Source organism: Panthera leo, chromosome A1, assembly GCF_018350215.1.
Source record: "Panthera leo isolate Ple1 chromosome A1, P.leo_Ple1_pat1.1, whole genome shotgun sequence".
In the NCBI taxonomy this organism is placed as follows: Eukaryota; Metazoa; Chordata; class Mammalia; order Carnivora; family Felidae; genus Panthera; species Panthera leo.
Window position 1 is genome coordinate 124,004,746 of NC_056679.1, and position 943,260 is coordinate 124,948,005.

General features: G+C 39.0%; 4 protein-coding genes, 1 non-coding gene and 3 pseudogenes across 18 annotated transcripts; 5 read left to right on the plus strand and 3 right to left on the minus strand.

Annotated features, from left to right (window-relative positions):
• Positions 1–210: 210 nt before the first annotated feature.
• Positions 211–82,548, plus strand: DDX4 (DEAD-box helicase 4). 7 transcript variants are annotated; one of them, XM_042939035.1, is made up of 22 exons: positions 211–315; positions 1,080–1,175; positions 9,700–9,760; positions 31,857–31,934; positions 35,734–35,811; positions 37,456–37,506; positions 41,438–41,497; positions 50,523–50,633; positions 51,801–51,881; positions 52,855–52,917; positions 58,874–58,921; positions 59,032–59,079; positions 59,299–59,441; positions 60,125–60,277; positions 61,284–61,438; positions 66,872–67,001; positions 68,267–68,433; positions 72,234–72,379; positions 79,713–79,812; positions 80,999–81,269; positions 81,419–81,529; positions 82,215–82,548. In XM_042939035.1, exons 2-22 carry the CDS (start codon positions 1,104–1,106, stop codon positions 82,299–82,301), a joined length of 2,214 nt encoding a protein of 737 aa, XP_042794969.1. In that variant the 5' UTR covers positions 211–315; positions 1,080–1,103; the 3' UTR covers positions 82,302–82,548. The 7 variants fall into 7 exon arrangements, with proteins under 7 accessions (XP_042794969.1, XP_042794977.1, XP_042795009.1 ...); XM_042939043.1 differs by having other exon boundaries at positions 52,870–52,917; XM_042939075.1 differs by lacking the exon at positions 60,125–60,277.
• A 12,250-nt stretch (positions 82,549–94,798) lies between these two features.
• Positions 94,799–176,984, plus strand: IL31RA (interleukin 31 receptor A). 4 transcript variants are annotated; one of them, XM_042939125.1, is made up of 17 exons: positions 94,799–94,849; positions 117,961–118,051; positions 133,031–133,148; positions 136,261–136,442; positions 138,935–139,086; positions 144,288–144,453; positions 152,931–153,010; positions 155,289–155,505; positions 162,155–162,337; positions 163,147–163,248; positions 164,075–164,221; positions 166,462–166,602; positions 168,490–168,583; positions 169,717–169,798; positions 170,983–171,136; positions 171,317–171,423; positions 176,467–176,984. In XM_042939125.1, the coding sequence occupies exons 1-17, from the start codon at positions 94,838–94,840 to the stop codon at positions 176,569–176,571; spliced, it is 2,133 nt and encodes a 710-aa protein (XP_042795059.1). In that variant the 5' UTR covers positions 94,799–94,837; the 3' UTR covers positions 176,572–176,984. The 4 variants fall into 4 exon arrangements, with proteins under 4 accessions (XP_042795059.1, XP_042795030.1, XP_042795039.1 ...); XM_042939096.1 differs by having other exon boundaries at positions 170,983–171,423; XM_042939105.1 differs by having other exon boundaries at positions 169,720–169,798; positions 170,983–171,423.
• Positions 176,985–195,037: 18,053 nt separating this feature from the next.
• On the minus strand, positions 195,038–251,032 carry IL6ST (interleukin 6 cytokine family signal transducer). Of its 5 annotated transcripts, none has more exons than XM_042939137.1 (18): positions 250,817–251,032; positions 236,411–236,495; positions 232,021–232,115; positions 230,652–230,731; positions 225,619–225,924; positions 224,640–224,760; positions 217,773–217,939; positions 217,087–217,241; positions 215,196–215,355; positions 211,884–211,966; positions 211,026–211,236; positions 210,308–210,490; positions 207,889–207,990; positions 207,562–207,708; positions 207,099–207,239; positions 204,143–204,239; positions 200,599–200,680; positions 195,038–199,948 (listed from the first exon to the last, which is right to left on the minus strand). In XM_042939137.1, the coding sequence occupies exons 4-18, from the start codon at positions 230,713–230,715 to the stop codon at positions 199,211–199,213; spliced, it is 2,757 nt and encodes a 918-aa protein (XP_042795071.1). In that variant the 5' UTR covers positions 230,716–230,731; positions 232,021–232,115; positions 236,411–236,495; positions 250,817–251,032; the 3' UTR covers positions 195,038–199,210. The 5 variants fall into 5 exon arrangements, with proteins under 5 accessions (XP_042795071.1, XP_042795080.1, XP_042795066.1 ...); XM_042939146.1 differs by lacking the exon at positions 232,021–232,115 and adding an exon at positions 244,707–244,769; XM_042939132.1 differs by lacking the exon at positions 232,021–232,115.
• A 996-nt stretch (positions 251,033–252,028) lies between these two features.
• On the minus strand, positions 252,029–253,379 carry LOC122220088 (annotated as a pseudogene).
• Positions 253,380–313,989: 60,610 nt separating this feature from the next.
• On the plus strand, positions 313,990–316,206 carry LOC122230111 (annotated as a pseudogene).
• A 9,578-nt stretch (positions 316,207–325,784) lies between these two features.
• ANKRD55 (ankyrin repeat domain 55) lies at positions 325,785–916,653 on the minus strand. Its single transcript, XM_042939212.1, has 21 exons — positions 916,476–916,653; positions 884,007–884,107; positions 594,373–594,492; positions 593,026–593,104; positions 570,374–570,420; positions 545,053–545,173; positions 536,044–536,128; positions 534,701–534,755; positions 501,394–501,503; positions 474,568–474,676; positions 421,285–421,375; positions 394,078–394,200; positions 382,226–382,356; positions 377,975–378,084; positions 368,140–368,200; positions 356,779–356,907; positions 344,293–344,477; positions 340,046–340,213; positions 336,311–336,972; positions 328,212–328,304; positions 325,785–326,267 (listed from the first exon to the last, which is right to left on the minus strand). Exons 11-21 carry the CDS (start codon positions 421,340–421,342, stop codon positions 326,146–326,148), a joined length of 1,842 nt encoding a protein of 613 aa, XP_042795146.1. The 5' UTR covers positions 421,343–421,375; positions 474,568–474,676; positions 501,394–501,503; positions 534,701–534,755; positions 536,044–536,128; positions 545,053–545,173; positions 570,374–570,420; positions 593,026–593,104; positions 594,373–594,492; positions 884,007–884,107; positions 916,476–916,653; the 3' UTR covers positions 325,785–326,145.
• Positions 521,867–522,950, plus strand: LOC122230116 (annotated as a pseudogene).
• On the plus strand, positions 598,367–598,468 carry LOC122202815. Its single transcript, XR_006194896.1, has one exon. It is a non-coding gene; the product is annotated as a U6 spliceosomal RNA (small nuclear RNA).
• Positions 916,654–943,260: the final 26,607 nt, after the last annotated feature.

The following is a 943,260-nucleotide window of genomic DNA, read 5'->3' on the forward strand; positions in this document are numbered from 1 at the left end:
CACCCCCGCCCCAAGAATCTAGAGACAAGTGGCTCACGGCCAGCTTTATACCCCCAGGCCTAACGGGCCACTGTGTGAAAAAGAGAGCGGGTCTGGCTTTAGCGACCTCAAATGCGAGCAAATAGGGAACGCACGGCTGGAGATGGGGCGGGGCAACGCCGGTGGTCTGAGCGCTGATTGGCTGGAGGCACTCGTCGCCTGGTGCCATTTGTTGTTGAAGCTGCGCACCTGACGCAGTCAGCGGCGTCCTGCACGTGCAGCCGTTTAAGCGGCGTCGCCGCCTGAGAGGACCCCGGGAGAGCAAGCAGCAGAGAGGTGAGTGGCCTGGCGACTTTTTTCCTGGCGTGGGTCTCCACTGGCCCCTGTGGGTTTCCCGGTAGTCAGAGTTTAAGCTAGATGAAGAACTGTTGGGGCAGGTGGGCCTTGGAGCCGTCCTTTGGGGCTTTTTCTTTACTTACCAGTGTAAGTCTTAAAGCCCGGCTGACGCCTGTAGGGCGTAGAGGCCTGTAGAGGAGGTAAAGAAGCATCTTTGCCCAGTTTGTGTGTGTGGCGTTTTCTCCGAACAAGAGTGGCTGTAGTATCATTTGTGTACAAATGCCCCTTAGAGTAACTAGTTGTCCACTGTTGAAAGGATTTGGGCCACCTAACTCGTGACCCCTACCCCGCCAAGCTTGAAGGCCTTGACCCTGGCTCCCTCTCTCCCAGTAAACTATCAAAACCTACAAACCAAACATCTTTACTTTTGAAGGGAGGTGTGCAAAGAGAGAAACATTGAGTAGTAGTTGAGAAATTTCCCTTACCCTTAATATCCAGTAAGCTGTTTGGGAGACCCTTGAAAGGAGAGGATAAAGTCAGTAAACAGATTTTGGAGAAAGGCCCAGTAGGGACATTGTGGTTGCAAGAGTGGTTAAGTAGTTCAACTCATTTTTAAAGATAAAAAATAAGGGGATCTTTGGGGAAGATCAGCAGCTAGTTCAGTAGTTTTGGGAGGTGTATGTGAAATTGTGACAGTTCATGTTGTTAAGTATATGATTCTGATCTAATAGAGGCCAAATGTACGTTTTTTTAAAAAAATTTAGATAAAAATAGAACTGGAAGCCACCATGGGAGATGAAGATTGGGAAGCGGAAATAATCAAACCTCATATGTCTTCCTATGTTCCTGTATTTGAGAAGGTAGTAAAATTTAAAGTTTGTGGTTATTAAACACTACAGATTTTATTGAAGTTGAAAATCACTGTGGTGGGAAAGTTCTAGATTACAGTCCGGTGGAGTGTGCTGTGCTTACCTCCATCTGATTGTTATTAACTGCCTTAGGGGCAATGAAGAGGAGGCACTCTAAGCCTCAAATGGAATAAAATAGTATGAGGTAATTTGATAATTAACTAAAATATGTGTAGTGATATTATTGACAATTTAAATGTCAGTGATTGAGGACTTACTGTGGGTGGAAGCAGGCTGGTACAAATATGGTTGAACATGTTTGACAGACACTTGTATTGAAAACTGAAAAATACAGTTTGGTGTTGGGTGATATTTTGAATTCTATAAATTGGTTTCCTACAAGTAGGATGCGTATGTTAGGCTGATTGAGATGGTGTCATCACTTGGCTCTTCAAATGTGCAAATCATCAGATCTTTTTCCTTAGTGGCATTTGGAGAGTTATATTGTAATTCAAAAGAACAGGACTTGGAATAGCTTTTTGGGTTTCAGTTCTGATTTGAAAGTTGACTTAAAAAAACAACAACTCTACTTTAGAAGTTAATATATATTTTTTTAATGTTCATTTTTGAGAGAGAGAGAGAGAGAAACATAGTGTGAGCGGGGGAAGGACAGAAGGAGAGGGGGGGAAATAGAATCCGAAGCAGGCTCCAGGCTTTGAGCTGCCAACATGGGGCTCGAACTCACGAACCATGAGATCATGGCGTAAGCTAAGATCATGACCTGAGTCGAAGTCGGATGTTTAACTGACTGAGCTACCCATGTGCCCCTAGAAGTTAATATATTTTAAAGGATTGTTTTTGCACAAGTGTTATTTATTTGAAAATGTCTCAAAAGTTGGTATTCTTTTCTTTTCTTTCTTTTTTTTTTTTTTTTTTGAAGTTCATGTGTTCACTTTGAGAGAGACAGAAACATCATGAGCAGGGAAGGGGCAGAGAGAGAGGGAATCAGAATTCCAAGCAGACTCTGCACTGTCAGCATGGAGCCCGCTGAGGGGCTCAAACCCATGAAACCTTGAGATCATGACCTGAGCCAAAACCAACAGTCAGTTGCTTAAATGACTGAGCCACTTAGGCACCACTATATTGTTTTCTTCTGGAATTTCCAGTTTGCATTTATGTTGGTCACTTTTTACAAACACTTCATTATTTCAAGAGATATCTTAATGGAAGTTCTATCACATAAAAATATATGTAATCCTTTATTTCTCTTAATTGGATTTGATTTGTATATAAAGTTTATTTCAAAATACTGAAGATTTTTGGGTGAGGGTGTCAAAATACTCAAGATCTTAATCTGAATTTATCGTGTTTTTTTTTTTTTTTTTGGAGCTTACTTGAGAAAGACATCTTTTGTGTGTTAGTTTTTTTATAGTCCTGTGCCTCATAAAAAAAATTTTTTTTTTTTACAATATTGGGAAAAGAGAAAAAGTACTTAACAATCATGTTTATTAGCACATTCTTGTAAATTTTTATTAAATTTTCTTCCCCCCACAAATGATAGTACATAATAATATTTTTGATTCCAGCCTTTTCACTCTTGAGCACTATTCCATATTACTACTAACTTCCTAAAAATAATTTCTTAAGGTTGCATAGTACTTCAAGGAATGGATCTACTGTAATATAATTTTCTGTTGGCGGGAATTTAAGATGTTATCTTTTCACTGTAATGTCATGAATATCTACAGCTTATATATATATTTTTTAATTTGGGAGTATTTTTTAAAAAATGGAATTACTTAAAGGATATTTTATGGTTCTTTTTACCCCAGTTCTCAGTAAATTTATTACATTACAAAGTTTAGTTCACAGATACAGACTTTTTCATTTGAACTTAGTCATTTAATTTTGTTTCTTCTTAGTCTGAGATTTTTTTCTTCATTAAGCATTCTTCAAATAGTACATTAGACTCAATCATGTTGTACTTGTTTATTGAATAAGCTGTCTGAAATTGAGGGTGGTTGACTGTCAGATCTTTCAGACTTACCTTTTTGGAAATATTTGTGCTATTTAGTAACATACCTTGTTTAATATTACGAATACTAAATTAAATGTTAATACTAACTTTACCTTATGATTCTTAATATTTATGTGGGGCCAATTTGTAAATTTTTTGTATTTGTCTGCAAACTTAATTCCTGATGCTGTTGAGCAATTAGCTATCTGGCCTAGTTGACTTGGAGGAACATGGTGCAATCAATGCCTTTGTCTGCCTTGGTTGAATAAAAAGTACAGAAAGTGAAGATGATTATATGATATACACATGTGGGAGAGATCTGAGGTCTTTTATTTTGCCTAGTTTCATTTAAAGGCACCATTTTGATTGGTAGTTCTGAATTTCTATTTCAATTTTTTTTAAGTTTATTGATGTTGAGAGAGAGAGAGAGAGAGAGAGAGAGAGAGCGAGCATGAGTGGGGAGGTCTGGAGAGAGAATCCCAAGCAGGCTCCATACTGTCAGTGCAGAGCCTGACAAGGGGTTCAAACACATACTGCTGAGATTACGACCTGAGCCGAAATCAAGAGTCAAATGCTTAACTGAGCCACTCAGGTGGCCCCCTGAATTTCTGTTTTAAGAGACAGCTGGGCTTTTTGTTTTTTAGAATTTGTCTTCACCCTGCAGCTGTCTTGGCTTAATCCATCTTAAACAATATGTGATCAGCCTTTTATGAAAACTTTCGAGGATTTTTATTTGGAGATTTAATTTTTACCCATTCTTATATGATTTTGTACTGATAGGCCACTGGGAAGTGTACTACTTGGGTGTAGACCAGTAAAAGATGTGAGGTTAGGAAGAATTTGATAATGCAGCAATTATGTAGTCCAGACATCTTAATTGTTAGGCATTTGCATATTTCATGTAAGCTTGTTGGAATGAGTTTTGGAGTGGTGGGTATGGTGAATGTAACAGGGTATTGGATTTGCTTACTAGCTGTGTAATGAATGCTTCTTGTTAGAGGACCATGGGAGTAGGTCTACATAGTGATTGCCTCCATCTGTCTCCCTTTTTGGTGGCACATTTCAGAAGTCAGATACTCTTGTGATTAAAGTAGAAATAGTGTGAGATAATTGGTCCACCCACAATACAATTTTGTTAAGTAGTAGTAGCAAAGTTTGTAATAATTAGGTAAGAAAATAAAGTTCGGGGCTTCTCTGTTCATACTATGATTCTGAAGTAGTGAGAAGAAATGTGGCCCTTGAACATCATTGTATTTGCAGACCTAAGGAAGCTGAACTGCTAGAGCCTTAAGAAGATATTAAGCAATTTCTGCCTACAATTATCACTGAGATGTAGGAGGATATTGTGTCTTCTACTAGAAAGCCGGGATATTATTATATGCTAAATAAGAGCAACTTGTGGAAGCTGGTCAAAATGGTCATCCAAATAAAATGGCCATCCAGATAAAAGTGGCAGGCTTGGAGGAAGGAGCTCTGATGACTCATAATCAAAATCTAAACAATTAAGTCTAGAGTAGAGTGATGAAAAGATACGAGAAAGCTGAGGAGAAGGCTAAAGAGATTGCAAAGGTGGCAGAGATGTTGGTGGAACAGGTCTGGAGAATAGAGAAAACTGAATCCTCTTGAAGAAGAATCATCAATTTACAGCCAACAGATTCTAGTCAACTGATAGAGATTCGGTGACACCAGAGAGAAACTGAAACTAGAGAGCCTTTTGTTTTTTTTTCTCTGTCTATACACTATTATCATTTATAGTAGGTTTCTCTCATAGTGTGTGGGAGATGTTTTCACTATAAGTTTTGATTGTGAAATGTTTGGGGGAAAGAACTTTTATTTGGAAAATGCTCTCAGATACAAAAATTAGGGCCTACATTGTAAGCTCTTAGAACAGTCACATTTGTTCCTGGCTTTGGTTGTTTTTTCTAAATTTTGAGGTGTTTGCTTTTTCTTGTGTGACATGCTAGCTATCTAGAACCTTAGATCTGTGTGTGATACATGAGACTCAAGAGTTGGAGTTTTTCAGCCCTGGAGGTACTGAAGTAACTGCAGTAATTTTAGATGTCTCCATGTAGTAGTTGTCAAAGAAAGGACCAGGCTTCAACTGTGGATGTGAATGGGGCTGATCTGGCCAGGACTCATCAATCAGAAGAAGGGATGGAGGATAATATTGTCTGTATTTTGGGACTTTAATTTCTGTATCAGATCAAAGAAGGAGAAATAATTTGTTTGAAATTTAAATTTTATGTGACACTGTCTGATATAACCTGTCTGGTCATTTTATTTGGACAACCTATCTCAGCTCTATTTGACATGGAACCTAAAATAGGAAATGAGATCTTGGTACTTTGTATAAATTGATACATTCTTAGGCATTTCAGGGGATTCTGAATATAAAGTGAAAGATATATTTGCTAAGGAATTTAAGGGGCTGGGGGAAGAAAACATGGAATTGTCTGTATTGGACCCCAAATTGGACAGGGAGGAGGCATCTCCAAGGTTCATAAATTGTCCAGCTATAAATTCATTTGAATAGCAGCTCTGACAAGTCATTGAGATCAAAACCTTACTATGTTGGTGGAAATATTCATTTGCTTGAAAAAGACCTTTAAAAGAAAACAACCTTTAAAGGGTGTGATATTTCATAATTGAAAATATTAAGAGTACATAGAAGGTCAAAAGAAATGTGTTTACCAGAATGAGAATGAATTATTTGTAGCTGTGTGTGAGAACCCTTATGTGTAAAATATTTTGAAATTTCTGATTTCTCTGCTCTGTCTTCCCATGGCCTTGGTTAACTTCTTTTGCCTCTCATAAGGACATTTGTAGTGACATTTAAGGTCTACACAGATAATCGAGTAATCTCTTCTTTTTCAGAATCTGTAATTATATCTGCATTCTTTTTCCAAATAAGGTAATGTGGGTGGCCATATTTCATCCTACTACATGTAGTGTGGCTAAAGCACTGTAAGATGAAACAAGAGTGGTAGAAAATGAAGTCAGAGAGGGAAAGGGAAAAGCAAAGGGAGAGGGGCCTGAAGGTAGTTGTGAGCTTAGTTAGTAGGACTGGCTTGACTGGGTGTGGGGAGTGAAAGAGAGTAATCAAGGTTGATGTCTAGTTTTTTTAAATTTTATTATTTTATTTAATTTAAGTATAATTGATACACAATATTAGTTTTGGGTGTACAGTGATTTGACAAGTTTGTATGTTAAGGTATGCTGATGATAGTGTAGCTACCATCTGTAAACCATACAATGCTGTTTCAGTATCATTGACTGTATTGCTTGTGTTGTACCATAGACTTCTTTTAAGTTTAAGCAACTGGATAGAAGATGGTTCCATTTGCTGAAGTGGGGAATCTCCGAAAAAATGTATAAGCTTGGGAGGGGTAAAAACAAAGAATGCTAGCTTTGTTGTGTTCAATTTGGGATGGCTATGAAAACATAAAAGTAAAGTAGCTTTTATACATTAGTCGCTTAGAAGAGGGATCAGGGATATAGATATAAATGTGGTAATTATCAGGGCGCCTGGGTGGCTCAGTTGGTTGAGCGTCCGACTTCAGCTCAGGTCATGATCTCGCGGTCTGTGACTTAGAGCCCTGCGTCGGGCTCTGTGCTGACAGCTCAGAGCCTGGAGCCTCTTTCGGATTCTGTGTCTCCCTTTCTCTCTGGCCCTCCCCCGCTTATGCTCGCTTGCTCTCGCTCTCTCTCTCTCTCTCTCTCTCTCTCTCTGTCAAAAATAAACATTAAAATAAATGTGGTAATTATCTGTATATTAATGGGATTTTTAAAATTTATTAAAAAGATTTTTTTTAATGTCTATTTTTGAGAGAGAGCAAGACAGCTGTGAGCAGAGGAGGAGCAGAGAGAGACAGACACAGAGGATCCCAAGCGGGCTCTGTGCACTAACCATGAGATCGTGACCTGAGCTGAAACCAAGAGTTGGACAGTTAACTGATTGAGCCGCCCAGGTGTCCCTGTGTGTTAATGGGATTTAAAGCTACCAGACTAGGTAAAGATACATAGTATAAAACAGACTTAGAGGGCTTGACCCTGGATAGTCCAACTTGAGAGGTCCAGTATAAGAGGAGCTGGCAAAAGGAGACTGAGGAGGAAGTAGCCACTGGAGCAAGAAAGAAAACTAGAGAATTGTGGGTTCCTTAAGCCAAGAGGAGAATGTTATAAAGAGGAAGGAAATAGTCTGTCATTTCAAATGCTGCTGAGAGCTCTGGTAGAATGAAAGATAAAAGTAGTAATTTTATTACATAATTTCCTTATTAAAAGCATTTTCAGTGTAGAATGAGGATGGAAGCTAAACTGGAGTAGATTTAAGGAAAAAAGGGATATGAAAAAGTAGAGGCAGCAACTAACTGTAGACATTTTGTTTTAAGAGAGAGAAGTACTGCAGTAGCAGAAGGGAGTATGAAGGTAATTTATTTTTAAGGTAATGAAAAAGGTTAAGAATCTTTAATGATGTTTCAGAATTTGCCTTGGAATTTTTAAATTTCGTGTATGTGGAATATTAAATTCCACAGCCTGAAGGTCATCTAATAATAATTTTTAAGTTATTGACTGCCGAAGTGTCTCATTACCTTTATTAGCTTTATATCACTTAAATAAAACCAGACCTTTTTTGGATTCTAGTCACTTGATAATACTTTGGCCACTAGGAAAAAAAAGTCTTTAGAATTGCACTTTAAAGATAGAAAACTAGATCATTCTTGTTTTAATGTCTATGGTAATTGTAAATTGGAACTTTATACTGTAGTAATTACCAAAATCCCAAAAGTATTTGCCTTTCTGTTCTTAATAACTCAGAGAATAATTGGGTGGCTCTTGGGCTTTATAAAAGTAGTTTTAAAAGTCATTTAGTGTCTTTTGTGAAAGAAATTTTAGAAAATAAGTATTACTGAGGCACCTGGGTGGTCAACAGTTAAGTGGCTGACTTCAGCTCAGGTCCTGATCTCACAGTTCATGAGTTCAAGCCCAGCATCAGGCTCTGTGCTGACACCTCAGAGCCTGGAGCCTGCTTCAGATTATGTGTCTCCCTCTCTCTCTGCCCCTACCCTGCTCATGCTTTGTCTCTCCCTCTCAAAAAAAAAAAAAAAAAAAAAAAGAGTAAGTAAACATTGAAAAATTAAAAAAAAAAGAAAAGAAGTACTACTTTTGCACTCTTTTGACTTATTTAAAGGAACTTAGGTAAAGAAATATTATGTCTGTTCTAAAGTAGCCAGTTAATTAAGGTATCATCTTAAGTTTTAGGACACCTTTCATTTTTAAAGTATTGAATTCTGCTTTTCATGTGCAAGAATTTGAGACCTCTCTTCTGTAAGTTTTGTCCTAAGTAGAGGTAGCTTATATGAGGGGAAATTAAGTTGTCAGTTAATGATTATAAGAGCACCCTAGGAGTTAAGGTGAGAAAAAGGTTACTCAAGTTTTTGTTAACACAGAGATACACTAAGAAATATTGGAAGTTTCCCAAATTAACTTGACATTTAGCTATTGGTTTTATAACAAAAGTTGAATTTTCTGAGCCCAATAGAAATGCAAGTACATCACTGGAAATGTAATACATATATATTAATTGCAAATACATAGTTTTTGAGACTAAGGTAGGGAAAATGGGACAGGTAGTATTTGAGAACATCATCGACATTTCAGCTGTTGCTGTGAAAAGTTTGATTAAAGTTAATGATGCATATTCTGATCCAGTAGCTAACATGAACCGCTTTGTTGTATTTATACTGCATTTGCATTGTACATATATAGGTATATTGTTTTTAGTGCATCAGTGACCTTTTATTTTAGAGTGAATTCATTTTAAAAAATTGTGAACATGTTAATTTGTTTCCCTTTATAGAAACAAAGTTGAAGTTTTAAAAATAAATTCCTGTAGTACTTTACTGTAGAAACTATTGTCCACTGCTCTCCTCTGTGCTCTACTTTATTCTGTGCATTGTTAATGAGTATACTGTAAAATACAGAACTTTTAAAAATGTATATTGGCAGGCATTGATTTATTCATGTGTTATTTTGGTCAGATTTTATATAATAATAGTACTTAATTATACTTTTCAAGTATATGGGTGAGTAAACTTTTAAGTCAGATGTCAGCAAACTCTTTCCATAAAGGGCTAAATAGTAAATAGTTTAGACTTCACAGAATTTAGGATCTCTGTTGCAACTTCGGTATCCTGGTGGGAAAGCAGCCATAGACATTTCTAGATAAATGAGGATGGCTATGTTCCAATATAACTTTATTTACAGAAACAAGTGACTGACCGGTTTTGGCTCATAGCTATAGTTTGCTGATCAATGTTTTAAGTGGTATATTAATATGCTATACGTTTAGTATTAAAGTGAAGAGGTTTTGGAATAATTAAGGAATGAGTGGCGTAGAAAATCTTAGAGCCTGTTACTGTTTTGTTTGGAACAAAGTCCAGTTGTTAAAATTTTCTAGCATTGGTGATGACACATTCTTATTTTCAAAGTAGAAAATGAGTCTTTTCTTCCTGTTAACAGGAGAGGTATTCTTCTGGAGCAAATGGAGACACTTTTAACAGGACTCCAGCTTCATCATCAGGTATGTGTTGAGGCAAAAAGATGGATCCTTTTCTAGGTTAAAGGCTTCACCTAGTGAATAAGGAGCAGACTAGTAGACATCTTATAAATAGTGTTTGTTAGATTTCTGTGAGAATTCATTCTGTTTGGATGTTTTTAATGAGGGCCACTTCCAGCTAGAGGAAGCAAGAGAGGAGATAGTGATATAGACCATAGTGCTTTAATATTATTTGGTTTTGTAGGTTTCCTGTAAATCCTTTGCCCAACTTGGAAGTTGTATATTTGTCTTTCATACCACTAGAGAATTGTCAGGGTTCCTGACATATGGAAGTAGGATATGGGATTATTAGGTTGTTGTTTGTTTTTACAACGTAAATATTAAATATTTAATATGTAATATTAACACTACAAGCAATGGGTCAGTTAAGAAATCAAATGGCAAATCAAAATATGTTTCAAAACAAAAGAAAAAGAAAACATAATATTCCAAAACCTATGGGATGCACCAAAAGCAGATGTTAGAGTGAAACTTAAGTTATAAATGCTTGTATTAAAAAAAGTTGGGGCGCCTGGGTGGCTCAGTAGGTTGAGCATCCGACCTCGGCTCAGGTCATGATTCCACGGTCCATGAGTTCGAGCCCTGTGTTGGGCTCTGTGTTGACAGCTCGGAGGCTGGAGCCTGCTTCAGATTCTGTGTCTCCCTCTCTCTGACCCTTCCCTGTTCATGCTCTGTCTCTGTTTCAAAAATAAATACGCGTTAAAAAAAAAAAAGTTAAACAACTTAACATGACACTGCAGAGAGCTAGAAAAAGAATAAACTTAGCTGAAACTTAGTAGAGGAAGGAAATAACAAAAAACATAGAATAAACAGTTACATAACATTAAAAGTAATGACCAGTTTTTCAAAAAAAATCCCTGCAAAATTGGCAATGTTTTAATTCTATTAACTAGGGAAAAAAGACTCAAAATTGAAAAGAAATGGAAGAGAAGACGGTAGATAACCACAGAAATACATAGTGTGATAACAGATTATTATATACATTTAAATACAAATCAGATAATTTAGGAAAATAAAACAGATAATTCCTAAAAACACACCAGTTACCATGATTGAATCATGAATCTTGAATCCAAGAAATAGGAAATCTTCTTAGACCAATAAAAAGAATGAAGCTGAATTAAGAATCAAAACTCCCAGCATGGAAAAGCCCAAGACCTTATAGTTATATTGGTAAATTCTACCAAATATTAAAAAAAATTAATGATACTCTTTATCAAAGTTTTACAAATAATGGAATAGAGGGAACACTTTCAGAATCATTCCATGAAACCAGTACTACCCTGATACCAAAACAGGATAAAAACAATACAAGAACAAAATCTAGTTTGTCCCATGTAAGTATTGATACTCCAGCTTTCTTTCCTTTGACATCCATTTGCGTGATAAATGTTCCTCCATTCCCTCATTTTGACCTGCAGGTGTCTTTAGGTCTAAAATGAGTCTCAGAGCACCTGGTTGGCTCAGTTTATTAAGTGCTAGACTCTTGATTTTGGTTCCGGTCATGATCTCAAAATTGATGAGATCAATCCCCCCTACCATAATGTGCGCTGACAGCATGGAGCTTGTTTGGGATTCTCCCTCTCCCTCTCTCTCTGCCCCTCCCTCCTCATGCTCTCTCAGAGTAAATAAACGCTAAAAAAATAAAATGAGTATCTTGTAGGCTATAAGGTTGTTGAAGTAAGTTGCAGTAGTAGTGACCTATCAGGGTAATTGTTTAATCCTGGGAAGCCATCAAGATATCATGAGTTTTGGGGTGTCTGGGTGGCTCAGTCAGTTAAGTGTCTGACTTGATTTTGGCCTAGGTCAGGCTGTGTACTGAGTGTGGATCATGCTTAAGATTCTCTCTTTCCTGAGGCACCTGGGTGGCTTAGTTAAGCATCTGACGGTTGGTTTTGGCTCAGGTCATGGTATCACGGTTTGTGAGTTCGAGCCCCAAGTTGGGGTGCAGAGCCTGCTTGGGATTCTCTCTCACTCCCTTGCTCTCTGCCCCTCCCCCACTCATGCTGTCTCTGTCTCATAAGTAAATGAAAAGACTTAAAAAAAAGATATTCTCTCTCTCTCTCCCTCTTTCCCTCTGCCCCTGTCCCCTGCTTGCCTGCACTCTCTCTCTCTCAAATAAAAAAATAAAAATTAAAAGCAAATTTTAATTCCCATGTTCACCTTAAGTTCAAAGTAATTATCTTGACAGAAGTTAAGAGATGCTTTTGCTGTTGTCAAGATGTATTTATTTTACATAAACTTTTAAAAGTAGTGGTTTAATATAGAATATTCAGATTAAGAAAAGTTGATGAAATTGCTGCCTGCTGAAACCCCAGCAGAAGGCTAACTTTGCTTCCATCCTATGAACTACTTACATGCATGTGTACTTGAAATATCCAGAAAAGACAAATAGGTAAAAGAATCTGTGTTTTATTTGCATAGATTACTATATCATCAGGAGAAACCTTATTCTTTCAGGTGCTGAAAACCAATTTTTGTAAAGGAATTAAAATTTAGATGTATATCAAAGTAGAACATTGTTTTGTGGTGAAATCTTGAAGAAGCTAGATTGAAACAGCCACCAACTTTAGCATTAGATCTCTGAATGTTTAGGCAAATGAAATGAAATCAGGTAATGAAAAATGCTATCTACAAGAAGGTAAGCATGCAATTTACAAGTATTTTTTGTAGCTCTTTTTTTTTCTTTAAAAAAAAATTTTTTTTTAACATTTATTTATTTTTGAGACAGAGAGAGACAGAGCATGAACGGGGGAGGGGCAGAGAGAGAGGGAGACACAGAATCGGAAGCAGGCTCCAGGCTCTGAGCCATCAGCCCAGAGCCTGATGCGGGGCTTGAACTCACGGACCGTGAGATCGTGACCTGAGCTGAAGTCGGACGCTCAACCGACTGAGCCACCCAGGCGCCCCATAGCTCTCTTTTTTTCATAGAAATAGATTTTTTATTATAGAAATGCATATGAAGCTAATGAATGTGTCTACGCCAATACCTAAATATGCGCTTGGAAAAAAAAAAAAACCCTTAAATGCAGATACAAAGGAAGAAAGAAATGATCTGAAATTTTGGCCCCCAGATTAAGCCACCATTGGGAGTATGTTGACTGAGATGTTTTAGATTTTTGCATATATTCCTACATACATAACTGTATTCCAATGGCATATTATATACACGTTTTTAAAAATTTTTTATTGAAGTATAGTTGACATACAATGTTAAATTAGTTTCACATATACACCATAGTGATTCTACAAGTTTATACATTGTTATGTTCACATCTGTCACCATACAATTCTATTGCAATACAATTTACTATATTTCCTATGCTGTGCCTTTTATTACTGTGACTTATTCATTCCATAACTGGAAAGCTTGTACACGTTCCTTTTTATCACAGCTATGTGTCTTGCTTTTCCTTTGTTTACCTACCGTCCACATCCTTTTAACAATCTTAAATAGAATCTTGTTAAAATGCATATTGCTTTTGGCGTGCCTGGGTGAATCACTTGGTTAAGTGGCAGACTTGGTTTTGCCCCAGGTAAAATCTCATGATTCGTGAGATCAAGCCCAGCCTCTGGCTCTCTGCTGACAGTGTGGAGCCGGCTTGGGATCCTCTCTCTCTCTCTCTCTCTCTCTCTCTCTCTCTCTCTCTCTCTCTCTGCCCCTTCCCAGCTCATGGTTTCTCTGTCAAAAAAAAAAAAAAAATGCATGTTGCTTTTAATGATAGTCATAGAAACCCTCCTAAGTCAACTATTATAATCTTATTCTTTGCAAAATTCAGTGGAAAAAATTCATGTTAACTGATTTTAAAATGTCACCTGGTAACTTCACACCTTACAATTGAAAACATTTAGTTCCCTTTCTCATTCATCATTTAACTCAGTATCTATCATGAGTATTTAGCCTTTCCCCTTCCCTCGTGCAACCTCCCTCACACTTCTTTCCTTTCCATTCTCCTAATAGTTACACTTTTTGCTTAAAAATCTAAATTCGTTTTTTATATCTGCATGGCTATGTATGCATCATTCTCATTTGAGACATACAATATGTTATGGTTACATTTCTTTGTTATTTTATACAGTATGCTCTGTTATGTTCTCTTCTGTTTTGGTTTTAGACTTGCTGCTCTCTTGGCTCGCATCCCAAGAATTAATAACTTCACCTCTTCTTCATTCCTGTTCAGTTTTCCATGGATCCCATGTTTTCTCTGTCTTAATTTTTTTTCACCCCCCCCCCCCCCCTCACTTGGGTAGAGTCAGTTTTCTTTCATCTTGAGAAAGGAAGAATAGGACATAAATTTGAGATATTACAAGTGTCTTTACCTTCATGCTTAATAGTTTAAGAATAAAATTTCAGGTTGGAAATAATTTCCTCCACAGACTTCATATTGCCTTATTGTACATGAAATTCTAATGAGTTCTGGTCCTTTGTGTATGACTATTTTTCTGAATTCTTCTAAAGTTTTAGGATCTCATTTTGTCTTCTGAATACTGAAAATTTAATAATCATGTACCTTGATGTGGGACTTTTTATTTATTGTGTAAGACACCTAATGAGCCTGTTAAATCTGAAATACATATTCGGCACTTTTGAGAAATTTCCTTGTGTTATTTTTTTCTCTGAGGATTGTTAAAGTTTTATTTGAAGGTTATTTCTGTTGTTACTTAGAGTTTTTTCTTTCCTGTGTTTTCTGTGTTTTTTATTTTTATTTTTCATTGTTTATTACTTTAATTTTCAGAAGTTTAAGAGTCAAAAAATTAGGGAACATTATAACATGTATCCTAGTATTTACCACTGATTTAGCATTTTTCCTCAGATTTCCTTTTAATGAAGTAGAATATGACAGATGAAACTGAAATCCTCTTTAGTCTCTCTTGAATATTCTTTGTATCTGTTCTCTCTTTCAAGAAACAAATATAATGCATGTAGTAACTTTTCAGTTTTTAATTTTTAAATACACATAAGTACTTATTTATAAGTACTACTTTGTATTTAATGCACAAATGCTTTGTTTTACTATGCTTGCAGTTTTTATTTGACATTTTGAGATCTGTCCATGTTGATATATACAGAACTGATTTAATTTTGTATCATGTTCCATTATCTGAATGTCACAATTTTTACTCCATTTTATTCATTGACCATTTGTGTTGAGCACTGTGAACTGCCTGTTTATATCCTTTGCCTATTTTTTAACTGGATCACTTGTCCTTCATTTCTAGGATTTCATTACATAATTTGTGTATTGATTAATTGTTGGCTACATTAGGCTATATTTTGTGTTGTATGTCTTCTCTTTTATTTATGCTTATATTGTACATAAATTTTCAGTTTTGAGAAAATGTATCAATCTTTTCTTAGGTTATTTTGCTTTCTGTGTTGTAAGAAAACTTTCTATATCTAGTTTACAAAGATATTCAAAATTTTCTTCCAAAATCCTTAAGTTTTACTTGTTCTGTTTAGATTTTAAATTTATCTGGAACATAATGGTGTATATTGGTGGTCTACCTTAATGTTTTCTTCCAAAAAGAAAGGTCATTTGTCCCAACACTTCTTTTGAAGGTTTCTGTATTAGTTTCCTAATGCTGCTGTAACAAAGCACCACAGCTGGGTGGTTTAAAACAATAAAAATTGATTTTCTTATAGTTTTAGTGGCTACAAGTCTGAAATCAAGGTGTTAGCAGAGCCATGTGGTCTCTGAAGCCTCTAGCGGAGAATCTGTTCCATGCCTTTCCCTTAGCTTCTGGTGGTGGCAGTTGATCCCTGGTATTTCTTGACTGAAAGCTCTTTAATTCTAACCTCTGCCTCCACTGTAACAAGGTTTTCTCCCTTTGTGTGTCTGGGTCTCTGCATCTACTCTTATAAAGATACCAGTCATACTGGATTAAGAGCCCACCCTACTCCAGTATGATAACTCAACCAGTTACATCTGCAACAACCTTACTTCTAAATCAGGTCATAATCTGAAGTTCTAGGAAGGACATGAATTTTGGGTAGACACTGTTCAACCCAGTAGAGTCTGCATCTGTGTTCTCTTTTGGTTTCCCCTGCTCTGTATGTCTATCCATGCACAAATAGAGCTCTGTTAATTCTATGGGCTTATTGTAAGTTTTATTATCTGCTAGGATGATTCCCCCTTCATTGTTCTTCTTTCAGAATCATATACTTGACCTTATTTTTCCAGATAAAAATTTAGTATCTGTATTAATTAAAAAAATTTTTTTAATGTTTATTTATATTTGAGAGAGAGAGAGAGAGACAGTGTGAACAGGGGTGGCAGTGCAGTGTGGGCAGAGAGAGATGGAGACACAGAATCTGAAGCAGGCTCCAGGCTCTGAGCTGTCACAGCCTGAGGTGGGACTCAAACTCACAAACTGTGATATTCTGACCTGAGCCGAAGTTGGACACTTAACCGACAGAGACACCCAGGTGCCCCTTAAACTTTTTTTTTTTTTATTATTTAACAAATTAAAAAAAAATTGATTTATTTTTGAGAGAGAAACTGAGTGCAAGTCGGGGAGGGGCAGAGAGAGAGAGGGAGACACAGAACCTGAAGCAGGCTCCAGGCTCTGAGCTGTCAGCTCAGAGCCCGATGAGGGGATTGAACCCACGAACCGCGAGATCATGAACTGAGCCAAAGTCAGACATTTAACTGACTGAGCCCCCAGGGGCCCCTAGTATCTGTATTTACATTCAGAAAAATCTTACTGCCATTTTGATAAAACTGCAGTAAATTTATATATTAACTAGGAAGAAAAGTGTCTTTGGGGCACATAGGTAGCTCAGTCAGTTGAACATCTGGCTCTTGGTTTTGGGTCACGTCATGTTCTCAAAGTTTATGAGATTGAGCCTGGCATCAGGCTCTGCTCTGACAACAGGGAGGTTGTTTGGAATTCTCTTTTTCCCCTTCTCTCTCTGCCCCTCACCCACTCACAAGTGCACTCTCTGTCTAAACTTTTTAAAAAAGTATCTTTACTGTAGTTAGTCTTTCCATATATGGGCCTGGTTATCTCCTGTTTATTTATAATTTTTCCATAAAGGTGTCACATATCTTTTGAATATTTAACTCTAGTAATTATATTTTCTTGGTTGAGACTATTAACGCTGTTTGGAAAGTTTTTGTTTTAATGTTTATTTTTGAGAGACAGAGACAGAGTGTGAGGGGGGAGGGCCAGAGAGAGAGAGAGAAAGAGACCGAATCCAAAGCAGGTTCTAAGCTGTCAGCACAAGAGCCTGATACAGGGCTTGAATTTAGGGATCGCGAGACCATGACCTGAGCTGAAGTCAGATGCTTAATGGACTGAGCCACCCAGGTGCTCTGACGCTGTTTTGAAATTAATAATCTGATGAATTTGTTAAGTAATCAGGAAATACAGTCAATATGAAAGTCTATAAGATATTTAAAAAAAAAAAATGGCCAGTCCCTCTAAACCACAATTACAACAGAACAGTAAATAATTAAATAATGTTTACTCTGCTTATGTTTTCATATCCTATTCCTTCTAACTTGTCTTCCTTCCTTGTTATACTCAACACAAACAGTAACACCTTAGCAGGCTGAATTATATTTAAGCTGCTGCCAGACATCATTTCAACCACTCAGAATCTTAAATTTTTTTAAAACACTTAGTATGGATTCAGTAACTATGATGTAAAACTGGCTGAGCTCTAAGACCCATCGCAGGCAGCAGACCAATTTCTCTCCTTTCCCTTGTCTGCCCCTGCCATGCTTGGGTGCCCCTGGTCCAGGCTGGGCTCACTTTTGAGTTGACCTGGTCCATGCTTAGTTTGTTCAGGAGTACAGCCATGGACAAGCCTCAGAAGTGGCATCACTGCTTCATGTCAGGGTCCAGAACTTAAACTTGGAGTTTAGTGTGACCCCCAGACTCCTTTCCACGAAGGAAAGGAGTGCTGCCCCACGAAGATCCTGGATGTTGGCCACCAAGCCAGAGCCTGACGACCTGTGCCGAGCACCAAGTCTAGGTGTCTGCCTGGGGAGCCTTTCTTACTGGAGCCGGCTGGGCCAAAGGTTGTCCTTGCCTGCTTTTTTTGTATTTGAGTGGACCATTAAAAATGCTGGTAGGAAATCAACTTCATGTGCATGGACACAGCTTGTTGAGTGCTTGGCTCCTCTATCAAGTAATGGGGCCAGGGCCAGGCTGTTTTGTTGGGGAGAGCAGTTTCCCTAGAGAGGAATTAGCTAGTGTTTGTCAAGAGGATTTATGTTTTTATTTTTATTATTATTATTTTTTTAAGTTTATTTATTTTGAGAGGACAAGCAGTGGAGGGGCAAAGAGAGAGAGAGGGAGAGAGAGAATCCCAAGCAGGCTCCTCGCTGACAGCATGGAGTCTGATGTGGGGCTTGAACTTAATGAACCATGAGATCGTGACCTGAGCTGAAACCAAGAATCAGATGCTTAATTGACCCACCCAGGTGCCCCTAAGATTTAAGTTTTTTAAACTCTGTTTCCTATTTAATTTTCCTCTTTTGTCATTCCCTTCTCTTTATCTCATTGTATGACACAATGGGGCAGAGACAGGAAGAGACACAGAATCTGAAGCAGCCTCCAGGCACTGAGCTGTCAATACAGAGCCTGATGTGGGGCTTGAACTCACAAACTCTGAGATCATGACCTGAGTCAGTTAAGTCTGTCGCTTCACTGACTGAGCCACCCAGGCACCCCAGTATGTCACAGATCTTATGTTGCCTTTACTGATTTTTTTCATTACCCTTTTTTGAATGATTTGAATTAGTCCTAGATGAGCTATTTATGTAAGGGAGTATCAGGTGCTCTTTTCCCCCAAAGGAACTGTTCTTCTTTATGTGTGTTTTAAAACATGCTGTTTTGTGTGCCTGTTTTTTCTATACGTGTACTTAGAAAAATGTAATTGAGGTAAAGATCTCATTCTTTCCCACCCTACCACTATGCTTAAGACTTACTTGTAATGGATCATTGATTTCATTGTTTCTAACTACTGCAAGGTATTTAATACCCTTTGTCTCCAAGTTTTATTTACACCCCACCCCCACTCCCATAATGGACCCTGAGAATACATCTTATCATCCTCCACTACCACAAAGGTGAACATTTCTCTACATATCCCTTCATAGACTGGAGTGAGAATGTCTTTGGGTAATGGACGCAGGAGAGGAATTAGAGGGTCATGGGTGTATGTGTACTTAATTTGACTGAATACTTAATAATTGCTCTCTAGAATAACTATGCCAGTGTATACTCCCATCAGTTGGATATAAAGGTTTTTATATCTCCATTGATATTTGATACTATTCAGTCTTCTAAATTTAGCCAGCCTATTGGGTGTAAAGTAAAATCTCATTGTTGTAAATACATTTATCTGATTAACAGCTGAAGTATCTCTTCATATGATTGGTAATATTTTAGGTTTCTCCTGTAAGTTGCCTCTTCATGTTTTTAGCCCATTTTTTCTATTATGCATGCTCTGTTTCTCTTATTGATTGGCAGGCATTCCTCCTGTATTTTAGATTTTGTGCTCTTCTGATTTATACGTGGCCAATATTTCCTTCCATACTGTAATCTGTCATCTTTGTCCGTGATGCGTCTTACTGTTGAAAAATTTTGTTGTGAGGTCATTGAACTAATATTTTTACTTTCTGATATGCTTTTGCAGTTTTGATTAAACTCTGTCACCTCTGTGTTAGAAGTAACCACCTGTTACTGTTAAGAGTTTTACTTTTCACGTGTAGCTTTTAATTATCTGACTCTGTCCTTTAAAAAAAAATCATGGTAACTATTTCAGTGACAAATCAGAACATTGTGTATTCAGTATGAGTGAATACAGGATTCACAAAAAATCTTTGCATTTGGGCTTTTGTGGTCAACCCAGACCATGGGTCTATAGCAGTTAAAATGACGTGTTTTTTTTTTTTTAAATTGTGGTACAATAAACATACAACGTAAAATTTGTCATTTTAACCATGATATTTTTAAATTAAAAAAAATTTTTTAAGACTAGATTTTTTTAGAGCGGTTTTAGTTCATAGCAAAATTGAGGGGAAGGCGTAGATATTTCCCATGTGACCTATTCCACATCTGCGTAGCCTCCCCCATTATCAAAATTCCCAACCAGATTTGTACATTTATTACAGTTGAACCTACACTGACACTTTATAATCACCTAAAGTCCATAGTTCACATTATAGCTCACTCTTGGTGTTGTATGTTCTGTGGGTTTGGATGAATGTATAATGACATGTATCCATCATGTATCAAAAAGAGCATTTTCAGTGCCCTAAAAATCCTCTGTGTGCTGCCTATTCATCTCTCTTCCTCCCCTATCCCCTAGCAACCAATGCTCTTTTTACTGTCTACATAGTTTTACCTTTTCTAGAGTGTCACACAGTTGGAATCATACAGTATGTAGGCTTTTCACATTGGGTTCTTTCACTTAGTAATATGCATTTAAGCTTCCTCCATGTCTTTTCATGGCTTGATAGCTCAGTTTTTTTTTTTTTTTTAAAGCAATGAATAATATGCTGTTGTCTGGATGTAGCACAATTTTAAATTTATTCACCTGCTGATGGATGTATTGATTGCTTACAAGTTTTGGCTATAAAGCTGCTATAAACACAACCATGTGCAGGTTTTTGTGTGGATATGAGTTTTCAGCTCCTTTCGGTAAATACCAGGGAGCACTCTTGCTAGATGATATGGTAGGAGTATGTTTAGTTTTGTCAGAAACTACCAAACTGTCTTGCTAAATATCAATACCCTTTTACCTTCCCATCAAATAAATGAGTTCCTGTTGCTATATATCCTTGCTAGCATTTGATATTTTCAGTGTTAATGGATTTGGGCCTTCCATATAGGTATATGGTGGTATCTTAATGTTTTAATTTGCATTTCTCTGATGTCCTATCATGTGGAGTATCTTTCCATATGCCTGTTTGCCATCTGTGTATCTCTTTTGTTGAGGTCTCTGTTACGGTCTTGGACCCATTTTTTAATTGGATTTGTTTTCTTGTTGAATTTTAAGAGTTCTTTGTTTTGGTTAACAGTCCTTTATCAGATGTGTTCTTAGATATTTTCTCCCAGTGTGTGGCTTGTTTTCTCATTTTTTTTGACATTGCGTTTTGCAGAGCAGAAGTTTTTAACTTCAGTGTAGTTCAGCTTATCAATTATTTCTTTAATGGATCATGCATTTGGTGTTGTGTCTAATAAGTCATCTCCATACCCAAGGTCATCTATGTTTTCTCCTATGTTTTCTTCCAGATGTTGTATAGTTTTGCATGTACATTTAGATCTGTGATCCATTTTGAGTTAATTTTTGTGAAGGGTGTAAAGTTGGATCTGTGTTCTTTTTTTTTTTTCCCCTCCCTGTGGGTGTTTAGTTCTAGCACCATTCTTTGAAGACTGTCTTTGCTCCATTGTATTGCCTTTTGACCCTATTTATGTGGATGTTTCTTGGTTCTCTGTTCTGTTCCATTGATTGATTCTTTTGCCAATACTACACTTTTTTTTAAATCTTTTTTTGAATATTTTATTTACTTATTTTTAAGAGAGAAAGAGCACAAGGAGGGGAGGGACACACAGAGAGAGGGAGACACAGAATCTGAAGCAGGCTCCAGGCTCCACGCTGTCAGCTCAGAGCCTGACATGGGGCTTGAGCCCACGAACTGTGAGATCATGACCTGAGCTGAAGTTGGACCCTTAACCAACTGAGCCACCCAGGCTCCCCAATACTACACTGTCTTGATCACTATAGGTTTATAATATAGTATATAGTATACTATTGAAGTTGGGTAGTGTCATTCATCCAACTTTGTTCTTCTCCTTCAATATTATGTTGGCTATTCTAGGTATAGAATGTAAAGTCTCCATATAAAAATTTAGAATTGGTTTGTCAATATCCATAAAATAACTTGCTGGGATTTTGATTGGTTTAGCATTGAGTCTCTAGATCAAGTTGTGAAGAACTGACATCTTGACAATAGTTTTAGTATCTATGAATGTGAAATATCTTTCCATTTATTTGGTTCTTTGGTTTTTGTTCATGAGAGTTTTGTAGTTATCCTCACAGAGATCTGTATATTTTGTTAGATTTATACCTATTCACTTTTTTTAAGTGCTGATGTAAATGGTAATGTGTTTTATTTTAAATTCAACTTGTTCATTACTGTTATATACTAAAGCAGTTGGTTTTGTATATTAATCTGGTATCCTTATCCTTTGCTATAATTGCATATTAGTTCCTGGCATTTTTTGTCTGTATTTTAGATTTTCTACGTTAATGATAATGTCATTTGTGAAAAAAGACTTTTATTTCTTCTTTCCCAATATGTATACCTTTCATTTTCTTTTTTTGCCTTATTACATTAGTTAGAACTTCCAGTATGATATTGAAATGGAGTGATGAGAGGGCACATCCTTGACTTGTACATGATCTTCGTGGAAAAGCTTTGAGATTCTCAGTATTAAGTGTGATGTTACCTCTGGGTTTTTTGTAGATGGTCTTTATGAAGTTGAATAAGCTTAACCTGCTTAACCATTTTTAAGTGTACAGTTGAATCCTTTATTTTGAATATGATGTAAAATAGAGATCCATTTTTTTTCTGCATAAAGTTTTCTCTGCAACATCTGTTAAACATGCTCTCTTTTCCCTAGTGATGTGTGATGCATATTTCATCTCTTAACACAGATTTTGTCCTTTGTTGTCTTAAAGTAATGAATAAAGCATATCATTCACTAAATAGTAATAAAAATAATAATCATTTAGACTTTTCTCAATTTCAGTTAATGCTCCCAAAATTTTATAATTAAAGTATGATGTTTGCTTTAGGCTTACATTAGTTGTTTTTTTGTTTTTTTTTTTTAATATATGAAATTTATTGTCAAATTGGTTTCCATACAACACCCAGTGCTCATCCCAAAAGGTGCCCTCCTCAATACCCATCACCCACCCTCCCCTCCCTCCCACCCCCCATCAACCCTCAGTTTGTTCTGTTTTTAACAGTCTCTTATGCTTTGGCTCTCTCCCACTCTAACCTCTTTTTTGTTTTTTTCTTCCCCTCCCCCATGGGTTTCTGTTAAGTTTCTCAGGATCCACATAAGAGTGAAACCATATGGTATCTGTCTTTCTCTGTATGGCTTATTTCACTTAGCATCACACTCTCCAGTTCCATCCACGTTGCTACAAAAGGCCATATTTCATTCTTTCTCATACGTAGTATTCCATTGTGTATATAAACCACAATTTCTTTATCCATTCATCAGTTGATGGACATTTAGGCTCTTTCCATAATTTGGCTATTGTTGAGAGTGCTTCTATAAACATTGGGGTACAAGTGCCCCTATGCATCAGTACTCCTGTATCCCTTGGATAAATTCCTAGCAGTGCTATTGCTGGGTCATAGGGTAGGTCTATTTTTAATTTTCTGAGGAACCTCCACACTGCTTTCCAGAGCGGCTGCACCAATTTGCATTCCTACCAACAGTGCAAGAGGATTCCTGTTTCTCCACATCCTCACCAGCATCTATAGTCTCCTGATTTGTTCATTTTGGCCACTCTGACTGGCGTGAGGTAAATCTGAGTGTGGTTTTGATTTGTATTTCCCTGATAAGGAGCGACGTTGAACATCTTTTCATGTGCCTGTTGGCCATCCGGATGTCTTCTTTAGAGAAGTGTCTATTCATGTTTTCTGCCCATTTCTTCACTGGGTTATTTGTTTTTCGGGTGTGGAGTTTGGTGAGCTCTTTATAGATTTTGGATACTAGCCCTTTGTCCGATATGTCATTTGCAAATATCTTTTCCCATTCCGTTGGTTGCCTTTTAGTTTTGTTGGTTGTTTCCTTTGCTGTGCAGGAGCTTTTTATCTTCATAAGGTCCCAGTAATTCACTTTTGCTTTTAATTCCCTTGCCTTTGGGGATGTGCCGAGTAAGAGATTGCTACGGCTGAGGTCGGAGAGGTCTTTTCCTGCTTTCTCCTCTACGGTTTTGATGGTTTCCTGTCTCACATTCAGGTCCTTTATCCATTTTGAGTTTATTTTTGTGAATGGTGTGAGAAAGTGGTCTAGTTTCAACCTTCTGCATGTTGCTGTCCAGTTCTCCCAGCACCATTTGTTAAAGAGACTGTCTTTTTTCCATTGGATGTTCTTTCCTGCTTTGTCAAAGATGAGTTGGCCATACGTTTGTGGGTCTAGTTCTGGGGTTTCTATTCTATTCCATTGGTCTATGTGTCTGTTTTTCTGCCAATACCATGCTGTCTTGATGATGACAGCTTTGTAGTAGAGGCTAAAGTCTGGGATTGTGATGCCTCCTGCTTTGGTCTTCTTCTTCAAAATTACTTTGGCTATTTGGGGCCTTTTGTGGTTCCATATGAATTTTAGGATTGCTTGTTCTCGTTTCGAGAAGAATGCTGGTGCAATTTTGATTGGGATTGCATTGAATGTGTAGATAGCTTTGGGTAGTATTGACATTTTGACAATATTTATTCTTCCAATCCATGAGCAGGGAATGTCTCTCCATTTCTTTATATCTTCTTCAATTACCTTCATAAGCTTTCTATAGTTTTCAGCATACAGATATTTTACATCTTTGGTTAGATTTATTCCTAGGTATTTTATGCTTCTTGGTGCAATTGTGAATGGGATCAGTTTCTTTATTTGTCTTTCTGTTGCTTCATTGTTAGTGTATAAGAATGCAACCGATTTCTGTACATTGATTTTGTATCCTGCAACTTTGCTGAATTCATGTATCAGTTCTAGCAGACTTTTGGTGGAGTCTATCGGATTTTCCATGTATAATATCATGTCATCTGCAAAAAGTGAAAGCTTGACTTCATCTTTGCCAATTTTGATGCCTTTGATTTCCTTTTGTTGTCTGATTGCTGATGCTAGAACTTCCAACACTATGTTAAAACAACAGCGGTGAGAGTGGGCATCCCTTTTGTGTTCCTGATCTCAGGGAAAAAGCTCTCAGTTTTTCCCCACTGAGGATGATGATAGCTGTGGGCTTTTCATAAATGGCTTTTATGATCTTTAAGTATGTTCCTTCTATCCCGACTTTCTCAAGGGTTTTTATTAAGAAAGGGTGCTGGATTTTGTCAAAGGCCTTTTCTGCATCGATTGACAGGATCATATGGTTCTTCTCTTTTTTTTTGTTAATGTGATGTATCACGTTGACTGATTTGCGAATGTTGAACCAGCCCTGCATCCCAGGAATGAATCCCACTTGATCATGGTGAATAATTCTTTTTATATGCCGTTGAATTCGATTTGCTAGTATCTTATTGAGAATTTTTGCATCCATATTCATCAGAGATATTGGCCTGTAGTTCTCTTTTTTTACTGGGTCTCTGTCTGGTTTAGGAATCAAAGTAATACTGACTTCACAGAATGAGTCTGGAAGTTTTCCTTCCCTTTCTATTTTTTGGAATAGCTTGAGGAGGATAGGTATTATCTCTGCTTTAAACGTCTGGTAGAACTCCCCTGGGAAGCCATCTGGTCCTGGACTCTTATTTGTTGGGAGATTTTTGATAACCAATTCAATTTCTTCACTGGTTGTGGGTCTGTTCGAACTTTCTATTTCCTCCTGATTGAGTTTTGGAAGAGTGGGTGTTTAGGAATTTGTCCATTTCTTCCAGGTTGTCCAATTTGTTGGCATATAGTTTTTCATAGTATTCCCTGATAATTGTTTGTATCTCTGAGGGATTGGTTGTAATAATTCCATTTTCATTCATGATTTTATTTATTTGGGTCATCTCCCTTTTCTTTTTGAGAAGCCTGGCTAGAGGTTTGTCAATTTTGTTTATTTTTTCAAAAAACCAACTCTTGGTTTCATTGATCTGGTCTACAGTTTTTTTAGAGTCTATATTGTTTATTTCTGCTCTGATCTTTATTATTTCTCTTCTTCTGCTGGGTTTAGGCTGTCTTTGCTGTTCTGCTTCTATTTCCTTTAGCTGCGCTGTTAGATTTTGTATTTGGGATTTTTCTTGTTTCTTGAGATAGGCCTGGATTGCAATGTATTTTCCTCTCAGGACTGCCTTCGCTGCGTCCCAAAGCGTATGGATTGTTGTATTTTCATTTTCGTTTGTTTCCATATATTTTTTAATTTCTTCTCTAATTGCCTGGTTGACCCACTCATTCGTTAGTAGGGTGTTCTTTAACCTCCATGCTTTTGGAGGTTTTCCGGACTTTTTCCTGTGTTTGATTTCAAGCTTCATAGCATTGTGGTCTGAAAGTATGCATGGTATAATTTCAATTCTTGTAAACTTATGAAGGGCTGTTTTGTGACCCAGTATATGATCTACCTTGGAGAATGTTCCATGTGCGCTCGAGAAGAAAGTATATTCTGTTGCTTTGGGATGCAGAGTTCTAAATATATCTGTCAAGTCCATCTGATCCAATGTATCATTCAGAGCCCTTGTTTCTTTATTGACCGTGTGTCTACATGATCTATCCATTTCTGTAAGTGGGGTGTTAAAGTCCCCTGCAATTACCACATTCTTATCAATAAGGTTGCTTATGTTTATGAGTAATTGTTTTATATATTTGGGGGCTCCTGTATTCGGCGCATAGACATTTATAATTGTTAGCTCTTCCTGCTGGATAGACCCTGTAATTATTATATAATGCCCTTCTTCATCTCTTGTTACAGCCTTTAAAGTCTAGTTTGTCTGATATAAGTATGGCTACTCCAGCTTTCTTTTGGCTTCCAGTAGCATGATAAATAGTTCTCCATCCCCTCACTCCCAATCTAAAGGTGTCCTCAGATCTAAAATGAGTCTCTTGTAGACAGCAAATAGATGGGTCTTGTTTTTTTATCCATTCTGATACCCTATGTCTTTTGGTTGGCACATTTAATCCATTTACATTCAGTGTTATTATAGAAAGATACGGGTTTAGAGTCATTGTGATGTCTGTATGTTTTATGCTTGTAGTGATGTCTCTGGTACTTTGTCTCACAGGATCCCCCTTAGGATCTCTTGTAGGGCTGGTTTAGTGGTGACAAATTCCTTCAGTTTTTGTTTGTTTGGGAAGACCTTTATCTCTCCTTCTATTCTAAATGACAGACTTGCTGGATAAAGGATTCTCGGCTGCATATTTTTTCTGTTTAGCACACTGAAGATATCGTGCCAATCCTTTCTGGCCTGCCAAGTTTCAAAAGAGAGATCAGTCACGAGTCTTATAGGTCTCCCTTTATATGTGAGGGCACGTTTATCCCTAGCTGCTTTCAGAATTTTCTCTTTGTCCTTGTATTTTGCCAGTTTCACTATGATATGTCATGCAGAAGATCGATTCAAGTTACATCTGAAGGGAGTTCTCTGTGCCTCTTGGATTTCAATGCCTTTTTCCTTCCCCAGTTCAGGGAAGTTCTCAGCTATAATTTCTTCAAGTACCCCTTCAGCACCTTTCCCTCTCTCTTCCTCCTCTGGGATACCAATTATGCGTATATTACTTCTTTTTAGTGTATCACTTAGTTCTCTAATTTTCCCCTCATACTCCTGGATTTTTTTGTCTCTCTTTCTCTCAGCTTCCTCTTTTTCCATAACTTTATCTTCTAGTTCACCTATTCTCTCCTCTGCCTCTTCAATCCGAGCCGTCGTCATTTCCATTTTGTTTTGCATTTCGTTTAAAGCGCTTTTCAGCTCCTCGTGACTGTTCCTTAGTCCCTTGATCTCTGTAGCAAGAGATTCTCTGCTGTCCTCTATACTGTTTTCAAGCCCAGCGATTAATTTTATGACTATTATTCTAAATTCACTTTCTGTTATATTATTTAAATCCTTTTTGATCAGTTCATTAGCTGTTGTTATTTCCTGGAGATTCTTCTGAGGGGAATTCTTCTGTTTGGTCATTTTGGATAGTCCCTGGAGTGGTGAGGACCTGCAGGGCACTTCCCCTGTGCTGTGGTGTATAACTGGAGTTGGTGGGTGGGGCTGCAGTCCGACCCGATGTCTGCCCCCAGCCCACCGCTGGGGCCACAGTCAGACTGGTGTGTGCCTTCTCTTCCCCTCTCCTAGGGGCAGGATTCACTGTGGGGTGGCGTGGCCCGTCTGGGCTACTTGCACACTTCCAGGCTTGTGGTGCTGGGGATCTGGCATATTAGCTGGGGTGGGTAGGCAAGGTGCACGGGGGCAGGAGGGGCAGGCTTAGCTCGCTTCTCCTTAGGTGATCCACTTCAGGAGGGGCCCTGTGGCAGCGGGAGGGAGTCAGATCCACTGCCGGAGGTTCGGCTCCGCAGAAGCACAGAGTTGGGTGTTTGTGCGGAGTGGCAAGTTGCCCGGCAGGAACTGGTTTCCTTTGGGATTTTGGCTGGGGGATGGGCGGGGGAGATGGCGCTGGCGAGTGCATTTGTTCCCCACCAAACTGAGCTCTGTCGTCTGGGGGCTCAGCAACTCTCCCTCCCTTTGTCCTCCAGCCTTCCCGCTTTCTGAGCAGAGCTGTTAACTTATGACCTCCCAGACGCTAAGTCGCGCTTGCTGTCGGAACACAGTCCGTCCGGCCCCTCTGCTTTTGCCAGCCAGACTGGGGGCTCTGCTTGGCTGGCGGGCCGCCCCTCAGCCCCGGCTCCCTCCCGCCAGTCCGTGGAGCGCACACCGCCTCGCCGCCCTTCCTACCCTCTTCTGTGGGCCTCTCATCTGCGCTTGGCTCTGGAGACTCCTTTCTGCTAATCCTCTGGCGGTTTTCTGGGTTCTTTAGGCAGGTGTAGGTGGAATCTAAGTGATCAGCAGGATGCGCGGTGAGCCCAGTGTCCTCCTAGGCCGCCATCTTCCCTCTCCTACATTAGTTGTTTTTTAAATCATGCCAAGGAAGTTTTTTTCCACTTCTGGTCAAATATTAGTTTTGTTTAGAAAAGGCAGTTGAATGTTAATAAATGCTTTTTTAAAAAAATTACTTGTATCTGTTGTCTCCTTTAAATCTCTTAATGTAGTGTTGTAAATGGAGTTCTTTAAACTTGAACTAAATTTGTATTCCTAGTATAAACCCTGCATAGCTATTTTATTGTAGTTTTCAGTGAAATGAGATGTTAATTTTTTTATTTAGCACTTTAAAATTAATTTATTAAGATTGGCCTCTAGTTTTCTTTTCTCATGTCCTAATTTAATTTTGATTTTATGCTTTTCATCTTTTAAAAAAAAATAACCTCTGGAACATGGAAATTACCTGCTAATTACAAGGTTAGTTGCCTTTGTCCTCAGATCTATGTAGACCAAGTTCTTGTTTTAAAAAGAATTTTTTTTTATTGAAGCACAGTGTACACACAGATTCACTATTTTAAAGTAAGATTCACATCATAAATGTTCAGCTTCCTGGATTTGAATAAACTGAACATACTGCTGTGTTGAGTACCCAAATCAAAAAATAGAACATTAGTGGTGCTCTAAAATTCTTCTATGTCTTCCTTCGAAGCCCCATCATTCTGACCAGGAGTAACTGCTATTGTGATTTCTGGCAGCACGGATCAGTTTTTCCTGTAAATTGGAATCATTTACAATGGAACTATATATTCTCTTGTGTTCAAGATTCTCTCCATGTTTTCACAAGTAGTTGTGAGTTATTCTTGGATATATGTTTTCTACTTTGTAACTGTGCTGTAAACTGTATTAATGGGCATGTGGGTAGTTTACAGTATTTCCTGTTTTGAATATTTCTGCTGTGAATATTTTCTGGTTTGTCTTTTGGTGGATATAAAAATCGTGTTACTCTGAATGTGGTTACCAGACTAGTAGCATTGATGTTACCTGCAGACTTCTTAAAATACAGAATCTAATGCTCCAACCAAAAGTACTGCATCAGAATCTACACTTTAACAAGATCCCCAGTGCACATTACCTTTATAATTGCGTGATCTCTAGATGGAAGACTCAACATTGGTGATTTATTTATTTATTTATTTATTGTTCATTATATGAAGTTTATTGTCAAATTGGTTTCCATACAACACCCAGTGCTCATCCCAAAAGGTGCCCTCCTCAATACCCATCACCCACCCTTCCCTCCCTCCCACCCCCCATCAACCCTCAGTTCTCAGTTTTTAAGAGTCCCTTATGCTTTGGCTCTCTTCCACTCTAACCTCTTTTTTTTTTTTTCCTTCCAACATTGGTGATTTATAAATGTTTAGTCTTTGAGCTACTTAGGATAATGAAGGGGATTAGAAGTTAGGACAGCTGGTAGCCCTAAAAAATGAGAAGTTGTTTTAGAACTCTTTGCCACAAAGTCTTTCTCATCTTCCCTTAACCTTTTCACCTTGTGTTAAGCAGATCATTTCAGAGGAAGGTTGGAAGATCATAGAGGACTAGAACTCATACTGAAGTCCCATAGTTGTTGGTACTTTTGCTTGGTTCAGTATGTGAGTTGTTGTTGTTGTTGTTTTTTTTTTTAAGTTCAAAATTTGCTCCTCCTTCCTGGATCTGGTCCAAATGTGACTATATATGAGATACATTCTTTGGTCACTGGGTGGGAATTGCTTTCATTAATCTGATTTCATTTTAAATGGAGTTTATTTTTATTTCTTTTGATTTGTTTTGATAGGGTTCAGAGCACTTTAGAAAAATAGCTATACTTCATCATTTATATTATGGACTTCTGTACTGATGTTTTTCTTCCTATGTATTTTGTTGGGGATTGAACTGGATAAAATTCAGTGATGGCACTTAGTTAAATTTCTGAAAGTGAGAGCAGTAATCCCTAAAATTACTAAAGAAAAATTAAACATGAAGAGAGTATGAGTGGGGGAGAGGGACATTGGGAGAGAAAGAATCTCCAGCAGGCTCCACGTTCAGCATGGAACCCCACATGGGGCTCAATCCCACCATCCTGGGATCATGACCTGAGCCGAAATCAAGAGTCAGACCCTCAACTGATGGAACCACCAGGCACCTGTTTTCTTTTTTTTTAAAGAAACTTATTACATATGTACACTGTACACTATATTTAAGATTGCTTCTTGAGTTTTACAAAAATGGTAACTTACTATATATAGTCTTTTTCTGCAATTTGAATTTTTCATTCAGTTTTCTTTTTAAGTTTTATCCATGTTGACAGTTGTTTTGGTCCATTTATAATCATACTCTTACATGAATACACTATACATATACAATATATATAATTCTGTATAATAAAGTATAGAACATATTTACATATGTAATACTCTTGTGTGACTGTGCCACATATTTTTATTCTCTTACTGATGCACATATGAGTTGTTTCCTTTTTGCTGGTACGAACAAAGCTGCCATGAACATCCCTTAAATTGCTAAGTATATGTTTTTAAGTCATAAATTGTGTTGAGTTATATCATAGACCTATGGAGGTAGTTTTTTCTTTTTAATATGTTGATGTTGTTAATTACCTTTTGAAGACTTTGTGATGTTAAAATGCCCTTGCATACGGGGGAAAAACCGAAGTTGGTCATAATGTTTTGTCTGTTCAGTTTCCTTTGGGGTTGTTTTGCTAATAATTGTTTTGGAGATATTGCGTCTACTTGTGAGAGTTTTCCTTGTCATGTCAAAATTATGTTCACTTGGTAGAATGGGTTGGGGAATAATTCCTCTATTTCCGGGAATGGTTGTAGGAAATTGAAATAATTTGTTCTTTGAGATTTGGTAGAGCTCACCTGTAAAACTGTTAAGGTATGATGTAGAGATTTAAGTATTGATTCAATTTCTATATGACAGTTTGATTTGTTTATCCAGAGGAGAAGTTAATATACTTTCAAAAAGTATACTCTTTTAAAATTAGGATTAAGATTGATTTATAGCTTCACTATAGTATACGATTTGTTCTTGTTCCCCTGTCTTTGACTGGTTTTGTTATTAGCAAACTTAAAACTGTTTTCCAGTCAGTCATGTGATTGAAAAAGCTATTTCCTTCCTTTGATTTCCATTCTGTGTAGTTGAGTAAGCTTTAGTTACCATTTATTTTTCTTTTGGAAAACTCCCTTAGATAGGCTACTAGGCTGTTTGTTTTTCTTATTGATTTATATAATTCTCCTTTGTCCTATGGGTCGTGCATTGGAATGGCTTAAAATTTGTGTACCACCAGATACTAATTTGGATTTGCTTCAAAATGTTAATTGCTTTAGAAATGGATGATGGACCTTCTGGAAGAGATCATTTCATGAGAAGTGGATTTGCTTCTGGGAGGAGTTTGGGAAACAGAGGTATCTTTGTCTTTCATTAAAACTTCTCAACTGTTGAATGGTAGAATGAATAGAGACTATTATGGCTGTTGAGTGCAAAGCTAAATCTGTTATAACTCTCTGCAGAGTAGACTTTGAGGTAATGAGTTTATTATTTTTTCAGCTATGAGTGTTCTTTTTGCCTTTTTTTCCTTTTCTGGGATAGTAGGAGATAGTTAAATTGATAAAAATAGATTGGTTAGATTGATTAAAGAGAGTTGGTTTACAGAGCTGCTACTTAATGTGATTATTGATTTCCAACAATTGGCATGGGAGGAGTGTTGGTAAAAACTTCACAGATGAGGGTGAGAAGAACCTGTTTTTTTTAAAATTTCTCCAGAAAGACAGCACAGAAGCATTTCTCTTAGGTCATTAATATTAAGAGGTTATTTTCCCAGTGTTGAAACTTTTCATTGTTATTTTTAGATCAACCGTGTGATCTGATAATGACACAGCAGAACACCTTACTGTGGTCCATTTTTAGAATTGTTATTAAAATGCTGAAAATATTCTGCTTTATGTTTTAGTATAGTGTGATAAAATATGAGAACCTTCAATTTATTTAAATATCTTTATGACCATTTATTTCTTTTACAGGATGCCATAAATAAGGGCTAATTGGTAGTTTTAAATACACAAAACATTTAATCTTGAATTCATTAGATGTTAGTTGAAAAATCTTATTTCTAAGGATTTTTATTCATTGGAAACTAAAGGTGTGGCATTTCATTTGATATTTGGAAAACTTAATTTCTTGTTTGGATTCAGTTAACATAGTTAACATGTGGATCTATATTTTGATATAATTTGGAAATAATTATTTAAAAAAAATTTAAGTTTATTTATTTTGAGAGAGAGCATGAGTGGGGTAGGGGCGGAGAGAGAACCCCAAGCAGGCTTGGCACCATCAGCACAGAACCCAGTATGGGGCTCGAACCCATGAACTGTGAGATTATCATGCAAGCCAGAATCAAGAGTTGGATGCTTAACCAACTGAGCCACCTAGGTGCCCCAATTTATTCCTTAAATATGCACATATATTCTGTTTTTAAAACCTTCATAGTAAGAAGCATTGATGAATAAAAATCATGTAATCTTGCCAAGAGGTTCAGGTGTGGGTTTTGTTAGTTATTACTAACATTAGAGATAATATCTTAATATTACACTTAGAGAAATATTTAATACTGGATTTATTTTAAAACTTTATTTTTGAGTAGATGTTTTTAAGTCCCATTTTAGAATAGATGAGGTGACACTTTTTGATGTAGATTTCAAAATATTATTGAATAAAATCTTTTTAAAAGTTTAAATACTTTATTTTTACCAAAGCCAGAAATGTTTTGAATTAACTATTTTTAAATTTTCAAGTTCAGAAAGTATACTTATATATCTTGTTAAAGTTTTACATTAATTGAATGTACTTTTTTTCTCTCTTTTTTTTTTAATTGAAGTATAGTTGACCTAAAATATTGCATTAGTTTCAGGTGTACAATGAAGTAATTCATCACCTGTATGGGTTGTGGTATGCTCACCACAAATGTAGCTACCATCTGTTACCATACAACACTATTAACAGTATCATTGATTATATTCCCTATGCTGTACTTTTCATCTGTGTGACTTACTCATTCCATAACTGGAAGCTTGTATCTCTGAATAAAAGCTTTTTAAACTAGAAAAACACCACTTAGACAGTTTTTACTACACGTTGTTAATTTCATATGGGTTAGGTTGAAAAACAAACTTATCAAAACTCTTGGTTGAATGTTAATACTTATAAAAGTTATCATTGTACCACATACAATCTTGGGAATTCATAGACCCATTAATATAACTCCTTTTCGTTATTGTTAACCCGCTATTTTAGTTTCAACCTCTGTGATATTTTTTTCTCAGAACTTGCATAGCTAGTAATTTGTTTTTGAAATTGTCTCTTAATTGCTTATAATACAGCATTGATCCCCTTTTTATGTTCTATAAAGTATAACATAAATAGCTTTAACTTCTTGAATCACACACATCTTTAGAATCTGATGAAAATATGGATAATTGCTCTTAAGCAGTTTTGCACGTGGCTTTAGAAGTTTTGCAGGTCCTTTAACTTAGTTGTATTAAGATATTACACAGATAGGTAAGACACAATTTATGCAGTTTTTGTTGTTTCAGATGTCTTTTGTTCTAGTGTTTTGTTCTAAATAACCATGCTTCTTGCCTTAGCACCTCTGCCCTCAGAAAGATTAATGTAGTGATAGAGAAACACATGGAAAGAAATAAAGTGGTAGTGTGCTGTGGGAATGTGGAGAAAGGATTGATGATGACAGGAGGTCTGAAAGAATACTTCTTCAGATAAGGTTGCCTTTGAACTGGGGTTTTGAAGTGTGAAAGGAATTTTGATAGGAAAAAATAGGAAAACGGAATGCCATGCTGAAGAATTTTGGTAGGAAAATATGAAAGCAGGGAATGCCTTGCTGAAGTATACAGGAAGGTACACAGTATTAGAAGTTCACAGTGTGGAACATGGGACATTGTTTGGTGTGAATTAAAATGTTGAGAGCTCAGTGTTATGTGGTAGGAGATAAAGTTCAAAGATAATATGAGTAAAGACGCTGGAAGAGTGGAGAGGTGATAAGGGGAGTGGCAGTCACAGCTCTTATTTCTTTATTGCCTAGTTCCTTCCTAATTTGAATTTTAAAAGTGGAAAGATTGAGAAGTTTAAGTGTTAACAGAATAAATAAGTAATAATTAAAAAATCGCACAAGAATATAACATGTTCAGTAGCATGTAACCTTCATACAGGGGCATAAGTTTAAGTAGCTGGCTCTATACAGGGTGAGGTTTCAATATACAGAAAATCACAGTTGAATTTCCTCATTAAAAGTCAGGAAAAGTCATTCATGAAATAACAACTAATAGAAAGCTGTATTTCACCAGTAGTATATTTATGGTTTTACCTTAGTATTATAAGTTACGAATTTTTTATAAAAAGTTGAAGGGTATTATATCTTTATAAGTTCTTATACTTGTTTCTCCCTATCCTTGGAGGTACCTTTACCCTAAAGATTAATTTAAAATAGGGACATCTGGATAGCTCAGTTGGTTAAGCATCCAACTTTGGCTCAGGTCATGGTCTCACGGTTTGGGAGTTTGAGCCCCACGTTGGGCTCTGTGCTGACAGCTCAGAGCCTGGAGCCTGCTTCAGATTCTGTGGCCCCTCCCTCTCTGCCCCTCCCCTGCTGGCATTCTGTGTCTCTCTCAAAAATAAGGAAACATTAAAAAAATAAAAATAAAACTTAATTATTTAAAATAAAATTAAATAATTTATTTACTTAAAGGTTTTTTTGTTGTTTGTTTGTTTTTTTTGAGAGAGAGAGAGAGAAAGAGCATAAGCAGGGGAGGGGCAGAGAAAAGGGGATACAGAATCCCAATTAGGCTTGGCACCATCAGTGCAAAGCCCCACACAGGGCTTAAACCCACAAACCATGAGATCATGACCTGAGCCAAGATCAAGAGTGGGACATTCAACCAACTGCACCATCAAGGCACCCCCTGAAGATTTTATTTTTAAGTAATTTTTACATGCAACGTGGGACTTGAATTTGCAACTCTGAGACCAAGAGTTGCATGCTCTACCGAAGGACCCAGCAAGGTTCCCTCCTTTTTTTTTTTTTTTTTTTTTTTTAAAGATTTTATTTTTAAGCAATCTCAAGGAGTCCTTTAATTTCTAGTCTTTGATGGCACAGTTATATGTTTTAAAGAGTTTTAACTCTGTCTGAATTTTCAGATGCTGGCGAGTCTAGTAAAAGGGAGAATACATCCACAATGGGTGGCTTTGGAGTTGGAAAGAGTTTTGGAAACAGAGGTAAACTGCTGATGATAATCTTATAATCACAATTTAGTTTTTTTTTTCCTGTACTCAAGACTCTTCCCCTGTGGCCCCCAGCAAGAGATCCATCTTATATACTTCAAAAGGTGAATTTGAGTTGAGCAAAGAACCAGTAGTAGCTTTGAAGTTACATTTTTTTTTTTTCTTAAAAACTAAAAACTGTATATCAGAACTGGAGCATAACTTAAGAACAAGACTGATAATGTGAAGATGGACGACTTTACCAAGCATTTTGGAAACCAGACAGTTGAAGAGGGTTGAATGTTGGGAAAGGTCAGTTGTGGAGGGTAGTAGATAGATTATAATCCTTTCTGAACCAACTTAAAAGATTGCAAATACTGACATGAACTAAATAACTGAAAACTTAGGTTTTATGGAATATGCTATTTCTGTATAGATTATCTTTATTTGGAAATTATGTATCTTTTCAAGGAAAAACTCTTTTCCTCTAATTACACATTGAAGCTATAGGGTACTTACTTTTATATCATAATTGTGTATTAGATTTCTGTGTTAAAAGGGATGTTAGATTATTTTGTACCTGAGATATTAAGTGACTTTATATATACATTCTGCATATAAATTTAATACCTGTCAAAGTGATTAGTCTCTGTATTGCAGAAGCCATCATTTAATATAAATATATTTTATAATTTTGCTTAAATACTGATTGACAGGCATCTTACATTCACATTTAATTTTAAGGTATATTATTCCATGAATGTCTTTGCACTAAAGATAATTTAAGTAAGATTCAACATTTAAAAATTTTATGAAATATTACTGATAGATCCTTTTAAAATTAATTTTAGAGACATATCTGTATGTTCCAGAGACACGTAAATCTATGTACAGGTTTTTATTATATGAGAAATCTGAAAGTAGAGTTAAATGAAAGATGTAAAAAAAAACTTGGTGAAAATAAAAAATGTTAGAAGAATTTCCTTATTACTGAGATGGGAAAAATTACTGATTATTGGATTATAATTGAGTAATATTGTCCTCTGGCAAATGAAGAGATTGAAGGTTTTAAAACATTTGATATTTTGAATAGAAAGTATGTAGTGTGTTATGTTGATATATAGCCGTAGTTTGACCATATAATATAGAAGAATATATGACATCTGAGATGCTATAGCGTTGGCTGACATTTTACCTTAGTTAAATGACACAATGCAGAAATTGTTACCCAACCCATGTGAGTTTAAAAAAAAAATTTTTTTTTTTAACATTTATTTATTATTGAGCGACAGAGAGACACAGAGCGTGAGCAGGGGAGGTGTAGAGAGAGAGGGAGACAGAATCTGAAGTAGGCTCCAGGCTCTGGGCTGTCAGTGCAGAGACTGACATGGGGCTCGAACTCACAAACTGTGAGATCATGACCTGAGCCAAAGTTGGTTGCCTAACCAACTGAGCCATCCAGGTGCCCCCCAACCCGTGTGAGTTTTTATTCAGTATTTATATTTATAGTTCTGTGTCGTTTATCCTGTATTAAAGGGGCATCATAACAAGAAGCACTTGTTTTGCTGTTTTTTTCCCTTTGTTTTTTGGTTTGTTTACCACAGAGATACAGGTAATTGTTTTCAGAAATTTGCAAGTTTAATTTTCTATTTTGTATAGGTTTTTCAAATAACAAGTTTGAAGAAGGTGATAGCTCTGGTTTCTGGAGACGTAAGTTTAATGTTTTTTGTAGTGGCTTTTAAAATTGAATGTTCAGAGTACATGCTAAAGGGAAAACTAAGATTAAGTGTCACAGTGGTTTTCAGTTCTAATTTATTCAAACCCACTTTCATACAGCAATTATAACCAGAGCCCTGACCAAGAATTCAGGCATCCTAGTTTGGCCTATTGCCATTTGACTTAGTCTATGAGGTGCGACTTCTGAATGGTTTGCTACCTTAAGAAAAAGGGGATAATAGAAAGAACAAGTTAAGAATCAAAACTCCATGTCCATATACACATACAGTTTGGGACATGCAGATCCCTATTCAGACTTACATAATTCTTGACAGTGGAAAAAGATTCATGAGTATGTAGATGACTGCTGCTATCAAGGCATTTCTATCAAAAGTACTGACACACTGGTTTGGTGGAGTAAAGAGAATGATGAGAGTAGAGTAGTGTTATCAGAAGATAGATTATAAAAATTAATAGTGCTTTCTACTGATTAAGTAGATTTGGATGAGGCCTTGGAACCTGTATTTAAAAAGCCTGCCTGGTGATCCTGATGTCATTTTGTTTGGTAATCACTTATCTATGGAAACATAATGACATAATACATTTTGGATTTGCAACTTTGTTTCCTGGCCCTGCTTTGTGACCTAGTTGAATGACTTAGAGCAAGTTGCTTAATTTGTCAGAGCCACAATTTGCTATTCTGCAGAGTGGAGGCCATCATATTAAAAGGTTGTTAGGCAAACTTAATGAAAATGTGTGTGAAAATATGAAGTTTAATACCACACACATTCATGGTAAATAGTAAATGCCATCCATCTTCATGATTTATTTGAGACCTAATCTTTTTATACTCTTAACAGCGATTCTCAACATCAATACCAAGCCTAGAATGATAACCTTAAAACCTGTTTGGAGTTAGATGGGGTTTTAATATCTCTAATAAGACTGTTTCCCTAAACTGTCGTCAGTCTCATCCTGCCTAATTGTCTCTTCATTTTTTCATATCTTATTCAAATGAAAATGTACATAACATAGAAGTAATATTTAACAGAAGAAAAAAAAACCAATTTTTATTCTTTTCCATTTCTGTTCTACCTAATCTCCCATTTTTAAATCTGTTAATATTTCAAGATCATGTTCACCTAACCAATTTGTGCTTTTGAGCACAAAGTCCAGTTTCTCCTGGCACCTGAGAGAACTTGTTTCCTCCAAAATGGTCTGCTTTCTTCTCTTTTGTCTTCTTTCTTCTGTTCTCAAGCTTGTGTCCCCTTAAAAAAACAAACAAAAAAAAACCCCCAAAACCCCACATATATATGGATTGAATTCTGTCATTCTTACAGTTGTTGTTGGCAAGCCCAGGAACAGATTTTAATATCATGATAGAAGCTATTACTCTGCATGCAAATGAATAGCATCTTTTGTGGTCGTTATTGGCCCTGCAGTCTTGTTTCCTCTAGCTGGTATAGCTTTTATCTTTTGATAAAAGATGATAATACCCATTTCATAAGGTTTTTGTGAAGATTTAAAAAGTTAGTACATATTATTCATTTAGAACAGTGCTAAACTATACTGAATTCTGTTATTACTATTAATTTTTAATTTTATGTGATATTATTTATATAAAAATATAATAATATATGTGACATTTTTGCATACTAATATATATTTGATATGTTTTATATAATCAATGTATTATGTGTTATTTATGTTTATATGTTTAAAGTGTCTTTATATTTTATTTAAGTTACATATTTTATACAGTTTTAGTGATTTTTATGTAATTAATAATATAATGTGGTCATAGCTGATGTTGGGATAATCTCTCTTTTTTATCCTTGGCTTTATCTTCTAACTCTACAGTGATTTTATTTTTTAACTTTATTTTTTAAAATTTACATCCAAATTAGCGTATATTGCAGCAGTGATTTCAGGAGTAGATTCCTTAATGCCCCTTACCCATTTAGGCCATCCCCCCCTCCCACACCCCCTCCAGTAACCCTCTGTTCTCCATATTTATGAGTCTCTTATGTTTTGTCCCCCTCCCTGTTTTTATATTATTTTTGTTTCCCTTCCCCTATGTTCTTCTGTTTTGTCTCTTAAAGTCCTCATATGAGCGAAGTCATAAATTTATCTTTCTCTAATTTCACTTAGCATAATACCCTCCAGTTACATCCACGTAGTTGCAAATGGCAAGATTTCATTCTTTTTGATTGCTGAGTAGTACTCCCTTGTATGTATGTATGTATGTATGTACCATATATATATGTATGTCATATGGTACATACATATACATATATATATGGTACATACATATACATATATATATATACATATATATGGTACATACATATCATACATATCACATCTTCTTTATCCATTCATCCATCAATGGACATTTGGGCTCTTTCCATACTTTGGCTATTGTCGGTAGTGCTGCTATAAACCTTGGGGTGCATGTGTCCCTTCGAAACAGCACACCTGTATCCCTTGGATAAATACCTAGTAGTGCAATTGCTGGGTCATAGGGTAGTTCTATTTTTAGTTTTTTGAGGAACCTCCATACTGTTTTCCAGAGTGGCTGCACCAGCTTGCATTCCCATACAGTGATTTTTTAAAATAACTTGTTATTTTGAAATAGTCTAAGACTTACAACAAGTTAGAAAGTTAGAGTTAACAAGTTAGAGTGTTTCCTTCACCCCTCTGCTAATATAATTGTTCCCTTCACCCAACTTCTCCTAATGTCATTAGCCTATTTTAATTCCCAGTGTGGTCAAAATATAGGTTTGTTTTAGGGGAATAATTGGACAAAAATAATGTGAGACTTCTTTCTCCTTCTCACTTCTCAAATTAATTCATAGGTTTTTTTTTTTTCATATAAGGCAATAATTGTTAGCTGTCATCATTATTCCAGGGTGTGCTAACCTTTCCCCAATTTTTTCCTTCATGTTAAGTTCCCTTGTAGTATTAAATCCTGCCTTCTAGAAAGTTGTCTGGTTGTTAGATTGTTCTTAAGGAATGTTTGGTAGTCGTTGACTTCATTTGAAGTAGGAGCCTGCAACAAGAGCTCTGGGGCATTTCTTATAGAACAATATTAATTGTTAAATTAGCATTTTTGCAAGGAACTTAACTGATAGCTTCTAAGCTGTCTAGCCACTTGATGACATTACTGTGACTTAAACTTCTCAGATTTTAAACGTTTCATGGCATGTATAAAGATCTCTTGAAGCCATTTGTTTATTTCCCAAATGTGGCTTTGTTGGAGTTTTCTAGAAAGAGTTTTGTAAAGTTATTACTAAAGGTCATATTATTATTTTAATAATAAATTTAATTTATTAATAATTAATATTTATTATTATTAATTATTATTATATAATATGTATGGTAATGTTATTTGATAATGTCACTAAAAACAGAAAAGATGGGATATCTGCAAATTCTTTCATTAGGATGATGAGGGAAAAGTTAGCTTTAAAAAAAAAAGCCTCTAATGTCTGAGGTTTATTAAGAAAGGCAAATTACAGAAATATTGATAGCATTATAAAAAAAAAAAGCCATGTATTTCTAGTGGCCTATGGCCTACATTTCAGAACCACTTGACTACTTAATAGTTTAGATGTTTCTGAAACCATTTTTAGTCATACTAACATTTTGAAATTCCTATTTTTTGGCTTGTGTGTGGCACTTGGCAAAAAGTGAGTTCTCAATTGTATGCTTAACATTTAACATTTAGGTATATTAAATGATTTGTATAGGGAGTTGACTGAATAATGTCTTTATATTGCTAAAATTATTTCAAGAATTAAAATGTTATTTTACTTTAAAAAAATACTTTTTCACTAATTTATCCTGTGACAGTGCTATTTAGATATTTCACCTTTGAAATTAATTATTTAGATACTATTCACATGTTAAATTTTTATTCAAGAATCTAGTAATGACTGTGAAGATAATCAAACACGGAACAGAGGATTTTCCAAGAGAGGCGGTAAGGACCATATTTTGGAACAGTTTGTACTTACACTTTCTAATGTCATTGGGTTTCTTTCCCTGAAGATCTCCAGAATGTGCTATGAAGTACAGAATAGGGACTATGAATTCTGGTCATTCACAATATATATGAACTGGGATGTCATTGTCTCTGAATAGAATATTTGGAGATGAGGGAGAGGGAAGAAATTGTAGATTATTCTTTGTTCAAGTCTGGCAGTGCTCTGTCATACTCTGCTAATCCTGCCTCTGATGCAGTTAAGGTGAGATGGTATAAACATTACCATGCTTAATTCTTGATAATCATTTATGGGTAGACATGTGGGTTTTATTTTTGGTATTTCAACAACACATAGTGAACTTATAAAATGGATAAAAATTATTGAATTTCCTTATATTAAAAGATATTAAATCTCCTTATATTAAAAGAGTTTATCCTTAGGAACTATATAATCAGATACATTAGTATTTTCACCATAACTTGGGAACGGCTTTTTCCTTCCCTATTGAATAGCCCACTGAATACCAGATGCTCCCTAGTGAAGCTAGGACTTGTGGACTTCAGTATAACCTTCTTAGGGCTGTGAGGTAGGGAGGAATTTGGTGGTGAATGAGGGATGGCTATTTACCTCATAAATTGAATTTTTTAATGATAATTGCAGGGGGACATGTAATAATGGCAAGGAAATTTAAGTAAAAGCCAGACTCCCCTTTTAGAATTGCTTTTCCTTTAACAAGCAATTTTAACACTTAATATTCCTTAAGTATTGCTCTTAGTTTTAAATTTTTGGTTGTTTTCTGCAGAACAGTGAGTATCTTCCTCACTATTCTCTTTAAATCTGCTTAACTCATACTTATGGGATGCAGTCAGAAGCCAAAAGCTCTATGTGCTTGATCCTGGCCTATTGACTAATACAGGGTGACTCACAGGGAAACAGTCATTTTTGGGTATTCCTGATCGCTGTTCTTTGGAGTTGTATACATTTGAAGGTAGGGAAAGCGTGCACATGGTGGTCAGTAAATACAAGTATGTGTGCATAAATATAAGTGTATTTAAATTTATATTGAAATATGACATAAAGTACCAGACATGTGCATACATCATACATGTTCATAGGCATCCAGATCAAGAAGTAGAAATTACTAGCACCTCAAAAGCGCCTTTTATGATCATATTCACTCAGCAGCAACTTGCCCACCACATGGGTAATTTGTATTCTGACTTTTGGCGGGACAGATTAATTTTCTCTGTTTTTGTACCTAATATAAATGGAATCATACAACATGCTGTTTTGTCTCCAGCTTCTCTCTGCTTAATGTGTTTGTGAGATGCAATCATAGTGTTGGTTGCAGTTGTAATCATTATCATTACTATATAGATTCTTTTGTTTTACTGTTCTGCTGTACAGAACAGTACATGGATGTTGGGATGTCTTCCAATTTTGGACTATTTTGAAACTGTTGCTGTGGATATTCCAGTACATTGCTTTTGGTGATACTGTTATCTGTTCGGAGATAGAATTGTTGGCTCATAGATTTTGTATATTTTTTTTTACTGTCAGATGTTTTCAAGATAAATATACTGAGGTACACTCCCACATCCTCACCTCACTTGGTATTTTCTTCTTAATTTTAACCATTCTGTTAAGTCTGTGGTAATATATTTCATTGTGGTTTTAACTTGCCTTTTCTTGATGGGCTAATAAAATGTGCAATGCATCGTATGTTTACTGGCGATTTGCACATCATCTTTTGTGTAGTGCTGATTCAAGTTTTTTGCCACCTTTTTTTGGGGTGTCTATTTTTACCTTTTTATTTGCAAATTAACACAGAAAATTTGCAAGAACAATAAAAATAACTCGTGGATAACATTTATATTTGGAGACTCTTTGCTCCCTTTAAAGTAATGGAGATACTGTCTTCTCTTTTTCTTGTTAAATTTTATTTTTTTTAGCCTCCACATTCAGACTGTGATTCATTTGGACTTCATTTTTTATATGGTGTGAGATAGGGATCAAGGTCCATTTTTATTCCCCATAAGGGTGTGCAGTTGATCCGGTATCACTTTCTGAAAGACTTTCCCTTCCACTCTCCACTGCTAGGCTGCCTTTGTCCTAAATCAGGTGACAGTATTTATGTGGAACTATTCCTGGACTTGGTTCCTTTCCATTGGTCAGTTTCTGTATTTTCACATCTTTGCCATATAGCCTAAATTAGTGTAATTTCATAATACGTCCTAATATCTGGTAGTGTAAGTCTTCCAAGTTTATTGTTCTTCAGTATTACTTGGGTTATTGTTAGTCTTTTGCATTTCCATGTGACTTTTAGATTCAGTTTGTCAATTTCCAGGAAAAAACTTAATGGGATATTTTGGGGATTGCACTGAATCTGTAGATTAGTTTGAAGAGAATGGCCATCTTTGCAAATATTGGTGCTTCCAATTCCTGAATATCCCCATCGTAAATCTTGAGTTTTTCCTATGTTTTGCAGTTTTCACTAGTGAGTGATTTTGTGTCTGTCTTTACTTTAGTATTTGATATTTTGTGATACTTATGTTTATTTATCTAATATGTCATATAACATAAGCTTCACCATTTTGATGTATATAATTCAGTAGTTTTAAGTATATTCACTGTGTTGTATGTCAAATCATCACTCTTTAATTCCTGAACATTTCCTTCTCCCCACTCCCCAAATACCTTGTGCCTATTAGCAATTCATCCCATTTCCCTTTTATCTCCATCCTTTAGCAACCCAACCACTAACTGACTTTCTGTAGCTATGGATTTGCCAATTCTGGACTTTATGTAAATGAAATGATATAATATGTGGTTTTTTTGTGTCTTCTTTCACTTACCATGATGTTTTCAAGGTTTGTCCGTGTTGTAGCATGTGATGGTACTTAATTCCTTTTAATGGCTAATTAATAATTCACAGTGTACCATGTTCTGTTTGTTCATCACCTGATGGATTATTGGGTTGTTTCTACTTTTGAGCTATTATGACTAATGCTACTATAAACATTTGCATACAAGTTTTATGTGAACATGTGTTTCAATTTTTATGGTGTATATACTTTGGAGTGAAACTGAAAAATTGTTTCCTACAGCAGCTGCACCAATTTACATTCCTTCCAACAGTGTAGGAGTGTCCCAACTTCTCTGTATCCTCACCAGTCTTTGTTATTGTGTGTCATTTCGGTAGTAGTGATCCTTGTGGGTGTAAAATGGTATCTCATTATGGTTTTGATTGGCATGTCCTGATAACTGTCATAAGACATTTGCCCTTTTCTGTCTGGCTTAATTCACTTAGCATAACGTTTTCAATGTTCATGTTGTAGTATGTATCAGAACAAAGAACTTTTCTTTTTATAGTTGAATAATTATCCATTGTATATATAAAATGCTCTTATGCTCCTATGAACATTCATATATGTTTATCTGTTGGGAGTCGTTGTTTTTGCATCTTTGGAATATATGCCTAGAAGTGGAATTGCCAGAAGATGGGACTGAAGTAAGTTGAAATATGCCACAGAGTTCACCATTCTGAGAATCAGCTTAAAATATTCTCTGGGTTACTGCAAGTCTGATTAACTTTCATTTTGGAAAATTTTTATTCTGACAGTTTTTGTCCATTTTTTTTTCTTTTTTTGGAGTAGCAGAATTTGGAGTTTGTTACTTTGCCATTTTTGCTGAGTCATTGATCCATATCATTTAAAAATTTTCATTTTGTTTTCTGGTATATAGAAATATAATTGAATTTTATATATTGAAGGTTGAGTGACCTCACTAAATTTATGGTAAGTACTTTTTTAAATGAAGAAAAGATGTTTATATTTCTTTTACCCGAAGTTTAAATGATTTATAAAGTTATGCCTTTTTGAGGATTGTTACCAGACATCATTAAGAGCTGCAAGAGTTTGTCAGCTGTCCCTTATGAAATGCAGAACACACCTCACGGAAGGACTAATGTGTCACCTTTAAAAATACCTTAATGTTGGGGCTCCTGGGTGGCTCAGTTAATTAAGCGTCCGGCTTCAGGCTCAGGTCATGATCTTATGGTTTGTGAGTTTGAGCCCTGCGTTGGGCTCTGTGCTGACAGCTCAGAGTTTGGGGCCTGCTTTGGATTCTTTGTCTCTCGCTCTCTGCCCCTCCCCCACTTGATCTCTGTCTCTCTCTCTCTCAAAAATAAAAAAACATTAAAAAAATAAAAAAATTAATGTTATTTATGAAAAGTGACTTTTAAAGTGGTAAATTTTGAAATATCTCAATAACTCAGAAAAGCACAGAATATTCCATTACAAACACTTGAATACCACTACCTGGATTTAACAGGAACATTTTGTCATGTATATTTCATATATAAAAAGATACCTAATTGTTGGAAGATTTATCTTCTCTTTATATTTTATATCTTCTTCTTCCCAGAGTTAACTTAATTTAACATTGGTGTGTGTATATATTTCATATTCATACTTTGATAAAAATGTATTATACCTATCTTTTTGTGACTTATTTTTAAGATTTTATTTTTAGGTAATCTCTACACCCAACGTGGGAATCAAACTTAAAACCCTGAGATCAAGAGTTGCATGCTCTACTGACTGAGCCAGCCAAGCACTCTCCCTCTTTTTGTGACTTTTTTTATTCCTTGTTTTTAAAGATTTATGTGTTGAAAGTGTAGATCTAGTTCATTCATTGTAACTTCTGTAGTGCTTTACTTACCTTTTAACCTCTTTATTTAAAAACAAATTATTTTTATGACCATGTGGGATACATAGTGTCCCTACCTTCAAACAAGAAGGTCATGCAGATTTTTAATTGTATGTAACATCCATGTTATTTTCATCTCAAGTTATTAGACTTCTTATATAACTGGAAATTGGCATTAGTTACAGGAAAAGGAAAGCATCTTCATTTAAATGTTTGTGTTTCTCTTGTGTACAGAATTATTAAGCTTTGGTACTGGAAGTACTGAGTCATTTTATAATCATTGGCTCAGCAGAGAAGCTAGTTTTGAAAAGGAACCAAATTGAATTTACAGAAAGCAGTAGTGATTGAGAGCATAATGAATGGATTAAACAGATTAAAGATGAGTAGAATAAATGAGTCCATATAGAGATCTGAAGAAATTCTCTAAATTTGGGAATGGAAAACTTGAAGATATCTTCTAGGGAAGATAGAATAAGAAGCTCTGTTACTCTAACATATGTCTCTATATCTCCTGAGGAAAGAACACAGAAGATGAAAGAGGGAAGGGAAGAATACTATTCAAAGAATAGTTCAGAGACTTTTCTAGAGTTAAGGAGGCACAAGATTACAGAGAGAATTTAAAAAAAACTTACACCCCTATATGTGTATTGAAATAACAAAATTATGAAGATAGAAATATTTTGAACTATCAGAAAAAATATTGATCCACCTGTAAAAGAACATTAGATTGATAGAACTTTTGTGCGTTGTTTTTTTTTTTTTTCCAATAAAGGTAGAGATCAGAATAGAGGAGAATGTAGAATTCTGAGGAGAATAGTTCTGAATCTGAACTGTTATATCCGGAAAATTTAGTTATCAGAGAGAAATAATACCACTGAGGTAAAGATAGTGTTTAGTGCTGTCATACCACTGAGGAAACAACTACTAAATCATATTTACTAGTAAGAGGAAACTGCAACAAAGAAGTAGGAAGCAATGATGAACAAAACTAAATAAATACACGTTTTAAAAATGGTAAGCGTCTTGGTAAGCCTAGGTAAGTATTGCTTGTAGAAGATAGTAATAAATGATGGTAATTAATTTAGGTGTTATAGAAACAAAGAACCAACATACTAACAAATGAAATACTTTAGTTCTTTGTCACCTCAGTAGGAAAGAGAATGGATTGAAACTAATTTCAGGATTTCTTAAAAATGGTAAAACTGAAAGATAATAAGAAAAAGTACATGATGTATAACTCACTAGTGGAGGAAATCCAGTAGAAGGGCAGGACTTTGTAGTAAATAGACAAGGTTGAAGATAATTTATTTTTTAATTTTTTATTAAAAAATTTGTTTTTGATGTTTATTTTTGAGAGAGCGAGAGAGAGAGAGCACAAGTGGGGGGAGGGACAGAGAGAGAGGGAGACCCAGAATCTGAAGCAGGCTCCAGGCATTGAGCTGTCAGCCCAGAGCCTGATGCAGGGCTCAAACCCATGAACTGTGAGATCATGACCTGAGCTGAAGTTGGATGCTTAACTGACTAAGCCACCCAGATTCCCCTAATTTAAATATTTATAAAATATTCATGGTGAGATTGAAGGATGTCAGTAAAGGCATAAAATGTAGCATTTGGGAAATCTAACAGAAGGGCAGAAAGAACAAAAAAAGTTGAAAAAAACTCAGGAAAGAGAAAACACAAAAGAGGATGAAAGAAGTAAGAAATCAATGTCAGTAATCATAATATGTGTATAGTTACATGTATTTCAGTGCAGAGTTGCAAATAAAGAGAAAAATGTCAGTCCAATATGAACCCCCAAAAGCTGGTATAGAAATAGGAGACAAAATAGACTAAAGCAGACATATTAGGGATAAAGAAATAATTACCTAATGATAAAAGGCATGTTCACTGGGAAAATATTACAGTTTGGAACATGGTTTGAAATCTAACAATATATTCTTATGTATATAAAGCAAAAGTAGACATAATTACGTGGAAAAAAATTGCAAATTCTAGTTAAACCATTAATCTTAGGTTTAAACCATTTTTCCGTTACAAACTGATAGAATGAGCAGACCAGAAATGAGTAAGACTATAGAGACTACGGTAGATTTGAATACTAGTTATTAAGCCTGATTTAATATTTCTGTTTGGAATAATACACACCCTTCTTTTATACATTCTTTTACAGCATCTAGAAAATAGACATAATTTTGCCATAAATTAAGGCCAAAAGGAAGTCTCACAATATACTGTAGAATTTATCATATGCTATGTCCTCTTGTTAAAGTATTGTGAAAACAGAAATCCATAATGAAAAGCCTAACCCTTGTGGTTTGGAAACTGAATTTCTCAATTTCTGAAAATTCACATGGAAATAATAAAGTATTTAGAACTGAATGGGCAGTAAAAACATCAAAACTTAAGGGATACAGCTAAAGCAGCTGACTTTTTGAGGAATTTTTGTAGTCTTAAATGCATTGAGTAGAAAAGAAATTAATGTATTCAACTTAAGTAATTAAAAAACTCAGTAGAAGGAAGTTAAAAAGAAAATAGACATGAATGAAACAGATACAGTGGAGTGTTATTCAGCACTAAAAGTGAATGAAGTATGCATCAACAAAAAGTTGAATAAAAGGAAGCAAGATAAAAAATACATGTTCTATAAGATTCCATTATATAAAGCTCAAACAAACTGAACAATATGTTGCATAAAGATATGCACATAGTTGGTAAAATTAGGAGCAAGGAAATGAGAAACAAATCAGGATATTGGTTGAGGAAGGGGGAAACATAGGGTGAAAGACTACACATGGTCTCCCTAGGTCTTGGGAATATTTTTAGTTTGTTTTTTTTTTAATATATTTATTTTTGAGAGACAGCATAAGCTGGGGAAGGGCAGAGAGAGAGGGAGACAGATCTGAAGCAGGTTTCACGCTTGTCAGCACACACCCCGACTTGGGCCTTGAACCCATGAACTTAGCATGACCTGAACTGAAGTTGGACTGGGGTGGACCAGCTGAGCTACCCTGGTGCCCTGGGAACGTTTTTAGTTTTAAGCTGGCTAGTAGGTCTATAGGTTTTCATTTTATTATTCATGTGCTCACACCAAAGTAACATACCTTAAAAAGACGCGGGTCAAAAAAATAAACTGTTTCTTGAGAAGAGATAAACTCTAACAAGGTTTATTCAAAGATAAAGAGGCACAAATAATTTAGAAAAGGTGGATATAAGTATTGATAAAGCGATTGTTGCTAGATTGAGGAATCTAAGTTTGAGGTTGTAGATGTATCACCATGAATCTACCTTGAATTAAGTCTGCCCTATTTTATAAATAGGCTTTAAAAACATATATAATTCAGTATCAAGAAATACAGGTAGAATTTTTACCTTTATTGAGAAGTTTCTTTGTAAATAGTGGCAAGTTCATAAATTGAATCTCTCTTTATTTTCTGCCCAGTTGACGTTTTGGTTTTGAATTGACCTCGTTCTGCCTTAGGTGGGATATGTTACTTGAAATATTTATACTGATTTTTGGTTTTTAATTGAATTTAAAGTGTTTATAGTAGGAAATCAGGCTTTGTATATGTCTATATGTCTCTGCTTTGAGTAAGATGTTTTACTGTTTTCTGTAAAGAACAATGTAAGCCTAGATTTACTAATGCTTCTGTGCATTGTAGAAATGTTGTTAATGATACATTTGTGGTAATTTTCAGTGTTTTGCAAGTGACAGTTTTTTCGTCAAAAAAAATTTTTTTTTCAAGTAAACTTCCTCTCAACGTGGGGCTTGAACTCAAAACTCTGGAATAGAGTCACAAGCTCTACTGACTGAGCCAGCCAACTAACTACCTCTGGTTATTTTTCGTTTTGATTCTCAGAAAACAGTGGGTTTTTTCTTTTTTTTAATTGTAGGTATATCTGTTTATGGTAGTAAAGTTGAACATTTAATGTTTATTTTTAACAGAGAGAGACAGACAGATTCAGAGACAGAGCATGAGTGGGGAAAGGGGGAGAGAGAGAGGGAGACACAGAATCTGAAGCAGGCTCCAGGCTCCGAGCTGTCAGCACAGAGCCGGACACGGGGCTCGAACTCAAAGATTGCGAGATCATGACCTGAGCCAAAGTTGGACGCTTAACCATCTGAGCCACCCAGGTGCCCCAAAGTTGAACATTTATAGGTCAAATATGGCATTTCTTTTTAGTAACTATTAATGCCTTAAAATATTTAAAGTTACTGAATTATGCAAGGCTTAAAATAAATTTGGACACCATTTCTCCAAGATTTCTTTGTTGTTATTTTGTGTTGTTCTTGTGTGTGTTTTCATATTATAGGCTATCAAGATGGAAATGATTCAGAAGCTTCAGGGTCATCCAGAAGAGGTGGAAGAGGTGGAAGAGGTGGTTTCCGAGGTTGCCGTGGAGGATTTGGTCTAGGAAGTTCAAGTTAGTAGTGAATTGCAAATGGTGTGCTTTATCTGTTAAGAAGGAAATGATAAAAAATAAAACCTATCGGTTAAGCTTGTTGAGAGGATTATATGAGAAGAGCTTACACTGTAGCTGGTATATAATTGCTTACATTATATATGACATTTTTAGACACATATCTAATTGCATACCTGTTGGAATAGATGAGTCTTTATAGAAGTTTGTGTGACTCAGCTCTTTAATCTTACTTTTTTTTTTTTTTTTTTTAGAGTTTATTTATTTATTTTGAGAGAGGGAGAGAGCGGGAAAGGGGTGGGGGTAAAGAGAGAATTCCAAGTGGACTCTGCTCTGTCCACACAGAGCGCAATGCAGGGCTCATACTCACAAACTGTGAGATCATGACGTGAGCCAAAACCAAGAGTAGGGTGCTCAGCCAGCTGAGCCACCCAAGTGCCTAATATTACTGTTTTAAAGCCTTCATCATAAAAGCCAAGCTTAGAAATAGGTAGCCTTCTCTAAGACTGTACCCTCCTTTATACCCTCTTCTACCAGTTTGGCTTTCTAACAACTTACTCCAGCCATCGTTTCTTAGAGCTAGGGGTATTGACTTCAGAAGTCACTGCTGGATTGCGTGTGTCTCTTAATGGAAGAGGAAGGATGCGTGGTTTTGGAAGTCAAAACTAAATCTGTAATAATTTAATAGATGTATAGGAGATTAGTGAATTCTCACTTTTAAAAAAGTGTAAGGGTCTAGGGGTTGTTCAGGACTTGTAAGGTTTGATTTAGCAACAGTGGGAGCAAGCGGGTACTGTTCCGGAGAATAAGCAAAAAGGCTATGCAATGTGAAGTTTCTGGGGCAGTAGCAGTGCTATTTTTGGGAGGTTGTTTAACTTTTGCTTATATGATATTTTAACATAGTATTGGCCCTAACTTTTTTAAAAAATAATTTTAATAAAAGTTTTGAGGAAGTCATTTGTAATTCAAAGAAATAATTTATGGAGAAATCCTTTGTGTGATTCTTAGAAAAATGCTCATTGTGATTCCTTTACAATTTAAACTGTTTTGCCTCACATCTTTAACTTCTGGCACTATCACTTGATTTTCTTGTCTCTCTTTTAGATTTTCTTCTCTTTATCATTTTAAAACCTCTTAAAAGTAATATAATCTCATTATGTACAAATACAGATAGTGAATATGAACAAGATGAGGGAATGCAGCGCACTGGTGGCCTTTTTGGTTCTAGAAGACCATCTTTAAGTGGTGCAGGTGAGAAATAGAATTTCTTATTGAATGTTAAACATTCATATATGTTTTTAGCTCTACAATTAGTAAACTAATAGATGTATTTAAGTATACTTGGTTAGCTCATAACTTTCTATGATTTTTAGATCTGCTTTTTATACATGGGCAGTTTTGCCTTCCTTATAAAATTTGTGCACTGTGAATTATTTCTTCTCTCTTACCAGTTAATTTGATGTATAAATATAGCTTGAATTGGAGGAAGGAAAATGAAGTTTGCAGTGGTTTCAAAGAAAGAACTCTTTAGGTGATTTGAGGAGAAAATGAAAAAACACAGCAACACATTGTTGATAAAAATGTGCAAATGTGTATATACTGGTACATCCAAACCATAGACTGTTATTCAGTACTAAAAGGAAATGAGCCATCAAACTATGAAAAGACCTGTAGAAACCCTAAATGCATGTTACTAAGTGAAAGAAGCCAATCTGAAAAGGCTACTTACTAAATACTTTCCAACTTTAAGACATTCTGGAAAAGGAACAACTTTGGAGAAGGGTAAAAAGAATAGTGGTTGCCAGGGGTTGGGGGCAGGAAGGAATAGTATGAAGGATTTTTAGAACAGTGAAAATACTTTGTATGATACATCAACGGTGGATACAAGTCATTTTATGTTTTTTAAAACCCATAGAATGTATAACACCGAATGTGAGCCCTACTGTAAACTTTTAATATGATAAACTTTTAATGTTGATAATGGGGGAGGCTGTTAAAATGTGAGGGCAGGAGGGAGGTATCAGAGAAATCTCTGTTCCTTTCTCTCAATTTTTCTGTGAACTTAAAACTCTCTCTCAAAAAAAAAAATGAAGGTTTTAAAGTGTTCACATGAGGAAAAGATTTATATTAAATGTAGAATTAAGAGATGGATGGACAAAGGGACCAGGTATCCTCAGTACTCAGTATTTGAATAGAAATAGCTATATGTCTAAGTAATCTGCAGAACAATGCCTTACAGGTAATGGTGACACTTACCAAAGCAGAAGTGGCAGTGGAAGTGGACGAGGTGAGTTTTTACTTGGTTTACCTACAAGGGGTTAACATTATTGTAATCCAAATTTAATTTTTTTTAATCTAATTTTTTTCAATATATGAAATTTATTGCCAAATTGGTTTCCATAAAACACCCAGTGCTCATCCCAAAAGGTGCCCTCCTCAATACCCATCACCCACCCTCCCCTACCTCCCACCCCCCATCAACCCTCAGTTTGTTCTCAGTTTTTAAGAGTCTCTTATGCTTTGGCTCTCTCCCACTCTCACCTCTTTTTTTTTTTTTTCCTCCCCCTCCCCCATGGGTTTCTGTTAAGTTTCTCAGGATCCACATGAGAGTGAAAACATATGGTATCTGTCTTTCTCTGTATGGCTTATTTCACTTAGCATCACACTCTCCAGTTCCATCCACATTGCTACAAAGGGCCATATTTCGTTCTTTCTCGTTGCCACATACTACTCCATTGTGTATGTAAACCACAATTTCTTTATCCATTCATCAGTTGATGGACAGTTAGGCTCTTTCCATAATTTGGCTATTGTTGAGAGTGCTGCTATAAACATTAGGGTACAAGTGCCCCTATGCATCAGTACTCCTATATCCCTTGGGTAAATTCCTAGCAGTACTATTGCTGGGTCATAGGGTAGGTCTATTTTTAATTTTTTGAAGAACCTCCACCCTGTTTTCCAGAGCGGCTGCACCAGTTTGCATTCCCACCAACAGTGCAAGAGGGTTCCCGTTTCTCCATATCCTCTCCAGCGTCTGTAGTCTCCTGATTTGTTCATTTTGGCCACTCTGACTGGCGTGAGGTGATATCTGAGTGTAGTTTTGATTTGTATTTCCCTGATGAGCGACGTTGAGCATCTTTTCATGTGCATGTTGGCCATCTGGATGTCTTCTTGAGAGAAGTGTCTATTCATGTTTTCTGCCCATTTCTTCACTGGATTATTTGTTTTTCAGGTGTGGAGTTTGGTGAGCTCTTTATAGATTTTGGATATTAGCCCTTTGTCTGATATGTCATTTGCAAATATCTTTTCCCATTCTGTTGGTTGCCTTTTCGTTTTGTTGATTGTTTCCTTTGCTGTGCAGAAGCTTTTTATCTTCATAAGATCCCAGTAGTTCATTTTTGCTTTTAATTCCCTTGCCTTTGGGGATGTGTCAAGTAAGAAATTGCTACGGCTGAAGTCAGAGAGGTTTTTTCCTGCCTTCTCCTCTAGGGTTTTGATGGTTTCCTGTCTCACATTCAGGTCCTTTATCCATTTTGAATGTATTTTTCTGAATGGTGTGAGAAAGTGGTCTAGTTTCAATCTTCTGCATGTTGCTGTCCAGTTCTCCCAGCACCATTTGTTAAAGAGACTGTCTTTTTTCCTGCTTTGTCAAAGGTTAGTTGGCCATACGTTTGTGGGTCTAGTTCTGGGGTTTCTATTCTATTCCATTGGTCTATGTGTCTGTTTTTGTGCCAATACCATGCTGTCTTGATGATGACAGCTTTGTAGTAGAGGCTAAAGTCTGGGATTGTGATGCCTCTTGCTTTGGTCTTCTTCTTCAAAATTACTTTGGCTATTCGGGGCCTTTTGTGGTTCCATATGAATTTTAGGATGGCTTGTTCTAGTTTCGAGAAGAATGCTGGTGCAATTTTGATTGGGATTGCATTGAATGTGTAGATAGCTTTGGGTAGTATTGACATTTTGACAATATTTATTCTTCCAATCCATGAGCAGGGAATGTCTTTCCATTTCTTTATATCTTCTTCAATTACCTGCATAAGTTTTCTATAGTTTTCAGCATACAGATCTTTTACATCTTTGGTTAGGTTTATCCCTAGGTATTTTATGCTTCTTGGTGCAATTGTGAATGGGATCAGCTTCTTTATTTGTCTTTCTTTTGCTTCGTTATTAGTATATAAGAATGCAACTGATTTCTGTACATTGATTTTGTATCCTGCGACTTTGTTGAATTCATGTATCAGTTCTAGCAGACTTTTGGTGGAGTAAGTCGGATTATCCATGTATAATATCATGTCATCTGCAAAAAGTGAAAGCTTAACTTCATCTTTGCCAATTTTGATGCCTTTGTTGTCTGATTGCTGATGCTAGAACTTCCAACACTATGTTAAACAACAGCAGTGAGAGTGTACATCCCTTTTGTGTTTCTGATCTCAGGGAAAAAGCTCTCAGTTTTTCCCCATTGAGGATGATGTTAGCTTTGGGCTTTTCATAAATGGCTTTTATGATCTTTAAGTATGTTCCTTCTATCCCGACTTTCTCGAGGGTTTTTATTAAGAAAGGATGCTGAATTTTGTCAAATGCTTTTTGTGCATCGATTGACAGGATCCTATGGTTCTTTTCTTTTATTAATGTGATGTATCACGTTGATCGATTTGCGAATGTTGAACCAGCCCTGCATCCCAGGAATGAATCCCACTTGATCATGGTGAATAATTCTTTTTATATGCTTTTGAATTCGATTTGGTAGTGTCTTACTGAGAATTTTTGCATCCATATTCATCAGGGATATTGGCCTGTAGTTCTCTTTTTTTACTGGGTCTCTCTGGTTTAGGAATCAAAGTAATACTGGCTTCACAGAATGAGTCTGGAAGTTTTCCTTCCCTTTCTATTTTTTGGAATAGCTTGAGGAGGATAGGTATTATCTCTGCTTTAAACGTCTGGTAGAACTCCCCTGGGAAGCCATCTGGTCCTGGACTCTTATTTGTTGGGAGATTTTTGATGACTGATTCAATTTCTTCGCTGGTTATGGGTCTGTCAAGCTTTCTATTTCCTCCTGATTGAGTTTCGGGAAGAGTGTGGGTGTTTAGGAATTTGTCCATTTCTTCCAGGTTGTCCAGTTTGTTGGCATATAATTTTTCATAGTATTCCCTGATAATTGCTTGTATCTCTGAGGAATTGGTTGTAATAATTCCATTTTCATTCATGATTTTATCTATTTGGGTCCTCTCCCTTTTCTTTTTGAGAAGCCTGGCTAGAGGTTTATCAATTTTGTTTATTTTTTCAAAAAACCAACTCTTGGTTTCATTGATCTGCTCTACAGTTTTTTTAGAGTCTATATTGTTTATTTCTGCTCTGATCTTTATTATTTCTCTTCTTCTGCTGGGTTTAGGCTGTCTTTGCTGTTCTGCTTCTATCTCCTTTAGTTGTGCTGTTAGATTTTGTATTTGGGATTTTTCTTGTTTCTTGAGATAGGCCTGGATTGCAATGTATTTTCCTCTCAGGACTGCCTTCGCTGCGTCCCAAAGCGTTTGGATTGTTGTATTTTCATTTTCGTTTGTTTCCATATATTTTTAAATTTCTTCTCTAATTGCCTGGTTGACCCACTCATTCTTTAGTAGGGTGTTCTTTAACCTCCATGCTTTTGGAGGTTTTCCGGACTTTTTCCTGTGGTTGATTTCAAGCTTCATAGCACTGTGGTCTGAAAGTGTGCATGGAATGATTTCAATTCTTGTATACTTACGAAGGTCTGTTTTGTGACCCAGTATGTGATCTATCTTGGAGAAGGTTCCATGTGCACTTGAGAAGAAAGTATATCTGTTGCTTTGGGATGCAGAGTTCTCAATATATCTGTCAAGTCTATCTGATCCAATGTATCATTCAGGGCCCTTGTTTCTTTATTGATGGTGTGTCTAGATGATCTATCTATTTCTGTAAGTGGGGTGTTAAAGTTCCCTGCAATTACCACATTCTTATCAATAAAGTTGCTTATGTTTGTGAGTAATTGTTTTATATATCTGGGGGCTCCTGTATTTGGCCCATAGACATTTATAATTGTTAGCTGTTCCAGCTGGAGTAGCCATACTTATATCAAACAAACTAGACTTTAAATTAAAGGCTGTAACAAGAGATGAGAAGGGCATTATATAATAACCAAATTTAATTTTTGATGTTAAAAGTAACTGTTAGTACTTTTATACACTTTGAGGAATATACATTTTCTCTGCCTGTTTTGGGAGTTACTTAATACTCCTCAGTATAGCAGTTCCATTATAGGAATTATATATCATTGATGTATTTGCTCAGTGTATGCACAAGGGTGTTCACTGAAGCTTCATTTATAATAAGTAAAAACTGAAAGTCAACCAGAATTCATCAATAAATAATGGTTTACTAAATAATATAACCATAAAATGGGATACTGTGCAGATGTTGAAGATTGAAATATGTATGTATAAGTTCTTAAGACAGTATGTTTTGGGGGACGTCTGGGTGGCTTAGTGGGTTAAACATCTGACTCTTGATTTTGGCTCAGGTCATTATCTCATGGTTTGTGAGTTCCAGCCTTGTTTGGGCTCTGCCCTGACAACACTCCTGCCCTCCCTGCCCCCTCTCTCAAAATAAATTAAAAAAAACAAAACTGTGTTTTCTTATGAGATAGTTATTTGATTTGATTTGGTAAAAGGGATAAACATGTCGAGTATACATGATTTTGTACTATGAAAAATTTTTTTAGAGTTAGAAATATTTAAATGTCATAAAAGTTAAAATGCTTTCCTGACCAGGAAAACAATAAAGCTTGTTTTATTTCTCTGAAAAATCCTCAGTGATCATTAGTACTCTCAGAGCATTCAAAGAGACAGTTCCTTTGAGCTGCCTCTGTTCTACCCTCTTGATTCTTAGATTCTTCATTATAGAAAGAGGTTACTAATGGCTAGTTAAACCATATTTACAAATGCTCAAATCTTGTTTGGACAAGGATGTTCAGGACAAAATTAGCTTACATGTAAAAATGTATCTTGTTAGATTTTTAAATCTAGTGCAGTCCTTACTCTTTTTTTCTGACAATACCTGAAAGTGGCACAATAGATAACTATTGTCTAAAAACCATAGGGTATTGTATGGAAAAGAGTTAACGTAACAGTCCTGACTGTTCTTTGAATGTCCTGCTTACAAGGTTGTTCTTTGTCTAGTATTCGGGAAATTGGATTTAGGGAGGGTTCTCACCACCCTGAGTAGTGTAAGAATGGCTTACTGTGCCTGAATTGTTAGTACAACAATGTAGGTTTTTTTTTTTTTTTTTTTTTTTAATTTTTTTAATGTTTATTTTTGAGAGAGACAAAGCGCAAACAGGGTAGGGGCAGAGAGAGGGAGACACAGAATCTGAGGCAGGCTCCAGGCTCTGAGCTGTCAGCATGGAGCCCCACACCAGGCTTGAACTCATGAGCCATGAGATCATGAGTTCTCATGAACTGAGCCACCCAGCCAACAGAGCCACCCAGATGCCCCAACAATGTAGTTTTAATACCTTCTTTTCTTTTGAGAGTCTGAAATTTCTGCCTGGTATTTGCGAGGCAGAAAGTGGCTACATTATCAGCCCCTAATAAAAACAGTGAGTACTGAGTCTGATGAGCTGCTCTGGTAGGCAGTGTTTCCAAGGTGTTGTTACAACTTGGGGCTAGGGAAATTAGTCCTGTGTGACACCACTGGGAGCGGACTCTTGGAAGCTTATGTCTGGTTATCTTTGGATTTTGCCCCATACACCTTTTTCCTTTGCTGATGTTACTTTCTGTCCTTTGTAATAAATCATAATTGTGAGTATGACTATAATAGTTTCTGAGTCCTACTGAATCATACAACCTGGGAATAGTAGTGGGGATACCCCAATACAGATGGACTTTTAGTTCATTTTAGAAAATAGATTCCTTTGCTGAGGAGTATAGGAATTAGGAAAGGGACAGAACAGCTGAAACAAAAACTAATAATATATAACAGTATCAGCTGCATGAAATCAGCATTTTGAGTATTAAGGAAACCTAATTAAGGTTAACCTAATTGTTAGCCTAATTGTTAAACCTAAAATTGTTAAGGATTTTATTTATCAAAATTTTCTTGTTTGTGTGAAGGGACTTTAAAGATGTCTGTTCATTTTTAGAACTTACTTTCTTTGAAAACAAGCAATGAAAATAAAGATGTGCACAGCCTTTTATCTTGACTAATTGTCAGTATGGATTTTTTTTAATTAGGTGGTTACAAAGGTTTAAATGAAGAAGTAATAACAGGCTCTGGAAAAAGTAAGTTTTACTTTAGATAAAGTATTTGATTTTTATGGTCAAAATTCTTTTACCCTTCAATTAAAAAATAAAAACCATTTATATCTTGTTTTGGTTTGATTGCCTTTAAGATTCTTGGAAGTCAGAAGCTGAAGGAGGAGAAAGTGGTGATACTCAAGGTATACTAATTTTTGTGTGATGCCATGAATTTCTATTGTATTTTAATAAAAATGAAAAATACTTAAAAGCAGAGTTGACTTTTTTTTATTTGAAGTGAAAAGTTGAATGGTAAACATTGGGAAGTTCTACAGCATTTAAAATTTGATATTCAGTTCTTGTTTTCCCTCTTTTCTTCTGGTCCTTGTGATGTAAGCTCTTTATTTTATTTGAATTCTAAGGACCAAAGGTGACCTACATACCACCTCCGCCACCTGAGGATGAGGATTCCATCTTTGCACATTATCAGACAGGCATAAACTTTGACAAATATGATACTATTCTTGTAGAAGTATCTGGACATGATGCACCACCAGCAATTCTGGTCAGTGTAATAATTATATCTTTATTGACTGTGTAGGAAACTTTGTTTTTAAAATAGTTGGTACATTTCCATAGGTTGATGTGAAATAATATAAAAATCTCATTTTTAGCACTTAATGGCTTAGGTTAGAAATTAAGAACCATATCTACCATGTACAGTAGAATTAATAACTATGTTGAAAGAGTATTAAATTTCATCTCCACATTCCCAAACCAGGATGAGAACTTCATTTAAATCTACTAAAAAGGATATTTTTCTAGAGATTCAAGATGTCTGCTTCCTAAATATTTGAGAAAGTCTGTTTTAGGAGAATGATTTTCTAAGGAGTAGGGGAGCTTACAGTCCCCTGTTGATTAATGAGCCATTATTACTGGTCAGAGTATTTGTATTTCACAGGTTTTAAGAGATCAGAAAAAATGTTTTTAGAACTAGTATCTATAGGGAATATTCTTTAATTCTATGAAGTAATAGTATATAGGCTCTGTTTATTACTTTTGAGTAGGGGCATATTGGTAAAGTAAGTTTAGTATATAGAATGGAATTAACAAAAACGTGAGAATAACTCAAATGGGATATGTTTATGGGATGATCTGCGTGTGATATATGGAATTTAATCACTGCCCCCCCCCCCCACTCCCCTGCCTTGTTTTTTTTTTTTTTTTTTTTTTTTTTTTTTTTTTTAGACTTTTGAGGAAGCTAATCTCTGTCAGACACTGAATAACAACATTGCTAAAGCTGGTTATACTAAGCTTACTCCTGTGCAGAAATACAGTATTCCTATTATACTAGCAGGGCGAGATTTGATGGCATGTGCTCAGACAGGGTCTGGAAAGACTGTAAGTCCTTTTCCAACATGTATTCTCCATAATCAAACTATTAATAGTTTTTGAACTTAATTTTTTTTCAAGTAGTTTGAATCTTTTCGGTTGAATGGTAGATCGATAATTTCAATGAACTGTCATAAATACTCATGTTTTTTGCTTCTGAATGAAGCAAAATGAATGTTTAATTCATTTTTTTAAGAGTGCTCAACTCCTTCTGTAACATGTTAATATCCGAAATAAAATGATAGAGGGTCAAAGCACTAGAGGTTATAAAAATAACCTCAGGTTATGCTATCCAAAAGAACTCGGATGAGATCGGGCTGGTCTTAAGACTTACCTCTGGGATCTGTCTGTTAAATAGGGTTCCATGAGATGAGTCTTAAAGACTATCCTTTCTGAATCATGCAATTTTGGTTCATGCTGTTTTAACCTTAATCAGCCTCCATAGTAGAGTTGAGGGGATAATAAGTGAGTTATATAATATAGCAGCTGATGTGTGACTTAAACCTTACTTTGGAGGTAGATTTTAGTATCTTAATGAGAAAACTATTACAAAACATTTCTTTTGCCCCATTAACTTCAGTAAGGGTGAGTAATCCAAATGAATGATTTCCCAATTTTTGCTCTGTTTGTGTAACACTTTTGTCATGAATTCGGAGTGATAATTTTATCACTACTCCAAAAGGACAGATTTAGAATAATTGCTAAATGCAATGATTTACGTCAAGTTATATGTACATTCCCCTCTATAAATAAGTTAATGTTAATTTATTTAGAATCAATGCGTGTGCTTTTTAAAAAACTGAAAAATATCAAAAATTTTATATTGTGTAAATGAGCATAAAAGTTGAGGTGTTAAAAACTCACTGAACTGAAACTGTTTTCTTCTCTCATCTTAAATTTACCAGCAAGATGGAGGAAGAATCTAGAGACTGTAAGGAAATAAGGAATAGATTTATTTCTACAGGGAGAAGGATGATGTATTATAAATTCGTATACCATGTAATTTAACTTTTAGGCAGCTTTTCTCTTGCCAATTTTGGCACATATGATGCGTGATGGAATAACAGCCAGTCGTTTCAAAGATCTGCAGGAACCAGAGTGTATTATTGTAGCACCAACTCGAGAGTTGATCAGTCAGATCTATTTGGAAGCCCGAAAATTTTCTTTTGGGTATGTACATCTGGAATGCCATCCATTTTTTTTTTTTAAATGTGTATTTATTTATTTTGAGGGCGGGAGGGCAGTGAGAGAGGGAGAGAGAGAATCTGAAGCAGGCTCCATGCTCAGCACAGAGCCCAGTGTGGGGCTTGATCTCACAACCATGAGATCACAGCCTGAGCCAAAATCAAGAACAGACTGAGCCCCCAGGCACCCTGGAATGCCATTCAAAACAAGGTTTTCTTTAGAGATTTTTCTTAAAGTCTCAGTGGAGTTCTCAGAAGAACTCAGTGCAGCCATGTAATTAGCATTACTTGATTGAAATGTGCTTTCTTTATAATCTTTATGGAATCCCAGTTTATTTAAAAATTTTTTTCAATTTTGGGGCGCCTGGGTGGCACAGTCGGTTAAGCGTCCGACTTCAGCCAGGTCACGATCTTGCGGTCTGTGAGTTCGAGCCCCGCGTCAGGCTTTGGGCTGATGGCTCGGAGCCTGGAGCCTGTTTCCGATTCTGTGTCTCCCTCTCTCTCTGCCCCTCCCCCGTTCATGCTCTGTCTCTCTCTGTCCCAAAACTAAAAAATAAAAAACGTTGAAAAAAAAAATTAAAAAAAAAAATTTTTTTTTCAATTTTTTTTCAAATTTTTTTTTTTGAGACAGAGATACAGAGTGTGAGCCAGGGAGGGGCAGAGAGAGAGGGAGACAGAATCTGAAGCAGGCTTCAGGCTCTGAGCTGTCAGTGCAGAGCCCAATGTGGGACTTGAACCCATAGGATCATGACCTAACTTGAAGTTGGACACTTAATTGACTGGCTACCCAGGCGCCCCCAAGTTGTTTTGTTTTGTTTTACCTGTTTATTTTGGTTTTGTTCTATTTATTTTTTGGGGGTAGGGAGGGAAGGTAAAAAAGAAAAGTTTGGTTTTTGTTTCAAGGAGACTTCCTAAAGAGTAGTAACTCATTTGTTACACATTACCATGGATGAACACTGTTGTTTTGGCTTTCATGACCGTTCAAATTCAAGGTAATGTGCATAACCTGTATTTTTCTGAAATTCAGTGTGTTCATTTGGACAGACACAGGCTGACTCTGTATTTTTGTAGGAAAGGGACTGGCACTTTGGTATCAAGAACAAATAATTCAGCAATAGTGGTCTTGGATACTTCAATGCCCTGTGAACCTGCAATTAACAAAGAGACTGCTCATTCTAAGAACCATGCAAGCAAGAAGGGAATAAGGGAAGAGTTAGAAGTCTCATGGTCAGAGCAAAATATCAGTCGTAATATCCTTCTCAGTTCTCTGATATATATAAAGTAGAGAGTGAGGATAAGACTTATATGAATATGACAAATAAAAAGTATATACAGAACTGGGAAAGTATTTTTCATTAAGTTGGCCAATTATGCTAGTTCAACAAGCTTGTGAGGAAAAGAACTAAGGCAGAATAGTAGTTACACTGTTGTTAAGAACTTCTTGAAAGCAAAAGAAAAGAATACTAGTCAACTAATCAATGGTGTGATTTTAATCGTGTTAAAACGTGTTATTTTTAACTTGAATATCTATGTTATGCCTTGGAAATTCAAAGCAAAAAGTAAAATCAAAAAGCCAGAGATGTCATTGACACATCTACACAGATGTTTGCTTGTAGTTTTTGGTATCCAAAACCTTTTTTCCACACATTGCACAGATGGCCTTTTTGTAGGCACAGCCCTAGCAGTAATGAGAACCTGGCTGGTGCACAGAACTTTTACAAATTCTGCAAGTGGAGAACTTATTTTTTCCATATGGATTGAATCTTGCTTTTTTTTTTTCTTTTTTTTCTTTTTTTTTAAGTCAGAGCTTTATTTTTATTCTGCTTTCTTCCACCATTTTCTGTGGTATTCCTTGCTGCTGAGCCACCCAGGCACCCTGAATCCCAGCTTTTTTTTTAATTTTTAAAAGAAACATGAGGAGCCCTGGAATCCCAGTTCATTTTTATTTTTAAAAGAAACATGAGGCGCCTGAGTGGCTCAGTCAATTAAGCATCTGACTTCCACTCAGGTCAGGATATCTCGATTCGTGAGTTCGAGCCCTGCATCAGGCTCAGTGCTGAAAGCTGGGAGCCTGGAGCCTGCTTTGGATTCTGTGTCTCCCTCTCTCACTGCCTCTCCCACACTCAAGTGCATGTGCGTGCTCTCTCTCTCTCTCTCTCTCTCTCTAAAATAAAGATTAAAATAAATTTTTAGAGAAACATGCTTATAAATCAGATGATAATAGATACATAATAAACATTGGTGGTATATTTTCTAGTAGTTTTTAATGCATGTTTAATGCACTTAGGGTGTTCTTAATAAACTGTTTAATATAATTTAATAATATAAAAGATGCTTATTTCATAATTAGACCTAATTTTTAATCATTTTCAGATTATCTTATTTCTGTATTTTGGCACATTTCGGTTGTTTCTAGTTTGGGACTACTATAAATAAAATCATAATGAGCAGATTGCTAAATAAACTTTCTCTATTTTTATGTTTTAAGTTTTCCTTAAAGTAGGTTTTTATAAGTTTAATGTTAAAGGGTATGAACTTCAAGCCAGTACCGATAGTTCTGTTAGCAGTGTATGAGAACGCCAGTTCACTCTACACTTTGCCAACATTTGGTATTATCTGTTGCCTAACAAATTACCTAAAACATAGTTGGTTAAAATGATAAATACTGTGTAATAGTTTCTGGGGATTAAGAGTTGGGGAAGAGTTTAGCTGAGTGCTTCTTGCTTGAGGTCTCTCTCAGGAGTAGGAGATTGCAGACAAGATACCAGCCAGAATTGTAGTTTTCTGAAGACTTGTTTATACCTGTCCCATAAGGATGCTTGATTGTCCTTAGGAAATGACAACTGGCTTGCTTAGCACAATGAATGAGGAAGAGCAAGGAGGAGGCTACAGTGTCTCGTATAAAATAGTCTGAGTCACTTCTGCCATATTGTGTTCATCACTCAGCAAGTTACTAAGTCTACCCCGTACCCCAGGACTGCCATGTCATTTGCTTGAGCAGTGCAAAATGGAAATGCAGGGTCCTTTGTTCAATAATTATTATGGGGGTCACCTGGGTGGCTCATTCGGTTTGAGCTGCTTTCTGACTCTTGATTTTCACTTGGGTCATGATCCTAGGGTCATGGGATTGAGCTCTACATTGGGCTCCACGCTAAGTGTGGAGCCTGCTTGGGGTTCTCTCTCTCTGTCCCTTTGCCCCTCTCCCCTGCATGTACTCTCTGTCTCTAAAATCATAGAAATGGGAGTGCCTGAGTGGCTCAGTCTGTAAAGCATCTGACTTCGGCTCAGGTCATGATCTCACGGTTTGTGAGTTCAAGCCCTGCATCGGGCTCTGTGCTGATAGCTCAGAGCCTGGTACCTGCTTCGGATTCTGTGTCTCCTCCTGTCTCTGCCCCTCCCCTGCTCATGCTCTGTTTCTCTCTCTCTCTCAATAATAAATAAACATTAAAAAAAATAAAAGTAAAATAATAGAAATTATTAAGAATTTTAAGACCGCATATAGCAGAGCATTAAACCAAGCTAAGGACTCTTCCTATCTTGGGACCCTATGTGACTGCACAGGTTGCACACCTATGAAGCCAGCCTTAACACACGCTTAAGGGGAAAGGGAGTTAGGATCTATATTTGAGGAAAGGGACAAGTATCTTTACTTTTTTACTTAAAAGGCGAAACTACTTTTGGAATGCTTAATAAATTTTCGTTTGTTAATTACACATTGGTGTATACCACTTTATCTAATGGGATGTTAGTGTTGTTTTTATAGGGTTTTTTTTTTTTTTTTTTTACAGATTTTTATGTAGAAATGGTTATATTTTATTTTCTATGAGTCAGTTTATTTTAAAATGAGAAGAAAAAACTAAAGTTACTAAAAATCCTTTAAAGCCTGAAGAAAGTGGATATATATTGCTTATAACAGTGTTTTTTCTTGATAATCCCCATGTACTGTGTTGCTTTTAGGCTTTTAAATCAAGTAGTAAAAAATAACATTTTATTTATTAACTTTATTAATTTTTTAAAATTTACATCCAAGTTATTTAACACATAGTGTAGTAATGTTTTCAGGAGTAGAATCTAGTGATTCATCACCTACATATAACACCCAGTACTCATCCCAACAAGTCTCCTCCTTTGTGCCCCTTGAACAAATACTATTTTAAAAACAAAAACATATGCATGGTAAATTCAGATAATGGTCATGCACAAATTGAATCTTTGTACCTGGAAATTTGTTGCAACGTTATGGCAAAACTGAAAAGTAAATACCTATCAGTCAAGGACTGGTTAAGTTATAGTACACTTAGAATACTAATGGTAATAATGAAGTTATTGAATACTTAGCATTTGCTGAGTTATAAATATTAAATGTGTTATTTTATTTAGGCCTAGCAATAGCAGAAAATAGAATCTGTTTAAAGCAATGAGTTTGTTTAATAAACATAAAATTTTGGGGGTACCTGGGTGGCTCAGTTGGTAGAGAATGAAACTCTTGATCTCAGTGTTGGGAGTTTGAGCCCCATGTGGTGTGTAGAGATTACCTAAGTAAACTTAAAAAAACCCCTACAACATAAAACTGTCCTGCACTCTTGACAACCCTCCCCCCCCCCAACTTATTTAATTCTCCTCTTCAGAGTTAACCACTGTTAACAGTTTCATATGAATTAGTGTAAAAACAGCTGGTGCACACATAGGCACTTTAATCCTTCTTCCAATAAGTGGGTAGTACACTAAGCTGTTGTCACTCTCTTTTTTTAATGGTAAATGTTAATCTGGAACTGTTGCCCTTTCTATGGGAATGCACAAGTATCTCTTGGGATGAGTGCACAAGTATCTCTTCTACTGTTTTGATGCTAAATAGTTGGCAGTGAATATTTATGTAAATTCATCTTTGCCCATTTGTGGCGACATACTTAAAGGGTAAATTCATACATGTGAATTTATTGGGACAAGAGAGAAGTTTTTACAATTTTAATAGAGACTAATTGTGAAAGAGCCTGTCTCATTTTATCCTATTAAGTGTCAGTTTCCCGACACCGTGGCTAACATGGTATTATTACACTTCAGGGAAAATGTTATGTTTGTCTTAATTTGTCTTCCTTTTTAAAGTAATGTTGACCTTAAAAAAAATGTTTAAAAGCCAGTTGTATTTCTTATGAACCACATGTTCATGTTTTTGGTCAATGTTTTTGTGGGTGGTATTGGTGTTTACCATTGTTTTTGAAGAACTGTTGCTTGGATAGATTGCAGATTTTTTTTCATAATTTTTAATTTCTTTTTCAACTTCTTGGGAAGAATTTAATTTTTTTTAGATAATGAGAATGTATTAGTTTTTTTCTTTATGGATTTCTTTTTATAGTTCATTAGAAACAGATGTATAATTTTCACAAAACTGGAAAATAACATTTATTTTTCTTGTAAATAGGACCTGTGTAAGAGCTGTTGTTATATATGGGGGAACCCAGTTGGGTCATTCAATTCGACAAATAGTACAAGGCTGTAATATATTATGTGCTACTCCTGGGAGACTGATGGATATCATAGGTAAAGAAAAGGTAGGCCCTCGAGGGATGACAAAATTGTGGATTAATAATTTTTTTTGTATGGGAAAGGGGAAGAATGGTATATAGAGACATATATATTTATTAGAGTACCCTTTATATGTTAGGCCCCCATCAGAATCTTTGAATGAACTATTACATAATTCTTAAAATAATTCCAACATGAGATAAAAAGTATTTCCTATTTTGTGTTTGAGAAAGCAGTAAGTGATATTATGCAATTTATTTAAAATCCCTCACTTAGCTCTAGTGATAGAGCTAGGGTTAGAACCTGGATCTGACTAGAGTCTATATCCTGTACTCCACTACACAGGGAGAAATGCATTAAATGCTCCCATAGTTTCATATAAGTTATGATGACATATTTTCTTCCTGAATTGTGTACTAGCAATTTTGTTTCCTGTTGAAGCATAGGAGTAATGTTAACCAGGATTATTAAATTTCCAAGTCTTTAAAAAGACATTTTAGAGTTATATATTTAGTGTAGGTATTCCCATACCACAATATTAAATCACTAAATCATTGCTTTAAATTCACGTTCATGAACCTCTTTTGCTTTTTTTAGGCTCTTCTCTAAAGGGGTTACTCAAAATACGGTCTTTCTGCATAAAGATACAATACTTATTCAGACTACCCAGAGAAATCCACTTTGATTTCTCACTTAACATCTTACATGGTTGTGCAACATTCATTTGTTTTCCTTGCAAATGTCTGTTTCTCTTTGTAGTGATAAGTGTTCATGCGAAGAAGGTGAGAGAAGTTTCTCAGTTGTTCCCAAGTGATTACAGAATGGAGAATTTATTAAGAGTTTAAAGCATTAGAAGTAAATTTACCAGTTATAAGACATTTGAATATGTCATGATGTTAGGAAATGTTTCCTTACATTTAAGAATCTGACTTTATCAGATAATAAGATGTAGATCTGTGTGGTCCACTATGGTAGTTAGCCACATGTGGCTGTAAACATTTAAAAAGGATATAAAATGAAAAATTTTGGTTTTTAGGCATACTAGCCACAGTTCAAGTGCTTAATAGCCGTATGAGGCTAGTAGCTAACATGTTAGTGAAGATCAAGAATTGTTAATAAACATTTAAACAGTACTAGTGTTACGAACCAAAACAATTCTCATCGTTTTATGCATTGATTTCTACTTTTCATTCTTAAGAATAAATCAGTAGTTGGAATTGTGGACACATTTTAGTTTAATATATTGACTAATATGCATTTTCTGCTCTAACCCTTGAAAATATCCTTAAAGATTGGTCTCAGACAAGTCAAATATTTAGTTTTGGATGAAGCTGATCGCATGCTGGATATGGGTTTTGGACCAGAAATGAAGAAGTTAATTTCCTGCCCAGGAATGCCATCAAAGGAACAGCGTCAAACCCTTATGTTTAGTGCAACTTTTCCAGAGGCAATTCAAAAGTAAAATTTTTTTCTTCTTAAAAATAATTGTTATGCACATAAATGGCTTTATGAAAGGAAAAGCAATGTGACTCTATGATTTTTAAGAGTATTTTTAAAATTTAAGGTAACAAAGGTAGTTTAAGAAGTGGATGTATTCCTAAAAACTTAACTGCGTTTTTCATTGTTTGTAACCTTTATCCCTGGCTTTGCCACACTTTAAAAAATTTGTAACATTTTATTAAAGTGTGTGTGTGTGTGTGTGTGTGTGTGTGTGTGTGTGTGTGTGAGATTACACAGCACCTAGATAGGATTTAATAAGTGCTTACTCAGTGAAGTTATTTTTTGTGTCTTGAAACCAAAATTGTAGAGCTTGCAAAAATTGGGCCTTTTGTAGAAAATTCACATACCAACTGTTGACACATATTGAGTATCTTACTGTATATGGTTTGGTGAATTCTGAGATGAGGATGACACATCCCTTGTAGATGATGTGTTCCTTCTAGAGTTCTAACTCTTCTTCCTGCTTGCTGATCCCTTGGCCCTAGGGAGCCTGAAGTGTCTCAACAGCAACTTCTTAGCTTGTCATTTAGTTAGACTCCTGCATATTTACTCTGATAGAACTTTTCTTTCTTTGGGAACCAAGACCTCCACACCTGCAGAATCTGTGGCTGTGGGTGGGACAGGAAACACAGTTTCAAATATGAGTCACAGGGAGCAATGGTAAGTGGACCACTCTTGCTTTGCATGCCTTGCTCTCAGACCCAATGTACCATATAAGGATTTCTGGTTGAAAGTACCATGCCCTGTTGAATCATGTGCCATATTCAGAAAGAAACACTTCCAAGCACTTGTTTAAGTGGATGTTCCACTTTCTGTTAGCCTGGCAGCATCTCACTGTTGTCATGTGATATGACCTGTAGACGTTATGGTTATGGGCCTGCTCTGTCACTTATTATTCTGTGAAGTGGGTCTCCTGGCCTGATAGAGTCTTACATGGGATGAAATACTTCACAAGCCACAAGTTAGTGGTGCTGGCTATTGATTTGTTTTACTTAATAGATGATTTAAAAAGTCTTTGTGTAAAGTTAAAACGAGCTCTTTATTGGGGGAAAAAATCTAAATCATAAGAGAGCATTTGACCAGTTAGGATTTTTTCTTTCTTAGTGGTACATAAAATAATAGTTTCTTATAATAACTGGTGTCTTAAAACTTGAAAGGTGGTATCTGTATTTCCCTTATCGCCTTTGCAATTAATAATAAGTAGATAATTACCTACCTAAATAGCAGGTAATATTCTGCTGCCTATATGTTTTTTTATTCATCCTGAAATAGGAAGGTATTTGAATGTTGGCTAGCCAGAATGACTAATGTGTACTGTCATCAGTAATATTTGTGAGGGCTTTTTATGAGCCATATTTGAGTATAAGTCCTGGGTATGTAGGGTAAACAGTAGAGTCCCTCACCTTGAGGGACCTTGCCCATTATTCTGTCTAAAGTCCAATGTTATCATTCTACATATTCACTGAACTATTGCAGCATCCATTTCCTTGGCTGATGTTTCTTTCTGTAACTGTCCCCAATTTATTACCTGTATCCTTAATCTCTCTTCGGATTGCCAGACTTGCGGATTTAACTCTTCAGGAGTATTTTATTCTTAGATGAATTACCTGTAAGGTTCACTATGTCCAAAATGGAAGCTCTTCTTCAATGCCCTCTTTCCTGTTCAGTTTTCCTTACTGGCCTTGTTGTCTTTCCAAGCCCAAATCCTTTCAATCATCTTGATTGCTTTAATATATTCTTTTAACTTTATGCCCTTCAAAAACAGTCATTTTGGCAGTTATCTCTAAAATATTTCAAATCAGTTTCTTCTGTTTCCCACCTTAATTTAAGTCCTTTTCACTTTTCTCTCTGCTCGTTGTCAGTAGCTTTCTAACCTGTCCTCCCTGACTCTAATCTCAATTTTATGTCAGTAATAATTCCAAAATAAAGTTTTAGGTTTTTTTTAGACATTTATTCAAAATAAGCCCTCCTGTGTCTTCCCATTTCCACAGACTAACCAGATTTCAAAGTGTACATATGATCAAATCTTTGCTTTTTCTGCTACTTTATTACCTGGAATTGTATATTTCTTTTCTATTAAAACTATTTCTTGTTGGCTGAGCAAGCCAAATTCCATACTTCCTCATTATTTTTTCTTGTTTCTCCTTTCTTTTTAGAATGTCTTTCCCTAGTCATCACTATTATACATTCTTGCTTGCTGCTGCTTAGATCTAGCTCAGTACTTGAAGACTCTTGGAAATACACATCACTTCATCCATTTCTTGCCATTGTATTTGTCAAGAAACTATTTTAAACACTTGGCACATTTTTTTGAATATGGTAAATGTTTAAACTGGAATATGAAAATATATTAAATACTAAAACGTTTATTTTTTTAATTTTCAAAAATTTTTAAAAATATTTACTGTCAAATTTTGTCAAATTGGCTAACATACAGTGTGTACAGTGTGCTCTTGGTTTTGGGGTAGATTTTCATGGGTAATTACTTACATACAACACCCAGTGCTTATCCCAACAAGGGCCCTCCTCAGTGCCCATCACCCATTTTCCCCTCTCACCCCTCCCCCATCAATCCTCACTTTGTTCTCTGAAATACTGAAATGTTTTATATATGATTATGCAATATTAAAAAATGTTATATACTTAAAAATGTAGTAATTATTTTTTATATAACTATATTTACCTTACTTGATGTGAGCATCTCAGTGGCAGAAACTATCATATTCATCTTTGTATTCCCAGTACCTTGTATCATGTATGCCTGACACAGACACACAATTAATGTTTTAGTGAATGAAAAAAATATGATGGAAAGTAATGAACTATAGATGGTTTTAAGATTTGTGCTTGAGAGGGTGCTTGATTCTTTAAGGAAGGACTTCAAAAAGAAGCTTTTCTTTTTCTTTTATGGTAACAGCAGGTGAAGAGAAAGAAGCAGTAATGATTTATTAAGATTCTGGATATGCTTTGCTCATGAGATTTTCATGAGACTGCTAAGAAGTAGGGACTGCTAAATGGGACAGAGGAGGACTGATGATAGATTTGGCCCTCCTCCTTAATCACAGAAAAACTCAGTTCTTTGCCAGTTCCCTTTCTCCTCTTCCTCTGTCGCTGGATGATTTAAAGCAGGCCTTCTTAATTGTATGCTGTCTGTGAGTTATGTGTGTGTCCACATGCTGATATCCTCAGCGTTTGGGGTGACCATACACAGCCTGATGTGACCTAGCCTCTAGGCCCTTCACCTCCTGTCTCATTTTTTTGCTCAGACATGCTGTATAAATGCTACAATTTTTTGTATGTGTCATGACATGAAAAGCACTGACCTAAGGTCTGGTTTGCTGATAATTGTTCAAAGCATAGTAGTTTAACAAGTAATATTTTCAGAAAACAACTTTTAGCAATAACATACATGAAAGCATTAGTGAAGGACAGAATTTTTGCCCTAGGCTTGCATTTCAGTTTGTAACAAAAATTCCTATTTGTTGTAGTCTGATCCTTTAGCATACTTTTCTATTGTTATATACACATTTTAAATAGTTTTGCATGGCCACGTTTCACTAAGTTATTTAGTATTTTACAAAATCTTAATGTTTTATACTGATCTTTGGAATTAGTACTTGCATGATGTAAGTTATCTACCTTGTTATAGTTGTTATAATCTGTCTAATTAACATTAAATAACACTTGGAATAATTCAGTGAATATTGTGAGTGTTAATGGAAGAGGATAAGTTAAGGAGTAATTTTTTGTCTTTGAAGGTTGGCTGGGGAGTTTTTAAAGTCGGATTATTTGTTTGTTGCTGTTGGACAAGTGGGTGGAGCATGTAGAGATGTTCAGCAGACCATTCTCCAAGTTGGCCAGTACTCAAAAAGAGAAAAACTTGTCGAAATTCTGCGAAACATAGGTATCTTACATTGATACTATTTTTTTGTCATAATTTTGATTTTTAAAAAATGCTTAATTTTTAAATTACTCTAAAAATTGTTTGGTATGGGTTTTTAAATAAGTGCGTTTTCATTATTTCCTCTTTCTCTAAAGCTTTCTTTATAAAAGGCTTTATGATTTAGTTTCCTCTGTAAATTATATAGCAGTTTAATCTTTTCTTCATAAAGATTAAAAAAAAGGATTTGAGACTTGAAATATGTGACTAAGAACTATTCCAGGAGGGGCGCCTGGGTGGCTCAGTCGGTTAAGCGTCTGACTTCGGCTCAGGTCACAATCTCGTGGTATGTGAGTTCGAGCCCTGCGTCGGGCTCTGTGCTGACTGCTCAGAGCCTGGAGCCTGCTTCAGATTCTGTGTCTCCCTCTCTCTCTGACCCTCCCCCATTCATGCTCTGTCTCTCTCTGTCTCAAAAATAAATAAACGTTAAAAAAAAAATTTAAAAAAAGCTATTCCAGGAGAAATACATATATTTTTCATTGTAAGAAATAAAAAAGCCTCCTTTACATTAAACTCCATTTTCTTCACCCTGAGTTATTTTTACTTCATAGTTTTTGCTTCCAAAATATTTCTATAATTGTAGATTCAAAAAATTTTAGAGCTGAAGGGAACTTTAAACATCTGGTTCTGGTTTTTACAATAGTGATGAGAAATTTCTCACCCCCCCCAAATAATTTTTATAGAAAGTCGTATTTCTTTGAGTTGGGCTTAGTTTGTGCCGAAAAATAAAACTTTTTAATATTGCTATCTTATTTATCATTTTTTTCATTATAGGACCTACTTTATTACTGAGAAAAAATGTTTTATTTTTTCCACCATATGTAGCAAAATTTATTTTCCTTTTTTAAAAAATCTTAGTTTTAACATATAGTGCAATATTGGTTTCAGGAGTAGAATTCAGTGATTGATCACAGCAAGTGCCCTGTTTGGTACCCAGTAATATTATTTTAATTTCTTCTTATTACCTCACAGACTAAGTGTACTTACATGCTATATATTCCCCCTCCCCTTCTTCATTTTAGTTTCAATTTGAATGTCACTGTTGAGATGGAGGAATGAGGAGAGGACAGGAAACCATCTAATTTCCAACAATGAGGAGGAAAAAAAAGTTGACTTAGAAAACACTTTAAAAAAAATTTTTTTTAATGTTTATTTATTTTTGAGACAGAGAGAGACACAGCATGAGCAGGGAAGGGGCAGAGAGAGAGGGAGACACAGAATGTGAAGTAGGCTCCAGGATCTGAGCTGTCAGCACAGAGCCCGACGCGGGGCTCGAACTCACGGACCGTGAGATTGTGACCTGAGCCAAAGTCCGACTGAGCCACCCAGGCACCCCTAGAAAACACTTTTAAAGGCTTCTATTCTTCAGTTTCCACTAAGTCTTAAAAAAACACAAAACTTTTTAAAACCAAATGCTCATCATGAGTTGGAGAAATTTTACTGGTTTGCTTCATCCAGTGTTTCATAAATACAGTTGCTATTTCTGTTTTTATTACTCCTTCTATAGTCTCACTTATGTTAATTATAACTTTTAACCATAGTAACTTCTGTTTCATAGAGGAAACTGGAGGCAGGAATGGGCATTTGAGAGATGTCAGACATAAGTGTTGTAGCTGACTACCAGAGCTCATGAACTTTTTTTTCACTTTTTTTTTTTTAGTGTTTATTTTTGACAGAGAGAGCGAGCGAGCATGCACAAGCAGAGGAGGGGCAGAGAGAGAGGGAGACACAGAATCCGCAACAGGCTCCAGGCTCTGAGCTGTCAGCGCAGAGCTTGACGCAGGGCTCGGACTCACCAACAGTGAGATCATGACCTGGGCCAAAGTCGGATGCTTAACTGACAGAGCCACCCAGGTGCCCCTCATGAACTTTTTATACTACTTTTTTACGGCACACTTTGTTAAAGTATGAAAGTGCTGCAAATTTTTAAGTGGCAAAAATGAACATGTTTATTAACATGCCTCAAAGATATTGCATATGAAAAATAAGCAAAAGAACATGAAATTAGGTTTAGTAATTAATATGTGAGAATTCTAGTGATCACTAATTTACTCAATATAATCTACTCTTTTAAGTTACCTAAAGCTGAAGATGTTGGATATTATTTTCAGGATGACATTATGCAAAATATAAATACTGTTGAATAATGAATCAATTTACTGAACACAAGCTTGTTTTTATACTTTTAAGTCTTTAAAAAATTTTTTTTATTTTTGAGAGAGTGTAAGTGTGTGTGGACAGAGAGAAAGGGAGACAGAATTTGAAGTAGGCTTCATGGTTAGAGCTGTCAGCACAGAACCTGACGTGGGGCTAGAACCCACAAACCATGAGATCATAACCTGAGTCAAAGCTGGACCTTAATCGACTGAGGCCCTATGTTGTTATGCTCTTAAACATTATGGAGAATATTAGCTTATTTGGGTGGCTAACCTACATAGGCTAAGGAAAACCCAACTAAAATAAGGTGTTTGTATTATGCTTAAAACTGATAAATCAGAGAAAAGATGTGTGTTTTTTTAAACTGAAGTTATTAAATTAGTCTTGAGTTTATCAAAGATTTCACTTATGTGTACTTGTAATCTTAAATGTTTGAGATTTAATTCCTGTAGGAAGATTTTTTTTCAAAAACAGTTCAGTTTTAGAAATTCAGTTTTGTTATTCTCTCGGAATTTTAGGAATGTTTGCTTCTGTAAATTATTTTTCTGTTTTATTTAACTCAGTAAACCAAATCAGAATTAATTTGATAGACCTATAAGACACTTTTTAAAAGATGCTTTAATAGACTTTTATAAGTTATTTTTTTTTCTAGTTTTGCTTCTCCCCTCTTCCTATTTTCTCCTTCTGCAGCAGTAATTAGATAATATTAGATCTTGTTCTGTCCTCCATATTTTGTAACCTCATTTTCATATTTTCTACTTGTTCTGGGTTGTATTCTAGATAGTCTGGGTAGTTATTCAGATTTACCATCACTTTTGCAGAAACTGGTACTGGTACAGTGTATATGTATAGTTCTCTGCCATTTTGCTACCTGGGTGCATTTGTGTAATTACCACCAACATCAAGATCCAGAGCTACTACCTCACCACAAAGATATCCCTTGTGCTGTTTTTATAGCATACCCACCACTCCTACCCTCACTGCCTATCCCTATGTCCTCACAACCACTAATCTGTTTTCCATCTTTATAATATTATAATTTCAAAAATACTATGTAAATGGAATCATGCATATATGACCTTTAAAATAGGTTTTTCCTTTTGCTGTAATGCCCTTGAGGTCATCAAGTTGTTGTGTCAGTGGTTGATTTCTTTGTATTGCTGAGGAGTATTCCATGGTATGGATATATTTGTATTTTTGGTTCTTAGCCCTTCTGTCAATTTTATTCCTTTTAATTGTTAAATTTATACCATTTAGGATCATTGCAATTATTAGAGGTTAGAGCTTAATCATTTCATTTTTTTTAATGTTTGTGCCATAGAACATTTATTTTTATGTGTGCCAGTAAACATGAAGAAGTTAGGTTTGATTTTACAAGACTCTGAAAAGGACTAAGTTCAGATTCGTCCATGACATTTGCCTATTTTTTTTTCTTTTTTATTTCTTATTTTTAGTTATTTTTAAATTTTTGTCCAAGTTACTTAGCAGATAGAGCAATAATTTCAGAAGTAGAATCCACTGATTCATCCCCTACATATAACACCCAATGCTCATCCCAGCAAGTGTTTTCCTTAATGTCCCTTACCCATTTAGCCCATCCCCCAGCCCACAACCCCTCCAGTAGCTCTGTTTGTTCTCTATATTTAAGAGTCTATTATTAAACCATTTCTATCTTCTTTTTGTTCCTTCTGTTTCTCATTTCTCTGTTGTTGTCTTCCTAGAATGTTTTTTAGAATTCAGTTTTGATTTTCCTACTTTTTTGAGTTTTTAAGTATATCTTAGCATAGCTTTGTTAGTGGTTGCTCTCAAGGCATTACACTGCACATAAATAATCACAGTGTGTCAGTACTGTTGTCTGTGTTGTGTCAGTTTGAGTGAAGTATAGATACCTTATCTCCCTTTGTGTTCCTTTATCCTCCCTTATTTATTTATTTACTTTTTTTTTTTTTCCATAATAGTAAGTGTATTCTTTAATCCCAGTCACCTATTTCACCCATTCATTCCCCACCTACTTCCCCTCTGGTAACCATCATTCTTTTCTCTGTAGTTAAGAGTCCTTCTTGATTTTTTTTTTCTCTTTTTTTCCCCCCTTAGCTTGTTTGTTTTGTTTCTTAAATTCCACATATGAGTGAGATCACATAGTATTAGTCTTTCTCTGTCTTATTCGGCTTAGCGTTATACTCATTAGCTCCTTCCACGTCATTGCAAATGGCAAGATTTCTTTTTTATGGATGAATAGTATTCCATGGTATGTATATACCACATCTTCTTTATCCATTAATCAATGGACAACTTGAGTTGCTTCCATAGTTTGGATATTGTAAATAATGCTGCAGTAAGCATAGGGGTACATGTATCCTTTTGAATTAGCATTTCTGTAATTTGTGGGTAAATACCCAGTAGTACAATTAATGGATTGTAGGGTAGTCCTATTTTTAATTTTTTGAGCAACCTCCATACTCCATACTGTTTTTCACAGTGGCTGCACGAGTTTGCATTCCCACCAATGGTGAAAGAAGGTTCCTTTTTCTCCGCATCTTTACCAATACCTGTTGTTTCTTTTGGTTTTGATTTTAGCCATTCTGACAGGTGTGAGGCTTTTTAAAGAGGCTTTAAGAGATGTTGTAATTTAATTTTTTAATATTCTCCACAAGGTATTAACATAATTATTACATATAATAAAAAAATCCTTTCTGAATTACACATAAAGTGCTTTAGTTCTACCGCTTTAAGCCACAGTTCTACCACTTAACTTTCTGGGGTTAAGAATGACCCCAGAACTACAGAGAATTGCAATCTAGCTACTATTCTATTAGGAGAATAGTAGAATCTATTAGAATTATTTTTAGATTCTTAGTTGATTTTTACTTAGCTCACAATGGACTAACAAAATGGATACTCCATCACTTCTCACTCAACAGAATAGAGATTTATAATTCATCTGTTTATAGAGATCACTGAATGGTCTGATCATAAAGCTAAATTTGCAATTATTGCTATCACCAGTGGTAGTATGACCTATTGTCTGAACTAGAACAAATACAAAATCATTAGGAAGAATTCTAGAGAAAGTCAGAGTTAAATTCTTATTGCCACTGGGATTCATACTGAAAACCAAGAAAAGAGATCAGGGCTTAAGTTGCTCAAGAGTGTTAAGTACTTGATACTATCAGTTGTATCAGTTTTGGCTTTGGGCATCTTATTGGATGACTTCCAAAACTGTGGAAAAATAACTATTCTAATAATATGAAAATGACTATATCTTGAAGATTTAACTGATTTATTACTGTAGGAATCACTTGCCCTTTGATTTTTCTGCTTGATTTTTAACAGGTCTGAGAGTTAATGAAACACCACCTCTGAGCCTTTTTTTCTTATAGATCTCCTATTTTAGTTAATGTTAGTTCTGTTTTTCCAGTTACTCAGACACAGTCGTGGTAGTCCGCCTTCATTTCTTTCTTTAACTGCATATATCATTTCTGTTAGCAAAATCGTTTTGGTTCTAACATCAGAATTTATTCAGAATCCATTAAGTCCTTAGTTAAAACAAAGACCAGATCTTGTCACTTCTTTGTTCAAAACTTAGTGGCTTCCCGGGGCGCCTGGGTGGCTCAGTCGGTTAAGCGTCCGACTTCGGCTCAGGTCACGATCTTACGGTCTGTGAGTTCGAGCCCCGCATCAGGCTCTGGGCTGATGGCCCAGAGCCTGGAGCCTGCTTCCGATTCTGTGTTTCCCTCTCTCTCTGCCCCTCCCCCGTTCATGCTGTGTCTCTCTCTGTCTCAAAAATAAATAAAAACGTTAAAAAAAAAAAAAAAAAAAAAAACTTAGTGGCTTCCCTTCTCAAAATGAAGAAGTTTTTTTTCAATGGCCTTCACGACTCTGTGTGACACAGCTGCCATTACTTCTCTGTCTTCATGTTCTGCTGTCTCTTGCTCACCCCACTCCAGCCAGACTCCTCATTGCTGTTCCTCACACGTGCCAAGCACGTTTCTCCCTCATAGCCTTGTTCCTTGTTACTTGCTGTTCCCTCTACCCAAAATGTAGGGGTCACATGAGGGCCCCTGTGTGTGTGTGTGTTAGCACATAACTCCCATGTCTCTTAGCCTTTCCTTCATATTTGTCCTTCCCTGTGCCTTGATGTTCTTCCCCAAGTATCTCAGTAGTTTATTATTTTATTCTTAGTTCTACTTAGATGTCATCTAATTAAAAAGGGTACATCTAAAGTAGCCCTCTTGGGACTCTATTTATCCTTGTGGGTTTTTTTTTTTTTTTCCATTTTAGGGCTTATTACATAATATTTATTATTTGCATCTCCACAATGAGAGCAGGGGCTTTGTTTTCTTTGCAGTATTTCCAACACCTGGAATAGTGACTGGCATCTCTTAGGCACTAAATATTTGTTGAATAAATGAAGCCAACTAATAGGGAAATGAGGGAGAAGAATTATGAACAGTAATACAGTCTTCTTTCCGTTAAGGCTATAAGTTACCTTCTTTCCTCTCCAACATAGGGAGATTCCTTGTGTGAAAAAATCTCTGGCTCATGCTTGAAGTTCTACCAATTAAATTCTTTAAGCTAACTGGTAAATATTTTTGACTCATAAAATCCTAGGATAAAGTCACTTAGTTTTTTTGATAAATAATACCTGGGAAATAAAAGGGTTTGAATTAACAGAGAATGTTGAAACACAGAATGTTGCAGAATTTGTCAGCCTTGGGTTGGATGCCTTATAAATTGGGCAATCAAGGCAGAATGCAAGATTGGATTATCTCGGGAGGTAAGGAGCAAAGGCATTAATTTAATGAGTGGGAAATGAAGGTCCTGAGATGAATTTGGAACTGCCAAAAGTTGGCAGGTAGATACCATTTATCTTTCCCTTAGTCAGCTTTTTGGTGTTGGCCTGGGAGGGCAAAGGGCAAGCTCATTTTTTTAGTCCCTAAAGTAGAAAACAGTTCTGATACTTTATCTTTGACATTCATTCATTCAGGAAATATTTGGGCTGCTGTTACCTACCAGGCCTGGTCTTGGTCTTGGAAATACAGTGATGGATGAGACTATTTCCTACTAATACCTCCTGGCTTTTTTTTCCTTTTCCTAATTTCATAGTTTCTGTGTTTATCACTGTTTCATTGTCTTGTAGGTGATGAAAGAACTATGGTTTTTGTTGAGACTAAGAAAAAAGCAGATTTTATTGCTACTTTCCTTTGTCAAGAAAAAATATCAACAACAAGTATTCATGGGTGAGTAGATTAATACGATTTCATAGTAGGGAGGTGACACTTGTATTTGTCATTTGCTAAGAAATAGCAGTGCGTGTAACTGACATGACATAATCCTAAGATTGGGATTCAGAATTCTCAAGATCTAAACTGTTAGTCATTTTAAGTTTTTATAAGAACTAAGAGGTGGGGATGGGTGAGTTAAAGGTTTGTCTTGGACTCCTCATCATGAGGAGTGGTAACTTCTCAAGAGAACTCAGTAAGTTTTTCTCTTCTGCTGAATCCAATCTTTCTCTTGCTTGAAATTTTTTATTGAAGTGCATAAAAATGTCATATGAGCACAACTTCATTGACACTTTACTCATGGATCTGAAATACTAATGAATATACAGAATTCTGAGATTATAGTTAAACAATTTTTTTGAGAAAACATTCTAATCAAATAGTTGTGTATTGTCAAGACAAGTACGAGATTAATAGGTGAGATTTAATGTTTGTCACACTTGTTAAAAAATTTTTTTTAAAGTTTATTTTTTGAGAGAGAGAGCGCACAAGTGGGGGAGGGACAGAGAGGGAGGAGGACAGAGGATCCAAAGCAGGCTCCACATTGACAGCAGAGAGTCCAATGTGGAGTTCAAACTCAAGAAATGTGAGATCATGACCTGAGCTGAAGTCAGATGCTTAACTGACAGCTGCTCAGATACCCTGATGTTTGTTTGTCTGACCTAAATTTGTGTTGTAGCACTCTGTACTACCTTTGTTACCTTACTTCATGTGCAAATGAGGATAATTGTTCCACCCTCAAAGTATTACTGTGAGAATTAAATAAAATGATGGCTTGAAAAAAATTAGTATAATACCTGGTATGTAAGAAGTAGATAGCAATGTTGATTGCTGCTATTTTTACTGTTACTGAAAACATGTTGAACTTGAATGGTTCATTGTAGTAATTTTTTTAATGTTTGTTAATTTTAGAGAGAGCACATGTGAGCAGGAAAGGGCCAGAGAGAGAGGGGGGAGAGAGAATCCCAAGTAGGCTCTGTACTGTCAGTGCAGAGCCTGATGTGGGGCTCAAAATCATGAACCGTGAGATCATGACCTGAGCAGAAATCCAGAGTCAAACACTTAACTGACTCAGACACCTAGACACCCCCACTGTAATAATTTTTTAAGAGCTGTCCTGACACATGCTTTCTTTGATTTCTAGTGATCGAGAACAGAGAGAGAGAGAGCAAGCTCTGGGAGATTTTCGCTGTGGAAAGTGCCCAGTTCTTGTTGCTACTTCAGTAGCTGCCAGGGGGCTGGATATTGAAAATGTTCAACATGTTATCAATTTTGATCTTCCTTCTACCATTGATGAATATGTTCATCGAATTGGACGTACTGGTCGTTGTGGAAATACTGGCAGAGCTATTTCCTTTTTTGATCCTGAATCAGATAACCATTTGGCACAGCCTTTAGTGAAAGTACTGTCAGATGTAAGTTTTAAATGTTTAAAACTGAATGGATATTATTCTATCATTGAAAGTAGACCTTGTATATCTATGTATATTGAGGAAAAGTAAACTGCTGTAATCTTTGAGACTAGATGCATATTGAATATGAAGTTAATAATTTCTTTTTTTAGGCTCAACAGGATGTTCCTGCATGGTTGGAAGAAATTGCCTTTAGTACATATGTTCCTGCCTTCAGTGGTAGTGCAAGAGGAAATGTATTTGCATCAGTTGATACTAGAAAGGTTAGTTGAGGGGAAAAATTTAGAACTTGGCTTCCAGTTACTCTTTGTGAATGTTGTAGTTAATATTGTGAAGTAACAATAACGTTTAATAATTATCTTGTCATTTTTTATACTTAAAAGTTTAATATTTCTTAAAGTTTTATGTATGTATGTATTTTTGGTCTTAAAAGTGAGGAATAATATAACCTTTCAATTCACGCTCAAACATCCCTCCTTTCTCAAATTTGCTGGCATTTACAGCTCCTTTGGATTCTTCTGAATTTCCTGTAAGAATTCCTTGTTTTTAGAGTTCTGACAGTATTATTAAGTAAGACAGAATACTAGAGATAGTGAATTGCATGTCCTTTTTGATGTGTCTGTTTATAGGCAGCACCACTTTTATACAGCAACAGTGAATGCACTAACCATTAAATATTTATGCTTATTTATTAAGGTATAGAGCTTTCAGTTTTTCCATCTGCCAAAACTACTGATTAAAGAAAGATTTTCTTGAAATATTTTGTGTAATTTAGACTACCCAGGTTCATATGGGCCTTTATCAAATGGATTAAATTTAGTGAGAATCCAGTCTTTTATATTTTTTGGGAAAACATGGTGGGAAGTTTGAGTACCTTCTCTGAGTCTGGGAATGTAATTTGAGAGATATCATAAAATTAAATCTTTCTTTCTTTCTTTCTTTTTAAAGAATTACCAGGGCAAGAATACTTTGAACACAGCAGGGTTTTCTTCTTCACAAGCTCCCAATCCAGTAGACGATGAGTCATGGGATTAAAGCTAAAACATCCTTCAAGTTTGTGGTACAGTTTTGATGCAGAGAAGAAAATAGTTTTGATTTTTGAGTTTAACAGAAGTGCAAAACCTGACACACTATTATCTTCTGTCCTTCTGTTCTTATTCCTACCCTTAAAAAAAAATTCTTGCTGACTAGTTATGTGAAATACTAAAAATTAACAACATTGCAGTTACTTATATAAATGGTGTTAACTGGAAAGATTAAAGCATTCTGAATGTCTTGCTTATTTCTAGTGTATTCTTCAGGGGTTTTAAACATGTTTCATGTCTAAATACATAGTCTTAGTGTGGTGTTTATTGATCCTAAAACAAGCAGTAGGATTTATGACAAACTTTTGTTTAGAAACTGAGTCTCCTTTTTTTGCTTAAAAAGGAGCTTTTAAAGCAATAGTGTGTCACTGAAATATGGTAACATGATTTTCATGTAACAGACAGTGAAAGACATAAGCCTTTGAAGGTGATTTTGACTTTAGGTCATCACATATGTGATGAAAATGGTTAAATGCAATGTGAACTCTGTACACAATTACGTAACAAATGTTTGTTTTTACTCTGTACAGACTTTCCTTGAAAATAAAGGATGAAACACTTTGCCCCCTTAGTTTTCTAACAGCATTTAAAATTTTTCTTTGTTGCATATCATAGTTCTCCTGTATTTTGAAATTTTGAGCCTTGTAAAACCAATGAAGTGAACAAGGTATTACATAAATTAAATATTAATGTATGATATACATTCATACACAAATAGTGAAAATCATTATTTGAACTCAAACTATATCAACAAAAAACAATACTGTTCACTTTTGCCACAATTTTTTGATATTTTAAGAACAATGAGGGAAAGAATCTTTTTTTTCATTTACTAATATATATCTTAAATATGTCTAGAATGTAAGTAGTTCTTAATCATTAAGTAAATGAACCAAAACATTAAGACATGGAACAAGTAAGAATTAGGGAGACAAAAAATTAACCATTACAAATGTTTGTTATCATTAACTTAAAATATCCAAAGCAACATGTCCTCAACATATATCTTGTTACATGAATTTGGTTTATAATTAAGGCATCACACATGAAAAGAGAAGGTCTGTTTAACACATGTTTTTAGGATTAGTTAGATACCTACCCCATGCCATATTCAACATCAGTTCCATGTGCATTACTAAAAGTTAGAACTACAAAAAATACAGTTAAGTATGAAAGCTTTGAATTGGGGATGAGAGTTGAATTTAAACTCAGAAGTCAGAAATCCCAAAGGATTTGTGCACAAAAGGATCAGTTGCTTATTTAACGAGTAAACAACAAAGAAAAATATGACAATGATTACAGTGACTACAATGTATTATCAGTGAGTAGTTCATGATAATGTGGATATGTAGGAATACCTTAGAGGAATGCACAAAGAACAAACAGACAACTCAAGGGAAGTTCAAGTAATGAAAATATGGGGAATATTTAACATGTACTGTGTAATCTCATTTCTGGGAAAGGTTAAATTAAGGAAAGCATTGGTGTCATTACTCATAGTACCTGTGTGTCTTAATTTTCTCCTCCAGTTTGTTTTGTTTACAAAGGGTATTTACAGGCCATTTGTCTTTTTTGTTTGTTTCTTTTTTTAAATGTTTTATTTATTTCTGAGAGAGAGAGTGTGTGCAAGCAGGGGAGGGGAAGAGAGAGAGAGGGAGACACAGAATCTGAAGCAGGCTCCAGGATCACAGAGCCTGATGCAGGACTGGAACCCACAAACCGTGAGATCATGACGTGGGCTGAATCCGGACACCCAACCGATTGAGCCACCCAGGCGCCCCTTTTTTCTGTTTCTTGAAAGAGCTTTTGGTCATAGCTGGCCTGATTGCTTTAAAAATATTTTTGAATTTGCATGATTTGTCAAATTACCATAATAGCATTACTGAATCAGTATAAAAAAGGAAATAAAATTGTACCAGTTACAGTATCATTACAAACCCACTGTTAATGTCCCCATGTTCAATTACTTTCTGCATTTCTAGGTATAAATTTGAATGATTTCTTTAAAATACATCAAAGTAACAGGTACAGGTATGATTAGAAAATGCTATTGAAGAGTTTATAATAGGAAGAAGTATTCTGCCTCTCTCTTTCAAATTGCTATTTCACATCCCATGTTCAATGGTCTTTCACCATTTCTGGTAGTTGGTATCATATGTTTTATTTTTATCTCACCAAGCTGAGATTTCTCTTGGCTTTCTGTATAATAGGTAAAGATTTAACTGACCTCAGTCTTCTTGGGTAATTTTAATATAGTTATAAGTATACTTTGTGAGGTGATGGTGAAGTCACCCTTTCTCTTCTCTCTGTTAGGGCTTTTACAGTGTATCAACTTCAAACTGTACATTAACATTTCCAGAGTTAACACTTCCACTCTATTCTAATAACCATAAAGTTTCTCTTTTATATTTATATGTTGGTTCTAAAATTGGAAATCAACAGGCAGGGTTTACATAAATAAAAACTTAAAAAATAAGAAAAACAGAGGAAAATATTGTTTGCTGAATGGACCAATTAACACAGTTTGATTTCCTTTTTTAAAATTTATTTTTCCAATTTTATGATCTCTGTTGTGTTTCCAGGAAGAATTCTAAATGTCAGGGTCAAACGAAAATTGATCAAAACCATTCCACATACTAATTTGCTTTAAACTTGAATCGTAGTCTCTTTGAGCAGTTTTACCTTTGAGCAATTTTACCCTTCGGTTTGTCTTTGTTTTTTCTTTCTGGGAGAAGAAACATGCTCTTTTCGCCATATCATTACCTTTCTGGGTTACTGTATTGACTCCAAAAGATACTGATATTTCTAAAATTTTTGAGTGGGCTTTTTAATTCTGGCTAGTAGTTGGTGTGTTTAGCAGATCATTCTTTTCTGGACCTGAAAGTGTTTTGTACATTGTCTCATAATTTTTCCTAAGTTTTCTTTCTTCTGTCTATATCCTATCTCTCATGTTTTTTGTCTTTTGGCTTGTTATGTTCTGGTAGAATTTTTACTATTTTTTAACCCTCTGATTTTTAAAAGCAATTTCTTATTTCCAAGGGCAATCTTATTTTCCTCTGTTTTTCTTATTTTTTAAGTTTTTATTTATTTATTTTTAATTTTTTTTAACGTTTATTTATTTTTGAGACAGAGAGAGACAGAGCATGAACAGGGGAGGGTCAGAGAGAGAGAGGGAGGCACAGAATCTGAAACAGTCTCCAGGCTCTGAGCCGTCAGCACAGAGCCCAACACGGGGCTCGAACCCACGGACCGTGAGATCCTGACCTGAGCCGAAGTCGGACGCTTAACCGACTGAGCCACCCAGGCGCCCCAAGTTTTTATTTATTTAATCTGTACACCCAGAATGGGTTCAAACCCACAACCCTGAGATCAAGAGTTGCAGTGCTCTTCCAACTGAGCCAGCCAGGCACCCCTCTTCTGTTTTTTGAAATGTTGCTTAATAGTGAATTTTCTGCTTCACTTAGGAATTTAACCTGAATTTTTTTTTCTTTTTCTTTCTTTTTTTTTTTTTTTTTTAACATTCACCAGTTCTGCTGCTTGGCATCAGAAATCTTAAGCCTTCATCAGTTTGTAAGTTGTATGTTTATTGAATGCTAGCTTTACTCAGATACAGCGATGTCTACCTTTCCCAGCAGGGCCTACAGGTTAAGTGCTCTTCTGTCTCTCTAAATTTTTTTTTACATGTTTTATTCTTGAGAGAGAGAGAGAGAGAGAACGAACGAACGAATGGATGAATGGGGGAGGGGCAGAGTCACAAAGGGACTCAGAATCCGAAGCAGACTCCAGGCTCTGAGCTGTCAGAACAGGGCACAATGCAGGGCTCTAACTTAGAAGCTGTGAGATCATGACCTGAGCCGAATTTGGTGCCCAACTGACTGAAGCACCCAGGAGTCCTTGTGTCTCTTTAATTCTACAATCACAGCTTGTTCTCTAAAGAAGGCATAGGTTGGGATGTGAACAATAAAGCTTAGCTTTTCTTTCCTAGAGGCTTGTGCATTTTTAATGAGCCAAAGGCTCTGGTCTAAATCAAAGTAGGAAGCTCAAAATGTGGAATATGAAGCATAATGTGAAAGTTTGGGAATAATGGTGATGCAGTAGCAAATAAAGGTGAAGAGTGGTCCTGATTACAGTTAGGGTAAACTTGCCTACTTCATCTGTCCCTACATTCTTGAAGTGGAGTAGCTATGGCTTTTCTGATTTACGTTTTTCAGCATTGATAACTTTTGTATATAGAGCAGATGCCTTGGTGGGACGTTTACTCTTCCAACCCTGCCCGTAACTTTACACTTACCCAGTTTGCATACTTAACGGTTTTATTTATCCGATAATTTGGGAGAAGGCAGCTTTTCATTTTGTTTGGTTTGTGTGCTCTTCACAGATTTTTAAATGTGTTGAAGATAGGGTACCTATCTAGTCTTTAAGTTCTGAGAGCCCTTTTTCAGTCGCTCGCCAGCGTGCGGCTGCTATCTGTGGTTGGCAGAAGTTGCTTTTGCTTGCTATCAGCATCTATCGGCATGATCCCCTCCTCCCCCCCCCCCCCCCCCCCCCGCCCCACGCTGCTCCCTGCCCTTTCGCACCCCTTGCCTAACTGCGTGCCTAATACATCTTTTGTAAATATTAGCCCAGCATTGTGCCCCGAGATCCTGAGGAAAGGAACTCTTAGCATCCAACCAGGAGACAGCCGAGCCTGGGCACGCAGGCGGCGGTGTCCACTGTGAAGCTGCCAGTGCTGCGAAGCAGTTTCCGCCTGCGTCCGGGCTTCTGGAGGCGGCTCCCAGGTGCGGCCCCAACCTGTGGTTCTTCCGCTCTCCAGGACCTGGCAGAGCTCATTCCGAGGCCCGGAAATGACAGCTAGCGAGGGCGTGGGGCAAAGGGAGCCTTCGGGTCGGAGTAGGAGGCTGGCCTGAAGGGACCCAGGGGGCTGAACCGCCGCGGAAGGGTGCCTGCATGGGCGACGGTTGCACTGGAGGTGGGATGGCACTGTAGGCTGTCCTTGGGACTCTCCCTTTAGCATTCCTAAACTTTCTGGATCACATCTACAGAGCCCAATGGTACATTAAATCTCAGGGCTCTTATCAGCCTCTCTCAAATCCATTTATACCCCCACCCAAAGGGTTCAGAACAGCAGATTTAAGACTCCTACTCTAGAGAATATACGGTAGTGCCATGAGGAATTCATGTCAAGAGAGGACAGTACAGACGCTGAAATAGAAGTGAGCAAATGATGTGGCCTCAAGTTTGGGGGCTGGAGATTCAGGTAAATTCCTTAATCCTTTAAATGATTGATTGTTTTGCTGTAATTTAGGGAATAATTGTCAAATCATCAAAGTGGGGTATTGGAATTACTTTTCTGTGGGGGATTTTGAGTGTGAGAATTCGTAAAAGGATTTTTTGTCTCCATTAGTTAGTGTGTTCTGCAGCTGGAGTCTAATGTGTTTGTGGGATTCTTTTTCACTATTCCAGGGACAAAAACCACCTTTTCTTCTCCTGAATATATGAGCTTATTAATTATCCCAAAGTCTTGGATATGTCCATTTTAATTTGATTTTTGTCTTCGTTTTGGAAGGGGGGTTACAATGTAGGGGATTAAAACACTCTCAACAGAAATCCAAACACTTTATTTAAAAGCTTACATGTGTTGGAGGAGAAGCTCATATAGCAAGGTAGGCATGATGCTTCAAAATAAATAACTAGTTGGAATAACCTTAACATTGGCTTTATTTGTTGACATGTGTGGTGCCTAGTTCTATCAGTGATCTGCTTTAGGCCTTGGTTTGCTTATATATAAAAATAAGACAATAACTGGGTTTTTTTCCATGTTCATCTCTAATCAATGAAGAAGTCACACAATGCATGCATTGAAGTGTTTTTTAATAGAGGCAGTCTGAAGACTGTGTAAGAATGCAGAGTATCATAGCTAAATGTTGGTATAGTTGTATTTTGATGTTCAAGTCTTATTCTAGTATTGCACTAGCTGCTTTATCAGTGTTAAATGTACAGTTGAGAAACAAGTCAGATCACATCTGCAGCTATAGTGGATGAATCTCTTTATAAATATTACATGGGCATGAGTGATGCTTGTTAATTGACTGTTCTGGCATCTTTATACTTCTTCTTTTCATTTTTTCATCGTCCTTTAGATGTTCCACCACTGAAGATTTATTCATGATAATTCACACGTGGTAATGAGCCAGTGTGTTCTTGCCAGGTAAATGTAATGCAGGTTCTGACAGTTTCATCTTAAAATGTTTGTTGAATTATATTACTGGGTTACCAGTCATCTGTGTTTGTAGAAAGTTTGGTTCCAGTAATTTTTTTTCAATTCTGTAAACAGAAGTATTGTTGATATAGTGTCACAAAGTTAATAACACCATTTGATATAGAATGCAGGACCAAAACAAGTACATTTTATCATAGTGTGTGTATTAGATATAAAATACATAGAGTGATGCTGATTGCCTGTTTAAACAAAGTTCTAAAGAGACCTTGTAGTTTTCTCATCTGTGTATGTAATTTGGTAGGAAAATGAACCCTACTGTAGTGAAAAGACTCAAACTGACCTAAGTTCAAACCCAGCTCAACAACTTACTAATAATTGTGTGCTCTGAAACAAGTTAACTTTTTAATTTTTGAACTTGAAACAAAACTTACATATAATCAGAGACACAAATCTTAAGTATATGGCTTAAATTTTTACTGCATATATTTCTCAACATCACCCAAATCAAGATATCTGTCACTTATATGACCTTCTTGCCCCTTTCCAGTTGAATTCCTACCCAGAGGTTATAACTATTCTGATTTTTGTTACCATAGTTAGATTTGCCTGTTCTTGAACTTGATATAAATGGAATCATAGAGCTTGCCCTGTTTTGTGTCTGGCTTTTTGTCCAACGTAAAACCTGTGAAATTTATCCATGTTGGTTTGTGTATCACTAGTTTGTTCATTTTTTTTATTCTGTCATATGAATACATTACAAATTGTTTTTCCAGTTTCTTGTTGATGGGCATTTCATTTGTTCACAATTTTTTATGAATAAAGTGCCTATGAATATTGTGCAAGTCTTTTGGTACATAAGCACTCAATTCTCCTAGGGGTGGAATTGCTGGGTCATAAAGTAGGTATGTGTTTAACTTTATTAGAAACAGCCAAAGAGTTTTCTAAAGTGGTTGTACTATTTAATGTGGCCACCAGCATTTTAAGACTATTTCATTTGCTCAACATTCTCACTATCACTTAGTATTGCCAGTATTACTATTTCTAGCTATTAATGTGGTTTTAATTCATATTTACCTGGTGGTTAGTGATGTTGAGTGCCTTTTCATATGCCTGTTGGGCATATTTGTGTCTCTACACCTGTTTACATTTCTACCTAGTCAGGTTTTGCAAACCATATACCATGAGTGGTATAAGAGAGTGGAGAAAAAATGGAATTAAGAGAGATGGGGTGCTATCTTGCTCAATAGTGACAGCAAGATATGTGGAAATGTTTTGTCCTTAGGTTAAATAACAGTCCTTTGGGTCACTGACTGTATCTGTTAGGGTGACCCTACCTGTTGCTAACCCCTAAAACTTCAGTGACTTATGATAGATTTACTTTTTTTTGCCCACCTTGACTGTCCAAGGAGCATATTCCCAGTAGGTAGGTTGCCTCTCAACTATTTACTTAGAATTCCGGGATTCTTCCATCATGTAGATCTGTAATCTTTGATACATGGCTTACAAGGTCTTTATGCTTCTCTTCATCAAGCTAGAGAACGGAAGAGAGTGGAGGCAGAGGAAGGAGGACAAGGACATATGGAAGATTTTGATGGGTCAGGCAAGGAAATGGCATATACATCTCTTTTCACATTCTACTGTTGAGAACTTAATTGAATGTAACTGTAAGGGAGCTCGGAAAAGTAGTCTTCTTCTGTGTGCCCAGGAAGCTGGGAATCAGCCAGCAGTCTCTGCCAATACTGATGAAATGATATGTTCTCAGGAATAGTCAACTGATTTCTGTATTAAACTGAGTCAGGACAAAAACTAACTTCTTGATATCCTTCAAATAGCAATGAATCTATGTAAACTTATAAATAAGGCATTTCTCATTCTTTTTGTGTACCCTCACAGTGCTGTAGGAGTTGGAGAGTGACCATTAGAAGTACAGATAATGATAATTTAATGAGTCCATTATGTGATGGTTAAAATACTTTGTTGAAAGCTCTTTTCCATTTTATTTATTTAATATGTCATATTTATAAAATAAATGTAATTTAGAATAAGGTAATTACTTTGTCCTTTAGTAATATTTCAGGACTTTGTGATTTTAAAACTTTAAAAACTCCCTTAAACCATTTTTTTTGAGACTTAATAGAAAATGACTCCTGATACTGTCCTTGCGGAAATGCAAAGCTCTTTGACACTTTCCCTTAAGTTTCTAAGATGTTCCTAATATGTTGGAGTTGCTGAGTCATTGCCCTGTTCTTCTTTTATTAAGTTCTAAACCAGTAAGACATGGATTGCCTTGAATCATCTAAGCCCTGGGTCAGCAGTCTTTCTAGCTCTTAAGAGTCCAGTGCACATCATTGTTAGAAGGAGTAGGGAGAAGAAAACAAGGGAAGAAAGAAGGGAACAGAAAGAAAATGCGTGTATGCAGTAGAGCTTCTTAAGTTGTTCCGTGTTTAAGCTTTTATGGGCAAAGTATTGCTCTACAGCAGTCCTGTACTTTAGAAATATAACGTGAGCCATATATGTAATCAGTATATCCCAAATATCATTTCAACATTTAATCTTTATAAGAATTAGATATTATAAATTTTCTTTGTACTAAATCTTTGAAATCCACTACACCATATTATAATTACCTCATATCTCATTAAATTTTTTTAATGTTTATTTATTTTTGAGAGAGTGAGATAGAGTGCAAATGGGAGAAGGGCAGAGAGAGAGGGAGATCCAGAATCCGAAGCGGGGTCCTGGCTCTGAGGTGTCAACACAGAGCCTGATGTGGGGCTCAAACTCATGAACCGTTAGATCATGACCTGAGCCGAAGTTGGATGCTTAACCAACTGAGCCACCCAGATACCCCCACAACTCATTTTAGATGTGGTTTTCATTGGAAATTATTTAGTCTTTGTAAAATAGACTTAATATATTAGGATTCACATATGTACTATAGATACCCAAGTTGTTCCAAACATACTTATAAAAGTTTCCAGTAGGTGAGACAATTCTCAGATTTTAATTTTAATTAGATTAAGAATTCAGTTTTTCAGTTGTACTAGCCATGTTTTAAGTACTCAATAGCCACATGTGGCTACTGGCTTCTTGGTCAACAGTTTAGCTCTAGTATAGACTCAGTTTGAACTGAAAGCTCTAGGAAAGCATGAACTTCTCCCTGGCATTGAAAAGTACTTAAATATTTGTGGTTTGAAGATATTATCAACCTATTTTAATGTTAGTGGAGTTAGAAAGTGAGGCATAATAAATAAACTAATTGAACAGCTGGAGTGAAGCCAGGCTTCTTTTTCAAAACTTAATTGCTCCTTAAATTAGCTTTCAGAGTGCAACTATTTAGACCAGAATGGTTACACTTTTTGGAGGATGCCTCTATCCAGCCCAGTGGCTATTAACTGGCCAAATGACCTATTACTTGTTACAGGTAAACAGTTATAAGGGAAAATACTCAAGTGCCCTTTCTATAACCCACTAGTTAGGATTTGGGGAATATAAACCAAAGGAAAATGTAGTCAAAACAATTAAGGTTGAAAGTATGGAAAATAATCCTACATCCCATTCCATGTTACTCTGCAGAGGAAAATAGGTTCTTGTTTTAGAGGCATGCACCTCTAATTTACCAAAAAACAAAACAAAACAACAAAAAAACACAAAAACAAAAAAACCCCCAAAATCCCACAAAACCCTAACCTGGAAAATGTTCCTCAGTGTTAGAAAAGGACTCTTTATATTCTTTGATAGTGGGAATATTATACTCTAATAGGCATATGCTTTGTCCACTAATTACCAAAATTGTACTAGTTCAGTGTTCTGAAGATGGTTTCCTTTCACAAAGCCTTCCTTGATTACCATAGTTGAGTTGCTTCCTTCTTTCCTTCAAGTCCTTTCTCATGAAAATAAAATATTTTTATCATCCAAATACATATCTACAGTGCTGTGAATTGTTTCCATTGGATAAGTTTTGTCATGTCTAGCACAGCCAAGTCAGTGTTCTCATAAGCGGCAGTTGCTCAATATTTACTTGAATACACAGAAAAAGAGAACAATCCTGAAATTGTGGCTGATGAGCTTCTTAAGAACCTCTGACTATGGCCATGCTTTGTGTTGAGATTGCCTGACTGCATTCTGCTGTACTTGACTGATGGCAGAAACTCAGCTGAGCTGCCAGGTATTGGAGTAGTGAATTAAATGAGCCAAAATGAAAGTGACAGTCAAGCTTTTAGTCACTTATTGCAGTTAAATAAATAGAAGTCTAAACCAGAGAAAAGACTTCCCAGTTCCACTTCTCCCTATGGAATGGCCTACAGAGTGAGGATCAGATGCATCAGCATGGATATTGGGTGGTGTTGAGTGAGCCACAAACAAAAGCCTTCTGCAGATTTATGGACTGTTGGAGGAAAGAGGAAGAAGGGCTAGGAGTGAAAAAGTATTCAGTCAGAATAAAGGAGTTTGCCTTACCGTTTTCCCATATAGGGAGACCTCCAAATGGAGTCACCTGGGCCAGAGTCCTTTACTGCAACAGCTTTCAGAGATTACAGTGTACTGGTTGTACCCCAAACTGGATGTGGGGAGGACAGCTTTCTCCTGTGAGGCCTGCCAGGTAAATCCTGTGTAATTGCCTGTGACTGGTCCTGAAATGTCATACAGGTTTTTTTGGCTAGAAGCTGTACTCCTCAAAGGGAAAATCACTTCTAAAGATTTTAAACTATTTTCATCTATTGCAGGATGTACATGTTCTTACTTTTTAGTATCAGGATGCATTTTACAGTTGATGCCAGCCAGGTAATAGTTGTGATCTAATTGTGTGAAACCTTCCATTGACACCTTGGAATAAAATCAAAAGTATCTTTTCCCCATTGTGTATTCTTGCCTGCTGTGTTATAGATGAATTGATCATGTAAGTGTGGGTTTATTTCTGGGCTCTCTGTCCCATTCCATTGACCCATGTCTCTGTTTTTGTGCCAGTACAATCCTGTTTTGATTATTACAGCTTTGTAGTGTATCTTGAAATATGGGATTGTGATACCTTCAGTTTTGTCCTTCTTTCTCAAGATTGCTTGGGCTTTTCAGGGTCTTTCGTTATTCCACACAAATTTCAGTATTATTTGTTTTAGTTCCATGAAAAGGGCTATTGGTGTTTTGACAGGGATTGCATTGAATCAGTAGATTGCTCTGGGTAGTATAGACGGTTTAGTGGTTGTAAGCCTTCTAGTCTATGAGCATGGAGTATTTCTCCGTTAGTTTGTGTGTTCTTCAGTTTCTTTCATCAGTGTTTTTTAATTTTCAAAGTACAGGTCTTTCACCTCCTTGGTTAAGTTTGTTCCTAGGTATTTCATTCTTTTTGGTGCAATTGTAAATGGGATTGTTTGATGAGATGTAGTATCCGTTTACATCATTTTATCCTCATAAACTACCTATATAGGTCTTGAATTGGGCACCTTATGTCTCCATTTTAGACCTTTTTAATATGTTCTGATCAGTTAGATTGAGGTATAGGGTATAGAATAGGAAGGGAATATAATGGAACATTCTCAAGCGAAGAGGCTAATGTCTAATTAATCTTTAGTGGTTATTACCCCATATTTTATTATGAGAGCTTCCCATTACTAAGTAAGTTATTTCTCAGCCCCCTGACAGGACTAAGCATTCTGTTATATTTTTCTGACCAAAGGCCCTTATCCTGTCAAGGTCAACATAGTCTAAAAACACTTGTCAAATCTCTGTCCTTTGTTTGTTTGATTTTTTTAATTTTTATTTATTTATTTATTTATTTATTTATTTATTTTTTACTCTCTCATGTTTATCTTTTCTAGGGATTTTTTAAACCTCTAACTCTGCCAACCCTTTCTGGATATGACTTGAAATCTTGCTTTGTAGTTTTGGAAAATGAGACATGACTGAAAATGAAACTTGACCCATTTGGCTATTTCATGATCCTGAGGGAGATGTGAAGAGACTATACATGTGAAAAGGACATTTCCCTGTACTCTTTGTCAGGATTGCTGTTTCATAAGCTTTGCCAGGGCAGAATAAATGAATTAAAGCACGGAATGTTTTCATGGGCTTTTGTAGGATCATCTGGAGCCATTTCCTAAAATAGGACTGCTAAGCCTGTTCCAGGATAAGGTCTGGTGTTCTGACCTGATGATGATTCTGATGATACCACAGTGGTGTTCCTCTTGACTCTCGTTTGTCTTCAGTGCAATTTGGAAACCAAATCCAAATGGTACATAGAAGCAGGAAACCAAAGGATCCTGAGGGACCACATGAAGAACATGGTGAGCCAGGACCCTTCTGTAACAGGGAGATCAAATCCTGGGACAATGGCCTTAACAGCCTCACCTGCCATGTCCTGAACCAGAGTCATTGGATTCCCACTGGAACAAAATGGACTTTGTCTTCCTTCATTTTTGTTACCCCACTTTACTTTTCCCATATATTTCTCCTTTCTAGCACTCACCTTAGCCCTGGGTTATTCTGATAAACACCCTTGCTTAAGAACCACTGGTCAGACTTACTTTATAAAGAAATATCAGAGATAGATAGATGTATATTAATAACTTTCCTGTTTTCTCTCTTGATATCTGTTTGAATTATCACTGCATAATAAATTACCTCCAAACTAAGTGACATAAAACCATATAATTTCACCGTTTCTGTTGGTTAGGTTTCTGCATTTAGCTTAGGTAAGTCCTCTGTTTCTGGGTCTTTAACAAAGCTGCTGTCAAGGTGTTACCTGGGACGTAGTCATCTCAGGGCTGGATTGGGCAAAGATGTGCTACAAAGCTCACTCAAATTTTTCACAAGATTTAGTTCATATCAGGTTGTTGGACTGGAGACCTCAGTCTCTTACAGCCTACTGATCAAAGGCTGTCCTGTGAGTTCCTTGCCATGTATGGCTCTCTGTAGCACAGTTCACAACATGGCTGCTAGCTTTGTCAGGGCAAGTGAGAGGGCAAAAGAGTATGAGAAAGACAGAAGTTAAAGTTTATTTATTTATTTATTTATCAAATATATTTTACCTTATTTTTTAATATGAAATTTATTGTCACATTGGTTTCCATACTACACCCAGTGCTCATCCCAACAGGAGCCGTCCTCAATGCCCATTACCCACTTTCCCCTCCCTCCCTCCCCCCATCAACCCTCAGTTTATTCTCAGTTTTTAAGTCTCTTATGGTTTGGCTCCCTCCTTCTCTTTTTTTTTTTTTTTTTTTTTTCCTTCCCCTCCTCCATGTTCTTAAGTTTCTCAGGATCCACATAAGAGTGAAAACATATGGTATCTGTCTTTCTCTGTATGGCTTATTTCACTTAGCATAACACTCTCCAGTTCCATCCATGTTGCTACAAAAGGCCATATTTCATTATTTCTCATTGCCAAGTAGTATTCCATTGTGTATATAAACCACAATTTCTGTATCCATTCATCAGTTGATGAACATTTAGGCTCTTTCCACAATTTGGCTATTGTTGAAAGTGTTGCTATAAACATTGGGGTACAAGTGCCCCTAAGCATCAGCATTCCTGTATCCCTTGGGTAAATTCCTAGCAGTGCTATTGCTGGGTCATAGGGTAGTTCTATTTTTAATGTTTTAAGGAACCTCCACACTGTTGTCCAGAGTGGCTGCACCAGTTTGCATTCCCACCAACAGTGCAAGAGGGTTCCCGTTTCTCCACATCCTCGTCAGCATCTATAGTCTCCTGATTTTTCATTTTAGCCACTCTGACTGGCATGACTCAGTGTGGTTTTGATTTGTATTTCCCTGATGAGGAGCAGCGTTGAGCATCTTTTCATGTGCCTGTTAGCCATCTGGATGTCTTCTTTAGAGAAGTGTCTATTCATGTTTTCTGCCCATTTCTTCACTGGATTATTTGTTTTTCGGGTGTGGAGTTTGGTGAGCTCTTTATAGATTTTGGATACTAGCCCTTTGTCCGATATGTCATTTGCAAAAACCATTCCCTTGGCTGCCTTTTGGTTTTGTTGATTGTTTCCTTTGCAGTGCAGAAGCTTTTTATCTTCATGAGGTCCCCATAGTTCATTTTTGCTTTTAATTCCCTTGCTTTTGGAGATGTGTCAAGTAAGAAATTGCTACGGCTGAGGTCAGAGAGGTTTTTTCCTGCTTTCTCCTCTAGGGTTTTGACGGTTTCCTGTCTCACATTCAGGTCCTTTTCCATTTTGAATTTATTTTTGTGAATGGTGTAAGAAAGTGGTCCAGGTTCATTCTTCTGCATGTTGCTGTCCAGTTCTCCCAGCACCATTTGTTAAAGAGACTGTCTTTTTTCCATTGGATATTCTTTCCTGCTTTGTCAAAGATTAGTTGGCCATACATTTGTAGCCAGTTCTGGGGTATGTATTCTATTCCATTGGTTTATGTGTCTGTTTTTGTGCCAATACCATGCTGTCTTGATGATTACAGCTTTGTAGTAGAGGCTAAAGTCTGGGATTGTGATGCTTCTGGCTTTGTTTTTCTTGTTCAATGTTACTTTGGCTATTTGGGGTCTTTTGTGGTTCCATACAAATTTTAGGATTGCTTGTTCTAGCTTCAAGAAGAATACTGGTGCAATTTTGATTGGGATTGCATTGAATGTGTAGATAGCTTTGGGTAGTATTGACATTTTAACAATATTTGTTCTTCCAATCCATGAGCATGGAATGTTTTTCCATTCTTTGTATCTTCTTCAATTTCCTTCATAAGCTTTCTGTAGTTTTCAGCATACACATCTTTTAAATCTTTGGTTAGGTTTATTCTAGGTATTTCATGATTCTTGATGCAATTGTGAATGGGATCAGTTTCTTTATTTGTCTTTCTGTTGCTTCATTATTAGTGTATAAGAATGCAACTGATTTCTGTACATTGATTTTGTATCCTGCAACTGCTGAATTCATGTATCAGTTCTAGCAGACTTTTGGTGGAGTCTATCGGGTTTTCCATGTATAATATCATGTCATCTGCAAAAAGTGAAAGCTTGACTCCATCTTTGCCAATTTTGATGCCCTTGTTTTCCTTTTGTTGTCTGATTGCTGATACTAGCACTTCCAACACTATGTTAAACAACAGCGGTGAGAGTGGACATCCTTGTCGTGTTCCTGATCTCAGGGGGAAAGCTCTCAGTTTTTCCCCATTGAGGATGATGTTAGCTTTGGGCTTTTCATAAATGGCTTTTTATGATGTTTAAGTATATTCCTTTTATTCTGACTTTCTCAAGGGTTTTTATTAAGAAAGGATGCTGGGTTGTGTCAAATGCTTTTTCTGCATCAATTTGCAGGATCATATGGTTCTTATCTTTTCTTTTATTAATGTGATGTATCACGTTGATTGATTTGCAAATGCAAAAAGCCCTGCAGTCCAGGAATGAATCCCACTCGATCATGCTGAATAATTCTTTTTATATGCTCTTGAATGCGATTTGTTAGTATCTTGCTGAGAATTTTTGCATCCATATTCATCAGGGATATTGGCCTGTAGTTCTCTTTTTTTTACTGGGTCTCTGTCTGGTTTAGGAATCAAAGTAATACTGGCTTCATAGAATGAGTCTGGAAGTTTTCCTTCCCTTTCTATTTCTTGGAATAGCTTGAGAAGGATAGGTATTATCTCTGCTTTAAACGTCTGGTAGAACTCCCCTGGGAAGCCATCTGGTCCTGGACTCTTATTTGTTGGGAGATTTTTTGATAACTGATTCAATTTCTTTGCTGGTTATGGGTCTGGTCAAGTTTTCAATTTATTCCTGTATGAGTTTTGGAAGTGTGTGGGTGCTTAGGAATTTGTCCATTTCTTCCAGGTTGTCCAGTTTGTTCGCATATACTTTTTCATGGTATTCCCTGATAATTGCTTGTATCTCTGAGGGATTGGTTGTAATAATTCCATTTTCATTCATGATTTTATCTATGTGGGTCATCTCCCTTTTCTTTTTGAGAAGCCTGGCTAGAGGTTTGTCAATTTTGTTTATTTTTTCAGAAAACCAACTCTTGGTTTCGTTGATCTGCTCTACAGTTTTTTTAGATTCTATATGGTTTATTTTCTGCTCTGATCTTTATTATTTCTCTTCTTCTGCTGGGTTTGGAGTGTCTTTGCTGTTCTGCCTCTATTTCCTTTAGGTGTTCTGTTAGATTTTGTATTTGGGATTTTTCTTGTTTCTTGAGATAGGCCTGGATTGTATTTTCCTCTCAGGACTGCCTTCACTGCATCCCAAAGCATTTGGATTGTTGTATTTTCATTTTAATTTGTTTCCATATGTTTTTTAATTTCTTCTCTAATTGCCTGGTTGACCCATTCATTCTTTAGTAGGGTGTTCTTTAACCTCCATGCTTTTGGAGGTTTTCCAGACTTTTTCCTGTGGTTGATTTCAAGCTTCATAGCATTGTGGTCTGAAAGTATGCATGGTATGATCTCAATTCTTTTGTACCTATGAAGGGCTGTTTTGTGACCCAATATGGGATCTATCTTGGAGAATGTTCCATGTGCACTCGAGAAGAAAGTATATCTGTCGCTTTGGGATGCAGACTTCTAAATATATCTGTCAAGTCCATCTGATCCAATGTATCATTCAGGGCCCTTGTTTTTTTATTGATCCTGTGTCTAGATGATCTATCCATTGTTGTAAGTGGGGTATTAAAGTCCTCTGCAATTACCACATTCTTATCAATAAGGTTGCTTATGTTTGTGATTAAGTGTTTTATATACTTGGGGGCTCCCGTATTTGGCGCATAGACATTTATAATTGTTAGCTCTTCCTGATGTATAGATCCTGTAATTATTATATAATGCCCTTCTTCATCTCTTGATACAGCCTTAATTTAAAGTCTAGTTTGTGTAAGTATGGTTACTCCAGATTTTTTTTTGACTTCCAGTAGCATGGTAGATAGTTCTCCATCCCCTCACTTTCAATCTGAAGGTGTCCTCAGGTCTAAAATGAGTCTCTTGTAGACAGCAAATAGACGGGTCTTGTTTTTTTTTTTTTTTTTTTTTAATCAGTTCTAATACCCTATGTCTTTTGGTTGGAGCATTTAGTCCATTCACATTCAGTGTTGTTATTGAAAGATATGGGTTTAGAATCATGGTGGTGTCTATAGGTTTCATTCTTGTAGCGGTGTCTCTGGTACTTTGTGGTCCTTGCAACATTTCATTCACAGAATCCCCCTTAGGATCTCTTGTAGGGCTGGTTTAGTGGTGATGAATTCCTTTAGTTTTTGTTTGTTTGGGAAAACCTTTATCTCTCCTTCTATTCTGAATGACAGACTTGCTGGGTATAGGATTCTCAGCTGCATATTTTTTCTGTTCATCACATTGAAGATTACCTGCCATTCCTTCCTGACCTGCCAAGTTTCAGTAGATGGGTCTACTACTATTCATATGTGTCTACCTTTGTAAGTTAGAACCTGTTTATCTCTAGCTGCTTTCAGAATTTTCTCTTTATCCTTGTATTTTGCCAGTTTCACTATATGTCGTGCAGAAGATGGATTCAAGTTTCATCTGAAGGGAGTTCTCTGTGCCTGTTAGATTTCAATGCCTTTTTCCTTCCCCAGATCAGGGAAGTTTTAGCTATGATTTGTTCAAGTACACCTTCAGCACCTTTCTCTGTCTCTTCTTCTGGAATTCCTATGATACAGATATTGTTCTCTTTGATTGCATTACTTAGTTCTCTAATTCTCTCCTGATACTCCTGGATTTTATTTCTCTTTTTCTCAGCTTCCCCTTTTTCTATACTTTTATCTTCTAATTCACCTATTCTCTCCTCTACCTCTTAAATCCGTGCTATGGCTGCCTCTGTGTTTTTAAATATTTCAATATTTTTAATGTTATTTTAAATGTTTATTCACTTTTTAGAGAGAGAGGAGCAAGCAAGCAGGGGAGCAGCAGAGAGAGAGAGAGAGAGAGGGACACAGAATCCAAAGCAGGCTCCAGGCACCCAGCTGTCAGCACACAGCCTGATGCGGGACCTAAACTCAAGAATTGTGAGATCCTGACCTGAGCCAGAGTCGGATGCCCAACCGACTGAGCCACCCTGGTGCCCCTGAAGTTAAAATTTAAAAACCTTAAGTGACATCCCTTAACTTTTGCTGTATTCTTTTAATTAGAAGTGAGTTACTGGGGCCTCTGGGTGGCTCGCTTGAGGGTCTGACTCCTGATACTGGCTCAGATAATGATATTGTTGTTGTGGGACCAAGCCCCATGTCAGGCTCTGTGCTGAGTGGAGCCTGCTTGGGATTCTCTCTCTCCCTATCTGTCTGCCCCCCCCCCCAACCCATGTGTGCATGCACTCTCTCTCTGTCTCTCTCTCTAAATAAATAAATAAACTAAATGTATATTACTAGTTCCAATCTACATTCAAGACAGCATTATACAGAGTGTAAATAACAAAAGGCAAGATCACCGGGAGACCTTGTGTCTAGAAGCTTTGTAACCACAGAATATAAATTATTACATAAATGATATAAAATTAAAAACAAGAGTCTGGATGTGAATCCTGTTCTATATGCTTAAATATAATATCACAAAAGTTCATTTGGAATCTTCTATCTGATTGAAATAGTAGGGAATTTATCTCAGTCATTATGGGGATCACTCTAACCCCAACACATGGAGTTGGCTGGGATTTTAGGTCATGAACACCACCAAAGCTGTGGGCAGGCCCTTCAGATCAAGCTCATGGAACCTCCAAATCCTTAATCTGTCGCCAATTTGAAGTTGGGTCAGAGCTTTTTTACTGTTACTCTCTGTTTCCCTTCTAGGCACTTCGTCTCCCTTCCCTGAGTTACCTTTTCCATTAATCTGGGCTTTCCCTAACCACTGAACGAGTCATGTACTTCACGTAGACATTTCCAGTTTGTTCACCTTCCTGAGTCAAAAACATAATAATGATCCTGTTTCTTGCTCATAATGGGGAAGAAAGGAAAAATAGTGGAATATTAATATCTCAAAACTATCCTGTTGCACAACATATAAAGATAAAAACTTCTTAGACACCATTTAAAGATTTTTCACCAAGCTGTTCAATATGGTTATTATCTTAGGGTTTCTGTTTGTTGGTTCCACTATCTGAGTCATGTCTTAGTTTGGTTCTGCTAACTATATCTTGACAAATTTTACTCAAATTCCAATCATGGGTAAAGAATCAGGTAAATAATTTTTATACCTGGAAATAGGTGTACTTCTTCTGGCAGGCCATCAGTGTGGGGACTTGATGCAGCCTAGCCAGATTTTGAGCTTGGTTTGAGCTTCAGTGTATCCTAGGCTGCAATTTTTTTTTTTTAACAGTGAGTTGCTATTACCTTTTGCTTAGAGTGAGGTCTGGGGTCTACCAGACCCGGGTCTACCACAGCAGGGGTCTCTCTCCCCCATCAGAAGACCGTGGGTGCTGATTACCTGATGCTATACTTATGGCTGTCCTGGCATAACAGAAGTTGTCCTATGCAAGACTTGTACTCCTAAGTCTTGGGGGTGAGACTTTCTCAGCATTTCTGCCTTTCCTCCCCTTGGCAGCTAGCCTGTGCCTGAGATCTGTAGTTGGTCTAGGGCAAGAGAGGGTTTACTCTGTATTCCAGTGGTAGCAGATTTTGGGATAGAAGTGCCAGATTCTGAGCCTGAGCTTCTTTCCTGCCCCTGCCCAATGAGTAGAGAGGTTTTGTTTTTACCTGTTTCCCAGTGGCTAATGGATCTTCTCCTGTGTCCTGAAGTTAGAAGATTTTCCTGTCATCTTCCAGAGGCAGTGAGGTTTGCTTTTATCTCCTTATAGAAGAAGTGGAGTTTTGTCTGTGCCCTAGTGGTGAGGGGGTTCTTTGTGCTTTGATACTGTTGTAATCAGTTGATTTCATCTTGCCGTTTGCTTCACTGAGGAGGTCCGGTGGGGGTGGGTGAGTGCAGTCTCTTGGCCCATCCCAGTATTTCTTGTGAAAGTCAATGGAGGAGTGTGGTAAAGAGCTTGTTTGTGGCTGGGTTCTCCCGACTACTTGAAAAAGAAATGCTAGTCCACACTTGGCATTAATGATTCATTATAAGTCTTGGTGACCTGTTATCTATTTGTATGATGGTCACTTCTTTCTCCTTTTCTTGTTTAAGGTGAAACAGTTGGTATGATCTGTCTCTCTTTGCAGGAACTTGCCCATCTTTAGAATTCCTTTTATTGGTTGCCTAAGGATCTCAGCTCTTTGATGGGCTCAAGAAAAATCTTTGTGTATTAGCTGGCTGTGTTTGTTGTTGTTAAGGTGGAAGTTAAATTTTCTTGGAGTTTTCTATATTGTAAGCAGAAGTCTAAGTTCAATTTTCTATAACGATAAATCAGCAATGGTATTTCCCACAAACACAAATTTAAGTAATCTCAAAGGTAAAGGTTGTATTACAAAAACAGAACACAAAAGTCTCTACTCTTAGTTAATGTAGAATCTCCTAGAGTGCTTCTTACTGGAACAAAAGCAACAGCAGCAACATGCACACTGTAATTAGAGGAGGAGTGTACATTCATCTGCTGGGAAAGGAACCTTTATCCCAACTTGTTTAATGCTTATGTTCTTAGTGTCTTCAAGATACCTGTTATTTGCATAAATATCTTTCAGTTTTTTAGTTTATCCATAGTACAAAATGCTACTTGTGTCAACTGTTTTTCCCTTCTTTCAAAATTCTTTATTAAATTGGAGTTTGAATCCTGTGGTCTCTGATTTCAGCTCTGTCTTTCCCAGAACTCATTTGGATCCTATGCTTCTTTAGTACCTAGACCTTTATTTTTTATCTGCTCCTCTGGGCCCTTCAAATAAATGCATGTGTGCATATTGTAAATCAGCTCTCATTTCCACTTTATTTTTTTTAATGTTTATTTTTGTGAGAAAATGTGAGCGAGGGAGGGACAGAGAGAAGCAGACAGAGCATCCAAAGCAGGCTCTGCATTGAGAGCACAGAGCCCAATGTGGGGCTCTAACTCATGAACTGTGAGATCATAACCTGAGCCAAAGTTGGATGCTTAACCAACTGAGTCACCCAGGCACCCCCCTCATTTCCACTTTATGACGGGTTTTTTTTTGTAATAAATTTATTCTTTCTTCCCTTTCCCTTCACATATCCTCTGACTACCAGAACATAGATCCCTAGAATTGACAGAAAAATCCAGAAATTAATCTAGTTTGTGATAGGAATAATACTTTGATTCAGTAGAATAAGAAATCCTTGATGAATGAAAAGTAAATTCCATATAGATTAGGTATTTAAATGTAAAAGATTTAAATGTAGAATGAAAAAAATCTCAAAACTTATAAATCAAGATTGTAAAAAAGAAGCTATAAAAGAAAAATTGAACGGTGAAGGGGATTAAGAGTACATTTATGATGAGCACTTAATAATGTATAGAATTGCTGAATTGTTATTTCACCTGAAATAAATATAACGCTTTGTCATAATTATACTGGTATTTAAAAAAAAGAAAAATAATTCTAAACAAAAGCTCCTAGTTAATACTTCTGCAGCCAAGCCATAGACTGTACTTTGAAAAGTCAAGTTCTAGGGCACATTGACTAGTTCTCAGCTAGTATTAACACAATGAGAGAAGCTTGACTATTATCTGTGTATATCTTTTTTATTTATAATGGTTTAGATGTAATGATGTGGAAAAACCATTTGGTATTTGTGGTTATATGAAAATGCAAATAATGTTTTCCATTCATGGGTCTTAAACATTCTTGAAGAATAATTAGTGAGGTAAATTCTTGAAAGGCTTGTAGAGTTTCCCAGAAAGCACAATACTCCATTAGCTCTTGGCATGATAACATAATGAATCTATTTGTAAGAGTTTCCTTGGAAAGTTATATGATTCTATTATATTTCAGAAAAATAGACTTCAAAAACCCACTTTATTTTTCAATTTTAAGTTTTTTTTTGTTTTAATTCTACTGTAGTTAACATACAGTGTTATGTGTACAACATAGTGTACAGTTTCAGGTGTACAGAATAGTGATTCAACAATTCTATACATTACTCAGTGCTCATCAGGAGAGTATACTCTTCATCTCCTTCACCCCACCCACCTCCCCTCTGGATAACCATCTGTTTTTTCTCTATAGTTAGGAGTCTGTTTCTGGGTTTGTTTCTCCCTTCCCCTCCCCCTCCCTTTGCTTGTTTGTTTGTTAAGTTCCACATTTGAGTGAGATCATATGATATTTGTCTTTCTCTGACTGGCTTAATACTCTTAGCATTATACTCTCTAGCTCCATCTATGTTGTTGCAAATGGCAAGATTTCATCCTTTTCGTGTGTGTGTGTAAACACACCACATCTTCTTTATCCATTCATCTATCAATGGATACTTGGGCTGCTTCCATAGTTTAGCTATTATAAATAATGTGGCAATAAATATAGGGGTGCATGTATCCCTGTGAATTAGCTTTTTTGTATTTTTTGTGTAAATACCCAGTGCGATTACTGGATCATAGGATAGTTCCTTTTTTAACTTTTTGAGGAAACTTCCTACTGTTTTCCATAGTGGCTGTACCAGTTCACTCCCACCAAGAGTATGTGAGGGTTCCTATTTCTCTACATACTGTCCAACACTTGTTTCTTGTGTTTTTGATTTTAGCCATTTTGACAGGTGTGAGGTGATACCTTACGTAGTTTTGATTTGTATTTCCTGATGATGAGTGATAATGAGCATCTTCTCATGTGTCCATTGGCCTTCTATATGTCTTTGAAGAAATATCTGTTCATGTCTTCTGCCCACTCTTTAATTGGATTATTTGTTTTTTGGATGTTAACTTTGATAAGTTCTTTATATATTTTGAATACTAACCCTTTATTAGAGATGTCATTTATGAATACCTTCTCCCATTCAGTGGGTTGTCTTTGAGTTTTGTTGATTGTTGCCTTCAGTGTGCCCAGGCTTTTTATTTTGATGAAGTCCCATTAGTTTATTTTTTGCTTTTGTTTTCCTTGCCTTAGGAGACACACGTAGAAAAAACTTGCTACAACTCATGTCAAAGAAATTACTACTTGGGTTCTTTTCTAGGATTTGTATAGTTTCAGGTCTCATATTTAGGTCCTTAATCCATTTTTGAATTTATTTTTGTGTAAGGTGTAAGAATGTGGTCCAGTTTCATTCTTGTGCATATAGATGTCCAGTTTTCCCAGCACCATCTGTTGAAGAGGTTGTCTTTTTCCCATTGGATATTCTTGCCTCCTTTGTCAAAGATTAATTGGCCATATAAACATGGGTTTATTTCTGAGCTGTCTGTTCCATTCCATTGATCTATGTGCCTATTTTTGTGCCAGTACCAAAATATTTTGATTTCTACAGTTTTGTAGTATAACTTGATATCTGGAATTGTGATGCCTCCAGCTTTGTTTTTCTTTTCAAGATTCATAAATGGACCACTAAGCATCTGGATTGGTACTAATTATGTTCCATTCTTTGTGAAATGGATTTGTCATTTAAGTTCTTGTTTGTAGTTTAGATGAGAAGCCTAGATGAGAAAGGCTGCCAGAGATTCTTGCAGTTTTAATACAGTTAATTTACAGATAGCTGTGTAATTATCTCCTGCTATAATTATTAAAACAGGAAGATGGAATCAAGAGTTTAGTTAACAGTAATGGAAACAGAAACATCCCTCTGACCTGTGCCTAGAGGATATTCCTTATTTTACCCTATAGTTGTTTTGTCCTGAAATAATAAAGAATTAAGTCTTCATATGAGTGCCACAGAAGCATGAGGATATTTTTCACCAGTCAGCCTCTGAGGATAAGAATGTTTCATTTTTAGCTGTGTAGGATCCATGGTGTCACTCAGTTACCTTATCCTAAGCAGGATCTGGTCCCTAGTGTGCTTTTCTCATTAGGTAAATGTCACTGCTGTCCTTAGATCCTTTTCTTAGCAGATGGCCATTTCTCCTATTTTAGTGGGGGGAAACTGAGGCTATTAGGTGGAAAGGACTCTAATCTACATATACGTTCATTCAAGCCCATTCTTATTTATTTGAGAGAGAGAGCTAGAGAGGGAGCATGCACCAGTTCGGGAGGGGTAGAGAGGGAAACAGAAGATCTGAAGTGAACTCTGTACTGATAGCAGAGAGCCTGATGGGGGCGCTCAAACTCATGAACCATGAAATCACGACCTGAGCTGAAGTCAGATGCTTAACCAACTGAGCCACCCAAGCGCCCTAATTCAAGCCCATTCTTAATTCTGAGAGGACAAATACATATACTCTACCTTCCATTCCACCAATGTGTCCTTTTTTTCACAGTGTTCTTATCAGACTTAAGCTTCTTTCAGAGGACATGCTGCTTCCTCACTGTGCACCCCTCCTGTTGCATCCACTTCCTGCTGCCAAAACCTCATTGTAGCTGGCTTCAAGAATACTCTTCAAGAAGAAAATGGATTTATTTTAACAAAACATGTGATTATGAGTTGGGATGATTATGTATTAGGTGGAAGGTATAGGCTTCTCATATCAACAAAAGAATAGAATACAAAAACTTGAGGAAAAACAAAAAGGTCTACTAGAAAGTCATTGTCCAATTAGGAGGAATAAATGGGGCATGATTTTGAGGATTAGAGTAGAGTTTAGGAAAAGATAATCCAGTTGACTTCTCCTCCCCCTTTTTTTTTTTTTTGAAGTATACTCAATCTAGTGTGACAATTTGAGGGACATGGGATTGCATTTCTTTTTCTATATGTGCAAAACACTACTTGATTCTGCTGTGATTATAGATTAATCATTATATTATAAATGCTATTTATTAACATTTAAGTTTAAGAATCAAGGTATAAGAAAAGCATGGATGACCGAATTAAAATAATGTAAAATTTACGAAACTTTGAGAGTATAAAACTATAGCTGAAGATTTTCAGAAGAGGAGTAGGGGAGAAGAGAGGTCAGGGTAAGTTTGAGTAAAACTAGAGCAGCTGTTCTCCAACAAATGTCATGCAAGCTTCATTTTAAAAAGTAAAAAATGTAAAATTATATATTTAACCTAGTGTACTTAAAATGTTATTTCAACATAAAATCAGTAGAAAAATTAGTAATAAAGAATTCTACTTTATTTTTGTATTAAGTCTTCAAAATCTGGTGTGTATAGTACACTTCCAGCACATCTCAGTTTGGAATTACACCTCAATAGCCACCTGTAGCTAGTGGCTACCACATTGGACCTACCGCAGTCTTTGGCACGTAGTAGATACTAATAGATGTTCGGCGACTGAAGGAATTATGCAATTGGCATGTAAGATGAAGAGACCTAATCCAAGGTAGAGGGACCACAAGACCTACCCTGAGTAGGTTGTAAGTGGTGGTTAGTAGAATTGTGCTTGTTTCAGTCTCTGGACCATTTGATACTCTCAATTTTTCCGTCCTCTCCCCTGATGTGAATATTTTAGTCTGGAGCCTGAAACCATCAGCTTGGTAGTTACAAAAGAAAGCTTAACTGCTTTCTGTTCAGTGACCCTTTTTATTGGTAAAATTTCGCACCTGTTAACCTTTTCTTTTCTTAACCGCTTACTCTTTGAAATTACTCATGTGTTTAGCAATTACCATTTTATTTCAACCTCCTTATATATTTTTAAAACCAAGTTACTGCCAGGAATCATTGTTAAATTGAGGATCATTTGCTTGCAAGGAACAAAAACGGATTCAATGTACTTAACAGAATATTGGAGTGACATAGCAGATAATGTCATGGATATCTACAGGCAGAGAATGCACCAGAGTTTCTTGTGTTCCACGCAAACAACTAGGAAGTTGGGTATTGAACTTTCCTCACCTGGACTCTCCCCTTTGCTTATCTCTTTGCTTTTCTTCACTGTCTTCTTCATTTTCTTGCATGTCTAGAACCTGACAGCACTCACGACCTGAGCCTCATTGTCCACCACAGTCTAGCTGATTCACTCCCACATTACTAGATGAAAGAATTTGATGGGTTAGCCTTGCCTGTGAATCACATGCAATTTGGTTTTCTTGGACTATCTAACAAGGTACCACAAACTGGGTGGCTAAAAACAGGCATTTATTTTCTCACTTCTGAAAGTCCAAAGTCCAAAATCAAGTTATCCATGGGGTTGGTTCCTTCTGGAGGGTCTAGGGGAGAATCTGTACCACGCATCTCTCCTTGCTTCTGGTGACTGTAGCCGTTTTTGGCTTCCTTTACTTGCACACACATTGCTCTGATCTCTGGTTTCCTAGTCGCATAGCTTTCCCCTGTGTCTCTGTGTTTTCTTTCTCTTACAAGGACACTAGTCGCTGGCTTTAGGACCTGCGCTAATCTATGATGATCACATCTAGAGATCTGTACCTTAATTACATCTGCCAAGACCCTTACTCCAAATAAGATTATATTTTCAGGTTCTGGTTAGATCTGTCTTCTGGAGGTCCAGCATTCATCTACTTCAGGAAGTATACTGAAGGGATACTAGTATGGCTTCTACGAATCCGTCCCAGGTGCCAGCAAATGTCTGGCTATTACACTTCTCTACACAGAACATAATTTCGTACATCTTAGTGTTCCACTAAAAAGTCCCTTTCTCTTATTTTGGGGGTGGAATTAATGACTCCCTTTTGTCATTTTTTTGTAGCACTTTGTACACGCCTCTTTGGCAGCCCTTGCCATATTAGTTTATAGCATTGTGTTTACATGTCTCTTTTCCCCGCTTAAATTGTGAACTTAAAAAAAATTGTTTTAAATGTTTATTTTTGAGAGAGAAAGAGAGCATGCACGTGCAAGCAGGGGGAGGGGCAGAGAGAGGGAGACATAATCCGAAGCAGGTTCCAGGCTCTGAGCTGTCAGCACAGAGCCCAATGCAGGACTCAAACTCACGAATCATGAGATCATGATTCAAGTTGCTCTCCTCCACCAGTTTACATTAATCTTCTCTGTTGCACAGATGTTATTTGTGGTAATTCTGTTCTCTCTCTCTCTTTTAATGTTTAATATTTGTTATTTTGAGAGAAAAAGCTAATGGTGGAGGAGCAGAGAGAGAGAGAGAGAGAGAGAGAGAGAGAATCCCAAATAGGCTCCATGCTATCAGTGCAGAGCCCAATGTGGGGCTTGAACTCATGAACCGTGAGATCATGACCTTAGTCAAAATCAAGGAGTCAGATGCTTAACCAACTGAGCCACCCAGGCACCCCTGTGGTGTTTATGGCCTATAAAGTTGCTGAGAACACTAAATTATTGAATAAGACACCATTCTCTCTAGGCAAATAACAAGATTGAGTTCCTGCAAGCCTCTGGTTACAATTATTTCATTAGTTGATCAATATATAACCTTGTTTTATGTGTGTTTTGGCTTAAAGACACCTTATTTGATATATATAGTTGACGCATTAACCTTGAACTTAGAACCAGTAGCAGTGTAATCCATGCCTAAATGAAACTTACCTAATATACATATTTTCTCTGTAAGGCACATCACTTCTTCCACTTGGGACCACTAGCCAGCACCTTAGACCTGTTCTCGAGGGCCATTTTAAACAGCAAAACCACCAACAAAAATGCAGAAAACATGGCTCTAAATAGATGATGAAAAGGATATTTGTATATAGTATGAGATTAAAGTGTCATCTTGTTTCACCACAGCTGGGAACGTGAACATCAGGTGACTCTGTTTTTGCCAATACACATGTTTGCAAATGACTGTGAAAACATCTAGAGTATTGATTTCGGGGGTACAAATTAAATTTTAGAGGGTGGATTTGCAAACATGGAATCCATGAATAATGAAGATAGATTGTATCTACCTGGTGTCTCAAATTCCCGAGCCATTGTGTGATTCCACCACCCAATTCTTCGTCTTGGCACCTCTCTTAGGCATTTTTAGGTTCCAGCTTTTCTTATTTTTACCAATTCAGTTACCACTTGATTCACTTCTCATTTTCCCCAAACTTGCTGCCATCCTTTATTTCATGTGTTATTTTCTCTGCTCCCGTTTGTTTTGTGTTGTGTTTCTATACCTTTCCCATAATTTTTGTGGAGTTTGCTGAGAGAATACAGATGAATTAATCAAATTCTTACCCAGGATTTTATGTCATACCCAGCACCTTCAGTCAGGTGTTACACATATACTGGGTGTTTACTAAGTACTTGCTGAACAAATTAAAGAAGTGCTATTTTTTTAATGTTTATTTTTTAGAGAGAACACAAGCAGGGGTGAGGGGCAGAGAGAGAGGAAGACATGGAATCTGAAGCAGGCTCCAGGCTCTGAGCTGTCAGTGCAAAGCCTGACATGGGGCTCGAACCCACAAGCTGTGAGATCATGACCTGAGCTGAAGTCAGACCCTCAACCAACAGAGCCACCCAGGTGCCCCAAAGAAGTGCTATTTTTATGCATAAGTTTAGTGATGGTAAACAATAAATGGAGTTTTTAATATCTTATGTAGGTAAGGGACTACCTCTTTTTCTCCTTATTTCTGATAAATTCTTTGACTTAGGGAAACATTGCCTGAAGATGATGGGGAATGGGTTTAAAATAAAACATGAGGCTGGAAGGCATACTTTGTTTTAAAAATAAGTTTTCTTTCCCTTTGCATCATAATCTCTTCCTTAATCTGTTTACTTCCTTTACAGTTTTGTTAGTTGCAAAATAAGGTAAAATTATAGTGCTCACATGAATCCCAGAAATAATCTAATTTAAACTTTTGATTTGTAGGAAACTGAGGGTCAGGCTACCTTAGCTCAATTCTTTGCCCCACCACTAAGTTTGGACAAGTTTCTCAATTGTTTTGGCCTCAGTTTCCTCACCTGTAAAATGGAAATAAACATACTATCGATAATTTTAAGATTGTTGTGAAGATCAAAGGAGATAAATAAAGTTCTTAGTACTGTGCCTGACAAGTGGTAAGATCTCCACATATAACTAACTATCATAATAACCTGCTAAATAAGCAGCTTAGGTAAATAAGTGGTTTAGTTTGGGCTCCTGACTCTCAGTTTAACATGTTTTCTTTTAGATATAAATAAGAATTATAAACCTCTTTTCTGAGTTAGCTACTATTATTTTCTTCCCTTCATCTCTTTCATTTAAAGATGATCACATGATGCATTTTTTATTTCTCTTTTAATAGCTAAAGATATTCTCAGCATTTCACCCATTACCACATTTTTAATCACTTCCTGAAGAGAAAATTTAAAATTTAGTCATTCCTTTTAATTGTTTATGACACTTTCAGATGGCATTTTTCCTGTAAAGTTGAGTACTCTCACAGAAGCAGATTTTTTTCCAGTTACAATAATGTACTTCACTTCCCAGCATAAATGGGTTAAGTGCCACACTGGCTTGGGCTTTGCTTAAAAGCAAAGAGAAAGCTCCCAGACAACCAGAGAGGAAATAGTCAAACATCTCTATGTAGATAAATTCCAAATTCCACTCCCTGTCCTAACATGGTCTGTAGGGAACAGAACACCTTTGATGGGGATCCTTTGAACCGGCAGGACATCTTCTGGATACCACAGAGAGGTGAGTGCCACATTCAGAGTCTAATAACTCCAATCCTTGCAAATTGGGCCTCTTTTTCTATTATGTGAGGGTCTTTTTCTGCTTTCTTCAGTGAAATTATGGGTCAGAACCCAGCACATAAATTACTTCTTAGTTAGACTGCTCTTTGGTAATTACAGGGAATCTCATCTTTTGGCAGCTGATGTTTTAATGTTTGTTTATTTTTTGAGAGAGAGAGAAAGAAAGCTGGGGAAGGGCAGAGAGGGAGAGAGAGATCCCAAGCAGGCTCTATGCTTTCACTGCAGAGCCCTATGTGGGGCTCGAACTGACAAACTGTGAGATCATGACCTGAGCTGAAACCAAGAGTGGGACACTTAACTGACTGAGTCATCCAGGTGCCCCTTTTGGCAGTTAATGTTTTAAAATGCTGCAGCAGGGGTGGAAATCATGGGGGTCAGAGGTCAGGGGCTGGTGAAAGTATGTGAATATAATGGATTTATCTTTCTGAAACTCTAGGCTAGAGAAAATTAAACCTAGGAAGAAAGGTTCAAAGGAAGATTCTTTTTGTGTATTGGTGTTTTGTGGCAGCAGGGTTGAGGGACAGTAAATCACTAATAGCTACTGTTTTGGTAGAAAGAGTCTAAGCTTTGGATTAAGACAGTCATGGGTTTGAATCTCAGTGATGCCACTTATAAACTAAATGATTTTTGGACTGGTTACATAATATCACTGAGCTACAACTTCCATATCTATAAAGCGAAGATAATATCTTCTCCATAGGGATTTTTAGTAGACCAAGATATAATTTGTGTAATATAATTAGCACATTGGAGACTCTCACTATCACATCACAATTATGTTTTTGCCAATCTTGCTGCTAGCATCTCAAAATGTTCTTTGTATGAAGGCACCTTGAGTGGATTTATAGATTTTGAAACTGAATGTGGTATTTTGACAGCTTTTTCTTTTTACATTTAGATACAATGTCACATAACATTAGTTTTAGGTGTACAAAATAATGATGTATATTTGTATATATTGTGAAATGATCACCACAATAAGTCTAGTTAACAACCATTATTATACATAGTTAAGGAATTTGGTGGGACTGAATGAGGCTGGGCAGCTTGCTGCTTGCTTCCTCTCTCCCATCAGTAGAGTTCACGGGTTCTTAATTAAACCTGCAGCCAGAGTGCTGTCCCTAGAATTTATTCCTTCTTTTCCCATCCTTTAAAAACCCAAGTCCATGCTATGCATGGTTTCTGACACAGAATGGATATCAACATACATTAAGTGAATGTATGAATAAATGAATGAATGAAAGTAGGACCAGCGCTGGGAAAACACATACATTTTTGTACAAGTGTATTCAGATGAAAGTTTGCATCTAGGATGCACCCTTGAGTGGGAACTTTTGAGTTGCCAAAGGACACCTTTGTATGTGTGTGTGTGTCTATGTCTATGTGTGTGTGTGTATAATGGAATGCTAGACAGTAAACCCCCCCACACACTGTTTCTTTTGCTTTGGTCATATGAGATAAGATGCAGGAAGACAGAGATAATTTAACGTGTTAGCATTTTTAGCAGAAACTGGCAGAGGAAGTATCTCCTCCTTTGTTTCTTGCTTCTTGTCCCCAGTCAGTGTGCATAGCCAGCCAGCAATAATTCCTTGGATTTGTTTCCAGTCCTTCTAAAAGTAGTTATTACTGTGTTTATACCTTTAAGGATAAGACACCACAGGTTACTTAAGTGGCATCACTATATATTCTCAGAGTCCTTTAGTCCAACATGGAATATTCATAGTGTTGTTTGAGAATTCTGGGTCTCCATTAAATGCTGTATTCATCTGAGGTCCCGTAATGAGATGTATATTTCTAGGAAGTGACCTTTTATTGAAGACAGTTGTTCAAAGCTGCTGCATTTTAGAAGTTAGGGCTGATGACCAGGGAGTACAGGAAATGATTTGCTTTCCTCCAGAGCAAGGCATAATCTTTCTGAATTTTCTGTGGCCCAGAGTGTTGGTACACCTGGAATTGCTTAGATTTAGGAAGGCTAATTTACCTCATTTAAGACTTCAAGAGACTGATGTGGGTTTTTTTTTTTTAATACAGATTTTCATGAAATTATTCTTGTGCCTAAATTAAGACAATAGCTTAGAAAAGGTAGCCTAAAAAAAATAATTTATGCATGTCTTCATGTAAGCACATGCTTTCAAGTAAGTTTTAAAAGAAAAGTTTCCAGAGCCTTAGGAATCTATCTTTACTGTACCGCCTACCGGTTCTGATGAAGGTGATATGTGATACCAATCACACCCTCCTCCTGAACTGTCAAAGTTCTCTCCAATTTGCCAGGGAATGTGCTAAAACAGCAGAGCACAGAGTCCTCCCCTACATAGTAGATCCATTCACCATGGGGAGATAGCACAGCTAACAAAGTCACCACCTTCTCTGTTATTGGAACTAAAGCTTTTGTTACCTGCATGTTCATGAGGACCACTGTGTTTGATCTGTTGGACACCACAAAGTGCTCTGGGTTTTTAGGAAGCAGTATCACACTATTGACAGTGATATCTGTCCTTGTAGTACTGCCTAGAGATTTAAAGGTATTTGAACATTATGTGGTCTTCATATCTTTGCAGTGCCATCATTGGTGCAGGATACATCAATAATGTCATCTTGTGTAAAAGTTGTTTCACTAACAAAGGAAGAATAGCCATGAAATTCCTTCAGGGTTTTCCCAGATTTTAACATTAAAAAAAATTTTTTTTAAATGTTTAATTTTGAGAGAGAGCACAAGTGGGGGAAGGGCAGAGAGAGAGGGAGACAGAATCTGAAGCAGGCTCCAGGTTCTGAGCTGTCAGCACAGAGCCCAGTGCAGGGCTCGAACCCATGAACCATGAGATCATGACCTGAGCCGAAGCTGGACGCTTAACTGAGCCACCCAGGTGCTACATCCCAGATTTTAAACCAGGAATTCTAATTGGTCAAAAGAGGCACTAAGGATATGACTCCTATGATAAGAAGAGTTTAGACAGGCGACACCTGTACTGTGTGCCCAAAGAAGGAGAGGATAGTCTTTGTAATGACTCACATCCCTTGTTCAGGATCTCCTCCTCTAAATCATTCATCAGAGAAGTATTCACAGAATCACAGCAATGGTGGAGATTTTTAGTTTTGAGTTTTCTTTCATCAAGATTGTGGTTAGGTCTAACAGTTGCCTTTTTTGGAGTATACCACTACAGTACCAGGAAGTTTCATCATTTCCTCCAGGAGATAGTACTCTACCAACTTCTACCTTTTTTAACCATCAATGTTTTAAGGTCTGAGGTGAGCTCTCCTTTTTGTTCTCAAAGTCTCCTTCCATTTAAGATATAATTAGTCAAGTAGTTTCCTGCAACTAAATGACAATGATGGTTTTCCAGGTCCACCTGAGGTTACATCCAGATTTTTCTTGGCTGGAGTTTAGAGTGTACTCAAGCTCTTCAACTGCATATTTACCCCCTGGTTTACTCTCACAGATAACTAGGATGGCTTTGTACAAAGATTTTGCTACTTGAACTTCCAACTGAACTTATTTCTAAGTCCCTGGGAGGCACCTCACATTTGTTCATATCTACTACCCACAAGTAATCTCTTTGTGGTGGTCCTCTGGTATTGGAGAGAATGTGGAAAAGGCACTGGAGGATAGGCAAATGGTAGAATGAGGGGCACTCACCATATTGCACCAATTGTTGGCTTTCTGCAGTCATTAGAGTCAAATGAGTCATTGGCTCATTTCTCTCTTTAGATGCTCTGCTCTCGTTGCACTATTAGAATTACAGCACTTACCATGTGGTATTTGCTGTTACTGTCCATGATTCTGTCTCTGCAAGTAGATCTATGATTCTCAATTCTTTTTTTCTTCTCAGACCCATTTGGAGGGATATGATTTGGAGCCATCAGTAATAGTAGCTCACTCTGGACTGTGGCATCCTCTCCACCCTCTGACTCCCTTTCCTTGTTAAAAAAAAAAAAAAATCACTGAACTAGGGACACCTGGGTGGCTCAGTCAGTTGCGCATCCAACTTCGGCTCAGATCTTGATTTTGCATTTCACAAGTTTGAGCCCCACATCCGGCTCTGTGCTGACACCTCAAATCCTGGAACCTGCTTCGGCTTCTGTGTTTTGTCTCTCTCTCTGCCCCTCCACTCACATTCTGTGTCTCTGTCTCTCTCAGAAATAAATAAACATTAAAAAAAAGCCACGAGAACTAGAGTGAAATTGGGGGCAGGATGATCTTTTATTCCAAGCATCTGATGTGTGTCTGGGACATTGCTGAATGAACAACACAATGCCAGAGGCCACCAGCTGATTCAAGGGAGAGTCAGAGCTAGAACGCAGGCAGTGTCAACTTCTAGAATGCTCCTCTCTTCAACTACTGCAGTTTTTCTAGCTTTGTCTCTGAGCATGATTTAGTACTGTTGATTTTTTTTCAGAAAGGGTCTTTTTAAATTCACAAATAATAGATGGGTGTTCTCATTTTAAAGGAGGCAAGCAGTAATTCCCATTGTTTTTGAAATATTCAACAGTTAACATTGATGAGATTTTAAAAACATAAAACCCCATGTTAGAATAACAATTTTAGCTTTAATATCTATAATTATTCATTTACTCGATTACTGAGAATTTGAGCTTTAATACAGTTTTCATGGTTGGGCCTCCCTCCATTTCCAGAATGCTTTTAGAACTAATATAAAGGTGTGACTTCTAGCTAAGAAATGGAGAAAATTAAGACAATGTTCTGAATAATTAGGCACTAAAAGTGCCATTAGTATTACATTTAATTTTAAAGAACACATTTATTCTTTATTTAAAAATTGTAAAATTTCTCTTTGTTTTGTACTCATTAAATCAAAACATTTATTTCCTGAGAGAATAGCTACTGCTGTTGAGTAACATGTGTTTACTATTTGCTATTGTGGAACCAGCAAACATTGTTTCCTGATGGTATTTTTATTATTATAGACCCAAATTCTTTCTGCTTTATTGCCATAGGAATTTTCAATTAGTAAGATATTTCAATTGATTCACATAAGAGAAAATCTTATTCCTTGTGGTTTTCTCTAGAAATGATGCTTGTGAACTTTTCTCAAATGATTTGTTGGGAACTCCTTTTTTTTTTTCTTATAATCTGTCAGATGAAAATGTGGCATCCTTTATCTCTTCCTGAAATGAGTTCTTGCTTTTACAGTTGCTTGACCCTTAGATTATTCCACCATCTCATGTGGGATGAGATAAGAAGGCAGCAGCCTTTTTGTCCTAATCAATTCCATTACCAGTATTGTATGCCTACCATGTACCAGTAGGTACTTAAGTAGTTAGGCTTCAAAGAGAAATAAGAGAAGCTTCACTATTCAAAAGCACTATGTAGAGAAGCCAACAGGTAAACTGTTAAACACCAATCTGTGTGACACATGCTAAGGTATAAGTGGCATGGAGAAGAGTTGGTGTACAGGGAGGAAATGGCTAGTCAACTCCATCTGGGGCTTCAGGGAGGTGTTCAGAGAAGGTTAGCCTTGAGATGAGTCTGGAAGGTGGGATTAGTTTGCCAAAAATGAGGCAAAAAGGACATTGTAGGCAGAAGGAACCACATGAACAAAGCGTGGGATGTAAAACACCATGACAATTAGGGGAAATTGTGAGTTGTTCTATTTGGCTCCTGTGTTTAGGGCCTGAGGCAGACACCAGATGATGGTCTCAGATCTATACAACCGAGAGTACTTTCTTCTGGAGTATATTTTTCGTAACTGGTGTACTTTTCACATTACATAGTAGAATGAATTATGGACAAATTAAATGTTGACTGGGGTTGATGCAGTAACTATGAAAGGATCTATATGATGCCCAAAAATATAGTAAGATGAAAAAAAGATTCTGCCTGAAACCCCCCAGAGTCTGTCACTGGAAATGGAGTTAAGAGATAGGAAACTAACTTTTGACTGATGACGTTTTCAGTTCTCTCCTCAGCCTGCCTGCATTGATTTGGGGATGATGTGGGCCCATGCACTGTGGACACTCCTCCTACTCTGCAAATTCAGCCTGGCAGGTAGGTTGACCTGTGCCCTTTTATGGATTGTGTAGTTATTTTTAGCTTCTTTGGATAAGAACTATTAATTTGAGTGCAAAGTGCCTCCTGGACCATGAGCGCATGTGGGTGAACAAGGGATTCGTGACCTCCCTGAATTTGTGTGGGTGGGTGTGTAGATGTTGATGTACACATATGTGTGTGCAAATTTGGCAAGATGTCCTATCACATTTTCAAAGGGAGATAAGACCTGCCAAAAGGCCAACATCCACTGTTTTAGAGTGGTAGTAAATTCTTGTATCAATAGTTTTTGTGTGAGGAGCAGTGGTTGCATATAAACACACACAAAAATAAAAAAATATATTTTCACAGTATTTTCAGTAATTTCCAAGGATATAAAGGGAAATGATGGAATACCACATTTTTACAAGGGCCCATCTCAAGACTATGTGCCTGATATTCATAAACTACCTTGCAGATGTAATATCCGTTAGTTTGGTTGCATCTTATGTTAAAAAAATTAAGACCAGAGAGGAAAAGTGGGGATTGGGTACTGGGAACATAGAGAAGGCATCATGTCATGTACCGCTTTGCTAGGGCTGTCATAGCTACAAACTGGGTGGCTTAAATGACAGAAATTTTTTTTCTTATAGTTTTGTAGGCTAGAAGTCCAAGATCAAGGTGCCCATAGGGTTGATGTCCTGACACCTCTCTCCTTGGGGCATAAATGGCATTCTTCTTGGTGCCTCTTCATATGGTCATCCCTCTTGTTTGTCCTAATTTCCTTTTCTTATAAGTACACCAGTTGGATTGGATTAAGGCCTACCCTAATGGCCTCCTGTTAACTAATAGCTCCTTAAGACCCTGTCTACAAATACAGTCACTTTCTGAGGTACTGGGGGTAGGCTTCAACATATGAATTTAGGCATACACAATAAATACCGTCACACGTAGTAATTGGAGGTGACCAAGAGGCAGATAATGTCTTCCAGGCCTCTCTTTTGCCATGGCCTGCCTTGTCGCCCCCTAGGGTATTCCCGTGGTACTTAGGAGTTGTATAGACAATATAGACACGTAGGCCTTTATCTCTCTGTGTCATCTAACCTCTTTTGGCCCATTCAGAAACCAAAAATTGGTCCAGTTACCCAATTTACAGTTCAAATTATGTGCATCATGGCTCCTATCAACTCACCCTTCCCCTCAACATACCTTTTTCTGTCTCCTATCTGTGGCTTCTTCTCTTATTACCTTTTACTTGTACCATGTCTTATGTAACTGGCTCCAGTTTCCACCAGACTTCCCTTCTAGACTATCCTTCCTTTGATCTCTGATCAGCCCTGCCTTTCTTCTATTACAAGACACTTTTCAAAACACTAACTTCGGGGGCGTCTGGGTGGCTCAGTCAGTTAAGCGGCTGACTTTGGCTCAGGTCATGATCTCGCGGTCAGTGAGTTTGAGCCCCGCATCAGGCTCTGTGCTGACAGCTCAGAGCCTGGAGCCTGTTTCAGATTCTGTGTCTCCCTCTCTCTGACCCTCCCCTGTTCATGCTCTGTCTCTCCCTGTCTCAAAAATAAATAAAACATTAAAAAAAATTTTAAAAAAACCACTAACTTTGCAACAGCACCTAAATGATATAAGCATATAGGAAAGAAGGGAGATTGGGAACATTTTAATTTTGAAAAATGTTCTTTTTGCATGTGGACAGTTCTCTGATAAGAAGAATATTCCCCTTAGAGGAAGTTAATGAATATTTCCCTTTTTATACACATAGGGAAAATAGTTATTTTGAGAAATAGGAATATAGTTTTGGATTGTTTTTGAAGATGTGGGGCAAGGATAGATATGTACCAATGGTAAATCTAGCCTTCAGATGTCCATTTTTAAAAAATAAAAATTCTGTTTTTGAATAATTTAGATTTATAGGAAGCTTGTGAAGATAGTGCAGAGAGCTCTTACATAACCCTCATCCAGCTATCCCCATTATTAATATCTTATAATACCATAGTACATTTGCCAAAACTCAGAAACCGATACTGACACATTAGTACTGACTAAATTCCAGACTTTATTTAGATTTCACTAGTTTTTTTCATTAATGTTTTCTCTCTGTTCCAGGATTGAATTTAGGGTACCATATTGCATGCATTGTCACAACTCCCTAGTCTCTTCTGGTCTGTGACAGTTTGTTAGTCTTTCCTGGTTTCTCAAGGTCTTAACACTCTTGAGTACTTGCCAGTACTCCTGGGTTTTGTAATAAGTACAAGGGAGGTGAAGTGCCCTTGTTATTCTATCACAGGTTGTGGCAGCCTTCAGATGAAGAGTTGATATCCTAATTAGAGATCATGAATAAGACCTAAAATCAGCATCCTGTTGGCCAGCATGTGGAAACGGGAGGATGATAGATGTATAGGCTCTGTGAATCATGGTGGTTCCATTACATAAAGTAAAAGCAGTTGACATGTGCAGGGTCACACCAGATAACTGAGGCTGGAAATGTAAGTAAAGCAAGCAAGTAAAAGTGAAGCCTAATATTGTTTGTTGTTTTGGTTCCTTCTTCTTCCAGTTCTTTCCAGCCTCCTATTTGTGATAAAACAAATCTCAAATGACCTAAAATACATAGATAGAATGTTATGAGGATATATGAAAAGAGGAGAAAAAACTACTGATAAAATGAATTCTACCCCCAAGTCTTAGAATCCTGGATTTTCACAGCAGACCATTTTTTTTACATTAGTCAGGGAAACTGGTTTATGCTGCAAAAATAAACAAGCCTCAAATCTTAGTATTCAAAACAGCAAACTGTGTATGTTCATCAGAGGTAAGTAGGATCCCAGGGTGATGAAGGCTCTACCATCCTAAGACACTGTCATATCAATGTGGATTTTCAGTGTGTGCAGGAACAGAGGAAGGAGAGAAAGGACAATTGTATACCAAAACTTAAATGCTCCTCTCATGTCATTGGCCACAGCAAGTCATGTGGCCATGGCTAATTTCAAGGGAGCAAGAAAATAAAATCTTACCATAAGTCCAAGAAGGGGAGATATTGATGAACACTGCAGATACTACTGAACTTATATTTTATTCATCACAAATCTCTTCTCTAATACTAGAGTAGGGGATCAGAATACTCCATTCCAAAATATGCCATTGGGATTATTTTGATGTGGAGGTAGACGAGAATCAACAAATGCAGTAATGAAGGCTACTCCATTAGTTTCCCACATATATTTACCTTCCTGCAGTTTGCTACCCTTGAAAACCTAAATTCCTTTTCCTTTGTCTGGTCTCTTCACAAATTTATTGTATTTTTAAGATACTATGTGAGCCCAAGATTTAACCACCTTTTTGAGTTATTCTTCACTGAGGTTTACATCCTGCATCATGTGCACTGCATATGTTAATAAACTGTTTTCTCTTTTAATCTGTCTTTTGTTAGTCTCATAAGAACTCAGATGCAGAACATAGGAGGGTAGGAGGAACAGGATTTTTTCTTCTCATATACCAATATTTATATAAGAATATTGCCTTCTTGCCATATTTCAAGCAGTAGGGACAAGACAAAAGTAGCTCCTTTAAAATGCTCACATGGAATGGAAAATCATTTTTAAAAGCACTTTCTACTTTCCTGATACCTGGGGAACCAAATGGTTCTGTTTATGGGAACAAGCTGTTTGACTCCCTTTTTGACCCATGCCTTTTATATATATTAATTAAAGCTTCTCAAGGAATGAAGGAGAGGTATTCAAAGACGACCAGGAAAGTAAAGATATTGAGTTTTGACATGGTTGGTTTTGAATCATAAGGACTTATTCATACATGAGTTTTTGTGGCTGGCTTTGGATTCAGCCAGTGCAAGGCAAAGTAAGAATGAGAAGGAAATAAAATAAAATATGACTATAAGAAGCCAAAATGAGACTAGCACAAGACCAAAGAATATCCTGGGGATACAGAGAAAAACTTCTTGTTTCCTTGTTCTCCAGCAAAGGCTCAACTTTGAAATCCTGCTAAAAGTGAGTGTAATGGGTGTAAGTGAAATGGAGGGTGAAGGGCAAGCTAATATTTAATGAATATTTCAAGCAAACTTGTCCAAAGAATTGAAGACCGACCCACATGTATACACAAATGCACACACGTGTATCCTGCCATCATCTCTGAGTCACGGAGGCAGAGCGAATTGGTCAGTGTGAAAGTTGTTCCTCTCGGGATATTATGGGATGACCTTTGGTTCACTGCCTCGTAGGCTTTTGCTTGTTTCCACTGACAGTTGTGAATCTGTTTGTATTCTGATTGCTCACCCAAGAAATTGTCCATGGAGGTTTTCAAGCTGCGTGGGCTCTTTGAAGAATGTGTTAGTGGTCTAGCTTCTAATTTCCATTTACCATGAAGCAGTTGGTTCAGGTCTAGTTATGCTGGTCTTTTTAAGCACTTGGACTTGGAGATCACCATCTTTGTCATGGTTTTCAGCATGAAAATAGTAAAGATGGAAAATCTTTTCTAAATTAAGTTTTATGTTAATTCCAATGTAATTAGCATACAGTGTTAAATTAGTTTCAGGTGCACAATATAGTGATTCAACAATTCCATACATCACCTGGTATTCATCAAAACAAATGAACTCCTTAATTCTCTTCACCTATTTCACCCATCCCCCACCTCACCTCCCTTCTGGTAATCATCAGTTTGTTCTCTAAGGGTCTATTTCTTTGTATCTCTCTCTCTCTCTCTTTTCCCTTTGCTTGTTTGTTTTGTTCTTCAAATTCCACATATGAATGAGATAATATGGTATTTGTCTTTCTCTGATTGATTTATTTTGCTTAACATTATACTCTCTAGCTCCATCCATATTGTTGCAAATGGTAAGATTTCATTGTTTTTTATGGCTGAATATTATTCCATTATCTATCCCATTATATCTGTATCTGTATATATATATATATATATATATATATATATATATATATATACACACACACACACACACACACATATATCTATATATATAGTGGAATATTTATATATATATAAAATTTATCTTCTTTATTCATTCATCTATCGATGGACATTTGGGCTGCTTTCACATCTTGGCTATTGTAAATAATGCTACTATAAACATAGGGATGTATGTGTCCTTTTGAATTAGTGTTTTTATATTTTTTGGGTAAATACCAAGTAGTATGATTACTGGATTGTAGTATAGTTCTGTTTTTAACTTTTTGAAGAACCTCCATACTGTTTTCCACACTGGTTGCACCAGTTTGCATTCCCACCAATGGTGTAAGAAGGTTCCATTTTCTCTACATCCTCCCCAGCACCTGTTGTTTCTTGTGCTGTTGATTTGTAGCCATTCTGATGTGTGTGATGATGAGTGAAGTTGAGGAACATTTTGTGTATTGGTTGGCCATTTAGATGTCTTCTTTGGAGAAATATCTGTCCATGTCTTCTGCCCGTTTTTTAGTTTAATTATTTGGGTTTTGGTTGTTGAGTTTTATAAGTTCTTTATATATTTTGGGTACTAACCCTTTATCAGAAATGTCATTTGCAAATATCTTCTCCCATTCAGTGGGTTGTCTTGAGTTTTGTTGATTGTTTTCTTCACTGGGAAGTTCCCATAGTTATTTTTGATGCAGTTCCCATAGTTATTTTTGCTTTTATTTCCCTTCAGGAGATATATCTAGAAAAATGTTGCTACATCTAATGTCAAAGAAATTACTGCATATTGATGCAGTTCCCATAGTTATTTTTGCTTTTATTTCCCTTCAGGAGATATATCTAGAAAAATGTTGCTACATCTGATGTCAAAGAAATTACTGCATATTGATGCAGTTCCCATAGTTATTTTTGCTTTTATTTCCCTTCAGGAGATATATCTAGAAAAATGTTGCTACATCTGATGTCAAAGAAATTACTGCATATTGATGCAGTTCCCATAGTTATTTTTGCTTTTATTTCCCTTCAGGAGATATATCTAGAAAAATGTTGCTACAGCTGATGTCAAAGAAATTACTGCCTGTGTTCTCTTCTAGGATTTTTATGATTTCAAGTGTCACATTTAGGTCTTTAATCCATTTTTTAAAAGTTTATTTACTTATTTTTAGAGAGAGAGAGAGCGTGAGTGAGCGAGCACAAGTTGGGGAGATGCAGATAGAAGGAGAGACAGAATTCCAAGCAGGCTCCACACCTTCAGTACAGAGCCTGATGTGGGGCTCAAATTCACAAACTGTGTGATCATGACCTGAGCTGAGATCAAGAGTCAGATGCTTAAATGACTGTGCCACCCAGGCGCCCTGGTCTTTAATCCATTTTTTAAAGTTTATTTATTTATTTTGAAAGAGGGAAAGCACAAGCAGGAGAGGACCAGAAAGAAAAGGAGAGAGAATCCCAAGCAGGCTCCACATTATCAGTGCAGAGCCTGACTCAGGGTTAGAACTTATGAACTGTGAGATGAACCTGAGCCAAAATCAAGGTTGGATGCTTAACTGACTGAGCCACCCAGGTGCCCCTAACCACTTTGAATTTTTTGTGTGTGTGTATGGTGTAAGAAGGTGGTCCAGTTTCATTCTTTTGCATGTTGCTGTCCAGTGTTCCCAGCACCATTTATTGAAGAGGCTGTCTTTTTACTACTGGATATTCATTTCTGCTTCATCAAGGAATAATTGACCATATAATTGTGGGTTTATTTCTGGGTTTTCTTTTCTGTTTTGTTAATCTATATGTCTTTTTTTGTGTCAGTACCATACTCTTTTGATTACTGCAACTTTGTAATGTAACTTGTAGTCTGATATTGTGATGCCTCCTGCTTTGCTTTTCTTGTTCAAGATTGCTTTGGCTGTTTGTTTGTTTGTTTTTGTAGTTCCATATAAATTCTAGGATTATTTGTTCTAGTTCTGTGAAAAAATTTGTTGGTATTTTGATAGGGATTGCATTAAATGTGTAGATTGCTTTGGGTGCTATAGACATTTTAACAATATTTGTTCTTTGATCCACAAGTATTGAATATCTTTCTGCTTCTTTGTGTCATCTTCAATTTCTTTCATCATTGTTTTGTAGCTTTCAGAGTTCAGGTCTTTCACCCCTTTGGTTAAGTTTATTATTAGGTACTTTATTATTTTTTTGAGCACTGGTTAATAGGGTTGCTTTCTTACTCTGTTTATCTGTTAGTTCATTATTTAGTATATAGAAATGTAATAAATTTTATATGTTGATTTTGTATCCTAAGAGTTTACTACCAATTCTAGTAGTTTTTTGGTGGAGTCTTGAGGGTTTTCTGTATGATGTAATCTGCAAATAGTGAAAGTTTTACTTCTTCCTTACCAATATGGATGCCTTTTATTTCTTTTTGTTGTCTGATTGCTGTGGCTAGGACTTCTGGCACTGTGATGAATAGAAGTGGTTAGAGTGGTCATTCTTATCTTGTTCCTGATGTTAGGGGAAAGCTCTCATTTCTTCCCCTTGAGTATGATGTTAGCTGTGGGTTTTTCATATATGGCTTTTATTAAGTTGAACTATGTTCCCTCTAGATCTACTTTGTTGAAGATTTCTATCATTAATGGGTGTTGTATTTTGTCAAATGCTTTTTTGCATCTACTGAAATAATCATATGGTTTTTATCCTTTCTCTTAATGATCTGATGTATCACATTGATTGATTTACAAATATTGAACCACCTTTGCAATCCAGGAATCTCACTGTATCATGATGAATGACTTTTTAAAAATTTATCATTGGGTTCAGTTTACTGGTACTTTGTTGAGGATTTTTGCATCTATGTTCATCAGAGATATTGGCCTATACTTCTCTTTTTTTTTGGTGCAGTCTTGAACTGGTTTTGGTATCTGGGTAATGCTGGCTTCATAGAATGAATTTGGAAGTTTCCTTCCTCTTCTGTTTTTTGGAATAGTTTGAGAAGAATAGGTATTAACTATTTTATTTTACTTTATTTTATTTTATTTTATTTATTATTTTGGAGAAAGAGAGCATGAGTTGGGGGCAGGAAAGGGGGGGAAGAGAGAGAGAGAGAGAGAGAGAGAGAGAATATATGAATCTCAAGCAGGCTTCCTGACCTTGATGCAAGTCTCCATTGTATGAACCGTGAAATCATGACCTCATGACCTGAGCTGAAATTGAGTCGGATGCTTAACTCCACTGAGTCACCTCAGGCGCCTCTGTTGGGAGTGTTTTGATTACTGATTCAAGTTCCTTTCTAGTAATGGATCTCTTCAAAGTTTCTATTTCTCCCTGTTTCAGTTTTGGTAGGTTATATGTTTCTAGTAATTTATCCATTTCTTCTAGGTTGTCCAGTTTCTTGGCATATAATTTTTTGTAACATTCTCTTACAGTTGTTTGTATTTCTGTAGTGTTGGTTGTTATTTCTCCTCTTTCATTTTTGATTTTGTTTGAGTTCTCTCTCTCATGAGTTTTTTTTTTTTTGATGACCTAGAGGTTTATCAATTTTATTGATTTTTTTCAAAGAACCAACTCCTGCTCATTGATCTGTTCTATTATTTTTTGTAGTTTCTGTAAAATTTATTTCTGCTCTAATCTTTATTATTTCCTTCCTTCTGCTGGTTTTAAGTTTTGTTTGTTGTTTTTTTCTAACTTCTTTACATGTAAGGTTAGGTTGTTTACTTGAGACTTTTCTTGCTTCTTGATATAGGCCTATATTGCTATAAATTTTCCTCTTAGAACCCATTTTGCTGAATCCCAGAGATTTAGACTATTCTGTTTTCATTTTCATTTGTTTCCATCTAAATTTTATTTCTTCTTTGATTTCTTTTTGATGCATTCATTGTTTAGTAGCATGTTATCTAACCTCTATGCATTTGTGGTCTTTCCAGATTTTTTCCTGTGGTTGATTTTTAGTTTTATAGTGTTGCGGTCAGAAAAGATACATGCTATGACTTTGATCTTTTTGAATTTGTTGTGACTTGCCTTGTGACCTAATATGGGATCTAGTCTGGAGAATGTTCCATGTGCATTTGAAAAGAATGTGTGTACTGATGTTTTAGGATGGGCGTTCTGAATATATCTGTCAGATTCAGCTGGTCCAATGTGTCATTCAAAGCTGATGTTCCCTTGTTGATTTTCTGTGTAGATGATCTCTTTATTGATGTACATGGGACTTTAAAGTCCCTTACTATTACTGTACTACTATTGATTATTTTCTTTATGTTTGTTGTTAACTGTTTTATGTATTTGGTTGCTACCATATTGAGTGCATAAATACTTACGATTGTTATATATTCTTATTGGATTGTCCCCTTTGTAATTATATAGTGTCCGTCTTTGTCCTTTGTTACAGTCTTTGTTTTAAAGTCTATTTTGTCTGGGGGTGCCTGGGTGGCTCAGTCGACTGAGCTTCTGACTCCAGCTCAGGTCATGATCTCATGGTCTGTGAGTTCGAGCCCCACATCAGGCTCTGTGCTGACAGCTTGGAGCCTGGAGCCTGCTTCAGATTCTGTGTCTCCCTCTCTCTCTGACCCTCCCCCGTTCATGCTCTGTTTCTCTCTGTCTCAAAAAGAAGTAAACATTAAAAAAAAATAAAGTCTATTTTGTCTGGTATAAGTATTGCTACCCCACCTTTCTTTTGACACCCATCTGCATGATAAATGTTTCTCTATTCCCTCACTTGCAGTCTGTAGATATCTTCAGGTCTGAAATTAGTCTCTAGTAGGCAGCATATAGATGGATCTTGTTTTTATTAATCCATTCTGTCACTCTGTGTCTTTTGATTGGAGCATTTAGTCTATTTACATTCAAAGCAATTATTGATCTGTATGTTATTTATTGCTATTTTGTTACTTGTTTTGTGGTTGTTTCTATGGTTTTTCTCTGATCCTTTTGTCTCTTGCTCTTTTTCGTGGTTTGCTGGTTTTCTTGGTGATATACTTGTATACCTTCCTCTTTATTCTGGGCATATATATTACTGTTTTTTAAATTTATAGTTATCATAGATTTGTACATAACATCTAATGCATATAGCAGTCTGTATTAAGTTGATGGTTGCTTAAGTTTGAACCCATTTTTTATTCCTTTCCCCCATGTTTTAGGTATATGGTATCATATTTTACATCCTTTTATTTTGTGAATCCTTTGTGAAAAAAACCTTTCAGTGGTTTTTACAGATGTACCTCTTTTTCACACTCTCATTTATGGTCTTTCCTTTCTACTCACAGAGTCCCCCTTAATATTTCTTGCAGGGCTGGTTTAGTAGTCATGAATGCCTTAGTTTTTGTGTCTGAAACTGAAACTCTTTATCTCTCCTTATATTCTGAATGATAGTCTTGCTGGATAGAGTATTGTTGGCTGCAAATTTTTCCCTTTCAGCACTTTGAATATATAATGCCATGCTCTTCTGGTCTGCAAAGTTTCTGATGAAAAATCTGCTGATATCCTGATAGGGTTTCCCTTGTATGTAACTGTCTTCTTTTCTCTTGCTGCTTTTAAGATTTTTTTCTTCATCACTAATTTTTACCATTTTAATTAGAATGTGTCTTTGTGTAGACCTCCTTGGGTTGATTTTTTGGGGGTCTCTGACTCCTGTATCTGGATATATATTTCCTTCCCCAGGTTAGGAATATTTTCAGCTATTATTTCTTCAAGTAAGCTTTTGCCCCCTTTTTTCTCTCTTCTTTCTCTGGGATCGCCATAATGTCTGTGTTATCAGATATAATGGAGTCACTGAGTTCCCTAAGACTATTCTCAATATGTATGATTTTTTTTCCTCTCGTTTGCTCAGCTTGGTTACTTTCCATTACTTTGTCTTCCAGGTCATTAATTTGTTCCTCTGTTTCATTTAGCCTGCTCTTTATTCCATCAAGTGTATTTTTAATTTATTTATTGTGTCCTTCATCTCTGATTCTTTTTTATCTCTTCGTCAAATGTCTCACTGATGTCCTCTGCTCTTTTCCCCAGTCCAGTGAGTATCTTTATGATCCTTACTTTAAATTTAAATTCTCTGTCAGGCTTATTACTCATGTCTGTTTTGCTTAGGTCTCTTGCTGTGATTTGGTCCTATTCCTTTGCTTGGGATATATTTCTCTGTCTCCTGATTTTTTTTGCAATTCTCTGTATATGTTTCTCTGTGTTAGGTAAGTCAACTATGCCTTCTGCTCTTGAAGGTAGTGGACTTAAAAAGAAGAAGTCCTTAAGTATCCTGTAGTGCAGTATCCCCTGCTTCCCAGGGCCTGTCACTTCAGATAGTTTCTCTTGTGTGTGTTGTATGTGCTTTGCTGCGTTCTTGTATCTTTTCCTTTAGTTTAGTTGTCTGTAGTGGCTCTTTTTGCCTACTGTGGGAAGTACTTGGTCCCTGGCAGGTGTGGCCTGCATTTATACAAGGTAAATGCTGGTTTACTTGCTAATTGAGACCTGGAGCTTTTGCTGTTAGTACTGGCTAGCCTAAGTAAATGGACAAATGGTGCATGGGTGGGTCTTGCACTTTTAACAAAGTGCATCTCAGACTTCTGCAGAGTCTGCTGCTACCAAGACCAAGGCTCTAAAAAGGCACAGGTCAAGAGTTGCAATGTTGGTGAGATTTGCACTGATCATCTGGGAGAGAGGCTCTGCGGTGCTGAGACTGAGGCAAGCGTGACTGGAAATGCCAGATCCAGTGAAGGATGGGGCCGGGGGGTGTTGGCAGTAGCACGTTAGGTAGCAAGTATGGGCAAAGCTGGTTCCCACATATGCCTATGTGTTTATGCTGGGGGGTGGGGATGGGAAATGGTGTCTTCCAGCTCCTTTGTTCCTGGAGGAGTCTTTCTGAGATCCCTATCTCTTCAGAACATGCTCTGTAATGAGTAAATCATTCTCCCTCCTCTTTGCCACCCGGTGTTTTTCAAACTTTTGGTTCTACACTGTATCTGCTCAGGCTGCTAGTCAAATTGCATCTTCAAGGGTGGGGACTCAGCTTCCTAATGCCAGCAGAGCTCTCCCAGAGCTGAATACCTTATTTTAAGAATTCTAGGCTTTAATTCCCACTATTTGCAAAAACTCATGAAATTAGGCTCCTCTTGTTTTCAAAGCCAAATGATATGGGGGTTCATCTTCCAGTTTTGGGTCCCTGACTTGATTGTCTTTTTCTTGCCTTTCACCACGCTTCCAGCTTGCTCCTGTCTGATGGCCACAGTCCCTGTAGGTCTCAAATCGCATGTCCACCTTCTTCAATGTGGTCTCTTCTCCACCTTTGGTTGTGGGGTTTGTTCTATAAATCTTTGGGTCTTTTTCTAGGTGTTTTATCTAGTTTTATCCATGGAAAGAGGTGAGCTTAGGGTACTCCTACACTGCCATCTTCCCAGCAGCACGAGATAGAAAATCTTTGATGTCACTGCTGACTAATGGGTGCTTCAGGGATTGGGTTCACGTGCAGGATTCAGAGGAAGGCAGCTTCTCAAGAAAGAGCTGGAAGCATTGACACAATGTGTAGGCACTTAGCTCTCCCTCATTCTTGTTTATCATTCCTAGGGGCTACTTTACCATGTGGGCAATGCTCATTTCATAGAAAAAATATATGAATATATACACAAATTCAAAAATCCTAAACCTAAACAGAACAGTGAATGTCCTGCATTCTGGAACCCTTTACCACTGCCTTTTTGTTAGAAGGTAATACCTTTGACAGAGATACAGAATTAGTTAGGTAACACTAATACAGTAAATACAGTATTAGTTAGGTGTACAGAGAAAATATAATATCCTTATAGTCTGTGATCAGTCTGATCAGTTCTAAAAAGTTCCTTCTCCCCTGGAAAGCCAGGCAGGGTTGAGGAAGGGGTGGGGCTGGGTAGCACTCTTATTTGTTAACATTGGCTGTTCCTTCTGGTTTACAATCCTTTAGCTAATCCACTCTCTCTGGGGTAAATGCCCATGTTTCAGAGTTCCTACCTTTCTCCTGCTCCTCTATAAGATGGTATCTAGGTATATGAGCAGGGTTTATATGACTGCAGAGCCGTGGGCAAGGGCTTGTGCATCCATGTAAGCAAACCTTTGTGTTGCCTTCTGGTCTTCTCTGGACTTCCTGCTTTGGTCTCATGCATCGTCTGCTATTTGCTGCAAGATAGCTGGCTTTGCCTACACTTTGGGACATCATACTTGCACCTATTCCTGAAGTTCATGTTCTATTTGCTTTCCTGTGGTCCTGAAGTCCCCTGTGCACAGAACTTCCACTGAATCCCAGGCCTGGACCAGTGTCACACATCTATACCCACCCTCCACCTGAGGCACCAGGGATTTCTGGATTCCTGCCTGCTGTACTTGCCTGTATGGAGCTTATCTAAAGAGCTACCCTCAGCCCACACTCTGCCAGTGTAGTGTTCTGCATTTTGCTGGAGTTGATGCTGAGTCTGGAACATGAGGCTTCTTTTAGACTAAAGCCTTGTGACCTGCACCAGGCTGTGTCTGATGAAGTATGTCACCAGCCCCATTGACCTGTTTTACAGACCCATCTGTGTGTTTGTACTGTTCCACCAAGAACACTGACCTCTGAGCTCTTTGCTCTACCTTACTTCCATTATCTCCCCACATATTCCCCTTCAATATTTTACTTGCCAGAAGTGTTGGGCTTTTTCCCATTTCTTGTCTGGTAGAGACTTCCTTTCTAGATGCACTGTAGCTTTACTTTGATACATAAGGGTAACATAAGTTGTCTTCCTTTCTCAAAAATGCCTGCTTCTTAAGACTATGGTTTTGCCAAAGTCTCAGAAGGAACTTAGTTTGAATCTCAGAACTGAACATTGCCCTTAGTTGAAAATTGCCTTTAGTTCTTAATTATGGGTGTGTATATGTGCATGCATGAGTGTGTATGATTAACCCCTTGGTCTTCTGGTGAAACCTCTGGACCACTTCTCAAAATAATATTTCTAAGTGTATAAATAATATACATGTGATTACAAAGAAACTCAAATATACTGAAATGATGTTATCAAAGTATTAAGGAAACAAATTTGTGATAGTAATATATGTGTTTCTTAAATTTTTTTAATGTTTATTTTTTAGAGAGAGACAGAGCATGAGTGGGGGAGAGGCAGAGAGAAGGAAACACAGAATCTGAAGCAGGCTTAGGGCTCTGAGCTCTCAGCACAGAGTCTGAAGTGGGGCTTGAACTCAGAAACTATGAGATCATAACCTGACCTGAAGTTGGACATTTAACTGACTGAGCCACCCAGGTGCCCCTGTCCTTCTTTATCAATACATTAAATGGGAAGGCCTAATAATTACTTTAGTGTAGTAATAGTAACAATAGTATTTGATATTTCAAGATATTTGCAACAACTGAAATATAAATGAAAATACCCTGACTTTTAATGGTGACAAATTCACAAGTAGGTTGTTGACCACATTCATGGGGGAAGAAAATTTTTAATTTCAACAAAAGGTTAGTGAAAAAATCAAGATAAAAACTTTTTCCCATTTAAGTTCATGTACCCATGGATTCTGTCTCTGGACCTTTTCAGGGTCTAGATCTGTATTCTAGATGGTATCTTCTTTCTCTATGGAAGGATAGGTGTTATCGGGTGAGAAACTACAGGGAGCAAAATTTATAAACTATGGAAATACATGTAAAATATTTCAGAAATTTTCTCTATTAATGTAATCTTCTGATGAAAAACTATTCATACATAAAGTTGAAGTGTGGCATAGTGGAACATTGTGTGTTTTTCTCTTCTCCACATATCTTCCATTTCCCAGTTACCCAGACTGGTTCCATCATTTGATGCTTTACTTAGCATTTCACTAACACTTTATATTTGCCTGGTTTCTTAATACAATTTTTGCTTCTCAAATGTTGCTTTTGAGTAATAATGTAAAAAGTGCTTTTTAAAAAATATAAATCTAGTTCTTTAAGATAAAGGAGTAATTGAAGAGATGGAGTTAGATTCTTTCCTTTGCCTTGATTAGGAGAATCTGTATTATGTATCAACTAACCAAAACAGTCTAGTTTTTGATCCACCTAGTTTCATGAAATGATTGCGTGTATGTATGTATGCATATATGTGTTTGTTTGTTTAGTTTTGCCAGCTAAACCTGAGAACATTTCCTGTGTCTTCTACTATGAGGAGAATTTTACTTGCACCTGGAGTCCAGAGAAAGAAGCCAGTTATACATGGTACAAAGTAAAGAGAACTTAGTAAGTACCGGAGCTTGTGTGCTATCAGTGGGAGTAAGGGTAGGAGGCAGAGGCTACTGGTTCACTCATGATTCAAGTCACTTCTGAAGTGAAATGTTCTCCTCATTATAACTTCTGGGTGACTCCCGTAGCCTCCAATGGCTGGGATGACACCTTGGCTGCTTGCAGCCATACTGACAGGAGCTGCAACTATGGAGGGAGGGGAGCTATAGCCACATGATGACCTCTTCTCAGAGGCACTGGATTGGCTCAGAGCAGTCACCAGTTATAAGCAGAGTGGAAAAATCTGCTTATTTACTATATTCAGCTATGTTCTTCCTCTTTCCAGAATGTGTCCTAAAACTGTTCCTTTTTCATGGATGCAATGTTAGTAAGTAGGGTCATAAACCCAGAACTAAGAGGGAGATTTACACTAATTTGCTATGTGACCTCTGTTAAACAGTATTCCACCAGGACAGTGCTTCCCCAATTTCTTACTACCTCAAGCATCCCTTTTTATCCTAATCCTATTAGAATAAAAATTACAAAATTTTTATTATTATTCTAGCCAAAAGCTAGATGTTTTAGCAAGTTTATGCAGGGGTTCTTTTTTGAAATTTTGAAAATAGTTCATGAAACCCTTTATGGACTTCATGTTCCCCTAAGAATAAGGATGCCCACACTGGGAAATATTGAAAGATTATCTTTTCCATTCCAAAAAGAGTCTATACTTCCAAGTTTTTGTTTTATTTTGTTTTGTTTTGTTTTTAAATACAAGATCTCATTTATACTCTTTTTTCCCCACTCCTTGGAAATTGGTAACTAGTGTTGTAGGGGAAATCCACTTTATGCTTTACAGTAGAAGAAATTGAAAAAAGCAAGCACTATTCCTTGCAGTACTCATATATCAATGAGTATATCAGAGAGATGATTTAACACAGAGGTCAGCAAACTTTTTCTATAAAGGGACAGATAGTAGATATTTTAGGCTTAGAGGGAGGTGGATCTCTGTCAAACTATTTAACACTATTTCTGTAGCAGGTAAGTTGCCATAGACAATATGTAAACCAATGGACCTCACTGTTGTCCAATTAAACCTTATTTACGGATCCTGAAATTTGAATTTCATATACTTTTCACATGCCACAAAGTATTTTTGTTTTTATATATTTTCCCCAACCATTTAACAATGTCAAACCTGTTCTTAGCCTTTGGGCCAATCAAGAATAGGTGGCGGGCTGTATTGGGCCTGTAGGCCTAGTTTGCTGAGCCCTGCTTCTGAAAATAAGAATGATAAAGACCCAATAATCCATGGTACAAATGACTTATATTCTCCTAGACTGTAGTTCTAGGTCCAGTGTTGAATAGAAAGTATCAGTATAATGAAAATCTGGAAACCTCAATAAGTGTACTCCTATTTTTTTGTTATAAGGAGTCACTCCTCCCACCCCCTTCTATCACTCCCTATGGATTGTCATTATGTTCATGAGCTGGTCATGTAGAAAGAGGAAATGCCTGGGTGTCCTTAGGCCTGTGTACAGTCTCTGTCCATGGTCTCAGGTCTGCTGGGCTCTCCAGGACTCCCATACTAGCTTGTACCTTTGTAAGTTTATCACCAAAAATCTTTTTTCCGGGTAGAATGGGAAGGTTTCTTGTGGGTGATCAACTCTGAGAGCAGACGATGGTGGGTCAATGGTATGAAGAAAAAAACCTTACTGATGCTCAGGAATGATAGGAATAGATTTTTCCCTGGAGAAGAATAAGGAGTTGGATGCCTTTATGGAGGTAGTGACTTTTGAACTGAGATGTGAAGGAGCTCTAAAGATGCAGGAAAGGGAAGAAAAGGATATGTCTCCAAGGTTACAGCATGAATAAATGCAAAATATTCAACTACAGTGATAGTACTAGTAACAATGATAGTAACATCTCATCTTTAGAATAAGTGGCTGAACTTTTAAAAGCACTTAATGCATATTAGCTCATTTCATCCTCATAACAGTGCTATACTATAGGTATATTACTATTCTCATTTTAGATGGGAAAACTCAGGCAAGGAGAGGCTAGGAAACTTGCCCAAGGCACAGAATTCAAACCTGATCTTTTTCCAGAGTTTGTGATGTAACCATGACTCAACATTATTCTGGAGGCCATTTTTTTTGCACTGTACAACTATAGAAAAACTTTAAAGTCCTTTCTATTTTCAAAATTCCACGATTCTATACATCTAAGCTCCTTTGCTCCCAGCGCCAGCCAACACTGGGACCGTGTATGGTGGGGGTTTTTCTGTTTTCTGCCAACTTCAACTCCTACATAATCCCTAGAGCTGTGGGACTATATCTATACCTACCCATCTGATTCCTATCAGTCTTTGTACTTGTCTTCATTAAGTTATAGTTTGATAGGATTTAAGTTATCTATCTGGGATATATAGATATCTCTCTATCAGGAAAATAATTTTCATGGGTTTTCTGAAAATAGTGTATGCCAATGGTAGAAAATTCAATTTGAAAAATGTAAAGAACGTAAAAAAAAAAAATCGCTTGAAATTTCATCACCAAAGGTAACAGCTTTACATTTTGCTGAGCACCTTTCCACACATCTGTAAGAACAGTTATATAAATATGTAAGTTTATATAAATTTGATTATTCTGCATATAATATGCATATTTTTTTTACCACCAATAGAGTATGGCCATCTTTCCATATCAATAACTATAGATATATTAAAAACTATTTAAAATTCTACTTATGTATCCACCATACTTTATTTAATAAATCCTCTTTGATTTTAATTTTCTTTTTAGAATAACTTCCCAAGACTAGAATTTGGGGTTTTCAAGGGCCTATTCAGTATTTCTTACCAATAGGAAATACAAGTATAGTTTTTGATGGATGTAAAGAGTTTCAAGCAAGTCTCCATGTCTCATAACATCTCAGACAAGAAGCGGGTAACTTGGAACTCTCCTTGGAAGTGATGAGGAAGGCATTTGGAGAGGGGCACTCTATTCTAAACGATATAGTCTTCAAGAGAAACCCCAAGTAAAACTAACAAATACATGCTTAATATATTAAGTATGGCTTTGTTTCCAAACTGCTGTACTAAACTCATGTTGAATTGCTTTTTCCTTCAAAGCTCTTATGGATATAAAAGTGATATTTGTCCAAGTGATAATTCTACAAGAGGAAATCATACTTCTTGTTCCTTTCTTCCTCCAACAATAACAAACCCAGATAATTACACCATTCAAGTGGAAGCTCAAAATGCAGATGGTATAATTAAATCTGATATAACACATTGGAGCTTAGATGCTATAAGTAAGTATTATTTTTTATTCTTATATACTCTTTTATTAAAAGATACCCCCTTTTTTTTCTTGAAAGAGATACAGACACAAAAGTAGACTCAAAGCTTAAGGATATAGTTCATATGTGTCATGAATATACCAAGGGTTATGAGTATGCATAAGAGTTCCTTATTCTCCACATCTTTACCCGTGCTTTTTTTGTTGTCTTTTTGTTACTAGCCATTGTGATTGGTATGAGGTAATATCTCATTGTGGTTTTCTCTGATTATTAGTGATGTTGAGCATCTCTACATGTACCTCTTAGCTATCTATTTGTCTTTGGAAAATGTCTATTCAGGTCCTCCGTCCATTTTAAAATTCAGACTGTGATTTTCTTGGTGTTGAATTGTATGAGTTCTTTATATATTTTGGATTTTAACCCCTTATTGAATATATCACTTGCAAATACCTTCTCCCATTCAGTAAATTTCCTTTTCATTTTGCTGATGATTTCCTTCACTGTGCAAAAGCTTTTTATTTTGATGAGGTCCCAATAGTGTATTTTTGCTTTTGTTTTACTTGCCTGAGGAGACCTATCCAAAAAAATGTTTCTAAGGCTGATGTCAAAGAGATTGCTGACTATATTTTCTTTAGGATTTTTATGGTTTCAGGCCTCACATTTAAGTTTTTAATACATTTTGAGCTTATTTTTGTACATGGTTTGAGAAAGTGGTTCATTTTCATTCTTTTACATAAAACTGTCAAGTTTTCTCAACACCATTTATTGAAGAGACTCTTTTATCCCCATTGTATATTCTTGCCTCCTTTGCCTTATATTAATTGATGATATAAGTTTATGCTTATTTCTGGACTCTCAGTCCTGTTCCACTGATCTTTGTGTCTGTTTTTATGTCAGCACACCTTGAAATCTTGGATTGTGATACCTTCAGCTTTATTTTTGTTTCTCAAGATTACTTTCATTATTTGGGGTCTTTTGTGGTTCCATACACATTTTAGTATTATTATCTTTTTAATTCTGGAATCTGTAAATTGCTTTGGGTGGTGTAGACATTTAAAAATTTTTAGTTCTTGGGGCGCCTGGGTGGTTCGGTTTAGCATCCGACTTCAGCTCAGGTCATAATCTCATGGTCTGTGAGTTCAAGCCCCGTGTCAGGCTCTGTGCTGACAGCTCAGAGCCTAGAGCCTGGAGCCTGTTTCAGATTCTGTGTCTCCCTCTGCCTCTGCCCCTCTCCCACTCATGCTCTGTCTCTCTCTCTCCCTGTCAAAAATAAATAAACATAAAAATTTTTTTTTAATTGTTAATTCTTCCAATCCATGAGCATGGTATATATATTTTCATTTGTTTGTGTTGTCTCAATTTCTTTTACTAATGTCTTATAGTTTTCAGAGTACAGGTCTTTCATGTCCTTGTTTAAATTTATTCCTAGGCATTTTATTCTTATTGATGCAAGTGTATCTCCTCCTTCATTACTCGTGTATAGAAATGCAACAGATTTCTGTATATTAATTTTATATCCTGCAACCTTATTGAAGTCATTGTTTAGAAGAATTTTTAATGCAAGTGGGTATACGCTGATTGCACAGTGTGATTTAAAAAGATGAAAGTTTTATTTAGCATAATAGAAAATTTGCTTAAAAATACACAAATGCTTACATAGAAAAAAGCCTGGAAATACACCAGAAAGTTATAATGGCTATCTCTGAGGTTGATGGCATTATGGATGATTTAAACTTTTTCTTTGTATTTTTCTATATTAAAAAGATTTTTTTAGAATGAGCATATACTACTTTTAAAACCAGAAAAAAAATTGCATATCTTCAGAGAGAGAGACTTAGGATGAGAATGTTTGTAGTATTCAAGGAAAATGAAAGATGCTTTCTACTGGACACTTCTGGGTTGAGAGGAGTGTAGAGTAGATAAGGTAAACGGCCCATTTTCTGGTTGTTTTACCTCCTTTCTTCTTGGTGTAAGATCTGACCCATTTAGTAAAATGTATATTTGCAGAAAAATCATAGGAATCTATCCTCTCCTCAGAGGCCATCCCTTTTTTTGGTGGGGGTGAGGAGGTGGGAGAAGTGGGGATGGCAGCATTCCTTTTGCACTGCCTTCCTAATGCCATCTGCATATAGCAGATTACAAAATAAGCCCTACCATTTCGTTTCTACTTTTCTTTTTTTTTATTTTTTTATTTTTTATTATTTATTTTTGAGAGAGAGAAAGAGTGCGAGTTAGGGAAGAGCACAGAGAGAGAGGGCGGGGGGGGGGGGGGGGGGGGGACACAAAATCTGAAGCAGGCTCCAGGCTCTGAGCTGTCAGCACAGTCTGATGCAGGTTCTCAAACCTGCGAACCACAAGATAATGACCTGAGCCAAAGTCGGACGTTTAACCGACTGAACCACCCAGGTACCCCTCTACTTTGCTTTTTTCCAGTTTTAGGTGGATGCTATTAACATCTTCTGATCTTTTTGCAAATATGAGAAATTTAGGATTTTTATTTTCAGCGAAAATTGAACCACCTGAGATTTTCAGTGTGAAACCAGTTTTGGGCGTCAAACGAATGGTTCAAATAAAATGGATACGGCCTGTTTTGGCTCCTGTTTCATCTACTTTAAAATACACACTTCGATTCAAAACAGTAAATAGTGCCTACTGGGTAAGTATCCTATTACAATGTTTCTATTAGAGGGCCCAAAGAAAAGAATTATTGATAACTTTTTTTTTTTTTTTTTTTTTTTTTTTTTTTACTGGGAATCATTTTTTTTCAATTTTCTACCTTAAAAATAGAAGACAGATAATAATGAGTACTTTTCTTCCTAGTTTCCCATTAGGGCCTTTTGGATTGGACAAGTATTTCACTATAGGCATCTTGCATTCAAAGCACAGGGACATATTAAAGAGTGAGAAGTTTACTTTTGAATTCCACTCTGGTTTGTGTATAGCTATGTCAATGGCTGAGATTCTGTGGCTTGTCCATTTCCTTTTTTATTTTTCCAACTCTTTATGAAATTGTGATATATAACTTGTATTTGGAAAAATGAACAAATCATAGCTGTTGTATTTAATAAATTATTATTAAGTTAGCACTCATGTTAAAACCAGTGAGGTCAAAAAAAGCATGCCAAAGTCCCCTGCTTATCCTTTCCGATGACAACCCCGACACTGCCTTAGAGCTGTTATCTTGATTTTCATGGTAAATGCTTCTTTGGGTTTTATTATGGGTTTACCGTTTAAACCTGCATCTCTGAACAACACAGTTTGACACATTATGTAATAGAAATCCGTACATTTTGTATTTTTTAAAAAATATTTGACTTCCTTCAGTATTGTACTCTTAAGATTCATCTATGTTATGTAATGCTGGAGTTTATACATTTTAATTGTTTTATAGTATTCCATTATGTACTAATTGATTTGCATTTACCTGACTTTTAATTGCATTAATTTATTGCATTAATTGCATTAATTAATTTAATTTGCATTTACCTGACTTTTAATGAGGTTGTATACCTTTTTATGTGTTTTTTGGCTATTTGGAGTTCTTTGTGAAATGTTGATTTAAGCCTTTTGCTCATTTTTTCTAATGGGTGGTCTGAGTTTTAAATTGACTTGTAGGAGTTTCTTATACATTTTATTTATGAGTTTTTTTTAATCTATGTGTGTTACAGACATTTATCACTATGTGGTTTGCCATTTCACTGTCTTAATGGTGACTTTGGAGGAGCATAACTTCTTAATTTTTAACATTTTTAACAATTTTCAACAATCCTTTCTTACTTCAAAGTTCAGAGTATATTCTTCTATTTCCATCAATGCAACCTGAAATTATATCAACCTTTTTTTGGTAACTACTATATATATATTTTTAATGTTTATTTATTTTTGAGAGAGAGAGAGAGAGATATCAACCTTTTTTTGGTAACTACTATATATATATTTTTAATGTTTATTTATTTTTGAGAGAGAGAGAAAGAGAGAGAGGGTGAGGGAGGGACAGAGAGAGAGGGAGACACAGAATCCAAAGCAGGCTCTAAGCCCTGACCTGACAGCACAGAGCCTGATGTGGGACCTGAATGCATGAACCGTGAGATCATGACCTGAGCCAAAGTCGGAAGCTTAACCGACTGAGCCACCCAAGTGCCCCTGTAAACACTACATATTGTTGACTCTTAATCAGATCCTAGCCAATTAAATCAGTTAAACCTTTAACATTTTTTCCCCATACACAAGATTTTCTAGTAAAACACATGTCCACTGTCTTAAAGTTTATTGGTTTTTAAGATAAGTGGAGGCATTATCAGCATTTCAGCCAATTTAGAATCTTTATTTTACCACCAAAACTTACAGTTAACTTTTAACTTTCTGACTTTTCAATATCCTCAGATTTTATAACTCTTAACTTGTATACCTTTATCAAATCATTAATAAAAATAGTGACTATGTCAGAGCCCTGTGGTAAACCATTAGAGACTATTCAGAGATATCAACCTTTTTTTCTCTGAGTGTGGTCATTTACTTATGTTTCTGTGAATATGCATAATTACTGTCATAATCATTCAGCCTACTCTTACTGTCTTGACCATGACACTATTACTAGACTTTGCTGAAATTCATAGATACTTTATTGCATTCTCTCCTAGTCTAGAGCTCTTTCAGAAAAGAAAATTGGTAAAGTTTCACTTATTACATGTTTAAGATAAGAGAAATAATGATGTCCACTCTTCCTCTCAGCTTCTTTTCTAAGCCAGCTCTGGAACCATTCTCCTAGTACCTGCCTGCATGTACCACAAGACTAATTAATTTGTAGTTTCTGGAACCCAGAACAGAATACCTAAGCAAGGAAGTTCCTGGTACAACATAAGTCCATCTTCCTTCACATCACCAGTTATGGTCTAAGTAAACCTGAGGAATTGCTAGGAATTGGTACTGTCTAGCGATCCTTGATTTACCCTGTTTGTCTGAGCCCAGAGTCTTCCGGCCACTGAGATAGGATTCAATAAGAAAACAGGATTTCTGTTCCTCTGGAAAATGAGCAAGCCATGTAGAACACTAAGTGAGGGAAGCACGTGTAAATTACCCCAGATTTCAGCATCCTGTACCCACCTCTTTGAGAAACTCACTTGCATCTGCCCTCATCTTTGCTTTATTCCTTCCAGTCCTTGAGCTAAGAGGTCATTTCTCCTGCTCTGCTGAAGGAAGTGAGAAGGAAAGTGGAATGTGCTGTCAGTATCTCCCTCCTTTGAGCATTCAAACACAATAATTTTTAAACTCAATTATACCAACCCAATTTTTCTATGGAAAAAGGTCCAAATCCTTAATCCTCCAACACTTGAACCCTATCAACCCCTCCAACCTCATTTTTCATCCTGCCCTTGGTTCTCTACTAACTAGTTCTGGATTGCTACTTTCCCTTGTGTCATGTTGTTTCACTACTCTGTGTCTTTGCTTTTGTACCTCTACTCCCTCGCCAAACTTCGTTAAACCTGTTCATGTCTTAGAACTCAGTTCTGACATATTTCCTTCTGAGCACCTGAACTAGGTGCTCCTCCTCCATCACCACACTTAACACTCAACACAGTCATTTAAAGTCCTATCTCCCTGCATTAGACTGTAAAAAAATCCCAATATGTCCATATAGCAGGACTTAGGTTTGTATAATGCTGTGTGTGTTGCAAAGTGCTTTCTTACACTCCAGACTATTTAATCTTTGCATATATCTATAAATGAGGCATCACTATTATTATTTTTACATATTAGGAAATCGTGGTGTACAGAGCTTAAATCACCTGTCTAAGATCCCAGGGTTTGTAAGTTGCAAACCTGAGCCCAAGTTTTCTGACTCTAAGTTGCCATTCATTTGACCATATTTTAGCAACCTCCAGACCATCTTCCTGTTGCCTAGTCTAAGGAGTTTCTGCCTTTAAAAATAGAGCTATGTGAGAACTCTGCCAAAGAATATCAAGAAGGTTTTAAAAGTTTGATTTAGGCTTTGCACCAACAGTTCTGACTCATCTCTTAAAACATAAACACTTTGGGCGAGCTAGGATTTGGCACAAAGTATAGGTTGTTAGAAATAAACCCGATGAAGTTAATTAGTGTTTTGTTAGGAGTCCTTTGTGTTGAGCTGGGGAAATCTTAGTTGAGTCTATATATGGAGGATCAGTTGGTCCTGGACTGTATGAGGGCCACAGGTACTTGCCTGGACAAAAAGCCAAACTGAAAGAAGCCTTTCAGGCAGATACGTAGTTTGAAAGGCTGAGCAGCTTTTTTCCCACCTATGGGAAAGGGCTGTAAAGAACATGCTTGGCTAGCTACATTAGGCAAAGCTTACTGAACATGAATGTGAAGAGCCCCAGCTTGTAGACCAAGTATGTGCTTGAGGGTACTCGCAAAGCAGGAAGAAAATTTTGAAAGATTGTTATAAAAGAATATTACATATTTAAAAGAGCTTAAAAGGACAACAAAACTTTATTAGACTTCTTTGTGGATTAATATAGTTTTATTTTGATTTGTGTATGGAAGATACCATGCGGTTGTCTGTCTTATAAAGGTCTTAATATCACCCCAAATGAGCCCCATAACTAAGCTAAGTTGGGGAAGGCTACTTTCTCTGAGATGTGGGATTGTCCCAGTGACCCTATTCTGCCATTACAACATCTCCAAGGGCTGTTAGAGGTGGGCGCTCAGGGAACTTTGGATTCAACAGTGAAACTGCCCTTGCCTCTGGTTCCTACATCCTTTTCCCAACACCATCTTCCTAGATTCAGAGTTTAGAAGTTTCCATCTGCCGCTGAGATGCTCAGGTTTTTGCCACATACATATATTCTCATTTTGTTCAATTTCCTTTAGGCCCAAGACCTATAGTTATTTAGTTATTTTCACAGCTGTTATATATACTTTCTTCTCTCACAGGGTTTTATGGGACTAGTGTGCATATTCACAAAATAGACATGCCTATTAGTGCAGTTTATTAATCAACTCAATGTAAGTTCATATAAACCAACAGCTAAAAGTTCATCTTGCAACAACAGTGACCATGCTCAAAAATAAATAGCTGAATTTTTAGTGTCTCTTGGAGAGTTGGGTCCAAAAGGGACTTTAGAGATTATATAAAGCAGTGTGCTCATTTTACTAATGAGGAAACTGAAGTCTAGAAAGGAGAAGTGATTTATTTACCTCTCCCCCTCCACTTCCCCCACAGAATGTCAAAATGAATTTATGCATCCAGGCTGCTGAGATCCTTAGCAGCCCTACTGGTTACCTAAAGACCAATAGTTTGCAATGGAAGATTTGGGTAAAGGGGAAGTATGTAGGAGTTAGGAATGCTGTATTCTGATTCCAGTTATGCCTATAACAAACACTGAAGTAGTCCACAGTCACTTAACTTTTGGGCTCTTGTCCATTACATGAGATTGAACTTAATGCCACTGAGGTCTCTGTTAGTTACTGTTCTATGAGGCCTTATATCTAGGTATTGGAGTCACCTGCAGTATTTACACTGAGGCCCAGGTTGCCCTCAGTCCCATGACTCCACCTTGTATTTTCCAGAACAAGACTCTGCACACTCACATCAGCCAGGATGGGGTGGGGGGTGGGTGTGTGGGCATGAATCTCTGCCTTACAAGCTTAGAGACAGGAAATGGGGAGGGTGGTGGTTCATGGGGTGACTCACATCTGTTTAGGTGCAAGTGATCCCCAGGCATGTGTGAGGTTTATCTATGAAAATGATATTTTTTGAAACCTGAGATACAATGCTTCAAGTTCCAAAAATGTAAGAGAGAGTTGGGGCGTGAAGAAGAAAAATGGAAAGATAACAGGTGATCTCTCATCCAGCTCAGAGTCATCTTTGTCTTTTAGATGGAAGTCAACTTCACCAAAGAAGATATTGATAGAGATGAAACCTACAACCTCACAGGACTGCAGGCCTTTACAGAGTATGTTATAGCTCTGCGATGTGCCACTAAGGAGTCCATGTTCTGGAGTGGTTGGAGCCAAGAAAAAATGGGAACAACTGAGGAAGAAGGCAAGCTGGTCCCTTGCAATTCCTTCTCTGCCTGCTCTGGTATAAGGTGGCCTGGGCCTAGCCTTAGTGGGTTTTGTCCAGTGTTGTACTTGGAAATCATGGAATCTCACAGTCCTAGAGCATGGACAATCTGTATGTTCCCTCTCTATAAGGCACTTACCTGAGCCCACAGGATAAACCAGCCCTCCTCAGATGGTCTGAGTTAGCATCTTCTTGCCCCAAAGGCAAAAGATCACATCTTTACTACTCTTATTAAGTTCTTATACTATACATGAAACAGCATAATACTATTTAAAGGTATCTTATGATACATTAAAGATATATATTGTAAACCCTGCAGCCACCACTAAAAAATTAAAAAAGGTATAATTACTGAGGGAAAAAAAGGTCAGATTCTTAATGACAGTGAGAGAGAAAGAGAAAGGGACTATACAGTGAATGAGTGCTTACCATGAGTCAGGATGGTCATTCAGAATAGTACTTTAAATCTATAGGCTTGACTTAGATTCCAGCATGGCTGTGGAGTGATTTTGGGCTAGATAACTAATGTCTAAGCCTCAGTTTTCTCAATATTTTTTTTTGTATACACATGTTCATAGCAGCTTTATTTAAAATAATAAAAAAAAATAACGGAAAGGTCCATCAACTAGTCAAAGAATAAACAAACTATGGTATAACCATACAAGGCAATACAATTAAACAATAAAAAAGGAACAAACTAATGATACATGCAACAACATGAATATCTCAGAAGCATTATGTTAAGTAAAAGCAACTGGACACAAAAGACTAAATATGATTTTCAATTTATTGGAAATTCTAGAAAAGGCAAAAAATAGTGACAAATAGCAGATGAATGGTTGTCAATGGGTAGGAATAGAGGCAGGGGACTGACTGCAAAGGAGAACAGTTTCCTCAATATTTATTCCCCTTTTCCATAATGGAATATCATTTGTAAAATTGAGTTAAAAGCAGTACCTACATTTTAGTGTTATTTTAAAAATGAAATAATGTATTTAGCTCATAGTAAACATTCAATAAATGCCAAGTTATCTACTATTTTTATTAACTCTTCCAAGAGCCCTATAAGATATGTGGAATCACCCCCATTTGGAAGTGAAGGAGCCAAGTTTCAGAAATATTAGTAAATCACTTAAGGTTACTCAGCATGTGTTACCATTCTTTATAAATCAAGAATCTTTCCCAGTGCCTGTTCTGTAGCAGATAGTCAATAAATGTCTGATGAATGTATCAGTTTCCTTTGGCCACTGTGACAAATTATCACAAATTTAGTGACTTACAACACAGCTTTTTCTTTTTTTTTTTAATTTTCTTTTTTCTTTTTTCTTTTTTTTTATTATATGAAATTTATTGTCAAATTAGTTTCCATACAACACCCAGTGCTCATCCCAAAAGATGCCCTCTTCAATGAGTATCACCTCCCCTCCCCTCCCTCCACCTGCCGTCAACCCTCAGTTTGTTCTCAGTTTTTAAGAGTCTCTTATGCTTTGGCTCTCTCTCCCACTCTAACCTCTTTTTTCTTTTTTTTCTTCCCCTCCCCCATGTGTTTCTGTTAAGTTTCTCAGGATCCACATAAGATTGAAAACATATGGTATCTGTCTTTCTCTGTATGGCTTATTTCACTTAGCATCACACTCTCCATTTGCATCCACATTGCTACAAAGGGCCATATTTCATTCTTTCTCATTGCCACGTAGTACTCCATTGTGTATATAAACCACAATTTCTTTATCCATTCATCAGTTGATGGACATTTAGGCTTTTTCCACAATTTGGCTGTTGTTGAGAGTGCTGCTATAAACATTGGGGTACAAGTGCCCCTATGCATCAGTACTCCTGTATCCCTTGGATAAATTCCTAGCAGTGCTACTGCTTGGTCATAGGGTAGGTCTATTTTTAATTTTTTGAGGAACCTCCACCCTGTTTTCCAGAGCAGCTGCACCAATTTGCATTCCCACCAACAGTGCAAGAGGGTTCCCGTTTCTCCACATCCTCTCCAGCATCTAAAGTCTCCTGATTTGTTCATTTTGGCCACTCTGACTGGCGTGAGGTGATATCTGAGTGTGGTTTCGATTTGTATTTCCCTGATGAGGAGCGACGTTGAGCATCTTTTCATGTGCATGTTGGCCATCTGGATGTCTTCTTGAGAGAAGTGTCTATTCATGTTTTCTGCCCATTTCTTCACTGGATTATTTGTTTTTTGGGTGTGGAGTTTGATGAGCTCTTTATAGACTTTGGATATTAGCCCTTTGTCTGATATGTCATTTGCAAATATCTTTTCCCATTCCGTTGGTTGCCTTTTAGTTTTGTTGATTGTTTCCTTTGCTGTGCAGGAGCTCTTTATCTTCATGAGGTCCCAATAGTTCATTTTTGCTTTTAATTCCCTTGCCTTTGGGGATGTGTCAAGTAAGAAATTGCTACGGCTGAGGTCAGAGAGGTCTTTTCCTGCTTTCTCCTCTAGGGTTTTGGTGGTTTCCTGTCTCACATTCAGGTCCTTTATCCATTTTGAGTTTATTTTTGTGAATGGTATAAGAAAGTGGTCCAGGTTCATTCTTCTGCATGTTGCTGTCCAGTTCTCCCAGCACCATTTGTTAAAGAGACTGTCTTTTTTTCCATTGGATATTCTTTCCTGCTTTGTCAAAGATTAGTTGGCCATACTTTTGTGGGTCCAATTCTGGGGTCTCTACTGTATTCCATTGGTCTATATGTCTTTTTTTTGTGCCAATACCATGCTGTCTTGATGATGACAGCTTTGTAGTAGAGGCTAAAGTCTGGGATTGTGATGCCTCCTGCTTTGGTCTTCTTCTTCAAAATTACTTTGGCTATTTGGGGCCTTTTGTGGTTCCATATGAATTTTAGGATTGCTTGTTCTAGCTTCGGGAAGAATGCTGGTGCAATTTTGATTGGGATTGCATTGAATGTGTAGATAGCTTTGGGTAGTATTGACATTTTAACAATATTTATTCTTCCAACCCATGAGCACGGAATGTTTTTCCATTTCTTTATATCTTCTTCAGTTTCCTTCATAATCTTTCTATAGTTTTCAGCATACAGATCTTGTACATCTTTGGTAAGATTTATTCCTAGGTATTTTATGCTTCTGGGTGCAATTGTGAATGGGATCAGTTTCTTTATTTGTCTTTCTGTTGCTTCATTGTTAGTGTGTAAGAATGCAACTGATTTCTGTACATTGATTTTGTATCCTGCAACTTTGCTGAATTCATGTATCAGTTCTAGCAGACTTTTGGTGGAGTCTGTCAGATTTTCCATGTATAATGTCATCTGCAAAAAGTGAAGCTTGACTTCATCTTTGCCAATTTTGATGCCTTTGATTTCCTTTTGTTGTCTGATTGCTGATGCTAGCACTTCCAACACTATGTTAAACAACAGCAGTGAGAGTGGACATCCCTTTTGTGTTTCTGATATCAGAGCGAAAGCTCTCAGTTTTTCCCCATTGAGGATGATATTAGCTGTGGGCTTTTCATAAATGGATTTTATGATGTTTAAATATGTTCCTTCTACCCTGACTTTCTCGAGGGCTTTTTTAAGAAAGGATGCTGAATTTTGTCAAATGCTTTTTCTGCATCGATTGACAGGAGCATATGGTTCTTATCTTTTCTTTTATTAATGTGATGTATCACATTGATTGATTTGCAAATGTTGAACCAGGCCTGCAGTCCAGGAATGAATCCCACTTGATCATGGTGAATAATTCTTTTTATATGCTGTTGAATTCGATTTGCTAGTATCTTACTGAGAATTTTTGCATCCATATTAATCAGGGATATTGGCCTGTAGTTCTCTTTTTTTACTGGGTGTCTGTCTGGTTTAACACAGTTTTTTCTTTTATAGTTCTGGAAGTCAGAGGTCCAGGAGTCAAGGTGTGGGCAGGGTTGTTTCCTTTTGGAGACTCTGAGGGTATTATGTTTTCTTACCATTTCCAACTTCTCATGGTTACCTGTATTCCTTGGCTGATGACCCCTTCCCCCATATATTGAACATCAATCTAATGTCTGCTTCCATCATCACATTACTTTTTTCTCATTTTTTGTGCTAAGTCTCTGCCTCTTTCTTCTAATGACCTTCATGAAAACATTTAGGGCCAACTTGTATAATTCAGAATCATCTTCCCAACTCAAGATGCCAACTTAATCACATCTGAAAGGCCCTTTGGCCATATAAGGTAACATTTACAAACTGCAGGGTTTAGGACTTAGGTCTTTGGGGCCCATTTTTCAGTCTAACACAATGAATGATGAATGAATGGATGAATGAATGAATGAATGACTAGATGAATATTTGAAATAACACATCTTTTGAAATAAGGAGATTAAATGCAAAATTCTGATCCTTCTAAAACTTTCTGAGGCTTTACTCTCATTTGTTTGTAAGACACATGGGGTTCTAGCCCATACATTTCCCAAAACCACACATCCGGCCATGGTTTCAGGCCCTTCTTCTTCTCCTTTATAGCCAAGTACCACACTGGTATCAGGTAACATCAACAGTCAATTTCTATGTTCCCTGGTTCATATGACAACAGCTTATTCCTGTGGATCTTGGTTGAGTTTCCTACGAGACCAAGTTGGTATTAATAGATGTTTAGCACATTCACAGATATGGTCAGATGTCTGGAAATAATCCCATGTTCTGAATTTTGTAACCCCGCCTGGAGATGTTCATGCTTGCTCTGAACTACCCCTTGGTGGATGTGGTTACAATACAGGGGTTCATGCAGTACATAGTAAATTGTACTAGATGACTTCTGAAAGCTCTTGTCACCCTAAGATTCCATTCTTCTATGCTATTCAGGCATCTAGTCTTTTATGCCAGGCTCTAGCAGTAAAGAAAAAGTCATAGAAAATCCCAAGTCATATGTCTTTAAGTACTTAGAATAGCGCCTTACAAATGGTAAGGGCTCAATAAATCCTACATAAATAAGAATGCAGACATGACTGAAACAAGTCAGGTTGTGGATCTAGTGTAACTTTTGGTTAAAATTACATACAATATTTGGGAACACATTTACACTCTACAGACATCACCTCAGAGTGTCAAATGAATACAAATAGAACAGTTTACAAATATCAAACAGCATGTAAATTGCACAGCAAAAAATGGCCCATTGCTTATAATCACTTGGACTACTCAGTTGTTGTCTTAACTGGGCCCTCCCTTTTAAAAAATTCAAATGCAATGCATGCACTATCTTTGAGCAAAGCATCCTCTGCCTTTGCTACACCTTTTGGCAGGTGGTCTGGGGGATTAAGTTCCACTTCAGGTGTAATCATGTTTTGCACTGCCCTTCTCCTCTTTGTAGCTGGTAGTCTTCTCTCCAGTGATCTCCTGGTACCATTATGGCTCGTGTCTTAATTTAACTCATGAGAGCCCAGCCAACTCTCTAATGTCCATTTTATCCACTTGTTTTGCTGCCAGAAACAAGATTTACCATTTCAGCTGATGTATTATTTCGGCTAGTTTGGCTGTTATTAATTAGCAGAACACTAGATGTTGGTGTTCTCTGCCTTTGGCTAATTGAATCAAACCAACACTTATAAATCATAGTCATCACTATAGAACTTTTACTTTTGTTTTTCTTCATTTTTAAAGGATCCCAGAGAAAATTTAATTTCTACTACATGACACAGATGTAGTTATATTTTGATCCTGGCTTTATTTCCTAAAAGTTTGTAACACTGCCCAGTTAGAAGCTTCGCTTCTCTGTATTTCAGAAATGGAGATAATAATACTGCTGTACCTAATTATAGGGCTTTAGAGATTAAATGAGATAATTGAGGTAAAATGCTTAGTATAGTGACACTTGCTAAAAGTTGACTCTTCTGTTCCTTTAAAAGTTTACTTATTTTGATTGGAGAGGGGGAAGGGCAGGGAGAGAGAGAATCCCAAATAGGGGATTCTACACTGTCAACACAAAGCCCAACTTGGGCTCGATCTTTTGAGATCATCATCTGAGCCAAAATCAAGAGTCAGGAGTTTAACTGACTGAATCACCCAGGTGCCCCAAAAGTTAAACTTTCTTATTGTTGGTCTTCAGCAAGGCACCAGTAAGTATGTGAAGTGTCTAACTGGTGGTGGTTGTAGGTATTATCAGATTGTAATGGAAACAAGATAGCATCAAATTGTTGCTAATGGGTCCAAAGAATTGATGTTTTGAATATGTAGATATTTTTATGGATTTGGAAAAATTTAATTTTGCTCTTTTATGAATACAGAATTACTACTTTTTTAAAAATTTATTTATTTATTTTGAGAGAGAAGAACCACAAGCAGGGGAGGGGCAGAGAGAGAGGGAGACAGACAGAATCCCAAGCAGGCCCTGTGCTCTCAGCATGGGCCATATTGTGGAGCTCAAACTCACGAGCCTTGAGATCATGACCTGAGCTGAAACCAAGAGTTGGACACTTAATCAACTGAGCCACCCAGGTACCCCCAGAATTATCACTTTTCTAACTTTGATTATACTGCAAGTCCATTACTAGCTCATGGTGAACGGAAACTTGGCTGTTAATTGCAGAAGATATACATGCTACTTAGGTAGTGGTTTTACTAAAAGCTGCATCTATGGGAAATCTGTATTAGTAAAACTGTTCCTCTTCGAACTTTATCTGCAGGAAATAGTGGCCTCAGTGAAAGGAGAAAATGCCTAATTAAATCCATTTGCTATCACTTCGTACTACAACTAAATCTAAACTAAATGGGATAAATCTAAGGAGAATTTCACTCATATTTCTAACCAAGTGTCTGGAATGATTGGTTATTTAATAATCAGTTTATGGGGCTGTTAGTTGGCTCATTTGGTTAACTGACTCTGAACTTGAACTCTGCCTTTGCTCACATCTCATTGGCTTGTAGACAGGAGTAGTTGTAGAAATGTGATTCTCCATTGATGACAAGATTTAATTGCCCTTTGGATCTTTTTTCTACATTACGGAGTTGTCTTCAGTTGGAGTTCAGTAATTTCACTTTAAGACACCCAGTCACTTGAAGTGTGATTTCAGATACCTGAAAACAGTCTGTCAGCGCTAAAATAGTTTAGATCTTAGCCTGAGTGGTTGACCCCATTCTCTGCAGACCTGCTTACAGTATCTTCAGCTATGTTATTCCTCAAGAGAAAGTTCAGAGTTCATCAACTGCATGTTCAAGTAGAGACATTCCTTCTCCAGATTAGAGGCTTTGGTACAGTTCCTTACAATTCTCTGCTCTCTTCTCATGGCTAAAGTGTGTAGATCATTCTTAAATCAGACATTCTGCATTTTGAAATTATCCCTGTATGGTTAGATTATCCAAAGTTAATACACTTAAACTGTGTTGTCTTGGATTATGTTATTCACAGAAATGTATAAATCAGGTTTAACATTGTGCCCTTGCATTTTATAGAAGATAAATATAAGGTACACATGCCATATTTCTGTACTTTTGCTCAACTCTGATTGCAGACGTTGGCCTTTAGGTTACCCTATATCTTTTTAAGAGGATCCATATGATAAATTCCATTTATTAATTCAGTACCCATAATCAGAAATAGTTACCCCTTCATATGTTTGTTTTTTAATAGGCTATGAGAAATATACAATTCAATATGATCTTTTTTTCCTTCTTTTGCCATGAAGATCATTCAGTTTAAAGCTCAAGTGAACTAGTGAAGATGATTTCTCTGTCCCTTTATTCTTTAATTCTTTCTTAGATTTTATAACATTTTAAGTATACAGTTTCATCCTTTTTGGGAGAAGATCTTTTGTGCTCTGTCTCTCTCATCCCCACTCCCATATAGTATATATAATAGTGTATATAATATAATAATATATCTCTATGTATCTCCTTTAAAAAATTGTTTTTAAAGTGTATTGATTTTTGGAGAGACAGAGACAGTGGGGGAAGGGAAGAGAGAGAGGGCGAGAGGGAGAGAGTGAATCCCAAGCCGACTCCACATTGCCAGTGCAGAGCCTGATGCGGGACTCTCAAGAAACCATGAGATCGTGACCTGAGCCAAAACTGAGAGTCACAACCGACTGAGTCATCCAGGTACCCCTATGTATCTATCTCCTTGTCAGTTATCTGTGTCATTCCCAGCTGTAAGGTATGTAGATGTTATATATGATAGGACATGAGATGTTACATTTCAATCCGGATTTCAATGACAAATAATATTATAATAGGGTCTATTGTACTTTTCTTTTACCTTACATTAAGTCATCAGATCCAAGAGCTGTTTAAATTTTTACTTTTAGTTGATGCCAATCCTTTGGCCACAAAATGAAGACATCATTGGTTGTTGCAATGCTGCCATCCCTCCATCGACCACCTTCCCCCTACTGGCTCCCTCCAGCAAATGCTTCCTAACTGCATTTTTAACAGACAGCCCAGCTAATCTCACCATTTTCAGTTGTAGCTTCCTTCCCTCTTGTGTTGAGCACCTCATTCTTGTTTCCTTACAGCTCCACATGGCTTGGATCTGTGGAGAGTCCTGAGACCCGCCACAGTAGATGGAAGAAGGCTAGTGCAGTTGATGTGGAAGGTGATTTCCTTATGTTGTTTTTTCTGTCTCAAACCCTTGGTCTCTTATACCTCCAAGAAGAGTAATTCTTCAACTTTTACCTCCTGAATTTCCTTTCCTAGAGGCTTTATAATGCCCTGCATCTCACAGTGGTTTCCCAGCTCACAAAGCCTTCTAGGTTATCTTACAGATGGCCTAAACGTGAATTGCAGACCCTGCATCCTCTCTTCCTTGGACTGAAACATTAACATATAAGACAGGTACAAAGTGCAAGTGCAGGGGGCACCTTGACCTTCTGGGGACCCCACCTACTCCTGGCTAGCTGCATTAGAAGGCAGTGTAAAATTGCATAGCACCCACCCCCACATTGGAGAAGAACACTGATTTGGGATCAGCTCACTAATGTGTCCTGAGGTGATTGAAAACATATATTGCACATAGGGCAAGTAGGGTACACTGGGGTGCAAGGACAGAGCAGGGGCCAAATGGTCCTTCCTAGGATGGAGGCCTGGGATTGAGGACAAAAGGAGAAGGTGGGGGCAGCATGCAGAGAAGAGGAGAAATAAAGAAGAGAGCAGGTAGGAAAAAGGAAAGAAAAGGAGGGGAAAAGGGAATAAACAGGAAAGGGAAAGGGCAAATAGAAAAGAAAAATGCAGCCAGGAACCAGGAGAGAAAAGACTGGGGAGTTAGTGGGGAGAAAAAAGAGAATAGAGCAGTAAAATATCAGAACTCTTTATTAGTGTCCAGAGTTCTCAGGGCATAAGTCATCATATTATTTCATGCTTGCTCAAGTCCAGGCAAGTTTAAAATACTTCTGAAAATGGAGAAACCACCTGCTTTACCAAATGATATTCTGCTCCTAGTTATGTCAGGACTGGAGCATCCTTTACCTTTCCTTGCTCCCTTCACACCCCAGGGCCATGGGCACCCTCAGGTTGTAGAGGCAACAGGCCAGGGAGGGCACAACCAGTGTCACTGGGAAATCTTTAAGAATCAATCCTAAATGTCGTGGTATCTTTCTCAGTGATTAAGTGTGGAAACAAATCACTCTGTCAACATTATTTTGGGGGAGGGAAAGCAAACAGTGGCCCATTTCCACATGTGGGCAGCCACATGTGTTGGGCCAAGTAGGCCAACATGTGAAATAGATGAAATGGACTTGAATGCCTTTCTCCTTCTCCTCCTCACCTGGAGACTGGTCTTTCTTTTGCCTCAGCAGGAGAGTTTTCTAAGAATTAAAGTTGGTTAGCAAAGATTGGTTAAAACTGAATGGTGGTGAAGATTGTACAACTCTGCAAGTATACTAAAAAAAAAAAAACAAAAAAAACCCAAAATCCTTAATTGCATACCTTAAAATAGTGAATTTTATGTTATGTGAATTATATCTCAATAAAGCTGTTACTTAAAAAAGAGAATGAATTATCCCAAGAGGTAAAGGACTCCGAGTCATCAGGGAGTTTCTGACCTTTTATGTCATGGAAGCCTCTATGTCAGTTCCTGAACTGAAATGTCAGTGGGACAAAGTGACTTCTGAAGTCCTGTCTGACCTTACATTCAGTCATTCTACTCTATCCAGGTGTGTTATCAGTAACATAAACTGAACAAGTGAAAAGCCCTATAATTCCTGGGGAATACTCAGTGTGCTGATTCCTAGGCAAAACATATGGTTAGTAGGTTCAAGTTCAAGGCTGCAAATAAGAGTTTGGCTTAGAGCCCCTGGGGTCACCTTAGGCTTCTCACTACAGATTTAGGACCTGAATGTTTCAGGCCTCTTCGCTAGGATACCTGATGTGCCTGGTCTAGGGAAACTAGCTCCCTCCTCAAAGGAGGAGGCATGCTGCTTTTTATGCAGCAATATAAATACTTTCCAACCCTTGGAAGCTTCCAGACAAGAGATTACCCAGGGCCAGAACAGAATTGGGGTTCTTGGAGGGAATGCCTCAGATTTTTAATTTATACTGTCCTGTGCCTGTGAGATAGAAAGATAAGCATCCAAAGAATATGGGGGCGACTTCCTTACATTGGCTTGGCATTCTCCTAGTTCAGCCTCGTGGAATTAGACTTATGTTAAGGGTTGATACCAAGGGGCCACTTAGCAAATCTCTTTTGGCCCTTGAAGGGTTAATATCACAGCACAGGGTGTGTTATTAATCCCAGAAGGGTAATTGCCTAAATTGTAGTTTAGCACTTAATAATTAACATTACCCTTCACCCCTCATCCTCACCATTTATCACAGTCTCACTGCCTGTCCTGTCTTTTCTTGTTTTTGGCAATAAATTTTGTTTCCTTTGGGTTCAGAAGGCAAGTGGAGCCCCAGTCCTGGAGAAGGCACTTGGCTACAACATATGGTACTTTCCAGAAAACAGTACTAACCTCACAAAGACATTGAACACCACTAACGAGAAGCTTGAACTGTATCTGGGAGGCAAGACCTATTGGGTTTGTGTGGTTTCTTATAATTCTCTTGGGGAATCTCCGGTGGCCACCCTGAGGATTCCAGCTATCAATGAAAAGTGTAAGTACAGTGTAAACTTCTACTTAGATGTCTGGCCCCATCTAGTTGGCCAGGAAGTAATCCCTCTGCTCTCAAGGGTTGTGTTTCTCTCAAGTCAAAATGAAAATGAAGTGGGAACTTTTTAGGTTATGGTGAGGATAGCAAACTCTTGTGGTAATTAATGAGCCTGGAACAAAGCCTGTGCTGAAAATCAGAGACTTCATAAAGTCATATGAGACAAAGTCACACACCTAGAAGTTCTGTATTTGGGATTTTCTCCTCACAGTGTTGACTATGTCTCAGCCTTCATTTGCTCATTCTTCTGTGTTCTTCCTTTTCCTCTTTTTTTTATGTTTATTTATTTTTCACAGAGGGCAAGAGAGAGAGTGTGCGTGCACTGGGGGGGTGGGGAGGGGGGAAGGGGCAGAGAGAGAGAGGGAGAGAGAGAATCCCAAGCAAGTTCCATGCTGTCAGCACGGAGCCCAATGTTAAGAACTTGTGAGATCATGACCTGAACTGAAATCAAGGGTTGAACAGTTAACTGACTGAGCCATCCAGGAGCCACTCATTACACTTTTGATTAAGTAGTTTTGCTCCTAGGCAAACTCATATTTTATATTCCATTTTGGAATAAAATACCTTCTTTGATTCTTATGCAAGGAATTGCAGGCAAGGGGTTTCCTCTCCCCTACTTTATTTTTCTCTATAAATGTGTTTGTCAGTCTATAGATTTTCTCATTTATTTTGTTGCCTATCTTTCCCTCAATTGGATACAAGTTCCATGAGTGCAGAGAATTTTGTTTTTCTTTTCCTTCTTTTCCTCTTCCTCACACCGCTTCCCTCATCTGCAACAGTTAGAACAGGCATAGAGTATTTTGCATACAAAAGGTGCTCAGTAACTATTTGTTGAAACACATCATAGTCAGATAATGCACTTCTCCACTTTTCCACTTCTCTTTACTTAGACCTGGACTGGCTCCGGCATTGCACTACTGGCTCTAGAATTGTTTGCCTATATTCCTTTCTTTCTCTTCTCCTTAAACTTAACCCATTTCTTGCCTTGCTTCATGTTAGAACTCCTATATACAGTTGACCCTTGAACAACATGAGTTTGAGCTGGGTGGGTCCACTTACGTGCAAATTTTTTACAGTACACTGCTATAAATGTATTTTCCCTTATCACTCTCTAAATAACATTTTCTTTTCTCTAGCATGCTTTATTGTAAAAATACAATATGTAATACATGTAACATACAGAATATGTGTTAATCAACTATGTTATCAGTAAGGCTTCCAGTCAACAGTAAACTATTAGTAGTTAAGTTTTGAGAGAGTCAAAAGTTATACATAGATTTTCGACTTCTCAGGGGGTTGGTGCCCCTGATACCCCATGTTGTTTAAGGGTCAGTTGTGTACATGACATTTGAGCTACACTTGACATTATTTTAGTATTTAATATCATTCTCCACCATTCTTAGTTCCTGGAATCCTAGTTTCCAAGATACTATCTATCTACTACCTATCTAATACCCCTAGTGATGAGGTTTCTGACAAATGCATGTGTCATTGAATAAACATTCTTTGTTAATAGAGGCATTGCTGCATAGTAATCCCAATTTCTTGGTGTTGCCCTGGAGTGGAAGGCAGTAAAGAATAGGGGATACAAACCTAGGCTTGGGAGTCCAACAGCCCTGTAGTTATATCTTTACTTTTTCACTACAATATCTAGGCACTGCAAACCTTGGGCAAGTTATCTAAACTCTAAACCTTAGTTGCTTGTAAAATGGAGTTATTTTATTGTAACACCTATTTCATAGAGCTGTTGTGATGATGAAATGAGATTGTATATTTAAAATGCTTTGCCTAGGGGTGCCTGGGTGGCTCAGTCAGTTAAGTGTCTGACTTTGGCTCAGGTCATGATCTCACAGTTCGTGAGTTTGAGCCCCACGTTGGGCTCTGTGCTGACAGCTCAGAGCCTGGAGCCTGCTTCGGATTCTGTGTCTCCCTCTCTCTCTGCCCTTCCCCCCCTTCACTCTGTCTATGTGTCTCTCTGTGTCTCAAAGATAAATAAACATTATACCTTCCAGTTCCATCCACGCTGCTGCAAATTCGGTCAGAGAAGGACAGATATATGTTTTCACTCATATGTGGATCTTGAGAAACTGAACAGAAGACCATGGGGGAAAGGAAGGGGAAAAAAAATAGGTACAAACAGAGAAGGGGGAAGGGAAATCACAAGACACTATTAAATACAGAGAACAAACTAAGAGTGGATGGGGGTGTGGAGAAGAGGGAAAATGGGTGATGGGCATTGAGGAGGGCACTTGTTGGGATGAGCACTGGGTGTTGTATGTAAGCCAATTTGACATTAAATTATATTCATAAAAAAGATAAATATTTAAAATAAAATAAAATGCTTTGCCTGGGGGCACCTGGGTGACTCAGTCAGTTAAGCATGCAACTCTTGGTTTTGGCTCAGGTCATGATCTCACGGTTCAAGCTGACAGTGAGGAACCTTCTTGGGATTCTCTCTCTCTATCTCTCTCTCTCTCTCTCTCTTCTCTGCCTGTCCTCTGCTCTCTCTCCCTAAAAAATAAATAAACATTTTATTTATTTTTATTTTTTAAATATTTTTTAATGTTTATTCACTTTTTGAGAGACAGAGTGTGAGCAGGGCAAGAGCAGAGAGAGAGGGAGACCCAGAACCCAAAGCAGGCTCCAGGCTCCAAGCTGTCAGCACAGAGCCCGACATGACGCGGGGCTCGAACTCACGAGCCGTGAGATTGTGACCCGAGCTGAAGTCGGATGCATAACCGACTGAGCCACCCAGGCGCCCCAAAATAAACATTTTAAAATAAATAAATAAAATGCTTTATTTAATGCTAATTATTACTATTGTCATTGTTAATACAATTTCTCATTAAATTTTTATTAGACATGGATTATCAACTTCACAAATACTATGAAATATATTTTAGCTAAATTCCCATAGGGTTTGTTGTTTATTTTTCCCAATTCTGAAGGTACTTGATTTGTGTCAGAAACATTGGTGTGATCATTAGTTATAATGATCCCAGACCAGATGTAGGCAAGCTACAGCTTGTGGACCAAACTTGGCCTGGCACCTGTTTTTGTAAATAAAGTTTTATGGGAGCACAGCCACACCTATTTGTTTACATTTAGTTGTATCACCTTTTGTGAAACAGTGATAACGGGGCACCTGGGTAGCTCAGTCGGTTAAGCGTCTCATTTCAGCTCAGGTCATGATCTCGCGGTTGGTGAGTTCAAGACCCTCATCGGGCTCTGTGCTGACAGCTCAGAGCCTGGAGCCTGTTTCGGATTCTGTGTTTCCCTCTCTCTCTGACACTCCTCCATTCATGCTCTGTCTCTATCTCAAAAATAAATAAATGTTAAAAAAAATTAAAAAAAAAAAAGAAACAGTGATAGAGTGGAATAGTTGTGACAAAGACCATGTGTACTATAAAACCTAAAATATTTACTATTGGGCTTCTTACAGAGAAAGTATAAAGACCCCTGTTTTAGACATATAAGAAAGTAATGCTTTACAGAATTTTATTTAATAAAATGGAGTCAAGTAGAGAATAGTTATAATTGTAATAACTATAACAATATTTAAGTATAATTATCATATACTGTTAGTATATCTTAGGCACTGTGATAAGATGACATAGGTCAGTTTAATGTTAGCCTTGAAATGACCCATGAGGTAGATGCTGTGGAATCATTTCATAGACGATGAAGCTGAGATTAGGGAGAGCTTAGGAATCTGCCCATGGTTTCTCAGGTGGAATTCAAACACAGGTCTCCACGATCCAAATTTATATAATAGGCTTTATTCAGAACCTTGGATTTGATGCTGTTTGACACTGAACTGGTTATTTACCTCTGTGGGACTCCATTTTACCATGTTTAAAATAAGGGTTTGGAATAGATACACCTTCAGGTTCCATCTGGTCTGATCATCCTCTGGGTTTTAAAAGACCTTAGCCAGCAGGTGACTCTGGAGTGATCTGAGGCAGGGCCCAGAAGAGCACAGCCATTTTGTGGTGGGGAGTCAGAAGGAGGTTGAACTCTTGGGGAAGAGCTGAGGATAGGCTAGGACAGCTGGCGAAGGTGAGGCACCATAGCACCTGAGGACTATATGTGATGGCCCACAGTGACTGCTTTCATGCAAACGACAAGAACTTAAAGGTATTAGTGGTCAAAGCCCCTTCCCCCTCTCCCCAGAAGAATATGGATTTTCTCCTGCTCCTGGGGGTATGGTGTATTTGGAGAAAGTGCTCAAAAGTTCTTGGTGAATAATGGAAAGATTCAGCAATTAGTATACATACAGCAGAGTGATGATTAGGAAACTTCTCTTTCAGCACCCTTTGACACTACCCAGGCCCTTTGAAGGTTGACTTATGGCTTAATTGAACCTTTTCCACACTCTTGTGGCCCAGAGCCTGGGCTGTTTTCTTCTTCCCTGCAGCATATTTGGCTCTTTCGACCTGACTCCTGTTCCTCTGATAGCCAGTGTTGGTAAAGAAAGGTGTGGGCTTAGGAATCAACACTCACTCCTGTCTTCAGGTTAAGATTTGTGTGCAAGTAATAACTGAGAAACTGCCTCCAGGGAGACCAGAAAAGGCAGTGAAGGAAGCAACGTCAGGGAAGGGAAGGCCAGGCCAAAGGTGCAGTGTGTTCTTCCCAGGGCTGCTATAGAAATGTACCAGACTGAGTGGCTTCAAACAACAGAAATTTATTATCCCATTGTTCTGGGGGCTAGAAATCTGAAGCCAAGGTGTTGATGGGGCTATGCTTTTTCAGAACCATCTAGGGGAGTTCCTTCCTTCCTTCTTCCTCTTTTGGTAAGCTCTAGGCATTCCTTGGCTTGTGACAGCATAACTTCACTCTCTGCCTGGTCTCCACAGGGCCAGCTTCCTCTGTCTCTTTGTCTGTGTGTCCAAATTCCACTTTTCTTATGAGGACACCAGTCATACTGGGTTAAGGACCTACCATCTTAACTATTAACATCTGCAACAACCTGATTTCTTGATAAGGTTGCCTTCTGCGGTACTTGCATTCTGCGGTTGCATTCTGAGGATATCTTTTTGGGGGGACACAGTTCAAGCCATAACAGGTAAAATCTGTAATAAACATCCTGGGGAAGGCGGTTCCAGCATGACCTTGCAAGGGGACTCTGGAGTATGAGTTATATTACAAAGTTCTTCCAACCAAGAAAAATACACAAAAACAGTAAGAAGGAATTGAGAAGATCAGAGAGCATGAACATTATCTGCTACAAGAGGCTGGGGAGGGTTCCAGATGCTCTAGGAATGCCTTTTGGCCTGACTTCGATGGTAATTGAGGATGCGTACAGGCTATGAGCAGGGGTGAGGGGGTAGGAGGTGGGAGTGACAGGAGCTCTAGGGGTTACGAGGGCTTAATGCTCAGGCCCCTGTCCTCACTCCAGCTTCACATTTTCTTCATGCCTCATCTGCCCTTCCTGACCCTTTCAGGGTGACAAATTACCTGGCCTTGCTTATGGGACTAGCAGCTGGAGTGTCTCATAAAGGCCCAGTTTGGGAAAAGGATTCATGAACTTTGGCCTTCAAGAACAGAGGTTCCTAAATATGAACACAGCCTCATGGGGCTTGTTGCCTAGAAATAGCAGGATTCAATACCCCAGATTCCACATCAAATTCCTACATTTGGCCTTGGCTTCTAGCTTCAGAAGGCTCTTTTATTTATTTATTTTTTTGAGGGACACTGCCTCCTTTTCTGCCTTTATCCAAGATTGTCTTTGGTGTTCATTTAAGCATATTTTCTGTTCCAGTTTTGAAGCTTCAGGTGTGTTGTGGGTGATAAGAAGTGGAGGAGAGGGGAGAGCCACATCCTATGATCTTCTGAGCCCCACCCCTTCTCTGCCATACTGTACCTCTAGTAGTTCTCCTCTCTTTGCTTATTTAGAAAATTTTCAATAAGATAGCCCTCTGATTCTAATGAAATCCTAGCTATTGTACTTGAAGTCACATGTTCAACTTTTCTATTAAAGGAATCCTTGTTGCCCTTATCCAGACATGAGTTTTTTGTTGGGCTTGCAGAAAATGTTGTCATTGGCATATCGGTCCATACCTAGGTGCTTTGAATGAGTGTGTCTGCATCTTTCTGGTACAGATACAATTCTTACTGCCCTATGGAGAGGAATCCATAGGCAGGTTGTGTGGGGCTAGCCTAGACAGATGAAATTTGAAGCCACCTCCCTGGTATGATATTAGGGTCCCCAGCTCCCAGCCATAGAATTCCTGGTGCCTGAAATTCTGTCTTTAGAGATTCATTCTTTGTCTCAGGCTTGCTTTCCTTTTATTTGCAGAGGCACCTGTGGAAGGTGAGTCTTTTGAGTCAGCAACTCTCTAGTGAGATCCTTTCTTGGAAACAGGTAAATTTTGTCAGAGATAAGGAAAAATTAAGAAGGTACTTACATCAAAGTTGGGGTTAAAGAAAAGAGATACAATAAAAAGGGTGGAAACAGCACCATTAAGGGAGGCTGCAGTGGAGATCCTGAACTTTGATCTTCTTTACAATTTGGGCAGTGAATGCATGCCAGTGTGGTTGGTGCATTTGGAGAATGAGTTGGGTAGCTTTCTTTCTTCTTTTTCTCCTCTCTTAGCATTTCAGTGCATTGAGGCCATGCAGGCCTGCCTCACTCAGGACCAGCTGGTGGTGGAGTGGCGAAGCTCTGCTCCAGCGGTAGACACATGGATGGTTGAGTGGTTTCCAGATTTGGACTCAGAGCCCTCCACTTTTTCCTGGGAATCTGTGTCTCAGGCTACAAACTGGACAATTAAGCAAGGTAGCAATTATGAACCGTATAAGTTCCCTTTTTGTGGGATTCAGTTTCATTTCCATCAGTTTTAAAATATTTAACTTTGACGTCAAAGCTGTAGGTGTGGTTAATAGCATTTGACAAAGCTAGTGCAAGCTTAGTGAAGTGACATTCTTGCCATTTCCCAGTGAGGCTGTGTTGGGAAGTCATGGGTATCACACCAGGTATCTGGCCTGTTTCCAGGTGGAAAACACCATGTTAACACCACCATCAGAGAGCCCTTCCTGATGTCTTGATCATGGGGATAACATTAGAGTTTATATCCCATCCCAACAAACACTGATCACAGATAAGTGAGGCTTTACCCTCCTAATCCTGTCAGTCCAGCCATTTATTAATACTTAATAGCACTCATATAAGGATTTATACTCATGCAGGGATGCAGGAAGACAGAGGAGCTAGAATTCATGGTATCTGAGTTCACCAGGTGATGTGCTGTTAACAGAAGGATTCAGTTTTTTTCTGCATTGCTACCAAATCAGGTATCAAAATCCATGATGGAGGAGGGACGGATTTCTTTTCCCTTCCTGGATGTCTCTGTCATTTTATCACACTGGTGCAGACTTGGTTCTTAGAATTAATTTTAAAAGTTCTATTTTAGAACTAGCATAGACATTAGAGACCATCCAACCTAACCTCCTTATTTTCCAGATGTGGAAACTGTAGAGAAATAGAGCATCTTTAGTAAGTTGTAGTGGTAAGTTGGTTTAGTGGTTCTTCTCCTTTGCCATGCCCTGAAGTAAGTCTTGTTTTCCGTCTCTCTTTCTTATTTACAGATGAATTAAAACCTTTCTGGTGCTATAACATCTCTGTGTATCCAGTGTTGCAAGATCGAGTGGGCAAGCCATTTTCCATCCAGGCTTATGTCAGAGAAGGCAGTATGTATGAAAAGGCCCTGTGGGGCAAGGAAACACTGAGTGGGGGGGTGCTATCCAACATCCAGACAAGGCTGTGGATGTCTGTAGCTCATTCACAGTTGCCTTAGTGTTTAGCTGTGCTGCACCTTCTTTCAGCTTCTGGTAAGCTATATATGCTTGACACAATGTGGTCAAGTTGTAGATCCACTGAATTTCAAAGCTGGACTAGAAGTTAGAGATCATCAAGTCCAGGCCCCTCATTTAATAAATGGAAAATCAAGGCCCAGAGAGTTGAAATAGTTTGTGCAAATTCACAAAGAAACTTTGTGCAAATAGCCCTGTAGGCAGAATAACATTTAGCTAAGACCGGGTTAGGGACTTTGCAGAGTTAATCATAAGTTGGAGATGCTAAAAAATTACTTTTAATTGTGTAATTGTAATCAAGGTTTTACTGGTGAACTTCTCAGACTTTATCTTTTGAAAGTTAACCTCCTCCATGTTAGAAAACACATCCTGTCACTCAGAGGTAGCCCATGGGGGCATATCCTTTACCTATATTTGATGATAGCTATTACAGATATGAGTAGAAACTGAATGCAAAATGAGAGTGAGAGCCATAAGAAAGTACTTTTTTTTGCAGGCCTCTGACCCTGCTTTTCTTCTGTTCGAGATGGATAATTCCAGAAAACAGTGTTCCCAAACAAGATGATTCATCATTTACCTACTTTGCTCCTACCTCCCACCTCCAGCACTGATTTCGCTTTCAGTACTAGCCAGAGCCTTTGTGGGGAAAGGATCTACTCCACTGTGATTCAGTGTTCATTGTTTTTATCCCTGTCCTGTAAAGTTCCATCAGCAGGTCCTGTGACCCAGGCGGACAACATTGGTGTGAAGACAGTCACAATCACATGGAAAGAGATTCCCAAGAGTCAAAGAAATGGTTTCATCACCAACTACACCATATTTTACCAAGCTGAAGATGGAAAAGAATTCTGTAAGTGTGCTTATAGCCAAGTTGGAAACTCCCTAAAACCCAAACATGCTATGGATAGACCTGCCTTAGGGTTGGTGCCCTATAATCTTGCATGAGTCACTTAGCTTCTTTGAGAATCTCTGATAATGAGGCCAAGAGTACCTATCTCTTGAGTTTTTTGGAGTCAAATGAGAGTGAAGTGACAGTTTTGTAGGAACCACAGGAGTTGATATAATATGTCCTCGTTAGGCTGTGAACAAGTGGGCCTCCTGGGAGCTTCACCATCATTAGTCTGGAATGGACTTGTGTGCTTGGATTAAAGAGTAGAGTAGTGACACTTAGCTCGGTGCAGGACCCTTTATCCTGACTCCTACTGCCCACTGCCAAGTCATACTTTTTTCCTTGAATCCAGGCTATCTCCTGATATCCTAGGGATGGGCATGGATTCCTAAAATTAGGCAAATTTTTTTATTATGGCAAAATACATATAACATAAAACTCACCACTTAAAACATTTGAAAATGCACAGTTTAGTGGCATTGAGTTTGCTGATAATGATGTGTGACCATCATCTCTACCTGTTTCCATGCCAAAAAGAAACCTGGTAGCCATTAATCAGTGTCTTGACATTGTCTTCTTTCCACAGTCTCTGGAAACCACAAAATTGTTTTCTGTCTTTTTGATTTACCTATTCTGGCTATTTCATACAAATGGGATCATAGACTATGAGGCTTCTTTTACCTGGCTTCTTTTACTTAGCATATTGTTTTCAAAGTTTATCCATCCTGTAGCTTGTATTAGTATCTCATTCCTTTTTATAGCTAAAGAATATTCTATTATGTGGATATCCCACATTTTATTTATCCATTCATTAGTTGATGGGCATTTGGGTTGTTTCCACCTTTTGGCCACTGAAATTAATGCTACTATGAATATCTGTGTGAAAATACCTGTTTGAGTTCTCTGCTTTTAATTCTTTGGGGCATATACCTAGGAGTGGAATTTCTGGGTCATATGGTAATTTGGGCTTAACATTTTGAGAAACCACTGAACTGTTTTCCATAGAGGCTGCCCCATTTTATGTGCCCACCAGCAAAGTCTGATAATTCCAATTTTTCCACATTCTTACCAACACTTATTTTATGTTTAAAAAGATTATTATGGCTATCCTTGAGGGCATGAAATGGTTTCTCAGTGTGATTTTGATTTGCATTTCCCTAATACCTAATGATGCTGAACATCTTTGCATGTGCTAATTGGTCATTTAAGGATCTTCTTTGAGAAAGTCTTTTCAATTTTTTTTTACCATTTTTATTATTTATTTATTTATTTATTTATTTTTTAACCTTTATTTATTTTTGAGACAGGGAGAGACAAAGTATGAACAGGGGAGGGTCAGAGAGAGGGAGACACAGAATCTGAAACAGGCTTCAGGCTCTGAGCTGTCAGCACAGAGCCCGACGTGAGGCTCAAACCCACAGACCGCGAGATCACGACCTGAGCTGAAGTCGGACACTTAACCAACTGAGCCACCCAGGCGCCCCAGACCATTATAAAATTTTTTTTTTAATGTTTATTTATTTTTAAGACAGAGAGAGACAGAGCATGAGCGGGGGAGGGTCAGAGAGAGGGAGACACAGAATCCGAAACAGGCTCCAGGCTGTCAGCACAGAGCCCTACGCGGGGCTCGAACTCACGGACCGCGAGATCGTGACCTGAGCCGAAGTCGGACGCTTAGCCGACTGAGCCACCCAGGCACCCCCCAGACCATTTTTAAATTGGGTTATTTGCCTTTCAGTTGTTGAGTCCTAAGAGTTTTTAAATATATATTCTCAATAGAAGTTCCTTATAAAATCTGTGATTTGCATATATTCCCATTCTGTGGGTTGTCTTTTCACTCTCTTGATAATGTCTTTTGATGCACAAAAGCTTTTATTTTGGTGAAGTCCAGAGTAATCTATTTTCTTTTGTTGTTTATGTGTTTGGTATCATACCTAAGAAAACAAGGGCAAATTCAAGGCCACCATTTACCCTGTGTTTGTCTTCTAAGAGTTTTATAATATTAGCTCTTATGTTTAGGTCCTTGATCTATCTTTATAGGCTAATTTTAAGCACAACATGGATAGAGGGATTGGGGTATGAGATGGGCTGGCTTAGAGGTACAGGTTCCAGTGCTCTTATTTCACTCCTTGGCCTTGGATCTGGCATTTTTTTTTACTTGGCCTTGGCTCTGGCATTTGACTTCCATCTTTTTCCTTTAGCCAAGACAGTTAACTCCAACATCCTGCAGTACGATCTGGAGTCCCTAACACGAAAGACCTCTTATAGTCTTCAAGTCATGGCCAGCACCAGTGCTGGGGGGATCAACGGCACCACGATAAATTTCAAGACATTGTCAATTAGTGAGTATTTCCTTCAAGCCTTGGATAAGTCCTCTTGGCATTTCTCTTAGGCCAGTTAGTGATGATGTTTTCCAAAGGCAGGCGGAAGCCAAATGAAAGGGTGGTACATAGAAGAACCATCTACCCTGTGGCTCACTGGCCTTCCTGGAAGGTGTATGTATGAGGAGAGAATAGGGAGAGCAGGCACATTGAGAGCTGAATTGAAAAAGAGTGGTCATTTTGCTCCTTCCTAATGGATAGCCCCCTATTATCTTGAGGTGAAGAGATCAAGTTAATGCCAACTTTACTCTCAGTCCAAACAAGCTCCTGCTTCAAGGCTGTCCCCAAGTTCATAGTCACCAGTTTCTCTGTGTCACAGGTTACTGCACAATGGGGACTTAGAGGGAAAACCTTGGTTGAACAAGCACCACTGGCCCACAGGAAGTAACTTAACCTCTATCCTTTGTGAAGATTTTTGAGTGAAAACATACATGACATGTTCTGCTTATTAGTTTTTAGATTAGAAAAATAGCAAGAAAAATGTAATAAATAACAAAATATAAAATGCTGTATAGTGTTGTATGATGGTTATGGGAAATATTCAAGAGGAAAAGAAGATGAAATGAGAAGAGAGATCAAGAAGAAAGAAGGGGAATGGGCGAAACAGAAATATGTTAATTTTCTCAAGTCTTTGAGGGAAAGAGATTTGATTTGATATATTCGAATTGTTTTAAGAATTATTTACATTAAAAGTGAAAGGACATTGCCAATTTTTACAGTAAAAGTGAAAAATAGTCTGGTTTAAGTACTCTTGAAAACCTCTTGCTCATTACGTTGTTAAAAGAATAAAAATATATTTATGCCTCTGGAAAATACGAATATGGGATTGTGTTTTTTACACAACACGTTCTATTTTTATGGACTAACACTGCCTTTTTGGAGGTTTTTGATATTGTTCTTTAGCGTCTTTTAAAAATCCTGTTTTATTTTCACAACACTGGGCACAAATTGCTTTATCTGCTAGAATTTTCTCCATGGGTCAAATTTAAGGCAAGAGCCTGCCTTGGAGCGTCGATGTTTCTTACACTTGTCTACACATTACAAATCTCCTTCCTTCTGTCTCTGTTCCTCTACAGTCTACTCTCCACACACCAGCCAGAGTTTAAAACCCTAGACTCCTGCTTGAAACCCACCAGTGGCTTCTGTTGTATTTTAAGTAAAATTCAAACTCCTACCCATAGCTTTCAGGATTCTTCACAATCTGTTGTTTACTGACCTCATCTCCTACAACTTTCTGCTTCTGTCTGTGTTAACTTCTTTCTGCTTTGCGGCTTTTGCATCTACTGTTCCTTTTGCCAGAAATGCTTTTTCCATATTGTTGCATGGCCACTTTCTTCTCATTATTAATATTAGCTCAAATTTCACCTCTCAGAGAAGTCTTCCTTTGCCACCCTATGTAAAGTTACTAACTTTTCTTCAACCTTACCTTGGATACAGTCTAATATCCTATTATATCTGAAATAATCTTTTTTTATTGTCTGAATCCTCCTACCAGAACGTAGGCTCCATGAGAGTAGATATCTTGTATTTCTTGCTTATTGCTGTTTATTTTATTACCCAGAACAGTGTTTGGCAAATGGTAAGTGCTCATAAATATGTACTGAATTAAAAAGGTTGGAGACTGAACCTTGTGAACATAATATCTGTCACTATTATTCAGGCAGAAGAGAACTGGATGAGGAGCCATAAATACCAGGGTTATTTTTAATGAATAAATTCAAATTCAATTGAATTGAAAGAAAACTCATAAGTAATGTGTTGCTTAAGCTACTAGAATAAAAAGTTAATCTTTGGTATTTGTTAAGAAAGTGAGGACTTTAACTGACATTTGTTCTCCTATTCCCAAAGGTATCCTTGAGATTTTCCTTATAACTTCTCTGGTTGGAGGTGGCCTTCTTATTCTCATCATCTTGTCAGTGGCATATGGTCTCAAAAAGCCCAAGTGAGTTTATAGGCGACAGCATGGGCGTTATAGGCAACAGAAAGGGGTGGAAGACATCATGGGTGGAAGAGGGTTCTCTGTCATTAAGGGGGTGTTGTTTCATTTATTAATTTGGCATATATTTATGGAGTTTATTATATGTTACACCCTATAGCTCATCAGAATTCTGACCAAACAAGAGGACTCTCACCCCCACAGCCCCATACATCAGGCTTAGGCCAAGGGATTGCCAGCTGCCCCACAGGCTTTATCTTCTGTATTTGGCATCTGAGACTAAAATTAGGGAGAAGGTCCTTTCTCTCAGCATTTGGCAGCAGCAAGAGGGCTGAAGGACACTAGCTTCTCTCCCAGGCAGACCAGGGAGCATACCCATAGAATTAGATTACTAGCCAGTAGTGTGCCCAGCACAGACTTGTTCCTTGCTCTTGGTGCAGTGTTGGAGGGCTGGCTACAGGGGCATTTGTCCTGCCTGTCCTGGCCACTATGGGAAAGGAAACTCATCCTCAAGGTCATAGGCTTTCTCTCCACAGACAGCCTCATACTGTCATGCTGGTCAAGAGCTCCCTCCCTCATAGACCTCTCTCTCCAGAATTGTGCAATTTGGGGCCTTCTCTGCCAAGCAGCTATGCTTAGTTATGGTTAAGTGAATGTCAACCTCATTTTCCAACCATAGGTAGAAACCAGGTCAGCAGCCAAATTCTTGTACGTGTTGCATGTGTAACAAGCTCCCAGGTAATGCTGCTGCTGCTGCTGCTGCTGGATGGTACCCCACTTTGAGAATCACTGCACTAAAGTATGGGTATCTTATAAGGCTTTGAGTGTTACCTTTCCTGGAGAATATATCTCAAAGACATGGTTCTGTGATGGTGTGATTTTCAGCATCAAGACCCGGGGTGGAGATGAGGGGGAGGGGAGGGTAAGAAAGGTGTTTTTCCATCACATCCCATTGATGACTTGAAGTTTCACTCCCCAGGTTACTTTGTTTCCCAGTTTCTGTCAGGAGGTCAGAAGCTTGACCTTATTTATTAGGGAGCCACACAACTCCCTATAGCAAAGCTCCATCCTTTTGGCATAGCCATGCAGTGTGAGTAATATACTTCTTTAACTCACTTCCTGTTTTAAAATATTATTAGCAGATTGAAGCACCTCTGTTGGCCCGATGTCCCCAACCCTGCTGAAAGCAGCATAGCCACATGGCGTGGAGATGATTTCAAGGTAAACAGTCCTGTCTTTGTTAAGGAATCATTGAGAAGGCTGGTTGTAAAAGACAACGAAGAGTGATGGAGGTTAGGAGTCCTGGGCTGAGATTATACAGGGTTTACATGAACTATGAGATCATGACCTGAGCTGAGGTGGGATACTTAAGTGACTGAGCCACCCAGGTGCCCCAAATTTCATAAGTTTTTAAATCGAAAACTCTTTTGAAAGTTTTAAGGTATAATTTCTTAGTTAAGTAAAAACAAGTCCTGTCAAATATCACCTTTAAATTTGTATTAAAGACTGTTTCTAGTATTGCTTGATGCTGGAATTTTTAGTATTAGCATTTGTTTCAACTCAGAAATCTTTTTTAAACATGGACATTTTTATTTACTTATTTAAATTTTTGTTATTTGTGTTATTTCTGTTCTCTCCTGTATCAGCTGTGTATTACCTTATTTGCTACTTATTAAAAGTTATGAAGAGAGTAAACAGATTTATAGGCAGTATTGTCAGATGTCTAAAGTGTTCATTTATTTAAAAAAGTTATTTATTTTGAGAGAGAGAGATAGAGGAAGGGGCAGAGGGAGGGAGAGGAGGAATCCCAAGCAGACTCCAGTAAGGGGCTCGATCCCACAATGCTGGGATCATTGCCTGAGTTGAGATCAAGAGTTGGACGCTTAACCAACTAAGCCATCTGGGTGCCTCGAAAATGCTTTTTGAGTAACATAGGGCTGGCCTCCATGGCAGGCATATATTACTCACTGAATGCCAGGCATTGAGCTAGACTCTTTGTATACAAAGATGTTAAAGACACTGCCTCTGCCTAGGAGGCCACCTTTGATTTTTCTGATGATGTTGGGCAAGTCATTTGTCTTCATGATTGTAGTTTTTGCATCTGTAAGAGTTCTAATTTTGGTTCCCATCTGAACTGTAGTTTTGTGAACTTAAGATTGTGTGGCAAATAGTCTCGAGCTCTCTGTAAGAAAAAAATGGAATACCTTGTGCCATTCTCAGGAAATGGGCCAGTGTTGCCATGCTCTTATGGAAGGGCATATGGAGGTGATTGGCCATCACTTCTGGTCTCTGGAAGGAATGTGGGGGGCTGGTCAAGAGGTGAGACATTGGTTGTCCCAAGCCTATTGACTACCTCATGTGTAGCTCCAAAATGATCATTGGGGGTATCCTTTTCTCTTTTTCAGGATAAGATAAATTTGAAGGAATCTGATGACCTTGTGAATATGGAAGAAGACAGAGTTCTAAAACCATATTCTTTCCCCAGAGACCTTATTGACAAGTTGGTGGTGAACTTTGAGAATTTTCTGGAAGATGTTTCCACAGAGGAACTTGGAAAGGGTCAGGAAAACATTTTGAGAGAGGAAAAAAATGAATATGTGACTTCTCCATATCGGCCTTACTGTCCTCTCATTTCAACTGAGATTCCACAGAGAAAATCCCAACAACTGTGTTCTAGAATACCAGAGGGGATCTGCTTAGAAACCACAGAGCAGCTTCTTTCTTCTGTTCCGAATTTAGGGCCAGACCGTATCTGTGAAGAAGGAGAACCTAATCCATACTTGAAAAATTCAGTGACAACCAGAGAATTTCTCACGTCTGAAAAACTTCCAGAGCAAACCAAAAAGGAAGTCTAATTGTTACTGTGACTTGAATCTCTCTGGGTCGTAGTGTGGGTAACTCTTATAGATAGAATGTATTAGGCTTAGCCAGAAGAGCTTCCTTGGCTGTCTCCCCATCCTTGCTTTGTGTTAGAGAAATTGTCACACATCCCTGAGTGGCTTGTTGAACTTGGTTCGCACAGATGTGTAACTTGCCTGAGAAGAAGGGATAGTGGTATGTCTGAGCATTTTGCAGAGGAAAAGTGTTTATTTTCTTTTGTTCAGGTAACAAGCTCTCACTGAGGTCTCTGACATGATGATTTTAAGGGACAATGGAGCCCCTAAGGTGGATATATCTTGCCTTCCCTAGGAATTAGGTCATTGCCACAACGTTTGCTTGAGCTGCTCCTCAGAGATCCAGCAGACTTTCCCCATTGCCAGAGGACAGTGGTCTGGTAGGAGGTGGGAATCTCTCCCTTTACCTTGATTTCCTTTGGGTTCTGGGTTCTACCTCCAAGGAAGCCCTGAGATCTCACTTTTGAGATTTTGTTTCTCCCTCAATATAGGGGCAGGGGAGGTGGAGTGGCCTTCCTGATGGTGTGCTCCTCATTAACCTCATAAAATCTCAAGTGTCTGCAGCAACACCTCCACCCAGGACTCTTGCCCCTAGTTCACAGCACATTGGCCTCTAGTAAATCGATCTCAGCAGGGCACTAGGGAGTGGACTCCAGGCTGGGCCAGCAGGTCTGCCCCAATCTTCAGGTCATTGCCCAGCTCTGAAAAGCTCCCAGAGGCCTTTGCTGGCCCTTTATCTTGCACTCCAACCTGGGAGTAGAAAGGCACCAAATACTGCACTGCTTTTGTACAGGATCTCTGGCCCCTCATGCTAGCTCACAGCCTAGAAATGCTTACAAAGCTTCCTTCAAAGGCCTCTTTCCTGAAGGACCTGAGCAGGGTATGGAAACATGCTACTGTAACTTTGCTGCCCAGACCCAGGACTCCTCTTCCTTCACCTTGGCCATGCACAGAGCTTATGACACGTCAGGGGAGCCTTTAGCCCAAATGCTAATGGCAGGATTCAGTTGCTGAGAATTGGGGACTGATGGCTGGCCCTGGGCTGGCACCTTAACTGCAGTGATGGCAGATGATTTCCTAATATGTGGCTTTGACTCATCTGGCTATTAGGGGAGGTCTCTGAGAACCTGGTGAGATCTGGGAAGGCCAGGCAATGAGTGAGCAGCCAAAGTGCCTTGAACGTAGCATTTGCCAGCCAGAAAGGCTGGTGTCCGTTTTTATAGGAGAATTTGAGAAGTCAGTACTTGAGTAGCAGGCATGAACTTCACAAGCCAACAATTCAGATGTGCAAAAATATCACTTTACTTTCCTATAACTAAACTTAATTTCTGACACAAGCCTATGACATTTTAAGCCCAATTTGGTGATTTGTGAGTGGCTTTGGGTTTATAGCTCAGTCACAGTCAGGATTTTGACTGGCCTTCCCTCCCTTCCCCACCACCCCCATCCAGTCTGGGACTGATTCTGAATGCCACAGGATATTCAGTGGAGCAGCAGGTTCTGTCTCCCATTTGGTGTCTGCCTAATGCTGGTCCAGGGATGTGCCTATGACCCCACCTGTTGGGTCATCTACCACTTTTCTCGGCCAATTGCTGTGTCCTTACCTTGGGCACAAGCAGGTGGTGCAGCTCTTCCGGAACTTTCTCCTCATGAAATTTCCAGTGTTTGCAGCACCTTTACACCCCCCCCCCCCAAATTCTTCACGCCTCGTGTACAGAATAGTGTCTGCTGACAAGGCGAGGAATGCAGGAGGTCTGGGGCAGCAGGCTGGGGAATCTGCACCTTTGTACTGGGAGTAGATAGGGACCAAATGCAAGGGATACACTGGATCCATCTGTAGTAGTCTCTCTCTGCCCTATCTCCCCCACCCCATCTCGTTGTGACTCAGGCACTTCTATGAGCCCCTTGTCCCCCAGGGTTCCAGATGGGGTCCTTTCTACCTGTTTCTTTGCATTTGTGAACCTTAGGGACATGCTAGCCTCATACCCCACAACTGTTCTCTTTTCTGTGGCCATCTGCCCACCTCCCACTGAGGGATCTTCTCAAATTCTGTATGAGGGGAAGGGGGAAGGGAATGAGTCCCCTGCCTCCTGCCCCCATCTTGTTTGTTTCACACCTGGATGAGGCTTTTGAACATAAAACCCAAGAATTACATGTCTGGGGAGAGAGGAGGAGTCCCAGCTGGCTCCTGTGAGTGGGTTTCAGAGATGAAGACCTTCCCCTCTGCTTCTCCTCCCTTAATCATTCATTAAAGCCTGAAATGTCTTCTGGTGGACAGTTGGAAAATGCCACACTCCTGGCCCCTCCTCTGCTTCATCCCTTCCTCCCTCCCATCTTCTGCTTTCCTGCCTTTCCCAGAAGCTTCTCTTTTTAACGCTTCATTTTTCTTCCTTCTTTTCTTTTCTTTTCTTTTCTTTTCTTTTCTTTTCTTTTCTTTTCTTTTCTTTTCTCTTTTCTTTTCTTTTCTTTTCTTTTCTTTTCTTTTCTTTTCTTTTCTTTTCTTTTCTTTTCTTTTCTTCTTTTCCCACTAACCTCCTTTTATAATTTTCCACACTTATTTTTGTTGCCTTGAGGGCTAGGGAAGTAGGGGCCCTGTGTTGTGTTCTAGGTGACCGAGGTAGGTCCTAGGAGTCAGTGTTGCCTGCCAATAAGGGGTGTGGGAACCTCAGAATCTCCTTCAGCAGACTGCACACTGCTCTCCAGAGCAGATTCCCAGGACATAGGTCTAAAAGCTAAGAAGCCATGGTGGCCTTTCTTGCCTGGGGTCCAGTCAAAAACTGTCCCCACTCCCAGTACCCTGGGCTGCCTCTGTGGCCCAAAAAAAGCAATCTCCATTTTTTCTCTGTTAGATCAAAGAGAACACAAACAGGGAAACTTGTATTTTAGCAAGATCATGAAAAACTGATAACATTCTCAATCGGGTTTTCTGGGGTTCAGAACCATGTAAACAGCTATGTTAGTGCCTTATTAATGGCCTTCTACACTGATACCAGAAGAATTTAAAATAATGGCAGAAAAGCCAACTGTGGGCTTAAGAAAAGAAGGTCATACTTTCATTGTGGCTTCTCAGGAGGCAACAGTAAACCACATACAATGCAAACTCTGTAGGGGTGAGGTGAGTTTTGAAAGGAGACAGGAGATGGGGAAAGGGAGTTGGGAAAGGAAAGATGTCCTGCGTGGGTCCCAGGATGCCCACCGAGGCTGCTCCTTTGTGTGAAGGAAGCCTGTGCCTGGATGCCCAGCCACACTGAGGGGTTCTGGTGCCTTCTCCATCATGTCCCTAGTTACTGCCTACTGGTTGCAAACTGGCCTTCAGGCTAAATCTGGGACTTGTGTTTCCAGAGCCCATGACTCAGGAATGATGTTGACATTTTAAAAATCTGCTGGATAACAAAATCAAAGGAAAAAATCATGTTTAATGACATGAAGACTATATGGAATGCACATTGTGTCCATAAATAAAGCTTAAATTGGTAAAGACCCACACCCATCATTTACATATCATCTGTTTTCTTTCCTCCCACAAAGGCAGAACTGAGTAGTTGTGACAGAGAATTTCTCCCACAAAGCCTAAAGTGTTCACCACCTTGCCGTGTGCAGAAAAAGTTGGCTCACCTACGGGTAGCCCACGAACATGAGGCTCAGACCGCATAGTGTTGGCCCACAGAGTGTTTTAACTTTGAATTAGCTGCTAATTAAACAAAATTTCAGGTTATGGTCATTCTGGATTTCTAACTGAGTAGGTAGGGACTGCCTCTTTTAGAAGGGCACATACTCTCTGGCTCCCCACCCCAGCCCTCTCAGCTGCCCATAGCTAAGGTGGAGCATTAGTTGGTTGGTCATCACCTATTCCAGTGGTTCTTCATACAGCTTATTCTGTGCCCCTACTTCAGACATATGGCCTAGAGGTATCTTGGGAGGGTGATGCGGGCATCTAGTGGATAGAAGTGAGCTACCTCTTCCCACTCAACATTCATAGGTGTTCCCACCTTTTTTTTTTTTTTTTTTGTAAATTTAAATTTGTTTTGGACTCTACTATGCCAACATCAACAACAACAAAAATCTCTTAATACCAATTATTTGTGTCATTCTTAATTCCTTCCTGATATGATCTGCATATACTTATATACGTGTTCATCTAATTGAATGTCATACATTGATTCTATTGTATTTTCCTTTAGTTTCATGTACTATTTCATGTTTAAAATTTCATGCATGAACATGGTTCATTGTGGTAGTATTTTGAATGGACACTCAGAACTCCATGGTGTGCCTGAATATTATGGTTTGCCAAGGCCCCTTTCTTGTTAGGATTGTTTTAAATGTCTTCTTTGTATAGAGACCAACTTCACTAAATTCTGTTCTTTGTACGTTTTCTTTTCCCACCTTTGTCCTAACTCCTTGGGGACTCTTTCTAAAGGTGGAATTTCTGGGTCACAGTTTTATGTTTATTGTCATATATTGCACATCTGTGACCCCCTTAAAGGCTGCACTGATATTTTCAATATATCCAGGGGTATCTGGGGCATCCTTTGTCCTTGCTATTGATAATCAACTGTTTATTGCTGTAAGCTTGGTTTTGTCAATTTATTGGATATGGTTACTGACACTTCATAGTTGTTTGTGTTGCTTAAGTCATTGTGAAGGTAAGCTTGTTCCATGTATATTTATAGTCTGCATGTCTACCTGTTGACATTATATAGTGTTCTACATCCAAGCCACTGGGGCATTGAGAGACCAGCTGAGCTGCTAGACATGAGAGGCACTTAGCAGGACTTTACAAAATTGATTGACTTCGTCATTTGGCTGACTATTGAAAATATGTGGGTTTTGTAGGACATTTTAAAAGAAACACCACATTGATGTCTTTCCTGAATTAGTGACAGGGCCTATTTGTAATCACAGTATGTGGCATTATTGGTGTCTTGCACTCTTGGAGGGAGGGTGCCTGGACTGATTATGACAATGTTATTAGCAGTTCTTGTCCCTCTGCAGCTTTTACTGGACACTGGAGTCAGCAGAGAGAGCATTGGCTCAAAAGCAGAAACGTCCCCAGTCCATGTTGGCGAAAGCCTGGAGATGCCTGCATCTGGCTGCTGAGAAAGGTGTGGGAGAAACGCCAAGGGAGGAAGTCCTCAAAAGCACGAAGCCAGCAGTCAGCAAGCCTCAGATGGTTAGTCAAGGCAGTCTAGGTGCACCTACTGCTGATTTCGTTTCTAGGAGCGGGATTCTTTTTCTGTCCAACTTCACTACATATGTGGGGTAAAATAACCCGAGGCCTGGACTTTGAAATGGAAGTCAAAATGTGCAAAGCAGAACAGACGTGCAGAAAACTCTGAATGATTATAATAATGCAAAAGACTGGACTTGTGTACCAAGAGAACCATCTCTCTGTATACTGTGCATGCTGTCTCTTCCACATATTGTTCATAAAGCCATACAGTATATAATGCGTGTGCATGGCAGTTCTGGCCTCCTAAGCAGAGTATGAAAGCAGGGTTACTATAGTGAGAATAGCCTTTAAAACGCTTTACCATAAATGCATTGGTATTTCTGTCTTTCAGGTAATAAAGCTGTAATACCATTTTCGTGTAAAGGCTATACTTCGCTTCTAAAGTTGTACCCACTCAGGTATTTAAAATGAGACTTCAAAATGCAAATATCCAACTTTGTTAGAGATCGAGGGAGTCTCTTGCTTATGGGACACACAGAACAGCTACAGGTGACCAGGAATCAGACTTAGGGAGTTATTTTTGCCAACATAGCTCCCGCTAGGGATGCAGCTGGGCCTCACACCTGAGTTCTCTTCGATCTCTCATGGCAGAATTTTTTGTTTTGAAGTTTGTTTATTTTTGAAAGAGACAGAGACAGCATGAGTAAGGGAGGGACAGAGAGAGAGATAGAGACAGGGAGGAGTGTAGGGAGGGAGAATCCTAAGCAGGTTCCGTGCTGTCAGTGCAGAGCCAGATGTGGGGTTTGACCTCATGAACCGTGAGATATGACCTGAGCCGAAACCAAGAGTCATTCACTTAACTGACTGAGCCACCCAGGTGCCTCTCATGGCAGCAGTTTCAAACTCCCAGCTCCTCAAACTCCTTCAGAGTACTCTCAGCAGATGAGGTGGTCCCCCTTCATGGAGGATGCACCACCCGCCCATCTCTCTTCTCTTCAGGTCAGACTTGGGGAAGGTCTCTGAGGCACAGGTGGCCCTGCTCTTATATTATACATCCCTCCCCACTGGCTCTCTTGTTCTTTCAACTTCTCCCTCCTGAGAGATTCCTTCCCATCATCTTCTAAACATGCTCAGGTCACTTCCATGTTAAAAGAGAACAAAGTATTCTCCTTGATCATCCTCTCCCTCTGGCTGCCTGCTGGCTGTCCCCATGGATCTGCCTGTGGTTTCAGGGTAGAATGGGCCATATCCCTTGTAGCAGTAGGGAGGAATGACCGATGCTGAAACCTCTAGGACATTCGAAGACTGGAAGCCTCGTTTCCCCAGGTCACTTCTTGTGGGATTAGGACAAAGGCCCAGTAACAAAGCAGGCATTCTCTGGTTTATTCTCACCATCGAGACTCCAGAACCCAGGCAGCAAAGCTCTCTTTTCTAGGGTTATGTGGCTACCTGGTTCTCCCTCCTGCCATCTGCTGTGTTCCCAGCTCCTGAGGGGCTGTGTGGAGCCACAGTTGTGGTTAGAGTACCCAACTGTGTGGGACTGAGGCATTTTCCAGAACATGGGCCCTGCTGTCATAAAACCCCAGAGTCTCAGGTAAACCAGAATAGTGTGATCCTATACTGCAGCTCTGGGCCTGTTCCTTCTTTTAAAGTTATGTACTTGTGCTGGTGTTTATCTTCATTTTGATGGGTCCACTTGCCCCCAGACTCTCATCCAGTTTGTGCTCTTTGACAATACCCTCAGGGAGCCCATCCTCTAACTGGAACACAAGCTGGTGGTATATGAGTGGCCATTCCTCCCCATTCCTTGGCAGGCTTGCTCCTGACGTTCATCACCCTCCAGTAAGGCTCCAGTGTCTCCGACTCCCCGGCCCATTTCCATAATGCTCCTTGTGACCCCAGCTGCCCCCTTCAGTGTACCTGGTCATGTCATAGAAAATTGCCCCTTGACACATTGATTCCTTTTTAAAAATTATTAAAACAGCAGCGAAATGAGCTGTCTTCTGGCTTCACCCCTGTAGCCAGTGTCCATTTTAACCTATTTTTGCCATTAAACCACCTGGGTGTGGGACCACAGACCTCAGTGTTTGCTCTGTTCCATCTCCTAGGATGACCTGGGTCCCACATCCTCTCTGAAGGGCACTCGTATCACAGAAGCATTTGCTCCTCCCAAAGGACCAGAGCCCTGCCAAGCCTTTGGCAAAGCCTTCTGTGTACAACCTTGTTCTCACTTGGAGGCTCTGACCAGCCCCCTCAAATGAAATTGGTGAAATGTCCCCTCCTCTGTAATACAATGAAGAATAGGGTGATTTCTGGCTGGTCAACTGCCAGAACTGTGGTTCAGGAGTTGGAGAATGTTGATTGGGATGATATATGTGCTAAAAGCTGGACCCCCTGAGAGCTTTCATAGACCCTAGAGAGCCTACATACTGTCAAATATATTGAAATTTCCACATTTCACATTAATTATAGTATCTTTACATAAAAATTTTGTAAGGGTTTTTATGTTTTGTTTTTGAAATTATTTGACTATTGTAACTTTATGATTTAACTTCTCAGCAGTCAGCCTGTATCTTTAGGGATTCTTGTGACTTGTGAAAATTAATCTATTCTAATCTAATTTGCAGATGTTTTACCAACATATATTTTTTGGAATTGATTTTTTTAAAGTTTTTATCTTTTTTCCAGTTAGTTAACATACAGTATTATATTAGTTTCAGGTGTACAATGTAGTGATTCAACAATTCCATATATCACTGGTGCTTGTCACAACAAGTGCACTCCTTAATCCCCATCACCTATTTTACCCAACCCTCCACCCACTTCCTCTCTGCTAACCATCAGTTTGTTCTCTGTACTGAAGAGTCTGTTTGTTTCTTGGTTTGCTTTACTCCTTTTTTCCTTTTGCTCATTTGTTTTCTTTCTTAAATTCCACTTATGAATGAAATCATACAGTATTTGTCTTTCTCTGATTGACATATTTTGTTTAGCATTATACTTCAGCTCCAGACATGTTGTTACTAATGGCAAGATTTCATTCTTTTTATGACTGAATAATATTTCATTGTATGTATGTGTGTATATAAATATATGAATATATAAATATATTTGCATGTATATTTATGAATATGAATATGAATATATACACACATACCACATCTTCTTTTTAAAAAAATTTTTTTTAATATTTATTTATTTTTTTGAGAGACAGAGACAGAGCATGAGCTGGGAAGGGGACAGAGAGAGAGGGGGAGTCACAGATTCTGAAGCAGGCTCCAGGTTCCGAGCTGTCAGCGCAGAGCCTGATGTGGGGCTCGAACCCACGAACCATGAGATCATGACTTGAGCCGAAGTTGGCCGCCCAACTGACTGAGCCACCCAGGAGCCCCTATACCACATCTTCTTTATTCCTCAATGGATGGATATTTGGGTTGCTTCCATTTCTTGGCTATCGTAAGTAATATTGCTATAAACATGCAGGAACATGTACACCTTTGAATTCGTGTTTTTGTATTCTTTGGATAAATACCAAGTAGTATGATGGCTGGATCATTGGGTAGTTCTACTTTTAACTTGTTGAGAAACCACCCTGTTTTCCACAGTAGCTGCATCAATTTGTATTCCCATCAGCTTTGCAAGAGGGTTTCTTTTTCTACATATATTCACCAATATTTGCTGTTTCTTGTGGGTTTTTTTGTAGACACTGACAGGTGTGAGGTGATATATCATTGTAGTTTTGATTTTCATTTCTCTGATGATAAGTCATGACGGTATCTTTCCATGTGTCTATTGGCCATCTGGATGTCTTCTTTGGAGCAATGTCTCTTCATGTCTTCTGCCCATTTTTAAATTGGATTATTTATTTTTTGGGTGTTAAGTTGTATCAGTTCTTGATATATTTTGGATACTAACCCTTTATGGGGTATGTCATTTGCAAATATCTTCTGTTGCATAGGTTGCCTTTTAGTTTTGTTGATTGTTTGCTTCACTGTGCAGAAGCTTTTTGTTTTGATGGAGTTCCAATAGTTTATTTTTGCTTTCGTTTCCCTTGCCTTAGGGGACCTATCTAGTAAAAAGCTGATACGGCTTGTGTCAGAGAGATTATTCCCTGTGCTCTTTTCTAGGGTTTTTACACTGTCTCACATTTAGGCATTTAATCCATTTTGAATTTACTTTTGTGTATGGTGTAAGAAAGTGGTCCAGATTCATTCTTTTGCATGTTGCTGTCCAGTTTTCCCAACACCATTTGTTGAAGAGGCTGTATTTTGCCCATTGGATATTCATTCCTTCTTTGTTGAACAATAAGTGGCCATATAATTTTGAGTATATTTCTGGATTTTCTCTCCTGTTCTATTGATCTGTGTGTCTGTCTGTTTTTATGCCATTAACATACTGTTTTGATTATAACAGCTTTGTAATATAACTTGAAGTCTGGAATTGTGATGCCTCCAGCTTTGCTTTTCTTTTTCAAGGTTGCTTTGGCTATTTGGGGTCTTTTGTGGCTCCATACAAATTGTAGGATTGTTTGTTTTAGTTCTAGAAAAATGTTGGTCTTTTGATATGGATTGCATTAAGTTTGTAGATTACTTTGGGTAGTACAGACATTAAATAGTATTTGTGCTTCCAGTCCATGAGCATGGAATGTCTTTCCATTTCTTTGTGTCCTCTTCAGTTTCTTTCATTAGTGTTTTATAGTTTTCGAAGTACAGGTATTTCACCTCTTTGTTTAGGTTTATTCCTAGGTATCTTACTATCTTTGGTGCAGTTGTAAATGAGGTTACTTTCTTAATTTCTTTCTGCTGCTCCATTATTGGTGTATAGAAATGCAACAGATGTCTGTACATTGATTTTATATCTTATGACTTTACTGAATTCATTGATCAGTTTTTGCAGTTTTTTGGTGGAGTCTTTCGGGTTTTCTATATGTAGTATCATGTCATCTGAAAATAGTAAAAGTTTTACTTCTTCCATACTGATTTTGATGTCTTTATTCCTTCATCTTTTCTGGTCGCCATTGGTAGGACTTCTAATAGTATGTTAAATAATAGTGGTGAGAATGGACATTGCTGCCTTATTCCTAACCTTAGGGGAAATACTCTCAGTTTTTCTCCATTGAGTATGATGTTAACTGCATTTTTCATACATGGACTTCATTGTATTGTGTATATTCCCTCTAAACCCACTTTGTTGAGGGTTTTTATCATGAGTGGGTTACACTTTGTTAAATGCTTTTTCTGCATCTATTGAAATGATCATATGGTTTTTATCCTTTGTCTTACTGATGTGAATGTGTCGCGTTCATTTGTGAGTACCGAACCACACTTGTAACCCAGGAATAAAAGGCACTTGATTGTGGTGAATGATTTTTTTTAATGTATAGTTGGATTCAGTTTGCTAATATTTTGTTGAGGATTTTTACATCTATATTCATCAGAGATACTGGCCTATGGTTTTTTCTTTTTTTTGGGGGGGGGTATCTCTGTTTGGTTTTGTTATCAAGGTAAGGCTAGCTTCATAGAATGAATTTGGAAGGTTTTCTTCCTTTTCTATTTTTTATAATAGTTTAAGAAGAATAGATATAAACTCTTATTTAAATGTTTGATAGAATTCTCTCATGAAGCCATTTGGTCCTGGGCTTTTGTTTGTTGGGAGGTTTTTTTTTGTTTGTTTTTTGTTTTTTTTTTTTACTGGCTTAATTTCTTTGCTTGTTATCAGTCTGTTAAAATTTTTTTATTTATGCTTGTTTCAGTTTTGGTAGGTTATAGGTTTCTAGGAATTTGTCTATTTCTTCTAGGCTGTCCAATTTGTTGGCATATAGTTTTTAATAATATTCTCTGACAAGTTTTGTATTTCTGTGGTGTTGGTTGTGGTCTCTCCTCTTTCATTTGTGGTTCTATTTATTTTACAAAGAACCAGCTCCTGGTTTCATTGGTCTGTTATTTTTTTTTTTTTTTAATTTTCTATAGTATTTATTTCTGCTTGAATCTTTATTATTTCCTTCCTTCTGATGGCTTTAGGTTTTGTTTAGTTCATTTTTCTAGCTCCTTTGTGTAAAGTTAGGTTGTTTATTTGAGTTTTTTCTTCTTGTGCTAGGCCAGTGTTACTATAACCTTGCCTCTTGATTTGCTTTTGCTGTATTTTGTTCAAAGGTTTTGAGCCATTGTATTTTCATTTGTTTCCATGTACTTTTTTATTTCTTCTTTTATTTCCTGGTTGACCCATTCATTGTTTAGTAGCATGTTCTTTAACTTCCATGTATTTGTGGTCTTGCTAGATTTTTTTCTTGTTCTTGACTTGTAGTTTCATAGTGTTGTGGTCAGAAAAGATGCCTACTATGACTTCAATCTTTTTTAATGTGTTGAGGCCTGCTTTGTGGCCTAATATGAGATCTGTTCTGGATAATGTTCCTTGTGCACTTGCAAAGAGTATGTATTCCACTGTTTCAGGATGGAATGTTCTGAATATATCTTTAAATCCATCTGGTGTAATGTATCATTCAAAGCCATTGTTTCTTGTTGATTTTCTGTTTAGATGATCTATCCATTGATATAAGTGGGGTGTTAAAAGTCCCTTACTATTATTTTATTATTATGGATTATTTCCTTTATGTTTGTTACCTACTTTAATGTATTTGGCTGCTTCCATGTTGGGTACTTAATATTTACAGTTGTTATATCTTCTTGTTGGATTGTCACTTTATAATTATATAGTGTCCTGCTTTGTCTCTTATTGCAATCTTTATTTTGAAATCTCTGGGAAACGTGGTGTGAACAGGGGTTTTTGCTGGTCTTCTGGGGGCGGGGCTGCTGTATTGTGACTGAGGCAAGCATGACTGAGAAGGGCAGTCCCAGCAGAGCACAGGGTCTGGTGCATGCAGGTGACTCTGTGTTTGTATTGAGGGGCAGAAGAAAGAAATGGTGCTGGCCAACTCCTTTGCTCCTGGAGAGGTGCCTCTGTGAACTCTGGTCCTCAGAGACATGCTCAGAGAAGAGCTAATAATCTCCCCATTCTTTACCAGGTATTCTTCAGATCTCTGATTCCAGGCTGTCTGCCCCAGGATTGTTTGCCTGCCTTCTCTCCAGGATCAGCGCAATGCCCTCCTAGGTTTATTCTAGCCAAGCCAGCTGACCTTTAAAACTCTAGGCTTTAAGCCCTGATGGTTATAACTCAAGAAATTCAGCCCCTCTCTTTTTCCAAGCCAATGGCTTTGGGGACATGTTCTCCTTGTGTGTTCCTATGTGTGCTCCTCTAGCTCTTGCCCTTCTCTGTGACCCTGGTTCCCTCCTTTGGGAAGGAAGATAGTTCCCTATCTATTTGTCTCCAGATATTTTTTTATTTCCTTTTTAATTTTTTCACTGACCATTGGTTATTTAGTAGCATATTATTTAGCTTCCATATACTTGTGTTTTTTTCTTTGTTTTTCTTGTAATTATTTCTAGTTGATTCATACCATTGTGGTTGGAAAAAAAATGCTTGATATCATTTCAGTCTGCTTAAATTTATTGAGACTTGTTATATGGCCTAACATATGATTTATCCTGGAAAATGTTCCATATGCTTTTGATCAGAATGTGTACTATGCTGTTTTTGGATGCATTGTTCTGTATATGTGTTAAATCCATCTAGTATAACTTGTCATTCAAAGCCACTGTTTTCTTAATGATTTTTCTGTCTGAATGTTAGTGAGTAAAAATCTACTTCTGTACTACTGTCACTTTCTCCCTTTATGTCTACTTCTCCTTTTCTGTATTTAAGTGCTCCTCTGTTGGGTTTATAGACACTTAAAAATATTACATCCTCTTGTTGGATTGATCCCCTTATCATTATGCAATGCCCTTTATTGTCTATTTTTACAGTCTTTGTTTTAAAGCCCATTTGTCTGATAAAAGTCTTGATACCCCAGCTTTTTTTTTTTTTTTTTTTCAATTTGAATAAAATATCTTTTTCCTTTCCTTCACTTTTAGTCTTTATTTGTCTTTAGGTCTAAAGTGAGTTTCTTGTAGGCAGCATATCGGTGGGCTTTTTTTTTTTTTTTTAAATCCATTCTATCAATCTATGTCTTTTGACTGTGACTGGAGTATTTACACCATTTACGTTTAAAGTAATCATTAATTGTTATGCACTTACTGCCATTTCGTTAATTGTTTTCTGGTTGTTTTTGTAGTTCTGTTCTATGTCCCTCTTTTCTCTCTTAATTTGTGATTGATAACTATCTGCAGTGTTATTCTTGGCTTTCTTTTTATTTTGTGTATCTGTTTACAGGTTTGTTTTGTAGTTAACCATGTTCATATATTACGTCCTAAGTGTATAAGATGTCTATATTAAGTTGATGGTCACTTAAATTTGAACACATTATGAAAGCAATACGTTTTTACTCCTCTCTCTCCACACTGTTTGTGTAGAATATCACATTACATACTTTTGTTGAATCTCCTGATTTTTTTTGATAAATTGATTTTACTATTTTTATATTTTAACCTTCATACTAGCTTTATTAGTAATCAGTCTTCTACCTTTATCATATATTTGTATTTCCCAGTGAAGTTTTTTCCTTTCATAATTTTCTTAATTCTAATTAGGGTTGTTTCTTTTTGGTTAAAGAAGTCCATTTATAGTTCTTAGAAGGCTTGTCTAGTGGTGAATAAACTCCTTTAACTTTTGTTTGTCTGGGAAACTGTCCTTCAATTTTGAATGACCCTCTTGCCAGTTAGACTACTCTTGGTTGTTGGTTTTTGCCTTTTGCATTTTGAATATATCATGCTACTCTGTTCTGGACTGAAAAATTTCTGCTGAAAAATCAGCAGATAGCCTTCTGGGGCTTCCCTTGTACATGACCAGTTGCTTTTCTCTTGATTTTAAGATTTTCTTTCTTTAATTTGTACCATTTTAATGATAATGTGTCTTGGTGTCACTCTTCTTGGGTTCATCTTGTTTGGGGCTCACTGTCCTTCTTGTATCTGATATCTGTTTCCTTCCCTAGATTAGGGAAGTTTTCAGCTATTATTTTTTCAAATAAGTTATCTGCCCCTTTGTCTTTTTCTTCTCCCTCTGGGACCCCTATAATGTCAATGTTTACTTGCTTGATACTGTCCCAGAGTTCCTTTACTCTGTCATCATTTTTTAAAAATCTTTTTTTTTTTTTTTTTTTTTTTTTTTTTTACTATTTAGCTTAGGTGCTTTCTACTATTCCCTATTTTCCAGGTTACTCATCTGTTCTGCATTTTATAATTTGCTGTTGATTCCTTTTAGTGTATTCTTCATTTCAGTTATTATATTCTTTAACACTGGCTGGTTCTTTTTTATATTTTCTATCCCTTTTTTGAAGTTCTCACTGAGATCATCCACTCTTCTCTCAAGTTGAGCAAGTATCTTTATGACCATACTTTCAACTCTTTATCAGGTAGATTGTTTATCTCCATTTCATTGAGTTTTTTCTGAAGTTTTTTGTTCTTTTGTTTGTAGCTTATTTCTCTGTCTATTCATTTTGTTTGACTTTGTTCCTATGAAATAGGTGAAACATCTGCCTCTTTGTCTTGAAGGATTGGGCTTGTGTAAGAATTCCCTTGTGTAGACTGCATATGGCTGGCAGCTTTGGTTGATTGGCTGGATCTAGGCAAATGTGGGCCAGGGTCCTGTGTCTCTCCATGCTGGGACCACCCTGCTAGGATGACAAGAGCTATAACCAAGCATGGGCTGAGGCATTCCTCATAGGGGCTGTTATGTTGGGATGGCTGGAGCTGAAATGGGTGTGGCCTGGCAGATCCTAGGGTGCTCCATGCCAGGCCCACCCAAGAAGGATGGCTGGGGACACAGCAGGCACTGGCCAAGGCCCTTTTTGTGAGATACACCTGGAAGGATGGATGGAGTTCTAGTGGGGGTAGGCTGAAGATTTCCCACTGTATACCTGCACCAGGGCAGCCTTAGTGGGATGGCTATAGCTTGGTGGCATGGATGAGGGTGTTGCCTTGAGGAGATGGCTGGGGCTGGTACGGGCTAAGCTACTGGAGCTCCCTGAGGCAGAAAGCTAGCTAGAGTGCTTGGACCTTACTTCCATCTGCATTGTCAAGGTGGAGGGGAAATGTAAACAGTATGCTCACCAGCACCTCCAACTCTGAAGAAAGTTGCAGCAGCTCTCACACTATTTAGGGGATGATCCAGGGTTGTAAACTGGTTTCCTTCACTTATAGTGTACTTGCCCTTTAAACACATGTTTGTTTGTTTGTTTGTTTGTTGTGCCCCAGGTCAGATGAATCTGTGTGTGAGCCCCTCAGTGATATCTCTCCCTACTGCACTTTGTGGCATTGGGGCTGGGGGTACTGTCATTATTGTGTCCCCATGTCTCCTATTGCTCTCTGTGTAGTCTCTCTGTCCTTTGTTATACAGAAGCTGTTCATTCAGCCCTGAGTTCTTAGGGAGAAGTTGCTCTATATATGTGTATATTTGGCGAGTCTGTTGGAGGAGGTAGGTCAAGGTCTTGTTACACTGGCATCTTGGACCCTTCTTAATATGGACATTTTAACAATATTCTTCCAATCCATGAGCATAGAATATCTTTCCATTTATTTGTGTCTTCTGTATCTTTCATCAGTGTCTTACAGTTTTCATAGCACAGGTCTTACAGCTCTCTGGTTAAATTTATTTATAGCAATTGTAAATGGAATTATTTTCTTAATTTCTTCTAGTTTGTTATTAGTGTGTAGGCATGCAACAGATTTTTTAGATTGATTTTTGTATACTGTAGCTTTGCTCAATTTGTTTAAGAGTTTTTTGATAGTCTTTAGGGTTTTCTTTATATAGATTTATGTCATCTCAAATAGTGATGGTTTTACTTCTTACTTTTTTATTTGAATGCCTTTGATTTCTTTTTCTTGCCTAATTGCTCTGGCTAGGACTTCCAGTACCTTTTGAATAAAAATGGCAAGAGTGGACATCCTTGTCTTAGTCCTGAAGAAAAAAAAAACTTTCACATTTTCACTGTTAAGTATGATATTAGCTGGGGACTTGTCATATATGGCCTTAATTATTTTGAGGTATGTTCCCTCTATTCCCATTTGCTGAGAGTTTCTTTTAAGTAGATGTTGACTTTTGTCAAAATATTGATCCTTCTGGCATCTCTGGATGCCCACTCAATCCCACTCAATCATGGTGTATGATTTTTTAATGTATTATTAAATTCAATTTGGTAATATTTTATTGAAGATATTTTTAAAAATTTTATTTAAATTCAACTTAATATGCTAATTCACCATCTCTCCTATTCAAGGACTACCCAGGCCGGACCCTGTTTAGCTTCTGAGATCAGACAAGATTGGGCTCATTCAAGGTGGCATGGCTACAGACTTGTGGGGGATTTTTGTATCTATGTTCATCAGGGATATTGGCCTGTAATTTTCTTGTAATGTTGTCATGTGGTTTTGGTTTCAGGGTAATACTGGCCTAGTGAAATAAGTTTGGAAGTGCTCCCTCCTCTTCTGAGAAGGATTGGTATTCTTTGAATGATTTATAAGATTTATTAGGGAAGCCATCTTGTCCTGGACTTGAGTGTTTTGGGAGGTTTTTGATTACGGACTCAATCTTCTTACTACGAATCAGTCTGTTAAGATTTTCTCTTCGTGATTTGGTCTTGGTAGGTTTTATGTTTCTAGGAATTTATCCATGTCTTATATGTTGTCCAATTGGTTGGTGTATGCTTATTGTTATTATAGATAAGGTAAATGAGGGTTGTAGAAGTGGTACAAAGTTAGTGTGCCTCTGAAGCCCATGCTGATTCTAATGGATCTTGCATCATTTGTTCATTTCTGTGTGGGTTTATCTGTGTAACTGGGGACGGTTAAATTTGGGTGTGGTGTGAACCTGGCTGCTACTGAAAGCCTGGGGAGCAGCTAGGCAGGCGTCCCACATTTTCCTATCTCCTATCACTACCATCTTCCTTGATGCTTTCCACAAACAACTTCAGATGAGGCCTGCAGTCTCAGAGCAGTGTTCTTGAAGGTTATGCAGTTAACACTGGAACATAGGAAGGAGGGATAAAGGCAGATAGTGATTGGGCAGGGGTATTGAATACAATTGTCTTAAAAAAGGAAATGAGCTCTTTATTAGCTCTTTGCCATTAGTGGTTGCCTGTAGACACCTTTGGGTGAAAGTGAGGTGTCATCTCACCTTTGTGAGGTTCCCTATCTAGTCACACCCAGGAAACCCTTCCTGCCTGTTGGCTTCATCCTCCCCAACTAGTGGGCACAGCCAGAGCTATGGCATAGACATAAGCCCCTGAAATAAAAAAAAATTGACTCCCCAAGACAGAAACCTGCCGGTACTAAAGAGGGGAGACAGGGCTTGGTGTCATAAACCAGGGACCTAGAGCCTTAGGCTTCCCTCATTATCTTCAGTATGTTTCTCTTTAGACACATCATCCATAGCGTTAAAAGGACTGTAACCTGTCCTTCACCTCCTTGGCTCATTTACCCAGATGTACTTCCTTTCCCTCTTTTCTGCTAGGCAATGTGGCTTCTGGGATGTTTCATGAGCTGTCTTTGCCTTCTTGTTGTTCTCCAGGACTAAGCCCCTGTCAGTCTTCATCAACATCAATGAAATTTTCCATAACAGTTTCCCATCCCAAGCTTTACCCTCTCTTGTCCATTCCTCAGTCAAATGCTAGAATAATCTTCTCACAGTAATTCCACTTTACCAGCTGGGGAGCCTGAAATGCTCCCAGTCTCATGTGATGACAGAAAACCCAGAGCTATCAAGCAGGGCAGTGACAAGGGAGGCACCTGTTCAAGCCCAGGATCACGTACGTGCACTGAATGCCTCTTTTACTTACATGTCACGATGGCCTCATTTTAGCCCCAGGCCTGTCACCAACTCCTGTCTTTCCTACTCAGTTTATTTCTAACTCTTTGTGCTGTGGGAGGCCCTAGGGAGGCTGCCTGATATCTTGAAATCCTGACACTTGGATTATGGCATCAGGAGAGACTCTCACCTGCAGAATTATTTGCACAGAGCCTTGTTGCTTGGAAATGGGACTGGTTTGCTTTCCATGATTCTGTTGGAGAAGAGAGAATCCTGTTCAAATTTTGCTTCAAATTCAGTAAAAAATTTTGCAGGTAGGTACCAGTCTTGAACCTTCCTCCATTGAGGTTAGAGATCTGTGATTATAAGGCATTCCTGTTTCTGTCCTGGGAGTAGAAAAAGTGCAGGATAATCTCTCCCTCACATGTGATTCTGGACTGAAGATCAGTTTGACTGTGGCCAGCTTGGGAGTAATGAAGATAAGACAATAAGGGTCTTTGATTGCTTGAGAAAATCACACTTTGGCTGTCAGCAGGAAGTAGGGCCCACAATAATACCTGCATGCTAGAGAGGTCAACAAAATTTCTTTTGTCCAGCTTTGAAATTTAAATCTTATATGACAAAAAGATTTATAGTCGAATCTGACCCGTAGCGGTGAGGCAGCATTACCTTGAGAACAGTGTGCATATACGTGTCCCTCTCTAACTCGTCCATGCCCATAACTTCTTCAGAGCTTTATAGGAAGTTTTTTTCTTCCAGGAAGGCATGCCTGATGAACCCATTTTTGCCTGAATATAAAATGAGTGTTTTCCTGAAAATAATTGCCCAGAAAAGTGTCTCTTATTACAGATTATCTCTCAATTACTTTGAAAATAAGAGTGTTTGGGAAAGACCCATTCACCAAAATGACCTCAATCATGCTTAGTTCGGGAGTTTTGGTGGAGATCACTGGAATAATTGCCATAAAAGGAGCCAGAAGCAAACCCCAAAGATTGAGTAATTACTCCTTTGGTATGATATCACTATTAAATATATTTGATTTAAATTTAAACAAGTTTATTAAAGACCCTTTTAAAAAGCAAATGGTAAGCAGTTACCTTACGGAGATGATACATATGCACATCTGAGATAATTGGGTAACTGTTAATATTACACAAGTGGAAACTTAAGACTTAGCAAACTGTTTCCAGTGACAGCTTCATCACGCCGTGTCTCAGACAACTACGTGGAAGTGACAAGGATGAGCCCTGGAAAACCATGCTGATGATTCAAAAAGAGTTACTGGTGATGACAAGGAAAACTATTATCCATGAGCATGCAAAGATGTGGATAGAGTTATTTTATGAGTGAAAAAGTCAATATTTTATATTCCTGTTTTGGATATTGTCTAATTTAAAACAGCAACTATAGGTAGACATCCAGCTCTTTAATCAACATTTATAAAATTTATACATTCATGTTCAAAAATTTTCTTTAGATCTCACTGAAAAATAGGGCGATCACTCCGTATTTGGGGCTGCACTATATTCAAGCCCTGAGGTAACTAAGAACCTGGTTTGCTCAACCCCCACTTACTCTTTTTTAAGGCTAAGGCTAATCCTAAGTGTTTATTTCATTTCAAGCAAGAGTTTTTCCCTCTTGTGGTGTGGGAACATTCACTTGTCTGTTTTCTCATGGTCCTCGTCTGTGGAATGAGGAGAACAAGATGTTCTATAAGGATCCATCTTGAGTTTTTGTTTTTCAACTCGCTGAGTGTATATGTTACTTTAAAAAAGTTTTAAGCCCTTGGTGGATAAGAATGGGAATTAGGGGATGCTTTTATGTTGGAGGTGGAGAAGAGGGCAAATCTCAACCCGAGACAGGTGGTAAAAAAATATATATATATCATTAACAAATTTGGAAATCTCTTCTACTCATGCCCTCATTTCTTCCTCTAAGCAAGATTTACCAAGCATCTATATCTCCCTAGCATACTAGGTGCCAGAGACTCAGAGATGAAAACAAACAAAAAAACAGGGAACCTTCCTCCAGGGGATGTGGCTCCTAGGTCAGAGAGAGGCAAAAACTGGCCATCAGTGTGGTCTCAGGAAACAGAAGGCCCTTAAGTCTGGGGAGAAGGAGGAGATGAACAAATGGTCTCAGTCAGGAGGATCCGTTTGAGTCTCTTCTTCATTAAGAAGAATTTTCTCATTAAGCAAAGGACTGGAACTAGAACATTTGAGAAGAAATCACAGGGTGGGAGCTAAGAGAAAACAGTGTGTTCCAGCAACTGGAGAGTGTATATCTAGAGAGGAGCCTACATGAAGCTGGAAATGGAGACACGGCAGACCAGGTAAGACGATGGAGCCAGAAAACCAAATGTTGGCCATCGGGTCAGAATAGTTGGACAGCAGCAAGCCTTTCATGTTGCCAGTGCTGCCCCCTAGTGGATCGGCAGGAGATGGATGGGAGCAGCTGGAAGCCACCCTGGAGAGGCCCCAGAGGTAGACAAATGTGGATGGTTATGTGCACAAGGTAGCTGATGTGGGCAGTCTATAGCAAAATGGCCTGGGATAGGAGGAGTGTGAGCTGAGCACCCAGGAAAGGTGTCCTGCCTCCTTTTGTCACTAGCTGCAGGGGGCCAGATTCCACCATTGGATGACTTTTTCTTTGGCCAAATGAAACTGTAGGAGTTTTGTTAAAATGCATTCTGCTGAGGAAAGAGGGACACATGTCCCTCCCATTTGTTTCGTTTCATTTCCTTTCATAAGTTTTTATTTAAATTCCAGTACATAGATCTCCCTTTTAGGTATTGCTTTATGGGCTTAGAGCAAATGCATGAGCAGGGAGTGGGGGAAGGCTGGCTTCAGAGCTAACTCAGATGAGGACTTAAAGGGATCCTGATTGAGAAACATTGCTCTGGGCTAAGGGCTGGGGAGGGGGAAGCTTGAGGGCAATAGTTGGTGATGAGAAGGCAGGGATGAGGAAAAGGGAGACAAACTCAGAAGAGTTAGTAAGGTTTAAGAAGCAAGTGAGTCACTGTGCAAGCCAGCCACGGGCATGCTGATCATCAAGGTTTTCACTAAAAGCATTTGGGGACAGTTGGTATACACAGCAAAGAATCTGGGCTTGGGGTCAGTTAGAGTTGGGACCCCATTCTGCTTTTTGTCTAGCATACAACCCTGAGCAGGTTGTTAAACCTGAGACTATGTCTGTCAATAATGTTGATACTTACCTTTTTTTTTTAATGTTTACTTTTGAGAGAGCACACATGCCTGAAAGGGGGGGAAGAGCAGAGAGAAGGAGACACAGAATCTGAAGCAGGCTCCAGGCTCTGAAGTGTCAGCCATGAGCCCGATGTGGGGCCCGAACCCATAAACCGTGAGATCATGACCTGAGCTGCAGTCAGTGCTTAACCGACTTAGCCACCCAGGTGCTCCTTACCTTGTGAGAGTTTTTAAGGATTTAATGACCCCAAATGAGTATTTTATAGATGGTATGTATTTGATCGAGTTTATATGCCCGCAGCAGCCTGTGGCACAGTAGGTAATGAGAAATGTCTTGGGTGTGCAGGGGATGTGCACCCCAGCAACATGAGGAGCCAACGATTTCTAGTCAAAATTGTAAATTTGGAAGTTTGATTTTTTCATGGGTCGTTTTCTAGGCTCCGATTTCAGCTGGGTAGCCTAGGTGTTTTTAAGTCTAGATTGAAGAAGGGGCCAAATCCACAGTGACTAAAGAGTGACTGCCCTTTTCATTCTTTGAATGCTCATGCTGAATTAGGTTTTCTGTTGTGAGAATCTCAGTGCCTTTGAGAGCCTTTTTACTTAAATATTGCTTTAGGCCATTAATTTAAAGACATGATCCCCTTCGTGGAAGCTTACAGAACCAAATTCCAGAGAAATTTGTATTCATTCATTTAAAAGCTATCACTGAACAATAGACTTCTCCTGAATTTAGCCAAAACTGCATGGAAAAGTGTTTCCTATACGGACAGGATTCAAATGTACTTACTGGTTGTAGCACGGACAATTCATTAAGATTGTCCTAGCAAAGGGTGTCCAGTCTGAGTCCAAAGGTAGGTCTCTTGGGGAAAAATTGATGGCTGGGTTACTCTGCCTACTCTGTCTCTAAAAGATTGTATACAGCCCTGGATAAGGCGGTGGGAGAGACACTTCATCTGAGGTAGGTTTTTTTTACCCCTGTTACTTTTGTGTGTGAGGATTCCCACTATATATTCCATCATGTTATCCCAGTAAGATTCCAGTTTCATACAAATGCATAAGTGGATACAGAAATACCATTAAGTGGGAGAGAATTCTCACTAAAACACGTTCAGGAATAATACCCTTCTAGTTAGACCTTTCTGGCATGTTGACATAACCATAGTGACAAAGGATAAATGTAAAAGAATCAGATTTTGAATGTCCACAGATTTCTGAAACCAAGCTATGCCACATCATTTGTTTAAAATCCGTAACAGTTGGGAGAGAATAATTATAAAAATAAATGTTGAACTTTGAATTTAAAGACCTATTTTTCTCCTCAGTGGACATAGAACCATTTTAAGCTATTGAGACTCCAAGCAGCAACAGGAACAAGGGCCTGGATTTGGTGGCTTGCACTTCCCTCTGCTTCCCTGCACTCTCTTCTTTTTCTACCACTGTTCAGCTTTCATCCTGCTCTTCTGCTTACTTGGACTAACTAGCCAAAGCATAGGACTTCAATGTGTACGTAAAAGTGCATTCATAGTTTGTTGTACTAAGTTTTAGATTTGTATTTTGAAACTGGAAGGCATGTTTTATATTAACTTTAAAGAGAAAAAAGCTTAAACCAAAAGTTAAAGTTGTTTTCTGCCCCTGGGCTAGGGAAACAATGCTTTGAGGTAACTCTTTCTGGAAGCAGGATGTATTGGATGTATAATATAAATTAGGATAAGACAAAAGTTACCACAAAGAAGTCAGGCTGAGCCTGGTAGAGCCAAATGAAGGGTTTTAAACAAAGGAACACTTAGCTCAAAGCCAAGATATTATTTCTGTAACCTATAGTACACACATGAAAGGATGAAGTTAAGGGGTGAAGATGTACAAATCTAATTGTCCAGATTTTCTTCCAAGTGGAACTGTTCACTTAGTTTCACATACTACTACTCAGCAATCTTGGGATGGCAGTGTGATGTATGTCTGCTGGCTTCAGGCCTCATTGTTAATAAGGATGAGATTCCAGAAGTGTGGCTACAGACTGGCCACTAGATGGCACATTACCTCTGTACTTGGTTGGTCCCTGGCACCCTAATAGAAAACAAAACAAAACAAAACAAAACAAAAAAACAACCACTGGGAGGTGGCAGGATATTGGGATTACAGAACTCATCTTGGAAAATTCATTTACCAGTTTTCCAAATTTACAATCTGTCAGTCCATACTTTGTTACTAAGACCAAGACAGTGTATCAATTTTCTTCTAAAACCTATTCCATTATGCTAAATGAACGTTTAAAAAGCCACAGAACCCTCTGAAGGCATCTAGTTTACACTAAGACTCTAGAGCAGTAGTGACAAATACTGTTATCTCAAACATTATGTGTAACGACATCCAATTGTAGTGATCATACAGAGAAAAAAAATTTAAACAAGAATTTCTTAAATTTACTTAAAGGATTAGAGCGGATACATAGGCAACGTTTACAATAACATTTAGAGTTATGTCAACATAAGACCGATAGCTATGGTAACAATTAGCACATGCAATTCACTGTAGAGGTAAAAATACTTACTCTCTCTAGACAAGCCTTCTACACGAAGGTAGACTACGTAGGGGTAAAAGAGCAAGTGAACTTGAGAGGATTGCACTTACAAGTAAAAGGGACATAGCTAAGATATAAAGAGGATACATACCTAATGCTAATCACTGTATTGTAGTACTAGCAAATTGCACACTTATTTAGAGTATATTCAATAAACATATGTTAAGACTAAAGAATTTTCAAATAACTGCCTTTAAAGTAACCATCTGACATCACATTTTGGTATTCATGTTACACCGCTTGAAACATGTAGTTTACCATTCAGACAAAACTGGTCTTTAAGGGATAAAAGATGTAGAACATCTCTCTCCATGGTCTTCAATGCATTTTCATCATTAACTTTAAAGCACTTGGTAATGAAATTAAACTAGCCCACCTGAAGGAGCTGCTGATGGCAAAAAGCTCTTAAAAATTTAGGAACAAATGGACAACACAAGAGCTCATCCCAGGTTGTCTTCTTTTTCTTTTTAACGAAATGTATAGTAGAATATCACACTACTGCATAACAGTAGCACATAAAAAAAAAGATTAATCCAAAAGACAGTACATTTGGCTCTAGAAAGTTGTTTTGACTTGCATCCGAATTCTGTTTATCAATATTCTGAAAAGGAACTGCTGTCAAAGACCAGTCGCTACTTTATACCTTCTTTTAAAAATAAAATGGGGTCATTGTCATGGATTTCAAAGTTTTTTTTTTTTTTTTTTTTTTTTTTAGTTATGTCTTCTCTCAGCATAGGGCTTGCTTGAACCTATAACCCCAAGATCAAGAGTCACATGCTTTTCTGAGCCAGCCAGGCATCCTGACCATGACCAATTTTAGGTTAAACATAAATAGCTTGCCATTTTATGGCTCCATATTCTCAATTTATAGAAAAGTGCAATGATTTTTTTTAAAGCAATCTTGGGAAGTAGAATTGAACACGACCTGCAACAGAAAGCTATCCCAGTAATTTTTAATAACTGAACTTTAAAATTTTTATGTAGCTTATTATATTGACATTTTACCCATTTCAACAAAACAACAGAAGTGTATGGTTTAAAAATTTGTTCTTAAACCAAACATAGGAGAATGATGTGGAATATAACAGAACGGAGGAAGAGCTCCTCCACTTGATTTATGCTTGGTCAATACGTGCCAGTTAAAAGAAATATTTAAGGGAATTGTACAACAGGATTATTCTACTTCTACATTGGTCATGATTTTAATTAGTTATGTGGATAGAAACTAACCATTTTTAAAAATTTGATTTCTACTTACAAAGCTATTTTAGCTGTTCTACTTTAAGGATGAGCTTTCATAAATTAATGTTTTACAAGTATATTTCTACTTCATTAACCTTTAATTTCACAGTAAGCTAGGAAGACCAGATAACTTCATGTGTAAAGTTGCAATTAAATGAACAGCTAGGTAGATGTGAACACAGAATATATGAATGGTTTTGCTTTTTACCCTGCTTCTACTTACACAGTATGTTCTTGAGTGCTGTGACTGATCAGTGCTGGCTTGAAGTAGGGTACCAACATACCAGTAACTAATAGTCAAATTATAACAATACATGTGGCATATATGCTTATTTTTTAATCCTGTATGAGCGCATCAGAAGCAGTGTATTAGTTTTGTCTACAGAGAGGCTTTTTTTCTGATGTGCCAGTGTTACTTTAAAGGAAATTTTGGGATACTAAACATCTGAGTAACCCATCCACTGCTTATATATAATTTTCACATAAACCAGATCCACTTCTCTGCTTACCTAAAATACAATTTACATGTCTCAAAACAAATTATCCTAAGACATGGCTCAGGAAAGTAATTTTGTACTTGAAACAAGTTTCATGAATGCTTGTCTTTATCTGGGCAAAAGATGTACATCACATACTGGTAATCCAATCTACATTTTCTGATTGGATTATATAGTAACAATCTAGTATGTGTAAAGTGCTCTTGCAGCTGGGGGGCATTCACTCAGGGTACCATTTTCTATACAAGTTTTCCACCAATAGGGTTGCTTATATAATGTTCTTTCTTAAATGACTTCATTCTCCTCCCCTTAGATTAGGAGTCTGCATATTCTAAGTGCTCCCCATGTACAAACTTCACACTCGAATTCTTTGTAACACTGCTGTTTATCATGAGGAAAGTTATAGCTGAACATGATGACAATAACATGACTACTTACTTGGAGGAAATGAAAAATATAACTGATAAAAACTTCTTGACAGATTCTTAGCAAGATAAATCTAATCCTGATTTGGATCAGGCTTTGACCAACTTAAATGGTGGTGGTGACATTATCTTATAGTGTGACTTCTCTGTAGATTTCTCTGTGCCCAGTCTTCCTCATCTACTTCTCATCCTGTCTTTCTACCAATCTCATGTTGCACCTGCCCTGTATCACAAAGACCCTGTGTATGAAAGAATTCTGAAACACATCAGGCAAGAATACAAAGTATGTTAACAGGAAGTCTAATATGTACAGAATCATATATAATGAGAATTAGATTTCAACTGTAAATGTAGAGCAACTTCTTTTAGCCTTTTATTCTTGAATAACCTCTATAAACCATTTTAAGTGGGCCTGGTTTTTGTGACTTAAATATGACAAAAAACTGTAACATACTTTCTGCAAAACTACTTGATAACACTAGTCAACTACTAATGACGTATCAAAAATTTTCACTTAGCCCCTGTCTTTAGCCCTTGCCTCCTATAAAATGTGGTGGGTAGGGTAGGGCATAAATGTGAAAGTGTGGTTAGTGCTAAACTCTGGAGCCCTGGCTCACTTCTCTCTGGGAAGAAGAGAACTTGTGGGAAGAGGTTTAAAGTCTCTTTAAATCACAATGTGGAACTAAGTTCCACCTACCTCAGACCTAGCAGGTGTTAAAATACTATCTCTTCATTAAGTGCCTCCACAACAGGGTGTTCCCTGTGATATTAACTAACATCAATATGTACATTTTTGGATAGGGTTTTATTTTGGTAAGTAGTGCCCATGTGTTCTCAGTTTGCTTCGAACATCTAGAAAAAAAAAAAACCTTCCAATCTTGGCCTACTTGAAAACAAAGCATATTAAAACATATTTTAAGTTGAAGATATATTGTATAAAGTGCTTCATCAACCAAATTCTCTAAAGTTTTAACAAAAAGGGTCAATGTTTATATATACAGAAAAATGGCGAGTCTATAAATGGCAAAGAATTTTTAAAATGGTTAAGATACTTTGGCATTCATTGCTAGTTTTTTAACTGGGCACTCTTAACTGAATTTGTGAAATGGATCTTCAAACAGATTGTGAATAACAACATAAAGCAAATTTTTGAAAATTTTGTTACTTATGATATAAATGTTCAAAAATATATTTTTTAATCTGCAAAATTAAAACTCTAGAATTCCATTTATCTAGTAGCTGGCATCATTACACCAACAGAAGAGAATGTCTAATATTTCATGTTGGCAAGATTGTAATTCAACCCACTGTTTTTTTTGCTTTTGGTCAGACAACAAAAACTGGGTTCATACAGTTATGCTACCTAATACTCTCCTTACGCTGTCAGCTAAAGTAGAGGGTCTAGACCTTGCTCATCTAATTTTTTATCTTAAGTCCATCTCAGTCAATTTGGTGACTATTCTCATTAAAATCAGTAGAGCTGTGCTAAATACATCACTGCTTATTATTTAAAGACCATCTGTTGTCTAGCTACAGAAAATTTTACTTTATAAATTTCAGACAAGCTTTCTGTTTTTCTTCAGTGCAAACATCCTGAAACAGCACAAAATCATTCAGCTATTCAGAGGATGAAGTCAGTTTATGTAGTGCTTGAAAGTAGAATCCCAGATATTCTGGAAGGGAAACAGCCCATGTGGGAGGACAGTTTACTGTTGTCCTTAAGGGCAAATGATCATCTTCAGTGAGCGAAGATTATTTTTCTCTGAAATAACAGTTAAAGTTAGCTTTAGTTTACAGGTACTGGTGAAGTTTTAACAGGAACCAGTCTTTCACTGAGGCATGTAGCCACCTCGTCTGACAGTTTGTGGTAAGTAGCTTTTAGACATTCCTTCATCAACTGCAGCCTCCATCCCAACTGTTTCAAATCTCTCTACCTGTCCCTCAGTATGTAGACCAAAAGCATCTGCTACAGAAATTTCTTGAAACATTTTCATTTGCCCAGATCCACAGGACTGTGAAATATCTGAAATCTGCTGTTTGAGTCTAACAAAATCTTCTTCATTGACTGACGAAACTTGCTTTGACCTTTCAAAATGTGAAATATCTGGACTGGTTTCACGTTGACTGCAGTTTTGTTTGAAATACTGTTGCCTGGGCAAATTGCCAACACTGCTATCTGTGTTATCTACCAGCTGTAGATCTTCTGGCCGCTCTTCAGAATCTAACAAGGGCTGGGTGGACTCGGATCTTGAGAAGACTTGGACTGATGGAACCTGGTGTCTGTAGCCACTGTGCACCACTGTGGAATACTGGACGGTGCCTGAAGTGTTCTGGGCAGACTCATTTTCATCACTGCTAGAAATGCTTGGCCTAGAGGAGGACATGCACGATGAACCTCCAATACCACTGCTGTGTCCTTCAGTACTGATTTTTTCCTTCTTGAATAAGTCCAGTGATTTCAGATCTTCTGGAAAAGGCTTTTTGTCATTTGCTGCTTCTATCTCCACGACACTTACATCAGTGAAATTGCCATCTGAGTAAATCTGATCTTTTGAATTAAAATTATGCTAACAAAGAAAGAAAAAAATTATTATTACCTATGGCATAGGTTCATTTAGAAACTATGAAATATATATGGCAAATTCTAGTTAAAGCCACAGAGAAATGCATCTCTGAAACTTCTCAGTAATTTGGTGCGGACATAATCTATATCACTAAGCACTGTCAACTAGCTCAACTACAGATACTGTGAAATGATTCTAAGAAGTATGAATCAGAGTGGACTTCCTCAGAATTCCCAATCAACTGTTAAATTTTGATAAGCTACTGGTGTATATACAGAATTTCATTACTAGACTACAGAGTTGAGGATTGACTAAAAAGTAGAAAACATGAAAAGTTCAAAGAATTTAGTCTAGGTTTCTAGAAATCACTGCAACAGTATGAAACAGGTAGACTGTTAAATTTGATTTTAATATCCAATACAAAATGCTTGCCTTACAACACTTACCATATAGGAGTATTTACATATTAAGTTTTCAATTTGCAAGTTCAATGAAGTATTTTTCATGTTTACTGAGTAGAATAAGGAATATAAGAATATGCTATGATAATATTTTATCATTTACTTTTCAATTTGGTCTTATCATTTGGTTCAACTCTATAAAAATACCCTGAAATGTCCATGTATAAACAAGTCAGAAACACTTTATCTTACCCTAGGAGGTGTATGAGGTGACCACTGGGCAATATGACTCTTTGAAGGATCTGGAACATTAGGCCAGATATGTTTTTTAATTCTGGAGAGAAAAAGAAATAAAGTATCTGTGGAACCACATGTAATAAATAATGAACAGTCCCTAATTCCAAACATGAGCTTAATCTAGTCATAATGAAAAACTACCAATAAGGCTAGTAATCAGCATTCAATTTAAAAAACTGAAATAAAATTCTACAATAGAAACCAATCAAAAAGTGGAATAAAGTCACAAAACCTTAAAGTACACCCCCCTCCCAACAACAAAAGAAGCAAATACGTTCAATTTCCAACTAAAACCACATAACACATTTTCACATAGCCACCAGGTAAAATATGATAAATTTGATGTTTTCACAAGAATATTTACCTCAGTATAGTTCCTAGTCCAAAGTTAGAGGTCCCTAAGTGTGTATAAGTATACAGGAAGTGAGTCATCTTGAGAGTAAGTTCAAATACAAAAACAAAACTGAGTAATAAGATCCTAACAGACTGACTCTCCTGTGCAAACAACTATAAAATCTACGTGTAATGTAAAAAATAATAAAGTTAACAACCTAAACAAAAGACCAACTAATGGATGAATTCCATGAAAGAGACTTAAAAAAATTTCAGTTGTTTTACATAAAGAAATTGAGTTAAAAATTTTTTAATGTTTATTTTTGAGAGAGAGAGAGAGAGAGAGTGAGCAGGGTAGGGGCAGAGAGAGGGAGCCACAAAATCTGAAACAGTCTGCAGGCTCTCAGCTATCAGCACAGAGCCCGATGAGGGAGGGGCTTGAACCCACGAGCCTTGAGATCACGACCTAAGCCAAAGTCAGAAGCTTAACTGACTAAGCCACCCAGGCACCGCAAGAAACTGAATTTTTAAATTAACATTCTTCCCACAAAGAAAATCTCAGGCTCAAACTGGCTTTGTGAATTCTAGCAAACACTTCAACAGAAATACTATGAATACTATATAAACTCTCCTAGAAAATAGAGAAGGTAAGTGTCCCCATTAATTTGAGGAGACTGTTCATTTTATGAGGTAATCAGTATCCCCTTGATTTCAAAAGTAAATGAACACACCACCAAAAAGAACCACTATCACTCATGAAGCATAAATGCAAAAATTAACATACTGAATCCAGACAGTCTAAGAAATGCAAGGACAGTTTAACATGTGGAAAAAAAAACCAATGAATAAAATTCACCATATACATGTAGGAAAGAGAAAAATCGTATGATCATCTCAACAGATGACAAAAAAGCATCTGACAAAATTGACCCAATCATGACAAAAACTCTCAGGAAAAAAATATAAGAGAACTTCCTCAACTTAAAATCAACATCACATGCAATGGTCAGAGATTGAATGCTTTCTCCCTTAAAATTGGGAATAATGCAAAGTTACTACTTAACCAGTATAGTAAGAAAAATAACTGAAAGGATAAACATCAGAATAACCATCTTTACTAAGCAGTATGACTATGTATGTGGAAAATGCTTAGGGACCCAAAAAGATACTAGAGTAAATGAACTTACCAAGGTCTTAGTATACAAGGTCATTATATTAAAACAAAATTAATTGCATTTCTATTTCTAGCAATGAACAATTAGAATATAAAAATTTCTAAAAATGCCATTTACAATTGTATAAAAAACATTTAGGAATAAATTTAACATAGTACAAGGCCTACCCACTGAAAACCGTATAACAGTGCAAAAGAAAAAGAAAACCTAGACAAAGAGAAATTAACAAGGGTGACTGGGTGGCTCAGCTGGTTAAGCATCATCCGACTTTTGATTTCAGCTCAGGTCATGATTTCGGAGTTGTGAGTTTGAGCCCTACACAGGGCTCCATGCTGACAGGATGGAGCCTGCTTAAGATTCTCTCTCTCCCTCTTTCGGCCCCTTCCCCCCTCAAAATAAATAAATAAACTTAAAAACAAAAGAGATTAACATGTTCATGGACTGACCCATGTGACATAAATGTTGTGAACTCATGTTCAGATTGTATTTTTTGCCCTAATTTTATAGAGTCGATAAAATCTCAATTAGCACCGTACTCAGTTTTTTAAAAAAAGACTTTCCTTTTCATATAAATAATATCAGCTTACCAAATAACCTAGTCAAAATAATTTTGAAAAACAACTTATTAAAAGAATTCTAACTGCTCTCAAAACTTACAGAGCTATAAAAATCAAGACTGTGTGGTACTGGCATGAATAGACATATAGAACAGAATTGAGAGTCCACAAATAAATCCAGACTTACATGGACAATTGATTTTGACAAAGATATCTAGGCAATACAATGGGAAAAAAGTTATTTTCAGTAAATAATGCTCGAACAACTAGTTATCTATGGAAAAAAAATTCCCTGACCTCACACCATGCACAAAAATTAATTCTGAATAGATCATAGACATAGAGCTACAATGATTAAGTTACAGAGGAAAATAAAGGAGAACACAATTGTGACAATGACTTAGGCAAGAATCACAAACTGATAACATGCACCTCATCAAAATTAAAAACGTGCATTTTCTAAAGTCACAGTGAAGAAAACGAGAAGCCAAAGCCACAAGACCAGACTTTCCACAACATATTTGACAAAAATTTTGTCACAGAATATATAAAGAACTCTTACAGCTCAATATTACAGCAAACAACTCAATTTAAAAACGGGCAAAAGATTTCAGAAGGTCTATCACAAAAGAATATAGATAAATGGCACATGGAAGGATCCATTACTATTTACTAGGGAAATAGAAATTAAAACCACAGTGAGATAAAATTACACACTGATAACAAGGGGCTAAAATAAAAACCCTGACAGTGCCAAGTAACAGTGCCATGTAACAACTGGAACTCTCACGGAGCTGGGGAGAATACATGATGGTACACCTGCTTTGAAAAACAGTTTCTTATGAAGTTATATATGTGCTTCCTATGTTACCCAGCAATACCAATACTAGGTATGTACTTACACAAGATAAATGATAACATATATCTACACAAAGATCTGTAGATGAATGTTCATGGCAACATTATTCATAATAGCCCCAAATTAAAGACACAACCTGAATTTCCATAACAGATGAACAAATTTTGATGTATCTACACTGCAGACTACTATTCAATAAATAGAAAAATATTAGTATATGCAACATGGATGAGTCTCAAAAACATGCTAAATGAAAGACATCCTATAAAAAGACTACATATTATCTATTTATATGAAATCTCAGAAAAGGCAAAACTACAGTCACAGAAAGCATATCAGTGATTACCTTGGGGCCAGGGGTTGAGGGAGAGGAGAGACGATAAAATAGAATGAGGAAACTTTTTAGGGTAATAGAAATAGTATCTAACTTGATCGTGGTGGTAGTTATATATCCATATACAGCTATTAAAATTCATCAAACCATACACTTAAAATGAATGAATTTCACTGCATGTAAATTATAGCTCAATAAACCTGGAGGGAAGAACTGCAAAAACACAAATAGGGGTACTTACAGGTCTCGCTTATTAAAGCAGAACAATACTCCCAAAAGGGTTGTCAATAGAAATGCTAGGCAAACAGGAACAACTATGGCTTCAATTTCTCCTTGAGCTAAAAATCAGGGGTAAGAAGTAAAATAAATGTCAACTCATGTGCTAAGAGAAATAAGGAAACTTCCCAACCAAATGGCTGTTGAAAAGATGAAATACCATCCCGTTTTTATAGCCTTTTCAAACTTAAAGATTGTTTTCTGCCACCCCTGCGCCCCTTGGTAAATCATATCCTAGCTGCTTATACCTGACACAGTAACCTGGCCACAGAGAAAGCATAAACTCTATGTTGGTTAGGGGAATAAAATGACTAGTTCAGTTTTCTGGACAGATAATCTATCCAATAAGTTAGAAGTTTCAAACCTAACCATTTATTACATTTATGATCTGCACCCAGCAGAATCTTAACAAATGCTTATCTTTGAGATCTGTGAGTGCTGGGCACAAGTGGAAATATGGAATCCTGTATAAGGAATAAAAACAAAAGGTTCAAGCAAAATTTTTAATTTTCAAAAAGAGGGCATATCTGGTATACAGCTAAGAATTTGTAAGAATCTTAAGTACAAGGAGTGGCAGAAATAGGAATATTATCACCTAAAATCAACAAGCCTAAGATTTGTAGATAATTCCCAACCTGCATTTAAAAGAGGGCTTACTTGAGCAAATGAATCACTAATTGGACAGTTTATGTTGGAGATATTTTTTAATGATTTACCTTATGGCTGTCTCTACTTTAACTCCTCCAGCCTCCTTATAAGTAGAAATAGTCTTTTATGGGAAAAATTTATAAAAGTAATACTGCAGTCATATACTATTTACTCAGTCTAATCTTTGCACCGCATATATCCCTTTACAAGTAACTTTATATTCTACAAAGCCTAACAGAAATCAGTAAATCAGATCAATGCTCGGAAATAAACTGGAGGCTGGCAAATATTCACTCTTGAACACTGAGGTTTTCATATAGGTGCCAAATCAAATTCAGGCAGACCCTGTTATTACTGTTGCCAAACTTACTATGTTTTCAAGTCTTGGGCCTTTGCTTATCTGTCCTAAGATGCCTTCTTCTTCCTTTTTATCCACATCTTAACTTTGGGGACTCAAGTACTGACTCCTCTATATAATCTATGAAGATGAAATGCCCCCTATAAATTATCTTTAAATTCCTACTCTATTTACTGTCTACATGGCTCAAATGCCTTTCCATTTAATTACTTTACTTATGTTGTATTTCTTCAAATAAAGTCCTTTGGGAGCAAGGCCCATGCCATATGAAGAAGCCATAATATGTCCATAAAACAATAAACAGATCAGTGAAAAAAGCAGATGATTAAGTAATCCTAACAAGTATGATCTAATTTGGGGGGGAAAATGTATGTATAGAAAATAATAGAAGGATATACAAATGTGTTAAGAGATTATTCTGGATGAGGGATTAGGAGTGGTTTTTCTTCTGCTCTGTACTGTATAGTCTAAAGGCCTATATAGTACACAATCTACTTTTATAATGAATATCACTTTCATTAGTTGAATATTTTAAAGGTTTATTTTTTTCTAAAGATCAATTTCAAGTATTACTTGTTAGATATTTATTTTACTAACATGTCACCACAAAATCTTATTCCAAAAACTATATTCATTTTTGGCAATCACAGCAAAGTTCAGGATCTTTTATTATCTATTTTAGGTAGTCACTCATTCATTTTCTCATTCACCCATCATTCAATAACAAGGAATATAGCTTACTATTTAGCATTCACTGTGTTGGTACCTGAGGGTGGGGGTTACAAATAAATGATAAAATAAGGTAATTTCTATTATGATTCAAAATGTAGGAAGAACAAGAAAGAATGCAGCTTAAGAATGCTTTAGGGAGGTTAGAGGAACTAGAAAAAGTGAGGACTTAATGTAGGGCTACACACTGGGAAAAGATGGAGAAAATAATGAGAAGCATATGACCAAAGAAAGAGATTACAAAAGGGCATGCAAAAGCAGTAATTAGAAGGCATGATCAATAGGATTTTACACTTGGCTCATGTAAGCAAAAAAGACTCATGAAAACAAAAAATTTATCACATCCTTATCTAAATTTGTGGCTTTCGCAAAGAGTTGGGACGGCTGTGACAGGGAACAAAGAGAAATGTATTTGGGAAAAAGGATGACTGAAGTCACGGACAGAGAGTTTAAATAGGCAGATAAAATACAGGGCTGAGAAGAGTGATATGGAAAATACAAACCATTTTTTAAAAAAGTAAGAGAGAAAAAGAGATCAAGAAGGAAGTACGAGAAAGGGAGAAGACTCAGGAGAGTGTTGTTATTACACACACACACACACACACACACACACACACACACACGTGAGAAGAACCAATGGAAGAGGCAGTTTCAAGGATGGAGAAGCCGAGTCAAATGCTGAGAAGTATAAAAATAAGGAGACTAAAAAGCATGTACTGGATATGATAACTAAGAGGCCTTCCCTGAGTGACATTAGGGAGGTTTCAGTGGATTGGTGGGTTGGAAGCCTGATTTCAGTGGGTTAAAGACTAAGCTGGAGGAAGGGAAGTGGAGCTCGAGAGGGTGAACTAGTCTTTCCAATAACCTGCCTACAAAAGAAGGAGTAAGACAAGAAGGTAAGAGACCACATTTGACTTTTGCCAGTGAAAAGATGAACCCATTTAGAAAGATACACAAATTCTTTTGGCATTTATAGAGTACAGACGAAATCAGTCAGAAGCAGTTAATAACAGAGCTGAGTTTTGATAGTTTAAAGAAACAATCCAAATCAGATAAACAATACCAACAATTCATTTCTATGGATCCAAAGATGCACTTTTAACAAAATTTTAGCTTATTAACTAAGTCCATATTTAGTCTGATTAAAAAAAAGAAGAAGAAAAGAGCAAATGTCATTATTTCTTACCAAACTTCGGTGTAGTAAAAGTGAATTCTGGGCCATCCTTTCCACCTTCGTCTGTGTATGCTGCCATTCGTACCATGTACAAGGTGTCACTGGTCAAAGAGGACAGTGTATATTCTGTGTGGGAGGAATCCACATTCACAGCTGGAAGAAATCAGTAAATGTGCTTTATTTAACTACTCAATGTTTCTGCTTGATTTGGCTTTTGACACTGCAAAAGTATTAAAAAGGAACATATTTTCCAGAAAATAATTTTCTTATCTCTGCCAGAATATTCTTCTATAAGCACAACACAGTATTTCTTTTTTTTTTTTCCCACAGTATTTTTTTAATAGGCATATTCTCAGGTGTCTCTTTTCTGAGAATAATATACTACACTTAAGATGTATAACATAAAAAGGTGAGACAACATTTAAAAGCTTAAGAAAAAAACCAATGATTCTTAATAAATGATAGAGTTTATTACCAGTTTCATTTCCAATGATGGTTCTATAAAATATAGTATAATTTCGGATAAATCCGTTCTGAACATCAACAGGAAGTTGGTCCCACTCTAAGACAGCTTCATTTTTCCCCACTTTTTTTGTCCGAACAGTAGGTCCTTTGGAAGGTGCTAAAACAGAATAAAAGTATTTGATAACTAAAAATTACTATGATTTAGTAAGTCATTAGGATTTACTAAAATTTAATTATATTATTTGAACATTATGAGACATACCCTTATTTTAAAAAGAAAAAAATGTCTTTGTTAATACAAAACAACATATTTCAAAGAAAATGAATTTGGACTTACGAGCTTGTTTAAGGTATGCCTTTATAGACTCAGGGCTTCCTGGTCCATCAGTATATACTGGAGTAACTGTTATCAAATAACATTTGCTCTCTGCTAGGTTCCCTAAAGAAAGAATGGGAGAGTAAGCATTTTTCCCCACATAACAAAAAAGTCTACATTCCATTATTAACTTTACATTATAAATTTCATGACTATTGAACTTTCTTTTCTTTTAAAACTACAGCTTTTTAAGCAAGCATTGCCTTTTGTGTACTGGATTCAAGCTTAATTGAATAAAGCTTTTCATTAAAGTAAAAGCTTACTTTTATTGCCAATACAGTAGATTAAAAAATATATTGTTAGTAAAAGTACTTTTTATATTCAGGACTTATAAAACTCTGATCTCAAATTATCATTGGTCTTATAGTTTGACATTGTTTGTACATCTTAACTAATTCTCTGAGAACTGCCTAATGACCAGGGAAAGCATTAATGGCCCTGGTTTGTCAAACCAGGGAAAAAAAGAATTAGTGCCATTTCCCCCAGAAAGTAATTATTACTTTTTTATTTACTATATGAAATTTATTGTCAAATTAGTTTCCATACAACACTCAGTGCTCATCCCAAAAGATGCCCTCTTCGATACCCATCACCTACCCTCCCCTCGCTCCCACCCCCCATCAACCCTCAGTTTGTTCTCAGTTTTTAAGAGTCTCTTATGCTTTGGCTCTCTCCCACTCTAACCTCTTTTTTTTTCTTCCTTCCCCTCCCCCATGGGTTTCTGTTAAGTTTCTCATGATCCACATAAGAGTGAAAACATATGGTATCTGTCTTTTTCTGTCTGGCTTATTTCACTTAGCATCACACTCTCCAGTTCCATCCACGTTGCTACAAAGGGCCATATTTCATTCTTTCTCATTGCCACATAGTACTCCATTGTGTATATAAACCACAATTTCTTTATCTATTCATCAGTTGATGGACATTTAGGCTAAGAAAGTAATATTAAAAAGCCATCTTGAATACCTCTTTTATTTATAATCTCTCCATATTAAATCTTTTTTATATAGCCACTTTATCTGCCCACAACAGAAAATAAGGTATGTGTTATACCAAAGTTTATACTTTCAACAAGAACTTTTATTTCCTTAACTTAATTCACAAAGTTGTATATGACAGCTCCTTTGGTTTCTTAAACAGAATAATTTTACTTTTTATTGATGACTCAATATTATCAAGAAGATAAAGAATTTTTAGACTCTGTTGTAATACAGTGATGTTATCAGGACTACTGAGCCACTGGATCTGCCTGTGCAAACTGAAAGTCTCTAGAGATTATGCGAGGCTTTATTAAAAACATTTCTATTGTCCAGTTACTACCAACGTGTCTTCTCTCTAGCTCCACCTTTCTTTTAATTTGATAAGGCTAGTAAACTAGACAACCAAATTTATTAAAACTTTTTTTTTTAAGCTTATTTATGTATTTTTGAGAGAGAAAGAAATCAGCGTGAGGTGGGAGGGGCATAGAGAGGGAGAGAGAGAATTCCAAGCAGGCTCTGCACTGTCAGCACAGAGCCCAATGTAGGGCTCAAACTCAGGAAACAGTGAGATCATGACCTGAGCTGGAACCATGAGTCAGATGTTTAACTGAGTGAGCCACCCAAGTGCCCCTATTGTTTTTTTAAATGATAGGTTAATGAGGGCCAAACAGCCTATTTCATAAATAAAGCTCACAAAATTTTATGGCAGATATGTCTTTGCTTAGAGCTTTTCTTTCAGCAATCATATTATTCATAATTGAATTCTAACGGTTATCCTTCTTTACTAAATAAAACACATAAAAGCTGAGTGTTTTGTCTTTAAAGTTGTTCTCTTCAAAGCCACATAAAAAAGTTGTACCTTAAAATGCAGAGCAATCTACCACTTTGGAGCTCTACGGTATCATTAGAACTTCCAGTTAAAAGATGTAAGGAAATCTGAATTCTAGTTCTGCTTCCCCTATTCAACAACTTTAAGAGGTTATTAACACAAGTCATTCATATGCTATAGGAAAATATCTTCTCACTGAAGGATGAGGAAGTTAAATCAGGTAAAGAACCATTCAACTAATTACCAGCAGCGATCAGATTATCTTAGATTTGTCTTTTACTTTACAGTTTTGTTAGTGCTCCTTTGATGATCAAAACACTGAACCATAAATAGAAGATACTATTAACTCTGCTTTGTCCATAAACAGATCCTGTAGTTCATTCCATGAGATTAAATGTAACTTGATAAAAGTCACACATCGAGAAAACTATATGTAACTTTTAACTATCATAAACTGAAACTCTTCAATAGACCACAATATCTATAAACCAGACAAAAATATGTAAAAGAAAAATCTGTCTGAAGAGTTACACAAAGGATTTCAACTTAAGTTTTTTCTAGATAGGAATACCTCTTAGAAAGGTGCGATGTACAGTGCCATCTTCTTGTTGCCAGTCTGGGATGCACGGCGATTTATCTGATAATACACACCACTCAAGTATATACTTGTTTACAGATTCATTTGGAGCAGTCCATTCTACCCAAAGCATATTATCTTTGGGAAATGCTTTAAGATCCGTGACCGGGCGAGTAGCTTTAAAACAAAATTTGAAAACTGGTATGATAAATGAACATTAAAAAATTTCAAATTTTGATGTTTTACATTTCCAAACTTGCTATCAGTTTTTGTAGTATATAATATTAATATGTATTTTCATTAACAAAAACACTTTATTATAATTTACAAATAGACAGTAAATTTATTTTGAAACTAAAATTCTTCCTTTCCCCAAATTCTTCAAATGTTTTGTGTATGTAAATGGAAATATTTTCTTCTTTGAAAGCCATAAACAATATATTTAAGTCATATTCATATATGGCTCCCAAAGCTTTTAAATAATATTTAAGAAAACCAAGTAATTAGAAAATGAGCAAACAAATAAGTAGTTTACTTCAAAGTTTAAGTGAGCCACATAATAATGGAATGAATTATTTCATTGCTGACTGATTTCTAAAACTATTATAATCGATACTGAAGAGGCAGTCTTAGAATAATTATGTATTAGGTATTAGAATATGTATTATGCATATGTATTATGAACCACTTTTCCCATCTCACAGATACAAACCTTGAAAGTTATAGGCAGGGATAGTTAAAACAGCTGCATCTGATTTGCCAACCAGATTTCTTGCTGTCAGAGTTGCTATGTAACGATCATTTGTGAGGTTTACTGTCCATTTTGTGTCATTCACTGTATAATTCTGTAAACGTGATTTCCATCTTATGAGAGTCACTTCATAATCCAAAATTTTTCCATTGGCTTCAAAAGGAGGCAACGTCTATAATAAAATAATTTTTAAAATGTATTTAACAAATCTTTAATCATTTTTTTTCATGTTCACAAATTCTGCTGTTACGTCAAGCCTCCATGTTAAACTGAAAGGCACTGGCAACCTCATTTTCAACTCACAACCTTAAGTAAAACTACTAGTGAATGAAGAATAAACACATGACTTTGACTAACAGGGAAAGTAAAGTAGCACCATTTTGTTAGCTTTTAGTTCTGTAAACTATTGTGCCCTGTGACTATCTGGCCCTAAATCATCTTATGCTGGAGTACTTTTCTCTCTACCATTTCTTAGTATGGTACACCTTAACACTTATGGACTTGACAGTCATTGTGTAATTCCTATTATTGGCATACAGTTTGATTACCCAAAACCTTTATTAACTATTTTCTATGAGGCACTCAGGAAAGTTCAAGGACAGACAGGATCCTTCTTACAAACTTTCATAGAACTGTGAAGTATCTGTGAACTGCAGTTCATGATCCTTTTATGTAGTATATATAAAACTCTGTTTCTATTAAACGCTTTGCTGATATTAAGATGAATAAAAATGTAAGTAAAAAAATTACACTCATAATGCCATAAAAATGTACTATGTAAGCAATAAAAGAATATAAACATGCATTTTTTTTCTTTACCTTCCATATGAGTTGCACAGATCTATAGCTGTGAGTATGGGATGGCTCTATCTTATACCAGAAACTTGGTGCCTTGGATGGTCCTAAAGAAATGATATAAACTTTTTAAAATAAAAGTTTTTATCATAGCAGTAAAATATAATCCTGGAAATTATTCTCTTACTTTGTTCTTATTCTTGCCATTCAATCACATGATGTATCTTTTTTTTTACATGTTTATGTATTTTGAGAGAGAGGAGAGAGACAAAGGGAGAATGGGGGAGGGGCAGAGAGAGTGGGAGAGAAAATCCCAAGCAGGTCCTGTGTGGTTAGCATGGAGCCGGATGAAGGGCTTGAACCCATGAACCGTGAGATCACGACCTGAGCTGAAATCAAGAGTCAGAAGCTCAACCAACAGCTCCACCCAGGAACCCCTAAGCTAGCATTTTTCCCATTGCAGCACACCATGCCTGGGTCTTCCTTTATAGAGGAAGATAGCTTGATGATATAGATTAGAATGCTTTTTTTATCTTAAAATTGTAAAGCTACAAATATATCCTAAGGTATACCAAAAATGCATCACCATTTCTTACTGCTAAAAATTAAACCGAAAAACCATATTTAAATATACACTTAAAACCCCTAAATGTGGGGCACCTGGGTGCCTCAGTCGGTTGAGACTCTGACTTCGACTCAGATCATGGGTTTAAGCCTCATGCTGGGCTTTTCATAGACAGCACAAGTCTTTGGATTCTTTGTCTCCCTCTCTGCACCCTCCCCCCACCAATCACATTCTCTCCCTCTCTCTCTCTCTCAAAAATAAATACACATTAAGAAAAAAAAACCCTAAATGTACATATATGAGAATACAAAAAATAATGAATTGAATAAATATGGGTTAAGTTTATTATCTTACGGTGGGATGACTGTTAACAGAGTATAATAAAAATGAATTCATAGTACTGTTGTGATAATCACCAAACATGTGAAAAATGAAAAAGCACTTTACAGGATCAGGACGCCTGGGTGGCTCGTCGTTTGAGCACCTGATTCTTGATTTCAGCTCAGGTCATGATCTCACGGGTTCACGAGATCAAGTCCAACGTCTGGCTCTGTGCTAACAGTACGGAGGCTGCTAGGGATTCTCTCCCTTCCTCTCTCACTACCCCTCCCCTGCTTATATGTGCATGTGTGTGCTCTACCTCAAAATAAATAAATAAACTTATAAAACCAAATATCAAATGCTAGTAATTAGGTTTTCTTTTATTTTTTTATTTATTTATTTATTTTTTTTTTATTTTTGGGACAGAGAGAGACAGAGCATGAACGGGGGAGGGGCAGAGAGAGAGGGAGACACAGAATCGGAAACAGGCTCCAGGCTCCGAGCCATCAGCCCAGAGCCTGACGCGGGGCTCGAACTCACGGACCGCGAGATCGTGACCTGGCTGAAGTCGGACGCTTAACCGACTGCGCCACCCAGGCGCCCCAAGTTTTCAAAATTCCTATAGGATCAACTGATTTTTCAAAAAAGGATCTGAATAACATCTAAACTGTGATGTGCTCATTATAAAGAGGTAATTACAGAGGACAAAACAAAGAGGAAAGGCAGACAAGGGAGGCTGGGGAAAAGAGTGCCAGTATAAGGGATTCAAATAGATACACACGCATAAGCATACAAGAAATTATAAAAAAAAATGTTATAGGCCAGAAAGATTTCCTAACATGAAAAGAACCTGGAGGCATCATTCATTAAGTTGAAGAAATGCTTATCTAAATGGCTCATAATTTTCTGGGTATCTCTTTGATTTGACAAAGGTTATGTACCATCTCCCCAGAAAATGCACACAGGCACTAACTACAATAATCTGTCCACATTTTAAAGTAGTTCAGCAACCCCTGCCCCCCAAACTGACCCAACCAGCTTTCAAGACCTCTATGATGCCAGTTTAAGAATTCCTGGGGGCACCTGGGTGGCTCAGTTGGTTAAGTATCTGACTCTCAGTTTCGGTTCAGGTAATGATCTCACAGTTTTGTGAGTTTGGGCCCCACATTGGGCTCTGTGCTGACAGTGTGGAGTCTGCTTGGGATTCTCTCTCTGCCTCTCCCCCACTTGCGCTGTCTCTGTCTCTGTCTAAATAAATAAATAAACTTAAATTAAAAAAAAAAAAAAAAAAAAAAAGGGGCGCCTGGGTGGCTCAGTCGGTTGAGCGTCCGGCTTCGGCTCAGGCCATGATCTCACAGTCCGTGAGTTCGAGCCCCGCGTCGGGCTCTGTGCTGACCGCTCAGAGCCTGGAGCCTGTTTCGGATTCTGTGTCTCCCTCTCTCTCTGCTCCTCCCCCATTCACGCTCTGTCTCTCTCTGTCTCAAAAATAAATAAACGTTTAAAAAAAAAAAAAAAAAAAAAAAAAAAAAAAGAATTCCCAGCCAAGACAAAGGAATCTGGTTGAGGACCCAACTCAGGACCCAATTCAGCAACAGCAGGATTGCTTTCTTTCATGTCATTTATGAGAATAAGAGAAAATTCTTAGTGGAGAGGGGTAGTTTACTATTCTGCTTTTTGAGATTGTCACTTCACCTATCTAAACTGCTAGTAGAGCTGGAAGTGAAGGGATATATGTGGTACAGAAGGTTTTAAAGCCACAGTTGTTGCTATTGACATCTAAAGGGTGAAACTAGAATGAAAAATGTTCAGAAAGAAAAATCTCTATGCCACAGGACTACTTCTTGATTGCTATACAATAAATTAGTAATGTTAGGTGTTTTGGGGAGGGAATCTTACCTTATAACATACACCCTTTTATAACTTTTGGATTGTGCACTGTATGCCCTATATGATCGTGGAGAGGAAAAAGGGAAAATGATAATAAACTAACCAACCTAAACTTTAGGATCCTTTTCTAGGGGTTTATTAAGTGATGGAAGGGAAAAAAATGAATAAAAATATAGTACAAATATATTTCTGATAGTGAGAGTCTATGGTATATTTTGTTAACGTTATTTTAATGACTCAGGATATGATTCTCTAGTTAGGGATACTGTGAAACATTCCCTTTTAATAAGATGTTCTGGATTTAACTGTTATGTCAATGGTTTTCTCATTACCATGGAAAAAAAAATTCCATGGTAATCTTCTTTCATTAGTAATCAAATAGAGTTATACAATCAATAATGCACATTTTATATCTTTAGGTCCTTAAAAATAAAAGTGTAAAATATAAGTTTGAACAGAACGATCACAAAGTAAGAAGCAATGAGGTTTATACTATTAAGACCTGACACAAGTCATAGCCATAATTCCAAACCTTTACTTCTTCATGGATCTTAATTACTTACTGTCTTCATATGTGATCCCACTGGCTTCTTCACTCCAGTCACTCCAGAATCCTTTACCATCTTCCTTCATACAACGAATCCTAAACACATATTCTGTGAAAGGCTTAAGGTCCTGGACAGTGAAAGAAGTTCTACTGGATGCTGTATCTTCAGGAGGAATCTAAAATCAAAGCAAACCAACCAACAAAAAAACCCCATGGAATTTATTATAAGTGTCCTAAATTCCATTAAGATCTTAGAAATTGATTTAATAAAAGAGAACTAACAAACAGACGCTGAAAAGAAATAAATGCAAGTCAAAAAGCAGTCAGAGTCAGTAAGTTAACAGATTTGGGAAGTATGGAACTATCTATTATTAATCCTTCCTTCCTTTTCTTGATTTTTATATCTTCCTTCCATGAAGCCTGTAACACATAGGATCTCAGCAGGAAAGAGATGGCGTATTCCAATTAGACTTTAATTCAAGAAGGGTTTACTAAAGGAAATATGGGTAGAGTGTAGGGAAAACTTAGGCAGTGGTCAGTACTCTGGGGCTTGTCGCTGTTACCACCCCTAGCCCCAAAGGGACGAGGGGAAGTAGCAGAAACTGGGAGAGGAGGGTCAGACAGGGTTAACTTGACAGGACCAGTGACCTTAGGCTGAGAGACAGCAGCTCCAGGGAAGAAGCAGGGAAAATAAATATGCTCACTTCACTTCACTTCTCTCCTCTCTTGTGCTAGGCCCTCTTCCCCCTCCTCCCATTAATCACATTCACTAGGAAACCAGAGACAATGTGAACCCACAGATGAAATTCATACAGGTCAGCATTCCAAGACAAAGAGTAGGGTAGAGAAGAACAGAGTGTAACTCTGGATAGGCAAAATGAAGCCCAATCAAGAAAAATAAAAACTATCATTGCATATAACTTGGTTTTCAGGAAACGAGAGAATAAAGATAAATGATTCTTTCTACTACTATGGGATTCCAATATTGAATACAAAAATAGGGGCCTTTTTTTCTATCAGTGAATTAAGATTCTATGTTATTAAAAATATTTTGAAGTTTAGGTATGTATCCTCTCTGTACAACATGAAGCATTAATCCATTTTTGTTTGTTGCTTTTTCTGGTTTTATTTTGAGCCCTTTAAGTGGAATGGAGAGCAGAAGTAGTAAGGTCATGGGCTCAAATCCCTTATGAACTCATTACTGCAATAAGAGAAAGCAAAAGCATACTGTTAGTGATAAATGAAATTACAACAAAGAATATTATGGGGAACACAAAGCTATGGTGACAGACATCCTTTTAAAAAGTTCTAAGTACTTCTTTTGGTGATAGCATCATCTCTGGGTATACTATTCTTTTCCTTTTCAGGCTTAGAAGTTCCCCAATAATTCCTTCCTCTACTAAGAGGTTGACAAGCTTTCTAAAAAGGACTAGATAGTAAATATTTTAGGTTGTGGGCCAGATATTCTCTGTTCTAACTCAACTTGTCCACTGTGGCACAAAGTAGCCAAAGACAGTATTAAAAAAAATGAGTGTGGCTTTGTTTATAAGAACAGATGGCAGGATGAAATTGGCCTCCAGATTTAGTTAAACCCTGATCTCTACCTTTGCTATATAATCTCTTCATATACTCCCCCACTTAATTCTTATTTTTTGTGTTCCTTTCACCTCCCACCAAAAATACTATTTCTTGCCACCCTACATCCCTTCCATACTTCATTTAAAGGCTACTGTACTCAGCAAGACTATATTTTCTATCCAAATGTCTTCCTGTTTGCCCTTGCATGAAATACAGATCAAGAAGAGGTGTGAAACAAAATATTACATATATTCACAACCTTAGTATATTGAAACTTTTAGGTTAGAGGGTTCTAAGACTATCTGCATAAACAGTAACTTGCAAGTTACCTGGCTCCAGGTTGAGGCATCTCTGGTCCTATATTGAATGTTATATTTCAGTCTTATAAAACTCTGAATACTTGAGTTGATCCATGTCAATTTTAAGATACTAGACAGTTCCTCTGAGTTGCTGACTGATAAATTATGTGGTGGATTGGGCTTCACTGAAGAATAAAATAAATCCGAATTTTTATCATTTTTACAACTTCTTATACAGACTCAAAATATACTTCTTATATTTCACTATATTGATTTACTCATACCATATGAACTAATTTTTCTGAAAACAGTACTTATGTCATACTATTATAACGAAGAGAAAACGTTTCTGAAGAAATTTTAGTTTTCTTTGTCAATTTATTATGCTTGTTAAGTTTTTCAGGTTCCAATATCAAAAGACAGATATTTATAGGCAAAGAAAAACACAATAAAAATGGACCCCACATACCATGATTACTATGCTATAAATACTGTTTGGTAACTGCACAAATACCAGCAGATAACATTCAAAATAAAAACTGCTATGAGTGCAGTTGGATTATGGATATTTTCTTTTTCCAAATTATTTTTAATGTTGATAAAATGAATTTGTAAAAGTCACTAAGATAATAAGTGGTTGTTTCTACATTAAAATTGAAAAACTAATTAATAAGCCATTAAATCTAATAAATTCTCAAATTCAGTGTTATAACTACCTTTATCTACAGGATCAAAATTTATATGATCTGATGTAACCTTCCCAAGGGCATTCTCTGCTTCTACCCAGACTTCAATGTTGACAAAATACACAGGAGAATAATCAACAGTGCATGAGGTAGGGGTGTCACGTTTTGTTTTACAATCAGCAAACTTCTCCGTTGCCCTAAATACAAAAATGGAAGAACCGGTCATTAAAAATAGATTTCAAAACATTAGAGTGAAAAATGTTATTTGATGAGACCCAGATTATTACTGCTTAAAATAAAGTAATTATAAGTATGAAATAAATTGTTGATCATTAAAAACAAATAAATTTTCTCTAAAACTTGAGTTTGCTTTATACCTTACAACACAAAATTATTTTCAAATTTTTACTCCACGGACATTACATTTATAATACCATGCTCTATCTTCAGTGACCTTTCTCTAAAAATCTATTTCTTGTAATCTTACTACCGTTTCTTTCCATTTCTGAAACAGGATCCTTACTGTACCTGCGATGTCTTTCTTCAAGCACAGTATGCCTTTTCTAAGCATAATATGTTATGAGGTGACAGGAGGATAGGGATAAGAATTTCTGTCACCCCAGAAAATTCCCTTAGCCTCTTTACAGTCAAACCCAGGCAACCACTTTCTAATTTTTATCACCAAAGTTTAAATGATATTATGATATTTACTCACCTATGTTTAAGTTATACATCAAACACACACACACACACACACACACACACTTTTTTTTTAAATAGAAGGGTAAGTGAAATCCAAAACAGGTAACTTCTATGAATTACTGAGGTATACCTCCAACAGGATACTGTATATTATGTCAATTAAAAAAATTCCTAAAAATCAAAAGCAAAATGAAATACATGAACTATGATGTTGAGTTGGTGCTATAACACAGAGAAAATTATTTTAAGTAACTTTAAGACAGCAATTTAACTATATCCTTAATGAAAGAAAAATAATCTTATAATGCTTAGTATTCCTATTGTTGGTGCTGATACTGGCATTGTTATTCCGCAGCTCTTGTGTTTACTGTGAGTTAAAGCAAATGAATAATTATATTGGTGTTGTTGGAAACTAAGGTTTTCAGCAGCTAAGAAAGGAGATGTAGATGTCAGATGAATGAAATTAAGTAAAAACAGTCCAGATTTTAAATCGGAAACATTGGTATTAGTTCATGATGTATTTTACCTTAAAGACACTTCCCAGTTCTTTCTGCCAAAAAAGCCAAGAAACAACAACCCAGTACCAGTAAGTTCCCCTAGCACCCAGACTGTAGTCCCGAAATGGTATTTCCCACTAAATGGAAACATGGCTACTTGGGAAATGGCTGATTCTAGGTCTGAGGCATGACATATGAACTTAGAAAATGAACTTGGAAAATCACATCATATCAGAAATGAAGAAAGCTGTCAAAGACTAATGAGTAAAGTCAAAGGAAGAGCCAACCTGAGGAAGTTCCTCTGAACCAAAATGGGACAATGTGAGTACCAAGAAAAATGGTAATGGACCGAAACACATCAAATATATTTAAATATGAATTCATAATGAAGGGATAAACCATTCATTATTTACCTTTGGAGGATGCTAGGGAACTAAGTCATCATAAAACTAATTGTAAAGGGAAAAATACCAATATCATTTTCCTTCCAAGAACTGTGTACCTCAGGGTAACCAATGATTGATCAAAGGAAGTTTTGAGTATATCCACTTTAAAAAAAAGATGGAATACCACTATTTTGTACCTCATGTACAAATAATGATCACTGATGATGGCTCAAACCTTTAAGAGAAACACTAACAGGAAGCAACACGATTTAATTCCCAAAACATCCTGCTGAGTCCTAAAAACCATTCACAGAAGAGTACACACTGTATGATTACATGACATTCAGAACAAGCAAAAATCTACAGTGAAGAAAATCTGACAGGTAGCTGCCCTGTGGGATGGGGTGAGACAGGGTGGTGGCTAGGACTGACTGGGAAGGAGCATAAGTGAACTTTCTGGGGGTATGATTATGTTTTAAATCTTGATATGAGTTTGAGTTACATAGCTGTATGTAGTAGCCAAAACTCATTGACTAATAATAAAGTATGTATTTTTAAGATGCACATAAATTTTATGAAAACACAAAAGCTATGGGTGACTGTCTAGTTAATTACATTTAATTAATGATGTAAACACTGAAGCGTGTAAGGGTGAAGTATACTAATTTCTGCAACTCACTTTGAAATGCATTAAAAAAGGTGAAAAGAAGGATGCATAGATACACATCTGTGTGATAAAACAAATACAGTAAAATGCTAATTGCAGGATCTAGGTGATGGGTCTGTATAAATGTTCACTACAAAGTTCTTCCAGCTTTGATAAAAACTGCTGTCAAGAACAGTTTGTTTATAATCAATTTTTACTTGTGTCTGCAGAGTGTGTCAGTCATGTCAAAGCCAGGTCTAGTACACCAAACCTGTCTTTGCAAAAAAAAAAGAAAAAGAAAAAAAGAATGGGAAATTTTATAATCAATGGATTGAGCTGACAACACACCTGAAACCACTGTTCAATCTTGGTATCAGAAAAGCAAAAATCCTCAACCAAAACATCTGTTAGATCTAATCAAAGAATTCAGTAAAATTGTAGAATTCAAAATTAAAATACAAAAATCAGTAGCGGTATTTTTACACTTAAAAGAATTTTCTGAAAAAGAAATAAATTTATCCCATTTACAATAGCATCAAAAAAATAAAATAGAAATAAATTTAACTAGGGAGGTGAAAAATCTCTACTCTGAAAACTACAAGATACTAATGAAAGAAATCAAAGAAGACACAATAAGAAAGGTATTCTGTGTTTATGAATTCAAAGAATATTGTTAAAATGTTATCACCACCAAAAGCCATCTGTAGATTCAACGCAATCATTATCAAAATTCCAATGGCTTTTTTCTTTATACAAAAGTAGAGGAAAACACTCCTAAAATTTATGTGGAAACAGAAAAGACTTTGAATAGTCAAAGAAATCGACTTTTTTTTTTTTTCAAATAAGTCTCAATTTTAATAAGATCCTCTACATACGCATTTGCTACTGAAAACTGAACTACCACAAAAAGTTTTTATTGTAATTCCAATTTTTGAAAACCAGAAAATCTAGCCTATGCACCCTGCCCTAATTATAATTATGCTCTAGCCAAACCACCCAATGTTCTCTATATATTCCTCCTGTGCAAGTTACTTGGCTTCTAATTTGATGTTAGGTTTTCTTGTTTTTTTTTTTTTTTTTTCTTTAAATGTTTTTATTTTTGAGAGAGAGTGTGTGAGCAGGGGAAGGGGACACACACACACACACACACACACACACACACACACACACACAATCCGAAGCAGCTCCCAGCTGCCAGCACAGAGTCCTACTCTACAAAGCTCTAGTCTGATTCCTAACCCAAATGAGCCACCCCGGAGCCCCATGTTAGATTAACCTATCTTAATGACTTCAGGCTTCTCAAACAGATAAGCAACACTCAAAACCTATTAGTGCTTCCTTGGGTCATATCAAAAAGTGAAACTAAAGTATATTTAAGTCATTCAAATGCAAACTACAGGATTCCTCTCAAATTACAGGTATCAAGGTAGAAAAGACAAGACAGAGCTAATATCATAGATTGTCAAAATCAACTAATTATGCTAACTAATACTTGAGTAGGAAGCCAAGAATACCTGACAGAGAAGACCCTCTTCACAATAAATAGTGCTGGAATAACTGGATATTCATATACAAAAGAATGAAATTATACCCTTATCCTATACCCTTCACAAAAATTAACTCAAAAAATTGAAGACTTAAATGTATGACCTCAAAACATGAAACTCTTAAAAGAAAACACAAGAATAAAGCTGCTTGACATGGATCTTGGAAAAGATTTTTTTGGATACGACACTCAAAGCTCAAGCAAAAATAAAAAATAGGTAGGCGGAACTACATAAACTAAAAATCTTCTGCACAGAAACCATCAACAGAGTGAAAAGACAACCTAAAGAATAGGAAAAAAATATGTGGAAACCACAGATCTGATAAGGGGTTAATATTCTTAATATATAAAGAACTCATCCAACTGAACAGCAAAAAACCAAATAACCCAAATAAAAAATTGACAAAAGAACTGACTAGATTTTTCTCAAAAGATGATAAATGGAAGGGCGGCAGGTACATGAAAAGATGCTCAACATCACTTGTTATGAGAAGAATTTTAATTAAAACCATAATAAGATACCACCACATGCCTATTAGAAGGGCCATCTTCAAAAAGGTAAGAGACAATAAATGCTGGCCTGCATGTGGAGAAACGGGCACTCATATGCACTGTTGGTGAAACTGAAAATTGCTACAGACACTATGAAAAACATTATGTAGGATCCTAAAAAAATTAAAAATAAAACTACCACACATGATCCAGCAATTTCACTTCTGGGAATACATCCAAATGAATAAAAACTGCTAACTTGAAAAGATATCTGCACACCCTGTTCACAGCAGCATTATTTGTAACAGCCAAAGTATGGAAACAACGTACGGGTCCATCAATGGATGAATGGATAAAGAAAGTGTGGTTTATATACACAATGGAATATTATTCAGCCATGAAAAACAAGGATCCCACTGACACATCATTTTCTTTCCTTTATTCACAATGCAACTCAAATTTTAAAGTTTTTTTCTGCATTCAATAAAAGGGAAAAATCAGCAATTTTCAAAAACTTTTGTAACCACAAATAACATATAATTTGCATACTATCCAAGATATTCACAATCTAAATTAGATGACAAATAACAAATCCAAGCAAAAAGTATGGACATGGACATAATAAAAGACTGGTGACTAAAAAATTAATCTTTTCCTTGTTTGCGACAACAGGGATAGACCTTGAAGGCATTATGCTAAGTGACATAAGAGAAAGAAAAATACTTATTATTTCACTTATTTGTGGAATCTAAAACAAACAAACAAAAAGATAAAACTCACCCAAAAAAGAGATCAAATCTGTGGTTACCAAAGGCGGTGGGAGGAGCGAGGGGAAATTGGAGGAAGGTAGTCAAAAGGTACAAACTTCTAGTTTTAAGATACTAAGTACTAGGGATATAATGTACAACATGACCATAGCCAACACTACTGTATGATACACAGGGAAGATGTTGAATAAATCTTATAAGTTACCACAAGGAGAAATTTTTTTTCCTCTTTAAAAAAATTATACCAACATGAAAAGTTGGATGTTAGATAAACCTATTGTGGTAATCATTTCACAGTATATGTAAATCAAACCACCACGCTATGCGCCTTAAACTTACATAGTGATATATATCAATTATTTCACAATAGGAATGGAAAAGATAAAAATGACTGTCACAAATAGTAGACATAAATTGTCTAACTGCTTATCACTCCAGTTTAAATCAAGATAAAAGGTGGTGTGTACCTTTAGGAAAAAAAACAGAGGAAAAAGAGAAAAAGAAACAAACACTATGTGGTGGTTCCTGACTGGAGGTATACACCACCCTTACAAATTACTTTTGAAAAAAAAAAAAAAGAAAAAGAAAAAGATACCACACAAAAATCTGATTGTCTAGATGTAACAGCAATTTTTAGGAGGGCACAAAGGAACATGTTAAACAATGTGTAACTGCAACTTTAACAACTGAATTGCAAAGAAGAAGAAAGAAGAGAAAACCAGGTGGAATCTATGGTAAAGACAAACTTATAAAACATTATTAATTTGCAATGCATAGAGATTATTTAGATTGTGATTTGAACACATGTAAAAATATATACATATATTCATGACAGAGCACAGGTGATACAGTCAACGATAATGTCATAGTGTATGACAGATGGTAGCTATGCTTATGGTGAGCACTGCACAAGGTATACAGAATTTGAATCACTATATTGTACAGCTCAAACTATTTTAAAACTGTGTCAACTATACTAAAAAAATATTAAAAAGACGTATATACTTATATATCATGAGACATGATACTAACTGAAAATGCAACGATATACTGAAGTATTTTCAATTCTATTGCAGTATAATAATGGTATGTAGTTATGGGTACTTTAAAAAAAAAGTTTACTCAGTTTTGAGAGACAGAGCGTGAACAGGGGAAAGGGAGAAAGAGAGAGGGAGACACAAATTGGAAGCAGGCTCCAGGCTCTGAGCTGTCAGTGCAGAGCCCAACACGGGGCTCAAACTCATTAACAGTGAGATCATAACCTGAGCTGAAGTTGGCTGCTTAAACTGACTGGGCTACCCAGGTGCCCCAGTAGTTAGGGGTCTTAAAAAAGGGTCCTTATCTTTTAGAGATATGTACTGAAATATTTATGGATGAGATGATATGATGTCTGAGATTTTAAGATAATCTGGGGTGGGATATATATAAGATTGGTCATGAGCTGATCATTACTAGAGCTGGATGATAAACACAATGGGGATTTATTATACTATTCTTTCCACTTTTAAATGTTTCAGATGTTCTAAAATAAAAGCTTAAACAAAATGTCTAAAAATCTGAGACACCTGGGTGGCTCAGTGGGTTAAGTGTCCGACTCTTGACTTTGGCTCAGGTGAGAAGTTCGAGTCTCACATAGGGCTCTATGCTGACAATATAAAGCCTGCTTGGCTCTCCCTGTTTCTCTGCCCCTTCCCTGCTTGGGCTCTCGCTTGCTGACTCTCAAAACAAACAAACAAACAAACAAGCATTAAAATGAAAAAATGTTTAGAATTTTGCATTTAATATTTCTACTTGAAGAAATAAAAACTTCACAAATGACTAATTTACTAAATTTAACATACAAAAAACAAGAACAACTTGCCATTCAGATTTTAAAGTGAAGTTTGTTTCCAGGTATGTTTCCCTTCCAGGATCCCACTGACACATCATTTTCTTTCCTTCATTTACAATGCAACTCAAGTTTTTAGGTTTTTCTGGAGGCACTAATAGGGAAAAATCAGCAAATTTCAAAAAGCTTTTTGACCACAATTAACATACAATTTATATACTACCCAAGATATTTAAAACCTAAATTAGATGATAAATTAACAAACCTAAGCAAAAAGTATAGAAGACTGATGACTAAAAAACTAATCTTTTCTACTTGCACTCATACTTTTTAGATTAAATAATACATATTTTCTATAATAACTGTCATAACTCATATGTTTCAAATTAATTGTCTACACAAAATCAATTTTCATTTATAACTGGATATCAATATTAACTGATTTCTCCATGAAGTTTATTTTAATAACACTGCATATGTTATTAAAGGCATTTAAATGGAAACAAAAATAATTATATTTCTCTTCCTATTACTTTCCAAAACTCTGCTGGAGGAAAAGCAAATCCCAAAATTATGGTTTTGGGTATCCATAAATTTGATAATCCACTCTTGGGTCACACTAAGTTTATTTACTCTGACATAGGGTATTTCTTCACTTTCGCCAGTTAGTTGCTTTATATGTGCATCTTCTCAGCAATTAAGGGATACTGAAAGTTACTATGACTACATTCATAAACTTCAACAATGTTTTGTGGGTCTCATGTCAAAACATTTTTTTAGAAAACTGATGGATACCTGACTTGCATAAAAGAGAAAACTTATGTTACTCTTCAGGCTTTTTGTATATTATTAATGCAAATATAGTTCCGCTTCAAAACTTATTTTTTTTAATTAATTATGTCCAAAAGCCACCAAGCCAACAAACTGCCACATTTCATAAAATCCAACAGACATTACAAATGTAATTCAACAGTCATAACAAAGTCTGAAATAAGGCAAAAACAAAACTTACAGCCTGAAATTATTCTGATTCCATAAACATTCTGATCAATCTGTCCAAATGTACGAATGTTGCAAGTGAGTTGAATATTTAATAAAGATATATCTCTAAATGTGACACTAGATGCTGTTCTGTTTATGATGGTATATTGTTCTTTAGGAACAGTAACATGGTTTGTTTTCCAGAAAATGTAATTAGCATTTACATGAAAATAATCCATGCATTTTTCCTTTAGCACACAAACTGCAGTGAAATTAGAACCAAGTTGTACAACTGGAGATTCAGGTTTGATATGACCACATGGCTCTAGAAGTTCACCTGAAAAGGAACAACAGAAAATATAAAAATGGACTGAATTATTCTGGTACAAAATGGTATTTTATATCAAAGCAGTCCCTCAATATTGAATAAATTATCTCTAAAGACAGGAAAAAAGGAATACACAGTAAAAAAAAAAAAAAAAAAAAAAAAACATGGCCAGGATTCAATGCCTAAATTTGTAAAGAAATACACAAATTATAAGGCTAATGAAAAGAAAAATGTATGCAAGCTTCAGCCCTTTTGATAGTTATTCCAACTTTACTTTAGGAAACACAGACTGCCTGCAGCATGATTCAGACTTATTCCACCACCAATCCTGTTCCTTGATTCAGACCCAAGGTCTAAATTAAACCCTCCAGAAAAGAGGCAGTGGTAGGTTCTGCTCTCCAGTCCTGAATGGTGTTGGGCGGGTAGATGGGGGCAGGGAAGATAGTATGCATGTTCATTTAACAAAATTCAGACAACATAGTAAACAGCAAGGGAACAAAAAAACCATGGAGACTAGAACAAGATGACCAAATATATGTTTTAGCAGTAAGTATATGGGATAAAATCGCATATTAAAAAACAAAAAAATCAGACTGCATGAAAAAATAACTATACCACAACTATATGCTTTAACTATACTCAATTCCACGCGGATGACAACTAAATCCCTATCTCCAGCTCTAACTTCCTACTGTTTTCAATAGCTTGAAATACATATCCATGTGAGATTTCCTGTAAGTACTCTAAGGTGAACACATCTAAAGATATATGTACCCCAGTTCCCTTTAAACTTATTATTTCTCTATCTCTGCTCAGAGCACCATGTGCATCCAGTGATCTAGGCCAGATAGCCTGCAGTCACCTTCAATGTCTCTAATTAGAGTCCTCCAACTTCCAACTTAACAACACTGCATTGAGTCTTGTTGGTTCCAGATTCTTTTTTTTTTTTTTTAATTTTTTTTTTAACGTTTATTTATTTTTGAGACAGAGAGAGACACAGCATGAACGGGGGAGGGGCAGAGAGAGAGGGAGACACAGAATCGGAAGCAAGCTCCAGGCTCTGAGCCATCAGCCCAGAGCCCGACGCGGGACTCGAACTCACGGACCGCGAGATCGTGACCTGAGCTGAAGTCGGACGCTTAACCGACTGAGCCACCCAGGCGCCATGGTTCCAGATTCTTAATATGTTTATCAACCACTTTCTTACCAGCCCTATTTTGTCTGCTGAAGCTCAGGCCATTACACCACGGCCTGACCTCCTTCCAGTTTATCCTGCATACTACTACCCGAGTTACTATTCAAAATGATCATGCTATTTCCCTATTTTAAATTATTTAATGGTTTCCTGCTACCATCAACATAAAATTCCCAACTACTTGGCATGATTCTAGCCTCACTGCCCAGAAATGTAAGGCAGCTTTCCCTAGAAAATCCCATTTGCCAATGGGTTCTTGGGTGGTTACCTATCCTAACTGAGCTTCAGTTTTTTTCACTTGGAAAATGAAGTTACTAATCCAGTGTTTCTGAGATTAAAAATTACTTATGTAAAACATCTATCTCAATGCCTGATATTCAACAGTCCACCAATAAATGGCAGCCTATCATCATTATTAATCTCCAGAGACCATCAAGTCACACTGATAGGGTCTGGAAGGTTCTCTCAAAGTCATCAGGAAGAATTAAAAACAGTTTTTTGCAGTCAAAACTGTACTCCAAAATGGAATCCTGGACTCTCATAAAGCCTATAATGCCCAGAGTAGGAATGTGTATTTCTTTGTTTCAAAACTCATAATGTGGGATGTTTACATGACCTTGCTATTATTTATTTATGTTTACAGTAAGTCCCAGTGCATTACTCTAAACTTCCAATTGTATGGAACTTCATCTTGTGGGGTACTAACAAGTTACTCTGATAGTGGGCCAGTCCTTACAAATCCCTAGACCTCACTTTATTCCTTGGTAAAATCACTCCTATTTTACTTTCTCTAAAGTAATTATAAGGAACAGTAAGTACACAATACACTTTACAGAACTACATGAGACACAACTACAGGCTCAGTATTAACACTTTTTAAACACACAAAATAAGAGAAATACCAAAAATGAACAAATGTTCCAAAGTGAAATACAGGTTCATTAAAATCATCCTATGCTAAATTAATACCATTTTTACAGGGCTACCAGGTTATTTGAGATTAAATTGTTTAGAAAGAAAGCATTTTAATTTTTGAGCATCTGAGAAAGTTAGTTGGGGTAATTACATAGACAAGATGAAGAAATGTGGATTAGAATATACTATAACATGTAATATAGCATGAACATTACAAAACTGTTATTTGGTTGTTCCTGAGTTACAAAAACAGAAATTCCATTGGTTCAAACTAAATTGAATCTTAATTGGTTGATTACTCAAATATAAAAAACACTACAAAAAAGTCAGCGTGAGAAAGGTCTTGAGTTGAGCAGGCTCAAGTGCCTGCTCTTAGCCCTTGTGCCAGATTGTATTTTCCAAACATGGTCACACCTATATATTTATTCCATCCCATGTGCTCTTCTTACAATGTGACTGATACTCCTTCCACAAAGAAATGGGGTCAACTCCTGCCCTCAGATCTGTGTGGGTGCTAATGGCCCTCCGATCTGCCTCAGCTAATGGAGTGTACTATGTGACTTCCAAGGCTAGATCATTAAATGAATACAACTTTTGACTAGCTCTCTTTTTCTCTTTTAGAACATTTGTCCTTGGAACCCAGCCACATGTTGCTGGTGAGCCAAGGTCACATGGGGAGACTACATGCACTGTTCTGGCCAACAAGCCCAGCAAAGTCCTCAAACTACAGCCAGCATCAACACCAGACATATAAATGAATGTGCCTTCACATGATTCTAGTTCCTAATCTTAGAATACTCCAACTGAGGTCCCAGATATCATACAGCAAAGATGAACAGTCCAGCTATTTTATTCATGACACACAAACCGTGAGAAATAATAATGATTGCCATTTTAAGCCTAAAGTTTTAGAGTAATTTGTGAAACAGCAATAACGTGGTCCTGTTATTCTGAACATATTTATTGATAACTTGGCAGAAAACAGAGAGACATCCACACTTATCAAATTAGCAAAGGACAAGACTATGAAGGATTGACAACACTTTGGATCATAATGTTAGGATTAAAATTATATTGAAAAAATAGACCAGTAGGCTAAAACCAAGATAATGAACTATGCCAGAGAGGAAAATACCTCCCATTCAGGCTGATATGAAATAAATACAGGTAAGGGAGAAATGGCTTAAAAGTAATTCATGTGAAAATAACCTAAGAATTTTCACTGGCTAGTAGCTTAACATGAAACTACAGTCCATCTTAGCTGGAAAAAACTATGTTGATTGAATAAAAATGATGTTTAGATCAAAGTAAATTATAAAATTACTATACTCAGACCTAGTCCAGTTTTGGTACATTAAATTCACTTTTTTAAGTGTATTTTATTCGAACCTCAATAATAATTATATAATTACTATCCTTTTTATAATGTTTACTATGGGCCAGGCACCGTCCAGATGCCTTCTGTATAATAATTCATTTAATCTCCATAATAACCCTAGGAGTTAGGAACCATTATTATTCCCATCTCATAGATCAGGAAACTGAGGCACAGATTAAGCAACTGGCCAAAGTCCTACAGCTGGTAAGTGTGAGAGGTGGGATGGTCTAGTATTTTGAAGGTGCTATGGGCAACCAAGGGAAGAATGAGAAGTGTAATCAGCATGTACAGGGTTAGAAGCCAAGGCTGTAAAAAATAATTAGGATAACCGCGTAAGTTCAATTTGGGGAAGAGAGGCCTCAAGAGACACATAAACAAAGTCCTTCAATATGTGAAGAGTTGAACAGTGGGAAGAGAAAGTGGGAGTACTCTAGAACTAGGGTTAACGGGAAAACATTTCAAGGAGAAAAATTTGGGCTTCAGAATAAGGAAAGATTTCTCAAATAGCAACAATTTTCAAAATAAGCTTTATGTCACTTAAAGTGTTCGAAAAGAGCTTCATTCCTAGATTTAGAAAGGGGATGATTTATAGCAGTGCTTCTCAAACTATCTGTGGTGAAAAGATCAGTATGGCTTTTTCTTCCCCCCAGTCTTTCACAATCTTTGCTCTGTACCATTTTTGATGAGACAAGTCCAGGGATCACATGCTTGGGTATCATGGCTATGTCAAATTGTTAAGAACTTCTAACATTTATTCTTAATTTCTGTACTTAAGTGGACCAGTAACAACAACCAGTTCTCAGATGGGCATCACGTTGTGGTCTAGTCTGAGCAGTACTGCTCCAAGTGACCTCTTTATTCTGGTATCACAATAATACTCCTGCTCAGTGATACCTTTGGCCACTAAATGTAACAGACTTTCCCCTATGTATTAATTGAAAAAAAAAAACAAAACCAAAACCCAACAAAACAATATATTTTTTCCCCTCCCCACCTTAAAGTTATTGCCAGTATACAGAAACAGCATTTAGGATTACTGGGTGACTGTTTCAACTCAAATTATAATTTACCAGGAGTATTTTTACATTTCAAAATCATTTTTAACAGCATTATTCTCTCAATAATGATCCTAGAAAAAAAATAAAAATAATTATATAATTATGAAACATAAGATTAATTATAAAATTATATAAAAATATATAAACCTAATTTGTGATGCTGGGAGGAAGGGTATTTCATGAATCTTACCTACAGATTCAGTGGTGAAGAAAATAAACAACGCTTGCACTATCCAAGTTTTCAATGTCAACATCTTGCATTAGATATTTCTGTAAAAGACATACAATGGTATTATCTTTAATATTTTTTCTCTTACAACACATAATAACACAACTTCTGAAGCTCTTGCTTCCACTGTATAATCATCTTCTAAACGGTGATAAAATTTTATGAGGATGCAGAAAACAAATTTAAGTCTTCAAAACATTTTTCTTTATTCCCATTGGAGTTATGGCTAATAAAATAGTGATGGAGAACACCTTATACTTTAAGAGCAATTAAAAAAGCAATCCTGTTTCTTTTGATGTGTAGACTTGTACTATTAGTAAACACTATGTGAGACAATACTTCAGAGAGACAAATTTCTTCATGGCAAAACCCACCAAAACCAACCTCAAAAGCTATTCGCCAAAATGGAAAAAAAAAAAGTTTGTAATTCATACCATGACCAAAAATACCCCTGATATATGAAGAATGCCTACAAATCACTAAAAAATTCCAACACCTAGAAGAAAAACAAGCAAGATGAGCTGAACAATTTATAGAAAAGGAAATACAAGTAATTTAAACATATGAAATGATACTCTCAACTTCACTCATAATGAGAGATGCAAATTAAAACTACCCCAGACAGGAATACAAGATAAAAGAGACACGCTGGAAAACAATTTGGCAGTTCTTTACCAAGTTAAAAGCACATAATAACACTGGGCATTTCCACTCCTAAGAATGTATCCAAGAGAACTAAAAATACATGTCAACATGAAGACTTTTACTCAAATGTTCATAGCAGCTTTAGTCATAATAGTCCCAAACTAAAAAAAATGTCTATCAACTGGTGAATGGATACACAAATACCCAAACAATCATATATCCATACAATAGCATACCACTCAGCAATACAAGGGAATGAACTAGTGATACATGCAATAGCATGAATGAATCTCAAAACATGTGGAACGAAGGAAGCCAGACACAACAGGCTATGTACTGTATAATTCCATTTACAGGATATTCAACAAATGGCAAAATTAAGGTGACAGAAGGCAGATAAAGGGCTAACTGGGGCTGAAGTGTGGAAGGGGAATAAATGTAAAGAGGCACAAAGGAACTTTCTGGGGTGATGGGAATGTTCTATGACCTGAGTGTGGTGGTGACAAGACTACACATTTAATATTCAAATATTCAATAGTCAAAATTCACTGAATTGTGTTAAGAATAGTGAAAGCTCCAAGATTTTACCCTACTTGCAAGCTAACAAGTTAGCCTGCCAGTTCTATGGATACTGGCAGAAGACCTGAAACTCCTGTTGTCAGAGACAAAGGACCTGATTACTCACACCAGGAGCAGCATTTTCAGATTATCAGCATTTTCTTGCGCCAGTTGCCTGAGCCCCAATTCCGACACAGCATTGTGAAGAGAGTCAGGTAACACCTGTACACACAGTGGGTTATGTTACAGGAGAGAAGACTGAGCTTAAAAACCCAGATCTTTTAAAACGTCAGTAAGCATGCTTGCCTTTTACTCTGGAGGAAAACATTACCCCTATTTTTCAAGGTTGTAAGCAAACCTTCAAGAGACCTATGAGGAATTGTATCCTAACAAACTGTACAGTAAAAATTGATAAATTTTATTCTTTATAAATTAAAACTCAATTAAAAAAACCCAGCAAAATCTACTTGGACAAGGTGTATACCCAAAAGACATCAGTGCCTCACTCCTCTAAAAGACATGTACAGGAATGTTCATACAAGTTTTAATCATAAATAGTGAAAAGTAGAAGCCCAAAACCAGAGAAATGGCGGAACAGAAAAATTCAAGTAACTAAATCACAGCAATGAAAAAGAATTACAGGTACTCAAAACAAAATGACTGAATCTCACATACAATAGAGAAGAAAGCAATTAGACACAAAAAGTATACATGATTCCCTTTATACAAAGCTCAAAATCAGGCAAATGTAATATGTGGTGATAGAGATCAGAATAGGAGTTATCTTTTTTGGGGGGTGGAGAAGAGGACAGTAGAGAGCAATCTGGGATGCTGGACATGTTCTATACTTTGGACTATGGTTATGGTCTGTGGACTTCATTGCATGTAAGTTGCACAGTAAAAATAGTAAAAAAATAAAACAAGAACTACCCAACATCATTTCTAGTTTTGGTCAAAAAATAAAAACTAAAAAATTATCAACAGTGTTACGACTGTTGAGACATTGAGACTATGAGACTATGACATAAAGGCCGTCTCATACACTGCACATTACAGTATAAAATGGCATAACCTTCCCAATAAACTGTACACTTAAATCTGTGAATTTTATTATTTGTAAAGTAGAACTCAGTTATAAACCAAGAAAAGAACCTACACACAAAAGGCATATGCTCAGTTTTGCATTATCCATCAAAATTAAAACACCTATGTTTGAATCTAATGATTATATTTCTAGAATTTTATACTACAGATATGAGCAAAATGACACATATAGAAGATTATCAACTACAGCATAGTAAAAGGCTGAAGCAACCTAAATGTTCGTGAATCGGGGAGCAGTTAAATTATAGCACATCCAAATAGAGCATACATGTACCTACAAAAATGAGAAAGCTCTAGATCCACAGGTATGTAATGATATCTAAAATACTGTTAATGTAGGGGTGCCTGGGTGGCTCAGTCAGTTGAGCACCCGACTTCCGCTCAGGTCATGATCTCGCAGTCTGTGGGTTCGAGCCCCGCGTTGGGCTCTGTGCTGACAGCTCAGAGCCTGGAGCCTGCTTGGGATTCTGTGTCTCCCTCTCTCTCTGTCCCTCCCCTGCTCATGCTCTGTCTGTCAAAAATAAACATTAAAAAAATTTTTTAAATACTGTTAACGTAGAGAACAGTGTATTTTTGTTATTTGTGGGAAGAAACCACAAAAAGGTAAAACACACAACCATTCCTTATATATGCACAAAACACCTCTAGAAGGATAAAAATTCAAATACTGGCTGCCACAAGGTAAGACACCTAGGTAGGAGGGAGACTCTCTACCATATGTTAGTTGCACCTTCTATGTGACTTTAGTACTTAATCAAAAAAACTAAATTAAAAAATTTTTTTATGTTTATTTTTGAGAGAGAGGGAGAGACAGAGCGTGAGCAGGGGAGGGGCAGAGAGAGAGGGAGACACAGACTCCCAAGCAGGCTCCAGGCTCTGAGCTGTCAGCACAGAGCCTGATGCAGGGCTCTAACTCACAAACCGCAAGATTGTGACCTGAGCCAAAGTTGGACGCTCAGCTGACTGAGCCACCCAGGCGCCCCCAAAAAACTAAATTTAAATTAAAAAATTCTTGATGCATAAACTCTCCCAAATAACACTATCAACTTCTTGGTGAGGGCTTCACAGTACTATATTTGGAACAAAGTATTCTTTTATTAAATAGTAATACTAACTTGATTTTATGCACTCCCTTACCATGTAACAGTCACTCCATAAACGATATGTTCATGAACTATTTAGATTCTCCCAAGGTAAAGGTATAAAAAAAGTTAAGGTGCAGGAACCATTTTCCTCCACCTGTTGTATCTCTTATTTGCCAACTTTAAATAGTCCCATATGAAAAAACTCCACATCACTCAAGTGTTCATCAAAACAAAATAAAATATCAAGGCATGTTAGGAGAGCGATATGTGGTCATGCCATCCTGACCAGGAGAGCGATATGTGGTCATGCCATCCTGACCACCCCCACCAAGTACCTTGTTCACACTGTGCAGAGGATTCTCTATGGTTCCTGGAAACTGGCAATCTTTCTACTTTTGCACTATATTCTTACAACAAAACTCCAAAAGAAGAGGTTCCATGAAGGTATTTATAGTTACCACAAAGCAATTAGATTTATCTAAGCGGGGCCACAAAACACATTAAGTAAAGGAAAACAGGCAAAGTTAGGTTTCACATTTTTTAGTTAGAAAACAATGTTTCCTAATTTTTAAAGGATTGTCATTGAGATGTGATGAAGATACATGCATTACGGAACTTAATTTCATAATTCAAACCTAAGAGATGGAAACACAGTAGCACTAGCTAAAATATTAAATGCAATACCGCCAACTTAATTTTGGGGCTTATCTTGTTTTAAAATGGACAGAATTGACAGTATCCTGCTTATTGTTCCTGTCCTTTCAGTTTGTTGACAAGACATATTCAATTTACATTTCTATTATTAGCATTATCCTCCTTCATCTCTTGCAGAATTTTCCACACATATATTATAACCACATTGCAAACAATGATTTTCCTTGATATTTGCATGTTATTTTAGAAGATTTTATGAAGCTAAAACATAACTACTAACCACAGATACAGGGAATGTTTATTCCAAGCAATGAGTGGTTCTTCTTCAGTGGCAATTCCTCAACTGTGGTGGTTCAACACAGTAATGTGTTGAAAGGTGCTATAAGATGCATCACAAGTAATTCATAACTATTAAAGTAATAAAGTTAATAAATGATGTAAAAAATAAAATAAATTCAACACTGTCTCTATAGTTGATTGTTCTTATTCATTTTGATTCCCATGGATTTTCTCAAGTGGGAGAATGCATGGGAATTATAATGGATAAATATTTAATAGCTTTGCCCTTTATAAATTATTTTTGTTATTTGTGGATTGTGATTTTTGAGTCTCTTGTTCATTTCACTTTGAACCAAGGACAGAATAAAGAAGCATGAATAATATGTATAGATTTAGATTTCATGAGAGGAAGAATGTCAATATAAACTTAGTTACTACAGTAACATTACTACTATAATTGCAGAATAGATGAACTACAGTTGCCAAATAGAAGGCAAAGTAATGTTTGTTGAGTAAGCTGGGCAGGGATGAAGATGGGAAAAATTTCAGTATGGTATCATGTATACATAGTACAGTGTTACTCTGAAAAATCTGCAAAAAATCCATCAAACTTATGTTATATTAGCTAATTATTATTTTATTTATTTTTTAAAGTTTATTTTTGAGAGAAAGAGAAAGAGAGCACGTGCAAGCAAACAGGGGACGGGAAGCAGACTCCAGGCTCTGAGCTGTCAGCACAGAGCCCAATGAGGGGCTCAAACTCACAAACCATGAGATCATGACCTGGGCAGAAGTCGGAAGCTTAACTGACTGAAACACCTAGGCACCCCTAACTAATAATTATTTTAAAAATTATCTGGCTCTGCTCTATTCCATTAGTACTAATTACTAATTCCTTTTTTTTTAATTTTTTATTTTATTTTATTTATTTTTTTATGAAATTTATTGTCAAATTGGTTTCCATAACTAATTACTAATTCATAACTAACATTTTTATACTACTGTTTTACATTATAACAAGTGCTTTTATGTAAATTATTTCACTTGACTCTCCTAATATCCTAGAGAAGCAGGTAGGTAGGGCAGGGGTTACTATTTTTTTATGAGTTTATATTTTTAGAACAGGTTTAGATTTAAAACAAAATTGAGAGGAAGGTACAAAGAATTCTCACATACCCTTGGCCCCCACACAGGCACAGCCTCTCTCATTATCAACGTCACTCACCAGAATGGTGCATTCTACCAAAGTTGAACCTACATGACACACTATAAGCAACTTAAGTCTATAGTTTACCTTAGTGTTCACTCATGATATTGAATTCAATGGGTTTCAAATGGCAAGGATTAACTACTGGAACTCCACAAAAGAAAAACGAGACAGGCTAAGTTACTTACCCAAATCACAAAATTAGGAAGTGAAGTAGGGATGTGAAACTAAGTCTTCTGCCTCCAAAAGTCATGTTCTTTTCATTGATTCTCACTATAAAGAGAGGAAAGCCTTATAGAGAAAGCTGGCTTTGATAATATTTATTATATGCTTACTTCTTAAATCCTTGCCTGGTATAAGGCTTTCTGAAAGTATTCCATTGTAGATACCTTCTGACTTTCAGTATAAAACAATCCCATAAACACCTGTATAACAATATTTAAACATCCCTTTTTTTTTTTTTCACGTTTATTCATTTTTGAGAGACAGAGACAGAGTGTGAGTAGGGGAGGGGCAGAGAGAGGGAGACAGAATCCTAAGCAGGCTTCAGGCTCTGAGCTGTCAGCACAGAGCCCGACGGTGGGCTCGAACTCACAAACTGCAAAATCATGACCTGAGCCAAAGTCGGACACTTAACCAACTGGGCCACTCAGGCTCCCCCATCCTACTGTTTTAATACATACTTGGAAACATTATCAGCCCCTCTGTGCCTAGTCCAAACTCCCCTGATTTTCATGTAATGTCACAGAAACATGAAAGGGACATTTTGTTGAATTTGACAAAAGCAGTTAAAACAAATCTTTAACAGAATCATACCTTTTAACCTTTCACTAACAGTTAAGACTACTAACTCTTCAACTGCCAAACTATTTTATGCACACAAATAAAAACTCAGTTTAAAATTCAAAGCTAGGTTAAATCTGGTGTAAAAGTAATGGCAGTTCTTCTTTGAAATGTAAAAGATAACTTCAAACTTAGGAAAGGAGTTGAATCTTCCATTATTGTTTCACAAATATTAACACTTTGATATAATTTAATAATATATAAGAAACTGAATTTATAACAATGATATATTAAAATATAAAGGAAATAATTATTTTTAAATTTTCAAGTGAACAGCAGTTGAAAATGTCATGTACAAGTCCTCTATAATCCCCAGAGAACTACTGTCAACAATTTGATGGAAACTCTTGCAAAATTTTTACTTGTATATTCTAAAATTATACTGTATAAATACACTTTATTTCACAAAAATGTTCTATAACTTGCTTTTTTCCCTTACTAAAGTCAATACATAAAGATTATTACATTTGCTCAAATTCACCATCTCATACAGGTTTTCCCTGGCCACCCAGTATTGCTTATCCTCCTTTCCTGTTAATACTTTTTAAAACAGCTTGGCAAATATTTCTTATAAAGAACCAAATAATAATTATTTTAGGTTTTGTGTGTGTTAAGGTCTTTGTTGCAACTAGTTAACTCTGTTGTAGATAATATGTAAACAAATGGGCACACTATATGTTATCTAACTTGGATTTAAATTAAAAAAACAAGGGATGGCTGAATTCTAATAAAACCTTATTTAATAAAATAGGATGCATGTTAGATTAGGTCTGCGGACCATAGTATGCCAACACTTCAGAAAGTGTGCCAAAATAGTATTTAATTTACTTATTTTGTTTATTGGCTGTTATGGGTTGAATTGTGTTTTCCTCCTGAACGACATGTTGATCTCCTAACCCCCAGTATCTCATAATATGACCCTATTTAGAAATAGGGCTGTGGCAGATATAATTAGTTAAGATATCATAATGGAGTGGCCCTTAATACTGGTTGCTTGTCATTATGAGATAAAACACACAAACACAATGCCATGTGACAACACAGGCAGGGATTGGCTACCACCAGAAGCTACGAAGAGGGAAGAGGCAAAGATTTTATCGAGAGTTTCAGAAGGACTTCTGGCCTCCAGAACCGTAAGAGAATAAACTTCTCTTACTAGAATAACTTAATAGAATAAACTTTTACTGTTTTTTAAGTCATCCAGTTTGTGCCACTTTGTTACAGCAGCCCTGGGAAACTAATACACTGTGCACCTAAAATAGAAAGCAAGCAAATTAGGCAAGAAATTCTGTGTGTTTTGTTCTCAACTATGCTCCTAGCAACAAGAATCATACCTAGCATGGTAAGTACCTCAATACATTTGTTGGATGGATAAACTGACTTCCTTGTTGTAAGCTGGTACATGATATATTAGTGGAAAAAATATACTATAATATAACCAGTCCCAAGTCTGGTGGGACAAAGCTTTCATTTCTCTTTGGAAAATAGCTAGTTTAATAGCTAGGTCATATATATGGTAGGTATATATTTATTCATATTCTTCTTCGGTGATGCGTCCAAATATTTTGCTCATTTTTAAATTGCATTTGTTGTTTTTTCATTACTATGTTTACAAAGTTTTAAAAATATATTCTAGGGGTGCCTTGGTGGCTCAGTCGGTTAAGCATCTGACTTCAGCTCAGGTCACGATCTCACAGTTCACGGGATCAAGCCCAGCGTCGGGCTGTGTGTTGACAGCTCAGAGCCTGGAGCCTACTTCAGATTCTGTGTCTCTGGCTCTCTGCCCCTCCCCCACTCACACTCTCTCTTTCAAAAATAAACATTACAAAAAAAACCCCATCTATATATATGTATATATATATAGATGCCTGGGTGGCTCAGTCAGTTAAGTGTCTGACTTTGGCTAGGTCATGATCTCACAGTTCATGGGTTTGAGCACCACGTTGGGCTCTGTGCTGACAGCTCAGAGCCTGGAGTCTGCTTCGGATTCTGTCTCCCTCCCTCTGCCCCCACCTCTGCTCAAGTTCTGTCTCTCAAAAATAAATAAAAGGTAAAAAAATTAAAATATATATGTTCTACATATAAAGTCTTTATTAGAAAATTCTTTTAAGTATATTCTCCCAATCTGTGGCTTATCTTTCCATTCTATTAATTCTTTTTATTTTTTAAAAAAAAATTTTTTTTTTCAATGTTTTTTATTTATTTTTGGGACAGAGAGAGACAGAGCATGAACGGGGGAGGGGCAGAGAGAGAGGGAGACACAGAATCGGAAACAGGCTCCAGGCTCCGAGCCATCAGCCCAGAGCCTGACGCGGGGCTCGAACTCACGGACCGCGAGATCGTGACCTGGCTGAAGTCGGACGCTTAACCGACTGCGCCACCCAGGCGCCCCTATTAATTCTTTTTAAAGAGCAGAAATATTCATTCTAATGAAGTCCAATTTATGAATTAGTGTTTTTGGTATCTAAGCACTAAGAAATCTTTGCCTACCTCAAAGTCCCAAAGGTTTTTTCCTATGTTTTCTAGCTAAAAGTTTTATAGTTTTAGGTTTTATATTTAGGTCTATCAACTATTTCAAAATAATTTCTATATATGGTATAAAGTAGGTATTCAAGTTATTTTCTTTACATATGAATAGCCAATTGTTTCCAAACTGTATGTAGAAAAACTATCCTTTCTCAAGTGAATTACCTTTATACTTTCATCAAAAATCAACTGTCAATATATGTGTGAGTCTGTTTTGGTAATCTTTATTCCATGGCTGGGTAAACATTTTATGTAAAGGGCCAGAGAGAATAAATGTTTTAGGGTTTGTAGATCACAAGATATCTGCTGGAACTACCCAATCTGTTGTTGTGGCACAAAAGCAGCCATAGGTAATACATAAACAAATGGGTGTGGCTGTATTCTAATAATACTTTATTAAAAAAAGGAGGCAGCCTAGATTTCCCCTGTGAGCGCTAATTATCCAATTCCTGCTCTATTCTGTGGCATGATGTATTTGCTTATCTTTATACAACTATTCCAGTCTTGATGACCGTAGCTTTAAGTCTTGATATCAGTGTTCTGGGTGTACTTAAAAAGCAATGCTTTTGCTGGATGGAGTGTTATATAAACGTCAATCTCATTGACAGTATTATTCAAATCTTCTATATCTTTAGTAATTTTCTACTTCCTCTATCAATTATTGAAAAGGGGGTACTGATATCCCCAAAAAGAACTCTGACTTTATTTCTTCTTGCAGTTCTTTCAGATTTTGTCCTATATATTTTGAAGCCACATTATTAGGCACATAAATATAAGGTCTTCCTGATGAATTGACTCTTCCATCATTGTGCAATGATGTTCTTTACCAATGGTAATATTCTTTGCTCTGAAATCTACCTTGACATTATAGACAATCTAACCTTATCTTCATTAGTGTTATGGTATATCTTTCCCCATTCTTTTATATTTAACCTATTTGTTTCTTCATATTTAAAGAGCACTGTTTGTCTTTTGTTGCATTTTATTTGTTTTGGTAACCAGGATACAGTTGTATCTAATCTGACAACCTCTGCTTTTATTGGGTATCTAGGCCACTTACATTTAATATCATTATTGAAACAGTTGGGCTGAAAGCTATCATCTTTGTATTTGTTTTTTACTTATTTAACCTCTTGTTTCCCTTTTCTTCTTTTACTGTCATGTGTTCACTTAATTACTTTTTTTTTTATCATTTCCATTTTGTCTTCCTTGTTAGCTTATAAGCTATTAAGTCTTTGTTTTGTTATCTTAGTGGTTACTTTAAGGTTTATAGTACACACAGTATAGTATAGACAACTTATTAGTCTACAAGTGATGTTATAGCACCTCATGCACAGTAAAGTACAAAACAGCATACATCCATTTCTCTCCTCTTGATCTTTATACTATTTTTGCCATACAACTTACTTTTGTATATTTTATAAACTTCACATGTAGTTTACAAATATTATAAACCATGCTGTCACTATTTTTTAAAATAATTATTGTAAGAGAAGACTAAATAATATAAAAATCTTGTACATTTATCCATATCACTACCATTTCCAGAGTTTTTCATCCTTTGTCTGGGTCCACATTTCATCTGATACTTTCATTCTGCCTGAAAGACTAAAAAAAAAAAAAAAAATATCTATCTATCTATCTATCTATCTATCTATCTATCTATATATATATATATATATGGCAGCAGACCCCCACTTGTAGTGGGTCTTGTAGTGTGAGTCTGCTTGTAGTCACACTTGTAGTGTGGGTCTCCTGGTGATTAAGTCTTTATATATCTAAAAAGCATTGCATTATTATTTTTCATAGGTATTTTCACTGGGTATAGATTCTGAATTGATAGTTTTTTCTTTCAGTACTTAAAAATGTAGCTATTAACTTCTTGCATGCACTGTTTCTAATGAGAAATCTACTATCATCCTTGTCTTTCTTCTTTTGGATGAGAAGTCTCTTATTTTCCTCTGGATGAATCTAAGTTTTTTGTAACTAGTTTATCACTAACTTTGAGCAACTGGACTACAACATACCTTGGTATAGTTTTCATCGTGTTTCTTATGCTTAGAGTTGGCTAAGCTTATTAGATCTGCTGGTTTATAGTTTTCATCAAATCTAGAAAAATTGTGGCCATTACTTCTTTGAATATATTTATCTCTGACCCTCCTGCTCCTATCCTTAAGGATTCTAACGTTTTTTATTTATTATTGAGAGACAGAGAGAGACGGCATGAGCATGGGAGGGACAGAGAGAGGAAGGAGACACAGAATCTGAAGCAGGCTCCAGGCTCTGAGCTGTCAGCACAGAGCCTGACACAGGGATGGAACCCACAAAACACTAGATCATTACCTGAGCTGAAGTTGTACACCCAACCAATCAAGCCACCCAGGCGCCCCCATCCTTAAGGATTCTAATAACATGTATTATCAGGATGCTTGAAGTAGTCCCACAGCTCAGTGATGTGAGCTGTAAGTCCATTTTTTTCTTTCTTTCTAGGTTTTATAATTTCTACCGCTATGTCTTTAAGTTTACTAATTTCTTCCTCTGCAATGTCCAGTCTGCCATTAATCCTAACTTATGTATTTTCCATCTTACACAATGTTATTTGTCATCTCTAGAAGTTCAATAGGGTCTTTTTCATATTTTCTATAACCATACTTAGATTTTTAAACATACAGAACATAGTCATATAATTATTCTAATTTCTTTGGTAATTTTATCTGTGTTGGCCCTGGGTGAGCTTTAATTTTTCTTATTATATAATGTACTTTCATGCTTCTTGGCATGCCTGATAATTTTTGACTGTATGCCACTGAATTTCACCTTATTTGCTATTGGATTTTTTTGTATTTCTACAGTGTTTAGAAAAAAATTTTTTTTAACATTTATTTATTTTTGACAGAGAGAGAGACAGAGCATGAGCGGGAAAGGGGCAGAGAGAGAGGGAGACAGAGAATCCGAAGCAGGCTCCAGGCTCTGAGCTGTCAGCACAGAGCCCAACACAGGGCTCGAACTCACAGACCGCGAGATCATGACCTGAGCCGAAGTCGGATGATAAACTGACTGAGCCACCCTGGTGCCCCTAGAAAAAATTTTTTTAATGTTTATTTATTTTTTGAGAGAGACAGAGAATGAGCACAAGCCAGAGGTGGGGTGGACAAAGAGAGGGAGACACAGAATCCAAAGCAGGCCCCAGGTTCTGAGCTGTCAGCACAGAACTCAAGGTGGGGCTCGAAACAATGAACTGTAAGATCATGACCTGAGCAGAAGTCAGATGCTTAACCGACTGAGCCACCCAGGTAGCCCCTGTACTTCTATACTTTTGAGCTTTGTTCCATGACACAGTTAAGTTACTTGGAAACAGTTTGGTCCTTTCACATCTTGCTTTTAAGATGCATGGGTATCTACGTATTTACCCAAACAATTAAAAAAAAAAGATTAATACAAAGGAATACATGCACCCCAATGTTTATAGCAGCATTATCTATAATACCCAAATTATGAAATAGCTTAAGGGTCCACTAACTGATGAATAAAGAAGATGTGGTATATATATACACATCAGAATATTACTCAGCCATCAAAAAGAATGAAATCTTGCCATTTGCAACAGCATGGATGGAGCTAGAGAGTATTATGCTAAGCAAGATTCAGTCAGAGAAAGACAAATACTGTGTGATTTCACTCATGTGGAATTTAAGAAAGAAAACAAATGAGAAAAGGGGAGAAAAAGAGAGGTAAACCAAGAAATAGACTCTAGCTAATAAACTGACAATTATTAGAAGGGAGGTAGGTGTGGAGACAGGTGAAAATGGGGATTAAGAAGTGTACCTGTGATGACTTCCAGGTGTTGCATGCAAGTGTTGAATCACTATATTGTACACCTGAAAGTAATACCATACTGTATTTTAACTAACTGGAATTTAAATAAAAATTAAAAAAAAATACACTGTGTAGGATGGGAGCAGTGCTTATTCTAGGGCGATTTATTCCCTACTACTGAGGCAGGATCCTTCCGTGTACTCTCCAATGTCCCAGGAATTAGGGTTGGTTTCCAACCTGGCTGGTGAGGACAGGTACCATTCCTGACTCTATGGAAGGATCAACGCTGTTATCTTTACCGTCTCCAGGAGGTTCTTTCCCTGACATGTTTCTTTACATGCATGCACTGGTCAGTACTCAGCTGAACAGCTGAATGGGACATCTGAAGCTTTCAAGAGTTCTCTAGTATTCTGTTCTGTCAACTCTAGCACCTTTGTTATTCCAGGCCATTTCTGGAAATCCAAGAGAATCCACATCCATGGGACTTACCCTGCATTCCTACCTATGCCATGGCCTGGAAAGTTTCTCAACGTACTAGGATAGTGCAGTCATAGGGTTCATCTTATTTGTTTCCAATCTATCAAGATCACTGCCTTTGATTATCCAGTGTCAAGTGTCTTATCAATGCTTCATGTGTTTTTCCTATTCTATGGCTGTTTCAGGCAGGAGGGTAAATCTTATCCTTATTATCCTACTTTGGCCGTGAGTCCAAGGTGCACAGTCACTTGGATAACAAATCAAACAAGGATTACATGATAAAACTATTATCAAACTGTGATGAGTACTGGTGTGAAAAATCCTAATTAAAGCATTGCAAGTTTATTCTAGCAATGTACATGAACACAAAACAAAACAAAAACCATAAATACTAACAAGTATTTAGCCTAAAAATATAAGTATAGTCCAATATGCAAAAAGATAACATTGCTATCCATCATATTTATTAAAAGAAGAAAACTATATAATCATTCCAATAGATGCTTGAAAAGCATCTGATAATATTCAAAAGCTTCACTTAAAATTTAAAAATAACAACAAAGTGTCAGAAAACTACGACTGAAAGAGACCATCCACTTGATGAAGTATAATAAAGAAGAGGATGGGTTCTGGAATCAGACTGCCTATGTTCAAATTCCAGCTCCTTAATTTTGTATAACATCTTAGCCAAGTTATTTGATATCCCTCACTTTCATTTTCCTTACCTGTAAAATAAGGATAACACTACCACCTACCCACATACTACCTAGGACTTTTGGGAAGACTAAGCAAGTCAATAAATGTGAAGTGCTTAAAACTTACCTGGCTGACAAGTATGTACTCAATAAATGGTCATCTGTGGTAGCACAGTACTTTATCAGAAGCCTACAATAAACATCATATTTAAAAATAAGAATTAGAGGGCTGCCTGGATGGCTCACGTGGTTAAGCATCCGACTCCTGATTTCCTCTCAGGTCATGATCTCAGGGTTCATGAGATTGAGCTATGCATTGGCTCTGTGCTCCCATAAGGGAGGCTTCTTGGGATTCTCTCTCTCTCTCTGCCCCTCACATGCTCTCAAATTAAATAAAATTAAAAAAAAATTAGATGCATTCCTGTCAAAGTCAGAATTCAAACAAGATGCTTGGAGTCATCACTTATTCAATACTGTTCTAGAGGGCTTAACTAAAAATAGAACAAATAAATATGATATAAAAATGGAAAAAGAAAAACGTATAAATACCATCTATTAAGAAAAAGAATGAGAATCAAATGACAAACTACCACAACTACTGAGAGTTTAATAAACAAAAGATCATCAAAAAACATAGACAGCTCTCCTATACATCACTAATAACCAATTAGAAATGTAAAAGAAAAAATCCTATTCACAACACCATCAAAAACTATAATATATCTAAGAAAAAAAATCTAATCAGAACTATGTAAAAAAAAACCAACTATGTAATAACTTTATACAGAAAAGTATAAAAGCTTACTAAACAGCTCATTAGGAAGACTTAAATATCATGGAATGAAAAACAAAATATATATAATAGAGACATCAGTTCTTCACAAATTAACATATTAATGCAATACAATTTTAATCCAAATTGCAAAGTGGTTTATTACAAAAATTTACAAACCAATTTAAAATTTCATATGAAATATTAGATAATAGCCAAAAACCTACTTTCAAAAGGAAAAATAAACAGAATATTGCTGTATCATCTGTTAAGACATACTTTGTTATAGTAATCAAAACATGGCATTGGCATATGAATAATTCTACCAATGGTACAAAACAAAAAATCCAGAAATAACCCATGTACATTTAAGAATTTAATTATCTGATTAAAAAAAAAAAGCATCTCTTATCACTGGGGAAATAAAGGACTATTTAATAAATAGTATTGGGACAGCTGGCTCCACAAGCAAAAAGATAAAGAGCTCTACTTCATCACAGATACATACACTCCAAATTGATTACGGACCCAAATGCAAAAGCAAAATTTAAGAGTATTGGAAGAAAATACAGAGTATGTTTACGACCTTAGAGAAGAAGGCCTCTTACAAATTACCACTGTTTTAGACATATGAAAAGGCCTAAAGAGTATTGTGACAACCATCCATGCTCTCACTACAAACTAAGAAATAAAACTTAACAAATAATAGCTGAAGACACATAAACAACCTTCTCTTAAGAAGTTCAAAGTTTACAGGGTAGACTATGCACCCAATGCTACAGAAGCATATAGAAGAACTCAATTCAGAAAGGGCCCAGGAAGGCCCAAATATGAAATATGAGTAAAGGTTTTTCTAAACAGAGAAAACAGTATACACATTAGCTATGTCATCTTTGACTCTAAATGTCAAATGAGGATTATCAATGGCAAAATTCCAGCACATGCCAGTGTACAAACCAGAGCTGTACTATCTGAAACATAGCTGTGATGAGTTTACTTTGTGTTAGGAAATAGAGGTGAGGGAATATATACTAGAGAACATCCAACAAAAAACAGATTGTGCAGACAACCTATATGAAATGCACTATTCAGAAGTAAATATACAAATCTACCTCAAAGCAGAGGATGAAACTGAGTAAACAGAAAATGAAAATTTGGAGGTAGAACACCCAAATTTTAACCGGACAACAGATTTATTGTGCTGAAAGGAATAAAGCTCCTGCTCTGGGTATGTTTACATACACAACTTTGAAATGATAATCTATACTATAGGCACATTTCAACAGATGAAGCTCTCTTAAGTCATGATCAAGTAGCTAACTTCTCATTAAATCTCATTAAGATATACTAGTCAGACAGAATAAAAGAGACTATAACCATTGTGACAATACCAAAAGTGTTTCTGAAACATTCCATATTGTTGACTATCTTTGCTTCCTGAATTTCTTTTATCTCCTGGTTTCTATGTAACAATATTATGTTGTTGAAATCTTTCCTTTGTCTATTTTACTGTCTCCTTCATTGAATTCTCTGCTAGGTTTTATCTCCTGGCTATGAATGGAGCCAAGACTATTTAGGATCTACTACTTATTTTTTAAGTTTATTTATCTATTTGTGGGGGGGCAGAGAGGGAGAGAGAATCCCAAGCAGGGGTCCCGCCCTGTCAGTGCCCCAACGCAGGCCTTGAACCCATGAACTATGAGATCATGACCTGAGGGGAAATCGAGACACAGTCACTGAACTGACTGAGCCACCCAGGCAGACCTAGGATCTACTATTTTTAAAAAATACTAACTTCTTTGAAGATACATGACTTGAACTATCATCTTCAAACAAAGTAATTTCAAGAATTCTGGCTGGAAACTTTCTTTTGATTCCAGTTATATATCACTGTCTTGGATATTCTGCTTCTGACTCAAATAGAAAGGTCTAAAAACAATACACACATATTGTATACATATATACACACATACATAAATGCACCCGCTTTTTACAAAAGTCACAGTACTCATCTTTTTACCCCATCTAAGACCACCCTCCTTGAACTGCCTAAGTCAATGGGGTCCATTGTTGTCCCTTATCTATTAAATTCTAGCTTGTCCAGTCTTCTTTCATGATGTCTTTCTCATTTGTCTCTTCTTTTCTACCCACTACCATGACCCATGTAATCTAGGCACTGACCATCTTAGTACTTATCACTGCCTTCCTGCTTCCAGTCTCTTTCCATCCTCCAAATCATTCTGACATTATAGGTGGATGAATCTATTTATGACATTACTTTAAACTTGTCATTCTTTTCCTTAAAAGAGGAAACTTAAATGGTGAATATTAATGCCAAATATTTTAGCTATTTAAGAGTCTAAAAATTTGGCTTCATGTGCCTGTCTCACTTATCTTCTCCAATATTTAAAATCTATTCTGGAGAGGCCTGGCTGACTCAGCCATAGAGCATGTGACTCTTGATCTAGGGGTTGTGAGTTCAAACTCCACGTTGGATGTAGAGATTAAAGAATAAATAAATAAATAGTAAAGTCTCTTCTAAAAACCCCCTCTACTCAGACTTTCCTCAAGCTATCCCACCATGATAGACCTAAAGAGAAGAGCAAACAATCTAATGAAGCTTTCATTTTACTTGACCTCATCTTGCCATTCACAATCTGATCTACATTTTATCACTCCCGACTAGCCACTCCTAGCCACTAAGTTCAAGCCACTGCAAACTACTAGACTTTCTCTAACACAGTTATTTCAGAGTTTTTACATCTACATATCCTATTCCCTGTCTCTAGAATGTCTTTTCCAGACTCTGCTTTGTACTGTGTATAACTCAGATGAAACATCATCTCTCCTGTGGAATTTCCCCCCACTCCCACAAACATCTTTGTTCCCAATGCACTGGAGTACCGTTCGGTAACAGGACTAGTAACACTGTACTTCGTATGCCTTGATATTCTCAGAATCTAAGATACTTTGAGGCACATAGAGGACAATTAAGAGTGGGTTTTAAAAGACTTTCTGGTATGGTCATATTATTCTAGTCACTGACATTCAAGTATACTACATGAAGAGACAGTATACGCATCACAGTTAAGAGCTCAGATTCTGAAGCCAGGCTGTCTAGGTATGAATTTTGGATCTACCTCTTATTAACTCTGTGGCATTAGACAAATTAACCTCTCTTTGCTTTAGCTGCTCTCCTTGTAAAAGGAAGATAATAACATTTACCTCCCAAGGTTATAAGGAATAAAAGAATTAATATGGGCAAAGAGCTCAGAAAAGTGACTGGCATAAAGTAAGCATTACATATGTGCTGGATATAATATAGCTTGGTTATTTCTGACCCTTTCTACACAGACCTCTATTTGGAATGGGTTTCCTTCATTTTTCTCCTTATCCAAACTTTACAAAGTTTTCAAGTCTGACCTCTGCTCAGTCTTTTGTGATCATTCCAAACCTTAAATAATCCTGGATTTATATATCTACAGCATTTTCTGTATCATCCTGCATCTAATTAAAACTGCCTTGAACCCTTGCAATTTTTCATGCATTTATTTGTCAGCTCAATTTCTGTAAACTCTATCAATGTTCTGACAATATTTCCTGCATCTTTGTGAATTCCTGGAGCCAGTTGTGTTTAGTATTTGTTGTGTAAAATAATAAATAGACTAGAAACTTCAACTCTGATCATACTGCCTTTACAATCAAAGAAATGGAGAAGGCTATGAGAACATTCCACACATTTCTCTAGGAGCCAAGCTGTATTAGGGACAGGGAATCCTGACTCCTGTTAAAATAAGAAGCACTCAAATAAGTTTTTTTGGCGGGGGGTGGGGGAGGATGGGAAACCCTCTCTGTAGAACAGTTATGGGGGAGTCCAAAGTTCTCAAACTGTAGTAGTGGACCCTCCATGAGAAATGTGTCAGCATGACAAAATGACCAACAGCAAGTACAGGACGTGCAATTACATAGATCTAGGTTTCAACGGACCCTGAGCCTCAGTTTCCTTCTTTATAAAATGGGTACTGCAACATCTCCTTCATAGGTATACAATAATCAAAATTGCCCTAACATTTAACTCCACTGCAAATTCCCTTAGGAAAATGTTGAAATAATGTGAAAACACTGCAACTCGTAAATAAAAATGAGAACACTGTACACATTTTTCATTACATAAGAAAATATCTTAAGTTAGCTGGCGGCAGTACTGTAATATTCTAAATTACCTCTGAGAAAATTAAACGTGCATAATATTGTCAATTATACAGACATGCAAAGAGCGAAAAATTCCACTACAAAACTTATTCTCCTTTTCTCACACTTTCTCCATCCTGTAATTTTTTTCTTCCACTTGTGATTAAAAACAAGTGTTCAAAATTATCCCCCCCCCCAAAAAAAAACAGCTGGAAAGCATGATTTAACTTAATATCAAGTTGGTTCTATAAATGTAAAATTCCATTTACAGTCCAAAAATACTTCCAAATGGGAATTATCATGAATTTAAGAAATTAAGATAATGGCGAACAGCTCATATGATGATCTGAGTCAGGAATTTCAAATTAAGAGTTGTCCAACTTGAAGCTGGCACTCACACAGTCTAAAGGGTTTGTTTACAGCACTGACTTAACCAAAGGCTTCAATCTTTTAGAAGAGTCACCCTGGCATTCTAATCACTACTTATTTTAAAGCAGTGTAATCGGTGAAATGACCCCATACCAACTACACAGATTAAACCGAAATGGGTGTCCTTTCTTAAGGTAAAAAGAACAAAAGTGGCAAGTCTTACTTCTAACCTGATATTTTTTTCAAAGAAAAAATAGTTATGAATAAAATGCTGTCCATCTCCTAAAAAACAGAACCTTGCTGCGTGGAATAACCTTTAAGCTTGGTGAGGAGGGGTGAAATTTTAAAGATGAATTTGGTGCTTTTTCAGATACAGCGTTAGGTGGGATTCGTTAGAACCGGTACACGTTAGAGATAAAAAGAATAAAGACGTCAGTTTAAAATGTTTTAAGATGAACTTCCAACAGTGTTGAAACATTACAATTTCAGGATGAAAAGACGGCTTTGGGGAAGAGAAATTAACCTCCAGGTAGAAAATGAAGAGTCAAATGCGGGGCTAGAGGAATTAAAGGGGCAAAAAGTGGGGACTTGGGGGCGAGGGCCTGAGAAGGGTACGTGTGTGTGTGTCCGCGCGCTGGAGGTAAGGTATGCGCTTAGGGTTGAGAAATGTAGGTGACAAAGTTGTAGAGATCAAATTCGGAGGTGTGCGAATAGGGAAAGGAACCAGGAATGTGGGGATTTCCAGACTGGGATTAACAAATTTAGGGCTCGCGCGCTGTTGGGGCGCCCCTCTCGCGAGGGAGGGTGGCCCTCTCCAGTGCCAGGTCTCCGGGCCCGAACGCCCGGACCTATAGCCCTCACCCTCCCGCTACACGGCCCTTCACTTGGCCACGGAACCTCCTCACCTCAGGCCCCGGCGCCTCGCTCCTCCGCTTCTGTACAGCGCACGACTACCTCGGTGCCAGGCCGGGCCCGTGGGCCGCGCAGCCGCGGCCTCCGGCTCAGCTACGCCCGGGCGTTCCCCGCGCGGCTCCACGGGCCTCTCGGTTCCTCGCCTCGGCTCCGGCTCGCTCCCGGCTCCTTCCCGCAGACGCGGCACGCGGCCCTCCTCCCACGGTGGGGCGCTGCGCCCCCTGACCCCGCCCCGCAGCGCCCTCGCCGCGCCCCGCCTCCGGACTTAGCGACTGTATGCTGATTGGCCCCAGAGAGACCCTGCGCGCCCGGGCATTGGGTCGGCTGCAGCCCGACGGCAAAGGGGCGGGACACCAGGCAGCTGCGATTCCCGTAACGAGGCTCCCGGCGTCCGGGATTCCGGTGGCTGCGCCCGCGTCGCCTCTCCTAGACCAGATCGAAGGGTTCCCCCCCACCTCCCCTCTGCGGGCGGAAAGAGCGGAATGTTCCATTTTTCCGTGGAATAACGGGGTCGTGAACTGAAGCCCGGGTGCTTTTTATGCCTGCCGCCATCCCTTCTAGCCGCGGTTTCTTCGGCCTTCCTTCTCAGCCTTCCCTGAGGGACTCTGTGCCGCGAGGGACCGCCGGCCACCCTTAGGGACAGAGGAGGTGTGGGAACTCCCCGGGGAAAATGAAGAGTCCGATGGTCGTGACTGGACACCAGATTACCGCAGATCGTGGGGGCGCCGGCCTTGGTCCAACTCTTACACAAACGAACCTTGCCACGATATATATTTTTAACTTACTAAATGAGTTGGTTGTGATTGATCAGTGAACCCCAGAGCTGGTGACACACCAAGAAACTAGTTTTTCTTTGCGGTTTGCACCTCCTAATCTGTGATAAAAATACCTAGCAAAAACTAATTTCATTACATTCCTCCCCCGCCTGGGAAATGGGCCTTCAGGCTCACCGTGATTTTTTTTTTTTTTTTTTTTTTTTTTTTTTTTTTTTTTCATTTAAGACAGGGAATACTTTATTCAAACCCATCAGAGAAATGGACAGCCTGGATCTATAACAAAGAGTTGTGTTTTAAAGCATATGTCAGTAATTGTATATGAGAGTATACAATGTTACATACAAAGTAACTGATCAGAGCACAACTTTTCAGTATTCAAAACAGAATAAGCTTCCCTGTAAAAGCAGTACCTTTGTGACATTTTTAACTTTAGTTTTCCTCTCCTTCCTCTTCACCATCTCCTTCAACAGAATCCACACCAACCTCCTCATAATCCTCAAGGGCAGCCATGTCCTCATGGGCCTCAGAAAACTTTCTTTTCCTGCATGCCCTCACCCACATAGCAGTGAAAAAAGGCACGCTTGGCATACATCAGGTCAAACTTGTGGTCCAGGCGAGCCCAGGCCTCAGCAATGGCTGTGGTGTTGCTCAGCATGCACACAGCTCGCTGTACTTTGGCCAGGTCTCCACCAGGTACCACAGTGGGATGCTGGTAATTAATACTAACTTTGAAGCCAGTGGGACACCAGTCCACAAACTGGATGGTACCCTTGGTCTTGATGGTGGCAATGGCAGCACTGACATCTTTGGGAACCATATCACCACAGTACAACAGGCAGCAAGCCATGCATTTACCATGGCAAGGGTCACATTTCACCATCTGGTTGGCTGGCTCAAAGCATGCATTGGTGATCTCTGCTACAGAAAGCTGTTCATGGTAGGCTTTCTCAGCAGAGATGACAGGGGCATACATGGCCAGAGGGAAGTGGATGCAGGGATAGGGCACCAGGTTGGTCTGGAATTCTGTCAAATCAACATTCAGAGCTCCATCAAATCTGAGGGAAGCAGTGATGGAAGACACAATTTGACCTATCAACCTATTTAGGTTAGTGTAGGTTGGGCGTTCAATATTGAGGTTTCTATGACAGATGTCATAGATGGCCTCATTGTCTACCATCAAGGTACAATCAGAGTGCTCCAGGGTGGTGTGGGTAGTGAGGATGGAGTTGTAGGGCTCAACTACAGCAGTGGAAACCTGGGGAGCTGGGTAAAGAGAACTCCAGCTTGGACTTCTTGCCATAATCGACAAAGAAACGTTCCATCAGCAGGGAGGTGAACCCGGAACCAGTTCCCCCTCCAAAGCTGTGGAAAAACAAGAAGCCCTGAAGACCCATGCACTGGTCAGCCAGTTTTGAATTCAGTCCAAGACAAGGTCAATGATCTCCTTGCCAATGGTGTAGTGCCCTCAGGCATAGTTATTGGCAGCATCTTCCTTGCCTGTGATGAGCTGCTCAGGATGGAAGAGCTGGCGGTAGGTGCCAGTGCGAACTTCATCAATGACTGTGGGTTCCAGGTCTACAAACACTGCCCTGGGCACATGCTTGCCAGCACCCGTCTCACTGAAGAAGGTGCTGAAGGAGTCATCTCCTCCCCCAATGGTCTTGTCACTTGGCATCTGGCCATCGGGCTGGAAGCCGTGTTCCAGGCAATAGAGCTCCCAGCAGGCATTGCCGATCTGAACACCAGCCTGGCCAGCGTGGATAGAGATGCTTTCACGCATGGTTGCTGCTTTGCGGCTGCCGAGCAGATGGTGGAGAGGAGGAGAGGTTGTTGCTTCTTATAGCGCGACTCTTAGGCAGTCGATGTAAGAGAACCTGCAGATTTTTTTTTTTTCCTAAAGCAAGATGAGGAACTTAAAAGATAAGCTGTGTGTGTGTGTGTGTGTGTGTGTGTGTGTGTGTGTGTGTAAAGAAACACACGAGAGGCCAGGGCCTTTTGCAGAAAAATGACAGTCTGTAGGAGGGCAATATACCTATAAATTAACAATTATAAAGTTTTTCATTACATTGAAGATCCAGAGTAAAACGCAGGATATACTATGATCTTTTTGTTGTTCAGATAATTTTTAAAAGACAGAGAAGTAGGTCTAGTGTTAAGGGAGTCCCAAGCAAACTTGGAGATGGCGCTCTGACATAGAGACAAGGCTTCAGTGTGTTCAGCTTGCTGCTCCTCATCATCCCGTGGCTAATTTACAGAGTGTGGCTGGATTGTATTCTAGTTCTGCCATTTATAGGGGTGTTTAAAATAAACATATAACATCTAGTTAAGTTAAAATTTTTATTTAGATCTAGCAAACATTTATTTAGAGGCAATGTGTAGTGGTTAAGTGTACCTTCTGCTTCCAGATGACCTGAGGTTGCATCCTGGTGCTGTCCCTTACCATGTCTGTAACCTTTGGCAGGTCATCTTGGTTTCTTTATCTGCAAAATGAGAATAAGGGTACCAACCTAATAGGGTTGCTGTAGAGGTTAAATGAGTTAAAATAGATGAGGTGCTTTGTATATAGTAGGTGCTAAATAAATTTATAGTCATTAAATGTCTGTTATGTCAATGCTTCCTAAATCTTTCACATCACAGCATATATTGAAAATGATATTTCTCTGGCACAGGGAATAAAGTCAGAAGGAATAAGTATCTCACATCACACTAGTCTGCCTTGTGCACTGGTCAAAAAAGCAAAAGACTGAGTTAGTCCCTTTGTGGGTATCTCTGTACTGCCTTAGTCCAGCCCTAACCTCTAAGAAACTCACATTTTGTGGGGATAAACTCCTGGGCTAAAAGAATGAATCAATATTGGAGAAATATTTTTCAGAACAGGAAGAGCCCTTCTGCCTTGGCTGGAATTCTAGGACTTGGCAAACATCTCTTTAGGGTAGTGGCCCAAAATGACCACTTTTACATTAAGGATTTGTCATGAGAAAGCCCTGTAAAAATTCAATAATAAGTGGGATAAAATGACATATCAATCAAGAACTTTCCAAGTATACCTTAGGATCATGTGGGATTTCACATGTATCAAAAGTGGAGAGTTGGGAAGTGTACAGTGAGAGAGCAACACGAGGACAATGAGGTGACTTGAGAGTAGGTGAACAAAGCTAGGAAAAAATGCTATGTGACAAAGGTTATATATGTCTGAGAGAAATTTTGCCTGCTTGCTATTTGCATACAGTTGGCCCTCATCAAGATAGCCATTTACTTCCTTGCCTGTGCCCAACTGTGTTTCCGAAACTCTGTGTCAGCCTTGGAACTATCCCCATGTCCTGCCCCAGCCTAATGATTTCAGCAAACATGATAATGACTCAGTTAGCACCCTGACCTCACAATTTCTCATCTTTCTCTGTTCCAATCATCTTCAACTTCACGCTATCAGAAACCCACAGATGTAGCCACTCCTTGAATCCAGTCATCAGATGAAATTACTCCACCTGCAAAATTTTCAATTGTTAAGTTTCTTTCTACCCACAGCCACCTACTCTTGGACCTCTCTTACTCCCTCACTCCCACTTACTCTGTGATTTGTCCTCAGCGTGACCTCTAGTCTTGGTTCTCAAAGTTTATTAGTTATTTCCTACCTTCACTTTATCTCACTAAACTGTGGGAACCCTTTTAGCAACTTTCTTAACTGCATTCTTACTAGTATCTTCAATCCCCTTGACCTTCAGCCATATTTACCTTATCAATACTATTTCCTAACTATCCCTTGTGCTTGAACTACCAGCCCCACCCTGACATTTATTCCTAGCACGGAATCTTATTTCATTATTCCCTGGGAAAAACCAATACCATCGTTTGTGAGCAATCTTATCTTTTCCCCAATTTAGGAGGCAACTGTATATCCTTTTCTTCTTTTCCCACTGCCTTATTCCTTTAAAAGGTTTCCTCCTCCTGTGTTCTGGGTCCTACTCTTACCAATTTCAGTCCCCTAGTTTAATGTTTTTCATTATTAGCATAAAATACTTTAGAAAGTTTAAAAATTAAATATTTAATTCAAACTATTAAACTAAAAATTTTTACTAAATTATTAAATTTAAAAAAATTAAATATTTTATCAATGGTGAGTTGGGGACATCTTGGGGACCCCAAATCTTTGTAACCTAATAGCATGTGATTCACCAAGAAAAATGAAAAGTAATTCAAAATAAGTTTCAAAATGGAGCAGTTTCAGCCACACTGTAATCTACTTAATAAGTCTGGGATGAAATATGAACTTAAATCAAGTTGCAACCAAATTTGCAAGCTCAAAAACATGACAAATTCGTTTCATAGCAACAAAACTAAGCATGAATGTGACTTCATTTCAAAAATTTTACTGAAGAATAATATATAATCACTGGGCATTCTGTAAGAGCACAACTTGATAGTTTTTCACAAACTGAGCAGAGCCATATAATGTGCATGTAGATCAAGAAAAAGAACATGACCAACACCCGCAAAAGGAACCTTCTGGTTATTGGAAAGTCACTGGTGACCACTATTCTAACTTCTAACACCACAGTTTTATGGCTATCATTTTAAAATTGAGAATTTAGCAGAAACTTAATTTATTAGTATTTGTTGATTTTATTTCATTTTAATGAATAACTATAGTAGATCAAGAGAGTTAGAAATGAAATAAATAGGGGCACCAGGGTGGCTGAATTGGTTGAGTGTCCACCTTTGGCTCAAGTCATGATCTTGCATTTCGTGAGTTGGAGTCACACTGGGCTCGCTGCTGTCAGCCTGTCAGTGCAGACCCCGCTTTGGATCCTCTTTCCCCCTCCCCTGCTTGTGCTGTCCCCAAAATGAATAAATAGTTTAAAAAAAAAAAAGAAATGAAATAAATACTGCTCTGTATAAAGGTTAAACACAAATGCAAATTGAAACAGAGGGAGTCTAGCATCTTGTTACTCTAGACCTCTGGATAATTATCAAATAGTTCTGGGTTTGTCAATGATCTTGCACTACCCTCTTTCACAGGGAGAATGAAAGGCCAGTGCAGAAGTGTGAGCAACAGTCAGGTGTATCCTATTCCCAGACAAATGCACAGGATAAGGAAGTCCGTTATTAGGACTACAGCTTTGCAGTGGCCCAGACTAGCTTTAAAATATCACCTTAAGGATTTTCACCATACTTTGCTTTTGTTAACTTTGACACAACACTTGGAGAAGCAAAGGTTTTTCTGCTGTTGACCTCATATGCAAGAATACTTTTCAGTTACAAAACAGATTCCTTGGCTAGAAGTTTGATACTTAGTACTAAAACCAGATAAATAAGAAAGTACCAACATGAATGTTTTAAAAAAAATATTTTATTTTATGGGTTTGTATGGCCAAGAATTTCCAGCCCTTTGCCTAGAATTCGGATAAAGTTTCAGTACTAACTGTATTAAATAATGGCTGAGGCAAATGTGTGTCTGTCTCCTCAAGGGAACCTGGTGCACTGGTGCCTACTGAAAAGGCAAAAATTAAATGAATATACTTGTAGGAATAGCTGGAATGTTTTGAAAATGGTCCTGATTTTTCTTTAGAATTTTAGGGTTTGATCATTTTCTGGGATTGACAAATAATAAATGGAATTTAGTGTCGAGTCAAATAAGAATGGGAACAAAGCTAATCTAGCTCGTATTTCAAATTATGAGAATCACTATTTTGCTGTAGGCGGGCATGATACACAGACACTTAGTGTAACTTCTATGTATGATCTCTTGCTTCCCAGTGTTCTTTGTGTGATTTCCTCTCCGTGAGAGAAGGGCTGTAAAGAACTATGCTATGTAAGATTACAGTGACCATCTTGCTAGTGTCTCTCTGTTGTGGCTTTGAAAACTCAAACTGCCATATTGTGGCCTCTATGTTATATGAAACTGAAATACTTGTCTTGTGAGGAAACTCTTTCTTGCTGGCTTTGATGAAGCAAACTGCCATTCTGTGGGCAGTCATATGGACAGATCCATGTATCAAGGAATGGAAGATGGCCTCTGGCCAACAGCTAGTAAGTAACTGAAGCCTTCAGTCTTACAACCTCAAGGAACTTAATTCTGCCAACAAAAGCAGATCCTGCCCAAGTGAAGCCTTGGATAAGACAGGATCCTTAGCCACCAAACTGACTGCAGCCTTGTGAGACCCAAAGCAGAGAATTCAGTCAAGTTGTGCTCAGACTCTTGACCCATAACTGTGAGATAATAAATGTGTGTTGTTTAAGGTAAGTTTATAGTAATTTGTGCAGCAATAGAAAACTAACATAGCAGGCAAAAGTTTAAAGCTATTTACATATATGTATACACTGAATGTTATTTTTACATATTCAAATCTGCCATTTCTTAAGTCAATAAGAAGAGCTGGATCGAGAGAAGGGAATTATATTAAATAGGAGCTTGCTCTGGTATTCCAAAGACCCAGGAATTAAGGGGATACCAACTGTTCCAGTTTATTCAAGTCATTTATTCCATAAACATTTACTGAACATCCACTATGTGTCAGGCACTGAGATATGGATCTGAATAAGAGACATGTGTTGTTCTTGAGACTCTCAAAGTCTAATGAGAAAGGTAAACAGACCAGCAATTACAGCTACGTCATAGTGCTGTGAGAAAGGTGTTAAGAGAACATTTGGGCACTTTTTGGGATGAATACTGGGTGTCAAATGTAAGAGATGAATCACTGGGTTCTGTTCCTGAAACAGACTACACTGTATGTTAACTAACTTGAATTTAAATAAAATAAAGAAATAGAGAACATCTGGAAGTGCTCATGCAAGAATACTTAATGAACTGGGGATTATAATAACTCTGTACTTCTCTCTACCTCCAATCTCACCTCCTCAGACTCTGTGGTGGCTTAAAGGTGGTTACAAATTCCATGATATCCCTTGTGGAAGGGTGAGGTCTATGTTTCTTCCTATTGAATTTAGAGAAGCTTGAGTATGGCATGGATCAATACAATACAGAAAAAGTGCCTCTATGCCAGTTCAGAGGCAGCTTCTTCTTCTCCTCCTTCTCCTCCTCCTCCTTCTTCTTCCTCTCCTTATTCTTTCTCTTCCTCTTCTTCCTCTTCTTCTCCTTCTCCTCCTCCTCCTTTTCCTCTTCCTCCTCCTTCTCCTTCTCCTCCTCCTTCTTTTCTTCTTCCTCTTCCTCTTCTTCCTCTTCCTCTTCTTCCTCCTCTTCTTCTCCTTCTCCTTCTTCTCCTTCTTCTCCTTCCTCCTCCTCTTCCTCCTCCCTCTCCCTCCCCTTCTTCTTCTCCTTCTCCTTCCTCTTTCTTCTTCTTCTTCTTCTCCTTCTCCTTCTTCTTCTTTTCCTTTTAATTAAGAAGCTCAACCTCACAACCCTGAGATCAAGACCTGAGCCACATCAAGTGTAAGACACTTAGGCAACTGAGCCACCTAGGCACCCAGGGGCTAACCTTTAAGAAAAGCTTTCACCTTGGTATCTGGAAATCTTGAGCCCCTATGTCAGAAGTCTAATTTCCTTCTTAGACCATATGAAGAGGGCTGAGATGACATGGAGAGGGACAGTGGCCCACCTGCCCAGTTACCAAAAGTAAAACCATCTTGTAACATCCATACCAGATTATCTGCCAGATGCATACTACCATGATGCCAATCAGTGCCACAGAGAGCAGAAGAATTGCCTAGCTAGTCCTGCCCAATTCCTGACCTCCAAAACTGTGACATGTAATGAAATGTTATTTTAAATTACTAAGTTTTGTTAGGGAGGAATAAACAACCAGAATGAAACCCTCAAATCCATCATGCACAATGCTGAAAATGTGACCATCTCTTTCAAAGCCTTTTTATCACCCAAGCCACTTTTGTGTGTCTTAAAAGTCTTCCATTGCCTGACCTCTTCTTACTTCTCCGGCCTTATCTTTAATATAACCTCCAACACCAGGCTGTCACATTACCAATTTGCTAATGGTTCCTGGGCCAACTTCCAATACACTGTTTCCTGCTTCCATGCCAAGAAAAGACAGCATATGCTGTTCCCTTGCCCTATCATTGCCTGCTTCATTTTCTTTGCCTAACTTGATTACCATCTTTCAATATTCATCCTAGGAGTTACTGCCTCCTCCCAGAAATATATCTGACTTTTCCCTGCTCTAGGCCAAGAGAAACTTACAACAAAGAATGCAAATGACTCCAGATGATCTCTTCTACTTCCTTTTCTCCAGTGTTAGCTAACTTCTGGGTCAGCAGGAAAGGGCTTCTGTCCTTAGTCTTGACATGGCCTGGCATCTGTTGAGATGACCAATAGCCCCATGTGGTTCTTGGGTGCTACATTAGGTACCTGTGGAGATAATTTTGACACACCTGGACTCATGATGTGCACGTCATATGCCACTTTCCACTTTTGTGATGCACTGTTATGGCTATTGGACCCCTTGGGCCCTTTGTCAGCTAAATGTTGTGCCCTTATTGAGAGTCTAGGACCAATTTAGCTCTTCATCTGTGCCTCTCTGGGGCTGCTAGAGATTCAGAGGGGCTGCCTTAAGCTTTCCCTATCCATGGCACTCTATGTGACCATTTTTAACTTACTACTGTCACAACATTGCGTGTTAGGAAACACCGTTAGGCTGTTGCCTCCCAGGATTTTACATGGTAACAGATCCCCAACATCATCATGAGCTTCCATCATCTTTCCCCACCATAGAGCTAACCTCAAGGTAAAGGGCATGGTAAAAGAGCCTTTCTTACATCTCTAATACCTCTATTTCTCTTGCTTACACTCATTTCTCTACTTTTGTTCTCCCCAACTTGGGAAGTCTTTATTGGCCTGGAAGTGGGTGTGGGTGGGAGGTTGATGCTAAATGTTTGTTATCACAGCAGAAGGGAGAATTAAAACTGGGCAGCAAACCCTCTTCCCAAACCCTTCTGTCTTATACTGGACCAAGGCTTTTGAATTTGAAAGCCAAGAGTTTGACACCGTTATTCCCTATTAATGCTGTGATGAGTTTTCTAAAGCAATGGGGAGAGTTAGTAAATGGGGAGTACAAAGAGAAAAAACATAATCTGGAATGAATTGTACTAAAATATTTTGACATATCAGAAGAAAATTTTTAGCTCTTCCAAGTCTATGCTCCCTCTTCTCACATCTGCCATGACAGTCATAGGTAAGACACCCCAAATTAAAATACAGCATATCTGCTGTCCTTAATGTGATTTTTGCTGTGTAGGGAATGAGATGAGGAGTGAGATCAACCATATGCAAACTTGCTTTCAAGTACCCAGGGCCAGAGCTTAAAATGAGGCATTTTCCCAAGGGTTGACTGGCTTGGGAACTGAGCCTCAGAGGTCACGTAGAAAATTTCCAGGGACATTCAAGGCAGCTCACACTCTTGATTGTGGTAAATAAAGGGAAAAACTAAAAAAAACCTGCCTGGGACTGAACTTTTTGTGTCCAGCTCTGATTCTGTCTATGGAGCTCTGTGAAAGAGGACTGCCAATGCCCCAATGTGCCATCACACATCTCCCTTCCCTGGCTCTTTCTGCATACCTTCCTATCTCCCCTTTTACCTCTTAACATCATTATCATGGATGTTTTTTCACACACCACCTTTTTCTGCACTCATGAAGGCAGAGCAAGAAATGAAAGAATGGACAATACATCCCATGTGTTTATCTGTAATGATAGGAGGAGGGAGAAGGGAAACCCAGTATATCTTTAAACCTCTAGCACCTAGCCACTCATGGACTAACTGATCCAACCATATATCCACAAAATGATTCTAAACCATTTAAACTGTGATTTTGATTTTAAAAAGAAGAGAAAGTTATTTTTTCCAAGTAGGAATAAGTTATACTGTTTTCTCTAACTGATCAGAGACAAATTTTCAATGCCTGAATAACTAGTCATCTTAACTACCCTTCCTCGAGTGCCAGCCAACTGACTCTACTAGGCACTTAATATCCCAAATAATCTTTCCAATGTGGAAGGTGTTCTCATTCACATTTTACATAAGGGGAAGCAAAAGCTCTGAGAATTTAAATAACTATCCAAGGCCACACAGCTAAAAATTTGTTTGTGGGGACTGGAAACCAAGTCTTCAGTGATCTCAAAATCACGCTCTCTCATGATGCCACCTTGTCACCTCACCACATATTTCACAAATACCTTCTAGTGATTTTCATTATTTCGAGATTGTCAAAAATGTAATGGGATAGAGACGTTTGGAAGAAAAATCTTTTCTATCCCCAATGCTCTGCCATGCAGCTTCCTTTGGGGATTACTTTGTGTGGAAATCAAAGTGATAACAAACACTTAGTGTTTACCATGTGCTGGACATTTTTGTAAGTGCTTTATATCTTAATTATCAATCCTCATAAAAATTCTGTGCAGTAAGTATTATTATACACCTTTTAAAGATGGAAAAACTGAGTCTAGAGTGGTAAAGCTACTATCCCAAGGTCTCATTGCTATTAAATAGAGACTCTGGGATTTGAATCCAGAGATTCAAATTGTGTTCTTAAACACAATGGGAATGGCTATTCATAAATTACAGAGTGAAAAATGACTTTCATAATTTAAAATACAGTATCAATTTCTGTATCAGTTATAGGGTTCCTTACACTGCAAGTGACAAAATAACCCAATACCACTTCTGACAAGTCCAGAGGCTCTAGGCAAGCTTTGATCGAATGGCTCAAATGATGTCACAAAGGACCTGGCTTCTCTCTATCTCTTTACTTGGATTGGACAGTATGTCTGGAGCCTTGGGCTCTACTCTGTGGTCACCTGAGTCATTACCATGCTTTCACTCTATGGTGACAAATGACTGTAGCAGTTTGAAACTTAGCATCATACACCATTTCAATAGAAGAGTGAAAGCTTCCTTTCCACCAAAGTCTAGTAGTAAACATTTCCTCGTGTCTCATTGGCTCTAATTAGGCTACATGTCCATGCACAGACTATGGCATGGGAATGAGATAAGATGATTAGCTTTAGTGCACTGGGTTCCACATCTGTAGCTTCACCCAGGACACTTGTCTGAGAATGAGGGGAGGGTGGTTCACCAAAGCAAATATAGGGGATTATTTCCTGAAGGGAGAATGTTCACTGGGCAGGATAGAGCAGTAGTCCTGAGTACTTCCAGCCTAGAAGTGTCAATATTTTGGCGTATTTTTTTCAAATCTTATTTTCTAAGCATTTTTTTTTACTTGTATATGCCCTTGGTTTTGTTTCTTATGGCCTAAGCAATTTTCCATGTTGTTAAAAGCTCATTTTATTGACTATACTCCTAATGCTTTTATTAGCTCAATGAAATCTTCCAGTAGATTCCACAGATACACATCTTGACAGTAGACAGAGCTAGAGGGTATGGAACTTCAAATTAGCCTGGGTCTGGTCTTGGAAGGGAGCATATAACATACTGCTCCATAACTCTTGCCTCTCCTACAGCCACACCTCAAGCTCCTCTTTGCATGGTTTCTGGGATATGGCTTATAAGGGAGAGGAAGAGGGGAAGGGAGGCTCGAACTTCCTAGAAGCCTCTGGCCCACTTGACCCTATCCTCATATTCTCTATGAGAAAAATTTTAGACACCAACACATACTCCATTATGACCTGAGAAACTTGCTATGTAGGGCAAAAAGACCAAACAGTGGGGAAAAAATTGATTAGAAGTATGACAGATCCTGGGTAGAAAGAGTTACCATTGCATGACTCTGAAAACCCTCAGCATGGCCTTGGCCCTGTCTCTGAAAGTATACAGTATTGCCTCTGTGCAAGGTGTTTTTCATTTTGGTTGGAATTTTCACTTGTAAGACGGCCAATTTCTTTAGAATTTGGCCAGAATATTTAGATCCTGAATTTGTGGATCTAAACTCATTTGTGCTTATTCTAAGTAGAACAGTCAGGTTGAACTTGTGGATCAACAGTCCACATTGTGCCAAACAAAATATTTTCTTCTTTGAGACAAGTAATGAGTTCCAATATTCTTGAGCCTTTCTCACACAAGGAAATGGGTCACATCATTAAAGCTGCCTTAAAGGAAAATCTATGATAGCATTTGTAAAACTAACATTCTAGAAGAAAAGGAACAACACCAATATAGAGAATTATTAGTTACTGTTTCGTGCCTTCTAATGACTTCACGTTTTGTGTTAGTCTCTCAGCGAAGTTCCCAGGTGTCACATTATGTATAAGGGTGCAAAGCACTGTTCATGGGGTAGGGCGCTGCTGGTTCAGGTTTCTGTTCTGCCAGGCTTTGGTGGGAGCAACCAGTTAGGCAAATTGAGGCAGGTACAACACCTTTTACATACTGCACAATTGGTCATGGTTTACTGTGTAAGATGATGGGTTGGAGAGGAATCATAAGGTGAGGGGACAGAAGACCACATGGTTCTGCCACTTACTAGCTCTATAACCTTAGGCAGGTTACTTGTCTCATCTGAACCTCCATTTCCTTATCTGTAAAATAGGAATATAGCCTCTTTCAGCAAGTCATTATGAAATCAAAATTATATATATATATATATATGTATAGTATATTTTATATATATGTATATTATATTATATATATGTATAGTATATTATATATATAGTAATTATATATAGTTGCTTTATGTGCAAAAATATTTATAAATGTAAAGGTATGTTATTATTGCTTTATGATTATTATTACTATGATTATTACATGGAAAGACTTACATGCTGACTAGTAAACTGTGATAGCTTAGTAGCAGTCTATAGTTTAGGGTCTCAAAATAACAAAAACATAAATGTCAGATATTTACATACACACACACACACCAATTTGTTTAGTAGATAACCCCTTGGTGAAGATGAGGTAGATTTTTTTCATTTTTCTAATTCTTGCTACCCATTTGCCCAGTAGTCAAGGTAGGATTTGTTCTAGATTCCAGAGTCACAGCTTTAAAGAATTGGTAGAGACTTCAGAAAATTGACTATATGTCCAAACTTCTTTGCAGATGAGGAAATTGGGACCTCCCAATGAGTTCCAATTAGTCCTTGGCTCAAACAAATAGTTCATGGCAGAATTGGGATGGCATCAGGCTTTTCCACTGTCTCAAGTAAAGGTGATACAGCACTTAATGACTTGGAACAGCCTGGATCTGATGTTAAAATCCAGTGATCTCCTCATACGGAGATGCAGAATCTTTCCTCTAGAAATAATTGAGGCTCTTGAGTAACTAGTTGAACCCCTGGGAGGCCAGAGAGGGACTGTTCAGGCTGAGAATGGATTTTTGTCATTTTGCTATTTTCATTAAATTGTATTATCTATAAGGATACTGTTTAGAAAACACGGCCATGGCATAATTCTTAATTGCTTAAAAAAAGAACTCATACCTACCATTTATTAATCGTCCATTATGTGCCAGATGTTCTATTTAAATTGGATAACTTAATCCTCCCACCAACTTGGAAAGTTGGTACTACTCTACAATTTTACAGATGACACCTAACTTCAGAGAGGCTAGGGAAGTTACCTAAGGTCACAGAACTGGTAAATGTCAGAGACAGGATTCTAAGCTAGGTCTGTAAGATCGTGAAGCCCAGGCTTTTCATACTCTTTATACTTACAGTAGTGGGTATGGATGGCTCAGAGACTAAGACTGGTTGTTCCAATGGTGGCAGTATCTTCAGTTCCTAGCCAGTCTGAGAATAAGACTTCTGCACAAAATTAGCTGTCCCAAACCAGAGTTTCTTGCTTAATGTGATTCACACTAAGATTCTCTGTTTCAGGGGTGCCTGGGTGGCTCAGTCAGTTAACCATCTGACTCTTGATATCAACTCAGGTCATGATCTCATGGTTCATGAGATCAAGCTTCCCCCTCTCCCATGTTGGGCTCTGTGCTGGCAGCATGGAGCCTGCTTGGGATTCTCTCTCTCCTCCTCTCTCCCTGCCTTTCTACTCGCGTGTGCATACACATTCTGTCAAAATAAATAAATCAATGTTAAAAAAAAATTCCTATTTCACACAAGTGCTTAGAATCCTTCCCTTTTGCAGTGAATTCCCACTATTTTGACCCCAGGTCTCCAGATCTTTTCATCTGATTTTGTCCTCTTTTTGCAATTTCCATAAACACTTCAGGTTCCTTCCCTGAATGTTGAAAGGAAGGAAGAGGATCATGATATATGGTCAAATATGGGAACTTTGGTTTGAATTAGCATAAGAGGTAGAGATTTGGGCAAACACTCAAGTGACATAGGATTTGGTTACTGCTTAGGGTTCAGGCATGACAGTAAATACTTTCTGCATAACTAACAGAAAACAGACCTTTCCTCTCTTTTTCTTGGGAACCATACACATACTTGAACATGAAGCAAAGGATCCTGAAGAAAGAGGTGAAGAAGTTTTTCACCATTTGACACTTTGGCTGAAATAAACTTACATGTAGAACATACAAATTATGCTTTTCTTTGGAAAACGTTTTTCCATGAGCTGGGCATAGGGGCCATGAAGAGGGAGGGCAGATGACTAAGATGGAGTCAGAACATCTTTCAGTCCTGGCTCTGTAACTTCGGACTGTGCAGCCTTTGGCAAGTCACATAATCAATCACTCTGATTCCTATTGGGTAAAATGGGGCTTATAGGGGTTACCCTTGGTTACAGCACAAGCATGGTATGAGGGCCAAATGAGACAAAAGATGGGACAAGGCTTTCTAAACTGTAAAGGTGCTGGGCAAATGCAAGGAGTTAATATCAACCACAAAACTTCCCTGCTTCCCTGAGGGTGGTGGCTAGGGAAGGTGGGGTGAAAAAGTGTTGTGCTAAGGAGGACATTTTCCATTCATATGCTAAACCACAGCTGCTGGGCAGGCAGAAAGCCAGGGCAAAGCCTGCTCTCTAGAGCTGCACTTGAGATTCCAATTTCCTCCCTTCTCTCTTCATTCACTGACCTGTCTATGAATAGGCAAGTATCAGGCCCTCCTCCTCCCACATCCACAGGAAGGAAGGAAACCAGCATTGAGCCACAGAGAGGTTGAGTCACTAACAATCACTACTATTTACTGAGTGTTTACTATGTGCCAGGCATGATGCTGAGTGTTTTACATACATGATCTTATTTATTTCTCCTATAAGAAAATGACACATGATTAGTATCCCCATTTTACAGATGAGGACACTGGGAGTCAGAGAAGTCAAATAACATGCTCAAGATTGTAAGGAGATGGAACACTCCATCAAGGATCAAATCCAGGTGGTCTGATTCTAAAACCCACATCCTCTAACCCTAAGCTATGCCGCCTTCTTAGGAGCCAGAGTAATCTCTGGGTCACGTCCATCCTCATTCAGCTTCCTGCCACCAACATAACTCCATTGGTGGTATCCAGCTTTTGAAGAGAGTAAACATGGAGAGGGGTACTAATGATGGTCTGGCAACTTCGTTTCCTACTTATTGCATAGACCCAGTTCAGTGCTGTGAAGTCCTGTTCTGTGCAGGGGGCCAAGCTTTGACCTGTTAGCCTGTCTCTTTTTGCTCCTGGAGTTTCTGGCTCAGAGATGCCAAAAAGGTGTCTAACTCTAGTTTTAGACCAAGGGAGGATTAGAGTTGTAATTAAGGCAGGGTTTGACAAGGGGGTCATAGCTGAGGAACACCTGTGACCTGGGGATGGGGGCCGTTGCTAACAGCGGCAGCAAATGGTGCCACACCAAAGCCCTCACCTCTGTGATCTACCACATCTACAACAAGATCGCTAATCTCCATCTACAGCAAATATTTCCTGAGCATCTTAGAGTGCCACACCCAGTGCCAATGCCAGGCACCAGGTACTTGTATGTATACTTGTACACTCAGGAGACAAACCAGTAGGAGGCATTATATGATGAAAACAGATCAGTGGTTCAGAAAACAAGGGAAACTGAATTCTAACAAAGAGACAAGTCGGGGTAGAGCAGTCAGAATGGCCTTTATGAGGGAAGGAGTGAAATGGACTGAAAGAGGGGTGAGATCCGACTATGAGAAAAGGGGTGGGGAGGGAAGGGAGAAAAGTGAGAGAAGATGCAGAAGATAATAGTGCAAAGGCAGGTTCAAGACAAGTGGGAATGGGTGCTGGTGTGGAAGGATGCTTTCAGCTGGTTGAAACAGAAATGGCTTCAACAAATGGATCCTTTCACATAGTGCAGAGGTTGGATGGACTTCTGCAGAGGTTTGGCTGATCCAGCAGCCAAACAGTGCTAGTGTCTTTCAAATGAACTCTGTCTATAGTTCACAGAGTCATTTGTCTTCAGTAAACCAATATACTCCCTTGTTCAACAAGAGATTGATTTATCTTTCCCAGAAATTCCCAGCTAGCCTCATTTTATATTTCATTGGCTCAAACTGGCTTTAGGTCTGCCTGATCCTAAACCCATCACTGATGAAGGAAATGAACATTATGATTGGCTTACACCAGTGGATCTCAAACTTTAACCTTCCTTGGAATCAACTGGAAGCCTTCTAAAAAACACATATTGCTGCTGCCCAGCCTACTTTAGAGTTTCTGATGCCATAGGTCTGGGGCCAGAATTTGCAATTCTAACAAGCTGCCAATTAGAATTTGCAATTCTAACAAGTACTGCTGGTCTGGGACCACACTTTGAGGACTACTATCTTAGAATAGTCATTTGGGGTGGAATAGAGGTTGGGGCATCAACCACAATGTCTTCTGTGATATGGCCACCAAATATCCTGGTTTGCATGGCACAGTTTCTGCTTATGTCTGTTAAGCCAGTGTAATTATGTCCCCTTTCACTTTCAAAAGCGATCATTTTCACATATAAAACACATGATTACCTTACTGTAGGGAGCTATGAGTTCAAGTTAAAGACCCTTATTTACAAGTCAGCACAGGCTGATGGACTGGGATTCATCAATAAAGCGTGTTCCAATTTGAAGATCTCTTCTTTGCCCTGTGTCCAATGATGTAAGGGAGACAGAGAGAGAGAGAGAAAAGCCATCATTATGAACTATATTTTATGCTTTTGGATCCTGACTGATCTGTGTTGGAAGCTTTGCTCTTAATTTGTATGGAAACTATTCTCTACTCATCATAAATACAGCTGCTGATATCCTTTTTCCTGAACATTCTTAACAGTGTAACTCATTTTACTTAATACTAAGGCATCAACAGAAACTAACTCATTTTGTCTTATGTTAACATAATTTTTAGGGAAATATGAAACATATTTTATATGAAGCTAAACTATCGTATTTTTAAAACTTTGACCATAATGCAGCTCACAGTAAAACAGAGTTCAGAATTAATAAATAGTGTTGGTTGCCAAGTATTTTGGTTCATCCAGAACTAAAGTTTTTTACTGAAAATTTACTACATCTGGCAGTCATACAAGGAGGCCATGTAATTTCTGGAAGAAAAGTAGTGAAAGAATATTCCTATTTTTCTTTCTTAATCTAGTTTCTCTCTCTTGGCTTTTTCTACCTAGAGGTTATCAAACACTATGTATGAAATGATATTACGTATTAGACACCTCCAATCTTATTCATGGAATCCAGTGTGGCCTCTTCGAGATTCTTAAGAAACTGATAACACACAGTGTTTGGGATGCAGTTTAAGAATTTACTTAAACCACTTCCTCCCAAGCCCACACAAAATCATAAACCCAAGCAAATCCAGATGAGAATCATAGACATATCATTGCTCTCTGCAAAACCAAGAATTGTGAAATTTTACTTAATCCAAAATTGTTTGAATTCTGTTGTTTTAAGCCTTTTACTAAACTTTACTTATGCCAAAATAACCACATATGGTTTTAATCCTTCGAGAGGACAGTTTTGGGTGAACCTGGTGGAAAAGCAACATTTAAAAAGTTTAAATATGGTAGAATCTTTGAGTTGGTGAGACCCTAGCAGTCTTCTGTTCTAAACTTCCATTCACGGTAGTAATCTCCTCCTCAACATCACTCAGAGAATGGTCCTTTTAACTGAATTGTGACTTCCAGGGATAGAAAGGCCACAGCTTCAGGGGGTGGGCAATTGGTTTCATGGTTGAACAGCTTCAGCTAGAAAGTTTTCTCACAGTGGGTTACAGCATACATCCCAAAGTATTTCCTTTAGAAGGCTACAGACTGTTCTGTGGACTAAACCGTGTCCTCCCAAAATTTGTATGTTAGAGCCCTAACCCCCAAAGTGATTGTATTTGGAGACAGGGATTTTAGGAGGTAATTAAGATTAAATGATGTGATGTGGGTGGGGTCCTAATCTGATAGGGTTGGTGTCCTTATAAGAAAAGGGAGAGAAAGAGCTCTCTCCATTCCAAGCAGTGAGAAAAAAAGGCCACGTGAGCACACAGTGAGCATATGGTCATCTGCAAGCCAGAGAGAGAACTCTCCCCAGAAACCAAATAGGCTGGCACCTTCATGTTGGCCTCCTAGCCCCTGGAACCATGAGAGATAAATTCCTGTTAATTAAACCACCTCATCTGTGGCATTTTCTAGAAGCCTGAGCTAAGACTATGTGTACTGCCTTTTCTATACCAGAGCTCTCAGCTATCATGCCCATTTAACACTTAACAGTCTTTAAAATGAAAATTCATGTGAGTTCCAGTTTTCTTTACCTGATAAAATTTCCAGATTGCGTCTAGACTGCCCATTTTGAGATCACTCCAGCTTGTGTCTGTCTTGTCAAAATAATGTTGTCTAGAATGGAACATAAAGTATTCTACATTCATTCTGCCCAAGTAGTATACACTGAAACATTATTTTCTATGAGCTAGATTCCATAGGTTCTTATGGGCTGTATATAATATAATGTTGGTTTTGGTTTTTCAGAAACACATCGTATGCCAGTTTAACTTGAGGTCACCTAAAATTGCATTTTTTTTTCTGTTTAGATGAGCTTCTTTCTGGGCCCTGTAATCCAGGAGGCTCTTAGGTTATCAAGTATGAGATCATACAGAAAAATGTAGAAGATTAAGGAAAACTGATATTTCACTATACAAATGTGAACTCCAAGGACTGGTTCATTGACGGAATGTAAAGTCAGTTATATGCTATATTGGCAGGTGCTAAATGCTGTGAAAAACATGAAAAAGTAGCACTTGGTAGGGGGTGTTGGGCCTACATTCTTCTGGTATCCACAGAGGAGGAATCACTGGATCTCATCAACATGGTTGTTGCTTTTTCAGTTTCTGCTGCCTCAGTTCTAGATATGTGACCGTGACCATACACCCAAGCCATGAGTAAATTGATTAACTTGAAAATTTATTACATATTTTACATATTTAATATCTCTAATGTAGAGTTGTTGGAGACTATGGTAATTAATTCAGCTTAGGAAGTATTCACCGAGTTAGAATTTAGAATACCAGCCTGTGATTTTATTTATTAGTGGTATATATGATTTTGAAAGTGCCTTCATTTAATCAACTGATTAATCACCCATCATCTCATCAACAAATTTTTATGGACCGCTTGTTATGCAGAAGTGTGGATCATATGTACATATATTAAAATGATTATTACAGAATTACTAGTTCTAGAATTCCTGGGTGTTTATAAAGTTTGAATGAGACACCTAGAAATATTATTAAATTTATTTATTTATTTATTTATTTATTTATTTAATGTTTATTTATTTTTGAGAGAGAGAGAGAAAGACAGAGCACTAGCAGGGGAGGGGCAGAGAGAGAGGGAGACACAGAATGTGAAGCAGGCTCCAGGCTCTGAGCTGTCAGCACAGAGCCTGATGCAGGGCTTGAACTCACAACCTGTGAGATCATGACCTGAGCCAAAGTTGGACACAAATGACTGAGCCACCCAGGCGCCCCAGAAATATTAAATTTAAAAAGAGAGTATTTTCTAATCAAAAGAATGTAACTGTGGTATGAACATTTTTCTTTTCTTGCTTTATGATTATGTAAGAACATGTTAGTTGATTTTATAATACCTCTCTAGTAGATAAATTAGCATGTTTTCCTAACTGTATATGTGGGGAAACTTGAGATTCCAGGAAGATAGATGGCTTACCCTTAGTCACTTAGGGAGTGTTAACATTGGAACGGAAACCTTAGATTTAAGTGTCATTGTCTAGCAACATCTCATCTTGATCCAATTAGTGTAAGAGGTTGCACACCATTGGCTCCAGACCTCTCTGTGATCCAGGGGGCCTTAACTGTAATAACTCACTCAGACCTTGCTTATTTTGGGGGTCCACATCCTTGGTGTCAAAAGGCCTCAGGTCTGAGAAGTTCTCAGGGTGCTATAGGCTATCTGTCTTAGCCAGTAGGGTTCAGGCCTTCTTCTGGTCCAGGTATCAGCAAGCACAGAAGAAGGTATGTGGGTAAAAGTTGGGGCAGGGGAAGAGGCCAAAAGAAGGAATCAACCATGTTTATTTCAGCTCCTTCATCTTACTGCAGCTCCCGACTTTCTATGTAGCCTTGTCCCATGCAGTTAGAGGTGGGAGAAAAAAGGAAAATGATAATCACAAAAGAATTCTAGATATGTGACCCTGACCATTTCGCTTTTGGGAATGCCATGTCCAGCCTTTAACTTTAGGACATTTTTATCTGGGGATTTTCAGCCTAGTTACAAAATGGGCAGAAGGAGTATTACTCCATGGAAATTTATCATAAATATGTGAGGGAAGGGTGTGGAAACATGATTTTCTGCCTCTTACCCCTACCCCCCACCCCACATCCACCCCCGCAAAAGGATCTCATGCAGGCAGTTTCTTAAACCTGGCTACATGTTAAAATTACTTGTGGAATTAAAAAAAATTACCCAGCCCTGGGTCCCACCTCCAGGAACTCTGAGGTCTTTGGTCTGAGGTACAATCTTGATATATTTTTTTAAAGCTCTACGTGTTTTGTCTTTTTAAAAAAGTTTGAGATAGAGAGAATGTGAGCAAGGGAGGAGCAAAGAGAGAGGGGTAGGGAGAGAATCCAAGAAAGCTCCATGATCTCAAGAAACCAAACCATGAGATCATGACCTGAACAGAGATCAAAAGTTGGATGCTTAACCAACTGAGCCACCCAGGCACTCCTTAAATCTCCATGTGCTTTAATTCTTTTATTTTTAAAAATTATTTGTTTTTAATGCTTATTTATTTTTTTTGAGAGAGACAGAGAGAGAGAGAGAGAGAGAGAGAGAGAGAGAGAGAGAGAAAGAAAGAACATGAGTGGGGCAGGGGCAGAGAGAGAGGGAGACGAAATCTGAAGCAGGCTCCAGCTCCGAACTGTCAGTACAGAGCCTGACACGGGTCTCAAACCCACAAACTGTGAGATCATGACCTGTGCCAAAGTCGGACACTTAACCAACTGAGCCACCCAGGCGTTCCTCCATGTGCTTTTAATATGCAGCTAGGATCCCTGCCCGGTGATCCCCTGTTACTGACAGGAGAGGGTCCCATCCCCAGCATCTTGCCACCTAGAGTGTTAATGTGGAGAAGAAAGCATGAGAGCGATCCAGCCAGTCATGCTCAAAGTGTTTCACACACCACCAGCATCAGCATCACCTGGGAACTTCTTAGAAATTTAAATTCTCAGGCTTCACTCCAGACATATTCTCAAGGGTATAGTCGATGAATCTATGTTTTAAAAGGCCATCCAGGTGATTCTGACACATAGTAAAATTTGTGATCCATTGTCCTAACTTAACCTAGAGCATTCTGAACTTGTAACTTGAATATAACCAAGTTAAATACTTGTCCTTTATGATAAAGAGAAAATTCTAGTTATAAACATGAGCATACATAGGGCTTTGTTTAGCCAAAGATATTAAGTGTAGCACAGAAATGTCAGACATTAACTAGGGAGGACTCTGGGTATAAGGGCAGAGGTTATATATATATATATATATATATATATATATATATATATATATATACAGCTTGTTTGTTTTGAGGTTATATATATATATATATATATATATATATATATATATATATATACAGCTTGTTTGTTTTGAGATATTAGCTCCTTCTCAGGAAATCACATCATATGGGCAGCCATCTTTTCACCTTGAGCTAAAGCTCTTTTTGCATTGACTATGAGTTTATATTTTAACCTAACCTGGGCAGGCTCTTCCCCATAATCAAATAGTGTTTTCAAAGGCAATGAAGATTAGCAAACAAGGCCCAACACTAGACAAAGGGACTGGCAAACACCCAAAGCCACCTCACCCAAGATGTCTCATGGGAATCTGTTTGGTTTTTGACTACAACAATAACATAGATGATGTCATGCCAGAATCCTGTGGTCATGAGAGTCAGGGCAGAAGAGTGAGGTGGTGTCATCTACCATGCCCCTCAGTGACCCCTGTGGCTTTGAGAGAACCTTTAGATATGAGGCTGTGGGGGAGGAATGACATGTGGTTTTGGATATCCCTCATATCATCTTATTTCCAGCTTTCAATCACATCGATGAGGATGTGAGCAATGTCCGAAAGTAGGAGAACTGTGGCATCGTAAGAAAAGCCTCCTGGTTGGCAAACGCAAATGCAGGTTCACAATTCTTTCTTATGGAGGAATCCATTATAATATCAGAGACTCAAGGGTTAGATTGCTTCAGAGCTCACTTGTTTCAAAGAGCTCATACATTCCTGAAGGATAAATCACTCTTACTGGGACTGAAGACATGCTTAAAGTAAGAATGTGATAGTAATGATTCACTCTGAGATTTCATATCAAAGCCACAGGAACTAAAAATGCAAGTATATTTCCCAATGTGAAACGTGGCCTGCAATCTTAATCCATGTTACTTCCTCATATTGCTGTATTACTCAAAACAGCCTATTTCTTCATTGAACATAGATGAATTGCTTCTGTGGCAACTGTCACCATTTGACCCACTGATATGTCCATGCTCTCCTCTCCACCTGTGTGTTCTCCTTTAAGGAAAAGTCATCAAGGAAGCAGAATAAGTCTGGTTAAGAGCATGTGCTTGGGACCAGACTACCTGTGTTCAACTCTACCAACATAGCTTGTTGGGGGTGTATATTTGGATGGATTTCTTCACCTTCCTAAAGTACTGTTTCTCCACCTGTAAAATGGGGAAATAACACTACCAACCTCATAGCATTAGCAAAAGTACAGGATTTGATATACAGGGAGTGTTCAATAAATACTAGCTCTTATTTGAGGAGGCTATAGCATAATGGTCAAGAGCAGGATTTGTCTGGTTCAAATACTTAGACAAGTTTCCTAATCTGTGTTTCTCTGTCCTTGTGTGTAAAATGAAGATAGTAATATCATTACACAGGTTGCTGGATCAAATGAGGTAATCTGTGTAAAGTGCTTAGAACAGTAATTGGCACATGGCAAGCCTGGATTAAGTATTAGTTATTATTGTGATATAAGAATCATGACATAGAATTCCTGTCAGGAATAGTAGTGAGTCAAGAACCTGATTGCAGGTAGAATCAGACTAATATTACAGTCCTTAACTTCACTACCTGGTTAACACTGGCTAATTCATCAGAGTTGGAGTTTGAAAAGGAGTCCAGGGACACCTGGGTGGCTCAGTAGGTTAAGCATCGGACTCTTGATTTTGGCTCAGGTCATGATCTTATGGTTCATGAGTTTGGGCAGCGTAGAGCCTCCCTGGGATTCTCTCTCTCTCTCTCTCTCTCTCTCTCTCTCTCTCTCTGCCTCCCCCAGGCTCTCTGTCTCTCTCTAAAATAAATAAACATTTAAATTAAAAAAAAAAAAAAAAAGAAATAGGGCCTCTAAGAAATAAGTAGTGTTGAATAAGGTAGTGAGGTGTGGCCCTGATCTGATGGGATTAGTGTCCTTATGAAAAGAGACAACAGAAAACTTGCTCTCTCCCTCTCTCTGCATGGAGGAAAGGCCATGTGAAGACATAGATGGAAGGTGGCCAACTGCAAGCCAGAAATAGAGTTCTCACCCAAAACCATCCACACTGGCACATCACTGATCTCAGACTCCTAGTCTCCAGAACTATGAAAAAATAAATTTCTGTTGTTTAAGGAACCCTGAGTCTGTGGTATTTTGTTATGATAGTCCAAGCTGACTAACACAGGGGGTGTGGTATGGACTCCTGTGGCAGGGTGGAGGGGTTGTGTAGGGTGCATCCTTGGCTTGGCCTGCAGGCTCCTTGATCTGTGTGGAGGAAAGGCAACCAGAGAAAAGCTAAAGGCCCTCTAAAGAGACAGCCTTAGGGCAGGGATCCCCTTGGGCTCCAAGGATGGTACCTTTCCCCAAAGGAGCTCAGGGAAAAGTAGAGAAACTGAATTTTATTGTACTGGTCTAGATAGACTCAGTGTGGGAATTTAGGCCAAAAAATAAGTGGCCCTTGACAGTTATGGTTATGGTCTATTCTGCTAGAAATTACCCTAAGGGTCATCTAGCCCTCATTTTACAGATGGGGAAACTGAGGTCTACAGACTTTCTTCAGTTTACATAAAACCTTGCTAAGACCTTGGCTGTCTGGAATCTTAGGCATATAGCTTTTTCTATGTTAGGTTAAGCCTTCCAATTTGTGCATTAACTGCCAGAGTCCTCCTGAACTTGCTAGGACAACTATGGAGAATGCTTTAAGAATTCTTGCCTTATTGCAGCCTAGAACCTGTTTTGCCTGGGCTTGATAAAGCAAAACCATTTGGTCAAAAACATACATTGGTGCCTCATAAGTATGTTCTCTCAAACTTATTAACTAAAGAAAAAGTGGATAATAACATTTTTTGGGTGAGGCTTTGAATATTTACAGACTGTTATTTACCCCAATCAAACAAACATATGACTAACAGCAAATATAGTCCTATGAGGTTCAAACGTAATGTTTGTTTGTATTAAAAGTGTATTCAGGTCACATGAAGGAAGCACTTTGAAACAGGGCAGAGGTGGCCAAGCTGTAGTTCAGTAATGGAGCTCATATTCTCTCACATTCCTGGGGGCCTGGGGTACTGGGAGAAGGGATGGTGGGCTTCAAAAGATCACAGTGTAAGGCAGTAGACTTAGACTACTTAGTAGTGTTGGTATCTAACACACCTGTTGTTCTCTGCAGCTTCTGTGCTTCCTTTGACAATAGAGGATCTATTCTACAATGACAATTCTTCCAGGCAGGGACAAAGGTCTAATTATAATATAATTTCCCTTTATCTGGGTATTTTCATTTCAAATGACTCCTACGCATTTGAACACACTTGAGTTGACCGGCCATGCACTTTTATTGTTCCTATGTGAGAAGTGACAATATTAAGATTCAGAGAGCCTAATTAAACTATTGGCCCAAAGTCATACAGCTGATAAAACAAGAGTTGAATTCATGTCTTCTGGCTACAATTCCTCTGTAGTATGCTTTAAAAATAAAACAGTCAGAATATGAATCTATCTTATTAAGACGTTGGTTGTACTTACGGAAAAAAATTATTTTCTCTCAGTAGGGCTCTAAGTGTGAACATCCTTTGCTCAGAGCTTGGGCAGTCCAGGTGGTTCCCAGCTCTCTCTCTTTGATTTCCAGAAGGAGAGAGTAGTGACCCCTTTCCCTGTGAAGCTCTGCCTTTCACGGAAATGATCAAGGGCTGCAGCTGATGCTCTTAGGTTTGAACAGATGAGACTGGGGGCGTACCTCAACCAGTATCCAGCTTATCTCTTGAAAGTAATAAAAGTCATCCCAAATAATCCTGCTAAAACAAGTAATTCTTGTAATTCTGCTAAGTAATTCTCCTTTTACTTAATGTCCATTGCCTTTTTCCTGGTTGTAAAAAAAATCTTAGAGATTTCTATGTGGAAAATGTATACAGTGAAGAAAAGTGTAAAGAGAAAACCAGGTTTACCTGTAATTTTACCTCTCTGAGATAATCACTGGGAGAATCTTGATGCGTTTCCTCAAGTCTTTCTGTCCTATATTTAGAACACTTTGATCATACTACAGATACAATATTTTATAGCTTGCTTTTTTTTTGTCATTTAGCATATTTTATTGCATTTTCCCATGTCATTTGGAATTTTAAAAGACATGTCTATTTTATGGTTGTACTACCATTTAATGGCATATTAAATAAAATCACTTAATTTAAATGATTTTCTGTTCTTGGACACTTGGGTTTGCTCCCAATTGTTCAATTTTATAAATAATTCTGTTATAAATACTGTTAACATGATTTTTTATTTCTATCTTTACTATCCTTAGAGTTGAATCATGGAAGTAGAGTTACTGGATCAAAGACTACAAATCTTTTTAAGATTTTTGATACTTGGAGTCAAATTGCTTTTCAAAGAGGCATTACCCATTTATTCTACCACTGGTGGTGTAAAAAGTGCCTCTTTCATTACCTCCTCTCGACAGTGATTCCTGCCTGATGGTTCATCCCTGGTATCAGGCTCTGGAACTAAACTGTTTATAACTGAATCCCATCCAGACCGCTTCCTAGCTGTGTGGACCAGGAGAACTTGCTTAGCTGCTCTGTGATGTGGTTTCCCTTCTATTACATGGGCATAACAATACTACTTAATTTGTAGAATTAAATTACAAGTAAATATTACAAATATATTTTACAAGTAAATATATTATTTACTTGTAAAATATATTAATATATTTTACAAGTAAATACTTAGAAGTGCCTATCATACAGTAAGTACTTGGTGCTGTAAGTAAGTAAGTGCTGGTTTATTATCATAAATAAACTTCTCTTCCAATTTGATAGAAGAAAAACTATCTCGGTGCTGCATGACACTACATGCTTTTACTAGGGATGATAAAGGTTTTTTATGCTTAATGGTCAATTTGTATGTGTATATGTAAATTATCTATTCCTGCCTATTGACTACTCTCAATTGTGGTTGGTGTTTTCTTGTTCTAGACTTGTTAGAGACCTTTGTATATTAAGAGTATTAACCTTATGCATGTCATCTATACTGCAAATATTACTCACTGTGTATGATTTGTGCTTATGCTTCTATGTGGCCAAATACAATCTTTTCTTTGGTATTTTATTCTACTGCTTTTGTGCTTAGAAATCCAGCTCTCCTCCCACATTGGTTTGTAATACATATTTATCATTCATAAATTGAGTTTTTATATGTTCTAAGGTCTGTTTTGAGATTCACTAAAAGATTTCATTTTTTTACATGAACACAAGTGTTTTAAATATTCTAGATTTATAATACGTTTTAATACTTGATAGCTTTTCTCTTTCAAAATGTTTTAAGGAATTTTTGAATGCTTACTCTTTTAGTTTAACATTGTGTTGTCAAGTTCCCATGAATAAACAAATCCTTTTAATTAAATTTGTATTAAGCCTATGAGTTAATTCTATTTTAGGAACATGGAATATTTCATTGATTACAATTTTATTTTTAAAATTTTACACATTTGCTGTTTTGGTTTTTGTGATTGTTTTCATAAGGGCCTATGCATTTCTTGCCAGGATTATTTCTATAGTGTGTAATATTTTTGTATTATAAATGGACTTGTTTCCCACTCTATATTATCTAACATTCCCAGTATATTGGGCATATACAAATTTCTGGATACTTTGTATTTGACAACTCTGAAGAACTTTCTTAGGAATTCTAAAAGGTTGATTGTTGAGTCAGTTGGGTATTCTAAGTACATAATCGGACCATACGGAAATAATGCTAATTTTTTTCAAATAATCTTATTTCCTATTTCTATTTCATGGATATTATCAGTTGCTGAAAATGTGTGGAAGATGTAATGTCTAAAGTAATCTCTCCTTCCTTTTTCTCTCCATGCCCACAACAACCAGAGTGGAGGATGAGTGGGGGCCAGCAGGAGAGAATGGGGAGAGACAGTGCTTATCTGAGAACAGGTAAAGGAGGCCCCTGGGTAGCAGTTTCTGTGGCTCCGAGCTGTGGCTCCAGATGGACTGTGATCAGTCATCTGCCACCTTCCTACTCTCCCTTCCCTCTGCCTGAGCCCACTCCTCTCTCCCCCTCCTCCCTCTGTGACGATCTGGCAGCAGCCAAAACCTCTGCACTGAGGACAGAAGTTGCTAACGGTAGGAACTTGTTCATCTTCGGCCAGAAGATTGGACTCCAGGTCACATGCAAGGGGACTTTGTGCACCTGCCCTCATGCATGTCCTCCCTCCTCTCCATCCTTACTCCCTCCCTTCCCTACTGGCACCTTCCTCTGAGGAGCTAGCAACTCCCACTTTGATTCCTACAAGAGGTTTCTAAATGGCTCCCCACCAATCCCTTCTCCTCATAGGCTGATATTTTATTTTTTTGTTTTTTTTAAAGTGTACTTATTTTGAGACGGGGTGGGGGGCGAGTGAATGAACGCACGAGCAGGGGAGGGGCAGAGAGAAGAGACAGAACCCCAAGCAGGCTCCACACCATCAGCACAGAGTCCCCCCACCCCCCCATGTGGGGCTCATACTCACAAACTGTGAGATCATGACCCTAGTTGAGATGAAGAGGTGGATGCTTAACCGACTGAGCCACCCAGGCACCCAGGCTGATATTTTAAAAACCAAAATCAGAATGCACTCCCTTATTAAACCCCTTTCAGTCGCTTCCTGTACCACTTAGGAAAAAAAAACAAAACAAACTCCTTAACATGGTTTGGTCACGTACTATCCCCAGTACATTATACCATGTCTCTTTCTCTGATTTTCTGGGCTCCCACCACTCTGCCTTCATTTGTGTCCCTAACACACATCAAGAGCAATCTGCCTAAGATTCTTACTCCAACCCTGGCACGTGTTCACTTCCTCATTATTCAGGCCTTGTATCCAAGTTCCAAATCCCTACTCTCCCCAAGCCAGAGCATCTCGATTGTGCTCTTCATGGCACTCATCACAATCTAAAAATTTAGTTGTTTCCTTATTTGCTGTGTGTTTGCCACCTGGAAAATAAACTCTACAATAGCAGGAGATTCTGTTGTGTTTATATCTGAATCCCTGCTATCTACAACTGTGGCATGGAAGGGACTAGAAAAACACTGCTTTAGCCTGAGTTCCTCCTAGAAAATGGAGTCTGCTTCCAGGGTTTGCGTGCATTTTGGGAAATGAGCCCCATGGAGGAGGAATACAGATACCAATATCCATTCTCATGTGGTCACTATAGTGGACCACTCAAGATGGGGGGTCATGGTGCCGGGCATCTTCTGTGCAACTATGTAGACTCTATCTCAGAACTGTCCATTTAAGGGACAGAGGAAGCAGGTACCTACCCACCAGATTTGTTCTGCAGCTCTAGTCAAGAGCTCACCTTTCCATGGGCACAGGCAGGATCAAATATACAAACTGGGAGCCCCAGTGCAAAATAAAACAACAGATCCTTGTTTTAAAAAGTATTAAGAGGGGCACTTGGGTGGCTCAGTCAGTTAAGCGGCCAACTCTTGGTTTCAGCTCTGGTCATGATCTCTCATTTAGTGAGTTCAAGCCCCATGTCGGGCTCTGCGCTGATAGGATGGAGCCTGCTTGGGATTCTCTCTCTCCCTCTTTCTGTCCCTCCCCTGCTTGTACTCTCTCTTTCTCAAATAAATAAATAAATAAACAAACATTTAAAAAAAAGTATTAAGAAATTCCAGACAGTGATAGCAGAGCCTTAAACCAAGTGTGGGGCCATTTTGAGCACAGGCCCTGTGCCATTGCACAGGTCTCATGACCAAGCCCTCAAGCCTTCAGTACCAAGCCTTGGGGGCCAAGCAGTTGCCTGCAGGCATCCCGCTGTGTGTCAGGCTGTGGAGAAGGTCCGGGAGTGGATGAGCTCATGATGAGTTACAGCTGAAGCAGGACCTTGCACAGGTTTCTTATGCAAGCAGGTTGCTCAGCAGAGCCTGGGGCAAACGGTAGGCAAAGATGGTGTCAGGCTGGGCCACCAGACTTATCAGATCTCCGAAAGAGTCATTGAGTTCATTGTTGATGCTGCTCACTGAAATATGTCTGAAGTTCCAGAAAACCTAAATGATAATTTGGACATTAAGAATTCTTTTATTTTTGATGGTAACGGATGTCTCTTTTACTTCACTATTAAATATGATCTTGGCATTGGTTTAAATGAGATTATGCTCAATGGGAGAAAACACCATATTTGTAGCATTCTGTGCAATTAATTGTTAAAATATTAAATCATAAAATAGTGTTGTTCTCTTCTGTTCTGGTTACTTATTGCTATGTTACAAAAGGACCCCCCAAAATTTAGTGGTGTCAAACAACTCCCTTTTACTGTAGTTCATGATCTTGTGGTCAGGAATTTGGGCAGGGCTTGGTTAGGTCTTTCTTCTCCTCTATGAGGTAGCAATGGAGTCACTTGATGCTATTCACCTGTTGTGTAGGCTGGTAGGGGGAGAACCTAGGGTTTGCTTTCATGTCTGGTGTCTTGGCAGGGTTGACTAGAAGTCTGGGCTCATCAAGGACTGTTAACCAGAGAATCTACACATGTCCTTTCTAGCACAGTGGTCACAGGGTAGCTGAATTTCTTACATGGTGATTCAGAGCTTCTAGAGAGAGGGTTCAAAGGAACCCAGGTGGAAGCTGCAAGACTTTTTGTGACCTAGCTTCAGAAATTACAGAATGAGGGGCACCTGGGTGGCTCAGTCGGCTGAGCATCTAGCTCTTGACTTCGGCTCAGGTTATGATCTCACGGTTTGTGGGCTCAAGCTCCACGGTGGGCTGTATGCTGGCAGTGTGGAGCCTGCTTGGGATTCTCTCTCTCCCAATCTCTCTGCCCCTCCCCCACTCATATGCTCCATCTCCCCCCCCCTCAAAAAAAATAAACTTAAAAAAAAAAGAAATTATGGAATGTAACTTTGACACATTCTATTTCTCAAGGGAGTCACTTAGGCCAGCCTAGATTCAAAAGGAGGGAAATTCTCAATGGGAGGAAAAGCAAAGAATTTGTGGCCATTTTTAATTTAGCATACTCCTATTAAAATTTCCTATAAATCACAAGATAGGATGACTGGTCCCTTTAGGGTGGAACTACTGGTATCTTTAGTTAGGGTTGTCAGATAAAACACAAATATTACATGAGATGTATTTATACTAAAAAACTATTTGTTGCTTATCTGAAAGCCAATGTGACTGGGCATCTGTTTTTTGTTTCTAAATGCAGCAACACTGTTTTCATCATTCCTACATATACTGTAGATGTATCAAAGTCTACAGTATACATGGTAGCAATTCCTCAGCTTAGACAAGGGAGATGAGCCCCTAAGAAGATCAAAGAGAGAGGAAGTCTACTGTATAGCAATCCCAGAGCAAAGTGCATGGCAGGAAGGGCTGGTTTACTTTTCTGACCAACTGAGAATTAGCTAGAATGCTTCTGTTTTTAGACCTAGTTTCTGCAAAATGTCTTAAGTAAGGAAGGATAGCATTCAGCAATAGATAAAGGTCCAGGTTATGGAGTTAAGCACATCTGGACTCAAGTGCCAGCTTGCCCTTGACCAGCTGTGCCACTCCAGAAAACAAGTTAACTCCTCTGCATGCTGTTGCCTTATTTATAAAAGAAGGATAACAGCACCTTACAGGGTTGTTTTCAGGGTTACATGAATGCACAGAAAGTACATAGCATGGTGCACATAATGAGTACTGAACCTGCTAATATTATTATTTTAAATCTTAATAAGCAGAATAGGCTGTATAACACAATTTTTCTAATTATTGAAATTTGGATGAAAGTCTATTTAGGCAAGACTTATAATTGTTTTAAAAAACTCTTAGTATTTTCATGGAGTTAGGCACAGAGCTCAACAAATACTTGCTTATCAGCCTCACTCACTTATACATACATTTTAAAGAGAAAGGGGAGTTAATGGTTCCAGTGAGTTCACTATGAGGTAAATGAGAGACTTTTCAATCTTTAGAAAAATGCCTCTATAGCATTGGTTAGTGCTATTGGTCATGTGTCAGTTTTTAGCTCTCAAACCCCAAACACCTACTCAGCCTCAAATGACTGCTTCTTTTTAATGCTTGCAAGAAGATAAGAGAGTTAATCTTCTGATTTTCCTCTTTCTGAGCTTTATTCCCCAGGGCGTGAAACCAACCATAGTGTGGTCAACCATTGAGCCTGCTTTAAATATCAATTGGCTAGCACAGAGACAGTTCAACACATTATTCTTCAAGGATTAAAAAGCGTGCGCACAAGGGGCACCTGGGTGGCACAGTTGGTTAGGCATCCGACTCTTGATCTCAGCTCAGGTCATAATCTCAGTTAGTGGGTTCAAGCTCTGCATCAGGCTCTGTGTTGATGGTGCGGAGCCTGCTTAGGATTCTGTCACTCCTCTCTGCCCCTTCCCTGCTTGTGTGCGCTCTCTCTCAAAATAAATAACTAAACCAAAAAAAGAAAAAGTGTGCACAAAAACACAAAACAAAACAAAAACAGTGGGCCACTAAATGAACAAATTTGCAAAATAAGCAGTACTGTGGGTTACATATAAGTGTAAGTACTTTAATACGCATTAGCACAATTTTCTAACTGATTTCTAGATGGCACTCTGTCCAAAAGAACTTTCCAAGATGATGATAATGGTCTAGGTCTGTGCTGTCCATTAGGGTAGCCAACAGCACATGTGGCTACCAAGCACTTAAAATATGAGGAACTGTATTTTACATTTCATTTAGTTTTCAAGTTTGTTTGTTTATTTATTAGTAATCTCAACGTGGGGCTCAAAATTACAACCTGAGATCAAGAGTTGCATGCTCTAATGACTGATCCAGCCAAGTGCCCCAAATTTCATTTAGTTTTGATGAATTCAAACTGCTACATGTTGCTAGTGGCTCCTCTATTGCAATGCAGTGACTGACAGTAAATGACATTTGGATATTCTACCAATGTTAAAGTCATCAAAACTTCACTTCAGCTTCTCTTTGAACTTCACTAAGTTATTACAAGCTTGCTTAAGTTTAAGGCATTAGACTCTAGATCCACAACAAGAAGTTCCATTTCTCTATCTTGTACCCAAGGTGACATGGAACATGGCATTTTTTGCCTCTGAGCTCAGAAGGAGCTTTATAATCTTTCTCACTATCAGCCTCTGGAAAGCCATTAGTCACTGAGAGAAGTTAACAATAAGCTAATACTTACTGAGGGCCTACTATGCACTGAACAGTTTATCACAGGTCACTCAGGATTAAATCCTGATCATTCCAACCACAGATCTGCACGTTTTTCTTTGTGTCAGGAACCAAGATGTTCCTCCTCATTTTTTCCACTACTCTAAGAAACATTAAGTACTGTAGGGACTTATTCTCAGAATGAATAAAAAAGATCAGTAGGTATTTACTGAATCTGCCCCAATAAGTTTATAAGCATACAAAGGAAAAGAGAGAAGTATATATTCAACATACATTTGCACAAAATGATTAAAATCTGCTAAAAAGGTATGAAGGCGCCAAGTTTACACCTCTGAATTCAAAAGGCTGGGGGAGGGTCAGACTTGGTGAGAAAAAGCATAATTATGAATTTAAGCTGTACTGCTTGAGGGAGAACTGCAAGACTTATACAAAGCCATCAGAAAAAAAGGAGCCACTGTGCTCTTTCATATCTTGTTCTTAAAAAACATAAGTGATCATTCCTGGAACTCTGATAAGAAAGGTTCCAGTAGGCAGGTCAGCTGAGGTTCAGCCAGGAAGGCTATTTACTTAACATTGTGCTGCTGGGATTGAAGGGAAAGAGACACTCTTAGTTTCAAACTCAGACTAGGCTATAACCCATGGAAAAAGGATTCACACATTTTCTAGGGAGAAGTATATGTTAATAATAATAATAATAATAATAATAATAATAATAATAAAAATAACAACAACGCTGCATAGTTATCACTGTTTAAAAATTCATGTATGAGAACTCTTATATTCATATATGATAAATGACATTTTCTTTACATAAAAGGTAATAACACATTTTCTAATTATCAAATAGCTAAAAAATATCTGATTTGTCAAAGCCTAAGTTAGGAAATGAATTCTCTGGGGCTAACAGGTACCTATTTGAGGCTCTTACATGTACAGGTTTCATTTCATTGCAACAAATACTCATCAAGTGAGTGCCAGGCACGGTGCCAGATGTACACTGGGGGACGAAAGAGACACAGTCTTTATACTCATTGTGCTTAGAGTCTAGTGGGGAACCACACCTAAAAAATAAATACTATAATAAATATCTAATTAATGTCTTAAAGGAAAACAACAGCATGTTATAGGAGACAAAAATGAGAAGAATCTAATTTGGGTTTAACAGCCAGGGAAGTATAGATTCTGGCTGCTCTTTCATTTCCAGTTAAACAGACCCCATTCAACTGTCTACCAGGGATATCTCTAAATAAAATAAAATAAGTATTATTTCAGGCTTTTGTGGTCAGAAGCATTATTAAACTTCCACGCTTGACATGTGAGTCAAAAACTTTTTTTACTCCCGAACCACATAAAAATAACAACATAACCCACATGTCATTCCCTTCAGATCTAGATAAGGTTCCTAAAACCTCCCTCATTCCATGCTCTGCAGAAGTCAAAGCCCATTCCAACACTTCTGTAAATTCCTAAGGAGTTTATGGTCGCATGGTCATCTCTGGCCTTGAACTCCTGTTTTGCAAACAGGTTTAGATTATGGAATACGTTGCTTCCTGCAAATGTGGTTTCTTTCTTTTTTTTTTAATATATATATATATTATTGTCAATTTGGTTTCCATACAACACCCAGTGCTCATCCCAACAGGTGCCCTCCTCAATGCCCATCACCCACTTTCCCCTCACCCCCACCCCCGATCAACCCTCAGTTTGTTCTCAGCATTTAAGAGTCTCTATGATTTGCCTACTTCCCTCTCTGTAACTTCCCCCCCCCCCCGTTCCCCTCCCCCATGGTCTTCTGTTAAGTTTCTCAGGATCCACATATGAGTGAAAACATATGGTATCTGTCTTTCTCTGCCTGACTTATTTTGCTTAGCATAATACTCTCCAGTTCCTTCCATGTTGCTACAAATGGCCATATTTCATTCTTTCTCATTGCCCAGTAGTATTCCATTGCGTATATAAACCACAATTTCTTTATCCATTCATCAGTTGATGGACATTTATGCTCTTTCCATAATTTGGCTATTGTTGAAAGTGCTGCTATAAACATTGGGGTACAAGTGCCCCTATGCTTCAGCACTCCTGTATCCCTTGGGTAAATTCCTAGCAGTGCTATTGCTGGGTCATAGGGTATTTCTATTTTTAATTTTTTGAGGAACCTCCACACTGTTTTCCAGAGTGGCTGCACCAGTTTGCATTCCCACCAACAGCTTCTGTTCCATGCCACGCTAACCCAGATATGAAAGTCGGTGTCCTTTATGATTGCCACAGAATTCCCACTCTCATAGCACATTTGTATGTATAATAGACATTTTTGAAAGTCTGAGAAGGGAGTGGGGGAAGAAGTTTGCATTGGTCAGGATAAATCAACTGCTATAACAAACAAGCCTCTCCTGTAATAACTTAACAAAAGCAAAAGGATATTTTCTTACTCATATCATTGTCCAATGGAAGTAGCAAGAGGCTTGATCCATACAGTCCTTCATAGACAGAGGCTTCTTTCATCTAGTGGCTCCATCATCTGCTGGGATCATGGAGTCCTTCACCTGACCCTATGCAGCCAGCCTGCAGGAGAGGGAAGAGTGTGGGAGTTGGATAAGGCAGGCCTGGAGGTGGTGGTGTCATTCCTGCCAACTTTCCATTGGTAAGAACCAGTCACATATGACTGTACCTAACTGCAAGGGAGGCTGGGAAACATAGTTTAGTTGTGACCCCAGGAGGCAAAGAAGATGGGTTTTGTAGCACACCTAATCTGTCTCTGTCATAGGATCTAAACCACAGCAACACCAACAACTTCAACTTTAATGTTACATCTCCTAATTTTAGGAACTCTTTGGCCTTCTCACTACTGGGGATTTTTAATGTGATGTCCAGGCTCACGATGACCCTTTCTTCTCTCTCACTTTACTCCTTCCATCCTTTTTCCTCTTTCTGTAACCCAACACTCTGGTTATTTTTTCTAAAAAGGGTTTTTAACTCTCTCTCATTGTCTTGTATCCCACAGATTCCTAAGGCTCTCACTGTCCATCAATAGTCCTATCAGAGAACAAAGACAGTCTTTCACTAGGGAATTCTTCACACGCCATCAAATTTGAGGCTGTCTGAGATACCGTATGACATATGTCTGTGCTTCTCAAACTGACGTAAATGTATTCTGAAGAATATGAAGTCTCAAGATAAAAATAATATGTTTCTGGCTCAGAACAATTCCCACAGGAGACACGTCTGTGCTCTCCATCTTCTTTTGGGAGAAGAGTTCCTTTATGCCCCATTGCTCCAATATGTCGTCTAAATCTTCCAAATACAATCGGTGTGTATGTGTGCGTGAATGTTACCTTCTTTCTTTCCTCTTTTCTGGTCAAACTGAACTGTGGGTCCCCAAATTCTGCCATGTCCTTCACTTGCAGAGAAAAGCAGAAGCAAGAGGCAGAGAGGAAAAGTGTACGAGGGGTCTCAGGTCCTTGAGTCATTCTTTCCCTCATCCATCCTGGTTATATGAGCCAATAGATGCCTTTCTATCTCTGACCTAGTTCACTTATGGTCTGTCACTTACACACAAAAGAATTCTGACTTATATAGCATACATGGCAATTTTCCTGAAGAATCATTGTTTACTATCAAATTTGTGCAACTCCCAACATCATTTTAAAATCATACACATGCCCACACACATAAATTGAATACAACACCTGCCTGAAGCTAGGTCCCCAGATCTGTACATACTCCTCCCTACTTAGAGGAGCTTAGGTGGCAAAGACAAAGAAACACTCCCTATTCTTACTTAGAGGAAGGATTGAAGTCCTTCTCCATGGAGGAACTTTCCCCCCCTGGGGACCCGTGAAATAATGAGCTTTTCATGCACCTCCTAGCTGGATGTCCTTTTGGGATTTGGGGCAATAGAAGCAGGGATGTGCAATAGAGTAGCAACATCTGAAAAGTCTGCTAAGCCATCTGGCATCAGGAGAATTTGTCCAGCTTGCTTCCTGGAGGTTGTGATAAAATTTATAAATAATTTATAACACAAGGATTTCAAGAGAGGCTTATAGGAAAGAAAACTCAGTGCTATCTCAAGCTGTTGGAAGCAAGCTGCTAGTCCTCAGCTACCTCCCCCACTGCAAAAAAGGGCCAGTTTTGAGTGGAAAGGAAACACTTGTAGCTCCATTTCCTCCCTCTCGGGCACAAGCAGCTCTAAAAAAAGAAGCAATGTGAACAGAACGCCTCAGAGAGAGCTGTAGCGATGGTTTGCAAAATGATGAGGAAGAAATAGTGTTAGAAGTAGTTTGAGATTAGGGCAAGCAAAGAAAAGTGCAACCTAGAAAATAAACTCTACAGGCACAGAAACATCAGATATGATCTACCTCACTACATGTTTTGTTTTGTGGTGTTTTTCCCGCCTTTGTCTCACGGTTGAAATTAGCATTATCTTCAAATCTAACCAATACCTACTTCTTCTTGCTTCTTCTTATACCTGGGAGTTTCTATTTGTATTTTACCCACCTTGAGTAGATGATCAGCCACAGCAGGATATAGCTTTTTTTTTTTTTTTTTTTTTTTTTTTTTTAAGTGCGATTGAGCTCAAGGCTAGCCCCGCAACTAATCGGTCTGGTTTCCAACAGAAACATCTCCCTGTGATTTTCATTTGTTTTCCGTAGTTTTTCACAATAAAGGGATCCAGACTCTGTGAGGAGCCGACTGTCAAGTATGTCATTCATTCACTTTGGATCTTGTTTTCCTTTATGTACAACAGGTACCAAATTTTAGGAAAATAACCAAAATGACCTATCCTGGAGTAGGTTAGGATCAATGGATTTATCATAACAAAACTTGTTTTTGATTTCTGATTTGGGGTTGATTTTAAAAATAATTTGTTAAGGGGCGCCTGGGTGGCTTGGTCGGTTAAGCGTCCGACTTTGGCTCAGGTCATGATCTCACAGTCCGTGAGTTCGAGCCCCGCGTCGGGCTCTGTGCTGACAGCTCAGAGACTGGAGCCTGTTTCAGATTCTGTGTCTCCCTCTCTCTCTGTCCCTCACCTGTTCATGCTCTGTCTCTCTCTGTCTCAAAAATAAATAAACGTTAAAAAAAACCCAATAATTTGTTAAATGTGACGTTTTGTCGAACATGATGTTTCAGCTGTTAAACATGACGTTTTTGGGAAATCCATAGGTTGTATTCTAATCCCCATTACTGGAAATGATTTCCATATTATTCTGATTATAATTAATCTAAGGGATGAAGTATAACTCATATTTTTAAAGAAAGTCCTAAAGTTGCCACATTTGAAGTGGTGGTTTTAGTCTGACAAACCCTGAACACCACTACCACACGGCCCGTGTCCTGGGATCTGTCACATGTTCCAGGGCACAGCGGGTTCCTCCTGTACTTCTAGTCTGCAGAAATGTCCATATGCTGTGACGAAAACCAGGGAAATAGTAATGGTAAGTTGGCTAGTCCCAGGTGTCCAAAGTGCAACTCAAATGGGTTATAGAGTAACTAGGTTGTCCGGCATTATCTATGTACTGGTGTCTCAAACAGGCCACACATCATAAACACCCAAAGGGGTTTAAAATGTTTCCCAATTTATTTTTAAATTTAAGTAGATTAAAATTCACTTTTAGGTGTCAAGTTCTATGCACTTGGACAGATGCCTGTTACCAACATCACAGGCAAGATGCAAACCCATTTCCTCATCTCTCCCCAAATCCTTGGTGCGACCTCTTTTTACCCCCAACCTGCCCCCACCCTTAAACTCGAAAAACCACTAATCTGCATTTTCCATAATGTAATATAAATGGAATAACGTATGGAAAGTGGATACCTTCACTTTGTGTAACGCACTAAAGATTCATCCTTGTTTTTGTATCAAAAATTTATTCCTTTTAGTTGAGTACTATTCCATTATAGGGATATACCACAGTTGGTGTTTATATGTATAATTGAGAGATATTAAGTTATTCCTAAGTCTGGATGATGATGAATAAAGTTGCTATAATCATTCATATATACCTATGGTGGACATACATTTTCATTTCTTTGGGGACAAGAATAGCAAGGAAAGGGATACTTGGAAACTTGTGGAAAACATTTGTATGTTCACTGAATTACAGTATCTTGGGTGTAGGACCTTGAAATATGTACTTTGTTATTATTATTTTTTAAGTGTATTTATTTTTGAGAGACAGACACAGCGTGAGCGGGGGAGGCACAGAGAGGAAGATACAGAATCTGAAGCAGGCTCAAGGCGCTGAGCTGTCAGTATAGAGCCTAACACGGGGCTCAAAGCCATGAAATGTGAGGCCATGACCTAAACCAAAGTCGGACACTTAACATACAGAGCTACCCAGGCACTACTTTTAAAAAATGGTTATTTATTTATTTTGAGGAGTGGGGGGAGGGGCAGAGAGAAGGAGACAGAGTATTCCAATAGATGTTGGCACAGAGCCTGATACAGGTGGGGCTCAATCTCATGAACTGCGAGATCATGACCTGAGTCAACATCAAGAGTCGGATGCTTAACTGACTGAGCCACCCAGGTGCCCCAGAATATGTACTTTTAAAATGCTCCCCAAGTATGACTTCTTAATGGGTACAGAGTATCCTTTTAGAGTGATTAAAATGTCTTAGTATGGATACACAACACTGTGAATGTATGAAATGCCATTGAATTGTACACTTTAAAATTATTAGTGGTTTACCTCAACTTAAAAAAAAAAATGTTCCCCAGGTGATTCTGATGTTTGGAAGTCCTGATCTTGGGAGGTTGTATCTAGGTGGGTTTCATGTTCATGATGTCTGTACTTGTTAGAGGCTGGTCTCAGGATAATGGACTTGGTCTTGGGACCTATCTTCAACTCATGAATCTGTAACAAACTGAATTTTCTTTAGAAAGTTTTGGAAGTCTTAACAATTCTTAGTGGTTAAACGGTAAACCTGTAGTTTAAGCACCCTCTTGGAGGTTGCTTCTGGCTTGAGCAAACCCAGAATTCTAGGTCATCACAATTCTGCTCTGGTCTAACCCGAGCTCTAAGGAATCAGCATTAAGCCTATGTCTGGCTTCTTCTGGAGTAGAGCATTGTGGCTGAGATTCTTCTTACATAGGATTACCAAGGACATGGCAGCCCTAGAGTCTGTGGAGACATTTTACATAACCATTTTGGATGCTTGGGATTGGCTGGCTATCAGTTCCCATTACTCTGGAGTTTTTGCTTTTCATCAGTAGAGAGACACCTGTTTACTGCAACATTTGAATAGATCACACCACATTACTTTGGCACAAGATATGCCATACATGACTATATTCATAACCCTGACTATACCTGAGTATGACTAGCACTGCAGATGTGAGCCAAACCAGCCAGACAGGGTTGTGAGATTTAAAAAAGCATAGGACAATGCACTGAGTGACCTTAGTTCTGGAATTATTGTTCTCTGTAAAGATTAAAGCAGAGGCACAGAGAGAAGAGTCTTCTGGGTCTCTCCAGTCACCCATCCCTTACTCAAATCTTGCTTTGGACTGTTTCCCTAGATATCCCTATATCCTTATGCTTCCTGTTTTTGTCTTTCCTGTATAACTTGTATTTCTAGCTACCTTTGAAACCAGAAGACCCTACATGAACACCTTCTTGTGGGATTTGTGTTCCTGGCTGCTTTGTGAATGAGGGAACAAGCCAACAAAAGAAGATAGCTGCGAACTGGAGCTCAGAGTCAAGCTCAGTCGCTGGTGGTTTCCCTAAGCTACCACTGCAGTGGGCTATGGGAAGTCCCTCTGAAAGGCAGGCATCATCCCAAGCTCCAGGCATCTCAGGGAACAACTGAGTCTTATCTGAAAGAGACACACTTTGGCCTTCTTATTACTTGCTCCAGAAGACCCTGTCCTCGTATTCCAGGGGAGTCTTTTCTCTACCTTCTCCTTTCTCCCTGGAATGGAAGCCTCTTTAGATAGATTGGTATGAGTATTACAGAATTTTTGACACTTGTCTTCTCCACTTGCCTGGCCATTGTTGCCTTTTACTCATTAGGTTTCATGAACTGAAACATGAAGAGAAAGGCAGACAAGACTGCATTCAAAATAAAGCAGAGGCAGAAGGCCCAGAGGAAAGGTATTTTGTAAGATGTGGGGGAGGGGTAAGGAGACGTGTGAGATCACATGCAGGTTACATGTTAGACCTAAACCAGTGAAGAAGAGATCAATGACTAAACTTCCTGTCCTCCTAGACTGCATGTGACAATGAACAAAAAGGAATTTATAGCCCTCTGCATACACCTTGCCTTTCCCGCCGGCTCAGGAGTAATTCCTACAGAATTACAACCTTGACAGACAACCAGGCAAACTTACAGGGAAGGTAACTTGTTTGCCTGCCTCTTTATCTTCCTTTCTGGATGTCCTCCCCCAGAACTTGTCCTTTTTTTTTTTTTTTATAATGTTTATTTATTTTTGAGGGCGGGGAAGGGACAGATAGAGAGGGAGACAGAGGATCTGAAGCAGGCTCTGCACAGAGAGGAGAGAGCCTGATGCAGGACTTGAACTCACAAACTGTGAGATCATGACCTGAACCAAAGTCAGATGCTTTAATGACTGAGCCACCAGGTGCCCCAGAACTTGGTGTCTTTATAGACTCCCAGGGTGGAGAGTTTTGTGGCTGTCTACCTCAGCAAGACTTTATGTACTTGACCTTTTTTGACTACTCCTCTGTCCCTAATCTTACTTTTCTTGTATCCTATCTTCCCTTTAGAACTAGTGTGAAATTGGGCGTAAAGTATGGTGAATGGCAGAATCTTAACATGTTCACTCTCTGTCTATCCTTGCTATCACCTGAAGTGTGAGGAAACATGGTAGAGTGGTTGGTGGAGATATATTTTTGGATGGGAGAACATAATGCATATTACATAGGAAATTGACTTGACTCTACTGACTTGCATATATGAAAGGTCAAAATTCCAGAGCAATATATGGAAGCAGAAAGTTAACATTCAAAATAATTATGCAGCCCTCCTATGCACATACTATTCTATATGATTACTATATTATATGCTGGGGAGGAGAGGGGGAAGAGACAAAGATAAGAAAGATAAATGACTGCCTTAAGGCAGTTATTGTCTGGGATTTATCATGTGAGAGAGAATTTTGAAAATCTTGGCATATACAATGATGATCCCTAAGGAAAACAATACAAGTGTTTCACCAGCTGTAAGGGAGACCAAGAAAGTAAATAATGACATCTTGGCAAACTGTACCTCAAGGCACATTTCCCACAAGGTTGTGGTTATCTGGGTCCACACACCCCTTAGTTGTAAGAGTGGCGAGCAGGCCATGTTGTGTCATTAGTAAAAGCTTTTTTTGTGGGAACAGTGGTGTACTCGTGGACAGAAGTTCATGCTGAGTTCTATTTATAGCTTCTGATGACTCATTAATATGTTACCTTAGCAAAGGCTAGCTCCAGAGCCAGGCTTCTTGAGTCAAAAATATTCTCACTGGAATATTCTGATGACATAAAAAACAAATTGTCTGTAAAACACCCGAAGCAATTTGCATGTCAGCTTTTTAATTGGTATAATATTAGCCACACTTAGACTCACTATTGCAAAACTACAGCTGTCAAAGGTACCTGCATCTCCCAGTGTTTACCAACATGTAGATTTTGTGTTAAGGAAAAAAAAAAAAAAAGAATTCATTTGTAGTCTTCTGAGGAGTTAAACCAGTAGTTGATCTGGAAAATATGTCAACCAACCTTCAAAAGTATTTCCGTTCCCGGAAGTCTTCACACCCTTTGTGACTATGCCCTTTGTGACATTTCCACACATGTGACCTTCACAACTCACCACTTTGATTCCAACAGACAAGTCGTGGTCAGGGCTTTATAGAGACGTTAAGGTAGGCTTTGAAGCTGCTGTACTTCATCAATTCAGTTTGAAAAACAATCTCTGTGGTTTAGTATGTTAAATCCCCCTTTGCTTTCATAGGAGCTGGCTGAGGGTTGTTGCTAGGAAGGCTTGCAGGGGGAGACCAGGCACTCTCACGGAAATAAATTCAAAGGAGTTACTTATATTCTGTGCATTGATTGATTGATTGATTTCAAATAATTATTTAAATTCTACTTAACATATATGGTAAAACTGATTTCAGGTGTAGAAGTGAGTGATTTATCACCTACATAAAACACCCAGGGCTCATCACAACAAGTGTCCTTCTTAACGCCCATCACTTATTTAGCTCATCTCCCACCTCCCTCCCTCCAGGAACCCTCAGTTTGTCTCTAAGAGTCTCTTATGTTTTGTTCTTCTATGCATTTTAGCATAACCTTATAATTAGATATCACTCTATGCTTTGTTAAAACTACAGCACATAATGAAGACTACCAATGCCAAGTGCTAGCAAGGACTTGAAGAAACTGGGACTTTCATACACTGCCGTATAGTATTGGTACAGCTACTTTGGAAAACAACTGGGCAGTTTCTTATAAAGTTAAACATACACTTAACATATAAAGTAACAATCTCACTCCTACGTATTTACCCAAGAGAAATGATAACATATAACCCTGGCAGGGAGTGGTGTATGTGGTGGAAACAGAGCTTTCCGACAGAGGAAATGGCACCTTTGAGAACATGACAAGTTGGAGGAACTAAGGACGTGCCGGATGGAGGGCTAGGGCAGGTGACAGTAGTGAAGCCAGAGACCTAGTCAGTGTGGGGCTTTGTGGGCTGTGGTAGGCAGTTTGGTCTTTATTCTGAGATTGATGAAGACTATTAAAACGTTTTGTGCAGGAGGGAGACATAATCAGATAGGACTTTCAAAAAGATGAGTCTGGCTGCAGTGTGGAGAAGAGACTGGAGGCAGGCATGTATGACTGTGGGGAGGCTGATGTATTGCCAGAGAGGATTCTCGATGGGCCATGGGCTGGCTTGTGGCCTTGGTGATGTTCTCATTTATCCCCAAACACCCTTGAGATAGTTTGCACTTATGCCTTTTATAACATAATATTTCTAACAGAAACAAAAATGATGAATTGTTCCTCTTAAAATTTGTTATAAAAATGCTCATTAAAAAGAATGCATGTTAACATTAAGGTAGATGACATAAGAAAAAGTATTTAGTCATCTCCTTATTTCAAGACTACAATGTTATCATTTTGAAAACCTTTACACAAGACTCTGCTCAATTTTAAAAAGCAACTGAGAACTCTCCTTGGAATGCAGTGATATCAGGACTTTCTAGCAATCAGAGCTTTTACACAATAGGAGAGGCTGCCTCTGGAGGCCACGGGAGGCCAAAATGCTGTCTGTTTAAGGGTGTGGAGGAAGAAATCCCAGAAGGGGAGGAAAATTGGTAGTGACTTGGCAAAGATGCCCATCCCAAAATTTTCTGCCACAATGCAACAAATAGAATAAATACATTAAGAGCAAAGCTTTCCAGGGGCATTTAAAACCCTGGGGTGTTGGCTTCTTAAAGTTAAATGTGGAACTGCAGCTACTTTTTTGGTAATCCTTTGATATTTGGAATAAGATGGAACTGTGTGCATACATACATTCATATACATAGCAATATATATGGCTGATGTATTTTGAGTTCCTGAGCTCTCAAAGCAGTGGATTAGGAGCAAGATGAGGAGTTACATGGTCTTTTTGAATTTAAAGAAACAGTTGGAGTAACTCCAATTTCTATTCTGTAGCACAGACTGGCAGGCAACTGCTTTTGAGCCAAATACTGCTTGTTTTTCTATGACCCATGAGCTAAAATGGGTCTAATTGACCCATTTTGTCTGACTGACTCAACTTTTATTTATTTTTATTATTTTTTAATTTTGTAAATTTTTTTTTAATTTTTAATTTCTTATTTTAGAGAGAGATGAAAAAGGGCAGAGGGAAAGAGGGAGAGAGAGAGAGAGAGAGGGAAAGAGAGAGAATCTTAAGCAGGCTCTGCACTCAGCATGGAGCCGGACATGGGGCTTGATCTGATGTTCTGGGACTCAATCCTATGACCTTGGGCTCGACTCTGAGCAATGGATCATGTATGGAGCCAAAATCAACAGTTTGATATTCAACCAACCAAGCCAGAGAGAGCCACCCAGGGACCCCCAAATGACTCAACTTTTAAATCTGAGTTAACTGTAGAGTCACATGCAGTTAGAAGAATACAGAAAAAAAGTTAATAAACTGGTTTTATTAAAATTAAAAACTTTTGTGCATCAAAGGACTATAAAGAGAGTGAAAAGGCAACTCACAGAAATGGAGAAAATATTTGCAAATCATATACTTGATAAGTTATTAACATCCAAAAAATATATTTTTAACCAACAACAAAACTCCCCAAACAATCCTATTAAAAAATGGGCAAAGGATTTGAATGGACATTTCTCCAGAGAAGATATAAAAGTGGCCAATAAGTACTTGAAAAGATGCCCAACATCCATAATAATTAGGGAAATACAAATCTAATCCACAGCAAGAGACCCTCTTACACTCATTTCGATGGCTACTGAGGAAAAAAATCAGAATATAACAAGTGTTTCCAAGGATATGAAGAAATTTAAACTCTTGTGCACTACTGGTGGGAATGTCGAATAGTGTAGCTGCTATGGAAAACCTTATGGTGGTTTTTTTTTTTTTTAATGTTTATTTATTTGAGACAAATAGAAGAGAGCTGAGGAGGGCTTGAGAGAGAGAGAGAGAAAGAGAGAGAGAGAGAGAGAGAGACAGAGAGAGAGAGAATCAGAAGCAGATTCTGTGCTGCAGCACAGGGCCCGACTCAAGGCTCTAAGTCACGAACTGTGAGATCATAACCTGAGCATAAATCAAGAGTCAGATGCTTAACCGACTGAGCCACCCAGGCACCCCATGGTGGTTCTTCTAAAAATTAAAAATATAGTTACCACATGATCCAACAATTGCACTTTGATATCCAAAACAATGGGAAACAAGGAAGGACTTGAACATATATTAGCACACTTAGTATCATAGCAGTTTTATTCACAATAGCCAAGACAACTCAAAAGTCCATCAGTGGATGAAAAGATAAAATGTGGTATATACATATAAAGGAACATTATTCAGCTTTAAAAAGGAGTGAAATTCTGATATATGTTAGAACATGGATAAACCTAAAAAAACATTTCATTTAAATAAATCAGACACAAAAGGACACAAATTACATGACTCCACTTATTCTAGGATATTTAGAATAGTGAAATTGATAAGGTCTAAAAAGGAGCTGCAGGAAGGGAGGAATGAGGAATTTTTTTAAGTGGATATAGTTTCATTTTGGAACAATGAAGTTTTGGAGATGGATAGTGGTGATAATTGTACAACATTGTGATATACCAAATGTCATTCAATTATAAACCTAAAAATGGTGAAAATGATACATTTTATATTATGTGTATTTTATCAAGATAAAAAAAAGGAATTCAAAGAGATCCCATGTATACTCCAGTTTCCCCCAGTGGTAACATCTTACAAAACTCTACATTATATAACCAGGAAGTTGACATTGATATAATCCACTGATTGTGTTCAGATTTCCCCAGTTTTACATGCACTCATTTGTGTGTTTTTTATATTTTTTAATGTTCGAAAACAATCAAAAGAATAATATTGTGTGACAAGTGAAAATTATATGAAATTCAAATTTCAGCATTCATAAACAAAGTTTGATTGGAATATAGTCACACTCCTTAATTTGTATAATGTCTACTTTTGTAGCTCTAGTGGCAGTTAAGAAGTTGTGACAGAGACATATGGCTAAAAAGCATAAAATGTTTACTATCTGGCCCTTCACAGAAAAAGTTTACTGACCTCTTTTCTACAGTATAATTAGATGCCCCTTAACCCTTCCTCCCTGCCCCCCCCCCCCCCGGCAAAAAGCAGTGATCATAAAATAACTTGGGGAAAACTACTGAAAAATATGTATCACTTTAGACAAATTAAGCATAATGAAAATGGTAGACTGTCAAGGGTGGTATTTATAATAAATAAATAGGTACTATTTGGCTTTGCTGGGAATCTTAATTGTTCCCAACAAGCATACTCTTACCTCTTCTCACCAGGGTGAGTATTGATTTTTTGGTTCTTATATTTTTGGTCATTATACCAATGAATATGCTTTTGATTTAAGAAACAGAAAACAGAACTGAATGTCATCTAAATAATAGGAAATTTGTATTACCTTTCATTAAAATTTGAGAAGCAAGGGTACTCCAGAGTTGAGTAGTTCAGTCGCTCAAAGATGTAATCAAGGACCCAGGTTCTTTCCACTTTTCTGCTGGGCCATCCTCAATTTATTCTCAGGCACACCCCCTCATGTTCTCAAATGGCTTTCATAGCTCACTGTGTCCTAAGGTTGGAAGGGGGAAAGAGGCATGTCCCTTCCTCATATGTCATGGTGAAGATGATCAAAACTCTTCCAGAAGCCCCCTGAAAGACTCTCTTCCTGAATTGCTTCCAAATCCTATACTAGCCTTGATAAGAGGAAAAGAATACCATGACCAGACTAATCTAATCAGGATCTGTCCCTGGAATAGGGAAGAGCGCTATGTTCTGAAACACATGGTCATCTAATGTGAACAAAAGTGGGACTTTGTTAGCAAAGAAAAATGTGGGGGAATGAATACTGGAAGGTAAAAAATAAGTGTGTCATAGACACAGTTTGGATGGCTGCAACCTTAATTGTGGAGTGGATGAACCAGAAAGTGGGCTTTCACCAGACATCAAATCTGCCAACACCTTGATCTTGGACTTCCCAGCCTTCAGAACTGTGAGAAATGAATTTCCATTGTTTATAAGCCACTGTGTCTATGAAACTTTGTTATAGTAGCCCAAACTGACTAAGACACCATTCACTGTTGCTCTTCATCTGAGTCTTAGCGTATTTCTGAATGCTGACTTTCCTTTCTTAGGTGACAAAACTCAATAGTAGTCCTCTCAATTTGTGGGTGGAAATAAAACACTCACATCATCCTGATTCATGTAGGATTTCAAATTTACCCACAGTCAACCCACCCCCTCTTTTTACAAATAGGAGGAAAAGTATGAGAAATGTATCTCTGATTAAAATTGAGTACAGAGGTCAGCAGTATCAATGAGAGGGCTTCTAGGAAAGGGAAGTATGAAGGGTGGGGGATGCTACAGGAGGGCAATCTGGGAGCCACACACCTAATGGTAGGGACACTGGGGGGGAAAAGGACATTTAGAACTAGAAATTTGGAGTAATGGTAAGTGCTTCTCCTTTAGAATCCGTTGTCATTCTGACCTGAATCTGAAATCCTGAGTGATTAGAAACTTAAAATGGGGGTTATTAAATTCAGACAAGTCCAGAGGAAGACTTTCCTGGCTAGTGTCCATCCTAGCCAAGTTGACCCTTGTTCCTGGTAAGCAGGATAAGGTTGTCCCCATCTTCAGGCCATATGGGCCTATCAGCCCTTGCCTGCTTCTTCTAGGAGGCCCAGTGTCGCTGAGATGATAGCTCAAGTCTTGCCAAGGGTTCTGGGAGGTTGGGCCTACTGCTCCCACAGATTTCTTTTCTGTCTAAAATTATTTGTGATGGCATTCATAGGGCCAGAACGCCCTCATTCTCTTTTTCAGACTTCTGAGAACCTTCCCTGAAACTTCTTTTGTATCCATCTGTCCTGAGTGCATTTGATTGAAATCCTGAGTACAATTTCAATCTTGGTAACTACTCTCAGAGCATCAGGGACTTTTCAGGAATGGGGGTGCAGAGAGATGGGGGAAGGACAAATTTGGAGTGTGGCTATGAAGAGTCAGAAGGAAAGGCCACCATTAGTGCCCCTTGACATTAAGGAACAGAACACTGGGATGATGCAAAAGGCACACCTAACACTCTTGGTGAGAAAGCACAAGTATGAGCGCGAAGACAGGAAAGTGGGAACAAACAAGAAGGATGCTTCGTAACTCAATTACTTTCCCTTCAAAATCTTTTGTTTGGTGTGGTAAGTAGAGAATTTTTGCTTCTAATTCATATACCTAAGATAAAACTATAACCAGAATGCTCTGGAAAGAATGTTTTATGAATTCATATCCCTATTCTCTCAAGAAAGGAGACATAAAATCCAATAGTATAGCATGAATAATTATTAGAAATAAAGGGAAAAAAAGACAGTCTAAAATGGAGCCAGGAACGTAACTATAAGAGCACGCCCTGAGCACTAGGCATGACTCAGCTGCACGCTGAACCCCTGGCTTACCAGCAGCCAGCTCAAAGTGGAGAGTACCACTCACAGGTGTTCACATAGCTGTTAAGATAAAAAGGCCAGCGGCCAAAAATAAGTCAATCATTCTTGGTACTGTTGGAGAAGTGGATAAAGTACACCAAAGATGCCTGATTGGACTAAAACAAACTCTGGTCTCTAGCTTAGAGACCCCCTCCTCCAGGTTCTTCTTCCTTTGTTTGCTGCACACCAGAAAACCACCTTCCCTCCCACAAATTTGGAGGCTGATAACTATAAATTACCCTTCCTGCTCACATTCGGGGCTCACATCTTTGGAGAAACGGTCTCCTCTGAGCCTGCTGGTGTTAAATAAATCTCCAATTCACCAAGGTCTCCGAGTGCTGCTTGGTTTTTCTGCCAGTGTTCCAGCCTGATTCTGTAACAGTACTAAGACCAGCCTGATTCCATAACAGTACTAAGACCAGACAAATGCTTTGGAGAGTCCCTTGGAATAGGACAAGATGAAATGCTGAGCAATGTGGTTCTATAGGAGATCCAATGATAAACTCTTTCTAATAGCATCCTTCATTACAGCAAATTCTACTGAGGGGAAGGGTGGGTGGTGGTGGCAGTTACTTTGAAATAACATGTGTTCTTAACATTGGAAAGTCAGAAACGTATTGCCAGTTTAGGACATTTCAATGTTTCAGTGAGAAAAAACACTAATAAGAGTTCATCTTCAAGAAAAACAAAGTCCTATCTTTGGAAGCCCTCCTATCACTGTTCCCTTTCTCCACCGACAGACAGACAGACACACACACACACACACACACACACACACACTTCTCTTAATTCTTATTCCATGGCTTCGCTGAATAAAGGAAAGATTATACTATAATAACTGTTTTTAAAATTAGGAAGCCACCAATTTAAGAAACAAGGCAATAAATTATAGTGAAAAATGACTGATTCTTATATAATAGTAGTAGAACCAGATTTTGTGGGCCCTGAAGCTTATACAATTTGAGGCCCTCTCTTTAAGGACAATAATAGAAAATTATGAATATAAAAATTGTATGAACATAAAGACAAAATAAATCACAACAAATTACTGGCGCCATGGAGATTTGAGTCCTTTTCTTCTGAGATTAGGCAATTTACCAGAAATGCTTACAAAGAAAAGCTTCCTGATTGCAACCTGCCCTCTCCTTCCCACCAGCAATGAACTCCCAGCTCTCACAGGGGCCTGGGCAAGTGAGGGGCCCTGCAGCTTAACCTTCATTAATTCATGGCTTTATAGAAAATCATCTGAGTTCCCGTCACTAAGTCTACCAGCTTTTCCTAGAAGAGGAAGCTTCTCTCTTCCTTTGATAATGCAAAATTTGAACTGTTATTGACAAGACCCCAAAGAAATCAATGTCTTTATTTCTTTGAAAATGACTCCCTACCCATCTGGAAGAAATAATAGCTTCTAGTCTTGTTCTTTTTAAAATGATCGTTTGCCCTCACTCATATGTCAGGCTCTAAATAAGGGGTATCCTTGGCCGTCATACAAGAGAATTTCCAGAGAAGTGTTTGGGGCCAAAGAGAAGGAATGTGCGATCTGTTCCCTGAGAGGCAAACAGCAGGAAGTTGGGAAAGTCTGATATTGCTGAATGTATTTTCTGTACATCTTGTCCTTTACTCAAATTAATTTTACTTTGCTTGCTTGGATGAAGATCTGGGACAATTTTGACTTCAGCTTTATAACTAATGAATTTGAAAGTAGAAAAGCCAGATGGAAAAACCATCTCCAATCTAAAAAGAAAAATTCACTTCTAGAAAAATATTGCATGTGACTCAGAAAAATTAGTATTATTTAAAAATGAAACCTCAAGGACACAGGTTTTGCTGAGAGTGTTTCCTCTTTGCTTCTTGTAATTTTACTCTGGAATTTGAGCAGTGTTAGCATTTTTGGTACACAATGGATTTCCTGTAGTGAGAGGAAAGAGTCATAGGTTGAGTTTAACTGAAGGAAGGCGCGGCCCTTTGATGATTAACACAAGATGTAAAGCGGTCAAATTTTTAAAAAGTCAACAAATGGTTTAACACAGCAAGATTCCCTTACATGCATGCTAAGGTGCTTTTGACTGAGCTCCAGGCAGCTGCTTAATGGCAGTGATTTCCTCCAGGTCCCTGGAAGGTGGTGTGTGATGGGAAACTGGGTGAGTGGGAGTGCCCAGGGGGAGGCCAGGCTCTGAGCCAGGCCTGGAAAGCAAAGCCTGGGGTTCTCAGAGCAATTATTCAACCTCCTGGCCCAGGGGGCTCTGGAGAAATTAGGGAAGCCTTTTAGAATTGATGTCTTTGCGTAGGAGGCTGTAGAGCCAGTGAGAACCTATCAAGTTGACCCACAGGATCCCTGTGCACAGGAAAGGAATGGGAAATGATGCATAAGAAGAAACAAAGGCAAGAAAAGAAAGCAAATATAAGTTCAAGCCTCCTGTATGGAGAACAAACACTGACAGACTGTTCTGAGGCATATGACTACAACGAACTCTCAGTGACAAGAATAGTGTCAAAGGGGTCTGATGTGGATGAAAAGAAACTATAAATTAATTTCTAAAGGAAACAGAAATTTATGATTTTAAGGCATATTGTTTCATAGTTAAATAGCTGAGGAGGCAGGCAGAAATCCTCCTGGGAGTGTTTACATGCTTAAAGGGGGGGAAAAGAGTAACTGGGCCAATTAATTGTTATTAAACAGATGTTGCTAAGATTACTTAAAGTACTTGAACACGGTTTGTTTCCTTCAGAAGGCTAAACATGATTTCAGTGTTTCACAAATCCTGTTTTTCAAAATATTGCTTTGATGGAGTCTATCTCTTGAACTTATTCTATACTCTTCAGCAGGTGAGAAAGAATGTGGTCTTATCCTGGGTGGAATACATTAGTGTATTGCAGCAATAATAATATAACAATTTATTTTGTATATACTATATACCACGCTCTCTACAGATCTCTTTCTGCATGCATGTGCTTTTTGAAATTTTATTTTAAAATTCTTTTAAATTTCTTTATTTGTTTTGAGAGCAAGAGAGTGAAAGAGTGAGAGACTGAGAGAGAGAGAGTGTGTGCATGAGCAGGGGAGGGGCAGAGAGAAAGGAAGAGAGAATCCCAAGCAAGCTCTGAGTGGGGAGTCTGATGTGGGCCTTAAACTCAAGAACCACAAGATTATGACTTGAGTCAAAGTCAGACACTTAACCCACTGAGCCACCCAGGTGTCCCTGAGAATTTTTTAAATTGATAACCTCCACCCACTAAAAATTTTTAAAGAAATTTAAGGGCACAGAGTGAGATGTACATAAGGTTAAGTCTTCAATTCTGGTTCCCTAAACATTCAGGCCAGAGTCACCACAGTTCACTAGTTTCATATGCTTGCCTTCCAAGACAGTGGAAATTAAAAAATGCTCACCTCATGGGATGGCTGGGTGGCTCAGTCAGTCAAGCGTCTGACTTCAGCTCAGGTTATGATCTAGCAGTTCATGAGTTCGAGCCCCGCATCGGGCTCTGTGCTGACAGCTCAGAACCTACAGCCTGCTTCATTCAGATTCTGTGTCTCCCTCTCTAGCTGCCCCTCCCCTCCCCCTCTCTTTCAGATTCTGTGTCTACCTCTCTAGCTGTCCCTCCCCCGCTCTCTCTCAAAAATAAACATTAAGAAAATTTTTAAAAAACACACACATCACCTCATTTACTCCTCACTACAACCCTACATGGTGACTACTATTATTATTTTTGTTAACAGCTGAGGAAACTGCAGCACAGAGTGTCCTTGCCCCAAATCACAAGATAATAGGAGAACCGGGATCAGAACTCACATCCGTTTTATCACTGCTGTACTTCCTTCCCATTATCCTCACTCCAGATGGCCTCCATGCCTGGACTCTATTCTCTCCCCCATTTGTTTGTCTAAACCCTACCCATTCTCCAGGGCCTTGCTCAGGATACTACTATTAGCATTCATTGAGTGCTTGCTGTGTGCCAGGCACTTGCACACGTGGTCTTACTTAATCCTGACAGAAGTTCTACAAGGTATGTTGCTATTATTATCCTCATTAACAGAAGTGAAACCGAGACTTCAAAAGTCACACAACAGAGGCAACACTCAGCCAGGACAGTCTCATCTGAGGCCCCTGCCTCCCAGCTGGGACACACCCACTCTGCAAAGCCCTCCCAGACCCCCCAGCTTGCAGGGATTTCACTCCTCTGGGGACAGCCTTCACACTTCTCCTCACCAACCAAGGTGGCATCTATCTGCTTGCAATTCATCCTGGCAATTCAGCATTCTAGATTCTTCCAACTTTGCTGTCACTCTCAGAAAGCAAAGACTCTATTTTTAATGCTTGGTCCTAATGCTTCGTAACTGCTTGGCAAACGTGAAGTGTGCAATAAACAATTGGCTTACTGTAAAAAAAAAATTTTAGCTCCATGTGAGCATTTGCAGAAATCCTAGTGAGACTTTACAAAGTGGAACAAGAAACTGGACTAATGAAAATCGAACTCTTTAAACTTCTGTCTGGAATTATGTCATCAGCATATTTAACTTCTGAAAAATCAAATTTATGTGCACTAGAAAAAATGAAAGAGGAAAAGGGCAATTGAATGGTGTGGTGATATTGCCTTCCACTGCTCTCCCGGCACTCTGGCCTCCATGTGGGCATGCCACTGGGTGCTGTGAATCTTCCAGTAAAGCAGGGAACCTGCATGGTTCCCCCTATAGCTGCCAGCACAGCCACATGAAGCCCAGAGCCCATAAAACATACTGAGGAAACATAGTGATGAAAGCAGGGGGTGTGAGCTAGAAATCCTGAGGTATAGTTTCCTCTAGTCCAATATGAATGTTGGGGTTCTGATCTTCATTATGGGTAGTAAGCAACCAGAAGCCACCGTTTTTAATGCAATTAAAACACTCTCCTAACTTCCATGAACTCAACAGCCTGTCAGATTTATCCCAGAAAAACAACCTGTGTTCCAAGTGATGGAAGGTCCAGCAGCACCAGCCCCCAACCCTCTTGCCCCAGACAGACAGTCTGTCTCCAGGCAGTAAATCGTTTACCCTGGCTGCTCCTGCCAGCAAACAAACAAAGTAGAAGAAAAGAAAGAAGTCATTTCCATTGATTCAACTGAGAAATAGGAGGGATTTTGGCCACAGTCTCTGCCATAATGTCTATAGGGAATTGTCTTGGCTGAGACACTCCAGCCAATCAGTGAGGAAGAGTGGGAGCTACTTCTCATTTCAGAGGGAGGGGAAGAGGTGGGCAGCTTGGGGCAGGGAGAGAATGGAGTTGGTGGCACATTGTGAAACAGCTGTGTGTTTAAATCAGAGGCCCTGGGCCAAGGGCAGTCAGAGAACATGAAAATTCCAGGCACAGAGAGGATTCCTAAAAGGGTCAACCCCTCTTTAGGCAAAGAGAGAACTGGAGGTGTAGTGATGAAAGCAGGGGGTGTGAGCTAGAAATCCTGAGGGATAGTTTCCTCCATTCCGATATGAATGTTGACTTTGGTATAATGGATTTCCGTGTGTGTGTGTGTGTGTGTGTGTGTGTGTGTGTGTGTGTGTGTGTGTGTGTTTTAAACAAGGAAAAATCCAATACCTACATTTCTAGTGCTGCAGTTGGTCCCATTTCATTCTTCCCAAACATGGTAAAATGTCTGATAGGTAATAAAGGGGAGAAAAGAGAGGACTTAATACTTTCATACAAAATTCTTAAATTAGGGGTCAGTTAAATGTTTTTTATTTTTTGTTTCTTCCTCTAAATAATTGTTTCCTGTTTTCCCTTTTGTCCTTGGGGCTCTCCTCTTTGCATCTCTCCTGCCCCCACTTCCCACCCACTTCCACTCTCTTTCTCTACTTTCACTTCAGTGGCTGACAAAACCAGAACATTATTTGGTTTTGAAATAGTCACTGTGGAAGTTTATGAAATCTTTTTATCCAGAGGTTTTACTAAGACAGGCATTAGCCTCTCTTTTTTAAAATAGTTTAGGGAGAGTATGCATGCTCACGTGTGTGTATGCACGTGCATGCTGGGAGAGGGCTGGTGCTGGTGTACCTCCTTGTGGTACGGAAAAGTCTGATCCCTAGAGTAGGGGAAGAGCACAGGAGTAGGAAAAGCTTCTCTGTTTCCTCCTCAGGATCCAGTGGGAATCCTGGCCATTTTGGCACATAACTTGGCCACCACTTTATTATGTGGTTGATTTGGAAAGCAGATTGCTCAGAACGGCAAGGAAAGGCAGAACCTTGAAAACTGCTTTTAAGCAAGGGCCCTCCTGATGTACATTCTGGGATGGGTCTATGTCACCTGTGAATAGAGGGGTACTTGCAGCCTTTTGGTGTCCGCTATGTGGGGTGGACAGTCCCCTTCCTGTGCAAAGCCACACTGGTTCTGAGGCAGTTTTGGCTTTCTGAGAACATGTCATGAAAGCAACTAAGAAACAGGAAACCATCGCTTGGGCTGTAAAGTAGATTGGTGCCTTACTGAAGCCAGTGAATACAGAAAATGGTCTTAAGAATCACGAAACTAACATCAACCTGAGAGAGGAGGGAGAAAGAAAAGACAAGTGTGCGTCTTCAAGTCTGGATACAGTACACTGTTTGACTGTGGCAGTCTACGAGTGGACTGCACATGCCCCTTCCGGACTTCTACCTCTACTCAATTTTCCATTTCCTTGCCCTCTGCTTTTCTGAGGTCAGCCCCACTTCTTCAGTAATCCTTTCCTTGGGCCACCAGATCCTCTTGGGCTTCACAAAACCCTCCCTTCTCTGCCCTTCTCCAACGTTCCAGTGATTGGAGGCTCCCTAAGTACACAGCAATCACACTGATGATCCAAGGGGGTGCCCAGGATTTGTTGATAGCTGTGATGGTCCCCACAATGCTCAGTGAACTTGGCTGAGGTCTGCCCTGACCCTACATTTAGTGCCTGAGAGTAAGACCTACGTTCTATTCGATTTGATTCGATTCAGTTCTGAGAGAGAGGGCACAAATGAGCAAGGGGCAGAGAGAGAGGGAGAGAGAATACAAGAATCTCACAAGGGGCAGAGAAACAAAGAGGGGGAGGGAGAGAGAGAGAGAGAGCGAGCGAGAGAGAGAGAAGTGGGATTCACTCCAAGTGGGGCTCAAGCTCACCTGGTGCAGGGCTTGTGTGCACCAGAAGCGGGGCTCGAATTCATGAGCCATGACATCATGACCTGTACTGAAATCAGATGCTTAACCAACTGAGCCATCCGGGCGCTCCAAGACCTACTTTTTAAAGGAAAGAAAGAGAATGACTGAATGACAAGGTTTGTTTTGTCATGTTTTCTATTTATAAGTGAAACCACATTCAGAGAAAATTTGTGACCATAAAGTTGGCATCTATCTATCTATCTATCTATCTATCTATCTATCTATCTATATTTTTAGTCAGTCTTCTGTTGGGGAATTTTTCTTCTACTTTTTAAGAGAAAATAAAAGCCAGTGGAGAGAAACTCTCTCAAATTCTTGCCACATACCTTTCTTCTGCTCCCTCCACCATAGTTGAAGAAATTGCTCACTGCCACAGTCAATTCTAAGGCTTTCCCTTGCAGTCTGATAGACTTAGCTCCATTCTACATTCCTTCTCCTTCCTGTTGCCTCTCTCCAGGTTAGCTAATTCCTAGAAACATAAAACAACTCACCTGGCAGTGAATCTGTCCCATGCAAACGAATAAATTCGGAATCTGTACCCTAACCACCTCTTTTCTGTGGTTCTCACAGGGCTGTTACACTTGGCCCACTATCCTCCTACTCTAACTACCACAGGGCTGGGTAGCAGACAGCTAGAGACAGGCCCACTGCTTCCAGAGCCTACTGGTTATTCCTGCTAGCCGATCCTAAACCTGTTCACGTTGCCTTGCCTTCCTATAAAAACCAAAATAAAGCCTTCTGCCCATGTTTCTCCCCATCTCCCTCTGTTTCCTGACTGACACTGGTACTTCCCCCATTTGGCCCTGTGTGGCCTGGTGTACCCCTCTTCTACTGAATTGTAATAAATTATGTTTTCAGTGGCAGGGGTCTCCTGATCTGTGAGCTTCCTATTATTGGAATAATAATGAAACCTAATTTTAGACCATCTGCTCACATCCTTATCTGGTTCCTTTGGCTTCAGTCAAGCATATTGAAATAGGTATTTACACTCTCCATCACCACTTCCCTACCACCATCCACTCTGAAATTCTCCTAAAATTTGACTTTTCTCCCAATATTCCCCTAACACTGCTTCTGTCAAGATCACAAATGATCTTGTTGCTGAAATTTAAGGTGGCTTTTCTGGCATTACTTGATTTAAGCTCTAAGCAGCATCTCATACTTGGTAACCCCTGTGCTCATGAAAATGACTTCCTTGGGCTTTAATGATATCTATCTTTTTCACCACAATGTCTGATAATCTTTTGTGGGTTCCATTTTGGTTTATTTGTTCACTGCAGAATCCATAGAAAACTCAACAGTATACTTGTCATTTCCACATGGACATCCACCAGCATTTTAGAATGGGGACATCCTAAAATTTTTTTAAATATTTATTTTTGAGAGAGACAGAATGTGAGTGGGGGAGGGGCAGAGAGAGAGAGAGAGAGAGAGAGAGAGAAACAGCATCTGAAGCAGGCTCCAGGCTCTGAGCTGTCAGCACAGAGCCCAATGTGGGGCTCAAACTCACAAACTGTGAGATCATGACCTGAATGGAAGTCAGGTGCTTAACCAACTGAGCCACCCAGGCTAGAATGGGGACATCCTAAATCAAGATCACATCTCCATCCCAAGCCCACTCTCCTACTGTATTTTCTTTCTCAATGAATGGCATTGCCATCCCTGTAGTTGCCCTAGTCAGAACCCTGATGGCATCCCCAGCCCCTCTCTGCCACATTCCCCACATCCAGTCAGTAAGGCCTATAACTTTTACTTCTACTTATTACTTTTATTTCAAATCGATTTCTTTCTCTCTATTTCCATTGTCCCGACATTTAGTTCAAGTTATTTTACCTCTCACCTGGTTAATCCAACAGTTTCCTAACTACTCCCTGCCTCCATCTTTGTCCCTTTCTTTGCATTCTTCTCATTGCAGCCAGTGCTCTTTCTAAGCATTCACATCAGAGCAAACAACTACTTTTCCCCACTTAACACTCCTTTGCTTGTGCCTCACTGCCCTTAAGACAAGGTCCAAATTTTTCCACATGGCCTTCAAGGACTTTGATCTTGAGTTCCCTGCTTGCTTCTCTTGTCTCTGATCATCCTTACTACGACCCCATCATACTAAACTATTGCAGTGTCCTGTCTGTGCAGTTCCATGAACTCTCTTTCCTTCTCCTGTTCCTGGCCAACTCTAGCTCATAATTAGATCCCAGGTTAGAGATATGAATCCTGCATTAAAGCCTTTTCTGATTTTTAGGTGCCTCTAGAGCCAATAGAATACCTCCCTCAAAAGTCTTAATACACTATAGTCAGTGTCTTCTCCTTGCCTGTTTCCCTGGTAGTTATAAGCACCTTGAGGGCAAGACCATCTCTGGTCAACTACACCATTTCCAGTGTCCTACACAGTGCTGGCATAAATACTTGTTAAATAAATGACAGTAATTCCAACCAATGCTTGTGGGCAAGAGTGGTTCTGTGACATGGCCTGTTCTGAGCACGCTAACATTATTGTCCTCACATTCCTTTCGTCATCAAGAATAATATTCATTGAGTGCTCACTGTGTGTCATGCTATTTTCCAAGAGCAGGGGAAAAAAGCCAGACCACTTCCTTATTTATTCCATTGAAACGGTATTTAAATAAAGTCACTTTCATTTTTCTTTTATTTCAGTGGTGATTAAAACTGAGATCATTCTTGTAGGGGCTGCTGTATAAAAGCCCAAAGAACTAATCATTGGCCTTAAGCAACACTGACTTCAGGGGGTAGATTTCTTAGTTATCCATGATATATTTTGACCATATGCATCTAACCATTCATTAGAAGCCTAAAAATGTTTAAGGTCAAATCATCACCACTTAAAAACATACTTACTTGTTCAGGGATTGTTTTCCAACTTGTTGAACTGGACCACATGTTTATCATCTCTAATTAATTCCCATAATTAAATAATTGACAAACTAAAGCCATCTTTTGGTTTGCTTATAGAAATGAAATTGTTAATATATGTTGATATTAATGGCTAATATTAGAAATTAATTGCTAATATGAGGAAAAGGAGGTCACTGTAGGGCACAACGAAGTCACTATTTCTGAGTTAGTGGAATTTTTGATGATTTCCTAGAGCAAACAAATATTTATATGTCTGACATTTTGAGCATATCTGGCAGAGGCTATAAATAATATTGCAACTTATGTATCTGACATTTGCCATTGCCATCTCCAGAGACTTTGCCCACATTTGTTATCAGTTTGCAAAGACCTAACAGGAAGAGCCAGACATTCCTGGATTAAATTATTCCATTTCATCTTCACAGAGAAGAAATTGTAGCATTTTCATTGCCATTTTGTGACTGGGCAGGAAAGGTGCTGCCTTAGTCCACTTGGGCTGCTATACCAAGTATCATAGACTGGGTGGCTTCTATTTCTTACACTTTCTCAGTCTGAATAGACTAAGACAAATGGATCTTGCCCAAGAGAACTTCCTAGAGAGGGGACCCCAAAAGAAAGGTGGGCAGTTAGTATCAGGGGGCTGGTAGGAAGACATAAGCTGCTGGCCAGAGGAGAGCTGTTCTCACCAAGAGAGACCAAGTTAGATAAGCTAGAAGCAGTCCCACTGGAGAGAGGCAGCTATGTCACAGCTAGCACCCCAGGGAGGGAGGAGGGGGGCAGAGGCCAGAGCACAGCCTTGAGGATGCATCTTTGCTCCCTCATCCCCTCTCTCCACAGGGTGGCCCTGAGGGGTCTAACACATGTGCCAGGAAATTGGAGAAGAGGTAGATAAAGAAGGAAAGAGGAAGCTAACAACACATCATGGCAGGCTCCAAGCCTGAAGCCAATGTAAGCTACAAGTTTAGAGGAGAATTAGATTGGAGTTGAGATGTTAAACTGTTCTGCACTTTTAAAATGAAAGACTGTTCTTGGGCCTGAAAAGGCCCCAGGTTCTATGGGACCTGCCTGAGATTTTATCTAGGACCTGGAAAAATGGTCTCTGCTTACTATGGAGTGGTGGGCAACACTAAAACTGCTTTCATGTGCACAGTTTATTGAGACTGACTTCTGAAAAGAAATGAGTCACATATACATTTTGGAATGTTTGCTAAAAAAATTCTATGGCTTCTTTTTTTTAATTTTTAAAAATTTTTTTTAAGTTTATTTATTTTCAAGAGAGAGAGAGCGTGAGCAGGGAGGTGCAGAGAGAGAGGGAAACATAATCCAAAGCAGGCTCCAGGCTCCAAGCTGTCAGCACAGAACCCCATGTGGGGTCTGAACTCATGAACGGTGAGATCATGACCTGAGCCAAAGTCAGACGCTCAACCAACTGAGTCACCCAGGCGTCCTGACTTCTTTTTTGTGTATATGGGTATGTACATACACATATAACATGTATACAGAATCATGGACTTTTACAGTTGGAAGGATACTTAAAGATGTTCTAGTCCAACATGCTCATTTCACAAATGAGGAAAATTCAGTTTCTTTAAAAGCTCTTTCAGTCCCAAAGTTCTATGATTTTGCAATATTGACAGCTGCTTATAGAAGATATTGAAATAAACCACACTTTTCTCTAACAGATATGCACTCGACTTTTAAAACAGAGCCAAGTAACCTGTGATGTCAGAAAGGCACTCTGAATACCAGTTGGTTCATTGCTTCTGCAGGAAGCTTGCCTTTTTTTTTTTAATAGATGGGGGATCTGTCAACCTAAATAACTGCAATATTTGACTAAGAGCCAAGCCTCCAAGTCCAAAAACAGAGTCCAAATTTGCCCTTGTTTTAGATGAAATCATTTCTATTCACCTTCAGAGAACCTTTCAGTCCTACCTGTCCAGAGATTTATGCATATAGGCTTACAAGATGTCAGTCTTTCCAAAAAACCTTGGTTCTGCGCCCCTGAGCTTTCCCCCTATCCCGATGGCAGAGGCAAAGGTAGAAGGAAGTTTCAAAGATCTTCAGGCAGGAAAACAGAAGAGTAGGCAATGATCACAGTCCATTAATCTCATTCCTTCTGAGTTCTTATACCACTCATGAGCCTACCATGTGAACCTCCAGGGAGTGGTCCCGCCATCTTCTAGGACCTCAGAGTTCTCCACTGGGGCCTCTGCATCTTATTCGTGGTGAAGGAAGAGAGAGAGCATGAATGGCTCTAGACCTCTTAGGGAGGTCAGACACATCACAGCCACTCACATTCAGAATCAGCCCATGCCTCACCTGCTGCAAGAGCCTGGGAAATGTAGTTTTGACATGTGCCCAGGAAAAAAAGGACATGATGGTGTTGGTGGCCATCAGTGGTCTCAGCAGCAGCCTGATATCTCTGTGCCTGATATCTCTGTGGGGGATCAATGTGTGCAGGGACTATGCCCCAAATGGCTAGGCAGGGAGCCTGGCCCTGCCACATGGAGCTGTAAGGCACAGTGATGGTACTTACCTCCCAGGACTGTTGTGAGGTTACACAAGAGGACTCTTCAGAGTTCTAAATTTAGAACAATGGCTGCTCTTAGTAAACAACTGAGGAATAATAGCTATTTTTGAATGGAAAGCACCTCATCAGGTCTGACAAAAGAACATTAGAGGCTATTGTTTCTCCTTTCTCTTATTTATGGCTTCAACTAAAAATGTTATTTTCTAATGTTTGAGGTCCTTCAATGACCTCCACCTGCTTCTCCTTTTCTTTCCAGCTTTCTTCTTTGCTGCAGCTTTGGATGGCTGTTTCCGTTCCGGATTTTTATTTCCTCCATCACGCACCCTCTGGCTGTAAAAGTCTCCTTTGCTTATGCTCTGTCCTGTGGCCTCCAGTTCCTTCCCCACCATCGAATACCTCCTGAAAACTTCCTCTTAATGAAAGCTTCTCTTTATTGCCCATTTAAAGATTGTTTCTAAATTAAGTGGAGTGCTCCCTTCTGGTTTTCTACTTTTCTCCCTGTATATTTTATCAATTCTCACAGGAAATAAAACCCAGGAGAAACAGAGCTATTAGCAGCAGCAATACCAGTAATTGGCAATCAGATTTTATGGAGTTTCTTGGATACTGATGGAACAAAGTCAGAAAATAGAACCCATCTATGTTACTGTTTTACCCATGTAACCCAACCTGGAGAATTTTGGTTGGCATCCTCATCGACAATGAGCTTTACAAAAGGAGGCGTTTTGTTTTATTCCAACTGTAGCTTCCTCACCCTGGAACAATGTACATAATGGGTATTCACAACTTTTTTGCTAAAATAATCTTCAACTGGAGAAGGGAGAGTTAACAGCAGAAAGTGGTACATGAAAACAAGGTAATATTTATTAAAAACTACTTAGTTTCTTCTGATATTCTCTACCACAACTTTTTAAGGAATTTTTAATTATAAGATTAAAGTCATTATGAAGAAGTATTCTTCTTAGAATCAAAAAATATATTTACAGTGTTAGAAGGGCTAGCACATTTCATAAAAATGTTGGTCTTAGGATCTAAGTGGCCATTCTTCATCACATTATTTTCTCTTAGAAACTGTTAATAAGATGGAGCGCCTGGGTGGCTCAGTCCATTAAGCGTCTGACTTCGGCTCAGGTCTGATCTTACTGTTCATGAGTTTTAGCCCCGCAGTGGGGTTCTGTGCTGATAGCTTGGAGCCTGCTTCAGATTCATTCATTCTCTCTCTCTCTCTCTCTCAAAAATAAATAAACATTAAAATTTTTTTTTTAAAACTGTTAATAAGACACCCTTTCCAGATTCAGTTTAAGTGAAAGGCAATTACCCCTATGTTCTTGACAGTGAAATTTTAAGGTAATTAAAAAAGTCAGAGCAAAGCATTATGTCCTGTTAAGCTAAGCCTTATTTTAAAATAGTTTGCACAGATACCTTTCAAATGTTGAAGATAAAACACACATAGAAGCTTCCTGACATTTTGTTCTAAGCTTCTTTTCTCGTAAGAACCAGAATTACATTGAAAACACAGAAGAGACAGATGATTTTTAACTTTATGCTTTAATGTCTGCACGTGCACATATTTAGGTCTATGCTACTCAAAGCCAATTCTCTATCATCAGGGGACTGCTTTGAAAGTTGACAGATCCTGCAGGCCTCTTCCCCTCCTTCTCACTCTTCCAGAGTTCATAAGCATACCCACAGATGGGCTAAGAGGTTAAGAAAAATGGAATCAGGGAAATCGGTTTGTTTTGCTTCTTGTGTGCAGCTGTGTTGAAAAGGTTTGTGTGAAGAGAGAGAAGGTAATAGATAATCCATTAAAAGAGCTGTGCCTCAGGAATACCAGAAACACCTCTCTACTTTTTGCTGCATTAAAGTACCTCTGATCCTCCTGTCCCTCCACCCTGAGAAACTCTCATCTTGGCCCCTGGGTTGGGCTGAGAATGGCAGGGGCTGGGACTGGTGAAAGCATTAGTTTCAGTGTCCCCCCCCACCCCCCATCATCTTCACACTTCCTACAGAGTCACGGAAGTTGGCTCTCTTTTCCTGAATAGATCTACTGATGAGGAAATATGGTCAAATTAGCAAGAAGTATCATTTTGAGAAAGAAATACTCAGCAATGCTAACGCTTTTGAGAATGGGGCAACTTTGTCAAATACGTAAATTGGTTTTTTCTTCTGCTGAACCAGTGAGGTTACCACTTTATAAGAACTAGTCCAGATTTCCTCATACTCTGACCCTGTACCAGCTACAAAAAGACCCTGGCTTTCATCTTCAGGATCTTTAAGAGGTCCAATGTCAACACTCTGGATTATCATTTCAATTTGAATTCAAGTTTGTTCATGTCTAGAGTTCTGTTTTTGATTTTTTTTTTTAAGTTCTGAGACTGTGACTCTGGGGACTCTGTAATTTAGCAAGGAAGAATAAAAGTAGCTTCAGTAGAGAGAGGGACGAGTCTCCAGAGGCTGTCTTGTGTAGTGCCCAAAGAGGCAGAGCTCTGTTTCTACAGATGCCAGTGGTCAGACGTGCTCGTGCTCACGTGTTAGCATTTCTCCAGGTCCGACCTGCCTCAGGATGGTAGAAAACACAGCACATTCACCTGTCACCCAACCACCATTGTGGTTCCTATGCTTCATCTCTCAGCTTGACTGGTGAGAGGGTTGGCAGTGTTTTGCTCCTGGGCTTAGTTCCAGCTGCTGATTTGGACCATGGCTCTGTGACGGACTACTCCCTGGCTGCAGCCCTCACTTTTCATAGTCACTAGGGCCTTGGACAAGTGGTTACTGACTATGTTCGAGGGGATGCTTGGCAGAAGGGTGCCAAGGCAGGTGTTTTGGCATTCTTGGCTTTAACCTTTGCTGGGCTTTGTTATTTCAGCTTTTATCCTATGGGCATCTGCAAATCTGTTGCCATGATGTGGAAGCTCTGACCTCTTTGACCTAATACCTTGAGAATGGACTGTATACCTCTTTTCCTCTGCTCTGTTAAGCCATTTAACTCACAATAAGGAGGAAATAACAGTTAAGCCCACTAGTGAGACAAATCTCTTCTCAACACCTGGTTATTTTTAGAATTTAGTCTTTGAGGAAAAAGTTTGAGAGGAATTGTATCCAAGAAATCTGGAGACTGAGTTCCTTATTCTGGTGAGTTTATGGGGTTGTCTCCCAGCTTCTCACAAGACTCATTGTATAACTAAGCATTATATATGAGCTTTTCCCTTTTAGTTTATCCTAAAGGGAATTCCGCTTTGTTCTATCAATACCTGATCAAACTTCTGTATTTGTCCTGGGAATGATGGAGAAAGGGAAAGATTGTTACTTTCTTTAAATGTTTTTTTAATTTATTTTGAGGGGTTGGGAGGGACAGGGAGGAGAGAGACAATCCTAAGCAGGCTCCATGCTGTCATTGCAGAGCCCAACACAGGGCTTGATCTCACAAACTGTGAGATTATGACCTGAACCAAAATCAAGAGTCAGATGTTTACCAACTGAGCCACCCAGGCACCCCAAAGACTGTTACTTATTAAGTAAAGACTTCCCCAAAATTAGTCAGTGTTCAATTTTTGAAAACTTGCCTCTCTGTTCATTCAATACCAGTAACTGATGGTTACATGTTCTATGGAAACTTTAAAAAATCAGGATATACTGGGGCACCTGGGTGGCTCAGTCAGTTAAGCATCTGACTTAGGCTCAGGTCACTTTCTCACAATTCCTGGGTTCCAGCCCAGAATTCCTGGGTTCTGTGATAACAGCTCAGAGCCTGGAGCCTGCTTCAGATTCTGTGTCTCCCTCTCTCTGACCTTCCCTCTCCTTGCTTGAGCTCTGTCTCTGTTTCTCAAAAATAAAGAAACCTAAAAAATTTTTTTAAAATAAAAATTAAAAAATAGGACATACTGTTATTTCACATTACTAATTTCTTTCTTTTTTTATTTTTCAGAGGCAGAGGGTACAAGTGAGGAAAGGCAAAGAGAGAGAGAGAGTGGGAGAGAGAGAGTGGGAGGGAGAGACAGGGAGAGAAAGGGGACTCACCTGAGGTGGGGGTCATGTTCACCCAATATGGTACTCAAACTCATGAACTGTGAGATCATTACCTGAGCTGAAGTCAGATGCTTAACTGACTGAGCCACCCGGGGGCCCACACATTACTCATTTCTAACTCCTGGGAAGAAGAGCCTGAAGAGCTTCTGAAGTGTAGAGAAATCCCATGTAGGGAAGAGGCCCCCTTAGAGATGTCTCAAAAAAATTACAGATTCTACTGGGGACTTAATCCTCCTAATATATTTATTGTACTTATCCTAAATGTATCCTTATGTATTTATTTTACCTGTCCTAAAATCTCTGTCCACAAATATAACACTGTAAGTAATAAAGCATTATTCTTCCCACTGTGGGAATCTCTAGTGTGAAAACATATTTTATGAAAATCAATTTTTTTAAAACAATAAAATACTATACAATAAAAAAGAATAAAAGTAGAGCAATAATTTAAGAGTTAACATTTGGTTTTACTTGTGAAAATCCTTAAAGGAAACCTGATTTCAAGTGTAGTCAGGAAACCCTGAAGGGGGAGCTGTCACACTCTACCACTTGCCCTTGTTTGCAGAGCCCACCAAGAAGCACAGCTCAAATGTCCCAGTAGGAAGAGGTTTACTTTACTACTCGCAGGGGGTAGCAAGTTTTCTCCTTGCCCAGGAACAATCCAGCCAACGACAACTGCAGCAACTCAGCCAATGAGAAGTTGTCACAACCCCAAACTCTTGTTTTCTTCCAAAAGACTTCAGTTCCCAGCAGCCCTTGCCAACACCCTTCTTTCCCCTACAAAAGGCCACTCCTCTCCTTAGTTCTCTGGACTTGCCTATGGTTGCTGTGGTTTGCATGTCAGGAATTGCAATTCTTCTATTCCCCAAATAAACTCCTTTTGCTGGTTAACTGGCTAGTTTATTTTTAAGTTTCACATATTAAGGGATAATCTATTGGTTTCAAATGACCAAAACAGACAGCATACAGTTTAAATGACTTTTTTTCTTCTAATAAATACAGGAAAATCCTCACAACCTCATATAAATTTGTTGTACCCTTAATATTTTAAACATTATTTTTCCTACAGCATCTACCACAGGGCAGTCAAAACATGATTGCTGACACAATGAACGACAGCATGAAAGCATTACAATCAAATGCTTCAGAGCCAGAATGCACTAAGAACAGAGAATAGGTGCTAGAAATGGAAATAATTTCCAGATCTGGACATTAGAACAAATACTTAAGAAGTCTTCCTGCCCGAGTGATGTCAGAGCTCTTGGGTCACATGATTTAAACTAACCTTTTTCTTTACCAACAAACAGTGATTGGTTATACAACCAGCCAAGGAATTCAGACCCATACACATCTATTTGTACAAAAGATGTATGATTTGCCTGGCTTATAAATATAAGGAGAATACCTCCTTGATTCCAGGAGAGTTGACCTGAGGAAAGGCACTGTCACATCCATTTCCTACCTACCATGATTAGTATTTATTTTTTGACTAGGAGGGTGGTTAAGGGGGAAAACATACATTTCTTGAGTATTAGAGGGTGTTGGGGTAACTGCAAGATCAGGCGTGAAATTAGAGTGTACTGCCTACATTACCACCAGGATACCTACCTTGAACAGAAAAACTGATTAAACTGAGCTGTGAGCTGTTAATAGGCTCACAAGGTAACACGAAGAAACAGTGTTCATCCATGAATACTCATTAAGATGTGATGCGGCTCATGATGTGCTCTAAGAGGAAATCTCATTCTGAGTATAGTGCTGAGTCATGCATACACGTATTATATGGGTTTCCTTAACCCTTGGATTATATTCTATCCCATGAAACGTCACAATTTAATACAGTAAAACCTAGGCATGATTCCTGTGCCCCAGCATCAGTGCTTGCAAAAGGATATGTCTTAACAATATTGCAATCTGCTGCACAGTTTCGGGTATCTGTCTCCTGCTTCAACCCTGCTTGGAAGGAACAGACAGACCCCAGGAGGCCTCCAGCCTCCCAGCACCCCACAACCTCTTTTGCAGTCGCAACCTTCGGAACCACCTTCTCAGCCATCCTGTGCCTCCCGGAACAGCCAACACCGATTTCCGCACTTGGCCCCTTCCTGCGCACCAGCACGAGCTCCCACATGCGTCAGAATTATGCCACCTGGGTGGCAGCCGCGTCCACCGCCTGGCCCACCTGCCTCTGCGCGTCTCCCGCACTCACCTCTGTCTGGGCCGCTGTTTCCACGGGGAGGACGTGGCTCTGTGGACGCAGGCCACGTTGTGAGCTGAGAAGCTCCAGGGTCCCCGCGTCGCTGGAACAGGCCAGCCAGGCGGGGCCGCAGCGCTTCTTCCAGGACGTGCAGGAGCCACGCATGTGAGCGGGATCGACCTCCGGACGCCAAGGCAGCGGCCCCGGCCGGCCGGGAGGATCCCGAATCCCGTCCTGTGCGTCCGCGGACGTGGCCTCTGCCCGCGCCCACCCACCCGCGTCTGCGGGCCACCTGCGGGACCTCGGCCAGCTGCGCAGGTGCCGCCCATCGCGAAGATGGACACCACCTGCCTGACCCCGTGGGCCGGCCCACCGGCGGGGCAGGGGACACCTCCTCACCTGACTCACCCCTCAGACACCGCCTTTCTCCGAGGGGCCCCCTGGCTCTTCCCTGGTGTCAGAGCTTCTGCCTGAACCTCTTCCTGAGGCCACCAGGCAGCCCTTCAACCACCCTGGAGCCCTCTCCCAAGCCATAGGCCAAATGGAAACAATAAAGCTTTTGCAGAAGATAAAATTAATTCAAAGAGCTCTTAAATCTGAAAGATTACCACCCCCCCCCCAAATGTTATACCCAGGGGTGTGGTGGTAAACCAGATCTCAAATAAAAGAAAACCCTGATTTGTAGTGTTTTCCAGTTTCCATGGTGTAAATGTTTCCACCAGGGCCAATTTCAAGTCACCAATGGTGGCTGACAAGCACTGGCTCTAGCACATCCAAGGAAGCAAAATCTTACTCACTGTATAAGCCTTTGTTAGAATAGTACAAAAGGCTTTATGGAACTTTGACTCTTCATCCTGCCCTGGTAGAATGTGGCAACGGGGAGGTGATGCTCCCCAATCTCACTGCTATGGAAATTGAATGGACTAGCTCTCAGGAACTAGAGAGTCAAAGGAGGGGAAATTCTTTAAATCTTTTCCTTTTTTTTATTTGCATTTATATTTTTTCCTTCCCCAAAGTCACTTGTTCAGAGAACACTGGGGTAGATATCTTAGAGTGAGCTACATTGACACATGAGAACATTGCCTTGTGTTTTTTAAATTTTTTTACTTTTTTAATGTTTATTTTGAGAGACAGACGCACACACACAGAATCCAAAGTAGGCTCCAGGCTGTCAGCACAGAGTCCAACACGGGCCTCGAACTCAGAAACTGTGATACCATGACCTGAGCCGAAGTCAGATGCTTAACTGACTGAGACACCCAGGTGCCTGAACATTGCCTTGGTTTTTACCTTTTCTTGAATTCAAAGGCTTTCTTGGCTTTGTCATACAGATTTGAGAAAAGTCTGATAGCCTCCTCCTACCTGTAAACCACGATGCTGACTGGCCTAGCCTTCTGTTTATTGTTATTCTCTAACATACTTCCAGAAACTTCTCATCTAACTCTGCAGCTTGAATGAATAACTTATACTTTCAAATATGGTTAGTGTTTGGCTCAGTGGTGATCTCCCTGAAGTCCTTTTTTAGGGCCTTAAGCTTCCTTTTTAGCCTGTTGGAGCATAATGCTTGTAGCTCTGTATCTCATAGATAGATATGATTCAATCAATTCTAGTGTTTGAGCCCTGATGAAGTAGAGGAGATACCATTATGTCCTGGGACATCATGGAACAATGTCTTAAGTGTTAGTAAGGCAAGTGGGTGTCATCTTCTGAGAGTGAGACCAGTCCTTGATTTGTCTATTGCAGGGAACAATTCTTTGGGCTCTAAGATGTGGCTTTGCTTCCTCATAAACTGTCTTTTTATTATCAGTAATAGTGAATATAATTGGTTTCTTTTTAAAAGCTTTCTTGGAGTACTTTTATATATCACATTAATGGAAATGATGGAGATAATTTCCTTCCTTCATTCCTTTATGTCACTCACTGTTATTCGCTTTCAGTGCACCAAAGATATTGTTCATGGTCATCTGTATCTGGGCTCAGTACTTGCTTTCATTGCCAATGCACAGCCAACTACAGTCTCCTATACCATCCACTCCACCTTCTCACCTTATAGCTGGCCCCACATCTCCAAATCTTCAAACTCCAGCTTCCCATCATTGAAGTCAACATGTTAGATTCTACCTTGTCCCCCTAAGGGAACTGGCAGTCTTTCTTTTGCTCTCCTTTTTCTTAGTTGTGGACCACTAACAATTGCAAGGTAATGTACATTCACTGTAAATACAATTTTTACTAGGGACTTAATAATTAACAAGTTATTTCCTATTTTTCACACATTAGTGTGAAAACTACCTTTGTCCTTCTGATGACAGTTGTGCACACTGACTGAAAACTTTTGAGCTTTTTTTAAAGTTTATTTATTTACTTTGAGAAAGAGAGGGAGAGAGAGAATCCCAAGCAAGCTCCACACTGTCATAACAGAGCCCAATATGGGGCTCAAACTCACACACTGTGAGATCATGACCTGAGCTGAAATCAAGAGTCAGATGCTTAGCCAACTGAGCCACCAGATGCCTATTGAGATTTTGATACAATTCGTTCATTGACTTTTCATATTTGGCCTTTGGGGATTTCTTGGAACTTAGCTGCTTAAAAGACCAAGATTGGACTAAATAGAGGTCAGAATCAGAAGGCATTTTCTTTGAAAACATAATAGTTTGATAGAAACATACCATTTATTGATAGTCTTCATCTACCAGTATTAATGTTTCTATGCCAATGTCTAGGGAATTGAATCTGATGGAATTTCCTGATTCCAAAGATCATTTTCAAATAGTAAGCATTTTAAAAAATACATCATTTTCCCTGAAGGCAATAAGAAAGGCTAGCTACTACATGTGAGAGCTGCTACCATGTTTGTTTTTTTTTTTTAATTAATTTGGTTTTTTTTTGTTTTGTTATTTTGTGTGTGTGTTTGAGAGACAGAGCATGAGCAGGGGAGGGACAGAGAGAGGTTGGGGACAGAAGATCCAAGGTAGGCTCTGTGCTGACAGCAGCGAGCCTGATGTGGGGCTTGAACTCACAAACTGTGAAATCATGACCTGAGCTAAAGTCAGACGCTCAACGGACTGAGCCACCCAGGCACCCCTTGTTTAGTTTTTAACTTGAGTGTTATATATCATGCTAGGGTCAAATATGCTCCTTCCTAATTACCCCATTTAATCCCTAGGGTGGATTCCAAATGGTCCTTTTAAAAAACCACTTTTAAAATGCCAGGATGCTTAGAGACATGCATTGGAAAATTTCAGAGTAAGGGCCAAAGCAAAATCAATGGTTATGTTTGCCTTTGTCGGAAGGAGGCACAATATTTCTAATCAGTCACTTGGTGAGATTTTCTAAAATTGTGTATCAAGCTGTGATTTAACAGACTTAGAAAGGATAATAATCTGGAGTCACAGAAAGCTATTTATATTGGCTGAATTCTATGAAGATAAGAGCATTAGAATTTAGTGTTTACTGGGAGAAAGGACACCTGTGTTAAACCAAGTGATTACTGAAGGAGAAGAGGAAAAATTGGGGGAAACCCTGGCTTCCAACAACTGTAATTGGTTAGCACAAATTACTGAATTGGTCTGCTCTTTCCACAAATATTAACCTTAGCTACACTATGCCTGTACAGAGTATAAGCTAAATAAGTAAATTCAGAAAGGGAAGCTTTGCCAAAGATGTATCACACCAATGAAATTTCTGGAACAGGAAAATGATGATTTGGGAATTATGTATGTGGACTATGGGACTAGAAAGACTTCACTGCTAAGGCCTGTTCTGCCATTAGTTGTGTGACTTTGGGAAAATTAGTTCTTTCTTTGCCTTGGATTCCTTGTCTGTACTTGGACAATATAGGTTGATTTGATATAATGATTCCAATGAAATAATGTATGCAAAGTTATGATGTTTATGTGTGTAAATAAATGAGTCCTTAGCAATGAAGGGAAATATAAGTGCAAAATAAGAAAATAGTCATTTCAGAAAAAAAAAATTTTCTTGACATTTTTAAAGTTGGGCACAAGTTGGTGAATACCTACCTAATATCTGATTTGGTCAGTAAAATATTGGCTGAGGATAAATCTACCTCAAACAAGCAACTTTACTTGGTGGCAAAACAATAGCTCCTCTACTGATTTATTTATATTTTTTATTTATTTTTGAGAGAGAGAGAGAGAGAGAGAGAGAGAGAGAGGATCTGAAGTAGGTTCTGCGCTGACAGCAGAAAGCCTGATGTGGACCTCTAATTCATGAACTGCAAGATCATGACCTGAGCCTAAGTCCAATGCTTAACTGACTGAAACACCCAGGAACCTCAAGGATATCTGCTCTATTTAAAAAGGTGGTATTGGGGGGCGCCTGGGTGGCTCAGTCGGTTGAGCATCCGACTTCAGCTCAGGTCACGATCTCGCGATCCATGAGTTCGAGCCCCGCGTCGGGCTCTGGGCTGATGGCTCAGAGCCTGGAGCCTGCTTCCAATTCTGTATCTCCCTCTCTCTCTGCCCCTCCCCCGTTCATGCTCTGTCTCTCTCCGTCCCCAAAATAAATAAACGTTAAAAAAAAAAAATTAAAAAAAAAAAAAGGTGGTATTGGGCAGCATATTACTTCTTCATAGCTAGCAAAAGATCCTTAAATCAACTTTGATACAAAGGCCTAGCTTTAGAGAATGCTATGTGTGTATATATGTGTTGGGAGGTGGTGGCTTATTCCATAGCTGTACACAGGTATTGTTTTGTTTTTGTTTTTGTTTTTTAAGTTGTTTTGGCCTCTTAGCTATCCATGTGGTAAAGAGAACTTAAATGATCACTTAGGGACCGAACTTTGGTTAGTGTGGTAATCTTTTGGATAGTTCATAAATATTCCAATTCTCCCCTTTTCTGACCCATGGGAGGACTTTATTTCCTTACCCCATTTGGAGTTAGACATGTCCATATGCTTGATCTGGTAAATGATATAGGATAGGTGGTGATAAGACTCACATCGCATTTCTGCTGTTTTTGTCACCAAGGAGGTGCATGTTGAAGTGGAATCTACGTGAGCCAACTCTGCCAGCTGGTATGGAGCATGTGTTGTGAATAAGAAAACAAAATTGTCAGCCAATGAGATTTTGGTGTTATTATTGAAGAAGAGGTGAGCCTATGCTGACTAAGCTAAGCAGGACAGGGCCAGGTGTCTACTATGTCTACTGTGGATGAACACAGATTCTGAAGTAACCAGGTGACACAATAGAACTACCTAACTGAGAGTTAACAGAGAATGATTCTTCAAAGATGCAGCCCACAAACAAAACAAAACAGAATAGAAAACCCTTCAGTATCGATGTCCTGGGAGCTCTTCCATTTGCACCAGGATTTGCCCTCCCTATCAACTACTGTCTAGCTTGGGTGATTGGTCACAGGCTTTTTCTTATATAATCCCTAATTCAGACTACTATCATTGTCAAAACGAGATTGTGGAAATAATGACCTCTTTTTTATCATTTCTACATCTCTCGATCTTGCCACCTCCCCCTCTACATCCTGACTTCCTTCCCTTCCTTCTTTTATGGAAAAAAAAACAAAACAAAACAAAACTGAGTGCCTACTATGTGCCAGGCACTGTACACACTTCTATAAGCACAAAGCCAAAGAACTATGTTTTGGCTTCAGAGGAGCTTCTATTTAGTAATGGCATAGTCTGACCTCTCTAAACAAATAATGCTAATATCAAATGGTAAGCATTGTACTTGAGATATTTACAGATAACATGTGGGCTTAGAAATAACATGGAATGACTATAATCTTATATGGCTGGGCCTTGACATTTAAATCAGTCTCAACAACACATAAACATCTTAAGTAAGATCTACAGTTAGTAGTAGCCTTTCAAACTTTACTAAGTCATAACTTTGGAAACATTTTGAGTGGGCAGAGACCATTATTTTGAAACATAAAAAAGAATGATTAAATACATAGAGTATTTGAGGAATGTATGAGAAGTGCCGATTTCATTCTGTTAGGCCAGGATGTAGACCCTTCCAACTCACATGATCTTCTCACTATTAATCACATCTGAAAGTGACAATAGGTGGAAATAATCAAATAACAAAGAAGATACATAAACATTGGCAAATGATTTGGGCTGTTACCAGGATCAGATGTTAGAAAATATTTTACAGAAGCTTGTACATTTAAAAGCCAAAAACTGTGACTAAACTGTGATTAAAGGAATTTGCTACTTTCATTTTAATTAAGTTTCATCAACCAAGGGTAGAATTACAATGAATGTGAAGAAAACTATGGAATATGCTTTTTGTTGTTTTTTTTTTATTCAGCAAAGCATACATTTTTAGAACATAAAATCGTTCAGGAAAAAAAAAATCTCTGCTGATACCACAGTGCAAGCCAAACATAGCTGTTTCCCTGCTGATAACATATTCTGACTTTTAGTTTTGGCATGTAGAGGTCAGAGCAACTCACAGACTTAAAATATATATATAATCAAAGATTCCAAGTGCTTGTTTGGGAAATGTCATTAGGAAGGAGTTGTAAAACTGTGAATGGCTTCTAGAATGCAATTTACTGAATCAGTCTTTGTTCTCACAAACTAGAGTAATCTTATCCCTTGACAGTTGAAAATATATATAATCCCTATTTTTACAGTCAGTGAGCCACAGCTAATTCTCATCATTGGTGGGATTGACAAAGTTTTCACTTTCCTTGCCTGCTGTGCTGTGTCCCCGTTGGCTTGGAATAGCAGGTAGCACTCGGTTTGTCCTCAGAGATTCTCCAGATAGAACTGAGGAGAAAGAATAGAAGGAGAGACTTTCAAGGTTTGCTTCTGTGAGAGTCTCAGGAGAAATGGTGGGGGGAAACAATGTTATGTCTTAAGGAGTGGAGGCATTTCTAAGAAGCTTATCTGGTGAGAGCCTGGCTGCAGGAGAAAGCTGTATATCTGTATCTATTCAGGCTCACCACGTGTCATCAGGGATGTCAAATATGTACAAATACAGGACAGAGCCAAGTTTGATCAAAACATGATTGGGCTGTACGTTCCTGGCAGAGCTCTCTTTTCCTGGGGTGGAGCAGCTGTTGATGGCCAAGTCAGCACAATGCTCTAAATGAGCCCCAAGACATTTGTACTGCACTTCTATGCAAGCCTCAAAAGGTTCTCGGTTTCTTTTAGGAAAAACACTGTGTAGCTTTCCATTTCTTTTTCGCAGAGCTAAACTTGATCAAAGTCTTTATCTTCTCTTCCCTCCTTAAATTTAATTGTGCAGACCGAAGCTCCTGGGCTCTGCCAAAGAAAATCCCCTCTCTGGCTTCTCCAAGCCTCACCAGGATTCAAGGCTGACCGGCTACTTAATTAGATGTCTTTGTGAGTACATTTCTGTTTAAAGACAAGGTCAGGCTTGAATTTCATCCAGTGATTGAATTCGCACCATCCAAAACTCTCACTTTACATAAATCAGAAAAAGCTGAGGAATGCATTTTGGTTTCTGCTACTAACTCTGTGTGAATTTGGACATGTATCTCCACCTCTCCCTTTCCTTATCTGCATAAAGACAGGGTAATACTAAGACCCCGTGGATTACTGATTTTACCTAAGGAATCCTAGAGCTCTCGATTGGTACCATCCAAACTACAGCTTGGGGCAGGAAAAGACGTATTGGATATTAATTCTTTGCAAATAGTTGCCAGTATTTTCCATATGTTATCTTGTGTAACCCTCCCAACAACCTTATCAGGCTGGCACTACTCTTACAGGCCAAGGAAGGAAATTGAAGGTTAAGAAACTTGTTTGAACAGGGCAGTTCCTAAATCTTTCAACCTCTGTAATTAAGAGGTTATGGCGAGGGATGGGGAAGATAATACATTGCGTGTCTGCATACATGTTATAAATGAGTGGGCTGGGATAGAAAGAAAAGGAAGGAAGGAAATTAGAATCCAGTAAGTATTGCTTGTTTTCATGAGGCAGCTGACTCATAGTCCTATAGTTTTGCTCCCGGCTCTGCTACTTACTACCTAAATAATGTTGGGAAAATCATGCAACCTTTCTGAACTCAAGTTTTCTCATCTGTACAATGGGAATAATAATAGAACCTGCCTCATAGTACAGATATGAAAATATACAAATTCAGAATTTCTGGGTGTGGGGATCAGAAATCTACTCTATAACAAGTACCCTAGGTAATACTTAAGTACACTCAAACTTGAAGATCACTGGCTGAATAGAATATTTTTAGTATTTTATATTGTGAGAAATTTTTGTACAAAATATTATAAAATAGATCAACAATGTCAGGAGTAATATAGGTGAACAACATCTACTTGATTATTCCTTTCTGTTTAGGGATGTGTAGCCTCTGAGTACAAAGATGATACATATTTCCATCTGTTCATTGTAATAGGGAAACCAATGTCAAGAGACCAATCTTAAGAATTTTTAAAGCACCTTCTTAAACACATTAAATAGTACATAGCAAAATAAACTTCTGTTGTTGTTTTTATAATCCAAACATAAAAATTCCTCAAGGGAGGGAAGTATTCTTTTTTTTTTTTAATAAGCATTACCAAGTTGGATGAAGCTTTAAAGAACTGTCTCTATTCTATTTTCCTGTAATTTACAAGTTTTGGCACCTGATGTTCCCTTGAAAAATGAAAGTAAACTGAAATAACAGTTAGTTGTGTTTAGACATGTTAACACTTGCAAAGGAAGCTGAAGAAGATTCATAATACTTACATTTTTGGTCTGGTAAGGGAGCTAGGTTGTTCCGGGTGAAAGGATGATCCCTGATTTGGGGTCTGTTTGGGGACAGATGCTGAAAATTTTGTCCTGGGGACAAACATAATTGTATCAATAATTTGAGATGCAACCAAGTGCAAATTGTAAAATCCAATGGATAAGATAATCATAAAATTGTTAGTGATCACTAAAGTTAAGATACTAATAACAACAGGGGCACCTGGGTAGCTTAGTCGGTTAAGCATCTGACTTCGGATCAGGTCATGATCTCAAGGTTCGTGAGTTCGAGCCCTGCATTGAGCTCTGCGCTGACAGCTCAGAGCCTGGAACCTGCTTCAGATTCTGTGCCCTGTCTCTCTGCCCCTCCCCAGCTTGTGCTTTGTCTATCTCTCAAAAATAAATAAACATTTAAAAAAATTAAAAAACAGATGCTAATAACAACAAAAATAATAGTAGCTACACCTTACTGGTTTTTATTATATGCCAATCACTAGTTAAATGAAAGAAAAGAACATCAGAAATCATTTCTTGAATAAATCAGTTTAAATATAACTTCATAAACAAGCACAGTTGGCCACCCACTCTATAAAACTTAAAAGCTTGAAAAAAAAAAAATAGGGCATAAAGTACAACCCATCAGTCAAATCCGTGCTAAATGATACAGATAAGTAGGGGATATTCTTCCAGACCAGGGTTTCTCAATGCTGGCTGCACATAAGAATTGTCTGAGGAGTTTTGCTGCCCTAGCCAAATCCCAGATCAATTAAAAAAGAATCTCTGGGACTGGGATAGGGCATCAGATTTTTACTGGTTCCCAAAGGATTCTATTGTGTGGTAGGATTGAGCGTCACTGACCTAGAAGATGGATCTGGGTGAAGTCACCTGGGAGATTGCTATTCTCTAATTTAGGCCATAAGTAGTGCTGTGCTGGAACCATGTATACTGGCTCTTGGGAACCAATGGTTAAAATTTTAGGAATTTAGTGAGCTGGTTGACATCACAGTGGTGGCTCAACATTGGCCATAGTGGAAGTATTTATACCATGAAAATCAGCAAGCACTGATTTTTCTTCCAGAGAGCCAGCTGTTAAACATTTATCAACAGACTACTGATTACAGGAGATAGATCTAAATATCTGAAAATATAAAAAATACCCAAGTTATTCAGGTCCTTATACATAGTTGACTAAATGGGACAGGATTAGACTTTTTGCCAACTTGGACAAGAGATTCTCCCTCTCTAAAATTTCCTTATGTACAAAATGGTGAAAATAATTGTGTCTGTCTTTTTCACTTGTCCTAAAAATTAGGTAGGAGAACAAATGTAAAACATGTAGCTTACAAGGTTAACACTCAATAAGCATTAGCAATTATTACATTTTTATTCTGTAGCGTGTTTAACACGATCTCTGGGAGAGTAGGGAATGTATTCATTTAATTTGTCGCCTTGTAGTCTTGAAAGAATCAGAACAACTACAGTACTGCTCATAGGTTTAATTCTTCTGTTTGGACCAAGTCGTCCTTAGATAAGGGGAAACAGAAAAAGCATTAGCCAAGATCCACTGTCTATCTGCTTAGGTGAGTCCAAAGGCATATTATAGGAGCAGTAATCTGAGCACTGCCATTTGATGAAGACTGAGCAAAACTTCCAGTCTCTCTGGTGGATATTATATTTTCATTCCTTTGTATCCTAAAGGTCAAATAACTTCACAAACTATTATTTAAAAAGAAAACATTCCTCAGTAGAATAATAGTGAGTAATTACAGTAAGTAAGCACCCTTATTAACTCATACCTTATTTATCCATGAATTGAGCAGAAATTTGCAAAACCAAGAAATGAGATAATGGTAATTATGGATAATGTCTATTGGGCTATTGTCGGGGACTGGGCTCAATCCTATATGCATAATCTCATTTAATCCTAACAATCACTTTCCCTTGTGAGATAGATACTATTATCATCCCTGAGGATACTGTGGCTTGGAGGAGTTCTCAAAAGTGCTCAAGGTCATATAATGGAAAGTGACTGGGCTCCAATTTAGGTCTGTCTGACCTAGAACCTATCCTGCCTCCCTAGCAGCCAAAGCAATTTTGGCAGGATGAGAGAAGTGGGCAGAAACAGGGTGTGGCAGTGATTTGGGAAGTGAAAGCAGAGCTCAACTTCATTCTGCACTGGCATTTGGCTCAGTTTTGAAGGAGGAGGTGGAGCTGTGTGCAGTCCATCTGTGCTGCAGGCACTGAAAGGGACCTCCAGCCTGTGGGGACAGGGTTGAGGACCACTGTCCTAGACTTCAAAGGCAGAAAAGGTTTTCAACTAAATCCCTTTGTTTAACAACTAAATAAATTCAGCACTCCTCTGTTGTGTGCTCACCATATTCCTGAGCTAGAGTACAAAGAGGAGAAGGCAAGATGCTCAGGAGGTGATTACAGTGTACGTTGGAAGAAAAACAGGTTAACGGATACTTTTGGAGCCCATGAGCAGTGCCGTGAGGGCATCACACAGAAAAGAGGGGTCCAGACAGGTGGAGGTGTCTTAACTCCCACAGAGCTCACTTGAATGTCTGCTCTGTCACTTCCTACCTAGCTCTGTGACCTACCGAGCGGTGGGCTAACCTCTCTATGCCTCAATTTCCTCATTTCCAGAATAGGGATTAAAGACTCCTCTTCTGCAGTATTATTGAAGGGGAAGTACGCAGTTCAGTTTGCCATCTGCCCCCAGGAGGCTCAACAAGATAGAGCTATTCTTCTATGATTCACAGTAAGAAAGAGCCACACCTCCTATAGAGGTCAGGGTGACTTGCAGAGAAGTTTTGAGGTGGTTCTTAAAAATCTGTACAAGTCTGTTAAGCCCATAGTGGACAGAAGCTAAAAATAACATGGGCACTGACATCATAGAGTGAAAGGTATGGGTTGTCAGGGAACTGAGAGATATTCAAGGAACTGTTCAGGGGGATGGGGGAAAGGATTAGAGATGTGAGGCACAGAAGCTGACAACAGAAAGTGAGGCCCTGCCATGCTGGGAGGATTTTGTTTACCGGCTCAAGAATCTGGCTTTTGTCCTGGAAAAGATGTAGCACCTGTGATGGGTTTCAACAGAGGGATCACTAGATCAGCCATACACAGGGAGGAGGCTGCATTGTTGCTAGGATATGTTAGAAAATTAGGGAGAAGGAAGTTCTCTCTTAAGGGAGAAGGGAAGCGAGAGCTTTCTTGCTTTCTGTGTGATGGCTTGTAAATAACCAGGCTGGTAGCAAACACCTCAGAGCTTTCTGTTCCATTTTCTCTGAAAGCTGTTTGCAATGAATTAAGCTGATGTGCTCCAAATTTCCTCATTAGGCTAAGTGCCTCACCCCCCATCTTTCTCCATCTAGCCCACTGACAGGTCTCAATGAATGTTAAGCAATAATCATTACAGCTCAATGTTCAGGGTTGCTGATGCAAGCACAGGTTAATGGCTGCCAGGAATTCAAACAGTGGCAGTGCTAGCTAGCCCTTATTATTTCTACTAAATCCAGGGCAGGAAAAGAGAAAATCCTATGCTAAAGCTACTATCCAAGTTCAAATCAGTGGTGCAATGGTATGACTTAGATTATCCAACTACTTTACTGTATTAGGCTTTCATATCACACATGATCTTAGCCAAAAGGCTGAGAAGCGATAGGCTTTCATATCAAATATGGCAGCTCAGTGTAGAAATCTACTGTTTCAACCTGCCTAGACTAACACTAAAACCACCCAGTGAGCCTCCTAATCGTAGTCCAGAGCCTCGGTAGTTGCCAAAACATTTCAAACTGAGTTAAAAATGTCCGCAAAAATAAAATCCGTAAGGCAGGAAAATCTTTTTTGTTTTGGGGAGGACAATGTCATTTCTCAGACAAGTACACTGTGGGTAATTGGTAAGCTTACTACCAAACTGGACTTTCAGAGAAATACATTGCCATGGTGATACCTTCCTATTTTGGAGATCTGGGTTCAAGTACAGAATACATCATCAATTAGTTGTAAAACTTGGAGCAAACTGTTTTAACTCTTCTAGGCCATGTGAATTATAACTGAAAAGAGCCTGATGAGGTATAATAGTCCCAGCCTCTGGGTGAGTAAGAAACTGTGGCTCAGAGAGATATGTCTTGTTTTATCAGTTGGGGCTCACCCAGGAAAAAAGGGACCTCTCTTGGTTTTTGAAACAGAGGGAATTTCATACAGAAACTTGTTTCTATTGGTGTTAGAAAAACTAAGAAGCCAAACAGAAGAGAGGGTAGAGGACAATCCAGAGATCAACCACTGCAAAAAAAAAAAAAAAAAAAAAAAAAAAAGCAACCATCTCTAGGCTGGAGAGATAAGGGGAAAGGATGGTGTTAAGCTAGTGGGGGCCAGAGCTACAGAGTGAGCAGCTGTGTGGAGGGAGCATGAAGGAGATGGAACCACTGTGGGAGCTTCCAGAAAAAGCACAGGGCCATTGTGGACAACTACACTGTTTTCCCTCCTTCTCCTGCTCTTCCTCATCTGCCAGTGCCTCCTGATACTTGGCCAAAAGTACCTGGGAGCAGCTGCAAGGGAGCTTGGGAAGTGTCATTCCCTGAGAGACAGAATAGGGCTGGAGGAAAAAACTAGACGTGAGGGCAATCAGGTAGTTGACTAGCACATTTACTTAAGTTTCATCATCTTTAAAACAAGGTGATTCCTAGCTTGTAACTAAACCATAGTGCTTAGTATAGGGCTTGGCACATAGTTTTAAAAAACCAAATACGTTCGTGTGGGTATAACACTTTGTTCAAATCACTGTTCTAAATACTTTACCTGTATCACCTCTTTTAATTTAACAGCAACTCACAACACTATAGTTAGGTATGGTTAGGTATTTCCTCCCATTCTTTTCAGGTGAAGAAACAAAAGCCCAGAGAGATTAAGTAACAGCACCTAAGTGACAGAGCCAGAATTTGAACCCAGATGTCTTAGCCCTTGTAGTAGTCCGCCTCTTGACAAATTAGAATGGCAGACCCTCTAACCATTTAATGAATAAGGTCCTTTCCATTTCAAAACCCTATGATCTTGTAACTAAACATGATAAGAAAAGTACCTTGAAGTCAGTTGCATAATCATTTTAGCAAATCCATATCTTTTAAAACTCATTTATAGGCTGAAGATTCTTGGGAGATTTATCTTACCACAACTCAGTTGCCTAGAATGGCTCCTAGCTATTATCAGTGCTTAAAAACATTGGTTGAAGGGGCACCTGGGTGGCTCAGTCAGTGAAGCATCTGACTTCGGCTCAGGTCATGATCTCCCGGTTTGTGAGTTTGAGCCCTGCGTTGGGCTCTATGCTGACAACTCAGAGCCTGGTGCCTGCTTCAGATTCTGTGTCTCCCTCTCTCTCTCTGCCCCTCCCCTGATGGCACTCTGTCTCCCTCTGTCTCAAAAATAAATAAACTTAAAAACATTGGTTAAAAAATAAATGCTTTGATGTAGCCACAGCTAATTATTTAAGATTCTCTTGGAGAATTTTGCTTCTTTTCTACTATTCTGCCTCTCCAGGACTTTTCAAGTCACTTCACTGGCAAATGAAGCTAATTTTCAAACCGAGTTTATTGAATTTCATTTTATTTCCAATAATACAGAAAGTTTTAGATAGTACAAATGCCATAATCTACTAGTTCTTTATCCACTATCAAATCTCTCTTCTCTCTTAGAAACAAAAATCCAACTTTTGAGGGACAGCCGCATGCTGAGATAAAAGACTGCAATTCCCACTCTCCCATGCCAATAGGCGTGACCATGTGATTAAAGTTCTGGCCAATGAGATGTAAACAGATATGTGGACTTAAGGGCAATGATGTCTTAACGGGAGCTGATTCAGCTGGGAAAATCCATGTTCCCCCTCTCTCTGTTTCTTTCCTCCTTCTCTGTTAGCCTTAATGGACCATGAAATAACCTGAAGAATGGAAGTCATATGGTAAGCTGTGGAGCACACAGGAGGAAGGAGCCTAGGTTTTTGGTGATCATGGAGCTACCAAACACCTGGGAACTACCTACTTCAGACTTCTTTCCTATGAGAGCAATAAATTTCTATGTTGTTTAAGCCATTGTTACTTTGGTTTCTTTTACAGGAGGCTGAGCCCATTCCTAACTGACAGAAAAAGACAGGCTCTCTTGGGAACAGAAAAAGAACAAGATTTTCACAAATTTCAAAAGATTTTCAAAGGAGGAGATATTAGCCAGGACAGGACCAACTCCAGAAAGGAGGACGGGTTGAGGCCCTGGAGACCACTAAAGTATCAGAAGAAGAAGACTAATATCTTTCCTTCCTGATCCTTCTGTAGAACAAAGGCAAAAACATTACCTATGGCACTAACCACATACTTTAGTGCTTTGTGGAGGAAGTAAAATGTTGGGTGGAGTTTTTCTCAGACACCAGGATGTCTGTTTCTCACACATACATGTAAATATGTATGAGGGGAGTCATACTCTACCTCTACCTGTTTCAGACACCAGACCAGGCACACATAAATGAGGGAAGAGAGCCAGGCTCATGCTGCATATTAAACAGGAAGGAACATTTCTTTCTCTTTTTTTTAGGAAGGAATATTTCTTATTTCCAAATATATATATTCCTCCATTTCTTTTTTTAAAAGATTTTATTTCTTTATTTTCAGAGAGAGAAGGAAAGTGAAGAGTGAGTGTGAGTGGGGGAGAGGCAGAGAGAGAGAGAGAGAGAGAGAGAGAGAGAGAGAATCCCAAGCTGTCAGCTTAGAGCCTGACACAGAGTTCAAACCCACAAACTGTGAGATCATGCCCTGAGCCGAAACCAAGAGTCGGATGTTCAACTGACTGAGCCACCCAGGTGCCTCATCCCTCCTCCACTTCTTACAATACACATAGCCCTCTCAGTCTTTCATTCTTCTATGTTTGACAGAAATGTGGGTTCAAGATACATCATTTTTTTCTCTTAACCCTACTATGAGAAAAACAACAGAGACACATTAATGAAGAAAAACTGACACTCCTTGGAGAGATACTAGAGACTTGGACTGGGTTGAACTGGGGACAGTGATGTCTAGCTGGTGTTCAAGGGGACAGTGGGTATTCATACCTGGCCTATTATTACCAAGTGGAATTTGGGTTCAGTGTTGCCAGGCTTTTTAATTTTTCAGAAAAGGCTAGAATTTTCTATTTTTTTATGTAATACTTGATGATTTTTAAATATTGGCAATTAATTCACTTGAAAACAAAACAAGATTCTGTGGCAATGAACTAATTTTGGAAGCTGTTTTGCAGCCTCTGCTTTAAAACAATGTTTCCCTTTCTCTAGTGTGCATCAGAATCACCTGTGGACCATTTAAAAAAAAAAAAAATATATATATATATTGCTTATATGTGTATAAAAACAAATTCTTTAGTGTGATATACTTATTTAAAGGGGGATATATACTTACTTATACCTATTTTGTGTGTGTGTGTGTGTGTGTGTGTGTGTATGTGTGTATACCCGTGTATAAAATATCTCTGGAAGAATAAACAACAAATAATATTAGTAGCTTTGGATGAGTGGCATTGGTTGGCTTGGGGAAGAGACAGCAGGGAGAATTACAATGTAAGCCTTTGGTATGTGTGGAAACTTGAACCATTAATGTGTGAATGTTACCTAGAAGGTATTGCCATTTCCTCTCCTCCCTCACCAAAATTTTGCTTCTGTAGGTCTGAAGTAGGGATTGAACACCTGATTTAAAAGCAAGCCATCACACAAACAAGTCAACCCCTCATAATTGATATTGCCACTATCCCTGGTTAAGAATCTTAGCTACTGGAAATAGTAATATTTCTGCTTTTATCTTCCAATCACTACACATATCTGTTGGGAATATAAGAAGGCACATACTTTAACTTGATGATTGCCCTCAGGGTGGAAAAGCAGAATGTTTCAATAGCCTAGAGATCTTGAGTCCAGTAGACTCAAGGAAAAATGTTGGTCCTAATCATCCATTTTGCTCTGGCCCTGCCTTCTAGGCTACTGTCACCCCAAGTTCCTAGCCCAGAACTATAGGAAACATTTCTTGGAGAGAGCCTGCCAGGAATGAGGAAGAGGGAAGCAAGGGTAATACCTGATGAAGGATTATGTAGATGAGGAAGATGTGGCAGCCCAAAGACCTCCTGGTGACCAGAGCCACTGGTGAGCAATCTGTCCAGCAGTTTATCAGAAGAAGACACAGTCCCAGCCTTACAGAACACCTGGTTAGAATCGCCTCTCCAGGGGTTATCTAGCAACGCTTGGCAACCAGTTCTGTTATGCAGTAAGTCCTGCTCACTGCGGCTTTTCTGAGATCGCTGGGCCATATGATGACTACCAGAGCTCAGACCAGTATGGGAAGTGGTCCCCTGGGAAGCTGTCAGGAAGTGACTGCCCACGGTGATGGGTGGGAGACTCTGCGTTCTGATTGGTGGAAGCCCCTTGGGGCCCAGAGGCTTCTTTTCTAGCAAGAGATGTTTTGAATTCTCTGAGGTCCGCTTCTTAAGGTCAATCATAGCCACCTGATCGCCTGGCCCTTCTTGGCAGTTGGTATCCACGATGCCGTCAAAGGTGGTGATGATGTCATCGACTTCCGAGGTGTGCTCCCCACTGTGTCGATCCCTGCTGTGATCCTTCTGATAGGCTCTCTGCTCTTCTTTTTTGTTTTTGCAGAAGATTTGGTTGAGCATGCTGAATCGTCCCTCCTTCTTCTGGGGTCTGCTGCTCTGGGAAGGAAAGGGTCGAGTAGGCTCTGTTCTTTGGGAATGTAAAATAACAAGGACTCTGTAAGAAGCTAGGAAGTGGTCACAATCCCCCAACCAAACACTGCCTCCCTCTATTTCATCTGCTTGAGAAGGTTGTCTTAGGTAATCCAAAGACACCCCAAAGCACTTTCAAGTCAAAGGTCAGGTGGAAGAACTTGCAAAACCCTTTGTTACTCCACTCCTTGCCATAGTTAGACTATTTCTTAGATTCCTCTTAGTCCCTCAGGAACTGTCCTTTCAAAATCTACCTCTAGATCATATATTTTCACCAAGGGATAAACTAAGTTGAAAACAGCTTAAAGCATTACTGTTCTCACTTCTCAAGCACAGTCAGTAGGGGTATAAGTTTTAAGTCACAGAGATGAAGGCTAAGGGTGAGTTCAGGCTTCAAGTGGTAGAGGCAAGGGGAGCTTGTAGAGACAGGGGAAATGTGGTTTCAGGTTTTCTCTGAAAGAGATCTCATAAGATCTAGGCATAGCTCAGACATTATCTACCTCAGGAAGCCTGCCCGTTTTATGCTATTTGAATGTTCTTTGTTTCCCTTTCAGTTTTTACTAAATTTCCTATTGGAAAATACTTTTTAAAAAAGGAAACCGAGGGAAGAAGCTTTAGTCTGGGCTTTAGCTGCCCACGAGGAAGTGTTTGTCCCAGAGATCGGGTGTGGCAGCAGAAGAAAAGTGAGCAATGCCCAATGGGCAGGCAAATTCTAAAGAAAAAAAGGTCAGCAGTTGTCCGACGGGCTCCTCTTATGTGGACAGTTTCCCTGAGGCACGATTCTGTTTTTCTTGCTTGGAAAATTCTGTTACTCTCTTTTGAGGCCACAACTGACTTAGTGCTTTCTGTGGTATGAGTTAATGATGAAATCTGACCCATGTGTGTGCCCTAAAAGCCAGATTGCAACATTACTCTTCAGAGTGAGATACTGTAATTTGTAATTTGAAAAACATCACCACTTGACTGTATATAATTAGTGTTTTTCTTTACAGGTCACACAGTGTGTAATTGAATCTTTATTTCCACGATGTATTTTTATCTTCATTCTTTCACCTTCCAATAGGCTTTGTGAACTATTGAATACCCCTTCTAGACCCCTAATATTACCCCAGGGGATCTCTAACATTCTTCCAAGTTGACCTCAATAGAATATAGCCCTGTGCAAATTAATGCTACTTTAGTATCTTCTATAATCTTTCCTCCTTCGGTTATAGATTGTGATTTAGGCCAGTGGGGTCTCAAAGTGTGGTCCCCTAAACACTGTGGGTGGGGTCCCCAACAGTCTTCAGTTGCTTTTGTACAATATTCATGTGCTTTTGTACAATAGAGATAGTGGGTCAAAGTATGGGCTCCTTGATACAAATCAAGACAGTATCATCAATGGACTTATGTTAAAAAATTGTCATTTAACTTATTAATGTCTGGTAAAAGTTATTAATTTTATTAAATATTGACCTTTGTGGGGTGTCTGGATGGATCAGTAGGTTAAGTCCTGGCTTCAGCTCAGGTCATGATCTCACGGTTTGTGAGTTCAAGCCCCAGGTTGGACTCTGTGTTGACAGCTCACAGCCTGGAGCCTGCTTCGGATTCTGTGTCTCCCTCTCTCTGTCCCTCCCCCACTCACTCTTTCTCTCTCTCTCTCTCTCAAAAATAAAATAAACATTAAAAAAATTTAAAAAAATTACCTTTCAGTATACACTTTTTGACAAAACAGGAAGTACCCATAAGCAATTCAACTATATAACAAAATATGACAGTTGTCTTGAGGTAAAGCACTTGTATAATTGTTTGAGTTGCCAGCTAACCTAGATACTGTTTTTTCACAGAACACCATTTTTATGACCTACAGACAAACTATGGTTATTTGCAATTGGGTATTTTCAGAAAGCTTCTCAAAAACGAATAAAATAAGCCTGTAATTTCAAGGTAAACAATTGACAGCAATTGCTGCCAATGACAAAAGTCCGGTTTTCAAGCAAAAATTAGAATTTTGAAAAACTTGTGTGCATACTGTAAGCTTGACAGATTCCTGATACATAAAGGCTCTTCCAATAAGATCAGTGGTGATATTAACAAATGTGATTTTTTAATATTGTATAATGCAATGTGTCATCTGGATGATATTCCTAATTAAGTGAACCAATATTTTCCAAATGACCAAAGCAAGATACTATAAAATCCTGTATGGGTATAAGACCCATTTAAAGTGCAAGACAAACTAATGGATTTTAACACAACAGAGTATAAAAAGTTCATCGATATGCCAATAGTTCACGTTGTAACTAACGTTTGTCAAGTTTGGATGTAATAGCAAAGGAAAAGTATCCACAATATCTGAAAATGCTACTGAAATATTCCCTTCTCCAACTGCATATTTATGCAAAGCCAGATTTTTTTCAGACACTGCAATCAAAATAACATATTGCAAGAGATTGAATACAGGAACAGATGTGGGAATATAGCTGTATTCTACTATGCTTCTATTAAGATATCGAAGAGATTTGCAAAACATTGCAAAGCTCTGCTGTTCTTCTCATTACAATTTTTTTTTGGTTTTGGACAAAAAGGTTATTTTTAGCTACAAATACGGTATTTATGTCAACATGTAAATGTAATGAGGTTATTATTGCTTTAAATGAATAACTACATATTGTATTAAAAATTAGTTTTAGTTTTTAGTGCTATAAATACAGAAAGGTGTAACTCCCATAAAGAAAACCCCTTGGGGTTCCCAATTTTTGAAAGTGGAAAAGGGTGCTGAGAGCAAAAAGTTTGAGAATTGTTGATTACGGAAAAAAAGATTAAGAGAACATGGCATACAGGGAAGAAGAAAGGGAGAAAAAGGAAAGAAGAAATGAAAGTCCAGTGGATGTTAGGGTGATGGATTTGGGCTCACTACTATAATTTTGCTCCACAGAGTAGAGAACATGTCACGATATATTAGACAGTGGCAAGCACAATATTAAGTTAGAGCTGGATTTGGGCATCGGCAAGCAAAAAAGTTTCATCCAATTTTATAAATGTTTGAGAGGAAGAAAACAATGAGTGCCTCTCCTCTCCAGTGCACTCACCTACTCTCTTGGGAGAGGAGTTGGACACAGGCTGTGTGGCCACAGTACAGGGCGTAGGCCAGGGGTGTGCTCTCCTTGGTGTCTCGCAGGTTGCTGTCCATGCCCAGCTCCAGCAGTGACTGCACACAGTCTGCCTTCCCTGCAGCTGCAGCCCAGTGCAGCGGTGTCCTGGGGGACCACATGGGAATGGCACAAGGGTCAGAGCACAGAAATGGCACAGGGTGCTCAGCTGGCAACAGTTGTTTAAAGTCTGGATGTGGCACGAAAAATGTGTGGCTATTTGCAGTGTGGAAATGGTAAGTTAAGTATCAGATGGGGCTTCAGGATGCTGCAAACTGTCCTCCAGCTATAAGCATTCTGGAGCCTTGTACCCTTCTCTGGCTTTCTTGACGATGTCCTAGAAGAGGAAGTAGGGAGTCAAAAGCTATGGGCAATTTTTTTTTAAGTTTATTTATTTATTTTTGAGAGAGAGAGAGAGAGACAGAGCACAAGCAGGGGAAGAGCAGAGAGAGAGGGAGACACAAAATCCAAAACAGGCTCCAAGCTGTCAGCACAGAGTCCGATGCAGGCCTTGAACTCACAAATTGTGAGATCATGACCTGAGCCAAAGCCAGCTGCTTAACCTACTGAGCCACCCAGGCAACCCCAAGTTATGGGCAATTTTAAGGCTCTTTATACATAGTGCAAACTGTCTTCTAAGAACATTGACTCAATTTCTCCCCCTACCAGCTGTGTCCCTATTCCTTCCCTAAACTGAGTGTTATCATCACCTTTAAAAATCTTTGCCAATTTGGTAGGCAAAATGATACCACAGTGTTATTTTCTTTTGCATTTCTTTAATAGTGAGGTGGAAGTTTTGAAATACATTTTTATTTGTCACTTGAGTCTTCTGACTGAAATGACTCTTAATGCCTTTTGGTCATTTTTTTTTCTGTTATATTGTTAGTTTTTCTTACTAATTTATGTAGGCTCCTTATATATTAAAGATATCAATACTTTTGCAAACATTTTCTCTAATTTGTTACTTGACTTTTAATTTTTATAGTGATTTTCCATAAAAGTTAAAAATAACCACATTTAATTATCTCTTTGCTTTTGTTTCTTTCAGCATTTTATACTTAGAAAGTCCTTCATCAGCCAGAAGGTAGATACATATTCCTCAATATTTAAGCCTTTATTTAATTGTAAAAGCAGTATTCTCTCAGGTAAAAAAAAAAAAAAAGCAGGAGGCTAGGAGAAAATATTGTCATTTTTAAACTGCCCTGGGAAAGGCTCAATCCTGAGGCAGGGAAGGAAGGCATGGAAAACTTCTAGGCTTTCTGGTGGGGCCTGAACCCTGGGCAGAAGGGTGGCCAAGCAGTCTCTCAGTCATGGAGGCAGCCAAGGGGCTAGACAGAAAAGGGCTCAGTTGGAGCTATCTGTTAAGGTGCATGGGCCTTAGTACTTGGGAGAGTAGTCTTGTCCTCAGTGTGGTCAGGATCCCCATGCGTGGATTGTGTCTTCTGTCAATCAAGCATCCTCCTCCTCAGGTTATACTACTTCCCGAAATTTGAGAACACTTCATAGGACTGTGTTTCTTTTCAATACAGTGATCAATCACCCTGCTTATTTGAATATGTGGCAGATGTGACTGATGCCATCCTACTTGAGAGAGGTCTCCACACAATATCTATTATGAAACAGGATGAGGCTCCAGCCAGATTATGCCATCCTGTTTAGAGAATATATTGCCAATAAATTCAATAGATGAAGGGTTGGGCATCAATCTCATCAGGTTCACGGACACATGACAACTCACTTTGGAGCAGTGTGAAATACTTCTTTACAACAATTGTGAAGACCAAGTGTTTTACTTCTTCTGACGGCCAACATGGAAAAAGAGATCCGGAAGAACGGGGAAAACATAAATTATTTTGCAGAGAAACGGAGTATATAGAAAACTCCTAACTAATACACACAGAGCCTTTGTGGGCAATCTGCAGTATCCAATTTCAGGTTATCTAACCTGTAATTCCTTTCTTATCTCTAAATTTCCGACAAACACAGCACACAAACACACTTTACACTGTGATAGCTGAAACTATCAAAATGTGAAGGTGGAGGGCCAGGGCCCATGATTCAGAAAAAATTCATTAGAGGTGGTTGATGAGGTAGTGTCTGAAGAGCAGGAAATGATTGATATAAGCATGCAGCATTGGTTGAGATGTCAGTAAGGAATGATTTATAGGACATGTAAACATTCCTGAGAGAATTCCCAGAAGCATGTAAGGAGAACTTGATAAAAGACTGTCTTTCCTGAAGATAAATGGGTTGGGTATTAAAGTATGACCTCACAGGTTGATGAAACTTGAGACATTTATGCTACATGAGCTACTTCTGAGTTATGTGTTCTGTGCCATGGATCTTAGGCTAATTACACCATGTTTTAAATATCATACATCTGGGGCACCTGGGGGCTCAGATGGTTAAGCTTCCCACTCTTGAATTTGGCTTCAGTCATAATCTCACAGTTCCTGAGATCCAGCCCCAAAACAGGCTCCATGCTGACAGCACAGAGCCTGCTTGAGATTCTCTATCTCTCACCTCTCTCTCTCTCCTCCTCCCCTGCTCTCTCTTTCTCTTTCTCTCTCTCTCTTAAAATAAATAAGTAAACTTTTAAAAAATAAATAAATATCACAGATCTAGAAAGTACTTTAATATCTAGGAGGACTAGTGCCTGCATATTTTCCCTCTCTCTCTTTTTTTAAATCACTGCCTTATTTTTCTTCCCTTTGCTTCAAACACTTTCTCTCCACTAGGAGAAGAAGCATAAGGAAGTCACAATTCCTACAAATGGTTAAAGCATTTATACCTATGAAACTTCTGAAAAATTCTACTAAGACAAGCTCACAGTTTCAGTGTGAAGGTACAGCTGCAGGCTGCAGAAAACAAAACAAAACAGAGGGCAGGATTTGGCCAATTGGGGCAACAAGTGAGTTGAGCTTTGGAGCAGGAACTAGATTCTCCTGGAGATTTTACTTCACTTTGAACTCCTGTAGGATCTTATCTTTTGTACTTTTTTTTCCTACCTTGGTTTTACTTTCTTCCCTGAGGCTTGAGGAACTGGATTTCCTTTGCTAAGTGTATGATAATGCAAACTGGGAAATATCCTATTTGGAACTGGTTGTGAAAGTATTTTAAAGTCGGTAAACTTTTCTCCAGCCCTCCTTTCTTAAATGTGTTGCTTTCTTCTTTTTTTTGGTTCATTCACCTTTTCTCTTCATGTAACTTCAGTCCTGTTACTGTCTTACCTGCTCAAGATCAATATCTGACCTTGGGAAAAGGTCTACTTTCAATGATCTACACTTCAATTTTAATTAAAGTCATCATGTTAACCATCTCCAAGTCCTGAGACTCATGTGCAACTCAAGAATTTTTCCCAGGTGTTACAAGAATTTCAGGTATAGGAGAGTAGGAGGTGCTTCTTGGGATTTACCTGAAGTTAAGATAAGTAAGTGGCTAATTTTGCACTTCAACAGAAGAGGGCAAAAAACCCATACATAGCATGTAAGCCTTTTACTTATTTTCAATAGTCTTGTTTGTTGTTATATTATTCTTGTATTTCCATTGAATCAATGCCTAACCAAAACAAAGATTAGATAAGCAGTGTAATTGAAAAGCTCTAATAGTGATGATGTACGAAAAGTTCTTTGTTTAGAAGAGGGGGGTACAAGGAGGGTACAAGTCTTCTTTCATTGCTGACTACCTCTGGGATAAGTCTCTTCCCCTTTCTGGATCCAGCTTCTTTTTCCTTGCCAATGTATTTTTAATGGTTGGGAAAAAAAGAAAAACCTGAAAAATGTCACATCTAGTTCTGAATACAAAACTTGTCTTACGCTCTTGTCTGGATAACAAGAACTTATAGACTTTATGACATAATCCAGGAATGATGAAAAAAATAAGACTTACTGTTAAGAAATAAAAAGTGCATATATAGCAGGAAGCTGACATACAGAAAGCCTTCTGAGAACATTTAGCAAAAAGTGGAAAGTCTGACAATACTGTACAGTCACAGCATTTCTTTCCATAACAATGATTTTTCCTGCCCTGACTAAAATAGAGCAGTTTTTATTGTCACAAGCACATGTGTGAATATTACCGGCAGTCAAGGATATAGTCATATAGGATAACCCCTTAACCATGTTCTTTATTTTAAGATAAAGAGAAGATGGCTGTTAGTTCCCAACACTTTGAGTTGCTACCAATACCTGTCGTCCACATCCAGAGCCTGCAGGTTGCACTCAGGCACTCTCGCCAGTTCGTTAATAATGTCGCTGAAGCCTGCTGCTGCGGCAATGTGCACACATGTCTTCCCACTCTCGTCATCATAGTTGATTATGGATGGACCCTGGTGGTGGCTCAGGATGATGGAACACAGAATTCTATTTCCACTCTGGAGGAGAGAGTCAAAGGAAGCTCATTATGTATCATCCAGTGCTCTTCCCGGTCTATGAATGTTAAGATAAAATGCAAAGAAAAAAATGCAAAAAGAAAAAGAAAGGAAAGGAAAACTAAAAAGGGGAGTAAACACATTTTTTTTTTTTTTTCAACGTTTTTTTATTTATTTGTGGGACAGAGAGAGACAGAGCATGAACGGGGGAGGGACAGAGAGAGAGGGAGACACAGAATCAGAAACAGGCTCCAGGCTCTGAGCCATCAGCCCAGAGCCCGACGCGGGGCTCGAACTCACGGACCGTGAGATCGTGACCTGGCTGAAGTCGGACGCTTAACCGACTGCGCCACCCAGGCGCCCCGGGAGTAAACACATTTTAACAAACCCTCCAACAAACTCCCACTTGCCTCTTGTCACTGGAAGGATTTTTGTTTCCCATAAGAGCTAAATTGTCTTCCATCATTAGCCAACTAACAAGGACTTAAATTAAATACAGGTGTGACTGACATGGGGTGGGGCTACCTAGACAACAACTGGTTCATCAAATCTATTTTTTGTTTTTTTTTTTCCCCAACTAGGGCAGAGGTTGGCCCCTGAGAAACCAGAAAAGTGAAAAAAATTTTTAAACAATGATTTTTTTAATGTTTATTTATTTTTGAGAGAGAGAGAAAAAGAGAGGCAGAGAGGGAGGCAGAGAATCCGAAGCAGGCTCCACGTTGTCAGCACAGAGCCCAATGAGGGGCTCAAACCCATGAACCCTGAGATCATGACCTGGGCCGAGACTGGACCTTAACTGACTGAACCACCCAGGTACCCCAGAGTGAATTTTAATGTTAACAAAATGACCAGGATGAGTACTCGCTGGTGGCAAAATGATGACCAAGATGATCCAGTAATGATCAGATTGCTACAAACTGCATGAAATTTAATATCCAAAAATCCTTGGTGAAAGTAAATGGATCATAATTAAGTAGTTAGTCAATAAGAAATCAACAAATATGAGAAAGAAAGAACTTCAGGCAACCATCTAAATTGGGTCCATCTCTGTGTAGATCTATAATAAACTTTTCATCCTATCTTTGAAAGGAGGCTATTCTACACTTTTTTAAGTAGCCCGTCCAAGTCTTAAAAGTTACCAATTCTTCCTTGATAGTGTCCTATATCTCTTCAGCTTGCACAAATAGGTAAGTAAAATCTGTGCATATTACTGGTGTTGAATACCTTTCATTGACCTGAAAAAAAAAACTGCATGAGCGTTTACAGTTTCAAATGACAATAAATTTTCATTGGCCAATGAAAGAGATTCTCATTTTATATCATACAATAGAAACTCTAATCCTTCAGATTCTCCTGATATCTCTGGAAAGATTATAAAACAATCCAAATAATTCATTAGCATTTTAATTTTCTGATTGAGTCCACAGAAAGACCCTGTAACTCCATGCACTAGGACTTATGGGTAGAATGGAGGTCCCTAGGAGGATTAAGAGCAGGTTAAGGAAATAGAGGAGCAAGGTATAGTTCTGGAAGCCCAGAGCTGGACCACAAGCTAGGGTCAGAGACCTGGGCAAGAAACAGAGTTGGATTTTTAAAAAGCTGCAGTTTTGATATACTTCAAATGCTGTTCAACGGCTACCTCCTGATACATTGTTCCGTGTAAAATTTCCTGTTGGTCTTCTTCGCGCTGTGTTATCCTGTTTATTTGACCCCACGGCTGGAGTCAGTTTTCACAATTCCATGGAACAGCACTCCTTCATTTCACCTTTCCTCTTCCTTTCCCTCCCTTGTCTCTGCATTCTCGGCTCTCCGGATTTCCCATTACTCAGCTTGTTGCTGGCTCACAATGGGCAATTACACTGTGAACCCTGGAAATGTGCTTCCACTGTATGAGAGAGGGCAGCTGACATGAGTTCTACAACCTCTTGCAGGACAAGGGCCAGGGGCCCTCACAACTCTCAACTCTGAGGTGCAGGAAGAGAGCTGAGTGGGCATTAAATGCTGCAACCAGGGCCAGATACATAATGTGTGAGGCTCAGGGCAAAATGAAAATGTGGAGTCCCCTGTTGATATGGCAGGAAAGAAGCTCAGTCCTTTCTTCTTGGTGTCTTTCTTGACATGGCACAGTGATTTTTATTTGCTATTTATTATTGTGCTCCTTTGGGCTGGAGAGTCTTACTACTAGAGCAAACCCTCACAGGTGCCTGGGCCTTCCTCTTGTAACCTGGCACATGCTTGATCCTGACCCTCCTCAGGTCTGTGTCCAGATCCCTTGCCAGGAGGCTGAGAGTTTGTCCTAGAGAGGTGGGGAAGCAGTACTGTGTGAGCCATGGTACCACTGTCCTTTCTGACTTCACTTACAAAACAAAAATTTAAAGATAAAATTAATGAAAATTTTCAGATGGCGGCCACAGAGCATTATACCCCAAGCACAGGGATCTCTTTTGAGCATGGGACCCGCTTTGGCTATACTGGTCACAGGCCCATAAAGTGGTTCCTACCCTTAAGCTTCTTCCTGCTCTTCCTCTCATCTTCCCTCTTATATCCTCTTGCTCCTTCCATCCTTCCTTTGTCTACAACAACTTTTACATTATTTGGATCAATTGATGAAGTTCTATGGCATGCCTGTTACCAGAAGTTGTTTACACTGAACACATCCAAGCTTCTGTGCCTGCTTTATCAATTTTTCTAAGATTCCTTCACCTGATGTTACTTAAACATATTTTGAAGGAGTCTAAAATACATTTAAAACAATCAAGAGCACCCCACCCCCAACATGCACACCTTTTAAAAAAGTACCATTTGAGGGAGAAAACAGAAGCAAAGAGCGTCAGTTCAATGTATTTATTTTGTTTATAATTTCCTGGAACAGCAAAAGAATTCAGGTTGCCAAGGTGATTCAAAGGGCAAAGTGCCCTGTCACAATTCTCTCTTTGTGTGAAAGGGGGAGTGTCAAGCACAGATAGAAAAAACAATACCCATCTCCTCACCCTGTGTCTTCCTCCCTCCTCGCCTGACCCTCAGAGCAGTCATTTTTGGAAGTCACACTGAAATTGTGTTGCTTCCCAGGACTCTGCACCAGCCTATTCTGGACCCTGACCAGGCAGGCCCAGTCAGCAGTGCCCCTGAGGACTGAAGTGTCACACAGCTTCTCTAGATGAGAACTCCAACCTTATCCTTTTCCTCCAAAATATCTTCTATCCTGAATTTTCCAGGCAAGGCCTTTGCCTCTATACCTAGATCTCACTTCTACAACATTGTCACTGTATTTCCTTTTCTTAACGTTTTTTTTTTTTTTTTTTTTTTTTTTGAGACAGAGAGAGACAGAGCATGAACGGGGGAGGGGCAGAGACAGAGGGAGACACAGAATCGGAAGCAGGCTCCAGGCTCTGAGCCATCAGCCCAGAGCCGGACACGGGGCTCGAACTCACGGACCGCGAGATCGTGACCTGAGCTGAAGTCGGACGCTTAACCGACTGAGCCACCCAGGCGCCCCAGTATTTCCTTTTCTTTAAGAAGAAGGTGCTCCCAGGAATAAGGGTGATAGCTACTTTTACTTTGTGTAGACTTTGTGTGCCTGGCACTGTTCTAAGCATTGTCACATGCCAGCTTATTTAATCCTGGTAAGAACCCTGTGAAGTAGGTACTCCTATGATCCCCATATTGTAGAGCAGAATATGGAGGCATGTGGGAATCAAGTAACTTGGCCAGGGTGACAGTCAAGAAGGGACATGGCCAGGATGGACAGCCTGTCTGCAGAGCCCTTGCACTTCACCACTACACCATTCTGTCCCTGAGAAAAGGAACGGTCTGTTTATCTGATCCTTCATGTTCATACTGGGGAAACAGAAGTAAAAATGCCTGCTTAGACTGCAATGTCAGAAGCAATGATGTGTGCCTGGCCAAATGAGACCTTTCACAAAGTGAAACATGAGGTGCTTTTAAAGCCTTTGCTCAGAGGGTTGCCATGGTGCACCCCCACAGGAATTTGAGGGGCTCAAGAGAGCACTAGTCTATGAGCTGGGGCCTCAGGCTCAGTGGTTTCCTGGTGACAGCATTTCCTTCTTGGCAAGCTGGCCATGTCAGCCAATGGTAGGCTCCAGGCCTGGGAGGCCAGAGAGGGTTACAATGACCAAGGAGCACCAGGATAGAAGGAATGGGGTGGTGCTTAGAAGAGCCCTCAGGAAGAATGGAGAGTGGGATTCCTTTCATTAAACAGGGGAAGTAACAAACTGTACAGATCCTATTCTTATGGAGCTCTGGAATTCTGCATTGAGTGGCCAGATGTGGACTGTGGATTTATTTGTTTTCTGTTGTATTTGTTTTGTTTCTGTCCATGGATAATCCATACAGTTGCCTTCATGTGCTCTGAAAACTGCTGGGAACTACCAAGTGCTAGTCATTTTCACTTTACACCTCGTGAGAGAGGGTTCATAAGAGGCTTTGTGTGATATAATTATTTATAAGAAATGTATATATAGTCATTCAGATAACCAAAATATATTTCTCAGATTCCTGAAAATGCTTCAGAACGATAAAGGTGAAATGAGTGTCTTGTTATTAATGAAGGTGACTTTTTGACCCCACCCAAGGGTGGGGCTGATAGCCAAGAGGACCAACCATGTGATTAGAGGGTTGGAACTGCCATTATCCCCACCCTAAAACCTCCAGAGAGGGGAGAGGGGCTAGAAGTAGAATCAGCTGACAGCCCACAACTTAGTTAAATCATGACAATGTAATAATGCCTCAAAAACTTTTTTAGTTCTTTTTCAGAGCTTCCATGCTTGGGGAACCAGAAGGCTTCCATGTGCTACCAAGCCAGGCCTCAAGGTCCATGAGGATAGAAGTTCCTTTCTTTTGGACCTTACCCTATGTATCCCTTCAACTGGCTATTGACTCCTATGCTTTATCACATCCTTTAATAAAATGGTAAATGTTAGTGTTTCCCTGAGTTCTGTGAGCTGCTCTAGAAAATTAATCAAATCTGAGGAGGTCAGTGGAACTTCCAGTCTTTAGCTGGTACATCAGAGGCACAGGTAACAGTCTGGGGCTTGAGATTGGCATCTGAGGGGCAGCCTTGTGGGACTGAACACTTAACCTTTGGAGTCTGATGCTATATCCAGAGATATCTGTCTGTCTGTCTGTCTCTCTCTCTCTCTCTCTCAAAAATAAATAAACATTAAAAAAAGAATTTTGCTATAGGCAGATGGCTAAAAAACATTACAATATTCTTACTGTAGACCTTTTTTATTCTAGGTGACCTTCCAAAGAGTCTTTGTGGAAGATTTTGGACTAGTTTTTATTACCACATGTCTGGGGAATAAGCTCTATGGTGGCTTCTTCTTGGAGGGCACTCCAACCACCTTCCTTCTTTTGGAAGCAGTGGCATATTTGCATCACTTATCCCATGATGGTGATTAGATAAATCATCGCTAGGGTTGTAGATCATACAGCCCTCTTAAAGGTGAGAAGAACTAGCCCATCAGTTAAGCTAGAGCCAGATATGTCAGGCTGAGAATGAAGCTCCAAGGAAAGATCTACTCATCTACATGAGGTGAACATTTGAGAGTTGAGAGTCTAGGGCTAACCAGATTAAAAAAAAAAAAAAAAAGGTGCCTAACAGCCTAGCTCAAAGTCTGGAACTATCTTCATGGTTAGCCCTTTGGACCCAGGCTTTACTGCTTGGCCTGACTCCAGAGGCCACTATACCCCAAAGCCTGGGGCTAACTCTCCTGGAGAGCTAGTACAAGACAGAAATTGGAGGGATGGGGCATGAGGCATGGTGACCCTCAGCTGCTGAACTACTTCATTTCATAGGTTTTCTGATACTTTGGAAAACAAACAAACAAACAAACACAAAACACAAAACACACACACCAAAAAACTATAGGAAAACAAACTACTATAGTATAGGAAGCAAAGAAACAAACAAAAAACAAAAAACAAAACTCCTTTCTTGCTCTGTTAATGTGTAGAAAGGGGTTAAATCCCACTTTTGTCTGATAAGATGAAGGCCTCCAGGATATCTCTACCCTGTCCTTGCTAAATGTTATGACTAGGGATCTTTCTGCTGAAATGAAGCCTAGCAGAGAGTAATACTCAATAAATATTTACTGAGCAACAAATAAATAAATGAGTAAAACAAGCCTTACAAGCTACAAGCAAAGCCAAACAGAATACCCATCCTTTTTAGCTTCTCTGTCTTCTCCTCATTGTCTTCTTTCTTTTACTATTTCACTTGTGTTCACTCCTAGGTGAGTCCCTGTTATTTTCTCCTTTTACTGCATCCCTTCCTCACTATAACCAAGCACTGGGGAGCTGACACATGTGGCCACTTAAACTTAGGTTGCCCTTCAAGACTTCAGTTTCCTAAGCAGGTTGGCCTTTGCTCCCAGAATGATGGATTTTGCAAATATTTTCTTTGCTTACTTTGGGCTTAGTGGCTTTGTAGTCTTCCCGGGAGTCATATGGCCTGGGTGCCTACGTGGGCACTGGGTGTATCTGGTCAAATGACAACCTCCTTGTGCACTGGTTTCTTTACTCGTGAATTGAATAGTGGGATTACATGATTTACTTTGGTCCCTTGCAGCGCTGAGATTCTCTCACCTTAGGAATTAGACCCCACTGGTATATGACACTTATCCATTGTTATTCTGAATATATTTAGGGTAAAAGTATATTTATAAGACTTTGATTCAATCCAGAAGGCTGACCACAGGTCTTCACTACAGGAAGGAGGAGGATTCCATATTGGACCAACTGGACCAAACCAGTCTCAAGCACTAGAGGCTTAAAGGTTATATTAAAGAGCTATTAGGGTGTGTGTGTGTGTGTGTGTGTATTTAATTTCCTTAACCACATAACTACATACTGAATGAACAAACATGAAATAGTTGTTTTTTATTATCATAATTCTTTTCTTTCTACCCTCCCTTGAAAAATGCACTGAAAGAAAAGTAATTCTGAGGAAGATTCCAAATAAACACATTTTCTAGTAAGCAGAGGAGGGAGCTAGTGGCAAGATTTGAGGGACAGTAGATACTTGCCACCTTCACTGACCAGCCATCATATCTATGCTAGAAATCCTGCGATTAGAAAAACCTCCCTGGTATTAAGACTTGTACATTCCTGCAAGACTCAGTTAAGGTAACAAATGGTATTCTAAAGAAAGAACCCAATAAGCCATTAATCTCATTGATTTGAGATGGGTAAGTTTATTGGACAGAATTCAGTGAAACCTCTTGGAGGACCTAAGATTCACAAAGATCTGTTCTGGGTCTTGAGACACATCTACCTGAATAAGGCACAATACCTTTAAGCACACAGTCTAGAAGGAAAGAATCAGGCATCCCATTGCCTACGCCACCAGTCCTAGATGTTTAAGAAAGCACTAAATGTGCAACTTGGAGGGAACAATTCTGGAAGGGAGCTTAATAAAGAAGGTGGCATTTAGTTAGGCCTTCAGGAATAAGAAAGAATATGTAGAAATTCTTCAAGTGGAAGGGATGATGTGGGGAGTGCAAGAAGGATTTCACCAAAAGAGAAGAACGTGATTAAGGTGGAGACAGAATGAATCTCTGGGAGTGGGTAGGGGGTGGGGAGTGGTTGCTCACAACAGTAGGTGTTAGCCCAGGGAGTTTGTTCTGCACCAAAAAATGGAACTCTTTGAAGGTTTTTAAGCCAAAGACCAACAGTGACCATAACTGTTTTGGTGGGATAACAGTTGTATTCATACATTCCTTTGGCATTTGTTGAAAGAGCACTTGGTGGCAATGTGAGAACAGAATGGAGAAGAAAAGGGCTGAAAGTAGGAATACAAATACTGAAACTGTTCAGGTGAAAGATGGTAGAAACCTGAGCTAAGGAAGTGATGGCAGGTGTACAAAATTGTCTCTACTTGCTCTTCCAGGCTTACCCTCCAAACTTTTTCCATCCTGCTCTTTACTTTTTAGCCTGTATGAATTGCATCAAATGGACTCCTTTGTTTTCCTGTTGGGTTTGGCCAATGAGTGGCACTGACAGGAGATGGGTGTAGGAGGACAGAGACTGAGGTGTTTATCATTCAGTTCTCTCCCTGCCAGGCCACAGTTTGTTCATTCCATCAAAGGCTACCTGTACTGTCCTGGGACCTCTCCTACAGCTCTAGCTTTTTCTGTCTTAGTAACCGCTCCCTTCCATGCCCTCTTAGGCCCAGATGCCCTAATGGCAACGTACTGTGGTATGGAAATAGCCTCTTCATGACTCCCTACCAGATTTATCCCATGCAAATGGGCTGTTTCCTGGTACAACCATGACCTATACAGTGGGGATAGAAAGTAGGTAACAGAGATGTGGGAACGGAGGAGGTAGAATTGAGGAGTCTTGATAATGAAGGGACAGTGAAGGGAGATAAGAAAGGAGGGTTCATGGACCATGCAGAGGCCTTTTGGCTTGGGCTACCAGGAAGATGGGAGTGTGGCAGGAAGGAGAGATCACGGGTTAAGTTTGGACATGACCAGTTTGAAGTGTCTGGGAAATGATGTAGAGAGGCCCAGGAGAGCTAGAAATATGAGTCTAGAGTTCAAGAGAGATGTCAGATGGAACTCACTGAAGGTTTTTAAGCCAAGGACCAACAGGGGCCATAACTGTTTTGGTGGGATAACAATTGTATTCATACATTCCTTTGGGATTTGTAGAAAGAGCACTTGGTGGCAATGTGAGAACAGAATGGAGAAAAAAAGGGCTGAAAGTAGAAATACAAATACTGAAACTGGTGAGAATGTTCTGATGGGAATGATAGCTGAAGCGACAGGCTTTCTGAGGAACAGAGTGAGAAAAAGACTGGGAACTGAATTTCTGCCTTGTGGAGGAGAGACACCCGTGTGGACTCCTGATAAATCGGTGTCCTCACATGCTCTGAAGGGACTGAGATGCCATCAAGAGAGACTGGATGGGGTCAGGGCTCTGCTCAGTGCTAACCAAGACAGAGGCAAGCACCAGGGTCTCCTGGGAAGACAGGAGGGGCGAATGAGGGCAGTGGGCCCACAGGAGGGCACCACCAGTTACCAAGAGACCTTAGAGATGGGGCAGAAGCCCAATTCCAGATCACTTCACGGACCTAATGTTTCCAATCTTTCCTGCCTTGGTTAATCTGGGTCGAATACAGAGGCTTTATTATTTCAGAGTGCTATAGCTTTAAATGTGGTCTCATGTGGTCCAAGAGAAGAGCAGGAAGTTCAGGGAAAGGAATAAATGACAAAGGGAAATAGACTCATTCATGTGGAAAAACTGTAAATGGAGCACAATGCTGGTCCTGTACTATAAATTAACAAGAAGTCTAAAGCAGGCAAGTGTCATCGTGGTTTCAGCTGACATTTGGAATTACCCTTAGCCTTCTTTGCAGAGTAAAGGCCAGGACGCACCACTTCTGAATTCCACTGCTAACCACAAGGAGACAGAGGGTGCACGGTTTTCCCACAACTGTGATTCTTAACCTTTTGGGGGGTAGTTACTGATCCTCACTGAGGAAGTGAAGAAAGTCATGGATGCCTTCCTCAGAAAAAAGTGTGCTAACATACGCTCACACTCACACATAGCATATTTCATACAATTGTAAGGGTTTTAGAAGGAACCTGCCTTGTTAATCTTTTTACACCCAATGCCAGATACACGGTATGTGCTCAAGAAATATATATTAAGCAGTTGAGTCAATAAATGAGTGACACGATATGCTTATACAAAATCATGGTCAAAAATGCAAATATCTTATGTAGGAGTAGCTAAGGTTTTAGTACCCATTAATATGAATTCATTTATCATAGTGTTTTTGATGGGGTTTTGGAGTGATGGGGGTCTGGAGCCGACCAGAATTCCTGAGATGTCTTTGGTGCAAAAAAGTTATTAAAGCACCGGGACAGGACCTGTGGGCATAAAGAGCTGCACTGGGGTTGTGAAGAGTGACTGGTTATATGCTCTGGAGTTGGGGGAGATAAAGTCAAGAGGAAGTTTCTTAAAGGGATTTCCATGTGCTAAAGAAGACTCACAGATTACTGAAGCCTTAGCTATTGTCAGGCTAAGGTTGTTTTTCCCTCTAGCAAATCATTATCAATAATAATAGGGAGTTCCTGGAGATTAGGCTACTGATAAGATTGCCTTTCTTCTTGTAATTTACTAAGATATTTGTAAACTGATGGAGACACAGGTCCTTTGATCTCTATCAGTTCAACCATTTGTTCTCAGTCCTTTCCTTTGTTCTTGGTCAGCCAGCAGTGCCTGAGGAATATCACACATATTCCACCTGTGGGGGTGGGGGGAGGAGAGGGGGTTTGTGAGGTGTCAGCTTACCTTATGCTCCCTCATCAGTTTTCAACCCTACGTGCATATTGCAGTCTGCTGGGATGAAGCAAAGCTTTAAAAAATATGGATGCCTGGGCTCTACTCCAGAAAAACTGACTGAAAATCTAAGGATGTGGGGCTTGGGTATCCAATATTGCTTAAAAGCTCTTCAGATGATTTTAAAGTGCAGACAGGACTGCAATCAATGTAGCAGGTTAAAAGCTATATCATCTAGTAGGGAGAAAGAATATGATGATGTGGGTATGATAACTAAGCTGTTGTGGAAGAAATCAGGAACCATAATAAAAATGGTTATCTATTCCAGTTACCTAGCACATTACATAGTGCTGTCATATGCACAATCTCATTCATACCCCAAAGATACACTGATAGTTAAACCAAGAAGGTATTGGTGATTTTCCTCAGATCAAAACCATGTCTGTCAATACAAACAGATTTTCTGACTTTTCATTTTGCCAAACTGCCTCTTAGAGGGTGAGAGCAAGGGTTCCCACCCCTGAAGAGTCCAAATTAGAAGATGTGGAGGAGGGGTCTGGGGACCTATAATTTTATAAGCATTGCTGATGATTCCATTGCACGTGCAGGACTAGAGCAGCAACTCTAAATTGGGGGTGGGGTGGAGGAAGTGGGAGCAGAGATGTGAACCCCATCAGAAATCTGTGGGATTAAAACTCAAGTATGATGAGGATGAATACAGGAAATGCTTGATTTGGATACCACTTTCACATCAGCTGATCATCAGCACACATGGTTGCCCAACCACAGGACAGCACCCCGGGGGTCAGGGTGGGAGATTAGATACTGAAAGTATGTAGGTGGATGCTACAGGCAGGTGGGGATGACAAAATAAGTTTTGCTCACTTCACAGTTTTGCCCAGGGCTGGTGCTGGTACAGAGTAACTGAAGCCAGAGTTGGAGGGACAAAACCAGAGCAGTTTCCAAATCACTTCTGTTTGTCTCTTCCCTCAGGCCTGAAAGTGCCAGGTGCCCATCTCTGGTATGCTTGGCATGTGAAACAACTGAATGTAACCACCATCAAAGCAGGCAGAAACTCCTCTTACAAGGATCCTGGCAGCAGTATGGCAAGAGTGCCTTATTGAGCTGGTGAAGATAAACAGTGGAGGTGTCTATGCTTGGGTATCATAAGACAGAAAAGGCTAGCAAGTTTGTTAAAATGATGCATACTACTGCTCTCCTCTGAAGGATGGAGGAAATGACTCTTAGTTGATCATTCCTCTTGCAAATAGAAAGCACGTCAATAAATGTTAGCCATGATCATTCTTTCACCTTAGTCTCACTTTCCCCCTCATTGGGCTATAGATTTCTTGGGCCTATTCTGATTTCTTCAGTCATGTGTACTGATATAGACTGCCTTTTGTGATCATGAGGTAGCATTATAAGGCATGATTTTCATTGCTCAGGACAGAATTCAGGGTCATCTGGAATAACTCTGCTTTGGAGGATTTGGAAGGAAGAAGAGAGTTATGGTTCAAAGACTTTGAAGAGATTTTCCTAGTATATCTTTGAAGGTTTTTCCTGGTGTGCTGTGAGCTACTAAGCAAGCATGTGGATGGAGAGAGCAAGAGAGCAAGGGAGAGAAGTGTTATGTGTCTGTTTACATGTATGTGTGCATGTGTGTGTGTGCGTGTGTGTGTGTGTGTGTGTGTGTGTGTCTGTATATAACATCCAAAGCAGGCTGTCTTCCTCCTCTGTATCTTGGCGTGGTTTCTTCTCCACAAGTGATGCACTCACATCTTCCAAATGGACAGGTTTGCTGTTGCCCCTCTGGATATGAGGGATGGGAGGAGTGCAGAAAACCTTACTTGCTCTAGCACACTAATAACCTCCATATCACTGCAGTGGCTGTGCCTTTGATAATTCCATCTTTCAGTTCTGACATACTCAGAGAACTGTTAACATTGCTTCACACCATCTAAACTTGAGACAAGTTTGCTGGCCAATTTCTCACCTGGACTGCCCAGTGCAAAGCTGTTTTAAAGTCTTTATCCACAAGAGTGGGGTCTGCTCCTTTCTTCAGCAGCATTTGGGTGTGTTGAGGCCGGTTGTGGAAAGCTGCCCAGTGAAGTGGTGTCATTCCCTATAAAACCACAGTCAGAAAGGGGAGAGGTGAGCAGAGGCTATCAGGAAGGAAAATGGAACTCACATTGTCTCCTCAGGCCAAGGGCCATCACCACATAAGTTGGTTGCTGCCTGTCAGTTCATTCATTCCTTAAGCCATTCAATCAACAGATATTTACTGAGTTTCTGCTTTTTGCCAGGAAAATAAGTGTTGAAGATACTGTAGTGAATTAGATAAAGAAGATCCTTGCCCTCATGGGAATTGCAGTGTAGTAGAGGAAGACAGATAACAAATGCAAATGAGCAAAAGGATTTTCCAGATTGTGCAATGCTATCAAGACTGCAAATGGGGTACTGTGAGAGAGTAATTGTGGAGTTAGTGACTATTCTACATGGGCCTCTATGAGCTAGGCTGGGGAAAACAGAACAGCAAGCACCAAGCCACAGAGGCAACCACTTGTAACTGGGGTCACGCTAACCTGCCATATCCCACTACAAGGAATTTTACTGCAATATCTCCAGTGGCTACAACAGAGACTAGATAAATAGCTGTTGAATAAAAGAAGGAATGGAGTGGGAGAGATATCCATGTGAGATGAGTCTGGAGGGGGAGGCAAGGCTGATCCTGGGAATATGGGTTGGGGATACCAACTCTGAATAAAGCATTCACAGTTTATTCTAAAGTCACTGCAAAGACACTGAAGGGTTTTAAACCAATGTTGACATGATCTGACCTACATTGTTTAGAAGAAACCACTCTGGTAGCTTGGATGAACCTATATGGTGAATCCCAACTTCTTTTAGAGTTTAAGGTCACACACTTTAGTCATCATTTAATAATAAAATGAGCTTATGCTTGGAAATGGTAACCAAGAGGAACCAGTATTATTTGGGAGTGTACTGTGAAAAGATGGCCTCTTCTCCTTCTCCACACCTCTCAATTACACAAAATATATCTAAAATGACTCTAGATTAAGATGACTGGTAAAGGAGATAAAGGGTATGGGCATCTTTAAAGTTCTTTTTATAGTCATCTCTGCAGATAAATAAAGATATGAGTCTAATATTTATTGATCCAAAGACCTTTATGAATTCTTATGTATATTATTTCACTTAATTCTCCAAACAACATTCTGAACTAAGTACTATGGGGAAATCTGCTATGTGTTCACCAAACTCTATTTCCTCTCCCTCCAAGCCACCACACTGGGTACATTCCCCAGCCTTCCAGCAGATGGATATGGCCATAAGACTGAGTCCTGATCACTGCAATGTGGACAAAAGGGGTGGCCTGCATAGAAAACAAAACCCACGTGGTCTTCCATACCTTCTCTCTTTCCTCATTCAACGAATGCAGAGGACAAGGCTAAAAAAGATGCTAGAACCACATTTAATTATGAAGCCCAGGACCCTGACTGTTGAGGGGGAATAAGCCTACCTTGTTGACCAGTATTGGACTATGATTCTAAATAAATAAGCTTTTGTGGCAACTGAGTGGCTCAGTTGGTTAAGCGCCCATCTTCGGCTCAGGTCATGATCTCACATGAGCCCCAGGTAGGGCCTCTCTGCTGTCAGCACAGAGCATGCTTCGTATCCTCTGTTCCCCTCTCTCTCTGCCCGTCCACTCATTCTCTCTCTCTCTCCCTCTCAAAATAAATAAGTAAACTTAAAAAAAAAAAAGAAGTAAGATTTTACTGTATTAGGCCACTGAATTTTTGAGTTAATTGCTATAGCAGTTGACCAACGTTAATAGGTACCACTGTCCTTCTCATTTTATAGAAGAGGAAGCCCAGCTCTAGAGAAGTTCCCAAGTCTGTGAATGAACACGGAACTGAATCTAGGGTTTGAGGTTTGTGGGGAGCTGGGATTAGAATGTTAATCCCCTTGGGGCACCTGGGTGGCTCAGTTGGTTGAGCGTCTGACTTCGGCTCAGGTCATGATCTCACAGTTCATGAGTTCAAGCCCCGTGTCGGGCTCTGTTCTGACCGCTCAGAGCCTGGAGCCTGCTTCAGATTCTGTGCCTCCCTCTCTCTGCCCCTTCTCTGCTCATGCTCTGTCTCTCAAAAATGAATAAAAGTTAAAAAAAAATTAAAAAAAAAAGAATGCTAATCTCCTTGACCAGGTTGAAAATTCTAAATCATTATATTACAGTTTGCTTTCAAGCTATAGGTGACATACAAGTGAGTCTCCCGGTATATTCTTGAGGATATTTTAAGAAATTGGTTCCATATGGAAAAGAATGCTGATACTAAAGCAGTGGAACTTCTTGTTATTATTCTGACAGCTGAATATTTGCTTGGGATTTAGAATAACTCAATGCATTTCAAAAAGCCCTCTTCATTATAAAATTGACCCACTGGAACTAGAAATCTGGGCTCAAGGGAATCAGATTATTCTTATTATGCATGGATTTCCCCTTCCCAGTGCTGATTCCTTTTTGCTTCAGAGTCATTGGCTTCATCATAAAGGGCTATCAGTATCCAGTGTTAAAAGACATCAAAGGAAATTTTAAGTCACTCGAGTGTAAACTTCATTAGGGTAGGTCCTTATCCAATGTCTCAATACCTGGAGCTTAGAACAGTGTCAGGAATAGTGTAGATCGTAAGTAGTCAGTAGTTACTTAAAATGGATGTCTTAATGGTCCTTGATCGAATTTTTTGCTTTTGTAATATCTAGCTTTGCTTTTAAAAATTATATACATTTTTAAAAAGGCAAAACACTTCTCCTTTACAGAAAATGAACTTTTCTGATATGGTCATTGTTACTAACTCTTCGACTGAAACCTGGTAGAATTTTTGATGAGTTCTCCAAAAGGTAGATGGCAATCACTGAGTGTATATGAGAACTCTGTGTGAAATGTCGTTATGAATTAAACGGTGATCATGCACTGCTAATCATTATCTCCTAAACAGAACTGCTAAGCTTCAAGAGTTATTTCCTTAAAACAACACCACCCCCCTGCCAAAAAACCCTTAAAAGCCCAACTTCTGCATGTTTTGGTAGAGTGAATGGGGTGGGGAGGAGCATTACCATTTTTTATATACCTACTTCCTGTCAAGTAATTTATATATATATTACCTCATTGAATATTTATATACATATATAATCCTAAGAGGTAGGTATTTTTAGGCCCATTTTACATTTGAGGAACCCAAAACACAGGTTAAGTAATTTGCCTAAGGCCATGGGCACGTGCCATAGTTGAGATTCAAATCCAGGTCTCTCCAACACTGGAGAATAACATTCTTTACACACATCATGCAGGTAGGCTTTCATTTTGGAAATGAGGTCAAATGTTGGAAATTCTTTTCTTTGTGATTTTAACACCATTCAGGGTCTTCTAATTTTCTGGAATGGTGGTTTTCATTAGAGTACATGTTGCCATCCTATATTATTTGTTTCATTTGGCATTGCCCCTAGGCTCTTACTAAATACACAGCTGGCAAGTATTTATTTTTGTAAGGTATTGAACTATGTATTTTCTCCCACCCCCTTCCCCCACCCTAGAATTTGGTGATCATCTGAATGACTCTAAATCAAGACTTTAATCATTCCATTCCTTCTTGAAATAACAATTACACACACACACACACACACACACACACACACACACACACTGTTTATATCACAGTATATAACATTCAGTTAAGTCAAGGGAACTTTTCTGTTGCTATTTTTTTTCAACTGGGCTAATGAGAAATAAAAGTAAATCCTCTCATAGTAATAAGAAAACCAAAACTTTCAAAATCAGCTTTAGTGCAGCCGCTGGTATTGCACAACATACTTCGTTTAGGAAAGTATACTTTTTTCTTACAACTGCCTCCTTCTCTTTCCTCCAGCTTCTGTTGAGCCAGCAGGCATCAGAGTTGTGTTATGTTAAGGGGTTGACTTCAGTCTCAGAGGTTGGTGTCTGCACTGAGTGGTGACAGGTCATGGTTCAGCTGTAATGCACTTAAAGGCAGAGGCCGTGGCTTATTTGATGTGGTATGCCCATAGCACCAAGCACACAGTAAGTGTTCAAGAAATATCCACAGGAAGAATTAGTGGATTACTGGTTATCAAGACTCCCTTGGACTCATGGAAAGCATAAAACACCAGGGTCTGTTGAATGCAAGCCAGCCATCTATGTCCAAACTATGGAGACCTTTTCTACCAGCTGTTTTCTGGAATTTCACTGAGGACTCAATGGGGCCTTGGAAGCATCTAGGAGCTGAAAAGCTAGGAGTCACTCGTAGACATGTTGCAACAAATGCCTAGATGGCCCTGGCGACAGGAGAACCCCACTTTCTTGGAAAACAGAAAGTATTGGCTCAATGGCTGAAAAGTAACTCATATTCAGTTATGAGCACAGCTCTCCAGAATGCTTTGAAGGGAAATGTTAAGTTTTAGTTGGCTTAGAATCCATTCTGAGACTGCTGATAGGATTGAATGAATGTCCTAACTGTTGGATGGTAGCAGGGTTGCTTTGGAGCAGTGCTGTTATGAAGATGAGTAATTCTGTGCCTTGAGCCTGTATCACTGAAATTTTATTTAAGGGCTTATAAGTCCTAACAGTGTCTCAGAACTTTTTTTTTCCCCAAAACCACCATAACTTCTGTGTTTTCTGAACCAGAAATCTGATTAAGTGCTCAGGATTGCACCTTTAGACTGACTCTAGCAGACATTGAAAGGCACAGAGAGAGAAATGTGTGATGTGACCAGGTGCTTGCCATATCCCTCATCTTGGTGCCCTGGAGGGGTAAAATTATAGCAAGTGCTGAGGAGTCAACCAAACAATTCTAGATCCTTCAGGGGATCTAGATCTTCCAAAGGATCTAGAATTTCACAGAAGTCCAGCTTGGCTCGGGCTGACATTTTAAAATTCACGTACTATTAATTTCCCAATCACATATGACTACTCCTCACAAAAGTTGTTTCCTGTAGACAAAAAAATAGGAATAAATGTATCAATCATTCCTACTTTTTGTCTATAGGAGACAACAATAACTTTTGTGTACTTTAAAAGATTAAAAAAAAATAGATGGTTGTAAGTACAGGAATGAAAGTCATTTTCTTCAATTTTTATTTTGAAAACACTTTATAATTATAGTTCACAAAGATTAGTAAATTATTTCATTGTCTTTGTTTTAGAGTTTTCTTTTTTTTTTTTAATTTTTTAAATGTTTATTTATTTTTGAGAGAGAGAGCATGAGTGGGAGGGAGGTGCAGAGAGAGAAGGAGACACAGAATCTGAGGCAGGATTCAGGCTCCAAGCTGTCAGCACAGAGCCCAATGCTGGGCTCAAACTCAAAACTGTGAGATGGTTACCTGAGCCAAAGTCAGACAATTAACCACTGAGCCACCAAGGTGCCTCTAGAGTTTTCTAATCTGGATAAGTAGTGCACATCATAATAGCCACAGATTATAACTGATAACTAAAAATAATTAGATGTTGGGTTTCAGGACAGTAGGAATGGCTACTAGTGATATTCTTCAAAAACAGTCACTTTTTCCCTTTAATAATGACAAAATGTTTCCAACAAAAATACAAAAACCTTCAGGATGGAAGTTTTTATAATTTAAATGAGGCATTAACACAAGAGAAGCAACATAGATTAATTTAAGTGATGGAAATAAAGAGCAAATTCCAACAACAGCAAACTTATAAAACAAAGCCTTTAGGGGTGCCTGGGTGGCTCAGTCGGTTGGGCTTCCAACTTCAGCCAAGGTCATGATCTTGTGCTTTGTGGGTTCGAGCCCCATATCGGGCTCTGTGCTGACAGCTCAGAGCCTGGAGCCTGCTTCAGATTCTGTGTCTTCCTCTCTGCCCCTCCCCTGCTTGCACTCTGTCTCTCTGTCTCCAAAATTAAACATTAAAAAAATTTTTCAAAAGCAAAACAAAACAAAACAAAGCCTTGAGAACAGAGACCTAAGTTGTTATATTTATTTTTTCAAATAAACAGAGCATCTACATTCTGCACTAAATTGTGACCTATTAGAGCAGGAATCAAGCCTATATGAGACAAGGTAGGTACTTAAATATTTTTGAGTGAATAAAATGACTATTTTCCCATTCTAAGCAGATCACCTTGGGAGGCCTATAATTATTCCACTTGTTGATCAAAATGTTTTTGGGAGATTTTTTTTTTTTTTTGGAATTACCACCATAACAGGGGTTCTATCCATGGATAGGAATCAGGCTTAGATCAGAGAAATAAATTACATCTTTACTGGCATTAACTTCAAATTGAAATTCACCATCTTATTTAAATATGAATATAGGCAACAAGCCACAGTACTGTTAACACAATACCTGTGACTTGGCCAAAAATACAAATCACAGATACTTTTGTATTGCATTAGTTAGTGCAGATATCTCAAAATATGTTTTGTATGTATCCCTAGTACAGTAGTTATTGGTCCTACCACTAAATCTTAATAAATGCATTAACAAGCAAGCTTACATATTACCATTACAAATTTGATCTTTATAATATTTTGGCAACTTTTTCAATATAATTGGTTTCTTTTGTAATCCTCTATATTTTATTTTATATAATTTCAAACATTTTTCTGAGGAGGGATCCATAGGCTTCACCAGCACACCGGCATACATGAACAAGGACTACTGGCCTAGAGTCTAGAGTACATTTTTTGAAGATCCTAAATGAAATAAAATCTTATTTTTCTGAGAGTAGATTTTGGAAATAATTAAAAGTCACCTGGAGAGTTAAGTGTGGTAAATAAAATTGGTAACCAAGTTGGGTCAACAAAACAAAGAGAAAGGGCCAATAAAATAAAATATGACTTTCCCTTAAAGTGAATAATTCTCTATCTATAATATATACATACATCTATACATAAATATATATTTGGGGTGGGGGCTCTACTATGTACAAGTTACTGAGCTAGATCTAGGGATCCAAAAATAAAAAAGACATGGCCTGCCTTTAGACTCTTACGGGGAAGGGGCAAGTGAGGGTTTGTAAGTAGCAGTGACTCTACTCTTATTTTTATAAGCAGTTCATTTTCAGAATAAAAATTCTACAGCATTTAAAAAATTTACGTTATTATTTTACCTTTTGCTAACTGTAAAGTAAAGTGATTTCTAGAGTCAGGCACTGTTTTGTTTTTGTTTTTGTTTTATTTTGCCATTATAATGCACAGTTTCTGCTTATGATTATGCCTTAGGAAAGCTGTAAGTGAATTTAGGACTAAGAATTATATCCAAAGGTTCACATCTGTTTTTGCAACTTGGATTTATTTTTTCAGAGTATGGCTATAATGGAAGTTTGGATTGTCAGGCCCCTCACAAAAATCTACTCAGACCCGAATTTGCATGCAATGTAGGATCCACAATGTATCCTAAATACAATGCAAAACAGTCCTTCTCTGGATAAATGCATTTCAGTTCTAACCCAGATGCCATTAGTTCACAGCCCCTTTTAATGGGGTGCTCTTGTCAAAGCTAAAATGCGAGCAAGAGAGGTTAGATTCCAGGAGTTTAGCAACTTGTTAGCTCCCGGTAACTACATTAGACAGCCTCCTTCTATGCAAAGATTCCTCTGAGGTACAAAAAGACAAAGGCACAAAGGACAATCTGGCCAATTTCACCTTTCCTACAGTATGAAACTCTACAGTGTGGATAGCTTCTAAATAAGTCACTTTACAATTAAGCTCTGTGGTTAATGAAACATGAAAAACAAATAGATCATTAGCACAGAACAATTAAATGCAAAGTTAGCATAATGTAGTTATGTCTTGTGGGGTTAGGGAGGGCCTTCTTTAAAAAGACATCAAAAGCAAAAGCAGTAATGAACAAGAACGATCACTTTGATTATATCATATTTTAAAATTTCTGTACTAGAAAAGACATCACAAGCAGTTCTAAAATGAGCAACAGACTATGAAAAACTATTTGCAGTCCAACAGGAAAGGATTACTGTTCAGAATAGAAAATAAACTATGAATCCATATAAAAATGACAAAGTAACTCAACAGATGAATGGACAAAAGATCTAAACAGGCAAGTCACAAAAGAAGATATAAAAATGACCATTATACCTATGAAATAGTACTCAATCTCATTACTTATCAGGGAAATGAAAATTAAGACAACAAGAAAACGTGACAAGCACGCTATTAAACTGCAGGTGGAACGATACGTTGACACAGCCATCTTGGAGAAGCACCAGTCATGTGTATTAAAAATAAAAATGTACACCCTAGTGACCAACAATTATTCTCCCAGAGAAATGATTGTGTAAAATACTCAAGGAGGCTTGTACAAGAATACTCTGGAAGAGTGTTTCTTATGGCGAAAAATTGGAGACAGCCTAAATATACATTCATAGGGAAATAGTAAAATAAAAGAAGTATTTTCCTAGTGTGGAACATCATGAAGCCATTAAAAGGAAAGAGACAGATCTATATGTATCAACATGGATAGAGCTCTAAGATATTGTTACATGAAGAAAATAAAGCTGTAGGGGCACCTGGGTGGCCCTGTCGGTAGGACTTCAGCTCAGGTCATGATCTCATGGTTCTTCAGTTCAAGCCCTGCATCAGGCTCTGTGCTGACAGCTCAAAGCCTGGAGCCTGTTTCTGATTCTGTGTCTCCCTCTCCCTCTGCTCCTACCCCACTCACACTCTGTCTCTCTCTCAAAAAAAAAATAAACATTAAAAAAAAAGAAAGAAAGAAAATAAAGTTGTAGAACAATATACAGAGTGTGATACTTTTTATGTTACAGTCCACATTTGTGAATATATAGAAGACATTGGAAAAGATTACCTGGAGGCTAAGATGGTAGGGTGGAAGTAATCAAGGACTTCCTATCGTTACTTGTAATATTTAAATTTTTCAAAAGCAAATGTGTTCATATATTACTTATGCAAGTAAAAACTAATAATATAAAAAACTGTTTTAAGTCATTGAGCTCAGATCAGGACAGCCGCTAAGGCGAAAATCACTTCCCTGATATAAAGTACCATCATATTTTGTTTTACTTGAACAGTTATAGGAGAGGTTTTCTTTCTTCCTCTCTCAGTTCTTTAGTTTCAGTTTATAATCTAAATCATCTCTTAATGAAGTTAAATTTCTACTAATTGATTCTTCAATCTTTAATAATTTATTGTGATAAGCTTGTTAATCCTCCAGTTATTCCTGGAATATAATTTCATTTGGAGCCTGTAGAGGTATGCCTTGCTCTTTCCTCTTGTATTAGAAAACCATAATACTTCAGTAGCAGCATTAACTTACCTTTTCCCTCATTTTTTTTTTTTTGCCTTCCATCTTTTTTCATTCCTGTTATTTAGCAGATATATGGTATGTGTGCACTTACACTTTGTTATCCCCTCAAACCTAATAGAGACTGATTATGCTTGGAGCTCACTGGCAAAGTGATTTAGGGAGAGGAAGAGTAGGCCACTACTTTTAAAAAGGAGGGAACACTACTTGTTCAGAACACTGAGAAACCAAATGCAGGAAATCTACCAAGGTAATGTTCCTTCCATTTCACAGCTGTCCTTACTTCCCAGTGCTAAAGAGCTTCTAGCCCTTATAAATTTATATGGATTGACCATACTGGCAACAAAACACAGGCAAGCATGAGCAGTTGGCTTACATAGGTTTCAGACATGCTGTGACATGGTCCAAAGAGAAAGCTGCAACACTGGATGTAAGTGTCCTTTATGAGGTCCCTTCTCCCTGCACACAAAAGCCACTGAGTCACAACGCTGGTGTAACAGTGGGAGAAATCTCCTCTGAGAGGTCACTTTGTGTGAGAAGGAACTGGAGGCATTTTAATATTTAGTACACATTATTCAGAAAGTATAACAATTACCACTGTTAGAAGGAGCTGGGTCTACTTTAACTGTCCCCACCAGGCAGGGGCCTCCCAGGGTGGGGAAGAGTACAGAAATAACACTTTGCTTTCAGCTGTTCTTTCAGGATGTTCTTTCAGCTGAAGGCTGGACAGAGGGGGAGGTCTATAAGAGGAGTTAAACTTTAGGGTATGAATGACTGAATTTCCCTCCTTTTTAAGACGCCCCAGTTTTGGTGAGTGAGGGTAAGAGCTGGAGGTGGGGGAAGTGGTCATCAACTTTCCCAAACTCTAGATCAGCCGACATAAACTGCACCACTCAAGTTCCCTGCTTTCATACCATAGGCAGAGTGATCAAAGTGTGCTTTCTCATCTCTGGTTCTCATTTTTAAAGCAGAAGTTTAAAACAATGAAATCCTCTCTTAGGGTTTTGCTTTAAACCCCTAAAGACACAGAGGGTAAAAGTGGCGTGTGACCACTGAGTCAGGGTGGTGTCCAAACTCAGAACTAGGCTGTGAAGCAGGGGGTTTCTGGTGTGGTCATTAATGCCAACCCAGCAGGGAAGAAGCCTGTAATCAGAAAGTTCAAGAAAGACAAGGGGCCCAGCCTCTGTTAGGGCACTTCCTCCCACACTGCTGTTGCTGGCCACCTGGCTTCCTTGCAAACAGTGTAATTTGGTATTTAGAGGCATATGCACTTTCAATGCTATCAGACTTTCTTAAAGTTATCAGACATTCTTAGTAAAGCACAGCCAAACCAAGCACATATTATATTAAAGAAAAATAAAATGGAAACCAGGTATTTAAATCAGTTTAAAGAAGCTTGTTAAAGAAAACAGGCTGGGTAATAAAAATCAGTCCTGCTTTTTCAAAGATTTAAGCAGTTAGAATAAGATCCTAAGCTACTCTGGGGCAGCTCTGCCTGGTATCCGATAATACTCCAGCAGGAATTTTGCTTGAGAGTGCTATACTGCCTTCTTGGAAGCCTTCTGCAACATAAAGGAAACAGCAATTGTGGTCACCGGCATTAATAATGTGGCCTCCAGAGCCTGTAATTATCATCTATCTGTCATCTTTCACTCAAAGGGAGAAAACTGGCAGCCACAGCTTGCCATTGAAGTTTCTGGGACTCAAGAAGACAGGAAAGAGCAATATTTATTTCTCAATGTCCAGAGGGAAATTACAAAATTTCAGTGGTATGATAAAAGCTTAAGTACTTAATGCAAGAAATTCTTCTCTAGTAGAAGATACCCATACCCATGGTGGGGATAAATTTCTGTCTGAGGGTTAATAGTAAAGACACAGGCTACCCTCTCAGGGTAGGATCCCCAAAATGTGCTCCATCCCCTCCTTGACCTTTATGATAGGAAGCACTGGTTCAGAAAAGCCCTTCCTGCCCTCCTAAAACGCACAATGGCCAACTGTTCCTTGAGATGTTTAAAGAAGGCTCACCTCATTGTCCTGGTGATTAATCTCGCTGAGATTTGACTGTTGCACCAACACTGTTAGGAGCCTGTGAAGAAAAATAGAAGAAGAGGCTCAAAAGAACAGAATGTGTATGAGAACATAACATTATAAGTACAGTCCACTGAAGGCCTCCAAGTGAAGATGAGCCCTTTCTGTTTATCGAGGGGGAAAGATCCATAGAAAAGAAGACAGTGTGATTGGTAAGAAGGCACCTGAGGGGATTCCTCTGTCTCTTCTCACCCCACCTCCTCTCCATCTTGGGGCTCTGGAGATGAGGACAGGGATAAAGGGAATGGAGAAAGTGAATCTGTAGGCTCATCTTCTTCACCAGACCTGTGTTCTTATGTGTGCACTTTAAGAACTAAATTCCTCTAGGGGTGCCTGGGTGGCTCAGTCTGCCTCCGGCTCAGGTCATGATCTCACAGTTTGTGGGTTTGAGCCCCGCGTCGGGCTCTGTACTGACAGCTCAGAGCCTGGAGCCTGCTTCAGATTCTGTGTTTCCCTCTCTCTCTGCCACTCCCCCACTCACACTCAGTCTCTATCTCTCAAAAATGAGTAAACGTTAAAAAAAAAAAAGAACTAAATTCCTCTAGCACTTATTCTTCATTCTTTTACATAAACATATGCAGTGGTTTCAAATTGCTTCACCACTTGGTACATGTGTCACACCTTGTAAATGTATAGATTATGCTAGGAGACAGCATTTACGACTTTGCTTATTTTTTCGAAAACATGCAAATGTCTAGGCATGAAATGACAGTAATCAGTGTGAAAAAACTATCAGTGATTCTCAAGCTCAAGTTTTTATCTCACTTGGGTCCCACACTTGGTTGACTGAGGTCTACATTGTGGGAGAGAAGCAGTTGATTGTAGTTGGTAGGGACCCAGAATCTGGAGCCAGACCACCTGGGTTCACATCCCAGCCCAGCTACTCGCCAGCTTTATGACTGAAGGCAAGTAACAACCTCTCTGTGCCTAAGCTTCCTCATCTATAAAATGGGGGTAAAAAAAGTGCCTACCTTACAGCTCAGTGTGAGGATTAAATGAATTAATGCATACAGCACTTATAGCATGACTGGAACACAGCCAAGTGTTATTTCTAGAACACTTAACGCTAGAAGTTTTAAACCTGGCTCAATCTCAGAATCCCCAGGGGAAATTTTTTAAAACCACAAATACCTGGATTCTGTATTCAGTATTTCTGACTTCGTAGGTCTGGAGAGAAGCTCAGCTTTCACAGTTTAAAAGGGTTGCTCGGGAAATTCTGGCAAACAGGTCTGAAAACCACTGAGACAGGTACTGAATAAATTAACCAATTGATACTCATTGCTGTGAACTGACTGTGTTCCTCCCGCCCGCAAATTCATTCGGTTCTAACCTCCAGTTCCTCAGAACGTGACTATATTTGGAGATTGAGTCTTTAAAGAGGTAATTAAGTTAAAATGAAGCCTTTAGGGCAGGCCCTAATCCAATCTGACTGATGTTCTCAGAAGAAGAGATTAGGGCCCACCAGCAGCATGGATTGCAGAGGAGAGACCACGTAAAAAGGCAGCAAGTGGCTGGCCATCTGCCAACCAAGGACAGAAGCCTCAGAAGAAACCACCTGCTGCCACCTTGCTTGTGAACTTCTACCCTTCAGAAATTCAAAAAAATAAATTTCTGTTGCTTAAGCCATCCATTATGTGGGTATTTTGTTACAGCAGCCCTAGCAAACTAATACAGTCATGAAGATGATAAAGGATTGTCTATGGGGAGACCATTCAGATAATTCAGACAATTTCTGAAGGAAATTCAGAAACTATTTTTGGAAGAATGACTTGAAAAAAATCAAATGGTTTAGCCTTTTCCCCAGTCAGATTTTCATTGTCTTTTATTTTAGATGACATTTAGTCTTGAGTCTTAAATTGCTACCTACAATCGAATAAAAGAAAGTGGGACTGATCATGTTGCATTAGTGGTAAATGTAACACAGAAAGAGCTTAAATAGGGATGCATTTCTGGTTGTTTACTGTGGAGATGAAATAGCCAGGAAGCCTAAGGTTTAAATCTAGTTTTACCTCTTTTGGGGAGCCAGGATAATGCTGTGATTTAATTCTGCCCTCCCTGCTGCATGACCTCTCTGAGCTTCTGTATCCTCACATTTATCATCGGGATAATAACAGTGGTGGTGTAAAGACTGAATAACAGGGGCACCTGGGTGGCTCAGTCGGTTAAGCGGCCGACTTCAGCTCAGGTCATGATCTTGCGGTCCGTGAGTTCGAGCCCGTGTCGGGCTCTGTGCTGACAGCTCAGAGCCTGGAGCCTGTTTCAGATTCTGTGTCTCCCTCTCTCTGACCCTCCCCTGTTCATGCTCTGTCTCTCTCTGTCTCAAAAATAAATAAAACGTTAAAAAAAAAATTAAAAAAAAAAAAGACTGAATAACATAGTAGGTATAAAGCTCCTAGTACACAGACTTTAAAAGAACAGTGGCACTGAATGCAAGCTTTCTGAATTCTAAAATTTCTCCACCTAGTGGGAAGAGGCTATAATAATTGCATTTTTGGATAACACTTTTTATCTTTGTAACTATATTTCACTACTGGATTTTCCCCTTATAATTGCTTTAGAAGGCTGGAGGGCAACTGGTGACTTTCTTTTCTCTTTACTGGCCATTGCTTAGTCTCTAGGGTTCATTTGGTCTGAGTTGTGGGGAGAGAGTGGGAAAGAAAGGCAAGAGGTCAGCTGTGGTCCAATCTGGTTATCCTCGGCCAACCCTAAGGAGACTGAGATCATACATAGCCAGACAGGATCTTCTGGGACTGCTCCAGAGCAGTGATCACACTGAAGGAAGTCAGGTTTTGACTTGATGGGAATGAGGGAGGGGAGAGCATGACCTCCTGTCACATCCTGGTGGTGGGGGTATTCCAAAGGTCATGGGATGAATCCTGTCTCTGGATATTTTTCTATTTGCCCCTCAAATCCATTTGCTGCCCTGCAATGTCCTGCTCTGAGGTTGACCTGCAATAACTTTATCATCCAACTTCCCTTGCCCTCTGACTGCTTTCTGGGTTTGGCCAGGAGAACTGGCAGGAGAAAGGAGAGAAGCCACTTCCCTTTCTGTCAATGACTTTTCCCCCTTACCAAAGGCCACAGCTCCTACTCGGTGTGTCCTCTTCTACAGCCAGAACTCTCAAGAGGTTCCAGTAACAGCTCCATTCCTTGATCCTTTTGGCCTAGTGGTGGAATACTTTCCTGCTTTTTTGGGGAAAGTGGAGGTGGGGAATTATGTCACCATCTCTTGCTAGTTAATTTTAAATAGTCTTCCATTAAACTTTGTTCAGTTACCTTTTAATATTCTGTGACCTCCTTATTGTGACCCTGATTGATACATGCCAACCTATATTGCTTGATTCCATTTGATTCCTAAGTGTCTCAGATTCAATAATCTCCAAAGATGGAAACAAATTTATAGATAAGTATTCTCTCTCTCTCTCTCTCTCTCCCTTTGTGAGAGCAAACGATCTTGCTTTCAGGGCCATCATACATTGCCTTGGTGGTAATTCAGACTGGACTAGAGAGCAGGTGTTTGGTTTCAAGCCTGGGGCTTCCATGCTGTTCCATGGTACAGGGGAATCTGCCAGGTGCTTGTCTCACATCTGTCTTAATTACCAGAGGATTTGAAGACCCCTTAGTTTTGTTTTCTCAGAGCCCTCTTTCTGTGCTAAGGTAGCTTAGAAGTATTCTTCCCAAGATCCCCAGCCCAGTCTCTTATTAGCACCAGCTCTGTCCTGTTCTCAGCTCTCTAAGAAGCCACACAAAGCCCACCTTATCCCAGGTAGCAGGATACCAGGCACAGAGGCCCAGCAGGAACATTCTCAGATAGGCAGCATGATGAGTGGTAAGAAAACAGGTGCTGGGGCCAGACTGCCTCCATTAGAATCCCTGCTCCATTACCAACCAGCCAGTAACCCTACACAGGCTATAAAACTCTCAGTACCCATATTTTCTTATCTGTGAAATAGAAATGATATTAACACCTCCTTCTTAAAGATCTGTTGTGATTTTAAATGACTCAGTGCATATGAAACACTTAGAATGACATTTACATGCCAATGAATATTCTGTATAATTTAATAAAGTTTTTAAAAGCTCTTGCTCTTTATATTTTGGGATCCCCTGATCTCAAAGATCAGGGAGAGATCAGCTAGATGTATACTGGGGGGTACCTTGTTTCTGTGGGCTTTATTTTGCTGACCCCTTGGACTCACAGCCCTGTATCTGTCCAGCACAGTGATGGTTGGGGAAAAGGGTCCCTAAGCCACCTGTCTGCCCTCCTGTTCCTGAAGCTGCTGATGTGAGAGTATCCTGAAGTATATCATCCCCCCACAGGTTAGAATGCATCACCTGGTAATGTGAGAACAGGACCCCAAAGAAATAATTTCCTTCCTCCCTCTATCTGTCATCAAGAGTCATGAAAAGAGGCAGAGCTGCTGGCACTCTGGCAGGGAAAAAAAAAAAGAATCTGCCAGTAACCATGGAGACCATGAAAAAGACCTCCAGAGAGCCCTGTGGCTGCTTTCAGAGGAAATCGCTGTTTGCCTTCCAATGCTTGCATGTGTAGCGTTGTACAAACACAACTTCTTTCTCTTTGGAGCTTCCTCTTAATGATCATGCCCCCTCTTTCACACTGGCGCCCTCTGAATGTCCTAGAAGCAAGAAAAGCCCTAGGGAGCTGAAAGGGAGAAAACTTGGACCTGCTGAGAAGCTCAGGGTTCAAAGCAGGAAAGGGACTCGTGAGATGAAACCTGCGTTTCTTTGCTTTTGTCCATCCAACTTGCTATCGTGTTCATGATTATAAATCCCTTATTCTTGCATCAGCTTAAATCCCCACTGAGCTGCAGCTTAGCTAAGGCTGTACATTGGAACTGGCTGGTTTGTTCATGAGTTGTTTGCATCACAGAACCTTGCTGGAGGGTTAATTGAGGTGTCCCCTTGGCTTGTTTACAAGCAGCTACAATTTGAGGCTTCATTCTAAATAACCTCTAGTTGAGCACTGAGTGGAAGGAGCATGCTTAGATTTGGAAATCTAAGTATTAGTAGATTTTAAAGTGAGTATGAATACCTGAGTACAAGGACATAATGTGGCCCATATATATGTTTAGGATTAGGGGACAAATAGAGATGAATGTACACTAACAAAGGTAAGGAAGGGAGTTTCAGGGAAGCTGAATGGTTGAATTTGATGCTCATTGGATTCTAAAGCCTAGTATTGCTCTTATAGGGGCCAAGGGCAGGCCACCTTAAGATGGGCCACTTTGGCACGGACATTACTTTGAGTTAAAAGCAATCAAAACCCAGTTGATTCAGGGGCGCCTGGGTGGCTCATTTGGTTAAGCATCTGACTTCAGCTCAGGTCATTATCTCAATATTTGTGGGTTTGAGCCCCACATCTGAGCCTGCTTCAGATCCTGTCTCTCTCTCTCTCTCTGCCCCTCCCCTGTTCATGCTCTGTCTCTCTCAAACATAAACATTAAAAAAAAAAAAAATTAAAAAAAAAAAAGCCAGTAGATTCAGAGAACACTCTTTAGCTCCCCCTCAACTGCTTGCCTGTACCAGAAAGAGAGCTATTAATAGAGATTCCCTTTTACTTAACAAACTTACCTGCCTAATAGGGCAATCTTTGTTTTCCAAACATTTCCTCTTAACTTCCTCCTAATGGAATTCTCCCCTTTGTATCCTCAGACCCCAACACCTTTCCTTAGCTCTTCTATATTCCCTTAGTTGCCTGTCTCTGGAATTTCCATGTCTGTGTGGATTCCCTGTACATAGGCTACTAAATTTGATTTTTTTTTTTTTCTGTTAATCTGTCTCATGTCAGTTTGATTCTTAGTCCAGTTAGAAGGATCTTGAAGGATGGAAGAAATTCTTCCTCCCCAACACACCTGTATGTGAACATATGTTTTGTGGACCTGTGTGTGCTAAGGTGAAGAAGGCTGGAGTGAGAGCTGGTGGGGTGGCAGCAGCAGGGATTCATTCTTTAGCACTGATCTATGGTATTTCTTTATTTCTGTCTATCTCCTATCGTGATTATCACCCCATCATCACCATCATCAACACTTACCGAACACTGACAATGGACAGTGGTCAGTGTTTTTTTACATATTTTCTCATTTATTTCTGCCAATTTACCATGAAATAAATACTGTATTATTCCTGCTTTCTATGAAAGAAAGCTAGCTGAGTCTTGACAAGTTAACTTTGTCCAAGATAATATGGTTACTAAGAGATGGACCAGATTCAAACCTGGTCAGTCTGACTCCAGAGCTGGCAGTCCTGACCATCCTTTACCTCAATCCAAAAGGGATGTTAGGTGGTTTTTAGATACATATAGTAAAACAAGATTACAAGTGAAGAAACTAGTCCAAGAGAAAATAAGGGCAGGGTAAATAAGATGCAGTTATGGTCCTACACGTGTCCCAGAGGTGGGACAAAAACTGGGGTTTGGGTGTTTTAAACATACAGAGAGAAATCATAGGTCACAGGGTCCACAGAGTAAAAATAAATAATTTATCAGGAGAAACACAGCAATTCTTCCTTTAGTAGAATTTTTTTGTGTGGGGTTTCTCATTTTTTAGATGCTTTAACAAAGTATTTCCTGACAATGAAACAATAAGGAGTTTTGTAAAGCTTCTTAGGGTAGGGCGTAATGACAGACTATGGCCATTAAAGTACATCCTACAGGGTACACAGTAGTGGATCCTAGGAACAGAGTAGGCACACGGGCAGGTTACTTAGCCTCACACATGCACTAGGCAATTAATTATCTTCTTAGTGCCTCAGCTTTCTTATCCATAAAATGGGGAGAGAAATATTACCTATCACATAAAGGTGTGGTCAAGATTAGATGAGATAGTACATGGAAAGCACTCAGAACTTTGCTCAGAACATGGTAAATAATCAGTGCTATTTGTCTTTCTTTTCCTCATCATTGTAAATGCAGACCTATAGGCTTCAGTGGTTAGCCAAATCCACTTACAGTTGTGTCCACTTAGGAAAATTAAGCAAACAGGTTTGCATGGCCTAATGGAAGGTCGCTCCTGCATTATGGTTGTAGGATTAGGAAGTACCCACAAGCCAGACTATATATATATATATATTTTTTTTTTTTTTTCAGAAAACAATTATGAGTTCATGCTGATATATAAACAAATGGATGATAGAAGGCCAACTTTTGGGCCATAGGACATCGCTTGGCTACTTTCTGCTTGAAACACTGAATGCAGATGCTATCAAACACTGCCATGGTCATAAAATTTCTCATAAGCCAATGATAAAATATCTAATTTTAAGCAATGTAATGCCATAGGGAATTTTTTAAGGCAAGCTAGTTTCTAAATGTTCTCTAGGTAACAAAGCCAGTTGCTTTGCTATATGGGTTGTTAAGGTTTCACACGATTCATTTTTGGAGAACATTTACCAGAAATGATGATTTTGGTTTTGGAATAGTTAATCTTAATCTTTGGGTTTTCCTAGTTGCCACAGCTAGTATTATCATAAATAAAGGAGGATTTTATCTTCCAGAATCAGCTAAATGTCCATTTAGGACAATAAAACCATATCATCAGCACACAGAAGGAAATTTATTTTTCTGGCTTTAGCTTTTCTGAAGGTGGTGGCTGGGTCATTAGGTATAATTTCAAGAAAAGGGGAAACCACAACTCTGTGTTATCTCAGTTATAGTGATGTAATGTAGATCCTAGAGAGTCTAGGGGCACTGCTGGGCATAATATGAAATAGACTAATATGTCCACAAAAGAGGAAATACAGTTGGATTGGTTTTTAATTTATCACTGTAGTGATTTGAAATGATGAGCCTAATCAATTGGCCAAATTAACATCAAGCATGCTTTTGACTGAGAAGTCTTAGTTCACCCCTCAGGTGCAATGGCCTGATGACAGAGACAGCTTTTCAGCAAAATTCATGAACCCTTTTCTTAGGTTGGAGTCATGGTTGGGAGGTGGATTCTATATTCCCAAGTACTCCTTAAACACAGGGTGGTACATGACCAGTGTGGTAAATGACTAGAACTTATTAAAAGAATGTGAGCAGAAGTGAATTGAATCAAAAGCTGAGATTTTAAAGAAATAAGGTGGGGAGACTTCTTCATACTACTCTTTCCCCATCCCCAGACTGAACAAAGAGAAGCCACAAGATGGAAGAAACTTAGGTCTCTGAGTTACCATATGGAGGGGAGCCACCCTCCAATCCAGGAACACCTAACTGGGACAAAGCTTTTATTGTGTTAAAAAACTGAAGCTTTGGGTTTTATTTGTTACAAAAGTTATAGTCACCATAACAAAAGCCGGTATTTACCTTCCAGAATCAGGCAGATTTTGAAATGACCACTCAGTGAGGCTGGTAAACCAAGTAGAGTAAATCAAGGTAGAATAGTCTTAAAGGTACATTTTAAACATATATTTGAAAGGTTATTCTTGGGATAACAGTATGATTTTGTGACTAAATATTTTTGTGGATTGTCTAGAAAAGTCATTCTTTCTTTATCCCAATTCATCAAAAGGGAGTCATCTCTTTATGATGTCTATTGATTGTTAGCTCTGAGCTTGCTGTTTCTTCTCTAAACTTCCTTGTTTTGTTGGGCTTTGAGTAAATCCTAGTTTTCTATTATTCCTGGATATAATCCAATGATAATAAGAGGCAATGCTTGGTTGGGAATAGTTCTGGAATTTCCCAAACCCTTTTGGTGTAAAACAGAATGAAATGAAGAAATCCTGATACCTCTCAACTTGGAAGAGGCCTTGGTCTCATGAACCCCCACAGAGCCCCTCATGTTAGTTCTGAATTCAGGGTCTAGAGGATGAGGCTCCCAGATAATGAGGCACCCACTGTGGTGCTGGCCTGTGCCTAGCTCTGGGGAATGCTAAATTCCTGTCAGAGGCATGTTCTGTGCTATGGAGGTTAAGGAAGTGCCCAGAATGTTGCTGATACCACACTGGGAAATGCTATTATTGGCTGCTCCAAGGGGCTTTCAAAAGACTGGACACCAAGGACTTTTAGACACAGAGGATTGGGGAAGCTACACTTGGTCTGGACAAAACTTTTTCCTTTGTTGCTCAATTGTCTTACAAAAATGTGACCTTCTTGATCATCCAACTTATTTGTGTATATTTCTTCACACAGCTCCCAGAAGCTCACAGGCCTGGTTTTCCTTCTAACCCACTGGTTCCCCTGTCTCTCTCCTTTGCTGAGTCCCTTGCCTCCTTCCAACCCATAAATGTTGGCGTGACTCTGACTTGAGACATTAATCTTTCTGCCCAGTCAGTGCTCTTCCACTCCCCTCCCCACTATTTGAAATTATCCTATTTATTTTAAAATTACCCTATTTATTTGTTTACTAGAGTGCTGCTTAGCTGCTTCACTAGAATGTAACCTCTGTGAGGTCAGAGACGCTGTTGTGCTTACTGGCAACCACTGGGGCCTAGAGGAGCACTTGGTCCATGATAAGCACTAGACAGTGACTGAATCAATAAATGACTGATTGGATGAATATGTGAATTCAGATGATGAAAAATAGCATTTCTTAAATCAGAGTGTAGGAGAAAGGGTTTTTCTTTTTAATTTATTAAACAGGAGAGGAATGAGATTAGAGTTTAAGATTCTTCCAGGATATTTTGATTCACTGAGATGAGGTCCTATCTGCTGCAACGTAAAAAAAAAATGGATGGGCTTTTTCTTTATTCACCTCAGAGGGTTGATTAGGTGACCTTCTAATCCAAGTTAAGTCTCTCCAAGTGTGAGGATTGTGTGAACCTGGCTACTTACCTCACATCGGGCTCAGCAGTGGCAGCATGCAGTGGCAGACGGCCATTTTTATCCGGGATATTGTGCTTGGCACCATTCCTGAGCAGACTCACACAACCTTCTAGCCAACCCTGAAATATAAGAGCAACTGTGTCATTATATAACACAGCCTGGTATAACAGACCAACAAACTCTCTCCAGTTTTCTTTCTCTTTTTTCTTTGGTGCGGCTAAAAATATGTTTTGTTTGATTTGAAGTGGTTAAGGATCACAACCTCAACTTCAGTGGAAAGCTGCAGACCTTGATATATGGGTTCCTGAGTATTCTGGAGGACCTTTACCCTGTCAGGTATAGATGGATTCCTAGACTCTCTCTTCCGTCTCCCATTCCCCATTTCTTACTTGCTGATATTCCACTTTTATACGCAGTTCCTAGGGATCAATATGGCATGTGGTAGTTCTAACCTCGCATTCTGTAGGCTTAGCTTCAAATCATGCTTGTCAGTGGTCTGACCTGGGTGCCATGGTCCAATTCCAAAAACTGTACTCCTATATCATTCTTGAGTCCCAGCCTCCATTCTGTGCCTCAGCTTATCTATATCTGATAAACAGGCTTTGGTCCTCTTTTCCAAGTTCTCTTTCTAGTAACCACAAGGATAATATTTTTCTTATTCTAGTCAGTCTCCCTCCCAATGTCTAGAATCCTAGTCTAAGCCATAATCCAATGGCTGGGACCCTTCTGGGACCCATCTTGTTGACTGATATGTCTGATACTGAATATGGGGGTATCACCAGGACCCTCTAAGGGTTCCCTGTTGCTGGGCTTCACCCACTATGAATTCCCTAAGAAACTTTGTGTGAACTCCCTGCTGTCGACTAATTCTCCAGATTGAGAGTGGTATTGCTACATCTCATGCTTGTCCCCTTCTTGGTTAGCACTTACAGCTGGGTCATTTCCCCACTATCTCTCATTTCAAAGGGCAGATATAATCACAGGCTAGTCCTCCCTCCCTTTCTGTTCTCTGCTCCTTTAAGTAACTGACCCAGCCCTACTGATAACCAACTTTGGCCAAGCAGAATGCTTCCTACATTCATCCAGAACCATTGGGGTTACTCCTTCAGTTATAATTAGATATATAAGTAGATGAAACAATTATTACAAAAAATAATATATATAACTCTCTGTCCTGCCTTCATTCCTTTATAGCTAAACTTCAAAACTACCCCATCAGAAGAGAAAAATGACTGAAGATTTTCTCTCACAATACTGGAAGCAATGGGGGGCTCCTGGGTGGCTCAGTTAAGTGTCCAGCTTCAGCTCAGGTCATGATCTCACCGTTTGTGAATTCAAGCCCCGTGTTGGGCTCTGTGCTGACAGCTCAGAGCCTGAAGACTGCTTTGGATTCTGTGTCTCCCTTCTCTGTTTGCCCCTCCCTCAATCACACTCTGTCTCTTTCTCTCAAAAATGAATACACATTAAAAAATAAAAAATAAAAAAATACTGAAAGCAATGAAAATCAAAATGTTACTAAATGAATGGAGAAGAAAGATAATAAGAAAAGAACTTTTTGGTTCTGGAAAGTCTGGAAAAAATATTTTAATAAAAGCACATTCATAGGTTATAATATTGAATATGGTTTTGAATTGACCAATAATATATAAGCCTTAAGTAGAAGCAAATGTTTTTCAGTCTTAAGTTATAATTTACTAATGTATTAAATCTGGTTTTAGTTTCTAATGTCCAAGTCATCAAGATCTCTGATTAAAAGGAAAAAATATGACAAAGAAACCCAAAAGAAAGGCATGCTGGACAAATTTTAGAGTTGCCTAAGTTTTACACTTATTGGAAAACAAATCTCCTGATGGGGGAGGGTTTGAAACATTTTTATCATCTTGCAACATTTCCTGGAACTATGTGTATGTGGTTTTCTTTTTTTCTTCAGAAAAGAAATCAGAAAAGTCACTGAATACACTTGAAACCAGGGGTCACTATTCAGAATCAACAAGTACATTTTTTTATTTACTATGTGCTGGATGATTCCGCATGTGTTTCTCCTTCAATTGTGATAAGTGTAGGATATTATTTTCACTAAATTTTACAAATGAGGAAGGAGACACAAAACGGTGAGGTGATGTGTCTAAGGTTACACATCCATGCTAAGTGTATGTGTATACTGAGTTTGGAGCTGTGATGGACACTAAATTGCTAAGTACGCCCTTTGCCAAGTTTCTCTTCAATACTTGAATTCAAACATTGCCAGAAGGGGTTGGTGGGCTCCACAGTGCAATCCCCAGGACCACTCACCCCCTTCTCAGGGGACCTCAGAAGGAATAGGGAGGGGTCCTTGCTTGGGTTGCCACAAAGAAGTGGGGGCATCAATAAGAGGGTGATGCCACATGCTGTCATGCAAGCACACTTCCTTCATGTAGCTCCTTTGAATGCATTCCTAGAAAGACTTGTCTGCAAAGGTGGCACCTCTCTAGGCTCACTATTCACTGTGATCTACAGGATACTTGCTGTAAAAAGCCATAGCAGGAGCAATTATTAAGACATGTGCAAAAGGGAAGGGGCCTGGGAGGGCATTCCTGTGTCTCTCCGAGATATGACACTTTACCTACTAGTCATAGACCAATGGTTTTCAAACTTGGGTGGGTATAAAAATTGCCCAGGAGGTTTGTCTGCATAGACATCTCCTTCCCATCCACTACCCCGTCTGCTCCCAGTGTGTGACTCAGGAGGGCTAGTGTATACTCCTGGAAAGTACATTTGAAACAAGTATTCCAACACTTCAAAAAAATTCTTTCCAGTTTAAATCTAAGTCCTAGAGAAAGAGGGCATGCAAATAGAAAAAGGAAAAGTAGTTGCTAAAAAAAAAATCTCTGTGATAATTGGGCAATACCTCATGCAATCTATGTTAGATTGTGGCAGGAAGGTGTGGTATTTAGGAAAGGGAAGAGTCCTATTTCAGCAAGGCAGTTTCAGGACACCGTGGGGCTTGCCCAGGATGAATCCACCACTGTCAGTGGGCAGCAAGAGCAAATCCAAGAATCTGCTTTGGCTGCAACAGTAGTTATGGTGAAGATTTCTGGGAGCCTCATTAGAGGTGAAGGAGAATGATGACCCACGTGTGGCACTAAGAAGAACTTGCTTGACATAGACTCAAAGTAGCTCTGGGGTTTCCTAGAAGGAATGCAGGGAGGATTTGAAAAGAGAGGGGCTTTAACGTTTTCAGTAAGGCTTACCAAGCTTACCCAATGTTGGGAAATGCTAAACTGAAATCTCTTGATGAGGACTGGCTCTATACAATTTTTATTTATTTATTTGTTTATTTGTTTATTTATTTATTTTGAGAGACAGAGAGGAGGTAGGGGGAGGGGCACAGAGAGAGGGAGAGAGAGGATCCCAAGCAGGCTCAATGCTGTCAGCACAGAGTCTGACACAGGGCTTTAACTCACAAACCATGAGAACATGACCTGAGCTGAAATCAAGAGTCAGACGCTTAACCGACTGAGCCACCCAGGTGCCCCAACAATTTTTAAATTGAGTACTGATTGTGGGTTGAGTCTTATGCTTGGTATTGCCCCTGAATAGTCTGGTATTTCTCCCCTACTCCTACCCCCAATATTTCCCAGCATTCCCTATATTTCTCATCCTCTAGCTTCCACTTAGCTGATCCTACCCCACAATGTTACCTGCAGCTTCAAATGCTACCACCCACTCAGGGTATTAGTGGAGTGGGTTCTTAAAAAGAGTACCAAGTAAGTCCAGAAATGCTGCAAGGCAAATTCTGATGTTAAAATGGAAAATAATATTTTTCTTTTAAAAAAATTTTTATTTACTTATTTTGAGAGAGATGGGGGGAGAAAGAATGGGGGAAGGGGCAGAGAGAGAGGGGAGAGAGAATCCCAAGCAGACTCTGCACTGTCAGCATGAAGCCAGATGTGGGGCTTGATCCCACGAACTGTGAGATCTTGACCTGAGCTAAAATCAAGAGTCAGATGCCTAACTGACTGGGCCATCCAGGTACCTCAATAATATTTTTCTAATGGCAAAATCACCTCTATCTTAGAAGATTGTTAGGAAGATCCAAAATGTCTTAGATCCACAAAACTAGCTCTTAGTAGTGCTATAAGTGTCAGAGATGATTGGAGCAAAGCTTCAAGTTTTATTTCCATTAGCATAAGTCCAAGAATACTTTTCTGCAAGGGGACACCATGACAACACACTAAGCCCTCCCCACTCCTTGACAGACACCACAGATATAATCAGTACCAGATAGGTTGCCAGGCATAGACTTGTGCGGCCATAAGCATCCTGCATGTTAATATTGGCCCCCATCTTCAACAACAGCTTCACTGTGTCCACTTGACGTCCAGAAACTGCATGCATCAAGGGTGTACATCCTGGAATGAGACATTTCAACAGTCTTTATAAAAATATTTGACTTCTGAAATTTATTAGCAGGCTTTATTTGCCTGTTCACTTATTATGCTCTTTGCAAATAAAGGAACTGCCCACAACACAAATCCAGCTGTTGAACTATATGAGACTGAAGAGAAATGAAGATGATTGTTGCTACGTTTATGTAAACTATGTATTTTCTTTCTGGCTGTATTAAATCTTCTGTAATTTTGCAGTAATTCATTGATTAAAACAATTTGTGCCAATGATTAAAAAATCCTCATTACTACCATGAGAATCAGCACCATTTAGGACATGACAGGTTTTTCCTAACCTGGTTTGAACAATGTAGAATCTGGAAGTGTCTGGAAGGCAACTCCAGCCAGGCAGACAGGTGCAGCATATTTTTATTAGAGATGGTAGATGATAAAGGGCAGTGATGGTTGCCTAGCCTTGGGTTGCACACATTCTTTAGAAAAGGGTCCATCTTTATTGAAACACTTCTCTGTTTTGGTTAGTAATATAGGCCAAGGCATCTGGTTCTTTGTGGGTTTTCTTTCTGAAGAAAAACAGATGAAATTACACATTCTGATTAACTCATAGACCTGTTGGAACAAGCCAGCCTGGTGAGGCAGAATCCAGGTGCTTCACACTCTTCAGGTGAAGAAACCAAACCTCGGACACAATCCTTTGCCAAGCTGAGACTTGTTTACATGCTTTTCATTGATAACATATTCTTAGAGTGCGCTACAAGGTACTCGAAATGGACAAATTGTGGGGCTGCTGTTCTCATTGCAAGATTACAGCTGGCAACCCAGTTTCTCTACAAATCTCTCCTTTCTAATACTCTTTGGGTAAAAGCAGCAATGAAGCACTATGTCTTGAATAGTGGCAACAGTTCCTTCTTTATTTCTTCCTCTCTCTCTTCTCTCCTTCCTTCCCTCTTCCATCTCTCCCTCCCTCCCTCCCTCTTTCTTTGTTTTCAAGGGTGTTGAATTGCTCTAGCACGGTTTGTTGAAGAGGCTTTCTTCCACTGAATTACATTTGCACCTTTGTCAGAGATCAGTTGAGTATATTTGTGTGAGTCTATTTCTGAATTCTTTGTTCTTTTCCATTAATCTATGTCTGTCCCTCAGCCATTACCACATAGTCTTGATTTCTGTAGCCACATAATAGGTCTTGAATTTTGCAAGACTGATTCCTCTCAGTTTATTCTTCTTTTTTTTAACATTTTTAATTCCAGTTAGTTAACATACAGTATAATATTAGTTTCAGGTGTACGATACAGTGATTCAACACTTCTGTATATGACCTGGTGCTCATCATGAGGAGTGTACTCTTTAATCTCCATCTCCAGAATTGTGATGCCCCCAACTATGCTTTTCTTTTTCAAGATTGCTTTGGTTATTTAGGGTCTTTTGTGGTTCCATACAAATTTTACAGTTGTTTGTTCTGGTTCTCTGAAAAATGCTGTTGGTGTTTTGATAGGGATTGCATTAAATGTATCAATTACATTGGATAGTATGGACATTTAACAATGTTTGTTCTTCTAGTCCATGAGCATGGAATGTCTTTCCATTTCTTTGTGTCATCTTTAATTTCTTTCATCAGTGTTTTATAATTTTCAGAGTATAGGTCTTTCACCTCTTTGGTTAGGTTTATTCTTAGGTATTTTATGGTTTTTGATGCAATTGTAAGTGGGATTGCTATCTTAATTTCTCTTTCTGCTGTTCATTATTGTCGTAGAGAAATTCAATAGACTTCTGCACATTGATTTTGCATCCTGTGACTTTACTGAATCATGTATCAGTTCTAGAAGTTTTTTGGTGGAGTCTATTGGGTTTTCTCTCTATATATAGTATTGCGTCATCTGCAAATAATAAAAGTTTTACTTCTTCCTTACTGATTTGGATACCTTACTTCTTTTACTCTTCTGATCATTGTAGCTGGGACTTCCAGTAGTATGTTGAATAGAAGTGGTGAGAATGGACATCCTTGTCTTATTCCTAACCTTAGGGGAAAAGGTCTCAGTTTTCCCCCATTGAGGACAATGTTAGCTGTGGGTTTTTCACAGATGGCCTTCATTATGTTGAAGTATGTTCCCTCTAAACCTACTTTGTTGAGGGTTTTTATCATGAATGGGTATTGTACTTTGTCAAATGCTTTTCCTGAATCTTACTGAAATGATCATACGGTTCTTATTCTTTCTCTTATTGTATGTGATGTGTCATGTTGATTGATTTGTGCATATTGAACCATCCTTGCAACCCAGGAATAAATCTACTTGATTATGGATGATTTTTTTTAACATGTTATTGAATTAGGTTTGCTAGTATTTTATTAAAGATTTTTGCATCTATGTTCATGAGGGATACTGGCCTGTAGTTCTCTTTTTTTTAATGGTGTCTTTATCCAGTTTTGGTATCAGTATAATGCTGGCTTCATAGAATTAATTTGGAAGTTTTCTTTCCTTTACTATTTTTGGGAACAATTTGAGAAGAATAGGTATTAACTTTTCTTTAAATGTCTGGTAGAATTTGCCTGTGAAGCCCTCTGGTCCTAGATATTTGTTTGTTGGGAGTTTTTTGATTACTGATTCCATTTCTTTGCTGGTTATTAGTTTGTTCAAATTTTCTGTTTCTTTCTGTTATAGTTTTGGTAGTTTATATGTTTCTAGGAATTTATCTATTTCTTCTGTGTTGTTCAAATTGTCGGCATATAGTTTTTCATAATATTCTCTTACAATTGTTTGTATTTCTGAGGTGTTTGTTGTTATTCTCCTCTCTCATTTATTATTTTACTTGACTATTTTCACATTCTTTCTTGGTAAGTCTGGTTAGAGGTTTATCAATTTATTTATTTATTTTTCAAAGAATCAGTTCCTGGTTTTATTGATTTGTTCTATTGTCTTTTTTTTTTTTTTAGTTTCTATATCATTTATTTCTTCTCTAATCTTTATTATTATCCTCTCCTTCCTTCTAGTGGCTTTAGGTTTTGTTTATTATTCTTTTTCTAGCTCCCTTAGATGTAGGGTTAGGTTGTTTATTTGAGATTTTTCTTGCTTCTTGAGGTAGACCTGTGTTGCTACTTATAGCAACCATTTTTGCTGCATCCCAAAGGCTTTGGACCACTGTGTTTTAATTTTCATTTGTTTCCATGTACTGTTTAATTTCTTCTTATATTTCCTGGTTGACCCATTCATTGTTTAATAGCATGTTATTAAAAAAAATAGCATGTTATTTAACTGCCATGTATTTCTGGTCCTTCCAGATTTTTTCTAGTGGTTGATTTCTAGTTTCATAGCATTGGGGTCAGAAAAGACATATGGTATGACTTTTTCTTGAATTTGTTAAGACTTGTTTTTTGGCCTAATATGTGATCTTTTCTGGAGAATGTTACATGTGCACTTGAAAAGAATGGGTATTCTGCTGTTTTAGAATGTAATGTTCTAAATATATCTGTTAAATCCATCTGGCCCAGTGTGTCATTCAAAGCCGTTATTTCCTATTTTCTGTTTAGATGATCTGTCCATTGATGTAAGTGGGGTTAACATCCCCTAGTATTATTGTATTATTATCAATCAGTTCCTTTCTGTTTGTTAGTAACTGTCTTATGTATTTGGTTGCTCCTATGTTGGGTGTGTAAATACTTACTTATAATTGTTTCATCTTCTTGTTGGCTTGTTCCTTTTATTATTATATAGTGTCCTTTATCTGTTGTTACAGTTATTTATTTATTTATTTATTTAATATTTATTTTTGAGAGACAGAGAGAGACAGTGTGTGAGTGGGGGAGCGGCAGAGAGAGAAGGAGACACAGAATCCAAAGCAGGCTCTAGGCCCTGAGCTGTCAGCACAGAGCCCAATCTGGGGTTCGAACCCATGAATTGTGAGATCATGTCCTGAGCTGAAGTTGGACGCTTAACTGACTGAGACACTCAGGTGCCCCCAATCGTTGTTTTAAGGTCTAGTTTGATATATGTACTGCTACTTTGGCCTTCTTTTCACATCTATTTGCATGATAGATGTTTCTCCATCCCCTCATTTTTCACTCTGCAGGTGTCTTTAGGTCTGAAAAGAGTCTCTTGTAGGCAACATATAGATGGGTCTTGTGTGTTTTTTTTTATCCATTCTATTGCCCTATGTCTTTTGATTGCAGTGTTTAGTCCATTTACATTCAAAGTAATTATTGATAGATATGTATTTATTGCCTTTTTATTTCTTGTTTTGTAGTTGTTTCTGAAGATTTTCTCTGATCTTTTCTGGTCTTTCTCTCATGTTTTGCTGATTTTCTTTAGTGATATATTTGGATTTGTTTCTCTTTATACTTTGTATGTTTATTAGTGGCTTTTGATATATGGTTTGATATATAGGTTTGTTTATAACCTCTTATGCATATCATATAGCAGTCTATATTAATTTGATGGTCATTTAAGTTTAAATCCATTCTTTTCCCTTCTCCTCCCCCTTTTAGATATATGTTACTATATTTTACATCCTTTGTTTTTGTGAGTTTTTTTACTTTTTTTTTTTACAGAAATATTCACTTACTGCTTTTGTGTTTCCTGCCTTTATACTGTCACTTTTGGTCTCTTTTTCATTTAGAGTCACCTTTAATATTTCTTGCAGGGCTGGTTTAGTGATCATGAAAGGTTTTGTCTCGGAAATGCTTTATCTCTTCTTCTGTTCTCTTGCTGCTTTCAGAATTTTCTCTTTATCCTTGTATTGCCAGTTTCACTATGATATGTCATGCAGAAGATCGATTCAAGTTACGTCTGAAGGGAGTTCTCTGTGCCTCTTGGATTTCAATGCCTTTTTCCTTCCCCAGTTCAGGGAAGTTCTCAGCTATGATTTCTTCAAGTACACCTTCAGCACCTTTCCCTCTCTCTTCCTCCTCTGGGATACCAATTATGCGTATATTATTTCTTTTTAGTGTATCACTTAGTTCTCTAATTTTGCCCTCATACTCCTGGATTTTTTTATCTCTCTTTCTCTCAGCTTCCTCTTTTTCCATAACTTTATCTTCTAGTTCACCTATTCTCTCCTCTGCCTCTTCAAGCCGAGCTGTCGTCGTTTCCATTTTGTTTTGCATTTCGTTTAAAGCGTTTTTCAGCTCCTCGTGACTGTTCCTTAGTCCCTTGATCTCTGTAGCAAGAGATTCTCTGCTGTCCTCTATACTGTTTTCAAGCCCAGCGATTAATTTTATGACTATTATTCTAAATTCACTTTCTGTTATATTATTTAAATCCTTTTTGATCAGTTCATTAGCTGTTGTTATTTCCTGGAGATTCTTCTGAGGGGAATTCTTCCGTTTGGTCATTTTGGATAGTCCCTGGAGTGGTGAGGACCTGCAGGGCACTTCCCCTGTGCTGTGGTGTATAACTGGAGTTGGTGGGCGGGGCCGCAGTCCAACCTGATGTCTGCCCCCAGCCCACTGGTGTGTGCCTTCTCTTCCCCTCTCCTAGGGGCGGGATTCACTGTGGGGTGGCGTGGCCCATCTGGGCTACTTGCACACTGCCAGGCTTGTGGTGCTGGGGACCTGGCATATTAGCTGGGGTGGGTAGGCAAGGTGCACGGGGGCAGGAGGGGCAGGCTTAGCTCCCTTCTCCTTAGGTGATCCACTTCAGGAGGGGCCCTGTGGCAGCGGGAGGGAGTCAGATCCGCTGCCGGAGGTTTGGCTCCGCAGAAGCACAGAGTTGGGTGTTTGCGCAGAGCGAGCAAGTTCCCTGGCAGGAACTGGTTCCCTTTGGGATTTTGGCTGGGGGATGGGCGAGGGAGCTGGCGCTGGCGAGCGCCTTTGTTCCCCACCAAACTGAGCTCTGCCGTCCGGGGGCTCAGCAGCTCTCCCTCCATTTGTCCTCCAGCCTTCGCGCTTTCTGAGCAGAGCTGTTAACTTATGACCTCCCAGACGCTAAATCGTGCTTGCTGTCGAACACACTCCATCCGGCCCCTCTGCTTTTGCCAGCCAGACTCGGGGGCTCTGCTTGGCTGGCAGGCTGCCCCTCCGCCCCGGCTCCCTCCCGCCAGTCCGTGGAGCGCGCACCGCCTCGCCACCCTTCCTACCCTCTTCCGTGGGCCTCTCGTCTGCGCTTGGCTCCGGAGACTCCGTTCTGCTAATCCTCTGGCGGTTTTCTGGGTTATTTAGGCAGGTGTAGGTGGAATCTAAGTGATCAGCAGGACGCGCGGTGAGCCCAGCGTCCTCCTATGCCGCCATCTTCCTATCCTCCTCCTCTTCTTCTGTTCTCAATGATAGCCTGCTGGATAGAGTATTGTTGGCTGCAGATTCAGCACTTTGAACATATTATGCCATTCCCTTCTGTCTTGCAAAGTTTCTGTTGAGAAATCTCCCATGAGCCTTTTGGGCTTTTCCATGTAGGTTACTGACTTCTTCTGTCTTGCTGCTTTTAAGATTTTTTTCTTTATCACTATATTTTGTAAATGTTATCATACATCTTAGTTTGTTGATTTTGATGGGAATTCTCTATGCTTCCTAGATATAAATATCTCCTTTCTTCACTGATAAGGAAAGTTTTCAGCTATTATTTCTTCAAAGAAAATTTCTGCCCCCTTTTCTCTCTTCTTCTTCTGGGGTTCCTGTAATACAAATGTTACTATGTTTAATGGAGTCACTGAGTATTCTTATGATTATTGCTTTAAATTCTCTATCAGGCATTTTACTTAAAAATGTTTCATTTAGATCTCTGGCTTTGGCCCTGTTCTGTTCTTTCAGTTGGGATGAATTTCTCTGTCTCCTCATTTTGTCTACCTCTCTGTGTCTGTTTCTGTGTCTTAAGAATGTCAGCTATGTCTTTTGTTATTGAAAGTAGTAACTTTATGAAAAGGAGGTCCTGGAGTGCCCTGCAGTGTAGTGTCCCCTGTTCATCAAGACCTGGCACTTCAGGAGAGTATCCTATGTGTGCTGCTTATGCCTTGCTATTGCATCTGAGTCACTTTTCCTTTCAGTACAGTTGTCTGCACTGACTCTGCCGGCTGTGGACCGTGCTAGCTCTCTGTGATGTTAGTGGACCCAGGCAGAGCAGCTCTGAGGGTGCATGCTCCCTGGGGAACTTGGGAGCAGGGTGGCAGTATTAGCAAAATTTGTGTTGGGCCACTAGGCCTATGCTGGATCACCTCAACTGCTGTGGTGGCTGCAAGCTCTGCACTACATGGCAGGGGGCATGTGGCTGGGTGCTGTGCTGTTGCTGGGCAGGGCTCTAGATAGCAGTTGTTCACCTGGTGGCTGGGTGGGGCATGTGTGTACTTTTAACAAAATTTGCCTTGAGCCTGGGCCAAGGCTATAAATGTCCGTGCAGCCCCACCTCCCCCAGGTGGCTCTGTGTTTATGCTGGGGGGCAGGGGAGGAAAATGGTGCCTGCAAGTCCCTCATTTTCAGAGAAGTCCCCCAGTGTGCTCAGAAATCAGTATGAACAGATCTGTCTCCCATGTGTCCTGGTGTTATGTAAATTCCAGTTTTTTTGTTGTCTCTCCATGTAGTCCACTATCTCTTTAAGGGCAGAAACCCAGCTATCATTCACTCTCCCAGCTCACCCAGAGCTGAGTCAGCTGACTTTTAAAGCTCCAGGCTCCAAGTCCCACTGTTTTTAAAAACTCACAGAATTCAGCCCTTCTAGTTTTTGAAGAAAAAACATTATGGGTATCAGTCTTCCTCATGTGATCACCTTGGTGCAAGGGCCTGTTTCTCTGCCCTCTCCCTGCAGTGCACAACTCCCTCCCTCCTGCAGGGAGCTTCCTTCCCCCCTTCTGATCTTCCTAAACTTTCAGGTGCAGTTTCTTCTCTATATTTAGTTTTTAAATTTGTTCTGCCAGTCTTTGGATCATTCTCCAGTTTATTGACTTGGATATGGATGATATCTAGTTGTAAATGTGGGATGGGGTGAGCTCAGTTTCCTCATACTCCTCCATCTTCCCAAGATCTCCTGCTTGCTTTATTCTTTTTCAAAATTGATTTAACTATACTACTTCCTTTGCCTTTTTATATAAATTTTAGATAATTTTGTATATATCTACAAAAAATCTTGCTGGGATTTGATAGAAATTGCATTAAATCTGCACATGAATTTGAAAAGCACTGCATATTTGCTATCTTCAGTCTTTTAATCCATGAGCATGGCATATCTCTCCATTTATTTAGATCTCCTTTGATTTCTTTCACTGGCATTTTATAATTTCCAGTATACAAGTCTTACATGTATTTTGTTATATTCACACCTAACTATTCTTTGTTGAGTGATTTTAAATAGCATTTTAATTTTAATTGTGGATTCCATGTGTTCATTTCTGGTATACAGGAATATAATTTGTTTTTCTGGATTGATTTTATATCCTGTGACCTGTATCCTGAACTCAGTTGTAGAAGTTTTTCTTGGTAGCCTCCTTAGTATTTTCTATGTGTAAAATCAAGCTGTGCAAAAAGAGACATTATTAGTTTTTCATTTTAAATAGATACGCCTTTATTATCTTTTCTTGCCTTTTTGTACTGGCTAGAACTTTCACCACTATGCTGAATATAAGAGTGGACATTTTTACTTTGTTCCTGATCTTAGGTGTAAAGCATTCAGACTTTTTTACCATTAGGTAAAATGTTAGCTCTAGCTTTTTGGTTTTTTTGTTTTTGTTTTATAGATACTCTATCAAATTGAGGAATTTCCCCTCTATTCCTATTTTTCTGAGAGTTTTTAATCATAAATGTATGTAAAATTTTGTCAAATACTTTTCTGCATTCATGGGTATAATTGTGTGATTTTTCTTCTTTAGCTGGTTAATATGGTGGATTACATTGATTGATTTTGAAATATTGAACCTCACATCCCTACAACAAATCCCACTTGGTCATGGTATATAAATCTTGTTATATATTACTGAATTATATTTGCTAATATTTTACTAAGGCTTTCTTTATCTACATTCATGAGGAGGATCAGTCTGTAGGTTAATTTTTTACATCATCTTTTATATCATCTGGTTTTAATATCAGGGTAATACTAGCTTTATAAATATAACTGAAAAGAGTTTCCTTCCCATATGTTCTGGGAGAGATTATTTACAATTGGTGTTAACTATTATTTAAAACTTTGTAGGAGTTTCTAGGGAAACTATCTAGGCCCGAACATTTCTTTTTCTGGGAATTTAAAAATAATGAATGTACTTTCCTTAATATTTGTAGAGGCATTCAAATAGTCTATTTCCTATTGGATAAGTTGTGGTAGTTTATCTTTATGGAAGAATCGACCCATTTAATCCAAATAGTTAAATATATGGGTGTAGAGGTTTTGTTTGTTTGTTTGTTTTTTGAAATTCCTTTTTATTGGTTAGATGTCTGCAGGGTCTATAGTGATATCTTTGGTTTCACTCCTGACAGTGGTCATTTGTGACTTCTTTCATTTTTTGTCTGTTTTTTTATTGCTAGAATTTTGTCAATTTTATTGATGTTTTCAAAGAATCAGTTCCTTGCTTCAGTGATTTTCTTTACTGTTGTCTATTTTCAATTACCCTTATTTCTATTCTTTCTTTATTAGTTCTTTCCTTTGGGTTTATTTTGTTCTTTTTTTAAGTTCTTGGGGTAAGAACTTACATTATTGACTGATATTTTTCCTCTTTTCTAATGAATGTATTTAGTGTCATACATTTCCTTCAGCATTGCTTTGCCTGTGTCACACAAATTCTAAGATATATTTTCACTTCCACTCATAGGCAGGACAAGCTAGGATTGAACCCAAACAGTCTGGCTCTTGCACTTATCACAAAAGTAGTATCAAACATTTGTCTCTCCTCACTTCCCATTATTAGCCATGAAGCAGATGTACAAGTAAATCTCCTTTAAAAAGAAACAAGCAAACAAATAAACAAAAAAACTACTATTGATAAGTTAGGGACAACTACTCACTTTACAAAACATTTTGCTGTCATGATAAGGGATTCTCAAGCTCTTCATGGGGCAGGTACACTGGTTAAAAGTCATTAATGACACAAGTACTAAGACAGAAAAAACAATGATAGAACTTTTTATTATGGGGTGCCTGGGTGGCAGTCGGTTGAGCATCTGTCTTTGGCTCAGGTCATGATCTCACGGTTTATGAGTTGGAGACCTGCACTGGGCTCTCTGCTGTCAGCACAGAGCCCACTTTGGATCCTCTGTCTCCCTCTCTCTCTGCTCCTTCCCCACTTGCACTCTCTCTCAAAAATAAATAAACATTAAAAAAAAACCCAAACACTTTTGTTATAGTCCCACAAGTCCCTGATGCTCTTTTTTTTTTTTTTTTTTTTTTTTTTTTTTTAGCCTATTTTCTTTCAGTTGTTCAGATTGGCTCATTTCTATCATTCTATTTTTAAGTTTGTTGATCCTTTCCCTCTGCTTCCTCACTCTGCTGCTGAGTTTATTTACGGAGTTTTTAATTGTGATTATTTTATTTTTCAGTTTAAATATTTTCCATTTAGTTCTTCTTTATATCATCTATTTCTTTGTTTAAGCTTCCTATTTCTTCATTTGTTTCAAGCATGTTTGTAATTGTTCATTGAAGTATTTTTTTTTTCATGACCTCTTCAAAATCTGTCAGGTAATTCTAACATCTATTATCTCAGTTTTGTATCTATTGATTATCTTTTTTCATTCAGTTTGAGATCTTCCTGTTTCTTGATATAACAAATTGTTTTTTATTGAAATCTGGACATTTGGAATATTGTGTTGAGTTGCTTAATCTTACTTAAACCCTCTATTTTAGCTGGCTTTCCCTGACAATGCTCCAAAGGGGGAGAAGGTATGTAATTGTGACCTCATTATTGCCAGGTCCAAGTTCCCTATTTAGCTTCCATTGACATTTGAGGGAGAAGATTCTTCATTACTGGGTGGGAGTACTGGCAACTAGGGGGAGGGAGGCTCACTAGTTGGGGTGGAGGTCCAAGATCTCTACTAGGTCTTTGCTGGAATAATGAGCCTAAAGCCACAGGTTCTCATTTGTCTGTTTTTTGTGTGATGTTTGGTTGGAGTAGACTCATTACTGTCTACAAGTTTTCTGTGTTGCTATGTGGTACCTTTCCTGGTTCTTTGGCTAGAGGGAAGGCTTTTGTTGGGGCTTTGTTGTTTTTTTTGTTTTTGTTTTTTTTTTGGTCTGTGACTGTTGGCCCTTCTGAGCTGTTGGATTCTTCAACTCCAAGTTGGGATATAAGAGGCAAAAAAGAAAACCTAAGAAACTTACCACAGTGTTATTCCTTGGGTCACATGGTCCCAGCTGGTCTGTCATTTTCTCTCCACCTTCGGGAGTGTTCTTATGTTTATATTATATACAACATCCAGGATTTTTAGTTATATTTAGCAGGAGGAATAGAGAAACAAGTACATCTACTCCATCTTCTGAGAAGCAGGTCTTTGCTTCTGGCTTTAATAGTCATACTTTCCCAACATCCACTGCTACCAAAAATAGCCCTCTTTCTATATTCCTTTTTTAACTACTTGGTGTGTCTACTTTAGTCATTCATACAAATAAGTTGAAAATAAATCTAAATCAACTAGATTCATTATACGAAGTGGTGTAAAAAAAATTGGAAGATTTGTGTCCAAGACCATCATTTAAAGACAAGCCACTCCTTGTCCCTCCAGTACCAAATGGCCTGTTAGATGTAATTTTAACAGTGCTCACCTCTGAAGACCATCTCTAAAAGAATAGAGAAGAACATTCTGCAGGCTTCAAAAATGCATAAATAGCTCACCTTCACTGTCACAGCATTCTAGGATGGAAGGGTCTTCACGAATTACTGAGGTCAGAGCATTGACATCTCCATTAGAAGCTGCCTGATAAACCATGGTCAGGTCAACTTCCTCAGATGAGTCACCTTCATGAATCAAAAAGAGATACACTTAGTGTGTGTAGCAAATTCACTGAAAGAATAACAACACCCACAACATCGCACATACAAGTGACTCATGAAAACTTCTTTAATGAATCTGAGCAGGAGCCTGAGTCATCCTCTTATAAGCAACCTATTGAGGTTCTGAAGAAAGGTAGACCCCTGTGGGTCATGTTGTAACATTACCATATATTGGGAAGGAGTCTGAGGGATTAGGTGTCCTCTGAGATTTTCTGACTCTTTCCAGGCCTTCAGGCTTCTCAAAATCAGTGAGACTAGAAAGGAAAATGGGACCCTCATGTTGGTTCTAGGCTCCCCTCTGATCTGAAACATGATAAATTTGTTAAACTCAGTGAATCAGTTTACCTACCTCTGATAGAGATATTGCATTATTTTCTGTTCTTCTGACATCCTCTCCACTCTATTCCCCTCAGCTGTGTTCCCTGAGGGCTGATGCTTGCTGACTACTTCACCCAGGTACCCTCCCTCTTTGGCTTGCCCATAGGAGACACTGGCAAGAGACTGGTAGGGAGAAGGGAAAGAGGTAGGGAATTTCTTTCTGCCTTTCCCTGGTGTAGTGTCTAATAGTAGCTGCTGCTCTCCCACCAGGATGTTCCTCCTCCCCAGAACCAGCTCCTGGTGGACTCCCTTTGGTAACAAACACCATTCTCGCCACCCTGCCGCATCTCTGCCGCAAACTTCTTCATTTGAATCAGCTGGGGTTACATGACATGCTGTTTCCAGAAAGAAGAGACCTGTATGCAATTGCTTTGAATTTGGTAGCCACCTGTACTATACCTTTGTGCAAGACTAAACCAATTGAACCAACTAATAGTACTGCCAAAAGTGACAACAGAACTGTGGGTCAAGTGACCCTAGGGGAGCACCGTAAGGGCTGGGAGCTTTAGTGAGGTGCTATGCAGAGTCCTTCTACTTTTACAATTTCCCCCCATACATAGCCATTATTCAGGGAAAATATATGTAAGAAAAGTTTTTTAAATTGTGTTTTTTCTATGAATGTGGACATTGCACCAGAAATACTTTACAGTTCTAATATATCTTTAGTTGGCAGTGATCCTAACCTATTGGCTGGGTTTCTCTGCCCCAGTACCTCTGGGAAGTGATTAGTGATTTTTTAACCAGTTGACCTGTCCCAGATGGAGCTTGTTATTGCAAATGGTTCACTTACGACAACAAGCTGCTTTGTAAAGTGAGCGGTTCCCTAATTTATCCACAGTAAATTTGTTGTAGGTGGTGGTGTTTTTAAAGCAGGCTCACCTGCGCATTTGCCTGGGGGCTGGAAATAGGAGATGAGAGATGTCAGGGTCAAATGTCCCCTCTGCCATAAGAACTCTGCAGCCACACAGCTTGGGTTCAAGTCCTGGTTTTTACTAACTAGCTCTGTGAATTTGGGAAATTACCCGCTCTGGGCCTGTTTCCTTGTTTCTAAAATGGAGATGATGATGATGATGATGATGACGACAACCACCTATGTCATAAAGTTGTCGTCAGGAATAAGTGAATTAATACTTAATCCTATGTGCTTTTAGAACAGAGAATAGCATGTAGTAGACACTATATATACTTTGCTACTACTACTTTTGTTTTGTGCATGTGTGTGTTTGTGTTTAGGAAATATGAGAAATCTGGAACAAATAGAGAAGAAGGCCTCTTTTTGATGATGGCTAGATAAAGAATTCATACTTTGCACAGAACATTTACTCTACTGGAAGCCCTCCTAGGAGTCTAGGAATTTTTTAAAGGTTGATAATGATGTCTTTGGGCCCCAAAATAGGGCTCACACTTGAGGACAATGATGGGCCTGGTATCTGGTTATATGACCACATCCAAAGATGCTGGTAATGTCACCTCAGAAAGAAGATCTTGGTGTTGGGCTGTGAAGCTCTGTGTTAACAGCATGTTTATATCTTATATAACATGTTTATAATACATATATACACATGATTATAATATGTTCAATATTGAGTGCAATCAAATCTGTAAGGCACATTCATCATACTGTTGAGCACGTACAGTTGAGAGAAACAAGGAATTCACTGCTTGATAGAATTAGAATCCCCAAAATAACTTTCCAAGAGGATTCTAATAAGATTGTATTTAATAGGAATAAACACAGGGCAATGTATCCTAGTTTTAAAACACTCAGTTGGACTTATTAAAGGGTGGCTGACTTTACAGTTATTGTTGCTCAAAACCCCCTCAGCATACAGGTGACCTTAACCTGAGCATTCTCTAGGGATCAGCTCCTCTCCACTTTTGGACCATGGGCTGATTCAGTGGAGTTGACAACATCCCTGATCAGGGGCAGAACACATGACCTAGAAATAAGTAACTCAGCACCAGCATTATCTGGCCACAGAGATTGTTGGTTCAGGAACGTGACCCAATCAGAGGCCATGGATGGCAATATGCTTTGATCAGAATTGCTGGGAGCAATACTGTTACTTTATTCCACCACCCATGAACTTGTGAGAGACTGGGAGGCATCTTATGGGTGTAGAGACTATCTAAGAATAAAGAAAACACAAGGAGCAAAGCAGAGTTCTACAAAAAGAAGGAAATAATTGAGACCTGGTGACATCATTTGAACTCCTGAATCAAGCCACACTTCAAGTCCCCACCATTAAATTTAAATGTGCCAATAAATTCTTTTTTTGTTTGTCAGTTTGCATAGTTTGTGTATTTGCTTTTTCCTTTTAATCACTGAAAGAATTCTAAGAGCTAAAAAGGTTTTAGCAATGGCACATCAGTTAAGAACTTAGGGGTTTAGCTTCATAGTTTGCTTTGTAGGAATGAACAGTGTGATGAACTAGTAGGAGCTTTGGCTGTATTATTAATCGTTTAGCAAACAGATTGAAGGAGGTGATAGGCTTTTCTGTTCTTAACTGGTCAGTGTCATGTTGAGATCTATGGCCTGTGTGTGGATTAAATGGGCTATTAGTGGTTGGAGAACATTCAGAGTGACCAGAATGGGGTATGTATGGATTTCATTCATGTCACTTGAGGAACATTTGAAGAAATAGATGTCTTTACACCAGAGATTATTCCAATGGGTCATGATAGCAGCCTTCAGATATTTGAAGATTTTTTTAATTAAAAAATTGTGGTGAAAAATATGTAACAAAGAATTTACCATTTCAATGTTTTTTGTTTGTTTTGAGAGAGAGAGAGAGAGAGCGAGAGAGGGACAGAGAGAGAGAAGGAGAGAAGCGGAGCTCACCTGATGTGGGACTCGAACTCAGAACAGTGAAATCATGACTGAGTCAAAATCAGATGCTCAACTGACAGAGCCACCCAGGTACCCTCCATTTCAACCCTTTTTAAATGTGCAGTTCAGGGTCATTATGTACATTCACAGTGTTGTGCAACCATCACCATCAATCATTTCCAGAACTCTTTTCATCTTCCAGAATTCAAACTCTGTACCCATTAAAATAGTAACTCCTGACTCATCTCTCATACCAGCCCCTGTACTACCATTCCACTTTTACCATTCACTTTCTGTGAATGTGACTACTCTAGGAATCTCATACAAGTGGAATTGACAGTGTTTGTGCTTTTGTGACTCGCTTATTTTACTTAGCATAATGTCCCAAGGTTGATCCATGTTGTAGCATGTGTCATAATTTCCTTCTTTTTCAAGGTTGAATAATACTCTATGTTTAGACCACATGTAGTTTATTAATTTATCCACTGATGGATATTTGGGCTGTTTCTACCTTTTGGCTATTGCAAATAATGTTATCATGAATATGCTTACTCAAATATCTCTTTGAAACCCTGATTTCAATTCTTTGGGGTATAAACTTAAAAGTGGAGTTGCTGGATCATATGATAATTTTATTAAACAATTTTTAAGAACCGTCATAATGTTTCCCACAGTGGCTGCACCATTTTATATTCCTGCCAGCACCACAGAAGGTTTCTAATATTCCTATGATCTTACTGACACTTGTTATTTCCTGTTATCGTTTGATGTGTTTGTTTTAATAGTACATAGTCTAATGGTTGTGAGGTGATATCTCATGATTTTGATTTGCATGTCCCAATTATTAGTCACTTTGAATATCTTTTCATGTACTTATTGGCTATCTGTATATCTTCCTTGGAGAAATATCTCCTTAAGTCCTTTGTCCATTTTTTAATCAGGTTGTTTGTGTTTTGGCGTTAAGTTATAAAAATTCTTTATACATTCTGGATATTAACCCCTTATCAATTTATGATTTACATATATCTTCTCTCATTATGTGGATTGCCTTTTCATTCTGCCGATCATGTCCCTTGATACGCAAAAGCTTTTAACTCTGATGTAGTTCAACTTGTCTACTTTTTCTTTTGTTGTCTATACATTTGTCATCATATCCAAGAAATCACTGTCAAATTTAATGTCACAGAGCTTTTACCCTATAATTTTTTCTAAGATTTTTATAGTTTTAGGTCTTATGTTTGTAACTTTCATCGATTTTGAGTTAATTTTTGTATATGGTGTTAAGGTAAGGGTCTGATTTTTCTTCTTTTACGTATGACTATCCAATTATTCCAGCACTATTCTTCCCCATTGAATGGTCATGGCACCCTTGTTGAAAATCAGTTGATTTATATGTCTGGGATTATTTTTAGGCTCACAGTTCTGTTACATGGATCTATATGCCTGACTTTATGTTAGTACTACAGAGTTTTGATTACTGTAGCTTTGTAGTATATTTTGAAATCTGGAAGTGTTGAAACCTCCAACTTTATTTTTCTTTTGTAAGATTATTTTGGCTGTTTGGGACTCCTTGAGATTCCACATGGCTTTTTAGGATTGATTTTTCTGCTTCTACAAAAATAGAAAAAAATTTTTGACTGAAGGTCACAAAACCATTTATATGCAGAAGATCTACGTAAACAATAAATTCTTCTTTCTCTTCTTTCCTTATCTAATATTTTTCTATCTAGTATAATTGGAATTTTGATCAAGATTGCATTGAATCTGTGGATTTCTTTGGGTAGCACTGACATCTCAACAATATTATCTTCTAATCCATGAAATGCAGGATGTCTTCCCATTTATTAGTGTCTTCTTTAATTCCTTTCAGCAATGTTTTGTAGTTTTCAGTGTGTAAGTCTTTAGCATCCTTGGTTAAGTGTATTCCTAAATATTTTATTTTATTTTTTGATGCTGTTGTAAATAGAGCTGTTTTTCAAACAAGTTGTTTTTTTTTTTTTAATTTGCATCCAAATTAGTTAGCATATAGTGCAGCAATGATTTCAGGAGTAGATTCCTTAATGCCCCTTATCCATTTAGCCCTTCCCCCCTCCCACAACCCCTCCAGTAACCCTCTGTTTGTTCTCCATATTTATGAGTCTCTTATGATTTGTCCCCCTCCCTGTTCTTATATTATTTTTGTTTCCCTTCCCTTATGTTCATCTGTTTTGTCTCTTAAAGTCCTCATATGAGTGAAGTCATATGATATTTGTCTTTCTCTGATTAATTTCACTTAGCATAATACCCTCCAGTTCCATCCACATAGTTGCAAATGGTGAGATTTCATTCTTTTTGATTGCCGACTAACACTCCATTCTATATCTATCTATCTATCTATCTATCTATCTATAGATATACATACCACATCTTCTTTATCCATTCATCCATTGATGGACATTTGGGCTCTTTCCATACTTTGGCTATGGTTGATAGTGCTGCTATAAACATTGGGGTGCATTTGCCCCTTCAAAACAGCACACCCGTATCTCTTGGATAAATATCTCATAGTGCAATTGCTAGGTCGTAGGGTAGTTCTATTTTTAATTTTTTGAGGAACCTCCATACTGTTTTCCAGAGTGGCTGCACCAGCTTGCATTCCCATCAAACAAGTTTTTAAGCAAAGAATTTTATGGTTAAATTGTTTCATGGAACCCCAGCAGTTAGAAATAGCAGTGAGTGACAATGACAGAGAAAAGGGTATTTTAAATGTTAAAGCACTGTAAAAATATTATGGGCCACCTCAAGAGGTAGTGAGTTTCCTGACACTGAAGATGGCCAATGCTGGCTGGATAGCCACCAAAGAAGTGTACTGTAGAAGGAATTCAGCAGCATGAGGCATAGCACAAGGGAACAGGAAGATGTATGAGGCAGAAGAAAACCTACTTCAGAGTTCCTTCTAGCCTTGAGTTGTCATACTCAACCACTGAGCCATTAAGAAACAGGAAATGAAGGGGTTTATGCAGAGGATGTGTAGAAATAGCCAATTTAAGTTGTGGTCAATGAAAATAATTAGCTGTAAACTTAAGACTATACAAAGAAATCCTGTGAAAATGAGAAAGGGTGATGTAGAAATAGTAAGTATAAGGAGAAGGATGAATGATGGTCCTTAATGAATCTAAAAGAGAAGAAATTTTTTTTCTACTGAAGGTCACAAAACCATTTATATGCAGAAGATCTAAATAAACCAGCAATACATGAACTCTTTCTTCTTTCCTTCCTTCTTGGCTTACCTGTTTATCGATGTATCTATCATCTACCTATTTTTCTACCTAGTATCATCTAACTACATCCAGCACATGGTTTGAATGGGTCTTGCATCTCTAATTGTGTGAAAGTAAAACAGACAGACTTATGTATGGGTGCATAAAGAGAAATTCCAGAATTCACACAGAGGGGGAGAGACTGAAAGTAGATAAAATGGAAAAGAGACAAATAGGAAGAAAGAAGCGTGTGAATAGATGTAGATTATGTTTTATAAAAAGGATATTGTTGTATATGTATAAACATGAAATATGGAAGATTGGAAGAATATGCATCAAAAAGACAACAGAGATCATGTCTTGGATATTCTTTAGAAATTTCTATATTTTCCAAATTCTCTAGATGAGTTTATGTTTTTAAAAATTATTGAAGTAAGTCAAGTCTTTTCCTTAACTGCTGAGGGGTATGTCTTATAAGCTTTACACGTGCTACTACTGGGGCACCTGGGTGGCTCAGTCAATTAAGCATCTGACTTTGGCTTAGGTCAGGATCTCACTGCTCATGAGTTCGAGCTCCGTGTTGGGCTCTATGCTTACAGCTTGCAGCTCTGAGCCTGCTTTGGATTCTGTATCTCTGCCTCTCCCCACTCACTTGCTCATGTGTTCTCTCTCTCTCAAATATAAACAAACATTAAAAAAATACTTTAATAACATGATATTACTAAATGGGTAAACAGAGCCTAGTTATGTATATAACTGAGAAAACAAGTCCTGGATATTCGACAAAGTACTGAAAAAGAAAAAAATATATATGTCTTTTTCTAATTCTGCCCTTTACAAATACCCTAGATTTAAAAAACAGGTACAGGGGCACCTGGGTGCAGTTGGTTAAGCATCTGAATTCGGCTCAGGTCATGATCTCATAGTTTGTGAGTTTGAGCCCCACATGGGACTCCACACTGGCAGTGCGGAGCATGCTTGGGATTCTTGCTCTCTCCTCTTTCTCGGTCCCTCCCCTGCCTGTGCTCAATCTCTCTCTCTCAAAATAAATAAATAAATAAATAAATAAATAAATAAAACCAGATACATATTTTAAAATTGTATCAATTTTTACCTAAAAACTGGAAGGATAGGCACTCTTATAATTATCTATTTCCCTTATTTTTCATGGTTAAAAACGCTGAAAGTTTTCTGGAGGTATCACAAATTGTCTACCTAATCTTAAGTGCCTACCTTTTTAATAGTGGCACTTGTTGTGTTTCTTTGAATCTCAGACATATGACAGGCTACTAGAAATGTTTGGGATTAGAGGATCTTCCTCAGAATTTCTCAGATTTACACAAATGTAGGCCCCTTTTCTAGTTCTGTCCTTGAGTTATTATGGAGGAGTTTCTTGGGAAAGCCATTGCCTGCATCAGTTACTGGCTTATTTTATTGAAATTTACCTAGAGGTCAGTTTGACACTTGATCTGCTTAAGCTGTGACCGTTTTGTGGAAGAGTCAGGTCAATGTGAAAATAGATTAGCTATTGCAGTTTCAAGAGTCTAAAGAATGGTCTTGAGAGGTTTTCTTCACTTCATTCTATCCTGAGGATGCTTGGGTGGATCACCCACTCTAGAATCACCATGAAGTCTAGATCCAACAGAGGACTTTGTAGATCTTTCTTAAACTGTTCCTTGCAGTGGAATCGATTGCCTGTGAGGAATTGAAGTGTAATCACTCATCCATTTACTCAACATCTACCCTTAGGCTAGTGAAATTGCTGGGACAAAGGCTGTAGAGTCTCTGTGTTTAAGAAACACACACCCTAGTGGGAATACAAATGTGCAATTGACAACAGAAATATACCAGTGCTATGGCAGGATGAAGAATCACTTAAATGAATAGTTTCTTGGGCATTCTCCTAATTCAGATCCCTCTCTCCTCCTGCAGGATTATCCTGGGTGTTTTAGGGATAGTAGAGAAATTGCATTTTGGGAGCTGCCTGGAATGACTTATCCATAAAGTGGTGAGGCCTTTCTAATTTTAGGAAGGATGCCAGGCCTACACTGTACCCTGATGGCTCCATGTGACAATGTTGCCACCCACTGGTGATGAAGAGTCTCTGTGGGCCTTGACCTGGTCCCTAAACTAGAATGGTGTCAGTCCTGCTGGACAGAATTAAAAGTCAGTCTGGAAGTCTTTGGAAGTACAGAAACAAGTTTAAAATCATTGATACATGGAATTGAAACAGAAGTAGTTTCATACAACTCATTATATATGTCATGTGACACACTGCATACTTACTTGGAGGCAACATAGAAAAACCATAAGGTCATAGACCCAACCTCCAGAGTTTGAACCCTAGCACTGCCACTTACCTGCTGGCTGTGTGACCTTGGGTGCAGTGCTAAACCTCTCTATTCATATTCTTCACTTGTCAAATGGGTGAGAAAGTAATTACCTGGTAAGGCTGTCTGGAGAGCTAAATAAGTTAATCCATGTAAGGTGCTTATAGTAATGCCTGCACAGAGTAAGCACTGAAACCATGTCAATTATTAATATTAATTCTTTAGTGTAGCTAGTACTCTCTGTATTCTATGTCCTTAATGACACCCTTTGCATTGCTGGGCAGGCTACAGAGATCTTGTGAGCTGAAACATTTTGGTATTTCTCCCGTGTTTTCCTCCAGTCCCTCAGGGTGTATTGGCTGAAGCTTTAACAGTGTTTTATAAAGTACCAGTCATATGAAAGGAGGAAAAAGAGTTTCTTTCTAACATTTTAAAGAGAAGAATAGCTCCAAATTTTCTGCATATGCCAGCTGAGAGAACAAGTACTCAAAGCAACTTTCATGCCCTGGGAGTAGAAAAGGAGATTTCATTCTGTGGGGAGGAAGTCTTGCAACAATATTATCTCTAGGGTAAATATCTGGCCACCATCAGACCTTTCTTAATAACTAGATTTGTGATGTAGCACATGTTGTGTTTCTTTGAATCTCAGCAGCACTGTGTTCCTCGGGGTGCTTCTTCTGACCTGTGAATGTCATTTCACAGTTGGCATCTCTATTGGACCTGGGGTCGTGGTGAGGTGGGGTCTGGGGGCACTGGAAAATGGAATTTGCTATTTTAAGGAGCATGTCTGTGTTGAACTTCAATAGTGATGCCTCTCTAGAATGTATTTTCGTAGAATGAACTTTCATTTTAATAATACTAATTCTTAAGAAGAACTGAATTTTCAATGCATAGGGCTTTCAGTATCCGTTCAATGAATGGATTGATTGAGTGATTTAGCATGCATTTTCAATGGGGTTTCTCAGCCACTGGAGTCTTGTGGACATCTTGATGTTAAAATACTGTGCCAGTAAGTTCTCTGGCAATTAGGCAGGTATAAATTTTAAATGAATTTTATGAAGGACTGTGCTAGCTTAGTTGGCCTTTGGAAATTGCAAAGGAAGCCAAGTGTTGTTATTCAACCACCCTTCCTTCAATACCCCTAACTCTTTTGTAGATCAAATACATCCCTCAACCTATCTTTTTCACTTTCCAAAAATGGGAGGTGTATACATCAAGTATTTGTCATTTTACCTGGGGACTCTGGGAGGTGAGGAATTGGTGAAAAGTCAGAGTGTGTTAGCTGAGGGAAGACATGAGCACCATTTTCAAATACTGGAAAACCGGAAGAGGATTTCGATTTGTTTTCTGTGGATGCGCAGGGAGAACTAGTGGTGGGTAGTTTCTGGTGAGTAGAAATTGACCTAATTGAGACTTCAAATAATTAGAGCTATTCAAAACTAGAAGAGCTTATCTTGTGAGCTAGTGTGCTTCTCATCACTACCCAAGTTTAAGTGGGTTCTGACCAACAAAGCTTGGGATGCTGTTAATTAGATACCTGTGCTGAATAGAATGTTGGCCGCTAAGGTTCCTTTCATGATTGAGGTTCTACATGTCTTTCTCACTTCTGTGGAGAACCAAATAACAAATCACCTACTGTTGATGAATAATGACTATTGGGCTGGAAGGGGTTTGGAGAAGGAGGTCTTCCTTGGGTCCTCTAAAAGACATTTTTCAAGTGGCCCTCTACTGTAGCCACTTAAAAAATGCTCCTAGTGCCTTGATTTCCTGAAAACAGTTTAAGAAAACAAATTTAGTTTGTCTGTTCCAGCGTCAGAGATTGAACAAGTCTGTCACTCTGTAGTCCCTTTGCTTTGCATTGTTCCTGAAGCCTTGTTGCAGACACATTCTGTCAGCTGGTCTTCCATGGATGTCCTTGTTGTCTTGACTTCTCTTTCTCCCTCTTTATCAATAGTTAATTCAGATTGGACATGATCTCTTACTTATTTAAATTTTCTTTAAATTTGAACTGACCCTGAAAATTTCTACACTTGCTTTCTGTCCACAGTCACAAATTGACAATAAGTTCCTGAATGGCTGTCTCATGTGTTTTTAAAGATGTCTGTTCCTGCCATGGTTTCGTTGTTGTGTAATAAAAGGCAGAGCATAAAACCAAACCTAGTGAATAATCACTCTTTACATGTCTGTACTAGAATTTTGGTAGTATAGTTTTACCTTTATTACAGGAGAAAAAAATCTCTAACATTAGATAGTAGAAGCTAGAGTAGTGTTGGATGTATTGTAGATACTTGATAATTATGTGTTTATATGATTGCATCAGCATATTCTTTTCCATTTGGCAAGTTGAACAGAGTGCATATAAGAACTGAAGTCTCATTTTTCATAATCCTTGGGAAGAGAGTTATGAAAAGTAGTGAAAGAAGGAGTCTTCTCCTTTAAATAATTTTGTAAGGCTTATCACTAGGATTTTAAGTGGAGTTAAATGAACAGCTTCTGTCAACTATCAATTATTATAGATGTATGGTTAAAGTAAGGCTGGTTTATACTGTATTATCATAACTTTATACATTTAATATTATGAGATCTAAAACAGTGGCAACAGAAATGACCTCTCAGTAACTAAGAGATGTGAATTCTCACTTAAATCTGAATCTCATAAAGAATCCTCTTTTTGAACAATGAGCATATTATCCAAGTGTGTTACTGTGAACCTATTTGGGTTCAGCTGCCTATTTTGTGAAATTAGAGGTTGACTATATCCTTGGATCTCAACACTGGCTAAACATTAGAGTCACCTCGGGAGCTTAAAAAAAAAACTGATGTTCAAATGCTATCCCCAGATATTTTGATTCAATTGATCTATCATTTTATGTTATTTTATTTATAATATTCTCTTGCTTTGTAAAAACTACAAAATACAGATGAAAAGAAGAAAATACATCCTCAAAGATAATCACCATTAAGATGTTGATGTGTTGTATGTAGTTAACTTATGCGACACAATGGGCTTCCTTCCCACCTCTTCCTTCCTGGAACCTCTGTTCCTCTACCTTCCTGTATAATGTAATGAGGGGGTATGGAGAAATGCTAGCAAGAGCAGAAGCCTGTGAGCCTGAAGGATCTGGTTGCTTCAGAATGAGAAATTGTGAGAGCCTCTGCCCTTTCCATCTTCTCCTTCAAAATCTCAACCGTCTCTTGCTCCCCATTCTGCACTCAAAATGGGTATGACTGAAAATGAGTGGTGACCCAACTCACAGGCTATATAAATGAGAGGGCAGACTCCTGAGGAGCAAGCAAAGGGGATAAAAGATCCAAAAATTGTGAGGCCAGGAGGCAAAAAAAACCAGGAGGGACAAAGTCCTAGAAGGTGCTATAGCACCCTGAGGTACTAAGCCTCAGGGATAAGGACAGTGACTTTCATGCCTGTGGCTGCTGGTGGGACAGGACTAGCTGGCCAAGCTAGCCATACAACTCTTTAATCTCTCACACTGTGATCTTTCCATGGTTGGAATACAATGATAGAACCTGAAAAAAAATGACTAAAAGATTTTCTAAGACAGTGTGAGTTTGGCTAACAATAAGGGCATTTTGTTACTTATTTACTAAGTGAATCTCTGTCTCCCCTTCCCCACCCCAATTCCCCTTCCACAATAAGACACCAGGTCAAGGGTCTATTTTAAGAGGTCTGTATTAAGAATATCTAACAACTGGTTTATCAGAGCCTCCATCAGAATGGAAACAAGCCTAACAGCTGGAGTGGGATCTATAACTTTTTAGCTGCTAAATTGTGGGTAATGTGTTTGTGTTCCTAGGGAATGATTGGTACAGAAGGATGGATGGTCCCTATTGATCAGAGGGCACAGAGGTATTTTAATATTGTAACAAAATCAATGACTAACAGTCCTGAGCATAGTCCTGCACTTACACATATCTATTTATTCATTATTAAATGAGATTATGCTATACATGTAATTTTTATTTTTGCCCCTTTTCATTTAATATTTGATCATAAATGTTTTCCCATGTCCTAAGGCAAGATTTTAAAATGTTATTTATAAAATGTGGCATAAATCCCATTGACTCAACTTAGCCATAATTGATTTGATCCTTTTATTATCATAGGACATTTAAATTTTTTCTTTTTGGAGAATCAAAGGTTCTGTAGCTATTCCAAATAATGCCATGATATTCTTGCTTATATATCTTTTTCCACGTCTTTGATTATTTGCTGTGGACATATTCCTAGAAGTGAACGTGGGAGTCAATTCATTGACTCTTTGTTAAATTGGCCTCCCCAAGCAGGCTTTGACAGCACACCACTTCATCTTTCTTTTTAAAAAATTTTCTTTTAACGTTTATTTATTTTTTGAGACAGAGAGAGACAGAGCATGAACGAGGGAGGGGCAGAGAGAGAGGGAGACACAGAATCGGAAGCAGGCTCCAGGCTCTGAGCCATCAGCCCAGAGCCCGACGCGGGGCTCGAACTCACGGACTGCGAGATGGTGACCTGAGTTGAAGTCAGATGCTTAACCAACTGAGCCAGCCAGGCGCCCCACTTCATCTTTCTTAATGATAGTGTACATTATTATTTAAAAAAAATGAATGTTGATGTGAAAGATGGAAAATAATATATAATTTTCAATGGCCATTTATTTACTCTTCCTGAGAGGAAGTTTTTTCATATGTTTATGGCCATTTTATCATTTAATGGTGTCCTTATATCTTATTATTTCAAGGCATTTATCTTTATCTAATTAATTTGCAATACTTTTATATACAGTAAGTACACTAGCTTTTCACCTGTTACCTATGCTTCAGTTATTTTCCCTGTTTGCCACTTAAGTTCTCAGGTGCTTTGTTGGTTCTTGAAAAATACATCTTCAAAATTCATGGATATTGCATTTTAAAAATTTATTTCATTGCTTTTATGATTAGAGAGGTCAGAAGTTGTGGGACCTTAGACTTATATGTATGTTAACAGTTAACACTTAACTATAATTAATATGGAATTTCTAAACTTTATTTTTGTATACTACAATGTTTTCCCAAAGAGTCAATTATTGGATAATTTTCCGTTTCCTTCCTAATTTGTAATGGCAACCTTATCATATACTAAATCATTATTAACTCCTTACAGGAGGCTCTTCCTACCTTCCGTTCACTGCAACTGTGGCTTGGAAAGCAGAACCCTAGAACTGCCCTCTCTGCAGTGGTGCACACATGAACTTGGGGAGATAGCCAAGGTGCACCTCAGGCACATTCCAAAGAGTCCTGTGGTCAGTCTGCAGTCAATGTTCTTAGCTTTTTTATGTTTCTAGCAGAGTTTTGAATTCTAGAAATTTTGGTAGCTTATTCGGAGGAACTGAAAAACTCAGAACACCCCTAGAGTTAGTGAAAACTATTATACGACCACTTCTACAGCATAACAATGTCTCCAGTCACTATGATACTATCCACTGTTATTGTGCTCTTCATATCTCTGTCACCCTCTGAAGAACAATCATAATGATGGTTAACAGTAACATTATGCTTATTATGCACGAGGCACTGCACTAAACCCTTTCTGTAAATCAACTCATTTAATTTTCACCTTATGAACTAGGTACTACAAATTATTCCCATTTACAGATGGGGAAACCGAGGCTTAGGGCAGGAAAGTGACTTACCCAAAGGCACCTAGGTAGCTGGTGAAACTCAGAAAAGGCTGCAGGCTATCAGGCCTCAGATTCCACCCTGTGACCCATGTGGACTATTATGACTATTATATATAACTGCCCTTTCACTCAGGAGGCAGAGCTCTCACATATTCCAGTGAACTTGTGACCTTTCTCTGGTGCTGGATGGTCATTCCACATTCCATTCTTTCTAACAGAGCCTGTGCCTGGCTCTCCACTCTGCTGCACAAGCTGTGTGCCTCAGCATTGTGCCTGACAGATGCCACCATTCTGCAGTTTATACTCATTTGTAGCAAAAGTACAATTTACACATTTGCTGAAAATTGGAAATGTTATCTATGAAGAGCTGTTTGTACACCAGGGAGACAATTAAAGTTAGCGGTAATAGTATAAAGATTCTAAAGTGAGGTTGACTGAATTCTTTTAATATATTAAGATAAATATGACAAAGGAACAAGTAATTCTCATACTGATGCACAGAAAAGTAATTGAAAGTTTTCTAATCGCTTTTCTTTTTTAGCAGCATTTATTTTTTAGGTAGTCTCTACACTCAACGTGGGGCTCGAACTTACAAACCCAAGATCAAGAGTTGGATGCTCTATCGACTGGACCAGTCAGGCACCCCCCTAATTTATTTTTTAAGGCCAGCATAAACTGGTAAAACACACAGACACACAGACACACACACACACACACACACACAGAGAAGCACCTACAGAATAATTTAATTTGTGAGTACAAAATTCTAGGTTTTAAATTCTACCAAATCAAATTCAATTGGATATTTAAAGAATAATACACCATAATCAAGCAGTTTATCATTTATAAAGATGTTTTGATTTTTGTTTTCAATTAGTAAAATATATCACACCACTAGAACAAAGGGGAAATACATGATAATGCAAGTGAAGAATAGACAGGCATTTAATAAAATTTGATATATCTGTTACTTAAAAAATGCTTAATATCTAAGAGTAAAAGTTTACATTCTAAATTAAGTACATTTATTTCTAATCAACTCCAAACATCATATATAATAGCAAAACAATAGAGAAAGAAAGAAGACAAATTTTACCTAATGCAGTAAGTATGAAACAAAAAAAAAAGATACAATAATCACAAAGGGAGAGCAAAATTATCATAATTTTAATAACAGCTAACTTTTACAGATGACTAATGTTCCATATACTGTTCTAAGACTTTCTTTTTTTTTTTAATTTTTTAATGTTTATTTAATTTTGAGAGAAAGAGAGAGATAGCACGAGTGGAGAAAGGCCAGGGAGAGAGAGAGAGACACAGAATCCGAAGCAGGCTCCAGGCTCTGAGCTGTCAGCCCAGAGTGCCACGCAGTGCTTGAACCCATGAACTGTGACATCATGACCTGAGCTGAAGTCAGAGCTTAACCGACTGAACCACACAGCCACCCTTACTGTCCTAAGAGTTTCATTTGAATTCAGCTATTTATTTGCTTCAACAATTCCATGAAGTACACAGTATATTTATCCCAATTTACAGATGAAGAAATTGAAGCATAGAGAAGAGGTTAATAATTTCCCCACAGTTGCAAAGCTGTTAAGTGGCAGAGCAGGATTTGAAAACAGTCCATCTAGTTTCAACCTCTGCACAAGGATGGCACAAGAAAATTAGTGACAAAACAACAGAAGTAATAAGATTTGATTAAGTTAGTGAGGTTTAAAAATAAATATAAATTTGTAATAAATTTATAATAAAATAATTTATAATAATTTACAAATAATTTACAAATAAAAATTTATAATAAAATAATATAAGCAGGAAATGACTCCTCCTTACACTGAAAACAAAAAAATTCCCAGGAGTAAATATTCAGAATCCAGTTGAGGAGAACTTACAGAATTTTGCTGAATGATGTAACAGAAGAATTGAATTGATAGAGATACATGCCATATTCCCAGATAGGACAACTAAATAGTATAATAAATTTTAATTATTACACAGATTCATTTGTAAATTTAAAGTCATTTCAGTAAAAGTTTCAATAGTTTTTTGGGGCACTGGGTGTCTCAGTCAGTTAAGCATCTGACTCTTAGTTTTGGTTCAGGTCATGATATTAGGGCTTTGTGGGTTCGAGCACCGCATCAGGCTCTGTGCTGGCAGTATGGCAACCTGCTCGGGATTCTGTCTCTCTCCCTCTCTCTATCAGCCCCTCCTCCATTTGTACTGTCTTTATCTCTCTCAAAATAAATAAATAAACTTAAAAAAATTAAAAAAAATTTTTTTTACATTTATTTGTTTTTGAGAGACAGAGAGAGAGAGCACACAAGCAGGGGAGGGGCAGAGAGAGAGGGAGACACAGAATCTGAAGCAGGCTCCAGGCTCTGAGCTGTCAGCACAGAGCCCATCGCAGGGCTTGAACCCATGAACCATGAGAACATGACCTGAGCCCAAGTCGGACACTCAACCAACTGAGTTGCCCAGGCACCCCTTAAAAAATTTTTTTTTAAGTTTCAATAGGTTTTTAGGGGATGGGGTTCAGGGAAATACTACTACTTTTCATTTGTGAAAACAAATGGATAAGTTTATGCTTTAAAGAAGAAAAAGAGAATATATTTAACTATTTGCTTACCTATACATAGAATCTCTCTGGAAAAATACTTAAGAAACTGCTTAAATTGATTTGCTTCCAGCAAGCGGAATTGGATGGCTAGAGAGTTTGGCAGGGGTGGGAGATTTTTCATTGGATATTGTTTTATACCTTGAACATGTATGAATGTAATATCTTCCAAAAGCAAAAACAAACAAAAAAAAGGTGGCTCAGTCAGTTAAGTGTCTGACTCTTGATTTTGGCTCATGTCATGATTGCACAGTTCATGAATCCAGCCCTGCATCTGGCTGTGTGCTGACAACATGAAGCCTGCTTGGGATTCTCTCTATCCCTCTTTCTCTGTCTCTGCTCCCCCACTCTCTCTCACTCTCTCAACAAATAAACATTTTTTTTAAAAAAAGTCAACAAAAATGAGTAAGATTATCCAATAAAACTGAAAAAAAAGAAGAGTACTGAGGGAGTTTTGCTCTATCAAAGAGTAAAACATTATGAAACTATTAAACAAATGAGGCTCTGCCTCAAACCCAGATAGATTTTCTAGAACCGGGTAGAGAGCCCAGAAACCTGCCTGGCACCAGCATAGAGAGTGAATCTGACAGAGTGGCTTTTGAGCAAAGAGAAGAGTTTTATCTGGAAGGCAAGTCTTAGAGGATAGAACACCAGAAACAGAGGACAGGTAAAGTAGAAGTATTCCAAGCTATGTGAGCTTTCCTGGAGAATTCATTTCCTTCTTGGTTTTCCTGCCCAAGAAAATCTTGTCCATTTCAATTTCCACAAAAAACAGTGGTGCTCTGCCACATATTCATTACCAAGGAGGAGTCAACTTGAAGGGTAAGAGGTTCTCTTGACCTGGGAAGACCAGTTGTCCGTGTAACCTTAGGTGAGTCATTTGTAAGAACCATTAGCACTCACTGAGTGATTACCCTGGGCCATTAGTAGTTCCAACTGCTTTGTATGTATTACTTCGTTAAATATTTATAACAATCCTTGTTGCAATCATCTTTAAAACAGTCCTATAACCAACACTAGCGCTCACTGAATGATTACTATGAGCCAGGCATGGTTGCAGGTGCTTTGTATGTATTAAGTCAATCTATATAAGCAATCCTTTGTAGTAGCCTCATCTTAGTTTACAAGGCTTTACAAGGAAAGCGAGCTGTAGAGATGTTAGCTGGGTCACACACTAAGTGGTGGCACTGGCCTTGAACCATTCAGTTTGGCTCCAGTGGCCATTACAACATTATACTGTATCCCCATCAATACCTCGATGTCTCAGTTTTCACATATAAAAAGTAAGGGAGTTGGATTAAACACTCACTGACGTTCCTTCCAATTCCAAAAAGTACTACTATTCTCAGTCATAACACTCCAGGATCCATCCTGAAATTGGTTTCTGCTCTGACTGCCTGAAACCAGATCCCTGTGAGCCTATCTCTGCTCCTCTCTATATTCAGTGGTCATGCTGAGTCAGCCAAGTTATGGCCAAAACTCTAGAACACCATTTTTGGATGGCACTAAGTAATCAGAAGGATAAAAGTGTCAATTCAGATGAATTTCAGGTGTCCCTCTCACAGTTCTTAAAAATAAGATTTTTTTTTTTTTAACAGCAGACTTGGGGTACCTGGGTAGCTCAGTCAGTTAAGCATCCGATTATTGATTTTGGCTCAGGTCATGATCTCATGGTTCCTGAGATCTGAGCTCTGCGCTGATGGTATTGAGCCTGCTTGGGAGTCTCTCTATCTCTACCTCTCTTGCTCCCCCTCCCCTGCTTGCACTCTCTCTCAAAATAAATAATAAACTTAAAAAAATAAAACCGCAGACTGTGTTTTGATTTACTGTGGTGAGTTAGAGAACAAAGAAATGGTGTCAAGGTTATTATCACAGCATAGGATATCAATGTTAAAATAATTTTTTTTTCTTTTTATCAAATGCTGTTTATGTGTGACCTTGTTTATAGGGCTGGCCTCCCTGAACTGTCTTTTGGAGAAACATCAGGTTGCTGCCCAGAACAAACGTGCTGAATAGGAATATGATAAAGAATCTGGCTTCTGAAGCTTCTGTGATGGAACCCAAGCCCTGACTTTGCAAATGCTCAGCTTCTATCACATCAGCTTCACAGGTCACATTCCAGTGTAACCCAAACCTTTTAGCCACTGACCCCTCCTTCTAGGATGCTGGTGCTCTTCTCTCCTACAAAGGAAGTCTGCCATGGAGACTGAATCCATCACCACCTTGGAAGAGGTCAGGCTGTCACAGTGAGTAGAGCCCACTGGGCACAGTTCACTGCAACTGGAAGTTCAGCCTGGGGAACTACCTCAGTGGCTGTCAGCTCCCACCAGTCCTGCTTGAGGTGCCATTGCCTTTCTTTTCCTTCTCGTGCTAGGAGTCATGAAGGGGTAGGTGGGTGGGCTATCAGAACCTGCAAAGTATAACTTTTGGTAAAAAGGAGTGTGAGGGGGCTTGGGTGTCAGAAGCTGGAGTTAAAATGACAGTTTTGCCCTTGCTCTATGTGGCCTTGGGCAAGTCATGTAACCTCAGACAGTCTAGAGATGGAACATATCTCATAGGCTGTGTTGAGGATCAAGTGACATAATAGGAGTGAAGAGTTTAGCACAGTGCCTGGCATGTGGGAGCTGCTTAATAAACCAGTTACTGCTCTTCTTGTGACCAGTTAATGATACTGGTTAATATTCTTGGCCTGATCTCCTCTATTTCCCTTTGAAATCTACTTCCCAGCCCTGGCATGGGGGGTGAGTTACAATGAGTCCATCTTGGTGGCTGAGAAGCTGGAGACAGGCTGGGCTCATAGACTGAAGAACAGAGCCATTTGCTAGTTATACAACATGCGTATTGCTAGAATACATTTTTTATGCTCAAATCCTTTTTGTATTGTTTGACTATTTTGAAAAAGGTGGTATTGATTTCACAATAAGAAAGAAAACAGTATGTTAAAAAAACATTATAAGGACAGGTTGATAACTAATAAGTCAACACCATTCATCTCAAATTTGAAAAGATTTGAAATGATTTGAAAGATTTGAAATGAATTTGAAAAGATTTAAATGATATTGTGATAACCTGAGATGAAGACATCACCCATGTGGTACTCTGTCTGGGAATGTATATATCTAAATCTAGTCATGAGGGAGCAACAGACAAACCCAAAAGGAGGAACTCAGTATTAAAAGAGACAGAGAGAGGCTATAATTTCAAAGTGTTGATGCCATAAAAGACAAAAAAACTGTGCAGAAATGTTCCAAAAGAAAAGTGAATAAAGACACATGACAACTAAATATAATATGTCATCCTAGACTGGATCAAGTACTGGAAGAAATGCTATGAAAGATGTTACTAGTTCACTAGACAAAATTGGTATGCAGACAGATTAGATAAAAGTACATACACACACACACATGCATATATAAACATATACATAGAGAGAGGCAGAGAGAGCGATGTGGGACATAGAGACACAGACAGAAGAAAGCCAACAAAAAGGCAAAAGGGGCAAAATATTAATGTCAGATGAATCTGAGTAAAAGATAGTCAAGTGTTCTTTTATGCCATTTTTACAAGATTTAAGTTTGAAATTATTTTCAAACAAAAAGTTTAAAAAGGATTAGCATGCTATTAAATATTTTACATGTGTATTTTAAAATTCTGAGGAACATTTAGAGATAGAAATACTTCCTGTGTGAAAGGAATCTTCCCTTTTCTTCCTCCCCAATAGAGCCAATAAAACTAGATTATCAATGCACAAATTACATTTTTAAAATTTTACAAAGAGAAAACAAACTAAAGACCCTTATTAAGCACACAAATCTATATATTAGTTCAAAGTTAGTGTTAGTTAAAACCACCATGATTTTCAGAGATAAATCAGAAAAGCTGAGATGTAGATCATTCTTGATATAAGTGGATTCTCAGAATCAGCAAGCATTTTGCACTGACTGACAGGCTTCCTTCCTGATAGTTACAAGTGCTAAACATGACTTCTGGTAGGATGGGGTCTTTCTGCAAGATGGTATATATCTCTACACATCTTTTACACCAATCTTGTATGTAAGTGCCTCTAGACCCTCTTCTTCTCACCTTGTCTCATATTTGGGGATGGGTAAGATGTTTGTTTCATTCTTGTTTGGTAATAAAAATAGCTACATGCTTAGTAAATTTTCTTTCAGATTCCATTAAAATATCTTTGCATCCAAATAATTGCATCAAAGAGAAAATACATGAATATCATTACCCAACACAATTGCTTAATAGTTGCTAAGGAAATGTGGAGTTAATGGATAGAGATGGTAGGAAAAGCTCACTGTAGTGACCCAGCTGACTTTTGGACAAGGGGCTGAAAAGAGGGTTTGCCTCCTGAAGTTGATCTGGCTAAGCTGTGGACATAACATTAGGGTTGATGCAGGAGACCTAAGGGACCAGTGTACCTTCATTCCCTGTGGCTACCACTCCTGGATGCTCCCTCTTGGGATGCATACTAGGGAAAAAGGCCCCATTCCCTAGGACAGTAGGGCTGTCCTGTGGCGGAGAATACTGAGGACACCACTCTCCTAATCCCCAACCCACTGAATCACTTGCATTTTCATGGCTGTCAAAGGCTATGAATGGTAATTGTTTGGGTAAGATTAGTCAAGGGCTTTCCTCTAGCTAGGTTCACAAGAGGAGCCAGGAGTGGATGGGTTTGTCTCAATCTTTCCCAGGAGTTGGTTGATGGGAGGGAGGTTCCTGTGCCAAATTGACAGCAGTGAAGCAGAGAAGGGTGAGGGACAGGCTTCCAGAAACCTTGGTCTTGAGTGGGCCACAAGAGCAGAAAAAAGTCTTTCATCTGTTTCCCTCTGCTCCTCTTTCTTCACCAAATGAGGGAGAAGGCTAAACATTTCCCAGAGGCAACAGCAGTCTGCTTCTAAGCCTGTGGATTGGTGAGTTGCCAGCTGATCTTACTTTATCTGGACAATTAATCTGAAAATTAATCACAGAATTCCCCCTCAGTGTTCCTGGGTTTCATTCTAGGTACGCATTTAGGTTTTTTACCCTAAAATCATCAATTGGGCCGAAATCATTCCCTCTCTGTCTTGTCTCCTTTGCCTGCCTCTCTCTGCTCTCTTCCCAAACCTCTTTAAAAATGTGCTTATTCTTCCTTTGGAGGCATCTGGTTGTCATGCAGAATTTTCACTTTTGCTTTTTCAGCAAAGTGCAAATTTGTTACACTCTAAATTCTTTTTGTTTACTGCTTCCATTTTGGATGAAATGTTGGAAATTAAAACCCTCACATCTGTGTGTGGGAGCTTTAAAAATCCACAACACAATGGAAGAACAGCTTGATTGTGAAAATACACGCTTCATTAATTTTAATTTTTTAAAGTTTATTTATTTATTTTGAGAGAGGGAGATAGAGCATGTGAGCCAGGGAGGGGCAGAGAGAGTGGGAGAGAGAAAGAATCCTAAGTAGGATCTACACTGTCAGCGCAGACCCCGATGTGGGGCTGGAACCCACAAACTGCAAGATCATGGCTTGAGCCGAAGTTAAGAGCCAGATGCTTAACTGACTGAGCCACCTAGGTGCCTCATTAATTTGAATTTTCATTAATCTCTTACTTCTTCATTAAAATTTGTGGTTGATGAAGGAAGATTACAGTTGTAGATAGAACATGGGTTTTGAAGTCAAGCAGCTTGAATCTCAGCATTGCCATTTTATATGTGGTAACCTTGGGTCAGTCATAACCTTTTAAAATTCCCTCATTGGTAAAAGGCGGGAACATGAGAGTGGGATAGATGTGAGGATTAAACAAGCTAGTCTATGTACAATCCATGGCACAGAGCCTGGCTTTGCTAAGTGCTCAATTGACATTTGTTCTCATCAAATGTAATCCATGTAAAATGCCTGCACAGAGTCTGCTCCAAATAGATGCCCTTTCTATCTTCCCTTCCAAATGTCAAATTTCTCTCTAGTTTCAATAAGAATGGGTTTTCCCAAAACCCTAGTCATAATACTTTCTGACAAGGGACTTGAGATTTGATATCTGTTCATGCCATGTAACAGGCTGAATGGTGGCCCTGAAGATACATCCATATCGTAAATCCCTGAAACCTGTGAATTTTACCGTGTATGACAAAAGGGTGGATATCACCTCGTATGTCAAAAGATGTGATCAAGTTAAAAGACGTTGAGAGTAGAGATTTATCCTAGATTATGTGGGTAATCCATGCATTGTAACTATGAGAGAGAGGCAGAGGCATTTCTGAGACAGACACACACAGAGGACAAGGTGATGTGAAGACAGGGGTGTAGACTGGAGTGGAGGCCACAAGCAGCCAGAAGCTGGAAGAGGCGAGGAAGGATTCTTCCCTGGAGAGTCCAGAAGGAGCAGGTGCTGACATTTTGATCTCATACACTGGCCTCCAGAACTGTGAGACAATACACTTGTGTTGTTTTAAGCCACCCAGCTTGTGGTGCTTTGTCATGCAGCCCTAGGACACTACTGCAGTGATTCAATCTGCACTGGAGAGTTTGGCCCTCCTCTTGTTCTCTCAGCAACTCTATCAGTAAAGAGCCTGCAGGGTGGGCCATGCCCCCTCAGGTGCCCACAAACACAATGCTCATGAAACACAATTTCGTCTGGACCCTGGGCAGGGCAGGGTGTGGAGAGACCCTTGGGACCACTCATCCAGCTCCCATCCTCTCTGAGGCCTTAGGTTCCTCCTTTGGGCATAGCAAACCTTTTCTTTCCACAATTAGAGACAAAGCTTAAAATGCAAATATCTTCTGTTATATAACATCTCCACTGCAATAGGAAGCTTTGTGTTCCGTAGTAAATGATTTTACTACAGGTCCTTTCCTGCATGTGGGCTCTGACAGGGAAGACAGCCAGGAGGAACACGTGGGACCAGAAACAGTGTTGCTATGGTGAAAGCAAAAAGCACAAAGCAGGAGTGGAGAGCTCTGAAGACCCAGGCTTCCTGCGTCACAGTTTCAGAAAGCAAGCCAGAAACGACTCTCGTTCCCGTAGCCAGATAACTGGGTGTTTAAGCCTCCCAGCAACCCTGCACATTTCACAGACTAGGAGATTGATTTGCCCAGGTTCATGCAAATGGGAAGAAAACTGAGACATAACATGAGTAAGGGCCATATACATGTCCCCGAGCCCTTAGCATAAGGATGCCTTGTTACCTCTACTAAAGAGAAATCTAGAAAAATGCCACTGAAGGGATTCAGACTTAACACATCCACATCATTTGACCCCTGAAGGTCATTCTGTGTCATATTTTTTTCAAGTGCATAATGCTAACCATTCCCTGTGAAACCATAAACCAGAGCTGTCTGAGCCCTGCAACCATTCCATAGCAGCTACTGGGGCCACAGACCACCCATGAAAAGAAGTTTCTCAATGTTCTGATGTCTGGATAGAGAATACCTGGGTCTCAGGCCCTTCTATGACTCACTAGCTGGGTGTTATTAGTACAAACAGGCCCCACCTTTTCACCTCTCTGTGCTTCCCTCTTCCCATCTGAGATGTTAGGCCAATGGGTTGGATGAATGATTCTCAAGCCTTGTTGTACGTGAGATCTTCCTGGGGAGCTTCCAGGCCTCCCCCCAACACTAATTATACTGGAGAACTAGGCATCAGCATTTTCCAAACCTGTCCATGTGATTCTTATGTGTGGTTGAGTGTGAGAACCAATAGATTACATGACTTCTGAGATCCTTCCAGATCATTTCTTTTCTCAAAATTTCCATAGAAATCCAGGGCTACTAGAATTTTGATTCCCCATATATTCAGAATTCATGGAAAGCCCTTGAATAAAGCCCACATTTGGGGAGAAAATCACTCTGCTGTGGTTTGCCCAACAATATACCATAATGGCATTTAAAAGCTATGTAATGGTCTAAACCATTATGGCCTTTCATGCTTTTAAGAGGATGGAAGGGTTAATGTGATAATAGAACTACTCAGGTATCATCTAATTAATTTTTATTTTAGGGGATTGCTCTAAATAGTGCCCTGGAATACTGAAAAAAAAATTAATGTTTTCTAGTCGACTAGTATTAACTAAGCTCTTGTTTGTTCTGAGGACTGCTAAATTCAAGCTGGAGGTAGAGAAGGGAAGAGCCTTTCACATTTGAGGAACTCATAGTCCAAGGTAGCAATTAAAACAGGAATAACAAAGGCAGCCACAATTTTAAAGTAGTTATGGCAGATTAGGCAATGTGATTGGTGCTTTTTATGTATTATTTTATATTCTCACAACAGCCTTGCGAGGCAAACATTATTTCCTCCATTTTATTGCTGAGGAAAGTAAGGCCCAGAGAGGTTAGGTAACTTTCTAAGGTCACACAGCAGAGAAGTAGATCTGCTGTTCCAACATACGCTATTTCAACCATACTTCAGCACCTCTAGAAAGGATTGAGAAATAGAGATAGAGATGGCAGGGAGAAGGTGAACTTTCATGAGGGAGTCAGGTGTGGGGTGGACGAAATGCTGTGAATTGCTCACATGAAAGGTGCTGTAAGAAAATAAATATGACAAATTAATATGTTAACTAGTTAACTACATTTTGGGCTCAAGCCTGTAAGGGAACACAACACTGGAACAGATGAATTCATTATGAAGGGCCACCTCTTCACAGTCAATTCCAGCTTCCTCAGATTAGTCTCAAAAAAAATAAACTCGTTGTGTTCCTCTTTGGATTGCATAGCTCAACAATGTCATTACTTAGCTAGTATGAGGTCTTTGGATTTAGGCAGACTTTCATTTTTGCTGATTGTCTTCAGTGATACAAAATGTACCAAGGGGAGGGGATGGTGGTAGGCACAGCTTTAACAATCATTTTCCCTATGGTGTTCATCATCAAACACCATGTGAACCAGCATATTCTGAAGGGATACACACATGCAATTCAAAATGAGTTAAGAAGTGGAGAACTATCTCTCTTTATATATACATCTGTACATATAGTCACTCAGAGATCTAAAAGTAAATCTAATATTTGAGAAAGCACTGAGCTAAAATAATTCACCCATGAAACAGATACAGCTTGAAGGGTAATAAACACACTATGGCCTAGAGCAGGACAAGGGAAAAAGAAAGAAGCAATGGATTTTCTTAATGAGCTTTTACAAATCATCTTTTTCATGTTGGAGCCAAAACTAGGAGCAAATGACCAAAGAACTTTAGGGTCCTGAAGAATATTCACAGGCTACAAAAAATGGTTTAGATGTCAGATTTTTTTAAAATATTCTAAAAAATATTTATTACATTTACAGAGTGGAAATTTCCTATGCATATATAGAAAAGATGCATAATTACACAAAGGTATTATGTATATGTACACAGTTCATATGCAAAATGTATACACATAAACTGTACTGCTGAATACATGCTTTTTATGAGGATGGGGCTGATTCCATAGCAATCTTTTCATGTAGAAAATGACCTCCACTCGGCAAATTATGAGTAGGAAAGATATATCCTGTCATTACAAATAACATAGTGTTAAATCACACCACAACCACGGATGAGATATTCTATCAACTATAGTACAAATCTAGGTAACATCTATTCCTAAAAGGAAATCAAGAAGTATCTATGGAACTGTGGCAATGAGATATTGAGTTAATAGAATGAAAAGAGACATGTGATTTGTTCTTTTTATATTAGTTACTATAGTATAGTTTTTAAAGATTTGAAAATAAACTAATGAGAATAAAGATGATCGTATCTGAAATGGCTGGTTGTGTTTGAAACCCAATTTTTAAAATTTGTACATAGGAATACTTTAACAAGACAAACAGACCATAAGCTTATTTTTCTTTTCCAAATGCTTATCAAATAAGAAGTGAACATGTAAAACAGATTTGTTTTCTATGTGAAATCCTCTTTCATATTACACACACACACACACACACACACACACTACTCTTTTCCCCCTCAGAATTGCAGAATCTCTACCACTGAACTAAAGATATGAAGAACCAAAGGAGGTATTAAAGCAGCATTTTTACCTTTTTGCTGGTCAAACACAGATGGAGTGCTGAAATCCATGGTTGCCTGTCTCATCATTTACCATCAGAATGGCAAAAAGCATCCAGGTTTCTAGAGAGAGAGAAAAAAAAAAACCCACCATCTCACATGTTACAGTCAACACATCAGTCAGATACAGCATCACTTGCCAAAACTCCTGTTTGAGAATTAAACGTGCGTTAGAGCTGCAGGTTGTTGTCGAAGCAAATGATGGCAATAGGCAAATGTTATTCCTGTGATACCTGCCAGGAAAAGAGTTACTTCTTGTGGCTTCATTCATCAGCTATGCTTGTGGGTAATTATTATACACCTTCCAACCCCCAACAAAAAAAACGAAAAAGCTCAAACTCTAAAAAAAATACAATTTGCAGGGGGCTACCTGCCTTGGATCTGAGCCAGGAAAACACTGGAGGTCAACGGAGCTTCAGCAGCTGGAATGTTGCTTTAAACCAAAAGAAATCTCAATGGGTGAGTGAGGATTCACAGGGCCAGACGGAGCATGTGCAGAGCTGCCAATGCAGTTGGATTCAGCTGTGTTCTTGGTGGAGTGAGAGCTGCATTTGGGTCATGTGAGCGGAGAGTGCCATCTCAATGGAATAGGACGTAAATAGTGTAGCAGGAAGCTGCTGGCCATGTGCTGTATGGAGTGGTTATCGGCTTTCATAGCTCATCTGCAGTCTCTCTTCGGCTTCATGCTCCAAATGACAGGGAGGATGAGGGGAAGCAAGTGGCGTTTGAAAGGTGAGATTTCAAGGCTCAGACACCCATGACAATGAAATTAAAACAGTCTGCAATCACAAGGGCGTTCAGTGCAGTATTATATGTGGTTGAAAAAACCCTGAAAATACCAGAATGTACACCATTGAGGAATAGTTGAACAAATGGTAGTAAATTCATACTCTACATTTAAAAACGTGAGAAAATCTCTCTATGTATTCATCTGGTAGGAGGTCTCTAATCTATTGTTAAATGAAGAAAAAGCTTATATATTTCATTTGTTTACATTTTTATAAATACAATAACTACCCATTGTGTATGTAAATATATATATATATATATATATATATATATATATATATATATATATATATTCTAGGAAACATCAAGGAAGATGTAGAAAGATACACAACAAACCATTAATATTGGTTACCTCAGGGGATTGCAATTAAAGTAGTAGGTTTCTAACTCCATCTACCTTTGTATTTTTAGTCATATTATAATTAATGTCTATTATTTTATATTTGTCATTATAAATTGGATATAATTCAAAGCAAACTAACAAAGCTCTACACTCAAGTTAATCAGCCATATAGCAAATGCTGTCATCAAGGCTGTTGAAAATGGTAATAACTGTTTTCTTTTTAACTTTGTGTGAATGTGGAAATGAAAATAGAAGCCATTTTTCTTCATATATGACCACAACTTGTTTTGATGAGGACATATAATTTATGATATGTGTTCTTTCATAGAAAAACTACTTTGTTTTTAAAAATTTTGTTTGTTTGTTTGTTTGTTTGTTTGTTTTTGAGAGAGAGCAAGGGGATGGGGGAGAGGCAGAGAGAGGGAGTGAGAATCCCAAGCAGGCAAGGGGCCGTTACACAAGGCTCGATCCCACGAACTGTGAGATCATGACCTGAGCTAAAATCAAGAGTTGGATGCTTAACTGACTGAGCCACCCAAGCGCCCCAATAGAAAAGGTTCTTTCTTATCTCTTCCTTCTTATATTTTCTCACTGCCTCATCATTCATTTTCCATTAAACACATTGTCTGGTCTCAATTCCCTGTGACAATATTGCTACTCATTTACCTTTCCTATGTCAGTCCCTCTCCCCAAGATGCCCTGTGTTCTTTTTATTTAAAACACAGGCAGGAACTACTTCTTATAAATCATTATGCAAAATGTGCTCTATAGATAAGTCTCTCAAATTTCCCAATGCTGTGGGTTTTTTTTGTTTGTTTGTTTTTGTTGGTTGTTTTTTTTTTTTTTTTTTTTTTTTTGCATTAGCCATGAAAGCCAAAGTGAGAAGGCTCAGTGGACTGGTGAAGAAAGTGACTCATACTAGCTAAGGAAAGCTGGCTCAAGCTTGCCTAAATGACCTACCTTGAATTTAGATTAACTTCCTTTTCATTCATTTGCTCATTGATTCATCAATTCTTATGGAAGGATTAGCGCACTCCGGTCATCTCTGTAGGTTCTGATGATGCAGGCATGAGCAAGGTCTCCACACTCAAACAACTTAACACTCTTGGGTGCATTATATTGTATCCACTCATTTCATGAAGCAGCAATATGAACTTTCTCCATATAAAATATGGTATATACTTTGTATATATATACACATTATTCTTAAAAACAATTTTTTTAATGTTTATTTATTTTTGAGACAGAGAATGAGTGGGGAAGGGGCAGAAAGAGAGGGGACACAGAACCCAAAGCAGGCTCCAGGTTCAGAGCTGTCATCACAGAGCCCAATGTGGGGCTCGAACCCACAGACTGTAAGATCATGACCTGAGCCAAAGTTGGACACCTAACCGACTGAGCCACCCAGACACCCCCATACACATTATTCTTAAAACAGTTTTCATGTTGCTTTGATCTTATAACTGGTACGTTTTAACACTCATTCACTTACATAAACATTTAGTGATTAGTGTGTACCAGGGACTCTTTGAACTTGAAATAGATCTCCTTTCACAAAGATGTCTGACCATTTAACATTCATTACCTTATCTGGAACTTAATCATAAATTACTGATATTTTGCAATGTGTTTTTAAAAATTTGCTATATGATCATGTTAGACTTACATTCACAACTCAATTCTAAGTTCCCAGAAGGTTTGAGCTGAAGGATAGGTCTTTTGTCTCCCGCAGTGCCAAAAGAGTGCTACACTCAGAGCTGCCAGTAACAGATACTGATTTTTGTTAAATGTTAAATGTTAAACGCCCAAATGGACAAATCCAACCTTTGGTAAAATGGTGAATTAGACAATGGAGACTTCCAACAGTGGGTGCTCCTCCTGTCCCCTTCCCAGTCTGCACAGTCCCATTCCTACTTAGTGCAGACATCCCCATTTCTGACTTTGCCCTATGTTTTCCTTTTATCTTAGTTTTCCAGGCTACTGTAAACTTTTACCTTCATGCATATCATGATAGCAACTTGGTGAGTATTTATCAGGCATTTCTAACATGCTGACTTTAATCTGGAGCAATGGCTTTATTCATTCATCCATCCATCCATCACATGATACGTATTTAATGAATACTATTTATGTTCCAGGCAATAGTGTTGGTGCTGGGGGCATGGTGCTGAACAAACTAGGTATGTGGTCCCCATTCATAAGAAGCTTTCAGTTTAGGGATGATTTAGGAGACTACCTTTGGTGGCCTCCCGGCACCTCAGAGTCCTTGGATCACTAGAAGCCTGAAGAAATATCTCTGAATGACCACCTTCTGTAAGAACACAGTAACCCTCCCCATATCTGGGCAGACAGAATGTTCTTCCTTCTATCCTATGCTGATGAATAATGCTGCTCTTCGGCTCTCTAATAGGCAGGTTTGCTACCCTACTTTGGCCAGATGAAAAATGCTAAGGGTTTTTCACCCTGCCTCTCACCATGAGCACTAATATTACAATAGATATCCACAGATTAGAATAATTTTTGCCTTTATTTTAAAATCCCAAATAGATATTTTTTGAAATGTTCTTTCTCCGAATTGTATTTGTTTCATTTCTAGACTTCCATATCAACTGGAAACTGTGGGGATTTACCTTTAAATGCATCTGGGTTGTGGCCATTTCCTCAGTAATCTGATGGTTTGGGAAAACACAGAAAACAAAACATAATAGAAACTCAATCCACGATGCTTTTTAAATGTCTGTGTGGATGGTAAATTTACTGAACACCTCAAAACTCTTTTTAAAAGTTCTAACTTTGGCCACAGATCCTTTCCTTCTATTTTCAACTCAGGAATGATTGGCCAAGTTCAAATGAAGTCCTGTGGTTTGAATTAAGTTAGCATGTCAGAGAGGTCTGGCTCCGGCAAGCTCACTCCTCCCCACCACTTCCTGACAGACTCTCAAATGTTTAGAACTTACTTTTCTTTGCATTAATTTTTCTGAGAGGAAATCCTTGTGAGGAATCTAGTTGGACTTGGCTCTCCAAAGTTTCTTGTAGAATTAGAAAAACAAAATTTGAGGTTATGAAGCAGGTTAATGGAAGAGAAGCCTGTGGTTCTTTGCTCAGAATAGTTGCTAACGAGGCCAAGTCTCACTCTGTAAAGCTGCTGTGTTTTGTGACCACAGACTGTACCACTATCAGCTACAAAGAGGATGGGATATGATAGACTATATTGTATCAGTGCCAGTCACTGCCAACTGCAAAAACAACATACAGCGTGACACATGAAAGCCCCAATATGATTGTTGTAGGCTAAAGCAATGCTTCTTTAAAAAAAATTTTTTTTAACGTTTATTTATATTGAGAGACAGAGAGAGACAGAGCATGAGCAGGGGAGGGGCAGAGACAGAGAGGGAGACACAGAATCTGAAGCAGGCTCCAGGCTCTGAGCTGTTAGCACAGAGCCCGATGTGGGGCTCGAACTCACAAACCATGAGATCATGCCCTGAGCCGAAGTCGGACACTTACCGACTGAGCCACCCAGGCGCCCCTAAAGCAATGCTTCTTAAATTTTAATGGACATACATATCACCTTGGGATCATCTTATGGGGAAGATTCTGATTTAGTAGTTCTGGGTAAGAAAGATTCTAGATTTCTACCACATTCTCAGATGATGCTGATAGTTGGTCCATTCTTTATGTAGCAAGGAGACAGAATATTTTTCAAATACTAAGTAAAATATACACTTAGTGGGCTTTTACACCCAAGGTTCTCTATGGAATAGTAAAGATCTAGAAATATTAACTAAGTCCCCAAGGGGCCACAGAAAATGTATTTGTAACAGAAGTGAGCCAGAGGTGGGGAATAGTTATTGACAACATTACCACCTTGAATATCTGTGGCTGTTTTTAGGTTAAAGAAGGAGTACAGGCCTATAGTTGGATGTTATTAGGGTCATATACCCTGAGCTTCCCTCAAGCTCTGCCCCCATTCTACTTCTGTGCATTTGGGCAAATTCTTTTTCTCCTAATTAGCACACTGGAGATAATGGTGGTCTTCACCTTAAAAGGCAGCTGTAAGGATGAAAAAGGATAACAAAACAGCGGTGTGCTGAAGCCAGCACCTACTGGCCCTCTGAAGCTGTTAAATATTGAGGAATTTTGTGAGGTGCTTGGTAGCTTGAAATTAGCAATGGTGGGAATATATTTACCCTATGGAAAACAGCAAATGCTACTGGTAAGGGCTCTTTCTTGTTTTTCTGAGAGCTGTTTTACCAGCATACCAGTTTTTATAAAGTACTTAGTGCCACGGGGCGCCTGGGTGGCTCAGTCGGTTAAGCATCCGACTTTGGCTCAGGTCATGATCTCGTGGTCCGTGGGTTTGAGCCCTGCGTCGGGCTCTGTGCTGACAGCTCAGAGTCTGGAGCCTGTTTCAGATTCTGTGTCTCCCTCTTTCTCTGACCCTCCCTTGTTAATGCTCTCTCTCTGTCTCAAAAATAAATGTTAAAAAAAAAATAAAAAAAAAATAAAGTACTTAGTGACTAAAGACCTTGTGAATACTACCTTAGCTACCTTATCTGAATTATTCCAGCACTTGTGGTTTGAAACACATCATTTAGCACTAGACATTTTATAGCAGCTTCCTTTTCAATAAATTCTATAATAGGGTTCTTCTCAAGAGTGGGTCTCTTGAAATTGGAGGCTGTGGAGGTATTACATATTCTGCCATATACCATGATTGATCATGCCTTATTTTTTGACTCTCCAAGGAGACTACTGAGCATAATTTCAAAATCTTTGGAGTCCATTACTCCAAAAGCCCTTGATTCCTTTCACAGGAAGAATCAGAGTCCAACCTGAATAATCTCAGGACAGATTCCAAGATAATAATGCCTCTCCAAAATTTTTTCAATGATAATGTGAACATTGGAACAGGGAGAAAGAGAATATATACAAGTGCTATAAGATAGGTCTGTGTCCCAGTCATAAGCTTTCACACATTTGTCAAAATAACTGTAGTTGGTAGATTAATTTGGAAATGGCACCTGACACAGCAGGTAGGGAGGTAATGTCCCTCTGTGTACTTATGCTGACAACTAGATCTAAGAATGAGTATAGCCATCTAATGTGAACGCCCTCAACTCTCTTCTCCTTTTCTTCTAAATTTTTCTGTTCCTTCCCCTAGCCCCGATCTCTTCTGCTGCAAAGAAAGAAGTGTCTTTTCTCCTTGAGAATGCTAGGCCACCATTAGTGCATCTCATTCTACACAAAATCTGCCCAGAGAGGCAGATTTGCACAACCATTAAGAGCAATGACTAAGCCTGACTAGCTAGGTTCAAACCCCAGTCTTGCAACTTGATGCTGTTTAAGCTATGCCTTATTTCCCTCATCTGTAAAGTCAGAATCATATTAATGACTTCCCATAAGGTTTTTCAGTGCATCAAATTGATTTAAATATGTCAAGCTCTTAAAAGCAATGCCTTATACAGAGTAATTCTTATATACGTTTACTATTAATGCCATCAATTATTTTATCTCTTTTGCAACTTCATCCTATTCCTTCAAGATCCTTTTCCTTAGCCTACATGCATGCTCACATCTTTCAATCCTTAAAAAACAAACCAAAATAATATAAGACAAAACTGTGATGTTTCTTCAGACAGGTTTGCCTTTTCTTTCCCAGCATGCTTTTGGGGGAGAAAAAAGTCTACATTTTCTCTTTCTTTCCTGACCACCCAATCTTTCCCTGGTCCATTACAATTTCAGTTCAGCTCAGTATGGGCACTATTGTGCAGATACTCTAATGGACACCTGTTCTGATGGAAATGTTAGGATTCACTGCACATTTGGCTGGTGGAACTGATTGGTAATGCCTGCTTTGAAAAACATACAGGCTCAAATAGTATTTTCCACACATCTCAGGGCTTCTACCACTTGGGCATCCAGTATTATTTGGGGGGGTAGAGGCAGACCCTTGGCAGTTGAGCCTAGGCAATGTGGTATGGTGGAAAAAAATGGTGAACTTTGTTACCACAAGACCTGGGCTCAAGTTCTCATTCTGTTCTACACATTGTAGATCATTGTAGATGCTTCACCAATACTTGTTTAACTGCAGTGAATTATTTCCCAGCAAATCACTCAAGACCCTTGCCTTCTTATTTTTATGCTAATGTATCAGTAATCCCGGTTGAGTCTGACTAAGGCAGAGTCTGAGTGGAGGTTACTTGTTTGAGCCTGTAACTCAGGCCCTTAGGCACAAGAGTGAATAACCCAAGGGCTTTGAAAGGATTTTTCTCTCTGGAGGAAGATGAAGGCAGGAAGATGAAATTGGTCACAGGACTCAGACCTGACCCTTTAAACAGGGCTCAGATGAAATCCTCTCCTGCTTGAAGTCAGTCTGGTTTTTCTCTGGTATCATCTATAATATATAGTGTCTCTTTCTAGTTCTGCCTCTAATCTCTTTTTCCTCTCAAGAGAATCTTAACCCCTCAAGTCCTCCTGTCATATGTGTTGAAAAAACTTCCCAATGTTAAGAGAATCATAAAACATATTAGAACAAAAAATTATCTTACCTACCTTTGTCTTACAACCAGACCCAGAGAGTTGATAACTAAACCAATAATCATCAGAGAAAATAATTTTCTTTCATTTGTAGGAAGAAAAATAAGGAAGTTTGGATTATTGCTCACCCAGTTGAGGCGACACTCCCATTGCATGAATACAGCATCAACAATTTAATGACATCAAGGGTTTGAGGGTTTCCTTTACACATCATCCAAAAGGATGTTTTCATATGAGCTTGTGCCAGATAAGGGTTTTGAAATGCTGAGTGACATCCAGCAATCCCTTGTTTGATTTCCCAATCTTTTTGTAAGACACAATTTAAAACATCTCTATTTTCTTCTCCACTGAAAGTGGTGTTGGAGCAAACAGATTTATATTAAGCTTACAAAGTGGAAAATTAAAATTTTAACCAAACTGTCATGTATCTTGTTAGCTCTAAATTACACTAAACTGGTATGGTAGGCTTTGAGTCCCTAAAGTAACCATCTTTTTGGTATCATATAGACCTAGGGTGCATGTTTCTGGGTAAAACAATGCCTGAGTCCTTCTTTGGACCAATTTATCCTATGTGTTAATAAGAGATGTACTGAAGAAGTTATACATGCAGCAACATACCAGCCTTTAGGCAACTTTTGCTTGATGGAACATTTCATCTATTTGCAGGATTTAAGCTTCCAAAGCATGTATTCTGACATTTCCCTTTCTTTCCCTCAGGGAAAGAAATTCTATTGCAATCCAAATTGTGAAATAGAGGAGGAAAAGAGATATTAATTTGCAGCGTGAGACTTTAGGCATGATAAGGTTTAAAGAAACAAAAACCTAAATTAATCTCTGTATCTCCAATAACAAGCTTAAGCTTTCCTTCATCCAGCTAAACAAACAAACTGAAATTCTATGGGCAGAGGAATATAGTTGTCATTTTATTTTAATATTCTCTTTGTTATAATTTAAGATACAAAGAACATACAGGGAGAGGCTTTAGCTATTTGCTTGATAGACTGAGATATGAGAGAAGTGATTTTCATTATCAGGCAATTAATAATTGATGGAAAAAGATGGTGATCTCTGAATCCCCTTCTGGCAATGATAGACTCCACAAGATGAAATCAGCCTGTTGAAATACTATTCGTGTAATTCTGTTTGCATGGAACATACTCCTGTGTATTAAATTCTATGCTTACCATGCACAAATAGAGATCCAAATCAGAATTCTTAAATTTTTCTGAGCGAAAAACCAAATAGTTGAGTTAGAATGATGTATTAGAGGAGATCACTATTGACTACTGATGAAGAAGTATGTATAACATACTCATTGAATGACTGGACTAATATTTGGTGCCCTTATTCACTATCCCAACATGCTTCATAAATCAGCTGCCTATTCTCAGACCTACTGTTCCCCCAGTAATCAGAAAGGAGAAGTGTGTTTTAGTCCAATTTTCTCTGCACAGATAGGTATAAACTAAGTATACATCTTGTCCCTTCTGCTGGCTCATGACTCTTACATTATGACCCCTCTAGACCACTTTCCAGAGCAAGTCCTTTGTGTTGAGAACCTTTCCTCCCCATTGGTCAGTTACACTTACTCTTCAAGGCTAGTGTCTGTGAGTCAGGTGCCAATGGTGAGCTATTCTAAGACCCAGCTCTTTGGTTACAACATAATCACCTTCTCAAATAAGCAGATTCCTTCAGACATCCTGACATCAGGAGGACATCCAGTCCAGCACCCTGATTTTACAAAGGAGAAAACCAAGGCCACAGATGTGTGTTGACCTAGGCCAGCACTTTCTCCACTGTTTCATGCTGACTCTTGCTCTGTGAGCGGAAATTAACATTGGTTTAGTATCTTTACTATTGCCTTCTGGGGATGATCTCCTAGTCCAGGACCTGCAACTTTGAGAACTGGGCAAAGTGAGGGGTAGGAATAATTTATCACACTTTTCAACACAGAGATATGTCTACTACTAGCTCTGAGTCAGCTCTATTAGCCTTGATTGCCCCATTGGATGGCTAAGTCTGAATTCACTCTGAAGGAGCTAACCTGAATTCTTGTCTCTTCCCCCATCTTTTCAATTCCCATTAACTCCCAGGATCCCTAGTTGCTATCTGGCAACAGTATTTCACTCAAAACTTTCATGGATAATAATATGCTCATAATTAAGAGATGTGTGCATTAAGAGTTTATTATAGGGCCGATGCTCTGCCAGGCTCTTTATGTATATTTTTTTTCATTTAATTCTCACAGGAGCCCTATGAGATAGGCAGTATTAATAGCTCTACTTACAGATAAGAAAATTAAGGTTTGGAGAGGTTAAGTCACTTGCCCAAGGTCCCTGAGCTAGGTTTTCTAACAGAGGTAGTCTAACTTCAGTCCTAAGCACTGACTCATATTATCAATAAACCAACAAAAACACTGAGCACTGACCATATGCAAGCCATTCAGCAAGGCTTCTAGCCTAGATGAGGTGTCTGGACATCCAAAGACATGTTTAGAAACACATTATGGAATAACACATGGTAAATAATAAGTTAATAATGGGCTAGGGTGGGAGCTTAATCTTTTTGTGTGTGTCAGGGACTTCTTTGGGAGTCTGATAAAACCTATGGACTCCTTATCAGGATAAGTGCATAAAATAAAAAGCATGGAATTGCAAAGGAAGCCAATTACATAGCAACATACTAAAAAAAGTTTCTAAATGTTGTAATATAGTGGTATATAAGCTTTTATATTAACACATCATAAACATCACCATTTTGAGAACCAGTGACATGGAGAGGAAAAGCAGTGGGGACTGAGGGGCCAGAGGAATGGGAAACCAAGTGGATGTGGAGCTCAAACTGCTTCTCATATCTTCCCAGCTCACCCAAGCCCATGCTTCATTCCTAGAGAGTGTAAACTGTATATGTATTTTCATCGTGCTGTGCATTTCCATGTACTGGTTTTTCTCATTGCTCCATAATAAATTGGTTTGCTCACAGCTCTCTGAATAGATACATTCCTGCACTGCTATCACATCTATTGACACTAAACTCCCACATCTCAGAGAGGGATTTAAAAAAATTTTTTTAACATTTATTTATTTTTAAGACACAGAGAGAGACATAGCATGAGTGGGGGAGGGGCAGAGAGTGGTGACACAGAATCTGAAGCAGGCTCCAGGCCCCCAGCTGTCAGCATTGAGTCCAATGCAGGGTTTGAACCCATGAACCATGAGATCATGACCTGAGCCAAAGTTGGACGCTAAACCAACTGAGCCACTCAGGTCCCCCCTTAGGGATTTTAAAAGGTAGTGCAGCCACATTTCTCTGACGTTTCTTCCTTAGAAAGCAATTTTAAAACCACAGTTTTAAATATCAAGAAATGAATTTGGATAGATTTCAATAATTGCAAACGTCACATTTAATTCCAAGAGTGAAGTTTCTGTTACAGCTTTTGTGCTTTTTGTACTAGGGTGACAAGAGTTTATTATGTAATTACAATGGGGAATTAAAATTCATTTCACTGCAACTTACTTTTAGCAGAAACCTCACTCTGAATTAAACTAGGCTGTTTATAATTATTGACACCTATTTTAATTCACTTTATGGTATTCAGAACTGTGGTTTTGCAACTGTCTTTTCAAGGAGAAACAGTGGTGTTTCTGGACTATGAGCAACATATGTTATCAAGATGTGGTTTAAATTTGCATTTTTCCCATGAGTAATGATGCCAAGCACTTTTCATTTGCTTTGACCATTTTGATAACCTCTTTTGCGAAGTGCCTGCACAGGATTCTTGTCCAATTTTAAAAATTGTGCTATTGTTTTCTTATAGACTTAGAGAATTTTTTTTTTAATTTTTTTTTTTTTTACGTTTATTTTTGAGACAGAGAGAGACAGAGCATGAACGGGGGAGGGGCAGACAGAGAGGGAGACACAGAACCAGAAGCAGGCTCCAGACTCTGAGCCATCAGCCCAGAGCCTGATGCGGGGCTTGAACTCACGGTCTGTGAGATCATGACCTGAGCTGAAGTCGGACGCTTAACCGACTGAGCCACCCAGGCGCTCCATAGACTTAGAGAATTTTTAAAAAGATATTCTTGATATAAATCCTTTCTAGATGTGTGTGTGTGTGTGTGTCTGTATGTCTGTGCATGCCAGTCTAAGGTGTGCTTTTCCATTGTCTTAATAGTGTCATTTATTAAATGGAATTTCTGAATTTAACTATCTGAATTAAATTAAAATTAAATTTCTGAATTTAAATATCTGAATTTAACTAAATCCAAATTATCAGTATTGCCTTTGTCCTGTTTAAAAAAGTGTGACCTCCCCTGAGGTCCTGAAGATATTTCCTGTGTTTTCTTCTACATGTTTTGTTGTTTTACTTTTCACCTTTGGGTATATGATCCATCTTGCATTAATTTTTGTGTATTGTTTGAGGTATTTTTTTTCCATTTGAGCCAGCACTATTTATTGAAAAGACTGTCCATCCTTCTTCCACTGAATTGCTGTGGTGTCATTGTCATGAATGAATTGATTCATCATATGGGTGTGGATCTGTTAAACTCTATTCTACTAGTCTATTCCATCATCTACTGTCTATTCTTATATTAATACCACACTTTTAATTATGCTAGCTTTGATATCTGGTTTTATTTTTCTCCTTCAAGATTGCCTTGATTATTCTAGATCCTTTGTATTTCTGTGTACATATTACAAATAGCTGGTCAATTTCCACCAATTAAAAATGATGCTAAGATTTTCATTGGGATTACACTGAGTCTAGAGATGAACATGGAGAGAACTCATATCTTAACAATGTTACATCCTTGAATCCCATGTTCATAGTATAGTCTTTCATTTATTTAGGTCTTCTTTTACTTTTCTCAGTGTATATATTTTTTTTAATTTCTTTTTAACATTTATCTTTGAGAAAGAGAGAGACAGAGCACCAGCAGGGGAGGGGCAGAGAGAGATGGAGACACAGAATCCGAAGCAGGCTCCAGGCTCTGAGCTGTCAGCACAGAGCCTGACACGGGGCTCAAACCTACACACAATGAGATCATGACCTGAGCTGAAGTTGGATGGTCAACCGACTGAGCCACCCAGACGTCCCCATATCTGTGGTTTTAAGTGTAGAAGTACTGTGTATCTTTCATTAGATCTATTCTGCATAATTGAAGTTTTTGGTGCTTTTAAAATTTTACTCTCGGGGCGCCTGGGTGGCTCAGTCGGTTAAGCGTCCGACTTTGGCTCAGGTCATGATCTCGCGGTCCGTGAGTTCGAGCCCCACGTCAGGCTCTGTGCTGACAGCTCAGAGCCTGGAGCCTGTTTCGGATTCTGTGTCTCCCTCTTTCTCTGACCCTCCCCTGTTCGTGCTCCCTCCCTCTCTGTCTCAAAAATAAATAAACGTTAAAAAAAAAAAATTAAAATTTTACTCTCTAATCGTTTGCTTCTTTTTAAAAATAGATTTATTTCTTTGTTGAAATTCTCCGACTTATCTTCTATGCTGGCTACCACTTCCTACATTTTCTTGAATATATTTATCATGATTATTTTAAACTACCTGTGGGTTAATGTCAGTATTTGAATCACCTATAAATCTTTTCCTATTACCCATATTTTTCACTTGGATTTCAGTACTTTGATCCTTTTAATTTTTATTATATTTTCACCAACACCATAATTTTTGGTTAAATGCCAGATGTCATCAATTATAAAGACTTGAAATGATGTTATCTTCTTCCAAGCTTAAGTTTTCTTCTGCAGGTTGGTAGTCAAGAACTTGAGAAAACTTGATTTTATGCCTTTTGGGGGGCTAGTCTAGTTTGTTTTTTTCCTATTCCTATGGATTGGTCCTTATTCCTATGGTATGGCTCTTATTCTTAAGGCATGACCCTAAGGTTTCAATTCGAAGCCTGGGATTTGTACCAAGCTTTTTCCATCTTAGTAAGGCTTTAATTATGACTTCTGCCTCCCCAATAGTATTGAATTCTCTGATCAGCACTTTAGCTACCCAGCTTTAGGGAAATGTGTATGCAGAATTTCAGTCTCCTTCTCTGCTGGCCTTCCTCCTCTAGGACTTTGCTCCCCAAGTAGCAAGCTTCAAGCTACTCCAAACTCTGACTTCTGCCTCTTTAGCCCAATAAGACTACTGTTGTATATTCTTGTTCTGCAAGTTGTAAATGTCTTCAGAAAAATATCTGGGAAGAATGTGGAACTCATGTCATGGGCTTTTCTTCAAGTATGGTCTGTTTTTGTGCCTTCAAACAATTGCTTTAAGTATTTTGTGCAATGTTTAGGTTGTTTTCAAAGACAGTGTTAGTATGATGTCAATATTCCATGGTGTCTGGGTCAGGCAGAACTATTTTTGTGGTAAAATAAAACAAAACTTGTACTACGTTTCTCAGATAGCATCAACTCATCTAAGATTGGAGGTCAGGGTGGGATGTAAGGAGAAATAAGAAAAGATCAATCATTATTCATGCAGGATGAACCGTGCTGGAAAATGAGGCTTAGACAATGCATAAATGACTACCTAACTTTTGAAAACATGGTGAAAATTATATTTAAAAGATTAACCTTGATAACTTAATGAATCAAAACTCATACTGCTTCATACTCATTTTCAAAGGAAAAAAGATGAAACCATATATGGCTCTGTAACTTTCCTCTGAAAATTGTTTTTAAAAATAAGTTCGTCATGTTTTTAGTTGGGCATATCCGCAGTGTTTAACACTGGTCAAAAGTAAAAGCATTTGTAACCATAATTGTCCTAGAACTTTGTGATGAAAGTAATTTAGAGTAGCCAACTCTTAAGAATTTATGGCAACAAAGTTTTTTTAATGTTTATTTATTTATTTATTTTTTAACGTTTATTTATTTTTGAGAATAGAGAGACAGAGCATGAACGGGGGAGGGGCAGAGACAGAGGGAGACACAGAATCCGGAACAGGCTCCAGGCTCTGAGCTGTTAGCACAGAGCCTGACACAGGGCTCAAACTGGGGAATGGTGAGATCATGACCTAAGCCGAAGTCAGACGCTTAACCTACTGAGCCACCCAAGTGCCTCATGGCAAGAAGTTTTAAAAGCAATGTAGGAAGGGTGAAGCAGAGAGGAGAAGACTAGATAGGATATTCCTAAGGAGGTGGGTTTCTCAGATCTGGAAGAGCACTGGTATAAGGAACAGGAATGGCTACAAGAGTCATCCCAGGGATGATCCAGTCCAGCTTTCTCTGTCACCTCCCCTTCTAGTCAGTGACTCTTCAGAGGCACCAGAGTCCTGAGGCTGCCCCTGCACTCCTATGTGTGTCCAGAGGACCTCAACTGGGGGTGAGGAAATTAAGAGGTAGATCTGCTATTTGCTGGATGTATGAATTTTACCAAGTTACTTAATCCATCTGTTAAAGAGCTTTTGATTCCAAGTAATAGAAACTAAGCCTCAAAGGCTTCAGAAGAATTCATTATCTCAAATCTACCTTAGAATCTGAGGTAGAACTTCTTTAGGATTGGTAGATTCAATAGCTTGATAACATCACCAAGAATCTAGGTTATTTCCATATTGCCACTCTGCCATCTTATGTACTGGTATTGTCTTTAGCCTTTTGGTTCCCTGAGTCATATCCAGACACAATACCTGAAGGAAGAAACCTCATCTCATGATTTATTGAACATAACTAGGTCTCTTGTTCCTGCCTAAGCCAATCTCCAGTAAGGAAAGTGGAATTCCTGTGACCAACTCCTCAATCTGTATATAAGCCAGAGCCACCTGGGGAGAGATGAGCATTTGAATAAAAGTGAATTCTGCCCACAAGGAAGAAGGTTATTAGGTAGATAACCACTGATATCTACTACACTTGAATTTGCTGAGCCTTATTTTCTTTATCTGCAACATGAAGAAATAATAGTATTTGGCTTATAAGATTGTTATAAAGGATTAAATGCAAAAACCCATGGGTTATTCCTCCAAAAATTCCTGTTAGGCTTGTATTCCCATATAACTTCTGAAACCCTGCGCCATAGGGTTAAAGATTGAGACTAACAGAAAATTTAAAGATGGTTTTTCAGAGACTTGTTTCTCCTTAATCAGTTATTGTTTCTTTTTGGAGCCCACTAACAAATCCACTAGCTGTCTCCAAAAAGACCTGGACTGACACACATGAAGGTCATTGATATGATTCTAGCCTATGAATAAGCTAGGCTCTGCATTCCTTCCCAAAGATAAGGAGTCCCAGACCCCATCCAGTTTATAACAACTTTTTTTTTTTTTTTTAACATGTACATAGTCTTCTCCTAACAGATCACCTCCTGATGTCAGGGGCCAAATTTTGCCCCATTTTAATGTTAAGTCTCCAACCCAAAGTGAACATGGGATGTATGTTACATATGTTTGCTCATCGCAGATGCTCTATCTTTCCTCATGAATAGTCTTAAATTTACACACCCTTTGTATATAATCCCAAACCCTATGACTATAAAACTTGTTCTAATCTTAGGGGAGGTGGATTTGAGGCCTGCCCTTCCATCTCCTCATTCAGCTGCCTCTCAGATAAACCCTTTCCTTGCTGCATACATGCCTCAGTGATTGGCTTAGCTGCATGTCAGGCATACTAACTTGGGTTTGGTTACGCTTCTATTGATAACTCCTCACAGCTACCATTTATTTTTGTCTTTTTCAAAAAACATTTTTATTTATTTATAAATAAGAAATAAATAAAATAAATTTATTATAAATTCATTTATAAATAAAATAAATATATATATATAGCTGTTAGCACAGTCTGACATGGGGCCCAAACCCATGTGCTATGAGATCACATCCTGAGCTGAAGCTGGATGCTTAACTGACTGAGCCACCCAGGTGTCCCTGTTTTTATTTATTTATTTTTGAGAGAGAGAGAGAGACAGAGACAGAGACAGAGAGAGCAGGGGAAGGGCAGAGATAGAGGGAGAGAAAATCCCAAGCAGGCTTCTCACTGTCAGCACAGAGCCCAATATGGGGCTCAATCCCATGAACCATGAGATCATGACGGGGGCTGAAACCAAGAGTTGGATGCTTAACTGACTGAGCCACCCAGGCACCCCTATTTTGATCTTGATGTCATATGCTACAATAGGTGCCATATGTATGTGTGTGTGTGTGTGTGTGTGTGTGTGTGTGTGTGTGTGTATGCCAACCACCAAAAATGTATTCATGCATTCTTTTCATTCATTCAACATATATTTGATTGCCAGTAATCTCACTTTACAGACAATGAAACAGGTTTAGAGAGGCTGACTAATATCTTTAAAGTGACCTAGCAAGTGAGTGGCCAAGTTAGATACGTGCTTAGGTCTCACTCCACAGCTTGCAGATCCTTTATGACTTCCTTTCCTGAAAGCCTCCTCAGGGTCCCATTTCTCCAAGTTTAACCCATTAAAAAAGGGTGGCTGGGAGCAACTAACTGCAGGTTGTCAACTCACACTCTAAGGTACAAAGAAGAGAACACAGTCTTGTTAGATCCCACACCAGCCCCTCCCCTGGAGCTTCGGGTAATTCTGTTTGGTTCCAGCAGGTGGCAGGTTGGTATCAGTCAACACTTGCCTCCTCTACTTCTACACAAGCAACTGAAGTGAGAATGACTTTCTTGGCAAACTGTAAAAATCAGACTCATCACTTTTTGGTCCCACTCTCTAGGAAGGACAGCTGGCTCTTGTCAGCTACTCTTGGGCATGAAGCAAGAGATGAAATAAACTGCATGGGAATCAACCTTTTTACTTTGAAAAAGTGCTCTCATTTTTATATGCACATTCATCCCACTTCCAACAGATTTTTCTTAGAAAAATCTTAGAAAAAGCTTAGAACAGATTTTTCGCCTATCGTTATCGACTGTATTGTTTTATTCACTTAAATGCTGTGAGCTCCCTAAAGTGGTGGGTAGAGTTCCTTGTCTTTGGACACCCAACATCAGATACACAGGTGTATAGTGACTACTCAGTCAACATTAGCAGAGTGTTTGTGAATGTCTTGGAGTGGGGTGATCTGGGTTTGAGTTATTTGGGATGTCCTTAGTAAGTCATGTGCTCTCTGAGCCTCAGTTTTCCCATTGGTAACAGACGGTGATGATGTTGATGACAATGATATTGGTGGTGATGATGATAATTCCTAAGCCCACTTGGTATGACAGTGACAGGTTTATGAAAAGGACTTAATAAAGTACCTGACAGAGATAGTTTTTGGCTTTTAGGTGAATGTGCCAAAGTTGCACAATATACTAGTGGTTGTCACTCCCTGATAGGGGTTAGAATATAAAATGCCCAGGGCCAGAATTTAGACAGATCCCACTGGGGACATCTTATCTCCAGTTGTCATTTCCTGCCCACAGCTCCAGTATCACCTTTGTCACCTCACATGGAGAATCACTGAAGTGCTTTACTTATTGTCTGTCTTGATTCCAATTCTACCTTTTCCAACACTAGTTTCTAAAGGTGTTATTCAAGGAGGTCCTTCCGTGACCTGCCTTCCATCTGCTTTTCCCAAGCGACCATTTTCCACTCATTCATGTACATGCACAATGCGTCCACAGCAGGCAACAAGTTCATTCCTGGAAGCCCACCCTGCCTTGAGCATCTTCAGTTCTCTGCCTGTGTGAATGCTCTCACTCCCTCTTCTTCTCCACATTATCCCCTGAACCACACTCATCCCTCGACCCTTCTTCCAAGAAGGTTTCCTCTAGCCCACACTGATCTCCTACCTTAAAACCCTGAATGTTCTCATGAGACAGTACAGATCACTGGATATTGGAGGACATAGTCTTGGTTGTCACACAGCCTGCAATCAAATCCGGGCAAGTTATTTAAACTTTGTGTGCCTCAGTTTCTTTATTCTCAAAATGAAAATAATAATAATATCTACCTCATAAAGATGTTTTGGGGATTTAATGAGAAAATGTATACAAAGCATTTAGCGCAGTGATTGGAAAAGTGTAAGCATTCAATACATAGTATTTTATTATTATTACCACTATTACCATTAAATAGATTACTTGATATTCCTTATTGCATTTTTGGATCATGTCACCTCTTCATAGTAGGTCAGTCAGCCTCCTCTATTCAAGGACCATATTTTGTGTTTATTTGTAACCCTTGCATTGCCTTGTGAACTCCCTGAACATGATAAATATGCCACAGCTTTTTATTGGTCAGTTTTCCCTAGTATTAAGCAATAAAACTTACCCTCAAGTTAAGTTTTAGCAAAGCCACATAGACACTGGTTGAAGATGCCATTGAAACATGCCAGGAATCTTTACAAAGTTTTCTGATCATTAGACATTGGCCATTCAAAATTCAGAGAGTAGTATGTATGACTATAACATACATTTTATTAAGTCAAAGAGATTACTTTTTTGAGAGAGAAAGAGAAAGATAGTCAATGTGTGCACATGCATGCAGGGAATGAGCAGAGGCAGAGGGAGAGAGAGAATCTTTTTTTTTCATAATTTTTTTTAACATTTATTTTTGAAAGAGAGAAACAGAGGGTGAGCAGGGGAGAGGCAGAGAGAGAGGAAGACACAGAATCTGAAGCAGTCTCCGGGCTTATCAGCACAGAGCCCAATGCGGGGCTTGAACCCACAAACCACAAGATCATGACCGAGCCAAAGTCAGATGCTTAACTGACTGAGCCACCCAGCTGCCCCAAGAGAATCCTAGGCAGACTCCATATGCAGCATGGAGCCTGACGTGGGCTTGATCCCATGACCATGAGATCATGACCTGAACCAAAATCAAGAGTGGGATGCTTAACCAACTAAGCCACCCAGGCGCCCCAAGATTACTTTTTATACAGTTTGGGGATTATCTACAGGATAGGAAGAAACAGAACAGAGAAATGTGACAGGTGACAAAATAATACCCATAAAGGATAGGACATTTATAAAGTTTATCAACTATAATGAGCTTGAGCCAGTCTCTGATCTCCCAAATATCTCTGCTCCACACCCCAACTCTGTGTTGTTTGATGATGATGATGATGATGAGTAATGGCCCAGGTCCAGGATTCTGCTGCTTTCTCCTTTCGTTTTTATGATTCTCAAAAGAAGGGCTAACCTGCTTTCTCTCTCCTTGCCAGGGGTGGATGTAGTTGCAAAGCTCTTCTCAGTCTCAAATAAAGATTATTTTACCTGTGGTCCCAGGAGATTTAGCTCTATTTCTCAAGCCTTTTGTATGTGTGCTGGGAAACCCTCGGGTGAAATGTCACATCTCTGGAGAGTTAGGGGATCTTTCACCACTTTAGAGAAGCCTAATCTCACATTGGGTGTGAGCCTTACCCTGGGGCCCTCTGCTGGCCATGATAAACAAGAGCAAACAGCAATTCTTTAGGACAAGGAACCCTGAATTTTGTATTGAAAGTAATACAGAGAGAGCCAAGAATTTTCCTGTTCATCAGGGCCATCACAACTTGGGTTATGAAAATAAAATGGTGGGAGAAGAGTAAGCTAGAAATAGCAATACAAATCTCCTTCTAAAAAGAGGATTAACAACTGAATTCGGGTCTTAGTTCAAAAGTTGAAATTAATTTAATACACAGTGCTAAAAAATATCTCCTACAGGGAATACCTGTAATGTACAAATGTTTTGTTTTCAGTGCAGGGTCAGTAATTAGTAGAGATTGCTAAATTGGCTTGAGCAAACCCACTGGAAAGCATGTTCCTTATCCAGTAACATGCGCTTTTCCCTGGGCTTATTTTAACTCATGCACCAGATTACCAAGGTATCATGGTGACAGATGCCATAGAAATACCAAAACGAATGGACGGAATCAGACACTCAAATACGTTCAATAGGCAGGGCTTTCTGATTACAGAATGGGCTTTGTGGCCCACTGGCCCAAGCTTTCATTAACAGCCCTTGCCCTGGCTCCCTACAGAGATTTACAGCCTGGCCTGTGCCTGTTTTGTTGCTGTGGCCAGTGCTTTTGCTCTACCACAGGCACCATAGGAGAACATGGGCCCAGGTGCCAACCCAGCTGAAGGGCTTCTCATAAACAAAGAAGCAACACCTGGTGTTTGTCACCCAAAGGGCCAGAGCAAGAGAAACCAAAACCAACCACAAATGTGACAACCTCAAACCTTCTCTTAGCTCATTTTCTGATCAAATGAAATAAAATCCATATACAGGATAATGATAGTAGACATATCTACCACTCCCGAGGAGAAATAGATGAAGAGTTTGAACAATTTAAAGAAAACCAATGAGAGATAGATGTCACCATGTAGGAAATACTGACAACACGGCAGAAAATAAATCGGTCAGGCCACCCCTGAAGAGTCATGTGCAGTTAGGGACAGGGCAGTGTTTGGAAGAGCCTTGGCCATCCCCAAGATGCAACACATGCCAGCAGCCAGTGGGGGTCAGAGGTACTCTATGTCTGAGAAAGAGAGAGAGCCCCAGGCTGAGTCTGTCTACTGCTTGGCACCTTTAACCTCAAGATGGACAAATCCTGCTAATAGGAACTCAGCAGGAAGTCCCTGTGAGGCCACACTTCTCTTCAGGAAGAGCAGGACCATGAAAACATAGGAGGCAGCTGATCTCAGATGCTTTACCATAAAGATTAATTCTGACTTCAAAGCAATTTGCTTATTTTACATTTTCTTGCAGCAATAACCCTCCTGCTGCTTAGTAGATGCAGGGTGGTCATTGTTCTCAGAGTCAAGCATGTAAACACACTGAAGCAAGGACTCTATTCTACATCCCTCACCCTATCTCTTCAGAGCACAGGACTTCCCTTCTAATAACTTTTCCTTGGAAGTCAGTGGCAGTTTGAAGACAATGCTTAAGTGGATGGGTAGGTCTAACTGGTTTGTAGGTTGCACAGGCATCCATGATGGAGGTGCTTATGCAACCTCAGGAGAGCCAATTGTGTACATCTCTCTACCACCTAGTTGAGTGGTGTGTGTTGGTAGCTTAACATTGGTCATGGTGAGAGTATTTACAGAAATGAGCAAATGCTGCAAATCAGGGCTCTTTCTCCTAGAAAGCTGACTTTATTAAACATGTAAGCACACCAATGATTCCAGGGGAGGTTTAAGAGTAAATCATTTAGCACTATCATCTATCACGCACAGACCAGAAAGCATCTAGTAAAGAGAAAAAGGAACGATATCTGATTAGCCTAGAAGATCTTCCAGTCTGAACCATTCCTGAAACTACAGTCAACAATTCCATAAAGAATTCCTTTCGAGGACTAGCAAGAAATTGAATAACATATTCCTAAATAATTTTTAACTGTTGAATTGCGATACTAAGAGGCCCACCCATGACCCCATGTATGCTTCTTCCCTTTCTAACTTTGGGCCTTGGGGAAAATGTAAGCCTCCTTAAAAAGTCTATAACATACATTTTATGGTTTCAATCTGGAAGAAAACAGGGGTCACCTTTCTCTTCTGTGGCATACGAGGAGCCATAGAACAATGGCTCATGTTATACATGTATTGTACAACTTAGAGATTTAAACCCACAAAGTAGTCAGCTTTTCTTAGAGAAAACACTCTTTCACAGGCATGGACTAACTTTCACCTTTGCCGATCATCAAAATTGCCTGAAGAAACACATTCAAAACGTCTGTTGTGCCATAATTTTTGTAGCATTTTCTACAAAAGACATATGTCCAGGCTATTAGTTCATAGTCTGTATTTTTATCATTGTAATCAAATGTCTAAATGAGAGTATTGGCCTGATAGGGTCCTGGCAACTTAATGAAGATGGCCTAACAGGGGTGGCAGCTCACTGGGTTTGGGAGATAAATTAAAAGTAGGGGATAACGAGGATTTTAGAAAATAAGTGAATGTAATAAAGTGATGAAAACGAAGTTTCTCACTAGAGAAGGGAGTAATAAATATAGAAAGGGAGAAAGCTGGAATGAGTCACGTTGCATAGAGTTAGAATTGGAAGTTCAGGGCAAACTTAGAGTTCTCAATATTTAGAATTAGATGTAGAAAGAAATAGTGATGTACATTCTATGTATGTATGCAAACACCTCTATATCTCCATATGTATGCATATGCATACACATGTATACCACATACATAAATACATATACTTCCTAGCTCTATCCCTGAGAGCTTGGGGGTAGGAAAACCCCAATAATGAAGAGTCTACCTAGAGCCCAGATCCTGGTTTCTAAACACCAGCCTCCACTAAAAGGGAACAGCTTTGATGCCAGGGCTGGAACAGGAAAAATATGACATGTTTAGAACATCTCATAATTCCAGAAAATAATCAAAGAGTAATGGAGACATGTCCAAGGGACACAGAAGACAGAAGGGGTGCCAAATGGTCCAATTTGGGATGATTTGATATAAATAAAATCATAGCATCAGATTAAGTCCCATTAACTAAAATGGGCATCCATTAGTTTTTCCTAATATTAATATGTAAATGAACATGTAAGGGGAAAAGAATAATCTTCCCTGTAGTATAATACCAACTAATAATGTTCAAGAAACTATGGAATTATAAAAGCACAGTTTGAGACCCATAGTGATCATTATTTTAGGCAAAAATTATCAAAAAGATTCTAAAACTATTGGGTAAAAGTTGGGTGAAGAATGGAGCATTTACATAGCCTTAAAATATTTCCCACAAAACCCTTATTAATTGCAAAGGAAAAAAAGAGTAATCTTATAGTAGAGAACCTTGGTAGACACCATGCTACTCAAGAGCTCAAAGTTTACTTCACCATTAATAGGATAAACCAAGATCATGTGTCATATTATGGGATGCCATGAAAATACATCATCACATCTGTGATATTCCTGCCCCAAATGCATAATCTCACTTTAATTTAATCATGAGGAAGCAGAAAACAAATCCAAATTGAGCCATTTCCTTGAAACAAATCTCCTCAAAGGGTATTTGTGCATGCAGGAGCATGAGCGCGCGCACACACACACACACACACACACACACACACACACACACACACACTCTCTCTCTCTATTGGTTCTGTTTCTCTGGAAAATCCTGTCTGATAACAGTAACAATTTTGGATTCAGAAGCTTTTGATAATTCAGGTTGCTAATTTTAAGTCTTTGCTCAAATATCACATTCTCAGGAGGCCTATTCTGATCACCATATTAAAAATGAAAATTAGAGGCATGTGGGTTGCTCAGTTGGTTAAGTGTCCAACTGTTGGTTTTGGCTCAGGTCGTGATCTCATAGTTTGTGGGTTCAAGCCCCACATTGGGCTCTGTGCTCAGTGTGGAGCTTGCTTTGGATTCTCTCTCTCCCTCTCTACCCCTTCCCTGCTTGTGTTCTCTCTCTCTCTCTTTCTCAAGGTAAATAAATAAACATTAAAAGATGAAAATTAATTATCGCTCTATTCCATATTCCTGATCCCCTGACCCCACTCTATTTTCTCCCATAGCAATGTCACTTTTCACATACTGTGTTACTATCATGTTTATTTTCTACCTCCCTTATCCAGTATATAAACTTCACAATGGCAGGTGTTGTGGGAAAAGTTCCCTGGGAAAAAACTCTGAGGTGGAGATTTGTGCACAGGATGCTTATTGGGGTGGGTAATGCTCCCAGGAACAGCAGCCATAAGGGACTGAGGAAACAGGACTGGGCACAGTGTGTAGTGCAGCTGAACACAGGTCTCAGCTGATCCCAAGGGGAGCTCTGAAGATAGGGTAGTGCCTCGGCCTGTCCTGAATTGAGACAAAAGGGGCTGGGCCTTTGTGTCCCCACAGCAGCCAGTCATTGGACACAGGGTGCACCAGGGAAGAGGCATTACCTTGGGTAACACAGCTCCTTGTGGCCAAGGGCAGATCCCTGGAGGAGTCAGTCATGGGTCAGCAGCCAGCAACACTCCTGGCAGCTGGGGAATGGGCAGAGTGATCCTGAATGGGGGATCTGGGTGGTGCACCCCAGCAGCAGCCACTAGAGCAGGATCTTTGTCTATTGATATGTCCCCAGCTCCCAGAAGGGGGTCAGAATTATTGACTGGATGGGTGGGCACATGAATGAATGAGCAAATGAATGAATGAATTCCTTTTCCAAAAGGTCAGCATGCACACAGACAGGATGTGGCCACGAGTCTCAGTTGACAAGCAAATTGACAAGAGTGTAAAAATAGAAAATAGGTCAATGTGAACAGAGAAACTTTAAGATAGTGGAATATCAAAAAGCAGCAAATGAGAGAAGAGAGGCATGGGGCTTTTGGAAACAGTGGCAAGGTTGGATATGGCATTGAGTACATTTATATTTCAAGGAGATTCCAAGTCTTCCACTTAGATTGTGAGCAGTTTATTGTAGGACCAGGGTGTGCTGTTGCAGGCCCGAGGGGCCCAGGGTTAAAGAAAGCATCCTGCTAATACAAGGAGCAACTGGCTCCCGTGACAGAACTTTTAACAAGCCTTTTCTCATATCTGTTGACTTAACGCAGGCCAGGGAATTCTTTGAAAGGCAACATGGCTATAAATCAGCAAGTCCTGTAACGCGCATTCCAGGGACTTGGAGGAAAAGTCTGCACACAAAGGCACCTTTTCTAAGTCTTAGGAATGCCCGTGGTGAGTGGCCCTGGGAGTGTTGGGGTTAGACTGGGGCTGGGAATGGAAAACATCTCAAAGGGAGGAGCAGGGAAGCACCAGTGACAGTAGCACAGCATGTGCTAAAACCCTGGGTACCCAGCACCCAGCTTAGTGCCTAATACTAGTGGATAATCAGCACTGAAGGAATTTCTGTTGAATGAGTCACTAAATCATAGTCAGTTTTCTTGGTTCTGGCCCTGGTTCTGTCATTCACTGGCTGTGCGACCCTGAGAAACTTCCTTCTTTGAAATTTGGTCACCTTGTGCATTAACTGTTAGGCATGGATACAAATGGAATCTTCAGGAGTGAATGACCCATTAGCTCCTAAGTCTTAAGGAACATTCAGAGAGGTGCCTGAAGATGTAAAAAGAAGAAAAATACAAAAAACCTATTTGGCAGAGAACACGGAGCTAACCACCTGAGATGGTCAGAACCTGCTAAAGGAAGGAAGTAAATAATTCCTGCCATGGCTACCCCTCCCACCCCATCCCCACCCCAGGGGGATCTCTTGGGGCAGCAGGGGGCTGTTGTGTCCATCACTCCAGGGGAAGTGCCTCTTCCACAGCTGCCTAAAACAAAGCAGATGCCCCCAAACACAAACAATCCACTCTGGGGCAGCCTGACGCCAGGCCAGGGGGTAAGAGGCAAATGCTGTCTGATGTCCACTGCAACTTCCATTATATCTAGGGCAACCATCTCCGAAAGTCCCCGAGGCAGGCAGAATCAATTTCAGTCAATTGCCTGCTCACTTCCATCAGTGGCCTGATGTGGTAGAAAGGACAATAGGCTCCCACTAAGAATACAAGAGTTCAAATTCTAGCTTTTCTGACACTTGCAAATTTAACAAATGATTTGATTTCTCTGGACCTATAAAATGGGAATGATAAGAACAACGTTGCAGGTATGATCAAATTGTAGAAGATTTATGAAACCAGTATATTTGTTTCCCCTTGTACCCTGTCCTCCTTCCTTCCTTCTTTCTTCTCTTCTGTACCAGTCAGCCCAGTTAGTTAGAGCAGAGTACAAGCAAGGCCGAGGACATAATGAGTGTGATGCTCATAGAAGACCACAATCCCGCTCCTTGTCCTGGCCATGTCCTAAAGAGCCAGCTTGCTAATTGCGTGCTTATACCTCCTCATCATAGAGCAAAGGCAGTTCGCCACTGACCAGTATCACTGTGGACAAATACTATTTACTCAGCAAGGATGCCAAGCATTTTTAATCCCTGACTCATCAGGAAGAGGAATTTGGCAAAAGGGAGAATGGGGGTGGAGAATGAATGAGATGAAACTGGGTAATGCCAGAATGTAATTATGAGGGTCAGATTCCACCATTTTGGGGCACAGAGGAAGAGGGGAGGAGATGGTCTTCACCCTTAGAAGAGCTGATGTGATCCCAATTCCCCCTCTGGAAAACTGAAGAAGAGAGGGCTATAAAAGATGTGTGGGGTTTTCTTGGAGTTGCATCTTATGCTGAACCAGGGGCTCTAAATCCTTGGGTAGACTGCTGACATCATTGAAAGGGGCCCTCAAAATCTACATTTGAACCAAGCACTATTTGTGTACCAAATAACTATAAGTTCAAGTGCTTTCCTGGAAGAGATGTCCATTTGACTTATATCTGGGTCCTTGTATTCAAATTATTTGGATTCAGAACCCCTGCAGCCAGGCCTGATAGCTGGAGTCCCCATTTCTCCAGATACTCTCTTTTGCCTCATCTCTCTCCACACTTGGGATTCAGCAGCCCAGCCATGGTAATAAACCACATAGACGGGGGCCTCCTGATAAGGCCTGCTTGGGCCTTCCCCCTCCGTGTTCATCTTCTTGGGTGTTGAATCTCAGGGGCACTTGGCTTCTCCTGGTGCCAAAGGATGGTTATTCCCATGCTGACAGTCCATTTATTTACTCCACTGTAGCTGATTGCCTTACTAGGCCTACTCCTTTTTTTCCCAGCCCCTTCTTCCCAATCACTGTGCTTTTCATCATCTCCTTTTGCCCTTTCTAAGATGCTAAAGACAGTTTTGTTGCACCTCTACACCTGTATCATCCTTTCCCAAGATCCTTGGCTCCTCTTCTAAGCCTTCCTCTATAGTTAAGCCATGAGTATTTCCTCCTCTGCAGTGCCATAGGATGTTCTTAACACCAGATTGTACTCCAGTGAGCCCGGGGAATCACCCCAGGTGAGTGGACATCAAGATGGTTCTGAAAACTGAACAAATCTCAAGAAATAAAAAATGGCATAAATTGAGTCCTGAGTATGGGCCAGGATACTTACATGTAATGTATACTTAGCCCTCACAGTTTTCTCCTGAGATACTTTTACTCCTATTTTATGGATGAGCAAACGGAGGCTCAGAGGAGTTAAGTACCTAAGCTGAAGGAAGTCTCAGTTGGCAAATGACAGTCATAACCTACTCTAGGTCTGTCTGAGTCTGGAGCTCTCTCTTGTTTCCACACTTCAGCACTTCACTGACTCCAGAGTAATCTTCACCACCATCTCTGGCTGATGCAATGTCATCTTGATGCTCAGGGAAATCTGATGTGTCAGGTTCAAATTTAATCACAACATCCTATAAATTATAGTTAGAGAAGCAGAAATAAATGTGTCAAGATGATTTGTAGGATGAGACATAAACTCTGATAATTTGACCTGAGTTGAAAGATGTTAAGTCTGTGTGTGTGTGTGTTTGTGTGTGTGAATGAGAGAGAGAGAGAGAGAGAGAGAGAGAGAGAGAGAGAAATAAACAAATTCAGCACATTAATAAAAGCATCAGTGTCCTCAATGCTGGAGCACAATGAGAGAGCAGCTTAGGAAATGATTTTAATGAACAGAGACTATGGCCTGGAGGGAATACCCAGAATTAAGAAAGCTTTAAACTCAAGAAAGCCTTAAAGTCTTCTCAATTTGTGTTTTATTCTAAAGAAATACAGTATAGGATTTATTATTAGTAAGAAACATACATTGAATTATTGAATAAGGCATCTTTAAAAAGAAACACACATAAAACAAGACTATGTATTGATCAGCTGGCAAACATGTGACCAGAGGCTTATAGGAATCTGACCCTGCATTTCCCCTAGGAGCAATGGCTTAATAGTTGCTAGTTCAGTGTTTACAGTGATTTTATAGAACACGATGACCATGAATCATGAGAACTGACTCCATGTTTGCTTTTTTTGCCTGTTTGTATTGTCTCTCTCACCAGACAGTACACTCCATTAGTGTAGATATCATGTTTTCCTTACTTCTAGATCCTTGAAATCCCCTGGATTAATCCTCCTATGGCAGGTGTCAAATAAATGCTTTCTGGAATGAATGAACGGCTGAGTGAAATTTAGGAAGAGAATCATGAAAGTGTAGAATCACAAAAGAGTTTTGAGGAGTGAGTAATCATCCATGTAGCCAAAGCAGAGGGTTTGGTGGGGTAGAGAGGGGCAAGTATCCATTGGGTTGGCAGGAAGGAGGTCATTCGTGGTCTGGGAGACCTGTTTCAGTTGTGGAAGGAGGACAAAAGGCGTATTTCAATGGCTGAATAACTGGCCATGAAGAAGGGGGTCGGCTACATTTTTTAGAAGTTGAGGTGAAAAGGGGAAGAAAGAGATTCGACAGAAGCTAGAGGAGCCTCTGCTGCAGGGGTGGGTCTTTCAGGACTGGAGAAGTGATCCCATAGTTAGAAGCTCAGGGGAAGTAGCCCAGAGAGAGGAGGCAGTTGAGGGTATAGCAGAATGAGGTGGAAAGAACAGTATGTGGTTCATGGTAGAGGTCAAACTCTGAACAAGAAGAGGGAGATCTTGGCCTTACAAACTTGGGAAAAGGGAAAAAGGATGTGTGTGGATATGAATATATTCATAGTGAAGGGGGCAGGAAGTTAAAGGAGATCCTTCCTAATTACCTTGATTTCTCTGTGTCCAACAGGAGGCCAGGTAGGATGTCAGGGAAGGAGAGGGAAAGCATTTGAAGACTGAGCTGGGGCTTAGAGATGGTGAAGGAGTTTATGCCAGACAAATTCAAGGACTGATGGATAGAGCAACATTGGAGACCATGATACTGCAGTGGCATTAGCAGTCAGGGTAAAAAGAACAGCCAAGGCAGGCTGTTGTGTTTCTGGTCAGCTCTTGGGTTTTGGTGGGCAAGTGCAGTGGAAGGACTACAGAGAAAGATAGCTTAGGAACCTATGCAAAAAGAGTTCAGACTGGAGCAGGGTGATGGATGGGAAAAAAGACAGAAGATGAAGGATTTGTGGTCCCCATGAAGCGGAAGAGCAAGTATGGCAGGATAAGGATATGAGTGAGCAAGGTCAAAGGTGCAGGAGGGAAGCTCTAGGTTATGACTAAGCCCATAGTGTTGCTCAGTGTTGCAGCTGAAGGTCAGTAGACCTTCTTTAACTTAAGGAGATCCAGGGATTGTAAGACCAGTGATCCAGCTCATCTTGTATTATTTTAGCAAGATGTTTCCTGAATCAGCTTCTTACCTGTGGCTTTAAGGCCTTATCAAGGTGATAATGAAGCAAATTATGATGAGCAGCATGTGTATGAGGAAAATGGAAATATTCGTTTCACAAAGTCAGATGAATACAAGTCCTCCCTTCCTCCATACCTATCACAAACCCTAATGGGTTAATTATTTGAAAAAAAGTTGAAAACAGGTTTTACTCATATGCACTGAGTGTGGTAGAAAAAAAGTATGGGCCCAGAATTAATGTAATCATGTATTTCTTGACTCTAGATTCTCCACCACCAAATGAATCACTAAACAGCCCAATTGAGTGGCTTCTTATCTATTCTTTTTTTTTTTTAAGTAGGCTTCTTGACCAGCACAGAGCCCAAAATGGGCTTGAACTCATAACCCTGAGATCAAGGCCTGAGCTGTGATCAGCAGTTGGATGCTTAACTGACTGAGCCACCCAGATGCCCCTGTTCTTAACCTTCTTGACTTCAGGAAGATGGCACCCAGTATGGTGGGCCATCCCTTTCAGACTTAGCCTTCAGAAACACTACTTTGGAGGTTCCCCTACTCTTTCTCTATATTTCCTTCTCTGGCTCCCCCTCTTTCTTTTTCACACACATGTGGTTGACCCCAAGGATCTGCTCTTAGCAGTCCTCCCTTTCTCTTTGCACACTTTCTCCCTTGGTACTCTCCTTCTTTTGCATAGTTTCTATCGGTACCTTCTTGCAGGGGATTTAGTTCTTTATCTTCAGCTCTGACTTTTGTCCTTTGCCCTAGTCTAAATTTCCAAAGGCCTGTTGGACATATCTGCCAACATATCAAATTCACATCAATATAGAATGCAAAATTTTCCTTTTTATGCCATCATGTTCTGTATTTCTGTCAACTTGACCATCATACCCAATGTTGCTAAAGGTATTTTCTCTTCCTTACTAAAAGAATCATAGGACCTTGGGCATTTGATCAGGAATGGATCTAGAGGTGGTATCTCATAATTGGAGGCATTGTGGCTAAGAACAGGCATATGGTCTTTGGACTTGAGTGGAACTGGATGTGAATACTGGCTTAGTCTCTTGCTTGCTGAGTGACCTTTGGGAAGTTATTTAACTTTTTTGTGCCTTAGTTTCACATGTATAAAATAGAGGTAATACTTTTAAAAGTTACTGTCAGCAACAATTAAATGATGTATGTAATGTTCTTAGTCAAGGGCTTAGCACTTATTAAATGCTCAGTGAATGCTAAACATTATCAAGGATTCCACCAGTTAATTTCTCAGATGGTAATGCTAAGGACCAGAGACATAAAGTGATGAAATAATAGTGAAAGTGTTGACTAGAAACCAGTCTGATGACTTCAAGACCCTTGTGTCTTCCTAAATTTTAAGGCTTTTACACATAAGTCAAAGGGAATAATGGTTAGAAACAGTAAGAAAACTGTCTTTGGAGGAACCTATTTTTAGATCATTACTGGGGGAAGGCACCCTCTTTAGCTTGCTGTCAAATCTTAATTATTTATGCTAATTGGGACCAAGGAGACTTGGCTAAAGGAAAGGCACACATAATGCCCAAAGGCCATTTAAATAACAGCTTCAACCTTTTCCTCAATTATTGTCTATCAGTTTTTTGGAAGTACTACATTCATTGTAGAAACAGAACATGAAAAAACCAGCAATACTCTTGAACCATGGGTTTCTAACTAGGTTTAAAAATAGCCATGGCATCACAAATAACTTCATCTCAAAAGAAATCTTAAAGGAAATTTTGAAAAATAGAAATGGAATGAGGGCATTGTGGTAAATAAAAATAGACAAATGAAGTCTCTTATCTATTGTTATCAACGTCTGCAAGAGCTCCATCCTTGGCAGGAAATTATTCCCTGCTTCCTAATGCTGTTTTTCATTTTACTTATCTTGTTAACTTTATTAAACCCAACAGGAAATAATTTTAGCATAACAGCTAATTTGTTTTGACGTCTCTAGAGACCTATTTTTTTTCTTTTAAATAATGCCTGCTGCTTTGTATCAAACCATGCCCCAATTGAAGGGGCATACGTTATTGGAATGCTTTTTCAAAAATAACAGTGGAGTCTGAACGTCTGGAAGGTTTACAATAAAATCTTCTATTTGGAGCCCACATTTGTGATGGGATGCCTGAGTATATTTTATTCTATTTTTTAAGTCTTTCCAGACTTTTGTGAAAGTCATCATGTGTGATCATGTTTCTTTAGCTGAAGTTCATCAATTAAATCTGACTCCATGAGAGTTGGATAAGGGGCATCCTCACACAAGGTGTGAAGTAAACAGTATGCTCTGGATGAGTCTAAAACCTGCAGTGTGGGGTGCAAGTGTAGATCCATGATTTTTAAAGGAAACTCCTCACTTCTACATAAAGTCAATTTCCAATGGCATCTATTTTGAATGGACTTAAGCCAGTTTGGCCATCAGCAAATTATCTAATGTTCTTTTGATATACATTAATACTATTATATCATCTAGTGACAAGAGGTAGGTATAGGGAAAATTATATAATCCCTTATTGACAGCCACACTACCAGAGAGTACAGTATGTTAAAGTGATAGCAAGTCTTGGATCAAATTTTGGCAGATATATTAATATTTATTCATAAGCATGAAAAACAAATACAGAGATATTTCAAAGGCAGAATGGGCCAGCCTTGTAATAGGGTCATGCTCTTCACGAAGTTAAAAGATAGTAGGGCTTGATATCTGACACTGAGCATGCCAGATTCTTACTCCTAACTGATCTCCTCTCCCTTATGCTAAGTAACAAATCCACTGGGGTAGATTAAGACAAACTGCAGGAACTGCTAGGTATCAGTTCTGGATGGTATTGATTCCTGATTGGTGTTCTCAAATGTGTTAACTACCTCTGAAGGGCATAGTTCTCATTAGATACTTTGAATGTTAACCAACTGCTACTAAATTGCTAGACTGGAATTAACTTGCATTTTTACATCAATCTGTAGCCAAATACAGCATTGTTATTCTCCCCACCTCCCAAGCTAGACCCCACAGAGGCATGCTTGTCACGGCCAACTGCCTTGCCCATCAACAAATTCTGACAAGCTTCACTGATTAATCATCTCTCCAATTTGCCTTCTACTCTTATGTGCAGAAGCACTGGCTTAGTTTCAGTCCTTACTGGGAACTCTCCTTGAATGACTGTAACAGCCGTCTTACTGCTCATTTTAACCTTTTTCTTTTCCTACGGTTCATCCTTTCCCACCCTAAAATCAAGTTTGACCCTGTCACTCCCCACCACAAAATTTTCTGAGGGCCCCCATGGCCTACCTAGCAGACCTCAAGCCACTTATCCACATGGACCCCTGTGATCCAGTTTTTATAAACTTCTCATATTTTCCTATACATTTGACCTGCCTTATCCTTCAGGCCATTGGTAGATTCAGGTCCTCCCTGGTTTTGGTACCTGAAAAATTTTTTCCTTATTTTAAAGTCTCCTTTACGTCACCTCTTTTATGAAGGGGACAGGCCTTTTTGTTCCCATAGCCTTTTCTGATTGTATTCATTGACAACAACTGTTGTGTTGTGTATACTGGGATTATCAGATACATGACAGGATGCCCAGTTACATTTGAATTTCAGATAAATAATGAATAATTTTTATTATATGTAGGTTCAATACAATATTCCTTAACAATTATTTGTTACTTATCACAATTTCAAAGTCAATGGAGCATCCTGATGTTGGTTTGTAAAGTCTGGGAAGACTAGCTGTACTGTAATTCAACTGTGTAAAAGTCTATTCCTTATTTTGCCCTGTGAGCTTTTTGAAGGCACTTGTATCTAAGTGAGCAGCTAGACTCCAGGCCTGGCATCAAACTCCCATTCGATAAATGCTTCTTGAATAAATAAGAAGAAGAAAGGTAAAAAAAAAAAAAAGAAACGTCATTGCTTGTCTTTTTCCACTTGGGAAAACTAAGAAAATAACAACAGCATTAACAACAATAACAAACCTTTGGGTGACTTAATTACTACAGGTCATAGTGCTTTCTGTACCTAGCAGTGTTTCCGAAGTCAAAACCTGTTCCAAAATGAGGCATGAGTAGGGACAAGATGGAGAGATACTTCCTAGTGTGAAAGCCAAAAGATGTACCTAACATACATACAGAAGTAGTAGTAATAATGATGACGATGATGATGATGATGATGATGATGATGAAACAATATTAGTTATATGGAACACACACCAGTACACTCTCAGGGCATTCCCACTGAATCCTCACAAACCCTATGAGGCAGGTGCTCACTGCAAGGGGCTGGACTCTTTGATTCTCCAGTTTTGTGCCCTGTTAGCTCTGGTTCCAAACACTATTCCGCTTCCTTCCCAAAGACCCCCAGGGGAGCTGACACAGTAGGAGAAGTGTTCAAAGCCCCACCTTGTAAACGGAAAGTAATGTGTGAAGTTGCCAGGTTTCTGTGAGGGATTTGGACTCAGTCCCATTTCTTCTTTGGGAAGCTTTCTTTGCCCATAAAGGATTCTCAGACTTCCACTTTTGTTTCAGTCTTGTGGTCATAAAACTGCCTTGACAAAAAGTTTGTTTTAAGGGCTTATGACTTGGGGACATAAAGAAATGTTTAAAGAAGGAAAGGGGACAACAGCATGTGAGATTCTGTATGGAATGGACCATACAGAGCCCCCCTCCACCTCCTTTGGTTGAGCCCATGGTGGGAGAACATTCAAAAAAGCCAACAAACTTGGGTAACAGCCCTTAAATAGACATTGTTTGAGTATGAATGGATCCAACTGGCTTTAAATGTTTTGTTCCTCACATAATTCCTATTTTAGGCAGATTGGTTACTATAGAGACTAGAGCCACCTTAATTATGGATGGTCAAGAGAGGATATGTTGACTAATGGTTAGAGCAGAGGTCTAAGGTCCAAGGTCCTAGTCTTAGCCCAACCACAGACTTACTGTGAGCCTGTCTAACTCACTCCCTGTGCTACAATCCTGCCTTAACTAAGCAGAAAGGAAAAATACCTTTGCTGGAGTCCTGTGGGGAGTCATAGTCTATATTTTGTTTTTAGGAGTGGGTGAGATAGAAGATTTGGGAATGAGGGAGAGAGAGAGATTCTAACATAAAGTAAATTTAAGAAAATATTGAACTTGGAAAGCTAACTTGGCAAATGGGAAGTGTCTACATATCACAGCATCATCTCTGGGGCTGGGATGTGGGCAACAGTGTCTTGGATATTTAAAAAAAGCATGTGTGTGTGTGTGTGTGTGTGTGTGTGTGTGTGTGTGTGCATGCATGTGCATGCCAACCCTCAAATTCTTAAAGCTAAGATATAAAAGCTACAATTTACAAATCTATACAAACCATTTGTCCCTATCTTTTAGAAATAATTATTTTATTTTATAGGACCACTTTGCATGTATTTTCATTTTTTAAAACAACTTTTTATTATGAAGATTTTGGGACACAAAGCTGAGATGCCAATAGTGTAAAAGAACGTTCATATATACATTACCGAGCCTCAACCATTATCCACATTCTGTCATTGTTGTTTTATCTCACTTATCTCTCTCTCTCTCTTTTTTTTCTTTTCTGGACTATGTGAGAGAAAATCCCAGAGAACATATCATCTTACTTGTAAAAGATGATAGGTTTACTTTCGTTAACGGATAAAGGCTTTGTTTCCCTCATTACCACAGCATACCATTATCAACTCCTAGAGAATTAACAATTCCTTAATATTATCTGATACCTAATCCACGTTCAATTTGCCAAGATTATTTTTAAAATATCCTTTTTTAAATTTGGTCTGTTCTAATTAAGATTCAGATATAGGCCAGACATTACATTTGTTTATGTTTCTTAAGTATGTTTTAATCTATAACAATTCCCCTTTCCTCTCCCTGCTTATTCTATTTGGAAATATTTGAAACAAAGAAAAGTTGCAAACAAAAACAATGAGCACTTATTTACCTTCATGTTTTATACATTTGCTTAATTCTCTCTGTGTGTCTTAGCATCATCGTTAATTTTTTTTGCTGAACCATTAGAGAATTAGTTGCACACATCGTGACATTTTACCCTTAAATATTTCAATGCATTTCCCCTAAGAACAAAGGCATTCTCCTACACAGTTACATTATAAATATCACATGGAGGAAATTTAACACCACACAATATTATCTATTATTCATTCTATATTCAGATTTCTCCACCTGTCCTAATACTGTACTAATACTGCCCTAGTAATATTGGAGCTTATTATTATTTTTTTAAATCTAGGAGTGAGTACAGAATCAAGCATTGCATTTAGTTGTCATGTCCCTTTGGTTCCTTTAATCTAGTGTACTCTTCAGCTGTCTTTCATGATGTTAACATTTTTAGGCATTTTGGCTAATTATTGGGAAAAATGATTCTTAGTTTGGCTTGCCTGATTGTTCCTATTTTCAATTCTTAAAAGAACTGATGAAACAACTCTACAACTAGCATACTTCATTCTAATTTAGAGCAAAATTTTCACATGTTGAGGCTGAGTTTTGTTCGTTCTCTTACTATTTTGCATTCCCTACTCACTATTTGATTTGGGAAATGTTTGTCCTCAGAGTAGCATTTAGGTCTTGTAATTTTCATGTCCTTAAGTGGATTAAGACTGGAATTTATTTTTAGGGGCTTCTGCGTGATCTTAAGGATGTATCTGAAGCATTTATTTTTTGTCTTCCTCTTGAGATTCTCTCTTTTTTCAATTCACAGAACAGCAGAAATGTGTCCTAACTGCAGTGTAGAAAGGACAGGAGGTAGGCACCAGACGTTACTGTCTCTCCTTGAAACATAGCCTAGCCTCTCCCACCTGGAAACCTGGAGCTTTCCATACTTCCCACGATGTGAGGACAGAAGGCACATCGATTCTGCATGGACTTCCAGCCAGCAGTGCTGTCTATTTCTGCACGTGTCCTCTGGTGTCTGGTGTAAACCTTGCCCTAGCCAAGGAAACTGGTTTGTGCTGGTCCCTGGTAGTTACATATGGCTTGTGTGCATGAACCATGGAGGAGCTTGCTGTTATTTTCTGGCCAGATGTCCTAGAGCTGCTCAGCAGATAGTGAATTAGGAGTCCCTAAAACAGCATTAGTGATGGGCAGCATGGCACACCCTGCCTGGTAAGGTCTGTCATCTCCACATGGGCCTCTGTGTCCATGACAGCAGACTCTTTCCTTTCTTTACCATGGATATGGATGCTGTCGGACCCTTCTGTCCCCATCACCAAGGAGACTGCTGGTGCTGGGTTGGAAGAGTGCAGATGGTGCCTCAAGCTCAGTACCTACTACAAGTCCCTTTGTTTCTTGTCCACAGAACTGTACCTCACCTTTCAGGCCATTTAGTGGAGTAATATGGGAAGGGGGAGGTTGGGATAGGAAAAAATGCCCTCTGGTAGCATCAAAGTTGAACAGTTTTGAATTCTTAGGAGATCCCACCTTCCCATCCACTCTCGCTCAAGTATCATCCCATGCCAGACTTTGACAGACAGCTATGCAGGTAGGGCTTTGTTCCCCAGAAAAGAAAACTGGATACCTGCCATGGGGCCCAAAGGCAAATCTGTACTGTTTATGTTTTTCAGAGTTTTATAGGGGAAATGGAAAAGAACAATAGGTGCAGGACAATAGCGACCTGCTACCCCTAGTGACCTGGCATGAAATATTCATCATTATAATGATTATAGCGGGTTATTCTAATAAGTTCTCCCAACACAATGTCAAGTAAAGACTGCAGTTCTCATAAAGAATGTGACAGCACTAAAGCTCAAAGAGGTTAAGGAGCTTGTCCACAGTGATTCAGATGGTCAGGATGGGGTAGGAATGTGACCAAGTTTTCTTCAGTTTAGAAGGAGCTGCTTCAGGGGCACCTGGGTGGCTCAGTTGGTTGAGCATCTGACTCTGGATTTTGGCTCAAGTCATGATCCCAGGAGGGTGGGATTGAGCCCCGCATCGGGCTCCACACTGAGCATGGAACCTGCTTATTAATATTCTCTCTTGCTCTCTCTCTCTGCTTCTGCCCCTCTCCCCAACTCATGCTCTCTCTCTAAAAACAAAGAATAAATTTAAAAAATTTAAAAAAACCCAACAATTTGGCAGTATTTAAAAAAAGAGGAAGGAGCTGCTTCTATCACTGCTCCCTATTACTTCCTCAAGGAGCTTTGCTCTGCTGACTTCAAGGTCATAACGAGTTTTCTATAATTTCTGTAGCTGATCTCTTTACTACCTCCAACCTAATTATATTAAGTAAGACTTTACAGCCAAAGGGCTTCTTCGGAGAACAGAGCACTCACTTGGTCTAGCACTGTTGATACAGATATAAAGAAATATATATCTTCATATTAAATGGGAGTGTGTGTGTGTGTGTACGTGTATGTGTGTGTGTGTGTGTGTGTGTGTGTGTGTGTGTGTGTGGTGGAATCAATGTGTGTGTGTGTGTGTGTGTGTGTATAAATTCAGGAGAGTGCTTAACACATGGTGAGGGCTCAGTAAATGAGACAAACCTTTGCATGTAATGTGTGTGGGTATGGGTATGTAATATAGGTACAAATCTTATATTAATGAATCTAGATGATAGAATGAGGGTAGAAAAGGTGAAACACAGTAAAAATTGTTCCTAGCACTAATGCTTTTCTCCAATAACTCATTTTTAGAGGCAGGTCTACTGAATAGCTTCAGCTATTGGTGATTTCCAGGTTATACCCACATAGAGTCAGAAGATGGAATTGAGAGGGAGGTAACATAAGAAAAGAGAAGGGTGCTCCCAAGTATGCAAGAGGCAACTGGAAGAGAAAGGCCTGCCTCTGTTCCCAGCTTTGTGACTCTCAGCTCAGCAGAGCTCCAGCTTTTGGCCTGTATGTGGGAGGAGGGAGCCTGAAGCTGAGCCAGAGTTCTGTCCAGAGTAAAGACTGCCCCTCTCAACTGCTAAGGGAAAGGGATTCTTAGAGTTTGGAGCTTTGGAGCCTGGGAAGTTAATTTAGATAGACTTTAGTATATGAAAGGTATCTCCAGGGCTATCTTCATTTATCTTAGGCCCGTGTCTTCCTGGACACTATATTCCTATGTGCTAATTTTTGCAGCCAAAGGATTAAAATGCCATGTCTTAGCTTTCTACAGCATGTTTGGGCAGTGGTTTTATCCCAGTGATCATCATCTACATGTTATTGCTGGAGAGACACTGGGACAATTTGAAATCTACAGCATAAATAACAGGATGGAGTCTCCATTTTCCATGCCTCTTCCAAAACAGTGTCCTATGTGAACAAAATATCAAATTGTTATGGCAAGAGGCTCAGGACTCAGAAAGACTATTCAAATCCCATATTTTCCATTTACAATCTGACCTTGGCCAAATCTCACAGCCTCTCTGAGTCTCGACATCCTTATCTTGTAAAATGTGAAAAATAATGCCTCCTTCCCAGGCTTGTGAGGATGAAATTATATAATGTATGCCAAAGCCCAGGCTTGTTCCTAGCACAGGGTGAGAGTTGGTTTCCTTCCCCTCTCTCTACCCCCCTCATACTCATTCCTTCTTTTTTCCCTTTTGCTATAGCTCATATTAGCACTGTAAAAAAAAAAAAAAAAAAAAAAAAAAACATTATCTGCTTTTTATTTCTCCTGGAAAGGCTGTGCAAATTTAGCATCTCAATTTCATAATGCTTAGGAGATAAACGCTCATGAGAACTGTACCAAGGAATAGGACAGCCTCTTCCTATCCAAACACTTGCAGCTCAGAAAAGGAGACACACAGCCAGACTCAGGTATATGCAGTCCAAGGAAGACCAAAGACACTAACAGAAGCCACATAAGTTCCTCATCAGGCAGAACCAAGCGGCCCTGAGTTAAAAGAGCAGGGTATGTTTCCTAGACATCTGTTTCTCTTGGAGTTCACAGTGCTGATCTTTGCCTTCAGGGTCTGAATGCCTAATTGCTGGAGGCAACTCAAAAGAAATTTAATCAATGGAGGCAGAAACAAATCAGTAGACAAGCTGGCCCAAATGAGACACCCTCCACCAGAATTCTTTAATTGCCTGAGTTGGATTTCCATCAGACAAGATACCCAATAAGAGAGTGGAAAGCTTTTTATATCTGGAGTGAATAGGGTTCCAATGTAGGAAAATTACTAGAAAACCGAGGAAGGCAAATAAAATGCTGAAAATTTTAATGCAGTCTGAGAGTGAATATTTTTGTTTCTGTTCCAAAATTCTGTGTTTTCTTCAATAAACCTGTAATAATTCTGAAACAGAAAAACAATAACAATGACTGGTGGAGCAGAGACAGAGGTTGAGAGGGTAAAGCTGTACATTTAATAATGTAGATCTGGAACTTCATAGTTTTGAGATGTAACTGTGTTAAAGTAACACAGTTTCTTCTCCATGAGTGTTTGTATACATGGCCAATGTGTGTTTGTACATGTAGCACAGGTGTAAAGACTTTTTCAGCAAAGCAGAGCTCTTGAACAAGAGTATAAAAGCCACCTGAGTGAGACCCTCACCTGAATGTATAAGTTGTGGTGAGAGAGTTCAGAGCTTTGGTATCAGAAAGCCCACAAGAATCCCAAATCTTCCAAAGACAAACCATGTGGATTTAGGCAAGATTCTTAGTCTCTCTCATTCTGATCTGTAAAATATGGAAAATAATCCTTACTTTATAGGATTGTTTTGAGATACAAATAAAATAATGTTTTTATTAGAATCTTTGCTTTATTCAAAGAATTAGACCCATTACTTCTGAACATCTTTCTCCATATCTCTCTCAACACCTCAAATCACTCTTCTAACATTCCCTTTTTGATCAATCAGTAAATATTGACCAAGCACCCACTATACAGTCTTTCCCCCAGCCTTCCTGAACTCAAGGCAAACAAATCAGTGTTTCTGTTCTAAAGTGAAGAAGTCATGGGAAGCTATCAGAAGATGGGTAATAGGGCTGTACCTGACTCAAACTGAGGCACAACTGGAACTGGTCTTTGGCATTCTGCCGGCTCTCTTACAAGTATGAACTTGTTTCTTCCCAGGGAAGGTGTTAATAGTCTACTCAATGCCATTTGCCCCACATTTCACTCCCTGGCTTTTCTAGTAGGTGGATTTGCCTTGTTATTGGGAAGGGTAGACCTCTCGCTTAACCTCAGAAGAGTGAGTCATGGTTACTCTAAACCTAGGGTAACCCCACTCCCCTTTGCTAGTGATTGGTTTAGGGGAAGCCAAGTTAACAAGTTCCAACAATAAGATGCAAGGAGAGGTCTTCTTGAAGCTACTGCTAAGAATGTCACTTTCTTAGTAAAAGACACAGATGAGGCTTGTGAAGCTCCTTCCTTTTCCTTCAATTTTCAAAGTGGAAATGATATCTGAAATTGCAGCAGCCAGTTTGGGGCCATGAGGAAATAAGCACAAGAATAAAATGCCAATAACCAAAGATGGAGAGTCTGGGGGATAGAGGACAGAAAAAAACCTGGGTTCTCGATGATACGATAGAGTCTTGAACTGGTAAACTTCTTATTAGGTGATATGAATAAATGTTTTTATTGCTTAAGTCACTCTTAATTGGGCTTTCTGCTACTTGCAACTGAAAACATTCATATTTGATATTCCTTCCTTCTGAACAGCATTCCTTTCGGAAGGGTCATACTGCAACCTTCCTTATAGCCCAACTGCCATCTTTTTTTTTCCAAATGGCTTCTAAGGGATCACTGCTAAGGTATTCCAGCAGATCATGGTATTAGTGGGAGTTAAGGCATGATTTAATTAAAGGATATTTTCATTTTAACAAAAAATTCCTGAGATGAGAAAAATTTCCTGAGACAAAGGCAAAAACCACAATGGTGGAATGACACGTTGTGGGATTAATACTTTGCAGAGGACTGGTGGTGTTGATTTCTACTTCTTCAAGCCCAGGGTGTAAGTGGCCACCTGGTCTACCTATGCTATTCTTAGAGGCTTGCAACTCAAAATGTGGTCTATCAACAGTACTGGTATCACTTGAAGACTTGGAAAAGTGTAAAATATTATGCCCTGACTCAAACCTACTCAGTCAGAATCTTAATTTTAACAAAGATCTCCAAGTGATTCATACATACATTCAGGTGTGAAACGCATCACTCCAGAGGATAGAATTGCTAGAGTTATAAAAAGCTCAGTCTTCTCCTATCAGATGAATAGTTAGCAAGGCACAATGTTACAAGGAAAATTTCTCATATTGTCTTTTTATCTGGCAGTACAGAGTTGGGGTAGACCAGATTTATTGAGTAAATAAATATAATTCTTTTAAAGTCATCTGAAAATGAAGATCAGAACTATTCAGCACAACTCACTTTCAAGATTATATATATATTTTTCAGTAATCTTTACACCCAACGTGAGCCTCTAACTCATGATCAAGGGTCACATGCTCCACTGACTGAGCCAGCCAGATGCCCCAAGATTGTATCTTATTTCAAAAAGAAACATGAGTTACACAGAAATTGAGAGATATAACAGAGCTAGTGGTATGGTCTAAGGAAGGGCCCACTGGAGTTAGATACTTCCTCATGGTACAGCCTTCAGTTAGGTCACTTCATGTAGGGGTCCATCTGTTTCCTTGAAGACTCAGAATCTCATTATTGGCAGTGCCTGGTGATCAGGCTTTTAAAAGTTATCCATGCCAATAAAAATAAACACTATTTTGCAGGAGATTCAAAGATGTCAAAAAAATTAATTTACATTAATATGTAGTCATCATATGGACAAGAAAGCTCTCCCTGGTTTGGTCCAAAGAAAGTTCTCCCTGTAAGAAGCTTCCTGGGAACCCAAGTCATAATCAGAAGTTCTCTCACTGATTTATCAGAAGACATCCCTATCTCAGGGACCACAACATTGGGAAGTCCCTAAAATAAGTTCATTTCCCACCACCCCCTAAAAAACACTTACATGGAAGACAAAATTAAAATGAGAAGGATGCTTTGTTTGCATGGAATCAAGTTAAGATTTAGATAAATGCGTACTAACAGCACCAGGCCATGTGAGCAGCCTTGGGCAGGTCAGTATCCACTACCCACTAACCTCTCTTGGTAGCCCAATATCTGAGACAGGTGGACCAAAGTTTACTCGATGCTAAACTAATAAGGTTACTTACATTTCATTGGTGTCTTAGTCTGTTCAGGCTATTGTAACAAAAATACCAGGGGTGTCTGGGTAGCTTGGTCAGTTAAGTGCCCAACACTTGATTTCAGTTCAGGTCATTATCTCACGGTTCAAGGGATCAAGTCCTGCAATAGATTATGTGTTGACAGTGCAGGGCCTGCTTGGGATTCTCTTTCTCCCCCTCTCTCTTAACCTCCCCTGCTCACTCTCTCTCTCTCTCTCAAATAAATAAATAAACTTAAAAAAAAACCCATAAAATGAGTGGCTTATAAACAACAAAAGCTTGCTTCTCACAGTTCTGGAGGCTTGGAAGACCAAGATCAAGGTTTCTGGCAGACCTGGGTTCTTGCTCTTGGTTTAAAGACAGTGATTTTTTTCACTGTAACCTCATAAAGGGAAAGGGAATTAGGGAGATCTGTGGGGTCTTTTTAGAAGAGCACTAATCTCATTCATGAAGGCGCCACCCTCATGACTTAATCACCTTCCAAAGGCCCCACCTCCTAATAACATCAGATTGGGCATTAGGTTTCAACAAATAGGTGTGTTGGGTTTCAACATATGGAGTTGATAGTCAGACCAGGGCACCTAGGCCAAAAATAAGCTGCACCCTTGAGTGAGGGCACTGCTGAGTCTACAGGTGGAAGCCAAGTGGTTCCAGCTGTGGCCTTGCTGGCTGCAAAGGCAGAGGCCAAGGCCTGTTGGGTTACAATGTGGGTGGCTTATGAAATTACTCAGTGCTTTCCTATCTTGTTCTCAAAAGCTTTCTGGAAATATAACTATATTGGTTTGCTAAGGCTGCCATAACAAAGTATCATACATAGTGTGGCTTAAACAACAGACATTTATTTATTCATTTATTTTTTCATGATTCTGTAGGCTAGACCTCTGTGACCAAGGGGTACCTGGGTGGCTCAGTCAGTTAAGAGTCTGACTTTGGCTCAGGTCATGATCTCGCGGTTTGTGTGTTTGAGTCCCATGTCAGGCTCTGTGCTGACAGCTTAGAGCCTGGACCTGCTTTGGATTCTGTGTCTCCCTCTCTCTCTGCCTCTCCCCTGATCTTGCTCTGTCTCTGTCTCTGTAAAAAATAAATAAACATTAAAAAATTACAAAAAAACACACTGGTTTCTTCTGAGCCCTCTGTCCTTGGCTTGCAGATGGCCATCTTCTCAATGTGTCCATACATCCTTATCCTTCCAGTCTATGTATTTGTGTGTTTCCTATCTCTTCTCCTCCTCTAAGGAAACCTACTATAGGGAATTGCGGCCACCCATATGACCTTACTTTACCTTACTCATATCTCCAAAGGTCCTATCTCCAAATACAGCGACATTCCAAGGTATTGGATACTAGGGCTTCCACATATAAATTTGGGGGTTAGGGACACAATTCAGCCCACAACAGTCACCAATAGCACTAAGACAAATCTGTGGCTGGCTGAGAGCTATAGGGAAGAAAAAGAAAAAAGGATGTAGTTCACAAGATTTAAAAACACAAATAGCACACAGGATTTTAGAATAGGATAGGCCTTTAGGAAGTTAAAATACTGTCATTTGACAGATTAAGAAACTGAGGCCCAAAGGTGTGATATGACATGCCCAGACCTATACAGTTGTGAGACAAAATAATAAACTGAGGGTGAGGCGTATAGTCAGAACTTTGTCAGAAACAAATGATTTTGTGTACATATTCTTGCATATAAAATCAGAATAAAATCTGCCTTATGGCCAGAAAATATACTTATGAAAGAAGACCTATTTATGGTCCTGCAAACTGGTCATTTGCCTCTGGTGACTTCTTTTCTTGAATCCTGGAGCTCCCATCTGGTATATTCCCAGCCTACATTTTTGGCACTGATGTGGCTATCTGCTGAGATCTCTCTGCTCCAGGGCCAGTAGCAATTTCCTGATCTTGGATTCTGGGTCCTAGCATGACAGCCACAACTGCCTCTGAGTACTTAGAAGCTGGTGACAAAATCACAGAATGCTGAATCCAGCTGCCTCAACTATTCTGACGCATCGCCACAACCTGCTTCCTGGCAGCATCAGCAGCAGAGAGATAGCTTCTGTCTCACCCCTGCTGTTCAGATTTTGTCCACATGCATCCAGTTGGTGAAAACTAGTTTGCATCTAGAAGCCTAGATGCAAGAGTCTGGGAAATACAGTTTTTAGTTTTCCAGCCTCTCCAGTATAGGAAGGCACATAGAAAGAGGTGGAATCCATGCAGAGTGCCAATCAGGCATATCCAGCACAGTTATGCCTATGATTTTAACCAGTAGAGTGAACTAATTGAAGACTACTGGGAACACTGAACAGAGTATATTGTCAGGTTTCTTTAGTATGGAGCTGAACTCAGATCCATGGGACACTATTTTTGAAAAAGGGTAAGGGGATCCATTTTTCCAACACATGTGACTTTTGCAACAAGAATCAGCATGCAATACATACCAACAAATAAACCAAGGGTGACTATTTTCAAGACTTGCCTGGGCACAAAAAATATTTATGTCAGAGACTGACACCCTTCCCCCTTCCCATCCATTTTCCTTTCCCCTTCTTTTTAATAATAGAAACACCTATCATTAAACATAAATACGTAAACATAGACACATGGCCATCCAGCTAGTGAAGGAATTGGCAGATGATGGCCTGTGGGCCAAACCAGACACTGACTCATTTTGTAAATACAGTTTTATTGGAACATAGCCACTCACTTATTTCCAAACTGTCTATGGCTGCTTTTACACTACACAGGTAGCAACAGGTAATTGTGACAGAAATCATTCAGGCTTCAAAGCTGAAAATATTTCCTATCTGGCTCTTTACAGAAAAAGCTTCCTGACTCCTGAGCTGAAGATGGTATTCTACAGTCTCCCCTGCAGCTACACAAGGTCACATGACTATCTGTGGTTCAAGGAAATGGGGGTGCAAATGACACATACCACTGATATGCTTGCCTTTAAAATATTAGCTGTGTATTCTTCCAATACTCTTCCCTCTTCCTGTCAGCTTAGCAAACTTTTTTTTCTGTAAAGGGCCAGATAGTAAATATTTTAGACTGCAGGCCATAGAGTCTCTGTTGCAACTACTCAGCTCTGCGCTTGGGGCACAAAAGCAGCTGTAGATAACATGTAAAGAAATAAGCGTGGCTGTATTCCAATAAGACTTTGTTTACTAAAGTAGTTGGTAGGACAGATTTGACCTGTGGGCTATAGGTTGCTGATCTCTGCCTTAAGAGATAGCTAAGTGACACAGAAAAGGAACTTGAGTTTCTGAATGACCATATGGGGAAAAACCACAACCTGGACTTTTATCTCAAGCCTTGTTTTTGAGGAAAGCAAATGGTGTGATTTATTTAAGCCACTGTATTTTTGAGTCCCTTTGTTATGCAGTTTAGCTTTATATTGTGTTTCTTGGACTTGTGAATGACACACAAACTAGGGAGATACTTTCCAATATTTGCTGAACATCTTGCTCCTAACATTTACAATTCAGTGTTACCTGAGTACCTAGTGTGAGCTAGTCTGTGTAAAGCATAGCAGGAGGTGAAATGATGAGAAAGACACATTCCCTCCCCTCGCAAAATACAATCCTTGTGTCATGATTTACTGGTGGGTTGTAATCAGTTATGTAGTCATCACTAGCAATTGATAACTTCAGAATTAAAGTTTCAAAGTTTGTGAATGATGTATTGTGCCAGGGATCCCCAAGATCACCCTAAGGCTTTGTGATCTGCTAGAACACACAAAACTCAGAAAGTGTTATGCTCACTGCTAGGGTTTATTAAAGTGAGAGGACAAAGATTAAAATCAGCAAAGGGAAGGGTACATGGGTGAAAGTCCGGGAGAAACCAGGTACAAGCTGCCAGATGTCTGATCCCAGGGGGAGTCAATGGAGAAGAGCTTCACTTTCCAGCATTGACGTGTGAGAACATATGCCAAGTACTACCAGCCAGGGAAGCTCCCTGAGCCTTGGTGTCTAGGTATGAATGGTGTTTGAAGTAGGGTCACCAGTAACAAGGCTATTGTGAGACAAAATTGAAAGCCTAAACTGTGGTTGTGGATGTAGAAAGAAGAGATCTAGGAGAAACAATTCAGATGAAAAATCTATAAGGATGAACTCTAAAAATTTTGTAAATAGTGACATGCCACAGAGAGAGGAATGGAAAAGAGGTTAGAAGTCATACACATTCCATGATTTAGAAACAAGGTGGCTGGGATGATTGTGGGGCTACTATAGAAAATAGAGAAAATGGAAAATGGGCCCTGAAGTTTATTTGAACAGGAGCTGGGCACAAGACAGAATCCATTAGATTTGGAAATGGTGAGTGAAAGACCAATAAAAAATCCAAATGATGTCTATCAGGACATTTAAGAAAAGTGATTATAGCTTGAGAGAAGTCTGTGGGCTTGAGAGCTCCTGGCATCAAGGTCCTGTGGCAATAAATGACATCAGGGAAGGGAATGCAAAGGAAGAAGAGAGGCTGCATTGAGAAAGAAGTCTGAAGATGCCCATAGTTATGTGACAGGCAAGGAAGAAGCATGTGAAAAAGTTAGAGAAGAGAAGCAGAGATGGATCAGTTTGGAAACCAAGGCAGCAAAGCGAATCCAGCAGTCTGGCATGCTGTTGGGAAGTCAAGCAGGGTACCCAAGGGAAAGATTGCTGAGCCTGGTTGGCATCAAAGAAAGGCAGTGCTTCCTGACGTTGAGAGGCACATTGGCCCAATTTCAGAGATTAGGGAGTAAGTAAGTCCTGGGAGAGTAGAGAAGAGAATCTCTCTCCCCCATGCCTCAGGGAGAAGCAGGAACTCCTGTGGATGGACTTGATTGGAAGGGAGGGGCATGGATAGGACACAGGGGTAGGCAATCAAAAGCAAAATACTGACTGACTGGGCACCCCAAAGCTTTGCAGCAAGCTTAGAAAAGCAAGTGCTCTAAAGGCCACAGATGATGACAAACTGTTCTTTGTCATGAAGCTAGAGGAGCTACGTTGATAAGGCCCCTTTAAATGCTGGTGATACTGTGAATGTCCCTCAGAGACCACAGGGAAAATGGTCCCACAGTCAATTATCATTGTGGCACTCTGTACTAGTCAGGGAATTTGGCGGGTACTTGGGTGTTGTGTTCCAGCTCAGGATCTGTATTCTTCAGATTAAAGTCATTACAACTCTGTTTATTTTAGAAAAGATTAATAGTTCCCCCTCCTCATTTCTCAAGAACAGACTTTTGTCTGTCTGGAGTGAGTCATTAAATATATCAGTTCAACTGCTCTGGCTGCAAGATTACAGATATAAAATCATCTGATTTTGACAAAAAACAGCTGCAGCTTTTTGTATTATTTTGAGTCTACAATCACTTGTGGATAGAGACAGATAGGAAATGTTCCATGATAGTAAGAGTGATACGAGCCTTCTACCCTATCAGTAATCTTCCCAAGACCCTCTAACTTGTCACCTTCACCAAGATGTCTCTCAGTTAATTCATGTCACATCAATTTAACTCAACTCTCCCAACTCTCCCAACTCTCACAGGCTACTCCCATGAATAATGTGGAATATAAAAGATGAACAAGAAGGAATACTTACGCTCAGGTGTTTTATAGTCTATATGGTGAATTAAACAAAAACCACCTAGAACTAAGACTGGTTGTGGTAACTGTTGTGGTAGAGGTGTTTGAAGAAAGGGAGCTTTGAAAGGCAAGCTTGGACCTCAGGCAAGACTTTCTGGAGGAGATAGTATTGGAGCTGATCTTGAAGGGCCTTGATGTGTGTGTGTGTGTGTGTGTGTGTGTGTGTGTGTGTGTTGTGCACAGGTATACAGGGTTAACTAGGAGGAAAGTGAAACATTCCAGGAAAGGATTCCAGGAAAGGATTCTTTTTTAATTTTTTTCACATTTATTTATTTTTGAGAGAGAGCATGAGCAGGGGAGGGGCAGAGAGAGAGGTAGACACAGAAACCGAAGCAGGCTCCAGGCTCTGAGCTGTCAGTGCAGAGCCTGATGCGGGGCTTAAACCCACAGACCACAAGATCATGACCTGAGCCGAAGTCAGACTGAGCTAACTGACTGAGCCACCCAGGCTCCCCTCCAGGAAAAGATATTTTAAAACACGTGGAGACACAGAATTGCAGTGCATGGGTAATATGTGGGAAAATCAGAGTTGGAGGGGATTTTAGGCCCAGATGTTCACAAACTTTGATGTGTGTTAAATCCACCTGGGCAGCCTGTGAAAAATTCAATAGCCTAAGCCTCACCCTTGGATTTTACGAGCTAGGCTCCCAGGACTTGGAGGTGTTCATGATTAACCAGGGTCACACAGCAGTTGGACCAGCTGGAGAACCTGTTTTCAGGGAAGAACAAGTTTTGGGTGTTTTTTTTTTTTTTTTTTTTTTTTTTTTTTAAAGGGACCTGAGGTGTAAGATTTGTGAAGGGAGTTACAAGAGAAAAGACTAGAAAAGTAGGTTGAACTCAAGATTATGGATAGATTGGATGAAAGTCTAAGGAAATTAAAAGATTCCTACCAGCATACAAAGCCATTGAAAGCTTCAGAGGGAGAAGTGATGTGGTCAAAGTAATCAGACGTGACCTAAGAACAAAAACTTATGGTTCAGCCTATTGATTGAAAGTGGAATTACAACTGGCTTCCAGGTTCTGAATCTTCCCAGCCAGCTAGGTCCTCTCACCTTCATCTGAAGCACATTCCTTTTAAGCTCATAAAAGCAGGGTTTTGTTTTCTGCTTACACAAATGATAAAACATCCATGAGGAGATATCACTTCATCAAGCATCTTCCAAAGCAGCTCATTAAACCCCAGGATGCAGAGTCAGTGGGAGGAATGCAAATATTCATCTAGCTCCTGACCCAAGGACAATACACACCAATCCCCCACCCCCACCCCGCTCTTCCGGTCTGCCCCATGGTACAGGCAGCAGCCCCAAGTCTACAATTGAGCATACAGGGAGAGTGTGGAGGGGTCACCACAGTGCTTCCCCATGGCCAGAACAGCACATCTGGAGTCTGCTCTACAGATACTGGGCCTCTCAACAGCTTCATGAGCAGATGGAGAGCCAGATACTCAGAACCATGTTCTTCTTGGAGGGCTAGGGGCTGGGGGCCTAGGTCCTATCAAGGGATGCCATGCATACTGCAAGCTGAGGGGGAAGGACAGCAAACATTTGAAACCTTCACTGCCTTTAGCTCAACAGTTATTTATACCAGTTAACACTGGCCTTGGGAGGACAACTCCTGTGGCCTGGGCAGATGCCCAAGGCCCTTATCACCTGCTTTTGTGTACCTTCACCATTTGCAAAATTCCCCCAGCTGTTATCTCAACATTTGTTCTCCTGTTTGTCTTCTGGAGGATAAAATATAGTTTGCACTGAAAGATTAAACAAAGACATCCTAAATGGAAACACTCATAGGGGACTTAAGATTGTAATTAAAATGTTGGCAGAATACCACATGCCAGAGAAACTATCACCTTGCAACAAATATTGGGATAAAATAACCCAAAATGAGGAAAATCTTTTTAAAGAACTAACTACATCATGTATATATAAATCCATCAGCATTTTGTATGAAAGGCAGAAGTTCAGAAGTAACATACCTTTCGCTTATACTGTGCTCAGAAACAGTGTTTCCCCCTAGGGATTCCATTGTTTTGTGTTATGCAGAATCTCCCTAGGCTGGAGGAAAGCCAGTGTTCCTAGATGTCAGCAGCACACCTCAGTTGTGGTTCAAGCTAAAAATGTCCTGAGAACCACTGCTGCAACTTTCAGGTGCATTGCAAAAATAATTTCCTTGGATCCATATAAACATTCAAAATATTAGTAACATCTTCACTTTTCAGATGATGAACTGAGACTCCAAATGGATTGCTGGTTTTTCACGTGGCTAGTGAGGGGTGCTGCTGGCTCTAAACCCCAGTGGACTGACTCCAAATTCAGGTCCTTTTCTAAAATATCGTGCTGCCTTTTAATGGAGGTAGAGACTCAGACTTGATTTCAATCAACTATTATATTAAATGCATGCTACTGAATTGCTGTTGTTGTTATTCATATTTCTAACTGTCTTCTCAGGAGCATGGATCTTGTTACATAGAGGACACTTGGTTCCATGAGGTCACTGAGAGAAGGGTATAGGTAGGAATTAAGGGAAATAGGTTTGTTTGCTTAACAGAGGGAAAGGATCATGGATCTCTCAGGGACAATAAAGAAGGTTGGGGAACAGGAAAGAGAGGCATTGGGAACTTGCGAGGCTTGAGTTATGTGACATGACACATTCATGTACTCGGACCCACAAGTCCCAAGCCTTGAGTACAATGTATTATTCACAAAATGCTTACAGAGTGATTATATATATATATATATATATATATATATATATATATATATATAATGTCAATTACACCTGGGTTGACAGAGACTGATGCGGAGACAGCATACATGCTCCCAGAAGTCAGAGGTAGAAAAGTCCATGAGAGTGTAAGCTCCTCTCTGAATCAGCAGAACTCAAGGGCAAGGTTTGGGCTTTTCACAGATGTGGAACTAGAGCATTTACCCAGGCAACTGACACCATGGGGGCACCAGTTGACATCTGAAGCATAGGTACCTCGAGTGAGGGCAGAAACATTGCTGGGTTCTAGAATAGTTTTCAGGTATTGCAGGGAGGAGAATCAATTTGTGTCAGAGATAACCCAGCTTGAAGCTCTCTCAAAGGTAATCTAAAGATTTGTCTCCTTATTTAAGATCCACATAATATTTGAAGTAACTGATCATAATAGGATCATAACAGCAATTCTCTGAATAGAATTAAAAATGGTGAGTTTGGGATGTGATGGAGACTCAGAAATAAATGGCTTAAAGCCATATTCAGCTAGTGGCCCCAGAACTGTCACTTCTAGAAGCAGGGAGAAGCCAACCATTTCAGGTTATTATCTGTAATAAAGACAAGGTGGTTATATAACTCCAGATTTCACTAAAATAATAAAACCACAGAAAGTGACTAAATCCATATATGGAATGAGGACCAAAGTTAAGCATAATTATCCAGTTAGGATTATTATACCTTAGGATTCTCGTATAAACATCCAGTTTGTTCTCAATAAAAATGTGGTGAAACCTGGCTTGTATTCCTTTGGACATACCAGTCTGTTCTTGTTTCATGCTGATCTGCTCTGGCTCACTGCTTTCTTGTATTCAAGACCTTATTACTGCTTAGAAAAGGTTCTTTATCTTTGCATGTTCAGTAATCTTTATGTGAGAAGCAGGAGAGGGTGGCCCCTGGTTGCCTGCCCAGTGCTGCAGCCAGGAGTCTCAGTGAGCTTTGCACCTGAGTGCTGCCCCCCAGGGGATCTCTTCTGTATAGCTCTGCAGCCATTGGGAGCGTGCTCATCCACTCCAGGCCAATAGGCACCACCTCAAGGCCCCCAGTGGTCCAAAAAGTTCAGAGAGTGGAATAAAAGAAAATCCATTACTAGTGCCAAATTTCATTACCTTTTTCTACCCTGTGGTTTCCAGAGGGGGTCTCTCAAATCCTCTCAAACCCTTGTCATCCCAATCATCTTGCCTAACCTCTTCCACCAAGGCAAGCTTTGGCCTGACATATTCCAGACACAATTAGTCAGTGTTTGACTCTCATTCAAATAATAATAAAAAAAATCAGATGGGCATTGTGTTCTTTGAAGATGAACTTGATAGGCATGAAATCTCAAAAGAAATCCTTCAGGCATGAAGCCTAGGGTCCTCAGTGGGTCTCTCCCTGATTCCTGGGCAGTGCTTGCCTATCACAGCCAGCACAGAATGAGGGAACACTCTACCCAGCTTCCACCCTTTCCTCAGTGGCTCTGGATTTGCAACCTGTTCAGGATCCAGTGGCTTATAAGGAAATACACAGAAAAGGAGCACAATTATTGCTCAAAAAGGAAATTCTCAGGTTCCCAGAATTTAAAGGGGTTCAGAAAATATCCCAGAAATCACAGTAACATGGTGTTTAGAGACAAGTGTTTAGAGACAAGGCCCCCACACAGTTATAACAATTGAGAACGGGGTATTTACAGAATGCTATCAGAGTCCCAAAATACCAAGAAAAAAAATACAACCTTAACCTAACATCTTTATCTAAATAAACCCTTGATGTCCATAAGTGAGTCCTTTCTGGACTCTGAAGCATGGATTTGAAATATGCATGGCACAGCAATCCACCTAAGCCAAACTGGCCTTTTGGCAAATATGAAGTTTTTCTGGTACATGTTAATAGCCTCCAACCATTAGAAGTGAGAATGGGGGAGCTTATGTGTTCCTTTCCCCACAGCCTTATTACCAGGAGTTGTATTATAATGAAAACAACTTTTAGACAATATTCTGACAACACCTAGACATTAGGTTTAAAAATAGTCTTAAACCTTCTCTGTAGCTGAGAAGTCCCACCCTTTACCCTTGGGCCCTCTCTTACCTGGATCTGCTGTTCAGTATTTCCAATAAAAAGGCTTAACTGAATTTGAGGCAAACATATTCTGATGGCAGGTGTGGCCAGCTTGGTGCTGTGTCAGGCACAGGGCACTCTGTGGCAGAGCGGAAGAAATGAGGGCCAATTAAGAGGTCTAGATCTCAAGTCTGAACCATTTGTATTCAGCAAGCTGGGCTTGCTACGTGCTTCTACTTCATCCACAGAAGGGTGGTGGTTCCTTCCTGACACTACTAGCCAACCACCTATTTTGAATACTACTCATTTCACCAATTAAAAAACTATTTTAAACATCCCTAATGCTAATTGGTAAGCCTTCTCGTGCAGGTTTGGTTAATTGTATTTACATTGCCAAGTAACCATCTTGGAAGATGTTGATTCTGGCTAGGGTACTTCATGTGCTGGTTAACCACTTCTACAGGGTAGCTCCCCAAGATATGGTATTTTAAAGGCTAGCTAACTGCAGTTAAGTTAGAGTTAACTGGTAAATACAATATGACACAATGTTCATATTGAAATACTAAACATCTTTTTAATGTTTATTTTTTATTTTTGAGAGAGAGAGAGCAGGGGAGGGAGAGAGGGGGAGACACAGAGTCTGAAGCTGGCTCCAGGCTCCACACTGTCAACACAGAGCTTGACGTGGGGCTCAAACCCCCAACTGTAAGATCATGACCTGAGCCAAAGTCAGACGTTTAACTGAGCCACCGAGGCACCCCCATATTGAAATATTTTAAAGTAAAATGCCACACAGACAACATAACACATGAGAACAGTAAAAAGGCAAGGGAAGGTAAATGAGAGTTGGAAGCAAGGGAAGCAGTCTTGACTAACTGACTTTCTCCTTTGTTTATGAGAGCATGAATCCTACTTCAATAGGGTGCTGAGTTCCATGGAAGGACAGGCTCTCTTTGCTGGAGATTGGTTTATTTTATATGAAATAAATCTTAATTGGCCTCTTCCTAGAACTTTTTTATTTTAAAGATTAGAATTTCACTGGCCCAGAAGTATCCAGAATAAATCAGACAACTGTACTCAGAGATTTAGAAAGAGAATTTGAGGGATGCCTGGGTGGCACCAGTTGAGCATTCTGACTTCAGCTCAGGTCATGATCTCAGGGTCTGTGAGTTTCAGCCCCACATCAGGCTTGCTGCTGTCAGCACAGAGCCCCATTTGGATCCTTGGTACTGCCCCCTCCCCCCGCCCCGTCTCTGCCCCTCCCTCACTGACACTATCTTAAAAATAAATATTAAAAGAAAAAAAAAGAAAGAAAGAGAATTTGAGGCAAGGGTCACAGAAATGAGTCTGTTTCAACCAATTCTGTATCTCCACTCTCCTCTGGTGCTTCTGAAAAGCAATCTAAAAAATTCTAGTAGAGAAACATCTAAAGGTGAAGAAGCATATTTCAAGTGTGTTATCAAAATTCCACTGATTAACAGGAAAATGTTATTGGTTGATCCGGGCTGAAGGGTAAAACTTTATCAGTATTTTAAGACATTCACCCAAGTTGTAAACAATTGTTCTTGCTGCCTCAAATCCTTTGTACAGTGCCTCAAATCCCTTATAGAACGTGGAGTATAAATAAAAAACATACATAGGCACATGTGTGCACACACACACACTCTTCTAAATATCTCTTATACAGTCAACATCACTGATACTTTATTTTAATACAAGGTTTAAAATGAAAATCAGGCAATGAAAGTCTTAAAATAATTTCAAATTAAACCTTGTTAGTTTTGAAATTATGTATTCACCAAACACCAAGTGACCTAAACTTTTGAGATTAAATCTCTTTTATAGAATACAATTCAATGAGTTTTTCCCATTTTGACTCCTTTTTGGAAAAAGATAGGGTGGAAATACATACAATAAAAACAACAAAATCACATAATTATAATAGCAAACAAATCAATGCCTCAATCTTATGAAATAGCTCAGCCAACCTACAAGACTTCATTTTGCTCGGCTTTCTTTCAGCAGCTTTGATCTCCTAGATGTTGTATGGCCTCTGAAAAATTGCAGAAATAAATCAAAACGCAATACAAAAGGTACCAAGGGCAAGAACAGTGATCGTATTTTTGGTTTCACTGAGCTAAGACATTAGTAGGTTTTGGCATTAATCTACCCGCTGGTGCCAGGATAGCTTTTTCAAGCATCAGGGTTTTTAAAGAAACAAAACCCCAAGAGCCAGATGGTCAAGATACATGGCCTGCCTATAGGGAGGTCTGTGTGGAGTAAACTAGTGCCCAAATGATATGGCAAAAGGGCCCCACAAAATCCCCATCTTCAAAATATCTCCCTTATTACCCTGTATGGGTGCCCAAGCTTCTACCATTAAACATTTTATTTGTTGTATTTAAGATAGTGATTTTCTAACTCCTTTAAGCTGACAAAACTCTTCTTATCCATTGATTTTATTCAGAGGTCTCATAAACAAAACATAAAAGCACAGATGTTGTAGTTGAAGGAGAAGACCCATCGGATCAGGCCCACACTCCTGAGACACATCTGCACACTGCTACAACTCACTGAAGCACATTTGAAAAACCAATGGGTTAAGACAGAGTTTCCCAACTGATGTGCACAGAAGAGTTATAGAAGTTGAACATTATTGATCCCTTTGAGCCCTCCGTGGCCCACTGTCTCTCACTTTCATTTATCCCAGTGTGTGGAAAAAATATTGTATGTGCACTGGACATGAAAAGAAGTTGGGGACACTCAGATATCACCTCACGCCAGTCAGAGTGGCCAAAATGAAGAAATCAGGAGACTATAGATGCTGGAGAGGATGTGGAGAAACAGGAACCCTCTTGCATTGTTGGTGGGAATGCAAATTGGTGCAGCTGCTCTGGAAAGCAGTGTGGAGGTTCCTCAGAAAATTAAAAATAGACCTACCCTATGACCCAGCAATAGCACTGCTAGGAATTTATCCAAGGGATACAGGAGTACTGATGCATAGGGGCACTTGTACCCCAATGTTTATAGCAGCACTCTCAACAATAGCCAAATTATGGAAAGAGCCTAAATGTCCATCAACTGATGAATGGATAAAGAAATTGTGGTTTATATACACAATGGAATACTATGTGGCAATGAGAAAAAATGAAATATGGCCTTTTGTAGCAACGTGGATGGAACTGGAGAGTGTGATGCTAAGTGAAATAAGCCATACAGAGAAAGACAGATACCATATGGTTTCACTCTTATGTGGATCCTGAGAAACGTAACAGAAACCCATGGGGGAGGGGAAGGAAAAAAAAAAAAAAAGAGGTTAGAGTGGGAGAGAGCCAAAGCATAAGAGACTGTTAAAAACTGAGAACAAACTGAGGGTTGATGGAGGGTGGGAGGGAGGGCAGGGTGGGGGATGGGTATTGAGGAGGGCACCTTTTGGGATGAGCACTGGGTGTTGTATGGAAACCAATTTGACAGTAAATTGCATATATTAAAAAAAGAAAAAAGAAAAAAGAAAAAAGAAAAAAAAAAGAAAAGAGGTTGGGGAGATCTAGGCAAAGACAGTGTGCTCTAAGAGAGGTTATAAAACTATATTAGTGCTGGTTATTAACACTTTAGCATGGACCTTCCCTCCCTCCCTCAAATTCTCAATGTAAAGGGAATATATATCAAGGAAATTAGGGAGATGAAGGAAAACCAGCACTCTTAGGAAAGAAAGAATTGAGTAGGAGGCCATAGAAGAATGCTGGAAGCAGGCTTCTGGATGACCTGGAAGCCAAAGGTATGACACTAAGACAAGGGAAAAGGACACTCTGAGGAATGGAGAGGGTCTGCCGTGAAGGCCTTACTTTGCTACCTGGTGAGGATAAGCCCTGCTCCCCAGTGTCAGCTCAGCCTATGTTGAGATCATGCACTCAAACACATATTTTATTTCTGAGAGATTTTCACAGTGGAAGTGCTCACTTGGGAGACCCATGTAAGTGGTTCGTTCACCTGGAGGAAGGCAGACTTGAGTTTTGAAAGGTTCAATGAGTAATTCTCAGTGGAGACCCGTCACAGAAGAAGACAGGCCCTGACAGCCTCCGACTGAAAAAACAAAGCTGCTTCCCACCTCCTCCCTCCCCAGCATCCTGTCCTCTTCCCTCATTTCTCAACTTCTTTTCCCATCGTTGTGACTCACGAGTGTCAGCCAATGGAGCAGCTCTCCATTTTGCAGCCCTCAGAGATCTCATTGTGAGCCCTTTCTTCTCATCCCCATCCACTTGATGTCGGGCACCAATCCAGACACGATCCCTTCTCCAAAGGCGCCCCCTGAGGTGCAGCTTCCTGGCAGGCACCTTCCACAGGCAAAAATGATTTGCCTCTGAGGACTGATTCGCCAGACGGACAATCTGAGGTTTATGGTTTTCCAGCAAGGGGTTTCACAAAACCTTGCCAATGCCCCTTTTGCCATTGGCCAATTCCCTTTCACTGGCTCTCCCTGCCTGTCATCTGCTTTGTCAGCCAAAACCCTTTTCATTTTTCTCAGCTTCATCTTGGACTCAGGCCTAGGAAGGCCTGTCAAGAAGATTCTTGACATACGAAGTTTTATGACTCTTCCACCACCATCCTGAGAGGCACCCCTTGTTCTTCACCTCTGTGTGTTTCAGAGGAGTGCATTCTTGTGTCTTACATAGAGCATATTTGACTGAAATTCCAAATGAATAATAGCACACATAATTATTTTCAAATGAGAATTAAAATCAAATGATGTGACAAAACGATGGAAACAGAATCCTCAAGAGAAATCTAGGGGAAAGGGAGAAACAAGAGGAAGTGAGACTAAAATAGAAAATGTCCTTGTACAAAACTGAAAATCTTTAGGGAGAATCAAAAACTACACCCAAAAAGGTGTAGTTGTTTAAGATTCAGGAGGCCTTGACTCTTGTCTGAATCCACTCGTCATCTAAGCCCTTCTTCTGAACACTCTGGGCCTGTCCCAAACGCACTTGCCTTTTTCTTCCCAAATTGCTCGTTATTTCTCAGCACGATCTCTCTGCGTCAGCAAAGTATACTGCTCGCTGCTGTTGCTCAAACACAACTTGCTGTATCCACCCGAAACACTTGCCAAGCATAGTTTTCTTCTCATGGAACAGGCCTGGCACCAATTTAGTTTTTGTTTGTCTAATTGAACACTTATTGAGGCTTACTAGGTGCCAAGCATGTTACATGCGTTATCTCATTTAATTTTCATAACAACCCTTACTTTCCCCATTTGAAAATAAGGACACATGAGGAAACGAGCTGAGGAAGTTGAAGCCATTGGCTCAAGGACTGAGTGACAAGAACAGCATTCTGACCTAAGGTAGGTCTGACCAGAGAGCTCAAGCTCTGAACCACAGCACTCTCCCTCATTGGCTCCTCCTTTGCTCAATGAGTTTAATGTTTAATGAGTTTAAAGTTTAAACTACTTTGAAATTTGGGACAGAAATGACCATCACTCTGTTGGCCTTGGAAAATACAACTCCCAAGCCCACTGCTGTTCAGATCAGCAGGAAAACCAATCTCTCTCTCTCTCTCTCTCTTTTTTTTTTAGCAGACACTAACCCTTTCCAGCTGCCAGACACTGGAAGAGGGAGGCAGCTGAAACCCAGGGGACCTGCAGAGAGTCTCTCTTTGCATGGCCAGGAGTGCATCCTGGCCTTGGCTTGAAGGCTGGTGGCTCTGTTTCCCACTCCCCAAGATTCAATGCAGAGCCCTCTCCAGGGATCTGCTGCAACAGTTCTTCGAGAGGAAATGAGGATAATCCCTCACCCTCCACCCTTTGGTGCTCCTCTTAGTCAAGAGATTTCCACACCAACCCTGGCCTGACTTGCAGTGAAACCGGCTTAGATTCACTCGGTCACATCCTGAGGCTCCAGTCTACCCTGTGGGGAACAGGTTCCTCTGCTGTTCTCCTTTCAACCAGCTGGCTCATACATAGCAGGACCAGCCCCTCCCTCTTGTCTCATTCTTCCCTCAAAGTAGTTTTGTTTCAGAGGCTTCCTTGCCTTTTTTGGTTTTGGGTGGTGGTTGTGGTCACCCACTGCCCCTTAGTTCACCTCAAGAGATTTCAGTAACTTTGAATCACAGGGAAGAGGGGTTGGGGCTTTAGTTCCTTCCCTCACAGAAGATCCCTAAAGTTCTCATGCTAATTTGCTCCCAACACTCTCAGACAAGTTCAAGTGCTTTTCAATATCTTTAAAAAAAAATCAAACTTCACTGGGGCATCTGGGAGGCTCAGTCGGTTGAGCGAATGACTTGGTTTCAGCTCAGAATGTGATCTCATGGTTAGTGGGTTCGAGCCTCGCCTTGGGATCTGCACTAACAGCACGGAGCCTGCTTGGGATTCTCTCTCTCTCTCTCTCTCTCTCTCTCTCTCTCTCTCTCTCTCTCCTTCTCTCTCTGCCCCTCCCCCACCCTTGCATGCATTCTCTCTTTCTCTCAAAATAAATAAACTTAAAAAAAAAGTAAAAAAAAATCAAGTTTCACATCACCCTGCTACAATCAGAACTCAGTTCTCAGGGGAAGCCTAACTACTTCACTGCTCCTTTGCTTCTACCACTTAGCTCTTAGATTAATTTCAGTCCCACAAGCAACCTAAAGTTTGTGAACCCATCCAAGGCTGTTAGTACTCCTCAGAGCCCAATAATTGGTGTTCACTGACTAGGGCCCTGGAACAGTCTATGTCTTTCTTTTTTCCCTTTTCCTTTTCTTAGCAATGTTTGGAGCAAGGATGAGTCTATTCTTGGCAAGGCTGTTCGGACTCTTCAAAGGAGAAATGTCAAAGGCAGGATCCTGTGGGGGTTGTAATTATTTTATTCTCAACCATCTTGCAGCCTTTCTGTACCAGACCTCTCATATGTAATATAATGTAGCTGAGTCATATTTCTAAGTATTTTATCTTCATCTGCATCCCCAAGGGACATAGGGAGCATAGACTAAAGACTCAGGATGAGCCTGGGAAGGTTCAGGGGCTTTAAAAAGAGCTGATGAGCATACATTTGGGAGAGATTCTCTTCCTTTTTCTGCTCTTCTTTCATCTGATCTCAGTTGGTGCCAGCCAGCTCCCAGCCTCCTGGCCCAGCTGCTGCCCTTGGCTGCATAAGTAGGGGCATTGTGTGGGGGAGGGGTATGTACTATTTCTCTTTAACCTCTGTATTCATCCTGCTTGATTACCATATACACCATGATAGGTTTTGCATTGTCAAGGCCAGAATGTATGAGGATGTTCCTTCCCCTTTGGGTATTCTATGTTTTGAACATAATACACTGTCAGGAGGAGGCACAGACAATAAAAGTCATTTATTTCTTAATTAACTTCTGTTGCCAGGCATTTTACATAGAGTGTCTTATTTAATCTTCACAAAAACACTGCAAAGGAGATTTTATTCCATTTCTTTAGGAAATTAAAGATAAACAAGGATCATGGGCCATAGTAACATTTTTTCTAGATATGTCTCCTGAGGCAAGGGAAATAAAAGCAAAAATAAACTATTGAGATCATGTCAAAATAAAAAGTTTCTGCACAGTGAAGGAAATAATCTACAAAACTAAAAGCAACCTACGAAATCAGAAAGGGTTATCCAATAAAAGGATAAAGAACTGATACAACTCAACTGATATATAAAGAACTGATACAACTCAACACCCCCAAAACAAATAATCCAATTTAAAAAGTGGGCAGAAAACATGAACAGACATTTCTCCAGAGAAGATACACAGATGGCCAACAGATACGTGAAAAGATGCTCAACATCACTTATCATCAGGGAAATGTAAATAAAAACCATAATGAGATATCACCTCACACCTGTCAGAATGGCTAAAATCAAAAACGCAAGAAAAAACAATTGTTGATGAGGATGTGGAGAAAAAAGAACCCTCTTCCACTGCTGGTGGGAATACGAACTGGTACAACCATGGTGGAACAGTATGGACGTACCTCAAAAAGTTAAAATAGAACTACTCAATGATCCAGTAATTACACTATTGGGTATTTACTCCCCAAATGCAAAAAACACTAGTTCAAAGGGATACATACACCCCTATGTTTATAGCAGCATTATTTGCAATAGCCAGATTAGAGATATAGCCCTAGTGTCCATCAATAGATGAATGGATAAAGAAGATGTTTATATATATGGGTATATTTATGAGTGAATAATATTCCATTGTATATATACATATATTATTAGTATATATGTATGTATATATATTATAGTATATATGTATATATAATATATAATTAGTATATATATTATATATATGGATTATGTTATATGATTATATATATGTATATGTATATATATGTGTATATACATATACATATATATATATATATACACACAATGAAATATTATTCACCCATAAAAAAGAATGTAATCTTGCTATTTGCAACAATGTGTGGATGGAGCTAGAGAGTATAATACTAAGCAAAGTAAGTTAGTCAGAGAAAGACAAATACAATATTATTTCACTCATGTGTATAATTTAAGAAACAAATGAACAAGGGGAAAAAAAGAGAGAGAAAGAGACAAACCAAGAAATAGACTCCTAACTATAGAGAACAAACTGAGGGCAGGTGGGTGGGGCGATGGGTGAAATAGGTGATGGGGATTAAGGAGTGTACTTTCTGTGATGAGCACTGGGTGATGTATGGAATTGTTGAACCACTATATTGTACACCTGAAGCTAATATAACACTGTATGTTAACTATATTGCAATTAAAAAAATTATTTTTAATTAAAAAAAGAAATTTTAAAAAAGGATGATTAAGGAGCACCTAGTAAGTAGCTTAGCTAGCAAATGGTGGAGCAGGAATTTGAATCTGAAGTCCCACTGTCTTCCCACTGCTTGACTCTTCCTAGTAGGTGGTGGCTTCTCACCTGAGCTACAGCCTTCCCTTGGGGGAGTTAGCCGAGGCAAAGACAGCATGCTTCTCTATTTGATTATCCTTTTTCAATCACAAAATATGAAAGAAGATAAATCTAAGTATTACGTACTATTACAATGTCACTTCAATGGATGACTAATTTTAAGGCAAAACTAAACACTTCCCAATGTAATTAATTCATTCTATTTATTGAAGTATGGTAACATCTCACACTTGAATAAATCCTGAATTTCTAACTCACTCTCAGATTTTCAGTTTGGAAACGTCTCCAGTTTCCCTTAATCACTAGAAAGTTCTGCAGCTTTGGTATCACCATCACACTGCCAGCATCTCTGTAAGGGTTCTTCTAAGGTGATGAAGCAAGACAACTGTAAAAGTCAAAGCCTGTCTTTGCACCTATTGAAAGTGAATCATCTAATTGGATTATTGTAAGGATTAAATGAGTTACTAGATTCAAAGTATTTAGACAGAAAGATCTCAGTTAATTTTAACTATTATTATCAATAATGTTTTCAGCTGTCCTAAAAAAAGAGATGTATCCTTGACTACTTTCTAGTATTGCTATTCAGCTGGCAGTAGAAGACAACACTGCTTCATCAACTTGAGGGGCTACGTGGACCTGGGAGAACAGTGGCACAGTCCCACGTTTGGGCAAAGGACAGAATTAGTGTGGACAACTGGGTACTCCTTGGCAGTGTAATATGAGACTGCACTCAAAGGAGAGGGAGACTCTTTTGATCCAGCTCTGTCTTTTATAGTATAAGTTATCATCTTGTTATAATAAAAAAGGATCAAAACACAGTCTTTCTAGAGAGGAGAAGCATTTCTTTTGTTTCTATTTATTCATTTTTTGAGAGAGACAGAGACAGCATGAGTTGGGGGTAGGTATAAAGAGGGAGAGGGAGAAAATCCCAAGCAGGCTCTGCACTGACAGTGCAGAAACCACAAGATCATGACCTGAGCCAAAAACCAAGAGTTAGACCCTTAACTGACGAAGCCACCCAGGTGCCCCAAGAGGAAACTCATTTCTAATTTCAGCAGCATGACTCCAGCCATGGAAAGAAAACTGCATCTTATACTGGAAGAAAATAAATAAAAGTATTAGTAGTAGTTATCTCTGGATATTAAGACTACTATAAACAGTTTTATTTAGTTTTGGGGGGCACTTCTCTATAACTTCCAAAATATTTGATGAGTATACTTTACTTCCACAATAAAAAAGTTAAAAAAAAATAAAGTTACAGGAATTGTATAAATTCATACCCAAGGTTCCTTCTAGTTGGTCTATTTTCTGTCAACATTTATTTTTACGACAGCCCTTAGGTTCCCCCATCATTTTCTTTTGGATATACTAATGAGATGCCAAAATTAATGTTTATCTTAGTAAGCCTCATTTCAGGAGCAAAAACCTCATTCTTAACTTCTCTTCTGACAGTGTGCCTCTGGCTGAGACTAAAGCAGGGTAAATTGGACAGATTCTAGGAAAAACAATAGAGTTTATTGTAAATAAAACCCAAAAAAAGAGTACAGGAGTACTCAGCTCTAGACCAGGAAGCCTAACATTACTTGTTTGGGCTGAAGCTCCACAAGTCAGTCTATCTGACATCATCCTAATTTGCAACATTTTGCTCAAACACTTAATCCTTCCCAAAAACCCCTGCATTCTATTAAATGTCTCTATCTAATATTTTACGGACTTGTCAGCCCGCAGAACTCTTCCAAATCCTTGTAAGACAAACTGAACTTTTAGACTGAAAAATGAACTCAAAAGACACCAGAAACTTCACAATCAAATGAGACGCTAATGGAAGATTAAAAAAAAAAAAATCCTTCTCATTGCATTTAGTTTTTTTTTTCTACACATAATTTGGAATATTCCTTTTTAGAAAATACACCCAGAAAGTCTTAGAATTAGTGACTGATTAAAAAAATGCTTCTCTAGGGGAACAAGTCCATTATTTACCCAAATCATTACTTCAATAATAAACAGGTGATGTGGTGCCACTTAAGGAATAATTACAGTCAACGTTTCTGTAATGTAGACACTGGTCTAAGCATTTTACACATAATTAAATCATTTGATTCTTGTAACAACCTTGTGAGGAAAGACTTTGTTACCTTCGTGTTACAAGGGAAGAAACAAAGACCCAGAGAGATTAAGGAAGTGGTTCAATGTCACATAATCATCGAGTGTAGAATTAGGATTTGAACCTTGGGCAGGTTGGCTCCAGAGTCCATGTTCTTAACTACCGGGTTATGCGGCTTCAACTTGATTGTCAGAGATAGAAAAAGGGGTGTCATGTGGACTACTGGACAGTTCTTGGCCTCTGTCAGCATCCCCAGCAGCATCACCACCACCGTCATCACCAGCAACAACCGTAAATACTGTATATATACTCATGGCCTAATCCCTGAACTATGAATGTAACATTGTTTGGAAAAAGGGTATTTGCAGATGGAATTAAATTATGGATCTTGAGATGAGTAAATCACCATGGATTAGAGGGTAGACTCTAAATTCAATAACAAGTAAGTATTTTTCTAAGAGAAAGGCAGAGGAAGATTTGAGACAGAAGAGAACACAGAGAGGCGAAAGAGAGAACATAACCATGCAGGCAGAGATTGGAGTAAAGTGGCCTCAGGTGAAGAAATGGTGACAACCATTGGAATCTGGAAGAGGCAAACAATAGATTTCCCCTAGAGCTTCCCAGGGGAGGAGAGGTCCCGCTAGATTTCAGACTTCTGGACTCCAGAGTTGTGAAAGAATATATTTTGTGGTAATTTATTACTTTAGCCTCAGGAAACTAATACCTAGTGCTTTCCAGGTTTCAAGGTGCTTTAGTATATGTGATCTCATTTGATCCACATACCCCTGCACCTCATAATAGTTCACTTTGGGGATCCAGCTCCACCATAAAATGACTACTGGACCTTGTGCGAGTCATAAGTCTCTCTGGTCTCTATCCCTTTATTTGTAAAACGGGTCTAATAACAATGCCTGCCCTGTGCCCTTCAAAAAGATGTCAGGAGGCTCAAAGGTAAATAATTCATGTGAAAAGTTGTCTTTGACCCAGAGCTATTTTTATGCAGGAAGTCTTGGGTGACAACTAATTCACTGCCTGGAAAAGGATGTGGGCACTATGAACATACACCTGCTGGGGCATGGGCATGCTACTGCCACCTTCTCCAGGACCATTTGTTGTTTGAACCCAGTTTCTCCACTGGGAATCATTGGGAAACTAGGACAGGGACAGAAATTTAACAAGGCAAAGCTCTGCTGTGGGTCCAGTGATTGCATGAGCTGAAGATTGGTGTCATAAGGCTGGCTTCTCAAGAAACATCTGGTGTAAGAGCAGAAAAGCAGAGAGGCTTGTTGCCCAAAAGCCCTTGCTCTCTGCATGATCAGAAGCCAGGGACCACCCCAGAAGGTGTGAATGGAAGTTCATTTTCCTGCTGACCTTTCATTCCTAAGCCTTTGGGTGATGATGGCTCTGAAAGGTGGTAATTAGTGCCAATCGAGGTGATGTTTTTGTGAAGCTGACACCTCTCCATTAGGAAATGGACTGAAGCCAGTGGACCAGCCACTCAAGCAGGGCACAAAAAGCTAAATAATCAATGCTTGGCCAAACCTTGCACAATTAGTGTCTTCCTCCAACCATGCTCTAGTGCACAGTGGAAACCCTTGCAAGGATGGAAAATGGGAGCTACAGGGTTGAATGGCACCATAAGCCTTGGAATAGAAATATAAACAATGACAAGGAAGAAGAAACACAATGGGAGAGAGAATAGGAATGGGGGCAGGGTAAGTCAGTGTGCTTGTACGGGAACAGAATAAACCCAGGCGGAAGAGACTAGCATGTATTAAAGTCAAAGGCACTACTCTAAATTCAGTACAAAGCAATTTACTGATTTTTAATGAATTATGTCACTTGCATTCTGTCAAACTTCTTGCCTCCTGTTCTTCCACTCTTTATTCAGTCTCCACAGGTACCTAGAATTCTACTAAAACTTGGCTTCATTAAGGAACAAAAGCTTCACTCCAGTTATTACAGTACCTTCTAACTTTCTCCTCTTTTTCTTTAGCCCCAGCCATACCTTTGTCCACACTTAATTACAAGCGATATTTTAAAAGACAAATCTGAATGTGTAACTCTCATGCCCAAAACCATCACTGGCTTACTCTTTCTATTTTACTTAAGACAAAATCTAAGATCCTCAATACAACAAATAACACTTTCTGGCTGCTGCTGACCTCCCCAAGGCCAACCTCAAGCAGCTCCCCTTATCACTTTGTCCTGTCCTTTGCACCTTTCTTTGCTGGCTTGGAGGCCTTCAAACAAGTTACTTTATATGTACATATGGGAATATATCTGTATGTGTGTGTATATGTATGCATATATTATGGAAACAGACAGTCAAGTTTGATACATATCTAACCAAGAAAGATATATTCCCTTAGCCTGGGAAGCTCTTGCCTCTGCCCTGTGCCTGACCAATTCCTACTTCCTATCCCTCTGACACACAGTAAGGTCTTCCCAAGCCCCTGCTCCTCACTTTTGATCATGTTCTCTTTATTACTCACTCTAACACTGCTCTTTCTCTTTTTCCTTGATAGCACTTACCACAACTGTTATATATACATGAAATATAAGTGTATATTAATATATTAACATACATATAAGTGTTGTTTGCCTTTTGGCCCTCCCAAAGAGGTAGGGACATATATGCTCTGTTTCCTGCAATAAAGCCACATACTTTACCCCAACTCCAGATATTCTGATATTCAGTTACTCAGGAATTAGGGTGGGGGCAGGGTTGGGGCATTGGCAGTTTTTCAAAGTTCTTCAGGTGATTCTAGTGTGCAGCTGGGGTGGGGACTGTTTATCCATCCTTTCAATAAGGAAGGAACGAAGGCCCAGAGAGGTCATTGACTTATTCAAGGTCTTCAAGCAGCTATTAGCAGTGGAAATGAGGACTCAGTGGACCCCTGCCTTTTTATACACTATAATGTTCCTTCACTTAACTTGGAGAAGCTTTGTGAAAAGGATAGAGATTCCTTTCAATTTTTTTGCATTCTTGCAAAATAATTAACTCGTACCTGTTTGCATAGGATTTCTCTGGTTTTAGTGCTATAAGAAGGCGGAAATGGAGGCACCTGCATGGCTCCATCAGTTGAGTGTCTGACTTTGGCTCAGGTCCTGATTTCATGGTTTGTGGGTTCAAGCCCCGAAAAATTGGGCTCTCTGCTGTCAGCCCACAGCCTGCTTCGGATCCTCTGTCTCCCTCTCTCTTTCTGCCCCTTCCCTGCTCTTTCTCAAAAATAAATAAATAAACAAACAAACAAACATTAAAAAAGAAGGGGGAAATAATGCTTCTTACATAATTGTGAAGGTTAAATAAGCTAATATTTGTAAAGCCCCGAGCACAAAGCCTGAGCAGTTCTAAGAGATCAATTAATATTAGCTTTTAAAATGTTACAAGAGTCTTTGGAAACGAGGTAGAAACACTCTTCCTTCTTGCCTTCCTGCCTTCCTGCCTTCCTTTCTTTCTTCCTTCTTTGCTTTGTTCTTTTTTCTTAATACAGTGTAAATATACAATGGAGATGTCTCAGGAGGTGTAAAAATTGCTAGAGCAATAAAATACCTCTTTTTTTAAACCAGAACTCATTACTGTCTGTCAACTTTAAATGCCACCCACACATCCCTAGGTAGTATAATTTCTCCCCACCAAGTGAAAGCATTTCAAGGTGCTCAATCATTAAACAGCTACTTAAAACAACTCTCTTTCAGGGTTTCTCTTTCCCTTGGGCATCCATGCTTGTTACTTTGTCAAAGTGTCTATTTCCTGGAATCAGGCTTCAGCATACTGCCTGGATGTTGCTTTACCAGACTCATTGTTTTTGTAAGGCAGCACTGGAGTCCTTGGGATACCAACTGAATTTAATCCATGGGGTAGCTCTGGGAATCAGGAAATGATAACTATGTGGAACTTACTCTGCTAGCATTTGCTTATTAATTTGTTTTTTGTTTATTTTCCACATAGGCCAAACAAAAGATGGATTTGGGGACAACTCCATCATGGTAACTGGGGTGTTCATTTAGTCTTATCTCACTAGTCCTGGCTATCCTTGTGTCTTTAGCAAATCCATATTAGAAATGACAGTTCATTTGTGAGTCCATGAACTAAGCAGAAATGCAGCAAATCAGAGAATTTTTGAGAATGGGGCTTTGAGGATTACCTCATCCAACCCCCTTGAGAATATTGCTCATTTAATATTTTGTTAATGCAACATTTTGCAATCTATCAGGAAATTCACTAGTATCATTGCCCATCAAATAGTGACAAGAGGACTTGGGGAAGCTGCAGATTTCGATATTGTAGGGAAGTGGGTAGGTGAGGGGAGAATAAATTTTGTGTGGGCACACACCAGGGAGCAAATCAGCAAGGAAGGGACGCTCTAGGATGATTGGCAATCAAGAAAACATTAAATCTACAAAGTGAAAACCCATCTTTTGTGAAAGAAAGCAGATCAGCAGTTGCCTGTGGCTGCACAACCACCACTGAACTAGTTCCTCAAATGAGTGACTTGGCATCACCCTTGAACCCTGACCAATCAACTCGGTCACAGGTCCTACAGATGCTACCCTTTAGATGTTGCTCATAATCAACCTTTTCTCGCTATCCTCATGGTCACTCTCTTGGGTCAAAACTTCAAAAATGTTACCTATTTTTTTTTTTAGGTTTTGAGTTGGGGATGGAGGTGTGGAAAGAGCTAGACTTTCATAGCCATTCTCCAGATTTTTGTTGACTTGAACCTGAGTATGATGTGAGATTAAATGATTTTAAAAGGATGTTTTCCCCAGAGTCCTAGAAAGATGCTCAAGAGAACATAATTGAATGTATGGAGTATAAATTAGAACAGCCAGGAAATAAGGTAAGAAGACCAGTTGGAGGGTCCTAAAAACAGGTAAGATGTTTGAAGATTTGACCTAAGACAGTGACCATGAGGATAGCAAGAAAAGTGTTATTAAATCAAAGAAAATATAAATAAATGTGTACAAGGCTGGGCCCTGTGCTTGGCATACTACTGGATTCAGGAGAGGACTCTGAGAGTGCTGAATAAAGCAGCAAACCATTTCTGATAGAAATTCTACACAAGGAAATCCCTTAGCCTAGAACATGCAAAGGCAGACAAAAAAGATGTGGAAATCTGCACACACACACACACACACACACACGACTGTATCAGCATTTCATCACTCTCATGAGTAAGTGCTACTTTCTTGACTCTTTTATCCCTTGTAAATGATCCTGCTCATAATGTTTATAATAAGGCGCAGCAGTAATAAAAATGATGAAAGATAAATGGATGTATTTAAAAAGTAGCTGTGCAAAAGACTGTTTATGTTGCATGGCAGACCATTTTTCATACTAAAAGTGGCTAAATTTCTCTACATAAATCATGATCATGTTCACTGCTTTTTCCTGTAAAGACTTAACTGAAAATGCATTGTCTTCTCTAAACTCTTCCAGGTTTAACCTCTAGTCTTTGTATATTGGACACTGGTTAGCAACAAATGGCTTATTGTTGGTTTTATCTGAAGGTGAACCGCTTCTCTCTGGGGGAATGCTAATTCATGAGAAGCCCACAGAGCTCTTTTTTTTTTTTTTTTTTTTTTTTTTAATAAAAAACCATTAGTATTCATTTTTGGCCTTGACATAAAACAGAGAATAGAGGATTTGGGATCCAAAAGACCAGAAGCGAAGACCCTTAAGAGAGATTCTGTTTCTTCCTATTGTTATGGAACAAAAAGGGTGTCAGGACTGGCCTTCATTGCTCTTTTCTAGGCCTTCCTTTCTCAGTAATTCTTCCCAGTGAGGAAGAATTACTGTTTGTTTCTATACCATCAATCTCTCCATCTCTCCACACCCCCAACTCTCCCCAGCTGACTACTGAAATCTAAAGATGTTTATCAGATATTTCTCTTGCTTGTATTAAGGGTTTTGGTGGATTAAGTCAGAACAAACTTGTCATATACATAAGCTTTATACAATCATCATCACCAACACCGATTTCAACATCTTCATAAATAAGAACATTATTATAGTGTCTATTTCATATTGATCATTTACTACATTCCTGGAACTGTGTAAGAATTTTTCATACATTATTATCTCATTCAATACTCACCACAACTTCATGCAGTATGCAGTAATATTGTTTTCATTTCATGTATGAGGAAGTTGGAACTTGGAAGTTTAAATGACTTGACCAACGTCTCAGAGGGTGAAAGTAGCAGAGCCAGGACTGAAACCAGGGCTCTCTGATTGCAAACCCCATGATCTTTACCACTGTACCATGCACATAAGACAAGTACTCTTCATTGTTTATGGCTTTTTACTTTAGGAATTTTTTGTGGCAACACCTTATTCCCAGGCCTAATTTCATGGCCACCTAGAGGCATATACATATCCTACCAACTCATCTTAAGGCTGTTCTGAGCAGAATATAATTACAATGGTAAATCTTTTTTTTTTTTCTTTTTAAAGTGGCCATTCAAAATAAAACATGTAGCAGTTCTTACCCTCACTAAGTGTGATTTGTGGAGAGCTGATTCTTTGTAATCTTAATTCTATATTTTCTGTTCCTGAGTTGCTTTTCTAAAAAGCCTTTATTTGGAAGCATTAAGTCAAAGAGGGAAACTTAATGTGAATTTAAGAGCAGATTAGTTTATATTGATTTTGAGTTTTATTCCAGTTCTGTATTTGAATATCACTTAGTAAGCAAAACAGTAGCAATCTTCTTGCCTATAAGGAATAAATTATAAATTCCCATATTCCCTAAAATAGACTTTACAGAAATAAACTTCACTGATATGAAGTTAATTTGAATCCATTTACAAAAAATTCATCAAGTATGCATATATTTAACAAGAATGTACAATACTTGTACACTGAAAGCAACAAAACATTGCTGAATTAAAATAGCAGAATTCACTGGGAGAGATATACTATGCTTATGGACTGGAAAACGTAACATTGTTCAACGTCAATTGATCTATAACAGAGAATAAAGAGGTTCAGAGCATGCCACTCCAAAATATGCCACTTTGGAATAAGGATTATTTTGAGCTGAAGGCAGTTAAGAAAAAGCAGCCACATGGGTCATGATTTCATGGTTCGTGGGTTGGAGCCCTACATCAGGCTCTTTGTTGTCAGGGCAGAGCCTGCTTGGGATCATCTGTCCCCCTCTTCTCTCTGCCCCTGCCCCCCTTGGGCTCCCCTTTCTCTCTCTCAAAAATAAATAAACATTAAAAAAAAACCAAAATCTTTATGTAATACAAAAATAAAGAAATAAAAAAGAAAAGAAAAGAAAAAGCCACAGGACAAGCTCTCTGCCCTCCCCCTATCTGTATGAAACCAAAACACAAATTCCTACTGTTGAGTTGTTCTCCTCCTATTTCCTTACCAGGAAGGGGGGCCCTCCTTATCCTTTGAGGTGAGATGGCACTGACAGTCTATAACAAACAAAACGCACTAACTAGACCTCATCATCCATTAGCTTCTCTATATATTTACCATCCCACAGTTTGTGACCCCTAAAAGCCTAAACCCCTTTTCCTTTATTGTCACTTCTCTACAAATTTATCTTCCTTTGTTAAAATGCTGTCTAAAATCCACATTCTAACCACTCCTTCCATTTATTCAACACTGAGTTTCTCCCATATGTATATGCACCACTCATGTTAATAAACTTGGCTGTTTTTCTGTTGTTAATCTATCTTTTGTCAGTTTACTTTTCAGTGCCACAGATACAGAATCCAGGAGAGTAGAAGGAAAAGTTTTTCCTCCACTATAGGGTCAAAAAACTATGGCTCATGGGCCAAACTATGGTTCATGGGTCAAAGCAGGCAGCTTTGGAACCTGCCAGGTATGGAACGTGGCCATACCTATTTTCATTTATCTATTGCATGGCTCTTTGTGCCACCCCCACCCATCTAAAATACAGTAAAACCTTGGATTGCAAATAACTCGTTATGCAAGTGTTCCACATGACAAGCATACATTTCTAATAAATTTTAACTTGATATGAGTGATGTCTTGCAATATGAGTCGTACATGAGGCCGAATGTCACATGATCACAACTGAGCCACTGGTTCTTGAAATTCACTTTGGTATACAAGTGCTTTGGATTACAAGCATGTTTCCAGAATGAATTATGCTCGCAAACCAAGGTTTTACTATCTGACCCCTTAGAGAAAAAGTTTGCCCACTCCTGAGCTACAGATGTAGCATAATCTCAGCTAAAATCCAACAGACATTTTTGGCATGTAAAAACTGACAAGCTAACTCTAAAATTTGCATGGATATTCAAAAGACCTAAGTTAAAAATCTTGAAAAGTGACAATGTTGGAGGGCTGTTAGCACCTGATTTTAAAGTTAATTTGTACTGCTTAGGGCTCTGCCACCCAGTTGGCATTTTTCCTAAATGCCAACCTCTTCCTTCCTTCTTGAACCTCTTCCTTCTTGATCCTGACTTTTAAGGAAGTCACTGCTTGGGAGGAACCATTTCTTTGATGGGTTTGTATAGGAAAAGGAGATAGATTTTCATTCCATAGCTTTTATTCAGTTCTGATGAATAAACGAACTCGATGCCTTCCTTCCAAGGTTGGTACATATGAGTGCCACTCCAAGGGGAAAGATTTTCATGGAAGGATTTCTGCATCAAGCAGTCCCTGACTTGAGTGTCTCCCACTCCCTGGGATTCTTCCACCTTGGCCACTTCTGCTGTAACCACTTATGATTCCACTGTTTCTCTTATCCTTCTTGAGTTCAAGTGTGGGGAAAATCGAAATCCTCTTCTTTTTCTTGTTCCTTTTACCTCATGCATCTTCTAGTATCCTCTACCTCTTAACCTCAAAACAAGCCAGTTAACTGATGAAACTTCTTATTTTTAATTGGCAAAAGACTTCTAACATATTTTTTTAATGTTTATTTATTTTTGAGCAACAGAGAGAGAGAGTGAAAGTGGGGGAGGGACAGAGAGGGAGACACAGAATCTAAAACAGGCTCCAGGCTTCAGGCTCTGGGCTGCCAGCACAGAGCCCGATGCAGGGCTTGAACTCATGAACTGTGAAATCATGACCTGAGCCAAAGTCAGATGCTTAACTGACTGAGCCACCCAGGCACCCCTAATTGGCAAAAGACTTCTAAAGGCTATGAAAACCAAAAGCAGAATAATCAAGGAAATAATGAAATCCACAAGTGTCTAACCTATAGAGCTTGGTTTATCGATCTAATAGTACCAAAATTATGTACAAGATATTCAATTTCTGTTTGGTCCCATGCTTTGTCTCTGGATCTTTGTCATCCTTGGGTCACTTCTGACAGGTGTGAGGTGATACCTCACTGTGGTTTTGATTTGCATTTCCCTGATGATTAGTTATGGCAAGCATCTTTTCATGTGTCTGTTGTCCATCTGTGTATCTTCTGTGTCCATCTTTTCTTGTTTTTCCCTCTCTCCAAAGAAAGGAAGCAAAGCCCTTCATATACTTAGAAACTGTGGCTTAAGTTTACTTTCTCCAGGTAGATCTTGTTATCATTCTCTTAACCAGATTTGTGGTTCTTCTCTAAGTTTTCACCAAGTACTGCATTTTCTTCTGCACTATGAACTACAGCTGCAAGTGATAGTCTACCAAAGGTCTGACTTACGGTGATTATAAAAAGATTATTACCGTTCTATGCTACTCTCTTAATATCGCATTTGGTGCCCAATCTAGTCACAAGACTATATCACTACTTTACTTTCTGATTCTGCAAATATTTCATTTAAATATGTATGTGCTTACCCAGTTTACTAATTCACTTGAAAATGTCTATCATTATTACAAAGGCCACTTTGCTATTTTTTTTCCTATGTTCCAATGAACTTGTTCACTGTTGGGAATGGAATTCTTCATTCTGAGAATGAAGCAGAGGGGTCATAAAACTACATTCTGCATATTTTCCCTATTTTCTATGTGTGCATTCCTTACTGATTTAGAAATTATTCAAGTTTTCAAAAGAAGAAATGATTTTAAATAGGAATAGTTAAAACATTCTAATGCATTAGTACTTCTCTCTGGGGTGAATGTTAAAAATAGGAGTTATGTAGGTGGATACAGAAAAACTAAAAGTAGGAGGAAGAGGGAGGAAGCACTCTAATTTCTACTCAACACACAACTATTCAGGCTATTCAAGAAGTGATGGGATTTTAGGTCAGCCAAATTTGTGAAAGGTAACCTGAAGGAGAAAAGGACTTGAGGATATGGTTATGGAATGTAGTCCTCTCTAACTCACCCCTGTCTTTACCTTTAGATCATTTTATACAGAAAGAAGGCTTATAATCTCTAGCAGTAAAGCTTCTTCATGAACACAGTTTAGTTATGGAAACATACTCCCATTTGTGATCTCACAAAAACAAAGTGGACTTAAAATATTAGCATTATTTCTTCATGTACTACTTCAGTATGTAGTATGAAAAATAGTTTCATTATTTTTGAGGTTTCAGGGCTTAAAGATCAAATTGGGTTAACGAACCTCCCTTATTGACGTGCAATGGAGAAATTCTTAAACTATATGATCAAGATCAGCTAAATGTTGTAAAAACCCCAATATCTCAAGGGCTTTTAAAAAGGTTTATTTCTTGCTTTCACAGTATAATGCAAGTCTCTTGGAGGTGGAGGAGCAGTGAGGGAGGGTCTCCTCCAAGAGGGCATTTAGGCTTCTCACATGTGGAGGTTATGCCATCTTCCAGGACCATGAGGCCCTTCTGGATTCTCTGCATTGGGCTGGCAGAGAAGAGAGAAGAGGGAGGGAGTGGAGGGTAGAGCCTGGTAGTGATGGCCATTGCTTCCACCCACATTCTTTTGGGCTAACTGTAAGGGAGACTGAGAAATATAATTTAGCTGTGTGCTCAGAAAGAAGAGGAAATAAGTTTGGCGATCATCCAGCTAGTGGCTGCCATATAATTTAAATTAAAGATCACACATTAGCATCAGGGAAGCTTAATGTTGCCCCCTGTTGGGGTTCCTTTGGGCTTGTAGTGAATTCTTTAAAAATTCAAATTACTTTAGGGGCACCTGAGTGGCTCAGTTTGTTAGATGTGTGACTTCAGCTCAGGTCATGATCTCACAGTCTGTGAGTTTGAGCCTAGCGTCAGACTCTGTGCTGACAGCTCAGAGCCTGGAGCCTGCTTCATATTCTGTGTCTCCCTCTCTCTCTGCTCCCCCTCTCCCTCACTCTCTGTCTCTTAAAAATAAATAAAATTCAAATTACTTTAAAAATTTGAATATGAGCAGAGTTCACATTAAAAAAAAAACTATTATTTTTGGGTTCTCTCCAAAACTCAGAAGATCTAACAGATCTTTTGGACCTGCTTTTCCACTTGATATTAAATGGCTGGAATGAAGTAGCAGCTATCCCCTTATCCAGAGGCCAGCTCTCCAGTTAACCCTTGAGCCTGCTTCACTCACTGTGACCTGCCTGGCCTCTGAAGGAGCTTACACTTGCATTCTCGGGTCTCAATGACTTAATCTTTTCTATATTTTATATCTTGTCACTAATATGCTAATAACAACAAGAGACTTGAATAGATTGATTTGGGTCTGCAGTTGTTAGATTATGCTTTAATCATGGTGAAAACTACTAGCCAACTCTTTCTGAAACTCCCTTTCTCAATAGAAGTAATGCTCTAATTATGAAAGAATTGAGATACATATTTTATTTTTAGCTTAATCACTAGTTTAGTCATAATTCACATTCTGAATAGGAATGATAATCTATCAGGAACACTGTTGAATGTGAAAACTTTGCTTTCCTATTTCTGCCTAGGATTAATGCTTGCTGGGCTTATAATCTCAAAATCCTTTTTATGGACTAAGAGCTCTTTACAGAAAAGCAGGCCTCAAGCAACAGAATGGTCCTTAGGTTGGTAGCAGAACAGTTTACAGAAATACAACCTAATTCATGGCTGTTGATTATTGGCTATTTGGGGGAGAGGAGTGAGGTAGGGTAGATTTGATGTAGCTATAAAAAAAAAATACACCTTAAATAAAAGATAGATCCCTTTGTGTCTCTTTTAGTTTAACTTGAAATTGTTCCACAACTGACATTTGGAATATTAACCTACACTGAAGGGGAGGCTTTTGGGTGCATTTTAAACAACAGTTATAACTGCTTTGTTTCTTTGAAGAACTCTGCACAGATATCTAAGAGTTGAGTGTTAGAAGTCCGTATGTCATTCTAAAAAGAAGGAAATAGATTATCAAACTTAAAATCAAACAAATTATCTGCAAAGAAATTATCTCTTAACAACCTGGACAGGTGAAAAAATATATATAAACATACCTAAGGCCAATTAACACAAAATGAAAGCACCACATTATATTGAGAGCTTTATCTCTTTTGTTTGCCTTTTTCTTAACTGAGCAGAGATTAAAGTGTTATTTTTAAAAGTCACCTGAGGGTATTTTAATGTTCCTGGTGAATTTGCTTATGCATGTAAAGGCAGCCTTTCTATTGCTTTTCAGTTCACATGTCTGGATTTATATAGAAGTTATATGAATTCTGTGTGAGAGAAGTTTTGTTTTGTTTTTTAATTTTTTTAAGTGTTAATTTATTTTTGAGAGAGATAGAGCACAAGTGGGGGAGGGGCACAGAATCCAAAGAAAGGTCTAGGCTCTGAGCTGTCAGCAAAGAGCCCGATGCAGGGCTCGAACCCACAAACCGTGAGATCATGACCTGAGCCGAAGTCAGATGTTTAACCGACTGAGACACTCAGGTGACCCTTGAAGTAGTAATTAAAAATTTTTTTTTGTTTAATGTGTATTTATTTTTGAAAGAGAGAGAGAGAGAGAGAGAGACAGAGAGACACAGAGCACGAGCAGGGGAGGGACAGAGAGAGAAGAAGACACAGAATCCGAAGCAGGCTCCAGGCTCTGAGCTGTCAGCACAGAGCCTGATGCAGGGTTTGAACCCACAAATCACGAGATCATGACTTGAGCTGAAATCAGGCGCTCAACCGACAGAGCCACCCAGCTGCCCCAAGAAGTTTTCAATGAATTTGTAAAAGCACCAGTGGAAAAACTGACACTGTTTTCAATTTTTATTAATGATTTGGATAAGGGTAATAAGATACTACTGCAATTTTAGACTTAAGTCAGCCCCTGGTATCAGAGAATAAAGAAATAGCAGAATTACAAATTCTGGTGAAGACAGAAAAAAAAAAAATCTCCTTTGAGAGAAAATATGAATGGAAAATTTTTAAAAAGTCACCTTGAATGACCATCAAGGGGAACTGTCACTGGACAAAAAGAGGTTATTGGATGATGTGGGCTGCAAGAGGCCCACTGAAGGCAACCAGCATGATTCCAACTCACTCAGCTATAAATCTTCACCCAATGCTAGGAAATAGTAATTATTATCCTCTTGCCCCAGATGAGGAAACTGAGGCTCAGACAGATTGATCAACTTGCCCAAAGTCCATAAGCTAAATAATTAAGGCTGTAGGCATTCAAGTTCAAGGCCCCCAGGCACCAAAGTCTGAAATGAGAACACCGAAGAGTGAATATAGAGAAACAGCATACCAAGAGAGACTCAGGTTGCACAGAAATGGACAGCAGCTTAGGTTTTAAATGTGGTTCACTGACTAGATGACTAAAAGGAGGAAGTTTCAAAAGACCTGAGGCAAAGTGGGCTGAAGGATGTAGCAATTCTCCCTCCAACTCCCAGAAACCAAGGCCAGAGCGTGGGCTTAACCAGGGCACTTTGGTACCAGAAGGATACATACTGGATAGATTCCAACAGAGCAATAAAAACAGTGAAGGGAACAGAGATTTATCTGTTGGAAAGATACACAAATCTAAGTGCCTCAAGCTTGCTTGGAAGGGGAGGAGGGTACCATGGACGGCAACTCTTTGAAGTGTGCACAGCACTGTGGAGACAGTGTTCTGCCATGGGGGTGTACCTGGGAGTTAGAAGTGATGAAATGTGGACAAGAAACCTTTGAGCTGATAGCAGTAAATGTTTTTTGGAAAAGCTTCAGGATAACTCCTTCAGGCTCTGATGTTTCACTTTCCCTGACTCACTTTTTTTTTCTGAGATTCCAGTGTCTCCTGAAGGAACCCCTGTCCTATGCAGCCCCCACTGCTGCACAAGGAATGCAGGCTGGGTTGGTCCTCAGGGATGGTGCTCCCAGGGGCACAGCGGAGGGAAGATCCAGATGGGCTGGGCAAGGTGACTCATTTGGTTTTCCTCCCATGGTCATTTCTATGAGTCATACACTTTCATCCAGTCCAAAATATGGGAAAGTAACATCAAAAAGCTTGTCTAAGATGTTGTTATCAAATATTTAATGGAAAAGAAAAATCCCCTCTCGTATGATCTGTAAAGAAATGTTTATTTAGGCTTTCCATTTGTTGCTATTTCTTTGCTTTATCAGCATCCAGGAGGTGGGGTGAGGAGAAAGGAGGATGTAATCAAGACAGAGTAAGATTAAGGCAGCTCCGCACTTCTGGTCTGAGGCAGTGACCCAAGCTCCTGACCCCTGAAAAGAAAGCTCAAGCTCTTTTCCAATAAGCAAGTACTCCTCTCCTGAATAAGACAGGCATTCTAGTCAACTGAGTATTCAGCTCTGTGTTTGTAAGAGCATGGTGCCCATGTCTAGATGGCTGGAGATAGGGTAATGTGGTGGGTGGGCAATGTAGAGCAGAGACTTTGACATCAGATGGATCTGGCTTTGTCACTTATTACTAGCTATGTCTCAGGCAGGATCCTTGACAGCTCTGAGACTTAGCTTTCAGATCTATAAAATCACTATTATAAGAAAAATAATAGTAATGGTAATGCTAACAAGTCTATCATTGATTGAGCTTCTTACTCCATACCAGATATTGTTCTATGGACTTTACACATACTATCTCGTGTAATCTTCACAGCCCTAGATAACGGTATTAATATTGTCCTCATTTTCCAGGTGTGGAACCTGAAAGGACTTGCCCGATCATGCGATTAGATAGTGGCACAGGCAGCAGAATATCTGCCTCCTCAGGTTGTTATGAGGTTTACTAGAAGTAAAGCAGTTAAAGTAAAGGTATTAATTTACACTAAATGTACAACATATATATGCTTTTTTAAAACTAAAAACAAGGAAGGGGAAACTCCTTTTCTAATTGTCCCAACTGTTATCTCTTTCTTTTTCTTTTTCTTTTTTTCTTTTTATTTATTTTTTTTTTAATTTTTTTTAACGTTTATTTATTTTTGAGACAGAGAGAGACAGAGCATGAATGGGGGAGGGTCAGAGAGAGGGAGACACAGAATCCGAAACAGGCTCCAGGCTCTGAGCTGTCAGCCCAGAGCCCGATGCAGGGCTCGAACTCACAGACCGTGAGATCATGACCTGAGCCGAAGTCAGACGCCCAACCGACTGAGCCACCCAGGCGCCCCTATCTCTTTCTTTCTAAAATAAATGAGTCTCTCTACTGTCAAGATCCTATGTAAGGGTAACCCACAGTATTTCTTATGTTTTAATCCAAACTATCTAAATTTCATAGACATCATTTGCACAAAAGCTGTGTGCAACACTTTATACTAGGCTAGTATGTATTCCCCAGCTCTGTTCAAGAAACCACTGTGTTCTGCCAATCAGTCAAATTAAACATGCAGAAATCACTGAAAATGTACTCTCAGTAAACATGCTCACAAATCCTGGAGCATACTCCAGAACAAAATAAAATATCTTCTCTACACATACACGTGCAACTCTAATTGGTATTCAAGACTATTTTGAAGATGATGCTGAGTAAAACTTTCTTACCCTGTATGTTGATTGGTGTATTAGTCCGTTTGGCTGCCACAAAATACCACAGGCTAGATGGCGTAAGCAACAGAAATTTATTTACTCACAGAGGCTGGAAGGTTCAAAATCAAGGTTCCAGCAGGGTTTGGCTTCTGGTGCGGGTTTTCTTCCTGGCTTGTAGATGGCCACCTTCTCACCATGTTCTCCCAGGCCTTTCCTTGGTGCATGTGAAAGAGAGGAAGAGAGCCTTATAAAGCTACCAATCCTAACAGGTTAGGACCTGACCCTCATGACCTTATTTAACCTTAATCACCTCCTAAACGTTCTAGCTCCAATTACAGTCACATTAGGAATTAGGGCTTCAACATATGAATTTTGTGGGGAACACAATTCAGTCCATGGCAGTTGGTTAGTCTAAATTGAATTTTACACATGATTCATTAAAATTTTCTATAGATTGTGATCATCACTAGACCAGTAATTGCTGAAGGGCTGTGAATCAGGTGCTTGTGTAGTCCATGAACAGATGAGATGTAAAATAGATAAGATCTCTTGGTAAAGCAGAGTGAAAAGGGTCTCAGAATATAGGGTGGTGGTGTTCTTTCTAAAAATAAGTCTTGATGGCTATTGTGCTCCTGATAACTGAAGATATTTGGGAACATAAACAAGTTGCCCAAAAGCAAAAGTTAGATCTGGAAAGGAAAGAGCCCATTCTGCAGAAGGAACATGTTTTTTCCAAATGGTTTGCATAATTTCCTATGTAGCTTTCATGTTACAGAAAACAAACACTTAGGCATTTTGGATGACTATGTGGACAAAGTTTCCATGTCTCTAAAAATTCACTGGGGCGGCTTTAGTTCAAGAAGTATTGTTAACTTTCCTTCCTTATGTCATTTAAAACTTTGGAAAATATGAATGTGCTTTTGGCCTTTTCTTGCTTGTGGACTTCTTTACTTTCTCTCTTTGACCACAGGCATGCTCAAACACTGGGGATATCTTTGTATGTGGGTCAAAATGGAGGAATGGGGAAATGGGAAGGGTTGGATTTTATTTTATTTTATTTATTTATTTATTTATTTATTTTTTAACGTTTATTTATTTTTGAGACAGAGAGAGACAGAGCATGAACAGGGGAGGGGCAGAGAGAGAGGGAGACACAGAATCAGAAGCAGGCTCCAGGCTCTGAGCCATCAGCCCAGAGCCCGACACGGGGCTCGAACTCACTACCGCGAGATCGTGACCTGAGCTGAAGTCGGACGCTCAACTGACTGAGCCACCCAGGCGCCCCAGGAAAGGTTGGATTTTAAAAAGTAGGCTTTTTCAATTGTAAAAACCTAGAAAATAGTCAAATCCTGGTGTTCAAAATAGGACCTATTTTTAAGGCTATTGTCTTGAGAACAGATTTTCAAGAAAAAAAAATTTTAATCTTTCTTTAAGAAATCAAGATTTGGAGACCCTATTGGTTCTTCCCACAGGGAAGCAAAGAATCACTCTTTCAGGACAATAAGGCCAAGATTTGCTGTTTTATGGTGGAAAGGTTATAGGATGCAGTGACCACATGTTAGAATCTTGCTTCTCATAGGGTATGGTGGCCAAAGAAGAGCCGGTTAAAAAGACCTTCATGGCCTAGGAGTTATTTGAATAGGTAGAGGGAACACTGATGGCAAAGACGGCTGGTTCCCACTTTCATACGATCCCAGGAAGAAACTAAATTTCCAGCTGCAGACTAAACCAGTGTGCAGGATAGAGTGTTCAGGCAGTAGGGGCCCTAAGGTTTTGTGCCTCTATTTCTGTGTGAAAAGCCTGAGTCTCCTGGGGCCCTCTGTGGTGTTGTGCAATAGAGCCCCACATCAGGTTCTGTGCTGTCAGAGATTCTCTCTCTTGGGATTCTCTCTCTTCCTTTTTCTCTGCCCCTTTGTCACTTGTGTCTTCTCTCTGTCTCTCTCTGTCTCTCTCTGTCTCTCTCTCTGTCTCTCTCTCTCTCAAAATAAATAAATAGAGAGGGAGGGAGGCAAACCACAAGAGACTCTTAAATACAGAGAACAAACTGAGGGTGGATGGGGGAGGTGGAGAGGGGAAAATGGGTGATGGTCATTGAGGAGGGCACTTGCTGGAATGAGCACTGGGTGTTGTATGTAAGCCAATTTGATACTAAATTATATTCATAAAAAAGGAAAAATAAATAAATAAATAAATAAACTTAAAAAAAATAAATTCGTATTGAACAAATGAAGGCACCTGACTGCCTTGAAGGGTTGGCCCCAGAGTTAATTTGATTCAGAAAAAAAGTACAGGTCAAAAGAATGCTTATTGTTTTGCCACTTTCTCGTAGTGGAAAGTCCCAGCCAGTTACCAATTAATAATGAGTATCAACACAATTTATCTGGTGCTTAACAGAGGGTGACTTCTGAAGATAACTCCACAGACAGAGCCTATTGTGAAACAGGGTGAATTCTGCCACAGTGTATTCCTTCTCTGGTCTCAGACTAATCACTTAACTCCTGAAATGCCACACATGGAAAATGTGTTCTGTCATCAGCCTTGTATGAATTAACAAGACTATGTTCCATGTTCCAGAAGCACAGCAGGATGATGCAGATGTCACTGGGCTCCTGGCTTTGTGAGTTTACGTGCTGAAGGATATCTGGGTGAAAATCAATGATATAAACACAAAGGAACTATTATTAGGGTCATCATATTGGCATTCTCATATTGAATCAGGTCAGGGGAGGATGAGACAAGGGCAGGACTTGGGCAAGTGACAAGACATAGTAGCAGTGGGAGCAACAGTGCTGGGTAAACAGTTGTAAATCCTCAAGGCTAGACCTTGTTAACATTTTACAGAATTCTTTGTCTCTTTTAAGCAAGCTACAAAGCAAGAAAGAATTCACACAACCTCTTTGGAGGTCAGTGGGATTTCTCTGTTTCTGTGGGAGATCACTAATCACAAACTAATTTGTACCTTGAGGTTCACCAAGTTGGATTTAGAAATCAGGCACATTTTGCTTAGCAGCTTGGAGGAGACAGCTGTAGGTAGAGGTGGAACACACATAAAAATGACTGGTTCTCCTACTAATTGAAAGGAAACTCCACAGTTGGGTTAAGAGAAGCTACCTAACACTCTTTCTGGTGCCCTTTTGGTGACTTACTTTTGTTCTTCCTGCCCTATTTGGCATCTTGGCACACTAAGTTTCTGAGGCTCTGAAGAGCAGCATGTTTTGGGTCATTTCTCCATGGGTGTAAACTGAGGAAGGAAGGAAGTTTACTCTCAAAGCACATGAAGCAAGGTTATGATTTGGGGACAGAATAAGAAGTATTAATATTTTGTTGAACATAAATGGCCAAGGAGCTGATTTCGGTAAGAAGCTTCAGGCAGAAATTTCAAACTGTAATGGCTGTCAAGTATTAAGGGGCAAGATGCCACTAATTCCCAGGGGATTAAAAGTACTGCTAATTTTTCTCAGGGACATTTCAACTTTGAAAAGGGTATCAATTTAAAAACACAAATTAAATGCTATCTTTGAGATGAAATGAAGCCATAAGGAATTAAACAATTGGCCACTAAGTGGGATTTTTCTCAAATAATCCTTGAACTGTGTGTTCTAGAAAGGACTATGTGTACAGCATAGTGAGAGAGGGATAAGGAGGATAGCAGCTGAGGAGGAGGACATGTCTGAGGAATGTGACCTTAGGATACTCAGGGAAATTTCTACAAAGGAAAAATCTGACAGAGAAACTGAAGAAGTGAACTCAATCTCTTGAGGTGTCTGGGCCAAAACACATCTTATGACTTTGATGATAAAACAAAAACAAAAACAAAAAAACCAAAAAACTATGTATTTTGAGTATTAAGATAATGAAGATCAAAGCCAGAAATTTTGGATGAAAAGAGGATTACTGTCATGTTTGAAGCTTTAGAAAAAAAGAATGGAATAATCTTTGGATCAAAGTGGCTAAAAAGTGGATATTTGGGTGCCTCAAAAAAAAATCTTGCAAACATTTACATAGAAAATTCATCATAATAATGTAGAAAAACACATGAATGCATGCTGCATGGAGTGAAGCTTACAGTAGGAGTCTGTCATTAGTGAAATAGCCACGTGTAAGTAGGATTATTTATCCATTGTTTATAAATCCATAAGATTAATTGGTGAAAAATATGCTACCATAAATAATAAAACTCTTTTCCATCCACTTACTTAAAGAACTACTTTACTATATATTGTTTAATTACATTCACATCAATCCTGAGAAACTATTTAGAGCAGGTTTTAGCAGGTTTTATAGTTGGGAAGGCAGAGCACAGGGAGGTTACGTAGCTTCATAAGGTCAAACATAGTTGCGAGCATTTCCCTGAATTTGGCCTTTGGATACCTTAACTGGGACTCTCCACCAGACCATGAGTTGCCCCGTAACCAACTCCTCTGAAGTACTCAAACCTACCAATGAATAAATACCAAAACAAAACTTGAAAGGGCCTCAAATACAAAGGTCACCAAGAAATACTAATCACAGCCATGCTCCAGGCCAGCTTCAGGACATTCATATGAATTTCTATGAATGGAGAGGAATTTTTTTTATGTCTGAGACATAAAAAGGTAATACATTTACCCACTGTCTGCTAGAATGCCTGGTTGATAATTCCTTTGGCTTCAGAAAGCAGGTCCTTGATAATGTAGGTTGAAGGCTTTGGAGAACTGTGGGTAAGATGTCCCAGCATGACAGACCACTGAGACCAAGCAACTGAGTGAGACTCTAGAGAGCTCACGGGCTTCTGAGGTGGTGCCTAGAGTTTGGTGGAGAGAAGCACCTCAAAATGAGGATGGGCACAGAAAGAGGCAGTTGGAGAAATCCTGAAAAGTATTTTTGTTTGTCTGTTTTGACCTTTTCCAGCCTTTGGGAATCATGGAAATATAACAGCACAGGTCTTGAGGACAATCTACACTGGGATGTGGAATATCTGTGTGATTTTAGACAAGTCATCCTTATCTATCAAATGAAGAGGTTAGACTCAGTGAGGTTTTTTCTACTCTAGTATGTTATGATTTCATGAAGCAAGTCTTAATTTAGCACTTAGAAAGATCCTTGGCTCACACAAAGTTACTCCATCCAGAAGGAAACTGCCTTTACAATCTGTTTCAGGACTTGTGTAGGGACTTAGCACAACAGTTAGTGATTGCCTTTGTCGGTTGCCAACTGTCTGGAGAGTCCCAGAGTACATGTGGGCATTGTCCTAAGCTGGACAAGTCAGGAAAGAGCTGCAGAGGCAAAGGACGGACACTGCAGGAGAAACCAGGAGTGACTCAGAAATGAGACCATTCTCTGCATCCAACTCTCAGTCCCCAAACTGGGCTCCTATTGTGGAAATTAGACCTTTGAGCAGTGTTCCATGTATTTATTCTACTTGTATCAAAGAGGCTTTCATCTTCCTAGAGCAAATTATTAACACATTCCACCAAAGATGTGAGGGTGGAGGCCTGGCCTTGGGGAAAAAAAAAAAATCACATCATAATAAAAAGCTGCCCGAAACATGAACTTAAGAAAAACGAACACAAAAGCCCCCACTTTTAATGACAGTGGTTGGCCAGATGCCAAAGTCCTTGTGCCCAGAGGAGCATGGCTGGCTGATTTCTTGTCCGTGGGCTGACCCTTCTGTGCCCAGGAATTTTCCATGCGATGGCCAGTGGTGTGGGAGGTGGGGCCTTTGCAGGTTCAGCAGGTTGAGGCACTCACAGACAGTTGTCTTTGACTTTAGCTAGAGACCAAATTTTGTTGGCTGAGTGAACAGTGACTCTCAGTTCCAGGCAGTAAATCTTTGCTTCTTGAGATTATTTCGTTGGGGAGTGGGGAGAGAATAATAGAGACAAACAAAAAAACACACTTCAGAAAGACCAACTACTCTCAGGTACATCCAAGATGGGAAACATTTACAATGAGAAGTTTCATGAATGATTACTCCCCAAGGCAAGAGGCTATAAGGAATAGTTTCTAGACAGAGATTATGCCATTTTCTACAGCTAGTTCCTTGATTTACAGGAGTCATTTGGTGTTCAGGCACTTCCTTTGAGATATAGCTCCACTATATGTGGAAAAGGGCCTAGTGTGAAAGAGTATACAGAGAATTATTTATTGCTGTTGAAAACCAGGACCCAGGGTCTGATTTTGTTTTTGTTTGCCTCTTTAAAAATGTTTCCTAGTAACACCAAGATATATTATCACAAATCCCATGTTCAGCAACTGTGACAACCAAGATTCATGAACAGTCACAAACATGTTGTCTGACATTAGCATCAGTTTCTCCTTTTGGGGATAGAGGAAGAGCAGAGAAATTGAGAAACTGAGAAAACAAGAGGGAATTGAAATACTTCATCCAGTTGAACAGCCAGTGCAGCCTTGAGTAAAAGCAGTCTAGGATTTGGGATCTTGGCTTTGCCATCTGAAATCGAGCATTTGCGTGTGAAGAATAATTGCTGACTCTAGTGAAGATGGATAAATATCCTTTGTAGTGATCAAAATCACTCTTCTAACAAGAAGGGCTCTCAAAAATCCCATAATTTCACCTATAACACACATGGATTTTTAAACTTTGGCTAATCAGAATAAGTATCATTTGCTCAGCACTTGACTGCTTTAGAATGGTTCTTACAACAATATCTGTGCCAGTGTTATAATTTTTTGCAATTAATGTATTCAGAAACTTGGGCTCAGCATGTATATAATTTGCCGAAGTTTCCTCCTCCATCATCATTACTCTACTCCTGAGGTTCTCAACAAGGGACCAGTCTCTACCACCTTCCCTACCCTGGGAATGGGGAATAGCTTTTGGTGATATCTGGAGACATCCTTGTTTGTTGACAAAGGGGGAAAGAGCCATTGGCATCTAGTGGGTGGAGGCCAGGGGTGTTGCTCAATACCCTAGAACATACAAGATAGCTCCCAACCCCCAATATTACAAAGAATTATCCATACCAAAAGTTAATAACACCAAAGTTGAGAAAACCTGCTCCACATAGTCTCATTTTAAAGTTCCTTTTTGACTTCAGTGACCATTTCTATACTGACAACTGTCAAATCCATTATTTTTATTATTTCCCAAATTCCATACTCTTTTTACTAATTTCCTAACAGAGGCCTCTGCCTGGTTGTTATGTGGGAAGCTTAAACATAATATGACAAAAATAGATCTTCTTCACCTCCTATATTCTGATATTTAAAAAAAAGTTTTTTTTTTAATGTTTTTATTTACTTTTGAGAGAGAGAGAGCTAACAGGGGAGGGGCAGAGAGAGGGGGAGAGGATCCCAAGCAGACTCCACAGTATCAACGCAGAGCCCAATGCAGGGACTAAACCCATGAACTGTGAAATCATGGCCTGAGCCATATCTGAGTCAGATGCTTAACCGACTGAGCCACCAGGCACCCCAATTCTGTTCTTGATCACAAACCCTACCATCTAGGGTTTCTCAAGTTAAAAGCATGATTGCCATTCTTGACCTCTTCCTTCCTCTTCTATTCCCCACTCACCCCAATCCAATCATTTGACAGGTCTTTCAAATACATCTGAGAAACATCTCTTGCAACTGGCCTTTCCTTTCCTTCACACTGACATCATTTTAGCATTAGTCCTCGTCATCTCAGGATAAATTGTTGCCTTAATTTGGCAAATCATGCCAGGCAGTATCCTCAGAACCCATGAGTTATTATTATCCTTCTTATTTTACAGATGACGAAAACATGGTGCAGAGAGTAAGTGGCTACTCAATGAAGAGGAGGGGTTGACCTCAGGCCAGACTCTGTGCTGTCAACCACTACACTCTGCTACTTCCCAATTCATTATCTTAGACTTGACTTCTATCCTTTCCTACATGAATCAAATGTTCCAATTACTCTGAACATCTCCCGACTCTTGGATCTTTCTAGAGCTTTTCACATTTTTGTGTCATTGAAAATGATGCTTCCCTCATCTGGAACACCCTTTCTTCCCTCGTTCTGGCTAGCTCCTAGCCATGATCCAAGGGCCAGTTCAGATAAAAGCTCTTCAAGACCAGGTATCATATCTTATCCATATTTTCAGTCTCTAGCCCTGTATCTGTTTCATAACAGGTACCCAAATTTTTACAGAATAAAAGAAAATTACTTTCTCTTTCTACTACTTCCAATGTGAAGTTACTTTGCAAATATTTTCCAGTGAAAATGGCTCCATCAATATCCCATTTCTTCCTCAAGGCAACTAATTAGAAGTTAATGCTTGTATATAAGTATATACAAAGGTAAGCTTCTTTAAAATATATTGATTATATGAGTTGAATATATATATCCAATAATATTATATATATTCAATATACATTGAATATACTATAGTATTGAATATATATTCAAATCATATATATTCAATATATAGTATTGAATATATATATAGTATTGAATATATATTCAATATAGTATTCAATATATAGTATTGAATATATATATAATTCAATATATAGTACTGACTATATATTAAATTCAAAGAGGTGGTGTCAAATGTTCTGAAGAGAACTAAACACTTTTAAGGTTTGTTTATGATCCAAAATTTCTGCTTCAGGTTGAAAATAAGTCTCTTATCTTTGGCCTAATAGAACTAAAAAAAAAATTGCTTTAAGAGTGATTTGTTTCAAATAATTCATCTCAGAGTGAAGAAGAAATTCAAAAGATGTTTACATTGGAAAGTCTACCCCACGTTCACATTATTTTAACAACTTTCCTCTCCCTCTCCCCTGTCCCCTGACACCATGAGTCGTTGAAGTAAAGACGCAATATGGTGCAAGGATTTAAGGTCATTCTAATTTCTATTTCTCTCATGACTAGCATAAGGCAAATGAGAAGACAAATATTTCCTGCAAGCATCTTCTTTGTCATCAGCAAAAGAGGGGAATATATAGTGTAGAAAAAAAATCCTTTGGCAAGACCATAAAGTCTTTATGTTCAGAAACAAAACCTGATTATCCCCTGGTCCATTAATTCTCCCAAACCATTAGCAATTGGAAGACAAGGACAAAAAAATGAAGATAAACAAAAAAAATGTTCAGAGGCTGTGAGAGTTAAAATGATTACTGAGATATGACCCCTGTTCCTCAGATGGGGAAAAGTATAAAAAAAGGTCATTCTTCCCTTTAGCTTCTGGTAATATGAGAATCAAATCCTGCATTTTCTTTGTTAAAATGACATTTTCTATCTTTTTTTCCTCACCAAATAGGATAACTATTCAGCATGAACACATTTTTAATGGGATAGTTCCAGTATCCTGTCCCCAGAGGGTCTTAGCTTTGTCTCTGAAAACCCATAAAGTCAATGTGGAATTATATTCATTAGCACTCCTTTTGAAGGGGTCCTGAGGTATGATCCCGAGGCGTTAATCCCGTGTATAGCAGTTACGTGTGCAAAAATTGCAAACTTAATCTGTATTTACTCAGGAAAGTGAAAAGACCTATTCCTTTTGTTATTCACATACCCAATCAGTCCCAAGGCAGTGTCAGCTCCATATGATGGTGGGTTTTCTTTAGGTCATTTCTTTTATGACTTTGTGGGAAATCAGGAAGTAAGTGTTCTTCTTTTGGGCATAATTCCTCCACCCTGAAGAACAGTTTTAAATGGCTGCTGAGGCTGCTCTTGGCTTTCTAAAACCAGGACTTTCATACTAGCATGTTTTTTCATGGCTATTCCCCTTGCCTAGAATTCTCCCTCACACCTTTCTACTTCTCACTTCATGTAGTTCATTATTGCTTCAATCTCACCTTAAAATCACTGCACTTCGAGGGCGCCTGCGTGGCTTAGTCGGTTGAGTGTCTGACTTCGGCTCAGGTCATGATCTCATGTTTTGGGAGTTCAAGCCCTACATTGGGGCTGTCAGTGCAGCGCCTGCTTCAGATCCTCTGTTTCCATCCCTCAACCCCTCCCCCACTTGTGGTGCCCTCCCCCCTCCAAAATAAAAATAAATATTAAAAAAAAAATCACTGCTCTTTGCTGGCCTAACAAATAAACTAGGCTATAGTTTTTATTTAGACCATCCATTCTTAACCTTAGCTATGCATTAGAACTACCTGGGGGTGCTTCTAAAAACTATTTATTGGGGCGCCTGGGTGGCGCAGTCGGTTAAGCGTCTGACTTCAGCCAGGTCACGATCTCGCGGTCTGTGAGTTCGAGCCCCGCGTCAGGCTCTGGGCTGATGGCTCGGAGCCTGGAGCCTGTTTCCGATTCTGTGTCTCCCTCTCTCTCTGCCCCTCCCCCGTTCATGCTCTGTCTCTCTCTGTCCCAAAAATAAATAAAAAACGTTGAAAAAAAAAATTAAAAAAAAAAAACAAAACAAAACAAAAAAAAAACTATTTATTACCAGGCCTACCATGGATTAATTAAATCTTACTATCTAGGATGGGTATAGATAGCAGTACTTTAAAAAAAATAGCCCTAGGTGGTAATGAGCATAACTTTCTTCATATCTCCATAGGAGTTCTGAGCTACTTGCAAATATTGGTTCACTGTCTCTCTTTGTCATTATATCATATAATGAAGTGGGGAATTTTGTTTACCAAGAAATCTCAATGTGAGAGAAAGAAGAATTCATTTTCCAGGTGTGTGGTCCCTTCCCCAGGAGCAAGAGAGGGAAGGTGGTGGATGGGGGTGATTCATGGATCTTCTGGGTCCACTTCTCTAATCAAAAGTAAAGATCATTTTTAAGTTTATTTTTGGTTGCTAATTGTGTTTGTTTGACAGTTACTCCATGAAGAGACCATGTCACATGGATATTGAGTGAATAAATGAATGGATAAGTGACTGAGGGAGTAACTGAGAAATACTTTTTACATCTGATTCAACCTCAAATTTCCACTTATAGGCTTTCATTATGAAGACTCTTTTAACAGACCACTTTTTTTTTCATTCTTCACAGGCATTGGCACATAAATCCCCCTTGGAAGTTTAAAAGATGTTTTAGATTTGATGTCCAAAACTAAGGAGGATTGGAAGCTCAGTTTTGGAAGGATTTATTTGGGTATTTGTCATGGACTTTCAAAATACCGAATCCAAAATCTCAATTTTGTCTTCTCAAACAGGCAAGTTCTAACATGAGCTAAGAATGCCAATGATATGCTCAAGACACAGAAAAGAGACTGGAGTGGATTTGCCACTAGAGAAATGCAGTGTTATGTAATATGAGGTACACTTCCAGTCTAAGAACTAGCCCTGCAGACTGCCACTGGAATGTGGTCCCTCCTCATGCCACTTCCAAGAAATATCAGGTTTAAGAAATAAGTAGCAAATGTAAGCTAAGAAGGGAAGGAAACTGAGTAATGAGGGAAGGAAAGCATATACCGTTCAATACCTCTGTATTTCCAGGCAAGAAAGAACTTGCCATTCTTCATTTCATTAATCTAGTTAGATAGTTCTCAGAGACTTCCAAATGTCAAACTATGTTCTAAGCATTAGAGATACAGCAACAACAACAAGAAAAAAACACCAACCAGGGCGCCTGGGTGGCTCAGTCGGTTAAGCATCCGGAGTTTGGCTCAGGTCATGATCTCATGGTTCATGAGTTCAAGCCCCACATCTGGCTCTGTGCTGACAGCTCAGAGCCTAGAGCCTGCTTTCGATTCTATGTTTCCCTCTCTCTCTCTGCCCTTCCACTGCTCATGCTCTCTCGCTCTCTCTCTCTCTCCCTCTCTGTCTCTCTCAAATAAACATTAAAAAAACAAAAACAAAAAAACAACCAACCAACCAACCAAAAATCCCTCTTCTCATTGATGAAACATTCTAACCAAGGTAGGTAGAAAACAAACACAACACACGGTGTGATGAAAGTACTATGGAGGAGGTACAGTAGGGAAAAGGGATAGGAAATATACGGGGCATTGCCATTTTCTGTAGGGTTGCCAAGCATAGGCCCAAGTGGAGAAGGTGACAGCTGAGTAAATTCCCAAGAGAGTTGAGGGAGTGAGTTATGTGGACATTTGGCATGAAGTGTAGAGGCAGAGAAAACAGCAAGTGCAAAGCCCTGAGGCAGGAATCTTAAAAGCTCTGGAAGGTGTTTGGCCTCTACTCTGAGTGAAATAGGGGGCTTCAGTGGGTTTTAAGTGGAGGAGGGATACGATCTCACACCTTTTGGGATCACTCTGGCTGCAAAGTTGAGAGTTGACCGAAGGGAGCAGGAATAGAAAGACCAATGGTGAGGCTGGTGCAATATCGCAGGTGAGGGATGATAGTGACTCGAGGTAGAGCTGAGAGCATCAGCAGCTGGATTAGACAAGGGGTGTGTGATGGAGAGAGAGAAGAATAAAGGATGGCCTCAAGGTCTCTTTTCTGAGCAGCTGAGGTGAGGAAAGCTCTGGTAGGAGGAGGCAATAGCTGGCACTAGATCCCAAGCCAAGCACTTTCTGAATGTAAAGGAACACAGGATGTACAAAGAACTTAACATCCAACTTAGGCGAACCTCTTCACTGAGGAAACTGAGGCCGTAAAAAGGGGGAGGTATGTGGGAGGCAGGACAGGCACTAAAATAAAATGTCTTATGAGTTTTACTCAGAACCAACTGGTCCAGAATAGAGACAACCTGCCCCCTTAGGTGAATATAGGAATAGCAGATGGTACTGTGGTAGGACTACAGAAGCCTTTCAGGCAAACCACTTTAGGGAAAGAAAAGACCCCATATTTTGGAGGGCCCTGAGTAAGTCTTCCCCAAGTGAAGCTGTCAGCCATGTCCTGTGCTGTAGTTCCCCTCCTCAAGGCAGAGAGTAAGAATGAGTACATGATGGTAAGGTTCTGGGGTGGGAAGGCTGGAGACCTTTTAGGTGAAACAATGGATTGGGTGGAATCCCTCCCAAAGTCAGAGCTGCTTGTTGTTACTGTTCCTGCTGCAGATGTTCTAGACAATGGTACTAAAGGGCTGAGTGTGGGCGTGTTCTTTCTTGACACTGACTCTGATAATGGCCCTCCTTTTAAATGTTATGGACTTCATCATCAATCCTTGCGCATTAGCATTCTTGAATCTTCTATTTTGGGTGACCTCCAGCCAACAATAAGCCCTCCCACTTCTGCACAGTTGCTTCTTGGTTTGGGTTGGAATCCAACATAGCAGAGTCAGGGAAGAAGATTTGTTTCATGGGGCTTACTTTCTGTCCTTGAAGCTCCCTTCAGTCCTCTCCTGTGGTCTTGCCTCTCTGCCCCTCCATCTTCCTGGTCAGGCATACTGCTTTGTCCTGGGTTCTCTGCTGCCACAGAACAGACAGTAAGGACACTGAGGCCTCATGGAGGAGGGACAGTCAAGGCTTTGTTAAGAGAGTGTCTCCATGTGTCCAGGTCTCTTTTTCTCAGCATTCCATTTTGCAGCCAAAAGACTTTCAAGGTCCAAAGCCATCAAGAGGCTTCTCTAGGAAGCCAAAGCAAGGCAGTGCAATGCCAGAATTGGCCCACATAAATTTGGCATTCTCAGGATGTTCTTTAGTAACATAACAGTATTTGAGCTGGATTTGCTATAGCTCTTTCCACAGTATCTGTGTCTTCAAGGGTCTCAAATGAAGACATCCCAGCAACAAAGAATAAATGCTGATAGTGGGCTTCAGAGCCATATATTTCCATCTTCTTTTTGGACCTATTGTGGCAGGTTTCAAGGGAAACCCAAAGTGACTAAAAGTGAAGGGCTAGGTTTTTAATGAAAAACAAAAGTAACTAAGATAAATAATGTCAAACATCATTAACAAATGACAAAAGTCTATTTAGGAATGTTCTTTAAGTTCATGAATGGGATTACCCAGAGTTTAGGAACAAAGTAAAAAGAAAATGGCTTGTATTAGTAAAATGATCAAATGTGAAAGGGCATGTTCAATATTTACAGAAGTTTCTGTGAAAGACTGCTGGATTTCCATCTTTGGTGATATACTGATATATGTTGATTTAATGCAATCTCAGAAGAGGTAACAATCTTGGAAAAGAAGAACAAGTTTGGAGGACTCACATTTCCCAATTTTATTTTATTTTTTTATGTTTTCATTTATTTCTGAGAGAGAGTGAGAATGAGAGAGAGAGAGAGAGAGAGAGAGAGAGAGAGAGAGCACACGAGCACACACTGGTGCTGGTGCACAAACACAATTTTTTCTTCATTTTTCTTATTATAGACACAACATAAAATTTACCATCTTAACCATTTTTAAGTGCAAAGTTTAGCAGTGTTAAGTGTATTCACATGTTGTGAAACGTATCTCCAGAACCTCATCTTGTAAATCTCAAACTCTATATCCTTTAGATAACTCCCCTTCCCCCCTCTCCAACCCCTGGTAACCACCATTCCACTTTCTGTTTCTATGAATTTGACTGTTTTAGATACCTCATATAAGCGAAATCAAGGAGTATTTGTCTTTTTCTGACTGGCTTATCTCACTAAGCATGATGTCCTCAAGTTTCTTTCATGTTGTAGCATGTGACAGGACTCTCTTCCCTTTTAAGTTTGAGTCATATTCCATTGGATGTGTAGACCACACTTTGGTAATCTGTTCATCTGCCCATGGACATTTGGGTTGCTTCTGCTTTTGGCTACTGTGATTAGTGCTGCTATGAACGTGGGTGTGAAAATATCTTTCAATATGTTTTAGCTTTTTAAGAAACTGCCAAAGTGTTTCCTAGAATGGTTGTACCAAATTACATTCTAACCAACAGTGTATGAAAGTTTCAGTTCTCCCACCTTCTCATCAACATTTGGTATGGTCAGTCTTATTAATTTTAGCTATTCTTATAGGTATGCAGTGGTATCTCACTGTGGTTTTAATTTGCACTTTCCTAATGACTGATGATGTTGAATATTTTCCCATGTGCTTATTTCTATCTTTGTATCTTCTTTGGAAAGGTTGAGAACCTTAAGATAAAACAATGGATTGGGTGGAAACTCTCCCCAAACCAGAGCTATTTGTTGCTATTCCTGCTGCAGCTGTTCTAGACAATGGTACTAAAGGGCTGCGTGTGGGCGTATTCCTTCTTGACACTGATTGTGATAATGGTCTTCTCTTTTAGTGTTCTGGACTTCATCATCTATTCACATCTTTTGTGCATTTTGTTTATTTTCTTATTATTGAGTGTGAGAGTTCTTTACATGTTTTTGATCCAAATCCTTTATAAGAAACATATTTTAAATATTTTCTCCCAGTTTGTGTCTAATCTGATCATTCTGTTAATGATAACCATAAAAAGTACAAGTTTTAATTTTTATGAAGTTTAAGTTAGCAGTGTTTGCTTTTATTGATCAGATCTTTGGTATCATATCCAAGAAATCTTTGCATGCCCCAAGATCATAAACCTTTTTTCCTGTGTTTTCTTCTAGAAGTTTTGTACTCTTGTAGGTTTAAGCTTTAAGTCCATGATCCATTTGAGTTAACTTTTGTATCATGTGCAAAATGTGGATCAAGATTCTTATTTTTGCATCTGGATATCCAATTATTCCAGCACTTTTTTTGTTGAAAAAAACTTACACTTTCTTCAGTGAACTGTCTTTGTATCTTTGTTGAAAATTGGGTACCCCGGGGCGCCTGGGTGGCGCAGTCGGTTAAGCGTCCGACTTCAGCCAGGTCACGATCTCGTGGTCCGTGAGTTCGAGCCCCGCGACGATCTCGCGGTCCGTGAGTTCGAGCCCCGCGTCAGGCTCTGGGCTGATGGCTCGGAGCCTGGAGCCTGTTTCCGATTCTGTGTCTCCCTCTCTCTCTGACCCTCCCCCGTTCATGCTCTGTCTCTCTCTGTCCCAAAAATAAATAAAAAACGTTGAAAAAAAAAAATTTAAAAAAAAAAAAAAAAAGAAAATTGGGTACCCATACATAAGTGCGTCTATTTCTAGAATCTATCCTCTTCTATTGCTCTATCTTTAAACCATTACCAAAATATCTTCATACCATAGCGTTCTAAATTTTGAAATTGGGTAGCATTAATGCTCCAACTTTGTTCTTCTTTTTCAAAGTTGCTTTTGTTATCCCAGGTCTTTTGCACTTTCGTATGAATTTTAGAATTAACTCATTAATTTTGACAAAGAAGTCCACTGGGATTTTGATTAGGATTGCTTTGAATCCACAGATCATTTTACAGAGAATTCACATCTTTACAATACTGAATCATCCGATTCATGAACATGATATATTTCTCAATATATTTCAGTCTTCTTTAATTTCTCTCAGTTTTTATTTTTATTTAGTTTTTATTGCTCAGCTCTTGCACATATTTTGTCAGACTTATCCCTATTTTTTTATATTTTTGGAACGGCATTTTTTAAAATTTCAATTTCCAATTATTCATTGTTTAGCTTGTCTGGTTTTTAGCTTTTACATTTATCTTATTAGATTCTCCTGTCTCTGTTCTCATTGCTGAATGGGTAGGCAGCTTAAAGGTACTTGCTTATTTTGAGAGATTTGTTGGCCAAATCTTACTCACACAGGTCTGGGAAAGGAAACATTCCCCCTAAGATACTTCTCATTACCTTCGTATAGGCAGAATCCTTACCCTGCATCTTTGGATAAGAACACTTCTCTGCAGTTCTTTTCTGGAGCTTCCTGATTTTCTGTTGCAGCAAACAAAACCCACAGAGACCAAGGTCCTGGCACAAATGCTACCAGTTTTCTAATCACTTGGCATTGGTCACTGAAGGTCACAGAGCTTCCTGGCAGGAAGTAGGGCACAGACGGCAGGTGGCCCTGCCAGAGCAGCTGAAAAAAAGCTCTATTCATGGCAGATTGTATATCACCAACTCGCTGTGACAGCACCACATACCTGCCAGCCCCAGAGCAGGCTGATTAGGGTAATTTAGGTTTTGTCTTCAAGCATAATTATTAGAGCTGTCAACAGCCTCTGTGATGCTAAAATGAAGAATCACATCCAGAGAAGGATGGAGAAGACCCAATGGGTGCTCAAACAGGCATAGAAGGCTAAGAGGCAATAGATTCATTTCAACCCCAAGACAATATGATTTGGGAATAAGAAAATGCAACCATGTTCAATAGAGTTCATGGTGCTCTGAAGATATATAAGAATGAGAACTCAGAGGTGATCTTAGGAGTCCTATATGTAAGTCTCAAGGAAAGGATCTACTTTATAAAAGCATCTGAACCACAGACTATTTAAGAACAGAACACACTGAGACTTAATCACTAATGTGCTTGGCACAGAACTGCCCACAGAAGCCCCACAGGCTTAGTAAAGTTTCACAGAGAGCTTTATTGGCCTTGTAAAAACCTCAGACCTAGGACTAGAATCCTTATTTTAAGTAGAACTGGAGGTATTAACTCACTATGATTTCAGAAGCAACAGAAATGTGTCTCATGATCCTAGCACACTATGCTCATCAATGTCTGACATTTCATGAATTCCTTTGCTTTCTTTTCAACTGCTGAGATGATGACAACTTTGGTGGGAGAGTAAGTCATTAGGCTTTATCAGTCATTTACACCCCAGTGTGAATGCATTTATCAGAAAACATTTTTTTTCTCGTCCTTGGAGAGTATAGTACAAAAGAAATAAAAAAAAAAAAAACTGGAAGTGAGTGAAGAAAAGTGAAAGGGGGCAAAGGCATGAGAGAGACTGACTGACTGATTGATACTCTTTCAAATTTCAAATGGGGCCAGCTTGGTAAAACTCACACAGAAGTATCAAAGGATACTGTCCAGAAAGTGAAAAGACAACGCAAAGAAAAGGATAAAAGGTCTGCAAATCATATATCTGATAAGGGTCTAGTATCTGGAGTATATAAAGAGCTCTTACAACTCAACAACAGAAGAACAAAAACTCCATTTAAAAATGGAAAAAGGACTTGAATAGACATTTCTCTAAAGAAGATAAACACATGGTAAATAAGCACATGAAAAAAAATTAACATTGTTAATCACTAAAGAAATGCAAGTCAAAAGCAGAAAAAATACCACTTTACATCCACTAGGATGGCTATAGTGAGAAAATTGGACATTAACAAAGTGCTGGCAAGGATGTAGAGAAAATGGAACCCTCATACATTGCTTATAGGAATGTAAACCAGTGCAGCTGCTGTTGAAAACAGTTTGGAGGTTCCTCAGAGAGTTAAACATAGAATTACCATATGACACAACAATTCTACTTCTAGGTATATATACAAAAGAAATGAAAACAGATGTACAAAGAGAAACTTGTACATGAATGTTCACAGCAGCACCAGTCACAGTACTCAAAAGGTCTAAACAGCCCAAATGTCCATCATTTAAGGAATGGATAAATAAAATGTAGGATATCCATATAATGTAATATTATTCAGCTATGAAAAGGAATGAAGAGCCACTAAATGTTACAACATATTTTCACCTTGAAAACATTATGGGAAGTGAAAGAATCCAGACAAAAGGCCACACATTTTATACTCCATTTATATGAAATATATAGAATAGGCAAGTCTGTAGAGACAGAAAGCAGACTGCTGGGGGCTGGGGGAAGGTGAAACGGAGAGTTACAGCTTAAGAGCCTTGGAGTTTCCTTATGGAGTGATGAAAATATTCTGGAACTAGATAGTGGGGATGGTTGTACAATATTATGAATGTACTAAAAGCCACTGCATCACACACTTACAGATGGTTAAAATTCAGATGGTGAATTTTATGTATATGAATTTTACCTAAAAAAAAAAAGCCATATAGAAACTCCATGAACTTTTGGCTAATTCTACGCAAACCTCATCTTTTCAAGTGTCCATTCACAGCAAGACAATCCTGTATTATGAGTGATATCTAGAGAACACACCACCAGCCAGGCTTCTGAGAAGCCTCGTTAGCAGAGCTTCAAAAGTGTAACTCTTTTTATCCTTCCTGATGTACTGACTGTCAAGCTGCAACACAGGAATTAGAACCAGATAGAAGGAAGATGGGCAGGGAAAACAGATGTGCAACACAAGAAATGTAAAAGTGCTGAAGTGGACTCAAAACCTGAGCCATCAGAATTTGTCATAGTTGAGGGAAGTGCCAGGAACCAGACCTCAATACAGGATAAGCAGAGAGGGCCTTTTTGACCACCTCTGAAACAAATTCTTTCTTTTCCGTTATCTCCTCCTCCAAGTCCTCAGGTGTTAATGCATACAGACAACTACTTACACACACACACACACACACACACACACACACACATGATTTAACACTTTATTACTGTTCTTAAGGCTACTTTTTTTTTTTTAATTTTAACGTTTATTTATTTTTGAGACAGAGAGAGACAGAGCATGAACAGGGGAGGGTCAGAGAGAGGGAGACACAGAATCTGAAACAGGCTGAGTGGTCAGCACGGAGCCCGACGCGGGGCTCGAACTCATGGACCATGAGATCATGACCTAAGCTGAAGTCGGATGCTTAACCGACCGAGCCACCCAGGCGCCCCTTAAGGCTACTTTTAAGTACAAAAAAATGACCTGCCAAAACTGACTTTTTTCTTCCAGGAAAAACAGGCCACAGAGAATGGTATGTTACAGATTTGCAAACAATATATTTATTATTATATGTTACAAACTATGTATATATAGTTTATAATATGAAAAGATGAGGTTTGTCTAGATATTGGAAAGGTTCAGTGGTTGATTCCCCCCCCCCTCCTTTTCTAGTCATGGTTGAGACATTTTTGATTAACTGGGAAAAACAAAATAAAATTCAGTACTGCTGAATCAGAAAGAAAGTCCATTGCAAGTGATTTGACTAAATTTGGTGATGCAGCTAGTGGTTCCACAATTTAATCTCTACTGACAAACCACAGTTAAAGGCATTGCATAAAAGGGTTGCGCTTTTTACATGAAAACTCATTCGTTGGACCATGATGAGTCAAAGGGTCAGGTCCAGTGGTTGTAGGGATCAGTCTTTTTTCTCTTTCATGTCCTCAAACTGCCATCTTGAAAAAAACACCAGGTAAGTTTACTATTGGGTCTGGAAGAAAATACATTTTATATCTTGATGACAGACTAACAACTGTCTGTCATCCTTATATATTAAGAAAAGCGTAAATTTCTAGGAAGCAAATGTTAGGTACTCAACGTAGTTGTGAGATGAATAATTCAGGCGGTGAAGACAGGATGAAGGATGTTGGAAGGGGATGTTGCAAGTTCTCCACTAGAATCTGATGGAAGTTGAAAAAAATGGCATGAAAACACTGGTTTAAAAGTTTATTTATGCTGAGAAAACTTCCCCCACAAATGGTTCTAGTCCAAAGGACAATTAAAAATATCTTGGACTATACTGTGTCTTCCTGGAGAAAAAGGTACTCAGAGGGACAACTGAGGTGCTGGATGTGAGGAAGAGCAAGAGCATGGAGACTAGGAGCCCAAGGATAATAACAAAAGGAGATGCACCTGCTCTTTCACCGGAGCCCTCGGCATTTTTAAGTGTCAGGTAGAATTAGGGGTCTTTTGTCTGTAAACCATACTTCTGTGATGAAAATATAAATCAATCCTGTTCCTCTCAGGGGACAATCTGTTACCTACATGGAGTCTCTCCAGCTGTGGGCATGCCCCTCCACTTTCCACCCTCGTTTGTTCTTTAAGCTGCAAAACTGCACCCAAGCTTGCTTGATATCTGTTTCTCTCAGGTGTCATGATGGTGGGCCTTGATGGTCACGCTCCATGGTCTTCCTGCTGCTGCTTGGTTGAGGATGTGCAGAACTTCCTTTCTGACTGCACAATTCATGATGGGGATGCAGGCATTCATTTTATCTACACTAGAAAAGGCAGGAAGAGTGGTGAGGCTTTTGTTGAACTTGAATCAGAAGATGATGTAAAAATGGCCCTAAAAAAGACATGGGAAAGCATGGGACACCAGTACATTGAGGTCTTCAAGTCCCACAGAACCAAGATAGATTGTGTGCTGAAACACAGCAATCCAAACAGTGCCAACACCACCAGTGATAGCTTTGTGAGGCTTCAGGGACTCCCATTTGGATGCACCAAGAAAGAAATTCTTCAGTTCTTCTCAGGGCTGGAAATTGTGCCAAATAGGATCACATTGCTCATGGACTCCAAGGGCAAGATTACAGGGGAAGCTTTTGGGCAGTTTGCCTCACAGGAGTTGGCTGAGAAGCCCCTAGGGAAGCAGGAGAGAATGGGGCACAGATATAATGAAGTGTTCAAAAGCAGTCAGGAAGAAGTTAGGCATACTCAGATCTCCCTCTGAAGTTCATGTCTGTACGGAAGTCAGGGTTTTATGACTACCCTGGGACAGCCAGGAGGTATATTGGACTGTCAAGCAAGTGGGCCTAGAAAGAAAGGGTAGGGTGCTTACAGTGCAGGTTATGGGGGACATGAGGAGTACGGCAGCCTCAGCGATGGCTATTCCTTCACCAATCTCTCTCTTGGGAGAAACCTCAGTTACTTACTCTCTCAGGCATGTATGACCACAGATATGGAGGCTGCTAGTTCACTGTCCAGAGTACCACTGGGCACTGAATCCACATGAGAGGGATGCCATACAGAGCCGTAGAGAACGACATTTATAACTTTTTTTCTCCACTCAACCCTAAGAGAGTCCATATTGAGATTGGTCCTGATGGAAGAGTGATTGGAGAAGTCAATGTTGAGTTTGCCACTCCCGAACACCAGCTATGTTCAAGGACTGTGCCAACATGCAACACAGACACATAGAACTTTTCCTGAATTCCACTACTGGGGCCAGCAACGGGGCATAGAGCAGCCAGATGATGCAAGAAATAGGGTGTCGGCCCAGTCCACTTATATTGGCCTTGAGAGCCTGTCTGTGAGTGGCTATTATACGGCTGGCTATTGAGGCCAGAACACCATGGGTGGATAGGACTAGTTTTGTAGGGGCGTTTGAGTTATTGCAATTAAATTTTCACAGGCAGCCAACAAACAGTGAAAAGCTGGGACACATTTTGCACCATGAGTTTGTTAAATTTACATTAAAAAATGACCTCTTCAGGAAGCAAAAATCATATAAAAACAGGGAGGGGGACAAAATGTAAGAGACTCTTAAATATGAAGTACAAACAGAGGGTTACTGGAGGGGTTGTGGGAGGGGGGATGGGCTAAATGAGTAACAGACATCTTACCCATTAAGGAAATCTACTCCTGAAATCATTGTTGCACTATATGCTAACTAAGTTGGATGTAAATTAAAGAAAAAAAATGACCTCTTTAGTGTTTTCTCATGCAAACTTTTCTTCTAGCATGTGATATGGAGTAAACTAAAACTGTTTTCAGTGTTTTTCCATTAACATTTTGGTACTGCACTTCAGCATAATGTTATCTGAGTTAAAGTAGTTTTGAGTACATTAAATGGATTTTTTACACCACATCACCATGAACACATTGGGGAAATGTGCTTTTTTTTTTGAAAACTCAAGGTGCCAGATCCCTAATTCAAAGAGGAACATTTCTCATTTTTTTTTCTTTCTAGTTTATTTTCATTTAAAATCTTTTAGGTTAAGTTTAAGGTCTTAAAATAAGTTAGTTTTGAAAATTGAGTCATATTATTAATACCCTAGGAGTTAGTGAGGCCTTGACTTAAAACTCTCTTTGTACAGTGATTTCTTTCTGGGTATATTTTGCTAAGTGAAACTTGTTAAAGTTTTTTGTTAACTAGTTTTTTTTCTTAAAATAAAGATTTTTTCACACTGAAAAAAAAATACCTTGTCTCCACAAAGAAAGGAAGAATAAGATATGTATATGTGTGGGTGTAATATTTAGGTATATAACCTAATTTCACAAATAAAGATAAAGGAATTCCAACTCATGACACAATTTTTAAAATACCTTAAGACCTATCTCTAAGAATCACCCTTAACTAGGTGATCCCAGGTTATTTGGGGTATTACAATAGCACAAGATCTATTTTTCAAAAATGATTAAGGCACTTCACTATTCACCAATTAGATTTACTTAGCCTTAAGATGTCTTGCTCTTATTGGAATTCATCAGCCTATAACTTACAGGGACAAAGGCCTCTTTCTTGGACATGAACCAGAAACCTGGGAGGGAAAGTGTGTGGTTCTGAGTTCTGCTGATGTTGGTTTCCATTTTATCTGTGGCAAGTTGTTTTAGCTCTGGGCCCAGTAGATCTGGTTCTGAAATTACCTAAACTCTACTTTTCTCATCAATCAAACAGGCTTCAAATTTATTCTTCCTTCTCAATTTTGTTATTTTTTATATTTGCAAAAATAAAAAATACAGCATGGTTGTGAATTATTTCCAAAAACAGGAATTACCTTTGTCAAATGAGTTCTAAACCAGGAAACTTAGCAAGAGGACTCCTGGGTGTTCCCTGTATCCAGGCTAGCTGGCATCACACACGAAGAATCCAAGGCTGTGGCTTCCTCCCAGAGGAGGCTAAGTCCAGTCAAAGGGCAAGGTCTTTCCAAAACTTTTCCCCAGACAATACACATAGGACAACTCATTGTGAAATTCAGTTTGTATAAGTTAATCTCAAATATCAATTAAATCTCCAAATACATCTTCACAGAGCTAGAAAAAAAATCCTAAAATTTTTATGGAACCAGAAAAGACCCCAAATAGCCAAAGCAATCTTGAAAAAGAAAACCAAAGTTGGAGGCATCGTAATCCTGGACTTCAAGATGTATTACAAAGCTGAAATCATTAAGACAGTATGGTACTGGCACAGAAACAGACACTCAGATCAATGGAACAGAATAGAGAACCCAGAAATGGACCCACAAATGTATGGCCAACTAATCTTTGACAAAGCAGGAAAGAATATCCAAAGGAATAAAGACAGTATCTTCAGCAAGTGGTGCTGGGAAAACTGGACAGCGACATGCAGGAAAATGAACCTGGATCACTTTCTTACACCATGCACAAAAATAAACTGAAAATGGATGAAAGACCTAAACGTAGGACAGGAAGCCATCAAAATCCTCAAGGAGAAAGCAGGAAAAAACCTCTTTGACCTCGGCCACAACAACTTCTTAACTCAACATGTCTCCGGAGGCAAGGGAAACAAAAGCAAAAATGAACTATTAGGACCTCACAAAAATAAAAAGCTTCTGCACAGCGAAGGAAACAAACAAAAGGCAACTGACAGAATGGGAGAAGATATTTGCAAAGGACATATCAGATAAAGGGTTAGTATCCAAAATCTATAAAGAACTTATCAAACTCAATACCCAAAAAAGAAATAATCCAGTGAAGAAATGGGCAAAAGACATGAATAGACACTTCTCCAAAGAAGACATTCAGATGCTAGCAGACACATGAAAAAATGCTCCACATCACTCATCATCAGGGAAATACAAATCAAAACCATAATGAGATACCACCTCACACCAGTCAGAATGGCTAATATTAACAACTCAGGCAACAACAGATGTTGGTGAAGATGCAGAGAAAGAGAATCTCTTTTGCATTGCTGGTGGGAATGCAAACTGGTGCAGCCACTCTGGAAAACAGTATGGATGTTCCTCAAAAAATTAAAAATAGAACTACCCTATGACCCACCAATTGCACTACTAAGCATTTATCCCAGGGATACAGGTGTGATATTTCGAAGGGGCACATGCACCCCAATGTTTATAGCAGAGCTATCAACAACATCAAAGCATAGAAAGAGCCCAAATGTCCATAGATGCATGAATGGATAAAGAAGAAGTGGTATATATGTACAATGGAGTATTACTTGGCAATCAAGAAGAATGAAATCTTGCCATTTGCAACTACGTGGATGGATCTGCTGGGATTATGCTAAGTGAAATTAGTCAGAGAAAGACAAATATGATATCACTTAACTCATATGAGGAATTTAACATACAAAACAGAAGAACATAAGGGAAGAGAAGCAAAAACAATATAAAAACAGGGAGGGGGACAAAACATAAAAGACTTTTATATAGAGAGAACAAACAGAGGGTTCCTGGGAGGGGGGATGGGCTAAATGGGTAAGGGGCATTAAGGAATCTACTCCTGAAATTACTGTTGCACTATATGCTAACTAACTTGGATGTAAATTAAAAAATAAATAAGTTAATTTAAAAAATCTCAAAATACACTCCTTAGAATCACATTTATTTGCTTTTTGTTGATTTAATGGTCAACAAGAAAGCTCAATGGATCCTAGGAAAATGTAATTAATTTAAAAGGATGAATTTTCAAAGCAAAACAAATAAAATATTTAAAGGGTCATATATAATGATTTCAGAGAGGACTAGATATGGAATCCATAAAGACAGCGACACACTGCTAATGAGTTTGTCTTTCCCAGTCTTCCCACACCAAGCAGGAAGACTATAGAAGTATCTTATCATCCTTAGGTGTTTGTTCAATGAATGAAAGTGTCAAGCAGGACAGAACACCTTAGGCACTGAGTGATGCTAAGGAAACCTAAAGAGTTTCTTAGGTGAGAATACTGCTGATATTTGTGAAGATTTGAGAATATAAGGGTTCTAAAAATGTAAACACAACCCCAGAGATTTTTTTAGAGTCAACTTTTTAAATGGAAGGAAACGAGTATTTATAGTCATCTCTGTTGGAAAAAGACTATGAGTTAGGATGGTCTCATCTCCTGTTGCTGGGAGCTCCTCAGCATTTACTGTTCTGAAGTACACCTACCTTTCCTGTCAAAGTCTAATTTCAGAAAAAGATTTGGCAAATTCATTCTCCTTAAGTTTCAGTAACTGAATTGACTATGATACATTAGTCTGTTTTAATATACTGTAATAGCTCTTCTGTTTACTTTTTAAAAAGGTTTAATGTCCTTTTTTTAAAGTTTATTTATTTTGAGAGAGAGAACACAAGCAGGGGAGAGACAGAGACAGAGAGAGAGAGAGAGAGAGAGAGAGAGAGAGAGAGAGAGTCAGTCCCAAGCAGGCTCCACACTGTCTGTGCAGAGCCCCATGTGGGCCTCGAACTCATACGTTGTGAGATCATGACTTGAGCCAAAATCAAGAGTCAGACACTTAACTGACTGAACCACCCAGGTGCCTCCCCTTTTTAAAGTTTATTTATTTATTTAAGTAATTTCTACACTCACTTTGCGGCTTGACCTCAAAATCCTGAGATCAAGAGTTGAGAGCTCTACCCATTGAGCCAGCCAGTCCAATAGGGTTTAATGTCTCAACCCAAGGTAATGTATGTCTAAGTGTAGAATTAAAAATATCAGTTAGATGGAAGCAAGTGATTTTCTAAAAGAAAAAAATACTTTCTAGCAGAAATATACTGTTTACTTCAACTATTTTTATTTAAGACCCAGTATTTGATCATTCAGCAGTATTTTGGCCATGTTACATATTAAGAATGGCTAGCACAAAGCAAGGGGATGGAAATCTCTAATGTAACAATGAATTTCACCCTGAAAATCTTGCAGCAGCTTGCTCAGGACTTAAGCTAAACCAGGTATTCAAATATCAATCTAGGTTTACAAAGATGCAAAGTTTACCTACTTCTGTCTGTTGAAATAAAAATAACCATTCCGCATTCATGGGATTAAGTAGATTCTTTCTGATAGTTAATATAATAAGTTCTATACTTTGACAATAATCCTTGGGATGTGTTCTCATTGATATTTCCATTAAATAATTTCCTTTGAAGATCAAAAAGATCATTAGTACTTTTTAAAACTGAGGTATAATTAACATACAGTGTTATATTAGTTTCAGGTGTATAAGATAATGATTCAACAATTCCACTGGTACTTTTTAGAATAGTGTTAATAATATTATGGATATATTCTCCATGTTCCATATTTCCATGTTCATGGATACATTTCCCGTCTCTTTAAATTGCTTGTACTAAGTGACTTAATACACTGTCAATATATGCTTAATGCATTTCAAAATATGTGTCCAGAAATGTGTGTGTTAGAAGCATATTGGGCCTTGAATACCACAAATTGGCCTCATTTCTGCAAATCTTTCCTTTCAGTGTCTTATGCATAAACTGTGTTGTAGACTGACAAGCTGCCTGCCATATACAGGCTTGATCTCCTCATTTTGTTTTAGATTCAAAATTCCCAACAGGAAAGTAACCATTACAGTAACGAATCTCAGAGTTTTGTTTGGTTTGCTTTATAAATTCCTAACCTTTTCCTGATGTAGCAGAAAATATGCAAGGCTCAGGTTAGGTCAACAACAGAGTCAAGGTTAACTGTGAGAGAGTGAAGAGAGTGACATGGGAAAGAATCCAACCAGTCAAACATTAAAACTTCAATAGGCAACTTATATCAATGTTAACATTAGCTATCACCTCAGTACATTTGCACTTAGTATATTTTGTTAATAGATTCTAAGACTCTTAATGTCTGTTTTATCCTTTTGCCACAGGGAAGGGATTTCATTGTTCTTAAAGCACTGCATCTTCTGCTGGGGATGATTCTGTTCTTGGCCTCTGGAACAGCTCATAAATTGTATCTCCTGAATTATAGCATGAAACAGTTAACAAAATGGCTTCCTATTCCCTGGGGAAGCCCAGGTAGGAATAGGTACTTAGAGAAGCGATTAAGTGTAAAACTAGCTTTAAGCACAGAGCAACAGTAGACTCCTGAGCTTTTTCATTTGCATTTGGAATTTGGTTTATTTTGGCTCTATCAATTCATACATCTGAGAAGAAAGCAGCCCCCAGCTTATGTTACCAAGATTAACTGTAGAAGAGAGAGATGGGAGCATGCTTAGGGACCACAGCCTCTCTTGGCCATATATCCATCTAACAGAGCTATTCTGCTATTCCAAGTCTACTCCTGTGCTTGAAGGAAAAATACCTTCGCGTGTGGGATGGAGCCTTTTAAGAACACACTTGTCTTCACTTTTACACAGATTTCCTGCTCAGAGTTCGTCAGGTTAACTTAACCTCAGAGGATTCCAGGGCTTCCAAAGTAGGAAAAAAACATGTTTATAATCAAATAATTTGGGGAACAATTAGGCTGAACAAAATGGCAAATAATTATCTTAATTGAAGAGTCATTAATAAATATGCTAGTGTCCACTGTGTTTCTTCAAGAGTAGATGATCATCTTCCAAGGATATTTGACCTTGGAAGACTTTTTTAATTCAGAATATCTCTAAAAATCTCACATTCTCCAAGGAATCAAGTCACAGTCAAATTTTAATTGAAAGCCTGTTTCAGTTATTCATACTCACTTTAGCATAAATCAGAGCCTTGATTTTGTTGAGTTGGTTGAATTCCATGACTGATGTCACTTTGGACCAGATCCATAGTCAGTTCTAGTATCCTATCACACAAGGCTGTCATCGGTGTAGGAGATAAGGTGCACATATGAGCTTGTTAAACTCTAAAGGTTATAAAACCACCTCAGAAGAGTTCTTATTATTTGATTATTAAGAGTTTCAAGCCCCAGAAAAACTGAGGATTCATGGGAGAAAGAGAAGTCTGTGGGAAAGCATAGCAGTTGCCAAGGTGACAAGTTCCTTGAAATATTAAGAGTGGAACTCTTATTTCCTGACTTCCCTAAAGAACCCCTTATGAATCTACCACCCAGGAATTCACCTAAGTTTTTGCACTACTTCTCAGGGATACTATACTGTTACTACCAAATGTTAAAAAAAATTATTCTGCTTATTTGTACAAAAATGATGCTATTAAGTCTTTAAGGGATGCTAAAATATTAAGGTTGATGTTTTCTGGTATAAGGAGGTTCAAATTAGAAGAGAATAGGGGCGCCTGGATGGCGCAGTCGGTTAAGCGTCCGACTTCAGCCAGGTCACGATCTCGCGGTCCGTGAGTTCGAGCCCCGCGTCAGGCTCTGGGCTGATGGCTCGGAGCCTGGAGCCTGTTTCCGATTCTGTGTCTCCCTCTCTCTCTGCCCCTCCCCCGTTCATGCTCTGTCTCTCTCTGTCCCAAAAATAAATAAAAAACGTTGAAAAAAAAAAATTAAAAAAAAAAAAAAAAATTAGAAGAGAATAATGGATGCCTCCTGATTAGACCCTGGTCTGGCAAGGGTTTTTACAGGCAGAACCTAGAGGCTATATTTTACATCCACGGGGCTAGAGGGAGGAAAAAGGTAACAGAAGGATGGGACAACTCACCAGTCTAAGCAGATCAGGCCAATTCTAGCCATAACTCCAGCTGAATCAGAACTGGCAACTTAAAGAGCAATGGCATGCATACCTAGTCAAGGTGGGTATCATCTTCCTTTAAGAGGATCTAGAGCTACCTATATCTGAAATTTAGGACTGGAAGACATTTAAAGATCATTTAGTACAAACCCTCTTATAAGAAACTAGGAGACTGAGGCCTAGAAAGTTTTTGTAAGATATCCTAAACATGGCTCCTGGATCAAAGTACAGTATCTCTGAGAAGCAGGCATGGAATGTATTTTTCCACTATAGCAATAAACATGTTTCTGATAGGAGAACACAGCTCCATATATTTCCCAATGGTTTTTTATAGTTAAGAAAAACCTATGTATTTAAACATAAATCATATTGATTTTAAAATCAGAAAATGGCTAGATGATGGAAAAATATGGAAAGATATAAGGAGTAACTTTGGCCAGAGATGCAAACAAGACAGTAGAAAACTGGCAATAATACTCTGATCTGTACACAGACATAATAGCTTCCTGCTGAAAGAAGATGGTCTTCCCAAATGAGTGCCTCTCAGACACTTGGGTTACATAGTGATACATCAGTCCAGAGAAATCTGTTTTAATAACAATCTACTTCTTTGAGACTTCTGCTACTGGTTACAATATAGAAGGATGCCAAAGACTGTCCCTCCTTTAGCTAACAACGAAAAAGTCCCAGACAAAATAAAAATTATATTTTTCTACAAGGCAGAGGAAGAGGGGTGAATATAATGAAGACTTGATGAACTTAACTCCAAGAGAAATAAGCTTTTTATAGGTGAGTAGAGAGCTGTGACAGCTTCTACATGTAGGGGAACATGGTTTAAGTACAGACAGAAACTGGGATGGAGAGACTTTTCAGGATGGAGGGAAATTGGCCAGCTTTGTAAAACAATGTGTTCTGGCTAGGACTGTAGTCTAGAAGAACCCCACACAGGGACAGAACACATGGACCAAGAATTCTTCTTCTTATACCATAATAATCCACCATGAAGTTTGCTGAGAAAAATAGCATTGGGGGAGTGACTGATAAGCAGAGAGAAACTGTACAACTCTGCACATTCTTGAGCCCTGACAGAGTTTAATCCAAAGGTAAGCAAGCTAAACATATCTTAAACTTCAGCCAATCCTCACCCAGTTCAACTACTGATATGATCAAATAGCGATTTGGGATGAGGGTGGTGGGGTTAAACACAGGTGAATTTGATACAGTTAAAGCAGTGAGCGAACATAAGTACACTTATATACAATGTCCAAAAATTAAAATTGTATTACATACAAGAGAGCAAAAACAAAACAAAACGAAACAACAACAAAAACTAAATGTAGGAAAAACAGTCATTAGAAACAGATTTGCAGATGACAGTTACTGGAATAAGCAGACAAGGACTTTAAAACAACTATTATAAATATATTAAATAATTAACTGAAAATGTGATTATATTGAGTAGAAAAAACTGGATAAAAATAAAAACTCTAAAAAAGAACCAAGTGGAATTCTAGAGCCAAAAATTCTGCAATCTCTGAGTGTTAAAAATCACCAGGTGAAATTAACACTACACGGAAAACTGCTCAAGAAAGGATCAGTAAACTTAAAAACTTAAAAAAAAGAAATTACTCAAAATAAAAATGAAAGAGGAAAAAATTAAGGAAAAAAAAAAAAGAATGCCAATTATCTTTGGGATAATACCAAGAGATCTACAAGCAATTAGAGTCCCTGCAAGAATTGAGCAGAAAAAATTTTGGAAGAAATAATGGCTGAAAATTTTTAAATTTTTAAAAATTATCAACCCACAGATGGAAGAATGGAGTCTGAGAAACTCAACAAATCTCTAATGGGATGATGCATAGAAAAACACACCTAGGCATATTATAGTCAAATTTCTGAAAACCATGGAGAGAGAACATGTAGAAAGCATTTCCTCCCTCTAGCCCCATGGATGTAAATGTAAATGACAGTTAACTTCTCATTACAAACAATGCAACTCAGAATACAATAAAATAATATCTTTAGAGTGCTAAAAAGAAAAAATAAAACAAAACCTGTCAACCCAGCCTTTTATATCCATGAATATATGATTTAAACATAACAGTGAAATTGAAGGTATTTTTGGATAAATGAAATCTGAGATAATTTGCCATAGCATATCTGCCCTATAAAAAATACTAAAGGAAGGTCTTTAGGTCAAAGGGAAATGATACCAGATGAAAATTCAGATTTACAGGAAGGAATGGGAAATGCCAGAAATGATGATTACATGAGTAAATATAAATGATGTTTTTTCTCTTTTCTTAATTTACTTGAAAAACAACTGTCTTAGAAAGAAAAACTTTTTAAAAATGCATTGTGGGGTTTATAAAATATGTACAAGTTAAATATATGACAAGAATAACAAAAAATGGGAAGGAACAAGTGGAAGTATACTGTTGTAAATTTTTATATGCAAAGTAGCATAATACTAACTCAAGGCAGAGAGAGAGGCAGATGTTATTTTTTTCTATTACATATATAAGAAAGCTGAGGCTCAAAGAGGATGTTTGACTTGACCCAGGTCATGAAGAGAGTTAGTGGTCAACCCTAGTCTAGAAACCAGGTTTGCAGACTCTAGGCTATTGCTTTCAAAGCAAAATCGGGATTAAGCATGGATGCATGATGGTTAATCCAAGGCTCTACATAACTAAATGAATCTTATTTCTTAGTCTGCAAGGTTTGTCTCCATAATGGCTCATTTTACTTATCTAAGATTCCTCTTCTTCCCTTATGGCTGGAATATTATTTATAAAATTTATAAAAGAAAAAGAAACATGCACTGTTCTGTTTCCTTTCCATCTCCCTTCTCTGTTTAGTTTCTCTCCAAGCAATTTACCTCCCCACGCTAAGTCTGGTTATGGCTTCTCATGTCAATCAAGAACAAATGAAGAAAAGAAATGTAGGGATAGGAGAGATTAAGCACAGGGTCTTTAGAGAGGTATTCAAACAGATTCTGTGAAAAGTAATGAAAGCCCATAAAGAATAGGAGAATTGTGTCCATATTTCACTTTTCACCTCTTGGTTTGCATCTACTGTATCTTGACTATGATAGGGACTATGGCATCCTGTCTCATCAAGTCATAATTTAGCATAGAACAGGATGACCTTCAGTAATCAATGGCAAAATGTGAGTAAAAGTGAAATTTATTCCATCCCTGCTGCTATTCCAAATGCTCTCTGCCTGTCCATTAGCAAAGAGCACTCCATCCAATAGCCCATTTCCAAGACAAAGAACATGGTAGAGCCACTCTTATTAGTTCTCAGCTTTGCATGGTCCAAGAGGAATCTTCTGAAACCTAGGCTGTAAGAAAAGGCTACTGGGATTTCTAATCCACACATATCAAATTGCACCTTGACATAACCAGGGCTTCCAGGACAGAACAACTGTTTAATAGCTGCTCCACAAACTTGAGAGAAAACAGCTCCATTTCTGTATTGGCATACAGCACACTTCCTATGTGGGTCATTTAGAGGCAGCGCAGCCTTGCAGACAGATAAGTCCTTCTAGTTGGGCCAATATAAGAATTTAGAAGGCAATGGCGGGGGGGGGGGGGGGGGAGGTGCAAGGAATATTTCAAATGTGTCAATGAACTGCACCTAAAAACTGGAGCTGAGGCGATGGATATGCCCATACAAGATAATGGGAAAAGACTAAAGAGAGTTCTAGGTTCACGTTGATTTAAGAATTAGAGAAACTTAACAGGAACCCATGGGGGAGGGGAAGGAAAAAAAAAGAGGTTAGAGTGGGAGAGAGCCAAAGCATAAGAGACTGTTAAAAACTGAGAACAAACTGAGGGCTGATGAGGGGTGGGAGGGAGGGTGGGTGATGGGTATTGAGGAGGCACCTTTTGGGATGAGCACTGGGTGTTGTATGGAAACCAATTTGACAATAAATTTCATATTAAAAAAAAAAAGAATTAGAGCATCATTCAAAAAGGACTATGATAGAGCAGCCAAATTCATAGAGACAGGAAGTAGAATGATAGTTGCCAAGGACTCAAGGACAAAGAAAATGGGGAGTTATTATTTAGTGGGGATGGAGATTTAGTGTGGGAAGATGAAAAAAGTTCTGGACATGGTTGGGGGTGACAGGTGGGCAACAATGCAAATGTACTTAACGCCACTGAACTGTACATTTCAAAATGGTTAAGAAGATAAATTTTATGTTATGTATATTTTACCACAATCTTAAGAAAGAAAGAAAAAAATACAATGAGTTAATTAGCTGTTGGCCCTAATTTGTTTAGAGAAAATTATAGGTCAATATTGGTTTTAGCATCTGGCAAACCTTATATACTTCCTCAGTACATCACCCAGATTCTCTCAGCCACCCCCTTTCAACAACATCTGTAGGGATATACCTCTGTTTGAGAAATGATTCTCTTAGATGGTTTTGGGAGTATATGACAGCCATTTCTGATGGGGAAAAAAAAAAGCAGAGAAACAAATGAAAGGTTTTAGTGGTGGTGAGTCTCAACAAAAACAAATTATTTCAAAAATGAATTTACTTCCTGATATGGGAAGTAGGGTGAGTTAACAGATATGAGGGGGAAATAATTTTAAGTAGTTATTTTATCTTCAGTAGATTGTAGGTGGCTTGATTTAGCATATCAGCTATTTTACAAAATGGTGCCTAGTGAAAATATTCTTTAGCAACAAGACTTGGGGTGTCTCCATCTCAGCACCTCTGTTCTCAAGCAATTTGATTTGGGGTGACTTGTTTTGGAAATTTAAAGAAAACTGCCTTGTGAATATTTATATGAGCAGATTTTGTTTTCCCCTTGGGCTGTACAGCTGCCAGCCATTTATTGCCTGCTTGGTCCACGGGCAGGTTTTTTTTTTTTTTTTTTCCCTTTCCCCTCTTGTGGTTCCTACAATAGAAATAAACATTTTTTAAAATGGAAAGGAACCCACTCCCTTTTCATAATCTCAGCTACAGATCTGCTTTTGATTTTTCATGCTTCATTTTGTTCCCTGAAGGATAATTTGGAGGTTTGAGTAATTAACCCAAGACTCATAGGAGGCCGTCTTTCGAAGGCGGGTAATTTTGCTGTGGTGGAGTCGGCCGCTGTCAAGCATTAACTTCTTAATAATAAAGCCTTTCAGACCCTCGACTATCCGCACAAAGATGCACTTGAAGCTAGTGGCTTGGCAGAGTGTAAGCGGACTACTTCTATTCTTTCCTTGGACAAAATAGTCCTCTTGATCTCTGGGTTGGAGCTATTTTTATTTTAGTTCAGTTCTTTTTTGCTTTTTAACTTGGTAGGCAAGTCTTTCACTTATATTTTGATCCCCTGCTTAATCTGTTGCCTTTTTTCAAAAAGACCTGCAAAAAGACACCCTTCCCAATATCCAGTGACCAGCTCCCCCTTTCAGTATACTTAGAATCCTCCCTTTTTAGAAGAGCAGTGACTCAACTCCTGAACTAAATAAGAGTTTGATCGCACTACACTTCCTGCTATTAACATGAAATGGCCCTGGTGCAGTACTGGGGACAATCCCACCTGCAATTAACAACCAAATTAGGATGTATCTTTTCTTGGGGAGCAGATCCACCAGAAATTTGAGGACAGCTGCTGCCCTGCCTCCCATTCCCACTCTCCTTTTAATGCCCTCTCTAAAGCTCTTAGCAGAGAAATGAACCAGAAATTTTGTTTTCTATTTGATAAACCAGTGTATTTTAAGTGATTTGGCAAATACTTACTGAGTGCTTACAATGTAACAGACACTGTGGCAGGCAGTGATCTTTTATCCACTTGTCACCGGCTTACTGTGCCCTGGGACCTCTACTTTTGAAAAGGATTACAAAAATACTAGGCTTAGTATATTTATATTATAATATATATAGCAATTATTTATATACATATATATTACAAAATGAATACACAATTAATTAAATGTCAACCAGCAACATGATATCAACCTAAAACTGCAGACATTTAAAAATACCATTCCATTCAAAAGCAGTTTATGGGCAGATTTTTCTCACTTTCCAAATATTCCCAAATATTCTCTTTGGTTTTTTTTTTATGTTTATTTTTTAAAGAGAGAGGAAAGAGAGAAAGAGAGAGAGCGTGAGCAAGTGGAGGAGGGGCACAAAGACAGGGAGACAGAAGGCTCAAACTCACAGACTGACCTGAGCTGAAGTCAGAGGTTCAACTGACTAAGCCACCCAGGTGCCCCAAATATTCTACTTGTAAGCAAAACTAGTTTTTCAGGGCCAAATAATTTCATAAGAACCTTTATTTTATTTATCTTAAAAACTTTCAAATTAAAAAAAAATTATAGTCACTGTGAGATGTATAAGTATCAAGACGTTTACTATGATAAAAGCCTCTGAAGGCTTTAAAGCAGCCCAGTGAGAACAGATAAGAGGTTCATGGGTGTCAAAAAAGAGGCCTCTGCCATTCAGAAGTTTACAATCCCCAGGTGGACAAGCATGGCTAGTAAAGGAAATGCAAAGGATGCACTCCACTTGAGGTCCTAGTATTGTCTCAATAGTTTGATGCTTTTGGGGATATTTGAAGACACTTCTCATGCCAATGCAAAAGGACTTTCTTTCCTGCTTCTTTCTGTTCCTTATATAATATCATTCTGGTCACTTCTTCTTGATCATACCTCAGCTTGTGTCTCATATAATTTGGTGCCAAAAAGGGAAAACCACACTCTAGATGTGGTGAAAATAAGTACAAAGTATGTGGGAGTCTTGCCACCTCACTAGAGTTTTATTCTTACATTAATTCAGCTGCATTGTGTTTTGCTTGGATACTTGTCCTCAACCAAAACACAACAGCCCCCAGGTCCTTTTCATATCAGTAGTGCCAAGCAGATTATCCTCAATAGGTATTTGTGAAGGTGGCTTTCTAAACATTTTCTAAATGTAGTTTTGTAATTCCCTTCCCCTCAAAAAGACAAACCTTGATTTTGTTATCTGGCATAGTTATTCTCCCTCTCAGCTTTGTGCCAGCTTAAGTTTGATAAATTTGCCCTCTATATTGGATAAGACATAAATGATCAAGTACAGAATAAGGGACTTCACCCTAGCAATCACCTAAAAATAATGTTGGTCCCTGGGAGTTGCTTGTTCCATCAGCTACAAAATTCAGCAATGGTACAATTCTCTATTTTGGCAATGGAGATATCACAAATTATTTCTTTAAACGCTTTACTGAAATAACAACATTCTGATTTTCAAAACCATCCAAGCAAGAATACTGCTTCTGTAGTTTCTATTTTCAGTTTAATATTGTATGTCACATATCATTTTAACATTATATGACCCAGAACTCATAAGTACTAACTCATTATTACATTTCTTTATAGAGACAAAATGTCTGAGTCTAGCACAATGAAGTTAAATTTATGTGACACCAAAGGATCAGTAAAGATAATAGCACTACACCACTCATGGTATAGAATTGGATAGGACTTCAACAGGTCGTTTCATCATCCCTGTGCCTCAATTAAGTCAGTCCCCAAGTCTGTCTTCATTTCCCTCAGGTCTTTCTTTTTATGTCTCCTTCAGAATTCTGTGTAAATGACACCATTTTCTGAGTGGTCATAGACAGTCTAAAATTTAAAGTTTTAAGAATAGTGTCCAATTCAGTATTCCTTGTCTGGTTTTGCCTTTTGACCTGGATCTAAAGTAATTGGATCTCTGATAAGTATTTAATGGCCTTGGGGACATGCAAAGAAGTGTGGGTCCTGCTCCGGATTAAAGGGTTTAGGAATCCAGGGAAGGCGCCACATTCCCGGGCTGTGTTAATTAGCCATGCCTGTTGCTAATAAGTCTCTGGAGATATTTTACGGGATCACAGAAGCAATTTGTGATGCCCAGAGTGGGAGGGAAAAACAAAACCCTGGCTTTATGAATCTCTTAAAAAAGAACTTTGCCTTCTCTACAAAATCATTCTCCTTATAATTTAGATTTTTTTTTAAACCAGAACAACAGAGCATAGAAATCAAACCTCTATAATTCAAAGTGAATTATGGAAATGTATTTCTCTTTCTTCAGTTGTGTAATTCAATTCAGTGTTCTTACCCTTCAACAAAACCCTGACTATTATTAGCTGAAAGCATGAGTTTATAATCATTTTTTAAAATTCTGTGGATCTCATCCATGGAATTTATTTGCTCTTCAATACTATCTTTCCCTCAAGGGACTCATTACTCGTTTACACATCTAGAAAGTAAATAATGTGCCATTAACTGGAAAAAAAAAATGTAGTCTCTAATTCGTGGCACCAGGATATGCTTTTTTTTTTTTTCTTTCTTTCTTTTTTTTTAAACAAGACAAGCATTTGGAAACAGAATACTTTAAAAGGAAAAGATCAGAACTTGTTTTTCAATGAGTTGAGAACAACAGGCACCATTGTAGCCCAAAGCAAGGGTCTTATATTCAGTTCAGGGGGAAAAAAAATCCATAACGAACTATTATATGTAAGCTCAAGATTTAGATTAAATATTCCTAAATTCCAGATGGATTCCAATTTCTTTCTTAATGTGTATATCTATTTCCAAAATTATTCATGACTTTTTTTTAAGACCTTAGTATTCTGATAAATTAAAAACATTGGGAGTAATTATTTAAACCAGAAATAAGGGCATATTTCCACAACAGCTATTCATCTGTGGCCCAATTGGCACTGTACGGAAAATTCTTCCCAGCATCCTCTGGGTTGGGGAGAGCAGGACACAATCTGGTTTCATCAAAGGATCAGGAAGTAGTTTACCATAAAGTACAGCATGAATCCTATCTATATATGGCATCTATATGAAAAGACAGGCATTCCCAGACATATAATCATTAATCTTGTAGGCATCTCAGGAGTGCAAATGATTGATTCCATCTGGGTTGACTGAAGTGGCTACACTGGGGTTCCCCTAGAGACAAGGGTAGAAGACCTAATGAAGCTGTCAAGTTTTGCTCTCACAGAGAACCTGGGGTGATGTTAAGACTAATATATCTAACATTTAGGGAATACTTATTTCATGCTAGGCACTGCTTTCAACACTTTATGTATATGAACACATTTATTCCTAACAACAATATCAGGGAGGTGCATGAATATTCCTATTTTCTGGAAAAGGGAACTGAGACACAAAGAAGTGAGACTATTTCCCAAAGACAAGCAATTAGCAACAGACCAAGTGGTCTGATTTTAGAGCAGTGTTATTCAAAAGGTATATGTGAGGCACATATGTAATTTTAAATGATCCAAAGGCACATTTTTTTAAAAAAGTAAACAAACATAGATGAAATTAATTTTAATAATATATTTTCTTTAGTTGAATGTATCCCAAATAGTACCATTTCAACATGTAACAGAATAAAAATTATTAATGAGATGTTTTATATTTTTTAACTAATTCCTTGAAATCCTCTGTGTATTTTACATCTCAGTTTGGACTAGCCATGTTTCAAGTGCTTAATGCCACACATGGCTAGGGTCTACTGATCTTGAGTCAACTTTCTAAATATCCTCATGTTACTGGAAGTGATGTGTCTTACCCTGCAGTATCTATCACTCTTCTCTTGGGGTGGAAGCAGCTTCTAAATGCAGAAATGTAGCGGAGAAGGGGATTGGTGTGGTTTCTGGGAGAACTGCAAGAATCAGACCCCTTCCACTTCATTTGGAGGATCTGTGGATATTAGAATAAGGCCTGGCTCTGGGATGACAGAGCCCCTCTGGTTGACAGAGGCATCCCCCCTCATCTCTCAGGCCACAAGCTCCACACCCACATGCCATGGCCCTGCATTTCCTTCTCAAGCTCTCTGTGGGTTCCCTGTGGAGACCGGGCTGGGAGGACAGGGCAAACAGGAGAGCACTCCCCTACAGGCAGTTCTTGGTTGTGTGCACTCAGCGAGGTTAGGGGGGCCCACCCTGGGTGTTTCTGTCAGGATGGAAGTGAGAGCAAGACTTTCAGAACATGTGTCTTGGGTGGCCCTGTGCCAGCAGGAGACTATTCTGGACAGAGAATGATGTTCCATGTGCTTATCATTGGCAGCATAAAAAAGGCAGAGAGGCAGTCTCCAGTCCTTTGCTCCCTGGATGGTTTGCGTTCTATTTTTCCTCTGTTTCTCCCCTCTCTCTGAAGACAGTCCTCTCTGGAGCTGCAGGCTTAGTCCCTCTTTTATTTCATTACCTTTTTGATCATGAAAAACTCACTCATTGGTCTGCCTTCAGGTGGCTGTCTCTATGACCGCACATCTTACCTCTGGAAGGACAGGGCTGCAGAAAAGTGAATGCTCTGATAGACCAGGCAGGTTTCCAAGGACAGGAAGCTAGGTAGTGGCCAGGGGACCAGGCTTGTCTCCCTAGTATCCTAGGGAGGCCAAGAGTTGAATAGTGGTGGAGGGTCACAGAAGTGTCAGGAAGGTTCCTTCCAGACATAGAGAACAGAACCTGCTACTGGGAAGCCAGCTATTTCACCCAACAGGTGCACATTCCTTCTGTTCTGCCCTAAAGCTGTTTTAGACTCTGCAGTCTCTCCCCAGCCCTCTACCTTCTCAGCCTTGCTCAGAGTTATAGATGGAGGGTGCAAGCAGGAAGGAAAAGAGAGTCAGGGGTAGATGAATACACAATCATTTCTGTATTGGTATCTCAAAAAGCATTCCCCACAGAAATCACAACTCAGTATTTTTCAAACTTCTTTGACCATAATTGACTGTAAGAAACGTTATTTAAATTGGTACTAATATTTTGAAGAAACTATTCGGTGGTGTCTACTAATGGTGAACTTCCACATACCCAGTGATCCAGTAATTACATTCTTAGCTATATCCCCTAGCCAACAGGGATGTGTGTATATGTGTTTACCAAAAGACACACAGTAGAAAGTTCACAGCAGCACTCTCTGTATTAGTTAAAAACAAACAAACAAACAAACAAAAAAACATGGACATGACCCAAATATCATCCATAAGAAACTGGCTTAAACTATGTGTGATCATGCAATATACAGTATGTATGTTGTACATAATTTGATGCTGAGAATGAGCAAACTATAGCCATATTGTATTTATTATATTGTGTTGTATTATATTATACTACATTATATTAGTTCTCAAAAATAGTCTGAGTAAAAGAAGCCAGACACCAAAGACACAAAAGAACATATATGACATCATTTCATTTATACAAAGTTCAAAAAGAGCCTACATTTTATGTTGCAATCAACAACACATATAGTATACAGAAATGAATTGAAAGGATAAAGAAACAATTCTTATTCCTAATATATGTAGTGTACTCTGATATTTTTCTATTCTGTTTTTTAAAGCCTAGTAGCTACTCACTAGATGGATTTTATAATCTTTAATGGATTGTGACCTATAGTTTAGAAAACACTGTTATTAATGTGGGCGAGGCTCTCAGACTAGCCCAGAGGCTTCCTAATTTCTGCAAGCTTCAGTTTCCTCCTCTGTAAATCAAGGATAATAATGGTATCCATCTCATGGGTAGCTGTGAGGATCGGATGAGTTAATGTACATTAAGCACTTAGCACAATCCCTGGCACATGTTTACATACATGCTTTCATCAGTAGTTTTATTTCTAAATACTTGCAGCTCTTTCCTCAGGCAAATAAACCTTTTAAATCCCTGCTCTGTACCTACTGATCATGTAAACTAAACTTCCAGCAGAGACTTAGATACTATTGCTTGTTCCAGGGAATTCAGGTTCCCTGTAATTAGGACTTCTGGGATTTCCACACAGAAGCGGGCTTCTTTAAATTGTTTCTGCATTCCCACATCATGTTCCACTGGGCTGTTTTCTTGTCTGCTCTGATCTTTTAGGTAGGGCCTGAGATCACTTGGGCTGTACAGTGTAACTGTATTTGCACAATTCTTGTTTTTAAAAAGTCATCTTATCTTGGGAAGTGTTGGTCATGGCCAAGAGCAGCCCTCCTATTTGGCGGGGGGTCTGACTGGCCCCCATTGCTTCCTCCAACAACAAGGGCTTTATGCTCCATGCAAAAAAGACCAGCTGTCAGTTTAAATTTCCCTAATCCAGCCAGATCCCAACTCGGCCAATCAACAGTCGCTATCTAGGGGAAGCCCATCTGTGAAATGCAGCAGTGCCCTTACTGGAATGACATGTCATAAAAATTAGTTTGGGCACTAATCTAAGGAAGCTTTGTGCTGAGTGGAGGGACTGCAAGGTCCCGGCTGGTGTCCTTCTCTTTGCCAAAAAGCTGGACCAGATGAGCAGTGCAGAGCTTGAAAATAAAGCAAGCGCCTTCACGTCCTGCCTCCTCCCATGCGATGCGGTTCTCAGCAATAAGGGAAGAACCTTACCCACTCCCCGAGTTTTCTCTCCCAAGCAGTCCGTACTCTATCACGCAAGGGGGCTAAAAGGATGGCTGGATGGAAATCTATCAATGCTGCTGGGGTTTTTTTGGGGAGGGTTGGGGGGGTGGGAGGGTGTTGTTGTGACTATTGTTTTCTAGCTGCAAGATTACATTCCTAACACATGTTAGCCTGATTTGTTTAAAAAGACATGCAACCTCATCCTACTACCAAAGATTCTTCTAGTGTGAGTTGCCCTTCTCACCTCTGGAAGAATAGTTGCTCCCAAAACATGTTTTGTGAATTGCTGAAAAAAAGAAAGACTTACATTTTGTTATATTTTAATGGCCCAGGTGACTTTGTCCTCCAGAGACCACTTTATCCTGCCCTGTTTGCTTCCTCTCAATTTAGACCACACCCTCACTTTACCACAACCCTCCTTTCTAAAAATTTTCCTGGACTCTTTGCTCCTTTCAGCTTTCATCACAGGACCATGGAGAGAGTCAGGGGATGGGTGGCTAATGGCTTGGCAGGGGGCAGATCCGAAATTGGTATGCAGGGGGTGCCAATTCTTGTCCCGGCATGCTGGGCATGGCTGGAAATGGGAGGAGCCCTGAAAACAGGATCCTGCAACAGGGGCTGGGGGTGAAAGTTGGAGAAGTAGGAAATGGTTTGCACATGTGAAATGTTTGCTAACTATTCATGGCAGAGTACGCATGCATACACACAGAGGGCACCAGCATAGCAAGGGCGTGGGATTGGCTGCCCAACTTCGCATACAGTGTCTGGAAATCTTATTTCTACTACTTTTCCGTATTTGAATCACATTTACACAGTTTTCCAATGATTTTTATTGAGGGCGTCCTACATTGTCTGCATTGTTCCAGGTGTCTAGGGATACGTTTCCCCAAAGACCATTCACCAGCTAGGCTGCCTGGAAGTGTGCACAAGGCTGACTTTGACCAATTAAAACATAAACTTTATAGACAGGAGCTCAAAGGATCTGGAGCAGGCCTCTTTACATCCTTAATTGACTGAATAATGTGCTTCATCTGTGCCATTTTAAAAAATCACCACGCCATGAATCACAAATTTTGAACTGTACTTTCAGACAATCACATGGGCATTTTCACACTTGCACATTTTTATGTGGTTTAACTACCATTTAAAAAGATTTGGGGATCTTTCCTGAAAGTATAGGTCTTGTCCTAGAAGTTAGACATGTGAGTTCTAAAGTAAAACTGGAAAAAAATAAAAAAATTGATGATCACATTCTTGTGTTTAAAAAAACTACAGATTTTTTTAAAAAGTCTTTTCCTCATAATATTAAGAATATTTTCTTACTTAGTTAATTTCATCTAATTTTTAAATTTTAAACTAATCTTTGGAATAAAGGGAACGAACCAATGTTTTACCCCGTCTTTTCTTCAAGGCAATGCAATTAATCAGATAGCCATTTTAGGTCAGCCTGAACTCTGGGCAGCCAGTGTTACAGCTTGAGAGACCCAGAGCATATTTTCTAAGGACTCTGTACACACATTATATATTAGACCAAAAGATAAGCAATCAATCTTTTAGTTAAAACCATACACTTATGCAATTTTATATGGTGAAATTTGTTTATTATGACATTTACAAGCAAGTCATGAAGACTTTCGTGATATTTTGGAAAGACACTATAACGTCTAAAGCAAGACTGAAATGAATTAAAGCCAACAGAGAAGGGGTTGGGAGAGAGGAGAAAAAGAGATGATAGACACAATGTTATATCTCAGGGTGGAAATCTAGTGAGCTTGGGGGAAGGCTAGATTAAAAAAAACATTTTACTCATTCATTTATTCACTCACTCATTTCTTTGCTTCTTCATTAAACGCCAGTAAGGGCTCATTAACACAGACCCAGATAGTGTATGATCAAGTTAAGCCTAACATTTCTCCCAAAGCTCATGTGATCCCTTTCAAGCTACACGTCCATCCTCTCCACTGCAGCTGGCTCTCTCCTTCAAAGGTGATCTCCTCCTCAAAGCTCCACATTGCTCCTAACCTCCTCCACACGTGCTACCTCTCTGCCTTCCCTTTATTATTTTCAATTCATTTTTCCAAACCTCATCCTTCTTTTCCCAGCCCTAGCCTCAAGTGGTTTGTATTGAGCTCACATACAGCTACGATGGCTTCTGTATAAAAAGAAGTCTAAGGTGCAACCAGGAGCTACGATTCATGCTTACAACATAGGAAATCTGGACAACACATCACACTTGCACAGTACCAGCGGGCTGATCCATGCAATGGGCACTATAAGAGTTTGTGGGATGAAAAACCACAGGAGCTTTTTTTAAGGAACTGAGATTTAAGTCGTGATACTAAGACTTGGGCAGTTGTAAAAGACAGCACAGACATTCCTGGTGAATGCGAAAAGCTACTCACCCCAGTGGCTGTCGATTACTTGCAGTTCTATGAGCACATCCTGGGCTTAAACATTCTCCAGCACATCCTGGGCTTAACATTCTCCCTGTCAGCGACTTGAATGCATGTTCTTTAGCACAGGCTTAAAAAAAACAAAGATGGGTCAGTGTGTCTCTCTGGCTTTTCCATTTCTCTTCATTCTATTTATTTTAAGCCCCTTGAAAAGAGGTTCATATCTGATCTTTAGTTGGAAGGGACCAGCATGCTCTGCCTCACATAGACTGAAAAGGGCTAGCAATTTACAAGAAATTAAGTCTCATGAATATTATCTGTGACAATCAAGTCAGGGTCCTGTGTGAATTGAGATGAAAAAAAAAAAAAAAAGATGAATGGGCTTGTACAAAGAAAGTTTCCAAAACATGACGAAGTCAATAAGTATTGATTTATACTGGTTACACTGCAGTATAATGCAACCATAACATCAGAGGGAAACAGCAAAATAAGGCCAGAGTATGCAGTGAGGATAAGTCAGGTAAGTCAGAGGAAGCAGGCTGACTGGGTGCTGGAAGGAGGTGTGAGCGGATGGGAGAAGCCCTGGGGAAGGAAGGGACCTGCAGGAGGCAAGACTTCCAGACTCTGGTAACATAAGCACTGTCCACTGTGTCTGGCAGGAGATCCCCAGAGAGCACCTGGCTGTGAGGGTGGTTGGGTTCAAGTTCTTGCTTAATTTTGCACAGGTTGACTTTAAGTATTGATATCTACATGTAAAGCACCTACTGTGAAGCAAGGGAATTCTCAACAAAGTTTTCCTGTTTCTGTTATCTTTATCTTGAGTCTCTATCATAAAAATGAAAATGCTAACAAAGCCAGACTAATAAAAATAGGAACACGGTACTCTTGCTAGAAAATTCTGGGCTTTCCCACATCTTTCTCTCAGATTCATTAAGAAAAATGATACAAACTTTGAAAATAATGGAAAAAAGACTAATGTGTATCTTTTTTATATACTTGCAGAAAGGGTCATCTGACACTCAAAGGGAAAGTAACATTGCCTGTCTTAATAATTAGGGCCTAGATGCTGTAAAGCTAGATGTTATCTTATTAAAAATCAAGGAGGAGGAGCCAAGATGACGGCACAGCATGGAAGTTTTTTGTGTGTCTTGTGTCCATGAAATATAGCCAGACCAACACTAAACCATCCTGCACACCTAGAAAACTGATTGCAGGATTAACACAACAATCTGCACAACCTGAACCACAGAATTCAGCAGGAATTCATCCCGAAAGAAAGAGCATGAAGAAACGACAGCCAGGGATTTAACCAACACAGATACAAGCAAGACGTCTGAACCAGAATTTAGAATCACGATAATAAGAATATTAGCTGGAGTTGAAAATAGATTAGAATCCCTTTCTGAAGAGATAAAAGAAGTAAAAAATAGTCAGAATGAAATTAAAAATGCTATAACTGAGCTGCAATCATGGATGGATGCTATGGCAGCAAGGATGGATGCAGCAGAACAGAGAATCAGCAATATAGAGGAGAAACTTAAAGAGATTAATGAAGCAGAAAAAAAGAGGGAGATTAAGGCAAAAGAGCATGATTTAAGAATTAGAGAAATCAGTGACTCATTAAAAAGGAACATCAGAATCATAGGGGTCCCAGAAGACGAAGAGAGAGAAATAGGGGTAGAAGTGTTGTGTGAGCAAATCATCGTGGAAAGCTTTCCTAACCTGGGGAAAGACACAGATATCAAATCCAGGAAGCACAGAGGACCCCCATTAGATTCAACAAAAACCGACCATCAACAAGGCATATCATAGTCAAATTCACAAAATACTCAGGCAAGGAGAGAATCATGAAAGCAGCAAGGGAAAAAAAGTCCCTAACCTAAAAGGGAAGACAGATCAGGTTTGCAGCAGACCTATCCACAGAAACTTGGCAGGCCAGAAAGGAGTGGCAGGATACATTCAATGTGCTGAATCAGAAAAATATGCAGCCAAGAATTCTTTATCCAGCAAGGCCGTCATTCAAAATAGAAGGAGAGATAAAAAGTTTCCCAGATAAACAAAAACTAAAGGAGTTTGTGACCACTAAACCAGCCCTGCAAAAAATTTTAAGGGGGACTCTCTGAGGGGAGAAAAGATGAAAAAAAAAAAAAAAAAAAATATATATATATATATATATATATATATATATATATATATATAAATACCAAAAGCAACAAAGATTAGAAAGGACCAGAGAACACCACCAGAAACTCCAACTCTACAAGCATCATAATGGCAATAAATTCATATCTTTCAGTACTCACTCTGAACATCAATGGACTCAATGCTCCAATCAAAAGACATAGGGTAACAGAATGGTTAAGAAAACAAGATCCATCTATATGCTGTTTACAAGAGACCCACTTTAGACCTAAAGATACCTTCAGTTGAAAATAAAGGAATGGAGAACCATCTATCATGCTAATGGCCAACAAAAGAAAGCCGGAGTAGCCATACTTATATCAGACAATCTAGACTTTAAAATAAAGACTGTATCAAGAGATGCAGAATGGCATTATATCATAATCAAGGGGTCTATCCACCAAGAAGACCTAACAATTGTAAACATTTATGCGCCAAATGTGGTAGCACCCAAATATATAAATCAGTTAATCACAAACATAAAGAAACTCATTGACAGTAATACCATAATAGTAGGAGACTTCAACACCCCACTCACAGCAATGGATAGATCATCTAATAAAAAAATCAACAAGGAAACAATGGCTTTGAATGACACACTAGACCAGATGGACTTAACAGATATATTCAGAACATTTCATCCTAAAGCAGCAGAATATACATTCTTCTCCAGTGCACATTGAACATTCTCCAGAATAGACTATATACTGGGATAAAAATCAGCTCTACGTAAGTTCAAAAAGATCAAGATCATACCGTGCATATTTTCAGACCACAATGCTATGAAACTTGAAATCAACCACAAGAAAAAATTTGGAAAGGTAACAAATACTTGGAGACTGAAGAACATCCTAGTAAAGAATGAATGGGCTAACCAAGCAGTTAAAGAGGAAATTGAAAAGTATATGGAAGTCAATGAAAATGATAACACCACAACCCAAAACTTCTGGGACACAGCAAAGGTGGTTATAAGAGGAAAGTATATAGCAATCCAGGCCTTCATAAAGAAGGAAGAAAGATCTCAGATACACAACCTAACCTTACGCCTTAAGGAGCTGGAAAAAGAACAGCAAATAAAACCCCAAACCAGAAGAAGACAGGAAATAATAAAGATTAGAGCAGAAATTAATGCTATCGAAACCAAAAAAACAGTAGAACAGATCAATGAAACCAGAAGCTAGTTCTTTGAAAGAATTAACAAAATTGATAAACCACTAGCCAGTTTGATCAAAAAGAAAAAGGAAAGAACCCAAATAAATAAAATCAAGAATGAAAGAGGAGAGATCACAACCAACCCACCAGAAATAAAAACAATAATAAGAGAATATTGTGAGCAATTATAAGCCAATAAAATGGGAAATCTGGAAGAAATGGACAAATTCCTAGAAACATAGACACTACCGAAACTGAAGCAGGAAGATAGAAAATTTGAATAGACCCATAACCAGGAAGGAAACCGAATTAGTAATCAAAAATGTGCCAAAAAACAAGAGTCCAGAGCCAGATGGCTTTCCAGAGGAATTCTACCAAACATTTAAGGAAGAGTTAACACCTATTCTCTTGAAGCTCTTCCAAAAAATAGAAATGGAAGGAAAACTTCCAAACTCTTTCTATGAAGCCAACATTACCTTGATTCCAAAACCAGACAGAGACCCCACTAAAAAGAACTATAGACCAATTTCCCTGATGAACATGGATGCAAAAATCCTCAACAAGATATTAGCCAACTTGACCCAACAATACATTAAAAAAATTATTCACTATGACCAAGTGGGATTTATACCTGGGATGCAGGGCTGGTTCAATATCCACAAAACAATTAATGTGATTTATCACATCAATAAAAGAAAGGACAAGAACCATATGATCCTCTCAATAGATGCAGAGAATGCATTTGACAAAATACAGCATCGTTTCCTGATAAAAAACCCTCAAGAAAGTAGGGATAGAAGGAGCATACCTTGAGATCATAAAAGCCATGTATGAAGGACCCAACGCTAATATCATCCTCAATGGGGAAAAACTGAGAGCTCTCCCCCTAAGGGCAGGAATAAGACAGGGATATCCACTCTCGCCACTGTTATTCAACTAGTATTGGAAGTCTTAGGTTCTACAATCAGACAACAAAAAGAAAAAAAATGTCTCTAAATCAGCCAGGAGGAGGTCAAACTTTCACTCTTCGCAGATGACATGATACTCTATATAGAAAACCCAAAAGATTCTACCAAAATACTGCTAGAATTGATTCATGAATTCAGCAAAGTTGCAGGATACAAAATCAACACACAGAAATCGGTTGCATTCCTATACACCAACAATGAAGCGACAGAAAGAGAAATCAAGGAATCCATCCCATTTACAGTTGCACCAAAAACCATAAAATACCTAGGAATAAATCTAACCAAAGAGGTGAAGAATATATACACTGAAAACTGTAGAAAGCTTATGAAAGAAATGGAAGAAGACACAAAAAAATGGAAAAAGATTCCATGCTCCTGGGTAAGAAGAACAAATATTGTTAAAATGTTGATACTACCCAAAGCAATCTACATATTCAATGCAATCCTTATCAAAATAAAACCAGCATTCTTCACAGAGCTAGAACAAATAATCCTAAAATTTGTATGGAACCAGAAAAGACACCGAATAGCCAAAGCAATCTTGAAAAAGAAAACCAAAGCAGGAGGCATCACAATCCCAGACTTCAAGCTATACTACAAAGCTGTAATCATCAAGACAGTATAGTACTGGCACAAAAACAGACACTCAGATCAATGGAACAGAATAGAGAACCCAGAAATGGACCCACAAATGTATGGCCAACTAATCTTTGACAAAGCAGGAAAGAATATCCAATGGAATAAAGGCAGTCTCTTCAGCAAGTGGCGCTGGGAAAACTGGACAGCGACATGAAGGAAAATGAACCTGGATCACTTTCTTACACCATGCACAAAAATAAACTGAAAATGGATGAAAGACCTAAATGTAAGACAGGAAGCCATCAAAATCCTCAAGGAGAAAGCAGGCAAAAACCTCTTTGATCTTGGCCACAGCAACTTCTTACTCAACATGTCTCTGGAGGCAAGGGAAACAAAAGCAAAAACAAACTACTGGGACCTCATCAAAATAAAAAGCTTCTGCACAGCAAAGGAAACAATCAGCAAAACTAGAAGGCAACTGACAGAATGCGAGAAGATATTTGCAAATGACATATCAGATAAAGGGTTAGTATCCAAAATCTATAAAGAACTTATCAAACTCAACACCCAAAAAAGAAATAATCCAGTGAAGAAATGGGCAATAGACATGAATAGACACTTCTCCAAAGAAGGCATCCAGATGGCCAACCGACACAACAGATGTTGGTGAGGATGTGGAGAAAGAGGATCTCTTTTACATCATTGGTGACAATGCAAGCTGGTGCAGCCACTTTGGAAAACAGCATGGAGGTTCCTCAAAAAATTAAAACTAGAACTACCCTATGATGCAGCAACTGCACTACTAGGCATTTATCCACAGGATACAGGTGTGCTGTTTTGAAGGGACACATGCACCCCCATGTTTATAGCAGCACTACTGACAATAGCCAAAGTATGGAAAGAGCCCAAATGTCCATCGATGGATGAATGGATAAAGAAGATGTTGTATATACACACAATGGAGTATTACTCAGCAATCAAAAAGAATGAAATCTTGCCATTTGCAACTACATGGATGGAACTGGAGGGTATTATGCTAAGTGAAATTAGTCAGAGAAAGACAAAAATCATATGAATTCACTCATATGAGGAATTTAAGAGACAGAAAAAATGAACATAAGGGAAGGGAAACAAAAATAATATAAAAACAGGGAGGGGGACAAAACAGAAGAAACTCATAAATGTGGAGAACAAACTGAGGGTTACTGGAGGGGTTGTGGGAGGGGGGATGGGCTAAATGGGTAAGGGGCACTAAGGAATCTACTCCTGAAATCATTGTTGCACTATATGCTAATTTGCATGTAAATTTAAAAAAATAAAAAATGAAATTAAAATCAATCAATCGATATATCGCAAGTGATTTCTACCTGGAAAAAATGATTTCTATTTGGAAAAAAAGAACAGTTATGGCTTTATTGCCTGTACACCATTAATCAGTTTGATGTCTAAATTTGCAATTTATACCTCAATTTTTCTTTCCTGGTACCAGTTCCCATATTCCCCTTTGAGTCAGCTTTGTCATCCTTCTAGTTGTATCATTAACAAGTTTAATAATTCTTTGACACATGCTAGCTATTTGTATAAGATGCATTTTCAACTTTTTGAAAACTGTAACTTGACAACTCTTAGAAGTCTGACTTGGTGTAATAGGTTTAATGTACTCATTAGCAAACAGCTTGGGGGTGATGTATCTCTGGTGATATTAAGGACTCTTGAATCTTTTGATAGCATCCATAATTTTATACAGGATATTTTATCTATGTCCATACACAGTAACCTTGGAAAAGATAACCACAAGGAAGTGGCATTTGTAAACCACTGAACAAGTCTTGAATAGGGTTAGCAAAAGAAACAATTAATTTTCTAATTTGCAAGAAATATTTTTCTACTATTCTGCAGAACTAGTCTTCCCTGCACTCATGGGATTGTGAAATTCTTGCAAGCTGTTAAGTCAGGAAGCATTTCAAATAGAAAGAGGAACTTTAAAAAAATTATCCCAGAAGAAAGATTTTTTTCCCTCCCCCTGCTCCAAAAAGACTCATAATTCATTTCAGCTACTTTGTATTTTAATGGCACCATTTAAAAAAAAAAAAAAAAAGAAAAGTTGAGATCTTATGGAGAGGCATCAACTATAGAGGCAAATGTGATTTTCTTTTGGTGAGGTTTGTCTAACCTTCAGTGTTTAAGGTAAACAAGATATTATTAGCCAACAATATTTTGCGGGATCTTGAAACATCTGAATTAATTTTTTTCTTAAAATTAACCTAAAGTCAGCCAATGAATGAACTCCAATTACTTTAAAAGATCTATGACAACAATGAATGAAGCCTCTCAATCTTTACCTATATCCAGTTATTCTTTCTTTATAGAACATGGTACATCTCTTATAGTTTTAAATTACTGCATAATACAAATTTGAATTTGCCATACATCCCCCCCAAAATTATTGAGTTTCTACTATCTATAAGACTCCAGATAAAAAGGTACAAATCAGCTTCCACCCAAAAGGAGGTTACAATTTAATTGGAGAGGAAATAACCAAATAAAATCCCTGTGTAAAGGACATAAAGATATATTTTTGATGTGGTTAGAATTTAGTTTCTGTTTTAGCAGATCTTGATCATCTTTGGGCTGTAGCCAGATGCACTATGGTAAAGCTTCTCTTATCTAGGATAAGGCATAGGATAATTGTGCATCTGTGTGTGTGTGTGTGTGTGTGTGTGTGTGCGCACGTGTGTGTGTTCTAGATTTGAATTTATTTTTTACAGGGACCATTTGGAAGACAGACTGAAAAAGAACCAAAGGAACAGATTGAGATCACTTATCTCACTTATCTCACTTGTTGATTCACTTAGTAACCATATCCCAGCAAATAATGGGTCTTGTAAAGGAGGCAGAACACCAACTAAGTGCCTAGTACACAACATGTATTTAATAAACATTCACTAAATTGAGTTAAAGATATATCAGAAGTGAACCTTGCCTTCAGAGAGCTTATAATCTATGAGAGAGGCTCTATTTAGTCAAATTATTTGGTCAAATAATTATAATACAAAGGAGAAAGTGGATTCCATGAAAGAGATATATACAGATAGCTTGGTGAGCATAGGGATAGCCAACATTGCTTCCAGTTGGGGAATCAGGCTACACTCTGGGGGCAAAAAGATATGTGAGTTGGACATGGAAAGATGGGTTGGATGTTGACTTGTGGTGATAAAGGGAAAGACTCTGCGGGGAGAATAAAAACATGAGCCAAGCCTCAGAGATCAAACAATATGGGACATGAATGGGAAAGCTCACTGTGGAAATTAAGAGAATTGGTAGAAAAAGAACTGGAAAATCTATAGTAGGTTCAAATACTGACAGCCCCTAATACTATACAGAGTTTGAACCCAGAGCTTCAGACAAAAAAACACGACCGAAGATTGTTTTCCAGCTTTATGTAATAGGCTGCTGTTCCTAACAGAGAAAAAGTTTGTATTCTATGTTGAATGTCTTTAAGCATCCCTGTAAGAAATCTCAGTATGTTTGGTTATATTGGTTTATTTTGGAATAACTATGTCTTAGAATCCTATGCCGTCTCCATTCACTTAGAATCACCTTTGACTCACTGGATTCCCGGCTTCATAATGCTCTGCTCAAAAGGGATCTACAACTTACTCTTCCAAGAAAATTGCTGCTATAAAATATATGGGTGTGACTCATCATTTCTAGTCTTTCAGTAGATGAGAAACTTCACCTCTAGTGTAAATCCTTATACTAGGTTCTCTAAACAGAAGTGGTTCTTCATTTATGAAGGTGAATTGCTTTTTGTCCATGGTTGGTCACTGCAGATCTTTGACAGCCATGATATTAGAAAGCCTTGGGTGCTTTTCAGTCACTGGGCCACTCTCGAATTGCACGAATTCTCCTGTTTTTAAAACTGACTCTCCTCAAATCTACAGTAATGACATGTTGATTACCAGTATATTATTGAATTGTGGCAGCAGGTAAATCAATATTAAATAATTACTGTTTGCTGAGCACTCACCATGTCCTAGCTTACTGATAGAATGTAATCACCCAACAAGACTGAGACAAGACTGTAACTGTTACCCAAATTTACCAAAGAGAATAGCAAAGCTCTGAGATTGATGAAATTTGCCCATAGTCATGAAGAAGGAAGTAGTAATTGGACCTTGGCAATCCAATGGGAGAGTCTGGGCAGGTTGCCTCTCTGTAGACAGAGAGTTCTTCCAACTGTTGTCTCTAACCTTCTCACCCCCAATTCACTTCTACAGAGAAATAGATTGCACAACTAGAACACTGGCCTGGGCCTTGAGTCCCACTTCTTATCGGACAGCCAGTTATCGTCTACTTCTTAGGAATGTCTTTCTAGGCCCTTGCTTGCAACATTTCGAAACCAAAAAGCAATGGAGTTTCTGTGATGCCTATTCCTGGGACCTAGACATTGCAATTCAAGGCTGAAATTTGCCTTGATTATCACTGTCACCTCGCTCTTCTCTTTATAATCTACTAGCTTCAGGGGACTTTTAAATCTTAAAATATAGCTTAACCCTTTTTTCAGAGCATTTAACTTTTTCCGATCTTTAAAATATTTTTGTCCTTTCTTTGTCCTTGATGATCTAAACTTGTACAGCTAGAAATCCTCCTAGGATTCCACTGCTTTCGTGGGTGTTTTCTGAAGTCATGTAATCTTTCCATGTATCTCTATAATTTGGGGGACTGATGCCCAGTAATGACTACAACTATTATAGTAGAGACTCCAGCAACTGTGCCCAAAGAAAGATCTCTGTCTTAGTAGCTAAATTTCCTCAGATACGGCCATCACTTGGCAAATCCAACCTTTCTTGAGGCCTCCTCTTAGTATCATCATCCCTAGGGATCACTGTCATTCTCACCCTTCTTCTTTTGCCAAAATAAGATGCTATTTCTCTAGAATTATTTATTGAACTAGTTAAATATCTCTTTGCACAGTGAATGGAAACCACATTGAGTTAGGCATCTAAGACTGAACAACAAGAAAGAAAAAATTAAGGTGTTTCCCTTAAAAGCAGGTCAAATGAAAAAGTTGTCTTTTACCAGTCCTGAAGGTTTACTAAGCTTCCACTGTGTACCATAAAGTCTCTGCTTGGCACATAAAACATTTGGAGTAATCATAATGGAGCTTCATTTATTCTCATGAGATTATGGCCCAAAGAAAGCAGGAATAGCTCTGCTGCTATTTACACTCAACAAAATTCCACTGCCATATGCTGCCTTCCTTTATCCCATCCCATCTGTTTATGACTCAAATTATGCCTTCCTTTAGGCATTCAATAAAAACTGTGTGTGTATTATGATCCAGAAACTGTATGTTAGTCTCTGGTACTACTCTAACCATGTAAACTGGCCATTCCTCCAATGGGAAGAACCTATTAGAATCTTAGAAATCTGAACCCCTTAAAAAAATCCTTTTAAAAGGATTAAGGGAGGGGTACCCGGGTGGCTCAGTCAGTTTGGCTCAGGTCAAAGGTTCATGAGTTTGATCCCCACATGGGACACTGCACTGACAGTGTAAAGCCTGCTTGGGATTCTCTCTCTTCCTCTCTCTCTTCCCCTCCCCCACTTGTGCTCTCTCTAGCTCTAAAAATAAATAAATAAAATTTAAAAAAAATTTTTTGAAGGATTAAGGGAAAAAAGGATTAAGAAAAAAAGATGACAAAATAAGCTTTTGATTAATAAAGATATTAAAATTTTTTTAATGTTTATTTTTATTTTTGAGAGAGAAAGAGAGAGAGAGTGAACAGGGGAGGTGCAGAGAGAGGGAGACACAGAATCTGAAGCAGGCTTCAGGCTCTGAGCTGTCAGCACAGAGCCTGATGCAGAGCTCAAACTCAGGAACTGCGAGATCATGGCCTGAGCCGAAGTCGGACACTTAACTAGCTAAGCCACCCAGGCGGCCCAATAAAGAGAATTTTAAAAATGTTTCATGGTTACTTTCCATTTACTATAGAATTTTAAATGCCTTAATATTTGCCTAGCATTTTTACAGGTTTCAAAGGACTTTCATAAGTACTCTGTAATTAAAGGTCTACTTACAGAGTTTGGGTAGTTTGAAAAGGTCTTCCTCACTATGAACTCCTTGAATAGAGACTGTTTTATTTATTAATATTTATGTCTCTAGAATCTGGCTCAGGGATAGGTATGGAATTGGGAATCAGTAAGTAATTTTTGAATGAATATCTTTACATTACATGTATGTACATTATTTCTCCTGCTGGCTTGTAATTGGAGCCTGTTCCTACTATTTCCTTTTCAAGTTCCCAGCACTGCTCTCATTAGACAAGGCACTTGGCTGAATCTCACCCCAGAGAAAGTTAGGATTTAAAGCATGAACTGGGACAATGCCATGTTATTTTAGCACATCATTACTCCTTGAAGCCATAACCAAGGAGGTTTCCTGTCATCCTTTATAAAATGAAAGCTTAGTGAAGACACAAAGTTGCTAGGTGGGGCAAATTGGAGAATTAAGTTTCATGTTGGGGGTGGCAGTTTCATAATGAAAATGATGGTTTCAGAAATATTAAGACATATTTAAACAGAGACACTAAGATGGCATCTGAAGCAAGTACTTCATCAACATGCCTTCTTCAACTCTGCCTTTTCATAGAGGACTTGGGAATTATTTTCTCTTATATATGCCAAATGCATGGCTGCTGGTTAAAAACACTAATAATCTGATGAGCATAACATAAGATACAATAGGGATAACTGTCTGGCATTTTGGTTTCTGGAAGAAAGCAGGACAACAAGATTGTAAGTTAACCACATTAGAAGCAAGGGACAGATACAAATTGTGAGAGTGTGTTAAGGTCTTAGTTCTGACCTCGTGGTAAGACTATTTCTTGCTATTTCTATCTTTCCCCATCAGAGACTTTAATAGCCTGATTTTCAAAGGCCCTATCTATGAAAATAAAACATTAATAGTAGATAACCCAAGACTTAGAGATTGAAAATGTATCTTGTCAATAGGATAAACACTGGCAGAAAAAAAATGTTAAGAGATAATTTTAGATACTTGCAACTTAGATATTTTCCTGTTGATCTTGGAAGTCACCTAATCTCTCTAACCTAAGTTTTCTAACTTTGATAGAAATATTTTAAAATTGGCCCATTTATGTTTTGTTACAGTGTTGCTTCAGGAAAAGTTAATACAGATAAAATACTTATAAAAATTAAGAGACCTATTCAAATGTATATTATTTTAATTAAATAGTTTGTTTTCCCTTTTTTTTTTTTTTTTTTTTGTGAAAGCTCAGTTCTGAGTAGAGAAAGTGGCCAATAAAGGAAAGACTGAAAAAGTCAATTCTGGAAAAGTCAACTCCAAATCTAACAGAAGCCTGAGTTAGTCATCAGTTAGGCAGCAAGTCTAAAATAAATTAACCACATAGCCTCAGTTTCCTATTCCCTTTTCTCTTTGATTTTGATTGGCATCTGTGTGGATGAAGCAAACTTATGTGTCTTCTTTGGTAAAAATATTGTGAAAATATGTGCTCTTTTACCCTACTAACGTGAGAAGCAGAAGGAGGAAGTGAAGATGAGCTGGAAGAGTGAGTTGCATCAGTGAATGTAAGCTGAGCTACTCAGAATCTTAGCAGAGCCCTGTAATTCCTGAAATCTTCCGTGTTGCTTTACACACACACACACACACACACACACACACACACACACACACACACACACAATTTTATATATAATGTGTATATATATATTTTTAAATTTTTTAATGTTCATTTATTTTTGAGACAGAGGGGGACAGAGTGCGAGTGGGGGAGGGGCAGAGAGAGAAGGAGACACAGAATCTGAAACAGGCTCCAGGCTCTGAGCTGTCAGCACAGAGCCTGATGCGGGGCTGGAACCCACAAACCACAAGATCATGACCTGAGCCAAAGTCGGACGCTTAACCGACTGAGCCACCCAGGTGCCCCTATAATGTGTATATATATGTTGAACTTCTATGTGCCCCAAACAATGAGATTATGTTGTTGTATGAGAAATACATACTTCATACTTTCAGAATGCTTACCTTCTAGTGTAAGAAATAAAATAGTGAAGTCAGAAAAAATTAAAACAAATCCAAATAATTATAAATGCTATAGAATAACCATAAAAGAATTAAATAGGGAGCAATAGGCAGGGGGGGGTGGGGAATGGAAGATGGGGTTGTACAATTTAGAGACAATATCTTTCTGGAGAATTTGATGTTTGAACTAAAATCTGAATATCCAGAGGTACCAGCCAGGAAAAAACATTTTGGAATAAGAACTAAAAAATCAGCCGAAGTAACCTAGATGAAAAAAAATCTGCAGAAAAATTAGGTTGGGAGAGTAGGAAAGAGCCAGGTCATACACATAGAGGTTTACTCTATGAACTTGGGTTTTATTTCAGGGGTAGTAGGAATCTTCCAGAGGGTTTTGAGAGACTAATTTGTGGGTCAATGTCTTTCTGGACAATTTTTAGCCATTATACCTAAAGGGTTTCTGCTGCCCCATATCTCTTTTTCCTATCCTTCTTTGACACCATTTGGTAGTGTCTCAGATATCTAGAACATTCTATTTAGTGGTGGGTTTTTTTTTTTTTTTTCATTCTTTTTTCTCTTTGTGGTTCAGTTTGGATCATTCTGTTGATCTGTCTTCAAATTCACTGATTCCTTCTTTTGTGTCCAGTCTTGTAGTTAAACACATTGAATGAATTCTTTATTTCTGATATAGCAGTTTACAGATCTATAATTTCTACTTAATCTTTTCATAAAGTTTTTATTTCTATGCTGAAGTTCCCCATTTGGCAAAAAGTACTTTTCTAAAAAATGTTTGCTGAATGAATGAATTGGTTTTGATGCTCTGTCAATAAGAAAAGTATTTTTAAAATATATAAAAAATCATATTTAGAACATTTAGTTTTTTACAAAATTATGTCTCTTCCACTAAGATTCAGTAACTCCTGCCATAACCAGGAGATAACCATCCTCATTTGCATACTTTGCAAATTCAACCTTACTTGGGGGACTAATGTTACAATTCACTTTCATATTATTGGTATTTTTATCCTTAGTTTCCTCTGGAAGCTGACAGGATTACACCCACCAGCCTATGAATGCTAAAGCACTTTGCTCGATAGTGCATAACTACAGCAACCATAATAAATGTCTCCCTTTTGCAAATGCTTTGAATAAAGCCAGAATATCATTGGGTTCAGATTTTCTGTGGAATAAAGAAAAGTCATTCTATCAAGTTACAAAATGTGCTCCTTGGAATAGATTGCACATGACTTAAATTCTTTCTGTCTAGAGAACAGCTTTGGCAAGTCTCTCCATGTGCACAGGTAAAAGGGAGATATGCTTTCCACCTGGAGAAGAAAACCCTCGAAGTCTATCCTGCAAAGAACAGACACTAGAGTTGTAGGAAACCCAGAATTTAACAGTTACAACTTTTTTTAAAAAGTGGAAGTGAAAAAGTATCCAATAATTCATTGTTTCTGGACCAGACAAAATAATAAGGCAAGGCTATGGAATAGTATAATAAGAAAAACAGGAATGTACATTTTCCACAAAGCACTGGACTCTTACATAAGCTTGAAGGCACTGATGCCTCTGGCAGGGGGTTATACATAGAGTTGAAATGGTTATGTTTTATTAGTGCTTATTATTATTGTGGCCAAACACAATGCTACCTGCTGCCCTGAGTGCATTTCAAGTGTAGGCAAAAATCCAGAAGATTTTCTAAAAGAGATGCATACTGACCTATATTACAAATCTACAACAGCATTCGTATATGCACATGTGCACGTACACACACATGCACACAGACGCACAGACTCAAAGTGGCATTTTAATCTCTCAGTAGAAACTTTGACTCTTTCATATTCATCTGTACATTCTAGACATTATACAGAGAGACAGACATCTGAATTTGGCCGGTGGGAGGGTTGCCCAGTGATTAATTAGATCAGTGCACAGGCTGGGACATGCTGACCTTTTCTGTCCCTGCTAAGCCCAACGCCTCTGTTTCTGAGTGTTTCCCTCTCTGTGAACTGTAACAACAGTGATTTTTTCAAAGTGTTTCACAGACTTTACTTCTTATTGCTCCAAGGAGAGGCCATTATTAGTCTGTCCACTTTACTGATGGAATGAACTGACCTGTTTAGGGACTAGTGGGAATTAGCATACAAACTGGAATTACAACTTTGGTGCCTTTAGACCTTGCCCTCCACACTGGCCACTTAGGACAAGTCTGTTGCAGCTCTTTTCTCCCCCTGCCCTGTCTCTGTAGAGGCAACCCACACTAAGAATACATTCCTATTGGTTTTGCTCTGTTTATGGTACTTTTGATGTTGTGAAGTATGGATGTGTTCTGTATGAGGCTGACAAAGGTTTACTACTGATTGAAAGTAAAGAACTGGTCTGTCAGGTTCTATACATCCTAGGACTTGAAAGCCAGACAGATAGGTAATGCTGGATGTTAGCAAATGGGATGTGGAGATTTAAAAAATCCTTGTGTATAGTTGATGAGAGATAATGTTCTCCTAACATCTCACCGACCACAACTTAGTCTCATGGCCCCCTAACTGCAAGGGGTATTTGAAGTCATCTTTATTTCAGATAACCATATGTTCAGCTATAATAAGGGCACTTTTACCATAGAAGCAAGGAATAAACCATACTAGAAGAGAGCCAGAAAATGCCGTCTCCCATATTAGAATGTTTTTTTCAAATTACTAATAAGAAGCAAACAACCAGGAAGGAGAGGGAGTGTTAAATCATCAAACATATACCCTTTCTGCAGTACTTAAAATTAAACTGAGCATTTGAGATCTTTCCCTGGTTATTTTTACTGTGTCTTTTTATTTTACTTATTTGTATTGGACCTCAGATACTGAGGGCTGGCTGAATCATGACATATTATCCTCATTACTCACGCCATGTCCTGCTCTTGCTTCATTTCTTGTTGCTTTCTGAGTAGTCCTTAATAACTGCCCCCTTCCCCATTCCCACATTGAGCTATACCCTGAATGGGTTTGATACCTATCTTTGGAATTGTGTGTTTCCTTATAAATTGTCCAGTATTTTTTGCATGTCCGTGTTTTCACTCTACTTAAATTATATTGTGCTTAGAAAAACTCAGTTCTTTTCCTTATTTTTTGCACCCATCATGTTTTTAAGATTTCTTTGTGTATCTAATTTTTTGCTTCTAACTACATTGTATTCCAAAATTCACCACCCTTCGATAATCAACTGCCTTGGTTATGGACTCTTAATTTGCTACTCAATTCTCCACTGGCCCAGCAACTGCAATGATACACATGTGTATCTATACTCTTAACGACCTGAGTGAGAATTTCTCAAGAATGGTGTTACTGAAAAACATACGATGGAGCACCTGGGTGGCTCAGTTGTTCAAGCGTCTGCCTTTGTTTCAGGTCATGATCTCACAGTTCATGAGTTAAAGCCCCGCACTGGGTTCTGTGCTGACAGTGTAGAGACTGCTTGGGATTTTCTCTCTCTCCCTCTCTCTGACCCTCCCCTGCCTGTGCTATCTCTCTCTCAAAAATAAATAAACATTTGAAAAAACAAAAAGTAAGATACATACACATTAGTTGACTAGGCACTGACACATTTTTCTCCGGAATGTCTGAACTGGGCTGTATTCCCACCAGCAATACACAAAAGTTTGTGTCATCGTGTATTTTCCCCTACACTTCACATTATCAAATTTCTAACTTATGATTTTATAGGAATAAAGTAGTATATCATGGCTGCTTTAATGCATTTTAAGTTCATTTTAATGCATTTCCCCAATTATTATTCATTTTATCATGTCTTCACATATGTACTAGCCATTTGGATTTCTTCTTACATGACTTTCCTTTTTTACCTTGCCCATTTTTTGCAATGATTTTTTTTTTTGTCTTTTTCTTACTGATTTGCAAGAATCTTTGTATACTATCCATATAAACCCATTGTCAATTAAGTCATTGTAAATATTTAGTTGATGATGATAATCCTTCTTCCAATTTGCCATCCTCTCTGACCATTATGGTCAAAGGCTTTGGTCTTTTTAGAATCCCCTTCTTCATTTTGAGCCACAAAAATATTCTTTTATGGTTTATTCTACTAACTGTATGGATTTACCTTCATATTTAGATCTTTGATCCAGCTAAAGTCTTCTTTTATATAGGTATAAAGTATTGATCCTGTTGTTTTGTTTTGTTTTTTATGTAGTAACCTAGATTTCCTCACATCATCACTAAACTATTGATCTGGATTAGCACCATTTTCTTAGGTCAAGTTCCCTGATACAGGGTCTGAAATCTCTCTCTCTCTCTCTCTCTCTCTCTGAGATCTCCATTCCATTCTAAGTCTGTTGTCTTAGAATCTAGAAACCAGTTCCATATTTTTAAGAGTAGATAGAGTGTACACACACACACACACACACACACACCTGACTGCATAGGTACAGTGAAGCATTGTCCTAAAGGTGGATTTGACTGGATTAACCTGGAAAATGTGGGATTTGATAAGTGACTCTGTGTGCCACATAAATGACAAGAAAATAGGAAAACAAAGTAAACCAGGATTCCAGCATCTACCTTTGACCTCAAGGATGATTGAATTTAGAATGGGTTAAAAAAAATATACTGTAAAAAACTATAAGCTCTAATATTAAAGATCTGATATCAGTCAAAATTTCAAGTATTCCCATGCAAATGGATTAAGTATAGTTCATGGTAAAGTTTGTGATGTTTCTCTCTTAAGAAGAGAAGTAAATTTGGGTAGGATCTTTAACCTTATGAAAACATTTTAAGATAATTTCCTTTAAAATTGCTTTGTGGCAGGATGGTTCAACTCTTCCTGTAACTTCTAAAAACTTCTATTAATTAAAAATAATAATACAGTCTTGTGGCTCTTAAAGTCTCCTCCTTCTATATCTGCCTTGAGAAGGAGCCAACTTGGATTTATATCTGCAGAAAAAAAAGCCTGAGAGGAATATTGATATGATGGAGTCTGGGCTGACACTCTTGGTTGTTTACCAGACAAGCATTCCCCCTCTGTCCACTGGGCTCAGGAAGTGGAGCCAAGGAGGTCAGAGAAAAGCAACTGCTCCCCTGGGTCAGAACGACTGAGAATGTGGAAGCCCCTGAAGGTGATTTCATTCCCCTATATTGTGACTGATGTAAAGGAACCATGTGATCTACTTTGGGGCATTCAGGTATAGAGGAAGTGTACTGATGTTTCTGGGGAAGACTTCCTCCCTAATTACAGAAAAAGATTAGGAGGGACCCTGACCAAATGCAGCTGCTGAGAAGGTAGTGCTTGGAGCCGTGGCAGCCATATTGTGACCATAAGAGAAGAAGACAACTCTGACCAAATGAGGAATGAGCCTCGGAAAAATGGAAAGGTCTGGCTCCTTGATATCCTCATAAGGCTCCAGAATAGGCCCTATTTCTGGGCTTCTTGTTGGGTAGAGAGAAAAATAAACCCCTCTATTTTAAGCAACTTTTATGTAAGCTTTCAAGAGAAAACAAACTAGTAAAGAATCAACACCAGTCTGTTTGCTTATCCAGATTCCCAGCAAATACAGTATCTGTTCTAAAGTGAACAAAGGCTAGTTATACCAATGTGGTTAGAATCACTTACATTCATTTTACTAGTCATCTACTATGTGCCAGGCTTTGTACTATGTACTGGGAACTTGAACATGAAAAACAAATAGTCTCTTATCTAAAAAAGTCCTGTGCAGTAAAATTTAAAGGAAAGGCCTGAAACTTCCAGGGAATATTGAATTTTCTTGTTGAAATAGGATTGTTCTGACCAAACTGCTGAGTTTAGTGCTAGGGTTGGGAAAGATGTATGAGAAGCTAGAAATAATAAAAATCACATATAACAATATCCCATAAGGAAGAGTTGCCTTAAGAATAGGCTGACTGGCAGGCACCTAAATGGCATAACTTCAGAAGCTCTAAAAAAGTTCTTTTACCCCAGACAAATCCCATCCCCCCCCCCCAACCCCCAACACCTAAATCCAATACCTTGAGATTCATTCCTTTGGCTTATGGATTTGTCCTTTGCTAAACTCTGAGTATCCCTGAAAGGCAATATATTATTTTTTTTGCATCACTTAAGAGGAAAATTAGAGCCATCATGAAAGGTGGGTAGAAGTGGAAGGAGAAGAAATAGGGACCCATAAGGAGTCTGGAGGATACTGAGGTGATTCAGATTTTAGCTCAGGGTCAGTAATCCTTAAAAGGGCATGTGATCTGTAATTTTTCTGACTATTCCTTTTTTTGGCTTGGCTTTTCTTTGGTTTATGCTAAATTAAGACTTCATCCCAAAAGGTATAGAAGTTTTCAGATAAAGATCCAATTGGTCACTCTAGTGTAGAAATCAAGTAGAAGAGGGTTAGGAGAGAGAGAGAGAGAGAGAGAGAGAGAGAGAGAGAGAGAGAGAGAGTCTATTCTGCTATTCACAGCTCTTCCAAATACCCCCCAGTGAAACAATGGGGTGAAGCCCCTGGTATTCCAGCCTCTAACCTGGAAATGCATAATTATGCAAAAATGTAAACAAAAAATGCCCCAACTGAGAAGGAGGCCAGAGAGTGGTTTCATTGAGCTTGAAGGTTCAGAGTAGACATTTCCAAATGTCTCAAGACTACGCTTGCAGAGCACTACAAGATTGCCCCCCCTAGGTACACTTCCTCCCCCTACCTACACTTTCTCCCCTTGTCAGCAACCCTTATGTCCTTACATTTCCCTGTTGCCCAAAGAATTTCTGTCCAGTGTCTGTACTTTGACTTCCTCCTAGAAAGTCCGATCGGTCTACAATGGGCTTCAGCCCTGAAGGCCTCATTCTGACCTAACCATTGTAGTGAAACTGAAGCATACATAAAGAAGAAAAATTCTGACATGTATGGATGAGAAGAGCACTGACTTGTCTAAGCAAAAGTGAAGTTTTCCCTTATCTGAATAAGACATTTTCCTTCTTCTTCGGATCAAGATGCTCTGGCTCCTGATTATTCATTTCCTTCTCTAAGCATTCCTTAGGCCCCTCCTGTGAGCTAGGCAGCAAGGTAGGCGGGGAGGGCCCAGTGATTAAGTCCTACAGGCAGTCTCCCTTCTTGAATAGCTTCCACTCTATTGAGAAGCCCCTGAAAAAGTGTAACAAGTGTTAGAAAGAAGGATTCTTAGAATGTACACCAGAGAAACCATACAGAGTGAGTGATACACAGTTCTCCCAAAGGAGGAGGAGGTGCACCATGAAGCAAAGAGGGGAAAAGACATCAGATGAATACAACAGCAGCCAGTAGCTGTTTACTGTAATGAGGCATTCAGACCATACACATGGACAGACTTACCTAAGAGGGCATCCAATGGGGGAAATGAGCTGGGAAGTAGGCTGGAACCAAGGCAGGGCTTGGCTGGCCCAGAGGAAAAGGGCCTCTGGAAGGAAGGCAGAGAGAGGAACAAGCACATTGCAGTGATGGACAGTGAAGGGTTCTGCTGGAAAGAACCCCAGGGCCAACACTAGGAAGCAGTGGGAAATAAAGTAGCTTGAGCAAGTGCAACCTATAAAAATGTTTCTAATTCAATTACCTGTAAAAATTGTATCTTTCTTCTAACCACAATATCTCACTTATTGGACACAGAGGTATTAGCTTTTTACTTACAATGACTAACGGTATGTATTGATGATTTCATTCCTTCCCACATGCAATGTGTACCTCTTCATCATGCAAATAGGTACATAATCTCACACATATGCTTCCTCATCTGGACAGCAGAGGGAGGGGAGATGGAGGGTCCTAGGAATAAAGAACCAATCCCTCACCCCTTGCATGGAGCCCTGCGGCCACTCCCTCCAGTCTGCTCTCCGGCTTTAATTAGTGAAACCCTATCTTTTGGAGATATGCCTCTTAAAGGAACACAAAAAATGCTACCGAAAGCCTCTAAAGGCTATTAATGCATTCTTCAAAAGCTGAAAGCACATAAAATCTGCAAATTTTATAAACAAACACTGAGAAAAACATGATGAGAACCAGAACTCTAAGCAACTCTACTCAAACCCAGTGCTAGGCTGCCTTTCTAAAAATTCCCAGACTTGCCAGTGGAAATGTTTGAGAAGTCCAAGTGCATTTTCCTGCCCTACACTTAGAGGTCCGTTGTGTTCATGAGCTGAAATGCCTGGGGGTTACCAAGCAAGAGGGGGAAACTGGGTCTTTAAAAAAAAATTAACCTCTCCCTACGCTTCAGTCACAAAGAGAATTTTGTAATTAAATTGCATAGAGATGTAACTTCACCACCTGCTGTGCTAGGTCTGCAGATACTTGGTTTTGTTCCAGGACTTCTTCATGGCCCAGGGATTTTCCAGGTCTCTTGCTGTGTGGGGTTTAAAGTGAGTAGTACCCTCCAATGAGTTGGAAGTGGCTTGGGGCAGTGCAAGGGGGTGGGGACAGTGGAGGATATGAAGACCTGACAGGGAAGACAGGAAAATGCCCTTTTCCTGAAAGATTTCTCCCAGATCCAGGACACCCTTTATCCCTAGACATTGAAGGATAAGGCACCCAGCACAAGACTACAGCTAGTCTAGGAGCTGGTTCTTCCAGTGACTAGTTTAGCAAGTCACTTCACCAATCTGGGTCTTACTTCCTTATTTGCAAAATCCCTCTTCTGACCAAACAATGCAGTTCTTACACGCTCTGATACAATGACCTGGAGGCAAATCCTAGAGCTACTGGGGCGAAGGAGCAGTCAATATCCACCGCGAGTGTGTTCACAGGACTCAGAATAAGTGGTATTTCTGATGGAAAGGCACTCTAAGGCAGCAGGAGTCGATAAGGTATGAAGGATTTGTAAAGTGTTACCAGATGGTGGAGGCTTAAGAGGACACAGTACTCTCCTCCCTTAGAATGCCCACCAGATGCCCTTTTATGCTAAGGCCCACCTGTGCACATCCAGGGCCCAAAGTAGCCACCCCTGACTGATGAAGCGATCATCAAAGGTGCCTTCTGGAGCACTGGGGCTCCTTCAGTATCCTGAAAACGTGCCTCTGTTTTCTATCAGCCTGAAGAGCTTGACTTAATAAGTATTTTCTTTTTGAAGGTCCACAAACATCTACCTCCCTCTCCCTAAGCCTGACATTATTACAATAAGACTTCCTTTTCCTAATTATCCCCCCTTGTCCTCTCTGAAAACCAAGGAAACACTGAAAACCCAAGTCTGAAAGTGCACTTGTCATCTTGCTGTCACTTTAAGACTTCAACCCACTTAGCTTAGACTAGAATAGGGCAATCATTTTCAACAGTCAACAGGCTGAGTGAAAAATGACACTGCTCCCCCCACTCCATTGCAAAGGAGCAGTGCAGGTAGATGAATTAAGTCATAAATCTTGGCAACCTCTCCCACCTCACTCATTATTTCCTTATTTAACCCTTTAAACCTGCTTACCTGATCAAATAAGGCCTTAAGGCCCAGTCATCAATGTCTGGGGTAGAGAAGGTATTTGCTCTTACCCTTGGGACTGTGTGTTTGTTCCTTGAGTGTGAAACCTACTGAAGGATCTCTAGTTAGTCACATGACCAAACATACATTCATTCAAAGGTATATAAATGCACAGGTTTGGGAGTGGCAGAACAAATAGTTTCCCTTTGGTCATTTCTCAAAATCACAGGAGCAAATTTTTTTTTTTAATTAGTTAATTATTTTTTTTTAATTTGGATCTAAGTTAGCATATTGTGCAACAATGATTTCAGGGGTAGATTCTTTGATGCCCTTACCCATTTAATCCATCCCCTCTCCCACAACCCCTCCAGTAACCCTCTGTTTGTTCTCCGTACTTAAGAGTCTCTTATGTTTCGTCCCCCTCCCTGTTTTTATATTCTTTTTGCTTCCCTTCCCTTGTGTTCATCTGTTTTGTGTCTTAAAGTCCTCATATGAGTGAAGTCATATGATAATTGTCTTTGACTAATTTCACTTAGCATAGTACCTTCCATTCCATCCACGTAGTTGCAAATGGCAAGATTTCACTGATTGCTGAGTAATACTCCATTGTATATATGTACCACATCTTCTTTATCTATTCATCCATAGATGGATATTTGGGGTGTTTCCATACTTTGGCTATTGTTGATAGTGCTACTAAAAACATTGGGGTGCGTGTGTCCCTTCAAAACAGCACACCTATATCCTTTGGATAAATACCTAGTAGTGCAATTGCTGGGTCGTGGGATAGTTCTATTTTTAACTTTTTGAGGAGCCTCATACTGTTTTCCAGAGTGGCTGCACCAGCTTGCATTCCCACCAACATTGCAAAAGAGATCCTCTTTCTCCGCATCCTCGCCAACATCTGGTGTTTCCTGAGTTGTTCATGTGAGCCATTCTGACAGGTGTGAGGTGGTATCTCATGGTGGTTTTGATTTGTATTTCCCTGATGGTGAGTGATGTTGAGCTTTTTTTCAAGTTTTTATTTTCTATGTGCCTATAATGATTGGTCTTATAAAGAGACAAATCAGTGGCAGCCTGCATGATAGTACTGGGTGGATGCTTTCCAATGGGAAAAAGGCCAGTGCTTTTAAAAATATCTCCCATTGTCTCCGACATTGCTCAGTTAGGTGAATCCCCTCCTTTTAAACCTTTGTTTCTATTACACACAGCTACACTTAGGGCAGCAATGAACAAACTTTTTGCACAAGGGCCAATTCAAGAAAAATAAGATGCTTAGGAGTCAATTATTTTAAAAACTACAACAGAAACAGAAGTTTTTTTTAATCAGGAAATTCAATCTGTGCAAGTGTATTTAAGCATTTTAAAGTTTCATCTTATAGCTAAAAGCCCAAGAACCATATGATAAGTTTGCACTGCAGAATCTGACTTCAATATTGCACTTTTGAATAAATTGTATTGCTGAGTAAGACAGTTTTGGAGCTGGCTAATTTTGCTTTTCCATAGCAAGCTCATAAGCTATTTGGCTCCTCTCCTTGTGCTTCTAAATATTTTCGTCTTCAGTTGTTAAATTCATATGGCTATATTAGCAGTGCCTTCACTTCCCAAGAAGTTCTTCTTGTGCCCATTTATTTTGAAATACATAATTTTAACTAGTCGCCTTTCTTTGCTTGTTGGCAGGCATAGCAGGTACTTAAAAGTTATTCAAAATGCAATCCTCTCCACTTGTATCAATGAAAATATCTTTTTTTTTTTTTTTTTATTTCTCAGATTAAGTCAGTTGGTCATTTGGTATTCACCAACTACCTGCCTTCTGTGGACAGGTGAGAGAGATGGTATGTACATCTTCATTTTTATTAGATCCAGCCAAATTTCTCTCCATAATGGTGGTTCCAACATATGCCCCTACATGCATAAGTGTTCCTGTTTCCTCACATCCTTGCCAACTTTTGTTGTTATTTGCAACTTCCTCATTACTTGTGAACTGGAGCATCTTTTCATACATTTATCAACCATTTATATTGCCTCTTATGTGAACCATTAATATCTTTTTCAACTGGATTGACTATCATTTTCTTATTAAGTTATGGGATTCCTTTTTATATAGGGTGCAAATATCTTCCTCAGACTATTTGTTTCTTCTTTATGATATCCTTTTTCCCAAAGAAGTTTTTCATTTTAATAAAGCTCAAATTTATCCAACTTTCCTCTATGGTTTCTGATTTATGTGTCCTGTACAAGAAAACTTCTCCTATTCCAATGTCATAATATTCTATGTTTTCTTCCAAAAGTTTTAAAGTTTGCTTTTCACACTTAAATCCTAATATATCTGGAATTTATCTTGTATACAGAGTGAGGCAGGGATCTAGTTTTATCTTCTCCATCATGCTCACTCTTTCTCATTTTAAGTGTCATTTCTTTTATTATAGCTGGGTTTTTTTCTTTGTATGTCCTTAATCACAAAATGATTCATGTTAATAAGTTGTTAATTAAATTTTTAAGTTATTTTAGTTCCTAGGTTCTAATCCTGTTGCATGTTTTGTGCCTAATTCTATCTCTTGGAGGACTGTTGCCTGACAATTTGTAATTTTAGACTGTGAGCTCATCTTCAGCAGGACTTTGCAGGCATACTTTGTTTTATTGGGCTTCATTTTAGTACCTTTTACAGGTAATTGTGTGTTGTTGTTTTGTTTTGTTTTGTTTTGTTTTTTATAAATGGAAGGCTTATGGCTATCTTGCATTGAAAAAGTCTATTGGCACCATTTTTTTCAAGAGCATTTGCTTACTTTGTGTATCTGTATCACATTTGGGTAATTCTCACATTTCAAACTTTTTCATTAGCATTACATTTGCTATGGTGTCTTTGATCACTGACCTTTGATGTTACTATTCTAATTGTGCAGTGCCACAAACTATGACCATATAAGTTGGCAAACTTAATAAATAAATGTTAAGTATGTTCTGACTGCTCCACTTACCAGCCATTCCCGCATCTCTCTCCCTCTTCTCAGAAACTCCCTATTTCCTGTAACACAACAATACTGAAATTAGGCCAATTAACAACCCTACAATGGCCTCTAAGTCTTCAAGTCACATGAAGAGTTATAAGTCTCTCACTTTAAGTCAAAAGCTAGAAATGATTATGCTTAGTGAGGAAGGCATGATGAAAGCCAAGAGAGGCTGAAAGCTAGGCCTCTTGCTCCAGTTAACCAAAGTGTGAATGCTAAGAGTTCACAAAGAAAATTAAACGCACTATTCCAGTAGATACATGAATGAGAAGAAAGCAACACAGCCCTATTGCTGACATGAATAAAGTTGTAGTGGTTTGGATAGAAAATCAAACCAGCCACAACATTCCCTTAAACCAAAGCCTAACCCAGAGCAAGGCCCCAACTCTTCACAATTCTATGAAGGTTAAGAGAGATGAGTAAGCTACAGAAGAAAAAGTTGAACCTAGTAGAGGTTGGTTCATGAGGTTTAAATAAAGAAGCCATCTCCACAACTAAACATGCAAGGCGAAGCAGCAAGCGCTCATCTAGAAGCTGCAGCAAGTTCTCTGGAAGATCTAACTAAGATAAATCATGAAAGTGGCTACACTGAACAACATATTTCCAATGTAGATGAAACAGCCTTCTATTAGAAGAAGATACCATCTAGAGCATCTAGAGCTTTCATGCCTACAGAAGAGAGGACAATGCCTGGCTTCAAGGCTTGAAAGCACAGGCTGACTCTTTTTTCTTAAGGGATAATGCAGCTGGTGACTTTAAGTTAAAACCAATGCTCATCTATCATTCTGAAAATCTTAATGCCCTTAAGAATTATGCTAAGACTACTCTGTCTGTGCTCTATAAGTGGAACAACAAAGCCTGGATGATAACATATCTCTTTACAACATGGTCGACTGAATATTTTAAGCCCACTGTGGAGACCTGCTGCTCAGAAAAAAAAGATCCCCCCCTTTTCAATATATGAAGTTTATTGTCAAATTGGTTTCCATACAACACCCAGTGCTCATCCCAAAAGGTGCCCTCCTCAATACCCATCACCCACCCTCTCCTCCCTCCCACCCCCCATCAACCCTCATTTTGTTCTCAGTTTTTAACAGTCTCTTATGCTTTGGCTCTCTCCCACTCTAACCTCTTTTTTTTTTTTCCTTCCCCTCCCCCATGGGTTTCTGTTAAGTTCCTCAGGATCCACATAAGAGTGAAAACATATGGTATCTGTCTTTCTCTGTATGGCTTATTTCACTTAGCATAACACTCTCCAGTTCCATCCATGTTGCTACAAAGGGCCATATTTCATTCTTTCTCATTGCCACGTAGTACTCCATTGTGTATATAAACCAGAATTTCTTTATCCATTCATCAGTTGATGGACATTTAGGCAAAAGATCCCTTTCAAAATATTATTGCTCAACGCACCTGGTTACCTGAGAGCCCTGATGGAGATGCACAATCAGACGAATATTGTTTCCATGCCTGCTCACATAACAATTATCTGTAACTCTCAGATCAAGGGATAATTTCTACTTTCAAGTCTTCTTATTAAAGAAATACATTTCATAGGCTATAGCTGCCATAAATAGTGATTCTTCTGATGGATCTGGGCAGTGTAAATTAAACACCTCTGGAAAGGATTCACCATTCCAGATGCCATTAAGGAACATTTTTGATTTGTGGGAAGAGGTTGATTCCAGCCATCATGGATGACACTGAGGGGTTCAGAACTTCAGTGGAAGAAGTAATTGCAGACGTGCTAAGAAATACCAAGAGAACTAGAATTGGAAGCAGAACCTCAAGATGTGACCCAATTGCTGCAATCTCATGATAAAACTTGAATGGAAAAGTTGTTTCCTATGGATAAATGCAAGAAAGTGGTTTCCTAAGCTGGAATCTTCTCGTGGTGAAGATGCCTTGAAGATTGTTGAAATGACAACAAAGGATTTAGAATATTACATCAACTCAGTTGATGGAGCAGTGGCAGCATTTTAGAGGACTGACTCCAATTTTGCAATAAGTTCTCCTGTGGGTAAAATGCTAACAAACAGCATCACATGCTACAGAGAAATCATTTGTGAAAACAAGAATCCATTGATGCAGCAAACTTCACTGTTGTCTTATTTTAAGAAATTGCCACAGCCACCCCCAACTTCAGCAGCCATCTCCCTGATCAGTCCTCCCATCAGCAAAGACCTTCCACCAGCAAAAAGATTATGACTCTCTAAAAGCTCAGGTGATGATTAGCATTTTTTAGCAATAAAGCAATTTTTAAACTATTTTTAATGTTTATTTTTTATCTTGGCAGGGGAGGGGCAGAGAGACAGAGAGAGAGAATCCTAAGTAGGCTCCACACTGTCAGTGCAGAGCTCAACGTGGGGTTCGGTCCCATGAACCATGAGATCATAGAATATGAGCTGAAATCAAGAGTCAGATGCTTAACTGACTGAGTCACCCAGGCATCCTGGCAATAAAGCATTTTTAAATTAAGATATGTACATTTTTTAGAGTGCCTGGGTGGCTCAGTCAGTTAAGCATCCAACTGGCTCAGGACATGATCTTGTGGATTGTGGGTTCGAGCCCCACATCAGGCTCTGTTCTTATAGCTCAGAGCCTAGCACCTACTCTGGATTCTGTGTCTCCTTTTCTCTCTTCCCTCCCTTGGTCACCCTCTGTCTCTCTCCCTCAAAAATAAACATAATGGGGCGCCTGGGTGGCTTGGTCGGTTAAGCGTCTGACTTCGGCTCAGGTCATGATCTCACGGTCTATGAGTTCGAGCCCCGCGTCGGGCTCTGTGCTGACAGCTCAGAGCCTGGAGCCTGCTTCCGATTCTGTGTCTCCCTCTCTCTCTGACCCTCCCCCATTCATGCTCTGTCTCTCTCTGTCTCAAAAATAAGTAAAAATAAAAAAAAAACGTTAAAAAAAATTAAAAAAAAAAATAAATAAACATAAAATTTTTTTAAAAATATATGTACATTCTTTTAGTTTATTTAGAGAGAAAGAGAGCATGCAAGCGAGAGAGGGGCAGAGATAAAGAGAGACAGAGAGAGAGAGAGAGAGAGAGAGAGAACCCTGAGCAGGCTCTACACTGTCAGTGCAGAGCCTGATGTGGGGCTCAAACCCACAAACCATGAGATCATTACCTGAGCTGAGACCAAAAGTCAGACGCTTAACTGACTGAGCCACCCAGGCACCCCCAGATATGTACGTTGTTTTTTAAAGACATAATGCTATTTCACACTTAATTAAAAATAGTCTAGTGTAAATATAACATATATATGCACTGGGAAACAAAAAAATTCATTTGACTCACTTTATTATGATATTTGCTTTATTGTGGTGGTTTGGAACAAAACCCACAATATCTCCAAAGTATGCCTGTACTTCTCTAAGTTAACCCTGGTGTACCACAGACCCAATACCAATCTTTAACATAATTTCTCATCAAGAGTTTCTAAGACCATACAGATATAAATATAGTTAACCTCAAACTCATGAAGTGGAAGCTTGTGAATACAAATTATCAGGGAAACTTTTGTTTCTACATATAGCTCTTAGAGACACAGACAGCTTCCCTGTGCTGGTCAGTGGGGTTGTTTTTTTCCTGGTTCATTTTTCACAGAGGTGGAGCCATTTAGAGTTCAAACTACACACAACTGAGGATATTTACAGGAAAAACACAACCACTTGGTAAAGAGAAGAGTCCATAATTAAAGTTACTTAAGGGCAACCTTACTTTATGTGCAATGAGCTAAACTAAACAAAGGTTTTCTGTCTTATAAATTAAGAACTAGTAATTGTATTGTCAAGTGCTGCAACCCATGGCTTGCTGCTAAATTCAGAGAGCCCTTGTCGGTTGGCTTTAAAAAGATACCCAAATCCACTTTACTGGGTGAAGGTTACTTTATGGTGGAAGGGAAACTTTTCCCCTTCTTTTGCCTTCCTCCAACCTTTCTGCCATCCTCCAAGAACTTTCCATACATCTGCCTTACCATGATGAAAATGCTGCAGGGAATACTTAGCTAGAGGTTCCTTAGGAGAAACCTGGGTGAGAGCATGTGCCCTTGTTCAGGTATGAGAGTATATACAAGTAGGGACCCATGCAACAATCTCTTCTAAAGGTGCACTCCCTGTTCTTTTAGGAGCATATTAATAATTACTTTTACTCTCTCCTGCCTCCTAATCACAGGCATTTCCAGTGTTGTCAAAACAGTTCCTGCCTGCATCTGTTTTCAACCATTGGCATGGGTTCCAGGGAGTGTTTGTGAGAGAGGAACAGAACAAAAGATTGACAGCCATGTGTTGACATTTTGGGACTGTTTGGAAATGAGAATAATCCAGGTTTGATGTTGTAATTCCTCCTTTTATGGGCAAAAGTAATGTCTCAGCATGAATGAGCATAACTAAACGTACTGGGACACACCCCAGGCACATGCACTCCCTGGACACTCACTGTGTTTTTGTTGTTGCTGTTGTATCACAAAAAGCAGCAGACAACTTTTGCTTCCCCACTCCCAAATCTCTTAACCCATTTTATTGAAATGAATAAAACATCAGTCTTAAAAGGAAAAAAATTCCCTGATTTATGTGTATCTTTCTTTCCTATGATCCTAGTTACCATTCATCACAATGAATTAATTTTTAATTACATAATAGATTCTCATTGATAAAATTAAAATACAGATAAAGAAAAACTTCTCTGTGCCTACTCACCCAATCCCACATTGTTCCCCAATTGTGTATCCTTATCACCCATCCACTCTGTATCCTTTTAGAATTTTTCCAATCATATACATTCACATGTATGTTCAAATATAAGAAAGGATACATTTTGTTTGGTAAGAGTTTCTGTTTGTTTAAATTGTGCCATACTCTGTATAGTGTACTCCAATTAGTTTTTATTACTTAAGTTGAATGTATTTTTCTTATCAGTACCCATTTATTGATTTCATTCTTTTTAATGGAAGCATAATCTTCTGCAGAATTGATATATAGTAGTTTATTTGATTATTTCTAAAAGATGGAAATGTGGATTATTTAAAAAATTTTCACTATTACAAAGAATGCTATGATGAATGCCCTTGAACAATGTTATGATGAATTTCTGGGTAACTGTGCTAATGTTTTGTCTACATAGGTTCTGAGAAGTGAAAATTGGGGGCATAAGGGTAACAGTTACTTCTTTAAAGCAGCAATAAAATCTATCTATCTATTTAGCTTGGACTGCCATAACAAAATACTATACTGAGTGGTTTAAAAGCAGATATTTATTTCTCACAGTTTTGGAGGCTGGAAAGTCTAAAATTAAGGTGCTGATAGATTCAATTCCTATTGAGAGCCCTCTTCCTGGCTTGCAGATTTTCATCTTCTGACTGTGTCCTTACATAATGGAAAGAGATTGAGTTCCGGACTCTCTTCCTCTTCTTACAAGGATACTAATTCCACCAGGGAGGCCCCACTCCCATGACTCATCTAATGTAATTACCTCTCAAAGGCTTCACCTCCAAATACCATAACTTTGTGGGGTTGAGCTTCAAAATATGAGTGGGGGGGTGGGGCACAAATATTCTATTATCCATCTACCTATCTCTATCTATCTATCTATCTAAATAGGTAATAAAGGCCTATAGTTTAAAAAATTCAAAGTCATGATAAAGCGTAATCATAAACCGAAAAGCAGGCATTAAAAAATGTGGATTTTAATTCAATCATATCAATAATAACATTGTATGTGAACGATTTAAACACACCAATTAAACAACAGATTGTCTGTTTGGGTTAAAAGAACAAAGGAAGGTTCAACTATATGTTACCTATATGAAACCCACTTTAAATTTAAAGAGGTAAATTAAAAGTGAAGGGAGAGAAACACTAATAAAAAGAAAGCCAAAGTACCTATATTAATATCAAAGTAGACTTAAGAACAAAGAATTATTACCAGTGATGAATGGACATTCCATTTTGATAAAGAGGTTGGTTCATAAAAAAGATGTAACAATCTTAAATGTATATGCATTTAACAAGACAACTTCAAACTACATGAAGCAAAAATTAATAAAACTGAAAGGAGAAAAAGGCACATCCACAATTATAGTTAAAGTCTTAAGCATTTTTCTCTCAGTAACCAATAGAGTAAATAGAGAGAGAATTGGTAAGGATGTACATGACCTAAACAACACTATCAACCAACTTGACCTAATTGACATTTATAGGACACTTGGCCCAACAAGAGCAGTATCTCAAAAATTTTAAAAGATTTAAATCATCCAAGATGTTCTCTGTCCATAATAGTATTAAAGAAGAAATCAATAACAGAAAAATATCTTTAAGATCCCTAAATATTTGACAATTGAACAATATGTACTAAATAACCCATAAGTGAAAGAGGAAGTCATAAGGACAAATGGAAAGTATCTAGAATTTAAAGAAAATGAAAAAACAATATATCAAAATTTATAAATGTAGCTAAGGCAGGGCTTAGGGGGAAATGTATAGCATTAAATGTATAGCATTATATTAGAAAGGTTACTGGGAAAATAAAAATTTAAAGGAAGACTGAAGACAGAGTCACAACATGCAAAAACAAAGGAGAAAGCAGTAACTAGGCCCTCAGCCAATGTGACACCTCCCACTAATCCTGTGAGAATGCCACTACATCAACTATAGGCCACTGACCATGCCAGGCTGCCTGAAAGTCTCTACTGGCTTTGGAAATTGGCTCTCATCACCCCAGCTGCTTCCATCAATAATGAGAATGTTTCTTGTTCTTTATTTCTACTTTTTAGGATCATCAACTCCATCTTCACAGTCCAAAGCTTATGGATCGGACTCGCTGGACCATATGGCCCTATCTTAACTGGGAGAATGAATGACTTAAGTGGTCAGTTTCTATGATTAAAAAAAAACAAAACTGGCTATTTGTCCCATAAAAAATTAGATCCAGAAATACTAGGAAAATGAGTTAAATTTTCCCTGATAGGATATATCTGGTCAAAAAGACCCAGACTTGAGAACCAAGGGTATGTTGTAAGGAGAATTTCTAGAGACCTCTCGGGGTTTTTCAAGAGGCTGAAACTAAATCTTCTATCCCAACCATCATCCTAACTCCACTCTTCTCACTCTATACACAACAATGGAGGAGGAAAGAGAATGAGAGATCAGAGTTACCAAGAATGCAGTGTTCATGTTGGGAGGCTGTTTCTGGACACGACCCAACAACTCCATACTCTTCCCTTCATCCTCACTCATGCAGGATTTCTACCAACCCTTCTCTCTCACAAATGAGGGAAGTACAGGGCACCTGGGTGGCTCAGTCGGTTGAGTGTCCGACTTCAGTTCAGGTCATGATCTCGCAGTCTGTGAGTTTGAGCCCCGCGTCAGGCTCTGTGCTGACAGCTCGGAGCTTGGAGAATGGAGCCTGCTTCGGATTCTGTGTCTCTCCCTCTCTCTCTCCAACCCTCCCCCACTCATGCTCTGTCTCTCTCTCTGTCAAAAATAAATAAACATTAAAAAAAATTTCTTTAAATAAATTTTTTAAAAAATGAGGGAAGTAGACACTTAAGCAACCATGGGTAGAGTCTGAGAGTATTTGTAAGAAAGGAAGGCTCATGTCTCACTCCCTGCCTGTGGGCCTTATGTGGTAGACAATTGGATATAAGAGGTAAAAAGGAAATGAATGGAAGGTTAGACAGGAAGTTTAATTTTAACTATGAGACCTGCCCAAGGTGTCATTAAATAATGGTAAAGGATACTATGACAGTACAGTTGAAAGCATTTATACCGATAACACTGCTTAGTTGCAGTCAACAGAATCCACTCTAGCTAGCTTTGTCAGAAAGGAATTTATTTAGGGATATAGGAAGCACTTAGAACCACTAATAGGATTTATGAAAGAGATTCCAAGCTGAGCTCTAAGAAACTGACCTCAAAAGAGTTTTTGACTCTGCCACAATTAAAACAAAAGCAAAAACAAAAACAAAAATCAGAAAGCCACGACACCTCTAAGACACTGTTTCTGCTGAGAGGGGCCAAATGGATGCTCCATGTCCTGCCTTTTTATTTTTTTCTCCTTCTTTCTTTCCTTCCTTCCTTCCTTCCTTCCTTCCCTTTCTTTCTTTCTTTCTCTTGAGAGAAAGAGAGAGGGAGGGGCAAAGGGAGAGAGAGAATCTTAAGCAGACTCCACACTCAGTGTAAAGCCCAACATGGGGCTCAATCTCCTAATCATGAAATCATGACCTGAGCCAAAATCAGGAGTCAGATGCTTAACCAAGTGAACCACCCAGACTCCCCATGTCCTGCCTTTTTAAACAAAAGTTCTAAATCAAAGTCTTTTGTAAATGTATTTTTTTTATGGAAACTAAATTATGTCCTCACACTTGGAATATGGGAAATGGCAATGTAGTATCGTTTATTATTCTACATGTAAAACGGATTTAAATTGTGGGAAAGTATTAAAATGTGAAAAAAGGCACATCTGGGTTGCTCAGTCAGTCAAGCACCCAAATGTTGATTTCAACTCAAGTCATGGTCTTGTGGTTTATGGGATTGAGCTCCAAGTCAGGTTCTGAGCTGATAGCATAGGGCCTGCTTGGGATTCTCTCCCTCTCTCTCTGCCCCTCCCCCTGCTCGATCTCTCCTTCTCTCTCTCAAAATGAATAAACTTTTAAAAATGTGAAAAAATGTTTAATAGTTTTGGAGCAATGCAAATGACAATACCTACTATAGCCATTACTGGAAAAAAAAAATTATCTTAATTCACGACTTGAGACTATGTAAAAAAAACTGGTTAAAGGAATATATAACATTGATCTACATCTTGATTTTCTCACTTAAATTATGTCTATATCAATTACACATAAATCTGTTTCATTTGTTAATGGTTGTATCATATTCCATTGTGTGGATAGATTCTAATGTATTAAGTTCTCTAATGATAGAAATTGAGGTTGTTTCCTATATTTTGCTATTATATTTTAAAAGCTGCAGTGCAGTTATTACTGGCACACAGTAATAACCCACTATGATCAGGCCCCTTCCAAATGAGAGACTGGCATTTCTTTGCTTTGTTTTTATGGTTTTCCAGAATTAAATAGAAGGGAAATATTTTCCCCTTTCAGGTGAATGTGCTATATACTTGAAAATCAATTTTTGAATAAAGTTACAGCAAAAAAGAGATTCATGGGAGAGGAAGTTTTCACACCAGGTATCTTTGTGACCTCAGGCAAGTGACAAACTTTTTGGGGATTAATCTCATTATCTGTGAACTTCAAAGTTTAGATCAGGTGATCCCTTAGGTACAGCTATTGAACTCTGTGGTCCTGAGTAATGTCATTGGGATACCTTTTGTTGCTTTAATCTTTCAGAAAGAAAGTATATCTTTTACTTTTCTTGAAAGACCTAGAGAAATGAGACCCATGACTTTGTTTCTTCTTGTGTCTCCATCCTTCTCATCTTCACAGCACCAAAAGCAGCACTCCAAATACAGCAGATGCTTAGAAAATTAATTACCAAGTGATGGTGTACCACCACTGAATTAAGTGCTCATGGGTAGATTTTGGAATAATCATTCCTATGCCTTGCTCACATTTAGGTTCTAGAATGCTCTGTTCTTCTCTGTGGTTAAGGAATTGAAGCATTCCTTCCTGAATCCATTCTCTGTGAAAGAACTGTGTGATTTTTATTAACTGGATTGTCTTGTATTATAAATTACGGTTTATCAGTTAGTAATTTGGTCCTTAAATTTGTTTTGTCACTATACACTTTTTAGTCCTTTGGAAACTTTGGAACCCTGAGAGACTCAAATTCCTTCATGGAAATGAGGCAAAACATGCTTGGAAGAATTTGTCTTTAATGTATATGAAAGTATTTTGCAAATGTCATACTCTTTTTTCTTCTCTGCGATTGTGGACAAAATGTAGAGTCCTGAATCATAAGTGGACAATGGGTTATAATAAGGTAGGTAACCTTGCAACACAGCAGAAACAGCAGTCTTTGTCAGGTGGTCCAGAGTATAAATCACATTCTGCCTCACCAGGTATGTGGCTTTAGGGCAGTCATTTGACCTCTCTAGGCCTCAAGTTAATTATATTTTCTTTGCATTGCTATTACAAAATTTAAAAGAGTATATGTAACATGTCTTTCATATGTTAATTCCAAACTATGGCCATTGTTAGTATTATTACCCATGCAGTGATGATGAGAATATAAAATACATTCAAATGGTGGACTGAACACACAGCCACATGGAAGAAGGCAAACAGCCTGGACAAGGTATTAGGGCTACCCTCTAGCTTCCACAAAACTAGCTGAGTGGAATTGCCTGGTACTAACTAAGCAGACACAATCTCCAGGAGCTTATGTCAAAACCAGTCATACTTTAATATAGTCCATTAAAAAAAAAAGACTGTTCAGTGTCTTCTGGTGTGATCTCTATGCCAAAAATACTATCTGGCTATTCATGCAGAGGTATATGCAGTGTGTCGGTCATCCTGGATCGTCTCCTTGTCTCTCACTCCATACAAACTACCAGCTCTGCATTCCTTCCTCCCCATCCCAGGTCTGCCTTGGCTCTGGTTGTACTGTTTCCTGGATTCCTGTCTTTTCTCCAGTCTCACTCCCTTACAAGTACTTGTTAATCCTACTGCCAGAGTGATGGCTCCACTGCCTCCCTGTAGGCTAAAGGATAAATCATATTCTTCTTTGACTCATACAAAATCCTCCATCACCATTCCCATCCACCTCCAGCCTAACCTCCCATTACTTCTTACCATCTTCTCCCCACCTCTACTCTCCTAAGAATACTCATCTATTTATAGGTCCTGAACACTCCATGTTTTATATTGCACATACAGTTAGTTCCTCTGGCTGGAATGCCCTCCACTGGATTGTTCACCTGAGAATCACCTGCTGAGCTTTCATAAAGACTTCCCTGCCTCCTTCACTTGGTTAGGTGCTCTCCCGTCTACCTTATGCTCACCCCATTCTCCACACAAACCTTGCTAAAGCAATTGCCGTATTGCTGTGTAATGGTTTGCCTGTTGGTTCCCCCAGAATTGGATTGTAAGTCCCTGGAAAGGCTTTTTGATAATAACTACATGTATGTTTGTATTTGTCTCCCCAGGACTAACACAACACTCGGCACACAGTAGATATTCAACAAATGATGGTAACTAGCTATATCAGTTAGAAATGAGCATGGCTGTAAGTGATGGAATATGTGACTAGGAGTAGTGTGAAAAAATAATGAGTTATTTTCCACAGATAACAAGATTTCTGGAAGCAAGTGATTACTAGTGTTGGCTTAGCTGTTCACAGATGCCATTAGGGGACTTAGCTTTATCTTTCTTCTTTTAATCTATCCTCAACCTAAGAGCCAGTGTGATCTTGTTAAAATTTAAGTCAGATCACATCATATCTCTATGCACAACCCTCCAATGATTTGCTCAGAGGAATATCAAAGTCCTTACATTAGCATTTGGGGCCGCACCACATGTATGTCTGCTGTTCTTTTCTCTATAGTACTTTTCACTATGCGACATACTATATCTTTCACTTATTATACAGTATATATTATCTTTCTCTCCTGTCACCACTAAAATGCAAACCTCAAGGAGAAAAAAAAATTGTATATTTTGCTCACTTCTATATCTCTAACAAACTAAAACAGTTCTTAGCACATAGTGGACACTCAGTAAATATTAATTGAATAATTCAATGAATGTATCCTCAAGTAAAACACAAATGAGAAAGGAGAAATAACAACTAACACCAAAGAAATACAAAGAATTATACGAGAATATTATGAAAAACTATTTATGAACAAATTGGACAACCTGGAAGAAATGGATAAATTCCTAGAAACATATAAACTACCAAAACTGAAACAAGAAGAAACAAAATTTGAACAGACTGATAACCAGCAATGAAATTGAATCAGCAATCAAAGAAATCCCAAAAAACAAAAGTCCAGGAGCAGATGGCTTCACAGGTGAATTCTACCAAACATTTAAAAGTTAGTACCTATTCTTCTCAAGCCATTCCATAAAACAAAAAAGGAAGAAAAATTTCCAAACTCATTCTATGAGGCCAGAATTACCCTGTTACCAAAACCAGAAAAAGACACCATAAAAAAGAGAACTACAGGCCAATATTTCTGATGAACATAGATGCAAAAATCTCAACAAAACACTAGCAAACCAAATCCAACAATACATTTAAAAAAATCATTCATCATCATCAAGTGGAATTTATTCCTGGGTTGTAAGTGTGGTTCAGTATTTGCAAATCAATCAACATGATACATCACATCAATAAAACAAAGGATAAGAACCCTATGATCATTTCAATAGATACAGAAAAAGCATTTGACAAAGTACAACACCCATTCATGATAAAAACCCTCAACTGGATAGGTTTAGGGGAAACATACCCAATATAATAAAGTCCCTATATGAAAAACCCACAGCTAACATCATCCTCAATGGGGAAAAACTGAAAGCTTTTCTCCAAAAGTCAGGAAAAAGATAGGGATGTCCACTCTCTCCACTTTTATTCAACATAGTCCTTTAAGTCTTAGCCACAGCAATCAGACATCAAAAAGAAATAAAAGACATCCAAATCGGCAAGAAAGAAGTAAAGCTTTCACTATTTGCAGGTGATATGATACTATATATAGAAAATCAGAGAGACTCCACCAAAAAATTGCTAGAATTGATAACAGGGATTCAGTAAAGTCACAGGATACAAAATCAACATACAGGAATCTGCATTTTTATACACCAATAATGAAGTACCAGAAAGAGAAATTAAGTAATTTATCCCATTTACAATTACACCAAAAAAATAGTAAGATACCTAGGAATAAACCTAACCAAAGAGGTAAAAGATCTATACTCTGAAAACTATAAAACACTGATGAAAGAAACTGAAGATGACACAAGGAAATGGAAAGACATTCCACGTTTATGGATTGGAGAAACACATATTGAAATGTCTATACTACCCAAAGCCATCCATGCATTTAATGCAATCCCTTTGAAAATACCAACAGCATTTTTCACAGAGCTAGAACAAAAAATCCTAAAATTTGTATGGTTCCATAAAAGACCCCAACTAGCCAAAGCAACCTTGAAAAGGAAAAACAAAGCTGGAAGCATCACTTCAAGTTCTATAACAAAGCTGTCATAATCAGGGGAGGCTGCATGGCTCACTAAGTTGAGCATCTGACTCTTGGCTTCAGCTCAGATTGTGATCCTAGGGTTTTGGGATAGAGCCCTGTGTCAAGCTTCAAACTAAGCATGGAGTTGGCTTAAGATTCTCTCTCTCACCATCTTCCCCGCTTCCCCACTTGCTTGTGTGCCCTCTCTCTCTAAAAAACAAAAACAAAACAAAAAACAAAAACAAAAAAATATAAAGCTTTCATAATCAAAACAGTATGGTACTGGCACAAAAACAGACACATAGACCATTGGAATAGAACAGAAAACCCAGAAAGGAACCCACAACTATATGGTCAATTAATCTTTGACAAAGTGGGAAAGAATACCTAGTGGGGAAAAGGTAGTCTCTTAAACAAATGGTATTGTGAAAACTGGACAGCTACATGCAAATGAATGAAACTGGACTACTTTCTTAGACCGCAGGCTAAAATAAAATCAAAATGGATTAAAGACCTAAATGTGAGGGGCGCCTGGGTGGCTCAGTCAGTTGAGCGTCCGACTTCGGCTCAGGTCATGATCTCGTGGTCTGTGAGTTCGAGCCCCATGTCAGGCTCTGTGCTGACAGCTCAGAGCCTGGACCCTGCTTCCAATTCTGTGTCTCCCTCTCTCTCTGCTCCTCCCCCGCTCACACTCTGTCTCTCTCTCAAAAATAAATAAACATTAAAAAAAAAAAAAAAAAAAAAAGACCTAAATGTGAGACATGAAACCATAAAAATCCTAGAGGAGAAAACGGGCAACACAGGCAGTAACTTCTCTGACATGGGTGATAGCAACTTTTTTTTAGATAGGGTCCTAAGGCAAGAAAAACAAAATTAAAAATAAACTATTGGGACTACATCAAAATAAAAAGCCTCTGCACAGCAAAGTAAACAATCAATAAAACTAAAAGGCAATATATGGAATGGGAGAAGATATTTGCAAAGCACATATCCAATAAAAGGTTAGTATCCAAAAGAGATAAACATACAAAGAACTGATACAACTCAACACCTAAAAAACAAATAATCCAGATGGCCAACAGACATAATAAAAAGGTACTCAACATCACTCATTGTCAGGGGAATTCAAATCAAAACTACAGTGAGATATCACCTCATACTTTTCAGAATGGCCAAAGTCAAGAACACAAGAAATAACAGGTGTTGGTGAGGATGTGGAGAAAAAGAAACCCTCATGCACTGTTGGCGGGAATACAAACTGGTGCAGCTAATGTGGAAAATAGTATAGAGATTCCTTAAAAAGTTAAAAACAGAACTACCCAATGATCCAGCAATTTAACTAATGGGTATTTACCCAAGGAATACAAAATCACTATTTCATGCACTCTGATGTTTATAACAACATTATCTACAATAGCTAAGACAAAAAAGCAGCCCAAGTGTCCATCTATAGATAAATGGATAAAGAAGATGTGATATATATACATAATGGATTATTATTCAGCCACAAAAGAAAAAATGAAATCTTGCCATTTGCAACAACATGGATGGAGTTAGAACAATGCTAAGTGAAATAAGGCAGTCAGAGAAAGACAAATACCATATGATTTCACTCACATGTGGAATTTAAGAAACAAAACAAATGAGCAAAGGGAATAAAAGAGAGAGAGAGACAAATCAAGAAACAGACTCTTAACTATAGAGAACAAACTGATCGTTACCAGAGGGGAGGTGGGTTGTGGAATGGGTAAAATAGATGATGGATATTAAGGAATGTACTTCTCATAGTTAGGACAGGGTGATATGTGGAATTGTTGAATCACTATATTGTACGTCTGGAACTAATATAATTCTCTGTTAACCAACTGGAATTAAAATTAAAAAATATATACATTCATACATGGATCTTCCTATTCCACTTTGCCTTGAATCTTTGCTTTGTCTTCATCTTTACTGCCTCTTGGCTACAAAACGGCTGTTGCTCTCCTGACATCATGTCCATGTCCAAGGAAGAATGAAGAGGGGACAGGAAGAATGGTGCCACATACATGGGTCCCTTTTTAGCAAGAAAACAAAACTTTTTTCAAAAGTCCCAACCTGACTTCAGCTTATATCTCAATGGCTCAGGTTATGTCATAAGCTTCTGTCAGCAGTGAGACAGGGTAGGAAAACAAAGCAATAACTAGGCATATTGCTTCCCTTAAGAAACCTTGAAAGAAGTGGAGGACTGGACATAGAATAAGTAACTAATATGCTGTGAAACTGCCGAAGGAATACCCCAAGCCTTAGGAACAGAGTGGAGAATGTACTGCCTTCTCCTTGAATCATCTCTCCATCTCATCCCTTCTTTTCCCCAGATGGCCTGGCCCCTGGTCACTGGACTAACATGAAAGGGGAAAGCAGTCTGTGGTCAGAGGTCCAGGGAGTTTATCAGAGATATTAGTGTCTGCTTCCTTGAAGCTACCAAAAAGCCAGCATATCACAGTGCTGAAATTATTATGTCTCTCAGGCTCATAAGCATGCTTGGCCTTGTTCAGGCATATAGCTCCTTCAGAACCTCTGAACTTGGTCACAATGATCAGCACTACCCAGCCTCTGGGTCTCCAGACTGCACACTGATGAAGAAACTCTGGCAACAGTTCAAGTGTCTAAGATGGGTCTAGTCACATAGAAATATTCATGCAACGTCCTCCAGGCTGGCTGTGTGGTTTCCCTGGAAACAAGAGCCTTCCCCTGACCACTGCACCTGTGCTGCTCCACATCCTCCAGGAGGTGACTGAAGCTCCCTTAAACTAGAAGAGAACCATGTGATGCTATATGGGCCATGGTTCTCATGATATGTATGGCAAAAGGAATTCAAGGGAGAAAAGTCAATAGAAGGTGCCAAGACCTTGAATATTAAGGCCTGAAGCAAGACATAATGATGAAATTCCTTTCAGTTATTCCAGTTATTCCATCACAATACTTGTCACTTTGTTCGTTACTGGGTTAGGGGCTCCATGAAGACAGTGAACATGCCTATTATTTTTTTGTACTTCCAGCACTGGTGAATACATGGTGGGTGTTCAACAAACGGGCACTGAATGAATGAATCAAAGATTATCTGAAAACAGAATGTGTCTGGAGTATGGGAGTGAGGGGCTCAAGGGAATCCCATGTACCCATGCACAGTACTCCTCCACAGCCTCTGCATTAAAATAAAAAGATTTTACTTTTATTGACCTAATTCCATTAACATCAAGATTTTTTGCCCATGGATGCCTTTGAAAAGAAAGGGAAAAAATGTCAGTTTGTCCAAGGCATTTGAAAAGTTATCAAATAGTTTAATATCAAGGTAGGTTACTCACAGCTCAAAAATTCCATTATTCTGTGATTCCTCCTTTGCTTTTTCATGTGAGAATATTCTCCATTCAGGGGAGTAACCTTGATACAAGTAAGTCTATTAGTATAATCCCCAAATATCTCTAATTAAACATGACTTCCTTTAAAAAATAATTATAATATCTTCAGTAGCTAATCTTCCTCTCATTTAATTAAAGTATCTGTCATTTTCTCAGGTGTGACATCTGAGCACAGAGAATCCCAAACCTTGTTAAAAGAGGGAAGGCATTTTCCTGTATCATGTCTCAGAGTATTTCCAGGGCTCATAATGGTAGAAAGAAGATCCTCTCCTATCTCCTATGTCAGCCAGTGGCATTCTGTCCAGACTGTTCCCACATATGCCCACTAAAATGAACTGTATTTAAAGAGAATAGGTTCTTAACCTGAACACTTAATCTCATTTGTACCATGACTTTACTGGCCCCAAAATTAAGAGAGAGAAGAAAGAAAGAAAGAAAGAAAGAAAGAAAGAAAGAAAGAAAGAAAGAAAGAAAGAAAGGTAGGTTATAATTATAATCCTTCACAATCATACATCCTTAGCCTTGTAAAGTTTTTCAATGTGGTAGAAGAGAATTGACTTTCAATTGCTGCCATGTTAGACAGCCATGTCGCCACTGTCTCTGCTATTACTTCTTTCTGCTGGAAGAGGTGCAAGAAAGAAAAGGTGCATATGAAGTCACTGGCTACATAGGACTGTCCCATGTGATGCGATGCCATGATCTGCCATCTCTTACAGTACAGCTTTTCATTCCAGGATAGCCCATTGTGCAGACTATTTTGGATGCAGCTTGGCATGAGCACAGAAAGTCCATACAGCCACCCACAACTTGATCTACTAGTTGTGAACGGAAACTTTTGAACACGTTCCACCGGCTGCACAATGGTACCATTTATGACTTTATTCTCAGGGGAAAACATTTGCTGTGCGAATAATACCAGGGACTTATGTAAGCCTCTTCATTTTCAGGGAGCTTTATGGGTGTCAGCAAATTCACACAACACCGTGGTAAGGTAGCAAGGCATTGTTATACCTTCTTTACAGAGAGAGAAACCAGATCACAGCATCAGATTTTCCCAAGGCCAAATGGACAATAAGGGGCATGGACTCATTCCCAAAGAGAACCATCCTCTTCTGCTAGAGAACACCAACAATTTTCCACTTACAGAAAGGCTCCACAGGGTTCTATCCTGGATCTAACACTTGAGGATAACTACTCTGACTTTTGACACTTCTAATGTTGCATGATTCTTTGGTTTTGTCCAGATGGGTAAAAAGGTAAAGACAAAAAGGGGTACCCACATAAGATACTATGAAGGCTTGCCATCTCTCATATGCCTCGTCACTGAGGAATTGTCCAACCTATAATCACAGGATAACAGAGGGAAACGCTGAGTATCCATAAAGTTCTATGAGGGAAAAAATAACTTTCACTACCATATAGGACATCTTTGTTGATTTCAATTGCTATTTATGAGATTGAGAGTCTTCCCTATAAGCTCTGAGAACATGTTAAATACCTCTAGAGTGGGTTGAATTGTGGCTTTCAAAAAAAAAAAATGTCCAAGTCCTAACCCTCATAGCCACAGCTGTGACCTTTTTGGCAAATAAATGGGTCTTTGCAGATGTAATTAAGTTAAGGATCTCAAGATGAGATCATCCCGGATTTAGGGTAGGCCTAAATCCAGTGACAGGTGTCCTCATAAGATAAAGGCAGAGAGAGATCTGAGACACAGACAAACAGAGGGGAAGGCCATGTGAAGACAGAGGCAGAAACTGGAGTTACTCAGCTAAAAGCCAAGGGAATTCAGAGTTTCCAGCAGCCACCAGAAGCTAGGATAAAGGCATGGAATGGATTCTCCTTTAGAAACTGCTTAGAAGAACCTTAGAACCTTCCCTGAGAGACTTCCCGTAGAAGAATCAGTGCTGCCTTGATTTTAGGTGTCTGGCCTACAAAACTGTAAGAATAAATTTCTGTTTTTAAGCCTCCTAGTTTGTCGTAATTTGTAACAGCAACCCTAGGACACGAATACATCCTCTTCAGCTTCTCCCCATCCTCAGAATCACATGAGTTTTAACTCATTCAAAGCTAAATACATACAATGACAAATCTTTTCATTTGTGTGTGTGTGTGTGTGTGTGTGTGTGTGTGTGTGTGTGTGTGTGTTAGAAGATACAAATTCTAAAATGGTTGAAAATTACTCTCCTAGATCACCAATATTAGTGAATGAAAAATTGGATTATCCTGACTTATTCCACTGTTAAGGTCAAAGGGACATCATGAAGAGAAGAAAAATCAAGAAGCGGTGGAATGAATTCTAGTCACAAAGCAAGAGTTTTCATACATTATCTTCTCCAGGCCACTGCCTCAAGAAAGAACAAAGTGAAGCACAGTGTAGCCTTTAAAAATAATATTATAATTATTACTAATTTAATAAAAATTTATTACATAAATTCAACCATTACAGAAACTCATAATGTAGAAAATGACAACCTCCAATATAGAACACCTTCGTCTAATTTTTTTTTCTCTCTAAATACATGGACACTCTGTCTCCTTCCCCAACCTTGTAAGAACTGGAATGGAGAGGGGGTCTGCAGGACAGCCTGGTGTCTACTAGTTTTTTGGCCTAATTTAGTTGAATGAAAGGAATGTTTGCTGAGTGGTTCCAAATGTAAGCCCTATTTCTTGAAAGCCTTGGGTCAGACAAAAAACTGACCAAATACATCTCACGTGAGATTACATTTTTTTATTATAACACAGGTTGATATACTTTCTCAGGGTCAGATTAGTAAATATCTCAGGTTTTGTGGGCCATATGGTTTCTGTTGCAGCTAAACTCTGCTAATATAGTGCAAACGCAGTCAGAAATGATATGCACATGAATAAGCATAGTTCTTTTATTATTATTTTATCACTGCATAGCAAATGACCACAAATTTAGTGTCTTAAAACAACACTTATTTACTAATTCTAGTTCTATAGGTCAGAAGTCTAATTGGCCTAGAATACTCTACTTAGGGTCTGACAAGCCTGACAAGAAGGTGCTGGCCAGAAGAGCTCTCATCTACAGGCTCTGGGTAAGAATTTGCTTCCAAACTTACTCAGGGTTTGGAAGAATCCAGCTCTTTGGGGTTGTAGGATCGATACACCAGCCTCCTTGCTGCATGTCAGTGAGAGCCATTCTCAGTTCTTAGAGGCCTCTCTCAGGTCTCTCATAGGCCATTCATAATATGAATGTTTGTTCTCTTCCAAGCCAGGGGAAGGACATCTCTCTAACTTCCTCTTCTTCTCCCAGCCAGGGAGAACCCTTTACTTTTAAAGGGCTCATATGATTACCTTAGACCCACCTGAGTAACTTTCCCATTGACTAGCCAAAGTCAATTGATTAGTAACCTTAATTACACCTGCAATAATCCCTTCTACCGTATAATGTAACATAATCACAGCAGTGAAACCTCATTATGTTCACAGGTTTTGCCCACAATCAAGGGGAGAATATTATGCAAGAGGGATTGTCACTGGGGGTCATTTTAGATTCTGCCTAACATAGCTTTGCTCTACTATAGCTTTATTTATAGACAGTAAAGTCTGGATTGAGTAAAAGGTTCACATTTAACAAATATTATACTTTATTTTTCAACTTCGTGAATGTAAAAACTATTCTAAACAAGCAGAGGGCTGGATGTGGGGCAGGAGCTGTGGTTTGCTGACTCCTGAGTTAGAGGATCAAATAAACAAATGTTATAGGAACACCAAAAGAGTAATTTTCATTGTACCCACAACGTGCCTTCATCACAGTAAGTATTCCAAGAGAGCATGAATGAACAAATACTGGGTTCCCAGTGGAGATAACATGCATCCCAAAAGTCCTGGTACAGAGTCCACTGCTGGGAATAGAGTAAAAACAGTTCTGCTTTGGAACAGGAGTCCAGGCATGACTTAGGGGAGGTCCAGGTGGCCCAGAGCTCAGGCTGGAGCACCTGTGACATTTCCCCTGGGCTCCAAAGTAAAAGCACTATAATTATAAGGGTCATATAATAGTTAAAGTCTACCCAGCACATTTTACCTGATTGCTGGACTGAAAAGCCAAGCAAAACTCAACAGTCTTTCTTTGAGATACTGGGGTTGGTATATGGGTTTAGGTCTCCTTAATGACTGGTAGGCTCATCTGGCTTTGCAACAGTACCACATTCCAACTAAATGTATCTCTTGGTAAATGAATGAGGTAGGAATGGCTTGGACCATACTGAGAGTAAAATGCATGGTAAACTCAGGGCTATGGGGAAACTTAGCACTAATTGGTGTAATCTCTTTACTAGTATAAAGGATCCATCCCCAGCATTTTCTAGGTGGAGATATTCTCTGGGATAATAGGAAAAATCACAAAATTGGCTGAAGCCCTATCAGAGGTACAGTATTCGCTCTGGAAAATCTGGGAGAGTGTTCTAGTCTGTAAACTACCCAGAACCCCAGATTTATAGAATACCAGGATTAGAGGGGACCTGAAGGACCACCTGTTTCAACTCTCACATGCAGGAAGAAATCAAGTCTCGAGACATTAAATTACTTTCCAAATGTCCCAAGCTAGGTTAGTAAGAGTTTAGGAAGATCCTATTTATTGTGATTCCCAATAAAATACTATTTGTGATCCAGCTTCTCTTCTTCATTTGTCCCAGACTCTCTCAAAATTCTGGTTAGCATTGTGGCCAGAATTGTGCCAGAGATTATTGTTTCTTCCTGCTCCTTCTACTGTCACATCATCTCCCTGGGCTGTTGTCACTTTTTATCTTGTATTTTAGAAAATTGAAGAAGGTGCTTCCTGCCTAGATTTTCATGGGTCCTTCTTTCCTGGTTGCTCTTTTAGATAACATATCCAGGCTGCTGGTAAGGAATCAGAGTTCTGGGGACAGCCTGGTTTGGTCTGTAGACAGTCTAGTTGAGGTCAGAGCAATCCTTGCATTAAATATCAATATTGAAGGGAAGTGGGAAGAGGTTTCTAAAATATTTATTTGCATTTCTAATTTATGGCTCAGTTTTCCTTAAAATGGAGAGGACTAATTGCCCTGTGCCACCTTAGCAATACCCTAAATTTTTGGAGATCATGCTCTTGTTGGACCTCCTTACCAGTGAGTCACATCTTTCATTGCCCAACATGTCCCCAGTGTCTTAGGATTCCCTGTGGTTTCTCCTCCATTCCATGTACTTAGCCCCATCTCTAGGCTCCTGTCATCAGCTTTCAAGACCATAATCTAGGAGCTGAAAACCCACAAGGGAACTCTCTGGACTGCAATTCTCCAAAATCCTTCTCTCTTGCAAAGCCTCAGGATGGCCCAGGCATGACCTCTAATGTCATGTGGTGCCTATCCTTCTTTTCTACCTCTTGGTATTCCTTGGTCCTGCTTATTATCCCTCCATAGCCTGATAGGGAGGTCATATCTTCTCATCAACACAAGGTCCTTCCAGCTCTCCACCAAAATTATGTCCAGTTGTCCTCACCCTTCCCATCTTCACCTATGAGGACATGGAGACTTTTGTTGGATTTGGCACTGCTCACTGGGTTTTCTCCTCCTTTCACTGTCAAAACTCACTTGTTAGACCTGCCTTGCTATGATTCTGTCTCCTGTGTCACCACTCCTATCCAACTCACTCTTTTTGCTCCCCAGAGCCTCTGCTCATGAACACTGTGGGACTAGCATGCCTGGGTAGGTTCAGAAGGCCTGCAGAATTGACACCATGAAGTCACCTACAGAGAGCTTCTCCCTACTAAGAGTTCTAAGAAGGACCTCTGTTATTTGCTTGCTCAGGTGGGGCCTCTGTTCCCACCCCCAGCCCAGGGCACCATCACTGGAGATTAGGAAGCAGCCTCTGTTACCCCATCCCTCCCCACATGTATCATAAATGTTTCTTGAGGAAAAATACTGCAGCCTCATGGCTGTCAGTTCTGAAGGTCCTAGGACCCCCATTTTGAGGCCCCATTGTGGATTCACTGTCCTCAATCCTCTTTCTGTTTCCATTTTTTAGGGCAATTGCATTCATGTAATGAAAGCAATGCCTATATCATTGAAGCCATAGCGGTTTTCACACACAACACTTACCTTTCTCTTCTGGACTTATAACATGTGCCCTGAATATGCTGCTTCTATCACAGCAGGGGCACTCCTGTCTCAGTTCATCCTACAAGAGAGATACAGGCATTTCCTGTTATTATTTTCGCCCAGAAGTGTTTTGAACCTTAAAAAAAAATACTTTTCCTCTTTTATAAAGAAAAATGCACCTGGGTGGCTCAGTCAGTTAAGCATCTGACTCATGATCTCGTGGTTCTTGAGTTCAAGCCCCACATGGGGCTCTGTGCTGACAGCTCAGAGCCTGGAGCCTGCTTTGGATTCTGTGTCTCCCTCTCTCTCTGTTCCTCCCCTACTCAGGCTCTGTCTCTCTCTCTCTTAAAAATAAAGATTAAAAAAAATTTTTTTAAATGCTATGCTCAACCACCCAACAAACTCTTGACATGACCCACCTAGCAAGATGAGACCCTGGCCCCATCAGGTGCTCCCTTAGAAGGCTCATTTGTGCAGATTCCCTACAACTAAGAGAATTAATAAACCTGCTTTGTTTGTTTATATCACAGGAACAGTAGACTTACATTGGTTCCCAAGTTGTGAAATTCTCCTATAATATTAAACACCCTTTTTTTCAAAGTACACATACATTTCCTTCTAGAAATGTTGATACATATCCAAAAGAACTTTCTTTATCTGTTTGAAAACCAATGCTATAAAATGTTAGAGGAACAAAAGGAAGATGTGAAGGCTACACAAAGAATGACTCTGTGGGACCCAGAGAGAAAAAGAGAAGAGAACCATCATGAAACTACCTGGCCAAACAGTGTTCTCAGAAATGGGTGTATGTTTTCTCAACATGTATACCATAATCTTTAGGTTTGAAATACACATCTCTGTGTGTTATGCAGTATACTACTCAAATGAAAAAGTTTTCACCCCAACTCCAGAAGAGCCCTACTTTATAAATTTATTGTTTCTCACGCAATGCATTCAGTATGACCCTCTCCTACACGAGCTCCTCAACTTTGTCATTTGCCATTAGTAGATGATTGAGAAGCAATGTAAAGACCTCCTGTCCACAAAGCCCAACTGCAGGCATATGTATGAATCCAGAGTCCCTAGCTAGGGACAAGGAAGGGATATATGTGTGTATTTTGGGTGTGGGGAGTGGGAGCGGGTGGAATCCCAGAGATCACAGGTTGCAGAGCTCTCTTGGAACTTGATCATTTTTAAACTTTGCCTTTCCTTGAGAAATAATGACATCTGAGACACAACACAATCCCAGGGTATGAACAGGCATGAGACTTCAACTGCTCCTGGTAGCAGAAGTGAGAGAATACCAATATGACAACTCCACAGACATATGGTACAAGGGATCATTACCCAGGCTGATCAACTCTGCACGGTCCTATCTGCCTTGGCCCCATAAAGCACCATTGTACAGTTTAACACAGCTGGACTGACTCTTCAGAAACACACTGCAGTGGCTAAGGCTGTGCTGACCTGAAAGAAAAGAAGGAAAAAAGATAGTATTAATGTCTCCCTCTCATGTCAACAGGATTTAGTGAAAAAGAAACAGAGGACTTTGTCATTTTTTAATGCCCCCAAATCTTCCTATATATCCAGGATATTTTGAATTCTATTTAGTATTTGATTTGAGTTTTAATTTTTTAACAGTAGATAAAGTCAAATGAGTAAATCACATGCATTAAAATCCTGAAAACCTTTCCCAACCTAAAGATAGCCAATAACTTTTAGCCTACATTTCACATGAGGAAAAACAAATGTTTCAATGAAGTGTCCCAAATTCTTAGACAAATCAGAGATAAGAAGCTCCCGCCAGCGACTTCAGTGTTACTGGCCCAATTTAGCAGTTTGGGCCTTGGCGGAAGTCCCACTGACAGGACAGAGGACTCTTTGGGAAGACAGAGGCAATTTGAAATGCAAGTGTTATTTATAAATTATCTCCAGATGGTCCAGTTCCTACAATTCCTAAATTGCTCAGATTTTCAGACTGGAAATTTTAATCACAGACATTTGAGGTGGATTTAGTCTAAGCTGGGGATGATTTTGAGAACTTAAATGACAAAAAGAAGGCAAAAGAGTCTCTCCTGGGACTGCTCAGGAGACTTGCCCTTGCTTGTGGTCTCAGTGAATCACCATTTGCATTCAGCTTTACAGTTCACAAAGCCCTTTTGCTCAGACTCTCAGAGAGGCCTTGCCCTTTGCACCTGGGAGGAACTGATGAAAATATCCTCTAGGGAGGGAACCAAACTGAATAGCTAATTTACTGTTAGAGCATCTCTCTCTCTGTCTCTCTGTCTCTCTGTCTCTCTCTCTCTGTTTCTCTCTCACCCTAGCACAGGTTAGGTATTAAAGTTCCAATTCTCCTGTTTCTGGTAAGCACTTCTCCATATCAGGAGCTATGTCTGATCTAGACTTTGCCATCTCCCCTGCTCCCTCCCTACACCTTCCTCTCTCTCCTTCCTTCTTTCACTACTCCTTTTCTTTCTCCCTTCTTCTCTCTCTTTCTTTCTTCCTTCTATCCTTCCATCCTTCCATTGTTCTTTCCACTATTTCTTCCATTTATCCAACAATTGTTTATTAAGCCCTTACTATGTGCCAGGCACGGGGTTGGGTGCTGAGTAGAGGGCAAAATACCCTTTTGTCAGATGCTAGTGGACAAAAAAAAAAGGACCTGAGTCCTCCCTCACCAAAGAGCTTTATAGAATCACATAAATTCCAGTGCATCAGAGTCTATGTATCCAAAAGAATAAAACCTTAACATCTCTACTTCTACCAAAGATTAATTTGAGACCCTGAGGAAAGATGAACTACCCAAGATTATAAAATTACAATTGAAATTGCAGGGGAGGGTCGGGACAGCTCTCTTAGGCCTCCAGATACACAGGCTATGATTCTTCTGTGTATGTTTTTGGTTTATCTCAGGAAGAAAGAAGAAACAGAGAGAGGTCATGTGCTACCAGGCCTATTCAGTGGACCACAGTTGAAGGAATGGCTTTGAATCATAGACAATGCTGGACTCAGAGCAGGCATTTGATGACTTTAGGGTCTCCTGGGTGGCTCAGTCAGTTAAGCATCCAACTCTTGATCTGGGCTCAGGTCATGATCTGACCTGAGTTCGTGGGATCAAGCCCTATATCAGGCTCTGCATGGAGAAGTTGGAGGCTGCTTGGGGATTCTCTCTCAACCTCTCTCTCTGCCCCTCCATCACTCATTCTCTCTCTCTCTCTCTCAAAAAAAAAAAAAAAAAAAGCAGGAATTTGATGACTTTAGAATAAGTGATCCAGAGGATCATTAAGAAGGAATGTTCATTATTGCCCAGGTTCATTGACTTGTATGGATAAAATACATACAAACAGGAGAAAAACAGTTTACCTAATGAAAAAAAAAGGACTGAGAGGTGTGCCTGGGTGGCTCTGTTGGTTGGGTGCCCAACTCTTGGTTTTTGTTCAGGTCATGATCTCATGGTTTGTGGGTTCAAGCCCTGCCTTGGGTTCTCCACTGGGCATGGAGCCTGCTTAAGATTCTCTCTCTCTCTCTCTCTCTCTCTCTCTCTCTCTCTCACTCTCTTCCTCTCTCTCTATGTCCCTCCACCCCTCAAAAAAAAAAAAAGAAAAGAAAAAATGACTGATTCAGCAAGAAAATCATAAGACTATAGGTATGTTATTCATTTGGAAGGCCATACATGGCTTGTATAATTGATTTACAAAAATTCTCTAGGAAGAATAATATGGTGGTTAATTCTGTCAATGATGATCACCACAGACATAAGAATGCAATAATGAAGAACGTAGGACAAAGAGAGCTACCCCTTGAGCTTTCAAACTCCAGCCCATATCAGAATTACCTAGAAGGCTTGTTACAACATGCATCAATAAATAGGCTCATCCCCAGAGTTTCTGATTCAGTAAATATGGGGTGGGGCCTGAGAATTTGCATTTCTAGTAAGTTCCCAAGTGAAACTGATGCTGCCCTTCCACCTGGAGAAATGGAGAATCCTGAGTTAGACATCAGCTTTAGGAAGAGCACTAAAGGTTGTGGAATGGGCAAAGATGGGTGCAAGAGGCACATGACTGAACGTAGTGGGTGTCCAGTGCCGGACACTTTGAAAAGGATGTGGATGAGGTTGTGGAGAACTCTGAAAGCCAGAAAAGAATGGAAGGAAGGAAGGAAGGAAGGAAGGAACAAAGGGAAAGAAAGAAAGAAAGAAAGAAAGAAAGAAAGAAAGAAAGAAAGAAAGAAAGAAGGGAGGGAGGGAGGAAGGAAGGTAAGATTTTCTAAAGTAAGAGAGAAACATTACATATTTTTGATGAGAAGCATCATGTATGTCACAACCTGTGTTTCAGAAGGATAACTAGCGACTATGTGAGGAGTTTGGGTCTCTCTGAAAGCAAAAATTTTGGGCAGAATCTGTGGCTTTTCTGTACAATTTCATGATACAGTTAACTGAGAGAGAAATTAAATGAAAGGATACAAAATAAACAGAAATAATTTTTTAAACTCCAATATTACAATCTAACAATATAATGCTATTGATTTATTCTTAAAATATATTTTTTAATTTAAGTAATATGTACATAATTTTTATTAAAATTTTAGAAAATACAGAAAAGGAGAGGAAAAAACTCAATCACTCATATTCCCATTACCTCCACATAACCACTAGTAATTTTTTTAATCTTATTTATTTATTTTTAGTAATCTTTATACCTGTGGGTTTCAAACTCACCCAGAGATCAAGAGTCACATGCTCTTCCAACTGAGCCAGCCAGGCACCTCAACCAATAGTAATTTTTTAGTGTATTGTCTCTATTGTCTCTTCATCTTTTTTATAGACAAGAATATTTCACTTGTGACCGCACTATAGATAAAAAATTTTTCCTATCTTATTTTATACAAAATATTTTCCTAAGTCACTATATGCTTTTGCTAAACACAACAATCACCAAATGCAAATGCTACAGCAGTTGTTATTTGCCTACCTAATCATCCTATTCCAGATTTTCCCTACTGGCTGAAGCCAATGATTTTTGGTCCACACATCCTTTATTTGGCTTAAGTAAATCTTCACTAATATAAAGCAGTCAAAGTAGTTCTCTCTTGCCAGTAACTGATTTAATGGCTTTCTTTCAGAAAATGTCAAAGTTTTTTACTTTGACAGTCAAAGTTTTCTGTTACTCTAACAGAAATGAGCAATGTGAACAATGCCCCCCGAAGCTATCACATCCTAATCGTTGGACCTATAAATGTCACCTTATTTGGGAGATGGGTCTTTCCAGATGTGATTAAGTTAAGGGTCTTGCTGGATTAGCTGGGTGGCCCTAACTGCCATCATCAGTGTCATCACAAGAGAGAAGCTTCCACAATACACATACTAAAAATGGAATACTATAGAGAAAAGTGCATGGTCCTGCACAAGAATGACACACAAATTCATGAAGAGCTCCACATTTAAAAGAGGGAGAGAGGCAAAAGGAGACTTCACATGGGCACACAAAGGAGGTGATACAAAAATGGAGCAGAGAGGTTTGAAGACTGGACTGAGGTGGCCGCATGACAAGAAACACTAGCAGCACCCTGAAGATGGAAGAAGCAAGGAGTGGATTCTCCCTGAGAACATCCAGAGGGAGCACAACCCTATCAACACCTTAATTTCAGCCCAGTGATACTGATTTTAGACTCCAGAACTGTGACCAAAGAAATTTTGATTGTTTTATATCACCGAGTTTGATGTCACATAGGAGCTGTAGACAGCTAATACAGTGACCTAGTCCAAATCCTTCTTGAAACGTTCTGTCCCAGTTCTGGTCAATAAGACATAGTCTATGAAACAGAAGGCTCTTCTTGGAAAGATTTTATTGCTCTTAGAAAAAGAAATGTGGGGGGTGGGAGGTGGGCAGGAGTCTAATTTTTCTGCTGAATGTTGTTGCATCTACCTGTAACATTAAAACCATGGCAGCCATCTTGTAACTATGAGGCAGGTCAGCCTGAGAACAAGCCAATGAGCTAAAGGTGGGGGAGCAGAAAGACTGAAGAAAACTTGGACCTTTCATGACATCTTCAAACTGCTTTAATTAACCAACCCTGGGACTTTCCTATTAGATTTCTTCTTACGCAAGAGGATCTTTTTTAATTTTTTCTTAATGTTTATTTATTTTTGAAAGAGAGACAGAGCATGAGTGGGGGAGGGGCAGAGAGAAGGAGGCACAGAATTGGAAACAGGTTCCAGGCTCCAGGCTCCAGGCTCCAAGATGTCATCAGAGAGTCCGATGAGGGAGCTCAAACTCACCAATAGGGAGATCATGACCTGAGCTGTAGTCAGATGCTCAACCGACTGAACCACCCAGGTGCCCCACGAGATGATCTTCTAACGTGAAATTAATGTGATTTTCAGGCTACCTTTAGTTAGGTTTTTCCTTATTTTCAGCTGAAAGCAACATACCAGATAGATTACACCATAATTATGGTGGGCCTGCAAACAACTGCCTGACTTTGTAAATAAAGTTTTATTGGATCACAGTCTAATCCACAGACCACTGTTGTCTTCTGCACTACAATAATAAAGTTGAGTAGTTGTGATGGAGCTCGAATGACCCACAAGCCTAAAATTACACTACCAGGCCCTGTCACAAAAAGTTTGCAAACTTTTGCTATTCTGGAACACATCCATTCCTTTATTGTTACATATTGTTTTTCTAGTTTCTCTGAAAATTGTCTTCTCTATGTAAATTTTTAAAACCTATCACTTGACCATACACCCAAGTGCTATACAGAGAAAAAAGGGTCCAATAAGAAAATAATTAACACACTCATGGAAACAATTTACAATCAGCTCCCACCTCAGCTGTGATCTTACCAGAGTCTGCCAAAGGTTGTGATCAACACATGGGACTGCATTTTCCACATATAAATAAGTACTAGGGAGTACAACAACAAATTCAAAACTGCAGCCTAATCCTGAGGAAAAAACAAGGAAAAAAAGCTTTTCTTTTCCTTTTTTTAAGTTTAAATCAGCCAAACTAAACTTCCTCCAAGGCTGAATGCTGTTGGTGGGATGTACATCACAGGGAATGTTATTACAGCTGAGAGAGAAGGGCCTGAGCAGTCTCCAGCCAGCCTGAAGCACCCCACTTTATGGTTGCATCCTGTGCGGGGAGAAAGCTACTATTCAGTGTCTAAGGCTGGACTCAAAGCTTATCATGTAAATGGAGCCAACTGTATATTTAATTGATGTTTTGACTCCATGCCACATTCTCTCCCTCTCTCTTAAAGAAGAAGAAAAAAAATCACTTCTTTTTAGCAAGTTCCCCACATGGCACTGCACTCTGAAGTCACCTTCCTTAAATGATCCAGGAGGCAGGCAATCCTGCAGTTAAAATTGTAGCTGCACACAAGCAGGTGGCAGGAGGGAGTCACTGACTAAATAACCTTTTGAACTTTGTGGGAAAGTCAAGCTGTAGCTGCCCCAGCCAAACATTTCTACTTACTTCCCTGGAAGCTGATCAGGAGGCTCTCTTTGGGTGCAGAAAGAGCAAGATGTTCACATCTCTTAAGTTTTTCCGGGGGCTTGCAGGATGCCCTCTGGGGCAAAACACAAATAAACTGGCAAGGTGCATAATCTGAATAATCTTTGAGGATGAGCCAAGCCTTGTCCTTTTGTCAGAACGAATCATCTAGAAGGAGTCTGGCATCCTGGAGAGAGTCCAGAATAAACAGTCCCTGAAGGCAATGCTCTATAAATGCCCAGGATCTGGCTGTGCTTTAACATACCCACACACCTCTCACTCACTCACTCACTCACTCACTCACTCACTCACTCACACAATGCAATATTCAGCAAAAACACCACCAAGAAACCCTCAGGAAAACAACCAGAAAACCATTGGCTGCAGTGTGCCAGACTCAGAGAATGGACAATCAGAGGCAGAAAGTTTCAAGTCCATGAATATTCAACAAGAATCAATGAAAATGCTTTTGGAAAGCTCTGGACTGGCACTCCCAGCCTATTCCACAGCTACCTTCTTTCCAAAACATCTGATAGGGAAGCTTTCTACTTCCTTTCCCAAAGAATGCTGGACATGTGCTTCATTTTCCATATCAACTGTGCAAAAACAATGACCCTCCCATTTCTTAACTGAGATAGACATTAAAATCTGTGACTGAGAAAGCACTCATTCTATTGAAGGTTTTTAGCTCTTCTATTATTTAAAGTAATAATGATAGTTAATACATAACTAAAGTAAATCAATTTTTTTATTTAGGAAGTTAGAATAAGAACACTTAAGACTTGAGCATTTTTCCTTTTATAACTTCGAAAGGTTTGATACATGTTGTCTGCTATCTCACATGAATTTCAGTATAGAACCCTACAAAGTGAGTGGGGATAGGGCTTATTTATTTGATAGAAACTGAGGTTCAGAGTGAGTAAACAACTTATAATGGTTGCACTGTTTTCTTTTAACCAGGTTTATGGTTATGGTCTATGTTTCTAAATAAACACAAAAACTTAGAAAATTTTAGAAAATTGTTTTCATAATTAAAAAAACAAAACAGAAAAGAACAAACTTCAACCAAACAAGGAAAAGAGCCTGTTTGGCAGGAAACTGCAGGTTTTAATGTCAGGGACATATACATAATTAGCTGGTGCTTCAGAAAAGCTACCTGGGTCTCTCAGCCTCATTTTCTCATCTGTAAAATTGGCATAATAATATCTACCATGCAGGATTGTTGTGACAATTAGAGATAAAATATTCAAAGCCCCTGGAATATGGTGGAGCCATAACAAATGGTAATTATTCACATTTGGAGTATTTTCTTTCAAGAGTGGCGTTAAGGCATCAGTACTTGGATTTTAGATGTAATTAAAAATATATTTTATACAATGTTCTATCACATTTATAGACATGTACTCTTTATACACAAACTCTTTATAGACATGCACTACATAATAGAAAGTGCTTATTCCATCTTCCACCTAAACAATCCCTATTTTCAGACATGTATGTAGTTTCCCATCTCCACTTCTAAAAATAACACTGTGATGAAAATCTTCACACTAAAGCTTCATCTGTATTGAATTCTCAAGATCAATTTCCAGAAGTAAAATTACTAAGTCAAAGGCTGATGATGCTTGTGTTCTAACTGCTTTCCAAAAGGATGATAGCAAAGCTCACAAGCAAAAAGCAGTTGAGAAAAGGTCTGCGCCACCTTACTCTTACTAGTCTGTCTCCATCACTCTGGAAGTCTGTGACAATGTGATCACAAAGAAAACAGCTTTCTGGTTTTGATTTGTATTTCCTTGGTTACTAGTGAGGCTGAATTTTTCCAAATATTTTTATTTGCAAATCAATTATTCTTTTCTTCTCCCATTTTTGAAGTCTTAATGTGTTTCCTCCAGATTTCTATGAGTTCCCTACTTATATGAAAAATGCTAACCTTGCTGAGTGGCCCTGCTGCCTCAACCAAATGGGCAGGGACCAACAAGGCATGGCTATAAGAGATGGACAATATTACAGGTCAATGATAAGCCAACTGACTTCTCAGTAGAACTGGATCCCATGATGTCTTCAACTCTGAAGCTGTACAGCATCCAAGAAGTAAGCAAAACAGGAAGACAATCAAGTCACTAACATTTTTTGAATGCTAAATGTGACTCTTCGTTCTTTTAATCAACAAATAATTTATTGAGCAACTACTTTAAGTCAGGCTTTGCTCTAAATGCCAGGGATACTGCAACAAAGAAAAGAGACAGGGTCTCCACTTTCATGGAGCTTATTTTTTTAATGCTTCCTGAATGTCAAGTGGGTTTCCAGAGGCCTTCTCATCCAGGGCCTCAAGAACTCCATGTGGTAAATATTATTATTTCTGTTCTTTACATATGAACACTGAATCTCAGGTTGGTGTACTTGACAAGCAGTGGACAGCAAGCAGTTCAGTGTTAGAGAGGATGTGAACCCAGGCACACAGGATCCAAAGCCCATGTGTTTTCATGTTCCTAATAAATAAGATAAAACCTCAAGTACAGGCAGTCCTTGCACTGTAGCACAACATTGTAAAAATGATGTGCAGGCTGAAACTGCAAAATGATTTTAATAATCACTGGGGAAATTACAATTGGTCCATGACCTTTAGAAATTTTTGTTAAAATATTAAAAACACTCTCACTGTCAGTTATAAATGTATAGGGAAATGAAGAATATAGTAAAACAAATATTTATGTGGTACACTATAATTTAGCTGATTAGAAATATTAAGAATTGAAGTGTTTTATTTCTTTGTAAAAACTTACCTAGAATAATTAGAGCAGTACCTGCCTTCTTTCATATAATTTATAATACAGAGCAAGTATCTTTTCCATGCCTTGGTAAATTGTTAGTGTCCTTCCTAAAATTGGATCAGCTTCACCATTTTATCCTTTGCACTTTCCAGGCAGTGAGATATGTAAGTGTCTTTAGTGTGATATATATATATATATATATATATATATATATATGTATATATATATGTATATATGTGTGTGTATATATATATACATATATATACACATATATATACATACATATATACATATATATATACATATATATACATACACGTATTTTGGGGGGAGGGGGGCTGGCATCATTTCCCCGGGGACATCTTCATCTTTTTGTAATTCCCTTGTTTACGGTGATAAGTTCACCGTCACTAAGTTCCTTTGGTTGCTTATCTTGAATCTCTAAAATGGCTCCAGTGTCAACCTTCCTAGGCTCAGGTGTATTTCCTAAACCCCATTTACATTCAATGTGAATTTTACTTTCTATGTTATTATTTTTTGTTTCTTTTTCCTCTTCCATTTTTGTTGGACAATTCATTCCACTGATAATCCTGTAAATTGTCACATGAGTTATAACTGAAGACAAAGAGGCAACACAACTACACACTTTGCTGTCTGTGGGTAAACTGAATAACAGATGCCCAGTGACCAATTGTCAACTGAGTTCTGAAAGAAGTAACATGACTGGTAAATAACTAATCATGATGCACATATTTCAGAAATGATTTGTGTACTGACAGCAGCAAAGTTCATCCTCTATGCCAGTAGTCACAGTTCATTCGCCATAATAACTGAAATTTTAACTGTGTTGTTGGAGGGGACTGCTTTCCTTTAACTAAACTAAGGAAACCATAGTGACTGAAATTCACACATATTAGAATTCTGCAGAATGAGGATTACCTGAATTATTTTTGGGCTTCTTGGAACTGGGTCTTGCATAAATGTAACAGTGAAATGATAGTACATTTTAAAGTGGTAAACACTGATTTTTATCTTGCCAAGTTGTCCCCCCACCCACCACCACCTTGTGTAAAATAGCAGGGTGTGGCCACAGAGATCACTATTGTTTAATCATTCAGTCGAAAATCCAGCCCACATATGGTCTCTCCTCACTCCAGTGGACCTGCTTTTTAAAGATCATTCTATCTAGTTCACAAAGCAGTAGTGAAGATATTTCCTGTCTTCATGAAAAACACTTCCATCCTCTCTCTGCCCCAGGGAGGAAATGGAAAGAGAATGCTTATCCATCACAACAGGATGTAGAGCTGTGTACCTGGGTCCACCCCCATGTCTCAGATTTAATGTGTAATCATAACCCAGGCACAGATCTAAGCAATATGCCATGTGTGCAGACCCCAATAGAAATCAGAACAAGCCTGAAGGAAGTAAGGCAGAGCAACCAGCCCCCAAAGATACTGAATATTCTCTGCCACAACATTCCATTTCCTTTGTGGCCTGGTTTTCATGGGACTCTATATACGTCAGTGTGGGACAAGGGGAGAAGGGGCGTTGAGAAGTAGAGGTGTCTGCATTTGTCTCATCCTGGTGCAGATGTAACTGTTAAAGTGAGAAGAGGGACACCAGAAGGTAGAGGTGTATGAAAAGGGAAGGGTTAGGGCTGCCAGGATCACAGTTCATCCTAAGATCATCGCGTTTGGGCAAAAGTGTATAGTAAGTGAAAATTATCTTAGCTGAGGTTTCCCAAAGGCTAATGATGAATACAGGTAGTTAATTTGGGTGGTGATGCCAGGAAGATGGACGATCAGGAGGGTATTGAAATGAACCATGGAAAGCAAGGAAGCAATACGAATATGCCAAAAAGCAGGTTGCTAATGTGAACAGTCAGGTCTCAGTTGTCCTGGGGACCTCTGCAGGGTAATGTAGAAAATGCCTTAGCATTGTCTCACTCAAGGAATAAGAAAGATTGGGGCGCCTGGGTGGCTCAGTCGGTTAAGCGTCCGACTTCGGCTCAGGTCACGATCTCGCGGTCCGCGGGTTCGAGCCCCGCGTCGGGCTCTGGGCTGATGGCTCAGAGCCTGGAGCCTGCTTCCGATTCTGTGTTTCCCTCTCTCTCTGCCCCTCCCCCGTTCATGCTGTGTCTCTCTCTGTCTGAAAAATAAATAAACGTTAAAAAAAATTAAAAAAAAAAAAGGAATAAGAAAGATGTTGGGGACCGTTCAACCTCCTGGTTGCAGGCTACTTGCTATCTTTTAACTTCTCAGCACATACAGTTTGTCCTGCATGCAGTAGAGCACACCCCCAGAGGCCAGAGGGAGCCTGGAAGGAGAGTCACAAATTCTAACAGTATAAAAGCATCTGGAGTTTACAAAATGGTGAAGGTGAGTACCAATGGATATGGGTAAGGAATCAACAGTGTCTGCTATTGGGTTAAGTTATTGTCTAGATGCTATTCTAAGCACTTTGCATGTATTGACTCAGTCATACATGTAAGCCTACAACATGTAAGCCGACAAGGGAGGTACTATTATCATCTTTGTATAAAATAGGCACAAAGAGGTTAAGTAACCTGCCCAAGCCCACAGGCTAGCAAGTGGCAGAGGAAATATTATAAACCATATGGTAAAGGCTCCATGTAACCTCTAGGCCCCACTGCGAACACCCACTGAGATGCATGCTTGATCTTCTCTACTTCCTTTGTTTTTCTACAAACTCTCTTAGATGTTTGAGACTTATTGTATGGCTATGGAGTAGCTTCATTTTTAAATAGGATAACTGAAGAACATTTAGGGGAGCAAGGTGCTTTACATGAGAAGGGTCACCAACATGATTATTTACCAGCCAACTCTGGACAGGATACCTGAGCTTCCGTGTAAGAGAGAAACAGTATTCTCTTATTGAAGCCACTGTATTTGGGAATCGTGTCATTACAATGACCCAACCTATATCCTAATTAATACGCAGGATAATGTTGGAGCTTTAGTTACTGCTTCCAGACACTAAACACAAAAGAAGATATGTGGAACAAGTCCTGCCACAACACTACGACCTTATATAGGAGGTGCTGTGTTAGCATCTGTAGACTTGCCTTCCCACCCAAGTTGTGCATGTATCTTCTCTTGCTTTGACTAAAAGAAGGGCTCAGCCCCTTCTAGAATTTCCTTTCCTTGTACAGGGAGCTGGAACAAGAGACAACATGACTGCATCCTCTTTGGCTCCTCTACAAGTCACTGCTTGATTCTAGGTCTGCCTCACCAAACCAGTCCTGAGGTCTCAGTGCTCAGAGCTGTCAGCACACCTCCCACTCCCTGTTTGTGTTGGCTTGTGTCACTGTGCCACGCTGGAGGTGTCGGCTAGAGCTGTTTACTCTTAATTTAAAAACACCTTGAGGTGTTCTTAAAATTCTGCTTTGAGCAGCAATATGGACAGGAATGGCAATGAGGCAAGAAAATAATGGAGATAAAATAGAATATAACAAAATTGTGTTGAAATCACATGGAATGCCATAAAGGAACTTTTGAAAAAGTGATATGCTATTTAAACCCAATCACATACACACATGAATATGTGTACATACACATACACACACACATATGCATTCATACACACATATATAATTTCAGGATATCTTATCATTTTTATGGAGCTCAGCCATCCACACTGCACACCATGTCATAGGCTAAATGCAACTCTGAAGCATAGTCTTCTAGATTAAAAACAACAACAACAACAACTAAAAAATAGACTTCAAGTACTAGTTTAATGTGCTTGAAAAATAATAGCATTTAAAATCAGATTCCTGTTGCAAAAGCCACCACCTAAGCTTCCTGCTGACTTTTGTAAGGTCAAGACCACCTAAAAGTGAGATGTAGGTAGAATCAGACTACACAAAGTGAAGGGCTAAAAATCTGCTGATGGAAAATCACCAACTGCCCAAGTTAGAAAATCATTTGTCCATTCTCCAGGAAATAGGCTCAAAGAGAAGATCACAAAACTAGCCAGCAGCAGAATCAGGGCCCAGATCTCCTCTCTTCAACATTTCACCACACTTTCTTGCCTCCCTATTCTACTACTCTTATGTTATGACGGCACACTGTAGCACCACCTCAGAGGGAAACTCCTGAGTCATAATCCCTCTCTCTCTACCATCATCTTATTTCCTAGCCATTCTGCTTGGCCACTTGCCTTACCCAACCCTGACCCAGGGCCTAGCCACCTGTCTTCCTTGCAGGCTGGGATCAGTAAGAAAAGGAAGTTAAAAGGGAAGTCAGAGGAGTGGGGCATGCTCTTCTTTGCAAGTTGGGAAGCGGAAGTAACATGACAGGAAAGGTCCAGCACTGCCTCCCTTCCACAGCCCAAGAGCAACATCCAGGCATCTACCTCTCTACCACCCTCCCACATGCTGACACACAGTCTCTTTGTCTTGGATTGAAGTTTTCAGCACTGAAACCCACCATCTCTGACTTCTTTCTTACAGCCACCTGAAGGGAGGCTGGTGACCAAGCAGAATGCTTTCTAGGTTTTGCTCTAGAACCAAGGCACTGACATTTTCCAGCCCCTAAGTAGGCACAAACTGTCTTATCAGAGTGACCCACACAATGCCAATATTGATGGAACATGAGTTCTTTCTACCTGGAAGAAAAGAGCCTTGCTCCTGATGGGCCAGAAAGGGAGGGAAATAGGAGAGTAAACAGCCCATAGTACGTATTCATATCACTAATGTCATCTATTCCAACCCTCATTCCAGCAGCATTTCTCAACGTAACATTTAATCATTGCTTTAAATGATTATTTAAAAATTATTATAATTTCACAAAACATTTAGGGAAATATGATCATGATTAGCTTTTTCAGCTGTGGTTCTAGCCTACAACTTTAAAATATAATCACATGGAAGTAAGCCCTAAAAAGACAAGAAACAGAGGAAACTAACATATTGCACATTAGCACTGGTCTTTTGTCTTTTTGTTGTTGTTGCTTATTTATTTTGGAAGAGAGAAAGCGTGAGTAGGAGAGGGGCAGATAGAGAATCCCCAGCAGGCTCCACACTGTCAGCACAGAGCCCAACATGGGGCCTGAACCCGCGAACCATGAGACCATGACCTGAGCCGAAATCAACAGTCAGATACCCCAAGGACTGATCCATCCAGGTGCCCCAGGTCTTTGTCTACTTTTGACTAATCTAAGTATGTTCTCAAAGCACTTCTTAGGGGGGAATCAAAGACGTGTAATATTTACAGTACCACACCCCTAAATCCTCTGATTCTCAGCTAGGGGTCATTAGACTGATATTATTCAACTCAGGCATACTTGGAAAATTAAGCCAGAGGACTAACAAATATGAAAGATATAGAATGGATACTACATCTGTGCAAGTCTGAATTTTATTCAATGACTATAAAAAGGGGAAGATTAAAGGAATAAAGTATATTTGGTGGTTATTATGTGCCAGGCACTGTACTAAGTGCTTTATATGTAACTGATTTGAGCATCATAACAAACCCATGTTTTAGGTACTATTATTAATCCAATTTTACAAACTGGGATGTCCAGCCTGATTTGATAACTGACTTGAGGCCACTAAGGTACTTAAATGGCACAGTCTGGAAGTGACCCAAGAAAGTCTGACTTCAGATTGTATGTTCTCAATCAGTATGCTATACTGTCTCTCAATGCTTAGAATACAAGCATCATTCTTAAAATGTAGCATTTTAGAGATGTGTTCATTTATATACATTTAGTGATGGTGTGTCTGTGCCAAGCGATTCACACTAGTTGCTGAGGAACAACAGTAGTTGAAAATGCCCAGGTTCATGCCCTTCGGAGTTTATATTCTAATTGTATAGAATTAGGATTGCATAGAAGAAAAAAATAATTGTATAAATAAATAAAATTAATGTAAGTTGTAATAAGTGCTATGAGAAAAACCAAAACCCTAAGATATTAAATGAAGGAGAGGACTTTCTTCACCTAACTTCTCCATGGAAAACTTGGCCAGGGATTGTATGCAGGTAGCTTATTTTGGGAAGTGACCCCAGGGAACAGAAGTGGAAAGAAGGAAAGGGAAAAGGAAAGGGAAAAGGAAAGGGAAAGAAGGAGAGAAGAAAAGCTGAAACTAGGGTAGAGTCTCAAGTTGGTCACTGCTGTGGTTCATGGGGATGATCCTGTACGGACATTGAGGAATTGTGTAGAATGCTCCTCAAAACTGTCCACCTAAGGGGCAGAAGAGAGAAGCACTGGCCCATCAGTTACTATTGGTTTTGGGTTTTCAACTTCCTCCCATTCCCAGGCTAAGCTGCAAAGCTCCTAATGCAGCATCAGAAAAACCCTGGAGTCTCTGAAACCCTGGAGCAGAAACTGAAAGAAGCCAAGTGCAGCTGAAGCTGTCAGGTGACAGCTGAACAGGTCTATTTCTGTCACAATGGCTAGAATTTGAGAGGGTTTGAGAGGGTTTGAGGCAGGCAAGAGATGATCTGCTTAGGTGGGTGGGTCGGAATAGGACTCTCTGTGGAAGAGTCTTCAAGGCTGAGATCTAAGGAACCGAAGGAACTAAGAATAGCAAGAGCTGGGAGGAGAGCATTTCTAGGTACAGGAAACAGCATGCTAAATGGCCCTGAGAAAGAGCTTGCATCTTTCAGGAACTAAAAAATCAGGGTACCTATGGTGAATAAGGGGGCAAGGCAGCCCAAGATGTTATAGTAAGAAGGACAGAGGCCAGATCATGCAGAATCCTGGAGAGCATGGTATAGATTTTATTCTAAGTGAATATGAACTCATTTAATGAACGCTACTAATCTCCAAGAACTACAGGTATGAAGCTGAGAAGTCATTCTACTTTGGGAAGTACAAACTGGTTGACAGTACCACTGAGCAAAGATCCATACTGGGGCCAAAACTAAGGACTTTCTTCCAAGTTGCAGGGGTGATGATTTGTCTTGGGCTGCACAGCCAGGCTCAACAGGCAAGATCCAGTCTTCAACACATTGTCCATGAGAACAACTTAGAACCAAAGGTGGGATGGGACCAGGAGCAGGACTGGATGAACACTGTTTGGGAAACTCCTGTGTGTCAGGGTGCCTTAATTTCCTTTGTCTGGTGTTAGCATTGATCATCATTTTAGGGGAAAAAAACCCTCAAGTCTCCAAAACCTGGGGGAACAAGAATTCTGAATGGAACTCTTGTCCTGGCTGCTCCTGACTCTCCCCTTGAGGTGCCTTTTCATCCTCTCCAGAGAAGTCTTTCTTTCTGATTCCTGCTGCAACTGCTGTGCTGGGCCCAAAGGGAGGCATTAACATTCTGATCCAGGCTTCAACAAAATCCCTTTCCCTTGAGATATTTGTTGAACAGGAATAGCTTGTCTATGTTTATTTAAACATATTTGCCACATGATTAATGAGCAACATGAAATGCTTACACCTGGGAATCATTAGACATGTAATTTCCATTTCCCTTGCCTGTCTGACCTTTCCTTAGCTTACAGGTACAGTACTATACATCCTGTCTCTGTACTACCTTTTATGGTTGTGTTACTCAGAGTAGGCTAGATGCTTAACAAGAGTAAAATGCCAGTGGCTTAATGCAACAAGTTTATTCTCATTTCTGTCACAGTCTCATGCAAGATTGCAGTGAAGTTCCACACAGTCATTTAGGGGTCCAGACTCATTCCTTTTTAGAGTTGTGCCTTCCTCTGAGCCTTTGGACTCATCTCCATTTGCAAATCAGAGAAGCAAAAAGAGCTCGTGGAAATAGTGCCTGGTCTTCAGGGAGGCACATTCACTCTGATGAGAACTAGTCTAATCTCCCAGCCCTGTCTTTTGCCCTGATATACAGGATTAAGAAGTGCCATGCATGGGAAATCCAAGAAGAGGAGACCTTGGATATCACTGGCCACCAGCAGCCTCCACCACATTGATAAAGGATAACAAAGCACCTTTCTAATCCTCCATGACAAATATGGAATCTGTAAATGTGTTTTATCATGTAATAAAGGGCAGGGACAAAGAAATATGTGTGGCTTCCTAAAAAGCATATACTAACAATACAGACTACTCAAGTACATTTAGGTCTTTTTCTCTACATGACTCTACAGTTCTGAAACTTCTGAGCCTGGAATTTTTTTTTTTTTTTATTAACCTTCCTTTTTAATTGTCGTAAAATATACATAACATAAAATTTACTATCTTATCCATTAATTGTACATCTCAGAAAGTGTTAAGTACATTTACATTGTTATGTTACTAATCTAAAAAGCTCTGTACATAACTTCAGAGTAATAAATTAACATTCAAGAAGACTAGTAAGATCTATGTTTACAATTACCCACATAAAGACTTGAAACAGTTTTTAAAAGTTCTATGACAGTACTGTTATTTTGGTTTAATGTCAATTTATGATATACTGTTCATGATCGAAGAGTATTACTTATTCTTTTGTTTTTTAATTGTGATAAAATATATGACTCTAGAACTAGCCTCAGGTGAGGCCAAAGGATATACATAAAGTGGAGAGGATGCAGAGAGCTCCAAAATTAAATCGATGTCTGATACAACACTTGAATAAATCCTTCTCTGACTTTCCATAGTTTTGTTTCATAACATGATAAACCCTTTGAATTGAAAGGGTGTCTGCAAAGACCACTGTGGTGGTTTCTCTCACACTGCCTTGAAATCAAGTCTGTATACAATCCTCTACTGGACTGCACCAGCCTGTGGGTATAGTGAAACTACTCTCACTGCAAGTATCTGAACTAATGGCTCTTTGTCCCATGTTTCAGCTCACCTCCAAGTGTTACCCAACAGGGAGTCAGCCAACAGTGCCTCATGAAGGTTCGCTGTTCTCCTGCTATAGACCTCCTTCAGGTGGGCTCCTCTGAAGCTTCTCACCACTGCCTCCACTGTTGCTACCCAGTCCCATGGACAATGCTAAGATCCATGACCTGGGGGCCATCACCTAGGAAATGTTCCCCAGGCTGTGACTCTTCCTAATGGAGAGGCTGCTCTTCCCAGGGATCAAAGCCTGACTGTGAATTGGGCATAAATGCAGAAAAGGGCTCCCTTCCATATTTCCTAGGAGCTAGAGAGCCTTCTCTCCATAGGACAAATACCCATCACATGTGGTGAGCCTGGAAAACAGACACTGGCTTGATCTTTTTATAACTCCTTCACCCCCAGCAACCCCTAAGTACTGAGCACAAACCTTACCCTTGTTGGCTCTCTTCCCCCAAAGCAAAGAAGCTCAGCGAGAAAGTTCCCTATGCTTCCAGCCCCATCAGTCCTTCATGTAGCCTCTGACATGTCTGAGCCTCAAGTTCATGTGCTTTTTGTTTTTGACCTTTTCTGGACATCATAAGCTCTCTGAGGACACATTAGCTTGTGTCTTCTGTGTGCTTAGCACAGAAAGTACCACAGCTATTAACTGCCTGACAGTGAATGAATAAAGGAACAAAGATGCACTCAATAATTTCCTTGGTGACCTAACCATCCAAGACAGGTAGTAGAAGGCTGTCATATTGTTTCCAAAACAATTGTTTTTATACATATAGAGGTTTTATTTATACAACTTACTATGTTTCTGATCTCTCCAAATCTGACTTTTCCACTTAAGCACTAGAGGTTAATATTCATCAGAACTGTAGGATGAAAAACATTATCAGATTCCACCAGAATGACTAGTTATGTTTTCTACTCAAATAATAATAATACGTATATTTTTTTAACTCCAACCAAGATTGCTCCTTCCGTGTGCTGTGGCCCAAGCAACAATGGAGAGCATGGTAATCAGACACCTGAGCTCTTCACAATGTTGCAATGAATGATTCTTTTCTTTCTCTGTTTGCTGGTCTTTTCTAGTCTTGCCTTTCATTTCACAGCTTTGTTAAAGATTCAGGTCAAGGTCAGAGCAAGGGACTATTTCAGAGTGGGAGGAACTGAATTTGGCCATACAGGGCCTCTCCCCATTGAAAACACTTAGCACCCAGTCAAAGAGTCTGTCTCTAGATTTCAGGAGAGAAAAACAAACAAACAAACAAAACAAAAAAACCTTCCTCAAGAAGATGTCAATTTTGCTTTGTTTTACCCCAAGCTAATCCAGTTTCAGGTTTCCAGGTAGCAGTGCCCTGCAAAAGAGAAAGAACTAAAACCTAAATTCTATTTCTAACACTCACTCCAGTGCTCTGCAACCATATCCTGGCCACTTCAGCTTTGTGCCACCCCAGCCCCATCCTGGCTCTAAACTTCCACCCTCCACCGTTCTCTCCTTACTGGAGTGTTATGTGTAACATTCAGGAAGATCCTCTAAAATCTCAAACGCAAGTGGTTTATTACAAGGAGCCACTAGTATCAACTAGCCTAAAGGGGTTTATGGGAATGAGCTCAAAAGTCTGGCTTCCAGCACTTGTGGCATTAAAACCTAAAACTGACTGCTTAGGAGTTGGGGACATGGGAATACATAATCATCCAAGGAAGTAGAATTCACCCCTTACCTGGGAGGCACAAAAATACCCACAAAATTTCCTCCTACAGGAAGCCATGGCAAACCACTCTGTACCCAGCCCCCATTTTAGGGGTTTACTCTGGTCTTGTGGGAGTCATGTGTAGCAATGGCATCCAAAAATTGTTGAAGCAAATAAGCGTGATCCTACTAGTGAGGGGAGGAAAAAACATTCCCTTTTGAAGATGCTAGTTCCGGTATATTAGGTGAAAAGAAAAACAATCATGAGAAACAGTAGAAGCCATTTTTCCAATACTTTGTACAAACCATGATTACACATGGTGCTGCAGCTATGATTGTGGAGGCAGTGTGGCTTTGCTGGAGAAGACACACTTTGGAGGAGAACAGCTGAATCAAATAGTGACTTTACCTCTTAGGCACTGTGTGACCTTGAGCACACATATCATATCCCACTCTAAGTTGCTTCTATAAAATGGAGTTTCTAAACAAACCTAATTGATCATATTTTAAGACAAATGATAAAATGCCCATAAAATGCTTTTAGCTCTCTCTCTGAACGTGTCAATTACTTTATGTTACCTGCTAACAATAATAATAATACTAAAGCTCATGAAGGAAAAAAAAAATGTCATATCCAGGGAACTCATGAGTGATGAGCAAATAGAATTGATCCTATGAACTCTTTTGGCCCTAAAGCATCTTAACAGATACTTCTATCTTAGCATCTATAACATGTCATTGTACTCTTTGTTCACTTGTTTATATCCCCACTATTCTGAACCTCCTTCCTTTCATTGTTGTATCACAGTATCTCTCTAGTACATGTCTTATGGAATCATTGTTGAGTGAATGAAAATTAAAATCATGAACTAATGAATGAAGAAGTAAGCAAATGAAAGAATACTTTTTGGAAGGGAATATTTGTCTCATTTAGCCAAAACAATTGTTTCTTACACAAATGATTTCTTTTTAAAAAAAATAGCACTTTGCTTATTTACTATGAACTGTTTTCACTTTCTCTCTTCTGTCAGGAACGCCAAGTCCCAGATTCAGAGTAATTTCCCAAGAGTTGTTTAGGTGCTAAAAGTGTTAAACACAGTCTCCAAATCCATGAAAGATTTTTGATGGAATGAGTCCATTATCAACCCTGCTGTGACTTACAGATGTGGAAGCTAGGAATTTCAAATGGATGAGAGAAAAGAAAGGTGATACCTGCACAAATGAGCATCTTACTATGGAAATCTCTAGATCTTTTAGGAGTGAACATCCTAAGCTTTCTAAAGGAAGGACTATGTACAGAGTGAAGCAAGTTTTGCCTGGATGCTCGTTCTTGTTCTGGCAATAGGCTGCTGGAGCTCACTACAGATGTGATGCCAGGGTGCCCAGTTTAGTTTGTAGAACATTGTCTAATCCATCAGAAAAAATGCAGTAGATATTTTGAAAAGTGAGAGAAGCAACCTCAGCAGTTTATCAACTAATGGCAGGCCATTCCCTCAAATTGGAATTTATGAACTTATTGAAACCAGGTGCAAAATGAAAATGCAGAATCTTCTCATTATTAAACATGACAAGATGGGAGCAGCAGAACAGTAACCCAAGCACGGGTCCCCTTCTGAGCAAGGGACCTGTGCAACTACATAGGTCATAGGCTCTAAAACCAGCGCTGCCTGCTAATGGCTACTTAGCAAGTCAAGCACCAGCTATGCACAACTCCTCCACAGTAGGCCAGCCGCTGCAGCAGAAAAACAAAAACCAGACACCATTAATACCTCAAAGTCATCCCTCCCCAGAACCATCACACTGCCTCCTGGCCTCCATCAGATGGTCAGTTTCCGCTAGTGTTTTCCCCTTGCAAGTCTTCAGTGTTCATAAAGCAGTTAAAAGATTAAACACACACACACACACACACACACACACACACAACACCACACCGTATCTAAAGCCCTACAGAATTACCTCCCTGATATTTGCAGTCCGTGTTGACTGATGTTCCTGAGTGGGAGTGTCAAGTAGAAACATCACACATCAAAGCCAAAGAGGCCAAACTCAAGATTGGAAACCAAAATCCTAGGGGAAGCACTGTTAGGAGACAAGCCCCCGAAGTCTGCTCACACTGTAAGCTGCACAAATAAATCGCTTTCTGAATATTCCCTTCAAAATTCGGGAGGGGGGAGGAGGAGGGACCTGAAATGGCTGTAATTGCAGAGTGAAAAGAGAAGCTGAGATAACAGGCAGCAGGGGCGGAATTTCTTTCTCGCTGCTGGATAATTTGATAAGAAACCTGGATTCTGAGCGGCCTCACAATGGCCTATTTATCTGGCTCTCACGCACCACCCGCAGCCCAGGCTGGGAATCACGGGGGTGGCAGCCGTCCCCGGAAAACGGCGGCGCTCCGGCACAGGAAAGCCAGCTGATAAACTGATCTGCAGACAACGCTTCTTCCTTCCTGGGAAGCAGCCACAAAGGCAGCCAGCTGACCTCGGCCAAAGCTGTCCCTTGGCCGAGGAGGGAGAAGGGTGGGAGGAGGGAGAGCGGCGGGGTGGGGGTGGGGGTGGGGATGGGAGGAAGCAGGGAATCGCCGACCTCCTGCTTCCCAAAGTTTCCTTTGGCAAAAGCTGTCACACGGCGTGATTCGGCAGAGCCCACGCTAGCCCCGCTCGGCTCCGAGTCTCCTCAAGCCGGGCGGTAGGAACGGCGTCCGCGTCCCCACCCCCACCCCTGTCCCGGCCCCTCCGTCGCCAGGCTGCGGCCCGTAGGCCCTTCCGGCCGGGGCTGGTTTGGCCCCGGCTGGGAACGAGTTCGGTGAGGGGGACGGGAACCAACTGGCAGAGCCCTCTCCAACTGTAGGATGGCCCCTCCCTACAGCTTTTGGTTAAAAGCAAAAAGAAACACAGACATTTGTGTCACTCTATTAAGCACACAGGGCTTTGAATGGTGCACCAGGCGCAAAGAGTTCTCATCCTCCCCTTGGCAGGGTGGCCGGGTAAATACAATAAAAAGCAGACGCAAAGTTCCTAAAATTTCCCCCTGAACTTCCTTGGAGACGGACAACCTTAGTAATTAATTTCTTTCCTTTTTCTCTCTCCCCTTCTTTCAAGTGAAAATATTTTATTTTTGTGTTATTTTTTTAAAAGACAATTGCTTTAAAAGACAATGCTCCAGGCACTCCCAGGAAGTTCTGTTTTGGGGAGAGTTGACCCAGCAGCTGGTCCCTGCTGCTCTAAGATGTGTCCTTTCACTTTTTCACTCCCCAAACAATTTGGTTTGGAGTCTTGAGAGCCTTGGAAAGAGCTGCCTACAGAGGAAAAGTTCTGGAAAGGGCAGTCCCCCAGAGAGCAGAAACCCAGGGGAAGTGGAACTAGCTCTGTGAACTTGGGGACCTCTGGTTGCTGGCCTGTGGTGGGGGGTCTCCAGGCCTCCAGACGTCCAGGCTGCAAGTGGGGTGGTCAGCTGGGAGCCAGGATGCCCTTGATCTACTTTCCAAATTGTACACAACTCCCACAGGGAAATAAAGGCATGAGGGGGTCAGATCTTTAGCTGTTTGTATGCCCTGCAGCAGGAGGCACTGTTTATCATCAGTTCACTGGGGCCCTACTCCAGAGGGCTCCAAGGAGCCCAGATCTCTTCCCTTCAGGGAGGATCCTGGACCCCCACATTCCATCTCCTAAACTTTTCTTTCTCAATATACTACCATTAACAGTATTGTCAGCCTTCTGGGCTTGAGCTCTGGAAGGAATTTCCTCCAATTTAGTGCTTGTAGGGAAGTGCTTTGGAGAGGATAAGGTATTCCACGCCTAAGGGCACAAGGTCTCTGAGTTGACTCTTCAATAAACATTGTTCTTCAAGGGACAGAGCTGTCTCTTGATTTAGAAGAACAAAGAAGTTGCGGTAAAGATCCCTGATGTTCTATGACATTTTGGAGACCTAAATTCATTAGCCCTTGCTAAGTAAGGCTTTCCTGACCTACCAGGAACTACTTTCTAGTGAACATAAAGTTCCTAAAGTGAGCTTAAAGGGACCCTCCCTACCTGCCCACCCCCCCAGTCTCCCACATCTTGGGGTTTTGGTAGAGTTCACAGCAGAAAAAGATGTGAGGGAAGCAAGCAGTGGTCACCTTTGGCCTGAAATGAACTTCTTGGGGTTTTTATATCCACCTATCCACTATGAGGCATTGTTTGCTATAGTGCTTCAGGTAAATGAAAAGGACCTCTTACCTAGGAATAAATTGAGAATCCTGTGTGAGATCCGGTTATTCATATTATAGTTTTAGACAATATAGAAAAGAATATGAACTGTGGTGACTACTTTCAGATGAAGGAGACTCTGCATTTGCCAGGTCACAAGTTTTATGATCTATTCTCGGTATCAATATCTTTGCAAAGACAGATGTCTTTTTGTAAAATTAAATCATTCCCTGAACACTTGTTTAATAAGCTCTCACTGGAACCTACTGAGAAAGGCTAGTCTTTCTCTCCCAGACTCTATCTTTGACTGTGGCTGTCCCCACACCCCCAATGGGACAATCCCTGAAAAGAATGAGCTCTAAGCCTTCCAACCCCATCCATGGCTAATGCCTCATCCAGAACCCTTGTCTCTGCCTTTATTGGACTGCAGACCTGGCCCTTTACTCCAAATGGCTCTCTCTGTCTCCTGCTTCCAGTCTGCCCTCAGCCCTGAGATCTAATGACAGACATGTGACTTCCCTGGCTTTGACTCTCCATAGCTTCCCTCAAGTCCTGCTCTTCTCAGTAACTCCCACGCTATACCCATTGCCCTCTATGACAGATGCTCCTGGAAGGCCTGATTTTCTCCTGCTCCCCACAATGGGATTCTGACATGTACTGCCCTTCAAGTTGCTTATAACACAACATCAGACAGCAAATACCTAAGAGACCTCAAGATTGTGGTGAATTACTACCACGAATAAATGCACAAGAATACCATGGTTCTCTTACAAAGAAGTGATTAGGATTCAAAACTGTCTACATTAAATATGTCCCAGAATGGCCTCTTGTTTAGACTTGGTCATGTTCACTCTGGAATACAGTACTCTCCTCTTCTCCCTCCCATTTCTCCACTGATTTTGGTAGAATGAGCTTTGCAAAGAGCAGAGTTAGTGCCTTCCTACAACTAAGGATTAAAAAGGTTGCAGAGAGGTCCAGTCCCAATCTACTGTCACTCTAACCCACTGGTCAGTCTCTTCACCCCACTGGCCAATCTGCATCAGAAAGAACAGAATTCCAGCCACCAAGACTATTTTTCAACATCAAAGTCCTCCTACTAAATAAAAGTAGTACAGCAGCATAGAAAACATTCTGATAGCTCCTCCGAAAGATAAACACAGAATTACCACATGACCCAACAATTCCACTGAAAACAGGTATTCAAATACTTGTACATCAATGTTCATAGCAGTGCTAATCATAGTAGCAAACAACCCAATGTCTGTCAATGGATGAATGGATAAACAAAATGTAGAATATTATTCTGCCTTAAAAAGGAATGAAGCACATGCTAACAACATAAGAAAATCTCCAAAATATTCTAGGTGAAGGAATACAGAAACAAAAGGCTATATATTATATGATACCATTTATATGAAATATTCAGGTAAATCCATAGAAATGGAAAGCAGATTAATGGTTGCCAGGAGGTGAGGGGAAGGGAGGAATGGGTAGTGACTGCTTAATGGGTATGGGTCTCCTTTGGAGGGGATGAAAATGTTTTGGAACTATATAGAGGAGATGTTGGACAGCATGTGAATGTACAAAATGGCACTGAATTGATCACTTTAAAATGGTTAATTTTATGTTTTGTGAATTTTACCTCAATTAAAAAAAACCCTCCACCTTTGAAGGCTCAGTTTATTCACGTTGTTCTCTTCCAGATGGTCATTCTTTGGGTAATGGAAAAATGAATGGGGAGGAGTTAGGAGGATGAAAATGACAGGTGTCCACTTTACCCTATTTAGTTGATCACAGTGATGATGAGGACAGTGATGATAATGGTAACTTAGGATGAAAATGCAGAAAGGAGGCTTAAAGGGGTCCTGCAGGTCAGGGCAATACAGTATTCACAGCTTACCTGATCAGGACCATATTCCTCAGCAGTCCTAAACCTTGCGCCACTGTGCCCTTACTGCAGCCTTGCCCAGAGTCAAGGCTGGTAAGTGATGAAACCAGGATCCACATCTGTTTTTGTCCAGTAGAAGAGCCAACACTGCTTTGACTATATACTACAGCATCTCCCTAAAGTGATGGTAGATAATTATAATGACAGTTATGGGATCATTAGAAGACCTTCTCCCTAGACCTGAATGTAGTAAGAATATTAGCTAACAGTAAGTATTTAGCACATACTAACACAATTCTATATGATTTGCATATATTAAGTTGTTAATTCCCATTGTAGCATTGTGGGCTAGGCACTTATACTACGTCCATCTCATGGATGAAGAAACTGAAGAACAGAGAGATTACAGTCATGCCTGACCAAGATCCCATAATTATCAGGCAGTGGTGTATGGACTGACACTCAAAGAAAAGGCTGCTTACTACGTGGCCTCTATAAGAGCTTGCTGCATGGGCACTGAATGATTACTCCTGGCTCTCCCACTCCCTAGTGGAATTCCAACATATTTCTCCTTTGTTCTTTCAGGAGGATCATGTCCTCTAACATCTGGCCATGCTGCCTTTGGCACCAAAACTATATACATACCCTTGGAGCAGAGACTTACTGAGTTTCCTTAACAATATTTTCATGCTGTTTCCTACATTCGGGATATAAATATAAATGTTTCCTACATTTGTCTTTCGTTTGCCTTTGCTATTGTTTGTGTGATGAGCTCTCGGTGAAAGGACATTGAGACAGTAAACAAATAGCTTTGGTTCTGAAATTAAAGGCTTTTCTTTGCTGCTGCAGGAATCTCTCTATTAAAAAAGATTCATTCTTTTTCTTAAGGAGTGGATTCAGAAGACTGATTCATTATTTTGTTTTATTAGTGAGTTCACAGAAGCCTGGGAATCTCATCTTAGTGTGCCATTTTGCTTTTCTCTTCCTCCCCCTACATTGCCTCACAAAAACAGCAATACTGTGCCACAGAGCCGTGAATCTCCCCAGTGAATTCAGGGTATTTAGAACCTAGTTAGGGAAAGAGGCTACTAGTCTGAGGAAGAGCTGGATGCGGCCTCAGTAATATCTGCTCTAATACATTCCCTTTCCTGGTAGATAGATAAGAAACTTGAGCCCCAAATGGCAAAAAGATGGTCACATTCCTAGCTCATAGTAGACAAAGAACTTACGCATTGGCCAGCCTTCTAGTTCCATATCCAGAGTTCTTCCTGCCATGCCACCTTCCTCTCTAAACTCTCCCTGAAAGCAGCAGAGCAGTGTTAAAGGAATCCATGAATGCCAGGTCTGCCTGGCAGAAGTTAGGTTAGCAGCAGATATCAGAGGTGGTAGAAGTCAGAAGGGCCAGGAACAAGGTTCAAGGCAGGGGTGAAAAAGCAAAGTATCTGGTCTTCAATCCAGTAGGTAATCAGTTTCAAAGCCAGGTGGCTCAAAATTCTTGGTGGTTTCTTAAGAAAATAATTGCTCTAGACATTGTGCAAGATGACTGAAGGTACAAAGTATGATATTTTTTCAGTGAGTACCCAGAGTATTTCTGAAACTGGCCTGGGAGCTTTCTGTGTACCATCATTTTTAATTCCCAGAACAATGCTAAGATGTATGTTTTAGTAATCTCCTTTCACAGAGAGGTCACACAGCCCCCAAATATATACCCATAGAGTTCGTTTGACCCTAAGGTTAGGAGACTTTCCATTAAGCTATATGGCCCTCCCCAAATGAGCCTGGGGGTTCTTATCTCAGAATCCTGAACTTCTTCAGTAGACTTTGCCTCCCAAAAGGAATTTTTAAATTTTTATTGGTATAGTATCCATTTTGCTAGATTTAGTCCCAATAGGACCCACCAGAAACCCTTACGGGAAGGCATGGCTTTTCCTCTGACCTCATTTAAGACACCCTGGGGGAATGTCTATGTTCTTAAGCCACTCAGCAGATCTTCTGGAGGGGAAGGTGGTGGGCTTATCCTCTCTTCCATCACTGAAAGGGTCATCCAAAAGAGACACCCTAGTAGAATATCTAGGAGCAGGAATTCTGGCATCATACTAGCAGAGATGAATACCAGTTGTCATTTACCAGATATGGAATCTTGGACAAGACACTTAGTCTTTCTATACCTCATTTCCCTCATCTGTAAAGTGGGGTAATAATATCACCTGCCTCATAGGATTATTGACAGAACTAAACTAGTTAATATATATAAAAGACACAGAGCATTTCCTGGCACACCATATGTAAGTGTTAGCTATAATACTTTGGGGAGCTATTTACCCTAAGTCTTGGGTAGAAGTGAATAACAACCAGAATCCAGGAACCAGCTACCACTTTTATTGAGTACTTAATCTCTTTACTAGGTATGCTTTATATATACTCTTTCTCTTATGGAAACCTTGTTAGAAAAGCATCATTATATCCACTTTTCAAATGAGAAAACCAAGTTGTAGAAGGTCAAATGATTTGCACCAGGTCACGCAACCAGAAAGTTGCCCAGGTGGTGTCTCAGTCTATGTCATTTAAGCTACTGGGTCCTTCTACCTGCTCAGCTGTTTCCTTAAGATTGGGTTGGTGGTTTCAAGAAAAAGCCATCTTTAAACATAGTATCTTTTATTATTTTTCCTTTCCTTTTTTATTTTTTAGTAATGGGGGAGTTAGCTTGGTAGTAAAAATTAAACAGAGTATGAGAAAATGTACCTTCACAAGCCCCTTTGAAAACAAAATTAAAGAAGAAAAACATTGTCCTTTGCTAGCTGCTGAGGCCAAAGAGTGGCCATGCCGGGCTGCACACCCTCTTGTTGTGAGATTATCCTTGACTGACCTAACCTCAACCCACATCTATGGTAATTAAGGGGAATGAGGTCCATAAACAAGTAAATCCATTTTCATGGATTCAGGACCCACTCTCTCAGAAAAGAGGTTCAAAATGACCTTACTCAAACCTCTTTGTTCTACAGTGTTGTGGTATAGGGAGCTGGTGATGGCAATAATAATAATAACAAATAGTTACAATAATAATAACAATAATAATAATAATAATAATAAATAGTTATAAGAGCTTATGAAGTGCTCAGCACTGTGTTAAGTGCTTTAAATATATTATCCCATTTAACCTTCACAACAGTCTTTTATAGCCCTCCTTCGTGGGTGAGGAAATTAAGATTTAGAAAAGCAAAATAAGAAAAAAAAAAAGTAAGAAAAGCAGAATCCGTAGTTCAAGATAACATAGTAAGACATGGAATCAGAATTCAATTCCTGCCTTACTCTCATTCTAAAATCCTAACAATAGGCCATATGACCTCTGTGCTCTTTTGGAAGGGCTTGACCATTGACCACTGCAAGACCTATTTGCCAGAAGCTGGGTGTGAGAGGGGTCTCTCATCTAGATCAAAAGGGACAAGCCAGACTCTAGTTCTTCCAAAAGGAGATGGAGCTATCTATTCCCTTGAATTCTACCTTGAATTCTTGAACTGTGGTGGAGATGGCAGGTTCTCTCTGAATCTCCCAAACCCCTTTGAGAGTGGAAGAATAAGACTTCAATCGGTGGGGTGCCTGGCTAGTTCACTTGGTAGAGCATGCAATTCTTGATCTCAGGATCATAAGCTTGAGCCCCACGTTGAGCAAAGAGATTACTTAAAACAAAAAGACTTCAATTATAGGTAGCTGTTTTAGTCGTACTTGAATACTCTTCAAACAATAAATAAAAAAGTCACACCTAACTAACCCCCATCCACCTTAATAAATCCTGGGTTAAGTGTTAAGTATTCTAACTGGCTTTTTTGTCTGAATTAGTTTGAAATATTGCTACCAGTCTTAGAAACAAGACTAATAATATTCAAGGAAGCACTTTTACCACCCAAAATTTTTACCACCCCAAATAGTACCAGAGTACTATGAAAATGAGATTGCAAATTAATCTGTCCATTTACCCTTTCTATTATATGACAAACATTTATGCACCTAGTATTTTCCTAGTATTGTCCAAGGGGGTGCTGAGAAGGAAGAGAGAAAAATAAATGACACTGTCCTGTCTTCAAATTGCTTGAAAATTTACATGCACTGTTCATAGATTGGATTCTGTCAAATCCAAAGAAAAAAACTCTTCAACTGGATCCCAAAACCAAGATCAGGAGAAAGCCAGTGGCATAGTTCTATTATCTGTATACTTTACAGGTATGAAAAACAGGAAGAGTAATTGCTACAAGTCTAGGGTTCTTTTAAGGCATGAATTATAAACCAGATCAACAGGTATGGTGAAGGGCTTGTCAGTTGAACAGTTGTTTTTATACAAAAAGACAGTTGGTTGGTTAGAAAGAAATGTGAATCATCTTCCCCACCTCAACCTCTCTCCACATGAAGCCCAACCTCTCTGAGCATGGTTGAAATGTTCTCCAGTTGTTTTTATTCTAGCTCCCTCCCTTCCCAGCTGACCCTTGCAGGGAGAATGAAGCCTGCCATTTTGCACACAGTTTTGCCTTTTCTACTGTTTATTTTGCTAAGACTCTTAAACCTGTCAGCGAAGCGGTTTCCAGCATAGTCTGTGTGGTAATAATCTCCCTTTCTAAGAGATAAGCACCCTGAGTAAGGCATATTGCAAGACAAACTAACACACCAAAGTTGCTGAGTACACACGACTCTTTGAAGATACCTCACCACTCAGGCTTTATTAGCTTCAGAGAAAAAGAAAAAAAAAGTAGGAGGAGGAGGAGGAAGAGGAGGAGGAGGGGGAGGAGGAGGAGGAGGTTTGGCTTAAAGGTTTGAGAAACTCACTTAGAAATTACCAAAAACTGCTTGAGAAAAATGCCAAGGCACATGCGTGTGCCCAAACACACACTTCTTGCTTTAGAGGGGCAGATGGAGAAAGACAAGCAGGGAGAGCCTACTGGAGACTTCCAGAGGAAAGGAACTTTCTGGCAAACCTTGATTTAATCAGATGTCCCAATTTCTAACATGCATACCTAATTTCTACCTCTAGGACAGGAATATACGAATTTTATTACCAGAAAATTAAACAAAATATCACGTTTTTATTTTCTGAAATCCAATTAACTCCTTTGCTCTGACAGGACATTTAATCTTGCCATTTGGAAGGAATTCCCTACCAAAGGTAATGTACAATCCCTGTGGTAGGGATCTTGTCATCAGTCTGTGGCCTGTTCAGCAGCTATTTCATGCTTACTTTTTGCTGATAGAACCCTAATTTTATTCAAAGGTGGGGCAGTGATGTACTCAGGGAGGATGGATCCTTCCCCAAACCCAGGTGCATCAAAAATGATTAAGTCTATTCTAGCAAACCTACCCTTACTGCCTACTTATAGCATGGGATGGGCAGGTGACAATGAATTCTAGGATCTTTAGGGGAACAGTTTCCACCTTGATCAAAATAAAGGCATGTGAAGCAAAGCTCCATTCCTTCCTCCCTTTGAACCTGTCCATGTGAGGCATGATGCATGGGTCTAGAGCAATCTTATTCTGAGAGAGGAGTAAAGACTATCACCAAGCCACTTGGCCCTCTGAATCACTATGTCATTGAGCTTCCCTACTTTGAAACCTCTTGACATATGCAACAATAAACTTCTATTTCCCAAAACTCTTTTATTTGAGTATTCTATTACTAGCTGAAATCATAATATATTATACAGTTCTTGAGTTCAGAACATTGAGGAGAACCTTCTGTTACTTCATCCACACTGGTCACCACTGTTACTGTCTGAACCTCCATGGTTCCTTATAATGAGATAGCTTACTGTCTTAGTGCCAAAAGTACACTTCATTATGTGTGTGCATGGGGGATAATCAGGGCTCTGCTGAAGATTGCCTCCTCAAAGCCTAATGTTCAGTGTCCTTGGGGCACCACATGGCCACAGGCTTGTCACCATTCCCAGCTGCCTCTAAGAGCCTACAGGAAGCTCCTGAAGAGCAGTAATGCTGCAGTGACCTTGATTCTAAGACTGGATCTGATGAAGTACATTTTAATGTTGCCAGACCCTTCCCAAGGTCTTTTAGTAAAAGGCAACTCTGACTTGTAACTGGATTCTGTTGCTCCAATTCATTCACTCAGGGAGAGAAACTGGGTCCTGAGACAAGGGCAGGACAGGCCTTAAAATGATTTCTGGTAATACAAAGTAATTGTTTGGTTGAGTAAATGTCCAGAAGACTCAGTTCACCTCTCCAGTTCCCACACCAACCCTACTCCTTTCAGGATCTGCACAAAATGTTCCATCGATGCATTTGCTGTGCTCTCTTGTCTTAGCACAGGACACTCGCCCTCCAAGGCTCTCTGAGTGGCCCAGAATTTTTTTAGAAATTGAATAAAGTGCATTAATTTTATCTTGAAAAACTAGCCAGCAGGTTAACTGAAAGAGGCCAAAAGACCTGTAAAGGTGGCTCACAGGGTGAAGATTGTGTCCCTTCTAGAAGTTTTTTCATGTTACAGCATTGTTGTCCATGGCCCAATAGGGCCATTTTTAGTTCTTCAAAATGGTGTTTTTAGAAGCAGAGTTTTCACATGGCAATAAGCATAACATTCCCCTGAAGAGTGGTGTGTGTGTGTGTGTGTGTGTGTGTGTGTGTGTGTGTGTGTGGTTGTTGTTGTTGTTGTTGTTGTTGTTGTAGTTTTGTTTTGTTTTTTGTTTTTAGCATATTTCTGGAGCCCAATTTCTTGCAATTCCAGTTCCTCAGGCCTGGACCACCTCCTTTGGACTAAGCCTGGGTGATTATGACATGGAGAGCCACAGGTCTACTCTGAGGTGCACTGTTCTGAACTCAGAGCCAGGCATTTCATCTTATCAAAAGCAGCCTCCACCTTCTTCTTCTTCTAAATAGCCTGTCCCTTTTTCTCTGTCTTCCTTCCTTTTTAAAATAATCAGATTTAAAATAGCTCAATCAGTGGTTTTGCCAACGCACTCAGCGAAAAATGTTTATTTGGATTAGCATTCTGTTGATTCCAGAATGTGAAACATAAAATGAAGGTCCAAACCCTAATCCAACATTACTTTTGAGAGGAGACTTTCTATAGCTACTCCACATTGTGTAGGAACTAAACAGGGCTGGTGTTCTCTAAAAGATGTTTTTTGGCAGTTTCATAAACCCTGTCTCACATTTCACAGTTCTCCCAGCCTCCCAGGGAATGACCCAGTGGAGTGCCTCTATGCAAATGAATAGCTTGCCTTATCTGGTCCTCAGAAATTCCCTTTTCAGTGAAAACCACTCCGAAGTTGGTTACAGACCAGGGTCTGCATTAGAGGCCCAGCTGGGCAAGCACCTCTAAGTAAACAGAATGGGTCACATGATTTATCGGGCGATGAGTGTTTGCTGGAAGGCATGTGGTGTGAGGTTATTGTCCAGTCAGAGGGAGAGAAGAGGAAAAACAAAACAAAATAAAACAAAACAGAAAACTCCTACTTGCGTTTGTTTTTAAGGGAAACTCCCCTCCTGTGAGGTTCTTTCTGAGCCAGCGCCTCCATGCCAAGAGTGATGCTGTTGATGTGGTGGCTGCACTGAATGGGACAAGGGACTCTGGGAACCCATTGGTCAAGTCAGGTCATCATCCATAGTGGACAACTCTGTCTTGGAGGAGGCTTCTTTCAAATGTTTCCCAAGAGTCTTCTCAGATATTCCTGTTTAACAGGTCTTTCCCTTGACCACGTAGGGTTTTCAATTGGTGACCTGAAAAACATTTCCTTGATGTTTAAGAATAAAACACCCACTTGATAGAAGAACCTATGTGACCGAGGCTTTCTTTTGGAGGATGAGATGGGAACCACCAAGTTTGCAAGTTAAACAAAAGATGAGGCAATGGGCTACGCAGGCTGTGCTCCCTGGGTTGAGTGTACCAGTTACTGAATTGCTTTCTTCATTACTACTTTTCTAGAGTTCCAAATGCTGAATATCCACTCTTAGAGGTCAGTAAGAGTTGATAAATTCCAGCATACTGCACATATCTTTTCTACTCTGGACTGAAATTTCCTTACCACTTCTACAAATCAAGGAAAAATCATCAACAGTTTAACCTAAAAATGGGCAAAAAATATGAACATATAGTTCAAAGAAATATAAATGACTTTTAAGCACATGAAATGATGCTTAACTTCTGTTAACCCAATTTAAAATTATTTCAAACTAAAAAGGCATGGTTTTAAAAAGATGGTTACTTTTCATATAGTAAGATAAAAGCAGAAAAGTAAAAACTGCACAAAATGGAAGGAAGTATAAAAGGGACTCCTGGGCTATAGGTTCTGTGTTTTTTCTTGAAATGGATGTTCATTATACAATGTGTTTAGTTTGTGAAGATCTATTGAGCTATACACTGATGACAAATATACTTTTATGAGTATATCATATTTCAATTAAAGTTTTTAAAAATTACACTGAGATATCAGTTTTTACATAATAGAGTGAGCAAAGATAAAAAATGTTTAATAACCTACTGTGTTGACAAGATATAGAGAAATAGACATTCTCACATATTGATAACAGAAATATAAAATGATAAGAATCTACGGAGGGCAAATACCATTAAATATACAAATGCACATACCCTCTTACATAGCAATTCCATTTCTAAAATTTATCCTGCTCACACTGCACACGATGATATTGGTACAATGTCTTTATAGTAGTGTTTATAATAGCAAAAGATTAGTAAATAACCTAGATGTTCACTTTAGGAGACATGTTAAATAAATCATTGTACACCTATAAAATACCATACTAGCCAATCATAAAACACATATTGGAAAGGCTTTTTTTATCTTTTTATATGTTTATTTATTTTTTGAGAAAGAGACAGAGCCCAAGCAGGGGAGGGTCATAAAGAGAGGGAGACACAGAATCTGAAGCAGGCTCCAAGCTGTCAGCACAGAGCCCAGTGTGGGTCTCAAACCCACACACTGTGAGATCATGACCTGAGCCAAAGCTGGATGCTTAACTGACTGAGCCACCCGTGTGCCCCTTGGAAATTTTTAATGTACTACAACAGAATAATCTCGTAAGCATATTGTTGACTAAAAAGAAAAGCAAAGTATGGGAAAATGTGGGTAGTAATTCTATCATTTGAATAAATAAGGGGGTAATTACATTCATCTATGCTGACACATAAATAAGCCATCTCTGTCAGAATATGAAAGAAAATGGTAATACAACTTCCAGGTAGGAGAACTTGGAAGATGGGGGACAGAATCCAGAATGAGACTTACGATGTATTCTTTCTGTACCTTTTGAATTTTGTATTATATGAAAGTATGATCTAGAAAAAAATAAATAACATTTAAAATCCTAAGCCTGTGTTTTCTGCTGTAAGTAATATATTGACTTAAATTATTACTTGCATTCTACTTCCACAGTTTCTCTCTCTTACACCCTTTCAGTTGTAAGCTAACCCATCAAGTCAATGACTTCTCCATGGGGAATATGGTCAATTCTACCACAGTGGATCTATACATCATTATTATAAGACCCACCTTGACTTTCAGAAATGTTCTCATGAGAAAAGTGCATGCCTTCTAGGATGGAAGAAGACAATTAACCTGCTTTGCTAACTACTCACTTATCAGGCCCCAGACCATGAACTATGATCAAAATACAATCATTGACATTTTTTTTTTACATTAAAAAAGTGTGGCCATTTTCAAAGGCATTAGGAAGTACCAAGTATGGCTTATGAGTTCCAGCAAGGGCAGTCTACCTGAGAGATGTTGAACAACCAAGGGAGGATGAGAGTTGGCTCCAGAGAGGAGAAGCTACCAGAAAGGTAGATAAAGAGGGAACCCCAAATGTCCCACTGTGGCTGAAGGTTAAGGAAGCTACTCCCTAAAATAGGACTAAAGGAACCATTATAGGGCCTTGAAAGTTTAGAAGGAGCTCTTTTCTCTCAGTTTAGAGTTAACCCTGCAGAGGCATTTCAAAGGGCAACTTACCAGCCCAACTCCACCCTTGGCTGCACATTATTTTCTAATCAGCACTTTACTCATTGTTGAAATATGGCAGCAACAAGGGATTCTCCTCTCCTGTTGCTTTTTTTAAAAAAATTAATTGCTGCAGAGTAAGATACCTACAAGCTACTCCTAATGGATACATTCCTGTCCAATATGTAGAACAGGGCTTGCACCATCTTCCAAGACAGGTCAGAAAAATCTTACTTGGAAAAAAATAAAACCTGGGCTGCTCTCGGGTCTCTGCTGATGCTGGCAGCAATACATGCTAGCTGAGGTGCCTCCTCTGCTGGCCAGCCTCTGATCACCAAGGCTCAGCTGTGAGACAAGAGGACCACAGATACTGGCCATACCTTCACAAGTTCTTGTAAGACATGACCATGACTTGCAAAGGGACAACACGGCACTGCTCAACCTTAGAGACTTGTTTTTGCTGGATTTCTCTTTGTCCTGTGAAAGGATTTCAATCCAAAATGGAACTGAAGAATAGTAAATGGAGAATCTCATGCATGTGCCCTCAGAAGAACAGAATTTAAGATGTGAGAAACTGATATCATATAAATGCCTGATTTACAGAAGACCAAGACTCCTGACCAATGAACATCTGCCATGAATATTTCCCTATTTTACTGCTTGAACTCTGACTGGACTTCCCTCTTTTTTCCCTCCTTGTCCATAAATACAGCCTGCCCCAAACTCTCAGCATACTCACCCGCAGCTAGCTACAGCATATTTTCCAAATTAAAATTCCACTGATACTCCCAAATAATTTCAATTTCTGGTCATTTGAGCTTGCTTCAGGTTACCTCTTTATTTAGGGTTGACAGTACCCTTTCCCTTTTGTTACAGGGCCAATAAATCAATTTTGGGTTTGGATTTGGTTTCCTTCCTATGAGGGGGGTGGTCATTGGGAAAGTCTCCTCTAAAAGACAATAACCATGTTTATATTGTTGATGGCTAGAAGAAACCTCAAACATGTCTCCAGGCCTAGCTCTTAAATGTCAAAGAGATGGGCTCTATCTGAACTTTAAAAACCTCCAAGGATGCGGTTTCCAAAATTTCATAAATTCCACTAGAAGTTTATTTAAGTAAATAATTAATCATCCTTATGTTAATCAAGACACTTTTTAGGTACTAGAACTTTCTGGATTTTGAAGATGTAGAGTCACGAAACAACATTTTCCCAGATCTAAATTCTAGAGCTGGCTAAGACTTTAACAGTTATCTTAATCTGAACTGCTCAGAGCAGAAGTGAGGCTCAGAGCAGGAGGACAAAGAAGACCTAGGTCTAGAACCTGGCTTTCCTGACTCCCCCTCATCCAGCACTCTCACAACTATGCTAGGGGGTTCTTACACATAAAAAGTTGTTAAATCCCTACTCTCTTTTCCAGGCTAAAAACCTTTATCCCCTAAACTCTCCTCACACTTTTTTTTTTCTTGGCAGTATCACTTACTAAGTAGCAGTACCATATAGCTATCGCACTAGCTTATGGTCTACTATGACTACTGTATCATTTTCTACTATCCCCCCCTTGCTTCCTGAATAGACTCTTGTTTCCTTATTTCTGGTAGTCTGTTTATTCTCTCCTCCATTGTACTATCTCCTGTGTCTCACTAATGAGCTTCATCCTGTTTTTGACAGACCATTCTGTTTTGACAAGGTAAAACTGATCACTGAATTAAACACATGTGAAACATCTCTAAATACAAACCCACTGTAGGGAAAGATTTGAATGCTGTCCATTTCCTTGAGATAATAACTTGCAAAGCAATTTTCATAGCCAGATGAGTTCTGAATGGAGAGCTCTGTTTAAACTTTGCATTCCATAAATAGAAACAAAGTGCAGACATCCTGCCTCTTGACTTCTTTAGTCATTTGAAGCTTTCAGATGTATGTTTCTTATTTGTTTTCTTGATTCTTTTCTTCTGTACATTAGACTGTAGCCAAGGAGTGTCCACAGCACACTGAGGGCTGGAGTAATCTCTTACTTCCCTCCTGCAGGCAGATGCCCTGTGAGACTACAGTCAACTTTTCACTGCCTTTTGAAACTGGGCCTGGTGAGCCTTTCATTTCATCACACACAGTCATGGATTTTATAACTGAACCCCAAAATGAAATACTCTATTGGCCCAAATGGGCATTCTCTATGAACCAGGATAGGAATTCTTGTGATTCAGGATTCATTAATTTTATTAGTAAGTTCACCTCAGAGACTCATGAATTTTCAGAAATGGAAAGATTTTAATATTTTCACATTTGGGACTGATGATCTGGCATCCACAGAAAGCTCGGTCATCCATGGATGGATTCAGGGGTTGTACCAATCAGAGTGTGCTAAATAATGCTGTGGCAACAAACAATTCCAAGAATCTCAGTGGCTGAAAGCAACAAAGGTTTAATTTTCTCTCATGTCACATGATAATCCAAGGTTGGCTGGAGACTTAACTCCTGCACCATTATTATTGTCAATCCTGGACCCAATGGAGAAGACACTATCAGGATCGTTGCTGGCTTTAGTGAACAAAGAAAAGAAAACACCACTCAAGTCTTAGCCCAGAAATGTCACCCAGAACTTCTATTCACATTTGATTGGTCCGTGACTGAGTTAATTGGAGTGAAGAAGTGTAATCCTCCTGCAAGCAGTAAAACTACCTTGGAGAACTGTTTACTGATGTGTCCATGAACCTTTGAAATTATACATGTAATTATAGGTGAACAGGCACATGTGCCTACTTCTGGAGGGTGGTTCTTTAGCTTTCATCCTATTCTGACAAGGCACTTTGACTACCAAGCCCTCACCAGCGCCCACCACCCCCATCACCACCAAAGTTAAGGACCAATGATTCTAGTCCAAACTCTTTGTTTTACAGATGGAAGAACTTGAAAGCCAATCTTTAAACAACCTGCCAAAAACCAAAACAACTTACTTGAACTTGCCAAAGTAACAATTAATTCGGAGCACAACCAGCCCCTAAGACTGCATGAGGGAAAGGCCTAACTTCTAGGCACAGTAAAAGGCTCCAGCCTTTGCTTCACTAGCTGTCTGCATCCAAATTTAATTTAGGGAGGAAGAAAGAGGTCATGGGAAGGGACCCAGTTTCCTGTAGGTTTCAAATCCCAAATGGAGGTTGGAAACTGGTAGAGGATCCTCCTTGGAAACTTTAGAAAAATAACTCATTTGACATTTCAATGCCAAGAAAAACGTGACCCCTAGTCCTTCTCCCACACTGTTGCCTTTCCCTTCTGCCCTCTTTCCTCTTGTCAGGTAACCTGGGCACCCATTGTATCCTTCCAGCTTCCTCAAATGAGCTTCCCACTGGGGCCCAACAAAAGGCATTATCCTGGAAGAACTGGTTTTCCCATCTCTTTTCATAACTCCATTTCCTTTTCGGAAGACCATGTGTTTTCCTTAATTCATTTCAATTCACCATCCTGTCACCTCCCTTTACTTTACCCCACTTTCCTCTCAGGATGGAACATCACTTAGCTTCCCAACCAGCATGGCAATGCTTTATTTCAGCTGTTAAAACAAACAAATTAGGGATCTGCTCCTGTGAGCCCCTAGGCATGAAGACCAGTACTAAGATCCATGAGATAACTTGGCAATTTATCTACCTTCTCAATCTCTTTTCCTGTTCACTTAATTGATTATTTTATCATTTTCCCCATTTCCCATTCCTTTTCAGGATTGGATTTGTGTCAGGCTGTGATGAAGCACCAGGAAAACTAGGTTTTTGTATGAAACCTAGAAATTGCTGAAAATCTGGATAGAAGGAAAATTTTTAATGAGATTAAGAATTATGTAAGAAGTAATTTTAGGAGGCCTAGAATCCAGGGATACCTGCCCAGGTTTTGCAGGGCCTGATGAATATGGTGGCTTCCAATAAGAAAAATAATTTTGAATTGTAAATATATAGCTAGGTACCAAAGTAAATATGTATTTAGAAGTCAATTCAATTACAAGTGAATATTTATTTAAAGCTCCCTATCCTCACTCCTACCTTAACTTCTGTCAGAGGACAATTATAAGAGAGGGAATATTGGAGTGGACGTAGAAGCCGTATCAGCCAATTGAAGTAGAAATGTCTCACATAAGATATCTTGTAAAGCACACAAACATGGGAACACACTAGCAGGGCAACCTTTGGGGCCTGTGGAAAGGGCCCTAGCAAGTGAGGGGCATTAAAGTATAAGCTTCATTGCCTCTGAGAATCAACATGCATTAGAGACCCACGCAGCCAGAATATCTGAAAGGTGAATCAGGTCAAGGAACCAGCAATCAGTAGCTCAAGTCTGAACCAAGGTCTATACATATTCATTTTAAGAAAGGCCCCACTACTTTTTCTAGATCTTATCACCTTGTCATCTAAAAAAAAGTTTACTGCTTATGACTCAATGCTCTGGACTTCTAAGAGATTACTTTTTGACAATAGACAACCCAACTGAATGGAATCCTCCCCAAAGAAGTGATTGTAGGTATCACCAATACTGAAGTGGGGCAAATTTGTGGAGACTGGACAAGGAGTCTTTTCCAGAGTTCTTCCAGTTACACTATGGTGTCCTGGAGGTTTAGGAAGAGGAGGGTTAACAAGGCTCTCACTATAGAGCCTTGGACAGTCATTAGGTAAATTAAGAGCATGGAGGCCTCAGTTGGGGGTGAGGTGGTGTGTGGGGAACAAAAGGAAGGACAAATTCCATTCTTTGCCTGCTGGCTAATGAATGGCCCTGAAAACATTTTATAGATGCTTCTTCCCTATCCTGTATTTTGCTTTATTCTACTCTGAATCATTACACGGACCTTCCCATTCATAAGGTTAGACAAAGAGATGTCCTTTCCCTTCTATATAAGAATGGGTGAGACTGGAAGGATCTTGGAGGAATCTTACTCAGTGAAAATGGTAGAAAGAGGAAAAAAATGAATTCCTTAAAGCCAGCAAGGAAAAAACATAAAAAATAACACATTTTGCTTAGATATCTATTAGAATCCATGATTTTTCCTAATTCATGGACTTTTCTTTTTCTATATCTGATATCAGACTTTGATTTTTATCTAGAAGAGATAATTCTTTAGCACCTGCTCTTTAGAACTACGTTTATCACCACTCTTCCTGACTAAAATGGACCTGTGTTCTTAATAGCACACAACAGTGGTGCCTGCTCCCACATACAAGCACCCAAGCACCTGTTCCTGCCCCACTCCTACAGCCTGACCTAATACATAGAAGAGTATGTAAGTGTTCATATGCCTGTGACCTGACCATCAAAGGCATGGTCATTCTGTCAGCTAACAACTTTCATACTTCCTAAGCTCTAACACGTTTTCCTTAATAGCAACAAGACATCAACTACATTTGGTATTTCCCTGTAAGAGGTTCATTAACTCACTTAAAAACAGTCTCTTTCCTGGGCACTGGAAAGAGGTTTTCCCCTCCAATCTAAATATAGACACAAATGAGAAATGAAACTATGGGACTGATAACAATAGTGTGGCCGATTCTTTTAAAGATGCTATCAGCAGGAAGAACCAATGGGAGTGCCTAGTGGGGTGGGGGTGAGGTGGGGGGAGAATGTCCGAGAATCAAGGAAGTAGCCAGGTCTCAAAGTTAGAGGCATTATTTGACATGAATCCTGTTCTGGAAACTGGCTGATTTCTAAATAAGGTCCATTTTTATTTTGGATCAAAATCACTCTTGTTCTTTTGGGAAAATATTTTTATAAATTAGTTAAGTAGACAATCAGTCCCCGAATAATCTTTAGATTTGAAATGCTTTGATGGTTTATGAGAACACACAGGTGGAGAGTGTATTAAAACAGATCTAATCCTAGGCTAAAAGTTACTCAGTATTCTGCCAGTGGATGAAGGATGGTATTGCTTTTTCCTCACACCAACTCATTCCTTACATCTTAAGCCAACCTTTCATGGATGGCTGAGTCCTATTCATTTCCAAGACTGCCAGGTGAGGGGCCTTTATAGTATCAGGGGACTGGGAACAAAGTCATGAAACAAACTACTTCCTGCACTAATAAGAGGACCAAAGATTATGAACTAGACACACTTTCTACCACTTATACTGGGGTGTCTTTGAGCAAATGGGCTAGTTCAGGCTGTCCAATATGGCTGCAAATACAAGATCTGAGAAAACCAGATGAGAATGTGTGGATGCAACCTGTGGGTAATGAGGGGCTGGCTGACCTGACCAAGTAGAAGCCTACACAGGTCCCTAGGGTGAATGTCAGGTGATGGGAGCTTAGATACAAACTCTGCTACTCACTAGTTGTGACACCTGATGCAACAAATGCATTGTTCTAGACTATAGTTTCTCACTTTCAGAGTAGCACCAATGGGCTGGATAATTTTGGAAAGACCCTCCAGGTCTAAAGTTCTGACTCTAATCAGAGAGGTCCAGATGGAAGGAGATTTAGTGCTGAGGTGTTTGTTTAGACTATAAGACCACTGGACTGGGAGATGTTGTAGAGAATTAAATAGTAGATCATGAATTTGGAGCTATTGTTAATGTGATTACAGCCACACTAAATCTTTACTGAACCCTCAGTGGGTATAAATACCCTATTATCAATAGAACCCCAGTAAATGTTATGGGCAATGAATTGAATGGATGGTTGGATCAGGTCATCTTTGAGGCTCTTTCTAACCAAAATTCTCCATGACCCCAGTATTCTCCTAGGGAAAATGTAAATAAGGTAAGGCTAAGGGTCTTTAGGAAAGAGTGTCTTTGTTTCTCTTTCTTTTTCCCCCCTCAGTTTTAAAACTTATATTCTCTGGGGAATTAGCATTCTCTTGGGGATCACAGTCCCATTGGATTAGGGCCCTATCCTTAGGAACTCATTTAACCTAATTACCTCTTTAAGGCCTTACCTCAAAATACAGTCACATTGGAAATTAGGGCTTCAACATAGAGATTTGGACACAATTCAGTCCATGAGATACTCTAACTCTCAGTCTAAAATTCCTTCCATAACAACACACTGCATGCCAACAACAAAAAACAATGCAAGAGTGGTGTGAGTGTAAGGAAGAGAAAACTAATTTCATTATTAAATTGTGAAAAATGATGCATCATTCTTTTTGTAGAGATTTCAAATAATTATGATAGTCTTGAGTAGTCAGAAGCATTTAATAAAAGGTAATAAGTGAAAAGATGAAAACGTTCTCCCTTGTTCTGGTTTTAAGTCCATCTTAAGGGTGCCTCAGGGCCCCATCTTTTGGCAGTTTAGAGAATTAATAGAATTCTCTATTTCTTTTGGCAGTTAGAGAATTAATGTTTCTATGAGGTACTTTAGCCTGGAAGAGAGGAGGCTAAGATAGAAAAACACCTATTTCATTAAATATTTTAAGCACTGTCATGAGAAATCAAAATTGGATTGCAAATCACAAATATTTGGCATGTGATATTATTTCCCCTTCTTCTACCCTTGGCAGACATTACTTATCAATCATGGCACTCACCAAACAAAGCCTCAGAATACACTCAGTACAAACAGCACTTGTTTTTTTCAATGTTTATTCATTTATTTTGAGAGACAGAGAGAGAGAGAGGCAGAGAGAGATCCCAAGTAGTCTCCATGCCTTCCATGCAGAGCCCAATGCAGGGCTCAATCCCACGAACTGTGAGATCATGACCTAGCTGAAATCAAGAGTCGGAAACTTAACCAACTAAGCCACTAAGGCGTCCCCAATCAACACTTTTAAAAACAAAAAAGAATTTGTATAGGGGTGCCTGGGTGGCTCAGTCAGTTAAGCATCTGACATTGGCTCTGGTCATGATCTCACACCCTGCATCAGCACACGGCCTGGAGCCTGCTTCAGATTCGGTGTCTCCCCCTCTCTGCCCCTCCCCTCCTCATTTGTTCTCTCTCTCCCTCTCTCAAAAATAAATGAACATTAAAAAAATAGGTAAATAAAAATAAAAAGAATTGGTATGTAAGGTGAAATAGTAAAAATAACATTGCCAACAGCTAACATTCATTGAGTGCCTACCAAATACCAGATATTGCTCTAAATTTTTTCACATATAAACCCATTTCTTCCTGATAACCACCCTATGAGATAGGCACTGACAGAATTCACCTTTTTTAGATGAGGACACTGAAGCACAGGCATTCAGTGAAGATGGTGAGGAACTGGCATTTGAACGCAGGCCATGTGGTTCCAGACCCATAATCATTGATCTCCTAAAGTGTTCATCTACCTTGGATTGAATTGATCATATATAACAAACAGAACAAGAGCCAGTGGGGGAGGTGTTGCAGAGTCAAGTTGCATCAACATAAAACATAACTGTTTTTAACAATTACATTAGTCTAATAATGACATCATAGTCACCTGCAATATTGAGTGCCTTATAATTGGAGACATCTGAGCAAAGTTATGTAGCTAACTGTTATAATTGTTGTACAATGGATTGCATAAAGGAGAGGGTGGGTTGGATGACGGCATCTCAACTTCCCATCTGGTTCTAAAATTCAAGAATTCCTTGACTTAAGCAGTGCCAGCAAAACTAGAAGGAATCCAAAAGTGATATCCTTCCTCATTCTTTCTTTTTTACCATCTCCCTTAGCCTCCAGCATTGTCAAGCACAAAGAATGTCCAGGATTTGAATAAATCACACTGAATTTTAAAAATAGACACTCAATAGATGGCATATAAAGCTCCAAAATATAAACAGTAGTCTTGAAAAGACTACTGAGTTCTATAAAACCATTGTTCTTTAATTGTCTGAGCAGACTTATTCTACTTATTATCACTTTCTGGGAAAAGGAAAAAAGTTACAGCAATAGTAAAAGATAGGTAAGTTTGTTAACTGTTAATGACGTTGACAATATCTTCAAACATTAACTCTCTCTTTATCTCTCCCAGGAATGGTATGCTTTGCAAGGCAAGCATCTTTTTCTGGAATGTGACCTTGGCCATTCCTAGCAGCAGCAGAGAAAAATGCCATCCCTATGAGGTTACCATTTACTAATGGGAAACAGAATAAATGGCAGGTGCCAAATAATTTCAGATGAAAACTCACATATGCCAAATGCTAAGGAATCTTCTAATATACTGTCATTCCTTCCAAGATTTTTACCTAAAAAATTTTTCTATGCTTCTGAAAGTCTGTGGTATTACACTCTAAGCCAGGTATGAATGGCCTGTGTCATTTTTGCATAGGTCTAAAGACCTCCTGTTTTAAGGCAAAGCATGACTCTCCCCCTTGGACTAGCCTCAATGCAGACTATAGATTTACCTCCTGAAACTTAAGAGGAAAAACTCAAAGAGGAGTCCCTTCGTGTTGACTGTCCAGTGTACTCGAGAGAACTGGTCACTAGAATCGGCTCTAGTCCAAACTCCATGACTGAACCAAAATGTATGACCTTAGACAAATCACTTATGACCTTACCATCTTTGTCTCTTATTTTTTGATATCTGAAGTGGAACAAGTGATCTTTGATCCTGGCAAAATCACCAAAAATAAGGATAAAAGATAGTTCAGTAATATATGAAGGCTGATTAGCACTATAGCCATTACAGAAAAGCAAGGGCAACAGAGCATTCTTTCAAAGGTGCTTCTAGTGAGTCCATAGTAGGTGTAGTTGCAACCAATACTTGTTATTGCTTACACAAGAAAGGACAAGACCCATCCTTGGATTTCAATATACTACTCTATTTAGACACTTAATATCCATGTTTGGGTGACTATGAGAAATATATGTATAATTCCATTGGGGAGGGATTTTATGCTTTCTTCTAATATTTTTCCAAATATATGCCCCGGGAAAGATTTAACAAATGGGTATAGAAGGAGTTAGCAATCTTTTATTTAATCAATATGTAAACCTAAACAATTTTAAATATAATACTGTTCTGAATGTTGAATTATGGATCTTAAAAAAATTTGGAGGGATTACCAGAAAGATGCTGGAGAAACATGTCTCCTGAACAAAAAAAAAAATTATGAGTTAATACATGATAATAATAGGGGTGCGTGGGTGGCTCCGTCAGTTGGGTATCTGGCTCTGCGTTGGGCTCTGTGCTGACAGCTCAGAGCCTGGAGCCTGCTTCGGATTCTGTGTTTCCCTCTCTCTTTCTGTCCCTCCCCCGCTGTGCTCTGTCTCTCTCTCTCTCAAAAATAAATAAACAAAAGAAAAATTTTTAAATACATGGTAATAAGAAGAAGAAGAAGAATGAAGCTAACATTTCTGAGTACTTATGTGTGCCTTTTACTATTCTAAGCACTTTATTCACTCATTTATTTCTCATACTAACCTTCAAAGGTAGGTAACATTATTACCACTATTTTATAATTAGTGAATGGAGGCCACAATCATCCTCGTCTTGCTCTTGTCAACAATCATCCCTCATCCGATCATCCCTCATAAGATCAGCCTGTGAGATATGCATTATACATCCTCTATGTGGTTGGTTAAGGAAAATGAGGTTCAGGAAAGTTAGAGTTGCAGGATTGACAAAATCAGAACATGACTATAATGTTCTAACTTGGAGAACTGTTCTTCTGCATTCAGATGCCTCACATTTAAGCCACAATCATATGCTAGAAATCCTTGTCTAAAACCTTGCTGACATTAGATTTTCTCTAATGCATCACCTAGTGCCTTGATCACACTCTCATCTTGATAGGTCAGTCACATCTGTCAGTCACAGGGCCAAGATTAGGTACTTTTTGAGACACCCTGTCACTTTCCCCCTTTCTTTTCAAGTATCCAGGCACTACTGAGCCCTGAATTGTCCAAGATTAATGTCCAGTTATTCTTCTGAAATAAGAATAGCCATTTTCTTATTTGAGCCATCTAAAATAAATTTCAAAGAAGTGACTAAAGTGTTATGCTGACAAACTGCTACTGTAATGTGTTTCTTTCTGTTCTTTCTTTCTTTCTTTTTTTTTTTTTTTTATAGATTTTGTTAACTGATCAAAGGTTGACACCCTTCTCAGGCCCTCTGATCCAATCTACTCATGTTCCTTGGTTTTCTACTAGACTAATAAGAAAACAAGTTATGTCAACAGATTTGATAACCTAGATGAAATTGAACAATTCCTTGAAAGACACAATTTGCCAAAACTCACATAAGAAGGAGACAATCCATATAAACCTATATCTATTAAAGAAATTGAATCAATAATTAATAAACTCCCAACACAGAAAGCACTAGGACAAGATGGATTCACTGGTAAATTCTACCACATATTTAAGGAAAAGATTATACCAATTCTCTACAATCTCTTTCAGAGGATAAAAGCAGAAAGAATACTTCTGAACTCATTCTATAAGGCCACAATTACCCTAATACCAGAATCAGACAAAGGCATTATAAGAAAAAAAATTACAGAATATTATCTCTCATGAACAAAGATGTAAAAATACTTAACAAATTATTAGTTAATCAAATAGAAAAAATATATAAAGGAATTATATACTACAACCAAGTAGGACATAGCCCAAGTATTCAGGACTGATTCAACATTACAAAATCAATTAATATCATCCATAATATCAACAGACTAAAAAAGAAAAATCATATGATAATATCAATAGATAAAGAAAAAGCACTTGACAATACCCAATACCCATTCATGATAAAAACTCTCAGTAAACTAGTAATAGTGAGTAACTTTCTCAACTTGATAAAGAATATTCACAGAAAACCCTTCAACTAATATTATACTTAATGGTGAGAAACTCAAAGCTTTCTCACTAACATTAGGATGAAGATAAGAATGTCCCCTTTCACCACTGCTTTTCAATATTGAACTAGAAGTCCCAGCTAATGCAATAATACAAGAAAAGGAACTAAAAGGTGCAGATTGGGAAGGCAGAAAAAAATTATACACAGGTGACACAATAGTCTATATAGAAAATCTGAAATAACTGACAAAAAAAAACCCCACAAAAACATAAAATAAAACCCTGCTGGAACTAAAAGAAATGATAGCAAGGTTGCAGGATACAAGGTTAATATACAAAAGTCAAATGTTTTCTTATAGACCACCAATGAAAAAGTGGATATTAAAATTAAAAACATGATACCATTTACATTAGCATCCCCAAAAATGAAATACTTAGGTATAAACCTAATAAAAATAAAATAATTAACTAAATGTAGATATATTCCATGTTCATGGACAGGAAGATTCAATATTGTCAAGATATCATTTGTTCATAACTTGATCTATAAATTCAATACAATCACAATCAAAATCCCAGAAAATTCTTTTATAAATATGGAAAAAGTGAATCTAAGATTTCTATGGAGAGGCAAAAGACCCATAATAGACAACACAATATTGAAAAAGAGGAACAAAACTGGAAGATTGGTACTACCTGACTTCAACACAAATTATAAAGGAACAGCAATCAAGATACTGTGGTACTGGTAAAAGATTAGACAAATAGATCACTGGAATATAATAGAGAGCCTAAAAATAGACCTACATAAATATAGTCAACTAATCTTTGACAAAGGAGAAAAGATAGGTCTTTTCAACAAACGATGCTGGCACAAGTGAATATGCACGTGTTAAAAACAATTCATGTAGAGACAGAACTTAAACTCTTTAAAAAAATTAATTCAAGTCTCATTCAATGCTGGTGGGAATGTCAAATGATATAGCTACTTTGGAAGACAGTTTGCCAGTTTCTAAGAAAACTGAACAGACCCTTCCTATACAATCCAGCAATTGCACTCCTTGGTATTTACCTAAAGGAAGTTGAAAATTTATGTTCACACAAAATCTGCACACAGATTTTTATGGCAGATTTATTAGTAATGGTCAAAAGTTGAAAGCAACCAAGATGTCCTTCAGGAAGGAAATGGATAAATAACTGTGGTACATCCAGAAAATGGAGAATTATTCAGCATAAAAAGAAATTATCAACCCTGAAGACATGGAGAAAACTTAAGTGCATATTACTAAATAGAAGCCAATTAGAAAAGGCAAATATATGATTCCAACTATATGACATTCTGGAAAAGGCAAAACTATGGAGATGGTAAAAAGATCAGGGGATAGGAATGAGGGAAGAGAAGAACAGAGCGCAGAGAATTTTTAGCACTGTGGAAATAATCTATTTGATACTATAAAGATGTATACATGTCATTAAACATCCAATTCCATAGAATGACAATGGCAAAAGGGAAATACAATATAAACTACAGACTTTGGTTGATTACGATGTACCAGTGTAGGTTCATCAATTGTAACAAATATACCACTCTGGCAAGGGATGTCCATAATAGGGTAGATTATGCATCCTGGGGGACAGGGATATATGGCAATCTCTGTACATTTCTCAATCTTATAAACCTAAAAACTGACCAAAAAATAAACCTTTAAAAATATATATAATTAATACTCAGAGCCTTGCCAAGTTTCTTCCTTTATTAAAGCTATTAGCTGGCCACTATAAATCCCTAAGATAGTCACTGTAATAGGATGTCAGCCTTAAGGTCATACAGTGCTTGGGAACACTTACATAAAAGCAAAAGAGGGACTCAGCATGAGGCCAGGATGTGGCCACAAAGAGCAGCAATAATCAGGACTTATACAGTTTTATCCATTCAGCTCAAATGTTCTTCATCTGGATTTACTAAAAGTTCATTCAAATAAGTGATTTGATTCAGAATGGAAACCAGGCCTCTTTCCTTCCAACATTTTTAGTTGGGTGAAATTTATATCCAGTAAGTTTGAGAAGTGCTGCTTACTGAATACCACCTCTTAGAAATTCATCCTGCTAAGAGAGTAAAGAAACCTTTTGAATTTCAATTGACCTACTAGTTACCAAACATATATGATTATAGATCCTTTATTCTTTGTTAACATTCTGTATATGCAGGTTCTATACATCATATTTTGGGAATATTATACTAAAGGCACTTTTGAGTAACTGACAGCCACAATTCCAACTTCTCTAATTTTGCACACATACACCCAATCCTGGAGTCTAATTCCAAACCCCTTAGTCTGGCTTTTTAAGATTCTCCACAATATTTTCCCATCTAGTTTTGCAACTGCATTTCCCATTATTCTTCTACATGAATTTTCCGCTCTAACAAAACTCTCTTATTCTTTGTTCCCTAAATAGTCTGTGTCCAATTCTGCCTCCCTATTTATATACATATTCTTTAGGAGGGTCTTGAATTTCATTAGAACTGGGGAGATGTCAGACGTTCTTAATTAGTCATTTAACAAATATTTATTGACTGTTTGCTTTAACATTGTATCTCCTGGGATGCTTTGTTGCAAGCAACAGAAATAGGCCCTAGCTAATTTAAGAAGAAGAATTTATTGAAAGGACATTGGGTAACTCAAAGAATTCCTAGGGGGTCTAGGGAATAAGGCTTGGAAACTGTGTAGCCAGGAACACTCCTGTAAATCCACTGCACAATACATCCAGGGAAGATAGCATACTTGCTACCCTGTGCCCAGACACTATAGCTTGCACTACCAGCACCAGCAGCACTGGTTGATGGATGTCAATGACTCTGCCACCTCTGGGAACTGGAGTAGCTGCTTCTGTGTCCAACACCCATTGCCAGCACGGGTTTTGCATGTTCTCTTCTTCCGACCAACAGCAGATTCAAGGACCATCTGATGAATGGAACCTGGACATTTGTCCATGTCCTAACCGCAAAGAAGATTGGAAAATCTGATGTCTGGAATTTTCATCTTCAATAGGAGGACCTGAGCTCTGCCTTATAAGATAAGGGATTCCCCAAAGAGAGGAAGAATCTGTAGATGCTGGGTGGTCAAAAAGAATGACAATTTTCAGCTACTGTTATATGATAGATTACTGGGAAACACCAAAGAAAGAGTTTCTTCCCATACGCTCTAAAGGAGTTTACCTAAGTGGACAAGAAAAATATGAGATGATCAGAAAATCACATAATTTAAAAAAACATAATAAATTGGACTGTTTAATTAAGAAATACTAAGATGATACTGAACATTAACCAATAGAGTTTGAGAAACGTGTATTTGTACTTTATAGCTCCAAGCCCTTGTTTTCCCAACAGATGTTTTTCTAGAGCAAAATTTATGTAAACAAGCTCTGTTTCCACCTGGAATATTTCCACACATCCTCCCAGCTCCATTTTCCAAGTGTATCTGCACAAAGACGAGCTCCTTGGTCACCAACAGGATGCATGATTCTCATAACTGAACCCTTTATAAATATATATATATTGGGTTAAGCATAAATACCAACTCTATTTCCCTCCCCTGAGAAGACAGACCTTAAGCTGATGAATCAGAAAACAGTGGCAGAGGAGCACCTGGGTGGCTCAATCGGTTAAGCATCCGACTCTTGATTTCAGCTCAGGTCATGATCTCACAAACTATGACATTGAGCCCTGCATCAGGGTCTGCAGTGAAAGCAAAGAGTCTGCTTGGGATTCTCTCTCTCTCCTTCTCTCTCTCTCTCTCAAAATAAATAAATAAACATTAAAAAGAAGGAGAAGAAGAAGAAGAAGAAGAAGAAGAAGAAGAAGAAGAAGAAGAAGAAGAAACAGCAGGAGGAAGAGGAGAAGGAGGAGGACAAGGAGGGGGAGGGCGAGGAGGGGGAGGAGAAGAAGAAGGAGAAGAAGAAGAAAACAGTGGCATAAACTTGGAAATGGATGTAGGTTCTTGACCTGTAGTTAGGATGAAAATGTGCCTAGAGTCCTGAGAAATCCAACAGCACTCTTCTGCATTGTGCTTTTACCTCCTTTCCTAAGGAAGGGCATTGCTAGGCTGCACTGGGGAAAAACTGCCATGCAGAGCCCAGAGTTGAATGTTTTTCCAGTGCTGGGTCAAGGTCACTGCTGTACAGAGCATTTGGAGCTCTGTTCTAGCAGTTAGCCAATGGCCACTACGAATTAACAATGGAAGTCATGTGGGCAGAACTGGGGGGTGAGGGGGAATGGGTCATTTAACTGCTTATGGGACATCCAAAAGCAGTAGTCAGGGCCTCCACCCACAGCAGCTACCCAGTCCCTAGGGCTTGCTGCTCTTCCACTTTTCTTTTTGATGCCATGCAGCCCTCTCTACCTCACATCCTTTACTTTCGTAGGAGTCAATCTGGCTTTCAGAAAGAGGGTGAAAGTGAAAACAAAAACAGAGATAAGGAATTAGGTGACACCTTCACTCCTTCGAAAGGGGAAGGCTTGTGCAATATGACAGAAAGAAAATTGACTCAAAAGCTTTCTCCAGTTACTAGCTGGGTAACATATGGCAAGCTGCTCTTTCTCCATTGCAACATTAGGAAAACAGGATTATGTGAGACAACTAGTATAATATTACAACCAAATGTAAAGAGCACTAGTTATCCCTCTACCTACAACTAGGTTAGTTCAAATACTATTTATGTTCTTCTGTACTAAATGACACTTGGGAGTGATTGCAGCTTAAGCTGCTGGTGTTGAACAGTTGATGGCCTTTTGCTCTGGCTCTTGGCTTTCTTTGTACCCTTGACAGTTCTTAAGGACAAGCTCTTCTATGCTCAGGTTAGAGGTTGTGGCCAGAGCACAACCAGAGCACAGGCAGCAAAAGGAGCCATCTTATAGTCTCCACTTCTACCCCACATGTTTGGATTCCCTCTTTTCCACATCACACACACACACACACACACACACACACACACACACTCCCACCCACTCATCCCTGAGAGATATATGCGATAAAGTAATACCTAATGGGGCGCCTGGGTGGCTCAATCAGTTAAGTGACCGACTTCGGCTCAGGTCATGATCTTGTGGTTTGTGAGTTCAAGCCCTGCTTGGGGCTCTGTGCTGAAAGCTCAGAGCCTGGAGCCTGCTTCCAATTCTGTGTCTCCCACTCTCTCTGCTCCCCCCTTATTCATGCTCTGTCTCTCAATAATAAATAAACATTAAAAAATTTTTTTTAAAGTAATACCTAACATTCTAACGTGCATTACTTGAACTTTCAGTGCCTCAGTTGTGCCAACATCTACAGAATAGAATCATAATAGATCTAACATATAAAACTATTGTGGGAATAAATAAATTAACACACATAAAGCACGTAGAACAGGACCCAGCACAAAGCTTTTATTTGACATCATTACCTAATATTATTATGTTCATATATTTAAATGAACATAGTTTTAGGTACGAACATAGTTGTATATAGGGGCACCTGGGTGGCTCAGTCGGTTAAGAGTCTGACTTCACCTCAGGTCATGATCTCATGGTTTGTGAGTTTGAGCCCCGCATCAGGCTCTCTGCTGTCAGCAGACAGCCTGCTTCAAATCCTCTGTCTCTCTCTGCCCCTCCCCTGATCGTTCTCACTCTCTCTCTCTCTCTCTCTCTCTCTCTCTCACACACACACACACGCATACAAATAAAATAAACATCAAAAAAACAAAAGGAAAAGTTACTGTGTACATGTGTGCCAGGAGCTACATAAACATGGTTTTACTGAGTCCTTAAATTTCAAGTTTGGTACTATTACTCTGACTGATAGTCAGAAAGGTTAAGTAAGATGTCCAAGAGCTAGAAAGTGGGGAGTTGAGATTCAAACCCAGGTCTTCTGGTCCCTAAACCCCAACACTGCATGTTTTCTCTCCCCTGGGGAGCTGCCACCATTACTGAAAATACTCAGAATTCCTCTTTTGGAATTTCCTTCAGAGATCAATGACCTTGTTTCAAATTTCCTTAGCACTGGAAAAACTTCTTTTGAAAAATAAGTTATCAGAATCTTTCAAAAGTCATTTATTGTTAAGGTGAATGGCCCAACTGGGTCATAATGTTTTGAACTAAAAATAAGGTGTGGTTAATGCTCTTAGGTGTCTGGTAAATTGACCCTGGAGACAGTCCCCAGAGAAAAGTTCTAAAATGTTTCTTAAAAATTCAGTATCACAGGAAAACCGCATTTCCCAACCTTCATTTGGTTATTCTGGTTCTGACAAGCTTCTGCAGATGGTTTTTCTTTAACAACTTAGTTGTAACTTCCTGTATGCAGAAGAACATAGAGTAAGACTGTCATAGCATAATTATGAATAAGGTTTGAGGTCTGTGTTTCCATAGTGATGACCTCCTCTGTGGTCCCTGAAATATTCTTATGTGCCCAGGCTCCACATGGCCCAGAACCGCCATGGAGGTCTGCATGACAGGGGAAGAGGGACAACATTAAGTATGGCACTTTCTCAAACAACATTTGAGTGAGGTGTTATCCCACTTAGTCCTTGTAACAGCCCATTTCACTGGGAGGAAATAGAGGCTCAAAATGGGCCCATAACCTCCTGCATGTCCCACAACTAGTTCAATGGAACAGAGGCAGGTACAGCCCTTACCTCCAGATTCCCCTCCACCCCTACCTGTGGCTGAAGCAGTGTCATATCCAGCTCCACCTCAAGTGCCTCAGTGCTGGGCCCTTTAAAGCAGACTAGATTCATGGGCAGAACAGTGTAGGCAGGAATATAATTAAGTAATTATTAAAGCTGTTCAAGGCAGGGCCAGGCCTCCTCGCCCACTTGTTCCTGGCTCCAGCAACATGTTAGATACCAAGAGATCATCCCCTTTCTGGAAGTGGTTTACTCACAGGCCTGTACTCCAATTAGATGGCGCCCTTTGCCACCTCCTCCAGCTTCTAGGGTTTATGCTTCGGAGACTCTGTCCCCACATGCCACTCCTCCAGAAGTAGGCTGCCATGGAGAAGCTGCTGGTTGCATTTATGCCCTTGATACAGTAGTACATATTAACTTCAAGCCCAGACAAATTGGTAGATTACATAGGGAATAGTCCCCTACTCTGATTCCATTTGACTCTGGATCTTATTTACCACAGATGCACTAATATAGAGAAATGAGGAAAGAGAGGTGTGGGGGAGAAAGATGGAGAAAAAGGGTAGCCAAGTTTGTATTTAATTAATAAAAAAATCACCATTACTCCAAGAAAGAAAATACTGGTAGACAAGAGCACAGCTTCAAAAAGTAAGACGGTCCAAACCATGTTAACTATTAAATTTGTTATCTGTCCACATAACCTCTAGATTTTTTACTTGTTCCATTCTACTGGCTCTTGTCACATTATACTTGTTATAATTTACCTGTTAAAAGAAGAACTTTTAAGTCCTGTTAATATGTGACTCTAGGAAACTCTACCAGTAGAGAGAAAACTTCCAACTCCTCAACCACTCTGGGGAACTTGGCTCTCTAAGGAAACATTGTTTTAAAACCAAGAACAAGCCAAAGATCATCAAGATTACGTTTCACTCTTTGCTTCCCAAATCCTGATCCCTAATCCATTAGAGCTAATTTTGCTTAATCCCTTTTCTGTAAACTCTGGGGCTAGAGGCGGGTTTCTCTTAGATGGAAGGAGAATCAGGAAAGGGGTCATGAGGAAGGAAAAAAGGACCTATTTCATGAAGCTGCCACAAGTATGTTCATGCCAGTGATAGCATGTATGATACAAACATGCCCCTGCATGCAGAATCATCATCTGTATGGGAAGTTGCTTATAAAGATGATGACATTTAAAGTTTGGCATCTCAGCAGTTTTTACTTTTGATCCTGGAAAACTGCCCAAAGTAAGTAAGTCATCCACAGTCTGGCTTGCTTGCTATTTTAATACTTAAGGGTTGGGGGAGCACTTTGCCTCTTAAGCATGTGGTACCAGCAGCCTACTTTTTCATCTAAGAATCAGCAAAATAGATAGAACCTCAAAATCTGTGATTTTGCCCAACAACAGGGCAAACTTTGCTACACAGTGACCTTTTTTGATACTTCAAATCCAAGCCTGTAGCAGATTCAGTTTGACAAATTTTAAACCTCTTAAAATGAAGTCTGAAGCAGAAATTCAATAGGCTCTTAATTACATTTGCCCCGGAGGTAAAATGAACATTGCTCTGTTCCTCATATATCTCCAGTTAAAGCTGGATTCTCACTGTGTCAGCCATTCAGACTAAGTGGAGGCTGGCTGGCAGCTCAGGTCTCTCTCATTTCCCCTCAGAGGCTCTGAGGGTGGCTGAGGGCAGAAGGAAAGGGGCCTGGAGTTCTAGAAGAGCAGTTCCAGTGGGAGAATAGAACCCTTTTGTTCTGGGTGGTTGAGGTAGATGACCCTAAGCAGGGACGGAAGCCTAGCAGGCTGGGATCAGTGGACATAGGGAAGTTAGGAGGACTGGAAGGAGACAGAATGAGAACAACTAAATGTATCCTCTGCTCTGGAGGAGAAAACACGGAAGAGGAAGTAAAGGACATCGCTCCTTGAGGGCAGACAGGCACTGCACATTCGAGCTTGGGGAGTAACACTGCCACTGAGAAGAGAAGCCTAGTCTAGATGCAGAGTTTGACCTATGGCTTCAACAATCATGAGGCCAAATAGAGACATTTTAGTGAAAGATAGTAAATTGCTGATACAAAAAGAAGATTTTAACTTTTTGATGAAACTTAAACAGAAATTTCCTAAAATTGCCAGACAGCCTTGGCACCAAAAGTATGAAAAACATAGCTTTGGTTTTTCCCTCTCAGCCAGCAGATGTTTGAGAAACCACTCAGTTTTCCCAGATTGAGGTCACCCTATGCTTGCGAAGGGACCTGAACCCAAGATTGGTTGCCTTGTTGATACTATACACTCACCACCTAGGGTGAACTGACCATGTGGGAGTAAGGATTCAGACAGAGCTGGCTCCCAGGTGGTTGGGAGCAGGATTGATTTCTGCAGTATGTAATTTTGTCACTTCAGCAATTGTTCATGGCTGGTATCTGTTCTCATTGGTTAGGATTAGAGCAACACATGTGGCTGAATACTGTGAATATCATCCCTCATTGAGATGTAAAAATCAGGATATGTTATTTATATTTTGGTCATTTCATGTATAAATGGTGATTGTCACATATTTGAAAGTCAGTGCTTAGTTACAGAAACACTAAATTCAAAGAAACACCAAAACAAATTAGTAAGTCCCACTAAACTACACTTACGTGTGTAAGAGAAATTAAATTATATTTACTCAAAGAATGTGGTAATTGCAGGGGACTTTAATACTCCACTTAAAGCAATGGATAGATCATCTAGACACAGGATGAATAAAGAAACAAGGGCCCTGAATGATACATTGGATCAGATGGACTTGACAGATATATTTAGAACTCTGCATCCCAAAGCAACAGAATATACTTTCTTCTCAAGTGCACATGGAACATTCTCCAAGATAGATCACATACGGGGTCACAAAACAGCCCTTCATAAGTATACAAGCATTGAGATCATACCATGCACACTTTCAGACCACAATGCTATGAAGCTTGAAATCAACCACAGGAAAAAGTCTGGAAAACCTCCAAAAGCATGGAGGTTAAAGAACACCCTACTAAAGAATGCATGGGACAACCAGGAAATTAGAGAAGAAATTTAAAAATATATGGAAATAAATGAAAATGAAAATACAACAATCCAAACGCTTTGGGATGCAGCGAAGGCAGTCCTGAGAGGAAAATACATTGCAATCCAGGCCTATCTCAAGAAACAAGAAAAATCCCAAATACAAAATCTAACAGCACACCTAAAGGAAATAGAAGCAGAACAGCAAAGACAGCCTAAACCCACCAGAAGAAGAGAAATAATAAAGATCAGAGCAGAAATAAACGATATAGAATCTAAAAAAAACTGTAGAGCAGATCAATGAAACCAAGAGTTGGTTTTTTGAAAAAATAAACAAAATTGATAAACCTCTAGCCAGGCTTCTCAAAAAGAAAAGGGAGATGACCCAAATAGATAAAATCATGAGTGAAAATGAAATTATTACAACCAATCCCTCAGAGATACAAACAATTATCAGGGAATACTATGAAAAATTATATGCCAACAAACTGGACAACCTGGAAGAAATGGATAAATTCCTAAGCACCCACACATTTCCAAAACTCAAACAGGAAGCAATAGAAAACTTGAACAAACCTATAACCAGCAAAGAAATTGAATCAGTTATCAAAAATCTCCCAACAAATAAGAGTCCAGGACCAGATGGCTTCCCAGGGGAATTCTACCAGAAATTTGAAGCAGCAATAATACCTATTGTTCTCAAGCTGTTCCAAAAAATAGAAGGGGAAGGAAAACTTCCAGACTCATCTTATGAAGCCAGCATTACTTTGATTCCTAAACCAGACAAAGACCCAGCTAAAAAAGAGAACTACAGACCAATATCCCTGACGAATATGGATGCAAAAATTCTCAATAAGATACTAGCAAATTGAATTCAACAGCATATAAAAACAATTATTCACCATTATCAAGTGGGATTCATTCCTGGGATGCAGGGCTGGTTCAACATTCACAAATCAATCAATGTGATACATCACATTAATAAAAGAAAAGAACCATAGGATCCTATCAATCGATGCAGAAGAAGCATTTGACAAAATTCAGCATTCTTTCTTAATAAAAACCCTCGAGAAAGTCAGGATAGAAGGAACATACTTGAACATCATAAAAGCCATTTATGAAAAGCCCACAGCTAATATCATCCTCAATGGGGAAAAACTGAGAGCTTTCTCCCTGAAATCAGGAATACGACAGGGATGTCCACTCTCACCGCTGTTGTTTAACAGAGTGTTGGAAGTTCTAGCATCAGCAATCAGACAACAAAAGGAAATCAAAGGCATCAAAATGGCAAAGATGAAGTCAAGCTTTCACTTTTTGCAGATGACATGATATTATACATGGAAAACCCGATAGACTCCACCAAAAGTCTGCTAGAACTGATACATGAATTCAGCAAAGTCGCAGGATACAAAATCAATGGACAGAAATCAGTTGCATTCTTATACACTAACAATGAAGCAACAGAAAGACAAATAAAGAAACTGATCCCATTCACAATTGCACCAAGAAGCATAAAATACCTAGGAATAAACCTAACCAAAGATGTACAAGATCTGTATGCTGAAAACCATAGAAAGCTTATGAAGGAAATTGAAGAATATATAAAGAAATGGAAAAACATTCCGTGCTCATGGATTGGAAGAATAAATATTGTTAAAATGTCAATAGTACCCAAAACTATCTACACATTCAATGCAATATCAATCAAAATTGTACCAGCATTCTTCTCGAAGCTAGAACAAGCAATCCTAAAATTTGTATGGAACCACAAAAGACCCCGAATAGCCAAAGTAATATTGAAGAAGAAGACCAAAGCAGGAGGCATCACAATCCCAGACTTTTGCCTCTACTACAAAGCTGTAATCATCAAGACAGCATGATATTGGCACAAAAACAGACACATAGACCAATGGAATAGAAAATAGAAACCCCAGAATTAGACCCACAAAAGTATGGCCAACTAATCTTTGACAAAGCAGGAAAGAATATCCAATGGAAAAAAGACAGTCTCTTTAACAAATGGTGCTGGGAGAACTGGACAGCAACATGCAGAAGGATGAAACTAGACCACTTTCTTACACCACTCACAAAAATAAACTCAAAATGGATAAAGGACCTGAATGTGAGACAGGAAACCATCAAAACCCTAGAGGAGAAAGCAGGAAAAAACCTCTCTGACCTCAGCCGCAGCAATTTCTTACTTGACACATCCCCAAAGGCAAGGGAATTAAAAGCAAAACTGAACTATTGGGACCTCATGAAGATAAAAAGCTTCTGCACAGCAAAGGAAACAACCAACAAAACTAAAAGGCAACCAATGGAATGGGAAAAGATATTTGCAAATGACATATCAGACAAAGGGCTAGTATCCAAAATCTATAAAGAGCTCACCAAACTCCACACCTGAAAAACAAATAATCCAGTGAAGAAACGGGCAGAAAACATGAATAGACACTTCTCTCAAGAAGACATCCAGATGGCCAACAGGCACATGAAAAGATGCTCAACATCACTTCTCATCAGGGAAATATAAATCAAAACCACACTCAGATACCACCTCACTCCAGCCAGAGTGGCCAAAATGAACAAATCAGGAGACTATACATGCTGGTGAGGATGTGGAGAAACGGGAACCCTCTTGCACTGTTGGTGGGAATGCAAACTGGTGCAGCTGCTCTGGAAAACAGTGTAGAGGTTCCTCAAAAAATTAAAAATAGACCTACCCTATGACCCAGCAATAGCACTGCTAGGAATTTACCCAAGGGATTCAGGAGCACTGATGCATAGGGGCACTTGTACCCCAATGTTTATAGCAGCACTTTCAACAATAGCCAAATTGTGGAAAGAGCCTAAATGTCCATCAAGTGATGAATGGATAAAGAAATTCTGGTTTATATACACAATGGAGTACTACGTGGCAACGAGAAAGAATGAAATATGGCCCTTTGTAGCAACATGGATGGAACTGGAGAGTGTTATGCTAAGTGAAATAAGTCATACAGAGAAAGACAGATACCATATGTTTTCACTCTTATGTGGATCCTGAGAAACTTAACAGAAGACCAAGGGGGAGAGGAAGAAAATTAAAATAAGAGGTTAGAGAGGGAGGGAGCCAAAACATAAGAGACTCTTAAAAACTGAGAACAAACTGAGGGTTGATGGGGGATGGGAGGGAGAGGAGAGTGGGTGATGGGTATTGAGGAGGGCACCTGTTGGGATGGGCACTGGGTGTTGTATGGAAACCAATTTGACAATAAATTTCATATTTAAAAAAATTATATTTACTCACTTCTGCCTTTGGGAACTGTAGCAAATACTTTAATGGTGTGATGGTCTTTTAATATGTCAACTTGACCAGCCTGTTATCCCCAGTTATTTAATCAAACAGCAATATCAGTGTCACTATGAAGGTGTTCTATAGATGTGATTAAAGTCCAGAATCAGTTTATTTTAAGTAAGGGCGATTAATCTAGATAATCTAGTGGTCTTGACCCAATCGCTTGAAAGGCTTTAAGAGCTGAACTAAGGTTTCCCCAAAGAAGAAATTCTGCCTGTAGACTGCTGTTTCAGCCCTAAGATTTCCAGCCTGTCCTTCCTGATGGCCTGCTCTATGTATTTTGGACTCACCCAGCCAGTGGTCATAATTGTGTAAGCCAACTGCTTGCAATAAATCTCTGAATTTATATATCTCCTACTGGTTCTGCTTCTCTAGCTGAACCCTGACTGATATATGTATGCAGCCTAGATGCCCGTTCAAGACTGAAGGATTTGTTGTTTCAGCTATTGGGAGAGCTGCTAGTCGAAGCCCTTGGCTGTCAGCCATCTTCAGGGATTCTTTGACTGAAAACAGCCACCTTGCCCTAGGTTACATTCCCTTCCCAAGGAATTGTGCATCTAATGATAGGTTGATGTCAGGTATAAAAACCTAGTTCCCCTGCTCTGACTCTGGATAACCCTGAACGGCTGCCCAAGTTTAGAGCTACCCATGAGCTTAGTTGAGGCTTTCAGGGAAGCTGCATCACAGACAACTTCTTCCTCCACCCCAGCCCCCTTACTTAGGTACCAACTCCAAGAGCATTGCCTAATAACCTCCAGCCTGTCAATCCCTGTCTACTTCCCACTTGTACAGGGACCTTTTTCATGGAGTTCCCTTTTATTTCTTACATCTTTGAATTTTCATTTCTCTCCTTCCCCTCAGCACATACATATTCTGGGCTCTCCCATGTTTAAAGGAAACACAACCAATAAACATAATAACCATTCCTAAATTCTGTGTCATCCTCAAGTTATGGCTGCTTTTTTTCCCCTATATCCAAACTTCTTGAAGAACTAAATTGACATGTTTCCACTTTGCTTTCTATACAACACAATGTGCTTCATTATTCCTCTAAAATATATTTTACTAAGGTCACCAGTGACTTCCTATTTATTAAAACACCATGGGCACTCTTCAGCCTTCCCATACTTGACTTGACTGTTGAAAATGTGACCCTCTCCATCCTTTTTTGAAACTATTGCCCAGCTCCAATAGCCTCCATGACTCCCTCTGCCCTGGACATCTGTGTATCTCTTTGGCTTTTCCCTTTCAGTCTTCTTCACGGACTTCCTCTGTCAGTGACTGAAGTCTCTTCTCAGTCTGTACTCTGTCCTGTGGCAATCTGGTCATGCTCATAGTTCCAGCTACCACTTATGTGCTGATGATTCCCAAATCCATATTTCCAAACTCTACCTATGTCTTGGGCTCTAAACTCCATATTTCCAGCTACTGTATATTTCTCCATGAATTTCTTGCCTTTTCTGACATGAACGCACTCTTACACATGTTCTTCCTTCCTGAGCTAATAGCACAATACCATTCTTCTCACCAACAGAGACTGTAATGATCCTCCACTCTTCTTTCTATTCCATGCTGCCACTGCTCATCACTGGTTTCTTTTTCTTAAACAGTGAATTCTTAAAAGCAGTTTCTCCCATTTTGTTATTTTATTTCAAACCTTTACTATCTCACATATTTCACAAAATGATGAATAGTACCTATGTGGAAGCTTCAAAGCCCATGTTCCACACTTTAAATGGCTCTGCTTTATCCTTTCTCTGGTCACATCCCTAGCCACATGCAAGGAGTATATAGGGACAAAGAGACATTGCCACCATGGGTCCACATACCCTAATTCTAGGCCATGTTTCTGTACCAAGGACTGTAGATTCCCTGTGCAAACGACCCAAGCCTGCCTATGAAGGATTCTTCTGTAGACCCATCCTCCCAAGAATATATTGTATCACTATAGCACACATATGAAGACTTGAAGGTGGTTAAGACATAGCTGCCTACAGTGGGGTAGAGGAGTAGATAGAGGCTGTACGTAGAGGCTGGACTGTCTACATACACATATGTGCAAAATTCCTTGTGGTTAAGGAAGGAACTTCCTTCCTTAGGCTTCCTTCTTAGGCTAAGGGAGAAGAGAGGTGGGATAGGACCCTGAGGGCTCTAATTATACTTTCACCTCAGTCCCACAAATGTTGGGAGGAGGGTACTGGTTATGAAGCATGTTTTACATACCAAATATCAAGCTAAATGATGAGAATCTAAGATGAGCCAAATATAATCACTGCCTTCAAGAAGCTCAGAAACATAAAAGAAGGGGGATATTATAAAACTAGATGAAGTCCATTTTACTAAAAGCATATTTAAAGAGTTGTGTGAGGAGGGATAGTCAAACCCTGCCAGATAATGTGGGAAGCCTTCCCACTTGGGATAACATTTGAATGGGAAATCAAAGCTTGAGAATAAGTTTTCCAAGCTTGAGGAAGCCACTACAGCAAAGAAAACAGCAAGTATTCAAGAAATGATGTGTACTGAGTGAGCTGGGAACAAGGGTGGGGAGATGCCTGGAAAGGTAGCAAGGAATGTCATGAAAGGTATTTACCAAGGAGCTTTTAACATTATCCAGAAGGTACAAGGGAATCTAAGGATTTCAGGCAGGGGACTGATATGGTCCTGTCCTCACATTTGAAAGATTTATTCTCTAGACCAGCCTCTTAATGGTATTTCCTTTTCTCCCCCTCCTCTACTCTTGCTTGAGAATTCATCTACCACCCTGCTGCCAAAATGATCCTTCTAAAATACTTTTTGGGAGGGTGCCTGCATGACTCAGTTGCTTGAGTATCCAACTCTTGATTTCAGTTCAGGTCATGATCCTAGGGTCGTGGGATTGAGCCCCACATTGGGCTCTGCCCTGAGCGTGTAGCCTACTTGAGATTCTCTCTCTCACTCTCCTTCTGCCCCTCGCCTCTACTCACACTCTCTCTCCAAAAACAAAACAAAACAAAACAATAACAACAACAACAACAACACACACACACACACACACACACACACACACACACACACACACACACACCAAAAACAAAAACAAAAAGGAAAAAGTACATTTTGGATGCTGTCACTCTTCTGCTTCTTCCTATTGCCTATAGGTTAGAGTCCTAACTCTTCAGGGCGGTTTCCAAGGCCCTTTATGTCCTACCCCTGCCTGCCCTCCCAATCTAGTCTCACATCACTTTCCCACATGCTCTTTCTATCATAGATATACCCAATGACTTGCCCTATCCAGAAGGCACCAAGATCCCTGATTACTTTGCATCTATGCCCTTCCCCAACTTGTTGGCCTGAACAACTGCTCGTCTTTCCAGTGGCAAAGTGTCAAGAAAAGAACACAGACTTTATATCCAGATTGATCAGGGTAGAAAGCCACTCCCTGACTCCACAATGTTGGGCGGGTCATTTAAATTCTCTGAGCCTTGGCTGCCTTGCCTCTTTTATGGACATAACACTCATTTTCCAAGACTACTGTGAATATTAAATGCAGTAACATAGGAAAGTGTCTGCATAAATACAGCAGGCTCCTCTTGGACTAAGCCCTCTGGACTCCTGTGTCCATTCAACTGCAGCCTTTCCTACAAGTAATGCCAGTTGAGCTTGCCCATTTTACATACTTGAAGTGTACTTTACTCCTTTGCTCTGACCACAGTCTGGTTCTTGTTGATATTCTTCATTCCAAGGGAGATCCTGTTCCCTCAAGCCCCAGCCACTGTCCTACACCAAACTCAGGGGATCCCCTGAAAACACAATGCTGCCAATGACCAGCTGTACCCTGCCAATGGAGGATCCACCATCTCCACCATCACAACAGCCCCTGCTTGGAGGCAGATGTTAACACTACTACTATAGGTGAGCTTATTGCATCCTTTGAGTATACTTTTGACTTGGTTACTACTCACCTAAGCTGTTGTCTTAGCTCTTAATCTCAGGTTCTGCCCACTTCCACCTTATTTCCATCTCCCCACCAACCAGCAGAGGATATACCTCATGTTTTATGACCCATAATGTATAATTTATCATTCAAATCAAAATGTTTTTGAGACTAAAAAGGCACAAAAGGAGTTAACTGGATGTGTGTTTACCAATACATACACCAAATAGCATCAGTCATTTCTTTGGGAGATGCAATAGTGAGACCAAGAAAGAAACTTCGTTCTTTATTCTAATTCCTCCATGGACTGTGGTTATAATGCCTTTAGCTATAGAGATGTCTATCCTAATTTTAGTGTGTTTTAGTCATCTCAGTCTGTTGTTGTGGTTCACCCAGAGGAGCATCTAGCCACTAAGAGAGAGAAAGAAGAACAGTGTTCTGCTGCCTGAAGTGCCCAAGGCAAAGAACTGCTCCTGGCTGCTTCTGCCAGGGAGCTCTGCTGTGACATGGTACCAACGCTAGATGTGGGTGGAAGGTGAGACAGCTGCATTTTGTGGTGCTTGTCATTTTTATTTGACAACTGTTTGGGTTTTAGAAACTCTTGGCGTTGGGTTACAACACCCCATCCACTCCCTCTTGGTAACCGCCACTTGTCCTTCCTATAAGAGGTCATGCCAACTCTGAGATGAGGCAAGGCCATGCTTAGCAGCCCTGGATGGCTACTGCTCTGGTATTTGAAGGGCTTTCTCTTGCATCTGGTCAGATCCACAGCTCTCTGTGGCTCTCAGAATCAAGCATTTATGATGGGGTTCAAGTGTCAGAATGCTGACTCTCCAGAGACTGGCAACAGAAATAAAAACTTTCCGCTTTTAATAAGCATATTGAATGCTAAAGGATCTTTAGTCACATGCATTGCTGTGACAGTCTACGGATATGCACTAGAGAGTGTGAACATACTTCTGGCACTTGATAATGCATCACCATTTAAAGGAAATTCCCTTCAGCCCTTTTATTTCACCATCACGCACGGCCTTGAGCCAGCCCACCACATGAATCTCTTATGAGTAGGGTGAAAGAGAAAAAAGGAACCAGGCCCACTTTGCCCTAGAAGCATGACAACAATCAGAGGGGAAGAGTAAAAAATACACTGAGAAGCTCAAATATAACCATTAATACATCACCCTGTTTTTTGCCTCGACCTCAGCTTTGAGATTTATCCCTATTACCTGCTTAACTTCTAAAAAAATAGTAATCACCAAGCAATTGCTGTGTGCCAACAGTTTCTAATGTACACAGTCACCCTATAAACAGGCACTACTGCCCTAACTCTAAGCTATGGACACTAAGGCCCAGAGATGAGTAAGTGATGAGACTGTCAACTTTGAAACCTGTACCTTGTACACTGTACAATATTTCTCCCAATTTTGTTCTGCAGACCTCTGGAACAACAGAGAGATTCAGTCCTCCATACAATCCCTTCATTATAATGACTGTCATTATAGGCAGAACAGGCAAGGACAAAATCTCTACCCCCCCCCTTAAAAAAAAAAACAAAAAAACAACGTAATTATTTGTCCTGGGAGGTGAAATGGTGGAAAGAGTGGGAGTGTCCAAATGAAATTATGGGGACATAACAGACCAAGGAAAAGATACCCTAAATCTTTGGGTGCTTGCTATTTAGATTACTATTAATTGCTGGGACCCAAAAACATGCTTAGAGTTAATCCCAAAAAATTTTCATTGAGGAAAATGGCCTTTGAATGCACTTAATGAAATGAAAAATTCTAACTCATTATTAAAAATTCTCCATTTGTTTCAAAGACATATTTGGGGCCAATTTGATATATAGGAGTTTGAGATTACAAAATTCATAACACAAGGCATTAAGTCACGAATCTAAACTCTTCCTGACAGAATATACCTGTATTGGACCATTATACCCACATTAAAGTGTAATGTTGTAGCCCTAGTTCTTGTGCAAATGAAATCATAGAAATAAGTGCCAAGAGCTACTATCATCGGAGACCCTTATAAATCTGATGAAAGGCAAGGGACAGGGAAAGAGAAGGAAGGGGGCTCACCCTGCAACAGAGATTCCAGGATCAAGAGAGGACTGTGTAACTTTCTGAGCCATGCCCTGCCTGGCCAGGTCTGGTCAGTTCTTGCTAAATGTTTTCAACCCAATGAATCAAGGACTGGCCTTTTCCGTTCCAGCCTGTGGCAATGCGCCTCTGATTTTATAACAGAAGTCAGTAGAACAATGGGATTTGCTTTTTGAAAATCTGCTTTTTAGAGACCAGTGCTGCAAAAACACCAATTTTTACTGCCTCCCAAAACATTTCAGTGGAGCTCTTAAAATATTGTTTAAAAACAAAAACAAAAACAAAAACAAAAACAAAAACTACTGGGTTCTTGGTAAATAAATACACCTAACCTCCCCTCCATAACCAGAACCAAGGCACCCTACATATTTGGAGCTCAAAGCCCTGGCTGAAGACTGCTGTTCTGATTCATTCATGGATAAGGGCCACATTGATAGAAGGCATAAAGGCAAGCACACAGACAAGCAGAAACCATAGAAGTCAAGTTTGCCTTTGGGTACCTGGTCTAGAGCAGGAAATATAGTTACTAAAATATTGGGCTCTGGGGGGAGACAGGTCAGTGTTCAGATCCCAAATAGAACACATAAGCAAATTACTTGAACTCTTTAAAATTCATTGTCCTCACCTGAAAAATGGGGATGTCAACTGCATTAATATTTGATTTGTTGTGAGGATTAAATGGAAAAAATGCATGGAAAGTACCTGCCACAAGGAAAGTAATAAAACCATATTGCATACACAAAGAACACTGCTCAACAGAGAACTGCTGTGTCCACCAAATGAATGTGGTACTTACTATGTGAGGCTAACTCCAAAGGGCTCTGACTGGCTTTGTTGCTGCCTTTCTCTACCTTCTCAGAGAAAAGCAGTGTGAGTCTTATAGAAAGCTGTTAAAGAGGACCTCTAGACATAACCAACCAAGAAGCTGGAAACAGTGATCCTTGTACATTCTCTAGACTCCACTTTGAGGCAAGTCTGGTGGTGCACTCTGGCCTTGACTAGGGGAAAGCAAGCTGACCACGATAATGGCTCCAGCTACTAATTGTCACCTCCTCAGAAGAATATACTTTTTCTAAGTAATTGGCCAATTAAATTTTAAACCCGGGAGTCTTTTTATTAAAACATATAGATTTTATTACACTTTCAAAAACATCCCAGATGTATAAATACAATTATTTATAGTCTTGTAAAAACGTGTGCCAGATGAATGGAAAAGACTGCTGGTTTAGTTTTACTCTCACTGTGGTAACTTGTGTGGTTTAGAGCTTTTGCTTATTTTCTATTGTTAGCAGCTAAGTATTTTCCAAATAACCAATTATTGGAATTGAACCTGTTTGGTTTGATACACATGCACACAGAGTCATGTATACAAATACAATCTGAATGTCCCTCCATGGATTAGAATTGAACCTGTCTGGTTTACTACACATGCACATAGAGTTGTGTATACAAATATAATCTGAATGTCCCTCCATGAGTAAACAGGAGAAGCTTTCACAGTTCGAGTATTTGTTTTAATGCTCAAGTTATAGGTATGTGATCTTAGGCAGAAAATTTAGCTTTTCTGGATATCAGGTTTCCGAAATATAAATAAATAGACCAACTTAGATCCACAGATGTGTTTTATTTGGCCAACATTATTTTAGACATGTGAATGACTTTTCTAAGCATTCACTCTCCCGTTCCCACAGCTTAAACCACCCCTAACATGGTCCAGCTGACTGCCTTTTCACATTTGCTTCACTTGATCGGCTCCTGAAAGCATGTGGACTGCAGACCCTGGATGAGATGATCCAGAGGGCTTCCTCTAGCTATGAGACTCTACTATGCTGATTCTATCAAGTTGCTGAATTGTTTAATCTCTTTGTCTAAAGAGTAAATAAAATCCTCATTCTTTTATAGTTATGCTTGTGAATTTATCAGAAACAATTGAAGCATGGCTCAGACAAAAAGAAAAATCATAATTTTCTGATAGGAAATTGAAGTTAAATCTCTTTGCAAATATTTTTGAAGATGCTTTCTCTATAAGAAATCTATATTCTTATCTGCAAGGTATCTTATATTTCAGCCAGGCAACAACTACCTCTCCTTTTAAATATTTTGTATCTAAGTCTCTTCCCAAAGTCTCTGTTTGTCTTTCTACCTTTGTCTTTGGCTGTCTCATTAAGGCTATTGGACAAATATCCCTGACAAGTTAAGCTCTGAATTTGACAAGTAGAGATTTAAATTGTATGATTAACCATCCTCATTCCACAAAGGGATAACCTGAGCTTCTAGTTGCTTTGGCCTTACAGCCAACAGAAAGTGAGCTAGACCCTCCTTTCAAATAAAAGCTTGAGTGCCCAAGCTAGAACTAAGAAGGTCAGAAAGGTCTTCACTAGTGTTTTCTCTCAAATAATTCAATACCCTTCTTGCCAAACCAAGTTTAATGGCTCTGCCATCCAGAAGTCACAGATTTTACTGACACAACTGGAATTCTACCTTAACAGCACAATCTGCCCCATCTTAATCTCAAAAATAATACTCTTGAAGCAATGATTTCAATTTTGTGTTCATCACCAAACTGCTGGAAATTGGGGACAGTTATCTCAACTTTCTTTGCCTGAATTTCATTCATCATTAATAGCAGAGTTGCCACTCTAGAAGTGACAATGGCTTGGAACAGTGCACATAATCACCTAGAGATCATATTGAAATGCTCATTCTTATTAATTGGGTCTGGAAGGGGGTCTGAGATTTTTGCATTCTAACTGCTCCCAGCTGATGTCTACATTCCTGGTCTATGACTACTTTTAGAGTAGAAAGGACCTAGAGAGCTCTGTTCATTTCAATTAGATGTTTATTTGCTTCTTAGTGCCAAATTCTGTGCTATGTACTGGGAACACAAAGATGTGTGGGACACAATCACCTTTCTCAAAGAACTCACCATTTAGTGGAGGAGACAAACACATAAATATCTAGCTATGATATATGTTATAGTTAAAATATGAATAAAGTACTCCAGAAGTCAAAGAGAGTGAGAAATAAACTTACGACTATAATCAATGCACAAATAGCTCCTATCTCCATGGATCTCCCTTTATTTTTTGCCTCTTCACGATTCAACAGGAGAAACAGATCTGTAACATAAAACCCAGATAAGACCCTTGGGAATGATATTCCCAAGTGGTCAAGCTTTTAACAAACTGCATATAAGCAGACGCTTTCAAACCTGTAATTTTCAAAAAGGCAAAATCTTAAGTCTCGCAAATACAAAATTAATATTTTTCAAATATCTTAGCAAATTAGCATTGCTCAAAAAGCATTTGAGAAGCTATGCACTTATAAGCAATGTTAGGATAAGATTTCTGGGTCAGATAAAAAATTGGTCAATGTCCAACAGAGCCAATAACTGTAAGATTTTAGGTTACTTGATCTATTATACAGAAATTATTTGTATCTACAGCAGATCAAAACCTGCTACTTAGTATCTACTCTAAAGATATAAAATAGCTCAGAAAATATAAAGCCAAGCCCAGCTCTGAAAGAATCCTTGGTATTCTCTTTTGCTTATTTTCAAGTTTCAGATAAAATTTCTGATTGCATACTCAGCCTTTCAAAAATTAACAAGGGAGAGAAGCTCTCCCTTCACCTCAACCACTTCTAATTGCTCCAGGATCTGAAACTTCCTCCAGTTTACCTGATTGGATCTCATTCCCAGATAAAATGATCTACATTAATACCAGTATCTACAATTTACTGAGGTCACAGTCTGCGTGTTTTGGGTACATTATCTCTCTCAATTTTCACACCAGCCCTTGAGGTAAGAAGAACTATCCCTACTTGACATTGAAGAAATCATCTCAGGGAGGTTAGATGATTTGTCCAGAGACACTCAGCTGGTGGCAGAACTGGGGTTCAAATACAATAATATTATTAGCAAAACAATAAGTATTTAGAAAACAAATGTGAATCTATCTTGCTAGATAAGAGTAGGTTGGCTTTGGGAGCAATGTGATTTGAAAGATTTTTTCCACAGTGCATAAAATTGCTAGCATTAAACCTGACCCTTTAGGTAAAGGCATTGGACTTAGAACTCATGTCAAAAATAAAATAACACTTGACAGAAAATGAGTAAGCATGGAGAGAGCAATGGTTAGGGAACAGACATTAGGGCATACTGCCACAAAGGGAACTGGCATATCAGACTCAAGAAGCCTTAATAGGGCTGGGTAAGGCAAGGTATGCTCACACAATCTCCATCTCTAGCTGCCTCCTTGCTCCTGGTTGTATCCCTGGTTCAGCTCCTCTGCCACCACCCCTATTTCTAAGGACCTGAGATGAATACTCTAATTGAGATCGATCCTAACTCCTGGAGGAGTACTTCCTGCCTGATAGCCAACCACTTCCTCAGGAAGAGGTCCCCAAGGGCCCATAATATAGTTTTTCTGCTTAGAGTGAGTAAAGGAACACTTAAGCAATGAACAAAAGCTGGATGAGACAGAGGGAAAAGGCAGTTTCTATCACACAAGAACTACATGGGTCCAGGCAGACACTACATGGGTCTGGATGGTCACTTCTATTTTCAGAGTTCCTTTAGACACTTGTTAGAATGCATTCTCCTGGGCCCCATCCAGACTTACTAATCAGAAACTCTGGGATGGAGCTCAAGAGTCCTCAATTTTTAACAACCCCTCCTGGTCACTCAGTCTGAAAACATTTTGCCTCAGATCGCTAGTTCTTACCTGCCTTCACATTCAAATTACCTGGGCACTTTTCAAAATAGCATGCCCTGGCCAGGGATCTGCATTTTTTAAGTTTCCCAGGAGATTCTAAAGTAAAACTAGGATGGAAAAAAAAAACCATTGTTTTAAAATTTGACACTTCTCAAATTTGAGTGTGCAATCAAAGCATCTGGGAATCTTGTTAAAATGCAGCTTTTGCTGCAGCAGGTCTGGAGGGGTCCTGAGACTCTGCATTTCTAATAAAGTCCCTGGTGATGCAGACGCTGCTAGTCCTCGACACCCTTGGAGCACCAAAATTCTCCGTTACTGACTCTTCACTTTGGCTGATCATTAGCATCACTTTTGCAGATTGTATTAAGTTCCATGACTGCTGTAACAAATTGTCACAAACTTGCTGGCTTACAACAACACAAATTTATTCTCTTATAGTCCTGGAGGTCAGAAGTCCAAAATCAGTTTCACTTGGTCAAATGAATATCTGCAGGGCTGTTTTCCACCTGGAGGCTGTAGGGAAAAATATGTTTCCTTGCCTTTTCCAGCCTCTAGAGGCTGCCTGTTTTCTTCAGTTTGTAGCCCTTTCCTCCATTTTCAATCTGTTTTCATTGTCATTCCCTCTGCCTCTGACATTTCCTCCTATAAGGAATTTTGTTATTGTATCAGATAATCCAGGGCAATCTCCTGATCTCCAGATTCTTGATCACAAATGCAAGGTCTCTTCTGTCATATAAAACAACATTCACATACCTATCTTCTCAGACTATGCCAAAACTAGAAAAGGAAGGAAACTTCCAAACTCTTTCTAGAGGCCACCATAACTTTGATATGAAAACCTGATGAAGACTCCACTAAAAAAGAGAACGTGGATCCCTGATGAACATGGATGCAAAAATCCCCAATAAAATACTAGCAAATTGAAGCCAACAATACATTAAAAAAAAAACAAAAAAAAAAAAAACATTCACCAAGATCAAATGGGATTTATTACTCTGTCACAAAACTGGTTTGATATTCACAAATCACTCAACATGATATACCACATTAATAATAATAACAATAATAAAGGATAAGAACCATATGGTCATGTCAGTAGATGTAGAAAAAGCATTGACAAGGTACAACATCCATTCATAACAAAAACCTTCCAACAAAGTAGATTTAGATGGAACATACCTCAACATAATAAAGGCCATCTATGAAAAACCCACAGCTAATATCATCCTCAATGGGAAAAAACTGAGAGCTTTTCCTCTATGTTCAGGAACAAGACAGGGATGTCCACTGTCACTACTGTTATGTAACCTAGTACTGGAAGTCCTATCCACAGCAATCAGACAACAAAAATAAATTTAAAAAAGATATCCAAATCAGCAAGGAATAAATAAAACTTTCACTATTTGCAGATGACATGATACTCTATATAGAAAGCCTAAAAGACTCCACAAAAAAGTTTGCTAGAACTGATACACAAATTCAGTAAAGTTTCAGGATACAAAATCAACATACAGAAATCTGTTGCATTTCTAAACACCAAAAATGACATAGTAAAAATAGAAATTAAGAAATCAATCCCATTTACAATTGCACCAAAAATCATAAGATACCTAAGAATAAACCTGATCAAAGAGGTGAAAGACCTGTACTCTGAAAACTATAAAACACTGATGAAAGAAACTGAAGATGACACACACAAATGGAAAGACATTCCATGCTTGTGAATTGGAAGAACAAATATTGTTAAAATGTCTATATTACCCAAAGTCATCTACAGATTTAATGCGATCCCTATCAAAATACTGATACCATTTTTCACAGAGCTAGAACAGACAATCCGAAAATTTGTATGGAACCACAAAAGACCCTCAGTAACCCAAAGCAAACTTGAAAAAGAAAAGCAAAGCTGGAGGCAACACAGTTCTGGATTTCAAGTTATATTACAAAGCTGAAGTGATCAAAACAGTATGGTAGTACAAAAATAGACACGTAGAACTGAATAGAAAACCCAGAAAGGAACCCACAACTATATGGTCAACTAATCTTTGACAAAGCAGTAAAGAATATCCAATAGGAAAAAGACAGTCTCTTCAACAAACAGTGTTGGGGAAACTGGACAGCCACAGGCAAAAGAATGAAACAGGACCGCTTTTTTTTTACACCATATGCAAAAATAAATTCAAAATGGATTAAAGACCTAAATGTAAGACATGAAACAATAAAAATCCTAGAAGAGAACACAGGTAGTAATGACTTTAACATTAGTCATAGCAACTTCTTTCCAGATATGTCTCCTGAGGCAAGGGAAACAAAAGCAAAAATGAACTATTGGGACTTCATCAAAATAATAATCTTCTGCATACTGAAGTAAACAATAAAACTAAAAGGGCATATATGAAATGGGAGAAAATATTTGCACACGACACATCTGGTAAAGGGTTAGTATCCAAATACATATAGAACTTATAAAACTCAACACCCAAAAAACTGAATAATCCAATTCAAAAATGGGCAGAAGACGTGAAGAGACATTTTTGCAAAGAAGACATCCAGATGACCAAAAGACACATGAAGAGGTGTTCAACATCACTGATCATCAGGGAAATACAAATCAAAACTACAATGAGGTACCACCTCACGCCTGTCAGAATGGTTAAAATTAATAGCACAAGAAACAAGAGGTGTTGGTGAGGATGTGGAGAAAGAAGAACCTTTTTACACTATTGGTGGGACTGAAAACTGGTGCAGCCACTGTGGAAAACAGTATGGAGGTTCCTCAAAAAGTTAAAAACAGAACTACCCTCAATCCAGCAATTACACTACTACGTATTCACTCAATGCATACAAAAATACTACTTTGAAGGGATATATGCACCCTAATGTTTATAGTAGCATTATCCACAATAGAAAAATTCTGGGAAGAGCATAAGTGTCCATCAACTGATGAATGGGTGAAAAATGGAATATTACTCAGTCATAAAAAAAAAAGAATGAAATCTTGCCATTTGCAACAACATGGATGAAGCTAGAGAATACTATGGTAGGTGAAATAAGTCAGAGAAATACAAATACCATATGATTTCACTCATATATGGAATTTAAGAAACAAAACAAATGAGCAAAGTGAAAAAAAGAGAGGCAAACCAAGAAACAGACTATAGAGAACAAACTTGTTACCAGTGGGGGAAGGTGAATGGGGGATGGGTTACATGGGGGATGGGGATTAAGGAGAGCACTTTTGTGAAGAGCACCAGCTGATGTATAGAATTGTTGAATCACTATATTGTACACATGAAACTAACATTACATTGTATATTAACTAACTGGAATTTAAAGAAAAACTAAACTAAACTTTAAATTATATTAAATTAAAAACAAATTCACAGATTCCAGGGATTAGTAGTGGTCATCTTTTGGGGGTGGAGGGCATTATTCAGCCTATCACAAATTTTTTTTTTAATTTTGAAGTGTGGACCCCATAGTAAAGATTCTCGTGTTTCTGATGTAGGGATGAGGCCAGGGCATAAGCCCTTAAAGTTCCAAGGTGAAGGTGATGGACAGGTGTCTTGATAAACACTGTTCAAGGCAGACGAGGTTGCACTGGTGCTGGGTCTCCCATCACCCTTTGTCACTGACTTCTCCCTGGATTTCCACTCAAAGACCCTGGCACCCAAACTGGGGCCTGGAAGGAAGGGCAAGGAAGGCAAATTTTCATTATTCTTCTTTCTTAGGGGGCCTTCACAACTAGAAACCAGATTCCTGTCCTTTGTCCCAGGAAATAAGGACCCAGGACCACATGCATGGGCCTTGTTGATTCAGTGCTTTACCCTAAACAGGTCTTGTATCTTGGTGAGGTTTTATTTTTTTAATTTGGCATTTATAGTATTCCCAGCCACTTCTCAACCCTTATAATTATAACCCAGATCTCACTCAGTCTCTTCAGCTAGGGCTTAAAAGCTAAGAACTCTCTTAAAGCAGCTAACTATTAAAACTTCATAGCCTTTTACAAAATATCAGTTGACAGAGGTATTATGAAATACTGCCTCGTGTAATTAAAATTACACTGCAATTGTCAACACCCATGAGTCAAGCACACTATGTGAAGTGATAGTCAGGATCGCACAGTCTGTTCCTTAGCTAGCTAACCAGGCTCAGGGCTTTCCTAATCCATCTCTAAAGCCCAAGGGCCTTGCCATCAACTACAAGCTGCTAAGGCCAGCCTCTCTACCAGAAATTAGGCTGGCCCTGCTTGTGACTTCTGCTCTAGTCTTCATATCCGACAGGAATGCTGGCTGTCTACTATGCCTTCCTGGAAGACTTCAGGAATAGCTTTGAACAGTGGCCAGGTGTTCCATTTCTCCTTTATGACTTCAGCTACAGTGATAAAAACAAGCCTTTGTTTGTGACTCTCAGCATGACTACCTAAGAGTCTGGGATGAATATGGTCTTGGCGGACATCCTTAGAATATCTCATCTCTGAGCCCCCTATTACCACCAAACCTCTTTAAGACAGGGTCTCCAGATGCTTCAAATCCCACAACACTGTAGACTAACTTTAGCCACCATCCTCTTCTCTACTCCGTTGAAAATCACCAATCCCATCCTTGTTGCTGACACCCATTATCTATTTTGCAGAATCTGTCTGCATTCTCTTTCTGTTTTCAGTTTCATGCTATTGACTTTTGCTTTTACAATAAAGTCCAAATTTCATTCCCAGGGCCTATATCATCTGGTCTCTGTCTGCCCTTCTGGTTTTATCTCACAGTCCCCAGTCTCCAGTCTCCCTGGCCATCTGCCAACACCTCCAGTCTGAAATGCTCTTCCCTCTGCTGGGAAGCTTACCCCACCCTTTCTAACATGGCCAGGTTCTTCTCACTGCTCATCTCAGCTGAAATGACACGTGGTGAAAGAGGTCTTCCCTAACCACCCCTCTAAATGGACATGTCATCCAGTCTTAATATCCTCTATCACAGCATCCAGCTTATTTTCTTCATCACTTGTATTACTTGAAATTACTGATTAGGGGCGCCTGGGTGGCTCAGTCGGTTACAGCTCAGGTCACAATCTCACGGTCCGTGAGTTTGAGCCCCGCGTCGGGCTCTGGGCTGATGGCTCAGAGCCTAGATCCTGCTTCCGATTCTGTGTCTCCCTCTCTCTCTGCCCCTCCCCCATTCATGCTCTGTCTCTCTCTGTCTCAAAAATAAACATTAAAAAAAAAAGAAATTACTGATTAGTTTATTTGCCTACTTGCTTCATCCATTTTTTCCAGTGGATACTGAGCTCCATGAGGGTAAGGAACACATCTGTCTTGTTCATCAAAGAAGATCTATCAATAGGAGCTGAATATATAGACTTATTGACTAGCCCACTCTATCACTTTTCCCTTGGCTCTGAGGTGTTTTGTTTTTCTGCTCTTCCCCTAAATTTCCTTCCCTTCATTTATCTCCTTCACAATTTCTTAAGAGTTATTATCAGCCCCCACTCTTCTCAGGAACTTGGTTCATTCATAAAAAACCTCCTCTTTAGCTCTGAGAACTACTTCTCCATCTCACTACTCCCTAGTGGCTGACATCCAGCTCTCAATGTCTCCATGTTGTTGTGCTGAACATTTCTATCAGGGTGGTCAGCTTTTTCCCTAAGCCACCTTTTCTCCTGACTTCCTTATTTCTCTTCATGCTATCTCCATCTTTTTGGTCATTAGGCTTGGAATCTCAGCATCGTTTCTGACTCTAACCCTCTCCTTTCATTCAATCAGATAAAGAGCTACACAATAGATACCCATTTATCTCTGCCACTGCTACTATTCAGACCCATATCACCTATTCCTTGGACTACAGAAATCACCACTGAATTGATTCCCAACATCAGCTTCTCCCCACTATGATTAATCCCTCTGTCACTGGACTAATCAACATGAACTCAGCTTCACTGTATGACTCTGAGGCTCAAACACTTTCAATGGTTCCCTACTGACTACAGTGAAGTCCAAACTCTTTAGGCTGACAATTAGGCCCCAGGTTCCCTTTCTCACTAGCTATGACTGCCTTATCTGCAGTTTCCTTATACTAATTAAATAGTGTAGCTTCCCATTTCTATTTCTCATTCCGTCTCTGAACTCTCCCACCTCTGATTCTTTGCTTCTCCCATTTTCTTCATCTGAATTGCCCTCCTCCACCTTCCTCTGACAGACTATTTCAGAGGCCATATCCAAGGCTACCTTGTCAGTAACAATTTTTTTCCTGATTCTGTCCAGCAGGAGTGACTGCTTCCTCCTCCTGACTAGCATGGCTACCTTTTATGCCACTTTTCTGTACATTTTAGTTATTTGTATACCTGTGTCTCATGCTGTATTTAAATTTTATGATCACTAAAAAAAACACTATGTCTTAACTACCATCACTCCCCTAATGCACATATGCACACACACACACACACACACACACACACACACACACACACATACGGAGGCATGTTAAGCATCCTTAATAAGAACTGTAAATAATAACTGTCCTTAAAATAGTCTATAGAGAACTTTTTGTCACACAAAAAAGGCTGGTGCAAGTTTACATTATACAGATGTCATAGTAATGCTGTGGCTTATTCTCTATAGAATTTAGACCTCTAATACTAAACTAAACTAAAACTAAAAAGCCCATGTAGTCACCCTCCAAACCATGATTTTACTACATCCTCCTGGGATGAAAATTTATGGAAATAAACCAGTCTAGATCTAGAAGAAACCACACTGTTTACTTAAGAGGTTAGACACAAAGCCTGAGTGAGCATAGGCTTCATCAGTACTGAGCCAGTGAGGTTGAATAGGCAGGTGTTTCTGCAACATGACATGGAGTGTTTGCCAAAGGAAGCTGGGGACTTTCACCAGCAACAATTGGTTCTCTCACCTCTGAATTCATGTGGCTCTTTTTACCATTCATCTTTAGGAAACTTAATCAAAGTACATGTCAAGTAAGCCACTATAGTCCCTAGTGGCTAGCACTCACCTGACAAATAGTGGACACTCAATATTTTCTTGAAGAAGGAATGAATGAATGATCTTCTCTATTCACCTCCCACCTGGGGAAGTCCATATATTCTAATAATAGAAAGATATCTATTGTTTCCCCATTAGTGACACTCTACCTGCAGTCACTACAGCCCACTCAGAAGCTTTGTCCAGGGACCTGACATTATAAGGCTCCTGCTCCAAGAAAAAGTCTACCTCAACCTAGAGTTCTGTATGGGGGTAATGAAAAAAGAAAAAGATTTAAAATAAAAACAACCTAGTGTTGCATTCCAGTTCTGTGATCTTAGACCTATAATTGCCCAATATGGCAGCCACCAGCTACGTGTAATTATTTAAATCTAAATTAATTAAAGTTAGAGAAAATTAAAAATTTACTTCCTCAGAAGCACTAATCACATTTAGGTGCTCAATAGCCACATGAGGTTAGTGGTTTCCATAATGGACAGACCAATGAAAATGTTTCCAACGTTGCTGAAGATTGTACTGGACAATACTGCCACAGACAAGTCATGTAACCTCTTTGGTGCCTCAATTTGCTCATTTGTGAGTAGTAAATCAGTGAGACTAGATGGCACCTGGAGTTCTTTCTTCTGAAATTTTTGGAAAGTCTAGAATCTATGCCTGTTTCCTTTAAAGCTCTGGAATGCAACTGGTTTACTACTGAATAAAACGGAAAAATGGCCTGAGAATAAGGACAAAAGAAGTTTAACCATCCAACAACCTCAGGGTAAGATTTGGGGAAAGTGGGGAAGTTGGCTTTGGCACAGTGCCTTGCAGCTATGCACCTCTCTCAAACCCATCCTCAGCTTCAAAAATTAGTGCAGCTCTTTGGGTCTGCTCTCTGCTAACAGACAGCTGGCTAATCTGATCAACTAAATACCACTGCATTTTAGCACTGATGCCTAAAGAGTCCAAAGTCACTGCTCAAATGCTGCAGGGCCTGAGCAAAAGGCAGTATTTAGCAGAGCTCAGAGCTAACCCTTGATCTGTCACTGCCTGTCTATGTATCTTTTGGCAAGTCATGCGACAGGACACAATTTTCTTATGTATAACATTATGTAAGTCTATGGATTCCAAGGACATTCCTGACTCCAAGATTCTAGACTATAGCATTAGATTTTCCAAACAAGAACAACAGATCTGTGTGGAAGGTCCATTTTGAAGGCAAGAGGAAAAGTTTGCATTAGCCTTTGGAGGGATTAGCTAGGGGATTTCTCCCCATGGAGAAATAGGGAGAGGTAAAAGAGGGGTATTCTCCTTCCTGAGCCCTAGGCTAAGTAGAACAGAACAATCTGCCCTTGTTTCTGGTTGAGCTCCCTCCTGGTGATGAGTCACATGGCGGAAAAGGTGTGTTGGGTGCCTGCCTGCCTTGTCTGGTTAATGCAATTCCTTATATGGTACTTGTTTTTCTGACAGGTGACATGTTCCTGGACATGGAGCTTATTTGAAGTCAGTTCTTCAGGTGACATTCAGAAAATTTTTGTCTTGTTTTATTTTGTTTCACAAATAGCCTTTTCACTGGAAGTTTCTTTCTGGACAGGTCCAGCTGCCACAACTCCTAATACCAAAAAAGTCATTCAGATTCAGGGACCAAAGCTAGGGTCCCCTTCCCTCTCATAAATAGGCTCATGTTCTCTGAGAAGAGACCATTATGAAGGTGAGAGTGTTTCTCCGTATCAAGTGTAAGGGCCAGTTATGTGTCAGGGTCATGTTAGGTTTCTTATCACACTGTCTCTAAGCCTATAAACTGCCCTGCAAGGTAGATAATATTACCTTCCCTACTTTACAGATGAGATGAGGGTCAATAACTGGCCCAAGGCTACTCAAGCAGACAATGGCTGAGCTTAGACTAGAGCCAGTTCTGAGGCTTCAATACCCATGATCTGGTTCCCAAAAGACTGGAGCCCTGCTAAGAACAAATGAGTGTAATATCTAGCCTTTGGAAGGTTTGAGGAAAAGCCTAGGAAAGGAATATAATAGTTTCTTGTGGCTGTTTTAATGAATTATACAAATTTAGTGACTTAATACAAATTTATTCCCTTAGAGTTTTTTTTTTTAATTTTTTTTAACGTTTATTTATTTTTGAGACAGAGAGAGACAGAGCATGAACGGGGGAAGGTCAGAGAGAGAGGGAGACACAGAATCCGAAACAGGGTCCAGGCTCTGAGCAGTCAGCACAGAGCCCGACGCAGGGCTCGAACTCACGGACCGCGAGATCGTGACCTGAGCCGAAGTCGGACGCTCAACCGACTGAGCCACCCAGGCGCCCCTCCCTTAGAGTTTTAGAAGCTAGAAGCCTGAAATCAGTTTAGCTGTATTAAAGTCAAGGTATCGACAGAGTTGTTTCTTCTGGAGGCTGGAGAGGAGAATCCATTTCTCTGCCTTTTCTAGCTTCTAAAGACCACCCGCATTCCTTCCTTACGTCACTCAAACCTGATGCTTCAGTCCTCAACATCTCCTACTTACTTGTTTGACCATCTTGCTGCCCTCTTATAAGGACCCCTGTGGTTACATTTAAGGGTCACTCAGATAATCTGAGATAATCTCTTTGTATCAAAATCCTTAATTTAATCATATCTCCAAAGTCTCTTTTGTCAGATAAGGGAACATATTCACAGGTTCTAGGGATTAAGATGTGGACATGTTGGGTGGGAGGGATTTATTCACTACCACAGAGGATTCTTCATTTACGTTGAGAACTAGAAATAGTTGCTGGAAGAACTTTTGGGTTTCCTCCTTCAACTCCGCTCAGCCCTTTTCTCCTTCCCTTGGGTGGGAAGCAAGTGAACAGAGATCCAAAGGGCCATGAGGGGACAAGAGGAAAAGACCCTCGTATAGTGGCTGTGAGTACTGCACCCAGGCCTCTTATTGCCCCTGTGTACCACATGCCTCCTAGGGAGGAGGTGGCCAGAGAGTGCAAGGTCAGTATCATCAAGCAGCTGATGGCCTGAGGATTGATATATTATCTTTGTCAACCTGGTAACACTTCTCACAAGTAGAAGGCCCCATTCCCTCCAAACTGCCCTCCACTCTCATACTCTGACCAGGAAAAAGAGCACCTATTTGCTTTATCTGCTTAGTGTCCCATTGCACTTGGACAGTGTCCAGTTTCCTTCCATGATCTACACAAAGCCCTGAAAGATGAAACTTCTGCCCACATTTCCCACCTCAATTCATGCCACTCCCCTCTCATCCACTGTGTCCCAGCCACAGTGGCATGGTTGACAAAAGGGAATGTTCATGATTTCAGCAGAACCAGCCACTATTTTTTCTGGTACTGCTTGCTGATAACACGTGTCTGCAAGTGGCTCAATTAGTCAATTCACATTACAGTTGTGGTTTCTATAATGCATAGGCTTTCCTTGAAAACAGAAATCTTATCTTAACAACCAGCCCCCTAACAGAATTAAAAATATATATGTATATAAACTAATACCTTTAAGCCACTCAAGTTGTAGCTAGAGACCAATAGAATGTCTTCGTCCTTCAAACACTAATATGTATCTTGCAAAATTGCTTTTGCATCATTATCCAACACACTGTGTGTGGTCAGAAAGTGGTTAATATTATCTTCACATTATAGATGGGGAGAAATCTAAAAAAAAGAAAGTCAAACCACTTTTAAATGACAGTCCCAAGACAGAACCCAGTCTTTCTCACTCAAACTGTTCTTCCCCCTATGTGTTGAGCTTAGAGGCTTGAAGATAAGTTGATAGGGCATACTGTAAAGGACACAAGCAAATAGAAAGGTCCATAAAAAGATTATCAGCACGAACTGGCTGTTGTTAATTGGGTGGTAATTAAATACAACTAAACACAACAAATTATATATATATGTGTACATATATACACACATATATATACATACATTTATCATTGTAGGCTGAAGGAGGCATAAATAAGAAGGTGAGAACTTCCCAGAGAATCCCAGCCTACTTGACCTACTGCTTTCTGCCCATATGTGCCCTGCTCCCTTCCTGTCAGTTTACCTACTTCCTCTCTGATTCCCCACTCTGACCCTGAGGTCAGAAGGCAGCAGCTGTGGCCACTGGGAAATGGGAAGGGCAAAATTGTTCTTGAAACCACCTTTTCTCCATGCTCACCCAGTTCTGATAGCCCTTCTGAGGGCCTTTGATTAATCTTGCCCAGGTAGTCCCTGGAATGCCAAAGGGTGGAAGGCAAGAACAGAGGCTCTTCTTCCAAGGTTTTCAATGGAGCAGGCCTTCCTAAAACATTTTAAAGGGTGCCTGAATGTAAACTTTAAAACTTGTGCCAGTAGCCAAATGCTATGTTTTCTGTTTCCAATGCCCAGATCATAGAGGGGAGCATGAACTCTGCTCTCTGACCAACAGGCTCCAACCCCTACACCATCTTGAGCAGGTCAAAAACTTTCCAAGGCCTTATTTTTTTCATCTGCATGATTGGAATAATAAAATATTCACCTTCAGAGATCATAAGGAAGATTAGTTAAGATATTGTGTAATTCAGAGCAGTTTCTCAAAAAGCTGAGTTATTACTGAATTCATCATCCTCACGATTCTTGAATATAGTAATGCTCACTAGATATTTGTTCAATAATTAAATGAATGATACGTAAAGTCAGGATAAGTCATGTCATCTACATTGCACACATGAACCAGAGGTTTGGAACTCAAGTCCTGGCATTCTTCCCTCCCTTCTCAGGGATAACTTTGAACTTCAGGACCCAGGTATAATGCTAACTGTGGCGATAATGTGGATTAGCAATCAGACTCACAAAGCCTCCAGGAGGATCCAGGAGGCCTTTTCCTGACCAGGCTACAACCATTAATAGATACAAATCAGTATTAAAAAAATAGTTTTGGGGCACCTGGGTCGCTCAGTAGGTTAAGCATCTAACTTTGGCTCAGGTCATGATCTCACTGTTCGTGGGTTAAAGCCCCACATCAGGCTCTGTGCTGACAGCTCAGAGCTTGGAGCCTGCTTTAGATTCTGTGTCTCCTTCTCTCTCTCCCTCCCCCACTCAAGCTCGCTCTCACTCTCTCTTTCTCTCTCTAAGGCAAATAAACATTAAAATTTTTTTTAAAGTTTTGAATAAAAAATACCAGTAGTAATAATATTACATCATGAAAATTTTGTTTCCTTCTAATGTACTTTTGTATATTTATGTGTGTTCATATACATGCATGCATATAGCATACTGAACATACTGAATTTAATGCCACTTAGTTCCTACTGTGGGTTGTAATCTAAAAACTTTGAGAGACTATTTTTGGGATGGTCATACCTTGGTGCAATCTTCATAGAGAAATAGTTACTACTGATTGTCTGTTTACCTGACTTTTTAATTGTGTACTTTGACAAGAGGAAACAGCAACAGTGAGTGTGAGTGAATATGAGAACCTAGAGTTTGGGGAAGATTCATGTTTTCAAGCTACCTGTCAAGGTTAGTTACCACATCTGTTCTTCAGGGAGCAGAGTTAATGGTACATTTTAACTAGGGGAACCACTGAGTGACTGATGCCTGGGAAATTAAAGTCAGTGGAGATATGTCAATGACTGCTTGTTAGCACTGCCATTGCCCAAATGTGTGGCACAGGTTGACCTTCAGAGAAAGGTCACAGAACACAATGTTCTCTTACATTTCTTACCCTGTAAATCATATCTCTAACTCAGCTCCTGGCATTTCCTGTGCTATGTAGGAGTGCTCACTGTGCACAAGGAAAGGCTCAGAGCAGGAAGAGGAACCTTGTGGCTGAGCTAGGAAGCATGTAAGCATCGGGTGATTACCCATCCCCTTGAGGGAATTAATTACCTCTCCTGTTAATGTCCATAACTCTTCCATGCAGTACCCTAGCTCACAGATAAGTATTCATTCTGGTTTTCATTAGACAGAACCTAAGGAAATAATAATACCCACCTTTCTGGGATCACAAAGAAGACTAATTAAGTTGATGTGAAATTCAGGGTAGTTTGATGATGAGAAAAGATGAAAGTAGCTTTCTCAGGGTAACGCAGTAGGGGTCAGTGGAAATAGCAATGGCCCAGAATTCAGAAGGCCTACCATGCAGTCCCAACTCCACCACTAACCAACGTGGTCTCTCTGACACACCATAACCTCTGAGCTTCAGTGTCCTCATGTGCAAAATGAAGGAATTAATATAGGTCATGGGCCAGAGTGAAGAGAGCGTACAGCCAAATCATTATTTAACCCAAATTAACTGTTTATTCACTGAAAAATTTACATGAAGGCACAGAATAGAAAACCCATTAAAATGAGGCAACTCTGACTAAAACAAAAATGGGAGTCTAACCTTACCTAGATTAATTCTATGTTGCACAAAATTCTAAGTTGGCCCCCAAGATTCCCAGCCCCCGTGTACATATACTTTCTCCTAGTTATTCAGTCAAACACTAATCTGACTACTGCTGTAAAGGAATTTTGGAGATGTATTTAAGATTCTAAATCCACCGAACTCAAGATAGGGAGATTCTTTGGGTAGGCCTGACCTCTAACGATATGAGCTCTTCAAGTGTGAGTTTGTTCTGGCTGATGCCCAAAGAGGAAGACAGAGACCTGAAGCACAAGAAAAATTCAACACATCTCTGATGGCTTAAAGATGGAGGGGACCACATGGCAAGGAATACTGGTGCCTCTAGGAGCAAAGACCAGCCCTACCCTGCAAGCAAAGGAACAGGGGGCTCAGCCTATGACTATAACCAGAGAGAATTTGGAAGTAGACTTTTTCCCAGAGCCTCTACAGAACTCAGCCCAGTCAACACCTTCATTTAGCCTCTGATACCCTAAACAGAGAACTCATTCATGCTATGCCAGACTTGTGACCTACAGAACTGTGAGCTAATATAAAGGACATTATTTTAAGCTGCTAAATGTACGGTAATGTGTCACATGACAAGAGAATTCTATACACTACCCTTAGCCTATGGTGGCTAGCTTCTCCACAGAAGGCCATCTTTTTAGGAGTCTTAGAGACCTCTGAACTGGACTGTCCCTGCCATCTCTCCTGACTCCAAGTTCCTACAATACCTCATTCTACTTCACTCTGAGGGCAGTTTTATGGAAATCACATCTGCAGCTGTGAACTATGGGAAGTCTTAGTATTTTTTGGTCTGGTGACTTAGGAGCCATTAGAAAACGTGAATTGCTAAGCAGTAACTGTATAAACATGGAGCAGGGAAATAAACATTTTTCAGGATTTGTATAGTCTGATGATATTGAAAACATTGATACTCCACACAAGCAAGTTACATATCACACCTGAGCAGGCAGCTGACTGGATGAGATAGTTTACCTTCTACTTAAATCTCTAATTTTAGAATGCCAGAGGAGTTTTTCCTTTGTTATCCTGGTCACCTCATAAAGGTATTACATTCAGAGAGAGGAGTTGGCCCACCTAGGCGACTCACAACAAGAATAAGGAAAAACTTGGCCTAGGAAGCTGGTGGAGTCCATCTGTATCCGTTGGGTTGTTCCCTTTGAATGTTCTCTGACGCAAAGGAGGAAATTCATGAGTGACTTTAAATCTCATCGGTGTTCCAATGAAAACAGGAATATTGCCTGTGGAAACACTTCCTGACTTGGAAAAATAGTTATGACCTCTAAGACCTTAGTTATCCCCATCATGTCTCAGTACTCTGTTGGTGGAACTCCCCTTTATCCATATGGACAGTGTAATAGACATGGACAGAAACTTAGGTTTCAATCTTAGCTCTGCATTTAACTAGCTGTATGTCCTACATAAGTTACACAACATCTTTGAGCTTCATTTTCCTCATCCACAGGAATGAATAAGAGTGCCTCACTAAATAATAATGCTCACTTCATAGAGTTCTATTGAAAATTGCACAATATAACATACACAAAATATCTCATAAAGTAGTCAATAAATATCAATATAGTTAGTACTGGTAGTTATATTTTTATCATAAATTTTCCTTTGACAGTTTCTATATGCAAACTCTACTGGAATCACTTCTTCCCTTTTAGGAAAACTTGATCATTCTGCCTCTGGCCTTGTACTCATTCATGCAGAATTTACAGAATACCTACAATATGGCCAGGACTCTCCTAGTAACCAATGTCAATGACATACAAAAAATAACTCTTATTCTCTAGCAATAATTCTCTGGCAAGTCAAGAACTTAAAGGCTTTGTTGGAGCATTGGGGTTGAGAAGCTTTTATAGGTAAAGAGAGGCTGCTTTAGACAGTCTTGAGCATCACAGTTGAGTGAAAGGGACTCAGCACATAAAACAGTTAACAGGAAGCCACTTATATTGTAGAAGAAATAGAGCATGGCAGGTGAGGATTCTTGTTTGATGACTAATCTTAGGACTAGTCAGCAGTATGCTGGGTGCTCTGGTGGGGAGGCTGGAGGCAAGGAGATAGTGGGAGGCTGCTCTTAAATGCCTTTCAACATAAGTGAAGAACTTTTCTAGCGCAGAGCTCCTCAAACTGCAACATGCACTCAAATTCCCTGGGGATCTGGTAAAAATGAAGATCCTGATTGAATGTTGGCATTGAGTATCTCCCAGGAGATGCTGATATGACTGGTTAGGGACTACATTTGGAGTAACCAGGACCTAAACTAGAAAAGTCACAGCAGAAATGGAGAGAAAGAGATGCACACATCAAAGGAAGTTTTGACAGACATTAGCATTTGACACAGGCTACAAAATGGATGAACCTCCCAAAAATTGTGTTCAAAAAGAAGCCAGAAACAAAAGAACACATATTATATGATTCCACTTATATGAAATGTCCAGTAAAAGCAAAGACATAGAGACAGAGAGTAAATTAGTAATTGCCTAGGACAAAGAGTGGAAGAGAAACGACTGCACATGGGCATGAGGTTTATTAGCAGCTGATAAAAATGTTCCAAAATTAGATAGTGGTGATAGTTGTACAACTTAGTAAAAATACTAAAAATAATTGAATTGCGTCTTAAAATAGGTGAATTTTATGGTATGCAAATAAAGCTATTAATTTAAAAAATTTTAATAGAGAAATTTTGTGTTTGAAGCATAGAAGATAACAGACAAGAAACAATACAAGAAAAAACTAATATGATAAGCCTGTGCCCACAGATAGGCTGGCCTCTGCTCTGTCTTGTAGCAAGCATGGAGGGACTTGAACCTGAGCTCACAGGTAACCTTGGTATTTTAGACACATACATAGCTAAATAAAGTCCTTTTAATGACCCCAAATCATACCTTGGTTATAACTACCTTCACTGCAGGGTTGGTCAAAGTAGTAATCTGGAAATGCATCAAGGAAAAAGAAAACATTGGAAAATAATTAATGTAATCATATAAATCAATGGCTTATCCATTATTTTTAAATACTTATCCTCTATTCATATCCCAGTAACATTTCTCAGATTGAAAACCTATGTATCTTCAGGTTTCCAAGCAGAAAATTGCACACAGACATTGCATTGCTTTTACCACAATCTGTATACAGCACCAAAACCTGAAGATTCTAGGTCACTATGGTCCTAGGACTAGAAGCATTAGTATCACCTGAGAACTTGTTAGAAATACAAAATTTTAGGCTTCACTCTAGATTTACAGAATCAGAAACCAAGGGTGGGGCCCAGAAATTGTGTTTTAACAAGCCTTCCAAGTGATTATTTACATGTTAATGTTTGAGAACTACTGCCCTAGATCATGTCCTATGCATATTTACCAGCTTCACTTGGGAAACATGTCATTTCAAAGACAAGAGCTGCAGAGTTATGAATACAGAAGTTATGGCAAATATGGAGCATGTGGGAACCATTTCTGTCTTCCCCATCTATGCCGGTCACCGTTGATCAATGACTGCACTCTCACAATGAGTCAGGGTAGTAGGGGCCTTGGGTTTGTCTTCCTATTTAGAAATCTGGGAGGAGATGGTTTCACCAGATACCCTCTACTAATATGAGACTGGGTGAGAAAGGCTAAAGTAGATCAGAAATTGTAACATGGAAGAATTTGGCAGAGAACAAGAACCCAACCGAGTGTCACTCCCAGTCTTAGGTGGCATGTAGAAGATTCAAAATTTCCTACTGCTTCAAGGGGGGGACATGCACTGAAAAACTGGTGGACCAAACAAAGCCTGGAGTTCACAGAAATAAATTCACAAATTTCCAGTACCTGGAATTCACAAAAATCCAGAATTAATGACAAAGAGACAGATATTAACATGAGGTCTCCAAAGTCCAAGTGGAATGAACCACATCTGGTAGAAACCAATGCAGTTGCCAGGTGACTAGGAAGGACAAAGCACATCTAAGTAGAGGTCAGAAAGGACCCAGAGGACTGCTCAAACCAAGGACCCATCTCCCAAGGGCCATGTTGAAGAAAAGTAAGCTTCCTTCTACCAGAGGCTGTTTGGGGGAAGGAAAGCTAAAAGGGGGTTTCCTTGAGAAAAGAGATATTGTCCTGATAGGGAGTTTAAGCTCTGACACAATCCAACATTTACCCAAAAGAGACAGTTGTAAACTGGTGGAAGAGATTGGGTTATCTGTGAGGCTGTAACCTAGACAGCAATTTTAGATCAGTTATAAGAAAGAATGTTAAAATTTTTTGGCAAGCATCTGATTTATAGCTGTCCACATAAGGCTACTTACTGAAAGTTATTGATTCAAATATTTTTACTTTTAGATGAGTGCCTCCTGGTCCACCTAAAACAAGTAGGGGTGGGAGGCAGAAGCAAAGGTTGGTCCACACCATGGAGAGTTAACCAGCTCCAGGTTTCAACACGAGGTGCCCTTGTCCCATTTCAGAATGCTTTCCCTTCAGCCTGAAACGTTTCAACAGTTAGTGCCATTTGGTCCAGTCACATACTCACAGCTGGTAACTGGAGAAGGTGAACATGTGCTTCCAACATTCACTTTTCATAGAATCATTAGGTCAAAGATCATCTGGCCAAATGCTCTTATTTTACAGATGAGGAAACCAAGGTCAAAGAAGCTAAACTAAGTGTAGAAAGGCTGTAGACAAGGCCAGACCTAGAATCCAAATTGCTCTGACTCCAATATATTGCTTGAAATTTCTGCCATATCAAACTGTTCATAAACCAAAAATGATCAATTCCACACACTGTAGCTATATATTAAAATCCAAAGATTCAAAGCAATATCTTCCTTTAAAGTACCTATTTATGTTTGCTTCCTTTCTTCCCGGATTTGTTTTGAGAGATGTTAAGAGTCTCCTGATGAAAAGCTATTCTGAGAGAAACTGAGACAAAGCATCCATGATCTATGGCTGCCAAAGTTAGCTCCTTCACAGCTGTACCAGCACATCGGAGGCTATGAGGCAGCCAAGCTGTCTTTGGTGTTGTATTAAGAGGTGTGAGCGCCTGGAATTCTACAATTCAAAAGGGCCTTCTGGGTGGCAGCTGCCTTCTCAGAGTCTTTGAAGGACCACCCTGGTATGACTGAAGGAAGACTTTGCATGTGTCATGGGACATGACTTTCAAAGAGGGCCAAAATTCAAAGTCTTGACCAGTCCATGGGAACGTGGACAAATCTGAGACAGGATTTGGTGACAATGTGGTGCATATCTTAATTCTTCCATCACCTACAGAATTTTGTCTTTAATTTTATGGGGAAGAAAAATGGAAATCAAAGCACTACCTGGATAACTTAATCCAAAAGCACATGCTTGCTTTAGTCTCCTGGAATAACTATTCAGTAATCAATTCAGTAACTGTGAAATGAATCTCATGGGAGTTGTGCTTGCCTCAGGGTACCAGTTTGGAAGACTACCTGTAACTCTCACCCAGTGTAACCAGAACCTTCTCAGTTGCCTAGAGTAAAGAATCCCCCAGCCCCTTCTTTGTCAGAGACAGTGAGAGAACCATCTCCTTAAATTGAATTTTCAATACTGATTTTATTGCCGGCTGATACTGTTTATATATTTTTAAAAAATCTTCTCTCCATACACAGGGTTTCTTCCTCCACAATAATAATTGGCATAATGAACAAACATGGATGATTTTCTTCTTTAATTCTGAAATATGTCTCTGACTCCTGTTGGTTCTAACAGGAGGGAGGCAAATAAATTCAATAAAAGTTACACTAAGTCTTGCATGTTATCTGCTATTAACTTCAATTTTATGATTAATTTTGGGATAGAGACAATGTGTATCTAGGTCTGCAATTAATGGCAATTCTGAAAATATCTCTGCTATCAATTAACGTGCTTCAGATTTTCCACATTTTGAGGTGAGAGATTGAACACTATTGTTTGTTTAATGGTAAAGTCTGTAGATATTTCAACATCAAAAGTTCCTTAGCAAATGCTACTATTGCTTTGGTGATGCCCAGCATTTCAATTTTGAATTCTCATATCGGTCTGAATAAAACTGTAAAATCTTTCTCTCCTCTTACATAAATATTCCTCCTTGTTTTCTACAAAAGAGAAAAAAATAAAACACACACATGCACATATCTCAACCCTCTTCCTTTTTCTCTCCTACTTTCTGTGTCCATTACTCTACCCATTAATGCCAGGTGGGCAAGCTGTTTTTACTCTCATCCTAATCCAAGTCCCTAGAAAGCAGTTTGGGAAAGCTGATGCCAGCTGGAAGTCTCAGGGAGGGCAAACAGTATACATTTGCTCGATAGGACAGATTTCCTAGATACAAGTACCCTTGTCTGCTCACTTGGGCTGTCTGCCCTTCCTAATGCAGTCTGGAAACCAAGGTTTCTGGTAGGTATTGTGGAGCAGCTGTCAGCTCACAGCCACCAGCAGATGGGCTTTCTGGCATATTCACACCTGAGGAGCAGAATCCTTGGAAGAGATAGTACCATGATATAGAAGAGAGGAAAGAAAAACCACCCCAGGATATCAGGGCTAAACCCCCAGTGGTAAAGGGTTACATACCACCATCTGCACTGGTGGCAAATAAGCAGGTGCATTTTACAGAAAGGGTGTCATTGGTTTCTAAAAATTCTACTGGTTTTTTCAAGGACATTATTTGTACAAGTGAAGCTTTTTTTTTTTTTTTTTTTTTTTTTAAATCTTTACTCTCAATGACTTTCATGTGAGAACCATGTACTGACAGAATCTAGGGCTACTAAAGATGTTAGCTCTCATCCAGCTGAGCACTTGCATTTTAACAATATGGGAAACTAAATCCAAAAAGTTTAAATGGTTTTCCCAAGTTCCCAGACTAGAGGAGCTGTAGTTACAATTAACTACAACTAACTTACAAGCACAACTTAAAAAAAAATCATTTTAATTATTAATAAGGCAACACATATTGAAAGAGAGGTAATAAATGATGGTATACAATGAAGGCAGAATATCATACCAGTGTTAAAAACAAGACAGCAGGCCCAAAATGGAGTCCTTCATACTAAATCCCTTATGTTTATGCTAAGTCACCAAGCCAAGACTTAAACAGTTTCCACTGTCCCACACATGGAATTTTAAACCAGTCAGTCAATGAGGAATCTCCTGATCACCACTAATTAAGTAATCTGACTGGTAGACCGCTACCATCCTCTAAATGGAAGTAACTTTGCAATAACCAACCCATTTTGTACCTAATACAACTTCCTTGTTCCTGCTCCCTTCTACCAATGAAAGTCTTCCATTTTGTGTAGCTTCTCTTTCTATCTGCTAGATTGGATCCTGCCCAATTCATGAATCACTGAATAAATCCGGTAAGATCCTTAAAATTTACTCAGTTGGATTTCATTTTTTAACCGTGGTTAAAGCATAGATAGGCTTTGGGGTAAGCAGATATAATTTTGAGGCTCAGCTCTACTATGTATTAACCACGTCTCCTTAGAGGAATTTACCAAACCTCTTTCACCTTGTTTCCTAATCTGTAAACATTTGGACAAGAGTAGAGCACAAAATTAGTAATCTAACCCATCCCTTCATTATTTGTAACAGAACTCTGATCCTGCTGCTGAGAAAAGGGGGACAATTACCCACCTATGTCCTTAATGGGGGATGAGGCAATTTTGATGTGTATCCATGCAAATTCCTCATAAATACTCTCAGTCAATAGCTGTGTCTGGGTACATGTTGTTTTTGAAAATGTTTTTCCTCTGGCTCAAAACTGCTCTCATAACACTAAATGATTTTTTTTCCAGTTTTTTACCTTCTTCCTCCATAAGCTTCAGGGAAACAATGAAGCTTGACTGGCCTGGAAGCCAACCATGGTGGTCCCTTTCTACTTGCAATGGATGGTTGGTTTAGGCATGGGCATGTAAAGCAACTATGTATACTATCTTGGGAAGTGAGGGGCTTCAGGGAAAGATTTATAACAAGATGCCCATTCTTCCCATTAGGGAAGAAACCAGTTTTTGCCGTGTGTCGATCTGATGCAGCAACCATCTCAGGACCATGAGGGGAGCTTACTTGAGGATCACCTGCCATGTTAACAATGATAGAGCAAAAAGATGAAATATCAGATCCTGATGTCTCTGTATTTATCACCCTATGACTGTTCTACAATGAAAGTTCTTGCAACATAAAGTAATAAATTTCTTTGTTGTTTAAGCAGTCTTATGTTATAGTTGAATGCATCCAAATTGGCACAGTAATACTTATGATATATGTTACTGTGAATAGTAAATGATAAATGCAGTGAGAGAAATAGTATACACAATCAAGCGCCAAAAAAATAATAAATACTACTTTCAATATTGTTGTATTTTATTATTATTATTATTGGTATTATCATTGAACATAAAGTGAAAATAAATATCTCCAATATTTCCACATTTTTTTTCTGTAGTGACAAAAAATGGTTAATACTTTCTAGTATATCCTTAGGTCACTTTTAAAAAAAACAAAAATAGGGGCACCTGGGTGGCTCAGTAGGTTAAGCATCTATCTGACTTTGGCTCAGGTCATGATCTAGTGGTTCATGGGTTTGAGCACCACATTAGACTCTGTGCTGACAGCTCAGAGCTTGAAGCCTGCTTTGGATTCTGTGTCTCCTTGTCTCTCTGCTCCTCCCTTCACTCACTCTCTCTCTCTGTCTCTCTGAAAAATAAATAAACACTAAAAAGAAATTTAAAAAATAAATAAACAAAAATAAAATACTATACTTTTTTTCAATTCCAAGAGATTTCCTAATGGATAAGTCAGTGCCCATAGTAATTTACCAACTCAGATGAAAATTACCTCTAATCCCAAAGAGTGTGCTTCACTTAATACTCTCCCAAAGATTTGGAAATATTGCCTTAGTGCAAAAAACACTTGGCTTTTCAAAATCCTCCTTTTAAATGCAGAAGAAAAAAAAACATACTTAGACATGTCAAAGGACATAAATAACCAGCATAGCCTGCCCTCATGCACATTAAGAGCCAGAGCCTGATTGCCCTGACAGGGGGTTTTTGATAGGGGATTACTGAGTTCTACAGTATTTGTGGAAGCAGAGTGGCACTTACTATATGGGACTGTAGCAATTTTATGGATCTGTTTCGAAAAGAATGTCACACTAAGTCAAATGATCATCGGGACACAGGTTGTAGCTCTTATCCGCTAAGGGTCCTGTGGTAACCAAGTGGGGCACAGAAATTAACCAAAGTTCAGGGGCCCAAAAAGAAATCACCAAGCAGCGTGAGTAAGAAGAGGCTAACCGTCAGCCAAAATTTCCTCCAGAAGTGACAAGCAGTCAGGGAACATTTCTGACTGACTGAGATTCAGAAAAGTGAGAGTCCAGGAAGATCTTTTCTCTTTCTTCCCTTAGAATTTGTAATAACAACTATTCCCTCTGAGCTTGATGGACCACAGAAGCATAAAAATGCTTGTCCCCTGAAAGGAGTAAGGAAGTGATTAAAAATTTCCCCAAAGTTCAAACCTGTCCAAAAACTTTGTTTTTAAAATGTGATTTGGGAAGTACTTCCTGACTCTTCAATAAGAGAAAATCTACCACTTGGGTAGAAATGTGGTATAGTATGACTTTAGAGTTAAGACCAAGTTCTTATCCCAGCTGAACTTTAGGATCATACAAGAAGTTTTGCCTAAAATGCTGATACCAGGGACCCTACCCGAGGTAACAGTTAAATCAGAATCTCTGGGACTGGGATTAAGCATATGAAAGTAGATAGGTATTTATTCGTGTGTATATGAGTTTTCTAAGCTTTTCTAACTAAGTCCAGGGGTGAGAATTCACTGAAGTAGGCCCAGAGTTAAATCCTGAATTCCCAAATCTTAATTATGTGACCATGGACACGTTATTTTCTCTCTAGGCCTCAGTCTCCTTTTCTGTAAAGAGGGGATTACAATAGTATAATAGACTAAATGATGCATGTAAAGAACTTAGCCTAAAACTTGATAGGTCATGTCAGGTCCATCCTCCCTAACATGGGACTGTCACTGTATTCCTCTGCAGAGGGAGGTTGCACTGGCAGAAAAAAACAGTAGGTACAGCAGAGTTCTGGGGAAATTCATTGGGAAGAGAAAGTGCCACTTTCTACTATCTTGCCCATCAAATGAGTTTGTGAATTCCTGGAAGAAAGCACGTGTCCTGAAATAGCCACTTTAAATGACTGCATTAGAAACAATTACACATTGAGGCAAAAAAAAATTTCTTCTCCTTTTCTTCTCCCTACTGGCAGTTATACAAGATGATGAAAGTTCTACCACATTCTGCTCTGGACCTTGGCCAGCCTGTCACAAATTTTTACAGGCAGTAAACAACCATGGAGGTGACTCCTGACATGAAAGATACAGAAAAGCAAGAAGGACCAATATTCACCTGGCACCAAGCACCAGTGAGGGGCCACTGACAACAGGTTAGGATTTCCATGAGATTATACCTTTGTGTGTCTATCTCCACCATTATACTTAGGATCCCTGGGAACCAAGGAGGGACAGTATTTTTTAAATAATAGCTACCCCTGGCACACCTGGGTGGCTCAGTAGGTCAAGCATCCGACTTTGGCTCAGGTCATGACCTCACAGCTTGTGAGTTCAAGCCCCACATTGGCTCTCAGGGCCTGGAGACTGCTTTGGATTCTGTGTCTCCCTCTCTCTATGCCCCTCCCCTCAGTCTCTCTCTCAAAAATAAATAAACATTTAAAAAATTTTTAAATAATAGCTACCCCTTACTGAAAGCCTTCCAAGTACGAGGCATATATATATACAGATATACATATAATTTATTATATTTAGTATTAACAACATTTAACAGAGGCACTGCTGCCCCCCACTATGAAAAGGAGAAACCTAAGGCTTAAGAAGATGAGTAACTTGCCCATGTTCACATAAATCGTGAAAACAGACAACTTTAATATGAGTCTGTGTCTGGCTCTAAAGATATTATACCTCAGGCTTTAAAAAGTACTGGGCATAGGGGCATCTGGGTGACTCACTTTGTTGAGCATCTGACTTTGGCTCAGGTCATGATCCCACAGTTCATGAATTTGAGCCCTGCACTGGGCTCTGTGCTGACAACTCAGAGCCTGGAGCCTGCTTTGAATTCTGTGTCTCCCTCTCTCTCTGCCCCTCCCCTGCTTGTACTCTCTCTCTCAAAAATAAACAAACATTAAAAAAAATTTTTTTAAGTGTTGTGCATATGGTACACCCTAATGTCTTATGAACGAAGTTGTTTCCTCCAGAAGAAAAGCAGAAGAGCTGGAAGTTAGCATCCATATCACCCCCATAATTCCTAACAGCTCTTACTGATTTCTTCCCAACCATAGTAAGGAATAAATCCACCTAGGGAAGAGCAGCCTTCTCTCCAAATTGCTATGGATTTTTTTAATCAACCTGAAAAAACTAGACTTAGTGATTCATAAATTTTTTGAAACCTGAAGGTAAAACTAACACATATGTATCTATCTTATCTCCCCAACTTGATTGTATGCCCCTGAAAATAGAATTATGCATTATACATCTTGCATTAATCAACAAGCTTAAGCAGAAATATGTGTCATTCTTGAGAAGGGTTCCAGCACTGAGTAAACTCCTGCTGTTAACTTGGCCTTTTAGCAACATTTTTTTTAACGTTTATTTATTTTTGAGACAGAGAGAGATAGAGCACGAATGGGGGAGGGTCAGAGAGAGGGAGACACAGAATCTCAAACGGGCCCCAGGCTCTGAGCTGTCAGCACAGAGCCCAACGCGGGGCTCGAACTCACGGACTGTGAGATCATGACCTGAGCCGAAGTCGGCCGCTTAACCGACTCAGCCACCCAGGCGCCCCTTAGCAACATTTTTTTATCCATGTGGAATCAAATTAGAATGACCATTGAGGACAGTTTATAAGGGGAGAAGTCACAAATGGAAACATACACCATGGATGTGAAAGGGCAGAGCATCCCTGCCAGCCTCTGAGCTGTGTGATGGCAGAAATTTTAATCAATTTTACATCTAAATGTCCAGTCATCTCTGGCACACCTCACTGGCTTCACACCTTTTCCTTTCCTGCCTCCAAAATCCCATCTTTGAAGTTAAGTCAGTTCTACAATAGGGAGAGGGACAGGAAGAAGAAGCAGGCTAGACTCCATGAACATAGACAAATTTGGAAGCATTAGATCAGAGAAATTTTGCACTTGAAGCTCCTTAGAAAGTATAGTGTTAGGTCTTCTGGTTTCACATACAAGAGAAATAAGCCTCCAAGTCAAGAACTGATTTGCTCAGAGTCATATAATCAAACCAGTGTTGGCTGAAACTTGAGCCCTGGTTCTTCTGCTCTTTTGATTCCCCTAGACTACCTCTTTACAAAGACAGTAAGAAAAGAGCCTATACACTCGCTGAGAATAAACAAGAGGCTGCCCAGGAATGGGCAGGGGCAGTGCGGACAAGGAAGCTAAGTGCAGGCTTGCCTAAGATGCTCCACACATCGGTCCAGTCTTGCTCTTCTGGGGTCATGATTTACTGTGCACACAGTCAGGTCATGGGCCATTGAACTGGTCACTGAGATGTCAGGAAGAAGTGGTTCTGACCATGTGACCTTGGCTTCATTAGCTACTACATGGATGAAGTTGATCAACTATAGTCAAGAAAACCCACGGGGCGCCTGGGTGGCTCATTCATTTCAGTGTCCGACTTTGGCTCAGGTCATGAGCTCGCAGTTCATGGGTTCAAGCCCCACATCAGGCTCTGTGCTGACAGCGTGGAGCCTGCTTTGGATTGTCTGTCCCTCTCTCACTCTCTCACGTAAATAAACATTAAAATTTAAAAATTAAAAAAAAACTATAGTCAAGAAAACCCAAGAACCCAAGTTTTCAGAAATTAGAGCCCTCCTATTTCCATATAATCAAATCTAGAGAAAAAATAATGGTTTTCAAATTCTGACTTCTCAAACTAATCAGAAAAAGACATTTATGACGCCAACACACACATATAATTACTCTTCTTTACAGCCTGATAGCAACAAAAGAAAAAAGAGAACCAAATTACTCATGTGTAAATGTGAAATTAATAGCTTCATAAACCTGAAAAAGCAATAGCTGCACAGATTATCCAGAAGAAAAGAAAGATTTTTTTCTTAAGCTTCAAATATTTAAATCTTTTTTTATGAAATTCTGTCCAATTTAAACCTTTCTTAGGTTGACCCAGAATAGCCTTTCTTGGTAACTGTGCCAACGTTGGATGAGTCTTACTTTAACAAATTTCCTCCTATTAGCAAACATATTTCTCAATCTAGTTCACTGCCAACACTCCCCTCTCTCAAAGAGTAGACCAAGAATAGGTCTCACTACCCTCAGTGGCATCTGTTTCTCATGAGTATGCTGTCTTGCTGATGAGCCATCAGCTTTCTGAAGAGCTAGCCCTGAAAGGCACCCAGAAATCAAGCATACAGACATCTGCTGCTGTGATTGTACCTGACTACTATTTTGGAGGAGCATGAACATCCAAGATGAAGCCATTGTCAGTACATGCCTGATCTTGAAAGATCTTGGCCAGCCACACGTTCTTCTCCTGTTTTTCCAGCAAGACCAACTTTCATAAATGATCTTGTAGTTTTGTTTTTATCTTCTGGCGCCACAGCTGTCAAACTTTGTAGCATGAATCCATTTCTGTTACCAGATCCACAACGCACTCAGTGAAGTTGGCACTGACACCTGAACCAAGTCATCACATGTGAACTCTATGCCTTGCCTCCAGTTACAGCACATTCACTCAAGTCAAAGCCTTTTGGGATCTGTTCAGAGTCATCCAGTGAAAAGTCAGCTCGTGCAGTGGTCTCTAAGACTCTAAAGTGGCCCTGCTCCTAGTCCACTCAAATCATTTCTATTGGAGTGTGAAGGTTGGGGTTTTTCTCTCAAATCATGTTCAAAGAGGTGTTCTCTGGGAGACAAGGAAGAGGCACATCAGGAAGGAGGGGAGCTGGTTCTTTTAGCTAATGGAATTTTCATAACCTTAAGAGAAGGCATATCATTTTGGATCTGAAACCAAACTCTTTAAATACCAGACTTTAAGTTCTTGTAGGTATTTTTACTAATGTTCATTTATTTTAAATAAATTTTTTAATGTTTATTTATTTTTGAGAGAGAGAGACAGAGCATGAGTGGGATAGGGACAGAGTGAGAGTTGAGACACAGAATCGGAAGCAGGGTCCAGGCTCTGAGCTGTCAGCACAGAGCCCGACAGGGGGCTTGAACCCACAGACCATGAGAGCCGAAGTCCTATGCTTAAATGACTGAGCCACCAAGGTGCCTCCTGATGTTCATTTTTGATAGGCAATTTTGTTGTGTTTTGTTGTGTTTTGAGTTTAAGCCATGATAAATGACCTTCCTTGTGTTTTCCTTCCCCAGATTACATCAATATTAGGCACCTAGTATGTGTGAGACCTTTGCTTAGAGTTTTAAAACGAAATTTTATCTTTTGGGATAAAAGTCTTTCTAGTAAGCAAGTTCTCTGTCTCTAATGGTACCACCAAAGGGTCAAAGGGTGTTGGGTGAAGAGTGGGGCTGAGGGATGTGCAGGGATGACCTTAGAGATGTTATTCTCAGAGAAAGAACAGAAACTCAGTTTCCTCATTTCTCTTTAGAGTACTGTATATTTTTATCATCTTATTTTGAATCTATTAATTTTGCCCTGTTACACCTCAACAATTGGCGGTTCATATATGAAACAGCACTTTCTTTAACTGTCCAGAGTCAATTCTCTTTCAAGCTTCAAGAGAATATTGATGAAGCTGTCCATGTACACACTATTTGAACCTGTCAGATGATACAGACTATTCTTTCACTATGTATTCAGAGTATGCTCTTTTACTGACACTTTGAGTATCAAAGGCCAATTTTTACCTAATAAGACTAATAAGACATTATTCAGCAGTCTTGATAATGCCATTGATACTGAGCTCCTATGTTCTGCCCTCATCTGCCTCTTTGCTGTGCATAGATATAAATGTTATAGATTTTACAGTCCTGTTCAAAACACCACAGACCTCATAATGCCTTGTATTGTCATTTGTCTTTTGCATGGATGTCCTCCATCTCCAACCAGACTGGGGAGATAAATCAACCTTCCCAACTTTAGAGCAAATAGTCCAGTTCTTCTACCACTTTGAATGCTTGGTCCCTAGCACAGAGGCCAGATGCTCCTGTTCTTGATGGTCAAGATGCTAGTTAAACCAAGTGTTTTCCAGATTTGAACTGCACTGTCCTCTCAGATATCATATGTCTAAATCTCAAATCTGAAATCTCCAGAAACATCTCCTTCAGAAAAGTGATCAAAAATCTAGAATATTGTTAAGTTGGGAGGAACCCAAAGATTCATCTTGTCCATCAACTTCATCTTAGAGATGATGATACTGAAGTCTTCCTGAAAGGAACTTGAGTAAAATCTGCGGTGAGAATGTTTGGAATTGGCTATTCATGTTTAATGGACTTAACCACTTTGGCAAAAATGTGGAGATTAAAAAAATTCTAGGCCTTTTCTCATGCTCTGAGGGAAAGTCTGAACACTTAAATGGATCACAAAAAGAGTAAATAAAAACCATTATTTGTGTGAATGGATTGTTCTTCCAAGGATCTCAAAGTGGAATGTTATTAAGGGGAGAATTTTTTTTCTAGACTTTTAATTTTAGGGGCTAATTGCATCTCCATAATGATTAAAGGGGGAGAAACAAATAGGCCTGCAACATGCCTAGTACTGTATAGTGTAAGAAACAGCTTCGTTAAAAGAGTATTTTTTCTTTTAAAACTTAAGTATTTTATAAACCTTTATACAATATGGGAAACTCCTTCCTTTCAAATTCAATACAATGTATGAAAAAAAAGTTGATGGATTATTTACTAAATAGCTAACTAGGGGCGCCTGGGTGGCTCAGTCGGTTAAGTGTCCGACTTCGGCTAAGGTCATGATCTCACAGTTCATGAGTTCCAGCCCCGCGTCGGGCTCTGTGCTGACAGCTCAGAGCCTGGAGCCTGCTTCACATTGTTTCTCCCTCTCTCTCTGCCCCTTCCCTGCTCATGCTGTGTCTCTCTCTGTCTCAAAAAAAAATAAACATTAAAAAAAAATTAAAAAAAAAAAAAGCTAACTAAAAGGCTCCATGACAGGACCCTTATTTGAAGGATTCAGGACAGAGTTCCTGCATATGAAATTGCACTGTATAATTCCATGATAAAAGTCTAACATGATTTTTTAAAAACCTCTAAGTATTATGGGAGTTTTACAATACAATCTAGTTAGCAGCAACAAAACTGGTACAAACATTTTTTTTTAATTTTTTTTAACGTTTATTTATTTTTGAGACAGAGAGAGACAGAGCACGAACAGGGGAGGAGCAGAGAGAGAGGGAGACACAGAATCCGAAACAGGCTCCAGGCTCTGAGCCGTCAGCACAGAGCCCGACGCGGGGCTCGAACTCACGGACCGTGAGATCATGACCTGAGCCGAAGTCAGACGCTCAACCGACCAAGCCACCCAGGCGCCCCAGGTACAAACATTTTTGAAAGCATTTTGGAAATTATGTATCAAGTGCCCTAAAAATATTCATGTAACCTGACTCAGCAATTCTACTTCTGAGAAACTATCCTTAGGAAATTAAGCAAAATATAAGTAAAGTTTTAAGCACAAAGCTTTTCAAGACAGCATTATTTATAATAGACAAAGATTATAAATAATCTCAATGTTACACTAATAGGGAAATGCTAGTAAATTATGGTAAAAACACTCAATGGTCTTCATTAAACATGATGTTTACAAGATTTGTAATGACATGTAAAAATGTTTTTAATAAAACATTAAGTAAAAAGAGCAGAGTGCAAAAAATCTATGGCATGGGCATATCAAGAGACTTGAAGAAAATACAACAGAGAAAATACAAACAAAAATATTTATAGGTAGGATTCCTTTAATCTTTATTTTCTTTATAAATTTCTATATTTTATAAATATTCTACCATTAGAGTGTTATATTCCTATAAATAAAAATAATTTTAAGTTTAAAAATGAAAGAAAAGAGTAAACCCAAATGAATGATAAAAGTATGCAATGTTGGGTCAGAGCTATTGCTTCTTGATTCTACACTTATTTTATTGAATTCATGAAAAATGTATGAGTGAAGGGAACATCTGTTCTTCAGAATCAACATGGCTGGAATAACAAGTCTGATTATTTGGCATCAGGAGCAGACTACGCTGTCCACCTGAGTTAGCCAGCCACAGTATTATTGCAGAAGTTATTGCTTTAGTTTAGTAAACTTCGACAAGCATCTACTGTACCTAAATTGGACTGGACTAGCAGCCACTGAGACTATAGAAGTAAGTAGACATGATTCTAGCCCTCAATATTATGTGGGTGAGACATGAGTGATCATAATTCAACACAGGTATGCTAATGGCTCTAGTGGAGGTAACTGGGAAAATGATGTGAGAGTGTAGAGAAGTAAGAAACTAATTCAGACACCCTTTAGACGGCAATGTTTTTTGTCAATGCCTGCATTGACATCTGCATAGATATCTGCATAAAAACAACCCACTTTGTTCAGGGAAACATTTTTGTCTAGTACCTGGGAACTACAATAATCTGTAGCCATGAGAATATTTTGCTTTTACAGTGTTTTGCAATATATTTAGAATACCTTTCAAGATTCTAAAAGGACTTACTTTACCTACATATTCATATATATCCTCAACAGACTCCTCTTAATAAGGGTGGGAACCTGTACCATCATCATCAATGGAGGGACAAAGACAAGGAGGTTTTTACTGAATCATCTTCCTTCTCACTGGTGTATGTTTTATCTGGAAAGTGGTGATAGGAACAATCTCTGAGCCAGGATTGGACAAAAGTGTTTGAACAAACACTTTTCATTCAAGAAATACAGAGGGAATTATTAGTCTCCAAATCTATACAGCAACTCTTCAGTCTTGATTTGAAAGATAATAATAAAGCTAGAGTTGGGATAGTGGGGGAGGAACCAGAAGGCTCTTCTAACCAACTCATACCCCCATCTTGAAACTCTGACTCCCTCTGTTCCGTGACAATCTCCAACCTTGGAAAGCATGGAAGGAGAAGAATCATGGGAAAGTTGATCTTTATCTGTCTAGGGAACAGAAGAGCAATAAAAGCTGTCAAAAACCTGGAGTATCATTCTCAACTGCCTTTTTCTTTTTCCATTTCCCCCTCCTTTCTCATTAAGATAACTTTTGGTAGACACACACAAAAAAGGAAGGACTCCAGTCCTCTACAGAGTGACATTCTAACAAAACAAATCTCAGTTTGTGCAATGATGCCTTAAAAGCCTGTATCCACAAATACAACAGGACACAGCTTTCTGAGATACCCACATGTTCAATATTTGTGGATAAGGTTAATGAGAGTTAGTCCACGAAGACTTTTAAAAAGGAGAAAAGGTCTGGGTTTGAGTAGAGGCTAAACGTCATGTTTATATTAAGTGGAAGTTAAAAATGCTTTATTCAACTTTGATTCAAAATCAAAGATTCTGAAGGTCTAGCCTTGGTTTCAAGCTAAGCCAAGTTCTGTCATTTTAATGATGCATTTTAGAAAATAGGGGGAAAATGAAATAAAAAAGAGGTCTTTGGTCAGTATAAAAACACAAGTAAGACTGTGATGCTTAAATGTGGTTTACTATGTCAAAATCTGCCTTAAATATTTTAATTCTTTGTGTGCTTGAGTGTCTGGGTGGTCTAAGTTCATAAAGTGGCCTCAGTGAAGACACAGTCCCTCTCCCATTTCTCAGGATTCTGAGCAGTTGCTCATGAGCCATATTGTATGAATGACATAATGGCCAGATGAACCTTAGTGATATTGCAAAGTAATTACTTTAAAACGGTCCAATTAGCTTTAGTCTCATGTTTAGTTAAAATTATGCCCTTGGAAAGGTCATGTGAAAGACTCAGAAGCAATTAGTGGAATATTTGATGAAGCCCCAGTTCTCAGAAAGCCATCAAGCCAAAGGAGCTGAAACCACTCCTTTCTCCCTCAAAACCATGAGTGGACCTTCATTCACTAAAGCACTTCTACCAGGTCAGCCCAGGAACTAATAAAGCATTGTGGAAAGAGGTTTAATAAACAGAAAATCCCATGAACAAACATCAAGCCTGTACTGTGCCTACAAAAACGTCATCCTTAATTAACACTGCAAAACAGAGAGGGCCAAGGATTTTCACATCCTGCCAAGGCACCAGCATTAGCATCAGCTTCTGCAACTGCTTTACTTCTGGGCTTCATTTTCAGCTCAGGAGCCCATCTAGTGCCTTCTTTTCTTCACCTACATTTCTGCTGCTTTTCCTCATCACACCCTCCATCTGAGCAAGGAAAACATGTCCATTCCTCCTTCAGGCCTATTTCATCTTTCCCCTTCAGTTTCTCCCACTCTCACTCCAGTTAAGGCTGCTCTTTTCTGTAATGGGTCAACCTTGCAAGCCTGAAGGCTTGTTTTCCATTCTCTTAAGATAAGGGCTTTCCTTGTGGTTCTCTCTTCCAGAAGAATTCCATTATTCCAATCAAAGACTGGAAGTTAAAACATGGATCTTTAACATCCTTATAGGTTACCTCTTTAATAATATATGAGATAAGATGATAAGCAAATAGAGGCACCCAGTTTGCTAAACAATATGGCTGGTAGAAGACTAACAGCAGAGGGCCAGAATCATCTGTAGAGATGGGTCTTCAAATTTTTAATTATATTTTTAATGGATAAGTCCTAAAGCAAGTTTTTCAGATTTTCCATGTCCTCAGAAAAATCATGAGAACTCTTTAACAACCAAGGCAAAAAACAGTTGATAAAATAATAAATAACTTTGTTTGTACTTGTATTGAAAAAGCTAATCATTGACTTAAATTATGCTTTTTTACAGGTGTCAGTAGAGAAATAGCATTTTTTGAACCTGGGTCTCCAGGTTTACTTGAGAAACTTTATTTACTTGAGAAACTAATGATTTTGATAAAGCTTGATTATCTAATGCTTAATGTTAGCTAGAGAAATACAAATGAGAATGACCAATGACTTTGATAGTGGGTGAAGTGCAGAAGTGGATCAGAAGAAGATACTGAACACATATTGGTGCCTCTGCTTTCTCACTGGGGAGGCTAAGAAGAGGGGAATGTCCTTGGGCTGAATTCCATCTGGCCTCTACTTAATGCTCTTTCCAAAGGCACTGCTGGCTTTCTTATCTCTCTGGAGACTTATCTATGGGATTTTAACTCAAGTCTTTTTAAGACCCTTGGACAGATTTTCTTTCTGGAACAATTTCTCCATTATGTGTGTGCTTCCTGATTTATTATTAAATCCAAACCTTATCAAAGGTGAAGAACAAAACTTTGGTTCTTTTATCTCTACATAATCATTTTTCCCTGCCCTCTATTTCCTTCCCTGGAAACAATGACTCCTGTACTCCATGTTCTTGAATATTCTGTCTCTTCTGAACATTTGTAGTGCGAACACTATATGCACCCTCACCATGGTACTTCCTTTTTTTAAAAATAATTTTGTTAATGTTTATTTATTTTTGAAAGAAAGAGAGAGAGACAAAGTCAAAGTGGGGGGTGGGGGGAAAGAGAGAGGAAGATACAGAATCCGCAAGAGGCTCCAGTCTCAGAGCTGTCAGCACAGACCTGGATATGGGGCTTGAACTCACAAACCATGAGATCATGACCTGAGCCGAAGTTGGACACTTAACCTACTGAGCCACCCACACGCCCCACCATGATACTCTCTATGGCCTAACTCCAAAAACAGTGGACACACCCCAAAACCATAAGCCTGTTAGAGACATTCCAACCAGCACAGCCTAAATGACAGCCTAATATGGGTCCTTGAGGTCAATGTGCTAGCTTACACCGCTCAGTCTTTTCCATGTGGAGCAGTCCCCACAAAGAGTATTCCAACTTAGACACTTCAGTTATAAGCTTAGTTCCAAATCACTTGCCTTGAGCCAACTTTAGTTCTCCATTCTATTTTCTCTGGATTTTTGCAACCACCATCCTTTCTACACATGTTCTTATTTGTATCCTCCACCTATCCTTTAGAATTAATGCACAGTACCACCTTCTTAACTACAACACTGGCTCAACCCAACAATTAGGTTGGTTTTTCCTCAGCCACACAGTTTGGCTTGCTTCTCCGGGCAGCTTGGTACCTTCCTAGGTTAGACCCACTTTCTAGGTCCAACATATTTCTCCCTGATATAGCAAATGAAACAGAGGAAGAAAATTAAGGGATTATGAAGTTACAAAGGAACAGTTGGGGCTCTGTTATTTAGCACAACCAGGATCAGGTAATTTGTCAATTAAAACTCAGAGGAAACAAGTACGGAGCATCTGGCTGCTAGAAAGTAAGAGACAGTATCACATAGAGGGAATGACAAGTAGCAGGTAAACTAGTGAGCTGATTAAATGGAGGTCAGTTGATAAAGCCACCATTTTAATCCTCAATTTCTCTATTATGCCCACCAAAATTTACCTCCTAACCTAAAAAAACAAACAAGCAAAAAAACCCACAAACAATTTAATCTTATTATGACATTTCCTGAAGCTGCAGGTCCAAGTAAGTGGCCTCTTCACAATCTCTGTTCCCCTTACTTGTGACCCAGAACATCTTCTAAAAATTATCAGTCACTCTGATTGAGAATTTCTGCCAAATGTAGAAGACAGTAAGTACAAACAATTCAAATTCAAATCTCAACACAGATGGAATATGAATAATAAAAATCATGTTTCACTAGGAACCCAATAATAGCATCATTTGATTAGGCCAATTCACAGTAGTAATTGCAACTTGGTATGTTATTCGTACATCTATTTGAAATTTTGGAAGACTCTGCACAGCACAGTCAGGAGGCTTTGAAAGCCTGGAGCCCTTTCTGTTGTTTCAATAGTGCCAGCCACAGCATGTTTAAACACTGCTGTTGCTAGCTGGGTGCCAATGTGGTTTCACTAGCAAGTATGGGCAAGGATATTTTTTAGAAACTGAAAATGATTTCTGCCAGACCATGAAACAACTGCTAAATCTATCAACTCTTAGAACAAACAAATAAACAAAAATAACACCTCTATTCATATATAGTGATTCTGTGTCAAAATCATTCTTGTCACAAACAAACTTAACTCCAGGGCCTTACTGAGAAATCTCATGGTAGGAAGCTTAGAACTATAATCAAAACAATAAGTAATCTCTCCACTCACCTTCCTTCATTCACCTACAGCCCTGGCAAGCCAACAAGACACATTCTGAGGAGCACATTCAGATGAATCTGAGACCCTGAAAGGAGACCTAAGTAAAGGTAGACTGCCTGCAACAGGCACATGAAAAGATGTTCAACGTCGCTCCTTATCAGGGAAATACAAATCAAAACCACACTCAGATACCACCTCACGCCAGTCAGAGTGGCCAAAATGAAGAAATCAGGAGACTATAGATGCTGGAGAGGATGTGGAGAAACAGGAACCCTCTTGCACTGTTGGTGGGAATGCAAATTGGTGCAGCCGCTCTGGAAAGCAGTGTGGAGGTTCCTCAGAAAATTAAAAATAGACCTACCCTATGACCCAGCAATAGCACTGCTAGGAATTTATCCAAGGGATACAGGAGTACTGATGCATAGGGGCACTTGTACCCCAATGTTTATAGCGGCACTCTCAACAATAGCCAAATTATGGAAAGAGCCTAAATGTCCATCAACTGATGAATGGATAAAGAAATTGTGGTTTATATACACAATGGAATACTACGTGGCAATGAGAAAAAATGAAATATGGCCTTTTGTAGCAACATGGATGGAACTGGAGAGTGTGATGCTAAGTGAAATAAGCCATACAGAGAAAGACAGATACCATATGGTTTCACTCTTATGTGGATCCTGAGAAACATAACAGAAACCCATGGGGGAGGGGAAGGAAAAAAAAAAAAAAAAGAGGTTAGAGTGGGAGAGAGCCAAAGCATTAGAGTCTGTTAAAAACTGAGAACAAACTGAGGGTTGATGGGGGGTGGGAGGGAGGGCAGGGTGGGAGGGAGGGCAGGGTGGGTGATGGGTATTGAGGAGGGCACCTTTTGGGATGAGCACTGGGTGTTGTATGGAAACCAATTTGACAGTAAATTTCATATAATAAAAAAAAAAAAAAAAAAAAAAAAAAAAAAAAAAAAAGGTAGACTGCCTGGGAAACAGCTGTCAGTTACATTTATCATTAAAGATGTTTGCACTGGGGGGTTGTTTGCTCATAAAAAGAAAGAAAAGGAAGAGAGTGGATTTAGAGATCCAGAAAGCCAAATGTGTAGTATTTGCATGATTATAAATACTAAAATCTATACATAAATCAAGTACGTAGGTATGCTACTCTTCATCCACTCCCAGCCCATTACTAGATTATTAATTTGAGAGCTAGGACATGCCTTCTCATTCTTTGCCATCATGCTCACTTTTCACTGAGACTTTACTGATATAATACTTTACACAGGACAGCTGCTTAGTAAATGCAGTATAGTGTAGAAGGTAAGAGCAAGCCAGATTGCCCACGGTTCAAATCCCAAGCCTAACACTTGATAGCTGTGAGCTGGGCATACCAAATAACTTCTTTGTGTCTTACATTCCTTAATTAAATGTGAAGCACTTAGAGGAAATGATTGGTGATAGTAAATGCTCAGTAAATACTGGCAATTATCATTAACTAACTACAACTGGTTAACCTCTGTTAAATCCATGACCCACTGATTAGTTCCTAGAAGAAGAAACTCTAGAATGGAAATGCAGTTTTCAATCAGTAATAGAGACACAGCCTTTCTTCAAACTCAGAACATTGTATCTGAGCATGGATAATCTAGAACCATCAAAGTTGTGTCCTCAGAAATAATCAATAGATATGTTGTATCTCCTGCAATCTAACCACTAGAAGGGATGCCCTGTGGATCTGCAGGTCTTGGTGGCCAAATGGAAAATACATTGATGTATAAATAAAGAAACTCAAATTGTAGAATAGTTCCATCCTTAACTACCTGTGTGACTTTGGTATAATCATGTTACCTCTCTGTATTTCAATGTTTTCATACATATAATGAGAAATCTGATCCAGCAGTGCTATCCAGTTGAACTTTCTGCTGTGATGAAAATGTTCTGTAACTGCACTTTCAGGTATGGTAGCCACTAGCCACATGTGGCTCCTGAACACGTAAAATGTAGTGGATGCAACTGAGAAGCTGCATTTTTAATCCTCATTTTATTTATTTCCAATTAATTTAGATTCAGTTTTACACAGCCATATATGGCTAGTGGCTACCATATTAGACAGTACAGATAGTGTATTTTCTAAGATCTTTTCTGGTTCTAGCATTCTGTGATTCATAGAACTTCTTTAGGTAAAAACAAAAAAAGGTGGGGGGAGTAAGTATTATTACAGTGGATCTTAAAACTTATTCAGTCTCTAGGGTCTGTATACTTCTGAAGGTGGCTAAAAGCAAATATATAAAAAGGGACCTTTTTTAAAAATTTTGTTAATGTTTACTTATTTTTGAGAGAAAGAGAGAGTGCAAGCAGGGGAGAAGCAGAGAGAGACACACACAGAATCAACACAGAGCCCGACGCAGGTCTCTAACCCACGAGCCATGACCTGAGCCAAAGTTGGACGCTTAACTGACTGAACCACCCAGGCGCCCCTAAAAAGGGACCTTTAAGAATACAGATTTTGAGGGGTGCCTGGGTGGCGCAGTCGGTTAAGCGTCCGACTTCAGCCAGGTCACGATCTCGCGGTCCGTGAGTTCGAGCCCCGCGTCAGGCTCTGGGCTGATGGCTCGGAGCCTGGAGCCTGTTTCCGATTCTGTGTCTCCCTCTCTCTCTGCCCCTCTCCCGTTCATGCTCTGTCTCTCTCTGTCCCAAAAATAAAATAAAAAACGTTGAAAAAAAAAATTAAAAAAAAAAAAAAAGAATACAGATTTTGACAAAGTAAGAGTAGTTCTGCCTGGGGAGAGTGGAGTACTCTCATGACCCTCCAGGATATTTTCCAAGTCTTTGTACCCAGCTTGAAAGTCTTACTGAAAAACAATTTGCTATAAGCCTGTGAAACAGATATATTATTACCATTATTATTATTATTATTATTATTATTATTATTGACTTACAGATGAAGAAAGTGATGCAAAGAAACATTAAGGGACTTGTCCCAAGCTATCCAGCTAGAAATAAATGGGTGCACCAGGAAATGAACCCAATTAACTCCAGAGCCTGTCTTTGTAAAAATGAAAACAAACTTCCTTTTTTTAAAAGTTTATTTATTTATTTTGAGAGAAAGAGAGAGCACAAGTGGTGGGGAGGCCAAGAGAGAGAATCTCAAGCAAGCTCCGCAATGCCAGCTAAGAGCCCAGTATGGGGGTTGAACCCACGAACCGTGAGATCATGACCTGAGTCAAAGTCAAGAGCTGGACACTCAACCAAATGAACCACCCAGGTGCCCCATGAAAACAAACTTCTTAATGAAGAGTAGCATAGCATACAGAACAACGTTCAAATCAAAAGTTCACACTTGAATGAAAATTTTTAAAAAGTGCACACTTGATAAATTTCCTCAAAGCAAGCATACCCAGATCATTTTCAGAACACTTTCAGCATCACGGTCCCATTCAGTCACTGCTCACCCTACCCCAGCTAAGGATACCCACTATGCTGATTTCTAACACTAGTTAAGTGGAACTTATACTTCAACTAGGACTTTGTTTATCCCTGAATACAGTATTAAAAGATCAAACCAGGGGCGCCTGGGTGGCTCGGTCAGTTGAGCATCCGACTTCGGCTCAGGTCATGATCTCACAGTCCGTGAGTTCGAGCCCCGCATCAGGCTCTGTGCTGACAGCTCAGAGCCTGGAGCCTGTTTCAGATTCTGTGTCTCCCTCTCTCTCTGCCCCTCCCCTGCTCATGCTCTGTCTCTCTCTGTCTCAAAAATAAATAAACGTTAAAAAAAATAAAAAAATAAAAAAAAATAAAAGATCAAACCAAGGAAAAAACCACACACGCACACATAGAGCAAAAGCAATAGCTATTTGGTGATCTCAGATCCATCAGTAGTAAAATGGACAATTCACAGACAGGAAAGCTACTCATTCCTTCAATATGGGGATTTTTTGGTTTTGGTTTTTGGTTTTTTGTTTGTTGGTTGGTTTGTTTTTGTTTTTGAGCACCTACTATATGGCAAGCACTGGGCTAAGTCAGCACTAAGTATTCAACACTGATCAAAACAGACAGGGTCCTGCCTCATACAGCATTTAGTCCTTGGTCCAACTCATCAACTAACAGTCAATTTAGAACAGAACGGCTTACTCAGTGGCCTTAGTAGTAGCTGACAGGCTCAGTGGCAGTGCCAATGGTAGTGCCAGCACCTCAGAGAAGAGTTTCCCTGGCTTTAGTCCCTAGAATTCAAGCAGAATGTCCTTCGAGCCTCCTGGAATTTTGGAAAGGTGACAACTAGAGCTCATTGCATGGCTTCCCACTAAAAATAACTTTATAAACAATTTCTAAATATTGTCTTTATAGGAAAAAACCTAAGAAAAGTCTGCAGGCTTAATGTAACCAGAGAGATTACAACATGAGATGAGAAATGTGGGAATATTGTGTGAACAGAAAAAAAAAAAAAAAAAGGGCACCAGGGAATTCCACTCCAGCTGATGAGGCATGATTGCTCTACAATGACAAGAAACTGAGCAACTCTCACTAATATTTTCCAGACCAAGAAAGGGGATGATGCAAGACAATGAAGAGGGGTATTTCCAACAAACATATCCTAGGATATCCACAAGCAAAAGGACCAGTGATAGTTAAAACAAAATAAAACAAAACGAAACAAAAAACCAGTTTGCATGTGTTACTAAGAGTCGAGCTGTGACTTGGGCATGTGTAAGTATGCCTAGGGACACTTCAGCCACTGTTCTCCTCTGGCTCAGGGAGAATGTACATGGAAGTCGACTCTTAAACACATCCGTCTTCCTTTTTCCAAAGTCAATTTGATCTCCCCCTTGAAATGTATACGCTAATATGACTCTGGGGAATTGTGCAAACCTACCAACACACCACAAGGTCAGCTGTTTAGACACTGTTGGGTTTTCTTAATGCTGAGAAAATAGCATGGGAGCCCTGCAGGAACTGTGCCATCACTGTGTTGTTGTTTTTTTTTTTAATCTAAGCTCCGTTCTCACACTAGCTGGAGCTCTTGCATCTACTGTACAATGAAAACATACTGTGGGAACAACTGAAATTGCATCTCGGGGGAGGAGAAGGGGTGCATTATCTCCTGTTATCCAACTCCATGCTATCCAATCCAATCTTACCCATCCTTGCATCAAATCCACATAGCTAGTGGAATATGACTGGCCCTGAGGGCCCCAGTCTATTTATTATAAACAGTGAGTGGGAGTAAGCAGTAAACAGGACACCCCACCACTAAAAGCTGATTGGGGATGTGCAGAGAGCTTGCAGTGAAACCTAAGTCCAGAGAGAGAAGCTAGTGTGCAATGAACTGAAAGAATGGCCCCAGGTTCTTTCCTATAAATGAGCAACAGGCAGACTCCCAGGAGCTTTGTGGTACCAATGAGGAGCAGACAGGATTAAGAAAAGAATTCTACACTGCATGGCTCAGGAAGTTCTGATTCAAAGAAAAGTCTGAACAAGAGAAAAGTCACACTTCCAAACAGAAAATGTTTGGACTTCTAAATCCATAACTTGTAATCTCTCCTTGCATTGATTTTAGCTTGAATACAATGGGACCTGGCAATCTTCCCACTTGAGTCTTGTGCCTTGACAAACCATAATGCAAAAACTAATGCTTCATCTTTAGCCTATGTGGAGCACACCCAAGGCTACTTTGTAAAGTAGCAATTGAATACTGGTTGGGAAGTTCCAGAGCCTGCAAATGATAATTTCTCCCTCTTTGGCTGAGAGATGGTGTTCTAAAGGAGTGTCCTCTTGGTTTTCTCTTCCCATGGCCAAAATCTCTTTACTCTGCACCCTGTTCTTTTCTTCAAGGGGTTGGGAGTTTGATGCTTCTATTCATTAATTCATTCCTCAAGTATTTGTTGAGCACCTACTCTGTGTTAGGCACCTTTCTATGTGCTGAGGATACACCGTATCTAAGACAAAGCTGCTCCCTTAAAGGAGATTATATTCTAATGAGAGAAAAGATGAAAGACAAAAAAGTAAGTAAATGCATCATTTAATATTAGGCAGTGATAAGCAGCATGCAAGGAAAAAAAGCAAGCCAAAGAGACATAGAGTTATTGTAGATAGGGTGGTCAGGAGATGGCATTTGAGTAGAAACCTAAGGATGTAAGCAAGCCATGTGGACTCCTGGAAGAAACATGGTCGAGGAATAGCATGGTAACAGGAATAGAAAGTACAAAGGTGGAAACATGCTTGGCATGCAGGAGCTACAGCAAGCAGACAAGCATGGCTAGAATACAAGAAGCAAGGGGGAAATAACAAAAGATGGTATCAGTATCACAGAGGAAGGCAAGTGCGTAATCACATGAAGACTCAGGTAAAGACTTTGCATTTCATTCTAGGGGAAAGGGAAGTCATCTGAGCATGGCTGCGATATGATCTTTATTGCTAAACTTTGTGACTCTCAGTGGCCCCACTCAATCACAGAGTAAGACTGAGGACCAAAGTTCTAGCTGGAGAATATACATCCAGTGAGGAAAAGAAAAAGACATAATGCCACAGCCGTTCCAATGATCAAAACTCAGATATGACAGCAAGACCATGAGGATTCTTTGATACAATCTCCTATCCTCTGCCCTTCTCTTTAGAATGACCCAGTTGCTACTGTTGGGATCTGGAGAAATTCTGGGTTCATCAAATCAGTACCCTGACTAGCCACAGGTCCCTCTCTTGCATGCACATGTAGCCTGTGCCCAAATTCCCACTTCCATCAACTGCTATTTCCACATGCACCCCAATCTCCTGTCATAGTGAATTATGTGTCCTCCTCAACTATGTTACGCCTCTATGTCTAGAATGTGCCCATTATTCTGCCACAAGTGACATTCTCTACCTCATATGCCTGAGGAAACACCCACTCACCCTTTAAGAGTCAGCTTAGATAGTATTTCTTCTGTGAAGGATACATTGTGTTTCTGTTAACATGGATTACACTGTATTTGAATATAAACAGGTGACCATGGATAAGAATTAAGTATCCAGACTTGATGGGGGAAAACGCACCAATTTCAAAAGATGACATTCTTACTTGCTTGGGTGGCAGAGGTACCACACCACTGTGGTAGAAGAGATAGGCCACCCTGAAGGGAAGATATGCTCCTACTGTCCTTTATCAGAGAGGAAGTCACTTCTGGGGTAGGAAGAGACAAATCAGAGGGGAAAGCATTTCTTAAGGACTGGGGAAATTGGGCTAGTCCACTCTAGTGTGGAACATGGTCCAAGGTGCATCTGAGTTTGTATGCAAGTTCTGTCCTGCTAGAGTGAATTGGTGAAAAGAACAAAGTTTCTGCTCCACTAGATGAGGATTGTGGGGAGGGCTATTACTCTATCAATGAGCAAAACAGAGAAAGCAGAACTGGATGCCTGTTTGTTCCAGCTGTTTTTCCCCCCAACAGCAGTAATAAAGCACATAAAGTGGCCTTTTTCTTGGGTGTGTAATTTCTAATCCAACACTCACAGATTTTTTTTCCGTATGTAGGGAAACTAAGCACTAGATTCATTAGAAAGACTTGAGAGTATCCAGTATGTTCTAACCCTTTTGATAGAATAAATACCTTGGAGATTCTTGGGCATCTATGGAGGAGGAAAACCGGGGAAGATTGGAGTTCCCACTGTGAGGGACAAATAGAGGTTTAGGATTGTTTAACTTTAGGCCACTGATGTGGATAACATCAATAGCACCCAAAACCTGCAAGACTAGGCTCACAGGTTATGTCATTTTTGGCTTCTCTGCCTTATTCTTTTGGAACAGAGAAGACATGTTATCCATCTATTTTCTCCTGCAACTATCAAGGTGCCTGGGACTTAGGGGATGCTCAATAGATGTACACTGAACATACAGATGAGTGGGTAAATATGGAAGCAGAAAGGAGATGAAGGAGGGGAGGGGAAAGAGGGAGAAAGACAGGCAAAATTGGCTATATGGGAAAGCATGTGTTCAGACCAGAGTTGTGTGCTTTCTACACTTTCTTGAGTCTATAAAGGCAAGTGCTTCACCTGTGTCACCTGTGAAACCATATACAACTTTGATCTTGACAAGAGGTCTTCCTATATCATTTATACAAGAAATGCTGTTCCACTCCTATAGAAACAACTCAATTCACCAGTAGACAGTCATCCACTAAAGAATATGTATTTCCATTGAATGAGTTATGTTAAATAAAGTAGCTGTGACCTGCATTATGGACAGGGACAACCCAGGAAGAAGACACCATCCACAGCCTAACAAATAGTAATCCGCTGCTTCTCATGATTAAATTGAGGTTAAAACCCAAGAAGTTTCTTGTGTAAGACCAAAGTTGCTGAAATTCCAGAAAGGCAACTAAATTTTGAACTTCCCACTGACTCTGATTCAGCAGTTAAAAAGATCACAATTGCTATTTTAATAACTGGGGAAAACATTGGGGTTGTTTAAAAGACATGAGTTTGAGTCCTGACTGCCCTCATTCATCTGTGTGACACTGGCCGAATCCTTTAACCATTCTGAAATTTGGTATCCTCGCAAGTAAAGGGAAGATAATAATAGTTAACTTGTAGTGTTGCTGTGAAGACTAAACAAAATGATGCATATGAAATAACTTTGTAAAGTACTGGACTCAATATGAATATGTCATTTTGGAATATATTTCTGTTATTACAATTACAATTGGGATGAACCAGTATATATACAACCTATTTACTTTATTGTTATAACTAAATAATATAGCTAAGGAATGACAACAAATTTTAGGCAGGTATGTATATTCTAATCAACATATATGAAAATTCTTGAGATATTTTCTTTAATGTCATTAATCACAGTTTTGGGAAATAAAGGAGCCCCCAGGAGAGGGGGGGATAAAATAAATAAAGGAACCCTGGGAGTAACAGGAAGCCTCTAAGAGTAAAGAGTATTTTTGTAATTCACTGTCTTTCATATTCTGCTTTCCAAATCCACCTCAAAATATTTGTTCCTTATGGCCATTCACACACTGTAAAATTTTATCTGGCCAGAAAATTAAGGTCCTTCTAGGCATAACAAGGTCAGAAACTATAAACACAAAGATTGATAGAATTGATGACATAAAAATTCTAAATGTCAAAAGAGCAAGAAACCAAACAAATAAATTAAAGCACAGTTGACAGAAAGACTACAGAGTGGGGTAAAACACAGCATACAGAAAATAGAAAGTGTTAAATTCGTGTATTTATAAATTTTTAATACAAAAATTACAAGCAATACAATGGAAAAAAAATGGCCAAATGGCATAGAAAGATAATTCATAAGGGAAGAAACACAAATGACCAATAAGAAGAACACCTGATCTCCCTAGGAATTAAAGGAGTATAAAGTAAAACAACAAGATACTATTTTTCACTTATCAGATGGGCAAAGGTTTAAAAGAATGGTAATATCCATTGTTGGCAAGGGTGTAGGATGTGGGCACTCTCATCAACTGTCAGTGGGAATTAATTTCAGTACAACTTTACTGAAGGGCAATTTGACAAGGCGTATAAAAATCTAAAATATGTAAACCCTTTGACCTAACTCTTCCATATCTAAATATTTATTCTAAAGAAATCATAAGACAAATGCACAAGATGTCTGTACAAAGTTATCTTTCATACAATTGTTTATGACATAAAACTGGAAGCAACTTAAATATCTAGGCAATTATTTTGAATAAATGATGAAACATACATATAGTGGAATATTACAAACAATAATGTCAATCTAGTTATTGATGTGAAAAATATATCTGTAATCAAGAGACAAAACAGTAAAAAATATCAATCTGGTTATTGTCTTTGGGTGCAATTAGGGAACTATCAATCTGGTTATTGTCACGGAGTGAAATCAGGGTTCATATTTACCTTCTATAATTTTCTCAATTGTTTCATTCATGTTTTTATTATATCAAGCATGTAATTACAACTACTGTTATATTAAAAGAGATAAAAGCTATTTCCAAAATGTTTTTTTTTTACAAAGCAATAAACCTATTTTCACAATAATTGTTTTACATCACAATATTTTAAGTATGACTTCCTTTCCTCTTGGAGGTCCCAACTGAGACATATTTGAGACCATTCCAACACAATAGTCTCTCTAGGAGAGCATGATTTGTTTTCATCCTCACAGTTTGATATGCTGACATAAAAGCTAAAATAATGAATCAGGCTCTTTCTCCCCAATCCCCACCAGTAATTGTTTCCTCCTTTCCTACTTTTCTACTGCTAGGACAAATCAAGGAACCCAACTGCATGGAATAGCCTATTCACACAAGGCTGTTGGTCCCTTCTCTGGCTTTTGCTTGCCTATCTCTGAAGTGACCAAGGGCCCAGGCCTGGATTATTTTATTCAAGAATAGCAGTGTAGTTCTTTTTTTAAATTAATTAATTAATTAATTTTTTAATATGAAATTTATTGCCAAATTGGTTTCCATACAACACGCAGTGCTCATCCCAACAGGTGCCTTCCTCAATGCCCATCACCCACTTTCCCCTCCCTCCTACCCCTCATCAACCCTCAGTTTATAGTTGTATTAAAAGATCAGCTAGTTCAGTGAAAAAAAAAATGTATTCAGGACTAGAGATTAGTTGATATAGCACAGCAAATGGGGTATACTGTGGTTCTAGAACAAGGTTTCACAGATTTAAATTTTCATTTTACTTACTATCTCTGTAACTTTGACAAATTATGCTAAATCTCAGAATACCCACCTATACAATGAGTTTATGAATATCTTCTTCATAGGATGGTCATGAAGATGAAAAGAGAAATCACATGCGTAACACTCAGCACAGTACCTGACAAGTAGTTAACACTCATGGATGCTGGTCATTAATATCATCATTTGTCCTAATTCTCTGTTGTTGTGTAATTAATCCAGTTTCTGTGGGTGAGGCATCTGAAGGAGACTTGGCTGGGTGTCAGGCTCTGGATCTTGCCTAAGGCTGCAGTCAAGTGTCAGCTGGAACTACAGTCATCTTACTGATAAACGGGGGTTAGGATTCACTTCCAAACTCACTCAAGGTACTGAATTGGCAAGATTTAGCTCCTTGTGGGCTGCTGGACTGAGGTCCTATTTCTCTGTGAGGTGACCCTCAATTCTTTGCCACATAAGCCTCTCAGTAGGCCACCTAAGAACAGGATGCTTCATCAGAGAGAATCAGTGAAAGGGAAAGAGGGAGTGCCGGTATGAGGGAAAGTGCGAGCAAGATGGAATTCACAGCCTTTGATAACCCAATATTGGATGCGACAGCCCATCACTTTTGTCATTTTCTATTCCTTCTAAGTAAGTCACTAGTCCCAGCCTACAAACAAGGGGAAGGAGTTATACAAGGTAGTGAAAACAAGGAGGTGGGGATCATTGGGAATCATTTTAGAAATAGCCTACCACATCATTTTTCAAGTTTTTCCAAGAAAATACTAACTTCTGAGAAGTATATTGCATATTAGTAGACTTCTACAAACCCAGACATATTTCAAAGTATCCAATTAGAGTTAATGAATCATTCTGTCTGAGCTTTTATCTATGTTAACATAGCAATAGGGTAGTTCACAGACAGCTCCTATGATAAGGGAAAGAGTAGGTATATCCATTACAAAAACAAAACAGCTTTTTTCTGTTTGTTTTTCAAATATAACCCAGCTCTCTTCCCTCTAAGATACTCCTTGACAACTTTTAAAGAGATTAGACACCACCTCAGCTCTTGAGGTCACTTTCCTCTTACAGCAAAGAAAGGTGCTCCCACACTCAGAGTCCATCTAAGTCACAGCCCACCTCTTATGCCTTCTGGTACCTAATGGTCCTGGAGCTTTATCTTCACAATTCACCCCAGGTTGGGAGTGCCCATTTTCTTCAGTCCTCAATGCACCAAAGAGACTTTGTTACTTGACTTAAAAGAGCATTGCAGTTCTTCTTGGGTCTTTCAATTCTCTTTCCAGATCATACTGTATATTACAAAATTGAAAACAAAGCAATCCTTTCCTTAAATGGAATTCTATTCTCTGAGAAGCACAGCTAGCTTTTGAAATTGTGTGATGCTCTTTCTCATCATACAAATTATATTTTTATATTAGTTTTCTTCCTTTTACAATGACCTAAAAAAATTTATATATATATATATAAATATATATATATAAATATATATATATTTATATATATATATATTTATTTATATATATATAAATATATATATTTATTTCTTTCTCTTTCATTTGATTTATTAGATTCTCATTTCTCTTTCATTTGATTTATTAGATTCAATGCAATGTCAATTAAATACTTAGTAAGCTCTTCTAAAAGAGAAAATGACAAGATAATTCTAAATATATGGAGAGAAATACAAAAACTAGAATAATCAAGATAATCTTTAAAGAAGAAAGAGAAAGTTGGAGAATTTGAACATCCAGATTTCAGGACTTACTATAAGTTAATAAGTAGTAATTAGGATGATGTAGTGTTAAGGCCCCTGGGTGGCTCAGTTGGTTAAGCACCCAAAGCCCCACATGGGGCTCTGTGCTGACAGCTGAGAGCCTGGAGCCTGCTTCAGATTCTGTGCCTGCCTCTCTTCTCTGTCCTTTCCCTGCTTGCACTCTGTCTCTCTCTCTCTAAAAAATAATAAATATACATTTAAGAAAATTAAGATGATGTAGTATTGTCACTAAGATAGACTAAAGAATATGTGTAAAAGAATAGAGACCAGAAACAGAACCACATATTTGTAGACACCTGATTTTCAACAAAGGCATCAATGAAGATCAGTAAGAAATAGAAGGATCTTACAAATGATGTTAAGAACAACTGGATATCAAATGAAAAACTATAAACCTTGACCTCTACCTCACACAATAACAAAAACTAATTTGAGATGGACATTAGCATGGAAGCTAAAAATGACGAATGATAAAGCTTCTAAATAAAAAAACATTAAAATATCTCAACGACTTGAAACAGGCAAAAAGTTCTTAGATGCTAAAAGCATTAGTTATAAAATAAAAATTGATAAATTGTATTTCATACAAATAAAATTTCTACTTATCAAAAGATACTGTTAAGTGACAAGATAAACCATAGTGTAAGAAAATATGTGCAATATAATATGTAACAAAGGACTCATATCTGGAATATATAAACAATCAATAATAAAAAGACAGACAACACAAATTAAAAATGTGCAAAATACCTGAACAAGCACAGCATTTCACAAAAAATAGCATCTAAATGGCCAATAAGCATAAGAAAACATTCTCAAAATCATTAGTCATGAGTGAAATACAAATTAAAATTACAATAATATACCACAATATACTCATCATAATGGTGAGAGGGGAAAAAAGACCTACAATACCAAATGTTGTCAAAAATGTAGAGTAACTGGAAATCTCACACATGGCTAGTGGAAATGAAAATGTTACAACTACTTTAGAAAAGTGGTAATTTCTAACCAAAATAAACATTAACTACCCCATGAAAATTCTACTATTAGGTTTATACAGATAAGAAATGACTACATATGCTCACAAATTGCAGAAAAAATGCTCATGGAGGTAAAAAGCTATAAATAATACAAATGTTTTTCAAGAGAAGAATGGATAAATAAATTGTACTATTACAATGGGATGGCCTTCCATATGTGGAATACTATACAGCAGTGAAAAGAAACTCAACGGACTGCAACAACATGGATATGTTTTCAAAAAAATTATGTTGAGTGAAAGAAGACAGCCACTAAAGAGTACAACTTTAGAATTTTATATGACTTTCAAGAATAGGCAAAAGTTGGAGTACCTGGATGGCTCAGTTGGTTAAATGTCTAACTCTTGATTTCGGCTCAGGTCATGGTCCATGAGATGGAGCCCCATGTCAGGCTTTGTGCTGACAGTATGAATCCTGCTTGGGATTCTCTCTTCCTCTCTCTCTGTCCCTCCCCTGCTCACATTCTCTCTCTCTCTCTCTCTCTCTCTCTCTCTCTCTCTCTCTCTCTCTCTCTCTCCCCCTCTCTCTCAAAATAAATAAACATTAAAAAAAAAGAATAGGCAAAACTAGTTCATGGCGATAGAATAACTGATACCATGGGAGGGGATGTGGGATACTAAAGAGTGGAAATGGGCATGAGGTAACTTTCTGGAGTGATGGAAATGTTTTAGATCTTGATCTAGATGATAGCCACATTAATATATAAATATGCAAAAAAAAATATTTGACCTATACACTTAAGATGCCTGAATTTTATAATGTGGAAATTATACCTCAATAAACACTGAAAAAATTAAAATATTGAAAATGCTTTTTTCTTTTTTTTTATGTTTATTTATTTTTCAGAGAGAGAGACAGAATACGAGCAGGGGAGGAGCAGAGAGAGAGAGGGAGACACAGAATCTGAAGCAGACTCCAGGCTCTGTGCTGTCAGAACAGAGCCCAACACGGGACTCAAACACACAAACCATGAGATCATGACCAGAGCTGAAGTCGGATGCTTAACCAACTGAGACACCCAGGCACCCCTGAAAATGTGTTTTTCTAATTAGGCACCACCTTCTACTGCACTTCCATAGAACACCCAGAAAATTTTTTATATTCTACCATGTCCTGTTTGGAGAAGTATATCCTCCCATATTTCCCTGCTTGGAATTACTAAGTAATTCCTTTAGTGAACTTCTATTTATGCAGTATTCACTGTATCTTCTTAAAGAGCAGAACTGGATTTGTGGAGCCACAGATGAGGGAACAACTACTTTATCCTAGAGTACATTTTCCCCAGTGATTGGCTCAGGGCAGGCAGCCTGGGCTCCTGAGTGGAACAGGATGACAGCCAACTCCTAACCAAACACACAAATTTCTGGCTCAACTAGAAATTCAGGGGTAGGAGCCTCACATACAGACAGGTGACTGAGTACAGAGATGGGAGCTCCTTGCCTCCATTTAATCCCTTGTCCTTTTTCTCAGGAGCCTGCTTGACAAAACATATGATGGCGGAGTAAGAGAGAGGGCTCATCTTGACAAATAAAAGGTTGCTAAACCACCTTCAAAAGAGCTGAGATAATTCAACAGGAATTGTTTCTTCCCCAAGGAGTACCAAGGAACTGATGGCATCTAAGGTGGTTGTCTAGTTAAGGGTGGAGTCAGAGCTAGCATTGTAGATAAAGCGAAGGAGGTTAGTAAGACAGGCTTTCCAAACACATGGGAACATGGGGTGGGGAGGTGGCTTGATATGTTTCCAGAGTCCATGCCAGCTGAGGGTATCTGGTACCATATTCTTCAGGGAAATTCTCCTAAATATCTTCCAAGTTCCTATTCTTTGAGACAGAATTAGACCAGGCTCTGTTGCTAAAGGCACAATCAGCATTTCATAGGTGTTCAACATGGATTATACTCATTTTTTCTAAATGAGCCAACACCTAAGGTTTTTTTTCAGGAATCACAAGCTTTAATGCAGAGAAGCAACGTTATGTACAAAAGGTGAGTGAATCCTATTCTATTGTTCCTTGTTCACTGTCTCATTGTCCTCAACTTCTAAGGATGTTGATACCTGCTCTTACCTTAAACATTTATAACCTTACACCAGAAACACCAATGACTTTTATTTTTGTAATGCTTATTTACTTATTTTGAGAGAGAGATCATGCATATGCAAGCAGAGGAGGGGCAGAGAGAGAGGAGGGATAAAGAATCCCAAGCACCCTCCACACTGTCAGCACAGAGCCCAACTCAGGGCCCAAACCCATGAATCACAAGATCATGACCTGAGCCAAAATCAAGAGTTGGATGCTTAACCAACTGAGCCACCCAGGTGCCCCTGACTTCTAAACTATTACATGTTTGTGGCATTTTATAATAATGCACTTTGCTGTTTAAGACTTTTAGGAGCAAACACACACGCGTGCGCGCGCGCGCGCACACACACACACACACACACACACACACAATTGCTCTGATCAGCTTACAACACAAACTGTTAGAAGTCTGCACGTAGACAGAACACCCTAGAGTATGTAAAAATATGAGATTAAATAAACTCATAAATTTTAGATAAACATTGACTCCTTTAAAATAATACCTAGGAAGATACTTATTCTGACAAAAACTCCTCTTTGTTCCTAGAACTAGTTTGTCAGTGGCACATAACACAGTGACAGATAAAATTAAACTCATTATTTTATAATTACAATTTTCTTCAACTAGGAAAGATGTTGGCCCAGCTTACAATCAAAATCAAAACCACCCTTAAAGAAGATGATATACCATAACTGAGGCAATTTTAAAATATCCATAATTCAAAAGCATAATTTTTTTAAAAAGTATGGTAAGCAATGGCAGTATTATAGAAATATATGTGACAAGCCTCCCAAGTCATTCTTTAAAAGACAGAATTGCCATTTTTGATAATAAGACCTTTTGTGAATTTTTTTAAAAAGAGAGAAACCCCCCCCAATCTCATTCTAGTGTTACCATTCCTCTATCAATGAGAACATTTATACCATGTATCTCACCATCACTCTATGAATAAACCTCTTTAGTTTTTTTAAATAAAATTCATATAAAATTTTCCTATTAATAAATTAATATAAATTAGCAAAGAGTTAGGGAAAGAGAGAAAAGTATAAAGAAAATATAATCACCTATTATTCCACCATGAGAGATTGATCATTTTAAAGGTGAGTTTTCTATATTACCTTAAAAAGAATTATGATGAAGCTGAGATGACCCAGCTGTTTGAGAAATAATATTCAGGAAAATTTGCATTTATCTTGTAAAAAATGAACACTGGGGGAGAAAATCAAGTTACAACATTCTCTCTAGAAGTCAGACCTCAACTAATCAATGCAAAGCATATAAGTGCCTTAGGTGTTACAGATTCTTAGCCTTTTATCTGAAGCAGTAGTGCCTTTCCCACCTCAGAGAGTTTTGTGCCACAGAATGCAGCAAACCAAGGGGTGTTTGTCTTTCCAAGCAAATTGGGTTCAGTAAGACAGAACAGGAAGTACTATTAGCTTTTCCAATACAATTAGAGCCACTGAAACCTTTCATCCACTGGCCATGGTCAAATCCAAACAATCCTGCCAACACCTGGACTCCAGAAACAAAAGGCTCTACTCTTCCCAAGGGCCCCAAAGTTTACCTATGAGGACCAAGGTAAGGAAGAAAGCATTCTTAACAAATAATTTCCACAGCCCTCAAGTCTAAACCTAAGTTTACTATTAATTATTGTAATTATAAGCCAACAAAGATATATGGCACCTGAATTCCTCCATCTATATTACTAGAAGTCCACATAAAACCAACTGAATGAGCATTTCCTCTTTATCATATTTCTGTATTCCTTTGGCCATGGTGATGCTCTTTCCCTGTGTCTCAGTCATTGGGCTGAGGGCTGACACTATGAATCTGGAACAAAGTGAGGACCAGTATGGGTTGGAGAGGCAGACCTCAGAGATACCAGCATACAGTGAAGGCTGAAGTAATAGGACTAGATCACAACCTAATGAAGAGTATGTAGAGTAAAAAGAGGAAAAGACCAAGATGGAGATCTGAGGAACTCTTAAAGTCTGGCAAGACACAGTGACTGACAAAAAGTAGGGGACAAGGAACAGGGGCATGCACAATGGTATCTGCATTTTGAATGCATACTATATTATCATTATTTTTTATAAAAATCTCCTTTATTTTGAATATCTCAATGGCAATAACTTTGTCTTCTTTATCTTTGGGTCTTCTTTAGCACCCAGCAGATGCTTAACTGATATCTACAGAAGAGAGAAAAGAAGAAAACTATAAAAGTAGAGATGAAGGAAAAAATGGAATGGAGGAAGTGGAACTAGGAAGACAGGAAGAAGATAACCAGCCAGAGGTAATATTTCCACAAGGATTCCCTGCCCAGCCTGCTTGTTATAAACTTAGAACTATGGTGACCAGGTCAGGCTCTGAACCGGAAGAAACATAGCAAGAAGCTTGGATATGGAGCATTTGAATGCATTTGAATTCACTCATGAGGAAACTCAAGTCCAACTCTAGGGGATCAGCCTCCAGAGCAGAGATGAGGAGCCCTACTCCCATTCAGAGTACACAATGCTTCTAGATATACAAAAAAATAATAATAATAATAATGGAAACTTAGTAAAGTCAAGGCTTCTGAAGTGAAGACATCTTCCTTGGTTCTTTAGGTTGCTGAACAGAAAAACAATAAAATACACCTTAGGAACTCAGCTGGCCCAATACTAAAAAGAATGTACAAAAGACTTGGTAGCAGCCAAATAAATACGTGTTTACAATTTTCCATTTATCCTGGTACACTGGCTTGCAGGAGATAGGACTGTGAGGTGACAAAGGGAGGGCAGAATGGAGCTGGTTCACAAGGCATTCATACTGCCCTGATGGTGAATTCCCCACAAAGGTGGTAAATGCTAGCTCCCCAACTGGCTGTGGTCTGCATCATCTAAAAACTCTTACTTATTTTCTCCCAACCAAAGTTTATCTCCATTTGATTTTGTAGGTCCTTGAAACTAATAAATTATAGAACTACTTTCCCAGAAAAATATTTTTTTATGGAAAGAATCAAGTGTAATCTAGAGGAAACACTCATTGTCTGAATTCCAACAAACCTATTCCATGATATGGCTGAGTTCTCACACTCTGCCTAAAACCAAAAGATGTACTATGAATTAGAAATAATTTAAGACCTTTGATCCAACACTCACACTGTATTACAAATTCGATTCTCTAATTGGAAGGTGGGGTGAGGGATAGGGAAGTTCAGAAAACATCTGTTTATCTGGCCATACCTGGAACAGTTCTTAAGATTCTGTACTTTATCATTTTGGCTTTGTTTGTGTATGTTACGTACACCAAAAACTGTCAAAGTACAAAACTCATTTCTAGAGCAACCTAAAGTCAGCCCATACAAAACAATTAATTAAAATAGTGTGTTGCTTCTCTGCAGTTCCTTCTGAACACAACATTAATTTTCTGGGTACTTATTTTCATAAATGGCATAGCATAGCCTATTCTTTTTTATGGAGTCCTCATTACCTGTCCAATTTTCCCTCCACTTACCTTCCTGGCCCTCCCCTCCAAGAAACGCATTAAAAACCAACCCATTTCTTTACAGCATTCATACATACACATACACAAGCACAGATACCCACTGTGCTGACTACACTTTCTTATGTCCCATATTCTTGAAACTCCGGCATTTGGAGTGTTGATCCTAGAAAGACTGCCCCTCCCAGGGCTAACTAATTTCTAGAGATAACAAATTACTTCCCTGGGAGTGAGCCTTTAATAAATAAGCCAACCAATCCAGGGTCCTTTATCAAATTCTTCTTTATCAAATTCTCAAACACCAAGCCAATATTCCCCTTGCCTTAAATCACCTCAGGCTCAGATACCAAACAACTAGGGACCATCCCTATATTCCTGAGCCCACCCAAATTATACAAAGTATTTAATCCTAAACTTACTCAGTGTATCTTCCCTGCCTCACCCATTTCTTCCCACAAAAATCCCAGTAAAGGCTATGGTAAGCCATGCTCTGCCCTCCCCTCTTCTGCCTCCTGATTCATCCTGTTATTTCCCTGTATGGCTCTGCACATCCTGGTATGCCATGTGTTTCTAGGTATCTGTAAGTGTAAAATTCTTCCTCTGTGACAATTCATTTCTGTGTTTGTGTGTCTTACTATACCTGATAAGAACAAATCTTGGGTACATTTTTAACACATCCATATTCTGTAAAAAAACAATAACCTAAGTGCTTTAGAAATCATTCACTGTTACTAGGCCACATAAAAATAGAGGGACATGGATGAAAAATTCTAGTTCAGTGCTGTAATTCCTAAGGAAGAAAGCAACCTCTAAGTACTATCTCCAAATCTCATTCTATCTAACTGAGAATGAGGGTCCTTACTTTAAACACCAGGCCTGTGAACACAATTGTGTTTTTATGAATCTGTTTATATAATATGTATATACATATGTGCTGTGAGCTTCTTAAGGCCAAGCATGATAACTCACACTCTTTTGCTTCTCCAAGCAAAGGGAAGGATCACATTGCATAAATAATATTTTTTAGTGATTAATACATGCCCACTGAAGTTAGAGTTTGGACAAAATTGTGGATTTGCCTCTTACTACCTTAAGCAAGAAGTTACTCATGGCTCAATTTCCTCAACTATAAAATGGATATAATGATATGGCATACCCCAAACAATTAAATGAGTATTAAATTTAATAACTTCAGCAAAGTTCCTAGAATATAGAAAATCTTCAATAAACATTTTCTAATATGATTATTGTGGTGAGTGCTTCAGAGTCACAGTTAGGTGAAACAGCATTTAAAATAAAGTCTTTTCTTGCTATGGCAAAATTGCTTACATCTACCCATCAGTTTAATTAGGAAAAATAAAACAGAAAGGGAAAATGTATTAAGCACATTCTGTAAGCCATCCATGGAGCTAGACCCCTTGCTTTATGTATTTCATCTAATTCACACAAACACAATGAAGTGACATCATAATTGCTTCACAAATGAGGTGACTAAAGCTGAGAGAGACCAATCTCTTTAAGATAACCCATCTTAAAGAGCAAAGTCAGGATTTGAATAAAAACCTTTAGGGGCACCTGGGTGGCTCAGTCGGTTGAGCATCCGACTTTGGCTCATGATCTCACGGTTTGTGAGTTCGAGCCCAGCATCAGGCTCTGGGCTGACAGCTTGGGGCCTGGAGCCTTCTTCAGATTCTGTGTCTCCCTCTCTCTCTGCTCCTCCCCTGCTCACACTCTGTCTCTCTCTCAAAAATAAATATTAAAAAAAAATTTTTTTTTAACTATCTAATTCCCCAAGCCCACTGGTCTTTGTTGTCTCCCAAGTACAAATGTACTCCAATATCCTGGGAAAGTTCAATTATTATGGGAGTTCCTGGGAACTGGCAGAGAGCAGAAATGATATAGTGATGTGCTCCTTAGCAGAGAAAATGTCCAAGGTTGCCCCTGTAAACAAAAAACGTGGAGGGGCACCTGAGTGTTGCAGTCAGTTAACTGTCTGACTCTTGATCTTGGCTCAGGTCATAATCTCACAGTCCATGAGTTTGAGCCCCATATCAGGTTCTGTGCTGACAGTGTAGAGCCTGCTTGGGATTCTGTCTCTCCTTCTCTCTGCCCCTCCCGTGCTTATGCTCGTGCTCTCTCGCTCTCTCTCTCTCTCTCTCTCTCTCAAAATAAATAAATAAACTTTAAAACAACATGGAGTACAGATAAAAGGACTGAGGAAAGTGCTTGTATGAAACATGAAATATAAAAAGGAAATATGAACAGACAGAAGTAGATGAAACAAGAACTGCAAGAATTTAGAAAAGAAGTAGGGGGGAAAAGTACGGCATCACAAAAATGAAGTTTACATTCAATGAGCAGTAAGGAGAGTAAACCCTGACACAAATATAGTAAAAGACATGGAGGATGTAGTTTAAAAAGTGAGTAAAATAAGATGGGAGTACAAAAAAAAAAAAAAAAAAAAAAAAAAAAACCTGTTAAAAAAATCAGAGAAAAAGATGACAAATACAGAAAAAACTAAGTAAGACAACATGAGTCAAAGTGACATTTCTGAAGAAAACCCAAATAAAGAACAGTAAAATATTTCAAGATATAATCCAAAATGACTTCTGCTTGCTATCTCAGATAGCAGCTCCCCAGGACAAGTTAGTTCTTGCAGGGGCATTCTGACATTCTCTACAGAGTTACATACATCAAATCAGGCTCTTCAACTCCAGCTCTATCAGCCAATCCCAGGAGTGCCATGTTTTGAATAATAAAATTGAGTTCTCAGGTATAAAAGCTATACTTTTTTTTCCAAAAAGAAAGAAAGACTGATCTACAAATTAAAATTAAAAGATACATCTCATCCCTAGGAAAACAAAATCACAGAATAATTGTCCAACTTCAAAGATAAAAAAGAATCCTTTTAGGGGCTCCTGGGTGGCTCAGTTGGTTAAGTGTCCAGCTCTTGATTTTGGCTCAGGTCATGATCTCACGATTCATGAGTTTGAGATCGGGCTTCAAAATGGCAGTACAGAGCCTGCTTGGGATCCTGTCTCCCTCTCTCTCTCTCTCTCTCTCTGCCCTTCCCCTGATTGCTCTCTATCACTCTCTCTCTCTCAAAATAAATAAATAAACATTAAAAAAAAAAAAAAAAGAATCCTTTTAGTATCCTGAAAAAAAAATCAGGTCACTTACAGAGGCTGAAAAAGTCATGCAGTAAAGCATGCTAACAAGGTCCACAAAAAATGAAAACTGTAACCCAAGAATTTTATTATCTACCAACAGAAGTGTAAAAATAATAGGTACATAATTCTGAAAATGCAAGAGTTCAGTGACTATAGTTTTTCACTTGTGGAAGCTACTAAAACAAATTATTACCTAAACAAAACAACTGAAAGGCCTCCTTAAAATAATTGCTGGTTATTTTGTGTATTTCATCCACTCAATCAAAGGAGAGTTAACTAGAACAACTATAGGTATTTATTTATACAACAGAAGGTAAATGTTATAAATCCTGGCGATGTATATATAATTAATAACATTTTTAAAGTGAAAGAGAGGGAAGCTGTGTGGTGACTTAAGTACAACTGAGTTTGACTACTGTACAGTTAGAATTAAAGTCTCCAATCCTGAGTCTAAAGGGTGGACCCTGGAAGCCAGGACACAAGAGGAGAGTTGTAGGGGCGCCTGGGTGGCTCAGTCAGGCGAGCGACCGACTTCAGCTCAGGTCATAATCTCATGGTTTGTGAGTTTGAGCCCCACATCGGGCTCTGTGCTGACAGCTCAGAGCCTGGAGCCTACGTCAGATTCTGTGTCTCCCTGTCTCTCTGCCCCTCGCCTGCTCATGCTCTGTCTCTGTCTGTCTCAGAAATAAATAAACATTAAATAAATAAATAAATAAATAAATAAATAAATAAATAAATAAAAAACAAGAGGAGAGTTGTAAATAGCCTTTTCCCAGGCAGACCCCAGCCATGACCAGAAAACTGTGGTTAGAGGGCCTCAGTGAAGGAACTCTAAGGAACCTTCAACAGTATCCCAGGAGAGTGTCAGTATTTGGATATTTGCTGTCTTAGGTTGGGTTACTAAGAAGCAAACTCTGAAATGAGGGTTAATGTGTAATAAGTGACTTATTAAGGAAGTACGTTCAGAGAATCTGGTAAGAAGGTGGGAGACAAGACAAGGAAGGAGAAGAAGCCAAGGAAAGATGAGATTTCCAGCATAGTTCCAGCCTCAGGCTGGTCTCAAAGGGAGCTCTGGGGCATAAATTACACCTCAAGAGTTCGTCCCTTTTTGTGGCAAAGGCATAAGGCTTTCATTTTCCTGTTCCAGTCAGTCATTGCTTCGAATGAAGGAATGAAGGAAGACATAAACTCCCAGACTACCAGGCACACTTAGATCTCTACACTTATAAGTGAAGAGGCTGCAGTAGCCCAAGGGAGTTCCTCTAAAGAAAGTGGCAGGTGCAAGTTCCCACAGCCCACCAAACCTGGAAGAGCCAGAGAAAACAAAGTGAGTGGAGAGGAGCAGCAAACGAGCAAGGATGGGAAACATCAGAAGGCAGGCTAAGCCCCAAAGCACATCTGAGCCAGAGCCAGGTGCCAGGTAGCTAAGTAAGGGGAGATGTTTCCACTGGGAAGAGAGATTGATATTTTGTTTCTACATTAATTCACACTCTTTAAATGAAAATGAGACTCTCCATAAATAACTGAAAGTGACTAGAAAAACTAAGGGAAGTACCAGAGAATTCATCCATGGGTGGGCAAGGAAACAACAGAGGTAAATTTTAAGTAAATTTGGTCATGAGCAGAAATAAAGTTACTTGTTTATAAACTCCAACTCATTTAACAAACTGCTTACAAATATGTGCTACATACCCCATTAATTTGATTATATTCACATAGGTTAGATCTGGGTGGGGGGCAGGGGAGGCAACAAACTGGTAACAGCAGTTGCCCCTGGGGAAGGGGACCAGGTGACTTTGAAGCAGTCAAAAATTTATTTAAAGGGCGCCTGAGTGGCTTAGTCGCTCGAGCATCCAACTTCAGCTCAAGTTATGGCCTCATGGTTCATGAGTTTGAACCCCACATCGGGCTCTCTGCTGTCAGCACAGAGCCTGCTTCAGATCCTCTGTCTCCCTCTACCCCTTCCCTGCTCACACTTGCTCTTTCTCTCAAAAATAAACACTTTTAAAAATTTATTTAAAAAATAAAATCATTTAGGGGCAACTGGGTGGCTCAGTCGACTAAGCATCCGACTTCAGCTTGGGTCATGATCTCATCGTTTGTGGGTCTGAACCCCACTTTGGGCTCTATGCTGACAGCTCAGAGTCTGGAGCCTGCTTCAGATTCTGTGTCTCCCTCTCTCTTTGTCCCTTCTCCACTCACACTCTTTCTGTCTCTCTCTCAAAAATAAAACATTAAAAAATTAATAATTAAATCATTTAAAGTAAAATCCTTTAACTAATAAGAAAAATAAAGCAAACAAAATCAAACAGGAAAGTAAGCTGAAGTCAGGTATGAGTTAGTTTGTAAAGTGTATCTCACAGTCTCATCAACTTGCTATGAAGGCAAATTTGGCTCTAAGTTCTTGGCTACCAGTATGAAGAAAGGAACACCACAGTTCCCAGTATCCATCAGGGGAGAACAAACGATTTATTTAGGAAAAGCAATGCTATTCCTACAACTAAGATTAGAATTAAATTTCTCCTATGGGTCCTCTCTTTTGGATCCTAAAAAGGAGTCAACATTTTCACTAACCTCATTATTATAAACAGGGGGAAACTTCATAGAGTTGCCAATCTTATGGTATTAGTTATTATTAGTAATAAGAACTAAAGGTGATATGAACCAGGGATCATTACTGGCTTCATAGGTGAAGTAATGAAATCATAGCAATTATCTGGCTTTAGTAGGAGCAATAGGAAGAAAACTGAGGAGTCTATAGCACTGAATCATTAGGCCGTTGCTTGAAATTCACTTACTCTTTTGACTTGGATGCAGCCAACCGTGTGCCAAAGATTGAATTTCACAATGGGGCACCTGGGTGGTTCAGTCGGTTGAGTGTCCAACTTTTGGCTCAGGTCATGATCTTGCAGTTTATGAGTTCAAGGGCCATACTGGGCTCTGTGCTGACACTTCAGAGCCTGGAGCCTGCTTCAGATTCTGTGTCTCCCTCTCTCTCTTCCCCTCCCCCACTCATGCTCTGTCTGTCTCTCTGTCTCTCAATAAATAAATAAACACTTAAAAAATTAATTTCATGAGTATTTGTCTTCAGATAATATTTGAACTTTGAGTCCTATGCACTACATAACAAATGAATAGTACAGTTGCACAAAATATTCACCTAAGTACCCTCACTGCAACCCAAAGCAAATGTGAATCACCTACCACTACACCTCTATTAGAATGGATAAAATTACAAAGACTGACCATACCAAGTATTGGCAAGGGTGTGGAGGAATTGGAACTCTCATACGTTCCTGGTATGCAATGATGCAATCACTTCAGAAAACAATTTGACAGTTTCTTTAAAAATTATACATATACCTACCATATGATCTATCCATTCTACTCCTAAGTATTCACTCAACAGCAAAGGGAAACTATATCCATAAAGACTGATGCACAAACAGTAGCAGCTTTATTTGTAATAGCTAAAAACTGAGAGCAACCCAGACATCAAATCAACAACTGAATGGATAAACCAATTGCGGTAGAGTCATACCATGGAGTACTCCTCAACAATAAATAGAAAGGAACTAACAATACATGCAGTATCAGTGGTTGAGTGGTTATTATAGGCCAGGCACTTTACATTGTTTCATTTTAGCTCCATGGGGACCCTATAAGCTAAGTACTACTCTCTTTTTAGAGTTGAGAAAACTAAAGCTAAGGGAAGTGAACAACTTGTCTGGGTTCATACAGGTGGGCACAGACCAAGCAAGCCAGTCTGACTTGGCCAGAGACTCTTCACACACACTTTACTCAGAAGAGTGCTTTGGGTTCCTTCGACCCACCAACCTCTTCAAGGTAAAGCTGTACCATCCAGGAGATGACTTCCAAAAATTAGAAGGGGTTCAGAGTTTGTGGGGAGAGGGTAACTGTGAAGGAGGAAGAAACTTTTTCTTTTTACAGATAATGTCCCCAGAGGACTCACCCTTTCCTATCACTCAGCTCCAAATCCTCAAATCTTAATATTGATGTGTCAGATCTGGGGACCCATTGGAGTGCTCCCCAGAGAGTCTGCCCTCTGTGTCAAGGCACAGGTACATACAAGCAGCAGCTCCACCTGGGTACCTATTACTGAAGCAAGCTGCAATTTGATATTCTCTTACTGTTTACTTGTGCCTTAATTACAGGGTGGGGGGAAAGAGCGTCTAAAGTTTGCCAAAAACTTCGGTGATTTTTTTTAAAGTTCCTTACTTTCTTTCCAGTTGTTCAACTCTGTTGGGAAAGGCAAAAGGAATGCTTTCAGAACTGAGCTTGCTGCTAAGTTGCCAGGGTTTAGAGATCTCTGCAAAGGTCATTGTTTTCTGTAAAGGTCATTGTCTTTTCATGAAAACCCCGGTAAAGCATGCCAATGCAGGAAAACCACCAGCTTGCCAAATGTCCAGTGTCCCAGTCACCTGCTCTTCCTGCCCTAGGAAGGATGTGGATGATCTCTGGAGTAAAGACATCGGATTGGTTTTGTTCCTTTCTTGCTCTTAAATCAGCTGCAAAATGCATGAACAAAGCACACACAGTATGATTCTCAAAGCCCCTGTGCAGCCTCCTCGTTAAACACCCGCAGCTGCTGGGTGTTGCACAGACCAAGATAAGCAATATGACATTTGTGGCCACTTACACTGCATCCTGAGTGTACATCACTGTGCTCTCAACTGAATATCTGGAGTTTCAAGCTTTAAAGAATACCCCACCAGTGAAAACACAGAGCAAGGCTGAGCTCTGGGCCAGGGGTCCCGGGTGGGGTGGGGGGTGTACAGCAGGAGTGGCAGACAGAATCAAGAAACCTAATCACGAGTTACTTGCTCTTTAGAAAAGCAGTTCTGTTAACAAGAGAATTAGGGCAGGATGATTTTGGCAAGCCTCATGTTATGTTAGCTGCACAAACTTTTCCTTTCCTCTTATGCAGCCTCTTAATAATTGGGTGGGAGCTTCTTTTCACATTTGACAAAGAGGCGATTCCTGTCAGATGTTTTTCAGAGGGGTTCCACCCTAGGCTTGCCAAGCACACACAATTCCAGATGCAACCCTGAGTCTATTTAGTTTGAGAAGATTAAAGTTTGTAGCCTCCTTGCCATTGGCAGGATTTTCACTCTCCTGCTTTCCTCACAGTTTTCTCATATTACTTTAAGGAAATCCTACCCTTATCTTACACCAGGTCTTCACAAAAAATATAAGGCAGTGGAGAAAAGACTCAGAGAGTTACCAGGGGCAGCTGGCATCTAGGTGGAAGCTGCCAAACCACACAAGTGTTTCCTAATTGGAAACATGTCCCTTCCCCACTGGGTGCCTCTAATTTACCTCTCTATAGGCAGATATTAATTTTCATAACCATGGTGGGGCTTGATGGAGGAAATTACTTCAACTACTTCCCTTCCATCTTCCTGCCTATTTCCACAGCCTCTATGTCTTCTTCCCTTCCTCCCACAGCTCTGCCTCAGCCACCCATCAGCAACAAATACAAATATAGCTCTCAATGGTGTTCCTGCATCTAAAAGACAGGTCTCCATAAACAGTCTGCACGAACCACACTCCAATCCCTGCAGCTAGGTCACTGCCCTGAGAGTGTTCTCATCATCACCTGAGGCTAGGGCCAAGGTGGGGGTACCTTAAATATTACAAGGATGTACAGACGCTCCCATGCTGATCATGCAAAAAGAAAAAAAAAAAGGTAAAGAAAAACAATCCCCTGCAAAGAAATTATCTCTAGAGAAAGTTTGTTAAAAAGATGACTAAACATATAAATCTTCCACTTCAGGCAGACTACTTAAATATATGTGTACATATCCTTTCCTTCAACCCATTAATTAATTCATTCATTTAATTTTATATCCATTTAGAGCATACTATATGCCAAGCACTATTCCAGGCACTGGAGATTTAGCAGGAAAGAAACTAAATTCCCTGCCCTGTAAAGCAGACATTGTGGTAGAGTGAAACACACACACACACACACACACACACACACAACACACACACACACAAGAAACTAAATTCCCTGCCCTGTGGAGCAGACATTGTGGTAGAGTGAAACACACACACACACACACACACACACACACACACACACACACAAACACACATATATTTCAGGTTATGATAGGGATATGAAGAATAAGTAAGTAAGGAGGAGGAAATAAAGAGATGGGGACTGGGAATAATGTGTTTTATATAAGCAGTCATGGAGGCCCACTTGAGAAGGTGACAGCTGAGCAGAGACCTCAAGGAAGTGAGACATGAGCCATAAAGATATCTGAGAGAAAACCACACTAGGCAGAGGAGAAATCAAGTACAAATGTCCTGGGGTGGGAGTGAGCTTGGTACTTTCACAGAACAGTAAGGGGGCCCTTATGGCTTGAGTAGAAGGAACAAGGAGAGATGAATAGGAAACAAGGTCACAGATGAGGGAACCATGATGGCATAGGCTCAGAACGAGACTGGCAGACTCTGGCAAGTCCTGAGCAGAGTATAGATACCATATAATTAATGGTCTAGAAAGATCTCTTTGTGTGGGGAGAGACTGAGTGTTCAGGGACAGAAACAGTGAGCCAAGTTCAGAGGCAACTGCAGTAATCCAGACAAAAGGTGATGGTGCTGGGAAAAGGTGGTAACAGTGGAGATGGCAAAAGAGGAGAGTTTCTGGATATATTGAAAAGACAGAGCTACAGGATTTACTGATGTACTGGGTTGACTGCATGTTTTTGATACTGAAACATCAGAAATGGGGGCCTCTTGAATTCTGGTGCTTAAGATAGGGGCAAAAAAGGCTCCATTTACTGAGCACCTGCTATGTGCCAAATGCAGTCTTAGTTATTTTCACAGAGACTTCCTCCTTCTAAGTCTACAGTAGGTTTAACTATTTCCATTTCACAGATCAGGAAAGGGATAGAGATCTGAGCCACTGTAAGCCAGAAGCCAGAGCCCATCACCCTGAGCTCCTTATAGAGAGACAATCCCTGAGGGTGTGCAGAGCAGAGGGCTTGGTGAGTGTCCGTGAGCTCAGCAGGGGTAGGCACTGACAGCCTCCATGGCTGCTGCAGCTTCTCATCAGAACTCCAGGGTGGAGATACAAGTCCAGGGTCTGACCCAGCCCTGACCTTCCTCAAGAGGATCCAGGATGCGATTGTTAAGGCTGCAGTTGCCAGAAGCAGGAAAGCCTACTGGGCAAAGGAAAGAGATCTTGGTGACCCTTCTAAACCTAAGCACAACTTTCTTGTGCAGCCTAGGACGGCACCACCCGGCTGCTGCCAGCAGCCCCTGTAGGCAAACTGACCTGAAATTCAGATTTTCCACATTTCTGTCTCCACACCCCAAAAACTTTCAGCTAACTATCCTGGGAGGAACCCAGAGGCTGTCTAAAGGCCAGCCAGGGCTGTTTGGAGGAAATGGGCCCACTCAATCTGAGTGCACCTGCACTGGGCGTAGTGTATTTCTCCTCTGGTTGCCAGAGTGACAGAAACAACAGTGGCTACTGAAACCCCCTTAACACCACAGCTCAGGCTGACCCTGACCAACGGAAGCCAACTCTGCATCCTGGTCCCTTCCTTGTTCTTCCACCCACCGATAAGTATCTGCTCTGACACCAAGAATTTACCCAATTCTTACACTGAGCTGAAACTGTTCTTAAAGCTTGATCAGCTGTGCTCTTCCTGGTACTCCTGGTTTTCTCTGATTCCCAGACCCCAGGGAGAGGGTGGAAGCCTGGATCCAGGCATGGAGCAGAATGTCCATCTGGGGGAGGGCTCCCTGGAGGCTCCTCTTTGGAACCGTTGCACAGGCTACTTTATTCTAAACCCAAGCAGAATGTGTAGTCCCCTTAGGTACGGTCATGGCTGCAGACCCCAGAGTTTGTACCCCAACATACATGGGTCTGGCTACTTTCCTTATTAACAAATCCCATCTCATGAGAGGCACTGAGGCTGTAGGTCCACCCCTTTATTGAGGGAATTAGTGCCTTCATCCCATACAAAAAAGGTCTTACTTTGAGAGGACAAGTGATTTATGGTAATTTATGATACCAACCTATTGCTTTGAAAGTGCCTAGGAAAAGAACAACTTGTCCTGCCCATTAATTCACAAATGGGCATCATGAGCCAGAGACATACTTGCTCTGAAGCAAAGTATACAGCCCCAGCCTCAAAATCATAGTGTACAGTGTGCTTGAATTTCCTCTTTCAGGCTGCAGCAGAGCATCTCATGCTGCATCAAAAGACTGAATACCAGAGTTCTTCCCTCCATTCTATTAGGATCCACCACAGGAATTATCCTTGAGGGTGAGGGAGAAGGGTACCTCTGTGCTATTTCTTTAGTTCTCTTTGAAATCTTACAAGTTAGAGATATCATTTCCTTCATATTACAAATGAGAAAAACAAAGTTCAGAGAGATTAAGCGACTTGCCTGAGATCACAGCAAGCAAGTAGCAGGACCATGACTTAAATCTAGATTTCCTAATCCACAATATACTCCAGAGGTTTGCTGAAGGGCTTAAATAAGGAGCTCTTTTTCTTGATTATTCTACACAATAAACTAAGGCATATCTGCTAAGCCCTACCTTCTAAATTCTTTTTTCAGCTCTCTATATAATGTGCTCTTCACTTTAATAGGCACTTACATGCATGACAAAATAAAAGACAGCTTTTACTGAAAATCAACTTTCAGTTTCCACTCTTCTTGCAAATTTTTGCAGAGAGCATCTATTACATACAGAACACTTTGGCCATTACAATGTCATGATACATAGCTCCTCTTCTCATCAAACTTTTAATGAGGCTGGGAAGATAAGAAATGGACCCAAAGAAGACTATACCAAGCAGATATGGTTTGAGCCCTGAGAGAACGGTGCCCTCTAGGGTACTGAGAGGTCCAAGGAGTGAGACATCAATTCTGTCTGACATAATCAAGGAAGGATTCCTGGAGGGGTGACTTTGAAGCTGAGCTTTAACTGTCACAAGGAATTTTCATTGAGATTGAGGATTTTCACTTTTAAAAAACATCAAATTGGACCTTACATTCAGATTTTTACACCCCCGCAAATTTTGATATAAATAATAATAGTATTTCCAATATCATTCTGCAACATGTCCCCTGACAAGGAGCATCTCCCAGAAGAAACAAGTATCAGTACCCAGAAAAACACAACCCAGTAGCCCATTTCATCTGACTCTATCCATTTTTGCATGGGTGACAAGCTTCCCCTCACGTTGTACCATCCTCTCTTCCTTCACTGTCTGGTGTCTGCCTGCCTACAGCCGCCAGTAAAAAGCTTAGAACTGCTGAAGAGGGCTATATTCAACACTGTTTCTCATTCTTCATTTAGAAACCAGCAGAGTGCTCATTTCTTAAGATAGAGTAAGACAGGCCTTGTACAGACAGGTGATTGATTCCAGGACCATTTACCCCAAAGAGAAAGGTTTTTGTCTCATCTTCTACTGTAACTTTGCAGCTCTGATTCTTTTTCTTTCATTGTTCTCCTGTATCTGTCATTAACAGAGCAGATGACCATTTAATCCAGAAAACCAGTTTGCTACACTTGAGGAAATCTCAGGGTAGCAACTGAGCATGGGATGTGTCTGGTTTGTATTTAGTTCTCCCTAAGAAAGCCCTTCTCCCTTTCTCCATTCAACCTAATTACCTCCTACCCAGCCATTGAACTCCAGCTGAAAGAGTACCCTTTCAGGAAAACCATTTCCCCTCCACACATCTATGTCTAGGTCAGGTTTCCCTGTTACATATTCTCATTTTAGCCCTCTTTCCTACTTTGTAGTTATAGGTTAGTGTGTGTCTCTTACATTAAATCTTAATCTCCATGAAGGCAAGTATTACCTAAGATTATCATCGTGTCGGACAGATGGAAGAACTCTTCTAATAATTGTGGACCAAACCACTGAGTGGCAACCTGACATAGTGATAAATGAAGTCAGACAGACCTTGGCTGGAATGCCACCTCCAACACTTACTATTTAGACAATTAATTATGCTCCACATGTCTCAGCTTCCCCTTCTACAAAATGAGGATAACAACATGATTATTATGAGAAAGATATATATGAGAATCTAGTTAGAACCTTGTGAGTGCTCACCCAATGATACTAATTTCTTCACCTGCTTTATCACAACTGAACCGGAACACCATGGCTGCTAGGGTATATCTGACCTTGACCCTTGGGTCACACACACCTTCCTTCATAAACCCCAAAGCCCACCCTATAATTAAAGATTAGAAATTCTCTCTGGGGCTATATGAAGCTGAGTCAAGAGGTTCCATTCACCCTCTATGTCTGTCAGAATTCTAAGCTATAAGCAACAGAAACCAACTCTTATTCATTTAAGCAGAAAAGGTGGTTATAAAAAGCATAGAAACTCAAGAGTCCCTAGGATAGTGAGGAAACAGGCTCAGAGTCTGTCCACCAAGAACAATGCCCCAAATTAGGCCATGAGGCTGTCCCAGTGAGCCACTGCTATCATCACTACTGAGCACAGACCCTGTAACAGGTACTATGTGCATAGCTGGCACTGGGCACTGGATGTTGGCTATGAAACCACAGCCCCTGTAGCCTCTAGAAACTAAATGTAGTGTCACTGCTACCCACCCTCACCAGAATGGTATCCACAGGGTGTCTGTTTTTGCTCTGACTCAAAATTGAGGAAAGACACTTCTGACTGATGGACCCTGGATCAATATGCCCAGAACCAAGGTGCAAAATAGGCTGAGAAAACACAAATCTGCCATGTTCAGCTTCTCCATGAGAGGAGGCTTTGCCTAATCAGGTAGGGAATTCCCCTAAAAAGGAGAAGGACTCAGTCACTGTGATCCAAAAGGAATGATAATTGCCTGAATTTGCCCAGGCAAATTCCTATCTCCTGGGTTTCTCCACACCATACCCTTGTTAGCCTTGTGGACTAAGCCCCCTAACTACCTCTCCCCACATACAAGCATTTTCTAGGTGACTCGTTCCTGCCCCATATTCCAGTTGATCTAAAATATCTCTAAAATAAATATGAAATTGTTTTCATTCTCTAAATTTTATGTTTACATAGTATTTTAGAGAAAAGTTCTTTCTCTCGTGTGGTCACCTGTGTCAATGTCTGAAATGGCCAGTTTTGGTGAACATTATGTTCTTAATATGGTCCTCAAAAAAAGTATTCTTTGGTCAAATTTGAGAAAAATTCCTTTATAAGAGACACAATGCACATTAGCCAATGAAAGATTCTGAGAAGTCAATGAAATAAAGAAACTTGAACTTTCCAACCCAAAAACCCCTAAAGCTTATTTGACTACAAACACTACCACATTTTTATGATTGTCTTCATAACACTGACACCTTTTCAGAACTAAAATATGCTACAAAAGAGATTCCACAAGATCTACTCAAAAGATTTTTCAGGGCGCCTGGGTGGCTCAGTCGGTTAAGTGTCCGACTTCAGCTCAGGTCATGATCTCGCGGTCTGTGAGTTCGAGCCCCGCGTCAGGCTCTGGGCTGATGGCTCAGAGCCTGGAGCCTGCTTCTGATTCTGTGTCTCCCTCTCTCTCTGCCCCTCCCCCATTCATGCTCTGTCTCTCTCTGTCCCAAAAATAAATAAACGTTAAAAAAAAAAAAAGATTTTTCATACTCTCTTCTTCTTGTCTGTCATGCATCCCTAAATAAAATTATCCCAAAGTAAGGGAATCTTGACTGGGCTTGGAGAAGGGGAACAAGAACAATGCAGGGGAGGCAGAACGCAAGATCCTTGCTACTCAAAGTGTGTTCCATCACCCAGGAACTTAGGAAAAATGGAGGATCTCAGGCCCTACCCCAGGTTTTCTGGTTCTCGGAAAATCAAAATCTGCATTTTACCAAGATCCCCAGGTGATTCCTAGACACAATGGAGTTTGACCCACCCTGGCATAGATAATTTCTATGCCTACATACTATAATTCCCTGTAATGAACATTTAAGGAATTCAATTCACACCCAAATTCCCTCAGCCAGACAAATTTGTCTATACTACCAGGGGATTTGGTATCTTTCCCCTTAAGATTTTACAGAGCTCAGCATTCCTTCATGGGGAGGGCCTCTGGGATTCTGGAACATTAAGGAAACCTAAGCATTTTGTGGTTTGGCCACAGAGAAGCTGAGCTGAATTCTATGATCTTCTTTAAAACATCCTGTGGAAGCCCCTGACCCCCTGCACTGAAGGATGTGCTGTCTATACCTCTGTCTCCTTGTACACCCAAGAGATACTACTATAACTGGTTAGATAGGATGCAACTAAGGAAGTTACTCAAATCAGAGAGCTAAAAGCTATCAGTAGAAGGGAAGAAGGGAAGAGACAAAAGCAGGGAAGAAATGTGTTTTGTTTTGCAGAAACAACAGTTTTAGCCAACTAGGTGTTTCACCTGATAGCCCCTTACATGAGCCAATTTGAGCCACACTGGAGCTGAAGAGCTGTACAGAAGCCCCCCTGAGTTGCCCAGAGGTTACCTTTAGCTCATTATAATACTAAGATGTCCTCTTATTGGCAGGGTTTTCCACCATTTTTGAACATGCGATCTATGCACTAGCATATTGACATGCTAGGCATGCACAATAGAATTCAGTGCCTAAGAAAGAGAATAGATATAAGTTCCTTAATGTATATGTGAGCTCTCTGCCTCCACCCCCAGTACACTAAATAAACACTTCTTGTACTAACACCATAGGGAAGCAGTGCTTCCGATCTCCTTACTTGTCACAAGTAATAAAGTCTTTTGCTTTCAACACTTGCTTGGATTGTATTCAAATTTAATTACTCTAGCAGCAAGCTCCTAGTGTTTGGTTACCTAACTACCTTTAAGCTTGGTAGCATTTAGAAACCCAATTCTGCCAAGTACAAAAGGAATTCTAAAGAGGAACTTAAGTAGTTTTCTGCAAAAACTAGAATCTCTCAAACACCAACATGTGTGTTAAAATATGGCAGAGTTTTGGGGTGCCTGGGTGGCTCAGTTGGTTGGGCATCCAACTTTGGCTCAGGTCATGATCTCATGGTCCATGGGTTCAAGCCCCATGTCAGGTTCGGTGCTGACAGCTCGGAGCCTGGAGCCTGCTTCAGATTCTGTGTCTCCCTCTCCACTCCTCCCTTGCTCGCGCTCTGTCTCTCTCACTCTCAAAAGTGAATAAATGCTAAAAATAATTTTTTTAAATATAACAGAGTTTTAAAAAATGTAAACTGTAAACAAACCAATTTTAGCATCTGGACCTCAGCCTGTCTGCCATCTCATTCATGTGCCTTAGGTTACAAAAGGTCTTACTAATTCCCATAATGCCCTGCTTTGCACCATAGGCTTTCAAGGGATTTGGAGTGAGAGAAACCTAGGTTCAAATACTGGCTCTACTACTTACTAATTTAGTGGCACCAACCATTTTACTTTACCTCCCTTAGCTGTGGATTCATCCATGTCAAATGGAGTGTGAGGACAAACTTCCCAGAGCTGTTCTAATGAGGATTCCATCAGGTAGGTGTGAGAAGCACCAGCACAGTGGTTTGCTTCAGTAAGAGCTCCAACCCCATTAGACCCTCACATGCCCTCCAAGCCCAGGCCAAGCATCAGCTCAGAACTTCCCAGCCCACAGGCCTCCAGCCAGTAGATGACTACCCTCCCAGCCCTGCAAGCTAAGGATGACCACCTACATCCTCCCTCACTCCCCTAACACCCCACCTTTACCTTCCCACTTGCCACAGACCACAAGCTCCTCAGAATGCAATTTCTTTTTACCTCCTCAGCAACCTTGAGGGTCTCTCCTAACCTTGGAAAGGTCTGGGGAGGAAGGCAAAGGAAGGGAGCAGGGGAGGAAATGGGAGAGGAAGCACTGAGGGATTCCTTCCTCCAGGACCTACAATCTAGGGTTCATCCCCCTGCTTCTGAGAAATAAAGAAGAAAAAGGAAAATTTAGCATGCTTTCTTCTTAAGCCACAGGAATAAAGTAAATAATGAACCTGTTTTCTTCTATTTAAACTTGGAGCTAGTACAAGTCGATTCTATTAACCAATTTCCACACATGAATACAGATTCAATCTTTGGAGGGTATATTGTGATCTATAATAAGAAAAATACATTTGTTCTTCTTCCACTGTTACTGGTTCAGAGCTCTTAAAACCTTGAAATTTTCTAGGTGATAAGAGCCTCAAGGGTATCTTTTGTTAACAAACATAGGCTAGGCAGAAAGCCCCCCTAGGTAAACTAAGGATGGGGGCTGGTTGCTAGGAGAACCAATTACATGATAGAGGGTTACAACTTTCAGTCCCCCTACCACCAGGGCTCTAGGGAGGGGAGAGGGGCTAGAGATTGAATCAATCTCCCAAGGGCCAATGATTTAATCAATCATGCCTTGTAATGAAGCCTTTATAAAAACCCAAAAGGACATTGTTCAGAGACCTTCTGGGCTGACCAACAGGTGGAGATACGGGGAGAGTGGCACTCTGAGAGGGAACAGAAACCCTGTGCCTTTCCCTCATTCCTTGACCTATGCATCTCTTCCATTTAGCTGTTTCTCTGAGTTCTGTGAGCCACTCTAGCAAATTAATTGAACCCAAGGCAGGGTCATTGGAATCTCCAATCTATAGTCAATTAGAAGCACAGGGGATAACCTGGGATTGTGACTGGAGTGAAGGACAATCTTGCAGGACTGAGCCCTTAATCTGACGGATCTGATGCTATTTCGAATTACAATCTGTTAGAATTGAGTTGAATGGCAGAACACCCAGCTGGTGTCTAAAAATTGCTTGGTAGTATGGGGAATCCCCCTCCACACACACACACACACACACACACACACACACACACACGCACACATACACACACATGCACACACACACCAGAAAGTGCAATCCTTTTAGGGAGGAAAAAGGAAAATTATTTGTAAGTTACCCATCCCTTATAAGGAAGAGACAGAGATATGACCATTAGATAACCAGATTCCAAGTGACATATGCACTGAGGTCAAAAAAGACTACAGGTCACTGACTGATGCTTTTTCCAGATCCACTTGTGGGCTCACTGTCACTACCAAAGGAATATTATTGTTAATCATCACAGATATGAGTGTTTCCCAGATGACATAACTTTTTCTATGGACACAGAGCACACAAATTAGCAATACTAACAAGCTGAAGATAATTGGTATTTCTAAAGACCAAATCATGCTTAAATGCATTAAGTGGCAAAAATGTACAGTAAGATCTTTTCTGAAATATGCTCTAAAAATAACTATACTTTAAATAGTCAACAAATGATTTTTAAAATTTAGCAACAATTCTCAGTTTCCTAAAGTACTTGGAGGAAGCCCAATTTCTACATCCAGGGCTAAGGATGGGCTACCAAAGGATTTAATGGAGGTCCCAGAAAGAGGGCCTCTCATAGCTGCATCTCATAGAGCTACTCAAAGTATGGCCCATGGAGTGGAAAGGTTGACATCATGGAGAGCTTGTCATGAATACAGAATCTCAGGCCCCACCCCAGAGCTACAGAATCAGAATCTGCATTTTAATAAGATTTTCATAGGGTCCAAGTGCTCATTACAGTTTGAGAAGGGATGTTTTAAAATACCAAAAATGTAAGGGGTAATTCCATTAGGTTACTCTCTGCAGGTACTCAGGGGAAGGCAGATTCATTCTGTCACAGCCATGACACAACAATAAAGGGACAGTGTTTTTTTGTGGCATTACTCACCAGGGCAGGAGAATTGCACTTCTGTTTAGAGATCCCCTGACACACTCCTACTCAGATAAATTAATGGTCCCAACTCAGTGGTGGATTCTTGAGACAGGAGCAATCAATTCACATGTCAATACACCTAAGGATCCACATGGCCCCTACAAGAAGTCTACAATTGTGTTCAAGGGCTTACAAGGCCTAGGTGGTAGGCTGGTCTCATTCTTCTCCTTGTTATTTACAGCCACACTCATTAACCTTCAACCAGCAGCCATATCATAACACAGACATGCTAGAAAACACAATGAACGATAACATATTATCCTCATGGAATGAAGCATGGGGTAAAGAATGAGGAGGTAAATTAGGAGGAGTATTTTATAATTTCTGTAAGAACTGTGCCATGACGAGTATGATGTGTGGTTTTGGGCTTCGAGTGGAGATGGAGAAAAGTAGAGAGGGGTTCACAAAAACTGGTTTCTGGTTTTTATTTAATAAATTTAAGTGTGTTCTTAAGGCCCCTTGACTTTATGAAAATGTCTCACAATTTGTGATCAGAATGTTTGATAAAATAGTTTGAACTGAGCAAAACATTGTCTATACCAGAACATTATCATATTTTTAAGTGCACCCAAGTTCTATATGTAACAAATAAAAATAGGCATATTTACTCATGTGATAGCAAACTAACTCAGGTGTGTGTTACCAACAGCCCACCTCCAACTGTGCTTGTTTGCCACCATTTTTTCCTGTCTCTCTGAGAACAGCCAGAAAAATTACAATAGTCAACGGCATTAACATCATTCTACTTCCAAACCCTACAATAATAAAGATAACTAAACTTCACAGAAAACTGGGAAAGAACTGAAAACTACCTTTTAGAAAGGCTGATGGTGGTTTCTTACTTTTGGAGGAGTCCATGTACATGGGAAAAATGACGTTAAGGTTTAAGATTGCCTTTCAGTGGTACTTATCCAAATTTTATTGTCCATATATACTCACATATCTTTCACTTCAAAATCTTGTCCCAAAATTTCCCAAAGAAAATTCATTTCTCCAAGTCTGCCTCATCCCCACAGGAAGAAAAGCCAGACTCCTAGGGCAACAGCCCCAAAAGGTTCCTGACTTGATAAAAGGAACAGAACAATGTATAATAATATACACGATTTCTATGGCCTTTCCCCTTTATAAAGCTCTTTTAATAGGCATCATCCCAATATTCTGAAGAATTATGAATTGTGTTTAATTAAAGCCTGGGTGAAAGAAGTGGAAAGTTATTTTGAGGTTGTTCACATATCTTCAGCCCCTCTTATCAAGGTTTCAGAGCTCTACTTTAAAAGGTTAGGGGGTGGTAGGAGGCAATTATGTCTCTTCGCTAGCAGCTGCCAGAGATTACTGCCATCAGGGTAATTATCACCAAATAATTGTCCCCTTTCTTCCCTGCTGACAGGGTAGAAAGGGAACAGAGACTCATCTAAAATAGATTCTGTACTTGGCTGACTACAAGTTGGATAGCTCAGGTCAGTGGGCATCTACTGAAGGATTTCAACTCATGCCTGTAGACCTTACAGAAAAATTAAAATTCATCTTATACAAAAGGGAAAAGCATTAAATGTCACCTGCTTGAGGTTAACCAGATTTCTTGAAGTTGAGAAACTGTGGTTTCAGACTAGAATAAGTGCTTATCTTAGCCTAAAATTATTCTTTTCTGCTGACAATGTTTTTAGAAGATGGAAACAAGAAGAGCATTTTCTGGAGACTTGAACTTTGACACAAGTACTTGGCTTATCTCTAGGGCAGTTATGAAAGAGACAGCACTAACAACTCCTACCCTCCTGCTCTCTGCCTTTACGACATTCACAGGTTGGTTTTTAAAATCGTTTACTTGGCTGGTCTCTGGAGCAGCCACAAAGTCCAAATTCTCCAAGGGAGTCCTCAAAGTTATCATAAAACTGAAGACAAGACAGGGTAGAATGCTACAAATTTAATAGTGTCACTTTCAGGATACTGTCTACCCAGGAATTCCCTACACTACTAAGAAATGAAATGTTGCATACAAACAAATATTTATGGGCAATTAATCCTATACAGGTTAGTGGGCAAGAACAAGGCAGAATAGACTATACGAATCTTTACAATCTGTTAATGTGAAGGTGGGAAGGTGGCCATTTCTTTATCTTCTCACATTGAAAGCCTTTAATTTCACCCAATAAACATGCATTAAGGCTTGATGGGTACCAGACATTGTGCTAGGGGCTGTATGGGTAGGGAAGAACCTGAGGTAACCAAGATAAACTCTCTGCTCTCAATGAGTTCTGAGTGTAATCCCAATTCTTTTCTAAAGGAGACAAATTGCAACAAGACTTCTGAATAAGAAGCGTCACAGGATCAGAGCACCTGGGTGGCTCGGTCCGTTAAGCATTTGACTCTTGATTTCAGCTCAGGTCACGATCTCATGGTTTGTGAGATTGAGCCCCGCACTGGGGCTCAATGCAGAGCCTGTCAACGCAAACCCTGTTTGGGATTCTTTCTCTCCCTCTTTCTCTGCCCTTCCCACACACTTGATCTCATTCTCTCTCTCCTGCTCACTAAATACATACATACATACATACATACATACATACATAGTCACAAGATCAGAGTTTGAGATTTGGTTGTACAACTTGCTAGCTATTGACCTTGGGCAGGTCACTGACTTTTCTATGCCTCAGTTTCTTCCTCTATAAATTGAGGGTAATGATATTCTGACAATCTATCTCACAGGACTGTTATGAAATTAAGCATGAAAAATCTCTTTATAAAGTGCAATAATTATGCAAATATGAGTATTATTATAATTATGGATTACAGCGAAAGAGCTATTAGAATCCTAAAAACAATGGCACCAGCTGCATAAACAATAACCCTATCCAGAAACTCCCATTTTCTAAATCCCCTAAAAAACAGCACATGAGAAAGGCAGGTCTGCTTTCCTTCAAAGGCAAGGATTTATTATAGACATTTGTGTCATCCTGATGCCAAGAGCACAATAAGTGCTCAAAAAATGTTGAAAAAACAGAATTGCTATTGCTATGTGGCTCCACAGTCAGATTAAAGAAAAGGAAACCAAAGGGGCTAATGTGGCTACTGCTAATAGGAAAACTGGGCTCAAGAACCATACATCTTAATGGTCCCAATTCATCAACTTCTCTTCTTATGTAATCATGCAAATATGTCAGTAGTAATAGTTTACCATATACCAACCATAAGAGATTCCTCCCCTCCTTTCTCACCACCACAAGACTTCTTGTGTGGAGCTTTGATTGTTGCTTGAATTTCAGGAAGACTGTAAAATCACAGTAGTTAGCCTAGAGAAAATGTTTGACAAACTATGGAACCATGAATTATGGAATCATTGGAAGCCAACTTCAAACGTATGAAGTGTGAGTAGGAAGGGTATTCAGTGTCAGAGTCTAGATGGTCTAAGATCTAGCAAAAGGCTTGAGACACACACCAAATGGTGGGGCACTGATTTCTGAAGAAGATAATGATAAGTGGAGTTGTAGTTAATATGCTTCCACTTTTGATCCTTGGGCAAATACCTTAAATCTTTTCATCTACATTTTCTAAATCTGTAAAATGTGCATACCACCTTTCTCAATATACCACAAACAAAACAACAGCAAACATCCTTAGAGGGCATTAAAAAAGAGGGGGTGAGGGTTAAAAAAAAGATCATGTAGGTTGATACTGAAATTGACAAGGAGGAAGGGTAAGTTACTGACCTGGAGAAATAGTACTGTGAAACAGTTCTCCATGTAACTGTGAAACATATACCTGTAATTAGGGGATTGAGCTCTGAACAGACAAAGTGCTCCTTATAATAAATGTTCCCACACTACTACCGCCAAAGAGAAACCCAGTTACTTGTGTGAACAGATCAACCTTGAACCCCTTTTTCTCTGCCCTGCCATCTTAGCACTAAAATTGATGACAGTGTCTGAGAAGAACTCTCAAAGTGCAGAAAACTGGGGCATTGGTAATAAAACACTTGGCCCACATAGGCCCCTGACTGTCCTTTCTCAAAAACAGCTTTTACTTTTCTCCTCTGCCACTGTCCACAGGACAGAGTATTGGGAAACTGCTTTAAAAGAGGGAAATTATTAAAAAAGGGGGGATTATCTTGAAACCAAACACATTCATTTAGACTTGAACAAAGATGATTATGGGGTTGGGGGATGAAGAAAAACAGTTTAAGAGAAGGGAAAGGAAAACAGAAATAAATTCAGACCTCCAATAGTTTCAATCAAATGTATTTACAGAAAAGTTCTCACATCCTCACCTCTATGGAGGCCAAGACAACCAAATGTGCTGAATCCAAGCTCTGCCTTCTAGAATATGATCATATAGGCAGGCCCTACTTGACTAGCTCCTGAATCCAGCCTTCCACACCCAAACCCAATCATCTCACCTTAAATGACAGAATTCCAGGACTATTTGAAATGGCTTCAGACCTTGTTTTATAGGTGAGGACAGAGGTGAGTGGTTAAATGACTTGCCCAAGGTCTCAGAGCTAGTGAGTTAGAGCTGAGATCTTCCAATACCTTCTACCTACTCCTACAGACAAAAGTCAGTGGACAATGTTTTATTTTATTTTTGTCTGCTGAGGGAGCTGGCTTCATCTTCAAAAGATCCCCAGAAAAGGGATTTGCCATTATTTTTCATATCTGTATACCAAAAATATCTCTGTTACAGCACCTAACAGAATACCTTAAAATTCATCCCAGGAATAGATTGTATAACCAAATAAAACCTATTCAGAAACGGACACGTGTGCACATAGCAGATCCCTTCTATCTGCCTTCTCTCCTCTCTTTATCACCAGCCCTCGGGCTCTGGGAGACTGCCACACTCAGTCATAAGACTAAGGATGTGTTTAGACTTTGTGTTGACAGATATGTAGAAAAGCACTAGTTTCATCTAGTGTTTTTGCACTGCGTTTGTTGTGACAACTAACACACATGAGTGCACATGTGCATGCGCACACATGTGTGTGCGCACACACACACTTCAAATAAGAAATGAATACAAAGCAGCTAAAACCAGACAAGTTCTAGATCACTAGGGCTTGAGATTCAAACCTAAGATTGTATTCCTCAGGCTACATTGGCCTGAGGCCTCAAGCTCCTCTCCTACACTCTGCCCCTCAACTCTTTTGGATCCTTCCCAGATATGGCCCACATGCCCCAACAGATCCAGGCTTTAGACCCTCCTGTGCCAGGTGATCAATGCCTCTTCCTCATCCCTCTCCTGAAGGTTTCTGTGGATGTAAATCTGGAAGGCCTTTCTTCTACAACACCACATTCCTACTCTGGTAATTTGGCCTGTCTGAAACATGGCAATTTCTAGTGCTCAATGAGTTCCATTACCTGTGGGTCTAAGCTTGCATTTCTACTTCTCTACTTTGAGCCTTTCTATAAGGCATCAGCTTCATTTCCTAGCCAGAAGTAGAATCTCACCCTCTCCCAATTCAAAACTCCATAGAGCCTCAGGATCACCCACAGAATCCTATTTCATTTCTTATGTACCTCTCCAGATTATTCATTTGAAGAGGAGAGGTGACAGGTTTTGTTAACTGATCCTTATTCTCACTGGTGGCCTAGTCATCATCTCCTACACTTTTGAATGTTTCAGAGTCATTGTTTGTGTTCCCCTGTAGCACTTCTCTAAGGGAAGGATATGGGTGAAGTAGTTTATTTGGCTGTTGATCCCAAGAAAGCATACAGAGGGAATGTGAAACAGGGAAGGGAGGAAACCCAATAAAGAGAGTGTTAAGAAACTGTAGGTACTCCCCAAAAGCCAAAGCAATCTTGAGAAAAAGGAGCTAAACTAGAAGAATCATGTGCCCTGATTTTAAACTATATTACAAAGCTATAGTAATCAAAATGGTATGGTATTGACACAAAAACAGACATACAGATCAATGGAACAGAACAGAGAGCCCAGAAAAAAACAAACAAAAAAACATGTATATATGGTCAATTTATGACAAAGGAACCAAGAAAATACAATGAGGAAAGGTGTCTCTTTAATAAATGGTGGTGCGAAAATTGGAAAGCAACGTGCAAAAGAATGAAACTGAATAACTATCTTATACCATAAATATACATGAACTCAAAATGGATTAAAGACTTGAACATAAGACTGAAACCATAAAACTCCTATTAGAAAATATAGGCAGTAAGTCCCTTTATATCTTGGCAATGATTTTTTGGATCTAACACCAGAAGCAAAAGCAACAAAAGTAAAAATAAACAAGTGAAATGACATCAAACTAAAACACTACTATACAACAAAGGAACAATCAACAAGATAAAAAGGCACCTTCCTGAATGGAAGAAAAATATGCAAATCACTCTTCTGATAAGGAGTTAATACCTAAAATATATAAAGAACTCCTATAACTCAATAGCAAAAATAAACCTGATAAAAAATTGTGCAGAATATATGGATAGACATTTTTCCAAAGAAGGCAGATGGCCAACAGGTACATGAAAAATGGTCATCATCACTAATCAGGGAAATGCAAGTCAGAACCACATTGAAATGCCACCTCACACATGTTAGAATGGCTATTCTCAAAAAGAGAAGACATAAATGTTGGCAAGGATATGGAGAAAATGGAACCCCCAGTGCACTGTTGGTGGAAATGTAAATTAGTGCACCCATTATGGAAAACAGTACAGAGTTTCCTTTAAAAAAATAAAAACTGAACTACTATACAATCTAGCAGTTCCACTTCTAGATACTTAAGCCAAAAAAAAAAGTAAACACCAACTGAAAAATATATATGTACTTCTATGTTCGCTGCAGCATTATTTATAATATCTAAGATATGGAAACAATTTAAGTGTCCACAGATGGATGAATGGATAAAGAAACATGGTATATATACAGTGGAATATTATTTGGCCCTAAAAAAGAATGAAATCTTGCCATTTGCATTTACATGGATAGCCCTTAAGAGTACTATGCTAAGTGAGATAAATCAGACAGAGAAAAACAAAAACTATATGATATCACTTATTTGTGTGATCTAAAACCAAAACAAAATTCCAAGCTCACACATAAAGGGAACAGATTGGTGATTGTCACTGGCAGGAGGTCAGTGGGTAGGCAAAATGAGTGAAGAGAGTCAAATACAAACTTCCAATTATAAAATAAATAAGTCACGGGGAGGTAATGTATAGCACAGCAATTATACTTACTACTATATTGCATATGGGAAAGTTGCTAAGAGAATAAATCTTAAAAGTTCTAATCACAGAAAAAAGTTCTGTAACTATGTATGGTGATGGATTTTTTTTTACATGAAATTTATTGCCAAATTGGTTTCCATACAACACCCAGTGCTCATCCCAACAGGTGCCCTCCTCAATACCCATATCACCCACCCTCCCCTCCCTCCCACCCCCCATCAACCCTCAGTCTGTTCTCAGTTTTTAAGAGTCTATGGTGATGGATGTTAACTAGACTTATTATGGTGATCATTTCACAATATATACAGACATCACATCATTATGTTGTATACCTCAAACAAATATAATGTTGTATGTCCGTTATGTACCAATTAAAAGAAAAAAAAAAAAAAAAAGAAGCTGTAGGGGACTAGAACTTACCGCTATAGGAACCCTCTAAGAAACTGTGTAGAACAGAGTAAGGGCAAAGAGGCTGAGTTATTTGTCCAGCAAAGCCTGTCCCTCCTTGGCCAAAAAGTTGCTCCTCAGATAATAACTCTCTGGCACTTGAAGTCTAACCTGTGTGCTTCCAAGCTCATGTGCATGGCCAGAGAATGCTCTCAGAAGCAAGAGGGTGTCAGTTTATATCCACAGTTGAACCCTGAATGAGGCACCTTTTGCAAAGGTGGTGGCTGCTTATCACTCAGAGTCCACCCACCCCAGTGTAATCTTTCTGATTTCAATCTAACTTAACATGTATTGAATGCTTACAATATAAAACATACTAAACTCAGGTAAATAAAAACACATATAAGACATAGTTCTTCCCCATGAAGAACTTGAGATCTGATATAGAAGACAACCATAAATAAAAGTCACAACAGAATAAAGCAGAATATGCTAAGCACTGTATTAGAGGCACATGACATGAGAGCTGGAGGAAGATGAGATTAATTTTGACTAAAAGGAAAAGGCTAGCAAAGAAGTTTTCCAAAGCCAAAATATTTTAAGCATATGTTAAATCGACAAACATCTAATTCTCACCAAAAGCAGAAGAAGAAACATTCTTTCACACAGCTTTAAAGCCAGAAAACATCAAGAAAATTAGGACCACTTTATCTCAACTCATAGAGGGAAATAAGTCACATATTTCAGTATCCCCCATTCTTCTAGATGTAACATTTGAAATCAAATCAGAAGAGCAATGTTTAATTGTGAATTTTTAGTCTGTTCTCAAATGAGTTATTTACAGTCTTTGTGAGACTCCCAAACTCAACCAGTATGCTCTTCTCCTGTTTCCTGGGCAATAAGCAGTTACTTTCCATGTCCCTGCTTTTGATGGACAACTTTGGAATGAGGCTAAACAAAATTCAGCAGTTTTCCAAACCCAGGTGAAGAAAGTGGATGACTTCAGCATGAAAGACAAGGGCTCTGGAGAAGAGGTAGGGGTGGGGAGTAGAAGACAGATGGATGAGTCAGCCCACATTCATGGAAAGCCGGGATTTTATTGGGAGAATCTCAAGCTTTCATTTTGTGGTTATGGTGAGCTTAATTCCCAGCTTCTAATTAAATGTATAAACTGTCATCATGATGGTATTTCACAATTCCTTAGATCTGGAAGGGGTTCTATGAACAGCTTTTAAATGGAAAGAAGGGGAGAACTGTGGAGAAGGAATAGGAGAAGTGAGCATCTTGGGCCTGAGAAAGCTGCCAGCTGATTTGGTTCCAGGGATTTCACAGCCTAGTTCCAATACTGGAGGACTACAGACAGAAAAGAATGGAAATGGAGGGGCAGGGTAGGGCCTTCTTGTTCTTTTTGCCCACGTCCTGCTTCCCTGACTCTTCTGGCACCCGGCTCCAAAGTACAGATTTGGACATGCAGCTGGAGGTTTGGGGACAGAGCTAAAAGCAGCAACTATACCTCCAAGTCACAACTCAAGTTCTAAGTGACATGCCCTTGTCACTAGCCCAGAACGGAGATGCCAGTGGACAACAGGTAGAATAGAGTTGTGTGGGTCTATGGGAAAATGGCAGACTTAAACCGCCATCACTTACTGTCACTCCTTCAGCTATCAGCTGCGAACATTCAGAGGGATACTTCTTGAGCTTCTCTCCTTTGATCCCCTGCAGAGTGACTTAATAGCATTATCATGTCCAAACCAGCCACAACCAAGCACTCTACTGCCAAAAGGAGATTTTGCCAAATACCATCATGTATTGTCCAGGGGTGCTGAGGTCCTGGGAAGGAATGTATGTATTCTGGAGGGAAAAAGAAGGCCATATATGGGAAATCCAAGTCAGAAAGAAATGTGGGGTCTTGAGCACTTCCCCAAGGTTGTTGTGTGACTTAAATGCCCACTGTTATTAACAACCACAACAGAATCATCTATACTGGAGACAAGTTCTAGGACACTGGAGCTTGATTCCCAAAACAGAAAAGTTCTAGATTACTGAAATTTAAGATCCAAGCCTGACCCGTCTCCTTTTCTGCACTTACAAAACATTTTGTGGTAAAGAGTAGGAATGACAACAATAATATGTATGATTTTTGAGGACCTCTAATGTGCCAGCTTCTTCGAAGTCATTACCTGGGATCACAACAGACTCTGACAGGTAAATATTACCATCCTCTATGTTACAGGTGGGCTCAAGAGATCAAGAATAATGAATTTGCCCCAAACCACACAGCTAATAAATAGTAGAGCCAGCTCTGAAGCAAGTTCTGACTGACTGCAAAGCCTGTGCTCTTCCTGCTCCAACACACCAGCTCTTCCCTGACTGGGAGCACACACTACCAGATATTTGGACATTTATGTCTGAGAAGAAGAGCCAAGACTAGTTGTCAGGCAGACCGGCATCTCTTTCCATAGTCTGCAATGGGAATTTGGACCCTCAGACCTCAGTTTTCTCATCTCTAAATAGGAAATAAAATATGACTTCTTACCTCATATGTTAAAAGGTTTAAAGAATTTACTCTTTTATAAAATACTTAGCCTAATATTTAAGCCATACTTAATAAATGTCATTTGATGGGGTTTTTGGAGCCCTGGTGGGATCTGGAGCCGACAGCCAAGAAAGAATTCTTGAGATGTCATCGGCACGAAAAAGGTGATTTTTATTAAAGTGCAGGGACAGGACCTATGGGCAGAAAGACCCGCCTGGAACCCGTGAGAAGAGACTGGTTATGTAATAGAGAGTTGAGAGAGGTAAGGTCAAGGGGAAGTTTCCAAAGGGATTTTCATATACTCAAGAAGACTCACAGGATACTGGAAGCCTAGTTATTGTCAGGCTAATGTTGTTTTCCTTTCTAGCAAAGCATTAACATTAAGACAGTAGGGAGTTCTGGAGAAATGTTCTACTCTGCCTGCCTCAAATATTTGTCAATGGGCTGCAGGTTATAAGAAAATTTAATTTTATCTGCTATTTCCTTCTGCCTTTGTTTCCCACATCATCAGTAATTATTGTTTTTAGGTCTGGACTCAGAGGACCCTCAAGAGCACTTTTACTTATTTTCAACTTGGATGCACAAAATGAGATTAATTATAATCTTTGGTTTATGGCACATTAAAACCATTAATCCATGCATGGCCCTCTTCATTAATTAAGGTATTTATTTTATACTAAATAGCCACAAAGCTACTACTCAACATGAGAACTATACCATTCACAATAACATACATTTTATATATACAAAGAATTTCATATTTATACAATATGTATCCTTACAGACACCCCATACCATCTTCTAAACATAATAGCATATTGAAAGTATTTGATGTTCACTGAATAGATGAAAGAATCAATACATGCAATATTTCTTCACTTATCTTTTGTACAAGGTAACCAAATATTTTAATTTTATTTATTTATTTATTTTTAAGTAGGCTCCACACCAAACATGGGGCTCAAACTCGTGACCCTGGGATTAAGAGTTGTGTTCTCCAGGCACCTGCATAGCTCAGTCGGTTGAGCATCTGACTTTGGCTCAGGTCACGATCTCACAGTTTGTGGGTTCAAGCCCTGTGTCAGGCTCAATGCTGACAGTTCAGATGCTGGAGCCTGTGTGGGATTCTGTATCTCCCTCTCTCTGCCCCTCCCTTGCTCACACTCTGTATCTCTCTCTCTTAAAAATAAACATAAAAAGAGAGTTGTGTTCTCTACCAATTGAGCCACAGAGCCGCCCCATTATTTATTTATTTATTTATTTATTTATTTATTTATTTAGTGACCAAGTATTAATGATGAGGTTTTGGGGCGATAGTGGGGTTCGTGGGGTCCGGAGCCAAGCCAAGAAAGAATTCTTGAAGACATCTTTGGTGCAAAAAGGTGATTTTATTAAAGCATAAGGACAGGATCCATGGCCAGGAAGAGCTGCCCAGGACTTGAAGAGGCACTGGTTATATAGTATGGAGTTGTGGGAGATAAAGTCCAGGGGAAGTTTCCACTGAGATTTTCATATGCTAAAGAAGACTCACAGGATACTGGAAGCCTAGCTATTATCAAGCTAAGGTTGTTTTTCCCTCTGGCAAAGCATGAGGTAAGACAGGAGGGAGTTCCTGGAGAAAAGTTTCACTCTGCCTGCCTCAAGTATTTGCCAATGGGCTGCAGGTTATAAGGAAATTTAATTCTGCCATTTCCTTCTGCCTTTGTTTCCCACATCAGTTAAAACAGAAATCTTTCAGTCTCATTTGGGCTGAGCAACCAGACAATTGACACCACACTTCAAAAGAGGTGTGAGACTACAATACCTGGTTTGCAAAGGCATTATCTACAAACCACCTTTTAAAAAGCATTAGCCTTCCCCCAAAAATAAAAATAAAAATAAATAAAAGTATTAGCCCCTTACCACATTAAGAGCACACTCTACTAAATTAAAAGGTGAATTGGGCATTTCAGAGAGGAGGGTTTTTGGAGAGAACTACAGGTGTGCCATTCCTGCCCCAAGGAGGAGAGGTTGTGGTTGCTTCTCCCTTACCTGAAGTCAAGTTAAGGGGGTATAAACTGTCCACTCTAAGAGACTGATACACATGGCCTGAATATAGAAGCCACAGTGGACTGGTATTTCTTCTGGTTGAGATATGTAAAAGGGGAGTACTAAGGAGGCTACTATCACAATAGAATAAAAGAGGGATGGCTACATCATGACCAGATAATGCTTGCAGACAGATTAGAAGAAGCCTGAGTATTTCCAGGGAGTCAGGTGTCAGCCACATAGGACATCTGGCCCAAGATTATCTTACATCTTAAACAAGAGGACTGTCTGGTAGGACAAAATGATGCCATAGGAAGGTGGGTCACCAGAGTCCCAAGGAGAGAAACTTTAAGCTACCAGCAAGAGAACTGCATGAGCCATCATCAGCATGTGTAGACTATCCCTGCAAAACTCAAAATGATCCCTCCAGAAGAGCTGGCTTTAACCACCCACAGGTTCTGATACACCTGGCAATATTAGTTAAGTAAGAACTTTGCTACTTCCTTCCCTCTTCTCCTTCCCCTTGCTTCAACACAGAAGGAGCCAGAGGCAGTCTAGAGAGTAGATGAGACGGGATGAGAAACCTAAGGCAGCACCGCGAAGAAGCCAGGTGTCCCCCTTCTCCACTGTATGTCTCAGTTTGGAGTGGGGTGGCAGTGATAAGGAAAAATTTTAACTTTGAAGTAAATGTATATTTTTCATTATTACATTGAACTAGGCATGATCATTATTAAACTCAGACTGATTTTCTAACTAGGAGTGACCACAGTACTTGTATGAGAGGGTCCAGCCTCCAAAATGGGCTTGAAGAAACAGTAGGAAAAAATGAAATTAGCTATGTTCTGTGTAAACTCTGTGAGTCTCACTTGCTGAGAGGAAATGGTAATAGTTGTAGGGGTTCAACTGAGATTCTCTAAGACATATCCTGAGCTCATCAAAAATTCTCAGATCTAGAAACAGACCAGGAGCCCTCTTTTGGATTTCTCCCTCTCCATCTATAGTCTCCATCCAGGTCAATCAAGGGTTTGATTTGTGCACAGAAAATGTTGGAAGATCCTCTAGTTTTTCCTCATTGTGGTCAGTTCTGAGATACTCATTAGCCACTGAAAACAAGTGGTTATCCTGCTTCCATGCCAAGGCTGGAAGCCTTGATGAAAGCAAGTAGCCATTTCCCTTAGTGGTCTTACCACTCTCTGAGCTGCCAGGAATCACCAGAGCACAGGTCCTCCTACTTTGGAGATGCTTCCCAAATTGTGTTGCCTTTATGGTTTGAGGAAACTTTTACCTACTTTCTTGCTTCCAAGCACACTTGCCTATTCTTCCCCTTCCAGAACTCTCTCACTGATGTCCACTCCATGAGCTCTTAGGGACAAACCTACCCTCTTCTCCCAGGTTCTGCACTTGGAGGAATAAGGCGTGTAACAAATTCTGCTCTGCTCTACCCAGATCTATGTGCTCCTCCTCAGCTCTGTATGCTACACTCCTAAATGCCCTCATTCGCACTCTTCTCAAGAGACCTACTTTGAGCTGTCAGTGTCACATAGCCTGGAGCAGCCAGAGCCAGAATTGGCTGAGCAGGTTTACATTCCCACCACACATGGCTAATGACTACATGGTACAAGAGGGTGAAGGCCTAGCTCTCTTGCCCCAAGCTAGGACAAACCGTAGTATAATTTACACTTCAGGGCTTCTCTAGGGATCAGCCTAAGGATGGGACCTAACCTGAAGTCCTAGATTTGCTTTTTTTCCCCTCCCTGTCCTGCCTCCTGCCCTTCTTTCCTGGTTTCTCCTCAGAACATTTTATTACTAAACCATTTGCACTTCAATCCACTTCTCAGGATCTACTTCGACAACTGACATAAGACAAGGGGCTAGACCCACTCAGTTTAATCAGATTGACACACCCACTAACTTAACACTGCAAACAAACTGATCTCCAAACAGTGCTGGAAGAGGACAAAAAAGTAGGTCCCAGGTAGGAGTAGGTTGGTGAGCTGGAGCACCATTTTACCTGCAAGCACCCCCAACCTCAAAGAGCAAACCTCTTAGGAAGTCAGAATGACTTCTTCACAAGGCCTAAACTCAAAGATGTTAGTCACAAACAAATATTTATCCGAATTTGTTTTGACTCTACCTCTTTGTTTTTAATTCTGTTTTGATTGCCAATCTTTCCTTTAATACCTGAGGAGATTGAGTAAACATTTCACTTAAAAGCATTTTATTGGTGAATTCATGGTTAAGAGACCATACAGATAAAGTTCAAGATGAGCCTAAAATGGAACCCACAGTGAAATTCAAAACCTGTCTCTTTATATGGAATGGTGCAAAGCTAAATTGATTGAACTGGATGTTAGAGTAATCCTCAACAGAAAAATCAATAGATGAACACAGTGTACCCACTTAAATAACATTAACCCACTGTACCCACTTAAAGAACATTAAAGAACATAGGTCTTTTTAAAGACCTATGAAGCAAAGCAAAGGGATCCTAAAACAAAGGGGAAAGGACAGCTTCTTAGAAATCTAGAAGTGGAGGGCTCTGATTCCTAGGTAGACCTCACCAATTTGAATGCACCTGCTACTTCCTGATGCCCCACTTAAAGAACACTGATGAGTCAAAAAGACCTCAACAGGCCCCTCCTTGACCATCTGGGACAAGTCAGCCATGACTATCTTCTGACTTTGCAGAAGGGCAATGCGACCCTCACCACCCCAAGCAACTTTGTAAGAAGAAGAATATCAATTAGAGAAATTGATGACCTGTGTGTCTGGGTGGCTCAGTTGGTTAAGCATCACACTTTGGCTCATGGTTCATGAGTTCGAGCCCCACATCTGGCTCTGTGCTGACAGTGTGAAGCCTGGAGCCTGCCTCGGAATCTGTATCTCTCTTCTCTCTGCCCCTCCCCTGCTTGTGCTCTGTCTCTCTCTCTCTGTCTCAAAAATAAATAAACATTTAAAAAATTAAAAAAGAAATAAAAAGAAAAAATGATAACCACAACTCACAGCTTCCCATTTAGCCCTGGCCTTTTTCTCCCAAGTTGCTCGGGAGAGTATACGACCAGAGTCCATACCAGGAAATACCCAAATTTACTTTTTTCACTCCTTCCCTGCACCATCTGAGTTAAAAGTAGTGGTGGGGACAAGTCCTGATGAAGACTTCAGATCTAAGAGTCAAAGCCACAGGAAAATGTCTTTTAAATGTATTCATCTATTGGGAAAAGCATCAATGGAAGAACATTTATTGGGAGGCAAAATAATTCAGTTAAAAGGTTAGATTCTGGAACCAGACAGACAGCCAGTTCAAGTCCAACACCAGTGCACACCATGTCTGCACCATTGAGTGAAGTTCTTCAACTACATCTATTTCCTCATTTGTCAAATTAGGAGGATGTCAATAAGAGTACCTACCTCATAAGGTTACTGTGAGGATTAAAGGAGTTAATTCTTGAAAACTACTTAGACAAGTATCTAACACATGGTAAATACCCACCAAATATACCATGACTGTTGTTGCAATTGCTGCTGTTATTTATATCATCACCCATCGTCACTGTCATTGTCATCAGCCAACCCTTTCCTGACAAAGTTACAAATTTGAAGCAATGTCTATCAACTGAACATAAAGAAACATCTGCCCTACCCTCTACTTCTCCAATATGTGAATATATCTCACAGATTTTCTCTATATGTATGTATACATGTATATATATTGGTCTGTAAGTCTATTCTATAAAACTCTGAAGCCAAATATCTCCTACATGCCATACTATGCAACTCCTCTAATGCCCCAGAAATTCAAGAGATTCAGGATAAGAAAGTTTATATTGGATACTGAACACACAATAAGGATAGTATATGTCAAATAAATCATTTCGGTGCTTCTCTCCCTATACAGAGACTCACTGCTTCTGCATCTTAGCTTTAAACAAACCTCAAATTAGAGTGTTTTTATTGTTTTTTCCCTCCTCTTGTTCCACCAAGCTAAGGTTATTTTATGTCAACTGACATGTAAGAAAAATACATCTCTCTTCTTTCAGCCCTTGGCTGCTTCAGTCAACCCAACATGCAGCTTCAAGAGTATCAGAGGTCTAATGCTAATTTTCAACACTGATCCAATACTTAAACTGGTTGAACACCCAATAATTCTAATACTGAATACTATTCTCTATTACTAATACTCAATACTAATACTAATACTCAAATACTGAAGCAGCATAAACAACAACATAAAATATCTGGTCAGGACAGGCTACATAATTTTCAGGTCTCAGTGTAAAATAAAAACGTGGGTGCCCTTCTTCAAACATTAATAATTTCAAAACGGTGACAGCAGATCATTAAACCAGGTGCTGGCTGCACAGGCTGCATGCTCATGAAGCCAGTTCTGCTCCTGGTCACAGAGCTGTCACCACCACCATGACCATCCTGGACCAATACTCCTAAAACTGCTCCCATCTCTCACTACAGTGCTGCTTGCTCAAGCCAAGAAAATTATTTTGTCATCATCCTCCACTAAGTCTCACATGCCATTCACTTTATCTCCAGTGTCCTGGTCACCTAAACCTCACTCTTTTCAAAGTTCTGCTCAATGCAGCTTAGATGGAGCATGCCAACAGCAGAAGGGGTTACTCTCCCTGCTTATGAGAGGATATTAGAGGTGTGAAGTGAGATCAGGATGTAGCAGAGGCATGGAATGTGCTTATGGGTGAAGCTTTAAGGTACTGTCCTGAGGGACTCCCACCATCCCAGTGTTCTATTTATTTGCACTTCCCACTGCCCAAAAGATCTAGCTCTGGTGTGTATAGCTCTGAACAGGTAGGTGAACTGTGACTATGGCTGCCATTTTGTTTTTACAAGCTCATTTGTGTTTGCCCCATTTCCCCACCATTGAGACCTCAAGATGTAAGGAAGAAAGATTAAACTTAGAGTCTTGATTCCTCACCCTGGCTCTCACTGCTACGTGACCCGGAGCAATCATTTCTCCAAGCTTCAGTTTCCTCACTTGTTAAATGGGATAATGAACAACTGCCCTGACTGCTGCACAAGATTACAATAGTCTCAAATAAGATAAGGTATATAAAACTCTTACAGCAGGACCTGTGCCCCCTTCACTCTTCTTCATTCTTATCTCTCTAAATGCAGCACATGGTAAGTATCCAATAAATGTTGGATGAATGAAGAGAAACCAAAAACCACTATAACATCAACACATCAACTTTGTGAGGGCAAAGCCCATTTACTTCCATTTTCTATTCCAAAATGAAAAGGTTACAAAGTACCTTCCAAAGAGCATAAGAGTTTTTCCATTATTAACACAAATAATGGTTCCTCTTTTCTTCCTTTGGGTTTCAGAATTGTAATATGAGTACACAGTCACTTTAAAACTCTTTCCCATTTCCACTCTCTCTAATTACATGGTATCATGAGCCAAAAGATAGACCATGAGATCCTGATGTTGCTACAACTTGCAAGTGACGCAAATTATCATTAGCAAACTGCATCTGAAACTGAGAGCACTTCACCCAAAAAGATCCCAGGAGAAACCGCCTACTCAAATGACAATAAAGGCTGAGTTCACAGATTAAGGAACACATCATGACCAACCTGTAGATGTTTTAAAAGCATTCATTATTGCTACAGCAGGTCATAGGGAGACTAAACCAACTGCACTTATCTGTTATGATTTAAAAAAAAAAAAAAAAAGCCACCAACACACTTCACAAGTGCTAAAGCTCCAGGCTAAATTGGTTGCAAGGCATAAAGCCATCAGTGCATTCAAAGAAATAGTCTCTGCAATTATCACTAATTAACCAGCCCTAACAACCTGGAGCCACTTGGAGAGGTTTATGCTTGAATGTAAATGAGAAGGGAACTGCTGGATAGAGATGGTATGGTATATTTGTTTTGTTTTGACTTCTTTCTGGATATATTTCAGTTTACATAAACATTTGAAGGTTGGATCAGACAGGTTATAAAGCACAATGGTAATAGGAATGTCTTTATAAAAACTTTGATATGGTCTAAATTAGGTTTCAAGAAGGAGGGCAGCCGTGGGAGTCTTTTTCAATTTTTAATTTCATGCCCTGACCAGCACCTCATACCACTTAATAAATCACAGGTACCTCTGACTTACAACAAGTGAGCAGTGTTTCCATGGCTTCAGTTCTTGCTATAGATTTCAGAAGGAACAGACACTGCTTGGAGAGAGAACCTGCCAATCTTCTGGTTTAGGCACAGCATGTGTGACCTTTGGTTGACCTCGGGTTCTGGGATTTGAGGGTTAAAGTTGTCTTTTCGCATTTGAGTCTGATTTTTTTTCTCCAAAGTCTTTAGACAAATAAAAGATGGCAAAATTGTTTCCAAAGAAGAGTTTAGTGACTACCTCAGTTACTGCCTTATGAAAAACACTTCTTCAGGAAAGCACCTCTTTCTCATCTGTTTTTGTTTCTCTTTTAGCATCTAAATTGCAAAGAGCTTGTTTAAAATTAGCACATTCTTCTGCATAAGGGAAGGTAAAGTGAAGGTAATGTATGAAATGTTAAAGTCTACCTGTTTTCAAGGTGGAGTCAGACTGAAACAACCTGACAGGTTGAACTAAACAAAGCCCTCACCTCCCTGAACATGAATTTTCTTAGCACAAATTCTTCCCTCCTGAAGGCAGATAGTTGAGGGGCAGGTGGGAACCTTAAGCTACATAATCATCTCTTTAATAAATGCATTTTTATTGAGGCTGATGTTTGATTACGGGTAAACCATGAAATATATTACCCTACTCCTAAGTGAAGCAGGAAAGCTTTCATAGAGAGGTTTTATTGTTTACATTCAGTGAAAGGAAGAGTCTGACTTGAAGTACTCAGATTTAATCTCTCTCTGAATTAAAATGGTTCTATTGTACTATAGCTGCTAGTACTGTTAGGAAAAGGGAATCTAAGATTTTTGCCCAGCCATAGAATCCCTTCCTACAAGGGAGCTATACATGTGGCCACAAATAAACAAACATGCCTGGTTTATTGGCAGCTGTGCTCAGTGCAAGAAGAGTTTATTTTCCTTTAGGAACCCACAGTTGAATAATGTTCTGGTGCCCTGGCTGTTTCATAACTCTCCATGTAATTAAGCAGTTGGCATGACCTTCTGTAGCAAGATAATAATAGGAGTTAAGCAAAGGTAGGGCGTGTACACAAGGGCACTTTGGACTGCTCAAACTCACAAATATAAGCTTTCAAATAAGTGCAAAACTGTCAAATTTGAGGAGTTTTTCCCACCACAGTATCAAACCCTACATACATATACACACACCATGCAAGTTCCTGTAATTGAAGAACTGAAAGGTTCAAAGGGGGTTGGGGGTGGGGGCACTAGCTGTCATTTCTCACACACCACCTCCACTATCCAGATAAGTTTAAGGATGAATACCAAAACCAGTCATTTGCAAAAGGCAAATCAGTATAGATTTCCAAAAGTAAGCTGGTTTTAAGAAAGGAATTATGATCTAAAAAATGATCAGGAGCACAAATTACATGGCCACAAAACACCAAGTAGTTTAAAACCAAGATCCAGTAGAACAGATGGGCACCTTTCACAATCTGAAATCTGAGCCCTGCTGTCCCTGGAGAAGCTCAGTAAACAGGCAACAGGTAGGTATTCTCCAAAGATGGCTACCATCAATGCCTTCCCTTTCTACACACTCATGCTGCTTCTTCCATCAAGATATGCAGTCTAATTCCATCTTTGAATTTGAGCTGGCCTTAGTGACTAGCTAAATAATAAACATGGCAGAAATAAAGCTGCATGATTTTGAAGCCACTTCATTAGAGCCTTGCAGCATCTCCTGGGTATTTTGGGACACTCACTGGTGGGATGCTTCCTCTTGAATGCAGCCTCCATGCTAGCAGAAGCTCAAAGATCATGAGAAGCCATTAGTGGACACCCTGGTGGACAGATGCAGCTGTAATGCCAACCAATAGTCAGTTGCACCTGCTGCCCAAGAGAGTGAGCCATCTTGGAGGTGCAGCTGCAGCCAACATCTGTCTACAACTGTATGAAGGACCCTAAGCAAGAATTGCCTAGCTGAGCCCAGTTAACCCACAGACTGGTGAAAGAGAACAATAAATTGTGTGTGTGGGTGTGCGTGTGTGTACCAAGTGTGAAATTCCTTTGTTCATCTTTTGCTTATCAATGTATAAGAGATTTTGTAAATTAGGAATATTAACTCCAATATTAACTCAGGACATTGCTTGACATTTCAATATCATTTCCCCCTTTTGCTGTTTGCCCTTCATCTGCTGCACAGAGGTTAGTTTTTTATTTTGATTTAGTCAAATATTTCAATTATTTGCTTGTATGATGTCTGTTTCCACATGCTATTTCATAGGCCTACCTCACACACCAAAACTATATTATTTAGCCATTTAAATATTAATTTAATGAATATTCATTGAGCACATAGCCTATGCCAGGCACTCTCTGTGTTGCCAGGTATACAGTATTAATAAAATAGAGTAGGACCATGCCTGTTCTAAGCTCACAGTCTTCTAACGGATGGGGAGAAGAATCTGAATATAGAACTGTTATAAAAAATGTTATCCTGAGGCACCTGGGTGGCTCAGTCAGTTGAGCGTCAGGTCATGATCTCACAGTTCGGGAGTTTGGGTCCACATCAGGCTTTCTGCTGTCAGGGCAGAGCCTGCCCTGTCCTCCTCTCTCTCTACCCTTCCGCTGCTCAAGCTCTCACTCTCAAAAATAAACAACATTTAAAAAAAAAAAGAATGTTATCTGTAATGATGGGTAAAATATAGGTCACCATGGAAGCCAATAACAAGGGTTTCTAGGGAGCTCAAGAAAAGTTTCCTATAAGAAGTATAAAATATATACGTGTGTGTGTGTATATACATATATACATATGTATATATATATATAACTATATATATATAGTTTCATTTTATATATAATTCTTTGATGCATTCAAGTTCAAGTAATAGTGTACATAGGCAATATGATGTAAATTTGAACTATTATTTTTACATACTGGATTTCTATGTGTATTTGAAGCTGGTTTTATGTTCTATATCCTGTTACCTGTTTTACACATCTGCCTCTTTTTGTCTCATAAGTATTCTCCTTATAATTGGTCTTTTAATTTCATACTGGGCCAAGATGTAAGACTATTCATTTTTTTCCTATGGATGCTTTTTACTCTAAATTATTTTTCTTGATATGCACTTGTATTATTGTCATTCTATTATAAAATCACTTTGTAATAATATTTCATAGTTTTTATTTTAACTTTTTTATTATTTTTTAAAAATTTGTGCTATAAGTGTATGTAATATATGTACTGAATTTACATAGTATATTCCAGTGAATGAAAAATAATAAAATGGTATGCACACACCACCAAGCTCTGACCTTTGAAGCTCCCATGTGCTCCTTCCTAGACTGTCCCTCTTTCACATTCTTGAGGTAATCCTGTCCTGAATTAGCATTAAGCATTCTCTTGCTTTTCTTTATAGTTTTACTACCTGTGTATTTTCCTAAGCAATATAGTTTTTAGTTTTGCTTGGGTTTTAACTTTTTCTAAACGGAATCATTTCATATGTATTTTTCTGTAACTTCCTTTTGTGGTTCTACATTGTATGTCTGTATGTGTGTTTGTTTACATATGTTGATGTGCACAGTGTAGTCACTTAGTTTTTACCTTTTGTAGTATTCTATTCTGTTCTATTTTTTAATCCTTTATGTTATTGATGGATATTTGTATTACTTCCAGATTTTTTTAATAGGAATAATGCTTCCCTGAACATCTTCTGGTTTGTATGTGAAAGTTTCTCTAAGATTTATATACAGGAGAGAAAGTGCTAGATCATAGGTTATGCATATATTCAATTTTACTAGTTAATGATAGTTTGTTTTACAAAGTGTACCAAATTATATTCCCTCAGTCTTTGAAAGTTCTTATTACTCCACATCCTTGCCACACTTGATATTAAATAACTTTTTAATTTTTGTTAATCTGGTAGATATGAAAAGAATGCCATTGTGGTTTTTATTTACACTGTCTTGACACATAATGAAATTAACATTTTCATGTGTTTATTGCCCATTTGTTTTTTCCTCTTCTGAAAAATGACTGTTCATTACAATTGCCAATTTTCTATTGGCTTAATCATCTTTTTCTTAATGATTCAAATGAGTTACTTTTGTATTCTGGATACTAATCTTTGGTTAGTGCCAAATGGTTCCATGTGGCAAATGTCTTCTCTTTCTTTATGAATTTTATTTGCTTTCTTTATAGCATCTTCTAATGAGCTGAAATTCTTGATCTTAATGTAGTCAAATATATTAATCTTTTCCTTTATCATTAATTTCTTTTGGTGTCTTTCCCTAGCCCAAAGTCCCAGAGATACTCTCTACTTTTTCTAAAAGGTTTTAAATTTTGCCTTTCAACTTTTAAGTCATGAACCCATCTGGAATTTATTTTTGTATTAGACGTGAAGAGGAAAGTATTTTCCATTTTGTATCCTTCACAAAGACAACCAGTTGTCCCCCTAATTTTAACTAAATAGTCCTTCCTTGCCTCATTAATCTGGTACCCAATGAAAGTGACATTTTAGGATCTCAAATTTATGCAGAAGTCTTCAACGCACCCTCTCCTTAATTAAGCTCCAGTTGTTGCTCCTATCCCTTCAGAACACTTGGCCCATTAAAATCCGAGCAAAATCTACCAGGGAAAAGCATCAGATGTTACACAAGACAGACACCACTCTGAGGTCACATCCCCCTGTAGAATCACTCTTTCTTCTATTTATGGGCTCTAATTATTTTCCTTATTTTATTACCAGTTCAGTCATACTTTTATAAATATTTGTTTCAGGTATCAGTATAACAGATTTCTCCACACCTTCAATTTAAAATGTTACCCTTTATATTTTTTAATGTTTATTTATTTTGAAAGAGAGATGGAGAGTAAGCAGGGGAGGGGCAGAGAGAGGGGGAGAGAGAGAATCCTAAGTAGGCTCTGCACTGCCAGCACAGAGCCCAACACAGGGCTCAAACCCACAAACCATGAGATCATAACCTGAGTTGAAACCAAGAGTCAAACACTTAATGGACTAAGCCACTTGAGTGCCCCATAAAATATCGCCCCTAACTTTAAATCTAAATCAATTCTATGCTTTTTTCCAGTAATATTGATCACACTAACAAACTGTATTTCTGTATTTTTACATTCTTATTATTATCTTTTCACTTTTATTCTGATGGACTGAGTTACATTTTCAAGAAATTTTCCAGGAAGGGTTCATGAATAATCTCTTTCCTGAAAATTTACTATTGGCCTCACATAAGAAAGACAACTTAGTTGAGTGGCACTCTTTCCCCCTTGGTATCCTATAGATGTTATTCTGTCATCTTTTATTCAAAAATGCTTCTGAAGAGTCTGACATCAGTCTGAACTATTTACCTATTTTTGTTTTTATGAGTAGAGGTTCATGGAGGTAGAGGGAGAAATGGAGTGAGAGTGACCTGTTTCTGTTTCTAGAATTTTGTGGATGATGATGTGGATGTTGTGGATGATGTAGAATTTTGTTTTCTTTTTTGATGTTATTAACTTCACCAAAATGTATCTCGATGTGAGATGTTATTTATTAAATTTTCCTGGGCCACCATAAACTCCTTCAATCTGAATATTCAGATCTTTTTTCATTTTAGTTAAGTTTTCTTCTATTACATCTCTGAACGGTTTTTTTTTTCTATTTTCTTGTCCATGAATTGGTATTTCCTGTGTCTCAGATCTCCAATGGCTATTCCTTGTATCCATAATTTCCTTTCTAATCTCTTGTCAGTCCTTTTCCTTAGCCATTTTTGTGATTTTTCTCAATTCTATCCTTTATTTCACTGATTTTGGTGCTTCACAGTGTCAATATTGTTCTTTTACTGCTTTTAATGTAATTTAAATTTCTGTAACAAAATGGCAGTGCTCATCAAACTACAGTCATGAATACTCTACAGTATTTCAAATTTAAAATGCCCTAAAATCTTACAATTTTTAAAAACTTCTTTGAGGAGTGAAAAGAAGAAGTATAACTGGCTTTATTGTAAAAGTGGGAGGGGAAGTGTAAATATTAAAGGATAATTTGGAATGTGTAATGTCTTTACATGCTCTTATTTTGTTTCTTTTCTCCAAATACACATTCCATTTTGACAAAGAATTTAGGAAAATAGCCAAACATGAGTAAGTTTGGCCACACCCAGAGTGAGCTGACAAACTCCCTTCCCTTTCTACAATTCTGTAACATACACGGTTCAGATTGTTAAGAAGTCTCATCAATTCCTCTGATATATCAAGGTTATTTGTAAATAATTTTTTTTCTTTTTTTAATGAAATAACCACTGTTTTGTATTAAAGTCAAGAGCACCTCCCAATTGGATCCTGTCCAAAATATCAAAAGAAAGATAAGGCAGTCTTTCTATCCCAGAAATGAGTACCTTCTACATAGGCTCAAACAACCAGACCAGATCACTTTTCCCATTCCTTTGGAATAGAATAGCACTTCAGATATGAAATAATTTCACAGATTCTAATTTCAATTATTATCTTCTTTTTTATGAATTGGGAAGCTAAAGTGCAATGGAGGCAGTGCTCTAAAAATAGCTAGCAAACTGTGAGTTGAATAAAGACCAGACTCCTTATTTGTCAACGTATTTTTAAAGTGCACATGGAAATGTGCATGCAAGGATACTCCTGCACCTTAAGAGTAGGTGGAACTACTATTGCAACATTGTCATTTTCTAGGGAAAATTAAGTGGGCAGCTTCCTTTATGTATGGACAAATTAGAGCTGTGCAGGAATTTTCTAATTAGTATGTGGTGATGACTCTGTTCAGTAGCCCTGGCAAAAGGCTCCAATGAGGATAACACAAGAATATTTTAAAGTCATTTCTCCAAGTATAAAAAAAGTGAACAGAATTAGAATTCTTTAACTTAATAAGGAAGAATTATTCAACTTAAGAAGTGAGAATGCTAAGAGCTAAATTTATTATTTTCAAGTACCTCAGAAGAAGTACAACTCTCTATAGCCCATAAAGAGGAAAATTAGATAACTGTGGCAGAAAGTTGGCTTACATCAAAACAACAACAACAACAACAACAACACCCTTCCAATTACAATGATTGAAGAAAAAATCACCAAAGAAATGACCAAATAATAACATTAATAATACTTATCAATTATTTAGTATATTATGTCAGTTTATATGTTAAGCAGTTTGTAGACTTTATCTTATTTAACCCTCATAATAATATCCTATGATAAGTATTGTTACCTCCATTGAACACTTATTTATTAAACAATTCTTTCTAGTGCCCTCTAGGCCACTGTCCTTAGGCTGCAGGATTAAAAGTTCTTAAGTCTAGACAAAGTCCCTGGATTTATGAAGCTTTTATTCTAATGGGGAGGAGAATGACAATAAATAAATAAATTAAATTAATAAATAAGAAAAGTAACTTAGGGTGGAAAGTTATTACACAGAGAATTAAAACTAGAGGGGTAAGACAGTCACTGGGCAAATTAGGCAATCAGAGAAGGTATCTCTGAGATGGTAAGATCTGATTGACAGGAAGGAGCCAGATAGGAAAAGGAAAGTGGCAAGAACACTGGTGACAGAGAGAGCAAGTAGAGACAAGGACCAAAGGCAGAAACAAATTTAACCACTTGTGGAAGATAAAAGGCCACTATGACTGGAGCACAACAGAAACAGGAAAACAGCACAAGAAGACATTCAAGGGAAGGTTAGAGAACAGGTCGTGGGGCTTACTGAGGGTTAAGGTGAAGATTCTGGATTTTATTCCAAGTATTTTGGGATGTCCTGGGAGAGTCTTATATATCAGAGTGAAATAATCAGGTATCTTTTTTAAGCATCATTCTGGCTTCTGTACAGAGATGGACTGTGGAAAGACAAGAATGGAAGCAGAGAGATCATTAAGCCTTTCCTTGGAAGTAGAGAAAAGCTTCTCCCAGGAAAATGGATGCAGGAGGGGACCTGGTCACTTATCTGCTCTATAATTTGGTCATAGCTAGAGTCTGTTAAATTCTCCCACTCCAGGGTTGCCTGGGTGGCTCAGTTGGTTAAGCGTCCAACTTCAGCTCAGGTCATGATCTCATGGTTTGTGACCTGGAGCCCCATATCAGGCTCACTTCTGTCAGCACAGAGCCCACTGTAGATCCTCTGTCTCCCTCTCTCTCTGCCCCTTCTCTGCTGGTTCTATCTCTCTCTATCTCAAAATAAATAAACTTTAAATTCTCCCACTCTACAGTGGTTAGACAGTGTCATAAGAGCACCAATCTGTTATAAAACTTTCCAGCTGATACTGTCTTCCTTGTTTTTAAGTCTTTGCAGCAGTTGATTTACCTACCAACATAATTCCTACCACCCCCAAAAGGCAAACAAAATGAAAAAAATTCCTTTTTTTTTTCTTACTGTCGTTAGTCAGGTGGAAGTGTCCTAAAATGTGTCTGACTTTAATGGAATATAACTGACTGGAGCCAACTCTTATCTGTAATGCAAGGCTGACCCTACCCAGAAAATCTTTTTCCTGTCTTTAATAGTATATCCAAGAAGAATTAATGTACAGGAATTCTTAGGAGATTCCTCATGATACTGGGGAAATCCAGCCTGCCAAAGTTATTGTTAAAAAAAAAAAAAAGGTAGGGGCACATGGGTGGCTCAGTTAGTTGAGTATCTGACTCTTGATTTTGGTTCAGATCATCATCCCAGGGTTGTAGGGTTGAGCCCTGAATCAGGCTCTGCACTGAGCATGGAGCCTGCTTAAGATTCTCACTCTCTCTAAAAACAAACAAACAAGCAAATAAACACACACACACACACACACACACACACACACATAAAAACCTTTTTAAAAGATACTTTAAAAAATGTTTTGATTAGGTTATTCCTCAAATTTCATCACATAATGGGAAATTAACAATGTGGCATATATGATTAGTCCCTTGATGAAAGGTAAAAGATCAAAGGAATAATGAACATTGATGTGTCCATCAAGAAATCATCTACATGCATCTCTCATCTTCCTTCTACAATATGCTCAAGTCAAATCAATGATGTTTAATATCTATGGCCAACATGTGAAACAGATATTAGAAAAACAGATTCTAGTTCAAGAGGGTGATTTAAGAGGATCTTGGGCTCACTTTGTCCCATAGACATACCCATTCTACAGCTACATATGGAACAACTTCCTCTGAAAAAAAAAAAAAATGAAAAACTATCTGAGCAAACAAGAGAAACCCATATTAAAGCAGGTAGTAGAGACTGGGACACAGTCTTGCCATAAACAGCACCCACAGTCAAAAGGGAACTCAAAACCTGGAGCTGCTCCCTGAGGAGCAAAGGACTTGAGCCTCACATCAGGCAGCCCAATTTTTTTTTTAATTTTTTTTTAACGTTTATTTATTTTTGAGACAGAGAGAGACAGAGCATGAACAGGGGAGGGGCAGAGACAGAGGGAGACACAGAATCCGAAACAGGCTCCAGGCTCTGAGCTGTCAGCACAGAGCCCGATGCGGGGCTCGAACTCACGGACCGCGAGATCATGACCTGAGCCGAAGTCGGACGCTTAACCGACCAAGCCACCCAGGCGCCCCAGGCAGCCCAATTTTTAAGACGAGCACATGAGGGACAAGCTCCCAGAACATCTAGCTTTATAAACCAATGGGGCGCATGTCCACCACACCCACAAAGCTATAATAATCTGCTTGACTCTCTTGTTAGAGAGACAACAACTCTCTTGTTCTCTCTGAGAACCACCTCCTAAAGGGCTCACACTGGAACCCACATGTCCCAGGGCCCACCATAGAGACAGCCAATAGAGAGATACCCAGATTTATTTGAAAGAGGCTCATTTTCTAATCTTAAAAGTGCTCCCTGAGAGGGAGGTATCTAAATTAGCACACAGCTAAGTATCCTGCTGGCTGGTGGATACCACCTTCATAATCTTCCTCTCCCTCACTCTAACCAATGTGTGCCATCTTTTTTTCTAGAGTAGAAGGGAGGTTTTACATGTTTATGGTGCTTTGTTCTTGTGACTGCCACCCAGGAGATGCCCCTTGATTGTCTGGCTGGGGCTGGGCCAGGGAGTGGGGATTGGGGAGACAGCACTTGCATTCTTGGGTCACACATAATTGTAACAACTGGAGAGAGAGTTCTTGGCAATCTACCACCCCCAGGGAACTACAAAGACAGAAAACTCAAATATACCCCATCTTTCTGTGAAAGAGACCTATTCACTTCTGCTGGAGCTTCAGCTTAAAGGGCAGCTTCAGATTTGGCACACACAGGTGCATGTGGAGGTACTCACAGGGAACACAGGCCGAGGGATGCCATCTTGATGCTCTCCCTCTGCCTCACTACAGCTCACCAATATCTCCCAGGAAGGAGCTTATACACTTGTCTGAAGCCCCAATTTGTGGGAATGCTGCCCAGGGTACACCTCTAGATAACCTGATTTGGTGGCTAGTGGGGCTCATCCTTGTGAGGCTTACACTTGTGGTCCCACAGTACTGTATATATTTGCATACTTTAAAAGCTGCTGCCGGCGGGGGGGTGGGGGGGGTGGGGGGTGGGGTCTGGCTTCCAATCAGCCTGCACCCAGGTGCTGACCAAGATCCTTCCCTCAAGGACACTGAGGACACACCCTCAACTATTGGGAGCTATTAAAAATAAAATATGCTGTGTAGAAAATCACAAAGGTTTGAGAGACAACCAAGAGCTAGGGCAGGATTAAACAATAAGGTTCATCTATAGGAGGCCACACCTTCAAGACTGGGACAGGTGGCTGTTTTACCTAATGCATAAAACTAACAAGAGAGTCAAGCAAAAGGAAGAGACAGAGGAATATGTTCCAAATGATAGAACAAGATGAAACCTCAGGGCGGGGAACCATAATGAACTGGAGATAAGTAATTTGCAAGATGCTAGAAAAACACAAGTAAATAAAATCCTGAACTTCAATGACTTAAAAAAGTAATATAGAAATACTTAATCTGTTTCTTGCAACAAATAGGCTGCCCAAATCACATCTAATACAGGACATCATTATGGTCTGCAGACACAGTGATTTGTCAGTAATAAAAAATAAAAATATCAACAATAATAACAATATTTGTTGAGGGCATCCTACAGATCAGGCACACATATCAATTGCTTCCAGATCTTTTCCTAAAGATAAAGATGCTTCTAGATCTACTGGTGACATGTGTCCCCAGAACTGAAAGAAATTTCTGCAATATTCTTTGGAACTCACTAGAAATATTTTCCCATTTGGGAAACTTGTTAAACAAAAATTGTTCTTAAGATTTTTTTCTACTTCTCAGGGCGCCTGGGTGGCTCAGTCGGTTAAGCTTCCAACTTCAGCTCAGGTCATGATCTCACGGTCTGTGAGTTCGAGCCCCGTGTCAGGCTCTGTGCTGACAGCTCAGAACCTGGAGTATGCTTTGGATTCTGTCTCCCTCTGTCTCTGCCCCTCCCCTGCTCACACTCTGTCTCTCTCAGAAATAAATAAATATTAAAATTTTTTTAAATATTTAAACAAAAAAAGATTTTTTCTACTTCTCTACCCAACAAAAAGTTGAAGACATTTAGTCTGGATAGAAAGAAGAGAGATACCATATGTTTTCACCCTTATGTGGATCCTGAGAAACTTGACAAAAGACCATGGGGGAGGGGAAGGGGAAAAAAATAGAGAGGGAGGGAGACAAACCATAAGAGACTCTTAAAGACTAAGAATAAACTGAGGGTTGATAGGGGGTGAGAGGGAGGGGAAAGTGGGTGATGGGCATTGAGGAGGGCACCTGTTGGGATGAGCACTGGGTGTTGTATGGAAACCAATTTGACAATAAATTTCATGTTAAAAATAAACAAACAAACAAACAGTCCAGGAAAAAAATTATAAATATTAAAAAAGAAAGATTTTTTTCTACTTCTCTACCCAAAAAAAGGTGGAGACATTTAGTCTGGATAGAAAGAAGAACTTCCTAATGCCAAAAGTATTAAAAAATAAAACACATATATCATTTAAGTCACATAGATTTGGCCTCTAATCAAAGAAGAGAAGGATATATATATCTATCTATCTATATATATGTATACATATAGATAGATATATATATATTAATACAGAAAGCATTTAATTCCTTCTATGCAAATGTAAATGGGATTAATGGTGTACTTTGAACATAGCAAGGATCCAGAATTGATGAATCATGTGGCCAAAGCTATTATGTAAGGAGGCTATGAATACATTCAAAGCAACAACAGTATGTTTTCTCTCAATATTTATACAAAAATTAAGGGTTTTCACATGAAGGTAATCACTAAAAAAAATAATGCCACTTGTTCTAGTCCTTAGTAACTGTTAAATGTCACGTTTACATTATTACCTTTTCTCTTTTCTGATTTTAAAAGTAGAATTTGTTCATTAAAGAAAATCTGGGAAATTAAGGTTAAGAAGATAAAAAGAGAAATTACCCATTATCCCACTATCCAGAATTAATGGCCTTAATATTTTTTTTGGAGATTCCATTCCAGCTTTTTTCTCAAACTTTACATTTTTACATAGTTAAGAAACAATGATATGTATACTTTTTTAAACTTGCTTTTTTTTCACATAGACTTATACTACTAAGTACTTTCCTATGTCATTAAAAATTCTTCATAAATATTAAGAGTTATAAAATATTACATTTCTAACTAAGCCTCTGTTTTGGAATAGTCTGCTTCCTTTTCCTATTATAAAAAAAAAGCACTGAAAATGTAATATTAATGATATCACAACAGAGCTTAAAAAAAAAAAGTATAATAGCTCCTATGCCATGAGTAAGCAAGCAGAAGTGGTATTCTTCTCCCAATCTTTTATCCCCCAATCTGGGTCTAAAGCAACTGAAAGGATAAACCAGAGAAATCTCCCTAGGTACAGCATATTGATTAACAGGGTAGAAGAACTCAGAGCAACATGAAAGTTGTCAAATACTTCTTTTTGCCCATTTCACTATCAACTACCATTTCCCACCTCTCTAGAAAATCCAAAGTCTACTAGCCAGAAAGGTCTGTTGAATATACAGAAATATTTCTGTGTACTAGAACCCCCAATCAACTTCCCCTGAAGTCCCAACACAGAGAATATGTGCTTGCCCAGGACTTACTGGGTTGCACAACCCCAGAGGTACAATTTGTATTATTTTCTGTGTAAAGTTCTCCCCTCAAGTTTTTCAGCATTGCCCCAGACTGTTTCTTCACATTTATACAAGAGCAAAATGAAAAACAGAAGGACAGAAGTATTCTCTGGTGCTTTTCTTAAGTCTTTTGTTGATCTCACCCCAATGCTGTTAGAGTATCCTTTAGCTTTAGTGCCCAAGGCTCCACTTGTTCAATCAGTTTGGACATATTTTCCACACAGAAAGTCTTTTTAAAAGACTCTCATGAGGCACCTAGGGGGCCCACTCAGTTGAGTGTCTGACTTCGACTCAAGTCATGATCTCCAAGTTTGTGGGTTGAAGCCTCACCTTGGGCTCTGTGCTGACAGCTCAGAGCCTGGAGCCTGCTTCAGAGTCTGTGTTTCCCTCTCTCTCTGCACCTCCCCACTTGTTATTCTCCCCCCACCAAAAAAAATTAATTAAAATTTTTTAAAAATTAAAAATAAAGACTCTTCCAGATATAAGGACATAGGGCCTCTCTATAACAAAAATTGAACCAGGACAACAGAGAAACCCCCTGCTCCCACTACCACGCTGGCAAGCACCAAGTAACAAGAAGCAGGAGTCTACTGTTGGTTGAGGGTCAGGAGCTCAGAGAGAAACCATATTTGTGGCACAGGAGCACAAGAAGGATATGAAGTTGAAGACGGAGCAAAAACATTGAAAAAACCCTCCAATAATTCAACCTCCACTCTATGCACAAGGTAATATTGGAGGAATTTGAAGCCAGTGATATACTGAAGGTGACTATAGCAAAAATAAAAAACAAACACAATTTTACTTTTGATTAGACTGACTCAACACTACCACCCTCTTTCCCCCACTACTGGCCTAGGAAAAGAAGGAACATGTCTTTTTGTAGGCATAAAGATTATTTACTATAGTCTACACTGTATTACACATTAGATTAGGCACTCAATCAAAAATTAGAAGATTCATAAAAACTCAAGGGAAAACAATTCATTTTCAAAAGACAGAGAAATGAACAAAAAGACTCAGAGATAAACCAGATGTATAACTATCAGAAAATTCAAAATTACTGATTAGCTATCTTACAGATGGTAGAGTAGGATGACCCGAGTTGTATCTCATCCCACAGATACAACTAGGCAACACCCACATCACTGTAAGTAACCCAGAAAATGACTCAAAGACTGTCAGGACAGACTTTCCACTGCTAAATGGAGAGAAGAGGCCACACTGAAGAGGGCAGAGATGCAGTCAGGAGTTTAAAGGACCTGTGAGACTGACTGAGGGAGGGAAGGATGCTGCAGGTGTGGAGAAGGGAGAGCATATCCTTATACCAACCATTCCAAGCATGGGAAACCTGCGTGAAAACTGAAGGGACATAATTCCTCTTGTTCTTACAATCAGCAGGACTTAACACCTCGAACTTTGAAGGTCGGCAGGGTGGCCTGGAGTCCAACAGGAAACTGAGCCCCTGACCTTAAAGAAATAGCTTAACAAATAGCCCTGTGGAGATAAAGTATAGAAACAGCAGTTTGAGGAATGCCTGGGGTATACAGGAAGCAGATTTGTTTACCAATGCCAGAGCATGTGCTGGAGGGGCAGGGGTTGTAGGGAAACTTCTCTAGGAACAAAGGAGCTGGTGGCTGCCATTTCTCTCCACTGTCCTCCACTCTAGACACATGGACACCTCCTGAACTAGCACAACACCAACACTCCTTACACAACCTGCCACAGCATATCCCACCCCCGAATTCTCCTGTGGACACACCCCCTCCAGCCAGGCCTCCCACAGCAGACCTAGCAAATCTTGCTAACACCATGTGCTCCCTCCCTGGACTCTCCCTGCAATTCTCCAGTGGCTCTATCCCCTCGAATACATCCATGACTGGAGTCCATCCAAAGCAGTGCCACAAACCTGGCAGAGTGTGAGCAGTCCACAACCAGGGTAGAGCATCTCTCCAATTTAATTCCTACCCAGGGAAACAGATGTAGAAAACCACACATACTAGTCCAAATGTAGCCCCTACAATGGGCTGGGGTCAGACATCTGGTCTAACTTCAGGACCTGCCTACCAAAGAAAGTTTCTCAGGGGACAATGCAGGGAAAGCACCCAGCAGTTTGGTGCTACTGCATCTCTACTGCATCTCTAATAAGCAATTGGTCTAACTCAACTCGAGCCCAAGGCAGCCCCAGACTGGCCCACTAATAATACGGGGACTAAATGCTGCCTACAACAGGCAAAGAGAGCCATGGCAGATGACTAGACTGACAAACACAGCTCAGCCATAACAGCAGGGCTTATGCAACACATCCAGGAGACACCTGTCAAGTGCGAGGTTCTGGTGAACAGGGGACATTGCACTGCTGAGTACTATAGGACCTCTTATTTATAAGGCCACTATTTTCAACAACAGGAGACATACATGACTTTCCCAACACAAAGAAACAGCCACAGAGAGTTAGACAAAATGAGAAGCCAGAGGAATATGTCCCAAATGAAAGCACAGGACAAAATCACAACAAGAGAGCTAAATGAAACAGAGATAAGAAATATGCCTGATAGAGAATTTAAAGTAATCATCATAAAAATACCCACTAGACTTGAGAAAAAAGCAGAGGATATCAGCTATTTTTATCTATTTTAAGGGTAAAATACATAAAAATAATAGATAAAATAGATAAAAAATAATAATAATAAAAGAACCAATCAGTGATGAAGAACTCAATAACTGAAATTAAAAATACACTGGATGGAGGGGCACCTGGGTCACTCAGTTAATTAGGCGACTCTAGATCTCAGCTCAGGTCTTCATCTTGGGGTCATGAGTTTGAGTCCCGCATTGGGATCTGCACTGGGAGCAAAGCCTACTTAAAAAAAATACACTAGATAAAATAGACAGTGAACTAGAGGAAGCAGAAAACAGATTAGCAACCTGGAAAGCATTACTCCTGACAGAGTAATGGAAAGCAATCAAGCTGAACAAGAGAGAGAAATAACAATAAACGAAAACTAAGGGAACTCAGCAATACCATCAAGCATAATAACATGTGCCTTATAGGGATCCCTGCAGGAGAGGGAGAGAAAAAGGGGCAGAAAATTTTTTTGAAGAAATATTACCTAGAAACTTCCCAAATCTGGGGAAGGAAACAGAAATCCAGATCTAAAAGACATAGGGAATTCCTAACAAAATCAACACAGAGGGTCCACACCAAGACACAAAGTAATTAACATGGCAAAAAGTAGTGCTAAAGAATTTTTAAAATTCAAGAGAAAACAATTATATATAAAGAAAAACCCATAAAGTTATCAGCTGTTTTCCCAGTAAAAAGTTGCAGGCCATAAAGGAGTGGAATAATATATTCAAAGTGCTGGGCGGGGGTGGGGGGGGGTGGGGAGAGGGGACCCCATAGCCAAGAATACTCTATGTAGCAATGTTATCATTCAGAAAAGAAGGAGAGATGAAGAGTTTCCTAGGTAAACAAAAGCTAAAAGAATTCATCACCATCTAACCAGCCCAATATGAAATGTTAAAGGGGACACTTTGAGTGGAAAGGAAAGACCATAAGAGTAAGAAAAATAGGAATCATAAAAGCAGTAAAATTAAGTATATCTACAAAATCATTCAAAGGATTCACAAAATGAAAAGATGTAAAGTATGACACCATATATCTAAAACATGGGGGTAGAGGGGAGAAGAGTAAAGAATGGGTTCAAACTTCATTGACCATCAACTTAACACAACCTGCTATATGCTTAAGATGTTATATATAAACCTAATGAGGGGTGCCTAGGTGGCTCAGTCACTTAAGCACCCAACTCTTGATTTTGGCTCAGGTCATGATCTCATGATTCGTGAATTCGAGTACCACATCAGGCTCTGTGCTGACTGCTTAAAGCCTGCTTGGGATTCTCTCTCTCTCTCTCTCTCTCTCTGCCCCCTCCCCATTTGTGTTCTTCCTCTCTCTCTCAAAATAAGTAAACATTTAAAAATAAATATATAAATAAAAATAAACCTAATGGTAACCACAAATCAAAAACCAGTAATAGATATGCAAAGATTAAAGAGAAAGGAATCCAAGCATATTACTAAAGAAAGCCAAGAACAAGAGAAGAAAAAAACAGAGAACTATAAAAACAACCATAAAACAAGTAACAAAATGTCAGTAAGTAAATACCTATAAATAATTATTTTGAATGTAAATGGACTAAACGCTCCAATCAAAAGACACGTGATAGAATGGATTAAAAAAAAAAAAAAGCAAGACCCAACTATATGCTCCTTACAAGAGACTCATTTCAGACCTAAATACACGTGGAAACTAAAAGTGAAGGGATGGAAAAGCATTTATCATGCACATGGAAGTGAAAGAAAGATGGGGTAGCAATACTTACATTGGGCAAAATATACTTTAAAACAAAGACTGTAACAAGAGACAAAGAAAAACACCATACAATCATAGAGAGAATAATCCAACCAAATGATATAACAATTATAAATATGTATGCACCCAACAAGAAAGCACCCAAATAAATAAGGCAAGTAATAACAAACATAAAGGAAGTAATCAATAGTAATATAATACAATAGGAGGCTTTAATACCACACTTACATCAATGGATAGATTATCCAAACAGAAAATCAACAAGGAAACAGTGGCTTTAAATGACACACTGAACCAGATAAATCTAACAGATACCTTCAGAACATTCCATCCTAAAACAGCAGAATATACATTCTTTTCAAGTGCACATGGAACACTCTCCAGAATAGATTACATATTAGGCCACAAAACAAGTCTGAAACAATTTCAAAAGATGGAAGTCATACCGTGCATCTTTTCTGACCACAATACTATGAAACTAGAAATCAATCACAGAAGAAAATGTTGGAAGAACACAAATACATGGAGGTTAAAAAATATGCTACTAAACAATGAGTGGGTCAACTAAGAAATCAAAGAGGAAATTAAAAAAAATACAGTGACAAACGAAAATGAAAACACATACCTCAAGAAGCATACCTCAAGAAGAAAGAAAATCTCAAACAACCTAACACTAGATCTATAGGAGCTAGGAAAAGAACAAACAAAACCCAAAACCAGTGAAAGGAAGTAAACAATAAAAGTATAAGCAGAAATAAACAAAATTGAAACACCCCCCAAAAACACCACAACAGAACACAGCAATCAAACTAGGAGCTAGTTCTTTGAAAAGATCGACAAAATTGATAAATCTTTAGCCAGAATCATCAAAGAGAGAGAGAAAGAGAGAATGGAGACTCAAACAAAACCAGAAGTGAAGAGGAGCAATAACAACCAATACCACAGAAATACAAAGGACTATAAGAGAATATTATGAAAAATTATAGACCAACAAACTAGACAACCTGGAAGAAATGAATAAATTCCTACAAACATATAATCCAAAACTGAATAAGGAAGAAATAGAAAACTTGAACAGACTGATTATCAAAAATTAAATTGAATCAGTAATCAAAGAACTCCCAACAAACAAAAGTTGAGGACCAGATGGCTTTACAGGTTAATTATAACAAACATTTAAAGAAATATTAATACCTGTTCTTCTCAAACTCTTCCAAATTCATTCATGAGACATTACTCTGAAAAACTGAAAGCTTTTCCCCTAAGACCAGGAACAAGACAAAGAGTCCACTCACCACTTTTATTCAACATAATACTGGAGTCCTAGCCACAGCAATCAGACAACAAATAGAAATAAAAGACATCCATATTGGTAAGGAAGAAGTAAAACTTGCACTATTTGCAGGTGACATGATACTACATATAGAAAACCCAAAAGACTCCACCAAAAAAATACTAGAACTGATAAATGAATTCAGTAAGGCTATAGGATACAAAATCAATATACAGAACTCTGTTACATTTCTCTACACTAATAATGAAGTACAGAAGGAGAAATTAAGAAAACAATCCCATTTACAATTGCACCAAAAATAATGAAATACCTATGAATAAATTTAAACAAGAAGGTGAAAGACCTGTATTCTAAAAAATATAAAACACTAATGAAAAAACTGAAGATGACACAAATAAATAAAAAGATATTCTATGTTCATGAACTGGAAGAACTAATACTATTGAAATATCCATTTCTACCAAAAACAATCTACAGATTTAATGCAATTCCTATCATGACACCAACAGCATTTTCACAGAGCTTGAACAAACAATCCTAAAATCTGTTTGGAACCACAAAAGATCCTGAATAGCCAAAACAATCTTGAAAAAGAAGAACAAAACTGAAGGTATCACAATCCCAGGTTTCAAGGTATACTACAAAGCTGTTGTAATCAAAACAGTATGGTACTTGCACAAAACAGACACACAGATTAACAGAACAGAATAGAGAGCCCAGAAATGAACCCACAATTATATGGCCAATGAATCATCAACAAGAATATATAAGAAAAAGATAGTCTCTTCAGCAAATAGTGTTGGGAAAACTGGACAGCTATGTGCAAAAAAATGAAACTGGACCACCTTTACACTGGACCACTTCTTACACCACACAAAAAAATTAACTCAAAATGAATTAAGGACTTAAATTCAAGACCTGAAACCATAAAAATCCTAGAAGAGAGCACAAGCAGTAATTTTTCTGACATTAGCCTTAGCAATATTTTTCTAGATATGTCTCCTGAGGCAAGGGACATAAAAGCAAAAATGAACTATTGGGATTACATCAAAATAAAAAGCTTCTGCATGGCAAAGGAAACAATCAATAAAGCTAAAAGCCTACTGAATGGGAGAAGATATTTGCAAATGACATATCAGATAAAGGGTTAGTATCCAAAACATATAAAGACCTTACATAACTGAACATGAAAAAAAAACAAAAACAAACCCAAACAGTCCATTTAAAAGATGGGCAGAAGACATAAACAGACATTTCTCTAAAGATGACATAAAGATGGCCAAGAGATACATGAAAAGATGCTCAACATTACTCATCATCAGAAAAATGCAAATTAAAACCAAAATGAGATATCACCTCAGACCCATTAGAATGGCTAAAATCTAAAACACAAGAAACAACAGGTGCTGGCGAGAATATGGAGAAAAAGGAAACTGCATGCACTATTGGTGGGATTGCAAAATGGTGCAGCCACTGTGGAAAACAGAACAGAGATTCTTTAAAAAGTTAAAAATAGAACTGCCCTATGATCCAGCAATCACACTGGGGGATATATATGCACCCCTATGTTTATAACAGCATTATTTACAATAGCCAAACTAAGGAAGAAATTCAAGGGTCCATCAATAAATGAATAGATAAAGAAGATGTGATATACGTATGCACAATGGAATATTACTCATCCACTAAAATAGAGTGACATCTTGCCATTTTCAACAACATGGATGGACCTAGAGAGTACAATGCTTAGTGAAATAAGTCAGTCAGAGAAAGACAAATACTATATGATTTCACTCATATGTGTAATTTAAGAAACAAAACAAATGAACAAAGAAAAAAAGAGACAAACCAAAAAACAGACTATTATGGCTACCAGAGGGGAGTAAATGGGTGAAATAGGAGAGGGAATTAAGAGTAAATTTATCATGATGAGCACTGAATAATGTATAGAATTGTTGAGTCACTATATTGCATACCTGAAAGCAATACAACACCGTATGTTAACTCTACTGGAATTAAAATAAAATTTTAAAAAAATTTAATAAAATAAAATGACCAAGTAAAAAAAAATAGATAAAATAACATATCTTAAACACTCTAGTGGAAAAGGTGAACAGCATGCAAACCCAGATGGAAAATTTCACCAAAGAAATAAACACTTTAGGGAAAAAAAAACAAAAATGCTATATAAATTTTTTAAAAATCATAACAAATAAAAAATGTCTTTAACTGGCTGATCAAAAGATTCAACAAGCCAACAGGAAAAAAATAAGTGAGAAAAAATTAGTGAACTTGAAACTAGGTCAATAGAAATTATGCAAACTGAAACAGAGAAAAACAAGTGAAGAAAAGCAAATACTAAATAGAACCATTAGAACTATGGGTATAACATATGTGTAGGGTGGAATAAATATTTGAAGATATAAAAGCTGAGTATTTCCCCACAAAAATAATGAAATATATTAAGCCACAGGTCCAAGAAGCTCAGAGGACCCCCCAAACAGATAACAGTAAAAGAGAAGGGAGAGAAACAAAACTCACACCACAAACATATATCTAGACCCATAATACTTAAGTGGCTTAAAACTTAAAGAGAAAATCTTTAAGACACTCAAATAAAAAGGAAATATTACATACAGAGAAACAAAGCTAAGACTGACAGTAAGCTTCTCATGTGAAACCGTATCAAACAAGATAGAATGATACCTTTAAAATGCTGGGGGCGGGGGGGGGCGGGGAACTATTAACCCAGAATTTATGCCCGGTGAAAAACATATCAAAAAAGAAAGAAAAGACTTTTTCAGACAAGTAGAAACTGAGAGAATTTGTTACTAGCAGACTTACACTACAAAAAAAAAAAAAAAAAAAAATGTTAGAGGAGGCTCCACAGGTAGAAGGGAAATGATACCAGATCAAAACTTGGAATGTGAACCAGTCAGAGCCCCAGAAATGATTAAAATAAAGATTTTCCTAGCTTTGGGTGAATGAAATTCTTTTTAATATAAAAAACTCAATCTAGTCGACTCTATTGGTGCCCCGCCCAGCCCTCCTTTATTGTACTGGTGCAAGGATTCTCCTGGTTGCCCAAGAGGGAAGGGGTGTGGGGAGGGCTTCTATCAGTTCACAGATGCATTCCACCCTTCAGAATTGCCCTTGGCCAGTGGCAGCCACTTGGAGATAGAATATATGGGACGTTGTGCCCTGCCCCTGAGGAAGGCCTCCAGCCAATAACTAACAGATATGGGGTACCATAAAGACCCACTGCCTTGCCTCAATGGGGAGCAACTCTGTAGTACTATTCATGTTTTAGAGTTTCCTGAATCTACATCTTTGCCTTACCATTTCTCCTGTCTTAGCCTGCTTCCTTCCCTTTATTACAGATTTCACCTGAGAGCTCTCCCTCAAGATTCGATTTCTCAATCTCTGAGGACTCTGATAAAGACACTCAACATTTTACCACAAACAGTGATCTTAGCCATAGGTTTTTCTATATGTTGTTTTTCAAATTAAGAAATTTCCTCTATACCTTGTTTCCTAGGAGTTTATATCAAGAATGGATGCGATTTTCTGTAAAAAATAATAATAATAATAATAATAATCTACATTTATTTATATGATCATGTGATTTTTCTCCTTTATTTGGTTAATATAATAGCTTTTGTATAGTAATTCAGAATTGTTAGAATAAATGTAACTTGGTCATAATTTTTTTTTTCATTTTTTTAATTTTTTTAATTTTTTTTATTTTTTATTTTTTATTTTTTAATATATGAAATTTACTGTCAAATTGGTTTCCATACAACACCCAGTGCTCATCCCAAATGGTCATAATTTTTTAAAATAACTTCTTAATCTATTAAAACTTTTCAAATTGTAAAAAGCAAGATTTTCTTTTTCTTTTTTTTCTCTTTTACAAGAGATCTTCCATAAAGATTAAAGGGAGAAAAACTCACTGAGACTAAGCAGGGAGCAGCAAGAGAAAACCCAAATATATTTAAATCTTCCAAAGCTGCTAACAGCAAGAGGAATACTGGCACATTTCTTATTCAAGGAGTCTGTACCAGCTCTGCAAAAGGAACAGTCCTGCCTGCAGGCCAAGGGTGGAATGAGAGGGTCTGCAAGTACCCATCAATCTTCAGGCTTCTAAAACCAGCTTTTGCTTGAAGAGCCAATAAAACTCTATGCTGCAACCCATAGGCAGAGCCTTTCTGAGGATCAAAACACATGGCTCATCAATCCCATACATAGGATTATGAGAGTAGGGAATATAAAAGGAATCCACAAACTGGCATAAAGCCTTTAATATTGACAGATTCACAGATTTTTATCAATTTGTGTCACAGAACATCTTCCTCATCTTTCCTTGTTCCTTTAAAAGTTGGAGGAGCTTGGGGCGCCTGGGTGGCTCAGTCGGTTAAGCGTCCAACTTCAGCTCAGGTCACGATCTCACGGTCTTTGAGTCCGTGAGTTCGAGCCCGACGCTGGGCTGATGGCCCAGAGCCTGGAGCCTGCTTCCAATTCTGTGTCTCCCTCTCTCTCTGCCCCTCCCCTGTTCATGCTCTATCTCTCTCTGTCTCAAAAATAAATAAACGTTAAAAAGAAAAAAAATTAAAAAAAAAAAAATTTGGAGGAGCTTGACCCAAATTGCCAGTCATTCCATCACTAAATACAGTACTTGTATTTATTAATGAGAAAATAAATAGCCATCAACATTCTAACTAGAAAATACATTAATCTTCACGTATGGAATAAAGACACCAAAACCCTCCAAATACACAAGCTCTGGAATGATGAGTTTACCCTGCTCCAAATAACTCATTCAGTCCCTCTTGTGACCCCCATTCTTGAGATGGCTTGAAAGACTGGTGACATAGTCTTTATCTGCAAGACTGAAAGATTTCCAAGTTTGTCAACTAATGTAAAATGTTTTTGCATTCTCTGCTAAACTCTACATTCCTCCAGGTCCATGAATATGTCTTGTCTTTTGTTCTGCCTTTCCTGGCAAAGTACCAAGGACACAAGAGATCTGGTCAATTATTATTGAATTAGATATGACTGGCCCATGTGTCTCAACACTGGACCTTGACTTCACTAACACCATTATTTAACCAGGTGTGCTACTGAAGAAAGTACCCACAATGGCACTGAAGACAGAAATACTCTGCCAAAATAGAAATCCTAAAAATCTCTGAAATTATCACCTTTCTTTAAATGTTCTATTGTCCTTCCACTTATATACGAGGCCCAGTGCTTACTGGATGCCTTTAACCTGAAGATCTGGGCTGCTAAGAGTACTTTTGAAACAGTCAGTCAATTGTGAAATAAATACTCTTGATCATCTGATAGCTGACTTGTGACTTGGTTTTTCAGGGAACTCTCCTATGGCTCAGTTTAATCATTATATCAAAGAAGAGGCTGTGCCATTTGTAAGCTCAAAACACGATCATTAGGAGAAACTGGCCTCTCCCTTTACTCTTCAAGACCCAGTCTGTTCCTTCCCACCTTTTATAAGCATATTTCCCTGAACAATCTTATTGGGGATGCAGTTAGTATTGACCTTAAAATTGGTCCAATTTGGGAGGCAACGATCCTTGGAAAATGGCCACCATTCCTTACATTCTTGGTTTTTACCTTTTACCAGTGCTCTGACTCAAAGCATTTTGGCTTAAATGGCATTATATCAAGTTGCACCAACTAATTTTACTTCATAGATCTCAGAGATCATCAGAATTTTGGAGCTAGAAGGAACCTCAATGACTGACGAGTCAATTCCATTGTACTAAAATTGAGCTCCAGAATAAGTGCATTAGCCTATATCTATAGACAGATTCAAGATGGTAAATCAAGTCTGCAGTCTTTCTAGTGAAGACACTGTACTACCCTCTATGCATAAACCAAATCTGAGAAAATGATCTCATGAGTTCATGCCCAGCAACATGAAAATGTTCCCAAGTCTCTAGAAGCAATGTGATAATTTAAGCAAGCAAGACCTCACTCCAGAATTCCCCCAAAATGAAATACCAGGGCTGCCCTGAACATTGATGCCTACTGGGTAATTTCTGCTAAATTACAAGAAAGGAGAGGGTCATTGCCTTATTTTGACAGATCCTTTTCACACTTCTGATCCACATATCCTCTTATTCCTACTTTTATTAGGATTAACTGGAATAGGTCTCAAACATCTTATCAAGCAATATTAAGAAATCTCTCTCTGCTATTTTTCCTACCCATTCCAGCCTCATACCCTCTCCTCTAAGGATGGCTCCACAAAAAAAAGGGAGAGTAGAGACCAGTTACTTCTAGAGTCTAGGAAAGGAGCCTGCTAAAAAATGCCTTCCCTTCCAATAATAAATGGTTTTTTCTGACCTCTATGTGAATAGAACTTGAAAACTTGAGCTTTGAGTTGTGATTTGATACCTGAAATTCCTTTCATTCCACAATTAAAGATAAGGCTTTCAGGGTAAACATAGCAGAACTAAGCATTCCCTGGATTCACTAAAGCACATAAAGGGATAGAGACTGACTTGGCTCAATTCTTAGATCTAGTTTTGGAAAAACAAGAGGAAAAGGAGAGGTCAAGGGCACTGAAGGGAGAGTGAACACAGGAAAAAAGAAAGGCTGGAGGCATTGAAGAGAAAGTCTGCCCACTTCACCACCTGCCCTGAAAAATGCTATGTGTAATTGCTTCCAGGTCTACTCCTCATTTTATTTATTTATTTATTTATTTATTTATTTATTTATTTATTTATTTTTAGTATTTATTTATATTTGAGCGAGAGAGCGAGCAGAAAGACAGAAAGTATGACAGCTGTGCTGACAGCTCAGAGCCTGATGCAGGGCTCAAACCCACGAGCCGTGAGACTGTGACCTAAGCCCCCTCATTTTTTTTTTTTTAAATCAACTTTGACCACAAAGGCAACTGTTACTGGTCTTCAAATGGACAAGAATATCTTTGGGTGGCATCTATCTAGATGAAGATGAGTGGGAAATAGAGTCTTATAGGTGTACTAGAAAGAGATTTTGAAACATATAATATCCTTTTATACCTAATTGTATTACTTAATCAGGATGATATTTTCTATTAACATGGTCCTTTCAAATAAGGAACTCAAAGTGGAAAAGGAATCACAGATTTATAGAAAGCAGAAAAATCAGCTCCCTGTATTCCCATTAAAGTGTTGTCTGTATTAGAAGTCACAAAAAAAATGAAAGATAAACATTCATGTTAAAGAAATTTCCAAATTGATATGATTGCTTCCACAAATGAAATACTGGAAGCAGTGATGATGTTGAGAAAGTGGTAGAACGCAGTCTGTTTTTATTTTCTAGGGGAAAACAAGGCAGAGAAAGAGAAGGAAAAAATAGTGGATAGTGCTCCCATTTACACACTGCCTGGGTTAATATGTAATTGGCAAGCTTAATGACTGCATAATAACTGCCTCTATTGTTTACTGTCTGGATGGTGGCCAGTCATCACTCTGCCCACCAGGGGCTTTGAGTTTGTAAGGAATGCAGTGAGTAGCTGCATGCCAGGGTCTACATGCCAGGTGTAACCTAGCTGAAGAAGACATTCAGGAGGAAGTGCATGGGGAGACCTGGTGATGTTCCCAGTGGTGGGGTGTGTCTCTCTGCTCTTGGTAAATAGTCTCACTTCAAAACTGCTATGTGAGTTGTGGCAGAACAGAGCTATGCTGGGCTCCACTTGAAAAAGACAAAGAAAGGAAAACTCTCATGATCCAGAAAAAGTTCTCATTTCTGTCCTATCCAAGCTGTAAAAAAGAAGAGGAGGAGGAAGAAGAAGAAGAAGAAGAAGAAGAAGAAGAAGAAGAAGAAGAAGAAGAAGAAGAGGAGGAGGAAGAAGAAGAGGAGTGTTCCCTTGGCTGTTCTTGCACTGACCTGGGATGTGCTGGGAAGTACTCATCTTTCATGTTTGTTTCATGTCTCAGATTTGCAGGGATGTGAAAAGACATTCCTCCTTACTGTTTCCTGATCCACTTTCTAAGTTCTTTCCTCTTGCTCTTCATAATGTGACATAGGCAAACAGACCAAGACTTTCAGTCATGAACTATAGAAAGGATTTCCATGGAAACGTACATGAATCCACTGCTATGGTGCTGATCTTGTCTCATCTTGCCTCTTGCAAGGACCAAGATGGTTTGATGTACAAAAACAAGTGTAATTTATTCTCATGTGGTCTTGTTCTGATCTGGGTTACAAGTGTTCTCCCTGATTACCTTAACTTTCATTGGTTTCTTCATTGTCCAATAAATCAAGTTCAGATTCCTGACACCTGAGAAGGCTCTCCTACTACTTTCCCTACTTTCCCTTCCACTTCAACTTAACACTGCTTTATTGTGTTGCTCCATCCTTTCTTCTGCCTAACTAGATGTCTCCTTCTACTCACTCCCTCTCCATTTAAATCATGTTCCTCTGCTGCAAACCTTGTAGTATCTCCCTATTATACATTCTCACACACCTTGTGCTTTTCCTTCATAACACTTATCCCTACGGCCATAAAATGCTTATATGTATAGTCATCAGTGGGGCGACTTTCTTCCTCACTACACAATGAGATCTCTAAAGATAGGGACAACATGTATTATGTTCTGTGACACATATCTAACAGCAAACTGGTAATAGGTGATTAGATTGTCAAGTTAATAACTATATTAATGGTGATGAACACCAGTTCAAATTTCCACTTCCTTCATAAGATGGACCTTCAACTTTTCCAGCTGAGTATATTCTTGTTAGTCATCATCTGAAGTAGCAGGTGAACTTTGTGCTTCATGCTGGCACTATCATTCTCCATGTTTTGTCAGCATTATCAGGATCTTAGTCTTATCTCCTCTGTTATTCTAAGGCTCCTTGACAGAAGGGACTCTCATTCATTCTTTATATCATTCACAACTGTAATCACAAAAGTTACCTAAATGGCACTCAAAACCTGTTGTCTGAATGATGGATAAATCTTTTATGTATTCCCTTCTTTGTTTAATGTCTACAGTCTCACATTAAGCAAACACATTACCCTTCCTACAACAGAATTTAAATAAATAAATAACCAGTTGACATATCTTTTCAGCATTTCAGAGTTTTAACTATGTATGTAGCATATGCTCCTTCCAGGGGCATTCCATTGTGTTCTGAGAAGTCTTGAGTTTAAAGCTGTGAAGGCAGGGCATGAAGAAGTTCTAAGTTTTGGGCCAGAGACAACAGAGGAGGTTAAGAGCCTGAAGCAGCAGGAAAATGAAGAGAGCAGGAATAAGTATTTGCAACAGATGATTTAGGTGGAAAAAACTGTATGCTTCAAGAAACTCAAAAGAGTGACGGGCTTTGAGCTTAAGCCTTTATTGTTTATAAACTTGAGCTAAGGTCTTCATCCTGAATATACTGTGTCACCTTGCTAAAATCACTTTTCTCCCTGAATCTGTTTCCCCATGAGTGAAATGACACAAATGATGCTTATATTTCAGATTGTTTATGTAATTCGTACAATAAAAAGTGAGAAATTGGGGCGCCTGGGTGGCTCAGTCAGTTAAGCGGCCGACTTCGGCTCAGGTCATGATCTCGCAGTCTGTGGGTTCGAGCCCCGCGTCGGGCTCTGTGCTGACAGCTCAGAGCCTGGAGCCTGTTTCGGATTCTGTGTCTCCCTCTCTCTGACCCTTCCCCATTCATGCTCTGTCTCTCTCTGTCTCAAAAATAAATAAACGTTAAAAAAAAAATTAAAAAAAAAAAAGTGAGAAATTGTTCTTATCAGCCCAAAAGGGTTATGTAAAGTGGGATCACCTAAATGGTGGTTAGGACTGAGAACTGGAGTGAGACAGCTCAGATGGTTTAGGAGACCACAAAGCAGAAGCTTATGTTTCATCAGGAGAGTAAAAGGACCATCACCCTTAAGGCCCTAGAGTAAATGGGGATTAAAAAGTTAAATAAGGAGGAGGTAGTCAGAATTTGAGGAAGGAATGTGGGGGGATGGGGCAGATACAGCAACTACACAGAATATGAATGAGGCATAAAGTACACAGGGGGTAAGACTAAAAGAGTCTTAGGAGAAGGTAAAAGGGGAACACCCAAGGAAAGAGGAGAGCTGGGCAGGACAGGGAGCTCAGTATTTCTTCTATGAGATATAAGATAACATACAATGAGAAGAGATTGAAGAGAGGGAATCCAGGATCCCATAGATTTGGCATCATGGAAAAAGGCTGGGAGCCAAGGGGCTCCCACAAAAAGTAGACCCCTACATCTTAATCTTACACAATGTGATATGTCAATTACATCTCAATAAAGCTTGGGAGGAAAAAAAAAAAAGGACTACCTACTTCCTGCTTATCAGATCCAATTAACATAACATGGCAAGCCAGTGTGATGTTTTGTGGAATAAGATAAAAAAGATAAATTCATAGAGGTGGAAAGGAAAATGGTGGTTGCTGAGGGCTGGGAGAAGGGAGGGAATAGGAAGTAAGTATTTAATAGATATGGAGAGTTTGGGTTTTTGCAAGATGAAAAAAGTTCTGGATATAGATGGTGGTGACAGCAGTACAACAATGTGAATGTGCTTAATGCCACTGAACTGTATACTTAAAAATGGTTAAAATGGGAAGTTTTATGTTATGTATATCTTACCACAATTTTTGAAGGAAAGAAGGAAAGAAAGAAAGAAAGAAAGAAAGAAAGAAAGAAACTTAAAAAGAGTCAGTTGTACTCTCTACTAAGAGAATATAAGAACAGGAGCAGTAAAGGAATCCCTGAAGAATTGATGAAAGGAAAAGGGACCACAGAAACCAAAAGTGGAGAAAATGTCCAAGCCAGGCTGTCTTCTTCCTAGAAATGCAACCCACTACATTTTCCAGATTCCTCTGCAGTTGGGTGTGGCCAGGTGGCCAAGTTTTAGCCAAACTAACATTAACAGAATATTGTAGGCCACTTCCACAAACCAGGTACACAAAAATCTTCCACCTGTGTTTCTCCATGCTATTTTCCTTCTGAAATGTGGGTGCTCATGGCCAGGGCAACTTTGGAAGCCACATGTTGAAGACAATGAAGCCGAAAGACAAAAGGAGTTCAGACTCCTGCATCACTGCTTGAAGGATAGAACTGTATCGATCAGGACATCTATTTTAACTATCAAGACATCTATTTTAGACATAACATCAGCAAGAAAAAACAAGTCTATTGTGTCCAAGCCAATATACAGTTGGAGGTGAATTCATTATAAGAGTTATCATTACCTTAACTGGGGAGGCTGGGGAGGTGAGTAAGGAGCCCACTGGCTGCATTTTTGAACAATCAAGTGAGAATTATAAGAAGAGAAAGTGGAAAAAGCTGGGAGAAAGAAAATAATTGCAGAGGGTATCTATGGATAGTCTTTGAAACCAGGATACAAGAAAAAAAAGAATAACAAAATGTGGCTTTTAACAAATGGTGTTAATAAAGCATGTGCTATTACACATCATGATCCAGTCAGTCCATATCCATCCCTATTTATTGGCTCTCCTCTACTCTATGACCTTGGCCATGCACATACCCTGTCCTAAGCTTTCTATTTATAGCCACAAGAAAAAATATCAACCAAGTTTCCAATACAGGTTTTTAAAAAACTCCAAGTTCCTTCTCTTGCTTTCCCTCTCTCTCTTTTTCCTCCAAATAATTTTTAATTGTTTAATGTGGGAAAATGTTTTATGGGAATTGCATTCCTTTCTGAGCCACTGCCTGGGTCATTTAAAACTAAACAATAGACAAAACAAAGGGAAACATTAACTTGCGGGGAGGGTGGGGGGTACTTTATAATAACAACCTTCAGGGCTGATCTAGGATTGGCTAAGATGATAAAAGGAGTTAAAAATTTGTGGCCATCCAGGCTACATAAAAATAATATTCAGCTTTCGCCTCTCCTCCTCCCCAACAGGTATGCTCCAGAGAGATGCCTAATTAATCCTGTAGTCCTATCAGTTCCTATTATTGCTAAAATGTTCTCAGATTCTCAGATAAGTCACAGGCCAGTGAATTAATATAGTTGCTAAAGGCTAAAGTTTGCAGAGACTCTAAAGCCATTCAAGCAAAAACAAGGTATAAACAGAATTCATTTTAATGACTACTATTATTTTTATTATTTTAAGCAGATAGGTTTATCCAGGACATGCAAACTTAGCTTTTGAGTCTTGGTTGTAAACCTTTAGGCACTTTTCTAGCTCTTGTAATAACACCAATGAGAGATTAAACTAGAAAGTAAATCTACAAATGAGTAGCCATCTTATAATTAGCAAGCACTCTCCTTTATATAAAATTCCGTGACATCCTTTAATAGCCATACTTTATACTCACCTAGAGCCTTTCATCTGAAAAGCTCAAAGCACTTCTTGCTAATACCAGTGCCAATTATCTCAAACTTTTTGTAAGTCAGGGAGCTAGAATTTCCATCCACAAGGCATTTTGGTCATTGCTGGGATCTGAGCCCTTCTGTCTCCATCCCATGTTGTTGTGGGTAACACTCTTTCCCCAGATCACAACCCCACTCCCAGCCCAATTAAGGGGAGAAGGGATCCTATCAGGGCAAGAAATACTGGTTTTAGCCACATTAGAGGCAATGGAAGGAAAAGAAAAGGTCATCCTTTGGAATTAGACCTGACTACACAACATAGCTTTAAACAAATCATCTTAACCTCTCTGAGCTTCAATTTGCTCATCTATAACCAAGAATATAAAATAATACTACAGTTCTTGGCACACTGTAGGCACTCAATAAATACCTGCTTGAGACTATAAAACCATATCATCCTTCCTATCACTAATTTCATTGGATTTTTTTTTCCCCACTAGATTTTTTAAACTAAGCAATGTTTTATCTGTTTAATATTGGCTGAGAGTCTGCATGGGAATACTGACCGTGGTAGGGACTAAATAAATGTTAGTGAAGTTGCACTGGTGTAGAAGAAGTGTATATCCAATGCCCACGAAAACCAAACTATCTTGGGTTACCCATAAAAATAAGTCCCATATTTTTTCAATAAGTGCTAACCCCTGGATATGAATGATTTATACTAGTACAATTATAACCCTTTTTAGTATACTTGAGGTGATTTTCCAAATCCCTTATGTCCTGTATTTATAAACAAAGGTGAATATTGTTAGGAATTTTACCACTTTTTAAAATACCAAATAATAAGTTATTAGTTACAGAGATCTGTTGAAGAAAATCTTATGTTATATAAACTTAAATGTATTACTATGGTTTATAGATTCATTTGGGTTATTTTTAGAAGGCAAAAACTTAGTCCTTTCAGCTATCTGAAGACAAAATTGTATACCTCCCATTATAAATATCATATTTTCATTAGATTTTTCATAGTTCACCAAAAATGCAGCCAAATCATTTATTAGTCAAGAACTATAGAGTCAAAAGGAGTCCCTATTCCCCGGATTTGAAAGTGTTAAAAAAAATTCTAGAGGGTATAATGCTAAGTGAAATAAATCAGAGAAAGACAAATACCATATGATTTCACTCGTATGTGGAATTTAAGAAACAAAATAAATAAGGGAAAAAAGAGATAACAACAACAAAAAAAACAGATTCTTAAATACAGAGTACAGACTGTCACCAGAGGGGAGAGGGACAGAGGATAGGTGAAATAGGTGAAGGGGATTAAGAGTATACTATCATATGAGCACTAAGTAATGTACAGAATTGTTGAACCATTATATTGTACACCTGAAACTAACATAACACTGTATGCTAATTATACTTGAATTTTAAAAATTAATTTAAAAATGTTTTAATTATTAACTTACTTGTTAGGCCATGACAGTGACATCACTTACCCAGAACTGTTTTAGCAACCTCAATCAATTCAAAACATGGTAATGATCAAACAGTAAGGACAAGAGTTAGGAGGAGCTTCTGAGTAGGCAAAATAGGTATTAGAAACATTTATGTCTAACAGTCACGAATTTCATTCATAAGAGATACTTTAGCATATCACTCAGAGCTAAGTTACCCTTACTTTGTCCACAATTCTAACAAGTTTTCATTTGATTTCTCCCACTGTCAGTAGTTTAAAAGCAGCAAATCAGAAGTATGTAGACATTAGAAGGAAGAAGATTTCTTACAGCTGTTATCCAATAAGCCAGCAAATTAACAAGCTCTTTTTGAATGGTAACTATTTTCTACCACTTTAGTAGGTACTAAGGGACAGAAAAGTGTAAGTTATTATCCTTGCCCTCCATAGCTTAATACTTCTGTTGAGGATACAAAAGAGCTCCACACAGGAAACAAATAGAAACAAATAAATTACATACCACTGACCATAGCTTTAAAAACTTCAGAGAAAAGAGAAATCAGCATAGGAGAGAATACAAAATATTTCATTGAGGCCAAATCTTTTTTTTTTAATTTTTTAAAAAAGGATACAAACAAAATATTAGAGCAAGCCCTTTGTCTGAAGACTTAAAAAAAAAAACATATGTGTGAAGGGTGATGCCTTATAATCATTGTGGGAGACACTTAAAAGTTTAAAAAAAAGTTTTTCTCAGAAGAGAAAATGAACAGGGACAATTAGGTAGTGTCAAGTATCAAATACAGTGATTTCTTTGTGTATATCTGGAAAACCAAATAAGGAGAAATCAGCTTACAGTGCAGAAGCAAAGACTGCACTAAGGCATTGGAATGTATTTTTAAATATAATCATGTTTTTTTTAAGTTTTCCTTTTATATACTGCTCTTTCAATGGTTTTAGTGAGGGGCTCCTGGCTGGCTCGGTCGGAAGAGCACACAACTCTTGATCTCAGGGCCATGAGTTCGAGCCCCATGTTGGGTTTGGAGATGGCTTAAATAAATTAAAAAAGTTTTTTTTAATTAATTAATTTATTTTAAAAAAATTTTTATTTATTTATTTTTGAGAGAGAAAGAGCACAAGCCAGGGAGGAGCAGAGAGAGACAGGGAGACACAGAACCCGAAGCAAGCTACAGGCTCTGAGCTATCAGTGCAGAGCTCAACATGGGACTTGAACTCATGAATTGTGAGAGCATGACCTGAGCTGAAATCGGATGCTTAACCAACTGAGCCACCCAGGTACCCCTTAAAAATTTTTTTAAACAAATAAATAAACGGTTTCAGTGCAACTGCATGGAGGCAGAGTAATGGGTGCAATGACCATTCAGTAGTACTGGTTGCATGACCTGTGTAAGGTCATCCTCCCCTGTCCCACTCTACCAGCTCTGCTAATCCATAGGATCACTGACACCTTCCCAGCAGAAATGGCTCTCCTTCACGAGTTTCACAGAGATTTTAATCTGTAATCAGGATTCTGAATAAGAACTTCATGAACTGCTCTACTCATGACCCAAGCTGGCAAAAAGGGCCAAGTCTATCTGCCAGCATCAGTGGACAACAATGATGATAAAGACCATGGGCCAAAGAATCTGAAGGAGAACAAATGTGCACACACCAAACTTGCCGCCTGATTACTTGGTGACAGATGCTGGCCTGGATTTAAAGGGCACCCAGATAACCCCCAATTAAATCTCTCCCATCCACAAAAAATGCAATGCAGTAGGGTGAATAGAGGATAATGGTTATTTCTCCCCCAAGTAAAACACAGGCAATAAAAACAATAAAGCTCCTACCAGCCAGATACAACTAGTGACATATATTCCAGGTAAGTGGCCATTTGCAAATCTGTCCTAGGTCAAAGATAGCAGAGAACAGTCCTCCAAAAAATGAAAGAATATTTTCTCATTTTCTTTGATGCCATTCACAATGTAACATTCACAAATATGACATACTTTTCCATTCGACTGGCATTATCAATGTTTTCTCCATCACTTTTTAAAGTCTAGACTCTAAACAATCAACATTGGATCAAGCCGCAATGTGCAACATTTGTGAGTGTCTATGGTTTAAATACTTCCACCATGGTCAGTTTCAAGCTTCCAATATAACATTACTGAAAACAGAGTTGGAAAGGGATGAACAACAGCCCACCATTATACAGTGTTTCTAACACACAGATACAATAGATATAAGCAATCTCAAGAGCACAGAAATATCTAAATGCAGTAAAATAATTAGGAAGTGATGAGTTTTTAGGATGCTATTATCTTCATGTTTAATATAATTTTTTAGTCATGAGTTTATACAACTTAACTTTTAATAATGGCTGTATATAACAGGGCTCACATAACTCCTAAAAACTGAACTATCAGTTCTCAAGAACCAGTATGAGCCAGATCTAACACAACATGGATTCCATTCATTCCTAAGACCTACCTATATTCCCATCCTGATTTCAGGAGCTGACAAATGCCCTCATTTGTCCAGTCTATATAGATCCAGTTGCTTTCTGGTCACCTTCAACCAAAATAATCTTGGCTTATTAAAGAGATCCCTGCCAGCTAAAGCAGATGAAGATGGCTTCATCTAAGAGGCAAGATTACAGCTAACACCTATGAAGGAAAATCTTCCAGCCAACTTAGATTTTTTTTTTTTTAACTGGACTTCCCACCTTGTTAAATAAAATTTCCAACTATGAAAAGCCTGGGCATGCCATGCAATGGTCACTTTAAATGTCTTCCCCAGATGAAGAATGTTTAATCAGCTGAGCAGAGCCTGCAGGCCCCACAGGAGTCCGGAGGATGTTAACAGCTCACAACCACTCCTGCATTCCCAGGAGCCCCAGCATCACTTTGTGAAACTGCACAGGGTGGAGTCCTGGCTTTTCCCTGGGGAGGAAGTGGCTGCTGAAATGCCAGATGTGCCATTCCCACAGCAGCTGGTGGAGGGCCCATCTCTCCCAGGGTAAGGAGCAGCCTCCGCAGAGACCAAGCCCTGGAAGTCTACAAAATTTCCACAGACTTGCCAGGAGAACCCAAAGCTGTGCAGGGCCTGAGGCAACACTGGATGATAAATAGAACATTATTCAGGGCCGATGCTCCCACCCACCTCCTTTGTTTCCGGCCACCAGTGTTTGGAAAACCTGTTTAAAGAGTTATTCCAAGTGTTTTCAAGCCTCTGATCTGTCTTCAAAAATATCCTTGAAGAGGAAACAAAGGCTGTTTGCTAACAGTGGACTGGGTAGAAATGACCAGGAAAAGTCTTTCCAGCACACCTAGATGAAAGCCACAAATTAGGTTTAGGGAGGGCTTGGACAGAAACCAGCTGTCTACCAGTCTGCTGTGCTCTGCTTGTTCTGCATTTTAAAAAGGGGCGGGGGGGGGCAGCTGAAGTCCACTCCTCTGTGTGAAAGCTGGGGGGTGGAAAGATGAGGGCAGAAGAGAAATGGGGGAGCAGAGGTGGGGACGCTACAGATGATTGGAAAGAGGGAGACGGCGAGACATGGAAAAACAGCAGGGAAATCAAGTGAAATCTTGTTTAATATACATTTTCTCAAGGGGGTTGAGCTGAACTCTACAGTCATGCATCCAGAGTTGATTAAAACCTGAAATTTCCTGTAATTGGACCTCATTAATAAATTCCTCAGGGTTCCAGGAGGCTCTGAAGAGGTAAAACAAGGGTTTGGAGAGATGAGAGCAACGGGAGGTTGTACAATCCCAGACCATGGAGTTAATTCCATTTAATCAGCCTGGAGAAAGTCTGTATTCACAACAATCCCTGGAACCTGCTGAGCGCTCCTTCAGCAGGGCAGGATTTTCTCTCATTCACTGCATCCTTACTTTTTAACCCCTACTTCCAACATGGATAACGAACTGCCCCCAAAGTTCTCTGCAAGTCAAGTGCAAGTCAACTTAAGGAACCTCACTGCTGCTGTGGTGGGTGTAAATTCCAGTGATTGAAACAAGAGAGGCTGCCACCTCCCAACCTCCTCTGTTCATTTTCATCCACCACGTTCACCACCGCTTTGCCACACCCATCTCCTCCCCTTCTGCCTTTATTCCCCCCTCTATCTTCAGTTGTTAGTTTGACCTCACATTAGCAGAATCCCAAACCTCAATTGAGACATTAGCATTGGTTAGTTGCCACACATTGGCTTGCTAAGTGATTAGTAAAGTGGCGAGTGTGCTTGGTGTAAAATGTACCTTCTCTCTTTCCTCTAGTAGAGTGAGCCAGAGATACAAAATGCCCAAAGATCAGAAATCTAGGAAAAAACAAGCAGCAAAGGGGGATGTCCAATTTAGGAAGTCAATTTCTAAATAGGAAAGGACAAGGGTCAAATTGTCAGGGTTCCAAATGGCTCCTTCTCACAGTATTGATACCTTACAAATTTCTCCTTCCCTTTTTGGGCATTTCAGTGAGAAGTATCATCTGGTAAGACCAGAATGGAAGAGCCACAGCAATATCAACCTCCATCCTCAAGGATCATTAACCTCCATCCCCAAGGACCCCAAGGTCACTGGTCCTCAGAATAAGATTCACCCCAGGACGAAGGCAATGTGTCTTTTGTGGGATGTGATTATTTTCGTTGTCCAGACTAGAGTTAAGCTGCAGAAAAAAGGGGATGGAGATGGAGAAGAGAGGAAAGGTCAACTTACCAGAGATAGTGGAACCAGAAGAGGTGGTTAAGCCAGACCTGCAGTTACCTTCTTATTGCACCCAACCAGCCACAGTTATCTTCATACCCTAAATAAGCCTCAGAACATAAGAACAGGCTACCTTTTTCACTTGTAACTTAGCCTCTATTTTCCTGTTCCCTTACCAGGCTGCATTTGGAGATGTTCTTCCTCTCAACTCTTCACCTTCCTTAATTCTAACATACCCTCACTCTCACCCCAATACAGAAAAAAGAAGTTTCTTTGCACTGCTTTTCCTAATGACTATAGAGAAATCTCAGATGACCCAGTGTTTCCATTAGAATGAATGGTGTCTCGTCTGTAGCTCTCCCTCTTCTTGAAGGCTGTCTTTGTGTTCTTTCTCCCAGCATGGGCCATTATACTCAGGCCATCAAGAATGAAAAGACTGATGAATGTATCTACCAAAAATAAAAATTAGATTAAGAAATAAACTTCCAGTGGCATCTGGGTGGCTCAGTAGTTTAACCATTTGCCTCTTAATTTCAGTTCAGGTCACGATCTCACAGTGGTGGGTTCAAGCACTAAGTTGGGTGCCATGCTGGGCATGAAGCCTGCTTAAGATTCTCTCTCTCCCCTCTCTCTGCCCCTCCTCAGCTCACTCTTTCTCTCTCTCTCAGTAATAATAATAATAATAATAATAATAATAATAATTAACCTCCATATGGCAAATACGGTGGACATCATAAACGAAGTCCAAAGACAAAAACTGAAGAAAATTTCTTGAAATATATCTGAGAAAGGTATGGTTTCTTAATAAACAAAGAATCTTTATAATTCAGTAAGACAAAAGAACAAAGGAAATTAACTGCTCAGTAAAAAAAAAAAAAAAGAGAGAGAGATAATAGGTGTACCACATTACTCAACATTAAAAAGGTAAAAAAAATCAAAACAAGTCACTGTTTTTCCCTATCAGGTTGGAAAATACTAAAGGTTTGGTAATCCTCCATATTGGTGACGATGTGGAGAAACAGTCACATACTGTTGGTAGAAGTCTCCGTAAGTATAGTTTTGCAAAAGTAAATTTGGCAACATCTAGCAAAGTTAAAAAATGTACATATATTTTGACTCAGAAATTACATTATGAGAAATGTATTCTATAGATATAAAAGTACCCAAAAATAGGGGTACCTGGGTGGCTCTATCAGTTAAGCATCCAACGTGACTCAGGTCATGATCTCGCAGTTCGTGGGTTTGAGACCCACATCAGGCTCTGTGCCTGGAGCCTGCTTCACATTCTGTCTCCCTTTCACTTTCTGCCCCTCCCCTGCTCATACTATGTCTCTGTCTCTCAAAAATAAATAAATATTTTTTAAAGTATCCAAAAATACATGTACAAAGGTGGTCAATGAAACTTTATTTGAAATTTTAAAAATTTTCCACAAATAGGCCATTAGTACATTGTTTTTTTTTTTTTTTAATTCTAGGAAAGAAAATGGTAAAGGTAGGTGTCTTAGTCCATTCAAACTGCTATGACAAAATACTACAGACTGGATGCTTAAAACAAAAGAAATTTATTGCTCACAGTTCTGGAGGCTGGAAAATCCAAGGTGAAGGTACCAGTATAATCACCTTCTGGTGAGAGCCCGTTTTCTGGTTCATAGGACAGCAACTTCTCACTGTGTCCTCACATGGTGAAAGACCGGAGTCTCTGTGGAGCCTCTTTTACAAAGCACTAATCCCATTCATGAGGCCTCTGCCCTCATGATCTAATCAGCACTCAAAGGTCATCTAATACTATCATCTTTGGGAGTTATGACCTCAAAATATAAGTTTTGAGGTGGCGATAAATATTCAGACCATACCATTAGGAATAAAGGTAAGAAGAGAGGCTTTTTATTTTTTATCTAAAATTTTTCTGTTTGTCTTAATTTTTTACCAAGTGTATTAAAAAAATTCCTTTTCAAATCAATAAAAAACAAACAAAAAAACCCTCCAGCTATACATGCTGTTTCTGGTCGCTAACTCCTTGCTGGTGCCCAATAATTCCCCAAGACAAACATATGATTCACCTACTCAGTCCCAATTAACCAACACTTCAAACTGAGCAAAACCTTTGATTGAAATGCTCTGCATCAGGATAGTTGACAAAGACAAAAAAAATTAATTTCTTGATGGTCTCTTTCTCAATGACCATACGCTGTTAGCTGGTTCAGAAACAGTTGACAAAGGCTATATAGCACAGGCAATCAAGTGAGATTTTGGAGCAAGCAACTCTACCTTCATCCTGCTTCTTCATGATGGGGACTGGGAACAGATCAGGGAGGTGGGTAGTCCCATGGGCACCTACCACTTTGACACCAACTGGCCTGGCTCTGTCTACTGTACCCACTGTCAGAAACATTCAGGAAGGCTTAGAATCGTGCCCCGGGGTATGATTCCAACTATATGACATTCTGGACAGTAAAAAGATCAGTGGTTGCCAGAAGAGGGAGTAGGGGGGATGAATAGGTAGAACACAAAGGGTTTTTAGGATAATTCTGTATGACCCTATAATGGTAGCTACTTGTCATTATACATTCACAAACCCACAGAATCAACAGTACCAAGAGTAAACTTAATGTAAACTATGGACTATGGGTAATTATGAAGTACGGATGTAGGTTCATGGAATGTAACAAAGGTACCGCTCTGGTGGGGGGTGTTGATAACAGAGATGGCTATGGAGATATGGGCACAATTGGTATATAAGAAACCTCTGTACCTTCCTCTCAAAAAACAAAACAAAAAATTACAGGACAGATATTGTTTAATGTATGCTTGTTATAGGCTAAATAAAAGCAAATCCTGCCCCAGGCATTGTTACCACATCCACTAGGATGAAGGACAGTGCTGTGCTCTCATCTCTCACCTACTTCCTACATAGCCCAGGACCCTTTTCACCCTTGACTGTACTCTTCAGGGCTTGGCCAGGTTTCACCCATAATTTCACTTGTAAATATTTGGGGATAAAGTGGGGACTTTACATACTCCACATACATTTGTAACTTGGAATTTTACAAGAAAATCATCATGCACTGCTTCTATAAAAATAAAATAAATAGAACTTTGTAGTATTATATAAATTAAGCCTCTGATGTCAGTTGTAAGGCAGATGTGTGCTCAAACCTTTCTACTCTCTTGGATTTGTTAAATTTGGCCTGAATCCCCCTTCTGAGGCTTGATATAGTTCTATCCCCTTCCCACAATTTTCCTGCCTTCATTTATCTTCCTCTTTGCCTTTGCCCTGCTGCCTTCCCATGTGTTGTCTCAATAGAACCCACATGAGGATGTCCTCAGAGTCCATCCCCTTCTCTGTTCCCACAAGAAACCCAGGCTCACTCAGCACTTTGTCAGTTTAGTAATTCTCTGGGGAGTTATGAGAAGCATAGCATGGTTCCATTTCCCAATACCTGATCCCCACCATTTTCAGCACATTGGGGAGTGGAGTTCATATTATCTCACTGCCTGCCTTCCTCAGTCCCCCTTAGGAACACTGATGAATCCATTTCTTTCCATTTTAACACAAACGAATTCTAGCTAATTTAAACCAAAAGAACTATGTGATAAGTATATAGGAAGTCTCAGGAAATTCAGATGGACTGTAAGAAGAACCAAAAAGCCCTGGGCAGGACTGTCTTTGTATCTCTCCTCTCTGCTGATCTATGTGCTGCATTCTTCTCTCCCTATAATGCCTTTTCTCTGCTTCTCCATCCACATAGGGGTATGTGGCTGCACCCTAGTTACCAAGTGTCCAGTTACATAGAAAAATAAACTGGCTGCTTTAGAACACCAATCCCAAATTCCTGGGAAAAAGTGTCAGAAAGGTCCTTGCCTATTATCTCCAGCCAGGAGGAAAAGGGTCTTATAGCATTAGGTCACATGAAAGATGGATTATGGCTAGGCACCTCTTGGGTCCTTAATTGTCTTGTCTATGAAATTAAGATAATTATCCATCCAGAGAGAGTGGTTGTGAGTGTGGGGCACTCTCATTTTTTAAAATAAATGTTTATTTATTTATTTTGAGACAAAGAGATAGACAGCAAGTAGGAGAGGGGCAGAGAGAGAGGGACACAGATAATCTCAAGCAGGCTCCACACCATCAGCACAGAGCCCGATGTAGGGTTCAAACCCACAAACCATGAGATCATGACCTGAGCCAAAACCAAGAGTTGAACACTTAACCAACTGAGCTACCCAGGCATCCCAGGATGCTCTCATTTACCTGAGGTATCCACTTCACAGTGGGTTCTCAGAAAATGCTGACTCTCTTCTTCCTTTATTCGATTCTTGATGGAGTGACGGTAATCCTTCTATAATAACATCTGGCCATGTTACTCCCCTGCTTAAAGACTTTCTGTGGCTCCTCCATAAACCCTTAGAATAAAATCCTGTCTCCTAAGGATAATACAAAAGGCCCTTAAAATCTCTCTGTTCTCCAAACTACTCACTCCCCATCACACCTATGTTCCTGCCATACCAAACCACTTTCAGTTCTCAGCACCCATCAGATTCTATCTTTCCCTGTTCCTCTTCTCCCCATTCATTCTTCCAATCTTGTCTACTTCTTCCTCAGGAAAATCTTCCTTGGCCATCACTTCTCCCCCACAAGGCTGAACTCTCTCCCAAATACTCCTGCACAGAAACCTTCCTCAGCCTTGCACAGAAATCTTCCCAACCTATCTAGCTTAACAGGTCTAGAGACTGTGCATTGCAAGGCAGCCCATTCCACTAATTTCTAAAAGGTTCTACCATCTTCATCCCAACTTCATCCCCACTTATCCTTTCAGCAAGAGAACTGAAAATGCCTCCCCAGAATTCCCACCCACCCATCACAGCTTTTACCGTGGAATAATGTTCAAATTACTGGAAGCTTGAGTCAGTCACCCTCACCCCCACTTCCCCAAATTTATCTCTCCAGCCCCTTCACTTGACTTCAGGAGGTGTGGTTCAGAAAACATTCATCATCCCATAACATCCTCTAGTTTATCCCTATTTTTCTCAAAGCCTAGTGCTCAAATGTGAGTCTAACCACCACCACCTTCCTGATTATGGATCCTACAAACTTATACAGTCTCAGACTGAGTCACTCAAGTGAGCCACCTACCTAGGTCCTATGAGCTTCTGGGCAACCACACCCCCTCCAAGTCCTTTTTTTTTTTTTAACGTTTATTTATTATTGAGAAACAGAGAGACACAGAGTGTGAGCAGGGGAGCGGCAGAGAGAGGAGGAGACACAGAATCTGAAATAGGTTCCAGGCTCTGAGCTGTCAGCACAGAGCCCGATGCGGGGCTTGAACTCACGAACTGTGAGATCATGACCTAAGCCAAAGTCAGTTGCCCAACCAACTGAGCCACCCAGGTGCCCCCCTCCAAGTCCTTATCATAGGACCTGATATCATGCTAAGTCCCATCTCTCTCCACCCCAGACTTGATGCAAGTCACTGAAGCTACTCAACAAGCCAAGGGTAGAGACCAGGAGACATCTCAAGATTTATTATTTCTAATACAGCATGGTTCAACAATTAATCTGTCCACAATCTTTGAATTGATGGCCTTATATACGTTGAAAATAACAGTGTGGCTACTGAGGTCTACTTTGTGTCAGGCTCTGGGCTAAAGAGTATACATGCATTTTATCATTTAACCCTCACAACAAGTATTTTACAGATGAGGAAACTGAAGTTTAGAGAGATTAATAAATTTAATCAATAGCTCTATAGAATGGGAGGTCAGGTTAAATAAAAAACAATTAACATCTCAGAGCATATCAAATATGGAAGCTTTAGAGGCCCATATTCCTCTATCATCATTGGGAGTCTCCTAATTTTAAACTCCTAATACCCAAAGTATTTCATTTAAACATATGAGAAAGAGGACTCACATCAATCAGGTGAAGTCTGAAGGTCCAGAGCAACAGCCCAGCTTTCAGGTATTCATCTTTGCAGGTGTTCACTTCCCTTCTTACACAATATATGGACGCCACACAGCTTTTGTCTTACCCATCCACCCCCTTTTATTAACCTGAATTCAGTGTGAGAAGAGATTTTGCAGGCTTGCAAAGGTTCTGTAGACATTTGCTCTCTTTCTTACAATACATAACACCAGCATTGGCTGGGTTGGTTCCCATGTAAAGAAGGGCTCATAAGCCTATTGCCCTCTGGTGACACTGATCAACTTGACTGGCAGGTAGAGAAGTCTTCAATCACACTACTTCCCTTGTAATCACAGTATAATGAAGAGAGATTTGTCCACCAAACCTTTCACCCAGTCCTGGAGCTCAGGAGGACCAGAGGCTGTCAGCCTGGGCAAAGGCTCCCCATGGAAATTTCTGCTGCTCTAACTTAGAACTTGCCTTGCTTGTTCTGAAGCTGGATCAAACATCTGACTGCTCATTGTGTGGCTTCCCAGAAGATTCAGAAACATGCTTGATGTGGGTATGAGATGGGGACAGGGGAATTCTTGTGGCCTACAGGGCAGAGAAGGGTTCCAAACACAACATTAGGGTTTGGCAAAACCCAAGAACATCATGCCAAGACCTTTTCCCTTCACTTTTGAGCCCATATGCATTTCAAAGGGAATTCAGTCCTTATTTCAGGAATAAGTGCACATGTATCATTAGTGTGCAGTAATATTAGCACTAAGCACTAATGTCTGAAATGTCCCTTTCTTTTTTTTCTTATCCAACTTCTGCTAATCTGTCAGAATCCAGTTCCTTTCCACAAGACTCTTCTAGTAAGTCTTCTATGAACACTCTACTTCCATGGTAACCACTAGCCTATGACAACATTACACTTATTGCTAGTAAGGTGGCTTTTGACCATGTGAAGCCTTCCAGCATCTTTTGAGTTGCTTTATTTGCATATACATACACATGTGTATACATACACATAAGACAACTTTTAATGCACTTATTCAAAATTGGTTTACTGAGGACCTACTATTGCCAAACCCAAGCTGTGACTGGGGATGCAATGGAGAACAAGATAATCAGGTCTTGGCCTTTCCAGACCTCACAGTGGGGAATCATCAGTCAGAATTCAGTGCAGACAACAGAACTCACTCTAGTTATTTCCAACTGCAAGGCAGTTAGCATAGGGATTGGAGTGCTTACAAAACCACTGGACGTGCTAAAGAGGAAGTTAAGGGGCTACTGCTGAACAACTTATTTTGAAGGCATAGAGTTCTATGACCTTGAAGTAGGACAGATTCTACAGCTACTGACACTGCTATCTCCCCACAAGTGATTTGCCCATAAAGCTGGAGGCTAGACATGGAATGCTTAGTCTACCCACCACAATCAACTCTAATGTCTATAGAGCCTTGGTCACCAGGAAAAGAACTTTATATATATCTTCCAAATTTTAGAAAGAGAAGAAGGGAAAGACAAGTGTGGCCGCAGACTGATGTATTCTGGACAGTACAGCACACCAGTCAGTACTAAACACACAAGACTGAACTGCCTACTCCATTCTGCAGATGATAGATTTTTAACTCAGACAATACTTCACATTTCTCTCTTGGGATAAAATGGTTCCTACACTTCTTTTTAGCTGAAAAACCGCTACTCATCTTTGAAGATACAGCTCAAGCACCACCTCTTCCATGAGGTCTTTCTTCGTGCTGCTAAGATAAGAACTAGCTACTCTCTCCTTGGGCTACTCTCTCTTCCCCATGGAAGCAGACACAGACTTTCATCATGGTGCCTGCTAAACTTATTTCCACTCATACCAGTTTTTCTGGTTAACTGTCAGCTCTTTAAAGCAATTCTGTGGCATGTAACAGATATAGAATTAATAACTGCTGAATGAATAGCCAAGGCTGGGGTCCTTACCACAAACTCAAAATGTAGGTGGTGATTCCACCTGTTCCCCTATTGGGTCAGAGAACTGAGTGAGTGAGTCCCCTGTTTTCACAGATGCTAAAATTTTGAACAAAGTTGGTATATCTTAGCTCTGGTACAGTCTGGGCAATTGCAAGGCACTGGGATGGCTTGAGCAGAGACTAGGAAACAGAAAAATACTTAGTATCTGTTAGGATTCTTTTCATTGCAATTAAAAGAATTAAGCTAACAGAAACTGGTTTAACTAGCAGAAACTCAGCTCAAATTAGATTTAAAAAAGGGGAGGGGGAATGTACTCACCAGCATAACTGAAAGGTCAGTGTGCTGGCTTCAGGCATAGTTGGATCCAGTCTACATCCTATATCATCAGTGTCACTCTGGCTCAGTTTTCCTCTGTGACTTATATTCTAACATTGACTCTTCCCATGTGATAGCAAAGCTCCCAACTTATACAGTACCCAGCAGGCAGCCTCAGTGAAAACAGAGAGTCTCTTACCCAATACTTCCACAAAATCTTTCATGTGGCCCAGTCCGGGTCCCAACTATCCTGGACCGAAAGCTAGGAAGACAGAAGATGTAGGTAGGCCAGGGTGCTCTCCCATCCTGAAATGAGGGGGCTTCTATGGTCTGGTTAACCCCATAAAAGCCTATAGGCTGAGCTTGGAAAGTGGTGGCCTATAAAAAAAGTTGAGGTGGTGTTATGAGAAAAAAAGAGTATGAACGGTGGGTAGGAAAAATAACACATTTCCTGCAGTGGGCATCTAGTACTTTGCAATCTCCAAAGCCCCACTCTTCATTTTAAAAGAGACTTTGAACTATTCAGGGTATCAAGAGCAACAGCAAAACTGCAGCCTTTCTCAGGGTGCTTCTGTGATGGGCTGCCCGAGGAGACTGGTACAAAACAGAAAAATCTGACATCATTTCTAAGTTTCAGTTGAGACTGGGGAGAGAAAGGAAAAACCCATCAGTTTCGGGTCTTGAGTAATAAAACCAGAGTGAGAAGGAAGAGGAAAAATGCTTGGGATGTAAATGTAATGAACAACAGAAAATAATTGAAAAGGAAGTGGCTTCCTCTCGTGTGTCAGTTGGGCCTTGTGAAGAACAAGAGAAGTACCTTTTCTGGAGCCTCAGCTGCTCTGCTGCCTTTCCAGCCGTCTCCTTGGGAAGAATGAGGCTTTAACAACTAGCATGGTGTCAGGGCTGGCTTCCACCCAAGCCTGAACAGTGCCCCCATTGAGGTACCCCAGGGACAGCCCTGGATGCCTCTCCCTTCTCCTGCTCCCCTCAATGGGCTATTTGTGGGACTAACAAGGACCGGGAGACACACTGCCCATCTCCTACAAGACCCCAACAGCTGCAGGAATCCTCAGGAACTCCACAGGCTCCCTGTACATGTCTGTAAAGAGACTAACAGGAGGAATGCCAGATTCAGAAAGGGGTCCCCAAAAGCCTCCTGGATGAGAGAGAAAAATACTCCCCAGTTCTCTTCTCCTTTCCGGGCTTTTCTCTTATCTTCTGAGATGGCAGTTCTGCACCCCAAAAATATTTGCTATCTTGCCTTCTTCATGGCACAGATACCTTCTCTGTTCTACCTTCCTTGCTAGCTGGGAGAGAGAATACAGAGAAGAAATAAGCAGAGAGTTTATGACTGCAGCCATGTTCAAATACTACATCTTTACTGCCCACTTCCAATGCTGAGACAAAGTGACCTCAAGTAGAATAGGAAGTGGTAGCTAAAAATTCTTATCAAATACCAAGATCAAGCTTCTGTTCTTATTGATTTAATCCCACAACAATGCCAAAGGACAGCAGACAGATTCTAATTTTTCTGTGCCCATTAGGTAATGATTGCTACTGCCCTGGGGAAAGAGATAAGCATACTGGCCAGAAGAGACAGATGAGAATGCATTATTATCTCTGACTTCCTACTTCCAGAGGATATAGAAGCATGCCTATATGTTTTCATTTAAGGGGTACATGTTGAGCCCTACAAAAATTTCTCCCTCTAGAAGCTTGTTATTGCACATGAAAATTTCCCATCCTTATAACATTCCTATTGTTTGTAGGCTGATGTAAGTGGTGGTCTGCATGAATAGAAGCATGCCTATTTGGTGGAAATTTACCAAAGCATAGGGGCGCTTGGGTGGCTCAGTTGGTTGAGCATCCAACTTCGGCTTGCATCATGATCTCACAGTTTGTGGGTTCAAGCCCTGTATCAGGCTCTGTGCTGACAGCTCAGAGCCTAGAGTCTGCTTTGGATTCTGTGTCCCATCCCCCTCTCTGCTCCTTCCCCACTTGTGCGCTCACTCACACACTCGCTCTCTCTCTCTCAAAAATACATAAACATTAAAAAAAAAAAAGAAGTTTACCAAAGCATAAATTTCTCTGGGCTCTAGACATTAAGCCCTATAAGTGATAATGATGGCATGTAGGTGATCGTGCCTTTCCCAGAGTAATAGCTGGGATAAAAGGAAGAGAGTCAGCTCCAGAGACAAATTTTGACTACTTGTCAATGAACAGAATCTGAAGAGTGATCTAGTACAGCTTTACTCTTCAATCCCTCCACAACCTCCCAGCCAGAAAGCTGATATCTGGCCTCATTTTTCAGGGTCAGGGGACTCCTCTCTTCCCATGCCAGTCCATTCCACTTTTGAACAAATCTTACTCATCAGAGAATTTCCAATATCACACAATTTCCTTACAATGTCCAGACATTGACCCAGGTCTTGCCCCAATGCTACATTCTCTAATCCGTGAAATCCCCAACCCTTCAAATAACTATTTCTACACAGCAATCACTCATGCCTCCTCCTGAGCTATTCTGCAGGCTAAATCGTAGCTTCTGGGAATCCTGCAAGTTTCCTAGGTGATCCGCTGCCTAATTTTTACCACCTGGTTGACTGTGTCTAGATAAACTCCCTGGACCTTTTAAGATAAGGAACTTATCTGATATTTGGCCGAAATTAAAATACAGAACCATTACCAATCCTTGATAGGAGGATCCTACCTACACAAATGCACTCTTGGGTCGATGCTTGTCATGGGACACAGGACTCTCATTGAACTTCCTAGTGATAAAACTCATGAGACTTTTCACATGAACTTCTATTAAGCCAGTCATCTCCAGTCAATTCATTTTTTTAATCTAAGATCTAATCTTAATTTCTCATTTAACTTTATCCCCTTCATTTCAACCCATCAATTTAACATATAGAGATCTTTTAAGAATATGAACTCAGTTATTAGAACCTCTCAAATTTATAAAAATACTCAAATACATCTTCTATATTTTCATTCAGAATAAATAAAAGTGAAGGCAAAACTGAGAAGCTCAGATAAAGAGCCCTGAAACCTAATGTTAGAGATCTTTCAATGCCATGTTCAAAACCATGTCTATATAACAAAAACAGATGCCAGAACCCTGAGAGCTCAGTCTTTCTTTCTAGCCCAGAGACACCTCACATAAAATAATATCTTACTGTTGGACATAAGGTAATATTTTTATGCTTTCTTTAAATTGATTTTGGATAGGGGTGGTCAGTATTGCTTTTCATACTATACAAATACAAAATTCTATGGAGATAGCAGAAGCAGTGGCCTTTTAACCTACCTTATGCATTAGGTAATGGGTCTCTGATCTTTTAAAAAGATTATTTGTTATTAAAACAGCCTTTTTACCAAAATCCTATGTCTTCTTTTCTAAGATTTCTATACCAAAGCTAATCTAGTCAATATGACAATAAAAGCGACACCAAAATCTTACCCCTTATTGTCCTGGGGTTCTCCAAAGCCTCCCCAAAGAGGCACTATATTTTCATTACCCAGGGAAAAATAGAACCATTCTATAAATTATTTTCAGATAATTGCATGAATATCATATCCAAACTCTTGCGAAGCAAATTTGAATACTCAGCTAAGGCAGCTGTAGGGTGGGAAACCTCAGTTTTAATTGCAGACACCCCATCTGGCAAAGTCATGTGAAAAATGCAATCATGTCTCAAATCAGATATTTTCCCTAAGCCATTCCCTAGCTTCATGTCTCACAGAAGTAGAGCATGAGCTGAAAAATGAACAGGGTAACAACATGAGGATAAATAAGTCACTTATTTCAGGATTCTAATGGAAAAAAAATTTCACTGAAAAAAAAAGTCACAGCTAAGTTCAGGTTTTGAACTTGTCTCATCATAGGATGAACAATCAGAAGGAAAACCCAGGTAATTCTGTTACTTTTTGAGGTCATAGTAATCCCTTTCCTACAAGGTCCTATTACAAATACTAAGTTGAATCATAGCTTACCTTGCCACATTTCAGCCCTACAAAAGGAAGTTTACTTCTCTCCAGAAATTTACCTCTCTCCAGGTCCAAAAACATTGTGCAAATTATCTTGTACTCTTCTCAATCATTTTGCAGTTCTGTTGTGATGAAATATTACTTCCATTACCCAGTGCTAATACCTAGCACCTTCCCACACAATGTCACCAAATCCTTCCTTCATAATGCCGCTTCATTCATTTCCTCCTTTGTTTTCCCTTATTTCTTCCCACTAGAAGGAACTATAACCTGAGTCCTTCAAACTTCAGAATTAATACCCAAATAGCAGTCTTAGAACCACAAGAAGTCTAATACCCATTTCAGTATTTCAGAGGATCAGCACAGGATGCTTCTCCTGGGAGACTGCCAGTCATCTCTCTCCCCAAATCCCTGCTCCTGGTCCCTCTGAATCCATGTGCCCCTCTTGTCCACTCCTCACAGCCCTTTGTCCTTCACACATACTCTATTCTTGCCCTTCCCTTACACAAGGCACTACCAACATAAGGCCCTATTTCTCAGGCTTACATTGAACGACTGGAAACTTTGGAAAGTAATTCCAGAACAGGATAAAATTTAATTCAGCTATCACTGTTGCTAATGTCCATCCATAAAGAGTCCCTTCCTGGCCAAGTTACCAGGCCAGCCCTCAGAATGGAGTCCCAGGCACCATTTCCTTTTTCTCAACCAGCAAGGGAAAACTCAATCTTCCTTAACATTAAAAAATACAAACAAAACAAAACAACAAAAACTCTACAATAATTCAGCAATCCTGAAGCACAAATACATCTGTACTCAGGTTTGTTAGTAGCAATTTTTTAAATTCAGCAAGCACAAAATTATAGTACCTCTACATGATGTAATAGCACCTGGTTCTTTTTTGGGAGGGAGGAGGGGCAAAGGGGGAGGGAGAGAGAGAACCTTAAGCAGGCTCCATGCCCATAGCGTAGGTGATGTGGGGCTGAATCCCATGACCATGAGATCATGACCTGAGTGGATATCAGGAGTCGGATGCTCAACCGACTGAGACACCCAGGTGCCCCAGCACTTGATTCCTTAAAGTTATTCTGCTACCTCTAAAAGGAGCAGATATTTGTAGCTTCTTTCAGTTATGGTAAAATCACTTATTATGTAATGTTAAAGAAAAAAAAGGATCCCAAATTATAGGCAGAGTATGATCTCAACTGTAAAAACTCTGGAGGAAAGTATGCCAGATTATCAACAGGGGTTACAGGAGTATGGGTGATTGCTATTTTATTGTTTAAGCTTTCCTGTGCTTCTTAAAGCCCACTGGATAATCACTGTCTTTTATGACCATTTAGGTATGACCATGTAGGTAAGCAGACCATTGAGCTTACCTGCATGAGTACCTACCTGGCTGTTCTCATGCTGCAGCTCACCCTACTCCCAGAGAAATATCTTATTCCACAAGATTCAGCCCAAATATCACCCATGAAGCCCTATATATCCACCCATCTTCCCATCCCATTGGGCAATTGGCTGCTTCCCCTACTGTCAACCTATAACAATCTGAACAATCTTTCTTAATATTTCTTATGTCTGTATCAATAGGGTCTTAATAGTGACAAATAGCACTCTGACACTGGAGAGAGTTTATTACAGAGACTCTTTACAAAGAAGCAGAGTACAAGGAAATCACAAAAGATAGTGCATACCCCAGAGAAAATAACAGGGGGCTCTGTTACCACCCTTAGCCTGAAAACGGTAACAGGAGAAAATGGTTCCCTGAGCCTGGATAAGGAATGAGACAAAGCTGCAACCATCAATAAAGGGATACCACTGGCCTAAAGCAAACCCCCAGGAAAAGAATCAATGCTTTCTCCTCCCTCCTTCCAATTACCTACTGGTGCTCAATACTGGCCATTCCAGCTGGAAGCCAGGGGACAAGAGAGCCCTTTGATATGGCCCATAGAGGGCAGCTTCCCAAAAGGAGCAAACCAAAGATCCACTAAAGAACATAATTATTGATTTACAGGTGTGGCTTCAATGTCTGTTGCCTGAGCTCATGGTTACATCCCATGCCTTGCAAACTCCAGACCCACCACCCTTTCCATCTTCTTTCCAAAGGATTTCAGAGAGTGAGGCTTCTCTTGAGCTAGGCCTTGCTACATCGTGCGTGGTTCCTCTCACTAGACCACTTCCTCCCATGCTGGACACCACCCTTCTTCCTTCCTTTTTCTCACATCAGCACAAATTCAAGGATTATTGTATGTATCTTACTTTCAACTGAAGGGTGGAGGGTAGAGGGGGTAACTGTAGCATAGCATAACTTTTATTAGTCATCTCTCTTATAAATATTTATTAACCATTCTCTGCCATGAAGAATTTCTTGACTGTGCTCACCATCATCTTCCAGGGACTCCATCTCACTGAAGGTCTTTCTCCAATGACAACCCTCCAAACCCTAAATTCAGTTATACAATTTTTGGTCTAAACCTTTAGATATTTTAGTGCATTAGTATTTAAAAAAATCAAAATTGGCAAATTTTATCGTTTTATTGGAACCAGGCCAGAATTAGGGTGAGGAAAGTGAGGCAAGATCACACACATGCACCCAAGGCATGTGCTTCACACCCCCCTAGTCCTGGCCCTGCCAATGGGGGCAGGAGGGATTAGAGGGGAGGAGGCAGAGGCTCATCTCTCTACATTAAATATGCCCATTGAGGTGCTTTTCCAAACCAAAAGATAACTTCTTTTTTTCAAGCAGAATTTTGCCTTTAAACTCTTGCCAACTTTGAGAATTTTTTCTTGCCAACCATCCTCCATTGCACCATGAGATCCTTCAGAATAGAAAATGATGCTTAATCTATTTCTATATCCCCAAGTGCCTAGACTTACAGGATGAATTATAAACCTTTGCTGAATATAAGGGTCCAGTGTAAAAATTCATAAGGTCATTTTGTAAATATTGAATCTATTTAGAGCTTTCTTTTTTTGAATTCAAATCTAAAGTCCTAGAAAACTAGCTAGCAAGGACATGAAGAATTCGTCTAGTCTACAATCTTTTCATTTTACACATTAGGAGACTAAGGACTATTTCCATGGTATTATTTGCAAGCAAGTTGCTCAGCATTTATCCAGTATAATTAGTATTTCCCATGGTTAGGGTGCTATCCCATCTGAATAATTTTGATAGCATCCCAGTGAACAAAACGGAGTAAAATTCCCCATATTGTTACAATGCTATTATTTCTCCCAACAGAAATCTCAGACTCACCATGTAAACATACACAAGAGATGCAAAATAGGGAAAAAAATACTGACACCCAACCAATGACTTGAGTCAGAACAGCTTTTATCACAGCCAGATACAGTAACACTAACACCAAGGAGAAACTACAGTTTTAAATCAAAGCCAGAAAAAATGTATTTGCTCAAGTAAAGGCATGAGTGCAAGATTTACAGAGAGGACAACAATGATTAGGAAAGCTTGCTTCTTAACAATGAACTCATTGTGTCAAACTTGTAAGGCACCCAGCAAGCTGACAAGGGTCTCTCACCCCTGTGCCCAGGACAGTTTGGCCAAAGGACATCTAGGGTGACATGCCTCAAACAGTCAGCACTAATCTCTTATCCCGGAATAGCCCAACAAACCTGTCCAACCTGACTGACTGCCTTTTAGAAACACCTTTGGAATTCTTTGTTCAGTTCTCCTCGGTTTACACTGGATCTTCTCATTTCTGGGACTTCTCTGATGACCTGATCTTCATCAACGACGACTTCCCCAACAAGTCTACCAACCCCAGATTTGTCCAACAGATGACATTAATAAGAACCAATTAAGAGTTATGCATTCAAAACAGGCGAGGTACACATTCACACACAAGTCAGAACTGTCACAGAATCACTTCTTACAATATTCCCCTGGCAGAAAAGAGGTCAAACTGACCTTGAAGAAGAAATGTCCTTTTCTAACTAGTTACCAAGACAACGCCAACCCTCTCTCTGCAGGGTACCTGCCCTTGGGGTTTGCACCTGCCAGCTGGTAGCAAAAGTGGCCCAGCAGCCTTAGTTCCCTGTCACTGGGCTCATTTCACCACCAAAGGTGCCAGCAGTGCCAGTTGGCTTCATGAAATGGATACCTGCCCACTAAGCATTGGCCCAGAGATCAGGGACTTTCACAAAGGCCAGCCAACAGCTGGCAAGCAGGCACCGCCAGGTCATTGTCATCCTGGACTGAATCGGAGACAAAGGCTCTGTCTGTTCCCTCCATATTTTATTTTCAGCTCCAGGTCTCTTCCTATGGGAGGGCCGTGTTGAAGGTGCCTTTCTTGACTTTTTTTGTTCCTTTAATGTCATCCTGTCTATGCATGCTGGTGTATAAAAGCCTTCCCCGACCCATGTCTTGTTTTACTGCAAATCAGAAAGCTCACCATAAGTCACACAGGGGCAGTGAGTTCTGATTTGGAGCTGTAACCAGAAGCTGCATCAAACTTTTTCCCCTGGCTTCACACCAAGGCCTCCGAGGATTCCTTGTCACATGAGGTTAGTGTAGTTTCACATCCTCTAAAGCAAAGCTCTGTCGAAACTCTCTAGTCTCACATGGCTTCGGCTCAAAAAACCACCCCACTCAGCTGCCTTTCAAACTGTTTTGAGCAGTGAGTCAGGAGATCTAGGTTCCAGTTTTAGCTTAGTCTACATGAACCTGACCAATCACTGGTCCTCAACCACTACTTAGGGAAAATTAGGGGCCAACCTAGCTGTCACTAGAACCCATTTCAACCTGCATTTTTTATTTTTATTTTTTTAACATTTATTTATTTTTGAGAGGGGGGTGATGCACAGAGAGAGGGAAACACAGAATCTGAAGCAGGCTCCAGGCTCTGAGCTGTCAGCACAGAGCTCCACACGGGGCTGGAACCCACGAGCCGTGAGATCATGACCTGAACCGAAGTCGGACACTTAACCGACTGAGCCACCCAGGTGCCCCTCAACTAGCATTTTTTAAATACCAAAGAGACAAACCAAAAAACAAAATCCTTTATTTCCGCTACCACTTTACAAAGAAGCTACTAACCTGAGAATTTCTAAATACTAACAGATATTATTTTGGTTTAAAAATAAATGGATACACACAACAACATGGATAATCTCAAAAATATTATTCGAGCAAAAGAAACCTCATACAAAGTTCTAAAATAGGCAAAGCTAATCTACAATAAAAAAAATAAGAAAGTGGCTGTCTCTGGGAGTGAAGGGAACAGGGATTATTTGGAAAGGAGCATAAAGGAACTTTAGGGGATAAATATTATATTTTGTATCTAGATAGGGGTTTGGATCACACAGGTGAAAGCCCCTGTCAAAACTCATAAAATGCTACTCTTTAGATGGATTGATAGAAGCCTGGAGAAATAGGTAATAAAATAATTACAGCAAAATATTCATTGTAGAAACTAAGTGGGTATATATGTGTTCTCTGTGTAATTCTTTTTACTTTCCTCTATGCTTAAATACTTTCATAATAAAGTATTGGAGGAAAAATACACTGTAATAATACTCCCTTCCTCTTTCTAGACATGTAAACTTTTTTCCCACTAAGTAAGTCAGTGCCAATGGGAATATTCATTGATTCGAGCAGAGAAGTCAATGATGCTCTGTGGTGACTAATTACTTTATCACTGCCTGAGGCCTTCAAGGGAAGAGGACACAAGTTCTACACATCCAGAACCCACCCTTTGACCTCATCGTCCTCCACAAAGTTATCAGAAACAAGTTTCTTGGGAGGCTGGCTACCTGCCCACTTCGAGGGTTGGTCTCTCATCACACTGTGTACACCTCTGCTCTCTGATTATTAATATTCTTTATAGCCTTACAATGAGAAGGTTCCAATTAAGACAAGTATTCCAATTCCAAATATAATCGGAAATCCATTTTTGGACCCCCTCTGGTAGTAAATCAATTACTCAGGGACAGATTACAAGTGAATCTTTCACTGGACTCACTACCCTGTTACCCATCACAAATATAAATATCATAAATATGTCCCTACAATATTGATTTTCTTAACCACTTTCCTTTAAGACTCTAAAAACATATTCTTCTTTGTTCCTCTTCAAGTAGATTTCTTCTCCCTAAAAATCTTCAAGCCATACACACACACAAAAAAAAGCACATGTTACTATGGTCTACACTGAACTAGCAGACACCTAATTCACAGCTAACTTCTTTTGGAGGAAAAATTAAAAGGGAAGAAGCAATTACTAAGAAGGCAGAATAAAGTGATTTCCTAGGGGATAGAATTCATGACTCTTGTCCATTTTTCTCATGGTAAGTAAATCAAATCTAATAGAAACACTCATTTACTAAGTTCCAAATATCTTCAAAGCCTTGAGTTATTCAAAGAATTAGATTAGTTTCTTTAAACTAGTACGTAATCTAATCTAGTGAAGGAGATAAAATATAAGCTTATGCAAAGTTAAACAATAAAATATCCAGATAATTGTTTCATACGTCAGGGGAAGAGGTGTCCAAGCTCCATGAACAATGGACTGACAGATGAATGGGGGGAGCTCTAAGCACTTAAGAAAGGACATATAACCTCTAAAAGGAGTGGGGGTAGAGACCTCACAAGGTGGGATTTCAGCTATGTCTGGAAGAATATATAGAATTTGAGGAATGCAAGAAGGGGAGAGACCACGTTGGGCAGGTAAAACCAGGTGGTTAAAGAAGTACTTTTGTTCACAATGTTTCAACAGCAAAGCATCACTACATTTGTAAAAGGCCTCTGTGACTCTGATTTCTTTGAAGGAACTGGTGCACAAATTCTCTACTATTCTTTAAAAACTCAACCTCGGTCTGCCTTAATGTCTCAAAGCAAATGAAGACAGATCACTTCAACAAACTGGACCACTGAGACATTAGCAGGATCTCACCACTCAGAAGGGTCATCTCAATTGCAAGAGTACTCCCAAAAAACACACGTGCCCTTATCCAGCACTGACAAGAGGCCTATGAGCCATTTTTCATTTAGCCAGGTCATATCCAGGAAAGATGAAGCCTAGGACTGTTCACAGTCATTGGTCAATTCTTTTACATTAATGTTTATTTTCAGAATAATACTAGACTTCCATAAGCCACACCACAAAAAATTAAATTATAAAACCATTCTAAGCAATCACAAAGTTTCCACTACTTTGATTTCTCACAATTTTTGTTGTGACAGCAGATGATTTATACTTGGATAAAAACCCAAATTAAATCTGTATAGGTAGAAGTCAATATATATTCAAATAAATACAATAATTTTTCCAGCTTTATTGAGATACAATTAAAATTTAACATTGTATAAGTTTAGGGCATACAAAATGATGATTAAAATGTTATTATTGGGTTATTTTTTAATTCATATCTTCCCCCCCATATCCCCACTGCACTATACAACTCTCATATTGGGGAATGAGCAAAGGAGATGGAGACATAACACAGGGGTTTCATTTCCAACTTTGTTCTCTGTGACTTTGGGACAGTCTCACAACATTTCTGAGCCTCTATTTCTTTTTAGGGGGAGGGGAAGACAGAGAGAGAGAGAGAGAGAAAGGGCACAAGTGAGAGAGGAGCAGAGAGAGAGAAAGAGAGAGAGAAGCAGGGCTCACCCAAAGCGGGACTTGTATTTTTACCCAAAGCTGGGCTCATGCTCACCCGAAGCGGGAGTTGAGTTCACCCACTGTGGGGCTCAACCTCAACTGCTGTGGGTCTCGAACTCACAGTGAGATCATGACCTGAAGCCAAAGTCAGATGCTAAACTACTGAGCCACTCAGGTGCCCTCTGAGCCTCTATTTCTTCAGACATAGGCTGGGGAAAAAAATAGCTACGTCAAAGGGTTGATGTGAGAATGAAAGAGAACAGTGGGTGTAAAGGACCCAGGGAGAGGATGTTGACCCACAGCAGATGCTCTATATATATTCTGTTAAAATGAATTTAGAAGAACCTGTTCTGTGAAGAGAGAATCAAGATAAATCGGTAAAAAATTGGATTTGAACCCATAATTAATCGGCTATGCCATTGTTTTTCCCATTCCAGTAATTCCTCTCGGAGTTTCCACCTATAGATGCTTGTTAGAAAGGATTACAGATTTGATAAGCAATCTTTCAAAAGCCCTCTCCCAACCCCAACACACACGTTTGTTAAAAATTAACACTCATCCCCTTTTGTGAAACTTTTATTAGGAAATCTCAAACATGGTGCTGAATGGAGGTAGTAGTTTTTATTTCCTCCATTTCTCTGTACTTGTAGAAACTGAGGCACAAAGTTAAGATACAGGTGTGACCAGGCCTTTTGAGAAGTTCAGCTGACTGAACTGCTTCTGGGCCAGAATCATTCACCTAGATACCTTAAAAACAAGCCACAGGAATGAGAAGTAAGAGAAGTGTAAATGCAGTTTAAAAATACTGCACTTTCAGAACACCTGAGTGACACAGTCGGTTGACCATCTGACTTTGGCTCAGGTCATGATTTCGCAACTCACGAGTTCGAGCCCCGCATCAGGCTCTCTGCCGTCAGCATGGAGCCCACCTCAGATCTTCTGTCCCTCAATCTCTCTCTGCCCCTCCCCTGCTCTCTGTCTTGCTCAAAGTATAAATAAATAAATAAATAGATAGATAGATAGATAGATAGATAGATATAAATACTTCAGTTTCCAATGTGAAGTGACCAGAAATGAGGTTAAAGACAGATTTCAGTATGTTATGTCACAAAAAATGGGCCATTTCCTGTCCTCTCACTGTCAAGTTTAGAGCATAAAACAAGCCACAAGGATACATTTCTGCTCCATACTCTGTCTCTAGGCAGTGAGTACATAAACAGCAAAATACATACACTACATATACAAATGTATATGACACAGCTCCACATTGTGTGTGTGTGTGTGTGTGTGACACCACAATCTCAAAGAAATAAAAAAATTCCCCCCCCCAAAAATTTTTTAAAGTAAAAGAAAGTAAGAATGAGGAATAAAATCCAAAAGCACAATGGGAGCAAAGAATGCTAGACTTGGGAAAAATCTGACAGTCTGTTTTAACCAAACTTCTTTATTTTATAGAAAATAAACTGGACCTCAGAAAGATTTCCAATTTAAATGGAAATTACATCTGAGAGTCTGAATCTGAAACTTCCATGGTACCACCCAAAGACAGGGTTGGAATTAACTTGATAAATAATGTATGCTAAATTCCTCACTTCTCTGGTGAGGAAACTGAGGCCCAAAGAAATGAAATAACTACTTTGAGGTCATATGGTTACTTAGTAGGACCAAATCCCCTATGTTTATGCTTCTCAGAGAGAGAGGTTTGATACCTTCCCTTCCCTATCCCAAATCTCATTCAACAGCCTTCACCCACTCTTTCATTCTATGAGATGGACAACTGATATTTTTCACACAATAAGGTTTAAAGACCCACATCTCCTTCCCAACGAGGTTAGCACTCCCTTGTAGAAACTCAGGAGTCACTAGTTAAGCCCAGCCCAGGGCAAACATGGTCAGGGGGCATCCAGGCAATTTTAAATATGTTTTACAGCCACCCAAAGTTGGTCAGCCTCAAAGAGATCAATTATGAGATCAACACTTTCCCATGTTGTATTCCATCTCTATTTACCAAAATAAACAAATTCGGGCACTGAAAAATTACAGTAAACAAATATATTTTTATCCTCAGTTACAGTGGTTGTGTTGATTTTCTTCTCTCAGTATTAAATATACTGAGATAATAAGATTACTAAAACTTAATCAAATGTAGCAAGTTGTATAAATTCTACGTGGCCCTGTAGACAACTATTTTATTCATACTGCAGAAAAACTCATGCTTTAGATCCATTTGTTTCATTCATTTAATAGATTGACAAAAAAAAAAAAACTGCTTATCATGTACCTAGAATTTTTCGGGTGCCGGAGATACAACAGAGAACAAAGTTCCTGCCCTCTTAAATCTTACATTCTAATAAACAAACAAGTAAAGCCATAATATGTTAGATGTTGATACGTGCCATGGAGGAAATAGAAAGCAAGGGAGGTAGGAGAATGGGTGCCAGGCAGAAGAGGTAGGGAGGGTTGGGTGCTATGTATTATATTTAAGATGGCCTTGCTGATAAACAGAAACAAAAGAAATGAGAAAGCAAGCTTTCTGTACACCTGGAGGAAGTGCTTTCTAAAGAAAGCCAACAAGGGTAAAGGCCTGAATCAGGAGTAGCATATTCTTGGAACGGCAAGAAGGCCAGTGTGGCTAGAGCAGAACAAGTCAAGGAGACAGTGGAAGGAAAAAGAAAATGATGTCTCAAAGGTGGCTGAAGTCAACTGTGTGGAGTCTTACAATGCATTGTAGGGGCTGGGACTTCTACTCAAGGTGAAATGGAAAGGCAATGGGCGGTATGGAACAGAGGAGTAACATGTTCTCATTTCCACATAAGGAATCACACTGCCTGTGTGCTGAAAAACAAGTTTAGCCTATTACTGGCTATTTCAATAATACAGATGAGAGATGATGGTGGCTTGGATTATGATAGCAGTGGTAGAAGTGGAAAGAAGTAGTAATATTCTTGGAGGCAGAACCCAAAGGATTTTTTGGTGAATTGGACGTGGGGTGTGAAGAAAAGAGAAGAATTGATGACATCAAGGTTTTCCACTTGAGCGACTAAGGGGTGGAATTGCCATTTGCAAGAATGAAGAAGAATATGGGAGGAGCAGATTTGGGTTGCAGGTGAAGAGGTTATAAATCAGGGGTTTAACCCTAAATGGTTGAGCTGAAGATGCCTATGTTAGATATCCAATTAATAGACACATTCTGTTACAGACACATGGTATTAGAGATGTATCCCAAGAATGCAACTGAATATACAACAGGATTCAGGACAGAGATCCAGTCTGGAGATATGAATGTTGGTATTGTTAGCATATGGATGGTATTAAAAGCCATGAGACCAAATGAGGTCACCTAGTAAAGGTAAGTTAAAAAATAAAAGAAAAGAACCCTGAGACACTCCAATGTTTGGAGGTCAGTGAGAGGAGAAGGAACCAACAAAGAAAGTGGAGTAAGGGACCATAGAGATGTACGAAGATGAGAGACCAGTATTCCCAAGTCAGGCAAGTGATCAGCTATATCCACTGCTGCACATAAGCTTCAAAATTCTAGATACAAACTGAATTATAATGGCAAAAGCAAAAAACAGCTTCCTGTGTCTCCTGTTATTCTATCTACAGCTTCCTGTTAATACTAGCAAGAATAGCAATAATTAAGAACTACCACCTACTGAGTGCCTTTCAAGTCCCAAGGATTGTGATTTGACAAATCTCACATGCTAACTCTTATAGGTTGAAAGTGGCTACCTGGAGCATTATGTTGAGAAGGATTCTGTAGCTTAAGGAAAAGGACTGAGTTGTGTGTGATTTCTGTTAAGGACACAGAATGAGAATTGGCCTCATATTTGCTGGGTATTCATCATCCCTGTAATAGGACATACATTTTCTGTAGGGTTCATAGCACCTCAGTGGTCATTTAATTAGCCTCATTTTACAAATGGAGAAACCTAGTTCAGGGATGTTTACTAATCACCCTAAAGCGGCATTAGCTAGATGTGGTGAAGGGGAGACTCGGCACAGGCCCACTGGACTGTGCCCCATACTGTACAGTTTCTCTCCCCATCCCATCAAAAAAGTGCACAGAATTTCAGATTCCCAGGGTATACCGCTTCTAATTTAAACCTGTGACAGAGGAAGCATAGAATTAAAGTATAAACTTTAAAAGTAATTGTTCCTTTATGCTCAAAGAAAATATGATATAACTGATTCACAAACTGATTTAGAGAGGTATGTTTGCAAACTTAAATATAAGAGAAAAAGAAACAGAACATGAGACAAGAGTAGTCAAATGATTCAAACAAAAGTTTTTTCAACCTAGGGCAGTTGAAGATGACACAGTAAGAACAACCATTAAAAATATGACTACTATTTTGTCTTCATCATTCCCCTGGCAACCAAGTATTAATCCCTGCCAAAAAATAACTCTGTAGGCACCAAGAATTCTCAGTCTCTCTTTTAGCACCAAGCCCTTCCCAGAGTCATTTGTATTAACATTTGCAAAAGATTTATTTCCCTTTGATTCAAATAATTCCACATTCCCAAGAATATCTAGACTGGAGCATAGCCAGCTGCCTGCAGGGCCTGCAGCCGTCTCCCTGGTCCTGGGTAGCTCCCTGGGTGCCCATGAATGGCTCATTGTTAAAGACAAACCCACTGCAGAGAACAGAGAAAACACAGAAGAGCAATCAGTGTCATGTCCTGAGGACTGGTCTGGATTTTGAGCAATGAAACTGAGTGGGAGTGGCAAGCACCTAAGGCTGTTATGAATCAGTGATTGATGCCTTCCAGAGCAAGTCTCCTCTGAGATGCTGGCTGGGTCACCATCACTAGTCAACTCACTTCAGGAGATTCTGAACCCAAGTCCTTTATGTGACAAAGCAGAGCAGGCCCTAAACTGAAAATCAATTTCATTATCCAAGCATCTGTTAAGCACTAATTGTATGTAGGAGTAAAACACTGGATTTCAGTGAAAAGTCTAAGGTCACCTTCAAATCATGTGGATGGCTTTAGCAACTAGCCAAACATCCAAAAAGAAAAAGTGTGTTCTCTAGATTTGTATATAATGAAGAATGGGAACCCAAATCTTGCTCTGATTTTTGCTACTGAGTTTCTGCATACTAACAGGTCACTTTGGAGAGAAGTCCAGGTGTATACTTCAAAGTCTGCTGAAATCAAAAATAAAAAGGTCTATAATTTTAGCATTTCTTGGGATGAATCAACCTGTCACTAAATTCAAATTGCATAGTGAATTAAATGTTTTCCTGATGTAAATGTTCAAAATTTAGACCACATTTATTATTTCAGAGATGTACTGATAAATCCCACAATTAATACTTGATGAGTATAATTTAGTACCTGTAAGCCTATAGCTCAGAATACGTCTATTTTAAAAAGTTACACTTTCTGGTACTTATTTGTGTCTTTTATTGTCCTTATTTGAGCTTTTTCTTTTTAATAGTCAGAAAACTAACATATTTCAAGATAAAATTCTCATGCTGCTTTACTTCTCCCAGCTCCCAAAATCCCCCCAAAAAAATCAGAGAAAAGCAGTGAAGTAATCCAGAAACAACAGAATAACTCAGTTATGGTCACAATTAACCTCTCTGCAAAAAAAAAAAAAAAAAAAAAAAAATAGGTATATCTGCTCAAGTGAAAATATATGTGACTTTATGCCACAGAGAAAAATAAACCCAACTTGCTAAGACATGCTTCTATTCTTCAACTGCCCTACTTACCATTCTGCAAATGAGGCAAAAAGGCTATATAGAGTCTGAGCTTCTACCTTATGGACACATCTTGCTCTTCACTGAGGCCATTAATATATTAAAAACACTGATGAAAGGCTATTTGTTGGGTAGAGTCATTTTTCCCTTGACATTTATTATCAGTAGAAAAGTTTTCTGTTTTAATACCCACATTCTGGCATATAATTACTGTAATAAAGTCTACTTCTTCACTCTGGGTGACTGCTGCCAGTATTATGAAATCATGGTAATGGTTGTAAAAATAAGGGAGGTCACAACCTTTCCACACACACACACACCCACTCTGCAGCTGATATTAAATAGCTTTGGTGGGAAAATGCAGACCTTTAAACTTTTTCTACCAAACTCAATGCATTCTGTATTTAACTTCTTCTTTAAAACAGTTTGTGTTGTAAGAATTCAAAAACTGCATATGGCCATGGGAATAAAAAAGGAGCTTATACTTAATTAGCTACTAAGTCCGACTTGGACGAAGCACAATAACAACCATTTCTTTGTGCTAACTATTTTTAATGATATGCATTACATGCATTGGCCTGTCTACTGCCCAGACTGCTCCAGCATCAATCCTGCTTTACTGTTATGCTTTTTGGCAAAGGACAACATGGGGGAAAGTCTCCATTTCGATATTTTGTCATTTTGATTGGAATAATAATTCTTAACAGCATGAATTCCCTCTAAACCTTAAACCACCACCACAGTTTCATGACAAGACAAGTGACATCCAAGTATACCAGATGCTGTACAAATATTCTCCTTATACCTCCAGCAATACTCAATAGTTTGATTCATCCTCTCTCACTTTAAACTGCTTGAATATTTTCATCCAATTGCTTTCAGCTATTTTTTTAAACATAACTATTGGATATAATTTTTCTACTTCTAGCCAAGATTCAAGTCAAGCTAATTCAGAATCATAATGAGGATAGATAGGCCCAAGAGGGAGTGTGCATTTTTAAAAATTTTTTCTAGCTCTTCATGGAATAGGAATTTCCTTAGGGAGGGTCTAAGGAAATACCTACTTTAAAAGTAGAATCTTGGGTTTCCTAATGAAAGTAATCCTAAGTAGAGATGCTATTTGGGGGTCGGAAGGTCAAGATCTCTTTTTGCCCTTGAAATGGAAAATTACTGGAACCCATTATCTTCCAAAGCAACATAGAGAAGAGAGAAGCTAACAGAATGTTGGAGAACAGGTGTGTTAGACCCACCAAAAAGCACCAAGAGAGCAAACAAAGCAAGTCAACACTAGGAATACCACCTCTGTTTCAAACAGAGCAGCTCTGTCATCTACTCTATTTCCTGGTATCAGGTTTTGTTTATGGAGGAAAAGAATTACTATAACAAGAGTGGACAACAGTTTGAGGTGTGCATGCGCTGCAACCAGCAATTCTGCTCCTAGATACGTATCCTGGAGTAATTTGTACATATGTGTCCAAGATTGATTGTATATGAATCACAGCACTGTTGTCCATAATGGTTCCAAACCAGAAGCAACCCAATGTCCATCCTTAATACAATGGATCTATACATTGTGGTGAATTCATACAATGGGAAACTGTATCACAGTAGAAATTAATAAACCAGAGGTTTGTGTCACAACATAGATGAATATTGCAAACATAATATCTTATGTAAAAAGAAAGACACAAAAGAAAGCAGAGTTATTCTATTTATATAAACCTAAAAATAGGCAACATTAAACTATGTTATTTAGAGATGCACATATAGGCAACAAAACTAGGAAGGAAAGCAAGTATATGACTTTCACAAAAGCCTGAAGAATGTTTCCTTTGTGGGATGAGAGAAGGTTGTAATCAATAATCAAGATGGAAACTAGAGGAAACTTCTGGGGTACTGTTAATGTTCTGTTTTTTCCACCTTTAAATTAATATTTTATATTTTATTTAAAAATTACAAACATGGAACAGAATAGAGAACCCAGAAATGGACCTACAAACATATGGCCAACTAATCTTTGACAAAGCAGGAAAGAATATCCAATGGAATAGACAGTCTCTTCAGCAAGTGGTGCTGGGAAAACTGGACAGCGACATGCAGAAGAATGAACCTGGACCACTGTCTTACACCATACACAAAAATAAACTCAAAATGGATGAAAGACCTCAATGTAAGACAGGAAGCCATCAAAATCCTCAAGGAGAAAGCAGACAAAAAACTTTTTGATCTTGGCTGCAGCAACTTCTTACTCAACACATCTCCAGAGGCAAGGGAAACAAAAGCAAAAATGAACTATTGGGACCTCATCAAAATAAAAAGCTTCTGCTCAGCGAAGGAAAAAATTGGCAAAACTAAAAGGCAACCGACAGAATGGGAGAAGATATTTGCAAATGACATATCAGATAAAGGGTTAGTATCCAAAATCTATAAAGAACTCATCAAACTCAACACCCAAAAAACAAATAATCCACTGAAGAAATGGGCAAAAGACATGAATAGACACTTCTCCAAAGAAGACATCCAGATGGCCAACTGACACATGAAAAAATGCTCCACATTATTCATCACCAGGAAAATACAAATCTAAACCACCATGAGATACCACCTTACACCTGTCAGAATGGCTAACATGAACAACTCAGGCAACAACAGATGTTGACGAGGATGCGGAGAAAGAGGATCTCTTTTGCATTGCTGGTGGGAATGCAAGCTGGTGCAACCACTCTGGAAAACAGTATGGAGGTTCCTCAAAAAACTAAAACTAGAACTACCCTACAACCCACCAATTGCACTACTAGGCATTTATCCACGGGATACAAGTGTGCTGTTTCGAAGGGACACATGCACCCCCAGGTTTATAGCAGCACTATTGGTCCTGGAGGAAGATGGTGGCATAGGAGGACTCTGGGCTCACCGCGTCCTGCTGATCACTTAGATTCCACCTACACCTGCCTAAATAACCCAGAAAACTGCCAGAAGACTAGCAGAACGGATTCTCTGGAGCCAAGCGCAGACGAGAGGCCCACGGAAGAGGGTAGGAAGGGCGGAGAGGCAGTGCACGCTACACGGACTGGCGGGAGGGTGCCGGGGCGGAGGGGCAGCCCACCGGCCAAGCAGAGCCCCCGAGTCTGGCCTGCAAAAGCAGAGGGGCCAGACGGAGTGTGTTCTGACAGCAAGCGGGACTTAACATTTGGAAGGTTATAAGTACAGCTCTGCTCGGAGAGCGGGAGGGCTGGAGGACAACAGGAGGGAGAGTTGTTGAGCCCCGGACGACAGAGCTCAGCTTGGCAGGGAACAAAGGTGCTCGCCAGTGCCATCTCCCTCGCTCATCCCCCAGCCAAAATCCCAAAGGGAACCAGTTCCTGCCAGGGAACTTGCTTGCACCATGCAAACACCCAACACTGTGCTTCTGCGGATCCATCCCTCTGGCAGCAGGTCTGACTCTCTCCCGGTGCCACAGGGCCCCTCCCGAAACAGATCACCGAAGGATTAGCAAGCTGAGCCTGCCCATGCTGCCCCTGTGCACCTTGCCAATCCACCCCAGCTAATACGCCAGATCCCCAGCACCACAAGCCTGGCAGTGTGCAAGTAGCCCAGATGGGCCACACTACCCTACAGTGAATCCCGCCCCTAGGAGAAGGGAAGAGAAGGTACACACCAGTCTGACTGTGGCCCCAGCGGTGGGCTGGGGGCAGACATCAGGTCTGACTGCGTGCCCCCCCCCCCCCACCAACGCAAGTTATTCAAGACAGCACAGGGGAAGTGCCCTGCAGTTCTATACAAAATGATGAAACGGAAGAATTCCCCTCAAAAGAATCTCCAGGAAATAACAACAGCTAACCAACTGATCAAAAAGGATTTAAACAATATAACAGAAAGTGAATTTAGAATAATAGTCATAAAATTAATTGCTGGGCTTGAAAACAGTATAGAGGACAGCAGAGAATCTATTGCTACAGAGATCAAGGGACTAAGGAACAGCCAGGAGGAGCTAAAAAAAAATGCTATAAATGAACTGCAAAATAAAATGGAGATGACCACGGCTCGGATTGAAGAGGCAGGGGAGAGAATAGGTGAACTAGAAGATAAAATTATGGAAAAAGAGGAAGCTGAGAAAAAGATAAAAAAAATCCAGAAGTATGAGGGGAAAATTAGAGAACTAAGTGATACACTAAAGAGAAATAATCTACGCATAATTGGTATTCCAGAGGAGGAAGAGAGAGGGAAAGGTGCTGAAGGTTTACTTGAAGAAATCATAGCTGAGAACTTCCCGGATCTGGGGAAGGAAAAAGGCATTGAAATCCAAGAGGCACAGAGAACTCCCTTCAGATGTAACTTGAATCGACCTTCTGCACAACATATCATAGTGCAACTGGCAAAATACAAGGATAAAGAGAAAATTCTGAAAGCAGCTAGGGATAAACGTGCTCTAACATATAAAGGGAGACCTATAAGACTCGTGACCGATCTCTCTACTGAAACTTGGCAGGCCAGAAAGGAATGGCAGGAAATCTTCAATGTGATGAACAGAAAAATATGCAGCCGAGAATCCTTTATCCAGCAAGTCTGTCATTTAGAATAGAAGGAGAGATAAAGGTCTTCCCAAACAAACAAAAACCGAAGGAATTCGTCACCACTAAACCAGCCCTACAAGAGATCCTAAGGGGGATCCTGTGAGACAAAGTACCAGAGACATCACTACAAGCATGAAACCTACAGACATCACAATGACTCTAAACCCATATCTTTCTATAATAACACTGAACGTAAATGGACTAAATGTGCCAACCAAAAGACATAGGGTATCAGAATGGATAAAAAACAAGACCTATCTATTTGCTGTCTACAAGAGACTCATTTTAGACCAGAGGACACCTTCAGATTGAAAGTGAGGGCATGGAGAACTATTTATCATGCCACTGGAAGTCAAAAGAAAGCTGGAGTAGCCATACTTATATCAGACAAGCTAGACTTTAAATTAAAGGCTGTAACAAGAGATGAAGAAGGGCATTATATAATAATTACAGGGTCTATCCATCAAGAAGAACTAACAATTATAAATGTCTATGCGCCGAATATGGGAGCCCCCAAATATATAAAACAATTACTCACAAACACAAGCAACCTTATTGAAAAGAATGTGGTAGTTGCAGGGGACTTTAACACTCCACTTACAGAAATGGATAGATCATCTAGACACACGGTCACTAGAGAAACAAGGGCCCTGAATGATACATTGGATCAGATGGACTTGACAGATATATTGAGAACTCTACATCCCAAAGCAACAGAATATACTTTCTTCTCGAGTGCACATGGAACATTCTCCAAGATAGATCACATACTGGGTCACAAAACAGCCCTTCATAAGTATACAAGAATTGAGATCATACCATGCATACTTTCGGACCACAATGCTATGAAGCTTGAAATCAACCACAGGAAAAAGTCTGGAAAACCTCCAAAAGCATGGAGGTTAAAGAACACCCTACTAAAGAATGAATGGGTCAACCAGGCAATTAGAGAAGAAATTAAAAAATAAATGGAAACAAACGAAAAGGAAAATACAACCCAAACGCTTTGGGATGCAGCGAAGGCAGTCCTGAGAGGAAAATACATTGCAATCCAGGCCTATCTCAAGAAACAAGAAAAATCCCAAATACAAAATCTAACAGCACACCTAAAGAAAATAGAAGCAGAACAGCAAAGACAGCCTAAACCCAGCAGAAGAAGAGAAATAATAAAGATCAGAGCAGAAATAAACAATATAGAATCTAAAAAAAACTGTAGAGCAGATCAATGAAACCAAGAGTTGGTTTTTTGACAAAATAAACAAAATTGATAAACCTCTAGCCAGGCTTCTCAAAAAGAAAAGGGAGATGGCCCAAATAGATAAAATCATGAATGAAAATGGAATTATTACAACCAATCCCTCAGAGATACAAGCAATTATCAGGGAATACTATGAAAAATTATATGCCAACAAACTGGACAACCTGGAAGAAATGGACAAATTCCTAAACACCCACACACTTCCAAAACTCAATCACGAGGAAATAGAAAGCTTGAACAGACCCATAACCAGTGAAGAAATTGAATCAGTTATTAAAAATCTCCCAACAAATAAGATTCCAGGACCAGATGGCTTCCCAGGGGAGTTCTACCAGACGTTTAAAGCAGAGATAATATCTATCCTTCTCAAGCTATTCCAAAAAATAGAAAGGGAAGGAAAACTTCCAGACTCATTCTATGAAGCCAGTATTACTTTGATTCCTAAACCAGAGACCCAGTAAAAAAAGAGAACTACAGGCCAATATCCCTGATGAATATGGATGCAAAAATTCTCAATAAGATACTAGCAAATCGAATTCAACAGTATATAAAAAGAATTATTCAACATGATCAAGTGGGATTCATTCCTGGGATGCAGGGCTGGTTGAACATTCGCAAATCAATCAACTTGATACATCACATTAATAAAAGAAAAGATAAGAACCATAGGATCCTGTCCATCGATGCAGAAAAGGCATCTGACAAAATTCAGCAACCTTTCTTCATAAAAACCCTCGAGAAAGTAGGGATAGAAGGAACATACTTAAACATCATAAAAGCCATTTATGAAAAGCCCACAGCTAACATCATCCTCAATGGGGAAAAACTGAGAGCAATTTCCCTGAGATCAGGAACACGACAGGGATGTCCACTCTCACCGCTTTTGTTTAACATAGTGTTGGAAGTTCTAGCATCAACAATCAGACAACAAAAGGAAATCAAAGGCATCAAAATTGGCAAAGATGAAGTTAAGCTTTCACTTTTTGCAGATGACATGATATTATACATGGAAAACCCGATAGACTCCACCAAAAGTCTGCTAGAACTGATACATGAATTCAGCAAAGTCGCAGGATACAAAATCAATGTACAGAAATCAGTTGCATTCTTATACACTAATAATGAAGCAACAGAAAGACAAATAAAGAAACTGATCCCATTCACAATTTCACCAAGAAGCATAAAATACCTAGGAATAAACCTAACCAAATATGTAAAAGATCTGTATGCTGAAAACTATAGAAAGCTTATGAAGGAAATTGAAGAAGATATAAAGAAATGGAAAAACATTCCATGCTCATGGGTTGGAAGAATAAATATTGTCAAAATGTCAATAGTACCCAATGCTATCTACACATTCAATGCAATCCCAATCAAAATTGCGCCAGCATTCTTCTCGAAACGAGAACAAGCAATCCTAAAATTCTTATGGAACCACAAAAGGCACCGAATAGCCAAAGTAATTTTGAAGAAGAAGACCAAAGCAGGAGGCATCACAATCCCAGACTTTTGCCTCTACTACAAAGCTGTCATCATCAAGACAGCATGGTATTGGCACAAAAACAGACACATAGACCAATGGAATAGAATATGTATGGCCAATGGAATACGTATGGCCAACTAATCTTTGACAAAGCAGGAAAGAATATCCAATGGAAAAAAGACAGTCTCTTTAACAAATGGTGCTGGGAGAACTGGACAGCAACATGCAGAAGGATGAAACTAGACCACTTTCTCACACCATTCACAAAAACAAACTCAAAATGGATAAAGGACCTGAATGTGAGACAGGAAACCATCAAAACCCTACAGGAGAAAGCAGGAAAAGACCTCTCTGACCTCAGTCGTAGCAATTTCATACTTGACACATCCCCAAAGGCAAGGGAATTAAAAGCAAAACTGAACTATTGGGACCTACGAAGATAAAAAGCTTCTGCACAGCAAAGGAAACAACCAACAAAACTAAAAGGCAACCAACAGAATGGAAAAAGATATTTGCAAATGACATATCGGACAAAGGGCTAGTATCCAAATCTATAAAGAGCTCACCAAACTCCACACCCGAAAAACAAATAACCCAGTGAAGAAATGGGCAGAAAACATGAATAGACACTTCTCTCAAGAAGACATCCAGATAGCCAACAGGCACATGAAAAGATGCTCAACGTCACTCCTCATCAGGGAAATACAAATCAAAACCACACTCAGATATCACCTCACGCCAGTCAGAGTGGCCAAAATGAACAAATCAGGAGACTATACATGCTGGAGAGGATGTGGAGAAACGGGAACCCTCTTGCACTGTTGGTGGGAATGCAAATTGGTGCAGCCACTCTGGAAAACAGTGTGGAGGTTCCTCAAAAAATTAAAAATAGACCTACCCTATGACCCAGCAATAGCACTGCTAGGAGTTTACCCAAGGGATACAGGAGTGCTGATACATAGGGGCACTTGTACCCCAAAGTTTATAGCAGCACTTTCAACAATAGCCAAATTGTGGAAAGAGCCTAAATGTCCAACAAGTGATGAATGGATAAAGAAATTCTGGTTTATATACACAATGGAGTACTACGTGGCAACGAGAAAGAATGAAATATGGCCCTTTGTAGCAACATGGATGCAACTGGAGAGTGTGATGCTAAGTGAAATAAGTCATACAGAGAAAGACAGATACCATATGTTTTCACTCTTATGTGGATCCTGAGAAACTTAACAGAAACCCATGGGGGAGGGAAAGGAAAAATAAAAAAAAAGAAAAGAGGTTAGAGTGGGAGAGAGCCAAAGCATAAGAGACTCTTAAAAACTGAGAACAAACTGAGGGTTGATGGGGAGTGTGAGGGAGGGGAGGGTGGGTGATGGGTATTGAGGAGGGCACCTTTTGGGATGAGCACTGGGTGTTGTATGGAAACCAATTTGACAATAAACTTCATATATTGAAAAAAAAACAAGAAATAAAAAATAGCACTATCAACAATAGCCAAAGTATGGAAAGAGTCCAAATGTCCATCAGATGAACGGATAAAGAAGATGTGGCATATACAATTCAGTATTACTTGGCAATCAAAAAGAATGAAATCTTGCCATTTGCAACTACGTGGATGGAACTGGAGGGTATTATGTTAAGTGAAATTAATCAGTCAGAGAAAGATAAAAATCATATGACTTCACTCATATGAGGACTTTATGAGACAAACAGATGAACATAAGAGAAGGGAAACAAAAATAATACAAAAACCAGGAGGGGGCAAAACAGAAGAGACACATAAATATGGAGAACAAACTGAAGGTTACTGGAGGGGTTGTGGGAGGGGGGATGGGCTAAATGGGTAAGGGGCACTAAGGAATCTACTCCTGAAATCATTGTTGCACTATATGCTAACTAATTTGGATGTAATTTTTAAAAATAAAAAATTTTAAGAAATTGCAAACAAAAAAAAAACATTCCTAAAAAAAGAAAAGTTTGAAAACTCACTGCTTCAATTCAACTTCTTCATGGTAAAGGCAAGGAACTGGAGGGCAGGGAGGCTACATCAATTGCCCATTTCTCCTATCACCCTAATGTGCAGTTTCTGGGTCTGGGGTTATCACAGAGCTTCTTCTAAGGGGTCTAAGTCTAGAGGCTCAGCATGCCTGTCATTGTCCCACAAGGCTTTTCAGTCCAACTTGCAAACTGACCCATTCCTCTCCCTCCTTCACCCACCATCCCCACCCACAGGCCAGCCCCCAATATGTGTCCCTGCGGGTTCGCAGCCAAGGTCCTCCTTTGAGGACCCTTGGACAGATGCACATACTGCACATGCACACTTGTACCCTGTACCCTCTCTTGATCACATGTCTATCTGGCTTGCCAATCCTAGGTAAACAATATCTAATATTTAATCTATACCCTAAAACCTACTACATTTTGCATTTTACAGATGTTAAAAACCAAAATTACATTTATTAACTGCAAATATTAAATCCAATGCTCTACAGACACTTTTCAACCATCCTTCCAATAAAAAGTAGAGGTAGCAGTGTGAATTATAGACTTGTCACTCATGAGGGGACAGGGTGTCTCTTCCTGAACTACTACTACTCTTTGAGCTGCACAGAATATATTGCTTTTATAATGGAGTTTTTAAAAAATATCTTTACTATCCCCTTCCTTTAAAAACAAAATCAGGAGCACCTGGGTAAAGCATCCCTGGGTGAAGATAGTAAAGCATCCGACTCTTGATCTCAGCTCAGGTCATGATCTCTCGGTTCACGAGTTTGAGCCCCACTTCAAACTCTGTGCTGAGTGCAGAGCCTTCTTGGGATTCTCTCTTCCCTCTCTCTCTGCCCCTATTCCACCCACACTCTCTGTCTCCTGGATTAAATAAATAAACTTAAAATAAATGAAATAAAATAAATTTTAAAAAATCAGTTGCTGAGACAACATCTAGCCAGAACTTTGTTTAGAAAGTAAAAGTATGATTTAAGAAATTCCATGAGACATTTGGGAAAGGCATCACAGGCAGATATGAATAACAGCATGATTTTCAAAGTTTATACAGCAGTCTATTTACTAGATTTCTCCAATTCAGTGGCATTCTTGGATTTTTTCCTATTTAAAAACTTTATTTGGGGCAGCAACTTTAGGCTTTCAGCAAAATGGAGACAAAGTCACCATTTCCCCCTCCCCCCTATGCCCACATATCCACAGCTTTCCATATTACGGACATCCCCCTCTAAAATGGTACACATCTGTTACAACTGATGAACCTCTGTTGATACATCATTATCATCCAAAATCCATGATTTACATTGTGGTCCACTCTTGGTGTTGTACATTCTATGGATCTGGAAAATGTGTAATGACACGTATCATCGTTTTATCATTCAGAGTGTTTTCACTGCTCTAAAAATCCTCTGTGCTCTGCCTGTTCATTTCTTCCCCCTTCTTCAGTGCATGGAAATTACTGATATTTTTACTGTCTTCATATTTTTGCCTTTTCCAGAATTCCATACAGTTGGAATCATACAGTAAGTAGCCTTCTCAGATTGGCTTCTTTCGCTTAGTTATATTAATTTCAGTTTCCTCCATGTCTTTTCATGGCTTGATATTTAATTCTTTTTAATGCTGAATTATATTCTATTGTCTGTATGTGCCACGGTTTATTTATCCATTCATTTACTAAAGGATACCTTAGTTGCTTCCAACTTTGGGAAATTATGAATAAAGCTGCTATAAATGTCCACATGCAGATTTTTGTGTGGACGTAAGTCAACTCCGTTGGGTAAACACCAAGGAGCATGACTGCTGAATTGTATGTTAAGAATATATTCAGTTCTTAACGAAACCACCAAATTATCTTCCAGAGTGGCTGTACCTTTTTGCATTGGACCAGAAATTTCAGACTTGACAAGGGAAAGGTAGGAAAGTGTATCTATGTCCCATTTGTAAGCAATTCTGAGATAATTCTCATAAAAATAAAATTATGAAAGAAGCCAAAAATCCAAGATAGCCTATACTACCAAGCAGAGCAAGAGAACAAAAGGGAAGAATAAGTAAAAATGTAGGAAACAAAAGAAAAATATTACATAAGGAAATCAAAATAAAAGGACAGAGTTCTTAACTCACAAACAACTTCCCTCCAAATAACCTTGCTGTCATTCTCAAAGAAGCCCATATCCATGTAGGAGTTTTCCAGCCATGGAAAAATAAGAAATAAGTATCATTTCAAGAAGAACTAGCCATGGGGGAAAATGCTTTTGTCAGAAAAACAGCAATATGCCCAATCTCCCACCTTATCTGTAGGAGGCCAATGTAACCAAAACACCTGAATAAGTAAAAACCCTCTGTGTCATACTGATATTATGCCAGTAGCCTATAAAAGAAAGAAGGGTGATTATTTTTTTCTTTGAAACAATCCCATGCACAAAGATTTGTTTTGCCTTCTGGTGTGCATCATCAGTGGCATGAACTCATTTAGCTAAAATTCCAGACCACATCACTTCTTTCCAACTCATTCCCCAAAATTTGCTTTCTAGTCTTCTACCTGTGTTTAGGTGTACTCTGCCCTTCATGGTGCTGCTCAAGTACAGCAGCCCACAGCAAGAGTCTCTGGTCTTTGAATTCCGAGGGCACTAGACATGCATTGCTCATTCAGACTAAATTTCATAGAGCACTGCATAGGGGCTTAAACTGCATGGTTCCTTTCCCCACTCAGATTCTAAGGTCATGGAAGACAGACCTCTAGTACTTTCTTATCCATCCTCTATCACAGTGCTATACTCATAAGAGGTGCTCAAACCTTCCCGAGGGTTTCATTCAATCCATGCTGCCTTCCTCTCCAGAGCTCAAGATCGTCACCAGAAATAAACTCCCTTACACCATTACGCATCACGGCAACCAAAGCTTCCCCTACCTCTGTGACTTCAGTGCCTTTTCTTTATTTTTCTTTAAGCAGATGATGGACATAAACTAAAAACAAATCCAGGTCAGCGAGTGTGTATTTATGGAAAACAATGGCTCTCTCCACTCCAGAATACAGTTCAGGTTACCATTGAATTTTAACATGCCATGATGATAACCAAGTTCATAAATGGGCGATAAACACTGGCAGGATCACTGTGAATAACATACAAATGCAGGGAACAGATTGAAGCTTTCATAGTAATTTGGAATTGGACTCTCAAAGATTTTTAACAATATTGTTTGTTCTGCTATAATAGGGTATGTAGATTCTTAAAAAGTAACCTGGTTTGTCAATAATTGTGATATTAAAAAAAGCTGTTTTAGTGAAAGGGGAACATTTTGGGATTATTATGAGAGCATTTCAGATATGATAACCAACAATAGAGGAATTTCAGTTATAAGTATATGTTATCATAATATAAAATGTATAAATTCACCGATCAAAGTGGACAAAGCAAACCCAAATGTTTCATTCCATAAACTCAGGAATTTTGTAGTCTTTTCCAAATCCTTTGGCTTTTATTTTATGATTCAGTTTTCTGAGCCACTAATCTTAAAACAAAGAATAAAAAAATAAAAACCAATCTTCAGAACAGCTCACCAAGAATACACACAGCAGCATATTCACAGGCTTTGCAAAGCTGTGACTTTTCTCCTCCTTCTTGGAGTCCTAGTCCTTCAGAAACTTACTGTGATCAAAAGGAGTTGCATAATGCAAAGGTGTTCCTTAATAGAACATCTCATATTTCTTCTCCATTATGAAAACTCCCAATGCAGGAAAAATGGTTGAACTCCAGGCTTAAAACTAAATTTGGGTTTTCATATCAATCACTGACTTCCTAGGGCCATATCTGTGATGTTTCTGCAAGGGGTTTACGGCCACAGAGACATTAACTTTGCTCATTCCCAACCAGCCCCTGAGACTGACTTTTCCCCACCAATACAGAACAATGGTTACCGCCCAACAAACAAAACCAAAAACTCAGTAGAGAAATTCAGGTGCATCTTCTTAAGGTACAGTCTCCTCTCCATAGGGACAATGATTTTGGAGATGAGAAGAGGCCTGTAGCCATATCTTCAAGACAACTCTTCATGTCATATTTCTCACTGAGATATCATCAACAGTGAAAATCAAGATTCTTGAGGAAACTGAGAATGAAAATACGAAAAAAAAACAAATCATCTGGTTCTTCTACAGAATCAACCAAATCCATCCTGGATGAGTGGGTGAAAAGTCTTACTTCTATATCACCAATTAAGACCATTAATCCCTTCCAGAACTGACATCAGTATGAGTTCACTGGGGACTTTGACTACAAAGCTTATACAAGTTTTCTGATAAACTCATTCAAAGTTTTTCTGAGGCTCTAATAAAGTCAAACTTGGATTCTAAGAGCTCTACCCAATGATACAGTCCATCCTTAAAACATTTCAAGAAAGACTTCAAAAGCCTCATTTCACAGATGAGGAAACTAAGGCTTAAGAACATAAAGTTCCATTAATCTCAGGTAGATTTTTTGTTTTCCTGCCTCAGGATCTCTTCTGAAGGTGCAAGAGCCCATTCAGCCCATATTCAAGATGGCTTCAAAGTCTTCAACCACTGGGGCATGGGAAATAGGAAAAATGTCTCAGCTTTCCAGCCTTCCAAAAAACAATTCCAGAGACATCCCAGATGCTTCCCAGAAAACCAGTATAATTGGGCTCCTGTTGCCCACAGCAATACACCCTTGTACTGGCTTTTTCCCTTTCCTGTTATTCTCTCTCCATTACTTCACTCATGCTTCTTAGATTCATTTCCCAAATAAACTACTTACACCCAAGGTTTTCTCTCAGGCTTGTTTTGGGGGGAACTAAACTAAAACATCCCACCTTTGTGGCATGATTAACTGGACAGTTTCTTACAGCTTCTTCCTAATCTATTACTCAGTGGCTTTAAATCATACACAAAATTTCAAAAATCTTTTTTTTTTAATGTTTTTGTTTTATTTTTGAGACAGAGAGAGACAGAGCATGAGCAGGGGAGGAGCAGAGAGAGAGGGAGACACAGAATCCGAAGCAGGCTCCAGGCTCTGAGCTGTCAGCACAGAGCCCAACGCGGGGCTCGAACTCATGGACTGTGAGATCATGACCTGAGCCAAAGTCGGACGTTTAACCGACTGAGCCACCCAGGCGCCCCCAAAATTTCAAAAATCTTATACTCAGCCCTGAATGAAGTCCATCAAGGCAAACATTCCAGAAGAAGCTACTAATATTGTAGGAATGTTGAGACACAATCATGGGACAGTTCCCCCTTGTTACAATTTACCAGGATGTGAACAGCTCGATATACATTTCCACCTAGATTTGGACAGAAGTGGCTGTTTATCTAGAAAGGCTCATTCTACTCACTAGTCTGTACAGAAGGCATGGCATAATTCTGTATTAAGTTATCCAGAAAGGCAGTTCTGGGGCTCATATTTTAATTGGCATGTATCCAATACAGACAGATCTTAAAGCACAATTAACAGGTTCTCCTCATCCAAGCATAATTTTCTAAGGCCAAACCCGTTCTAATTATCTGAGCCTGAGGGTATAACTATGGCCCTAGGGACAGTCTCCAGAAACCCCTAGGAGTAAGTATAAAGAAGGAGTAGGGACAGGATGAGAAGAGACACAAGATTCGACTAGTCCAGCCCTATCTTTTCACAGATGAGAAAAGGTAATTGCTCAGAAAATTGCTGAAGTGTGCACAATGCCCCACAATTCAGTAAGAACTGGAAGGACAGCCTAGGCCTCCCCACCTTGTGCTGCCTCCTCCATGGAAAGCCAAATGTGGAAAATGCAGCCTAAAAAATTCTTCATAGTCCCTGTCTCCAGTTGCTCTAGTATCAAAATGGTATACCACCTTTTGCAAACATCATAAAGACTCCCATCCTGCCTGTGTGAATAGTAATGAAAAAGCTGGAGTTCCTCAGAAATATTCCATGCTGTCAGTGGTAGAGATAACAGTTGTACAATAATCAAAGATTTGCAGAGCTTTAGAACTAAAAGAAGTCTAGGTGATGGCTGTTCACAGTGAGGTGTCATTAATTTGGAAAAAAACATGTATTTCTAAGAACTAGCAAATGGCTTTTTTTTTTTTTAGTTTCTCCAATACTTTCTTTTTCCAGAGAGCAATAACAATAATAATTAAGATTGTGTGATTACTATACTAACTGCTTTATATGTATCATATATTCCTTATGTTGTAGGTACAATTATCATCCCCTTTAGCTTCTATAAATGTGCCATAAACTCAGAGTAATGACAACATTAAAAAAAATAACAATTTCTAGGTTTGTAATCCCCTACATAAAAAGACAATGTAAATATTCCTTTAGAGTTCTGTAACAATGTTGTTTTGGCTTACATTTTCAGTACATTGATCATTATTGGGGAATGTTACTTATCTACTTGTTTGTTGTGGTAAAATATACATAATATAAAATTTACCATCTTAACCATTTCTAAGAGTACAGTTAAGTAGTGTTAAGTATATTTACATTGCTGTGCAAACCAATTCTAGAACTGCATCTTGGAAAAACTGAAACTCTGTACCCATTAAACACCTCCCCTCTTTCCCCTCCCCCAGCCCTTGGCAACAACTATTCTACTTTCTGTTCCTATGACTCTAACTACTTTAGATATCTCCTATAAACAGTCACACAGTATTTGTCTTTTTGTGACTGGTTTATTTCATGTAGCATAATGTCCTCAGGTTTATTCATGCTGTAGCCCAAGTCAGAATTTCTTTCCTGTTTAAGGTTGAACAATATTCCATTTTGTGTATATACCATATTTTGTTAATCCATTCACCCATCAATAAACACTTGGGTTCCTTCTATCACCTGGCTACTGTGAATAATACCACTGTGAACATGGGTGTACTATCAAATTGCTATTTAAAATAAATTGATTATATTCAGTAGTGTTCCTTCCACCTCATAGTCTTAGATTCCTGTTCTTAAGAAAAGCTAACCTCAGTCCCTTTTATTCAGTTATTACACTTGGGAATAAGCTTAGCCTATTGGCCAAAGAGTCATGGCCAAGTGTAGTCATTTATCTCAGCACAGAGGAAAAGGCAATATGCCTAGGAGGATAGGCTCACCAAAAGCTGGCCTTGGAAAACCCATTTCATGAAGTAGTGACAAAGTGACAAATTAGGGAAACCATATAAGCTTAGTAATTATAAACATGGGTCTGGGATCAGAATTCTAGTTCTAGCACTTACTAGCTGTGTGATCTTGAGAAAGTTACTTAACCCTCTAAGCCTCAACTCCTAATCTCCAAAAAAAGAGGTGATAATAATAGTTCTTACATCCTAAAGTCATAGTAAGGAACAAATGAAATACCCATGTAAAGAATTCAGCATAGTGCCTGGCAGAGAGTAAGTGTCCAATGGTTGTTAGCTTTTATTCTATGGTTATAGGTCACCAGTTCCAACTACCTCAATTACAAATAAGACCCAACAAGATGAATGAGCACACACTCCTGCCATTATAGGCAAAGAGCTCTGGATATCCAGGCAGAGACCCCTTGTTTAACATGAAAACCATAGTGATAAGGGATTTACCATCTTTTAATCATAAAAGTCTTGTTTATTTCAAACTTTGATTAAAAAATTATATCACTTAACCTAAGGTTGACCCTTTTGAGCCTTACATGCTTAAAAATAAGAGTTAAGAAATGGGAAGTGAAAATGTTAAAACATAAAATCTGAGTAAAATCAAGTAACATCACAGATGCGTTTCTGCTAAGAAAATTCCTGACCCTGTAAGTATCTTAAATCATCAAAAATATTTGATTTTCTATTGCTTTGCGATTAAATGTGGGCCATCACAGCCATCACACAAAGACCACTACGTTTTAAATAAGGATCCATCAATGTTGGCCTCTTAACAGGCTATTTATCTCTTACCTCAGCATTTCTGCTTTTGCAATACTGATTTACTTAGAGTCTAACACCTTTGGGGAGTTCAAAGCTTCAAGGCAACTTGGGGGCTGGCCACATTCAGATAGAATGCAGAATTGTCAGCCTGCCCACCAAACACTTGCCCTTCAAACACCCTGCCACTGAACAACTTCCAGTCCCAGAAAAAAGCCTCCTAGCTCCAGTGTCCTCTCTAAGCCTCTGGACCATAGCACCGGTCAAGTACACAGTACGTTTCCTCTAGCAGTCTTGGACAATTTAAAGAACCTACATGGCCCTCCTCCTTTGATCAGACATAGTCCACAATATCTAGGGTTCACAATGCAAAGCAGCATTAACAATTTCCCTTTCATATCATGCCACCCTGCTTTGCTCCTGCTCACTGTTGATACACTCAACCCAAGAACCACCCTGCACATGAGTGGGAAGCAATGCTGGCTATGCATCATAATCACCAGATCACTTTTTATAAAACTGTGGATGCCTACATGTCACTCCAGAGCACCTGAAGCTGAAGTTCTGAGGATAGAGTACAGAGTTCAGCAGTTCTTGGGAGCTCTGCAGGTGACTCTGATGTATAGTGAAGTTGAGAACCTCTGCTGTAACCAAAACAGGAAGTCAGAAGTCAGAGCACATTGTCAGGCACTGCTGAACTCCAAGCAGGCCTTGCTCAAGATGAAGGATGAAGGTTGGCAGAATCCTTCAGCCACACCGAAGATTCCAATTAGTAACCCCAATTCACTTCTAAAAAGGAAAGAGGTCCTTCCTCAGCACACCTAGAAATCAAACCTGCAAAACCATTTCTACCTGGGGCTACTGAGTGTCGGCTCCCCCACTCTAGCCAACATCACACCCTGAGTGCTCATCTTATCTGGCTGAACTGTGCTCCTAGCCTTTCTGCAGAGACTATACCTGCACAACTCAACTACACTGCAGAGTAAGCAAAGTTGGACAGAACCCTATACAGTCAGGGCTCCACAGGAGATCTCAGGGGCCACCAGCAGCATTCCCTCTAAGCAGCAGGATCAGTAAATGTGAAACTGTCAAGACCCAGAAAGCAGGCAGACCACAAGCTGTGTGTCATCAACAACAGATAGAGGCACACGTGCTGAGGGTATTCAATAGCAGGACTGAAAACAGAAGAACATGCAAGTGGCCTGTCCCTATACAGTCAGAGCTTCAGACAGAGAACCAAGGCAGAGACTGAATATAGAAGCAGAGCAGAGAAGCAGTGTGGCATAATACAAATGAACCCTGGCTCTGATTATGATTTGGAGCAAGGGAAAACAAAACAAAACAAAACAAAACAAAACAGCAGCCTCAGTACAAATAGCTGGTGCTCAATCAAATGTTAGCCATATTATCATGAGATAAAGAAGTAGTTCCCAGGATCTAAACAGAGGTTTAGTCAAAAGGAAATAAGGCAAAAAGGCCAGTTACACATCAGAGCAGGCCCAACAGAGCTGAGAAACCAGTTCACCATGCAACAATGAACCAGAACTCTTGGTTCTAGTTTCTTTATAACAACAGGCTTACCTCCAGAGTCTTGGGCAAACTGGGCAGCTGTGGCCTTAGCTGCAAAGGTTAGAGGCCTGGAGGCTGAGGGCACCAAGCCAACTACTACACTGATTGGCCTGGCACAGGTTCAAAGTCAAGTTCATCCCTGGGATTCAAAGGGTCCACTTTCCTTGCACTCAACAGGTTCTTCCCAGTGTGGCCCTTACTTCAAAAATTACTTATTTTTTTTAATAACTCCTAGTATTTTTTACCTCCAGTTTCAGGTCCCCATTCTTCCTCTGGCCAGTGGCTTCCCACCTGTTCTCTACCCTCAGTCACTTTGTTTTCTCTCATACTTCCCCTGTTTTATTTAGTCTCCCCTCCAGCCTTTACTCTAGGCCGAGTCCCCCGAGTCCAAAAGAAGTCTTTCTTCCCCACCCTTTCTCCCCTACCCCATCAGGTCTCCACACTCTGCCCACCACCAATCAGCAAGGGTCTTATTAGCCTCTAATTCATCCCATAAAGCCTTCATTTAAGAATTCTCATACATATTTTCATGTTAATAACACCCACCATCTTCCCTGGAAAGTTCCCATTAGCTTTTCCTCAAACACTGAAAATACAATAAGACTGTATAGATGTTATAGGTAACATCTTACCATGGAAACCTCTGCCCTGTTGGCATTTCAGCTCACTCTCAATAGGGTGAAGGGAAGCATCTGACCATACCCCGAAAAGAAACCAAATGGAGAAGCAGATAAAGAGGGACATTTCTCTAAATGTGTTTGTTTCTGATCTTCCCTCCCCAACCCCACCCCCATAAAGCTGATAAACTCATCAGATTGGACCAACACTCATGAAATTCTGTTGCTGTTTCTCAGTGCAGCAAAGAGATATTTGGAATCTGTTTCCAGCACAGAAAACATTATTTGTTGCCTTCCAGGGCCAAAGTTTAAACTTTAACCCTATCCAGACATTTTACAAACTCAGTCATAGATTAGTTACAGATCTATCATAAGAGGAATCAAGGGCATGAAGCCATCCATAGGCATCAGTGTGGCTAAAGATCAACATGCCCAAGTGGCAGGGCCTGGTAGAAGATGGCCAAGATGTAATTATCCATTTGGCAGAAAGTAATCCTATCTGTGCCTACAGGGTACTATCTTCTGCTTATTTGCTGCACTTGTGCAGAGGAACTGAGGGAGAAAATTGAATGATGATATTGTGGTTAGCTGCACTTTCAGGTTAGCCAGTACTGGAAAAACATTCCTGTTTTATAAAGATACCAACTCTTCGACTATTTTCAGGGATGTCAGGAATAATCTCTTTAACTGTTTCATTCTAGAGATGAAGAGATTGAGATCTTGAGAAGTAAATGGACCCACCAACAGTCACCAGAACAGAACAGGAAGTGGCTTCCCCCTTCCTGTACTGTATCCATTGCACCACACTATTCCATCAACATCTCCATCTCGGCTATTTACAAAATGCATTTTTTAAATGTAAACATATGACAGGAACTGAAACATAAGAATGGATTTTTCCTTTGAAAAGTATTTGTATTGTCATAATATTTTTACAACATACATACCTGAATTATACTTACAGAATGATAAAGTACTAAGGATAAAACAAGTCATTTTGTTGCAGAAAAGAAAAAAGAAGAAAGTCAAGTGGCATGGAAAAAATCAAGATGAGAAGTTTAAATAGTATTGAGATTGAGTACAAGATCGAGGAGGGAAGAATTGGGCTGAAAAAGGACATCCATGGAAGGATATGAGAGATCAGGACAGAAGAAACACCCCAGAGAATCCTGAGAAAGTACTGTGAATGGCAAACCGTGAGAATTCTTAAAGTCAGAGATGGAAAGGACAATGGGGAAATGACTTCTGTTAAACAGATGGTTTACATATTCTCCGTTCAATCCTCACAAAAATCCCATGAAAGGTTATTATTACACCCATCTTACAGATGAGAAACTATGTCTCAAAGAAGTTAACCTGCCTATAGTCAAAAAACTAAAATGTAATAAAGCTAAGATCCTTTTCAGGATTGAGATCAAAATCCATCTAACAACTAGGTCATGGCTTCCTTTCCATTGGAAACAGTCACACAGGTTACGGTGCAGAGATAAAACCTTTTCTTACAGCTACATATGAAAAATAACATTGGCACATCAGAGTATGCTTCTAACATCATAGCCTGGACATGCCCTATTCTACTAATCTTTACTTTGGGCCAGAACAATTATTTGCAAGCATTATATGACCTTGAACTTGGGTTTCAGTCAATCAAAGAGTGATCAAGGTGGGAATTTCTTTAATTTGTTGAAGTGATACAAAGAAGATCGTATCAAGAGTTTATGTCCCCAATTCAAAGTAAGGCAATGTGAGTTCTCACCTAGTAACAATAATTTATTTTTCTTCCTCATTTCAACTCCGATTAGGTTTCAGAAGTCTTAGTACATATTCAGTTTCAATTCCCTTACTGTTATGTACTTAAGTTTAATCATATTTTCAGTACAACGTAGCTCCAAAAATTCTCATAACTCCTCTATTAAGAATATACCACTAGACAGCTACATTGGGGAAATGCTCAAGAACTGATTAAAAGTTCTGATTCCTTTCCTAGTTTATTCTATTCCAAGGAAACTGGCTGGACATACCACAATAACTTCTTCAGGAGACACATTTTGCTTTCATTTATGATTATAATACAGATGGAAATTAATTTAAGTGATCTCTTATACGGTTTCTTTTTGTCTACAAGTCACTTCCAAATCCTTCCTTCCCAAAAAATACTATAATATCAAAATAACTGAGTGATAATCATTTTTTAAACTCCTGACAAGAAGAACATCAAATTGCCAGAAAAGAGTTTCCTCATCAAGACAAGTCTTGTGAAACCTTTTTTTAAACCCAGACTGAATTCACTTTTTACTGGTGTCCACATTGAATTATAAACAACACATTCTGAGGTGTTATTTTTAGATGTTTTTAATTTGTCTGGTCTAATACGCAACCTAAAATTTTCCATTTAGGGTGTAACAATACTTAAAAACAAAACCAAACAAAACCTTTTTCCTGTTCTGTTTAAGGTGGGTGGATCAAAGAATGTCTAGGCAGATAAGAGAGCTTCAGATACTGAGCAGTCCCAGTTACTGAGAAGAATAAAAAAGAGGGTTCTTGCAACTATGGCTGTGAGTACTTTCTTACTCAAGAAGACAAGAGAACTTTCCAAACAACTCTTGGTAAATGTTCAATTTAATTTGCTACATTTCATATCTTCTCAGTCTTCAAAGGCTATAAATTTGAAACTTTAGTAAAGTTTTGAAATTTAAGTTCCATTTATTCTTGGCCAAGCCCAGCAGTCTGGTTCCTGGGATGGGAGAGGGGAAGGTCAAACTGTCGAAATAGCATCTGATGATTTCCCCATCACTAAATCTCCCCAGAGAAAGAGTTAAAAATGTTTGCTGTCATTTTTAAAGTATGGGCCTAAAATACAACTTAAAAAGGTGTTTTGTTTTTTAGATGCCAAGGAACAAGAAATTCTGATTCTGTAGATTGAGTCCCACCTTTCTTCTTAAGTAACTTTTCATTGAAGTTGAGTGCCTTCCCCACAGCGGTGGTAAAGAAATGTGTTCACTGCCATCTGGAATCAAGATATGAAAAAAATTCTTAAAGGGCCAGTCACATCTTCAGTACGGTATGAGGGCTTAAGGGTTCATTAATGATTTTTTGTGCGTGTGCTTTTATTATGGTTCTATCTCACAAATATGAACTTAATTTGACTTTCACAAAATAAATAAGAGAGCCATTCTGAAATCTCCAGTTTGACTTCTAGGTAAGCCACATCGTTACACACAGCATCCACCAACACACCAGTCCTCAGACTGCCATCACATTTGAGATAGAGCAGGAAAAAAATTGTCAGGGGAGAAATGTAAATTCTAGATACAGAATTGATCAATCTTTCCTCTTGTCCCCTACAGTGCTATATACAACACAGGGTTGGAAGTTGACATCTCAACGATTAATAGTCTTATCTCAGTTTACAAATCCTCTGGAAGGAAGCAACTTTATGAGACGTGCATTGTGGATAAACAAACAGAAAATTCATAAATCACTGTCACTGCATAACAATGCTGTTCCATACCTGCTGTCCATCTGCCCTTGCCCCAAATAAGATCCTCTTTAGGTAAATCCAAGCCATCTTCCATGTTTGTTTTTCATCCCACCTTCAGTTTTAGGGCCCATTTCCTTCTATACTCCCTTCAGGACCTGAAGTTCTCTTTCTTTACATCACCCTCAATCGTATTAAATAATGTGTATGAAACATCTAGTGCAGGGGCGCCCAGGGTGGTTCAGTTGGTTAAGCACCCAGCTCTTGATTTCAGCTCAGGTCATGATCTCACAGTTTGTGAGATTGAACCCTGTGTCAGGCTCTGCGCTGTGTACTCACCCACTGAATCAGTCCTCAGTTAGTGTTAAACCTCAGACTAATCTATCAGTTAGAAGGTGCACTTGGCTACTCATGATACAGAATCCAAAAATAGTGACCTAAAGACACAAAGGTATTTTCTGTCATGTGAAAAAGAAATCTGGAGGAGGCAAGTCAGGGTCGGTGTGATGATTCAGCAAAGTCTCCAAGGACCAAGAGTCCTTCTACCTGCTTCATATCTCAACAAACAGCTCTATTTTCGAGGTCACCTCCACGTCCAGGATGGCTAATTGGGGTACTAGCTCATATCAGCTTTCCAGCTAGCAAGGAGACAGGAATGACTAAGGGTACAAGTGTCCTCCCTCCTTTTTAAAAATCCTTTCTAGGGGTACCTGGCTGGCTCAGTCAGTGGAGCATGAAAGTCTTAATCTTGGGGTTGTGGGTTCAAGCCCCATGTTGGATATAAAGATTACTTAAAAATAAAATCTTAAAGAAGAAGAAGGAGAAAGAGAAGAAGGAGGAGGAGAAGAAGAAGAAGAAGAAGAAGAAGAAGAAGAAGAAGAAGAAGAAGAAGAGGAAGAGGAAGAGGAAGAGGAAGAGGAAGAGGAAAGAGGAAAGAGGAAAGAGGAAAGAGGAAAGAAGGGGAAGCTGCCTTTCTGGAAGTCCCATAGAATACTGCCCACGTCTAGTCAGCCAAAGCCTGGTCACATAGCCACAGCTATCTTAAGAGAAACCCCATCTTTGCTGAGCACATTGTTGCCCTGGGAAAACTAAGCATCTGTTGGTTAAGGAGAGAGGAAGAGCATTATCTATGTCTGCCAACAAGGGATTACATGTACGCGCACACACACACACACACACACACACACACACACACACACTCCCCATCCCCTACACCCCTTTTTTCTTGACTCCCACTGAACAACAAAGCACACGTTTGGAATACATTTCAATATGTGTTAAGTAAGCTACTGTGAGTAGACTTTATTCACACATTTTTGCTATCACATTTTTGATGAGGCAAAACATGAAACTTAACCATATCTCAGCCTTGGTTGGAGAAAGCAGCTGGCCAGACAGCAGGGACACATGGTGTGTATATGCAGAGTGTAAATCTGGATCACACACACTGTGATGATGCTGGCAGTTGGGATAAAAATAAATACCTCCCAAAACTCTCCACATTGTGATTATAGTATTCAAACCTTAAGTGCAAGGGTGGTGAAAGCAAACAGCAGGAAAATGAACTCACTGTAACACCTCCCTGAAGGAAAGCTGATAGGGTCTGAAAAAAACTAGAGACAACATTTAATAGAAAACTCTCTCAGCCTCTCTCTCTCTCTCTCTCTCTCTCTCTCTCTCAGCCTCTTCACAACCACCCCCCCTCCCCCCGTTGTGGGGTGGGGGAGGGGCTATCTGTGTGTCTCTGTCTCTCTTTGACTCCCTCCCCCTTCCCGTACCTAAGATGTATCAGAGCTGCAGTTTTACTTAACTTTTGTGAGCTAACTGTAAAGCACCTATATGCAAATCTCGAAAGAGCTTCTCCCTCCGTTAAAACACTCCAAGTCATTGGCTAACCTGGATTTGGAGTTCCTCCGTATTTAGAGCCTTGCAAGGCAGACAAAAACTCCTTTATAAAGAAGCTCAGAAAGAACTGAACTCTGAAACGATAGGGTCTTCGTGTTCTTTGTGTAGGTAGGCAATTTCCCAGCAAGGTTTCGGGTTTTGCAGTTAGCTTTTGTGAATACAATAAAAGAGAGATAGTAACCTTTACAGCAAGTAGCAGCAGCACCCCAACACTAGGCTATGTGAAAACAGATCACATTACCAAGAGCCTCACACTGCAGCACAAAGTTATTGTGCAAAACTGGGTTCTGTTGTAGGCATCCAGGTAGCCTTTCTTCATCGAGGCAGGTCATTGTAACTATGTAAACTGATTATTTTTCATTACGGGAAAACTTCCTTCCCCCCAATTTAATTGATACTGAAAGTCACAGCTAAATGCATTTGTGTGGGAAGTTGTGGAGGGAAAGGCAGAAAACGAGGAAATCTTGTTAAGGGCAGAGGAAGTGTCCACAAGCTAAGCAAACTACTGGGTGAATCACCTCAGATGCACAACTGTTCTGTGGCTTCTCCAGGTGCTGTGTGTGACCTGCTACCGTAGATGGTAACTCAGGAGTATGGCTACCTCAATCAAGCCATCACACCAACAAAGTTTGGGAACTGCTGATGCTTTCCTGTCATGAGAATGGATGGTATTTTTTTTTTTTCAGGAATGGAATTTACTGATTCATCACTTACATATAACATCCAGTGCTCATCCCAACAAGTGTCCTTACTGCCCCATGCCCATTTAGCCCATCCTCCCACCCAACACCCCTCCAGCAACCCTCAGTTTGTTCTTTGTATTTAAGAGTCTCTGACAGTTTGTCTCCCTGTTTTTATATTATTTTTGCTTCCCTTCTCTTATGTTCATTTGTTTTGTATCTTAAATTCCACATATGAGTGAAATCATATACTTGTCTTTCTCTGAATGACTTATTTCACTTAACATAATACACTCTTGTTCCATTCATGTTGTTGCAAATGGCAAGATTCCATTCTTTTTGATCACCGAATAATATTCCATTGTGTATATATATATATATATATATATATATATATATATACACCATATCTTCTTTATCCATTCATCAGTTGATGTATATTTGGACTCCTTCCATACTTTGGCTATTGTTGACAGTGCTGCTATAAACATCAGGGTGCATGTGCCCCTTTGAAACAGCACTCCTGTAACCTTTCAACAGAGTGGCTGTACCAGTTTGCATTCCCACCAGCAATGCTAAAGAGATCCTCTTTCTCCGCATCCTGGCCAGCATCTGTTGTTGCCTGAGTTGTTAATGTTAGCCATTCTAACAGGTGTGAGGTGGTATCTCACTGTGGTTTTGATTTGTATTTCCCTGATGATGAGTGATGTTGAGCATCTTTTCATATGTCTGTTAGCCATCTGGATGTCTTCTTGGAAAAATGTCTTTTCATGTCTTGCCCATTTCTTCATTGGATTATTCGTTTTTTGGGTGTTGAGTTTGATAAGTTCTTTATGGATTTTGGATACTAACCCTTTATCTGATACGTCATTTGCAAATATCTTCTCCCATTCCATCAGTTGCCTTTTAGTTTTGCTGACTATTTTCTTTGCTGTACAGAAGTTTTTTATCATGATGGGGTCCCAATTGCTCATTTTTGCTTTTTTTCCCCCTTGCCTCCAGAGATGTGTCATTTAAGAAGTTGCTGTGGCAAAGGTCAAAGAAGTTGTTGTCTGTTTTCTCCTCTAGGATTTTGATGGCTTCCTGTCTTATATTTAGGTCTTTCATCTGTCTTGAGTTTATTTTATGTATGGTCTAAGAAAGTGATCCAGGTTCATTCTTCTGCATGTCACTGTCCAGTTTTCCCAACACCATTTGTTGAAGAGACAGTCTTTTTTACATTGGATACTCTTTCCTGCTTTGTCAAAGATTAGTTGGCCATACATTTGTGGGTCCATTGCTGGCTCCTTTATTCTATTCTATTGATCTATGTGTCCGTTTTTGTGTGACTACCATACTGTCTTGATGATTACAGCTTTGTAATACATCTTGAAGTCTGGGATTATGATGCCTCCACTTTTGGCTTTCTTTTTCAACATTATTCAACATTACTTTGGCTATTCGAGGTCTTTCTGGTTCCATACAAATTTTAGAATTCTTTGTTCTAGCTCTGTGAAGAATTCTGGTGTTTTGATAGGGATTGCATTGGATGTGTAGATTGCTTTGCATAGCATCGACATTTTAACAATATTTGTTCTTCCAACCCATGAGTATGGAATGTTTTTCCTTTTTTTTTTTTTTTTTTTTTGGTGTCTTCTTCAATTTCTTTAATAAGCTTTTAATAGTTTTCAGTGTACAGAGTTTTCACCTCTTCAGTTAGGTTTATTCCTAGGTATTTTATGGGTTTTGGTACAATTGTAAATGGGATCAATTCCTTGATTTTCTTTCTGCTGCTTCATTATTGGTGTAAAGAAAAGCAACAGATTTCTGGACTTTGATTTTATATCCTGTGACTTTGCTGAATTCATGGATCAGTTTTAGCAGTTTTGTGGTGGAGTCTTTCAAGTTTTCCACATAGAGTATCATGTTGTCTGTGAAAAGTGAAAGTTTGACTTCCTCCTTGCGAGTTTGAATGCCTTTTATTTCTTTCTATTGTCTGAGTGCTGACGCTAGGACTTCCAACACTATGTTAAATGACAGTGGTGAGAGTGAAGATCCTTATGGTGTTCCTGACATAAGGGGGAAAGTTGTCATCTTCTCTCCATTGAGGATGATATTAGCTATGGATCTTTCATATATGGCCTTTATGATCTTGAGGTATGATCCCCCTATCCCTACTTTCTTGAGAGTTTTTATCAAGAAAGGATGCTGTATTTTGTCAAATGCTTTCTCTGCATCTAATGAGAGGATCATGTGGTTCTTACCCTTTTTTTTATTAATGTCCCTGTCATATCAGGTCAGATCCCTGTCATAACCTACAAATTCCTGTTGGATGTATCACATTGACTGATTTGCAGGTATTGAACCAGCATCGCATCCCAGGAATAAATCCCACTTGATTGTGGTGAATAATTCTTTTAATGTATTGTTGAATCTGGTTTGCTAGTATCTTATTGAGAATTTTTATATTCATGTCCATCAGGTAAACTGGTCTGTAGTTCTCCTTTTTAGTGGGGTCTTTGTCTGGTTTTGGAATCAAGGTAATGCAGCCCTTGTAGAATAAGTTTGGAAGTTTTCCATCCATTTCTATTTTTTGGAACAGCTTCAAAAGAATAGGCTTTAATTCTTCTTTAATGTTGGGTCGAATCCCCCTGGAGATAATGGATGGTATTAAATTAAGACATGTCATCTTCTCTGAAGACTTTCTTCTAACTTGGTTCATAAGACATCAGCATTGCATACAATTATATACTATCTAATAAATATCAATATTAAAAACCATATCCTAATAGAAACTGGTCCTTTGAGCTGAACTTCTACTGGAAAAATGTCAAGGCATTGTTCTTATCTATCACTGTTAACTGGTGTCCTCCACATTACTATGGACAAGTTGACACTGTGTGGAAGAGGCAACGGGTGATGGAAATTCAGTGCCAATAAATGCTGTTCAGTTGACAGAAGACCTAGAAAATGTGAGTGAGGAAAGCAGTCATTCAATCAAAACTATCAACCAAGAGCTATTTATTGAATGCCATCTATATGCCACTATAAGACACTATTCTAGTGTTAGACATTGTTCTAGGAATTAAACAAACCAGATCCTTGCCCTGGTAGAGCTCACATTGAAGTGACATTTCTTATACTGGCCATACAGGCAAAGTTCCTCACTAGGCATTGTTGGGGTACAAGGATCAATAATTCACAGCCACTAATAATCCTCACTTCTCTCACATCTAGTGAGGGAGATACCAATGCCACATTAAGAGCTTTACAAGGATACTCTCAGGGCTCAAAGGAAGTATGTATCCATGTGAAGTGGTATGAGACTAATCAACTTGCATGAGTAAAACCAAACTAGCCCAAACCAGGAAGTGCTAAGGAGTTACAGAAGGGAGTATGGTAAGGTGAGGCCATCTCAGGAAGATTAAACTACTTTTGAATCAGGAATTTAGGGCTCTTAGTACCAGATCCCTGTCATAACCTACAAATTCCTGTTGGACCCAATCAGAGCATTGACTGAAGGCCATAACCCATCAAGTCCGGAGTCCAAGTGGCTAAAAGTAGGGTGTAAGGGCTATCAGGACATTTTAGACATGTGTTTGTGACTCACTCTGTATTTCAGACTTTCTTAAGGACTGAAAAGTATGTACCTCAGAGGTCACAAAGTAACCCAAAGAAGTATTTTGTTTGGCCTGCAAATTACTTGAAAAAAATAATTTTTTGACCCAACATTTAAATATCAAAACACATCCCATGTTAAAATGGTGATCTGCAGCTTCTTTAAAAGAAAAAAGAAGATATGGCAACACTTGGCCTACACTACTGAAATATAGTAAGAGGCCAGAGCTGGAGAGCTTTTTGACCCCCACCCACCCTTCTCAGTAGATGGGCCTTACACCCACACATGCACAGTCCTCACCACTTCCTGTGGCCTACCCTAATATAAACATACCCGCCAGTTGACGTTTTTATGACAATTACAATGTTGATATTTTATAGTCAAGAAATAACTTCTTCCCATGTCATTTTTAAATATGGGGACATGAAAGACCTGAGGGACTATATACCTTTCAAGAAAAAAATCATTCTTTCCTTCATTCTATGTGTTTTAATTGACAGCTTACTAGGAGCCACATACTATTTTAAACATTACGACACAGCAGGGGTGGGAGGAAGGGAAAGCATGTTCCTACCCTTGTGAAGCTCTTTCCTGTTTCTTAGAGATAGATAATAAACAAATATACAATATAGCTTCAAGGGATTATATGTAATATGAGAATTAAAAAAAGCAGGGTAGGGTTAAGGTTAGAGTGTGTAGAGATGGGGTAAAGAGGCACATAAATTGGTCAGGGAAGGCCACTCTGATGAGGCAGCATTTGAACAGAAACCTGAATGATCTGAAGGAGTGAGCACTGAGAAGGTATATGTCTTTGTGGGAGGAAAAAACATATTTTTTCCTTCCAACATATTTAGTATGCAAGGGGCATTTGTGTCAAAAGAACCTAAGACACCAATATGAAATAAATCAAGGTAAAAATTATGGAACAGCACACAGACAAATTGAGGTCCAGTCTTGAAGAAGCTTTTAAATATCTATGTTTTATATTTGTATAATCATTTCACTGGAGAGAAGACCAAAATCGAGTTTAATATTAGCAATCTAATTATATTTCTTTTTTTTCAATTTGGTTTTTTACTTATTTTATTTTTTTAATATGAAATTTATTGTCAAATTGGTTTCCATACAACACCCAGTGCTCCTCCCAAAAGGTGCCCTCCTCAATACCCATTACCCACCCTCCCCTCCCTCCCACCCCCCATCAACCCTCAGTTTGTTCTCAGTTTTTAAGAGTCTCTTATGCTTTGGCTCTCTCCCTCTCTCACCTCTTTTTTTTTTTTTTTTCTTCCCCTCCCCCATGGACTTCTGTTAAGCTTCTCAGGATCCACATAAGAGTGAAAACATATGGTATCTGTCTTTCTCTGTATGACTTATTTCACTTAGCATAATACTCTCCAGTTCCATCCACGTTGCTACAAAAGGCCATATTTCATTTTTTCTCATTGCCACATATTCCATTGTGTATATAAACCAGAATTTCTTTATCCATTCATCAGTTGATGGACATTTATGCTCTTTCCATAATTTGGCTATTGTTGAAAGTGCTGCTATAAACATTGGGGTACAAGTGCCCCTATGCATCAGCACTCCTGTATCCCTTGGGTAAATTCCTAGCAATGCTGTTGCTGGGTCATAGGGTAGGTCTATTTTTAATTTTTTGAGGAACCTCCACACTGTTTTCCAGACTAGCTGCACCAGTTTGCATTCCCACCAACAGTGCAAGAGGGTTCCCGTTTCTCCACATCCTCACCAGCCATCTACAGTCTCCTGATTTGTTCATTTTAGCCACTCTGGCGTGAGGTGATATCTGAGTGTGGTTTTGATTTGTATTTCCCTGATGAGGAGTGACGTTGAGCATCTTTTCATATGCTGTTGGCCATCTGGATGTCTTCTTGAGAAAAGGGTCTATTCATTTTTTCTGCCCATTATTTCTTTTTCGGGTGTGGAGTTTGGTGAGCTCTTTACAGATTTTGGATACTATGGAGACATCAGACTTTGTCTGATATGTCATTTGCAAATATCTTTTCCCATTCTGTTGGTTGCCTTTTAGTTTTATTGATTGTTTCCTTTGCTGTGCAGAAGCTTTTTATCTTCATGAGGTCCCAATAGTTCAGTTTTGCTTTTAATTCCCTTGCCTTTGGGGATGTGTCAAGTAAGAAATTGCTGTGGCTGAGGTCAGAGAGGTTTTTTCCTGCTTTCTCCTCTAGGGTTTTGGTGGTGTCCTGTCTCACGTTCAGGTCCTTTATCCATTTTGAGTTTGTTTTTGTGAATGGTGTGAGAAAGTGGTCTAGTTTCAACCTTCTGCATGTTGCTGTCCAGTTGTTCCAGCACCATTTGTTAAAGACACTGTCTTTTTTCCATTGGATATTCTTTCCTGCTTTGTCAAAGATTAGTTGACCATACTTTTGTGGGTTCAATTCTGGAGTCTCTATTCTATTCCATTGGTCTATGTGTCTGTTTTTGTGCCAATACCATGCTGTCTTGATGATTACAGCTTTGTAGTAGAGGCTCAAGTCTGGGATTGTGATGTCTCCTGCTTTGGTCTTCTTCTTCAATATTACTTTGGCTATTTGGGGTCTTTTGTGGTTCCATACAAATTTTAGTATTGCTTGTTCTAGCTTCGAGAAGAATACTGGTGCAATTTTGATTGGGATTGCACTGAATGTGTAGATAGCTTTGGGTACTATTGACATTTTAGCAATATTTATTCTTCCAATCCATGAGCATGGAATGTTTTTCCATTTCTTTGTATCTTCTTCAATTTCCTTCATAAGCTTTCTATAGTTTTCAGCATACAGATCTTTTACATCTTTGGTTAGGTTTATTCCTAAGTATTTTATGATTCTTGGTGCAGTTGTGAAGGGGATCAGTTTCTTTATTTGTCTTTCTGTTGCTTTATTATTGGTGTATAAGAATGCAACTGATTTCTGTACATTGATTTTGTATCCTGTGACTTTGCTGAATTCATGTATCAGTTCTAGCAGACTTTTGGTGTAGTCTATCAGATTTTCCATGTATAATATCATGTCATCTGCAAGAAGTGAAAGTCGGGATAGAAGGAACATACTTAAACATCATAAAAGCCATTTATGAAAAGCCCACAGCTAATATCATCCTCAATGGGGAAAAACTGAGAGCTTTCTCCCTGAGATCAGAAACACGACAGGGATATCCACTCTCACCGCTGTTGTTTAACATAGTGTTGGAAGTTCTAGCATCAGCAATCAGACAACAAAAGGAAATCAAAGGCATCAAAATTGGCAAAGATGAAGTTAATCTAATTATATTTCAATCTTAGTGACCTCAAGGGATAGGTAAGAAAATTTCCATTCTACAGATAGACAAGTAGAGCTCAGAATGGCTATGTCCTTGTTTACAATAATATGGCTATCAAGTAGCAAAGATGACACAAAGCTATCCTGACTCCAGTCCTAGGGTCTTTCCAAGGTAGTGCTTTAATAACTTCCTCTGAAGCACCTGCAACAAGAAAAGGTGAAAGCAAACCTGGGAGAAGGAAGTGAGGGAGTACTGAAGTTTAGAAGTCCAGAAATATCCCCAAGCAATCAGGTGTCGATTAAAAAAATTCATGATTTTATGTTATCTTGAGTTGCATACATTTATTCCATAATATATCTGTATTTTTTCAATTGTGATCAAAGAAACACACTAAAGGAAGATTTGCTACATCTATTGCCCAAGTTTTCTTGCTATCCCTCCAAATGCAGTGAGTACCCTAGTTTTGAAAAAAATGCTAGAGGTCTGCAGAATTTCACTAGCAAACTACCAGAACCAGAGCCAGTATGGAATTAAAGACACAGCAGTGTGACAGACCACAATATTCTACATCAAATGCATAATTACTGAGATATATAAAAGTGATTAAAATACTTTCTATATTTCAAACACATGCCAGCATGTATTACAAAATGATGTTCAAATGTCATTCATTTTATTTACTTTAGTGTAATTTGAAAGATGTTGTGCTCATCTGTAGATAAAATAGCACAGGGGCGCCTGGGTGGCTTGGTCAGTTAAGCGTCCGACTTCGGCTCAGGTCATGATCTCACGGTCCGTGAGTTCAAGCCCCGCGTCAGGCTCTGTGCTGACAGCTCAGAGCCTGGAGCCTGTTTCGGATTCTGTGTCTCCCTCTCTCTCTGCCCCTCCCCTATTCATGCTCTGTCTCTCCCTGTCTCAAAAATAAATAAACGTTAAAAAAAATTAAAAAAAAAAAAAAAGATAAAATAGCACAATCCAAGAAAACTAAGGATGGTAAGATCCAAAATTAAAGTTATAGTCATTAGGCACAAATCAGTGAATTGCTAAGACAAGTTTTCCTTCACTGCATAATAATTTATTATTTCATTAAGGATAAAAAATAACATTAATGTTACAGGAATGTATCACACAGATGTTTCCAAGGGTTGATGTCTCTGTACTCTTCTAATCATAAGCTGTTACAGATGCGTTTCTGGGGTATCTACAGGGTGAATTTACTCTACCTTGCCTTGTCTTTCAGTCTTTATATAATTGCAAGTGTTGGCTACTTATGAGTTTTTGGCTCATCTATAATGGAGAGATTCTCTTCCATGACTTTTCCCTAAGGAACTATATTTATATTGCACATGGTATTTTACCCAATCTCTAAGGATAAGGATGAACTTGGCAAGCATCTTTGCTCAAATCATTCCTCACTCTTGCAAATGGCTGGCATGAGTCCACACTATTTCCCTCACATTCCAATGCATGTTGTCCCAAGACATCTTTTCATGTACCATGTAGGAAAAAAGCTCCACAACAAAAAAGAAGAGACACCCAAGGAATCTAATAATCTCCAAAGTTCTGTGGAAATAATGAACCAAAGATACTAGATACTTATTTCTAGATACTTCTAGAAATAAATCTGGGTGTGAGTTGGCAAGAGACTTTAAAAAAGAATACAGACTGTCTTTCCAGGGCCCATGTCAAGGGAGAGGGGAAAAAGTCTCATTTCATGTACAAGCCATTTAAGGAAGCATCTGACAGGGTAGTTCTCCTTTAAACACTGTTGTGGTCTATGAGAGGAAAAGCCACCATTTCCCTCTCTTCTCTTCTGTCCTCCTTAATTCTGTCTCTTAGAAGTACTGATTATGCGAATCACTCTGCAAGTGCCCACTTGTTCAAATGCCTAGGTCAGGCTGTCATTATTTCTCCTCCATTTCTGGAATGGCCTCCTAATTCATCTGCCTACCTCTGGCATCTCTTCCCTCTATCCTTCCCACTGCCATCAGAGCAAATTTAGTAAAGCACAGATCTGGTCCCATCCCTCACCTGACTAAAAAGTCTTGGAGACTCTCAGCCTCCTTTTCTCTCCCTGGTAATTCACTGCCCCTTGTACTCTAGGCCTTGCTCTTCTTCACCATGCCTGTGTACCTGCTGGCATCTACAAATGGAAAAGCTTTCCCTTCTCTCTGCATGACTTCTATTTTTCCTTCATGATTAAGCTGTCCTCTCTCAAACATTTAGCAAGTATATTTCAATTATTTGGCTTTTTTTGAATATGAAATTTATTGTCAAATTGGTTTCCATACAACACCCGGTGCTCATCCCAAAAGGTGCCCTCCTCAATACCCATCACGTACCCACCCCTCCCTCCCACCCCCCATCAACCCTCAGTTTATTCTCAGTTTTTAAGAGTCTCTTACGCTTTGGCTCTCTCCCTCTCTAACTCTTTTTTTCCTTCACCTCCCCCATGGTCTTCTCTTAAGTTTCTCAGGATCCACATAAGAGTGAAAACATATGGTATCTTTCTTGGTATGACTTATTTCACTTAGCATAACACTCTCCAGGTCCATCTACGTTGCTACAAAATGCTATATTTCATTCTTTCTCATTGCCAAGTAGTATTCCATTGTGTATATAAACCAGAATTTCTTTATCCAGTCATCAGTTGATGGACATTTAAGCTCTTTCCATAATTTGGCTATTGTTGAAAGTGCTGCTATAAACATTGGGGTACAAGTGTCCCTATGCATCAGCATGACTGTATCCCTTGGATAAATTCCTAGCAGTACTATTGCTGGGTCATAGGGTAGATCTATTCTTAATTTTTTGAGGAACCTCCACCCTGTTTTCCAGAGTGGCTGCACCAGTTTGCATTCCCACCAACAGTGCAAGAGGGTTCCCGTTTCTCCACATCCTCCAGCATCTATAGTCTCCAGATTTGCTCATTTTAGCCACTCTGACTGGCGTCAGGTGGTATCTCAGCGTGTGTGTGTGTGTTTTTTAACTCCTCACAGGCCCCACTAACACTTAGAGAATAAGAACTAGGTCTTCACTCTCTTTAATATACCTTTAATATATCTTTAATATACCATACTGGGGAGCATTAACTCCACTACACACCCAGTCAGCCTTGCCTTGGAAAAAAAATAAAAACCCGAAGAAGAAAGCTGAAAGATGTTGTAACAGGTGCTTGAGATGCACCTCCAGCAGCAACACCAAGACCTGTCAACCAAAGTGGTAGCAGAAATTAGGTGGGCTCAGGGGGTGCAGCTTAGGGCACAAAATGTGTCTGCTATAGGCTCACAGATTTGAATAATCCTGGGAATTCAGAGTAGGGAAGCACCTCAGAGGCCCTTTGGTCCAACTTCCCACTCAATGCAAGGATGCTTTTACAGATCACTGACAGATCCCCCACCCACCCACCCCTTGACATGGGCAAATGATATCACTACATAGTTCGCTGCTTGGCATTTCTGTCAAAGATAAATTGATATGATTTTAATAATATTATTTAAACTTAAATAATATTATCAAGTGCTTATTATATGCCAAGTACTACATTAAGAGCTCAGCACATACCATTCAATCTTCATAAGTGATTTATATGGTAAATACAATCATCATCACCTCCAGTTTCTAGGTAAAGACTATAGCAAATGCTGCCAGTTCCCTGACCATCCACCCCCCCCCCCAACGCCCCTTAGGTCCCCCATATTAGTGCATGCTGGCAGGACTCTTCAATGCCTGTACCTGCTTCTCTGGGCCAGAGACCATTCTCTGGTACCAGAGCACACCTTTCTGCAGTACAGTTAGCCAGAAGAGCCAGAGAATTAATACTCCTTAGAAACATACCTCTACCAATGACTGAGAGAGCTTCCCCTCAATTAGGTTGGATCTGTGGTATATGGCCTACACTAAGTGCCAGAGGTCCCCAGTGAGGTGGAGCTTCCATTGCCCACAATTATAACACGCTTGATAACTCACACTTTATTGGCTGCTCCTTCATCAGCTCACTTCCTCCCTCCCCACTAGTGTTTCCTGGCATCACCTCCCAATATCGGCACTTAAAACCTGGTCTCTGGATTTCTGTCTAGAGAAAACTAACAAAGACAAGGAAGCAAAGGCACAAAAATACAGGGACATACCCAGGGTGGTATCTCCACCCCAGAGCCCATATTTATCTCCACTACCCTGTAGTATATCCTTATCCAACTTTTCCACTAGAGTAAGAAATACCATCTTCTCCTACCTCTACACACAAATACATGAAGACAGCCAAAGCATCTCCTACTCCTTCTACCATGACAGTTTCCATACCCATCGCCCCCTCTTGAGGAACTCTATCTAGCTTCTAATTTTCCACTTAAAACTAAACATATGAAATTGTTCTGCTTTAAACCTTTCATAATTCCATCCGTTTCTTAATCTTGTGTCATTATACAAGCAGAGAATTCAGAATACAGTATACTAAGCTATTCAATTTTAACCCTATTTTAATGAAAAAAATTCCTAAAATTATTTCTCTGTTCAAAATAGCATCCATACACAAAATTAAAAATTTTATTGAATTGGTTACAATGAATCTTATTAAATATTACAATATAAGTAATAATTGTTAGTAAGTGCTTATTAATTTAGCAAAATATAAATATTAAACATCCACTATGTATTCATTAACAAAATAACAAACTCTAATAGACTCGTCTTACATCCCTCAATTACACCCTCATCCAGATGTATCTCTAACATACTTCTTTCTCTAGAATCTTCTATGTCAGCTATAAAATAAAACTTCAAGGATCATAAATTGTCTAAAGAAAACATTCCCAGAAGTAAGTCACTCCACAATGAGATATGCAAAACATATTGTTGATGAGTTTAAGGTTCTTGATTGGTGTATACAATCAATTGGGGTACAACATATCAAAAGTAAAATGACTGATAACCTCAGGAACTGCAACTTATTATAAATAGATTATGAAATGAAACTTTTTAAAATTTTAGGGCAAGAGGCATCTTAGAGAACAATTCATCTTTCAATTTCATCTTTTTTTAATGTTTATTATTTTTCTATTTTTGAGAGAAAGAAAGCACAACCAGGGGAGGGGCAGAGAGAGGGACACAGAGGACCCAGGGCAGGCTCTGCATTAACAGCAGAGAGGCCAAAGTGGGCTTGAACTCAAAAACCATGATATCATGACCTGAACTGAAATCAAGAGTTGGACGCTTAACCAACTGAGCCATCCAGCTGTCCCCATCTTTCAATTTCATCTTTTGCATAAAACTTTATAACTAAGCAGCAATATAATGAGAAATACAACCAGGTGTCTTAACTCTCAGTTCAGAGCTTAGTTGGTTTACCATAATCTGTTAACATATTCTGAATAATTCACATTCCACCCCGTTCACAATAAAGTATCCTTCTACATTGAGTCACTGGTTCATCCCCATGATAAACAACACCTGGTTTGAAACAGATAAGTGAAACTAATCAAATTTATGTCTCAGGATTTTAGAATTAGGATAATGGGAGACTAAGCCAGGGAAGAGTACTTGAACTGAGAGGTCATGCTAAATAGTACAAAATTAACATCGGGTGCCACGTTAGGTATATGCAATAACATAAGGTAAATCACCACAGAACCCCCAAGAGACAGACAGTAGCCTGAGTCTCACTCTCCCAGAACAGTTCTTCTAAGGTTTGGCAGTATTTAAGACCTCATGAAGCTTATTTATATTTTTAAAGCAATAACCCTCAACCATTCCACTTGAATCAGTTTAAGTAGATTTCTCTTCCCTATAACCAAAGTGTCTAGGGAGAAGACTCTTGCCTCTTCTTGTTATTAACTAAGCAACTATAAAAAGAAAATGGGTGTTGAATAATGGGATAATAAAAATAGCCATTGGAATCAGCATGAAGAACTGGAATAAAGCAGGAGAACAAGTTTAGTCAAATGCCAGCTGTGGTTAAAGAATGTCATTGTATGGGGAAAAGAGGCTGAGATCCCCCTCTCTAATTTCTTAAGCCAATTTAGGAGCAGTCCCTTGATATTATAAATGTATGGGTTTTGAATCAGAAGTTTCCTGTCCCCTCTCCTATTGTGGACTTGCCATGGTGGATCTAGACCAGATAAACAAAGGAACCTAATTTTGGAACATGAAAGGGCATATTCCCTTTCCCACAAGCTACTCTTCTGATCACAAACTTACAGTCCTTCTGAGCTCTCTGCTACTTCTACCTTTTGGGGATAGGTCAAAACATTAATTCAATAGGGCCTCTTCCAATTTACTACTGGTTTTATTGGTTTCCTATAGACCCAAGACAATCACTATACCTAAATCAATAAAACATTTTCAAAGGACTTCTCCCAATAGCATTAAACACAATTGTATTACCATTATTTTCAACCAGCAGCCATTCTCTTAACTCTTTGTTGACAGAACCCTGATTATCCATTTCTCAGGAAAAGTGACCTTATCCTCAGCTCATTAGCTCAGAAGAAAATCCAGATTAATTTAGGATAATCATGACAACGTCATTCCCTTTGTCAATGATTGGTAGAGGCATGAGCATATGACATAAATCTAGCCAATGCCATCATGGTAGCTAATCACTGAAAGCTAACCACATACCATGTTCTAAGGATTTTACAAGAACTCATCCTTTTTTTCCTTCACTACAACTCTGCAAGGTACAATCAATATTGTCCCTACATCGTGTCTTCTTGAAGTATAAGATAATTCATCTGTTTCATGCTTTAAGTCATTTTGATTTGGATTTTCTACAAACATCTGAACTACAAACTGTCACTACAAACATCTGAACCAATACTCCAATTAATCTGTCCTCTTCTCTTTAGAACCACATTTGAGCATGAATACAAAGACAGCAAAAGAGTATATAACTGCCATACATACTATTGCAGTTCTTCCCTTCCTAGTTCCTGTGAGTTTTTCTTACCCTTTACTATGAATTAAAAAAAGGAACCAGAAGGGGAAACTCCTCATTCTCATCTATTAGGTTTATTATTAAAATACCTTACTATAAGCTTGTTTGATTCATGAAAAATCAACCTTGTAAATAAGTGTAACAAATGAAAATAAGTTTTCAGTATAAGCCCTATCAGAAAGATGGATAAATAGTCTTTTCCAAGCCTGTATAATTTCACTTAGGACTATTATTTGCTGAAGCAATCTTAGATCCTCCATTTCTCATCCCAGGACTTGAGACTGCATGGTTATCAAATTAAATCCAATCTTCAGTTCTATCATAATTTATATTTCTATGATTTTGGACCATTTGAAATTATTGCTCACTATTCAACCATGCTTCCTGGTACCTTGGTTTTATGCCTACATAGTTTTGGAAATGTAGGGAAAAATTTTTAATTCCCTTAGTAAACATTTGAAATGGCCATTACATAGGCTCTTGGCCATTACAGTTTTAATATTATATTAAATTACTATTCAGGTATTTTCTTAGTGCTCTCTGGCCAAAAATAAAGCAAATTAATTTAACAATTTTACATATTATTATAAATAATTCAGTTATAGTGAGGTAGTTTAATACAGTTGCAGAACCAGATGTCAATATGTAAATGCTACCACTGTAATTTATCATCTTTGTAACATTGGGCAAGTTAGCATTTGTGCCTCAGTTTCCTCACATGTAAAATAGGGATAATACTAATAACTATCTTTTACAGCTCTTGTGAGGATTAAATAAACCAATACATATGAAGCACCTGAAAAGATCTCAGGACTCAGTAAGAAGTCTGAATATTATCATTCTTATTGTTATTACCAAGGTTAGCTGGTAATTAACAGAGAACTTGATTAACACTGGCTTAGACCATGAGAACATATGTTGCTTACTTAATACAACATTTGTTGGCCCTAGGGTTGGTTCATAGCTCAAAGATGTCATAAAGGTCGAGCCTGGGTGGTTCAATCAGTTAACCATATGACTTTGGCTCAGGTCAAGATCTCACGGTTTGTGAGTTCAAGCCCCAAATTGGGCTCTGCACTGATACTGAAGAGCCTACTTGGGATTCTCTCTCTCAATCTCTCTCTCTCTCTCTCTCTCTCCCTCTCTCTCTGCCCCTCCCCACTCCTCTCTCTATCTCAAAATAAAGAAAACTTAAAAAAACTAAAATCAAAGGGGCACCTGGGTGGCTCAGTCGGTAGAGCATCCAATTTCAGCTCAGGTCATGAACTTGCGGTTCATGAGTTTGAGCCCCACATCTGGCTCTGTGCTGACAGTTCAGAGCCTGGAACCTGCTTCAGATTCTGTGTCTCCCTCTCCCTCTGCTCCTCCCCCACTCACACTCTGTCTCTCTGTCTCTCAAAAATAAATAAAGATTTAAAACAAAAATTAAAATCAAAGATGTCATAAAAGACTCAGTCTCCTCCCACCCTCTGCTTTGCCATTCCCATTGTATTGGCAAAGTTTCTCATGAGTTACAGGATGGCCACTCAACTACAAGTTCTTCTGACAACAGTAAGGTAAAAGGATGAGGGCAAAACTAAAAAGGGATGGGGGGGAAGACCTTTCTTTGGATAAATATTCATCTTTTCAGAAGAAAAATATTTCCCAGAAATGGTCAAGAAATATCTTACGTCTTAATGTCCAGAACTGGATCACATGACCACTTCTAGACCAATCACTGAGAAAGAACAGAATTACTATGATTGACTTAGACCAAGCATGAGCCATTTTCTGAGGCTGGGACTTTAGTTGCATGAACAAAACCAGGTTTCTATCCCCAAGGGAAAGAAGAGAAGAGTCACTTGGGTATGCAAACAATACTATGGGTCATCAACAAGCATTCATTTTTTGCCTACAATATGCTCAACTAGTGCTCCCAATAAAACTAGAGGAACCATCAGAGGGTGCCTGGGTGGCTTAGTCAGTTAAGCATCTGACTTTTGATCTCAGTTCAGGGCTTGATCTCAGGGTCTTGAGTTCAACCCCTGTGTTGGGCTCCATGCTGGGTGTGAAGGAAGGAAGGAAGGAAGGAAAGAAGGAAGGAAGGAAGGGAGGGAGGAAGGAAGGAGAGAAAGAAAAAGAAAGAAAGAAAGAAAGAAAGAAAGAAAGAAAGAAAGAAAGAAAGAAAGAAAGAGAAAGAAAGGAAGATCTATCAAAAGAACAAATATTTTCTTTGCCCTTGAAGTCCTATTTACTTGGCATCTTTAGAGTGAAGGCTACTTTTGTTAGGCCCTGCCAAGTAACTAAATCAGAGGCTTTAAGGCCTCCTTCCTGATCTACTCACTCTAAGTGGCTTCACCTATTCTCTTCAAATACGTTTGATCTTCCTTTTCTTGGTCACATCCTTGTGTTGCATCTTAAAGTGTTTCATGCTGTGCATTGTCCATTTTCAAGTAGTGACAACTGAAGGACTGCACAAAGAGTAATTCAAAATTCCATGATTAGAATCTCTGAGCACCCCAGACACCCAGGCAGATTCCATTTCTCTCTCTTTTTTTTTCTGTATTGAGGGGTTACTGTGAGACAGGCACTTTCATAAAATTTTTTCCACTCATTCTCACCAAAAAATCCATGAAATATAGGATTCAGATACAAGAAAAAGAGGTAAAGACAGAACAGGTGGTTTGTACAAAACCAGTGGCTACAAACAGCAAAAATAACTAACCTTTTGAACAATGTCCTAAATGCTACATGTGAATTCATTCCTTTAATTCTCTTAACCAGGTAAGCATTCACTCACAAAAAATACTTTCCAAATATTCTCTACCTGCCATTCTGTAAGTAAGAAATCTGCAGTTTCAAAAGCTAAGTAACTTCAAGTTTACGCAGGTGAAAGTAACAAGTATTAGTTAAAGCTAGATCTAATTCTAAAAGCTTTGTGTTGAAGCCTTACCCACCCTCATACTGCAGGAATTTGAACCCAGGCCTCCTAACTCCTGGGCCCATTCCATAATTGCTAAATTATAGATGGAATATTCTGATGTTTTATTCTATCTGCTGTTCCATGAGATGTTCTCCAAATAGTTCATGATTGGCCTAGCTGCAAAACGAAGTTGGGAATCTCTCAGAAAATATTTAGGAAATTAGCATTTCCCCTTTTTGCTTTTGAAAGTATAGAGGCAAAGCTAGCTGGTCTCTGTTGAGCTTAAATAAAGAGGCTTCTGGGTAGGTAAATTATCAATATTTATCACATTTCTGCACTGTCATTAAGCCACAAATTAAACATTAACACTTAAATTAAGCAAAATCATGATGTTGCCTATTTTACCTTGTCTAAATTTTGTTAGCTGGTCTGTGTTTTAAAAACAATATGGCCAATGGCTCTGCTGTAAAACATTAAAGCCTTTTATTCCCCCTGTCAGCCCCAGATTAAAGCTTGCCAGAAAAGAGATTTCACAATTGGTAACTGCTCCAACTTTGCCACTAATGGAAGCCTTCTGTCCCTCTCTAGTGTAAATTTATTCAGGTAGCTCCCTAGTCAGAAATCACCTGGGACTCTATCTGTAGAAATAAGCAGTTCAAAAGACTTTTCCTGGCCTGTTCCTAGACTTATAAGAAATGGGAAGTGTAAACATTTCTTTCTTTTGTTCATTCTGTTTGTTTGTTTTTGTTATTTTGCTTTTGGTACTTAGGTTTGAAACATGACACAGGTCAAAGTATTACCAAATCCTTTCTCTAAATGCATTTATTTTAGTTAAGGATTGAAGTTTCAGAAGGTGAAATCTGACATCTAAACTCTGACACTAACTCCATAGCTCTACAGAGCTGGTCCCCAGTAGCTGGAAAATCATGTTTTAGGGAAACATGTGTGTGCTGATCAACACAAGTATATAAACAATCCAAGTTAAACAAGATGTATATGACAATCCCAGTGACCATGGTATTTTGGAAGGTCCAAAGGACTATGTAAGATAAATGATTAAGGAAAACAATGTATTAAAGTGATATTTACAGTTTTCTTTCATGGGGATACAAAACACACACACACACACACCCTAGAGTATCATTTATGGAGTCCATGTACATGGGACAGAGAGCATGATGTAAACTCTGAAGGCCTTTCATGAAATGAACATTTCATGAGTCGCAATTTTCTAATTTTCTAATTTTCTAATTTTCTAATTCTGAGTCCCAATTTTCTCTTTGTGAAAGAAGTTTTTGATGAAGAATTATTTCTAAAACTAGCTCCTTCATCTTGCTTCCCATGCTCTTTACAAATTCATCTATTATAGAGCTAGTTACATCCCATTGCTAATTAGCAGGGACGTTTTCTTTCCGTCTCCTACCGCCAGACATGACAGTATTATGTCCTGGACCAGGTATTAACCTGGATACTGGCCCAGGACATGGTGAAAATGTAGTAAATGTTCATTAAAGCGAGATAGGGGTCTCTCTACAGATCTATTCATTTCAAAGCCTCCAAGCAAATTTTCAATGCTATTGCTGTAACAAAGTTTTCAGTCATCACTATTCTAGAAATTCCCAGGAAGCAATCAGCCAACCATTACTAAAAACTATTTCAATAATAATTAGGATAAGACCCTTGGGGACTTATCTAACATTTTTTGAATACAATGATAAGATGTGTATAATCTTGCTTTAGTGAGATAAATCAGCGAATTAATTTTTAAATGATTTTTTCTATGGGATTATGGCAACCCATTCCAACCCCTTCCCAGTTGTTCCTCATATATTTCTTCCCCCATCAAAACTACATGGATCCCAAGCACCACTAAATCATCATTTCTCAAAATTCATTCTATGGACCCCTGAATCTGGACTAGCCAGAGGGTTTGTCATAAATACAACTTCGTGGGCCTTCCTCCAGCCCTGCTGAAGTAAGACTCCAAAGGTGGAGCCCCTGAAGCTGCATGTTTCATAAACCCCACAGGCAATTCTTATACATACTCAAGTACAAGAACCACCACTCAGGACCCACAAATTAAGACTAAATGGCAAATAGGATTGGACTGTGAGGATCTGCAGAAACAATTAAGTAGGCTCAGGCTCCACCAAGTTACAAGATTACTTTGAATCTACCGCCCAAAAGAAGCATCTTGATTCCTGAGCCTGCTATCTTGTGCTCTCAGAAGTCTATTATCACCTGTAACTACCTGATCCTCTGGTTTCACTATGCTTTTCTTTGTGAACACAATCAACTCTTTCTATGTCCCGGGCAATTAATATACATTTTATATTTAGAAAACAATATCCCTTCACCCCTCACCTCCCTTCCACATTTCCTACTACTTTTACCAAACCTCAAATTTCTGCCTTTCCTATAAAGGGAGACACCATAAAGACTGCCTCTCTTATAGCCATGGGACCCAGGGTTCTGCTCAATGGTAAAATGCTCTCCTCTGAACTAGAAATAACAAAACCACCTTATTTAATGGAGAACAAAAAGTTCATGCCAAGGAGAACATGTTTTACTGAAAAGATGGGTGTTCTAAAAAAAATGTAAGTGACCACACAAATACTGTTATGGGCAAATATAAGCTTTTTTGGTGAAAATAAAAATACTTTGATAATTATAATAATAGTGACATTTAGGTGGATTTTCCTCCTGGATGGTATGCTATTCCAAAGAATTTGCAGAGAATTTGATGGGAAGACCTTCCCAAAAGAAACTTTATACTGTGGAATGTTCACTGGCCTCTTGCACATGCCTTTTCCAGCAATAGGTGAACTTATTCTAAGATACAAGACTAAAGGGGTTTAAAGGAGATAGAATGCTTTTGTTCTATAAGAAATAAAGTACTATCACAGAATGGATATTCAAAAAAAAGGGGGGGCAATGAATAAATGAAAAGTGTTTTCCTTCAAAAGAAAATAGAAAACAAAGTACAGAAGAAACAGAAGGAAGGAGGTTGATGAAAAGAGTAACAAGAAGTCTCTACTTCCATTCACTGGAGAACAGCATTGTAAGAGGAAAGGATGAAAGAGGATTGATTTCAAGAGAGAGCATGATATAATAATGGGAGACCTAAAAAGGGAGAGTCTCTTCATTTTTCTACTTCTAATGGTTTGGAAGAGGCTCCCTGAGCAGATTCCTCATGCTCTGAAGGAGAGGCTCTGAGAAGCAGCTTTGCCAAGGATATATGGTTCTTTGAGTTTTGCTTTTCAATTGCTAGATAACAACCACAATAATGAAGGAATTTACCAAACTTAATCATGTTAATCCTCCACCCACCCAACACAGAATGGAATGAATGTCTTTTTTCCAAAAGAGATAGGCATCCTCCAAATCTTCCCAGTGCTCAGATCCTGTCTACAGTGGATCACATCCAAGTCTCCAGATTTAAAAAAAAAAAAAGTTGAATAAATAACCCACTGAGTGGGAAAGAGGATTGTTGTTGAAATAAAACACCCATCTCACCAGGTCATTTGCCACATCCCTCTCCATCCAGAAGAGATCTGAATTAAGCCTATCTCTTACTAGAGAGGTAGGTGCATAGCTGAGTCATTCCATAATGGCGGCAGGGGACAGGGGTAGGAGGGCAGCATAAAAAGTAGGCTATAATGATGAGACATGTAATGCATCACCATCCTTTCCCCATGCCCCATTCCTCCAGGAGAAAATGTGCTTTGTAAGGACCTAAAAATGTGAATAACATTTGGAGTTGACACAGATTTTTAATCTAGAAACAAAAACACCACTGCTGTAATTAAAATTGTTTTTTAACACAGAGGAAACATGGTCCTGTGCTGCCAACTTACAGCCCTAAGTGCTTCAGCTAACCATAAGGAGTTAACATTTATTGAGTGTTCACTACATGGGCTGAGCGTTATCTCTTTCGAAAATCGTATTTGCAACAAAGATTTGTTACTTTCACACCTAGAGCACAGAATCTATGGTTATAATTATTTCACCAAAATAATTATAGCCACTTTATCAGTTACTTTGTAAGCCCCGATTTTTTTTTTAATCTTGGCTCAGAAACAAGCCAAAAGAACAAACACAGTACCCTAAACCCAACCTTGAAGTTGTCCTTGTCTCAATCTCATGCTCTTTTTTGCAAACTCTGCCTTTACATAAAAGGCCAACTTCAGCGGGTGTGGCTGGCATGCCCACACAGGAGATGTGCACATTTCTCTTTGGGGATCAGCATTTGGGGCAACCTCAGAGCAGTGTCACTATGTGGCTATCATCCAAATCTCAGGATGAAAGCTGAGGTGCTGAATAAGCTGAATAAGAGAACATCTCAGAACAACAAAAAAGGGAACATGACCACAGGTTAGTGGGAAACAACTGTCAATTCTGCAGGCCAGTTCAGGCTGCAGGGAGGCAAGAGCATCATAGCGTGACAGCATGGATCATGACGGAATCAGACCAGGGTTTTCCAACATGCCCACTGGTGTACTGGGAAAACCTGGAAAGCCTATGGCAGCACCACACAATACCAGCTGCCCAAAAAGTGGCCCATAAAGCAACCTGTACAGTCAGCAACTCTGAAACAAATACTGTTTACAAATGCAATACCAGTCGGACCACTTCACCAAGAACAAATGTGATCTTTCCTGCAATTAGTTTAGAAACTTGCCTTAAGATTAGAAGAAATCAGCTCTGGAGAGTCATAGAAAGAGAAATGCCTAAGCTTTGGAGAGAAAGTTGTACATGTACTTGACCCAGTTACAATCTTCCTTTTTCTTTTCCCCTACCCACTGTTCAGGAGGCTCTTTCCTTAATTCTAAGTATTTTTCTCCATTGCAATGTATTTTTTCCCTTAGAGTTAGATTATATTCATTTTAATTTTGTTTTCTCCTCTAATGTTTTCTTAAAAAAAATTCTATAAAAGTAAGTTAAAAGTTGTCTACTATAGGATTACAGAAAAATACAAAGATACAAAAAAAAAATCACATCTAATCCTGTCACCTGGATGATCATAAGCTTTTTCTTTATTAATTCCAAATCTTTTAATTTTTCTTTGTGTTTGTATATGTATGTATATACATATATATGTTTGTACATATATTCAGTTAATTTACAAAACTGGGATCATTCCAAAATACAGTTTGTATTTTTTTCTAATTATAATGGGCAGCCTATTCTCAAGCCATTAAATACTCTCTGAAAACACATTTTTTTTAATGACTACATAATTATTATTCTTTTTCAGGCTTTGACATTCTGAATGCAGTACATTAAGTGGAATAATATATAGATTTCCCCCTTTTTAATGTAACTTTGAACCATTTGTATTTGATTGCACTCACTTTTAATGCACTTCTCCATTGTTTTTCAAGATCAGACATTTTAAGTGCAGCCAATTAAGTTGAAAACACTTAAGAACATCAGGAAAGATTTATTGACAGTATAATACTAAAGATACCTAAGCCATCAGTATTTCTCACAACAGCTCTGTATTTTACAATCAAATAAAGTTTATCTCTATGAACTGTTTCTTCTGATTTTAAGTGTTACAATGGCTGGCTTAGTTGTGTTGTGACTTGTGATGGCACTGCATCCCCAGCTATTGGCTATTCATTTGCAAGTATCTGAAACCTTTTATCCCATTAGGTGGCATTTTATTAGCATCACACCATCTAGTTGTTCAGAAAAATTTGGATAACTGACTGTATTATCAGTAGGACTTAACTTTGTTTTAATAGCTATTCTTCCCAACATCTGGTTTCAAACTGGTTGTCTGGAGCTCTCAGAAAATATTCTCCCAAAAAGACAAGCTCTAAGTGGTAAATAGCTGACAAGGACCTGAGGCATAGTAGGCCCTGCCAGGAGCACCAGGTAACACTATCACAGTGATACTGGGGGAGGATGAATTCAGGCTACAGTTGTGGGATCAGTGCCTTTTGTTCTCACCTTTCACCTCCGCTACCCAGATGCAGGAGTGAAGATTCCAAAGGGCAACTTTGGGGCACTCAAAGAAGCAGAGTGGTGACAGGAAGGCTCAAGGCCTCCAGGGAAAGAGGGCTCCACTCTTTCTCAGTGTGTGTCAGGTTTCAGACACTCTGCACTGTGCACCTGCTTCAACTTTCTACCATCACCATCTTTTGACACCCCTCAAGTTTTGCCTACTTCCCAAATTCTCTCAAGCCTTCCTTTTCCTATAGCAAGTTCAAAATCCTTTTTGAGGTTCTCTAAGAGTATGTGTTGCTAGGGCTACTAAGAAAGTTAAAAGCTCTCTCCTAAATTTACCCCATAATTTTTATATTCTATAGTGAAAGACAATATAGGGAATAGGGTGGCATCAGAGTACACAGAAGCCTAATAGAAAAACAGACATCTACATTTCAGAGTAACATTGCATGCTAATGACTCTCTTGATCACTGCCCCTGCCTCTTCCCACCCCCACCCCCACCACCAGAGTGAGGAGGGAGATTTAGAGGATTAGGTAGAGGTAAGGATTCCTATATGTGAATAGCAAAGGGAGAACACCTACAAAAGAATCCGCTTCCAGTCTTCTTTTCCTCCTTTTTGCTATTTTCATTTCCACCACTTGTGTGGGAATAGGGTGTATTAAACAAGGAATGAGCATTTCTTAAATTCTTACCAGGGTTCAGGCACTGGACAATTTTACAAATGAGAAAACTGAGACTCAGGATAGTTACTTGAGAAATAAGAACAAAGGGAAGCAGGAAGAGGGTACAGTTTTTAGCAGAAGCAAAGCCAACAAAAGATAGGGAAGGTCAATGGAAGTCCCAAAGAGTGTCAACTGGGAGGGAAAAATAGCCCTCTGTACCCTGAGTGCCATTTCCTGATCCCTGACTGGAATGAGGCTGCCACTCTGAAGACTATTCCTACATATGGATGTAAGGCATGCATCTGTATTCTAATTTTCATTTAGATGTTCTGGCATCATGTACACACCACCATGGCATGTTTCAGTTTCTACCAAAACAAAAGAGACTCAGAAGAAATTATTTACAGTTTAATGTTTCCAACCAGAGAGCCACGCCTCCCTTTCCAGCCTGCACTGTCAAGCTCTGAATTTGGTTCCAAGACCCTATTCTAGTCTAACAGTCTTCAATGCTGAAAATAAATTGCAATTTAAGCATGAATTCTATCATTTTCAAATAGGATGGTGCTTGGCTTACTTTCAACTGTTCTTACATGAACAGGATTTTATTTCCTTTTTGCAGATCATTCAATTCTAAATTTCTTCTTTCTTTTCTCTTTAGTCGGTTATATCAGTTTTTTCAATGTTTTAACCTATTTCAATGTTTTAACCTAAAGCTTTCCAATAAATCAAAGTTAGAGACACTTTCTATATGATCTGTGAAAAAGCAATCTTTCCCACAGTAATTTAGAAGTTAATCTTTTCATTTTACGAAATCTCTTAGCATTTGTTGTTATTCTCAGGGACGAATAATATTAGCAACAAAGACAGCAACCACAAAATCATTCCTAAGTAAAGGAGATGGATTAGAAAGTTCAGGCAAGAATTGATAATATCCTCTCATACTTAGCAAATTTCATGTGACTGCTCAGTTCAGAATGTGGCATTACAAATGTTGTGGAAACAAAAATATAAGCATTCCTGGGAGACTCTTGTTTAAAAAAAAATTTTTTTTAATGTTTATTTATTTTTGCAGGAGAGAGAGACAGAACATGAGTGGGGAAGGGGCAGAGTGAGGGAGACACAGAATACATAAGCATTCCTGGGAGAATCTTGTTTAAAAAAAAAAACTTCTTAATGTTTATTTATTTTTGCAGGGGAGAGAGAGAGAGAGAGAGAGACAGAGCATGAGCGGGGGAGGAGCACAGAGAGGGAGACACAGAATCTGAAACTGGCTCAAGACTCTGAGCTGTCAGCACAAAGCTGTACCTGGGGCTTGAACTCACAAACTGTGAGATCATGACCTGAGCCAAAGTCAGATGCTTAACCAACTGAGCCACCCAGGGACTCCAGGAGAATCCTATTTTAAAAGCACAAGAAAACATGTGACAACCATGCAGGAAAGGTCTAGAGCCTTCAGCAGTGAAACAGGAGGAGGGTGTATTACCAGCAGCAAAGCCAACAACAAGGGATACCTCAGAAGAGTCCTTGGACTAATATAAAGCAAAAATTTTGGGGGCTTCTTCTTGTGCCTAACAGTCCGCTCGGTGTGGAATATAAGCAAGTACTTCATTAGCACCACCATCAGTTAGAGGTTCTTGGCAATCTAAGCACAGTGGACGACTTTACTGCTGAAGAGAAGCGGGATCTAGTTCCCTGGTAATAGCCATGCCAAATCTCAAAAGCAAAACAAGATTTTCTTCATTGTTCTGATGAGACACAAGATGTTTCTGAGGTTAGAGTTCAACTTTTACATGCACTTCGCTTTTGCCTTCAGAACTAGTTTATATTTACCTGTCAAATACCCTATGATTTCATTTATATGTGGAATAAAAAAAAAATGAACAAGCAAACAGAAAGAGACATAAATATAGAGAACAAACCAGAGCACAGGGAGTGGGGGAATGGCAAAATAGGTGAAGGAGATTAAGAGGTACAAAATTCTAGTTATAAAATAAGTAAGTAGTGATGAAATGTACAGCATAGGAATATAGGCAATAATATTGTTATAACTTTGTATGGTGCCAGACGGTAACTATACTTAATGCAGTGAGCATTTCATAATGTGCATAATTGTTTAATCACTATGTTGTACACCTGAAACTAACAGAACACTGTATGTCAACTATACTTCAATAAAAAAATACATAAATAATTAGGTGAACAGGAAATCTTACAAGTATTTATAGCATACTAGTAATAGCCTAATATGGACCATTGCTTTAGTTTCACTATTTAATCACTAATAATTATATTTTAAAATAATAAATCCAACCTTACATCATGTGTGTTATTTACAAAGCACAATTTCAATTTCAATAACTATAGTTTTCCCCTCTAAAGTTTTATGTGATATTTTTCGAAAGAACCTGCTCTCTACTAGCGTTCATTCCATTTTTATGATTTTCCCCTTACTTTATTTTTCATTATTTTATTTCTTTCTTACGCCACAGCTTTTTTCTGATAACTTTTTTTAATTGAAATATATTGAAACACAATGTTACATTAGTTGCAGATGTATGAAATAGTGATTTGACAAGTCTATGCAAATGATATGTTCACTGCAGTAAGTGTAGCTACCATCTGTTACCATACAATGGTATTACAATACCATTGACTATATTCCCTATGCTGTACCTTTTATCCCCATGACTTATTCATTCCATAACTGGAAGTCTGTATGTTCCACCGCCCTTCACCCATGTTACCCAGTCCCCACTTCCCATTTCTTTCATTCTTTTACATTTTTTTAATGTTTATTTATTTCTGACAGAGAGAGAGAGAGAGAACAAACAGGGGAAGGGCAGAGAGAGGGAGGGAGACATAGAATCAGAAGCAGGCTCCAAGCACTAAGCTATCAGCACAGAGCCCAACCTGGGGCTCGAACTCACAAACTACAAGATCATGACCTGAGCCAAAGTCACACGCTCAATCTTTCACTCTTTTAAACATACTTCTTTTATAGTATCCTAAATTTCATATTGCTTTAAGTTCCGGGGATATAAATCTTCACACGAGGTGGGGGGGGGGGGGGGTGTCTGTCTGTCTGTCTAAGTGTGTGTGAATTTTGTATGCTGTGAACTGAAGAAATGTACTTAGAGAATGAGTTCTTCTATAAAGGAAACCCCAGAGATTTCATTACTCCACAATCAGTTTCCATATTAATTTTTCAGTTTGACATTCCTCAAGATGCAGGTAAAGTAAATTTGGATTCTATACCCATGCACAGCACACTCATGGTGATGTTATTTTTTCCACCAGAACCCAGGTACTCATGAGCTTTCTCAGAGCTTTGCTGGGCCAGTGGAGAGTTTTTAAAGTTCACCTTTTATTGAAAGAGCAGACACTGTCCTAGCCTTAAGCTAGGATCTCAGGAGCCTTGAGTAAGCCAAGGACAAATCTTTGGGCATTAAAACCCCACCATCTACCGAGGCATTTGAGGCATATATCAAAGTCTAATTCTCTTCTGGGCCATGGAGACATCTGTTCATTAGCTTACCATTCTGGGTTTGTGTTCCCTCTTTGTTTCTGGGACTTGGAGATTTCACTTTCTTCCTTTTGAGTACAACTTTCTATTTTTAATATTTTATGAGGTTTTTTAAAATTATTTTTATGTGTTTCTTGCATGTAGGGCTGCTACAATAGACTGTCATGATCCTGGGACCAAAAATCCAAAGAACTTTTATGTAATTTTCTCATTTGCTCATCATGACACTGAGGTAAACAGAATTTTTTTTCACAGTTTTACAGATGAGGGAATAGAAAGATACTCAGACCTATTAAGTCACATAGCCAGTGCATGAATCAAAATCTACTACAGCTAGACTTATATTCTTTCCACTCTGCTAGAGATTCCTCAACAGGGGTCCTTCAATCCTTTTGGGTCTAGGCATTGTATTCAGGCTGAAAAAACAATGCCTTAACATATATATTCTACTACACTTCAAATATACCTAGATTTTGTGATTAATAAATATAACTTCATTTAAAAGGAAAACTCCCAGCAAGTCCATTTCTTGGTACCTACCCCCAAAGAACCGCTGACTACACAGTCCTAAGGTGGCATATATACACAAGGATTTTTTTTGCAACAGTTTTCATAGTAACAAAATGTGAGGAAAGATGGAAATGATCAACAGCTGGGGAATGGATAAATAAACAATGGTATTGGGACACCTGGGTGGCTCAGTTGAGCGTCCGACTTCGGCTCAGGTCATGATCTCACAGTTCATGAGTTCAAGCCCTGCGTCAGGTTCTGTGCTGACAGCTCTGAGCCTGGAGCCTTCTTCTGATTCTGTGTCTCCCTCTCTCTGCCCCTTCCCCACTCATGTTCTGTCTCTCTCTGTCTCTCAAAGATGAATAAATGTTTTTTAAAAATTTAAAAAAAAAACAATGGTAGTACACATGGGTTAAAAAGAATAAGTGGGGTTCTTTATGAACTGACATGAAATAACTTCCAAGACATAGGGTTGAGTTGCAGCATAATACATACAGTACAGTACAGTGTGTGTTACAGAACACATGTACCATACATAAAAAGCAGCACCAAATATTGAGATTTTTATATATTAATAAGATAGCAGAGAAAAGGCATGGATGGATACAAACTATAGAGCTAATAGCAGTTTCCTCCAGGGAGAGGCCTGGAATTGGGGCTCAGGTCAAGAAATGAGAAAGAAGGTACAGTTTTGTGGGTTGTATCTAATTTATTCAATGAAAATATAGACATATGTTAATTATATAACTAAAAATTAATAAAGTTATATTTAAATGCATTTAAAAAAATACCACGTACCTCAATTCTCAATAGCTTTTTTTTTAATTTACATTTTGTAATTTCTCAATCAACAGACACTAAAAGATATATGTTAATGAAAACTGTTGAAGTATGATGGGCCTCACAATCACATAACTGGGGATATCTGTCCTTAGCCACATGCCTCTTTTAAGTAATAATGGCTATGCTGGTAGCATAGCATTATGCATTATTATGAATATGGCATTATTGTGAACTGGTAAATCCTGGATGTGTCAAATCCATGACTAAGGCCAGTAGATGACAATGAGGTGTACATTAAGTGAGAAAGTGTCATATGCACCTGCCATTGCCACACATGCTAATGCAAGAAAGGTAATATATCAGAGGCCTTTACTGTGAAAGCTGTGTTTACTTGCACATCAAGCGATAAAATGGACCAGTTGCAAAGATCAAACAACCAAAAAAATACATATATTTCTTATGTCTTTGGAAATTCTTGTTACCTGATGTGGGTTAGGCATGCTGGGTATTTCTCTTACTACTGAAAACACAGCACCTATCTTGTTTTTCCCTTAGCTTCTTGAAGTTTTTGTTTAAAAAAGGGGTGGGTAGCCCAAACCTATTGAAATCTGGCTCTCCTTCTGGGAACAATTCTTACAAATACAGATTGAAAACCTTTAGTTTTAAGTCTTTTGTAGCTACTAAAGATTCGGTGATACTCCAGGAGGGCTCATGGTAAAGAGGCCCAAGAAAGCACAACAGAAGAAATGCACAGCCTTAAACAATCAGACATTGCTGTGAAACAGCAATACATGAGCCTATGTATACTCACTGCTGACAAACGGGTTCAGCCTCCCTCATTCCAATAAAGTTTTTCAGACCACTATCAATGCACCTTTGTCACGAGTATAAAAGGAATCCTGGCCAACACATACTTTTAAAATGGGAAATGCCAGAGTGTCTGGGTGGTTCAGTTGGTTAAGCCTCCAACTCTTGATTTCATCTCAGATCATGATCTCATGATTCATGAGTTCGAGCCCTACATGGAGCTCCTCGCTGACAGTGCAGAGCCTGCTTGGGATTCTCTCATGCTTTCTCTCTCCCACTCTGCCCCTCCCACACGTGCTCTCTCACTCTCTCAAAAATAAATAAACTTAAAAAAATAAAATAAAATGGGAAATGTCTTTAAAATGGAAAGGTCAAATTCTCCCATAAATACAAATCCATTTATAGATCTGCAATTAGACAGAAGGAAGTTATGCAACGCTAAGCTAAAGCACTAGGGTAAAATTTGACTCTTGGAATGATCTGCCAGCTCCTCTCCAGAGTATCAAGAGGACTCAGAAGCGTACAAGAGTCTGGCCTATCTGACAAGGCCTCACAGAGAACCACTCTGCACTTTGAATCAAACCCGCTAAAAAACAAAACAAAACAGATCTATCATGTCAATGGGCAAGTCAAAACATTCGTGGATATCAATGTCTTTCAGTGAGGTTTAGATCCATGTTTTCTAAGCAAATCCCCAACGCACAGGATTTAGAGAAAGCAGTTCTTATCAAAAGAAAGAAACACATTCAGAAATCATGGGAGCAATTCTCTAAATGCTTGTTTTAGAAGATTATTTCCCATCACTTAAAAAAAGAAAAAACATATTTCCTGGTACATGGAACATTTGCATACAGATTTAAGTACTTTATTCAATTTACAAATGTAGTCAAAGTCATTTCTCAGACCTGTGTCTATGAACACAGACTTCAGAACCTTGCAGGACCATGGATATGCAAAATCCCTGTTTTTTAAGTAAGATGCATTAACTGTAGAAATGCCAACAAGGCAAAGCTCTTAGCTGTTTTTTACAGTTCTGCCATATTAAGCACCACTGTACTCAAACTTTAATGAGTTTTAACACTATCCCTTCAAGCAAGGGCAAGTCTTATATCCACAGAAATATCCTTATGAATCTGAACAGAAGTCTCTCATTTACTTTCGCCCACTAGTGAGCATCTTGGTTCAAAGGTGACAGTGAAAAGTTGTATTGCGTAGGGATTTCAACCTTGAGTTCTCATCCCTTGAACATGGCTTAGCTGTTCTCAGTTGTGCATAAGATCTCCACCTGATGTCAAATGGGTTGGCAGTTTTGGAAGATATAGCTAAGTATAAACAGGGAGTAAAAATTAGGTCCAAGATTCCATCAAAAGCATGTGTCATTATACAAGTCAGACTGCTCATCACAGGAGTGTTATTCCTGCAGAGGTCCTTACAGATCGACCTAATTTTTTCCATTTGACAAAGAAGGAAACAAATTATAATAACTATAGCTATCATCAGTGGAGCATTTTGCTTTAGTGCATTCTCTCATTGAATTTTCAATGCTACCTTGTGAGAATATCATTATCTGAGACTAGCAGATACTATCATTACCCCTTTGTAGATGAGGAAACTATGGCTGGGAAAAACTAAGGACTTCCCTTGGATTTCCACTCAAGTGTCATCTTATCAGGGAAGCGCTCCTTTTGTAAAACAGCAATCTTTCTGTGGCACTCCCTCTCCCTCTCAGATTTATTTTTCTCCCTGTCACTTATTTCCAACCAATACATTTACATTTTCAATTGTCTATATGCCCTTCTAGAATTTAAGCCTCACTGGGAGTAGGCTTTGCTTTGTTCACTGCTATATCCATAGCACAGAGAGTACCTGGAACATAGTTGGTAGTCAATAATATGGGGTGAGTAAAAAGTTATTAAAGAAAACTGCCCAAGGCCACAGAACTAGTAACCAATAGAGCCAGAATTTGGGCCCAAAACTGTAACTCTGAAGCACACACTTTTAACCATTTTGCTCTTACTCTAAGCAATCAGCTTACTTCACAGTAAGATATTTTTCAGGAGTTCCAGGCCATCTTTAATTTTCTCTGGTTACCTCCCTCACCTCACTGTGGCTATGCTATAAGGATATTTATTTGAAGGAAAGAGGACACATGGGCTGAAGGTCCTAGAGGACAGTTTTTGCCCAGCTAACTGGTTACTGAATCTTTCTATATCTCATTTCTTCATCAACAAGGAGTATTCTTTCTGCTTGAGCTCTAACTCTATTATTCTAAATTCTTAGAATAAAATACTTACAATGTGCTAAAGAATCCCCAGTGACTCCAAATGATGGCAGAAGCCTCCTAATCCAAATTAATTTTACTGAATTAAAATTTTAAAATAACTGTGTGTATTATATCCATATTCTGCCTGCCCAAACCCCTCTGTGCCAAAAAATAAACAATTTTTTTTAAAAAATCTTGATAGAAAAGTCTACAAGAGGGGCGCCTGGGTGGCGCAGTCGGTTAAGCGTCCGACTTCAGCCAGGTCACGATCTCGCGGTCTGTGAGTTCGAGCCCCGCGTCAGGCTCTGAGCTGATGGCTCGGAGCCTGGAGCCTGTTTCCGATTCTGTGTCTCCATCTCTCTCTGCCCCTCCCCCGTTCATGCTCTGTCTCTCTCTGTCCCAAAAATAAATAAAAAATGTTGAAAAAAAAAATTTAAAAAAAAAAAAAAAAAAAAAAAGAAAAGTCTACAAGAAAATGTAAAAAATATCAACAGCGGTTAATATACCTTATTTTAAAAATAAATCTAAAAACAAAATAAAGGTATATCCAGTATAACTTGTAAGGCAAATAGCTTTACCAAGGATGTAACAATTCATTTATTCCATAATTTATTAAGTACCATTATGGGATAGGCAATATATTATTCCTCCAAAAAATGACTATCAGGCTTTATTTTATAAAGTTTGGTAACAGCAAGATTCCAGGATAAAAGATTTTGTTAGATTTTTTTTTCACTTTACAAAAAGATTTTGTTAGATTTTTTTTTTTCACTCTGTTAGATTTAATGAGAAGATAGGAAGAAGAGAGACTTGGCCACCTACTCTGACCCTTTAACATTTACCTTTGCATAGACACCCTAGAACTGCCTCGAGTTTCATTCTAATTCAGGTGAGTCAATGGAACCTAATTCATGTTAAGAATCAACTTAATATTGATTCAGTGCTAGAGAAAGTCATGGATCTTAATCAGAAGGTGGACATCTTTCTAGTATTGGGTGGAATTCTCAGTTTGGAATCTTTCCCCTTTCTTTTTTCACATTTTGGTGGTCCCCCTGACCCTCTCATTCTCCTAGTCCCTGGAGTCTCTGCTCACTCTGATATTTTTTTTTTATCCACCAGTGCTCTCAGCCATATCAACAGCTGACTTCACAGTGCCCATCCTCTCAGATTTGGCCAAAGCAGAACAATGAGACTAACAAGAGAAGGAGCAAGAAGAAAGTAGTCAGGCTTTTCTGCAGCCCCAATTTATTGAGTCATTAATGGTCTTGGTGTCACCTAGTCTTCCACAAACAACAGGGCAGTAATTAGCTTGGCTTGGCCAGTTAGCAGCCATCAATAAAAGGCAATAAAATGGAAAGACAAAAAATAATATAGGTTTACAAGCAACATACCTTTAGACATTTTATTATCATTTAAAATGAAAAGGTTTAGACTTTTAATTATATAATTAATAGCCCAAGAAGCTACTTGTCTGAACAGAAAGCATACCAACTTCAAGAACCAGAGTGAGGGTGCCTGGGAGCAACTTGGGCACGGGAAGGTGCAAATTATAAATTCTTTTACAGACAGCAACAATTTCGAAAATCCTCTGATCTTCCTCATGAATCTTATTCCAGAGAGAAGCAAGTGATCTGCTGTTCCTAAAAGAGCCGCCAGGACTGGCAGCCTAGGAAACTCACAGGACACTTAGCAGATAGTCTTTTACCTTCAGTAAAACAACATTTTATTTCTGGAATTGGTGCCCACCTCACAAACACCCCTGTTGTGTTCTCAGTAAACATATATAATTTATGTACATATGTATTTACTTATATATATAATTTATATATGTATTATATACATGTTATATATATGCTCTATATACATACAATACACACAAATACAAATACATGAACCAATGAGAAAGCCAACATAAATGTCACTTCAGGTTAGCATCAGTGCTGAATTTCCATTTAGTTATTCAGATTTTTTTCTGTGGGTCATCTTGACTTGAAAAGTTATGATACAGAACTAAAGTCTTAGATGTTTCAAGCTGTAAGTGAGACAGGTCTTCTCACAACCACTGTCTAGTTCATCTCCAAATCCATTTCCTCATCCTCAAAAAATAATGTTACTATTGTTATTGAGAATGGTGATGGTCCTGGCAACACTGTCTCCATAGTCATATTTGAGTGGGTACTGCTACTACAGTACCTTGAGTGAGGGTAGAAGTAGGGAGTTGTGCTGAGACCCTAATGCCAAACCAAAGGGAAAAGAAAGAAAACCAAAAAAGTAAGGGAGCCAATGCTTAGGGAACATGACCAAGTAAGATGTGAGCCCTTAAAGAGAGTGGCCAGCAGTCTAAACCACAGTGTGCAAAAGGGCCAGGTGATCTCAAGCTCAGTGCAGAGCAATATGTATGGCAGTCTGAGATGCTGAGTGGACAGAGCACCAGGAAACCCCAGACAGACAAGTATCAACACACTAAATCTAGAATACCTTAGTTCAAAGCAGGATCCAGTCCAGGAAAAAAGTCACTAGAAAGCGTTAAAGGAGCATGTGTACACTCCAGCTAAGTAGGCTGCACTTCAAACCTAGTTCTAAGACGACAAAAAATCAGGAATGGGAAGAAAGGCTACGCTCATACAGCAGTGCTCAGGCTCATGGCCATAGCAAGGGCAGGGTAAGTCAGGTGCAAGGCAAGAAGAACCCTAGTTGCGAATACCCTCAAAGACTTGACCAAGATTGGCTCAAGACTGGAATCTGTTCATAGAAATTTCCTGGTATTATAGCAGAGTTGGGGGACTAAGGGAAATCAGAGACTATCTTGAGACTCACTTAAATTCATGGGTGAAGTTTCTCAGAACTCTGGTATTGACTTAAAAGGCCCTAATGGGGAAAAAAATGTGTCGAAATAACTATAAAATAGTTATCAAAATCCAACATCTACCCTAGCCTAAGGATTGGTGGACACTGCTTTTAAACCCTTTTGTCTTTCCTAAAAGTGAGCATTTGTGTGACAATCAATACTATGAATTCCTCAGTGCATTTCTGCTCTAAAATACAAGGAACATGACTCTTCAGGGTACAGGCCTGGGTACCTCTACTTGGACATCAAAAAGATTAGGGGCAAGGTCAACCATCTTCCCAGTTCTACCTGGAGCCACCCTCCAAAGCCAGAAAAAAATACTTACGACTAGGAATTTTAACAATCTGTCTTCTTAACACTTACAAGTGAATCCAATGGTTACATCTGGTCTTGGCCAGGAGTTTCTAACCAGCTTCTGGATAAATGCTTAATTAACATTATTTTAACTTTGCCTAGATCTGTGGCTAAAAGGTTAGTCATGTTTTGTTTTATGACATGAGGGGAATTTGGTGCCTTGGAAACAGAATGGCTAACCCAGACCATAGTCCAGTGGTTTTCAACTCAGGCAGCACACAGAATCATCTGGAAACTTTTTTTTCTTAATGTTTATATATTTTTGAGAGAGAGAGAGACAGAGAGACAGAGCGTGAACAGGGGTGGGGCAGAAAGTGAAAGGGAGACACAGAATCAAAAGCAGGCTCCAAGCTCTGAGCTGTCAGCACAGAGCCCAATGTGGCACTTGAACTCACAAACCACAAGATCATGACCTGACCCAAAGTCGGACATTTAACTGAGCTACTCAGGTGCTCCTAGAAACTTAACAAAAACAAAAACCAAAACATTGCTAGGGCTCCACCCCTAGAGATTCTGACTTAATTTATCTTGGCTATACAATATGCTAGGGAATGTTTTAAAAGCTCCAAAGGTGATCCTTCCATCCAGCAAGGTTAAAAGCAGCTTTTCTCAAACTAATGGGCATATGAATCCCACAATATGTGGCAAAACCAGCAGATCTTGATCCAGTAGGTCTGGTGTGGAGCTTTCTAGGTGATACCTAAGGTGTTTGCAGGCCACATACTGAGATGTTAAAAAAACGGATGGAAAAGTATGAGGAAAGAGGGTCCACACTCGTGTCCTCCCAGGAGTGTTAGTAGGTGAGCCCTCCTTAGCCAAGGCAAAACACACCCCCACTCTGCCTTAACTGTCAAGTTGAGCAGATGTTCCCAGAGCTCAGAGATGACCTTCTGAGTTATGAAAATAAGCCATTATCCAAATGTCCAGAAAAGGCCTCAAATCAACCAGGACAACACTAATGGGAATCCCAGAGTGAGCAAATAGGAGTCAAAGCAGTGAACTTTAAAAAAATGAATCTGCCTTTGTTTCACTTTGGCTCTGTGTTTGCAGGGAAACTCCATAAGCAGAAGCTTATGTGACCCTACTTTAGCCACATGGCAAGCAGGGGCTGTAAAGGAGGAAGAGAGACATCAAGGAAGGAGGGCTCTGTTTACACAGGGTGGCTTAACAGAACACACCACACAGTCCACTAAATTCCACAGACCTAAGCTTCGGTCACTGCGAGATTGTACCCTGTGAGGTCCTCTTGCAGTGACTGCCACTCTCTTCTGTCTTCACTTTCCTGATATACTGCTTTCCTCATTTCCCTTCCCTAATCAGAAATGTCCAGCAAGATGAACTCCAAACTCTGTGTGACCTCTAATCTGTGTAATTCCTCAGCCTTACCTGCCAAGACATTCTTCTTTTCTCTCCTCCCAAACACAGAGGCCATCTCTTCGTCAGGGCTATCAGCATGACATTTCCCCACCTGGAATACTCTCCTTTGCACATTTCCTGTTACTGAAATTCTCCTGCTCTTCTCAAGGCCCAGTTCCAGCCCTATCTTTCTCGTCAAGGCTTCTCTCACCCTCCAGCCACCACGCCTTCGTGGGCACTTCTAGAGCTTTCCCTTGTAGTCCATGAATTTTACTTACCCTGCTACTCCCAGACTTACTATTTTTTCACAAGAATATAGTGTGCCTTTCTAACCACATCATAAACTTTTGGCTGGCAGTACTATACCTATACTTTCTTGTACCTCCTGTACCCAGTATGGTTCTATGTAAATAACAGATGCTACAGCAAGAGTTGTCACACATTTACCAGAGAGCTCACCACAGCTGATGAAACTGAGATTCCCAGAGGCAAGATTCTCAGGAGTTTCCACTCACAGACAAGACTTCCCACAACTAACAAAAGTGTCAGTTGCTTCACTGCCTCAGATCCCTTTCTACTCCAGTTATGTTTGCCATTATGTGGCACCAAACAGTCCCTGTTCTGGATTCCTGCAAAGCCCAATGCTTTATACTCCAAGAGCCCTCACACCCAGCCAACCCTTGTGCTAGGGTGAGCATTCAATTCCATAACATAATCTTTAGGCCTGTCCAGTTTTCAGTCCTTGTATGGAAGTCAAAATTCCTTTCAGGATCAGGCTCTCAGTCTGTTCCTCTGAAGAGAAAAACAATAGGGTGTGGTCAGGAGAAAAGTAGAGACCTAGCCAAACTGTCTCCTGGAAAAACTACTCATATAGCTACAACAAACAGGTATGGCCACTCCACTAGCTCTGAGCGGAACTATGCCAATGCAAGACAGCAGATACATATGAAGGAATGCTATCCAATACCATCCATACAGGAACCATTAAACTTTTCTAGTCTGGGAAAGGGGTGGGGGGGGGGGGGGTGGAATCCTGTCCAAAAAATAAATAAAAACATTGAAAACTATGGATGTGATCATTACAATGAACCATGAGATTACTCCAAAAGTAGACTTTGCCTAGGGGTCTTAGAAATGTCCTAGGGTACTGGCAGCCCTTGACAAACAGCAAAAGAAAAATGAGATTCATTTGCTGCATATTATGGATTCTCCCCCAGGGCTCAGTGCACAAAGACCCTGCTCCTTTCTCCCCTAGGACACACAGCCGAAAATGCTAGTCTCAGTGGCACACCAGACTTGCTTTAGCTAGGTTCTGTGTTGGCCATGGGCACTAAACGCTGCTCTGAATCCTCCCCCACTGCCCTCAGGCTCCTCTTTTGTTTTGATCATACTACTCACAGGTCTCTGTCCTCCTGCATTTCAGACAAGAGAGTTAAGTTCAGTCAATGTTGAGGAGGGAGAAGAAGACTTTGCAATTAAATTGCTAATTAAGGAAGTACCAACCTGAAGAAGCTAATTTGCACTGACCTATTTAAAATATCTAGCAGCAGATCAGGCATGAATTGAGGTACAGCCCTTTTATGCATCAGCCAACTGGCCTTCTTTCAGAGCAGCAGCTATCAATAATTCCATGCTGAGGACCATCTGATAGGAAATCAACCATGGGCCCCTGGAATGTCAGCATTCCCCACTGCTCTGTTTTCCCAGTTGTCAGATCTGTTTATAAATTGTCCATTTATAGCAAATCCAGCACCTGCTATGAACACCTCATCCTGCCAAGTGTTGAAGTGCATCTCAGAAAGAACCACTATAGACTTTTCCAGTTCCTTTTAACCTTTCCCAACCCAGGAGTTTGAATATTTGCCTAGGAATTCTGAGGGAGGACATATTCTATACGGAAAAAGCTAGTCTATTATAAGTTAGCATTCTGCTCCACTTTAAAAAAAAAAGAAAGAAAGAAAAGAAAGAGAAAGAAAATCATCATTCCCTTGGGAGACACAATGCTCTCTTTCTGAACAAGTCTGACATTGGGACACATTTAAAGTAACCCCGAAAAAATTCAGCAGGGTACAAATGCTCTGGGGGAAAGTTAAGGGAGGCTTTCTTTTTAACTCTATTATGTAGCTTTTTAGCTCACTGTCAATACTTCCACTTAGCAGACAATGCTGTCTGCTGCTCAAAACCATTATGTAAAATGTATTTAAAGACACCTTCCCAGGGCTGAAAACCCTATATATGACCTAGATTTGGGTTTTTTCTTGCCAATTATCCATTTGCAAAGTGCCTAGAATTAATTCTCAAAATTCCATCCCTCCTCCAATCCCAGTACGCTTCCGTTCATTTTATTCTTTGCAAAACAAAATAAAATCAATGGCATACATATAATATTTTTGAAGTGAGGGTTCATGGTTTCTAGAGAATTATGAAGTTCAAACTAGATGCTGTGGTAGACAGAAATGTGTGGGTAACCTCCAGGAGGTGCGGTGACCCCTTGATGCTTCAGTTTACACCTTCCCTCAATAATCCTTCTCAAGCATAAAACTGTCACTTTTTTTTTTAAGCCACAGAGGGAGACCCTAATTAAGAGCACGTGGCAGAGGCCGCTGGTGTGAGGGGATGGCATTTCTCATCTCCAGCTCTGCATTCAGCCAAGGGGGTAGCCACATATTTTTGCTGGAGGACTTGAGCCTTTAATATTTCTTTTTGAAAAATGTTGAGGTATTTGGAGACAGAAGACAGCCTTTGTAAGGTAATTGTTATTAGTGGGCCAGTAAAGTTAGGCAGTCACGAGATTGGGCAAAACAGAAGCGACTCAAGAAATAGAATCAGAGAGCATGGAATTAAACACCTATAAAATTAAAAATGCCTGCTCTCGGCTATAGGTTATCCTTTGCAAGGGCCAGGGCTTCAGCATTCCAGTCTGGGATAGTTTATAGCTTTTTGTTGGAGTTTATACAGATTAAGCTAATCTTAGATTACATACGCATCAATTATTTCTTTCCACAATGGAACTGTGTTTAATCCGTTACATGTTACTCCAGTGCAAATCATCTTTGCTTACTTTTTGGTCATTTGATGGCCATCTGTTTTACCAACCTGGATTCTTTCACTCATCACAGAAGTCAGGCCCCATTACTTGAGATGATCTCTGAGATGCCCCTGCTGGAGAAAGGAATGTGCAAATTAGGAGACTACAAATCAGTTTGAAAACTCAATGACTCCTTCCCATAAATCTGTGTCCTTAATATTAAAAATCATTTGGAGGTGCTGAAAAGAGAACTGATAGCTAACAGAACACAGCAGCCCTACTCTCTTCAGGGCATGGATTAGCAGTTGAGAGGGACTATGCAGATCTAAATCCATATTCTGCTACCAAAAATAGAAAAGAGGAAACCTTTGAAGCCAAAGAAGGCCTAAGAATAACTGTCAGCAAAGAGTTAGAGCTCCATGGGCAGGAAGCAATGCTCAAGTGGCCGTTTTGTGCTTCTTTTTTTTCCCCCCTCCCCAGTGGCTTTCACATTTATCCTGTTAGAAAGATAGCTTTCAAAGACTTCCCTTTAATACAGACACATGGGCCTTCACAACCCGCCTTTCTACAGCGGCTCAGGGGCCTGGCGCTGCACATCACTTCCACACAGCCCCTGGGTTTGGTGTGATTTCCCCCCACGATCACTTCAATCTGTTTAAGGCTGAACAGAGAACTCTTCATAGACCACATTACACAGAGAGCCTCAGTAGGAAATGGCTGACCAAGAAACACTTGTTTCCTGTTTTGCTTTTGACAATTTTACATTTCAACTCAACCTGGGTTTCATCCTTTTTTTATAGTCACAAAAATCAATGCACCAAACCAGTGAAATTTGTTTTATGACACTATAAAATATACACTTGAATCTATCTTATAAAAGGTTTTAGAGTTAGAAGAGGTTTTCTGGAAACAAGACAGTGAGGATGCTTTAAAGAGGCCTGTGGGACAAGTGGAGAGGCACAGAGGCTGACAGGGTTACTAGAAGGAGATCTGGCAGATGTGTGGTGATAAGCAGCTTTAAAGGCCAAGGGATAGAAAACACGATATGAAGGAGAACAGAGAGAAACAAGACACTGAGGAAGATGACAGAGTCTCCTCTAGCCATGCAACACCTTATGCAAATAAGGAAAAGGCACCCCTTGTGAGCACACACAAACTGATGCGAAGGTGCATGGTTTGATTTCAGCTCTCACTCTTCCCTTTGATCAGATGCCCTTCTGCAAGGCACAGCCTACACCATACCACACCTGGGGTTTGTGAAAAATGCAGGCAAGAAACTGAAAGTCTCAAATGGGGAACTTTAGATAAACTGTCAAAAAAAAAAAAAGTCACAGATGCTTATGGTAGCATACAGGAAATCCTGTTTTGAATCAAAGAATTTTGCTGGTGACTGAGGTTGGGGGAGGATAGCTGGAAAAATTTATTTCTCCAAACTAGCTATATCAAAACATCCCAATGGAACATTTTATCTTTTGTCATGTTTCATATGATGCATGTATTTGTTCATTTTTTAAAAAACATTTATTTATTTTTGAGAGAAAAAGAGTGCAAACAGAGGAAGGGCAGAGAGAGGGAGACACAGAATCCTAAGCAGGTTCCACACCATCAGCATGGAGCCTGACACGGGACTCAAACCCATGAACCGCAAGATCATGACCTGAGCCAAAATTAAGAGTTGGACACTCAACTGACTGAGCCATCCAGGCACCCTGTATTGTTCATTTTATGAGAGCTTTTTGGGTTTTTTGGGGTTTAATTTTTTTTTTAATGTTTATTTATTTTTGAGAGAGAGGAAGAGAGAGAGAGCGAGCAGAGGAGGGGCAGAGAGAAAGTAAGACACAGAATCCGAAGCAGGACCCAGGATCTGACCTGTCACCACAGAGCCCAATGCAGGGCTGGAACCCACGAACCTTGACATCATGACCTGAGCCACCCAGGCGCCCCTAAGAGAGCTTTTTGTTCATCACATCACTATATTTGTCAGGATCACAATCTGTGCCTAGACACAAAATGCTAGAACTAGTTATAATCTGAGCACAGCTCGTAGGATGAACCATTGGGGATTCTTAATTGCCTTTATCTCAAAGTTCTTGAATGTTTTATTGAAACAACTCATTAAACTTCAGCCAAAATAAAAAATAAAATAACCCCCACCACTCAGACAGATTGTTTTTTCAAGGTCATGCCTTTGTTTTTTGTTTTTGTTTTTGTTTTTTTGTTTTTTTTTAACGTTTATTTATTTTTGAGACAGAGAGAGACAGAGCATGAATGGGGGAGGGTCAGAGAGAGGGAGACACAGAATCTGAAACAGGCTCCAGGCTCTGAGCTGTCAGCACAGAGCCCGACGTGGGGCTTGAACTCATGGACAGCGAGATCATGACCTGAGCTGAAGTCGGCCGCTTAACCGACTGAGCCACCCAGGCACCCCATGGCCTTAGTTTCTAATATAATCTTTTATCAGTCTGCTTGAGTTAGGTCCATGAGTTGCATCAGTCAGCAAAACTAAAATGGGCAAAAATCATAATCGCACAGAAAAGAGAATCAAGAGAAGAAAGAGTAAAACATGACATTATATACCTATTATTAAAACACAACCAGTATGTAAGAAATGGTACCACTCTTGCTTTTGCTCAGGACCTGGGCATTCAGTGAACAATTAACATTTATAACAATGTACAGGTTTTACAGTTCTTCAACAACTGTTACATGCATCATCTCATCAAATCCTCAGAATCCTTACAAGTAAGTATGGTTTTGTCATCACCTTTGGGTAGGTGAAAAAATTGCAAATCAGACAAGCTGAGAGACTTACTCAAGACCAACCAAAATAGTGACAGAACCAAGACTCAATCCCAAGCCTTCTGGCTCAAAGCAATGACCTTACTAGTATACTGGCTCTCTGGTTCAAATGGAGACATCTCCTGATAGCTTTTTGTATAATGGATAGGTCTACCTATTTCTAGGATGACAAACAACCCGAGAGGTCATGAGATCAGCCATTATTTATTCTAGCAATCTGAACGACTTAGCTTTTTAATATCTATTTTACTTTCAAAAGATTTTTTCTTCATGCACTCCCTCTGCCAAACACATTTTTGGAGAAGTTAGAATGTTAACTGATTTCAGTTAATAACAGCTTCTGCATTATCTGCTTTTATAACACTCTCTCTCAATTCTAATGCAGATTCCTGATTAAAAATGAGAAACTATTTTTAAAAATTAAGGATGTCTTTGCACTTATAATTGTATGTTTCTGAAACCAACTTGATTAGCTTCAGAGTATCAGGGTTTCAAGTTGTCTAACAGTGACAAAATAATTTGGGAGGTTTTAAGGTCAAAGCTGGCAGTGATCCATTAGAAGACCTGCTTCCTAAAAGACTTCAGCCATGTGACCAAGTGATGACACCAGATGGTCAAACTCATCCATCATCACATTTTTACAATAAAAACAGCAACCCTTAGAATAAACTTATTGGAAATAACACATATAATCTAACCAATTAACTAGTTATAGTTAAAAAGTAGCCTCTAATGGCTTATATCCACCTAAGTCCTAAATGTTTAGGTTATACTGGTAAAAGTTATCATTTTCCAACATATTCTATAACACCAAAAATTCTACCTCTAGTTTTCTACCCTAGAAAAATTCTTTTTTTTCAATATATGAAATTTATTGTCAAATTGGTTTCCATACAACACCCAGTGCTCATCCCAAAAGGTGCCCTCCTCAATACCCATCACCCACCCTCCCCTCCCTCCCACCCCCATCAACCCTCAGTTTGTTCTCAGTTTTTAAGAGTCTCTTATGCTTTGGCTCTCTCCCACTCTAACCTCTTTTCTTTTTTTTTTTTTTCCTTCCCCTCCCCCATGGGTTTCTGTTAAGTTTCTCAGGATCCACATAAGAGTGAAAACATATGGTATCTGTCTTTCTCTGTATGGCTTATTTCACTTAGCATCACACTCTCCAGTTCCATCCACGTTGCTACAAAAGGCCATATTTCATTCTTTCTCATTGCCACGTAGTACTCCATTGTGTATATAAACCAGAATTTCTTTATTCATTCATCAGTTGATGGACATTTAGGCTCTTTCCATAATTTGGCTATTGTTGAGAGTGCTGCTATAAACATTGGGGTACAAGTGCCCCTATGCATCAGTACTCCTGTATCCCTTTACCTTAGAAAAATTCTTACACATGTACAAAAATGTTTGTGGCAATGCTGTTTGACATTTTTCAAAAGTTACAAATAACTGCCCCTCACCGGAGAAATGGGTTTAAGTACTTACAATCAATGTAAATACAGCAAAATGCTATACAACAAATAAAATGAATGAATTGAATGTACATATTTTAAGATGGATAAATCTCAAAATATATTGTTGAAAGAGAAAAGCAAACTGCAAAAGTTTATTTAGTACGCTAATTGTCTAAGTCTGTTTGGTCTGCTACCACAGACTGGGTAGCTTATAAACAGAAATTTCTTGCAGTTCTGGAAGCTGGAAAGCCCAACATCATGGTCAGGTTCTGGTGAAGGCATTCTTTCCAGTACAGACTACAAACCTCTTGCTGTGCTCTCACTTGGTAGAGGAGCAGGTGATCTCTCTGGGGTCTCTTCTAATCTCATTCATGAGAGCCCTCATGACTTAATTACCTCTAAAGACCCCACTTCCTAATACAATCACCCTAGGGGTTAGAATTTCAACATATAAATGGAAGGGGGGGGCACATACATTCTAATCATAGCACCAGTATTTAAGTAAAAACCTTAAACATACAAAATAAGTTATAAATGGGTACATACAAAGATACAATAAATAAATGTATGAAAATATTCATGGAAATCACACATATCAGCTTCACAAATGGTTACCTCTAGAGATAGAAAGAGACAGAAAAAAAGAGCTTTGCTCTACCTATAATTCTTTTAAACCTTTAGATAGATTTATGTTTTCTTTCAGAGTTATCAAAATAGTATAGCACTCACATTAAAACAGGCATACAGACCAGTAGAGTAGAACAGGGAGCCCAGAAACAAACTTTTGCATACATTGTCAAGTGATTTTTGACAAGGGTGACAAAATCACCCAACAGGGGAAAAGACAGTCTTTTCAGCAAGTAATGCTGGGAAAACTGAATATCCACATGGAAAGGAATGACTCATAAAGTTGGACTTGTACCTTATACCACATATTAAAATTAGTTCAAAATGGATCAAAGACATAAACATAAAAACTAAAATCCTAAAACTCTCAGAAGAAAACATAAGGGAAAAGCTTCATGGCATTGGATTTGGTAAGGATTTCTTAAATATGACTCCAAAGACATAGGCAACAAAAGAAAAAATAGATAAATCAGATTTGAAAATTTAAAAGTGTGTGTATCAAACACTATTGACAGAGTAAAAAGACAACCCATAGAATGGAAGAAAATATTTGCAAGTCATACATCTGATAAGGGATTAATATCCAAAATACATACAGAACACCTACAACTCAATAACAAAAAGCAAAAAAAAACCAAAAAAACAGAAAAAAAAACAACCCAGGTCACCTGATTGGCTCAGTCAGTTAAGCATCCCACTCTGGATCTCCATTCTGGTCATGATCTCACAGTTTGTGGGATTGAGCCCCACATCAGGTTCTGTGCTAACAGTCAGAGACTGGTTAGGATTCTCTCTCTCCCTCTCTCTGCCCCTCCCCTGCTGGCATGTGTGCTCTCTCTCTCTCTTTCTTTCAAAAAATAAATAAACTTTAAAAATAAATATATTAAAAAAAAAAAACTTAAAAATGGGTAAAGGACTTGAACAGATAATTTCCCAAAGAAGATACACAAATGGGCAACAATCACATGAAAAGATGTTCAACATCACTAATTGTTAAAGAAATGCAAATCAAAACCACAATGAGACATCACATCCATCAGGATGGTTATTATATAAAACAAACAAACAAAAATATGTATTAGTAAGTATGTGGAGAAACTGGAACTCTTGGGCAATGCTATTAGGAATATAAAATGGTGCAGCCACTGTGGAAGACAATATGATGGTTTCTGAAAAAATTAAACATGAAGTTACTATCTGATCCAGCAATTCCACTTTTACGTATATACTCAAAAAAAGTTAAAGGAGGGACTTAAACAGATATTTGTAGACCAACAAATAGCAGCATTATTCACAATAGCCAAAAGACAGAAACAACCCCATGTCTGTTGACAGACAAATGAATAAACAAAATGTAATATATACATGCAATGTAAGTCTTAAAAAAGGAATGAAATTCTGATGCACGCTACAATCATGGCTAAAGGCAGACTCTTGAAAACTTTATGCTAAGTGAAATAAGCCAGACACGAAATGACAAATATTGTATGGTTTCACTTATACAAGGTACCTAGAATAGCCAAATCATAAAGTAGAATAGTCGTTACCAAGGTCTGGTGAAAGGGGGAATTAAGAGTTATTGTTTAATGGATACACGATCTCAGTTTGGAATGATGAAAAAGCTCTGCTGATGAATAGTGGTGGTGTTGTACCACATGGGTGTATTTAATCTTACTGAATTGTACACTCAAAAGGAGTTAAAATGGTAATTTTTACGTTATGTAGCTTCCATCTCAATAAAAATGTTTCTTCAGTAGGGGGAGAAGGAGGTGAATCAAAAATGGCAAAATGCCTGGGGCGCCTGGGTGGCGCAGTCGGTTAAGCGTCCGACTTCAGCCAGGTCACGATCTCACGGTCCGTGAGTTCGAGCCCCGCGTCAGGCTCTGGGCTGATGGCTCAGAGCCTGGAGCCTGTTTCCGATTCTGTGTCTCCCTCTCTCTCTGTCCCTCCCCCGTTCATGCTCTGTCTCTCTCTGTCCCAAAAATAAATAAACGTTGAAAAAAAAAAAAAAAAAAAAAAAAAATTAAAAAAAATGGCAAAATGCCAAAATTGGTATCTCTTTAAATCCAGTGGTAGGTTTACAAATAGTCTATTAGTTTCTGCATTTTTTTGTGTTTTTGAAACACCTCAGCTTAATTTTGTTAATTTATGGTAAGTTTTAAAGAAAAGTTTTCATAAAATTATTCTGACCCTGTCAAGCAGAATGATGAGACTCTGGGATAAGATATTGAAGGCTGAAGCACCTTTCACATTATTTGATTAGTTTCTCCTGCTCTATAACAGAGCTCCTCAAATATAAAGTGAATACAAATTACCCAGAGATCTTATTTAAAAAGCAGATTCTGATTCAGTTGGTCTGGAGAGAGCCTGAGAGTCTCCATTTCTAACAGGCTCCCAGGTGATGCCTATGCTGCCAGGCCACAGACACACTTTGAGTAACAAGGATCTGAAGAATGACAGCATTCTACATATACTATCTTTCATCTGAAATTGTCTTAAATGTGTATTTCTAGATGATAAAGGGCTAAAGCCAGTCTTGAGTACTCTTAAATGAAAAATTCATCATCTTATAATTTGTTTGATAAAAACTATCATAAAGCAAAATAACAATTAAAGCCTAACCATTATTGAAAATATTTCACAAAGACTACATCTCTTTTGAAAATCCTAAATTAGAAACTTTGACTCAGCTATCAAAAAATATAAAAAATGCCTAGTTTAAGACATATTAATCCCTCTTCCCCAAATGAGTTGTGAAATAGGAATTGCTATAGCACAAATTTCCACTGATGGCAAGTTATTTCACTTAATTATACAGTCCTTAAATAGTCTCTTTTTACTTTGTAAATTCCAGGATAATCCTAGGTTGGGAGCTAATAATTTCACCTACTATAAAATCACTGATTAATTGCCTAAAACTAAAAAAGCCTCTAGGACAAGATTTCTTGCCAGAATGGTTTAGAATCTGGTCTGGTGGGCCTCAAGGGGCCATTCTAGTTAACCGAATTAAAGCTTCAGGAGACACAGGGGCATCTGGATGGCTCAGTCAGTTGTGCATCCAACTTTTAATTTCAGCTCAGGTCATGATTCCAGGGCCATGGGGTCGAGCCCCTCACTGAGCATGGAACCTGCCTGGGATCCACTCTCTGCCCTTCTCTCTGTCTCAAAATAAATAAATTAAAAAAAAAAAAAAAGCTTCAGGAGATATAGCGCTCCCAGAATTGGTACAAATGTGATCCACCCCATTGCCAAAAAGTAAGAAATCCTCTATATCCCCCAGTTAATCACCAAATCATCAAATTCCTCCTTGGACTCAAACAGTATGGTTCCCTAAATAAGTATAGTTGATTAAGAATAAGCAGACTTCAGGCATAATTATCCCACTGCTGAGCTTGATTTAAATAACATAATACTACAGAATTCACATGATTCACTAATCTTTCACCAGTCTATCATTTCAGAGGCATGAATTGTCTTCAGTCCAAACAGAAAATTTTGACACATTTTCTAGGTCAACGGTTGTTTAGAATCTGTATCATACTCTTCCAGAGTAATAGTTACATCAATAATACATACATAGATAGCGCTAACTTTTATGGTGCCTTAACTCTGTGCCAAGGCCCATTCTACATGCTTTATTTACATGGATTATCTCCTTGAATCCTTGTAACAACCCTATGAGACACATATTATCATCTCCAACTCACAGTTAAGAAAACAGACTCAGAAAATTAACAGGTCCAAAGTCACAAAGTAAGTGGCAGTTTCTGACTCCAGAATACTCTTCTTCACCATGATGCTCACTTGCTAACTTTGTTACTACTACTCCCCATTGTAAATGGCATCAAACAGGGCTATTCCAAACTGCTTCGTAAAACTACAGTAAATTCAAAGAATGTCTCTTGCTTATAACAAGTATCCTCCTCTATGTCTTTACTCAGTCTCATTTAGAAGAGTCATTAGAAACATATGGGCCTACTGGCTAATACTGTCAAGACAAAGGTATCATTATACTTGGCAGAATGTCTGCAATATTTAAGTGGAAGATCATTAATGCCTCTAATAAATCACTCAGTTTAGTTTGCCCACTTAGAGTAGTTAGCAGCAGAGCTAAAACCTAGGGGTGTCCTGAGATTTCACTCTGAAGGATGGCTAGTTGTAATACAAGCCTGAAAAATAAAAAGCTGCGTTTGGGAAAATATCAGCACATTTTCATTTCTAACGCAATTGAATTCCCTCCCAAATGACTTATTTCCCTCCACAAAAACTAGGCTCTTAATTCCTAGGCTTGATATTTCATCAGGGATAGAAAGACTATATATACGTACAAAATATTAATAGCCCTAAAGGAGGTCACATTGATTCAAGAATTATCTATTTACTGTGCCAGTGTCAGAGAGCTCACACTCTGGGTGGGTCAAATGAAGGAAAGGCTGAGGATACTGACAATATCAGTCAGAAAACAGAAAGCCCAATCTATTTCAATCCCATTTGCAGTCTTAAATCACGACTTTTACTGACAAAGTCAGTATTTAAGATAGACATTTCTCAATAAAATATAATTCAAAGGTAATTTGTTTTCCAGAAGCCAAATGGCTATCTTTTTCTTCCAGATTGGCATAGCATATTTTCCTCAGGACCTGAAGGCATTTAAGATATATTTAACTTGAGAGAGGAAATCAAGAGACCACGAGGCTTCCTAAAGATACAGAAGAATGAGTGATGGTTCTTTCAAAATTAATAATTGCAAATCAAACTACCAAAGAATGGAAGAGAAGAAAAGCAATTATTACATCAATCAAGGCGATTACTTATAAAGGACCTAAAATACATTTCTTTTATTTATCTTCTTTCACCTCACAAACATAGGGAGTTATGGCAAAGCTAAAGGTTGCATCATGAGTGGGGTCAGAACTACAGGATGGCCAATTAAGTATGAAACATACTTCTTTCCCCATAGATTGAACCCCCTCGATTACTTCTTTTGGGTTGTGCTAACGGCACAGGTGTACTTAGTGAAAAGCAGAGTCACAAATCATTTGAGACTACTTATCTGAGATGCATGTGCAAAGATTTATGTAAGTATTTGGTTAATGCATAGGTTCTTTTTAATTTTGCACAGAGCACTAAACTATGTGTTGCTGACGAGAACACAAAGAACATATCACGTATCATAATATAATACAAATATCATTTATTATGTATACTTGCCATATGTCCAACTTTATGATTACCCTACAGAATTCAATCAATTATTCTAACAGACTAGTGCCTTTGAAATATTTCAGTCTTGGGAGATTTTCACACTGTTAAAAACTAATGAAGACCTTAAATAACTTTTTTTATGTAGGTTATATCTATCAATATTTACTGTATTGGAAACTTAAAAAATGAGAAAATTTTAAAATATTTATTCATTAAAAACCATATGTTAATGTATTTTAACAAAAAGTAACTATATTTTCCAAAACAAACAAAAATTAGTGAGAAGAGTGGCACTGTTTAAATTTCGTCAATCTTTTTAATGTCTTCTGCCTTAATAGAAGACAACTGAGTCTTCCTTTTGCATTCAATCTATTCTGATATGTTGTTTTGGTTAAAGTATATGAAAAAGATCCACTCTCAGACACATATGCAGTTGAAAAGAGAGGAGCATTTTAATAAACTTTGCGGATAATTGTGAATATTCTTTTTTGATGCTATACCAAAACACAATAAATAGGTTTTTAAAAATTAGTTGCAATGTGGAATCTAAAACAAAACCCTAACAACAAATTTTTCATAGTTACACTACAATCCATTGATCTTTTGCATTTTAATGGATCTTTTACCCATGTTATAATGTAAAACCATGCAATATCATTTGGAAACGGTTAGTTCACTAGTTATGAAAATCTTCCAAACAACAGAAGTTTGTTTGGAAGTTTGTTGATTATAATAATGCTAGCATAAAATATTTATTAATGTAACACTAATCTCATAAAAAATCTCCAAAAAAATCTCATAAAAAAATCCCATTAAACATTGGGAAACTATCAAACTCACAGTGATAGACACAAGTATTTTAGAATTTTAATTTTTGTTTGAAATCTCAGGTTTTAACACTGGCAAAGATACTGCCAGTTGTTTTTCCAAAAGTAGCAGTCCTCCTTTTTGTTAATTTGGTTAATTAACAAAGAAAGAAAATGTCTGCCAAATACCCAAATTTAAATATCCATTATTTGCCAGTCATTCCTTAGGTAAAAACAGGGTTCCAAATTTTAAAACTTATGTAACTTCCTCTTTTCAAGATGACATACTTCAATTTATAGCAGAAGGGCTTCATGAAGCAGACATCCATTTCATCACAAAGAATATTTAAAAATTGTGCCAACTGCAGAGTGGTGAAGAATAAATACCATTACAACTAGTCCAATTTGGTACTATTGCCTTTATTTCTGTTGAGGCACTAGCAGCTTTTGTGCCATCTGTGCAAATGTCAACACAGATAAAAAGTAAGCTCTTACTACAATAAACATTGTTTTCACCTTGCTGGCTCCAGAAAAAGTCTTAGAGACCCCAGTGGTCTGTGGCTCACACCTTGAGAACCAATGGAAGATACTACAGCTCACATAAAAACATCATCTGTAAACTGTGTTCTCTAGGAGACAATAGCTATGCAATTCTGTAGTGTGGTTACTGAGCAGAAGGCCTACCAGAATGAAGACTCTTGACTGAGGATCAAATGTTATGTGTTGAAATGCCATTTTCATTTGAAAATATTTCGCTTTGTACATCATCATATGGTGGTTGATAGTAACCATGAGAATGGAGAGGGGGTAGTTGCAGAAGAAGGTTAGGAAAATGAGACTGGAAGAACCCAGGAATCCCAATGACTACCCTGACCTAGTTGATTCACAGCCGGTGCTTAATCACCCAATCGCCCAATTACCACATCTGGTAGGCAGTGGAAATGCCAGAAGCCCCAAGAAGAAATAGAGGCCTGGTATCTTGCATTCCAGATAGCCTCAGGTGAAAGGGAACTTGGGCAAAATATTGCTGGCATATGTGAGTTAGGTTTTTCCAATGAAGACACTGCAATGCCAGATATCACAGGGGGTCCCCTCCTTGTCCCTGTGGCTTACTTGGCAAGACTTCTTTGGAGCACATATTTCCATGCTCTGGTCCCATATTTACAAGGAAGTTTCAAGAGAGGAGCTGAGTAGCTCCTTACCTCCCCACATTCCAAAACTGGACCCCCAGATCTTGAATAAATATCTCATGGTATGGCTCCAAGAATTCATGTTTGTAGTATATATAACTTTGCACTTTTCATTTTTGGTATGAATTTTTTTTGTTATCTTGTATTTTTAAAACCCTCGTTCTTATTACTCAGAAGTGGCATCTCTCATTCCACTGATGCTGATGAGATTATTGGTGCTGTTTGGGTAACAAGAAGGAACAACTGGGGTAAAGGGTATATACACAAGGTCTTTTTTTGTTGTGTACAGAAAATACTGAAGAGGCACTGTAATAGTTTCCCCACATACCCTACATGATTTATCTACCAGCAATTCCTGTGGTATTAGTAATATCTCTAAGTAATTCTACTTTACAGATGGAGAAATGGAGGTACCCAAGGTTTAGCTAATTTAGTTAAATCAGTAGACAAATTTAAGATTTGAATACTCTTAACCTGATGTGTTTTCTAGGCCAGTGGTTCTGGGGGATTTCAGGATCCAGGCTCATATTCCATCTCTGTACCCACCACTAACCTTGCACTCTACCCCCACCAAAAAAAAATTTTTTTCATTCCAATTTGTTATCCATATTGTTGATATATCTGAAGAGTTAATTAGGAGAATGATAATGACAGTGAATATTAAGTAAATATCAGCAGCTAGCAAGAAAGAAAAGTTTACTAGAAAAGCTTTTCCATGGTGGCTTTTAGTTATAAAAATATGTTCTTAACATGTGTTTCATTGTTTTTTTTACTTTTTTAAATTTTTTAATGTTTTTTTTTTTTTTTTTTTTTTTTTTTTTTGAGAGAGACAGAGACAAAGTATGAGCAGGGGAGGACCAGAGAGAGGGGGAGACACAGAATCTGAAGCAGGCTCCAAGCTCCGAGCTGTCAGCACAGACCCTGATGTGGGGCTCAAACCCACAAACCATGAGATCATAACCTGAGCCAAAGTCGGACACTCAACCACCTGAGCCACCCAGGTGCCCCACTTGGTTGGTTTTTTTAAAATAAATTTTGAATACTGATTCACTTGCCCATTTTACCCTACCCAGCAGTATACTCATTTCACCTATAATTAATGTCTGCAAGGAGAACTCTTCTTTCAATTTGATTGTTAGGTCTGTATTTATATTATAGAAAGTACTCTATAATTTAATACTTACTTTTTTAAATGTGCTACTTTGAATTGATTTGTAACCTCAGTTGCCTTGTTTTCCTTGTCTTTGTTCTATGAAAAAAACTTCTGTTGGATTTTGATTTATAGAACTAAATATACTCTGACAGAAGCATGGGGCAAGCCCCACTGTTATTAAGGCTTCATTCAATTATAGGTAGAAATGAAATTTAAAAACTTTCTGCAGTACAGAGAGCATTCACATTGAGTGAACCATTTTATTAGAACAGTGATAGTTTCTGCTATTGCTTATTTCTACTTTTGTCACTGGACCCTCCATCTCTGGCTCAGGCAATTAGCTCATTATGGATACTTGAATTATTGATAATAACTACTTGGCACTTAATTAGGGCACTGTGCTAATGAGGCCAAATTGCAGCTGCGTGTCTGTGGCTGTCATTGGTTTCACTCCATTCGCCCCAACCTCAGCTCACTATCTTGCATCATGCTTTCTACCAAGTTCACAAAGGAGATTTAGCAAGCAATCAAGAGTTGAGTCAATAAAAAACCAACAATGCTGCCAAATAACGTTCAAAATGCTTATTCTACTGATAGGGAATAAAAAGCATGATTTAAATTAGTACATACATAATTCTTATTACATCCTGAATTTGTACAAGGCATTTTGACTAATGGAAACTGAAGTATTACTGAAGTTACTTTAAATTATCTTAACAAAGATTCAGTGTCCATAATGTTCATGACATTATGCTAGCCATGGTGAGTGATTAAAAAAAGGCCTTGTCCCTACCTTATTATAGCCTAAAATAGAGGTGGGAAGATAATTATAATGTGTATGTCATTATTAAATGGTTATGTTGAAGATAATGTTCTAAGTACTGTATATATATTACCTTATTTTCTCCCCAACCATTTAGGTAGGTATTATTATCCCCATTTTGCTAACAAAGAAACTAGGCTCAGGAGGCTCAGGAAGGGTAAATCATTTACCGAAAGACATTAAGCGCCTGAGCTATGATTCAACTCATGCCTCTTTGATTCCAAAATCTTAACAGTTAACTACAATACTATAAAGTACAAAGACTTAAAATGATAAAACAAACACCAAAAAAAAAAATTTAATATAGTTCAAATGTTACTACACTTAACCAAACAACTGATACAAAAAAAAGTCACAGAAAAGTCAAGAATAATACACAAATCCTGCTTTTGCTTCACCTGTTCCCATGGAGTATTTGGTTGCCTTTGTGAAATACACACCCCTCTCCAGTTATTTTGGGGAAACCACAAAGGAGGTGCAGTCTCATATGTGCTCACAAACAATTTTTTCAGCTACAGTCCTCAGGAGGCACCTAAGTGAGGGTTTATGGAACATGAAGAGTTAGCACTAGACCTTGTAGACACAGAGTCTTACCCTAAGTAGAATGGAGGAAACAGTCTCAACTGGCTACCACAGTGGTGTTTAGAGAACACACAAATAATTCTTTTAATCTATACTTAGTTTTGGGATCCCTCAGAGATGGTCACCCACATACATACTCACAGGTTGAACCTGGTCCCCCAAATCTCTCAGTCATTATTAAGGGCATTCAAAGGGTCATGTCTGGAGCTTGAATCAAAAACAAGCATATGCAAATGTGGAATTGAAGAAGTCGCTTTTGGGAGAGGGGGACAGGGAATCTGGGGTTTGATTTCTGTTACAAAGACAATATTATATGCTCACTACACCATTTTTTGTGAGCCCACAGAATGTATGGCCCAGCTTTCTCTGCACATAGGTTGGGAATTAGTGGAATATAGATGAATGTACTGAAACCACTTGTTATAATGGTCATCAAAAACATCTCCCTCAATAGTCTAGCATTCTCTTCCCACTTCCTGGTGACCTGGGAAATCATGTATCCAGATAACATAGTTAGATGAGGAAAGTTCAACTGCATTCTTAAGTCATAGCTTTAAGATGAGCTGCTAAAAAAAAACTACCTGACCTGAGTCAGACTCTGATATGAGCAACAAATAAATCTGTGTTCCATTAAGCAAGGAGATTTGGAGGGTTATGTTACCTAGGCATGACTTAATCTATCTTCACTGATATGGCCCCTGAGTGGAAGCTCCAGGACTCTTAGTATATATCAGCAAATTTTCCTCCTCCCAGGGATATCACTGTGTTTGATATTTAGGATAACAAACAACAGGTTAGGGACTATGGGAAACAAGTAGTTGTGCCATCCAAATATTCCTTGGTGACAAACTAATAAAGGAGGAAAGGGACTTTAGGAACCATACCACAAAAGATTGCCAAAAACTAGCTATATGTACCAGCAGGTCTGGGGAAGATATGTAGGACTGGATTCTGAGGGTACTTGATCAAGGGCCTGAAACATAAAAATGGGTAGTGAATAGTGTGTGCACTTGGGGTTGTTTTTTTCAGATCTAGGATTTAACACCTTGGAGAAGATCCTAGGAAATGGTAAACTCACTACTCCAATAACTCCCAGAAGTTTGGAAAAAGAGATGGACATGCTGAGTGAAGTTGAAATGACAGAATTACCATGGTGGATAGTGGACAAAGGGATTAAGAGCTCAGGGAAGTGGCCATACTGCAATAGATATACTATTTATGGCCAGAAGACCATCAGAAGATAGTGCTCCATAGGAAACCCAAAGGACGCACCATTTGTAAAGCCATAAGGTATACACCAGTGAGAAGAGTAAATAAATAAACAAACAAACAAACACAGTGTTGGCTCCCCTTTGTAGGCCAGGGCTGACCAGGGTAAGAGATACCATTACAGAACTGGACTGACTGACAGCAAAGGAAATAATAGGGCTCCAGAACACACAGTCCAAAACCCAGCAGTTTACAGTCATTACAGGGATCAGCAGAACTGATGTGGCAGTCTAGAGTGCCTAACTCAAAGCACAGCATCCAAAGGAGCAAAATAATAAATGGCAGACAAAAATACTATTCAACTTGTACTAGTAGAAAGTTAAGGACAGATACCTGGCAGGTTGAGAGCACTCCTCCCAATAAATTGTCATAGTTCTTGCCCAATTTCTGGACCTGAGCCAGTTTTCGGCTCCAAACCCATTGCCTGAAGATGTAGACAAATTCCTAGGAGAAAGGACTATACTACACCATTAATAAGGAAGCACAAACCTGGTGAGCCTCTTGAGGTTCTAGAGACAACATATCCACATGCAAGGATACTTTGCCAGCCCACATACTGGGTGATACAAAAGGCTGCTAGAGCCACTCTGGAAAACTGTGGAGGTTCCTCAAAAAATTAAGAATAGATCTACCCTATGACCCAACAATAGCACTGCTAGGAATTTACCCAAGGGATACAGGAGCACTGATGCATAGGAGCACCTGTACCCCAATGTTTATAGCAGCACTCTCAACAATAGCCAAATTATGGAAAGAGCCTAAATGTCCATCAACTGATGAATGGATAAAGAAATTCTGGTTTATATACACAATGGAGTACTATGTGGCAATGAGAAAGGATGAAATATGGCCCTTTGTAGCAACGTGGATGGAACTGGAGAGTGTGATGCTAAGTGAAATAAGCCATACAGAGAAAGACAGATACCATATGTTTTCACTCTTATGTGGATCCTGAGAAACTTAACAGAAACCCATGGGGGAGGGGAAGGAAAAAGAAATAAAAGAAAAGAGGTTAGAGTGGGAGAGAGCCAAAGCATAAGAGACTCTTAAAAACTGAGAACAAACTGAGGGTTGATGGGGGGGTGGGAAGGAGGGAAGAGTGGGTGATGGGTACTGAGGAGGGCACTTTTGGGATGAGCACTGGGTGTTGTATGGAAACCAATTTGACAAGGAATTTCATATATTGAAAAAAATTAAAATTAAAATTAAAAAAAAAAAAAGGCTGCTAGATTTCTGGGTGGCCTAGAATAGAAAAGACTGTGAAGCAGGTCCAAGTTATGGTAAAAATAGCCCTGCCACTAAGGCCATATGATCTGCAGACACTATGGTTTTTAAACTATCAATAATAAGAAAACATGCCATTTGGAATTGATTGCAAGTCTCAGTAAAAGAATTATATACTATGGAAAACTACAGGTTTTAGTACCTGTCTCAGTGTCTGCTTCCAGAGAACCAATCTATGATCGGGTAAATTGGATATTTCCAACTTTGCCACATGATGAGGATGCATTACAGAAGGAAATAAGGAAAAAATATGAACTTCATGGGAAGCATATACTGAGTGTATCTGTATGTTTCTATATTTTTACAAAGGGAAATTAGCCCCCCAAACAGGCAATTCATTATGTCCTCCATGAAAAATTTTCTGAAGAGTACTGCCAAGATCCACTCCATGTACCTTTCATAGGAGGAAGAGGCCACTGTCCTTCCAAAGTCATGCAAGACCCAACACTCAAGTAGCAGTGTCAGAGTCTGATCCTTGTATTCACTGAAGAATAACATCAAGAAATGTTGGAAATTGAAAGGATTTTGCAGGTCTTTACCCTCATTGATAGAGCCTGACATCATTCTATGGAGGCTTCAAATGTCTGACAGTCACTTTCCTACCTTCCTTTGGGACTATGGCATGGAACCTAAAGAGAAGTCTGCTGAAGTCTTCTATGAAAGGCTTCCTACCTGATTAAAAAAAACCAAAAAAACAAAAAAACAAAAAAACAAAACAACCTCACAAGGAAGTAATGCTCTTGAGGCCTCAAACCATGGCACCCATATGCAACCATTAGGAGATACACCAAACTAAAGATGACAGCAGAGTAAGACAAAAGAGCTTGTGTCCTTGATAATAACATGGAGCTGTTGAACCAATTCATTAAATAATCTTAAATCCTAAATTTTTATTTTGACATAATGCGTCCCTTATTTTTAAGGTCATTTTTACTTGGATATTATGATTTTCAGCCAAAAGTACTGTGTTCAAGCATTTTCTAATCCAGTAACTTTGTTTCACAGATAAGGAAACTGAGATTCCAAGTAAGTAACTTGTTCAACACTTACAGTGATTAAGTGAAAGAGCTACAACTCAAATGCAGATGTCCTGATTATTGGACTAAAGCACTTTCTGCCAATCCTTGGAGAACATTCTAGTTGGAATCAAAAGGAAGTAGGAAGACCAGAGAAAGGCCTGGTAGGCTCTGAGGGGAAGCAATCTCAGGCACTCAGGGACAAGAGGATTCGTGATAGAGTACAGACCAAAGGGATAGGATTCCAGCCAATTGTGAGTGACTTCCCTGCCTTGTTCCTGACCTCATACCCCACCCTTGTGTCCCCAGAAAGCCAATTAAAAATAAGCACTGACCATGTCACTGTCCTAGATACATAAAAATAACATTACTGTACATGACCAAAAGTGAACCAGATTCTCTGAATTTTTTTCCAACTTCCAAAAATAGTTAGGACTTTCTGCCAAAGAGAGTGGGGTTTGAATTCCCATGAAAAAAAAAAAAAAATCAGTTGATGGCATTTGCTCCAGTGTAGAGATAATTAAACACACACTCAAGAATGGAATTCTCCATGCTCTCTCACTGTATCAGCCTGTTTTCTGAAAATAAAGAAGGGAAAAAAAGAAACAACCAAGATGTAGTGAAGAAAGCACTGGACTTGGAATCAGGAAAACTGGATTCTAGATTTTAGGAAACAGATGCCATTCTTTTTAGTGACCCAGCATCTAACCCTTCCTTTACAGGTTAGAGGAATCTCTCATTTTAAGACACAGAGCCCCTCCTTCATTGTATCAGCTTAAAAGGCCAGATATTTATTATTCCAGGCTCCCTTGCAGCTAGAATTTGGGTACTTGATGGCTCACTGTAATGGCTTATTTGATGTGTTAACTTACCGAGTCACAGGCTGCCAGATATTTGGTTAAACAATATTCTGGGTATGTCTGTGATAGTGTGCCTGTGAGGATGTTTCTAGATGTGATTAACATTTCAATCTATGAACTGAGTAAAACAGATTGCTCTTTCCAATGTGGTGGCTCTTGTCCAACCCATGGAAGGACTGAATAAAAAAAAAAAAAAAGGCAGAGTAGAAAAAATGTGTTCTTTGTGCCTAACCTTCCTCAAGCTGAGATATCTGTCTTCTCCCACCTTTAGATTCAGACTGGAACTTATGCCATTGGCTTTCCTGGTTCTTAGGACTTTGACTTGGAATGAAACTATACCATCAGCATTCTTCAGTCTCCAGGCTTGCCAACTGCAGATCTTGAGACTTCTCAACCTCTACAACTATATGACACATTCTTCATAATAAATCTTATTGCTTATTATGTAATTCTTACAATAAATCCTATATATCCTACTAATTCTGGTTCTCTGGAGAATCCAGACTAAAACATCCACCAATCAAAGGCACTATCCCCAGATTTTGAACAGGAGTCAAAAGAAGGATGTGGCAAAGAAGGATACAGAAATAGGGACTGGTGAAGAGAAGGGGAAGGAAAAGAGAGTTGATTAGACCTTCTTAGTTGAGATATGACTTAGAATCACAGTAAATAACCCAGGGGCTTTACAAAAAATATTTAGGGTATGGGGCTTTTATTTTATCTCTTACTGTTGAGGCACTGAACATTATTGATTCAGGGTCAGTCTTTGACTCTTGGCCAGACTGCAAGCTCCATGAAGAGAGAAATCTTCATTGGCCTGTTCACCACTGTACCCTTGGACCTATCCTAGTGCCTAGAGACAGCAACTACTCAAAACTGTTTGTTGAATGAAGTCATTTTTGTAAAGGAACACATCAGTCATTATTTGCAAATAGGACCATTTTGTTTTGAGCTTTATCCTGACCAAATTAAGCATTGCTCAGTGTAGGAACTTAGAGGAAACCCCCAGGCTAAGAGAAGCATTATAATAACCAAAGAGGACTTAACTTCAGGTTTGACTGCAATTGGAATAAGTCACAACACTGGACATTTCTCTAACAATGAAGGATCTAGTGACTGACATTTTGGCTATGAGAGTGATAACCTCCAATCATAGAAATTCTCATACACCATGCCAAGATAAGCTGGGATATAGGTTAGTAAGACCTGCCTGGACCTTCTCTGACTAGACAATTTCAGCAATGGCTCAACTCACATTCTGGTTTTATTACATCTTGCTGTTGCCATTAAAGGGCAAAGGGGGGATCAAAGGAGCAATCTGTAACTCTAATAAAATAATTACACTTAACGTCTTTATTATATTTTAAGAGATTTAGTTCAAAAGGTAACAGAAGGCTACAGTTAAATTTGTATTAAAATGGAAAATGCAGCTTCGTTTATCAGAAATGTACTTCCTGAGGCCACTGTATGCTGTGGCAGTGTGTAGGACAGGGCACAAAGGTATCCTTGACAGTGCTTAACTGGAAGAGAAACTTCTCTGGGATAATCCTGGGTACCCTAACAAGCTGTAGAGTTATCACTTACAAGCAGATATTATGTGCTGGTCACTGTCTAAGCACTTAACATGCTCTTACTCAGATAATCCTCACAAATCCCAGTGAGTATGTTACCATCATTTCACCCATTTTACAGATGAGGCAAAGCAGGAACAGAGAAGTAAATAACTTGTACAAATTCACAAGCTACGATGTGAGGAACTGAGATACAGACCCAAGCATTTGGGTCTGGAGTCTGTGCCCTTAACAATTATACAAGTGCATACTAAATAAAAACTCAGTACTTCCCGCCACAGATAACATGGTTGGTGCTCACTGCCAAAGATGAGTCAGGGCTAAGAATTAGTGAGGGACTGACGAACAAAGAACAAATTTAAGGCCTTTAAGACACACACACACACACACACACACACACACACACACACACACACACAAGTTACCTTTGGTGTTATTTACTAACTATAGGTGGCTCAGTTGGTTGAGCATCGGACTTCAGCTCAGGTCATGATCTCATGGGTCATGAGTTCAAGCCCTGCATTAGGCTCTGTGCTGACAGCTCAGAGCCTAGAGCCTGTTCCAGATTCTGTCTCCCTCTCTCTTTTCCCCTCCTCTGCTCACGCTCTTTCTCTTTCTCTCAAAAATAAAATAAACTTTTAAAAAATGTATTTACTGACTATAAAAATAATATGTTTGGGGCGCCTGGATGGCTTAGTCGGTTAAATGTCCGACTCTTGACCTCAGCTCAGGTCATGACCTCACGGTTCATGAGTTCAAGCCCCATGTAGGGCTCTGCGCTGACAGTGTGGAGCCTGCTTGGGATTCTCTCTCTCCCTCTTGCTCTCTGCCCCTCCCCTGATTGTGTGTGTGCACTCACACAGTCTTTTTCTCTCTCAAAATAAATAAACTTTGAAAAATAAATAAAAATAAAATTAATATGTTCACAGGAGAAAATGTGGGAAATATTAAGTATTTAAAAAATTAAAATCTCAGGGCTCCTGGGTGGCTCAATCGGTTAAGCATCCAACTTCGGTTCAGGTCATGATCTCATGCTTTGTGAGTTCAAGTCCCACGTCAGGCTCTATGCTGACAGCCTGGAGCCTGGAGTCTGCTTGGGATTCTATGTCTCCCTCTCTCTCTGCCCCTCCCCTGCTCATGCTCATGCTCTGTCTCTCAGAAATAAATAAACATTAAAAAAAATTTTTTAATTAAAATCTCATGTCAGTTTGAGTCTTTTATACCCATCCACAGATCTTGTTCATCTGCCCAAGTGTCCTATCAATTATTCAGTATACTTTTGCACTGTGCTGTACCTGGCTCTGTGAAGCAATTATACACATCATATAAACTAACTCAGCTTTGGTTTACAAAAGGAAACAAAACATACCTAAGAAATGTCTGTTATCTACAATTTTAGGCAAGTTGTTATTAAAAGTGATGGAGCACCAAGGGTTTTAAGGCAGCAAAACTAGGCTGCATGATACTATACTAGACATTTGTTAAAACACTCAGAATGTGCAATACCAAGCATGAACCCTAATGTAAACTATGAACTCTGGGTGATAATGATATATCAATTGTAGATTCATCAATTATAACAAATGTGCCACTCCAGAGAGGGAGGGTGATAGTGAGGGAGGCCATACATACCTAGAAATCTCTGTACCTTCTGCTCAATTCTGTTGGAAACCTAAAACTGCTCTAAAACAATAAAGTCTATTTAAAAATTTTTTTAAAAATTAAGTTTGAAAAATTGATACAAAGTTAAAATAACTAAGGCATGGTATTTATTGTGTGCCACACATAGTTCTAAGAAGCTACATGAATTACCTCGTTCAGTCCTCACTATAACTAAATTGATGAGACTATCCTTAAATAGCCTTCTTATAGATGAGGGAGCCAAGGTGCAGAGAAACTACCCAAGTTACCAAAACTCATAGCTATTAAGTGGTAGAGGCAGACTTTGAATCTGAGCAGTGAACTCCAGAAGCTCCTAATCACTATTGTCCCCTGTCTTCATGAAGGTTTGAGACAGCTAAGGACGGTAGGATTGCTTCGGTGAAGGGCAGGGGTGAAGGGAACGAGGGAGCTCTAGAGGGATACGAGCAGGAAAGAGGAACATTTGAGGCAGATAAAGGAGTCCTCATTTTTCCTGTTCCTGCAGTATTTCAGAGCCTCCGAACATCTTGTGGGTGCATTTCCACCAATGCAGAATGCTAGATTTCTGATCCTTCTGTGGAGGGTTCACACCAAGCAAAATGACCACCATTTCCAGAAAGACAGTCATGGTGGACATATGCCCAGCACTACTAAGCACTGTAGATAAATTGTATCTTCAGGCCAGAGTAAAGTATCTCTGTCTCTGTCACCCTGCCCTATACCTCCCTCCTCCCTCCCCTCACAGCCCTCTCTATCTCAAATCTCTTCCCAGTAACAGTTTGCCCTTGTTCCTCTAGGGCTGCCCCAGGACACTGCCCTGCCAGCATTACCCCACCCTCTCTCCTGGCAAATCTGCTCAGGTTGTGGTTTGGCCCTGGAGGTCCACACTGGCCAGGAACAGCCTGAAACAAACTTCAGATAATGAGAAAGTTCCATGTTTGCCTGAGGCATGACAAGTCATTCAAGACATTCTCATACTAGTTAGTACTCCATCCCAGCTGTGCCCTCACTGTCCTGTATATTTAGGTCTGCTGAGGAGAGCCAATCTTGATAGGCCTGTTTCTCTCCCTCATCCTTCCTGAAGGGGCATTACTAAGATTTCTTTCTGACAGAAATTTCTTTCTGTGGAATTTTGTAAGTATTCAAAGTATTCAACCATTTCACAAGTTTGCTTAAAACTGTATCAAACTAGAGAGCCTGGGTGGCTCAGTAGGTTAAGCGGTTAAACATACAACTTCGGCTCATTCATGATCTCACGATTTGTGAATTTGGGCCCTGCACTGTGCTCTGTGCTGACAACAGCACTGACAGCACAGAGCCCACTTGGGAATCTCTCTCTCTCCCTCTCTCTCTCTCTCTCAATTTGCCATTGATGCTTGCTATAAAAGAGTAGAAAAAGTATAATACAATGGTCAAGTAAACTATATATACAATTTATTATGTAGCCATTTAAATAATGCCTAAGAAGGGTTTTTAGTATCACAAAATGCTTAAAATATATTTATCCAAAAAAAAAGGAAAGAAAAGAAACTGAGTGCCCCAAATTATAAACAAAATTATTATATATATATATATATATATATATATATATATATATTCACTTAATAGACATATAGAAAGATGACTGGCCAAAATGTTAGCATTTTTAGCTGAGTGGTAGCTATTGGATGATTGTTACTTTCTTCTTTATGCTTCTCTGGATTTTCCAAGTTTTCTACGGTGGACATGATTATGAGAGTAACTAATGCCTATTTTGTAAACAATACAAAAAAATCATCAAAATAAAGTGATAGTCAACCCAAGCCCACTTTATAGAAGATAACCACTGTCAACATTTTGGTGTTAACATTTAGGATTTGTTTTCCTCTGTACATTTCCATGTATAAATGTCCATTTTAAAATAGGCAATGATATTATACATGGTGTCTTATACTCTGATTTTTGTGCCGGTTTTATACTAAGAAAACAAATCTCAAAACATAAAATTGATATTATTTTTCTCAGGACTTCTCACTGCCTTTTTATCCTTCTTCTTTCATACAGGTTTGCAGAAATGTGAAGATATACATAAATAATGTAGCCACAGGAACATAACATACCATGCCCAAAAATAACAGTGTAAAAAGTGTACCAATAATTAATGTATGAGGAAAATTTATATTTAGCAACTTGGAGAAAAGGGCTTCTTGGTACTCCCCCTTCCCTTAGAGTTGCCTTGGAGGACCTTGAACCTGACAGTGACCCATAGCAAGTGAGGCCTATTTAGCAAAGAGGTTACAGGCAGAGTTATGTCTGAGTTAGTTAAAATTCCTCCTCCTCCATCTCACGCGGGCTCTCTGACCTTGGGCAAATGACTTGACTTCTGTAAACCTTCATTTCCTTATCGAAAAAAAACAGAGGCAATTCAGTTAATGACCTCAAAGGGATGCTGTAAAGATTGAATTCGGCAGTCCATGTGAGGTGCTTAGCATAGTCAGTTATTATCTAAGTGGTGGTGATGTCATTATTCTTTCTTCCCAGAAAGGGCTGTCACACTTCATCTGGCTTAAACCACACCCAGACAAACAGCATTTAGTCCTTACACTATTCTGTCCACATCAAGAAAAAGAAAAAAAATCAATAGGCAGCAGACATTATACTTTATATGCATATCACATATATGGATATCATAATAAAATAATGTTCCACAGTCTGTTACTATCCCATAATTAGCATTAACTAATAGAGTTTAGAAATGGAAAGAAAGTTTAACATTTAGGTATTTATACATTTTGTTAGGCATTAGATATAATAAGAGTAACAATAAGAGGTGGAGGGAAGGAAAAGAATAGCTACAATTTTTGCACGCTTTCCATATGTCAAGTAGCATGCTCAGGGTGGTTACAGAACTAAATGTTACCAACAAGTATTTTTTGTCCCCATTTTACAAATAGGGAAACTGAGGCTTAAGGAAATTAAACAATTTGCCTAAGAATACACACCTGGTAATTAGACTTGAATCCAGTGTATTTAATTACAAACTTCTGAGCTTAACCACAAGGATAATCTTCCCAACAATTCCACAAAGTAGGCATTACCTCAAGTGTTACCCAAGGTTAACACCTAAGAGTCTTTCCATGCTGGAATTTACAAAATCTTTTCTGGAATAGTCACTCCCTCAAACCCTACGTGTTATTTCCATGATCAGAAGCTGATTTCATGTTTGCACATTAAAATTACCAGGACAGGCTTTTAAATACAGCAAACCTCCCTACAGAGATTCTAATGTACTGCATCTGAGCAGCTCCAAGCCCAACTCAGTCCAATTCAACCAGCATGGAGAAGCATTGCACTAAATGGTGCTGGGAGCACCCACTGCTTCTGAAAGGACTCTCAAGTGGTTTCACCATCCTCTCAGTTCCCCAGAATTTCTACTCCATCCAGCAGCACCTACAGCTCTTTTCCTAGGTTTGCTCTTCTCCCTCTCTCATTCATTCTCTGCTCTGCCACGAAAGACCTTAAGTCATTCCTGGATGATCCACCTCCCCCGCCCTCACCCTTTCAAAGTTTCCTAGAAAGCTTTGGTGAAAGCATGATCTATTCCTTCCTTTCAGTGAGTTTGGGAAACCACTCTTTCTGTGGTTTCAACAAAAAAGGGAGGAGGGGGATAAACAACAACAACAACAAACAAAAAAACAAAAACAACAAGAAAAAGGATGCTCACAAATTACCATTCATTGTTCCTGGGAACCAATCCTTTGATTTTTAAGAATTAAGAAAGGAGGGGCACCTTGGTGGCTCAGTTGGGTAAGCGACTGACTTCAGCTTAGGTCATGATCTCATAGTCTGTGGGTCTGAGCCCTGCATCAGGCTCCACACACTAGCAGTGTGGAGCCTGCTTGGGATTCTCTCTCTTTCCCTCCCTTGCTGCCCATCCCCAACTCACATTTCCTCTCTCTCAAAAATAAAAAAAATTTAAAAAATAAAAGAATAAAGTAAGGAAGACTTGTCAGACCCCTCCTGCCCCAAAACTGCCTGAAAGGAATTTTGCTGAGTGTGTTCTTCTGAATACAGGGTCATCTGTATCTTGGGGACCAAATGACCACAAGAAGTTGCAGCTTCTGTTTTCTAAAAGTTACATTACATAGTCTGTGGAAGACTTTTATTACATGGATCTTACTGTTCAAAGAGTGCTCAGTTCTTAAAAACCTCAGAGCTTCTAACTGCTAAAAGGAAAACCACACTGATTTTGTTCACCAGCAAAAACATATTAACATATGGCCCCAAACAGACATATCTAGGGCTTTTGCTTAAAATGATATAACACTGTTCTTTCTACTGACTACTCCCTTATTCTTGTTGTACACTGACATATGGAATACAATTCTGAAAATACTTCTTTTAAACTATTTAAATCTTTATCTTTCCATGTTAGTTGTTTATCTCCACTGCAAATAGTTCACAGAGACATGAGTCAATGTAAAACTTGCACTAGTTTTCACTGATAAACCCACAGAAAAGGACTCTTGAGATGAAATGACTGTTCTCTCTCCCCATATTTGAGTTGAACAATTATGTGGCCACAAGAAAAAGCTTTAAGTAGCTCAACCTTCACCTCTGTTTCTGGTGAGAATCAAGAATGAGACTAATGATCTTGTCTGAACTACCTGAAACCAATTCCAACGTTTACTTTTGCAGTTTTACACCCAAAAAGAATCTGAGACTTTAAGCAGAATGTAAGAACTGAAACAATGAGGGGCGCCTGGGTGGCTCAGTCGGTTGAGCGTCCGACTTCAGCTCAGGTCACGATCTCGCGGTTCATGAGTTCGAGCCCCGCGTCGGGCTCTGGGCTGATGGCTCAGAGCCTGGAGCCTGCTTCCGATTCTGTGTCTCCCTCTCTCTCTGCCCCTCCCCGTTCATGCTCTGTCTCTCTCTGTCCCAAAAATAAATAAACATAAAAAAAAAGAACTGAAACCATGATATTGCTGTACAGTCTCCTCTTGAAAGGACTTTGGCTTGATTCATGAGCACCTCATTATTAATTTACCTTTTGCGGCAGAGATGGAAAGAAAAATGCACAAGAACCAAATCTCAAAGAGGCCTTACTGAATGAAATGGACATGGTTTACCCTGCTGTTTCTCAAAAGGAATCCCAGAAGAGTACAGAACTAAGAACAAATTGTTTCAGCAACACAAGGCTGCTTCTCATCCAAAGTGGTCTTCAAAAAAAAATCAATAAATATACACATAAAAAATGAGTTAAACAGTTCACAAAGTTACTAAATTAAACAAAAGCATCTAAACTGGGATAAGTAGTCATTTAGGGATAACTTACTGAGAATTTTGAAATCCTAATTTATAAGTTATATAAATTATTAACTATAAAAAGTCATCAAAATGATGCTTATTATAATTATTATCACCTTCTGGAAAAGATACAATAAAATGAGTGAGATGTACTCAGTTTTACAGATGAGGTGGAATAAAGTGAAATCAGAATCAGACAATAAAAAGGTGGACAAGGTCGATTTCAGTATTTTAATACACTTGTTTAAAACTTCTCCATGGGTACAGATATATCTGCATGTGTGTAAGATACACATGCACAACTTTTTCCTGGACTGATTGATAATCATGAACAATTATGCTTAGTTTTAATTTCATGTTCAGTTTAAAGCTGTCCAATTGAGTTTCTAACCATATACTAGTGACAGTTTCTTTTTAAAATTTTTTTAATGTTTATTTTTGAGAGAGAGAGACAGAGAGAGAGAGAGAGAGAGAGAGTGAGTGAGCAGGGGAGAGGGAGAGAGAGAGGGAGACACAGAATCCAAAGCAGGCTCCAGGCTCTGAGCTGTCAGCACACAGCCCGACATGGGGTCCGAACCCACAGACTGTGAGATCATGGCCTGAGCCCAAGTCAGACTCTCAACCTACTGAGCGACCCAGGCACCCCATGACAGTTTATTTTTAATAAAACAAGTGTCACCTGGGCAGTGAGGATATAGCCCATTCTAATTTTTTTTCTGTTTTCTTATATTAAAAACTGAATATATGCTATTTTAAAATTAAATATCATTACCTGTTCTATTTTTAAAAATTGGGGGCCTCCTGGGCGGCTCAGTCAGTTAAGCATCTGACTTCAGCTCACGTCATGATCTCGCAGTTCATGGGTTTGAGCCCCATATCAGGCTCTGTGCTGACAGCTCAGAGCCTGGAGCCTGCTTTGGATTCTGTGTCTCCCTTGCTCACTGCCCCTCCCCTGCTCATCCTCTCTCTCTTTCTCTCTCTCTCTCTCAACAATAAACATTTTAAAAAAATTTTTTTAATTGGAGAAGGAGACAAAGTCATCACATTAAAGTTAGAGCTGGTTTTAAAAAGCATTATGCAAGATATTCTCTAGGAATTCAAACAGATTTTTTTCCTGTTCACATATTTATTTCACCACTCATTCATGACCAGATTTTAGTTTTGTATTATATTCTAGTAAAAAAAAAAAATCTGAAAAAAGCACCCCAAGACCCACCAGAATACACAGTTTTTATCTTATTTTCTTTTGTTTCCAATGCTAACAAGTTATTATATGGTCTTATTTTAAGTAGAGCCATGAAAGTGTCAAGGGTTTGGGGGGGGGGGGATCTACATTTTCATGAACTGTACTCAGATTTTGAGTATAGTATGCTGTTCCTCACAACTATGGGTACTTTTGTACTTCCTTATTCCTCACAAAGTATAATTGTTTCATGTTTTCCATTGTCCAGTCCCCAAGAACCTTGACTGAAGAACCAGCATTCTGTGCTGGGTTTGAATTCATCATTAGCACCCAGGGTAACCTCAGTCCACAGAATGTAAGAAGACAAGTGAGGCAATGTTTGTGGAGTCCAGCGGCTGAACCGGCTCCACAACAGAAGAAATGCCCCAATTGTCCTTCCTAAGCAAAAATTGCCATGATTCCCCATAAATAAGCAGTTGTCCGTTGACTGTTATAAATAGACTTTAATATACAACCAGCTGTCTCAGAAAGTTTATAACTGTTGACCAAAGACACAGTAGGGAAGAGAAATGGGATGTTTCCACATAGCAGGAGAATAGCTTGTCTGCAGTGAGTGAGGTTGCACACAGATTCCCCATTTAAAACATGTTAGCATGCCTGAATTCAAACTAAAATTAGGGGATAGCACAATGGGCTTCATGTGGGAGTCTTTTCAATAGAGACTGTATTCTTTTCTGATGGGCACCCTTGAATTCAGGATTGTGAAATAAGCAGCAGTTACCAGCAGACATCCTACAAAGTGCTGGTCAGAGAAGATATTTTAGAAGATACAGAGCAAGATGCACCAGTTTGGCTGTGATAAGAACTAACCTCTGTCCCTGTCTCTTACCCATTTCCTGTACTGCTTTTCTTTATCGTTTTCAAAATAATTCTCCTTCCTTGCCTTCTTTCTCAACCTCCCCAGATAACAACTCTATGAGCAAGTGTTTTGAACAGTTTATTTTAACCAGATCCAATCCCTGGGGCAAGATGCAGTCTCAAAAATCTGATGGGGTATGACAGAGAACAAGGCCCAGAGCAGCCAGCCAGGGCACATGCCTCTCTGTACTGCAGAAGGATCCCACCCACGGCTGCTGTGAGTTCTAACCAGCCAGCCAGAGATAATTGGATGTGGCTGAGACTAAAGGTAGATGTGCTACTGTTGCAAAGCTCAGTAAAACAACTCAGGGAAGGACAAACACGCCTCAGAGAAATATGGAAATAGAAGGGTGAGGACAAAAGACAGACAAAGGAAACCAGAATCTAGAAGGAAAGACATATCAGAATGTTTCTCCCTCTACTAAAATAAATAGGGATGAAAAAGAATAGGATATTTTAATACAAAATAGTATACTGTGTACTTTTTTAAATGTACATCTTCCCAAATATCTCTGAAATATGCTCTGAGGATGATTTTCCTTTCCAAATGGGTTCCTAGTTTGATCCCCACCCTCTAAAAACTTTTAAGAGGATTATAATTTTCTAAAATCACTTGGATTAAAAAAAAATAATAAAGACTACCATGATTGCTTTTGAACTATCCAGAGCTAGCAGATAATCCTATGATCCCAACTCACCCTGAAATTTACATGAGTGAGAAAGTTTATGTTTAGTTTAAATTGGAGATTTTTTTTTCCTTCTGGTTGAGACACATGTAATTTAATGCCGAGTCTTATTTAAGAATTACAAGTTCTATTTTAAAGACTGAAACACTTTAAACTGAGTAGGCAAGAGAATGTACCCTTAGAGATGTACACCCAGAAGATTTGAGATATTTGAGATCTCCTACTACAAACTTGTAAATGATTACTTTTTCCTTGGAAACTGCTGTTCCTCAATATCCTTTCATAAAGCAGCACCTCCCTCAGAGTGTTGTAATAGAGCTAAGTGAGTGGGAGTTGCCTTACACATGGCACTCAGTAGTTTACTCTAGCACAAATTAAAGCACTTCATAACTTGACGTTGCTTTCTTTTTCTTCCACGGTAACTTTGCACTGTAGTATACAGACACAAGTGCATGTCAGTATACAGCTTGATGAATTTTCATGAACTGAACATACCAATAGGACCACCACCCAAATTAAGAACATTCCGCACACCTAAAGGAGCTCCCTTCATGCTCCACTGTGGTCACTATTGACCAACCTGCCAGCTCACAGTAACTACTATCCTAACAGTATCAGTTTTGCTTTTTTGAAGATGTATATTTTTATTTTTGCTAAATAGACAAAGTAAATTTACCATCTTAACCATTTTTAAGTGTACAGTTCTGTGGCACAGAAGTATGTTCACATTATTGTGCTAATACTACCAGCTTCCATCTCCAGAACTCTTCATCATCCCAAACTGAAACTCTAATTCCAATTAAACAGTCTCTCCCCACTCCCTTCCTTGCCCAGGCCCTATCAATGACAATTATATTTTCCATGTCTATGAATCTGACTATTCTAGGTACCTCATATAAGTGGAATAATATATTATTTATGCTAGTTTTGCCTAGGAGATACATATCCAACATAAGGGACTGCAAGCTTGGTACTATGGTTAAAGAATGTTATTAATGATAATTAAAAATCTTAGTAAATGATGCTGACATGTTTTCCATACCTCATCAGTTTCATTCAACAAATAAAATTAAAATAGCTAATATAAATAATATTAAATAATTAAATAGCTAATGATAGAAGTTAAGCAGTCATTAATCAGAAAGCTCCTTAAATGATGAGAAACTTAACCTTTCTGTGAGACCAAAGGTCCACCCCTCAACCAGTGGTCATTCTCTAGCAATGTCCTCCAAACCTGGGGATTCCCAGGCTCTCACCTGACACTGACCAGTAGCTAAGGCCTTAGTGTCCTATACCCAAGCTAGCCGGTGACAGAGTATTCCAAAGAGGCTGGGAATGCTAAGGGTGACAAACTGACATCCCAAGGTCCAGGTCAGCTTTGGAGCAGCCCCAAGGCAGATGATACAAAGAAGGTCAACAACAGGGGAATAGGTTGTATCCCAACCAGAGACCTGTTCAACAATACAAGTTTGCCCAAGGGCAAACATACGCCCATTCCAGCTCCTCCTTCCTCACCTAAGTGACCTCGAAGGTGGCACTAATCCTGGCCAACACACAATCTAGGGCACAGCAGTATTCAGACATTCAGACAGAACAAGGCCCAGCTCCCCTCCGTGAAGAGGATGATGAGAATAGCGGTAGAGGGGCCGCCGCCGTGTGAGACAAGCATCACTCCCATAAACCCATTCTTCTGACTGCTTTGAGAAACAGAAACCAAATTTCACCCTCCCTCCAAAGCTCTCTTGTCACTGTCAGAACTAATGCCGATCCCTCACTGGAGTCCTGAGACTTGAGTGGCTGCGGGGCCAGCAGGAGCCTCCAGAGTATTTCCAAAGCAGCCACACTTTTCTCTCAGGGATGTGTTCACGTGGTACACACACATCTCGAGTTTATCATCCTGGACCATCAAGGAGAAAAGTCTGAGTTAAGGGATGACAGGCCTGGAGGAGCCAGGAGCAGGTAGAAGCAGCCCTTGAAGGAACACAGAACAGGAGGGCGGACACTGATAGCCACAGCCCATACTTACGGGCATCAGTAGACTTAGGTGCTTGTTTCCACGATTTCCCACCCCCATCCCCACAAAATGCTACCAGAAAGCTTCTGGAACATTCCTTCCCTGACAGGAACCAGAGCACCAGCTACTTACTTGTGCACCTGACAGTAAAGCCATGTCACCTGACAGAAAAGATCTCATTCACGTGTGAAGGCAGACTCCAGCTGGGATCATCCAACGGCTCTACCCAGCAAAAATGCATAACCAAAAACCCAGAGCCAGTCGCTCACGGTCAACCTCCATTGCGCGGTGCTGCTTCAGACACGTCAGCGCAGACGCGACACTGCGTGCTGCCTGAGAAGGCGGTTTACGCATGCGCGGCTGCTGCAGCGCCCGACCTTGTGCTGGACCAGGACCTGCTTGAGGAAAGCGACTATGTGGGCGTGCTGCGCTCCTCACTTGTCACCTGGCTTCCCGTCGGCCCGCCGGTGTACTTCCTCCTTTGGGAGGCTTTCTTTCTTTTTTTTTTTTTTTAATTTTTTATTTATTTTTGAGAGGCGGAGCATGAGTGGGAGAGGGGTAGAGAAAGAGAGGAAGACACTGAATCCAAAGCATGCTCCAGGCTTTAAGCTGTCAGCCGACAGGCCGACATAGGGCTCAAACTCAAGAACTGTGAGATCGTGACCTGAGCCAAAGTCGGACGCTTAACCGACTGAGCCACCCAGGTGCCCCAGGATGGGAGGCTTTCTAATGGGAATATCCTGAGTGTTGCATAGATGTAAAATTCATTTCACTACAGATGTTTGAAACCAAAAAAGCCATCAAGAGCCAGTGTGGGAAATCAGTGCCAGCTTATGACCAGGACCAGAACATCCCAGTTGAAATCCTTCAGCTGCTCCACCTTGGAAGTGCCTCCAAGTGGGAGTTCTTGGCCAATCTGCACATCACAGCTCTGCTAAATGCCTCACAGTGGACCTTGGAGTCCTGCATGACCCACCTGCAGTACAAATGGATCCCGTGTAAGACAGCCACATGGCTGACGTTAGCTCTCACTTCAAGAAGCAAATGGGCTTCAATGACTATGTCAGGGAAAGGGGAGGCAAAGTCCTGGTCTACTGTGAGGCTGGGATCTCTCATTCACCCACCATCTGCATGGTTTACCTCATGAAAAGCAAGCAGTTCTGCCTGAAGGATGCCTTCAATTACATCAGGCAGAGGAGGAGTGTCGTGGTCACCCCCAGCTTTGGCTTCATGGGCTAGCAGCTCCTGCAATAGGAGTCTGAGATCCTGCCTTCCACACACCCAGACTCCCTCCTGCCAATGAGAGGCAACCAGCTCTTCATTCATAGCCCATTTGCAGACACTGAGACCTGATAGGTAGGGTTCCTACTGCACATTTCCTACCTCAGTGCTGGCTCCAGTGCCCACCCATTCAACAGTCTCAGACCTCAGTAGAAGCCCCACGGCCATACCTATAGCCTACAAATATGGCTGGGAGAATCAGCCCAACCCCAAAAAACTGTGATTTTAATTTTTTTTATTTTTTTAATCCTTATTTTTGAGAGAGAGAGAGACAGAGACACAGTGTGAGCAGGGAAAAGGCACAGGGAGAGGGAGACACAGAATCCAAAGTATACTCCAGGCTCAGAGCTGTCAGCACAGAGTCCAACGCGGGGCTTGAACTCACGGACTGTGAGATCATGACCTGAGCTGAAGTCAGATGCCCAACCGACTGAGCCACCCAGGCACCCCTGTGATTTTATTTTTTAAACTCAGATATTTCATACCTGTGCAATACTAAAAACCTCACTCTTTCCCACTGTAGGTGATAGTAAATGGTCACCGGGATTGCAAATGAACTTCAGACCAACCTTAGGGATAGGTTTTTGGGACTAAAAGAAGTTCAAGCCGTTAAGAAAACAGCATCTGACTACTCTACTTCCAGATCTGGTGACCTCTCAGGACTGCACAGTCTGTACACCTCCTAATTCGCCTTTTCCTTTCAAGCTTAAGGCAAGAGATAACCTATAGCAAAATGGAAGAAAGTAGGTGCTAGATCAAGAGAAAAAGCAGTTAAGAAGCCAATTCATTTTGAAGGAAGCACAATTTCCACCTTATTTTAACATTAACAATCTCAGAATCTCTCTCCGTTCCTTCAGGACATAAGCTTATCATCATCCAGTCAGAAAAATAACCCAACAGGGTTTGTAAGGACATAGTCTATATGCTGATTTGAAACCTCCATTTTTTTTTTTTTTTTGAGATTCTGTCATGAGTCCAATGGAGGCAATTAGTTGAAGTAGTGAGACATCAACCTTTCTGAGTGTCCTGTCCCCTGTGGATTCTTCCCTGACTTTTGACTTTGCATGATTCTTATTCATACTTCAATTTTTCTTATTGCATCTCTCCACAAACTGTCTCTTGTGTCATTTGAAAAGAGTTCTGCAGAACTTAGACCAAATCAGGTCTTTGAGGTGGTGGCAGGAGATGGGAGGAGAAAAAGAATACCTACTGTTTAGGTCAGGTGGCATTGAAACAGCCATTTGCCCCAGCTAGTTGTCCTTGGATGTGCTTGTCTCGTCTTTTACAACGTGTGTTTTTTCCCTGCCCCTGGAGGTTGTCTTCAAGCTGTTGACTTCTGGAATTTTATAGATTTCTTCAAGAGAAAAAAACAGTAGTTCCCTAAAATCCATATGAATATGAAGAAGAGCAGTAGGTTACTGGTTATTGTTGTTGTTATTGTTTATAGTGTAAAATTAAAAAAAGTAAAAAGAAAAAAAAAAGAGAGCCAAAAGCACAAGAACAAACCAAGGGCCACTGCTTCCTATGGCCACCACTCCACATGAGGCTTGCGCTATGAAGCTGGGCTGCCTTCCTCACAGCCTTCAACTATCCTTCTGCACGGGTGTGGACACCTGGGTGGCTCTGTCTGTTAAGCATCTGACTTTGGCTCAGGTCATGATCTCGAGGTCTGTGAGTTGGAGCCCCGCATCGGGCTCTGCGCTAACAGCTCAGAGCCTGGAACCTGCTTCGAATTCTCCCTCTCTCTCTCTCTCTCTCTCTCTCTCTCTCCTCTCTCTCTGCCCCTCCCCCACTCACACTCTGTCTCTCTCTCTCTCTCAAAAATAAATATTAAAAAAGAAGACAGTACAGTCCTTTTTATGCATCCCAACACTTTTATGAATATCATAAGAAAAGTCTGTCAATTAAACATTCATGGTAAGTCATACTTCATTAACAAATTAACCAGCAGTTCATAAAATTTGTTTTTCTTAAAAGACCAAATCACACTGGCACACCTATACAATCAAAAGAAGAGAAACTGGACGTTTGTTTACTCTCATCAAAAAAAAAAATCAGGCTATATATGCAAAATTATATAAATAAATATAACACAAGTAACGATAATAAGCACATTTCCATCTTTAGAATGCTTCACCAACGTTAGCTAATGAACTCACACAACAAGCTTGTGAGGTAGGTGTTATTATCCTTGTTTTGCAGATGGAGAAACTGAGGAAGGAGGAGGTAATGACTGGCCCAAGGCAAGCATGAGTCAGCATCAAATGCAGAGTAGACTCTGTTGAGACAATTGCTTTGGATTTTTGTCTCTTAAAAACCAAGAAAACAAAACAAAACCAAAGGAGAAAATAATTCAGTTTAGAAAAATGAGCTTTAGTAAAGGGAATGGGTTTTTTTAAACTAAGAACAGAATTTCCAAACCTAATAATTTGTATGTCCCAAAGTTTCCCGCTAATTACCACCATCTCCTCTGTTTTATCTTTCTAGTGAGAAGTTGATGATAACTCTCTTTTGACCAGAGAAACTTTACCTTTTAATGAACAGGCTCTTATGGAACCATAGTTAAATATGCAGTGAGCTTATGGAATTTCTATCAAATATAGTTTTTCTTTTTGTTTACATAAATTAATCTTCAAATTATCAGTGAAAGAAAAAGGGGTTAATCCAGTGCAATCCCTACACCTTCTCTAAATGCCTTCAAATCTATATCAAGTGTGAATATAGTAAGTGAAATCCTTCATGAATTTGTAAATTGCTTTAAATAAAGACCTTCAATAATAATTTTGTAGGAGAGGCTTGTTTTTGTAATTTATAGCTAAGCAGCTGTTGTTTTGGTGGCATCTTCAGTTTCTTTTACACACAAAAAAAATCTGAAAATGAGTCATGTGGACAGGAAGACCAGATTGCTTTACATGGTAAATGTTTTGGTATGCTTGCCTCTTAGAATTTTTAAAGTCTCAGGAAAGTAAATACCAGAAAAGATCATTCATTAACCATCACACAGGAGAAAATGTTAACCAATGATATGTTCAACTTATACTCCAATCGATTTTTATGTTTCATATAGATTGACATGCAGTAGCTGAGTGTGTGCGATAAGCAAATAGACTAGCAAATACAAGAGAGCTTCTCTGAGGCTCTGCAAAGCCTAGTACATGCTTCATCAAGGGTGTAAGAATTGACTTTTCAAGTGTTTTAGTCTGGTATGCCTGTCCTTACCATTCACTTTTGTCCCCTTGGATGTGGCAAGAATCAGAAGCCGATGAAAAGCACATAGTTACTGGGGTGCCAGGGTGTCTCAGTCAATTAAGCATCCAACTAAAGCTCAGGTCATGATCTCAGTTCATGAGTGGGAGCCCCACATTGGGCTCTGTGCTGACAGCTCAGAGCCTGGAGCCTGCTTTGGATTCTGTGTCTCCATCTCTCTGCCCCTCCCCCCCACACACTGTTTCTCTCCCTCAAAAATAAATAAACATTAAGAAACTTAAAGTTAAAAAAAGAAAAGAAAAAATACATAGTTACTAATATACTCAGTATATTATTGACACTTGAGATGATGTATGTAAAGGTGCTTGGTAAATTACAAATTATAAGTCCCTTCCGTATACAAAAGTGTCATATACTTCGGTAATGTGATCATATCTAAGCTTTTGAATGAATATCAGTTAAAAGAAATTAACATTTACCCCAATATCTGTATATATATTTTATTCATTAATAAACTATATATGTGTACTTCTCTACTAATACAGTATACATATTTTAAGACACACAAAAATAGAAATTGAAAATGGTTAAGAAAGATAAATAGAAAAGAATTTCTAGTATTTTCTTCCTCCTACCAATAGATTACCTTTAGAGACTATTGCTCTAATGGAATGTAAATCTATTTTCAAAATAAGGAATGACATAATTAATTTTTAGAATATATGTAAATACTGCTAAATATTACTAATTCTAGTGCTTTACATTTATTAACTTGTTTTATCTTGGTATCAGCCTTATGAAAGAAGCAATAATTATTATCTGCACTTCACAAATGATGAAATCAAGTCACACACTAGTTACCTAACTTGTCTGTGGCCACACAATTACAAAGGAGAAGGGATGGGACTTAAATCCAGGCAACTTAGAGTTAGACTTTAGCTAATCTGAAACTCTGAATGCCTGGCACATTATTATTATACTATACCAGTAAGAAATAGGGGCTTCTATGCATTAGTTTCCATAACACTTTCATAATGGCATGTATCTTACCATATTATAACTGTTGTTTTGAATATTTGTCTCTCCCACAAGAATGGAAACTCCTTGAGCTCGAGGACTGAGTACTTTTATATTTGAATCACAGGGCCTGGTATCCGGAAAGCATCTGTTGAATAAATGGCTAGATGAAGGAGAAAACAGATTTTAAAAATGGGCATATGGATGGATTGACCCAGACTGTCTTCTTCTTTTTTTTAATGTTTTTATTTATTTTTGATACAGAGAGAGACAGAGCATGAGCAGGGAAGGGGCAGACAGAGAGGGAGACACAGAATCTGAAGCAGGCTCCAGGTTCTGAGCAATGAGCACAAAGCCCAACGCGGAGCTCGAACTCATGGACCAGGAGATCATGACCTGAGCTGAAGTCAGATGCCCAACCCCCTGAGCCACCCAGGCGCCCCTACCCAGACTTTCTTCTTAATGGGATATTGTTCCATTGCTAAGCAAACACATAGAAAAATAACTTGATGTTATCCGAGCTCTTTCAGGTGGGAATACTGTCCTACCCATGGGCCTTCCAATCTTTGATCCTAGAGAAACCAAAAAGGTGAAAGTAGAAAGATAGGAATGTTGTTTATAGAAATAATGTCTCTTGGGAACCTTATTCATATTTTACCTCATAAAAAAAGAAAAAAAAAAAAAAAACAGAGGTACCTGGTTGGCTCAGTCAGTTAAGACTCTTGATTTAGGTTCAGGTCATGATCTCACAGTTCGTGGGTTTGAGCCCCATGTCAGGCGCTCTACTGCCAGTGTGGAGCCTGCTTAGGATTCTATTTCTCTCTCTCTCTCTCTCTCTCTCTCTCTCTCTCTCTGCCCCTCCCCCACATATGTATACTTTCTCTCCTCCCTCTCTCTCACTCAAATAAGTAAATAAACATTTAAAAAATTTAAAACAAAACAAAAAGAGAATCTGCTCTCATGCTCTGGAGTCAACAGGAAATCTATTTCATTACAACCTTAGCCTGGATACCTGCAGGAAAAAAAAAAGATGGATGGATGAATGAATGGTGGACTTGCCTTCCATGAAGTGGAATCCAGATATCCAGGTCTCATTCCAGTCTTAATCAAGCATATGTGGTTACACTTCCATTAGCAATATGATTCATTACAACACAATTTACCCAGACTGCAAGACTGATATCCCCAAAACATGACATTTCATATGTTTCCTTTTCTTCATTTTGAGTGACAGAAACCAGCACCAGGATGTTATCCAAATCTTGAAATATTCCTTCCTGTATTTGAAGCTGGAAAAACTGCAAGGCACTCTGACCCAAACACACACTGTAATAAATGTGTGCTATTTTCACCCCAGTTACTACTGTATGTAGCTTAAAATACAAAAGCCTCTAATAAAACAATGACTGTTTAACAAATCTAATGATGTACTTAATGTAATGTAATGGGCCTCATCTAAATACTATATAATTGTGTCTGTTTTTCATTGCTTTATATTCTTTCAAATAAAAGATGATTTTATAGAAGTTGAATTCTGGACTTTCTTTGCTATAATTACATATGTAATCATATTAACTATATAATTACATTATATATAATTTTTTTTATTTGAGCTGATTAGTGTTGTTCTTTGGTGCTTCTTTTAGCAATCAAATGCAATTACCACTGTTCTGTAATACTGCCTCTCAAAGTTGTTATTTCACTCTGAGAGCTGTGACTGTCTTGTCTTTATTTTTCCTCTTCAGGACAATGTCCACAACAGTGTTGCTAAATCTTTGCTGAATCGGATCACTATTAATCTACTTAGCAAAGGTAACATCTGTAAAAGATATGATTCGTTTTAATGAGTAGAAAGCGAGTAGAGTCCTACTTAAGTGTGGTTTGCTGGACCAGGAGAGCAGCCTCAACATCACCTAATAGCATTGTAAAAAATACCTTCACCAGGGTATCCTGAGTGGCTCAGTCACTTAAGCATCTGACTTCAGCTCAGGTCATGATTTCATGGTCCATGAGTTCAATCCTTATGACAGCTCAGAGCCTGGACCCTGCTTTGGATTCTGTGTCTCCCTCTCTCTCCACCCCTCCCTCACTTGCACTCTGTCTCTCAAAAATAAATAAACATTAAAAAAAAAAAAAAAGCCTTCACTAATCTAAAGTAACATTCCCTGACCCATTTCACCTATAGTAAAGGTGATATTTTGATCACCATTTATATCTGCAATAGAGCAATTTGGGAGGGAAAAAGAATTATTTAATTATCTCCTAAAACCCCAGCACTTCATAATAATAGTGAGTGCTTACTATGTGCTGCACACTATTCTAAGTTACACTTTGTGAATTAACACTCTCAACCCCCCCGCAAAAAAAAAACTCTGAGGTAAGTATTATTAATCTTCATTTTGCATATGAGAAGAGTGAGTCAAACTAAGTAAATGAAAGGATACATCATCTCATGGATATAAAGACCCAATAAAATAGGTCAATACTCCCCCCAAAATTAATCTACAAATTCAGTGCAAACTCCAATCAAAATCCCCATTGAAAAATCATCGAACTCGTAGCAGATCCTAAAACACATATAGAAGAGGAAAAGCAAGAATAAAAACAAGAATATCTAAAATTTGGGGGCACCTGGGTGGCTCAGTCGGTTGGGCATCCAACTTCAGCTCAGGTCATGATCTCGTGGTTTGTGAGTTTGAGCCCTGCATCCCAGCTCTGTGCTGACAGCTCAGAACCTGGAGCCTGCTTTGGATTCTGTGTCTCCCTCTCTCTCTGTCTCTCTGCCCCTACCCCACTCGCACTCTGTCTCTCTCTCTCTCTCTCAAAAATAAATAAGCATTAAAAAAAAAGAATATCTAAGATTTTGAAGAAGCAAAAAGAGCAAGATGATCCTCTGTGATAATATAAACCACTATGGCAGATAAATACATTAATGGAGCAGATCAACAAGTCGTGTCTATGAGAACTTTATGTAGACAGAGAAAGATTACAAATCTGTGGAGGAAATAGTGTAGTATTCTAATTAGCTCTCCATATGGAACAGTAAATTAGGCCTCAATAAATTAGGAACAATAAATTAGGCCTCACCTCACAAAACCACATATTTAAATCTATGCTGATTAAAGGCATAAGTATGAAAAATAAGACTTTTAAAACTTCAAAAAAATTAAAATTAGGTGTTTAGACAACAAGGATATCACACACCAAAATTAAATGACAAATCACACACTAAGAGAAGATACATGCGATGTATTTAAAATCAATATCCCTAGAGTAAATTTCTTAGAATCATACAAATCAACTTAAAAAGGGCTATCCAGTTTTTTCAAATGGGCAACGGATAGGAATAGAATTCACACAAGAATGATCAATAAATGTGTAAAAAAAAAATTATCTTTCTCAATCAGCAAACAGAAAAATATTTTATATACAAAAGATTAGCAGAACATTAAAAGTCTAATAATGTAAATAAGGAGCATGAGGGGATGCAAGCACCCTCAATGCACTCTATAAAATTTGCTACTAAATTTTAGTAAATATCTAGTGAAATTGAAAATGCACATATTATACAAACTAGCAATTCTACTTCTAAGAATTGATCTGGAGTCCCTCTTTCAAGACTTCACTGGAAATCTATATGAGGATATTTCAGCTAGCATCCTTTATCTCAAGAAAATATTCACTGAAAGATCAATAGGTTAAAAAATTGAAGTATATTTATACAGTAGAATGCTATAGAGTCTTAAAACCTATGAATATTTCCACATGCATCAACATATTTAAATCTCAAAAAAAAAAAAACAAATCTCAAAACACCATTTCAAGACACATGTATGGAAATTTTTACAAACCATGAAACAATATTATATTTTGTTTATGGATACAAACACATGTATTAAGAGCATAAAAAAATAGACCAACTTCAGGATGATGATTACCTTTGGGGTTCAGGGAAGGGAATAGGAAAAGCAGGCCTTTATCTTTATCTGTTTGGGTTTTTTAACGCTTATTTATTTTGAGACAGAGAGAGTGTGTGTGCATGCTCGCAAGCGGGGGAGGGACAGGGAGAGAGAGGGAGAGAGAGAGAGAATCCCAAGCAGGCTCCTGTGCTGTCAGTGCAGAGCCCAACTGGCATTCGAACTCACAAACTGTGAGATAATGACCTGAACCAAAATCAAGAGATGCTTAACAGACTGAGCCACCCAGGTGCCCCTATTTGTTAGGTTTTATTATTTCAAAAAGAAATTTTTGAAGCCAAAGTAACAAAATATTAGCACATATTACACAGTATCTAACTCTACTATTGCCACCAATTTTGTAGTCTTATATGGTTTAATAATTTAAGAAATGAAATACTACAAGCTTCATTTATTTGTGTTCCTAAAATTTTGTTCCAAATAGTAATCATCAACTAACTTTACAAGTATGTATGAGAAAAGTATTCTTCTCTAAAAAATAATGACAAAAAAGTAGTAAACTTTATTTTTCTCAATTGTCACTATTATATCAGGTATCTATAAAATTGTGAAGAAAAATATTTAAATGTATAAATAAAATGTTTTTATTTTGTATAAATTTATTTATTATGTATAAATGTATTTATTATGTACAAATAAAATGTTTTTATTGAAGTGGGATGAATGGCAAAGAGAATTTTCTGTGTCCAGAATAAACATGAAGACTATAAGAAAAGAGGACTGTAATTTATCCTCATGAACCCATCTAGATAGAATGCACTGCTTAAATGAAGCTAGAAATGATTGTTTAGTGCTTCGGGGGGTTTTTTTAGAGGACTTGAGTGACTTACTTAGGTATATGAAGCAAGATAGCAAACTTGGAGGCACATTTAGACTTCATTCCAATAGATATTTCTTTGGTAGGTAAAGTTGCCATATGCCCAGCTGCTAAAACATTATCTCAATTTCACCTGCAAAAATTAGATTATCTGATTTACATATGAGGTGTTAGAGAATTTTTATTTGACTTTGTACATACAGTGTGTGACTTCTTACAGCCAGTGCCCTTCGGAGATTCTAAACATTGAAAAGATTATGGAGTCCTCCCATCCCACTCCACTGGTAATTCAAAATTTCATTATGGCACAAAACTTCCATGCATGCCAAAATTACAAATTCTTTTCTGGTGAGCACAGCATAATGTATAAACTTGTCAAATCACTGTGTTGTATACCTGAAACTCATGTAACAGTGTGTGTCAACTATACTTCAATAAAAAAATTTTTTTAAAGATAAAAAATAAATTAAAAAAATTAAGAATTCTTTTCTACATTTTTGAATGTGAAATTCTGGACAAAAATGTTGAAATTAACTTGGTTATTTTTAGAAGAGAAGGTGCCCTTGCATTGCTGGTGCCCTGAACACGTCATAATCTGTTGGTTAGTCCTGTACTGTCTCAGTTACCAATAAACTAAAGGGTTCTTTAAGGCAACCCATTATTCCAAACCTCCTAAGTAACTAGGAAAACTACTATAGGTTTTAAGTTTTCTCACTGGTTTCAGGACTCAGATTCTAGTCTGACACAGCAAAAGCTCACATAATTGAATGAGTAGTACCATGCGACTGAAGCCTAAGATAGAAATTTCTATTTCTCATTCTCTCCCACAAAACTAGACTGTAAGACATTGGTGGAATTTGGACTTACAACCTTCTGGATATGCTACATGAACACTTTTTGAAGAGACCATGCTCTTCAGCTTCTGGACAGCTTTTGTTGTGTTTGCTACAGTGCAATTACTAAAACAAGATGGCTGAAATGCCTTTCCAGCCAGTGCTACAGATCTCTGGAAATAAAGGTCATTCAGGAATATGCACACCCAAGTTTCAAAAATAAGGTTAATTGTAAGAAGTGGGCATGGCTTTAACCCAATTAATTTTAAGCCCATGCAATCTTGCCAAAGGGCTTTACATTTTTATAAACTTATTTAGCAAACTATGATTTTCTATACAATTCCCAATTAGGTGATGGAGGAAATGTTCATTTGTTACATTGCAAATCATAGTAAGTCACTTGTTTTCCAGTTATCTAAAGACATAAAAAAAGTATATATGTTAAAATTCACAAAAATTCTAAACGGGGTGCTTGGGTGGCTCAGTTGGTTAAGCATCTGACTTCTGGTTTCAGCTCAGGTCATGATCTCAAGGTTTGTGAGTTTGAGCCCCACATCAGGCTCTGTGCTGATGACAGTGTGGAGGCTGCTTGGGATTTTCTCTGTCCCTTTCTCTCTGCCCCTCCCCTTTCTTGCTCTCTCTCTCTCTCTCAAAATGAATAAATAAACTTAAAAAAATCTAAATAGGTCAATATACTGATTTTTAAAAAGAAATTCACCAAAGGAATCATACACAATAGTATAGTAGGAAATACCACTTGGGACCTTTTTTGTCTTTTTCTTTTCTTTTCTTTTCTTTTCTTTTCTTTTTTTGTTAAGACTATGGTTTGGTAAATCCAAGAACACTATCAATCTGTCAATTAATCAGTGTTATTGAGTACCTATTACATGAAAAGAATCATGATATTGTTGTATGAACTATAAAAGAGCATGAAGTGTAAGTTTTGCCTTTAAGAGATTTATAATTTGGTCAGGAAGAAAAGATTTAAGTACATTGAAACATAAATTACAATATATGAAAACAACATGAAAGCAGACAGAGGCAGTTTATGGCCAGTGGTCCAATCAGTGGTATAAACTCCAAATAAAAGTAATGCTTTAGTAAATGGAAGAAATCATTATACAACAAAATTTTGTATGTGAACATGTTGTTATTTAGCCAAGAAACACTGAAGGACAGGCAAGTCACAGATCAGTTAAGCAAGAGGATTGGTTCCCTTGCTCCAATGTTGAAACAAACCGTCAGGTCAAAACTATTTGCAGATAAAGGGGAGGGCTAGTGGGTCAATCTCAGGAAGACCAAAAACATCTACCACTTGAAATATTGGAAATACGGTGCCATTAAACTCAATTCTTAAAATTCTCTTTTCTCTCTTTTTTTTTTTTTAATTTTTTTTAACGTTTATTTATTTTTGAGACAGAGAGAGACAGAGCATGAACAGGGGAGGGGCAGAGAGAGAGGGAGACACAGAATCTGAAACAGGCTCCAGGCTCTGAGCTGTCAGCACAGAGCCTGACGTGGGGCTCGAACTCACGGACCGTGAGATCATGACCTGAGACGAAGTCGGACGCTTAACCGACCAAGCCACCCAGGCGCCCCTCTTTTCTCTTTTTTAAACACAGTTGTAGAGGTCTGAGTTCATCCCACACCTTGGTTCATGCCCACTATCGTGCACCAGGCAATGTCCCTTGCTCATTTTGTTTTAGTTTATTTATTTATTCCCTCTTGTCTCCATGTTTCACTCCCTTTTCCCTTTTCCCTCATAGAAAATATTTGACATATTTGACCTGTTTAACGTGTATGGTCACATTTGCTGGTGTTCTTACAAAATGGATATTATTCTTTTGTCTGCATGTATTTGTTACAGCTTTATCAAGATATAATTCACATACCATAGAATTCACCCATTTAAAGTGTACAGCTGTATGGTTTTTAGTATCCTCATAGAGTTGTGCAACCATCACTACAATCAATTTTACACCAGTTTTAGCGTCCTCAAAAGAAACTCTGCACCCATTAAAGAGGTAATCCTCATCCCCCTCTGCCCAGCCCCTGGCATCCACTCATCAGCTTTCTTTCTCTACAGATTTGCCTCTTCTAGACATTTCATATAAGTGGAATCATAAAAATGTGTAGACATTTCATATAAATGGAATTAAAATGTGTGGCCGTTTGTGTCTGGTTTCTTTCACTAAGCATAATGTTCTCAAGGTTTATCCATGTTGTAACACAAATCAGTACTCCATTCCTTTTTATGGCTGGCTAATATTTCATTGTATGGTCATATTTTGTTTTAGCCATTCATCAGTTGATGAACATTTGGGCTCTTACGAATAATACTGCTATGATCACCCATGTACAAGTCTTTCTGTAGACTATGTTTTTGGTTCTTTCAGATATATAGCTGGGAGTGGAATTGCAGGGTCGTATAGTAACTCCATGTGTAACATTCTGAGGAGTTGCCACACTTTCAGGGTGGCTGCTCCATTTTACATTTGCACAGCAATGTCTCCACAATCTCACCAACACTTGCCATTTTCTGTCTTTTTTATTATAACCATCAGTAGGTAATAAGTGGCATTTCATTGTGCTTTTTAAAAAAAAAAAAAAGATTTTTTTTTTTTTAATTTTTTTTTCAACGTTTTTTATTTATTTTTTGGGACAGAGAGAGACAGAGCATGAACGGGGGAGGGGCAGAGAGAGAGGGAGACACAGCATCAGAAACAGGCTCCAGGCTCCGAGCCATCAGCCCAGAGCCTGACGCGGGGCTCGAACTCACAGACCGCGAGATCGTGACCTGGCTGAAGTCGGACGCTTAACCGACTGCGCCACCCAGGCGCCCCAAAAAAGATTTTATTTTTAAGTAATCTCTATACCCAGCATGGGGCACACATTCACAACCCCGAGGTCAAGAATCGCATGCCCTAATGTCTGAGCCAGACAAACACCTCCTCACTGTGCTTTTGATTTGTCTTTTCCTCATAGTTACTGTTAGGCATCTTTTCATGTGCTCAGTAACCACTTGTATATCTTCCTTGGAGAAATGTTTATTCCAATCCTTAGCCTCTTTCCAAATTGGGTTGTCTTTTTATTATTGTGCTGTAAAAATTCTTTACATATTCTAGATACAAGTTCCTTGTCGGGGCTGTCCCTTCAATTTCTTGATAGTATCCTGTGAAATAAAAAGGTTATTCATTTTTATAAAGTCTAATTTGTCTGTTTCTTCTTTTGCTACTTGTGCTTTCGGTGTCATATCTAAGAAAACGATTATGAAATACAAGATCACAAAGATTTACTCCTACGGTATCTTCCAAAAGTTTTATTATTCTACCTTTTACACTTGGCCTTTGATCCATTTTGGGTAATTTTTGTATCTGCTGTGAGGTTTGGATCCAACTTCATTCTTTCACATGTGGCTGTCTGGATTATCTCCACTGACTTATATGTCTGTTCCATATACCAGTACCATAATATCTTGATTATTGTTGCTTTACGGTTAGTTTTGAAACCAGAAGGCAGGAGTCTTTCAATTTTGTTCTTTTTCAAGATTGTTTTGGTGCATATATTTTTAAATTTATAGCATGTTTCATTTTTATCCACATATCCTTTTTATAACTGATTTTGAAACAAAGTCCTAATGATAATTCCATGTAAAACTGCTTTTTCCTCTTTATGGAGGTGCTCTGCCCTTCCCTTCTCTGGGTTGATTAAAAGTCAAGGCTCCTCTGGCTCAAACTGACTGAGGCAGTTTCCAAACAAAGCCTTTCTGTGAGGTTGGCAATTCTTCCTTCTTCCTCAAAGTTCCTCAGACCAGGTCTCATCTCTTTGTATTGTTGTTGTTGTTTTTAACTCTTGAGACTTTTTGAACAACTGCTCTATCTCTGATGATTCCAGTTGAGCTGCTCAAATTGAAACCGAGTGAATGTCTTAATAATAGGCTTTGGGGGGTATATTTTTTAAAGCACGTGTATATAAAGCATAGAGATAAGCATAAGTCATAATAGTACAGGAGTGTACATTTATTTTTAATTTATGCAAATGACATTGTGATAGATGTAGAAATATAGAGATACATCTTATTTTTTTCACATAAGTTTCTATACACAACCTTCATAATTGACAAAATGTAAACAAAATGGTTTCACTCCCTCACCAGAATAGAGTATAAATTTTAATTTAAAAGTTGTTTTAATGTTTTATTTATTTTTGAGAGAGAGAGAGAGAATGAGTGGGAGAAGGGCAGAGAGAGAAAGAGATAGGGGATCCAAAGCAGGCTTGGTGCTTGAACTCACAAACTGTGAGATCATGACTTGAACGAAAGTCGGAAGATCAACCAACTGTGCCACCCACATGCCCCATAAATTTTAATTTAAAAACAAACAAACAGGGGCACCTGAGTGGCTAAGTCAGTTAAGCATCAGACTCTTGATTTCAGTTCAGGTTATGATCACATGATTCCTGGGATCCAGCCCTGTTTAGGCAGAACCTGCTTGGGATTCTCTCTCTCCTCTCTCTCTGTCCCTCTCCCTGCTCACATTCTCTCTCTCTCTCTCAACATAAACAAACACTTAAAAAAAAAAAATACCCTCCCTTACCAGGTATTAAGCCAGCTCTGTTGGCTTTTTTTTTTTTTTTTTTTATGTTTATTTACTTCTGAGAGAGAGAGAGAGACAAATCACGAGCAGGGGAGGGGCATAGGAAGAGGCAGACACAGAATCTGAAGCAGTCTCCAAGCTCCAGCACAAAGCCTGAAGCAGGGATTGAACTCACAGACCATGAGACCATGACCTGAGCTGAAGTTGGATGCTTAACAAACTGAGCCCCACAAATGTGCTGAAATTTATCAGAAAATTCATCGCAGCTATGTCACCATATGAGCCACCCACATGGCCAGGGGCATAAGGGACAGAGGTATCTAAATTGTGAGATGTGTAATAACCAACGTTGATAATTTGACAAGTCTAGCAAATCTCTAGCTGCAGGACTATAGCAAAGCTTTAAGGACACTAGAATGTGGGAAAAGTCCCCAGTAAAGCAATGAAGTAATGGGTCAGTGAATAAATCATTTGTGGAATTGATTTTTGGTGAACTAGCTTGTGGCAAATTCACTCATTATCAATGAATTGACTTTTGCTGCATGGGCCTGATGCAACATGTAGAACTGGAATGTATAAATGTAGGTTAGGTCCTACAGTCTCCACCACAATGATCTTGAATCCTACTTTACTGCAACCTGTGGTAAGGAATACACTTTGCAGCATGACTACATGCACACACATGCATACACACAACACACACAAAAGATTCACATTGCCTTCACTCCAGGCAATGCACTCTGATATTTTCTATCCTATTTCTTTTATTTTTTTTAAATAATAGTTACAACCCAATAATGTGATTTCTTAATAATTCAATTGGTTTTGACCTGCAGTTTAGAAAACCTTGTAACAGAAAACCTGTTGTAATTTTGAATCTATAGTACAAGGTTAATAGTCCCATAGCACCAAATTAACATGTTTAATACTGTTTTGGAGAAAATAATGGATATGGTTCCAACTGAGTGTTCCAGGATACAATTCCCCACTGCAAGGGAACATTCTATCTACTCTAAATCCTATCGTGGGACCATAGGGAGACCTTGAAGCTCCACATTGCTGTTGTGGCTGCTCTGGCCTGATGGGTCACCGAGGAGCTAATTAAAAGGCTGAGGGGAGAGAAATGCCTTGGTCACCAGATGCCTCACTAATGGAGCCCTTTCTTTTCCTCTACCAAACCTGTTTCACTTTGCACTGCCAAAACTGGCTGGCTATCTGCTGTCCATAGGAATTGCTCTTTCCCTTGCTCTGCTAAAACAAACACCATCTCCACCTTTTCACTTCTTCTGTCCTGCAATCAAGTCAGCAACCATATGAGGTTTCCTAAAGGGTAGAGTGCTGGCAATGAGAATGCACTTATTGGGTAGAAAAGCCTCATGCCTTTTCTTTCTCCCTTGTGCTGGGTAGGAAAAAACAGAATTGCACATAGATTCTTGTGGTGAGTTTTCAAGTGCAGCAGTGTTGATTTACCATCATTTTAAGAAAAAACAGACTTGGGTTGCTCTGATGGGGCCTTCATGTCATCTGCCTGAAACCAATATTTTATGATACTATTTCTAATTTGGTGACATATGAATATTAGAGGGGAAAATGATAAAAACATACGCCATGTGCTATTGTATAATGTCTCATCATTTAGCCATGAATTTAAACAAATTACATGCTGATTATACTTCAAGTGTAAAATGCTGAGGGCCTCTTCTGCCCTTTTGAGTTCAATTAAATTTTTAATTACTTGGTAAAGGAAAGCACTTCAGGAAAGAGAGGTGACATTTCACCCAAAAGCTTTTGTAAAATTAAGAGTTGAAGAACAATGATATTTTTATCTGCTATTGTTCACTGATGACCAGCCAGTCTATTTGTTTGTCTGTTTTTGTATTTAACCATCTCCATGTGTCCATCCCCAATGGACTTGTATCAGCCATACTGGATGCTGATAGGAAAGATTAGAATCAAAGATGAAGAATAAATAAAACCTCACCTATTTTCAGGTTTTTCAAATTTCTGGGACTCATCCTTTGTCACTGGAGCTTTCCATATTGAAGTTAACCCAAAACTTAATTTAGGGAGAATGTTTGATTAGCATTCCTTCAGTTATGAGGCCTTTACAAAGCACAATGTTTTCTTGGCATCTTTGTTAGATTTATTTTCTTCCTTATCCGTGTGAGCATCTTTAGAAGAAGATGATGAAAGAACTGAACTTTGAAACGGACTTACTGAGAAGGTAAATGTGAAGCACTCAATTTGAAAAACTGAGAAAATACAAAACTGAGAGTGTTATATGAGTATTTGAGGATTCTGAAAGCCTAGGGCATGTGTTGGATAATTCTACCGAAATGCCTAAGAATCTGTTTTGGAATTCCAGGCCTACATTGGAGAGGCTGATAATTCAGTGAGTTAGAACATAATGCTAATGAGCTGAGATGACAATCATGGTCCTTGTTTGAGTTACTGGGAGTCATTAAAAGAAATTTTGTTACTTTTACCCCCCACTAAACTTCTAACCCCAGTGACCTGCTGGAAAATTTTCTGCTACTGCTCAAAATAGGACTGGTTGAGGACCATGAGTGATTATACTATCGTTACTCAGAAAACCTTCAAGTGCCTGGTACCTGATAGGCACTTGATAAACATTTGTTGACTGATTAGAGATGTCCGATTGTTACACAAAGAATACATTTATTCTTCCTGGAAGCAGTGATGTATAATGGGAAGAAGACCAAACTTAGAGTTAGCAGCCTATCCTGCCAATTTTCCAGCTAAGTGATTTGCAGCAGGATTAAAAAAAAAAAACAAAACAAAAAAAACAAAAAAACTCCCTATGGCTCCATTTCCAAGTCTGTAGAACGGGGAAACTTTGTCTCCAAAACGACCTGTGGAAGAATTACGTGGGTAACAGTATGCAAGAACACCTGACAGACTGGGGCCTTTATCAAATGTTGGATGAATCAAATCCTAAATTTTCTGTTGTCGTGAATGAGTTTGTCTTCAATTTTAGTCTTTCCACCAATAATTTTAATCTATTTATTTTGTTCTCTGGATTATGTAGTATTCTTCCTCCCTTAAAAATAATCAACTCATTTTTGGCAAAGTACAGATGGAAGCAAAAATAATAGGAATATTAAATATTACAATGCCAATAGAAGGGATTAAGACCAACTTTGAGGTATTAGTAAGACCACAGAGTACCGCCAGGCTCCTGAGTGTATGTGGGTAAAGGAGGCAGGGAATCCAATAGTAACTTCCCTGGCTAAGTACAACTGCAGCATTTCAGAGAGAACTCAGTAGATTATGATTTTATGCCATCCTCTGGTCAATGATGGCCTCTTGGCAGTTACCTAAGCTGATGTTATTGTTGTTGATTAGACTAATATGAAGAGTTATGACAGCTGCTGGAGTACTTTGCTTCAAATAAAATGAAAATAGAACCCAAGGAAACAGAAAAAGATACAACTGAAGGAGCCAAAAATCACCTGAGTTAGAAGAGGCCATTCTGAACATATGCTCAGCTTCTAAGGAGGCTGACAACTCCAGAATGAGACAGGCCAGGCTGTTCGGGAGCTGCCCCTTGTCCTCTGCCAGACGTGATGATCACTAACTGTCACATGAATAGGCAGAGCTGGGCCTGGCCCTGAAACTGCAGTGAGGAGCACTGGCCCAGCCAACAAGCCTGCAAAGCAGTTGGAGAATAGAAAAATGCTAATGTCCTGGGTTTCCTCAACCCTCAATACACAATCTAAGTTCCAACATACGGTCAACTGTTTTAGAAAGGTAAAGAATTGTTTTTAGGAAAATCTGGCCATTTGAAAATCAGCTTAGAAAAGTTCTTATAGTTCAGAAGCTTTTTAAAGTTTATTTATTTATTTTGAGAGAGAGAGAGAGCTGGGGAGGAGCAGGGAGAGAGAGAGGGAGGGACAGAGAGGATCCCAAGAGGATCCACGCTGTCAGCACAGAGTCCAACATACCGGGAGATCATGACCTGAGGGGAAATCAAGAGTTGGATGCTTAACTGACTGAGCCACCCAGGCACCCCTATTTCAAAAGCTTTTGATCTCAATGATATGTCTATATAATTTTCATCACTGATCATTTTAATATTTGAAATTTTTTTTAAAAACCTAGCTCTTCGGATTTCTTCAATTCACGTTGCAATATCCTATTTCTAAAGAAGGACATGAATCTTAAAACGTAATTTTGAGACCCTCTGCAATATGAAAAGTGGTTTAAAATAAGATGAAAAAGGGGCACCTGGGTGTCTCAGTCAGTTAAGAATCCAATTCTTGATTTCGGCTCAGGTCATGATCTCACGGTTCATGAGTTCGGGCCTGAGTCAAGCTCTGTGCTGACAGTGAGGAGCCTGCTTGGGATTCTTACTCTCTTGGGGCACCTGGGTGGCTCAGATAAGGGTCTGACTTCGGATTAGGTCATGATCTCACGGCTTGTGACTTTGAACCGCAGGTAGGGCTCTATACTGACAGCTCAGAGCCTAGAGCCTTCTTTGGATTCTGTGTGTTCCTCTCTATCTTTGCCCCTCCCCCACTCACACTCTCTATCTCTCTGTCTCTCTGTCTCTCTGTCTCTCAAAAGTGAATAAACCTTAAAAATTTTTTTAAAACAAGATTCTCACTCTCTTTCTTTCTCTGCCCCTCCCTCGCTCTCTCTCTCAAAAATAAACATCTAAAAATTAGTAAATAAAACAAAATGAAATGAAATGAAAAGTTTGTTTCCATGGTCTGACCCTGCCTAGTCCAGTGTTTTCTTATCTTAAGTTGGCATTCCAATGTTTTCATATATACTGGTAAGCTATAACAACAATGCCCATCCACTTTACACTGATAAAGAAGATAGTTCTGTGATTTTTGCCACCTTTTGGAGTACTTCTCAAAGAAAAGCCGTTGTTAGTTTACCTTTGCCTCTCTCAGACTGGGATATGACCCGACTTGCTTTATAGTCTACAAGTTGAGGAGAGTAAATGCTTCTGCTTAGCTTCCTCATCTTGCCATGTTTTCCTACAGCTTGGCCCAGCAGATTCTCTGCCAAAAATCATCTGAAGCAACAGATGTATACTGCAATTGCCAATAAATATGTGTGAAGGGGAGGGCGCTCTAGAGAGATGGGCTGTGTTTTAGAGTTGTTGATACAATGACACTTACTTTCTCATCTTAGAAATTATTTTTCTTTGTAATTTAATTAAAGCTGGAAGTCAGTGATAGGTGTCCTCTTAAGAAATGCAGAGAGGTACTAAACTTAAGTCCAAAAGTGAAGATTGTTTCCCCCATCACGTGAGTTGTATTTCTTTTTTACTTTTTTTTTAAGTTAGCAAAAAACACTTTATTTAGTTACTGTGCTGAAAAATATGCTGTGTCCACAGCATACACTGAATATGTTGCAAGGATTACTCTTCAGTGTTGTAATTTCAGACTGAAGTGCAAAGGCTTCATAACCAACCAACTCAGTTTTAGCACTAAAGTTTGGGAAAAATAAGTCAATAAATTTTATGTTTCCAAAAGAAAACCTGGCATTCTAGCATTTAATTTCACCCTGACTATTCCTCTACCTAAAATTTAAACTTCATAATGTATATAAATTAGTGCCCTTGTTATAGAAACACCTTTATTTTCAAAAGTTAGGAAAGTTATAGGAGTCTAATGAAAACTTAGCCAAAGCAAAATCACTGGTAATAAGGCATACTTTTTTGAGAAAGATTTATTCCTTCATATTTGTATGTATTATTTAAATTTATTATTGAAGAAAGATCCATGTCTGTTATAAGGTGTATAAACAACATAGAAGTAAAAAGTGAAAGTTCCTTCACCCAACTCCCAAGAGTTAGTATTAACTATCTTACAGGTATTTGAAATATATAAAAATTTGTCACATTAGCATTATATATAACATATATAAAATAAGTATAGACTTTACAAAAATGTAATTGTATTATAATCTGCTGCTTGCTTTTCCACTTTACTACACTTTAGACATCTTTCTTTGTCAGTACAAGAAATAAGTAGAACAAGCTATTTCACTCTTCCCTGTGACTAAATATTCATTTAAGTAGCATAATTTTTAACAATCTAACCACTACTAATGGGATCAAGTTTACTGTTACTCTTTCATGACTATCAACACTGCTCTGTAGAATAGAAATCAAAGCAAGGGCCCCTGGTTGGCTCAGTTGGTTAAGCGCCTGACTCTTGATTTTGACTCAGGTCATGATCTCACAGTGCATGAGTTTGAGCCCCACAACAGGCTCTGTGCACTGGCAGTGTGGAGCCTGCTTGGGATTCTCTCTCTCTCTCTGTCTCTCTCTCTGTCTCTCTCTCCCTTTCTCTCTCTCTGCCCCTCCCCTGCTCACTAGCTCTCTCTCAAAACAAATAAATAAACATTAAAAAAAAAGAAATCAAAGCATAGTTTTGTTTAAATTTTTAAAAGCTATTTCACATTGTCCTCTTTGGTTCTGTATTCGATACCTCTTGTGTCCACCTGCATCTTGCACATCTTTTATTTCCATTATTGCTGCAGCTTTGTGCTGCTGTCTGCAGCACGACAGCATCTCACTCCAGCCTGACCTCATTATCTCTCACTTTTCCTCAGGGTCTATCAGGCTGTCTGACCGATGCCTGGGGACACTAATCAGCTTTCACCAGTGCGTACACCTTGAAATACGAAAGGCTAACACTTCTTGGTGTGACTCTTATCCAATGAGGACAGGAGCTGGTGGGTAAATGCTCCCCTCCCCTCTCCCATTCTTTAGGTGGGCAATTATGAGGCACAATTCACACATCCCTTCAGAAGACCCCTGAGAGATCCAGCCCTTGACTGCCTACAAGGGTGGTGACTGACTGGAAAAAGCTCCCCGTGGATGGGCTTTACCGTTCCCTTTTCATTCCCCCACTCCTATTCCATGGTCTCAGGATCTCCTTTTGGGGGGAATCTCAGTTAAGACAGGTACAGATTAAACCCGACCAAAGGTGACTGTTTCTTCTCATCCTCAGCCACATCAGGCATTGTCCACCTTTTTAAATGTTGTCAGTCTTATAGGAAATAAATAAATCTCACTGTTTTAATTTGCAAGTCTGAATAATAGTAAGTTACATATTTAAAAAAAAAACAAACTTTAAAACATCAGCAAGTAAACCATGATCAAGAGTCTGTCATTTCTTCCAACATTAAAACCCTAAGGAAAAATACTTTGTTGCCTTTTTCCCCCAGATGAAGGTAGTACTTTCTGATTTTCACACAGTAACTGACACCACAAAGATAATAACAAGGATACAACATGACCAGAAGTCTTTTCTTACTGTCTTACAGACTTTGACATATTAAGATAGGACTAGCAAATGATGGCTACATAATTTGAACTGGGTCCTTTGTCCACATGTGTCACACTCTGATAAAATGCTATTTGCTAATAATTCCTATGGTGTAAATACACCTATCCATCCATAAAATGTTAGAGCTGAAATAGACATTAAATTCCATCTTGTTCAGTGTCCTTACTTTGAAAATGGGGACACTAAAACCCAGGGAAGGGAAGTGACTGAATGACTCACCCAATATGACACAGACGGAGAGAGCAATAATCTGGGACTCCTGACTCTGGGTTCGGTGTTTTTCTTAATAAATTATGTTCTCCTTTCAGAAACTAATAATTTGGCTTCTCCAAAATGTCCTTAGCCCTTGTGTCTGGTAAGAGCCCATTTACTCTTGAAATATAATAAGGTAAATAATGCTATTCATAATTTCACCATAGAGACATTACAAAGGACTACAGGTTTCCCCTCTAAAAGTAGAGCTTTCCTATGAAAACTTTGTAAGCCAAAATGGCATAAAGCAAAGAAGCACTTAAAATTAATTTATATGGGTGGGAATGCAAGCTGGTGCAGCCTCTCTGGAAAACAGTATGGAGTTTCCTCAAAAAAACTAAAAATAAGACTACCCTACGACCCAGCAATTGCACTACTAGGCACTTATCCAAGGGATACAGGTGTGCTGTTTTGAAGGGACACATGCACCCCAATGTTTATAGCAGCACTATCAACAATAGCCAAAGTATGGAAAAAGCCCAAATGTCCATTAATGGATGAATGGATAAAGAAGATGTGGTGTGTATATATATATATATATACACATATATATATACACAGAAGATGTGGTGTGTATATATATATATATATACCACACACACACACACACACACACACACACACACACACACCAGAGTATTACTTGGCAATCCAAAAGAATGAAATCTTGCCATTTGCAACTATGTGGATGGACCTGGAGGGTATCATGCTAAATGAAATTAGTCAGTAAGAGAAAGGCAAATATCATATGACTTCACTCATAAGAGAACTTTAAGAGACAAAACAGATGAACATGAGGGAAGGGAAACAAAAATAATATAAAAACAAGGAAGGAGACAAAACAGAAGAGACTCATAAATATGGAGAACAAACTGAGGGTTCCTGGAGGGGTTGTGGGAGGGGGGATCGGCTAAATGGGTAAGGGGCATTAAGGAATCTACTCCTGAAATCATTGTTGCACTATATGTTAAGTAATTTGGATGTAAATTACTAAAAAAATTTTATTTATTTTTTTTAATTTTTTTTAACGTTTTATTTATTTTTGAGACAGAGAGAGACAGAGCATGAACGGGGGAGGGGCAGAGAGAGAGGGAGACACAGGAAGCAGGCTCCAGGCTCTGAGCCATCAGCCCAGAGCCTGACGCGGGGCTCGAGCTCACGGACCGCGAGATCGTGACCTGAGCCGAAGTCCGACGCTTAACCAACTGACCCACCCAGGCGCCCCTAAAAAATTTTTACATAAAAAAATTATTAAAAAATACAGGAAACAACAATGTTGGCAAGAATATGGAGAAAATGAAAAAAATATATATTTATATAGAAAAGTTTTTGAGCATTCCCAGACCCCCTGCAAAAAAAACAAAACAAAACAAAACAAAAAACCTCTCAGCCTTTTCTGATACCATAGGACATATCTTGCTAATGGATGCCAAAATAAATCGAGATAAAGCACAGATGCTCACAGACAGAGTTCAAAGCTATGGCAGCTTGATGCTGAGTGTGGTTCCTGAGTTCATATTTCTTTTGGTTAGCAAAAGCAGGAACCAATGCAGGTCTTTCATAAAAGCAAAGAGGAAAACTTTCAAAAAGCTGGGGATACCTATGTTTTTAAAGAGAAATATCTAGGGAGGTTATAGCTTTTTAATGGTGACCTCATGAAAGAGCTTTCTAATGGCTCCAAAATTACAACTGCAAATCCTAGAATATTCAGATCCTGGCATACATCACTATTCAAAGGTGACATACAATATGAGGTCAAGACAAGAATCTAAAATTAAAACCAAAATAAAACAAAACTGACAGTTGCTAGTGAAAAATCAGTATCAATGAATAAAGGCATTAGAGACTTTAAATTTATTAGAAGGCTACAGCTACTAGCAGTGTGAAGAGAGCCTGGAGATCTACATCTCACAAGACTACATTCCTGAATTAATTTTGTCTCTTTGGTTATGTTAGAGATTTACCTTAAGTTTTCATATGTATAGTTTGCATTTTTTATGATAAAAATTTATTTAAAATAATGAAAGTTTTAAAAAGTCCACAGAGGTGATTTATGTATTTAGGACAATTGAGTTTTAAATGCATACTTTCAATTCCTATTATGGCTAATTAACCCTTAAATTCTGCTGAGTTGGGTTTACCCATATATTATTTCAGTACAGGGAACTGCTAATATTTGTGGAGCACCTGCTAAGCTCTATGCACTTTACATAATTTCAACTTTATTTATCGCTAGTCCCTGTCCTAGTTTGAGTTGCCCTAAAACCAGACCTTTAGACAGGATTCTAACGCAAATAGTTGTTTGAGAGGGGAAGGCAGGGGAGTGGAGACCTGGGACAGGAAAGGCAGCTAATAAAGTTTGTATTTCCAAGCTAGGTACCACTATGGGTAACTGGAGATCAGTCCTGCTGGGGAAAAAATCTGGAAATTATTGCCAACCACACTCCTGAATGATCCCACCCTAAGGGTAAGACATTCTGGTATGTTGGTCAGTGTTTAACAAACAGCTCTGGAAGACGATGGGAGAGTTCTTTTTTTTTTTTTTTTTTTAAGTTTAAGAAAGAGAGCATGGTGGGGGTGGGGGGCAGAGAGAGAGGGAGAGTGAGAATTTCAAGCTGTCAGTACAGAACCCATGTGGGATCATGACCTGAGCCAAGATCAAGAGTCAGACCCCCAACCTACTGGACCACCCATGCCCCCCAAGTTCTGATTTGTAGCATTTGCTAATAATTCCCGTGGTGTAAAATACATCTATAGTTGCCAATTTCAAGCTACCAATGTGACATCACTGAACTTGAAGTTGGAAAGGGATGTGCACTATAGGTTCTTACAAATGTGTGCAAAGCATCTGTAGTACACCACTGTAACCCTTGTCATTGGGTAAAGACTGCTCTGAATCAGGGAGCAGGGTCCACTTCCAGCAGGCTATATAGTCAGCAAAGTGAGCGTTAGAGGCCAGAGAGATGTAGTTGGTGGCATGGAAATGTGGTAACGGTAGGAGGAGAAGGGGAGGCTCCAACAGAAAATCCCCATGTTAATGATGACTAAAGTGTGTACAACTTGTCAAAGGTCATGTCACTAATAATGGAAGAACTGAGATTCCAACACCAACTTAGCTGATACCGAAGCCCTCTTGTATCTGTGTATTGCCGCTTCTCCTAAAGCAAGTGGTATCTACAATGCATTAGTGAACAAAGAAAATTATATTGTATTATTTATGGTAGATTAAATTACCATAACAACTAAGTCTAAATAAGTAATGGCATAAAACGATAAATTGTTATCCCTGGGAATGAATTCAGGTTTTCTAGAAGGGCTGTCCTCTACCTAGTCACTTAAAGACCCTTTTTATTCTGTGACTCTGACATCCCATGGGGGTATTGTAGTTATCAGTACCCAGCCAGGGCCATTTCTTTAAAGCCATGGTTCCCATTCTATTGGAGAAACAACTCACATGGCCATATGTAACTGCAAGGATGGCTGGGAAAGAGTCCCTCACTGGGCAGCTGTTTCCCAGCTACAGCTATACAGGGTGATGCGAGGAACAGTTATTTGTCGCTGGAGCTCAGGCCTCAGGATAGAGTAAATGGTGAGACCAAAATAA

Coding starts and splice junctions, on each gene's coding strand:
- ANKRD55 (XM_042939212.1), bottom strand. CDS start 421,342: ATGATGAGACAGGCAACCATGGATTTCAGCACTCCATCTGTGTTTGAC. Junction 382,357..394,077: donor AGAATGCTGTGACAGTGAAG/GTGAGCTATTTA, acceptor GTCTCATTCCAG/GATGTACACCCTTGATGCAT. Junction 344,478..356,778: donor CTTTGCACTGGGCAGTCCAG/GTGAGAAATTGG, acceptor TCTCTCCTCCAG/AGTGGAAATAGAATTCTGTG.
- IL6ST (XM_042939154.1), bottom strand. CDS start 230,715: ATGTTGACATTGAAAACTTGGATAGTGCAAGCGTTGTTTATTTTCTTC. Junction 224,761..225,618: donor AATCAGAATAATTTCAGGCT/GTAAGTTTTGTT, acceptor TTTCCCTATTAG/TGCCTCCAGAAAAACCTAAA. Junction 217,940..224,639: donor TTCACTTTAAAATCTGAATG/GCAAGTTGTTCT, acceptor TTTTGTATTTAG/GGCAACGGAGAAGTTTGCTG.
- DDX4 (XM_042939035.1), top strand. CDS start 1,104: ATGGGAGATGAAGATTGGGAAGCGGAAATAATCAAACCTCATATGTCT. Junction 61,439..66,871: donor GCCCGAAAATTTTCTTTTGG/GTATGTACATCT, acceptor TCTTGTAAATAG/GACCTGTGTAAGAGCTGTTG. Junction 79,813..80,998: donor TCAACAACAAGTATTCATGG/GTGAGTAGATTA, acceptor TTTGATTTCTAG/TGATCGAGAACAGAGAGAGA.
- IL31RA (XM_042939096.1), top strand. Junction 133,149..136,260: donor TACAAAGTAAAGAGAACTTA/GTAAGTACCGGA, acceptor TTTCCTTCAAAG/CTCTTATGGATATAAAAGTG. Junction 164,222..166,461: donor TGAAGATGGAAAAGAATTCT/GTAAGTGTGCTT, acceptor TTTTTCCTTTAG/CCAAGACAGTTAACTCCAAC.